The sequence below is a fragment of the Periplaneta americana genome, chromosome 12, assembly GCF_040183065.1.
Source record: "Periplaneta americana isolate PAMFEO1 chromosome 12, P.americana_PAMFEO1_priV1, whole genome shotgun sequence".
In the NCBI taxonomy this organism is placed as follows: domain Eukaryota; kingdom Metazoa; phylum Arthropoda; class Insecta; order Blattodea; family Blattidae; genus Periplaneta; species Periplaneta americana.
In genome coordinates, this window is record NC_091128.1 from 88680485 (window position 1) to 89833917 (window position 1153433).

The 1153433-nt window shown below is 35.7% G+C and overlaps 10 protein-coding genes, 2 long non-coding RNA genes and 1 other non-coding gene across 16 annotated transcripts in view; 7 read left to right on the forward strand and 6 right to left on the reverse strand.

Moving 5' to 3' along the window:
• dysf (dysfusion) overlaps positions 1 to 58056 on the forward strand; it is a 1258166-nt gene extending 1200110 nt beyond the window's left edge. Inside the window, exons 7-10 of the mRNA XM_069841720.1 lie at positions 5897 to 6003; positions 13263 to 13416; positions 36159 to 37231; positions 57908 to 58056. Of these exons, the coding sequence (XP_069697821.1) occupies positions 5897 to 6003; positions 13263 to 13416; positions 36159 to 37231; positions 57908 to 57936 (1363 nt within the window). The 3' untranslated portion in view covers positions 57937 to 58056. The remainder of the gene's footprint in view (positions 1 to 5896; positions 6004 to 13262; positions 13417 to 36158; positions 37232 to 57907) is intronic.
• A 49348-nt stretch (positions 58057 to 107404) lies between these two features.
• On the reverse strand, positions 107405 to 724366 carry Trmt61 (tRNA methyltransferase 61). Of its 2 annotated transcripts, none has more exons than XM_069841724.1 (4): positions 723863 to 724366; positions 721757 to 722029; positions 332412 to 332581; positions 107405 to 107714 (listed from the first exon to the last, which is right to left on the reverse strand). In XM_069841724.1, exons 1-4 carry the CDS (start codon positions 724215 to 724217, stop codon positions 107457 to 107459), a joined length of 1056 nt encoding a protein of 351 aa, XP_069697825.1. In that variant the 5' UTR covers positions 724218 to 724366; the 3' UTR covers positions 107405 to 107456. The 2 variants fall into 2 exon arrangements, with proteins under 2 accessions (XP_069697825.1, XP_069697824.1); XM_069841723.1 differs by having other exon boundaries at positions 107405 to 107717; positions 723863 to 724364.
• On the forward strand, positions 270557 to 270632 carry TRNAC-GCA (transfer RNA cysteine (anticodon GCA)). The gene has a single exon. It is a non-coding gene; the product is annotated as a tRNA-Cys (tRNA).
• Positions 626429 to 678870, reverse strand: LOC138710668 (uncharacterized). Its single transcript, XR_011335289.1, has 2 exons — positions 678612 to 678870; positions 626429 to 626668 (listed from the first exon to the last, which is right to left on the reverse strand). It is a non-coding gene; the product is annotated as an uncharacterized lncRNA (long non-coding RNA).
• Positions 724367 to 725528: 1162 nt separating the features above from the next.
• On the reverse strand, positions 725529 to 762904 carry LOC138710666 (nuclear exosome regulator NRDE2). Of its 2 annotated transcripts, none has more exons than XM_069841722.1 (13): positions 762486 to 762904; positions 762087 to 762312; positions 757057 to 757173; positions 756165 to 756330; positions 751502 to 751645; positions 749201 to 749296; positions 746851 to 747139; positions 745571 to 745720; positions 741956 to 743147; positions 735184 to 735349; positions 732708 to 732867; positions 730239 to 730432; positions 725529 to 726411 (listed from the first exon to the last, which is right to left on the reverse strand). In XM_069841722.1, exons 1-13 carry the CDS (start codon positions 762580 to 762582, stop codon positions 726280 to 726282), a joined length of 3129 nt encoding a protein of 1042 aa, XP_069697823.1. In that variant the 5' UTR covers positions 762583 to 762904; the 3' UTR covers positions 725529 to 726279. The 2 variants fall into 2 exon arrangements, with proteins under 2 accessions (XP_069697823.1, XP_069697822.1); XM_069841721.1 differs by having other exon boundaries at positions 762087 to 762315; positions 762486 to 762901.
• Positions 762905 to 771461: 8557 nt separating this feature from the next.
• On the reverse strand, positions 771462 to 776944 carry LOC138710669 (uncharacterized). 2 transcript variants are annotated; one of them, XR_011335291.1, is made up of 5 exons: positions 776130 to 776944; positions 775779 to 776029; positions 775390 to 775515; positions 774961 to 775168; positions 771462 to 774769 (listed from the first exon to the last, which is right to left on the reverse strand). It is a non-coding gene; the product is annotated as an uncharacterized lncRNA (long non-coding RNA). The 2 variants fall into 2 exon arrangements; XR_011335290.1 differs by having other exon boundaries at positions 775779 to 776944.
• A 7717-nt stretch (positions 776945 to 784661) lies between these two features.
• Positions 784662 to 799969, forward strand: Mocs1 (Molybdenum cofactor synthesis 1). The gene is made up of 7 exons (XM_069841727.1): positions 784662 to 784804; positions 784905 to 785064; positions 786943 to 787169; positions 791739 to 791963; positions 792470 to 792615; positions 794528 to 794613; positions 797604 to 799969. Exons 2-7 carry the CDS (start codon positions 784908 to 784910, stop codon positions 798248 to 798250), a joined length of 1488 nt encoding a protein of 495 aa, XP_069697828.1. The 5' UTR covers positions 784662 to 784804; positions 784905 to 784907; the 3' UTR covers positions 798251 to 799969.
• defl (Integrator complex subunit 7) lies at positions 791612 to 823323 on the reverse strand. The gene is made up of 19 exons (XM_069841725.1): positions 823101 to 823323; positions 822878 to 823007; positions 821065 to 821188; positions 820825 to 820985; positions 819972 to 820218; positions 817242 to 817479; positions 815824 to 815923; positions 815065 to 815273; positions 814128 to 814276; positions 813305 to 813438; positions 811751 to 811955; positions 810640 to 810834; positions 809476 to 809579; positions 808760 to 808846; positions 807623 to 807734; positions 806949 to 807047; positions 804951 to 805145; positions 802297 to 802615; positions 791612 to 792014 (listed from the first exon to the last, which is right to left on the reverse strand). Exons 1-18 carry the CDS (start codon positions 823189 to 823191, stop codon positions 802316 to 802318), a joined length of 2880 nt encoding a protein of 959 aa, XP_069697826.1. The 5' UTR covers positions 823192 to 823323; the 3' UTR covers positions 791612 to 792014; positions 802297 to 802315.
• A 71-nt stretch (positions 823324 to 823394) lies between these two features.
• On the forward strand, positions 823395 to 846323 carry Vang (Strabismus domain-containing protein Vang). The gene is made up of 8 exons (XM_069841726.1): positions 823395 to 823762; positions 824662 to 824917; positions 826764 to 826881; positions 827779 to 828405; positions 830521 to 830730; positions 832240 to 832414; positions 833278 to 833486; positions 835200 to 846323. Exons 2-8 carry the CDS (start codon positions 824805 to 824807, stop codon positions 835416 to 835418), a joined length of 1671 nt encoding a protein of 556 aa, XP_069697827.1. The 5' UTR covers positions 823395 to 823762; positions 824662 to 824804; the 3' UTR covers positions 835419 to 846323.
• Positions 846324 to 856274: 9951 nt separating this feature from the next.
• On the reverse strand, positions 856275 to 919203 carry LOC138710674 (uncharacterized). Its single transcript, XM_069841728.1, has 19 exons — positions 918783 to 919203; positions 913708 to 913929; positions 905203 to 905991; positions 901249 to 901504; positions 898662 to 898786; positions 895065 to 895256; positions 892889 to 893019; positions 892568 to 892757; positions 887749 to 887847; positions 878885 to 879067; positions 878573 to 878729; positions 877887 to 878062; positions 876682 to 876907; positions 875926 to 876079; positions 873482 to 873683; positions 867591 to 867773; positions 861898 to 862093; positions 860409 to 860606; positions 856275 to 857955 (listed from the first exon to the last, which is right to left on the reverse strand). Exons 1-19 carry the CDS (start codon positions 918852 to 918854, stop codon positions 856532 to 856534), a joined length of 5175 nt encoding a protein of 1724 aa, XP_069697829.1. The 5' UTR covers positions 918855 to 919203; the 3' UTR covers positions 856275 to 856531.
• A 67-nt stretch (positions 919204 to 919270) lies between these two features.
• Pfdn2 (prefoldin 2) lies at positions 919271 to 921689 on the forward strand. Its single transcript, XM_069841729.1, has 3 exons — positions 919271 to 919605; positions 919704 to 919827; positions 920411 to 921689. The coding sequence occupies exons 1-3, from the start codon at positions 919466 to 919468 to the stop codon at positions 920582 to 920584; spliced, it is 438 nt and encodes a 145-aa protein (XP_069697830.1). The 5' UTR covers positions 919271 to 919465; the 3' UTR covers positions 920585 to 921689.
• A 14486-nt stretch (positions 921690 to 936175) lies between these two features.
• On the forward strand, positions 936176 to 1034491 carry LOC138710676 (leucine-rich repeat neuronal protein 1-like). Its single transcript, XM_069841730.1, has 4 exons — positions 936176 to 936571; positions 1017286 to 1017551; positions 1030071 to 1030941; positions 1033874 to 1034491. Coding segments are annotated over exons 1-4 (1473 nt in total). The 5' UTR covers positions 936176 to 936569; the 3' UTR covers positions 1034208 to 1034491.
• Positions 1034492 to 1138186: 103695 nt separating this feature from the next.
• The window catches only part of Optix (optix), a 351773-nt gene continuing 336526 nt past the window's right edge, over positions 1138187 to 1153433 (forward strand). The window contains exon 1 of the mRNA XM_069841731.1: positions 1138187 to 1139112. Coding sequence (XP_069697832.1) covers positions 1138235 to 1139112 — 878 coding nt within the window. The 5' untranslated portion in view covers positions 1138187 to 1138234. The remainder of the gene's footprint in view (positions 1139113 to 1153433) is intronic.

Consider the following 1153433-nt stretch of genomic DNA (forward strand, 5'->3'; position numbering starts at 1 on the left):
TGACAGGCACTACGTGGTGAGTGTTGCATTAACATGTAACATGTGTTCGTATGGGCAGACATGTTTCTAGTACGCGCAGGGAAATTCCACGGCCTCCTCTGGACATGAGTCATTCCGCGTCAGTCACATGTCATACGCAGGCCCCGTCCAGACAATGGACTTGTTCAGAGATTTGTACCGTTCGGATGTATTTGCATACAACAAGCATTGAAGACTTCGCGAAGATCTCTCACATATTCATGTTATCGGAATTTGAATATCTCTTCTCAGAACACAATACAGACGTCCTATCTGAGTATCCCTTCAGTCGTACGAGAACATTTCTGTAATGAGTACCCCGTGGTTCAGCCGCATCTCAATGGCATGGTTCATGATCGCCTGCAATAAATTTCACTTTTCTTTTAACATTAAAAAAAGGCATAATGTTACTTGAATGGTTAGTGTATCCGCTTTCTATGCAGGGGACCTGGGCTTATGTCTAGGTGTAATTTGTCTGTGTAAAGACAGAGACAGGTCCGGTACTCCAGTTGCACCTTGTATGGTTTCACCAATTCTTTGTTATCCATCACCAACCTTCTGAATCCTGTCAAACAGCATCCCAACTTCGTTGCTCGCTCGCATTAACGATTTTCTTCCAGAACAAAGTGCAAAACTACGCTCAAATATTGATGAGAATAATTACAAGTAATTATCCATATTATTATTATTATTATTATTATTATTATTATTATTATTATTATTATTATTATTGCTGGCTACAACATTTACTCATTTGCCATAAATGAGTGAGAAATCTCTTATCCTGAGTCACCAGCGTGGTCTAATGGCTATCGAGGGGTCTCATACTCGCAGATTGTGCTCGGGAATGGGTTTAATTACCTGGTTATGTCTTTTCAGAAGTTTTCTTAACTGCAAAGTGAATGGTAAGTAGGGACAATATTTTTGGTAAACAAAATGAATGATTTCCTTTTTTATGTTATTCAACGACGCTGTATCAACTATTCGATTATTTTAGCGTCGCTGTAATCTCTTATTTTGTCGTATTATTTATAATTCGATGTAGTTTAGAACATCCTACGGACATTCTTAAAAATTCATTTTTATTTACTGAAATTTGATTTTAATTTTGTAGTAATAATTCATGTTCCTACACCATAAGTTATTAAACTTCTCGTTTTGGATTTATACATACAGATTTTAGTTTCTTTACATATTTGTTGATATCATGTAACTGTTTCATACTAATCGTTTATTAATTCAATTAATCGTTAATTAGCCTAAAATAACAGCATTAAATAATCGATTAACATTTAGTTATGAAATCAACTACTTGACACTAACATCAGGCCTGATAGATTTAGTGGATGGAAAGGAAAACAACAACTCTCAAATATAGATAAGTGAGATCGAAACCCTTCCTCATATCCTCGGTTTCTGCCCCTACGGTGAGGCTCTCCGCAACATATGCCGTCACACAATCCGCTCTGTGCTTGCTGAGGAATTGTAGGAAGTTGGATTCGCCGTAGGCTATACCAAGAGGTACAAGGATTAGCCGCACAAGGCAATGTTAGACATATCGATATTTTCATAAAAAAAACAACTCGGCTTTCTTTCTTGACCCCACTATCATATTCAAAACGCATGCCAAATAACCGGCCGAGGTGGATGCTGAAAAAAAAAAAACAGTACTGTACGAACCTACAATCCCATATTATAAAGAAACACATCATCTTTGAGAAATCGAAGTTGTGGATCTGAACGTGGGAGCAAGGGAAACCATAACCTGCTTCTTTGCCAAAACATGCAAAATATTAGGCCTCAATAACTCCATTATAAGGAAAACAGCCATTAGTGCCTTAAAGAGATCCATTCGGATTTTACGAAATCACCAGTAGGTGTATTAACAACATTTGAAATTTATATATATATATATATATATATATATATATATATATATATACATTTTCTGTACTTTTACTCTACTGTACTTGTTTAATGTATTTTCCGACGTTCTTCCGACTGAGCTATGGAGACACAAGTAGAGAAGCATATGCGGCAAAATGGCCCAATCCCCTTCCTGATGATTTATGGAAGCTCGTCCAGGATCCTGGGATGCCGAGTCAAGAACAGTCGCTATTTGAAAAGACTAGTCGATTCTATGCCCACTCGACTACAAGATGTAATCGAGATGAAAGGAAGATGAACTAAATATTGAATAGTGGCTTTTTTTTTTTGTTTTTTTTTTAATGTTTGCATTTTCTAAGACAAACGCCATTAAGTTTGTTTTGCTTATGCGACGAAAGACCTTTTTGTTGAGAATAAAATATTTCTTTCTTTCCATTTGGAGCCATAATGTCATAATAAATAATGATAAAATAATGACATAATACATTCATGAACCTGATGTTAATTACCAAAGGACGGATCAGAGTGACTGTTCTTACAAGTTTACTAACCATTTACTATAGTCTGTTTATGTTGAAGCAGAGACGGTGACTCCAGAAGTACACAACGGGCGCGTACCTGCAATGTCCGTACAGTTGTGTCAAAAGAATGCGTACATTGTGCTGTACATGACGGCTGTGAATTTGTGCTCCGTTATAAAACACTACATTGTACTTACGTATAAAGTGAATACTACATAGTCTGTGCATTGCAGTGGACAATAATGCACATGCGGAGATTGTCGAAAGTGAACGTTCTGCCTCTCTCACTTAAACAAAAATTATATCGTGAGAAACTCTTTTCGACATCGCAAGAAGTAATAGGTGCATACGAATAATGTACTATATCAGGAATATTAATATCAATGTCTCATATTACATTTCTTCCACTTTTTGATCTGGAGGGCTCTGTTTGTTTTTGCAGCAACACATCTCGCACACCACACATGATTGAAAAACCATTATTTTTTGCTAACACATTCTGAAGTTTCTCGTTCACTTTTTTCGTAACTTCCGGCTTTGGTTTCCTTAAGTTTTACAGATATTTCTTCTATATGTTTATAGCCTTTGGCATGTGTAAATCAGATGTTTGTAACAACGTGATGGCTTTCGGTAAGTGATAAAAGTTATTCTGTATGAAATCTAAACTGCTCGCAAGATCATCTGAAATTAGGGATTTTGCTATTTCAATAAATTACATGTGCCTTTGTAGAATTTTAACTATTGATCACTTTCACAATTTGAACATAATATGTGGCATAATAGAAGGCAGCCTCCATCCAACTGCCCCAACTTGTTATTAGGGGTTTGGTGGAAGGGGAACCCTGGGAACGATTTCCTTGAATTTTTGTATTCGGGAAGGTTCTTTCAGAAAAAATTTTCTTAACATTGCCTATAAAGCTATCGACGTCATCATAAGAAGAGCGAATTACTTCCGCCACTCTATGGAGTCAGTATGGTAAGCAAGTAAGGTGAACCAACTTAGGATATATTATTTTTATGTCCTTGGCCCCTTTATCATATAGGGCGCAGCATCTGTGACTAAAAGAAGTACATTATTATACCTGATACCAGTACGACACAAAATACTCATGACATTAGAAAATACAGTTGCCATTGTTGTGTGGTTCACATTTTCTATCGTCTCACACGTTAGTACATATTTCTTTCCAGTAGAGTTAGGTATAAATGTTCCTACAATTACATTTGCATCCGATGTTGACGGATTCTCTTGTATGTATTCCCTGTGATGTCTGCTGTTGCAATGCCTAAGTGCCATTTTTTCGTAGCTCTTAACGTCACTTTACATATATTATACGTAATTATTTTTCCTTCACTGCTGAAGATATTACCTCCGAACTGGTGTACAAACGTTCACTTTTTCACTTTGTACACGTTTTTCCTTAGGCATTCTGACAGTTTATAAATAACAACACAAATAGCACACGCTTGTTCCTAATTGCTCTGTTTAACTATAGGTCCACTACTATGCGTAGTTCATCGGATACGTCGTATTCCCAAATAATAACTTCGCATTTGCTTTCACTAGTAGTAGCATACGCCACCTGTTTGCGAAGAGGAACGTGATGTTCCTACTGCATACTGTATAACTCTTTACCCACTGTCTGTACCTAGGGAACACGTGCCGAGACATTCTGCTCTCTGCATCAGTAACATGAAGCCACGGAACCTGGTCACTCTGATCCGCCCTCTGTTAATTACTAAACAATTATAAAAAAAGACAGGAGCAATTATATTTTTTTCTCTATCTTAAAAACAAAAAAAAAAAAAAAAAACAAGAACATAAGCACTATGTTGAGTTCGAACGCACGACCATATGAATATCAGCCCGGAACACTACTACTACACTATAATAGTGACATGCAGAACACTTCAATTATAACTGTAGATATCAGGCCATGTGATCCAACAATATGTAACATCGCCTGTCTCCGAATTGTAGTGAAGATACTCGAAGGGAATTATTTAGCTTCTAGAGAGTGGTCACTTTTTCTTTTGACAGCCGTACAATGACAAAAAAATGTGTAAGACTTCTGGCGACAGAAATGAAATTTCTGAGATATAAATTACAGACAGGAAAAGGAATATTCAAATTATAAATTAATTAAACACTGATTGCATATATGACACAATAAGCAAATATAAAAACTCGTGGATGTAGACTTTGTAACGGATTGGTGAGAAAATAATCTCAAAGAAAATCCGTATGGAAGAAGCGATGGTGCAATCAGCCGTTTGAGGCGTAATAGGCTCAGCCATTATACTTGCAGAAAACAAGAAAGGGTGCCTTAGTCAAAATAATTGAAGAGTTCGCGGGAAAAACGATGAATATCACATTTCTGTTGAGGATTAGATAATGATCTAATTGAGTCTATAACTGCAAGATGTAGTGCTGTTTCTATAGAAAATAAAGGAAAGAATTACTGTATTTGTAATGATAATTCTCCTTTTTACCATTTTTCATAAGACTAACATTAAATTTCGTAGTGGTTCATTGAATTAGATAATGACATCAACCTTAACAAAACTGTGACATTCATCGTTTTTCCCGCGAACTCTTCAATTGTGTTGGGTTTTCAGTCTTGTGCTGGGAACTAATATCTCCAACATTTTGAAACTATTTCAGGTCCCATGATCAAGGTAATGTTGTGTAAGTCCTGAAGGGTCGTCATTCTTATCGGGTTCGTTTTGCCTCACTAGCTCAACTAACTGCACCGCTCATAACGGATCCTCCTATCTAGAGCAATATTATTCCCATATGGCACCTACAAGTAGTTCCAAACTTTCGCGGTACTAAATCATAATCACACGGTTGAACACTCAAACTAATAATAATTATTCTTACACAATAACCGTGCAAGACTTAATGTTATCACAATAGACGTCGTCACTTTGATGTCACGAACTATAGGCACCAAATGCGATCATAAAGAGATTTGCTTACTGTGCTAAGTTTTAATTTTATACAATTTATAACGGTGCCTGCACCACTGAATGTTGCTAATTGACTGCTTTTGCCACTTTAACGCAATAAAGCGTCATGACCACTTATTTGGAAGGGAGTGACGCACGATTTTCCTAAATTTAGTGATGCATCTGAGCAGTGAACCATGCGTCTTTAAATGTTACATTCATAAATGGCGTGAGGAAGTTACAAATGCGAATCAATCGCCTGCACGACTCACTGATGCGATGTATTTATGATATGAGAAATTGGGTAATCATTTACGAAACTGATTTATTTTGTAATTTCTTGGACGTCTTTGATACAGAACAGGCAGACGGACAACATTTAAAGACCTAAATAATAATAATAATAATAATAATAATAATAATAATAATAATAATAATAATAATAATAATATACAACATTCTTGCATCTCGGTTTTAATTTGCTTGAATGATTTTAATATTTATTTCGTTTGTTTCAGTGGAGAGTTCCATTTGGGCTATCCCAGAACGGAACTGCAGGGAGCGTCATGGTACCATTTGCTGCACTGGGACTGCATGAGAGAGGCGCAGAGCAAACACCGTCTCAGTGAGTATCTAAATGATTAGTTATCTAGTCTTTGAAGACTTATCTTCTCGAAGGTGCTAAGCGCCAAAAAAAAAAAAAAAAAAAAACTTTCGGAGGTATTGATTGAAAACACACTGCCAAATGCACGTTGAGATGCCTAACTCCGTCTTTTGGGGCACGAATGAGAAACTTACAGCTGAGCTACGACAAAGCCCATTTAATATGATATGCTCATATGGATGTTTTCTTTTAGTTGGTTATTTAACTACGCTGTATCAACTACGAGGTTATTTAGCGTCGATGAGAATGGTGATAGCGAAATGGTATTTCGCGAGATGAGGCCAAGAATTCGCCATAGATTATCTGGCATTCACTTTACGGTTGGGGAAAACCTCGGAAAAAACCCAGCCAGGTAATCAGCCCAAGCGGGGATCGAACCCGCTCCCGAGCGCAACTTCAGACTGGCAGGCAACCGACTGAGCCACGCCGGTGGCCTCATATGGGTATTCCTCCCTTAGATTGAATAACATACAATTTGAAAAATTGGCACTTAGCACCTTTGGAAAGATAGGTCTTCAATTATTCTTCCGAGAGTAACGGAATGTAGGCAAATACTATAATAGTGTGTGCTTATTTGCGAATTACATTACTTTATCTCATGTCGGTTTTTTTATGTTTGGTGTTTTGTAAGATTTTAATGATTTTCTTTCGTTGAGTAACGCAATTTACATTGCACTATGGTTATTATTGCGTATTGTGAGCATGTGACTGTCGTCAATTGTTAATGAAAATGATATAAAATGAAGGTGATAGAGTGCATGTAGCACGTATGGGCAAATCCAGAAATGCATATAGAGTGTTAGTTATGAGGCTGAAGGGAAGAAGACCTTCGGAGAGGCCGAGATGTAGATGGGAAGATAATATTAAAATGGATTTGAGGGAAGTGGGATATGATGATAGAGAGTGGATTAATCTCGCTCAGGATAGGAACCAATGGAGGGCTTATGTGAGGGCGGCAATGAATCTCCGGGTTCCTTAAAAGCCAGTAAGTAGTAGTAGAAGGTGAGAGAGTTTGAGATTAGACTCCTTCTAAAGCACTACTGGAAACAAGATTATAAAGCTGCTGTCGCAGCTCGAAAAATATCTGGAGTTGTGGGTCAAGGTGTCGTTAGTGAGTGTGTAGCACAACGATGGCTCCAGCGTTTCAATAACGGAGAAGGAGACATTAAAGATTTACAACGTCCTGTAAGATCTAAGGTATGGAATATTGAGAATACAGGCAGAATTTTGGAAGAAAATCCGCAAAAAGGCACTTATAGCTTGTCAAAAGAACTTGGTGCTTCAAAAGATACAATATATCGACATATTATGACGCTTAGAATATCATACAGGAATTGTAGATCTGTACCAACTAATGTCGTGCATTACAGGCGCTATGTTCGGTTCAAGTTTGTCGAATATGGTGAAGTTCGATATTCGCCGATGTTCGCTGTTCAGTAGGAGGCCTGTCGTATTTGTTGCAACTTATTATAAAAATATTCGCTGTCCTCCACTCATGTATTAATAGCTTGAGAATTTTAGCACAAATCTTGCGATTAGTTTTTCATATTAAATAAGACGAAGTTTTTAATGTCTTGGTTGTCTCTCTCATATTCGAACATTGTCGGACACTAGTAGGCCTATCTAACTCATGAATTGGCATCTGAACAAGCTCAACTCAGATTGCGAATCTGTTATCAGTTTATCGCTAATCCCATTGATGACAGATTTATCGGGAGAATTGCCACATGTGATGAAAAATGGGTGTAGCTATTACCGCAACCCTGACACAACAAAACAGTGGCTCGATTCCCGTTAGCTTGCCAAAGTCGTCGTTAAACAAAATCGGTTAGCCCTAAAATGGTGTTATGTATCTGCTGGAATTTGGGAGGTGTAGTTCATTGAGAGTTTTTTCCAAACGGACATGTAGTAGATGAGGATCTTTATGGTCACTAGCTAGAACGAGTTCATGAAGTTTTGAGAGAGAGGTACCCGGAATTTGTTAATCAAAATAGAATTATCTTGTAACAGGACAATGTGAGACTATGTCCCGCTCGAACAATCATGGAACAAAATCCAGAAATCGAATTGCTAACACATCCAGCATATAGCCTTAGTCTTACGTCTTCTTATTACCATCTATTTCGATCCATGACCCACTTCAGTATGGAAGAGATTTCCAAAACTTGGAAGCCGTTGAAATGAGTATCATCGAATTCGTCGTATCAAAAACCAGAAACTGGTGCCGTCGCGAGATTACAAACCTTGCTGAAATGTGGCTGAAGACCATAGAATCTAACGACCTTTACTGTGAAGGTTAGATTAATTTATCATCTCAATGCATTCCAATTAAAACCGTCATCACTTATGACAGATTAGATTATCTGTAGTAACAATATTAACTGTAATACAATTCCCAACATTAAAAAGGAAGCGAACTGTTGCGAATACTGTAAACATGTAATGGGAAAGCATGTGTCAGCTTAGTAAAACATTTTTATAAAAATTATTTAAAACTATTCACTTGTAAACAATGGACAAGCAACAGTTGAGGTTCGACCAACAACCATTCACAATTCATAGTATGAAGTACATTTTTTTACATCACTGGAAATAAGGTTAGTTATTTTGGATATTTATACAGTGTAACGTCAATTCAACTATGTCAAGCCTACGCTCAAGGAAAGCGACACATTACAGCTCATTGCAATTCAGTTTCAGCAGCCCGCGTATATGCTGTTTGTTACTCTGACAAGCCATTATATTCATTGTAAGTCTCCCGAAGATATGTGGACTCTTTCAATTCTCTAATAGAAAGACGCATTTGGCATGTACTAAAAGTTCGCAAACTTCAGCTGAATAAAATTGGTACCGTTGACTAAACTGCTAAATCGGACGGTTAACAGAAAACTGTTCATGTATTTGGAATACGTACCTAACACAAAATATAATCAAAGGAAGCATTATATTGCATATTGCAATTACGCATAGCAGTAGACCTATAGTGTTACTACAATCTAGTATATGTCACGAAGCTTGAGTTGTTGAGGGTACTACTAGGAAAAATAGACTGTGCAGGTACTATTTCGCATTGTTTGTAATGAGCCGATAGTAGCGATCCCAATGGTTAGCAACTATCTATGGATGCATATTTACTACGTATTGAGCTTCGTTACTGTATATACTAGAGTATAGTGTTACGTTAAAATGTAGTGGAGACACAGTCCATCACTAAACATGAATGTATAACAGACCTAATTGAAGAGAGACATCACTTCCATAGTGAATGCAGTACGCTCTCTTCACTCCCAATACCCTCACTTAAGAAAGTCTGTTTTATGGCGTGATGAGTAGCTACACTTTTATTGAATGAGAGGGCTGTAGACTAAATATAATGACTTTTCCCCCACCATCATCAAAATTAATCTGTAATCGTCGTCATCATCATCGCCTATTGTATAATGTCTATATAATTTAACCGGCGCTGGATAATCTCTATGATTGAGAGAATTGTTCGTAATAATAATAATAATAATAATAACAATAATAATAATAATAATAATAATAATAATAATAACTAGGCCTATAAATAGTGCATGAAGAATTCCTGGCGACAAATGAAGAAACGCAAAGAAAGAATAAAAAATATTTCTGGTTCTTGTAGTTTGCTTACAAGCACAGAACATACGAAGAAGCATGACAATGTTGAAAATATAGAGGAGACTGTTGTACCTTTAGCATAGTATGCCTTTGAACGTTTTTTGTTTTTAATTTTTGCTGCTATCTAGAGCACTCGCACTGAAGTAGATTGTAGAGAAAGCCGCTAAATAGCTCTGGTCGTAGTTTGAGTTTGATTTACTGCAAAGTGTGAGTTCTGTGAACTCAAAGAAGTTTTTTGTATCAAAAGTAAACATTTCGTTCATTATTGTATGTTTTATAACACAAAACTAAATTGTATTTGTTAATATCTTTCAAGTACAGTCTGTTCCCTATCATCTGGTGAGTAATAACATATTTTAATTTCCATGATTTATTCGAATCTCTAGTTTTGGGAGCCATATTTCTTTAAACGTGCACCCTCTTGTATCTTTGAACACAAAACATCTTGTACCATGGAAAATGTTCTAGAGTACACGATGCTATCGGTTTTTGTTTTTCTTTTATTTTAATATCATGTCACGAAGTAAGTCCGGAGTTAAGAGGCACCCAATTGATACGGATGTCTTGAAGAAAGCTGTTGAAGCAGTTATTGCTCCTCCAGAAAATAAAATCTCAATCAGAGAAGCCTGCTCTGGTTTATGATGGCAAATACATTTTAAATATGATTGTCAGTTTTTACAGCTATATTCCCACCTATATTCCATGTGTTCCAGCTTACAAGAGGGTATGTTCCAAGGTACATGAACCTGTTGTACCTTTGAACACATTACATACCCCTTCATTTTATTTCTTCCATCCTTAATAGGTGTGTAAAACAGGAAAATACATACAGGAAGTTGTAAAGGAATCTTCAATAATTATTTCAAGCATTTTTTCATTTAAAAAATTTCATTTCCCAAAATTAAAAAAAAAATAAAATGTGAAAAGTGTTTAATGGTACAACAGTCTCCCCTACTACTCCATCAGTATCTTGCAAAAGGACATGGAACACTTGTGGAAACAGTCCTGCAGAAGTACAAGTCATTTTTTAAATTGTAACTATAAATTGAGGACATCACCCGAATAAAATGTAGTTCAGATATAAACTAATTTCAGTGTTTGTCAGCTGTCAGGTTCATCACAGTTGTGTCGAAAACGTTTTTCTTCACTGTTAAATTACACTTTTGCGATCAACCTGAGAGCTGACAAACATTGAAATTAGTTCATATCAGAACTACATTTTGCTCTATACGCCTTTATTCGGGTGACGTCCTCATTATTGAAGAGTGTGATCCCAAAATGTGTTCAGTGCATTTTTATAAAAGGACTGGGTTAGTTTTTTATCCACCGGTCGACGGACTGAGTGAGTTTTCAAGTGACATACACAATAACACAAACTTTTAGATAAGAATTGGCATTGTTTTACAAGAAAATCTTAAAATATAATGATAGAGGTCTAAAAAAAACATATATATGTATAAATCATAAAAAAATGGCCAAATGGACTGAACGAGATTTGGAAACACATTGTTCAATTGTATTTGGACTGGAGAAAAAACTACTGAAACGATTTCAATAACCGAAGGTGTTCGACAGGGAGCCTCTCTTAATCCTTTACTTTTTGATATTGTAATAAATGAAATGACTATAAAAAATGTAAAAAATAATGAATGGGTATACAATGGACAGAACTGATCCTACTTGTCTTTGTTATGCTGACGATGCGGTATTAATATCTGATTAAGGGCCATTACAAGGATTATTACAGAAGTTTGTGTTTACATCTACAAAATATAACATGAAAATTCCAACATCTGAAACAAAATGTATGGTAGCAAGTGAAAAACCAATTGGATGTAAACTTCAAGTCCAAGAAAAAGTAATAAATATAACAGAAATAAATATTACCTAGGAGTAATAACAAACACCAGAATATCATGTACAGAAGTACAAACTCAAATAAAACTGCAAGAACAGTTGGATGATTATTTGAAGAAATAAATAAAAGAAGAACGAAAAGTAAGATCAGTAATAAGACCAATATTAACATATTCAGCAGAAACAGGAGTAGATACTGTAAAAACATGCCAGTTATTAGAAACAATAAAAATGACGGCTCTCAAAAACATTAAATAATACGATATGTGACAGAGTAAGAAGTAATAGCAACAGAGGAAAATGTAATATTCAAGAATAGGTAACTGGGTCATAAAATGAAAAAGATAACGGAACAACCAAATATTTAGAATGTCAGATGACAGAATAGTAAAGAAAGAGAAGACCTGGTCGCTCTGAGTAAAGATGGAAGGATTCTGTATGAAACAGGCTTTAAGCATACAATAAGTCAAAAGATGAAGAAGTATAGAGAAATTCCACAGATATCACTCTTCCCAGTCAAAAAAAGCCTGACATAGTTATTCTCAACTAACAAATAAGACAGCTCAGTTAATAAAAATGAAACCATACTGTAACCTTCATAAAGCATGCAACAATAAAATCATAAAATAACATCTATGGTCCGTCCCAGGAATCTGTAGAGTAAAAAGACGAAACCTCTGCGCAAGTGGTATGTGGGAGGACTAGGGCCAATGATCGCTCTGGAGGGAGGTGTTGGTTGAACGAAGCTATAGGGATACCACTTTGTAAATGCAGTTGTAATGCGCATGCGCTAATCTCCCCTCCCACAGTTCTTGTTCATGGTGAACGCTGAGTTCGTAGGGAGTACAGTTGCGCCAAAGTGAAGTGAAGTTTAGTATAACATAAATAAATGAATACTAGTAATAGTGCTGTGTGTTTAAGTTATAACCAGAGTATTGGCATGTCTTTACGTGAGAAATATTGTTTGATCATAAACCCATGGATGAATATTCCCCCGAAAAATGGTGAAATTATGTGAGCATGTGCAGAAAATAGAGGACAAATATTTTGCCCAGCAGTGTGCGGTTGAAGCGGAAGTAAACAACGTAATCCAATGAGAGTGACGATAATAGCGGCCTAGTACCGCCAACTTCGGTTAAGACACAGATTCTGATTGGTGATCGACGTCGGAGAAAGCACAGAGGAGAACACGCAGCGAGTGTGAAAGAAGAAAATGATTCAGGTTTCCGCCATAGCTGCATTTTCTAAGTGGTATAGCTATGGCAATCGCTTGCAGGAAGGGAATAATTTCTATCTAAAGTCAACTGTACTTTCTACCAAAAGCATCTTACCCCTTAGCGGTCTCGAACTGATGCTGCCCGCAATACACTCCGGCACAGATTAGATTCCCCTCCTATATGCGTGAAGTTACTCCACAGATTCCTGGGAGGGATCATAGCAAAATAGCTCGAACAACTTTGGCAAATAGAGTTATCGCTAGTTCATTTGTCATTTCTGCAACAGCAGTAGGTCCATAACCTTTAATAGAATACTTGGATTCCCTGCTATTACAGTAACAGTTACTCATCACGCTTAAATCAACAGTACTGGACATTTTAAAATTCATCTTGGGAATATCACAGTGTTAGTCTCTGGTTCCTAGGCCTGTCTAATGAATATTATACCAGATCTTCTGTGGCTAAATAAGGTATTGTTATAACAGAAGATGTTTTGTGTCCTTTCAGTAACTCAATCCGAACAGGACCGGTCCTGCATCCTATTGCTTCGTCTCCAGAGGCGGCCTGGCGACTGGTTGTGGGTGCACTGCGTCCTCCAAGTCAAGGACAACATGGAGAACAGTCAACAGCCCGTCATCGTTTGCACCAATCAGGTCCTGAGGTGAGACTCTTATGCCCTGTTTATATGTGTACGTGCAGAATCAAAATAAATTTCCTTGTCTCCTTTCTTCTTATTGTTAGTCCCTCAATTAATTCATCGCTTGCCTCAATTCATTTTTCTAGGCGAATTTAATCGTTCAAACTCCATTTAAGTCTGCCCATTTCCTCATCCACTCGTTCTTCAAGCTCTCACTTTTATCTAGTCTTGTGTTATCCATTCGTTTGTTATGTTCAATCCATCATAGTCACCGTTGTTAATGGGTTCAATTTGGCAACAGAGTTCTAAGTTTAAATCAAAATTACTTTTCAGTAATTTTTCGTAATACCCTCATTACCGCTGTTTCATCAACGCGTTTGCTATTTTGAGTTTCTGTTCTGTAATTTAAAATTGGTCTAGCCAGACATAGCAGATTCAATAGAATAGGCTATCCTTTAGGTCTTGAGCGACATGACAACTATGACGAATTTCTAAACAGTTCCGAAATTTCCGAGATATCGTCACAGCACATAATTTAAGACCTATAATTCTTCTTTTACATGATGTGTAAAATTTACTTTTTCCTTTTTACTTATATTTTTGTTCCAAATTGTACAAATATTAAATTATTTTTGTCTTACGTCCTTCACAGTTGTATTGCTGTTGATTTCTGTACTTTAATAAAGTACATTCCACTAGTAGTTTCGATATTTCTCTCACCCCAACTTTTAATTTAACTCTTGAATTATGTCAATATTTTGTTCATTAAAATATTTATATCAAGTACCGAATACGCAAAATAGTTTCGATTTGGCAGTTCCATACATCTTCATGACGTGTAAAGAGGGTATCTTTATGCCCCTTATCGTATATTACATCCGAAATAATTAAGTAGTTTAACCTGCTCAGAAGTCTCTCGCTTCCAATTATTTTTCTGACTTAGTAGGTATTCTATGACTCGTTTATCAACTGTGACGTAATCTAATCTCGATGGTATTGGTGAGAGCGAAAAGAGCTCGAGAATTCGGTTGGTATTGTCTGACTTCCATCTCACAGTTGGGGAAAATCTCGGAAAGAAAGCTCAACCAGGTAATTGAACCTAGCTGGAATCATATCCAAGTACAAGCGCAGTCAAGGATCAGGAACCCTTCTCACTACCCCTATATTATGCCTGTATCGTAACTATTTTAATGGAGAACATTCAAAAATGATACGGTGATATGACGATAATAGTGAAATGATGGCGTGAGAAAGTAGACAGAAAGTGAAGTATGCGAGGGAAACTGTCCCAGAGACATGTTAATTAAACCTATCGAAGATCTCATCCCATTTCCGCTTGAGCTGTAGTAGGGCCTAAGAAGATAAATCCGTTCCTATTATTTTATTTTGTCTTAAGAAAAAACGACAACTCGAAAACAAAGATGTAAGAGGCAGCATGTTCAGAGGGGTCTTATTCATCATCTATCTTGTCAAATGGCAGACAACAGAATTAAAAGAAAAAGCTCAAGTTTCTTCTCTTCCAGTGACATCCTCAAACACAAGCAGCTATCTAACAGCTTAAAAGTTTACAGCTTTTAAGTTGTAACTTCACATGTAACATGTGTCAGGTGCGATAAAATTGGATTGTATTTTTGCCAGTTAAATAGAAGTAATTCCTCTAGTGCTACAACTGGTGGTAAAGCATGGAATAAAGAAAATAATTCATATCCCCAATTTTAAGTCATTCTATAATATTTTACTACAGCCCTTCTTCATATCCTATTACCATTGAATAATTTTTCATTTCACACTTAATTTATAAAAATATACTTTTTTGTGTTTTTAACAATATTATGAATGATTTTTATATGAATATTTCAGCCTCGGAAACTAACTCCATATCCCTTTTAGTTCAATAATCTGTAAGAATTAAAACAGTATTAGAGAATATTAAGAAAATAGATTCAGTTATCTAGGATATCAATTATTATGTAAAGGTGAAGAAGATTTCCAAACAAAACTAATTAAATACAAGGAATATTGTACATATTTAATCAAATTTTCAACCTCAAAGAACAACATCATACTAGCGAAAGTTTCGTTATGTGGAAACAAAATTAGGACAGTTTCAGAAACAAGATTTAACAAACTGAAATACTGCAATGTTGAATATTTTTAGAAAAAACAGATGGATGTGCTGTGTTAGACCATAGAAAGACGAAGAAATTTTACACGAAATAGGAATTATGTCTATTTTAGACAGAATCAGAAATAAAATCAAAATTGGACACAACATAATTCTTATACTAAGAATGGATCACAACAGAATTCCACTACAAATTTTGAATGAAAGATCTGGAGAAAAGGGAAGACTAGGAGCACATTTTTCAAATTGATGATTTGTTTCAATTTTTTGTGCCAAAACGGACCACCTGGTCTAGAATCTTTAAGGTTATGATGATGATGATGATGCATACGCCTACTTGTTACCTTTATCATTATTATTATTATAATTATTATAATTATTATTATTATTATTATTATTATTATTATTATTATTATTATTATTATTATATCTGTCATCATCATTATTATGCGCGTTTTTATTTGCCGGATCCTAGATGTTGACAGTATTTCTGTTTGTTAGTTGTTACTGCGGACCTGAGATCAAACCTTGGCTATGGCTAAGTTGTAGATTTGTAGTGGACAAAGCCAAGGCTGTGACAGGTTTCCCGGGGTTTTCTCTCTTCAGCGAAAATAGGAGTGGGACAAATGGCCAAAATAGTTGGAGCTCATGTTTACACTTCTTCTCAGTCCCAATTTCCTTCGAAAGGACGCTTTTCGCGTATTTTTCAAATGCTTCTGGGTCATTCCATACAAAATTTTAAGACTATGCCACCGATGTCATGAATTTTTTTGGGCTTTTACTATAATAATGTTATTATGAAAATAAATTAAACTGCCAACTAGACCGCCATATGATTAATATTTTAGTCATACGGATGACTGAAAAATGGGTGGCAGTTACATGTTATCAATAATTTAAAATATTCTAGGCATCCTATATGAAGTGTCATCGAAACTAAACAGACGCCATTGTAAACCTGAATAACCATATTTTAATACCTTCAAGACTAATCCGAATAATATTAAGGCATGCTCATAAAAACACCTCATTGAAAAAAGAAATAGTTTTATATTCAAAAAACCTATGAATAATTAAATTAATAAAATTATTAATTTATTAATTATTTTTGTTCCGACGGTTGAAAATCACTTGCTATATGTGGCGGTCGCAGCGTTCGCGAGACTTCATAACGATGAGTAATCTCAAAGGTCCGTCTCCCTGACCTTTGTTCCCGTGAGTTATTTTTATTAAAAACTGACATGATATTTAAGTCAGCATTCTGAAATTTTCACAGTGGAACCAATATACCCCAAATAATAATTAAACACATGTTTTTTTCGTCTGTAAAAGTGAATTGCATTTTGTGTTCTATATGTTTTAAAATTATTTTACGGTGGGTAACTATTTAAAAAATTATATATATCTTTTTTTTTTCTTTTTTTTTTCATTTTAAGGGAATTTATAAACAAGGCTCTCCTTTTTCGAATTGCATTGAAATCACTTTTCCATCTTCCTTTACATAGTAAGGAAACTTCAATGAATGGAACCGTGTTCTTTTTTAAACCAATATTTTAAATTCTGATTGCTCTCGGACTATAAAATATATAAATATAGAATTGCTTGAAATTCATATTTAGAACATGTAAAATAACCTACTACAATATTTTTTAACTTTTGAGACATCATGGTTCAAAAACATACTTTTTTGCATTGACTGGCTCTCCTCTATTCCCACATTCTTTGATGGATTGGACATCAGTTTTCCTTTGTCATCTTCGTCGATAATACTAGTGAAAGTTGGTTATGAAGAAACTGGGCAATGATGGCAGGGGAGAAGAGCACCCTGTCAAATTTTGCCTCCAACAGCGCCTCGTCAGGATCTGAACGCCGGTCACATGATGAAGTGGACTCTTTAGCGCAGATCGCATTAATCACGTAATGCGAGGGTTGGAACACGCGGGCCGCGATACTAATAAGAGGGGTGAGTGCGCACAACCAATCTCCACGTGACCTTCATCCCGCCGGTAATTACACTGCCTCGCAAACAGTAGCCGAGTCGCATAATGTGCAATATGATGTTTTTCTCTTTTTACATTTTACACAAAATATGAGGTACTTCCCGCACTATTATGAAGGCAGCATTCAAATAAAAATTATTTTCTTATTTTATTGTTTGCAATGCCGGTGCGATTACGAAAATGCTTCTGGTATTACGGACGCCGCTGAGTGGAATACGGGACTAAGTCTCTTCACTTATCAAGGAACTTCACTTTGATCATTTCTGAACGCAACTTCTTCGTCTGACAGCTCCGAATTCTTTGTTGAAAGTCTGCCATAGTTCTTCGCTTCCCAATAATATGTAGGCCTACTATAATAATAATAATAATAATAATAATAATAATATAATCAATCATTCATAAAGTTCTGTCCAAGGGCAGGTCTTTCACTGCAAACCCAACATTCTACAATCTCTCCTATTTTCCACCTTCCTCTTAGTCTCCACATATGATCCATATCCGATCACCATTCCTTCCAGTGCATCCTTCAATAGGTAGTTTCTTCTTAGCCAGTGACATCAGGCAATTTCTTTTTCTCTTCTTGACCAGTAATTATAGTGTTGTGGGATTTAATCGATTAATCTGATCGATTAATCGATCAATTTCTGTTCCAAGATTAATCGATCAAAACTATTTAATCGAATAATCGAGTCGATTAAAACTAATCAGTTGTACTTGATATTAATTATTATTTTGTAATGCAAACTCAAACTAAAAATTCCGACAATATTCGTCTCAGAAATTGCTTACTTCAAAGCAAAATACTACCGTTATTTTGTAACTAAAAAGCAGATAGCAGGTAGCAGGTAGTTTAGGCCAAATCTTTGCAGAAACACTTCAGAAAGAGATGGAGATATGAAGACAGTGACCTGGTCTATCCCTTTTGAAAGTTGAAACACAATGCGAAGTCATTATCAAGTTTGGAGATTTTCGAATGAAACTTCCACCTTGTTGTTAGCTCGTCTTTCTAACATATAAAATACATACTTTCCTGGGATTCGCCCACTCATCCATTAGCCATGGCTACACTATGTGCAATTGGTGACACAAAATACAAAATTTAGAAATTGAAGGAAAAATAATTACGAAGAAATAGAATATTTAGGAGTAAAAATAAATAAAAATGGAAATCAAGATGAGATTAAACATAAGAATAATAGGCCTAAAGATAAATTTGCTATTTCAACTTTAAATGGAGTGTTGTGGGATAAGAATATGAACAAAATAAAAAAATGTATAGTGCTTTTTAAAACTATTCCCTTTATGTAACAGAAATTTGGTCATTGAATGAAACAAATAAAGCTAAATTATTGGCAACAGAAATGGATTTTTGGCGTCTAGCTTCCAGAACATCAAGAGAGAAAATTAAAAATGAAGTTATTTGGCAAAAAAGGCAGATTCCTTTATCTTTATAATTAAATTAATAAATCATACAGAATTACAAAGAAAACTTTTCAACATAAATTAAATTCCTAACTATTAAGTATATGGGATCAGTGCCCATCCAGCATGTGAGGAATTTGAGGAGCTGATGAGAGTGAAACAAAATTTAAGCCAATCGACAGGACATTTCTACTATTTTAATGCGACACATCATCAAGATTTTACCTTCTTCAGTCGCAGAACCAACTGACAATTCTATGATTTATGTCTTCCCTAATGTTCTTGAATTCAAGTAAATTCTAATTTTGTTTCCTTTATTTTTATGGCAAGTTGATTTAGTTTATAATCTAGACTAATTGTTAATGAGACTGGCAACGTTCTGATTGAACAGATTTGATTTAAACAATCTCTATAATTTTCTATATCTATTATAATGTACAATGTTGGATGGCATCTCAACAAATCAGTTGAGATGGTATGGGCACGTGCAAAGGATGAATGGAGACAGATTTTCCAAAAGTGTATTCGAGTGGACACCAGAAGGAAGGAGGAACAGAGAAAAACCAAGAACTACCTACCTCGCGAGATGGGATAACAACAATGATGACATCAAGGAATTTGGAAGATGATCTATGGCGCGACAGAGAAAAATGGAGAATGGCAATCGGAAGATGTCAAAGACATTGAAACCCTGATATTTATATGATGTAAATAACACAATGTTCATTCAAACTATACCGGACAGGTATTTTTAGTAACATATTGTTATATTATGTCCCGTAGAAAAGTCACTCCTCCGTGATTTAAAATGTTACGTAATTTATTTGCCGAGGCAGAAACAATGAGGCTGTAAATGCATTATGCCGTGTCAAATCCCTTGCATCAGGCATCTTTAAATTACAAGTTGCAAGAAAAACGACCTTGCATTCTTGCGTTTAAATTGATGCAAATACGTTGTTTGCATTGGTTTCAAACAATTTGTGTTCAGTAATATTCGCCAAGAAGGCGTCAGCAGGAAGAGATGTTTGACTTGCTCTTTCTGTATTAATCTTCTAGGTCAATGGATCTTAACCTGGGGAGTGGTTGTTCTAGAAACCTTTAAATGTTAATTAGAAACAGAAAAATGAAATGTGTGTGGATATATTTTTTAAAATTATCTTATCACAGTCTTGAAGTATACTTTTAATTACATGTGCTGCGCTTTTGTCTTGTTATTATAACAGAAATACGTTTTCATTATCTGCTGAAATCATAATTTAATTTAAACATTTTTATAGTATAATTACAAATAACCTAATTAATACATTAATTAAATGAACAATTGTTATGAAGGAGTGTCACTTTCTTTAGATACAATGGATATGGAATTAGAAGATGAAGATGTAGATGTGGAAGTAGGATTTAGCACTTTATTTAGTACAATGGATTTATGCTCATCGATTTACGGGGAAACAGTTGGCGACACTGACTAAACAAAAGAACGACCATGCGATAAATTGATAGTGATAAATCGAGCTGCAAAAATTATCGCGATGTATGACTGTGATTGGTTGGAATTCAAAATTTCATTACACTTCATTGGTCGAAAATAAAATAATCATTGTAATTTTATATGTTCTTTTACTTGTTTATTATTTACAAAAAAAATAGCTGCAAAATCCAGAAAATGCATCTGCTAACACATTGATGAGATTGAATTCCTACCACCAAAATGTCCTTGAAAAATGTTCCACCCCAAAATGCTACCAATGTTCAATTCTGACATTGAAAGTGCTATAAAATGCTTAATTTTGTATTTAAAGTGCTAATTTTTTAATTTTAAGTTGATGAAATCTACATTACCATTCTAAAGCACAGAAGAAAATGTCTAATATCAACTGGTGATAACTTTCTTTGTTAAACAAATAATATACAGAGTTGCTTATTTATTTAAAGAATTACCCACATTTTAACCTTGCGTTAAACTCTCCTAGAAAGAGGCACTGCAGTTTCGCGGACTATAAATGCAAGGATGCATAATATGTAATAGTAAGTGGTAAGTGAATCACTTTGTGTAACAATTTTTAGTGAAGAATAATCAGTCTGTATTTGAAATAAAAATACAATGACGGTTAGACACAAATAAAATTCAACAAATTTCTTCGTGATTCTTTTAATTGCTTGGAACAAACAGGTAAATGAGGCAGTGAAGTTATTATCGACAAAAAACTATTTGTTAAAGAATAGGAATTATTGTTATTGTACATAGAATTTATTTTAAAATGTAACTTTAAATGACGGATAAAGAATGCGACATCTCCGTAACATCAATTACTTTAATTGTATGAGAATTGAGAATGTGTTCCACGTTTAAACGAGAAACATTCATTCTCTTGACTTTCGAGAAATCTGGCTACAATTTATGTTAACACGGTGATTTAATTAATTACAGTAGGCCTTGGATGACAAATTATATGTTTGAAAGAAAGTAGTTTATAATCCAGCCATCCGTGGTAAAACATAAAGGAAAAACAAATGAATGTAACATTATAATTATTCGTACACAAATGGGAGTTATTAATAAATGTGGAGAGTATAAAGACAGAAATTGTTATTTTAACCTAATCCAAATTTAAAGTACAAAATTATGGTATTAATTTCTAAATGAATTGAATTTCTCTTAAATGACACATCTTATTAATATATTCATTACAATATTTCAAGCAATTCATTGACATCATATTGATGTGTGAATCGTTTCGACTATCAATATTGGATTGTTGTCAGGAGACTAGACCACATGGAATGAGGAAGCAATTATGAAGTAATTACCGAGAAGGCTTAAGGTTCCATCTTATTGTTATTTAGTCAACTGTCCTAAGACAGGTCTGAACCCCACATGTGAGACGAAGAAAGCACCACTTATGAGACAACTAGGCCAGGAAATAATGGAGTAGGGTGGCCAGTTCATTTCTCCTTCCGTAGCATACATCGCTGACTAGCTACATATTACACTAATCAGACTTCAGATGTATATAAACAATTGTTCTTCATCTGACACATATCGTCAAGTGACATGTATTGCCTAATAATAGATGTACATATCAGCCAGAAGAACCTCATTCAGAGACTTGTTACATTTAAATGCGGGGAGTATAAAGACAGAAATAAAAAGAAATAGCATATCAAAATTGTATTTAAAATCCCAAACATCCTTACAATCCCAACCATGCTCGCAATAACAATCAGGATGAGCTTATACGTTTCACTTTTTTGATATACTATTATATTTTATAATATTTTAATATTTACAATATTTTATAATACCTATATAATTTATTTATGTCCTCTGATTAAGGTCCTAGCTTATAATTACATCTTTTATCAGGCAGTACATCTCACTTGACGATATCAAATGAAGAACAATTGTTTGCATACATCTGAAGTCTGACTACTGTAATATATAGCTAGTCCGCGATGCATGCAATGGAGGGGAAAAGGAACGGGCCACCCTACCCCAATATCTTCAGACCTTTTTGCCTCATAAGTAGTGCTTTGTTGGTATCACTTGTGAAGTTCAGACCTGTCTTCAGACAGTTGACTGAACAACAACATTTAATTTATATTTTATAATGTTTTATTATTTATAATATTTTATATTATATTATATAACTAGGCAAACTAAATCTAATTGTCTTGTTGAATAATACTGAGTTTAACGCGTTCTTTCAGATCTCTAGCCCAAACTAAATATTTTCAGATAAGCCTATACGCCTGGGCACAGGCGTCTTCTCTTGTTTAATCGTTCAGGTTAATAGGGATTGTATTAAAACACACTAAAAATTCAAATAAAAATAGGAGATTTTTTTCGAATGGTTCTAGAGCACGGGCAGGAAACATTCCTTTAGGAGGATTATGCTTACGAACCAACTTCCTTCAATTCAAACATAATTTGCCTTGTGTAAGGATACATTTTCGAAAGTTTTCGTAAAATATTCAAAACAGTGTTTTATAGCATTTACTAGCGTCTGCTTAAAACATTAGTACTCCTGACATAGCGAGTTTTGTCTAGCTAGGTGTTTGCTTTCATTAAGAACTTCTCCAACTTGAATAACACTATTTCTTGGTCTTTCCGATTTCATTTTATCACGATCTGTACAATTTACACTTTGATTTTGCATACAAACCCATTCTTATCACTGTTTCTGTTATCACCAGTTTCCATTACCAAACATCATCGCCATGACAAGAACCAAAAATAACATCACAATCGTAAAGGCTGGTTCACAATAAACCGGAAACGACAACGAGAACGGAAATAATGTTAAAATTTAGATGTGAGCATTCACAACAGTTAATTGTGAATGCTCACAATTAAATACATTTATTTCAACATAATTTCCGTTCTCGTTCTCGTTGTCGTTTCCGTTCCCGGTTTATTGTGAACCAGCCTTCACTATTATAAAAATCTTTATACAATGCTCGCCTTTATTCTAGTAAGAGTCTTGCACGTACTAAGTATGGCAATGTCTTGGACTCATCCGTCATGTCTTGGATATATTCGCTTGTTGCCCAGAGACGCGCAATCGCTGCCAAGCCAAGTGTGAAATGCGACCGCAGAACACAACGCCGAACGCAAACACGGGTCGTCTTCCCTGTAATACTATTTTTACAATTTATTTTTAGGTTAAGGGCGGCCGGCCTAGACATTGTAATTATTTGGAGGAGACGGATTCCAGAGAATTACATTCCACCGCCCTCTTAAAAATGAGAAACATTTTTGTTTGAGCGAAACGAATAAAAAGACAATTTTGCCTCCCCTCACCACTCTACCGCGTTGCGCGCGCCCCGTTCTCCCTGATTTACGTGCGGGATCATGGCTCGCACTACGGTATGACGATAATTAGTTTGGAACTGGTTCAAAGCAAAAATGATACATCGTAGATTAACATGTTTGATTTCCTCTCCAAAACTCATGCCTACGTGTTAATTTATTTGCCGGAACTTTAAAGTACAGTGTGATCCGTTTGGGTATGGATAATATTAATTTATTATCATAAAGCTATTACGATAGTATGAAAAATTTCTTGCTGGTTATGTTCTCATTAAAAGATGGGAGTTTCCATATATGACAATCAACAATGCATAATCTAAAAGGACAAATGAAAATCGTAGATGATTAAAATGGCTACTACAAATCAACAGCGGGCACAATGTGTTCTTTGATATGCGAAATTTGAAAGTGTTAAAAGGAAATTTCGACGTGAGTATGATGTGTGTAATGTACCTAAATACGATTCCATAATATTGTGGTATCGAACATTTGTAGAAACAGGTTCTGTGTTAAAAAAAAATGCAGGAGGTCGCAAGCGAAACGCAGTACGAGAAGCAGCTATCTCTTGGCTTCGTTCCCAAACTCCCCAGATCTAACCCGTCCTGACTTCTTCGTGTAGGGTTTTGTTAAATACATTGTCTATTCACAGAAACCCAGGAACATTATGATCTGAGAGTAAAAATTACTCAAGCTTTTCAACAAATCGCCCCTCTTATGTTACAACGGACATGGGCTGAATTGCATTACCATTATGAGTTGTGCAGGGTGCGCAATGGGGGTCATGTTGAGCTCTGAGGAATCTCCCATCTTTCAGTCTTGTGTGCACAAACTTTCAACAAATAAAGTTCAGTAGTAAATGTTTTACGGTGTTTTTATTTCATTCATACTCAAACGGATCACCCAGTATTATTATTTCTCCAAAATCCATCAGACACTAAACGGGTTATCTCGAAAGTACATGCTCAAGTGATCTTCATCATATTCTTTGCAACAGTGTTTACAGGACTTTTTGACTCTACGTTCGTGTTACAGATGTATAGCCTACTTTCAGTAACCTTCCTCAACACTAGACATTAAGAATGAGTAAAACTGTTCAAAAGCGAAATTTAAACACAACAAATTGTTCTTTGTAAACGACAAATACTTTTGACCTCTAACGTCTATATTCGATCTACACTAATAGAAAATATGAAAAGATTTGGTGGAACGAAAATTATAGTGACATTACCTTGGACATGTTTCGACTCAACAATGTGAACAATGTGACTCCTATACACAAGGAGGCTTAAGCATATATAGGAGTCGAAGTAATAAAGGCCTATCCGTACAATTCTGATTTTTACTACGTATTATCATTAGATAAACTGACAAAGGCTTATCTCTTCGCAGGTTTTAAATAAATAGACAGTTTTCTTGCAAATTAAATGAAAAGGTTAACACGTATCGTTATTTCCTGCGATCAGAAATCTAGCAGCCTTGCTGGAGTGACTAAGGGACGGAACTCTGCTGTTCAGACCGAGTGCGTGTGCACTTTCGTACGTAAGCCAGTGACGCCAGACTTCCTTCAGCACTATAATAATTCAGTCTATTATCCTTAATGATCCCGCAGAAGGAGGGGACAAAATTTTCAATCCTGGAAGTACCACAGACATAGGCATAGGCAATTTCGTACCATTTAGTCTAATATACTAAACGAGGATAGAAGAGTAGGTTCTGGCCTTAGGAACTGGTCAACGGTTAAAAGCTAATAAGTTACATAAATGTAGTAAGAAATATTCCTTCAAATTTACCACGAAATCAGGCTTCATTTAAAGTGACTATGGGATCTGGTGCTACAAAATTGTTGTCTTTTCGTAATTTATTTGAATACATGATACTATAGTGACATACCTATATGCATTTCTTTTCCCTACTATAGATAATAATAATAATAATAATAATAAGAAGAAGAAGAAGAAGAAGAAGAATCATCGTTGTCATTATCGTCTTTATTATTTATAAGGACTCATTTCACATAGATTCTTTGGGCTGCCCATGTCTTCTTTGGGTGTTCGAATTGTCTCGTGTCTTTTTGGTTGTTTATTATGAGCTTTGTCCGTTATACTTCATTTTTGAAATGCGTTATACCCATTGTAATCTGTATTGTTGAATTTTGGTGTCAAATGTTGAGCTGAAAGATCTTTCTATAGCCCATGCGTTCATTGATCTAAACCACAGACAGAACAATGTAGCAATTTTTTCCATCCACCAAACTAGGTCTACGTATAACAAATTCTTTGCTTGATTTCTTAAATCATAAACAATCATTAACATCATCATCCACCTTCTACAGAGCCTCTTGCTTATAAGTCTCCAGCGCTAGTCATATGCGAGTGGAACGCTCGGCGGAAAGCAAGCAAGCAGTTCCCGCGAGCGGGAAGCATTGGATGACAGTGCAGAGCATTTGTAATTTAAGTCTTGTTTCGAGTCCTCATGGGAGAAGAAATTCTCTCATGAAATTTCGGCCAGTGTATAGGACCGGTGCCCACTCAGCATCGTGATGCATTTGGGGAGCTACGATAGGTAGCAAAATTCGATGATGAAAGCAGCTATAATGCCTAGGGGATAATCGTGCTAACCAAGCGATATCTCCATTCTGGTTGGATGATCGTCCACCTCTCCTCGGCATGTGAACGTGAGACCGCCAGCCGACTGGTCGGTCTGGGCCTTTAAAGGACTGTATGGATTATTATTATTATTATTATTATTATTATTATTATTGTTATTATTATTATTATTATTATTATTATTATTATTATTATTATTATTATTATTCTAAAAGTTAGAATTTATAAAACACACGAAGTGCCACAGAGTAAATAACGGGAAGATTGAATAAAGTGAATATCCAAAATTAGTCACAGAGCATTCTTAAAATTTCATACTAAATACACTTATATCGCTCTTACATTAAAGCTAATTATGATTCATTTGTCGACTTGAGTTTGGGTTGGTACATACCAGGGTGGTCTAGGGACACGAGAAAGAGTATATGGAAAGAAGAGGAGGGAAGGAGGACGTACAATAGAGTATGAAACAAAATTTTCGAAGTCGTAAATATGTGGGGCAGCCCGCTAATTGGGATCGCAGTCCGTCCCACCTCCAACTCCGTTATTTATGTCTTGTTCGATCCGCAATTGGGTGCCGATATCGAACAGTTCATCGATATTGCAACCTCTTCATCCATCTCAGAGTCGTACTGGCAGAACGGACGATCGCTATCGCCTCGTTGCTTCTCACATCTGGCAAGTTTATTCAAAATGTAAGTTATATCGTTGGAATCTCCTTGGCAACGGTTCTTTGTTTAAACGGCTGACTTGGAGCAGATCACGGCCTCCTACAGTACCCGTCATATTACAACGCGGTTGGCGCACAGAGAAAAGATGGAAAAAAAACGGTGGCTCACTAGTGAAATGAGCCAGAAAGTTACTGGACGTGCAACTACCTTTGTCAGCGAGGACGGTTTTGGGCGAAATTAGCGAAAGAAATATTTCAGCCAGAGTGTCCACGAAGCTAGCATGATCCGCTGCTTTGTATTTGCTTCGTTTCTGTACACTTCGCATTTCAACCATCCCAGACAAAAATCGACAAAAGTCTGGGGACCTTGATGGCCAAAGCATGTGTCACTGCGGCCGATACTATATCGTTCGAGGAATGTGATATTTAGATAATGTGTCACCTATCGGTTAAAATGTACAGGGGCTCCGTCAAGCTCGAAGGACATGCCAACCTTGTAGCCAACGGAAATTCCTATAACAACACTGCAAGCTCGTTTTGCTCTCAGACGATCTCAGAAGAGCGACACATACTATTTATTTCTATGTAGTCATTTGTCGTTCCTTCGTACCATTTATAAGATTTGCTATGCGTAACATTCAAACAGCTGTATCTCCACACCCATTGAAAATTGGACAAAAATTTACACGAACTTCTTTCTTTACTCATAATAGTTCTATTACCATTCCCTAAAATATTTACTATTTCTTTTGAATCATTCTGTATTACCGTAAGATTAAAGGACACTCAGGTTTAGTTCGCATCAGAAATCAAGATACGACAAACCAATTTAATATCTTTCACATAACGAGCAAGTCAAATGTTAGTGAAAGCAAAGGCGAGAAAATCTAAACGGAAATATGTGGGCTGAAAAAGATATCTGAGAAAGCTATGAAGATGGAGACAATATTTTTTAATCCATGTAGTCAGAAAACGTTTGAGATTTTCTCGAAATTCGCTCTATGTTATTCTTGACCTTTCTTTTCATAAAATTTGGTTATGTAGGCCTACAATATTGCAGAGTCCGCTTCTCCAGATTGTACCAATAAATGAGCCGTTTAGAGCAGAAGTGGTGTAAGTCAAAAATGGGTAATGAGGGTTAAAGTAAACATTCTGTAAAATACAGCGCAAAGTAGCAATTAATATTGAATTTATTTAAAATATTAGTAGTCAGTGGATAGCACGGAGGACATATTAATTGCTATTTTGCGCTGTATTTTACAGAATTTTTACTTTAAACCTTATCCAATTTCGACTTACACCACTCCTGCTCTGCTCAAATGTTGTATGCTGAACAGTTCAATTGAATGCATCATAATAATAATAATAATTATATTATCATAGTAAGTGCTATGCTTAAGTTTATATTTTAATTTAAAGCATCTGTTAAGCTGAATTCATTATGAAAACTAATTAGTTAAAAGCCACAAAACTAAAACCCCTATTCATTTCTTGGCCAGCATGTTCCAGAACACTTACATTCGTGCCTAAGATAGAAAATATTGGTATTGAACTGCTGCAGTACCTCTGCACTATGCGAGAGAGAAAGAAATTGCTAATTATGCGCTTGAGCACAAGAATTTGAGGTCACCGTTAACTCTTCTAAGAAATCATCAAGTTCGTTATGGACAGGTGTTGGCAGCGAGTGCTTTTAAGAACTTCTCATTCAATCTTGCATTTGAGTATACTTATTTATAAAAACAGACATATAGAGATTCGAGATCCCTACTCTAATTCTGCTTGTGGTTTTCATAAGACGCTAAGACAAATGTCGGTATGAGCCATAAAAGAAACGGGTCACGGACCTACATAAATTCCCCGGCGTAAGATTCGACATTTTCAAAATTAACGTCTTAACAAAACTCATTCAGTCCATGTCGTCATTCCTAAGATTTATACATAGATCTATACATGATTATGTTTGAGATCTCTATCATTATATTTTAAGCATGTTTTCTTCCAAAACAACGCCAATTCTTGTCTAAAAATTTGTGCTTCTGTGCATCTCACTTGAAAAATCGCTCATAAAAATGGACTTAAGCGTTTTGGAATCACACTCTTCAATCGTTGTCTTGGTCTTCTGAGATTTTAGAACAAGCTATAGCCCAGATCAGCTTACTTAATACCCTATGGATGTAAACTAACCATTTTTTCCCCACTACTACATATGCTAGTGGATTGTGTTGATTTTCTAGTTTGAAGGTTGAATTTTCTTTTGCCAACTTCGTTTTGAATTTCGATACTGACAAATAGTGATTTTTTTAACTGCTATGTTGGCAGCAGAAACAGCTTTTGTTAGCAGTGTAAATTCTGAAAATTCAAATTGTTCTAGATTTCTGAACAAATTACTGGAAGCTAGTGAAATTCGAACATATTAATAATTAATTAATATCAGTATCAGTTGCAGTTACAATTCAAGACTATAGTCTGATAAATGTAAATAAATGTAACATATAATTATGGTGTGATACATCTACTTGGGTGATCGATAGAAAATGCTCACGGAGACAGCAATTATAACTAGAATAGCAAAATTATTAGGAGTAAGTAAGTATTCTTAAACATGCATTTCAAAGTGGCATTCGGTTTTCGGAGTTTGTACTAATCACGTTATCAAACAAAATAAATTTTTAGGTTAGGTCTCGTGAATCGTAAACTGTTTAGTCAAAGCAATGAATTTCATATTGTCAGACAAAATATATTTTAATATTAGATCATATTAATCTACTAATTACCAACAAAATGTGCGAGAGGTCCAGAAGGAAAATATAGACCTACTCTTTCACAAATTATTGAAAACACCTTCCAACATAAAGATGAGATGTAGTAAATAATTGAGTAAGCAAGACAGCGTTATTTTTAATAGTATATTATTATTATTATTATTATTATTATTATTATTGTTATTGTATTATTATTATTTATATTATTATTATTATTATTATTATTATTATTATTATTATTATTATTATTATTATTACTATTATTATTGTACATGGCGTTGTGATTTTACTCTCTTTGGTGATAACTGGTATTAGTTGGCAACACTGAAGAGACGGTTAAATTAGTCTTTTAGGAACTGCTCTTACGTGATCCTCACTATAATTTGGTTGACTTCTCAGGCGACTCTGCCCTGATGCTGTTAAATCATGTCTAAAATGGTGCTCTGTACATTTTTCCCTCTTCAGTGTGGTATACCTATTAGGTCATGTCCGTTTTTGACTTTATTTCTTTCTAAATTTTTTAAGTTCCTTCACTGGAACGACGAAAAACGGAGTGAGACAAGTAACATACCACCATACAACTAATTCTTTCTCACAGCCCTGCATCCCCTTGTAAAGACGCGATGTCGCGTACCTTTTACCTGCTTTCTCTCCATCTATCCTCATTCATTCGATTCGATTCCGGCCTTCAGATTTCTACATAATATGTTTTATGGTGCAACTACGGAATGTCTGGAGTTGACGCCGAAACAATAGCATTCCGATATACCTACAGTAAGTGTCTTGCATGCAAGCATAATATGAGCGAGAGAGAATAAGAAAGAATACGGAGGCAAAGTCAATAATAGAGAAGAAGCTGGAGGAAGAGACAAATGAATGATAAAGGAGAAGAAGTAGAAGTGGAAATTACGTTAAATGATTATGAGTTATCATGGAAAGGAAGATGAATAACTCGCCTTGTATTGTGGTCGAATTAATGGGCTACAATGTTTGAAAGCACACTCGCGCTCTTGCTGCACCTGAATACAGTAATGAAAATGTATCATGAATCTCCTTCTTTTTGTGCCTGACTTCGAAACCCGATACCAACTGCAGGAATAGTCTTTGGTTACTTGTCCCATAGATCGTACCCATTAATCCAGAAAACAATTGCAGTATGTGATACCGCGGTACGCAGGTGTGATACAGTTTCATTTGTATCCTTCTAGGTGAAATACATTCAAGAATTGGTGTGATGTTTAACCTACAACTGAAATTATAGCACTGAAATAATTGTATGTATGTATGTATGTATGTATGTATGTATGTATGTATGTGTATGTGTATGTGTATGTGTGTATGTAGTATGTATGTACGTATGTAGTATGTATGCATGTATGTATGCATGTATTCAATTGTTCGTTTGTTCAATTGTTACAATATGGTATTATAGGATGGGGTAGTGCTTATAGTACAGTACCTTTCTCATGCCAATAACTCTGCTACAGAAAAGAATAATAAAAATGTCTTATTAAACCTCTTGATTATCCTTCAGAACTGTTGTATTCTGAATTTAAAGTGATATCCATCGAATTTATAACAATGTCTTATTGAATAAAAACCGAAATATACTAAATTTATATTCACATAAATATAAAACCAAAAGATCAGACAACGTATACTAGACAGAACCTAAATGTATCACAAATGTATAATCACAGTAGCAACTTCGGTCCAAGACTTTATAACAATATAATAGCTAAATTCCCAAACACAGAATTTGCTAATGCTCCTTAATTTAAAAAAAAAAAATTAAAAAATCGCTATTTAGAGAGAAAATTTAAAGTTCAATTATTGTGATATCTGTGTTTTTTCTTCTTCTTTTTACTTTTTATTTTGTTATTTAATAAAATATCTTGACATTATGTGGAATGCTCCCTGAGCACGAGTATGTAACTTACTATTTCTGGGGGTTCTAGAGTGTTTTTTGAGAAAGTAATTTGTATCTTTGCTCTAGCAATTAAGTATTATTATTATTATTATTATTATTATTATTATTATTATTATTATTATTACTTAGGCAATTTAGTTACATATTCACTCAATGGCTCATTTATTCATTCATTCGTTATTTTTATTTATTTATTTATCTATTTACTTATTTATTTATTTATTTATTTATTTATTTATTTATTTATTTATTGGTATAGACCTATTATTATTATTATTATTATTATTATTATTATTATTGTTATCCAATATCTTATTGAATTTCGTACATAAAAACCGAAATATATTCAATTTATAGTCTATTCACATAAATATAAAACCAAAAGATCAGACAACATATATACCAGACAGAACCTGAATGTACCACAACTGTAGCATATAATCACAGTAGCAACTTCTGTTCAAGGCTTTATAACATGATAATAGCTAATTTCCCAAACATGCAATTTGCTAATGCTCCTTATTTTAAAAAATCAATTAAAAATTGCTGTTTAGAGAGAAAATTTGAAGTTCAATTATTATATCTGTGTTTTTCTTCTTCTTTCTTTTTACTTTTTACTCTGCAATTCAATAAAATGTCTTAACATTATGTGCAATTCCCCCCTGTGCACGAGTATGTAACTTGCTCTTTCTAGGGGTGCTAGAGTTTTTTTTAGAAAGTAATTTGTATCTTTCTTCTGGCAATTAAGTATTATATTATTATTATTATTATTATTATTATCATTATAATTATTATTATTATTAGGCCTATTATTATTACTTAGGCTATTTAGTTACTTATTCACACATTGGCTCATTTATTCATTCATTCGTTATTTTATTTATTTATTTATTTATTTATTTATTTATTCATTTATTTATTTACTTGGTCACAAAATACACTATCAGTGAAATTAAATGAAAAGTGAAAAGGACAATAACACCAACATATTACAAAATAATAACAAAACTAAGAGAGTACAAAATGAAAATACCGGTAATACAATAATACAAAACAGTAAAACGCAGATCTATAAATTGGAATACAACGTAAGTAACCCAGTAGAAATAAGTCAGAGGGAAACATAAGGAAAAATACAGAAAATGGAATGTAATAAAAAAAATTAATAAAAGAATGAAATTTAAATAAAAGCCATAATAATATTGTATATTTGTATTGTAATTTTATTGTGTATTGTTTATATTGTGCCACAGGGTGCTTGCCCACTTGCAGTGTAAATAAATACATACATATTAAAAAAGGATGATGATAAATTAATCTGATGATCAAGGAAGTGAAAACGGAAAAGAATACTACATTATGTATTATTATTTATGGAACTGTGACAAAGAAAAGGGCTTGTAATTGTAGGGAATCCGAAATGAAACTTGATAAGGTCTTACAGTCTCTGACATGCTGTGGTAGACAGTTCCAGAGATGGTATGAAAGAGTAAGAGTATGAGGATATTCTATGTCGGCGAGAGCGACGTAGGTTTCTATCTATAATTAATTTTATATCCGTTTCTAAAAGGCTGCAAAATACCAACAAAACCAACCTTATTAGGACCCTTACGAACATGAATATATCCAAGAACCTTACGTTCTAATAAAGTTAGGAATGGAGAGTGTGATACGGTGGTGATATACATAAGAAAACAGAAGGAGTTAGCCTATATCAAAAAGCGGTGTTTTATGTCAGCTAAGAGAAAAGAAATAAAAGTGAAGGAAGAATCAGGATGTGTTACCAGATCAAACTGGTAAACATAAATCATAAACTGTAGGCGAAGGAATAAAAACAAAGAAAGTACATTTTGAATAACGAAATCGCAATCTACGTCAAGATAGGTTTGTATTTGTTTGGTTGGTCTCCCCCTACAAAAGCCCTCATCAACATTGCTTTGCACTTCCCGGGGTACGAACCGCGTGCTGTTAGCTGCAGCAGAGGCGGGCGATGGTATCGGATCACGTCCGCCGGGATTGAGACCCGCAGCAGTAATGAGTAGGCCGCGTAACGATGACACGTGAGTACGTGACCCAGATGTGTAAATAAGAGATTTCAATTCGATAAACACGGAGCTAGGGCTCCGCGTGTGACACGCCTTTTCTGGAGTAATGAGACGCACAAGACGTAATAACAGGCTTCTAATAGTGTGTGGCAGGGCCCGGGGTATTTGTCACTTCGGACCCAGGCTGTGAAAAACCGATGCAATTTGATCTTGTCGCCGTCGATATTGCCTCTCTTCTTAATGGCTCTCGATAGAGGCGTACTGTACCCTAAAGTTATTTAAAAATCCATTAATTTGAAAAATGAGGCCCATATAAAAATGCACAGACATCGTTGTAATATCCATTCTGCTTTATCTTCCTGTTCGTGATCATTTATTCACCCGCTGGTTGCCATACAGGTTGCTTAGCAATGTAGTTACTATTTAGTCTTTTAGTAAAAGTTGGAGGCTGTGTTTTGACAGACGATGATAATTATATTTTTCATGTTATGAATTCCAAGTTCTTGCTTACGTTGTAGTAAAACGAATGCAATTTTCAATTATCATAATTATATCCACTTCGTCCTCTGTAGTCTGTTACCAAGCAAGACCTAAGGGACGCGGTTCAATCCCGATGGAAGTATAAAATATACAAGATGAATCGTAAATAATGTCATTAATTTCAGGGGGTTTTCTTTGAGATACCTATATCAAACGAAAAAGTGTAATGCAATTTTGCTCGTTTTTGCTTTCCTTTTCGAGATAAAAATTGTTTCATACATTAAACATTTCATAGTTACTTTGAGAAAGTCATTGATTGAATTCCCAAAATGCTCAGTCAATTTAAGAGAACAGTGCATTATAATAATAATTTATTACAGAAATTTTTAATTTTGTCTTTTAAATGAGCAGAAATTTGTTCTGCAAAGGAATTTTACAGTGTGACATTTGTTCGGATCAAATTTCTGCACAGATAAAGCACAAATCTAAAATAAGACAAATTTATTATATTTTATTAATAAAATTCATATATAAAAATCGAAATAACTTTGAATTGTATTCTCATAGTTATGAAACAAAAGGTATGAATTCTTTAAGATTGTTTGAACCAAAATTTAACACTGCTACAGTATTTAATCACAGTAGTAATTTAGGTCCAAGAATATTTTATGTGCATACATTCGGTTCACCGTTAAAAACTTACTTGTACAGGGCTATTCAAAAAGAAAGAGCAGATTTCAAATAAACACTAGAAGCATTTACCGCACACCAATAGATAGAGGAAGATTCATTTTTTTTACACGTGATGCTCGATCCGGGGCCATAAGCAAAGCGGAAACAGCAATGACCTGTCCGCCGCAGTTACTCGCTAGTCCGAATTTGAGGGACTGAAAATTCTTACGTAGTCGTCGAACATGCAAGAACTCACCGAAGGCGAATGTTTTTTGCGCTTTTTCTGTAAAGAAAGTGTATGAACTTTTTTTCAGTGGAGCATTATCCGAACGACACCATTCCGGGGCGTTGGATTAGAAGAGATGGAGAAGATCGTGTTCATCGTGTGTGGCCCCCCAGGTCCCCGATCTTACCCCCTGTGATTTTTATCTGTGGGGTGTTTGTACCACACCTCCCTGCTACTCTTCAAGATCTGCGACATCGAATTGTTGGAACCATGAATTCCATAATTAGGGACCAGTTGATTCTTGTGTGGCAAGAAATGGATTGCCGTTTTGATGTTTGTCGCGCAACACATGATGCGCATGTTGAGTGCTTGGAACCTCATGGACTATAAAACTTTAAACCTTCCGCTATCCAATGGTATGCTGCAAGTGTTTCTACTGTTTATAGTTTGTTTAAAATGAATATTTGAAATCTGCTCTTTCTTTTTGAATAACCCTGTTTAACTTCTAATCTGAGACTTCACTACTCTGTATCAACTACACGATTTCAACTGTTGCTAAGTTAACCCTGTTAGTAAACCATAATTCGAGGCGTTCTTATTTCGTAATTGTACATGTCATTCTCTCCCACGAAACCGCCCCATGCAATTTGACCACCACTTCGTCCAGGCGTAATCAAATGGCGGACAATTTTTACATAACCTACAGTACTGGTACTACATATATTAGGTTATTTTGCGTGTTGAGAAAGTCTGTCATCCAGACAACATAGGGATCTTCTCCAGCACTCCGGTTCTCCAGTGGCATCCCAACAATAAATTCCCCATTATCGTTTATCATTATATTTCATTACGGGTGCAAGGTACGTCCACTAATTGTGGCATACTGTGCATGGTCTTTGACGAACTAAGTGGCGTACTCTTCTCGACACTAGCGACAGCTTATAAGTCACGCTGTAGAGTCAGTATGAAAAACGGCAAGTTAAGGGCCCTGCCATTGTGTTGTTTTGTGTTTCAGCGAGCGTGAGGCCAGTGTGATGCGCGCCAACAGCTGGCTGTACCACTACTACATGGTGCAGAGCAAGCTGCAGTACGGACTGGCCTACGAGGCGCACGCCGCCTCCAGAATGGCAGCCGCCGCGGCGGCCGCCTACTACCACCCCCACCCTCACCCACCGCCGCCCCCGCCGCCACCACCTCACCCGCAAGTGATGTCGCCGTACCCGCACCACGACCCCGGGCACCACTCCAGCTACCTCCACCACCACCACCATCAGATGTCGCCCGCGCCCTCGGGAGTCGTCCCCACGCACCACCACCACCACGGCCTGAACGGCTCGGCGGGGACGCAGCACCACCAGCTGCAGCACCCCACCGACGCGAACAGCCCCGGCTACGCCGAGGGGGCGCCGCCCTCGTACCGCTACGGACGCCGCACGGAGGCCGAGCCCGTGGACTACTCGCTGCACCCGGCGGCGCACGACGAGCCCGACGACCACAAGCGCAAGGCGCTGGCGGGACACATCAAGATGGAGATCCTCAAGACGCCGCGCTCCTCGCCCTCCACGGAGGTGATCGTGGACCTGGACCGGGGAGGCGGGGGCGGCGGGGGCGTGGTGACGGCGCTGCAGCACCCCCTGGGCCGGCCGCGCGTCATCAAGACTGCGGCGGTGGACCCCGCCGAGTTCATGGAGCAGTGGAACCCCAGCCCGCCCTGGTCCGACACCACGGTGCAGAAGGTGCCCGACATCATCCACCAGGACCTCAGCCCCTACATGACGACGACGCCGCCCACCCCCACGGGCACCCCCGGCAGCAGCAACGGGGCGGGCGGAGGCGGGCTGTCGCAGCAACCCCCCCACACGGCCTTCACGTTCGACTGGACGCCGGAGCAGTACGTGCCCAACCTGCAGGGCGCGCGGACGTCGGCGCCGCTGTCGGACGAGGAACAGTTCCACCTCATGGCGGCAGGCACGTGGCCCGGCGAGCACAGACTGTTCCCCCTGCAGCCCCCGCCGCCTCCGAGGCTCGGCCTGCAGCCCGCGGCCGGCAGACTGGAGCCCGACACCGCCGAGCAGAGCGCGGCCAAAGGTACAGACAGACAGCAACTGTTCAACTTCACTTGTCGACTTCGTCGACTGGGTAACGGAAAGAAGTTTAAACGACACGTCAGTGTATGTTCTAATGGCTTTGACACATTTCGTACCTATGTTTTCATTTTTCCCATTCTAATTTACGGTACCTTATTGTGTGTCGAAAAAGTGTGAAAATAAAATCAATCGTTAACGAAGTCGAAAAATACAAGACTAGTTACATAAATATGTTTATCTATAACTGGTATCTAAACAGATCTTTATTTCATAATCCTTAGCAACCTAAACAATGGCTTCATTCACAGCAGCGAATTCAAAGTTTTTAATTCAGAGCAGTGAATTGAAATTTTTAAATCACTCTCTCCGTGACAACCAAAACATTAACAATATTCGGGTTAGCGCTATGTCCATAATATGTATTTATTTTGTATCGTATACAGCAATAAATACTAAATACTAAATCCATATAGGCTAATCATTCATTTATAACTTCTTCACAAACAACACATTACAAATATAAAGCCTACAATTTAAAATTAAATTTAGATACCAGTAGGCCTAATGGATAAAATGGATAAAACAATATATAGCACAGATTTTGCTCTCTGACACTATTTGACTCACTAACGACTCGTCGATGAAAAAAAAATGTGTGCGACATTTAACAACAATTAAAAGATGAAAGAATGCTCCTGAAATTTGCATGCCAAAGTGTATATTATTATTATTATTATTATTATTATTATTATTATTATTATTAAAGGCTGCTAATTTAGAAAATGGCATCGGTACAACAATTATTACACAATTACCATCATTACCGGCATAGAAGTGTCCAGGGAGGGGCTGAGAGGAACTTTATACCCCCCCCCCCTTGAGCTTAAGTTTACGGAGTTATTTAATTTGATGAAATTAAACCCAACAGTTTTATTTTTGCCTTACACACGCAAGTCACCAAAGCGTTTACTAGAGGTGAGCATACACCCCTTGAATGATAACTAGTGGACTCGTCCTAGCAGCAGCGATTCTTTAGGGAATCCTGGATCCGCCATTGAATTTACCGGTATTTCATGTTGAACATTTACAAGCACAGTACAGCACAGTCCAATTTGATTTCTTATGGAGAGTAATGCACTACTTGGGTGACAAAAATAACATTAAATGACAAGGACTGAAACGTATGTCGAGTGTTTGTTTATTTCGTCACTTCCACTGCAACATTTGCAGATGTGAAGCCGTGTTTCCGGATGTAGGCCTACTAGCCACTCTTCTACTGAAATGGACCTTACCCAGCCGCCTGTCGCCGGGGGACTGAGCTAAGTGCATTAAGACAACGTAAAAATACACTCTTCACACTCACTCCGAAAATAATCATTTGGAAAGCTACATTTGAAAAATGAGCACCTTTTACCGTGTTGGCAGCCCTGCAGCTAGCCAATTAATTCACATTGAAGTATTAATGTTATCATTGCTCACCTCTGAGACTGCAGATGGCTATCGTAGGAGCGAACAAAAGAGATACAACTTTAATGTCTAACAAGCTACTCCGTAATTGTACCCAGAACAAAAAAGAACCGAATTGCGTAGTAAGTTGAATTAATGAACGGAAAAGAAAGAAGGATTTTCAACCATTTGCCCGGACAACTGTAATTATAATAGAAGTGGACGTGTTTGCATGCCCATTAGTCTCTCCTGACAGTATTTTATCCGTCGTCATCAGGTTTTCACCCCCAAGTCGGTTGCGACTCTGACATTTTAATTATTGTGTTAGTAACCCATAAATCGGTGTCACATCAAAGCGGGTTTAGTCGACGCCCCAAAAATAATCGAGATAAATCTCCTGCACGCACGCACTCATTCTTGTGTCACAACTTTCCAGTTGTCACGAAGATAAATATTTTGAGGTCAGAGAGACGTAGTAACATTAGAGCCGCGATGAAGACCCTAATGAACAGGGGAGGACACTAATTGTCTGTGTTATGCAGCCTCCTCGCCTCTCCGCCTCTTTGGGCGTTCGTTTTGCATGATGGGGAGAATCATTGATTACGGCTATGATTTGTAGTCGTTGAAGTACAAGACATCCCATTTGATAGTGAGCTAACCACAGCCTAAATGGGAAACTTGAAAGAGTGTCGCAACTGTCATATTTTACTTTCTTATTACGCTTTGTATGTCGAGGAAGTATTGGTATTGGTATCGCTATTCGAACTTCTATTGATATTTTAGTTCATATTATTCATGCCTTCATATGTAGATGAAATTATTGGGGATCATCAGTGTGGTTTTAGACGTAATAGATCGACTATTGATAAGATTTTTTGTATTCGACAGATATTGGAGAAAAAATGGGAGTATAAGGGTACAGTACATCAGTTATTCATAGATTTCAAAAAGGCGTATGACTCGGTTAAGAGAGAAGTTTTATATAATATTCTTATTGAATTTGGTATTGCCAAGAAACTAGTTCGATTAATTAAAATGTGTCTTAATGAAACTTACAGCAGAGTCCGTATAGGCCAGTTTCTATCTGATGCTTTTCCAATTCACTGCGGGCTAAAGGAGGGAGATGCACTATAACCTTTACTTTTTAACTTCGCTCTAGAATATGCCATTAGGAAAGTTCAGGATAACACAGAGGGTTTGGAATTTGAACGGGTTACATCAGCTTCTTGTCTATGCGGATGACGTGAATATGTTAGGAGAAAATCCACAAACGATTAGGGAAAACGCGGAAATTCTACTTGAAGCAAGTAATAAGATAGGGTTGGAAGTAAATCCCGAAAAGACTAAGTATATGATTATGTCTCGTGATCAGAATATTGTACGAAATGGAAATATAAAAGTTGGAGATTTATCTTTCGAAGAGGTGGAAAAATTCAAATATCTTGGAGCAACATAACAAATATAAATGATACTCGGGAGGAAATTAAACGCAGAATAAATATGGGAAATGCCTGTTATTATTCGGTTGAGAAGCTTTTGTCATCTAGTCTGCTGTCAAAAAATCTGAAAGTTAGAATTTATAAAACAGTTACATTAGCGGTTGTTCTGTATGGTTGTGAAACTTGGACTCTCATTTTGAGAGAAGAACAGAGATTGAGGGTTTTTGAGAATAAGGTTCTTAGGAAAATATTTGGGGCTAAGAGGGATGAAGTTACAGGAGAATGGAGAAAGTTACACAACGCAGAGCTGCACGCATTGTGTCCTTCACCTGACATAATTAGGAACATTAAAGCCAGACGTTTGAGATGGGCATGGCATGTAGCACGTATGGGCGAATCCAGAAATGCATATAGAGTGTTAGTTGGGAGGCCAGAGGGGAAAAGACCTTTGGGGAGGGCGAGACGTAGATGGGAAGATAATATTAAAATGGATTTGAGGGAGGTGGGATATGATGGTAGGGACTGGATTAATCTTGCTCAGGATAGGGACCAATGGCAGGCTTATGTGAGGGCGGCAATGAACCTCCGGGTTCCTTAAAAGCCAGTAAGTAAGTAAGTATTGATTCATGCTTTACGTCTCATAGCTTTCATATTACAGTTCCTACTGAATTGATAGAGGAATAAAAATTAATATTCTGGTATTTGCCGATGATATGATTGTAATACAAGATACTGAAACAAAACTACAAAAAACAGTATATGAACTAAATAAAGTATGCCAGAAGCATAACTCTAACATATCACATACAAAAACAAAAGGCAAAAATACTCTAAGATCTAAGATTGAAATAGATAATAAAGCAGTAGAACAAGTAACAAATTTTAAGAACCTGGGATGTGATGTAAGTTACAAAAAGGATAATGATATAAAAATAAAATTACAATCATTCCAGACAGTATGTGGCACAATTAATAGAACTTTGAAGAATAAAAGCAGAAAGGAAACAAAAATGAAATTCTACAATGTAATGGCAGTCCTTACTCTTTTATATGGAAGTGAAAGTTGGGTTACACAAAACCTGAAGTTAGTAAAATACAAGCGGCAGAGATGAAATTCTTGCGGAAAATAAAAGGATGCACGAGATTAGATAGAATTAGAAATGAAGATATTAGGCAGGAACTAGGAGTATACCCACTTATTGATAAAATAGACAATTACAGACAAGATTGGAAATTACATTTAGAGAGAATGGACGACTACAGACTTCCTAAGAAAGCAATAAATTATAAACCAAAAGGACGAAGAGACCAGGGACGACCGATGAAAAGATGGAGCGACCTTTGAAGCCGGAACGGGCAATTGCCCATACCATGAAGTGAAGAAGAAGAAGAAGAAGAAGAAGAAGAAGACAGTTTCTACTTCCTGTAGAATTGTTATATGTTTATTTACATTTTATGTTTTGTTTTTGACAGAACTATAATATGCATTATTTCTCATATACTGTACAATGGTGACATAGCTTTTCGCCATTTTTAACAGTATCACTGATATACATACCGGGATTAAATAGGGTCCTTTTGAGAGATGAATCAGGAAGGAGGAATTAAACATAAAAATCTGAAGGATGAACTGAAAGGAATGGTGCACATAAGAATAAGTCGGGTAGAAGAAGATATCAGATGATAGACAACATTAAGATACATGGATCATATGCCTAAGACGAAAAATAGGAAAGATAGGAAAATCCTCTTACCTAATTACAAATCCCAACATATTCTTCTAATTCCTTTAAAAAAAATGTTAAATTCATGTGTCTGCAAACATGAGAGTACAGACAGCTTACTGAGAGTTCAAAGAGTGAACTGAGAGGATAAAGATTGGCTAATTTATCTTACAATGACGTTTCTTTGACGATACTAGCTAGCTCCATAATGCAAAATGCTCGGTTGCTTCTACGAATCCCTGAGTTCATTGTTCGGCAGTGGTTGGATCGCCGAGGGAATATTCAGAAGAACCGGTAATCCACTGGTGTCTCAAGAAAACAGCCAAGAAATGAACTTATGCGGCAGAAAAACCTTCTTTTATAAGAACAAGAAAAATCTCAACACGTATTGGCGTAATTGAACGGAGTTACTCCTAGAAATATCTTGAATGGAGTCATTTATAGTGAAATATAGATTGCAATGCTTTAATATGGATACAATAATTGGTTTAAAAGTGTTGTACTCGATTTCAACAAGCATTGCAAGTTCAAGTAAGCCCCATACATTAAGTTACTATTATATTGCATTTACATAACGTGTTTTCCTCTAACACGTACTCTTTTTTCAAACGACATTTTATAAACACTCTATACGTTTGTGTGCGTGCGATTATGGACACCCTTGTCTAAATCCTAAAAATTCTTTGAGTGACTTTCTATTGCGTGTTCTACAACTTCAATATTATAATTTGTGTTTCCACATATGAACTTCAGATACATCCAATTAAATGTTCTAGCGAAGTACATAAGAATATTCTTACTTTACTTTTCAACTGCTTTTATGTAGTCTAATCAACTAAGACTATAATTATAAATGATTAAATTACTTTCTTTCCACTCCTCCACTATCTCTATTAATGTCCATCCGAGTGGTTATGTCGCAGAGTCATCGAAACGGCGGAAATCACGTGACAGTTACTTAACGGGGCCCTTTTCTTTAAATTATTTTAAGCAGTTGTATAATATTACGTAGACTTTCAATTCCGTACAGCAAATATTTGCAGGAAAGAGCCTAACAGCTCAGCCACTAGCTCTTAGAGAGAGGCCAGCAGAAACGGGTGGGGTAAATCTGAATGAGACATAACTACTCGGCTGGACAGTAGCTATGTTGAAGATACATTTAGGGGTTAAACTCTTCTTCTTTTTTTATTTTTTATTTAAAACCGGCAGAGGCCGTTTTCCAAAGTTATCTATTTTTGTTTTCTGTTTGTTTACCTTCGTTTCCTTTGTTTCCTTTGTTTTACTTATACTAATACAATCACAACACTCATGCCCGAGGCGGGACTCGAACCCACAACCCTTCGGACCAAGCGATAGGGATATGCCGTGCCCCTACCTCTTGAGCCATCCGGGCCGGCTCTTCTTCAAATGAGGAGCATCGAATCAAAATGCACTTATTCCACACGAAAATAGTTTCCAAACGGGAGCAATATTTGATTATTTAGTGTTTTTGAAATAGACGACATATTTTGAGAAGTATTTTAAGGCTCATGTAGATTAGGAGAAAGCATTTCTTAAAGGAAACCAAGAACACAGATCGATTCATCGTCAAAAAAGAGGGGAAATCTGTAAGAAAGTGAAATGGACTTACCGCATTTTGATTCGACACTCCTCAAATATACTGCTCTAATTTTCTAAACTATATGAAGTCCAATGCGAAATCTTCTTTAGCTTCTAAGTACGTTAAAAAATTAATATATGCACGTTTGTTAGTATTATATGTGGGTGCGGTGCATAATGACCCAAATTAATAGATCTGTAGGCCATTTCAAGTCGCCTTTATGAAAAAAGAAGAACATGACGATCTTTATGATGAATCTTTGATACACAAAACACATAAGAAAAGATTCTCGAAGGAACCGTGCCCTTGAGAAACATATACGTAGATGACTTCGTATTGCCTCAGTTGTGGGGTTTAAATGGGTGGCTGGAGCGACTAATGGAGGCAGATTATCTGGCAACGTAGCCGGGTCTAATTGGAGCGAAATATTTACGTTTCACAATAGCTTTATGGAAACAATCTCAGGTAATTGTGTTCGGTCTCGACCATTTGACTTTTGCACAAGAGGTTAAATGTGAAACAGACAGAGAAAGAAGGCAAACAATGAGCAGGTACAAGCAGCCTCATCCCAGTTTCGTAGCGCACTGATCAGTTAAGAAATTACCTCGCAGTCGAATGCGAGTTTTGATAAGGATAATTTACATAATCGCATTGCTCCATAAGGGCGCGCAAGCACAAATTATTTACTAACATGTAACAGAGAAATAAAGAGTACGTACATCTCAGAGCATTGAAGTCTCCCACAATCAGTTATTTAGGTTATACACAAATCAGGGGTCAAAACCCTTGAGCAATTCCTCTTTCTTCGGAAGAAATTACACGCAACAATAGATAGCAACAACATAATTGTTAGCAGCATTGGGTATTTGCATGTCCTATCTCGCATTCAAATAGAAACCCTGACATCAAAATGCATTCAGCACCAACTCACTGTCCTGTACTGGTAATGAGATCGTGGGTGCAATAGCCCCAGAACCTTCTGAAAATATATTTTAAATTCTGAATTCCATCAACTTAAGCAATAATAAATTTATACAGTCATGACATGACAATATAATATTCCCAGAAAACAATATTATCAACTTCTCCTGAACAAAACTAAGATTATACTTCAAGGATTCTGTTTTTCAAAACTGGTTAGTTTTAGATAGATTAGTTCATTCTTGATCTCCTGCTCCTTTGAGTCAGCTGAGCTTACAATTCTCCGTTATAGTGATGAGTTTCTAACTAAAATTTTATTTACGGATTTGTCTGTGGAAATCGTGTCAGTTAGACAAGCGTTTTCCAACTGTCGGTCCGCGAAATGATTTTTCCTGTTCACAGAAAATTCATAGATTCATTTATATTTGGTATGCACTGCTTTTGTTAATTTTAAAGAAAGCGAAAAATAAAATAAAATATTAACTCTCATCTCCAGATTCAAAACCAAATCACTGAATAATTTCTGGATATGTGTGGTTGAGAAATATCCTTATCTTAGCAGAAAAAAAAAAAAACTTAAAAATGATCGATAACTTTTTCAATCAGATATACATGCGAAATAACTACTCATATTTTGGCCAACTATGCAATTAAGACAAAATGCAGGGACCAACTGAAATTTGGTGCCGCACTACGTCTTGCAGTATCAACACTGAAACCACGAATCGAAAAGATTCAGCTAATAAATAGATTTGACACTGAGTAAATGTCAGTGACTCTGAGAGAAGAAGAATAAATAAACTGTTTATTGCAATTGTAGAATTTTCAATGTAAATATTATACACTTGAATAATGAAGCTTAATAATAAACAATAAAAAAGTGCTTAATGCAACTTTTTTTTTTCCATATCTTTGTCGGTCCGCGAGCATCAAAATGTTGAAAAGCGCTGGCTTGGACGATAGGTTTCAATTTTAAGGCGCTGAAATTTTGATCGCATCTTTTCCTTCCTATCGAAACACATTTGACACCCAGAAATGTTGACAGAAGAGCGATAGTTTCCAACGTTTAAAGTCCTTTTGTAAGAGCATAAATTATATTTTTACACGGCGTTTCTAAGTACTCCAATCTGTTACTCCCAAATCCTTTCTTGTTTTCCGCCAGAGGGAAGTATCTTCGGCTAGTTTGCGCTACTTACCGGGTAGATGGCTGGTATGTCGCGTAAAAAGTTGATGACATGTATTTTAGTAGAAAGCGGGTCGTCGAATATCTTAATTGTAAAATTCCAACATTTTCAGAAACATGTAAAACCGCCAAAAGCTCAATTCAAGACAGCCGGCACTACGTTTCGAACCCAGACCTCCCGAATATCGTGCAGGCGTGCTAACCACTACCATGTTCCGCAAGAAGATAACATAGTATGAAAAAATAACTTAAATTCTTTTTTAAAATAAAATTAAGAACGCAAAACTGAGAACATTCGGAGCAACATTAAAATTGAGACATAGAGGCCTAGCAACATCATCCCACCTTCACCGAGTTCACATAAATTTACAAATTTTGTTGAAATAAAACTCGAAACCACATACTATTAGAATTCTCAATGTGAAATCCCCTCCGAGACAAAACATCGAAATGTGTCCCACTGAAAAAAATCTTCTCCACTGAAATATTAAAAAGAAAAGAAAAAAGAAAAAGAAAATCTCATCTCTGAACTATAGCAGCAGAGATAGGTCCATACAGGGGACATCGTGAAATAATTTCCACGCGTGAAAACTACTGCACAAAGAACAAGAACAAAAGGAAGAACTCAATTCTCTGTGATCTAGCGGTCACCAAATTTGTCATTAGATTAGAACTTCAATGGTTTATATCGGATTCAGGGCAACGGGCTTTCAAAGAATGATAAAATCCTTAGCGTGACATCTTTTCAATGAGAGTAAAGTTGCGAAGTAATGTTAGTTAATATATGACACATAAGAGAACTTGTCCCAAATGAGAAGGTTTCAGGCGAAAGTCCGTCTTTTCTCGTCGTATCAAGATTTCGTGGTTTCGTAAAAACGCTTTGAAGAGTCGAGAGAAAAAGTTTAGAATAGAATTAACAAAATTTATCTAGAGTCATAGCTCCTACTCAACTGATGAATATTACTGTTTATGCTTGTAAATTCAATTAATCTGCATACCATATTCATTCTTGTATAACATTTCAATTGTTGCACACCTCAAAGCTACAAATTCTATCGGATATATATGGAATAAAATGAAATTAAATTTAAAAAAATTTAATGGAAGCCATGGTAAGTAGACCTATATGGCTTTACAATGTTGCAACTTCTGCATATCTTTACGTAGAAACGTTGACCTACAGCACGAGGAACAAGGAGAATATAGGAAGAACAAGGGAATTCAAGGAGTACACGTAAAATACAAAGAGAGCAAGTGGAATACAAGAAGAACAAGAGGAATATAAGGAGAACATGGGTATACAAGGAAAACACGGGGAATACATGGAGAACAAGGAAATACAAGGCGAAGAAGGAAAAGACAAGGAGAACAATGGAAATACAAGTAAAACAAGGGTAATATAAGGGAAGCAAGAGGAATACAAGGAAAGCAAGGGGAATACAAGGAGAACAAAGGAAAGACAAGGAGAACAATGGAAATACAAGTAAAACAAGGGTAATATAAGGGAAGCAAGAGGAATACAAGGAAAGCAAGGGGAATACAAGGAGAACAAGGGAAAGACAAGGAGAACAATGGGAATACAAGGAGAACATGAGAAATACAAGTAAAACAAGGGTAATATAAGGAGAACAAGAGGAATACAAGAAAAGCATGGGGAATACAAGGCGAACAAGGAAAAGACAAGGAGAACAATGGAAATACAAGTAAAACAAGGGTAATATAAGGGAAGCAAGAGGAATACAAGGAAAGCAAGGGGAATACAAGGAGAAAAAGGGAAAGACAAGGAGAACAATGGGAATACAAGGAGAACATGAGAAATACAAGTAAAACAAGGGTAATATAAGGAGAACAAGAGGAATACAAGAAAAGCATGGGGAATACAAGGAGAACAAGGGAAAGACAAAGAGAACAATGGGAATACAAGGAGAACATGAGAAATACAAGTAAAACAAGGGTAATATAAGGAGAACAAGAGGAATACAAGAAAAGCATGGGGAATACAAGGCGAACAAGGAAAAGACAAGGAGAACAATGGAAATACAAGTAAAACAAGGGTAATATAAGGGAAGCAAGAGGAATACAAGGAAAGCAAGGGGAATACAAGGAGAACAAGGAAAAGACAAGGAGAACAATGGGAATACAAGGAGAACATGAGAAATACAAGTAAAACAAGGATAATATAAGGAGAACAAGAGGAATACAAGAAAAGCATGGGGAATACAAGGAGAACAAGGGAAAGACAAGGAGAACAATGGGAATACAAGGAGAACATGAGAAATACTTGTAAAACAAGGGTAATATAAGGAGAACAAGAGGAATACAAGAAAAGCATGGGGAATACAAGGCGAACAAGGAAAAGACAAGGAGAACAATGGAAATACAAGTAAAACAAGGGTAATATAAGGGAAGCAAGAGGAATACAAGGAAAGCAAGGGGAATACAAGGAGAAAAAGGGAAAGACAAGGAGAAAATGGGAATACAAGGAGAACATGAGAAATACAAGTAAAACAAGGGTAATATAAGGAGAACAAGAGGAATACAAGAAAAGCATGGGGAATACAAGGAGAACAAGGGAAAGACAAAGAGAACAATGGGAATACAAGGAGAACATGAGAAATACAAGTAAAACAAGGGTAATATAAGGAGAACAAGAGGAATACAAGAAAAGCATGGGGAATACAAGGCGAACAAGGAAAAGACAAGGAGAACAATGGAAATACAAGTAAAACAAGGGTAATATAAGGGAAGCAAGAGGAATACAAGGAAAGCAAGGGGAATACAAGGAGAATAAGGGAAGGACAAGGAGAACAATGGGAATACAAGGAGAACATGAGAAATACAAGTAAAACAAGGGTAATATAAGGAGAACAAGAGGAATACAAGAAAAGCATGGGGAATACAAGGAGAACAAGGGAAAGACAAGGAGAACAATGGGAATACAAGAAGAACATGAGAAATACAAGTAAAACAAGGGTAATATAAGTAGAACAAGAGGAATACAAGAAAAGCATGGGGAATACATGGAGAACAAGTGAAGTATAACGGAAACAAGGCAAACGAGGAATACAAGAAGAAATAGAAAATATAAGAACAAGGGAAAGACAAGGAGAACAATGGGAATACAAGGATAACATGGGAAATACAAGTAAAACAAGGGTAATATGAGGAGAATAAGAGGAATACAAGGTAAGCAAGGGGAATACATGGAGAACAAGGCAAACAAGAGGAATACAAGAAGAAATATGAAATGTAAGGAGAACAAGGGAAAGACAAGGAGAACAATGGGAATACAAGGAGAACATGAGAAATACAAGTAAAACAAGGGTAATATGAGGAGAACAAGAGGAATACAAGGAAAGCAAGGGGAATACAAGTGAAGTATAAGGGAAACAAGGCAAACAAGAGAATACAAGAAGAAATAGAAAATATAAGGAGAATAATGGGAATACATGGATAACATGGGAAATACAAGTAAAACAAGAGTAATATGAAGGGAACAAGAGGAATACATGGAGAACAGGTGAAGTATAAGGGAAACAAGCGAACAAGAAGAATACAGGAAGAAATAGGAAATACAAGGAGAACAATGGAAATAGGAGAACATGGGAAATACAAGTAAAACAAGGGTAATGTAATGGGAACAAGTGGAAGACAAGGAAAGCAAGGAGAATACATGAAGAACAGATGAAGTATAAGGGAAACAAGCGAAGAAGAGGAATACGAGGAGAACAAGGGGAAGACAAGAAGAACAAGAGAGAGTTGCACTTTTATGTGACAATCAATTCCCTAGTAAAATTCTCCATATCTAGTGAAATAAAGACGTAGTTCTGTCTTTTAAAACTGTTTCTATTGAGATTTCATATTATGTGTCTACTACACAACATTCCGTTATATCACAAAGGCCTCTGTTGGACAAACTACAAAAGAAAGTTGAAAATAATGAGGGTGGACATAGTAATCAAATAGGCTGCTTTACATTCGCTGTTGAACAGCGGGCGAGTCTTCGAAATGCAGAAGGATATTGCTAATATTACCATAGTTTGAAAGAAATCGTTTCTTGCCCGTATACGTGTAGTATACATCACTTGGAAATAGTGAAAGGAAATAAAAGCATATAATAGAATATAATAAAGCATAACAGGTACTTACCCACCGTTGTATATGCAGTGGTTAAGGTGGAGTTCTAGCGTTGGTGGTAGCCGCGGTCCTGGGTTCGTAGCTCTCTTGCAGCATGAATGCGATGTCGTGCTGATGCAATCAGAATGCCAGCATCGTATCAATGCCTCATGGGGCTCCTTTATGGAAGAATGAAAGTCCAATTGTGGCTGTAGAATAAAGTAACAGTACATCAACATTAGACTTCTTCAACATATAGTAGAGGTTATAATACAGTATTTCAAATACCTAAAATTTATGTTGTAATAAGTGAATGTTGTTGTAATAATTGATATGTATATTGCAGATGTTATGCTATCAGCGAACAGAGGTCAAGAATGATACAGTTTTGACCAATATATTACACCTACTGATCTATTACATTTGTTACAATTTTATTCTGTACTGTAATTCCTAGTGTTTTATTTGAATTACAGTATTAGGTCCCATACTTTTTCTAGTGTTCATAAAATGAAGGTCATTCTGTATTATTTGCAGATGACACAAATATAGTAATTACAACCAATAACTCCAACACGTTCCAATTTTCAACAGAGGTAATTTTCCTTAAAATTGATTTTAAGTCAATACATTAATTTAAAATTGTAACAAAACTAACACAATGCACTTTAAATCCTGTCCAAATTCAATCTCGCAAATTTCTATCGCAATAATTAACAACAGATACAAGAACAACCAAATTTCTTAGCTTACAAATCGATCATATAGGTATTAAATTGGAAAAATCATGTTAAAGAAATTACCTTCCAAAATTAAATTCAGCACTTTTTACTATGGATCTATGCCAGCGATAGTAAATATCAATACCTTGAAAACAATATACTTTGCATATTTTCACTCGGTAATGAGTTTTGAAATAATATTCTAGGGAAATTCTACGGATGTAACAATATATTTCTACCACAAAAAGAGTAATTAGAATAATAGTAGGTGCCAAATCTAGGGAATCGTGTAGGACCATTTAAAAAAAATACAAATAATGATCGTGGCTTGTCAGTATATTTTTTCATTAATAAACTTCCTCGTATGTAATCGTGAAAAATGTGTAACTAATTGAACACTTAATAATATAAATACTGGTACAAATTTACTTTCATACTCCATCGGCAAGTCTATCGTGCTATCAAAAAGGAAAGCATTATATGGTAGTAAACAGTATGCCTCCCTATGCATATAAAATATCCAACTCAAAACATAGGATTATTTAGGGCCAAATTAAAGAAGTACCTAGTTTCTCACGCCTTCTATCTGTAGGTGAATTTATGATATTCAACAACGCTGCATGAATATTTCTGTCTTGTATTAAGTATCGATACTAATCCCTTGTGTTGTACTAGTATATCTTGTAAAAATCTTCTATATATATATTTCAACTAGACTGTGACTATGAATTAAAACTTTGTAGTGCTATCACAGTTTAGTATATACAGTCACGAAGCTCAATACGTAGAGAATATGCATCCATAGATAGTTGCTAACCACTAGGATCGCTACTATCGCCTCATCACAGACAATGCGAAATAGTACCGGCACAGTCTATTGTTCCTAGTACTCTCAACAACTCAAGCTTCGTGACTGTATATACTAGACTGTAGTACTATTAAGATTTATTTGACTTGTTCCATATTCTAGCTGTGAAGATATGTACGAATACCATGAAATGTAAATAAATACAATACAATACGTACATTCTAAATTTGAGTTTACGGAAAATATCCATTGTTCATTAGCTCAGTGCATGCAGTAATATTAGGCCTATATAAGTACTCACTAAACTACGTCACTTAGAATCAGAATAATAATAATTAATCATATTCGTCAACTTTCTGTTGCTTACCCAATAGCGCATTCTAAATTATGTTTTATGTCTATAATTTGCATCAAAATTTCGAAGGTAGTTGTCATTGTCTTACCTGACCAGAATTAGAAATACAACTTTTCAATGATAGGCGTGTGTTGAAATCTTAACATAATATGGTTCTTGGATAATTAAACTGAAAATGAAGATTGGCAATGAACTCATATACGAGGGTAATATAAGGAGAACAAGAGGAATACAAGGAAAGCAAGGGGAATACATGGAGAACAAATGAAGTATAAGGAAACAAGGCAAACAAGAGGAATACAAGAAGAAATAGAAAATATAAGGGGAACAAGGGAAAGACAAGGAGAACAATGGGTATACATGGAGAACATGGGAAATACAAGTAAAACAAGGGTAATATGAGGAGAACAATAAGAATACATGGAGAACAGGTGAAGTATAAGGGAAACAAGGCGAACAAGAAGAATACAGGAAGAAATAGGAAATACAAGGAGAACAATGGAAATACAAGAAGAACATGGGAAATACAAGTAAAACAAGGGTAATAGCTGCGATTATGTATGTCATATTGAGCTTAAACAAGGCAGAAAAGCACTTGTCTTATGAGGAATTAAGTAATACCATAGAATATTTAACGGTACAGACGAGATGTCATAGATATAACTGATGTCGTCGTAACAATGTTGAACTGCCTACCTACAGAGTGGGTCATAAGTCACGTTACCCTCACCCTAATTTGTTTATTTCACAACTAACTAACAAATAACAATTCATATACATACACATGCCTTATTTATCCAGAAGATCTGTGTGTGCACCATCGTTGTCATGACATAACCGAATACGACGCCTTGTCCGACGAGAAGTTTTCCGAAGAAAATCTTCTGTTGTATTCCTGGATTCTTCTGCCACATCAAAATTGCAATTGATTAATTGTAAAATATTAAAATATTAAACATATTAAAACGTTTAAATATTACAGGGATAACGTGACTTATGACCCTAATTGTACATTATGCAGCGATCCCCAACAGGTGGCCAGTCAAATGTTTAGTTCTGGCTTCCAGAACAATTATTTAACAGAAAAGTAAATACAATCTGTCAGATACAGTTATGTGAAATAAGTTTTTTTAGTAAGAAATTAGTTTTAAATCTTCGATAATTTTCCAAACACATTTCAAAGACATATGACTTTTCAGATATTTTAACGCCCTCCAAAATAAATTTTTAAGTATTATGTGTTAATCCATTTGGTACAAGTAGCATTTTAATAATATATAAAAAAACAGAACCTTAAATAAAGAAATTAATATCTCAAAAAATATTTGACACAGCTTAACAACATTTGGTGTATAATATCAGTATGCTAATGTGCTGGTATGGTCAAAATTTCAAGTTGGTCAGAGGAAAATAGTAGATTTTAGAATTTCATAGAAATGCATTGCCTTAAGGATTAAAAGTAATGTTAGCAGGAATTAACGAAGGTAGCGTACAATTTGAATACACGATATTCAGAATTCACAAGAACTTGAAAGTAATTTTAATATTAAGAACTTACTTATTTCTGAACAGATATGTGGATAATTTTCAAACTTGCAAACACTAGCATTCTATGTTTCTTTAATATTTACATCAAGCAATTGGTACGAAACAATCTTCTCGGACATCAGTAATATAAAAAATGAGCACAAATATATTGTCAATAACTTTCAAGATGCTTTGAAATTATTCACTTCCTCTTACACCTCCAACTTACAAGAAATATTCGCACTCATTTATCTCATTAAGGCGTTCTGGATTCAATTAATTAGAAAACGGATGTAAAAAGTTTGCTAACGAAGTTATTAAACATATAAGTTACTGTTAATAAATATTAAGATACCATGAAGCACATTTTCGGTATTGCAAGTAACCCAAAATAGAAACTTTTTTTTCTCAAGCAATTGAATATTAAATAAAAAAAAAATCTTGATTACACAACTTTTAACACTATATCACACGGAATATGTATTATATGTCTTTCTCGTGTTAAATTCTATCGTACCTGGTTAACATGTTTCAGGCTGTTATGGGCCATCTTCAGAACTGGTTGGTGCTGGCCTTGGCGTCTTTTGTTTGTGTTGCCTATGGGGGTATGTTTGTGTGGTGTAATGTGGAGTCAAAGAGTGTGTGTGTTCTGAAATTGAGTTGTGTGTTGAGAATTTCATTTGGATACGAAATATACAGACACACAAAAACACATCCAAATGAAATTCTCAACACATAACTCAATTTCAGAACACACACACTCTTTGACTCCACATTACGCTACACAAAGACACCCCCACAGGAAACACAAACAAAAGGCGCCAGGACCAGCACCAACCAGTTCTGAGGATGGTCCATAACTGGCTGAAACATGTTAACCAAGTACAGTAAAATTTAACACGAGAAATACACATAGGCCTAATACATATTCCGAATATTAAATGTTCGTTTCTGCCCTCGCTCCGCGTCAAAAAAAATAAGATTACAATAATATTCATCAGATTTTGCTCCACCAATGTGAAATTAATAACCGTTAATTTTCTGAACTAATTAACCAGTACCAATAGAAACTCTATTAGCTTAACAGTTCTTTATCGATTTTCCAGTGAATGTGTGTATACGTAACTTTTTGAAGATTTGTGAACTTACATAGAATTTAATCAACATTTAGAGAATGAAGTATTTTTCAATTTCTGTAGATTTTATAATGATTAGTGAATGTTCGTACAAAGAATTTCAACTTGAACAGATAAAGAAAAGTGATCTGAGAAAGTTACAAATACATGCATGTATAAATACAAGGTGATACAAAACGTTTTTGTGAAATGCTGGTTGGTGAAAGATATGACTCTTTGCAACAGAAAAATATAAATAATTACCAAATACATCATTTGAAAGAGATAATATTTTCAATTGTAATTTGGAACAGTAGTATTATGATGCGATTTCTACTACATGGTGTTTCTGTTACTTAATTAGGATTGTAATAACATTAAAACAACATTAAAATATCGTTAAATATTTGGTTATTGTTAGAAAATACCCGTTAGTATTAGCAGTATTATATCAATTTATATCGTACTGTGAAGCCTTACCTTTCTTTATAAGACTGTTCAAAGTGTCCTCCATCCATAGCGACATGGAAATTGTTCATACGTATTTTCGTATGTTTCTGTGGCTTCTCGGATATTTTTCCAGCATGAATTCGTCATTACCTAGAATGCAAGTTTAAGAATAAAAGGATTAAATCGAGTTTATTCATTATTCAGAAGAGCTACTTACATTCTTAGTTTGTCTTTTTGTAGAATCTATCATCAAAGGGAGGCGTTTGTTTATAATCCCCTTAAAATTCATGACTAGGGCTCACATTTCTATAACATGTCATATTTTTTTATCCTCGCCTCTTTTTACAAACTTAAGGGGTTAGGTACAGCTTACAGTAGTAATTTTTTTGGAAGCATTCAACATTTTTTTTCCCTCCATTACTGTATCTTGTACAATAATGAAAATTGGTAGCCTATGTGTAAAACACTGTCCTTCCGCTATATGGAAAAAAAAATATTTTTACGACTTAAAAAAATACTTACTGTTATTGCAAGTTATCTTGAACCTTCTGAGCGAGGACATAGGGGCAGAGGGAAGGAAGCGCGTAACGCGGGTGGAGCCAACTGAGTTGTTTGCGCATGCTCCGCAGCATAATCTCTTGTCAAGAAACATAGAGCTATTTCCTTCACTGCGAACCAGTAGTGTTAACATGGAGCAGCAACCACAGGGTAGTAATTATGGTGAAATCACGCCACCGGAGAAAAAGTAACGCTGTTATCCATAGCCGAGAAAGAGAAATTATCGCAAATATAATAAAATTAAGCGTTGCGAGGAGGAAAAATTAAACAAGTGTTTGCTGGAACCTCTTGCTAAGGAATATGAGAGAGCGGCTAAATACTCTGGCAAAAGAATTAGTTCCGTGAAGAGAATTAAGAATAATATTGAATTACAGCCGAAAGAACCTCACACTACTCCGGGAAAGAATATGTATGTAATGTTTAGAAATTATTGCTATAATAGTTATGTACAATAGTGTGTGTATTGAGAGCGGCATAATGAATTACTGTTGCAAGTTATTATTTTCTTATAGTTCTACTAAACATATTATTTCATTCCACAATTAGACTTGTGTAAAGTTGAAGTGGACGACTTCGATCAACATGTTATTCGGGATACAATCGAAGAATTCTATCGTGTTCAGAAAGTAGTACCTACGATTAAGAAGATAATTCCGAATGTATGATGCCATTGGCGAAATAATTAATTTTGGAATAAGCGATGATGGCAGCAATGATAGGGATATGGATTGTGTATAATTGTAAATTAATGTAAATTCAAATAATAAGCCTGTAAAATATTGTTATAAGAATATGTACATATTAGCTGAAGGTGTAAGTCATGCAGGCCTATATAATGTATAGAAGTAGCTGTAGTAACTCCTCCATTGCCGGTCCCCAGCCCGGATGAGAGAGGAGTGTACACACGATTATATTTAAATACTTACTCATTACAGGTTAATTAAAGCTTGCTACGAAACTATGTTCTCCTCTCAAAACCGGAGTGTCGAGAGAAAATGATGTCTGTATTGAACCAAATTATTTTACAGTAGAGAGCCGTAAGGTAAAAGAACCAACGTTTTTTGAAAAGAGTCACGTTACCCGAGGGAAGGGCATCCTTGCCGTGCAGTTAAGTTGATGAGTACATGCCGTACCGAGCAGTTCCAAAGACAGACTTAGGGGATGTAAGGTTCAAGATAACTTGCAATGACAGCATATATTTTTTTACAAAATTAAAAATGGTGGCAGTTCTCTTGCAGTGATGAAGCGTTTCCCTCATAACTCATAAACGTGTTAACTTTTTGATATTATCTCTCTTTTATTTTATTGCTGAAACTCATATTTACAATATCTTTCAACTACATTCCTTAATAAATAATATTTTTTTTTAATTTCTTGTTAGAAGAAAATACTGATATTTGATCATTTTTAAAGGTATTTACTTTTTATCAGACAATCTATAAAAGGTAGAGGAGTGATCCTGCATCATATTGTAGATATGACATATATAAATTTACACAAAAAATTTTATCACAGAATGTTGGATAGTTTTTTAGTTACGTGGGAAACGCTTCATCACTGCACAGTGAACTGAATTTTGAAAAAGAATGTAAATAATTTTTTTAATCATAAATTTTTTTTTTTCATATAGCAGAAGGACAGTATTTTACACACACCAATTTTCATTATTGTACAAGATACAGTAATAGAGAAAAAAAGAGTTGAATATTTCCAAAATTTTACTGCTGCAAGCTGTACCTAATCCCTTAAGTTGAATTAAACATATTTCTAGCCATTATGAACACGAAGACATGGTTTATACTGGTCATATAAATGCATATTTTTACTATATAATTACAGGGTGATCCGTTTGGGTAGGGATAAAATAGAAGCACCGTAAAACATTTACTACAGAACTTTGTTTGTTGAAACTTTGTGCATACAACATTGAAAGATGGGAGATTCCTCAGAGCTCAACATGACCCCCATTGCGCACCCTGCACAGCTCATAACGGTGTTGCAATTCATTCCATGTCCGTTGTAACATAAGAGGGGTGATTTGTTGAAAAGCTTGAGTAATTTTTATTCTCAGATCATCAATGTTCCTGGGTTCCTGTGAATAGACAATATCTTTAATAAAACCCCACACGAAGAAGTCAGGAGGGGTTAGATCTGGGGAGTTTAGGGGCCAAGCCAAGAGATAGCTGCTTCTCGTACTGGGTTTCGCCTGCAACCTCTTGCATGTTTTTTTAAACATAGAACCTGTTTCTACAAATGTTCGATACCACAACATTATGGAATCGTATTTAGGTACATTACGCACACCATACTCACGTCGAAATTCCCTTTGAAGACTCTCAAATTTAACATACCAAAGAATACATTGTGCCCGCTGTTGATTTGTAGTAGCCATTTTAATCATCTACGATTTTCATTTGTCCTTTCAGATTGTGCACTGTTGATTGTCGTATATATGGAAACTCCCATCTTATAACCATAATATAACAGCAAGAAATGTTCCCTACTATCATAATAGCTTTATAATACCATCTGTATAATTTGACTCTAAAGTTGGATACACTCTGTATATCCTGACATTCATCATCTGCATTTTAGCCATTAGAAATTGGCAGCCATGCTCCTGGTAACCCTTAAGTAGAAGTATCTTTGTTACTTATGAAATATACCAAAACTGAACAAGAAATTTCATTAATGCTTGTCTTCTTTCTTCCAGATGCGCGAGATTCTACGAGCAGTTTATGAGCCAGAATAATCAGCTGACATTTCTACATTGTTGGACGTTTATAAATATTATTAAGTATGACATATTGTCAACAACGACTGTGATGCCATCTATATACCGTAATAGATACTAAACCCACGGCTGGCTCGTGCAATGTGCCTTGTCTTCCTCACGTGAAACAAGAAATATTTCCGCCACGATATTTTGTGACATTTTTTTTGTACGTGTGCGTGCTGAACAGTGTCGAATTGCACATCCAGTGAGTTTTGTTTCGCTGATCTTATCAAGAGACAGAAACATCTGTATCGTTAAAGAGAATCCTGCAGTATTTCGTGACGGAAGAGGTCGCTCTTTTGTTGTTTTAATGAAATGTACCATGTAACAGATTTCTATCGTTCTCATTGACTGTGTAAACCAGTGTCTCCGTCCCTTGATCTTGTACATCTGACTTTCTCCGCCACGTTTGAAATGCTAGAAGATGTACACAGATTTCAAGACCTATTTATATATAAACTATTTTTAAAATATATGTTTTGAAGGGCTTAATATGAAGCCAAATAACCTGTCGAATGTGTTCTATATTATACAAAAATATCGTTACTAGTTTCCTATGTTACAGTCATTACATCGCGTGGTACTTAGTGGATATCATTGCAGAAGTGACTGTTGTGTTTTATTTATTGATATATTATGAAGTCTGCAGTATTATAACCATGGCCGCACGCATTTGACTGTAATTTGCGGTGTGAATGTGATTCAGAAGTGGCCGCAGTGCGTGACGTCAGAGCGATGTTTTTTTTTTTTTAATCCAGGAAGCGTGCGCTCACGTGTGTGGTACAAAAGTAAGATAAATCAGAAAAAAAAAAGGGTTCCGATTAATTCGCATGAAACGTAACAATAAGCTCATCACCAACACTAAAAGGTACGTGAATTCACTGTCATATAGGCTGTGATCATATTTATATAGCATGCTAGATCACAGATCCATCCGTAAGTATGCAGTCAATGGCCAAATATGAAGCACTCGGTTTAATCTCATCCCAACATTTACTTTAATGTAAAAAGTAAGGGTGAACGCAATTTTATAAATTCCCAATTTCACTTACCTACAGAGAATAATAGGAAAGCAATGCACTGTTCTATACCATCGAGATTAAATGCAATTTTATTTCTGGGTGAAAACTTTCAAGCGACAAATTATTAAATGAAGCATTTCAAGAAAATAACATGTTGGAAACCTCACACTTTTTGTCAAAAAGAAAACACAGATTGATAATCGAATTATTATACAGGGTAATTCACGAGGATTTACCGTCCCATACGGAGCTTATTTACGAAGACATTCTTAGGAAAAAATGTCATATAAACATTTGTTCTAATCTCAATATTTTCAGATTTATACTAATTTGAAATTATTTGTAAAATATCATTATTCTTAAGTTTTAAGGGTAAAAGAATATAACAGATAAAGAATGAATTATTCAGGAGTATCATTTCTTTAATTAGCTAGTATTCTGAAGCTAAAAATGTATTGTAAATTCTATAGTTGCTTTCTACAAATTTTATTTTTCGATTTTTAACTACAGAAATACATTTTCGTATGCATTTATCACAACAATTGTTACAAATCACGTCACTCTTGTAAATTCTTCAAGACTGTACATTAGGATGCATAATTAAACTGTAAGGAATCAAATTCCTAAAGTCGTATTTGTGACAATTTTTGTGATAAGTGCGTAAGAATGATGTCATTTTTAGTTAAAAGTTGAAAAACAAAATCTGTACAAAGCATCTGACAACACATTTTTAGCTTCAGAACACTAGCCAATTAAAGAAGTGCTACTTCTGAATAGTTCATTCTCTATTTGTGATATTTTTTTTACCCTAAAACTAAGGGAAAAAGATATTTTACAAACAAATTCAAATTAGTGCAACTTTGAAAATATTGAGATTAGAGACTGTCTTCGAAAATAAGCTCCGTAAGTGACGGTAAATCCTCGTGAATCACCCTGTACTATATATATTCAAGAATTATATTTAAGTATATCTGTATTACTAGTAAACCGAATTAAGATCTTAACAAAAACACAAATGTTGTAATTACACGAAGAATTTTGTTATAGGCCTAATCAGTGAAAAATCTACAAATCTATACACAACTTTTGAAACCAAGGGTACAGATTTACTAAAAAACAAAAAAAAAAAAAAATACGCTTAGTTTTAATTACACTGAATAAAAACGAAAAGTTAACTGAAGATTTACATATTGTGTATTAACATTCATCCTGCATAGAAAATAAATACTCTAAAATCGAATAGTAGTCATTTTTACAGAAATCAATCTGTTCAACTCCGAATGATCTGCTTCCTATTAACTTATTCTCATAGGTGTGATATTTTATCCACATATTTAATCAAACTTCCATTAGAGGTCTCTGCAATTTCAAGTGACGTTACTGATCACATATATATATATATATATATATATATATATATATATATATCAGATTGGCCATCCCGATGTTGTAATATGGCAACATAAAAGAAAACAACCACTAGGATCTCCACTGTCGAAAATTAATTTTTTGGTAACGACCGCTAGATGGAAGTACAGCTGCAAGCTATTACTCCATGCAATTTCATTAGGATTACAACGTAACTTCTTTTGCAGTCGCTAGATGGCAGCGGAGTAAAATTGATAAAAAAAATTGTCTTGAAAGTGCATTAGCCTGAGAAATCTGTTAAATGTGATCAGGGGTAACATCGACTTTGAGATACATCTGTTCACAGAGTAGGAAACACCTAAAGTGTTAAATGCTGCTTGCAGAGTTCTTTACATTGCATTTTGTAAAGTATACTTCAGACCGAGGAGCTTTCAGACATTTGGCCATGAAACTGATTACACATTATAAAGAAGAGCTGTGACATGTACCAGTATAATTCTTCGCTAGAAGAAGTTTACGTTTTCAGAGTGCTGTTTTCTTTCTAATTTAATCAACATTAGTACAATTGTAAGCAATCTCCCTGCCTATATAACAATAAATTTCAGAACATGTAATTATTTTCTCTGTCAATTGCTTACATTGTTTAAAACGTGAAGATAATAATCAAAATTATATTATTGTATTATAATGAAAACAGATCATTCATTTGGTGCTAAAATAATATTCAGCAGCAGAGAAGCATGTCTCCAAAACCTACTTAACACAGCATGGATAATGTTTTCTGAAATTCAAGATGTTCTCTCGGTATAACTTAGTTTTTATACCAAAATCGTAGTAAGGATTCCAGCTAAAGTAAACACAAGTAACAATTACAGGTTCTGGAGGCAAGTTTCTCATTGCCTGTCTCAGTCAATGGTCTCAACGGATTTTCAGTTTCATTCGCGATCTTTGTGTAGAAATGCAAATTTCAAGTCACTAATTTATATTTTTAATATCCCGCTGTGTATCCATTCGAGATTACAAAGTGTACATATTTCTGCTGCAGGATGTTCCATTACCGGAACTTCGATTACAGTAACACAGGTGGCTTGATATGATACAACGTCTGAGAAATCCAAGGCCCGTTAAATTCCCAGATGGCCAGGGAGGCCATACAAACTCGTTTTGGCCTTGGGACACAGTACCTCATCATTTTTGTAGAATTACGGAGGTATCCGAAATAGGAGATTCATTAATACAACATCTGAGAATTCTTCCATCCAAGTTTGAGACAAGCCACATATTTTCTGTAGGTGGTGGGATAATTTCTAGCAAGCTTAATAATGGTACTTTTACAGAATTTATGAGAAATGTTGTTCACCCGCCAGCAGCAATATTGTGATATACCTTGCAAGCGGGAAGAAGGGGCTTATCAAAATGGCCCCTAACGTTCGTATATTTTTTAATTTAACTCTGTTTTAAAAGTGGAATGTAATTGAATTTTTGGCGAAAATTTTTATTTATTTATTTATTTTTTATTTTTCCAATTTGTTTGATTTTCGTCTTTAGAGTGGTAGGCCTAGATCACATATGAATATACTAAAATTGTATCCATCTTAATTTCTCGATTTTATGAGGAAAGTTGTATAAATTTAAATTTTAACTCTATTTTTTTTTTAATTTACGGATTTTGGGCGAATTTTTTTTTTTCTATTTTCTCAAATTGTTCTTTGATTTTTTCTCTTTAAAACGGTATATCACGTAAATTATATCTATGTTAATTTTTCGTTTTTTCTGAGGAGGGAGCGTAGTATATAGGCTATGTCTAATTTTAACGTCCATTTTCCATAAGTTTAATTTTTTCACACAAAAGGAAAATGTTCTCAGCTTTTGTTTAATCTAGAAGGCTGATATTTTCAAGAATTGTTCATTTGAATGTTGTACATGCACTGAAACAATATTTTTTTTAATTTCAATGTACTGGAAATCGTTTAAAAAATACACGAATGGGTAAAAAATGATTTCTCTCTAAAGAAATAAATTACAGAAAAACTACTCTTTCAGTATGAAGTCAAGTTGTGTTTACATGAGCTCTAAAAATCAGCTGTCTAGCTTCAATAGTTTTCGAGAAAAAGTTCCTCATGTAAGACAACTGAAAAGTTCAGAGTCATAGTGGGCCAAGCGCCATTTATTAAAAAAGGGGAAAGCAAGGGTTAAAGTTAAGTGAGTACCATAGTTTAATTAAGATTGACATATCATTTACTTTAATGTGTATACTTTATATTACTTGCTATATGTTTGAATTGAATTATGGTAATAACTTCATTTTAACCCTTGTTTTCTACGGTTTTAGTAAATGGCGCTTGGCCCACTATGGTTCTGAACCCTTCAATTGAACATTGTCAAGATAGGCAATTTCTTATCCCCTTAAATTAATAATTTCTTCTTCTATTCCGAAATTATATCAGTCTGTAAGACAGAAGGAAAAGACCACTTGTATGTAACTAATTGGTTCAAATAGCACAAAACGATTACTGCTAGGTGAAGTAGCAGAATTTTTCTATACGACACTGCACTCTAGCAGAAAAACTTTGGATTTCATTATGTGTAGTACTACAATAAAGTGTACTGGGAAAGTTTCCTGGCAAAATTCAAGTCTGAATTTGTACCTGAAACTGTCTCAGACTTATAAATAAAAGTCAGTTCATTTCCGGAAATTAAGAAAATTGTTCCCTAGAATACACAGCATCTTAAGTCTGAATTATACCGCAATGATGTCTTGACTAACAACATAGATCCATTAAAAATATTACTTTTTGTAATGATAACTAACAGAATAAAAACTCGTGAGCAACCTTTTTAAATTAAATTTAAAAAAATATATATTAAACAAATTGTAGAAGTTTTAATTTAAACCAGCGTTTAGACAAAATTATCATCACTAAGAGTAGGATTCGAACTTTAAATGTCACACTTTAGAACATGATGGTCATTTACTGCATTAAAGTCCTCACACCGACGAAGTAGTATTGATACAAATTTTTGTTCAATGACAGGACTCTTAAATTGTCGTTATTAGCTCCAACTTTGCAAGTGTGCTCATAGATGTCGCTAGTGCCGAGAAGCGTAGACTACTTAGTTCGTCAGAGACTATCCAGAGCGCACCACATGCCTTGGATCTACGTTGTACTCATAATGAATTATGATAATGGAGAATCGTTGGGATGTTACAGGGAAACCGGAGTACACGGAGAAAACCCTGTGTTGCCTTGTCCAACATAAGTTATATATTCAGTGTGGAGCGGGATTCGAACCCGGGTCCTCTGGCTTATAAGTTCAGCGCAATATAAATCACACGATGAATTGTAGCCTACTGAAACTGAGAGCACGAAACTAGATAATGATAGTAGCATAACTCTCCGACCGCCTTCTATTCCAAAACCATTCTAATAGCATCGAAAAATGAAAAATCCCGCCATCATCTAGGCTTGCACCTTGTTTTTTCATTCCGTAATATATCACTCTCCCGACAGACCTAACTTGGCTCCAATAAAAGTGTTGTATCATTTGATTATACAAGTTAATTCCAATTCCGATTTGCGTCATTTTACACAAGTAAATCATAACAAAGCAGAAATACGTATGTACACTTTGTGATGTTTATCAGGTAAACACAGTTCTCTCCATAAAATTGATTAAATCTACGTGAAATCAAATTTAATTACATCTAAGTCTACTTATATTAAACACATAAGTAGTGTCGTTGAGACCATCGATATGCTTGGTACTAGAAGACAAATACATAGTTGTCTGAGTGCTTTATAATTCTGAAAATGAATTTTATCGAGTTTCGCAATTATGTAAAATGAAGTGCAATTTATAGAGATAAGTTATTGTCTTTCAGGCAACTACTTAAAGAGACAATAGATGTGTCAACTCTAATAAAATCTATAACGTCGTTGAAAGATTTTATCAGAGACTGTTCCAATGTTAGATTAGTGATTTCTCTGGTGCCTATAGGCTATCATTATTTACGTCTGTGACGCTTGGAATGAAATCTAGTGCAATAATATTAAAACAATGTGTAGTCTTTCAGCCATGAAATTAACATGTTTATTTATATGATTCAGTAGCCTTCTTAATCGATAATTCTTACGATCAGTTTCCGTGTGATTTCATTTCTCCATTCGAGTGATTTGTTCGAACAGCTGTGAGCATTCAGAATTCACACGCTGCATAATCAGATAAGGCGCAACTATAAAAACGCAACACTATAATCATATTTATTGCGTATTGGAGGAATTAATGGGCTCATGTGTACAACGCTAAAGCACTACATGAATTAGTAGCCAACAGTCTCCGATCCAACTTTCACACGAAGCGTTGAGACGTAGGAGGAATTCATATTGCAAAGCGGATGTAAATTCTGCTCCGAGATAATGCGCAGTACAGAACATTCTCGTCTTCAAAATGTAAACAATGTATCGCAAAATATTCAGATTTTAATTAAATTATATCTGACAAAAATGATCCCCAATTGCCTTAAAATAAAAAATTATACTTTTGAAACAGTCAACGAGTTCAAATATCTTGGTGTTTTGATAGACAATTTTAATGACAGAAAATATGAAATACTTAACAGACTACATAATGCAAAAAAACTTTTTATGCTGTTCACAAATTATCTTCCCTTTTTAACCAGATATTTAAAAATCATTTTGTACAAAACACTAATCCAACCTGTACTCTTATATGGATCGGAAACATGGAGCTTAACTAAAAAGGAAAAACAGAGATTAATGGTTTTTGAAAATAAAGTGTTGAGGAAAATTTTTGGTCCAATTTTTGGCCTACTTGAAAACAAGTGGAAAATTCAACATAATAATGACATTCACAAACTTTATAATCAACCGTCAATTTTAAATGTAATACGGACCAAAATACTAAATTGGGCAGAATATGTTATACGTATGGATGACCCCAGCAGCGCAAAACAATATATATGAACACTTTTAACAACACAAGGCCACTGGGAAGATCTTGAAGTAGATGAAAAGATGAAATTCAGAAGGAATACATGAAAATGGGAATTACCAACTGGGAAGAACTAGCAAAAGACAGAACAGAATGGAAGCGTTTTGTGAAATCAACATGGAGTCGACATGCTCCATAATGTACTTTGATTGATTGATTCACTGATCCATTCATTCATTGGATTGATTGATTGATTGATTGATTACATCGAAAACAGAAATACAGAATTTGTAACAAATGTTAAAGGGGTATCCTGAGTTGTCTTATTATATTCAGTTAATGATTTGAAATCGTAACATCCTATATTAAATGCTTTCTTTGGGTTAATATTATTTTTAAAATTGATTACTTCATATTTTAGAATGCCAAACCTTAAATTTAATATACCTAAAATAATTTAAAATGAATAATTGCAATAGGTCTATTATTATGATGGAATGATCGAGTAAAAATATACGTTAGAGCAATGGTCTTCAACCTCTTGTAAAGAAAATAAAAAAATAATTTAATAGCATGTAGTGTGTATTATTAATATGGAAGGATTAATCATTATATGCGCGTATTTATTCTTCAATTAAAAATGTTCTAAACCCTAAAGACAAAAGAACATATGATACCAACACTTATACAGTATAAAGCTCCTGTAATATTAATCAGGCGAATGCGAATTGCATTAATTCCTATACATATTATACTGAACGTGTGTAAAGTACAATACACGTTTTTAAAATCAGTTATCAACAATTATTAAACCTATATTTACCAAGCAACTTAACTAGGTTCGCAAGAAATCAATAAAATTATTTAAAAACAATGATTGTATACCGGGTGATCCGTTGACAATTGGCCCGCAATGACCGAACATGAATTATTATTTGTCAGCAAAGCGAGAGATCAGCTACTGGTAAGGAGGAGATAAATCGAAGAGCTGTCGGGGTTAAATATTTTTAAAGAAATTGTGCATTATGTTACAAATTTCAAGATGTAAAACACGCAAAAAATAGACTATAAGTCTATACAAGTACAGCACTTAGTGAGCCACTGGTTGAAGACTATTGCGTTATAGATTCAATTCGCCTCAGTCAATTGATTCTTTACAAAATGATAAGAAAGTTAGTTTCAATTATTGAAGACTAATTTGAAATAGATATAATACAACCATTGTTAGTGTCATGTTGAAGAGAAAACGTTAGCGCTAAGGGATTTTTACGTGAAAGCATGGAAAAGTCATTATACATTTGCTAATATTTATACTCTGGTTGTTCAGAAAGTTTCTGTCGTAAATTTATGTAAATTTTACAGCTTTATAATGGATCATTTGGTAATATTTTGAGGCGTGAAACATAACTTTTAAGATTACAGTTTTTTATTCACTATTACACAGTACGTGAAAAATATTTTTAAATTGGCATATTTGAGTATGAGTACACGCATTTCAAAAACTAATGGTAGGAGCTTCATTTCTTGTTAGTATTTTTAAACACGATAGTCTAATCTTTTAACTAGACTATTAACAGTAATAACATATGCTGACAATTTTCCGACAATTCCATTGAGCTTAACGAATATTTTTTGCCATGATAATTATTTCGAGACGAAAATCGAGAAATAATGATTTCATGACAAGAAAAAAGAGTTGAAGCGAAATGAAATTATGAAAAGAAATTATCACCAAGAGCTAGATAATTTCCATACGAAAAATTAATCTCATTTCATAAGTGCATTCCATTGAATTTAAATACTATTTATAGTCACAATTATGCCATGGTATGAAAGAAAAATCCCACAACCTCGAGCGGGATACGAACCTGCGACTTCCTGTACTCCTGACCGGAGTAATAGATACATACCTAAGCCTTCTGGAATAGGGCTATAAAATTCGTTGATAAATATTTGAGAAACTAAAGACCTTAGCCTCTTTGCAATTAAACAAGTGAACACTTGAGATTAAAATAATATTGTAACTCTTTATTGTGAAATGCATGTTATTATGCTTTAATTTTGAAAATTATTATAAAAATATAAAGTAAGTTTTATTTATTTGTATTTAAAGACATTGTATACATTTTATTGCAAACTCACTTAAAGTAATTAACAGTAAAATTGTTATAATAAAATTAATGACAGTTCCATGTAGACCTTGTGTGCTTAATGTAAGCGCTTGATTGATAGCATTTCCTCTTAAACTTTCCATCATGTTGGAATGAAACAATTGAACTCATTGAAATAAAAAAAACTACCACTTAGTTTTGAGCAGCATAAAACTATCACTGTAGTTCAATTGTCACTGATTAATTGGGCCTCAATAAGCTTAGTTATTGGCTAAAAAACGTTAGCGTGGAATTATAATAGTGTTTCTGTGATTAATTATGTCAAAAAAATTCATTAACAAAAATCACTTCAATTAAAATTCATAATTTCTGTAAAAGTACTTGAAGTTTTGACATCAATATCGTATACTTTTCATGTAGGGCCTATTTAAGTTCTACAAATCCTCAGAAAATTTCAGCTTTCTAACATAATTTGTGTACACTGTTACCCGTATATACAAATTTAGAAATACGTTTTTCTTATAATATGTAATACTGAGTAAAAAAATCCGCTGTAAAATTACATCACACCTTTCGATAGTATAGTATTTTACTATATTTCAACGTTTTTTCTCAGAATCTATTGGTCCTCTGGAAATAAAAATTGGCATGCTTAAATATACACCATCTATGCATCAATAAATAATTTTAATGTTTTTGAAAACTCAATAGTTTTTTTTTATTATAAAATATTTTTGGAGAATTTTGTTCAGCAGGTCAGCGTTGCATGATAAATTACTGAAATATGTGAATTTTGATGTAATTCCTCTTTTGATCTATTTTTAATAAATAAGTCTACAACATATAGTAAAATGTCTGACATGTTATTTTTTAAAATATTTTTTTTTTTCTATTTTAATACTATTCTTTTAATTTTGATCGATATAATTTTAAAAAATAAAGTATATATTCTATTTTAAAGATTTTACTTTATGTTGTTCACATGAGAGAACTTTATATGCTTTCATTAAGATATCTTAAGTACGTCTTGGGTTATCATGTAAACGCTCCCCGGCTGAACAAAATTCTACAAAATTGTTTATAATTAAAGAAAAATAACTATTGGGTTTTCAAAAACATTAAAATTATTTATTTATGAATAAGTAGTGTATATTAAGCATGTCAATTTCTATTTTCAGAGGACCTATAGATTTAAAGGTAAAAAAAAATGTTTAAATATAGGTCTAGTAAAATTATACTAGCAGAAGGTGTACTTCCCCCCCTTAAGGCTATAATTTTTTGTGCATCTGATTTGTTCATGCGTTCACGAAAAAGTCCCCTTAAAATTATACATCGTACCGGTACTCATTAAGAACGTATCACTCAGAAACTGGTTGTTGACAGCAGTTTGAAAACTAGAATGAAGCGATTAAGAAGGCCGTGTATTAGAAGAATCTGAGAGATTCCAAGTGCCAAATACGTACAAGTTTGTATGCCAACTGTCTGCTTGTCTGCTTGATTCGTCGCGATGTCTGACCAGTAGCCAACTGATCTAATCAGGCTGCGATGCGTCACAACATGTTTGTTCTAATTGTTCTCATGCCTAGCTGCGCCCGTCAGATTAATTAAGATTTCATTTGAAACGTCTCATGAATCATCTGGAAGATGAAGGCCCGCGTAATATTAATCGACAGTTCACCGGACTCGTTCTTGCCTCCGCTCTCATGTTTCGACAACGTCAGGCATGTAGGCTACTTGTTCCCAAACTTCCAACACTGTTGTAGCCTTCTTGAAAACAGCCGCCTGCTTCCGGATAATGTCGTCAATATCAAGCATTTTCACCACAGCAAATTCAAACTACGAATCTTATAGTTCAGTGGTGTAACAGTTTCCGTATTTAACTTGGAGATCCATTTTGTATTTCTTGAATATCACGTATGTGAAAGTTTTCGACAAAGTTAACTCTTAAATTCACAAAGTATCCTATAGGATACAACAGGTTAATAGGCTATATGCTATAATTTTAATAGAACAATAGAAAAAAATTGGCAGGAAAATTAAATTTAACCAAAATTTCACAATACTATAATATTGTACACCATATAAGATATGGACATTGCGCACACAAATTCCACAATTTGGGACATCTGGCCGAAATCTACGGCTGACCACTAGTATCCAGAATACAAAGCAGAGGTTAAATGAAAAATACAATATGATTGCGGAGAGAATACGGAACAATGATAAATTTAAAAATAAAGTACAATTTGATTTCGGAGAAACATGAGATGAAAATACATTGAAGAGTAATGAAATGAAGTGAAAAAAAAATTACATAGTATTATACAAGTGATTGTGTAAAATGGATAATGAATCTCTCAATACCATTAGACAAATTTTGTTAATGTCTTCATTAGAAAATTTTAGAGAAAGGAGAATGGTTTTGGTTAGCTTAAATGAAGTTCCCCTAGCGCCAAAAAGAAGTCCTTTCACTTCCCATGTATTAATATTCATTTTGTATCTCTCACTGAAGTGAGGAATATATGGATTGTAAATAGACTTCTTTTCATCGTTAACGTTATTGGCGTGTTGTTTTCTTTACAGTCCGACACGGTTTAATAAACTAGTGTGAGAAATGAAGTTTTGCCAATTTAAGAGTTAAGAGAGACTCTTTGGATTGGAATATATCAGTCCCCTAATTGCCCATTGTGCAACTCAAACCAAGAAATGGATTCGGAACACCTCAAAATCTGTGCTTCAGTGGCTGACCATGACGATATCTTTGAAAAATATTGGAGTGCAAGAGATCAAATGACTTTATTATCAAACGTCTGGCATTAGAAAATAACTTTTAGTATATAACATCAGCAAGGAATTCACAACAGATATAACTTCTGATACAATGCAGAACCCACCCTTACTTCTTCAATGAAGGGATGTCCTTAATGTATCCTCTTTCTATGAATTCTTCGTATTTCGCATAAAACTTACATAGAGAATTTTATCACTATGATTTACTTGTAGGATACTTTCACGGTTTTGATCAGACAGTATGTTTCCTATTTTAAGACGAAATTAACGAAGATCTTTATATATGTTTAATGAATTTGTTTTTGTTAATAAATATTATAAGCTGTGGAGATTTGAAAGTAATAGATATCTAATTTATTAAGCTGTGAGGATTTTATTGTGTTAAGAATTTAGGTCGTAAAGAATGCAAATTTTAAGCCTTGTATAACTGAACTGCAAATTGTTTAAATTACTACAGTGGGAAGCATTCTTATCTTCATCAAATAGAGTCTGATGAATCTATAAAAGACAATGAGACTCACTGAACTTTTATAACATAAAAGACGATCTCCATAAATTATTCCATTCCATTTTATTATAAGAATTTTCGCACTGCAAGTTTATGAATTGAGACAGATCTGAAATCGTGACGGAGATTTAAATACAATATCTCAACAAATATTTTGAATCTAAGTTTTTGCGTTAATTTTGGAGACCTGGTAAAAGAAAAAAAAAACAAAGATTTCATTTATTACAAGCAGGAGTACGTGACTTCAAACCTAAGATATGACACAACAACTAATTTTGAGGATCACGTACCTGTTGATAAATGTCAGTTGCCAGTTCCGGCTTCAGCCACACACGCGTCAAAATTCGTTACCACGCCCAGGCTCCAACTGGACCGTAACGAGTCGAAATCCGGATGCAAACCACCCCTGCAATCAAAAACAGCGCCTATGAAAAATGTCTATCAGGAAGAAAAATATAGCCTAACCATAACAAGAAAATCATACACCGGTATCAAATTATTCCACTATTACACATTCAATTAGACAATACATATGTATTTATATATTTTCCCTATTTGTTTTTTGTCAGTCGCGTGTTTCGTTATGTTTAGGCAGATTAATTCATCTAATGGCTAAAATGGCCATTAAGTTGTGTTCATGTTAATTCCGAGATACCGTATACAGTATTTTCACGGATATGTGGTAAGCCTATTGTGGAAGATAGTCGGACGACTTGTGAGAAGTGATGAAGAAGAATTATTATTTACAATCGGAAAGGAAGCGGATAGTGGCTTACAAGGGACTTAGTAAATTCACAAGAAAAAAAAAGTCAGAATAACCTATCCCAGGGATAGAATCCCGGACTTCTAAATACAAGGTGGAAACGATGACCACTACACCACCATACTCTGTTAGTAGTAGTAATAATGGTGGTAATAGAATCATCATATAAATCAAAATAATTATGCAAATCCTGATAAGTATGGGAATAATAATAATAATAATAATAATAATAATAATAATAATAATAATAATAGAAATAATAGACTATAACGATAATATATAGGCCTATTATAATAATAAATGAATTAGCCAAAATATTTAGAAACAAGAAGAGCTAATAAATTGTTTAATGACATGATTTTTAATTGAATTTATTGAAATTACATAAACATATTTAATATATACAGTTTTTACTCAAAAGAGCAAATGTTCGTGGCAGTTCCAGTTACATAATACAATACTAAAGTTAAGTGATAATAATTAAATTTTTAAGTAGAAATTGAGAGAAAGGAATAGTTAAGAAAGAAAGTTAAATAACAATGGCTCAGAATTTAAATAAATATAATATTTAATTCTCTTACTGAAAATATTATTAAGGTTATGTACTAAGTTCTGCATTTATTTTTATAAACTGATTATATTGTCTTGGTCCATAATGTGAAGAATGAATTTGCCCAGATTTTGTATTGCATTTTAGTTTAAGTAAAAGAAGTAATATATTTTCCCTAGATTATGAAATGTTTCTACTACATATGTCATCTTTACACTTATAACGATATTTATGAAAAAAAAAGTTCAAGTTAAATTAAAGTTTGATCAATATTATGAATAAAACATTCTGAAAAAAAAATCAAATATGTTTGCTAGTAATCAACAGATTTTGACAGTCAAATTTTAATTGAAACAAAATTAATGAAATAAGACGTGATTTATCACTTCCTCCCCAACCAATTATACCAGGCCTGGGTGCTATTAACTCGATGGAGTCACTGCAGACCACTCCTTTACTCCTCACTCCACCTTCACGGTCGATACAGTTATGTTTTGGTGCGGTACGAGCGGACAGGAAGATCAGTGACGGAATTTATCAGTCTTTTAGGAACTTTCGGCTCTCACTAGACGCCTAAAATCCACCACTGACGCAAACAGCTTTACTCTGTATTTTTTATAAGGCGGTGTAAGCGAAAAGGACATAGGCGGGAGTTTTTGCGACCCTTTCACTTCCCCTCTTACGCCCAGGGCTAAATTATACCATAGGCTACCTAAGTATAGACTCAAATATTACTAACTATATTATTCTTATAACAAGAATGAGTAAATAATTTCGGAGAAAGACAAATTTATAAATAGTTTTATGTAGCTTGTTACATAAGTAACCTTTATGTTTATCCCGTCTTATGATAATACTTAATTATATTTAACTTGTGAAGTTTCTTCCAAACATAGTCAATCACAATTTGTGGACATGAACAACAGCGACATGTCTTCATTATGAGACTGAAATTTTAATTTAGTGCCTGAAAACCAGTCATGTTTAATGAAAAATAAATTAACTTTCATTTCGTGACATAAAAGAGTAGTTTTTCATCAAGCCGGATTTTGGTAATACCACAGTCTAGTATATAGGGGAGAGTCGGGTAGTATCGGACATCGGGTAATATCGGACAGTGAGTTTCTTTCATCTACCACACGATGATAGTACCTGATTGACATGGTTGCGTTTCTGTGATGTCGCATAGAGACGTAACCATGTCATTCAGGTACTACCATATGGTGGTAGATGAAAGAAACGCACTGTCCGATACTACCCGACTCTCCCCTACAGTTACGAAACTTGAGTTGCGAGGGTGCTAGGAACAATAGTACTATTTCGCATTGTTTGTAATGAGGCGATAGTAGCGATCCTAGCGGTTATCAACTATCTATGGATGCATATTTACTACTTATTGAGCTTCGTGACTGTATATACTAGACTGTGATAATACTCTTATCTTCGTTTTCATAACTGTAAGTACATTTCCAAATAATGCGCCACTAGATTTATGTGTGCCGCTTTTCTCTTAAAGGGCATTTTGGCTGCAGTCAGGGGTGCGAGACCTTGAAGGCCAGTCTCCTGAGCACGGTGGTCCGGTTCCCAGCCTTCTAATTGTTTCACAGCTCACACCCAAGTCTTGATAACTCTCGCAAATCCCAGTGCTGATTAAGACGGAATAATAACGCAGAGAACATTTACATAAGAGTTTCTGGTTTCGCTACTGGACGCCCAATTGCATTACCCTCAAAGCTCGCCGCTGGGTAACGGAACTTCTGGCTTGGAACACAGGCGTGAAGAGATCTTGATCGCAGAAAACAATTACATACATGGTTTGCAGCGAACAGTAGCCTCTGCCTGGTAATTATGCAGCCTCGCACACATCTGAATTAAATAGCTTCACCGAGTTTCCCAGACCACACACAGACCCTTCCCATGCACTTTCCACCACATCTCTTTCTTTTCTACTTCTTTAAACATCAATTATATTAATTTTCGTGGTTACTTACTCCATACAATTTGCTTAGAACGTTCATAGGAAAATTGTTATCCTTCATTCAATTCAATTCATTTATTATATTCCATATATCTTACCATTAGCAATGAAAATTTAAGATGTGGAACAAGTCATTTTTTACAATCTTTTTACATTACAATTTACAATGATGGTGATGATAGTTTAATAGTTCAAATTACATGTCTAAAAACAATATGTATAGACAAGGCCAGTTAAAATGAAACAATTACAAAGATATTGTACAATAAAAAAATTATAAAGATTATAAAACGGATTTAAAATTAACCAACTAGAGGTGTAAAATTTCAGAGCACCTCTGTTTAAATTAAAAATATGTGATTTGCATCCTTCAATGACATTTGACAAATTCTTTTTTTTTTCCGATTTAGCAAGTCTACAAGTTATGATATTACAATCATTTCTTTGTCTTGTGTCATAGGAATGATTAGCATTTCTTAATGATGATAATAATAACAACAATAATGATAATAATATTTTACGAAGGAATATTCCTTCATTCCAAAACGATATTCTACCGCCAGATGTATTTGCCCATGGCATCTTTCTCACACGGGCCCTTTTCCTCCATGCTTCTTCCCTCCCCATTCATCCAGCATTCTCATAGTCTACCTTCCTTATCCCGTCCGCCTCTCATTTCTGTATCTTTTTTCGTATTCTGTTCTCTGGCATCCGTTTAGTGTCTACAACACCTCAAACTTTTTCCCCTACCGACTCTAAAAATTACTTAAACAATTTTTATTTTTAGTTTTTAATTTTCTGTCGGTCTGGGCAGCGTAGACGGCATAGCGCTGGCCTTCTGGACTCGAGGTTGCGGGTTCGATCCCGGCTCATTTAAGTGTGCTTAAATGCGATAGGCTCATGTCAGTAGATTTACTGGCCTGTAAAAGAACTCCTGCGGGACAAAATTCCGGCACATCGGCGACGCTGATATAACCTCGGCAGTTGCGAGCGTCGTTAAATAAACCATAACTTTTTTTATGTTCTACTTAGAATTGAAAATACTTTCTCTACATAGACACCTGAGCCAAGAACACTTAAAAAAAACAGAAGACAAAATATAAGGGATTTTGCGACCGTAATAAGGGCACCTGGACGTCTGGCAAGTCTATTCAAAATGATTTGTTTTTTTTTTTGTTTTTTTTTTACTAAATTTTAATTGGATATGGTATTTTCTGGTAAAATGAGAAATGCTATAACTGTTACTTCGCTTTCGAATTAGTTCTGGGTGCGTCAGCTATTGCAAATAAGCTTCTCAAATTAGTCCTCAAGAGTACAAGACACGTAACCATCTCATAGCCGCAGAGTCTATTTTGGTCATACATTCTGATGCCTTCCCTCATTCTTATCTGGCATTGACTAGAACCCGGAACACACTATTTCAAACAGATGAAAAGTTAATAGCGTCATTATAGCGTCATCCGCTTAGTCATATCGACTCTTTAAAACCGGACCACTGCAGTCAGAGTTTCTTGTTATTAGAAACTTCCCACTGTTTAATCTTGATACTACAGCGGTTTATTAGTTTATTTCTCGGATTTCCCAGTGCACGATACACGAGCGAATGCACAGACTTTTCCACGATTCCAGGAGTTTAATTTATCATAAATCTAGTGACGGACGTGGCAAGATCGAAATCGGCCTTGAGTAAATCGCTCTTCGAAACTGCAAGCTGTCACAAAGCAATGAGACTGCAAGTGTAATTCTCTGAGGATATTTCACGTTCATACTAGCAACACTAGCTTTAACGCAGAAACCACGATACTTAGGTTTAAACACCAGCTAAGCTATAGATTTGTTTCTGCTGTCTGATATACGTACTATATTGTCTCAATTCCTAACGTTTTGCTGACAGTCCCCTGGAATCCTATCATGGAATGGAATTTAAGTGAGAGGGGCACGGATGGCCCAGCACTGCGACCTGTTGAGATCTATTGCGCTAACCCTCGATATGGAATGAGTTGCGTGCCATAGATCCCCTATGCGCACCAATCCAACCACATGACTCCCTAACGACCGGTCCCTACAGCCAACAGAAATCCATATACCATTCCTGCTTCGGCAACTTCCCCCAAGGTCCCCCTGTCGGTCCGAGGCGAAACTCCTCCCCCGAGTAGGTCCGCCTCGGGTGCCATTGCAGAAGCCATCCAACGTCGCTTAACTACATTCCACGGAGGCCGGTCGAGAGAGTCAGTAGTTACGGGAGGCCGTCTGTAGACTGATCTGAAAAACCAGAAACGGAATGATGAGGAAAAGATGATGGGGGAGGGAAGGAAGTGGCGAATATGAATATGATAAAGTTACCTAGTATTCGTTCATAGGAGTGAGGAAAAAACCCGAAAAAACCTCACCCAGGCAACTCGTCCTGACCGGAAATTGAACCCGGGACCACTGGGTTCGCAGTTAGACTCGCTAACCCCTCAGCCACAAAGGTGGAAGGAACTCTATCATACTTTCAAAAAATGTAGGTAGAAAAAAACAACATGGACCTAGTGTAAACCTTAGTAGGGGTATAAAAGCTTCAGATAGGAACTGTTAGAAATCAGGAAAAGTCTGGTGGCAAAGTGCAGAAAGGTATCTTTAGCTAGAGCGACGATATTAAGCAAATATAAAAAGACAATAGAATACACGTATCCCATAACAATTTCAAACACGGTCATCATTCGACACTTCACCGTTTCAGCATTAAACTATTAGATTTAGAACGCCTTTTTCCAGTTCTTCACATCGGAATATTTGATACCTATTTGGTTGTGAGAAAACTAAACAGATATGATAAGTCAACATATGAAATACACTCCGTAGTAATTTTAAGCATAGACATAATAAAAGACTGTACTGTTCCTACACTAAAACTATTGGATTTAAACATCGAACTATTTGATACCTGTCATACTCGAAATAAAAGAAACTTAAAAGGATGTGAAAATTTAACAGGTTATAGTATTTCGCCTTATGATTTCAAGCATAGGTATCATTCCAAATTCGAGCTCTCTTCAATAAAATTACGAAATTTAAAACACCTCAAATCCGTATTATTTTATGCCTGACATATTGTGAGTGCAATAAATAGATGTGAAATATCAATAGATTAGTACTATACATATGTCTCTAGTAATTGCAACTGCAGGCATAATTCTAAATTCAATCATTTTAATTCTAAACCTACTGAATTTTAAATATCTGAATTTAAATATTTAAGTACATACTATTTGATATCTATACTTCGTTCCATAATATCTGACAGGAGAAGTAAGCATGCCGGCAGAAAGAGAGAGAAGGATAATTATTGATATTGAGTCACTGGCAGAGGTCTCATTCCACGCTTGATTTGAAGTTGGACAGTCTGAAGCGTTCTACCCCTATCCAACTTCAAGACAAGCGTGGAATGAGACCTCTGCCATTGGTTGAATAGCAATATATTTCTCTCCTCCTCTGTCGGTAATATTTACATCGCCTGTCAGACATTATGGAACGAAGTACACTATCACATTGCTAGGAAATTAAATAGATGTAGGAAGTCAACAGATTATAAATATGTCTTATTCTAATAATTTTACCATCAGACATAATTTCATATCCCATCATTTTATTGCTAAAACTACTGGATTTAAAATATCTTAATCCAAATGTTCAAATACGCACTACTTCAGTCCCCTAGAATGTTTTTCTTTTTTTTTTATTGGGTTGTTTTACGACGCTGTATCAACATCTAGGTTATTTAGCGTCTGAATGATATGAAGGTGATAATGCCGGTGAAATGAGTCCGGGATTCAGCACCGAAAGTTACCCAGCATTTGCTTGTATTGGGTTGAGGGAAAACCCCGGAAAAAACCTCAACCAGGTAACTTGCCCCGACCGGGATTCGAACCCGGGCCACCTGGCCAGACGCGCTGACCGTTACTCCACAGGTGTGGACCCCTTAGAATCAAACTGCACTTTCTTCAAATTATGAAATATGGGATTAGGGTGTGTTTCAGTGCAGAATTATGCAAAGAATGTGATAAACTGCTCGTCTGGAGTCAGACTGGAATTTATCTGCCTTAACTTCAGTAGTAAAATCACGCTTTGGAGTCTAACTGCACTAGTTTTTCGTCTTTTCTGACAAATCAGATTTTTTGATAAAGTGCAGTTTGATTCTAGGCGACTCAGGTTTGATATATACCACGTTGCGAGAAAATCAAACATACGGTAATTTCATATTCCATAATTTTGTTACTAAACTATTGGATTTAAAATATTTTAATTTGAATATTCAAATCCTTGATACCTGTCGCATTGCGAGAAAATTTAATAGATGTAAAAAAAAAAAGTCAGCAGATTATAAATACGCCCCATAATAATTTCACCCACAGGTTTCATTCTAAACTCTACCATTTCGGTACTAAAGCTACTAAATGGAATATGTCTGAATCTAAATGTTCAAACCCGCGCTAATAAATCCCGGCCACTTTGTGACAAAATTAAACAGATGTAAAAGTCAATAGATTACACAATTCACTATAACTTAAGGCACATGCATTAGTCGAAATGTAACTACTTTGGCACTAAAACTACTGGACTTAAAATATCGTAATCTAAATGTTGAAGTCCGTGATATCTACCGCACTATCGTAATGTGAGAAAATTAAACAGATGTAATAAGTCAGCAGATTATAAATATACCCCATAATAATATTTCATCTGCAAGACATCATTCAGAGCTCCACCATTTTGGTATCAAAACAACTGGAATTAATATGTTTTAATCTAAATCTTAAAATCCTTGATATGTGCCAATTTGTAAGAAACATTAGCGTAAATAGTTTGAGGTACATAAACCAGTCCAAATGTAACTATTTTGGCACTAAAACTACTAGATTTAAAACACACAAATTGAATATCCTGAGCTTTTCAAAGGTCAAACATTTATTTTATTTACTTGGAAAACTTGTCATTCGAACTTTACTTGAGATGCAAATTAAACATTTATGAATTCTTATGCGTAATAGTTTATGTTTAGCTGACTTGCAATTGGACAGCGGTTATTAGATTAAAATATACACTGTCAAATTTTCTAAACATATTTGGTTAGAGCCATCAAATACCGATTTGAAGATTTGTTAAGCTTCCCAACTGTCTCTCTCAGATTAAAACTTGATCCACTTGTGCATGTAGAACAAATGTGCAATTACAAATGAGCTCTACACGGAGCGTAACGGTAAATTCGTGTTCACACATACTGATTGTGGTCCGCTCGCCCATGACCAGACTCATTGTGTGAGGCATTTCATTAAGCACACAAATTGCGTATGTAAATAGTAAGCGACAGGGAATCAAGTCAGATAATCACTATAATATCATTATAATATCAGTCAGTAGCAAGAGTGAAACTTCCACTTCAGACTAATTTGCGTTCTACATTGGAAGAAATCTTCTCCCAGATTTTATTTTTTACTGAAATTAAATCGTATAAGTTTTTTCTCTAGACAACACAATATTAAATTAAACCTTCATATTACATTTTCCCGTACCATTGACCAATATTAATTCATTTCTATATTAAATTAAACTTTCACATTTAATTTTCCCGTATCACTTACTGATGTATCAGCAGTATTCATTTACTTCTGTATTAAATTAAACTTTCATAGGCCTATTTCATTTTCCCGTACAGTACCATTGACTGATGTATCAGCAGTATTAATTTATTTCTATATTAAATTAAACCTTCATCTTTCATTTTCACGTAGAAATCATTGACTGATGTATCAGCAGCATTAATTAAATTTTGTTTTAAATTAAACTTCATATTTAATTTTCCCGTATGATTGACTGATGTACCAGCAGCATTAATTCACTTCTATATTAAATTAAACTTTCACATTTAATTTTCCCTTATCTTTGACTGATGTATCTACAGTATTAATTCATATCTGTATTAAATTAGGCCTAAACCTTCATATTTCATTTTCCCGTATCATTTACTGATGTATCACCAGTATTAATTCACTTCTCTATTAAGTTAAATCTTCATATTTCTTTTTCCCGTATCATTGACTGGTGTATAAACAGTATTAATTCATTTTTACATTCAATTTAACTTTCACATTTCATTTTCCCGTATCATTGACTGATGTATCTACAGTATTAATCCACTTCTATATTAAATTAGGCCTAAATCTTCATATTTCATTTTCCCGTATCATTAACTGATGTATCAGCAGTATTAATTCACTTCTGTATTAAATTAAATCTTCATATTTCATTTTCCCGTAACATTGACTGACAAATCACCAGTATTAACTCACTTCTGTATTAAATTAAACCTTCATATTTCGTTTTCCCGTATAATTGACTGATGTATCAGCAGTATTAATTCACTTCTGTATTAAATTAAACCTTCATATTTCATTTTTCCGTATCATTGACTGATGTATCAACACTATTAATTATTCAATTCTATATTAAATTAAACTTATTAACCCTTCACGTTTAATTTTACCGTATTTACTGATTTATCACTAGTACCAATTCACTTCTACATTCTATATCAAACATGGGAAATTACAAGCGAAATTAGAAAAAACTAAATTATAGGAACAGAAATGAAAATAAATTTTACAATTCCATTGTTTTACTTCTATTGTTCCATGAGTGGTAATCTTGTACGCTAAGGAAGGATCAACTAAGATGAATATAATCTACAGAAATTAAATTTCGAGATCAATTACACAGCACACAGAGAAGGTGGTTTCTAACATTTTCCTTTTGTTATCTTCCACGAAGACGCCGAGATCAGAGACAACCGAAGTTTTGTTGTAACTGTCTTGAGAACATCTGTAATGAGATGGTATAATTCTATAGAGTTCATAATAATAATAATAATAATAATAATAATAATAATAATAATAATAAATACAATTCTTTAGAAGAACAGATAAAATATCAGAAATCATGCATAATCCAACTATAATTTTATGACAGTCTTCCGTTTTTTAGCGTACAAAATGTAGCTGATACTGAAGGCTGTTATTTTCCACTAGAACACTGTAATCATTCACTTCTATCAAGGTTACAATATTTTAACCTATATTTTACATTACATCGTAAAAAAAACACGATATTTAAATGAAAGTTTCATTGTCTATTTTGAAATAAAACCTTGAAGTTGGCCTGAAATTACATTCATGACTGCTATACGATTTTAAATTAAATTTCTTTTGCGGTAAATGAAATATTGCAAAATTTAGATTTTAGAGAACAAACAAAACGGCTTGTTGCGATAAAAGTGCGTTTCGCACAACCTCTCAGAAGTTACTCGTTTAGATAAATAGAGAAATGAGAAATACATTAAAAACAAACAATATCGTTGAGGAAATAAGATAATACCAATAACAATGGCTACAACATATCGAGAGGATGGACAAGAACAGACTTCCAAAATTTGCATTATCGTATAAAGCTAAGGTAAAACGGAAGTTGAGGCATCCAAAGTCAAGATGGGTAGGTCAGAAACACTTGCATTGCTGAATTTCTCAGGACTGACATTAAGTCTCCTAAATCTGATATATTCAAATTATATAATTATTATATAAGTACAACTTACTATTTTTTTAATGTATAGTTTGTAAGCTTTAACCGAGTGCTACGTAATTAAAATTCTTTAACTTTTAGAGGTAAGAGTAATGGAAAGCTGTGCAAAATTACAAGCAAATTCGACACATAGTTGTTGAGGTAATGCACTTTTTCTTTGAAAAGTAATGACCGGTCCTATTCGAAAATTATTTTAGAAAGCACGTACTGTCAAAAATCACCTATATATTCTTTTATGCCACCTTAACATTATAAACAGGTTGTTACTGCATCTAATATCGTGCGTAATCGACTTATTATGGCATGCATGCCAATAATAGCAATGACGTATTCGCTATGACGTAATACCGGAACGCTTGGGTGGTGATGCATACAACTCGTCTGGCTATCTTGCTTACCGCTTCTACGAGCCATGTAATAAGAAATTAAATGCAGGACAGAAAACGTAATAATTTATTTAGAATCTTTAACAATTTTGTATCACTTTTGTAGTATCACATAAGCCAGTTCTGTGGTTCAGAGAAACTATATTAACAAAATAAAGGAACATTTGTAACATAAAATTTGATACCTAAGTTATAACTAGAGTTTGTAATATCTGCAAGGTCATCTATTTCTCTTTATTCAATGCCAATGCCAGGCGAAACTAATCGATACGAACATATGAAGACTTTGTCAGCTATGGATGCCGATAATTTTATAATTTATTTCCTACAATTTTAATGCTAAGATGCCATAAAGTGTTGTATCCAACTCGTGGATAATCTTATATCGTTCGTGCGACAAACATTCACTCATGCCGTAATCATCAATATTATTGACTTGTTACATAAATAACTATTTACTTAAAATTGAAGATATATGTACGAAGTTGTATTCTATCAAATTGGACAGAAAAGATAGGATTAAAAAGATAATGTTTTATACTGCATGAAATTCTTAATTAACTGTAATATTCTAGCTATTCCTTTCTACAATACTTGTCTGCTTTCACATTTAAATACTTTCAACTGAATATGTCTAGGCCTACATAATTTTAGCCACTTCGTGTAACTCCCAGCAAAGCTCTAAACAAGTATTATTCCTGTTGACTTTTAAGAACTACAGTAAAGAAATACAATTAATTTCGAAAACATTTCCGAGAAGATATAAATTCATTTCGAATTGTAAACCGATTGAACAAGTCACCTACTTCAAGTTCTTAGCTTATTTTCTCTAGATAGTTGTTTACATTACGGCTTATTTAATACAGAAGCGAATTAAGACTGCTGATATATAAGACAATGATACCGGAAAATGAAATATGAAGGTTTAATTTAATACAGAAGTGAATTAATACTGCTGATACATCAGTCAATGATACCGGAAAATGAAATATGAATGTTTAATTTAATACAGAAGTGAATTAATACTGCTGATACATCAGTCAATGATACCGGAAAATGAAATATGAAGGTTTAATTTAATACAGAAGTGAAATAATACTGCTGATATATAAGACAATGATACCGGAAAGTGAAATATGAAGGTTTAATTTAATACAGAAATGAATTAATACTGCTGATATATAAGTCAATGATACCGGAAAATGAAAAATGAATGATTAATTTAATGTAGAAGTGAATTAAAACTGCTGATATATAAGACAATGATACCGGAAAATGAAATATGAATGTTTAATTTAATACAGAAGTGAATTAATACTGCTGATACCAAGAAACGTGTTTGCTTTTTTCAGTGATTCGTCTGGGCCTTTCAGATAGAAATCTGAGCCTCCAAGTCTTGTGAACACGGAAAGTCTGAAGTGATTTTTACTTTCAGTGTTCAAGTCACAGTCCTAAGCGTGGGTGTTTGCTTATTGTGTACTTCAGTATTCCGCAAGCATCCCAAACAAGGTTACACAGTCATTGAATACAGAATATGTTACAGAATGTCTTCTTCGGAGGTTTGGTAGTAGCCTCTTCTCATGTATACAGTGGTTTACAAAGAATCTAATAAGTTTATAGGCCATATCCGGTACAGAAAAACGATTTTTTATAAACTTTGATGAATTATAGACCAAAATAAACAATTTCAGATACGAAGGCAAGGGTCGGAAACAGTTATTTCTATAGGGGTCTAAAATTCTAAATGTCAAAGACAATATTATTGGTGGCAACTTAGAGCTTTCGAGTAGTCATATGGTGAATTGGTAAGTCTGTTATGGAGAAAGAAAGTAAAATAAAGAAGTGTATCACAGGAATCATATGACCACTTCAAAAATTGTAAAATTTTATGAGAAAATCAGTTTTACGATATATCACATTCTGTAGAAAATATCGTACATTACAGTTTCCATAAAGTTGGATACAACTTTGAAATTCCGAATGGAAAAGAAATTATATGAAATGTTAATAACATAAAACAAAATTCGTTATACAAAATGTGCTCAACATGCTGGCCATATTCGACAATGTACAATCGTAGACATTTTCCCCACTCAGAGAGAGCACGCTGAAGCTTAATGATTCGGTAACAATCTTATGGAAAGTTTAATGTACGATATTTTCTACAGGGATTTAAATACCTCAAAACCGATTTTGCACAATTTAGAGTGGCCACACAATGCATTTTCCATTTGAAACTTCAAAACGTTATTCAATATGGCGGCTTTAAAGATGGCTGAGAGTTGCAATTATGTAATTGGTTGATTCTTTGCTATAATAAATGGGGAAGAACTATACTCCCCTAACACAGTATCAGACATACAGGGCGTTAAAAAGTATCCAATATTTTAGGAAAACAAGAAAACAATGTCTAATAAACATGGGTTCTACAACACATACTTTCTGAGATCTAAACACTTGTTTCTAGAAGGGCTCAATGTGACGTCCATTTATGGCAATGCATTTCTCTGCCCTACAATACAGCAGGCTACCAGATAAACAGTAGTTGACACCCCTGGCTTGGAATAATGATACATCGCAAGGAATACTGAAAATAAAAGTTTGTTTGCGGATATGAGCGGGGTTCAGCAGAGATGGTGTTGTGAATTTTCGTAATCAGCATGTGTAGGCTGATGAAAATTCCCATGTAATTGAGGAAACAAGGCATCAGCACCGATTCTCAATCAAGTTATGGGCATAGATGGTGATAGATTAATAAGGCCATACGTGCTACCACAGAGATTAACTGGGCATCGTTATCGGGACTTTCTTATTAGCGTATTAAAACAAATTTCAAAGAGTGCGTGATTCCTTACGCCGAAAGACAGAGGAATGCATTGCCATGAATGGAGGTCACATTGAGCACCTTCTATGAACAAGTGTTCAGAGCTCAGAAAGTATGTGTTGTAGGACCCATGTTTATTAGGCATTATTTTCTTGTTTTGATGCAAACTAGCACTTCCTAAAATATTGGATACTTTTTAACGCCCTGTATAACTTAACCCTTTCTTACCTATAGATACCATATGGCAATAATTAACTTTATAGCATTTATATACTTGTGTGTTACATATGAAGGTAAATTTTGCTGGATAACTTCTATTTCAATACATTTTCATCAATATAGTTTTGTTTCAAATGTTGCCACTCCCGTAACTTGGTCCTAATACAGCTATTTGTTTCAACATGGATTGCTTGTAAATTTAATTTGGGTTAGAAAGGGTTAATAAGATGTTCCCAGATTTCTGATTCTTCCTGTACGATTTTGTCTGCTTACAGAAATTATTGAAAATGAAGGGTACACGGCAAAAACGATCAAGGTCCATCAAAAACCGAAATTGAGTTAATAATGCTATCTTATAGTGGAAAGGAAGTACTATCATGTGGTCTAGCTAGTAATAAGAAATCATCGTTCTTGACATTGCAGTACGTCAATTTCAATTAAATACACACATAACAAAGTATTAAGTGCTTAAACTTTAAAATTCGTTTTTCTCGAAACTTTCTAAAATGGACCTTGATCATTATTCCCGTGTACCCTTCAAATGTGTTCTCACATGTTTGATCTCCATAGTTCCATATACTCTCGCTAGGATTCGAACCTACCTTCCGGCATGGGGAATGGACTTATACCAGACATTCGGACATCAATATGTCTATTCCCTTTCACAATTCCCACACCCGACCCTGCACGCGTTGTGGAATACGCGCCACTTATTCAACGAATGACACGGGCAAAACGTGTTGCACAGCCCTGGATGAAGACGTTCGGCGCGGACAGATTTATGTGCTGCATCGATGTTTATGAACTACACGGTTTCCTCTTTAAAAGCTTTTAATTTATGGTCAATTTGGTGTGTATAAAACGTCCGCGCGCAATGGCTTTATTGAATCATAGCCGCAACCCTTCACATTCATCATGGGAAAGTGATCCTTGAGCAGTGCCATTTCCACGTATCTATGTTCTCAGGACCTTCGGATCGCGTAATCAATTGTTGATTCATACGAATGCACTGATACACATCTACAGCAATGTTGTTCCTGTCAAAATGCTGACACGAGCCTTCATCTCTTAGGTTAAAAAATAATCTAGCTGAAATGTGACCTTCATAGAGTTGAAGAGAACGTATTACATTCATTCTGTTATAAGATTCCCAGAAATATGTCGAGTATAAAAGTACATTTTATTCTTTCACAGACCATTTAAAAATATCATTCTGTGATCGCGTATTCCATTAAAATATTTTAAAATATAATTTTTTGTAGGGTAGTGTAAAGTAAGCCATGTTTTGATGGTAATTTTGTCTTGAAATTACAGATTTCGGTTCATCGCCTAAAAATAATTTGCAAATTTCCCTCGTCAACTGTTGTAACGTGACTGAGGAAAGCCGACAACGTTGCACCTGATGTACCTCAGATAGAATCACACTCATACCTCCGAAAGTCATTAAAGTGAAGGATTACGCATTGTTATTTATTCCCTTACCGTTGCTACATGTTGCATTTAAGTTTCTCGAAGAACTCAAAATTCTCAACACATTAGTCGTCGATACAAATGTATTATTATTTGATACAATTTTTTCGTAATGTGATGATTTATAACACGTGTGAATTAATATAATAAACTTGCCTCCACCCTGTATATATTACTTTTGTGAATACGAGTATGTATCCGTCCATAATTTTACAGTTTCCACAGAAGAAAATTGAAGTGACAGCTTTTCGATGGAAGTATTCCATAAAAATATTATTATTTTTAAGTAGAAACAAAATAATTGGACAAGTCAATATGTATTCTGGTAGTGCGGTAGAGGTGATCTGATGGCCTTAACTCCACCAACTAAATAATAATATGATTAGAAACTATATAGCTTATATAAAATCCGAAATTGAATTTTCACATTCAAACAAAAATATTAAGATTCCAATTAATATATGCCGCAATGATAATATTAAAAGAGAAGTTAAGAAAGGTCGCTCAGATAAAATTTTATAAGATGCTGGCTGTTCCGATTTCGCTATAATATGAGTATCAAAATATGGATTTTAGTTTATTAGAAAAAATTCCCAAGGGACCAAGATAAGACAAAATTGTCCATAAATCTTGCCCAGCATATTTTCAACTTCTTCCCTTCTTCCTGAAAAGAGGACTTTAATAAATCACCAGGTCGAAGTTCCCGTTGAAAAGTCGTACACGGATAGTATTGTGAAGGAATGCGTATATACAAACAAGTAGGTGCTAATACGAAATGTAAAGCATAAAACATTGCTTCCAAAATGTAGTAAAACCTGCATTTGAGGAGCCTTTTTTTTAAGCTATTGGAGCACATTTGCTTGGAAATGACTCTGCAGCATTCCTCGAATTTCATTAGCCAGATTTTTAGATAAAATGTAAACATTTTATATTCGGTCTTCTCTATAATATGAATTAATGTTGACGGAGAGGTTTGGAATTTCAAAGCAGTCGAACGATAAAACAATAAACAATTCATATTGAACACTAATCTAGCTAAATGATGAGCCAAAAGTTAGTAATATGCAGTGAAAGATGTAACGCGTCTGACTTGTCTTTGTTAACGAGTAAAAGGAACTGAGTAATTTACCACATATTTGAAACTTTCTTTCTGCGTTTTACAGTTTTTATTGGTATCTATGTTTTTCTGGTTATTTTGCTTGTATATTTGTATTTTATTGATACAATAATACAACATTAATACACAGACTGAAAATAGCTCACACACCTCTGAGCAAGCTCGTGCTCGGGGGCAGTTCCTATAAATAACAATTTTATACAAAAAATACAATATAACAAAAAGTCAATAAAAGTACAAAATTTAATACAATAATTACAAAACAGATATTACTTACGATAAAAAAAATAGAGAATCAAATCAAGAACGGAATATGAGTTTCAATGAATAAATATATTGATAAGAAAAAGAAAAACTACAAAAGGGACATGAATAGTAAACAATTTTCTTAATTCTATTCTTAAAATTATCAAAATTAAAACTACCTAGGCCTGGATTTATTACCAAAATGGAGTTGTGCAACCTTGGCCCGTACTCTGTGATTTGTTACATTGAAGTTGAGCTAAAGAACATGTTAAATTTTTAATGCTAGAATGAACGTGTAGTTCTTAATATTTTTGTCTATATTAATGACGTTTTAATAACATACATTTCACGGAATACAGTATGTATTATATGCCTTTCTCGTGTTAAATTTTATCGTACCTGGTTACCATGTTTCAGCCTGTTATGAGCCATCTTCAGAACTGGTTGCTGCTGGTCTTGGCACCTTTTGTTTGTGTTTCCTGTGGGGGTGTGTTTATGTAGTGTAATGTGGAGTCAAAGAGTGTGTGTGTTCTGAAATTGAGTTGTGTGTTGAGAATTTCATTTGGATGTGTTTCTGTGTGTCTCTATATATTTCGTATTGTTCTATGTGTTGTTTCTGGCTATGTAGAAAGGCGCCAAGACCAGCACCAACCAGTTTTGAAGATGACCCATAACAGGCTGAAACATGTTAACCAGATACGGTAAAATTTAACACGAGAATACATATTCCTTGTGATATAATGTTAAAAGTTGTGTAATCAAAACGTATACTATATATTTATATTTGTTCAAATTGAAAAAAAAAAAAAAAAAAAAAAAAAAACATTGATCGGCATAATCAATTTGTAGGATAATCTATTAACTTTTTTAAGCAAATTTTAATTATCCACTTTTGAAGCAATATTAGTGGAGAAAGTATAACTTAAATGTTGCTGTTCTTCCCCATTGAAGCAAACCTACATAAACTAATCGCAGAATACTTGTACAATGTAAGAACAAATAATAAACGAATAAATTGCTCTCGAAGTGTGCTACATAAGTAAGAAACATATTTATCCCACCTTAAATACTGGTCAGTAATAATTTTTAATTACTTCGCTTGACTTGAGTAGATTACTTCAATATAGTGCATATATAATTATCATTAATAAGCATTACTAATTTTATTATTGCATTTAATTTATCACAAGCCGCGTAAGGTCTTTCTGAAGTGCTTCGAACTTACATGACGGGAAGTTCCATTACGTGCGACTGATTGTAAATCTCAATAATGTTGCTGGTTAATTATGCATATTGCAATATAAAGGACTGCATTTAAACACAAACAAGTTCATAAAATCACAGAATCTGAAGATTTATTATTTCTTATATGCTTGGATAGTGACGTAGTAAGGGTTAGCAACAAGTAAGAGATCTGGAAATCAAGAAAGGAGTTGTAAAACTGTCAATTTTGAATTATCTAAATTAAGTCGTTAGGTTTTAAAGTTGGGAATGCTGATCACTTTACAGAGGTGTGAAAATCATTAGAATAATCTTAATTTTAAAGGTTTTTTAATAGTTCCTTCACAAATATTCATTGAATTGATGAATATTGGTATATAATATTACTATACTGATGTAGGATATATTTACTACTAACAATGCCGGAAAGCATTGTTGTACATTGGTATTTTTCTTATTTTACAATTGTTATGTGAATTCAGAAATTATTATATTATGTTGGCGGAATTGGAAACATCAAAAATTAATTAAGAAATGCTTTAAACAAATTGTTCTTTGCGTTTACATTGTTGTGAAGGTTCAAATGAACGTATACATCTGTTTTGTGCATATAATTTTTTATGTTTCCAATTCCGCCAACATAATATAATAATTTCTGAATTCACATAACAATTGTAAAATAAGAAAAATACCAATGTACAACAATGCTTTCCGGCATTGTTAGTAGTAAATATATCCTACATCAGTATAGTAATATTATATACCAATATTCATCAATTCAATTAATATTTGTGAAGGAACTATTAAAAAACCTTTAAAATTAAGATTATTCTAATAATTTTCACACCTCTGTAGATAGGGACAAAAGTAAGAGATTATAGTAAATAGTGAATGAGTGTAAGGGAGAAAGGGGGGTACAATAATGAGGGAATATAAGAAAGGGTATGAATCTAAATTAGAAGAGCGTCTACAAAAGGTGTATATATGTAATAAATGTAATTGTGGCACCAGATACAAAATTGTGAGGTCCACATTACATGGATGTAAATGTTGATATCAAATATATATCATATATCATATCATATTATATGCAATTCAATCTGTGGCCTGAATTTTCATATCGAATATTGAACGCAGAACGCCTAACCTCTATCGGAGAGAGTCAGGCATTCTAAAGGTTTAACATAAGTTCGTACAACATTTTACTAGCTTCGATACGAACGTTCCCAACTCATCCATAGCAACCAGAAACAAAACCAAATCGTCCCTGATATATGCCTCGCTTCAAAACCAAATAAATAAGAGGCAAAAATACTGCGACGACAAGTCTCTTGTAAAGTTTCCAAACAGTCAAGTGGGGGATTCGAAGTACGGACCCCATGCTGGCGAGCGCCGCGGCCACCAGAGTAGCTTTTCGATCCAGCTACTGTGGAGATGCGATGTCATGTGATATGATTATATATGTTGGTATTGTTCATCCTGGATGCATACTTGTAGCTGGTGCAGTTTGTACATCGCAGGAAATCCTTTGTTGCGTCTCGATCTGTGATTTACTTGTCTCCTAGCCTCCCTGTACAGTCTTAGCAGACATTAAGTTTGCACTTGCGTCGGTTTTTGCGTTTTAAGTTGCGATACAGATAGGGCATTCTTAGGACTACTAAAACAGTCTTAAGCGATGAATTGATGAGATGGTAAGATGTTACAACGGCGTAGTTCACCACCACAATAATCATTATCATAATTATCATCAGCTGCAGTTGTAAAAACTATCAATAGTAATACCACAAGTGCTGGTGGTTTTTCTGATTATCACAGAAAATTATCATAACGGGTAGTATTCGACTAGATAATTTCTACGCGAAAAATTAATCTTATTGCATGAATGCATACCATTATTTTTCTGAGCAAGCAGAGATTAGAGTTTATAGAGACATACCTAAGCCTTGTTTATAAATATTTCAGAAGATAAAGACCTTGGTCTCCTTAAAATAAAACAAATGATAATTTGAGATTAATATATTAAACGCTTTATTATAAAATTGCCTTTAGTTTGAAAATTATAAAATATGTAACACTTTATTCTAGACTAGATAGGCCTATTATTTATTATATTTGAAAATTACACATGATGCATTTTATTTGGAACTTCTTTTATTAGTAATTAATAGTACAATAAAATTGTTCACTTTGTATAATTGATGTAAGAGTTAGATTGCTATATAATATATCCTCTTAAACTTTCGAACTGTTGGAATAAAATAATTGAAATCATTTAAAAAACTATCACGTATTAGTTTTGAGCAGCATAAAACTATCAGTGTAGTAAGATTGTCATTGGTGAATAAGTTTAGTGTTGTCTGGAAAACGTTACAGTGTAATTATTGCTGTAGAATGCTAACCGAAATATCGTCAGTATAGTATGATTCTCATTGGTCCGAAATATCGTTAGTATAATATGATTCTCATTGGTCCGAAATATCGTTAGTATAATATGATTCTCATTGGTCCGAAATATCGTTAGTATAGTATGATTCTCATTGGTCCGAAATATTGTCAGTATAGTCTGATTATCATTGGTCCGACATATTGCCAGTATAGTATGATTTTCATTGGTCCGAAATATCATCAGTATAGTATGATTATCGTTGGTCCGAAATATCGTCAGTGTAGCATGATTATCATTGGTCCGAAATATCGTCAGTATAGTATGATTATCATTGGTCCGAAATATCGTCAGTATAGTATGATTCTCAATGGGCTGTGTATGATTAAGCTTATTTTATTGTCTAAGAGAAGTTCGCGTAAAAATTATGCTTTCATTATGAAAATATTTAAGACAAAAATTGCAAGCCTTAATGTTAAAAATTAATTAGTCCTACAAATTAGAGAAGAGAGCAAGTTATCCTATGGAAAGTATTGTCTGCCGAAAAGTAAAACCACGTGGTTAGTATTGTATATTATTCGTAGTACGCAAAGGGAAACTGTGGTGAAATAAAGGTGAAAAATTAAGAAAATCCCATTTTTTTGTTTCTATGTACTTAATTACATTTGAACCTTCTAGTTTCATAATAGCCTATGTTTTCATTTCCCATGTAAGAGCCCTTTAATCGAATGTGGCCAAACATACGGTGCGTGATTGATTTGAGAGAAATGTTTTGTAATGCTGTTTTCTAGACTTTGAAATTTTAAGCAGTTTATTGAATAAAAAAACTCCTTGCAAAACAGTTATTGTCAGATTGATCTGAAACTTCTAACAAAGGTCAATTGAATGTTGATAAATAAAATTTAATTAGCATGTGTGTCAAATATTAATTTTAAGCCACTTCAGAACATATTCATACTGTATTTAGAATAAAATTTACTGTAATGGTAAATTCATGAAATCGATAATTTTATCAATTTAATTTTATTCCTTTTACTATTTTCAACCTTTTGAGCATATAATGATCTAAAAATTTTGAGAACCTTGACCCAAGGAGCTTTTTTTTATTTACCTCTATATAAAATATATTTTTAAAATATAATTTCAAAACCGTTAGCCCTAATGGCACGAAATTTTATAGAGATCATTACATTGTAGGCATGTTTATGTAGTTTAAATTTCATAAATTTTGGTTGAAAATCGTAAAAGTTCTAAAAAGTCATGTTTAGCATCCCTTTAAAAAATTATATCTCCTTTGAGTATAGTTCTTCTGTAGAATTACAGACATTTTTGTAAGTAAATTTTGTTGTAATTCGGTTTTTACCTAGTACAAACAAATTAAAAAACTATAGCTTTAAAGTTCCTGAAAATATGACGTCCTTTATATTGCTTCTCGAATGTCAATTTATAAAATTTTTGGTCTCGCTTTCTTAACTTCGCCTTGTTTACTTCATGATTCATCAATTCGGTTGAAGTATTATCACTATATAGCTTCGATATATAGAAAGTTTATAAACAGGTCCCAGTACACAACTCTGCTTTCTCACATAAACAAACGTACAGATATTTTGCTACAGATACTTGAGGGTTGTATGACTTGGCCGCCAGTCACGAATCCATATTAAAATGAGAACGTCTCCACGGCCAGGCGTGGGTGGCCCGTTGTGAGGCCTGGGGAAGTTTGCTACAAATATGTAGATCACGGGAGATTCTACCAATGAATTATTTTTGTATGGAAAATTAGCATTGTAATTCAATACGCTGAGCCATTGAAAATCATTATTTCAGTTACAACGAAACAAATTAAAAATAAGTCGTGAAGACAAAGCTGCTATTCCTGAATACAAATATGACCTCGTGAACCTTCCAGCTTGAGGATAGTTGCCTCAACAAAGGACAACACTTGCTTACTTCGTCTGTTTATTAATTTGTCAATAATAATGCATAATAAGAAATACATAAATTATTCCAAGAGAAACAGGATTTTAAGTTCAAAGTTTTGGAAACGACGGGTACTGAATTTTATCATCCTTAAATTTTTTCCTGATGTAAACAAAGAACTGGTTTAAGATTATAACACGCAAAGTTTACCAATAATGAAGCTGCTGAGTGTACAGAACATGAATTTTGCATAATTGGAAAAAAATTAATTTTCCGAACGTTTCATTTTGCATATTTCGTTACTTAGCAGAAATTTTGGAGTTAGTGGCATTTCTCTAAGGTTAGAGCCCAGTTTAGGTGTGTGTACTAATCGAAAATTAGGGGCTAGAAAATACTGAGAATAGGACGCATGTTTATGATTTTTTTTCGATTAATACACACACACACCTAAACTGGACTCTAATCTTGGAGAAATGCCACTGCCCCTGTACGGAAGGGCGCCCGAAATTTTATAGGCAGAACAGACGGCAAGAAGAAGGGAAGAAAATTACCTAAAGTAATTCAAAATGGCCGACGTATGGTAAGTAACGTCAGAAATTATGCAGATTACACGGAATTGTTCAAAAACATAATGGCAATTACGTAAGTTTGATTTGTTTCTGTGTACAGTTAAACGGGCAAAACCATCGAGGTTTATTTTCTAACAAGGTCGACCATATTGTTCTAAATATTTACCCAAACGGTCAATACTTTTTTCAGAATTCTATCAAGATAATTTATCCATTATTTCAGCTTTTATTATGTTAATCTTATAATTGTTTAATAATTTCACAGCTGCCCATTCCGAAATGTTCAAGTTTTAATTTTCTAATCTTGTCAGAGGTTATTTCAAGTCTGGCGTCTAGGTGGTAAACAAAATTTAAACTAGTCTATGCCAAAAAAAACAGTACAATTTAACACTAAAATTATTTGTCTCAACCAGTGATAAAACAATTAAAATGATTTAGGGTAAAGAAAGAAGGTTTCCCACTGCTGTTATACCAAAGTATAAACAAACTGTAGGCCTACCCACGAAGTACGGCAACCATTATTTTACATCGTCTATGTTCTATCATACAGTATGGTTCCACTTACCTTAACTATCTCCTGTTGACAGAGTTCAATCTTCAGCTGCCTCACCACTTCGGTCTTGCAAATATCAATTTTTTCTGCCATTTTAAATTCATTTTCAACACACACACTGGTTACATTCACTTCCGCCATTTTGATCAACACAAACGCTCTACATAGAGAATTATAGTATGAAGCTGCATTACCACAATTGCAGACACAAATTTCTCACAGTGTAAACATTTTGGGATATGTAAAAATGAGTCCATGATATCCATAATCGTAAGCTCTATGCATATGAACAAGCGGTCCAGGTCTGGGCTCAGACTATAATGGCATGAAATATTATTTGTCAAAGCTCACTTCGAGGAACACTATTTAAGTAAAACCAAATATCATACGATAGTAAATTTATTGTGCAGAACAATACAAAATGCATATATTCCAATTAAAATCTCGTAATATAAAAATTTTATGATTGCTACATTATTTGCGGTTGTAATCATTTTAATCGCTCACAGATTATTGTGTTAGTAGCTCTTTTTCCACCGTATAATCTCTGAATCACCGATCATAATGAAAACAACATCGCTCATCTGCACATATCGCTATATAAGTTATTTGCATTTTCAATCATCATAACATCTCGAGAAGTCGAACAGTTGGCTCCTGGTCTACCGACAACACTTTGCATTTTAAATATTTTGGTTTAGATATTCCAATGTCACATTTTACTAATATGGAATGTATGACTTCCTTTGAATGATTTCTTTTTCTTGCGTGTATTTTATACACAAATTATGACCTCAAAGGATGTCTCATTCTCATTAGGAAGCCATGTTGCAATGATTGTCATGCCTGTGTTTTTACTAGAAGGCCAGGAAATATGCAGTTTAATACATCATGACACCGCTAGGAACACGGCTAACTTCAGCGAGTAACGCAATTAGCTGCCATTTTGTGTCGGTTCAAGCGAATGCGTTTCTCGTTGAATTACACCAAAATGGCTGTTGTATTATAACATCTGCATGACCTTGAAATTTTATGAGCGATTACAGCAGTTGCAGTTAAAAAAAACACAAAGAACCATATTTTCACGTATAAATCTTTGCTATTTCCTGGCCTTTTTAAAGGATAGAAAACATTAATTCTCGCCATATAATGGTGGGTAGTACAATGTATAAAACTTATCTCACTAATTTATAAAATTGTGAGGATAATATATCGTTTTTAATGAAGGAATGTGTGTCCGAACATTTCGTTCATATAAATTCATGTTTTTGAAGCAAATGTATTATTATATTGTATAGGTTGTATTGTTTAAGATATAATATTATTACTGTTGTTGTACAGATGTGTGGCAATATCTTTCCATAAGTTAAGCAAAGCAGCATGATTGTTTTTATTATTTAAATGTGAGGCCTGTGTGACATGTTTCTTGTGTGACAAATGGTTGAGGGTTTGCTAAGTATTAAGTGTACTTATTTTTTGTACTGTAAAATAAGAATATGATGAAGAATACACTGATTGAATTTGTGAATGTCTGTATTTATTTATTGGCATGAGTCATTAACTCCTTTTAAATTAAGTAAGTAAACCTCTGACTAGTTTCGAGGTAGTTTTTCATCATCTGAATTTTAGTCAGAATATGATTCAGAGGATGACGAAAAAACCACGTCGAAACTAGTGAGTCAGGTAATTTACCACCAGAATTTATATTAATACAGTGAAGTACTCATTACTTGTTCAATAACGTTCATCAGTAGTTTTATTTGTTACTGTAAAGCAGCAAGAACTAGAAATGAAGTAGGAGAAATTACTTTGCAGAGGGAATAACTTTATTACAAAGATAATTAGTTTTTAACAATTTATTAAAGAGTTCTGAATGTACACTGGCGTTTAAAGAAACCTGATCTATAATTTTTAAGGGATGCGGGCATCCAAACAAGAGGGGCCATTTTTTATAAGTCAGTACAGGTATTAGGTTATGCAGATGACATAGACATTATTGGCAGGACTGAAAGAGACATAAAAAGAACATTTGTGGCACTAAAAAACTCAGCCGAGAGAATGGGATTGGAAATAAATGAAGGAAAAACGAAATATATGATAGTTAATGATAAAAAGAAACACACAAATGAAGGTTTCCTAAAAATAGACGATAAAAAATTTGAGAAAGCAGTTAGTTTGGTATACTTAGGATTCTTAATAAATAATACTAATGATATTAAAGAAGAAATAAATAGACGAATATAGAATGCCAATAGATGTTACTTTACGCTACTAAAGTATTTCAAATAAAAAATACTCACAAGAGAAACGAAGGTAAGACTCTATAAGACATTAATAAAACCTGTACTGACATATGGAGCAGAGACATGGGCGATATGGCTAGACTTCGGGTGTTTGAAAGGAAGATCTATGGGCCGACCAATGAAAACGGAGAGTGGCGAATAAGATACAACAGAGAACTCTACCAACTATATGATTTCTCAGACATTATTACGGATATTAGAGTGGCAAGACTAAGATGGGCTGGACATGTTCAGAAGAAGGAGAGAGGGGATATGGTGAGGAGGATAATGGAAAGCAGAGTGGAGAATAGAAGAAATGTTGGGAGACCGAAACTGAGATGGATGGATGGGGTCGAGGAGGATGTGAGACGGTTCGGGATCAGGAACTGGTGGCAGATCGCCAGAGGTAGGGACGCCTGGAAGTCAGTTTCTGTTAAGCCAATGATGATGATGATGATGATGATGATAATGTTGATGATGACGATCTATAATTTTCTGATAGTGTAAGTGAAATTTCTAACCATGAGATATCAGAACCAAAGATGTAACAAATTAACAAGCTTTGACATAGTTCCGATCGTTGTCAATAGGTGACACTAATATTTGGACGGGAAAAAAAGTATTGGGGAAAATGATAATGTATATTAAGTATAAATTAATCTCATAATTGACAGTATCAACGGTTTCCCGCTAAACCTAGTGCTTTTACAATCAATTTCGAATTCTATAATGCGGGTATATTTATGCATTATTTGCGACACACTGTTATCTTCCCCATCTATTCATAGAAGTAATAACTAAAGAAGCCACACATACACGAACAAATTATCCATGACTATCGATTAGTAGGAGATTTTTGAACGTCAGTTTACCCCCTAGCGGAGGTTTCAATACCTACAAAGAATTCAGTTACACTTATTTGCTGACAGGGGCAGAGAGACAAGTTGTAAGCGCTGTAGCTAAAAACAATATACTGAGTAAGTGAAACTCAAGAACAGTTTTTATTTCTCGTCAGAAAGATACAAAACAATTCACAACAAAACCGTTGCCAAGGAGAGCTGAATTTCCATAGCCCACTCCGTTTGTATCATGAACATAGACGTAGGCCAGTTGTGACTGCAGAACTCAGAGCCCTACATGTACTCCCCTCCCAGTGACGCTGAGTCACGAAACTTTTCTTGCACCAGGATAAGTTCTGAATGGTGGGGGATTTGAAGAACTTGGTCGTTGATAATCGGACGTCTTGTTCCCATCATCTTCAGAGAAGACTTCATAGAAAGCTGGCTTAAGTCTTTCTGTGGAAATGGTTTTAGGGCTCCCGTGAATATCGACTTCGAACACGTAGTCATATATCCTACGAAGAATTCTATACGGTCCTTCATACGGTAGTACAAGGGATCCTTTAGTTGCCACACGAACAAAGACATGCGTACACGTATATAATGTCTTATGCTGAAAAGCTCTTCTGTTGCAGTGGTGAGCAGCGGGGGTCGATCTGACAGTGCGCATTAACTATCTGTGTTTTTTCAGCGAAGGCTCGCTGCGACAGTTCGGTTTGGTCGTCGACGAAAAACTCTCCCGGAAGTCTTAGCGTCGCTCCGTAAACCATTTCTGCAGGCGAAACGTCACAATCTTCTTTGATGCTGGAGCGCAATCCAAGTAGGACAGCCAGCAAGATATCGAGCCAACATTTAGATCCCGTGTGACACATGATAGCGGCTTTCAATGATCTATGCCAACGCTCTATCATGCCGTTTGAGGCGGGATGAAAGGCTGTCGTGCGTATTTTTGTAGAACCAATGAGATTACAAAACGCTCGAAAAATAGCAGATTCAAATTGCGAGCCTCGCGAAACTGAGAGCATTTTCCACCACTGCAAACCATAGATCTGGATCGTCCTTGTAGAATGGAGGAGGCTTCTCAATACGTTGTGCACACACAACGACTCTGTCACCACTACTAGTTGGTAAAGAACTTTGCTCTGTATCTTCGTGATTGTTCATATCACGTCGGGGTCACCAATATTGTAGCTAAAATACAATATACTGAGTAAGTGAAACTCAAGAACAGTTTTTATTTCTCGTCAGAAAGATACAAAACAATTCGCAACAAAACCGTTGCCAAGGAGAGCTGAATTTCCATAGCCCACTCCGTTTGTATCATGAACATAGACGTAGGCCAGTTGTGACTGCAGAACTCAGAGCCCTACAGCGCATCGTCTCAAACGCCATCTAGTTAGCAACAAAGGTATTACTAGGACATGAAAGAGGAGAAATTTAATCCAAAGGCTGTAATTTAGGTTTGGAGATCTTTAACGTCCCAGAAAACTCCGACATGGGACGCTCGACTTAAAGTCACTTCCGGAAGACTTGCGCTCAGAATTTTTGCGTCCTGAAAAATCCAGCGATCCCAGCCGGTTTTGAACCCGCAACTCTCGATTCTATAAAATAGCGCTTTATCCCTAGATCACTGATGGGCGGTAAAGGAAATAATATTTTAATTTAATGAATTCAGAAGTCAGTTTTTCTCCATTATTACCAAATGATGGTTTGCCCGTTTTTGCGAAGACCCAGTCAATTGTTCTTTCTTTGTGCGTCGAATGTACTGTAAATGTTTCATATCAAACTAATTATACGATGAAAGAGTAATGGAACGGAGAAAAATTCTCTCCGGCGCCGGGATTTGAACCCGGGTTTTCAGCTCTACGTGCTGATGCTTTATCCACTAAGCCACACCGGATACAACTCCGACGCCGGTTAGAATCGTCTCAGATTAAGCTCCAACTCTTGGGTTCCCTCTAGTGGCCGCCCTCTGCACTACGTCATAGATGTCTATGAACGCAGGACCGAAGTCCACGCATGTGCTGAGGTGCACTCGATATGAGTGACTAGTTGGCCGGGATCCGACGGAATAAGCGCCGTCTTAAATCACGAAGTGATTTACGCATATCATATATATTATTTTTTTTATTTTTTTTTATTGTTTTTAATTTTTTTTTATTTATTATTTATTTTTTTATTTTTTTAAATATATAAACTAATTATATTTAACCCACGACATAATTTACATTAAAATAATAAATCTGTAACTAAAATTTTTCTGGTGATTTTCGCTTTTTTTTTTTTTTTTTTTTTTTTTTAATAATTGGTGGCAACATATATAATTAACCCTCCTGAGACCAAAAATCACAGTTTTGAAATTTTTGTCTGTATGTCTGTCTGTCTGTCTATCTGTTTGGATGTTTGTTAAGTTTTCACGCGATAATGGCTGAACCGATTTCTATGAAAATTGGAATATAAATTAAGTTTGTTCTAACTTAGATTTTAGGCTATATGGCAATCAAAATATTTCCTTTAAAAGAGAAGTTTATAAGGGGGCTTGAATTAATTAAACATATTTCAGCGATGCCTCAGGCTAATAGGCTATAATGAAATGAAAACAAAAATGACTTGTCTATAAGGGGCCTTGCACATCAACAAACGGAAGCTATTCATTTAACACTATTTTATACGGATATAATAATTTGTATGATGGGTATATACAAATATTTATCAATATTAACATGCAGAGAATGTTTTTGTGTTAGTATGAAGTAATCTCTGAAGCTACTTAACCGATTTATATAATTATTATTTCACCATTGGAAAGTGTGGTTTCTCCAGATGGACATAATGCTAATGCTATTACGGTAACTCCTGAGTGAATCGAGGACAGGTAAGATTGAAATAATTCTTATGCACAGAAACCTAATATCCTGTCGCAATATATTACATGATTATTTAAACTTTATTTGATCCACATAAAATACTCTAATTGTATACACTTTAGTTTCTTTTTGTCCACAGAACATAATAGTATTTTTAAGTGTTTTGTCGTAAAGATGAGTATTTTTACTGGACCAAAAAGTACAGCACATAATGGAGTAAAAAAGTATTTTACCGTTGAGGTCACTGGAGCTGAGTTATTTTACAAAGTATCACAACATGGCGTTCCTGCACTGATAATTTATCCATGATCGTTTCCTGTGCTTCTTAAAATAATATTTATGTACCACATTTTCATTTTTATATTTACATAAACAATGGTGCACAACCGAGCATTCATAATCCCGAGCATTTTTAAGCAATGCAACAATGTGCAAACATGCCTGTTGCTAAGAACGGCACAACTCTCAGTACGCGATACTTGCAGTATGGAATCTCGGCAGGTAAGTTTGGATGTTTCTTAATACACTAACACAGTCAGCAACTAGAAGCCAAGGCGAGTGGAAGTACTATTGTAACGTGCTCCGAATTGCAGATCAGCATAGAGGGAGCGATGGTCTAAGCCAGCGTTTTCAACCTTAGCATGTGGCATACTAAACGTATTTATTTTTCTAATAATTATAACATAAAATATAATATAAACAGAAAAAAAACTTTAACTCACCCCTGAAAGAGTAGAACTCGTACTCAGGAGCGGATTCCTGAATTGAAATTAAGAAGTATATAATACACCGGCACTTAGAATACGTCACCCAGTTTCGGGAATGAAACTACAGTTGTCATGGTTTGAATGTTCTATTTTTGTTTCGGTTTACAAATGGAGAGCATGGGTCTATGAAGTAATTGATGTATGGCATGCAATATATATTTTCTTTTCATATTAAGCGACATTCCGAAATTAGTCACAGCTCACAACAAATTTTTCACTAGCCTATGGTTCACTCAAAGTGTAACGTACGTATTTATTGCCAATTTCATTGACAACTCGAGATTACAAATCAAACGAGTGGTCGCACATGTCTGTAGCTGCTCACGATGCCGAGATATTCCTGCGAGAGGCAGCGCGACACGGCTAATTTTAAGGCTCGTCTCTACTATTAAACATTTAATAACATGTTGAATTTAACATGTATATGGACAATTCAAGTCTCAATTGACTTAACATGTTGACTGAGAATGTTGAAGTTAACACTTTTAATATGTTGGCGTGTTTTCCAGCAGCACTAGAAAACATGTCAAGTCAATTCATTTGCTCGTGCAGCGTCGGTACAATTCGGCAAAGTTCGTACAGTTTCCATAGCAACAACTAATTTCCGATTTTGTGGCGCGTATCTTGATCATTTTTATACTATCATTCGTCCTTGGTGTTGCCTGTAAGTTGTTCGAAGTAATGAAGTGGACGAAAGAAAATACATTAGAATAAAATTAATGCACTGATGGAAAGCCTTGTTTGTGGGATGTCTGCAAAAGAATACAGAGACAAAACAAAGAAGGCCGACTGTTTTAGAGAACTGGAATTATTATTTAATTGTTCTCGAGAATACAATAGAGAGTTTTCGCACTCTCGTTATACGCTAAAAGTTAATGCTATGTTGACGTCAGTAATGGTCGTATTTGGTGATGTATGTTAACGTTCGTAAAACTTCGGAAAGAATAATTATACGATATTACCCGCTCTTTTAACATCTATCATGTCGTAGGTCCTATGATAGCTTAGTCAATCAATCGCGCTGTAATTTTTTTGAGATGAAATGGCTGCTCTTAATTGTGTCTTTCTTTGATGTAACAGGAAGTATTTTTGCAGCACTATATTAAAATCGTGTTCTGACATTTTCAGCAAGTTTTTGAATTCAAACCGATCTTCAACTTTAAGCTCGTTTAGAATATCTTCTGCATAATGTCTTTTACTGAGATTTTGCCGCACCCACATTCTCATTTTCTTTCTTTTCAAGGCCTTGTAACAAGCAGTAGAGGCAATTACAATAGGTCAAATCATCTGAGTCCATTGTCCAAGGTTTGAAAATAAGACACTATCTACATTAAAATCTCATAGACTGTTTATTTTGGACTACGCAAAGAAAGTCAAGTTTAACATGTTTAACAGTCTGGACAAAGTGTTAAAAGAAATTAGCATTAACATGTTTAATCAACATGTTGGTATGTTAACGGTAAACAATTAAACATTTAACATGTTTTTGATAAATGTTTAATAGTGGAGACGACCCTTTACACGCAACTTTGGCGTCCTCATGTCCACAGCGAGGGGAGGTGGCGTCATTCGGTGCAGTGACACAAGTTAAGGTCTACATTGGTTCATGACCCAACTACTAATAACATTAGCATTCGGCTGTAGCTCATATTGTTGCTGCTGTAGGCATTTGAATAAAATTCCGTCATTTTTTGTTTCGCTACGGATCCCAAAACTAGAGTCAATACTCGGTGTGGGGAAAGACATATTCTACGTCAAAACCGAAGAAGATAATCAGCCTAAGCAGTATTCGAACCCACGCTCAAGCGCAGCCCCTGATCAGTAAGCAAACGAGCCACTATTAGAGCTACGCCGGTGGCCAGCCATAACCATCCACTACCCTATGAGCCTCCATGGCAAGTAATAGTAAGTGTAACTTTACTTATGAGAGTCTGACAGAGAGTATATTTGTCTTGTATTTCCGATTATTTATTTCTAAATACAAATGCAAAATAGCGTAATAAGAGAAGAGTGAAACAGAATAACATAGCCATGTTATACGTAAGCGAGAACAAAGAAAAAAGTGATGGAATGGATTCTACTGACAGAAGGAGACGTGGGAGGTCAGGTAATAGCTGGCAGGCAGAGATTACCGTGAGTACAATAAATATGGTTTAAATGAAATACTATGTGCAGAAAAAAAAGGGTGGAGATTGGTGGCGAAAGACGTGGTTTGATCTTTTGAATTGTTAGAGTGTTTCAAATTCATGTCACAAACTTAAAGGAGGAGTACGGCAAACTTCTTCTAATAGGCAATGTGCGGAGCTGCAGGTTGTCACATGTATCTAATATCTAAGCACGACTTCTCGAAGACAACTATATATATATATATATATATATATATATATATATATATATATATATAAAATGATGTCCCTGTATAAGGTGGTTGTTATTTGACAGTTTCAATACAAAAAATACATTGAACATAAAACAAAATGGGAGCCAATATGTAGAGGTAGAGAAACAACTTTTGACTTATCTTAGTTGGTGTTACAATTTTTTTTTAGCGTTTTTCTTACTGAGATAGATAAGATTTTCTTACATGTTTAGAAGAAAAATAATAAATAAAATACAAAATACAATAATAAGACAAATTATGGACATACATTTAGGACAGTGATGTCAAAGCATGCGCATTTTTCTGACATTGACGTCGTGCGCGGTCATCAAGCGCTAAGTATGGAAAGAGGAAGGGTTGTGTATATGAATGAGCAGCCTGTTGGGTTAAAAAAACAGTGATGCACAAACTTCAAACGGAACGTGAAATTTTATGTCGTTATTTTTATATGGCTTCTTTCTGTTTGATATTATCTATATTGTCTGTAAAATAAAATTACTGATACCAATTTCTTAATACTGCAGTTGTGTTTTAAATGTTAATAACATAGTAAAGATTTAAGAAGGAATATTCACATAAAATGCATCGTAGTACAACTATACTGTACTAAATGGATGAAACACATCATTCATAAAGAAAGTGATATCCCAAAAAAAGAGATTGAGTATTACATGATAAGTTGGAATTGATATTGATGGTACCTTTAGCCTTATAAAAGTAATCAATAAACTAATAAAAACAATATTACAGTACAAAGCAAAGTTACCTAGGTGGTGTATATGTTTTAAGTGTAACTAATATTTCATAACAAAACTCTTATCGCATTATGCTTTTAAGGTGATACTGGTGAACAAGTTCCTATCATCAGAATATTAAATTATTTTCTCGAAATGTACTGAAGCTATAGAACTGACATTTTTACAACACATGGGCACGTATCTTTTGCTTATGATGTAACAGTAGTTGCTTTGTTAATTCATTTCCTTACAAACAATTTCTATGCGAATATTTTCAAAATTTTCAATATACTATCTTCAGTAATATGTATTTACGGTATATTAGAATTACGAAAATATTCTGTAAGGCTACTAAATAGGCTAAATAGGCCTATATCTGAAAATTTCACTTTTCTATAAAAAAAAATGTTGAGAAAATATTTCTTTTGAGTAAAAAAATCAAACTTGTAAAAAATGGGCATTAAAAGTAAAACTTTCGTTCTTATAATGCACTTATACTTCTCAGACAAATCTAAAAATTAACATGGATACAGTTTTAATAAGTTCTCTTTCCTTTATCTATTGAATCAGTGCTGGCCATCCCTGAATATAGCTCGACCAAGCGGCATATGCCACCTCTTTCGTCTGTCCCTTTCCTTTCCGCTGTAAAGCGCTCAGGCTCTCCTGGGCTCTAAAGCGTGCGTTTGCTCCTATGGATATCAATTGACATGACTGATTTAGGATGAATGAGGGGACAATCGAGGCATAGATGAAACAACGACATCAAGTAACTCATATAACAAAGGGAACCAATCACCGTTACTGGGCCTATCTCGGCGTCAGTCCGCTACCGAAATATATCAGCTGCAGTCCTGCGCCGGACTGAGTCCGCCACGTTTACTACAATGTTTATAAACACTCCGAACTCTGAGCGAGGAATGCATGTTGCGTCAGTATGCTATTGAGATTACGATATGTGCAGTGGTATTATTTTCGTGTGAATTAGAATTTTTTCCTGTGCTCTAAAATACATTTTACAAGTGGCGGGAAAAGTTTTTCTCGTTCTTGTTATCACAATGGTGTCTACGAGTGTAAGTCTTGTCACTAGTGATGAGCAGAAAATCACTGACTTGTGATTTTATCACGGTGATCGAAAAATCACGATCATACCTGTGACTAAACAGCTCTTTAGACAGTGATCACAGTTCGAGGGCTAAACTGCTCACCAGCTGAGACAGTTATGTTCTTTTCTCACTACGTGCGCTGCGCTGTTGTGCTTATGCTACTTATAGTCACGTCGCTGTTATTTCCGGCGTGACTCCTCCTCTTTGCTTATGCCTTAGGAAGTGGCTCCATAAAAATCTAGATAGGTAGTATCGTTCGCCATTTTTGTTTTTCGTCGCCGAGCTACCAGACGAGGAATCTATTTTCCACACCGTTAAACATGATCATGTCGTAGCTCCTGTGATAATAAATCAAATGCACTGTAATTGAGCAAATAATTGAGAGGCAAATAGCGTCCTCGTGTGCTTTCTGCGAACGCCAACGAAAGAGCCAAAATAGCGGACGATTATATTAAGTATTTATCGAGCCTTAGGAAGTGTATAACGTCATCAGCAGCGAATGACAAGACGCACACGTTTAAATGTAACCTGATTGGCTGCCGGAAATAAGAGCGACGGGACTATAGTGATAATACTGAGATTACGTCCGCGAACTGTGAGCGCCGATTTTAATAATACATTCAGTGTAGCCAACTCAATACATTTCACGCTGATCCTGGCAGATTTCAATTTCTTAAAGCCGGAAAATATATTATTGTCAGCCGACAGCCGAAAATCTGGCAGGTTTTTACATTGCTTAATCTGATTCCATTATTTTAAGCAGTGACGTTATTAATTGGCTACATTATTTAACTAGTAAAATTACAATAATAACAAAATTTTTCGGAATATGACAATGATTTAAAAAATGACAATGTTTCATTCATCTTCTGAGAGATGTGTGAATTAAGTCAAAATTACTAATGTTTCGTTTTTTTTCCCCTATATAAAATTTCACTTCAGGAATACTGGACAAGATCAAATGGACAATCATTATATTGGGTAGCCAGACGACAAAATAATGTTCAGTTTGCCTGTAGCATCAATTAAATTAATGAATAAATAATTAAATACTGACTTTTAAATCTTTAATCTGTTTTTAAAATGATGAAACGCGTATGTTTACGTCTCAGTATTGTGCTCACACTTGACTTCTGTGAAGTACAAACACATAACCTCAACATTTTTATCGCCCTCTCCTACCACGTGCGAAATATCGACAGCATTGAAACATCGCAGTGAGACGCTATGATGAGCGGGGAAGAATAAACTGTTCAGTGTTCACCTCGAACAAATTCGCAGTGCAATCACTGTTTATCACTGTTTCACTGTCTAAGATCACAGTGATCATAAATGAGCAATCACAGGTCGAACAGTGATCACAAAATAGCAGTTTATCTCATCACTACTTGTCAAGAAAACTAAACACGTAGTGAAAAAAAAAAAAAAAAAAAAAACGGAAGACTTTGGGCGATGATGAGATACATGAAGACTTGCATTGGGATTGGGAATCTTTTAGTGATGATTCAGACATTGAACTAATTGAAGACAATGACTTTGATTCTTAAGTAAGTGAAGCCATTTCGAATGACAGTACAGACGATTCTAATGACAATCAGTCCAGTTCAAGTGATGTTGAAGATGATAAAATAATAATAATAATAATAATAATAATAATAATAATAATAATAATAATAATAATAATAGTAATAATAAAAGAACTTACGTAAAAGGGGCGAAGTATTACCACAGAAAATATCCTTAAACTTATTAAACCTACAGAACCCTCTGTCTTCCCACTATTTCATTTCACTTCCTTCCCCGAATTGTCTGAAATAATCACTAGATGCAAGGTTCATTAGGTCAATTTTAAAGGAAGCTACAGAACAATAGGAATATTCATGAGATATCCAAATTAGTTTAATGTTGCCTTTATTTCCATATTCTCAGCAATTCTACAGACTTCATTAAGATTCCAAGATCTCGTTGGGCTGGCCCTGATGGCTGCTCGTCGGAGGGTCGGAGGGGCGAGTGACCCTGGCCCAGATGGGCGGCAGGGTGGCGGCTGTCAGGTATCCCGTGTGCCCCGTCATCGTCTGGGGCGGCATTCCCGTCACGAAGCGGCTCATCTCCCTGTTGCTGTTCGACTTCCAGGCCCCGCGCCCCTGCTTCTCGCTGGTGGATGCTTCAGGGTTCTCCGCTGCGGGATCCTTCACTTCCACACTCTTCTGAAGCAAAAGATAAGACAGAACATGACTTAAAAATTAAATACTACAGTCTTTGCGTGAAACGTTTATGCTCGAGGACAAATGGATAAAATGTTACGGAAGTTTCAACGTCTGACGTCAGTAGCTTAGCAATGACTGAGCTCACACTACAGTAGACCATCGATTATCCGAAACAATTGGGGACGAGGGGTGTTCGGGTAATTTATTTTTCGGATAACCGATCATTTACGAAAAAAAACTGTGCCGGTGATATAGGAGCAGTATGAAACAAAGAAACACTAATATTAAACATGAAAGTTAGTTACTACTCAGAGAAATTTGTCAACAATAGGAATGATCCCAAAAGATTTTGGCAGACTATTAACGAAGCTACTAACGTTTCAACAAATAAAAGCTGCAGTATTATGGAAATAGTAAATAAAGATGGCTCGATTATTAAGAATCATTATGATATTGCAAACGAACTTAATGCTCATTTTACAAACGTAGGACACAATATAGCATCAAAAATAAACAAAAACACAAGACTCTCTTCTTCCTTTTCTTATCCATCATCATCATCATCATCATCATCATCATCATCATCACCATCACCATCATCAATGTTCATGTTTCCCGTAAGTGATAAAGAAATTATAACTACTATTGCTAAAACTTTAAAAAATAATGTGGCTCCTGGTGTTGATGGTATCACTACTAGAACACTCAAAATGATTATTGAACCCATATCGAAAACACTAACCCATGTCTTTAATTTGTGTTTATCACAAGGTGTATTTCCAACTGATCTTAAATGTGCTGTAGTAATACCTATATACAAATCTGGTGACAGAAACAATCTCAGTAACTACAGACCCATCTCACTCTTACCAAGTCGCTCTAAACTATTAGAAAAATGTATTAAAAGCAGGCTAATTAATTTCTTAGAAAAAAACAGTCTATTAAGTCAAAAGCAGTTTGGCTTCCGTACTAACATGAGCACGGACGACGCTATTATGAACGTAACATCAAGGATTATCAAAGAATTAGACTCGAGTAAAAAATGTTTGGGAGTTTTCCTAGATATTCAAAAAGCCTTTGATACTGTAGACCATAATATACTCACTTCTAAACTTCATGCCTACGGTATTAAAGGAATCGCTTTAAATTTATTTAAGTCATACTTAAGCAACAGATCCCAATTAACGAAATTTAACGACCAACACAGTGAAATTCGTAATATAAATATAGGTGTGCCACAAGGTACAGTTTTAGGCCCACTAATATTTTTAATATACATCAATGACTTGCTAAATATTGATATAGGAAACACATCTGGAGATATATTTGCATATGCCGATGATACAGCCGTAATTTTTAGTGGATCGAATTGGAATAATGCCTACCTAAATGCTAATAGAGGTATAAATATAATTAAGAAATGGTTAGATGAAAATTTGCTCTCATTGAACATTTCAAAAACAACTGCATTTCCTTTTACATTAACGGCTTCTAGTCTGAGAAAAATAAAATTCGATAAGGATACAAATTTAAAAATACACAATTGCAGTAACATAAACTTGATTGATTGTAATTGCTCTTCCTTGACAGAATCCACGCAAGTAAAATACTTAGGTGTTGTCATTGATCAACATTTAAGATGGAATAAACATATTTATGTAATAGGTTACGGAAAACAATTCACAATTTTGTAACCCTTCGTGCATATATGCCTATCTATGTTCTCCGTGTAGTTTATCTAGCCTTGTTTCAATCAGTCATCCAATACGGAATAATAGGATGGGGTGGAATGACAAAGACTATCTTAACTCCATTAATATTACTACAAAAAAGTATCATCAAAATTTGTCTGCATAAACCACTTGATTATCCGACACAATTTATTTATTCTGAATTCCAAGTACTAAAAATTGAGCAAATATACATTACTAACATATTTTCACAAAAATCGAATGAATTTTATAACTGAAAAACATATACATAACACCAGAAGAAATGTCCCAACTCTTTTGGCAGAACCTAAATGCCACACTACAGCTGGATTAAGACACAGTAGGAATTATGGACCAAGACTATACAATTCAGTATTGAAAAATAATCCAGACCTAAGCAATTTACCTACACATTCTTAAGTTTAAAATAAAGTGAAAATGTTTGTATGATATTTGATAAATTTCATTATTATTTTAAGTGTTACCAGCATTATATGTTACTAATATTTATTGTATTTATCTGATGCATGTACCCTATAAGATAAAACATTGTAATAAATATAAATAGATCATTTTCTTAATTAATAACAGTGTATATCTCCAATAAATGATTCCTTAGCATCGCCACAGATACACTTGATTGTACTTGCCACTATATCTTGTCACTAGAAAGTTATTGAAATTTATATTTTCCCCGCCATTCATAAAATATTTTGATATGATACCTCTTGCACAAAAGGAGAGATCTATAACTGAAACTCGATTAATATATTTCAGTATTATTTATATTTATCCTGGTAATAATGAACAGTTTGACTCGTAGACATTTTATTTTTTCAGCATTAACTTCCCATGATTTTACGAGAACATTCGAAGAGAACGGCAGTTACGTAGACTTTCAACTCCCCACTACTACCATTAATGCACAACACAATGTCAATACGGCGGTTGCTGTCGTCTGCGATACAAAGAACTTTTCTGTTGATTTTCGAGTTTGGCATTTTTTCCGTTTATTATATGCTTATTTAAGTTGTGTTAACTCTCGCTAGTGGTTTTATATTTTACTTTATCCGTCTTAGTATTTATTTTATTATTGTAAATATTTTTGTTTTATCACTATTATTATTATTATTATTATTATTATTATTATTAATTAATTAATTATTTTGTATTACAATCTTTGTATCATTTCCATCACGATTATTATTATTATATTATTATTATTATTATTATTATTATTATTATTATTATTATTGTTGTTACTATTATTTATATCATCAGCATTATTATTTGAACCCTGTAAAATTTATGTAGACTACTGGACTGTACCCGAGCACGAGCATTATGCTCATTTCGGGTATCTATTCATATGTATTCAATTCAAATGTAAATTGTAAATAAATTTGAAATTTGAAAACATGAAACAGTACATACAGTCTAGCCTATATTTTGTATCCCACGTCTTATAAAATAACTGACTAGCCTAGTTTGACAAGTTCAAAACGGCTATTAAAGTAGGCCTACAGTTTAGGAAAAGAAGTCCAAACTTTTTTTTTTTTGCTTCAGACCTGAGACCCGTTTCCCCCCCCCCCCAGCTAAATCTCGCAAACAGCGCTAGCGAAACTCCTACATGGCGCGCGCGCAAATTCAAATTTTCCGATTGGAACGTTTTCGGTTAACCGAAGTTTCGGTTGATCGGTATTCGGATAATCGATTCTCTACTGTATTCTGACGTTACTTCCTTAGCAACGGATCGGACTCTTGCATGGATATGTTGCAAGAGAGACAGATTTTCTTACTTGCATTAATTATATTTATTATTTCTCTTACCATGGATATACTGTAGATCCATACTAACGACTCTCCAAGAAACCAATTCAGTTTGAACATAGTAATTATACTGTAAATACTTGTACAGATATTATACGGTAGACATTCAATAAAAGCACAAAATAAAAGTACATACAGACTGCATTAAATTAATTTCACGCCCAACCATATTCACAATCCTTATAAATAATAACCAATTCCTTAAAAATCTAAGTATTACTACAATAACATGCAATCTAAGGCAAAAACGTTTCACAATTACAAAAATCTTATGAATCCCTTATCACGTTTTAAACTACGAACTTAACAAATGAAGGAAAGTAATATTCTAGAGGATATTCCAGATCATGGTTTGTACTCCAGTCTATGCGAAGAGGTTGAATGTTCTATATTTATGACGAAGGTGTTGACTAGGATAAAAGTGTAAAGTATTCATCACATTTTGCACATTACGTATTAAGGATATAGTCTACATACGAAAATTTAATAAAAAATAAAATTGTAGGTACATTATTAATCTGTCAAATAATACATGAGGTACATAATCTGCAACTGTGGGGTTAAACACCCTGTCATAGGATCCAATGGACTGACACGCTAGAAATATGTTGAATATTTACGTCAAAATCTGTACAAAGTGTGCTTCCAGCACAATAATCTTTTCTCTCCAATTGCCGTATGTGAGTTGGTATTAATGCAGGTAGGTAGATATGTATAAGTCGACATTTAGTGAAAATCTATTCCTATTTCTATATCAAGGAGTGGTATATGGCGACAATGAAGCAATAAATTGTATCTGTAAGGATAGAAAAACCTAAGTCTTCGAAGAAAACCCGCCTTACTCCGTATTTTCCATTAAAAAAATCTAACAGGCTTACAAAGCGATGCGATGTCAGCCTTAAGTTTCATCTTCAGTTTCACTGTCAGAAATAACATCAGTTTCCGCTGTGTTGGCAATCACACTTGGACATAAAATTTGGATGGTATATCCCAAGCTTTAGTAAGAGAATCTATATTGACAGAAACTTTACATGCATTATGTAACAGATAGCTTATCCCTAAGTTAAAATCGGCAGCACTTTGAAGAGAACAACCACCAGGATCGCCACCCGTCCGGCGTAAACGAACACGAGATGGCAGTACAGTCGCTAATGCAATTCAAATGGGAATTATGATGTGAGTCCTTATGTAACAACTATATGGCATTATAGTAAACCTCACAAAAGTTGTTACCGTCAAAGCCTATAAGGCCGAGCTATCTGGGTATATATGATCTAGGATAATATAAATATACAGTACAGTGGTGCCAACTTATATGGGCCCGTGGGGCCTGAGTCCAACCAATAATTTATCGTATTATTATTATTATTATTATTATTATTAACTTATTATTATTACATAAGCCAATATATTATCGTGATTCGCGAGAGATTTACACTGAAATAAATAAATAAATAAATAAATAAATAAATAAATAAATAAATAAATAAATAAATAAATAAATAAATAAATAAATAACATTTTTAAAATAAGTAAGAATGCATAGTTCGTGTACACTTTATTACTTGTTACTTAATAACAATGAACGCTTTAGAGCTTGATTTACACAATGTACTGTACTACATTTAAAAATAATTCATAAAAAATTCCTTACATTTCAAAATCGCTGTTGTATCTCCATTTTGTTACTTGTAGCAACCTATATTAGGTATATAATACTATCCGTAGCAACATCAATATTACGAAACTTAATATCATCATATCACCTTTACTTTTTAACTTCGCTCTAGAATATGCCATTAGGAAAGTTCAGAATAACACAGAGGGTTTGGAATTGAACAGGTTATGTCAGCTTCTTGTCTATGCGGATCACATGAATATGTTAGGAGAATATCCACAAACGATTATGGAAAACACGGAAATTTTACTTGAAGCAAGTAAGGCCATAGGTTTGGAAATAAACCCCGAAAAGACGAAGCATATGATTGGATCTCGTGACCAGAATATTGTACGAAATGGAAATATAAAAATTGGAGATTTATCCTTCGAAGAGGTTGAAAAATTCAAATATCTTGGAGCAACAGTAACAAATATAAATGACACTCAGGAGGAAATTAAACGCAGAATATGGGAAATGCGTGTTATTATTCGGTTGAGAAGCTTCTGTCAGCTAGTCTGCTGTCAAAAAATCTGAAAGTTAGAATTTATAAAACAGTTAGGCCTATATTACCGGTTGTTCTGTATGGTTGTGAAACTTGGACTCTCACTTTGAGATAGGAACAGAGTTTAAAGGTGTTTGAGAATAAGGTTCTTAGGAAAATATTTTGGGCTAAAAGGGATGAAGTTACAGGAGAATGGAGAAAGTTACACAACGCAGAACTGGACGCATTGTATTCTTCATCTGACATAATTAGGAACATTAAATCCAGACGTTTGAGGTGGACAGGGCATGTAGCACGTATGGACAAATCCAGAAATGCATATAGAGTGTTAGTTGGGAGGCCGGAGGGGAAAAAGACTTTTGGGAAGGCGGCAGTGAACCTGCGGGTTTCTTAAAAGACATTTGTAAGTAAGTAAGTAATAGCATGATACATTGAAGATGGGATTCATTAGATTTTTTTTTTGTGAACATATACCGTAAAATGAATTTTTACTATATTTTATTTCTTTGTGTCAAAGAGTAAATATAATAATAAGAGTGTTTATTTGTTTACTCGTTGTGAATAAAAACATAAACACTCTTATTGTTATATTAATCTTTGACACAAAGAAATAAAAAAATAGTAAGAATTCGTCCCTGTTCACCCCTGCGTCCTTATTCACCCCATTTTACGGCAACTTAAGTCTTTGAATTCATCCAATGTTTTTTTTTTTTTTAATTGGCGCCACTGCACGCACGTACGCACACACACACCCAGCCGAAGCTCTTCTACCTATAGCTTCTGAGCAGAGGACAGATGTTCGACTTCGGGAAGACGCAGTGGTATTTTACGTGGACAAAGTGGCTGTGCGACACGGCATTTGGTTTCCCCTGGCCCCTCGTGCTACATATAACACTCATAGTGTGGAAGAGACTGTCAGCTCCTTTGTTCACGTCTTGAGTGATAGGATAGCCCGATGCCAGTAGCAAGTTGAACGAACTGTCACCAAACACTTCGATGCCTCACTTCCATTATTCCATATTATATTGCGGCATTTCCGACTTGGAAATCCACTCAGCGCCGTACACGGGGAGGCACTTAATGGCCACATGAGCGAGGCTCAAGTTACAAAACGGAATGTAATCCCCGGTTATCAAGGATTTGGAAAGGCTCCAGTTAAAATCACTCCAGCGGTGATCTAAATTGAACATGGAGGTCCTGGCACGGAGCAGTGCTGGTCAAGTGGAGCCTCAGACACTTTAGCTTGTAAGTAGGTTTCAGTTGCAAAGTTTTCAAACAAGAGATTGATATGGTGAGGGCGACAGGGCCACAGATGTAGAGATATTCACGTTTCGCAACTACATAATGGTGTCCCCTTATCGTGGGATAAGGGGACACAATTGAATCTGTTACTATAAGATTCTGTTCCTGTTGAATAAAACTGCATAAATTGTGTTCTCTGTACTAGATGCAACAAAAGCAGAAGCAGGAAAAGTAAACTAAACATAAGGATAGGAAGAGTAGAAAGTAAAACAAAGGCACGAATAGTAACCAAAAGTATACGTAGGAAGAGAAGGAAAGCAGGAGCACAAGAAGTAAAACTAAATCACAGGTAAAAAGACAAGAATACACTAGTTAGAGCAAATAAAAAAAATAAATAAAAACCAGGGTAGAAAAATATAAATAAAAGCAGAGGTATGAACTGACAGAAAACAGGATTTAAAAAGTTAAAAGTAAAGCTGAAGGAGAAGTCATTAGAAGACAACAGGAGTAGGAAGGGTAGAAAGAACAGCATAAATATAATTAAAATAAAATATGAGTAAGATAAAAAGAAAAAACAAGAACAGAAGCGGAAGACAACAGGAGTATGAAGAGTAGAAAGAAACGCAGGACAATAAGTAGAAAACAACAAGAGTAAGAAGAATAAAGAGAAAAAAAGTAAAAGAGAACAGGAGTAAGAAGAGTAGAAAGAAAAGCTGGAACAGAAGGCTGAAATAGAAGACAACATGACTAAGAAAATGACAAAGAAAAACAGACGTATACGAGAAAAGGAGTAGAGAAAACAGAAAGTAAAGCTGAAGCAGAAACAGAAGACAGGAGTACGAAGAGTAGAAAGAGCAGCAGGGGCAGAAGTAGAAGATAACACGAGTAAGACAAGTAGAAACAACACAAGGAGGAGAAGTAGAAGACAACAGGAGTAAAAAAGTAAAAAGGACAGCAGGAGTAGAAGTGCAGGACAAGAGGAGTAAGAAAAGTAGAAAGAATAGCAAGAGCAGAAGTAGAAGACAACAAGAGTAACAAAAGCAGAAAGAACAGCAGGAGCAGAAGCAAAAGACAACAGGAGTAAGAAAAGTAGAAAGGAAAGAAAAGATCGGAGAGCAGAAGTAGAAGACAACATGAGTAAGAAAAGTAGAAAAAAATTAGAAGTAGATGAGAACATGAGTAGGGAGAACAGAACGGAAAGCTGAGCAGAAGTAGAAGAGAACATGAGTAAGAAAAGTAGAAAAAAGGAGAATTAGAAGAGAACAGGAATAGGGAGAACAGAAAGGAAAGCTGAAGTAGAAGAGAACATGAGTAAGGAAAGTAGAAAAAAGGATAAGTAGAATAGAACAGAAGTAGGGAGAACAGAAAGGAAAGCTGGAGTAGAAGTAGAAGAGAACATGAGTAACAAAAGTAGAAAAAAGGAGAAGTAGAAGAGATTAGGAATAGGGAGAATACAAAGGAAAGCTGAAGTAGAAACGAAGATGAGTAAGGAAAGTAGAAAAAAGGAGAACTACAATAGAAGAGGAGTAGGGAGAACAGAACGGAAAGCTGGAGCAGAAGTAGAAGAGAACATGAGTAAGAAAAGTAGAAAAAGGAGAAATAGAAGAGAAGAGGAATAGGGAGAACAGAAAGGAAAGCTGAAGTAGAAGAGAACATGAATAAGGAAAGTAGAAAAAAAGGAAAAGTAGATTAGAACAGGAGTAGGGAGAACAGAAAGGAAAGCTGGAGCAGAAGTAGAAGACAACATGAGTAAGGAAGTAGAAAAAAGGAGAAGTAGAAGAGAACAGGAGTAGGGAGAGCACAAAGGAAATCTGGAGCAGAAGTAGAAGACAACATGAGTAAGAAAGTAGAAAAAGGGAGAAGTAGAAGAGAACAAGAGTAGGGAGAACACAAAGGAAAGCTGGAGCAGAAGTAGAAGAGAACATGAGTAAGAAAGTAGAAAAAAGGAGAAGTAGAAGAGAACAGGATTAGGGAGAACAGAAAGGAAAGCTGGATCAGAAGTAGAAGACAATATGAGTAAGAAAAGTAGAAAAAAGAAGTAGAAGAGAACATGAGTAAGGAAAGTAGAAAAAAGAAGTAGAAGAGAACATGAGTAAGAAAAGTAGAAAAAAGAAGTAGAAGAGAACATGAGTAAGAAAAGTAGAAAAAAGAAGAAGAAAACATGAGTAGGGAGAACAGAAAAGAAAGGTGGAGCAGAAGTAGAAGAGAACATGAGTAAGGAAAGTAGAAAAAAGAAGAAGAAGAGAACATGAGTAAGAAAAGTAGAAAAAAGAAGAAGAAGAAAACATGAGTAGAGAGAACAGAAAGGAAAGCTGGAGCAGAAGTAAAAGATAACATGAGTAAGAAAACTAGAAAAAAGGAGAAGTGGAAGAGAATAGAAGTAGGGAGAACAGGAAGGAAAGCTGGAGCAGAAGTAGAAGAGAATGTGAGTAGGGAGAACAGAAAGGAAAGCTGCAGCAGAAGTACAAGAGAACATGAGTAAGGAAAGTAGAAAAAGAGAAGTAGGAGAGAACGTGAGTAGGGAGAACAGAAAGGAAAGCTGGAGCAGAAGTAGAAGAGAACATGAGTAAGAAAAGTAGAAAAAAGAAGAAGAATAAGAAGAAAACGAGTGGGGAGAGCACAAAGGAAAGTTGGAGCAGAAGTAGAAGAGAACATGAGTAAGAAAACTAGAAAAAAGGATAAGTAGAAGAGAACAGGAGTAGGGAGAACAGAAAGGAAAGCTGGAGCAGAAGTAGACGACAATAGGAACAATAAAAATAAAAATAAAAGCAGGAGCAAAGGTAAAAGACAATAGTAATAAGAAATGTAGAAACAAAATCAGAGGGAGACGTAGAAGAGGAAAGGAAGAAGAGCAGAAAAACAGTAAAAGAAAACACAGATGACAGTAGGAATAAAAAAAAAGTACAAAGAAAATGTCTGACTAAAGTAGAAGGAAATGGGAAGATCAAGAAGTGGAGTAGGAGAATCAAAACAGGTGTAAGAAGAGGAGGAGAAGTAAAAGTGGAAGAGTGGCGAGGAGGGTAGTAGAAGTAAAGCAGGAACAGGTGTAAGAAGAGAAAATGCATAAGCAAGCTCAAACAGAAACAGGGTTGAAAAGAGGGGAAAAATAAGTATGAGAGCAACAGAAGAAAAATTGCAGAAAGAATAACAAAAAGAATAAAAGGTTATGGCAGGAAAAATAAAGCGAGAGTGATTTCAGTTTACTTTAACTTACAGTGAGGGCGTGCATGCGCCAAGAAGTTTAAATTATCTGTAAATTGAAGGCAGAACGGTTACCTGTACTCCGCAACGAGTATATTTGCATCTTTGAGATTTATTTCGCAAGCCAATGTGCTGCACTGGCCAAAGACCCCGAGCATTTCTCATAACTGTCACCATCGAATTTACCTACGTGAGTTGCTAGAATTGGAACTTGAAAGAAATTGCCAGATCATTCATTTTTAAATAACTGAATGCTCCAGGCTAGACAAAACTGACGGGTGTTGCTGAAGACGGTACAGCGTGAGTCAGGAATCAGTTTTTTATTCCCTGGTTTTCTAACACTTCGAAATCGCGAGTTGAACTCAAATGACATATGTATTACTAGGGACGTGATTTTTTTGCTATTAACGAAATACGCGAAACATTTGAAAATTTAATTATATTTACAAAAAAAAAAAAAAAACAAATCCCACGAAGATAATCTAGAAAATAAATGACATTTAACAGCGAAATGTCGCGAAATCTAATTATTTCAACGAAATAGCGTCATAATCACGAAATTAGTGCTTGAAATCATGTTTTTTCACGAAATTTTCGCGAAAACAAACAGATTCCTTTAAAATAAAATAAACTGAATTTGACTGTCTTCTGAGCTTCACGCCAGTTGTAAGCAACGATCTACAACGTCTTTGCAGAGACTGAAGAGTTTGCTTATATAGATAAAGATAAAGATGACCTATTGTGTCCCATGAAGGGGAAATGCTTCTGCTAGAGGGAAAGCTCTAACATTTCTAATGTGATGAGCTAATCCGCGTTAGAAGTTGTACTTGGTTATGTATTGAATTTTATTTTCTAGCGAGTTTTCAGTTCTTGGTAATGTCTGATTGTCTTTGTATCGTTTTATTTTTCACACACTACTCAGATCAATCTCAAGGTATTTCCATTCACCTCTTCCTCTTTATATTACTTTTAATTTACGAGCTCACTGAATCAGACGAGGATCACAATAGTTTTGTTTCAACATGTCTTCGAGTGTTGTGGTTTTCTAGCTCAGACATTGATAGTGGGAAAAATTTTCGACTTATGAAAATATTTTATCATGTTCAAATGTTGAAACTATTCTCAGCCTTTATATTCAAGAGCAGGATAGTTAAGTGCTGTGAATTGGTGTAAGATTTTCTACTTGGGATCAGACTGAACTCGCCCTAGTTTGTGGATTTGTCAGAGTACTTCTCAATACTTTTTCTAAATGTGTGTAAACTGAGGTTATGCTATAATTGGAACTAAGCCTATTTTTCAATAAAAATGTTTATTTATGTAATTTAATGTTCATAACATTGAAAGTACAAGGAAATTTGTAACAATTAAAATTAGTATCTGGATTTATGTGTGTTGTATATACGTATGTAATATCAATTTTCTAAGTTTTATCCTAACAGATATCTTCACGAAATATTAACACAAACCTTCAAATTCCCACGAAATATTCACCGAAATCATTACAGAATTAGCATCGATATAGAAGTAAAATAATCACCACAAAATCACATTCCTATGTTTTTGCGATGTGGTGGAAATGTCATATACAGTGCGTTTCAAAAGTCACGCATATTTTCTGCTATATTTAAATGGAAATGTTTTTCGAAAAACGTTCGAACACGTCAAACAGTATTTTTCGGAAACAATGTTCGTTTTTTTTTAGTTTCAAAGTTGAAAGTCTCTCTGCCTGTCAAAACGAAGACGGTAGAGAGAGAAAAAAAGAAATTTACCGAAACTATTTTGTCGCGAGACTCTCATCTAAGCCACATAATCTATTCGCAATATTTACGCAAATACACCTTTGTCGCTAAGTGGTGCTATCTCTCAGTAATGTTCAGAACGAAGGAGGTAGAGAGAAAAAAAAAACAAATTTCTACTTCTAACGACGCCACAGACCAAGGTCATGTTCTTATGTTGGCGACATTGTGTATTTAGTTAAATTTGGTCGTACGTAAGGGCACGGTTCAAAGCTACCGAGCTAATTCTCCAGTTTAGCGTAAAAATTTATATTTTAAAAATGTTTTTGCATATAACTCGTTTAGAATAATTACAGGACGAAAAATTATATTATCGTCACAGATAAGAACGCCCTCACAGTAGACCAATTCTTTCCCAGACGGCCCATCCGTCGTACTCTCCGTGTTTGGAGTGATGTGTCCTTCATGTTGCTGAGCAGGAAAGGCTAGAACAGTGTGCTATGACAAACAATAGCTGTCCACTCAATTTCGAGTCATTGTACTGGGAATTAATACCCGCCACACTAAAAATGAGGATTAAACACTTGCAGGTCTTGAGTTTCAAGATGATCCATGTCACAGAGCTGGTAACTGTACCTGATTACGTCAGCTGAATCCAATTTGAATTCACACTCTGACAGCAAGTCACGTTATCAATCAGGATGTGACGTTAAATTACCCCGGATGTCGGCAGATGTTTCACCAACAGTTTTAAAATGGAGTTATTTGTTTCAGACATGATTCTTCTGAGAATTTGCACATCTGATGACGCATCTTCAGAGGTTGTGCGAAAACATAGTATATATTATCTTCCTAGCGTTAAAATATGTATTCAAAATTCTTAAACAGGCTGTTATGTTAATTATAGCAAAAAGGATTACGAATTCATTGCTAAATCTTAAACAGTATGTACTTAAGTAAATGCATAAAACTACAGTAGTCTCCATTATCCGAGTTAATGTGGACCAAAACTACCTTCGATAAGTAAAGACTCAGATAAAACGGACGGTTACTGAAAACCTGTGTTTTGATTACAAATTAGACAAACTTTTTACTTAATAGAATAAAAAAATGATCAAATAAGGTCAATATGAACTCTAGGCGTTTAAAAATACTGAACCTATAGATATAAAAAGCAGCTAACATGCAATACTGTACAGTATTTACAGTATGTTTTTTGGATCGGCCTCGGATAACACGGAACCTCGGTTGATTGAAACTCGGATAATCGAGACTCTACTGTAGGGTAAAGTTGCCTAATGCCGTGATACCTCTAATTCCTTGATACGATTTTTTCACTGAATGTCACGGGATTGGGTATCTTGCGAGGAAGTTCACCGATGTCTCAAAAGTAAGCGAAAGATGCACTCTTTCGAGAAAGATGTCTGGCGCTATGGCCGAACGGCAAAGCTTTGACTGACATTCAATTTAAAAAAAAAAGTATCACGGAAATAGGCAACTTTACCCTATATATATATATATATATATATATATATATATATATATATATATATATATGCAGTTTGTTCTGACGAATTTCAGCTTATGTTCTAAAATGACTATAAGATTTAGAAATATCACAATAACACAGGATATGGCTTGAATACTGCAATTTATTGGCATGTTATTATTTTTAATGACATATTTCAAATGATTCCCTTGGTATCTTGTAGTTCGTTACAATCTTATCCAGAAAATGTTCATGGCACTTTGATTCAGACGAGTTTTGAAAAACTGTAAAATGAAATGAGAACAGCAACAATTACACAATGTCTAGGCACTGCATGAAGAGCCAATACACAGTGAAAAGGGAACTATATGGTGTACTATTTCTGCTAGAGTCATCACTGGTTCATATTTTTTTTCAAGATGAAAATGGAGTTATTACAGTGAATAGTGAAAGGTATCGGCAAGTCCACACGTGTGGAGTAACAGTTAGCGCGTCTGAGCGTGAAACCAGGTGGCCCGGGTTCAGTTCCCGTTTGGGGCGAGTTACCTTGTTAAGGTTTTTTTTTTTCAGGGGTTTTCCTCAACCCAACATGAGCAAATGCTGGGTAACTATCGGTGCTGGACCCAGGATTCATTTCACCGGCGTTATCACCTTCATCTCATTCAGGCTAAAATAACCTGAGATGTTGATAAAGCATCGTAAAATAACTACTAAAAAAAGATATCGGCAAGTGTTACAGACATTATTCAGAGACGCACTGAACAAGAATGGCATTTGGTTTCAACAAGACGACGCGCATACTGCCAGATACACTGCAGTTGTTGAGAAATCTTTTCCCTAGACGCTTAGTTTCTCGGTTTGGCAATATCAACTGACCGGCTCGATCCCCAGACTTCACACCTGCTGATGTTGTTTTGTGGGGATGTCTCAAAGAAATTATGTTTCAAACTAGGTCCTATTATATTCAGGATCTGAAGAACAAGATACAGGCAGAAGTCCCAGGTTTATTGCAATGTATCATGAACAATTTCCGAGTAAGACTAATAAATTATAATATACGGAGATCACTTGGAATGTGTAATTAAAAAATTATAACATCAATAAATTGCATTGTTCAAGCCATATCCTGTGTTATTTTGATATGTGTAAAGCCTATAGTCACTTCAGAACAGCGTGCTGAAATTCGTCAGAACCAACTGCCGGATCCTGTATATGAATTTTAATTGAAAAAAACATCATTCACAACGGACACCTTCTACTATTAATATATATTATTGACCTTTTGTGCTGCGGAAACGCATAACAGACGATTAAAGGTCGGAAAATTATAATCGTACAAATATAAGCTATTCATTAAGTCGTAAACACGAATTAATGTCTGAAAGGATATGCTTACATATTTATAAAGACGTTTCTAAGAAAATGCAGCGGAGAAAAAATAATTATACCTGTTTGGGATACTTTTGCACTAGGAGGGAAATCCCCGATTCCTCCCTTTTAAATCTCACCCTGACTTTACTGCATAAACTTCTGGTGGACTCATTACCACATGTACCACTGCATCCGTCTGAATCCCTGGTGTTAACAAAGCCAGACGCAGGATCCTTCGCATTAGCATATGTTTCACCGCGATGCTTTTTAATTGGGGTCCTCTGAGCTTGGTGCAGGTTTTTGCTTCCCGACACAAAAAGCAGACAATGCAAAGGGTTCAGTATTCAGCGCGCTGTTATTAAACTGTTAAAGTGTAACTTAAATCACCGGTACCGAGAATAAAAACCAAGAGAGTGTCATCAGAAGAATTAGAGGGTCATTAGACGAATTGTTAATGCATCGGCGTTTTACATAAAGAATGCAGTATCAATTCACGTCGAGTTCTACATTCAATTTGTGTGACCAAAGAATGTATTGGAGCAGATAATTCTTAAGAGGAGACATATAGCTTTAAGTATGTCTATTGAAAAATTGGTGAAATTCAATGTCATTTTCTCAGCAATTGATAAATCTGTAACGTTGAAATTTTATGCCCTCAATATACGCTATTTCTGCAATTGTATACTACGTTTACGGGTAATTAGCAATACAAATGGCAGCCGCATGTTCATGTTGTGCATTGAAATGTTCTTTCCCTGATAATTTCCACAAATATTAATATTTCTAAGTGATTCGTTTTCTATTTATTCCTTAATGTCATATGAACAACATCACGCAGAATCTTCGAAATATCTTCAGTAGATATATCTTTATTTTTATTTTAAAGTTCATTTTTTTATTTTATTAGGTCAAAAATATTTAAAAAGATAAATATACACAGTGGGCCAAAAAAGGCACAAAATTAGAAATACTCTATTTTCGGAAATACATAACATTAATTTATAATGAATACACTGTTAGAAAGAGTAGACTTTAAAATGAGCAGGACTTTTTATTATGTTTTTTAGGCTCAATTAAAATCTTATGGAGATCAATACACAATGATGCGAAAATTAATAATAATTAATGATCTTTCAAATAATCAAAATTAAAAATGATGCTCTATGTGACCGCCATTTGCCCGCACAACCATTTGTAGATGTCTTCTCCATTGTCCAATAGCACTGGATATCTGTCTTTGATCAAGCCGGTCCCAACATTCAAGAAGGCGTTGTCTTAAATGTTCACTATTACGAATTCTTGTTTTGTAGTAAACTACTTTTTGTAGTTGACACCATACAAAATAGTCCATAGGATTAAGGTCTCGTTTGAAACTCCTGCGGAAATGATAAGAGAATCTGAGAAATGCGATCTTTCATGCAATAATCTCTCAGGAGGGATATCATGTCCGTATCTTGCTAATCAATCTTTGTACACTTGAAACAGACCATTCTCGCTGAGCGCAGTTCCTTACAATTTGACGGGAAAATAAATTATCATATTTGTGTAAATGTTTAATGAAAATCTTGTCTTCGTTCGTTAAGCGACCCATTTTCACAAAATGAGAACTCAGAACGGAAGAAAACAAATGAAGATAGCACAAACGGCTTGGCCTGCTGAACTCGTAAGACCATAATGCTTAGTTCGGCATAAACTATCGATTTTGCACTGCCTTACAAAAAATAAAAAATAATGTTTAATAAATGTTAAAAAATTAAATATTACAGTACTTTCCCGGTGTACAAGGACTGTGAAATTTGCAAGTGAAACCATTAGCTACTGGCATATAACCATTTGAATTGTGTGTATTTTTTTGGTCCACTGTGTATATAATTTTTAAACCAATGATTGCAGCTGGGTTTGTTCACAAGTATGAAATACAGTTGCACGCAAAACTTCAGTGAAATATCTTAAAATCTATTTGAGTTATCAAGAAACCGTTTTAATAAACATGAGTTATGGGTGTCATTTTGTATTGACCATTACACTTTTACTACGTCATACTACTTTTGACCAATAAAAAGGTACGGAACGACGTGTTTCAACCAATCATGGCTGCTTAACACATTTTTTATCACTCCCTAGCATTTGTTTCTTTGTTTTCCAACAACATTGTACTTTCAATAACTGCACCTTTTAAAATGATTCATGTTTATTTCATCATCCTTAATTAAAACTTTTCCATAATTTATTTTGTTTATATTATTTAGGTTATGTTATAGCTTCTGCTGTATGAAATTATGATAGTCCCTTATCAGAGATTGTTCAATATATATTGATAATTGAAGTGGAATGCAACTGTTTTCATAAAAATTAAACTGAATCAACAAAGCCTTCTTGACTAGTAATCGTCCATACAGTTCAATGAAGATTGTATAGTAGGTACAACTGGTAACAAGAGAAAAGCTCATCATAACACACTACTGCCATCTAGCGGAATATATGTAAAGATGAGATGGTATAATAATACATTTTCAAGACAGTTTAGTATTTCATTGTATTAGAGTACTTCATTTCTTCTAATCTTTATATACTTTCTTTTAATCGTGTAATAGTCAATTAAAACCCACTAAAGTTTTGATTTTCTCTAGATAAATAAAAAAATTCTAGTGAGATTACTGTAGATAATTATCCATAACGATAATAGTTTCATTAAATATTTAAATAGTATACAATTGCAGAAAAATAGTGTATGTGGGACATATTAGCTTTTAATGTTACCGAGTTTTTCATTCTTGAGTAAAATATAGGCCTATTAAATTTCAAGAATTTTCTTAGTTCTCATTGCTGTAGATTCCCCCTAAAATAATGCGCAATTTTTCATTTAAGACCTCTTTCAATTACCGTATATGATCGCAAATAGTCAAACTTTTATACCTATCTCGAATTTTCGATATCTCGAGATACTTTTAATTTCCCGACGGCATGTATACAGAGTGTAAGAGGTATAGGCTAAGTGTCATTATTTTAACTGATGATTGTTCATGTCATAAGGAAGAAAAAATGTCCTCACAGTTTTTTTCTAATTGCAATATTTAACTAATTATTAAAGTCAACAATATTAGGCGTTTTGCAACGTTGCTGGAGTTTACAAGTACACGGTACAGCTCATGCGGATACAGACATACCGATACAAAAAAGATGCTCTGTTCTAAAGCAGGGGCGGATCGTTGTTTACATAAAACGAACAGCAAATACAAACTTTCAATCTCATTAATAGAACTTTATGGCAAATTTCCATTTTATTTAACAATATTGGCAATATTGGTCCATTTTTTTATTGCACGTCTAAAAAATAGACAATACTGGTTTACTGCACGAAATCACACGGACTTTTTTTAAATGCAACATTTTAATCTCTCCCGCTTCCATAAGCTGTACCTTTTTAAAGAAATTTCTGTTTGTGTGATTTTTGAAATGAGGTAAGAGACTCCTAGTTTCTAATAATCGTTGAGAAACCGCTACAAAAGTTCGCCGATTAGGTAACCTTCATTGCGGAAAACATTGACGGTACATCTTCTTGTCTCACTTGAATTACGACGACTTTCTCCATAAACTAATAACATGATATTTCTAAACTGTGAATGACATTGTAAGTTGTTTATCGAATACCTGGTACCAAACTGTCATCCGCTCGGCAGTAGACCTATGGACAGAGAGCTTGAACTCAGCTGACATGTACGTACGTCTGTGCAGAGTACTGCCTGCTCAACACGTTGCCATGTCTCTCACGCCAGAATATTAACAAATTTAAGTATGCAATTTTATTTAATTTCACGAAAACGTAATAGAACACAGAAATGTTATTTAAACTAATATTAACTCTTTGCTAGATATACCTACTGATGTAATTGATTTCGTAATTTTACTAACGATATAAGCAGTATAACGCCAATAAAATAGCCTAAGAGAAGAAATGTTTTTTTTTCTGGAAAAACTATCAAGTTTTGACCCTATGTTTTATGGACATTTTCTGATCCTCTACACCGTCCCCGGCGACTGTGAAAAGAACGACATTTATACCCCTTACACCTTGTATAAAATGTGACCTACCATTGGAGTGGGATTGGGAAGGACGTTAACATATTGTCCTCATGTAGAGATGTACTAATAAATGTTCATTACATTTTTTCAGTTGCTCTTGCATTTCGTATAATTTCATTTCTCCAACTTTCACACCTAATACTTTTTACAATAAGTTAAAATATGAAAGGTTTGAACGGAACATGTTGTACATATTAAGCGATTTTACATAAACAAGGCCCACACATTAGTGAATAAACTTGTGTTAATTTTATTTTTGACCAAGTTTCTGACGTTTGAATGGAATCCCCATATTTTAATAACTCAGTACACCATAATACATACAAATCTTCGCTGTTAATTGGTGTTCGGGTTTTGATGACTCATTTTCTTACTAGCAGCTGACAGCTCGGCAAGTCATACATATACAATCATACTGAATCGATTGTTAACGGAACATAGTTTATTACATTATAGAATACTGTATTGTACACGCGTCCAGTTTCCTTTCTAGAAGTCTGTGAGTAATGATATTTTATGTGGGAGTTTACCAGCCTCCTGTAGAACCTCCAACATGGAAGGTCAGTATGAGGTGAACACGGAGTTACACAATTATGAGACCATGCTTTACAGAAATTAATATTTAATTTTTAAAAACCTGGTGGAGATTAGAATACAGAAATATCGACAACAAAACATAAATTGCGTCATTCCTAACAGAATACCCTATAAGAACAAAGATTACGATCAATAATTACTATATCGTATGAGATATCTCATTTTAAGTGTCTTAACGCCAGTACTTTGTATGGACGAGACACAATAAGGAAATAATAAAATCGAAGTAACAGAAATGAACTTCATATAAGACAATGAAGTATTATACAAAATTAGGGAAGAAAAATAGGACGTACATAAGTAGAATGAAAAATGGAAATTGTAAAAGTGAGTAGCACGTAGCTATGTTGTTTATTGACTTTAAAAAGCCTTTTGACAGAGTTAATAGATTACTTCTGGAAAACTATGAAAGAATTTGGCAATCCCCAGAAAACAACAAACTTTATGAAAGTGTGCATAATAAACTCTGATTTTTTTGTTACAATGAAAAAATGTATTTATGCAATCCTAGCATTAAAACACGCTTGTTATGACGTTATAAATCGTGCACAATTGGCCTAATTCTGACACTGGTGCCAGAAAAGGTTACCTAGCAACTAGTACTCCATGACGTCATCATCGCCTTCACAACACAATTTTATACAATTATCTGCAAGAAAAAACTTTAAAACAACAACAAAATAACATTGTCTTAGAAACGGTTACTTAACAGCCATGCAATATATTACGTCATATTCAGTACTCATGTGTCTACTACTTCATAACATTACATTTTGTAAATTTATAATAGCTTTTTTACATATTTTAATGCTAAAATAGCATAAACGTTGTAGTAACAAGTGTATAATCTTCATTACAAACACTCGTGAAAATTACCAAGATTATACACTAGCTACATAAATTACTATTATGTATAATAGTTTCAATATTACTGCTCAAGACAAAAAGGGGGAGATTCAACTGTCGTCTGGTTTCTTTAATACTGTTATTGAAAGAAATTATTCAAGTCATATAAGCTTCCAAATTTGGTACAAAAAATGGAGATGAAATGAACAAATTAGTACAAGCAGATGATGTAAGTTATATCAGGTGAAAGCGAAATTAAAATGCTCACTTTACTGTTGCACAAAGCCTTACAACGAGCTAGTCTGAACATAAATATTGACAAACCAATTGTTTTATACTCACTCATAACTTAAAAATGTCAGTGACAGCATCAACGTACAAACAGATTGAAAAAAGAAACAACATTATCTACGAAAATTGATTACATCTCGTAACAATAAGGTTGTTGCTTGGTCAACTGTCCGAATAGAGGTCTGAACCTCACAAGCAACATCAAGAAGGCACCGCTTATAAGGCAACTAGGCCAGGAGATAATGGGGTAGGGTGCCCAGTTCCTTTCTCCTTCCATAGCATACATAGCCGACTAGCTACATATTACACTAGTCAAACTTCAGATGCATACAAACAATTATTCTTTCTCTGACACATAACGTCAAGTGAGATGTACTGCCTGATAATAGATGTACATATCAGAACAATAAGGTAAAGGCACAAATTAATGTCTGTAAACAAAAGGCAAACAGATGATATTATTCATTCCCAGTAAGTTAAATTCCATTTCTTCAGTACAAGGAGTAGGCATGCCTGGTCCACTTCCACAGTATCTTTGGAGTCTATCTTATTCCTGTGACACCTACATCTCTTGTTCATCTAGGATAGTACTTCTTAATCATTCCCGGTATTCTTGTATCTTCCATTCTATTAATGCACTGTTTCCAATTTTCTCAGTATTCCTCTAATGTCTATTAGAAATTATAGATATTTAGTTAATCTCGTACATATTCATTTGCATTTGTCTTTTTCTTTTCCTTTCTTGTGAATCCTCTTATCTGTGTAAGAAATCTCATTTCGGCAGCTTGTATTTTACTTGTATCGCTTCTCGAACAATTCACAATTCACTTCCATAGGCCTATCTGAAAATTTCACTTTTCTGTAAAAACGTTGAGAAAATATTCCTTTTGAATAAAAAGCAAGCTTGTGAAAAATAAGCATTATAATTAAAACTTACATTCTTATAATGTATCTTATACTTCTCAGACAAATCTAAAAATTAACATGGATATAGTTTAAATAAGTTCTCTTCACTTTATCCATTGAATCAGTGCTGGCCATCCCTGAATATAGCTCGACCAAGCGGCATATACTACCTCTTTCGTCTGTCTCTTTCCTTTCCTCTGTAAAGCGCTCAGGCTCTCCTGAGCTCTAAAGCGCGTGCTTACGCCTATGGGCATCGGTTGACATGACTGCTTTAGATAATAATCAGAGCAGTTGCTAAAGCATCGTAAAATAACCAACTAAAATATTAAAATAACAATGTAAAATCATCAATTTAACTATAACACAAATATGAGTTAGGTCATAATATTTAGCACAACAATATTTAAAAGTAATTATGTATGTTTCACAGTTTTAAACTTTTACACCTGTCAACAGGATCTCGCAGTATGTTTAAGTTCTGTATCTTGCTATGCAAATTGGGGGGATGACTATTTACAATCATACATGCAGATCATTACACCAAAGATTACAGAATCACTGGAACAGAATCGTATTCATTGATACGTATTAAACTATCAATATTAATGTCAGTTTATACTAAAATATATTTGACGGGTATTATTAGTGGATTACAGTAAAGAATTAGCGATCAAGACTGATAATAAATAAGGGAGCATTTGGACAAGAATACTGGAGCCAGGAGGATCCAAAAAAATTAGGTCAAACACCGGAGTTCCCAGAAAATACGGGGCAGTTGGTCACCATAGTTATATCTAGCTGTTTTTTTTATCGCACAGACCTCAGGAAGCTGAACAGAATCAACAAAAATTTAGAAAAATTACTGCCAACAGTATATGTATCGCTTTCGATCGGTACAGAACCAACGCCCGTCAAGCCTACTTCAATAAAAGGAACACAAACGTTTGCCCTACGTTTCCATAATTGCAGAGCAGTTCGTGTGCAGGCCGTCATCGTGTAAAAAGTATCATTTGTATAGTTTGATCCACACTCGACCGTGAATATCGACCAGCTGCATAATTACAGCTCGCAGCGCGATTTACTTACATCACAGCTCCACACGTAATCCGATCCTAATTTTACGGCCTGTTTACGGGATTAAATGGTCGGCAAGCTGGGCCGCGGTAATTGCGGAGCACGCAGCAATCTTGAACTTGCATATCACAGCGATGCACTGCAAACATACGTACGTACAAGAAAGTGTCTTACCTAGGTCAAGGTGTGGAGCCAGTTCCAGGAATAAACAATATTTTCTTCCTTCCTTCCTTCCTTCCTTTCTTTCTTTCTTTCTTTCTTTCTTTCTTTCTTTCTTTCTTTCTTTCGTTCTTTCTTTCTTTCTTTCTTTCTTTCTTTCTTTCTTTCTTTATCCCTTTGTTTCTTTCTTTCTTTCTTTCTCTCTTTTTTTGTTTTGTTTCTTGCATGGGATGAAGAAATAAGCGTCCCAAATTGATGTATACACCCTTTGAAATACTATATCACAGCAAAAAAAAAAAGAGATAGAAATGCGATTTATGATTCAGAAGGCAGTGGAAAGGATGGTAACTTGTCCAGCGAATAGGGATTATAAAGAATAGACATTGAGCGAATTTTCCTGTGTTTTGTTTCTCTGTGCGCCGGCGTTTAGTTCCACTTTCAAGCGCTAGAGGTTAGTGTAATCGAGCACACGCTAAGATAATAATTGAGAATAGAGTTGAGACAAAGGATCCAAACATCGCCTACCAAATTGCACAATCCAGCAACGCTTTGCTTCAAATAAACTCAAGTTAACAGCTTTCCTTATTTCTCAGTAACAAACTAGTTGTAATAATAATTGTTTATATTTTATATATAATAAATTATATTATAAAATAATATAATACATTTTAAAATTATATATCAAATTCGTTTAATATTTATACACAGTGTAATATAGGTATATGGTTTTACTTCTCATAGAAGTTTTGTTTTTTCCATTTTCAGCGCTATCAATCATTACATATTTTAATTGTTGATGGGGGTCAACGTCTCAACTCTCATTATAAAGGAACTCTAGAGTCTAGACATTACAGTTAATGACGGATTTATTATTTCATCGGTCCAATTTATTTTATTTGGGTACATAATGTACCTAGATGTATTAATTGTATGTGTTATATTTCCACTGTGTCGATTGCTAGCTGGTGTGATGTCAGTGCCAACTCCTGGGAGAAAGCAGAATCTCACGCTCAAACTGGCTTGAAGATCATTGAAATCAGTTCTGCTACATCAAAGGTACCGACGCGAAGTGTCGATACTGTATAATTATCTATACGCTGACATGTGCAATTACCGTTCGATGAACGTAAGTGGATACTGAAATGTTATTGAAAAGTGGAGAATGTTGTTGAGGTTCAACGATGTTGGAGGGTTGAATTTGGAACACAACCACCAACAAGGTTTAACTATCACAAGAATCCGAGACAAGTTTGAAGTCGACGAAACGGTGCACGATGTGTTGAAAGGGCGGTGCGGAAGAAAGAGAAGTTCCATCGATAACGAGAGTGTTGATGCAGTCATGCAGGCTTTTGCACAATCCCCAAAGAAGACAATGAGGCAATGTTCTCGTGAGATTGGTATCAGCGAATCCAGTGTTCATCGAATTTTGCGAGCTCAAAAATGGAAGCCTTACATTCCGAGACTTGTCCGCGCACTAAATGAAGACGACCCAGAGATGGATACGACGAAGAAGAAGAAGTGCTGCGGAGTTCCCGCCTCGATCTCAGGATTTAACCCCTCCAGACTTCTACCTACGGGGAGCTCTAAAGGACACAGTAAACGCCACAAAACCACAAACACTGGAGGAATTGAGAGTTCAGATTGAATATGCCTATAATGATATTCCATTAGCAACAATCCAGTTCGTATGTCGCTCTGTTGTACGTCGTTGTTGCGAGTGTACTGTGGCGAAAGGAGGCCATTTTGAACATGTACGGGCATAAGGAATACAAAACCGTAACAATCGTATTTCTGTCTCATCTCGTTGCTGAGAAAGTTTCAAAATGTGTATACATCAATTTGGGACACTCTGCAGTAGACTAACGAAACGAGCAATGTCTCCGGATTCCTACCGTAAGTTTAGGAAACATTTTTTAAGTGGACGACATGCGTACATATACCAAGCGAAGTACAGTACAATCCCTCTTATCCGACACCAAAGGGACCAGGCTAGTTATGGATACGAGATTCTGCCGGATAATTGATTAAATACCGGTATATACAAAACAAAAGTTCGTACTTCATGGTTCCAACTGCAGCCATGTAAAGCTTATTTCTCTATCACTAGCTCATACCTGAATAAACATAAAAACTGTGTGGGTTTTCCTTATTAAAACACATCACACAACACAATAATATGGTAATTTTAGGTTAAAATATTCACTGAAAATTAAAGTTCGTGCGAACATCCTAATGTGGCAACACTGACGGCCCGAACATAATTAAATAAACATAAAAACTGTGTGGGTTTTCTTTATTAAAACACATCACACAACACAAATAATACACTAATTTTAGGTTCGAATATTCACTGAAAATGTAAGTTCGTGCGAACTTCCTAATGTGGCAACACTGACGGCCCGAACATAATTAAATAAATATAAAAACTGTGTGGATTTTCTTTATTAAAACACATCACACAACACAAATAATACACTAATTTTAGGTTCGAGTATTCACTGAAAATGTAAGTTTGTGCGAACTTCCTAATGTGGCAACACTGACGGCCCGAACATAATTAAATAAATATAAAAACTGTGTGGATTTTCTTTATTAAAACACATCACACAACACAAATAATACACTAATTTTAGGTTCGAATATTCACTGAAAATGTAAGTTCGTGCGAACTTCCTAATGTGGCAACACTGACGGCCCGAACATAATTAAATAAACATAAAAACTGTGTGGATTTTCTTTATTAAAACACATCACACAACACAAATAATACTCTAATTTTTGGCTCGAATACTCATTGAAAATTAAAGTTCGTGCGAACTTCCTGATGTGGCAACACTGAACAAAATTAAATAAACATAGAAACTGTGTGGATTTTCCTTATTAAAACACATCACACAACACAAATAATACTCTAATTTTAGGCTCGAAAATTCACTGAAAATTAAAGTTCGTGCGAACTTAATAATTAATAAATTGAGAGCTTTGAAGGATAGCATTAGTGTTTCGAATAAAGGGAGATCTCACACTTGGATGAAACCGAAGAATTCCAAATCTAGGAGTAGACGTTTCTCTGCGGATGATGCTGCATCAATCAAACTGACCAACAAATTCAGTGCTCTTCAAGCAATGAATGTTGATCAGGAGAACTCAGACCCAGTATCGACACTAGTAAAGGTAAGTCAGAAAACAGATAAGGTTAATGATTGTAGGAGTAAAGTATTGATTTTAGGACGCAGCCATGCAAGAGGTATTTCCTCACTTTTGAAGTCGAAACTGGGCGATGAGTTTGAAGTATCTAGTGTATGTTAGCCTAATGCTCCTCTCAAGAATGTTGTTGAGGATATGATGAAATTGAGTTCAGATTTTTCTAAGAGGGATCATGTAGTTATAGTGGGTGGGCCAGGTAATAGTATTGATAACGATTGTAACTATTCTATTGAGAAAGATGTCAACAACATAATTGAAATGAGCAGCCATACCAATGTGGGATTTCTCAGTCTTTTCAGCAGGTACGACAAGCCGTATCTTCACAGGAGGGTGCGGAGTATGAATATGCGGCTTGAGCGGGCTCTGATGAGACCTGGGGCATCACACATTGGTTTGATAGATGTAAGCCCTATAAGAAGGTATGAATATACGTCACATGGCCTGCATCTGAATGGTAGAGGCAAGGAGCACCTTTCGGTTCTTATTGCTAATAGCATCAGAGGCAGCCATGTTAAAAAGCAGAGTTGTAATATTCCTGTGTTAGTTAATGCTAGGGCTTCTCCTTTTTTAGGCTAAACCTCCCACCAGTAAGGTGTTTGAAACAAGTTCAACTAAATTGTAAATGCTCTGATGTTTCTAGTAATGAACACAGTAACTTCACTATTTTTCATCAAAATATTAGGGGATTAAAATAAAAAACTGATGAATTGATCACTTCTTTAGCAACTCAAAATCATAAACCTCAGATATTATGTATAACTGAACATCATATGAAGCAACAGGAAATACTACAACTGTCTTTACATGGATATATATTAGGTTCTCATTTCTGTAGACATGTCTTCCAAAAAGGGGATGCCTGTATTTTTATCAGAGAGGATCTATTATTTAGTAAAATTGATATATCTGATTTTTGTCTTGAACAAGATATTGAAATCTGTGGAATACAAATTGGTTATGAGACATCAAATTTAATTATCTTATGTGTTTATAGGGCGCCAATGGGAGATTATAAGAAATTTACAACTAACTTAGATTCATTATTGAAAAGACTTTATAAACCACATACCGAATTTGTAATCTGTGGTGACATAAACATAGATTATCTATCAGAAAGCTCACGTAAAAGAAAATTAAACTCACTTCTTGAAACTTATAATCTTAGTCACACAGTAAGTTTTCCAACCAGAACACAAGCTGGAAGTAGTACTGCCATTGATAATATATTTATAGATAAAAGTAGATTGAATTCCTATTCAACAGTACCATTAGTCAATGGCCTGTCTGATCACGATGCACAAATTCTAAGTGTTTTCAATATGAGTGAAAAATTCCAAAGTGTTAATCTAAAAATTAAAAAAAAGGATTATAAATGCTGAATCTCTTCATCATTTAAATACATGTCTACAAAATGAATCTTGAGAAAATGTATATAGTACCGATACCATTGATATTAATACTAAATTTAATGCATTTTTCACTACATTTACGAATTATTTCAATGAATGTTATCCAGTCAAGGTGGTGAAAAAATGTAAAAGTAAAAACATGTGGATAACTCAGGGAATTAAAATATCATGTGCTAGGAATAGTGATGATCCTCATGTTCATAATTACTACAAGAATTACTGTAAAACTTTGACAAAAGTTATAAAAGATGCAAAGAAAATGTATCAGAATGAAAAAATACAAAGTTCAGATAATAAGATTAAAACTATTTGGGATATTATTAAAAATGAAACTAATCGATATTCAAAGAGTGAAAATATTAGTTGCATTAAAATCAATGATAGTAAAATAGATAACCCAAAATCAATTGCAAATCATTTTAACGACTTCTATATAAATATTATTCAGAACTTAAACATTCAAGATTGTGCAGAAGATGCTGCACTTGGTTACCTAACTGATGCATTTAATACTGAGTTTTTAGGTCTCAAATTTATTCCAACTACCGCAGCAGAAATCATGCATGTTATAAAACAACTAAAAACAAAATATTCTTCTGGATATGATGAAATTCCAAGTAAAGTTCTGAAAGCTTGCTCTGAAATATTATCCCCTCCGTTAAGCTATCTATGCAATTTGTCCATGCAATGTGGTATTTTTCCAGAAAGACTCAAATATTCAATAGTAAAACCAATACACAAAAAGGGAGATAAATGTACTATTGCTAATTATAGACCCATATCATTATTAACAACAAGTGTTTGAGAAAGTTATGTATAACAGATTATATCATTACCTGGAGTCCAACAATATATTAGTTTTAGAACAGTTTGGATTTAGAAAACAAAAATCGACAGAGAATGCTGCTTTTAGTTTGGTGGATGAAATACTAAATTCATTAAATTCGAAATTACATGGGATTTTTTGTGACTTGGCTAAAGCATTTGATTGTGTAGACAATAGTATATTAGTAAAAAAATTGAAGTTTTATGGTATTAAAGATGAGATGTTGGGTTGGTTTACATCGTACTTATCAAATAGAAAACAAAAAGTAGAAATAAATGTACCAAATAGTCATAAAGTTACTTATTCAGAATTTAGAAATATTAAACATGGTGTTCCGCAGGGGTCAATTTTAGGTCCATTGTTGTTTCTAGTTTATATTAATGATTTAGCCTTGACCATAAACAATTCAGCCCATGTAATTTTATTTGCAGATGATACAAGTGTAATTATTTCAAGCAAACAATACGATCATTTTATAAACACTTCTAATACAATGCTGAATCTAATGAATGGATGGTCCCATGCAAATAAACTAGCACTTAATGTTGATAAAACCAGTGCAGTCAAATTTAGTACACACAATAGTGCTCAGGTTTCCTACAGTATTCGATTAAATGGAACTCATCTCAAAGAATCTATAAGCACAAAATTTCTTGGTTTAGAATTGGATAATCACTTGAACTGGAAAACGCATATAGAATGTATTACTCGTAAACTGAGCTTTGCCTGTTATGCATTAAGATCCTTATCTACTATTGGTGATATAAACTTACTTAAAATGTCATAATTTGCATATTTTCACTCTGTAATGAAATATGGATTAATATTCTGGGGTAACTCGTCTGAAGCTAAACACGTTTTTGTTTTACAAAAGAAAGCTATAAGAATAATGGCCGGTGTGCATAAAAGGACCTCAAGTAAAAATATTTTCCGAAACTTAGAAATCTTGACTTTACCTTGTGAATTCAGTACTAATCAAGACATTCATCATTTTAATACAAGACATAAATCAGATCTTCATCTACCCTCTGTTAGTCTAAGCTGTTTTAAAAAAGGAGTTCGCTATTCATGTATAACAGTCTTCAATGCACTGCCTAATTATCTTAAAGATTTGAAGAACCACGAGAAAAGGTCCAGAAAAGAATTAACCAAATTTCTACATGCTCATACCTTCTACACAATTGATGAATTGTTTATGCTTGTGAATTGAATTATTCTACTTAAATGGCATGTACAATTTTATATAGCTCAACTAAAATATGTTTTTATATTGACTTAATCTGTTTACTATGTATTGTATTTTTTTGTTTAGCATAACTGATGAATTGTATGTACTGTAAATTGAATAGTATACTGTATAGGTCAACTGATGAATTGTTTAAGCTTATACATTGAATTAATCTACTTCATATGAATTGTATAGCTTAACGAAAATAAGTTTGTAAATTGAACTAATTTGATTGTATATGTTTGTATAGTTTGGCTGATGAATTATATATATTCTTAAAATGATTACTAGTCTGTGTAGCTCTACTGATGAATTGTACATAGACCTACTGTAAATTGAATGGTAATATGTATAGTTCAACTGATGAATTGTTTATGATTATAAATTGAATTAATGTACTTGATATTAATTGCACAAATTTGTATAGCTTAATGAAAGTATGCTACTTTGTATTGTATATATTTGTATAGTTTTGGCCGATGAATTGTATATGCTTTAAATTGAATAGTAATCTATATAGCTCTACTGATAAATTGTTTGTGTTTGTAATTTGAAGTAGTTTGCATGATATGTATTATCAATTTCTGTATATCACAACTGGTTGAATTGTTTATGCCTTAAATTTAATTAACTTGTTTTGTATTATACATATAGCTCAACTTATGAATGATCGTTTGCGTTTGTAAATTTAATAATCTGATTGGCTATGTATTGTATACTTTTAGTAGAGTCATCGATGTAGCTCAGTCGGCAGACTCGCTGGGCTGCTGATCCGGAGCTGAGTTCGGGCTTGGGTTGGATCCCCCTTTGGTCTTTGGTTTCTTCCGAGGTTTTCCCCAGCCGTGGGACTGAAGCCGGATGGTCTATGGCGAGTCCTTGGCATCAACCCCTTTGATTTGATTACCCCCCTTTGATTTGATTACCTGGTTGGGTTTTTCCGAGGTTTCCCCCACCAAAAGGCAAATGCCGGGTAATATTTTGGCGAATCCTCGGACCTCATCTCATCTCACTACATCTCGCAAAAAAAAAAAATAAAAATAAAAAAAAAAATAAAAAATAAAAAATTGCACAAAATTGTAAAAATTGTAGAAAATTACTAAATTGTAAAACTATAAAAATTTGTAAAAATTGTTATTGTAATATTGTAAAATGTTGACTTGTTCCACATCTTAAAGCTTCATTGCTCATGTAAGATCTATGGAATAGAATAAATGAATGAATGAATGAATGAATGAATGAGTGGCAACATTGACGGCCCGAACATAATTAAATAAACATAAAAACTGCGTGGATTTTCTTTATTAAAACACATCACACAGCACAAATAATACACTAATTTTAGGTTCGAATATTCACTGAAAATGTAAGTTCGTGCGAACTTCCTAATGTGACAAAACTGACGGCCCAGACTGTGGCATTGTAGAAGATTTTAAATTTTAAATTTTTTTTGTTCCAGCCAAAAGTGCCGTTGTTTTGGTATTGCCGGTTATTTGGCTGCCGGTTACGAGGGATTTTACTGTACTTGACTGACTGCTCACGCGACTCTTGTTTAGTCAAGTTGAGCAGAACAAAACATGGACCGCTTTAACAATTACACTAATATTTACAATTTACAGTATTTAAACTATGTATATTAAAACGCGCTATTTTTACTATCTATACCCTACTATCATAAAGAATGTAGGCCTACAATGATCAAACATTACTTACACTACTATGTAGCCTACATTGTTGTGTGTTATAATGTAAGATATTTTATTTAGTAATACTATAGCCTACTTATTTTGTAAATAGTGTTACAGTGTAAATATGTTTGATCAGTGTAACCCTACATTCTTTATGACAATGTAAATAGTAAAAATACCGCATTCTAGTGTACATAGTGCAAGGGTGCTGTCAGACATTGACTACTTCCAAAAGCATTGCTTTTCGTCTCTAGAATATCTTTCTTAAAATATTACTTTTGTAAAATATGATTTTTATTTTTAATATACATATCAATTTTCCTTCACTAAGTTATTTCATCTCTTTCATCCAAATTACTTTCTGTATTACTTCTAATGGCTTTTAGAGGACCCGGAGGTTCATTGCCGTCCTCACATAAGCCCGCCATCGGTCCCTATCCTGTGCAAGATTAATCCAATCCCTACCATCATATCCCACCTCCCTCAAATTTATTTTAAAATTATCCTCCCATCTACGTCTCGGTCTCTCCAAAGGTCTTTTCTCCTGAGGTCTCCCAACTAACACTCTATATGCATTTCTGGATTCGTCCATACGTGTTACATGCCCTGTACATCTCAAGCGTATTGATTTAATGTTCCTAATTATAATGGGTGAAGAATACAATGCGTGCAGTTCTGCGTTGTGTAACTTTCTCCGTTCCCCTGGAACTTCATCCCTCTTAGCACAAAATATTTTCCTATGCACCTTACTGTCAAATACTCTTAGTCTCTGTAAAAAAGAAATCAGTCCTATTTCGAGGCTTATGTTAGGGGTTTCGTAATAAGCTACTTTTATCCGCAACTTGAGGACGAGTCATGCATGGTGATAGGGACCCTCAATACATGTAAAATACGAAATTAAAATTTGGAGCGAGTTTAGCTGGGAGTCCATCTGTATGTAGGCAACAACTGCAGACGACTGTCCACGAATAGCATAAATACAGGGGCTCTTGTTTACTGCATATGCACAGTGTGTTATAAGCGAAACTTATACAATAAGATAGCTCGAAATTTTATTTCCGTATGTGTACAAAACATTATATAAAGAGAAAGTGTAATCTTGATGGCACTGTTTATTGTCCTAACTAGGGAACGGATTTCTAGTTCTACACCTATTTCGTTTGCTACGTCCAAGACGTATGTTATTCAGATATATCTACGTTTCATGTACGTAGGATCCCTTTATTAAAATTCTACAGGACTTAAAACGCCTAAATTAATCATAATCTTCTATAAATGTCTAAAACCTTGGTTTATGCCTGAAAAAAAATTTTCATTTTGAGTATATTTAAAATAAAAATATCGACATTAAAAAGTAAAAAATACCCAAGAAACTATAAAAATCCTATTTAAAATGTAAAAAAAAAGAAAGCTCTCTTGCAGACAGACACTGATCTGGAAACTTCGTTCCATACTGGTCTTAGAAGGTAAGGAAAGAAGATTTTACCTAATTTTCTGGACTCGAAATTCGTTTCAAAAAGTCCAAAAGCATAAAAGGGACGGAAGGTTGTTCAGGCTAGGCGAGAGTTTACAATAATAGTTTTCGCGTCAATGTACCGCCGTTATACGAAATGAAACTGACCAATCAGCATTCAGTTTCTTTTCCTGATATAATTTGAGTCATCAGTTTAGTAGCACTCATTGTCATCAACGTTCCACATAAATGGAATATTTACTAAAATTAAGTGTTAATTTTAAATAAATTCCTAAAAGTCCTAAATTTGGATTTTATAAAGTCCTAAATCTCTCTTTTTAGCACCTAGAAATCCGTTCCCTAGTTATAACAATTTACATAAAATATCGCTCTGTCCCCATAATCTGTAAAAGTCATTCAGTTTCTTCTTACACTTATTTCTGTCTAAACTATGCACTGCAAAGGCTTGTAAACATACGTTTCACTTCCATAGTTTACTATGGTAAAGGTAAAAAAGGTATCCCCGTAACATGCCATGAAGGCACTTGGGGGGGCATGGAGGTAGAGCCCCATGCTTTCCATGACCTCGGCACTAGAATGAGATGGTGTGGTCGGCACCACGCTCTGACCGCCTTTTACCCCCGGGAAAGACCCGGTACTCAATTTTAAATGAGGCTGAGTGACCCTCGGGGCCGTTCTGAAAGTTTGGCAACGAGAAAAAATCCTGTTACCACCTGGGATCGAACCCCGGACCTTCCAGTCCGTAGCCAGCTGCTCTACCAACTAAGCTACCCGGCCGCCCAGTTTACTATGGACCAAACCTAAATTTAAATGAGCAATAAGCATACTAGTTTCTCAATGTAAGTTCTAATTGTATGACCATTCTTTCTGAAGGACTTTTCTGTTTTAGTAATTCCTGTTATTATTATTTCTTTATTTTCCTCTCCATCTTCAAAGCTGAAGGTTGGATTCAACAAGAGAAGGTCTACAGTCGCCCAAAAACTGATGCAGATGAAACAGATAACAACTTGATGCATGAAGGTTGAAGAAAAACCACAACGAGATTCAAGAGGCCGTTCTTTTTCTATCTGATGAAATTTATGACAATAAATTATGTATTCAGACCGTCTTGCATAATGCATTTTTGCTGTAGCCTTTATTTTTTAAGTAATGACTGCATATGAAATCTTTAATTACATTTATTTGATGTACGAATCCTGGAAGCCCCTCATGAACTAGTAACATACTAACCGATTCGACACGCAACTGATTTTAGATTAGCCATCCGAAACCAACTTCACAGCCTGAAAAATGTTTCATAAAACGCTATCTTCATCGACAGTTTCTTTTACAGTGCCTTTTCGCTAGAGCATCGGCTCTCTTTGCAGGTGACCTGGGTTAAAGACAAAAACTTCGTGAGTCATATTTGTTTAACTGGATGCTGCAACAGAACCCTTCACCATGAGACTGTACAGAAAATCACATTATGTGTAACTAAGATCGCAATGTTATGGGATGCATATCAATTCCTGTTCCATGTCTTAATTTCTCCTGCCAGTAGGATCGTGATTTTTTCCATATCGATAGGAAATGTAATCTAGCCTATCTATAGTAATAACAAATCAAATTTTTGTCAGTATGTCTGTCTGAATGTTTTGTTACCTTTTCACGTGATAATGGTTGAACGGATTTCTATGAAAATTGGAATATAAATTAAGTTCGTTCTAACTTAGATTTTAGGCTAAATAATATTCAATATAATTAATTTAAAAGGAAGGTTATAAGGGGGCCTGAATTAAATAAATCGAAATATCTCGCTTATTATCGATTTTTATGAAAAATATTACATAACAAAAGTTTCTTTAAAAATGAATTCCGATAACTTTTATTCTATGCAAAATGTTGATAGGACTGATATTTAACGAGATACAAGAGTTTTAAAATAACAATACGTTTTATTACCTCCGCCTCAGACTAATAGGCTATAATGAAATGAAAACAAATGACTCCGTCTGTTTAAGGCGGCCTTGCACACAACAAACGGAAAATATTATTCATTTAACACTACTTTTATACCGATATATTTCTATTCTATGATGGGAATATATTAATGTTTATTAATATTAATATACAGAGAATATTTGTGTGTTTGTATGAAGTTTAGTAATCTCAGACACTAATTAACCGATTTGGATAATTATTTCACTATTTGAAATTGTAGTTTTTCTAAATCGATCTAAAGCTATATCAGGACTGAGGTAAGATTAAAATAGATCTTAACGCACAGAAAACTTGATATTCTGTCGAAATATTGTATAACTTGATTATTTAAACTTTATTTGTTCTATATAAAATACTCTAATTTTATACACTTCAGTATTTTTAAGAGTTTTGTCGTAAAGATGAGTATTTTTACTGTACCAGAAATACAGCACATATAGAGGGAAATTAAGTATTTTAGGCCTATCATTGGGCTCACTGGAGCTGAGTTATTTTCAAAAGTGTCACGAAATGGCGTTCCTGCGCTCATAATTTACCCATATTCGCTTTCTGTGTTTCTTAAAATAATATTTATGTACCACATTTATTTTAATTTTTTTATTTACATAAACAATGATGTCAATACAGCCATTCTAACAGATTTACTGAAATGGACTGTCGAGCGTTCGGGAGATGGTAGGCCTTCGTGCCGGTCGACCTATAGCCTATTATGTAAACGAATGCTCTGTAGATGACACCACGCGATTGTGCCTTGCTCTACAGCAGGCATGCCAAAAATTAGACACTGAATGTGCAGTGTATGTGCGCGGAACGCCGGTCTGTGCAGATTGCGTCATTCATGTGTTGCTCTTACCAGTTCTTTGCCGAAGGGATTTACAGGGTGGGGCATAGGAACCAAGTGTTTTTAAAATAATCATAAAACAGGTAGTTTTTGTTTTCAACACATTTTATTCGTAGGACAACGTTTGTGAGAACAAACCATTTCAATTATGAGCGGAAAATTACATCTGGCATGTGATGTCCGTCTGTGTTGACGCATTGTTTAAAGCGCTGACGAAAATTCACCTCTATTCTTTCCAGAGGATCTCTGTTGATTTGGGTGATGTGTTGACGTACTGTGTCCTTTAATTCATCTAATATTCGGGGCTTATCCTCGTAAACACGTGCGTTTAGGTACTCACAGAGGAAAAAATCACGTGGACAGGTCAGGGGACCGAGGGAGCCATGGAACATCACCAAATCTCGAAATGAAACGATTGGAAAACAGGAGGCAAAGAACTGCCATTGACGCTCTGGAGATATGCGCCGTGGCCCCATCTTGCTGAAACCACCTATCTTGTATGGGTGCAAATGTAAATCGCCATGCAAAATCCGTCTTACCGTACGATTGCCGATTCCAAGAGCAGCTGAATGTCTTCGAGCAGAGCGGCCTGGGCTGCGCAGTATCGCTTATCTGACTGAAAGTTTTCTTGAGTACGCACTCTGTGTTGGGGGCCGGGCGATTTATTCTTCAGTATTGCGCCTTTTTTTTTTTTTTTTTTTTTTAGATTTTTTAACCCAACATAAGATTGTGTCACGCACGGGAACAGAATCATTGGGATTAATATTGAATCTGTAGCAAAACTCACGCCGTATCGAGGTTACCGACTCGCCATTTCTAACAAAACAATCATACGCAAACATGTGTCCACTGCTCCATTATGCCGACTGCAGGTGAAATGCTATGAGCCACGGAAAGGACTGTCACATGCCGCACGTCTCTCCCTTTCATAATGACCGAGTACAAGCCATTTAAAAACACTTAGTTCCCATGCCCCCCCCCCCTGTACAAGAATCTATTCTGAGCTTCTAGTGTTCAATTAAATTGACATTTTGTCAGTGTCTATATTTGACAATTGTAACACAAGAAACAATAGACTTACTCAGTTATAATTCACAAAGTAGTCGTTTGTAAAGAATCATTTATTTACGAGATTTGTATACAGTATTTGAAGAAAATATAAATTTTGCAGTAATTTCGAAACAACAAAAAACGAACACAGTAGCAGGTACTGATTATTTCAAAGTAATACTCTTTCATTGTTCGTCAAGCATTATTGGGACCATTGGTGCACAAATGTTAAAGAAAATATTTTACTCGCAATTACATGCAGTAGGACATTGTAAGGCTTTTACACTGGAATCTTATCCTTGCTTATGTTAATATAAATTCACATTATTAATAAATTGGATAAATTAAGCATAAATTTAAATTTACACATAGTTTATTTGGAAAACGTTGAGAGCAAGTATCAGCAAGTTGGGAGCGTTACTGAAATGAGTTAAAAAAGTAGTTCACAAGCTTTAAAGCGAGGACATTTTCTTTATGTCAGGTTTAAAGATTTATTATCGTAAGTATATTAACATAATATTGTAACGTGAGATGGAAAATTCGCCATTATATATTTTTGCAGAAAATTTTTCCGCCTTACAAATAGTTGCTTTCTTCGTTCCCTTACAACCTCAATAGCTTCACATGTATTCCTCACTCAATATGCTCATTACGTATCAGCTCATCAAATACAAGTTGTAAGTCGTCTAACCTTTGATGGCTGTGTTAGTACAGACTCCAAAACAACGCTTTTGTTAAGTTTGTCTTGCCGTAAGAGTACTGATTAAGAAATAAGAGCTGGCGAATATCATATTTTGATAACTTTACTAATCTGATTTAAATTATCACATCATTATTAGGTCAACATTATAACAATTATGTTATATGAATCGTAATTTCTCTTCTTCGTTATATCTGTGGACTCCTCACTTTATTTTCCATAACGCATTCACATCACAGCTCAATGAGCACCCGTACTGATCTGTGTTACTGAAACCAAAGCTGTTCTGCTACTGCAGGTAATGTACAGCCCTGTCGCGTTCCCCTCCTAGCCGATTCACTCCCTCCACGTAGGAGAATGGGAACTGCACATTGCACAGAGACCAGTGCACAATGTGCAGGGTTTTGGCATGCCTGGTCTAGTATATACATTCACGAAGCTTGAGGTGATGAGAGTGCTAGGAACAATAAACTGTGCCGGTACTATTTCGCATTGTCTGTGATGAGGCGATAGTAGCGATCCTAGTGATTAGCAACTATCTATGGATGCATGTTCCCTACATATTGAGCTTCGTGACTGTATACACTAGACCACAGTCTCGTCTGTTTATAATTGTTACAATTACGGCATTACAAATTGCTCCAAATTGTACTTTCGATTTCCGAGAGATCATAAAATGTGAGTAAACAAAATTCTTTATTAGGCCTAATGCCTTTGTCTGTGTTGATAGAACAATAAAAATTAGCTTTTTTCATTTAAGCCTAATAAATGAATAGAAGTTAAAATGTATTGAAAATTTTAAGGTTATTGTTGTCCAAATGCCTTTACTAATTATTACAAGCATCACATTACTATCGATTTTATCTTTGCAGCTGTCAGCAATGGGTATATAAAGCGTTATCGTAAATTCATTCTTAATGTCAAAATTAATTTTGTCTCACTAAAGCAAAGAAAAATTACGCAACAATTAATTACGGAAAGTAATAAGAAGTGTGCAATATTTCTCATAATATCCAGCTTTGATACAAAATAATAAAGTTATATTAAATACTATTCAACATTTTTAAGTGTCTCGTATATTATTCCACATTAGTAACTCACGTTTTAAACAATAGTCCGAATCCGGCTATGTTCAATATTTGTATTTGTGGAAGTAATTCCACGCCGTTCCGCTAGATGTCAGGTCCGTGATATTTCGCACTCACGTCAATGCTGCTAATATACAGCTGTCCAGTATTATTTTAGTATGATATTTGGTACGAGTATGAGGATATTCGGTGGAAGAGTATGGACAGACTGAGGAGTGCTGTGATCGTGTATCTAAAATCTAGATTAAGGTCGGTAGATAAATTTTGATAGGAGTGGAGAAATGCACTAGTAATAGATTCAACCTTTGAAACATGGTGAATTGTGTACTACAACAAGCAATAGAAACAGTCCAAGCGGAGTCTATTTAAATAGGTTAGTGTACATTTTTTACAAGTCGAGTGAATTATCCGTCCATGTAGCAACCTCTCAGGCTTGCAATCCTCGGAACCACAAAAACTGCAGACTGGCTTAAATATACCTATACAAGGTCAGTAGCATTCAGCGAGCCGCGAACGTTCTTACATTCGTATCATCTGACCTGTTCTCCTCCAATTTGTCAGCCGGCTTATCTCCGGACATATCTCGTTCCATCCCCAAGCCGTGAGGTCATGCTTAACAATACGTTGTAATTTCCTTCATTAGAGTGACGTCACTATGACGCTTTTTGAAGCTGTTTCTGCACCATTTAGTGTGAAGAAGAGAGAACACTAAAAGCAAAATCTTTTCCAGCCGCAAATTTTGATTGCACTAACCGTTTGATGGATCTATATATATATATATATATATATATATATATATATATATATATATATATATATATATATATTTTTTTTTTTTTTGCCTACGTTGCGTTGTCCAGGTTCTCAAATTTCACACAACCTACATAGGTTATTACCGAATACAGAGTGGAATGAGCACATCATTGTATCTGCACATAACATTGTGATAGTAAGTTCTTAAAAATGTCCTTCCTATCAACAGAATAACCCTTTTAGTCCGAATTTCTTTCAAATTAGCATTGATCCGGAAAAGGAAGTAAAAGGGTCGGGACTGGTATCGGTAGATTTCCGTTTTCTGCTTTAATTTCATTTATTTCTCTTTTTCTTAATGGGTTATTTTACGACGCTTTATCAACTAGCGTTTGAATGGCATGAAGGTGATAATGCCGGCGAAATGAGTCCAGGATCCAGCTTCGAAAGTTATCCACCATTTGCTCTTAATGAGTAGAGGGAAAACCCCGGAAAAACCTCAACCAGATAACTTGTCCCAACCAAGATTTGAATCTGAACCAGATCGTTTCAAGGTCATGCATGCTGACTGTTACTCCATAGCGGTGGACTTTATTTCTATTAAGACGCCCTGTCTTTCTTAATACGAACCAGCCCGATTCAGTTGTCACTTTATTTTACATGCCGTAAGACAAAACACAAGAAGAAACTTTTGCAGCTGAATAGCAAGTACAGTACTGTATTCGTTGATGGATAACCAATAAGAATTTGTATTCATTTCACCTGCCATACCCACTACCCTTATTGGACTGAACTTTCAATTCTGTTTTGTCGAAATTAGGAGAGTCCAGTGTAGTACTTTTTTATGTTTTAATTGCCTTTCACACTCATATGCTGTGCCATTTTAAAATGTACAATGCTTTTTTTTCATGAATAATTTCAAGGGAAAAATTGTTCCGGGCCGGGTATCGATCCCGGCACCTCTGGTTGAACGTACCAGCGCTCTACCAACTGAGCTACCCGGGAACTCTACCCGACACCGTCTCAATTTTTCCCTTTATATCCACACAACTCGCGTGGGCTGACGAAACGCCAGAGACCCACATCGAGTGCACACAATCTCTGTGTGACTTGGAATTGTGGTTTTCTGTTAACGTACACAGTGACGTATATATTATGCAAATCTAGCCTTTCAGACAAAGCTCCTTGTAAAGCAGAATTGAATAATTTCAAGGGAAAAATTGTTCCGGGGCCGGGTATCCCGGGATCGATACCCGGCCCCGGAACAATTTTTCCCTTGATATTATTCAAATCTGCTTTACAAGGAGCTTTACCTGAAAGACTAGATTTGCCTTTTTTCATGTTTTAATTACCTTTCTTGTCTGCCTAGTCGGTTGTTTTTCAAACTCACAGTACGTTTTTATGTTTTAATTGCCTTTTATGCCTACCTATTATGCCTTTTTAAAACTTATAATGCCTTTTTCATGTTTTTAATTAACGTTATTGCATGCTTATTGTCTTTGTTGTTAAACTCACAGTGACTCTCTCATGCTTTTTGTTGCCTTTTTTTGCATGCCTATTTTAAGTATCATAAATGCCTAAACATCTGAACTCTGGAAATGACTATAGTATCAAACCATCCATGATGATATTGATAATTATAATTTGATGACGATGATGACATTAATGAGGTATAGAGTGGAAAATGTAGCTGGCCATTCCGTCTATCTATGAAATGTGAATATGAATCTAAATGTATCTCAAAACTGAAGCACAAGCAAGTCTGTGATGCAAGAAGCGCATAAATTGCATATGTTTGAAGTAGGAAAGAGACGTGATCGAGGGACAAAGCAGACTAGATGGAAATTAGAACAAAATAATGGGGAGGCAGAGGAGGTATGCCCATAATTTGTTGAGCATTTATAAGACAGCGGTGGGAGGGCCGGCCACGTGAAATTAGATCGATTTGGATAGGAGGGGAGCTCGCGCAGTCGCGCACTCGGGCTGGGGGTTGGCTGTCGAGGAGGCGGGGGGAGGGCTCTGCAACCCGCAATTAAGGGCGGTAGAGCACGTTATTTATGGAGCCACGTACCAACAGCGTCTGCAAGAGGATCCATACAATAATTAAACTCCCCCCTCCCCACTCGTAGATTAATATATTGTGTTGCAAACTGGAGCACAACTCATGCGACATGCAGTGCTACCAACGTAAGCAACTAACGCAAACCGATAACAGTGTTCCTTCTACAGATATTCTAAGTCCTTATGTGGGCTTCTTTCAAACTAAATGCAGTTCTAAGGTTACGGAATAGCAGGTCAAGAATTTGTTTTTTTTTTTTTAATTTTTATTTAGTAGGTTATTTTTCGACGCTGTATCAACATCTCAGGTCATTTAGCGTCTGAATGAAATGGTGATAATGCCGGTGAAATGAGTCCGGGGTCCAGCACCGAAAGTTACTCAGCATTCGCTCATATTGGGTTGAGGAAAAACCCCGGAAAAACCTCAACCAGTAACTTGTCCCGATCGACATTCGAACCCGGACCACCTGGTTTCGCGGCCAGACGCGCTAACCGTTACTCCACTGGTGTGAACCTCAAGAAGATAGATTTAATAAAAACTTAGTGGAGATTCGTCGAAGAAAACAATGTGTGCTGTAATTTATGATGCCAATCATTGAAACGAAATTAATACGTATTATTAAAATGTTCTTTTTAGTTTGTAAGTGAAACGTCTATGTTCGAGGTAAAAAAAGAGAAGAACTGTAACGTTCTGACATGAAAAGTTTATTCTGACGTCTATCTATCTATTAATCCCCTTCGAGGGGAGGAGCTTGGGCTGGAGACTGCCCTCGCACGTAGGCCGTTTGGGTAGGTCTATTTTACAACCCAGAATGGAATGATGTGCATGGCATCAGATCCTCCGCGTTACATATTCCCCTATGGGCCACCTCCAAACTGCCACTACAGCCTATAGCAGGGGTTCCCAGCCGGTATGTCGCGACACACTTTACAACGCATTTTTTATTTACAACGAAGTCTTTGATATGGTACATTTTATTTTGAGACAGACTTTACCAATGAAATGTGAAGACCTGCAACAATATTCAGTTGAATTTTTCTGCCTGGCGATAATTCGAGTGAAAGTGAAAATCTACAACAACGCCTAGTAATTCGTTTACTCTTCCCACTTAGTAATAAACAGAGTTCAGAATCGTCAGAACATATTGGTCAGTTTCAGTACATAGTACGTGTGAGCGGGTGATAGAGCACTTTTGATAAAATAGTCGCACTATTTAGATTTTATCATGGACAAATTTTGAATTCGAAAAAGACAATCTGAATAGAGTTCTGGGTTAGATCACAGCAGTGCTAATTCAAATAATGTGAGCGAAAATCCCCTCAGGGTTCACAAAAACGTAGGCCTACTGCGTTTTGTAAATATAGCGATGAATACTTGCAATATGGTTTTACGTGGCGTGAGATGAATATAAACAAAATCCCGAGTGTCTTATATGCGGAAATATTTTGTCAAATCAGTCGATGGCGTCTAACAGGCTAAAAAGACATTTAGAGCTGCCGTTTTCAAAGTCATTGTGACTGGTTGTTATTATTAGTATTATTTCTAATATAAAACAACTAAGTGTGTCGTGATATCGTGGACGTTCGGTAAAGTGTGTCGTCATTTAAGAAAGGTTGGAAACCACTGCCTTATAGAATGCCTTTACCTTTCTGTGTAGGCATCACCGCGGTCCATCAAAGTCGGTCCTACGAGCTAGGGAAGAGCCCACGGTACATAGCACTATCACCAGCAACTAATGACCACATACCACGGGGTTTAAATTCGGTGGAGGACTGCAACGGACTCTACATCAGAGGAAACACGAAATATGGGAAAGAAACGGATACTGTGATGAAAGAGTGGAAGTAAATATAATGGTGAAGTGAGTCCGAGGTCCAATGCTGAAAAATACCCAGCAATTCTGCTTCAATTGGTTGAGGATGAACCTCAACCAGGTAACTTGTCCCAAGCAGGATTTGAATCTGACATGCTCGTTTCAGGTATGCTAACCGTTACTCCACAGCGGTGGACCTTATTCTGAAGTCACTCGTGTAGTAGACCAACTAGCGGGTGGAGTCAGAGTGAGTGAGTTTAATGGGAGGCAGAGTATTATCTCATTCCCCTTTGTTCATTTGAAAAATCAGTACACTCATTAGAACCGGGTATTATGGGCTCACTCAAATGGTTAACGTCGGCAAATCAAAGTTATTGTTGACTGTACCGCAAACACTCGCGATTCTGCCTTGCAACTTGCCACATTGGCTGATTGTTTAATTACAAGTCGTCCGACATGCGACAGGTTTCCAAGGTGAAGATAAGACCTGATTGCTGACCTCGCCCTCTCTCTCCACTGATGCAAAAGTTTCCATCTGTATAATAACTAGACAGTGGATGCGGGATGACTTATCGTTGAATGTAAGTGCACATTTACTATATGTTACATTTTTTTCATTCAGACCATTGGCTGAACAGGTTTTAAACGTAAACAGACGACGTCAACATGCTACTGTATCTCCGTACAGTCAGAAGGAAAAGAAAAATCACGTACTGTAGTACTGTAGTACATACCTTCCAAGGTTCAGTCCTCGTCATCATTGATGCAATTACCAGCGTTGCAGTAAACGACGATATATTCTCGTAAGTTGTCGAAGCTGAATCGTCTTCGCCTATCGCTTAAACAGTTTTTGTATCGAGAGAATTTCTGAAGAAAACCTCTAAAATGGGGATCACTCAATTTCTTTAGAGGAATATTTGCACTGAGCATCATGTTGCACGTGTCGTTTAGATCCGCACAACTAAATGATGATGATGATGATGATGATGATGATGGTTCCTCAGATTTCATTTCAACGCATTTCCTGTGCGATGTACTGTTGCAATGTTTCTCTATAGCCTGAGTTGTTCTGATTTTTATTTCAATTTTACATACATTACACACGATATTGTCTTCGTTAATACATAAAATGTCACTCTCATACTTCTTAATTGCATTTCGTATCTCTGAGCGAATTTAACATTTTGACTTCGACATTATGAATGGATCAGCACTACACTATTCAACTCGTACTAAATACTTGAGCAGGATAACACAACTGCACACATTGCGTTGCAATGTGGACCGGGGTTCCTTCGTTATGTACACTGCTGTACTCGCCAGGTACACAAAAGACGGACGGCGCGGCACGTGCCATATACTCCGATACGGAACAACTTCACTTTTCCTAAGTCATCCCGCACCCACTGTCTATTAATAACTTACTGATGTTTGATTTGTCACAAAATAACGGCAATATGTTTTCTTACGCAGATGATACAGTAGCTATTTTCAGTGGTTTAACATGGAAAGAAGCTTATCAGAAAGCAAACAATGGTATGCATCTAATAAAAAAAATAGCTAGATTCAAACTTACTCTCTTTAAATATTTATAAAAACAACGGTTGTACTTTTTTCACTAACTTCACACAATGACAGACATCTTGACTATATTCATAATATTAAAATTCACAATCCAAAATGTACAATTTCTCTAAATTGTGACTATCCATAGTCAACTATTCTATTAAAGTTAACGTTTTCAAATTGGAGCAGCTATATAAATATACATTATTTATTATTCATAAGAACAAGAAAAATTTCAACACATATTGGCATAATTATAATACGAGAAGAAACATATTATTTCATTTTACAGAATCCAAAAGTTCAACGGCTGCTGGTATGGAACATGGCTTCAACTATGGCTTAAAACTATACAACAAATTAATTTCTCAGTATCCTGTTTTAGCTAACATAAGTATGATTAAATTTAAACTGAAAATTAAAGAAATTACTAAGTGAACTTAACATAGGGTTAGATAATTAATTGGTACATATTAGTCTTATGTTATTGTACTTATGAATATCGGTTATAAACATTTTCAATTGTTATTGTTCTTCATTATACAGGCTCTTGTTTTTGTAATCTGTACTACTTTATTGCTTAGGCTATATTAATTTGCTTATTTTGCCTTCTTCTTTCTGCTTATCTACCACGAGCGTTTGCTCATACAGGGGTAAATTCCTTAATTTGTATTTTTGTTTTATGTACATAATAGTTTCTTAATGCATATTTTTAATGTAAATAAATAAATTGTTTTTCTTCTTGAAAGCCACAAAAAATAAAAATAAAATAAACTATAAATGGAGAACTATTATTAACAGGATTGTAGAGAAATACGCAGAATGTATGAAGAGAAATATGTGTCACTTTTATCACATCGGTTTTGTATTATTATTATTATTATTAAGCTTATTATTATTATTATTATTATTATTATTATTATTATTATTATTACAGAGAACATAATATACTGACGTTATTCTGTTATGAATACATTAAGTTCTGTAGGGAAAAAGTTGGAGCAATGGTACCAATCCATTTTGATTTCAAGTGACTCACAAAATGGAGCCCGGAAATGTACTTTAGCTGACGCCGCGTCGTTCAGAAGAGAGCGGGTGTTTTCGTTTCACAATTCATGTAGGAATGTCTCGAGAAGAGGCAAGTGCGGATGAGTGCCAAGTCTTAGCGACAGGTCAAGGTCGCGAGGTGACCACGAATTTAACATGCGCGCCATATAGGTTCATAACAATACAGACAGACGCATCCGGATGTGTGGCAGGCATTCGAGCATCGCATAACAGGTCGTTTGTCTGCTGCTGGCTACCGATGCATTTTTACATAAAACCGACAATTCAAGACGACGACTATATTTTTCAAATTAAAACTAAAAGTGAAGCGGCTATAAAATTGTAGTATAGGTCTACTCGTATGAATATATAACTGAAACATTCAAACAGGATCACTCTGCTACGGAACTGTGACATTATTTGCAAACTAACATCAGATATCCAATAAATATTACTTTCATATTCTTAATGTTCTACAGAAATATATTTACGATAATGACTGCCAGAGGCCTACAAGCACCCCTATTACTATTTGTATTGATCTCTGATACAACTAGTCCTATTCCTACTATTGCAAATTCTACCCCATTAGTACTGCTACTACTATACTTACTAGGCCTAGAGGAGCGTTTTTGCAAAAGTCGATAGATGCAGAATTTTTCGAAAGTGAGTTACATATGGATATCGTATATTTTCTACCTCCGGAATCGATCTATGAAATCAGATTCACCAAAACTTGATTCATACCGTATGTAGACTACCAAACCTTCCAGGTTTTTTTCAAAACGCGATAGATCCTGTCACTTAGTGTAATTTCTGTAAAATCTTGATTTCTGCATCTATCGACTTTTGCAAAAACGCTCCTACTGGACGTCACCCGAATAAGGGCGTAGGCTATACAGAAAAATGCAGTTCTGATATAAACTAATTTTTTTTTTTTTTTAATAATATGTATGTATTTATTTACACTGCAAGTGGGCAAGCACCCGGTGGCAGTGGTATATACAATATTAACAATACACAGTTAAAATGATAAGCAATACACAATAAAATTTACAATACATAATAAAATTTACAACACATATACAATTTTATACACAATACAATAAGAATACACAATACAATTTAACACAATAATAATAAAACATAAAATAAAACACCTAATTTTACAACACAACCTACATAATTATGTATAGGTCCTACATAATTTTCAATAGTCTTTCACTTTACTCTCATCTCATTCCCTGTAGTGGCACTATGACGCATTTCACTGACACTTTAGCACACATTTCACTGACACTCTGTAACACATTTCACTGACACTATAGAACACATTTCATTGACGCTATAAATTATCACTGATCGGAACTGTTCACTGCACTGTAAAACCATAACTTCACTGACTCACCTCGCTTCACTGATACAACAGTTCAAATAAGTCAAATAATTGCATTCTTATGCATACTTATAAACAGAACTACATTTAAACTAAACATTTCTAGTCTAAGGCCCTCTTACACGCTATTTTTAAATAATTTACAATTCAAACCAAGGAAGTAAACTCGTCAGGCTAGATAAATACATGTCACCTTAAGAAATTAAATGTTGAATGTCACCTTAATTTTAATTTTCACTTTATACACAACTCTTTAAATTATTCTTGAATCTCCTTAAGGAAGGACAGCCCTCAAAGACCGCTGCAGGTAGGTCATTCCAATCATTTATAGTTCTATTTAAAAATGAGAATTTACCTACATCCGTTTTCTGTTTCCTACATTTGATTTTAAAATCATGATCGTTCCTACCATAGTACGTTGGCTTTTCTAACCGAGCCGTTATGTCTACCCATGCTTTCTGACCTAGATGTGCTCTATACAATGATGTTATTCTAGTTTTCCTACGTCTGTTTTCCAAAGTTTCCCATTTAAGTTCTTTTATCGTATCTTTTCCATCTTCTCTTTTACCTTTAACAAATTTAGCTGCCCTATACTGGATTCTTTCTAAGGAATTTATCTGATATATTCTATAGGGATCCCAACATGTAGTTCCGTATTCCATTAACGGTCGCACTAATGTTAGATATGCTATTTCCCTCGATTTGGGGCTAGCCTTTCTCAAGATTCTCATAATAAAGTGAAGTGCCCTCCATGCTTTGCCTGTAACATTATCAACATGCTCTCCCCAAGAAAGTTTGGAGTTTAAATACACTCCTAGGTATTTACAACATTGTTCTTGCGGAATTACAACACCACTGAATTCGTAATTAAGACTAGTTTCCTCTCGGGTTTTACAAAATGTTATAGATTTACTTTTAGAACCATTTATTTTCATCCTATGCTTTAACGCCCAGTTGTAAATGTTATTCAAGTCTGTTTGAATAGCATCTACATCTGAATTATTTCTAATCTTTCTATAGATAATGCAGTCGTCTGCAAATAGCCTCACATTTGATGTAATATCCTGGCATAGGTCATTTACGTATATTATAAAGAGTAATGGACCCAGAACGCTGCCCTGTGGCACTCCTGAACTTATATTTCCAATTTCCGATATTTCATGACCTACTCTAACTCTCTGGGTTCTACCTTTTAAGAATTCTTGGATCCATAGAACCACTCTTTTATCTATTCCTAGCCTACTTAACTTATCTATTAATATGTCATGTGGCACCAAATCAAATGCTTTCGAAAAGTCAATCACAACTGCATCGATTCTTCCGCCTCTATCTACCTCTTCAGCTAGATCCTGAACCAGCGACGTAATTTGACTATCACATGAGAAGCCTTCCCTAAAACCATGCTGGCGGTTGTAAAACCAGTCTTTCGCATTTAGAACATGACGAATATAATCCGATATCAAATGCTCCATGACTTTACATACGACAGATGTAAGGCTAATCGGTCTGTAGTTTCCGACATCTAATTTATTTCCACCTTTATGTATGGGTACCACTATAGCTGATTTCCAGTCACATGGAATAGCTGCATTGTTTATGGAAACATGAAATATACGCATTAAGTATGGAATTATGGCCTCGGAACCTAATTTAAGAATCTCTGTAGCAATACTATCTGGTCCTCGAGACTTCCGATTTTTTAATTTCGTTATTCTCTCTCTAACCCCTTTGGAAGTTATTTTGAAAGTCGAATTTGGTTCACATTCACGGTCTGTGACACAACCACTCCTATCAGCGGGATTATTATTATTATTATTATTATTATTATTATTATTATTATTATTATTATTATTATTATTGAAAACCGAAATGAAATAGGAATTTAATAAGTCGGCCTTTTCTTTGTCATCAGTTATACTCTCTCCGTTCTGATTTCGTAAAAGCACTACTCCTTCATTTTTCCCTTTTCTCCTGCGTACATAATTATAAAACTGTCTCCAATTGTTACTTTCATCTTCTTTTAAAATAGTTTTTAGAAAATTTTCCTCAGCTAACCTTTTTTCACACTCAAGTTTCTTAATTAATTCAACATATTTTTCCCAATGCTCATGGCTCCGTTTACGTTTGCTAAATGCGCGCCTTGTCTTTTTCTTTAAGTAGCGAATATAATTAGTGTAATATTCTGGGTCCGGATTTTTCTTAATTATTTTAGAAGGTACACATTTTACTAATGCCTCGAAAATTATACACTTAAATTTATGCCACACATTTTCCATATTTCCTTCAGTCCTTAGAAAGTCATCATGCTTTTGTCGTAGAAACGTTTGTAATTCATGGACATCGGTTTTGTTAAAATTCCAGACAGACACTGGACTTGACCTCGGATTTACTGTGTTTTCCCATAAGATTTCTAATAAGACGCTATTGTGATCACTTATTTTATGAAGACTTTCAGAGTTGACAAAGAGAGAGACAGGTCTTAGTAGGTAAACATCTAAGAGGGCATTGTCACGCGTCGGACCATTTACTACCTGCGTGAAATCTTTACGCCAGATCAATTCATTAACAAGGGTCTGTGCATCTGAATTTGTACCTGAAATCCCGTTCCAGTTAATTTTCGGGAGGTTTAGATCCCCAGCAATTACTACGTTTCGGTCTTCTGATACTGTATTAAGATATTCATTTAGTTTGTGCAAAGTTAAATTGTTTAATTCACTGGGTGATCTGTAACATGCTATTACATCTAAGGTTTCCAGCCCATTTCTTATCTGAACATTCAATATTTCAACTTCCTCATGTATCCACAGAAGATTGCTACTTATTTCTATCTTAGTACAAACGAAAACTCCCCCTCCCTTTTCACTTCTATCCTTTCTGAAGACTCTATAATCCGACCTAAAAATTTCCGAGTCATTTATGTCTTCCCTAAGCCATGATTCCGTCCCAATTATTACATCTGGATTATAAACATCGACCAAGTTCCAAAACGGAATAAGTTTATTTCTAATACTTCGGCAATTAACCTGCAGTAGTCTTAGTAGGCCTGTCCTTACTTGAACATTCTGAATCCCCGTGGCACCTCGCCGTCACTGCAGGTCTACGCCGCCCGCGGATAGGTCTTCGACCGCACCCCCGCTGACCGCCGGTAGTCCCACGCCCCCGCCGTCGGCTGATAGTCCTTCGGTGCCGCTGCCAGCTGATGGATCCTCGATCCCGCCGCGCCATGTTGTAGTAACTACCCGCGCGAAGAGGGATCCCATGTCTGCAGCCCCCCTCCGATTTAGGTGGATTCCGTCTCTTCCGAAGCATCTGTCGTCTATCCAGGAATTTGGATCGACGAAACGCGCACCAAGACACTCCGCTACCCACTCGAAAGCTTTATTCACACGACCCACTTTTCTCCAGTTCACATCCCTCCGTCTGACGATTCCACTGATGACAATCCCAGCTGCCGGATATTTCTTCTTCGTTTCCATCACCAAGTCATATACATCTGCCATGATATAATCAACACCTCTTCGCAAATCGTTTGTTCCTACGTGAAGGACGATGTTTTTCGGGTCCCCTCGTTCCTGATTTTCGATCACGCTTTTCATTTCTTTCACTCTAATCCCAGGGTAACACTCTGTCGCCAGCTCCGATTGTAGATTCCCTACGTGTCGAATGATGGAGTCTCCGATGATAACACTTGCCGCACCATGCTTCTTCTTCTCCTCCCTCTCTTCGCCATTTTCCTTTTCCCGTCGCAACAACTTATTTTCGTCCTCCAGAAATTTGATCCGTTGCTCCGCCGTCTCTAGATTCTCCCGTAGCTTCTTCACCTCGTTCCGTAGACCGATGAGCTCCCTGTTGCCTGCCTCGTTCCCGCAGTCCTTGCACAGCCACGTTTCTTCTACTATCTGTTCCCTCTTGATCTTCTGACAAGTCAGATGGAACCACTTCTCGCACTGGTTGCACAGCACGCCTACTCGTAGGTTCTTTCTACAGCTGCCACACTTGACACTGACCACTCCGTTGTCGCTTGCAGGTCCTGGATTCAGTTCGATACCACCAATAATTAGTAGTATCGCGATCACTATGTGAAAGAAGAGACACTCTGCCAGACCTGCCAAAGCTATCCCTTTCACGCTCCGCTGCATCCTTGACCTGGCCGCCCAGCCGCCTATCCTTGCCCGGTACAGCTCCAACTCACAGCCCATTGCTCAAACCTTTTCTCCGCTGCGAAAAATACGTCCTTCCTCTCCACCGACCTGTTTTTAAGTTGTCAGGTTCATCATAGTTGTGTCTAAAAAGTTTTTCATTACTTTTAAATAGTTTCGAGGATATTTAAAACAAAATTACTGAAACATAACAGCAAATAGTATGTTCTGCTATTAGTAAATAAATATAATATGGAACTCTGTATACGCCCTTTTTCCGGCGACAATATGTTTTAGTACTGTTTTTAATTATTCTGATGTTCTAGGTGTCGAACTTTGCATGAAGATTAATTATGTATGAGAACATCTCGTACTTTATTAATAATTTTCTTGTAAAAAGTAAAATAAAATAAATGCAACAAAATAAAATATACATTTACTATAACATATTAAATAAAAATATTGAATAAAATAACATTAGGCCTACATTTTCAGTTTATGGTTTCCTTCTTCTTATATGTCTTTTTCTTCTTTGTTCATCATCTATTGTTGCTAGAGTCATCTTCACCATTGTGTGATGATGTCCCGGCTTTATTCAGAATTGAGTTCAGTCAAATTTGAACATCTTCATTTAAAAACTGCAACAGTTATCTTAAGTTCTTTGCCTTGGAGGATTGCAAAGACACTGGATTCATTTGTGCTGGACTCAAAAGTTTCAGCTGCGACACTTCCATTGCCGTCTTCCAAATGTTGAAGGGAACAAACGATGCCGAGTATGAGATTCGAGCTAAAAATATCCCTAATGTACTGTATTGCAGTTGTTTATACATTTGTATCATGTTTGTATAAGGCGATTTAAGTCTGTACCTCTTTTATCATTCAGGATGTCACTGAAATCAGTTTATTCTGAATTGTTGTTAATCTTTTCTCTGAAATTTGCAATAGACTCAATAGAAAGTTTCGACACATTACTTTTTTTTATCCCCATTATAGAAAACACTATATTTCCACAAATTCTCCTATTCTTGAATAATTGGTGTTTGTTAGTTTTTAGACTCAGTCTTTCAAGGCAAGAAGTAATAAAATGATATTCGTCTAATTCCGAACCCATGTCCCAAAAGCATTTGCAAATAGAGACTTGATCGTCCTTTGAAATTTCATGTGTACACATTTTCATACATCATCTTCTTACCTGTGTAAATGATTTATTTTCCATTTCCTGGCCTGTGCAAGTTGTGTATGATTTGCCACTGTTTCTATTTATTTTCCTTTCTTCGGTTTTCCATTTAGTTTCGTTCACAAGCTTCCTTTTCCCCCATATTTTCGGTCATGATTCACTGCTGCAACTGACAACCTGAAGTAGGCCTAAACATCGAATACTAGCCTCTACAGTACGGTTTGCAACAGCCGCTGTAGTAGGTGCGTTCACTTGTTCAACGTAAAAACGTAACATTGTGTCCTGTGTTACGTATTAAAGCTAGACTTACGAAAATTTGCTACAGTGTACTATATGCATTCAACTATCTAAATCCTTGATCATCGGAAAACGGGCGTATATGCCGTTATTCGGGTAATGTCCTCAATTATTCCTTCTGTACCACCACCATCACCACCGCCAGGTATAAATGTATTACGAGTTTTGCTGTGCTCTTAGTTTAATAACTACTGTGGATAGAATTCCGAACACTTTCGTGAGCAAGTATGAGACTGAGCGAGGGCAGGGCCCATTATCATGGGAATCTGAGATGCTGACGCCAATGAACCAATAAACAGCAACTTTGTACGCCAGTTCTGCTGGACAAATTCCTCTGCACTTGGAGTAATTGCTCGCGTGTTATTCTCATGCAGGAACTGCAATTCCGATTCCAGCAACACTGCGAGGGAGGGCCGTGCACGTGGCCTGTGTTATTTTTATACACGTGGCTCACAGCTATAAAGACAAGTGGTTCTCTATTCATCGACAATGCCAGCGCAACGTTAGAGACCGTTTATAGTTGACCACACGGTGATGTGGTGACAGTGCAGAAGTCATGGAATAAGGGAACACAAGTGCTTATTTATGTACAACTTGGATTACCCAGTAACGAGGAACTAGACATTCCTTAATTTAATTCGTAGAAAATAAAGAGTACGCATAGTACAAGCACAGTCTAGTACAGAGTTTTTTTTAGTGTGCAGACATACACAATTTGTGCAGTAATAAAACAAATTTTGTGCAGTAATAAACGTTAAAAGACAACAACAGATACCAAGTGAAAGCAATAGTCTTGTATTCATGGAAATTTGCATTGTATAATTTACACACAGTTACAATAAATAGAAAAGTACAAGTAATGTAAACACTTGTAGCATGATTATGCAAAATTGATGTAAGAAATTAACTCGTAACAGCTAGCAGTATCTTAGAATTTTGGTCCGATTTGTGCAGTAATAAAAATTGCTTAAACAAACTCTGGTCTAGTACATACTGTAACAAAGCTTGAGGTGATGAGAGTACTAGGAACAATAGACTGTGCCGGTACTATTTCGCATTGTGTGTGATGAGGCGATAGTAGTGATCCTAGTGGTTAGTAACTATCTATGGATGCATATTCCATACGTATTGAGCTTCGTAACTATATATACTAGACTGTGGTACAAACTTGAACAAATCTCCATCAAAGTCACATTTTTATAATTAGATAGGTCCGCGAGATATGGAAAACGGCGAACCAATAGTCGAACGGCTAGAGCATGGCTCCAATTGAAATCTGTGGTGCACTCGATGCCAGGTTTTCGCCGGATACTCCCGTTTCCCATATGACATTCTATCATTGCATCATTAGTCAACATCTGGTGCTATATAGATCACCTCCTATGTTGCAACGGTACGATAACAAAAAGATCTGCAGTTTCGGTGCGTCACTTCCAGAAGGGACACTTCTTGTACTGGAGTGAATGACGCAAGTACCCGTGACTGGGGGTGGAAAAAAATCGACAGGTGCATACCTTTACTATGCAGCATATCTTTACCTAGAACGACGACGCGTAGGTGGTGCGAGACATGGAATGAGGATAATAAGTAGGGTAAAGTTCCCCAAATTCCGTGATACTACTAATTCCGTGATATGTTTTCCTCACTGAATGTCACAAGATTGGGTATCTTGTTGTGAAGTTCACCGATGTCTCAAAACTAGGCGGAATATGCACTCTTTCGAGAAACATGTCGGGCGCTATAGTCGAACAGCAAAGCTTTGACTGACATTCAATTTCAAAAAAGTATCACGGGATTAGGGGTATCACGGAAATAGAAAACTTTACCCTACATGGAGTAGGCCCTACAAGGGTAACGGGACAAGGAGAATTCAAGGAGAAAAATGGGAAGGTAGGAAACACAAGGAGACAAAGGAGAAGGCAAAGAGAACAAGGGAAACAAAATGAGAAGAACACGGAGACATTGAGAAGGCCTTGAGAAAAATGAGAAAGCAAGGTGATCAAGGGAAAAAATAAGAAGGGGAACACAAGGAGAACAAGGAAAAGACAAGAAGAATAATAGAAAGACAGAGAGAACAATAGGAAGAAAAGAGAACAAGGACAATAATGGAAAGACATAGAGAACAATAGGAAGACAAAGAGAACAAGGAGAACAACGAAAGATAGAGAGAACAAGTAGAACAATGGAAAGATAGACAGAACAAGGAGAACAATGGAAAGACAGAGAGAACAATAGGAAGACAAAGAGAACAAGGAGAACAATGAAAGACAGAGAGAACAAGGAGAACAATGGAAAGACAGAAAGAACAAGGAGAACAATGGAAAGACAGAGAGAACAATAGGAAGAAAAGAGAACAAGGAGAATAATGGAAAGACAGAGAGAACAATAGGAAGACAAAGAGAACAAGGAGAACAACGAAAGATAGAGAGAACAAGTAGAACAATGGAAAGATAGACAGAACAAGGAGAACAATGGAAAGACAGAGAGAACAATAGGAAGACAAAGAGAACAAGGAGAACAATGAAAGACAGAGAGAACAAGGAGAACAATGGAAAGACAGAAAGAACAAGGAGAACAATGGAAAGACAGAGAGAACAATAGGAAGAAAAAAGAGAACAAGGAGAACAATGGAAAGACAGAGAGAACAATAGGAAGACAAAGAGAACAAGGAGAACAATAGAGAGACAGAGAGAACAATAGGAAGACAAAGAGAACAAGGAAAAGACAAGGAGAACAAAGGAAGACAATGAGAACAAGAGAAAATAAGGAGAATAAGGGAAAGACAAGGCGGACAAGGGGAACACAAGGACACTAAAGGGATGACAAGAACAACGGGAACACAAGTGGAACAAGGGAAACACAAAGAGAACAAGGAGAACACGAGGAGAGCGAAGGAAACATAAGAAAAACGAGAACTAGGGAACACAAGGAAAACAAGGGAAAGACAAGAAGGAAAAGAGTAACAAAGAAGAACAAGAAAAAATTAGGAGAACAAGGGGACAACAAGGAGAACAAGAGGAATTCAAGGATAACAAGGGGAGAGTAAAGAGAAGGTAAGGAGAATATAGGAAAGACGAGAAGAAGAGGAAGACAAGAAGAAGGGAAAACAAGGGGAATACAACAATGGTAGCACATGGAGAACACGGGAATACAAGTAGAAGGGAAAGACAATTAGAACAAGAGGAAGACAAGGAAAACAAGGGGAATGCATGGGAAACACAATAACAAGATAGCACATGGAGAACAAGAGGAAAAGAAAAAGGACAAGGGGAATAAAGGAGAACAGGAGAGAATATTGCATTTTTATGTGACGGTCAATTCCTAAGTTTTCTCCCACCCCATACTAGTGAGGAGAAAGACGTAGTTCTACGTAAAAAAAAAAAGGTATCGTAAGTAAGGAAACACCATAAAGTATACAAAAACGTCATTGAGTGCAAAAATATAATAAAATTATTGCCAAAAACAATAGTGTTCATATTTTCGGCCATTATACAAATAGTTACGTGTAAAAAGTAGTACAGTGGCAAAGCTGCAAAGCAAGAGAAGTTAGCTGAGTCCTATGTTCGATATTAACTGAGATTTTGCGATATTCTCGTGTGAAGTTCAGAAACCAAACCCTGACAAGAGCAATGATAATAAAATTCTTAGTCCACAAGACAAGCCAAATCGCGGTTTCGTGCCGTAAATGCGCGAGACATAAATAGGATATTCCTGACGTGTTAGCTCTCTAAGAAAAAATTACAGCTCATTTATTTCACTCTATCTAGTCCTCTGCTTTTAGAAAAATGTCTCTACAGTTCAACGTCCTGATTGAAACTCTCAGCAAGGCGTCTCGTGAGCCTACACAGTCAGTGAGGGAAGTGAGACGGTATGCGCCGGTATGGAATACCGCCACTGGTTTCTATGGCCAGAAAACATACCGTTAGTGAAAAATGACATACAGTCACTGAAAAAATGTGATCCATAAAAATTTGTTTATACATTTCTTCACAACAAAGAGTACTACCCGTTTGCTTCGTAAATATAAACCACAGCCTTCTGGAACTGTATTCAACGTGTATTTAGACACGTTTATTTGATAAGTCAATCCCTGGAATGATTACAACGGTAGTATTTCAAGTAGGGTAAGGTTGCCTAATTCCGTGACATATTTAATAAAGTCTATATTTATGCCAAAATTGTGATAACAATTTTCAAATAACACCTAAATGACGTTATTTGGACCTTTAGCTGCAGTTTTTAAAACATTCCGTGTCAACAGTTTCACAAGTTTGGTATATAATATATGATTCTTCATTGTTTTACAGTGGCTCCTAAATCCGTGACAGGGATCCAAATTCCGTGATAGTGGTTTCCTAATTCTGTGAGTGATATCCTAATTCCGTGATACTAAAATAATTTTCATTAACTGCTCAGAAGAGAATCATGTATTTGGAAAAACACATTAAAGTCATGGTATAGTATTTTAATATGGATTAAGCAAGAAAGTACAACATAGAAGAAGGGCCTAAGTGACAAATTTCATAGGAAATACTTGTGTATCTAACTACAGGAATACATATTGTATATTAATATATTATAAACAAAATAAACTGAAAGTTAAATTCAATACAAAATTAAATTTGAATAAATTGAATTATAACACAATTATTTCTCATTATTTACATTCCTAACAACAGCAGTAATTAAGTTAAATATATGCCCTATTATTTTATTATAATTATAATTGATGTTTTCTGTAACATATTCTCTATTATTATTTCCACGAACTATTTTCTTTCATAGACATTAATTTTCACAATTTAACGTTGATATCACTGGTCGAGTGAGCCAGCAAGGAGAAATATGAAAATAAATCCGAAAATAGGAAAGCTCCCGTAGTATTGTTATTATCTCATAATGTTTAAATAATCATATACATTGATTCAGCTGACTTTAATCTACAGTAATATATCATTTTTATAACGCTATATTAATTCTTACTTCAAATATAAAATGTTTCTTCAGGAGCGGTCACAAGAGAAAGAAAAACTTACTGGTCAACCACCTTTCACTGAACAAAAGTTTCTGCAGTCGACTGCTTCTATTCAAAAGATGGGTAGTCAATAGAATTGAAAAGAAGACATCTCCTGGGATCTGTTAGGTATTTAAAAAATTTAAAAGTCAGATACCACAACTCCATGGCAGTCAATTGAAATTTTATCACGGGATTATGGATATCATGGAATTAGGCACCTTTACCCTACATAAGGCTGTGGTCTGTAGCTTGTGGTGGTCATTGTTGCCAATTTAGTGATTGTGTCATTTTTGTTGTTGTTGTTGCACTTTTTATTAATAATTAGGTAAGGCACTTTGAAGCTTTAACATTATTTTAAATGGTAAGTCTCAATGGACACTGAAAAATAATCTAGCAAATAACTGAAGTAGCTTGAAATTATTTTATTAAGAAATTTAATGTGTTGCGTAAGCTTAAAAGATTCGCGTTACTGACTCCACGTAACAATTTATTGCACATCATGTATGTGTATGTTGCAAGGGAGACAGTATGCCTTTTTTTAAATCGAGGTATGCCAGGGGAAAAACTTGGGGTAGCATACCGCCTCTGGTATTTTCCCACTTCCCTCAATGTATACAGTAGACTATTGAATGTGAAATTTTGCTATATGAAGAATCAATTGCAACTGGTTATTTCCTCAACGTGAAGATGATTCAGATGACTTCATCTTCATGCAAGATGGCGTCCCACCTTTCTCTAACCATGTCCGACGTTATCTGAATGACACCATTCCAGGACGTTGGATTGGAAGAGGAGGAGGAGAAGATCAACTTCACCGCTGGTGGCCTCCCAGGTCTCCAGACCTCACTCCTTGTGATTTTTATCTGTGGGGTTACGTAAAAGACCGTGTTTTTATCCCCCCCCCTATGCCTGACACTCTTGAAAGTCTGCAACATCGAATTGTTGAAGCTGTGAATTTGATATCTAGAGACCAGCTGATTAGTGTGTGGCAAGAAATGAGCCACCATTTTGATATTTGTCGTGTAACACATGGTGCTCATATTGAATGCATACAACATTGAATCTTTCTCTGTTCAGGAACGTTGGAACGTTGGAATTGTGTTTCTATCTTTTGTAGTTTGGAAGAAATAAATGTTTGAAATCAGTTCCTTCTTTTTGAATAGCCCTGTATATCAATGTCTACATTAAAATGTCGGAATTTCGAGTTCTCGGAATGTTAGTAATAAATATACAGATTGACTAATTAAAAGCATGCAAAAATTTAATGGAAAAGGGGTTAAAATTTTGAGACGGGGAACTTGGGGTGTACGAAGCCACATTAAGTAAATATGGGCTTCAAATTTCTATTAATACCGCTTAATATTTCCATATTATTTATAATTATTTATTATTACCATTTTAAACTTATTAGTTACATTCTAAAATTATGTTCACATCGTTTAAGGACATGAGTTAACATATCATTTTGTACCTCAAATCAGTTTTTCAAAATGACGGCCACCAACGTAAATGCAAGCATGACATCGGCGTACGAGATTCTACCGCACTCTTTCAAATATCCCTGGCGTGTTTTTAATCACATCACAAGTGGATACAATCCTGTTAACTAATTCCAGGTTCATGTTAACTGAATTATTATAAACAAGTGATTTCATATATTCCCATTGCATTGGCTTGGCTTCGCTTCACAAGGACTGGAGCCGTGCAGTACGCTTTGCCTCATTTGTGCGCCCCATATATACGATGATTGTCCAAGTCCGACAGATTCGTCAATCCGACGCTGACAGGTGGGCCATCCTGCCTCGGCCCTTAATAAAGCCAGGTCCCGACGAGTAACCTGATAAGCCCCAGGCGCCCGAAACTCCAAGCCCTTCCTATATCAACATCGGAAACCCGTACTACATCCAAAACTACATCCCATCCTATTTTTACTATTGCGGATGATAGATGAAATGAGAGGAAGGTCAAGTGTATTGGTGGAATGATACAAGGAAAGGGAAAACCCCCTGCAACGTTTGCTTTGCCTATCACAAATTCCATCACGATCTGGCTGGGGATCGAATTTCGGCCGCTTGCATGGAAGATCAACGCACTAGCACTTGAACCACAGACGCGAAGATACCTTAATAAGAAATAATAGAGTTCATATCGGGTGACCTTGCAGGATAGAGAATAAGGCCTCCCCTTCCAATCCAGCGAACAGGAAACGTATTACCCATATAGTTGCGGACATCTATACTAAAGTGAGGTGGTTCTCCATCGTGGTGCAGCCACATTCTGTCACGGATAGCAAAGGGTATCCTTCAACACAGGTAAAACTCTTTGTACGAACCGCAAGTACATTGAGTACACGTGGCCGTTGAGATGAGCGGATAGGAAATATGGCTAAATTAGATAGACCTGTAGGCTAAAATGCCGACCCAGATATTTACAGCGAAACTGACTTGATCGCCTTAATCTGGCTTCGCAGATCCCATGTTCCATATCCCAAAATGTTTAGTAGAGAATGTTTTATTTTCTGTTCAATTTTTTGCACGTTTTTATTTAATAACCTTGTATACCTTAAACATTTTATTTAACTGGTTTTAATTGCATTATATTATTTAAATATTTTATTTAGCTTAGATGTTTTATTGACATTTTTATTGTAATGATGATGGAATCAATTTTTCTCATCTGAAGTAATTGAAGTGGTGAGATCAATAACCATTCAAGTTCACTTTGGCCATCCATTTTTTTCAAATTTGAAATTAAATTTTGGGTATTTCCACAAGTGTTACGACCTTAAAAGCAATTGGTATACTACTTTGTCTTGATCTCTAAAACAACCAGAAATATTAAGTGCAAAAAAAATAATAATTAGGTAAGATATTAAAAAAAAGTTTTTTTTTTTTTTTTGCATTTTTCTCGAAACTTGTGTAAATGGACTTGAATGGTTATTGATCTCACCGCTTCAATTGCTGATTTACTACAAATTGGTTTAAGAGCCTAGTATTTGCTTTCAGTTATCTGATAATTCGTTTGTATGATATACAAATCCTATAAAGTAAAAGTTTTTAATTAAGTCGATTTTCGTCCCGATTCACTGTAATGTCTGTGAAGTGAAAGTAATGAATGACAAATTTCATAATCCGAACACCGGATACTATATTCTCAAAGGTTTCACAATCGGTGAGAAAATTCTGTCCATAATTTAGCCCCACTAAAAGAAATCTAACAGTGTGATGTCAGGAGAATGTGAAGGCCAAACGATCAGTCATTCTCGTAATGTTGTGGACAGTCAGACTGTTGATGTCTGTACCGATGCGAAGAAGCATGTTAACGACATGAAACAAGCATGTTGTGTTTCAGTTTATTGTTTTTTGTATTATGCTAACATAGTTGAAACATATATCGCTACTTCTTGAGACCACGATAGAATTGGGGTATTTCGCTACAGACAGATGGTATTTTTGTAAAGGTAAGATATCTGAACGCATTTGAATTTTATAGTGAAGCAAGCTACGTATGCAATTTTCTGCATCACACAATTCGTCATTAGAACTGAAATGCGGCCCGGACGGATATCGTCTGGTCGGTGGCTGCATAATTTAACATAAGTTTTGTTAGCAGCGACATGAATCAAGAATTGACAGTTATATGAAGGGGGGACACTACTATGGAGTATAAACTTGTTTTGTTTTTTTACTTCTAACATGGATGCACATTGCAACACAAACTCGCATGCACATTTAGTATGTGCGCTTTAGCATACAAACATTTCTGCACTTCACAGCAAAAACTGACGAAGTCCACAAACGGATCATTTGCTTATAAGGCCACATCTGCAGCGGATTGGAAATGAAGGGCGGACCCCTATTTAGATATAAAGATGCTGCGTAACACAATGCGTTATTAACTTGGTAAGCAGGATGCGTATTACTACAGTCCTTACAGGGCATCAATTAATTGCAACCACATGCTAGGAAATAAAGCGAACCTCAATAATAGCATTCTAAAATTAAAAGCATAGCAGTATGAAAAACTATAGGCCTACATATATTTTGTAAGTTTGTCTATAAAGATACAATGTGAAAGTATTAATTTTATTAGTACTAGGCCTAGTACAGTACGAGAGAATTTCACGCTATTATTTTTCGTTTATGGTTTTCATTTTTATAAATCCATACTTTTCCACGCTATTCTTTTGCAAGTTACATTTTTAATTTTAGTAAATTTATATCCATTCACCAAACTACACTCAGGGACAAAAAAAACCGGACACTTCTATATTTGCTTGTATTTTGTTGCCAATTATTTAAAAATGAAACAAAACCCATTTAAACAAAATAATGTTCCATTTAGCACCTTATACGACAACATTTGAAAAAAAATCTCTGATGATAAAATTTACAAAAAATTACAAAGAGCGTATAACTATGGCATCGTTTGGTCTGTTTTTTTTCATTTTATGATGCCTTAAACATTAAAAACTCTTTTTAGTAACGGGTATTACCCCCTCTGGCTTGAATAACTGCATCCATACGTCTTGGCATGCTCAATTTGGTTAGCAATGTCTTCTTGAGGAATAAGTTCCCATTCTTCGCCAAGTGCTCGCCTCAACTCTTGTAACGATTCTGGTCTTGGTCGTCTATTCTTAACACGTCGTCCCAGCATGTCCCACACGTATTCAATTGGGTTCATGTCTGGACTCCTTGCTGGCCATGGAAGAACATGGATTCCCACTTCTTGGAGATAATCTCCGACCGCATGGGCAATATGCGGCCGTGCATTAACATGCATTAAAATAAAATTATCGCCTACAAATTGGCCAAATGGCACAACATGATCAGCCAAACATTCATTTATATACCTATCAGCTGTTAGTCTTCCATTTTCAACAAAAACCAACTCTGTACGAGCATCCGTACACACTCCTGCCCAAACCATCACTCCACCACCTCCATACGGCAAATTTTCGGAAATGCAACACTGTGAAAATCGTTCTCCCCTCCTTCTCCAAACTCTTTCACGTCCATCAGGTGAGCACAGATTGAAACGGGACTCATCGGTGAACAGAACACAGCTCCACTGTCCATTTCTCCATTCTCTGTGATCATTTGCAAAACGCAGTCGTTCAACTCGATGCATCCTGAGAAGTCTGGGACCAGTTGCAGGTCTACTTGATATCAGTCCACTTGCTTTCAACCTCCTTCTAACTGTTTTGGCCGAAATTGGGCGTCCATGAATGTTAACAAATTGCTGGGCTACACTAGTAGCTGGCAGGTTGCGCTCCCTAGGAACTCTCAACACCATATACCTGTCTTCATTTGGATTTGTAGCTCTTGGACGACCCGAACCTGGTCTTCTGGTATATTCTAGGGTCTCTCTATACCGTTTTATGGCATCATGGGTTGTGCTTCTAGCCATATTCATAACATTTGCAATGTAATGTACACTGCGTCCATCATCGTAAAGGGCTACAGCTCGAGCCACATCTTCAGGTCGCATCTTGTTTTAAGACAAATGTTACAACCCCACTTAAACTCAGAAAATGTAAAAATAAAGAAATAACGAATGATAACGATAATGAAGCACAAAATGGTTGAGACAAAATCGTTATAGCTGAGACTCCGAAAGCAAAATTGGAATATTTGGTTGTAATATCTTGTTTATAAAACAAAAAACAATCAACAATGTATACATAACAACAGATGGCTACCATAATATTGTATGAGAAGATAATGTTTTGCAAAATACCAGCAAATATTAAAGTGTCCGGCTTTTTTTTTTGTCCCTGAGTGTATTTTCACACGTGTAGGTCTATGTCTATTCACGATATTATTTCCGCAAATGTATATCTATTAAAGATATAGGCCTACTTTTGTTGGTCACTGATTTAATTTTCGTAAATGTGGGGTAAAGGTTGGTAAATTGTGATAGTTCTTTTTGATAATTTATTACAATTTTACTGAGCTAGAGAATGACAGGTTTTTTTGCAGAAACTTGTCCACGAACATTCCCTTAATACTTGACGCAAAAAACCGATCTTTCTCTCGCTCAGTAAAATTGTAATAAATTCTCAAAAAGAACTATCACAATATTACTCTATCACAATGTTACCAAACTTTACCCTATATCTATTTTTAAACAATCTCGGATACGTGACTATCCATAATCTCATACAGCAGAAGCTGTAACATAACGTAAATAATATAAACGACATAAATGAAAGAAAAGCTAATTTCCAAGAAACGATACAATACCCAACAGTCTAATATATTCTGAATATTAAATATCTTAATTTTAACCAGGTGAAGGCATTCTTTTTTAGTTTCGAGCGGATTCGGGTAATTCCCTTGAAAATAATTTCGGGTTTGGGTTCAGTGTGACTATTTCTATTCATACATAACTCACAAAGTTAAGAGCAGCATATAATAATAATAATAATAATAATAATAATAATAATAATAATAATAATAATAATAATAATCTTCCGAGGTAGATACACACAGGAAGTGCGTACAAAATAAGTGGTAACCGATTCTGCATGTGTGCGGGTGTGGCTGTGAAGGACGAGCAGCCAGCTCTTCGGAAAGTGCCAAATGTGAAAAACATGTAGACTTAAGTAACCGAGTTCGCCAGCACGAGGGCTGGACAAACATTCAACTCCGGCAGCTCATGCAGTAAGGACAAGTGAAGTCTGATAATAGCCTACATACCTAAGTCAATAGCATCATCGTATTTTCCTCGCCTTCTCATTATTCCTACTCCTAACACCATAAGCAAAATCGTATGTTCTTCCTCAATGTCTTCATTACAATTTTCTTCTCTTTCTTCTTTATTACGACAATCTTTCGCCATTTTTATTTCTTTTCAACACATTTTCTACATGCCACCTTAATAATAATAATAATAATAATAATAATAATAATAATAATAATAATAATCACCGTCGTTATTTTTCCGCGATCTTCATCATCACCATCATTATTTTCATCATTTTCTTGTACTCTTCAATATGTAAACATTATCATTCTCTCATCCTAATAAGCATCGTCATTTTAATCTTTATTATCAACATCACTTTATTATCACCATAATCTTCTTATAGTTCATCATCAACATAATCATCATGATCTTCATCAACATCTTCATAATCACCTCAATCTTCTTGTTCACCATTATCATCTTTCTTCTTCAACGTACTAAAATTATCATCACTTCATAATAACTTTAATCTTATTTTTTATCTTTGTCACTATATTTTGATAATTTCCATAACAAAAACAATAATAATAATAATAATAATAATAATAATAATAATAATAATAATAATAATAATAATAATAATAATTTCATAATTACACTAATCTTCTTCCTTTTTTTCACCTACATCATCATTACCACAATAATTTTCATCATCTTCATAATCAACATCGTTTCATAATCACCTTAATCTCCTGATCCATCATCACTTTAATCTACTTGTTAATCTTCATCTTCATTACCATCATTATTTTCGTAATTTTCATAATCATCACTTCAATATCACCTTGTCTTGTTCATCGTGAATTCACCATCATTAGTATCATCAAAATCATCTTTTCTAACGATTTTTCCTCCGTTAGGCCTAATATTAACATTATCACAATCATCGTCCTTTTCATCTTCATCATAATAATCAAGGTTCCGATAAAGTAGCTGTATCAGGATAGACATCCTTGGTCCGTTTTGTTTACAAACATTAACTAGTTGTCGCGTGTCCCCCAACCGACAGTAGTAACGACGTACATTCAGTACCTATTGGCTGTACTGTCCATTCACTGATATTGTAGCTAGGAGGTGGGGAGCACTCTTCCCAGCAGGTAGAAGGATGTAGGTAGTGTTTACTTAGACTGAAGCAAGTCAAGGCTCTATCCTAGGCCTATACAGATATACAGCCTATCCTGATACAGCTACTTTATCTGAACCTTAATAATTACTTATATTCTTGTTCATCATCTACAACACATTATTATCGCTATCATCTTTATATTTTCAACTTCAACTTCATTTTCTTCACTGTAAGCTATCAATGTTATCATCATCACCACATTTTTCATCTTTATCAGAATCACTTACACTTCTTGTTCAGCAACTTTTTTAATACCGTATGTCAACACTATCATCATTTTTATATTCATCATCATCTTCATATTCTTCACAATATCTCAATTTTCTTCCTGTACATTATCATTATTATCATCAGTTATGTTCATGATTTATTCTTAATCTCCTTATACTTCTTTTCTTCTTAATCAACACTACTACCGTCATTATCGACAACATAATCATTCATTTATTCATTACTACAAGCAAACAACTTCATTAACTTCTGCTTACTCATCAATATAACTTCACTCTCATCATCAAAATCAAAGTTAATTTTTTCTGCACTATTATAAATTCCTTCCGTCGCCACCGTCACTAGAATTACGATCTACGCCACCCATTAAGTTCATTCGAGCCCATGATTTCTCAAACTGACTCCCAACTTCAGTTCAACGTTTTCTTCAATTTACCGATTTTGACGTAAAAGTCTTATATAAAGGGAGAGGGATTTCTTCAGCGCTTGCGGTGTTAAGACTTTCGCGTTATCTACCTTTGTTTACAGAGTTACGCACATACTTCAAATAGAGCAGTGAACGGTACATCGTTTGAGAGGTAAGAAAATAATATACGTACCTAGAAGCTGAAAACATAATCATCGGAAAATATTGAGAATTGTTTAAACCACATTTGATTTTCACAATCTCACCATTAAATATATTTAATATCGCATGAACAACTGAACATACGCTAATGAAAATATTCTCTTTAGAAAGCTTTAACTATGCCTAAAACATGTAAAAATATGTGTTAAGGAAAAACAGGTCTCATTAAATGTATATATATATATATATATATATATATATATATATATATATATTTTAATGAGACCTGTTTTTCCTTATATTATATTTCATAAAATTGTATCTTACAGCTTCACGTTGCCGAGACTAACTGCCACATAAAAAGAAGAAAACTACCGAAAAAGGAAGAAAGAGGCAGAGGAAGGTTCACAAGAAGCCAAAAAAAGACCACAAACATTTCAACTTGTCCGCGTGACATTTTGCGTAAATTTTGTGACTCAGTCGCAGCTTTAACCACGGCGATTTTTTTTTCCTACATTAGGATAATACAGCAGTTTTACATGTAAATCCTTATGAATGTCATTGTATCCCTTCCATATTCCCTTAAATTATTGTTTTCGCTTTTTTCTCCTTTTATAGTCCACAGAAAACCAGGCTAATTCATCTGTCAAGGTCAATGTTTCAGAATGGTACAACAAAATTGGAACAGCAATTTGGCAGAAATTTAGTATGTTTCCCTAATGAATTTCTTTGCTCATGGGGTATTTTGTTCTTTCACAATTTGTTTGTTATACAAATATATGTCCTACTTCGAAGTAAGGGACACGAGTGAAGAATTGTCCGTCGAGGCCACACACGTCGTCTCCTACAAGGTTTGCTAACCCTTGACGCAGCACGTACTGCCTGGTACTCCGTATGACCATGCACGTGTGTTTGGGAATTCGGCTAAAAAGAGAAAATAACATCAAAAGTGAAGACAACTAGTTTACAAGTGAAAGGGCTAAAGGCTGTATCGAAGGAATTTCAGAAGCACATACACAGGCAAAGGGAACTGGGTATAGGAGAACCACAACACATCCTACAGTGTAAAAAACAAAAAAGAAGAACAATTCTGCAATGAACTCATTATGTCAACAGTTTATTATTTGAAGACAGAAGCTGTTCAATGCCAGTGAGATAAGGAATCTATTCCACAGTCGCTTTGTCTATCAAAAATATCAAATGATGTTCTGGAAATGGAATTATTGATGTTTCAGCAACATTTCATTACATTAAATGACTGGTTTACGGATAGGAACTGAATGAAAATAGAGGTAAAGAGAAATATTCTGAGAAAAATTCTTCCATCTCAGGTTCGTCTTATTTTTTATTTATTTATTTATTTATTTATTTATTTATTTATTTATTTATTTATTTATTTTTGTTCCTGCTCTTATCGTTGATTTGGATTACGCAATGTTCCCTTCTCAAAAGTCTCTTTCGCTCTCTTAAGTGGACTTTTCTGTATCTATTTTACGTATTATAAACGGGCTACACAATTTATTATATCCCATTTTTCCATGTTTTCTTCCAAAGTCATGTGTCTTGTGCGTCTTGAATTTCAATTCCTCTTATGCCCATAATAGTGTAATAATATTCTCTCTCCAGATCCTCTTTCGTCTTCCTTTCTTCTTTCTTCCTGATAGCTTCCACTCATACAGATGTTTGTCCCATCTCTGTTCTTCCGTTGTAAGTAGATGTTCTACCCAAATTAGCATCCTATTTTCAATTTTATGTACATGTTATACTTTCTATTTCACGCTGACAGTATGGCGTAAATCAAGACGTCAGAGCAATTGAAATCGCTGGAGTTTTCTTAAAAGATGATGATGATGATGATAATAATAATAATAATAATAATAATAATAATAATAATAATAATAAACAACGTCAAGGATAGGTTCCTTGTGGATCCGTTCCGACTCCAAACTTTACTAAAGAGGAAGAGGAAAAGAGGGGAGATTGGGGGATGCTGGTTTTGCAGTGAAAGGCATTCCGATGGGCAGAAAACTATGAATGAATGGAAATCCATAATGGTTCAAGGCCGCCTGTGATCAGGAAAAACTCGCGAGATAAGTTACCCTATAGCAAAAACACTGCCGGTCAAAAAGTTTTTCAGAAGAGCAGTTTGGGGGTACTAAACACAACTTATACCTATATAAATGTTCAGTTCTGTTTCTTACATGACCTTAATTATTATTATTATTATTATCATTATTATTGTTGTTGTTATTATTATTATTATTATTATAATTATTGGGTTCTTATTAAGTTATTCATTCGTCAGTCCATCTGGTTTTTGTTCAACCTATTCTTGGGCCCCACCATGTTGACTTGTAGCCAACGTCCATCTGGATGGGCCGATTCTTGACACATGTCTTCTCTAACAGCATTTGATCTTTTAATATTTTTCCCACATAATCTAAGACGTTTCTTCTTATTATTTATCCGCTTTTGATCTTTTCTTTTAATGTTTTCTTTCCAATTTACACAGGCATATCACTAGTTTAAACTTATGTTTATGTTTATTGACTAAGACCACACCGTACACGAGCCTGGCTCTTACGGTAGTGGCTAGAAACATTTTTGTTTTATAAATTTAATTTGTAGTCATTAGCTAGCTAGTTAAATAAACAAATAAATAAATGAACGAACGAATGAACGAACGAACGAACGAAGAAACAAACAAACAAACAAAATAAAAAAACAAACAAACAAATGAACGAACGAAGAAACAAACAAACAAAAAACAAATAAAGAACAAATAAAAGATAAATAAACAAACAAACAAATAGATAAATAAATAAATAAATAAATAAATAAATAAATAAATAAATAAGTAAATAAATAAATAAATAAATAAATAAATAAGAGACCAGGTTTGTGCTCCGTAAACGAGTACAAGTAAAATTCAGTTACTGAAGACTAACCTTTTGTGATACAATTTCTGTCTTCTATCAAGCATGATGAAGAATAAATAGGGTTGAATATCACTATTTAACATGACACAGAACGAGTAGGCCTACATGCAAGTGATCCATATTCAGTCCTCATAATAAAAGTCAGACATTCCATTTTATCATCGAAATAGAACCCGGGTCTACTGAAAATATTTTCGTTTGAGTCACAGCGATGAACATCGATACTATTGTTACTTATAACAAACATGAACACACTTTGTACAGCATGCAGTCTGGAGCAGGCAGCAAGGAACTCCGTAACACGTGGCCACATTTTAACACGTAGTACTGGGAATTTGGTTGTGTGTAACCAGATAAAACGCGCGGCCCGGTTCGGGCTAGCCGCATTAACAACACATAATCACATCGCGGCGAAGTGGACCTCCAGACATGGCGTACAGCTACGTGGTTGCGTAATATTCCAACAATTAGTGCCATGCGTCATTAGATTGAAGTTCCGACAGAGATTAAATCCTTGGAGTACTCTTCGAAATAGAACTACCGTAATATTATCAGAAGACCTGGGAGTTCATGCCCTAAAAACTACTAAATATGCATGAAAATATGCCTCAAAAGTGCAAAATATGTCAATGAATATGGACTATTAAAGTAAGAGAAATTATATAGAGTGCGCTTTTCTAGAGAGAATAGCTCATGTTGTATGTAAGAAAAAACTATAATATCATATGGGTGAAAACTTCATAGATTTTTTTCTGAATTTTTTTTCCCAAATGTTTAGCAATCTCTTATCCGGTAACTATTGCGAATAGGATCGTGATTTTTGTCCATATCCATAGGAAATATAATAAAGAATAATTTATTTCTCTAGTGTATTTCAATAGCTTGCACGGTTTTCGTGTAAATTTAGTTTTAAAAACCCTAATTTCAAGCCACTGCACGAAGCGAGCGAAATGCCTAGTCTATAGCTTTAAATTGTGCGGCAACGGATGATTTGAGAAATTGTTGGGTGGACAAACATTTTTTGAACATAAACGTTATAGTGACATATAAAAAAGATTGGTCCCCTAAATGCTAGCAATCTGCATAAATTAGGAAAATCCTTTTTAGAGTTAAAATTAGATGGGGAGAGAAGGTCAAAGCTCTGACTGAAATGGAATTATAGATGTTGAGTATTCGGACCTAATATGATGCTACAAAAAGTATATAATTAATATAACAAAATAATCTTTAAGCGGACTGAATACAGAAAAGAAAAAGTTAAATGGTTTCAAAACCAAGGGTTCACTATATTCATCATCATTATTATTATTATTATTATTATTATTATTATTATTATTATTATGTTGATGGTGAATTACATAAATTAGTTAGAAAAATAAATGATATTAGATTAGCAAACGTAGAAGTACTAGCACTATAGTGTATTTTTAATTACAATAAAAAATGTTAAACAGATACTTAATATATAGGCCTACTTATAGGTTGCCATATTATGTATTGTTCATTTGTAATCATTACACAGTGAGTAATGGCGGATTAAGAACTGGAATACATCTAATCCGCCATAATGTGAATACAGAATGTAGTAATAAATAAATCAAATAAATAAATAAATAAATAAATAAATAAATAAATAAATAAATAAATAAATAAATAAATAAATAAATAAATAAATAAATAAATACCCGCATGCAACTCATTGTTTGCTTTTTGAACCTATAATGATACCGCATAGAATTCGAGTGCACCCGATTATTTTACATTGGCCTCACAGTTGGGAAAGGCCTCAGAAGAAACCCCAAAACAGGTAATAAATCCAAGCGGGATTCAAACTCAAGTCCAAGCGCAATCCCAGAGCATGAATTCCGCTCGCTAAGGCTGGGCTACGCCGAATGCCGTAATATGTCTATTTGCAGATTTTATAATATTACCTTTCTTCTTAACTTCAGTGATTGTCTAGTCTGTAGATTCCATTATAATAAACTGTATTAATTGTAATTGCGATTTTAATTGAATTCATAATTGCAGTTGTAGGCCTAATCCTCTGGCAAAGGCAAAGAGTAGACCCAGACCTAATGTCCTTATCTCTACCAGGTTAAATGAATACTTATTTATAAATGGCTTCTAAGGAACCCGGAGGTTCATTGTCGCTCTCACATAAGACCGCCATCGGTCCCTGTCCTGCGCAAGATTAATCCAATCTCTATCATCATATCCCACCTCCCTCAAATCTATTTTAATATTATCCTCCCAACTACGTCTCGGCCTCCCCAAAGGTCTTCTTCCTTCCGGTCTCCCAACTAACACTCTATATGCAATTCTGGATTCGCCCATACATGCTACGTGCCCTGTCCATCTCAAACGTCTGGATTTAATGTTCCTAATTATGTCAGGTGAAGAATACAATGCGTGCAGTTCTGTGTTGCCTAACTTTCTCCATTCTCCTGTAACTTCATCCCTTTTAGATTTTTTGACAGCAGACTAGATGACAAAAGCTCCTCAACCGAATAATAACACACACTTCACATATTTATTCTGCGTTTAATTTCCTCCCGATTGTCACTTATATTTGTTACTGTTGCTCTATGATATTTGAATTTTTCCACCTCTTCAGAGGATAAATATCCAATTTTTATGTTTCCATTTCGTATAATATTCTGGTCACGAGACATAATCATATACTTTATCTTTTCGGGATTTACTTCCAAACCTATCGTTTCACTTGCTTCAAGTAAAATTTCCGTGTTTTCCCTAATCGTTTGTGGATTTTCTCCTAGCATATTCACGTATTCACGTCATCCGCATAGACAAGAAGCTGATGTAACCCGTTCAATTCCAAACCCTGTCTGTTATTCTGAACTTTCCTAATGGAATATTCTAGAGCAGCGGTTCCCAAACTTTTTCAGCCACGGAGCCCTTTTTGAAGCAAAAGTTTCTCGTGGAGCCCCAAGAAATGCTTCCTTTATGGTTTTATCTGTCTACGTTCTATGAAGCATATTTCACACGATACATAAACGGAAATATATATATAATAAAGGAAACAATAGTAAAAGAGTACTGGATATAATTTATTTAAATCTACAAAATGACATTAACAAGTAGTTAAGATATTTAAAAAATGTTACAATGTTACATGTACACCCGAAGTTAATGTGAAGAATGTGCCTATTTCTTGTGACAGAGTTTGTCAATGTCCGGTGTCATAGAAGTCAGTTGAAGACGTATATATAGTCTTCTGTGTCCAAACAAGTTGGATATTTTGTTTTTGTAGCCGTGTACCTCGAAAAGGTCGTTTCACTGAGGTACACAGTATCAGAAGGCAGTCAGAGAATTTTAGCTTTCGAACTTAGTATCAAAAGATCCTCCCCTAACTTATCCCAAAATTCGGGAAATGGTTTGCTTTTAAATTATGCCTGACAATGGCTGTTCGAAACCATGTCAATAAGGACCTCATATCTGAAGCAGTGAGGGCTGCTGGTTTTGAGATCACTGGAAATGGATCTACAATCTACAATATTTCTTTAGAATTGATTGTTGAGTGTCCCTTGGAAAGTATGAATTCATATTTTGAAGCAAATTGTCAAGGTGTTCTTTCATTATTGCTATGAATGAGACATTCATTGTTATGTTATTTTCTTCTATAAAGTTTGAAGTCAATTAAAAACGTAAGATCCTTATTGTCGACGCTTTCTATGTAGAACGCTATCTTTTTCTTCAGTGCAACAATTTCGTCATCAGCATCGATAGTCTTCCGTTTACCTTGTATGTATGTGGTGAATTCATTTTTGGAAAATGTCTGCCAAGTAACATAATTTGTACAACCATTCCTGATCATTTAAATAATCTGCTAGCAAACTGTTCTGGTAATTCAAAAGTGAAGAAACTTCCGTTCGAACTTCATGTAATCGGGACAACGCTTTACCGCGCGACAACCATCGCACTTCTGTGTGTAATATTACTAACAATGACTTGTGTATAGGGTAGAGTAGCATAAATCGCACCGCTTCCTAAATCGCACCACTGCTAGTTTAAAATAAATTACTGTTGTAGTGTGGCATCTAATGGTATTGTTACAATCTACCATATGAACTTCCACCATTTTACTTGATTTCTGCCACTTCTTTGTGTCAGCAGCGTGGTGATAGTGTATCTAATATAATCGCTCAGGTGGATGTATATTTAGCTAACATTTTCTAACTAATTAACGGATTTGTATGCAAAGGAATCCATAATCTTAAGATGTTATTCGTTTAAAGAGGTATTAAAGAACATTTAACTTCGTAGGATTTTCGAACATGTAGGGATTATAGGCTAGAATGAAGGAAATAATAACTTATGGCGTAGTTTCTTAATTCGCACCACTCTGTAGGTGCCTAATTCGCACCGGTGCGATATGAGCAACTGTAGCAATTCTAACCGTACAAAAGAAGGCCCCAAAAATTTTAACTGAACTAGGAATGCATCAGGTGGGTGCAATATCCAGTAGTGAAAAGGGCGTTAATACAACAAGTGTGTGTTATATAAGCGCACCAGGTATTTTGTGCCACCTGTGATAATTTTTGAACGTCAAACAGTGCATCCTTCATTATCAGCTGGTGCTCCTCCAGGATCGTTATTTGTTTGCTCTGAGTCAGGTTACATCAACAGTGAACTATTTGTCGAATAGCTCAAACATTTTATTTGCCACTCAAACCTGCCACAGAAAATAGTCCTGCTTCTGTATATCCACCTATACGACCCATTCCAAAAATTTAGAAGCTAGATTATCTCGGGAAAATGGTATGCTCCTGTTTCAGCTTCCTCGTCATAATACTCATAGGCTCACCTTTAGATGTTTCTATCTTCAAATCATTTCAGAGAGCTATATCATTAAGTAGCTCTTAGGTGGCTTCGAGATAATCGTGGAGAAAAGGTGACGCAGTTTACAGTCTGAACTGCCTGGTGAAGCACATGGCAAATGTATAACAATAAAAAATGCATTCAGAAAGTTTAAATGTTACATAATTTACGCTCTATTTTTTCAATTTCATTTGAATATGCGTTACTCTCTTCCATTAATTTCAATAAACTTGTAACTTGCATTTATTACATTATTCATTCAAATACTCTTCAATATGTTCAATATTAAAAGCTTTCCTTCATCCTGTTCCCTGCAGATAAAGAGGTGCGATTTAAGAAACCGCAGGTGCTATTTGGGAAACTAGTTGCCTAAATGGCACCACTGACATGTGTTTCGAAAATATAAGTTTAATTAAAAAAATATTAAGTCAAATTCAAGGATTCTTTTTTACATCAAAGGTAAATGTTCTGGGAATGTATCTCTGTAAAGGAATGAAGAAAATAAAAACTATATTGTTCAATAAAAATTATAAATGCTAAAGTGGTGCGATATAGGCAACCTTACCCTACTACCCATATCTTCACACAGGATTTTAAGTAGTCTACACTGCGAAGGTCGTGCCTTAACAAAGTTGATCATTTTGACGGCGTTGTCTAGTACCTGCTTTAATAACGCTGGCATTTTTTCGTTGCGAGGGCGTGTTGGTGTAGTACATAGTGACTACTTCTTCAGTTTTTAAAACTTTCTTGATCCTTGTAACAGCGCCAGCAACAGGACCTACCATGGCCTTTGCGCCATCTGTGCACACGTCAATGCAATTGTCCCACGGCATTGAGTTTTCAATGAAGAAGAAAAATTTTCAGTACCGCTTGTAGAGGATGGCAATGGCTGCAGAACAAAATATTTCATGAAATAACCTGAAAATTCATACCGCACAAACATCATTAACATAGCTAATCCGGCAAAGACCGTGGATTTGTCAAGTTGTAACGAAAATTTCGTTTAACTGTTACGGGAAATCATGATATTTTTTACGTCTTTTCATAGATTCTGGATTCGATTATGCAGTGTTATTTGATAAGAACACACTGGAAATCAAGTTTGCAGTTTTCTCGTCCACCATGCACTTCACTACCTTCACTAATACAGTACTGGTTTCATAAGGGTTTCAGCAAGGGTGAGGTTTACGACCAAGAGTCTGATCATGACTAACCAAGTACGACGTTTTCAGTGCTTTCTCGTTGTTTGTTTTTACACGACGTAAAATTTTGTCTGAACTGCATGGAGTTCGTCACTTTTTCTTTCGAAGTAGTCTGCAGTTTTATTTGTGAATTTTTGAATTGAGAAATGCCGTCTAAGCTTAGCAGGGAACATGGAACTATTGGGAAAAACTTTGTTACATATCACACACTGTGGACGTTCATCAGCAAACTTAGTGAATCCATGTCCAAATATAAATCACAATGAAATACATTAAAGGTGATATGTTACAGTTGTATGAACACTAATAAGTAGTGTTCACACAACTGTAACATATCACCTTTAATGTATTTCATAAAATCAATGAACACTGTATTATTGACATAACATGTGTGTTTCATCATTAAATATAAATCACAATATTTTCGTATTTTCAATACCTCTACACTAGGCACCGTAAACTCTGAGACAGGGTCATGTTCAACATATTCCGAACTCAATTCCCAGAAATTCGCACTATCTTCTTTGAAGTAAGGTTATAGCTGTTGTTATGTCCCTTTGACTGAGCACTGGTTGATGGCTAATGACTCTTAGGTCTTAGGGAGCCCGTCTTAAGCCACAGTTTCGGTTCAACGAAAGTTTAGCTAACACATCTGCTATCAAATTAACATGCAGTTATAAAGTATATATATTTTTTGAGGTAACGTAACAGTCAATAGATTGTAGATTCCACGTACCACGAATAACAAACGCTGCCTGCCCAGTATATAAAAAAAAATAAAATAAATTTCGAGAATCATTGAGTACTTCACAAGCAAGAAAAATCGAGAAAGTTCCAGTAACGAGTAGATCTAATATTAATGCTTCCATGTAGCAAGAAGAACGCAAACTATTTTCTCAGAAAGTATTTTTCGCTTGATGGAAGTAGTTTCCGTTTTCCCCGCTAGAGACTAGATGGAATTAGCAATTTTTGTCATCTTCATAATTTCAGCGGACGGAGCCCCTGAGAATCATTCGCGGAGCCCTAAGGGCTCCGCGGAGCACACTTTGGGAACCGCTGTTCTAGAGCGAAGTTAAAAAGTAAATGTGATAGTGCAGCTCCTTGCTTTATCCCGCAATGAATTGGAAAGCATCAGACAGAAGCTGGCCTATACGGACTCTGCTGTAAGTTTCACTGAAACACATTTGAATTAATCGAACTAGTTTCTTGGGAATACCAAATTGAATAAGAATATTATATAAAACTTCTCTCTTAACCGAGTCATATGCCTTTTTGAAATCTATTAATAACTGATGTACTGTACCCTTATACTCTTATTTTTTCTCCAATATCTGTCGAATATAAAAAATCTGATCAATAGTCTATCTATTACGCATAAAACCACACTGATGATCCCGAATAATTTCAAATGAATACTAAACCATAAACTATTATTTTCAACTAGTACGCCTATTGACAACAGTATTCTTGTCACAATAATGGCATTTGAATATCGGAAATCATAGCAATCGGGATCCCGGGGTCATGGTTCATACTATAAGCCCTAACTGTTGATGGTGACGAAACGTGCATTACTTGTAATCTACGTGTGGAATCGATTTCACAGTTGTAATCAACGCCGGACTTAGTCACTTTTTACGACAAGATGCTGTTCAGTTCCGTCTCTCTTCCTTTTATAAGTCGCAGGATGTGCCTGCAATGAGTATTCTGAGAAATGTGTCTGTATGCAGTTGTATAATGCAACGCTATGCCTTGTTCAAGTGTCCTTTGTATTATTATTACAAGTGGACCTTAAAAGAGCAAACGGGGAGCGTTTCTATTCTTGTCGCCTTCTTCCTCCCACGCGCTTTGTTAGCACGTAATCCACACAGGATGCTAACAAAAAGGACAGCGTTTAAAATTCACTAAAATAATAAATGGAGGAAATATCTGCTGCACTACACGCGACGGTACTGTTTTCTACTCATTAGGAGCTTTAGGACGTCTAGTTTTCACACGGCAGTGCTTACTTATGCAGAAGTCATATAGTCTGTATCATATCCTGATTTCAATATTCTGATATGCTTGGAGTTTTAGTTTTAGATCATTTTTATGCAGTCTACTCAATTCTTGACTGTAATTTAGTCTTCATTTTACTTTATATCTTACTACCTGTTTATGCAATTTCATCTTCCTTTTTTGGACTTCCGGGTGATCTTCTCCCATTTACTTTGTTGTATTCAACTATTTTTAATAGAATACCTAGTTTTCACAAACCACGCATTCGCGAAATACGGTTTTTCAACTGACTATTACATTTTTACTATGTCATACTACTTTTGACCAATAAAATGGTACGAAAGTACGTATTTTAACCAATCACGGCTGTTTATTCTGATATGTTTTCAGTTTTAATCTGAAATCATTTTTTATGTAGTCTACTCAATTTCTGACTATAACTTAGTCTTCATTTTATAATTTCAAGGGAATAATTGTTTCGGAGCCGGGTATCGATCCCGGGACTCTTCGCTTAGCGCACGAATGCTCTACCGAGTGAGTTACCCCAGGAACTATACACGACACGTCACAATTCTCTTTATATCTTACTACCTGTTTATCCAATGTCCTTGAATGGTATGTTATCCCGACCTTCTTTGGGCTTCCGGGTGATCTCCCATTTACTTTGTTGTATTCAACCATTTGACCTAGTTTTCGCGAAATCCGGTTCTTAAGCTGTTACACTTTTATTACGTCATACTATTTTTGACGCATTTTAACCAATCATGGCTGTTTATCGCTACAATTTTATCACTTCCCTAGCATTTGTTTCTTTGTTTGCCAGCATTTAAAAATACAAATTCTTTACGGTACTATAAAACATGCTTTGCGATCGTCATTTGTTTCCCGCATAGATAGTCAACTGAAAATGGCGGCTCCGTTCAAACGTTTTGGTGAAGCTAACATTAGTGAAATAGAATTTTAGTAAGTCAATTAATACCTATTTTATTGTACTACAGTACTTTATTTCTTCTAATCATTATACACTTTCTTCTGTTTTTATCACCTCCTTACCATTTATTTCTTTGTTTGCCAACATTTCAAACTGCGAACTCTTTACGGTACTATGATCGTCATTTGTCTACCGTATAGATAGTCACCTGAAAATGGTGACTCCGTTCAAATTTTTTGGTGAAGCTAACATTAGTGAAATAGAATTTTAGTAGGTCAATTAATATTTTATTGTATTAGAGTAGTTAATTTCTTCTTTATGTATTTTCTTCTAATCCTGTAATAGTGAATTAAATCCCACTGGAGTTTTGATTTTCTCTACATAAATCAAAACCTCTACTGAGATTACTGCTGATAGAAACGAACCTTTTATGTTTCAAGCCCTTCCAGGTCAAAGTAACTTATCGTTAAATTTAAACTCGCGAAATAACGCGAGAGTTTTGTGTATAAACAAAAATGTTTGTTTTTAGCATGAATTTATTCACAAATATTGCTTTTCAAGACAATTTTTTTTTTTTTTCAGAAATTTTAATTTAAAGTGCTCAATAATAATATTTATGTACAAAATTTTTAATTTAATATTCAAATCCTATTTCAATGAAGAATTTTGAATCGAATATTCAAACTGGATTTAAAGACACTTCTCTTTTAAATACAAAGTAGAAATATTTTTAATGTTCCGTGGTGCTTATTAGTTCACATTATTTACATACAGGATGGAACTGTTAAATAAATTTCTCTACACAACAGATAATTGCCAATACTTGTGCTAAAATGTACAAAGAACTTTATATTTCATTTATGTTACAAACCTGTAATCGTTGTAGGAATATACAGTAATGTATTTTGCAAGAAAAAAAATTAAATTAAAAGTCACTGGCCTATGACCGCGGCACATTATTTTTTTTAATCACTGGCGAAGCTCTTAAGAAGCTTTTGAGGCTTACAAGCAAACATTCTGATGGCACCAGATAAAGAAAGTTATTTTTTCTCTTTCACCATGTTAATAATGTCAAAAGAAGTGCTTATACAAATTTTGGTCACTCGATCGCAATTATGACGGCCGTATAAAATAAGTTCGCCAGAGGTCGTTAACAGAAAGAAAACACAATTTCATTGGAAAACTTTATTGGAACAGACACAGCAATTGTTGAGCTATTTTTAAACATATTCCCGATGGGAATTGAAACATTTTTCATATCATGAGGTGCAGACGGCTGTCAAACGCTGGTTCCAATCCCAAGCGGCTGACTTCTACGACACAGGGATACAAAAATTGATCCCATGGTATGACAAATGTCTCAATTCAAGTGGGGGATATGTTGACAAATAGCGCAACAATTGCTGTATCTGTTTCAATAAATCTTTCCATGCAATTATGCTTTTTTTTCTGTAAACGATTCTAGGGAAAATCACTTTCTGGACGGCGTCGTAATTGCAGTCGAGTGGCCAAAATTTGTATAAGCACTTCTTTTGACATTATTAACATGGTGGAAGGAAAAAATTAACTTTTTTATCTGTCTCCATCAGAATGTTTACTTGTTGGCCTACTCAAAAAATTTGAGTCATTATTCCTAGTAACCGTAGTCCCATAAGTTCGTATTAACGATATCTCGTAACACTTGGTTGCACTCTGATTCCTCCGGTACTGTAATAAGTTCACTATTGGCAGTCATTCCAGTATGGAGAGAGCAGTGCGAGCAGCGAGGCTTAAGGCAAAAGCCTCTAAAGACATGACAAGCTTGAGGGGGGACCGGGGAGCGGGTATCGATTCGCTACATCGCCGTACGGGACGAGATTAGCGTTTTGTCACAATATTACGTAGAGCTATATTGATGTTCTCTGAAAGCGGTACATGCGTGTGAGTGTTATATACTAATTTTGTATAAATTGGCTCATACTGAGAGAACACTGAGGTCATTATTTGTAGAATTAAAAGAGAAACTGTTTTCAAGTTGGACGTATGAAACAAAATGTGCTTACAAAGATAGGACATCAACACAACATTTATATGTGAAAATAGCGGATGAAGGAAGGCACAGAAATTTTCTATTTTCATGGTATAATAAATATCCTAGGCTAACAGGGTGCTCTGGGGCAAATAAATTATATTGTTTTACCTGTATTCTGTTTGGAGATGAAAATGAGTGGTCATCAATTTCTTGTGGGGTCTGTGTCACAAACAATTTTGATAGCAAAGTCGATACACATCTGCTCTATAAAGCAGTTTTTTTTTCAGCCTTCCCAATATTTACATCTTAGCTTCGCCATTGATTAATATAATTAAATACTGGACAGAAATCCTAAAAAAAATTATATGGACTCAATAACAATTTATTCATAACTGTCATTTCAGTCATGGAGGGCGAAGAAGAAGTCGAACTTTTCAATTACGAGAATGTTCCAGGGGACGTTTTGTGTAAATGTTACATAGGAAGAGATGCACTGAATTCTAAATTTGAAAATATAGAAGATGAAATTATGTTTGAAAGTTTTTTGATGAAGAAGTAATAGATATTACGTCTGTCGATAGTTTAGTATTTGGTGGTGTAGAAATTGGACGTGGTCATGGTATTGTACCTGCTAATTACCTTGTAATAGGAGAGGAAGGTGTTATATCAGGCGATGCTAGTGAATTAACGGATTTGTTTAACAGAATGAGTAGTAATGTGGAAAATATGGGTGACAGAATTACAGACGTGGACAAATTATTAGACTAAATTAATTATATGTACAAAAAATCTGTATTTATCGGCAGAAATAATGAACAAAAATATATTTTGCACAGAAATAATGAATAGAAAATTGAGTTTGGAGGTTACTAATATTTTGTGAACATCCCCTTATTCTTTATTAACACGTTGATTTTGTCAGGGATGCTGGAAACCAAAGTTTGACACTTTCTTTGAATATCAGCATCATTTAGCCAGATGAGACAGTGCTTAAATGAGTCCATGTTTTGTTGTAAGCCTCTTTTTATTCACTTTCTTCTTCAGTATAGATCACAGATTTTCAATTTCGTTCATGTCCGGTCTTCTTGCAGGCCATGGGAGAATATCTTCTGCAGTATATAATTAAAACACCAGTAGTACCAACACAGCCAGGAAAAATATACTTAACTACTGGAAAAATATACCAGAAGATGTAAACAATCATATTTACAACAATAGAGACTCTGTGAATTATACTGATAGTTGATATGACGAATTATATTATGTTTCCAAGAAAACGTTTTAGTCTAATAATTTGCCCACGTCTGTAGTTGTGTGAATAGAAATATTGGCAGTGGTATAAGAGAAACGAGAAGAAATGTTGTCGAAAGTGTTAGTAGTGGTGTTGCTTGTGGTATTGAGAATGTAAGTAATATTGCTAGTAATGTTGGTAGTGCTTTGGTTTGTGGAATTAAGTTAAAGAAGCTGGTAGCATAATTGCAACTGATACGGCAGCTGCAACTGTAATCAATAATCACTAATCAGCATTGGCGCGGGTGCAAGTGCATACGGTCTTTGAAGTTGGTTGGGCAAGTTAACAAAGGTTAAAATATTTGACATTATAAGTATTTCATAGTCTACTTATTTCCGCACGATCGTGTTGTTTGTAGATTTGTGTGTTGCAGTTGGTGTCTAGACAAGTTGCCTTGAAAACTAGTGTGTTATATTACACACTGCAAGTGTTTGTAGAAATTTCTTGAGATTTGATGAAAATAGGTTTAATTACGAAGATCCATTTGTTTTAATTGAAGTCAATTTATTTTCTGGTTTATATAGTGCTAATTTTGTGGCTAAATTTTTGTGATTGGCAAGATCTACGAGTGACGCTACTAGTCCGCGTTTCTGCATTTTCTGTGAGTATGTTCGACATAAAGACGATAGTTGGGCTTAAATAAATCTGTTCTACAATAAGTCAATTTCAATCAAATTTTATAGACACTAATGGCATCACATGGACATGGTTTTCTAAGTCTGATTATGAGCGTTTACTTTAGTATATGAATAATTTTTGTAGATGAAAACAATTTAAAATTGGTCCGAGGCAGTATAATAGTTTTGATGATTTTAAGAAAGTTCATAAAGTTGAAATTAACAGACATTCAGGCGGCTATCGATGAATTCTAAGGAAATAGATCTTCACGAGTTGGAGACGATGATACAAGAGTTGTCGTCGATTCAGATGCGAATGGAGGAGAATCGACAAGGAATCAATTAATCACGTCCAGGGCCTAGCCGTCCGAAGACTGACCAAAGCTATCGAGGTCCACCATCACCAGCAAAGCCAGCTGAAACAGCCAACCCTCCTGCAAGACCAACTAAACCAGCCAAATCACCTGTAAAACCAGCCGAACCAGTTAAACCAAGTCCAAGCAACCCATGCCTGATAAACCTGTTCCAAGTAAACCCGTACTAAGTAAACCAGTTCCACTAGAACCAGTTCCCGATAGATCAAGCCGAAAAAGACAGTGGTGCGCAGAAAGCAAACCACCGCATATATCTTACCCCTCAAAAAACTGCAAATATAGCAATGAAGTGCTTTGTGTTATGTTTTTATCTCACTATTGTTATTTTTTTACTTGATTATTTAACGACGCAGTATCAACTACTAGGTTATTTAGTGTCGATGGGATTGGTAATAGCAAGATAGTATTTGGCGAGATGAGGCCGAGAATTCGGCATAGATTACCTGACATTCGCCTTACGGTTGAGAAATACCTCGGAAAAACTCAACCAGGTAGCTAATCAGCCCAAGCGGAGATGGAATTCGCGACCGAGCACAACTTCGGATCGGCAGGCAAGCGTCTTAGCCGACTGAGTTACGCCGGTGGCATTATTATTATTATTATTATTATTATTATTATTATTACTACTACTACTACTACTACTACTACTACTACTACTACTACTACTATTATCATCATCATCATCATCATCGAAAGGGGTACCTCCTACTTATATTCCTATCTTCCGCATTTCATATCTCGCTGACAAGTCTGATGTTACATGCGCTCTGCGAATGTCAAGAATGACATTAAGACGTTTAGTTCAGTATTTCGCTAATATGGTTGAACGCTTCGTAGTACCCTAGATCATATATAGATAGATAAGTCGGCTTTTAGGTTTTGAAGTTAACAACTTTTGTCAGGTTTACTACGCTGCCATCTAGTTGTTACATAAGGAGCCACGTCATAATTCCCATTTGAATTGCATTAGCGACTGTACTGCCATCTCGTCTTTGTTTACGGCGGACGGGTGGCGATCCTGGCGGTTGTTCTCGTCAAAGTGCAAACGATTTTAACATAGCGATGACCTATCTGTTTCATATATGATCTAGGGTAGTACTATCCTAGATCCAACTCTTGTACAGTGCATGCATTATGTGCAGACACTCCTCCACTCTTCCTACAGAGCTGCCCACGAGATCGGATGAGTCTACTTACGAATTATAGGGGAATGGGTTATCCTTTGCCTTGAACTCGGTAGACACACGCCCGAGCTTCTCTTCTACTCCTACCCCACTCACAGAAACTTTGTTCCCGTATTGTACACAGCATCTTGACAAAATGCATGAGCTGTATTTTGGGCGTGGCAAGCGATTGAAGATGAGGGGGGGAGCGAAAATTGTTGCATGTTTTGAGTAATTCTGTAACAATGTGTAAAATATTCATTATGAAATAAAATGAATTAATAGATGGAAATGTCTATATATTTATTCTTTAATTTACATGTCTATATTGTATTACTTTTTACAAATATACAGTAGAACCTCGATAATCCGAACTAATTAGGGCTGGGGTAGTTTGGTTTATCAATACGGATTATCAAATATAAAGAATTACTCTACCTGAACTTAAAAAAACGCATCGTACATTATTATAAATATAAAAATGTGGTAGAAGCCATTGTCTTTCTTTCTGTCTGTCTTTCTTTCTTTTCTATTCTGCTTAACATCCCCTTTTATCCAATTTACACAACATTGTGGGTAAAGGAGGTAGCTCCATTGGCTCTTCTTTTTCAGTATTCTTTTGTTTGTGTGCTTTCCGATATCATGCGTACATTAGGTAGTGCGTTCGGATTATTGAGATTCGGATTAGCGAGGTTATACTGTATTGAGTTATTATTTTATGATGTTACACGCCACCTTGACTTGATTTTTGTGTGTACTCCAGACTCGTAGAAAACATTATCCAACGTTATAAAATAACAGGCATAATGATTAATATATTAATAAAATAGCCGAAGGCCTTTAAGTTGTACGAAATGTAGTAACAGTAGTAGAAGTGAAATAAATTTAAGAACAAATACATGTAAAAGTTTAAGATCAGGAAGCGGAATAAAAGAAAAGATAAAGCAATAAAATAATCGATGTAACGATGGAAGAAGAATCACTCTTTGTAAAATAAATCTGAAAGGAAGGGCGTCTCTGAAATAGCTCAACTTGTACACTAAAGATCGTGGCAACGCAAACGCTTCCCATAGCTATAAATACAGTTGAAGAGAATGGAACCGACAGTAATGGCAGATGAACTTCGTTGTAGAGATACTTGCGGAATTTATTGTTAAGGGGGCTAATGTTGCAATAATTAAACCGTTTCCCAGAAGCTGTATGGAGATGTCCGACCCAGTATTGTGTGCAGCCACTCGCATATGGGCCGGGTTTCCGTTACTCCACATTCCCATATAAGGGGGGTGCAAGGCACGACGACACAGGCATGCATCGCAGCCATGCACAATAATTCATGCTGAGACTTTCTCGCTTCCTGGCCATCAAACTGTTACTTCGAGAAAAGGCATCATATTTCAGCTCGTGCGTTGGACTGCAGGGATCTGCTGTACAGGTAGTCTTCTGGGAACGAATGCTTCCCGTGAGATTCGAAGATCCGTGGGTTCGAAACCGGAAGAAGCCCGGTGATGGCGGGGTTGTCATCTTTCTCTTTTCAGAACAAGGCACAAAATTTGCAAATTTTTTACTCATGAGGTCCAAGTCTTTTTCTTTTCACCTTTAATAGCTATCTACTGGTTCACACAAAACATATACAGTACTTATATTCAAGAACAAACTTAGTGAGCATTTTCTTACTGAGAAGAGTACAATGCAGTATACTGAATATTTTAACTTTATTGTACAGAAGTGGCAGAAGAAAACCAGACCAACCCTTGTAGCTGATACAAAAAAAAAAAAAATCCTGTGCTGTGTATTGTGTCAAACTGTGGTAATTTCAATATGGATAGTGAAGCCAGAGGTATGTACTGCTATTTAATGTAAAAATACGCAGTTATCTTTGCCGAATAGAGGTACAAATGTAATATTGATGCCAGATGAAAATAAAACTCTCAAAGTTTTTTCGTCTGTAAGTTTGAGGCACTGAAAGAAACAAAAGACGGTAAGAATCGAACAGATGCAATAAATTTCATTGTTACAATTAATTATACAAGATAGATGTGTTTTGTGACTTAACAAAATTTGAATCTGTGACTCTGAAATCAGCTACAAGGGTCGGTCCGGTTTTTTTGCCACTACTGTACATGTTTCGAAATTATTGCTGTCTTATGTCTCTTGAAATTTGTACAATCAGTTACTTATTTTTTTGTATGTCTAGTTATTCAATTCAATCACTAAATATGTTAAGCAATTGTATTATACTAGGGTCATTTCATAAATAATGCACAGGTTGGCAGAACTGTGAAGTGGATGACGTAATACCAATGAACTGCAACTGCAACTGACATAATTTTCATTGGTTTTGCGTCACGCACTTCACAGTTTTGCCAACCTATGCATTATTTATGAAATGATCCTTGTATTAATACTTTTATTGCCTCTATTGCGATTATTTTGTACTTGTATTATTTCTCCCCTCACTTGCATTTGTTTTTTTTTTTGTATTTGTACTTTTATTTCCTTTTCTTATTTACTTCTGTTTGTCTTTTTTGTATCTGTATTTCTGGTGGTGTGGTTGAGAAGTCTAATGGCCTTACCTCCATTGGAATGAATGAATGAATGAATGAATGAATGAATGAATGAATGAATGAATGAATGAATCTTGTAGAGTTATTTTTTTTTCATTTAGTGCCTGTTTCACATCTCTATTTTATTACAATTTATAACCATTTAAACATCACCATCACTTCAGGGACATAGGATATCATCCCCTCTTTCTTCCATTCATTCTTTTCACATTTATTTGCTCCTTTCTCTTCTTATATGTATATCTATTTTATGTAAATCTGCGAATCTATGCGTGCGTTCGCACGTGTCAGCGTGTGTGTAGCGACTTCCTAGTGAACCTTTCAGAGGAATAGGCATAGGCCTATTTCTTAACACATGTTTAACTCAAGGTACTGGCCACCCTACACATATATCCTGGCTTAGTTGCCTCAAGTTGCAGGCGGTTCCTCTGTTTCGTTTCAAGCACAGCCACGGCAAAAAAAAAAAATGCAGTTTCACAAAGATATGTGGTGAAAAAACAAAGAAGAAATCTCATTGCTATGTCTTGTAGACCTAAGTTTGGATAGAGACGATTTGGATCTGTGCTTTTCGAAATAATCATGAAAATTATTCTCCTAAGAATATTTATTTTCCGCTATAAAATATTTCGTCGTTGTTCCTGCAATAACTCCTATGTGCAAAACATAAAATTTTTCAGTAGGAAGAAAAACACATTTATTCATCCTATGGCAGCCGTACATAGGAGATTGTGAATTCTTACATTTTCGAAACAAAGAAATATAATTATATATAGGAGATTTTATTATTTGCTGTATAATTGAAGACTTGAAATAAAAAAGCTCAAAGTGCCATAATAAGGAATTTTGAAATTGTGTGCAAAATGGGATCTATATGCCAAGCCCAATAATCTATAAAAGGCTCGAACTTCTACGAATGAAAATATAGTACCAAATGCAATCGAAAGATAGCATGCGGTTTAACTTCCACTGCTGTTAACATATGAAAGGTTCTATGTACCGCGCGCTTCCTCCTCATAGTTAGATTAAATGGTGGAGGCGGCAGATATTTGTAAGAGTTAGAGTGGAAAGAAACGACGAATTAAAGGAGAAGGTACTGCGCTGCAATGAAAAAAAATCTGAAAAATGGAGGAAATGAGTACATAGGCCTAAGTTCAAATACCGGTAATAAAAATGTTCCTGTAAAAGCTCGTCCAGCACAGGAGGTAAGTCTCATTACTAATCGCTAACCTAAACCATGCCTGGACAGACTGATTATTCTTGTTCTGTTTTCATGAAAGCAACAATAAGGTCTAACTAAATTATGTTGGTTGTGGCAACAGAAAAAAACTGGTAGACCTAGTGAGGCAGCCTATAGTGCACATGGTCTCCAGCTTGCTTTCAGAGTCGGTGTGCATGCAAGTATAAATGCGAGAACCTCAGCTATGAACACAAGGTCGGGCTGTTTGAAGGTTTTTATGACCTGGAAGATATTGAAAAGCGAGGGAGTTACTTGATAGGGCTGATGCAAGTATCACATGTTAAAAGAAGACGTCATGGAACCTACGATGACCCTTCACGCCGAGCAGGATACAAACAACTATTCATTATACTGTTCCAAATGGGCAAGGTGACTTAGTGAAAGTTTGCAGAGGAACATTTTCTGAAATATTTGAGTTAACTCAGAAGAAAGTCCAGGTATTAACCGAGAAGAAGAATTTGACTGAAATGATACAGTACCTGACAAATGATGACCACAAACAGTTTTACAGAAGCATTACAGAATAAACTTTTATTTTATAAACAAAAAACTATTTTTGTTTCATTCGTTTGTCCTCTTCACTATCTTTATGCTGATTCTGAACTATGGAACTTAGAGCCTTTCATTAAATTTCCACTTTCAGTACGTTTTTCATACTATTGCAATATTACTTTTGTAATTTCCTTTGGATACAAGCTCCATAATATGCTTATCTTTCAATTAAAACACATTAATACACACTTAAAACTCATTTTCCTCAAATTCATGATTATGGCACTTGGAGCCTTTTTTATTTCAAGTCTTCAATTATTTAAATTATTTAATAGAGCAAAAATCTGAAAATCGATAAATATGTCACATAGGAGTTATTGCAGGAACAACGACGATTTACTAGTGAGATGCTTAGGAAAGTAAATGACAAATTCCAGGAGAATATCTCGCGGCCCGATATAATTGGTGCCAGGGCCCGGCGCGGCGGTTAAGAAACAATGGATTACACCAGGAGGTTGGTCATCTCTATCACACACACGCACGTACACTGTTATCACTGCAAGTTCTTCAGAATGTCTCTATTTAAATTTGATAACAGTTGTTTTTTAAGATCTTTGTACTTCCTACATAAGGCATGCAGAAAATATGCAAGGTGCAGCAGCGGAGGGAGGGAGTACCTGGCACGCATCCACACATATTGGCGGCACTGTATGACAAGTTATACGTACAAAAAATTGCATAAGCGTATTCCTTTTTTCTTCTTTGGGACAATGGACATCTGCAGCGGAGTTTGAGGTCCATATCCTCTCGTCCGGCAGAGACGCGTGTCTCTGTCTCCACTGCAGAATACACCGGCACCTGCAAGCCGCTTCATTAGCATTCGACGTGAGGCTACCACGCGCCCCCGGAATTTAATACTCCGGGACAAGTCGGCTGCCACAGGATAGGCCTCAGCGAGGTCGTGACAATTTTACATTTCAATTAAAAGTAATGGGTGTCTGTCTGTTGTCTGATAGGCCGGTGTTGAAGGGACTGAGTAATAAACAATAATACAGGATGATTCAGGGAGAAAGTGCCACACCATAGTCTAATATATAGTCACGAAGCTTGAGTTGTGAGAGTACTAGGAACAATAGACTGTGCCGGTACTATTTTGCATTGTCTGTGATGAGGCGATAGTAGCGATCCTAGTGGTTAGCAACTATCTATGGATGCATATTTACTACGTATTGAGCTTCGTGACTGTATATACTAGACTGTGGTCATACGTTAGGGGAGTGATAGTATGGGTGATTCTAAAGCCGTGTTTATACGACAGGAGTACAATCGCACTGAGTACACTCGTACGAGCCAGCTCATACAAGCACACTCCTAGAAGTGGTTGACCATCTATAACCGATTGGATCGTTTTTAAAATGGCCGACCTGGTCCTACAGGGTAACAGAGCTGACGCAGTTATTGAACGACGCTGTATCAATTACTAGGTAATTTAGCGTCGATGGGATTGATAATAGCGAGATAGTATTTGGCGAGATGAGGCAGAGGATTCGCCACAGATTACCTGATATTCGCCTTACGGTTCGAGAAAACCTAGCAAAAAACCCAAGCAGATAATCAGCCCAAGAGGAGATCGATCCCGCACCCGAGCATAACTCTGGATCGGCAGGCAAGCGTCTTAGCCGGCTGAGCTATGCCGGCGTAGACATGTTCACGAAGAAACTAAAAATACATAAAACTTTCCCGTATAGTAAACATAAGAAAACCCGCAAATGGGTTCTAAGGAGCGACGATTTGAGTACAACTACTAATTTAACTTTAAACCTGGAACCAAGGTTCATTTCATTCATTTAGTGTTCTGCCCAAGAGCAGGTCTTTCACTGCAAACCCAGCTTTCTGCCTTCCTCTTTCTTTCCCCATAGGCTATCCAATATATGTTAATATCGTCTATCATCTGATATCTTCTTCTGTCCCGAACTCTTTTCCAGTTCACCATTCCTTCCAGTGCATCCTTCAGTAGGCATTTTCTTCTCAGCGAGTGATCCAATCAATTCTTCTTCCTCTTCTTGATCAGTTTCAGCATCATTATTTCTTCATCAACTCTATCCAACACAGCTTTATTTCTTATTCTGTCTGTCCACTTCACACGTTCCATTCTTCTCCATATCTACTTTTTATATCTTTTACCGTGGAAAGACTCATCATGCCATGTTTGCAATTTTTCTTGGGAATGATAAATGCGGTAACTTCCCGTTGCTTTCCGCACACCACTCTCTCTTTCGCATCTTAAAAAATCCCAGGGGCACCAGCATCAGCGTGGAGGTGAGGAGAGTGGATTTGACTAATTGGACCCTTCGGAATTCACCGAAATTCACCACAAGGGTTAAATATGTTACATGAGGATTTTTGACCCGATCAGAGATCGATGGTTATCTAATTTTTTTTTTTTTTTTACCAAATGTTAATGCGTCTTTATTTTAAAATAAAAATAACAAATCTACTCAAAATAGGCTGTAAAAATTTTCATCTTACATAAGATGAAATGACACACGAAATTTTATGCAATGCATGTCCCCAAAACACAGTTTAAGAGAAATTATTAAGGTACGTAATTATGTCTCCAATAAAAAAAATTACGGCAAAGTTTTTAAGGCTTAATGATATAAACAGGAATTATTCTGTAAAATTACCGCAACCGTAACCGCTGCGGAAATAGAGAAAGATGAAAATACTTTATTTTTCTGTAGAATCTTTACTTTTAATGTAGGCTACCGGTGGCAAACGGAAATGTCTGTACAGCTTACACGTGTTATGGTAACAATAAAATTCACATTATTGAAGTTTTCTCATTCGATCTACTCGTATATAGTGTTTGAAGGTAAGCAAAGAGTAATTTTGTATTGTACATGTCAAGAGTAAAATAAAAAAGTAGAATCGATCGGGGGAAGATGCCTGACTTTTTCTTTGACTGAAAATTTAAGATATTGTTCATTAAGTTTTGAATTTCATATTGAAATATCAAAGTCTGGTAGGTATTTTGAAACTATATTTTTGGTACAAAACAGAAAACATTCATTACCTTGTTTATAGATACAGGTTTTCCTCTTGCCTGCACTGTAGGCATCTTTCCCTGATAGTCGGGTAAGATGGCAAATGCAATTAACACATTTACTGATATATATGTACGAGTATTTTACCTGAACTTGGTTTCATACATGTATATAACAAAATTGACTTAATCTAAAGCTCATGGACACTTTTTCACTCATTTATCACTACTTAGGAACACAGTCATTGCACATATTTTATTGCCGTGTGCAAGACTCGTGAAATCACTTCTTGCACACAATGAATTCAATCCAGTACATTTTTTGTCATAATTCTTTTTTAGGCGGCGTTTAAGGGCACGGTAAGGAATCCTGTATGCTTGCGAAGCTCTAAAACAGGTCATACCCTCTGTTACAACATGTTCCATCGCAAGTTGAAGACTGTCCTCAATCCACTGACTTTTATCAGAGGATCTTACGTAATGTTTACACATTCCCTGCAATAAAACAAAAAATAAAACTCTTGCAACAAGTTACCATCTTACCCCGAAAAAAGTGATCATATTCCCCAAGTATCGGGGTAAGATGCCTAGTGCTGTGACGCAATCTAAGATGGCGGAACAAGGTCGTTGGTTGTTAACAATACAAACTTTAGAACTTTTACTACAATATACATTACAAAGGTTTGACAGTTATTATGAATTCAAGGATGTATTAAAACTTTAACAAATCTTTGCAATTATTTTATAGCAGGAAAATGAGCTGTTTTGTTGCTTTTGTTCTTTTCACAACAAGAACACGTGACAAAATGAGTTAGCTTCCACTCTACATGCATTCAACTGTCTCAGTGATCATGTAGATATGCGCGTGGCGTTCTCTCTTGGAAGAATGTGAAACTACAAAGAAATAAGCATCATCCCCCGATAGTAATCTCCCCCCGATTCACTCTACTTAATAAATTAGTGTTAAATTCATTTTGGCGCTGAATCTAACCTACAATTTTCTTCACGACCTCCACGCTTTACTGTACGGGCCCACCCGTCCTTGTTTTTGTATCCATGCAGTCTTAAGTTCCATATCACTTCGTATCACGATACGCGTACAATCGGCCCGAGTTTACGCGGACGGTCATTCGGAGACTACATGGAGGGCCCTATATTATTTAACGCCTTTTGCTTCCTATTTTATACGTTAATCATAATTCTTTTTTGTTCATTTTAATTCACTTTAGGTTCATAAAACCCAGACGTTAGGCGCATTAATATCTAAAGAATGATTATAATCATTATCTATCTTCAGGTAAGGAACACGGGATAGGGACTACTCTTGCATGTAGGCCGTTTGACTAGGTCCATTCTACTACCCGGAATAGAACAGCTTGCAGAATCCTTTTTTTTTACCTTTCCGCGTAGGCATCACTGTAGCCACTCAGCCCCAGGTCGCACGAGCTACCATGAGCCTCAGCCACGGTATATAGCACTACCACCAGCAACTAATGACTACATACCACGGAGTCCAAGTTCGGTGGCGGCCCGTAGCCGACTCTGCACCGGACCAAGCCCGAAATATGGAAAAGAAACTGAGATGATGAAAGAGGGAAAGTGTAATTATGATGGCGAAATGAGTCCGAGGTCCAACGCCGACAGTTAACCAGCAATTCTGTTTCAATTGATGAAGAGAAAACCTCGGAAAAACCTCAGCCAGGTAACTTGTCCAAGCAGGATTTACACACGGATCCACTCGTTTCACAATCAGACATATTAACCGTTACTCCAGAGCGGTGGACTTTATAATAATAATAATAATAATAATAATAATAATAATAATAACAACAATAATAATAACTATTACATTAAAGAATTAAGGAATTGTATCAATTTAAGTACAATCAAACATGCAATCAAAGAAGCTACCTATCAACAACTTCTACATATTATCACGACAAGAAATAGCTATTTTAAAACCGTTATAAGTCATTGAATGAACAGAATCGAAAGTTTATGTATTATGTACTGTACATGCTATCCAATCGCACCTGATGTCCTTGACAAGTGACCCCTATCCCGATTGACTAGTGATGTTACTGCAGCCTGAATCCTGTTCTCTTGCCCTTACTGGCCATTTCGACATTCATATATGTAAAATCATGTCGCACTAAGCTGCATCCCATTGTCACATATTTGCTATTTCTGCGCAGCCATAAATTGTGTACGCAGACAAAATGGAAGATCCTACGACATTTACCTAAACTTGGAATAGGCTAAATCAGTCTTAGGCTATGCATAGCTGTACATAAAACGGAAAACTTTTCGACAATTTTTTCCGGCAAATTCGAACCGTATTTAACACAGTACTACGCCTTCTTTAGAATGTTAGTTGGGAGGCCGGAGGGAAAAAGACCTTTGGGGAGGCCGAGACGTAGGTGGGAAGATAATATTAAAATGGATTTGAGGGAGGTGGGATATGATGGTAAAGACTGGATTAATCTTGCTCAGGATAGGAAACAATGGCGGGCTTATGTGAGGGCGGCAATGAACCTCCGGGTTCCTTAAAAGCCAGTAAGTAGTAGTAGTACTACGCCTTCTTTATGTAACTTCCAGTCTTGCCTTGCTTTGGCTTTTCGAGGGCCGAACCCGGGACGGACACTTGCACTTAGAATGAGATTGGTCCATTATGCGTCCTGTACAGGGTGGAAGTGATGTAATTTGCAGATTGAAGGGGGCAATAAAATATAGGTACTACAATAAAAAAAACCTATTATGCGTTTTGTAATTAAGTGCATGGTTAATTAGAAAATTAAGCTGAAAGTTTGTATAGATTGGCAACAGCGCGTCACCGGCTCACGTACGAATACACAAGTGAACTCAGATCTGAATGGCGGAATTCCATTCCTTAGTCACTGCAGCACGGAGACTTCCTAATGGCAGGAAATAACAATATGTTAATCTGATTTGAAAGAAAAAAATTGTCTGCTAAGAGATACATCATTCCGTATCAGTTCCTTTAATGACAATGATAAGAAAAAAAAAAAGAATCGTACATATAGTAGGCCTACGTATCGGGTAAAACAGTGTTAACAATTAGGGGATAATTATTATCTTCTGAAAAAAAATATTAATTTGGTGTTAATATGGTATTATAACTTTTTCTTGTATGTATGTATTTATTCACACTGCAAATGGGTATATACCCGGTGGCAGTGGTAACTATTACACTCAATAGTGACAATTAATAATGACACAACTAATAAAAATACAATTAATAATAAATTAATAATAATACTTAAAATAATAATAACAATTAATAATAATAATAATAATAATAATAATAATAATAAGAATAAGAATAATAATAATAATGAGCATCCTAAATTAAATGAAGCACGATCACTTAAAATAACATTTAAAGTAAATCAAATCTAATCTTCTTGTAGTGTATCGAGGAAATAAGCTGTTATACTACTTCCACTCTGTACAGGGCCTATACGATGATTTCCGAAGTCCGAAAAGTGGCCCGGTTGACATTCATGAATACGATGTTGACAGATGGGTCATTCTGTCTCGTCCCTGACGGAGCCAGGTGCCATTCCCAGAGGGGTGCCTGACAAACTCCAGGACCCTTATCCCAAAGCACTTCCTATAGCTCCATTGAAAACAAGTCCTTCCCTCAAAACTTCACCCCAGCCAATTTTTATTACAGATGATAGATGAAATGAAGGAAATGGAATGGAATGGAATTTAACTGGGGGGGGGGGGGCACGCTGGCCCAGCACTGCGACCTGTTAAGATCTATTGCGCTAACCCTCGATATGGAATGAGTTGCGTGCCACAGATCCCCTACGCGCACCGACCTAACCACATGACCCCCTTAACGACCGGTCCCTATAGCCGACAGAATCCATATACCATTCCTGCTTCGGCAACTTCCTCCAAGGCCCCCCTGTCGGTCCGAGGCGTGAAATGAAGGGAAGATGGAGAGTGTTCGTGGAAATGGGAGTACCGTGGAAGAAAACTTTTTGCAACGTTTGTTTTGTCCACAAGAAATTCCCACTTGCGTTGTATATAATGCGATAAATGTTCAAGTGCAATAGGTATAGGTATCCTACAAGGAAAACTCAGCTCGAACTCCTCGCGGCGCGCATGCTATACCCCTCTTACCCCCCTACAGTATGCGTGAGAGCATGCTGGGAACGGGAGCATACGTCATCTGCGCGAGACAGTCACGCCCGCTGGTTTCTGGGCACTGAGTTTTCTTTGTCGGATGCCTACAGCTTGGGTGTCATTCACGAATCCAATGCTGACAACTAGGCCATCCTATCTCAGCCCTGATAGAACCAGTTCCCATCTTCAGACGAATATCTTATAGCCTAAGTCCCATGGCCTGTAGCCCAAGTCCTTTATATCAGCATCGAAAAGCAGTATTATCCCCATCGAAAAGCTGTATTATCCCCAAGACTTCATCCCAGCAGGTGATAGACGAAATGGGAGGAAGGTGTAGTGCTCGTGGAGTGATGAATGGAAAGCAAAAGTGACTACATTGAAGAAAATGTTCTGCAACGTATCCTTTGTGAACAATTTTATTCCATCATGATCTTGCCTGGAATCTAACCCCAGCCGTTTGTATGGAAGACCAACACGATAGGATTTGAGTCACAGACTCGGCGACTAGTGATGTTACTGCAGCCCGAATCCTGTTCGTCCGTCCTTACTGTTTATGTCGTTATTAGTATAAAAACATTCTTCATTAAATTGCGTCCCAATGTCACTTGTTTCTGATTGCATAGCAATAAATTGTGTACGCACATAGAATGGAAGATCTAATGGCTTTTAATTTTGGAGTAAATCAGAAGTAACATACGCATTGTTATAAGCAGACCGCGGCCCAGAGTACCGAAAAGCATGGACCACTGCGTTGTGTACAGTAGTGGGGGAAAAAAAAAAAAAAAAACAGACCGACCCTTGCAGCTGATGCAAAAGAATCTTGTGCTATGTATTGTGTCAAACTGTAGTAATTTCAATATGGATAGTGAAGCCAGAGGTATGTACTGCTATTTAATGTAAAAATACGCAGTTATCTTAGCCGAATAGAGGTAGAAATGTAATATTGATGCCAGTTAAAAATAAAACTCTCATGGCAAGTTTGTCCAAGTAATGTTTAATCTTGCTTAACGAAAGTTAAATTAACAGTCTGTTTATTTTTAACGCTTTGTTAATATATTTTCCATTTGTTCAACATAAGTTTGTTTAAGATAACCAACACTTAACTATAACGTCTGTTGGCACTATTTTAACTACTCAACAGCAGTTGGTAATGATTCTACACATGTAAGACAATTTTTGATAGGCTAAAATTAATCTTTAAATTCTATATTATAGAGTGAGTCATGAAACTTGCATAAAATGACAACCTGTTATAGTAGGCCACGCTCCATAAACAAACAGTTGACAAATGAAAATTGTAGGTGACGTGCTGAATAATAATTACAAAGTAAGGTTATATTTCCTCATTGCTATTATGGATACGAAATACGAAAGAAATAAAATAACACTGATTATTTAAACAGTCCAAAGTATTTTTTAAAAGTTATATTACCAGTCATATGCTAAACATTCCCTACGGAGAGACACAAAATATTAATTTCGCAACTTCTGTTCGAACAGCTGTGGAGACATCGGCCATATTTAACTAACTGTTAAACGAGTTAATTGGCGGAAATCCTACATTTAAAATTAACAAACCGTTAACAATCTGTTAACAATTTTATTAATTAACAAACCGTTTAGAGTTTAACAGTCGTTAAATTTTCTAACAATACTTGGAAAAACCGGCCATCCAAGTTTTTTCGTCTGTAAGTTTAAAGCACTGAAGGAAACAAAAGACGGTAAGAATCGAACAAATGCAATAAATTTCATTTTTAAAATTAATTATACAAGATGGATGTGTTTTGTGACTAACAACATTTGAATCTGTGACCCTGAAATCAGCTACAAGGGTCGGTCCGTTTTTTTTTTGCCACTACTGCACATCGAGGGCAATGGGAGATGGAGAGTGCAGTTACTCCTTTCTCAGCATGTAAAAATTCATTCACAGTAAGACACAAAATAAATATTCACGTATACAATGCATTTCTAGTACAGAAAATAATTTCTTAACATTACATGTTTCAATTTATATTGTATTATACATGCTTTAACAATGTAAAGTAATAATTTGTGTATAAGAGAAGAAAAGGAAAAATATACAGTCCATAAAACACCATTGTAACGCACTGAAACCAAATAAAAAAATAAATAATTAATTAATTAATTAACATAAAATACATTTCTTCACAATTCATTGCACCGAATTATAAGACACATTTGCAATTTATCAACAGTAATCTCACTAGACGTTTTGATTTATCTAGAGAAAATCAAAACTCAAGTGGGATTTAATTGACTATTACACGATTATAAGAAAGTGTATAAAGATTAGAAGTAACGAAGTACTCCAATACAATAAAATATTAATTGACTTACGAAAATACAACTGTCTTCAAATGTATTATTGTACCATCTCAACATTACAAATATTACGCTAGATACATGCTAGATGGCAGTAGTGTCTTTATACAGACACTCTAATGATTACTATTCAATAAATCTTAATATTAAACAATCTCTGATACGCGACTATCCATAATATCATATAGCAGAAGTTCTTTTTATCCTCTCAGAGCAGAAGCTATAACATAACCTAACTAATATACACAAGTGTTAGAAAAGTTTTAATTAACGACGATGTCATAAAAAATAAACATGAATAATTTTAAAAGGAATAATTATTGAATGTACAATTTTCAAATTTATATGTGGTTGGTGGTTCAATTGATGTTATATTGGACGTGCGCGTAATAGAAGTGGAACTCGTTGATTTAGGCCTACATGGTGTATTCAACTTATTCAGAATTTCCGAATGAATAATTTTAAAAGGAATAATTATTGAATGTACAATTTTCAAATTTGAATGTGGTTGGTGGTTCAATTGATGTTATATTGGACGTGTGCATAATAGAAGTGGAACTCGTTGATTTAGGCCTACATGGTGTATTCAACTTATTCAGGATTTCCGAATGGTGCTCTTCATTTATTTGTAAATCGGATTTCAGTAGATGCATAGGTATGATCAGTGATTTTTATTAATTCTTGTTCTTGAATGCCAATGCGAGTCATATTTGAAACTGCTATGCATCGACTGGAGTGGTTTGTAATTATATATACCGGTATATATTTTTTTTGACGTCCAGACCAGCGCAGTTTCAAATGTTGGCAAACAAAGAAACAAATGCTAGGGACGCGATAAAATTAAACAAATGCTAGGGACGCGATAAAATTAAACAAATGCTAGGGACGCGATAAAATTGTGCGATAAGTAGCCATGATTGGTTGAAATACGTCCTTTCGTACCGTTTTATTGGTCAAAAGTAGTATGACGTAGTAAGAGTGTAATAATCAAAATAAAATCATTAATTAGTGAAGGCTAAAGACATATTAAACGTTACATGCAGTCTGAGGAATAGAACTGAGCATGATTTCTAGCTACACACAGAAAATAAATAATAATTCAGGAAAAAAGAAATTAGAAACGAAGTCATGTCAAGGAAAATTTCTTTTCGCATCAACATTATAAATCAATGACGTAATATATCTTTGTTTGCACAATCTCCGTTTTGTCATGGTTCTGTAGCTAATACGAGATTATGTAACAAATACATTGGATTGGTTATTTAAATGTGTTTATTGCTAAGCAAACACGTAAGGAAGTCAAAGGTTAACTTAAATCATCAGTATTTACCCTCCGTACGCCTGAGAATACCATATCTAATGCGTAAACATCTACTGAAGCCTTACTTCATTTCATTTCTCCTTTAGGAGGTACTTTATCTGTGTAAATAAGTTAATATTGTCTGACAATTTGAACGTTTTAACGACTTTGCTATTTGAAATCATACATTTTGGGTCTTATGAACACGAGATTGCTTCCCAAGCCTTGTTAAAATTTAAGTTTATATGTAGTTCTCACTGACTATTCCGACAGAATGTAGGAATTCGATGGTATTCAGCATGCTGAGATATTTTTCGGGTTTTGGACTGTGCCACAAATGTAGAAACATTCAACGTTTTGGAACGCTGCGCATTGGTTTTGTCATCAAGGACGTCAAGCAAAGGAAAATAGAGTTTATTTGTGTTTGATGTTCACTTTAACACTTCAAGAACTAAATACAATAAAACATATAGCACAAGACAATGGTTACAAACCTAATATAATCGATAAGTTAATAAAAAAGGCAAAACAAAACAAAAACACAATAAACAACACATGAGAATAAATGCATAATATTAACATTTCACAATACCAACACACACAAAATTGTAGCGCCATTCAAAAAACTAAAATGCAAGATAACATACAAAACAAATAATACAATACAGAAATATTTAAACAATCACATCAAACAAACAAATAAATAAATACATTTCAACTGGGGTTTACAAATTAAAATGCAGTAGCTACCTAGATTCCTACATAGGACAGACTGGAAGATCATTCCAAGTAAGTACTATGAGCACATCAAAGCAACAACTAAATCGCACATCACATCAAATTACGCAGAACACATCAGAATAACAATTAAAATTACAATAACATAGAAACAGACATAGAGATCTCCTGGGTCCTGAAGTATAGTACACTATATTTCATACATGCATTTAGTTTCAAATTTGTCACTTGAAATCGTTATCGATCACTTCTCTTTGGATTTACAAAAAGTACAAGAAGATAGATTCAATCATTGCAATGCTGTTTCAACTATTCGTAAATGAAAATGGCGACCAGCAACTCAACGCCAAGGCATCGTAGGATATGCTTTTGAAGTAAGTACACAGTAAACGTTATATTTTAAGGATAAAAAATATAAGGTGTAGGGCTATGTGTAGAGACCTCAAGTATAGTATAACAGACCTGCATTTTTGCCCTAACTGTAACCTGCAGAATTTTTTTCAGCATTTTTCCTCATTTCAGTTACTTTTTTGAAGTGTAGAATTATACTGAACTTTAAAAATAAAACAAAACATGTCTCAAGACTTAAGAGGATATTCGAAAAATATGAAATCTGCAAGCACACAATAGCATACCCACAACATATACTTAATACGCAATTACAATTCAGCACACACACTATTTGATCTAAAGGTACAGCTCATGCATTTTGTCAAGACACTCGCAATGCGCAGTAGGGGAACAACGTTTCTGTAGTGGGGTAGGAGTAGAAGGGAAGGTCGGGCGTGTGTCTACCGAGTTCAAGGCAAAGGCTAACCCATTCCCCTATAATTCGTAAGTAGACTCATCCGATCTCGTGCGCAGCTCTGTAGGAAGTGAGGGTGGTATCGTTGTTGTTGAGTTCCCACGTTGGACGCCATTTGAGGGTGAGTGGTTATTGTGACCACACGTTGGGCGCCATTTGAGGGTGGGTGCGTCTCGATGTTGCGTGAGATTCACTCAGGGTAGCCGAGGTACTGTTGTGGTATAGGGTGATGTCGGGAATAATACCAAGCCGGCTACTTATATAAAAGGCAGTGTAAATTCCAAAACTATAAGTTTATTGTCGTATTCACTTGGTAAACCCTAGAGTATGTATTTCCGGCTGACTTATAATTCAATCGTTGGTCGCACTTCTGTATCGACTCTATGGCGGCTCTGAATAAGCTCTATCCGATACTACAAATTCAATATTCTGTCCAGTACACTATGACACGAAGCGAAATAGTAGTCCTGTCGACACCAAACGAAGTAGTTATTCTGCCCTGTATGTAGGGCCGCCGACACGAAGTAAAGTTGTTTTGATGATCTCCGCTCCGAAGCGGAATAGTAGTCGTCATCTCCGCTCCCCGTCACCCTTATTTATAAAAACCTATCCTACGCTAAAACTAACTATCCTATTGGTTAAAAACTACGTCACTAACTGGCCTAAAATCTATTCCCTATTGGTCCAAAGTGACCTCATAAGCTGGACCAAGATCTCTTCTTATTGGGCGCGAAATATGTCATCTCTAAATTTAGACTTTGGATTTCCCATAACCTCAAATTAGTTTGTATATCTCACAAGAATACCCGTTCTTTGGAAAACCCAAGCTTGGCAGTATCTTTCCCACGGGTCCAGTCTAACTCCGGCTTTAGAATTTTATGCTTCATCGAGTCTCTATACGAAAACCCCGCTCAAGGTGGCCCTAAATCTGTCCGATGCTGACAAGTGACGAAACACCTGTGTGAGGAAGCTAATTCTAACGAAGTCGCCAGAACATCCCCGCGAATACATGTAATGAAAATATGGAGATATCACTTCGCTAATAAATCGGTCTCTCCCTCTCCTAATTACTGCTTCAAATGCCCATCTACATAACCATTGGAAATTCCCGAAAGAGTTTCCAATGTTATGAGATGTCCCCGCTTTCTGCCTATAACTAGCCTCATAGTTCCCCCACGCGATCAGCCGGTAACACATTATTTACAATACAGTGAGATTACAATGTCACTACAAACAATTACAATAAATATTACATATATCTTCACAAGCCTTTCTATGTACACAACTCTCACACAATAAGCACAACAATGTACAATTTATATCCACATTTACATATGTACAATACCATTCATTCACATATTTACATTTATTTATTAATTGATCAATTACACACTCTGCGTGCTTGGTTGTACCAGCCGCCCTGTACAGGTTCACCTAGCTGTACGCGTGAGACTAACCATCCTACTCTTTCTCATTCCTGCCTCCTAGCCTCTCCTGTTTGAAAGGCCGCAAGAGTTGCTTGTGGTACCTACCAACAGGTTTACTTTTTCCCCTTTCTACCAATTCGAAAGTATGGTCTCCGTATTTACTTTTAATTTCGTAGGGCCCCTTGTACAGTAGCTCCATGCGTGAGTAACGTCCTCTAAGGGCGGAAGATAACTTCACGTCCCTTAGCAATACCAAATCGCCGGGTGAGGGCTCCCATTTGTGGCGATATCTTTTAACTTTACCGAGTCTATACTCAGCCTTTTTCCTGATTCGGTCGAAAGCTAGTTTACACAGAAGTTCATCACTAGGAGGCTCACCCTCCTGTATTGCCTGCGGCAAACTCTTTATCATGGGATCGGGATCGATCCCTAACATAAGTTTGATCGGAGCTATTCCGGTCGTTGGATTGATAGAGTGGTTCATGACTCTCTCAATCACCTCACATTGCCTAAACCAGTCCTTATGGTTTCGGTGACACAGAATACGGAGGTACAATGATATATCCCTAAGCGCTCTTTCGCAGGGATTACCGCTGGGAAAGTATGCGGAGCAATTGTATAGTTTCACGCCCGCATCTTCCAGCCTTTTGCAAAACACTTTCGATTTATGTACCGACACATTGTCACTGAGCACCGCTGTTACCGGACCGTAAGTCGGTATGTAATCTCTAACCAGCTTGTCAGCACACAATTTACTAGAGATATTTCTTAAAGGGTAAATCTTTACAAATTTTGTGAAGACATCGTACGTAACAAATATGTACCTGTGTCCGAAGGACGATGTGGGCATTGGACCGTGTTCGTCCACTGCTACAAGTTCATTCTTTTTACCCCTGATAATGACCTGTGGTACATTGTCATACCTTACATTTAGAGGTTTCGCCCTCTGGCAGACCTCGCAACGAGATATTACCCTTCTAACCTTCTTTGACAGTTGCTTAATATAAAATGATTCTGACATAGTTAAAATGATCCTATCACTCCCAGAGTGACACATAGATAGGTGAAAGTTGTTTATAAGTTCATTCTCCATACTCGCAGGTATGTATATCTTCCACTTCTGGATATCCCTACCATGCAATTTATACAAGATACCAGAGCGCAATCCATACACTTCGTCTTTCACCTGTGAGATTTCTCTAGCTTTGTCCATTAAGGCCCTTATCGTGGAATCCTCCTGCTGCAAATCTGCAATTTTCCGAAATTTTCCCGTCAGAGCTCCATTCCTCGTGGAATCAATTTTCATCACGGCAATTTCGTACGCGGGGGCGGTGATAGTTTCCGGTAGCCCCGATTTGGAATTCAAACGAGAGAGACAATCACCAAAGATATTGTCTGCCCCCGGAATATGTCTAATCGTCACATCATGAGCCAAAATCTCGTGCACATATCTAGATATTCTAGAGTTCGTCAATTTGCATCTACTCAGAAACGCTAGGCTTACATGGTCAGTAAATATGATGATCTGCCTATTAAAGATATACTGACGGAACTTCTGTAGTGCGAAGCACACAGCAGAAATCTCTAGTTCCGTGATTGATGCGTTGCTTTCGGTACGCGACAGTCCCCTAGAAGCTGTGGCAATCACATGTCGCTTATTATCTTCATCTGTCTGACATAGAATTGCTCCATATCCATATGAAGACGCATCCGTATAAATCTGAAAAGGTAGGCTGTCGTTAGGCCTTTCCAACAGAATTGAGTCGGCAAAAAGCAGTTTCGTTCGATCGAATGCTTCCTGCTCTGCCGACCCCCACCTGAAGGGTGTATCCTTCTTCAACAATGCTCTGAGTGGGGCTACATGCTTAGCATAATTGACGAGAAACCGATTCTGGTATTGTAGGATACCTAGATATCTACGAACCTGTTTCCGGTTCCGCGGCGGCGGGATCCTCGCAATGCTCTGAATTCTCTCTTGGTCCGGTCTAATTCCGTCAGACGAAATTACGTAACCCAGGAAAACTGTCTCAACTTTAAAAAATGCTGTTTTCCCCAGCTTGACTGTCATACCAGCCTCTCTCAATTTAGTAAGTACAAAATCAATATCCCTAATATGCCTATCCACATTATTGCCATATATAAGAAAATCGTCAATGTACTGTGCCAGAAAACCTTTCGTCGAATCACCAAAAATTATGTCAAGTGCCCTTAGTAGCGCAGATCCAGAACTCGCGATGCCGAATGGGCATCGGGTATACTGATAAACTTTCCCGTTATGTAGGAACGCTGTGAATTTTCTCGAGTCCTCGTCCAGCGGAATCTGCCAATACGAACTGGTCAAGTCTAAACTAGTGAATATAGAACAGTCACTGATACGGCCTAACAAAGTGTCCACTGACTCCGTCCTGAAATTATCTTTAACTGAAAACGAGTTAACGTGTCGGGCATCGATCGTTACTCTTAAGCTTCCGTTGGGCTTCCTAACCCAGCACAATGCATTTACGTAAGGCGAGTCCGATACTTCTATAACTCCGTCTTTTAACATATCATTTATGACTTCGTCTGCCTGATCCCGTAAAGATAGGGGGATGGGTCTACATTTATGCCGAAATTCCTCCATTCCTACCACCTTAATTTTGTGTGTATACACTCTACACAGACCCGGCGCGTCTGAAAAGACATTTAAATGGCTACCTACAACATCCATTAAGCGTTTTCTTTCACTCTCACTCAGGCCGTGTGCCTGGTTAACTTTATCTCTCACTATTTCGAAAGTATCTGTCTTCCTATTGTTAGACGCGACTACCTGCCTAAGATCGCCAAGCGAACTCTCATTACAATATCTGGCCCTACCGCTAATGAGATTACGTCCTATTTGTCTCGCCTGGACTAATTCGCCGATACACAACTCGCATTCTCCGCAGTCTACTTGACACACTCCCCTAGTTACCTCGTTACCTTCCCACGGATTAACCTCTATAATTACATTCTTACAAATTTTGAGGTGCTCTACAAAAAATAACTCTTCCTGTAATTCAATCTCTCCTGCGGTTCTTTCATCTACCTCAGCTCGAGCGTTATTGCTACTGAATGGGACATGGCCTACACTGTCGTTACCTGCCGTAACCCCTAGTCTGTTTTCCCTGAAATCTAATAGCGCGTGCCATTCATAAAAGCTTTCTACTCCAATAATGATGTCGGTAGTCAACCTTTGTATCACAAGAAAAATAGCATTTAATTTCACGTCTCCGCACTCTAACTCGAACCATACTTGATATTTTACCTTTTCCTTTTTCTTGCTTAGGGCGCCTGCACAGTACAGTGAACATATCGGTAACGTTTGCAGTTTTATTCCTGAATCCCTAACCTTTTGAAAAAATTCCAAGCTGCATACATTATTTGTGGAGCCCGAGTCCAACAACACACAACACTTAATCCCAAATATTTTAGCATCTATATAAGGCAATACATAAGTCCCATTACTTTCTAACTCTGGGTTAGTAATCTCGCTCTGTCTCTTCGCGCTTACCGCGTTGGTGGATTCTTTTGACAGTGGCTTACTGCACTTAGCTACAGAAATCTCCGAACCCTTGAGACTTCTGTCTAGCAGTTTCCCGAGTGCGATGCAGTCGGTTCCACTGCTACCTCGTCTCTATTTCTACAATTTATAGGCTCCCGGTCCATATTCATTCTGACCGGACTTTGCTGACGTCCGTTCATGTCTCTATTCCTACTTTGTCCCACATTACACTGTGTAGGGGGCCTATTGCACCCTTGTGAGGCCATTTCTTGTAGGACGTCTCGCCTACCTCTCTCCTGCTCTTGTCTCCTCCAATCACCTCGATTTTGCGGTCCCCTGCTAAAATTAGGCTGCCAGAATCCCTGTCGGTAATTTCTGTTTCGAAGCCAATGTGGTTGGGTTCTAAGCCTACTATTTCCGTTCTCTTGTCTTCCCGTGTACCATCGTATGTGGTTAACCCTACGCACGGGACCAACACCTCCTCTATCGTTTCTCATCCTGTTGTGGCTGCTCTGGTTGTTCCTAATATTATTGTAAGGGCCCCCAAAGGGCGGGTCAATCCTTCTCTCCCTGTTGGGACTATTCCCTCCGTTCTGACCATTATGGTATCGACTATATGCATTGTTGGGGCTCCTATCACAACCCCAGCTACTCTGATTTTGGGCCCCTTTCCTTGGGGATGAAAAGGCTGTACTTGCCCCCTTCCCCGCTTTCTGGTCGGTGGGGCTTGAACCCTTTCCTCTGCCATGTTCATAATCTGCCTGTCCACTACATTCATAGTGCGTGGCGTCCGAACCATCCAGCGCAGTCAATAAATCTATTGTTTCCCCGAAGTCTCGGGGCCCTGCTACGATCAGATTATATCTTATGTTCTCGGGATACTGCGAAATCACAGTTTGGATCAGCTCTGAATCCGGTATTGGCGGATTGAGGCTTTTCCCTTTCTTAACAATTTCAAGAAAATAGTCTATCATAGAGACGCCTCTTCCCGCGTCAAACCTGCTCTGATTAATTTCCTTCCTAATTCTTTGTTGTTGTCTTTGTCCCCAGTATCTCTCCAAAAATTTTTCTCTGAATTCCTCATAAGTGACATTATCCCCTAGGGCCACTAGCGCCCAGTTGAGTGGTCGGCTCTTTAGGCTCTTTCGTACGACAGTCATTTTTAAGTCATCCGGCACCCCTCTTACTCTAAAGTACGTTTCTAGCTCACTTATGTAATTATGTGGGTTTGAAAATTCAACCTCATCAAAAATAGGGTAACCAATCTCATTCAAAATGTGAGTGGGGTACTGGGGACGGCCTAAATATGCCTTGTCGTTTACATTTATCAACTCACTACGCACATCATTCCGTGAGGTCTGACATTCCTCACCAACACTATTGTTAACATGTCTTACATTTATGTTGCTACCTGATGCCGGGCTCTCACTTGTGCCCTCTTGTCTAGAAACTGCACGGTCCGAGCTGCTATGTCCGCTTAAATTTGCGGGACTACCCCCATTTAGTACGTCGTTTATTGAGTTTAGTTTACTTCTTAATTCTTCCAAACATTCGTTATCCGCCCTTTCTTTATTCTTTATGGCTCGCTTGAGACCGTCCACTTCCTGATCCATCTCACCTATTTTCTCTTCCACCGAATTCTGAATTTCTCGAACCTTCTCCACTATCGTTTCCTCAACAGCTGATTTTAGGTCGCTATTCTCTCTAGTAGCGCCATCTCTAACTCTAACTTCTAAATCCTTCATACTTTCTGACATCCTATCCATAGCTATCTTCAATTGGTTCTCCATTCCGATCCCATTCTCGGCTAATTTCCCCTCTAGCTTCTCTATTTTGTCCTCCATCTTGTTTCCTCTCTCCGCTAATTTTGCAATATGATCTCTAATCTCTCTCGAACTTTCCCACAATCTATTTTCCATTTGTTTTATTTGTTCTCTACTTTCCCTTGAATTGTTGTCTAATTTATTTTCCATTTGCTTTATTTGTTCTCTACTTTCCCTCGAGTTATTTTCTAATTTAGTTTCCATTTGTTTTATTTGTTCTCTACCTTCCCTCAGAATCTGCTCTCTACTTTCCCTTGAGTTATTCTCTAATTTAGTTTCCATTTGTTTTATTTGTTCTCTACTTTCCCTTGAATTATTTTCCATGAAGTGTCTCATCTGCTCCCACAACTGCTCTAGCGTCATTTCCCCTTTGCCGCGGTCTCTACTCTGTTGCTTTTCCACCGTTCGCTCTCCCTCTATTTCTTGTCCTGCGTTATTCTCGACCTCCTCCCTAATTTCCATAATTTCCTCGTCCTTCCTTTGCTCCATGGTTCCCTTGTTTCTATTTCCTCGTCTTTCTCGTATTTTCCTAACTACTTTACTCCTATGGCTACGTAGTATCATCTATACGCTACTCTGTCATCTATCCGACGCTTGCTTTCCCAATAATAATCTAACTAGGCCTGTATTTGCACTCTACTCACTTCCAACAAATTTCGCAATACACTTATTTCACTTTCCCCCAAAATATCACACAAAAAAAAATACATATATATATATATATACACCCGAAATATCACACCAGAAATTGAAACATATACACTTTATAATTATTCCCCCAAAATATCATATACATATATACACATTTATACGTCTTCTATTCATACTTGCCACAGCCTCTCCGAGTCGCCTTCTCTGGTGGTCCCCGTGTTGTCTTCTCTAGTGTTGTCGTGATGTCGCGATGGCTTGGTTCTGTTCCCGCCTTCCAGCGTCGTTCCTCGGCTATGCAGGGCTGAACTGCTCCGTCCGGTCCTCCTCGTTGTTTGGTGCTGTGTTCGCACCCGGGGCCGGTCACTGGAACAGCTGTCTTCCTTCGAGCCCCACGTTGGAAAGCGCCATTTGAGGGTGGGTGTAGTTATTGTTGAGTTCCCACGTTGGACGCCATTTGAGGGTGAGTGGTTATTGTGACCACACGTTGGGCGCCATTTGAGGGTGGGTGCGTCTCGATGTTGCGTGAGATTCACTCAGGGTAGCCGAGGTACTGTTGTGGTATAGGGTGATGTCGGGAATAATACCAAGCCGGCTACTTATATAAAAGGCAGTGTAAATTCCAAAACTATAAGTTTATTGTCGTATTCACTTGGTAAACCCTAGAGTATGTATTTCCGGCTGACTTATAATTCAATCGTTGGTCGCACTTCTGTATCGACTCTATGGCGGCTCTGAATAAGCTCTATCCGATACTACAAATTCAATATTCTGTCCAGTACACTATGACACGAAGCGAAATAGTAGTCCTGTCGACACCAAACGAAGTAGTTATTCTGCCCTGTATGTAGGGCCGCCGACACGAAGTAAAGTTGTTTTGATGATCTCCGCTCCGAAGCGGAATAGTAGTCGTCATCTCCGCTCCCCGTCACCCTTATTTATAAAAACCTATCCTACGCTAAAACTAACTATCCTATTGGTTAAAAACTACGTCACTAACTGGCCTAAAATCTATTCCCTATTGGTCCAAAGTGACCTCATAAGCTGGACCAAGATCTCTTCTTATTGGGCGCGAAATATGTCATCTCTAAATTTAGACTTTGGATTTCCCATAACCTCAAATTAGTTTGTATATCTCACAAGAATACCCGTTCTTTGGAAAACCCAAGCTTGGCAGTATCTTTCCCACGGGTCCAGTCTAACTCCGGCTTTAGAATTTTATGCTTCATCGAGTCTCTATACGAAAACCCCGCTCAAGGTGGCCCTAAATCTGTCCGATGCTGACAAGTGACGAAACACCTGTGTGAGGAAGCTAATTCTAACGAAGTCGCCAGAACATCCCCGCGAATACATGTAATGAAAATATGGAGATATCACTTCGCTAATAAATCGGTCTCTCCCTCTCCTAATTACTGCTTCAGAAGAGTGGGGGAGTGTCTGGACATAATGCATGAGCTATACACGACATATCTACAAACAACCCCCCACCACAGACGACAGTAAACATTGAGAAGTATGACGAGCCGAAGCCTCAGTAGTTCAAAGAAACGCTGACAAAGACACGATACCAGTGTCGAATCGGTACCGCCCGTCACACAAGATATATTACCTTTTTAATAATTGTAACAGTTTAAAAGTTTTACGTATTTAAGAAAATACAATAATAACTCCTAGATACGTTTCCAAAAGCAAGTTGCGTAGACACAGAATAAACACTGTGGGCCGTATTCATAGACATTCTTAGCGCGGGCTTTCGGTGGGTGATCAGCGAACTAACGTTTTTCGTATTCATAAACCAGTGTTAGCGATATGATATGATATGAATCCTTGTTAGCACGCTCGTAGCGCGGGCTAGCGAAATGTCTATGAATAGCACCCTAAGTGTTCAATATATATGATCTCTAAGTATCCGCACAGGATATCAAGAGTGTAAGGGGTATAAGTGCCATTATTTTAACTGATGATTATTCATGTCATAAGAAATAAAAAATATCTTCACAATTTTTTTCTGATTGCAATATTTAACTAATTATTAAAGTTTACAATATTAGACATTTTGCAATGTTACTGGATGGGAAGGAGGGGGTTTACAAGTACACAGTACATCTCAAGCAGGTACAAACATACCGGCACAAAACAGATGCTCTATTCTAATGCAAGGGCGGACAGGCAACTATTGTTTACATAAAACGAGCAGCAAATACAAACTTTCAATCTCATTAATAGAACATTATGTTAAATTTACATTTTATTTAACAATATTACTCCATTTTTTATTGTACATCTAAAAAATAAACAATAAGGTTTACTGCAAAAAATCACAATAACATTTTCCTAATACAAAATTTTAATCTCTCCCGCTTCCGTAAAGCAGTATCATTTTTAAAGAAATTTCTCGTTGTGTGATTTTCGAAACGGGTTAAGAAACTACCAGTTTCTAATAATCGTTTGAGAAACTGCTACATAAGTTCGCCGATTAGGTAACCTTCTTTGCGGAAAACGTTGACGGTACATCCTTCTTGCCGCACTTGAATTTTTAGTTTAGTAGGTTATTTTTACGACGCTTTATCAACAGCTCAAGTTATTTAGCGTCTGAATGAGAAGAAGGTGATAATGCCGGTGAAATGGGTCCAGGGTCCAGAACCGAAAGTTACCCAGCATTTGCTCATATTGGGTTGAGGTAAAACCCCGGAAAAACCTCAACCAGGTAACTTTCCCCGACCGGAAATCGAACCCGGACCATCTGGTTTCGCGGCCAGACTCGCTAACCGTTATTCCACAGGTGTGGACCGCCGCACTTGAATTACGAAGACTTTCTCCATAAATTAATAACATATGATATTTCTGAACTGTGAATGACACTGTAAGTTGTTTATCGAATACCTGTAGGCCTACTGAAGACCTATGGACAGTGAGCTTGATCTCAGCTGATCTGTACGTTTGTGCAGACTACTGTCAGCAGTATGAATCCTGCTATCATGTTGCCACGTCTCTCACGCCAGAATATTAACAAATTTAAGCATGCATTATTATTTAATTTCACGAAAACGTAACAGAACACACAAATATTTCTTTGAACTAACATTAGCTCTTTGCTAGATATACCTATTGATGCAATTGTTTTCGTATCTTTACTAACGATATAATCAGTATACGCAAATAAAATAAGGAAAGAAATATTTTGTCTGGGAAAACTAATAAAGTTTTGACCCTATGTTGTATGGATATTTTTTGATCCTGTAGACCGTCTCCGAAGGCTGTGAAAAGGACGACAGTTATACCCCTTACACTCTGTATAGTCCACTTGTCATTATATCAGTCTCTAGAGATTTCTCAAGTTTATATTTTCCTCGCCAAAACGGTAATATTTTATTATGACACCTCTAGCATCAAAGAGGAGACCTGTAACTGAAATTTGATTAATATAATACTCATAATGTATTTACATCGGAAATAAGGAATGGTTAACTCGTATATGCCTGGATGTGAGCATTAACTTCCTCTGGTTGTGTGTTAGAACATTCGAAGAGAATCGTCGCGTCTATTATATCAGCTTCATTTTTTTCTTGTTAATATACGTATAAAATATCAACATGGCGCGCGGCGGATGCTGTTATTGTCTACGACACAACGAAGAGTGGGATCCTAAAACTCCCTCAGTTCATTTGGCCATTTTTATGATTTATACATACATATCATCTTTTTAGAGCTCTTCCATTTATATTTTAAGTTTCTTTTCTTCCTAAACAACGCCAATATTTGTATAAAACTTTGTGTTATTGTGCATGTCACTTGAAAACTCGCTCAACCCGTAGACCGGTGGATGAAAAACTAGCCAGTCCTTTCATAACAATAGACTGAATACATTTTGGGATCACATTCTTCAAATAATAATCCACATATTGAATACGTGTTTGTCCCTGGGACCAGCTAATTTCGTTAAGTTCATATTCGACGGTTCCGCAATAAGAAATTCCTCAGTAACAGACGTAGAGGCAGCGCTCCACCCCCGCCACAATAGAGCTGGCTCCCAAACCAGTTCTGCTGTTGGTATTTTATGATGTCTTCCAGCTCGTATCTGATAGCGCGGCGGGACTCGGCATCTCCCCACCTCATCTGTATATAGTTGTACAGTATGCGGGACCATCGCATTTAGAGCAGCGGCTCCCAACCACTGGTCCGCGATCCATCCGTCATAAGTGATTACGTAAACAAGTTGTCCATAATGTACAGATATCGTGCAGGTACTACAGAATTGCTTTGTATAGAAATTATATCGTTTGAAAATTTCGTTGACTTACGTTGTGCTCTTAGGGGTTAAAAATAAATTATTTATATTGTAACATAAACCGAAGTATTTGCATTCCTAGTGATATATTTGGAGACCCTCTTTCGTTATTAATTAAACTCCTCTAAAATGGGTGTTTGTCACGCGCCGTAACGTCGTAGTATAAAGCATCTGCATAGGATTCGCGTAACGGAATGCGTATTGTTTCTAGTTCTCATGGCAGAAGACATTTTCTGATGATTTCGGCCAGTGTATAGGATCGCTGCTTACCCAACATTGTGATGCACTTGGAGAATTACGATAGGTAGTGAAATTCAGTTACGAAAGCCAAATATAACGGCTGCGAGGATCATCATGTTTACTACAAGATACTTAAATTCTGATTGGATGATCGTTCACCTCTACTTAGGCATGTGGGCATGAGGCCAGCAGCCAGCTGATCGGACTTGGTCCTTAAAAGGCTGTAGCGCCACACATCATTATTATTATTATTAGTATTATTATTATTATTATTATTATTATTATTATTATTATTATTAGCCTATTATACAGGATGATTCACGACTAATTACCCACGCTTTATAGGATCAGTTGTATAGAATATTTTCAGCATAAAGTGTCATATGAACATGGGGTCCGATTATCAACCGTTAAGGAGTTACAGATGATTGAATCCTACGAAAGTAGCAGTGGTTTTGAGATAACTAAAAATTCACTTAAAATACACAGACATATTAATGTCATCATTAATGATAAAATAAACAAACCTCAGATCGGAAGCATATTTTCAAAATATTCCTAATTTCACTTCAATGCACATGACCGTACGGATGTGAATGGCGCAGCAGCGTATACAATACGGGAAGACCTATTTCTCCCTACCCCCCGTACTTTACGTCACAGCACAACCTTCCGTTTAATTTACTTTTCAATGTTTATATTATATATCTTGATTACACAACTTTTAACACTATATCACTTCGGAATATGTATTACATACCTTTCGCGTGTTAAATATTATGTAGGCCTACGATACTTTGTTGACTAGTTTCAGCCTGTTATGGGTCATCTTCAGAACTGGTTGGTGCTGGTCTAGGCGCCTTTTGCTTGCGTTTCCTGTGGGGATGTGTTTGTGTAGTGTAATGTGGAGTCAAAAAGTGTGGGTTCTGAAATTGAGTTGTGTGTTGAGAATTTCATTTGGATGTATTTTTTTGTGTCTATATATTTCGTATTATTTAGTGTGTTTAGTTTCTGGCTTTTTGGTTGAATATGTAGAATTTCCATGTTTATGTTTATGTCGCTGTAGGTGTGGTTAGCATTTGTGATGTTTTCTGCATAATGTGGAAGTGTTTTGTAATTTTGTTATGGCTGTGATGTGTCTTTGTAACGTGTTTGCAATGATTTGCCTGTCTGTTCTATGTAGAAGTTTTTGCAGGTGTTGCATTTGAGTTTGTATACACCTTTGTGGTTGTATTTGTTTGTGTGTTGAGATGCTTTTGTAGAGTATTATTTGTTCTGTATGCGATGTTGTAATTTAATTTCTTCAATGAGGTTGCAATCTTGTGTGTGTTTTTGTTTTCGTATGTTAGTCTGATAAATTTTTTGTCTTTTGTGTTGGTGTTGTATCCTTATGTTTTTTTGTGATCATGTTTTGTCTTTCTTATTATGTTGTCTATTATGTTAGGGTTGTATTCGTTTTCTTGTGCTATGTATTTGATTTGCATCGGTCGCAAAGCGATGAACGGCAAGAAATTTCTTCATGGGATCAAACAGATAAAAGTCCGACGGTGCAAGGTCTGGACTGTATGGTGGATGCTGGAGCACCTCCCAACCAAATGTGTTGATTTTCTCACGAACAGAAGCCTCAACATGGGGGCGAGCATTGTCATGAAGAAGTTCGACATCGTCAGCATTAATGTTACGGCGTTTGTTACGAAGGGCACGACGCAACTTTACCAACGTTTGAATGTTGGTTGCAACATTCACAGTGGTCCCGTGTTTAGCAAAGTCCACCAACAAAACACCATGCATATTCTTTTAAACACATAATTTCAGTTATCCAAGGCCTAGTGTAATTGATGACGTCGCCGTATTAACAGAAAGTGTGACCAGATTTCTTGAATGTCAAGCATAAACATAACAAGTGTATTGTAGATTCACCGCCTGTGGTGCACTCTGGATAGTCTCTGACAACCTAAATTGTCAACGCTTCTCGGCACTAGCGACATCTATGAGCCCGCTCGTAAAGTGAGGGCGAGTAAGAAGTCAAGGAAAATGTCGTTGGGGGAATGAATATGTCATTACAAACAGTTGGATTCATTTGGAAATTAATACCACAGTTAAGCACTTTAGAATTAGGCATATTCAAGTAATTTTATCGTTGTACTCCGACATTTATAAATCACTCCATTTGTGTACAAATAATAATGAATTCCTTATCATATCACAATCATTTGTTTTCCCTTTATGTTTTATCACGACTAGCTGGATTTGAAACTACTTTTATTTAAACACAACATAATTTGAAGGGTTCAGAACGATAGTGAGCCAAGTGCCATTTACTAAAACCGTAGAAAACAAGGGTTAAAATGAAGTTATCACCATAATTCAATGGAAACACATAGCAAGTAATATAAAGTATACACATTAAAATAATGACATGTCAATCTTCATTAAACTATAGCATTCACTTAACTTTAACCCTTGCTTTCTCCGTTTTTAATAAATGGCGCTTGGCCCACTATGGCTCTGAACTCTTCATTTCAGGCTACTGTAATTAATGATGTTACCATATTAATAGAAAGTCTGATCATATTTCTTGAATGACAAGCGCATAAACGTTTCACGTTAAAATAAAATTTCCCCTTCCATAATTTCTCAAAATTTCCATCACCACTTCAACATCAATGTTTACTGAGTAGGTGCTCCAGAACTTAGTAGCTACGAATCAAAAATATATCAAAATAAATAAGTAATAAAATGAAATTTACCTCTCTTACACTAGGAATGTTTGCATTCCATTTAAAAACTAGTCTCCCACATTTCGTCTTCCGGGTGGGGTCCGATAATTTTTCTTCTCTGCCACTTCTTGTCTTCCACTATGGATTATTATCATTACTCTGTGTACCTCCTTCCTTAAGGCCTGCTTCAAGAGTGATGTACGTGGTTATTTCCAAGGCCAGAGTCACACAACTCCATCTACATCTCGTACTCTTTAAAACTACTCGTCGAGTCTTATCTCTATCATCGACTATAAATAATCATAGCGGTTGTTAAAAATGCATGGCTAAAGTATGTAAATTTCAACTTATTCATGCAGATTCCGAATAAAATATTTTCACACTCTTTCGAATGAAGCTCGTTCCAACGCACAGATGAGCGGGCTGTAATAAATTGTAGAGGTAACAGAATGCAAATACAGTGTTCAGGAAATGCTGCACAAGATTAAGTAAGATACATATGAGAGACATGTTGTTGATGTTGTTGCAGCTGCTCCTTTACGCCTTGGTTTCTATATTAGGCAAAGTCCGCAAGATTATTTCCTTCAGTCCGTTTTATGAATAACGATTGATTAAAACTAAAAACAAAAACGTGACAGAGGATTTATGAAATCCCTTGCGTTACATGAAACGTCTTTATTCTTAGTATGTAATTAAGTTCATAAATTTTAGGTATTATTTGTACCACAGTCTGTTACATAGGCCTATATTACAGAAATGTAGCCAAACTTGTTAATAAAATATTTATTAAAATAACTAAAGGTTCTTTCTAATACTGTCTCTTTTAAACATCATTACATTTACAGTTAATGTAGATATATTGTTATAGCTATTACATGTTGTAAAATACTTTGTCGTTCCTTTTTACATTCTCTACAGCCTCACACATTCTCTCTTCCACTCCTTTTGGCACATTTTGAATGCGCCCATTTTATTGGTATTTATCCGAGTACAAATTTCCAAGCGAGTTTCGATCTGAAGTTCTGTAACATTTCTTTATCAGTCTCGGATAATGTATTTATGAAATCCCTTAGATTTCGTGAAAAGTCTTTATTCTTGGTATGTAATGAACGTTCACAGATTAAATTTAGATCATGTTCGTAAGATAGCCTTTTCACAAACATGCATAAAAATCGTGGAATAATGTTGCCAAAATACAAGGGCCGTCCAGAAAGTAAGTTTCCCTGGGGCCGTTTACAGAACGAAAACTCAATTTTGTGGTAAGATTTATTTGAACAGATATTTTATTTATTTATTTATTTATTTATTTATTTATTTATTTATTTATTTATTTATTTATTTATTTATTTATTTAAATGTAAATATACAGAATAAAGAATATAATTACAAACAAACAAGAAAAATAGAAATAAAATAATACAAACAATATAAAAAAAGGAGATACAGTAGTATTAACAAAATTTGAGACCGAATGAGCAGCGCTCGTGTTTGGTCGCAGTTCAGATATAATATTAATAGGCCTATAAGAGAATATAAAATAAAATAAAATAGGAAATAGAATTAAAATTACAGTTACAGAAATTATATAATACAATATTAATATAAGAGAAATATAGAAAATAAAAAATAATACTAATAATAAAAATAAATAAGTAAAATAAAATAGGAACTAAAATTTAAATTACAGCGGCAATGGAATTATGTAATATAATATTAACACTAGAGAAGAATAATATCGCACGTGAAAAGTATGAAAATATATATATATATATTTTTTTTTTTTCAAAATTATAGAATACAAATATAATATAGGTTGATTAATTCATACACATAGGCTATAAATTTATTTAATCAAATTGAAGATATTAATACGTTTCTAATTTTTTTTTTATATCTTAGTGGGTTACACGTTAGAAGTTCTGGGTGTAATTTAGTTAAAGCATTGTACAACCGAGGGCCAAAATTAATGCTATGCTCTTTAGACCAGCAGATGTGAGATTTAGGTTCTACTAATGTTGAATATGTAACCAAACTTCTTATTAATAAAATCTTTATTTAAACAAATAAAATGTTCTCTAAAATGTCTTTGCTTTACATTTGATATAATTATTTACAGTTAACATTGACGTATTATTATAGTTATTACTTCTTGTAAACTAGTTTGTCGTTTCTTTGCTTTGTCCACATTCTCTCGCAAGTTCTTTTCCACTCTTTTTAGCAGTTTCAGTTTTGCCTCTTTTATTTGTCATCATCAGCCATACAGGTTATAGTCCCAGAAGGACTGTTACGCTCCACAAAAGTTTTCAGTCTCTTATTTGTATTTAACAAAATACAAATTTTCTGGCGAATTTCGATTTCAAGTTATAAAATATTATCTTATCAGTCTTGGATAATAATAATAATAATAATAATAATAATAATAATAATAATAATAATGTGAATTTTATTAGTAACACCAATGTAATTTATTCGCCACAACAATAATTCCTTTCTACAATTCACCTTAAACGCTCTCGTCAACAATTGGATCTTCACTCAACACAGTATTTGATATAGCACTCCACCGACGACAATGACAATTTACTTGGACTATTACGCACAACAATGAACTGTTAATCTTAACTAATATTTACAAAGCACTATTTACAAATCAGAACTACCAGTTCTCAGTTCACAGTTCTTCTATCTCAGTCACTCGAGTTCATAGTATCTCGAACCACAGACCTTCAGAGACAGTTCACTGTACTCGAACTCGGGTCCCTCCAACTGCGGTCCACTGCACTCGAACTCAGGTCCCTCCAACTGCGGTCCACTGCACTCGAACTCAGGCCTTCGGCTGCTGACGCAGTTGCGGACGCACACTCGAGTCGAACTCCGGTACACAAGACTGGCTTCCTTGCTCTGGCTTTCTCACTGACTGAATAACTGAAAACTGAAAACTGCTGTCGTTCCTTCGCGTCCGTAATTTATAACCACAGCGACGTAGCCTCGAAGGTTCCACGCGTCTCTAGAGATGGCACTCCAGAAAAAGCCAGAGCCCTCTCCTCTCTACCAGCACCAGATGCGCGCGCACTCTCGCTCCACTCTCTCGCCGCGTTGGCCCTTTCCCCTCTTCGCCGCGCGCCATTCCTCCGTGCTCCGCGCGATCTGCTTTCTTGCGGGACGCTGGTCGTGAGTTCGAATCTCACGTCGCTGTCACATTGCTCCCTCCTTAGGGCTGCTCATCCCGGGCAGTCCCTTGGTAGGCTGCTAGTCGGTCCAACGTTTGGGGTCCTCCGGCTGCTCCCTCCTTATGGTGGTGCCACCCCATCCTTGGCTTGGCTGGGCAGCGATACTCGTACTGCGTGGGCGCCATCTTGCTTTTCCACTTGGCCCTCCAAGGAGAGCTCGCTGGCCACGGGTTGGTCCTCGGCGTCCATCAGGAACACTTCATTCCGACCAAGACGGAGTATACGGTGCCGGACGTCCACCGTCGCATCGAGTAACCGCATGGCGTCGAGTCCCAGGACACCCACATCTCCAGTTTCCTCTTCCCCAAGGTCAGGTCCAGGAAGACCTCTCTCTGGATGGGCAAGCTCTCGCCTGAAGCAGTACGTAGCTCGTATTGGCGCAGCGGCGTCCTCCCAGGTAGGCCCCGCACGACGTCTGGTCTGGCGATAGTGAGCATCGCCCCGGTGTCCACCAGTACTCTGCATGGACGGCCTTTTATCCGTCCTTCAGCAATCAGCCCATCGTCGCACCTTCTGTCGACCGGTTTCAGGACGAGCCGAGGGGACGGTGATGATGGCGCCGACGTGCTCCTCCTAGCATCGGCCCCCTCTCTCTCCTTACAGTTGCCAGGTCGGTCGCAACTCCTCCGCAGGTGCCCAGGTTCACCGCAGGACCAGCAGGTGGGCACCCGTCGTCTCCGTTGCTCAGGCGACTGTTGGTTTCTCTCGGTGTCGGCCACCTCTCTCTCCTGCCGGTGGCCGGAGCGGTCGCAGCCCCTCCTTAGGTGGTCCGGTCTCCCGCAGGACCAGCAGTTGGGCGTCCGTCGTCTCCGCCGCTCCGTTGACTGTTGGCGCTCCTCGACGTCGGCCACGTCTCTCTCCTGCCTGTGACCGGATCGGTCACAGTCCCTTCTCAGGTGTCCCGGTCTGCCGCAGGACCAGCAGTTGGGCGTCCGTCGTCTCCGCCGCTCCGTTGACTGCTGGCGCTCCTCGACGTCGGCCACCTCTCTCTCCTGCCTGTGGCCGGATTGGTCACAGTCCCTTCTCAAGTGTCCCGGTTTGCCACAGGACCAGCAGGTGGGCGCCCGTCGTCTCCGCCGCTCCGTTGACTGCCGCTCGGGTGGCTTCGGTTGGCGCCCCCCCAGTATCCGTCGCCGTGACGCTCCTGATCCGGTGCGATGCCGAGACGTTCGCAGTCAACTTGGCTGCCTCCATCCTGAGGGCCGCCGCCAGAGCTGCGTTGATGGTGCGATGCTCTGCTAAGAGTAGCTGTTGTCTTATTTCCGGGTCTCGAACTCCGCTGCCGAAGGTGAGGCCGCCTCTCCAGGGATGAAATCATTAGGTAGGCCCCTGAGGGCCTTATGGGCAAGTTGTTCCACCGGCATCGCGAATTCTTGCAGGGACTCGCCTGACTGTTGGACCCTCGTTTTTAGTTGGGTCCTAAATGCTGCAGCAAGTTGATGGTCACCATAACGTCCCTCCAGGGCCGCCATTATCTCAGCGGCTGTCCCGTATTCTGGAACGCTGTGAAGAATCTCCGACGCCTGTCCCTGAAGCGCGGCCAGCAGCTGAGTAGTTTTCTCTGCCGGCGTCCACCCATTGTGCTCTGCGATGGCCTCGAACTGGCGACGGAATATCGCCCAAGACGTCGTACCGTCGAACTTCGGCGTCTTGACGTTGTAATGCCTGGCTGAGGGCGATGGTTCCACATGGCCACTACATGAGGTCCTCAATTCTGACGTCGATCTTTCCACGGCCCGTTGAACTTCCTCGGCGATTATCTGTTTCTGTTCTCTAGCCTGGCGATCCACCAACGCGAGGATGTGCTTGTTTTCTACAGCATGTTGGTCCATCAGCACACTCGTTTCCTCTTGACGACGTTCGAGAGCGCGAATTTTGCCGTCAAAATGGTCTACATCCTGTCTCAACTCGGCTACTGTCTCGTTTATGGTTGTAAAATTCTGGTTTAGTTTATCCAAATCGGCCTTAAGTTCGTCTTTCACGATGGCGACAATTCCATCTACGTGGGCCGAAACGCTTTCAATTTGCGTAGTGACGTCATCTTTCACTCCGCTTATGTCACTTTTCATCTCTGTTTTCACTTCACTTATGTCACTTTTCATCACCGTTTTCACATCGCTTATGTCACTTTTCATCTCTGTTTTCACATCACTTATGTCGTTCTTAACCTCACTGATGTGCCTGTTCATGTCGTTCATGTTATCTTTTACTTCACTAATGTGCATGTTCATTTCTGCGATGGCTTGCAGGATCTGCTGTAGGTTCTCCATTGTCGATAATATCCCACTTCTGACACCAATGTGAATTTTATTAGTAACAACAATGTAATTTATTCGCCACAACAATAATTCCTTTCTACAATTCACCTTAAACGCTCTCGTCAACAATTGGATCTTCACTCAACACAGTATTTGATATAGCACTCCACCGACGACAATGACAATTTACTTGGACTATTACGCACAACAATGAACTGTTAATCTTAACTAATATTTACAAAGCACTATTTACAAATCAGAACTACCAGTTCTCAGTTCACAGTTCTTCTATCTCAGTCACTCGAGTTCACAGTATCTCGAACCACAGACCTTCAGAGACAGTTCACTGTACTCGAACTCGGGTCCCTCCAACTGCGGTCCACTGCACTCGAACTCAGGCCTTCGGCTGCTGACGCAGTTGCGGACGCACACTCGAGTCGAACTCCGGTACACAAGACTGGCTTTCTCACTGACTGAATAACTGAAAACTGAAAACTGCTGTCGTTCCTTCGCGTCCGTAATTTATAACCACAGCGACGTAGCCTCGAAGGTTCCACGCGTCTCTAGAGATGGCACTCCAGAAAAAGCCAGAGCCCTCTCCTCTCTACCAGCACCAGATGCGCGCGCACTCTCGCTCCACTCTCTCGCCGCGTTGGCCCTTTCCCCTCTTCGCCGCGCGCCATTCCTCCGTGCTCCGCGCGATCTGCTTTCTTGCGGGAATCTCACGTCGCTGTCACAATAATAATAATATCAGTTTTATTAAAATTTAAAACAACAAAACAGTTATAAGTTAACAGAGGTGTTAAAGTAGGATGTGGTTTAGCTTCAATACTCTTCAGAATATACGAGAATGATCTCATACACAAATGGCAGATAATGGTAGACAAACTTATTAAAATAGGATGAAAGACATCCTTAAGAATATTAATTCGTGCTGAGATTGGTCAACCAGGCTCATTATTTGGAGATGATAAAATTTATAACGTGATTGTTACTGCTCACGCCTTCATTATATTTTTTTTATAGTAATACCAATTCTAATTGAAGGTTTTGGTAATTTACTAGTACCATTAATATTAGGAGATCCAGATAAATATTTCCACGAATAAATAACATAAGATTTTGATTATGCCTGAATTCACTTTTATTTGATCATCTTTGGAAAGGAAGACACTTTACAATGATCTCTTCTGCTTAAATTAATAACATTGGTAAATAATATAATTTTAATGTATTTCTTAATAAAAACAAAAGTGATGGTCTTTATTGGTAAAAACCCAGTGAAATCAAAAATGTTAATTGAAGAGAATATTTCTAACAGGTTTCAAATTTTAGATATATGGGCGTAGAAATAGCACACAACGGAAACAGTGAAATAGGAACCGAAACTAAACCGATTACAAAATCTATGCGGAACACTTAAATTTCATAATGTATATGCGACATTTAAGAAAACATCTAGAAGGACAAACAAGAAAAAAAAGATAATTAGTGTTTTATAGAGTGATTGTTTTTCCCACACTAAGTACTGCATGCAAGTGACACACGGATAATCGAGAAATAAACATAAAATGAAATTCCTAAGTGCAATAAAAGGCCGCACATTGAAAGATAAAACATCAAACAATAATATAAGAAATGAACTTATATGGAAAATATAACAAATTAACAATATAAAGAGATAAAGGGATTGAGCACCTAGAAAGAATGTCAGACACTCGCATTCTAAAGAAGATCTTATTATTGAAGAGTATGATCCCAAAACGTGTTCAGTCTGTTTTTATGAAAGAACTGGTCCAATTTTTTTTTATCTACGGACTGAGAGAGTTTTCAAGTGACATGCACAATAGCACAAACTTTTAGAGAAGAATTGGCGTTGTTTTGGAAGAAAATAAGCTTAAAATGTAATGGTAAAGGTCTCAAAAAATCATATAAATGTATAGATAATAGAAATGCCCAAACGGACTGAGCCAGTTTTGGAATCACACTCTTCAATTAAAGACTACAAGGAAGTCGCGATTTTGGAGCTAGAAAAATATGGCCGGAAAATGTACTAATGTCGGAAGAGACCTAAGGTCTGTACCGTGAAAGAAAGATAAAATGATGATAATGATGATCACCATCATCATCATCATCATTATCATCACCACAATTAAGGGACATGAATTTTTGTAAGATATACCCTATACAAATTCCGCTTCTGACTTCAGAATACTGGATCAGTCACGTATGTTTGCATTCTTAAGTAACATTACCATTCAGGAGTGACGGGACTCCCAGATAAATTCGTTAGCACGGCACAAACCATTCATTAAGAAAAGAGAGGAGACACAATTTATTTATTTATTTATTTATTTATTTTGCTAATAATTGTAGCATAAAATATAATATAAACAGAAAAACTTTAGCTCGCCCCTGAAAGAGTAGAACTCGTGCTCAGGGGCGGATTCCTGAATTGAAATTAAGAAGGAGATAATACAATTTGTCTTATGTCTACTACGCAATAAGAATATATACATTTAAATTTACAATTTTTCAATTTTTATAAAAGCCATACATAACTTTTTTAGTTTAATACTAGAACTATTAGAATTAATAAGATTAGAATATTTAAATATAAATTTGTTATATATTCTTGAGCCTAAATTACTACTATGATTAAATACTGTAGCAGTGTTGCATTTTGGTTCAAACAATCTTAAAGAATTCATACCTTTTGTTTCACAACTATGACAATACAATTCCATTTTTATGTACGTATGAATGTTATTACCAGGGAACGGATTTATATGGACTAAAAATATATGAAATATGTAAATATATATGTAGTTATTTTTACCAAAATATGGAATTAAATATGGATTTTTACCAAAATATGGAATTAAATATGGACTTAAAATTATAAAAAAATGACTATGTACGTTAAATATTGGTACATTTTAATCAAACTAAACAAAAAATATAATGGACGTACCTTATCTTCCAATGTAGTTTCAACAAAACACAATTTTTATTGTCTGTTACCATAACAATAGGTTACAAACATTTCTTTCAAGTGCTGAAAAGTGAATCTTCTTCTATTGTCTCTGAGGATAGATTTATACTGACTAAAAGAGCGTTCGACGTCACAAGAAGTAACTGGTACATAATTCAATTTCACAATGTCTGCTGGGGATAAGTCCAAGTTAATCTTCACTGTTGATTCACCACTCATCACAGCAACAACCTTTTGTAGTTCTTCATATCCAGGGTTTTTTGAAAGTACAGTGTCCACCTTAGCTCTTACTGCATCTGCAACTTTACCTCTACCACGATTCAGTTGTTCCACAGTACTATTTATAATTTCAAAACTTTCAGATAGTGAAAGGTGCCTATTTTGGAGACTTTTGAGCGTTTTTATGATGCATGAAAATGTATGCTGAATGTGAGCTAAGTCATTCTTCACACTTATGTCACAGGTAACTGTTTTCGCAGTATCAATTGAGACTGCATCTTCAGAGTCCAATGCAAGGAGAACATTGTTAATAGAGTCTATATGTTCGGCATAATATTCAACTGCTTCTAGCCATGTACCCCATCTAGTTAAAATTGGCTTTGGTGGCAATGGAATTTCAGGGTACATTTCTTTCAACACGTTAACTCTACTGGGAGCTTTGAGAAATACTTTTTTCACTGATGAAATCAACAAATCTACTTTAGGGAAATTGTCTCTGACCACTTCTGCCACACGATGAAATGCATGCGCCACACAAGTAAAATGAGTCAATTTAGGATATACAACAGATAATGCTTGTCCAGCTTTGACCATATAAGGGGCAGCATCGCTAATAAAGAATAACACATTATCGTACATAATACCCTTTGGCCACAGGATACCCATAGCTTCGTTGAACAGTTTAACTATAGTTTTGTTATTGCACTTTTCTAGAACATCACAATGTAAAAGAATTCGTTCAGAATATTGTTCACTTAACAAACCGATAACTACATTACCAACAAGTCTACCTTCTTTGTCGGGAGTCTCATCAATGGAAACCCAAATTGAACTATCTTTAATTTCATCTCTTATCTTCTGTATTGTCTCATCGTAGATGGATGGAGCATACGTCTTCCTAAGTGTTGACTCATCCGGGATTGTATGTTGAGTATATTTTTCAAGGAATTCCCTGAAGACCTTATTCTTTAGTTTGTAGAGAGGAATATCAGCAGAGATGAGAGAACGGCACAGGTCGATGTTAAACTCAGATCTTACATTCGATGTTGTTGGTTGTGTTAAAAACAATTGTCTCTGCTTGGAATTTAGTTGTTTGTTGGCCTGATGTTTACTAGTTGTAATGTGTTGTTGCACCAGGAACTTTTGTGTAGATGATACTGCACACTGACACAAATTACAAAATAATATTTTATTGTCAGTTGATAAACCATCTTCTTTAAATTCTGAAATGTAACTTGTTAGTTTTGATTTTAAATTGACTGAATGACGTACTTTTGGCATATTTACCGTCTTTATAGTATGATTTACAAAACTGAACCTATGTGTACTCTGACTGGCATTTAACTGTTGAGCTGCACAACTGAAGTCTGTTAAAAATTTTAAATTAAATTAATACAGTTTTGTAACTTACTTTCCCATTGTTGATAGGACTGCTAATTTTCAAATAACTCTGATGTTAAAGGGATTACTGAACATGTGTTTAAATCTCTATTGTTGAAATGTATTTTTAAAAGTTAATGGAATTTTGTTTTGTTTTATTGTTAAACCTAATATAATATGGACTGTTTTATATGAAATATGGAAAATATATGGAAATTAACGAAAATATGTACTAAACTCTAAAATATGGAAAAATATGGAAAATAAAAGTAGGATTTTTCAACCCTACACATTGTGAAACATAAAGATAATGCAAAATATAAATTATATTAGCTTTATAAGTAAATATGTATTTACATATAAATCCTTTCCCTGGTTATTACTTATTTACTTACAAATGGCTTTTAAGGAACCCATAGGTTCATTTCTGCCCTCACATACGCCCGCCATCGGTCCCTATCCTGTGCAAGATTAATCCAGTCTCTATCATCATATCTCACCTCCCTCAAATCCATTTTAATATTATCCTCCCATCTACATCTCGGCCTCCCTAAAGGGCTTTTTCCCTCCCACCTCCCAACTAACACTCAATATGCATTTCTGGATTCGTCCATACGTGCTATATGCCCTGCCAATTTCAGACGTCTGGATTTAATGTTCCTAATTATGTCAGGTGAAGAGTACAACGCGTGCAGTTTTGTGTTTGTAACTTTCTCCATTTTCCTGTAACTTCATCCCTCTTAGCCCCAAATATTTTTCTAAGAACCTTATTCTCAAACACCCTTATTCTCTATTCCTCTCTCAAAGAGTCCAAGTTTCACAACCATACAGAACAACCGGTAATATAACTGTTTTATAAATTCTAACTTTCAGCTTTCTTTGAGAGCAGGCAAGATGACAAAACTTCTGAACAGAATAATAACAGGTATTTCCCATATTTATTCTGCGTTTAATTTCCTCCTGAGTGTTATTTATATTTGTTACTGTTGCTCCAAGATATTTGAATTTTTCAACCTCTCTGAAGGATAAATTTCCAATTTTTATGTTTTTTATGAAGACATATTTTAATTATTTTCGTCTGTAATAAATAAAGTGGATTAAAATTGGATTTAAATAAGGTACCCCATCCTATAATTCCACACATAATTACCGATTGAAATAAAGTTAAGAATATTGTGCGTAATAACCTTATTGATAAGTAATTCCTCGATAAAACAAAATAATATATTATTTTACGTAATTTATTACAAAGGTAATTAATGTGTTGGTTCCATTTTAAATTATTGTCGAAAATTATGCCTAAATACTTGACTTCCTTAATAATCGGACACTTACGCTGCATAAGGCAACAATTAGAATTATATAATGAAGCAAAAGTTCAGACAATGGAAGAGGAATAAAATTTATATATCTATTTAATATATACAATAGACTTTATTTAATATATACTCTTATACCGGAGATCGAAGGCAGGTCAGTTGGATTTGCAGCTACCACGTGAATCAGAGCGGAAGACTTGCAGACTATACTGTACACACGTATCTGCTGAAAGCCACCCTGTAACTCTTGTCTTACTTCTTTTCAAGAAGAACAGAGTTAAAACTGCTATTATTGTAATAAGAGTGCAGGGTTTTAATGCACGCTATTACATTAGCATACACCTGTAATCAGACTCAACACTGGTCGATATTTTAAAACGTCCTCCATTTTTTAACAATTGCATGGTGAGTCATGGCTCCTTATATAAAGTAAAAAGAATACAAATTCCAGTTACTTTGCTATGATTCTGCAGTACGTACTTCTCTTCTTGTGTCGGTTTTCTCGCGAGAGACACGGGTTCACATCTTTGTGATTCCAGAAGGAATTTATAAAATAACTAATAAGGGGATAGCCACCGGCATGGTCTAGGTGTTAGCGAGCGTCACTCTTAACTTTATTGATATTTTTGAGTTCGTATAAATTACGAAAGGTCAAGTATATACGGCTACAGGGTTGTTTCCGACCTCTGATAACGAATTTGAATGACATCATGTGCGTCAGGAGTCACACGACAGCTGATCTGTGGCGCGAGGTGACAGACCAGTAGTGAGTGATCTCATAGTCAGAGTGCACGGCGACTCACAGCAGAAATTCCCAAGAAAATCGAGCCTTTGGGGGGGCGGGTACATAACAACCCTTTCCGATGCCAAGTACAGTTAAGTGAAAATAAAAGAAGCCCGCAATAAACGAGGTTTCGTTATTTCCAAGAATGGCATCTTCTGTGTACTTAATACGATTGGTAAAGCTCGAATGGAATTAATTTGTATCATCTCTTGGAGTGCGGCGACTTGTGACGGGGGGGGGGTGAATTTGTTTGGTTGTTCCACTCTGGAATTAATCCCATCCGAGTTTTGCCAGTCTTATTAGGTACACACAAGATGCCTTTCTTGGAAATAACGAAACCACGTTTATTGCAGACTGCTATGATTTTCACGTAACTGGACTTGGCATCGGAAAGGGTTGTTATGTACCCCTCCCAAAGAGGCTCGATTTTCTTGGGCATTGCTACTGTGATACACCGTGCACTCTGATTATGAAATCACTCACTACTGGTCTGTCACCTCTCGCCGCAATTCAGCTGTAAGTATGATTCCTGACGCACATGACGTCATTCAGATTCGTTATCAGGGATCGGAAACAACCCTGTATTTACTACTAGCAAATATACTTAAAAAGAACGTCACTCTTGTTGCGAAAGGGTTCAAATTCCTCTTTCCTCTTGGGCTGGGATATTTTACTTGCGAGGTTTTCTCAAACTGTAGGCCGAATATTGGGTAATCTTTGACGAATCCTCGGATTTACCTCGCTATCATAAATTCCACGGACGCTAAATAACTGCACAATTGACATAACGTGTTTTGTACAAGTTAAAATACATGGTTATTTAAAATAAAAGTCGGCTAAGGCTTACTATGTGCAACAGGAGTATCAGCCGGATTTCGCTTTAGAGGTATTGGCAGCAATGGTTATAGTTTTTCTATTAGTAGGTGTGGTAGGTATACCTGTCATTGTTACTAAGAATAAATAAAAAAGAAAAGCGAATGGTGTAAGATGGAGGCACCCAAAACTGAACAGTGTGCTCTAATTCGTTGTTTGACTGCAGAAATACATCGCTGAATGTTTGCAGTATATGTAGAAACATGGCTAGGAAAATCAGTTATAACGGATTGGTGTGCGCGGTTTCGTTCCGGCCGAACATCTCTACAAGACAATCCACGACCAGGGTAAGTTCTCAAGGCAATCACGTCAAATTAAATTCAATATGTTGATGTTCTTGTACGAGAAAATAGAAGAACAATGAGAATAATAAGCGAACTTCGTATATCAGGCTGGGAAATATCCATAAAATTATCCACAAACACTTGCAGTATCGCAAAGTTTTGCCCGCAATACGTGTCACACTCTTTAACTAATGCGCAGAAGGCCGAACGTGAGAGAATCTGCCACAAGAATCTCAGACGATTTCAGGAGGAAAGTGATCAGTTATTGCATTGCATTGAGACGTCCCCTCCAGGAGAAACATGACAATACTGTAACCCCACCACCCCGAATTTCACAGTCGACACTATAAAGGCTGTAGATGTCATTCACCAGGCATTCGCAACACCCATATCCTACCACCGGATCGCCACATTGTATACCGTGATTCATTACTCCACACAATGATTTTCCACTCTTCTAGGGTCCAGTTTCGACGCTCCTTACACCATGCGCGGTGACGTCTGTCAATTTCCTTGTGATGTGTGGGTATGGGCAACTGCTCGGCCATGGAAACCAAGTTTACGCACCTTGCGCCGAACAGTCGTGGTGCTTGAAGAATATCCTGATGCAGTTCGAAATTCCTATGTCATGGTGGCAGTGGATGATTGACGATTACGCTGTACGACTCTCTTCAACACCCGACGGTCTCTGGAAGTCATGGATGATCGACCTGCATGCTTTTGGGTTGTACACATCCCTTCACGTTTCCACTTTATTATAACATCATTATAGGTATCCTACAAGCAGAACTCAGCTCGGACTCCTCGCGGCGCGCATTCTACACCCCCTTACTTTCCTGGAGTAGGCGTGAGAGCATGCTGGGAACGGGAGCATACGTCATCTGCGCGAGACAGTTACGCCCGCTGGTTTCTGCGCACTGAGTTTTCCTTGTTGGCTGCCTATAGCAGTGGAGCTAGGGATGCTTAGGAGAGTGGAAATCTCGCGCACAGACTTCTTACACGAGTATCACCTAACCACCTGATCAAGTTGAAAGTCCGTGAGTTCCTCAGACCGTCCCATTCTGCTGTCTCGCGCTGTCTGCTGACAGCTGTCTGATGTCTGCTGACTACCGTGTCGCCTTCTGTGACAAAAACACGTTTTGCGGAGTGTCCGGATACTTTTGATCACATGGTGTATATCCAAAAACTTCCACTAAGAAGAAAGCAGAAAAAAATCTTGAGTAAAGGGCAGCATGCAGCTTTGAATATTTTCGTTTTATTTATTTTTTTACACAATATTTTCAATCATACTTTCGCCCGTTCAAAATCTTTTCTCTGTGGAGGATGTGAAGAGTCGGATAGGTTATCTAAATTTCGACTGAAAATAACACAGCTCTTGACATCTTGAGAAGGAGGAACATTCTTCAGCAATGAAATCAACGATTAGTATCACTAGAGTATTTTTATGTTAAGCTTATGGAACTTCCTTATAACCGATGATTGCTACTTATGTCTGAAATATATTTTATGCAGACATTTTTGTTTGTTTATGTGTTGTTCATATTAGTATATTTATAATGACGCAAAGTTTAATTCAGTACAGTAAAGCTGAGCTAAGATAAAACAACGTGCCAAGTGAAGCTTAAATAAGCCTTAATCATTTTGTATCCAACAATCACACAAACATTAAAACTTGGGTGCTATATGCAGTTTGATTATGTAAAACTATAACCTGAAACTTGTTAATAAAATGCAACCTAGATATGAATAATTCAAATAAAACCTTCTCCTGTAAAACTTGGTTTTCTGCACTTAGATTGTAGTTTTATTTGGAATCTCAATTGAGGCGGTTAGAAACAAAGCGGTGTAAGTGACATTTAAAAAAAATATTTAAGTGCATCCAGGATAAACTAAATCATTTGAAATTTCTTTGGTAAAGGGATATATCTTTTAACCACATCACATATTAACGTTTAAAATTAAAACTTCAAGGAATTTACGAATGCTTAGTAACTTTTAATCACATTTTCTCGAAAATAACTTAAATGCACTTACACCTCTTTGCTTCTGAACGCCTCAATTACATCGTTTAAAAGCTTCTTGGTAGAAGATATGCCATTCGTTTAGAATGAGAGCGTGGCGTCAAAGGAAACGTCGAAATGAACCGCCGAAACGCAACAATGACTTTGTTAAATGTAACATTTCTGCTGTTTCTTAAGTAATTTCATCTGCTAATTCCAAAAATGAAGTCAGAATTTTTCTACCACCCACCATTTTTTTGTAATTTTAGAAAAATTGATTTATTTTTATTGCTATATAGAGTCCTTAACATGCTAATGGAAAGAAAATATATCAGATATTTCATTTTATTGCTTTAACAATTACTGACCTATAACTATAGATCACTGTTGCCTGTGAAGTCAGAATTCATAAAAATAAATTTTATTCCTCGTAGGACTGTGAGAGTTAATATTAACAAAATTTTCAGTTGAGTTGGAACTTACATTCATGAAACAAGTTTCATAACCTGTTTTCTTTGTCCTTATTTTAAGTGTGGTAAAAGTATCTCATAAAGTAAAATATACTTCGAAATACTGTATAAATCGCAAAAAAAAAAAAAAAAAAAAAAATTGTTGCGTTTGTGAATAGTTAACTTTGAATTTTACTACACTAGTTAAAAGAACTTACGAGTGTTCTTTTGATTGAAAAATAGATGAGAACATGAACTGGGCCTCTCAAATCTGTTGTGTTCCATATGATTCTATTAACTGGTTGGCTAAAGGGATCCCGTCATCTGGCTTTTCCAGTTCCAATGACATCCCGGGAACCTAAGGATCATTAACACTGTTACTTTCTAGGAATCACAAACCAGAAAATTACAGAGAACTTGTCAATGAGCTGATTCAGAACTATGACGTGATGGGATGTCATATCTCTCAAAATAACTTCTTCGATTTTCATGTATTTTTTCTTTCCTCAAAGTCTTCGGGTAGTGAGCGACGAACTGGAGAGCGCTTTCACCAGGACTTTTCTGAAATGGAAAAGCGCTACCTGGAAGAATGGAACCCAAATATTCTGTCAGACTACTGCTGGACACTCAAAAGAGATGTTTCTCAAGCGAAATATAGCCTAAAATCTATTTCACCACATTTTAGATAAATAAATATGATTTTAGATAAAATGTTACAATGTCTGAAGTACATTTCATATAATTACTCAAAAATCTTGCGTTATAGAAAAATTTTGAAAACAGATCTGAAATCAGCATGACAAATGCTATAAGAATCACATATCCTTTATCTTTTAACAAAAAATATGTTTAATTTTGTTGACCAGTGAAATTGAATCAATTGACGAGAAAAGAATACTCTGGAACGAGTGAGAGAGAGGGAAAATCCATACTGTACAAGGACTTTTACTTCTTTCTTATTATTATTACATAAGTTCGTGCAACAGATACAGGTGGTGGTGGTGGCGGTGGTGGTGGTGGTCTATGATGATGATGATGATGATGATGATGATGATAATAATAATAATAATGAAATAGGCTCCCGTTCTCGTTTTCTTGCACAAAGACTATTTTCAGGAAAGTATTGCCTATTTAATTGCGGTTCGGGTTCCGTATCTGGACCGACCCCGCCGATGACCCTTGCCGCATACGTCAACACTCATGTCGGAATTCGGAGGACGCATTACGCATCGCAGGCACTGCTACGAAATTAACCTTTGTCCCTCGCACAGGTGACCGGAGAGAACGGACAGCTCCGGTCAAGCAATTTGCCACGCCTCTCTTACCATTTGTTTACTCTCCGAGATGCTGCAACGTAGCGTCAGCAGGAGGTCAAAACCATAGCCTCGTATTCAAGGTCAAACTCTTTCTTCCCACGGAGAGAGCAGAAGGGGAGAGGGAGGCTGTGATAATGACGGCTCAACTAATGAAGGGGGTACAGAAAGGGCGTGGAATGGACGGCTGGACCAAGGTAGTTGTTTAGGATCTTCCAACAAGTCGGTTGAAATGTTACGAGGTGAAGTCAGCAATCCATAACAAGTGAATATAAGGGCATTTTCCTCATGAAATAGAAGGGGAGACTTACGAGTCGCATAAATGGTACTACAGCAAGACTTTATGGACCATATTCGGAAACTTTTATGTTAACCTGACACGCCAGCGATTCCTGCTTCAAGTGTTGCTCTATTAGCATTTTCTGATACTCGATATTGAAGACAGAGCTGCCTTCACGTGCTCATTATTCACAAATAATGGAAGATCATATACAAATCCATGGCTATAACGACGAAGAAGATCAATAATTTATTTCCACAATTTCACGGAGAATATTTAAGATATATAATTTGTCATTCTGCGATGTCGACACTGGAAAGGGCACACAGGTCAACGTGCTCTATAATGTCTAAGTTTTCGTAGAAGATTGTATTTCTTCCGTAGCTTTCAGCTATCCTGCCACGCAATATGAATTTATTCTTGAATTCAACCTTCGAGAATTCCAAAAGCGTATCTTGATCGAACACCTGATATTTCATGCAACAAAAACTGACTATAAGACCTTTATAATTTTGTGCAGATATGAAACTACACAAACATCAGTTTTCGATGCCAAACTAATGAAAATAGTGTGTACATACCTCAACTCTGAGGCTGGTTATTGAACAGTAAATGATTGTAACACATAATTCATTCATTTACTGCAAACCCAGCATTCTGCAACCTTTCCTATTTTCTCTCTTCCTCTTTGTCTCCGCATATGATCCATATATCTTAATGCAGTCTATTATCTGATATCTTCTGCCCCGAACTCTTCTCCCGTTCACCATTACTTCCAGTGCATCCTTCAGTAGGCAGTTTCTTCTCAGCCAGTGACCCAACCAATACCTTTTTCTGATCAGTTTCAGCACCATTATTTCTTCATCCATTCTTTCCAACACAGCTTCATTCCTTATTCTGTCTGTCCATTTCACAAGCCCCATTCGTCTCCATATACACATTTCAAATGCTTCTATTTGCTTCTCTTCGTTTCGTCGTAATGACCATTTTTCTGCTCCATGCAATTCCACACTCCACACAAAGCGCTTCACTAGTCCAGGCTTGGAGAACTGGGCGACAATTGTGGCGGTGCGTCACTCATCGGATACGTCATTCACCCCTTCCTTCCATCCCCGCGTCATTGACTTGTAGGGAGGGGATTTGTATTCAGTGTCTGTCTTATGTGATTATGTATGGGCAACAGATACGTCATTCAACGCCGGTGGACTGTGGACAGGGAACCAACGCTTTCCCCATGCTTTCCACCCCTCTCTCGCCAGTTCTGTATCCCTGCACTAGTTTGTAATACATAACTACAGTCCATTTGTATTTATTTTCTGTTCAGTTGATATATCTGGTAACATGATTACTTGCTATGTATTATATTTTACAGCTCAACTGATGAATAATTATTTAGGTTTGTAAATTGAATCATCTGATTGTCATGTACTGTATATTTTTTGTAGAGCCACAAATGTAGCTCAGTCGGTACACTCGCTGCCTGCTGATCCGGAGCTGCACTCGGGCTTGGGTAAGATTTCCGTTTGGTCTGATTACCTGGACGGGTTTCTTCCCGAATTTTCCCCAACCATAAGCAAATGCCAGGTAAACTATGGCGATTCCTCGCCCTCATTTCATTTCGTCAAAAAATTGTAATCTTGTAAAATTTTGACTTGTTACACATCTTAAAGGTTCAATGCTAATGTAAAACTTAAATTATGATTTATTTAACGACGCTCGCAACTGCTGAGGTTATACAGCGTCGTCGATGTGCCGGAATTTTGCCCCGCAGAAGTTCTTTTATACTCCAGTGAATCTACTGCCATCAATAGAATAACTGATTGGGCAATAGCCAACAAAATGAAAATAAATTCTCTAAAGAGCAAAGCCATCAGCTTTACAAGAAAAATAAATAAAATAATCGCATCGTATAAGTTAGGGAGTGAAACCATTCCGGAAGTTAACAAATATAAATATCTAGAAATAGCATTTAGCAGCGATCTCGGCTGGGGGGGGGGAGGGGACACGTTACTGACACAGCGGGAAATGCATGGAAAGCGTTACACTTTGTGAAAGAAAAGACTCTGATAAATCCAAAGATATTGCATATAAATAACTAGTACGTCCAGTAATGGGATATGGTGCTGCATGTTGGGATCCTTACAGATTAGAACATATTAAGACACTGGAAAAGATTCAAAAACGGGCTCTCAAGTGTTGTCGAAATAATTCACCATTAAAATGGGACACACTCATGGACCGGAGAACGCGAATTCGATTATGCGCAATGTTCAAAACATACAGAGGTGAGCCTGCCTGGAGAGAAATAAAAAATAGGTTGCAGCCGTCAAATTACTCTCCAAGGAACGACCACTCATATAAATTGAGGGCAAGAAGACAGAGGACGGACACTGGACAGTTTTCTTTTCTCAATCGTACTATCAGGGATTGGAATGCTTTACCTGCACACTTACTAAAGGCTTTACCAATAACCAAAAATGTATTTAAAAATAGGCTTAAGGACTTTATTAATAGACTGTAGTATATTATACACACGATTTAAAGGGTATAATTGATATTTGTTATTGAAGTGTTGTATCAGTGAAGATGTGTGTTGTGTCAGTGAAGTGTAAAGTGTGTTGTGTCAGTGAAGTGTGTTTCTGTCAGTGAAGCTTTATAGTTTACTAGCTAAAAGCACCCGGCGTTGCACGGGTTTTCCTTTCTGCTTCTGTTTTTAATTAAACTGCTTATTACAGTTTTGGAAATCTCGGAAACCTAACTATAGACAACCAAAACGAATTGCCTTTACTAAGCTAAGATTTATTCTTTACTTAACGTCACTTAATGAATTGATGAACTCCTTAGCGAAATTCCTGCCAGCGTTAACTCAATTTAAAACAGTTGTAAATCAGGCACCGAAAGAAAACATGTCATCATGTGCCTGACGTTCAAGGTTTTTATTTATTTATTCTGCTGTAGTTAAGGCCATTAGGCCTCCTCTTCCACACCGCCAGAAATACAAATAAAATGATAGAAAAATCAAACTATAAACAAAGTAAAATCCAACGATAATATGATTCCTTTTCCTCTTTCTGATCAGTTTCAGCATCGAATCAATATGTACATATATAATTTAATTTATATTGGAAGATTTTTTACCCCTTGATCGCTGTACACCTACTTATATCATACCCAGTTTTTTTTAATATAACTTGGAAACTATATCTCACAAATCCAGAACACATTATATTAATTCTTATTTTATACACAGAATACAGGTACAATATAAACTTGCAATAAGTCATTTTTTTTAACATAAAGACTAATATTCTGAGAGACGTATAGGCCTGACGGCATTTTAGAAATTAAGAGATTGTTATTTCCACAACGCATAACATACTACATTTGCAACGTGATTATACAGATATAATTTCGCAGCAACATATTTTCGGACGTGAACAACAATATTTTGAGAGACGTATATTTTAGAATTCATACAATGCTATAGTCAGTCGGCTTATGTACATTCACATACTACATTAGCAACATGACAGAAATATCATTGAATTGCTTTTTGATATGTGTAAAATCTTTTCTTCCCCCCCCCCCCAACTCCTTTGTACAAAATATAGTCGAGGATATGAAAAACACGCAGTTTTTAAGTAAATGTCTGCAACTTTGAGGTACTGTCCTTGAGCTTCATTTTAATATGGTCATTACAAATGCTAGTCGCACTGAATTGCAATTGCATTAAATAGAATGGGTATCATAGCAATACGTGAGATAAAAACATCTTATCCTTTCGTTTTTCCAGTTGACATTGCGACTTCTATTACGTTTCGCATGGGTTCTTCACACCAATTCATGTTGGTGCATAATTTTGGTGCGTTAATATTTCGCAGTAGTACGTCTGGTTATTCAATATTAAGTAAATTATGTGGTAGCAATCCTTGTAGTTTGAAAGTATTCTAGAATTCAGTTGGATAAAACACAGCCTGCTCACTATCTACAACTGCATCGAGCAATTCATAATACGGTCATGGACTGCGTAAAGATATTTATTGTACGAATTATCTAGTTTTAGCCTTCATGATGTTTACCAACAATGTTATTCGTGTTATAATTTCCATGGCCTTGTGAAAGTCGATGTTGAATACAAAAGACAATAATAAAAAAAAACAATTGACTATAGAAGATAGCATTTTAATATTACATGTTTGGTCGTATTTATTTCTATTTTTTATATTTTAATTAATTTAACGTCCATTTGTACAATTTTAATATAGCCTATGTTTTTCTCCTGGTTATGAAGGTTAAATGTGCAAACTTTGGCACATATTGGTCAAAGCGTGTAGATTTGTATAGAGAACATACATACCACATTCACTTTTACCATATATATTAAGATATCAGTATAATTGTATGGCAACTTTGTTTGAGACAGCATAAATAAAATATTACAGGTATATTATTTATGTAGTAAAACTCCCTTTATGGCGGGTTAAAATAAAATAACGTATCTAAAATAATGTAAATACATTATCAAAATAAAAAAAGGGGAGTTGAGCTCAGGTTCGAACCTGTAAACCCTTACACTATAATCACTCATCTTACCACTACGCTACAGAGAGCTATGTACTGAAGTGATTGAATTTAAGTATTATGAATGTTTTACATTTGCTGTTTATTATGTTTGATTTTGAATTTATAAAAGCTAAACAAATATGTTTTATGTCATTTTGTATTGTATATTATTGCCCATGATACATTCAATCAAGAGATCGTACCTCATTCACGTAGTTTTAATTTAATATTATTTTATTTTATATTCCAATAACAATATGGCCGCTTTTACAACGGAAGAAGACGTGACTGGATGACGTCAATAAAAAAACAATTGATTGTAGAATAGGCCATTTTAATATCATAACGAGCTTTTTACGTTCTAATTTTTATTGTTTTCAATAATTTAACGTCCATCTGTCCAATTTTAATGTAACCTATGTTCTTCTCTGGGTTATGAAGATTAAATGTCCAAACTTTGGCAAATATCGGTCAAAGCGTGTATATTTGTATTGAGTACATACATACATACATACATACATACATACACACATACATATATACATACATACATACATACATACATACATACATACATACATACATACATAGCCACATTGACTTTTATATATATAAGATAGTGGCAGTGCAAAATATCTGAACAGTGACATGGTTTTGAAGTGTTAGTGAAATCAGGATAGAATCAGTGAAATGTGTCGTAGTTCCAGTGCAGTGAGTGAGTTGTCAGCGAAATGAGTGTAGTGCTGAAAGATACTTGTGCAGGTATGAACATATCATACTCGTGGGTTTTAGTTCGAACTTAGGATTAAGATAGAAATTAGATTAACTTTAAATATTTAAGTGGTCATGCTTTATTTGAGGGGCTTAGAACAAAAAGCAGGTAAGTGACACTATTAAAAAATGAGATAAGTGCGTGTTGTGATAGCCCAAAAGGATGTTTCTTTGGGATAAAATCAAGTAAGTGATCACACTGTGCAGTGCTGCTATATGGGAATCATTTCACCAAACTGGTGTATAATATTCCATTGCATGTAGAACTTTAACTGTAATTTCCTCAAAACTAGGTTTCCGTCACTTATCTGCTTTTTGTTCTAAGCCCCTCATTTAATTTAGAGTGCTCCCTGCTGCTATTATTATTGTTATTATTAACTATTATTACCATTAATTGTTAGTATTATTAATTGTATTTTTTATTAATTGTGTTTATTATTGTCATCATTGAGTGTAATTAGTTACCACTGCCACCGGATATATAGCCATTTGCAGTGTGAATAAATACATACATACATGAGCCTGTCGCATTTAAGCACACTTAAATGCCATCGACCTGGACCAGGATCGAACCCGCAACCTCGAGCATAGAAGGCCAACGCTATGCCGACTACGCTACCCAGGCCGACCAATGCTAATGTAAGATCTATGGAATAAAATAAATGAGATGTGAAGGCGCACAATATACACTATTTAAACTCGGCGCCTGTGCTTGGTATTGGTGCCAACAGCTGGAGTCATGCAAGAAACAAAGTAAAGAACACTTTTACAAAGGCAGTACAGTTTCTTTCCCAACTAGAAAACTGTGAGAAAAAGGTAAAAAAAACTCCCCAGATGTGTGGTAGATAAAAAACCAATTTCTAAACCTATGGAGATATGATCAATTTCTCATACGCCTACAAATTATTATAGTTTCTAATATAGCGATAACCTTGAACCTGTCGTATTTCATCGGGACTCGAACCCAATGCAGACGACCACGCGCTCACTATCTGAGCAATATGGCCGTGGTCACTAATACCAGTTAATTACAGAGGGCCGCATGTGTAATGAATGCAGACCGCACATCAGTTCGCCGTGATCCGTATCGCGGTCTAAATTATTCTTATGCATTTACGAAACTTGCTGTGTGTATATAACATTATCGCTTATCCTCATTCTAGGCCTTTGTTTCTCAGGTTTTGCTTTATTTTGCCTCTTTGAGTATTGTTCATAACATTACAGAGCGTACAGACATCTTCCACTTGAGGTAATTGATTTTAAATTAGCGATTCGTATTGAGTATCATATCATTATAGGTACATAGCGTTGGGCAGCCCGGGACGATAAGTGCTTTAAACTAACGCTAAGGTTTGCTGTAATCTCATATGGACAACTCTTCTCTTTGCCTTTTTTTATTGGGGACTTACAATCTCGAATTACATACACTGTATACTCAGTGCTTTAATAACGCCAATTTAAATGGCATCCACGCTTCGATAAAGCACATACCCTCGGGCTATGTGAAACCAACTCCCACTAAAATAAGACGAGTGTTATTGATAGGCTTCGAGAAAAACAAACAAAAACATAACGCATAGTGTTACGAAGGCAAAAAAGCGCCATAGCAACAAACAAATGACTGGGATTAGTGCGTCTGCAACAAAAACTCAACACAGACATTACATGGTGAATTCGTCAGTCGAGGCTTTCGGATTCCGATACCTCCCACGCCGACGTGATATGACGCCGGCCTCCGTACACTGTACTGATTCAGCAAACACGTACGGTATTTATGCAAATACGAGCTGCTGCTTGGAGATTCTCAGACATCCTTGAACTACCTCTGACTGATTATCTTCTGAATAATATTCAATAGCTTGAGAAAAAAAAATATAAAATGCACGCGGCCAATTCGTTCACTTTCTAGCGAAGTAGAAGATCTGACATTTTTACAAGGGTTCAAAGGGTTAAGAATAGAAAGGAAGTGTTATCAACATACATTATTATTGCTATTACTATACCTAGGTATTATTAAATTTACTATTCCAAGGTATATGTTTTAAGGAGTGGTCTTCATAAATTACACAATTATTCTTAATACTCGTATGTTAACATGAAAAACAAGCCACACACTACTGATGGTGCTTACATGGTAACGATTATGGTATGAAGGAAGGAATACAACTAAAAGGTAAGCGAGGGCACGTCTCTGCAACGGGATTGGGGGCTGTGGGGAAGAAACTATGTGAGCTCCAAGCCGATAGGCCATTTATCTCACTCTGCAGTTCGCAGTTCCACTGAGTTGTAATTAATTTTTTGAGAGCTTTTCTAGCAATATCGAATAATTAAGTTATAAAAAAATTTCTGTGTTTCTATGTAGGCTTATAGAGTTTTTGAAAAGTAATTTAAATTACTCATTTCTCATAGTGACTAGAAGGTAAAACGTTAAGTCGGGAAGATTACTCAAGATAGCGGACATAACGCAGAGATTTCTTCCTCTTTTTTATCCTTCCCCTACAATGGAGTCGACATGCAGATCCGAAAATTTGGATGCCTATGGCATGGCAAAGAAAAGGAAATTTTTGCCACGTTGAACATTATGCAATCTTACTATTGTTACTACACTAGTATTACTATAGTCTAAAGTATACATTTTAAGACAAAATTACATATTTTATTATGTTATATATAAAATATCTAAAACTAACTTACAAACATGACTGCCGGAATGCATATAATAATGGAAAAATTTAGCACGATATTGTTTCGTGTATTGGGACAAATAAGTAAACATAGTGAATAACATAATCTTGCAAGAAGACAGATATTTCAGTGCAGAAATCGAAGAAGAAAAAGTTGCTCCTTCCAACAGCCCATCATAAGAAAATAGAAAACAATAATATCAAGCACTATAAATGGATTCAGAAAATTTGGAAGCTAAATAAAGTCATAATGATTTCAATAATTTTATCAGAAATAAGAGTAATAAGCAACAGTCATTTAAAGCACAAACGTAAAAATTACCTTCCCCGACAAAAGTCTTATCATGCAGATTTGTCACAGCCCAGGAAAAAAATAGACAGGTGCATAGTGAACTATACTATGGAGAACACAAGGAGAATACAATGATAACGAGGAGACAAGGATAATAAGGGAAATACAAGGAAAACAAGGGTAACACAAGGAGAAGGAGAACACAAGGAGACCAAGGGGAATACACGAAATCAAGAGGAAAACAAGAAAAAGAACAAGAGGAATATAAGGTGAAAAAGATAAATACTTGGAAAACACGGGGAAGACAAAAAGAATAAGGGGAATACAAGGAGAAGAAGGGAAAAGCAAACAGAACAAGGGAACACAAGGAGAACATGGGAAATACGAGGTGAACAAGGGAAGGAGTAGCATTTTTATGTGACCGTCAATTGTCAAGTTTCCCATTCCATACCCAATTAGGTGAAAGGGGTAGTTCTGCTTAAAAAACAATAGTGTTTTCCAGTTTAAAAGTCACTATTGTCGATATATTTTTGCACACAGTTATAATGATCTCAGGATGAGACAGGAGACCAACGTGGTCTAGGAATAGTGAGAGGTATTGATGCTTAGGGGCTGCGCTCGTGCATGAGTTCCATGACTTCGAACCCCTCCTGGGCCGATTATCAGGTTGGGTTTCTGCCTGATGTTTCAACTGTAAGATGAATGTTTCAGTTCCATGTAAAATCTTCTGAATCTTGCCAAAATAATATAGCATTGCCATCAATTTCACCGACTCCAGAATACCGAGCGATTGATACAGCGTTGTTCAACAACGGATAAAAGAAAGATCATGGCTTCAGTCCTGTTTTCAGCGTTGTTGGACTTTTTTTGTCTTGAACTGGAACGATTAATGTCTAATCAACATAAGATATTATACCAAACGTTTGTTGGTATATTCACGGGAAGAGAGGTGGGGAGAATATACAGCACAAAATGAGTCTCCGATCTGTTGCTCGAGTTAAATAGCTGGCAATGAACTCCCAGATTACGACAGCACTCGCCGTGTCCCATATTCACATTTTCTCTCTGGAACTACTGTGTGTGGAGGTCTTTCATCATTTCTCCCACACACGATATATCTACACTTGATTAAATCAACGCACCAAAACCTGTTTTGGGCACTCTAACAGATATTTCTTCACGTGGTTACTGGCAATTAGCCCACCTTCGATCATGTAATATATTGATTACAACAGTGATGTTTATGTAGCCTTTACTCTTGCTTAATTTCGTTGTTCCTACAAATTTAATTTAATACATTTTAATCGGAAATTTTTACGATGCAACTTCTTGCAATTTAAATACGGCATTGATGAATAAGTTAATAACAGACATAGGTATACACGAATATACACTTCCCCCACGTCATACCAGTTACAGTCCTAATAGCAGCAGGTCATCTCACCCACGTAAGTACCTCCACATTTAGCCCTCCAATTTTTCAAATTCTACTAAATTTGATATTAATTATTATTTCATTACAGATAATTTACATAAACACAGGATGTTACAGTAATCTATACAGTTGCTAACTATGCAGTGGTCACATTTTAAACGACGTGAGTACTTTTAAATATCAAATCCGATTACAATTTACATTTGAAATTCCCATTTCTATTATATTTTTATACATTTCAGATATTTACCACTCATTGGACTGAACAAGAGTTCCACATATTATGAAGTTTAATTACTAAATGATTTTTAACATTTTAACATTATTAAGTTTACTATCTGTAATATTACATTTTAATAATGGAGATAGCTTGTACATTATTAATTCAAATAGTACTCACCACCAATAGCTACGTATGTGACTTTGAGATATTGTATAACTCTGCCTGAGGATGCCTGAATAGGCGAAAACGTTCGCAATTTTGTAATTCATGTATATAAACTTAATGACTATAAAATAAGTCATTTTTTACATTGATTTGTCATTGACTGAGTAATAAAATATTATATTGTATTCATTTATAGAAATTGACAATCTGAATATTCCATCATGCTTTCTAAGTTCTATTTAGGTAGGCCTATTTTGTATTTCTTTCTTTCTTTTTATAGCCTGCATTCCACAATTTTGCCCCATTATGACAACTGTTTTTATTTCTTCCTCATGCAAGAAATTATATGTACTGTATATTTCCCTTTTAAGCATTTTATGTGATTGTTCTCTTTTGGAACTTCATATTTTTAATTTATGTGCAACTTTCTTTTCCTCCTTCCTTCCAGAGATTTTTAGTTCTCATTCAAGAATTTCTCATTTCCTTTCTCTTTCAGGTCTCTCACACTTCGTCATCATCATTAATCATTATCATTATCATCATCATCATCATCACCGACGACATTGTACTAAATAAACCAAACCAATATATATCATGCATGTGAATTGTTTTTCATTTTTGTTTTTATGTATTTATTTAGGCCTATTTAGTTGATTGCGCTGCCTCACAACACTGAATGATGGCATTGACCTCCGGTCATTTAGCTATCATTCACTTATCAACATACAATTTTGAACGTAGATACGTAGATCTACTTACATTTCATACACACATACACACATTTTAAAATGTATTTTGCATTTATTTTTATTGTACATTTCCTTTAACTTGTCTATTTCCTTCATTCGTTTTTCTCATACTTTCCAAAAATATCTTCCTAAGATTTTATTATCTGTTCATTTGAAATTATTGATATTTTGGATAATACATTTGGGGAACTAACATTCTAAATGTGCTAAGTGCCAAAACAACTTTATGAGATAGTGATGAAAAATACACTGCGAATTGCATGTTCAGACACCTACAAAACAGTCTTCTGGCGCACGAATGAGTCGCTAACAGATGAGCTACGACAAAGACAATTTAGTATGAGATTCTCTTATGGATGTTCCTCCCTTAGATTGAATAAAATGAAATTTAAAAAATTGGCACTTAGCACATTTAGAATGTTAGGTATTCAATTTCATTACTATGTAGCCATTCCTTTTTCTTACAACTGTGCTCACACCAATCTCAAACGTCTGGGTTTAATGTTCTTAATTATGTCAGGTGAAGAATACAGTGCGTGCAGTTTTGCGTTGTGTAACTTTCTCCATTTTCTTGCAACTTCATCCCTCTTAACCACATTTTCCTAAGCCTCTGTTCCTCTCTCAAAGTGAGAGTCCAAGTTTCACAACCATACAGAACAACCGGTAATATATATCGTTTTATAAATTCTAACTTTCAGATTTTTTGACAGCAGACTAGATGACAAAAGCTTCTCAATCGAATAATAGCACGCATTTCCCATGTTTATTCTGCGTTTAATTTCCTCCCGAGTGTCATTTACATTTTTTTTTGTTATTATTGCTCCGAGATATTTGAATTTTTCCACCTTTTCAAACGATAAATTTCCAATTTTTTATATTTTCATTTCGTACTATGTTCTGGTCACGAGACATAATCATATACTTTGTATTTACTTCCTTCAAATAAAATTCTCATGGTTTCCCTAATAGTTTGTGGATTATCTCCTAACACATTCACGTCACCCGCATAAACAAGCAGCTCATGTAACCCGTTCAATTCCAAACTCTCTCTGTTATCCTGGACTTTCCTAATGGCATATTCTAAAGCAAAGTTAAAAAGTAAAGGCGATGAAATGTAATCTGTTTTAAAACTGAATATGACTTGTCATTGTCTTGTCTTATTTATGTTTTGTGATTTTGTATTTACTTATTATTGTTAACTTTTTGTTTTAATTTCAAGCAGAGAATGTTGAAATCAAATTAGGCCTATTAAATATCTTTATTAGGAGTGATCAGTTATTTATATATATTTATATACAGGGTGTTTAAAAAAACGGGGCATAATTTCAGGTATGTATTTCCCACATGTAGACAATCAAAATAGTTCATTACAACATGTGTCCGGAAATGCTTCATTTCAATGTTGTGAAGGCCATAACTCGGAAATAAAGCATTTCCGGACACATGTTGTAATGAACTATTTTGATTGTCTACACGTGGGAAATACATATTTGAAATTATGCCCCGTATTTTTAAACACCCTGTATATATATATATATATATATATATATATATATATATATATATATATATATATATATATACACACACACATTTGCTCGTATCAATAGGGATTAATTGTAATACTGCCAGTTAGTTATTTTTTCTTTGTTCTGTTTCAGAAAGCCTACTATGTTTGCAAGTTATTAACTCTAGAGAAATAAAAAATCAGTAGGGTCTACTGTATTATTATATTATGCACATTACTTTTTATTTCGTTGAAAAAAACATTTTCTTTCATAATGGAAGATTCGTTAAAAAATATTCAGGCAACATAATGACAAGCCACGAAAAAGTATGTTCTGCAATGAAAAAAAAAAAAAAACAATAAAAAAATTAAATGAACTGAAGTAATTTCCAACTGTTGGAAACGACGCATAAAATATTTAAATGTGTATGATACCATGGCCTCTTCGACATTGAAAAGGCTATTATTAATTATGGGCTTTTTTTTAAACCTAAAATGATTCTCCTGTAAAATCTGATAAGTGTGGCTTGTCATTATGTTGCTCCAAGCCTTTCAATTTATGGACGACTGTTGTCTTATGCTTCTCTCACTTCTTTAAATAAATCCTAGATACCTGATAATTTGAGAAAAATTCGTTCCGGCACTGGAAATCGAACCCGGGACCTCTCAGCTCTGCGCGCTGAGACCTCATATATGAATATATGTATATATATATAAATCCTGGATAGATGAATCAGATGGTTGTTAGAACGGCAGGATATTTCCGTAGACATATAACACGACATTTTTTTACGATTTCTTCGTAATATAGGCCTACGCATAAGTGAAAATTCGCAAATGTAGTGCATTGCCACGAACCAAACTGAACTGTAGTGAATGAATATCATATGTATATTAATGATTTAACCTTGACGTCCCTTCAGTCTATGCAACACAAAACCTGCCTACGCTCGATCCAGGGGAAATGTAGGCTACATATTCACTATTCCCTCAGCAATCGATTTCGATTTATAAAGCCTCTTGAAGTTCGACAATTATTGATTTATATGAGCTGCTACCAGGAAGTCAAAAGGAGGACAGCGATGGCCAAGGATAATTTTAATAGAAATAGGAGCATCTTCTGCGGACGTCTGTGAAAAAAGACTAAGGAAGAACTAGTAAAGTGCGTTGTATGGAGTGTGGCATTGTATGGAGCAGAAACATGGATCAAGTGAAGAGAAGCGAATAGAAGCATTTGAAATGTGGAAGATATGGAGAAGAATGGAACGTGTGAAGTGGATAGAGAGAATAAGAAATGAAGCTGTGTTGGAAAGAGTGGGTGAAGAATGAATGATGCTGAAACTGATCAGGAAGAGAGACAGGAATTGGTTGGGTCATAGGCTGAGAAGAAACTACCTTCTGAAGGATGTACTGGAAGGAATGATGATCGGGAGAAGAGTTCGGGGTAGAAGAAGATATCAGATGATAGACGACATTAAGATATATGGATCATATGAGGAGACAAAGAGGAAGGCAGAAAATAGGAAAGATTGGAGAAAGCTGGATTTGCAATGAAAGACTTACCCTTGGGCAGAACAATGAATGAATGAAAGACAGGCCTATATGTGTAAAGATATCCATGTACATACAGAAAAAATCGCTCAGCAATGCTCTTACGAAGAGGTCCGTGAGGGTTCAGGAATAGTTACGTCAACAGCGTTCATGTGGTGATAATGGAGTAGTTTTGGATCAAGAAAGTTCGAAAGAAATAAATATAATTTACAAGTTAGTCTTTTTTTTTTAATTTCACAGAGTTCATACAGGGTGTAAGTTACAAGAGTTGACAGAGATGTCGTGTGTTAGTTAGGCATGAAGTCGATCACTCGGAAAGACAAAGCATCGGTTCGCTATAGTCGCGAAGTCTCGCGAGCACGGTTTAGTACCGCAAAGTGCTCCCACCTCCATTTTCACTAGGAACGCGGAGCGCACGATCGAAACTTTCATAGTCGTGTACCCACATCCTTCCTCTTACGAACAGTACACGGCGTTCACAGTTTCCACTTCGAAACGGAGAAACGATGTTTCTGTGTTACATCCAACTCCAAGATGTCAACTCTGTGGAACCATTCGTTGCGGAAATGAAAACAGACGTACTGACTTCAACCACACTTTAACACTACCACGCCAATAAAATACAGTGCCGTATTAGAACGTAATACTGATAGGTTTGTTTCACTAATTTAGATAAAAAAAATTGGTGGATGGAACTGAAGGGGAAGTTACAATGTCAGAAGAGCAACAGTTACCCGTCCCTGAGCACAAGAAGTTTTGAGACTCAATAATCGGCACCGTCACATCGCAATGTTGTGAACAGAGCTTCTTCACCTACAGTATAGAAGGGAAAGGCTTGTTTACTTGTTCTCTATGATGCTGGGATGAGCTGTATACAGTATTTGCATTTCTGTTATTTCTCTGATTACGTGGTGCATTACTGCATGTTGCATGAGACGCTTAAAGGCTACCCGCTCAAAAGAATGCGAAGGATGAGGTCAAAACCAACCTGCGCTTTATCCTCGTAGGAAGTCGACCCAGCAAACATTTTATATTTTAACTAGAGACAGTCAATCGCAATTTAACGGGAATTTTCATGCATAATCACGGTATTGCGTCGCCGGCAGTGGTATATGCTATTCAGGTTTTGTTAGTAATGGCAAGCGTGGTTCAGAACTCTCGATGCTTTCTGAATATACTATTCTTTCCGAATCTCATAGTATGATCTCGGTGCTGCTTCGAGACCTGCGCATGCGCTGTATACTGCTGCGGTAATATTATTTACCTTCATATTATAACACATCAACAAGGTTAAAAATGAATGGTTGCAATATAACTAGGGTTACCATACGTTCTGAAAGATCGGAATTGTCTCAATTTTGTGTGCCGAGAAAAGTATCCCACCAGAAATCGACAGATTTTGGAATCCACTATGAATAGTCAAGACAAACACGATATTAAGGCTGAAATTGTTTTAAATAATGTGTTAGACTGTGAAGTAAACTCTTTTAAGAAAGAAACCACAAAGTTTTATAAGGTATGTTACGGTATGTTGAAAAATGGGTAGCATATTTTGAAGATTTAAGTTGTTTTAAGTGGACGATTTTATGACGAGATCCCTCAGTGGGAAAACATTGAATATTATTTGTAATAAAGGACATCAGATTAATGATTCATTATTATTTGACCAGTCAGTATGCTTGAAACAATATGTGCAGAAAGAATTAGATGGGGAGGAAGTCGACCGTTACAAAAGTAAGCAAAGTGATGCGAAGTGGGTGTCGCTTTTTCAAGCATGTAAATATCCAAAGCAGTTTTCAGAACTACTGAATTTATAAATAGTTGAGTTATAAGTTAATACTAGCCATAATGCTAATGTAGATTATATTTGCTCTCACGAATACTCAGTGCTCTGGTGAGGGTAATAGATTAAAAGTACCATCGATTAAAGCAATCTTGTTATTACAGTATAACTTGAAAAACTTCAGTTATCGTGAATTGTATGACTATATTAGAAAATATAAGAGCTTACTGGAATGTATAACAAAGTCGGAAAAATATGATTAGTATGCTTAATCATGTAAAAAATAAAATCGTTTCTTTATATTTATACACAGACTATTATTTATTTTTATTTATCTCTCCTAATTATCCAGCACCAATCTCGGAAAGTTGTCCCGATTTCACTTATAGTGAAGAATCAGTAGAACGGGGAAAAATTCTCTCCGGCACCGGGACTCGAACCGGGTTTTCAGCTTTACGTGCTGGCACTTTATCCGTATTCAAGCTCCGATGCCGGATTGAATCCCTCTCATTTTAAGTACTACCTACTATATTCCCCTTTGTTGGCCTATCCTTATGTAGACTACAGTCACAGATTTCACTTGTCATACCTATACAGAGCTTTCAATAATTATACACGGCAAAAATACAGAATTGGATTTCTCATATGTACAGCAGAAGAAAAGGATCCGGAAATTCGTAATTTCTGATTTCAAATTTTCTTTGAATTTCCTATAATGATACACACTCTTGATTATCTTACAATAAATGTTCGAAAAACCCATCCCTGACGCATTGCAGGCCACTGCTCGTTATCTCATTGAGTCATGAACACGCTAAAAAATGGCTTGCGTTGTACGTATTGCATAAGAAGCCCCACAATTCTCCCATGAAGTGTCGCTTCATCCTCCATAGCAGTCGCGTACACTAACAACTTAAAGTACCCCCTTACAAAGAAGTCCAGCGGGTTTAGATCAGGTGAACGTGGAGGCCAAGCAATTAGTCTACCTCTGCATATCCACAGATCAAACATTATGTACAACGACAGACATTTTTGACCGTTTTAGTAACTCATGAGGCGACGAGCAGCAGCGTGCAATATGACAGGTGGTCAGTATTTCGAACTTTTCTTGTAAGGTACTCAAGATAGTGCATCATTACAGAAAATTCAAAGAAAGTGTGATATGTCAGAAATTACGAATCTCCGGACCCATGTTTATATAAACTTTTTTTTCTGCTCCACATATGAGGAATCCATTTTGCCATGTATTTCTTAAAAGTGCAGAAGAGAACGATTTTTTTTAATCTTTTAAGATGGCCTCCCCGTTCGCCAGATCTAAAGCCCTGCGATTTCTTTTTATGGAATTATATAAAGGAAGTCGTGTTTGTTTCACCATTACCACACAGTCTTGCTAAGTTCAGCTGAGGAACAACAGAGCTGTTGACAGCATTGATAATGGTATGATGAGAAGAATATGAGAACAGTTTCATCACCGCATCGACCGGTGCCGCGTCATACGGAGTAATCATATTGAGCATCTTTAAAAGTTCGAGAGATTTGCCTCTTTCTTGTAAAGGTTCCATAAGTCTAACAGTAAGTAAAATAAAACATTGGTAGTAACTAAAGGAAATTGTCTTGTGCTCAGTCTGTATTTCTTTGTCTTTGTAATTTTAATAGAGTACGTATTTACGTTATAACTCTTCGGAACTAAGGTCCCACTCTCCACAATGATTAGATGAAAATCAACGGAATAATACAGGGACATCATTTTATTTTTACTAACATTTCTAATATTAACCTGGCTACACCTTTGGTTCAATGGTTGAGAACCGGAAACACCGTTTGTTACCCCCTTCCACGACTGGAGTTCGATGATACTGGCGTAAAATACGAACAAATCACTTTACTTGGTATAGGAGGGAAGAAAAGTAGTTCATCCATTTACGTAAAGTAGGAAATATCACGATTTTGAGTTTGATAATTTTCATTAGGCTTTTGTTTAATCAAAATAAAGTACTGCATTAACAATAAGTGTTTTTACTCGCGAACTGAGCTATCCAGTCGGACGTATTCATTATGCAGTGTACATTATACTGTCTACAGCACATTAGCTTACAATGTAGAGAGTGAAGTTAAATTGAAAAAAAATAATTTTTGAAAATGGTGGCCGTTCATTTCTATACAGGTTTCAGTTTTTTTTTTTTTTTTTTTTTTTTTTTTTTTTTTTTTTTTTTTTTTTTTTTTTGCATATTATCGCACTATAGACTTCGTACTAGTAACTCATGTTGAAATAATTTTTTACCTACTCTATAAAAGAGTACCTTTTTACTGTAAATACAATCTTCACTTCTGCCCGATCCGAAAAGATAAAATTACTCAGACATGCTATCTACTGTCCATGCAAGTGGGTTTGTCGCAGGGTAGTAGAAAGGAGGAAAATCACGTGACAATTACTTAACGATGCCCTTTTATTTAAGTTATTTCAAACAGCTGTATAATATTACGTAGACGTCCAATTCCTAAAAGAAATTAATGTTTTCAGAAAAGAGCTAAGACAGCCCAGCCACTAACCTTTACAGAGAGACGGGCAGAAGCGGATGGGTGAAACCGGGATGCGAAATAGGCAAACGGGCGACAGTACCTGTGCGAGAATTTGATTCAATATTGAAAGCGAACATGTTTCTGGAACGTACTATACTCACTAACTCAGTACTGTTGTGTTTACTATGACCGTAAGGCGACTTTGACTGTATACGCTTGGTTCTGTGTGGAGAACGGTTGGAAGTTTCTAGTAGAGGGGGTGGGAGTGAAGTACATTAACAACTCAGGTAAAATAAAAATTGAAGTAAAAATAAAATGATGTTCCTGTATAAAACACTGGAAGACGGTATAGGCCGTTATAAATCGATATATCCAGAACACAAGAATAAGTAAAGGTTCGAGAAAAATTATGTAACTAAACTTACATAACATGTTGGTGAATCCCATGACACGGGGTTACCGTGAAAGAAACGGGCCCGGGTTCAAATCCTGGTTGCGACAAATTATCTGGTTGAGATTTTTCTGGGGTTTTCCCTCAACCCATTAAGAGAAAAATGCTGGGAAAATTTCGGCGCTGAACCCTGGACTCATTTCGCTGACGTTATCACCTTCATTTCATTCAGACACTAGATAACCATAGCAGTTGATGAAGCATCGTAAAATAACCTAAGAGGACACAAGACTTAATAATGATAACGGACAAACACTTTACAGAAACGAAGATCAAGCCATGGATGGCCGTGATCTCAACGGAACGTTGAAACCCCGCTTCAGCAGTTGCGTAACACGCCAGTCGATGAGAATGAAGTTGCGATGCAAATTAACGATTCTTGTAAACAGAAAATAACGAAAGAAAATGGCCGGTATCGATCCGAGGGAATGAGAGAGAATGTAGCAAAAATGTGCATGGGAACAATCAGACATTCAGTGTGCATGTTGCTTCTCGCCACCAGCGATGCATTCCAAGAGATCCAAGTAGCGAAGTTGTTTGTTATTATGCCTGCGATGCCTGATTACAAAGTCAAATCTGCAACAAAACTTTAAAACGGCCAATCTTTACAATGTGAGGAAAGTCCCTGCCTTCGTACACAACATCTCCCTAATAAAGAGATCGGACATGTTTACGTGTGGGATAACATTTCCAGTAGGCATTCCAATATCAGTACTTGGAGTGTAACATATCTTCCGAGATGTATGTTGTGAGTAGTTTCGATTTAACGACGCCTTGAACTGCAAAGGATATTTAGTGTCGGAATTCAATCAGTGTTGGTGCGAAATGGTCAAAAATGTTACTTGTAGCCCTAGAGCTTTACTTGCCAGCCGGAGGAAATATTCCTAAGAATATTATCGTCCTTCAAACTCCATCGGTCTCGATCAGATTTGAACCCACGGACCTCGGATCGAGCGATCAGTATGGTAACGACTAGACCACTAAAGACGACTAAACTTATCAACATTTCAAGTAACACGGAAGTTGCAAAATTATAAGGGTAAACACTAGGACTAACTTAGCATAAGCAATGCTAATTTAACACCACTGGTGCACTTCATTACCACTGTACAATTTCATCAGTAAGTTTTGCACTCTCGCAATGTTGGTTTCTTACCCATCTACTATCCATGTATTGACACATAATTCAGCATTATTGATAAGTAAAAATATCTTCTTAATAGAGAGAAACGAATTTTTTAATTTTGGAGATGACTTCTTTATGTACCAAATTATGTATACATTTTTCATTGGCTATGAGATTAAAAAAACGCCAAATTATAGTGTACGTTATCTAGTAATATATATATATTCATCTTTACATATGTACAGGGTGTATCGAAAATGGTGGGCAAAACTTCAGATATGGATACCTCATAAACAAGGTTTTAACAAAAAAGTATCCAATATTTTAGGAGGTGATAGTATGCATCAAAACAAGAAAATAATGTCTAATAAACATGGGTCCTACAACACATACTTTCTGAGAACTGAACACTTGTTCTTAGGAGGTGCTCAATGTGACGTCCATTCATGGCAATGCATTTCTCTGCCCTACAATACAGAAGACTATCAGATAATCATACCATAGTTGGCATCCTTGGTATGGAATAATGATACGACGCAATGAATACTGAAAACAAAAGTATGGTTGCGAATATGAACGGGGTTCAACAGAGGTGGTGTTGTGAATTTTCGTAATCAGCATGTGTAGACTGATGAAAATCCACATGCAGTTGAAGAAAGAAGGCATCAGCACCGATTCTCAATCAACTTACAGGCAGGCGTTCTTGGTGATAGATTAATAGGGCCATACGTGCTACCACAGATATTAACTGGGGATCGTTATTAGGACTTTATTATTAACGTATTAAAACAAATTTCAAAGAGTGCGTGATTCCTTACGCCGAGGCGCAGAGGAATGCATTGCCATGAATGGACGTCACATTGAGCACCTCCTATGAACAAGTGTTCAGATCTCAGAAAGTATGTGTTGTAGACCCATGTTTATTAGACATTATTTTGTTTTGATGCATACTAGCACCTCTTAAAATACTGTATACTTTTTTTAACACTCTGTATAGCGAAGAAAACGTTACATCACCAAGGGTCCGGCAATACATGGTTGACGCGTTGTTAGCGGTGACAAGGAGGATCACTGTGAATTCCGGAACTTTTTTTTGCTGGAATTAAATGCGCGACACGTGTTGATGGTGATCCCCCACATTTCAGTCTTCGTGTGCGTAGTCACCTTGATGCACACTATCCTGGTCGATGGATAGAGCGAGATGGACTAAGTGTTTGACCCCACGCTTACCAGATCTCAACCCACTGGACTTCTACCTGTGGGGGCACTTGAAGGTACTTTTATGTTAGACGCCTGTGAATGATGTAGAAGCTCTTCGTCAGCAAATTCCGAAACGCTGTCAGACAATACAAGCTATGCCAGGCATTTGGGAGAATGTTCGGATTTGAATGAGACGATGAGCTGCGGCCTGTATTCAGGTAGGAGGACATTTTGAACATTTTCCGTAAGCAAACGTACACAGACTGCATCATTAATAAACTAATTCCAACAAAGAAACATACTTTAGTGTACTTGTAACCACTATAACACGGAAAACAAGCGTAAATTTCCGGACCCATGTTGATATAACCTTTTTCTCTTCTCTATATATGAGGAATCCATGCCTGAAGTTTAGCATACCATTTTCGACACACCCTGTATAAATATACATACAAGGTGGAAATAATATAACTGTGCACATCTTAACAGCTTATTCCTTGGATACAGTAACAAAAAATTCGAATACTTTATCAGTCCCAAATGAATAATTTTATAAGAAAAAAATAATTTTTCCCACGTGATTACCAAAGCGTTCCGACTGGAAATGTGGAATTGATTGCTTAGGCCGGGTGCACACAGAATCAGACGCGGCGCGACGGTCGCGAGCAGACACAAGAAGACACGGAGAGACAACATCGAATGACTGCTTGAAGTTCGTCGCGAGGAGACAGACTGATAGCTGCAGTGTACTGCGCATGCGTTAGTAGTGGCTATGATTGCACGCTTTACTATCTACAAATGCTATATTGTTGTGTAACGCACATTATTCATAATGGAGCTCGATGCGGATAAATTAGTTGTTTTAGTACAGGAAAGATACGTTCTGTACAATCTTTGAAACAATATCACGACAATAATATGGTTTCTAAACAAATGTGAGAAATTGCAAAATGAAATGAAAGCACCAGGTGAATAATAATACTGACAATAATTTGTAGTAAGCCTACTTCTTTGCTCTATACTATCACTCATTATTGAATTAATATACGAGTATTATTTTTCTTTATTGTGAGTCGTGAAGTAATCATAAACATATAAAATGACTTTTGTGCACTACATTAGTATTATTTAATTTTAAGACTCTTTCAATCCTAGAGATTTTTAGGCGTATTAGACATCTTAGGAAATAGTAACCAAATACAATAGAATTTCTCATATAGACAGTCCTCTTTCTTTGACGCCATTTTCTAGCCTAGGCCAGTTTTCCAAACCACACAGCCAGCAAATCAGTTGTCGCGAGCAGACCGTGTTAGCTGTCGCGAGGCGTTGGAAATGCGTCACATTGAAAATAACATCAACTTTGTATAGCTATACAAATTAGAATTAATATCGTTTTTTAAATAGTTTCTTTTTAGTACGACTGAGAGATATTTTCCAAACGCATTGCTAATCTAAATTCAAAATCTTTAAACACTGGAGATATGTAACTCTGGAAATATACCCTTCAATTTTGGTAGAACATTTTTACAAGTGTGACCATCATACCGTCCAATATTTGAAGGGATAATGATGATGATAATTGTTGATGAGTTAAGATTCCGGCCTGACAATCCAGACTTACAGTTCGTGTTTTCACGTTATAACCTACAGCCCTTGTGTTTTGCAATGCGTATGCAAATAGTTATTTCAAAATGTTTTCTTCCCAGTTATATTAATGCGACAACATAATCCAGACGCAGTCTCCAATGCACCAGTCTTCGACTTCTTTGAACAGTAACCTGTTATCTATTCACATACAACTCGGCTGCATTTATGAATTTAAATTATGCGTGATCTTCAGAAACATGCTATTGGTGCTGCTCCTACCGGGGCAGACCTTGTAATGCAGAAGAAGAATATGTATCAGCTTTAAAACTCTCTGCTTGGAAAGATATCAAAACCATAAGTATCTCACCATGATGTTGTCATTTTATTTACATGCTGGGAATCGAATTTAAAATGGAATGAACATAAGTTTTCTTCATCGTCCTCATTATATACTCTTAACATCTACAGTTTCAGATCATGAGATCCGCTGGTGACCTAGCAAATAAGTCTGCAAAACAATCGTAAAATTATCGCCAGTAAAATTATTAGTCTATTTATATAATTTATATCATATAACTGTGACCAAAAAATTTGTCAAATATACGTCCACTACAGCCGTCAGCTACAACGTCTATCACTCTTATTCAAAACACTACATTCCTCTACTCTCCCCTAACTTGCTTCACGCTTCCGAAGATTGTCAATCTCAAAAGCAAGTGATTTAAGTATACTTCTAATCCCAACATACAATCTCTGCATATTCTTCAACTTTTAGTGTTGCAGTTTGCCGACTTAGGAATTCTCTCCCGCGCGAGATCAGGAACTGTCAGACCTTAACGACGTTTCGGAATAACTTTCTAAAAGTTGTTATTAGCAGGGTGCGAATTAACGGGGGGGATGGGAAGGATTTCCCCCCTGTTGGAACGTTATCCTCCTCTCATAAATTCATATTAACATCCCTGCCAGAGATAACTTCTATCCCCCCTCACAAAATATAATTGGTTTAATACAAGTATACTTTATAAACTACAGTATAAAGTAAGAAAAGAAAAAAATTGATGTATTATCATCACCGGCAAGTTGACAACAATCAATAACTTAGGAATCACACATCTTATCTTAAGCCTGCTCATGGATATAATCATTATTATAATCAAGATGCAAGACAAGCAACTCAGTGCGACCAAGCGTTGAGCCGTATCGAATGAGGAGAATAATAACTTTATGTATGGTATTCTCTATCTAGGATTCTATCCTCCACTCATTAGAAATCTTAATTCGCACCCTGATTATTAGATAGGAGCTAGACATGTTTATTATACTTATGCCTGTGTATAAGCTAATGTTCTATATTAATTTAGTATATTCTTTTGTCACTTAAGAATTTAGCTTAATATTTATTCTTATTTGTAATATAGTTTCGTTAACTCGCTGTACGTTATTTTTCTGTAATATTACTGTACATTCTACGTTACGATTAGTCTATGTTTTCAAATTGTAAACTATGCTATATTACTACTAACATCTGTGGCATATATCATACAGCTAATACCACTGAATGTAATGATTTTATTGTATGAATTATCTTGTACCGCAGATTGATTTATAGTGAAGTGGAAGTGAAGGCCTGATGTCCCTAACTTCACACTAGGAAATAATTCTAATTCCAATTCTAGATGCTTACTGTGGATTTAGTAATCTCCCAAGACTAAGGGGCTGGGTAGAAGGGAACAAAAATCAAAGGATGATGACTCTCGTGTATGTCACGTATAATAGAAACGCAAGGTACAAGAATAGACTCGGCATCAACTGCAGTCCAGCTTACAGTAGTCCCTTTATATCCAACTGAATATACCAATAACACAACGTGCAGATACATTACCGTTGAATGATGGTGACACGAGACAAAACAATGGATGACATGTAACAATGAGATGACGTGTAGAGAGCTCCCCACTGGCTGGAGCCGAATTCCATCAGCCGCAATGACATACATGTAAGCATCCAATTGTTCAACTAATCTGCTCCGTGATCCACTCTGACCTCTTGACCCCTGAGCAGATTTATTTGAGGTATCGGTTCAGCGGACGCTTGCATAACAGAAGGTATCCGTAACAGCTTCAGTTTTCTACGTCGAAGACCTCGTTTCATGTACCGGCGAGTCCATGTGGAGTTTGTACTGGAAAAATAGATTGTGAGGACGTTTTCTAGAGGCATTCTCGTTTGCTCTGTTGCCATCCTATTAAACTGTACCCCTTTTATTTCTCCTCGATTTCTTCCACCTTCTCACCATCACCATCACCTCCATAATCATCACATCACATCAACATCATCATGATCATCACTAGGGAAAGTGCTTTGTCCCAGGAGGTTACAAGATTAAGTATTACTGGAGTCAAAAATGTCGAGGGAAAAATTGTTCCGGGGCCGGATATCGAACGCTTCAGTACAGAACTCATGAAGCATCCAGTCAGCATGAGACCTCACAGCACAGGCACAAGGCAAGAGACAATATCAATATGAGACTGCATGTCCAACACGATAGAATTAGGTCGTATTCATAGACAAGACCTTGGACCAAAGTTGACTTTGGAAAGTACAAAGTCACAATTTTCCTGTTCACAGTCGACACTTTGACGAAAATAAATTTCAATCGTGACTTTACTTCGAAATCGCCGAAAATCTAGACTTTGACTTTCGTTCGTGGACATAAGGAAAATGGTGAATATTTGGAAAATTGTTAAATTTGTCGAGAATATTGAGGACATCTAGGAGATTATTAAAACTGCTCATGTTCCTTAGTGTATTATTAGAGATTATAAATTCAAATGAAGGTACAGATTTGATAAACAGATAGTATTAGATATCCTCGTCATCTTTCAACTTTCACTGATGAATAATAATCAAAGAGGATTATCTGTTCCACCAATAATACAACTTATTGCATTGCGATCTTACGCTATAGATAAGGATTGACAGCTTAATATTGATTTTGATTATTTAATTCTATAGAGGAAAGGTTATACAGTTGTATATGAAGTTAATTTATAATTATTGCGGTCGTCACAATAATGTTTTCTGCATACTGATTTCAGATAATTTTTAAGTAATTTAACAATATTTTTTTAAGTCCGTCATAAACTTATCTTATATAAAAATGTGATAAGTTTATGACGGACTTAAAGGAAATATTGTTAAATTAACAAAACTTATTGGAACAAATATGGGTATAAAATTCAAATTTTAGGTAGTTTCTACAGAAATGCAAGGGAATAACTCTGCCAACTGTTAGCAGCATAATACGTCTCTTTCATTGTCTGTCATTTGTGGCAACTTCTTATCATCCATATTTTCAGAATAAAATTATTTTGTAATGAAACAATCTGAAGGTTTAATGTAAAAGTAACGTAACTACAATCGATGTTTTATTCTCAAGAAAATTCGTAACAGGCAATACTATTTCAGATTAACTATACCATCATGTTTTATAGTTACGAATTGTGTTACAGACAAGACGGCTCGGAACTGAGTTACGATTTTTGTGACCAAGTAGAAGAATTATTATCGAATGGTGTAAAGACCTGAAAACATTAGTTTCAGACTAAGCCCTCGATTATTCTTATGTAAAGCTGCAAGAATGGTTAACAATCGTTTAACATGTACCAATGTTCAATTGTTTCACTGATTTGTGACTCTAAAATGGCTTTGATTGTGGCAATGCGTACTCTATTCCAACTACAGTAGAGCGTCTCGTTTAGGCACAATGAAAACGTAAACAAAGTGCAGGAAGCATGTGGGGGGAGGACGAGCCGTAAGATAAACACGAGGGATGCACAAAGTCTTTGTTACAACATTCATGGCGGAGCATTAATTGAAATTATATTTCAAAAACACACAAAACAAAAGAACACAAATTACATAACGTTATCGTACATATTTTAACAAACAATCAATTCTAACGTTGAAATAATTCAATATAACAAATCAAATTTTGCTAGGGCTACTTATATGATGTTGCTTTCAAGCAGCATTTTTTGCGGTCATGAATTTCATTCTCTGTATGACTAACATAATATCACCTTTCTTGTGGCCGAATTAACAAAATTACAGTACTGTAATCATGTTTAGGAAATAGTGTTGTCGCTTCACACCAATATACTGTAGTTTTGTTAATTCGGCCACAGAAGACGATGATATTATGTTAGTCATGCAGAAAATGAAATTCATGACCGTAAAAAATTCTGCTTGAAAGCAGCATCATATAAGTAGCAAACTTTGATTTGTTATATTGAATTATTTCAACGTTGCAAATGCGTGTTTGTTAAAATATGTATATGATAACGTTATGCAATTTGTGTTCTTTTGTTTTGTGTATTTTTGGAAAATATAATTTCAATTAATGCTCCGCCATATTGTAACTAAGACCTTGTGCATCCCTCGTGTTTATCGTACGGCTCGTCCGCCCCCCATACGTTACGTGCACTTTGTTTACTTTTCCACTGTGCCTAAACGAGACGCTCTACTGTATATATTAATTTAATTCGTTTAGAAGGCAGTGACTGTGATTGCCAACATTAGATCAAGGTCGTCAAATCTCGACTTACTAAAGTCAAAGCCCCAGAAGCAGTGGCGGCTGATTGACTGAGGCAAGTGAGGCCGGGCCTCAGTCACTTGGCTTAACTGAAATCAAATTTTGTTTTTATGTAATGTATTAGTTATTTGAATGAAGCATATATCGCTGTAGAAGCCTTTGAAAACTGTGTGATGTAGATAGACCTGTTTTGCAGTAAAATTTGTTCCTGAGGCCAGGATCGCTCGTGCCGGGTCTGGCTTGTGATGTATATAGACCTGTTTTGCAGTAAAATTTGTTCATGAGGCCAGGATCGCTCGTGCCGGGTCTGCTTCTGGATTTTCGTTTGTCTTCGCGGGCTTTTGACGTTGCGCTTAAAACGTTGTACTGAGGCACAATTCGTCTGGCCTGGTCAGGTTTCACTCCTCTCATCCATGGGCCGGCCTCAAGGGTAGAGTGGGTGGGAATAGGGTGACTTGTCTTCCTAAATAGGCCATAAATAACAAACACTCCAGATCTTTGGCAGGCAGAGACCCACACTATTCTCTCCTCTTATGTCTTAGTTTATGACTTAAGCGAGGGTGTTGTACTATTGTACTTCGTGTAGTGAACCTGGGCCAATATTGTTATGTATTTCGGGAAAATATAAACAGAAACAAATGCCAGAAATAATGCTGGTGTAGTTAATTCATTGTTAGAGTGTCCTTTTTCGAGAAGAAATAATATTGAAAGAAAGTAAGTTTTAAATAAAGAGAGAGCCGACAGAGATACCTACGACATCGCAGACAATTTTTCTGACAGATAATCTTAAAACGCGAGTTTCTATTGCATCCTGGTATGGGCAACATAAATGGTTAAGAGGTAATGTGGTGCAAAATAAACTTCTCTGTTGGCCTTGTTTGTTGCTGTCAAAGGAAAAAAATAAAAAGAAAAGAAAGAAAGGGAAATTTCAAAACATAATATGGGTTGCTTCATCACACTGAAACAATCACTGAAACTCGCAGCATAACAGCTTATTTGGTGAGTGAAATTATTTTTCATTACTAGTAATAATAATAATAATACAGTAATAATGATATTAATAATATAACAACAATAATAATTAATATCATAAATAAACATTTTCTATCGGAGGCACTTGAACTAGTTGCAACTGGCCTCACCGAGGATTTGGATCACCGGCCGCTACTGCTCAGAAGTACTGTCTATAAATAGGACTTTTAACAAAGTTAAACTTTACTACGAAAGTCGACTTTGGGAAGTCTTCATCTAAAGTCTCGTTTATGAATACGGCACTTAGAGCATTTCTATATTAATCAGTCTGTGTGAAGCGTACGACGGACCCGTGGAGGTATAAGATAAGCAACTGCGATGTGTGATCAGGAAGACCTGTTATAAGAACTACCATGCCTCGGAGCAGAATTATGTTTGCAAAAAATTAAATAAAAGTCCGAAGAAAGAGCAGGCTGCGATGCGCGATAAAGCGACGCATGGTGGCGCTCAGGAGACTCAACAAGGTGTTCAACAAACCAGTCCCCTACTCTAATATCAGTAATTATACAGAAAGGAGTCCACACATGAAATCACGAGCGGAAGGGGAGGCAGCGATACTCACTGCGGTCGCTTTACTCCTAAGAAACGAACAAACACTACTCCGTTACTAGAGTTTCTGTAACAAACGACTCTAGATCGATCATCTCTCTCTAGCAGTTTGGCCATTCAGCTGAAGATGCAGAATGCTAACTCCATTTATACTTGTTTTCGAAAGAAAATATCACTATGAGTCGGAATGTATACATTATAGGAAACGACACTTTTATACTGAACACAAAATATGTTGTCCGTTAATTTAACATTGCTGTGAACTGAAATGGCAAATATCCGGTTGAGGCAATTTCGGGTTTCTGATATTAGATAACTTGGAAATTAAGAGATGACGTGAAGTGAGCTGTCCGCTTTCGAGCAAATAGGGTCCATATGTAATTAAAAGCATCATTAAAAACAAGTTCAACCATAATCAAAAGATTGAGTATTGAAGCGTTACCAGAAACTCTGACTCAGTTGAAATACTGCGAGATAAAAGTCTCCATGCAAAAACGAGTCAAGATACCACACACAAACCATTACTAGAAATGATAAATAAAAAATTGTAGCACTTTACAAATAAAATTTATCAATTCTATATCACTTTCAATGTTAGAATTTAGCATTTTGTAGCGTTTTTGGATGAACCACTTCTATGGAAAGTTTGATGGTACAAATTCAATGTCATCAATGTGGTAACAGGTACGTTTTATAGACTTTCCAGTTAAAATGCTTGAAAATAATAAGTCAGCAAAGAAACAACATAAAATTACAGTGAAATTGTGAACATTAAGAAACATGCCAAAATATATGATATGATTTTATACCGAACCATCTTGTTACTTACTTACTTACAAATGGCTTTAAGGAACCCGCAGGTTCATTGCCGCCCTCACATAAGCCCGCCATCGGTCCATATCCTGTGCAAGATTAATCCACTCTCTATTATCATATCCCACCTCCCTCAAATCCATTTTAATATTATCCTCCCATTACTGATAAATACGAGAAACATTCGTAGCGGCACCGGGAATCGAACCCAGGACCTCTCAGCTCTGCGCGCTGAGCGCTCTTACCAACTGAGCCATGCCGGGACACGATCCACGGCGCCGGCCGAACCCCTCTCGTAGTACTATTTTACGGCCTTACTACCTGCATTTGAGATATACGCGTCATATGTATGCAGGAGCGCATATTAAATGACTTTGTGGCCGTATTCAACATCAGTTTGATGAAAACTAACAGTTTATATATACCAAATATTCATATGAATGAGGTCTCGCCCACCTCATTGAATATTACACGACTAGTGTGAACTAGTCAGTTGTATTATTACTGATAAATACGAGAAAAATTCGTACCGGCACCGGGAATCGAACCCAGGACCTATCAGCTCTGCACTCTGAGCGCTCTTACCAACTGAGCCATGCCGGGACACGATCCACGGCGCCGGCCGAACCCCTCTCGTAGTGCTATTTTACGGCCTTACTACCTGCATTTGAGACGATACACGTCATATGTATGCAGGAGCGCATATTAAATGACTTTGTGGCCGTATTCAACATCAGTTTGATGAAAACTGCTAACAGTTTATATATATATATATATATATATCAAATATTCATATGAACATTGAACAGTTTATATATATATATATATATATATATATCAAATATTCATATGAACATTGAATATATATAAACTGTTAGCAGTTTTCATCAAACTGATGTTGAATACGGCCACAAAGTCATTTAATACGCGCTCCTGTATACATATGACGTATATCGTCTCAAATGCAGGTAGTAAGGCCGTAAAATAGCACTACGAGAGGGGTTCGGCCGGCGCCGTGGATCGTGTCCCGGCATGGCTCAGTTGGTAAGAGTGCTCAGCGCGCAGAGCTGAGAGGTCCTGGGTTCGATTCCCGGTGCCGGTACGAATTTTTCTCGTATTTATCAGTAATAATACAACTGACTAGTTCACACTAGTCGTGTAATATTCAATGAGGTGGGCGAGACCTCATTCATATGAATATTTGATATATTATCCTCCCATCTACGTCTCGGCCTCCTCGAACGCCTTTTTTCCCTCCGGTTTCCCAACTAACACTCTATATCCATTTCTGGATTCGCCCATACATGCTACATGCCCTGCCCATTTCAAACATATGGATTTAATGTTCCTAATTATGTTAGGTGAAGTATTCAATGTGTGCAGTTCTGCGTTGTGTAACTTTCTCCACTCTCCTGTAACTTCATCCCTCTTAGCCCCAAATATTTTCCTAAGAATGTTATTCTCAAACACCCTTAATCTCTGTTCCTCTCTCAAAGTGAGAGTCCAAGTTTCATAACCATACAGAAAAACCGGTAATATAACTGTTTTATAAATTCTAACTTGCAGAGTTTTTGACAGCAGACTAGATGATAAAAGCTTCTCAACCGAATAATAACACGCATTTCCCATACTTATTCTGCGTTTAAGTACCTCCTGAGTGTCATTTATATTTGTTACTGTTGCTACAAGATATCTGAATTTTTCAACCTCTTCGAATGATAGGTCTCCAATTGTTATGTTTCCATTTCGTGCAATATTCTGGTCACGAGACATAATCATATACTTCGTCTTTTCGGGATTTACTTCCAAACCTATCGCTTTACTTGCTTCAAGTAAAATTTCTGTGTTTTTCCTAATCGTTATCTCGAAAACAATAACCCCTCTGGAATTAATGTCATTACTTATGGTTCACCTGTATATACAGGGACATCATTTTATTTTTACTTCAATTTTTATTGTACCTGAGTTTTTTAATGTTCTTCAGTCCCACCCCTTCTACTAATGAAGTTCAACCGTCCTCCACACAGATCCAAGACCGCATAAACAGTCATAGTAGCCTTAAGGTCATAGTAAACAGTACGTTCCAAAAATATGTTCACGTTTTCCAGTGACGAAAAAACTTTCAATATTGAATCATTTTCGCACAGGTACTGTCGTCCATTTGCCTACGTCGCATCCCGGTTTCCCCCACCTGCTTCTATTCGCCTCTCTGTAAAGGCTAATAGCTGGGCTGTCTTAGCTCTTTTCTGAAAACAATTTCTCTTAGGAATTGGACGTCTACGTGATATTATATAACTGTTTAAAATAACTTAAATAAAAGGACCTCGTTAAGTAATTAACTGTCACGTGATTTCCTCCCTTTCTACGAACCTGCGACATAAACACTTGGACGGACAGTAGATAGCATGTCTGAGTAATTTTATCTTTTCGGATCGGGCAGAAGTGAAGACTGAATTTACAGTACGTAAGGTACTCTTTTATAGAGTAGGTACAGAATTATTTCAACATGAGTTACTGATATGAGGTACGAACCTGATAATTAGAATTACGTACAATAGTCTATAGTGCGATAATATGCACATTAGAACTGAAGTCTGTATCGAAATGAACGGTCACCATTTTCAAAAATGTGTTTAAATATCCATATTATGATTATTTGTCAATTTAACTTCATTCTCTAATGTGCTGTAGACAGTATAATATATACTGCATAATGATTACGTCCGCATGGACAGCTCAGTTCGTGAGTAAAAACACTCATTGTTAATACTGTACTGTATTTTGATTAAACAAAAACCTAATGAAAATTATCAAACTCAAAAGCGTGATATTTCCTAGTTTACGTAAATGGGTGAACTACTTTTCTTCCCTCCTACACCTAGTAAATTGATTTATTTGTATATTACGTCAGTATCATCGAACTCCAGTCGTGGAAGAGGGTAGAAAACGGTGTTTCCGGTTGTCAATCGTTGATCCATAGGTATAGCCAGGTTAATATTAAAAATGTTAGTAAAAATAAAATGATGTCCCTGTACAAGGGTCATTCAATAATTAGTGGCAACAATGTTGTATGTGGCGCTATCAGTGGTAAATGATACAAACTGATAACAATGAGAAACAAGAGCATCTGATGTGTGTTATCTGTGAGTTTGAAGAGAATAATCTCATTTATAAGATATTTGTAGTGAGTTTAATTTGTACTGTTATCTGTAGTGTTTAAAATGTTTAGCAAATACGAACAAAGATGCTTCATTAAAATTCAGATTGCAAGAGGCAAGAATGCTCGACAATGCCATACAGCATTACTGGAAGGTTGTGGTAGAGAGACTTCACCATATCGTACCGTGGTTAGGAGGGCACATGCATTTCGCAAAGGGAGGGAAGATATGGAGCTGGCAAACCGAAATCGGCAAGTGACGATGTGCATGTGAAGGCTGTAAGAGCACTGCTGGAAGAACACCGTTGTTGGACTTGTATTGAACTAGCAAGGGAAGTTGGTATTATTCCTTCTGGTAAGATTCTTCACATACTTAAGAAGAAGTTAAAGATGAGGAAAATCTGCGCTTGGTGAGTTCCACACAATCTTAAAGAGGAAAACATATGGCAGAAAATGGAAACAGCGAGATTGCACTTAGAACGCAATGGACGTGAAAGCGAGCGTTTCCTTCGACATATCATAACTTTAGATGAAACCTGGGTTCGATGCCACCAACCAAAATTGAAGAGACAATCAAATGAGTGGCGGCACAATGATTCCCCACAGCCAAAAAAGTATCTGCAAGAACAGGATCCACTTAAAGTCATGTTCATCGTTGCTTATGATTTTGACCGTGTCCTCGTCACTCATTCAGTTCCTGCGGGAAATCATGTAAATGGTGCATATTACAGTTAATTTCTGGAACACCATTTATGGCCAGCTGTGTGCCGTAAACGTCCAAATCTCCTGAATTCTCATCCTATTATGCTACATGATGGTGCTAATTCTCAAATAGCTGCCCCTGTGGTTAATTTACTTCACAGATGGAACTGGGAAATTCTGGAGCATCATCCATACTCCCCAGATATGAGTGCATCTGATTTTGACCTTTTCGCGAAAATGAAATTACCACTTAGAGGAGTCCGCTTTAGAACCAGACAGGTAATTATAGCAACAGTAGATCAGTCTGTTTCAAGATTAGTACAACAAGACGCTGTGGATGGCATCCGTCGTCTCCCTGAGGTGTGGAGGCGGTTCTTCATGTTGGAGGAGTTTACTTCTCAGCACTACAACAATGTGACTGTTCCAAAAATGTTTTCTTTGTTGTTAATTCAAATGTTGCCACTAATTATTGAATGTCCCACGTATTACACTCTATAGCTATTACTATTAATACACAAATTCATAATCTTAATATAATTAAACCGACAGATGTCATATCATAACCAAATAAATAACTCAAATTATCTTAACTAAGTGTAATTATTACTATAGTAAGTAATGCTAATGCATTCAATAAAATTAGAATCTAGCTGGGTGGAAGAGAGGGTGTGTTGGCCTTAGCTCTGTCACATTAAATAAATTTGTTGTTACTATTATTATTATTATTATTATTATTATTATTACCATCATCGTTCTTGCAGGTATTAGGCCTAGTGGCCTGTTACGGTCTCCGTCCATCTTTTCAGGGGGCGTCCCAAAGATCATCTTCCATGTGGTATATAGCGGAGAATTTGTGTTGGGAGTCTGGAACGGTCCATCCTATTGACATGGTTAAGCCATTTTTGTCTATAGTGGTTGAGATGTTCATAAATAGGTGTAATCTTCAATTCTTTTCTAATTAGTTAATTCCTTTTGTAGTCAAGCAAGCTGTAGCCAGCAGTCCTCCTTAGAAATCTCATTTCCGCAGTTGTTAGGCGTTGAACATCTGAGTTTCGGACAGTCCAGGCCTCACTACCATACATGAGGACAGGTCTTGCTAGAACTTTATATGCTTTTAACCTGATATGTTTTTGGGTTTTCGTGGTTGTGAAAACGTGCTTGATGGTTCTTAAGGCTCCATTAAAATGTTGAATATTTTCAGATATATCAGTAACAGGTAAATATGTCAAATTATAACTTAAATATTTAAATGAGTTTACCTGTTCTAACGTATGGATTTCAATGCAAATTTTACTCTTAACTGGCTGTTTACCTTGTAACGCCATAATTTTTGTTTTGTTTGGGGAAATTTTCATATTGAAATGTTGTGCTATTATATTCAAATGATATATTGAGTATTGCAGCTCGTCTTCATTTGTAGCAAAAAGAACCTGATCGTCTGCATATAATAATCTATCTAGAGTACAATTTCGGAAGAGCGGGATGGAGGAAATGCCATTCCCAAAGCCGGTTCAGAGGCTATAAGGTGGCAACCCCACCACTGAAGTTACTACTCCTCGGCTACCAACCGATTAGTAGGAACAAGTGTCAGAACAAAATAACCCCGACTGACACAAACGATTATTATTATTATTATTATTATTATTATTATTATTATTATTATTATTATTATTTTAATAGCAGTGTAATTGTACCATTGACATGCTTAAAGAGAAGTAACATTTTTAATCACATCAGCGATTTTTATTATTTTATAATATGTTTAATCTCGTTGCTGGCAGCAATCCTAAGTCTGCAAAATGGGAAGGAAAATGTTACTATCATGACAAGGAATTGGGTTGCCTCTTCAAATAACCCAGCACGGAATTCGAGAAGTTTCGCGTTCTCCGCAAGGCATTCGAATTTTCTTATTCCACATTACCTACAACCCCTCTGACCTCGGATCCACGGAGAGATGCCACCAAGCGATTAAAACAAGCTTCATGGGACAAGTAACCAATAGCAGTCCCTGGAATTGACACCAACGCTTAGGAACGGAGCAAGGCATATGAACAAGAAGATACAATCGTCCCTCCATCAATCACAACTCCATTAGCCTTGTAGCAAGAGAGCGAGGGTTTGTGGATGCCTCCATAACAAACAGCAGAGTGTGTAATTACTCGCGGCCAGGTCAAGCTATAAATAAGCACCTGTGGAACGAGTCATTCCAGCGCGTACACAGACTGCCTCCCACTAATTTGGCAGGAACCGGCCGGCCGGCCAGTCGGCACACTGCACACCACTTCATTTCACAGCAGATGATTTGATGAGAGCCGAATTAGCTCAGTCGTAAGGGGGCGGGTTCGATCCCGGGCGAAGGCAAGGGATGTGTCTCTTCGTCATAACTCCTAGAACGGCACAGCCTCGAACAAAACGAAGATGAACAGCAGGTTCGAGATCTTGCAGACAGTGTCTAAGAATAAGGAGTTGCGAGGAGTACGATATGGTTTCTCAAGGTAAAACGCTTCCAGAGACTATGTATGTTCTAATAATGAGGTGAATATCATGGTGATAATAATTGTATTATTATTATTATTATTATTATTATTATTATTATTATTATTATTTGCGATGAATGGGTTACATCATGTCTATGCGGGTTACGTGATTATGATGGGAGAAAATCCACAAACGATTAGGGAAAATACAGAAATTTTACTTGAAGCAAGTAAAGCTATAGTTTGGAAGTAAATTCCGAAAAGACAAAGTACATGATTATGTCTCGTGACCAGAATATTGTACGAAATGGAAACATAAAAATTGGAGATTTATCCTCCGAAGAGGTGGAAAAATTCAAATATCTCGGAGCAACAGTAACAAATATAAATGACACTCAGGAGGAAATTAAAAGCAGAATAAATATGGGAAATGTCTGTTATTATTCGGCTGAGAAGCTTCTGTCATCTAGTCTGCTAGTTAGAATTTACAAAACAGTTATATTACCGGTTGTTCTGTATGGTTGTGAAACCTAGACTCTCACTTTGAGAGAGGAACAGAGATTAAGGGTGTTTGAAAACAAGGTTCTTAGGAAAATTTTTGGGGACTAAGAGGGATGAAGTTAGAGGAGAATGGAGAAAGTTACACAACGCAGGACTGCACGCATTGTATTCTTCACCTGACATAATTAGGAACATTAAATCCATACGTTTGAGATGGGAAGGGCATGTAGCACGTATGGGCGAATCCAGAAATACATATAGAGTGTTAGTTGGGAGACAGGAGGGAAAAATACCTTTGGGGAGGCTGAGACGTAGATGGGAGGATAATATTAAAATGGATTTGAGGGAGGTGGGATATGATGATACAGAGTGGATTAATCTTGCACAGGATAGGGACCGATGGCGGACTTATGTGACGGCGACAATGAACCCGCGGGTTCCTCAAAAGCCATTTGTAAGTAAGCATTATTATATTATTATTATTATTATTATTATTATTATTATTATTATTATTATTATTATTATTATTATTTGGGCTCGGAAGTTCATGAAATATCTTCTTTCTGAGACATCACAGACAATGCAAAATGCAATACAAACGCGTTTCACTTCAACACGAACCAATATAGCCTATTTTTCTTTTTCATTATTTTGAATTTTTCCGTCTTTTATTGTCTATTGGTCATTTTTTAGGAAATGTTCTACTTTTTGTTGTATTTTTTTCCCTTTTCTCCTTATGATCGGATTTTTTTACGCTGTAGTCGTAGTCTATATTCGAGTACCTACTGCAGATTGCTTACGCAATTCGATTGCGTCTTACAGGAATTTTCTTCATGGTTGCATCGGCCTTGACTCCTGATCACGTGAGTTACATGCTCCCCCCATTCAATGCAACAGAACAAATACTGCAGCCGCAGTGCCCGCAGTCAGCATATTGTATATCACAAGTGAATACGTAAAAATGTCGAAACGAAAACAAAGCAAAGTTTTTTGTGACAGTGACTGACTTTGGTAACAATGTATTTTCCATAGATGAAAGTTTATTGTTACTTTTTTATATTTTATCGTTATAATCATGGTCTTTTTTTAATTTAATGTCATATTTTCAGAAATTTAAGATCATTTTATAGGTCATTTTTATGTGATTTTTAGGTCATCAACTTCAGAACCATTATTATTATTATTATTATTATTATTATTATTATTATTAGAAGGAAGAAGAGGAGGGTATGATGGAGGAAACAAGTAAAAGCGCACGTCCTTGCAAGGGGATTTGCTGATGAGGAGAAGAAACTATGTGAGCTTCAAGCCGATAGGCCACTTCTCTCACTCCATGAGTCGGTGTTCCCCTGAAAGAACCTAAAAGAGCTTAGCCTTGTATAAAATGAAGATGAAAACAGCACACCCGAGAGGTTTCAGGCAGTTTCTATCATCATAATCATCATGAACAATCATTGTTTGGGTTCCTTTTGCCCCATTCCGCCTCCAAATTACATTAGTCGTGGTATTTATATTGCTTAAAATTATACTATTATTGGCCGTTCCATTTCATTTTCGGACGCTCTAAACTTCTGTATCATTGAGAGGTGTACTTTTCTTTTGCTTTTGTAGTTTGTTATTTTTCCATTATTTTCATTTACTTATTCCTATAATTTCAATGATTTCAGTAATACTATACACCGTGTCCTGCTTAGATAGATCGAGTAATAAATGCTCACCACTTAAAATCAGACAAAGATATCGTTGTGATTTACATCTGACAAGATAAAGAAACTGTCCAAGTTTATGCAACAAAGTTTTAAAAGAGCTGCATGCGTAACTTTCGTTTGTTTATGCGTAACTTTCGTTTGTTTGTTGTTAGGGCACTAAAACAATGACGCGTGCTATGACTTGTAGAAGAAAACTCTGTTTCGCGAGTCATTGGACCATTCTTCTTCGTAGAGGATACAGTCACAGGAAATGTGTATCTGGACATGTTGAGGAATTTTGTTTTTGACCAACTTCCCCCAGGATCGGTTTTTCAGCAGAATGAGGCCCCATCCCATTATCATCAACGGATGCGTGAGTTGTTGGATGAAAAATTCCCCAATGGATTGGAAGACGAGGACCCTTTGCCTGACCACCCAGGTCACTCGATCTGACCCCTTGGACTTTTTTATGGAGCTTTGTGAAGGATGCTGTGTACAGTACCAAAGAGGCAGAGCTAACACTTTGGAGGAACTGAGGCAACGCATCACAAATCCAGCTTCGCTGGTGACTCCACTAATGCCACAGAAGTTTGAATACCGTTTAGATGTCTGCAGAGCAACTCAAGGCGCACACATCGAGTTGCACTGAACATTCTCCGAAACTCGGAGCGTTTTTACATCAAGTTATGTAGAAAGATATGTTAATAAGCCATTATTTACACTTGAAATTATTACGTATTTCTCGACCCCTCTAAGCGGGACAAGGTTTATATAGGCCTACGTTGTTCTGTACGTGTAACTATTATTGACGCCTCGTTTTGATTACTGTGATACTTTCTTCACTGACCTTAACATGGGACAAACACATTCTTGCAATCTTTGTGTTAAAAATACTGTCTAATAGAGTAGACATCCATTTCGAAGCATGTTGAGGACACAACGTCCTGTCCAAGACATGGTGAAAGTTTCGCCCCTTCCAAACATAAATTCTAAAGACACCCTCGTACCAACAAAAGAACAGTAGCGGTCAAAGTCCTCACTTAAACTAAGCTGATGTCAAGCATTTTATATTATTTCCGTTGTGAGAAGTGAAGCTGTCAATGGAATGAGGGATGGACTTTAGAGTCTGTTCCAAACTATAAAACTCAAACTTCACTGTTATTCAGTTATTCAGTAGGTAATTACTACTGACATATTTGGTTAGAAAATGATTTAACAGACCTATCGGTAAAGAAGAAAGTAAAATACATTCCAAATGGTCTAAAAGTTCTTCAATGACCAAAAAATGCCGAAATAGTACATTATGCTCGTATGAAAATTATGAAACGAGCGCAAGCGAGTTTCATAAACGTACTCGCGTCTTAATTACCATTATAGGCAAGTTTCATACGACTTGTTATGCTCGACCATATTTCTAACTTGAAATTATTCATAAGTATTCATGTTATTCTTATCTGACTGGGGAGCGGAACTGACCTTGTGCAATATCTCGTAAATTGTGAGATGTGCGCAACGCGAAAGTATTGATTTTTTTCCGAGGAACAAATGTCATTGACCTTGATATAATCTAGAGAGTAAAATAAAGATTAATCTTGATATAACCTGGAAATTGATTCAGACACTGAAAAACGAGATGACAAATTGAATTTATTTGAATATTATTTACAATTAACGCTCATTATTATAGTAACAGAACATAACCTTCTGCGACAGTATTGGATTTCCAGCCTCCGTGACGTTTCGCTAGTTGTCTTTCGATTGCATATCCGAGAATAATAGATACTTGCGCTTTCATATTGCTACAATGGTGTTTTCTGATTGGTGGAACACCTGAACTTTAATGAATAGGTGTACTTTAATGAGGTCCATTAAAGGGCTCCTACCAGGTGTATAATTACTACATTTCGGCATGGTCTAGCATAAAAATATAAAAATGACCTATTATTCAAAAACGTCAAAAAATGCAATATAAGAAATTACATTTTTAAGTTGATATTAACATAGAAAGGATTTCTATATTAATAGGCATCGTCTTAATGTGAAAAATAAGAAGATGACTTTTAATCAACATCCGCCCCCTAGTGATGACATAGCAGCGACCATGAGTCAGTGTGAAATCGCACTCAGAAAGCGAGCGCCGTATTACTGGACACACTATCGCTGAGCGATCAGATTCGAGCTATCTGCCGCGGCCTGCCACATTTCTCACGCCTCGATACACCCCCGCTTAATAATGCTCCATATATGGCATCAATTGCATTAGGAAGAACAAATCCCAGGTACTTCCCAGGTGGTTCATCGTTCGAAAAAGAAATGATGAATAAGCTCCTTTCTAAGCCCACATCCCTCTCTGCACGTTCTTAAGCGTCATAAATACGTGCCAATTTAACAACTTTAGATAGGTACCCGAAATTCCACGACCAGTTCAGAGGATAAGATATGATTACGTTTAAACAGATCGGTATTGTCTGCGAAGCAATACTTTTGGTTTTGACGATTTCGTGACATAAATCTTCCCACGTGCGGTTTTCTATCATTGTCTAGGCAGCGAATTCTTAGGTGCTAAGAATCTGCATAACAGTTATTCGTATACATCTGCCCACCTATATTTCATAAAAATGTATTTTGAAGAACATGCACGCTGTTATTTTCTCCCTTCAGTCGCCGTCAGCGGTCCAGTGGTTATCAGAGTTTCCCATGTTCCCCACTGAACCCGAGGTTCGCATGTTCAAAGCCGACTGAAGACGGCGGATAAAATTCCTCAGGAAGTCTTCCTTCGAAAGGGAAGGTCCAAGGTGACAAGAATCCTATCCAGGGTTGGGACTTTAAGCGTAAAAAAAGGTTATTTATATTACAGTAAAATACGCGTGAAAATTAATTAACATAATAAAAAAATACGTAATACTAAAAACCTTCAAGAACTTTTATTTTTAGTCTTTATTTGTTCATTTTGTGTTGAAAATTTATCGTTTCAACTGTCAACAAACCTAGCATATAACTCGAGGCAACCAATTAATGTTTAAAAAAATGGAGACCTTAAGAAGATTTTGCAATTCATACCGAATGAAGTGAAAGGTTTCTACATAGAACTGTACACATGGCCTACGACCAATAAAGATAGTAATGCCAATGGAAGCGAAGATTGAAAAAATAAGTTTATTAATGTTCTGACATAAAAAAAAGTCTATTCAGCCATGTAGTTACATGCAGCAAATCTCCACACTCATGTTAGCCCCTCGTTCTAACATAACGCTCAAAAACAAAAATTCCAATACCTATCCAAACAAAAAAGTTGTAATAGGTGCAAAAGATAAATGGAACACCCTGTATACACGTATAATACACTTTAGTGGACCAATCATTGCTGAGACTTTGAATGTTTCACTTTTTCTTATACGATCCAGGTAATAGAATTTGGAAAGGAGATAATAATATTGGTCTTAATTATAATTTAGGAAGGAAAATCTCAATATTCCAAAACGTGTGTGATAGAACAATAAGAACACATGCAAAGACACGCGCAGTCGAAGCAATAAACGATGGAAGTGCCATGCCGCCTTTTCTGTATGAATCTGAACCTTGAACATTAACAAAAAGTTTATCAATGTATTCAAGCTGCAGAGATTAAATTTTTACGAGCGGTTACAAGTAACAAATTATGGGATAAAAAAGATAAGGGAATACATTAGAAACTAACAACATGTTTAACCCAAAACATAGAATAAAAGAATACAGAAGGCAACAGATCATCTGAATCGACAATCAGAAGTTAACTAGGTCTATAGCAAAGTAAGCACTATATTATATAAAGTAATAAGGACATCAAGCTTAAGAAGGCCAAAGCAAGATGGATAGAACAAAATATCGTCGTTGATTTTATGAAAATTTTTTGTGTTACAGTACGGAGCATAATTTTTTTCAAGAGGAAAAAAAAAAGTAATTAAATATCAATAGGTCTACACTGATCCTCGATGATGCCATTGATGTCCTCATATTCATCAACGTTTTCTATCGAATTATCTAATATTCTTCTGAAGGTCTATTGATATTTAATTATTTTTTCTTTCTCCTGAAAAAATTATGCACAGTACTGTCACATATGAGGTTTCATAAAATCAACGACGATATATAGCTTAAAAATTCGGAACAGAAAGAAATACCTAATCCTTGTTTGAAGGTAACGATAATACGATCCACTTTACCACTAGCCTACTCATAAACGAAAATGTTCTCTATGAGATCAAAGAGTCAGTTTGACCTCGATACATAATTTTTCTTCTCATAGTCTACGCCGAATGTTTAACATCACTCATAAGTGAAAGTATTTGATCTTCTCATACATTTCATCTTCGATGGCTAGTTCCACACTGGATTACCCCTGCAATTGATAACGTAAATAAAATGATGATGAACATGATGATGATGCCATTTGGTGTCCGCCGGTTAGATTGATTGAAAACAACCGAAACTAGTTGAACTGTGTTCTCGGCGTAGTCAAGATCGGCCGCCGCGAGTCATGCTAGCTAATAAACCGGTTTCGTTGAATTATTGAGTGTGGTGATAGTTTAACACGTTTATTGTTTCGTACGTGGTTCATTGTGTGATATGGTTAGAATTCGATATAATTTAGAACAAACCATATTAATTTAGGACAATTGTATAAGAAAAAAAAAACAATCTTACAAACCCTGCAAGAGAAACTTTCGTCGTAATTAATCCGGGATACACGTTCTATCATTACAGACTATTTTACTTAATGAAAAAGATACGAACGCAAGATATTCTTATAGACAAAAAGTATACAAGACATAGGTTCAATCCAGTCATACAAAGGAAAAACTTGACGACATAGGGTACCGATTAAGAAATAAGCTTAAACGCAGCTCCGCTCAAACTTTTCAACTGGATTAACACATGTTTAAGAGTGAATAGTGAGATCACTTGGTGTAATGAGGAGTACGATTTCATTATTTCTAATAAGTAATGTAAGTAGTTACTAAAGTAACTTATTAAAACAATAACTAGCAACATCCGAGCAGAGCAGAGCTTTGTCGACGGTAAAGGACTGCTCAATCAATCTTCACGTTGAATACCACCCATAAATGAAAAAGTCTCATTATCAGATTAACAAGATAATTGTTGCTCTCTACACATGATTTGAGAGCTTCACTTCTCACACGACGGACATTTACCATTACTCGTAAGTGATATCGATAAGGTTTCATCATCGCATCGACAAGAATTCTTGATATATAAATCTGCTTTGGAAACTTTTTTTCTTTCTTCTCACACGACGCACATACATCATTACTAATAAATTACAAGGTTTCATCATCAGATCAAAAAGTAACCATTGATCTGTACACGTGACTTGGACACATTTCTTCACGTAAGACCCCACTTGCCATCACTCGTAAATGAAAAGGTTTTTATCACGAGATCAACAAGTAACTCATGATCTGTACACGTGATTTCCATACTCCTATTTCAAATTGCTGTCATTGCAGATTCAGCCTTCATACTCCATTAAAACTTATCTTCCACAGATAATCAGAGCAATAAATATAGAGATCATAGGTCTGGGCACCCATGATATAATTCAAAGTAATGGAGCATGTGAATTTAGAAAGTCTGGCTATCCTCTTATTAAAATATTGCCGTCTGTATCGCACTTCAAAATAATAATTAACCTTTTTATTGGCTTTTAATTCAATGTAAGCGTGCAAAAATGTATACATGGTGTATCAGTGACTCCAGTATTGTTTATGGCACTTTCAGTGGACTCACGCTCCGGCATCGCCTGTAAAGGTCTGGCACGGAGTTTTCTGTATTATATTATAATGCTGTGGGAGGGGAACCTTATGATGGGCAAGTCACGGGAATGATCCAATTCACGATCCCATCCGATCCGCTCGGTTCAGAGGTCGTGCCGGAAGCACAAGACCTCGAGATTGATTCCAACAACTGCGGGTCGCACAGCGGCCGACTGGCTGGCTGCGAACAAGGCCTCGAACCTGGTGTTGACAGTTTCTGTCATTGCCACGCTGAACGTAACGACGACCTCTCATTATCTGGGAGCTGAAATACATGCTATTGGGATTTTACAGACAGCAGCTACAGTAAATAGATACAGTAAACGATCTGAACGGTTCTTTTTCTTCTTTTTCACCACCAACACAACCATCATCATCATTATTATTATTATTATTATCGTAATCACGAATAAGAACTGTATGTTCTAAAATCATACCAAATATTCATCTAAATATTCTCTTGAAATTACCCAAATATTCTCAAAAGAAATTCTCTTACAGATTAAATTTCGTAGATTTACATAGCTATGGTAGCCTACTAGTGATCATAATTAATTGAGGCGGTAGCCGGAAAATGGGCCCATAGATCTATAGGCCCTTTTTCGGGAGAATGTTTAATTCGATTCTCCGTTTTAAACTCTACTTGCTTACGTAGTTTCGTTTCAATATCTTGTAAACAGAGGGCAGGGTAGCTAACTGAATGAATCCATGCATCCTTGAGTAGTTATGCAATTCAGCAAACATCAGTGAAGATGATCCTCAAAGTGAGTGTGTGACCATCCAGCATGTTCACTAAAGTGTAAACTGCACTCTGAAGATAAACGCTGAAGTGAGTGTGAATCCATTCTAGATTAATACCAAATAACCTGTAGTCTGTATTCTGTACCCAACGGATATTCTTCATTTTCACGTATTCGGTACAATTTATGACGTAACTGTGAGATATATGTAAGAAATATAATTTTATTAAAATGATTTTGAACTTGTAAACCTCTGTAATGTGCACTGTTCAATGCTGATGTTTAATGTCTGCTAAAATATAATCATACTAAAGGTATTTCAATAAAATAAGCTTTTTCTCTGGAAAAAGGGCTTATAAAATGTTTCAATAAAATATGTATATTTATAACACTATTAAAGTCGGATTGCATTATTTAGCAAAAACTTGTTGACAAATATTATTGTAACAGTATGCAAATTGTTATTTTGATAAAAGTACATTCAAATTGCAATTATATAAAAAAAAATCTTTCAATCATTGCTTCCTCAAAACGTGACTTTTGCTTATGAGCCCTTTTTCCGGCTACCGCATCAATTTCTCTTTAATCTTTTATACAAGTTTTCTTTGAAATAAGATTGTGATACAAATTATCTCCTCCGTATTCTCTCCTGAGAGATTCAATCTTCTGTCATTTAACATGAATTTCAGACTGAGAAAGTCCTGTCCACATCACATGTCACTAGACACATGGATGTATTCTGTTGCTAACCCAACTTCAACCTGCTGTCCATATAACGCATGTGATACATTTTTGAGTTGGGTTAACCCCTTATGTTTAGAAAAGACATGGTTAAATTTATATTGCACTATTTTCTGTTTCTTCCATGTACACTCATTTCAGTTTCCTCCGCCTTCTTCAGGGTTTCCAAAAGTATCATGAAGTGTGAAAAGCTGATGCTTTCGCTAACAATACGGTAGTCAAAAGAACGACAGTTCTTACCGGAAACATGAGATTGCGTAATAATGTTTGAATTCACATTGCACGTGTGTCATATAAGCTTTAATTTCATCAATGAAATAATAAAATGAGGAAAACAACGCGAATTAGTAAATAAATAATTAAATAAATTAGTAAATACACAGAGAAAACTCTCTGAAATATGCACTTAGGCCTATATTCTCTAACGTCTAACACATCAAATATTTCTCAAACCTTGAAATATGCATCTATATATATATTCTCTATGAAATATTATTCTGAAAGCATTTGTGCTGAAATGCCGTCGTACTAAAATTCAGCAAAGTACAGACCGATTATTTAGTCCTGACAGCTCAGCAACGCGAAAGAGGAGAAGTAATAGGAGTAGTGGGGAGAATTCCGGAGTAGAGATTAGGGCGAGCGGTCAGTAAAGGATTGCAGTACAGCTTAACTGTACTGAAAACACAACGTTATACCGCATGCGTGACATCCGATCGCTCTGACTGCAGACGACAGACTAACCTAAACATCCCTTGGCGTAACTTGATGGGCTCGCTTGACCCAGGCACACATTGCAGGCGACTTTCAGAACTAAACTGTATGTAGCTTTCAAATAAAATAGCTATGTCCATACATAAAATTCTCATCCCTAAGCATCGTCGTCGTCATCATCAACATCATCATGTCGCCTGAGTGACCTCACCGTTGGCGTTGGAGCCAGGTTCAGTTCAAACCAGGCCAAGGCCGATTGATTTTCAAGGGCGATAGTAAATCCTTAGCATAGTAGCTTAGTCTGGGAAGGAAGCAAAGCTATGGGTCCCTTGCCACAGATTCATGGAAAGCAAAAGAATCCTGTTCCTAATAGAGGGCTCGAGTTAAAATTCGATGGCGTCTCTCGCATACATTGAACTGAATAATTGCTGTCTTGTCAAGTGTCGTCAAATAAAATATTCATCATTATCAACTTCATCATTAGTAGTAGCAGCAATATCATCAACCGGTTATCATTTACATGTACTTAGCCATTTGTAATGATTCCGCAGAATTACATCCGTTTCTCTCGCTCTGATATTTTGACCTCAACATTTTTTTAGTCAAATGTCCGAAGACAGGTTTGATCCTCATAAATGACATCACTATAAAGCATCATTCATCAGGCAACTAAGCCAGCAGATAATGGGGCAGGGTGACCGGTTCCTTTTCCTCTCCATTGCATACATCGCTGACTAGCTACATATTACACTAATCAAATTTCACAGGTATGCAAACAATTATTTTTTCTCCGACACATATCATCAAGCGAGATGTACTTTTAAAGGGGAAAATACAGCTCTGAGTACTGGAAAATTGGTGAAATTCAATATTTTTTTCTCAGCTATCAATATCTCTATAATCTTGAAATTCTAAAGGGCAACTGTATAGGGGAGAGTCGGGTAGTATCGAACATCGGGTAGTATCGGACAGTGCGTTTTTTTCATCTACCACCATACGGTAGTACCTGAATGGCATGGTTACGTTTCTCTCTGCGACATCACAGAAACGTAATCATGTCAATCAGGTACTATCATCGTGTGGTAGATGAAAGAAACTCACTGTCCGATATTACCCGATGTCCGATACTACCCGACTCTCCCCTACTATTTTCAGATTAGGAAATACCCTTACTGATAATTAGCAATAGAAATTGGTAGCTGCTTATTGTGTATTGAAATATCATTTCCCTGATAATTTCTACAAATATCAATATTTCTGAATGATTTTTTTTGTTTATTCCTGATTGTCATGTGAACATCATTAGGTAGGCCCTATAAACTTTAAAATATCTTCAGTAGACATAACTTTTATTTTAATTTATATTTCGAGGACCATTTTTTTAATTTATTAGGTAAAAATGAACTATGGGCCTAAGTGTTAAACTAATGGTTCTCGGTAGGTTTATTCACAAGTATGACATACAGCTGCACGCAAAATTTTATTGTAATATCTTAAAATTACTTCAGTTGTTAGGAAAACCGTTTTAATAAATACAAGTTAAGTGTGTCGGCCGTTTTGTATTGATAATTACCAGTAACGGAAATAGTTTCACTAAATCTCAAAATAGTATGCATAACAGTGTATGTTGAGCATATAAGATTTCAAGGTTGGAGTTATCCGTCGCTAGAAAAAAAAATCGAATTACATCAATTTTTCAGTACTCAAAGCTGTGTCTCCCCCTTTAAGGCAAATGTAATCTTTGCAATGTTGAGAACTTGTTTTTATACAGCTATCGTGCACACTCTTAACGTTCATTTGCTCGTCCATAGGTTGCACCTGGCTTTCAGTTTTTAGTCGATTGTCAGTTACATGGATGTAATAATTTATAATGACTTTTCTCTCACTCTCATTTCTCACCTAAAACAAAGGCAGATATAACCTTCGAAACGTTGTAAACGCCTTAGGAAAATCTATTTAATCAGAAAGATGGATTCTTAGATCCCAGAAAAATCAGACATAAACTAAAAGATCCTGAATTAAAAAAATGGTGCGATCTTCCAATTACAGGAAAAGGTATCATCATTTTTCAAGACCATCCATCATCAAACATACTACTAAGTCACCGCACGGGACTATCCTGTAGCGAATGGAGAGATGTCATAAAGATGATCGGCAATGTTAGTGCTGTACGTGCCACACCCGGTAGAACCATGGATAATAATCGTTGTCGGCATTATCGTGACGAGATTGAAATCCTGCCCCATGTCCTTGGTTCCTGTCTCCATGGTGAGGTTCTACGTAATGCCAGACATCACAATATTAGGTCAACTATCACACAGGTTCTAAGAGATTTCGGCTCCACAGTGTAGTTTTTTTTTTTTTTTTTTACCTTGGGGATTTAATGAAGTGAATTTTTAATGGCAGGCAGAGTAACTATCTCATGCCCCCATGCTTTAGATTGCTACCAGTGCACTTCATTAGAACCAGGTACCCAGCTTCGAAGCCGTTAGCCCTGTGAACTTACAATATATTTATGTTCCCCTATTATCATAATTCAGGGTTGTTATCTAAGAAATTAGCAAGTTCTTTGTGATAGTAGAAGAGAAAGAGTGGGGGAAGGGAAGTGGTCCGTGGCCCATTTCTTTAGGGCTCATCCCGACATTTGCCTTATTGCTCAAGGGAAACCATGGAACAGAGAATGGCAGTTCTCGTAGGATCAACTTGCTTGCATTCAAAGACCGACAACAAGGATATATTATTGATCCTACGATCATATTCGAATCCTACAGGAATTAGCCTGAAGACGTCCAATCTGAAAAAATACGAACCACTATTCCTTATTATTAGAGCCCGGATGTTAGGCAAAATGCCTTTTTAAGCTGAGTGTATGTATGAAAGACCAATTAGAGATAAACATGTTTACATACATTTGGGGACGATAGGCCCAATTTTATTTTTCCTTTTTTGCCTATTTTAGCTCCCGTTGACTATTTTAAGGTTAAATGCCTTTTTTTAGCCTTTTTACGTCGTTATTATACATTTTCTATATTTTTAATGTAATTAAAATAAACCGCACATAAATTATATCAAAAAACAAAAAAAAACGGTTGCACAAATGCAAAAAATATGTATTCACCTCACACAAATATTTGCTGACAATCTTAATCTCCAGCAATACATATGTTTCCAAGAAGTCGTAAACTCTTCTCCCCTACCGATTCCATCTTTTATGTCACTTAACAAAGATGCTTTAACAGTATAACCCTCAGTGCTCAGGTCACTTCGGGGTTTACCAGCGAAAGAAAGGCGAGAAGGGAAGTATTAAAAGCAAGTGTCCAGGTCCCGTTACAGTCGTCGCTTGCACGCACAAGTCACACGTATTTTGAAGTCTCTAATCCCTTCTCACATCCCTCTCTTTGAGACAACACATAGTCGGTTTTTTTTTCGATCTCTGAAAGAAAGTAGAGACAGTCCTTCTGAAATAAGTTATCTTAAGTTTGCTCCAATCACTTCAGTAGAAGTAGAAAGATCTTTTTCCACCATCAAAAATGTTGTCTCTGAAAGGCGGCTCAATATGACAGTTGACAACTTAAAAAAGCATCTTGTTGTGACATGTAACCAAGGAAAATGAGTACAGTATGGGATAGTTTATTAAGTATTTGTCTATTTTTTGTCTGTTTTCATGAATAATAAATGCCTATTTCACTGTCTATTTTTACTATTCTTAGTGCCTACATGCCTGCATATTTTAACCAAAATAAATCTCTAAACATCCGGGCTCTACTTATTACACCCGGGAATACCAATTCAATTCAATTCAAGTTATCGGACTGATGGTCAGTGCAAGAGGAACGATAACTAAGCAGTTTGTGAGCTTCTGCAAAGAATTCAATACTGACAAGTCTGTAATGAAGAGTATTTCTCTTTTTCTCTTCTTGCAATTAATACTTCATTTACATCCTACGGAATCATTTGTACTCATTCTAACAGATTATATTAATTTGATGCCCGACTGACCTGTATTATACATAATTTTCTCTTCTTTTTATATTTTCTATTGTTTCCTTGTATACTTTGTTTGCAAAAGCAACCCCCTATTGGGAGAAGTGAAATCAATAAATAATATGTTGTACTGGGTGATCCGTTTGGGAAGACAAAGAATAAAAAGGCTTTAAGATGAGAACTGTTACTATTTACTTTTCAGTAATTGTAAATACATTCTAGAAGGATGGGAGTTTTGCTCACTTCAAACCTTAACGTGCTACCATTGCATACACAAAACAATTCATATTGCGAGGCTAATTTCTCTGTGATGTAATATCTCAGGGTAGTTTTTCCAAAAGCTGAGACAATCTTCTTAAACGGACCAGCCTGTATTTTTACTTTCAGCATAAACAATTGAAACAACTGAACCAAAATCTCTTCTCAATAATCATTCACTCATTTCCCCCCACTGTATTTGTTTCTGTTGAAGGAAATTCTTTCATATCTGCACTAAGTTCGTTATTAATGAATTTCCATTTCTGCCAGTGATCGTTGACTATTATCAGTGAGATAGGTCACTCTTTATAGAAATGTCTGGTTCAATTCTCTATGCAAGTATAAAATGCGCTGGTCATTGCGAGAGCCAATCACGTCACCACGATTCCGGCAACCGCCGAAATGTCATGTATGCTAATCATGCTATAAAAAGCGCAGTGTCCAACGACACGATCCGTTGTCACTAACCTCTGCACAGCCACAAAGGAAGTGCAGCGAGAAGCAAGATAAGAATTTAATTACCTTGTTGCACTTGTACTAATACCGCCAAAGTACAGACCTCACAAGTGCAACAACTGACACAAGTTTACTAAAATAAAAGGAATTAGATCTTCTTCTTCTGCCAATACACCGTTTTGGGTTGTTTCCCGTCTGTGAACTACAAATGGAATTGGTCCGTCCAACGTCGGTGAGGTCTGTCTAAATCTCTTCGTCCTCGTGGATAATAATACAATAGTCTCTTTGGTAAACGATGTTCATGCATCCTAAGAAGGTGGTTTCTCCATTTACGTTGATAATGTTGGACGTCTGCGGTCACTTCTTCAACTTCCCACTGATTTCATATGTCTTCGCTCCTAATGCGGTTCCACAAGGTAACACCTGTCAGTGGTAGTAAAAATCTCATTTGTGATGCGTTGATTTTATTTACTTCCTTTTGCCGGAGTGTCCAATATTCACTGCCATATAACAGACCTGGTTTTGATATTATATTGTGAAATCGGATTTGGACCTCTTTTCGCATTTGTTTTCCAAAGTTCCTTCTCAAGATATAATTTAATTGATTATATTTCAATATAGAATTAGATGAGGTACTAATTACTAAAATTACTGTCGAGTATGAATTTATGACCGAAAAATTGCTTTAAAAATTCCCTCACAACAGAAATAATAACGAAAATATTATTTTCCGTGCACTATGGATTTTAGAAATAATATACTGTATAGACCTACTTGTACTAACGGTGAAAGGCATTCATTGCAAATGAACGAGTGTGATCTGCAACCCGAAGTTTTCCGATGGTTGCATATCGCAAGAGGAGAGTAAAGAGCCTTCCAATATAATTATGTATTACATATTATTTTTTTGATATAAAAGTCTGTAATCGACCTACAAGGAGGGGGAAAACTGTAACTTTTGGCATGTATATTTTGACGTCACTCGTGGGACCATCATTTTTTTTTTTTACATATACAGTAATCCATGACCTCAACGAGGTAGCTAGCACTCTAGCGATAAGATAAGATCAACTGTCTGGACGAGTTCATTAGTATACAAAGGTCCACGTACAAGCTACATGGACGAGTCCATTAATAAGAAGATGTGATTGTATTATTTTGAAATAGTAATACTTCGTCGTGGAAGCTAAATAAAATGCACTGCAATGTATTTTATAGTAGGCTACGTATTGTATTTTATTATATTAATTCAAGTATTAAAAATATTTCACGCAGTTATTTGGATTTTCTTAAATGAATTTTATACTCATATTATGAAATAGAAAAAATATGTAATCCTACAAAACTGGAATTATGTCAGTATTATCACAATCTAGTACATACAGTCACGAAGCTTGAGTTGTTGAGGGTTCTAGGAACGATAGACTGTACCGGTACTATTTCGCACTGTCTGTGATGAGGCGATAGTAGCGATCCTAGTTGTTAGCAACTATCTATGGATGCATATTCCCTACGTATTGAGCTTCGTGACTGTATATACTAGACTGTGGTATTATCAACATTGTAGTTATGTTTATATAGTTACGGAAAATATTGATGTTGTTCGCGATTATTTTACGTGCTGCGTCAGATTTTGATTTCTCAAATTTAAGAAAAAATAATGAAAATTTAAGAAAAAAAAACAGCTCAGAAGAATTTTCTTCTAGGTACTCCACCAGACAGACATCGCTGACGTTCTCTTCTTGTACTACATATTAATACAGTTTAAATGTGAATAGCAAATAATTTAATAAATATTATACTATTAACATTACATAAAATGTGTTCCCTTAGGGATTATTGGATCCTGTTTGATGAAGAAATAATAAATGTACTATTACAGCTGCTATTACGATAAATGGTAGTAATATATAAGTAATAAATATATACCCTGACCACCAAAATATTCTCTTCAACCAGAATCAAATACCTTACAGTCATAAAAAAGTATTGCAAAGTTTCTTTGCTGCACTAGTGAAACAAAGTCACTCTGCGACACTGTTTTAGTTTCAGCGATGCAAAATTGGAACTTTCAAATTTAAATCAGCTTTGCAATGGTCACTTTTTGGAATTCAGTTCCTTTCCTTCCCAAATAAAGGATGGATTGATTCTTGGTCGTAGAAAGTCTATATCCTATATTGAGATTCATACCATGACATTCTTCGAACGGCACCTGCCTGCGGTGAGACCAAAAGACTGGATAAACGTCTTGTCTCTCAATCTCGTTTCGATGGCTCAAAGTTTAGTACGAGCACTTAAATGAATTGAATTTTTTAAAAGGTCGTAAGCCATAATTTTTTTTCATTTTCATTTTTATCACAGTTTCGAAAGTGCATTGATAAATCCATCGTTTTTTCTTGAAAGGGCGCCAATAATATTGTTCGTTGGGTTGTAAGAGGCAAGTTAAAATCACAATTGTTTTAATTGGTCAGTAGTCAATAACATGCATCGTTTTAAAACTACTCAATTGGCAGTGGTGACAGTGCGAACAGCTGAAAACAGAAGAAACATTACAAAACCACTGCTGTTTCTGAAGAAATAAGGAACAAAGAAACGAGGTAATCAATTTTGCAATGTGTATCCTATTCCACTTTGAGTATACACATGACAGAGTTAGATACATCACAGTATGTAGTAGTATTAATGGATTAGTAAGCCACGCGTTCTTCATGGCACTTCTGCAAGAATCTGTTCCTCCACCAACAACCCCAGTCTACCCAGTAGGAAAAGTGCCAATAAAACAGAAAGAAGTGTAAGACTTAAAAAAAATGTAGCAATAGGACCTAGATCACAAGGGAGAATACGGCATTTTATGAAGAACTTTTCAGCTGGCCTACAGACAGTAATGCAACGTATGATGACTGGAAAACAGTAATTTCATCCCAAGCGAAAATACTTGTTTTTCTTAATCATCCATTATATTTTCCTATTTTTTTTAATTTCTAATTATTATATATTCTCTTTGTTGATTGCGTATGATTTCCAGTAAAGTAATACGTATTTGTATCGTATTTGATTTTACTTGTTATAAAATTGATTTTTTTAAAGGGCGGCTTTTTTCAATATTTTAAATCTTAATAAAACCTTAAGTATCCGCATAGTACGTATAATTACTTTAAAACCAACAACTATAACATAGACTATCGGTCCACATGTCCGCAATTATATATTTACAAATAATTTTCCTCTAACATAGTTTTTTTTTTCAATTTCCCACAAATTTACTTTTCCTGATTTACGCCCTTAAAAAAAACGAATCAAACATAGGCTAGTTATTCTTATTTAAAATCAATTTCTTAATACTTATTAAAACGCTTTAAATTGCTAGATATTGATAAGGGGACAAATCACACCACTTACAGTGACATTGTAAGATCTAAATTATAATAATTATTTGTTAAAACATAGGCCTATTGTTAAAATAAAGCCATAAATAGAAAATGTTCTATAGGGTAAATTAGGATCTGTTGGACAGTCGGGCATGTTGGACACTCTGTACTTTAACGTGTTACCTCGCCACTTGTGGGCACCACATTCTGCTAGAAGTCAATGACGGAAGTAGACACGAGTGGGGCTACTTCCATCATTGACTTCTAGCAGAATGTGGTACCCACAAGTGGCGAGGCAACACGTTAAAGTACAAAGTGTCCAACATGCCCGACTGTCCAACAGACCCTAATTTACCCTATTTCATTCACAGTTCGGCAGGAAATAAAAATGAAAGTAAAACAAATCATCTCTGGTAAGTTAATTTTCTTCGTTATAAACAAAGTAAAGAGTTACTTTAATTTACCTATCTACCTCTTTGCTACCTGTATCATTTTGAAACTCGTAAAAGAAAATTATAATCACATTTAATAAGAATGCATTTCTATAATATTTATCTGTTATTTATAACATAACGCATTCCCATTTTTCTTGCAGCTTTCAAGTGGGTTTCGGCACAAGTTCCAACAACAAACCAAACGGAGTGCATTTAAGTAACTCAATTACGCGAAAGGAGTGAGAGAAGTGGCCGACCGTCTTGGAGTTCACATTGATTCTTTCAGAGCTCTTAATTCTCTCGCAAAGACAAGCTTTGAGTTAGCATCTTAGGAAAACCAGAGGTAAGATGAGCCACGGGGTCCTCCGAGCTCCTTTCGTTATGTAGGCCAACTATGGATATTTCAGCTTCGAGCAAAATTGTAGTAAAATGAATAACTCGAACTTAAAAATGTGAATTTGAATTATCTATTTGGTGTAGTAAAAGTAAGTTGAATGATCACTTCATAGTAAATAAATAGCAAGTCGTTCCAGTAACCCAGAACAGAAATAAGTACCCATGATACACTCCATACTTAACATAATAATGATAAAATTAGCACAGTGATGACTACAAAACATCTGGCCAAGTTTTGTGTGTTAAAACCTCAGCAAAGTGTAAACCCAACATTCTTCTTCCGAACTTACAGGTATATGTACGTGAATATTTAAAATATATATATTTTTTTTGTATAAAATATTACGCAAATTCTATAAATATATAGTTTATTTATTTATTTATTTATTTATTCAAACTTATGGGTATATGTACGTGAATATTTAAGAAATATATATATTTTTTGTATTAAAAAATTACGCAAATTCTATGAATACATAGTTTATTTATTTATTTATTTATTTATTTATTTATTTATTTATTTATTTATTTATTTATTCATTTATTTATGCTATTTAAATTGACATGTTCTAAGACAATACAGGTCAGCTAAGACATTCACTTTTTACTTTAAATTAAATTTCTCATAAGTTGCAATTTTTACACTCATTATTTCATAACTCCACAACCATTGGAGATAGAATACTGAAATTTTGCATACTGATTTCACATTCACTTAAGCAAACTACAATTCTGTAGTGCTCGGGAAAAGTGGCACAAGTCAAAAATGTTAATTTTACAAGAGAAGGAAAAAAACTACCTTCACACTGGTTTATGTCGATTTGATTTTCTTCTGTATGAATTATTGTAATGCGAGAAATACTTATGTCTTTTTTTCCCAAGCGAGCAGATGTTCCGTAAGTTGTCAATAAATTATTAAAAAATGTTTGTGACTTATGCCACTTTTCCCAAGCATTGCAGAATTGTGTCCATATCTTTGAAAATAAAAGAAAAATTAGGTCACAAAACATGACGTAAATTTTAATATATTTTATATAGGACACATAAATAATTAATTATATTAAAATTAACAACTCTACATGCCTGAGAGTGGTCCACTTTTTAGAAGTAACTTTACTGTTTATTACATGCAGTAAAAAGTTAAAGCTGTCAGCGAAATCCTAACAAAAAGTTGGATTTAAATACAGTAAAATGTGTTCCGGTTAATAGGACGATTAGTTGGAGGTGAGTTAAAGTTTCTATTAAATTTAAGTAAGGGAAATTAAAAAATTTTCATTTTATTTCTATTGATGCCATTATTTCAGGCGTACAGTTAAGAACTGTAAAGCAAAAGTCAAAATTCTTGGCGATCGTAAAATAAAAGAAAATGAACAGTGCTACGCCCCAAACGAAAGAACGCTATAGTCTATACAGAGGCTCCGTGTGTTTCATGCAAAATAAAGTGTGAGGAAAATATCTTTTAACAAACATAAAAAATTATCAAAACCACTCTCCACGAACAATCACGATCTTTATACAATTTCAGTTTCAGTGACATTAAGTTACTTTGCCAAAGCATAGTCAAAGACGCAAACTTCTACCCGCTTTGCCACGTTATTGTGTCCAAAACCTACTAAGTCCACAAAACATTACATCACTGCAATTGACTGTCCATTAGAAGTCCGTTAAAAAATTACCGCAATAAAAACTTCCAAGTCGGTCGAAAGGGCTTTCACCCAAAAGAAACATATTAAAATTTGGTGTCGCTATAATACCGTCTCCTAGTGAGCTACCGGGGTTGTCTAGGAGTTACCGAGCGGGACTCGTGCTCCGAAGCTGAATTGTGGATTGGGTTCGATTCCCGATTGGGCTAATTATCTGCTTGAGATTTTCTCGGTGTTCTTTCAAGCTGTGAGGGGCGAATCCTTGGACTCATCCCATCATTTTAACACCTAAACACCATAAATTCCACCGAAAATAAATAATTGTGCAGATACAGGGTTATTAAACCTGCCTTGAGAAATCAACTGCTTTAATTTGTGGATCACGTCTGCATAAACATACGTCGTAGTGAAAATATGAAAACGAAACACCTCTCTACTCAATAAGGTAAACTCCACAATGAATAATATCACACAATGGACAAGCGACATACAGTTAACACAGGAAGACATTTTAAAAAGGCTTAACTAGTCTATCACAAAGGGAATGAACGTTGAAATGTAGATACAGAATTATTATAACAATACTGTAATTTTTAGACGCATAAAGAGTTGTCCAAAATACAAAAGAAAAAGCTTATCTACTGTATATCTAATAACCTATTAAAATTACATATTATGTTCTTCTGTTAAGATGTCTTCTTATAAATTTACCAATTATGACTTTACTTTAATTTTCAGACGTGTGTGTGTGTCTACTGCCTACCCACTTTACTTTGCGTAATTCGGGTTCCGCACACTGCGGATAGATGGCAGGACTGTGACCCATTTCTCAAATTGCACACCACTTCGGCGGGCCACATTATGCATGATCTGTATCTGTGAAGAGTTATGTCGTGTACTGGGGCGAGTGTATGTTAAGTGTTCGTGTAAGTGTAGTGTAGGGAATGGGTGAGGATGATCATGAAAGTGAGGAAGGAAGAAGAGGAAACCAGGTGCCGGCACGTAGCCTACTCCTGTCGAATAGCACCAAGGAGGCCGCCAGGCTTAACGTCCCCATCCGACGGACGAATCACTATCAACAGTGACATATACCTTCCCTTCATATGCACTGCGGAGAAATTTGGGATTTAGCCTAACCCAGGCATATTGGTGCACAATTTAGTGACTAGAAGTTGTGCACCGCCATCTCTCCTAGTCTCGAGGTAGAAATTTTACAAGAAAATTTCTGAGTCCGCCGGGAATCGAACACGGGTCGGCTAGTGTGAAGGCTTACTCGGCGGACTATTTTCAGGCATTACATTCGAACGAACTGCAAATTCAGTGAACCCGGGTTCGATTCCCAGTGGGGCAAGTGTAGTTTTATCTCTCTTCCATAAAAATTGAAGTCGTACTCTTTGCGTTGTGCTTGTCCTATGTCTTGCTGTAAGCTAACCAAACGATCAATAAGATTATCTACTATGAGAGTTTGATGTTGGTTGCGAGAAATACAGTTCCCAGGTCTTGCAGCAAAATGTTTTCACGAATTACTGGATTTATGGCAAATCACGATGTTACCATTTTGCAAGTAAAAATAAACTACACTTAAATTAACATCCTTAAATTTAATGTAGGCTATATATACCAACTTCCGGATAAACACGTGCCATATATTGAAGTTGAACGAAGTTAATGAAACAGTAAAGGGATAAAGAACTGTCCACAGACAGCCAGGAAGGCAGGTTGACAATAAAGGAAGTAGGCCTACATTTTATTTTCGAACGCAAAACGTTTTCTAAATTTCTTTTAATGAGAAAGTAAGTAGTGAAATGAAAGTTCGCGGTCGTTTACCCTCCGCCCCTCCTGCAATAAAGCCAATTCGACACTGGAGGGAAGACTTCCCTCTCTCTCCCCTTTATAAAATATTCAAAGCTACAAGCCACTGGTAATGTTACCGGGAACTGACAACAGAGTCGGACGTTTAGCGGATATGAATTATGAATTAAAGTATACGTCTGCATAATTTGACATGCGTGTGAACGGAGAGAGGGCTCACCCCGGAGTCTCCCTCCCCGGAGTCACGATAGGGGGCTCCTGCTCACATGATTACGTTTGCAGACTGCGGGCTACACAACTGCAACACAAACAACACAAGAACCACGTCGGCCGGCCGAGAGAACATTTCGATGGTCGCGAACCTAGTCATTCCATGCTTCATATCGACACAACAGAGTGGCTCAGGGAGAGAGAGATTTTTATGATTCACCAACTTCAATAAAGCATTCGAGCTTTTTAACATTTTACTATTTTCAACAAAACGCTAACAAACATTCTAAAAAGAAAGTATTTATAAGTAGTCTGTATCTAAATATGGAAATTTGGTACCCATACAATATTTCAATAACATCTTGTTATTCATCATCTTTTACAGTATCCACCTCGCGTCAATGGAATTCCTTGTCACAAAGTATTAGGGGCTGCAAGACAATAAACACCTTTAAAAACAGCTTAAAAGATAACCTTATTAGCATTTCACTCCAATCATACTGATTTAAACTATCACTGACTACATTGTTACTTCTTTCTTTAGACTTCATCCTGATAGTGCTGTATTTTCAAATTTTTTTCACAATAATCTCTTTCTATTATCTAATATTATTTGAAATATATTAACATTCTATGTATTTTAGCTTAATTCTGCTACACAGTTTATTTCAGTGTTTAATAGTTCATAGTATTTTGTTGTTTAATTCGTAAATAACTCTTGTATACAAGTAACTTTCATCTAAATCAAATTGTTGAATTCTTTGTAAGTTCATGCATATGTAGACTATATATACTTTTTGCTGGTTGAGTGGAAGAGAAGGCCTTACGGAGCTAAAATAAATTATTATTATTATTATTATTATTATTATTATTATTATTATTATTATTATTATTATTTCTACCCATACATAGGCCTACCTATCATGAACATAAAAAAAATTAACTCAATCTAGCACGACAAGTCAATAATGATTGAAGATGACAGCAGCAGACAGTTAAATTGACATTGGGAACCGTGAACTGTATCTTTGCAACATTACGCCATGCAGAAACATTGCAGACAGCGGAAATAGCATAGACTCTCTTCATAATTTATTAATGTACAGTAAGGTGCGAAAGTCTTGTCAGCCCCCCTTATTTATATGTTGAGGTGCATCCATTTTGAACATGTCATAGCAGATGTATGACAATGGTTATGATTTATGTTCCAGCTTGTTTAGTGGTCCAGAACATCAGTATGGGACCATCATTGTCGCGGTACAAAATGATGCGGCGCCATGTCCTGTGTGAAATTTTCAGCAGCGAAGGCGGTGTGATTTCCCTGAATGCCTCCCTAACAGCTTGCTTCACATCTTCAATTGTCTGGTATCGATGTTTCGAGACATGATGCTTAATTATTCCCCAAAGGGAAATCACATCAGTATTATTATTATTATTATTATTATTATTATTATTATTATTACTATTACTACTACTACTATTATTATTATTATTATTATTATTATTATTATTATTATTATTATTATTATTACACATTCCTAAACACTATTCTCTACACTAGAATCTGTGGCTAAGTTCATCATTCAAATCGTCATAGTGAGAATAATTTATTGAGTATTTTAAATGGTCAGGCAATGAGAACCAAGAATGTTACCACCAAACTGACATGAAATGTTTATGTCTTGTGCAGGAGTGTTTAAGACATACTCTGTGACAATAATAAAATTCTCACTTTTATAAATTCAGTATGGACTGTATGAGAAAAGAAAACAAAAAAACTGAATCTGCAATAAATAGGTATTGTTAGGGATATAAAGGATGAATTCCTCAGGACTAACTCAACACAAATTTTCGAACACTGGGAACGAGCTAGCCTACTTGTCATTCATATAGCCAGTTAATGCATTTCATACGTTCCTGTTGGGGGGGGGGGGGACAGCGCCCTGGGACCACTCTTCGGCATATGCCTGCAGGCAATTGCTTGTTTATATCGTCAGATGTTATGCATAAATCTTATTCAGAACTTCCAAAAATGTTAGACAGCATCTGTCCAGATGTTACACAATTTGCATAAGTATTCGTTCCCCCACAGGGTGACTACAAACTAAGTGCCTATTTACTTCGTGTGATGTATTATGTGCTACCTCGTGAATCCAGCAATAGCGGGACTGAAATTGATCCCCAGCAAGAAATTGCGTATGTCCCATAAAACATGCGGCGGGATCGGTATCAGAAAGTTGCACCTCATAACCGTTGAAATTTCTGTTGTGTACATTATACATTTTTAAGTCGTCATCTTCTGAGGAAGCTAAAACAGGAATAAGCGCTGCAAGTTTCTACGTATTTGTATTTGTCTATGTGGCTTTTGTTTACACTATTTTATTAACGCTTTCATCAATATTACCAACAGCTGCGACGAACTACAAATCTGTCGAACTCCAGAATGAATCAATTCCGAAGCAGCTAATTTACCTCCAATATTAATTTATATTTTAGTACAGTATTGTAATATTGAAACTAATTTGTTGTAGAATAATGTGAGTCGCCAAAATTAACATAAGCTTAGATCTAGTAATTTTTGGGAAGGTCGATACGTAGATGGGAGGTATTAAAAAAGATTTGAGGAGGTGGGATATGATGATAGAGACTGGATTAATCTTGCACAGAATAGGGATCGATGGCGGGCTTATGTAAGGGCGGCAATGAACCTCCGAGTTCCTTAAAAGCCATAAGTAAGTAAATCTAGTAACTTGATCAACTGTCTTTCTCAAATCAACGAAAGCAATATGTATTTTCAGATTAAATCCTCTGCTTCTCCATATGATTTTCATGTATAACAACTATCACGGAATGAAAGTCCTTATCGGAAATAATTTTTATATTTTTTTCCTTGGGTTATTTTACGACGCTGTATCAACATCTAGGTTATTTAGCGTCTGAATGATATGAAGGTGATAATGCCGGTAAAATGAGTCCGAGGTCCAGCACCGAAAGTTACCCAGCATTTGCCCGTATTGGGTTGAGGGAAAACCCCGGAAAAAACCTCAACCAGGTAACTTGCCCCGATCGGGATTCGAACCCGGGCCAACTGGTTTCGCGGCCAGACGCGCTGACCGTTACTCCACAGGTGTGGACGGAAATTGTTTTACACTTAGCCAATTATACAGGGTAATTCACGAGGATTTACCGTCCCTTACGGAGCTTATTTCCGAACACATTCTGAGCAAATAATGTCATTTATAAGTACATGTGTCCTAATCACAATATTTTCAGAGTTACAGTAATTTGAAGTTGTTAGTAAATTACCATTTTTCTGTAGTTTTAAGGGTAAAAAATTATTACAAATAGAGAATGACTAAGGTAATTCCATGTTAGATGGTCATAGTTTTCTACATCACATAGAATAGGATAACCGTTTAGTAAAGAAATACGAAAAAAATCAAATACGTTCCTTCAAGGACATATTCTAGTTCAAAAATTACACCTAGACTACCGCCGACATATTTATGAAGTAAGAACAGGGTGAAGTACAAGCCTAATATGGTATGAAATAAGGGGAATGGCAAGACGAAATAGAATTCACGGAATTTCTGAAGTTCAGAAAAACAGAAGAACTCTTAAAATATAATGATTCTAGAATCCTGTTCACCAAAAGGATAATTCCAGTCAACGCCGGGAAGAAAACCAGAGTCCGCAAAATGAAGAAACCGCGAACTATGAATGAGGCATCTGAAAGGCGCCAAGACGTGGTGATTTATGTTCCGAAAGCAAGACATCACACCCAGGACTGCCGGCATTAAAATTCTTGTCTCATTAGCTATAAAAAAATGTATTGATATGATGCACGTCGCCTCAGATTTCCGGAATGGCATTCCTTTTCACTATTAAGTCCTCCTTTTCACTCGACGTTTATGACTTGGGTCCCTGCATGCTAAAAAAGAACCACTCGCTACTGTGCATGGACTTCACTGTCAGCCAACGCTCTTCGTGGTCAAAGAGTGACACTTCGCTGACGAAGAGATGTTTCTATCCTATTTTCTGCAAACCGAAGCTAAGAATTTGCGGACTCTGAACACACAAAAATATAAATAATTAAAACTCTGTTCTTTTTAAGATTCTTGAAATCTATTAATGATCATATTATACTACTCCGACTTCGTAGAGAATTAATCAGAATCTTATTGCAATAGTCATCGTTCTTGAGACAGTACCACAGTCTAGTACATAGTCACGAAACTCAATACGTAGTAAATATGCATCCATAGATGGTTGCTAACCACTAGGGTCGCTACTATCGCCTCATTACAGACAATGCGAAATAGTACCGGCACAGTTTATTGTTTCTAGTACCCTCAACAACTCAAGCTTCGTGACTAGACTGTGACAGTACTTACAAAGGAACTATTAGTCACCCTTGTCGAAACTACACCTCAAATATGTACCTACACAGATCTCCGCAGTAGAGAGCCAAATTTATCATCATCATCATCATCATCATCATCATCATCATCACATCTTTCATGAACTGAGAATTTTAGTGATCTGTTTCGGCCTCCAGCTGAAAGTCGTCTGCTAATCTTTTCAGTGGTCTGCTCAAATATTAATTTTCCTCTAGGATGGCATTGAAGCAGTATTTTCGGAAGTCTATCTACTTGCATAAGGTGAACATACTGCTTCCAATATTGTTTCTGTAATTTTGAATCATTTCTAATATTATGTATGTATTTATTCACATTGCAAATGGGTATATACCCGGTGGCAGTGGTAACTAATTACACTCAATAATAATTAATTAATAATAAATACAATTAATAATAAATTAATAATAATACTAATAAAATAATTAATGATAATAATAATAATAATAAATAAATAACAATAGCATAATAAAATTAACAAGGAGCATCCTAAATTAAATGAATCACGATCACTTAAAATAACATTTAAAGTAAATCTAATTTGTATCTTAACCCTAAGTTCGAACTAAAACCCACGAGTATGTTCATACATGCACAAGTACCTTTCAGCACTACACTCATTTCGCTGTCAACTCACTCACTGCACTGATACTACGACACATTTCGCTGATACTATCCTATTTCACTAACACTTCAAAAACATTTCACTGTTCAAATACTTGCTCTACCACTAAAAATTATAAAACTTCACTGACACAAACACACTTCACTGACACAACACACTTCTTCACTGATATAAAACTTCAAATAACAAAACATCAATTACACTCTTTAAACAGTGTGTATAATATACTCCATTCTATTAATAAAGTCCTTAAGCCTATTTTTAAATACATTTTTGGTTATTGGTAAAGCCTTTAGTAAGTCTGCAGGTAAAGCATTCCAGTCCCTGATAGTAGATTGAGAAAAGAAAACTTTCCAGTGTCTGTCCTCTGTCTTCTTTCCCTCGATGTAGATCATAATTCTTTTACAACAAAATGTGTTCTGTTCCACCTCAATCAATAATTAAAATTTACTCAAATAGGCACTTCGATTGTCCAAAAAGCCCATATAAAGAGATTTCAAAGTTTTATACATTAAAAAGAATTAGGAATATACATATTACTAACGTGTTACCACGAAAACAAAGTCAGGTTCTCGTCAAATTATCATGCTTATTTTATAAAAAGATATGCTATTTCTATCCCACTAAATAAATCCTTACCTTCACGGTGGGGCTTACTGGGAAGTTTTAAGATGCGAAAGAGAGAGTGGCGTGCGTAAAACAACAGGAGGCTACAGCATTTACCTTTCCCAAGAAAAACTGCAAACATGGCATGATGAGTCTTTCCATGGTAAAAGATTCCGGACGTAAACTATCTCCCCACTCGGATGTCCGAGAGCGGGATGCTGGGGAAGGACACATTATGATGCAACCCAACAGACAGAAGAAAAGAATATTGAAGACTAGAACGTGGAATGTGAGCACTCTTCTGCAAGCAGGGAAGTTCGAAAACTTGAAGAAGGAAAAAATAACAAGAAACAGAGTGGATGTGATGGAAATATCAGAAGTGAGGTGGGAAAAGAGTGGTAAGTTGGTAAGTGATGAATTTAAGTTGTTATATTCAAATGGTGAGTGCAAAGGAAGTTATGGTGTTGGTGTATTATTGGGACCATGTGTAAAAGATAAAGTGATATCAATGAGTTATGTAGAAGACCGGATGATAATGGTGAGATTACTAGGTGCTAGTGCAAGTTTATATACCACATAGTGAATTAGCAGACGAGGAAGTGGAAGAAAACTATAACAAAATAGAAAAGATAGTTGAGAAGGAGAAGAAGGGAGCATGCGTAATCCTAATGGGCGAATGGAACGCAGTAGTAGGAGGACAAGAGGCAAGAACAGTTCGAAAATATGGATTAGGAAGAAGAAATGGCAGAGGATAAGATTATTTCTGTGAATTTCTGTAAAAGAAATGCAATGATTGTTGGAAACACATTATTCCAAGAACATAAACGAAGAAGATACACATGGACATTCCCAAGGGACGAAAGCAGATACCAGATAGATTACATAGGCCTACTGTTTCCGAAATTGCTTAAAAATGCGAAGATTTTACCAGGAGCAGATATTAACTCAGATCATGTTCTACTGATAGACGAAGTAGATATTCGTCTGAAGAAGGTAAGAGGAAGAAGAAGTTGAAGAAATTGAACATAGAAATACTGAAGAACGAAGACGAAAGAAGAAAATTTGAAGCAAATTTTCAAGAGAAAGCAGCTACATTAGAATCCACACCTGAGTAATGAGTACTGGACTCATTTATAAAGCTATATACAGACAACAGCAGAAAAAACAAAAGGAAGGCGTGAGAATTAAGAAACCTTGGGTCACAGGTAAAATGTTGGAGAAGACTGAGAAAAGGAGAAGATGATAGAAGAAACTACAGGAAACTTAACAACGAACTGAGAAGAGAAACTGATATGGCGAAGGGAGAGTGGATGAAAGAGAAATGTAAAGAAATACAGGATCTAGAGAGAAAAGAAAGATATTTAATGTACCGCGAAGTAAAATATTTGGACTTCACATATAAGAAAAGCAAATCCATGGGGTTGATAGGGAACGAAATCGGGAAATGAAATTACAGACAAACCAGGAATACTGAACAGATGGATGAAATATGTAGAAGAGTTATATGAGACAGGGAATCGTCCAGATGACTTGGCTATAGAAGACAAATCAGTCGTTTGAAAGTGCTCTTGGGGTAGTAGGAGGGTTAAAGTTGCTCAATTTCGAAAGAAAGAGACATGTTTGCGCAAATAGTCTATTTGGATGAATGTCACTGTTGGTTAAATTTTCATTGCATGAATAATCTTGGGTCAATTTTCTTATATAATGCATTTTACTGGATAAATTATCACATTTTACCAATTACCCTATGTGAAATGGCCGTTCCCCAGATTCCATCTCGAACTGGCCGGGAATTGAACCCGACTGCCTGGAGCCACAGACGCGGCTATGTAATCTCTTTTCAATTAGACTATGTAGTTCATTCCAACTTTTTACTTCAGTGAGTAATGTTTGTACTCCACTGTTGGAGTTACGCCATCTCATTGTGACGAGTAAACTCTGACATCATGGACAAATCGCGAATTGATTTCATTTCTTGCGTCTTAATTACGATATTTTAAAATTTAATTTTGGTTGCTCCACCACTATTCTAATTATATTTCATTGCGTAAATTAACTTCAGAGAACAATATTTGAAAAGCTTCGCAGCCCATGCAAGGCCTTGGCCTACTTGTGAAGTTCTCGGAATCAAATACTAGACGGCAGGACTCCCATCAGGTTTGTCAGCATGACGTCGGGTCTCAGCCTAAGACAACACAAGTCCACCGATGTGGAGTAACGGTTAGCATGCCTGACCGTGAAACGAATGGATCCGGGTTCAAATCCTGGTTGGGATAAGTTACCTGGTCCGGGGTTTTCCCTCAATCCGTTAAGAACAAACGCTAAGAAACTATCGGTGCTAACTCTGGACTCATTTCGCTGGCATTATCGTCTTCATCTCATTCAGACGCTAGATAACCGTAACAGTTGATAAAGCGTCGTAAAATAACAAATTAAAAAACGAAGACAACACAAAATATCACATTAGCAACGACGAACATCCATACGGGGTTCCAAACCACGATCTAAGAACTTTAACTGCTGCAGCCATCACGATCTCTTTAGAGCAGGGGTTGCCAATCGGTGTGTCACATAGCCCCATGGAGTGTGTCGCGAAATTTTGGAACTAAAAATAAATTTTATGCCATCCAGAAAGTATTTTTACAACGTATTTTTTAAATTTACAGCGAAGTCTTTGATATGATACATTTTATTTTGAGACAGACTTTACCAATGAAACGTGCAACACCTACAACAATGCATGCTCAGTTTAAATTTTCTGCCTGGCGATAATAATTCGAATGAAAGAGAACACCTGTAACAATGCTTAGTAATTCGTTTACTCTTCCGACTTAATAATAAATAGAGTTTAGAATCGTCAGTATTGTGAATGGGTGGTAATGCGACTATTTTATCAAAAGTGCTTTCTTAGATTTTACCATGGACAAATATTTAATTCGAAAGAGAGAACCTGAATCAAGTTCTGGGTTAGATGACAGCAGTGCTAATTCAAATAATGTGAGCGAAAATTTCCTTCAGGGTTCACAAAAACGTACTGCGTTTCGTAAATATAGTGATTAATACTTGCAATACAGTTTTACTTGGCGTGGAGATGAATATACAGCAAACAAAATCCCGAGTGTCTTATATGAGGAAATGTTTTGCCAAATCAGTCGATGGTGCCGAATAAACTAAAAATACATTTAGAACGCCGTTTTCAGCGTCATACTCGTGTGAATCAGCATTTTCTTATCATGAAAATAGTGAAATCTAAAGAAAGGAACAGACCGCTTTATCTTGAAGATGATTTACTTGTTGGCCTGTCCTGTCAACCATAAGACCACGTATAGAAAAACTCTGTGCAACCCACAAGCACAGACTTCACATTAATTTAAATAGGTGAGTATTCAAACGCGAGAATAAAAATCTTTTATCGGACATCCAGCATAGAGAGGTCGGGATTTTTAATACATGGGTTACCTTTGTGTTTTTTCTAATGCCACTCAAGTTGCTGCTTTTTTTTTTTTTAATTTAGAATTTTCGATGTTGTGTTAACATCGACCTATCTGCAACACTGGATGTCCGACACTACATAGAAGTGAAGTTATCAGTGTTTTTTTCTGGCGGAACGCGCTGGATCGGCTTTCCGGCACTTTTTTTTTTCTTTTTTCCATCATGGAACCGAAATAGCCTATATTTGAACAACTATATATTTATATATATTTTTTTAAATTCCGCTTTGACCTTGAAAGTCTTAGTTGGACGAAAAGGAGGTTAGAAACGATAAAATTCCCGTGCAGTGAACAGTAATCATCTCCCCGTCCACTATAAAATATTCTACACAGAGTTTCACCACCTTTTTCTACAGATGAAAAGCATTAGTATTATTATTATTATTATTATTATTATTATTATTATTATTATTATTAATAAAAACAAATACCGGTAAGTCTGTCGCGATATCGTGGGCTTTCAGTAAAATGCGTCGTCAGTCAAAAAAGGTTGGGAACAACTGCTTTAGAGAATAACACTTTTCAAAATAAGAACACTCATGTACTACGGACAAAAATAATTTCCAGTGCATATCCGGCCAAGAGAGGTTTCACTGTGCTCGGGGCTCCATATAGTCTCTTCATAACATAATTACACAGTGTGACACGGCAGAATGTTTGCGAGGTCCGGTACGGAAAACCGCAAATATTTCGAACGAGTGGGTGTAGTGCGTTGCCCCGAAGTTCGAAGACACCTGTGCAGGACCGGGAGGCTGGATGCGATTCTAGGAAACAATCCGAGAATTCCTCTGTCTCGCGCGCCCTAATCTCTTTACCACGCACGGACAGTGGCGGATTTAAACAGATTTATCTTAATGCCGCTCTCATTAAAATGCTATCATGTATTCAGCACGCACAGGAATGAGTTACGTGATTTTAATCACAGTGATATTATAACTACAACATGCGACTAAGGGTTCGGACGTTTATTCTATGTTTTTAAAAGAATGCATTATATTCCCTTTTATCATGTAAGGGGAGGGCGGTGGTCCTTCGGTACTGCAACCCAGGGGCTATGCGTCATTTGGATCAATTGAAATAATTGATTCCGTGTCATTATTACTGTTTCTAATATCGGAAACGTCCGACTCAGATAAACCACACACTCCAATATTCTCGGTACCAACTGTTCGCCACATTATTACACTCAGATGTATCAGGACTCGAACTGGAACAAACTGGCTGTTTGTTTTTTAAATAGCACATCTATTTTTGCACTTTTTCTCAGAATTTCCTCTTTTTTATTGCTTTGTCTTTCGCGAGTTTCCGATATTGTTGTTTAGTCAACTGTCCGAAGACAGGTCTGGACCCCACAAGTGACACCATCAAGGCATCACTCATAAGGCAACTATGCCAGGAGATAATGGGGTAGGATGATAAGTTCCTTTCCTCCTCCGTTGCATACATCGCTGACCAGCTACATATTACACTAATCAGATTTCAGATGGAATTCTTCCTCTGACACATATCGTCAAGTAAGATGTAGGCCTACTGCCTGATGATAGATATACATATCAGCCAGAACCTCAATCAGAGGTGTTTTCGGTATTGAGAACCACCTAGCTTTTCCCAACTGTCACTCATTATAATGAATATTAAAACATAAATCACCTAGATACAAAACAACTGCACTCTTTACCGTTTCAAATTAAACTGAACTGCCACGAGTCCGTTTGCTACAATGGCTGTCGGTATTTTCTTTGAATTGAAATCTGAATGGGTAAAAATGAAATAAAAACTTACTTCCAATGTTATAATGTTATGCTTTTAGAGTCACAGAGGATGTTCCAAACGGTGACCATTCACATTAATGCACAATCGAAGGCGTTCCCCGAAAAACCGTATGACTGCCCGGCATGTTGCTGGCTGAATGGACACACAAGCCTGTCGAATGCGTTGCTGCATGTCGTCTGGTGTTGTAAGAATGTTCTGGTACACCCTGTCCTTTACAGTTCCCCACAGGAAGAAGTCGAGTGGCGACAGGTCCGGAGAACGTGCAGGCCACTGTACGTGGATTGTGGCGTCGATAGTAGTTGTGGTTTGTTTACATGTTAAGACAGCAAACACACGACGTGTACGGACGTCAGTCGTCTTTCGTTTTGTGTAAGTTAATGCACAAGTTGAATGGGGCACCACAACAAACGGCAAATTCTGATGGCATTCATTTTGCATTTTGTTGTTATTGATTGGGAAGGTGACAATGTGATATATTTTTGAACTCGTCTTAATATGTGTAATCAATGTAACATGATTAAAGTATGTAGTGCTATTTGAAAAATTGATGACGTCACGTGTATCTTGTACCATAATGTAGTCACATGCACCAAATCTCTACACTCATGTTAGCCCTTCGTTCTAACACAACTCTCAAAAACAAAAATTCCAATATCTATCCAAACAAAAAAGTTATAATAGGTGCACAAGATAAATGGGACATCCTGAATACATCTTAAGTATGATTAGTGTAATATGTAACTAGTCAGTGATGTATGCAATGGAAGGGCAAAGAAACTGGCCACTCTATCCCATTACCTCCTTGCTTAAATTTTCTCATGAGTAATTCCTTATGGTTTCACTTATGAGGTTCAGACCTGTCTTCGTACAGTTGGCTAAACAACAACTTTATTGGATGGGCAAGCGACCCCGTGTTCCATCCCGAAATTCACGAAATGGCATTCGTTTAGGGCGAATGCAAAGTTAGCGAAGGGTTTTCTCGATGTTCTTCCGTATTTTCCTCACAATTTAACCTCAATGTGTCTGTTACAAATTTTGTGTAACATTTTAAACCGGTTATTTAACGACGCTGTATCATCTAGTATCGGTAGGATTGCTGATAGCGAAATTATATTTGGCGAGATGAGGCCGAAGATTCGTTAATTTTTCATATAGAAACCGAAATCAAACGCTATGGCTACTAAAGTTCAAAACTAAATTTGTAATAGAGAAAGATTTTTGTTTAAATTATTTTTTTTTCAACTGAGGACAGAATGAGTTAAAGAGCTCAGTCCTCAAAGGCACGTGATGACAATGACCGTGCTTTAATTAACTGAGTCACGCAGACAGCTGGACTCGAACTCAAGAGTATTAAGAATCGATGCGAATTACGAGTTGGAACGTAAATAAACCCAAGATGTCGTCAACAACAAGGACCGCTTTATAATGCCCGTTACAAGGCAGGGAATAATAACAATAATTTAATAACAGTACAGCGGCGTAGATCTCCAGTTGACTGTGCCTACAAGTTCATTATGTGGAAATTACAACCAGCGCTTCTGCTACGTGTGGAGAGTGCGCGGGTCGCATAATTGAACGGGGCTGATCGTCATGGGAACCAGTGAGAAAAGAAAGTCGGCATTTTCGTCTGATGACAAACTACTTCTTAAGGCCGGGTGCACACAGAATCAGACGCGGCGCAACATATTGTCCGATGGTACTTGACTCCCACTGATTGATTTCTTATGATGGGGTGCACACAGAATCAGACGCGATAAGACGGTCGGGAGCAGACACGAGGAGACACGGGGAGGCAACATTGGATGACTGATTGAACTTGGTCGCGAGCAGATTGTCTGATGACTGCAGCGTACTGCGCATGCGTGAGTAGCCAGTCCGCGGTTGCCACGCTTCCACAATCTATAAAGATACTATTGTTGCACATGATTTACGAAGGTGGGCAAATTATTAGACTAAAACTATTTTCTTTGAAACATAATATAACAAATCGTCATATCAACTATCAATATAATTCACAGAGTCTATATTGTAAATACCATTCTTTACAGTTGGATATATTTTGTCTGTCTTTGTTGGTACTTTTGGTGTTTTAATCATACAGTATACTGCAAATAATATTCATCAGTCTGTTTTTTCATGGCTTGCAAAAAGGCCGGATATGAACCCAATTGAAAATCTGTGGCCTATATTCAAGAAGAAACTGAAAAAAAAGGAAGCTTACCACAAAACATGGACTCAATGAAGCACTGTCTGATATCTGGCTAAGGGATTCTGATATTCAAACAAAGTGTCACACTTTGGTTTCCAGTATCTCTCACAAAAGCAACATGTTAATGAAGAAAAAGGAAAGTTCACAAAATATTAGTACGCTCCAGACTCAATTTTCTGTCCATTATTTCTATGCCATATACAATTTTGTTCATTATTTCTGCCGATAAATATTACTTTGTTGCACAGGTAACCACTTTAGACTAATAATTTGGCCACCTCTGTAGAATAGAGCTTGATGCGGATAAATTTCTTCTTTTAGTACAGGAAAGATACGTTCTGTACAATACCACTTTGAAACAATATCAGGACAATAATGTGGGAGGAAATTGCAAATGAGATGAAAGCATCAGGTGAATAATAATAATAATAATAATAATAATAATAATAATAATAATAATAATAATAATAATAATAATAATAAAAATAATAATAATAATTTGTAATAGTAACTAGATCCACTTCTCTATCACTCATTATTGATTTAATATATTTTTCATTACTGTGGCTCGTGAAATAGTCACAAACATACAAAATGACGTCTGTGCACTACATTAGTAGTATTTAATTTTAAGATGCTTTCAATTATACAGATTTTCAGGTGTATTAGGCGTCCTTAGGAAATAATAACGAAATACAATAGAATTGTTGATATAGGCAGTCATTCACTGACCCTATTTTCTAGCCTAGACCAGTTTTCCAAACCCACACAGCCAGCAAATCAGTTGTCGTAAGCCGACCGTGTTAAACTGTCGCGAGGCGTTGTGAGACACTATAAAGCAAAACGTCGCGGAACGAAGGGTCGCGCCTCACCGCATCTGATTCTGTGTGCACCCGGGCTTAGATATATTTTTTTTTTTTTAGTCAACTGTCCGAAGACAAGTCTGAACCCTACAAGTGATACCAACATGACACCACTCATGGGGCAACTAGGCCAGAAGATAATGGGGTAGGGTGTCAAGTTCCTTTCCCTCTCCATTGAATACATGCATCGCCCATTAGCTACATTCCAATAATCAGACTTAAGATGTATACGAACAATTGTTCTTCCTCTGACATAAATCGCCAAGTGAGATGTATTGCCTGATAATAGATGTACAGTTTCCCTGGAAAAGGATGAGACGATTGAATATTCCTAAGTCTCAGATGTAAGACACTGCGCATGATCGGAGACCAGAGCACCGATACACAAGATAACGAATATTGAGTTACTTAAATTCAGGCTATTTGGTTTGTTACTAGCATCGTTCCGAAATTCAATAAAAAAACTGCAAAAAATATGATAATATTACGTAAATAAAAGATAAATATATACATAAATCGTGTAGTTAAATCGACAATGGACCTTCATGACTAGATCGACACTCCGCACAGAAAGGAAAGCTTTCATGTCGTTTCCATAGCTCAGACGGTAATACTTCTGCGTGTTGTGTAGAAGAGTGCGAGTTCGATTCTTAGTCTACACAACAATTTTTTTTTGTCTAAATAATGTTGAAATAGCTAAGTCACGTTGAAATATAGTTTTACAAAGTCCTGAGATTAAGTGTTAATGATCGCAAACAATACAAAATTACAAGTTATAATATTATAAACGTTAATCTAATGAATGCATTTATACACACACATATATACAATGTAAATGCATATATATTAAAACCTAACAATTAAAATGAAATTAAAAAAATATATAATAATAGACAAACTTTTACAAAGGTTTAGAGTCCTTAGGCTATGTAATTTGTTGAGTAATTATTACAATAATTTATTAATAGCTTTCCCATATGTGTAAGAAATGCACTCGCAAAAAACAATTTTTGTTAAAAGTATGGCTTTGGATTATTTCATTCTCATCCCTGCAGTTAATTTTAACTATTTTATCTACGTGTTTGCATTCAATTTTATTCATGTTATGATTGAATGTATAAGCACTGTTGCAGTTATTGACTAATTACATATATGAATAATAATTATTAAATACATCTGTTAAGTAACCAATTGCAGTATCTTTTGCAAAATCTTGAATGTTTAAATTGTCAATAATATTTCTGTACTATATACTATAATACGTTAAAAGAATTTGCAATAGATTTGGGATCCTCTACTTTATAATCATTGGTTTTAATGAAAAAATATTTTCTTTCTTAGGATATCTACAAGTTTAAATTTAATAATATTACGAATAGGTTTAATTGCATTATCTGAATTTTGTACTTTTCTACTCAAATATATTCTATTTCCCTCTTTCATAATTTTTGATAAATTACACTGTACTTCTTGCAGTATTTAAGAACATGAAGATCATTACATTGCAACTCATTACATATAGATTCTTCTTTTTAATACATGAGATTTTGAAGTCCCTGCGTTATCTACATGTTTTAACTTTTGAATTTTTTCACAACATTGAGTGCAGAACATCCACTGAAGTGATTATGAAATTAAGTGAAAAATTCAATATATTTACTCTTAATATCAGTAGTACCAGTATCATATATGTTTTTCCAAGATTCATTTTGTAGACATAAATGTAAATAATCACTAGATACAGCAATTACGATCCTTTCTTAGTTTTTAAATTAATATTTTGAAATTGTTCAGTGACATTGGAAACACATAGGATTTGTTTATCATGGTCAGACCAGCCATTGATTATAGGTTCTGTCGAATAGGAATTCAGTCTAATTCTGTGTACAAAACGTTTATCAATGGCTGTGTTACTTCAGCTTGTATGCTATGGGAAAATGACCCTACGAATAAGGTTTCCAGTTTCAAGGAGTGAATTTAATTTACTTTTACGGAAAAGTTCCGAGAGATAATCTATGTTTATGTCACTACAGATCACAAATTCCATATGAGATTTCTAAAGTCTTTTCTTTACAAATTCAATGTTGGCTATAAATATTAATAAATAATGTAAGAAATATGAATGATTGTAGTTATAAGTCTGATTTACATTATAAAAAGCAAGAAGTTACATTCCTCGGCAAGATTCGAACTTTCGATGTTTGGTTTTGTCGTCCAACGCACAACCACGGACCTATTCAATGCTTATGTTAATAACATACAATTTAGCTGTAGCAATGTGGTGTCATAACTTGGGGTTTGTTTATTTAATGTAATTAGATTTAATTTGATTAGTTTCGCAACAATTGGACTTCCTGTTATATCCTGTTATTTAGATATTTAATTTAGGGTTGATTTATTAACTCTTACTACGCAAGATGCCTCTTATTTCAATAATTCTATATCATGTTAAATAGTCATTGTCTACACTAAAGTATTATCGTCATCTCTCATTTCTCATCGTAATGGCGAACCGACGTGACATGAGACAGCGAGTTATAGCTCTAGTTGAGGCTGGATATGGGGCTAGATCTGCTGGCCGTTTGGTCGGTGTTCCTGGAAGTACAGCCGCGAGATGGGTTCATCGTTACCAAAATTTTGGGGAGGTCGAAAATCGCCCTATTCCTGGGCGTCCGCGGATTTCTTCATTGGAAGAGGATGCTCTTTTATTCGAGACAGTTCGACAGGACCCCTTTCTGACTGCTAACGAAATAAGAGCACCATCTAACTTTCCCGGCTCTTCACAGACTGTGATCAGCAGGTTGAGGAACCGCGGTATTAGGAGCCGGAGGCCTGCGCAAATGGAAATATTGGGGGAAGCACAAGCTGTCGACCGTCTTGCCTTCGCTACCAATCGAGTGGATTTCGATTGGAGAAATGTAATTTTCTCCGACGAAACAACCATCTCGAGTGATTACGAAGGTCCTGTCCGTGTCTATCGTGAGGATGGTCTCCGACATGATCAGCGCTATGTGCACCGACGTGAAAGATCGGGGCGCTTTAGCATATCGTGTTGGGGGTGGATGTCTTACGATGGACCTGGCGTTATAGAACGCATCGATGGCCGGTTTAATGCGGAAACTTACGAGCACATTCTGGAAAATATATTCCTTCCCTCCGCCCGAGAACGTTTTCCCGAAGGAACATTGCTGTTCCAGCAGGATAACCATCCCGTGCACTATGCTGCAAGCATTCAAAGATGGTTTCAAAGGAGACCCGAGATCGAAATCATTAATTGGTCTCCGAAGTCATCTGATTTGAATGTCATCGAAAATTTATGGGCGGAATTGAAAAAGAGAAGGATAGCCACCTATGCCCACCGACGCCCTCGAAATCGAGACGAATTGTAGGATCAAGTTATTGACACCTGGGAAGATCTCGCCGGGGATCAGAACTTATTCCACAATCTCGTGACATCCATGCCGGATCGACTTAGAGCTGTAATAGAAGCTGATGGCATGTGGACAAGATTTAAGTTAACAGGTCTCTTTTTGTTTCTTATGATTTTTGTTTGAGGAAGAATACTTTTAACTTCCAAGTAAGATTTATTTTTTTTGACGAGGTTCAGCCCACTTGTAAGACCCAGAAATTGGGCATAAATTATTCCATATTTTTCGACAAATTAGACAGTCTAGGAACTCTGAACAAATTAATTACACCTCAATAAAAAAAAAGTTTTACCTGGGATCGAACACGAGACGTTTCGGTTATACAATGGAACCGGCACGCTACTATATGAGCTACCGAGACAAGACAGTGATAGCAGCAGTCCAGAATGTAGATCCTTTAGCAGGCATTTGCCATTCGGTACAGTGAAGCAATGATATTTTGTGACTCGAGCTATGTTGTGAAATCCTGGCCTTAAATGGCAGTCTTCTTCGTGATCCTTATTCTGGTCCTTGTCCTTGTTGTGGTCCTTGTAACAATTCTTGTACTATCTGTCATGTTATGTATCCCTACGTCGATATCGAGTGAACCGCGCTGTAGACGACCAAGAATCGTCTCATTCTGTTTCAGGGTAACTGTACATATCAGCCAGAATCTCGGTCAGAGGTATTCTTTAGATTCTAGAAGTCTATTCTACAAAAACATGACAAAATAATTTACAAATTACAATGAAAAGCGATTATGAAGTACAGTACCTATGGAGTTGTACATTTTTATTTCAACGAACAAATATAAATAATACTATTAGCAAATACCTTAATTTTATTAGCATTCAGCACAGAAATGAAGGCGAGTGAGATATGTATGCGCTATAGCAAAGAAAATCACGTGGTGCTACTTGAGCCAATGATCTTCAGTCTCCTACAAGCGCTTCTCCTGTTCACATCGGAGTTTATTTCTGTTCATATAGCCTATATTACCACATATATTGAGCTATTTTACAATTCTTTATCATATTTCTGGTTATCTTGGATGTGCGAAAAGGAAAAAGAATAACGGAACGAATAGCGTTTAAGCCGGATAAACGGAACTGCACAGAATTTCAATTAAAACATATAAAAAAAATTCTCAAACATGTGTATGATTGAGAAAATTTTGATACTAACAAGTCCGAAAGTCTCGCAGGATGTGAAGCACGGAGTTACTGCGGACGTACTTACAAATAACTTATGAGTTGCCACTCCACTGCAACCGCCATGGACGCAGCATCCCACAAGATTACATAAGAAAAAAAGGGCCAAGTCTGAGCACGCGAAATAAATCATGATCCCTGCACCTTTAAATCATTACGTAGACCTTAAATCTTCACGTGGTATATTTTAAGGCCTGTACTTAAGCCAGTGTATTAATAGCGATTCTGTTTTCTGATAGATGTTCTTATAAAATATAGACATGTGCAGGGAATACTGTTCAGTTCCGAAGGGGATGCCTCAAATAGAGACGGGGGGAAAGAAATTGAACAAAATTGATCCTCATATGAACGTTTATATCAAGTACGTGCTGCAACGCAACGTATTCTTTGCGAATTAAGCCATAACTGTTAGTATCGCGTTGTTTATGGGTTAGGCTTGGACAGTTTCATGATATTTCTGCGGCATTAACACGTACCGGCGACGTCCGCAATTTTCTGCAGCTCGGATGTTGTCGATGAGCACAACAAACGCAGAAATTACTAGTTCCCAGAATTTCGAATTTTGATTTACGGGCCGAGTTGGTTTCGTTCGTAAAACGCATAACCATGGTCTGAGAAGGTGCAGATTCGAATCCCGGTATGTGCATTTACTTCCAGTTGTCCTATTTCTTCTAATAAGAAAACTTGGCTAAAGCTATGTTGCATATACCAGCGTACAGTTGCGAGAGGGTACGACACTTGTCGACAGAAGCTTCATTATGCTGCATATGTTTACGTAGAAGGCTTGATCATCGGGACGCAGAACAAGAAGAACAAGAGGAACACAGGGAGAACATGGGAGATTCAAGGATAACAAGAGGAATATAACACAGGGAGAATAAGGGAACACAAGAAAAACAAGGAGAATATGGGGAGAACATGGGAGATTCAAGAATAACAAGAGGAATATAACACAGGGAGAATAAGGGAACACAAGAAAAACAAGGAGAATATGGAGAGAACATGGGAGATTCAAGAATAACAAGAGGAATATAACACAGGGAGAATAAGGGAACACAAGAAAAACAAGGAGAATATGGGGAGAACATGGGAGATTCAAGGATAACAAGAGGAATATAACACAGGGAGAATAAGGGAACACAAGAAAAACAAGGAGAATATGGGGAGAACATGGGAGATTCAAGAATAAGAGGAATATAACACAGGGAGAATAAGGGAACACAAGAAAAATAAGGAGAATATGGGGAGAACATGGGAGATTCAAGAATAACAAGAGGAATATAACACAGGGAGAATAAGGGAACACAAGAAAAACAAGGAGAATATGGGGAGAACATGGGAGATTCAAGGATAACAAGAGGAATATAACACAGGGAGAATAAGGGAACACAAGAAAAACAAGGAGAATATGGGGAGAACATGGGAGATTCAAGAATAACAAGAGGAATATAACACAGGGAGAATAAGGGAACACAAGAAAAACAAGGAGAATATGGGGAGAACATGGGAGATTCAAGGATAACAAGAGGAATATAACACAGGGAGAATAAGGGAACACAAGAAAAACAAGGAGAATATGGGGAGAACATGGGAGATTCAAGAATAAGAGGAATGTAACACAGGGAGAATAAGGGAACATAAGAAAAACAAGGAGAATATGGAGAGAACATGGGACATTCAAGGATAACAAGACGAATATAAGAACACAGGGAGAATAAGGAAACACAAGAAAAACAAGGAGAATATGGGGAGAACATGGGACATTCAAGGATAACAAGAGGAATATAAGAACACAAGGAGAATAAGGAAACACAAGAAAAACAAGGAGAATATGGGGAGAACATGGGACATTCAAGGATAACAAGACGAATATAAGAACACAGGTAGAAGAAGGAAACACAAGAAAAACAAGGAGAATACGGGGAGAACATGGGACATTCAAGGATAACAAGAGGAATATAAGAACACAGGGAGAATAAGGAAACACAAGAAAAACAAGGAGATTATGGGGAGAACATGGGACATTCAAAGATAACAAGACGAATATAAGAACACAGGTAGAATAAGGAAACACAAGAAAAACAAGGAGATTATGGGGAGAACATGGGACATTCAAAGATAACAAGACGAATATAAGAACACAGGTAGAATAAGGAAACACAAGAAAAACAAGGAGATTATGGGGAGAACATGGGACATTCAAAGATAACAAGACGAATATAAGAACACAGGTAGAATAAGGAAACACAAGAAAAACAAGGAGAATACGGGGAGAACATGGGACATTCAAGGATAACAAGAGGAATATAAGAACACAGGGAGAATAAGGAAACACAAGAAAAACAAGGAAGAAATGGCAATATAATGAGAATAAGGGAATAAAAATAAAACAAGGGGGAAGAAATACAGTGCGTTCGCTTTCCCCTGCAGCCTGGCGATGAACAGCAAGCAAGCGAAGCAGCAATAGTAGGATAGCCTACCAACGTGCTGCCACCCGTGCATAAGAATCACTCAACAGCTGTCCATCACTTTGCAGTCATCTGACCTAATTGCGTTCTGTTACAACAATCAGTTTGCTTTACTGAAGCGCTTTAAAAAAAAACTTCAGCGTGTGAATGGAAATTTTATCAGAAGATGTCAAGAATGCATCAATGCAGATGAACACCACTTTCTTTTGTAACAAGGTTAGTACTCAAGTGATAACGATAAATGAGTAGGATAAGCTTGAGGATTGATACGCGTCACTAACTAATGCTCCGCGCTTGCTGGCCGGCCGCAGGGGGAAGCGAACGCACTGTACAATGAAAATGAGGTGACTAAAAAGAGAACAAAAGGAAAATAATAGGCCTAAGAAAAGATACGTGGGAAACAAGGGAAATTCATGGAGAACAAAGGGAATGAAATGAGAGCAAAGGGAATGCAATGAGAACAAATGAAATGCAAGAAAAACAAGGGGAATACAATACGAAAGATACAAAGGAAACAAGGGGAATGGAAGGAGAATAAGGGGAAAACAAGGAATGCAAGATGAATACGAGAAGAACAAGATAATAATAATAATAATAATAATAATGATTTATTTAACCTGGCAGAATACAAAAAGAACAATGGGAATACAGGGGAACAAAGGGAATAAAATGAAAACAAGAAAAATACTAGGAGAACCGGGGGGGGGGGACAGTCAATGCTGAAGTTACTCTCGGCATACCTAGAGAGGAAAAAGACGTAGTTCCAGGTCAGGTATAGGGAGAATATGTTGATAACGTTTTAGAGTTGTGCAATGAGCCAGTACGGGACAATGATTAAGTTCATTCTCCACTTTGGACACAAATGAGTCTAGTTTTTAAATGGACTGCGCTCGACGAAATAAAACATTGGTACCCATCCCCAACGCAGCTCATATAGCGTCCTTAAGCGGCTGCGTGGCATTTTATCATTCCAGTCTATCGCAACAATGTGTATAGCCATGTCCGTGTGCCATTACCCTTGGCGTATAGAAGGCGATGCTCCAGGTCATTTTAAGTTCTTGGCGAAAATAATGTATTACTTATTAATATAATGTGACTGGAAATCATGAAAAATAATACGAATTGCAATAAGAAAATAAATGAATGATCAGAAGCAGAAAAGTATAAAAGACTACTTCAGGGCATAAATTATGTAAACAACAAATTTACTTTTGTTTCCTACAATCTTAAATTGTAGGTCATTTTTAATCTCATGTGTAAAATGATATACACCTACTGTGTGTATTACAGCAAATATGAAGTTAAATATAGATTTAAAAGTATTTGTTCACCAAATAGGCCTATATAATACATGCAGAATAATAAACTTTCGTATTATCCGTTTTTTCGCATTATCCGGGTACCTCTTCCCGGTCATTAACCCGGATAATAGAGAGTATACTGTAAAACAACGTGCGAAGTCAAGCTTAAGTAAGCCTTAATTATTCTGTATCCAACAAGCATACAAACATTAAAACTTGGTGCTATATGCAGTTTGATTATGCAAAACTATAATCTAAAGCTTCTTAACAGACACTAGGAATAAGTTTTTACAAAAAATGGTCAAAATATCACGTTTCGGTTTTTTGTACGAAAATATTGCTTGGGAACTTGGGAAGTTGGTAGTTGCCTATATTATATTCGTTCATTCATTTAGTGTTCTGCCCAACGGCAGTTTTTTCACTGCAAACCCAGCTTTCTCCAGTCTTTCCTATTTTCTGCCTTCCGTTTCTTTTCCTCATATGATCCATACATCTTAATGTCGTCTATGATCTGATATCTTCTTCTACCCCGAATTCTTCTCCGTTCACCATCCCTTCCAGTGCATCCTTCAGTAGGCAGTTTCTTCTCAGCCAATTACCCAACCAATTCCTTTTCCTCTTCTTGATCAGTTTCAGTATCATTCTTTCTTCACCCAGTCTTTCTAACACGGCTTCGTTTCTTACTCTGTCCATTTCACACGCTCCATTCTTCTCCATATCCACATTTCAAATGCTTCTATTCGCTTCTCTTCACTTCGCCGTAATGTCCATGTTTCTCCCCAATACAATGCCACACTTCATACAAAGCACTTCATTAGTCTCGTCCTAAGTTCTTTCTCCAGAGGTCCGCAGAAAATGTTCTTCTTTCTATTAAAAGCTTTCTTGGCCATTGCTATCCTCCTTTTGACTTTCCGGCAGCAGCTCATATTACTGCTTATAGTACATACCTTAATTACTATCCTTGTATTGTATCTAATTAATTTTGTATGCACTATAATATATCTTGGTGTTTTATTTGTATTATGTAAGTATTATAACTGAACTGCATCCGAGTTTTGCTCCTTCAGGTGTACTAATTTTGTACATCATCTCTGTAATCGAACGGAAATAAATTATTATAGGTAAATTAATATATTAAGCAGTTTTTTCCTCCACGACTCAATATTTTCTTTGAACTTCAGGAACGATTTCTATACAGGCCTTCGCCACGTAAGTATTGTATCTTTTTTTCACAAATTTCCGTTTCTGTCGAAACTACATTTTTTATGTTCAAAATGCTCCATGTGCAGGCAGTTTTCACAAAACTCAACGAAAATATTCGTACGTGCCCATGCATACATTATCTGAGTTCTAACATTGAGATATTTAAAATATTTTGAAAATTGTGAGCTAAAAATTATTACGTAAATAAAAAATATAAATAAATAGTGTAAAGTTTGATTTTAAAAAAATACTCGTATTGTGCCCAAACTAAACTAGATATCACAAATTCCTCAACGTTAAAATATTGCCCGTGAATCTGGGTTCATACGAAACAAAATATGAATTTTCTCTATTTAAATGTAATGTGCATGGAACATTTTAATTACATCACTAATTTGCATAATTGAAATAAAAGTAACGATTGAACTCAAAATTTGCACACGCCTTATTTTTAATGCAACTAACAAATAGTTAAAAGATGAAATAAATGGGTTTTAAATTATAAAAATTTCGAAACTCAGTCCTAGTGTCCCTTAATAAAATGTAAAACAGAAATTAAATAATTGAAATAAAACCTGCTGTAAAAATTTAGTTTTCTAAACTTAGGTTGTTGTTTTATTGGCGATCTCAATTTATTGAATGACTTTGCATGCGAAATGTATATCGAAGATGTACAATCTGTCCATATTCTGATAAACGTAAAGTAATAATTTTCGCTACTCTAAACAGCACGTAACTGATGCTTGAGACAGTATTCTGAAGTTGTATGCTGAATGAAAGGTAAAAGTGATGAGGGACATGGTCAAGATAAGTAGTGTACGCAATCAACACACAAGCTGCTTGAAATGTGAAATGCATTCCCGACTATCAGGAATCGACCGCGGTCCATTCATGTGGCTCTGTTAATTAGTGCGTTGACGTTCTGGTCGGCTGATCACAATTCACAGCAGCATGCAATGCCGTGTATACAGCCATACAGTACAAGGCTTTCACCTGACTTCACGAGCAGCCTCAACATCCGAGTTACAGGTTCAGAATTCCTGGTATAACTCCCACTGACAACATTCCGTAATTATTCTCTTAAATTTACTGCTTTTTGTCGCCTATATTACCTTGGGCAAAAAGACCATGGATGTCTTTGAGTGAATATTTTCCATAAGTAAGGATTCTTGGAACAAGTGCCAACATTTAAGGATCATATTTTGGAGAAATGGAAGAAGGTAACAGAAGAGGCTGCGTTATGTCGCCATTAATATTGTACGGTGTATTACATTTGCGCCACAAAAATTATTTTTGTTTTCTTTGAAGATTCAAACTGTGCATAGTTACAGCACGAATGGCCGTACGGGCTCGTGCGAAGGATCTTTTGTACACGAGTTTGTATAATTTATCATGCATCAATAAATGCACTTATCTATCTATCTACATTTGCACCAACCATGGTCTTATATTGGTTACAAAAGCGCCAAATGGCAACATAACGAAAGCGCCATTGACAATCAGCATATTCCGAATCTCACCGGACCGGTGGACAACAATGACGCCACGCTGCAGCGAAATAGGAACAAAACTGCTGGGAGGTTCGATGGCTGTCATGGCGGCTGTACAAGTTGTTGTCTGTGCTACGCTAGCAAGATTTTGCGAAATTTCCGTACTGTCATCTCGTTCAAAGAAAAGAGAGCATAAACAATTTATTTCTTGAAGCGGTAGTAGCCTAATAACTGGTCCGTTGACATGTTCGCTCATAAGCAATTAACATATTGTTTTTACGTTGTGCTTATTACAAACAATACAGCAGAACCAAAGCAGAACACACCGCCATGACACAGCGATCCTAGTGGTTAGCAACTATTTATGGATGCAAATTTACTATGTATTGAGCTTCGTGACTGTATACAGAGTGATTTCGTTCAAAGTGTACAAACTGCAGGAGATGATTCCTGAAAGGATAAGGAACAAAAATTGTATAATGAACATACGTCCGGAAATGCATAGGTTCTGTGCTATAAGCATTTATTTATCCATTCCTTCAACAATACTACAACGCAATGCGCGACGCAGTGTCATGAGGCCACAGTTAGAAGAGGTGTTCGAAGTGACTTCCACGGGTCTCAAGGCATGCATGTACGCGCCGTAGCAGAGACTGTCGCACAAGTTCAAATATTCCAGGCTGCATCCATGGCGTCACAGGCAGCGTGAATGTGTTGTTTCAGTGTCTGCACGTCCGGGATGGGTTCAGCATACACGACTGCTTTGAGATGCCCCCACAGGTATAAATCTAACGGGTTGATGTCAGGTGACCGAGGAGGCCATGCATTGGACCTCCTTGTCCGATCTATCGACCGGGGAAGATGTTGTTGTGATGCCTACGCACGGTAATACGGAAATGGCCTGGAGCACCATCACATAAACATTCGTACTGCACAAGGAACGTCTTCCAGCAGGAGAGAGAGGGTCACTCGCAAGAAGTTGAGATACGCCTCGCTTGTGAGGAGTCCTGGAAGGACGACTGGTCCAACGAGACGGTCGTCAATAATCCCCGCCCATAGATTGAGGTTGAACCGGTGCTGATGGTTCACTTCCATCATAGCACGGAGATTCTGCATATCCCATACATGATTGTTGTGGAGGTTGATGATGCCGTCCCTCGTAAACGTGGCCTCATCTGTGAATAGAATGGATGACAGGAAGTTCCGATTACGAGTGACCTGTCCAAGGAACCAGCGACGAAACCATTCCCGCAGAGGAAAGTCCCTTGGCAACAAGTCTTGCACACGTTGCACGTGATAAGGATAGTAACAATTCTCATGGAGAATGTTCCACACTGTCGTCTGGCTTACCCCACATTGGCGAGCCACCTGCCTGGTGCTGATATGGCGATCTTGTTCCACAGCGTTTATCTCAGCTTCCTCCAAGGCTGAGGTACATATCTGGCGCACCCGCCCTTCATGGTGACCCAGTCCCGTAAACGAGGCTGTCTCACCCAAACGACGAAAAATTCTTGCAAACGTTGTATGTTGCGGGTGCTGTCGATGGGGGTACTTTTCCCGGTACAGCCGTGCAGCCGCCCGCCCATTGCCATGTGCTTGCTCGCCCATGTCAGCCTGTTCACGATTGGTGCATCTGACCATAGTAACTTAGCGCTGCACTACCTGCACAAACACGTCCACGTTAGGTTTAGTCGGCACTACCACTGAAGCGGATGTCTACGTAATGTTACCGATACAAATGCTCGCTATCGTCATGGGGAACAGTAACAGTGAGGAAAGCATGCATTCCCCGACCTACGTTAATTATACAATTTTTGTTCCTTATCCTTTCAGGAATCATCTCCTACAGTTTGTGCACTTTGAACGAAATCACCCTGTATAGTGTACAGTTTGTGAGTACGTTGCTAGTGCAGCCGAGAATGCTACCACTTCCTATACACGACACATCAGCCATTTGACAAACACAGTTGTCAGACTGACTGCGGCAAATGTAAAACACTCGAAATTAATGTTTCCATTATTTTTTTACACGCCAAAAACGGTGACGCGGACTGTAGTACATTTAGGAACTGTCAAGCATATGTTGTCTGATCTTTTGGTTTTATATTTATGTGCATATAAATTAAATATATTTTGGTTTTTATGTACGAAATTCAGTAGTGCATTGTTATAAATTTTATGGAAGCCAAATACTTTAAATTCTGAATACAGCAGCTCTGAAGGATAATCAAGAGGTTTATTAAGGCATATTTTATTATTCTTTTCTGTAGCAGAGTTATTGGCATAAGGGAGGTACTATAAGCATTACCCCATCCTATAATGCCGTATTGTAATACAGCTTGTACCAAATACTTTCTCATTGTAGAGTATTTGCTTGCACTAATGCGAAGTAAATCAGTCGTAAAGTATGGACAGTCAAGTAATTTCGTAGGATGACAAAATAGTGAATAGTTTTTCTTAATCTATTGCACAGAAAAAGAACATGGATGGAATACTTTCATTATGAAAGCGTATTAGAACTTTGAACTGGCTCTGAACAACCCCGAAACCATAAGTATAAAAGGCAGAATGCTTCCAAACTTTTCTTTAAAAAAAAAAATAGAACAAAAAGTCATCTCTCTCCATTCTTGGCACTCCCAAGGAAGAAACAAATCCTGTGAAGCGAATTTATCAAAACGGTTCTTATTCATCGATAAGGCTGTAGGAGAACAAAAGAATGAGGGTTGACAGATGAAGTGGCGTCAGCGTCACCAGGGGGACAGCATCCGTCACCTCGTGGGGGGCGACGTCATCCTGTCTCACTCGCTTCTTGTCCTATTCATACCCAGAGAATAAAAACCGCGTTGTTTCCTCAACGGTGAGACCCATCTGTTTGAACAGTCAATTTAAGCCCACAAAACTATGCAAAACTAAGTCCTCAAGCTCATGAATAATGGTCTGGGCAACGAACGAAACGGTAATCCATGTCTCGACGCATCAATTTCGAAAAGGGCTGTAATCTGCATTATTAAACGCGTTTGTTTTATCTTTACAAGCTGGCCGCCCACAGCGCAAAACGTACAGTTCTCTTTGGGCCACAAAATTATTGTAATTCAGTATCGTATTCAGCTGTAAGTGGTGGTGGTGCTGGTGGTAGTAGTGGTAGTATCAGCAGTATCAACAGTAAAAATAGTAACGTCGTCAGTAGTAGCATACGAGCTTAATATCGTTGTAATAGAAGTAATGCAATAGTAGTAGAAAATGTAATTTTACAAGTAGCAGCAGTCATCAGTATTAGTGACGTCGGTGCAGTAATGACAGCAATAAAAATCAGCAGTAACAGTACCAGCAGTTGCAATAGCACTTTAGTAGTAGTAGTAGTAGTAGTAGTAGTAGTAGAAGTAACAATAGTAAAATTAATAAAGTAAAAATAGCAGTAGGAGCAGCATCAATTGTAGAGTATAATAGTAAAAGCTGCTACAACAGTATCTCTTGTAGCAGTGGTAGTAGTAGTATTAGTAACAATAGTAAAATTACTAAAGTAAAAATAGCAGTAGGAGCAGTATCAATTGTAGAGTATAATAGTAAAAGCTGCTACAGCAGTATCTCTTGTAGCAGTGGTAGTATGAGTAGTAGTAGTAGTAGTAGTAGTAGTAGTAGTAGTAGTAGTAGTAGTAGTAGTAGTAGTAGTAGTAGTAGTAAAGTATGTATGATGTATCTTGTCTCACTGTGAAAAGAGAGAGAAAGGAGATATGTCTTACTTCGTCTGTATTGTTATGGCAATGGGGGAGTGGAGCGGTGCCGTCCATCCATCCAGTGGCGGAAGGGACCAGTTAATACATTCTGTAGCGCAAAATAAAATTACAAAATATCTATCTTCGTACTGTGTAGTTCCGTCACTGAGCTTGTCTTTCAAGAAATTGAGTTCCGGTAGCGTGTACAATAACAAGGTTTCGAAAGGAATCCTGAAAATTTACAACCCTCCTATAATCTCCACCCTCACTTGAAGGGACTTGGTTTTATTGCTACTGAGACAAGATAAACCTTACCAGGTATAGTAGTAGTAGTAGTAGTAGTAGTAGTAGAAGTAACAATAGTAAAATTACTAAAGTAAAAATAGCAGTAGGAGCAGCATCAATTGTAGAGTATAATAGTAAAAGCTGCTACAACAGTATCTCTTGTAGCAGTGGTAATAGTTGTGGCGGTAGTAATAGTAGTAGTAGTAGTAGTAGTAGTAGTAGAAGCAGCAGCAACAGTGTTTGCAGCATTACCAGTAAATCAGAGATTGCAATAAGAGTAACTGTAGTAAAGTTAATAGTAATGGTAATAGATGAAGTAGCATCAATAGTAGAAGCGGTAATATTAGTAATAGTAATAGCAGTAGTAACAACAGTAATAGTAGCATTATTAAATATTATAATGCTCGTAGATTACTAGCAACAGTAACAGTGTGATAGTTATAGTACCAGTATCAGCAATAAATTGTAAAAGTAACAATGAAGCAGTTCTAATAGCGCTAGTAACAGCAACAGTAACAGTGTGATAGTTATAGTACCAGTATCAGCAATAAATTGTAAAAGTAACAATGAAGAAGTTCTAAATGAAGAAGTTCTAATAGCGCTAGCAGCAGGATCAGTATTAATCACAACAAGAATCTAGCAGTTGAAACAGTGCTAGCTGCAGTATCAGCAATAATAAAAGTAACAATGTAGCAGTTGAAGCAACAATATCAACAATAAAATTGTAAAAGGAACAAAGTAGCAGGCAAAACAGCGCTAATAGCAGTACCAACAAAAGTAAAAGTAACAATGTAGCAGTTGTAATAGCGATAATAGCTGTCAGCAATAATAAAAATTAATAATGTATCATTTCTAGTAATGTTAGTAGCGGTATAGGTTATAGTAAAATAACTGCGAACTGTTGCAATAGCGTAATAATAATAGTAATAGTAGTAGCAGAAGTAGTGGTGGTATCAGTAGGCCTAATAGTAATAGCACAGTCTAATATATACAGTCACAAAGCTTCAGTTGTGAGGGTGCTAGGAACAATAGACTGTGCCCGTAATATTTCGCATTGTCTGTAATGAGGCGATATTAGCGATCCTAGCGGTTAGCAACTATCTATGGATGCATATTTACTACGTATTGAGCTTCGTGACTGTATATACTATACTGTGGTAATAGTAACACTCTAGCAACTGCAGTGGTAGTAGACTCTAATTATTATTATTATTATTGCAGCATCAGTAGTAGTTTAATAGCAACACTAATGGTATCAGTAGTAATTCTTGTTCTCATTTATATAACGATATTATTGATTACAGATATTATTCACAGTAGGCAAGGAAATAACATGTAGTAATAGCGTAAATATTGTGAAAAGAAAATGAAAAGCGAAATATTTGGAGGAAACGTATTGAAAATCTCCTGGGATATTCATGGGACCAATTGTATACCAGGCAAGCGACATGAAGGTGGCCTAGAAAATCTGCTCGGCAAGGTCCTCGTGAGCAACAAGTGCTAGTTTCGTATCGTCAGGATTTGAACGAGGTTCTCCGGTTTCGAAAGTCACTCGGTTAATGGGTCTGCAACAGACATTCGAATTCTTACGCCTATCACGTGTAATGTGGTGACTGCACCTGCTGGTTGTGTTGCAGCACAATAACTCTAAACGCCCTTCGAACCTGTGGCCTTTTGGCACGCGTTTGACCCAGTAGCGAAGCCTGCCGGTCCCCCAACAGCGCAGCTGTCGATCACTTCGCTATTCAAACAACGAACCCTTTGCCATGGAGATCTCGCAATAAAACAAAGACTACGACGAGAACAAATGAGAGGGAAAGCTGTTATTGATGGCGAACAAGTCTTCGACTTCAGAGAATAAAGTATTATCATCATTATCATCACCACCATTATCATCGTTACCAGCATCATAGACCACGCGATTATCAAGGACAATTCTAAAATTGTAGGTTGAAACTCCTCTTAAGAGGGAAGCTGTAGTTTTATAATAATTATTGTATAATACTTCATACCTCAGTATATTTCAGTTCTGGTGATACAAATGTTGGCAAACTTGTAATAAATTCCTTTTTCTTCAGTCGACTGTTTCTGGAACTTTTTCCACTATGGAACCCTTTTTAATCTACAGTGTAACTGCGGAACCCTTGCAATCCATTCTCTTTCTTTTGCTATCAGAGTACATTATTATTATTATTATTATTATTATTATTATTATTATTATTATTATACTACCAGTTGTTCAGTATGGTTGTGAAACTTGGACTCTCACTTTGAGAGAGGAATAGAGGTTCGAGAATAAGGTGCTTAGGAAATTATTTGGGGCGAAGAGGGATAGAGTTACAGGAGAATGAAGAAAGTTACACAAAGCAGAACTGCACGCATTGTATTCATCACCTAACATAATTAGGAATATTAAATCCAGACGTTTGACATGGGCAGGGCATGTAGCACGTATGGGCGAATCTAGAAATGCATATAGTGTGTTAGCTGGGAGACCGGAGAGAAAAAGAGCTTTGGAGAGGCCGAGACGTAGATGAGAGTATAATAATAAAATGGATTTGACAGAGGTGGGATATGATGCTAGGGACTGGATCAGTCTTGCTCAGGATAGGGACCGATGGATGGCGGGCTTATGTGAGAGCGGCAATAAATCTTCTGGTTCTCTAAAAGTCATTTGTAAGTTATTATTATTATCATTATTATTAATATTATTATTATTATTATTATTATTATTATTATTACACATTTATTGAAGTCGGTGCAATTACAATATTGAAGCTGGGTTAATAATACACTTACATTTTCAAAATCTTGACTTTCCAATTTTATTGAAATCATAGATTTGTTATAATCAGTACTATAAAATTGTATAGGTATTTAAAAATAATCTTTTAGTAGCCTACATGGCCTCTTAAATAGATGCTTTTTGGACTGTTACCAGTCCGAAAAATTGAACTTCGTCATGGCAACCTCTAATATAATACGCCAACATTGTTTCATTATGTTTATCAGACGGTGCGGCATCTGTTTAAAATGTGTTTCTAGTATCTCAATATCCAAAATCAATCACGATTGGACAATATGTATACTCGTATTGGACTAAATTTTTGTGGACTAAAAATTTCTGGACGAAATTTACTCTTGGGCGAAAATGCTATGGACCTACTGTCAGTAAAAAGTAGCCCCATTGTCCGTGGCATAGTTAGGTAGGGTTTTATGAGGAGATAGATTAAAAACAAGCTGATTCACTCTAAATGGCAAGTAGCCCCACTGTCAGTGACAAGGTTAGGCTGGCTTTGGTGAGGGATTAGGTTAGCGACAGGTTCACCTCCTGACAATGAAACGTATCCCCACTATCAATGACGAGATTAGGTAGGAATTTATTCTCGTAACTAAAGAATGGACAATTTTCTTCCGTATTTTTGTCATATGTTAACGTAGTTCCATTCAAAAGAGGATTTTTGTAGCTTCCACTTTATTTCTTGGATATTTAAGAGGCACATATCTAGGGCGGGCGGCGTGAGATTGTAGCTGACATAGAAGAAACATCTTACAACTTCACCTCTGTCCTGAGTTCAAAACTCTTTCTACAATAAGAACTGCAGAGCTGCAGAAACGCCATTTAAATGAACCTGAAAAAATTAAAAATGTAAAACGTGATTTTATGTAATCTAGTTCATTGTTTCATTTATTTCTCAAATTCATTCTCCTTCGATTCGAGATTTTACTGTCTGTAGGAGCCTTGAACTGCTCGAGAATTTGATCTGTAGTGTACTTTTCGGATCTGTGATCGGCAGTTGCTGGAGCTCAACGTATGGTAGTGGGCAGCAGAAAACTGGTTTTCTTCACCGTCCCGTAAGACTGCATTAGAGCTGCAACCGAAGCAGCTCTCTTCGAACATACAAAAAAGAACCGTCAACACTCTTATCTCCTTATGACCTGCGTTAGAACACATAGGCTTCTGGACTACTGTATATTATTACAGTTCCAGTGTGTTATAGTACTGTGGGTGGTGTGATGTGATTAGTCAGTGCGTCTAAGGAAATATTTTATATAAAAAATGAATGAAATGAAAACCTAATCGACCATCCTTTTCGAAATTAAAAGAGAAATTGCGGGTTAACTTAAGAAATTAGGACGTCCTACAAAAAATTTAAATATTGAAATTTCTAGAAAAATTCGAGGAAATCGTGTAGCCACTAGTCATTTTAATACCGAAATGTGTAAGGGAAACGATTGGTTTTTTGCTGCGCTCATGAAAACGCTTTCTCCCCCACCCGTGTATTCTGTTTAGAGGAGAAAATACATGGACAAACACCGGAGTGAAAGATTTCGTTAATTTGACTTAAAAAACTAGAAAAGCATGTGGGGCACATCTCCACTACGTGACTAGTTGTACCAGGTGGGAGAGGTGTAGTGCACGGATTGTTGGAGTACAATTTCGGGTGCACAGTCAACTTCGAGAAGGGGCTGTAATTACACGCGTTATACGATTTAGATGCAATAAACAGCACGCGTTTGTTAAATACACTATTTTTCATGCAGAACTGCCAACCTTTGTAACCGCGGGCCGCTACTGAACTCTTCATTTTTTCATATATTTTGTGTTTGTAGAAGTGGTGCTACAATAATGAAGCAATACCTACCAAGAAATTATCTACGATACGATGACAAATTAGTCATAAGGACACAAGATTTATCAAGGTTAGAGATGTAAATAGGCCTACCTTTTGCTTGAGGAAGTCCAACTGTAAGATGGGCATGTTGCGGGTCTGCACCTGAAGCTCCTTCTGAAGACATTCGGTGGTGGCGAGTTCCATGAAGCCGTGCTGACTGAGCGCCTCGCAAGTACGCTGCACTTGCTCGATGCACGGCGAGAAGGACACAAAGCGTCCGCCTGCAACACAATCCGTAGCGGAACTACATAATACACAGCTCTCAGTCACTATTATAATAATCATTACAGATTACAGGGATATATTATAATATGGACATACACACATACACATAGGTGTTCACTGCGCCATATCCAGAGATTTTAACGGTTGCCTGCTCACTGCAGGAATGACACGGCGTTGGTCTCACAAATGAAACGTTGTAACAGTTTCCCGTTGTTATCTGTGCCGGGGATAAAGATGAATGTGAATTACGGATAGACTTGTAATAATTATAGGGAAATTAGAATACCTGGAGAAAAACAATTTGTTCGGGGCCATAGGTTAGGATCAGTAACTGCATTTAAGATATCGATGGCTGAGAACCAGACTGTACTAAGTCCAACTTTGTAACAAAATGATTTTTATTTTTTTATTATGTTCCATGTCCTTGGCTGCAGGTATGAATCGAACAAAACTGTAAACATTCCTCTCCATAATTTTGCTATGATGCTATTCCAAACTGTTCCATGTCCTTTATATAGTAACATTTTCATTCCATAATGCTCCTGTCCAATTTTACCTATTACCATCATTTGCTCTGTGTTTAGATGCTTACAACTAAATACTGTATCTTATTTGTATCATAATTTCTTGTCATTTAAGCTAAATATGACTTTCTTTAATTAAAATTGAACAGTTTTATAGATTGTATACGTTATTTTACGATTTTTGTTACTACTTAGAGCAAATTTAATTTCTAGTGTGTTTGTGTAAATAATGTTGGTTAGCCTGCTTAATTATTTAATGGTGCATTGCATATTTATGCTCTCGGACTTCTTAGCAGATTGTTTGTGATAATTTCATTGTTTAAAATGAATTGGGACTCAGATAAAGCGTGAAAGACCCAGATTACCATGTTGATTCTACTTCAAGCAGGGAATTATATATATATATATATATATATATATATATATATATATATATATAGGGACTCCACAGGAAAAAGATATTATCCAAATTAGAGATTCTTGCACAAGGCTAAAACCTAAACAAAAATACTTCTATTGTGCGTAACATTTCTCAGGAAGTATTACAAAATGGAAATGGTAAGATAAATACACATACTAATGAACAGATCCATGTTTCTTCAGTGGAGCAAGGGCCAGGGATATCACGAGATACGAGTGAAGAATTTTCTCAAACATCAGTTTCAGTAAGTGGAAAGAGAAAGAAGAATTTTGAAAGCTTGAAAAAGAAATTGAATGGAAATTAAAGAGGAAAGCTAGACAACGATACATCTTTGCTGAAGAGGAATTCAAGGAAGAAGTTATAATGAAATCTAAAAAAAAAATCAGGGACAGTATAATACCAGTATGCAACTACCTATCCCGCAAATATTAAGTGCTAGTCTTCGGAAAATTGGAAAGAAGAAAAGGACATTAAATCACTGTGCAAGTACTTCTCTCCAGTTACAGTATAAAATCTGAGGAAATGGTGTATCAGTGGGGGTAAAAAAATAGCAGGGATATCTTTATAGTGAAAAATGGAATTGAATAGATCCGCTTTCTCAAGGTTATGGAATTGTCTTTTTAAACCAAGTTTAAAAAAAAGGAAAAGAAAATACTTCTTTCTAGTGGAAAGGCAAATCTGGAATGCTATATTGAAAGAATGAGAGGAAAAATATGTTGTTTCATTGTTCGTTACCTAATAAAATTAATCATTTATTGGTTTCAACTGGACATGGAACACTTTGGTTTTATTGCTATAATGATTTCCTTACACCATGCTCACTTATATTTAGGACTAAAATTATTTTTTTATTAATTAACAATGCCAAAAACAACCTTAAATACATGCTAGTAACATACTGTGGTTATATGTTAATATATTACTAAAGTTTCGAAAGTCAGAAAATTAAAATAAGTCTCCTGAAAAATTTAGTAAAATAGACCTGGAACAGTCTGGTTCTCAGCTATCGATATAGTACGAGTAATATTACGGATTATTTGGGTAACAATTTAACGATAATAGCAATAACACGATACACATTTCATCGGTTCAAAGTGTGATGATAAGTCGGGGGAAATTTCCCTATTTATTCATAGATATTACAGAAAAAAGAAAAGCTTACCAATTTGCCTATATAACTCAGGGATGTCCGAGTCTATATAACGTATTTAAAAGTGCCTATAAAAGTTTAGAACAGTAAGTCTTAACTAATTCTTAAAATGTGTCCGCAGACCACTGGCGGTCAGGAGACCGCAAGTGAATTTTCAAACAAGAATTTGATGTGTAATTTCATTTTAAAAAATATAATTAAAATGTACTGTAATCCCAGCAATAAATGTATCTTAATTCTCATTAAAAATGTATTTATAACATTTTTACAAACAAAGCTAATATTTGAAAAGTTACCTTAACTAAACTTAAGTTTGTAATAATTTGCAAAGAAAAAATAAATAGCTCATCTTCTGCGGAGCTCTGAAAAAGAACTAAGGAAGAGACTAGTGAAGTATTTTGTATGGAGTGTGGAATTGTATGGAGCAGAAACGTGGACATTATGACGAAGTGAAGAGAAGCGAATAGAAGCGTTTAAAATGTGGATTTGGAGAAGAATGGAACGTGTGAAGTGGACAGACAGAATAAGAAATGAATCTGTGCTGGAAAGAGTGGGTGAAGAAAGAATGATGCTGAAACTGATCAGGAAGAGGAATAGGAATTGGTTGGGTAAATAGCTGAAAAGAAACTGCCTTCTGAAGGATGCAGTGGAAGGAATGGTGAACGGAAGAAGAGTTCGGGGGAGAAGAAGATATCAGATGATAGATGATGGACGACATTAAGATATACTATGGATCCTATGAGGAGACAAAGAGAAAGGCAGAAAATAGGAATGCTTGGAGAAAGCTGTGTTTGCAGTGAAAGATCTGCCCTTGGGCAGAACATTAAAAGAATGAATGAATATATGAAAATAGTTTCTTACATTGTACTAAGCAAAAGTACAAAGTTAATGTGTTAAGGAGTCAGGAATATCAACTACACTCTAATTACCTGATGTTTATTTTTGATAGATACTGTACGTGCTGAGTTTCCGAAAGTCCTTGAGAGGCATTAAGTGGTATTTACTTAGGATTTAGTAAAGAATTGTTTTCAGAACATGGGAGGGGTGACAGTAGGGGGAAAAAGAATGAAGACCATAAGATTTGCTGTTGATATGGCGTTGTTAGCAGACGAGGGGGTGATACTAATGGATATACTATTGGAGCTAAATGACAGCAACATTGGATGAAAATAAACTCAAACATGACGAACTTCAATACTGCTGTCATTTAGTTCAAACAGTAGGCCTATATCCTAGTATCATCCCCTCCTCTGCTAACAACGCCATATCATAAGCAAATCTTCTTCCTTCTACTGTCATCCCTCCCATGTTCTGAAAACAGTTCTTCACTATATTTAATCCTCCAAGTGGATATTTCACTTTCGGAAAGTAAGCGCATATTTATCAACAATAAACATAAGGTAATTAGGTGCAATTGATATAGCCTACTCGCATTTTAAGACTTGTTCTTCCATAAACAATTAACTTGAAATATGACGCGTGATTTGTGCTTTCTAAAACTTTCGCATTTTGCAGAACTTGCCACTTCATCAACAACAATAAACTTCAGATATGGCGACCGGTTTGTTTGCTGAATTATTCGCATTTTGCAGGACGTGTTACGTTATCTCCAGGAAGTAAGTATGCAATTTGCAAATTCTTCTCGACCGCTATAACCCTACAATAAGTCCACCAGAGAACAATCCAGTTCTAAACAACATGGCCTTCACCTCCCCGGTTACTCCTCATATTCTTTCACCCGCGTCTCTCAACGAGTTCTCCACGTATTACTTGCGTCTCCCGTCCGTTAGAGTCTGACCGGTTGCGTTTTAAATGTAGGACGAAAAATTGCTTTAGTCATTATGTAATTTGATGTTTCTATCCCCACCAAGTAATATGACACGTATGAGAGCCGTTACGGCTTTTAAATCAGCTTAACTCGGCACAGGTGAGTTGACAGGTTGTAAATTACTAATTTAATTGGTACTTTATTGTTGAGACGCGAATGTATTAACGGTTTGAGCTTCAAAAATGCTAAAACCCGTCGCAGCGGGACGCACGCCTGCTTCCAAATGAAGCTCCTGTTAAAAAGACATTTTACAGCTCAATTTCCTCGATATAAACTTACAGTTTATGGTCTCTAAGACTTAAAACACCCTTCATTATGATTAAATCAATAGACGCTGTCGATGCCTTGTCCGAGAGTACTATATTATGTGATCAATTCTAAGCATGGTAATTAATGGATACGAAATTTCTACTTAAAAAGGAGTACCAGAGGTGTGGCTGTGCATACGATAGCCTGTAATTATGTAGTCGTTCACAGGCCACTGCTATTTAATTACGATCAGCCTCGGCACAAAAAGTAGGTAACTTGAGATTATTATATTTATTGTGAAACGGAGAAAATTAAAATGGCCACACACGAACAGGCTGAAATATCTTATAGTATTCTAATAGCAACAAAAAAATGCTAACATGAGTGTTTTCGATAAGAATCTTGCAAAGTAAATAGTTGAAGAGTGTCTTGTTTTATGTAATGACGTCCACCATGAATTGCATAATGGAATAAAATTGTGTTTTCGAAAGTGTTTTTACTTCAGCTTCATAGCTTAATTGGATTTAAGCTCTCAAAGGAGAGATATGCATCGTGTACTAAAACTAATAAGCTATGTTTAAACATAAAAGTAATGCTGCCAACTTGAAAGGAATTTCTCTACAACAATATTATTTCGAGCATATAAAAGCACAGAAATGTGTATCAGAGTTAAAGACATGTCCACAGGTATTTAAAAAGATTTCGCCGATAACTAAGGAGTCCAGGCAGAGAGAACAGGTGTGGATTATATAATATTAATTGATTTCTAATCACTTCTATCCGACATTTCTGTCGCAAAACCTTAGCAGGGAAGTTCTCGAAATTTATTTTATTTATTTATTTAACTAGCTAGCTAGTGAATACAAATTAAAATTATAAAGCAAAAATATTTCTAGCCATTACCGTAAGAGCCAGGCTCGTGTACTGTGTGGTCTTAGCCAATAATATAACATAAAATTTACTAGAACAGTTTACTAAATACAGTAAGTAACTTAATTCAAACCAATAAATAACACAGAAGAGCAAAAAAAAAGAAGAAGAAGAAAGATAAAAAGAGAGAAAAAAACATAATTAATATTCAATAAAAACATGAATGTAGTCGACAGAAATAAAAGGCAAAAAAATACACATATTTTTTAATATTATATATCACGAATAATTTTATAAATTTCTTTTCTAAAAGGTTCAATTTTAAAATATTTCAAATTTGAAAAATGGTTTGTAATTTTATTATAAATTCTTGGGCCGAAATTAGCACCATGTTTAAGAGCTGCACTTGTATGACATTTAGGCTCAATTAATGGGAAAGTACACTTTTGTCTTCGAGTACGATATTCATGTCGATTAGATTTATGTTTCATTTGATTTCTGTGGTAGTAAGTTAGTAAACTATATTTATAAATTTCTTCAACAGTTAATACTTTAAAATCTGTATAATCTAAATTTGTTAGGAAATCCATATTTTTGGTTAGACAAATTTTTATTAACCTTCTGTGTAATAAAATTAATGGATTAAGTACAGATGACACTACTCCACCCCAATTTATTATATCATATCGTATTAATGATTGTACTAAAACTAAAAATATCATTCTCAGTGCCTCCTTAGTGACAAAATTTCGAAGTATTATGAATTTATAAATTGTCTTTCTTATACTTGTACACATAAAATCAATTTGTTTATCCCAACGTAAATTCTGATCTATAATCATTCCTAAATATTTGACTTGTGTGGAAGATGTTAGATGTGGGCAAATACAATAATTATTTCTTAATTCATTACATTAAATAATATGTATTACTAAGTGATAATTATTCATAGGTGGAGGTAAACTTTTCGTTGTTAAAGAAAATGGAATATGGGTAGTTTTATTAGTATTTAAGGACAGGAGATTAGAGTCAAGCCAATTTTTCATATTTATTACTCTGTGTTAAATATATGAGATAAAATCCGACCGACCTAATTTTATTAGAAGTGTTTTTGTGAGGTGAAAATCAAGAATAAAATTAGTATCAAAATTTTGAGTTAACTTTTTTTTTTTTTTTTTTTTTTTTTACTCGCCAAGATTTTTAGTAAAATCTTTTATGCTTCCAACATAAATACACCCCTAAATATGGAATATAATTTTCCACGAATGTCATCGATAAACAATTAATATGGGGAAAGGGAAAGGTAAAAAGACGAAATGTAAAATTATTTTTTCGGAGATGTGTTTCCGTCATTATCTCAACATGGAATACATGTTTTAAGAAATATTTGATCTGCACTTCAAGTAATATAGTAAAATTAGAAATGTAACTCTTTGCAGTTTCACAATTAGTCACAATGAACAACTTCAGCCTGAGATTTCCGGGAAAGTCATTAATGAATTATATCGCTGCGCTCTGGTAAGCTCAGCTGGTGTATGAAGACAGACGCAAGACGGACGGACGCTTTGATCTCTCACTCCAGCTCCATCAGTTCAGTGCTATAATATATCGATGGCTTGAAAGGGGGAAACGTTTGTAAATCACCCCGCTACAGACAAACCAATCAGGTTCCCATGACTTCTAGGGTCCGGAGCGGCTACGATAGGGTGCGTGAAAATAAATAGCAAGGAGTATTGCATTTAAATTTATCGATACGGAAGAGTATTCCATAGGACTAATAGCTCTGCCATTGTCGGACATAGGTCTATACCCAAACCACAAAATTAGAAGTCTTGATCTGCATCAGTAATTTGTAGAGATGGCTGGAATAATATATTCTAGCGATAGGTTTTTCTTTTTTTTAAACTATGATATGAACGCCCCGCAGCCTGAAGGCTTATTGCACTTTAAGTGGAATTGATAGCAGTGAGATATTATTTGACCAGATGAGTCCCAGGAGTCACTATGGAATTATATGATATTAGCCTTACGGTTGGAGAAAACCTCGCAAAATACCCATCCAGCTAATCAATTCAAGCGGTGGCTTTCTATCGATAGTTTTTTTTTCTTTTAGTAGGTTATTTTACGACGCTTTATCAACATCTTAGGTTATTTAGCGTCTGAATGAGATGAAGGTGATAATGCCGGTAAAATGAGTCCGGGGTCCAAAACCGAAAGTTACCCAGCATTTGCTCGTATTGGGTTGAGGGAAAACCCCGGAAAAAACCTCAACCAGGTAACTTGCCCAGACCGGGAATCGAACCCGGGCCACCTGGTTTCGCGGCCAGACGCGCTGACCGTTACTCCACAGATGTGGACTCTATCGATAGTTACAACTCGTTTATTTATTTTGTAATAAACAAATTCATGAAAAAAAAAATAGGGTAAAGTTTAGTAATATTGTGATACGAGTAATATTGTGATAGTTTTTTTCTTTTTGAGAATTTATTATAATTTTACTGAGCGAGAGTAGGACCGGTTTTGTGCAGAAAGTTGTCCACGAATATTCCCTTAATACGTTGACGCAAAAAAACCGACCTTCCTCTCGCTCAGTAAAATTGTAATAAATTCTCAAAAAGAACTATCACAATATTACCAATCTTTACCCTATAGAAAAAAAGAAAAACTTGAAAAAATCAGAACTCAAATAAAAGAAACGGAAGAAAATGTATAAAAACAAGAAATCGAAAGAAGGTGAAATAACAAAAGGAAAAAGTCGAAATAAACAAAGCTGAAAAAGTAACAAGGAAACAAGAACGAAAAAGGAGAGAAAGGAAAGCGTAAGAAATAAATGCAAGAAAGAAGAATAAGATAAAAAAAAGCTTAGACACAGGAAAAACAAAAATAGTGAAAACAGCAAAAAAAAAAAAAAAAAGGAAAGAAAATTAAAGACAAAAATAAATATACAATAGGGTGAACTAAAGAAAAATAAAGAAGATTTTTTTTTGCAATGGCAGGCCCTTAACTTGCCGTTATTCGCCCCGTGTGGCTCATAGATGTCGTTAGTGACGAAAAGCTTAGACCACTAGTTCGTCAAAGACTATCCAGAGTGCACTACAGTGAGTCTAGATTACATTCGTTAAGAATGACTATTAAATTAAAGACAGACAATATACAGAGTAAGGTAAATGACAAAAATAAAAATTTAAATGAAGAAAAAAAAGAATAAAGGACAAGGAAGGAAAGAAGAAGAAAGGAAAAAAAGAGAGAGAAATTAAGTAAAAATACGAAAGAAATAGAAAGACAAAGAGTAAGACTACATAAAACTAGAAACGAATTAAAAACGAAATAAATATGAACATAGAATGTAAGATATACAATAATAAATATAATAATAATAATAATAGTAATAATAATATAATATCATGATAAACTAAGAAGAAAGAGAGCCATTAGTCATTAGTGATTCGAGTCACTGAGATGCTACAATAATAAGAGTACGCGCTTCTATAGTATCTTGCGCCACCACAGCAGATTCAACATTCAAAAGGTTGTATCACAGTCTAGTATATATAGTCACGAAGCTCAATACGTAGTAAATATGCATCCATAGATAGTTGCTAACGACTAAGATCGCTAATATCGCCTCATTACAGACAATGTGAAATAGTACCGGCACAGTCTATTGTTCCTAGCACCCTCACAACTCAAGCTTCGTGATTGTATATACTAGACTGTGGTTGTACTTTGACAGCAATTGAAATAGTATTGATAGCACAAAAATTATGGTGTTATGATATGAACTGATTCATCATAAACATAATCATCAACGTCAAGAACTGGTTTCTTCTGGATCCGTTCCTACTCAAAACTTGTATCTTAGGCATTTGTCTGCCGATCTTTTCAATCATCTCAGATCTGTCAAATGGTGTGTACTTTAGAATTGTCCTTTGCAACCTGATTCGTACTTTCAAAAAATCCACATTATAAATTCGTCATCTTTTCATAATGATTAAGTTTCACTTTAAGAAAATAAGTCCCTCGCCTTGGCTACGTGGATAACTCCAACCAAGCTGTTCCTGGTTCGATTCATGGAATATGTAATAGAAGAGATTTATCTTCCGTCCACGAGCTGGCATGGCCTTATCATATGCTGCCCTGTACCGTCTCAGCGGTTGCCCTGTATCGCGCTAACCACCACGACCAGAGAGGCCGCAAGTTTATGGCTTCTAATGTCCACCGCCTTGGCTACGAGCGTTATATGCCATTCTCATCCTAGCGGTCTGTGATTCGATTCGTTGTTTGGGCAATGGAAGACAAACATCTGGTCTTGTGTCGTGCTGACCACACGGCAAGGGAGACCTATAATGTGTTCCTGTTTAGTGTTGGTCAAAACATAATACATCTCATTGGGATGTAAGTGGATAATACAAGAGGAGTTAAAACTGACAAAGAAAGAAAGAAAACAAAAAGTCTTTTATATCAAGTGTAGCGCTTCAAAATCCCTGTCGCGTCTCAAACTATAAAATTATTCATTCCAAGTTTCCCAGTTTAATCACCTTCCGTTTTCCATCAGTCTTGTAGGATATTTATTTTGAATTCTATGTTCCATTCGATTAAAATGATTAATAAATCATTTCTTCCTGAGCTATCATTTAAGGAATACCGAGTTTGTAATGTTGATTTTATTCAGTTATTTTTATTCTATCACTTAATTTATTTGCCTCAGTAAATCTAAAAAATTTCGTTGCCCTTATCTCTAATCATCTTCCAGCATTTCCGAGTTGCAAACGTATATAATTTCAGTATAAACGAACTGTTAATGCAATTGTATCATGTCACTTTAATTGACGTTATTTTCCAAACTCTGGTTAAAAGCTGGGGAGGAGTACACCTCGTTAAAAATAACTTTGGCGTATCTCATCCGAGTGTCAACACCAGCCAGGATTCCTTACCTGAAATTACCAAAGTTTCCAATATCTACTGACTCACGGGATCCGATATCTAAAGTCAATACGCAAGACTAAGAAGAAAGTATTTCTTGCAACAGACTCGAGTGTAGGCCTAAATATCTACATGATTAAGTGGTAAGGTACAGGTTACAGCAGTAAAATGTTTGGAAATGTTGAACATTTTTTTCCTCCATTACTGTATCTTGTACATTAATGAAAATTGGTATGTGTAAAACACTGTCCTTCTGCTATATGAAAAATATATTTTTAGATTTTAAAATATATATATATATATTTTCAGAATTCAAAATGGTGGTAGTTCACTGTGCAGTGATGAAGCGTTTCCCTCATAACTCATGAACTTCTTAACTTTTTCATGTTTTCTCTCTTATATTTTATTGCTGAAACTCATGTTTACAATATTATGCTCTTCCAACTTCATTCCTTAATAAATAATATTTTTTATTTTGTGTTAGAAAAAAATATTCATATTTGATCATTTTTTATCAGACAATCCATCAAATGTAGAGAACTTATCTTGCATCATATTGTAGATATGACATGCATAAATACACACAAAAAAGTTTCATCACAATGTTGGATAGGTTTTGAATTATGTGGGAAACGCTTCATCACTGCACAGTGAACAGAATTTTGAAAAATAAAAAATGTAAATAATTTTTTTTAATCGTAAAAATATTTTCTCATATAGCAGATAGACAGTGTTTTACACATGCTTATTTTCATTACTGTACAAGATACAGTAATGGAGGAAGAAAATGTTGAATATTGCTGCTGTAAGCTGTACCTAACCCCTTAAATGTACTAATATGACTTGCAGATCATTAACGTATCTATTAATACAACGGCCAATTACACATTTATAACAGTCCAAAGCAGGGCCGCCCAAAACTACGACCCGCGACAATCACATCCGGCCCGGCATGGCTTTTTATGTGACCAGCCTTTGTTTCTGTAAAAACTGAAAATGTTGTATTGTTCGTAAATTAATAGCGACGTTAGAGTTTTTCTCTAATTGAACACGAATGTTTCAGAATGTTTCGACAGTGATCATACAATGAAAATATATTTTCCTCTACAACTGGATATCCGAAAATGTCTTGAAGAAAAAGAACGTCAATGCCAATAATTGCTAAGTGACATCCATTGGCTACCACTCACTAGCATTTTTTGAGAATTTAACAAAACATTTGAATGATTTGAATGCCGAATTGGCAAAGATAAACTAATCAATGATACATATAATAAAGTGGAATCGTTTCAGTTAAAACTTTTCAAGAGTCAAAGTACTGTGAAATACTGGAAGCATTTTTCTACAGTCAATGATTTACAAATCCAGTATCCAGAAACATATTTCAGAAATTGCCATCTTTTCATCGACGTATGTGAACAAACATTTTCAAAAATTGAAATTCATATCCAGCTTGAGTGTAGAACATATTAAAGAAGTCTTGCTCCCCAGCACCATTTAACAGAAACCAAACATCAATAATCTATTATCTTCAAAAGCTAGTTCTACACATCTCCTTGAGGTAACTATTCACGCAATGTTCTACCAAAACTTGTAAATTTAAGTAGTATCAGAAGTAAAATTAAGTGCATGATACCATTTTTACCTACGAAATATTTACTGAAAATTATAGTATGTATCAATTTATTTCTATTTCGAGGAATTGTCTTCAGTGTAATATATGGTTCACCACCGATCATCCTTGTAGTTACTGATCCTCCAAATAAAACAGTTCGGGAGCCCCAAACTGATCACCGCGCGCACTTGACCACTTCAGATCAAGTATACTTTTGGTGAAGAATGGGCAGAAGTGAGAAAAATTCTCTCCGGCACAGGGACTCGAACCCGGGTTTTCAGCTCTACGTGCTGACGCTTTATCCACTAAGCCACACTGGTTTCCAGTTCCGATGCCGGATTGAATCCTTCTCTGTTTAAGTTCTACCTCTCTATACCCCTTTGGTTTGCACGCAATCCGCACTGTACGTTATAGTTAGATGCATTTTTAAAATTACTTACTTATTTACTTACTATGGCTTTTAAGGAACCCAGAGGTTCATTACCACCCTCACATAAGCTCGTCATCGGTCGCTATCCTGAGCAAGATTAATCCAGTCACAACCATCATATCCCACCTCCCTCAAATCCATTTCAATATTATCCTCCCATCTATGACTCGGCCTCCCCAAAGGTTTTATTCCTTCCGGCCTCCCAACTAACACCCTATAAGCATTTCTGATTCGCCCATACACGCTACATGCCCTGCCATCTCAAACGTCTGGATTTAATGTCTCTAATTATGTCAGGTGAAGAATACAATGTGTGCAGTTCTGCGTTGTGTAACTTTCTCCATTCTCCTATAACTTCATCCCTCTTAGCCCCAAATATTTTCTGAAGTACCTTATTCTCAAACACCCTTAACCTCTGTTCCTCTCTCAAAGTGAGAGTCCAAGTTTCATAACCAAACAGAAGAACCGGTAATATAATTGTATCGTTTTATAAATTCTAACTTTCAGATCTTTTGAGAGCAGACTGGATGATGAAAGCTTGTCAGCCGAATAATAACACGCATTTCCCATATTTATTCTGCGTTTAATTTCCTCCCGGGTATCATTTATATTTGTTACTGTTGGTCCAAGATATTTGAATTTTTCCACCTCTTCAAAGGATAAATTTCCAATTTCTAGATTTCCATTTCGTACAATATTCTGGTCAAGAGATATAATCATAAACTTTGTCTTTACGGGATTTACTTCCAAACCTATCTCTTTACTTGCTTCAAGTAAAATTCCCGTGTTTTCCCCAGTAGTTTGTGGATTTTCTCCTAACACAGTCACGTCATCCGCAAAAACAAGGAGCTGATATAATCCGTTCAATTCTAAACCTTCTCTGTTATCGTGGACTTTCCTAATGGCCTATTCTAGAGGAAAGTTGAAAAGTAAAGGTGATAGTGCGTCTCCTTGCTTTAGCCCGCAGTGAATTGGAAAAGCATCTGACAGAAACTGGCCTATACGGACTCTGCTGTATGCTTCGCTGAGACATATTTTAACTAATCAAACTACTTTCTTGGGAATACCAAATTCAATAAGAATATTATATAAAACTTCTCTCTTAACCGAGTCATATGTCTTTTTGAAATCTATGAATAACTGATGTACTGTACCCTTATACTCCCATTTTTTGTCCGATATCTGTGGAATACAAAAAATCTTATCAATATTCGAACTATTACGCCTAAAACCGTACTGATGATCCCCAATAATTCCATCTACTTGTGGAATTAATCTTCTCAAAAGAATATTGGACAAAATTTTGTATGTACGACGTCAACAAAAGTGATATTCCTCGAAAGTTACTACAGTTAGTTTTGTCCCTCTTCTTAAAAATAGGTACAATTATGGACTCCTTCCATTGTTCTGGTACAATTTCCTTTTAGCAAATAGTAAGTACAAGCTTATAAATGTCGCTAGATAATGCGCTTCCACCTTCTTGTATTAATTCTGCTGGAATTTGATCGATACCTGGAGACTTGTAATTTTTCAGCTTTTCTATCGCAATTTCGACTTCAGAAATTGTGGGTTCGGGTATAAATGGTTCAGGAGTTTGTATTTGAATTTCATAAAAAAATTCAACAAAATGAATTATCTAGCTTCTCTGAGAAGTTGAATGATTTGATAGGGCTGAAGGAACGGTAATCAACTGGACTCTTGTTTCGAGGTGTGCGTGAGCATGGGATGAATTATGATTAGCCTGATTACTTGGATGAGGTTTTTTAACACTGAATAACGTTATTATTCGAGGATCACTTGGATGACACGTGACATTTTCGCATAACACATGCAACTCCGTCTTTTGATGTCAATAACTCAACAAATATAGTGTAGGAACATGTTACACGTAGGCTAAATGAAGAATAAAGACTGATAAATAAAAATAAACAAATAAAATTTTATTGACGCTATATAACTGGAAATTCCTAAGCAAACTATTGACAAATAATATTGTTTCTCCTGAAATACCTACTCAAACTGATTCCACGTTATAATATCCATACTTAGCCTATACCAAGAAAAAAAATGTTATTTAATACACCAAAATCGAGAAGCGTATTTCATATGAACTCACCACTAACTAAAATGTTAAGCAACTTGAATTCATTACGTGAGGAAATTGATCTATTTTACTGTACAGAAAAATTATTCAGAAACCAAATTTATACAAAAGGAAAATGCTACATCATTCATGTCATAGCACATTCAGCTTTATTTTATTCGTGAATAACTCAAAATTATTCCTGTTTTTGTCCTGTAAGAAATTAAGATCTCCCGTAATTTATCGATTTATTAAATGTTTGATTTTTTGTCAATACTGATTCACTATAAGCCACATCTCACTTTTATGTTTTCATTTTCTTTTATTTCTATTGTTAATGAGTTGCGTATTCTTACATTATCATTTCCAATAGTTATAAATTAAACTGTTAAGATGCTTTGAAGGGCATCAAGCCTGTGAACTTTCCTCTAAGTTCTGATGAAGCTGACATTACCCCTTTTGTAGAGCGAGTCACTGTTAAATTCTGCCATTACAGCTGTAGATTAATTTTTAATTTAGATTTAGATTTTTGTCTGCATTTTACTTGTATTTTTATTTTTGGTAGTTTGGAAGAGAAGGCCTATTGGCCTTAATTCCATCAAAACAAACAAATCGTCGTTGATTTTATGAAACTTCCTACAAAACATAATTTTTCAGGAGGAAGAAAAACTTAATAAAAAATAAATGGGCCTATATAAGAATATGAAGTAATTCGGTAGAAAACGTTGGTGAATATATTCTTTGTTGTGTAATCAACTATCAGAAGACAGGTCTGGACCCCACAACTGACACCAACAAGGCATCACTCATAAGGCAACTAGGCCAAGAGATAATGGGTTAGGATGGTCAGTTCCTTTCCCCCTCCGTTTCATACATCGCTGACTATTTACATATTTCACTAATCAGACTTCAGATTTATACAAACAATTGTTCTTCCTCTTACACATATCGCAGTTGAATATGATGAACATGAATGACATCATCGATGATCAGTGTAGGATTATTGATATTTAATCAATTTTTTTTCCTCCTGCGAAATTATTTTCCGTACTGTCACGTGGGAGGTATCATAAAAAAACGACGAAATAATAACAGTGCAGCTGCTATAACGTCATTAAATAATATACGTATTTAAAAAGATGAAAACGAAAACAGGATGATAGGACAGTGTGTAATAAACAGAGCCCGGATGTATAGGCATTTATTTTGGTTAAAATAGGCAGGCATATTGGCACTAAAATAGTAAACCAGGCAGTGAAATAGGCATTTATTATTCATGGAAACCGACAAAATATAGACATACTTAATAAAATATCCCATACGGTACTCACTTTCCTTGGTTACATGTCACAACAATATGCTTTTTTAAGTTGTCAACTGTCATAGTGAGCCACCTGTCAGAGAAAACGTTTTTCATGGTGGAAAAAGATCTTTCTACTTCTACTGAAGTGATTGGAACAAACTTAAAACAACTTATTTCAGAAGGACTGTCTCTACTTTCTTTCAGAGATCGGGAAAAACCGACTGTGCATTATCTCAAAAAGAGGGGCGTGAGAAGGGATTAGAGACTTCAAAGTACGCGTGACTTGTGCGTGCAAGCAACAACAGTAACGGGACCTGGAGACTTGCTTTTTATACTTTCATCATTCCCTTTCTTTCGCTGGTAAACACCGAAGTGACCTGAGCACTGAGGGTTATACTGTTCAAACATCTTTGTTAAGTGACATAAAAGATGGAATTGGTAGAGGAAAAAAGTTTATGATTCCTTGGAAACATAGACCTATATATTGCTAGAGAATATGATTCTCAGGAAATATTTGTGTGAGATGAATATATATTTTTAATTTGTACAACCGTTCTTTTTGTGTTTAGATATAATTTATGTGCGATTTATTTTAAATGCATTAAAATAGAAAATGTACAATAACAACGTAAGAAGGCTAAAAAAAAAAAGCATTTAACATTAAAATAGGTAACGGGAACTAAAATAGGCAAAAAAAAAGGCAAAATAAAAATTGGCCCTATCGTCCCCAAATGTGTGGAAACGTGTTTATCTCTAATAGGTCTTTCATACATACACTCAGTTTAAATAAGGCATTTTGCCTAATATCCGGGCTCTAGTAATAAACTATGTGAGCTCGAAGCCCATTGAACACTTCTCTCGGTTCGCAATATGTATGAAGCACCAAGTTGTTTACTACGCATGCGCAACTTGAGACACAGGCAACATGTGTGCACTGATATACTTAGTGATCCTGATCCTGTGCACAGGAAAGAACAGATCTAAAAGGGGAAATCAATTCCACACACCAGGTTGAAACCCTGACGAACACCTGCACAGAGATCCATCCAGGTACAGATCGTTCCGAGCAGGCAAAAATCTATCGACTAGAAAGAGTTGGGGGAGGGGAGAAGCAATGCGGGCGGTGAAGGGTAACAACAATGAAAGATAGTTACAAAATAATATTTAGACCGTTTCGGGGCGTAACCTGATAGGAGAATTACAGTTCGACTTTTCTTTCTTTTTTTTTTTTCTAAAGCGGTTCTATGTTGGAAATATACGATGGTCCAATGATGAACTACAGTTTTAGTTGGTGTGGGAAAAGATGGGAGATAACTGGAATTTGAAGGTCCAGAACTGTTTGAGTGTGTTCGACCAACCGCGGCTAGAGACGAGAAGCGGTTTAAGATCCTGACCCGGATTTCTTTCTGAAGATGCATCGTCAATTTGAAGCCCGCAATTATTGCTTTCTGCGCATACAGAATGAAGCGGATGCATCGCCATGTTTAAGGGGTAATGGTCCGCGATTGATTTCTTATCTAAACAGCAAATGGACCACACATGCTAACACTTATGGCAATTGTAGGATTCTTGCATCTCTAAACACTCTTCAATATGTTATCGGGGCAATGTTGCCAGATGATGAATAATTTTCTGTCGTTGAGGGAAATAATGTTTGAAAGAACAACTGCCGAAGTTATATCAGGGTCGCCTGTGTGCCGGAATTTCGTCCCGCAGAAGTTCTTTTGCATGACAGTAAATCTATTGACCTGAGCCTGTCGCATTTAAGCACACTTAAATGCCATCGACCTGGACCGAGAAGCCGCAACCTCGGGCATAGAAGGCTAACACTCTACCGACTGCGCTACCCAGGTCGACTGTATTATTTAAACACTTACTATTTTTTATTTGGAACACATCCACGTTATACTGACTACTATAAAAATGATTTAAACGTTGCCTTACCTAATAACTAATTTAACCTTCCTGCCCTCCTCTTAGTCTCCGCATACGATTTATAATGTGCACCATTTCCGTATAAATTGACTCGTACACATTGAGATTAATAAAATTCATGCAATATTTCAGGCGACATCATTGTACACAGACAGAGAGACAAACGGCAAGGCCAATATCACACATAACGGCCCAAAAGGAATCCTTCACTTTTTGTACAATGACACTCCGACAGTGGTACCTGCAATTACTTAGGTTTGAAACGGTGGAGACAGGAGTGCCAACACACGGTTTAAAATTTAAAATTATACATCTGCAAATTTCAGAGAGTCTAATAAGCAATGTTATCGTCTAAATTATTATTATTATTATTATTATTATTATTATTATTATTATTATTATTATTTATCACCAAGATAATTTAAAATATGTAATACTAATAAGCAATGATTATCTGTCGTTCTTTCACTCAATCTATCACATCAGTTCCTTCAGCGTTGGCAGTTTTAGCGTTTTATTTACTTTTCACTGTTTACAAGACTTTTTTAAAAGATGTAGGCCTATATAACCTAGTACATTGTGTTGAGACTTAGCTACTGCTCTTGTACGAGTGGTGTAACGTGGAAACTTTTTTTCTCCATTAACATACAGTATTTAATTTATTTGGTAGTCTGCGTCTAGCTTTTAGCCTACGTAAGGCAGTATGTTGTTATCCCGTTACTATCTGAGTGAATATTTGCTCAGATTCATTATTAGTGCACCATTCATTCTGTATGATTTTATTAATCTTTTTCTTTGCTTCTAGTTTTTATAGCTCCGTAAGATCTTCATGGTTTGGATCCAATGTATAAGAATTCCACTATATTGCATTATATTATATATTAACTACTCGTAAGTATAGCTATTCTTTCATTTTCGTCATGTCTTTTCTGTGGATTTACATTGTATCATGTACTGCTTGAGTTGAGACTTGTATATATGGCAACATTGTAGCAAGGAAGCAATGCGTGTATTGTGACAGGTATCCAGAGCGTAAGGCGCGGTTAGACCAATGATTTAATCTGTGTGCGTGTAAGCCAACGTGTAAAATTCTTAGAATACTATCCGGTGTATCCTCTTCCGTGTGGGTGTTTACATTCACAACAGATTTGCGAGAACAGACGCAATCCAGCACAAAGAAATCAAGCACATCTGCCGCGCGGAAGAAATAGCTATGTTATTTACTTCCTTTGGCTTCGCTTTACACGATATCGAGAAAGCCTTCGACGTTTATCTAGTCAAGAAATGTGAATGTGGAGTACGTGATTCTCAAACGTACGAGACACCAAACAATAAACAACTTACAAGTTACAATTTATTTAACATTGCTTTCAGAAATTAAACTTGGCTTTATTCTATTGTTTTCTCTAATAAGAACTAGTTAAAAGTAGTGCACATTGTACACAACACGTTATCAAAAACCGTAGTTTTAATAATAATAATAATAATAATAATAATAATAATAATAATAATAATAATAAAATTAATAATAATAATAATAAATACAAAACGTCCACACCTGTGGAGTAACGGTTAGCGCGTCTGGCCGCGAGTTCGAATGCCGGTCGGGACAAGTTACCTGGTTGAGGTTTTTCTCCGGATTTCCCTCAACCCATTATGAGCAAAAACTGGGTAACTATCGGTGCTGGATCCCGGACTCATTTCATCGGCATTATCACCTTCACTTCATTCAGACGCTAAATAACCTGAGATGTTGATGCAGAGTCGTAAAATAGTCGAATAAAAAATAAATACAAATCAATAGAAAACATTTGAAGACAATCTAGTCGTGTCTCATAAGTCACATGATGATGATGATGATGATGATGATGATGATGATGATGATGATCATTCATAGTATGGCTGAAACCAAAAAAACTGTTCCGATCACAATAATATGAGTATTAAGTGTTTTAATGCTATATTTTTTATCGATTTCTGGGACAACCTACATTTCAACTTCAATCATTCACGGCAACCAGGTTTATGCTTTATTTAATTGCAAATTAGACCTACGCTTTTCCTACAGTGTGTATGGTTTTATGTCATGTTATTGAAGAGAGGGGCTTAGCACCCTGTTAATTGGAGTGTTTAAAGATATACACAAGAACAACACAATAATATGTATGCGTATTTTCTCAAGCAATTACTTGAAGAAAATAGGTCTATGAATATAGGTATCACACAAGGATAAGGATCATCACCACTGTTGTATAATATACAGAAGTGAAAAATAACCCTGCAGATTTTCAGAGCAAATACCTAGCTCATGTTGTAACAACAAAGTGCAATACCATATTGGTGAAAAACCTATAGCTTTTTTCAGAAAAAAAGTTTTTTTTCCCCCAAATGTTTAACATCCTCTAAATCGGTAACTGATCGTGTAGGATCGTGATTTTTGTCCACATCAATAGAAAATCCAATAAAGAATGATTTATTCCTCTGGCGTATTTCAATAGCGTGGACGGTTTTCGTGTAAATTTAATTTAAGAACCACTAATTTGAAGCCACTGCCCGATGCGAGTAGATTGCAGATGATGATGATGATGATGATAGATGACGATATTATTATTATTATTATTATTATTATTATTATTTCAGACTTTTAAAGTCCTTGTTCTTTGACAGCAATGACTTGGACATAAGTTACATTTTCATTTTATTGTTACTAAGCTGTGTTCAATTTTTGGTAATGAATTTTCCGATACGGCTACAGGGGATAAAATAAGATACAAAAATCATTTAACACATTCTTCGCCCTGTTCTTTTTGTTCCTCCCAGCTTCTCATGCACAAAGGCCGCCGTCCCGCACAGTAGGCCTACACTACACGACCAATGGAATATTAATACGCTGCCGAGGGCGGCTCTTGGACTATTCAATATAATACGAAATCACAATAAAGCGATTTTTTATTCAGGAATCAGGGTGTGATGTTCCCTGCGTTCCCCGAGGTATTATTACGCGTGTGTATCCCTCCCCCACCTACGAAGCAGGAGATGCGCAATGACCCACAACTGTAGACGGGACTCGGGTCACTGCGCAAGAAGCGAGCGCGGTCAAAAGAATAACGACCTAAGTGACCACTGTACTGTCGCAGACGGTCTACGCCTGCAAAACAGACCAGGGACTAGATTCACAATGTTAACAAATTACAAATTGGAAGTAAAATATTACAAATGCTTGTAGACTGTTACACAATGCAATGTTATTAATTCCTGAAGTTTGAGAAGCTTTACAAAACCACCTACAGAATTTACAAACGGATTTCTGCATGAAGAAATGTCGCCAACGACAGTTTACCAAAAATCGCTAAGGACCAGAGCTAAAGCTGCCGTTATTTTTATTATTATATGTTTATTCCAAGAAACTAGTTCCATTAATTAAAATGTATCTTAGTGAAACTTACAGCAGAGTCCGTATAGCCCAGCTTCTATCTGATGCTTTTCCAAATCATTACGGGCTAAAGCACGGAGATGCACTATCACCTTTGCTTTTTAACTTCGCTTTAGAATATGCCATTAAGAAAGTTCAGTATAACAGACAGGGTTTGGAATTGAACGGGTTATATCAGCTTCTTGTCTACGAGGATGACGTGAATATGTTAGGAGAAAATCCACAAACGATTAGGGAAAACATGGAAATTCTACTTGAAGCAATTAGGGCGATAGGTTTGGAAGTAAAACCCCAAAAGACGAAATATATATATATATATATATATATATATATATATATATATATATAATGTCTCGTGACCAGAATATTGTACGAAATTGAAATATAAAAATTGAAGATTTATCCTTCGAAGAGGTGGAAAAATTCAAATATCTTGGAACAACAGTAATAAATATAAATGACACTCGGGAGGAAATTAAACGCAGAATAAATATGGGAAATTCCTGTTATTATTCGGTTGAGAAGCTTTTGTCATCTAGTCTGCTGTCAAAAATTTATAAAACAGTTATATTACCGGTTGTTCTGTATGGTTATGAAACTTGGACCCCCACTTTGAGAGAGGAACAAAGATTAAGGGTGTTTGAGAATGTTCTTAGGAAAATATTTCGGGCTAAGAGGGATGAAGTTATAGGAGAATGGAGAAAGTTACATAACGCAGAACTGCACGCATTGTGTTCTTCACCTGACATGATTAGGAACATTAAATCCAGACGTTTGAGATGGCCAGGGCATGTAGAACGTATGGGAGAATCCAGAAATGCATATAGAGTGTTAGTTGGGAGGCCGTAGGGGATAAGACCTTTGGGGATGCCGAGACGTAGATGGGAGGATAATATTAAAATGGAATTTGAGGGAGGTGGGATATGACGGTAGGGAATGGATTAATCTTACTCAGGATAGGGACCGATGGCGGGATTATGTGAGGGCGGCAATGAACATCCGGGTTCCTTAAAAGCCTTAAGTAAGATATGTTTATATTTTTATCCTAAAATTTGATTATACACCACCACATATCAAAATAGAAAAAAAGTGTAATTTACCACCAGGAAACATTTAAAAGTCTTCAGATTTCGCTATATTGGAAACGATGGAGTTTCGTGATGTGATTGGTCTATTACACCAGATTATACCAAAGCGATGATTAGTCTACAATTTCAATATTATTACAGGAATCGCCAAATTCAATAGATTCAGAATCGTTCAGCAGGTCATTACTAGGGAAAAAAATTGATGTTTTGGCAGAGATATGAGAGGAGAAGGATAACTGCATACTGAAGGTCTAGGGCTAGGAAATCTATGCATGTCCGCAATCACACGGAAATGACACACAGTAACTAACTAATGCAAAGCAATACAAAGTTCTGTTTTGAGGTTAGGGTTCCACTTTTTCCTATTATGTTTTCCATAATTATACTGTCCTATACCTTTCAGCAGTGATTTTATTGCGCCACACCTCATTTCGACGGGCCAGTCAAAAGGAAACAACTTGAAATACAAAATTTTGAGATAACAGCATTTAAAAGTATAATACTGCAGTGAAAAATTAAATTAACATCATTCTAATTGGAACTTATAGTACATAAGAAACATCATTAACAGAATTTGAGCAATTTCAATGATCCTTGGATTTTTCACAGCAACATGAAACTTGAAAATAATGCAGTTATATCAAAACTTTACATTTGGAGTTGTTTTGTTTTGAACTGGCTCGTCTATTTGAAATCTTTCATTATATCTATATACGGATATGAATGTATTGATAGTTTTTATACATCTTGATTACACAACTTTTAACACTGTATCACTTCGGAATATGTATTATATGACTTTCTTGTGTTAAATTCTATCGTACCTGGTTTACATGTTCCGAGCTATTATGGGTCATCCTCAGAACTGTTCGTTGTTGGTCTTGGCGCCTCTTGTTTTGTTTCCTGTGAGGATGTGTTTGTGTGGTGTAATGTGGAGTCAAAGAGTGTGTGTGTTCTGAATTTCATTGAGGTGTGTTTTTGTGTGTCTGTAGGCCTATATTTCATATTGTTCTAGTGAGTTTAGTTTCTTGCTTTTTGGTTGGATGTGTAGTAGGCTATTTCCATGTCTGTGTTGATGTCTCTGTAGGTGTGGTTAGCATTTGTTTCCTATGAGGGTGTGTTTGTGTGGTGTAATGTGGTGTCAAAGAATGTGTGTGTTCTGAAATTGAGTTGTGTGTTGAGAATTTCATTGGGGTGTGTTTTTGTGTGTCTGTAGGGCTATATTTCAAAATTGTTCTAGTGTGTTTAGTTTCTGGCTTTTCGGTTGGATGTATAGTAGGCTATTTCCATGTCTGTGTTGATGTCTCTGTAGGTGTGGTATATTTCATATTGTTCTAGTGTGTTTAGTTTCTGGCTTTTTGGTTGGATGTGTAGTATTTCCATGTCTGTGTTGATGGCTCTGTAGGTGTGGTTAGCATTTGTTATGTGTTCTGCATATTACAAAACACCTCCACATATGCAGTACACATCACAAATGCTAACCACACCTACAGAGCCATCAACACAGACATGGAAATACTACACATACAACCAAAAAGCCAGAAACTAAACACACTAGAACAATATGAAATATACAGACACACAAAAACACACCTCATTGAAATTCTCAACACACAACTCAATTTCAGAACACACACACTTTGACTCCACATTACACCACACAAACACATCCTCACAGGAAACAAAACAAGAGGCGCCAAGACCAACAACGACCAGTTCTGAGGATGACCCATAATAGGTCGAAACATGTAAACCAAGTACGATAGAATTTAACACAAGAAAGTCATATAATACATATTCCGATAGTTTTTAGCCGGAAAATTTTATGTTTTATTTGATTAAATTCAATATCTTCATTTAAGTCATTAGAACTGCTGCTAAATAACATTACAGTTGCTTTAGTATAAGTCTTAATAGTGTATAATTCATCATGAAATTAATTTAATAAATATATGCCTATTTTCATTTTATGCATAAATTGTTTCACTGCAAAACTTTACACACCTAAGAACAATAAACGCGTGGATAACAGCTCGAATTATAAGTAGGCCAATAATTTCCTCATTTGTAAAATTATTTCTTCACCGTGAAGAAAAACTCTTGAAAAAATATAAAAAATTTAATTTATCAAGATTTTACTTTCTTTGTAAAGATCAACTTAAACTCAGGTTGTGAAAAAGAAATTTACAATTTACAAAAATTGTAAACTTTGTAAAAAGGGTCCCTGTTCTCATTGCTACTGTACATTCTAAACATATGTATCTTACTAATTAAAGCAAATGAATGCAGAAGTCTTCTAACTAGCAGACGAAAATTTACGAGTTGTATTAAGAGCGTCAATTTGTGAGGCATTTTCCTAGGTTGTTGTAGCACAGTAAAAATAAAAGTGAAATAAAATACAATCTGTCCATCTATAAATCAATAATGTGTAGTCTACATCAGATGAACTGGTTGAGAGTCTACCACTGGCATCCGAACGGAGTGCTCTGTACTCCTGGATTGATATTACATCTTATGCATTGCGGATTGCATCCAGTGATGTCACAGTGAGTACAAATTTGCCGACGGTTGTATTAGGCTATACTGCTTGAGGAGGGAAACCAGATATGCATCTGTCAATTTAGAGCGATCGTCGCTCTTACTGAAGTTCATTTTCGAGAATGTTTGCTTACATACGTATGTAGAATCAAACACAGAACTCACACCCGCTTTGTGACTGTTTTGAATAGAGAAGTATTAATTTTCCCATTGCTCTTTAAACTGTTTTTTTTCGAACGACACTGCGACGAATTCCACCACTACACAGTGAATATGAATACAAATCCGCTCTACTTTATCATGTGAATGACCAGTGGGGTTTGTGACGTATGCCACAATTGGTGCTCAGTTTTGTATCCCTGAACTACGAGGTTATTCAGCGTCGAAATTCGTGAGCAAATATGATCGATAAATGTTACTTACCTACAGTCATCCACCAGGGACAAGGTTCCTTTATGTGCAGTAATCTACTATAAGGGACAACAATTTTAATTCTGCCGCGAAGATAGCTGCGCTAAAAATTGTCGCCATTTAAAATCCATCGCCGAGTTTAAATCGCGAACGTCGGGTCCTACGCCTGGCATGGTAAAAGCTAGGCCAACGAGTTGCTACGGATGGATAATATATCTGAAGATTTGCCACGAGATACAGTTATCTTGAGCTTATCTATGCATTAACTTATTTATTCAGAACATAAATATTTATCCAGCATTATAAAATGCGGACATCAGTGATATAGATCAAATGATTAAATGTTTGTCGTGAGAATTTTAAGTATACTTGTACCCGTTTTCCACACAGGAAGGCAACGTGGAACAGGTTGGGGGTGGGTCGTGACCCCACAAGTTGTAATTGGCGCTATAGATAACGAGAGCTGGGTGGTGCGAGAGAGAGGGAAAATTTATCTATACCAACTAATAGAGATCAGGAATCTCGGCAGTTTTGTCTGACTGATGCCACAAATTCCCTCAGTTCCTCGGTTAACTTTGTATTACACCGTCTTATCTTAGGTTAGTGAACGAACTATGATCACCTGAGAGAATTCTCGATGAAAGTAATGTATTCAATGTTGACCCTGTCCCAAGAGACTGTCCCTCAGAGTATATTTAAGAACACATATCGAAACCTCCTCTCATACTACACTATTAAATCACACTATATATGTATATACAGGGCGTAACGGAACCTCACCGACAACGTTTTAGGAATGACAGGGGAAAATTTTTTGTTGAGGAACATACGCTCGATGATACATCATTTTTACAAGCGCATTGTCCATCGTGTATATTGCAAAAGTGTAAGCTCTAAGACCTTATCACCTCTGTTATTACTAGGGAGCGGATGTTGATGACCTAAAAATCTACTTAAAATGATCAATAAAATGCCCTTAAAATAATAAAAAATGACATGAAATTAAAAGAAAATGGCATTTAAATAGTATTCAAAGTATTCGCACCACAACTTCTTAACAAATAGTCACCTTGTTTCAATGCCTGACCTGCAAATCTCGGAAAGAGGAATCAACTTCCTGACATTTGACTAAGATAAAGGAAAAGGGCATGCAACAAAATGAAGGTTTCAAGGAAAAACTATAGATTTTAATGAGGGTTTACAATGTGATTCAATCAGGGGTGGTCTATGTCAATGCCTTCATTCTCCGTCTCCTCCTCCTTCCAGATGAAGGAGTGTGAATGACAAAAATTGTGGTGCAGCGTGCATTCTTGCAATCTTTGTGTTAAAAATATTGTCTATTGCCTACTACAGTACATCCCTTCCGAACCAGATTGGGGACACAACGTCCTATTGTCAAAGAAACGGTGAAAGTTTCCCCCCTTCCAAACATAAATTCTGAATACACCCTTGTACCGACAAAAGAACGTCAGCGATCAAAGCTCTCACTTAAATTGAGCTGCTGTCAAGTATTTTATATTACTTCCGTTATGTGAGGTGAAGCCTTCAGTGGAATGAAGGATGGACTTTAGAGCATGTTCCAAACTATAAAACTCAAACTTCACTGTTATTCACTTATTCAGTAGATAATTACTACTGATCTATTTGCTTAAAAAAGATTTAACAGTAGAATCCATTCCAAATTATCTAAAAAGTTCTTCAAAGTATTAAAAATGCCGAAAAACAGTATAAAAATGACTCATTAGTTAAAAAACGTCAAAAAAAGAAGAAATGCAATATAAGAAATTAATTTTTTACGTTGATATTAACATAAAAAAGATTTCTATATTAATAGGCATCGTCCTAATGTGAAAAATAAGAAAATGACTTTTCATCAACATCCGCCCCCTATTTACTACATTGCTGTAGTTAGTTGTCGGACTCCCACTGCAGCACGTATAGTAAAATCGTTCAATTAATACCCTACGGCAGGCTTGTGTTGGATATATCTTCTTTACACTCATCAATAAGTTACTTGTAATGTCAAGCGGTGTTATCATATTTTCGTTGTAATATTATCCTTAGATACAATTATTTTTATACCGACATCAATACATTGATCTCTACGACCACCATCCAAATAGATATGACAATGTTGCTTTATACTCCACGTGGAATTGATATCGGCACGTCAATTAAAATGCTAACGCAGCAATGGTTGACATGTGTCACCGCTCCTTGTGATTGGAGCGGCATCTGAGAAGGCCAAATCAATAAATAAACTCTTATCTTATCTCTTCAAAGGAAAGCGACGTCTTTGACACGGGCTGGATATTAATTGAACGCATCATACTCCCAGTAAATAGTGCCGTAACTCGAAAATTGTGATTTGTAAAGATATATCAATTCCTAGTAAAATACTGCTGTAAAATATTTTAATAAAAAGGTCCAAAACCTTTGACAATTTACTATTTTATTATCAAAATTTCATACCTCCAACCACTAAAACAGTGTTGGAAAAAATTTACGAAAGTAATATGTGATTTTCAACTTACGACAATATTTCACTGGGAGTGCGATATGTAGGTTAGTTGTTCTGTTAGTACACTTCAGTTAGTCTTACCATCCAACAAAACCGACATAATCTTGCAATGTTTGACAGAGTCTGGATGATGATAATGATGATGATGATGATGATGATAATTATTATTTATTTATTTATTCATACTGGCAGAGTTAAGGTCCTAGGGCCTTCTCTTACACTCTACCAGGTCACAAAGTATACAAACAGTGAAAATTTAACAAAAAGTTGAAGAACAGAATACTGACGTATTACAAAAAAATAATAATAGCATAACAAAATCGACACTAAACAACATGAAAATAATACCATAATAGAAAAAAAAAGAAAGCAAAATACATTGGAATATAGTAAAAGCAACTCATTTAGTACAGATAGTTAATATGGAAAACGTAAGGAAGAACATAACAAAATGGAATGTAATAAAATATAATAAAAAAGGAAAGAAATACGAAAATTAAATAAAATTCACAATAAAAAGGGTATGATAATAAATTGATTTGGTGATCAAGAGAACAAAAAGGGGAAAGGAAGGAAAAGAAACATATATTTTTACAAAACTATCGCAGAGAAAAGAGCTTATAATTGAAAGGAATTTGAATTGAAAAAGTGTAATTTTAGTTTATTTTTGAAACTAGACAATGTCCGACAGTCTCTGACATGTTGTAGTATAGAGTTCCAGAGATGAGCTGCAGAGACGGTGAAAGATGAAGAGTAGAAGGATGTTTAGTGTTTAGGAATGGAGAGTGTGATATGGTGTTGTGAGCGAGTATCTATGACCAGATACCGGTATTGTAAATTATCTGAACATGCATGGAAAATTAAATTTCATTTGTGCAAAAGCAATTTACCGGACATCTTACTTTTCGGATGCACAGCTCCTTAAGGACGTGTCATCGAGAAAATGTTTCTTAATAAATAGGCCTATTGATATTTTCTGTGACCTGTCATTTCTAACAGCTTGTCAGTGAGGTCGTGTTACACCCTGTATAAATATAAAAAAATTAACCATATTAACTGTAAAGTTCCGAAATTTAAATATAAAATATTATCGAAAAATTTAACTTCACCAGCCAATCAGCAGATAGTGCCTGTTTTCCGAACGGTATGACCGTTTCAGCATCAAAATGTTGCATTTGTTTCATATTGCATTGAGACTAAAAACATTGTTTTACTTGATAATGAAATTTCATTTTCAAAACAACTGGTAACTCATGTAGTTTCGTCCAAAGAAAAGTTATGGTGTCAAAATTATGACAATTATGCAGAGAACAACAAAGCGAAAACAAACGACATGCGCTTTCCTAGCGACAAGATGTCTACGTGTATAATAACACCTAATTACAGACTGCAACACCAGTATGATCTTTGTCGTCTTAAATTCTATTTTGTACCGGAACAAAGTGTAGGCCTATTGCACGTAAGTTCCAAACCTATTCGCACTCTTCAAGACTCGATAATATGAAGGAAGAATATAAATACGAGTTGTATGAAGACGTAGTGGCGTAATTATTATTGACATAATTTAAAAATGAAGGGTACACACGAAAAACAATTAATGTCACAATTCTGTTAAGGATGATGTCATTATCTAATTCAATAGATTAGTATGTATGTATGTATGTATTTATGTATTTATTTATTTATTCATTCATTCTACTGCAAATGGGTATATACCCGGTAGCAGTGGTAACTAATTAACTAGTGTTGTTCTTATCAAAATTGGTAAAAGGTAAACAGGTAAAAAGGAGAATTATCACCATGGATAAAGACATTCTTTCCTTCATTTTCAATAGGAACAGCAATAACATTTTGCAGCAATATACTGAATTAGATCATTATCTCATTCTTAACATAAATGTGAGATTCTTTGTTTTTCCAATTTAGGGAACCCTTCAAATGCAAATGAAGGGTCCAGGGGAAAAACACATTTAGTCACATTTTTGCAAACCTTTCAGGAAAGAGCTTACAGACTTGCAGAACTAACTGTTTCTTCCCGTGTAAAACTTTCCTTAATAAGCTTATAATGTGAAACCAAGTGAGTATGATTAGGGATCTTAAATATCTCAACTTTAACTGAAAAATTCAATCAAAATATAAAAATTACTAAATTTGGACTAAACGTGTTTTTCCCCTGAACCCCTCAAATGTAAATAATAGTTGTAAATACACGTAAATAATCACTGTAAATAATAAGTGTAATTAAATTTAATTGATAAATATAAATAATATGGAAAACATAAAGTTATAGACAGAGATACCGTAATTTCCCATAACTATGGTCCAGGCACCCAACTATGGTCCAAAACGCATTATGTACTACTTAGTCCCCCAAGAGTTCGGTGTTTGCCATTTAAGGCGCCACTGTGATGGAATTATGTTCCCCATAGATGCTTCTATCTACCATTACACGTGGCAATGATATGGATGCTTAACAAGATCAGTGTGCATCGTTCTTTGAATGTGTGAAGACACGAAATCATTCAGTTTGTGATTGTCTGTTTTATTAAGCTCCCCTCTGTAGAACTTGTAAGTTATAGATATATGATTCTTTGTACAAATAAACCTGGCTATATAGTGTTAACTTTCACGTAATAATTACACTGGCAGAGGTTAAGGACTTTGCGTGAAAAATGTTTAACCTCAAGGCTAGAAGTCAGTCCTCAACTATGTACCACAATTTTTCGTGGACCATAGTTGTATTTCATTTTGAAATATTTGTTTCAATAAAATGTGATCAATGTGATTATTTACTTCTGCAAATACGGTATCTCAGTATATTCTAAAACACAATTTAATATTATAGTCAAGTAAACAAAGAAACAGGCTGTTCCAGCATCAATGGTACTAGCACGAATGATGGTCCGGTAAAACGAAAACTTCAGGGTAGAAGGAAAACAACCGCCCCTGTGAGTGACTATGAGAGCGATGAAATTGAATTGGATACATATTATGATGTTTCCGGTGTTCTCTCCATATTTACAGACAGTGAGTCAGATATGGAAAAGAAGACGAAATCTGTTAAATTAATGCTAAAGGCACATAGTTATATGGTAGATACTTATGAGGAGGAATTGTGGCCAGGGAAAGTTTTGGAAGTGTTGGAGCTGTTGTTTCATGTATAGTAAGGAGCGGCAATTACTGAGGTGGCGAGAAATGGAAGACATATTATTCTATACAAAGGAAAGCATAATAAAACAAATTGAAGACCCCAAATGCGTCTCGAAAAAGAGAGATCTATTTTCAATTTCAGAATTACAAGAGAAATGGTGATTCAAAGGATCGAAATAAGCCTAATGAATGTAGTTCTCAGTACGATAAATAAACATTATCAGCGAATTTATTTGCATAATATTTTGCTAAGAATGTGTTAGTTTATTTTGATACCGTATATTTATTCTTTAATACACACTCACCTGCAAAAAAATCGGGCCAACTACATTTTCTTTAAAATTTTTGAAATTTGTATGATTTTTTAAACAGCAACTTACAGCAGCTCCAAAATGTTCTAAGTAAAGAATAGAATAGAATCGACCAGACTGACATCCAGAATCTGATCGAAGGGTTGAATCGGCGAATGGTAACAGTCATACAGTCACGGGGAGGTAATACCCGCTATTACCAACATCTGGGTGGCCACAAAATCAGTTGAACATTTGGAAGAAAATTTATATAATTTGTAAGTTTTTATACCTTTTAATTATATCCAGTGTTTGGCGTTGAAAATAATAGCGCAAGTGATAATGAATAAGTTTTTTTTTTTTCTGGGAACAATGTTTTCTTCATTTCATAAGGGATTTTCTGAGTCTCACCTCAAAAAATTGAGAAACTTTAGGTGGCCCGGTTTTTTTTTTACGATGAGTGTAGTTGTTCATTATTGCAGAAAAATGACTTTCAGATTTCACTTGTGTACTAATAAAAAGAATCCATATACTTTTCAATTATTTTTAATATCTCTGTGATAGATTATGTTTCTACCTTTAAATTAGAAACTCAATGTATTGATTTACGAATAATTACAGCTCCAGCTATAGTCCATTCATGCTTTCAAGCATGAATATATGAGTGGACCATAGTTGGGCAACTCAGAATACAACTATGTACCAATGCTTATTATTTTTTAACACTTGTAATTAAATAATTTCAAACACATATGTCAATGTTTATTTAATATACACTTACAAGAGTCCGAAGCCAAAATTTCACTTAATCTGGATGAAAAGTACTCAATATACAAAGAAAAATGTGACAAATGTGGACCATAGTTAGGGGAAACTACGGTATTTAAACTCGGATCTCCTTAATCTGACTTCACAGACCCCGTGTTTTCTATCTCAATATGTTCTGTGGAGCATCACTTATTTCCTGTTTATTTTTTGCACGCCTTTACTCAATCATACTGCATAGAGTTTGGAAATACAATTCAGCTGGCACACCAAATATAGATACACAAATTATACGCTAAGTTAAGCACTGAATGATAAAACACATGCGAAGCGATGATGATGATGAGGAGGAGGAGGAGGAGGAAGAGGAAGAGGAAAAGAAGAGGACGAAAACGACGACAATTCAAGAATAAGCAGAATAAAAACAGACCTAGAGAGCATGAAATAGTAATATACGTTACAAGAGCGGTATGTTGACGTTTTCATGTTCGAGGAAAAGATTGAAAAAGCGAAACGTAGTTGAGCTTTTTTTAATTTCCGAGAACATGAAAACAAACATACCGCTCGTTTATCGTACATTATTTTGTGCGAAGATCGTTTATTACATACCTGAAAGACGAATTTCTAATTAGTTGCAATGAAATCTCCATCTTGGTTTCTGTTTAATGACGGCAACTTCGGAAAGTCAAAATATCTTTCTTCAACATTGTTGCTATAAAATGTTTTCTGTGTTTACTATACTCCAGCAGGCCGTGATATACGTCTGTCTTTTTTTTCCCCCAGTCTATAAATGCGAACTTAAAATAAACGGTAAGGTTATGTAATGATTTATTTTTCATTCTAATATTTTAACAATATTATTTATATAACATATTGCAGTAATAACATCGGCATCTGGAATCTTGTTGATTTTCACGGCCTCCTTAATGTTACTTGTATCAGGAATGCAATAAGTTTCGTGGAGTAGTAGACTTTACTTAATTTTTGCAAATATTTAAAAACAATAATTAACATTGCAATTTAGGTGAAATTGCAGTGGTAAGTTTCCAATTTATAATTATTACTATTTTAACGTCTCTAAAAATAATATGTTAAAAGCCTAAAGCAGTAAAATGAATGTCGCGCTTAAGCGGTAAAAAGAGGGAAATTGTTATGTGTGTTACGTTGGGAATACTGAATGTGGTATTTCACACTTACCGCGTATTGGTTATGTGTGGAAAACAAGCAAATACGCAAGATCTCACACAAAATATCTGGTACATCTGAACGTACAAAATGTTTACACCATAAAGAAAAAAAGTAATCTCGGCGGTGTAAATTACAAACTCCACAATTAACTACAATTATTTCATCGGCTGGCCAACAAAACAGATTAAAAGATTTTCTTTCACAGACTGACAAGACCCTCGATCACACATTAGCATTTGCAACCCTCTCGACCCACTTTCCTACGCCCCGATCTCAAAAGTGATTTATCTGGCGCGTTGGGTAAGCTTAGAGTTGCTCCACTTAAAGAGTGGGACTCAACAATTAAGAGGCGATAAGTTGATTTATCTGCGCATTGCTTCACTTCCCACCTAGCGTACACAGATGTGACGATATCCCAACGTGTTTACTCAAGCAATGGCACTGCTGTGTCTTATTGTTAGTAGGTCATATTGTTTCCCAACAGATTTACAAATCTTTCATAAACATTTAGAAGATTCACCAAGAAGAAACAGTGGAAGATTCTGAATAAAAAAAATAAATAACAGAAGGAACTAAGGGAGTAGATTTTCTATCATTAGGGGACGATGGAGGTTTTCGTACGCAGTGTATAATGGTACGCACTAGAGATGAACAAAATTAACTGCCGCTGTCGCTCGCTGTGTTCGTTGCATTTGTCTTTCGAGTCTCGTCTCGTCATTCCCGTGCGCTTCGTGTCTCGCTCATCATTCTCGAAATAGCATTTGGTCGGCGTGGAAAGATTTCGTAACTTTGAATAACATACATCATTGAAATAAATAATATTATAAATGTTTAAATGAGACAAAAAGACAAAACAGAACAGTATCTTAGTTATCAAAATGTTCTGTTATATTATATGATATTACTTATGGTTATATAAATAGAAAAAAAAAAAAACAATTCTCAAATAAATTTGCATTTCTAAGAAACATAAAACATAACGTTGATATCTTTTGACTTGAGATTGCACACTTGATCTCAAACATACGAAAATAAATTTCCTAGCCTTTTAATAAGGGCCTAGTAATTAAATAAAGATTGGAGAACGAATTATTATACACTGAAAGGTAGAGATGATGTTTCAAATAGGCTATGTGATTGGTTATGCATATATAACAGTCGCCAAAGTAGATAGAAGTTCAGTCAGGTATAAACAATTGTGGCGATTCAAGGCTACTTGACGTTCGGGACTTCGGAAGTGATCAATCTCGACGTTTCGAAACACTCACAAGCAATCTTTACGTCGACGACGCGACGTATATAACATTGTCGTGCGGGTTTTCGGCTTTGCGGACGCTGTTCGTCTTGCTTTCTCGATCGTTGTTCATTTCTGGTACGCACCTAAGTTTTAGGATATGGCCGTGTTCGGTAAGTTAGTCTAGGGGCAACATCGGTAACGTTAAGCTAGTCAACATCGGTAACGTCAATCTAGTCGAGTGTTACTGTAGCGTTGTAGTGTTGATTCTAGCGCTTTCAGAGTGTCAGTCGGTTTGTTTGCAGTTTTCTTTTAATTTTGTGGTTTCATTGTGTTTGAGGTAAATAATATGCTTCTGAGTGATCTGGATTTTACGTAATGTGTCCTAAAAGTACAATTAATTACCTACCAACTTGATTATAAAGATCTTCTGTTACTTTGCTTTCGTGACCATTCACAGCTAAACCATTCTAATGGCGACAGACTATTCGCAAGCGGTTGTGCTTCCCAATACTCCTCCTGCGTTCCAACATTCAATCAGAAAAAATTATTCTAACAGTAAGTGACTGTTTGTGGTGAATTCAGTAAAGCTAATGAACTTTGGTATCGTTGTGTCCTGTGTTCAGAATGGGTTCACTAGAATTGCAGTCTTGCTGAAACTCCTCAAAATTTTGCGTTAGGTTTCTCTAATGTTTGCATATTGTTGCTAAATGTTGATGCTATATCTATTAATACATATTCCATCTACACACTACTACCCCAACTGCTTGCCACTTTATCAGGCAATGGCAGGCATTACAACTTTTTCATATATATATATATATATATATATATATATATATATATATATATATATAATCAATAGAAAAGAATGTTATTTAGAAATACATTTTGTAAGTTATAAATATTATTAAAACCTAATTGTTTTATTATCTCCGAAAGCTTCAGTGTTATATTCCTATTAATTGTCTTGGAATTTATAACAGCTAACACACGCATATGTAAACCACTGCTTAAAAGAAAATAATTAATGTAAGGTATTTTAGTCTTTAACGGTCTTACTAATAAAAACTCTATATACAGACGTATAACTGTCTTATACAATAAGTAGCTCGTTTATAAGTCGTGTGTAAATTCCTTACCAATAATCACTACATACGTCACGTCGTGTATAACTGTTACACAGCTACGTCATAGTTTCGTCATTACTTCATTACGAAAGGTAATAGAATGTCTGAGGTTCTCTATTGCATCCGGTAGAGCGCTCTAGTGTGCCGTGATAAGTATCGATAGTACAACTGGCTCTGATCGATTACCACACCATATATTGGTCAAAGAGTACAAGCAATATTATTCTAATAATTATTCTGTGCTCCTTGGTTTGTTCTTCTGTGGTTACAAGGCAACCATCATCATAAAATGACACGAACAGCTGTTAGAGGGGCGGCCGTTTTTTCTCTATATACAACGCTTAAACAAGGGGTTTCGTGTATATAACTACTGCAAAGTAATTCCCATTGTGTAGTTACAGACTGTTTATACATCCATCGCTTATGCATGGTTTATTAGTAACGTTTTCTGTCTCAACTCTGCAAAAGCCTCGTATAAAAACTGTACACGGTTTATTAGTAAAACCGTTAGTGACTAATTTTTGTCGCTTCTATTGTAAGTAGATAGCCTAATTTAAAGATTTAGAAACCAATGTTCTTAAATTGAGGGGCTTAGAACAAAAAGCAGGTAAGTGACGGAAACCTACTTTTGAGAAAATTACAATTAAAGTTCTACATGCAATGGAATATTATACACTAGTTTGGTGAAATGATGCCCATATAGCAGCACTGCACAGTGTGATCACTTACCTGATTTTATCCCAAAGAAACATCCTTTTGGCTATCACAACACGCACTTACCTCATTTTTTTTAAATAATGTCACTTACCTGCTTTTTGTTCTAAGCCCCTCAATTAGCCTTGAATTGTACGGTATGTTAAAAGAAAAGAATAAAATATATTTAGATAAATTCACATTTGAAAACTTAATCTCTATTATATATATAGGCTATATATACGTGCAATGTGAGTTTGCAGTTAAAGACCTGCTCTGGGGTAGAAAACTATGAATGAATGAATGAATATTAAATAATCTGAACTTAATATTTTGTAATGCAAAGAATTAAAAAACTATTTACACAACAGGAAGTATGAACATTTCTCGTTACAGGGATCTGATGTAGGCTATAATCGGAAGAATAATCAGAACTATCTTCTATTACCCATAGTAATAGGCCACAAAACATTGATTACAAAAAAAACAGTATGGTACATTCTCGTATCGCCATGAAGCAAGCAACTAAAGACCTTACGCATAATGGGACAGACAACATCACTGGGTGAGGGGAGTAATCATAATGAGATGTTTGATCACCTATTGAAATAAAAAGAAACATGTTTACATAAACATATTTCCTTTAGCTATGCTGAAGAAGAGATCTCTGAAACGCATAAATCGACGTCGTCAAGTAGGCAACCTAACAACTTCTATAAAAAATTCTACAAGTTTTGCCATTTTTCCCGGCGACAGCTAGCGCCTCAAGCTTAACGGCTACCGTGTTGCCTTTCAGGAGTAAAGCAAAAAGAACGCCGGAATTCAACAAAGAAATAATCGCGGGCTCTCTGAAAAGAGAGCGAGGGGGGGGGGGGAAGGAAGAATAAATATCTTCAGTCCATTAGCGATTAAAAGCTAACAAGTTTCTTCTTTTCCTTCAAAATCTTAATCTCCATCAACATTGTACAACTACCTTGCTCTTGATGCTGATTCTTCTATTCCTAAATTCCTTGCTTAACTTCTTCAATCGTTAATATTCAACTTCTTTCTTAACCACAACTTTAAATCTTATTCTTAAACTGAAACGAGTGCGATATACTTATAGCTTCTATTTAACTTAAAGACGAAAGTACAAACAACCTTTGAAAAACGTACTGGTATTTTATATTTAACTAGCTACAGAAAATATCCAGTTAAACTTCTTACGACACTCCAGTCTTAACTTCGGAAAGAATATTTTGGTGTTATATCTGCCTGTTTAGTATTTCAGTTTCTGAAACGTTTGTTGCTTTTAAAAACGCTCGATCAACTGTGCAGCATCGGTGGTAGCGAGACTGAATTTTGATTAGATGAATCTGATGATTTGATTTGCCATAGGATTGCCAGACATTAGCGTTATAGTTGATACGGATTTTTGGAAATAAACCAGGAAATCAGTCCAAGCGAGATTCGAACCCAAACTTAAATGCAGCCTGGAAGCACCAGTCCCTTTATCTAGCCCTTAGATCTCGCGGGTAGCCTCTCTTCTTATCGCTGTTTATTAGTTATTTGATCCGTTTTATACAGTTTCGTATATATTCTATAAATACAGTAATTATCTACCTCTGATTGAGGTTCTGGCTGATATGTACAGGGACATCATTTTATTTTTACTAACATTTCTAATATTAACCTGGCTATACCTTTGGCTTAAAGGTTGTGAAGCGGAAACACCCCTTCCACTGGAGTTCAATGATACTGGCGTAAGATACAAACAAATCACTTCACTAGGTATAGAAGGGATGAAAAGTAGTTCATCCATTTACATAAAGTAGGAAATATCGCAATTTTGAGTTTGATAATTTTCATTAGGTTTTTCTTTAATCAAAATACAGTAAAATATTAACAATAAGTGTTTTTACTCTCGAACTGAGCTGTCCGTTCGGACGTATTCATTATGCAGCGCATATTGTACTATCTATAGCACATTAGCGTACAATATAGAGAATGAAGTTAAATTGAAAAATAATCATAATATGGATATTTAAACACATATTTGAAAATGATGGCCGTTCATTTCTATACAGGTTTCAATTCTTTTTTGCATATTATCGCACTATATACAGTACTACTGTACCTAATTGCAATTACCAGTTTCGTCTTTCGTACTACTAACTCATGTTGAAATAATTCTCTACCTACTCTATAAAAGAGTACCTTACGTACAGTATATTCAATCTTCACTTCTGTCCGATCCGAAAAGATAAAATTATTCAGACATTATTCCGTTCAAGTGGTTTTGTCGAGAGTCGTAGAAAGGAGGGAAATCACGTGACAGTTAATTACTTAACGAGGCCTTTTTATTTAAGTTATTTTAAACAGTTGTATAATATTACGTAGACGTCCAATTCCTAACAGAAATTAATGTTTTCAGAAAAGAGCTAAGACAGCCCTGCCACAAAGGGACGGGCAGAAGTGGGTGGGGGAAACCGGGATGCGACATAAGCAAACGGACGACAGTACCTGTGCGAGAACACAGCCTAATACATACAGTCTCGCAACTTCAACACTTTTTTTGCCAACATTCGCGACACTAGCGCCCAAGCGGCAGGCAAGGCACTGGTCATAGGGTTGATACAGCCAGCACGTGCTTTAAAGGGATGCGAGATGTTATAATAACGTTTTAATCATGCGTCGGAATAAAGGCAATGTGTGCAATGACGAAAATTGCAGTAACAAGTTTAAATCTCCGAATTTGTCGTTCTTCAGATTCCCTAAAGACCAAGAGAAAATCATAACTCATAATAATCCACGTTGTAGGTAGCCTTCGTATTGTGTTCTATAAAACATTTATTACTTATCAGTTACCTATTTGTATGTCAGGAAGGACAGTTTAAATAAAAACAAAGTAAATACATGTTACAGTATATTATATATATTTTTTTTTTTGCAGAAATCATATGTGTAAATGTGTAATCATTCCGATTTTGGATAACATATCTACAGTTTTTAATGCAAGTAATTCCATAATTTTTGTATTCGTGTTTTTTATTTATATTTTTCAAAAGTTGAATGTTATATAGCATTCAAGTAGGTATCATGGTGTTAATTTTGCAAGAATTCATGGAGTATAGTAATCCTTTCGCAAAATATTCACTTCTTGAATAAATCCAGACTGTGTCGATAAATTTCTGATGTGTTGGTGTAGATTCATGTGGCGGACGTATTAAGTTCTCAAGAAATAAAAGAGCTTTTTTAAATTTAATATAAAAAGGAATATTTTCTGTAATAATTTGCATGACTGTTATTGGTGTTGATTTTACATTCCCAGTGATTATTTGAGCCGTTCAGTGCAGAAGTGGTATAAGTCAAAATCAGGTAATGAGGTTTAAAGTAAAAATTCTGTAAAATACAGCGCAAAGTAGCAATTAATATATCCTTCGTGCTATTCACTGAATATTAATAGTTTAAATACATTCAATATTAAGTGCCATTTTGCGCTGTAGTTTACAGAATGTTTACTTTAACCTCTCATTACCCATTTTTGACTTACACCACTTCTGCTCTGAAAACAAAATTAGGCCTACATTTTCTGAGTTAATTGAAGTTACAATTTTTTCAACAAAATTGTGTGTTCATTTATTTGTTCTCACCTACATCATATTAACAGTAAGTGCATGCAAATTACGTATTATATAGGTAGGATACGTTAAAATTAGGCATTATGTGTGAAAACTGGAAATGTAATGCAAAATGCGATAAACTTGCCATAAAAATTTAAACCATAACGTCAGCACTATTTGTGACTCAAAATAATAAAGGAAATACCGGTTCTTAAGAAATGGAAAAATAATGAACTTCATATTAATGTTTAAATCCTCCCTTTTTCTTTATTTTCAAGTTTACCTCAGCGGCCGAGTTTACCCCAATTTGTGGTATGCAAAATCGTTAATTTCTCAGGAATGGGGAGAGGAATTCACCACGCGATGTACCCTACGAGATATGCCCTACAATTTTGAAGCTACTAATTTTTACTCTTCTCACAGGAAATACAAAGTTCCAATGATTCATAAATATATTTAGGAATGAATTGAATTAACCGACCACGCACGAACAATTATATTATTTAAAACCATGATACGTGATCAGGGCCATGATTCAGTTGTAAGGAGCAGAAAGAATTACGTTTATTCCCAGCTTCTGAAACCTGTAGATTAACTGCGTGTGAAATTCTTCCAGGATTCTAAAGTAGAACTAATAAGAACCATATATACTTATTGTATAGCATAAAAATATAAAATAAATTACGCAAAACCCGTTTTCTGATGTGTTATCATATGTCGTGTGCACATTTTTAACTTGTCTGCCGCTAGAGGGCTACTGTCGCGCCAGCTGTCAAATGTTGGCATATTTTATACGTATGAGTTGCGTGACTGTATCTATTAAACTGTGGCGAGAATATGATTCAATATTGAAAGCGAACATATTTCTGGAACGTACTATACTCACTAACTCAGTACTGTTTGTGTTTACTAAGACCGTAAGGCGACTTTGAATGTATACGCTTGGTTCTGTGTGGAGATCGGTTGCAAGTTCACTAGTAGAGGGGGTGGGAGTGAAGTACATTCAAAAACTCAGGTACAATAAAAACTGAAGTAAAAATAAAATGATGTCCCTGTACATCTATTAGTTATATAAAGCAGTACACCTCACTTGACGGTATGTGTCAGAGGAAAAACACTGTGTTTGTATAGGCTATATCTGAAGTCTGATTACTGTAATATGTAATTAGACGGCGATGTATACAATGGAGGGGGAAAGAAACTGGCCACCCTACCTCACTGTCTCCTGGCTTAGTTACCTCATGATTGATACCTTATTGGTGTACTTGTGAGGTTCAGACCTGTCTTCGGACAGTTGACTAAATAACAGCAACAACAAATAAATTATTAATCAATCTCCCAGATATAATAATAATAATAATAATAATAATAATAATAATAATTATTATTATTATTATTATTATTATTATTATTATTAATTACAGTATGCAGCGAGACAGATCGCGTGGAAAACCACATGAATGAATGAATGAATGAATGATTGAATGAGAGTGAGTGAGTGAGTGAGTGAGTGAGTGAGTGAGAGAATGAAGAAATGGGAGGAGAAACACTTAAAAGGTATACAAAAACGCGCCTTTGCAAAGGAAATTGAGGTTCAGATGAAGTGTCTGAGCTCCAAGCTTGTTGGCCACTTGTCTCACTCCGATTTTTGCCGTTCCATATGAGGAAACATTAGAGAATTTTGAAGGGTAAAGCCGAGCATATTATATGTACAGGGACATGATTTTATTTTTACTTCAATTTTTATTGTACCTGGGGTTTTGAATGTACTTCACTCCCACTCCTTCTAGTAGCAAACTTCCACACACAACCAAAGCCGCAAAGTCGTCTGACGGTCATAGTAAGCAGTACAGAGTGAGTGAGTATAGTATGTTCCAGAAATATGATCGCATTTTTCATTGAAGAAAGTGCATTCATTTACTATTGAATCACACTTTCGCACAGCTACTGTGCATCCGTTTAGTTACGTCGCATCCCGTCCCCCACCCGTTTCTGCTGGCTCCTTTGTAAAGGCTAGTGGGTGGGCTGTCTTAGCTCTTTTCTGCTGTTAGGAATTGGACTTCTACGCAATATTATACAACTATTTAAAATAATGTAAGTAAAAGGGCTTAGTTAAGTAATTGTCACGTGATTTCCCCCTTTCTAAGATCCTCCTAAATAACCTCATGGACGGACAGTAGCTAGCATATCAATGCGGATCGGGCAGAAGTGAAGATTAAATTGACAGTAAGTAAGGTAGATTGTTATAAGTAGGTACAGAATCATTTCAACAGACGTAGAATTATGGATCCCCCATGTCGCCTGATTTGAGTGTTTTGCATTATTTCTTTGGGGTTACTGTGAAACAGGTTGTATTTGCTAAACATCCTACAACAATAGAATAGTTAAATAATTACATTCAAGAAACCATACATTCAATTTCAGAAGTTATGCTTGAAAACGTTTTTGATAATATGCACAAAAGAACTGAAGCCTGCATCGAAATGAATGACCACCATTTTCAATAATTTGTTTAAATATCCATATTTTAATTATTTTTTAAATTTAAATGCACTGTAAATATTGTATGCTAATGTACTGTAGACAGTATACTATACATTGCATAATAAATACGTCGGATTGGATAGCACAGTTAGTGAGCAAAAACACTTATTTTTAATACTGAACTGTATTTTGATTAAATAAAAACCCGACGAAAATGATCAAACTCAAAATCGTACCATTTCCCAGTTTACGTAAATGGATGCAGTACTTCCCCCCCCCCCCCCCACCACCCAGTAAAGTTATCTGTATTGTATTTTACACTAGTGTCGTCAAACTTCGGTCGTGAAAGGGGCTAGCAAACAGTGTTTCCGGTTCTCAATCGTTAATCCAAAAGTATAGTCAGGTTAATATTGGAAATGTTAGTAAAACCAAATGATGTCCCGGTATATGAAATGGGGTGAGACAGACTCCGTGGAAAGCTACGAGACACATTGCATGTTACACATAAGCTCTGCGTTTCCTGATTCTGTTACGCAGATTTCTCTAGTCACTCTTCGCTAGAGACATATTTACCTCAAAAAAAAAAAAAAAAAAAACACATTAGATATTGTGAACAATTGTTATTGCTTATAATTATAGATTAGCCTATATCATCCTTATACCCTTACCGTTAGCACGTTGAAGTCAGCGTAACATCTTGTTACATCTTAAGCGGGAGATTTCGTTACAGCTTTTGTAAATCATCCTTACACACAGACATATTTACGTCAATAAATTCTGACGTAACACTATGTGTCTATGTCCAACTCCTCGAGAATTTACAAAGATTTGAATCCGGATCTCCGGCTTAGAAACCTGCGTATTATTCATTCGGAAACGGGACACCTGTGTAAATGCAGGGAGGGAAAAAAATAACAATTCATAAAACAGAATGAGGCGCGAATGTCCTAATAAAGAACACATAATTACTGGCTATGGAGAAAGAAGTTAAAATCTGGCACTGCCCATCTTCCATATGTAATTTCCAGCAAGTTCCGGGTTCATTACCTTATGTATGTGTACATACACTGCTCTGTATGTTTTTTTGTTTTGCTCTCGTGTGGTAAAGGCAATTCATTCTGGATGCGTTAACGCAACAATTATGCCAATAATGTTAATGCTATTCAATTTAAGTGATGCCCCATCATACAATTTTGTCGTCGTTAATCATAGCCGAGCGAAGATCTTGCGGATGTATTAGCAAACACGGGCAGAATTCGTCACACACTGGCAAGCCTATGATTGCTGGCCATACAACAAAAAAGGACTGAATTTAATTTGAACTTGATAAATAGCGGCTAGCGCTGACTAGCAGATGAGTAAATGCGGCCGGCTATATTGAGTTAATAGCTCGGAGCACCCGAGAGGGACGACTGGGTGTGCAACAAACCAACATCATCTGGCTGGCTGAGTTAGTGAGTGAATAACTCACAATTTTTAACCACACACACACAATTATTGACTGATCCGTTTCGGTCTCAATTGCCTAAGAGCCGATTTAGAGGACTTCCTTGTCGCCTTTGTCCTCTAGATTTGTAATATTTAATTATTCTTGGCACACGCTCTCGTTGCATCCTCTGAACATGTGCAGATAAATTATTTTTGTATTTCTGAATTTTATCTAAAACTGGGGTGACTTTTAATTCAATAAGAATTTTTTTATTTCTGTTATTATCCGACCAAGTATATTGTGCAATGTTTCTCATAGATTAATTTCAAATGTTCTCAATTACTGATTTATTCTAGGCTTATTGTATAATTCTAAAGACACTATCATGCAAATCTGTAATTTGATTAAAACATTTTGTATGCAGTAAATGGCCTTGCAAACAATATTTCAACTGTACTACGATTATTATTATTATTATTATTATTATTATTATTATTATTATTATTATTATTATTATTTGTATGTCGTTACATTGCGCTTCCTGCTCCTCTGACTTTAGGTACCAGTACGTAATTGCGTTGGGTGGAGGATTTCATTGTGTTTCGTTCAGCAGTGAACTTCAGTTGATCGGTTACATTACGACCGAATACTGCTATTCGTAACAGGCAACATTCAACGTCCTGTAAAGAAGAATAATAGGAAGATGCCGAGGACGAATTTTTTTTTTTAAAGATAGTGTTCCCCCCCCCCCCCCCCAGAGGCCATTTCTCCTAAATATTTCTGTTTGTCAGCTTTTTCTGTTTCGTTCCTAACTACCACAAACACAACACCCGTGCCCGAGACGGGACTCGAACCCACAACCCTTCGGACCAGGCCGTAGAGTCATTGCGTGCCTCAACGGCTTGCGCCACCCAGGTCGGCATAATTGTGACTTAATTTCAAATGAAGAAATGCGTAATAATGATACAGATTTTGAGATAAATACGTAATGCTTGTGTAAAATATTTCAAATATGCTGCCATTGTTTCTGCAGAAGTGGAACGAAGTTTCTCTAGATATGAGGCTCTGTTTTCTAGCAACAGGCAATCATTCTCCTTTGAAAATTTGGAAATTTGGTTTGTTATTCACTACAACAATATAGGAAATGAAAAATTATGTAAAACACCATCGTATTAACATAGTGAAATAATAAGGCTGATACTTGTCAATGTTATATTAGGGTATTTTCTACAGACAGAAAATAAAATGTCTTTAAAATAGTGTAATTTTTCTTTAACAAAGAAAATGATGTCTTTAAATTTTTCTTTGGCAGATAGTTGTGTTTCGAAGTCAAAGGAGTGGCTTTCAACCACCCAAATGCTGAGGACTAACTTACCGTGATGATAAGCATGAGTTCAAACGAACGAAAGACACTGCGTTAACTCACCCAACTCTGAGACGTACTCAAAGTTAGAGGCGCACGAAGCGCATTGGTAGTATAACGGCATATATTTCTCAGTCCTAATTATTATTATTATTATTATTATTATTATTATTATTATTATTACCATTATTATTATCATCACAATATTTTATATATAATTTAAATGTAAATATACATACAGCCTACACTTGACACTTCAACTTTAAATTGATGTATTAATCTTCTCAAAGTGATTTAACATTAAGCCAACATACAGGTTCAACACATAACAAACTGATACCCATCGATTCAATTACGTCAATCAAGTTCGCTGTCACTGTCTCTGAAATGACCGTGTTCCTAGAAGATGTTGTTAAACGCCCGGTTGAGCCGAGTCCATGTCTTTCTTAAAGTAACGCTTGTTCATTATAATGCAAAACATAGATCTGCAAACTTACTGAACACGTATGTTGGATTGCAAAAATTAACTTAATTGGTAAGCGGAGGTTTAATTTACTACTGGAAAGCTAACCCACTGCCATCAAATAACAATGAAGAGAGATCGCTTATTATTGAATAGAGACATTGCATTGCGACGTTGATCTCCAGATATTGACATAAATATGCCTTTATAATGAAAATGATAGCACAAAACATATACAACGCTATAGTCTAGAATCAAGATGAAGCAGTCTACGAGGACAAGTCCCCATTCTATCCATCTTGTTCTAGTGGGTCCTATAGACCTAATTCACTCTAATAGATAGACCTTTTAAAAGCTTCTGAACTCGTGTTTTGTCTGAATGACGATAAATAAAATTTTACTATTCGCTTTTGCTCTGCTTATTTGTTTTATTGAAATTTAAATTACGTAACTATTGTTCTATGTCTTACAGCTTTCGCAGCCAAAGAAGTGACTTCTGACGTCTCTAGTGAAGCACGCGGAAGGTACAGGGAAAGAGCGCGGCGTTCCAGCTAGCAAAATTTCTCTCCTTTCCCCCAGAGGCGGACAGTATTGTTAAGCGCGGAAGGAAATGTTTACATTACGATGACAACTGACAAGCAAACATTCTCATGAGGGCTGATAAAAAAAATATGTTTTTCTTTCACCACGTTAACAACATCAAAACAAGTGTTTATACAAATTTTGGTTACTCCACCGCAATTACGAGGGCTGAAAAAATAAGTTTCCCTGGAGCCGTTTACAGAAAGCAAACACAATTTAATGGAAATATGTACTGAAACAGATATAGCAATTGCTGAGCTATTTTTCAACATATTCCCCACAGCAATTGAGACATTTTTCATACCGTGAGATCAACTTTTGTATCCTTGTGTCGTAGAAGTCTGCCGCCTAGGATCGGTCTGCGCCTCTCTGCCGATCCCATGATATGACAAATATCTTAATTCCAGTGGGTAATAATGTTGAAAAATAGCCCAACAGTTGTATCTATTCCAATAAATTTCTCCAATAAAACTGTGTTTTCTCTCTGTGAACGGCGCCTGTTTTGACATTATTAACATGGTGGAGGAAAAAAAATAACTTTTTTATCTGCCCCCATGAGAATGTTTGCTTGTGAGCTACGGAACTACCATGGTAATAACGTCTTCACTTGCTATATAGCGCCGAAAAGATGAGTAAGGAGTTTAATTTTTATTGACTGTTCCTACGGACTGCAGGAACAAGGCTTCAAAAATAGCAGTTAAGGAACTGTCAGAATTCGGTTATTTGTTTGCGATAGATTTCACTTTCTCTTCAAGTCCAGTTATATCGCAACCAACCTCATTTATGATGTTTGAGTCCTGAGGTAGTCTGACTCAGTGTATCCGTATTTCGTAGAGAAGAAGAGAAAACGAAGGCATCATTTTTTATATTTTCTATGAGTTTAATTTCTTGTTATCTTCTGTGAAGATTCGAAGATGAACATTTTCTCGGTGCTCTTCCTTTTCCTTCAACATTGCACTACATGGGAAATTCATTATATCTTCCCAATCAAAATAGTAATTTCATATGGTCCCGCGCTACAGCGGTGGGGTCTAAAGCGTTACGTCATAGACTAGCGATGTGTAATGAGTGCTGCTTTGAGTTCTCGTGAAATTTCGGCCAGTGTATGGGACCGGTGCCCATCCAGCATTACAATATGTCTGAGGAGCTACAATGAGTAGTGACATCCGATTTTTAAATTTTAATAATTGATTTTATTATAACCATTCAGCAAAAAATTTGCAATAAGTTAGATATAAAATAAAGATTAAGCAATCAATAACGGCTGAGGAATTGTCATGTAGACCACACGTTACCACCGTGTCAGTTGGATGATCGCCTTTGTTGAGGTATCAGGACATGAGATCAGCAAACGGCTGGTAGATATAGTCCTCCAAGGGCTGTCGCGTCAAGGATTTATTTTAGTTTTCATAATTTCACATAACGAAAAAAATGAATGCCACGAAAATGACATATATTATGGGGTACTTTCTCAGTATACGTTTTAAACGTTTTATAATAATTGAGTTATTTTATCGTGTTGTCATTGATACTACTGTTTATAGTTTATTTTCTTGAACTACCATTTAAAAGATATAGGCCTACAGTACAACCCTGCTAGTTCAAACTCCGCTAATTCGAAATCCCGGATAATCAGAACATGTCAAAAAAATGAAAAAAAAAAATATATATATATATATATATATATATATATATATATATAGGCTATATTTGAACCGAAACTAAATTTAATGCTACAGTATTTAGAAAGTTAAAATGTACAATATAGCCTGCTGTACGTACAACTTACAGTCAACTCTGGATATAGTGAACTCGGTTATGTGAACATTCGGCTATAGTGACCTGCATACATTAAAAAGTACATTAATATTCCGTTTATAGTGAACCGTCGCTTCGGTTATAGTGAACCTTGTGTCCTGACAAATTCTTATTTGAAATCAGACCTTCTTGTACAAAATTGAAAGAATGTGTTGAGAAAAACATTTTAAGTTTCTTACTCCTTTAGTCAAAGGACAAAGGTAGGATTAAATGAGGGGTTGGAAAGCAATGGTGGATCGTTAATGTTTAGGTGAGGGGTTTGGACTTTTTCCATTGCTGGTTGTCACAATCAAAAAATTAAGACAACGTTTCGAAGGGTGGTTCTCCCTTCGTCTTCAAGTGGAAGGAAGGAGAGAAGATCAGTCATACAGAATAGCTGTACGTAACGATCCCAGCAGTAGGTTTTTTCTCTTCTCTCCTTCCTTCCACCTGAAGACGAAGGGAGACCTTCGAAACGTTGTGTCTTAATTTTTTGATTGTGACAACCAGCAATGGAAAAAGTCCAAACCCCTCACCTAAACATTAAAGGTAGGATTAGTGATTCCTAGGCAATAAGCTGTACTGCAAATCCAGGCAACGCGTGACGACCTAGCCTCACTCCACCGTCGAAGGGTTGACATTCTGTTCTCAGGCACACTACTCTACTGTTATTTCTAATCCTCCACCGTCAAAGGGTTGCCTTTTGTTATCAGAAACATTTCCTTTATGACGAATAGCATCGAAACAACGGAAAATGAAATTGCCTTCTTTTATTAAAAGGGGACGGACATTATGTCCAGAACATAAATGAAGTCAAGATTTCGATGGCTTTAAAACTCCATCAACCCCCTCCCAGTTTCCATTAAGTGACCTGGAAAATTCCAAGGCTGAGTACGCAGTCACGCCCTAACAGCGTTTGTCATTTCTATGTCGAAGCGTAAAGTGTTTTCTTTGGAAGATAAGGCGAATATTATAAGTGACATTGAAAGTGGTTTTTCGCAAGCGGACTTGGGCCAACAGCATAGTTTAAATAAATGAACTGTTAGTAACAGTGTATAGTATACAATGTATTCGTTCCACAAAAATGAAATATTTTATTTTCTTGTTCACAATTTCATTCATTTCTGTCACTTAAGGTTAGGGGAGAGACACTTCGGATATAGTGAACGAAATATGCAAGTCCGCAGAAGTTTACTATATCCGGAGTTGACTGTACTTTATCACTACTGAATGAATTAGTCCTTGTTTTCTATACTATTATGATAATCTGTGAGCTTGACAAATCTTTGGACAGTGAAACGTGGGGAGGGATAAAAAATTAACTTCATTTATAAATTGTACGGTTTAAGAATGTACACGAAGCGCAGAAACATGAAGGAACGAGATAGGCAATATCGCTCAAAACAGAAGACGGTGGTGAGCTTTTGTTAAGACCCTTTGCTCTAGCATAAAGAGGAAGTGAAAGTAGCAAAGAATTCAAAGATAATAAGTTGCCCGAATACGCGATAGAAACGGGTCTGAAATGATTTACTCGAATATAATAGAATGGTGCAATATAACTTGTATATTGATTACCTCTGATTCTTCTTTGTGTCACTGCACATTACTTATCGGCTGACAACTCCATATTTTAATGTTAAGGTGAACCAGAAGGCCCACATGGCTCACGATCCCCAGTTTGGGAGTGGTTGCCTAAATTGATGAAAAATTATCTACGCTACTTCAATACGTCTTCTTTATAAATGAAATCCAAGCGGACAGCCTCTTGTCCGTTCCGTTATACGGGAAGATCCAGGTGATGTACACCCGTGCATTGCAACAAGACTGGTCCCCAACATACTCGTATTTCAGTTTCGAACGTTTACCGGTATTAAGACAAACTTGTTCGCCTTGGCATTCGTGTCATTTGCCGCAACTTACTTCCGTTTTGCCTGATAAATCACTCACGAAGTAACAAGGGTCCGGATTCTGATGGCCTTACAACAGCAAGAAAGAAAGTGATGAAGAAACCACATACTTTTCACTATATTTTTGTGAGTTTCAGAACAATTCACTTCCTTTACGTATAATATTCCCTTCTAAGGATTACTAAACTATTATTCATGAGCTATACTTACATAAATGAAGAGTCCACTGCAAGAATGATGGATGTCACTTTCTTGTCGAAAATGAACCAAGACTGTCAATGCATAGCTTAAGACATATAGAATGTACATAGAGAGTTATATGGCATTAACACTGATAGTCATTGTCCAGTAATGATCGGAAAATCTCAGTTAAGCTTTGAGCGCTAAGCATTTCAAACTTTCCATTGCTTCTCCTGCAAAATGTATTCCAAATGACATCCATCATTCTTGCAGTGGACTCTTCAAATGTAATCATTAGACCTCGGAAGTTTAGGCCCTTAAAAATCAACTTTTAGGCCCCTAAAATAGACTCTAAAATTATCAAAACAGACACTAAAAATACATCTTTAGGCACCTAAGGACGCAATTTCAGGCTTCTAAAAATGTGATCTTACGCACCTAAAATGTGTTTTTATCCACTCAAACTACCAGGTCATCATTTTGTTTGTACTAACATTTCTAATATTAATCCGGCTATACCTTTGATTAACGGTTGAGAACCGTAAACTCTATGTTACCCCCTTCCACGACTGAAGTTTGAAGATACTAGTGTAAAATACAAACAAATCACTTTACTAGGTACAGGGGGAAGAAAAGTGGTGCATCCATTTACGTAAACTAGGAACTATTACTAATTTCAATTTTATAATTTTCGTTAGGTTTTTATTTACTCAAAATCTGCAATTCTTTTATATTTCAAAACTTTATCAAATTGGGAGGGCATCAACTTTGTGTACAATAAAATTTAAATATGGGTCGTAACAACGTCGTAAGCAGTAGCGGCCCGCGATTACAAAGGTTGGCAGTGCTGCATGAAAAATAGTGTATTTAGCAAACGCATGCTGTTTATTGCATCTAAATCGGATAACGCGTGTAATTACAGCCCCTTCTCGAAGTTGACTGTGCACTCGAAATTGTACTCCAACCATCCGTGCGCTACACCTCTCCCACCTGGAATAACTAGTCACGTAGTGGAGATGTGCCCCACAAGCTTTTCTAGTTTTTTAAAGTCAAATTCACTCCGGTGTTTGTCCATGTACGTATTTTCTCCTCTAAACAGAATACACGGGTGGGGGAGAAAGCGTTTTCATGAGCACAGCAAAAAACCAATCGTTTCCATTACACAATTCGGTATTAAAATGACTAGTAGACTACAGTACATGATTTCCTCGACTTTTTCCAGAAATTTGAATATTTAAATTTTGTGTAGGACGTCCTAATTTCTTAAGTTAACATGCAATTTCTCTTTTAATTTTGAAAAGGGTTGGTCGATTAGGTTTTCATTTCATTCATTTTTAATATAAAATATTTCCTTAGACACACTGACTAATCACATCACACCCCCACAGTATTATAACACACTGGAACTGTAATGATATACAGTAGTCCAGAAGCCTATGTGTTCTAACGCAGGTCATAAAGAGATGAGGGTGCTGACGGTTCTTTTATATATTCGGAGAGAGCTGTTTCGGTTGCAGCTCTAATGCAGTCTTATGGGACGGTGAAGAAAACCAGTTTCCTGCTGCCGACTATCCCACGTTGAGCTTCAGGAACTGCCGATCACAGATCCGAAAAGTACACTACAGCTAAAATTCTCGAGCAGTTCAAGGCTCCTACAGACAGTAAAATCTCGAATCGAAGGAGAATGAATTGGAAAAATAAATGAAACAATAAACTAGATTACATAAAAGCACGTTTTATATTTTTAATTTTTTCAGGTCCATTTAAATGGCGGTTCTGCAGCTCTGCAGTTCTTATTGTAGATCCGCCCCTGGTCGTTAGTTACATTTTAAAAAGTTTACAGTAATCAATAAAAACTAATTAGAAGACGAAAGGTGTCACATCTTGTTGATCAAATAGCGAAATGCGATGTAAATTAACATTATTTGATAGCTTCTATAAGTTTCGTGATCTTTTAACAAACAAGAGATCATTTAAAGCAAGATAGAAATGATATTCCACGTAACAACGTTAAAATACAGTACAGTATTAACAATAAGTATTTTTACTCACTAACTGAACTATCCAGGCGGACGTATTCATTATGCAATGTATAATATACTGTCTACAGCATATTAGCATATAATATGGAGAGTGTATTTAAATTGAAAAATAATCAAAATCTGGATAATTAAACAAATTGTTGAAAATGATGGCCTTTAATATCTATACGGGCTTCAGTGTGCATATTATCGAAAACGTTCTTAAGCATATCTTCTCAAATTGAATGTATTGTTTCTGGAATGTAATTCTTTAATTCTGTTATTGTTGTAGGATGTTTAACAAACACAACTGTTTTACAGTAACTCCAAAATAAATAATTCATCAGTCGACATAGGGGGGTATAATCCTGTGCCTCTTGAAACAATAATTCTGTACCTCTACTCTATGACAGAGTACGTTATTTACGTATTGTAATCACTTTACTTCTGCCCGATTCGCACAGATCAATTTACTCAGATTGCTGTCTACTGTTCGTCCAAGTAGTTATGTTGCAGGGTCGTAGAAAGGGGAAAATCATGTGACAGTTACTTAACGAGATCCTTTTATTTAAATTATGTTGCAGGATCGTAGAAAGGGGAAAATCATGTGACAGTTACTTAACGAGACCCTTTTATTTAAATTACTTTAAACAGTTTTATAATATTACGTAGACGTCCAATTCCTGACAGAAAATGTTTTCAGGAAAGAGCTAAGACAGCCCAGCCACTAGTCTTTACAGAGGGGCCAGTAGAAACGGATGTTGGAAACAGGGAAGCGACGTAACCAAACGGATACAGTACCTGTGCAAAAATATGATTCAATAATGAATGTACTTTATTCACTTGAAAATACGACCATATTTCTGGAACAGACTATACTCACTCACTCCGTACTGTATACTGTGATCGTAATATGACTTTGACTGCGCATGCGCCCTTGGGTGGAAGTTCACTAAAAGAATGGGTGGGAGTGAAATACATTCAAAAACTCTGGTACAATAAAAATTGAAGTAAAAATAAAATTATGTCCCTGTACAATAACTATAAAAATGCATTTAATTAGTGAGTATTTAGCATTACGGTATAAAATGACTAAAACGGTAAAAAAAATTGTGTTTAGAAATTTTATTTTTGTAATGTCTTAATTTATGAATATAATGAAATCATCAGCCTCATTGCTCTATGGCTGCTAATACAGAAGTGTTGATATTACAATTTAATTAATTAATTTACCAATGAATTTACATTTAACATATTATTCATAATTGGAATTGCAATGCGTAACAGGGTTTCCTCTAAATTTTCTGTTGTGAAACTTTGTCTTTTCTTAGCCAACCATTTTATGAGCGGAAAAAGATCTTACCAATTATACCTAAGTATTGGGTGAATATTTAAATCTAGCAACATATGCTGATTTCTTTAGGGAGAAGTACATCCTCACCATTTACCACATTCCTGCTCAACAGAACCGGTCATTCCTACAACCAAACTACTACAAATTGTTTGACCAAACAAAATCAACCCACCCCATGATTGTCAAAGATTTTCTTTTTCATTGCTATACAAGAAAATTAATAACATATATTAACAATATAGAAATAGGTATTTTAGGCTCACAGAACTTAAAATAGGTCATTATGGGTGAAACAGGCATTTTAGACACCATCTTCTAAACGTCCATATTTTATATAAAACGTGAAGATAATTAATTGGTTTTAATTTATGCCTACTGAAGGAAAATATACATTTAGCCTAAAATCCGAGGTCTAGTAATCATATACTGCGCAATCAAATATGTGAGTACAAAGGAACCTCTAATTGCACATGAAAAAGTATAGACCTATGTCATCTTTGAATGGTCCTACGCTCTTGTCTGGCTAAGAAATAGAACTATTTCAGAGAGCACATAGGGTGTTCGCATAGCTGTTGCCGACTTCTAGTGATGATAGAGGGAGATCAGAAGGAAAAATTTGGCATGAAGAATAGTGATCAAAATTATCCTCTTATCAGGCATTCTTTTAATTTACTGGATTTGCTGCTAAGTTTTATAATCGTACCGATATAATTATAAATATTCCCTTTATTAAACATATTGTTTAGCTTACTGATTTTCCTAAGCTTTATAATATTGTACTGATTTAAGTTAATCATGCATTTTCTTTAAACTTTTTTCATTATTTAGTAGTCCTTTTAGCTTAGTGATTTTACTAAGTTTTATTATTTCAGAGATATATTTATAATTTATCCTAAACATTTTCCTCTTTTTAAGCAAAACAATTTATTTTTTGGTTTATTGAATTTTGAATTTTCTTTTATAATTGTACTGACACAATTATCACTTACCTCTTCTCCTTATCGGTGGATGAACTAATTGCAGCTCAAATAGCCACCACTAACATAATACATATTTTTATATTACAGAATCACACGAAAATCGGACACTCCTAATTCAAAACGAATCAGGATTTAAAAATAAATTATATCTGGAAATTAACTACACTACGGTGGATTCACATTACACTTGTAATGAATGATGACGGAAATTAATGGTGTGTCACAGGGGAATCGGAGTACCTGGAGAAAATCTTTGTGTTGCCCAACAAAAGCTATAAATCCAGGGTGAAGTGGGATTTCAACCAGGGACCTTCGGCTTATAAACCCAGCACTCTAGCACTGAGCCACAGTGCCAGTTTGTATTTGCAAATTAATCTCTATAAAAATAAAAATGTGTCAGAAAAAGTATTAACCCAATACCGGTAAGGCAAAAAAAAAAAAAAAAAAAAGTAAGAGAAAACAAAGAATTACTTAATGATATGTTTTAATAATTTAATAAAAATATATTTATCTTGTGAACAAAAAACAAAGAATAATCTGTTAAAAACTCTAAAAAAAAAAAGTGTTCGATTATTCAGTATTTTCTTATAACTTAATTCTTTATCCTGCTTAATTTTGTGCAGCTTTCGGCAAATATAAGGAATTTCATTTCGGTGGTGAATTACTCAATTGTTTCTGTGTTAGTACACCTAAAAAAATTACACAGCAAAGCGGGCACAGCCATTACCTTATATAATGAGTTTCTTTCTTGGAGGGTTAATTGTAACCGAGATTTTCATTCCCATCTGACGAAGCCGGGAGCTCTACCTCTCTAGCCGTAAGAGTTTTAATATGCTTTGAGCTGACCACTTTCACCTATGCATTTTTAGTGCGCTCACCAGAAACTGGCTCTTTCTGCAGTCTGTTATATTCGTTTGACATTCTATTTCCAGCATGTAATTGCCTTCCTAGTTTTCTACATATATGATACGAATCAGCTGAAGTGTCAAGAGGAGAAGAGAGGGGGGAGGCAGATTAAATACCACAAACCCCCGTGGTCCGTGTCAAGTGCCAGGAAGATTTGGAAGTGGTTGGCATGGAGATTAAGGACCATGGTTAACTGCCTAACAACTCGGATTGGCTTAACCTCTAACCTCCACAAACTATTTTAAACTGAGATAATAAAAAAAAAAAAAAGAGATGAAATGTTTCAAAATGATTCTTTAATTTTGTCTTCAAGTCTCGTTCTTCTGTTTTGATGCATGGCATTACGCAATGGTACTTCGCAGCTTGGAAGCTGTTCGTTGGGAATGCATGTAATTCAAGCGGAAACACATGTCAACGGTGTTAAATATATTTCAGTGAAAGAAGTAGAAGGCATATACAGTAAAGTTAAAGAGAATGTTCTACGATGATGCAAAAACCGATTTACAATTTAAAAGGGGAATTGTTTTAAGTTGGTTATTTAATTACGCCGTATCAACTAATAGGTTATTTAGCGTCGATTAAATTGGTAATAGCGAGATGGTATTTAGCGACATAAGGCCGAGGATGTCATGTGATTACCTGATATTCGACTTACAGATGGAAAAACCTCGGAAAACCCAACCAAGTAATCAACTCAAGCGGGAACAGAACCATGTCTTAACGCAGCTTGAGATAAACACGCAAACGGGCCTACCGTGTAGGCTACGCCGGTGGCTTTTTATGGGAAACTACACTTTCAGTAGTCGATCCATCGTAAATAGAAATAATTTTCCACATAATACTAAAAAGGAATAAGCATTTCTTTATTTATAGAAGTTCATTTAAAATATAGGACATTTCAAAAGACAAAATAATTTTGAAATCAGCGATGGTGCTTTGAGTAAGGTTATACAAAAAGTGAAGAACTATTTCCTTAGCAAAATAATGGGATTTTTACATCATTTATGTTTGTTATCACTCAAAGGTCTCAGATTTTAAATGATTTCACTTTTTTCCCCATTCTTGCTTATTTAGTACAGTTACTTTAGGCCTATTCTTCCTATTTCTTATAAGATTTTCAATTCGATATGAAATATCACATCTGTATACGTTTAACTGTTTCATCTAAATGTTTCTCTGCTCCTTCCAGAACTACTACAATATTATAGTATGCTGGACATTGCTGCGTTCTCTTAAAATGGTTGCTAGAGAATTTGTTTCTGTATGTTTCTTTACTTTTTCGAGATGAAAATAAAATAATATTGCGGATAGTCAGTCACTTTGAACTCTAGAATAGTTTCAAAATTTAGTACCAGCTTTTCCTGAATTTTAAGGAGGTTGGGGCGCCCTACCACGTAATATAACATTTACCTCACTTCATAAACCACATTGCAGAGACTTACTTGAAGAGATCTACAATTTTTATCTGATGTTCTACACGGTATTTTTCTACATATTAATATATTTCTTATTTTTAAAGATATGTCAGATAAATTTTTATTTGAATACTGAAAATTCAGAACATTATTTAGTTTATACATATCCAAAATATTGAATACAAGAGGAAACTCCTGTGTTAAAATTGAGAACAGTAATGTAAAAAATAATAATGCAACTCTTTAGAATAATTAAAAGGTATTATATTATATTATATTAACAACTACTGTTTTAGAGGTATGTATTTTGAGTTTAAAAACGCAAATATTACACTAGAATGTAGACCTATTAACTTATTTACTCTTCTATTCATTAAGTAGTTGTAATTTATTTTATTCTTGCATTTCTTTACGCACCAGATTTCATATTCTGCATTACACTTATTTCCTTTGTTGTTACCGTGTCCATTTGTTCATTTATGTATTAGTTATGAAGTATATTAAAGTGTCCAATCAATTATAGGTCTATAGGGTAAAGGTTGGTAATATTGTGATACTAATAATATTATGATAATTCTTTTTGAGAATTTTTTACAATTTTACTGAGAGAAAGGAAGATCGGTTTTTTGAGTCAACGTATTAAGGAAATGTTAATGGATAATTTCTGCACAAAACCGGTCCTTCTCTCGCTCAGTAAAATTGTAAAAAATTCTCAAAAAGTACTATCATAATAGCCCACACCTGTGAAGTAACGGTCAGCGCGTCTGGCCGCGAAACCAGGTGGCCCGGATTCGAATCCCGGTCGGAGCAAGCTACCTGGTTGAGGTTTTTTTCGGGGTTTTCCCTCAACCCAATAGGAGCAAATGCTGGGTAACTTTCGGTGCTGGACCCCGTATTCATTTCACCGGCATTGTCACCTTCATTTCACTCAGACGCTAAATAACCTGAGATATTGATGCAGCGTCATAAAATAACCCAATAAAATAAATAAAACTATCATAATATTATACAAATCTGGTTTTCAGGTAATAGCTCCCTGTAACGCAGGTTTGAATAATTTGAAGGAAAAATTGTTCCGGAGCCGGGTATCGAACCCGGGACCCTTCACTTAACGCGCGAAGACTCTACCGACTGAGCTACCCCAGGAATTATACACGACACCGTCACAATTTTTCCTTTTATATCCACACAACTCAAATGAGCTGACAAGACGCCAGAACTCAACTATGAGTGCACACAATACTGTGTGACTTAAATGTGTGGCTTTCTGTTAACGTACCTCCAGTAACGAATGTATTATACACATCTGGCTTTCAGGTAGTAGCTCCCTGTAAAGCAGGTTTGAATAATTTCAAAGAAAAATTGTTCCGGAGCCGGGTATCGATCCCGGGACCCTTCGCTTAATGCGCGAAGCGTTAATATTATTAGTATCACAATATTACCAACCTTTATCCTATCAAGTAAACATTTTTTCTAATACGACAAAGTAAATTTCCTTCAATTGTTACTCCGTTTGTGTACTCAGAAAATATCGGTCTCATGTATGATGAAGTGCGCCTAGTGTTCTGTCTAGCCTGTAAAACATAAGAGGTAACCAGTTGAAAATCGAATATTCGATCGGATTCCTGACCTTGACGGATGTTCTCTAACCGGTCACCTAAACCGTTTGTAAGCGCTATTTTGCAGCTCTCTACTAAACAACAACAAGAACAACATATCACCATTTAGTTTTAAACGTAAGAAATGAAAGATGTTTCAAGCTATCTGTAGACTTTCGCATTACTATGGTACAGCAAGTGTTGAAGGTATCGTAAATAACGGATGTAATCGGAGATAACGAACGATTCATTTTAGGTCAACAAATTCCTATCGCAGTACATCCTCGGATGCATAGTAGAGTTTCATATCTGACTTTAAACATGAGCCAAAAATAGGCCTATATTAAGACAAAAAAATTCATTTGCTTAATTTAAATTCATTCCACTGAAACTCACATGTTCACGTTTTATTATTGTCCAGAACTTGAATATCAATTTCTATTCCGAAGAGGTATCTCAGAATAGTGGTCTAAAATCACGGACTCCCCTCTCGAAGGAAACGTTTGTCATTCTGGTAAGACAAATACGGGTCTAGTCCGTGGTAAGAGGTTAAAGGCAAAGCTATTGTCACGTAGACCTGCTATACATAAGCCGAGGTAATAACAACAACGGGGGGTCCGTCCAAACTCGCAGAGCATGGGAGAAGAGGACCTGCGGAAGTGAGGCCCTCCTGGGTCACAGCAACGGGCTGAGTTGAATAGGAACAGAGAAATGTGAAATTCCATATTTCTTATATAATTATACCGAGTGCTGCACGAAATTTCATACCATTGTTTCATGTGTAACACTTTTATACACCAACATATTGGTGCAGTATTTGCACGAAATTAATCACTGAAGTGTAGAAAATTATCGCCAGGGGATAATGTATTCATGCCCGGTTTCTGGTACAACTCACAAGCAAACATACTCATGGGGACAGATAAAAATGTTTTTTTTTTTTCTTCCACCATTTTAATAATGTCCAAACAAGTGCTTCTGGCCACTCGAGTGTAATTACGAGTGCCGTCCACAAAGTAAATAACCCTGGGGTCGTTTATAGAAAGAAAACACAATTGCATTGAAATATTTATCGGAACAGATACAGCAATTGTTTAGCTATTTTTCAACATATTCACCACCGGAATTGAGACAATTGTCATACAGTGGGATCAACAGAGAGGTGCAGACGGCTGTCACACACTGGTTCCGATCCCAGGCGGCAGATTTCTACGACTCAGAGATGCAAAAGTTCATTCCATAGTATGACAATGTCTCAATTCCGGTGGGAAATATGTTGAAAAATAGCTTAACAATTGCTGTATCTCTTCTAATAAATCTTTTCGTGAAATTGTGTTTTCTTTCTGTAAACGGCCCAGGGTTACTTACGTTCTGGACGGCCCTTGTAATTACGCTCAGTGGCCAAAATTTGTATAAGCAGTTGTTTTGATATCATTAACATATTGGAAGAAAAGAAATTAATTTTTTAATCTGCTCCCAGGATAATTTTTGTCAGTTAACAGTGGGTTATCTAACTGCGCTTATAAATTGAACTGCACTGATACCTTTCATGGGATTCCGAAAGTTAAAAATGTAGATTTATGGTTTATAGTTCAGTTATAGTAAGTAGCCATTTTTCAATATGACAATCTGTCTCTTTTTTTTCTCTTGTACGGAGGGACCCGAAGACTTACACTGCAGCCTGAGGTTTATTGTGCTTACCACTCCTATACTTGTGAATGAATGGGTAGCCGAAAGGCCGCGCTCTTGTACAAGTACAGCATGCAGTATCGTCAACTTAACCCGGGCTATTGTATGAATGATGATGATTTGTGAATTAATGATGGCGAAATGAGTCCGAGGTCCAACGCCGAAAATTACCCAGTAATTCTGCTTCCATCGAATGAGGGAAAAGTCGGCCTGGGTAGCGTAGTCGGTATAACGCTGGCCTTCTGTGCTCGAGGTTGCGGGTTCGATCTTGGCTCAGGTCGGTGGCATTTAAGTGTGTTTAAATGCGACAGGCTCAAAATTCTGGCACATCGGCGACGCTGATATAACCTCTGCAGCTTCGAGCGTCGTTAAATAAACCATAATTTAAATTTTTTGAGGGACGACCCCAGGAAAAAACCCCAACCAGATAATTTGTCCCAACCAGGATTCGAACCCGGGCCCGTTCCTTTATAGCCAGACGTGCTGACCATTTCTCTACAGCGGTGGACTGTACTGTCCATTACCAAAAAGAAAAATGTAAAGACTGTTATCATAACATAAATGAAGTTTCTCTGGGATCATGGTTTTCTTATCTGCACCTTAAGGTATGTATTAACGTTTTGGAGGAAAATCTACATTTTTTAACCAACCTTTTTAAGATATTTATCAGACAACATATGAAAGTAGACTAACATAACCATATATCAGAAACTTCAATTTCACTTTTTGATTCCTTAAAAAAAATGATTAATTAAAAATTATTCTATTTATCAAAATGCCATATATTTTCTAAAAATTACTCAATTTTGAAATTTCTTTCACTGAGTTATTGCTGTTTATGCGTACAATACTCTGTACTAGGATTTTGCAGCTAACATTATTACAAAGAAAATTTTAGTCATAACAACGTCATTTCAAACGTTAATACATACCTTAAGAATGTGGTTGGAACTCGGTTACTGTTTTCTTCGAGCTCGTAACTGTATGAAAGTTCATAGTTTAAGAGATACACTTTTCCAAATGTACAAGTTAATTTCTCAGCATCTTTCAAGTCAGTGAAATCAAATTTAGCAGAATTGTAATACACTCCTCGTACGTTGTTCTGCGACTTCAATATTTCCAACCAAAGAACAGTTTTCAATTGGTACTACTTCATGGTGGATGAAAATCGTGCAATGGTTATGCTATCTCCCTAATATTTTCCACAAATGTATTAATTTTGAAATAAGTGTTACTTCAAAATGTTTTAATAACTCCAAAAAACAAGATAATCTAAAATATTTTACTTATGATTTGTAAAAATACTTTTATTCAATTTTATACAATATATTATTTTTTTGTTAAGTTTATTTAGACACGCTTTAACATCTGTGGTCATATCGCGTCTTTCTGGGATCTGTGGGTATACCAGTAGGCCTTATGTTCATGTAAATGATTATAGATTTTGATTAATGTTTATGATATTGGGGTGACTGAAGCCGTGATGAATCATGGTATGTAAATTTTCAATCCGGCATTTGCCTTTGTGAATGAGGGATACAATTTAAAAAACCCAGTCAGATTAGTCGGCCACGGGGTTTGACCCGGAATCTCACGAATGCGAGTCTCAAACGCTACCGTTTGAGTCAATTCGATCGGTTAATGTATTATTATTTTATGATTTCATGATCTTATTTTTTTCAAAGTATATAAATAACAAATGCTAGACGTAAGATTATACTTTATGTTGTTAACATGTGAAAAACACACAAGCATGCAAATATATCTCCATTCTTTTAAGTTATCAGAGAAAACAACTGTTAATTTTAAAATTTCGAAAAGCGAGCGAAAAAGAGTAAATTTAAAGGGACAGTGGAGTAACATGTGTGAAAGAGAAAAGGTATATTTGGACATTTTGGGATACATTTACGAAATTCCTCCAAAGAGGGAAATGTTTTCCACGGAGAAAAGAAAATTTTAAAATGATATTTTTTATTCAGAAAATGTGTACCTCGCACCTTAATATGACATTGTTGGTAATATTAATTTTGATAAGAATTAATAACTGTAAGGAAAACATACTACTGTAAAATGCCAGTATAACGAAATCCTAAGGACCTCTGAAATTACTTCGTTATAGTGAACTTTTGTTGTTATATTTCTTTAAAACAAATGCTTATTCATTTGCCTCTACTTCCTCCGTAAATTACGCATATTTTGCATATAGATCTGAAAAATATGCTTAAATAAAGTAAAAAGCTGAAATTGCATTGCATCTAAAAATAAAAAGTTTAAAGAAAGGCATAGAAAAAGAACAAAATCCAAGTTTTATGAAGCGCTTTGTAATACAAAAGTGCCATATTGTTTGGTAAGTCATAATGTGAGATTAGTGTGCTGTGAATGGAGGCGCCGTGTTGAGGGAGTAGTGAGCAGTAATTGGTTTATGAATATGAAAAACGTTAGTTCGCTGATCATCCACAGTAAGCCCGCGCTTAGAATATCTATGAATACGGTCCTTACTACTATGCAATTGCATTATTATTATTATTATTATTATTATTATTATTATTATTATTATTATTATTATAACATATGGACAGAATTATGCAACAACAAACCAACCAACAAAATTACTTTTTAAAGATGCTGAGGTATTTAGTTGAATTTAATTATAAATAAAATTCATAGTAGCATTTTTTTTTTTTAAATTCAACTGACCTTCAGTATAGAAGAAAATAATTTCAATACCAAACAGGACATTTTTATCACTATAAGTAAATATCATGTACATTTTCTAGTAACAAAGTATGTGTTGGTCTGTTGTAGCAGAATACGAAATGGAGAAAAACCAAGAATTAAAACTCAGTTTTGAGAGTGGAAAATAAGAGACCATGTAGTCAGATACTTTTTAAGGTAGTTTCAACTATTTGACTCCATATGACGCCAAAAAATCATTTTTACAAAATTTATGGTTGGTCTGTTGTTGAATAACTCCGTCCGTATGTCCCTTCTTGCTAATGATTTGAATTCCATATTTAAAATATTTTTCGTTAAAAACAGAGATATTTGGCAAAGGTTAAAATTTTTATTTCGTTACAGGCGTTACACTCATTTTTTTTTTTCTTAAAAACGGAATTGGTTAAATTGAAATAGTTTAACATTAAACTATATGGGGAAAAAGTAGGGGATAGAAAATAATTTCGTAATACTGAATATTTCGCTGTGCTGGTGTTCGTTATAACGATACTTTACTGTACTGAGAATGAAGAGTACGTCACAAATTTCAGAGACCTACTGCATGCCGAACTCTCGAATTCTTCTATGCGAAAGAAGTCATCCGAGCTATGAGCCACTGTTACTCTATGAAGCAGATATGAGTTCCAGTCAAGCTACTATAACTGCACCCACAGTTCGCGAACTCCTGCCTCACGTGTCGCTCATCATACAGTCTGCTCTCACTCGACGTATCCTGGATTAGTCGCATCATTAGACAAGTGCTGCTCGCACTGTACGCTACAAGGAAGCCACTGTTATTAATTGGAATCCTGTCTACGGTCTGAATGTCTCTCCATCGTCAATGCGATGTCCTGGCTTGTCTTAAGCGGGCGCCCATATATTTGTTTTTTTAGTTGTTTATTTAACGACACTATATCAACTACTACGTTATTTAATGTCGATGAGATTAATGATAGCGATAAGGTATTTGGCGAGATGAGGCCAAGGATTCGCTATAGATTACCAGTAGTGTTGTGGGATTTAATCGATTAATCGATCAATTTCTGTTGTAAGATTAATCGATCCATAATATTTCATCGAATAATCGAGTCCATTAAAATTATTCGGTTGTAGTTGATATTAATTATTATTTTGTTAATACAAACTCATACTAAAAATTCCGACAATATTTCTCTCTTGGAAATTGCTTACTTAAAAGCACAACAGTACTGTTATTTTCTAACTGTAAACCAGGTAGCATAGGGAAAATCTTTGCAAAAACACTTCAGAATGAGATAGAGATATGAGGACAGTGACCTAGTCTACCCTTATTGAAAGTTGAAACACAATGCGAAACCCTTATTAAGTTTTATCGTTTTCCAAGAAAACTTCCACCTTGTTGTCAGCTCATCTTCCTAGCAAATGAAATACATACGATTCTGGGATTCATCCTCCACATACCTTATAAAATAGCCATGTCTACACTGTGTGCAAGTGAGTGAGTAACTACCTTCTTCTCTTTCTAAAATCTGGTAATTCGATTACAATAGGGGCCAGTCTTCTGTTTCGATCGCTGTACTTTTGCAGTTGCAGTTTCTGTACAGAGTTTGAATACAAAGGTTGTGTGTTTAGTTTGATGAAGAAAAAAAAAACAGTTTTCTGTAGTGTGTGAAAAGTGTAAACTCCATTATGTCATATGAGAATTTGAGAGGTAAACTCGGTGAAACGTTTGGATTTAAATTGAACTATCGTGGAGAAGTGCTTGACAGAAAAATATTTTTTTCTTCATGTTTATTGGTGCAGGAAACATTGTTATCAAACGTAGAGCGGCACTTAATTCTGAACATGTGAATGCACTCACATGTTTAAAATCATGGATGAAGCAGTATTAACTAGGTGAGTCTTCATACTTTTTGTTATTTATGTTGGTCTCAAAAATTGCCGGAGAAATTGACACAATAAATTATAAGCCTCATAATAAATATGTTAGTAAGTAATTAAAGTAGTTGTTTTGTAATAAACGATACAATATATACAGATATACAACATTTAACACTTATGCTTATCACCGAACACAAGTTAAATTTAACAATAATTGTGTATTACAGTATGTTAAAACATTTTTTCAACTTGATCAAAACTCGATTAATTTAGCGATTAATCGATTAAATTCAAATAGTTAATCGAATAAATATTTTGATCGATCGACATTCGTCTTATGGTTGGGAAAAACCTCGGAAAAAACCAACAACAGTGGAGTCCAAATCCCGTGACGTTTCGCGAGAGCCAATAACGTGTAAGCGCGACATTGTCAAACGTAGAGAGCGAGTGAGGCGTGCTCCACCGAACTCGTCCGGCGGGAGGGATGAATGGCCGGTGTTGAAAACAGGATCCGTTCACCTATTTTACTACATCATTAGGGAAAATATTGTGTTGCTGCAGAAAGAATCGATTTCGAGGTATTAGCGAAAATAGATTTTCAATATCCTTCATACTGAAAAAGGATTTTGTGTGTGTGTGTGAGTGTGTGTGTGTGCGTGCGTGTGTGTGTATGTGTGTGCGCGCGCGCGCGAAGTCCATTTCGAGTAATTTGCTTTTGTGCATTCCTTTCAAAGCTGAATAACGTTCATCCACCAGCATACGCTAGACATAGACACAAAATATGTCATGCTGGCCCATAACATACAGGACGTTCACTTACTCGTACATAACGTACGTCGATCGGCGACGCGCGACTGGCACGAAGACCAAACAAACCGTCTCCCGCACGCTCGGAAGTCCAGTTCATTCTCTCTGTAGGAGTGGTTGTGCTGGCGCTAGATTGCGTGTTATTCTTCTTATTGTGTTAGTGAAGTCTTTAGATTTAGATATAGATTTAGGAGTGATCTTTTGCTGCTGTTGCACGGTGGAACGGTAACATTAGTAAATGGAGCGTGCGAAACGAATAGACAAATTAAGAAATGAAGTTGTGCTAGAAAAAGTAGGTGAAGAAAGAATAATGCTGAAACTGATCAGGAAGGGAAAAATAAATGGACTGAGTCACTGACTAAGAATAAACAGCCTACTGAAGGGTGCAGTGGAAGGAATGGTGAACGTGAGAAAAAAGACAGAAGAAGGTATCAGATGATAGACAACATTAAGATGTATGGATCGTATGCGGAGACTAAAGGGAAAGCGGAAAAGAGAGGAGAACCCTCGAATTCTTGGATTTGCAGTGAAAGACTTGTCCTTGGGCAGAAACTATGAATGAAACATGAAACATGAAATCATGATAAATGAATGGAAGTGCCGCCATCTTCAAAACTCCATATTACAACTCTGAAATTCCGAATTGAAAAAAATAACTTGTTTTATGTTGCTATATTAACATTTTTTCATAGGTTATCATTTCTTTTCCATGTTTAGAATTTCAAAGCTGTATCCAATTTTATATAGACTGTAATGTACAATATTTTCTAGAGGAATTCAAATATATTTTTAAACTTATTTTGCCATTGGTTTTGACATAAAATTTTATACATTATTTAGAGTGATCACACGACCCTTTTTCGATTTGAAATGTCGAAGTTGTATCCAATACGGCGGCTTTCAAGATAGCCGAGTCTTAGAATTATGTGTGCAAATGGTTTATTCATTGATTCACCTTATAAGTTACATAACGTTATTCAACGATAACTTTGAAATCAACGTTTCTCTGTTAATTTTTAATGAACATCTATTACTTTTTAAGAAAATAATTATATTTCATGCCGATCGTTTCCAACTGAATAAAATTACTCTTAGAGATACTCAATACGAACAAACAGTTGATACTGAATGTACACCCTGACACGGAAAATGGTCGCTCTCTTGTAGCGTGAATTTGTCTGTCTCGTTTGGTTTAATGCGAGATTCACATGGGGTAGCAGCCTATTAAGTATCGAAGTCCGAGAATGAAATCAAGTCGTAGCAGCGACGTATCTGTATGGCATGAAACGATATATTCTCTATGAATCCTTTATGGCTTAGCGATAGAGCTCTTTTTTTTTTTAAGTTACAAAGACCGGGCTTCGAATCTATGTAAAACGCACGCGTGTAAACACAGTGCATGCGACGATTCCCGAGCAATTCTGAGGTGGGATTTGGCAACTGAACAGCGATAAATGTCCATGTCAAAGGGCGTACAGCAGTGGCAAAAAAAAACCGGACCGACCCTTGTAGCTGATACAAAAGAATCCTGTGCTGTGTACTGTGTCAAACTGTGGTAATTTCAATATGGATAGTGAAGCCAGAGGTATATACTGCTATTTAATGTAAAAATACGCAGTTATCTTTGCCGAATAGAGGTAGAAATGTAATACTGATGACAGATGAAAATAAAACTCTCAAAGTCTTTTCGTCTGTAAGTTTGAGGCACTGAAAGAAACAAAAGACGGTAAGAATCGAACAAATGCAATAAATTTCATTGTTACAATTAAATATACAAGATGGATGTGTTTTGTGACTAGCAAAATTTGAATCTGTGACTCTGAAATCAGCTACAAGGGTCGGTCCGGTTTTTTTGCCACTACTGTAGATAGAAAACAAGGGAAGAATCATTTTTTCAGGGTCAGGAATACTGAAAAACATGTATTACCGAAAAAAAATCTTCAAATAGATTCTTTTGCAAAACCATAATACTCCCTCTTTCTGCTTCATACAATGGGAATGCAAAAAATAAAATAAAATAAGAAAAAGTTTATTAATATAGACACCGAAACACAGCCACAACACTGAGTTCTCGTGGTATACAGTTGAAAATGCATTTTTATCCGGTACTTAACCGCCTACTTTCTCTTAATTCCCATAATCTCGTAAGCTACGAGACGTGACGACATCGCTGAAGCAGCTGCTGTTAGACCCCCCACTTCCTCGTTTTAAATATATGTGGTACATCGAGTAACACTAGGCACATCTCGACGACACTTTTATTGCTGCTGCATGTATAACATGACATTTCCACCCGCCGTTGTTCAAAATACTCCTGAGTATGTATCATCCGTGTACACACTACCAGCCATTAAACACTTGTTCCCGGGGACCACGCGCAGTGTTTAATGTTGGAATTAGGACACATAGTCTGTGTCGTGCGACAAGATATACACCGAGTGATGTTATCTCAGCGTGCAATTAAAATACGGGACTACGCAATGCGTTCAGGAATTACGACTGATTTATCATTTGTACCCCAGTTCTCTTACACAGCTGATATCGATTACTAAGTTGAAATTAATATATCAGAGTTTTATCTAGATCAAATACAATTTGGAATTAGTTTCCTTTGCTTTACTGAAGTTATAAGTCACTTCAATAGCGATTCATTTTCAAAGCCTTTGTTTACACCAATTTGGACTAGAAAGTAACACTTTAACATTGTTCAAAGAGCTCTAACAAAACGAACACTTGAAGACACATACACAAATGTGAGGAAAATACATTGCATTACAGTGTACCTAAAAAATCAGCTATTTAGCGTCTTTAATGATATTCATACAGATCAACAGATTTTTTATTTAAAATTGTCTGGTCAACAATTATTTTGTTAAATGTACAATTTCTGCTGTTTCTTATGTAATTTCATCTGCTGATTCCAAAAATGAAGTCAGAATTTTTCTACCACCCAACACTTTTTTGTAATTTTAGAAAAATTGATTTATTTTTATTGCTATATACAGTCCTTACCATGCTAATGGAAAGAAAATATTTTAAATATTTAATTTTATTGTTTTAACAATTGACCTGTAACTTTATATCATTGTTGCCTGTGAAGTCAAAATTCATAAAAATAAATTTTATTCCTCATTAGACTGAGAGAATTAGTATTAATTCACAGTTGAGTTGGAACTTACATTCATAAAACAAGTATAATAACCTGTGTTTTCCTTGTCCTAATTTTAAGTGTGGTAAAAGTATCTTATAATGTGAAATATACCTCGAAATACTGTATAAACAATATTTGTTACGTTTCTGATTAGTTAACTTTGAATTTTACTACACTAGTTAAAAGATCTTACGAGTATTCTTTTGGTTGCAAAATAGATGAGGACATGAACTGGGCCCCTGAAATCTGTTGTGCTGCGTGTGATTCTATTAACTGGTTGGCTAAAAGTATCCCGTCATATGCATTTTCCATTCCAATGATATGCTTGGAACCTAAGGATCATTCAACAGACTGTTACTCTCTTACTGCTGGATACTCAAGAAATGTTTCTCAAGCGAAGTATAGCCTAAAATCTATTTCACACATATTTTAGGTAAATAAATATGATTTTAAATAAAATGTTACAAGGTATCAATACTAGAAAAGTCTGAAGTACATTTCATATAATTACTCAAAAACCCTGGATGATTGAAACATTTTGAAAACAGATTTGAAATCAGCAAGAAAAATGCTACAAGAATCACACATTCTTCATCTTTTAACAAAAAAAAAAAAGTTTAATTTTGTTGACCAGTGGAATCAAACTGCACTTTATCCAAAAATGTGATATGTCAGAAAAGACGAAAAGCTAGTATAGTTAGACTCCAAACGGTGATTTTACTACTAAAGTTACGGTAGATAAATTCCAGTTTGACTCCAAACGAGCAGTTTATCACATTCCCTGCAAAACATAATGTAGCTTAATCTCATATTTCGTAATTTCAAGAAAGTGCAGTTTGATTCTAGGCGACTCATTTGGTCAAATATTGCTATTTCATATAGGTTCTGCCCCTTGAGCATTATACACTATATTTCAGGAATTTTTCTAAATACCGACCCGTTCATCCTTTGAAAAAATGTTCTGAATATACTGGATGTCCCTAAAGGGATGCTAGAAGAGGCTCAAATAAACATTTCTGTCAGACATCTTAGGATCAGCGTCGCGTCCTTAGCCCTCTACACGGAGTCACCATTGTCTTGTCGGACTCTCACAAAAATCCCACGGATATCAATATCCACTACGGCCAAAATCTTGTTTCGTAAGTCCTTATAATTTACAAGAGTGGCGTACACTAACATAGTCATGCGACCCCATAAGAAGAATTTCAGGCTGGTGAGATAAAGAGATCTTGATGGCTATCGCAACGCTGTAGCTAGAGAAGGGAGTGCGAGGCAGTCAGTACACGTACGTTGAGTTCGTTGATCTCTTACATCTGTATTGCCATAGGAAAGAAGATTTTTAGCGGCGAGGTTGCGAGACTGCTGGAACTTCCAACTTAATTTTCTAATTAACTGTGCATTTAATAACAAAACGCAATACAGGTTTTCTATCCATTTAAGTGTATCCTATCGTCCCTTTCAATCTGCAAGGTTATTTCACTTCCACTCTGTATAGACTAATGTAGGAATAAAATGTGTTAGGAAAATGATTTTAGAAAAAATACTAGGGAATCAAAAGAAGAGTAGGATGGCAATTGAAGAGTCATATGATTTCATTTTATGTTCCGAAACTGACTACCTGACCTGGAATCGTGGATGATGACAATGATGATGGTGAAAATGTGATGATGATGATTATGATGAAAGAATGTGTTTACTACATTTAACTTATGTCCATCGTTCAGTGGTTTGAAATTAGTAGTTTTTAAATTAAATTTACACGAAAACCGTTACTGAAATACGAAGGGAAATAAATGATTCTTTATTAGATTTTATATCTATATGGACAAAAATCGCGATCCAATTCGCAATAGTTACCGAATAAGAGGGTGTTAAACATTTGGGGAGGAAACATTTTTTTTTCCGAGAAAACTATGAACTTTCTACCAATATGGTATTACATTTTTTTGTTACATACAACAAGAGCTATTCGCTCTAAAAATCTGCACGGTTATTTCACCTCCATCCTGAATAACATATACCTACTCAATATCAAAAAATTTTTAGTTGATTATTTAACGACGCTGTATCAATTACAAGATCATTTAGCGTCAATGAGATTGATGATAGCAAGATGATATTTGGTGAGATGAGGCCGAGGATTCGCCATAAATTACCTGACATTAGACTTACGGTTGAAAAAAAAAACAACCAGTAAACAACCCAAGTGGGAATCTAATCCGCGTCCGATCGCAACTCTGGGTCGGCACGCCTTAGCCAATTGAGCTACACTGGTGGCTCATGAAAATTAAAACATCAATAGTCGCCTCCATTTTCTCCAGTGAATTACAATCTTATTTGTCTTTCTATTCGAGAAAAAAACACACACACATCTCAAGCAGAATTCCTGGATAGGTAGACTTGAAGGTACTGAATAGGAACAAAATCTGCGCAAAAGTTTAGAAGTTACCAAAGAGTTTGTAATACTTACTAGAGACACATACCCGTGGCAGGCAAGAAAAATGTCACAAATTGAATCGGCTAGCATCCACCATTAAAGGGAGTGCTTGCAGCGAGAAATTCGAAAACAGTACCACAATACATGATGTAGCCTGGTGATAGACACTGTTTTAAACATCTTTTACAAAGGATGAGTCGTGATGAAATAAACATGAATGGCAGAGGAGCGCTATATTTATTAAAGTATTATAATGATTCATCTTTGGCGATATTCTAAAAAATAAATTAAATCACCATATAAACTCGCGATAAGTATGTGAAATATTGAATAATGGCAATATCAACATTAATTTTCAGCATTACTAGTATTGTTTTAAGGGCATACTAATGGATATTTACTGTAATATTTAAAATGATCTATATTTCAGTCCTTTCATGCAAAGGAAGAGGAAGGTATATAGTGCTTTGAAAACATTTAGTGGTGCAATATGAGATCATAAAAATTCTGGAAACTGATTTAAAATATAATGAGAATAAATTTTTATCATACAACAATCTATTCATTGTGTAGTTGATGACCACCAAGTTAGAGGTCAGTACAGACTTTTTAATACAATTCGTAGCGGTAATAGTAGGCCTAGGAGTAGTGGTAATAGTAGGCCTAGTAGTAGTGGTAATAATAGACTTAGTAGTAGTGGTAATAATAGGCCTTGTAGTAGTGGTAATAGGCCTAGTAGTAATGGTAATAGGAGGGCTAGTTTTGGTAATATTAGTAGGCCTAGTAGTAGTGGTAATAGTAGGCCTAGTAATAGGGTAATAGTAGGCCTAGTAGTAGTGGTAATGATAAACCTAGTTGTAGTGGTAATAATAGGCCTTGTAGTAGTGGTAATAGGCCTAGTAGTAATGGTAATAGGAGGGCTAGTTTTGGTAGTATTAGTAGGCCTAGTAGTAGTGGTAATAGTAGGCCTAGTAATAGGGTAATAGTAGGCCTAGTAGTAGTGGTAATGATAAACCTAGTTGTAGTGGTAATAATAGGCCTTGTAGTAGTGGTAATAGGCCTAGTAGTAATGGTAATAGGAGGGCTAGTTTTGGTAGTATTAGTAGGCCTAGTAGTAGTGATAATAGTAGGCCTAGTAGTAGTAGTAATAATAGACCTAGAAGTAGTGGTAATAATAGACCTAGTAGTAGTGGTAATAATAGGCCTTGTAGTAGTGGTAATAGGTCTAATAGTAATGGTAATAGGAGGGCTAGTTTTGGTAGTATTAGTAGGCCTAGCAGCAGTGGTAATAGTAGCCCTAGTAGTAGTGGTAATAGTAGGTGTAGTAGTAGTGGTAGTAGTAGGTCTAGTTTTTGTGGCAATAGTAGGCCTAGTAGTAGTGGCAATAGTAGGCCTATTAGTAGTGGCAATAGTAGGCCTAGTAGTAGTGGTAATAGTAGACCTAGTAGTAGTGGTAATAATAGGCCTAGTAGTAGTGGTAATAGTAGGCCTAGTAGTAGTGGTAATAGTAGGCCTAGTAGTAGTGGTAATAGTAGGCCTAGTATTAGTGGTAGTAGGCCTAGTTTTGTGGTAATAGTAGGCCTAGTAGTAGTGGTAATAATAGACCTAGTAGTAGTGGTAATAATAGGCCTAGTAGTAGTGGTAATAGTAGGCCTAGTATTAGTGGTAGCAGTAGGCTTAATTTTTGTGGTAATACTAGGCCTAGTAGTAGTGGTAATAATAGGCCTAGTAGTAGTGGTAATAGTAGGCCTAGTAGTAGTGGTCATAGTAGACCTAGTAGCAGTGGTAATAATAGGCCTAGCTAGGCCATCAGCTATATTTTCACTAATTTCTTTGCATTTAATACAACCAAAAACTAGAAGTACATGCTGTACAAAACGGAAATTACATGATTAATTCATTTATTGTGAAACAAAATAGTTTTAGACAGATATAGTCTGCGGATTTTCTTGTGCACTCTGCTATTATAATCTACTGTAATGTGATGGCACCTAACCCTTATATACATTGTTGAAATCAACCTTATAAACCTGATTAATGTGTTTCTGGAAAAACTTTATCCAAGAAATATTCCGACATTCTGTAAACACATTCAAAGGAGAAACTGCATTTGGAACATTCTTCCAAATATTGAGATATGCATGCTTTCCTGGGCATCCTACTATAGTAGCTTTGTTGGAACAAATATTTGCGGCGCAGTATTTCACCATTTTCTTATTATTTCCCTTCAAGTGTACTTATATTTATTCGTACTCCTCAATAAGCATGAACTGCTTGCACTACCGGCGAAGCATCAACTCCCTTTAATGGCGGCCGAACAGCGGTTAAATTTTGTACGCGAAACTAGCGCCGTTGGTGTCTCTAGTTATATATTACAAACTCTTTGGAAGTTACTATACTCATATATGTTCAAAACTACCTTTTCCGGTATGACGAATATCTACTGTAGAAGTGTGAAAACATGAAAATCCACTTTTCGATCATCGCAATATTTTCTATGTATCGTAAAATGAGAAAAAGAGTTTAGAAGCGCTTTACCATCACAAATCTTCTCGTCTAATTCGCCGGGTTTCCAAAAATTTTACCTTTCCTGATAAGTATGTGAAGTACGAGTATTTCATTTGCTATTGCTTGCAATGCTTATTGTTGGCACTCTCACATCTAATATAAACACACACTTCATAACAGCACTTCTTCGCCTGGTAATTTGGTGACCCATCACGTCTCTACATCTCCTTGACCCACCACAATGTATGCCTCTGTGTGATAGTACCAAGACAATCAACAGATTTTCTACGCAATATATTGCAAAACAAAGGAAATATTTAGCGAAGAATAATCGACGCGATGTTAGCCGTATAGAGAGCGTATCTGTTATTTTAATGCTAGTTACTCGTGATTGAAGCCTGGACTTCCTACTTCTAGGGCCAATTTTGCAACACTAAGTTGTAACGTATTATGCTCATGAATAACATACAGGGTGTAAATGAAATGAACTGACAAACTTTACGTAAGTATCTTAAAGTATCTGGATATTGTTTTATGAGCGGTAATGACTAATCATAAAACACGAATATCTCATTTTAAAGCGTAAATACGAAAAAAAAAAAAATAATAATAATAATAATAAGTCGTGTGGCAGAACAAGAGGAACTTGAAACATAAGTTTCCTGGCCCCCCAGTTCCGCATATAAAAATAATACTAAACTTAGTGTATAGGTTCTGTGAATAATGTGATGTGAATTATGTATCACACAAGATCGACAACACTTCCAACAGCTACTGTGAGGAGAGTGAACACCGAATAGCATAGTAGTAAGTTTTAATCCGGCGTGAATTCGCAGATACAAGCAGCAGCTGTAGCGGAGGGACCTTTCCCTGGTCAGCTCACAGAAATACAGGAAACGTTCGCTGGGACTCACTCTACTAAAGACTTTTAATTTAAAAATTATCGCATATTCAACTAATATCCCACAGATATTTTGGAATAACGCGAAAAATTACGGTATGGTTGGCAACGCTGTAGCGAATCTTAGGATCCAACGGCTAACACGGTAGTCACTAGACTAATATGGACTAGTTCGGCAAATAAATGCCTGTAGTTCCGAATAAAAGCCACAGAGATAATTTATTTCTTATCTAAAAGCGTTCAGATACGTCCTTCGAAAATCCGCTTAAATTTTTCGGTAGAGTTCAGTCACATCCTGAATATCAAATAGCCCATACTTTCTCGTACATTATAAAATCTCCGAAACTCTATGAACTTCGTCCCCAAACAGAAGGGCAAAACAAATACCGCACACCAGGTCGCCACGGCGCCTATAAAATGTGTTGACGCCTCGTTTAAAAATTCCGGTTAATAATTATCCTAGATCATATACACCCAGATTGCTCGACCTTATTGGCTTTGACGGTAAAAACTCTTGTCAGGTTTACTATGCTGCCATCTAGTTGTTACATAAGGACTCACGCCATAAAAACTTTTGTCAGGTTTACTATGCTGCCATCTAATTGTTGCATAAGGAGTCACGCCATAACTCCCATTTGAATTGCATGTACTATCATCTAGTGTTCGTTTACGGCGAACGAGTGGTGATCCTGGCCGTTGTTCTCTTCAAAGTGCTACCGATTTTAACATAATAATAATAATAATAATAATAATAATAATAATAATAATGGCTTTATTTAACCTGGCAGAGTTAAGGCCGTAAGGCCTTCTCTTACACTCAACCAGGAATAAAACTTGCTTACATAGTTGATCATAAAATTGGATCGGAATTAAGTAATTACATACTGATACAATTTAGGTACATAATGAGATCAAAAGAGGTAGTTACATAAAAATTTACCCCATAAAATAAAAATAAACATAGTGGAATACATATTAATGTTGTTAGAATCAAATACGAATCACATAAAAACAGAAGCCGATAATTCAATAGAAAAATGTATACAGTAAAAATAAAAATAAACACATTAGTATACATATTAGTATTAGGTTACAATTAAGTAGTATTTACATAATTAAACCAGAAACCCGCATTTGAATAAAATGTATACAAAAATAGATTAATAATAAAAAAAACAACACAGTGGGATACACATTGGCGTTAAGTGATAAATAAACACGATTTACATGATTACACAATAAAAATAAGAAACAAAAAAATAAAAATAAAAAAAATAAATAAAAATAAATACAGTGGAACACATTCCATTAAATATTTGCAACGCGTTAGGTCTGGCAACTCATCATAAGATATTTGTCTAATTTACATTTAAAGGAAATTAAAGTTCGGCAGCCCTTGACTTCAGGCGGTAGAGAATTCCAGTGACGAGAAGTAGCAACAGTGAAAGATGAAGAATAAAGAGATGATGTGTGGAGTGGTATTTCTAGCGTGTTATCATACTGTGACCGAGTATTTAAGTTATGATATTGAGAAAGACTGCGGAATAGAACATATAAGTAAGAGGAAGTAGAGGTGTGCAAAATTCGGTATAAGAGAGAAAGAGAAACATAAGGATGAGCAATCTGTTATATACGTGATCTGGGCAATTATTGACATTACTATTTGTGTAACTCGCGCGCAATAACTGCCATGTTAAATGGACAACAACTGTTTCAAATCTACTTCATCAGTCTCTCCATGGTTGAGTTTAATAAAGTTTCCTTCAATTTACGTAGAAACAGATATTCCGTGCAAAGGCATTAGGATAAAGGTTAGTAATATTGTGATACTAATAATATTACGATAATTACTTTTTAGAATTTTTTTACAATTTTACTGAGCGAGAAGAAGATCTGTTTTTTGCGTCAACGTATTAAGGGAATGTTCGTCGACAAGTTTCTGCACAAAACCGGTCCTTCTCTAGCTCTGTAAAAATTGTAAAAAATTCTCAAAAAGTAGCTACTATCATAATATCATTACCTTTACCCTACACTGTGTTTTCTGCGTGACATTGTGATAGTCTATAGCGTATCTCTAAATTAGACTGACGAACTTTGTGATCGGATAAATAATTGTTAACACTTTTTGTTAAGGAAGAAATGGTCTGCAATGTATTGTGTTCAGGTTGCCAATTTAAGTATATTTTTATTTTCTTTTTGTTTGTGTTTTTCTGTATTTTTGGGTCAAATTAAAGCCTGTAACATTAATTGTTTGTTTAATAAATTCATGAATTACTTTTCATGTAACTGAGTACCTCAATCTCGTTCTGTAAGATCGCCCAATTAATGATACAAAAACTTGTTGCACTTGTCGCGCAGTCCAGTCTTCCTTAAAGATAAGTGCTAAAAACAAAAAAGTACCTTTCGGATCCCAAAGACTATCGGTCTAATTTAGAGGCACATTTTATATCTCAGTGTTATTATGCGACTATTTCGTTTATATGACGTCATTCAATTTTCGATCAATGAAGTGTAATGAAATTTTGAATTCCAACCAATCATAGTCATACATCGCGATAATTTTTGCAGCTCGATTTATCACTATCAATTTATCGCGTGGTCGTTCTTTTGTTTAGTCAGTTTTACCTCGTAAATCGATGAGCATGAATCCATGTGGCTAAACAAAGTGCGAAATCCTACTTCCACATCTACATCTTTATCTTCTAATTCCATGTCCATTGCATCTAAAGAAAATTACACTCCTTCATAACAATTTTTGTTCATTTATTATTACTGTATTAATCATGTTATTTGAAATTATATTATAAAATGTTTAAATTAAATTATGATTTCAGCAAATAATGAAAATGTATTCTTTTATAATAACAAGAGAATAGAGCAATACATGTAATTAACATTGTTAAGCCTGTAGTTCCCTTTTCTCACTTATTGGCATTACTGAATAACATTCAATTTCTTTATTGCAGTAATCGTTACTCATCTATTTCAACTTCACAATGTCTGAATAGATTAAGTATTCATAATTATACAGAGACATCATTTTATTTTTACTTCAATTTTTATTGTACCTGAGTTTTTGAATGTACTTCACTCTCACCCCTTCTACTAAGGAAGTTCCAACTCCACACAGAACCAAGACCGCAGATAGTAAGCAGTACTGAATTACTGGGTATAGTACGTTCCAGAAATATGTTCGCGTTTTCCAGTGACGAAAGAGCTTTCAATATTGAATCATATTTTCGCACAGGTACTGTCCGTTTGCCTATGTCGCATCCCGATTTCCCCCACCTGCTTCTGCTCGCCCCTCTGTAAAAGCTGGGCTGTCTTAGCTCTTTTCTGAAAACATTAATTTCTCTTAGGAATTGGAAGTTTACGTAATATTATACAGCTGTTTAATTTAACTTAAATAAAAGGGCCTCGTTAAGTAATTAACTGTCACGTGATTTCCTCCCTTTCTACAATCCTGCGGCATAACCACTTGGACGGACAGTAGATAGCATGTCTGAGTAATTTTATATTTTCGGGTCGGGCAGAAGTGAAGATTGAATTCACAGTACGTAGAGTAGGTACAGAATTATTTCAACATGCGTTACTAGTACGAAGGACGAAACTGGCAATTGGAATTAGATGCAATAGTCTATAGTGCGATAATATGCACAAAAGAACTGAAGCCTGTATCGAAATGAACGGCCACCATTTTCAAAATTGTGTTTAAACATTCATATTATGATTATTTTTCAATTTAACGTCTTTCTCTATATTGTACGCTAATGTGCTGTAGGCAGTATACACTGCATAATGAATACGTTCGCATGGATAACTCACTTCGTGAGTAAAAACACTTATTCTTAATACAGTACTGTACTTTGATTAAAGAAAAACCTAATGAAAATTATCAAACTCAAAATCGCGATATTTCCTAGTTTACGTAAATGGATGAACTACTTTTCTTCCATCCTATACCTAGTAGAGTGATTTGTGTTTTACGCCAGTATCATCGAACTCTAGTCTTGGAGGGGGGAGCAAGCGGTGTTTCCGGTTCTCTAAAGGTATAGACAGGTTAATATTAAAAATGTTAGTAAAAATAAAATGATATCCCTGTACAATTATTAACATTTTGTGAGCGAGTTTTAGAGATATATTATTTACATTTTTATTTTATTCACGAAATAGTCATAATAAATGTCACTCGAGGCATGAGATTTTCCCGATAAATCCACGAGCGAACTTGTGACATTACAATAGATAATTTACATTCCAGTATAGCAAACTCAATGATTTGAATACGTGTGTAACACGTGGACGTGTCACAATTAGAAGATGAAGATGATGATGTGGGAGTAGAATTTCGCACTTTATTTAATATAATGGATTTATGCTCATCGATTTATGTGGAAACAGTTGGCGATACTGACTAAACAAAAGAACGACCATACGATAAATTGATAGTGATAAATCGAGCTGCAGAAATTATCGCAATATATGACTGTGATTGGTTGGAATTCAAAATTTCATTACATTTCATTGGCTGAAAATGGAATGACATCATATAAACGAAATGGTCGTCAAAAATTGTCAAAATTTCGTAAATGTTCGTGGTGGTGGTGGTGGTTGTGGTGGTGGTTGTGGTGGTGGTGGTGGTGGTGGTGGTGATGGTGGTGGTGGTGGAGGTGATACGATGTATCAAGAGTTCCGCAGCTCAGAAGCTTGTTTACCACTGCTGAATCGATAATTATCTTCAGCATTTTAATCTATGACATCCCAAGGAAACTTGATTTAATATAAATCCTCTTTCTCGTAGTGAATGCTGCAATAAATGACATCAGAGGCTTAAAATTGTAATTATGTGCAATAAAGAGGTGGAAGATCGAGCGGGAATTAAGGAGAAATTATTACATAGCTGCAGATATGTGGTGATAATAGCTTACATCGGCTCTGCCTCCATACATGGATTTACCGGGATCCCGTGTGATAAACAGGTTAATATAATTACGTCTGACGCAACACAATAATGCAATAAATGATGACGTCACCCGTGTTATAAATCCTACTTCGAACAGTAACGAGCGCGGAATATTTGGTTAGGTTCGAGACTGGAAGATTTATTAACTTGCATAACAAATTGTGTGCAATGTAGAAGGTTTGAATACAAACAAGTACCCAAAATGATTTCGCCAGGCTTTCTATAGGAATAATTCAATACGTTGAAGCCGATGTGGTGGCAGTGATGTAAGTTTATAATGCACAGTTCTGACGCCGCGTCAAAGTCACGGTCATGGGTTTGAATCCACTTAGGATTTGTATGTTTGCTAGTGACGTGATGTCCTGTGTTTTTTGGATGAATTGTCCGCGTCGCGTCGTGCAAACATCACATCAGAGGAGTATTAGTGTTATGTAGAGAAAACAGTGCAGATAGCTCTTATATTAAGTCTTTTCATACGTTGTAAGCTTCAAGGAGTAGTAGCAAATAATACAGATTTTAATTAGAAGTTACATATCTTGTTGTAGAGTTTGAGAAAGCTTACGATACAGTTCTGTTGATTGAATTATGGGAATATTAAAAAGACGTTGTTATGTCAAAGCATTTAATAAATGTAATACAACATTTATATAGAAATACTGTAGCAAAATTAAAAATGAAAGCATTTATCACCAGAACTTTATACGAATATATATTATATGTTTTTCTCGTGTTAAATTTTACCGTACCTGGTTAACATGTTTCAGCATGTTATAGGCAATCTTCAGAACTAGTAGGTGCTGGTCTTGGCGCCTTTTGTTTGTGTTTCCTGTGAGGGTGTGTTTGTATAGTGTAATGTGGAGTCAAAGAGTGTGTGTGTTCTGAAATCGAGCTGTGTGTTGAGATTTTCATTTGGATGTGCTTTGTGTGTCTATATATTTCGTATTGTTCTAGTGTGTTCAGTCTCTGGCTTTTTGGTTGAATATGTAGAATTTCTATGTCTGTGTTTATGTCTCTGTAGGTGTGTTTAGCATTTGTGATGTGTTCTGCATATGTGGAAGAGTTTTGTAGTTCTGTTATGGCTGTGATGTGTTCTTTGTTAACGTGTTTGAAATGATCTGCCTGTCTGTTCTATGTAGAAGTTGTTGCAGGTGTTGCAATTGAGTTTGTATACGCCTGTATGGTTGTATTTGTTTGTTTGTGTGTTGAGATGCTTTTGCAGAGTATTATTTGTTCTGTATGCGATGTTGTTATTTAATTTCTTTAATGAGGTTGCAATGTGTGTGTTTTTATTTTCGTATGTTAGTGTGATGTCTTTTTTTGTATTCTTGTGTTTGTGTCGTATTCTTATGCTTTTTGCGATTATGTTTTGTCTTTCTTATTATGTTGTCTATTATGTTAGGGTTGTATCCGTTTTCTTGTGCTATGTATTTGATTGTGTTTAGCTCTTCTTTGTAGTCGTGTTGGCTCATTGGTATGTTGAGTACTCAGTGTATCATTGTTCGAAATGCAGCTTGTTTTTGTTGTGTTGGGTGATTGGATGTGTTGCGTATATGTGTTGTTGTTTTACATAATAAAGGATGGTTTCGATGTGTCGTTACCTCTACAGACATCCTGAATGTAATAGAATGAAGATATTGAAACTTGTTAAATAAATACTTCATTAGGCAAAATACTGATGATATTTCGTTCTTTTTATTTTTAATTTTGTTACAGTGTCAAAAGTGTGCGAATCAATTAATCAAGAATAAATTTCTTTTTTCGTTTGTATTTGGCTGTCAAAAGATCTTCCTAAACATTGCTATACTAAATTAATTATTAATTAATAATAAATAACCTTATTAGTGAACTTACAGACAAGTAACACAATGTAGAATTTTCCTATTAAGTGTGATGATAGAACATGGCTATATTTTTATACATTTTAGGGCATCGATTTGAGATAATTATTCAGTGTTTTTACTACAATTGTATTGCTCGCCACAAAACAGTAGGCGACCTCTCAGGCCTTGGAAAATTGAGCCGATGATGGAAATTTTGAGTAGTTTTGACACGTCTACAGGGTTGTTTCCGACCTCTGATAACGAATTTGAATGACATCATGTGCGTCAGGAGTCACACGACAGTTGAACTGTGGTGCGAGGTGACAGACCAGTAGTGAATGATCTCATAGAGTGCACGGCGACTCACAGCAGAAATTCCCAAGAAAATCGAGCCTTTTTGGGAGGGGTACATTACGACCCTTTCCAATGCCACGTAGGGGAGAGTCGGGTAGTATCGGAGATCGGGTAATATCGGACAGTGAATTTCTTTCATCTACCACACAATGATAGTACCTGATTGACATGGTTACGTTTGTGTGATGTCGCATAGAGAAACGTAACCATGTCATTCAGGTACTACCATATGGTGGTAGATGAAAGAAAAGCACTGTCCGATATTACCCGATGTCCGATACTACCCGACTCTCCCCTACAGTTAAGTGAAAATAAAAGAAGCCTGCAATAAATAAGGTTTCGTTATTTACATGAAAGGCGTCTTCTGTGTACTTAATAAGATTGGTAAAGCTCGAATGGAATTAATTTGTATCATCTCGTGGGGTGCGGCGACTTGTGACGGGGGTGGATTTGCTTGCTTTTTCCATTCTGGAATTAATCCCTTCCGAGCTTTGCCAGTCTCATTAGGTACACACAAGATATTTTTCTTTGGAAATAATGAAACCACGTTTTTTGCAGGCTCCTATGATTTTCACGTAACTGTACTTGGCATTGGAAAGAGTTGTTATGTACGTCTCCCAAAAAGGCTCGATTTTCTTGGGCATTGCTACTGTGATACACCGTGGGTAATATTTTGGCGAATCCTCGGACCTCATCTCATCTCACTACATCTCCCCAAACGTAAAAAAAAAATTGTACAAAATTGTAAAAATTGTAGAAAATTACTAAATTGTAAAACTATAAACATCTGTAAAAATTGTAATTGTAATATTGTAAAATGTTGACATGATCCACATCTTAAAGCTTCATTGCTCATGTAAGATCTATGGAATAAAATAAATGAATGAATGAATGAATGAATGAATGAATGAATGAATGAATGAATGAATGAATGAATGAATGAATGAATGACTCTGATTATGAAATCACTCACTACTGGTCTGTCACCTCTCGCGCAATTCAGCTGTCGGTGTGATTCCTGACGTACATGATATCATTCAAATCCGTATCAGAGATCGGAAAAAATCCTGTATAAAGAATGGACAATATTAAGTTCTAATTACAGTCTTTGAAAAACTAAAATTCTTTTTCTAAACAGCTCTACTTTCAAGTCTAAAATCGAAATCAAATCGAGTAGATCTATAGCCAGATACGCTATCGTTGCGCCACATCAAATAACATAAAGAAACTATGGGAATGAAAACTATGATATTCTGAGAAACCCTGCTTCCAACACAGCTATCGTAGATCACAAGTGTCCCCTGCAGGGATCGCACACTCAGTAGCAACTAGCGTAACGATGCTACCAGCCAATATTCTATTAATGTGAATATGATCACGCAACGAATTGACCATTCTGAGCAGGTGCGAAGGTACGATTTAGGGTATCGGAACGGAAGAGTTCCTGCTCCCGCTTCTCAGAAAATCGCTGGGAGAGAAGCGTTACATGGAAATGATCTTAACCTGTGGTAGCTATTTGCGCATGTCAGGCTGATGGAATGCGATGCGTGTTCAGAAAGCAACGCTCTCAATCAAAAGGCTCTCGACACAAATTAGCAGCTTTAATAACCCGCTTAAAATTTTCCTTTTTGAATTGAAACCGATTTTTCCCACCCTATAGATTAGACTTGCGTGCTGTGCCCGGTGCGTGTATGGAATCCCGGATACATTATTAAAACGAAACTTGGTAAAAAAAAAAAAAAAAAGGTGAGATTCGACCTTGGCATTTGCTGGGGCGGATTTACATGCGATGTATATACAAGCTTATAAGCTTGTGAGCTATCTTAACAACTGTCAGGCTCCTATTGGAACCTGTAACAGCTCTCGATTACTGTAATCGATATTTGTATAAGAGAAAGGTCGTTCCGTTATAACTACACTCAGGCATGAGAGGTCAGAGTGACTTGCGGGCTCTTCCACATGTGGCATCACTGAGAGGTTAGACTTCACAGTTGCAGGTACATCGTAGCTGTAGTGTGATTAGTGATTACAGACGGTGCCAGTCGTCCCGACTTTGTCGTAACCAGGGTTGCCAGACGTCCTGGATTTTAATAGTGTGTCCTGTGTTCTGGATTCAGTTATATTTGTTCCGGAATGTCAAGAGGGTTGGAAAAAATACAATTTTTTGCTCATTTCCGTAAAATTTCTTTCAAGTTCCTTATTCATTTTTTTCAAGACCCTGTCCAACCTATGTTCAATGTCGTCTTCAACACCGCCTGGCGTCTCCTATCGGGTTTCATGAAAATAAAAACGCTAACACTATAGAAATGTATAAGATATCATACAATATCTTTATTCTTGACTCTCTTTGGAAGTTTATTTATTATTGACTATTACACTTTTACTACGTCACACTACTTTTGACCAATAAAACGGTACGAAAGGACGTCTTTCAACCAATCATGGCTGCTTATCGCACAATTTTATCGCGTCCCTAGCAATTGTTTCTTTGTTTGCCAACATTTCAAACTACACTGGTCTGGACGTCAAAAAAAAAAAAAAAAAAAAAAACAGAAAATTACAAACCACTCCAGTCGATGCACAGCACTTTCAAATATGACTCGCATTGGCATTCAAGAACAAGAATTAATAAAGATCACTGGTCATAGCTATGCATTTTCCCTGAAACCGTATTTACAAATAGACTAGAATCTGGCAATCCTAGTCATAACTGTTCCGATTTTAGTAAAATTGTTGCGTAGTAGCTTACTTCGTCGAGCCTACAAAAGTCCCAATTTCACGCAACAAGATTAAAAGAAAATAATCGATGTACTGGGGATAATACCTTTTCAAACGTTTTACAAGTTTCGAAGCAATTCAGTTAGGGTCTACCTTATATTTTTGCTAATAATATTTACGTTCATCTTTATTTTCTTGGACGACCGTCCAAAAGTGACACATATCATCATCATCATCATCATCATCATCATCATCATCATCATCATCATCATCACGGATTAAATCTGAAGACCTGTCCCGGTTTCAAAATCATTTTATATTTGTCTGCCCAGAGTTTTCCCGGGCGTCTTATGTTTCTCCTGCCACGTGGTTTGGAATAAAGCAGTGTAGCCTACAGTAAAACCTTGGTTGTACGGAACTGAAGGGGAACGATTGAAATTACGTACAACTCAGAACTATGTATAAATAAGATCTGAATATAAGATAATTTTGTAATGTAAAGACTAACTGGGATCACTTATGGATTTTTTAACTCGTCCATATGTGTTCTGATCAAGAGAAAGTGACCAAAATTTTAATGTCTAAGGCCCGCTTCCTGATCACTAGGGCTAAGAATTGTATGCCGTTACATTGCGCTTCATGCGCCTCTGACTTTAGGTACCAGTACGTAATTGCGTTGGGGTGGGGGATTTCAGTAGGTTTCGTTCAGCAGTGAACTTCAGTTGATCGGTTACATTACGACCGAATACTGCTATTCGTAACAGGCAACATTCAACGTCCTGTAAAGAAGAATAATAGCAAGATGCCGAGGACGAAATTTGTGATTTAATTTTAAATGAGGAAATTTTTAACAATGACACAGATTTTGAGAGAGATAATGCTTGTGTAAAATATTTCAAACATGTCCTCATTGTTTCTGCAGAAGTGGAACGAAGTTTCTCTAGATATAAGGCTGTGTTTTCATATAACAGGCAATCATTCTCCTTTGAAAATTTGAAAATGTGGTTTCTTATTCACTGCAACAATATATTAAATGAAAAATTATATAAAACAAAAGCGTAATATACTATTATATTAACATAGTGAAATAATAAGGCTGATACTTGTCAATGTTATATTAGGTGTATTTCCTACAGACAGAAAATAACATGTAGTCAATGATATTGTGACAAAACTAAATAGTTGGAACAAAAAATAGCAAACAAGATGAAAAAAAAATACTCAATAAACATTATGGATATTTAGCTGTATGTAAAATTTATGACAATTTCAAATGAGGAAATTTATTAATAATGATACAGATTTTGAGATAGATAATGCTTGTGTAAAATGTTTCAAACATGTCCTCACTGTTTCTGCAGAAGTGGAAGGAAGTTTCTCTAGATATAAGGCTGTGTTTTCTAGCAACAGGCAATCATTCTCCTTTGAAAATTTGAAAATGTGGTTTGTTATTCACTGCAACAATATAGGAAATGAAAAATTATGTAAAACAAAACGTAATACACCATCATATTAACATAGTGAAATAAAAAGGCTGATACTTGTCAATGTTATATTAGGTGTATTTTCTACAGACAGAAAATAACATTATTGATTTATTCATTTGTCCTACAGAATAATATCTGTGATATTGATAATTAATATTTGAGGAGAAAAATTCGCTCAGGCGCCGGGGATCGAACCCGGGTCCTTCGTTCTACGTACCAAGCGCTCTAACCACTAAGCTACGCCGAAATCTATCCACAGCACCGGACCGAACCCCTCTCCTTCGTTGTTTCCCTTTTGGCCTGACTCCAAGTTAGGCATATATGTTGACGTATATGTCCAATGTCAACTGCCATTATATTAGGAGCGCACTCAGCTGAGTGACTTGTTTGGCCGGGAAAGGCGCTGTATTAAGCGAAAGCTGTTTCCAGACGTACAGTATATCCTTTAGTAGTGCTGTTGGTATTAGTAATAATAGTAGTAGTAAAAGGTAAAAAAGGTAAAGGTATCCCCGTAACATGCCATGAAGGCACTTGGGGGGCATGGAGGTAGAGCCCCATGCTTTCCATGACCTCGGCACTAGAATGAGGTGGTGTGGTCGGCACCACGCTCTGATCGCCTTTTACCCCCGGGAAAGACCCGGTACTCAATTTTATAGGAGGCTGAGTGAACCTCGGGGCCGTTCTGAAAGTTTGGCAACGAGAAAAAATCCTGTCACCACCTGGGATCGAACCCCGGACCTTTCAGTCCGTAGCCAGCTGCTCTACCAACTGAGCTAATAATAATAATAATAATAATAATAATAATAATAATAATAATATGATGATGATGATGATGATGATAATAATAATCATAATAACAATCATCACAATCATTAACTCAGTAAGATTGAAATTGACAATATCAAGGTCACTCCAATACAGCATCGTTAAATAAACAAGTAAAAAGAATATTATTTACTTAGTTATAGCTTTTAGAGAACCCGGAGGTTCACTGCCGCTCTTACATAAACCCGTCATCGATCCCTAACCTGAGCAAGATTAATCCAGTCCCTACCATCATATTCCACCTCTCTCAAATCCATTTTAACATTATCCTCCCATCTACGTCTCGGCCTCCCCAAAGGTATTTTTCCCTCAGGTCTTCTAATTAACACTCTATAAGCATTTCTGGATTCACCCATACGTGCTACATGCCCTGCTCATCTCAAACGTCTGGATTAAAAAAAAAGATCCCTACAAAATTAAAATAAGAACACATATACCGAAAAATAATAATAATAATAATAATAATAATAATTATTATTATTATTATTATTATTATTATTATTATTATTATTATACCATTACTCGAGTATATTTAAGACTGAAACTACGAATATCATTAGCCATATAAAGATAATTATTGTGAATGTAATAAAATAACTAATGTTCTGGGAATTAATCGATTAATCGATCAATTTCTGTTGTAAGATTAATCGATAAAAATATTTAAAGGAATAATCGAGTCGATTAAAATTAATCGGTTGTTCTTATATTAATTATTATTTTGTTCATACAAACTCATACTAAAAATTTCGACAATATTTCTCTCTCGGAAATTGCTTACTTAAAAGCACAACAGTACTATTATTTTCTGTCAACCAGGTAGAGTATGGAAAATCTTTGCACAAACACTTCAGAATGAGATGGAAATATGAGGACAGTGACCTAGTCTACCTCTATTGAAAGTTCAAACACAACGCGAAACCCTTACTAAGTTTTATGGTTTTCCAAGAAAACTTCCACCTTGTTGTCAGCTCATCTTCCTAACATATGAAACACATACTTTTCTGGGATTCGTCCCCCTCATCCTTTTTAAAATAGCCATGTCTACACTGTGTGCAAGTGATGGCGTAACTACCTTCTTCTCTTTTTAAAATCTGGTAATTCGATTACAATAGGGGCCAGTCTTCTGTTTCGACCACTGTACTTTTGCAGTTGCAGTTTTTGTACTGAGTTTGTACATGAAGGTTGTGTGTTTAGTTTGATAAAGAAAAAAATCAGTTTTCTGTGGTTTGTGGGAAGTGTAAACACCATTATGTCATTTATGTCATATGAGAATTTGAGAGAAACATTTGCATTTAAATTGAACGATCGTGGAGAAATGCTTGACAGAAAAAAAGTTTTCTTTTCGGGTTTACTGATGCACAGGCTTCGAGACTTCGGACCCGATAGAGCAGTTCAGTGGGAAATCCGCATAACGGCGTATAGTGGTATAGCGAACAGTGGGTGGGGGTACTGTAGAATGAATGCCAGCAAATACGCAAAGGAAAACGCTCTGGATTTGAAGGTTCTGACGAATAATTTGGTTTTCATACAAATCTATTTTCAGACTATGTCTGAAACTATTACACGGTTAGAAAAGTCAGAGCAAGAGATACCAGAAGCCCTGAAATTAGTTAAGGAAATGGCACAGAGAATTAATGAGACACCAAGTACACTGGTTATTGACCGTGTAAAATAGAAGTGGAAATCAATTTTATGTAAAAATAACGGATATGGATCACTGTGTAATATAAACAGCAAATTAGTGGACATAGAGTCACCCGAGAATAAAGGACTATCTCTTAGAGACTGCAATGATGTTAGGTTTTTTTCGTTTTGCTCCTATCACGTCAAGCGACATAAGAGCGCAGCTTTTCACAGTACAAACTGTGTTTGGCAGATAAGCGAAAAATATTTACGTTTGAGATACTGAGAATGTATCTTGTAGTACATTGCAATTCGGTACTGTAACTGCACTTACTAAAGACGACCAATAGGATAAAATGAAGAAATTAAAATTGCTACACGTTTATTTCCACCATTAACACTGTGTATAATTAAACACAAATGCTTATAAAAGACAGAAGAATAAATGCTTTTCACATTCTTTTGACATTGTCTTTGTGTAATGTATATTTACTTTCAGAATGTACATCATAATTGATCGGCAGAAGGATAAGGGTGTCATTCTTGATCCCACAGTCCGTTTCGAGATGCATGAGCAACAGACAAAAGAGGTGTGTCGTGAAAAACAAGTCATCTATGAGCCTTGTTGTCAGCATCTTGGAGCACAATACCACATCACACATTGGACAGTTTTTGGGCTCATGTTCGGTGCCCGTGGCACGATCCCACGTGAAACTTTAAATCAACTTAAACAATATAAAATTTCTGATGCAACGATTGATGCCATAGGATCTCACGTGTTAAAATCATCCTTAGCTATAATTAGTAATCATTTGTACCCAATAAAATTTGTATTGTAAATGATTTCCTATGTTTTCTTACCTTAATGTTTTTTTTTCTTTCCAAGTGTCACAAAATTGTTTTGTTTACTTACTATTCTTTATGAATTGATTAGTAGGCCGATCTATCGAACCCTTATTTAGGGCGGCTTTTGTTTATACAAATTATTATTTCCCCATACTACCGTACTCTATTCTAAATAACAACGTTGTTACCTCAACACATCTCTACCTTTCACTACCTGCAGCGAGTCAACAACCTATAGTACATGCACAGTAAACTTATTGTATCGGGTCCCAAGTCTCGAAGCCTGCTGATGCAGGAAACATTGTTACTTAACGTAGAGCGGCACTTAATTCGGAGCATGGATGAAACAGTATTAACTAGGTGAGTTTTCACACTTTTTGTTATTTCTGTTTGTCTGAAAAATTCTCGGAGAAATTGACCAATAAATTATAAGCCTCATAATAAATATGCTAGTAAGTAATTAAAATAGTTGTTTTGTGATATAACGATGCAAAATATACATATATACAACATTAATTTAATACTTATGCTTATCACCGAACACAAGTTAAATTTAACAATAATTGTGTATTACAGTATAATAAAATATTTTTCAACTCGATCAAAAACTCGATTAACCTATCGATTAATCAATTAATTTAAATAGTTAATCGATTAAATATTTTGACCGATCAACAGCACTAATAATAATATTAATCCGTAACCTACTTCATTTAATATTTACGGAAGAATTGAATGAAATGATTCCGTTATTTGAACTTGTTTAAGCATATAATCTTTCAAGGTTCAGTTTTCTTTTTCTGATATTCACACAGAGCAGCTAATCAAGTTATATCGACTGTTTGAACAAGGAAGTAAATTATGGTTTACAAACATATAATTACCTCAGCGTACATAACTAAAGGAGCTGAATCGATTTTTAAAAAAGTTATCACTGGATAGCAAACACCTGGATCGACAACTAAAACCCAAGTAAAGATAACCACACATCGCGGGCACGTATTAAGTCACGATCATGCCTCTTAAATATTACTCACAAAAAATAGTAACGTTTCTATTCTGCAAGCTTCTAATTATGATTTCTTTACAATGCGTGAAAGAATAACGGAATAATTTGACAAATTTCAAGGTGTTAAGAAATTTGAAATAACATTATCTAACGGATTATGTAGCAGAATTAGCCTACAACAACCCCTTCAAAATATCGTTACGATTTTCGGAGAAATAAGCCTGCTGCTACTGCTATTGCAACTACTACTACTACTACTACTACTACTACTACTACTACTACTACTACTACTACCAACACCACCACTAATACTACTACTACTATACTGCTGAAAATGGGAAAGGAGAAAAAAAGAGAAGAAAAGAGGAATTTTATTAAAAGGCGAAGAAAGGAAAAGCAGAAAAAAAGGAGAATAAAAAAAACAATGAAAGTAGGAAAAACGAGAAGAAATGGAACGTAGAAAGAAGATATGGAAATAAAATGGAAGAAAGAGGAGAAAAACAGCAAAGGAAGAAAAGGAGAACAAGAATAAAAAGCAGGAAAAGAGAAAGAGAAAGGAGGAAAAAGATAAGAAAAATAAATTAAGAGAAAAAAGAGAAAGCAGAAAAGGAGAAGGTATGAATAAAACTGAAGAATGAAGGAGAAGAAAAGAAAAGAGAATGAAAAGAAAAGAGAGGAAAGATAAACGAAAAAGAGAAGAAAAAAGTAGTAGCAGAAGGAAAAAAAGGCATGGAAACAAAACGGAAGAATAAAGTAAAAAGAAGAAAAAAGGAGAGAAACGAGAATATGAAGAAAAGAGAGGAAAAGAAAGAGGTAAAAAAGGGAGAGAAAGAAGCAAAATAGAATCAGAAGGAAAAGAAAGGGAAAGGACAAAGAATAAGATATAGGAATAAAACGCAAAGACAAAGAGAGAAGAGAGGAGAGGGGAGAAGTTGTGGGTAGAGAAGAGAAGAGAGGAGAGGAGAGGAGAGGAGAGGAGAGGAGAGGAGAGGAGAGGAGAGGAGAGGAGAGGAGAGGAGAGGAGAGGAGAGGAGAGGAGAGGAGAGGAGAGGAGAGGAGAGGAGAGGAGAGGAAGAGAAGAGAAGAGAAGAGAAGAGAAGAGAAGAGAAGAGAAGAGAAGAGAAGAGAAGAGAAGAGAAGAGAAGAGAAGAGAAGAGAAGAGAAGAGAAGAGAAGAGAAGAGAAGAGAAGAGAAGAGAATTAGAAAAAACAGAGGAAAGGAGAGAGGAAAAGGGAAAGAGAAGAAAAAAGTAATTATAATGAGGAAGGCAAAGGAGGAAAGAAGAAGGTATAGAAATAAAACGGAAGAACAAAGAAGAAAAATAAAAAGGGAAAAGAAGAGAAGCGAAATTAGAGGAAAACAAAGGAAATTATAGAGAATAGGAGAAAGAAGGAATAAAAAGGAATTAAAAGGAGAAGAAAGAAAAAAAAAGAAGTTAAGGAAATAAAAGGAAGAACAAACGAGAAAAAGAAAAACGGAAGGGAAGAAAGCAAAGGAGAAACGAGAAGAAGAAAAAAAGGAGAAGGAAGAAGAATGAAGAGTAGAATGAAAAGGGAGAAGACAGGAGGGAAGGAAAGTAAGATGGCAACGGAAAGGAGAAAATAGAAAAAGAAGAAGGAAGAAGAAAGGAGAACTATAAGAGAAGGCAGGAGAGAAGGGAGAATAAGAGTAAAGGAGAATTAAAAAGAAGAAAAACGAGAAGATCAAAAATAAAACGCAGGAAGGAGAATAAAATGTAAGACAAATGAGAAAGGAGATGAAGGAGAAAGCAAAAGAAAGAATTAGTAGAGGAAAGGCGAAAGAAAGAGAGAGAAAATGAAAGAGAAAGATAGATAAATATAAAGGGGAGATAAGGTAATCTAGAGGAAAATAGAAGTAGAGACAGAAGAGGGACAATAAAAGAAGAGAAATGAGAAGTGAAGAAAATTAATGAAGAGGAAGAAAATAAGAAACAGAATACAGTAATTATAATAATATTGACAACTTGGAAAATGAGGGAAATAATCAAAATAAGAAAAAGAATAAGAAATGTAGAATGAAAATAAGAAAAGAAGAACGAGGACAAGAAAATATGAGGGAAGAAGCAGACGAAAGGAAAATGGAGAAGGACAATAAGGAGAAAGAGAATCATGAGCTAGCTAGAGAAGAAGCACTACAGTTAAAATTATGGATAATATTATCTAAACATAAGCTCGAAAATGATTATAAAAAGCTTCTAGGCAGCAGATACAGGACAGTTTCGTTGATTATACTTCAGAATATGTGCAGCAGTAAGGCCGAGACCTGGGACTACGACAATGTGGGGCGCAAAGACGTCAGGTGCTGCTGACCAGTTTAAAACTAACCTAAATGTCCGCTCGATCGCCTTGCATTCCGGAACTAACATTCGCCGACCTTCGAGCACTGGACCAGTAACATCTCCTGAATATGTAGACGAATTATTTAATTACAAGCCGACTGGTCTATGCCCAGAAGCTGGTGGCCAAACTCGTAACTTTGAACCTTGAAGTCCCCTATCGTGCCTCGACTCTATTTGCTGGTTATTTTATAATTAATTCTTCTCAGATATTTTTTTCTTAAAAATAATTACATGTACAATAATTGAAGAAAATAAACAATTATGCTATGAGTTTCAAAGCTTTTATTTCTCAATTTTTGTTTTATGCCTATACAACAATAGAGTCAACAGTTCGTAAACTACGGCTGCTGTGAACACAGTTGTGGCATCTTCAGATCCACCTTTAATGTGAGTCGGTTAGAGTCATAACTAAGGCTAGGATTTTGATGACCTATAAATCAAGAAAAAATGTCCTAAAAACAATTCATTTATGAACTAAAAAACTTTCAAAAATGCCCTTAAAATGCCCTAAAAATTGTTCATATATAATTGGCTTTGTAGGAAAAGAGGTTTTGTACTACTTAAATTTAGACTAGTAATTAAATTAAATTCTAGTACCAATATTTAAGTTTATTTAATTTTACATAATTTTTTTCTAATTGTAAGTGGTACATTTTAATTAATTATTTTACCTGATGCAGTTTCCACGTAGCCCACCACAATTCTTATCTGGAATTAGCAGGTATAAAGAAGTCTATATTGTAGGGGTGGTTGGAGTGTACTACATTAAAATGGCAATATTTGTGTAGAAAAACGATTAAAATATTATACAAAATAATGGGCATTAGCCACCGGCGTAGCTTGGTCGGTTAAGGCGCTTGCCTGCCAATCCGAAGTTGCGCTGGTCGCGGGTTCGATTCCCGCTTGGGTTTTTTCGAGGTTTTTCCCAACTGTAAGGCAAATGTCAGGTAATCTATGGCGAATTCTCGGCCTCATCTCATCAATTATCATATCACTATCACCAATTCCATCGACGCTAAATAACCTCGTAGTTGATACAGCGTCGTTAAATAACCAAGTAAAAAAAATGGGTATTAATGGACAAAATATGTAGACAAAATATCAAAGGAAATAAACATTATTTTATATTAATAATGGGGATTTATGGCCGAAATTAAATGAAAATGCCTAAAAATGTCCGAATAAAACAAAAGATGCTCTTATGAGTTGTAAGAGCCAAATAATGCAAAAAAAAAAATGCCGTAACAAATATGTCTTAAAACACTCAGTTTATCACGTAACATATAAAATGCTAAAGCAGCAATGTTTCTGGCTTACTAGAAAAAAAGATGACATTTCATCAAAATCCTAGCCCTAGTCATAACTCACATGCTCCAAAAAATGCAAAATTGAGATACCGTTGTATTCCCATGCGGTTATCTGCGTAGAACTCGATTCAGAGGTTAAATTGTCACATTTCTTACATGATGCTTGTGTAAACGGGCGACAAACTTCACGGTTTCTATCAAAAGTCTCATGATCCACTGGATCTTGTGAGTTCTGTTGCATAGCACTTCTCGACCAATCACCGATCAGTATTTTCCTCCCGCTTCTCCACTTCTTGTTGTGTAGAATGGGGTTGTGAATGAGTATCTTGCATGTGCTGTGTTATTTTTATAAATATCAGTGAATTTAGCGGGTGTAATTGAGCGTTTTGTAAACGTAACATTACGGAAGAGAACGTATCACCGGTTGGAGAGAGAGAGGACGCCCACGGAAACGTATAGTAGCTCCAGAAATAACGAAAAGAAACCAGGCCAAATTAGGAAGATTAATATTCTTTTCTGATCCTGCCTGGCTCCTACTGATGTAGATTATTGGTAAATTAAGCAGGGCCGAGTGTTTTATCAACAGTAATCTCACTAGACGTTTTAATTTATCTAGACAAATCAAAATTCGAGTGGGATTTAATTGACTATTACACGATTAGAAGAAAGTATATAAAGATTAGAAGTAACGAAGTACTCCAATACAATAAAATATTAATTGACTTACGAAAATACAACTGTCTTCAAATGTATTATTGTACCATCTCAACATTACAAATATTACGCTAGATGCATGCTAGATGGCAGTAGTGAGCAATGCCTTCTCGTCGAGAAGTTCTCGATCTATTATACACGATGGCAATGTTACTAGTCAAGAAGGCTTTGTTGATTCAGTTGCATTTTTATTAAAATGCAACAATCCACTTCAATTATCCGAATCCCAGTAATCAACGTCACTTGACAGATGATTTTCAATAAATCTTAATATTAAACAATCTCTGATACATGACTATCCATAATATCATATAGCAGAAGCTATAACATAACCTAACTAATATACATAAGTGTTAGAAAAGTTTTAATTAACGACGATGACATAAAAAATAAACATGAATAATTTTAAAAAGAATAATTATTGAATGTACAATTTTCAAATTTGAATGTGGTTGGTGGTTCAATTGATTTTATATTGGACGTGTGCGTAATAGAAGTGGAACTCGTTGATTTAGGCCTACATGGTGTATTCAACTTATTCAGGATTTCCGAATGGTGCTCTTCATTTATTTGTAAATCGGATTTCAGAATATGCATGGGTATGATAAGTGATTTTTATTAATTCTTGTTCTTGAATGCCAATGCGAGTCATATTTGAAACTGCTGTGCATCGACTGGAGTGGTTTGTAATTGTATATATATATATATATATATATATATATATATATATATATATATATATATATATATATAATATATGACGCCCAGACCAGCGCAGTTTCAAATGTTAGCAAACAAAGAAACAAATGCTAGGGACGCGATAAAATTGTGCGATAAGCAGCCATGATTGGTTGAAATACGTCCTTTCGTACCGTTTTATTGGTCAAAAGTAGTATGACGTAGTAAGAGTGCAATAGTCACAATAAAATACATGCATTAATATTGTTAACCGGTATTTTATCGATTTGTGTTAAGCAAATATTTTCATATACTTGTATGTAACGTCTCTGAACGTCATTTTCAGTGTTTCTTTAATGAAATTTTGTGATCTTTAAACATGCGGAAGTGGTGAAAGGATTTTTTTAACATCAAGATGTTAATCTTGTGATATAAAGGAACGTAGTAAGGAAAATTTGAGTTTTGATAAAATTATTACGTTGTAAATTGAGTTAGATTCAAATAAGGGGAGAGTCCGTTTTTCTAACACAATTTAGCTTTTTTTACCTCTAGAATGTTGTGTCATAATTGCAATATATCTGACAATAGTTTACCCCACTGGAGTTTTAAATTTCCGCCAGGGTGTTCTCAGAATACGTAATTTCTCTATTTGTGAAAATTTTAATTTTGGAACAAGTGAGTTTTGACTCTAACCGACTCATGTAATCTTCAACAACTAGGCTGCGTTTTTATTAGAGATGGCAATATCGCGGAAAACAGTTTTGAGAAGCATTTTCTTGGAATCGAAAATGAATGGGGAAATAGAAACATTTAAAAAGTCAGGGAAAACGCGTCCTTGCAAGCGAAATTGAGGCTGAGAGGAAGTGTCTATGTGAGCTCCAAGCCTGTTGGCCACTCGTCTCAATCCGATTTTCGCCGTTCTATATGAAATAACATTCGAGAATTCTGAAGGGAAAAACCGAAAATAGATGTAACCTAATAGCTACCACATGAGGAGGAAAAGGAAGCACGACAGAATAACAACAGAGCAAGATCGAAGATGTTAAAAGCCTGGGCAGCGAGTGGGAAGAGGGAGCGCACCAGTCCTCGCAAGAAAGTGGATCAAAACCCTTGCGCTGTGCGAGTGACACTCGAAAAAGCTCGCCCTAACGTGCACAAGGCGACATGGGAAAGCCAAACCAAGGCTCCGATTTCAAAAGGCTTTAATTTGGAGAATGCCCAAATTTGTGGAGGGGGAGATGTAGGTATGTGGTCTATTCTTTCAGAGCTCATCTCAACATCTGTCTTAGCCCCTTGGGGAAACCACAGGCAGTATGAGTTGTCTCAGTTTAGGAGAGTAGTCAATTGGTTGTGACATGGTTCTAATAAAATATGGATTGATTGGTCCTGAAGGCATAATTTGAGGAAGAGTCTGTATTCTTCCTACAAATGGGAAAAGGCAAGTGTATACATGGCTTAGACACCGGTTGTGTGTGGGACAAGTAATATTATTGCTTATGGTAATATACATCATGCTGGATGCCGAGGTAGCCAGGAAACCTAGTCCAAACCCGTCAACCAATCACGGAATTTGAGGATGTGTAGAGAAAAAGGATAGGATCCTCGGTGTATATGTAAAAATCCGAATTACAGTTCACCACAAGACAGGATATCGGGGTGTTTTTCGTATAAGATTAGCTGGGGCATGCTCAGCAGCTGTAATAAGTTACTAACATTAAGTAGACAGATGGATTTATTGAGCAGTTACAGATGTAAGTTACTATATTATCAGAATTTTCTCTTTAATCCAATGCACTGGTCTTCTGACCGTACGTGCTGGGTAACTAAAACAAGTCCTACTTTGTAGGTTTCACCCCCTCACCTATGATTAGATCCAACCACTCTCTAAAAGAACACACAGATTAAAATTAAAATGGCAGAAACAAAACACATTATATAATATATTATCCTAACCTAAAACAGACATAAAAGTGTATAATTGAGTAGATACCATTATCCCTTCGTCAGTTCGCATCACAAACTTCAACAGCTGAAGTTCTAATCTGTCTCGCTTTCAAGAGGAACAATGCAGTCTTTTGTTCGTATTCTCTATTCCCATGAGGTTAAGGCATGCAAGCGAACTCCTGTTCGGACTTAGCATCGAGGGTGGTAGATATTTTCTCCGGATATGTTCCAATTCGACACACTGCAATAAAATATGTCTATAAGAGTCCTTTTCTCCGCACAGTGGACAAAGGCGCTTTCCTTCTTCGTTGACAATTTTATTACTCTTCCATGCCTCCAATCTTAGCCACGCTAAACCTGCTCTACTGTATCTGTTACAAGAATTTATGTAGTCACACCTCCCCCAGTTAAGCATGAGATCTGATAGTAAATGTAGTGAGGACTTTTCCGAACATTGGAACTCAATCTCTTGCCTCTCGATATCAATTAATCGCATCTTCACATTAAGCCATACATTTCTTCTATTATTATCACCTTTATCTCATTCCTATATGATGCAGCCCTCTCTGCAGTTTATAAACCCACTCTTTTTCCCAACGCTCTCTTTGTTGAACTTTGTAGCAAATCGATCGCCTAACTTTCATATGAATTACTTCGTTTCGAAGCTCAAACTCCTTTAGCACCCCGTAATTAGCTGTGCTTCTGCCAATTCCAAGTATTCGTTTCAGGAAGTCCGTTTGTACCTTATTGAATTTTCCCGCTTTTTCCCAATCCCAAATTTCCGCCCCATACAAGTACTAGAGAACCTGACCTTTTACTCGAGGAACGGAGAAAACAAATCACAAAGTGTTAATTGGAGGAGTAAAGAGACATCTCAGAGTTTCTTGCAGCCTAGGCTAACTTCAGACAAAATTTGATATTTATACGCTAACGTGAAGGGCATTAGACATTACTACTGTAACATAGGCCTACATCTATGGAAAATAACGTGTTCATTTATGACTGAGCGTTTATCTGTCAAAATCTTAGAAACACCTTTTTATAATACCACAATACAATTACCGCATAACGAGAAAGTGAGAAAAATAAATACAACACAGGAGAATAATCGTGTCCAAGAGACACGATTTAGATTTGTAACCATAACAACGCATCGGGCTTGAGGTAAAATCTGTATACAGCGATATGTGATAGTGTTGCTCCAAATTGCTGGAACAGCAGCGTGCGGTACCACGCATGCTCCGTGGGATGCTGTCAACTAACCTATATTCCCAACGTGTTATTTATATACAGTTGCATTCTTATAATTCATCCACAAATAAATTCACTTTCCTGACACTGTTTTATGACAAGTTCTAAGCAAATTTACATTCTGTGCTGTGGCAACGTTACTACTGAATTATTCAAACTCGCTGAGCTTTCTTCACGTTTTCGTGGCGCTGGCATCAAACAAATGAGACGGGGCGAGAGCCGGACAAGACTTCGTACTAAAACTTAAGAAAAGACAAATAATTTCAATCGTACCTCCGTAAATGTGGTTTGATACGAATTGCAGGTTGATAACGGGACATAGCAACGTGCACTTAAGCAATTCACATGCTGCCATTGTGCTATTCACAAATTTTCACATTGGCCAGAAATGGCAGGTATATTTTGTTTGAAGCCCTCTCATTCAAGGACAGGATTCCATGACACTCCCGGTTTTACTCGTCTTTCGAAGGAAGCCATGATAAGAATATTTTATTATCCTCGACCACGTATGAACCATCAAAATGGACAGTAAGAATGGTAACCATTATACAATTAAAATTGTCTTAGGGGATTGTGGGCAAAAAACTCAGGCACGTCACACATTGTATTTAGAGAGAAATATTTTAAGTAAACAAAAAATTTTTGCAACTGTTTTTGTGCGAGTTATGACGTCATTGAAAGCATTTTAAAATTTCACCCTAAAGTTTTTAATACCATCTGAAAGAGCCTATTTTTAGTAGTATTTCACCATTTGTTTTATAGAGAATTACTGTAGTCATGGTAACTGTTTTATTCTTGATACATTTTGTTAGTCGCCGTGATACGAAATAGTTATTTTTGCACGACCGTGTTTTTTTCTTGTATTTACAACTATTGTTGTTAGACCTTGAAAGTTAGAATTCCCACACAGAAACTTGTTGCTAGGGAAACCATTCTTCATAACATAAAACTATACTGAAATAAATCCATTACAGTGCACTTATTGTTACTTAGTTATCATTACAGTACAGTTTTGCGAAGGTTTTGGAATAATACTGCTTCAAATTTTCAATGCAAAATATATTGTATTATTTGTAATTTTAAAAATATGATCGTGCAAAAAAATTTTGTACAATACACATTTGTGAAGTGCATTACAAAATCTCGGAAACTGAAAAACTCGCTCTGCTCGCTTTTCAAATTTTCCCTCGATTTTGTAAAAAGCACTTCCCAACGTAATATACTATATCGATATGAGTATCGTAATGGTACAATACCAGATTGGAAAGTTGTCAAACGAGGCCGCAGGCCGAGTTTGAAAACCAGTCGTGTATTGTAATATGAAGTACGATAAGTATAGGCCTATAGCACAACGTTTCATCCACTGATAAAAATAATTTTTAAATAAAAGTAATTGCATTATTTTTATCAGTTTTGAACAGGTATTTGTGTGATAGTATTACTATTAGTTTCTTTCTGCAAGAGACGTTTCGTTTATTTTTGTTTTATTAGTTATGCATACAATAGGTTCTTGTTTATAACAGAAGAACAGCAACACTAGGAGAAATAAATAAACATACTTAAAACGAGTTCAAACGAGGATTCAGATATTGAAGATGCTGCAAAGTCTGCAATTGAGTGTTTAGTACAATCGAAATCCAGCGTAATATATGAATTTTTATAGTAAATAAAATCAATTCCATTTCATTTTATTTTATGTGTGGTTCACATTACACAACCACTTAGGTAATAGCGGTATCATTATCGAACTAGTTGCGTAATGGAAGTATCGTAGGCCCGGGTTCAAATCTTCGTTGGGACAAGTTACCTGGTTGAGGTTTTTGCCGGGGTTTTCCCTCAATCCACTAAGAGCAAATGCTGGGTAACTTTCGGCGCAGGACCCTGAACTCAACTCGCTAGCTTTATCACCTTCATCTCACTCAGACGCTAGATAACCAGAGCAGTTCATAAGGCGACGTAAAATAACCAATTAAAAAGAAAAATAGTAACATTGTTTTATTAGTTACGTAATTAATGTTTTACAACATTTTATTAGTGAGGTAAAGTCCACATTACGTAAACAAAGTGAATAAACAATTTTATTGATCCAATCAACATAAAACAATATGTTTTTAACAGAATATGAGAAAATTGAAATCCTGATAATGATAGGATTTTATGACAGAAGACTTATCGTACATAACAAACGGTATGCACACTATCACTAACTAGACTTATCTAAATAGGTACCTATTTCTCAGTGAACTGTGAGAAAAATAGAAGGGACATTGAGACATGTTAGAGACATACAAAGATCTAGTACAGCGTCCACTGACAACGATTTGAAACTTGACGTTTTGCTAATGGTCAAAGAGAAACCACATTCTTCTCTCCGTGGAATAAAATCTACATTAGATATCGCGGAAGAAACTGCCTGGAGAATATTGCACAGTAGTAAACATTACCCTTATAAAATCCAATCCCTGCAGAGTTAATAAAAGACGAATCTGATGAAAGGTTACAATTCATGTTCTCTGAATTTCGCTTCTATCCTACCCACAGTTGACTGCGAAAAAAGTGACCGATTTTATTTAAATTTGTTCAAAATTAATTACATTTCTATACTCCAACCGTACAGTGCACTGGTTTTTCTGGCACATCCCAACAATTCTCATCATCATATCATCCATTACGAGTACCTATAATGTAGAATACACCGTGTGTGGTGCACTCTGGATAGTCTCTGACGAATTAAGTGGTTTACGCTTCTCTGCACTAGCGACATCTGTGAGTCACGCTTGTAGAGTCGGGAGAATAACGGCCATTGCAAGAAAGTGTGTAAATGAAGTGAAACATCTTATCTTTGGGAAATCGCAATATAGGTAGGACCTAATGGTTGAGGACTAACGTATACGAAGACCACCTTTGCTAGAATTGGTATTATCCAAGTTAGAGGATCATGGTCTGTTGGTAATGCAACCAAACGTTTCGTCCACTACTCCGGTGGACATCATCAGTGGCGTGGTACACGGAAGCGGAGAGAGCGGACCAGTCTCCTTGGTACACTCAGCAGATCTCTCCGCTCCCGTGTACCACGCCACTGATGATATCCACCGGAGTAGTGGACGAAACGTTTGGTTGCATTACCAACAGACCACGGCCCTCTAGCCTGGATAATACCAGTTCTAATGACAGCCGTGAAAGCCTACATTCTAAGACCACTGTTGCATTTATATTTATTATTATTATTATTATTATTATTATTATTATTATTATTATTATTATTATAGCCCGTTTGTTAGGCAAAATGCCTTTTTTTTAAACTGAGTGTATGTATGAAAGACCTATTAGAGATAACGTTTCCACACATTTTAAGACGATATGCCCAATTTTTATTTTGCCTTTTTTTGCCTATTTTAGCTCCCGTTGCCTATTTTAAGGTTAAATGCCTTTTTACGTCGTTATTGTATATTTTCTATATTTTTAATGCATTTAAAATAAACCGCACATAAATTATATCAAAAAACAAAAGAGAACGGTTGTACAAATTAAAAATATATATTCATCTCACACAAATATTTGCTGAGAATCTTATTCTCCAGCAATACATACGTTTCCAAGAAATCGTAAACTTTTCCCTCCTATCGATTCCATCTTTTATGTCACTTAACAAAGATGTTTGAACAGTATAACCCTCAGCGCTCAGGTCACTTGTGGGTTTACCAGTTAAAGAAAGGGGATGAGGGAAGTATTAAAAGCAAGTATCCAGGTCCCGTTACTGTTGTCGCTTCCATGCACAAGTCACAAGTCACAAGTCTCTAATCCCTTCTCACACCCCTCTTTTTGAGACAATACACAGTCGGTTTTTTCCGATGTCTGAAAGAAAGTAGAGACAGTCCTTCTGAAATAAGTTGTTTTAAATTTGCTCCAATCACTTCAGTAGAAGTAGAAAGATCTTTTTCCACCATGAAAAACGTTCTCTGATAGGCGGCTCACTATGACAGTTGACAACTTAAAAAAGCATCTTGTTTTGACATATAACCAAGGAAAGTGAATACTGTATGGGATAGTTTATTATTTGTCTTTTTGTCTGTTTCCATGAATAATAAATGCCTATTTCACTGCCTATTTTTACTATTTTAGTGCCTATATGCCTGTCTATTTTAACCAAAATAAATGCCTGTACATCCGGGCTCTAATTATTATTATTATTATTATTGTTATTATTATTATTATTACTATTATTATTATTATTATTATTATTATTATTATGACATGATAGTGATGCTGGAAGAGGAGCAGTTGGAGGAGAATGACTGCGACCACAATAACGTTGGCATGGAAAGGGCCATTCACTTGAGATGAACATAGATCAGGAGAATGGGTGAAGGGGAGAGGTGAAAGGAGAGATGCTGTGGAATCCGTTGTTCCCAAGCTAGAAGGTTCTGCTGCGCGTTTTCGGCATTACAAAATGACTGCACATTCTGGCTTACTTCAAACCTTGAAATCGGGATTTGTCACTCTACACACTGCACTTTACAGCCCGCAGTAGCTTCTCCGATGTACATCGCAATGGTTTTTAACTTTGACCACAGCCGCCTGTGGAGGGGGGAGGAATGACCGATGGGTAGGCAGATAGTTGTCCCATGATTCACAGTACCGCTCACGCCACTCCTTGATGAAGCTGATCATCTTAGATAGCTCTTCACAGTTTCAGCCAGCCGTTGACATTTCAATATTGACTTCATTGTTGTGCGTGGCCCAAACGTGGGGGCCTGATTGCATCTGTTATGACACTTGTAGCTGGCAGTTCATTTACTGAACATGTTGTCATGCTGATTCCACCATTGATCCTTTATCGAAATTCTACACCAAAATTAGTTTTTAACTGACCATTAGGGGGCGGATGTTGATGAAAAGTCATCTTCTCATTCTTCACATTAGAACGATGCCTACTAATATAGAAATCCTTTCTATGTTAATATCAACGTAAAAAAGTAATTTCTTATATTGCATTTTTTATCTTTTTGAAGTAATAGGTCACTTTTATATTTTTTCGGCATTTTTTGGTCATTTTTAATACTTTAAAGAACTTTTTAGATCATTTGGAATGCATTTTACTTTCTTCTTCACCGAGAGGCCTGTTAAATCATTATCTAACCAAATAGGTCAGTAGTAATTATCTACTGAATAAGTGAATAACAGTGAAGTTTGAGTTTTATAGTTTGGAACAGACTCTAAAAGTCCATCCCTCATTCCACTGAAGGCTTCACTTCACACAACGGAAGTAATATAAAATTCTTGATACCAGCTTAGTTTTAGTGAGGACTTTGACCGCTACTGTTCTTTTGTCGGTACGAGGGAGTCCTTATAATTTATGTTTGGAAGGGGCGAAACTTTCACCAAGTCCTGGACAGGACGTTGTGTCCTCAATGGTTCGGAAGGGATGTCTACTGTAGTAGACAGTATTTTTAACACAAAGATTGCAAGAATGCATGCTGCGCCCGCAATTCGTTTTGTCATTCACACTCCCTCATCTGGAAGATCTGGTAACAAAAGTGAAGCGCGGAAGGAGGAGCAGACGGAGAATGAAGGCACTGACATGGATCATCCCTGATTGAAACACAGTGTAAACCCTCATTAAAATCTACAGTTGTCCCTTAAAACCTTCATTTTGTTGCATGTTCTTATCCTTTATCTTAGGTAAATTCCAGGACGTTGCCTTCTCTCTCCGAGATTTGCAGGGCAGTCACTGAAACAACGTGACTAATTTTTAAGAAGTTGTGGTGCGAGTACGGTGAATAATATTTAAATGTCATTTTCTTTTAAATTCATGTAATTTTTCCATTAGTTTAAGGGCATTTTAATGATTATTTTAAGTAGATTTTTAGGTCATCAACATCCGCCCCATAGTTATGACACTTGTAACTGGCAGTTCATTTGCTGAACATGTTGTTATTCCTTATGTCATTCTTATTCCACCATTGATCCTTTATCGAAATTCTATACCAAAATTAGTTTTTAACTGATAACTAAGAATGTAAACTTTTTGTTATCCAGAACCATTATCAATATTAACATTTTTCAAAGACAATATGTATGGTTATTATTATCAATTGTTTATATACAGCTGAAGTCTGATTAGTGAAATATGTTACTATAGCCAGACGACATGACATTCAAAACATAGTGCTTCCGTTCTGGAATCGCGCATGACGTCGTCGCTCTACACCCACTAACTGATAACGAGAGGCGTGACAGAGACATAGGTCATTTTACGCTTTAAGATTCACCTAAAATACGCTAACGTACTAGCAATAGAATAATGCTATATTACACTATCTAGAGTAAGCCGTACTTCACAGGATTAGATATGTACAGTACGATTATTTAGTCCTGACAGTCGCCGGCAATGTGCGCCTGGGTCAGGCGAGTCCATTAAGTTACACCAAGGAATGTTCAAGTTAATCTGTCGCCTGCATTCAGAGTGATCGGATGTCACGCATGCGGTATAGCGTTGTGTTTCCAGTACAGTTAAACTGTACTGCATTCCTTTACCGACCGCTCGCTCTTATCTCTACACCGGAACTCTCCCCACTACTCCTATTACTTCTCCTCTTTCGCGTCGCTGAGCCGTCAGGACTAAATAATCGGTCTGTACTCCTGATCAGTCGAATGACATAATCCCCACTCCAGTGTGACCGATAGGATGAAGAGAAAATTTAGAATGTGAAACATTTAAAGAACCGTATCATTGAAGCCTGTGCTAAAGTCACCCCGGAAATGCTACAAAATGTTCTATCCACATTCTCAATTTTCTTTTCATATATCAAACTCTTTATGTAACCCCAAAAGACAAAAAATCAAGGGATGTTAAATCTGGAGACCTGGCCGGCCATTCTACTGGTCCACACCGACCAATCCAATGTCCAAAGAACTGTTCGTTCAGTCTGCTGCATCATTTCTGTGGCTTAACCTACCAGAATGAAGAATGATATAAATTCTTTCCTCTTTCGATAATGCCATCACGAAAATCAAGAAATCTGTTACAGAAAAACTTCAAATAATCACAACAATGCATTGAAAGTGTCTCAGGTTGGCCAAACAGTAAAGCAGGAAAAGTTAATTATCAGAATTGCATAAAAATACCTTTTCCAAAGCCCCCTTAGTACTGTACCATGTTACAAAATACCTGTAGATGCAGTAACTAATGTTTGTGTCATTATGACAGTTATCTTTAAATAACTTGAAAACGATTAGAGACACCTCAAAACGGATTGCACCATTGTTTTTCTCAGAAACTTTCACATGATTTTGAGTACCTACATGACCTCTTTCCATTTAAAATTTCAAATCCGCATTCAAAACGGCGGCTTTTGAGATAGCTGCGGGCTAGAATCGAATGTGTCGCTGGTAGAGCATTTGGTCTTACAAATACTCGTAACACCACTAGTAATCGAAAATCAAGCATATGGAAGATATTTATATGGTTTCAGATTTTTTATTCATCCTGTACAGACAAACATTCATTGATATACAGAAGCATTTCTCTTTGTTATGTACAGATAAAATGCGATCATATATTTGAGGCTATTTAACTGGTAAAAAAAAGTATGTTTCGAGATCTGAAGAATACAAAAATGAAAAAAAAAAAAAAAAAGTATGTGGTGTCATTTAAAAAGAAAAGAAGAGCCGTTAGCACACGCTTTATAAATTAACAACATACTTTTTGGAAGCATGCTCAAAATAATCCTTTTCTCACTTCTAGGTATAACTCTTTTATATAGTTTCTTCATAAAGTTAAAAATTACAAACCTATAAGCGGTGTTCCATACTTTTTACTTCCTTGGTATCTGATGCAATACAAAAAACAAAGAAACAATACATCCTTAAGATAGATATGGAGTTCATAGTATTTCGTGTTCTTGATTTTAATAAAGACTTGCCAATTTTTCCTTACAAATTAGTCTATTTCATGTGCATCATTCCCACAAATAAACTGAGTCGGAGATAATGATTAATGAATACGAATAAGTTAGAATTCCTGTAAATAAACGGATACACAGACAAATAGACGACATATATCGAAAGTCTATTTTTCAGCGATGCTGAAAAAATCTATTTCCGTGAAAATCCCGAATGGTAGCATAAAAATAGGAGTAAATTCAATAACTAGAAACTGAAAACATTTCCAGATTAAATATTGTGCAACATATACAAAATATAAACTTGTAGCGTAGGCTACACTACCACAACGTATAGGAGGCCTGCAAGTTCGGCATCGCCGACTTCGGCAGCAGGCCCGGGCGTGCGAACCTCGCCGGGGGCTGTGCCGCCGCACTCATCACACGTTTTCAATTTCGATCGCTCGACCTCTCGACTGACTTCTTTAAAACGGAGATGCAGGTCGACAATCTCCGAGCAGACGAACCCGGTCACTCGTACAGCTACGACCAAAACGCCGATACACAACTCAATCACTACCACTTATGGCGTCAAATCTTGGCGTCGTTTATCTTCTCATTACACTGGTCAACAGCCATTTTGTGCCAGACATAAAACTAACAAATTCTTACTAATTTCGACCTCCTGAATCAAAAATAACAAGCACAATGTTCCATCAGTTCGGGTTTTCGAGTTGCACAATATGTTCGTAATTCATTTTCTATGCATTTTATTTTTAAAAATCATAATATTTCGTGTGTAACTATTCCCTTTTACAAATGTGACGACTCATTATGTGAAAACAATATTAAAGGCTGTGTGATGTATCTTGTCTCACTGTGAAAAGAGAGAGAAAGGAGATATGTCTTACTTCGTCTGTGTTGTTATGGGGATGGGGGAGTGGAGCGGTGCCGTCCATCCATCCAGTGGCGGAAGGGACTAGTTGATAGATTCTGTAGCACAAAATAAAATAACAAAATATCTCTTTTCGTACTGTGTAGTTCCGTCACTGAGCTTGTCTTTCAAGAAACTGAGTTCCGGCAGCTTATACAATAACAAGCAAAGGAATCCTGAAAATTTACAACCCTCCTATAATCTCCACCCTCATTTGAAGGAGGCTACCATGTTAGAAGCACTTGTAGAAACGAAAATTATTTTGTGCGAGATCGTGTGTATTTGCTTGGTTTCTTCACCTATGCTGAGACATTTGGATGTTAGGCCAGCAATCGTCCGATGGACCTCGGTCTTTCATGGGCTATAGCGTCACGGATTATTACTATATTTTTATTATTTTATTATTCAGTCATTCACGGTTTTCTGCCCAAGTGTAGGATCTTCACTGCAAACCTAGCATTCTACCATCTTTTCTATTTTCTGCCATCGTCTTTGTCTCCGCATATGATACATACATCTTAATGTCGCGTATCATCTAATATCTTTTTCTGCCATGAACTGCCTGATGGCCTTAACTACACCAGAATGAATGAATGAATGAATGAATGAATGAATGAATGAATGAATGAATGAATGAATGGATGAATGTATGAATGAATGAATGAACTTTTCTTCCGTTCACCATTCCTTCCAGTGCATTCTTCAATAGGCAGTTGCTTCTCAGCCAGTGACCCAACCAATTCCTTTTTTCTTTTCTTTATCAGTTTCAGCGTCATTATTATTATTATTACTACTACTACTACACTACTACTACTACTACTACTACTACTACTACTACTACTACTACTACTACTACTACTACTACTACTACTACTACTACTATTATTATTACTTTGAGACTTGCCAATAATTAAGATGTCTTTTAAATGGGTTACGACCCATTGTAGGGTAAGTCCAGCGGTAGGGCTGCTACCTTATCATAAGAAGTTCATGAAAATCATGAGAAAAACTGCGCAATATATTTTGATAGATCACAAGAAGAAATTTTAAATGAACTAGAAGTTACATCAGTGCTGGATAAAATACAAAAATAACTGGTTTGAACACATCCAACGGATGCCACGAGATCGGAACGGATCAACCATTTGGTCCAAATCCATGAAAAGGGTTATGATGATTATTATTATTATTAGAGATTTTTATAACTTGTGTTGGACAAGTCCGTGGTCCAGGTTACACAGGGATTTTCTCCGGGAGCTCTAGTTCCCCTGTGGCACCCCAACAAATCTTCATCATCATTATCTCATCGTGAGTGTAGTGTAGACCAGCCTTCTATGGCGCACCTTGGACAACGATTCTGTCAGTAAATTAGTCTACACACCTGCCTTCATATGGGTGAATGACGAAAAGTCAAGTAGGCCTACTAGTCATTAGTAAAAAAAAAAAAAAAAAAAAAAGATGCTGAAAACGTATATTTATGCAAAAATTTCGATTTTTTTCTCCAAATTTTACAATCCTTTTCTAATGATGGAGTAAATATTAAGAGACAATTAAGATGTCAGATTCTTTAACAACATTTACAGGCTTACCGCCGTCAATTTCTATGCATTTATTCCAACTTTCAAAAAATTCCTAGAACATTATGATTTCTTACACTGCCATACTTGCACCGTATCAATCATCAATGACATCTGGAATATGAGATAGACGGTCCAAGAGCTGAAAACCTACATCTCGTGTGCAATGGTTTGCTTTGTTTCCCTGTAAGGTGTGGTACTGCAATGGAGCAGAATCACACCTTTCTAATTTCCCACGCCTTTTGAACTTGATTGTAGGCTCCAGTTCCTGCGATAGTTTACAACAGCTGTCACTATTTACTGTCAATTCTGACTAGAAAATTCTCTGAAATCACTTATTCAGCTGTCTGAATACTGACATCAGCCTCGTAAGTGCAAGACCTACCTCAACACTCTTCGTCACAGGCAAAGATTCGACTCTTTTTTAAGCGTTCAATCCACTCAGAGATTTTCTTATTCTCCCTCCATAGTACTGCTGCTGTATTCTGCGCATAATCTCTGCATGATTCACCCTTCTGATTGTAAACGCAGAGGACGAATCAAGGGTCGCCTTTTTTCCACCCATTGTAATCAGGCAATGGAAAATTAATTTCAAATCAGTTACCAATAACTAAGCCACCATTACGAATATATAGAATGATTTATGAAGTATGGCCCGAGCTTTAGGAATCAGTTCTGTGGGTGATTTTGAGCAAAAAATGTCATATGAACAAGGATCCAATTATCATTAGTTTCTTGTTTGAAAAAACAATACGCTTCTAACTTGGAGAGATCAGCTGTCTTATCCCATAATGCGCCAATTTTCAAGTTTCTTATTTATTAAATATCTCAGGAAGTACTGAAGATATCATACTGCATTTTTACAGAATGAAGATACAGAGTATCTAAGCAAACTGACGCAGATATCAGCAATAAATACAAGTTCTAAAAAAATATTTGAAGTTTTAAAACAGGAATTATAATGTTGACATTTTATATATTTTTTTTGCAAATACCCTATAAATTATAGAAGGATGAAATTTCAAACATATGTTGACAACAATGCCTCCGTTACTTACTGTACGTTATTGAAATGGACGCACATTAAGTGATGTATGTTTATTTTATCATAAAAACTAGATTAGATTTTTAAAAAAAGAAAATAAAATCAATATTATTTTTAGAGATCAAATCTTTCTTTTTTACAACTTGTACTAAATACAAGTTGTAAAAAGTCTATCTGATAAATCTACGTCAGTTTGTTTAGAAACCTTATATCTTTATCCTTTAAAATTTTCAGTACGATATATTCAGCAGTTACCGAGATATTGGGTCATTAAACAAATTGGACACTGGCAGTATAGAACGGTTAATCTCCGCTTAATACCAGGAGAAGGGTAGGATATTCAGGTCTAGTGACATCAGCCATCGATGAATAGGCTTACATCCACATTTCGCAATCTTACATTGATTTCTTTTTTATCAAGCGACATTATGTATTATCATGATGGTGTCCACCACCCCTCATTATTCTCGTACAGTAACAGCTGACGTGAAGATTTCTCTGGGCTATGGCTCGAAAGAGGCAGTCCACAAAATTGGCCCCGGTGTCTCTTGATCTAACTAATCCCTTCAGATTTTTTTTTCGGGGGTGAATAAAAGACCTTGTCTACCAGACGAGAGTATAAACAAGAGAACAATTCATTTCCCGATTATGAACGTTGCTGCGCTTATCGGCTGTGCTGAGCTACAAAATGCTACGCGCGCGATTCACATTCGTGCGACTAAGTGGGTTGACGTAGAAGGAAGAATATTTCAAAATCTGTTTTCAAACTGAAGTATACTTATTTTCTGATAATAAAATATTTTAATAATAATCATTCTGTGTATTCTTAATTCATTCCTACCTACCTTAATGCAAATAATGCATCAAATTAATTAAAAATTGATTGGATTCCAACCTACTTATCTTAAATCGTACTAAAAACTACGGTTGTACCATTGTCGTTAATATCTGTTTGTATGAAATCTCCTGATTCACTCTTGTATTTAAAAATTCATACATTCAATAAATATTGTTCTTCTAATAACTGTAACTGTCCTATTCTAAATTAATTTCCTGAAGTTTAAGTATCTCGGTATAAATCGACCAGCACTTACATACGTTGGGATAAATATGTTCTTTTTCTTTGTATTAAATTAAGAAAAATGATTCACTATTTTGTTATCCAACGAAATTATTTGACTATCCATACTTTATGACTGATTTACCTCGTATTAGTACAAGCTATTTTACAATACGGTATTATAAGATGGAGTTGAGCTTTATTATCTACCTCATGCTAATAACACTGCTACAGGAACAATATATATATATCTTTATAAGCCTCTTGATTATTCTTCAGAAGTGTTGTATTCAGAACTTAAAGTATTTGATATCCATCAAACTTGTAACAACGTCTTATTGAATTTTGTACATAAAAACCTAAATATTTATTTTAATTTGTATTCAAATAAATATAAAATTGAAAGATCAGACAACATATTCTTCACAGAACCTAAATGTAAGTAGCTTATAATCACATAGCAACTTCGGTCCAAGGCTCTGTAATAAGGTAATAGCTAAATTCTCAAACATTCAATTTGCTAATGCTCCTTAATTTAAAAAATAATTTAAAAACTACTGTTCAAGGGGAATATATAACATTTCAGTTACTGTAATATGTCTTTTTCTTTTTCTATTTTTACTTTTTATTCTATTAATAAATAAAATAATTATCTTAAAGTTTTGTGGGATGTCCCTGAGCACGAATATGTTCTCTTTCTGGGGGTGACAGAGTGATTTTTTATTTAAAAACAGTATGTACCATCTTTGTTCTAGCAAAAAATTTTGATGATGATGATGATTATTATTATTATTATTATTATTATTATTATTATTATTATTATTATTCCCTTCAATTCTACTCACAATCGCTTTTACTTTTGGATTCAAACAGCTGAAGCTCTTAAATATCGATCATAGGATATCTGTTCACAAGACTTTTTTTTTTTAACAAATTGACCTATGGAACTGATTCCTAGGGTGCGTATCATATTTCATGTAACCTACATGAAGACTTTCAGATTTTGTTAAATTATAGTGCTTCCGTCCATATCATTGAGACAGGAAGAGTGCTACACAGTTAAACTTTTTCATTGTACGAAGTATACGAGAAACAATTCTGATCCTACACAGAAATGATTTCTAAATATTCACAGAAATATCCAGTGCTATTTTAGTTCTCATTTTTATTATGTACGTACACTATAAGTTCCATATTATGTTGCATTCCTCAATGTTTTGTTTATTATAATGGTAGTACACTGTGATAAATTTTTGAACAGGCCTTAAAGAGGTTAAACGATTCACTGAATGAAATGTACATTAGTTGCCTAGAATCAACTTGCACTTTCTCAAAATTAATGTATATGGTATTAAGATAATATGTTTCTGACAAGAATTTAACAGTGAATGTGGTAAACTGCTAGTTTGGAGTCAAACAGCACCTTATCTTCCTTAACTTTAGTAGTAATATCACCGTTTGGATTCTAATTGTACTATTTTTCGTCTTTCCTATAAAATCAGATTTTTTTAGATAAAGTGTTCAATTCTAGGCGACTCACATGATACCATTTAAATAAAGTCATTTCCCGTATCTCCTTAATGAACAAGGTTACGAGAAAAATATAACCATAGTATTAATTCTCATTGTAATGAAATACCTTATCTTGGAAACAGTTTTTCATTTGGCACCTAAGAAAACATTTATTTTGGGTGGGCAAGATAAATGGAACACCTTCATACCGAAAAGTTTTTTGGTTATTCTATCTCTTTGTGTACAGAGATTTCTTCAAAACTACTGAACGGAATTCGTTCATATTCACAGTACAGCATTCCGGGGTCGCTGGGTTAGCCACTTCGGTCAACCGACCTCAATTATATGGATTATCTTTTGTGGAGTAACCCGGAACGTGTACTCTATAAGACTGCCATAGCTATTGCAAAAGAACTGTCTGTTTGCATAGCTGTACTTAATTGCTGCGATTTTACGCACAGCGCATGACAATTTTAGGAATACCAGACCATCAGTGACATGCAGATGTTACCTCTGTACTCAGACAAGTGGCAGAAGGTTTCATCAACTTTTCTCTGACGTGTGTGCGAACCAAACTATTAGTGTCCCTCCCAAGAAAACGGCGCACTTTTTGGACTGTTGTTACATATGAAAATTGTTCCCTTTACTCCTGCATCGCCCCTGCCCCTGTGGTTGGCATGACACTTGAAGCAACATAGAATAAATATAATATAAGGAACACACAAGCAGTCCCTGCAGAAGAAACATAAATCTCAATGTCCCCCGTCGGTGGTCGAAGTAGAGTTCATTTTCCTGGCAACCAATGAGAAAACATCTGTTTCGATGTGTATTGACTCTTCTTGGTAAAGTAGGGAAATATTATGCATTCAGCTCTGTAAGTTTTGATAAGTTGCACCTGAATGAAGACCGTAACACGAACAATGGCATGCTGCCGTCGCTGGCTTCGGAAGACTCCGCAGGGTTTGACAGATGCATGGCATCTTGCTGTCTTACACGGTCACTGTGTGAGGGAGTTCAGACACCTCAAGAAGAAATACATGTAGGAGACCTGATACACGAAAAAAAACAGTAAGAAGAGACGAAATTAATATCATGTTAACAAAATGCAAATGGCCGGTCGCGGTGTGCGAACGCCTATGGCGCACGGCATCAAAGTAGCGTGTGAACTATGCTCCTTTAACATAGATCTTTGTCCGTTATATTTTGAGTATTTTAAAGTGCAGATTCGATATCGTGCAAGACAACACATCGTAAGAGTCCTGTTATGTGTTCGTATAATATCAGGTCTAAAAATGCGTATTAAAATGAAGCTTTCTACCAAAGAAGACACAAAGATATTTCTGTTTTATTAAATTGATTTTGAATTAAATTGTAGTTCAATTCAAGAGAACTAAGTTTCCTTGTAACGATGATTATTAGAGGAGAATAATTCGCTCGGACGCCGGGGATCGAACCCGGGTCCTTGGTTCTATGTACCAAGTGCCCTAACCATTGAGCTACGCCGAAGTGCAATCTACAGCACCGGATCGAATCCCTCTCCTCTAGTGTTTTTCCCTTTGTGTCCTGACTCCAAGTTCGATATATATTAAGTCAACTGCCATTATACAAGGAGCGCACTCAATTGAGTGACTTAGTGGCCGAGATGCACTGTTGGGAAAAGAATCTAAGTCACTTGGTACGTAGAACCAAGGATCCGGGTTCGATCCCCGGCGCCGAAGCGAATTATTCTCCTCTTAATCATTGTTACCATAACAGATATATTCCGTAGGACCAAAAATTAATCTTTACTTAGTTCCTTGTAACGGTTATAATATTGATTTTGAAAACAATTTTCATATCACTTTCTTCAGACCGAGGGACAGAATAAATCGCAAGAGGGAGCGGTCTCAAAGGTAAAGCAGCCTCGGCACAGCAACTAAAATAGAGATGAGGAGACCACGTAGCAAGACTACAAGTTGACAGATAGGCATATACGGCGATAACATAGGATCTCAGACTAGGAAAGAGAAGCACAGGACGTCCCAAGCATAGATAACCCGAAGTCTTCAAGACCATTTGTGGGAATACGTGGATAAGGACTGCACGAGACAGGATAAGATGGAAAGAGCTAGGCAGAAGACTGCTACAAATTAACAGTGGGAGGCAGTGCTAGTGAAACCAAAGGTCTTGAACATGGTGCAAATTGTAGATGCGTAGAGTTTATACTTTAAGTGTAAATGGAACAAAAATACAGACAATAGGACAGTTGTATATGTAGACGGTGTTTAGTTTTAACGGTGCAAGTGAAAACAACATTTCAGAACACACACCCTTTTCGATACAATCATGAACACTCTCCACCATAACAAGAAACCAGAAGACAGTGCTGGAACTCACTCTGACTCAGAGGTTGATGCAAACAACATCGAAACTAGCCAATCAGATAACTTAACACCAAAATTCATAAAGTTAACAGTGAAGTAGTTATTATTTATTCAAATAACTTAACAGTGCTTATATAAGTGTTAAAGAGAGTATCCAAGAATGAAGAAAACAAAAGTCTGACAATAGAAAAAAGTAACTGATGCAAAATGTTTATGGTTTTGTTATTGCTGGAGAAACGAAAAATGCACACTGAAAAAGTTGTAGCTCCTCAGAGTTGTAGCTTTTGGTAGTGTTAGGAAAATCAAAACAATGAAATAATAGCCAGTTTATACATGTATAAGGTTTATATTTCAGAAATTGTTAGTGAAACCCAAAGGTCTGACAATGGCCAAGATGCATAGGGTTTATAGTTTAAGTGTGTGTGTGTGTGCGTGCGTGCGTGCGTGCGTGTGTGTAAAAGCAAAAGCAGATTTAAGTTCTCTTATAGTCTGGCTCACCATATGAGAAAACTTTAGCCACCCCTGTGCTAGTATGAGATTCTTGCCTTTCAGGGATCATCTGGGCTCATATCATCTCTCCAGGCCAATTTGTAATGATGATGTTTAAACTTACAAATTGAATTAATCTACTTGATATGAATTGTGCAAATTTGTATAGTTTAACGAAAGTATGGTTGCAAATTGAATTAATCTGTTTACTCTGTATTGTATATGTTTGTGTAGTTTGGCTGATGAATTATATATGCTTTAAATTGAATACTAATCTATATAGTTCAACTGATGAATTGTTTATTTTGTAATTTGAAGTAATTTACACGATATGTATTATCAATTTCTGTATATCTCAACTGATTGAATTAACTTACTTGTTATGTATTATATTTTATAGCTCAACTGATGTGAATAATCGTTTGCGTTTGTAAATTTAATAATCTGATTGGCTATGAACTGTATATTTTTAGTAGAGCCATCGATATAGCTCAGTCGGCAGACTCGCTGGCCTGCTGATCCGGAGCTGCGCTCTGGCTTGGATTGGATCCCTCGTTTGGTCTCATTGATTGGTTTCTTCCGAGGTTTATCCCAGCCGTGGGACTGATGCCGGATGGTCTATGACGAGTCCTCAGCCTCACTTCTTTTCACAACCTTTGGTCTGATTACCTGGTTGGGTTTTTCCGAGGTTTTCCCCAACCATAAGGCAAATGCCAGGTAATCTTTTGGCGAATCCTCGTGCCTCACCTCACCTCACTACATCTCGCCAAAATATTGTAAAAAAATGTAGAAAATTGTAAAAAAAATTGTAGAATATTGCAAAATTGTAAAAATTATAAAATATTGTAAAAATTGTAATTGTAATTGTAATCTTGTAAAATTTTGACTTATTCCACATCGTAAACCTTCATTCCTAATGTAAGATCTATGGAATATAATAAATGAAATGAAAAAAAATTATGATAATGTTTATGATGGTGATTATGATTGATGATACTAATGATTTCAGTGAATACCACCAAGAAATCAGAATTATAGGGATCTTAATATCCTAATTAAGAGAGCTACAATTCTCTAAATAAATTATATCATCCCGTGCATGAGTTACAAGCAGTTGAATAAAATGACTTCTGCTCACGCAGTGAAGACGGTGTCAAGTTTTATAACAATAAAAATGTGTCACTTCGAAGAAAAATATACATTGTTAAGCTTTAGAAAGTGAATACTCATTGAATTGCCCAAGTGTCGCTGTATCTGGATTGGCTTGATAGTTATACATTGTACACGGGCAACTAAGTAATATTCAGATTGAAAAATATGTTGACGTAACAAAACACACAATAAAGCAGGCCTTTGATTGATGATCCATTATATTACGCGGTCGCATAATGATGTAGGCAGGTTGTGCTGTCTCGTATTATTCATTTTTGCCATTACTCAAGCCCAAAGACCTTGTGCCAGCACTGCACGACACACCTGGAAAAATCACAATTCACATCGCTGCTGTAGAAACGATTTCTAAATCAGAACCAGGTTCGAATCTCAGCGATTCTAAGTTAAAATTTGACCTGCCTGGTACAATTGCATACCGTGGACTTTTTATTCTGCAGAATCGGTATCGATTCCCGGAACTGACAGGATATAATATAGTCTAAGTTGCCAAAATAATGAATTAAAAATACTTTCTAAGATTTTGCTTAAAAATACGCATTATAAACGGTGTCTGTTTTGTGTGTGTAAGGAAGATGAAAATCTTTCTGGTACAGAAAATTTTGGTAGAATCTTTATTCATTACAACCATCAGTACAACAGCATAAAATCAATGGGAATTCTTAAGAGCGATCTTTCTCAGGTCATACTGCAGAAATTACGCAGGTTAGCTCTGAACGGTCACCAGATATCACAGACTTTCCAGAAACCCAGTGGCACGTCATGCACATCCCTCGGCTACCAGCGAGTCTTCTTACAAAATATCCCTCGTCTAGCACCTGAACACTTCCGGAGGTCAGTGACTTTTGGACATTGAGCATTTCCGTCTGGTACTCGTACAAGATCGGCTATATAAATATGAAGTTGGACAACCTTGTGGCATAAACAGGGGATCTAAAAACAACTAACATATTCACATAAACATATCATTTAAACAATTTTGTTATGAAGTCATAAGCACATTCGTGTTTCAACAGGTAGTGCTCAAAATGGACGCTGTGGGCTATAATATAAGTAATGTTCTAAACGCCTTATCATGGACTGTCTTAATCTCTCATACAACGGATGTACGCCTGAAAACAGGTTTCGCTTAGAACGGCACTGTTTGAAAAGTAATCATTTTACATCTTTTGAAGATTCCTAGACACACGTTGGATTTCGCCCCTATCAATATAATTTGAATTCTATAAACATAGAACATTTCGTCGCTTTCAAAGCTGATGTCTTGGCTATACCTGCATGTTGAGGTAACTGTATCAACAATTTCGTAGGACACTGTTCTAGCCTATAGCCTATGTTATCCAGTTTTTCATTAGTGAGAATGCGATTTATGCACCTTCCTATTTATTTCAAAATGAGCCGGTTTCTCTCACTTTTTGCACTGAATTTTGGATTCCTGAATCAGGTGGTTGCTGAACCGTAATGTTTCTGCAGAAAAACCAGGCACATATAGTACCACACTTTTTGTATTATTTCTTCGTAATATACGTACTTATCATAAATTAAGATTCTCAGCTCTAATGTGTATTGCATTACTTACTTACCTACTTATTTATGGCTTCTAGAGAACCCGGAAGTTCATTGCCGTTCTCACATAAGCCCGCCATCGGTCCCTATCCTGAGCAATATTAATCCAGTCCTTACCATCATATCCTACTTCCCATAAATCCATTTTAATATTATCCTCCCATCTACGTCTCGGCCTCCCCAAAGGTCTTTTTCCTTCCGACCTCCCAACTAACACTCTAAATGCATTTCTGGATTCACCTATATGTGCTACATGTTCTGCCCATCTCAAATGTCTGGATTAAATTTCCTAATTATGTCACATGAAGAATACAATGCGTGCAGTTCTGCGTTGTGTAACTTTCTCCATTCTCCTGTAACTTCATCCCTCTTAGCCCCAAATATTTTCCTAAGCACCTTATTCTCAAACACCCTTAGCCTCTGTTCCTCTCTCAAAGTGAGAGTCCAAGTTTCACAACCATAAAGAACAACTGGTAATATAACTATTTTATAAATTCTAACTTTCAGGGTTTTTTTTAGAGCAGACTGGAAAGTTTATCAACCGAATAATAACAGGCATTTACCATATTTATTCTGCGTTTAATTTCTCCCGAGTGTCATTTATATTTGTTACTGTTGCTCCAAGATATTTGAACTTTTCCACCTTTTCAAAGGATAAATTTCTAATTTTTATAGTTCCATTTTGTATTATGTTCTGGTCACGAGACATAATCAAATACTTTGTCTTTTCGGGATTTAGTTCCAAACCTATCTCTTTACTTGCTTCAAGTAAAATTCCCGTGTTTTTCCAATAGTTTGTGGATTTTCTCCTGACATACTCACGTCATCCGCATAGACAGCAGCATTACCACAAACAAAACTGTACTGCAATGAATGGGAGTCAGCTGTATACTAAAATTCTAACCTTGACGTCCCTTCAGACTGTGTTATCTGTCCTTATTACACAACACAAAACCTTCCCATGCTCGATCCAGAGGAATTTAGATACTATTTTCCCGGCAGTTGCATTGGATCTATAACAGCAAAAATATTGTACTTTAGCGAAAGCTGTTTTCTAGCGAATATTCTGCAGTTTACATGTCTGATGTATCTGCTGACATCCTTGTTGAACATGCCTGTAAAGTATTTCAATGATTTCAACAGGTTTCGCACATAGTATAAACTGTTAATGGCTCCATAATGAAAATTTCACTGGATTAAGTCAGGGGAACCAGCAACTAGGATACTAATTCCCGAAAAGCTATACATTTGTTTTGGAATCGTAACTTAAAATGTTACCAACAAAAACACAAAAATGAGGCGGTTCTCCGTCAAGTGTGAACCATACCATACATGGCGTATAAAACCAAGTGGAGTTTCTTACAATAACCTCCACTTACATGATTGGTGGTCGTGAAATCACAATCTCCTGCTAATACGTTCTTAATAATGTTCATTGAATATTCTGTCCTCAGTTCGATCTACAATAACAAGACTTTCTTATATGACATTTTTGTGAATATACGCTAACATCATGAGCAAGCAGGATATTAACGAGAAACTCAAAAGCAACTGCAATTCGAAGGAGAAGAAGAAGAAGAAGAAGAAGAAGAAGAAGAAGAAGAAGAAGAAGAAGAAGCTTCTGCTAATACGTTCTTAATAATGTTCATTGAATATTCTGTCCTCAGTTCGATCTACAATAACAAGACTTTCTTATATGACATTTTTGTGAATATACGCTAACATCATGAGCAAGCAGGATATTAACGAGAAACTCAAAAGCAACTGCAATTCGAAGGAGGAGAAGAAGAAGAAGAAGAAGAACCAAGATCTGGCATACGCTTCCATCGAATTCTTTGTTTCCTTTTAGAGACTCTATTCCCCTTCCAAAGACTTCCAAACACACTAAATTGCAGTTTGTATATTTCAAAGATCGAACTCCATATTGTTTGTATTAGAGGTGGGGAAAAATAAGGTAAAAGCACCTTGGAATACTACGTTCCAAAACAACGCTAGTACGAAATAATTGCTGTTACAAAATACTCGTTTCACTTTGGAACTACATTATGACAACGCCTGATCCACAGAACGGAGCATGTTTGGCACTAGTGAAAGCAGTGGCGCCAACTTTTAGAAAAAACAGGATGGGCACAAACATTTGAGGTATAAGTTAAATAAATGTCATAAGCATAATGATAACACGATAAATTATTGGGTGGGCTCGGATCTCACGAGCCCATAGGAGCCACTGTTTGAAAGCAGAATTGAGAATCCTTTCGTCGCACTGAAAGAAATATTGGAATCTAAAGTAAAAAATAAACAGTAAAGATATGAAGAGCCTCCTTAAAGAAAATGTACACATTATCTTGAAACTAATGTTATTGAGTATAGGAGTCTATCAAACAATTATTAACATAATGCCTGTATTAGAGTATAGTAACTACATTGTGAATTTTATCAAGGGAAATGAAAATATATAGGTTATGTTTTGTTTACAAATATTTTACATTATTAGTTTCATTACCAATCTCGAAATTAAACTACATTCTGTTGAAACATTACTGTATTGTCGCAGTTTTTCATTTACAAAAATATAACGGTAAATTTTCATATTCATTACAATGAGATTATTTCTCTTCATGACGGTATTAATATAATTTTAGCATGGTCGAAATGATTATAGCTTTTATTTACTAATTTTGGAGAAATTGAAGACTATTGTAAACTTGAATTGAGCAGAAGAGAAAGAATAGGTTAGGTTTTATTTACCATTGGGATCCATTTCGATTTCGTGACCAATAAAATTTACAAATAATTTAAAATTGCATTACATTTCCTGCTTCGAACAAACCTGACCTACGAATTCAATTTGGCATTAGAAAACATTTCTTTTTCAGGAAATCACATCTCGGCTCACTATGACATCATACTGCATCACATAGCAGGGAAGTATGTGATCATTTAGCGTTCTAAATACCACTGTTATATTACATACTAGTAGTACCTGTTCCAAAATACTACTGTTACATCAGACACTAGTCAACCGTGTGGTTCCAAGACACCAATGTGCACAAAAGTTACATTTGGTATTGTTATTTCGGAACTGTTATTTGGAACCTAGTATTTTCAAGGAACTGGAACAGTTGAAACTGTTACGAGACAATAAAAACTTTTCCCATCTTGTGTCCAACTTCTTCTACTTTTTAAAGGGCTGGTTACTATACTCCAACCACGAGAAAGTCTCTAGAGAATGAGAGGGAGCGGGGTGATTCTGTGAATGAATGTTGATGTCATAAGGTCACATACGTGGGTACTCGTATCTCTATTGGCTAGCTCTCACAGCACAAACAATAACACTGATATACACATTTTTATACTGCCCTACTTACAAAATTAGATCACGGTTAATCTCCTGGTCTTTTAATCCCTCCATACAGGAAATAACATATGCAGGAGAGCGCATGATCTTTAAACTGACATTATAACTCTAATATTGTCTATCTATTTCGCTCCAATAGATGACGCAATAGTAAGCACATTCCTTTCACGGTTTATCTCCTGGTTAGAGAACAGTAATGATGCTCTATCACTGTGAGGTTATGTAGCATCGGTGATATGGATGATAGCGAGATGAGTGATGACTGATGAGGCAGTGAATCGCACTGACTTTGCCCAAGATAGAAAGACGAGCGGCGAACTGCATGCAGACGGCAGAAACCTCCGAGAATTCTCGAAATGAATCAAAAGTCGCAGGGACATTAATTAAGACTTCACTGCCTGCGATAGTTTGCAATGGTCTGCATACTGCCAGTTATTTATAAGCAGACAGACGTGTGTCTTGTACGTTGAAAGCAGCTGGACAGACAGTCAGCCTCATTAACATACATCAATACAATCCCCTATTTATTCCATTCCACTGGATAGTCATTTCCCTGGAAGAATATTTTTAACGCAAGTATGAAAAAGGTCGCAGACCGTTGCAGATCTGTGTATAGTCCGGGTCAGCTTACTTAATACCGTAAGGGTGAAACCTAACCATTTTTCCCCTATTACTACACATGCTAGTGGATTATAGTGATTTTTTAGCTCTCAGGTTGAATTTTCTTTTACCAACTTCGTTTCGAATTTCGGGTACTGACATATACTACAACTGGCAGTTATTTTCTAACTGTTATGTTGGCATCAATAACTTCGGTTTGCAGTAAAGTAAACTGATGTAAATGCACGTATCTAGGCTTATGAATTTATAATTAAGTAGTAATACCGGTATTAATATTAATACCAATACACAATTCAGTTCTGTTTCGTTGTGATTCCAATTCGACTCTATATTCAGGTAAGTGTAATTAAATAAGAAATAACTTATAGACCTATTTCATATGAAACATGCATATAAATATATTGACATTTTAATTAAATTCTTTCGTGTTTAGATTTTTATTAAAATGTCCAAGAGAGGAAACAGCATGGTAGCGACTTCTCCAAGAAAGAAAATGTGTGTTTGAAAGTATTTTAAGTAAGCTATACATTTTAAAATGATATTCTGTTTTTGGAATTCGTACTAATCATTTCACATGATCAAACTTCATTTTTAGGTTAGGTCTCGTGAATCGTAAAGTGTTTAGTTAAAGCAATGAATTTCATGTTGCCAGACAAAATACATTTTAATATTAGATCATACTAATCCTAATTACCAACATAATATGCGAGAATTCCAGAAGAAAAATATACTATTTCATAAATTATTGAATCATGTAGAAAACACCTCGCAACATAAAGATGAGATGTCGTAAATAAGTAAGACATATAGTTATTGTTAATTACTGTATTATTACTATTACTATTATTATTATTATTATTATAATTATTATTATTATTATTATTATTATTATTATTATTATTATTATTTCAGTACGTAGCATTGTGATTTTTCCCTCTTTGGTGATAACTGGTATTAGTTGGCAACACTGAAAAGACGGCCAAATTAGACTTTTAGGAACTACACTTACGTGATCCTCACTATAACAACCGAAGCCATCCTGGGTAACATTTTGCGAGAGGGAACAGCAGATTTAGCCTACATCCGTCCTAGGATAGGGCGTGTGCCCCTTGTCCTTTCTTTGTATTATATTGTTTCACGCTGGCATACTTTCAAGCAGCCTGTCACTTGTGAACGTTTCATCAAAATCCAATGTTGGCGTCGATACCGAATTCCATTTGCTGCTTATGACATGAGACATATTTCACCTTGGAATCCCGTCATGTTGGTATTCTTGGAATTTTACTATTTTATTCTACATCGATCATATGAACAATGGTGAATTAAGTGAAAATACTGAATTACTCGCATAATGCGCAACCTTCTTTGCTCGAGCAGACACAGATGAAACTTCACAAGATTATATTTGTCTGTCACAAAAACATTTAAAATGTCATTCAGAGATAAGATAGTCTCTGAATCTTGAAATAATAACATCAAGGATGAACACATCATAAAATTAGTTCAAAAGGCAGACAAGCTGGAACGAGAGAATCCAAAACACTACTGTGTGCTGCAACCGACGAAAAATGAAAGCAAGGATGTCCAAGGAAGAAGTGCCTACAATACTGTAGGAAGACCAAGGCAGATGATGTGAACATGTGAAAGAAGCCCAAATCCGTCATTGCCGGAGAGGCGAGAAAGAAAAAAGAAACAAACAAACAAACAAAAGATAGAAGAAGTTAATCTATACTAATAATAAATCTGTAGCCAAAATTTTTCTGGTAATTTTCGATTTTCCAAAAATAATTGGTCCTAACATAGGCTATATAATTAACCACCCTGAAACCGAAAATCGCTTTTTTGACATTTTTGTTTGTATGTCTGTCTGTCTGTCTGTATGTATGTTTGTTACCTTTTCACACGATAATGGCTGAACGGATTTCGATGAAAATTGGAATATAAATTAAGTTCGTTGTAACTTAGATTTTAGGCTATATGGCATTCAAAATACATTATTTAAAAGAGGGGTTATAAATGGGCCTGAATTAAATAAATCGAAATATCTCGCTTATTATTGATTTTTGTGAAAAATGTTACATAACAAAAGTTTCTTTAAAAATAATTTGCGATAAGTTTTATTCCTTGAAAAATTTTGATAGGACTGATATTTAATGAGATAAATGAGTTTTAAAATTAAAATAACTGTCATCTAGGGCCGTATAATGAATTAAAAAACAAATGACTTCGTCTATAAGGGGCCTTGGACAGCAACAATCGAAAGCTATGAAAGATAGCCTACAGAGAATGTTTCTGTGTTTGTAAGAAGTAATATCGGAAGCTAAATTAACCGATTTGTATAATTAATTATTATTTCACCATTTGAAAGTGTAGTTTCTCTAGATGGACATAATGCTATAATGTTATTACAGTAACTTCTGATATAATATAATATAATATAATATAATATAATATAATATAATATAATATAATATAATAATATATTATATAAAATAATATAACATAACATAACACAATATAATATAATATGTAATATTATATAATATAATTTAAGTTATTTGAAGGGTTCAGAACCATAGTGGGCCAAGCGCCATTTACTGAATACGTAGAAAACAAGGGTTAAAATTAAGTTATTACCATAATTCAATGGAAACCTATAACAAGTAAAATAAAATATATACATTAAATCTAAATGATGTCAATCTTCATTAAACTATGGTTGCATGTAATAAAAATAAGAAACATGTTAAAGGAATTGTCATTGCACCAAATGAGTGTCTCTGGACCAAAATGATAGCATTTTAATTATTAAAATACAATTTAAATTAAGTAACATATTAAACGATTTGTCCTTCTATCAAACACGAATGTTCCCTAGATCAAATGTCCTATTTTAATTATGTAATTACTTTATATTCATTTCTAACGGGTGCAGCGGAGCGCACGGGTACGGCTAGTGAAGAATAAAACGGTCACCGGCGTGCCTCAGTCGGTCTGAAGTTGCGCTTGGGCGCGGGTTTGATCCCCGCTTGAGCTGATTACCTGGTTGGGTTTTTTCCGATGTTTTTCCCAACCGTAAGGTGAATGCCAGGCAATCTATGGCGAATCCTCGGCCTCACCTCGCCAAATACCAAATACCAATCTCATCGACGCTAAATAACCTAGTAGTTGATACAGCGTCGTTAAATAACCAATTAAAAAAAGAATAAAACAAAGCAAGAAAAGTGAAAAGGAAACAAGTAAATACAATAAACAAGACAAAAATATAAAACAAATAAAGAAAAATGCATTAATGTAAAAACAAAAGAAGGCAAGGGGGGAGAAGGAAGAAAAAACAGAAAGCAAGAAAGTAAAGAAAGGAAGGCGAGACAAAAGAAAAAAGATCAAAAGAAAGAAAAGATGCACAATAAGAAAACAAAAGATGAAAAAATAGGAAGTAAAAATTGAAAAACAGAGAAAAGATGAGTATGAAGTAAAAATTAAAAAGAAGGAAGGAAGGAAAAGAATGGAACAAAAGATGAAAACGGAGGAAGCAAAAGACGAAAAATAAATAAACGAAAGGAAAAAGAAGAAAAATGATAAGAACGGAAAAGAAGAAAAGGAAGTAAAAATGGAAAACAACATTTTAAAATAAACAAAACAACAAAAGATGAAAAAGAAGGGAGAAAAATATGAAAAATAGGGTAAAAGATGAAAACAAGAAAAGGATGGAAAGGATGGAAAGGAAGGAAGAGAAATGAGAAAGCGAAATAAGCAAAAAATGAAAATAGGAAAAAGGTATCAAAATTTCAAATATTAGAAAGGCAAAGATGAAAATGAAAATTTAAAAAATAAGGAAGGTAAAATGAAAATGAAGGAAGCAAAAGATGAGAAAGAAGGAAGGAAAAGATTAAAAAAGAAGCAAAAGATTAAAACGGAAAAAAGAAAAGAGCAAAAGATGAAGAACAAGGGAGCAAACGTTGAAAAACAAAGAAGAAAAGGGTAAAAAAACAAGAGAGCCAAAGTTGGAAAATAGGGGAACAAAAGCTGGAAAGCAAGGGAGCTAAAAATGAAAATGAAGCAAATGATGTAAAAAGAAAAGAATAAAAGGAAGCAAAAGTAAAAAACCAAGAGAGAAATATTCTAAATAAAAAGAAAATATGGAGAAAAGAAAAAAATATGAAAAAGAAGCACACGACGAAAAATAACAAAGCAAAAGGCTACAGAGGAAGTCAAATATAAAAAAGAAAAAAGCAAAGGATGAAAAATGAGGAAGCAAAATATGAACATGAAAGCAACGGACGACAAAAAGAGGAAAAAAAAAGTTGAAAAGGAAGCAAAAGATAAAAAAGAAGGAAAATACATGTGAAAAAGGAAGCAAGAGATAAAAGAAGGAAAATGTACAAACAAAATAAAAAGGAGAGAAGAAACAAAAATGGGAAAAGAAAAGGAAGAAATAAAAGAAGGAAAATAAGCAAAAAGGGTAACGCAAATAACAGCAAAAGAAGATAGAAGAAAATGCGGAAAGATCAAGGAGAAATTAAGAAATTAAAAAATATATATATTAAAGTTGAAGAGGAAATAGATAAATAAACAGAAAGGAACTAAGCAAAAGGGGAAAAAGAGGAGAAAAGCAAAGAGAAAGGGAGAAGGAATTGCAGAGAAAGTGGGAAGTATAATAAAGGTAGAAGAAAGCAAAAGAAGAGGTAAAGAAGGGGATCAGTAAGAAAAATAAAAAGCAAGATAAAAAATAAAGCCAGCAGGGAAACAAGACAGTGAGAAAGAAATAACAGAAAAGGAAAAGGAATGGAGAAAATGAAAAGTAATAGGATAAGAAAGGGAACGCAAAGAATGAAATTAAGCAACAGACCTAAGAAAGAAAATAAAGATGTTGAAGAAATGGAGGCAAAAGAATAGAAAGGAAGTGAATGGAGCGAGGAATGGAAATCAACGGAAAAGGAAAAGAATATGAAGATAAATTACAGAACATTTTCAAAAATCGATTCGGTTTATTTCATAGTATTTTTCCTTTTGTTCTTTTTCTTGGAAGGGGGGGGGGAGAAAATCAGAAATAACGAAAAAGACTGATAACTGAAGACAAGGGGAACTAATATATTCCGAATAAACAGCCCCAAAGCTATCCCTGTCTAACACAGTTCCACATTCGACTGTGCAGTTACCCTATTTCGTTATTGAATTTGTAGCCTATATAGATCGCTCTTGTGAAGCTCGGGTTTCGAGCGGATATCTCACTTAGTTACGCTTTGGTGGTCGCCAGATAACAGATAGGCAGTGACACGATGCGGTTCTCAAGACCTCGTGCATCTCGGCGAATAAATATTTCACAATTCAGATCATAAATCAAGACGCGCAATTTTATTACGGCACAAACACTCCTTCAAAATCTGCCTTCTCCATCTCGTAAATGCCTGTCTTAGAACCGCCGAAACGGAAATATATTCCAAATACATTACGAGACGATACGAGAATGATTTATAAGGATATCTTACTGTGAATTATGCTTGCACAATTAAATATACTTAAGAAATGCAGCCAATGCAATGAGGCCGTGGAAGTTCCAAAGAGGGTTTCTTCCAATCCACAGGTGTTTGCGCCCTGTTTCACAAATTGAACTTCATGCAAGGTATGCGTTATATTAACGTCAAATTTTTATGCAATTCACATTACATAATATTATATCGGTTCTATCACGTGAAGATCTAATGCGATTTACTATTGTTATCACGGCCGCAGTTTGACGAAGTATGTGAAAATTTGAAACATTTTTATTCCATATCAGAAATTATTTTTTTTTTTATTCAATCACAAAGCCGTGGCTCATTTAAATCTTATAAGAATTGAATCCGAAGTTCCTTCGAATGATTCCGTGTATAAGGTAGCCATAAATTCTGGACACAGCCACCGGCGTAGCTCGTTCGGCTAAGGCGCTTGCCTGCCGATACGGAGTTGCGTTCGGGCGCGAGTTCGATCCCCGCTTAGACTGATTGCCTGGTTGGGTTTTCTCCGAGCTTTTCCCCAACCGTAAAGCAAATATCAGATAATATATGGCGAATCTTCGGCCTCAGCTCGCCAAATACCATCTCGCTATCACCAATTCCATCGACGTTAAATAACGTAGTTGATACAGCGTCTTTAAATAACCAAGTAAAGAACTCTGGGTACAAAGACGAAGGCATTCTTTCCTTTTCCTCTCCTTTTCCTGTCTTCCACTTCCCTCCATTTTCAACTCTTTTTTCTTTTTTCCTTCCTTTCTCTAACACTTTTCTTCTTTTTCCCATTCTTTTCCTCTACATTTTATTTTCGTTTCCCCTTCTTTACTCATATTCACTTCTTTTTCTTCTCTTCCCCACGTCTTTTTTTTTTTTTCATTTTTCTCCTGTCCTTTTCATCGTCATCCATCTCTTTTGATGTGAATACGTCTTTAAAATCAGATCGACACATGGGGTACCAGGATGGAAACGGAGATGTAAAGTTTGCAGGGTGATCCATTCCGACACTGTAACTTCGTGACTAATAATACGAGTTAAATAAAATGTGGTCTCGTTCGATCGAGTGTACGACTACGATGCGATCATGACCTTGAGTTGGCGCCGCGCTTGCCGAAAGTAAGAGAGAAGAGGGTAGGGGAAGAGACACTATTACAATTTTCTAAATAACTTAATCGAATTTGGTACATTGCTCCATCATATTATCTAAATAAATCAATTCAGGAATGAATGATACCATCAAGTAGGCCTATATTTTAAAATGTTGAAAATCTTCTTTCCGGTGCATTATGTTTCAAATTTGGCACATACAATTTCATATTTTGATTTGGAATTCTCCGGCTTTAAGTTGGATATGGTTTTTAAAGTCTGTTCTTCAATATCTGAAGATAAACTTTCAAAATCGCTCACCTTAAAACTTATAAATTTGAAGTAAAAACAAACTTTTGTTTACAGTAACATTGTGGTTGTCATGGATATATAGCGTCACAATACATTATTTCAACAGCTACCTACAAAGTTACCTTCAATTTTCTGGTTCTCACAAAAAAGAGATAATTTTTTAACGTCGAAGTATTTTTGCTTATTTTTTTTTTTTGAACGGGTGTAGATACAATATTGCACAGTATATGTGTAATAACGCCCTATTTAATATATTTGCGTGGTTACACAACTCGTGCTACGCACTCGTCGTGTAATTTTCACACGCGTATATTAATAATGCTTTTATCCCACTTGTATATCGTAAATATCTATTTCGACCCTTTTAAGGATGAAGAAAAAGCATGCAGCACATTGACCCCGAAACGTTGGACATTTTTGTAATTACGACATAGTGTAAAAAGTCTAAATACAGTGTAACTTGGTTAATTCGAAGTTGAAATGACCATTAAAAATCGATTTAGGCCTACTCAAAATTTCGAATTAGACAAATTTCAAATTGTTTTCTTACTTCATATGACAGAGGAATTTTGATTAAAATATGTCAATGTTCTTCGAGAGAAACGGTTCAAAACCAATGAACTAAATTAATGAAGCCCCTATTGTACAGGGTTGTTTCCAATCTCTGATAACGAATTTGAATGACGTCATGTGCGTCAGGAATCAAACCGACAGCTGAATTGCGGCGAGAGGTCACAGACCAGTAGTGAGTGATTTCATAATAAAGTGCACGGTGTATCACAGTAGCAATGTCCAAGAAAATCGAGCATTTTTAGACAGGTACATAACAACTGTTTCCAATGCCATAGTTATGCGAAAATCATAGGAGCCTGCAAAAGAAACGTGGTTTCGTTATTTCCAAGAAAGGCATCTTGTGTGTACCTAATAAGACTGACAAAACTGGGATGGAATTAATTCCAGAGTGGAAAAAGCAAGCAAATCATCCCCCGTCACAAGTCGCCGCTTCCCACGAGATGATACAAATTAATTCCATTCCAGCTTTACCAATCTTATTAAGTACACAGAAGATGCCTTTCTTGGAAATAACGAAACCTCGTTTATTGCAGGCTTCTTTTATATTCACTTAAATGTACTTGGCATCCGAAAGGGTTGTTATGTACCCCTCCCAAAAGGCTCGATTTTGTTGGGAATTTCTGCTGTGAGTCGCCGTGCACTCGACTATGAAATCACTCACTACTGGTCTGTCACCTCGCGCCACAGTTCAGCTGTCCTGTGACTCCTGATGCAAATGATGTCATTCAAATTCGTTATCTGAGATCGGAAACAACCCTGTAATCTTACACGGAATCTCTTGTACAAAAATCAATACAATACAGTACGAGGAAAACTATTTATTCAAGATTTTATACAACATTATCAAAATACAGGATATCCAAAGTATTTTTTTAAGAACTGATACTTTTGTTCGTTTTTTTACCATTAGTCTTTGATTCATGCAACATTCTTGAAAAATTTTTTCACTCATGCTTTGTTCTCCTAACATAACACTTTAATTCCTGGTTTCAGACACGATAATGGGGACATGCATTCGTTCCGAATCCTTTCTAATTCCTAGCACTCTGGCTTGCGTTATAATGTGGGATGATTTTCGTAATTTTGGAACTGAATTTCGTTGGTTGTCATATACATACGAATTACAGAAGAGTTTATAACATTGGGTTGTACAGCAATGTCAAGGGACCGCGGGAAATGTTCGAATTATTCAAGATTACGAATTAAGAACGTTCGAATTAGTTAAGTTCGACTGTACCTCCATCTCGTAGGACACCGAGAAAATCTTACAGCCCTACCACATAACTTACTTTCCCTCCGAAGAGGAACGTCACAAGCGCTGAGTAACCATTATGATAAGCTAGAATCAGCCTTCGAGTCTATTTAGAATTTTAAAAGCACATCCGTGATACAATTCCGAGAAACGACAAGAAAAGCGTGGACCCGAATATAAAAACGCGCCTGACAACCCGTTACTAAAGCTGCTTTTGTTGAAAGACGACAAGCAGCACAAAGCAAAGCCACATCCTCGATATTTCCCTAATATGGATCCAAAACACTTTATCTCTGATGTAGACTCAATTGTGGCAGACATAAAAAAGAAATCAACGAAATATATACCAGACATCACTTCATCAGGAATTGGCAGACCATTCTCGTTTCGACAGAAAATAGCATTCAACTTAAGTTTTATGCGACAGAATCATATTAATGCGTTAACAGGTCACAAGCATCAATCGTAAGTCTTGCACGCTTGTACTGCTTATAGTACGTTCAGCCTCCAATGAAATAATAATAGTAATAATAATAATAGCCTTCATCATTAATCTGTAGAGCCATTTCGGTTACATATGCATATCAAATGAGTAACTGTAATAAATTTCGAGGAATATCACTTTTGTTGACGCCGTACAAAATTTTGTCCAATATTCTTTTGAGAAGATAAACTCCGTATGTAGATGAAATTATTGGGGATCATCAGTGTGTTTTTAGGCGTATCAGATCGACTATTGGTCAGATTTTTTGTATTCGACAGATATTGAAGAAAAAAATGGGAGTATAAGGGTACAGTACATCAGTTATTCATAGATTTCAAAAAGGTATATGACTCGGTTAAGAGAGAAGTTTTATATAACATTCTTATTGAATTTGGTATTCCAAAGAAACTAGTTCAATTAATTAAAATGTGTCTCAATGAAATTTACAACAGAGTCCGTATAGGCCAGATTCTGTCTGATGCTTTTCCAATTCAATGCGGGCTAAAGCAAGGAGATACACTATCACCTTTACTTTTTAACTTTCCTCTAGAATATGCCATTAGGGAAGTCCACGATAACAGAGAGGTTAAGAATTGAACGGGTTATATCATCTCCTTGTTTATGCGGATGACGTGACTATGTTAGGGGAAAATCCACAAACGATTAGGGAAAACACGGAAATTTTAGTCTGGAAAACGTATTATTTGACTTTCTTGTGTTAAATGTTATTTTACCTCGTTAACATGTTTCAGCCTGCTAACCTTAGGAAAATATTTGGGGCTAAAAGGGATGAAGTTACAGGAGAATGGAGAAAGTTACACAACGCAGAACTGCACGCATTGTATTCTTCACCTGACATAATTAGGAACATTAAATCCAGACGTTTGAGATGGGAAGGGCATGTAGCACGTAAGGGCGAATCCAGAAATGCTTATAGAGTGTTAGTTGGGAGGTCGGAGGAAAAAGAACTTTAGGAAGGCCGAGATGTAGATGGGAGGATAATATTAAAATGGATTTGAGGGAGGTGGGATATGATGATAGAGACTGGATTAATCTTGCACAGGATAGGGACTGATGCGATGGCGGGATTATGTGAGGGCGGCAATGAACATACGAGTTCCTTAAAAACCATTTGTAAATAAGTAAGTATATGCATATCAAATAAAATAGGAAAGTCTCATCATACATATTCCGAAGTGATACAGTGTTAAAAGTTGTGTAATCAAGATGTATAAAATAAAATAAGTTTTAATTATTTTAAAAAGAAAAGAAAAATTGACAGAGGATTCATGGAATGCCTATAATTGGGTGAAACGTTTATGATGTTCGTGATTATTATTGTGAGCATGGTTGGGATTGTAAAGATGTTTTGTTATTTGAAATAAAATTGTAATATTTCTTTTCATTTGTCTTTATACACGCCACATTTAAACTTACTAAGACAAAGCCTTCTCGTTAATTACTTCATAACTGTTTCCTCATTACATAAGACCTATTCTCGAGACAATGCAATTTTATTTATAGTCGAAACGATTCCCTGGTGTGGACTACGTATGACGGAGATGTGAAGAGCGCGTCGGAGTGAAAGGTAGTCACTTAGGACGTCCTTCTCAAGAATTAAACGGCAGATTTTATACTTTAAAGTCCCATGTATGTCGATTTAAAAATAATAATTCTTGAGTCAATAACCAACTATTTATAATCGCCCGTTCTTCTGTTCCACTCTGTACTGAACGAATTAAGTTCTTACGAAGAAAATCAGTATAACGAAATAAAAATTCGCTCTCTTTCCGAAAAAAAATATAGTTTTTACGAAAATTATTTTAAATATAGGGTACAATTCGTTAGCAAGTAGGCACATAGTTTATATTATAATAATGTTGCAATTGTATGGCGGCCACGTGGTCATTAAATATCTAGCTAATCTAATCTTCTGTGATGCAGATGTCTCTGAATGTTGTGTTATTTTCTCCATGCAGTTGTTTCCTTGTTCTCCCCACTTAGTTAAATCACAGCTCATTAATTTCCCAACATGGCTTCCTACAAAATGATTAATTAAAACTGAATTTTGTACTTTCCTATGCCGTTCATTAAACTATTTCTTTTCAGATTCAATGCACGTTCAGCTTTCTTCTCGTATCTTATTTAAGGATATTTTCCTGATCTATATAGAAAATATGCGGAATTTACGAATCCATCATGGTATGCTGTGAAATAGGACATCATAAAATGGCTGCAGAAAAATAAATGTAAACTGGGACTTATTCATGCTCAGTAGTTTTATGAAATAGATACCAGGCTTACTTCATACGGAGACAATGTACTGCGGAATCTATTCTATTGATTGATTGATTGACTGATTGATTGATTGATTGATTGATTTCACAAGGGCTAGGTTCAGAATGGATCCTTGTACTTAGGTCGTTTAAGCCACTGAACGCCCTATATGCGATGATTGTCTAAACCCGACGGTGACATTCATTAATCCGACTCTGACAGGTTAGCCATACTTCTTGGACCCTGCAGGTAAAGTCCCATTATGTACTGACGAGGCCGAATCCAGAATTCGGAGCCCCAAGCCCTTAGAACAAAAATCAGTGTCGGAACCCCGCAGTGTCTTCAACATATTTTTACTATTACAGATGATAAATGAAATTAGTGAGAAGTGGAGTTTGTTGGTGGAATTAAAGAGGGAAACGGGAGTATCCAAAGAAAAAACACTCTGCAATGTCTGTTTCTATTCAGACCTGAACACGGATCGAACCCGAGCCACCTAAATGGAAGACCAGCGCGCTAGAACTATAGCCACAGATGTCACCTATCTACCCCTTTACGTGTGTGAACTTAGTGCAATTGCACTGATTTTGCCTCAAGTGAAGCGCTCGTCCACAACGAAAGACAACTGGAAACGCTATAACCACGTGAAAAAACCGAAGAACTTTTATTCGGATAGAAGATTGCATCATGTTATCGACAGCATTAAAATTTCTGGAGACGATTACAGTGAGCGTACCAATGATAATGATGATAGTGATCATTTTTATACCAGTGACGATCAGACTACATCTCTCCTGTCGGACCTGGTAACTTTACTTTCACCATGAGCAAAAGATGAACACGTTTTCAACGTAGGTAGTAGTATAAGCAACATATCTCTGTCCTTGTCTCGTTAGTAAACAGTGGCCGCATTCCAGCCAGGGACACTGAGCTGGTGGCTACACAGTATTAATATAAGTATAGTATAGCATAGTATAGTATAGTATAGTATAGTATAGTATAGTATACTGGGTGTTCAGTTCAAAATGTGTCTTGGCTCGCTGTATGCCGTCATGTGGCTAGCTGATGAGCCTAGAGAATTCAATCTTCCTACACTTCCGCAGCTCAGGTGTATAATCTAAGAGGCAGAGAAGTTGGCTACCAAGTACGGCGTTCATTCTGAAGAGTACGTGCCGATACGTACGGTAACGCCGGTAGTGGCAGGAATGTGAACTGGTTTGGAAATACGTACTGTCGGGATATGGGGAGAGGGTTAAGACGATTACTTACGTATTTGTTGACATTAACTTCGACGGTCAACATGGACACGGAGCATTTGATTTGTGTTGTGGAATGTTACCGTACGCAACCGATGATAACAAATACCCTGCGTACGACTTGCCGGCGCAAAACACAGTTCGAAAGAGGTTATGGTAGCACACAGACCGTACAGACCGCCATCTATTGCTACGACGTACAAGTTATACCGTACACGTTCTCAAGTTCAGATTGAAGAACGCCTTAAATAATAGGCAACTTCTCTAACATATAAACTGAAACTCGCTTCAAATCGGTGACCCAACAACAGTGACGTCATGACACACTTTGAAATGAACACCCAGTAGTATAGTATGATATAGTATAGTATAGTATGATATAGTATAGTATAGTATGGTATAGTATAGTATAGTATGTTATAGTATATTATAGTATAGTATAGTATAGTACAGTACAGTATAGTAGTATAGTATATACAGGGTGATTCACAAGGATAGGTAAAAAATTTAGGATGTGAATTCTGAAGTCATTCTGAGTCAAAAAGTTCATATGAATAAAAGACCGTTTTCGAACGGTTACGGAGATATGGCTCTTTGATTTCACAAAAACTTCTAGGATTCCACTGTACTAACTTGCATTTAGAGACAGATAACGGACAAATTGAAAGTTTATATTCACGTATGCATACATACCTAATATTCTAGACGTCGGGGTCGATGTTTACGCACATTTTCAAAGATACCTCCTTCTGCTTCAATTCACTGTTTCGTTCGGGCGTGAATCGCGCTCATTGCTCGGGAGAGTTGCTCGTGGCTGTTCTGTATGCGGCATGCTGCATCCAAAATACGGTCCATTAGCGCCTCTCTCGTTTCCACCTTCCTTTGGTATACCAAATCTTTCATCCAACCCCATAGACAGTAAATACTCTTCGATATGGTACTCTTCTGAACGGAAAGCGTCGTTCATATTCAGGACGGCACGCATGGAACTTCCATCGCACAAACCATAAACATACACAATATCGGCGTATTCTGCAGCCGAAAATTTATAAGACATCTTGAAAAACACAACTTAACACTTCCGATAACTGTACCTGTGTAACTACTGTACTGTAGGTAGCTGACTGAACTGCTGTGAACTGATAAGTGATAGTGTATTTGTAGGCGATTGGACATTTGTAATGCCCCATCACCCGGTTTATGAGGTGAATGAACTTCTCTTATCCACATCGCTCACAATGCAGATTCCAATGTTACGTCATTCATTACGATCCGTGACTTTGTCTCACATCTCACGTCAGCAGCATATGGTAACGTCTGATTCACATTGGGGCGAGATATTTTATCAAAAAAATAAATCTGGCTCCGCCATCGTTCGAAAACGGACCTATGTTCATATGAACTTTTCCACTCAAAATGGCCTAAGATATCGTATACCAAATATTTTACCTTTTCTCGTGAATCACCCTGTATATTTATTTAACCATCAGGCCTTCTCTTCCCCTCTACCAAGGGATTACAACTACAATATTAAGAATACAATTACAATTGTAATTACAATTAATATTAAATTTACAAATACAATAAAAATCAAAGTAGGCTACTAAAAGATTAAGTGATTAATAAAGGCTAGACATTTATTGTAGAAGTTAAGAACAAAGGAAGATTTCTTTTTACTTAAGTAAAAATTAAACCTAGAATACAATTATATAGTGATTAAATTACCGGATATTGAAAAAACTGTCTTTTCATATGAATATTTTAGACGATAGGATTAAAAAGCAAATTGGTATTCCACATCCCCCCTCTTTCCTCTACTGCTAAGTACCTGTAACGGTAATAGTTTTACTAAATCTGAAAATAGTACACAATTGCAGAAAAAGCGTATATTGAGGGCACAAAATTGCAAGGCTATAGAATTATTGATTTCTGGTAAAAGAAATATTGAATTTCGCCTATTTTTCAAAGCTATATTTCCCCCTTTAAACTATAGAAGCCTTTCAAAGCTATTTGATGGCGTTATGCCAGCAATAATGGAGCAATGATAGACTAAGAATAAAATTGAAAACCTGCAACACAGTTGGTCTGTGAGACCTGCAACTCTCAGAATCTCCGGTCTCTTTCGTAAAAAATCGTCACCTAGTGTGGACTATTCCAATCTAACGCACTGATCTCATTTCCTGTCATATAGCTTTAATTGCCTTTACATCGATACTTACAACAGAGATCGATCGGACGTATTGTTTCACAGCGCCTGTAATCAGGACGGTAGTAAAGTCATAATTAAACTCATTTTGTTTGGGTCTAATAACAAAAGTTATAGACGTCTGTAACCATATATGGATTTCAGTGTCCATATTTATGGCACTTGCAAGACTGAGTGCCTTTACTTGTACTTCGTGCCATGATCCCCGCAATATCGCATGAAATATAACTAAATTTATAACGGTATTACGAGCTGAGAGGTCGTCAAAGAGTAATTACATCTCTGTATCAATATAGTAACTTCATACCTACACAACAATATCACAACTGAGTAAGTACAGAAATTTATAACACGCTGTCCGTATAAATGAATCGTTTATTTCTAAAACCCCACAAGTGACAAAAACAAAACTTTTGGGAAACCAATAAAAACTGTTTAGTTTCATTACTTTTATTTTTATTATCAAAATGTATTTAACAAGTGATATTAGTTACTAATTATGAGGTTTATTCACCATTAGTTGTTTTATAATATATATAAAGTCCCCCAAAAAATTAAATTAATTAGGGTGTTATGGGGTTTTTCCAACAAACAAACTTAAGATAAGCATTGCCTTTTTTCCAAGTATCAGAGTATGAACAAACTTTATAATCTATGTAAAAACTACAGTATAAAACCACAAAAATTAAAGTTTTTTCTGTTGTAACAGACATTTTTCTTATCAGGACTTATTTTTCTAGTCTTCGCTTCCACTGCCATTACTATCTTTGTTGGTGGTAACCATGTGTACAGTTCTGTGTAGAATCCTTTCACTTCATCCGGTATGTACTGCAAAATCTTCTCAAGGTCCTGCATTATTTTAACATTGATTGGTAGCGTCGAGCTGTTATAAGGTAGGTCTGTTGGCAGTTCAAACAGTAAATTTTCAGCACAAACACTTTTCTGAGGAATTCGAATGGTGAATACTTCTGCCAGTACAATGCTGTCAATGAACTCTTTACAAAGAACTTTATCTTTTTGTTCATCGCAGTGAAAAACTCATTCACCTTAGAAATTTTAAAGTGTACCTTTTTATCCTTTGGTACACCAAGGCCATAAGATGAATCGGACATGCTAGATAGCTTATAAAATTTTCGCCACCAAGCTTTGAAGTTAACCACATCATTAGCTGTGACTCGTTTTACCTTGAACTTAGACGAGTTCTCAACAATCCTCATTAGCAACATTTTCATCACTTGAACTAACTATCTTGTAACAAAACACTCAAAACAGATAATAGTAAGGGCAACACTTAATCAGCAATAGAAAGAACAAAACACTGACCCGGCTGTGACTGAAATCAGCTGTTGGGTGCGACAGTGCTGCTGTCAGCTAGTGTGGCAGACTGGTTTATGTGATGTTACTGTAGTTGTGGAGTTTTTACAATAAATGCATATTTCTTGTCCAATTTTTTACATGTTACAGTCATGCTAGATATAAAGCTTTTATATCAAAAGATGCGCATTCATACTGGCAATCAAAATCCACAAAAAACGCATTTTGTAAAAAATGTAGGTTGTGGTGTTTTTACAATAAACTATTCAAATGTCATGCGAACGTATTGGAGACACAGACAGAAGTTCCATTAGTTAATGGTCAAAATGACGCTTCGAAGCCATCAATTTTGGGGTTATGACGTCACAGAGATAACCTTACACGAGTCAAAGAAAATTCCAGCTTGTCGAAAGTAACTAGTTTTCCTACTGGCTGACAACTCCGGAGCACAGTACGCTGTGGTGTGCTACGTTACACCAGTAGATTGTTCCTAGTGTGAACTGCGCTTGCCGCATGTCCCTTAACTCACAAAAGCTGCTATTTATTTTTCACACTTTTGAAACTTTTAATTATCATCGACAAGCTACAACAGAGCGTTCGCCAGAATAAGTTGTTTGTTACTCACGAGATTAACAGCGGCAGGTGAAGCGGCAGGGGAAAGAACGCTAGTGATATGAATGTTTACATTATTTAACACAATAGCGATATATAGACTTCATCAGTTGCTGGTCATTGCCCTTGTGCTTCGAAACTGAGAAATTAAGCTACTAATAATTACAATTCGTACTATGTAGATTAAGAAATTTTTAATAGTTGCTTTATTAAAATAACATTGAACAATAAATTTTTACTCTTTGTCTCGCTCCGAAATAAAAATAGATCAATATTATTAATATGCGTGCCCTAAATATGAATTTGAAATCCAAATTGCCCCATCATGTACCATTTCCCGGGGAAATGGATTAAACTTTTTTAATGGAAAAACTTGTTTTTTTATTTTTCGCTGCTACTGATAAAATTACAACAGACTAGTGATTCAAAATGCCTCATAATACTTTCAAAATATGTATTGGATATAAAAATGATGTTACATAGTTTAAAACACAACAATAATAAAAATATTTCATGTGTAAAATGAGAAAAATCTCGAAATTTGAACTGACCATTTAAAAGGATTTTCTGGATGAATTCCGTTTATAACTAGACCCAGGATTGTCTTTTACACAGAACGCTCACTTACTGATAACGGGAGGCGTGAGAGAAGTAAGCCGTTTTACACTTTAAGATTGACCTGAAATACGCTAACGTAGTACGAATACAAAAATACTATATTACACTATCTAGAGTAAATTGTACTTCACAGGAGCCGATTTTCCCTCTACTACAGACTGAAGCCACTCCAGTATGACCGGCAGGAGCACTTGTTTCTGTGCACTTTGAAATGTTTGTTGTCGGGCTATACCGCATGTATAGCCTACATAATGCTGAACGATAAAATGTGTAGAAATGTTCATGTATTGAATAATTTCAAGGAAACATTGTTGCGGGGCCGGGTATCGATCCCGGGACCCTTCGCTTAGCGCACGAATGCTATAACCACTGAGCTACCCCAGGAACTATACACAAAAAATTGTGACCGTGTCGTGTATAGTTCCTGGGGTAGTTCAGTCGATAGAGCATTCGTACGCTAAGCGAAAGGTCCCGGCATCGATACCCGACACCGGAACAATTTTTCCTTGAAATTATTCAAACCTGTTTTACGGGGAGCTACTACTTGAAACCAGATTTGCATAATGTTCATGTATATTTTATAGAGAAGAAAATTTTCACTTATTTGGAAGAAAAAGTAATTTTTCGTGCGAATTCTCCATGAGATTTGTTTCTTGTTTTTTTTTAGTAGGTTATTTTACGACGCTTTATCAACATCTTAGGTTATTTAGCGTCTGAATGAGATGAAGGTGATAATGCCGGTGAAATGAGTCCGGGGTCCAGCACCGAAAGTTACCCAGCATTTGCTCATATTGTTGAGGGAAAACCCCGGAAAAAACCTCAACCAGGTAACTTGCCCCGACCGGGAATCGAACCCGGGCCACCTGGTTTCGCGGCCAGACGCGCTGACCGTTACTCCACAAATGTGGACTTGTTTCTTGTTGAAAATATCGTGATCATGAAGTAATTTCGTGAATTTATATAAATTTCTCGAAAATTCGCGGGTACGTTTCATTTAATTTTGGACTTTTATTCAGAGATTTGTATTTTCCATGCATAAAATTAAGTTTTTAACAGATTTTGCTTACATCGTTAATATCAAAAGATTCACACACCCCTACTTATCAACAATGGCTACACAGAGGTGAACAAGACATGAACTCCACTCTCCCAGAATCGATAACGGAAATGTGACGTCATGACTTATTCATTTATAATACAGTCCCATTATCCATACACTTAGAAGAGCAGAGCCCTGGGTCTTAAAATACGATGTTTACAAGAAGTTATCTTGCTCATAATATAAATTTAACAGAATCAAAAAAAGGTCGGTACTGAATCGCTTTCAAGTATACCATTAAACGCAGAAGATCCCATCCCACACATTCTTTGAATACAGCAAATATTGGCGATGCAAGAGTACATAATTCAGAGACAACAATCGTAGATTTAGTCCATAATAAACGCTGTAATTAGTACTTAGTAAATACTAGACATGGGATGAGGCTGCAGTCGGACCTACTACATTGCTATTGTTATTATTATGTGGAGATGCCGATCCCTCGATAAAGGCTTACGACCGAGTTACTCAAGTGTGAACAACAGACAGGTATCGCCCACGAGCAGTTCTTCTAAATGGACTCCACTTTCTTCATATAAAAAAAGTAAAATCCTGAAGAATGCTTTACAGCGAGGATGCCTTACATAGGCTTTGAAATATCAAGTGATTCAGGGCTGTATATACAATTACACAGCACGACGGACACTGCCAACTGTTGCCTATTTTGCAAGAAATAAGGCAGATGGATTCACAGTTTTCAAAATATAAAATAATGGAAATCCGTGACAAAAATACTAACGCCCAGTTTCTTCAACCTTTGTTAAAATGCACCTAACATAGCGTTAATTAACTGCAAGTTAAAAATATAAATTGCTGTTAAAAATAGTGCGTTTCTTCAACTTTACATTTCACATTTTAACATTCTGTTTGTTAATTCTTTGTTAAGACCAGAAATTCTAGAGTTTAACCATAACCTATAACCAAGTATAGGCTCAATTCTGTTTTCTGAACTCTGACAATAATTGCGATTCTCACTTGTTTCCGTTGTTTGATTCTGAGATGATAGAAGTATTTCTATTCTCTCTGATTTAATTTATGCTTTTTTCCATTGTATCACAGTAGCGTGGAGAGGCGTATTAGTATTGCTGTTGTGAAATGGAAAACACTGGAACAAAAAAAATCGTGGGACTAATTTATCTTCGTTCGAGAGAAGTCTTCTGCTGAAAATAATTTCACAGTATAAACCAATTATTGAGAAAAAACAAACAAACAGATCTACGTTGAAAGCGAAAAGTGAGGCTTGGCAGAAAATAGCCTATAACTTTGTATGAACTTCTGTTCTGTCAAATTACTGAAATCATCCGCCCTGTTTATATATTCATGGACATCATTTTATAAATAATCAAGATATAAAAGTTCAGCATCTAACACATCAGCCATATTGGATACTAAACTTTTATACTAACAGAGAGTTAAATTTGGTAGTTAAATTAACATGGGTTTTAACAGCCGGAAATGCTTCAACTGTTAAGTTTACAGTTAAAATGGAAAAACACACTGTTATAATTTAACAAAGGTTGAAGAAACCGGGCCTAAGACTTCGTTGAAAAAACCAAATACTAACAGATCTTAAAAAAAAAAAAAAGTCAGAGGAAATTAAGATATGGCAATGGACAGACGAGCATGGAAGACACTTGTGGGCGAGACCAAAAAATTCTAGGTTTTACATGGCTATGGTTGTCATTCTCGTCGTCGTCTCTTCCTATCGTAGGATTTAGGCCAAGTGGTTTATTCCGCACTCATGCCATCTTTTCTTCGATCTTCCTATCCTCTTTTTGCCTGTTTCTCGGTAGTTGCTGATTAGTTTAGGTAATCTTAAATTTCTCATTCTGCGAACATGTTCGACGCATTTTGTTCTGTAATTTTATTAGGTCTACTTCTATGTTCTAACATGGAAGTCGAGTTTCAATAATTGTTTCAGCATTTCGAAGCTTTCTTCCTTATTCCATAATGTAAATCCGGCAGTTTTTCTCATAAAACGCATTTCTAAAGCTTTGATTCTTTGTAAATGCTTTTGTTTTAGGGTCCATGTTTCACTTCCAAATAGTGAGGTTTGTTTTGCCAAAACATTATACAGCCTTCTTCTAGTATTTATTTTTCTATATGAATGGATTTGAAAGTACCGTTTATAAATCCTGTAACTTTTATAAATGTTGATGTTTTTATCCAAAGCATCTACTTCATCAATATAAGATAAAGTACATTTCAAATATTTAAAAGTATTCACTTGTTCTAAAACTGCATTATTCATTATAATTTTTCTACTATCGAGTAGCCACCTTGAAATCCCATGATTTTTGCCTGGTCGTAGATATTTTCATTTAAAATTTTTTAATTGTATTATTAAACATTTCAATGGATTTCTATAAATCATCTTCTTCTTCTTCTTCTTCTTCTTCATTATTATTATTATTATTATTATTATTATTATTATTACTAACATCGTCATCATCATCATCATCATCATCATCATCATCTTGACGTTCTCGTTATTCAGAAGATTTAGCGTCATTGAATGGGAATATAGCAAGAAGAAGATGTTTCAAACTACTGTATTGTCGTGAGGAGGAAAATCCCGACAATTGCGTACTATGCTGTACGTGCTAAAGCAACCTCCTTTAAGTATTTTTGCCTCTAATATTTGTTGTAATTCAGCGACCACCAAATCCATAGTATGCATGATGTGCATTTGAAAGCCAATGGCCTGCCTGAGCAGAAAGAGTCCCTGACACGATATTAACTCTCTGTAAACTCTTTCTGTTGTTTGTATGTGAATGTATTTCAACATCTAATCCACGATCACTAGGCCAGCCAACAAGTTCAATGAAAAAGCACATGCCATTGAGGCATCGTCTTTTTGAAAAGAAAGGGGAATTCTTATACCCCAGGGCTTAAGTACGCCCTGTAGCATGATTTCCTGTTAGGTATTAAATTTGAAACAGCAGACTACATCGTCTTAAGCGGAAATGTAATGCAATCCCAGCTTCCGAAATAGGTCCATAGGCAGCGAACTGCTTACTTGACAGAAGTTACATCGCTCGTGAGGTAAATCACCGACTGCGATAAAAGTATTTTTACGCCACGAATCACAGCTGGACTAATCACATTGGTCCAGTGGAACAAAGCATGCATATTAATTGGTTAAATTAAATCACACATTGTTCGTTCATTCATTCATTCATTCATTCATTCATTTATTTTATTCCATAGATCTTACATGAGCAATGAAGCTTTAAGATGTGGAACAAGTCAACATTTTACAATATCACAATTACAATTTTTACAAATTTTTATAGTTTTACAATTTAGTAATTTTCTACAATTTTTACAATTTTGTGCAATTTTTTACAATATTTTGGCGAGATGTAGTGAGATGAGGTGAAGTCCGAGGATTGGCCAAAATATTACCCGGCAAGCACTCTTTTCTTACGCGTAGTCTCATTACAGCGACTTATTACTGTATTGCATTGAATCGAATTAATTGTAATAGATGTTTGATTAAGACATCCTCAAGCACGTATAAACAAAAGGGGTTTAAAGCCCATCTCACCTGTTGGATAGCGTGGGTGGCACCCCGGCCGGGAAGGCGGTATGAGAACATAAAAAGTGTATGGTGAGAAGATTGGAGACAGACAGTGACACAGTCGGATAGTGACACGTTCGGGCAGGGATTGAGAACCAAGAAGGAAACCGTAATGGCATCAGCAGAGACAAGAGATATACCATGTAACTCATTATGTAAATTTGTATATAGCCTATGTAATAAATAAAGTATTGTTCCGTTCATTCATAATTAATTGAGGCGCGTAAGTCAGAAAAAATCGATTTTTTGTTTTGTCATGCAGAAAATAGGAAGTATTCGTGCCAATGGCGTGGAAACAGTGGTAGGTCAGTAGATGTACTCGATTCGTTCCAATGCTCGACGTAAGACGGCAGATGTGTCAAGTCCACGGAGTATGGCTTAGAGAAAACAGTAAGTCACCATTCGCCGACGTGTCTGACCTGATCCACTGTGACAGTAAACAGAGTGCTTTATTGCTATTGCCTGTCTGTAATTGTGGTTCAGGTGTTCTAAGTGACTCCAAAACTATTCCATTAAGAATGTTGTCTTCATTTTTGTTTAATCATCATCTCAACAATATGAAATTCATGATCATTCTTCGTTTTTGTACATAGGTACTACATTTAATTCGTTATTTTCTCTTTGTGCAGGCTACTTGCAGATGCCAATACAGATGTAATCACGATGATGCCTGATGATTTTTGCGCCTTTGCCAAGGAATATGGCAGATTTCTTAATACTGTGCCTGTCAAAATTAGCACTCTCTCCTGGGTAAGGATTTCAAGAGCCGACTTCCATCAATAAAGACAAGGCAGTCATTCATGGAGGACAAAATGTGCAAAGAGTTCAACATCTTTAAAAGATGGCAGTCTTTCCAGGCCATCGTAAATATGCGCTTGTTACAATCTCTTACAATGAGGCCTGTCTTAAGTGAGCCCAAAAAGAAGGGCCTATTAGCCATGCTGGATTTTCTGGACAAGAAGTACCTTGAGTTTCATCGGAAAATTGTGCTTTAGAATTAATAAGTGTCATAAATTGTTTTTGTTAAAGTCATAAACTCATTTTACTTTGATTTTAATTACTTTCGTGCAAGCGGGATAAAGTTTTGTTAGATAAAATCTGCATCATAAGTTCTCTGATGTTCCCTAAACAATAATATTATTTTTTGTTATAAAATATACTTTCTGGTGTTCCCAAAACTATTTTTTGCCTCGCTTGTACAATTTCATGCATATGACTTACAACCTTTCCCACGTCAGCGCCTCAATTGAGTCTAGAACCTAAGTTCAGTAACCATGTAGTTTTCTTATAATATCCTGAGGGTCCCAGCTCCTTCAGTAAAATTGTTTCTTTTCCATTGTAAGTATAATGGTGGTGTCAGAAATCCTGATAAGTGTGAGCGGGAGTTGAACGCAGTAGTCATCCGTTCAGCAAGTCATCCGACCTAAGTTGTCGCGCACAACATACATATATACTAATGGCGAGTACTTGATTTACGTCATTTACCCAGTTGTGTAGACTAATTACCGACAGAGTCGTTGTCCAGGGTGCGCCATAGGAGGCTGGTCTACGCTACACCGCGATGAGACGAGAAGATTATGGAGATATTGAGATGCCACAGCGGAACCGGAGCTCCCGGAGAAAACTCGTGATACCTGGACCACGGGCTTGGTCAACACAAGTTATAAATCAACGGTACATCGGGGATCGAATCCGGGTCCACAGGACTGTAAGTCTAGCTCTGCAGCCACTAGACCACCGTGCAGGCTCAGAGTAAAATATTATAAGCACTTTAATGGACCATGAATAAAAGTACAAATATTACTGGATTTAAAATAAAAATGAAAATATTACTTGGCCTACAATAAAATGAGTGCGTCAAGATCTCGACGTAGGGAATATAGGTCAAACTGTGACATTTAAAAATATCACAATTTTGTCTTAACTATTCATCTAGTGATTTCGCATTAATTTATACGAACTTCATTATATTCGTATGAACTTGCGTCGAATAATTTTGGCAAGATTGTTAGAACCCAATTTTATTCCAGGATATAGAGACATATTCACATCATAATGATTTATTATTATTATTATTATTATAACTAATAACGGCTACTTAACTTCGCGTCATTCACCCAAACGCCCTAATCTAGGGCCAACGCGCAGAACACGTTTTTTGCCGTCGTAGACATTGCCCTCGTGCATGGGAAGCGAACTTTAGGCTATAGCACCGCATATGATTAGTGAAGGAATGGCGGAATTCCGGTAGGGAAGTGCCCCCCGAACATCTACCACGAAGAACCGTTCTTGTTCATCACAAATTCCACTTGGATCCGTCGGGATTCCAACCGGAGTTAGTAGCATGTAAAGCTGATGCAGTAGCACTATTATTATTATTATTATCATTATTATTATTATTATTATTATTATTATTATTATTATTATTATTATTTAACATGGAAATATCAATTGGGAAAACAAAAGTCATGGTGTTTCAGGGAAAATTTCTAGTCCGCAATAAGATACGTGTAGATGATAAAATATTGCAACGGGTCAATTCTTTTAAATACCTGAGATATAACCAAGGCCGGGTATTCATATAGAGATCGCGAAAATCACGACATAATATATTGAGGCGTGTAGTTGCAAAATCAGATACATCACTCTTCTTTCGAAAATGAGTTAATGTTATATTTCATATCTTCATATGATTCTACAACTGCTATAGCACTGTTATGCTCCAAAGCCAGATACATCACATGGATTTGTATGATGAAAGAATAGTATTGGTTGCAAATCCTTAGTTCCTTGCAAACGTTTTTCCTTCATATTGATGTATCTGATTTTACAACTAAACGCCTCATATATACAATAGATTTTTACTAATCTTTACGAATTAAGTGATTGTGAATAATAATATGCGGATAAAACAATCGCGACAAATCGCGAAATAGAGTACTAATAGCGAAATATGAACACATTCGCGAATTATTATTATTGCGTCGTTTTATAGCGCATTTCATACTCTAAGTTTTTTTCGCATTTTTTTTTTTTTTGACTTGAATTTGTTATACATATATCCAAGTAGGCTGCATTACATGGTATTCCAGATGTTCTGATTACATTAGTGGTCTCAAAAGACGGAGAATTCAACATTTCATTAATAATTTGAAAGTGTTAATTTGAGGGCTGCAAGTTTTTTTCGTTTATAATGAATATGTGTTAAATACAGTCTCAATCGAACAAATACTCGTATTGTCTATTGTCCATACCGCACCTTTACCAGAAACCAACCAAACTTTAATGTTTAATGTTAATTAGTCCGCCTAGGTGGCGCAGTTGGTACAGCACTGGCCTTCTTGCCCGAGGTTGCGGGTCCTATCCCGGCCCAAGTCGATGGCATTTAAGTGTGCTTAAATGCGATAGACTCATGTCAGTAGATTTACTGGCATGTAAAACAACTCCTGCGGGACAAAATTCCGGCACACCGGCGAAGCTGATATAACCTCGGCAGTTGCGAGCGTCGTTAAATAAAACATAATATTTAATGTTAATTATCTGGAAAGTAATATCCATACTGAGTTAGTACTTCAATTCCAAAATAATTGTATTTTCCAAAATTTCCATTAATCTCCACTAAGAGTATAAATCAATCTCCAAAAATCTCAGCAGACACCAATATTGAAAAACACAAAAGATAAAAACTGATCTCCATACATACCTCCCCTGGATATAACCTATTTATTATTTAGATCTTAGAAGAACAAGATATAAATTCCAAAATTAAAACATATTGATCTACATCAGTGGGTTTTGCGTCATTATTTTGGTGTGGTTTTTTAAATTCATTTTTATCGTTATTGGTATGGCTTGTTATTCCTCATTTTAGCTCTCATTTATTTTTTATCGGTAACTTGAGACACATTCAGTTCTATAATGATTTGTGAATTAGACTATGACACTATTCTAAGGAAGCAGTTCGATGCCCGTCGGATTATATGATATTTTTATAGTGGACGAAGTTGCCTTGAGGTAGGCTTTCTACGAGCATTTCATTTTCCCACATCTTTTTCATTAACTCTTCGATTTTGAGCAGAGTTTGTAGTTTGATAGCAAACCTGAAGTTGCACTGGGCACCCCTGCTAAAATATCATGGAAATCGGCTGTTTCCTGGTTAGTCGGCATCATGTATGTAATATGTAGCGAGTGCTTGTTACGGCGCACAATCGTCGATCAGGCGAGCCGTGTGTTTTGTTTGGGCGCGCGGGTCTGGCTGGCTTCGGCCATTATTGCAATATTACAATTCTATTCGAGTATAATAGTCCGGCGGGAGGAGCATTTCCCTGGCATTCGAGAATTAATATCAAATAAATCAAACGTACTGAATTGGAAATGGACTCGGGTAGCTGCTTACCAATGTACAAAACTTATTCCATGCCAATTATTATAATTATTCTTTACAGTTTGAAATCGGTAACTCTATCCCTTGCCTGGATCAGCACGAACTGAATCCGATAACTATGGAGTTACTGGTTAAAATTAACAACTAAATAAACAGTGCACAATACTTCTACACAAACATTTCCCTGCTGCGCTGTTACTAGTGTACTTTCTTTGATTTTCTTTATTCCATCCTTTCTCTCTATTTCTTGCAATATTTTCTATTTTTCTTCCTTTCTTTTTTTTTCTTTCGTTTGTTTTCCTTCCTCTTTCTCTCCAGCTCTCTTCATATTTACTTGCTGTCACCTTTCCTTGAGTCTTATTCTTTCTTTCTTACTTTTTCAATTTATTTCTTGTTTTCTCTCCCTCCCTATTCGTACTTTCCTTCTTTCTTTTCTACTTTTTTCCTTGCCTCCTTCAGTCTTCCTTCCCTTCATTTCAGCTTTCTTCATTGCTGTTCATTTCTTCTGTGCTGTTTTCCTGTCTTCCTTTTCATTTCCTTTTCGTTCCTGTCTTTTTTTTTTCTTTCTTGCTTACTTCCCCATTTCTCTTGTATTAACCGCCTATCTCATTTTTTTACTTGGTTTACCTACTTCTTCCTCAATAAATGGATTTAATGTTGGTCAGTCAGTGACTTAACATGTTATTCATAAGGTATAAAACCTTTATACTACATATTTAATTATTGGTATTAACGTTTTCGTCGCTTTTACTTGCGAGGTCATCAGATACCATATTTTTTTACATTCATAATATAATAACCTCTGTTTTTGTGTACCGTTGATATCAATAACGTTAAAAGCTTAAAAATAAATATACAAAGATTAATATAAAACACAAGTCTTCGTTATTTAAGGGGAGGCAGAGGTGAATATTTCAAAATCCACACAATTTATCCGATTTGTTTGAAATTGATCATGGATACTAAGTATGTTATTAGTAATGGACATACCAAGTTTCAACTTTCTAAGTACAATAGTTCTGTAAATATTAATAATTTTATAAATCTTTATATCCTTTGATATAAAATGCTCCATGCACCATATTGTAAGAAATTTTCAAGATTTGTTTTTATTTATATGTTCAGAGAAGGTATATAAATAATGATAAGTATTAGTTTGTTATGGGAATAATATAGTAATACAGTTATCTTGGTTTTAATTTCATACTTTTAAGGGCACAAAATCAAAAACTAACATCGGAATATCAAAATAAAGATAATAAAAATGGAAAAAACCAAATTTTCATTTGCAAATTATTCAAATTTTCATTTTTTCTTCAGTTTTGTTCGAAAATTTCACCTCTTCCTCCCCTTAAATTAAATTAAAAATTCCTGTTGTTATATTAAAATATGAAGACTTGTTTACAATTCACCTTTGACTATTGCGTCATATGAAATTTAATTGCGGGTGTATTGATGTATGTGAGGCTAATATTATAACATTGATAAATTTATATCGACTCGCATTAAATTTATGCTGAAATTAATAGTTGTAATAATTAGGCGTTGATGCATTTGTTGAAGAAGACAATTAATTGAGATCAGTGGTACACAAAAACAGAGGTTATTATATTATGGATGTAAAAAATATGGTATCTGATGATGTGGCAAGTAAAAGCGACGAAAACGTAATATGCCAACAATTAAATATGTAATATAAAGGTTTTATACCTTATGTATAACATGTTAAGTCATTGACGGAACAACATTAAATTCATTTACTGTATTTCAAAGACTTACCGGAAAAACTTCTTCAAAATGAAGTGCAAAAAATACTTCTTCCTCAGTTTCCTTCTTTGTTTCTTCATAGATTTTTCTTTCTTCCTTACGAACTTTATTCTTTCAGCCCATCATTCTTTCTTTTCTTGCTTTCCTAATTGTTTACCTTCTCCTTCCCCTTTTGTGCAATTCCACTTTCGCTTATTTCCTATATTTATTCGCTTCACTTCCTTTCCTCGGTTATTTCGTACTTTTTTCTGTCCTTTCTTACTTTATTTCTTCACTTCACTGCACCTCACCTTCTACTTTTGTTTTCTCTCTTTCTTAATTGTTTTCTTCTTATTCTCCTTTCGTAATTCCTTTTTTCCAATCTTCATTTTTAAGTTTATTTCTTTCATTCCTCTTGTGATCCTCAGATTTTTTGTTAAGTTTATTTATACACACTGTAACATATACCTTAGGTCATATCGCGTGTGTAGAACCTTTGGGGTTGTCAGAAGGACGTAAATTACACTGGACAACAAATTTAAACTTTGTTTCTGTCCTTCAAATGAAACTATGTAATTTTAACTAGATGAGAGGTGCTGAGTTAATTTCTGAAACCCAAAATTTTCTAACATATCATTTTTATGGTACACGCACTTTACTTATTTACACAAATTTGTTACACTATTACTATGTTCAAGACTGACAAACTAATTTATAAAACATAAACAAGGAAAGGAAGCATACATAGCGATAATCATGAAGTAGTACAATTTTTATCTTTATTAAACAAATGTCAATTATTAATTTTACAACGGCATATTTTTTAATAAGCAATTTGTTTATAGCAACAATTACAAACAGTGTAAATTCTTTACAAATTCATCTTCTGCTTACATTAAAGAGAGACTGTCGAGACGAAGTCGCAGGTACCCAATGTCATTCGTGATCATTACCGTTTTAAGTTACTGTTACTGTGAGAAAAGTATTCTACGGGCCAAAAACTGCAATTCTAAGAGGCTAAGTTGTGTACTGTCTTCCAGACATCAAATTTAGACTGTAACTTCAGACAGTTTGCAAACAGGGGTTACATGCAGTATATAGAACAAGGTGCAAAGAAAAGAAAAGTTTCAAATGAGAAAATTAAAGTGAATTTTATACAAAATCTCGACTGTAGTACAAAGAAAGCTGATATGGATCGTGAATTCGATTCGGTTAGTGAAGAATTGATAATTTATAGATTTAGTGTTTTGAAAATTGGAAGCAGAAAAAATAGAGACTTCTTCAACCCATGTTTTTAATTGTAGATAATATATATATATATATATATATATTTTAATTACTGTACACTGCAGTACTTTACTTAGTATGTCACTATTTCCTGTATAGTATTTTTAATTTTCAAGATCAAGAACGCTGTGAAGTTTTTCTTTTTTTTTTTTTTTTAATGTTGTAGTACAGTGTGCCATATATTGTGGGTCCCTATCACCACGGCATGATGCGTCCTCAGGTTGTGGATGGAGACGGCCTCCAGATGTGGAGGGTAGCTGGGAATATATTGAATAAACAGTCGCTGACAGCCAATAAGGGATGGTTCTCCAGAGGGGGATTGGGCGAAGGGCTAACAACCCATCACCGTAAAAAAAACTTTGCTATGAAACTCCTATATAAAAAGAATGTTTAAAACCGTTATATTATATGTATGGTTGTGGAACTTGGACTCTCACTTTGAGAGAGGAACAGAGGTTAAGCATGTTCGAGAATAAGGTGCTTAGGAAAATATTTGAGGCTAAGAGGGATGAAGTTACAGGAGAATGGAGAAAGTTACACAACGCAGAACTGCAAGCATTGTATTATTCACCTAACATAATTAGGAACATTAAATCCAGACGTTTGAGATGGGCAAGGCATGTATGAGCGAATCCAGAAATTCATATATAGAGTGTTAGTTGGAAAGGAAAAAGACCTTTGTGGAGGTCAAGACGTAGATGGGAGGATAATATTAAAATGGATTTGAGGGAGGTGGGATATGATGGTAGGGATTGGATTAATCTTGCTCAGGATAGGAACAGATGGCGGGCTTATGTGAGATTGACAATGAACCTCTGGGCTCTTTAAAAGCCATTTGTAAGTAAGTTGTAGTAGCCTACTGCAGGCCTACGAAAAAATACAAATTAATTATAGTAGTGTACAAAATACAGAATATCGTGAGTCCATATCTTATTAGAATTTATTACCGTATTTACTTTTATAGCGACATTCGTTTATTACTTTATTATGGCATAAAGGAATTTAAGAAAGGATTTCAAGAAGGGTAAACGTGATCAGAATGAGAAAGGTGACTTGCTTGCAGACTCTCATTCCATCCTGAACAGATGGAAAAACTATTTTGGCTAACTACTAAATGTACATAAGCCAAATAGAAATAATCGGGACGAAATTCAAATACAAACTGCTGAGCCATTTATACTCGAACCCACACTTTCTGAAGTTGAAAAGCTCGATAGAAAAACTGAAAAATTACAAGTCTCCAGGTATCGATCAAATTTCAGCAGCATTAATACAAGAGAGTGGAAGCCATTATCTAGAGAAATTTATAAGCTTGTACTTGCTATTTGGGAAAAGGAAATTGTACTAGAACAATAGAAGAAGTCCATAATTGTACCTATCTTTAAGAAGGGGGAAAAGACTAACTGTACTAACTTTCGAGGAATATCACTTTTGTTCACATTGTACAAAATTTTGTTCAATATTATCATGTGAAACTCCATATGTAGATGAAATTATTGGGGATCATCAATGTGGTTTTAGCCCAGCGGTGACCAAAGCTGGTGTCGTGATTACTGACCGCTAAGTATGTGTTTCTATAATTCTTCTGTACGTGCATGAATATTGATATTTTTAGATCTTCTCCCTAGAAGGATAAAAGTATTAGATTTTATCTCAGTATTTTTAATCTTGTTAATTTTTAGATGAGGGTAACTACTGTATTTATTAGTTATTCACTTAATAATAATATTGTAGAAAAACTGGTTCAATATTATGTGGCAACGAACTATTATAGGCCAGGAATTGACATATCTTAAATCATATCCAGGAAGAGACAGACGAGATAAATAAATGTAAGGAAGTCAGCTACCTAATGGGGTTTGAAATATCTCGTGCTCTAAAGCCTTTTAATAGAACAGAATTTCTCAAAAGAGTAATGATTAAAATAGCCTAAATAACTTGTCCATAAGAAGTTTTTAATTTTGAAAAATTACGAATTTCTCGACCAAATATCGAAAGAAGAATGTAGAAAATTCCTGATTATATTCAAGAGGAAGATTAAAAAAAAAAAAGGCAAGAAAAATCGTATATTATTCGCTTGCTCTTGATGGCAGCAGTAACATTACTGATACAGCAAAGCTTGAGATTTTTATCCGCGGGATTAGTCAAGATGTTAGTACAGGAACCACCACTGGTTGTAGTTTTCATGCCAATTACCTTCCCTCCGTCTCCTTACTTCATAGGCTGTTTGTCGCATGTAATCACTGCAGCTCGAGTTTTGGTCACAGCTGTTTTAGGCGTAATAGATCGGCTATTAATCAGACATTCGTTTATTGCGATATAATTTTAGTCTTTTCGATGATTCTATAACCAAGTTCAGCTGTAATTTATAAAATTCATTTCTGCACTGTTTGTTTTGGCGCATACCATATCTCTGACTTCGCCATGAGCTTCAAATGTAGTCTCACTGTTAGTGGAAGAAAAAGCTTGACATTATGTGAGTACTTCTCAGATGAATTGACTCGTAACTACTGAGTACACAAAATCCGTCGAATAATTTAAGAATGACTGTTGAGACAAACGTCACGAAGAAAAGAAGAAAACACTTTCCCCACTAAGAGGGATGACGAAAACTTGTATTTCTGTCAAAATCTCGAGATCGGCTTTTTGCTCCATCAATATATTTTTATTTGCGTAACAGTGAAGAGTCTGTTCCCGCAGCAGCGGGTAATATACTGCCTCCTCGCAAAGGCAAGCAACCGACTCACAAATCAGTACGTCCCTTGTAGGAATACATAAAGCTCTCACTCACTGTACAGACAGAAAGGTGTCAGCCCTGGAAAATGATCGACCCAGTTAGTAGGCTCTGCAACCAATTACATTTGATTGATGCCTTCAATTCAAGCTGCCTGCAAGCGCTGCGCCAGTGACATTAAACAATGCGGGGCTTGTAATTCAATGAGCTCTCTAAGTATAGGGTTTGTAGAAACTGGCACTGATGCACGGCAATGAAGGGATGGACAACGTTTACAACAGGATGTCAAAATACATTGGTACTCATCTCTTATATCATTATCTTGTACGATAGCTGTAAGAAAGCAGACTACTTCAAACAGTGCAACCGTAACTTTAACGTGTCTGTACGCATTAAAAGTAGACAGACGGAACTGTTCAATCACGTTTAGATAGGCATTCCAATGGTCCGCAATTCTCAAAGTAAGCATGCTTTTAAGCAATTTAGGAAATTCAGCAGATCAACCCTATGTGCCCACCTCTTATAATGCAATTCCCTAAACACTCTCACATTAATACTTTGAGTTAAATGTAGCTACAATAGAACCTCTATTATCCGTAGTGATGAAGGGGGTGGACTGAATGGTTAATCGAAAAAATCGGATAATCGGTATCATAAAAGATTTTCATAAATTAAGTGCATAATACTTTGGCCTACAACTTTGTGATTTCCTTCATGGTCTTGTGTTTAACATGCTTTGTAGTGGATCAGGAGCTCACTAAAAGTTCGGTTGTCAACGACGGTTGGTTGATTGTCTGTGGAAATACAAGAATAGTAGAAGTCTCAAGTTGGAGATTTACATACTTTATACACCTTATTTTTTTATTAAATCGCTTTCAGTTGTACTCGCTTACTTTGGAGCAACATTAACAACAGTTTCTCCTTTCTCAAATCTCTAAAATTTTTGTAATTTTTTCGATAATTAACACAATATGTTTTCTTTTGAGAATTATGGAAGACATTTTGTATAGAAGTTATACATAATAAGTAGACTTCGTTGAATTGCCACACGCAGCATGCAATCAGGTTGCCGATGTACGGTAGTATAGAGGAGGTGAGCGACCGCCCGGTCTCGTAGTATAAGCAGTTCATGTTAAGAGTTGTGACCGGTCCAAATAGATATAGCAGCTACAGCTAATGTATACCTATGTAAGCATTACTGTGGTTGGAATAGTCAAAGCTTAACATTTGTTCAGTGCAGACAAGAATTCAATTAAACATACTAAAATGAGTGTGTTTGCTGTTCCAAATAATTGTCCCTGGAATACCCTTACCCCCACAGCCAGTCTTGACCCGTTGGAAAACGTGGTTGGATGCTGTTAATTATTATGCAGAATATTACGGCAAAATAATGGAGGTAATTGATGCATTGGATAGCACAGACAGTTCCGCTGTTGCAACTGTAAATTCATTGCTTCTGAACAGCTATTGGAAGATATCAAGTTCATTGATTCTATTTTAAAATCGTGTACAAAAGCATCACCCTCTTAGAATCGTCTAAACTACAACTCTCAGAAGCCCTTAATCTAGTGCATAAAGTATCACAAACCGTTATCCAAAATAACAATTCACTAATTTCAGAAAAAGTGAATGTAAGTTGAGAAACGGTATTGCTAAAAATTCTGCCTATTCACAACTTCGTATTATAAATTATGTAATCAGGTCACGACAAGACGTCTGAAGTTGGTGTACTAAAAAGTAGTAACTTTCCGTTCTTCAAAAATGCACCTATTACATCGTTTGATGTTTAACGTACATTTTCCCAATATAAAAACTGTTTGAGTGACCATCGGAGGAGGTTCACTTTGCAGTCGCTCAAAATGTACGTAACTCTTCACTGCAATGCACATATTCAAGGATGATGTGAGTATATTACATTAAATTTTAAGAGTTAATATATCTCGCTACAAAATAATTGTGTATTTACATGTTTAGACATTTCCTACTTCAATGATCATTCAATATATTTCTTGAATGCAGGATACAGGTTTTATTGTAACCGCAGTATACTGTTCAATGTTTACATCAGAGGCATAATCCATCCGTTGCACGTCCCCTTCTCATACAGTCTATACTGCGTGCGTAGTAAACCTTACGATTCTCGTGGCAATTCCACGAAGTCTAATAATAAGGATAAGGTCTGAATGGTACACGGGTTGTGAAAGTTCTTGGAGTAATTTCTTTGAAAGCAGTTAGTGACTATTTTACAAGTAACTATTTCTGTTGCCGACAGCAAAGCAATCCTACTAAGTACGTATATACTGTGTAAGGGTAAAGATACTTTTGGAAAACTACCTACAAACATATTGTACAGCACTTCATATTTTTTTCTGCAGCAAAAAAAAAAAAAAAAATTAGGGAAAAAAGTAGAATAATCCGACAATCGGTTAATAGGGTGACGGATAATCGGGGTTCTACTGTATTTTATTTTAAAATACGAGTTAGAAATTTATTTTAAGAGAAACTGGATCAAATAAGATTTTTTAAAATTAATTTTTATATAATGATAGAGAGGAGAAACCACAAAACATCAAATAAATAATTGCTTCTTATTTAAAACAGATTCAATAATTAATATTCTGAATTAATCCATACTAATCTTATATTTATTGCAATTAACTTACTCGTATTTAAGATAGATTCATTTAGTTATTTTTTAAGTGTTTTCCCCATTGTTCCATTTAAGTAGTTAAATGTTACCGTTTTTCATTTGGTTTAAATTCCTACTAAGGTAAATGACATGGCATATGCTAAACATTTAAACTAATTCAATAATAATTATTGTTCTACGGCATGCAAATTTTTCTATTATTGTTTTAAATCGTATATGTTGTACTACGCGACTTTTATTAACATACGAGATGGCCAGATTACCTTTCTTGCAATTTTGTTTTTCGCAGGTTCTCTTTAGTGGACATAAATACTTAATTCTCTGCAAAGATAGATTCATGATATGTTATTAAAACTGTATAAAAATTTTTCAAAATTTATATCCACTGTGTATCTATTATACCTACAAGATTAATAAAAAGTATGGAACACTGCTTGTAGCTTCTCTATTTTTAATTTTATGAAGTGAAGGCTTGGCAGCTTACGTACTGAGACTCACCTAGTTCGTTGAACTCTTACATCTGTAACACGAGTAGAGTGTATTAGCGACGATGTTGCCGGACTGCTGAAACTTCAAACTTAATTTTCTAATTAATCGTGCATTTAATCACAAAACGTAATATAGGTTTTCTATTCATTTACGTGTATCCTATCGTCTCTTTCAATCTGCAAGGTTATTGCACTTCCACTCTGTATTCGGATCAGAAACATGGACACTAATGGCAAGCAAGGCTGCCAAGTTAAAATTCTGAAATAAGCTGAAAATCATGTTAAAAAAAAGCTAACAAACAAAAGCTTACACCACTAATTATTATTTTCATAAGACAAATTATATTTAATAAATATATTCAATACCATACAGTAATGAATTATTCAGAATTGGAGATGTGAAACACAACAAATTCAGACAGATTACTACGAATAACGTTTGTTCTACCCTTCAGTGTCACTTTTAATCAAACATTTGTCCATGGCACTTTCCCTCATAGTTTAATTTGCAACATACAATGGAAGAGAGATTTCTGTCTAACTTCAGTGAGGAAAGAAATTCAGTTTTATTTTGTAGTCTCTATAAAAATGCGAATTGGAAATTGAAATAAGTCGAATGATAGAAGACAGAGACTGCCACAACACTTGTGAAAAGCACTGACAAACGGGAACCGCGCGCTGTTAAGTTGGCAAACCTTAGAAAACGCTGATGTTAGCTTTAAAAGCTGAGACTTGGCAGCCCTGGGCAAGGCATTCATCCAGAATACAAACAGCAGAAATGAGATCCCTCAGATAAAGACAAGACAGGAAAAAAGAATACCTATATCCGAGAAGAATTGGAAATAGAAGCACTGAATGAAATAATGAACAAAAACAGGAAAACTGGCGACAACATACTGTAACTGTACAGACATGATGACGGAAATCAGAATCCCTAAACTAGCCTTAATACACCAATCTAAATGCAGGAGGAACTTGGGTAGACCAAAAAGAGATGGTCCGAACTATATGGAGTCGGGACGGATTGAACAGAGCAAACCGTGAAGAAGAAGAAGAAGAAGAAGAAGAAGAAGAGCTTATTTTTAAATTTTAGTTCTATTTCTTAATTTTATTGAGCCTATTTTATGGCACCTGAAAGTTATCTTTTAGAGCAGTGGGATCCGCGGTTGGTAATATAAATTTTGAAATAAATAACATTTATAATACTGCCGTTTTTCTTGATGCTATTGTACAGTACTATACGTGACTACTTGTGAAAGTTAATATATCGGCAAGGGTGGATGACCAGATCTCACCCTTGCGTGAGCTGGCCTTGGAGCTGTTGTGACGAACACAACTTTCTTTTTTCAGTTAAGGTAATCAATTTTATTCTATTGAAAATGTTTGTCTGCTTGGCGAAGGTGGTGAGTTATTAAAATTAAAACTAATTTTAGTTCCTATCTGTTTGGTGTGTGTGAATTTTTGCAGTTTTTTCTCTCGAGACCAGCAGTGTAAGAAGAAGTTTTAGTAAATGTGCTCGGAGACTTAATGCCTTAGTAGTAAAATAAATTTTATTGACAATGTTATTTAGAAAAGCATTAACAGAGGTGATTAATGAAAGGCAGTTGAAATGGTTTGGGCATGTATATCGTATGGTTGAAGAAAGGAAGGTTAAATAGGTGATGGAAATGAGAGTGGAAGGAAGCAAGAGAAGAGGAAGACCAAGGATTAAATGGAAGGATACAATAGAAAGAATAGGCCAACAGAAAGGAAAAACATTGGTAGAGATGAAGAGAATGTGTAGAGACCGGGAAAAATGGATGAAATGGACGGAGAGAGGCGAACCCGACGCTTAGCAGCAGAAGGGACTGAAGAAGAAGAAGAAGACAATGTTATTTAGTCAGCAATAAATTTTGACAAGCATTTTTAAAAAAGAAACTAGTTTCGTCCATTGTTGTGCACGCGTTGTTCTGCTTCTGCTACATGTATTGTAGTTTTTATTCATTCAGTATGAGCAGACTTACGTGAGGTATTTACGTTAAACTGTGTGTTAATAACCACGTATCTTTGATTCCGAACGTAATAATATTAATTTAAAATTAGAAATAATTTTATTTTTCATATTATACAGAGTCACTTCAATGGATCGGTGGCTAATAAAAGACAATAAAAATGACAGTTCTACAAATTCAGAAACCAGTCGATCACCTTGTCATGTATCAAACCCCAGTGATGCTAATTTAAAAACTCGTGAATCAACTTATAATTATGCATGTAATTACTGAAAAAGAAATACACGCAGTTTATAAATGAAGAGTCCACTGCAAGAATGATGGATGTCACTTTCTTGTCGAAAATGAACCAAGACTGTCAATGCATAGCTTAAGACATAGAGAATGTACATAGAGAGTTATATGGCATTAACACTGATACTCATTGTCCACTAATGATCGAAAAATCTCAGTTAAGCTTTGAGCGCTAAGCATTTCAAACTTTCAATCGCTTCTCCTGCACAATGTACTCCAAATGACATCCATCATTCTTGCAGTGGACTCTTCATTTGTTATTGTTGCTCCAAGATATTTGAATTTTTCAACCTCTTCGAAGGATAAATCTCCAATTTTCATGTTTCCATTTCGTACAATATTCTGGTCACGAGACATAATCATATACTTTGTCTTTTCGGGATTTACTTCCAAACCTATCGCTTTACTTGCTTTAAGTAAAATTCCCGTGTTTTTCCTAATCGTTTGTGGATTTTCTCCTTAACATATTCACGTCATCCGCATAGACAAGGAGCTGATGTAACCGGTTCAATTCCAAACCCTCTCTGTTATCCTGAACTTTCCTAATGGCATATTCTAGAGTGAAGTTAAAAAGTAAAGGTGATAGTGCATCTCCTTGCTTTAGCCCACAGTGAATTGGAAAAGCATCAGATAGAAACTGGCCTATACGGACTCTGCTGTAAGTTTCACTGAGACACATTTTAATTTAATCGAACTAGTTTCTTAGGAATACCAAATTCAATAAGAATATTATATGTAATTTAATTTAATTAGAGGGTCCGTGAATCTTTTTTCGAGTCGAAAGAGATTCGCGATCAAAAATGTTTGGGAACCACTGTTTTAGAGTGTAAAAATCCGTTCCCAATGATAACTCCACACTTTGAAGCACTACCGACAGCTTCCAGCCAACTTCATCCTTTCCGCATGAAGGTTCCCCTATGGCACGACACATTCACTCCGATCACTTTCAATAAGGTTCCGAGTAATTTGATCCAGATCATTGCGTTCACAGATGAAGGAGCGATACTGTGGACGAGAGACGAATTCCACTCAGGTATACGTCCATCCCCGGGGTGACGATAATGCAGTTACGGTCTACCACGTCAGGTGCGCAGTGAGCTCAGCCAGTCCGACGGGTTATTATACCCCATTGGTATGCACGGATAGATATGCTCTGAAATTATTAACATCCCAAATGTACTGAAAGCTAATTTATGGAGGCCTTCAACACATGATGACAAATTAATAGAGCTAATAATCGATTTATTACGACGTAAATTTCACTTTATACGTGAAAGTGTTCGTGAGTTTATAACCATTTGGGGCTTTAATAGGACTTGCCGTAATTCACCTCCACTTGCTGCATTTGAATCACATCAACTGCATCGTAAGGCTTATTTATTGTGGGAATTTTAACATAAACAAGTAAAATAACTGAGTCGATCATGATAATATGTGGTAATGGGAATTTCATAGCAATAATGAATTGTTTATGTGGATTTAATATTCAATGAGAGTGTCTAGCTAGACAACTTTTCATAGCACTGTGATAAAGATAAAATACAACATGCCATATAAAGCAACAGAACAATAAAACTTGATATATATTTTCAATCTAGGTAAGTATACTTGCTTATTAACTGAAAGGCAAATAAATCATGTAAATTTGCATGTTAAGTGTAACATTCCTATTGTATTATTCAGTCCTAACTACAATCACCTGGTTATTAGCAATAGCAGTACACTTAAGCAAACACATTCCTAGGTAAGTTATAAATTTAAATTATGGTTTATTTAACGACGCTCGCAACTGCCGAGGTTACATCAGCGTCACCGGTATGCCGGAATTTTGTCCCGCAGGAGTTCTTTTACATGTCAGTAAATCTACTAACATGAGCCCGTCGCATTTAAGCACATCGACCTGGGCCGGGATCGAACCCGCAACCTCGAGCACAGAAAGCCAGCATTATACAGACTACGCTACCCAGGCCGGCGGTAAGTTATAAACCTTACACGATGAAAGAAATAGTGAAGTGCATCCGGTAATTTCTCCTACCCAACTCCCATTTTCAAATCGCCCGTGATACAACCGCATTTAGCAAATAAGGCTATGGGATCAGAATTTTGTCCGCATAACCACATGTGAAATAGGGGAAATGCTATTTCTATTGCCGGTCCAGAGGGAGAGGCAGTCCTATAATACTCTAGACTAGCCATCGAAGTCCCATAAGTTAAGTTTTCATGGGATATATTAACTACGTTCAAATCGTTGAATTAATATAGCCGGATGGAGTCTTCTGTGTTAAAATAAATAGGGCCTATTAATAGTTTAAGTAACTGTGTACGGTTTTTTTTATAGATATGTATGTGTCCAATGCCTACCCACTTCACCTTACGTGATTCGGGTTCTATATATTGCGGATAGATGGCAGGACTGTGACCTATTTTCTAGTTGTACACCACTTCGGCGGGCCACATTACATGATGTGTACTAGGGTGAGTGTATGTGTAAAGGCCGGGTGCACACAGAATCAGACGCGGCGCGACGCTACGTTTTGCTTTACAACGCCTCGCGACAGCTTAAAACGGTCTGCTCGCGACAACTGATTTGCTGGCTGTGTGGGTTTGGAAAACTGGGCTAGGCTAGAAAATGGCGTCAATGAAAGAGGACTGTCTATATGAGAAATTGTATTGTATTTGGTTATTATTTCCTAATGACGCTTAATACGCCTAAAAATCTATACGATTGAAAGAGTCTTAGAATTGAATATTACTAATGTACTGCACAAACGTCATTTTGCATGTTTATGACTACTTCACGAGTCACAATAAATAAAAATAATATATTAAATCAATAATAAATGGTAGTATAGAGCAGAGAATTAGACTTACTACAAATTATTATTACTTATTATTCACCTGGTGCTTTCATCTCATTTGCAATTTCTCACATATTTCTTAGAAACCACATTATTGTCGTGGTATTGTTTCAAATATTGTACAGAACGTACAGTATCTTTCCTGTACTAAAACAACTAATTTATCCACAACGAGCTCCATTATGAATAATGTCACTACACAACAATAGTATTCGTAGACTGTGAAAGCTTGCAATCATAGCCATTACTAACGCATACACAGTACACTACAGCTATCAGACAGTCTCCTCGCGACGAACTTCTAGCAGTCATTCGATGTTGTCTCTCCGAGTCTGCTGGCGACCGTCGCGTCGCGTCTGATTCTGTGTGCACCATATCATAAGAAATCAATGGGAGACAAATACCATGAGACAAAATGTTGAGTCGCGCCGCGGCGCGTCTGATTCTGTGTGCACCCGCCCTTAGTGTTCGTGTAAGTGTAGTGTCTGGAATGAGTGGTGATGATTATGAGGAAGGGAGAAGGAGAAACCCGGTGCCGGCACGTAGCCTACTCCTATCGAATAGCACTAAGGGGGCCGCCTGGCTTAAAGTTTCCGTCCGACGGACGAATCACTATCAACAGTGACATATGCCTTCTCTTCATATGCACTGCGGAGAGATTTGGGATTTAACCCAGGCATATTGGTGTACAATCTAGTGATTAGAAGTTGCGCATCGCCATCTCTCCTAGTCACGAAGTAGAAATTTTAAATGAAAAATTTCTGGCTCCACCGAGAATCGAACCCGGGCCGGCTAGTCTGGAGGCAGACACGCTACCAGAAAGCTAACTCGGCGGCCATTTTTACAGATATAATGCTGTTAAAAGCTAATTCTAAAATATATTCCATACTGAACATATATTTTAACGTTCTATATTCTTTTCACGTAAATATGTCTATATCGAAATATCACTAAAGAAACCAGGATGACGGAACCGGGTAACGGAAACAGGGAACAAAATCTGTAAGATTACTGAAACTTGTGATAACTGAAAAATTAGAACGCTTATGATATCCGAACCCAGAATGTAAAATGATAAGAAATAAAGAGCTTTAATAATGTATACTATATTTATTTACATTTACAATAGGATTTTTAACAATTACTAGCATTGTTTATTGCTTAGGCCGTGTGCCATGCTAGCGACTATACTGTGCGCATTTCGAAATGACGGATCAAGGTCACGTACGAACCACGCAAGAGTCACTGAACTGAAGTGTGAACTAAAGCACTGGTAATTCCGGCTGTCTTTAGTTCAGAAGAATGATTCGGGATTGGGGTAAGAACACGTGGCAAATGCAGTCCATTGCTTGATCAATTTTTGTATCTCTGTTTCGTAGAAGTCTGCCGCTTGGGATCGGAACCAGTGTGTGACAGACGTCTGCACTTCTCTGTCGATCCCATGGTATGGCACACGTCTGAATTCTAGTGGGGAATATGTTGAAAACAAGCTCAACAGTTGTGTCTGTTCCAATAATTTTTTCCAATGAAATTGTGTTTTCTTTCTGTAAATGGCCCAGGGAAACTTATTTTTTGCGCCCCCCGTAATTGCATTAGAGTGGCCAAAATTTGTACAGTCACTTGTTTTGGCATTATTGACATGATGAAAAAAAAAATATTTTTTTTATCTGCCCCCATGAGAATGTTTGCTTGTGAGTATAGCAACTAGCTGACTTATAAACAATTCACTGGAGAGCTTTGGACATGTATCTGACATGTATACTTGAATCATGGCCCTCTTCATAGATTATTTTTCCAAAAAACGTAACGTTACGATATAGCAGTAAATTAAGAAAACGGTGTCTAATGCAGTTTCATTATGAGTTACCAACTGTTACTGTTTGGATATTTTAGTTCTGCGATTATAAACAGTTTCCCAGTGAACAGCCATGAAACTTGATTCTCAGGATTAGCAACTGAATGGTAGTTTCCTCATACCTTAGAAAAGAAACGCACAAAGGTGTAGTAAAAGATGTTCAAAAGATATATATGAAAATTGTGTTTTGTTATCAACAGTGGAAAAGATAAGGAACTGAAATATTACAATAGTATTTTTAAAACTGTAAAGAAGGCACTAACACTGTCAATTTTCAATGATATTGTACATCTTATTTCATATGCATCTTCAGATTTCACAGCTCCAATTGCTGACGAGGCATCCATGTTTGTTTAGTGAAGAAATCAACAATCAAGCAAGCATTCACGTTTACTAGCTACTACGGACTTGATTGCTATGCACAATGTAGCTTTGGATCATAACGGGATCATGACTTTTGACGTCACATCCGGCTATTTAGTCAACTACAGAGCGATCCAAAAGTCGCGCACATCTTAATAATACGTTCACATGTATTTATAAAGATGAATTTATTACGTTTACTTACAAGAGTGTTCACATGAGTTACACCATTTTTCACAACATATTATGCTGAAAATGGCAGCCCCGTTCAGCAATGCATGTAAGAACTCTTTTTACCATGTTTGCGGCCAATTTTTGAGCACGTATATATTGATGTTGTTAATCTCCGTTGCTATGTTCCTCTTTTGTTTGTCCAGAGTGTGCGGCCTGTTTTTGTATATCCTTCCTTTAAGATAACCCCACAGGAAGAAATCTGGAGACGTCAAATCGGGGGAACGTGGGGATCATAATCCTTGAGAAATGATACGCTCACCAAACAACTCGCTCAAAAACTGCATGGTTTCATTAGATGTGTGACATGTGGCATTGTTCTGCTGGAACCAACAATCACGTTCATCATTAAGAAGCGCTGATCCACAAACCCTAAAACGGGCGATTAATCTCGTTATGGTCGAATTGTTCGGCACTGCCATATCCGAATAATTCCTACGAAATTCGTCTACAACATGTGCATAAGAACGACTGGAAAAATAATGTTCAGCAAATGAAAACTCATTGCTCTTGGGAAAACGATATGTTTGCCGAGCAATAAACAAAGGACTACTGCAAGCGTCAGTGTATACATACACATCACAGTGACGTCTAGGTTGGTTGCTGTTAATACCCATGATGCTATCTAGCGGTAGTCCATAGCACATTTCAACTGCACTACTTAATATAGACACTATGATTTTAATGTGCGCAACTTTTGGATCACTCTGTATCTAGTTCACTTCAGCTATAAACGTAACTTTTGAATACGGCCTTAGTACAGCAAATAAGTAAAGTGTCACTAAGGGAACGCAGGTTCTATAATATAAAGATGGATATAGTAGATACGGTACGCTGTTTATGAAGTACAAAAAAAGTTCAAGCTTTCTAAATATGGTTTCAGAATCGACTAATAATTTGCAAATTATATTAAAAAAAATACTACAATAAAGGCGCGCGGCAGTTGTTCAGCAACTGTAAAGTTATATCATATGTATCCATTACATGAAAACTGAACTTGACGATAAGAAAGCGGGAAATGCAACGTACATAATATAGTATAGAAAATATAAGAATAATTTAAGAGTAAGTGTAATTTATGAATTATTTATACATTTCACTGCCTTAATAATAATATTAGGCTAATAGAAGACATGTTTAGCCCTATCTCTTCGGAACCAAGGTTTACTGTTTTTTAATAAAGTGGATAACTGATAAAAATGTTACCTCTTTTCAATTATTTACTACTTCATTTCATTCTCTGTAGGCCTAAGTAAAGTTTCACAACTTACGTCTCCAGGAAGTTCAGCTTATCAGCAGTTGCCAGTTCCATATATACTTCATAATGTCTGTTTTCTTTGCAAACAACATACCTGCAACAAGAGAAAGAGCTAATTAATAAATGCTACGACTGATTTTCCACCACGCTATAGTACTTCATCTCATATGATCTAAGAATAGCGATACCTACAAATGAGCCGTTGAGAGTAGAAGAGGGGTAGGTCAAAATGGGTAATGAGGGTTAAAGTAGCAATTAATGTTCAATTTATTTAAACTATTAGTAGTCAGTGAATAGCACGAAGGACATATTAATTGCTACTTTTAGCTGCATTTTACAGAATTTTTATTTTAAACCTCATTACCCAATTTTGACTTACACTGCTTCTGCTCTGAACGGCTCAAATCAACATTTCCTCCCCTGAGCACGAGAATACTCTCTTTCAGGGGAGTGCTAGAATTTTGTAAATTTACCACTTCTTTGTATTGTATTTTTCTGTCAATAAACAATACATTATAAAAAAAAAAGAGAAATGTATTTTAAGCGGACAGTAATTAGGGGCCTACGGTCATGAAAGCCACCAGCGAAGCAGCGAGCTCTAATCGAGGTCCAAGACTACACTATGGCATTGGTTCGATTCTAGCTTAGACTGATTATCTAGTTGGGGTTTCTCCCCAAGATTTTTCATGCTGTAAGGTGAATGTCAGGTAATCCCATGGCGGATCCCTGGACTCATCTGGTCAAATGCTATTTGATATCTTCAATCTCAACAAACGAAATAAATCTTCAGGATGCGGTGAATTCGGGAAAAAATAATAAGAACTGTAAATATATCTGTACTAACAATGTTCCGCGAGAATGTAGAACCCTCAGGTGGATAAACATGAAGTACATGCGAAAATATGAAAACGGGCACAATAAGACAACAAGCGGAAGTGTATCCTAGACTGGATAACATGTGGTCTTAATTATGTTATTTAATAACAAGACTACTACCCTAGACGTCCGATTCAAGGTTCGCTTGGTCAAACCCTGCCTAGGACGAAGGATTTTAAAGAGTGTTAAAATCCGTAGCATGGTTTCCTTCTGTAGGGAACTAAAGTTGTGGGTCCTGTGTCGTAGATTTACGGCACTTAAAAACTCTCTGTCTGATGAGGACTCCCAAGCAAAATTTGTACACCATTTCCTGCCCAATCTGCATTTCAACGCTGAATATCCTCTGCAGTTGAAAGTACTGTGAACTAAAATATTACTACAGATTGTTATAAAAAAATCACGTAACCGTACAGGAAAACATTTATTTTACTGTAAGTGCTGGAAGTGGCCGCCGTTCTGGGCTTTATACAAGTGGACACGTTTAATCACGTTCTGGAAAACATGTTACAATGTTAGGCGTGAGATGACATTGATACAATTCTAGAATATTCGCTTGCAATTTCGGAATGCTGTGGGGATGAGTAACGTAGGCGGCATTCTTGAGGTGCTCCTCAAGAAAAAGTCTGCTCAGTTAAGTGTTCTTTAATACCTGGGAAATAAAATAAAACAATAAATAAATAAATAAAACAATTACATGTGATTAATGTGATTATCCATAAGGTTGTGTGACTTTTTGATCCCCCTGTACTATGCCGATGCCGCCGCCGTCACCACCACCACCACCACGACAACTAACAACTGTAACTACTACCACTACCACCACGATCATTACCACTTTCACTACTACCACTACCACCACCATGACAATTACCACTATTTGTACTATTTTACGATTCGCAAAAAACCGTGCCTGAATGAGAAGGATTAAGAAAAAAATTCATCGGTTATATTTAATGAGAAGGATTAAGAAAAAAATTCATCGGTTATATTTTTCTCACAAGGGAGAATTTTCAGAAAGGTAAAATGTATTTGGCTGAAAATGTTCAGGTAGACTGATTTAAGGTTCCTGAAAACGATGGTGAAGGTCTCTTGCGTCAGAATTGAATTTTTTTTTTTAAATACGGCAGTTTTAAAAATCTGGATTGCATGTAGTTCTTGCACGCAAGTTTCTCATAACCTACCTGCAGAAGAGGACTTGAGGCGAGGAAACTACTTTCTTCTATCCCTCTTAGAAATCTATAAGTGTAATATGTTCACATTTCCATTTAAGAGTAAATGGATAATATTTAGGGTAAACTCACCTGTTATGTTCACACATGATAATGTGAGTTCACCAAGAAATGTCCAAGTCACAGCATCTTTTCACAATACAGACATCTTATAATGGCTGCTTCTTCACACTCATCGATACAACAGACACTATTTCCCTCATGCAACAGTGTTTGAAGTACATTTTTGAAGGAATTTATTTTTCTTCCTGTATTGTATCCACATTTTTGCTAAGCATATACAAAGTGATTCATAAATACCTGTTAAAACTTTGTGGGTGTAATGTAGAGATAAAAATAGAACTAAAATGTTCTATACAACTTTTCCCGCAAATCCTTACTTTCAGAGTTATGATGCATAGTGCTATATCTTGCCAGGCATAAAAAAAAACATGGGTCAGTAAAGTCTTCGGCTGTGTCACGTTCGCATACATAGCGACTGCGGTAGATGTTTCTTATTCGTACACCCCACTATAGTTGATTCCGATCTGATAGGACTTTGTTTACTGTACGTAGTTATATTTAGTTGTATGGCACTGTTGCAGTTCCTACAGTCACCACGTCCCATTGGTATACATTCATTTTGTCGTTAGTTCAGTAGGCTTCAGTTGTGTACAGTAAGGTAGATCGTGCAACACCAGTTGCCTGACCAGCCAGATCATCAGACTTCTACTTTTGGGGTCGTCTGAAGGCGCTCGTTTATGCCACTCAAATTCTGAACGTAGCATAACTACAGCAGTGACATCAAAATAGCTATGAAACAGTTCGGAATGAGTTGAACGGGGTCTGTAAAATTCTAAGATCAGTACATAACTACGTACAGTATCAGGTCGAAATCAACTGTACGTAACAGCGGTGTACGAAAAACAAACATCTAACGCAGTCGCTATGTAGACGAGCATTACACATCCGAAGGCTTTACTGGTCCATATTTTTTATACCTAGCAAGATAGGACATTTTGCATCATAACTCTGAAAGTAAGGATTTGCGGGAAAAGTTGTATAGAACATTTTAGTTTTAGTTTTACCTCTACATTACACCCACAAAGTTTTTATAGGTAAATACCTATGTATTAACATGTCTTGTAAGGGAGGACAACAGAACTTATGGTAAACAACTGAACGCAAATGTGAACATAATGAAGAAAGTAGTTTCCTCGCCTCTAGTGCTGTCTGCAAGTAGGTTATGAGCAAGCTGGGCGCAAGAACGACACGCAATCCAGATTTTTAAAATTGCTGTATTTTCATAAATATACAATTCTGACACAAGAGACCTTCACCATCATTTTCAGGAACCTTAAATCAGTATACATTAACGCTTTTATCCAAATCCAACGTGCCCCAATGAAAATCTTCCCTTGTCAGTCCCCTGCTTTCGGGAAATAGTAGTAGTAGTAGTAGTAGTAGTAGTAGTAGTAGTAGTAGTAGTAGTAGTAGTAGTAGTAGTAGTAGTAGTAGTAGTAGTAGTAGTATTTAGTAGTATTTATTTAACCTGGTAGAGATAAGGCCGTCAGGCCTTCTCTGCTCCTCTACCAGGGGATTACAACTATAATATGAACAATAAAATTACAATTAATATTAAATTTACAATTACAATTACAATAAAAATTAAAGTACGACAAGATTACCTGATTAATGAAAGCTAGACATTTTATCATAGAAGTTAAGAGTCCGCAGAAGAACACATGAGACTGCAGAGATCTCTGACGGACAAGTAAAATGTGTATGAAGTAAAGATGGATAAAAGAAACTTAATAGGCTGCAGTATATTCGGGGCTGGTCTCCTGACAGACTTTTAAGAAAATAATTTGACAGTTAAGAATTCCACTTGGACTCAGCAGAAGTTGAACCCGAATCTTCAGTGTAGAAAGCCGACTGGCTAACGGTATTCCTCTCCGTCATGTCGCATTTCAAACTTTTTTCATCCAAAGAAATGTACTGTGCAAAAAGTTGCAATACATTTACATTTCAAACTAAAGCATTTTCTCGCCGAACAGCAGACAAACATTAACTAATGGGTTGCTGTGATACGACATTACAAGCATCTCTTATACTTAATGAATACCCCCAAAAAAATAAATGGTCATTTAATCGAGTTTAAACATTAACCCGGTTATTTGTAACCGTGAAGCCCGGCTAACAGACGCGTGACGGCCGTAATGAGAGATGGTCCGTGCGTCTCAATAATACAGCTGTCCCTCCTGGCAGAGGTGCGACAGAGGGCGGGAACGCCGTCCCCTTATATATATTACAGAAAAAAACTGTCCAAGTAAGAAACACGGTCTCAATTAAATGGCCTATTACATCATTATACGTTAAACTTCGCGGTACAGCCTTTTAAAAGAAGATGTTGGTGTTAAAACAGCCAGAAGGCACAATGAGTGGCCCACACAAGAATAAGAGGGGAAAAGCTACGTACACAAAAAAATAATAATGATCGGAAAGAACCGGAGTGGTAAACCAAACATACAATGTCAGTCAGCATTATACACGTGAACAAATTGGATTAATAAATTAGAGGCTAGACAACATCGCTGTTCTCCTGTCTTGTACAGCGTACACCCGACTTGATAAATTTTGGAGCACAAGATTTTTAATTGCACAAATTTATCTTATACAACGTGTCAGGTTACCATGGCAAACATGGCCGCTAGCATGGGTTTCTGAGGAGAGTAAAACAAAAAAGAAACGCTACTGCGCCCGACTAGAGTCAAATGTCGCTCAGCGACGAGGCGCTGACCTGTGAGGGGGTCGGAATACAACACATCCATGTCATTAAGGGGCGTGTTTAGACAAATATGTGACACAATCGTAGAGTCTTGAAGAATTATTATTTTATATGTTATTTAACGATAATGTATCAATTTTGCCGTTTTCTAGCGTCGATGGAATTTGTGAAAACGGAATGAATCACAGGAATTATCATGGGATTACCTAGCATTTTCCTTGAGGTTGACGAAAATCTCGGAAAGAAACCGAACCACGTAATCAATTTAAGCGGGATTCGAACACACGTCCGAGCGCAGCTTCGGAGCATGAGTCTTACTAGTTACCCCTAGACTACATCGGTTGCTTTCTAAGAACTGAAGTCGGTTAAATTTACTCTAGTTAAATTTAATAACATAACAACCATTCTTATATTCCCATATTACGCGTAATATTGACTGAAAAATTAACAAGCTCTATAGCTTAGGTAAATTACTGTTCAGAGAGATTATAATGCGAGAGAATCCTTCATTCTACAAAAGCTATTAGTTAAGGAGTAACCAGAGTAGTAACTTGTTAAACAGTTTAGTAAACAAGTTAAAAGATGGAAGAGAATAATAATAGTACAACATTTAGGAATGGTAAATATAGTGAAGTGAGTTTATTATGATATATTATTATTATTATTATTATTATTATTATTATTATTATTATTATTAATTTTATATGATTATTATTAATGCATTCGTGTTGTGTTGTATTGTATAGTATGGTAGATATACAATATTAACTAGTATGTACACAGTCTAGTATATACAGTCGCGAAGCTCAATACGTAGTAAATATGCAAACATTAGATAGTTGCTCACCACTAGGATCGCTAATATCGCCTCATTACAGGCAATGCAAAATAGTACCGTCACAGTCTACTGTTTCTAGCACCCTCAAAACTCAAGCTTCGTGACTGTATATAGTAGACTGTGGTATGTATGTATTTAATGCTCAACCAGATTGATTCAACATCATTTGGTTTCTGGCAGACCAGTACAAAGTCCCCATAGAGAATTTAAAATTATATTAAATAGTACTATACTGTTATTAGCAGAGCTGTAAAATTAAATAGTAGTCCATAGGCTAGTACTGGGGAAACTATTGTTATATTTACTTTGAACAGCTCACGCATTTGTCAAGACACTCCCCTCCCCCCACTCTTCCTACAGAGCTGCGCACGAGACCGGATGAGTCTAAATAAATAAATATTCACTGAAAAAAGTGAAATGGATTCAAGAAAATCGCAATGAATGAGTGAAACACCTAAACTACAAATTAAGTGAATTAGTCATTGTTAAAAGGTACTACGTCAGTTTTGATGACATGGAAATTTTGATGAAGTTCTTAATTTTTCCTGCATTTAATAGAGGATGAGACAAATCAAATACTTCATGACTGATGCATGAACACCACACAAATATAACTTCACAATTATTAAAAGCGAGTAGAACAGTTGTCGTCTTCGATTATCTCAAAACTGAAAAAAATGACTTGGTGCCTTTTAACATTGATCCATTCAAGTATTAAATACAATATGTATTTTCTTCAACAATGTACTGTAGTGCATTTTATTTTATATCCATGTGTACACATAATCCACATACTTAATATTTCCAGGACTGCTGTGTGAGATGGATGGATGGATGGATGGATGGATGGATGGATGGATGGATGGATGGGTGGATGGATGGATGGGTGGACGATTGGAATTTTGTCGTTGGCTACTTGTAAATCGTCGAGTAATCCCATTCTTACTCTCCCCTGATGAAGTCATTTTCACTCGTGATATACGTATGTATGTATATATGTATTTATTTACAGTGCAAGTGGGCAAGCACCCGGTGGCAGTGGTATACACAATATAAACAATACACAATAAAATTACAATACACAATACAATTATATACACAATTCAATAAGAATACACAATACAATTATACACAATAATTACAATTAATAATAATATATATAATAACCTAATTAATAAGTGAACCTAATTTTACATTACAACCTACATATGTATAGACCCTACAAAAGTTTGACATTGGTACTCATAATAATCTTTCACTTTACTCTCCTCTCAATCTCTGTGCTGGCAATATGACACATTTCACTGACACTTTAGAACATATTTTACTGAAACTATATAACACATTTCACTGACACTATAGAACACATTTCATTGACACTATATATTATCACTGATCGGAACTATTCACTGCACTGTAAAACCATAACTTCACTGACTCACCACGCTTCACTGATACAACAGTTCAAATAAGACAAATAGCTACACCAATATTCATACTTATAAACAGAACTACATTTAAACTAAACAATTCTAGTCTAAGACCCTCTTTCACGCTATTTTTAAATAATTTACAATTCAAACCAAGGGAGTAACTCGTCAGGCTAAATAAATACATGTCACCTTAAAAAATAAACGTCACCTTAATTTTGATTTATACTTTATACAAAACTTTTTAAGTTATTCTTGAATCTCCTTAAGGAAAAACAGCCCTCAAAGACCGCTGCAGGTAGGTCATTCCAATCATTTATAGTTCTATTTAAAATTGAGAATTTACCTACGTCCGTTTTCTGTTTCCTACATTCGATTTTAAAATAATGATCGTTCCTACCATAGCACGTTGGCTTCTCTAACCGAGCCATGCTCTCTGACCTAAATGTGCTCTATACAATGTTGTTATTCTAGTTTTTCTACGTCTGTTTTCCAATGTTTCCCATTTAAATTCTTTTATCGTATCATCTCCGTCTTCTCTTTTATCTCCAACAAATTTAGGTGCCCTATACTGGATTCTTTCTAAGGAATTTATCTGATATATTCTATAGGGATCCCAACATGTAGTTCCGTATTTCATTTACGGTCGCACTAACGTTAGATATGCTATTTCCCTCGATTTGCGGCTAGCCTTTTTCAAGATTCTCGTAATAAAGTGAAGTGCCCTCCATGCTTTACCCGTAACATTATCAACCTCCTCTCCCCAAGAAAGTTTGGAGTTTAAAATAATATACTCCTAGGTATTTACATTTTTCTTGCGGAAAAAAACATTGTTCTTGCGGAAAACAACATTGTTCTTGCGGAACAACATTGTTCTTGCGGAACAACATTGTTCTTGCGGAAAACAACATTGTTCTTGCGGTGATGATATCAATAACACTCGTAACTCACATCAGTAGTCCAAAGAAAACCCACATGCCATTGTGGAGACACATTTTCAAAAAAGCTTCTCTGTAAATGTGTGGTGTGGAATGATAGTATGGTAATCAGTCACTTGGGTCTGTTGTGTTACCGAATCGTCTTACAGGGCCCCGTTATCTAGACTTTCTTCAAACCGAGCTTCCAGCATTAGTGGAAGAGATTCCTTTGGCTACAATGATGGGTATGTTCTTTCACCATGACGGAACCCCTGCATATTCTAGTCGTCAGGTGATACATCATCTAAACCTAACATTCCCCGGAAGATGGAACGGCAGATATGGCCACCAAGGTCCCCGGACCTTACCCCTTTAGAGTTTTGCCTGTGGGGATGGTTGAAAGTTGAAGTCTACAAAGAAAAAGTAAACACAATAGCCAAATTTAATTTTCCGGATTATGAATAATGCTGCCGCCATAAAAGAACACCAAGACGACCTCAGAAGAGCTACATGTGGTGTTGTCAAGAGAAGTCGAAAGTATATTGAAGTCGGTAGTGGAATTTATGAAAATCAACTTTGAATATAATCATTTGCCTTTGCTTAACACCTTCTTTGGTTACATTCTAACAGATGTATCTCTGATGTTATATGGAATTTTCTAACAGCTGTACCCCTGTACCCAATAAAAATTGGACACATTTTGTATGGAATTTTTTACTCGAATTCGTCTATACTATCACCTCCTAAAATATTTACTATTCCTCTGAAACACTCTGTATATTATTTACAATTCCTATTGTTTTCAAATAATTAATTAATTGATAGCTGATATCTTTTTCTTCTTCATATGAAACTAAATTTTCTAAAAACTTGAAAGCATTCACTTATTCTATTCACTCATTATTAATACGAGTAACTATTTTACTTCTAAATGGGTTCGAGTTTTTGAACGCCATTAATTTTGTTTTCTTGCCTGAGATTGTTAATCCGTATTCTATATATATTTTTTTCCACCCAAATACAGCTTCCTGCAAATCATCTTCTGAGTCGGTAGCCTATACCGTCTTCTGCGAATAATAAAGTATTGAGGTTTATATTTCTGGAGAGTGGAGAATACCCGAAATTTCTTCATTTTTTCATGTTGTTATTATTTCGTCCATGTATAGGTTAAAGAGCGTTGATGAAAGGGGACATCTTTAGCGCACTCCTCCATTAATACCAGTTGGTTTTGACAGTTCAGAGTTGTGTTTTACATTATTTTTATTATTATTATTATTATTATTATTATTATTATTATTATTATTAATTACAACATAATTTATTTCTAAGTGAATTACTGAAAAATAATTAAATATCAGACATAGGTTAATATACGCGTCGAACTGGCTATAATTTATTCTTTTTTGGCAACAGTTTGACTTTTAATACTTTATTTTACATGGTCACGAAATAATGCAAATATACGTCAGTAGCTTTGAATATAGTGAGTAATGACAAACCTATGCACCTAAAACTTAACAGTATAAAAATTGCGTCAAGTTATAGCTGTAAATTTATGCATCTACAGTTCAAATATTTGTAGACTTTTAATGATTTCTCCATGCGTTATACGTCCTCGTAACATCGATGCTACCCTATTGTAAGTACAGAAGATATAATTATGTTTAGAAGGTCATTAGCATTACACTTTATTTATATTTTTTACGCTAACTGGTCACTGAACATGATTAGCACGTTAGTGAAATAAATAATGTATACTATCTAATTTTAAAAAAATGTCAAATCAACGAGTTTTTTTGGTTATATCTTATACAAGCTACACTTCTCCTAAGAGTCGTTGGATTTTATAGCCTGAAGATAACTGTCCTGCAATTTCGCTTAGCTTTTTACACCGGTAAGAAAGATATTAATGGATAATGAAGTACAAGGGAGGAACCTAAACAAAGCCTGCAGCAACGTCTTATTCAACAAAAATTTCCACTCACTAGGATATGAACCCAGTAATCCATCGCATAAAATCGATGTAGTAACTATTCAGATAACGGTGCGTGGCTAATGAAGTTATAACGTGAAACATCAAAAGAGTTGCGAAACATAAACTGACAAGTTTCACGCCTACTCAACAACACGTAGACTTTACGCACAGCACACTTGCTAAAGAAGTTGCCGCCAAAGGACGGCGCGACTTGGGTCATAAGGCCAAACGAGAATAAATTAATCATGCAATTCAAGGCCACTCCTCATATTGCTCCATATGGGACAATTTGGCTATGAATGCAATCTACTTTAATAACATTACTCTGTATCCTGGAAGGGGAATGTTACGAAGGTAACGCAGAAGTGCATACTGGCTTTTTATTGCTTCACACTACAGTTCAAGTCTCTTGTCCTTCACACCCATGTACAAAAAATAATTTCAGGACGTACGTTAATTAATATAGCTTGTACTTTCGTACATGTGACACTAGGACTGGATTAACATTGTTGTAGGATATGAAAGAAGTAAAATTAGTGAAATGTTGCTGAGCAGCATCCATGATCACTTTTCAGCCAATAGAGTCCGGTTGTAAACGTCACGTTTTCATAACAACGGTACAATATACAGAGTTGTTTCTGATCTCTGATAACGAATTTGAATGACGTCATGTGCGTCAGAAATCACACCGACAGCTGAATTGCGGCCAGAGGTGACAGACCAGTAGTGAGTGATTTCATAATCAGAGTGCACGGTGTATCACAGTAGCAGTGCCCAAGAAAATCTAGCCTTTTTGGGAGGGGTAGGGGAGAGGGAGGCAGGTTGGCTCAAATTTTACATTTCATTTTTTTTCTGTAATTTGCCTAGCATTTTATGAAATCCTCAAAGTTGGTCGTTCTACGTGGTTCTTTGGCTATGTGGAGAGATATTTGAATTTATATTTCACCACGATTTAAATTTGAAATTTTATATTATTTTGAAACGTGCAGATTAAGTCAACTTACTCCGCCCTGGAGGCAGATTGACACATGGTATGGGGTAAATTGGCTACATGTTAAATAAGAGCAAACTGCATAGAAGACTAGATTTTTTTAATTTAGAATTCATTTCTTTACACAGGCAAATGCTTCAATATGATGAACATACATAAATATGTAACCATGGAGTTAAACACTCAGATAAAAGAATTGAATCCTAGAAAAATAAGGTAGAAAAATTAATTTTGAACTTGTAAATATATTGTCTTATTAAAAGATATTTGAGAAGAAGTTCATGCATACAAAGTTTGTTTCCATTTGTAAAATTTTTATGTGCCATAATTTACACTCCAGGCACTGTCACCTGGTGCACATTCTGATTTAACACAATACAGGCAATATGTCTCTATGTCTTCTTCGTTACTTTTCCCTTCTTGAATTGTTCTTTGTCTTTCGACTGATCTTAAGATTCCTTTTCTCACTACTAAAGTCTCCTCTTGTATTTTTGTTGAACAAATTCATTATCCTTTTTGGATATCCTCCTCCTCCAGTGCTTTCTTAACTGGAGAGTCAGTAGATATCGCAGTAGACAATTTTCCCCTCGTGTTCTCATCCGTAGCTTACCTACAATACCGAGTGGGAGTCTGGAATTGGATATTAAAATCCTTGGCCCCTTGACCACACTTCTGTTTTCTAACTTTACAGCTCGTAGCATCATATTATCAGTATAAATAGTTACTCTGTTAGTTTTTTTAAAGTCCTCATTTTCTCATTCACTGCAATGAATATATATATTTTTTATATTTACAATCAATTAAATTGAACTTATATAATAACAAATTTTATGAATAAGTAAATTATCTATTTATAATTCATATAATCATTTAAAGTAACACAGCAGGGTAGATTAAACACCGTGCCAATCTGCCCCCTGACAACTGTACCAACTTGCCTCTGGTGTAGATATTTGATTTGGGTTAAAAATTACGAATTAGAGTAATGAATGATCGATATGAAATTAATACGAAACAAAGCCAATTAAATGTACTTTCCAAGTACCCTGTAAAAAATAATCACGAGATGGTGAAAATTTTCTTATCTTGTTGCAAAAACAACTTTATGACTTCTTTCTTCTACCGCTTGTCACAAACGTCTGACGCTTCCGTAGAGCATGCTTTACAAAGCAGGGATCATATTATCTGCGTGGTGCTGCAATCTATCGCATAACTACTTAAATAAAACTGGTGTGCCAATGTAGCTCTGTAGCCAATCTGCCTCCATCTCCCCTACATAACAACTCTTTCCGATGCCAAGTACAGTTATGTGAAAATCATAGGAGCCTGCAAAAAACGTGGTTTCGTTATTTCCAAGAAAGGCATCTTGTGTGTACCTAATAAGATTGGCAAAGCTCGGATGGGATTAATTCCAGAGTGTAAAAAGCAAATAAATCCACTCCCCGTCAAAAGCGCCGCACCCCACGAGATGATACACATTAATTCCACAGTTCAAGCTGTCGCGTAACTCCTAACGCACATGATGTCATTCAAATTCGTTATCAGAGATCGGAAACAACCCTGCATTCTAAGTAAAACAAATCATAGTCTATTGTAGATAATAAATTACAAATTCTATTATGTTATATAAATATTTACAGGTTAACTATTTTACAAAATCAGAACTTCCTTCTTCATTGATTTTCAGATGAAAATAATAATAATAATAATAATAATAATAATAATAATAACAGCATTAAGAAATTTAACATATTCTTTATAGCTAGCCTACATAACGTCGGAACAAACCATAAAACTGGAAATAAGATTGAGGTTATGATTACATAGGCATAACTTGAGAATAAAGAAGCAAATGACGCAGAACGCATATTATTCATGAATTCTTGGATATTGCCATCTTCTAAATCCATTTCAGCTCTTAACGTAACTTTATCGTAGTAAACAAATGCCTCATTAGTAGTTGTTAAGGCAAATTATAGCGCTAAGTGAGGTATGAGGTTGGTCTTCACATTATCTTGAATCTTACTAGCTTTTGGCTAAGTTACAACTAAAGTGTAAGTTAAGTTGTGACTGTGAATACAAATTCTTTGTTTTCCACCTATTAATATCGGATGTAAATGAAAGTGAAGTTTGTGACGTTCCTGAATACTGCCTTCAATGCAATTGGAGACCGAAACAAACCAAACAGGTATAAATCCGAGACGGAGAATAACTATCGAGCATTCTTCTAACAATGTAATGGGTGGGACATGAGGATTGTCGACTATAAAGAAAAGACAGACATCTCCGTTACCAAACGAGTAAGTACCTCGAGAAGGTTACATTAAATTGCTCTTCAAATATAATCAATATTGTAATTAAAATTTCAGATCCAATAAAGTTAATTAGCGAAGAACGCCAAGCCCTGTGTGTGGTGTAGACCACTGTGGTACCCTCGAAGGCACTTGGAACAAATCAACATCGTCTTGTCTTTTTATTTTCATGGTCTTGGACATAAGATTTCCTTGAGCGATATTCAATGGCAACAAGCCCCAGATGGGCAGGTGTGCTGAGTTGCGAACCAATTCCGAGCAGGAACGAACTAGATGAGCCTGCCCAAACAAAGCGCTGGGAATAACTTGTAGCTTGTAGTACAGCACTTGATGTACGCAACGGGGAATTTGGTTGAAACTTGTACCTAATTCTAACTATATCTGTCGATCTACCAGTTTAGTTCCACAAGAGCAGTACTTACATCAGAGCCTGATTTACAATTTCAGAGGCCTGGAGCTTAATTTTCTTTATGAGGTCTTCTTATTTCGTTTAAATTCAGTCACCTATCTCTTTTCACCATGTATTTATTTCACAGAGGTTTCTTATTAATTCTCTATTTTGAGGAGAAGGATTAAAAATAAAGTGGACGATAAGATATCAGTGATTATGTGTGGCCACAAGTCAGGTCAGAGCTGATTGCATTGGTTTTAGTACTGGTACTGTCCCTTCTTTTCTCTAGTGCAGTAAGTCAGGAGTTTGAAAGGAAAGTTCACACAATTTAGTAGCTGTAGCGGATTGTTGTCTTTGTATGCCAAAATGTTCATTAGTCTGTGTTAAAACATTCTTATCTTTTTAAACTGGAGATTTCTGTGAGTAAAGGAGTTACTGCTAGTAACATATGAACGAACATACTTGCTCAGTAATCAGCATTGTTTTTCCTGTTGTTGAATTTCAATAACTTTCCATTTTCTTTCCCAACTCAAATTTACTTTTCTCAATATTTTCTACGACTCTCCTGGCTCCGTTTGCAAGATCGACGTTTAGTACCGTACATTCTCTTTGCCTGCTATATCGAATTATACATGATTCCACACCCAACTACCTTGCCTCTCGGTTTTCTCTCCTAGCTTCACATCATAATTGTAATACACGTTCACAGCACAATCTGTTGCTATCAATATCACGTCATCAGACATCTCTGTACTCAAGTTCTTTCTCAATAGCCATGGCCCACTCATGGAATTCGCTGCCGCTGGAAAAGAGGGGTAGTCTTAGTCCTCAGTTGTTTAAAATTAGGTTGTTTAGAAATGTTTTAAATGCACAGAATTAGTTTTTTTAGTTATAATTTTTATTTATTATTATTATTATTATTATTATTATTATTTTACACAGTCATTACTTTATTTTTCCATTAACACTAATATCTAGGTAATTGTCATTGTCTCACTGTAACACGTGCTGTGCTGATCATAGGCCTACTAATTGTACTATTCCTTTAGTTGTGAGATTTTATTCATATGTATTAATTCTTTTTTTTTTAAGTTAATACTTCTATACTAGAATGTATTTTCCTGTTTGTGATTATGTATTCAGTCTCTTTTTTATTATATATATTATTATTATTATTATTATTATTAATATTATTAATTTTTTAAAGTTAATACTGATTGTGTATATGTATTCAATCTCTCTTTTTTATTTTATTATGTTTATTATTATTTTTATGTTAATATTTGTATACCGGTATGTATTTTTCTGTATGTGATTTGATCCTGGTTGAGTGGAAGAGAAGGCCTGATGGCCTTAACTCTGCCAGGGAAAATAAAACTATTATTATTATTATTATTATTATTATTATTATTATTACTTGGTAATTCCATTTTTAATTATGGACATTCTTACAAAAATACTTTAACGCTACCACTACACGCCGATAATGGTCCTATTCTAACAGAAATTAGACAAACTTCAAGGAACACAAGTACTAGGCCCTTGGTTTAACACTCAATACAACGAGAATTGACAATGTTGTTCACTTTGTCTGCTGAATACATTATTAATTATTTAAATCGGCCTACTGTTTGGCCACATTAAACTCTGAAATCAACTTATGACTCTAAACTTAAAAAAATAAAGTGATTTTTTATTCGTTTTGTAACATAATAATTCATTATGTAATTAGTTATTTCCTCAATTCTGATTTTCAGTTGGCAGAGTTGTTTCTATTTCATTTTACATAATTCATTAAAAAAGGACTTCTTCCTGGATTTTGGGACCCCCAGAATCATGAGGCCCTGAGCAGAGACACCGTAGGCTCCTGCCTAAATCAGGCCCTGACTTACATTTCTAGCAAAATATTCTTTGACCGGCAGTTGACTGGATCATACTTAATCGGTGTTGGAATCTCAGCCACAACATGACTTCTTCAAGTTATCTGTTGCAGTTTTGGGTGACAATATACACGACAGAAAGGGTAAAGTTAGATGTTTCATTGTTTCGTGTTTTAATGTTATTTAACAAGGATATATCAACTGCACAGTTACTCACCGTCGAGGGCAATAGAATACATTAAAATAAATTCAAAAACCTATTAGTGTATGCGTTTTGTAATGAAGTGCATGGTTACTTAGAAAATTAGGCTGAAAGTTTATGTAGTTTGGCAACAGCGCATCGCCGACTCACCTACGGATATACACATGAACTAAGATCTGAATAGCAGCATTCCGTCCCTTTGTCACTGCAGTATCGTTGCTAGACTTCCTAATGGCGGAAGTAACGATATACGTTAATATTTTTATTCAATTTACAAGAAAATCGTCCATTTTATCAAAAAACTGTAAAGGGATAAATCATTCTTTAACAGTTAAAAATAAAAATCAGAATCGCACGGATAGTACGAGTAAAAGAGTGTTAACATTTAGAGGAAAAATATTTTTTTGAGAAAATTATTTATTCGGGACTAGTAACGAATATCTAACTTTTTGAAATTAATAACACATTTCATCAAATTCAGAAAACAAAGGCGTGTCTTCTTATTTTGGTGTGCACTAAATGATTTGATTAATACAGGCTATCTTTGAAATTATAATTAAAAGAAATAACCTATAAAGAGAATAGTATGGAAATAATAAGTGGCGTGTTATAAAATAGAGAAAATGAAAATGTAAATATATAATTTAGGAGAAATTAGCTGAGAAAGAATGAATAAGAGTAGGTGGGTTTGAGAATCGAAAATAAAAATGATACAAATAATTAATGAAAGGAATATACCGGGTGTTTCAAAATCAATATCGGGGTTTTAAGGCTTTGTAGTATTTATTACATTTAACGTACAATTACAAATAATACACCAAACGATAGAGAAACTCAAACAGTTTTGCTACAAGTGCTCAATGTGAGCACCATCTGTCACACGGCACACATCGAGTCGATAAGCGAGTTCTTCCCTAACCTTGATCAGTGCGTCTGCAGTAATTGTTGCAACAACTGCTTCAATCCTCTGTCTTAAGTCTGGTAGGTCAGCTGGTAGCGGAGGTACACACGATCCTTTATGAATCCCCAAAGGTAAAAATCGCATGGCGTAAGATCTGGTGAACGTGGAGGCCATGCGAAACAAGCTCTGTCATTTGGCCTCTTTCGGCCAATCCAGCGGTCTGATACAACGTCGTTTAACCAATCGCGTACTTCCATATGCCAGTGAGGCGGCGCGCCATCTTGCTGCCAAATAAAGTTCTCTGATTCACCTTCTTCCAATTGAGGAAAGAGCCATTGTTGTAGCGTATCAAAATAAGAAGCACCAGTTACAGTTGCTTCACCGAAAAAGAAAGGCCCATAAACTTTCCGCCGGGATACTGTACACAGTAGAGAGACTCTTAGAACACAGTTAACCTGAAACCATTTGCCTCTCCCCTATCGGACAACAAGTTTCGCTCTCTGATTACTACCATTCACCTCTCTGAAGCATGTGGACGTGAGGCAAGCAGTCGGCTAGTCGGCCTTGGCTCTCTGTGGGCTATCGTATCATGGTTTCCATTTAATTTTAAATGTTCAATAAAACTGCAGTAACCTCAAGCTCTTATACTACAGTATTACATAATATATTTTTTTTTGTACTCCAACAATATAAACAGTCCTTACCGTCAGTGAAAATCGTGCATAATATGCCACATTATTGTACCTGTGCAGTGCCGTAAAATATTACCATTCCAACTAAAACGTCATGATTTCTATTATGAGGGCATAACTTGTGCCATATAATATTAAAACGATTTGCCATGCTATAATATTTAATACATCATTGTTGTCATAGCATTGTTCATAGATCATGATATCAAATTACCCATGTCATTTATTAATTGTTTTACAATGCTGTTGTAGAAAAAATAACGTATGAAATACGTTTATATTATACAGTTATTGCAATCGTCAAAACTAAGAAACTCGCTTCGCTCGTTCCCTAAACATTGACTCGTGTCATAAAGTATAACACTATAAACTTATTTCAGAATATACTATTATCAACGATTGTCTAATAATGCCTACCTATCTACACTTATTTCACCATGATATATTATTTCACACTTCATGGCCTGCTCTATTATATTTGTCACCATTGTCACCATAGAAACAGAATTCTATTAGGCCAACTGTTAATGTTAAAAATCGATCCATGACCTACTAAAAATATTTCACTAGTCCAAACAGTTTCACTTTACACATGAGCTACATAAATAACTATTAAGGTTCGACAAGATATAACCAGTCATTTTTATGGAAGAATTTAAACTTTACTAAGCTTCATCTATTCTTAACTCGTTTCCATCTATTCAAAATACTCCAATACAGGAATTGCCAACGTATTAAAAATATTAAGTCTGATTAACTGAAAACTTGAACTGACAAACATCCTAAGTTCATTGAAGTAATTTGTTCAGAGAGTAAAAAAACTATATAGGCTTGTCATGTAAGAGTACTGAGACAAATATTTGTATAATTAAAAAACACAGGCTTAGAGTCGGACTTGGGATATTCTTTTTTACAGGATGGATGGTAGTCTATGCAAAATATAACATGTCACGTAAAAAGTCAAATTCGGTCAATTTTGGACTTGGGATGTTTGTAAATTCAGGTCTACAATTACAGTTTGTTTTACATGATTTAGTTTCGTTTAGTTTAGAAAAGCTAAATATAAATAAAATGAAGAATGGGTAGAACGGAGAAAAATTCTCTCCGGCACCGGGACTCGAATTCGGGTTTTAAAATCTACGTGCTGACGCTTTATCCACTAAGCCAGATCGGATTCAAATTCCGATGCCGGATTGAATCCTTCTCAGTTTAAGTTCTATCTCTCTGTTCCCCTTTGGTAGCCTACCCTCATGTAGGCCTACTGTGTCACAGAATATGTGACAGTGGCACAATGTCCAACACTATGTACAGAGGTGCACTCATTACGAGTGACTAAGTGGCCGGGTCCGACGGAACAGGCAATGTTTTGAATCACAAAGTACATATGATATTTTCGTGCAGGAATTCTGCATTACCATATGGTGAAGAATGGGTAGAACGGAGAAAAATTCTCTCCGGCACCAGGATTCGAACCCGGGTTTTCAGCTCTACGTGCTAAAGCTTTATCCACTAAGCCACACCGGATTCAAATTCCGATGCCGGACTGAATCCTTCTCAGTTTAAGTTCTACCTCTCTGTTCCCCTTTTGTGGCCTACCCTCATGTACTGTGTCACAGAATATGTGATAGTGGCACAATGTCCAACATATGTACTTCGGTACATCATACTAATAAATATAAATAGACATTTTTTCTATTAACGTTGCTGTTGCTTGTTGAAATTCTGAATCAATACGAAACTTCAACTAATAAGCAGGATAACTTCTAGTTGTGTAACGGTCTTACTAATAAACCGTGTATAGTTTTTTATACGAGACTTATGCAGAGTTCAGACAGAAAACGTTACTAATAAACCATGCATAAGCGATGGATGTATAAACAGTCCATAATTATACAATGGGAATTGCTTTCCCGTAGTTATATAGGGGAAGGTGTTGTACCTTGGGTCAGTTGTACCTTGGGTCATTCATCATTTCTCTGCCGTCTGTGTTTTGAAAAATGAAGTATTACAATCAAGTTACATATTTGTACACAAGAGTCCTCTCACAAAGCTTGGTGATCTTCAGATACAGTGGTTTGCTTTCTTTGTGAAGAAATTTGTTTTTGATCTCAGAAAGTATTTTGTTTGTAGTATGTTCTTTATTTTTTTTACGGGGCTGTGTTATAATTCAAGACATATCCAATAATAAGGTAAGATCTTTGATTCTTTCTTGTTCGAATGGTATATTAGGTTATTGATAGAATATAACCTAACTTTTGAAACATGATGTTCAGTGCACAATGAGCAGTAGTTGTACCTCGGTCCACTTGAAGCGTTGTACCTTGGGTCGACCCAAGGTACAACATTGAACTGATGATGAGCAGAAGTGTACAAATCATTATACATTATTAGTTAATTTAATATAGTTTATTGGTCAATATGTTGGAAATATTATATCGTCATACTTGTATTTTTATAGAACCATGCCAAGAGGCAAGAATGAAAAAAAAGCGGGAAAAAATAGATGTAGAAGCACTTCGCATGGCTATAAAGGATGTGTTAACAAATGGAACTAAAACGCAAACTGCTGCCAAAAATTTTGATATTTCGAAAACTACGTTGTCTAGGCACTTAAAACATATGCAGGATTCTAATGAAAATGAGTTTGTGTACAGAGTTAACAGTGATGTGAAGAAAGTGTTTACTTTGCCACAAGAGATTAAATTAGTAGAGTATTTGAAACAGGCAGCAAGGCTACATTACGGTCTAAATAGAAATGAAGTTCTGAAACTTGCATATCAGTATGGATATGAAAAGAATTTGGCTATTCCAGAGAACTGGAAAATCGAGAAAAAAGCTGGCGACATGTGGCTTAGTCATGAGGCTATCACCTCCCTACCAACAAGGTTAATCTAAGAGACAAACTTCCCAACTACAATTCGCAGTTGATTTCAGTAGTTATGATGTTAAGTAGATCGATTTTGTGTTTGTTAGCTGCTTAAAATGCATTATTGCATGAACATGTTGCAAAGCAATTGTATCTTTATTTTGTTTCGTATTATATTCCAGAAGTTTCGTGATTTTTAGATATGTACACTTTGCATTCATATTTATGTTTATCCACAATTTATATTCTTGTTTCTTTTCTTGTATGCTAAATTTATAATGTGACCCAAGGTAAAACATCGGGTGACCCAAGGTACAACCTCATGTTGTACCTTGGTCCATTATACTTGTATACATTTAATTGAGTATAAAATTATCAGAGTAATTAAATTCGTAATTAAAGATTACCAGTGATATCTCAAAGAGTAGCTTCATCTTATTTTATAATCATAATATGGTAAAAATAGAAACTAAATGTAAAAATGACCCAAGGTACAACACCTTCCCCTACACGAAGCCCTTGTTTGTTTAAGTGTTGTATATAGAGAAAAATGCCCGCCCTTCTAACAGCTGTTCGTATCGACTGTCATTTTATGATGATGGTTGCCTTGTAACCACAGAAGAACAAACCAAAGAGCACAGAATAATAAGAATAATATTGCTGTAGCTTGTACTCATTGATCAAAATATAGTGTGGTAATCGATCAGAGCCAGTTGTACTATCGGTACTTAACACGGCACACTAGAGCGCTCTACCGGATGCAATAGAGAACCTCAGATATTCTATTACCTTTCGTAATGAAGTAATGATGAAACTATGAAGTAGCTGTGTAACGGTTGTGTTATACACGACGTATGTAGTGATTATTAATAAAGAATTTGCACACGACTTATAAACGAGCTACTCATTGTATAAGACAGTTAAACGTCTATATACAGAGATTTTATTAGTAAGCCTGTAATTAGTTTAAGAAAAACACAGAAAGATACAAGATAAGAGACAAGAACAAACCCATGTGGAAAGGGGATCAATCTCCAATTTTCTGTCGGAAATTGAACATGATACCCTTATTGGGCTACAGCGGAAGAAAAGTGAACAACAGGCCTATAAAAGAATTAATCTTACATCTACAAGACATCCGACGGTTAGAGTGGAAGAAAACAGGCAACAGCAAAACGATTGACTGCTGGGTAACGAAAAGTACCCTAAATTTCAATCACCCCAAGCCTTGTTTGAAAAGGTCGTGATTATGGACGCCACCCTCGAGGGACCGACAGCAACGCTACCGTGTGATCACGATGGCTGGGTTTATAGCCGTCAATTGTTGCGGCGACGACATGATTGCCTATCAGATATGTAACTCCGTAAGGCAGGAGCAGATAGCGTGATGAAATCCACTTTTCTGCACCTTCTGAGCAGCAGTTTCCTCACGTCGTCCCGCAATACAATATCTGATTTACGACCTGCTCTCCATGCTTGCAAGAAATACCATTCCCCATTGTTTACGCTCAAAAACCAGAGATCTTCCTATTATTAGATACCTTCCAACTGTGTATATAAGCATACGAGTTTTATTGATGAAAATATTGGACGTTTCTCAAAGCGTATACTCCATTTCCAAACTAAAATTAGTTCTGAATGGCATGATACTTCAGTTTGATGCGCCATAGCTACAGTCAGATATGACCTTCTTAGTAGTTCAGTTCGCAGAGCACTGTCCCACGATAACTGCAGACCTGAGTTCCAATCCTGGCGAAAGCGGAATCGTATTTGTGATAAAGAAAAAGCCAAAATATCGAAGGTTTCCCTGGAGGTTCTCCTGCTTCCATTCATCATTCCACTGTCAATATCCATTTCAATATTCACTACCATCATTTCAATAGCACTCGCCCAAAACGGTGTGCCGTGATGCAGTATTGTGATTGGTGTACAGATGTCACCACTTTGATGAAACTTAGTATACCTGTGGGGGAGGAGAAGGATTGAAAAACTCCTAATGCAGTGGTCGTCAGCACTCGCTGAAATGAGTGAAGGGTAAGAAGTGTATCGGGATATGCATCGTCGTGAAGAAGGGAGAGGTAGAAAGCATACCCGCCAGCAGTCACAGATGCACGCCACTGCATCTCTTATCCGCGGGTGAGAGACGCTAGCTCGAGGATGCACTGTGCTGATGACCGCTACCCTAGTGGGACTTCCTGGATGAATAGACATATTAGCTACTATAGGCCTATCCACAAAAGCGCGACTGTTCGGACTTCAGAAATCATTCCAACTATAGCAGCGGTAAGACACAATAAGCCCACTAGAGGGTCGAGTTCTACCCTTAGGGTTCCTCCTCCGTACCAAAGGAAAAACAAATCAGTCAGATTTGAAACTTTCACGATGTTCAATATGGTGCCAGGTTTTGGGGTGTTTCTACCGCATCTTAGGTGCAGTAATATCGATAGTTACTGAAATACATACCAGTTCTACTATCAGAGAAAGTGGGGAAAAGTGGAATTTATTTTATTTATTTATTTATTTATTTATTTATTCATTTATTCATTCATTTATTTATTTACTAGCCGTACCCGTGCGCTCCGCTGCACCTGTTAGAAATAAATATAAAGTAATTACATAATTAAAATAGGACGTTTGATCCAAGGAACAACTTTTACAACAGCGCAAGATAATCTGCTTCTCTCATTACCCAATTTTTTTTGCATTACATTTATTGCATATATATTTTATGTATTTTAACACGATTCAATTGAGCATAGTTAAAATTTGAATTATAAAATAATGGATTGCTAAGCTAACGTACTATTACTGCATACTAAATCAATACATTCTCGTTGTTCGTTAATTCTCTGAGATTAAAATGAGTGTACATAAATATTATTTTAAGAAATACAGAAAACGAATGTACAAAATAGCCTATCAAATTTTCTGTGCATAAGAAGCTATTTTAATCTTACCTGTCCTCGATTTACTCAGACGTTACTGTAATAACATTATAGCATTATGTCCGTCTAGAGAAACTACACTTTCCAATGGTGAAATAATAATTAATTATACAAAGCGGTTAATTTAGCTTCTGATATTACTTCATACAAACACAGAAACATTCTCTGTAGGCTATGTTTAATAGCTTTCGATTGTTGATGTCCAAGGCCCCTGTTTCGATTGTTGTTGTCCAAGGCCCCTTATAGACGAAGTCATTTGTTCTTAATTCATTGCACCGTCTTAGATGGCGTTATTTTAATTTTAAAACTCATTTATCTCATTAAATATCAGTCCTATCAAAATTTTGAAAAGAATAAAACTTATCGGAAATAATTTTTAAAGAAACTTTTGTTATATAACATTTTTCACAAAAATCAATAATAAGCGAGATATTTCGATTTATTTAATTCAGGCCCCCTTATAACCCCCGTTTTAAGTAAAGTATTTTGAATGCCATATAGCCTAAAATCTAAGTTACAACGAACTTAATTTATATTCCAATTTTCATATAAATCGGTTCAGCCATTATCGCGTGAAAAGTTAACAAACATACAGACAGACATACAAACAAAAATTTCAAAAATGCGATTTTCGGTTTCAGGGTGGTTAATTATATATGTTAGGACCAATTATTTTTGTAAAATCGAAAATTACCAGAAAAATTTCGGCTACAGATTTATTATTAGTATAGATTTATCTGGTTACAGTGCGTTACAATGCTGAATGACAGCACTGACATCTGGTCAATCTGTCTGTTACATACATTAACAAAGGCTGTTCTCTAGGACAGGATCTAAAAATAAAAAAATCCAACATTTCAGAGCTATGTATCAGTTACGCCATCAGGATATGTAATTAATAGGAGAAGGTATGTTGGATCCGTTATCAAGAGTTGTTCTCGAGGACTGAACCTAAACATCTTGGGAAGTATTTATTATCCATATCCGGTAGCAAAGGGAAGCTCTCGAAGATTTATCCATACCCTGTCGAGCACATGCGTCAGCTACTGACCTTGGCCGAGCTTAATAAAGATTTTCGACACTGCAGGACAAGGTTAGATACGTTTATAGTAGAGTTAAAAGTCTGTACGGCAGTTCAGCATCGTTTTAGAAAGCAATATAGACATCAACACATAATACGGAAAAGCGTCCAATTCTGGAACAACAGACTGAGGACTAAGGAACCTTGTTTTTTATACCTTTCATCCGGTCATCACAAGGTGATGAAAAATCCCTGAGTTTAAACTAGCGATGTTTCAGTTTCAATTCTGTTACTCTATAGACTCTACAGTGTCAACTCAGGCCTTATACTGTTGACGTCAAATAAAATGAAATAAATTAGTGAATTAAATTTTATTGCTAGTAAGACACCACGCCATGGCAGACTTACCATGTGTTAGTCAAGAAATGTGTTAAGCATAACTAAAGACCAGGCACATAGTTATTCAAAACTAAACTCCTACACCAAAATGTAGAACGATGGAAGATGAAGACGAAGAAGGTTTTTGCATGCAGACACCAACTAATATTAATAATTAAGACATTTAAAAGATGTTATAATATAAATATTTTTACAGACCAGAAATGCCGCTAGCCGACACATTTTATGGCTTTCAACGTCAGAACATGCGGTATACTAAATTACAGTACAAGTGGCACATAATCCATGGCCGTGTTAATAAAGATCCTCTAAATTGAGAGCAACACGTTTCCACGCAGTAATATGTTTTATGTGATAAATCGCAACGTAATTTCGGCACTCCAACTCCGACCAATTAACATAAACCTGCTATATATAGCGTGTCCATGCTCTGCTCTCCTCCCCCGGGCTCCTGATGCTATCTGCGGCAGCCTGTCTGGACTCTTTTACAACCGTTTCTACACGTGTAACATTAAGCGGAAACACCTAACTTTCCTGTGAGAAAAAAAATAAGCGTAGTGGCACAAATACATGAAAAAAAAAAAAAAGTAAACTGAATCAAAGCCATATCATTTAATGACTGCTCTTGCGTCCAAGACAGTACGACCACGCCTCCACACATTGCTGTCCAGACGGCAATCAGCGGGCTTCAGGAGGAAAGCGAATAATATTACAGTCGAACTTCTGTATCTCGAATTTTCGATATCTCGAGATAATTTTAATTTTCCGGCAGCATCGTACGTAATTTGTTTGTAAAATTTATTCCATAACTCGATGTCATATGTGTCAGAGGAAGAACAATTGTTTCTATGCACTTGAAGTCTTGATTAGTGTTATATGTAGCTAAGAAATAGGCGGGTTTTTGGTCTTGTGCGGAAACTACTCACTCCACAGTTTCTTTAGCGGTTTATGACCTGAACAAAGAGACCTTCCTGTCGCTGCGTTCGAATGCTAGTTGTTGACAAGTGCTCGTCTGTGATATTATTGTGTTATAGCTTGTTCGAAAAAAATATATCAAAATAACATAATAAACAGTATTTTTAAATACTAACCACTCAGAATAACCAGAATTTTTAAATACTAATCATCCAAGTAATCCCTATCATGTCTCAGTTGAGCCCTGATATCAGAATTCATATTAAAGACGTTATTTATCAAGTTTGTTGTTTCTTGAAAGAACTTAATGTTTGTGACGATATTAAAAGTGTCCTATCATCAACGCAGACAGCCACTGCCAAGGCGTATAGTGTTTCTCTACTATCGGTTAAGAGAACCTGTGCAGAACGATTTTTAGTCATACTTATTGTGTCATTTGTTTTTGTTAAGCTAAGTCATCCTTAAGTGTGCTTATATCATGAATCCATTTCAAAACATAAGATTTGCTAGCATTTTTATAATCCGTAGTTTAACTAGGTACACTCAGCTCGCTCACTAGCCAAACAACCAAGGACAGGGGCCATTACGCTGAATCGAGCTGTACTCAATGTGATAGGAGGCTGTGTGGCTCTCTGGCGATCTGAAAGTTTGACAACAAGAAAAATCTTAGTCTTTCTAGTCCGTAGCCAACTTCTCTACCAACTGAGCTACTAGGCACCAATTGCAGCTGTAGTGGTGTTTTGTTTAATGACGTTTTTAACTGCTAATGTTATTCGGCATCGAAATTCAATCTGACAAGAACTGGACAGTAAATTTTACTTGAAGCCCTCCATCAGGGACAGGGTTTCTTAACACACCGTAAGTCAACGATATTGCGACTCCCAACTTTACTTCTCTTCTGAAAAACCTTCTAAATTATTTCTCGTCCTTTAAATACACCGCACTTGTTCACGTATGAATCCGAACCTCAGATTCGAAGACCAGCATAAATAGGATTTCAATTACAATTTTAAAATAAATAGTATATACTGCAATTGCCAATTATTAGGCTTATTCTTCTGTAATCATCACGCTCCTTGCAATCACTGCTATTAAAAACAGCAATAGGCATGCCTATTGTAATTCGCAATTCCTCAGGAAAATGACAATGTATTCAACATGCATTTATGAAAAATAAGAATCTATACAAGAAGTGCTCTGATGAATATTTCATTAGTTCACTATTTAAACCGTCAAGTTTCAGTCACTTCCTGTTCTTTGTTTTGTCAGAGCTTCTTTAAGCTCCTTCATTGTAAGAGAATCTGCAGTAATGTCTCAGGGAAATATTTGTTCTGATTGCTCGTTGCAACTCGCTGAGTATATACAGATTCCCGTAACAATCTCTTTTTAAGTTTATGACAGTGTGTCTTCTGCCAATCTATGGACAGCTTCAAAATTATCCGATAAAAACCTTTTTATGATAAAGACGATTAGAAACTGTACAGTAATGTCATATCAAAAAAGTGACAGGGGATTTGAGGAAAACCCTATGAATGGGTGTAACATCTATTCAGGAATTAGGATAAATAAATACAATGTGCTGTAAGATTTACGTGTGTCTAATGAACGGATATATTATACAACTACATGAAATAAGCTATGAACAACAGTGAATCATCCAATAATAATAATAATAATAATAATAATGCATTAAAGCAGAATGTGTTATTAAGAGAACAAGTAAAGAACTGTTTTTGAGCCACAAACAATTAATATTTTACTTGTATACTGTATATGTTTATTTTACAAGAAGATTGCTATTTCTCTGCAACTAATTAAACTTAAGTGTGATACGAAATGTAATCTGAGACACAGGGAAATGCATAAATTATTTTGTCAAAAGTTTCTCTAACAGAAAAATGGACTCTTAAGAACATTGTCATCATTTTTATAATACAATTAATCTACTTTCATTTCGTAAACTACCTTTTTTTATATTTTTGTTATCTTAAAGTAGCTATATTTTTTACTTTTTCCTTTTCAAAAACATTCCCAATCACAAGTCTTAGCTTTTTCTATAGTGAGCTAATTATAAATTATATGGTTTAGAATTAAATAGATCAATAAATTATTATTATTATTATTATTATTATTATTATTATTATTATTATACAAAAACATGAGAATATCTCGCCTCCTCACAATAATAACATTAAACTCTTCCAAATTAGGTTATATGTACAGTAGCTATGTTCGGACTCCCCTTGTGTATAGGAATGGACACATTCATATTTTTTAGTTTATTACATACAACGTAAGCATTTCCATAGCGACCTAAGTCGAATGACGTCAGTGCAGTTTTCCTTTTACAAGATCCTTTCATTTTTCTATTATGTAGGTCGAATATAATAAACGTTACAGGTCAAAATATATATTGGAAAATATATAATTATCTTCCAGATTTCAAATTACAAAAGGACTACGTCAGAGATGCTGCCTGTTACCAACGGTATTCGAATATCTTCCCTTTGTGGCGCTTTCTACAATCTGCTAGCAACACTAATAGTCGCGTGCATCAACATCGGTTAAAAATATAGTAACCGTGGGTTACGAAAGCACAGTTAAAAAGTAACCATGGTTAAAATGTAATTTCTGTGCACTATTCATAACCACCGGTTACGTAATCATGGTTAAATGACACCTCATTTAACCAGGGTAAAGTCTGTGATTGTCCCGCGCCGTGAGGTCGTGGTCTAAGGCATCCTGCCTAGGACTCGCGTTACGGAATGCGCGCTTGTTCGAGTCCTCATGGGGAAGATATTTTCTCATGAAATTTCGGCCAGCGTATGGGACCGGTCCCCACCCAGCATCGTGATGCACTTGGAGAGCTACGATAGGTAGCGAAAGCTAGTTATAACGCTGGGGAGATCATCGTGCTAACCACACGATATCTCCATTCTGGTTCGATGATCGTCCACCTCTGCTTCTGCATGTGGGGGTGAGGCCAGCAGCCGGCTGGTCGGTCTGGGCCCTTCATGGGCAGTAGCGCCACGATTATTTATTATGAAAGTCTGTGATTGGAACACTAGTTCTACAAAATGACGAGAGGAAAACAGCCATACCTCTGCAAAGATGACAGTCAATGTCTAAAAACGACTGCGCTTACTCCGTTCTACATCGAATCGAACGTAAATAACTATCGTATATTTTCGCGTTGCATTTGTTAAACGTATGAAGAAGATTAGACCTAGTAGGAATGTGTGTACAATCCAGGACCCCAATTTTACCAGGCAAGTAGGCTATGCAATATCCTAAGATCTATTCATAACCTCTCTTCGTTCAGTTTGCAACGTAGGAAAAATACTCGAGTTAACCCATTAAAATATTTAAAATATTAGTTGCATAGAATAGTAACGAAACAGCCTATTCATGGAAGAAATAGGACTGTTTTTGGGTTATTTCAAGTGATCCATTTGTTGCAGCAGGAATGACACAACAGATTTTGATAAATGAAATCCCTTCTGAAATTTACTGTCACCTAATTACTCGTACGAATTCTCTTTCTACTAATAAAACTTTACGCACACCATCATCCCTAACCAAGTACAATACTAATCGTCTTCGAATTAATCAGCTGTAGATCTGGCCGCCATTTTGTTTTACTAGGCCTGCTAATCAAGGGTTATCTCCTTTAACTGTTCGAATATGGCTAGTAAGAGAATACCGTGGTTAACATCCTGTTTAAGTCCTAATCGAGGTCGATGCACCATAAATATGCTTAACCAGGAGTCAAGTGGCAATTTTAACCGCTGGTTACACTAATCGACGTTCATGGACGTGGTCATAAGTAGCTGAGAGAATCTGCAATTACTTGAGTGAGTTGAAGATTAAAGGAAGGAAACTTGTAAATGTGCCCCTCACCAGGTCTCTCTATTTGTTGGACGAACAGCATATTGAATGACCTCACCTTGTGAATACATTCTTTCTCTGATTATGTTTTATGCTGATACAAAGATACATTTAGTACTAATCAAAGCATTCATAACTTTAATAGAAGACACAAATCAGATCTCCTCTACCCCATGTTAGTCTCAGCTGTAATAAAAAAGGCGTTCACTATTCAAGTATTACGGTCTTCAATCCGCTGCCCAGTTAATTGTCTTAAAGCTTGGAAGGGTCAAGAGAAAAGGTTTATAATAGAATTAACAAAATTTCTCCATATCCATACCTTCTACTCGAATCATGAATTGTTTATGCTTGTAAATTTAATTAATTTGATTGCTATGTATTGCATATTTTTGTATAACTTTCGATTTGCTCCACATCTAAAAGCTACAACACTATGGAATACAATAAATGATATAAAGTAAAATAATAATTCCAGCAAATAAAGTAACAAAAGTAATAACGATAGATACACAACAAAAACTTCATTGTTTTGAAACGCGTAAAACGTGACCTAATTTTTTTTTTTTTTTTTTTTTACTTTGCCTTCTTTGACGTAAGAAATAAGTAAAAGGTGACATGTAGTCTACTCGAGTTCTACAAAATATCCAAATCAGTCACATCTTACGAACTCAATGAATAAACGGCAGAGTTGCTACGGATCACTTAAAACCGACGTTTTGCATATCAGTAATCATCACACTACCTGGCGGAGTGTTGCGAAACATAGTTATGTATGCCATAAACCCGTAGTTATTGTCACGTCATAGCTGTTGCAGACACGTGTGCAGCTTCAAGTGTACTAGGCGACCCATACACGATCGAGTCCACAAGAAATCACATTGGTGAACATTTTAACATTTCTTAATGTCATTGTAACACAACAGGAGTACAAGAATCAGTTCACTTGCATCTCTTACCAATCCTTTAAATATTTTCCTTACACAATCAGATTCTCACGTGCCTGTTGGTCTAAAATTTGCAGTTAATTTTCGTATTCTTGCTACATAATTAATTACATGCATTTTTCTTCAATTTTCTTTTTGGATTATAAAGACAGAGTCTTACTTTACTTACTTACTTACTTACAAATGGCTTTTAAGGAACCCCGAGATTCATTGCCTCCCTCACATAAACCCGCCATTGGTCCCTATTCTGAGTCCTGATATGTACCATATGTATATTATATTATCAAGAAATTAGGCCTACACAAAATAAAAGGAATCAGTCACTGCACTCACACACCTACTGGCACTTATGCCAGAAATAGTTTCATATGTGTAAATATATTTATATGGTTATATGTACAATGGCTGGAGAGGACGTCCTGTGCGTATAGGACCCTAAATCGGCCTCTGGCTCAAAGCCAGAAATGACAATAAACAACTACAACAACATATTCTGAGCAAGATTAATCCAGTCCCTCCTATCATATCCCACCTCCCTTAAATCAATTTTAATGTTATCTTCCCATCTACGTCTCGGCCTCCCCAAAGGTCTTTTTTCCTCCGACCTTCCAACTAACACTCTATATGCATTTCTAGATTCGCCCATACGTGCTACATGCTCTGTCCATCTCAAACGTCTGGATTTGTTCCTCATTACGTTAGGTGAAGAATACAATGCGTACAGTTCTGCGTTGTGTAAGTTTCTCCATTCTCCTGCAACTTCATTCCTCTTAGCCCCAAATATTTTCCTAAGAACCTTATTCCCAAACATCCTTAATCTCTGTTCCTTTCTTGAAGTGAGAGTCCAACTTTCACAGCCATACAGAACAATCGATAATATAACTGTTTTATAAATTCTAATTTTCAGATTTTTTTGACAGCAGACTAGATGACAAAGCTTCTCAACCGAATAATAACAGGCATTTCCCATATTGTCCCTCATATTACAAATCTTCTTGAATATTGCTTTTCATTTTCTAATATGAATTGTCCTTCATATTACAAAATGAAAAGCAAAATTCAAGAACATTTTAAACTGAAAATATTGATAACTTATTGAAGTCCCACATTACAGCTCCTCAGGTCCATTACAGAAGCTGTTCCACGGTGGTTGAAGAATAACCTTGGATGAGCTGTGGACGAAAATGCGTCTACTCCGTAAGATTACCACGTGCTGCCGCCCACATAACCTGCGCGAGATGACTAGGCCATGCTTTAATTAAGGTGGAACGGCTTCTGTCTCTTACGACTAGGCCAGGATAATACCTTTGCATAAAGTTTTTTGATTTCATTCTCTTCAGGGAAATATTGCCATGATATCAGCACTTAAAACATGAAAATACATATCGTCGGCTGGCGATCAAAACCTCGTAACTCCAAAATTGAAAATTTTACAGGAGAAAGAAATAATGTTACTGTGACTGTGTTTTTAAAGCAAAATCGATGTGGTTTTAAATTTAGCAACCGAAATGTGATCATTAAATGTACGATAGCAGTATATACTGTAAATTATATACATTTGTGTGTGGCGGAGTTACGGGTTTTTGTTACTGGTTAGGACTTTGGATTTACGTGGTTTTTACTAAATGAACACACTTCTTTCGTATACTTTATGTTCTTTTAAGTAATCTCAATAGTTTTTCACAACTACATGGATGCCAAATTATAAGTGACTACACTTAAGTGGAATACAGGCATGTTTGTATATTTTATGACAAATTTAACGACGATAAAAAAGAATACAAACTTTACAGATAACCATTATACAAACCGTTAAAAAAAAATTTAACATAAACAATGTGAAGACAACTTTAATTTTTAGTTTCCCAATTTTATAAATATTTCTGTTGTTCGTTGTGTTGGGATTTATACAAAATTATATACTTTCCACTAAACTAGAAGAAAGTGACTGCTGAGGTTTTGCAGGAAGTCATAGAATACACTGAAATCATGGGGCATAATTTTATTTATTTACGGCAAGTAGGTGAGAATTTGTATAAAGCTGTGCTACAGACACATTTTCTCTGTTCTTTGGCATCCTTTTAGAAATAATGCCGCATGCACAATTCAAATTCAATTTGTATTCAATAACTATTCCCGAACTGTCGGCGATAGTTGGGTCTCCTGCTTTTGAAATAAGTCCAGTGGAGAAGTGCCTCGAAACTTTACTACATACTTTGAAGAAGTCATGGTGAAGATATTACATGATGTATGGCTAATTTTTTGTCTGGCAGTTTTGCATGCTTCAACATACAATGCAGGTGTGTAAATTTACCAGTTGCTTAATTTTCTTTCTATTTTAGAATGAACAGAATCACACTTCATTTGATTTTAACCTATCTCAAGAAACTCCTGAACAATTCTCATGGTTAAGGCGATTAAATCATTTGCCAAAATACTATTTCTGTTTTGTTAAGTACATTCATCACTATACAAAATTACTTCATCTACAGGTACTATTTTGTAAATAAAACTCACTATTATATTGGTAAATTAATTAGAATTTAGTCTATCTTCAGCTCATGCCATCGATAACAAAATACATCTTTTCATTGTGAATCAAACAGCGTAAAGTTATGCAGTTTCAGTTTCGTCTTAATGGTACAGAGACGAGTCATAGAGAGATAAGCACAGAAGTACAGCCTGCAAGTCAATAGTCAGTACTCTTTTAGTGTCTTTTTTTGTCTACTTCCTTAGACTTTCTTGCTTCATATTTTATAAGAATATGATACCTACTAATATTTTTATCATCAACATTTCCTGCATCACGAGAGCAGCACAAATGACAGTTTTTTTTTAGGTGAAAATAGACTTAAATTTTGTTCCTCAAACACATACCTACATAAATATATTTATTGAGGTGTGATTTTTTTTCTGTATAGAATGTCTCATGTTCTTTGTAGAGGGCAGCTTTACTTTGCCAATTTGGTTCAAAATATATTTTTCTGGAAGTAGTTTGGCAATGATAGAACTCCAATTTTGGCAGCTCAGAAAAAGTTGAGAAGTATTCATTCTTAAGTCATTACCTTTTTTTACTATTAACAGCTTCTTTGGTTTGATGGTACATTTAGAGTTAGCTTAGGTCCCATTTCTTACAGACCATTCCCCTATGGAAAATGTGTTAAGAAACATAGCCTTGCAGACTTTCTGTCTTTTACTGTCAATGAAAAATAATCGGGCATAGTATAAAATCGATTTGATTCTTTTGAATCTCCCCCTCGACGCTGAACTGGAATACAATCTACAAGCCCTATTACAAACATCTTTTTTTCCTCCCATGACAGATTAGTCCAGAAATTATCGAAAATTGTCTTTTGTTGAGTTTCTGAAATTATTTTACAAAACCTACATTTTGCATTACACGAATGCTTCTTTGTACTTCATAACTCCATTTTTCTGCCTCATCTTTCGCCAGCTCCATGTGATCTAGTTCTTTCATTCGTTGTTTCTTGTTGACTGTCAGTTTCCATTAGCCGCATCCTGATTTCTTATATATTAAGTTCTGCCACTTTATTGCTAATAGTAAATGAAAAAAAATATATTGTTTCATTACCATTTCAACAAACCATAACAAAATAATGTATACCAGTGCAGCAACAATTAAATTCAAGTGTCACTCACTTCGTCCATTTATTTCCCTCCATTTTCGTTTTCTGATTCACCTTCGTTCTAAAAGCTATTATTTTTGGCATATAGTGTTCATCACAACTACTGTCAGTGGATTCCTCTTCACTGCTCTTATCAGCCTTAGTATTACTACTGAGTTGAACGGAGGTATTAGATATTATGATGCCTGTAACAGGATTTTTTCAATATCTCCACAGAGTGCAGACTAATTTCTAAAGTGTTATGTTCTGTAACACCGAAGTTTACAGCGGAACCATAATAATGGTGTTTAATATTTATCTTGTTCTAAATAAAAAGAATGTAATTAGAGCATTTAATTATTTATTTATTCATTCATTAATTTATTATTTAATTATATATTTATTTATTCATCTTTTAGGCCTAATAAAACGCCATTTCAGTTCCTTTTATTCTGCGTATTATTTCCATACAGTGCAGGCACAATTTCTAAACTGTTGTGTTCTGTAACACCGAAGTTTGCAGCAGATTGTCGTCATACTGATCACTAGAAAGAGTATAATATTTTTAACGTAGCATCAGTCGCAATGCCTCGTATGTCAGTTTCAGTCTGCAAATGACCAATCAGCATGATATTTAAAACCTCGTAATATCCCACCCAATGGAGTTCCGAGCTTTTGAGTCTGAGGTTAAGAGCAGTGGAAACCTCGTGATTCCAGTCTGCTGGAGATCCGAGGTTTTGAGTCTGAGATTAAATGCTAAGGAGATACGAGGTCTTTATAATTGGTCAGTAGATGGCTTCTGTAAGATTTGGAGTCACAATGCTTTAATAGAACATGGGAAATGTTATTTGTTGCCAGGTTATGGCAAAAAACCGATTTTACTTGTAAATGGAGCTAAGAGGTTTTGATCGCCGACCGACGATATTAATGACAAAAAAAAACTGTAAACTTGTTTTGGCTAAAAATGGACTTGTGTGGTTTCTCAAATAACCGATTTAAATAACATCGACGCTAAATAACCTAATAGTTTATATAACGTCTTTAAATAACCAACTAAAAATACTATAGAATAAAAGTAGGTTACTCAGAAAATTCTGAAATGAATTTCCATTTAAATATGTGATTTTTTTCGTAACTAAGAACTGTATTTTCTTCATTTAATAGCGCAGAAAGACAGACAAACTGGAAATGCGCAATGTTTCGTTCTTCAGCTGCATTTCTGTTCGTGTAGGTGCCAGTTCACTTAGAAAGCAATTTCATATGCAAGTATAGCGTTCAACAATTCAAGTCTGTATCGTTAGACGACACTTAAATAAAATTGATAGGGATTTTATGCTTCAAGTTGTTTCTTATCATACAAATGTTCTCTGTTGGAAAATGTCGTCAATCGTTACATCGCAAAGTGTTAAAGAACACAGTTACGCTAATGGATGAAATTAATTTAATTGCTATGTGAAATAAAGCAAATCCCACGCATGAATGACACTATATTATCATTCCATTTGACTGGTAAACAGTCTGTAACCCTGTTCGACGTCATAATACAACGACTCCCAGATTAGAAAAACATCAACTCTTGTCATTTTTTCCAGTGAAGTGAAATTTCTTTAAACAAAGTACGAGTCAAACGCTGTGAAACAAAATTCTGTAAGACACGTTTTAAAGGAATTTGCGAGTTCTTGACAAATTAATGTACAAGGTGTAAGGGGTAAAAGTGCCATTATTTTAACTGATGATTATTCATACCATGAGAAAGAAAAAATGTCCTTACAATTTTCTCTAATTGCAATATTTAACTAATTATAAAAGTTTACAATATTAGACGTTTTGCAACGTTGCTGGATGGGGAGGAAGGTACAGTGGGTACAGACATGCCGGTACAGATGCTCTGTTCTAATGCTGGAGCGACCATGATAATACTGTTATTAACATAAAATGAGCAGCAAATACAAACTTTCAATGTCATTAATAGAACATTATGGTAAATTTACATTTTATTTAACAATATTGCTCCATTTTTATTGTATGTCTAAAAAATAAACAATAATGGTTTTCTGCACAAAATCACGCGTACCTTTTTCTAATGCAAAATTTTAATCTCTCCCGCCGCCTCCGTAAAGCAGTATCACTTTTAAACAAATTTGTGGTTGCGTGATTTTCGAAACTGGGTAAGAGACTTCTAATTTCTAAAAATCGTTGAGAAACTGCTACAAAATTTTGCCGATTAGATAACCTTCTTTGCGGAAAAGGTTGACGGTACATCTTTCTTGTCTTACTTGAATTACGACGACTTTCTCCATAAATTAATAACATATGACATTCCTGAACTATGAATGACATTGTAAGTTGTTTATCGAATATCCTGTACTGAACTGCCATCCGCTCGGCAGTAGAGCTATGGACAGGGATCTTGAACTCAGCTGACTCGTACAATTATGTCCATGCAGAGTACTGCCTGTTGAAAGTTGCCACATCTCTCACGCTAGAATAATAATACATTTAAGCGTGCATTTTTATTTAATTTCACGAAAACGTATTAGAACACACAAATATTTATTTAAACTAATATTAACTCTTTGCTAGATATATCGACTGATGTAATTGTTTTCGTAATTTTACTAACGATATAAGTAGCATAACGCAAATAAAATAAGAAAAGAAATATTCTTTTCTGGGAAAACAATTAAGTTTTGACCCTATGTTGTATGAACATTTTTTGATCCTGTAGACCGTCCCCGACGACTGCCAAAAGGACGACACTTATACTCCTTACACCCTGTATGAATTAGTGGGAGTGGGATGTCGTCGGTCAGTGCATCTGTCTGTAGTATTGTGACGTTACACAGTCAAAACCAGTGAGTGAAACTACATTGTTGAAAAGATTCTTGATAGAAAATATGCCGAAATCAGGGACTGAATGAACGAGAGCGTGGCATGAAAGAAAGCAAGCAAATGGACCAACGAAAATTGATCCAAAAAAAGGAGTGGAGAGAAACAAGTACAAAAATGCAGGGCAAGGAAAAGGGCATTTTCTAATCTCTCATTCGCAGTTCAGTTACAAAGTTTCAACTATTTAGTTAATGTTTCTACACCGCGAACAACCATCGAGTGCAATGTCTGATCCAGCTGTTGTCAGTGATTTAGAATTGAATTGTATCTCACCATATAGGCTCCAAAAGAGTTCAAATCGAACAAGAATGCTCAACAAATATTTCAAAAGGAATTTATAAACAATTAATTTGGTTTTGTGTGCTCTCTTTTTCATATCTTATTTTAGCTATCATAAACAAATTATTATAACTTTAAATTGAGAATATTTTAGAGTATGAGTGTTAAACTTAACTCTAACTTATTGCAGGAACATTTTTAAAAGATTGTTACACATTTACACCTTAAGAAGTTTCAGTTCTGATGCACGTAGAGACTACATATCTGTACTATTTTTTTTCAGTACGAATTTTAGAACAATCGTTTCTGATTCATTTAAAGAAAGATAAAAATCGACAAGAGGAATTGATTAATGATGCCTATTTTTTAACTAAGTAATTCTTACAAAATGAAGCCTAAAGAAAACTGAATATGTCATGAAACTCAGATCTCGTTCCAATACAGTAATTAATAATTTCGGCAATTTTAGCTTATAAAAACTAAAATTACTCTCCTCTAATAGGTTTCCGACAAGTGAGCAAATCTTGAACTTGACTGCAGACATGCCCTCTTTAACACTGACATATTGCTTCCACCTATGCTTGTACAGCTCTACTTCCGGATAAAACATTTAACAATTGTCAGTATTTTAAAGTACATAATACATATTTAGCACGAAACTCTGATCGCCCATTGGGCAAGAAATTTTACATTAATTATGGAATTCCACTGATGCAATGTTACTTTTTTAATACACAGTGGAAATATAAGTATAGAATATTGCTAATAAATCTTTACATTTTAATTTTACAAAAAAAAAAAAAAGTTTATACAAAAGCTGCTGAAGATAAACCATACAACACGATACCAGTGTTCGAAAAAAGTTATTCAGGAATACAGTGTGTGACAGTAAACTTTATTTTTTAAATGGCACTCTATATTAAAATTTACATATTCAAAATCTCCATTAAATTTAACGTATGAATGTGTAGAAATTTTACCCATTCACTCGTTTCATATATTTAAACTATTTATTAAACTTGTTTCGTGGACTTCAAACCTGAGACAATTAAGTAACGTATGTATAATCATGTTGGGCAGGCTATAAAAGTAAACAAAGCGATATAACTAACCAAACGTTACCACAGATGCTCAAAATGAGAACCATTCACAACCAAACAATGTCCCAGTCTATGAGGAAAAATAGAGAATCTCAGTTATTGTTACATTTTGTAATAAAATACTGACGAAACTATGACGTAGCCGTGGCTAACGATAAAGACAGGCTACGGCACGACATCACATTCTTAGTCATAATATGGCCAACATTGAACAAGTTTATATATAAATGCAGGTTTAACATGAGTTTAATATAGAAATTCCTTTTGTTTTTTTAGAACTTTGAACATGTATTTATATTAGGCGATTGTCAAGATGGCCATGACTAGATCATGATAATCACGTGACTTCAATTCGTGCCGAAGCCTGTCTTTCTCGTTAGCCACGGATGGAGCTGTGTAATATTTCTATTGTTATTCACGACATATGTAGTGATTATTAGTCAGGAATTTACACACTACTTATAAACTAGATATTCCCTGTATAAGATAATTAAACATCTGTATAAGAGTTTTTAATAGTAAAACCGTAAATCTTTGGTTAATGGAAGGTCTAGTATAATTATCGTCGTATTAAATCTATTTGTTCTGATATAAAATATTGCGTTTATCCAAGACGGGGCAGTGCAGCGATGGAATTTACAGTATACATAATATGACTGTAGATGATTATTGGTGTTATTACTTTTATCATCATCGTGAGAGTTATAATAATTATTGTTATTATAATCATTATTATTATTATTAATTATAACTCTCACGATGATGATAAAAGTAATTATTAGAAATGCATAGTGTCAGTTGGGAGGCCGGAGGGAATAAGCACTTTGGGGAGGCCGAGACGTAGATGGGAGGATAATATTAAAATGGATATGAGGGCGGTGGGATATGATGGTAGGGATTGGATTAATCTTGCTTAGGATAGGAACCGATGGCGGGCTTATGTGAGGGCGGCAATGAACCTCCGGGTTCCTTAAAAGCCATATTATTATTATTATTATTATTATTATTATTATTATTATTATTATTATTATTATTATTATTATTGTAGGAAATGGAACTATAAAAATTGGAGATTTATCCTTCGAAGAGGTGGAAAAATTCAAATATCTTGGAGCAACAGTAACAAATATAAATGACACTCGGGAGGAAATTAAACGCAGAATAAACATGGGAAATATCTGTTATTATTCGGTTGAGAAGCTTTGTCATCTAGTCTGCTGTCAAAAAAATCTGAAAGTTACAATTTATAAAACAGTTATATTACCGGTTGTTCTGTATGGTTGTGAAACTTGGATTCTCACTTTGAGAGAGGAACAGAGATTAAGGGTGTTTGAGAATAAGGTTCTTAGGAAAATATTTGGAGCTAAGAGGGATGAAGTTACAGGAGAATGGAGAAAGTTACACAACGCAGAGCTGCACGCATTGTATTCTTTACCTGACATAATTAGGAACATTAAATCCAGACGTTTGAGATGGGTAGGGCATGTAGCACATATGGGCGAATCCAGAAATGCATATAGAGTGTTAGTTGGGAGGCCGGCGGGAAAAAGACCTTTGGGGAGGCCGAGACGTAGATGGGAAGATAATATTAAAATGGATTTGAGGGAGGTGTAGAGACTGGATTAATCTTGCTCAGGATAGGGACCGATGGGGGGCTTATGTGAGGGCGGCAGTGAACCTCCGGGTTCCTTAAAAGCCAGTAAGTACTATTATTATTATTATTATTATTATTATTATTATTATTATTATTATTATTGGCTTCAACTTTATACGCGTATTTCCCGACGATGAAAAACCTGTAAAATTCGCACCGCGCGCAGGACTCGTCTCCTCTTTGTTTAATTGGATGGTTGCGTTCGCTTTGGACGTTTTTATAGCGATAACTCGGACATGGCTGTGGCAGACGCCGGCTACAAGAACAGGCCGCGCGGCTCGTGCTTGCTTTTCTTGACGTAAGGCATGATTCATATAGCTTCGACTGGTTCCATATAGTGCTAATGATTCATTACCGCACAGTATATGGGAAAGTACGGGTTCACACGCCGCGGAACATTTGATGTGTACTGAACCGAGGTCACTTTTCATAACAGCCGATCCGATAAACCTGACGTAACCCTGAAATGTGTCCGCGGATGTTTCCGGCATCCTCCACAAACAACCTGTTCAGCTCAGAGATGTGTGATATCGCCTTTCTGTACAGGGTGTAGCATAATATTGTTAATATGTATTGATTTAAAAGTCCTATAAGAAATCTCATTCTTTACATACTATACGATAAAGGTACCGAATATGAGAACGCTTCCAAAAAATTATGTAAATCCTATACTTTCTAAAATGAAAACATTGTTTAATTTAACATTCATTGTTTGAGTACAATATACCACAGATTCATAATTGTTATATTCAAATGAAGCACTGAAGTACCTAGTTAAACTACGGTTTATAAAAATGTTAGCAAATCTTATGTTTTGAAATGGATTCATGATATGAGATCCTCCCATTTCTTTGTCCAAACAGTATTTTTTTTCCTCCAAACTCTATACTACAAAAACAAAACACACACACAGTACATATATACAGAATGTTACAAACTTTCAGGGATGATGGGGAAGGGCACATTATCAATTTGAGATAAGGAACCCTGGTCCGGAAATGACTGAGTCGAAAGTTACAAGCAAAAATGGAAATGAAATAATTTTATTCCTCTGTACACCATATCTATGTATATTTATCTATACATCTTACACATACTGTATTCATCTGACGTTTACGTTGTCTATTTACAGCACGGGTCGTCAGCACAGAGTACGCTGGGGCTAGTCTCTCTTACCCGCGGAAAACGCAGTGCACTAGGGTGCACTCCGTAGCTGCTAGCGGGAATGCTGGTTATGCTCTCTATCTCTCCCTGTTGCACGACAATGCACACGGGACAGCACCGCGTACCCTTTGCACATTTCAGCGAGTGCTGACAACCACTCACTTACAGTATTCCATTCAGTGCGCTGTCTGAGGGGTGGGGACAGGAATCTACACTAAAGCAATGCAGATGGCGTAATGTGTAACGGACATGGTCGGTCCTGATACGCAGGTCTGTAGACAGCAGTGTATCTGTACAAGTTGCAGTGTCCAATAGATCAGTTCTAGTGAAATGGAGGAGTACACGAGAGCGGAATATTCAGACATGATTTTCGAATACGGATGAGCCAATGGGAACAGTAGACAAGCTCACAGATTTTATCCTACAAGTACCCACGTAGGAGACATCCGGCCCATACCAACTTTCCACGACTGTTCCAAAGGTTAAGGGAAGGAGGGCACGTGGTGCCAAATTACAATTCCATTTCCACACAACTATTTTTGCTTCTAACTTTCGACTCAATCATTTCCCCAAATTGATACATGTGCCCTTATCCATCATCCCTGAAAGTTTGTAACACTAGTCCGGAAACATCCTGTGTATATATATATAAATCAATTTACGTAGACACTTGGCAATATAATGCAATATTATATTTAACACTGTGTCTTTTAAATAATCGGTCTCCTCCACAACTGGAGTGCATTCATTTTCCCTCCACGAATTCAATGATAACCCTTCATAATAAGACTGAAACAGCTCAAATTTCATACTAATGTACTGTTTACAATGTCATGACGGTGCGAGGTTTTAACATAAACATCAAGCTTTAAATATCCCTGCGGTAGGTAATCGGAGGATGTGAGGTCAGGGGCCCGGGGCGGCCGGCTAATGTTTCTAAGAAATTACCTTACCGCAAAAATGTGTCTAATAACAAGTCAGTTATCCGTGATCTCTCTCATTACACTTGTGGGCGAATTGCAAACCGTGGCGGAAATGAGGTAACACATCATGCGTTTAGCATTCTGAAAACAGCCTTATTCCATTAACTCACTCTACAGGGTGCTTCACGAGGATTTACCGTTCCTTATGGAGCTTATTTTCGAAGATATTCTGAGCAAAAAACGTCATATAAACATTTGACCTAGTCTCAATATTTTCAGAATTTACACTAATTTGAAATTGTTTGTAAAATACCATTATTCTTGAGTTTTAAGGGTAAAAGAATATTACAATTAGAGAATAAACTATTCAGGAGTATCATTTCTGTAATTAGCTAGTATTCTGAAGCTAACAATGCCTTGTGAATTCCATAGTTGCTTCGTACAGATTTTTTTTTTATTTTTAACTAAAAAATTACATTTTCTTAAGCAATTATCACAACAATTGTAACAAATCACGCCACTCTTGTAAATTCTTGAAGCCTGTACATTAGGATGCATAATTAAACTGTAAAGAATCAAGTTCCTAAAGTCGTATGATTTGTAACAATTTTTGTGATAAGTGCGTAAGAATGATATTTTTAGTTAAAAATTGAAAAATAAAATCTGTGCAAAATAACACATTTTTAGCTTCAGAACACTAGCCAATTAAAGAAACGGCACTTCTGAATAGTTCATTCTCTATTTGTAATATTTTTTTATCCTTAGAACTAAAGAAAAAAGGTATTTTACTAACAACTTCAAATTAATGTAACTCTGAAAATATTGAGATTAGGACAAATGTTTATATGACATTTTTTGCTCAGAATTCTTCCGAAATAAGCTCCGTAAGGGACGGTAAATCCTCGTGAATCACTCTGTATAGGTACAGTACTAGTCTTTCGGTCGATTTCAGCAACGTTAATAAAATATTGCATCACGAACGTCATAAATTAATAACTTTAAGTTTCGGAAATTTTTTAAAGTAAGAGTCGTTTCAGTAACAAACATCAACAAATAAATAATTGACGAATTAACGATCCGTCAGTTTGATGATTCTTTACTTTATGTAATTTATAAAGCAGGTAACTTAGTTGTGAAAGTGGAGATTATGGTACAGAAATATCCTATTTGAAGACCTAATATACTAAATGCCAATTTTTCAAATTTCATTTTATTCAATCTGAGGGAGGAACTTCCAAATGAGAATATCATACTAAATTGTCTTTGTCGTAGCTCAACTGTAAGTGACTCATTCGTGCGCAAAAATGACAGTGTTGGTATCTCAACATGCATTTCGCAGTGTGTTTTTCATCAATATCTCAGAAAGTTGTTTTGGCACTTAGCACATTTAGAATGTTAGGTCCTCAATTGGTCAGTTTTATAGAACCTCGTATGCGTAACATACACAATTTTAAATAAGAGGGTCCACACCTGTGGAGTAACGGTCAGCGCGTCTGGCCGCGAAACCAGGTGGCCCGGGTTCGATTCCCGGTCGGGGCAAGTTACCTGGTTGAGGTTTTTTCCGGGGTTTTCCCTCAACCCAATATGTGCAAATGCTGGGTAACTTTCGGTGTTGGACCCCGGACTCATTTCACCGGCATTATCACCTTCATCTCATTCAGACGCTAAATAACCTAGATGTTGATAAAGACTCGTAAAATAACCTACTAAAAAAAATAAATAAGAGGTAGGCCCTATATTTTTGGTGTAAGTGGAGTTGTTAAAATGAACATGGTAGAAAGTGCTGAAAAAGAACACAAGAATAAGGAGGAATACAACTTCAAACTCAGTCACAAGGCTCTGACAAACATATAAATTTAATTTGGGAATACGGCTTCATCGGAGAAGATAACATGACTGAAAAATTCACATTCGCTATCATCCATCCGGTGCAGCATTTACTGCACAAACGCTATTCGTTTGCACTGTAATAACAATGTTTGCATTGTTTTACTCAACTTGTGCCTGTACGTGTAACTACACCAATCTTTGAGTGTTCTTTAAATATTAGTCTGTAATTATTAACTTTTTATTACTGCAAATTGTATCAGTTTCTTTTGTTTCTGGCCAACAAGCAAACATTCTGATGGGGGCAGGTAAAAAAAAAGTTAATTTCTTTCCTTCACGATGTTAATAATGTCAAAAGAAGTGCTTATACAAATTTTGACCACTCGACCGCAATTACGAGGGACATGGGCCGTTAACAGAAAGAAAACAAATATCATTCGAAAAATTTATTGAAACAGACACAACAATTGTTGATATATTTTTCAACATATTCCCCACGGAATTGAGATATTTGGCATATCATGGGATCGACAGAGAGGTGCGGACGACTGTCAAACGCAAACCCAGGCGGCTGACTTCTATTACACAAGGATATAAAAATTTATCCCATGGTAGGCCTATGACAAATGTCTCAATTCCAGTGGAGGATGTGTTGGAAAATAGCGCAACAATTTCTGTATCTGTTTCAATAAATCTTTCCATACAATTGTGCTTTATTCTGTCACCTGCCCCAGGGAAAAACACTTTCTGGACGGCCTCATAATTGCGGTCGAGTGGCCAAAATTTGTATAAGCACTTGTTTTGACATTATTAACACGGTGGAAGAAAAACATTACTTTTTTATCTGCCCCCATCAGATGGCCTGATGGCCTTAACTTCGCCAGAATAAATAAATATTATTAAATATTATTATTGACAATCTCAACAAGGGAATAACAGATGGTATGAAAACAATGCATAATAACAAAATTGGAGTTACGAAGCTTTACAAATGAAAACAGTTTAATTCATAATCATTTCGTGTGTAAGTTATATAAGATTTTATTGTAAGTAATTCTGTCGGACAGGCTGTATAAAGAGAAAAGCCTGCTTCAAATCAGCTTTTTCACTTTGCGAGACCTACGAAAAATCGAGTAAACGTATTTAATTGAGAAGGTACACACAAGGTGTAAGACAAGAGTGTCCTATGTCACCTACTCCTTTTAACATTTATATTGACAAAGGCATTGAAGAATGGCAAGGCCAGCTTAAGACATATTTTAGATTAGAGATTTGAAATCTAAATACTTTATTGTTTGGAGACGATTAGGCCTAGTAACTTTTAGCGCAATCCAAAAATGAATTACAAATGGCCGCACATCTTTTATGCAATATAACACAAAATTATGTTTTAGAGATAACCAGTAAGAAATCTGAAGTCATGGCCTTTAATGGAAAATTTCCGACAAGATGTAAAATCGTGATGGAACAAAACATTATAGAATAAGTCAGTAATTTTAATTATTTAAGTTGTGATATCTCTTATAAATTGTGATTATGATTTGCAAAACAAATTATATAAATTTATGGGACTATTACAAGCACTCTCAGAGACAAAATCAGGAAAAATACCAAAATGAAATTTTATAAAGCAATGACCACGCCGACACTGTTACGTGGATGCGAAAATTGGGCACTCAATAAAACACAAAAAAGAACAGAAAGCGCCGAAATGAAGTTCCTACGATATGTAGCTATATATAACAGAAGAGATGAAATCAGCAAACACACAATCCGACGAGAACTACAAATTTTCACTTAAATTATATAATTTGTAACTGGTTTATTTTACGACGCTTTACCTACTGCATTTATTACAATGAACAACAAGAATTTTACCCCGACTTAAAACAATGTGTCTCTTATGGTTTGGCGTGCGCTGAATCCGAAAATGCATCTCTTTTCTTCGTATCACGTAAGATTTTATAGAAATACTATGATTTCACTTTTCGATAAGCGCTCTCCAAGGAAACATCTGGCGCGGGTTGGGGAATTGTAAACCAAAACAAAAGCTAATGCAGTTTATGAATTTATGACCTATTTTTGGTTTCTTATGGTTGTTGGCATGTTCTTTTGTACTTCTGATAAATTAACAGATATTGGTCCCTTCTATTCAGTAAATTTCATAACAGTTCAAAGTGAGGTCTACGCAATGAACAAAGGTGAGATTGTCAGTATTTAAAGAAAAGTTTACCAGTTTGAGTGAACACAAATTAAAAGAGGGCATTTTCATCTACCCACAAATTCGCAGTTATGGCTGACTCTTTGTTTGAGGAAAAACTTTCCGTTACAGAAAAAATGGCATGGCGCGCTTTCAAAGATGTTTGCTCAAATTTCCTTGGAAATTCTAGGGCAGACAACTACATCGAACTTGTGAAAACCATGTTAAGTGAATATGAGAAAATGGGATGTAAAATGTCTCTCAAAATAGGTTTTTTATATTCTCATTTGGATTTATTTCCTTCTAACCTTGGAGCGGTAAGCGACGAGCATTGGGAAAGATTTCGTCAAGAAATATCTGAAATGGAAAGGCGATATAAAGGAAGATCATCGTCCAGCATGCTTGCAGATTATTGTTGGTTCCTTGTAAAAGACAGTTCCGGGTCTAGTTATAAACGGAAGTCACCCAGAAAATCCTTTTAAATGGTAAGCTCAAATTCAGTTTTCTCATTATACACATGAAATGTTTTTTATTGTTGTGTTTTCTGTGTTTTAAACTATGTAACATTATGTTTGTATCCAGTACACATATTTCAAGTATTATGAGACATTTTGAATCCCTAGTCTGTTGTAATTTTACCAGTAGCAGTGAAAAATATTTCTTTTCATAAAATATCCAATTCACTTTCCCTGGAAAATGGTACGTGATGAGACAATTTCGATTTTAAACTCAGATTTAGGGCACACATATTAGTAATATTCACCTATTTTTATTTCGGCGTAAGACAAAGAGTAAAAATTTGTTGTTCAGTGTTATCTAGCGCCTGAATGAAATGAAGATGATAATGCCAGCGAAATGAGTATAGGGTTCAGAGCTAAAAATTACCCAGCATTTGGTCTTAATAGGCTGAAGGAAAACCACGGAAAGCTAACCAGGTAACTTATGCTAACCAAGATTTGAGCCCAGGCCCGCTCGTTTCAAGATCAGACATGCTAACTGTTACTCCATAGTGATTGACTGAAATTATATAAAAAGATACTAAAATTGATTGGGATAACTATATCTTAAGAATGGACCAATCAAAGATAACGACATAAGTTATGACTTACAAACCCAACGGTAGGAGAGATGTTAGTCGACCGACGAGATGGCTTTGGTTCCTCAGTGAACGAAACGGACCTAGAAGGTCCAACCCATGCAGATGATGGCGATGGCGATTATATCACACAACCGAGCTATGCTATAGTACCGGTAGAGTTTTCCCTGAAAAATAAATGAACACCCGGAAATAAACCTGAGTTGATAATAGAAAGAGCAACTTAGCGGTATTTCCGCTAGCTCGAAACGAAAGTGTGTGAAAAACACGTTTAGAAGCATACTTGATTTATGGTAAAGTGGAGGAACCCCTTTTATCACTAGCATCTTCCTTTATTAGTACACATTCTCTGTGGCAATTGTTAGCGCCTGTCAATGTAATGGCGAAAGCACTGCTAGTGATTGCATCTCCGTCGCGGTTGCGTTATTTCTTGTGTGGTACATTTATTAAAACGCTTACGTCTTCTCTCATAGGGCTCTCTAAGTAACATTTCCTCATTCAAGGTTTACATCTCAGTGGCTTACAAGCAAACATTCTCTAATGGGGGGCAGATAAAAAAGTTAAATTTTATGCTTCCACCATGTTAATAATGTCAAAAAAAGTGCTTATACATATTTTGGCCACTCGTCCGCAATTACGAGACCGTCCAGAAAAGATTTTGCCTGGGGCCGTTTACAGAAAAAAGCACAATTGCATGGAAAGATATATTGAAACAGATACAGTAATTTTTGTGCTATTTGCCAACATATCTCTCACTGGAATTAAGACATTTGTCATACCATGGGACCAATTTTTGTATCCTTGTGTCGTAGAAGTCAGCCGCCTGGGTTCGGAACCAGCGTTTGACAGCCATCTGCACCTCTCTGTCGATCTCATGATATGACAAATGTCTCAGTTCCGGTGGGGAATATGTTGAAAAATAGCTCAATAATTCCTGTGTCTGTTCCAATAAATTTTTTCTATGAAATTGTGTTTTCTTTCTGTTATCGGCCCCTGGAGAACTTATTTTTACGGCCCTCGTAATTACGGTCGAGTAGCCAAAATTTGTATAAGCACTTCTTTTGACATTATTAACATGGTGAAAGAAAAAAAATAACTTTTTATCTGCCTCCATCAGAATGTTTGCTTGTTAGCCGACTTCTCATCAAGTAGACTCGATTCTTCCCAACCATGATCTGTGAGAAATTATTTGTTGAATTTTTTCCCCCAAACTTCGGTTTCTCTTCATGTTCTCATTTCACCATTTCTTCATCATTGTCATATCGTCGAATTTCTCTATTCTACTCTACTCTATCGAATTTATTTCGTTCCATTCCATTATACAGAGTGTCCCAGGAGAAACTATCAATATTCTGGGAGATCATAGTATTAGTCACTTTGAACAAAAAAGTTCATATTCATATGTTATGTGTTTGGTGAAATTTTCAATCTACACTCCACTTTGAACTTATTCCGAATAGTCAGGCCAGTGATACTATACAATGTTTTCAATAACAGAACCGTTAAATGAGAGCTACATGTTTTTGTCAAAAGAAAGGTAGTCTTTCATCAGCATCGCAAAACCCAAGCCCATCATCAACGTTTGACACAAATCAAGATTCATGGGCTAGAAGATAAAGATTTTATAATATTTAAGTTGTGATCCAGAAACCGCACTTTCCCATCACAGTTTTTCTTTAAAGAAGAATAGCCAGTGGTACTCTTCAACTTCAGGATCAAACGAAATTCTACAGAAATAATGAAATTAACTACAGGCTACTGAATGTCGGAAGTCGTACTGGAACTTGAATCATTTATTCTTTTACGCAAATTTCGTGTCCTTTCAAAGGGTCTCCATGATGAGTCTAGTGATTATGTACGATAACGTACAGCAAATCCTTTTCCGAAACCCTCAACTCTCAACATTACAGATTTAACAATTTCAAAAGCATGTTGGGTCCGATAGGTATGTGGTTAATACAATGTAAATATATATATATATATATATATATATATATATATATATATATATATATATGGATTTATTTATACTGTAAAATTACTTATCAATTGTCAGAAACCATTGAAGTCATTAAATTATAACATAAGATAGAATGCATTAATATATGGTGAGAAACAAACGTTTTAGCCATAAAAATGACATCATCAGGTCTCAAGATGATTGCGGTCAAGTCGATACTTCTTACTACAAACTCTACGTAATATTAACTTCACCATCGCCCCAAATCGAGGGAAATAGCATATCTAACGTTAGTGCGACCGTTAATGGAATACGGAACTACATGTTGGGATCCCTATAGAATATACCAGATAAATTCCTTAGAAAGAATCCAGTATAGGGCAGCTAAATTTGTTAAAGGTAAAAGAGAAGATGGAAACGATACGATAAAAGAACTTAAATGGGAAACTTTGGAAAACAGACGTAGGAAAACTAGAATAACATCATTGTATAGAGCACATCTAGGTCAGAAAGCATGTGTAGACATAACGGCTCGGTTAGAAAAGCCAACGTACTATGGTAGGAACGATCATGATTTTAAAATCAAATGTAGGAAACAGAAAACGGAAGTAGGTAAATTCTCATTTTTAAATAGAACTATAAATGATTGGAATGACCTACCTGCAGCGGTCTTTGAGGGCTGTCCTTCCTTAAGGAGATTCAAGAATAATTTAAAAAGTTGTATATAAAGTGAAAATTAAAATTAAGGTGACATTCAACATTTAATTTTTTTTAAGGTGACATGTATTTATCTAGGCTGACGAGTTTACTTCCTTGGTTTGAATTGTAAATTATTTAAAACTAGCGTGTAAGAGGGCCTTAGACTAGAAATGTTTAGTTTAAATGTAGTTCTGTTTATAAGTATGCATAAGGGTGTAATTATTTGACTTATTTGAACTGTTGTATCAGTGAAGCGAGGTGAGTCAGTGAAGTTATGGTTTTACAGTGCAGTGAACAGTTCCGATCAGTGATAATTTATAGCGTCAATGAAATGTGTTCTATAGTGTCAGTGAAATGTGTTACAGAGTGTCAGTGAAATGTGTGCTAAAGTGTCAGTGAAATGCGTCATAGTGCCACTACAGGGAATGAGATGAGAGTAAAGTGAAAGACTATTGAAACTTATGTAGGACCTATACATAATTATGTAGGTTGTATTGTAAAATGAGGTATTTTATTTTATGTTTTATTATTATTGTGTTAAATTGTATTATGTATTATTATTGTATTGTGTGTAAAATTGTATATGTGTTGTAAAATTGTATTGTGTATTGTAAATTTTATTGTGTATTGGTTATCATTTTATTGTGTATTGTTAATATTGTACATACCACTGCCACCGGGTGCTTGTCCACTTGCAGTGTAAATAAATACATACATACATCACACACATACAATTTTTTAATTATTAAAATCCACATATTTTTCTTTATTTTGATTGCAGGACTTTGATCCCTACATACTGCTTAATACGCAACGACACGAGTGAGTTATTTATCACAGCATGTTCCACCATATTGTACTCCATGACTACATGCTTTCGCCAATGTACATTGCTTGTTCTTATATACTTGCTCATTTTTAAACTATGATGTTACACATGTTTTAATAATCATATAAGTCTCATTTTACTATTTTTATTGTTAATCTTTTTAACTTTGTTTGCTCATGCATATACACAAAGTATTGTACGTTATATTTACCAGGCATTATGTGTTTACGTCGTCTTGAGACCTCATCATGGCATTTTTATGGCGAAAACGTTTGTCTCCCACTATATATTAATGCATTCCATCTTATGTCACAATTTAATGACTTGAATGGTTTCTGATAAATGATATGTAATTTGACATCCATATATATTTACATTATATATATTTATTCTATACATGCGTAAAGGAAAGACTTCATTATGTTAATTTTCGGCTATTGACATTTAAAACTGCGTTAGATTCCTTCAATAGAACGGCGATAAACATAGTGAAACAAGTGGCCTGCCAGTTTGGAACTCTCAAATGTTTTCCCCCACACACCTAATTCCATTTGCAAGGACTGGCGCTCACATGTCTTTTAGTAGGTTTCCTCAACTTATAATTTGATTGATTGATGCTCGAAACTTGTAAAGTCGTCATTCTCCACATTTTTTTTCTTTCAGTAGGCCTTTACCGTCAGCTGGAGTGACTTCGTCTACAATAAGGTGACTTTGTCACATATTATAGTGGCGTCATCTCACATATTTTGTTTCAATGAAACAGGTTACTAATGCCTGATCCCGATATATCACAGAACTAGTTTCGGTATGGAAATTTCAGATTGGACTTTGTGGTCCCATAGCTGGTTGTACTGAAGCTGTTGTGTTGTTTACATTTTCAGTGAATTTCTTGTGCAGCAAACTTTCTATTGCAACAAGTGTCTGAACTTCAGTGAGCTGGTAAGTATTTATTTTTATTCCTTAATATGCCTACTTGAAACAATAATGAAAGTTACAATTATTGAGCCAACATTTTAGGTTATTTTGCTGGGTTTAGGGAGATGTGGCGTTTCTAACAGCGATTTGGGGTGGCGTTGTTTCAAAGTTTGTTCAAGTTTTGTATTGAAAATGAATGTAAGTATTTTTGATTTACATTTGAAGAGTCCACTGCAAGAACGATGGATGTCACTTTCTTGTCGAAAATGAACCAAGACTATCAATGCATAGCTTAAGACATAGAGAATGTACATAGAGAGTTATATGGCATTAACACTGATAGTCATTGTCCAGTAATGATCGAAAAATCACAGTTAAGTTTTGAGCGCTAAGCATTTCAAACTTGCAATTGCTTCTCCTGCAAAATGTATTCCAAATGACATCCTTCATTCTTGCAGAGGACTCTTCATTTATATCCATGTATGAATACTAACAAATACCGGTACTTCCTTTCGTAGGCCTAAGTACGTACTGATCTACCATCCCACGCACGTGTCTGTGTCCTCAGTAGGTAGCCGGCCCTACAAAAATTGTAATAAAAAAACTTTGAAGAAAGCTGTAGATGACATCTTAATGAAGCGATTAAGACAAAAAAAGAGGCCATAAATAATGGAATTCTTATTACAACTTTGAATAATAAACTGAAAACAGGCACACAAAAACACCGGGGGGGGGGGGGCAAAAGATTTTCAAAGATAGGGAGGAGCAATAAAATTTTTTATCATCTTAACAAGTTATCATAGTTTGGATTTCCTGTGGATGAAACTGATTTTAGAACGACTGTGCGCTAAGGTTAAGTGTGCCTAAATTCAAGGACAATACCCCAGCCTCTGACTGAATCAAAGGGTTTCTTTGTAATCACCCTGAATTAACGGTGAGGTTTGAGCAAAATATTAAGAAAGTAAGAGCAATGGGAGAGCATTTTGGGCAATATTGATCATCCAAGACCTGTATCGGTGAAGACGAACAACTATTTTTCAGTCCTAGAGCTGAGTGATTACTACTGCTAATAATTCCTTTACTATTTTTGTTTTCCAGTTTTTTATGTCTGCTTTCGTACTCTTCAAATTACTTTAAATATACGAAAATAAATGGAAATTTTCATGAAATTGTATTATTCGTCTACTTTATATCCATCACCTACTGAAAATGATGACTTTTTATACATAGAAATTACAATTGTTTATTGAGATTCATTTTTCTATGACTATTACACTTTTACCACGTCATACTACTGTTGACCAATGAAACGGTACAAAAGGACGTCTTTCAACCAATCATGGCTGCTTATCGCACAATTTTATCGCGTCCCTAGCATTTGTTTAATTTTATCGCGTCCCTAGCATTTGTTTCTTTATTTGCCAACATTTCAAATTGCAAATTCTCTACGGTACTATATAACATGCTTTGTGATCGCCATTTGTTTATAGCATAGACAATCAACTGAAAATGGCGGCTCCGTTCAAACGTTTTGGTGAAGATAACATTAGTGAAATAGATCAAATGATAGACAGAACGACACCAAACAACACAAAGAGAAACAGAAACAGTATTTGGAACCAGTTTAATCAATTTTGTATTGAGCGGGGACATAAACTGCTAGGTGACACTCCAGTTGAACAGATCACTACAATTATGAAAGACTGGGCCATCAATATGCGAAAGGGAGATGGACAAGAGTATAAAGAATACTCTGTAAAAACCATATGGAACGTTACAGCAAAAATGCTGCAAGAAAATTACTATGAACGATATAAACGTAAGTTCAACCCATTTTCTGACATATAATTTAAGTGTGCCAGAGATGCCAGAAATACCAAAAGAAAACAGCTTCAGAACCTACCAGAAAAAAGAAAGAAAAGTGCTGTAGCACTAAAAAGTGATGAATATAATTCTATTGTAGAAACTTGTGACGAAAATACTCCACTGGGTTTGGAAATGAAATTTTTTCACATTGCGTCACTGGAATTGGCTTGGCGTGGAGGAGAAGCGGTGAAGTGTCTTACACATCATTTCCAGGAAGAACTGAAAAACGATGGCACTCCATCAGGAAGAATCGCTTACAACTCTATATTTTCAAAAACTTGTCAAGGTGGTGACCACAAGTTAGCAGACACGAAGTGGCTTATTCCCAATAAGGAAAACACAGACAGATGTCCTGTAAGACTTTATAAATTATTAACAGAGAAACGTAAGTCCAGTGCAATATTAAAAACTGATCGTTTTTTCCTTACTCTCAACCCTACATATAACATTTCTGGGGTTTGGTATAAAAACTGTCCTGTTGGGCAAAATGAAATTTCACAATGGACTAAGTTATCTGCACAAAAAGCTGGTCTGGACGTCAAAAAACACAAAATTACAAACCACTCCAGTCGATGCACAGCAGTTTCAAATATGACTCGCATTGGCATTCAAGAACAAGAATTAATATAGATCACTGGTCATAGCAATGCATCTTCCCTGAAACACTACTTACAAATAAATGAAGAGCACCATTCGGAAATCCTGAATAAGTTGAGGAATACACCATGTACATCAACGAGTTCCACTTTTACGCACACGTCCACTGTAACATCAACTGAACCACCAACCACTAACACATTCAAATTTGAAAATTGTACTTTCAATAATTGTTCCTTTTAAAATTATTCATGTTTATTTTTTATTTCATCATCCTTTATTAAAGCTTTTCTTATTCCATCATTCCTAATTATAACTTTTCAAACACTTGTTTATTATATTTAGGTTATGTTATAGCTTCTGCTGTGTGATATTATGAATAGTCACCTATCAGTGATTGTTTAATACTAAGATTTATTGAAAATCATTTGTCAAGTGACGTTGATTATTGGGATCCGGATAATTGAAGTGGAATGTAACTGTTTTAATAACAATGAAATTGAATCAACAAAGCATTCTTGACTAGTAATCTCCATAGAGTTCAATGAAGATTCTATAGTTGGCACGACTGATAACCTAGATCTAGGCTAACAAGAAAACAGCTATCCAGACGGCGGTGAGCTAATCATAACACACTATAGCCATCTAGCGGAATACAATGGTACAGTAATACATTTGAAGACAGTTCAGTATTTTCGTAAGTCAATATTTTATTTTATTAGACTACTTCGTTACTTCTAATCTTTATACAATTTCTTCTAATCGTGTAATAGTCAATTAAATCCCACTCGAGTTTTGATTTTCTCTAGATAAATCAAACCTCTAGTGAGATTACTGTTGATAATATAGGGATGACATTGTCTCACTAATTCCTGTAAAGACGTACTCAATGGTTTTTGAGATTCGAGACAAAGTCACGTCAGGTCGAGGTGAGATTGTCCCTTTTTTTTTTTTTTTTTTTAATATGTGGACTTAGGAAATTTCAATAACTTTTAAAAATGGATTTAAAATATTCATTAGACACTAAACAGTTTGAGAATAATATTCTAGAAATTTACAAAAATACTTTTACACAATAAAAATGTTTTCAAGAGAAAAAAGATGCTGAAAATAAGATGAAGTCAATCCGGTTAGGTACATAAAAATCCAAAGACATGATTTACAGCTTCATACTTCCATTATGCATATGCACATATATTTGCACATATATTTAAGTAGTGTTTTTAGAACTGTTAGACATAATTCGCATACGTATTATGTCTCCTATGGGTCTGTCCAGTGTTAGTATCCGGACACTTCTCAGATGTTTCAATTACAAAACTTGATATCACATACAGTATATAAATTAAACAACAATGTTTCTGGTATGAATCTGTTAACTATTTATCCATCTTGTATTTTTAGTTCTTTCATTAACATTTTCCCACTTGTATATTGAATAAAACACACATGTATCTTCCGTTAGTATCTAGACAAGGAACTTGGTAAGAAAAAGTGGTACATAAATTACGGTGAAATCTCTCCTCATTGTAATGATTTATTAATGTTTCCATTATCAGGGAACACTTATACAACATCTGTTTTATAATTAAGCATATTTATTTTATCTTCCAATAACTGCATTATTGTGAAATATTAATAGCTACGAAGTTCCGCTTGTTAGTATCTGGACGTTACTATCAGGATAAATATTAATACCCAAAAACAAATGCAGTAAATAATGTTCGTGTTGACACTAAACTTTAGTAAATCTTTAAATCAGCCTTTGGAATTACAGAAAATTTATTATGTGCAAGAAAGACAATAATTAACCAAAATAGTTATAAACAATTTTGAATTTAAATCAATGTGACCAAACTTGAATTGATACATTCTGTTCTTCCCTTATTCCTTTCAGTATTTTAATATTCTCATATTTACAACCTTCAGATTAGTTTCTGAGTCCACTGAATAATATTTAAAGCCAATAACATAAGGAGAAAGACCAACCACCTGGTGAATTTTTTTGTGTAATTATGGTTTCATACTTTTGATTAAGGTTCGTCTTACAAGATTCAGTTTTAGTTAATGGCACAGAAATAGTAGACATGTGAGATTCTTGTAGAATTCATGGAAGTAGCATTACGAACTAATGTTTTCTGCGAGCGTACATTGTTCCAAACATGGAGCTTTGCCACTGCTCCAATACCATTTACAGCACCTTTCCCGTGAGATGATGCAAAAAAAATAATGTCCATTTGAGACTTTTCAGATTGAAATCATCTTTCAAAGGAGTAATATTGGCAAATTGGATTTATGTTTGAACTGCGATGCAGCTCCATCTGATAATACACGCAGATATTTGAACAGAGGATTCTTTTCGCCTTGGTTGCTCAATATAGCTCGCACAAAACGTGTCAACACAATATCTATCATGTAATATGTTGTCAGAAACTACTACATAACTGTTCCAAGTATCTTTTCCATACCATACCATAGCAGTAAACAGCGCTATTTGGGGATTCGACCAATGTGCAGATTGTATTCTCGTCTCGATAGTTGCAAGAATAGTTCTCTGCGAAATCCACTTGCATCGCAACATTTTCACTTAAAACATATTCCTGATAGTCTTAAAGCATCTTTGTGATAACTCTTGATTAAAAATGTGAGTCATGAAGAACGGTAACTGCTCTTTCAATTCATCAATGGCATCATTTAATCCTTCCTCCAATGAAATGTCTTCATACCGCTTGTCAACCATTCTCCACTGGCGATACTGCACTTGAAGGCTACATTTTTCGTCATTCAGGAAATCTTCAGAGTGATAAACTTTGATTTGCACACAACACAATTCTAATTCATACAGTTCTTATCACTTGGGTCACAAACAATGGAGTGGACAAACTAGAAAGATATTGTGAAACCAAAACTTGTAGATTTTCGAAGTTCTCGTGGTACCAGCAAACACACACATTGTGAGGAATGTCACGGTATGTTTTTACTCGTGAGGGACGTAATTCTGCGAATTTACTATGACCAATGCATAAGTCACCACAGAAATAGAAACTTGCACTGCAGGCAACAAAATGGTTTCAAAGATCAGTTGTTGTGTTAGTATCTGGACACAATAGAGAACTATTTTGTGATGCACTGAGGGATATTAAAACCTTGACAGCTATTCCCACCTCTTGAGCAACAGTAACACTAGCAGATTTAGACGTGTCCTGGAGATGACTGCAGTTTACAGGATTTTATTATAATTTTTCTAAAATTTCGTTAGTATCCGGACAAAGAAGATGATCTCAATTAAGGATACAATTTTTCTTAATAATTGGTGACGAAATAAGAAATTCTGTCTGATAAACCACAGTTAAAGATGTCAAGAACTGATTAATGTAAAATAATTATTCCATACTACAAAACTTTTATGTTCAATAATTTTGCAAATATATACCTTATTTAGGGATTTTTTTCAATACTATTTCATATTGGCATATATGCATGAAAACCTATATAAATAAGATAATATAATCACTTTCAGTGCCAAGAATATTAACTTCAATGCCTTGACTTCAATTTTAATTGAAGTAATATCCAACATTCACACTTTTATTTTTCACCAAAACAGGACACTTTCTCGTGGACAGACCCCTATTTTGGTAGGTAACTGATATTCAAGACTTATTTACATATGAAAGATATATACACACACACACACACACACAGAGTGGCCCACTTAACGCTTTCACCTACGATAGCGTGTGAAGTATTTGAGATAATTATACACAAACCGGCAATTACAAGTTAAATTACATCGAAGGAGACATCTGATACACGTAATGTATTTTTTATACATGAAATAATTTTCAAGATATTAGAGCCAACATTCTTTTTTTTTAATGGGAACTAACTATGTTTTGTATTGCAAATGTTACGTTAGCTGTCTAATAACAACTGACTACTTTACCGACTGTTTCAATGTCACCCAATCGACGGATAGGACGAAGTAGTTCTATTCAGAGATTTCCAGGGCGATCGCCTGACCTCACTCAGATTTTTTTTTCTCTGGGTACATTTCAAAAATGTTGTGTATCAGCAGGTTCCAACAACAGTGGAAAACATGAAAGACCGTATTACCGCTGCATGTGTTGCGATAACACCAGATACACTGACAGAAGTGAGTCGATCAGTGATGGGTTGTGCACAGAGGTGTTGCGATGCAAATGGCAATCTCTTCGAACACCAATAGTAAAGGGAGAAATCTGACTGCACACCGGAGATTGTGTTTTGTTTTCTTTTTTTCTTTTTTTGAGAATAAATTTCTATTTTCTGTTGTAACTATTTTTACGCCTCACTTCACCATGTGCAACATTTCCATAGTTAAATGTACAGTACAATGTGATTTTGGTTAAAGTGAGCACAACACTGTTCTCTCTCTGTTCGATGATGATGATTATTATTATTATTATTATTATTATTATTATTATTATTATTATTATAGCAGGTTATTTTACGACGCTTTATCAACATCTCAGGTTATTTAGGGTCTGAATGAGATGGTGATAATGCCGGTGATATGAGTCCGGGGTCCAGCACCGATAGTTACCCAGCATTCGCTCATATTGGGTTGAGGGAAAAGCCCGGAAAGCACCTCAACCAGGTAACTTGTCCCGACCGGGAATCGAACCCTGGTTTCGCGTCCAGACGCGCTAACCGTTACTCCACAGGTGTGGACTCTCTGTTCGATCCTTTGTCAGATATTGTTAATGTTTACTCTTACCGGTGACATTCAAACAGTGGGTAAAGTAGTCAGTTGTTATTAGACAGAACTACTACAACATTTACATAGTTGGTTCTCATTTAAAAAAAAGAAAGTTGACTAATATCTTGAAAGTTATTTCATATACAAAAAAAAAAACATTACGTATATCAGATGTTCCCTTCGATTTAATTTAACTTATAATTGTCAGTTTGTGTAGGCCTATATCTGAAATATTTCACGCTCTACCGAAAGTGAAAGAGTTGTGGGCCAGCCTTTATATATATAATATTATATATGTATATATATTGATAATTAATAATATATACTTCATCCAAAAAAGTATTACAATTACATGTCCAAAGGATAAACAAAACTAAGTGATGAAATTTGCAGGATTATATGGTATATTTTTTTCTGTAAAAATTAAAATCTCATTCTCGTAGTAACAGTAATATATATATATATTTTTTGGGCTGAATTTGATTGCTCTAAAGTCGTATTTTCCATTTCTTTATTAAACCCATCTTCGAGCACGTTTCCTCCTTCCACATTCCGACATCTTGACACGGCGTACATTCACACCAGAGGTATACAAATATCACCACGGTTACTACACGTGAAACCGTGAAATCTTAATTCGATTCCCAACAATATTGCATGAGTCTGGTGGACAGCCACTTTACGGGGGGAACAGCCTCCCGGAGAGAGTTAAAATAATGCTCTTGATCCCACTGAACGGAAAAACAACTAGCTTCTGTATTGAACATCCCAAAACTAGAATTGAACGGAGGGGGAATATGTATGACCACATTGCAGCATGCGTCCGAGACAAGGAAGTTACAGAGCAGAGGCCTCTGGCGAGGGCTTTGAGGCGGGAAACGAGCGATCGCAGCCAATACATGCACATGTGCTCAACTTCTTGTTCTTGCCTTTCAGTTAATATTACAGTTTCTGAATGGACTTCCTATATCCATTCTCTTTATAGTTACCATAATGTTTTAAGCCGAAAACTGGGTCAGAATGGCATCGGACAACGCAAAATTAACGTACACAAATTAACGCACCTGATCGCAGTTTTTTTTTCTAAGAATCAGCAGTACCGGTAACTAACAACTACATTGCAGCCACGATATGCATCAAATTGTAGTGAATTACAAAACAAACAAAGATGACCGATTGGAATAAGATACTATAGAAAATTAATAGAGTTTAAATGATTTGTTGCTTACTTATACATACAGTGCGTTCGTAGCTCGGCCGGACTGGGTGAAGATTGGCGCGCCTGCCGCCAGAGTTACACGTAAACGACCGGCAAGTCATGGGTAAGGAACACTAACTACTCTACTAACATTAGGCTCACCTGCATCACAACAGATGTTGAAAGTGATGACCTTCAATTCGAACAGTTTCTCTATATCCAAGGCCGCCGCGAAACGGTCCGGCAGAGTTACGAACGCACTGTAGTTTTAGATATAGCGTTCTTCATTTATGAATGGTCTTCTTGCAGTTGTATTTCAATAACTTTTTTATATTAAGTTAAAAATCTGAACGAATTTTTGTACGTATTTATGTTGAAATATTTTTTACTAATGGCGGGTACTTGACTGTTCGTTGTTCATCCATATCACGTCAGTTGTGTATACCAATTTACCAACAGAGTCGTTGCCCAGAGTGCGCCATAGGAAGCTGGTCTATGCTACACCCGCAATAAGATGAAATGATGATGAAGATTTCTTGGGATACCACAAGGGGAACCGGAACTCTCGGGGGGAAAAAAACCTATGTTACCTGGACCACGGCTTACCCATAATAAGTTATAAATTGATGTACGGCGGAGCTCGAACCCGCATCCACATTATAAGTCCAGCGCTCTAGTCACTAGACCACATAAAATATTGATTTTTCTATCTCTATAATTCGCCGGTTTACAAGCAAATAAATATTGACACAATATTTTAGGAGATAAATTCGCTCCGGCGTCGGGGATCGAATTCGGGTCCTTGGTTTTACGTACCAAGCGCTCTGACCACTGAGCTACGCCGAATTCAATCCACAGCACCGGATCGAACCTTCCTCCTTCGATGTTTCCCTTTGTGGCCTGACTCCAAGTTAGGCATATATATGTTGACGTGTATCCAATGTCAACTGCCATTGAATGAATGAATGAATGAATGAATGAATGAATGAATGAATGAATGAATGAATGAATGAATGTTAGCCATGATGTCCCATGTTGGGCACAGGCCTCCTGTGATGGGGTTAGAACCCCCTCGACAAGGATGGCTCAAGTGTACTCGCTTGGTGAGCCAATCCAGGCGAGCTTGTCGTGTATACTACTTCTGTGACATGGTTAATAACCCTGTTCAACTTTAACTAGTCTCAGCACTGTTCTTTGTTCATTTTTTTTCCTGCGCCACACACATTATACTGACACTGGCACTTTGACAAACACTGATTGCTATTTACACTATTTACCTGACACTTTCTCGACACTGACTTTACTATTTACAAAACTTATCTTACACTTTCACTAATACTGACTTTACTATTTACAATATCTTAACACGGATTACGTTATCTATTTACAATGTCCTTCCCTAGTTGTTTCCACAAAACTCTGTTCTTTGCTGTCCTCGACCATTGCTTCCCCGCCTCTTTGGTATACATGTCAGACCATCTGAGCCGTGATCTTCCTTGTCCTCTCTTTCTGACGTAGGGGTCAACTGCCATTATTACAGATAAATTCTGTAGGACAAATTAATATATCTATAATAAAAAAATATTAAGTCAAAAATATTATTTTGAAGTAGGGTTTATAGTGTACATAATGTATAAACTTAGGATTGGAAAATCAAATACACATACAGAGAAACAACTTACTAAAAATAATAGCCTACTTTGAGGATTCAGTTTTGTCAAAAACTTTCAAAAGTCTTTTTCTCAGAAGTATAATATTTCTGACTTAATGTTTTGCTTGTAAACCGACGAATTATAATGTTGACCAGTTGTAGTCAAAGTCTAAAGGTCAGCTGTAGTTTGAAAGATGATGAATGAGTCTATGCTAGCCGAAGGCATCTATATTCTCTATGAAATTTTATATTCTGAAAGCAGTTGTGCTGAAAGCCGTCATACTAAAAATCATCACAGTATGTAGGCCTACTCTAAAAATAATATATTTTTTTTCAACATAAACTTCTCATCCTTACACATTATCATAATATGAAGCTTCAATTGCTGTACCGAAGACCGCCGGCCAGAGATGCGAACGCTGTTAATGATTGGTGACGCCAGCGACACATCACCGGGCGCACCGTATGGTAACAGGCGTCCCGGGGTGAAAAACTCGTTCCACGGAACAAAAAGAGCAACACTCGGAGAAAACACTTTGCTTCTCAATGGGGGAATACAAAACCAGTATTTATGTGCTCTGAGTCTCTTGATTGATTATTGGAAATGGACCCGGCTTATGTGAGCGAGGTTTAACAACGAATTACCATGGTGGAAATATTTATACCACGTGACATGTCCTCGATGTCAGGACCACAAGTAATACATCTGCGATCCTGATCTGAATATTAAAAATTGATTAAGAAAGATCGATAATACAATTATGACAAACAAGAAAACAAACCATTCATTAAATACGTTCAACTAGAAAACAATTTTCATAGTTGTAGTCCAGGTAATATGATGATGATGATGATGATGATGAAGATGATGATGGATGTGGTGATTATGATGATAATAATAATAATAATAATAATAATAATAAAAACAATAATCAGATATCGGATTTTGATATATTATCTTTTGTTCGCGCATCAGAGACAATGGTCATCCAACAAAAATAAGATCAACTTTAAAAATATTTGTACTAAATTCATAAAATGAAGCAATCGTGATATTGTACGGTTTTATAGACAAAAATAATTCTCATTCTAAACCGAAGTAATGCATATATTCGTATGTCGAAAATGCTATAAAATTGAAGAAAAAAACACTTAGTCTTAGAAAAAAGTTTTGTCGCATAGATAATTTTATTTATGTCCCAAAAAGGAAGTAGTGCGCATGATCAGAGGACGAGCGACCTGATTCACAAGAGAACTAGTTGAGGTAATAAAATTACTTGATTTATTGGAACTTTTCAAAAATGAACTCAAAATTATCTTTGTTTCGTTACAGGAGAATGGAGAAAGTTACACAACGCAGAATTACACGCATTGTATTCTTGACCTGATATAATTAGGAACATTAAATCAAGACGTTTTAGATGGGCAGGGCATGTAGTACGTATGGGCGAATCCAGAAATGCATAATATATAGTGTTAGTTGGGAGGCCGGAGGGAAAAAGACCTTTGGGGAGGCCGAGACGTAGATGGGAGGATAATATTAAAATGGATTTGAGGGAGGTGGGATATGATGGTAGAGACTGGATTAATCTTGCTCAGGATAGGGACCGATGGCGGGCTTATGTGAGGGCGGCAATGAACCTGCGGGTTCCTTAAAAGCCATTTGTAAGTAAGTATAACAGCAGTTTATTTATTTTTATTTTATTGGGTTATTTTACGACGCTGTATCAACATCTAGGCTATTTAGCGTCTGAATGAAATGAAGGTGATAATGCCGGTGAAATGAGTCCGGGGTCCAGCACCGAAAGTTACACAGCATTTTCTCGTATTGGGTTGAAGGAAAACTCCGGAAAAAACCTCAACCAGGTAACTTGCCCCGACCGGGATTCGAACCCGGGCCACCTGGTTTCGCGGCCAGAGGCGCTGATCGTTACTCCATAGGTGTGGACTGCAGTTTAAAAAATATGCGGAAATGTCGGAAATTCATTAAATAATTAAATACTGGGAAACTTTAGATCACATTTAATTGGGGTTCTCTTGCTTCGCGGCAATGGTGAAACCACTGGAAACACCTATACAAGCCATTACGTTCACAGCGGTCGGCGACTATACGGATTCACAATATAATTTCTATTTGTGAGGCCTCGATATACGTATGTAGTTGTAGGTGTAGGCTAAATGGGACTTCTGTCTGGTGCCACTCCCTCAAATACCGGGAGTTCGGAGCCAGTTCCTGGATGCCCGGATCCCGCTGCTGTATCATTCATTGTGTCGTCATCATCGTGTCATCACGCGGGGCGTGGCAGCGAGACATAACTCATCCAGGCCTGCTTATTAAGTCATACCGTCGTCGACTCGTTCTTCGTTTGACAGGTTGTTAAGCATCTGCAACCAGATGGTTATTTATTTAGCAGATTTCGATTCCTACGAATCTTTGGCGGATTAATATTGTTGAGGCAGGTTTTGTCGGGGTACTCCCGTTTCGCTACAATTTAGACTTTTTTATAGGTACTCCCCATGTATGGTGGGTCCCTATCACCACGGCATGGCGCGTCCTCAGGTTGCGGATAGAGGAGACGGCCTCCAGATATGGAGGGTAGCTGCGAATATATTGAATAAGCAGTCGTGGACAGCCGATAAGGGGTGGTCCTCCAGCTTGGGGGTTGGGCGAAGGGCTAACAACCCATCACCGTAAAAAACAGCTTGTTACGAATTCCTACAGTAAGCCTCGGAATAGGACTGATTCTCTGGCACGACCACAGCAAAGGAATAAGGTTTTGAGATTTGGCACTTGGAACGTAACTAGTCTTTATAGAACAGGAGGGGTAACATTAGTAGCAAAAGAACTAGCTAGATATAGAATAGACTTTGTGGGAGTACAAGAGGTTAGGTTAGATGGGAATGGCATATCACAAATAGGAGATTACTTGTTGTATTATGGGGAAGGAAACAATAATCACCAATTAGGAACAGGATTCTTTGTACATAAAAGAATAAAATCGGCAGTAAAAAAGGTCGAATTTATCAGTGACAGGTTATCATATTTAGTACTTAAGGGTAGATGGTGCGACATCATAGTTATAAATGCTCACGCCCCAACAGAAGAGAAAGACGACTATATAAAGGATAGCTTCTATGAGGAATTGGAACATACTTTTGATCAGTTCCCTAGATATCATATGAAAATTTTATTGGGGGATTTCAATGCTAAAGTAGGACGGGAGGATATTTTTAGACCAACTATTGGAAAAGAGAGCCTACACGCAATTAGTAGTGACAATGGAGTTAGATTAGTCAACTTTGCCACATCGAAAAATTTAATTGTCAAAAGTACAACATTCCCCCATAAGGATATACATAAATATACTTGGACTTCTCCAGATGGATTGACACACAACCAAATAGATCACATCTTGATAGATAAACGGAGACATACTAGTATAGTAGATATTCGAACTTTCAGAGGTGCAGACTGTAATTCTGACCATTATTTGGTGATTGGAGAATTAAGAGAAAGATTATCAGTAGCCAAGCGAGTAGAGCAACAAGTTAATATTACTAAATTCAATATTTTGAAATTAAAGGACGAGGAAGCTAAGCAAAATTATCAGGTCGAAATTTCGAATAGGTTTGCCACTTTAGAAAGTTCCGACGAAGTTGAGAAAGAATTAGATGTTAATAGCGTGTGGGAAAATATCAGAGATAGTATCAAAATTGCAGCTGAGCAGAGCATAGGTTATTATGAAACTAAGAAAAAGAAACCGTGGTTTGATGAAGATTGTTGCATGGTAGTAGAAAGAAGGAAACAGGCAAAATTGAAATTCTTACAGGATCCAGGTGAGGAGAATAGAGATAATTATTTCAATGAAAGACGGGAAGCAAGTCGTACACTTAGGAATAAAAAGAGAGGTTACTTGAAGGAAAAACTGAATGAGGTAGAAACAAATAGTAAGAATAAAAACATTCGAGATTTATATAAGGGTATAAAGGAATTTAAGAACGGATATCAGTCAAGGGTAAACGTGATCAAGGATGAGAATGGTGACTTGCTTGCAGACTCTTCATCAATCCTAAACAGATGGAAAAACTATTTTGCGCAACTACTAAATGTACATAGGCCAAATAGAAATGATCGGGACGATATTGAAATACAAACTGCTGAGCCATTTATACCCGAACCCACGATTTCAGAAGTCGAAATTGCGATAGAAAATCTGAAAAAGTACAAGTCTCCAGGTATCGATCAAATTCCAGCAGAATTAATACAAGAGGGTGGAAGTGCATTATATAGCGAAATTTATAAACTTGTACTTGCTATTTGGGAAAAGGAAATTGTACCAGAACAATGGAAGGAGTCCATAATTGTACCTATTTTTAAAAAGGGGGACAAAACCAACTGTGGTAACTTTCGAGGAATATCACTTTTGTTGACGTCGTACAAAATTTTGTCCAATATTCTTTTGAGGAGATTAACTCCGTACGTAGATGAAATTATTGGGGATCATCAGTGCGGTTTTCGGCGTAATAGATCGACTATTGATCAGATTTTTTGTATTCGGCAGATAATGGAGAAAAAATGGGAGTATAAGGGTACAGTACATCAGTTATTCATAGATTTCAAAAAGGCATATGACTCGGTTAAGAGGGAAGTATTATATGATATTCTTATTGAATTTGGTATTCCCAAGAAACTAGTTCGATTAATTAAAATGTGTCTCAGTGAAACATACAGCAGAGTCCGTATAGGTCAGTTTCTATCTGATCCTTTTCCAATTCACTGCGGGCTAAAGCAGGGAGATGCACTATCACCTTTACTTTTTAACTTCGCTTTAGAATATGCCATTAGGAAAGTTCAGGATAACAGGCAGGGTTTGGAATTGAACGGGCTACATCAGCTTCTTGTCTATGCAGATGACGTGAATATGTTAGGAGAAAATACACAAACGGTTAGGGAAAACACGGAAATTTTACTTGAAGCAAGTAAAGCGATCGGTTTAGAAGTAAATCCCGAAAAGACAAAGTATATGATTATGTCTCGTGACGGGAATATTGTACGAAATGGAAATATAAATATTGGAGATTTATCCTTCGAAGAGGTGGAAAAATTCAAATATCTTGGAGCAACAGTAACAAATGTAAATGACACTCGGGAGGAAATTAAACGCAGAATAAATATGGGAAATGCGTGTTATTATTCGGTTGAGAAGCTCTTATCATCCAGTCTGCTGTCCAAAAATCTGAAAGTTAGAATTTATAAAACAGTTATATTACCGGTTCTTCTATATGGCTGTGAAACTTGGACTCTCACTCTGAGAGAGGAACATAGGTTAAGGGTGTTTGAGAATAAGGTGCTTAGGAAAATATTTGGGGCTAAGCGGGATGAAGTTACAGGAGAATGGAGAAAGTTACACAACACAGAACTGCACGCATTGTATTCTTCACCTGACATAATTAGGAACTTGAAATCCAGACGTTTGAGATGGGCAGGGCATGTAGCACGTATGGGCGAATCCAGAAATGCATATAGAGTGTTAGTTGGGAGACCGGAGGGGAAAAGACCTTTAGGGAGGCCGAGACGTAGATGGGAGGATAATATTAAAATGGATTTGAGGGAGGTGGGGTATGATGATAGAGACTGGCTTAATCTTGCACAGGATAGGGACCGATGGCGGGCTTATGTGAGGGCGGCAATGAACCTTCGGGTTCCTTAAAAGCCATTTGTAAGTAAGTAAGTAAGTATAGGTACTCCATAAGCAGCATAACTACCGGTGCAGAAACTGCGTTTGTGCCTCAAGTGATAGGTGGCCCAAGTTCGATCGAATCTGTAGTGGATAAAGCAGACGTAGTAAAAGGATTTTCCCGGGTTGATCTCGTTTTCCTCTAAAGGCTGGTTCACAATACACCGGGAACGGAAACGACAACAAGAACGAGAACGGAAATAATGTTAAAATAGATGTATTTAAATGTGAGCATTCGCAATAGTTAATTGTGAATACTCACATTTAAATACATTTATTTTTAAAATATTTCCGTTCTCGTTCCCGTTGTCGTTTCCGTTCCCGGTATACTGTGAACCAGCCTTAACATTCCACCAACACTTTCCACCTCCTCCTCATTTCATTTATATGTACGAGTAATAGTAAAAATATATATTAGGGTGAAGTCCTGTGGGGGGGGGGGAGGTAGTACGGGTTTCCGATGCTCATATAGGAAGGGCTTGCGGCTCTGGGCCCTGAAGCTCATTAGGGACCTGACTCTAATAGGGGCTGAGGCAGAATGGCCCACTTGTCAGCATCGGTTTCAAGGTGCTGGCATTATTACCTTCTTTTCACGCAGATGTTAGATAACAATCGCAGCTGATAAAGCATCGTAAAATGAACTAATTAAAAATATATGTCGATTCAGGACAGGTTCGGTTCCGAGCCGCTTGGGATCTTATCACGTTATGCTTCTGTGGATGGGCCCTCACTATATTAGGGTCTAAGGCAGGATGACTCACTTGTCGGCGTCGAATTCACTAAACTCAATAAAAAATATATTTCTTCTTAACTTCTGCAATAAACTGTCTAGCCTTTATTAATCAGTTAATCTTTTAGTACTATGATTTTTATTGTATTTGTAAATTTAATATTAATTGTAATTATAATTTATTTATTTATTTATTTTATTGCTAGTAAGTTTGAAATGAATACAGGTTAATACAATGAAAGATAAACTAGCCACTTCTGAATGAGTAAGACTCGTGCTCAGGAGGGGATTCCAATACGAACAAAAATAAGTAAAAATTAAAATTGAGAGTGAATACAGATTAAAAAGTGTTTAATATGTTTAAACCCAAACTATAAATCCAATACATTTTTTTATTAATTTGGAGAGGATTCGTGTTTAAAATAATATTAGAATAAAATGTTTTTAATAATCTGGGACCTTGACTCATGCTATGATAAAAACCTGCATTGGTTTTACATTTGGATTCAGACAAACGCAGAGAATTTATATTTTTAGTTCTATATTTATGTATATAGGCTACCTTTCAAAGTTATTAAGATTTCTGTGAAAATATTTTAATAAAATAAAATAATAAATTTGTTTAATGTTGAAAACTTTGAAATGTTTAAACAACAATTCAGTTGGGTAATCTTTCTGCTTTTTTAAACAAATGTTTAATACTTTTTTCTGTAGTAAAATTAACGGATATAGGTTGGATTTATAAGTTATTCTTAATAATATAGTTGTAAATCCCTGGTAGAGGGGATGAGAAGGCCTCATGGCCTTATCTCTACCAGGTTAAACAAATAAATAATAATTGTCCACACCTGTGGAGTAACGGTTAGCGCGTCTGGCCGCGAAACCAGGTAGCTCGGGTTCGATTGGGGCAAGTCACCTGGTTGAGGTTTTTTCCAGGGTTTTCCCTCAACCCAATATGAGCAAATGCAGGGTAACGTTCGGTGCTGGACCTCGGACTCATTGAGACGCTAAATAAGCTAAGATTTTGATACAGCGTCGTAAAATAACTTACAAAAACAAAATAAATAAATAAAAGTTAGGAAACAAATTGCGCCTATATAATTTCACATTTCCTATTTGGCAATAAAGAGGTACCGTATAGGACTACTACGATAGCAAGAAGGACCCGATATTAAAAAAGAATGGAGTGTAAATGACAGGTAAAAAGATAGAAATGTGAGGATGCATAAATGCTGTACTGAGATGCTGACACGTGACTTGAGTTTGGATGAGCAGTGGCGCCGAATACGATGAAACGGACGATACCGGCAGCTTCATCTTATTTAGATGGCGGCGGCACACACACGTCCGCCGGTGCTTTATGAAGGCTGGAAGTGCAACTGGGACATTGCATACAAGCAAATGGTGACCTGTACACTGCTCGATCAGTTCTCGCATGCTGTAGCAGGCGAAAAATTCCTGAGCTTCCTTCCATACACCTGCGAGCACGTGAATAATCGTATATCTGAAATTGACCTATCTGCTCATTCAGGAGTAGAAAACTGTCACTATTTGTAACTCATTCTCAATCAGGTAATTATGGTCATACAACTCGTCATTAATTAAGCATATCTATCTGATTTTGTTCCTTCCTTCTTTACTTATTTTTACATTCTTCCTCCCTACCTTTCTTTCTTTGTTTTTGGATTTCTTATTTAATTTTTCATTCTTTTCTTCTTATCTTCGGTAGTCTGCTGGCCTTTAGCCCCGAGATTCGAGTGTTCAAACCCGCCGAGATAGATAAAATTTCTTGCATAATTTCCTCCGGGAGGAAACTAAAGCTGCGGGACCTGCTGCAGGTTCACGGCACGTATGCGTAAAAAGGCCTTATCCCGGGTATAAGATTAAAAAAAAAATTGTCGGCAATCTTCCGTCCATACTCAAGTTCGACGCTCAATAGTTTCTGCAGTTGAAAGTAACAAGCACAAGTAACAACTTTCATATTTTGTATCTTTGTTTTCCATATTTCCTTTCAGATTCAATAGTCCAGTATAGTTCAGGAGATATTTGATACAGTAAAACCTTGCTAAAACGTACCCTCTATAAAAAGAAAACCTGCACAAACAAAAAATAAATTTGGGAACGGAATGATTTTCTATGTAAAATAATACTTTAAAACGGAAAACTGCCGAACGCGAAAACGGAATCATTTTTGGGCACCATTTATGTAAAAAAAAAACTGACTAAAACGGATAATTTTAAGCGTAACTGTTGCTGAATTCTTTCAAACCGTTTTAATTTTGCGATAATATTGTACGAAGCATGACATAATTTTTTTGTATGACTGTACATCAATGGTCTGGAAGACTTTCACTATTCTTTGTCAGGCGTTGGGGGTGAAGCTTCTCTAACCATGTCACTATTCTGTGCTTACTGTCAAGCACCGGGGCAGGTTACTGACCTCCTGTACCGTTACTTCTTTCAACCCTCTTGCATTTTCTTTCATTTATTCTCAGTTTTGTGCTAACAAGCCAATATAGTGATAAAGGACAGTGCGAGTAGAATAAAACTGTGAATAATTCATTGTAGTGCAGTGTCAATTTATTTTCACATTTCCGTTTATTTATTCTGAGTTTTGTGTTAATATGTCAATGCAGTGTAGTGTTAAGTAACTGTGCGAATAAAGTAAAACTGTGCGATTTAATAAAAAAAAGCCTAGATTACCAGTTCTATCATGGGAGAGTGGCTTCATAATTTTAATGGAGTAATGAAACATCAAGATCGTAAGGGCATACTGTTTTTAGACAATGCTACCTGCCATCGAAGGATTGATTTGTCTAACGTGAAGTTAATCTATTTTCCATCATACACAACTGATGGATGAGGGCGCAATGCAATTTACACTCTGAATTGATGCAGGACGCAAAGGAAATCCGACAACGTTCCCTTCAAAAAACTTCGCGGCAATGCACTTTAAAAGAAACTAGGGCGCAAAGGAGGGAGAGAAAGAGGCTGCAATTACGTAAGTTAATAATTATGAAAATAAAATTCACTTTGCGTGACTGTAGTAACTTTTATTTCAAATTACTTCTTCAGCGTGTTCTTCCTACTGTGAGCATATTGTAGTAGTCTATTCTTAGTTTTGCCAAAACTCAACACTTTGTAAAACGAAAACCTGTGAAAACGGAAAAAAAAATTCTGGAACGATCGCGTTTCGTTTTGGGGAGGTTTTACTGTATTTATTTGTCAGCCAACTTTACAATTATGGTGGACCTTCACATTTCTGCTTTTCGACCCACCTTCACTTTAAAATCTACCCACATACCACCCTTCTTCATTGATTATTATTAGAGTCCGAATGTTTAGGCATTTATAACAGTTAAAATAGGTAGGAAAAAGGCAATAAAAACGTAAAAAAAGTCACAATAAATTAAAAAAAAAAAAGGCATTATAAATTTTAAAAGGCATAATACATTTTAGCAATAAATTTAAATTATAACACAATAATTCCCATATTTACTTCGTAGGTGAGACATGTTGACTTATAAAATACTTTTTTTCGTGATTAACTGTCTTTTCACAAACCTTATATAACAAAACTGTTCCATCGGTTGAAAACACATGGGCACCAAATTCACTAACGTAAACATGAAGTTTATTTTTAAATTGTTTACTGAATTCAGGCATTCTAGCTAACCGATCTTATTACCTTCCGTCACCCGACAATAACTGACTGTTTCTCACTCAAATTTCTTTCTCCTACAATAATAAACACGTGTAGCACAAAATTGTAACAGTCAGGGGCGATCCCTCCATGAAGGATATGAGGATGATCCTACAGTTAATTTCGTGCCTCTGAGGATAGAAAACATTTTAATTACAGATTTTGATTTTTAATGCGTCCCGACGTAATGATTTTCTTCAAACTTTCACTTTCTGTCGTGAGTTGTCGCCACTGCACGTCTCAGACCTTAGAAATACTTTCCGAGGAACCATCCAAATATCTTACAGCAAATGGTTATCTAGCAGTGAAGTTATGGGCAGGGGAGGGTGGGGAGGGCAGAGTATGGCTTAACTTTAACCGCGTTTGAGAATGTGACCGTATATCCTAATACTACGACCCTTCTTTCTGGGTGGTGGAGATCTTGTCAGAGACTACAATAGGAATTTGCAGTCTCCTTAAGTGGAGTTAATTGGTCATTTTAAAAGAACAGAATAAACGAAATAATAAATAATTTTAAACGACATAATATAAAAAAGAAAATGAATAAAAACCAAAATTACATAAAAATAAATAAAATCAGCTATAATAAAACACAAGCATTAACAGGATTTTCAGATGACAGGACAGACGAAAGAATATCTGAAATTGTATTTGATCATTTAGAACAATTTAACTATAGCATGAACTTAATTGCATATGCTCTATTATTATTATTATTATTATTATTATTATTATTATTATTAGTTTCTGTCTTGGTCATCAGTCATAAATTTCATATTCTACATACAAAAAATATCACGAGTCGCACTGGTAACAGTAAGATTTGAAAATATGAAAGCAAACCATTTTATTGAAAATGCTACGTGACAACTTCTATGACAACGGGTTTAATACTTAAAATTATAAAGCTGGTTGTTGGTATTGTGAAGATGTGACATTATATTTGTACCTGTAGATTGTCTATCATTATTCATATTACGCCAATAGTATTAAAGCACGCTTATTAGCAGATTGAGCACCGAAATAAATTACTTTTATTTACTACTGTTAGTAAAGTGAATCGTTGTTTCATATATTTCAATTTCATACACATTACATTACAATTAATTAGAAAATTGCAAGTAAACAAGAAATATTGCTTTAAAATGAACAAAAATAAAGGCATTTATTATTGAATTAGTATTAAAAATGCAAAATAGGCAAAATATAAATTGGCCCTATCACTTTGATTTACCCCAAATCACATTTATATCTATGAAGATAATGATTTACTTCCACGCAGTAAAAAAATGCATTTTGCCAAACATCCGGGCTCTAATTATCATTATTATTAACACTCTCTCCCTTTTCTCCATCATCATTTTGTCTAATTCTTATCATCTATTTTTACCCCCATTATTTTGTGTTAATATATTCATTTACTACGTACTTCTCATTTAAATCTCTATTCTTCTGTTCTAACTGCATTGCTATCTATCCTCTACTATTCTCTTTCATAACTAGACTATTTCCCTTCCTTTCCCTTCTTTCCTTTTTAAATATTGCTTATTCCATTCACTAATTATTTGCATTATTATTTTTTCCTTATTCTCTATTCTCAAATTCACCTACTTTTATTCCTTCTTTCCTCCAAGTTATTTTCTCCTAAATTATTTGTATACATTTTCATTTCCTCTATTTTACAACACGTACAGTAGGCCTACATCATTTATTATTTACTTACTCTTCAATACTATACTTATTTACGTGCTTATCCCTTTCTCTTCTTTCCTACTTCCTAATTCCCATTTTTATTCCTTCTTTCCATATATTTATATCTAGAATACTACTACACTTATAGTATCCCAGATGCTATTCCCAACTCCACAACACTGATTCACATTAATTTCCAATTCACTTAATTTCACTACTGATTTCTCTCTTTTACTCTTCTCATTTGATTCTAATATTCATTTACTTTAATTTATTGTTTCTATCTTTATCTTACTACAATCTTTACACTTTCTTCTGACACTTAACACTTTCTTATCTATTCTTATTCGCTTTTGAGTTCAGGAAATACTGTAAACATATAGGGTGCCGTAACTTCTTTTTTCGGTACGTAGGATGTGTCTTTTCGTGAAAATCTCGGATGTCGATGTTTTGTAATACTTTCTTTCCATATTTTTATATCTACTGTAAAGTAAGAATTGTAGCTATAGTCGCGTCACTGTTATTTCCGGCGTGACTCCTCCTCTTTGCTTACGCCTTAGAAAGTGAAGGCTCTATAAAATCGTAGGTAGCATCGTTCGCCATTTTTGTTCTTTCGTTGCCGAGCTACCAGACGAGGAATCTATTTGCCGCACCGTTAAACATTATCATGTCGTAGCTCCTATGATAATAAATCAAACGCACTATAATTGAGCAAATAATTGAGCGGCAAATAATGTCTTCGTGTGCTTTCTACGAACCCCAACGAAAGAGCCAAAATGGCGGCCAATTATATTAAGTATTTATCGAGCTTTAGGAAGTGCATAACGTCATCAGCAACGAATGACAAGACGTACACGTTTAAATGTAGCCGATCTGCAACATGATTGGCTGCCGGAAATAAGAGCGACGGGACTAAAACTCAATTTTAGTTTTTTATTCAGCTCAACTGGCTGACTAGTTACAAAGCCTCTAATGCGAGCTACAGGATACATTGCAATACTACTGACATTATCAAGCACAGATTTGTGTAAATTTAAGACACGCAGGCCTATTAAAAGTAGCACATACAATAAGCTGTGTTTATGCACATCGTTTCTTAAAGACTGAAATTCTTTATCAGTATTTACGCAAATAACATCCTCGCAGTTTAAGGAAAAAAATACGATTACGTAAATATTTTACATAAATCTCATCATTAAAAAATGTTATTTATAAGCATTTTTTAATGATGAGATTTATGTAAAATAGGCCTATTTACGTAGACGTATTTCTCCTTAAACTGTGAGGATGTTATTTGCGTAAATAACTACTGGGCGGCCGTAGGGCCTATTGTGCTCAACGGATAGATGAGATCTTTAAAGATTTGCGTGGAAGGTAGACTACAGCCGTGAGATTGAATTCCACCTGAGGCGAGGATGTTTGTGCATTGATAGCGTGATGTCCTTTTTAGTCTTACATGGAAGCCAGGCGCCGTGTTGACTCCACGTTACCGGGTCCTAACGTGTGTATAGTGTAGATCGAAACATGCGAACACCAAACCATAAACTTAAACGCAAGATGTGTTTAAAATAAAACACAATAGAAAATTTTTAAAAATATATATTTCAAATATACAATATGAAATTCTGGAAAAATTCCAATCCAAGACAAGTAGCGTTGATGGAACCAAGAGAAATGCCAGGAATAAGTTCGATTACCTGAAATAGGCTAAGGTAGAAAAGTCTCTTTATTTATAGTTACTTATTTCTTTTTCTTACACACTTCTTGTTCTCCTTCCTCACAGGTTAGACAATTCGGTCTGTTCGGTTTCAGCAATTATAGCAAAAATTATTTTTCAAGCGTTTTTTGGGGTATCTTTCAGTTCATTCTTCGGTCGGTTTGAACATAAATTTATACGGATTCATTCTTTCTACATTGTTCTTCCAGTTATTTCTGTAGCTGTAGACTATTATTATTATTATTATTATTATTATTATTATTATTATTATTATTATTATTTACATTTTCTACGTTTAGTTCCCACAGAATACCGTCATATTTTCTGTAGCCTATACTAATTTATATCCTGCTAATACTTTTAATTGGCCTAATGTAATTTTATATGCTCGGTTTTTGCTACGCTACAATATTATACAATGTCAAAAAAGTGTTCACTATTTTAAGTTGTGGCAGTATTCATCAAAACTTGTTCATCAATATCATAGTAGATGCTCAATGTGATTTCCACTAAAAAAAAAAAGAGCAGTCGGTATTCTGAGACGTGGTAGTATTCATCAAAGCAAGAAAAAAGTAGACTATAATAAACAAGGTTCCTAAATTAATTAATATTATTAATTATTTTCAAATTTATAAAATGTTAGTTTTTTTCCATGTATTGTGGGTCCCTATCACCACGGCATGGCGCGTCCTCGGGTTGCGGATCGAGGAGACGGCCTCCAGATATGGAAGGTAGCTGTGAATATATTGAATAAGTAATCGCGGACAGCCGATGAGTGTTGGTCCTCCAGCTTTGGGGTTGGGCGAAGGGTTAACAACCCATCACCGTAAAAAAACAGCTTGTTACGAAACCTAAAAATAAGATCTTTGGGGAGGCCGAGACGTAGATGGGAAGATAATATTAAAATTGATTTGAGGGAGGTGGGATATGATGGTAGAGACTGGATTAATCTTGCTCAGGATAGGGACGAATGGCGAGCTTATGTGAAGGCGGCAATGAACCTCTGGGTTCCTTAAAAGCCGTAAGTAAATTAATTAGTTTTTTTTACAAATTATAAAAAAATAATAAAATAAACTAATAACATTTCTTAGAAAATAAATGCATAGAAACATACAGCTACCCCATAAATACCTGCAGTAAAAATTTCATCCACAATGATTAATATTTGGCATAAAAGAGTTGATGTTGAATTAAGAAAAATAAACTTACGGAAAAATGTTAATAAAGCCGTTTGTTGAAATACTTTCGATTACGATAGGTATAAATCTGTGATTTGCTCCACAAATTTCGGAGCATTGACCATATAATACACCAGGTCGATTAATTAACATTCTAACTTGGTTTAAGAGAATCTCCTATATTTATATTTTGTAATGAACTTCCCTATTATTTGCTGGTAATTCGATTTTTTATTAATATAAGATTTTAATTAAATAATTCCATCAATATAACCAAGAATTATTAATAATCGGCATAACTATTATATCTATTATATTACTAACAATAATTCAGAACTTGAAAGTAAAATGAATATTTATGTAACACATATATATATTGAAATTCACCTCCAGTACATTCATCTAGTAACTTCAGGGAGCCAACTTTAGAACAAAAGTTATTAGATTTGTAATCAGAAATTTGTAAAAAATAATTTTTCGATGAAAAAATAATTTTGACAGCTCTTTAAATGCCACACTACCTTGCAGCCTTAATTAAAAAATTAAACATATTTGTAATTACAATTGAACTAAATTCATTTGGGGTATAAAATTATACACTTTTTTAGACGTGAAATAGCCAATAATTTTTTTTCTTTTAATTTTCATAATTTTCAGTTGAGTCTCCCCTTAACCTCCCGCCATCTTGTGAGCCTACATTGGTTGTAAAGAGGATAACTTTGCCTTACCACTATTCAGAAGGTTCACTGTAATAGATATGTGAATTATTTACGTAGTACATAATAACGTAAACATAGAATAAAACTGCGTATGGAACATGTGAAAACTACAATACTTGTCATACGAGATAGACAAAAACGTGGCTGCGCGCGCGCCACGGGTTGTGAATTCAATTAAATTCAAGACATTCCAAGTAGACACGCCATTATGCAACAACCACAATGATTTCCATATTGTGTTTGTGATAAATCTTGCAAATTACAGCAGCAAATGAATCGGAAACGAGCTGATATCCCCCGCACTGGAACATAATTACAACGTCTGCAAGGAACAGAGCTTCCTAACTTAATGACTAATTATATACCCGAGTCGAGCTGAATTTTCATTTTATAGACTTTGTTTTCATTTTCATACATATAACCTGTGATTACAACATACTTGTGGAGCAGCCTGTAGCCAATCAAATGAAACCTGAATCTGTTCTCACGGTATTGTGATTCGATTCCGAGAACACGGCGTCCAATCAGAAGCCCTCAAACAATCTGATCCATGGGAGCAGTTCCACTATTAAACACGGCCATGCATCTCTCTTACAAGTTGGTACTTGGCTACACTACAAACATTAGGTGGAAAAATGTACATCGGATACATCAATGCATCGACATTCTATGCTAGAGGACTGGGTTCAAATCCTGAGGAAGCTATAGTAGGATACATTCTACGAGTAATTGGAGAACTACTAAGATTTATTTAAAATCATCCGTCCTCAAGTGAGGTTGACCACTGGGATCCGGAATTACAAACATAAAAAAATAAGGAGAAATGAAACGACTAAAATAAATATTCGCTTTCTTGGAGAAACTTCTATTCGGAAACGCTACCATACCTCATTAATGGAACGTATCAGTTAAAAAAATTAGTAAATTGTAAGCTTTCATGAATTTATTTGTATTTTAATTCTAGGCCTAATATAGGCTAATTTTATAAAGCCTTACAAGCTATGAAAGCTTTTCGCTGCTTATTTGATAATATACAGTCGAATTTCAATTTCTCGAAATGCTTTCGGACACTGGTAATGCTTCGAATTATCGAAATTTTGAGATATAGAAAATATGAAAAAATTACCTTACAAACTTACAAACGGCTTTTAAGGAACCAGCAGATTCATTGCCACCCTCACATAAGCCCACCATCGGTCCCTATCCTGTGCAAGATTAATCCAGTCTCTATCATCATATCTCACCTCCCTCAAATCCATTTTAATATTATCCTCCCACCTGCGTCTCGGCCTCCCCAAAGGTATTTTCCCCTCCGGTCTCCCAACTAACACTATATGCATTTCTGAATTCGCCCATACGTGCTACATGTCCTGCCCATCTCAAACGTCTGGATTTAATGTTCCTAATTATGTCAGGTGAAGAATACAATGCTTGCAGTTCTGCGTTGTGTAACTTTCTCCATTCTCCTGTAACTTCATCCCTTTTAGCCCCAAATATTTTCCTAAGAACATTATTCTCAAACATCCTTACTCTCTATTCTTCTCTCATAGTGAGAGCCCAAGTTTCACAACCATACAGAACAACCGGTAATATAACTGTTTTATAAATTCTAACTTTCAGATCTTTTGACAGCAGACTAGATGATAAAAGCTTTTCAACCGAATAATAACATGCATTTCCCATATTTATTCTGCGTTTAATTTCCTCCCGAGTGTCATTTATATTTGTTACTGTTTCTCCAAGATATTTGAATTTTTCCACCTCTTCGAAGGATAAATCTCCAATTTTTATGTTTCAATTTCGTACAATATTCTGGTCACGAGATATAATCATATACTTAGTCTTTTCGGGATTTACTTCCAAAACTATCGCTTTACTTGCTTCAAGTAAAATTTTCTGTTTTCCCTAATCGTTTGTGGATTTTCTTCTAACATATTCACGTCATCCGCATAGACAAGAAGCTGATGTAACCCGTTCAATTTCAAACGGTAGAACGTTGGTGCGTTCAGCCAAAGGTCCCGGGATCGTTACCCGGCCCCAGAACAATTTTTCCCTTGAAATTATTCAAGTCTGCTGTACCCGAAAGCCAGATTTGTGCAATCAGAGCCGTGTTCATATGACATTTTATGCTCAAAATGGCCTATAGAACACTGATTCCTAAAGCGCGGGTCATTAAAAGTGAATCACTCACTTTTTTTTGCGCTGACCCTACTTTAACAAATTCAATCCGTTAGACATCATCTACGCGTCAATTTAATTAAGGACAGAAATGTATTAATATTAATTTGTGGACAGAAAATCTTACGTGAACAGTTTGCCTATCTCCAAAGCATCAGATGTAATTCACATGATGATGCACATACAATCATGTGAAAGATTTGAATAAATAAGTGATGCCTCTTCGTTTTAACACATTTAAAATGACAGAACGTCAGCTTTACTCTAAGAACGAAATAGTGGCTCTATCTGTGTTGTCAATTCAAAGTTATGAAGTTGTTACACGCCTCGAGGTATAAATTGATTACCTGTTAAGATAAATTTTATGAACATTATCTGGATTGCATTTACACCTCGAAGCTGACTTTTATGGCGTTTACTCAGCTCAAAATCCCATTCGTTGCTAAAATATTGAAGCCCAGTTATATCATGTGTCTAGAAAGAAAATGATTTTCCGTGTTGGATTGCAGTTTATGACTCACACCTCAAGTCTGCTGAGCCCACAATCAAGTTAAAATTATGATTCATGACGCTATGAAAGAGGTCGTTTACGAAAATTATTATAGGTAAATAAATTTAAACATTTTTTATGTTTCTTCACAAGTAGATAGTTACATTTTTTAAAAACACAGCAATAATGTTTTCTATCTTTTACTGCTCATTTACTTTTATATCTTCTTCAACAAGTCGTCTTTCTTCCATTGCGGACCCTTTATTCTTGATAATATTTTTGCAGTCTCTTGACGTCTTAATACTTCGTCGCATTATTTTATTGTAATATGTCGACGATTATTATTATTATTATTATTATTATTATTATTATTATTATTATTATTACTACTACTATCACATGTATTTTTGATTACATAAAATTTTGCGAAATATAACTTACATACTGTCTTGGAGTGTATAGGCCTATATAAAGTTATTGGAAGGAAGTATGGCTGATAGTTACGGTGGTGCCGAATGTAGAAATGTTAAAGCCCAACATTACTGTAGTACTTGTAATTCGATGACAATAAGTATCATATATCATATCATATCATATCATATCATATCATATCATATCATATCATATCATATCATATCATATATCATATCATATCACATATCATATAAATTATCTTTCTACCAACGAAAATAAAACCATAATTATTCCATTCTCGTTATCTGAAAAATGTAACAAACCTCCTACATAAATACACTATTAAATATTAAATTACATAATTCTAATTGTTGCCTTATACAGTATAAATGTCCGATTATTAAGGAGTCCTCTGAAGTTAAGCATTTAGACATAATTTTCGACAATCATTTAAAATGGAACCAACACATTAATTACCTACGTAATAAATTACGTAAAATAATAATATTATTTTCTTTTATTGAGGAATTACTTGTCAATAAGTTTATTACGCACAATATACTTAACTTTATTTCAATTGGTAATTATGTATGGAATTACAGGATAGGGTAGCTTATTTAAACCCAATTTTAATCCACTTTATTTATTACAGAAGAAAATAATTAAAATATATCTTCATAAACCTATTGATTTTCCATCTCAAAAATTGTTTTTAGACTTTAATGTTCTTAAAATAAGACAAATTTATTATATTGTATTAATGAAAACCATACATAAAAAATCGAATTAATTTTTAATTTTATTCTCATAGTTATGAAACAAAAGGTATGAATTCTTTAAAATGCAACACTGCTACAGTATTTAATCACAGTAAGTAATAATTTAGGCCCAAGAATATATATCAAATTTATATTTAAATATCCTAATCTTGTTGATTTGCGTTTCTTTATTGAAGTTTTATCTTTTTAGTTTGTTGTTTAACAACGGTGTATCAACTACTAGGTTATTTAGCGTCGATGAGAATGGTGATCGCGAGATGGCATTGGGCGAGATGAGACCGAGGATTTGCCACAGATTACCTGACATTCGCCTTACGGTTGGGGAAATCAGCCAAAGCGGGAATCAAACCCGCAACCGAGAGCAACTCTGGATCGGCAGGCAAGAGCCTTAGCTACGCCGGTGGCCTTACTGAATTTAATGCAAGAATTACAAGTTCTTGCCCCATTCTCATTTCATTCGCTATAATCAAGGCTAGTAAAACATTTCCACGTTAGCAGTGACGTCAGCCTTAAACACAAAAGGCTATTTAAAGGGGGTAGCCATGTCGAACATTTACTCGTATAGCGACGGACGATGACATTTCCGAACATTGGATGTATTACAATTACTTGCATTAACCCATCTATTACCTCATGAAGTTTGTAGGTCGCATTTTACTGCACCCTGTAGATAACTCTGTGTATCGTTTTACGCTAAATTCGTGTCGTGTTTCGGATACGGATCCATGCCAAGTCGCGATATTCCTCACGTACTGCCTTATTACAAAGATGACACAGCAGAGCACAGCGGGACACTGTCGCTCCGCAGATTTATTCTCTGCCCAGTTCAAACAATGGCTGCTACACCCTCAAGCGTCAGTGATTCATCATAACGATAATTATGGAAGGGTAAAGAGTGGTCGAATTTTAATTTAGGTAACAAGTGAGCTCAAGCAATCTATAACATAAATCATCAGATACGCATCTACTACAACAAATAATGCAATAGCCTGTTGCCTCCCTCTATTATGCGTTTTCACGTCCGCTTGTGTAGTAGCTTTTGTGGCTATGAAACCACCGGATTCAGTTTTGATGCTCGGCGAGAAAGATAGGCCTACATACATAGTGTTCGACCCATGAGCAGGTATTTCACTGCAAACCCAGCATTCTCTAATCTTTCCTATTTTCTGCCTTTCTCTTAGTCTCTGCGCATAATCCATATAGCCTATTTTTATATCATCTATCATCTGATATCTTTTTCACCCCGAACTCTTCTCCCGTTCATCATTCCTTCCAGCGCACCCTTTCGAGAAAGATATATTATATTATATTATATTATATTATATTATATTATATTATATTATATTATATTATATTATATTATATTCACTATATACTAAACTACACTTACTACACTAATACTATACTATATTATATTGTGTTACATATTAGAAATGTGTGAGATATACTGGCTTCTGCATCATGTCATATCTACTTACAATATCGTCTTAATTATTAATGTTTTAAACGAGTTTCAACCACTAGTTTTGCTGTTTACTTAATGCTTCTCTTTTTTTCGAGTTCATGGGTTTTCATTGTACAAAACAATATTAGCAGACGGAAGATGTATTCTTTTACCAGAAAATATAAAGACATTACTTATATTGTACCGTATGTTTCTCTTATGTATAAAAAAAATTGCGTTTCCTAGTTCTTGAATTCAGGTATTTTATGTTGTTGAAAAACTGTTTAATTATGCAAATTTATTGTATTTTATGTGTAAAGGTCCACCATAACTATGAATTGTAAAGTCGGTTGACGAATAAATAACATGTCATATCATATTGTATTTTATTTGGTAGTGTAGGCTTACTAAATATCGACAAAATCATTAATCTCTAAAGACTTATTTTGTAAATAGCCTACTTACGTAAACTTGCACCAAATGGTTTAGACGAGGATATTTATTTCATGTTTTAATAATTTTCTTAAATAAATTTTGGCCAAATGTTCTTCATATTGTGTCGGTCTCTAACAATAGCAATATAAACTAAGATTAGGTCATGAGTTCGTTCCTATGAAAGCCAACATACGACGCTCTTGATCGTCTGATGCTTCTCTGCTCCATCATACACACATCGCCGCCGTATCTAGCCAAATAGTTGAGCTTACTTGGGTTCAAGTCTAGATATCGATTCGTCTCTAGTCCATCTGTCCAGGAGATTGGAGTCTTTTACCGAATAAATTACCAAAGAGACTTGAAGAAAACTAGACTGCTCACGAGACGTGTGTTGCTGAAATATTACAAAATCAATAGAACAATAACGAGCTAATGTGCTGGCACTTCATAACGCTAACACACTGTCCTGCTGGAAGGCAAGTAGCAGTGGGGATTCGGTGTAGGTCGTGATTTACTGCCAACCATTTCGAAACAAACTCCAGAGCGAGCTGCTTGTTTCCAACAATAAGTGTGGCATACTGCTCTCAAGTAGAGATCATTTTGAAGTGATCATCAAATTAAAACGTTGAACAGGATACAAAACAGACCAGTCATGAAAGAATTATTGCCTTCCTTATCTTGCTCGTATTATGTGTGTGTCCAGTTCCTACAAGTATTTATACATACATACATACATACATACATACATACATACATACATACATACATACATACATACAAACATACATACATACATACATACATACATACATACATACATACATACATACATACATACATACATACATACATGTTGTATAATGTATTTAAATGATTCAACAGTAGCATAGATGTTAACACGTTGTAAATAGTAAATTTAGGGAAAGTAGGTTAATTTGTTAAATAGTATATTTCTAGTATACATAGAAATTAATGGTAATACATACATACATAGTTTTTAAAAGGATTGACAACAGTATTGATTTTTTTAAACTGTCAATAGAAAAACAGAATAGGTACTAAAATAGTGTTGTACAAAGTATTTAAAAGATTCAACAGTAGCATAGATCTTAACACGTTGTAAATAGTAAATTTAAGGAAAGTAGAATAGGCTAGCAATAATGTGTATACATTGCATTCGGAAGAGTTAGCAATATTGTAATGTGTAGTCTATTAGCATGTAGTATTGCATTTTTGTAATGGAACATGCTTGTAAAGAAGGATTAAAATATATACATACATACATACATACATACATACATACATACATACATACATACATACATAACATACATACGTGTTGTATAATGTATTTAAATGATTCAACAGTAGCATAGATGTTAACACGTTGTAAATAGTAAATTTAGGGAAAGTAGGTTAATTTGTTAAATAGTATACTTCTAGTATACATAGAAATTAATGGTAATACATACATACATACATACATACATACATACATACATACATACATACATACATACATAGTAAACATAGTTTTTAAAAGGATTAACAACAGTATTGATTTTTTTTTTAATGTCAATAGAAAAACAGAATAGGTACTAAAATAGTGTTGTACAAAGTATTTAAAATATTCAACAGTAGCATAGATCTTAACACGTTGTAAATAGTAAATTTAGGGAAAGTAGGTTAATTTGTTAAATAGTATACTTCTAAACATAGTTTTTAAATGGATTAACAACAGTATTAATTTTTTTTAACTGTCAATAGAAAAGCAGAATAGGTACTAAAATAGTGTTGCACAAAGTATTTAAATGATTCAACAGTAGTATAGATTTTAACACGTTGTAAATAGTAAATTTAAGGAACGTAGAATAGGCTAGCAATAATGTGCATACATTGTATTCGGAAGAGTTAGCAATATTGTAATGTGTAGTCTATTAGCATGTAGTATTGCATTTTTGTAATGGAACATGCTTGTAAAGAAGGATTAAAATATATACATACATACATACATACATACATGGATAGAATAGAATAGAATAGAATAGAATAGAATAGAATAGAATAGAATAGAATAGAATAGAATAGAATAGAATAGACTGTTTTATTTTCGCTGGCAGAGTTAAGGTCATAAGGCCTTCTCTTCCACTCAACCAGCCTTAATCAATACAATAGTTACATACATATTTAAATTATGAATATTTACAATACACTAAAAAGATTCTCCAGGAATATTCTTCAGTTAAGTTTTAACGACTAGTACATGTTTATTTAAATTGAGATAAACCTATAAGAAAAAGTAATAACTTAATTTATGAGCTAATTTAATTCAATTCAGTCTATATGCAATATGTAAAGAATTATAATTAAGTTGAGACAGCTAGTTAGTTAAAATGATGAGAATTAATTTAATATAAGTTTACTAGAATTTATTATGTTATAGAGAGAAAAAAATATAAATCTAAAATATATTTATATAATGAGAATATTAATGAAATGAAATTTTTCCATTAGAGATTCTGTATTCTAGTTAGAGAAATTAATGGTAATACATACTTACATAAATAAATACATACATACATACATACACACATACATGCATGCATGCACGCGCACACACAAATACACCGTTACAAACTAATGACGTAAAAAGAGACTGAAGAGAAGAAGCAAGAAAAGAAAATATCGAAAATGAAGGGCAAAAAATAAAGACAAATGAAAGAAATCACTAAAGTAGTGAAGAAAGACACGGATGAATGGTTGTTGTTGGGAATTTGTTGCTAGACTCGCTGCTCCAATATTTCTGATAACCAAAATTGATGCACAAGTGTTATAACTGCTCATTAAGAGAGAAAGGCACTCATATCGATATTAGCCTGTGTATCGTTTATGTTTATTTATACCCGAAGCTGATCTAGTTTAAGAGATCATCAGGCAGGGGATGAAGTGTTGGTCTGCAGGCGCCGTCTGGGATCGCACAACCAACTTGTTTTAAAATGAGCTAATGAAGGCAGTAATGTGTAATTACACGCGTATCGAAATGTGAATCAGCTCCAGGTCCCCAACGCCGAGCAGTGTTCCTTGATTCATGGCGCAAGTCTGATTGAACGGGCTCCCATTAAAACCAAGTTCCCACAAAACGCATTGTGGCTCTTCTGTAAATGAACAACATTACACTATCAAGGTTTATTCTTTTTATTTATCAATTAACATTTACAGGCCATTCAGGTTATTTGCTGCTGAATATGTTTGTTTACATTCTTACCCTACACTATATGTACATTCACGAGTTACAGTCCTCTCTCGACAGTTACGCTATGATCATCGATATGACATGTTGTCAGCAAGGCACAAAACCACAGCTGGAGACAACACCGTATAAGACAGCTAAATATCAAATTTCATATTGGGAATCAAAGACAGTTTCGCTTTTATTTCATAATCGTGGGATGAAAACTTGACAGTCCACACGAAGTTCGTATTCTCTCACACACACAGGTTAGCTGTGTGTCCAGGTTTCGTGCAGGCAACCCCCACGTACGGGGTTGCGCAAGGAAACGGAAAATTTTGAATTAACGTAAATGGCACGAATAAACACAGTACAAACATTATTTATTGATGGAAGTGCATGTAGGCCTACATAATATACCATTTATGTTGTCATTATTACACAATTTGAATTTTGAATTAATTTTTATGTGTATTCCAATAAGTCATATAATGACAATACGAAAATGTGAAGTCTAGATTGTTCAGTCTTTGACTTATTTATTGTAGCAAAATATCAAAAAGTTATTTTTGCTAATACATATTAGTGAACGTATTCGCCCTTATTATGGACATCATCAGACTAATAAGTAGATATCTATGTAAAAGTAAGTAAATTCACGTTAAGCACATTGTAATAAACAAGTTTAAAAAGTTTAAAACAATCATCAATTAAAAATAAATTATTAAAAATGATTGACAAAGTTGCACGTAAAATTTATTGGCAATTATGTTATGCATATTTAATATAAAAAAAAAACGAAAAAAAATGTCGGTATGAAATGAGTTTTAAAAATTTTTACGAACCAATGCTTTTCTATCATCACTAGGTTGGTCAAGGGTAAATTATTAAATGTATATTTTATGCAACAACTGTATGAATGTGGGAAAAAAACTGTAAGTAACCACTTGTTTATCTTGTTTATTTAGTAATGGGGAGAAATTAAATATGCATACTTTTTACAAAAAGTCTACAAAGAACGAATATATCTGCAAAAAGAATTCTGTCATTAATATCTGGAAAAACAAGTGACGAAAAAATGTAATTAAAATCATGAAATTAAATTTTTTAACTCATCTCATACAGACATTTTTCATACATTTTTTTTTATTAAATATGCATAATTTCCAATAAATTTTGCATGTACCCTTGTCAATCATTTTTAATCATTTATTTTTAATTGATGACTGTTTTAAACTTTCTAAACTTGTTTATTGCAATATGCTTAACATGGATTTACTTACTTTTACATAGATATCTACTTATTTGTCTGATGATGCTCATTATAAGGGCGAAAACGTTCACTAATATGTATTAGTAAAAATAACTTTTTGATATTTTGCTACAATAAATAAGTCAAAGACTGAACAATCTAGATTTCACATTTTCGTATTATCATTATTACACAATGTCACTTGTCATGTTACTTCTTGAAGATGACATCGGTAAGATGTGCTCCATTTCGGCGTACACATTCTGATAGCCTGGTGTGGAAACTCTGGAATGCTCGGTGTATCATGTCTCGAGGAATGCCAATGATTTCGTCTTCAAACTTTTGTTTTAGTTCAGCGATGGTTGCAGGACGTGTGCGATACACATTGATTTAAGATGTTCCCACAGGAAGAAATCGCAAACACTGAGATCGGGGGATCTTGCAGGGCAAGAAACGTTACAGTTACGTGACATGACGCGCCTTCCAAACAATTGGCGAACGACTTCCATCGATTGTGGAGCAATATGTTGCTATGCTTGAAACATTCTTTGCACCGAGACTGTACGATCTTAACATCGAAAACATGTGGTTTCAGCAGGACGGAGTCGCATCACATACTGCGGGTATCGGACACATGGAAATTCTTTCATTTAGTTGAAAGTAATTAATAAAGTCGACCACTACAAACTTCGACGGTAAGGTTTAATGTGCGCAACACATCCTAGATAGCGAAGATTTAATTTTTTGACGGCAGCAAACATATTTGGGGCATTGTATGTGACAACAGCAAAAATTTTGTTGTTTAGTCCCCATGAATTAATGACGTCTTGAAAGCAAGCAGCAATATTGTCGGCCGTATTGCTCCCCTTGATGACAGACGAGTTAAAACAAGAAGTTAATTGGTCACCACTCACGTACTGACCTCTGACTGTTATGTATCCATCTTGCGTGTTGGAGGACGAACAGCTGTTGTGAAATAAACAGTTTTTACGTTCCTGAACACTGTCGTATAAGTTGTATAAAAGAACCAGAAATATTCACGCAAAAGTGAAATAAAAAATTGAAGAAAAAACCAATAACCTAGTTGGGGACAGCATGTTTGCGGCAGGACGGCTAATCAGGAGGATTAAATCACAGCCAGTTTGCGTTGGTTTTGGAGGACCCGATTGCGGTATATCGAAAAACATCTTTTAAGACTGATAAACTGTCCAAAAAGTAACAGCATCACCGATCTCGTAATGTTCGCTTAACGCAAAAAAAATAACACAAACTATCGATAAAAAAAAGAATGTTGATATTTCTGAACTAAGCTTATAAATTAAACTTGGCACCACTGATATCGTAATGTTAGCTTAACGCGAAAATTAACACTTAAACTATCGATAAAAAAAGAAAGTTGATATTTCTGAACTAAGCTTATAAATTAAAGTTGCCACCACTGATATCATAACGCTCATTTGTCTGTTTCAGTACCTACATCTATTGACGAACGTTTTCTACAGCAACATGGACGTAAAAATTGACAGAATTATTGAAACCAAAAAAAAAAAAAAAAAAGAAGAAGAAGAAGGAAAAAAGTGTTTAATTATCGAAAATTATAAATTTGGCAAAGTGAACTGTTTAAATCATGTCTCTATGGAAGGAATATCAGAATAGAGATTCTGGACTCTTGCAGTATATTAAAGTGTTGGGGATAAAATTCCATGCAACAAAGTTGTAGATTTTTATGAACATCAAACGAGGTGGCATTATTGTCACTAAAGTTTAGCCATATTTTTAACCAAGTCGTGTACAGATCTAAGCATGTGAAAATTGGGAAGGAAAATGTGGCTATATGTTATAACAAGAATTGACACAACCCTAAGTCAGTCACCACATGTTGCTGAGTCTTGTCGCAAACATGCCCTTGAAACTAGCAGAACCATGATCCAAACGGGTTGCCTTTTTTTTTTTTTTTTTGAAGCAAAAAGATTACGTTTCTAGAAAATTACCGCAAACGTGCTTCCCCGACCTAGTTAGTTAAATTACGATTAACTGTGTGACAATAAGTTCTACACACTATCACAATATTTTTAGCACGCAGAAACAGTGTTACGACAAGGCACCGAATATTTTGGCTTTAAATTCTTCACGAATTATTTAAATCCGGCATCTTCTGTCACGCTAAGCGGCTGCAAGTCTTTTGATACAAATTTAATTAAAAGTTTATCCAATCTGTCACTGTTCTGTGGGCACGCTGAATGCTCGGGCTGCTGTCCAATATTACAGCCTGTCCTACCTTCAAGCTCGCGAGGTTGCGACCGATTCAAATAGTCTAACGAATTTGAAGTGCCACCTCCTTTAGAATAAACTCGCCCACAATATCGGGGCTTCTCTCTTTAAGTATCGTTTATCCTTATTATCTCTTGAACTGAAATATTATAGATTTTATTATTCTTAATGTTTCTTTAAAAGCTGCAGACCCAATTCTTTTTTTTACAGAATTGCAGTAGACGTAATTTATGTGAAGTAGGAACTTCTTTGTGAAGAGAATTACAAAATAAAAGCGAGTTGATTTTATTCAACATTACTATGAAGGTATGAAAAATAGAGAATCTTCCAGTTCACTCAGAAGATTCAAAACTCTAAATGGATTGAAGTATGGACCTTGCAATTTGTCGTCAATGTGGAACTTTGTAAAAATTTGAAAATATTCCACAAGATTTTCTTCTGAATGCTATTGATTCCATAGAAGAGAGGATACTAATGACAGAGGAGAAAAATGACAATCATTTATTGTCTGAATGTTTTGAAATTCATTGATTTTTTTTATAAAATGACAGTAAAACCTCGTTAATCCTGACACCGATAATCCGGACTTCTCTTAAATTAAACCGAACAACCAAAATGTATACATTTTACGTCACATTACAAAAAAAAATCGTTAGTAAACTCAATAAACTATATATGCTTATTGTCAATGGAGAGTTTAACGTAGGTGTGAAAACGCAAAAAAATTTAGTAATAATATACAGGATGTTAAAAAAAGTATCCAATATTTTAGGAGGTGCTAGTATGCATCAAAACAAGAAAACGATGTCTAATAAACATGGGTCCTACAACACATACTTTCTGAGATCTGAACACTTGTTCATAGGAGGTGCTCAATGTAATGTTCATTCATGACAATGCATTCCTCTGCCCCTCGGCGTAAGGAATCACGCACTCTCTGACATTTGTTTTAATACGTTAATAAGAAAGTCCTGATAACGATCTCCAGTTAATCTCTGTGGTAGCACGTATGGCCTATTAATCTATCACTAAGAACGTCTGCCCATAAGTTGATTGAAAATCGGTGTTGATGGCTTGTTTCTTCAACTGCATGCGGATTTTCATCGGCCTACACATGCTGATTACGAAAATTCACAACACCAGCTTTGCTGAACCCGCTGATATCCGCAACCAGACTTTTGTTTTCAGTATTCCTTGCGACGTATCATTATTCCATGCTAAGGGTGTCAATTACGGTATGATTATCTGGTAGTCTGCTGTACTGTAGGGCAGAGAAATACATTGTCATAGATGAACGTCAAATTTAGCACCTCCTATGAAGAAGTGTTCAGATCTCAGAAAGTATGTGTTGTAGGACCCATGCTTATTAGACATTATTTTCTTGTTTTGATGAATACTACCACCTCCTAAATACTGGATACTTTTTAACACCCTGTAGACAAGAATTTTAAGCCAATTTATGTAGCAAGCGTTTCGAGTAATTCAGAGCCAGGTCCGTCGGCCACATCATCATAATTATCACGTAGCTATGTATTGTACTGCATTACATTGGTTTACATTTTATGTTCATTAATATGCCCTTCAAATGTATAATACATGTGTTTTGTTGCTGTGAACAAAGTTTTAATACACTTTCCACTATTCTTTTAGGTTCTTTGAGTTAATCCGAACTTTCGTTAAATCAGGCAATTTATTCCATCCATTATTTCGGATTAACGAGGTTCTACTTACTTCGTAACAAAAATGACTTTCGAATATTTCGTGATTTTTCTATAACCCCACATAATTCCGTCTACACACATAATACATAGATACTACAAACGTATTATACAGGCACATGTCACATATATGTGAGAAAACGGTATCCTGCATGGCACAGTTCATTCTTTAAATGAGTGCCATATTTCTTAATGTGCAATAGTCTATGAAGAGCTAGAGATGGTCAGTGTGGATAAAAAGAGATATATTTCGCGACCATCCAATGCGAAACCAGTCCTTAGAATTAAATTTCAAAATGGATGCGCTGAGTCACAGATTAAGTTCCTTATTTCACTCCAACCGCAAAATTCCATGTCAGAATATGCCTTCCTGCAGCGAGTTATGCTACAGATCGGAAACTGCAAGCAGCATGCACAGCAACTCATCTCTGAATCACCGACATGATACATAATAGCAGACTTTCCTGTTACCATACATCAAGGCAGTCAACGTTGTCTAATAGAATGGACAATCTCCATGATCTCTACCCAACTCTTTCCTTCAATCGCTCCGTCGGGGCATTCCTTCTCCGTGTCGTTAGTGATTTTTCATTGCTTCACTAACCTTTCATTTAATTCTTTTCTTCTGCTTCTTGCGCTCTTCTTCTGCATCCATCATTACTTCTTTCATTCTTTTTCTGTTTCTATCGCTTTCGTCCTTTCTTCCTTTCTCCTTTCATTCTTCTTTACTTCTTTCCTTTTTCGTTTTGCACGTTTCATTCTTTTTTTCTAGCCCTTCTTACGTTTCACTCCATAATTCCCTTGTTTTCACCTCTCATTCTTTCTTACCGTTCTATATTCTTAATTTCTTCTTTCTTAAGCTGTTTCCTAATTCCCTTTTTTCTTTACGATTACTCATTCCGTTTCCATGGCTTTCTTTTGGTTTTGTTTTTTCTTGCTCGCCTGTCTTTTTATATATATTTTTTTCATTTTTCCATTCTTTCCTTCTTAGTTCCCTCTTTCCTTCCATTTTCTGTATTTTTCTTTGTTTCTTATATTTTTCAATATCTCCCTTTTCTTTCTTACCATTATGCTCCTTTTTCCTTCATTCAATTCTTTCTTTCTTCTATTCTCCTGTTTTATTGACTGTTTCTTACATATACGTGTATATACGTATCTATTCATATACCCATCTATCTACCTACCTTCCTATACATCTACTTGCTTATCTATTTACCTGCGTACCTCTTCATTCATCTACCTACCTATCCATCCACCTATCTACCTAATTACGCGTTTGTTTATCTACGCACTGATCTAACCACTCGCTGATCTGCCAACATACCTACCTACCCATCCACCCGCCTGAACGTCTACTCAACGAATAGGGATTATAAAGAATGGACACTGAGCGAATTTTCCTGTTTTGTTTCTCTGTGTGTCGGCGTTTAGTTCCATTTTCTAGCGCTAGAGGTTAGTGTAATCGAGCATACGCTAAGATAATAATTGAGAATAGAGTTGAGACGCAGGATCCAAACATCGCCTACCTTATTGCATAATCCAGTAACGCTTTGCTTCAAATAAATTCAAGTTAACAGCTTTTCCTTATTTATCAGTGAAAAACTAGTTGTAATAATATTTTTTATGTTTTATATATAATAAATTATGTTATAAAATAACATAGCCCTAATACATTATAAAGTTATATATAAAATTCGTTTAATATCTGTATACAATATAATATAAGGCATATGGTTTCACTTCTCATAGGAGTTTTATTTTTTCCATTTTCAGCGCTATCAAATCATTAAATATTGTAATTATTGTTGATGGGATCAACGTCCCATCTCTCATTATAAGGGAACTCTAGAGTCTAGACATTACATTAATGACGGATTTATTATTTCATCGGTCCGGTTTACTTTATTTTTGTACATAATGTACCTAGATGTATTAATTGTATGTGTTATATTTTCGCTGTGTCAACTGCTAGTTGGTGTGATGTCAGTACCAACTCCTGGGAGAAAGCAGAATCTCACGCTCAAACTGGTTTCATTGAAATCAGTCCTGCTACATCAAAGATACCGACGTGAAGTGTCCATACTGTATAATTATCTATACGCTGGTCTACCCATCACTTATCTACCTATTACCAATCTAACCACCCAGTATCTATCTGGCTAGCTGTCAGTCCGCCTGCCTGCCTGTCTCTACTTACCTACCTACCTACCTTTCTACTTGCCTATCTGTCTATCCGTTTATCAACAATGATAGTAGCATTACGGCAGTTCTCTTGTGAAAAAAAAAACAACAATATGAAGAGTTCGCGGGAAAAACGACGAATGTCACAGTTTTTTCTTAAGGTTGATATCATTATCTAATTCAATGGATCACTGCGAAATTCAATGTTGTTCTTATGAAAAATGGTAAAGAGGAGAATTATCACCACGAATACAGTAATCCTTTCCTTTATTTTCTATAGAAACAGCACTACATCTTGCAGTTATAGACTCAATTAGATCATTATCTAATCCTTAACAGAAATGTGACAGTCATCGTTTTTCCCGCGAACTCTTCATATTATGTTGCAAGCAGTGTAAGAGGCTGATATGTCATGAAAGCTATTGCTCAGTCTGCAGTGCAGAGCCCACCTAAATCGCGAGGACCACATATACTTGAACCCCTTCAGGCAAGAGAAAAAATAAAACTTGAGAAGAAGAAATTAGTATCTTCTTCATTTACTTTGAAGATTTCTTCTATAGTATAATTGAGCACTTACAGTCAATTAAATACGTAATTTATAAACTAAATAGGCCTAACTTCCCAGATATTCATACCTGCTTTGTTAGAAATTCCATAGAAATGCCGGCACAAGGCACTTTCTGGCGGCCCATGGATTTGCGTTCCTTTTAATTACTACACAATTAGTCGACATGGCGGACCGCAGTAAATCACACCGGGCTGACGAGCGATCCATTATTAAAGCTAATAGTCGGCCGAACAATGAGAGTGAGGGCACGCCACGCTGCGGCGGACGCGGGAAAACTTCAATTAATTAAATGATTAACCGAATTTTATCCTAATAATTATCAGGATTATAAGATAAATATTCCAAAAAAGCTTAACGCAATTTTCTGCAATGATATAGTTTCATTTAACGATGTTTCTGAAATGCGGAGATTAATCAGCACTCAGATGATTAAGGGATTAATTATTATGAATTACTGATAAGAACAGAGAAGGCATTGTTTTAATGCTGTGTAAAAGCCATGGTTATGAGTTTGAATCCTATATCCAACATGCATGTTGCTCCGTCGGCAGCCAAAGAGATCACAGTATATTATATTTATTTACGTCATCCAACATCGTAAGATGATTATATTTATTTATTTAGTGTTCTGCTCAAGGGCAAGTCTTTCACTGCAAACCCAGCATTCTCCCGTCTTTCCTATGTATAATATATAATAAACTGAACATTTTAGTTCATCCAATTATCCTGTTTATAATCAGTTCAAAAGAGTGCAGATTAAGGAGAATCTCAAAAGAATAATTTTTATCAATAATATAATGTTGGCACGTATGGGCGAATCCAAAAAAAAACGATGAAAAATAATCATATAACCCCAATTTCTCCATAACCAACGACATTAAAAAAATTATCAACTGATTCGGTAACTATCCAGAAGAGCTACACTAAATAAAGGCATAATTTTATTTTTCTTCTCTGATTTTTGTGAGATGTACATAGTGGTAAACACGTGGTCTTAGTTTACAGCCACAAATACTTTCAACAAAAAGTCGTTTGATACCTGTAATGCAACACTGTAGTCACTCCCCACTTGTTACTTATTACAAACATAACATGAGAGAAATTCAGGTCGAATTACTAGGGAAATGACTACTTTCCCTGGTATTGCTTCCGGATCTCTCGAGTGTTATATTTGTAGCAAGTAGGGGAAGAGGGGTTACAACAGTGCACTACAATATACAGGTAAGTATAAAACCATTTTATGTTGAAAGTAATTGTGGCTGCAAAGTAATAACAATGGATGTAATAATATCTGTGGCCGGGAGGAAAAAGGTCTTAAGTAAAAAATTTATACTTTTCAGGAGAGCAGTAGAAAGATTGAAATTGGTGTCAATTATAGAGTTCTTTTAATTAAGAGGTTTTTCCTGGATATTATTTGTTTATATTTCTTATAAAATAGGCAATGTTGCTCATTTAACAATTTTCTTGATTATTTCCAAAAATAGCCGCACTTAAGCCCTTTTAAAACTACAACCCAAACTGAGAAGAAGAGACTATTTTTAAACGTAAGACCTTTTTCATATCTAAATAAATGGGAAATGTAAATTATAAGGAATGCAAAACAGGTCTTAAACAATATAGAACTGTTTACCTGCTGCTTAAAGTTTTAAAAGGAAAGGGCATCAGTATGTGATAAAATAGCTAAAATATAAGTTAGACCTTTTTAATATGGAACCATGGAAAGTAAACATCTGATGTTTGTAAGGAATAAAGTATTAAATATTATTAAGTCCTTTATTCTGTGCGTGCTCGATTCAAAAAGTACTTAGGACATTTGGTAACGCTCTATAAATCTAGTCAAGAGTCTTATTTGACTTTAACCGTTTTAGCAGGTTGTAGAGAATTGTTTCCGCTTTCAGAATATATAAAAATCTCATTTTCACAAAAAAACTGACTTAAGACCTTTTTTCTCCCGGCCACAGATGTGTACCCCATGTGTAAATTTACACATTCAGATAGGTTTATTTGTATATTTCATTAAAGATAAACATCTAATCAATGTTGTCCTGTCCATATACAGTAATTAAATACCCTAAGTCTTAAGAACGCTTTAGAGTGTACAAAAACCCCACCTCCATTTTGAACATTATATGTCGGAAATTGTTTCGTTTAAAACGCTGTGATCTGCATTACCTTTCAAGAATGTCAAGCTTTGTCTAGACAGAAATAGTCAGTTTTGTCTCGTTCAGTTTTAATACTATAAGTACTGTCGTCGGCTTGTGAGAAATGCTTCGAAATTTCGGAAGGGCATAAAGTTCAGTGACACAGAGTGAATTAACATGATTTACGTTTGATATCCTTATTTTCAAATGTAATTAATTATCATCATTTTTATGTCTAAGTGTAATCCTATTTCAAAAGTGTGCAAGGGCAATGGGAACCATTTGATGAAGCAGTGTCTGCTAGATGTCAGAAATTTTTGAAATTTATAAAATTGGCAATTTTTGTTAACTACCCCATATAATATTAAAAGTTGAAAATTACTTGCAAGTTGATGATTTTAGACAAATATCACTAAATATCAAGTCCAAAACATTAGTTAGGCATGTTAATTGGGGTGGAGTAACACCCCACACGAGTACTAATGTTAGGAAGCAATGAGAGATTTCCTAAGAATTAATAACCATAAACATAACGAATTTAATTACAAATAATTTTATTTTAAATTTAATTATTTTAATTAATACTACAATGCATTGGTATTTTCGTGTTAGAGCTTTATATTAAAACTGGATCATACATAAACGAGAGAAGTACAAGTAAAGTTATTGCAAATAATGTAGTAGGCTCTTTTAACTTTTCAGCTTGGAATTAAAAATATAACTGAAAAAATACTGTTACTGCGTAAAAATTAAGTGGAAAGTAAATATAAGTTAATATAAATTCACAGTTAGGCCTATATGAAAATGTAAAGATCTCGGGGAATACATAAAATATTCATAAAACATATATACAGACTAACTTACTTACTTACAAATGGATTTTAAGGAACCCGCAGGTTCATTGCCGCCCTCACATAAGCCCGCCATCGGTCCCTATCCTGTGCAATATTAATACAGTCTCTATCATCATATCCCACCTCACTCAAATCCATTTTAATATTATCCTTCATCTACGTCTTAACCTCCCCAAAGGTCTTTTTCCCTCCGGCCTACCAATTAACATTCTATATGCATTTATGGATTCGCTCATACGTGCTACATGCCCTACCCATCTCAAACGTATATACAGACTAACTACGAAAACAAAATATCAGACTCATGATTATATTATTATAATGCTGTTAATAACTTTGCAACAAATCATCACTTTGCAAAAGTTAATACTGAACAATACATCACGAAAAATAACACTAGCCTGCGAATTTCAACTTTGTGTTTGTTGCCTAAAGTAAATAATGTGATTTTATATAATGTCGATGTGCTGAATTCGAATTTTCAATCCGTTTACTTCTATCACGTCAGGTTTGTCTGCAAAATCACTTTAAATGTATTGTATAAATACGTGAATTTCATCACAAACTTTTTCATTCCACTTTTTTATTTCAAATGCAAAAGCAATATTTAAGAGACATAACTTGCTGCAATTATGAGTATGATTGTTCATACATGTCACTAGAGTGTTTTTGCTTTCTTTTGTCTTCTTTGCTTCAGTATTGGATATATAAATTAGCACAATCTATCACATAAAAAATTACACCACTTGCTTCTTAGTTGAAGAAGTCCTCCTGCTCCTCTTTCTTTTATTTTTGTCTTCAGGTATTTTACGCTTTCACATCCAACAATAATGAGGATGCATACTGATGCTCCATCGTCCCTGGTATCTCCTTTCGAACTCTTGCAGATCCTTCTGAAATCGTTCACCTTGCTCTTCGCTCAAAAATTCTAGATTTTCGGGGAAATAATCTAGGTGAGAAAACAGAAAATGAATCTTGATACTCATGTTACAACCAAGTTCCTTGTATGCTTCAAGCATGTTAGCCACAATGTTTCGGTAATTATGACCCTTGTTGTTACCAAGAAATTTTAAAACAAATTCACAGAAAGATATCCATGCTGCTTTCCCCTTTTCATCCACAGTGTTTTTAAATGCTGCATCAGGCATCTGTTTTCTTTAGTCAGGACCATTAAATACATCTTCTTTTAATTTGCTTCAGATAGTAGTGGAAATTTCTCACATATGTATTTGAAACAGTCTCTTTCCTTATTTAAAGCCAAGTTCTGCAGCACCCGATTCTGGTAGATAGTCACTGTCACTCGTCACAATTTTCCTCAAATCAGATTCAATTAAAACTATTCAAGATTTTCTAGTCGCACAGTGATTGGTACATCAGGCCCATGGGGTACAGGTAAAATGGCTGACCGAATAACTGGATACACGATATGCTTTTTATTTTTAGAATCGTATCCCTTCACATCACACGAACAGAAGTAGCAGTCATTACTATGGTTCGACTGCTCTCTCCAAACCATAGGTACTCCAAAACATAGCAACAGTCTTCTGCCGTTGATCCAATGATGAAGTTCTTCAATGCATACTCTACATACTTTGTGTGGTGCCCAAGCTTTACTTTGATCTCCAAGTTTGATTCCAAAATAAGCAAGATATCATTTTTTCACAAAATCTGTAAAATTACACCTCTGCTTAGGCAATGTGTATACTTTATATAAGTTATATCACAAAAATGGTCTGGATTATTTAGACAACCTCGATGCGACATGGTAAATACTTTCTTACTGAACTAAAAACTCTCAACTGTCTACTCCACAATAAAGCTTCAAAAACTGATTTCGTTTCGTTTCCAGGTGAAACGCATGACTATTGAAATGTGAGAGGAACTAGACGAATTGAGTTGAGTCTCTCACCAAGGTAAGGCTGACATTTCTATCTCCCACAAATAAAGATAATGGCAAGGCTGCACGTTATTTCACCCTAACTTCCTTATACGCTTGCACCCTCTATCTGCTATGAAACATCTGTTATCCTTGATTTTCAATATAAACATCTTAAAACTATGTTGAATATATTTGGCTTTCATATCTTAACATACTAAAACTACAGCTGTTGAAGTATTATAGTTTATATAATTACGCTATAAATTGTCGTAATATATTATAAGAAAATTAAAATAACAAAAAAATGGTACGTGATAGGAACTTTCTGACTTCGAATTTGACTTCAGCATGCTAAAAATACCCTAAAAACATTCAAACTTTGGAGGCAGTAATTTCATCGCAGACTAGTGAATCAAATATCACCGCCAGATTGCTGTTACATCATGCGCATGCGCAAATCCACGACGTAGAAAAAGTCGTGAGAATGTCACATACTCACTGTCCTACGAGATAAGAATACGGTACTGAGTAATATGCTTCGATCACAAGTGATAGAAATATACAGAATAATCAATATTCTTATTACTACGGAGCATTTCGATAGCGATACTTTGTCACAGATAAATATTATGTTTTATATAACGACGCTCGCAACTGTCAAGGTTATATCAGCGTCGCCGGTGTGCCGGAATTTTGTCCCGCAGGAGTTCTTTTACATGCCAATAAATCTACTGATATGAGCCTGTCGCATTTAAGCACACTTAAATGCCATCGACCTGCCCCGGGATCGAACCCGCAACCTCGAACTCAAAAGGCCAGCTTTGTCACAGATATTTCGCGTCTTCAGTCACAGGTTTATAAATGACAATCACGTACAGTACCTGTGACAAAATATCGGTTTGTGAAATATCGGCCATCTCTATGTGGTGTCGAAATGGGACCCGTCTGTCATAAGGTACATAACCTCTTTAAAATTATAACACTTTTAACGTTTCAACTAAGTAAGTTTTAAGTTTTAAATTGTTTGTGCTTGAAAACCAGTCAGGAATCCTAACATTATCTGCTGTTGATTTAGTTGTTTGGTTTAAGCCAGGTGTGTCCAACGCGCGACCCTCGAAGCCATCGCATGCGGCCCGAAGTGATAATGTATTTTTTTGTAAGTTATAGTGTAACTTATTACTTTTTTTATTTTTTGGAAATAAGTAAATCTGTTTGGAATAAGATGAACCTACAAGAGAATGATATAAAAATATACAATAAATTGTTACCAGCAATGAAGGCCTGTGTGCGAACCTTCACCCTATTCATCTACTGTATGAGAAAAGAAAGAAATCCCAACTGTTTTGGGAAATGCCAAGACTGTTATTTATGATACCTCATAACCGCGCATAGCTTTGAAGTCTCCTTGCATTGTTGAATGCGCCGTTATCATTATACTTTTCAAAGCGGAATGCGTGCCAGATGTTTTATGAAAATTGGGTTGTAAAATTTTTAGAAATTGAAAATAACATAGATAGCTTTCAGTTTGCAGTTGTTCGCTCACATAGCAAGAGCTTTGTGGATTATCAGTTCTGTGATTTTTTAAGTGGTGATTATGGCTTCTAAGTGTAGCAGCAAGAAAAGAAAAGTTTCAGACGAAGGCAAATCATTTCAAATGAAGTGGATAAATCAGTATATTTTTTTTTTTTTTACTGAAGTAAACATTAAAGCAGTGTGTTTAATTTGTAATGAAGCAGTTTCGGTTTTTAAGGAATACAACATAAAGCGACATTATGACACCAAACATGCGTCTTCGTACCATAAATTTCAGGAACAATTTTGCAAAGACAAAGTATTTGAACTTAAAAATGAACTTTTGTGACAGCAGTTAATTTTTAAGAATATGTCCACTAAGTCCGAATCTCTGGTCAGAGCGTTATTCGTGGTACCAGAAATTATTGCAAAGAAATCTAAACCATTCTCAGACGGCGAGTTTGTTAAAGACTGCCTTCAGAGAGTTGCTGATATTATACAGTGAGTGTAGAAAGTATTGATACACCTAACGCAAATTACAAAAACTGTGTATTAATTACGCATGCATGTAATATTTAGTGAAAACATGAAACGGGTATAATATGAGGTGCTCACAACCAGAGTGGACCAAGTCCATCTGTGGTCAGTTTGTGGATTAATACAATCTCGGATGAAGAAAACTTAGATTTATTCATTGCCATAACAAACCAAGTTCATAACTCATTTGTTACTCCACAGAGGGCAGCAATTCCCATGGAAGGTAAAGGTTGCTAAGCGTGAGCCAGGAACTTTAAGACTCAATCATGGATGAATATATAATAGGATGTGAAACTTACTGAGTTTCCCGTAACACATACTAGAGGCGCTGTTGTAGAAATTGATCTTGCTGCCACCTATTGGGGGGAGGGGCGTTATTACATCTAGCAGCGCACCAAGTAGCGAAAAGAGTAATTACTCCATGCATTCAGCAGCGCACCTGGTGACGAAAATGTTAAACTGTGCAGAAAGTATTCCCTCCCACCCTCATCGAAACTAAACTAACCCAATTTAAAATAAAGCATTCAAAACTAACCCAATTTAAAATAAAACATTTACATTTTTATTCCTCACAGCATCTTCTACTGAAAATTCTTACCGGAGCCAACAGGAAGACAAAAGAGACGTTCTATTTTACACTACCCAATTAAAATATAACCAGACAGAGACAAAAAATAAAGCAAAAGGTTAGATAATTGGGATTGTATTCTTTGGGTATTTATTGTACAGCGAAATGGAAAAGTCTGCAAGAACTACTTAGATACTTCAATTTATTATATTACTATTACTTTGCAATACATTCAACAACACTTATTTTTACAACGTCCATAAACATCACTGTTTAACATACACTGCTTATACACACACGTATCACTTTATGTTCTGGGTAATGTACCCAACATGTAGTTCACCACCTACGACGTTGGGCGCTGATCATCTTATTTCAGCCCCCCGCCGCCAGATGGTGCTGACCGCAGTTTCGCATCATATATATTTATCCATGACTCAATATCTCAGAACTATTCCAGATGGACTCGGTCCATTCTGGTTGTGAACCCCTCATATATTAATCTTCATATGATTGATTCTTGAAATAGGAACGAGGGAATCTTGAAAGAAATTTTGTTTTATAATAGAAGAACTCGAAACGGCAGAAATACACACAAAAAAGTATTGACAACAGTATTACGTTTCAGTCAATAGCAAGTGTAAGTGCAGTCGAGTGGGGGTGGTTCTAGTAGCGTTGTTATGCAGTCTCTGCTAGATTTCAAGACTTCAAGGAAAATGTAGCAAGTTTCAGTCTGTTTTCTTCCTCTTTCACTATTAACACAGTTGAGGTCTCCGAGGATCTACAAATGAAGTCCGTTGATTTTCAATGTGCTTCAGATTAAAGGAATAAGTTTTACAATGTCCCCTTACTAGAAATCTATCGCAACTATTTTCCCAGGGAAAAATATTCAGGCATTAATAGACATGCACTTCGCTATACGTCACTTTTCGGTAGCACATACATATGCTAGCAAGTGTTCTCCAGGATGAAACATGTTAAGTGCGCAACGAGAACGCGAATCACCGACAGTCATCTGGAGAGTTCAATTCGAGTTGTTACAACATCAATTAAACCAGATATTGGGTGCATCGTTCGTGAGAAGCAGTGCCGATTTCAATTAAACAAAAATGTTATATTAATGTTAGATATGTTTTACGCAGAATAAATATGGGGAAATGTCTATTATTATTCGGCTGAAAACCTTTTGTCATCTAGTCTGCTGTCAAAAAAAATTAAACTTAGAATTTATAAAACAGTTATATTACCGCTTGCTCTGTATGGTTGTGAAACTTGGACTCTCACTTTGAGAGAGGAACAGAGATTAAGGGTATTCGAGAATAAGGTTCTTAGGAAAATATTTGGGGCTAAGAGGGATGAAGTTACAGGAGAATGGAGAAAGTTACACAGTGCAGAACTGCACGCATTGTATTCTTCACCTGACAGAGTTAGGAACATTAAATCCAGACGTTTGAGATTGGCAGGGCATTTAGCATGTATGGGCGAATCCAGAAATGCATATAGAGTGTTAGTTGGGAGACCGGAGAGAAAAAGACCTTTGGAGAGGCCGAGACGTAGATGGGAGGATAATATTAAAATGGATTTGAGGGAGGTGGGATATGATGATAATGACTGGATTAATCTTGCTCAGGATGGCGGACTTATGTGAGGGCGGCAATGAACCTCCGGGTTCCTTAAAAGCCTTTGTAAGTAAGTTGGATATGTTTATCTTTATAATGTTCAATTTGGATATATACATGAAAATGATGAAATATTATTTTTAAAAATTAAATCACGTGACCCGCAAACCAATCCACCTTAACGACAGTGGCCCTTTGCCAAAAAAGATTGGACACGCCTGGTTTAAGCCATCTATAAAGCGTTGCGTGTGGCTATAATATGAGTTCCGATACAGCCTCGGGTACGTTTATTTGTTGTCAATGTCATGTTTTGCATTATCTTAAGAAAAAGATTTGGAGTCCTACCGATTCCTTTCTTGTTGTCAAAACTTCCAAAACTGCTCCGGGATCCACTCAGCCTCCTCAGAGTACCGGGGGTAAAACGCGATGGGTGCTTGATGCCGAACACAACAGAAACAACGAGCTCTAATTCCATGACCCTCATGAACCTTTATGGCTGGTAAAGGAGACACCTAACAAAAAAATCATACAGATTCCAGAGTCCCTCTACGCTTATGTCTATAATGAAGATTGAAATGATTGGAAAAGAGGAAGAGTAAAATACCTAAGAAAAAAAAGTTAAAGCCCAGTATGTTCCTTCAGTCATATCGATTGCCCAGAACCAGACTGTTCCAAGTCCATTTTACTATTTTTTTTTTCAGGAGGGCTATTTTAAGCTCCTGTCATTCAAAGCTTCATGAAACAATTTGGAATAGCTTCATAGCAACCTTATGGAGAAGAATACTTTCTGTTTGATTCATGTATGCAGACAAGAACTGGAACATAATAAAACACAGATTTCTATCTTATATAAAGCTGGACTTAGAACAGTCTGGTTCTCAGCCATCGATATATTAAACTAAAACAAACAATAACGTGCATTATATTCAAAGTCTTCAAATCCAATGGACGCGAAACGTTTTAATGAGGGCTTAAACCAAACAACTAAATCAACAGCAGTTAATGTTAGAATTCCTGACTGGTTTTTAAATACAAACAATTCCATTTCGGAAGGCTTGAAATCTTAAGGCATTTCAAGAATCAGTATGTAGACAGATAACATTCTCAGTGCGTTTTAGAAAGAAAAGTATGTGTCACAGTTGGGTATTGTTTGTAAAGTGGATGTTTATTGCGCATTTAGAACAAAGAATACACACAGATACTCAGCATCTTACAGCAAGTATCCCAAACCATTTAGATAAAGTTCTTAAGCATGCAGATCTCCAAACAACATTTCCATTAAAAAATAGGGCATCGTCTTGAAATGCCACACTTTATCAGCGAGTTGTTCCTGGCTTTTACAGTTAATGAACCTCTAGTACTAAAAAAAGAAGATTTAGTTGGCAGAGAAACTAAACGCTGACCAACAATTCAACAGCAAAATAAATTACAGCTAAACTTTTGAAGCAGGAATGAAATGCTGCGGGCCTTCGACCTTTTAATGACAGTGAATGAAATATAGAGCGAGAACACGCGAACCAGAAATCATAACACTTAAAATTTGACACATTCGTCATTTCCACCGACAAAAACAATACACAAAATGTTTAATGTCTGTAATTCACTGAAATATAACAAAACTAAAATTACTCATTGGGGTTATACAAAATCAGTCAACTAATCACAGCGTGTTTCATATGTTTCATTTCACTATATCGTAGTAAATGCAGCTGCAATAGAATTACGTATTCTTGTTCATGGCATCAGTCGCAGACACATCATTACTAGAAGAAAAAATCGATGTAATTTAAATATCACATACCGCTTTGATAGCTCAGTTGATAGAGCACTGGCTTTCGATGACTGTGGAACTGGGTTCGAATCCCAGCGATAGATGAGTCGCATTTTTGTAGACAAAGCCGAGCTTCCTGAGGATATTTCTTGAGATTCTCTCGTTTCCTTCCATCATTCCTTTATCAATCTCCATTACGGATGGCATCAATCTGAGGAGCGTAGTACGCTTTTGGGAGCTAAAAGGACATTCTAGTGGAACATCATCAGAACTTTAACACTTTGAGGCTGTGCATAGACAGATGGCATCACACAGCTGAGTGACGATATCTATAAAATCGCGATCGTTTGAATTTCAAAAATCATTCAAGATTCACCACCTCTGCCAATATACTTGAATAGATATTACATTGTAATACAAACATCCATACTTTTTAAAATAGGCACAACTGGCATTCCAGTACTTTCTACTAGGCTTCCAAATTTCGTAATGTTTTTCTTAAAATATCCTCTCTTTCTTGAGACTGTTTGACACGCAGAATATGACAGATTATCTTTTAGGAACGTCTGCGTAACGATTTTGATGGTAATGCATGTATCTGTATCTTTACACCCTGTATCGAATCTTCGGACAGTTTCCGACCTCCTAAATCCTGACTGAGAAGTCTTCCGGTTTTATCTTACCTTTCTTACCAGTTTCTGTATATAACTTTTTGAAGATATATTTCTTACACCAAATGTGACACAAAATAGTCTTTCTCACGCTTTAAATGAATCTGTTTACCAATATATACAAAAAAGGAATCTGTGCTCTTCCAGTATGTGCCTATATGTTTATCACGTAACAATAGGACTACAGTTACAACTGCCCCCTGTTGCTATGAATGCAGAATTGTTTAAAGTCACAGGAAAAAGTCCAAACATGCGAGGAAGGAAGTTTTATTTTATACAACAAAACTTATGTGTATACAAACTTGCTTGTCGAAGTATAAATAAATAGTGCTTTTATTGACATAACGCTGAGGCCTCTAGTGAGTGAATCATTCTGTATTTCTCATACGGATGTATGGATGTGCCACATAGGGATCTGATCAAATTCTCAAATCATAAGAATTCAGAGGATACAGAATCGAGTCCTTCGACTCATCGCGGATGCACCCTGGTACGTCCGCAACGACAACCTACACAGAGACTTGAACGAAGAGGGGGTCGCGACAGGAAGAACTTGGCTGTGAGATTCAAACTGCGCATGCACATAATTCTCGAGCAGTGACAGCGCGATCTTTAGTTGGATTTATTTTCGCGTGAACATTCCAGATCAAATTAAAAAGTTCCCTTCGTACTCTGGTTACACATCTTGCATATACGAAAGTTAGGTTTAGTTAGTTTAGGTTTTTATTAACCAAGTCCACGCATGCGCAGTTTGATCTCACAGCCAAGTTGTTCTTGTCGTGAGCCGCACGTCTTGAACGTGCCTACTGTTGAATCCATCCTATGCAGATCCTGCATACACCATCGCTCACTCATTAGCCATTCACTACTTAATAACATCCCTAAACAACTTCCACCGCTTCGCCAATTGCGAAGATTAAAAAGAAAAATACATTCAGGCTTTATTATTAGGGAACGAAGTGAGTAGGCTACAGGCTTAAGGAAATACAGATTATAGGATGACGTTAGTTGTTTACTTTACTGATGTACCTTCAGGTTCGTAAGCAAAATGAAGGACGTTGTGTGAATGGAACTCTTTCCATTCTAAGTTTAACGGGTGCGGGTTTTGTATTGCTTATTGCATTACCTGGGTATAATAGTTGTTTCGATACAGAACGCCTATTTTTTTTTTTTTAAGTAAACCTCTCGTATGGAGTTCAGTTTGACCTAGAAAAGGTATTATGAAGGTGTATTAAAATGCCCCCAATAAAATCTCAAACTTTGCCTGTGCTTGAGTATTTTTCCATCAAGGACGAAAATACAGTATATTATGGTGTAAAGCGTGTAAGTTATACATAAAAGTTAATAAGCGTCATGATTTACAAAAACGTTGTGACACTAAAAGACACATCGAACATCTGGAATCGTTTAGTGATTTGATTTCGGATCAGTTCATTTTTTTATTATGACTTGTGTCTGATGCTGATATATACGAATATTCCGATCCATAACCTTGAGAATACACATTTTAAACACTTCATTGAAAAGTATACGTTTAGAAAATTGTTGACTCCAAGAACCATGCGTACACAATTTACACTCGTGTTATGAAGTAACTTTAAATTCTATACGAGCAGCTGTTGATAACAATAAAAGGGTTAACCTAAAACTGAAGTGTGTTCTTGAAGAAAAAAATCCTACATATTCGAAACTCTGTGAAGTGGAATATGAACTAAATAATGAACAGGCACAAGATTATAATAAATGAAAACTATTTCAAGTTTGTACCAATAACATAGTGTGACGTCGAAAAAATATTTTCTTGTTTGAGTGACAACCGAAACAGGTTTATATTTGACAATTTACGAATGTACATAGTTGTACATTGCAACAAAATTAGAGACACTCAAAGTACACCATTATTATTTAGAATGTATCACCATTTTCTACAAAGAAGAAAATGAAGTCGCTTTCGTAAATTTGTATTATACCCTACTTTTTTAGTCACCTGATTATACCGGACAATGTTTTGATTCAAGCACATCAGTGTTCTGTAGAAGTCCCTGTACTACCCTGAGTTAATGTAAACAACACGACTTGTATAATACGCGATGTAGTTAACTTCATTGGTTCGGTGTCTAAACTTCCATCCCTATTCATTATGTAAAGTTTAACATGTTATTTTACTGACCGATTGACAGGGGACAGTCGTAGGACTACAACCGGTCTGTATAGGCCTATATGTTTCTTGTGTATTTTCTTGCACAGTGTTAATAACTTCAGCACAATGGTATTTTAATTGGTTTATTTTACGACGCTCTATCAACTGCTATGGTTACCTAGCGTCTCAATGAAATGTAGATGGCAATCCCAGCGAAATGAGTCCGGGGTCCAGCGCCGAAAGTTACCCAACATTTGCTCGTAATGAGTTAAGCGGAAAATCCCGCAAAAAATCTCAACAAGGTAACTTGTTCCAACGAGGATTTGAACCCGGGCCAGCTCATTTCACGGTCAGGCATGCTAACCGTTACTCCACAGCAGTGGATCCACAATGATATTATACAACATTGTATAATAGAGTTTTCTTTAATTAAAAATCATTCCAATGTCAGAGCGATAAGGTACAATATGCCCATTTACAGGCTGCTGTGCTAGCCTTAGGGGCCTCTCCTCCGTACAGAAAGAAAAAAAAAACGCACACTTTCTTATGCATTTTATACAGTAAATAACAAAAATTTTATTTTACGTAATTGTTTGCTAAATAGTGCGCAAACAGTACCTAACGGGGGGTACAGACTTACAGTAGAGAACGAACAAAGAACGAATGCGCTTGCTGACTTAATTCGGTTGATGTGAAAGGCGCGCAGCGAATGCGAACAATAAATTGTTCGGCTCGCATTCGACAGTGATCCGTCATTTGTCGGTGCATGAAAGAGAGTTCGCATTCGCTGTGGACGGGACATTTCTACTTCATCGTAGTTATGTGTGAGCAGCGAGCACTAGAGTGACAATAGTAATATACGTTACAAGAGCGGTATGTTGAAGTTTTCATGTTCGAGGACAAGTTTGAAAAAGCGAAACGTAGTTGAGCTTTTTTTAATTTCCGAGAATTGAAAGAAAACATACCGCTCGTGTATCGTACATTATTTTGTGCGAAGATCGTTTATTACATACCTGAAAGAGGAATTTCTAATAGTTGCAATGAAATGTCCATCTTGGTTTCTGTTCAATGACGGCAAATTTTCAAAACAAAAATATCTATCTTCAACAATGTTGTTTTAAAATGTTTTCTGTGTGTACTATACTCCAGCAGGCCGTGATATACGTCTGTCTCCCCCCCCCCCCAGTCTATGATGAGTCTGGAATCTTGTAGATTTTTTCACGGCTTCCTTAATGTTACTTGCATCACGAATGCAGTAACTTTAGTGGAGTTGTAGAGTTTACTTAATTTTTGCAAATATTTAAAAACAATAATTAACAGTGCAATTTAGGTGAAATTGCAGTGGTAAGTTTCCAATTTATAATTATTACTATATTGAACGTCTCTAAAAATAATATGTTAAAAGCCTAAAACAGTAAAATCAATATGTCACTTAAGCGGTAAGAAGAGGGAAATTGTTATGTGTGTTAGGCTGGGAATACTGAATGTGGAATTTTAGACTTTCCGCGGATTGGTTTTGTGCGGAAACCAAGCAAATACGCACGATCTCGCACAAATAGGCTACATTTTACCCGACTATCAAAATGACGAAATTAAAGTGGAAAGAAGTTGTTCTTAATCCAGGTTATCACAATAATGTAACAAAACATGCTTGGGTGGCTATCGGGAAAATGTTCCGTGGGTTTATACTATTATTATTATTATTATTATTATTACTACTACTACTTATTAATTAATTAGTAATCAAATAATTAAATTTTCCAGACCAGATAAAAAGACGGCCTACAAAGAAATATATAGGCCTACCAATTAAAAAATAACAAGGTATAAAAAGAAAATAGTAAATGAGAAAACAAAAGTAATGGCCTATCTGAGAAGAGATATAAATAAGGGAAAAATTGTAATTGATAATAAACCAATACAAATTACAACAACCAAATATTTAGGATATATCATATCATAACAGAATATACCTAAGAGGAAAACATTTAAAAATATAACAAATTAAAGGCTTGTATCAAAAGACATTTGGCCAAAAGCATGAAAAAATTAAGTAGGTACTAGGTGACCATTTTGTAAGTGGAATGTAAACAGCGGCGCTGCGATCTCTGTGGGAAAGAGAAATATATAGCACTGTATTTCATTATAATCTAATTCCTTTGCTGTGGTCGTGCCAGAGAATCAGTCCCATTCCGAGGCTTATTGTATGGATTCGTAACAAGCTGTTTTATAAGGTGATGGGGTCTTGTCTATGCGGATGAAGTGAATATGTTAAGAGAAAATCCACTAACGATTAGGGAAAACACGGAAATTTTACTTGAAACAAGTAAAGCGATAGGTTTGGAAGTGAACACCGAAAAGACAAAGTATGTGATTATGTCTCGTGACCAGAATATTGTACGAAATGAAAATATAAAAATTGAAGATTTATCCTTCGAAGAGGTGGAAAAATTCAAATATCTTGGAGCAACAGTAACAAATATAAATGACACTCAGGAGGAAATTAAACGCAGAATAAATATGGGAAATGTCTGTTAATATTCGGTTGAGAAGCTTTTGTCATCAAGTCTGCTGTCAAAAAATGTGAAAGTTAGAATTTATAAAACAGTTATATTACCGGTTGTTCTGTATGGTTGTGAAACTTGGACTCTCATTTTGAGAGAGGAACAGAGATTAAGGATCTTTGAGAATAAGGTGCTTAGGAAAATATTTGCGGCTAAGAAGGATGAAGTTACAGGAGAATGGAGAAAGTTACACAACGTAGAACTTCACGCATTGTATTCTTCAACTGACATAATTAGGAACATTAAATCCACACGTTTGAGATGGGCAGGGCACGCAGCACGTATGGGCGAATCCAGAAATGCATATAGAGTGTTAGTTGGTAGGCCGGAGGGAAAAAGACCTTTGGGGAGGCCGAGGCGTAGATAGGAGGATAATATTAAACTGGATTTGAGGGAGATGGGATATGATGATAGTGACTGGTTTAATCTTGCACAGGATAAGGACCGATGGCGGGCTTATGTGAGGGCGGCAATGAACCTGTGGGTTCCTTAAAAGCTATTTGTAAGTATTTCATTATAATAAGAGAGCGATCGTACTGCATAGGTGACGTAACGGCGCGCTGTGTATTGTTACAAGCAACTGCCGTTCCAACAGAATGGTTGGGTAATACGTATAATTAAGTTTCCATAATGTAATATCAAAACAAATTTTGAAACATGGGAGTGAAACTTGGGTTTTTAAATCTAAAGACAAGAAAAGGTCAGAGGCAGCATAAATGCGGTTCCTAATATCAATATTTTATATTTTGGTGAAGCTGATTTTCGATATGTGTAACCAAAAAGAAAAAAGTACCGATAATAAAAAATATATATTAAATATAACATAATGCAATTAAATAACATCTTATTTCACGAAATACCCAGAAAAAGAGTGGCTTCGTTTAACATTTAAATCACCCAGTTCATTTTAAAGAAATACAGAGCCAAATTATAGGGGACTGAAGTAAAAAGGAAAATTGATTCATTATTGACATCTTTCCGGGGGTAAAGACAGAAGTTGAGGAAGAAAATGGGAATGGGAAGTGATGAACTATGCGAATGAGCATAGTACGCGTAGAAACATATGATATTTCTGCATTAACTCCAAGAAAAACAATTGATATAATTTTTACAACCAGCTGTTTCGACACTTTGAATAAATACATCAAACTTGTGTACGAACCCTGTTGCCAGATATCTAAACATGACTGCTAATATTTCGTAAATAGATACTGCGTAAATTTTTTGTCATATTCTGCATCGTAACATTTCGAAATTCATTGCTAATATTCGACAGAAGTTCTGAAACTGTCCTGATTCAACTCGACGTAGTAGTTTTCTTCCTCATACTACACTTTCCTACGCTCTTTGAACCATCGCTACAACCTTTCCTGCTAAAGCAGACACTTGTTTCGGCACTGTTACCTATTCTTCTTGCACACATACTCGCTTCTATACTGTCACCTATTCTATAAGCACAGGCACTCGTTTAGACACTGTCACCCGTGTTGGCAAGTTATCTTATCCTGGTGTTAGGGATTTTGTCTTTGATGGATACTTCTAGGACTTTCCGTTCCATCTCCCTTTGACAGACTTGGATGTATTTCTGTTGGCTATCCGTCAGGTTCCAGGTTTGGCAGTCATACAGTAGAATCGGGAAAACGCATGATTCAAGTGCCTCGAATTTTAACTTGCAGTTGTTTTTTGTTTAGCAAAATGAATTTTAGCGTCCATAATGTTTTCCATGTTAGGGGCAGTCTTCTTTTCAGTTCTTCGTCCATGTTGTGTCGAAAGCTTACTAACTGACCCAGGTAGACGTATTCCGAAACATACCGTAGTTCGACTGAATCTACTCTGATCGGTATTGGCTAGTCATTTGTCATAACTTTACTCTTGTTCATATTCATTAAGAGTCCAGCATTTTTGCTAAGAGTGCTGAGGTCCTGGAACATTGCATTGTATATCTTTTAAAAAAATGAGACAGTGTCACAGTAGAAAGTTAAAAAACACAAAAGCATTTACCTTAGTTTAATATGAATGTTTTCCAATAGGCTAAGTAAAACAAAAAAATTAAGTTATGTAAAATAAAAAAAATAAAGAGTTCGATAAGCAATTGAACCAATATCATCACTGCACATTCTGAACATTTGTAAGTTGAAAGCTTAGTGATTTTCCTGATGTTTTCACACTGATGCTGTACTGTCAGCCTTAGTACTAACATAACCTAAAATTTTGTCTGTAGACCTTTAACGCCACATGGCGTTAAAGCGTTACTGAGTACTTGATAACATTTTATTTATTTATTTATTTATTTAGTAATAACATATACATAAAAACGTTACATTAAAATACCCCGAAAGAGCAAAGCTCGTGTTCGGGGACAGTTCCGTTACATATATACACATACTTTGTAGACAAAATACTTAAGAAAAAAGCTCACATAAAGATTGTAATAAAATTAGTAAATAATAATACTAATAATAACTGAGTGAAAAAAGAGACGATGTTTAGATTGATGGATTAATATTAAATTATTATTAGTAGTATAATTAGTGCAGGTCATGTTGATATAGTAACCAAGATAAAATAGAAAAATACACTTAGGATAGAAATAAACTTGTTTTACAATACATGGTACATAATATATATACAGGGAAGTCTGTCATTTAAATTTTGTAATTCTGGATCTGAAAATTTCATTGCTTAAAGTAGTCAATTCTGGATGAAATTTTATTATCGAATTATATAGCCGTGGACCATAATTTGTACTGTGTAGTAAAGCAGCAGATGTGAAATATTTAGGTTCAACTAATTTAAGAATTTCATTTCGTCTCGTATTATGAGCATGTGGCTGAGCTACAAATTTCGTTCTATTTTTATGATAGAATTTCATTAAAGAGTATTTATAAATTTGGTCAATTCTAAAAACATTCAATTCAGAATGGATCAAATTTGTTGGATAATCCAGTCGCCTTTTCAAACAAATTTTGATTATACGTTTTTGCAACATAATTAGAGGAAAAAGAGCAGTTTTTGTAATGCCTCCCCATCCAATTATACCATATTGGATAACAGATTCAACTAGAGCCAAATAAACCAAACGTAATACATGAGTAGGCAAGTAATGGCGAAGGTTTACAAATTTGTAAATTGTTTTACGTATCCTGTTGCTTAAAAAGGTGATTTGTCTATCACATTTCAAGTGCTGATCAACAATAATTCCCAGGTATTTCACATCTACAGATTCTTTCAGGCAAGGGAATTTACAGTTGTAGAGAGTTTACAAAATGAGTTGTGGATTATTAATTTTAAATGAGAAAGTGATTTCAATTTGTTCAATCCAGAGACTGTTAAAGAAAATGGCACCAAAGTAGTTTTAGTTATATTTAGAGATAGCAAATTTGCATCAAGCCAGTTTTTGATCAAATTTATACCTACATTGGCATGTTTATAAGTGTCCTCCCAAGTTAAACCACTGAAAATCACCACCGTATCATCAGCGTAAGAATAACAGGAGCCATTATGTACTTTCAAATCAATGTTTAATAAATCATTAATATATATTAAAAATAGAATAGGACCTAAAATTGTTCCCTGAGGGACACCTATATCAATATTTACATTTTCACTGATATTATCATCAATTTTGGTTACCTGAGTTCTTTTGTTTAAGTATGATTGAAATAACTTATGCGCAATACCCCTGACTTCTATATCAAATAATTTGTCCAGAAGTAAACGATGGTTAACCGTGTCAAAAGCTTTCCTTAAATCTAAGAAAATCCCTAAACATTTAGAACCGTAATCCAACTCCTGTATAATTTTACCAGTGACTTCAATAATTGCGTCATCCGTAGATAATTTATTTCTGAAGCCATACTGATGTTTGGAGAGAATTTCATTTTTCTCTAAGTAATTTACTAATCTGTTTTTTAAACATTTTTCTAATATCTTTGAGAAGGTAGAGAGCAAGGATATAGGTCTATAGTTATTCAGACTTTTTCTTTCCCCTGACTTATGGACCGGTACAACTACAGCATTTTTCAGAGATTCTGGGAAAACTCCTTGGGTGAGACATAGATTGAATATATAAACAAGCGGTTTTAATATATGTTTAATGATAATCTTTAATGTGTTATTTGTAATTTTGTCGATTCCCGGTGAGACATTATTTTTTAAGGATTTAACAATATTATAAATTTCTTCTTCGGTTACTGGTGATAAAAACATGGAGGAAGATGCGTGCTTATTATGGCCACTGCAATAATTTTTCGTGTTAAATGCCGATTTGTTGATGTTCGATGCAATGTTATGTCCTACTTTTGAGAAATATTTATTAAATTCATTAGCTATGTCTTTTTTGTTTTTAAATATTTCTCCCTCTTCATTTAAAATCTCTGATATGATACTATTTTGGTTCACATTTACGTCTGTGGCTTCATTAATAGTTTGCCAAAATTTCCTAGGATTATTTCGATACTTCTGAAATTGAGATTAATAATACTGAGTTTTCATGTTTCTTATAATAAGAGTTAAGGTATGATATGCCTGTTTCTCTAACATTTTCAAATTTTATAGATAGCAAATACTTTCTATACATAGAAGAATGTTTAAGGGTCACGAAAATATATAGTTTAATATAGTTATTATTTGGTCAACACACAAAATAAAATATTGCCTCATACCTTGATATAAGTACAGCCATTCACTATCAACACACAACAGGAAAATGATGGAATATAATGTCACTCGTAAATGTCAGCGGACAGCTAGTAACTCATTTCATCACTAGATTGCAAGCGAATGCAGGCTACAGTAGTGCACTGCCGAAAACTTGTGTCGTTAACAAATTTTAATAGGGTGGTGTTAAAGGTATACATGGCGTTATTTGGCTCAGGCAACTTATGCTATAATTTTAATATAACAATAAAAAAATGGTAGGAAAATTAAAATTTCACAATACTATAATATTGTACAATATATAAAATATGGACATTGCGATAGTTGTTTTCTGTACAGTCCGACATGGCTTAATAAACTAGAAAACGAAGTTTTGCCAATTTAAGGGTTAATGTCCATAGCGTGTTTCTATTGTTTAAATGGCATACTCGTATATTGTAAGAGAGGAATTATTTCAAACTAAATTGGGTAGGCCTACAATGTCTCACACGATTACAACAATCATATCGTAAAGAAACTAACCAACTTCACAAGAAAATTAAAAGAATTTTAGGACGACGATATATGAAAGATACACAAAATGAAATTCTACAAAACAATGGTCATACCCGCTCTGTTGTATGGTAGCGAAAATGGATCCTGAAAATCAAGGACAAAAGTAGAATGCAGGCGATAAATTAAATTTCTCAGATGAGTTAAAAGATCTATAAGACGATCTTATAAGAAATTAAACAACTCGAGAACTGAAGTAGCAGTAAATGTGATACAACTAAAGAATATAAACAAAGATGACACCAAAATGTTCTAAGAATGGAAGACATCACTTACCAAAGCCAACTGTGATATCAATCAAATGAAGAGAGAAATGTTAAACAACAAAGAAAACAATGGACTGACGAATCGCAACGGACAAGAGTGCCTATCAGTAAAGTAGATAATGATGACTGCGGTGATATTGACTGTGATTATGTGATCGTTCAAGTTGATGATTATGAACTGTGTCCTCCTCTCTGCTCTATTTGTCTCAGGAAAGAACAATTCTAGCTACATGTAAATGTAATTTATGTACGCCTTGAGGTATTCGTACTATTAAAAGAGTACCGACAGAGGTCATTCTTATTTTGTAAGGAAATGCTCAAAAGCGAACGTTAAGAAGTCGAACAAAGCACAAATGAAACGCGCTTTAATTCTAGGAATCTCTAGATGGCTGCTGCCTTTTATTCATCAAGATCCATGTGCGTGGGATGAAGCTTTCAATTAAACTGGACGAGATTTATCACGTGCGCTCTGAATAATTACTATAAAATTGGTAATGCGAGCGCACGGCCGCTGAAGCCTGATAATTTATAAGATTGCGCCCTACGTGGATGCATTCAGCTAAGACCGGTTACACTTCCTAAAAAACCGCACTTTGTCACCTGTCAGGCCGGCCTCCTACTGTCTTCTCTTTTGCTTACCAAGTCTTTCATACTACCTGCAAGGATAATTCCATATATGGTCTTTTCTAAGCACAATTCCACATGGATACATGGTGGAACACCTTTTACTTGTGAGTCAGCACGGTGTATTGACTGCAGTTGAGATATCACAGTGATAACTGACAAACCTTCATATTCTAAGGGCAAAATTCCAACACAAGAACGCGGCATCCATGAAGTGTCAAAGCTATTTCCAATGCGTACATCACTACCGGTCTGGCTTACCTTTCATTTTCATTTTTATAAAGCATTTGAATATGGAATAGCCTACGAAGTGTGATCAAATGAAATGTGGTCTGCTGTCTTTGAAGTGTGATCACATGTGGTACGAAGCATTATAATTGCCTTGCACAGAGCAATCGAGAACAGTTTGGTTCTTATCTGCAGGATGCTCTGGTTCACCCACCTTACAGTCCCGAAATGTCATCAAGTGACTTTCATTTGAACGGCCTTTTATAGAGCACTAAAAGAGCACATATTCCGAAGAGATGAAGTACTGAAGGGCGCAGCGCAAAAAAGCTTCGAGAAGCACCAATATCTTTTTCTCTCAGCCTCCCCACACAATGTGATTTCTGTGTGAATGTCTACGGAGACTTCTTCTAAGGAAACCTACTGAATTCATGCATCCAGCTGATGGTATCTGACGTCTCCCATACAATGGGATGCCTATGTGAATGTTTATGGAAATTTCTTCTAAGGAAACCTACTGCATTCATGCATCCAGCTGACGGTATCCGACGCCTCCCCAAACAATGAGATGCCTATGTGAATGCCTCTGGAAACTTCTTCTAAGGAAACCTACTGCATTCATTCATCCAGCAGACGGCATCCAACGCCTCCCCACACAATGTGATGCCTTTGTGAATGAGTAAAGAGACTTCTTCAAATAAAATCTACTGCATTCATGTATGCAACTGACGGCATCCGATGCGTCCTGCAAGTACAAGAATAATGCAAAATTTTGCATAAATATAAGTTAACTGTAGAAGTCTTGAACTTTTATTTGTATGTTTTACAGTTTAAACGGTGTGTATTCACATGTATTTTGACAAGTCATATGCTATGTTCAAATTTTTAGTATGAAACATTGAAATAAAATTAAAATAATTATAATATATCTTCATTTTGTTATTTTATCGCAGAAAAGGGCCTCTGTCGGTAATTTTTAAATATATTTTCCTGGATGTAAACTGGCTCAATTTTTGTTCTGAATAGTACAAAATATGCATTACACACTTGTAAACAATGCTTCCAAAGCGTAATTTGCATTAGTAAAAATTAAACATTTTCTCGAAAGTATAGAAAACGGACTCAGGTCTCTTTCTGAAAAAAGATATTCAAATGTTTCACACAAAAGTCAAGGATTCATTCAAATCGTTTTTGCATAGGTTCAAAACAAATTTAAAATATTTTGTATTGAAGAGAATTCAACGGAACTTTATAAACAGGCTGAGCGGACTGCTCTGTGTTGCCAAGCAACAGAGCTCTATTATGGAACTGAATCTGACGAAACATGGCGGTCGTTGGCTTTACGATCAAAGATATGGGACGTAAAGATAGGAGCCGGCATAGTGATTTATCGATTGATTGCGTGTAACACAGACTATGATTGATCGCTACCGATATCAGATCAGCTGTTACGGTACGCTCTTGGAGACTAATATATACAGAGAGCTACACCATCAATAGTGCTGTACAATGTACATATTCTTCCTTCTTTCGTCATACGATGAATCAGTATTGTAAAGCTGACGCGAGAACAAAATGTCTATAGTCGATTTATAGTAAATAGATATTTTTGTCACCTAATGTTACGTTTTTTTACTTGGTTATTTAACGACGCTGTATCAACCACAAGGTTATTTAGCGTCGATATTTGGCGAGATGAGGACGAGGATTCGCCATAGATTACCTGAAATTTGCCTTATGGTTGAGGAAAACCTCGGAAAAAACTCAACCAGGTAATCAGTCCAAGCTGGAATCGAACCCGCGCCCGAACGCAACTCCGGATCGGCAGGCAAGCGCCTTAGCCGACTGAGCTACGCCGGTGCTTGTTACGTTTTACTTTCTCACTGCCGGTACACGAAAAGTACTGTAATGTTAACATTTTCACATAATTACATGTTTTCAGCGTAAGTTTGCCACAAAATACGTTAATATGCCTTCCCCCCTGTCGTATGCACTCATGCATGCGACGATTTGTAGGATTCTTTACCTAAGAGTCAATTTATCCGGGAATTCATTCATTTGTCCATAGTTTTCTGCCCAAGGGCACATCCTTCACTGCAAAACTAACATTCTGCAATCTTTCCTCTTATCTGCCTTCGTCTTCGTCTCCACATATCATCCATATACAGTATCTTAATGTCGTCATCATCCGATATCTTCTTCTGCCCCCAACTTTTTTTTCGTTCAACATTCCTTCCAATACATTCTTCAGTAGGCAGTTTCTTCTTAGCCAGTGACCCAGTCCATTCCATTTTCTCTTTCTGATTAGTTTCAGCAACATTCTTTCTCCACCAACTCTTTCTATCATAGCTTCATTTCTTATTTTGTCTGTCCATTTCACACATCCTATTATCCTCTATATCCACATTTCAAATGCTTCTAGTCGTTTCTCTCCAATTTGTCGTAACGTCCATACTTCTGTCTCATACAATGTCACACTTCACACAAAGCACTTCACTAGTCTCATTCTTAGTTCTTTATCCAAATTGTCCGCAGAAGATGTTCCTTCTTCCACTAAAAGCTTCTTTGTCATTGCTATTCTCTTTTGACTTCCTAGACTAGAAGAATTTGCAATGTGGATATAGAAAAGAATGGTTTCTTGCTTAATCACGAAAAAGACTATCAACATAACTTTTACCCTAAGTCATCTAACAAGTAAGGTCTTTCACTGCAAACCCAGCTTTCTCCAGTCCTTCCTATTTTGTCTTCCTCTTTGTTTCCTCATATGATCCATATATCTTAATGTCGTCTATCATCTGATATCTTCTTCTACCCCGAACTCTTCTCCCGTTTACCATTCCTTCCAGTGCATTCTTCAGTAGACAGTTTCTTCTCAGCCAGTGACTCAATTCCTTTTCCTCTTCCTGATCAGTTTCAGCATCATTCTTTCTTCACCCACACTTTCCAACACAGCTTCATTTCTTATTCTGTCTGTCCACTTCACACGTTCCATTCTTCTCCATATCCACATTTAAAATCCTTCTATTCGCTTCTCTTCACTTCGTCGTAATGTTCATGTTTCTGCCCCATACAATGCAACACTCCATACAAAGCACTTCACTGGTCTCCTCCTTAGTTCTTTGATATTAGGATATATGGATCATATGCGGAGACAAAGAGGAAGACAGAAAGCAGGAAAGAGTGGAGAATACTGGGTTTGTAGCGAAAGACCTGCTATTGGGCAGAAAACTATAAAGGAATGGTTTCAGCAACAATTAATTGTCATATTATTTTTTTATGTGACGCATTTCAAGTGGTCCCCTGGGTATCTTATGTTTTTTTGCAATTTTACCGCAAATAGTTCATGACACGTTGCAATTAACCTGGAGTTTCCTTGATTTCTTGTACTTTTATCTGAACCCTGTCCTTCAGATTCTGGATACAGTGTGCTCGGATCTGAACACGTAAACCTTTGATCCAGCGACAAACATTCCACACCAATGAGAACGATAAGTAGAAATATAATCAGAATCTAAGTAGTCTTGTTTACCAATTCTGAAGCTCGGCTTATGAAGATCACAGATACCAGACTTTTACTAGTAGGAGAACTCCCTAGAGTCAGCAACGTAAAAATACAGAACAAACAGAAGTCGAGGAACAAACCCAATCCCAAGGGAAGGAAAATAAATTACAAATCTTCAACATCAGCACCATTAATCTCAGTATGAATTTATACGCGATAATACAAACAATGTATCTATGTAATTATTTCTTTAAAAATAGCCTACAGCACTTTACACGTTTAATGCCTGTGTTATTTCCAAGTCGGGCGTTTAAGTCACCGGCCATGTCTACTGCAATAGCAGCTCATTCGTATAATGGTGATACTGTGTCAAGTTACCGAGTTTGCAGCATTTATATAATCCTAATGAATTATTTAAATAGGTGCACTTCTACTCATGCGCGTGCTTACTTTAAATCAGGATTGTCCAACCGAGGGCTGTATTCGTTGGCATGGCTCTGGTGTCACAACTACAATCCTTAATTCATTAAAACAGCTAGGTAATTTAGATTCGATAGTGGAACTCGAGTGTACATAGACTGGTTGAGTAAAGATATGATTCCGAACAGAGAGAATCGCTTTTTCTTCGGTGTTCTTTCGAGTGTTTACAAAAATCACAATCGGAAAACTGAACACAACACTAATGTAACCCTGTAGTTATATTCGAAAGGGAAAGAAAAGATAGCAGCAGCAAGAGTTGCAGTAGTAGCAGCAGTCAAATAAAAGTTCCTATAATCTGGCTTATTTTAGTAACCATCAGCTTGTTTCTTATATCGAGATAATAATTTTTTTCATTTTTGGAGCAGTCTTTGATATAACCTACAAACTGCATACATACGGTTAACAGCCAGTTTACTTGATTTCATTACTATACAGCATGATTGTCATCATGCTGTACAACTTCATCAGAATTTCTTTCATAGTTTACTTACTTAATTATGGCTTTTAAGAAACCCGGAGGTTCATTCCCGCCCTCACATAAGCCCGCCATCGGTTCCTATCCTGTGCATAATTAATCCAGTCTCTATCATCATATCCCACCTCCCTCAAATCAATTTTAATATTATCCTCCCATGCACGTCTCGGCCTCCCCAAAGGTCTTTTTCCTCCGGCCTCCCAACTAACACTCTATATGCATTTCTGCATTCGCCAATACGTACTACATGCCCTGCCCCTCTCAAACGTCTGGATTTAATGTTCCTAATTACGTCAGGTGAGGAATACAATGCGTACAGATTCTTTCATAGTTATATCTTTCAATTTTCTTACAATTGTGCATAATACAGATTGATTCATAACTAAAGACCTGCGCTTTAGAAATTAGTTCTATGGATCATTTTGAGCATAAAATTTCATTTGAGCATGGGTCCGATTATCAACCGTTAAGGAGTTACAGCTGATTGAATTCTATGAACGTACTAGTGGTTTTGAGCAGAACTAAGAAGTATTCATTTAAAATACACATAAAATATTAATTCAAAATAACAAAATAAACATACCTCAGTTTGGAAGCAGATTTTCAATATGCCTCCTTCCACTTCAATACACTTGGCCGCACGTATGTGAATGGCGTTTAGCGTTCCGTACCTCGTCACGGCTGTCCTTGATAAGCATAGCTGATAATCACCAGATCTATCTTTCCCTTCATCCCCGTACTTCACGTCACAGCGCAACCCTGCGTTTAGTTTACGTTCCAATGTTTCTATTATGATGCAAGTAATTCCAAAGCCAGATGAATTAGTATGACGTTTGAATTTTTACGAATAACTTTCAAATTAATGACAACCGGATGCATGTTTATTTGATTTTTTTTTTTTTTGCTCAAAATGGCCTGTAGAACTGATTCCTAAAGAGCGGGTCATTAGTCAGTAATCACCCTGTACATGTATCTAAAAATTTAATTTTAACGTACATTTTTAAATATAGGCCTATCGCCTACTAGTGCAACATGTGATGTAGTAAAAATATAAAATAATAATAATAATAATAATAATAATAGTAATAATAATAATAATAATCACATAATGCACACATAACTCTCATTTAATAATTACAGACATTATGCCCAAGAAGTTACATACAAACCTCAAAAATTAAAAAGAAAATAAAAAGATCACTGAATCATTTATGGATAGCTACGAATGAAAAATACACAGATCTAAAAAGAAAAGCTTTAAACTTATCCTTTTCAACCACATACACATGCGAAGCAATATTTTTCGGGAGTCTCTACAATTAAGACAAAACACAGAACCGAATGGACATTAGTGCTGTACTACATCTTGCAGTATCAATGTTGGAACCACGAATCGAAAAGATTTTAGCAAATAAATAAGAGCACATGTCGCTCTGAGTAAATGTCAATGACGTTGAGAAAATGAGAATAAACAAACTGTTTGCTGATGTGGTTATAAGATTTCGAATTTAAATATTGTACATTTTAATAATGAACCTTAAAAATAAACAATAAATTACAACTTGACCAAAAAATGTTCTCTATAATTTGCCGGTCCGTGAACATCAAAAGATTTAAAAACGCTGCCTTAATACAGTCTATCTGATCTTCTAATCTTAAATCTACGAGCGTTGGGGCATAAATCATGACGATTTTTTTTGTGTGTGTGAAAATGTGAGCGCGGTTCGAAATTTTGAAATACGCATCCATAAACGACACAGCATCATGCTACTTTAAAGGGCAGGGTAATGTATGTGCTACTTGAATAGAAAGTTACGTGTATTAGTGGGATAGGATAGCGTAGGGTAGAGATCAAACATCCATAAAGGACAAAACATCATGCTATTTGTGTTTATTAAATTAGTTGGAATAATATTACAGCACACATACTCAACCTAAAAACCATCGGATCACATACATTATGCATGGCGCGGCGGTTGATTCACAACTGCATTACGCGTAACATCGCTCTCTGTGCGATAATCATAGCATTACTATCCCCGTAGTGTTGCGACCACATATCTGCATTTACGGCACGGCAGTCGACTCACAACTGAATTCGTATTCCTCTAAGTGAAATAACCATATATAACACTGCCATCTAGTGTTGCACCTCCATACGTAGATGTAATACGATATACGACATATCATGATAACATCGCTTAACTTTGAAAAAAAAATTGCCATGACTTACGCCCCAACCCTTGTAGAGCTATTTTCATTCATTCATTCATTTAGTTTTCTGCCCAATGGCAGGTCTTTCACTGCAAACTCAGCTTTCTCCAATATTTCCTATTTTCTGCCTTCCTTTTCGTTTCCTCATATGATCCATATATCTTAATGTCGTCTATGATCTGATATCTTCTTCTACCCCGAACTCTTCTCCCGTTCACCATTCCTTCCAGTGCTTCCTTCAGTAGGTAGTTTCTTCTCAGCCAGTGACCCAACCAATTCCTTTTCCTCTTCTTGATCAGTTTCAGTATCATTCTTTCTTCACCCACTCTTTCCAACACAGCTTCATTTCTTACTCTCTCTGTCCGCTTCACACGTTCCATTCTTCTCCCATATCCACATTTCAAATGCTTCTATTCGCTTCTCTTCACTTCGTAGTAATGCCCAGGTTTCTGTCCCATACAATGCCATATTCCATATAAAGCACTTCACTAGTCTCTTCCTTAGTTCTCTTTCCAGAGGTCCGCAGAAAATTCTCTTTTTATATTAAAAGCTTCCTTTGTCATTGCTATCCTCCTTTTGACTTCCTGGCAGCATCTCATGTTACTGCTTATAGTACACCCCAAGTATTTGAAGCTGTCCACTGTTCTACTGCCTCATTTATAATTCGCAAGCTTATCTTCTGTATTTTTCTTCCTATGATCATGCTCTCCGTCTTATTTGCATTTGTCTTCATCCCATATTGCTCACAGCTGTCATTTCGCTGCAGTAGCATATCCTTTAGTATAATTTCCTCTTCTGCTAACAATGCCATATCATCAGCAAATCTTATGCAGTTTATTCTTCTTCCTCCTAGTATTTTATGTCTCCATTGTTTTTATTTATAATTTTTCCATTCTAGTGTATATTTTAAAGTTTATAAGAAATGTTCTTTCTGCTGGTCTTTTCTTTTTCCATATATCTGAATCACACAGCAGCGATGTCAAAATAAATTAATGAAATTTAATCCCCCGTGGACAGCCCTGTTTTGAATTGACGTTCTTACAAAGTAATTAATGTCAAACTTTCAGAGGCACTTACCCTGCGCGCATCAACAAATTAAAGGAAATAATTTTCATGTTTCGTGACGTGTAACTTGGAATGTACAACTGCTTTTCTTCCGATTCAAACATTTTCTTTACAGTAATTAAGTACAAAATTATATTAAGATGCTCCGCATTAGAAATCAATCTTGGTTACCATGGTAACACGCTGGCACATGTTACAGAGTTCTTGCTAATTAACACGTGAATACTTACAGGAGAGCCATTAATTTGATACAAGAATAAAATTTAATTCCTGACTGTACAGATGTACTGACACTGCTGAATATCTCCGTGGCGATTTCCAACAAGTTCTTAAATGATCGCACACATTATACTTTGAACGCCATTTCTTTTCGCTGGCTAACTACTTATACATAGAGAGTACATAAATCTTCATACTCATGACGTAACTCGTGTATGTAAAGCATTCAAGTGAAGGTATTTGCTAACAGCAAATGCTAGTATGCAATGTAATTATATAAATTGGACAATTAGCTGTGAAGCGTATGCAAAGAGCTACAAGTTACTTGCCAATAACAATAGCGACACTGATGGAGCAATAAAGTGAAATTGTGTAACAAAATCTGCACTAAGAAACAAAGATCAGTATGAACCAATAGGCTACAATTCTCAAATCTTGTTTCTTTCATTGCACAACTTGTGTAGAGTCTGTTCAGTTTCCTCGAGTGCAGTTCCACAGAACAAACTTTGCCAACTGACCCCCTACCGCCCCTACTAATTGGTAGTCATAAATAAATGTTTTTCTTATTACAACAGAAATCTTATCTTCGTATGTCAATAACCAATCACAAATAACTCTCGTTTAGAAAAGTGGCATCTTCCCTTCATCTCCACGTGGAGGAAAGTTTCCACATCTACGAATAAAACTGCAGCAGTCATTGAGTGGTCGAGGGTCGCTAGGAATGGCAGCTGTGCAGCATGTGAATGGGAGTGGTCAGAGGTGCTTGGGTAGTAAGTCGTAAATCTGTTAAATAGACGTTAAAAGAATATACCGGATGCACATGAGAAAATTGTACGACTATACAGCGTGCTACTATTCATGCTTGTGACATTCCTTCCCTTAATGTGGTAGTTCTTAGGTTATGTCAATTTTCGGCTTTTCCCTTTAAAAATGTTAAGTTCCTTCAAACAGAACGGTGAAAAACGGAGTCAGACGATTGGTTAACAGGCTTGGAGCTATCATAGATACTTCGTAGCAACCCAAAATTCCCTCGCAAGAAGGCGCGGTCGCGTACCTTTCGTTTCTCTTCTCATTTCCCTCACTCAGTCCATCATTCATTAATTCAAATATGTTACGTGATTTTGTAAAGTTTATTCTTATTTGAAACTAAAAGATATCCCTTACTCTGATGTACTCTGCTGTTCTTAACCTTTCTATTAGAAGAAATAAAAAAAGTGTATGTGGAACCTTGGTTGCGAAGAGTTTCATACTTCATAATGTGTTTATATCGTCTTTTATACATTAGAAAGCAATCAAGAAATTCTCGGCAAAGAATACCTTAATAGAAAAGAGTTATATGTATTAAAGGGATGGTGGATCGAAAAACAGAAATGTGAAGGTCCACCATAACTGTGAATTGTAATGTTGAATGACAAATAAATATCAATATCAATATCGTCTTTTATTCCCAACATTAATTTTATTTTATTTATAGCAAATCCTTTACAATTGTCAATGCCATGAAATAACTCATTACTGCACAAGTAAAATAATGATATCTAGTATGCTGTTTATCAAACTCTTAGCAACTCTCAGAAATAACTCAATACTTCATATGTAAAATAATGATATCTGGTGTACTGTTTATCAAATTCTTAGAAACTCTCAGAAATAACTCATTAATTCACATGTAAAATAATGATATCTAATATACTGTTTATCAAACTTAGCAACTTTCAGAAATAACTCATTACTTAACATGTAAAATAATGATATCTAGTATACTGTTTATCAAACTCTTAGCAACTTTCAGAAATAACTCATTACTTAACATGTAAAATAATGATATCTAGTGTACTGTTTATAAAACTCTTAGCAACTCTCAGAAATAACTCATTACTTAACATGTAAAATAATGATATCTAGTATACTGTCAAACTATTAGCAACTTTCAGAAATAACTCATTACTTGACATGTAAAATAATAGTATCTAGTATACTGTTTATCAAACTCTTAGCAACTCTCAGAAATAATTCAATACTTCATATGTAAAGTAATGATATCTAATGTACTGTTTATCAAATTCTTAGAAACTCTCAGAAATAACTCATTAATTCACATGTAAAATAATGATATCTAGTAAACTGTTTATCAAACTCTTAGCAACTCTAAGAAATAACTCAATACTTCATATGTAAAGTAATGATATCTAGTCTACTGTTTATCAAATTCTTAGAAACTCTCAGAAATAACTCATTACTTACTTACTTACTGGCTTTTAAGGAACCCGGAGGTTCATTGCCGCCCTCACATAAGCCCGCCATTGGTCCCTATCCTGAGCAAAATTAATCCATTCTTTATCATCATATCCCTTCTCCCTCAAATCCATTAACTCATTACTAAACATGTAAAATAATGATATCTAGCATACTGTTTATCAAATTCTTAGCAATTCTCAGAAATAACTCAATAGTTCACATGTAAAATAATGATATCTAGTACACTGTTTATCAAACTCTTAGCAACTTTCAGAAATAACTCATTACTTGACATGTAAAATAATAGTATATCTAGTATACTGTTTATCAAACTCTTAGCAACTTTCAGAAATAACTCATTACTTGACATGTAAAATAATGGTATCTAGTATACTGTTTATCAAATTCTTAGTAACTCTCAGAAATAACTCATTACTTCACATGTAAAATAATGGTATCTAGTGTACTGTTTATCAAATTCTTAGTAACTCTCAGATATAACTCATTATTTCACATGTAAAATAATGGTATCTAGTGTACTGTTTATCAAACTCTTAGCAACTTTCAGAAATAACTCATTACTTTACATGTAAAATAATAGTATCTAGTATACTGTTTATCAAACTCTTAGTAACTCTCAGATAGAACTCATTACTTCACATGTAAAATAACGGTATGTAGTGTACTGTTTATCAAACTCTTGCAACTGTCAGAAATAACTCATCACTTCACATGTAAAATTTAAATTATGGTTTATTTAACGATGCTCGTACTGCAGATGTTATATCAGCGTCACTGGTGTGCCGGAATTTTGTTCCGCAGGAGTTCTTTTACATGCCAGTAAATCTACTGACATTAGCCTGTCACAATTAAACACACTTAAATGCCATCGACCTGAGCCGGGATCGAACCCGCAACCTCGAGCAAAGGAGGTCAGCGCTATACCGATTACGGTACCCAGGCCGATCTTCACATGTAAAATAATGTAAAATAAATGGAGTATATTACTTAAAATCTGTACTGTTTATCAAACTCTTGCAACTGTCAGAAATAACTCATCACTTCACATGTAAAATTTAAATTATGGTTTATTTAACGATGCTCGTACTGCAGATGTTATATCAGCGTCACTGGTGTGCCGGAATTTTGTTCCGCAGGAGTTCTTTTACATGCCAGTAAATCTACTGACATTAGCCTGTCACAATTAAACACACTTAAATGCCATCGACCTGGGCCGGGATCGAACCCGCAACCTCGAGCAAAGGAGGCCAGCGCTATACCGATTACGGTACCCAGGCCGATCTTCACATGTAAAATAATGTAAAATAAATGGAGTATATTACTTAAAATCTGTTTATTTTCTGACAACTTTACATACTGGGCTCAATATCATGTCTTTTAGTTTTTTAGTTATTACAAGTTTAAGTATTCTTACATATTTTCCTTCCCTGATTCTGTCACCCCGATTTCTCTACTGACCTTTCGATATATAATGTAAGCTACATTAAATACTACATAGGTAGGATAGGAGACACAAGTACGATGAGGAGAATGATGAAGAGGGCTGGAACACAGGGACCTGTGGAAGAAGAAAGCGATTAGGACACAATTTTAAATTAGGTTTATATGTTTCATCGTATAAATGAGATCAAAAGATATATGAACGGAAAGGCTGTAAAACAGTAGAAAGAGAATAACAGTTAGTATTTAAATTAGGTTTATGTCTTTCATTACAAACATATGAAGAGGACCGAAGAACAGAGAACAGTGGATTCGTACTTCAGACAATTAAGCACACTCTCAAATTTACTGTACCAAATGACGCATTTAGTCTGCTGCTCAATATCAGTAACTATTTTAACAACTGTTTTAACAATCCGTATTTTTCGTTTCATATTTTGCAAAAGGCCTTGTCATTTCATATTTTGCAAAAGGCCTATAGGCTTGAATTCTCAACAAAACAGAAGAAAACTCCCACAGTTAAGATAAAATTATCATCAGAATCAATCTATGTTTGCATATATACGAAACTAACTCAAAAGAGATTACCCTATTATAATCCATGAAGGTTGCAATATACCGTAGTTTCCCCTAACTATGGTCCACATTTGTCACATTTTTCTTTGTATATTCAATACTATTCATCCAGATTAAGTGAAATTTTGGCTTCGGACTCTTGTAAGTGTATATTAAATAAATATTGACATATGTGTTTGAAATTATTTAATTACAAGTGTTGAAAAAATAACAAGCATTGGTACATAGTTGTATTCTGAGTTGCCCAACTATGGTCCACTCATATATTCATGCTTGAAAACATGAATAGGCTATAACTGGATCTGTAATTATTCGTAAATCAATAAATTGAGTTTCTAATTTAAGAGTAGACACATAATCTAGCACAGAAATATTAAAAATAAATAAAAGTGCATGGATTCTTTTTATTAGTACACATTGCATAAACACACAATAAACAAGTGAAATCTGAAAGTCATTTTCCTGCAATAATGAACAACTACACTCACCGGCAAAAATACCGGGCCACCTAAAGTTTCTCAAGTTTTTTTTTTATGAGGTGAGAATCAGAAAACCCATTATGAAATGAAGAAAACATTGCTTCCGAGAAAAAAAAAAAACTCTTTTTTATTATCACTTGCGCTATTATTTTCAACGCCAAACATTGGATATAATTAAAAGGTGTAAAAACTTACAAATTGTTTCAATTTTCTTCCAAATGTTCAACTGATTTTGTGGCCACCCAGATGTTACTAATAGCGGATATTGCCTCCCCTCAGTAATTGCCGCTTCTTACTATACATGAAACAACAGCTCCATTGTTCTTCACTTCCAAAACTTTCCATGGCCACAATTCCTCCTCATAAGTAACTACCATATAACTATGTGCCTTTAGCATTATTTTAACAGATTTCGTCTTCTTTTCCACATCTGACTCACTGTCCGTAAATATGGAGAGTACACCGGAAACATCATAATCTCTATCCAAGTCAATTTCATCGCTGTCATAGTCACTTACAGGGACGGTTGTAATCCTTCTACCCTGAAGTTTTCGTTTTACCGGACCATCATTCGTGCTAGTACCAATGATGCTGGAACAGCCTGTTTCTTTATTTACTGGACTATAATGTTAAATGGTGTTTTAGAATATACTGAGATACCGTATTTGCAGAAGTAAATAATCAAATAGTTCACATTTCATTAAAACAAATATTTCAAAATGAAATACAACTATGGTCCACGAAAAATTGTGGTACATAGTTGAGGACTGACTTGTAGCCTTGAGGTTAAACATTTTTCACGCAGAGTCCTTAACCTCTGCCAGTCTAATTATTACGTGAAAGTAAACACTATATAGACAGGTTTAATTGTACAAAGAAACATATATCTATAACTTACCAGTTCTACAGAGGAGAGCTTAATAAAACAGACAATCACAAAATGAATGATTTCGTGTCTTCACACATTCAATAGAACGATACACACTGACCTTGTTAAGCATCCATATCATTGCCACGTGTAATGGAAGATAGAAGCACCTATGGGGAACATAATTCCATCACAGTGGCCCCTTAAATGGCAAACACCGAACTCTTGGGGGACTAAGTAGTACATAATGCGTTTTGGACCATAGTTGGGTGCCTGGACCATAGTTATGGGAAATTACGGTACTTATTTCAAAAAATAATGTTGTACAGTTTTGTTCTAACATGGACGCAAAAGAAACGCGTGCATAATGCATACATAACTACAGAAAATTAAACAAGGCTGGTATTACTCACATGCCGATCGATAAATAACCATAACAATATTTACGGGATATTCTCAAGTGCTTATACAGGGTGAACCCTAAGTAATGTCACATTTCAGGGGGTTATTTTTTTAGACATTTCAAACAAACAAGTTTAATACAATTTGATCGTTCTTGCTTCCTTTCGAGATAATTGTTTTATCCATAACATGTTTTGGGAAAGCCATTGATTTAATCCCCAATGAAATATGCTCAGTCAATTTAAGAGAACAGTGTATTATAATAATAAATGATTGAAAGAATTTTAGTTTTGTCCTTCAGATGTGCAGAAATTTGATCCGAATAAATGCAACTTTTCGTTCTAAAAAGGAATTTTAAAATGTTACATTTTTTCGGATCAAATTTCTGCACACTTAAAGGACAAAACGAAAATTCTTTCAATAATTTACTATCATAATACATACTCTCTTAAACTGATTGACTATATTGGGAATTAAGTCAATGGCTTTTCCAAAACAGCTATGAATGTTTCACATAAAACAATTTTTACCTCGAGAAGGAAGCAAAAACGAGCAAAACTGTATTAAACTTTTTGTTTAAAATATCTCAAAGAATAACTCCCTGAAATTAATGACATTAATAACGGTTCACTCTGTATAATAGAGTGTATAAGTTAATTGTTAATTATTTGTGGATCAAAAACAGCTCTTTACTTATCTTAATAGTACATTCTGTTCTGATTCTTTATTATTAGGGACCGTATTTTTTGGTGAAATAAAATGGGTGATTTCGGTATTGAACTTGCCACTATTTCGCTGGGTATTTCGTGAAATAAGTTGCCAATTCGGTAGGTATTTCGTGCAATTAGTTGTCAATTATACACCATGTTCCGCTTAGAGGGATCGAGAAATAAGTGCTAATTTAAAGTACAAATAATGGTTTTGTAACATAACTTTTTGTACAAATTGATGTAAAAACTCTCCGAATTTCGGAGAATGGTCATTGCAACTCGATGTGTGCGCCTCGAGCTACCCTGAAGGCATCCAAAAGGTACTCAACCTTCTGCCAAGTGTTCTATAACATTTGTGGGGTGATTAGCGCAGCTGCATTTATAATGCGTTGTCTCAGTTTTTACAAAGTGTCAACTGTACCACGTTGGTACACAACATTCGTCATAAAGCCCCAGAAAGAGCTCAATGGACAAGTCGGGTGACCTAGGTAGCCAGGCAAGGATTCTCCTTACTGAAAACCCGATTCTGGGGGAGTTTATCAACAACAAAAGTTCTGGACAAGTCCAGATACACATTCCCTTTGATTGTCGCCTCCATGAAGGAGAATGGTCCAATGACGGAATGTTCTACTGAATGGCGCCAAGCTTGTTTCCACGATAAACGTTAGTGCGCGTGCGCATGAACATGCGACTGTTTTTAAACCACTGTTGCATAAACTTGGACAGTTTCTGCATCTTATCAGATGTAAATCAAAACAATATCTTCATCTGATTTTAAATGGTGAGCATTTATTTCTCGATCCCCCTAAACAGGACACGATGTGTATATATATTATGTTACGTTTAATAGGCCTATAAAACTTTTCGTTACTTTTTTCTTTTTGCTTACACATAATATCACATATCAGTATCACGAAAATATAAACTAAGCATGGTTTGTACACTGTCCGCACGAAAATTTGTGCTACAGTTAATCAGTATTTTCATGTGCGCAGAGTAGCTTCTCTCATTGTCCACATTAGGTAGATGTCGGGAACCACACCTCCTACAAGCAATTCATACCAAACTCACTGTGGTCCCCTCCAAACCTTTTCGCACCAAAATATAGCGTCGTCTGCATAACATATTACAGAAAATATTGAAGAATGTTATATGTAACTACAGAAATCGATCTTTTTCCAACAGCCATAGAAATAGTAAAAATAGGTCTACAGAGAAGTGACTAAGAGCATTTGAAATGTGGATATGGAGAAGAATAGAGCGGGTGAAATGGACAGACAAAATAAGAAATGAAGCTGTGTTGGAAAGAGTCCTGAAGAAAGAATAATGCTGAAACTGATCAGGAAGAGTCACTGGCTGAGATGAAACTGCCTACTGAACGAGGAATTTTGAAAGGGAAAACAGTTCAGTGCAGAAGAAGATATCAGATGATAGACGGCATTAAGATTATATGGATCATATAGGGAGACAAAGAGGAAGGCATAAAATAAGAAAGATTGGAAAATGCTGAGTTTGCAGTGAAAGACTTGCCCTCGGGCAGAAAATTATGAATGAATGACAATATCCAGAGAGAAAATACAGACATATTGGGGTTACCAAGAGCCTGACAAATTAACTGAAAAGTCACAAACATGTTTTTTAACAATATCGGATAAAATTTGGGTACATATTTCGTAATTTTTGCGATGGAACGGGTATATTTCGTGCTCATTCGCACAAAGATTCAAATTTCGCGTTATTTCGCGAGTTTGTTTTGCTTATATATGGCATTTTAGGTATGTAGAAGGGTGAATGTAACAATGAAAGTAATGCTTGTGGAAATTTTAAAAAGTATGATCTCAAACCATTATTACTGGAGGATTAATTCTTATTCATATTTTATTCATTAGGCACAGTTAAATCTTATAGCACACTGTATTTATTTATCCTAGTTGCATTACATTACACTAATTACAGGCCAATGCAGGAATTTCCTGAAATCCCGTTACTTTTCTTACTAAAATTACATATTTCTTGTGCATCATCCTCGAATAAAGAGGCCCATAGATACTGAATACAAACAAATTCGAGAAACGGTTATCAAAAAATTGCTGTAGGCCTAAACAGGAGATAGATTAACATTCTAATCGCTTCATACCATAAAAAATAGAATCGTGGTCTATTCGTCAATATTTTCTGTTCTATTTTGTAGTTAACTTCAGTTGTTGCTTTTAATTTTAATTTTACAATTAATTTCATGTCGTTATGTTTACGACTCATGATCGAACTCTAACAAGGATCAGTGCGAGAAACCAAAACATAAGGCAATACTTATGTATGTGAAGTAGGATTTAATGAAGGGTTGAAAATCAAAGAAAAGTCTTAGATTCGTTACCCAAAATAATGACTTCATCGTCTGTAACTATAAACGTAAATAAAATCAAAAAAAATATTCGTATTTTAGGCACATACAGTTGATATCTTATGCGTTTTTAATCACCCAGCCTTTGTTAACGCCTGGACTGTGTTTAAGTGGGGATAGGTCCTATATTTTAACACGTTTGTGAAGTCCGCGCGTTTTCTGTTCAGTCCGGGCTATTATAAGCCCGCTGGAATGTAGTTTCTCGCCTCTGCCGCCCTTCAATTACGCGTTGCCCTGCTGTGTATCGGCATTTGCCGAGACGTCTGAAATGCATTATGCAGTAATTGTTTTGAATCCGTTATTTTTAGTTGAATCACCACTAAGCGGCTTTACATCAGAAAAGTAATTTCAACTTCACTATGTCTCGGCAAATCAGAGAAGTGTGTCACCATTATTGCAGATACAGTTCCGTAACACGCTGGAACAATTTGAGCGCTTGATGATTTTTATGATGGTTAATAGTAATTTATAATATAAGGGAGTAAAATTAGATTTTATGAGCGAGTAGAAAGTTTAGCACCCGACGCTGTGATAATTTCCAGGCGCGTATAAAAACCGTTTACTTTCGTGTGCTATATAATTGGTATCTAAATTTAATTTTAATTGTAAGGCCGTTTGCCCACAGAATCAGACGCGGCGCGACGCGACATTTTGTCTGATGGTACTTGTCTCCCATTGATTTCTTATGATGTGATGCACACAGAACATGCATCGTTTACACTGACGCGACACACGCGACGCGACATTACATAAATTACGGCCTAATGGGAAATCAGAATTCCATGACGTCACAACGCAGATCGCGACGCGACGAAAGTTGAAATTGAGTTAACTTTTACCGCGCGACGTTACCGGAATGTGTATGTGTTTTGTTTATGATGGCGTCATCTGCAACAAAACTGAACACTTTTCCAGATGAGATGTTCACAGAATTGGTTAAAGCATACCCTGAATTATATAGACTGAACCGTGAGTAATGTCATTAATTTGAAGAGATTATTCTTTGACATATTTCAAACAAAAGTTTTATACAAATTTGCTAGTTTTGCTTCATTTTCAAGAAAAAAATTATTTTATGTGAAACATTTCATAGCGTATTTTGGGAACTGAATTAACTTAATTCCCAATATGCTTGGTCAATTTAAGAGAGCAGTGTATTATGATAAAAAAAATAGTTTTTGTCGTTTAAATGTGCAGACATTTCATCTGAACAATTGTGAATTTTCGTTCTGAAAAAGATTTTGTGAAAGATCGTGCGTATTTGCTTGGTTTCCGCACAAAACCAATCCGCGGAAAGTCTAAAATTCCACATTCAGTATTCCTAACCTAACACACATAACAATTTCCCTCTTCTTACCGCTTAAGTGACATATTGATTTTACTGCTTTAGGCTTTTAACATATTATTTTTAAGGACGTTCAATATAGTAATAATTATAAATTGGAAACTTATCACTGCAATTTCACCTAAATTGCACTGTTAATTATTGTTTTTAAATATTTGCAAAAATTAAGTAAAACTGGTGGTGGTGCTCCAGTGACTCTGAATAACTGCACAAATGTAACAATTAATTTCAATGTGCAAAATTAGATGTCAAAGATATTTTCCATTTCTAAACATGTCCTTGACCGGCAAAATTAAACTTTCCGATGTTATTACTGCAATATGTTATATAAATAATATTGTTAAAATATTAAAATGAAAAATAAATCATTACATAACCTTACCGTTTGTTTTAAGTTCGCATTTATAGGAAAAAAAGACAGACTATATCACGGCCTGCTGGAGTATAGTAAACACAGAAAACATTTTAAAGCAACAATGTTGAAGATAGATATTTTTGTTTTGCAAATTTGCCGTCATTGAACAGAAACCAAGATGGAGATTTCATTGCAACTAATTAGAAATTCCTCTTTCAGGTATGTAATAAACGATCTTCGCACAAAATAATGTACGTTACACGAGCAGTATGTTTTCTTTCAATTCTCGGAAATTAAAAAAGCGAAAAACATACCGCTCTTGTAACGCATATTACTATTAAAACGTTACATTTGTTACATCAATTGTCTGCACATTTATTATCATAATACAGTGCTCTCTTAAATTGACTGAACATATTGGTAATTAAATCAATGGTTTTTTCCAAAACGGTAAGAAATGTTTCATATAAAACAGTTTTATCTCGAAAAGGAAGGAAAAGGAGAACAATAATTATATTATATTTTTTGTTTAAAATATCTCAAAGAATAACCCTCTGAAATTAATGACATTATTTACGGTTCGCCCTTTATATTACGGTTTGTTTATCTGAAATACACAATGCTTTCCATCCATGGCTCCCGTGAAGTTCGGAAAATTTAGTTTTTTCCAATATCCTTCTCCCACCTTCGTGAAATTGTCCTCAGAGAGTTTCCACTTAATGAGGTGCTTTTTAATTTATCCCAGATTATAGAACTTGTTTCTAAAACTATAGACCAAATGGACATTGTGGAAGTTACAATACGAAAATCGTAAGAGAGAGAACCAAGTTCTTAAAGAGAGATACCAACTACGTATAGCTATTAGGACAACCTAACCTCAAAGTTACGCTTAGACGCTCTGCTGGATGCCTCCCGCATTGGACGTTTTTGTATATGAGGGCCAATGATATGCAGGAGATCATCAAATTGCGAAGACGTCATTCGCATATAGTTATGATATGTTGATTTCTTATACCCCAAAAATAGAAACGGCAGGCATCGTTTCATTTTAAGTTTCCTAATCAACACGAACCAGCGATTCAAGTCGCGGAATTGTGAACACCAGTCCGCGACGCGATACTGCGATGTCGCAGTACTTGTAGTGAGCAGACTGTGTTTTATCCAACTGAAGTCTAGAATTCTTTCAAACTACAAGGATTGCTACCACATAATTTACTTAATATTGAATAACCAGAAGTACTATTGCGAAATATTGACCCACCAAAATTATGCACCAACAAGAATTGATGTGAAGAACTTATGCGAAACGTAATAGAAGTGACAATATTCACTGGAAAAACGAAAGGAGAAGATGTTTTTATCTCACGTATTGCTATGATACCCATTCGATTTTAAGCAACTGCAATTTCAGTGCGACTAGCATTTATAATTGCCATATTAAAATGAAGCTCAAGACAGTACCTCAAAGTTGCAGACACTGATTTAAAAACTGCGTGTTTTTCACATCCTCGACTATATTTTATACAGGGACATCATTTTATTTTTACCAACATTTTTAACATTAACCTGGCTATACTCGGAAACACTCTTGACCGAGTTTGGTGTTACTAGTGCAATATGTAAACAAATCATTTTACTAGCTATAGGAGGAGAGAAAAGTAGTGTATCCATTTATGTTACAGGGAAATACAATATTACGATTTTCAGTTTGTTTATTACTTTTACGGTATTTTATCAAAATACAGTAGAGTAGTAACAGTTTTTTTCCACAAACATAACTCTCCAGGCTGTTGTATTCATTATATAATGGATACTTTATTCAGCATATTACCGTACTTTCGGTAACTCTAATCTTCACTTCTGGTCAGTCCACACATATAAAGTTATTCAGTCATGCTACACACCGTACCTGTGCGAAATAAGCAGGACCAGGTGTTTATGGACATAATAGAAATACAATATATTTTTACTAATCTTTACGAATTAAGTGATTTTGATTAATAATATGCGGATAAAACAATCGCGACAAATCGCGAAATAGAATTCTAATAGCACATGTATGAACACATTCGCGAATTATTATTATTGCGTGCTTTTATGGCGAATTTCATATTCTGAATTCTTTTTTCGGACTTTCTTTTTTCCTTTGAATTTGTTATACATTCAAGTAGGCTACATTACAGGTGTTCTGATTACATTAGCGAACTCAAAAGACGGAGAATTCAACATTTCACTAATAATTTGAAAGTGTTAAACTGAGGGCTGCAAGTTTTTTTTTTTTTCGTTTTTAATGAATGTGTGTTAAATACAGTCTCAATCCAACAAATATTGTCTACTGGCCATACCGCACCTTTACCAGAATCCAACGAAGCTTTAATGTTAGTTACTTGGAAAGTAATATTCATACTGAGTCATAATTGTATTTGTAAAATTTCCATTATTATCCGCCAAGAGTACAAATCAATCTCCAAAATCTCCTCCGATACCAATATTAAAAACACAAATGATAAAATTAATCTCCATAAATACCTTCCCTGGAAATAAATTTCAATAATATAGGCTCTTTCTTCTATAGAAAATGCAACCATATTTCTGAAACACACTATACTCTGTATTGTTTACTTCACTGCTAGCAGACTTCGAATGCAACAGCGGCCGTAAGTTTGTGTGGCTGAGGGGAGCAAGAACATTACTGCAAGGGGTGGGAGTCAAGTACATTCAGAAACGCAGGTACAATAAAAATGCAAGTAAAAATAAAGTGATGTCCCGGTACAAAGGAGTGGGAAAAAAAAGATTTTACACGTATCAAAAAGCAATTCAATGATATTTCTGTCATGTTGCTAATGTAGTATGTGAAAATGAACGTAAACCGACTGAAAATAGCACTGTATTAATTCTAAAACATACGTCTCCCAAAATATTGTTGTTCACGTCCGAAAATATGTTACTGCGAAATTCTATCTATATAATCACTTTGCAAATGTAGTATATTACGCGTTGTGGAAATAACAATCTCTAAGGGTGCTATTCATAGACATTTCGCAGCACACGCTACGAGCGTACTAAGCTAGCCCCGGCTATCCACTGGTTACTAGTACAGAATTCAAATCATACCTTATCGCTAACACTGGTTTATGAATACGAAAAACGCTGATCATCCACCGGAAGCCCGCGCTAAAAATGTCTATGAATACGGCCCTTAATTTCTAAAATACCGTTAAGCCTGTACGTCTCTTACAATATTAGTCTTTATGTTAAAAAAATGACATTGCATGTTTATATTGTATCTGTATTCTGTGTATAAAATAAGAATTAATATAATATGTTCTGAATTTATGAGATACAGTTTTCCAAGTCATATTTAAAAAAACTGGGTATGATATAAGTGGGTGGACAGCGGTCAAAGGGTAAAAAATCTTCCAATATAAATTAAATTATTGATTCGATGCTGAAACTGATCAGAAAGAGGGAAAGAAATCATATTTTCGTTGTGTTTTACTTTGTTCATAATTTGATTTTTCTCTTATTTTATTTGTATTTCTGACGGTGTGGAAGAGAAGATCTAATGGCCGTAACTACACCAGAATAAATAAATGAATAAAAACAAATAAATACATAAATTAAAAAAACCGTTGAACGTCAGGCACATGATGACATGTTTTCTTTTCGGTGCCTGATTTACAACTGTTTTAAATTGAGTTAACGCTGGCAGGCATTTCGCTAAGGAGTTCATCAATTCATGTAAGTGACGTTAAGTAAAGATTCATCTTAGCTTAGTACAGACAATTCATTTTGGTTGTCTATAGTTAGGTTTCCGAGATTTCCGAAAATGTAATAACCATTCTAATTAAAAATAGAAGCAGAAAGGAAATGCAATGCAGGGTGATTTCAGCTAGTGATAGTCATAAAATTTATTCTTTATAGCCTACATCCGTTGATTTTGAGGAATGCACACTGTTCAAGACTTTTTTAAATCATTGTATGTAGTGTTTTCTTGACAGTCCGGGACAAGTACTTAAATACCTGATACATTTTCTTTGCATTTTTGAACCCTATACGGCAAAATGATTTCTATTGCGAGATAAGTTATCTGTTTGTCAGTTAACTGTGCATATTTAAGATCCTCTTAGCTTCCGTCCAGAATCTTGTGCTAAAAATGGAAACTCAACAGTCAACGGGGATGAACGCTCCAAACCCAATGCAGTTGCTGATATCGGCCATCAAGGATCTACGAGAGCCCGAAGGTCCTACTCCGAAGAAGATAGTAAAGTATACGGTATCACGTCGCGCTATCCCACTGATGCCAGCAAGCTGCGGCGGCAATTAGACACCGCCTTGAAACGAGGAGTGGCCTACGGAATCCTGAGGACCGACAGGGGCCGCTACCAGCTCCAGGACCTGGACGACGGGTTACTGTACATGAGGTCACACAGACGTCGCAGCTCTCCTTCTGGACGTACACAGGAGGGGAGGACACCGTGGGACCTCTAGACGCAGGAGACGTCGCCACTCTAGTTCCGGACGCAGACGCGGAGGTCGTCGACGATGCAGCTCTCCCATCCGTCGGCAAAGGCGCTCTCGCCGCAGGAAAGCGCTCTCGCCGCAGGAGGAACCTGCCTGTCAGGAAAGTAAAAAAGACTCCAAATAGAAGAGGGTGTCAGCAGCGGAACTGAGTCGGCCAGAGAACAAGTTGTGCTTGGATGTTGGTCTTTAACATTTTGTACCAAATTTCCTGATCCAATAAAATCTGATTTTATCTGTCATTTTATTTTATACTCCATGTACCTCAATGTAGAAATGAACTTAGTATATATTATTAGTTTTGTAGGCAATACTAGTGAGATTTAGTAATATGAGAGAATTGAGAAGTAATCCTGAGTAATTTAAGAAAGAAAAAACAAGTTGACACTAGAAAGGTATAAGCCATATGAAATAAGATACAGACGCAAGTTACTACTTCCATTCATGAAGGCGGCAAGAAATAAGGACCATTTTACAACAATATATGAAGACAAACAAAGTAAATGGAAAGTACTACGACCTGTTTTGTCAAGATAATTATAACCATATGGAATTTGGGATAAGTAAAAACATGTTAGGTCAACTAAACGGTAGGGCAGTGAACGCGAAAAATTGACGAGGTCAACAAAAACTAGAATGATGACGGCAGCCACAAACAACTGGAAAGGAAGGCAGACGAAGAGAAGAAAAATGTGTGAAATGCAAAGATAAATCAAAGTGCAACGTCAGGAGAAATGAAGAGGATGACGAACAGAAGTGTATAGGCTATTGCAGAAGTCAACTACAAAAGTTAGATAAATGGGACTAGATCAGCAATACTTACTTAGTCCTGAACAATTCTTCCAGTTTCATTCCGAGTCTTGTTCCTCAGTTTTCGGAAACATGTAATCTATGAGAGAACAACCTATGTTTCAAATATCCCCAAAGTCAATAGCATGTATGCGGTCACTTTGACGTTTTTCGAGACAGCAGAAATTGCTTGTTCACATATCGACGTAGACAATGAAGCATCATATGGCATATGTCTAGTGAAAACCAACTGAAACTTGGTTCATATTGTGAAATTATTCATTAAAGGACTGAATGTGTAATTTATACTATCGGTTCCTATATCCAATTCGCTTAACTTGATATTCTGTATGACGTGCTGTTCTTTTTAGTCGATATATGTACTCTGTACATATGAATTTACAGAATATTTTTTATTATCAAAAACCCAGAAATATGATTTGTGGTCATCTACGCGACGTTAGAATGCCGTTAAATAGGCAACATAAAATGGTAAAAATGAATTTGTATGATGATTAAATCTCGTACAAGACTTGCGGCACGGACTACGATGTTCATTTTTATTCTTCACTGAACACCAATGTACCCATGTCGCACACGACACACAATTCGAAATTTGCTATTGCCATAAAACGCGCTGCATCTTCAATCTGGCAACCCTGTAACTAATACTCAGCACGTCGCTATGACCTTGGCTGACTTGCTTGTTTTAAATAGAAAGAACTACAAGTGCAATCTATTTTGAACAAAAATTCAAAATTATCACAACTGGACACATGTTTTGAGGTTGCCTCTCACCAGAATTTCTCTGCAACTACTACGTTACCAACCACGAAGAAAAAATAAATTTGGGTATACTACTTTGAGGGCGCTAGAGTGAGAGAGTAACAGCCCGCTTGGCCTAATGCCTGGAAGGAGGGTGACGATGATGAAAAAAACCAGAACGACCATGAACTCGAAATCTAGCCATACGATTTTTGACGTTAATACTACTTTGTTCGAGGTACACTGGCGTTCAAAGATATCAGGCCTACAATTTTCTAATCGTGTAAGCGAACTTTCTTAACACGGGATAAGTCAGAACCAAATATATAACAAAAGAACAAACTTAGAAATAGTTTCGCAAGTTCTCAGTAGGTGACTCTATTATTGGAGAAATGGTGATACAGATTAAGGCTACATTATTCTCATAATTACTGACAATATCAGTGGTTTCCCGATAAACCCAGTGTTGTTTTACACTCAGCAGAGAGGGATATATTTTTAAATTCTAGAATGCGTATATACTTATGTACGATTGGCGAAGGTGATTATCTTTGCCATCTATTCATAAAAGTAATAACTAAGGAACCCACACTTACACGAACAAATTACAGTATCTTATTAGTAGGGATCAGGTGTCCTTGAACGCCAGTGCACAATCGATGAAATAATCTAACACTTTTTGCATTACACGAAGTTCAATAAGTTTCCGCTAGATGCTGTAGAAGTCACAGTGTGCACGTGCTGCCACCTATCGAGTATTGCATAATCTACTTGCAGTTGAATAAATATAATCAGCTAAAACAATATAATTATATACGCTTTGTTTATTTACCAAAGAAACGCTCAATCACATAGACTAACTCAATAAAAAATTAAATATAGCAAATAATATTGAACAATAAAAACATTTTGCGATGAACGCACTGTCGCATAAGATGTGTGTAATAACATCAAACATTAAAACTTTTCCTATTTTTTCGACAAACGTTCACTTGTCAACTTGGGGTAAAGCAGATACAATAGGTTTCAGATAACCAAAGTACCTGATTAAGTGTTTCAAAATTTTCGCTGCGTATCTTGTGGTAGCTATTAAGTCCATTTTCGCCTTTTCCTCTCCAAAATTCTCTTACGTTTCCTCAATGGAACGACAAAAATCGGAGTGAAACAAGTGATCAACAAGCTTGGACCTCACACAGGCGCTTCCTCTCAGTCCCAAATTCCCTTGCAAGGACGCGCTCTCGCATATGTTTCTTCTCCCATTTTCACTTCTTTCACTGTCACTGTCCATTTGCAGAGTAAATTGGTATCTATTCGGCTGTTCGACTATTATTATCTTAGGTCTTGCAATCCACGAAATAGGATTCAAACTATTATTTTACATGTCATAAAATTAGACCCCGGATTTCCATTCACTATAAAATCTTAAAGCATGCATGCATTCATGCACTAACATATGACAAAACATCCATAATGAAGCGAAAAAAGCCTAAAAATATGCACAATCAAAATTGAGTTCTACATTATATTACACTTTTATTTTATTTTGAAACAACGTATTACAGCTAATTTCTCAGATTTCCTTCACTTAGGCTCATGTGTTTGTCCGAAGAACATTCTTGAATACAGAAAATTATCTTTCTACGTTGCAAGTGACAAGTGCATACCTAAGCGAATAAATTTGGGAAGAAAGTGAAGTCGAATTGTAGCCTAAGTCTTTTGTATTTTCGCATGACCATGACTCCATCGAGAATCGAATATGCGACCTTCTGACTGCGACCTTCTGACTTTGCAGCATTACACCTTATTCGCAACGTTATCGCGCGCCCCAAAATACAAAAGTACTTACGTCTTTATTACAACAATCACAATAAACTACATCACCGTTCGCCTTCAGAAATTCCTTTCCCTCAATCCATTTTGACACAGGATACAACAGTATACTAAATTGCAGTTTGCAAGCATGCTGGTTATGCCTTCCTTTCTTTCAGTATTTCGACCTCCGGTTTGTATTTTTATTTATTTTAGTTGGTTATTTAACGACGCTGTATCAACTACTACGTTATTTAGCGTCGATGAGATTGGTCATAGCGAGATGGTATTTGGCGAGATGAGGCCGAGGATTCGCCATAGATTACCTGGCATTCACCTTATGGTTGGGGAAAACCTCGGAAAAAACCCAACCAGGTAATCAGCCCAAGCGGGGATCGAACCCGCGCCCGAGCACAACTTCAGATCGGCAGGCAAGCGCCTTAACCGACCGAGCCACGCCGGTGGCTCTCCGGATTGTAATGAGCGACAGTTGGGAGTTGTAAAATCTAGTATAACAAAGGTAGGATTTAGTGAAAAGTCCAAAGATTAGTTGCCACGAAACCATATTACCAGTAGCTTTCTTTGATTTGTTTTCTCAATAAACAAATAACGTGGAAATGCCGATTCTACAAAGCAACATTCTTAAAAGGTACTATTATGCAAGTTAACATAATACAAATATGCACTAAAGCCAGAAAAACGTCATAATATGCAATATAAAAGTGTAAATATATGCTATTAAATATAAAATCGTCAAAATATGCATTATGCATGAATTTAGTCCCAAAAAAGGCCAAAACATGCAAACATGCACGGAAAAAGTACGGTTATTTGGAATCAATAAGTCATAAAACGAATATTCGCAAAGTTTGAGAAATGTAATAAGTAGAAACGAGAATTTCATGTAAATGCATGTTTTATAGGAACATAGGACATAGCTCAAACTTAATAGTTATCCATTTCATTACTTTCTGGTTCCAAATATGTGTACTTTTTCTGTGCATATTTGCATGTTTTGGCCTTTTGGGGATAAAAACATGCATAATGCATATTTAAGTAATTTTTAACTTAATCATGCATATAATATCCATCATAGTCAGTTTAAATGCATGTTTTACTGTTTTGAGTGAGAAGAAATGACTGAAGATCATCTCATAACCTGTGAAGTTCTACCTGATGGATCCACCACAGAAAAATATTGGAGAGCAAGAACGCTAATGACTTCGTTGCCAAAGCCCAGCATTAGATAACAACAACATGTTTTGAGTGAACACCACAGTTTCTCAATTTTTATGTCCCTTATTTTAGCTTCAGGAATCAGGATTGACGACGGAAAATAAAAAAATAACAGAAAAATTAAATAAAATGTTATGATTTTGACAATACGATGTTAGAGGACCTTTCTCTCGACGGAAGTTCACTTTTACAACACTTCACCGACGACCCTCTACAAACTGCATGTCATAAATGGATTCATTACGTTGGATATTTTGAGAATAGTAGAGAGGAAATATAGAGGGTTCAAGGAAACTGCCGAAAAATAATTTAGGTCAAAAGCACCCTCTTTCAGGGAGGTTGTAAATACTCTCTTCCTTTTCCAGTACCAGTAGTAATTTAGATTCTTCTAAAATTGGAATCATTCGCTAAACTGTCTTTGCAGTGTGTGAACCTCGTAAGTGGTTAATATCCTTGTTTATTCTGTTTGCGTGTGTTAATATGGTTCTAATATGCCTCCAATTAAAGGTTGGGGATGTCGTATTCTGCAATTTTTGCAGTAAAGAGGTAAGCACTGCTATTCTGTTTCCGAATATTTTCTACGACAGTTGTTCTTTGCAAAACATTACAAAACTTCTTTAAAATAAACTGGAAAGGATCATAAACGCGAACCCGGAATACGGATTCTTTTATTCAGTGAATTAGGTTATTTGTGGCGAAAACTTGAGTAAAGAATTTGACCTGACACTGTCACAAATATGTTCATTCAAGTTTGCACCCATAACTTCTTCTTGCGATGTAGAAAGGTCATTCTCTGCCTACAAAAACATATTGCCTGACAAGCTCAGGAACCGCACAGAAACCAATTTAGGAAATGTTGCTTTTGCTAGTCGTTAACTGTGCAAAAAAATGTATTTCTGGCTTGATCGTGCATGTTTCATAGTTTGATAGTGCATGTATGCATGCATATTTTGGATTTTATTGTGTATGAAATTCTCGTCTCTAGTAGGCCTAATAAGCTTATGTAAAAACATGCATTTGCATGGAAATTCGGGTTATAGTCATAATGCAGGTTTATTTTCCACTACGATTTCAGAATTAATTTATAGACCCTATGTAATTATTTTTCTTCGATTAAAGAATTCCTCTTAGAATTAAAGTTACAAAATGCCTCAAATATAATTTGTATGAATATGGCGACCGCTCATTGAGATATTATATAACTACACAAAATAAATCAAGTGCAACACATTCGACAATTACGTTACTGTTCGAATTAGCGAAGCGCCAGGGGATCAGAACACTAGCAAAAAAAACTGATTCTATATATTAGAGGTCTGACGCACAGCAGCGCTCTGAATAATTTTGAATTCGTAAATCCGGTTACATTAAACGAGAATATCAGTAGCAAAACCAAAGGAGAACGAATTATGGAGGCACCCCCATTAAATAATTCCAATTTCCGTCTCCATCTTGAATAAAGTGTCAGAATATGCAAAGTGGACACTAAATAAACGAACACACAGGACGCCAGGGGTCCTAATTGCTTGGAGCTTATAAGTGATGCAATGTTTCAACATACATGGGCGCGGTTCGGACAAAATTCACTGCCAGACGGGAGTCCGCCATTTCAATAGACAAAACGACGTCACGCCACAGAACAATGTGGCAGTGACGCATGGAAGCCATAGTTCCCAGCTGCGTGCTTGAGTTTGCTTTACGAGGAAAATCTGCAGTTTGGCACGAGCGTTTTGTACGAAAGTGCATTCAACGAGAAATTAAAGTTAACTTAATAATAATAATAATAATAATAATAATAATATTCACATGACAGTATGTCTCAGATACACTACAGTTTTTGTAAATACTGTGTAGGCTACAATAATAAATAAATGTAGAAATAAATAACGATAACACATATGATAAATTCAATTTAAAAAAGCAGAAAAACGGTGTTACTTCGAAATTAGCCCACAAATATAGAAAAAGTGTCATCCAGTATCTAAGTGGAACACAGCAATAGACAGAGATGGTGTATACTTAATAAGCTACATTGAAATTACATCATATAAAAACATTACACAAAAAGAAGTTGGGATCGTTTTGAAAAGAAAATCATATGGAATACTAAGTAAAAAACCATATGTCTAATAATTACTGGTTCCACTAGAAATATAACATAGTCACTTAACTTCCAAAATTATTTTCAATACATTTTGAGAAGCACATTATAGGATTACATAAGCTGCTCACCGGGAACTGCACACACATTAAGAAAATGCCCGCTCGGGCGTGGGTTCGATTTCCGCTTGGACTGATTACCTAGTTGGGTTCTTTCCGAAGTTTTCCCAACCATAAGTCAAATCTCAGGTACTCGATGGCGAATCCTCGCCCTCCTCTTGCTATCACCAATTCCATCGACGCTAAATAACCTACTAGTTGATACAGCGCCGTTAAATAACCAAGTAACAAAAATAAATGCCTAATGAGAAATATAATTTGTAATATTCATGTATGATTATCTGTAAATACGGACTAGGTTATGCAATAAACAGACAAAGGCATGTTATGTTATATAAACTACTACTACTACTACTACTACTACCACTACCACCACCACCACCACCACCACCACCACCATTACTACTGTATCATCATAAACTGAATGGGTTAGACCTCCAAGCCAGTTCCGATTTGAAGCAGTAATTACGAGAGGGAGAGACCGATTTATCAGCGAAGTGATATCTCCATATTTTTATTACATGTATTCGCGGGGAGGTTCTGGCGACTTCGTTAGAATTAGCTCCTCACACAGGTGTTTCTTCACTTGTCAGCATCGGACAGATTTAGGGCCACCTTGAGCGGGGTTTTCGTATAGAGACTCGATGAAGCATAAAATTCTAAAGCCGGAGTTAGACTAGACCCGTGGGAAAGATACTGCCAAGCTTGGGTTTCCCAAAGAACGGGTATTCTTGTGAGATATACAAACTAATTTGAGGTTATGGGAAATCCAAAGTTTAAATTTAGAGATGACATATTTCGCGCCCAATAAGAAGAGATCTTGGTCCAGCTTATGAGGTCACTTTGGACCAATAGGGAATCGATTTTAGGCCAGTTAGTGACGTAGTTTTTAACCAATAGAATAGGTAGTTTTAGCGTAGGATAGGTTTTTATAAATAAGGGTGACGGGGAGCGGAGATCATCAAGACGACTACTATTCCGCTTCGGAGCGGAGATCATCAAAACAACTTTACACCGTGTCGGCGGCCCTACATACAGGGCAGAATAACTACTTCGTTTGGTGTCGACAGGACTACTATTTCGCTTCGTGTCATAGTGTACTGGACCGAGTATTGAATTTGTAGTATCGGATAGAGCTTATTCAGAGCCGCCATAGAGTCGATACAGAAGTGCGACCAACGATTGAATTATATGTCAGCCGGAAATACATATTCTAGGGTTTACCAAGTGAATACGACAATAAACTTCTAGTTTTGGAATTTACACTGCCTTTTATATAAGTAGCCGGCTTGGTATTATTCCCGACATCACCCTATACCACAACAGTACCTCGGCTACCCTGAGTGAATCTCACGCAACATCGAGACGCACCCACCCTCAAATGGCGCCCAACGTGTGGTCACAATAACCACTCACCCTCAAATGGCGTCCAACGTGGGAACTCAACAACAACGATCCCACCCACAAATGGCTCCCAACGTGGGGCCTCAATAACGGCATCCATCCACAAATGGCGCTTTCCAACGTGGGGCTCGAAGGAAGACAGCTGTTCCAGTGACCGGCCCCGGGTGCGAACACAGCACCAAACAACGAGGAGGACCGGACGGAGCAGTTCAGCCCTGCATAGCCGAGGAACGACGCTGGAAGGCGGGAAGAGAACCAAGCCATCGCGACATCACGACAACACTAGAGAAGACAACACGGGGACCACCAGAGAAGGCGACTCGGAGAGGCTGTGGCAAGTATGAATAGAAGACGTATAAATGTGTATATATGTATATGATATTTTGGGGGAATAATCATAAAGTGTATATGTTTCAATTTCTGGTGTGATATTTTGGGTGTATATATATATATGTATTTTTTTTTGTGTGTGATATTTTGGGGGAAAGTGAAATAAGTGTATTGCGTAATTTGTTGGAAGTGAGTAGAGTGCAAATACAGGCCTAGTTGGATTATTATTGGGAAAGCAAGCGTCGGATAGATGACAGAGTAGCATATAGATGATACTACGTAGCCATAGGAGTAAAGTAGTTAGGAAAATACGAGAAAGACGAGGAAATAGAAACAAGGGAACCATGGAGCAAAGGAAGGACGAGGAAATTATGGAAATCAGAGAGGAGGTCGAGAGTAACGCAGGACAGGAAATAGAGGGAGAGCGATCGGTGGAAAAGCAACAGAGGAGAGAAAGTGGCAAAGGGGAAATGACGCTAGAACAGTTATGGGAGCAGATGAGACAATTCATGGAAAATAACTCAAGGGAAAGTAAAGAACAAATAAAGCAAATGGAAAATAAATTAGACAACAATTCAAGGGAAAGTAAAGAACAAATAAAGCAAATGGAAAATAAATTAGACAACAATTCAAGGGAAAGTAAAGAACAAATAAAGCAAATGGAAAATAAATTAGACAACAATTCAAGGGAAAGTAGAGAACAAATGAAACAAATGGAAACTAAATTAGAGAATAACTCGAGGGAAAGTAGAGAGCAGATTCTGAGGGAAAGTAGAGAACAAATAAAACAAATGGAAAATGGATTGGGGGAAAGTTCGAGAGAGATTAGAGATCATATTGCAAAATTAGCGGAAAGAGGAAACAAGATGGAGGACAAAATAGAGAAGCTAGAGGGGAAATTAACCGAGAATGGGATCGGAATGGAGAACCAATTGAAGATAGCTATGGATAGGATGTCAGAAAGTATGAAGGATTTAGAAGTTAGAGTTAGAGATAGCGCTACCAGAGAGAATAGCGATCTAAAATCAGCTGTGGAGGAAACGATAGTGGAAAAGGTTCGGGAAATTCAGAATTCGGTGGAAGAGAAAATAGGTGAGATGGATCAGGAAGTGGACGGTCTCAAGCGAGCCATAAAGAATAAAGAAAGGGCGGATAACGAATGTTTGGAAGAATTAAGAAGTAAACTAAACTCAATAAACGACGTACTAAATGGGGGTAGTCCCGCAAATTTAAGCGGACATAGCAGCTCGGACCGTGCAGTTTCTAGACAAGAGGGCACAAGTGAGAGCCCGGCATCAGGTAGCAACATAAATGTAAGACATGTTAACAATTGTGTTGGTGAGGAATGTCAGACCTCACGGGATGATGTGCGTAGTGAGTTGATGAATGTAAACGACAAGGCATATTTAGGCCGTCCCCAGTACCCCACTCACATTTTGAATGAGATTGGTTACCCTATTTTTGATGAGGTTGAATTTTCAAACCCACATAACTACATAAGTGAGCTAGAAACGTACTTCAGAGTAAGAGGGGTGCCGGATGACTTAAAAATGACTGTTGTACGAAAGAGCCTAAAGAGCCGACCACTCAACTGGGCGCTAGTGGCCCTAGGGGATAATGTCACTTATGAGGAATTCAGAGAAAAATTTTCGGAGAGATACTGGGGACAAAGACAACAACAAAGAATTAGGAAGGAAATTAATCAGAGCAGGTTTGACGCGGGAAGAGGCGTCTCTATGATAGACTATTTTCTTGAAATTGTTAAGAAAGGGAAAAGCCTCAATCCGCCAATACCGGATTCAGAGCTGATCCAAACTGTGATTTCGCAGTATCCCGAGAACATAAGATATAATCTGATCGTAGCAGGGCCCCGAGACTTCGGGGAAACAATAGATTTATTGACTGCGCTGGATGGTTCGGACGCCACGCACTATGAATGTAGTGGACAGGCAGATTATGAACATGGCAAAGGAAAGGGTTCAAGCCCCACCGACCAGAAAGCGGGGAAGGGGGCAAGTACAGCCTTTTCATCCCCAAGGAAAGGAGCCCAAAATCAGAGTAGCTGGGGTTGTGATAGGAGCCCCAACAATGCATATAGTCGATACCATAATGGTCAGAACGGAGGGAATAGTCCCAACAGGGAAAGAAGGATTGACCCGCCCTTTGGGGGCCCTTACAATAATATTAGGAACAACCAGAGCAGCCACAACAGGATGAGAAACGATAGAGGAGGTGTTGGTACCGTGCGTAGGGTTAACCACATAAGATGGTACACGGGAAGACAAGAAAATGGAAATAATAGGCTTAGAACCCAACCACACTGGCTTAGGAACAGAAATTACAGACAGGGATTCTGGCAGCCTAATTTTAGCAGGGGACCGCAAAATCGAGGTGATTGGAGGAGACAGGAGCAGGAGAGAGATAGGCGAGACGTCCTACAAGAAATGGCCTCACAAGGGTGCAATAGGCCCCCTACACCGTGTAACGTGGGACAAAGTAGGAATAGAGACATGAACGGACGTCAGCAAAGTCCGGTCAGAATGAATATGGGCCGGGAGCCTATAAATTGTAGAAATAGAGACGAGATAGCAGTGGAACCGACTGCATCGCACTCGGGAAACTGCTAGACAGAAGTCTCAAGGGTTCGGAGATTTCTGTAGCTAAGTGCAGTAAGCCACTGTCAAAAGAATCCACCAACGCGGTAAGCGTAAAGAGACAGAGCGATATTACTAACCCAGAGTTAGAAAATAATGGGACTTATGTATTGCCTTATATAGATGCTAAAATATTTGGGATAAAGTGTTGTGTGTTGTTGGACTCGGGCTCCACAAATAATGTATGCAGCTTGGAATTTTTTCAAAAGGTTAGGGATTCAGGAATAAAACTGCAAACGTTACCGATATGTTCACTGTACTGTGCAGGCGCCCTAAGCAAGAAGAAGGAAAAGGTAAAATATCAAGTATGGTTCGAGTTAGAGTGCGGAGACGTGAAATTAAATGCTATTTTTCTTGTGATACAAAGGTTGACTACCGACATCATTATTGGAGTAGAAAGCTTCTATGAATGGCACGCGCTATTAGATTTCAGGGAAAACAGACTAGGGGTTACGGCAGGTAACGGCAGTGTAGGCCATGTCCCATTCAGTAGCAATAACGCTCAAGCGGATTTAGATGAAAGAACCGCAGGAGAGATTGAATTACAGGAAGAGTTATTTTTTGTAGAGCACCTCAAAATTTGTAAGAATGTAATTATAGAGGTTAATCCGTGGGAAGGTAACGAGGTAACTAGGGGAGTGTGTCAAGTAGGCTGCGGAGAATGCGAGTTATGTATCGGCGAATTAGTCCAGGCGAGACAAATAGGACGTAATCTCATTAGCGGTAGGGCCAGATATTGTAATGAGAGTTCGCCGGGCGATCTTAGGCAGGTAGTCGCGTCTAACAATAGGAGGACAGATATTTTCGAAATAGTAAGAGATAAAGTTAACCAGGCACACGGCCTGAGTGAGAGTGAAAGAAAACGCTTAATGGATGTTGTAGGTAGCCATTTAAATGTCTTTTCAGACGCGCCGGGTCTGTGTAGAGTGTATACACACAAAATTAAGGTGGTAGGAATGGAGGAATTTCGGCATAAATGTAGACCCATCCCCCTATCTTTAAGGGATCAGGCAGACGAAGTCATAAATGATATGTTAAAAGACGGAGTTATAGAAGTATCGGACTCGCCTTATGTAAATGCATTGTGCTGGGTTAGGAAGCCCAATGGAAGCTTAAGAGTAACGATCGATGCCCGACACGTTAACTCGTTTTCAGTTAAAGATAATTTCAGGACGGAGTCAGTGGACACTTTGTTAGGCCGTATCAGTGACTGTTCTATATTCACTAGTTTGGACTTGACCAGTTCGTATTGGCAGATTCCGCTTGACGAGGACTCGAGAAAATTCACAGCGTTCCTACATAACGGGAAAGTTTATCAGTATACCCGATGCCCATTCGGCATCGCGAGTTCTGGATCTGCGCTACTAAGAGCACTTGACATAATTTTTGGTGATTCAACGAAAGGTTTTCTGGCACAGTACATTGACGATTTTCTTATATATGGCAATAATGTGGATAGGCATATTAGGGATATTGATTTTGTACTTACTAAATTGAGAGAGGCTGGTATGACAGTCAAGCTGGGGAAAACAGCATTTTTTAAAGCTGAGACAGTTTTCCTGGGTTACGTAATTTCGTCTGACGGAATTAGACCGGACCAAGAGAGAATTCAGAGCATTTCGAGGATCCCGCCGCCGCGGAACCGGAAACAGGTTCGTAGATATCTAGGTATCCTACAATACCAGAATCGGTTTCTCGTCAATTATGCTAAGCATGTAGCCCCACTCAGAGCATTGTTGAAGAAGGATACACCCTTCAGGTGGGGGTCGGCAGAGCAGGAAGCATTCGATCGAACGAAACTGCTTTTCGCCGACTCAATTCTGCTGGAAAGGCCTAACGACAGCCTACCTTTTCAGATTTATACTGATGCGTCTTCATATGGATATGGAGCAATTCTATGTCAGACCGATGAAGATAATAAGCGACATGTGATTGCCACAGCTTCTAGGGGACTGTCGCGTACCGAAAGCAACGCATCAATCACGGAACTAGAGATTTCTGCTGTGTACTTCGCACTACAGAAGTTCCGTCAGTATATCTTTAATAGGCAGATCATCATATTTACTGACCATGTAAGCCTAGCGTTTCTGAGTAGATGCAAATTGACGAACTCTAGAATATCTAGATATGTGCACGAAATTTTGGCTCATGATGTGACGATCAGACATATTCCGGGGGCAGACAATATCTTTGGTGATTGTCTCTCTCGTTTGAATTCCAAATCGGGGCTACCGGAAACTATCACCGCCCCCGCGTACGAAATTGCCGTGATGAAAATTGATTCCACGAGGAATGGAGCTCTGACGGGAAAATTTCGGAAAATTGCAGATTTGCAGCAGGAGGATTCCACGATAAGGGCCTTAATGGACAAAGCTAGAGAAATCTCACAGGTGAAAGACGAAGTGTATGGATTGCGCTCTGGTATCTTGTATAAATTGCATGGTAGGGATATCCAGAAGTGGAAGATATACATACCTGCGAGTATGGAGAATGAACTTATAAACAACTTTCACCTATCTATGTGTCACTCTGGGAGTGATAGGATCATTTTAACTATGTCAGAATCATTTTATATTAAGCAACTGTCAAAGAAGGTTAGAAGGGTAATATCTCGTTGCGAGGTCTGCCAGAGGGCGAAACCTCTAAATGTAAGGTATGACAATGTACCACAGGTCATTATCAGGGGTAAAAAGAATGAACTTGTAGCAGTGGACGAACACGGTCCAATGCCCACATCGTCCTTCGGACACAGGTACATATTTGTTACGTACGATGTATTCACAAAATTTGTAAAGATTTACCCTTTAAGAAATATCTCTAGTAAGTTGTGTGCTGACAAGCTGGTTAGAGACTACATACCGACTTACGGCCCGGTAACAGCGGTGCTCAGTGACAATGTGTCGGTACATAAATCGAAAGTGTTTTGCAAAAGGCTGGAAGATGCGGGCGTGAAACTATACAATTGCTCCGCATACTTTCCCAGCGGTAATCCCTGCGAAAGAGCGCTTAGGGATATATCATTGTACCTCCGTATTCTGTGTCACCGAAACCATAAGGACTGGTTTAGGCAATGTGAGGTGATTGAGAGAGTCATGAACCACTCTATCAATCCAACGACCGGAATAGCTCCGATCAAACTTATGTTAGGGATCGATCCCGATCCTATGATAAAGAGTTTGCCGCAGGCAATACAGGAGGGTGAGCCTCCTAGTGCGGAACTACTGTGTAAACTAGCTTTCGACCGAATCAGGAAAAAGGCTGAGTATAGACTCGGTAAAGTTAAAAGATATCGCCACAAATGGGAGCCCACACCCGGCGATCTGGTATTGCTAAGGGACGTGAAGTTATCTTCCGCCCTCAGAGGACGTTACTCACGCATGGAGCTACTGTACAAAGGGCCCTACGAAATTAAGAGTAAATACGGAGACCATACTTTCGAATTGGTAGAAAGGGGAAAAAGTAAACCTGTTGGTAGGTACCACAAGCAACTCTTGCGGCCTTTCAAACAGGAGAGGCTAGGAGGCAGGAATGAGAAAGAGTAGGATGGTTAGTCTCACGCGTACAGCTAGGTGAACCTGTACAGGGCGGCTGGTACAACCAAGCACGCAGAGTGTGTAATTGATCAATTAATAAATAAATGTAAATATGTGAATGAATGGTATTGTACATATGTAAATGTGGATATAAATTGTACATTGTTGTGCTTATTGTGTGAGAGTTGTGTACATAGAAAGGCTTGTGAAGATATATGTAATATTTATTGTAATTGTTTGTAGTGACATTGTAATCTCACTGTATTGTAAATAATGTGTTACCGGCTGATCGCGTGGGGGAACTATGAGGCTAGTTATAGGCAGAAAGCGGGGACATCTCATAACATTGGAAACTCTTTCGGGAATTTCCAATGGTTATGTAGATGGGCATTTGAAGCAGTAATTACGAGAGGGAGAGACCGATTTATCAGCGAAGTGATATCTCCATATTTTTATTACATGTATTCGCGGGGAGGTTCTGGCGACTTCGTTAGAATTAGCTCCTCACACAGGTGTTTCTTCACTTGTCAGCATCGGACAGATTTAGGGCCACCTTGAGCGGGGTTTTCGTATAGAGACTCGATGAAGCATAAAATTCTAAAGCCGGAGTTAGACTAGACCCGTGGGAAAGATACTGCCAAGCTTGGGTTTCCCAAAGAACGGGTATTCTTGTGAGATATACAAACTAATTTGAGGTTATGGGAAATCCAAAGTTTAAATTTAGAGATGACATATTTCGCGCCCAATAAGAAGAGATCTTGGTCCAGCTTATGAGGTCACTTTGGACCAATAGGGAATAGATTTTAGGCCAGTTAGTGACGTAGTTTTTAACCAATAGAATAGGTAGTTTTAGCGTAGGATAGGTTTTTATAAATAAGGGTGACGGGGAGCGGAGATCATCAAGACGACTACTATTCCGCTTCGGAGCGGAGATCATCAAAACAACTTTACACCGTGTCGGCGGCCCTACATACAGGGCAGAATAACTACTTCGTTTGGTGTCGACAGGACTACTATTTCGCTTCGTGTCATAGTGTACTGGACCGAGTATTGAATTTGTAGTATCGGATAGAGCTTATTCAGAGCCGCCATAGAGTCGATACAGAAGTGCGACCAACGATTGAATTATATGTCAGCCGGAAATACATATTCTAGGGTTTACCAAGTGAATACGACAATAAACTTCTAGTTTTGGAATTTACACTGCCTTTTATATAAGTAGCCGGCTTGGTATTATTCCCGACATCACCCTATACCACAACAGTACCTCGGCTACCCTGAGTGAATCTCACGCAACATCGAGACGCACCCACCCTCAAATGGCGCCCAACGTGTGGTCACAATAACCACTCACCCTCAAATGGCGTCCAACGTGGGAACTCAACAACAACGATCCCACCCACAGATTTCGTTTTTCAATAAGGTTTATAATTATATATTTTGTAATTGTATTCTAATTTGGGAGCTACGATAGCTAACGAAGTCTGGTTTCGCGAATTAGCTATAACGACTGGCGGATCACCATGGTAACCATTCGTACTCGTTGAATGATCATTCACCTCTGCTGAAGCACATGGACGTGAGGCCAACAGTAGGCTGGTCACTCTTGGGCAGTCGCGTCTATTATTATTATTATTATTATTATTATTATTATTATTATTACTTACTTACTTTTAAGGAACCCGGAGGTTCATTGCCGCCCTCACATAAGCCCGCCATTGGTCCCTATCCTGAGCAAGATTAATCCATTCTCTATCATCATATCCCACCTACCTCAAATCCATTTTAATATTATCTTCCATCTATGTCTCGGCCTCCCTAAAGGTCTTTTTCCCTCCGGCCTCCCAACTAACACTCTATATGCATTTCTGGATTCGCCCATACGTGCTACATGCCCTGCCCATCTCAAACGTCTGGATTTAATGTTTCTAATTATGTCAGGTGAAGAATACAATGCGTGCAGTTCTGTATTGTGGGTCCCTATCACCACGGAAAGGCGCGTCCTCAGGTTGCGGATCGAGGAGACGGCCTCCAGATATGGAGGGTAGCTGTGAATATATTGAATAAGCAGTCGCAGACAGCCGATGAGGGGTGGTCCTCCAGCTTGGGGGTTGGGCGAAGGGCTAACAACCCATCACCGTAAAAAAACAGCTTGTTACGAATCCTTCAAATAAGCCTCGGAATGGGACTGATTATCTGGCACGATCATTATTATTATTATTATTATTATTATTATTATTATTATTATTATTATTATTATTATTACTATTATTAACATTGGCATTGGTACTGTAAATGGTTCCATCGTAAGCATATGTGAAAATCAGTTATCCCTATTAGTACGTAATACTTTATCTAGCATCTAGTTCATTTCTTATGTCTTCACTTCTTTCTTAATTCAACACGATGTATCCCGCGAAAGGTTGGAGTAATATCACTTCTGCTGCCTCCGTTTGTTGCACCACGGCCGACTTGATGCTCGCTTTGCTTCTTCCTTACCGGCCTTGACAATTCATGTTGATCCCTGTGTTAAAGCTGTAATTGAGAAAATGTGAAATTTCCGCCAGATGGCATTAGCTGCCAAGGTTCGCTGAGGAATGTGTGTATGGTTTCTTGTGCGATTATACTAAAATATTGTGCTTCTTTCTACTGGTAAGTGAGTTTATTGTGATGTGATTCAAAATGACGAATTGTTGTGTACCATTGTGTACTTGGAATAGAAAAAAGAGTGGAGGAACAATATCATTCAACGAATTTCCGAGTGATAGAGAAAGATGCGAAAAATGGCTTAAAGTGATTTCACGCCAAGACTTCGTTCCAAACACAACTCCCCATCTTCAGTCGTTTGTAATTACATTTCAAGGAAGAAGATTATTCTAATAATGGAAAATTTAGACGATTAAAACCAAATGCTGTGCCAACAATATTCCATCATTATCCTAGGTATAAAGTGACAAATATCAAAAGACCAAGACGAACGATTACTAAAACTGATCTCCCTCCACCAAAGAAACGCAAATCTTTTAGTAATATTGGTTTTTCACTATTTGAACAAGATGTCCATGTGTAATTGCTGCCATCAGAACATTGAAAGAAAATGGAAGCTCACACCCTGAAGCCCACAAATTCAAAGATTCTGATGCGACATTGACTTTTATGGAAAATATCAACAAGTGGTTCGCAATGCATGATATTAGCAATACACATTATCATGTGGAAAGTAGAAATCATGATAAGCAACAGTTCTTCTCTTTGGATGATTATCGTCTAGACTGGCTAGAAAATTATTTCCTTTCTTATCTCCATACAGCGAAGTGTGCAAGTAGCACACGCCAAAAAGATTTCCTAACTAACGAGACATATGAAGCTATCACGTTGACAACAAAATCAACTGTTCTCTGCATTAAATATCTTTTAGAAAATGGGTACCATTATGTTCTTACTAAACGACTTGCTAATATCATTACTGTGAAATTTATTAGGCCACTTCTAGATAACATTGCAGCAGCTTTAACTGAAAAGCTTGTTCCTTCGAAGAATGTGGCTTATAATCCACTGAGTCGCAAAATCTTGAAACTATGATTCTTGAATCTGCAATATCAAGTGGAATGTACCAGTGCAGTGAGTGAAATTATAAAACTTAGTACAAGTTATGGTAAATATTTACCCTAAGTGATTATTTAGAAACATCGCAGTTTATGCTAGGGGTGCTACTCAGCGAATGAGCTACAAAATTACACCTCTGTCATCATGTTACTTAAACTGAAAAGGTTACTATGTGTTATCTTCCCTGCTTTTAAACTCACGCTTTTACCATAATTAACAGAACTAAACATAATAACACTTATTATTTTCTTATTTATTATTTATAAGTGTTATTATTACTCTTTAATCATTTATTTTCATTCATATTGAGTATTTCATCTGTGGACACCAGAGCTTGGCAGACAGCGCCTCGTGGTGGAATTGAGAAATTATCCAATTTCAAGAAAACATTACTATTGTCAAGGCCGTATACAAAAAAGCGAAGGGACATCAAGTCGGCCGTGGTTGCACACACCGTTGAGTGTTCATATTTCAGACCCATGCATTAATACTACTGAAGTACTGAATGAATGACATTAACACTGAATGAACATTATACAATTGTTTAATTGTTTTAGGACGTACTTTTTAAATAGTGTTCGTTTGAGATTACCTATTAATTTCCTAGAAGTATTTAACTTATTTTCTACATCATTAATTTCCTTGTATGATAGTACTCCTATAGTTAAAACTAGAGACTTGTTCGATTTTCTTCCTTCTATTTAGATTTTACTTCTTATATGTGAAATGCCTATAAAGCCCGTCATTACTTTCGTTTTATCAGTAGAACTTTTAATAATGTACTTATTTGCTATATTCTACAATTTTACTTACATATTGCCTTTCGTAAACAATCTTATGAATCTGCAATTATAGTCTGATCATCTGTGAACATTATAGTATTATTTCTTAAAACAAAATTTACCTAAAACTTTCTGCCACTCAATGATATCGTCGATGTAAAAATTATGGGAGAAAGGCACAGCTTTACCCGATACCTTGATTAATTTCTCTGGATTTTACACAAGTAATTTTAATTTGAATTGTAATAATGACTCGTAAATATATGTTTTGAATTGTTCTAATAGTGTTTAGGAATTGCTTGTTTTATTAGGAAATTGCATGTATTTTTTTTTACTACCACCGCCACTACCACACAGGGTAGCCATCAGCGCTCCCAACTTGAAATCCATCACAGAAACAAGCACCGTGGGAACCGGGCTTAAGAGGAAGGCAGAAAATAGGAAAGACTGGAGAATGCTGGGTTTGCAGTGAAAGACCTGCCCTTGGGTCTGAAAAGGAATGTGCATACTAAGTTTTTCGCCTGATATCAACAAGTGTGTAGCGATGGTGAAGAACTTAAAATAGGTTCTCGCGTCAGAGAAAGACTGTTCCATACAAAATGAGTAAGACAAACATTTGATATGTCCTGAAACAGAGAGATAGGAATAAGTACCGGAATTAAAAAACCGTACATCCAGGAACCTTACATCATACATCAGCAAAAGAGAGTACAGATATGAACAATCATAACGGCTTTCAAATTATGAATATTGAAGACATTTTAACAAAATATGTGGGACCTGAACAAGCCAATAAAAAAATTTCACAAATACAGAATTAAATAGGGGCTTACTAATAAAAATACTAACGGCACTACTTAACTACACTTTGATGGATGAAAATATGGTACAAGCTATTACTAAATGAACAATTCCACAGCCAACACATTCATTTACCATTTCAAAATACTCTGCTCCAGATCTACACAGCTTATACGAATAAGCTTACTATTACTGAAATTCAAGTACCACCAATATCTCTACCCTGCACTAGAGTGTCTATCTTCCAAGAATCCAGAGGCCTGATAAACGTGTACAATTTATGCAAAAGACAAGAAAATAGCATGCAACTATATTTCTCCCAATACAGCAATAATATCGTGAAACACAGTGTTGAGTTTGACAATGAATACAAGCCATTAAATTTACATAGAGTATTGCTGCACCTGAGCAATTCAGGTTCAGAGCTTGAACAGAAATGGAAATTAAAGACACTTCAGAGGAATTGGAGTATCCTTTCTAAAAACTGAGAAATATGTAACAGCAATCCAAGGTACAGTTTATACAATAGAACATACAATTTTCTTAATGAATCCATTTGAATCTATTGAACACGTTATAGTTGAATGTTCGACATTTTCCGATGATGCTTATTCATGAATACATAAACAAATTACCAAAATTATAATCTACTGATAGTCCTCAAAGATAATGCCATTACCACCAACTCTCAGTTCTATGATAAGCATAGGCTTAACTCAGAAAATGGGTTACCATATAATGAATTCTTGTTGTAATTGGATAGAGTTATAACAACCGACAAGATAGATAACAAGTAGAGCTGTCGATTTAAACGATTAATCAAACCGATTAAACGATTTTAAAATTCGATTAACTAATCAAATGTGTTTTAGTCGATGAATAAAATCGATTAAGAATTAAAACAACTTCCTTGTAAAGTCTGTGCATAAAAATATCTGTATATCATTTGGTGCGATAAAGTCTTACGGGGACACTCAACTATATTTTGGAACTTTTTTCCTATTTGACCAATCTTTTACAAATTTGGAGAAAAAGTTTAATATACACATGGAAAGTAGCATGCAAAATCTCAGCTCATTAGGTCCAATACTTTTCAAAATAAAAAAAATATTTCAATTTTTAATCAATCATTAACTGAAATATCACTTTTAATTATCATTTTTTATTTTTTGGCTTTGTGCATTTGACTGTGACTTCTCAATGAATAGGGGAAGAATTCTGCGTATTGATTTAGTTCTGTCACGTAAATTAGTGTAGAAATTTAATTTTTCATTTCTATGACACTTTTTCTCCAATTTTTTAGTTGAATGTCCCCTTAAGCAATGTTCAAGGATTGTGTGTGATTGCTGGTTATTCAGGGTCAATGTAATATTCAGTGTTTTATATTTGTGAACTTTAATTGCAAATATGTTTAAGAACCGTTGCGTGAGAAACTTGATGAAAGTTTTGAACTTAAATTAAACGATTGTAGAAAGGTGAGGGACAGAAAAAAGTGCTCTAGACTATAAGAAATGGAGAAAATCGTTCAGTTAAACCGGAAGAACAACCAGTCTCCGATATCATCTTAAACATGTTGATTCTTTCCAAGGTGGATCTATGTCTACTAACGTTGCTACTTTTAATTCATCTTCTAAATCTATGATGCAGTACCTAATAGTAAAGCTTGTGTCCTGTTTTAAAGAAACTGAAATAACGAATAAATTTGTGAAATAATGTCAACATATTGACGTGTCTGACTGGAGCAAAGAGATGTGACTAAATAAATGTAAACTAGACATTTTTTTTAACTTTCTGTGTGCATCATCAATGCCAATTGTTTCTTAATAATTATTTGCGATAAAATTAAAAATATTCACGAAAAAGTGTGTTCTTCTTTACAGAATATGAAACTATTAAAAAATAATATTAGATGTTTTCGTTCAAACTTATGAACACTGTACGAAATCGATTAAAATTCAATCAACCGGTCGATTAAATGCATCCGGTTAAGTAATCAAATTTTTTTGTCGATCGGCAGCTCTATATAACCGTTCATTTATTATGTCATTAGATAAAATATTGTCACAGATCATTATGGTAGATGTGGTTCCCTTACCTATAATTTCAGTAAAAACAAAACTCCATGCAGGCCTATGTAAAAAACAGAGTAATTTTTCCATATGAACCAAGCACAAGACGTAGAGACTTCGAGCAGATCAAACAGTGCATAGACATTATTTCAACAAAGAATAAAATGTCAAACTTCAGTAACTAGATTAAAAACTGACCGCATATTAAAATTATTCATGGAAGGCAAATCTTTTCCAGCTCTTAACATATTTTCTACTGCTTGAATTTTACTGAAGAAGACTTACTGTAAATCCATTCAAAACAGTCAGAGAGATGGAAGAAGCAAATTTTATGGAGTCAATCTAAATTGATCTACTGGAATAACAACATAATAGGAAGCATAAATCTCAAATAAGGGAGAAAAGAACTGGCCACTCTATTCCATCATCTCCTGGCTTAGCTGCCTCATGAGTGATGGCTTATTGGTGTCACTTGTGAGGTTCAAACCTGTCTTCGAACAGCTGAATAAACAACAAACAACTCTCAAATCTAAAACTGCTAGAAACACAGCGTAACACGAACAACAGTGTTACACTTATACAAAATTTTCTCCCTCACCGTTAGAGATATCGTAATTTCTCGTTATCATATCTTCTGATGGGTATCAAATCCTAAAGCATATTACGGTATTGCAAAAAATTTTCATGCCAGCTTTTTGCAGATCTAATCACAGATCTTCGACCTCTTGGTGTGTAGTTATAGGCTCAAACAATTTTGAGGATACTATTTTGTGCTCATTCTTGGAAGATGGTGTTTCCAGCTTATTTGATACTAGAAAATTTATTCCATAACTGACTTGATTTTGAGCTTTGCAGAATATCAGTGTTCCTTTTTATATCCCATTTAGTAGGCCTATATCCCGCTGTTCTGTGCATGAATCGCATTTTACAAGTTGTTTCTGCTGCCATAAGATTTCTTCAATGTCAATGCTTCACTGCCATAGTTTAATACAGGTCATATTGTGCAAGCGTATTCTGGTATGCTTTGTATGAGGGTTGGCTTCTTAATTCTATTAATAATCCCTGTGGTTCTGGTGTATTTATTAATTTTATCTTGTATGTCTGTGTATTTTTAAGAATAGAGATATTATAGACAAGTACCTTTAGAGTACCTTATTATTGAAACAAATTGACATAATTTTTGTCTTATCAGTTCAAATTCCATGTTATATTTGGCCGTTACTGTCTGTAGATTACAAGTGGATATTCGTACTGTAGGTCATCTTCTGAAAGTGCTAAAAGGGCTAAGTCATCGACGAATAGGAATGAACGTAGTTTCCGATTTGTATTGACTGGTATGAATCCATGTCGTGTTTGTTTACAATCTTTTATTTCATGTAGAAGATGAATAGAACTGGTGGTAATCCGCAACCTAACTCCAGTATTGATTTCTTTCCTTTCATATAAGCCATTTCGATTGAAATTACATTCGTTTTATGTTTTAAATGCGGTATTTTGAATATATTGTTGTAATACAAAATTGTGTGCTAACATCTGTAGTAAATTATTTCTATTCACTTTGTCGAAAGCTTTTTCAAAATCTACAAAAGTTGTATGTTTTTTTTTTTTTTATAATGAATCATTTGTGTTTCCTACCAATAATTTCATTGTAAAGAATGGCTCGTTATACAGATAATAATCCACTACTATCATCAAGAATTGGGTCTTATGGCTTGTTAAATCTCGTTAAATATCAACGGGCATTAAAAATTCACGATCAGCGGTTTCTCTGGTCATTTGATCAGTAGGGCGCAAGACCAATGTATGATAAGGAAAAACCCAAAGATAAGAGTTGAGTGAGAGGTATAAATTTCTTCACATCTGCGGGGTATCGAACTCAGATTCACTGTATTTGTGAGTAGAAACGTCATGCTTGAGCCACAACGGAAGACACTACTATACCTTAAACACATGAATTTAAATTGTGTTTTATTGCTGCACGTGCGTAACTTCTTCTTTCAATTACTCCTTAGATTCTATTAAACGAGACGAAGAAAGAGGCAAACTATAGTAATAATTTCGCCATCCATCATCCCTACAGCCACTTCTGCAATCACCAGATTAGTAAGACATTTTCGAATGACCTGAAAAAAAGAGGGAATTAACCCTTCAAGTCCTACACTTTATTTTAATCGCGTATTCCAATATTATGGGGATGTATTAAAGATTAATTTGCAGTTTTCTCGAATCATCTTAACAATTTTAAACTTAAAAAAAAGAAAACATTTCTAACAACTTCGAACCTTGGGAGTCAGGGTTAATTATATAGGCAGACATCGTCAGGATGTACTTTTTTTTTAAATTACACATAGGCCTCTCATTCATCAAAATGTTTCGAGGGTCAGCACGTAACACTGAGGCGGTCAAAAGTTAAATTCCTCCACCCAAAATTACGCTCTAACAAATTACAGTGTACTTCTATATCAGGAAAATATTCTGCGGCTTATAGCTGATTAGTTTAATCGCATGATTTACGGGTTGCATACGTCATTATATTCACCTTAAGACCTAGTAAATCGTTCCGACTGTTTATTTCGTAAGACGCCGCTTTCACCCGAGGACCACCCCCTGAACGAGTTTCTGTAGTTGTAATAGTCGCCAGATCTTCGTGCAATCAATAACCATTCTGCAGTAATAAACCAGACTCACGTGCTAGAAAATAAAGAGGATCTACGTAAAACAAGATGGAGAGGTTCAAGATGTTCATACTGCACGTTTCAATGTATTGCTGGTTCTATTGATAAAGGGATTGAAGAGAATATTTTGCAGTTTTCTTTAATTCAATTCTTCCTCTAAATAAGTCTTTTATCGATTATTTATCGATGATGCATCAACTACACGGTTGTCTAGCGTCCGTAAAGTTTAATTGGTATTTTTTTATATTATGGTTCATTTAACGATGCTCGCAACTGCCGAGGTTATATCAGCGTCGGTGGTGTGCCGGAATTTTTTCTCGCAGGAATTCTTTTACATGCCAGTAAATCTACTGACATGAGCCTGTCGCATTTAAACACAGTCTAAATGCCATCGAACTGGGCCGGGAACCCGCAACCTCGAGCACAGAAGGCCAGCGCTATACCGACTCCGCTACCCAGGCCGACTAATTGGTATTGTGATTCCGATAAGTCAGATGAATAAAAGTAAAGTAAATCTTGACGCTACAGCCCATGAAGGGCCAAGACCGACCAGCCGGCTGCTGACCTCACGTCCACATGCCGAAGCAAAGGTGGACGATCATCCAAATAGAATAGAGGTATCGTGTGGTTAGCACGATGATCCTTCCATCCGTTATAGCTGGTTTGCGAAACCGGATTTTCGTACCTATCGTAGGTCCCCAAATGCATCACGATGCTGGGTGGGCACCGGTCCCATACACTGGCCGAAATTTTATGAGAAAAAACTTTCCCCCATTCTTTTTGTGTTTAGGAACAATACATAATAACATCATACATGCATTAAAACTGTATGTAAATGTTACGGGACAAACGCTTTCGACTGTTCAGACATCTTCAGATTCATCTATTAGAAAATAACTTATATTGAACACGTCAATGACATGATATAACATGGCGTGCATAAGCCAAGCATTTTTAAGTTAACAAGAGAGAATCTGAAATCTAAATTATAATTTGCTTGTTATATATGTTGAAATGTATTAACCAATATTTAATATTACGACCGAAAAATGATCGTTAATTAGCTGATCGTATTATTGTTTGACAAACATGTAAAATCAAAATTTCAAATTTCAAATTATGGTTTACTTAACGATGCTCGCAACTGCAGAGGTTATATCAGCGTCGCCGGTGTGCCGGTGCATCTCGCAGTTGTAGAAACCACTCACTATCTCTCGTGTAGTCCGGATTTGTGCGAGGCGGGCCTCGCATCCCGCACGTCGCATGCGTCGGTTCAGAAAAACCAAGGCTTAACGCTGCTCTAACCTTGACGTCCCTTCGGCATATGTCATCTGTTTATACTACACAACACAAAGCCTCGATCCAGGGGAAATATACACACTATTTTCTCGGCAGTCGCATTCGATCTAAACAGTAGAAGACCGACGGCATTTACCTAAGCGAAATCTGTTTCCTGGCAAACGGTCTGTATAGTAGAAGTATAACAGTAATGTTAGCTTAGCAACAGTAAGGGTACCGCGCCAATACCAATAGTAAAAGTATAAGTGGAATAGTAATGGTACTAGTAATTATCGAGACATCCCTTAAATCCAACAAACAGTCTTAGTATCCCTCATATAATATTATGAGTAGGCCCTAATTATTACGCCTGCCATCGATCATCAGCTCCCTGGGTACTTCAGAGTTACGTAAATATTTTACTATACATCTCATTTTATGGATGAAACTATAGGCTATGTCCCATTTTATAGCTGATAATGAATTGAGAGATAATGCAATGATAGCAGGACAAAAGAAAGTGCCTCGAACTAAATCTGTCACCACAAATTTCGTTCGTCAGTATATGAACATAGTCTTTCGTGTGAACAGCCAATGCATAAGTTGTTAGGTGTGGGGTAGGCCTATATAAATTATATATCATTACCACGAATTAAAAAATAAATCACAGCAGCTACTTCTATACTACAATATCGAAAATGTTCTAGACGTGTCATTCCGTTATTTTATCACCCATCTGAATGGAAATTACTTTCATGTCGACAGAATTTTCTTGGAATTGACGTCATTTAAAAGGCGTAATTATTATCAATATGCGAATCAAGTATTGGATGGCATTCAAAAGAAACAATCACGCGCAGAGAGAGACACAAAAGCAGCTTAATTTATAAATCAAAACGTAATGCATTATCGTGATGTACCAACCTGCCAAGACAATGTAAATGATGGACTTATAATAATTCATAAATTCTTCATCGTACATGTCATAGTTGTTTTTTCGTATATTAGGGACAAAAAGCATTCACCGTATTCTCACGTAGCTGCAAAACAATCTCTGATTGGCCTCGCGTAAAACGAAAATACTAACACGAGAAATGAAAGATGCAGATGACTAAGAGGACAGAGAAAACATAAACTATACACACGTCTTCTATCTGTAGGAATGTAGAAACACTTTTCTGATTGACTTCGGAAATCGAGTGACGATTAGATCTGTCACTGAAATACATAGGTGCAATGGTTCGAACCCGGCAGAAAGCAATGACTTTTCAAATCACCATATCATTAAAACAAAGCATTATTTTCTTATATGTCTGTTCCTGTTTCTCATTCTCCTTCTGTCTTGGCCATCGTCATGTTCTCTCCGGAAAGGATATCTCTCCATCTCTTTTTTGGCATGCTAAAGGTCTGCCTTTGAAATGATGTCTCATCAGAATCAGAATGAAAACATATGAGAAAATTTAAAAGATACATGACACTGTGTCCTTACACGGAGTCACAAGACAGTGGATAAGAAACTCTGTGAGCTCCAAATCAGTGAGCCACTTGTCTCACTCCGAGAGTTATTTTTCCTCTAAAGGAAATTAGAATATTTCTGAGGTAAAAAGTTGAAAACAATCAGGGAAAGAGAAACAGAAGTAGAGTAAAGGTAAGTGTTCACTACATCGTATCGCACTCATCGGACGAATCGCACGGATAGGAAAAAGACAGTCTTTGCTCTAATTGTTATGTAACCGCGTTCACTAGATCGTATCGCACGCATCGGCTCTCGGTAAATCCGTCCACGTTTCTCGGATAAACAACTTTTCCGATGCGATCATGGCCTTCTTTAATAAATCAATTTTAATTGCTCAACTGTTACTATTATGTTCAGTGTCGCGCCAAAATGGCAGACGGAAAACTTATTTCGCTTGTAGAAAACTGCGAAGAATTATATAATTTGAGGCATTCCCATTACAGTAATCAAGTGGCTTCTTATATATATATATTATGTAACCAACATCTCTATCATTTCTTCCTCTTCAATTCAGACACATGAAGCAATTACAAATTCTTATTCGCTAGCACTCATGATTAATAGACCTAACCTCAACACTCCTGTTTTCAGCAATGTCAATACCGTATGTCATATGTTTTAAAAAGCTGATAGAGAATCCGATGAGGCGGTGAGGTAGCGTCGTTACAGTGAACGCACTGCACTTAAAATATCCGTTGCGTGCGATTCGTACGAGGAGTGCGATACGATGTAGTGAACGCTTACCTTAACAGGACCGGGTCACCTCGAAGATTTCCACCACGTGTTGTCAGCGACAGGTGAACAGTGCAATACTTGGAATCGAACCCATAGACCACATGAATGACGACCTTAGTATGAGTTTGGAATTGAACCTCCTCAACTTCTAAAAGAAATCCTTAAAGAAGGGTGTTATGGCAGATGCATAATGCAGTCTACCAGAAGAAGTGAACATTTAATATCTCAAAAAGTCTGAATATCTTGTTGGAGAGCTATGCAGATCCGTGACAAATTCATCTAGGGGTCATCTCGATATTTGTAGACCTCTACCACAATCTTACGAAAACTACACTTAGGATAACTGTCTCAGTTTCGGAAACAAGACAATTGGCTATGTTGATTGACAAATAAATGTGCTCACGCATTATAGGTCTTAGGGCATAGCTGTGGAGAACGATGGGTAATATTGACCAGATGGAAAGATGCGGAGTACTGGCAAAGAGAGAGGTGAATAAGCATGATTGATACTCTCTATCTCAACACTTGTGGCTCGTTTCTTGCTAGTCTTATTAACATCCCAGTTCTAATAAATACTCTTATTATATTGGTTGTATGTTACACAATATGTTTCTGAAGCTGTGTTTCCCAATTTGTTTTCCCTGATATTTTCCTCAGTTCATCCATTTCTCCTGTTCGAATTAAATAACTTGTCCTAGCTGTCTCTATTCTTGTTTCAGAATCATAGGATATAAGTGGTCCGACTTACTTACGGCTTTTAAGGAACCCGAAGGTTAATTCCCGCCCTCACATAAGCCAGCCATCGGTCCCTATAGTCCACACCTGTGGAGTAACGGTCAGCGCGTTTGGCCGCGAAACCAGGTGGCCCGGGTTCGATTCCCGGTCGGGGCAAGTTACCTGGTTGAGGTTTTTTCCGGGGTTTTCCCTCAACCCAAGATGAGCAAATGCTGGGTAACTTTCGGTGCTGGACCCCGGACTCATTTCACCGGCATTATCACCTTCATCTCATTCAGACGCTAAATAACCTAAGCTGTTGATAAAGCGTCGTAAAATAACCTACTAAAATAAAAAAAAAATCGGTCCCTATTCTGAGCAAGATTAATCCAGTCTCTACCATCATATTCCACCTCCCTCAAATCTATTTTAATATTATCCTCCCATCTACGTCTCGGCTTCCTCAAAGGTCTTTTTTCCTCCGGCCTACCAACTAACACTCTATATGCATTTCTGGATTTGCCCATACTTGCTACATGTCCATCTCAAACATCTGGATTTAATGTTCCTAATTGAAGGGTTCAGAGCCATAGTGGGCCAAGCGCCATTTATTAAAAACGGAGGAAGCAAGGGTTAAAGTTAAGTGAATATCATAGTTTAATGAAGACTGACAAATCGTTTAGTTTCAATGTGTATACTTTTATTACTTGCTATAGGTTTCCATTGAATTATGGTAATAACTTCATTTTAACCCTTGTTTTCTACGGTTTTTGTAAATGGCGCTTGGCCCACTATGGTTCTGAACCCTTCAATTATGTCAGGTGAAGAATACAATGCGTGCAGTTCTGCGTTATGTAACTTTCTCCATTCTCCTGTAACTTCATCCCTCTTAGCCCCAAGTGGCCCGACTACAGTTTAAATAATAATTATAAGGTTTCGTAACATGTGAGATCCTCTTAAGGAATCTTGTATGTGAACGCGTGGAAAAAACATGATAAATCTTCTAATATTTGAACTACAGATGCAGAAAAATTTGCAGGCATTTGAAATAATTCCTCCAGCATTATGGATCATTTACGAATGTTTTAAAAATGTCAGAAGTAATTTTTAAATGCGTCGTTCTTTCTTTGCTCAATATTACTTGTTATGTGAAAAAATATAATCTTAAATTTGCGTATAGTGCATAAATCTCAAAAACAAATTATGCCAGAAAGTAGAAATTTTGTGTAGACTTTCAGAGCCCAAGTAGGCCTACGTTAAAAGTAGACTATTATTACGATAGTGATGTAAGAATTTCAAGTTTTGCAGAAATTGTGAATTTTAAGAAAGGTGTTTTTGATAACAAAATTAAATTTTATTACGTAATTAATCACAGAAACAATAAGCTCCTATAGTCTATTTTAAAGATTTTCGATGTACTAAGAACTAGCAGCAAAAAAGAAATCAAGCTCCTCACATTATGTGTTTGAGATGTACGCACTCTGACTCATATAATCAAATGTATTTATTTTTTTTCACGTAGTATGTAATAGTGAGCTTTTGTTTTTTGTTTTGTACTTCAACAAAAATATGCTCACCTTTAAGTAAAGTGCTTAAAATGACGTCCTTGCGCTTCGAATTGAACTCGTTCGCAATCGTCCATTTTAAGAGAATACATGAATGACTTCCCGGATGAAGCATCGTTATCACTACCATCATCATCATCATCATCATTATCAGAGTGAACATTTTGTCAGCTTTAAGGTAGGCCATAGTTAAGGTTTATCCGTCTGAGGTTATCTTCCTAATGATTTACAGGCAGGGCCGGGTATTTATGGAGATCACGAAAATCACGACATAATAGATAATATACAATCGATTTTTACTAATCTTTACGAATTAAGTGATTCTGATTAATAATATGCGGATAAAACAATCGTAATAAATCGCGAAATAGAGTTCTAATAGCACAATATGAACACATTCGCTAATTATTACTATTGCGTCGTTTTATAGCGAATTTCATATTCTGATTTTTTTCCAATTTTTTTTTTCACTTGAATTGAACTCAAAAGAGGAGAATTCAACATTTCATTAATAATTTGAAAGTGTTAATTTGAGGGCTGCAAGTTTTTTTTTTTTTTTTTTTTTTTTTTTTTTTTTTTTTTTTTTTTAAGGAATGTGTGTTAAATATGGCCTCAATCCAACAAATATTGTGTACTGGCCATACCGCACCTTTACCGAAATCTAACGAACCTTTAATGTTAATTATTTGGAAAGTAATATTCATACTGAGTTAATTAATACTTCAATTCCAAAAAATTTTATTTTCAAAAATTTCTATTAACTTAATCTCCACCAAGAGTACAAATCAATCTCCAACAATCTCCGCCGACACCAATATTAAAAAACACAAATGACAAAAATTAATCTCCATAAATGCTTGCCTCTGCATATAGGTCATTTGACATGACGTTTTTCTCTTGGCATATATTGCAATATAGATTTTCCTGCAAATAAAAGAAAGTTTATATTTAGTGTCAATGGCATTTATATGCCTTGTATAGACTTTTATACCGGTAAAAGAAAGCTATACTTACTGTCAATTGCATTTTTGTACCTTGTATAAATTTTCCTATCAGTGAAAGAAAGCTGATGTTTTAGTGCTAATGACATTTTTGTACTGTAGCCTATAGGCCTATATAGATTTTTCTATCAATAAAGGAAATCTGGTAATTGTTACCAACATGTTTGTAAAATATAGATTTTTCTATCGACAAAAATAAGTTGGTATTTAAATGTTACTAGCATTTTTGTATCTTACATAGGTTTTTATATCAACAAAGAGAAGCTGGCACTTAATTGATACTAGAACTTTTGTACCTTGTATAGATTTTCTTACGCGTAAAAGAAAACTGATACTTCAATATTAATGGAATTCTTGTATCTCAGAGTTTTCTATCAGTGAAAGGAAGCTGATATTTAAGTGTTAGTGGCATTTTGTACCTTATATTGTAGATTTTTCTACTAGTGAATGGAAGCTAATACTTAAATGTTACTGGTATTTTATGGAGTACTTTAAATATGAGGTTCAGTAGCAATAGTTACAAATAATAAACGGCCCTAATTTTTAACAGAAGGCGCTACGCCAAAACTTTTTCATGAGTTGGGATATAGTTTTGGAACACATTACATATGAAAAAAGAGTAGCGATAGTTATTAGAAGAGCAGCGACAATTATTAACTAAAATAACTACATTACTTACTAATTCAGAACATAACAAAAATTCATATACGGTTACTCTGAATTATTTAGAACGTAAAAAAAAATTAATTCTATAGTCGTTTGTAACTACTAATAACAAATAACGTGTATTTGCTAATAATATAAAGACTTGTATATTACTTTAATTAAAAATACAAGTCATAGTTTACAAGAACCTTTATTCGTAACTTGTAAATTATTACTCCCTACATTCGTGGAATAGACCGCTCATACATTAGCAATTTACCGACGTACGAGTAACGTGGGTAAAGTACAGATAGTGAATTTCAAGAATTGTAAACTACACAAGATAATGAAAACAATTACGCAACTTTGGCTGGGAATTTATAACTGGGTAATTATAGGTATGTTAGCCATAACACAGGTACGATCTTTAAAAAGGTGATTTATAAGAGTAATATATTACAAATTCTTGCGATTACAAGTATGTAGAATTAATTGCAATTTGTTGCTGATATTAAACTGTAGTTTGCATACAGACTAGTAGACTGCATATCGCTTAAACTGACAGTAACGTTGCATCTAAATAAATGTCAAAGTACAAAAGGAATACGATACAGTTTTAAAACACGTGGATTACAAAGAAGCGATCATTTGCGCATACTAAGTATGAAACGATATTCATCCTCGAATGCTAAAGAATTAATTACACACTCATATTTTATACAATCGAAGTCATATTTTCCGTCCTCTGATAAGTTACATATTCTCTCCCAAGTACTTAAAAAGTATATGGTAATATTTTGTAAAAACATAATCATCTTCTCTTTCGTCGACTTCATCATCATAATCATCATCCTCCTAGTTGTCGTCATCATTCATGATTCTAGTCCAGATGATCCGTATCGGCACACAAAATGAAATCGTCAGACGTTTTGAAGATCTTTCCTTACGGACGATAATTCAAATATTTTAAAGGAATTCTGTTCCCATCCATTTTTAGTGTTGGTGCTATATATTGCATCCAGTTTTCCTTGTAATATATTATTCTTTCTATAGTATAACTTATGTAATTTCTAATTCTTGTAAAATTTGTCGATTTCTTTCATGGTCCGACAAAGCGTATCCACCTGTTTTGCCCAAAAAAAAATAATATCTTTAAATTTAATCTTGTTAAATCCTGTTTACGATATTCAGCCTCAAACAATACATAATTGAGGCGTTCTCTGGAACAAGCATTTAACTACAAAATCTTGAATAAGATTTGAGATACAGAGCATCAAACATTTTAGACCTCATATAATAGTACTGCGCATAACGACTTTCAAATGTTTCTAGAGGACGCTGCGTTTGTTGGAGGGAAATAATATTTTGTCAGGAGGCAGATGAGTTATTAAAGATTCAATAAATGTCGGAAACGGAAAAAACAACGTACAGTATGTTAAGTTATTCTAGGGAACGCCTGACTTATACTATAACATATTTTGTAATTATATTCTTCTTATGATCGATACTGTTCCGCCAATACTAAGGAATTGAATTACATTATTTTGTACAATCTCTTCTTCTCACAGCTATTTTCACTCAAATACTAAATAGTGTACAAATGTCTTGGCCATCATCATCCTCATTTTCTTCATGGTTCTATGCATTCTGGATCACTATCTAAGCTTTTCTGTTCTTTCAACAATTTTTTTCCCCTGGCTTATAGTCAACTGGTGAAATTTTTTATCAGTCTGTTAACTTTTTAACACTTTTATACAGTTGTTTCAAGGTACTGGGTATTGGTATCCCATCAGCTTTCAACGTTTTACAGTAATATAAAAAATCATAAAGTTACGAAACTTACAAAATAGTATAAACAAATGGAACATCAGTCAATGGAAACTAATTTCGGAAGTGGTTACTTCCCGACTATTAAAATGTATCTTAATTTATCGTAACATGACTACCTATACTGGTTTCGGTATATTATTATTATTATTATTATTATTATTATTATTATTATTATTATTATTATATTATCGTCATCATTACGACTGCTATTTACCCTACTTATCATTCACGTTGTGATAGGCCTATTTTAAACTTTGTTCAGTTATGTGTTACTTTTTCTCATTATTTTATTTCTCCATTCCCAATATGATCCCGTCGACATCCTTTCAATGTACGTAGGAACGTAGTTTCCGAATTTTACAGTATTTCTGTTATATTATATTTGAAAATATGAATTTTTAAACCTAAACTGAATAGTTTTCAAACATTAAAATCATAATCCTAAACGCTTTCCTACATTCGTGGTGATTGTTCGTAGACCTTAAAAATTTCCAGACATATTTTCTTTCCTGATGACGACATTCAAGAAGTTCATTCGATATTGCCCCGTTTGCTCCTAAAACTGTGATTTTGCGACTCTTTTGTGATAAAGGTTACGCTATATTTAAGGATGTAGGTACAAATTTACAAAATATGTTAAACTACATTCCGAAATGTCATATGCAAAAATTCGTTTCAACGATATTAAGTTACCTAAACGTGCACTGATGTTGGAAATCAAGGAAGTACGAGTAATTAATGTACAGTAACATTTGTCCAAAATCGTTTCTTTCTTTTTTTTTTTTTACTTTTCTTCAAATTGTGTTTAAAACGAGTTTATTTTATAGATCCCTGTAGCGACAACATAAATTACGTGAAAACAGGTCAACAGATGGCATCTTTGAGTCACTAAAGCATTTTGAAGTGATTTGAAGAGAAATATCCAAATATCATAAAATAAAAGGACCTATATTACAACTTCAAATATTTAAAATTAACAGAACAATTTACATTCACAATTAAATTTCTACTAAGAAATATCAAAATTAACTATCTACTAACAACTTAATTGCGTGCTAAAGGTACATGTCGTAAACAACTTCGCTAAACGTGCATGTCTACCGCACAAGAATTCTGTCAAGATGTGAAAATCTCGAGATTACAGCTTATGTACAGAAAATTGAAAGCGAAGATAATAATGATGTCTCGCAAAACCGAAATAGATTAATAATTTTAAAAACTATATTTTTAACATTACGAAAGCATTTTATGCTTTTTATAGTGATCTGTATATAAAGCATATCACATTAGGCTATTACTACAGCAAGGAAAACACGTCATTAAAAGAGTTTCGGCGGATTTTAACAGAGTGAAGTTTCGAATGTTCAAAAAATTGTCGTCTCTTTTAGTAGACACATAACGCAAAGGCGGTCGGATAATATTTTGCTGTGATAAGGAAACTGTCAATGTTTTTGCTAAAAAAAATTGTGCATTTTTTTAGAAGTTCTCTTCCATTTCTTTAAGATTTTTTGAACCAAAATGCTACACTGCTTTAGTATTTAATCATAGTAGTAATTTAGGCCCAAGAATATATAACAAATTTATATTTAAATATTCTAATCTTGTCAATTCTAATAGTTCTAGTATTAAATTAAAAAAAAATATGTATGGATTTTATAAAAACTGAAAAATTGTAAATTTAAATTTATGTAATATTATTGCGTAGTAGACATAAGACAAATTGTGTTATATACTTCTTAATTTCAATTCAGGAATCCACCCCTGAGCACGAGTTCTACTCTTTCAGGGTTGAGCTAAAGTTTTTCTGTTTATATTATATTTTGTTACCATTATTAGCAAAATAAATAAATAAATTACACATTATAACTTTAACTGGCCTAATTCTAGCACACATTACTTTACTGCACTAACACACGACATTACCAGTTCTGTTTAAACAATTTTCATAAAATGCCACAAACAAAATGTGTAAAAGAAAAATATAAAACACATTTGTAGGCCCTATATTGTTGCAACCGCCATAAAATGAATTCATATTTTTAATCAGAGTGCTGTTAACATATGGGCAATATTGTATCACACAGGATTCGAAAGTAGTAGTAACATTGTCCCTCCCACACGGCCAGCTTTTTAGGTTAAATTAACGATTGCACAACACTGCATATAACCACGTGTTACATTATGTAAGATGTTGAAGATAGGAAATTAACACAACTGAACTATGAATCAAAAGGGGCACATGTTCACTGCTAAATTATACGTTATTACAAGAAGTAGTCAATGCTTACTCACTTGTGAAAAAGATTAATTTATTCGTAAAAGCAGAAGTTAGAGAAATCACAAATGGAAGTTACGCAATGAAACTAACATCTGAAAAGCATAATAATATAAAATTCTGAGCATAAATAGGTCTATTAGAATTTTAAAACCACAGCGGATAGGCCTATTTTTAGACTACAGAAAATCCGATATTCAGTAACTGAACAAGATTAAGAAAAATATTAAGTTTACTAAAAAGACTACAAGAATATGCTAGTATAATAGCTTGTATAATTATATATTACAAATGTTCAACATTACACCAAGAAAATGAAAATTACTAAAATAATTACATTTGGATCATCGATATAGCTAATGTACATACCGTCGTTGTTCCTGCAATAGCTCCTATGTGACATATTTATCGATTTTCAGATTTTTGCTCTATTAAATAACTTAAATAGTGATACAGAAAATAATAAAATCTCCTATATGTAACTAATTATATTTCTTTCTTTCCAAAATTTAAGAATTCACAGTCTCCTATCCTACTACTGCCATAGAATGAATAAATGTGTTTTTCTTCCTACTGAACAATTTGATATTTTGCACATAGGAGTTATTGCAGGAACAACGACGATAACAACCTCAATAAACATTTTAAAATCTTTATAAATGCCTCTAAATTCAAAAATATATTCATAGTTGTGTTTTTGAATGCTTATCACAACAGATACGTGTTTGTAGTGGCGACAGACTATCATTTTGCGATATATTTTATAATTTCAAAGTATGTAAATAAGTAGTCATTATTTCAAAACTAAAATGATTTAATTATAATAAAGTACGGAAAGAGCAACGATATGCTTCAAGAAACAATGTATAACTTACACGTTTAACTGGCAACGAAAACTAAATGCATTTTTAGAGTGGGACAACGGAAAAATTAGGCCTACACTTTCGCTTTATTTCGTTCGTTTACAGATAATTCAAAATTTATTAGAATGTTACCTCAATAATATTATATTATACATATTCATAATAACATGAGAAGCACACCAACTAATGATCCGTTTAGAACATATCGTTGCTTCCGCCATATTTGATGGCGATAGTACGATGTTCTTGTTAACTACCATTTTGCGTCGCAGTGTTTGGAGGTCAATGTGAAGGTGACTATGGCTGAGTTGATTTAGCAAAATCACACGTGATCTGTGTTTGTTGGCATGTATAATACAAAATAATTTTATTAACACGAAAAATTAAAGGAATTATAATTTCTAGCAATAAATTGGCACTATGAAGTAAATTGATGTAATTATATTCATACACACAATAAAATAATATAAAGTAATTAATAATGGCAAAAATATAATATAATCTAAATACTAGAAATAAAAATAATTTAGAATTATGTAATAGATCTGTACTACTATTCTTCTGTAAAACCATTTTCTTTTAAGTGATTTATTATTGGTTTTATTGAAGTAAATACATATAAATAAATGAGAGAAAATGCTATAATTTAAATTTCTTCACACATAAACTTTCCACTTGGTCCTCATAACTTATACGTAGCTGAAAAAGTTGTCTCCCGGAGAGAGTCGTACGAGAAACTTAAGAAATGTACTTCAACGCCATCTATGAGAAGCGCTCCGAACTTTTTCAACAAGCTGTCAAACAATTGCTCAATTAAGTGTGCGAGTTAAAAATAAAATAACTTACAAAAAATAAACGACAATGGCTTGAATGACTTCCCGTCACTTCTTTCAGCAGTCCGGACTGCTTCTACAGGATATTAATAAAAGAATTCTCTGTTACATAATGAAACGTGCGTTGATTTGTTTCGATGTTATCTCAGACTTAATCCAATATTGTGATGAAACTATTGTGAAGCCATATTAAAAACGTCACACATTACTAATACGCCTCGAGCAATGTAATAATTCCTGTACCGTTCTAAGAAATACAGAGCGTTACGGCCACAAACTTTTTCATTCATCACAATTCACATTAGACGAAAGCGATATTTTTTGCTTCCACACAGCTGACATTATTCACCCATTTCACGTCAATAAAAATACTTTCTAAGCACAAAAACTTATATCTGATTAAAATACGATATTCACTAGTGAAATAGTAAAAAAACTTTTATATTATCACTATTAAGTCACCACTAAACAACACGTAGGCTACTGGTGAGAATCTTGTATTTTCGTTGGCAGTCCTTTATTTGTTTTTGTGAAAGCATTATGGGATATGTGAACGCCAATCTCTCTTTCGGTCTTGCTATTCATTCCATTTCTTTCAATAATCCATTCACGGCCGTTAACACTGAAACACAATGACCTCGATAATTACTATAGGCCTACTGTTGAAAAATAGCCACCTATTAGCACATATTGAAACATGTTACACTAATGTGAAACACTGCCAATTCTCGATTATGAAATATATATAAGACAAACAAGCAGAATCTGAAAAGCAAATTTTCCTGTGAAATGGTTACAAAACATTTGTATTATTGTTAAAAGCTCGATATAGGCCTACAATGCATACATTTGATCTTTCCACGCTCATATATATATATATATATATATATATATATATATATATATATATAGACGACACATTATTCGTTGCGCTTAAGAAAATAACTTATTTTATGTAAAATAAAAATTTAATAAACATAACAAAATGTACCACTGCTTTAAAAAATGTCCTCGCTAACGAAATTATTGGTTACAGAAGCATAAAAATCATATCAGAGATTTACAATCCCTCTTCTAAAAGAGTTAAGGATTACATAAACACGCATATTACAAGTGTTTAAACGATCAATTTCATATCATATTTTCACGTAAGATTTGAGTTCATCGACATGGAAACTGTGTGAAGTGAAACTTTTCTGTAAGAAAAGAACGGGTCTCGAGTGCATTAAATTCCACGTCAGACACATGTTGCACACATAATAATTGCATTTATTATCGCAGGAAAAACACTTCTTCTAGATGAAGTGCATTCTACTGTCACAATAAAAACACATCTTAAGATGTCCAAAGATAATACAATCTCTAATAGGTTACAGTAGGTCATGGATCGATTTTTAACGTTAATGCTCTAATGACATTGTATCGATGGTGACAAGTAATGCATTAGAGCAAGCCATGAAGTATGCGATAAAGTAACATTATTTCATGCTGTTTATTTTTCGTACACAAAACTATTCAGAAAACTCTTACTTTTTGTTATGGAACAAAATATATTCCATTACAATGAAAGCACGCCTTTCGCACTTTTATACAAACTGCACAATGTCAACTTGAATTCAATGATTAAAAAAAACTAATCTTTGAGGGAAAACCTTCAAATATTCCAGGCTGCAAAATATTGTTCAAGTGTTTTAAAATTGCTTCAAGTAATATATATACTTTACGGTACAAGAAAAGTTACCCGAGGTAAGTGTAGATTTGAGTATTTAAATCGAATTGTAGACAGACTAGTATCCAGCTTTTCTGAAAGTCATCACACAGTTCATATTTTATGTCCACAGAATTACTAATAACTGAAATCTGTCACACTGTAGTTATCACACTTTTGGGGGTTAACCTATCCAATTAAGTTCCTTAAGTCGCATTAGTGTCGGCAACTTAACACTAAAAATGTGACCAGCACAGAGTTCTGCAACTTTCGAGATAGTTGTCATCGCAACGATTAAATACCGAAAGCACAAAAAACCCAAATACCGTGAAATATTTCAATCTCAGAAAAACTTGATTGTGAAATCCAATATTCTACTCACGTATTTTAAAAGAAAAGTGCCAACAGGTAATTTGGATCCATAAAGACTCCACAAGCTAAGAAAGGAGAATTTTTAAAATAATAAAAAATATGACATTAAGTCAACTGCATAAACAACCAGACATGACGTTCAAAATTAAATCAAGTAAACATCGAAGACCGGACACGTGATGATATTAAAGAGAAAGGAAAATTGCGTTAATTATGGAAGAAAGATCTACAGGGCAAAGACTCGAGGAAGACCATAGCTGAGTTAAATTGAACACGAAGAAAATGAAATAAAAATAAGCGAAGATGATTGGAAAAAACTTGTGCAGTAGTAGTAGTGGTAATAATAATAATAATAATAATAATAATAATAATAATAATAATAATAATAATACTCACTTGTTACATTATCGATACTCAAAACTGCTCTCTCTTAACTCGGTTTGTAATTTAGACCTAGCTTCATTATCTTTCGACTGAATCCCGAGTGGCTCATTCTTATATACGACCACACGCAGAGTCGAGGACCTTCCGCGTCCTGGTGACAACTGAACCAGGCTCCAACTGTTGGAGCCCTTCTACAAAGGAGAGGAAGACTATTTTTATGGCAAGAAAGTAAGGAAGGAGCCGCCAACCCGGATCCACATTATGGTAGACATCCGGGACTGTTAAAAGAGTGCATTGGAGATTTGAAGGTCTGCAAGCTCAACTACTTAGCTCTCTGCTCTCGAGAAGGCCGTTCGCAAGCCACATCACTTAACGAGCTGTCCTAACATTCCACAACGACTTGCTGGCTCAACCATTTCACTCCGTGCTACAGAAACTCTTGAAATGAACATTACTGTAATGTGGAGGGAGCGGACGGAAGATCTCATATTCGTATAATATAGCTCTAGATGTTATCAGTTTATCACTATTATTATTATTATTATTATTATTATTATTATTATTATATATTTATATGGTGGTGGTGGCGACAGCGGTCGGGTAGCAACTGATTACGACTAGAAAGTCCTAGGTTCAATCCCGGAGGAATGAAGGTATTTTCTCTTTGATAAAGGCTGGTTCATAATAAACCGGGAACGGAAACGACTACGAGAACGAGAACGGAAATAATGTTAAATACATTTATTTTAACAATATTTCTGTTTTCGTTCTCGTTTCCGTTCCCGATTCATTGTGGACCAGCCTTAACGCTTTCAGAACACTCGCCTGTGAAATTTAGTTCCGGTCTTTTCTCGGATGGTAAAAGGCGATCGGAGAGTAGTGACGACCACACCACTTCATTCTAGTGCCCAGGTCATGAAAGGATGGAACACTACGTGAAGTAGACGTAAACAAAACCGAAATGTATTACTCCGCAATCGCAAGCTAGCTACCAAAGCAGCCACCAGAGCGCATTATTTTCAGCAAGTGAGCACGCAGGGCAGCCACCGTCTGATATAGGCTATTGCAGATATTTCAACACATTCATTCAACTAACCCGTAAAATGCTCACAGAGGGTTCATATTTATTATTTTTCTACTGGTAATAGTGGATTTTCTTTTTCTGTAGATTCGTGATCAAATGTTATTCTTTGAAGAGTGGAGAATTTCTTTAATTCTACAGCAATTTATTTGAGGTTGGCAACACTGAATCTCGCACTGTGTTATACCAGCTGTGCTGATGTGCTCTGTGAAGCTGCAAGTCACCTTGGGAGGAATTTAATGCCTATTACGCATGCGCGTTGCCATAATACACATTACAATGATTTAACATGCAATGTCTGAAACTAATAATATAAACATGTTGTTTAAATCGTAAGAAAGTGTTCTCATAAGCATGTTTAATTCACTCGTATTCCATGTATATTATACATTTTATTATTTTAGAAGGAACTATTTTAATTTGAGGAAGAAGATGACAAGCATGAGTTTGGAGGCGTTGTGCGTCCAATAGCCAATCAGGAACCATTATGCCACGTTCATTTATTTACATTTATTTCAATCTTTGGCTGGAAAGAGAGTAGTATTGGGATCACACTCTTCAATTAACAGTCAAAACATGTTTTGTGAATACAGAGCCAAAGAATTGAGAAAAAACGGAAAACCTTATTCAGTAGAAAAATCGGTTCATAAATTTTCTTTACGACGGAACTGTCTAATAATATACAGCCATGCAGCAGGAGTAGCAGCATCAGCAGCAGCAGCAGCAGTAGTAGTAGTAGTAGTAGTAGTAGTAGTAGTAGTAGTAGTGGTGGTGGTGGTGGTGGTGGTAGTAGTAATAGTGGTGGTGGTAGTAGTAGTAGTAGTAGTGGTGGTGGTGGTAGTAGTAGTAGTAGCAATACTGTAGTAGTAGGAGGCTATTATTATTATTATTATTATTATTATTATTATTATTATTATTCCCTCCATCTAGGTTCAGGCCTAGTGGTTGGCATACGCGCTTATCCAAGCGGTCCGTGGATCGATTCTCCGTGTGGACAATGGAAGAAATTTATCTTCCGACAACGGAACTATAAATGCTTGTTCCTTGTCATATGCTTTCCTGCGTTGAACTTGCGTCCGCTGACCACAAGACCAGGGAGACCGAAATGAGTGCACTGCAGAGGTGCAAACCTTTCAAGTGGGTTATCATTATCAGCAGGGCCCTTTTCTTTTAGCTATAAACGCGAAATATGACAGATGCACCAAAAAGTTTAAGCACATTTTATTCTAAATATGACTGATTTGACAGCAATGTTATGCGAACTTTTGCAAAAATTGGCTATTTTTTTCAAAAAAAAAATCCTTCATTTCTGCGATGAAAACGGAAAAAATGGGGCTTTTTTAAAATCACGTTAAAGAGCTGCAGTATATTAGTTTTAAAGATGTTAGCTACATAAAGAATAGAGAAACAAATTATTTAGGAACTCTAATGGCCTACAGGACCATTGCATTGACAACTGGATTTTTGTATAAAACCGAGTTAACTCATATTAAGGCTGATTTATAAAGGGTACAATATTATTAACGGCTTTATTTCGCTATATAAGTTGCAAATACAATGCCGTGTACAAGATTATTGCTAACACTGAGTATGGTGTGACAAAATGCTTTGTGGCATGTTTTACATCTAGTAGCCTGTTTTTCTGAAAATTTCGTCTTGCAGCGTACTTCTCCTTCTGGTATCATTTTGATCTCCTGAGTCAGAAGTGATTCCAGTATTGATGTGTTTAATGTAGACCAGAACTGTCTGATTTTTTCTCGCAACACTGAAGACTCTTTCCGCAGGAGAGTCTCTGTGAGGCACACTTTGCCCGTTTCATTTCTGAAATTTGCAATATTGGGCCTATTTGCAGCTATTCCATATCCATTTATAACGCATTCAGGAAAAATATCGTATTGATAAGTTGCAAATTCCTCTTCAAAACTGTCATGTTCACCTTAATTAATCAAATTCGGAAATCTTTGAATAAAATAGTTAAGAGATTGATATGAAAATGTTTTTGTGTGAAATACGACTATCTACAACTTCTGCATGCTTAAAAAATTCAATCTCAATTACGGATATATTTACATATTTTAATCCTGTTTTCGGAAGGAATACATATGCCGTGATACTTTTGCTTTTCCATAATAATTTTCCCTTTGGTCGTAACAACTTAATAGCGGTAGGAAATCCGTAATAGTTGGCACCTTTGACACTGGCTTGTAAGTCGATATCAAAGGAGGTGAAACATGATCAAGAAGGAATATTATTATTATTATTATTATTATTATTATTATTATTATTATTATCATCATCATCATCATCATCATAAGCAATAGATGTAGTAACAGCAGCAAAGGTGGTGATAGTGGTAATAGCAGTAACAGCATCAATAATATTGCTACCCGCTGTGAACACGGTAAGTTAAGCAGCCTTGTCACTTCACGGAGGACACGATCATAGATTGAAATCCCGCCTAAGGCAAGGATGTTTGCCCGATGACGATGTGATATCCTGTATTGTCTTAGGTAAAAGTCTGGCATTGTGCTGACATCATGTCACAAAAATTCCGCCGTGTGTCTAGTGTCAAGTTGAAAAACCATCCCTCCAAAATATGAGGAAGCTAAGGCAGGATTGCCTTTCCATTCCGAAGACTCGGCTTCAAATTACGATGGATAATACTTGGAACTTATTTAAAATGTGAAACATATTTTCTCGGGTCACTCCTGTTCTCAGCCTACATTCAACCAATTCTTACTGTCAAGTTTTATGATGCATTTTGACGTGTAACGCCCATATTCGAAAAAATAGAAAAAAATGAAAGGATTTTGTGGAACGTAAATTCTTACGTCATACCCGACAAACAATGTGAAACGAGCCCATTTCTACTCGTGTACTCTAATGCAGTGGTAGTCAGCATTCGCTGAAATGGGTAAAGGGTAAGCAGTGCCTCGTAATATACTCCTTCGTGCAGCAGGAAGAGGGAACGATCATACCCGCCAGCAGCCACGGATGTACCATAGTGCAGTCTCTTATCAGCGGGTAAAAGACGCTAGCCCGAGCGTGTACTGTGCTGATGATTGCTGCTCTAAAGGGATCCACATAATATATGCATAACTTACTTGGAAGAGTTTTTTATAATCCATGAGAGGACTATAATATATTCAGAAAATGATATTTATATACTTCGTTGTGTTTTTAACATGAACGAGAAACAGATGGGTGCATAATACATCCATAACTATAGAAAATTAATACAAACTTGGCATTACTCGCACACAGATGGATAACAAAATTTACTATACATTTTCATGTGTTTATACAGTTAATCAGTTAATTCTTAGGGCCTAATTGTCTGTGGCTCAAAATAGAGTTCTTTATATCCTCTTAATAGTACACTCTGTTTTAATGCATTATTATTATTATTATTATTATTATTAGTATTGTTATTATTATTATTATTATTATTATTATTATTATTATTATTATTATTATTATTATTATTATTGAATGACTGACTTAGGCCTATACGTGACATTTCATTTCGTTCATTAGATACGCTTATATCTTACATCAAGTTATATTTATTTATCCTATTTCCTGTATAGACATTACATGCAATCATAGTTATTTCCTCAAATCCCCTGTCTTTTTTTTTTTTCTTTCCTTTTCACTTGTCAAATATATCCTTTCTTTATATCCATTGTGGCCCCTAATTGTAACCTCATTGTCAGTAGCGATTGTGTAACTTTCCTCCTTGTTGGCTTGTAGTAGGTCACGTAGCGAGATAATCTATTATCAACCATGTAATTAATATGATTCATTAAGATTACAGTAATCTTAGTAATACTTTCAATCAAGCTTCTTTGTAAATTTGTCCTGATCTCTTTATTTCGTAATCTGTCGTATCCCGTCAGTTTCGACACTATGGATCACACAATTAATAATAATAATAATAATAATAATAATAATAATAATAATAATAATAATAATACGTTCGTAGCGTTTTTGTTTCGCGTACTGATAACCCGGTTGCTATGGGTTTATTTATCGATTTCATTTTTATTTGAAGTTCAATTAATTGTTGTGCTTGAGTTTACATATAGAAGTTTTAATTTTTGTAGATAGTTAGTGGAGCCGTGGACGCTATAAAATGGAGTACCAGTGGAACATTACCGACATATTCTTCTTTTTGAGTTCAATAGAGGGGCGAAAGCAGCGGGGGCGGCCTGAAACATTTGCGCCGTGTATAAGGACAATGCTATCGGAGAGAGCACGGCAAGAAAATGGCTTTCTCGTTTTAAGGAGGGTCGTTTTGACATTAGTGACACTCCTCGTTCAGGAAGACCTTCGGGGTTTGATGAACACCGTCTAAACACATTAATCCACAATGATCCACGTCAGTGTACCCGAGAACTGGAAAATGTGATGATCTGTGATCATTCCACCATCGTGCGACATTTGCATTCAATGGACAAGGTTAAAAAATCAGGTGTATGGGTACCGCATGCTCTAAGCCAAAACCACAAAAATCAGCGGTGGCCAAATGTGCATCTTTGCTTGCTTGTCATCGAGAAAAACGACCAACAAGACTGCGTGAAGTAATGCTACTCCACGATAACGCCCATCCGCATTCTGCTAACCTGACACAAAACACTATCCAGGAGTTGGGTTGTGAAGTCATTCCGCACCCACCTTATTCACCTCATCTTGTGCCCTCAGATTTTCACCTTTTCCGCTCTCTATCGAACAACCTTCAAGGAGCTTCCTTTCCAGATGAAAATGCGCTCCGAATATGGCTTGACGAATTCTTTAACTCAAAATCACGCGATTTCTACAGGCGTGGAATCGAAAAACTACTCCAGCGTTGGCAGACTGTTGTAAATAGTGAAGGAGAATATATTGTTGATGATTAGCTTCTCTCTTATGTGTATCTGATGTGTTGAATAAATTTAAGAAAAATCGCTACGGAATTACGCACCAACCTAATATGTGGTTTAAAATAACAATTAGTTCCTTCAAAAATGCATTTTTGAATAAGATTGATAGCAGAATGTAGACGACATAATTATAAATAAGTTATTAGGAAAGAAGTACAAACTCAATCAATTATTTTTAAAAGCTAGATTGTTATGGGCATGTTAAAAGAACATTGCAGAGTTTTGGAATAGACAATTAGAATAATCAAGAGAGGAATACGATGCACTTATTTGAATAAAATAAATTACGAAATTCAATGAGTGACAGAAGTGGTTAAAGAACGACAGCGAATTGATAAGGAAGTACGGAGAAAAATAATCAGGAACAAAGTGATTTTTAAATACAATATCAGGCACCGCAAGGTGTGAGAGAGTGTAAAACAGAAAATTCATAATGATGACAATAATATTACTTAATATAAAAGGGATATTCTGCTATGTACAGGGAGTTGGAAAGGGAGAGTTTTGCAGCAGCACTCGTATTTCACAGCAAAGATATTATAGGAAAGAAATAGTTTTTACACAAGCTGTCACTATTTCTAGATGCATGTGTACCAACATTAACATAATCATATGAAAACCTTTTTTTAATTTGTGGAAAAGGACAGTTTTGCAATCACCTGCTCAGACACAGGATTTTTCAGAAGTAACGCATAATTGCAAATTAAATAGAATGAGAGAATTTTGGACCAAAAACTCTGACACGAGAAATCTTATATTCATAAAGGAATATTTTTACGGAAACAATTTCTTTTATTATTGTTGTACGAGTTATGACGTCATCGAGAACATCTTTAACTGACACCCTATACTCTTTTCAATATCATCTAAAAGAGCATATTTTTTAATGCAATATTCAATTTGTTTTGTACAGAAGCACTATGGTTACGGTTACTATGGTAACAATTTTATTTTTAATGTATTTTGTTAATTCCTGAATTATGTAAGCAATTTTATTGATGAAATCAACATAACACGAGATTATATAGCCTTTCAATATTTGGAGAAATAGATCCTAAAAGCCGAAAATGTTTCACTACACACAGACTCTTCGCAAAAGGATATGAGCCTTGCTTTCATGCAGATTGCGAGCGGCTAGTTGGTAACCTACGCGCGCAGTCCCGGTAATTCCGTCAAAAGACCTCGAACACACAAAGATCCGTAACACGTCAACATTCACTCTCTTGGGAGGGGGGAGCCGAGTGTGTGTATCAACGAATAACGGATGTTGAGAATCCAAGTTCAATGCCAGACCGTGCCAACGACCGTCCTTCTGGAATCTGGCCCGACAACAGGTGGGGGACCATTTCGCACTTCTAGTGTGTCACACGAACCGACCTTCGGACATACCAACTACTCACTTTTTCATTATAACTCATTTTAATGATGCATATATCGATTTCGAAATTTTGATGAGAACTTATTTTCTACACTAATGGCACAGTGTGATATGTACAGTAAAATGAATTGCATCTGTTGGCAAAATTACCGTTTAAAAACTGGAAAAAAGCAATTAATCTCCTCGTTATAACTTTCTATAGCAAATATTTATATCACTTGTAATGGTGTCTTCTTCTTAGGTCACGTGAACACTGCTTTGTCCGCCAGAAACCTGTGGGGATTCATAATTAATTATTCTACAGAAACATCTGCAGTCTTCATCGAGACGTTGACCCGTACACAAATGTGTCTGCTATGCAGGAATTTCTTGAAGAAAGAAACAGCTAATTAGTAATCTTCCCTGAACCAGAGGTTCTTTACATGAAGTGAATCTTATACAAGGCACCTCTGATTTCATTGCTGCTCCGGAGTAAACCTTGCTAAGGATTTTTATCCTTTGAAAACCCATTGTTCTCGTCTCTTTTCTACCGCATGTGTTTTCGCAATGGTAGGTAACCCACCGAAGACGAGCTGAAGAAGTAATATGAAGTTCACGTAGGCTCCGATCAAATCACAAACAACTTTCTTCGCAGAGATAGAGAAAAAGCGTACTATTGTCGTCAATATAACAACACAGAAAGTTACCCACCTTTGTGATATACGGATGGCACATTATATTTAATATGTATGTAGTTATGTAACATATATTAAGGGACTCAAAAAATTGATAAAAATTTACAACAATATTCTAATTCATTTTTGTTTCGATTCTGCAACGACAAGTGGTCCCCACACTCCTTAACAAGTTTTCATACTTAGAAAACATGCACACATCAAAGATTTTGATTGAGAAAATTTTCCAAATAATCAGTGATATAGCGCAACAGAATCAATAATTATACAGTAGTTGAAGACAAACGGTGAGGTTACAACTGAATTTTAACCACGTAACTATCCCAGTCTCAAGTAAAAATCCTTGGAGACTACAACGATAGGATTGCAATAGTCTACAAACAATAATTATTGGAGACTTAAACGACAGGATAGCAACTCAACATAATCATAGTCACCAGTGTATGGATTTACAGTAGTCTACAAATATTTCTTGGAAACTGAACGCCAGGATAGGAACTCAACATATTGAGTCACAAGTATATTTGTTTATAATAGCCTACAACCAATTATTCTTGGAGACTTAAACGGTAGGATAGGAACTCCACATAACCACAGTCATCAATATTTAAATGTAAAGTATTCTACGAAAAATAATTATTGGATACTTAAACGTACACTAGAATCTGAACATGGCTAGCTGGCTGGCTTGACAAGAGCTGGACTCGGGACGGGTCCATACACTTAGGCACGCTTTGACCCATTGTGCGTCTTTAATGCGATCATTGTCCAAGTCCGACAGGTGATCCGTGTAGCATTCGTGAATCCGACGCTTACAGGTGGGCCATCCTGTCTCAGCCCCTGATAGAGCCGGGTCCTAACTGCAGAGAAGCTTTATAAGCCCTAGAGACCCGGAGCTTCAAGCCCTTCCTATATCAGCATCGGAAACCCGTACTACCCTCAGACTTCACCCCAAGCCCATATTTACTATTGTACACGATAGATTAAATTAGGGGGAGTTGAAAAGTGTTGGTGTAATGACAGAGGGGAAGGGAGTGCCCGAGAAAAACCCTCTCCAACGTCTGCTTTGTCCACCACAAATACCATCACGACCTGGCCGGGGATCGAACCCGGGCAGCCTGAATGGAAGACCAGTGCGCTAGCACTTGAGCCACAGACGCGGCAGAATCTGAAAACAATCCGTCACCAATATACATATATATATATATATATATGAGGTGCATCCAGAAAGTAAGTTCCCCGATTTTTTCCCCTTGAAAGTAAACGTAATTAGCCATGTCAATTGTGCATGCGTAACAGATCTATGACGTATCAATCATATGCTAGCCGGACAGGTCCCGCCTGGTGCCAGTAGCGTGGCAGCAGTGGTCCGAAATGGAAGCTCTTATTCCTTCTCCCGCCGCCTGCGAGGTTTGGTCGGTGATAAAGTTCTTTAATGCACAAAGCATTGCGCGAATTGAAAGTCATCGGCAGCTCTGTCAGGTCTATGAGCCGAACATCATGAGTAAGCAGATGGTGCGTCGCTGATGTAGGCAGTTTTCCGAAGGTCGTCAAAGTGTCCATAATGAAGAGCGCAGTGGGCGACCGTCCCTCATCAATGATGATCGTGTTGAACTGGTGCGGCAGTGCATCATGGAGAACCGTCGCTTCACGATTATGGAGCTGAGCAGCCATTTTCCGCAGATATCGCGATCCTTGTTGCATGAGATTGTCACTAAGCACCTGCTGTTCAAGAAAGTGTGTGCCAGGAGGGTGCCGAAAAACTTGACACCCGAACACAAAATGCAACGTTTAGGAGCAGCACTGACATTTCTGCAACGGTATCACGATGACGGCGACGAGTTCCTCGAGAAGATCGTCACAGGCGATGAGACTTGGATTTCGCACTTCACCCCGGAAACCAAGCAGCAGTCAATGCATTGGCGGCATAGTGATCTCCGGTCAGGACGAAATTCAAACAGACGCTGTCGGTAAGGAAAGTGATGTGCACGGTGTTCTGGGACAGGAAGGACATTCTGCTCATTGACTTCCTTCCAAGAGGTGAAACAGTGAACGCTGGCCGTTACTGTGACACACTGCGAAAATTGCGACGTGCTATTCAAAACATGAGGCGTGGAATGCTTACTACAGGTGTTGTGCTCCTCCATGACAATGCTCGTCCACATACGGCTCGGCGCACAGCAGCTGTTTTGACGGAATTTGGCTGGGAGTTGTTTGATCATCAACCCTACAGTCCTGATCTTGCTCCCAGCGATTTTCACGTTTTCTTGCACCTCAAGAAATCCCTGTCCTCTGGTGAGCGTTTTGGCAACGACGAAGAGCTGAAGACGTCTGTAACACGCTGGTTCCATTCACAGGCGGCAGAGTTCTACGACAAAGGGATACAAAAGTTGATCCCACGATACAAGTGTCTCAATTCTGATGGTGGCTATGTTGAAAAATACCTGAAACATTGCTGTACCTGTTGTGAATAAACGTTTTCCTGAAAGCGTGTGTTCTTTTTTTTTTGTGCGCCTCGTATATGGGTTTACAGTAGTCTACAAACATTAATTCATGGAGACTGAAATGGCAGGATAGAAACTCAACCACAGCCAACAGTATACTGGTTTATAGTAGTGTACAATTTTTGAGTACTTAAACGGTAGGACAGGAACTCAAAATGACAACCACCAGTATTATGAGTTTATAGTACTCTACAAACAATAATTCCTGGAGACTCAAACGAATTAAACGATGGAATAGGAAGTCAACATAACCCGAGTCACCAATATATGGGATTATGGTAGTCTATACACCTAATAAAATTACTGGAGAATTAAATGGTAAGATATCTACTCAACATTATCAAAGTTACCAATATAAGGGTATCATTATCATTCTTGGAGACCTAAACCGTAGGATTGGAACTCAACTTTGAAGACGAAATAATCGTAATCACCGACATACATAACCTATATACCTATTGTTTTACATTATTATACAAATAGCTCCTGGGAGACTTCAACGGTAGGATTGTAATGCAACTATAATCAACACAAAAGATCCCAAAGATTATAAAGGGTGATTCACGAGGATTTACTGTCCCTTAAGGATCTTATTTCCGAAGACATTTTGAGCAAAAAATGTCATATAAACATTTATCCTAATCTCAATATTTTCAGAATTACATTAATTTGAAGTTGTTTGTAAAATAACCTTTGTTAGTTTTAAGGGTAAAAGAATATCACAAATAACGAATGAACTATTCAGGAGTATCATTTATTTAATTAGCTAATATTCTGAAGCTAAAAATGTGTTGTGAATTCCATAGTTGCCATGTAAAATTTTTTCTCGAATTTTAACTATAGTACAAAACTACATTTTCTTACGCATTTATCACAACAATTGTTACAAATCATGCCACCACTCTTGTAAATTCTTTAAGACTATACATTAGGATGCATAATTAAAACTGTAAAGAATCAAGTTCCTACAGTCGCATGATTTGTAACAATTTTTGTGATAAGTACGTAAGAATGATGTAATTTTTAGTTAAAAATTGAAAAACGAAATGTGTACAAAGCAATAAATTAACAACACATTTTTAACTTAAGAATATCACTAAAGATTATTTTTTTTGGTCCTACAGAATATATCTGTTATGGTTACAATTCATATTAGAGGAGAAAATTCGCTCCAGCGCCGGGGATCGAGCCCGAGTCCTTAGTTCTACGTACCAAGCGCTCTCATCATTAAGCTATGCCGAAGTCCAATCCACAGCACCGGATCGAACTGACTTAATAAAATGCCGACATACATGATCAACTTGAAGTCAGGCCACAAAGGGAAAAACACTGGAGGAGGGGAGTCCGATCCGGTGCTGTGGTTTAGACTTCGACGTAGCTCAATGGTGAGAGAGCTTGGTACGTAGAACCAAAGTCCCGGGTTCGATCCCCGGCACTGGAGCGAATTTTTCTTCTCTAATATTGTCACCATAACAGATATATATAAGCTTTAGTAAATTCTCCTAGCAACAGTGCATATTTCTGTACAGACTACTGTGCATATTACTGTAGAATCCCGGCCACCATGTCACTCAACTGAGTGCGCTCCTTGTATAATGGCAGTTGACTTAATAAAATGCCAACATGCATGCCCAATTTGGAGTCAGGCCAAAAGGGAAAAACACTGGAGGAGGGGAGTTCGATCCGGTGCTGTGGATTGGACTTCGGCGTAGCTCGATGGTGAGAGCGCTTGGTACGTAGAACCAAGGACCCGGGTTCGATCCCCGAGTCTGGAGCGAATTCTTCTCTAATATTAATTCAGAATATTAGCCATTTAAAAATGACACTTCTGAATAGTTCATTCTCTATTTGTAATATTTTTTTTACTCTTAAAACTAAAGAAAAAAGATAATTTACTAATAATTTCAAATTATTGTAACTCAAAAAATATTGAGAATAGTACAATTGTTTATACATTTTTTGCTCAGAATGTCTTGGGAAATATGCTCCGTAAGTGACGATAAATCCTCGTGAATCACCCTGTATATAATAATTCTTCTAAACTTCCACGTTGGGAGTGAAACTCAACTTTAATGATACAAAAATCGTAATCAGCGACTTATAAACTTACAAAGGTCTGCAAATAAGAAACTGTAGTGCAATAACTTGTCAGAAAGTAGTGTTCTTTACAGAGACTGTTCAGTTTAACTTACGTCTTTCTAATCACAGTAAGTACTGTCTCAAAAAAGCAGATTTGGAGATTTTCGCAAAAATGTACATTTTTCAGCATCCCCTGCACCAAAAAAGTAATTCTGAGCATACTATCTGTATGTCTACGTTCAGCAATTTTATATTTCCAGTATTTAGAAGTCAATTTATGCGAGAATTATGCACATGGAATAATTTTTGTAATAAAATTAATGGATTTTTATTTGAAATGAGATACACAATGGCATTAAAGTTGAAAAGTTGTCAGACGATTTCCTTAATTTCCTAGTAGACCTACGTATGATAAACTACAAATGACATGGTCTACTTAATATTCATATTAATATTCACAGAAAACGTTAGGCTCAAAGAGATCGTTATAAATAGGAAATTTCTACTTCTCGTTGTGAATTACTTTAAAATCTAATGGCGAGTTGGTGCGGAAGATCCGGAGAGTCCCTTCTTGCTAAAATAATTTTTCGCTCGATTACGAAAACATTTTGTTGCGGGTGTGTGAACCACAGAAGGAAAAGTTGAATATTTAGCACGAAAAGGGAAGAGTTCTGTTCGCAGTCATATAATAAACCAATAATACATGGGTGTTTACTTCCCGCATTGAAAGCGACAACTTTGGCTATCGACAGACGCGCTCCCAACGCTGGTTAATGGTGACATCATGGTAGTCGACAGGAGACTCCACTAGCCACAAACTTATCAACGTCAAGAATTAGGTCTCCACAGTCTGTAAAGACTCACAAAGTTGAGAATGTCATTTCTTCAAGCAGCGTTTTGGGGCTCCCGAGACATTTTTTATCCCTTGGATTGTAATTTAGGAACTGCCGAGGTAGTCGTGCGCTGTGCATATAGAGAAAACGTTTCAGAGTGAATTGGCTTTATCCTTATCAACAAAACTATCATGGAGTTGGTAACTCGTTCCGGTCTCAGTCATCCAGAAGTCTCTTCAGAGGACGCCTTTGATTTCTTCTACCCGTTTAACTTGCATTTGAGAATTAATTGTAGAATTATATCCCTATGCATTTTCCGTATATGTTGGATCCAGTTATTTCTACATCCCTCTCATTTTTTGTTAATACAGGTTCAGTGTTTAATTCCTTCTGAATGTCTTCATTGTGTCTGTGATCCTGTCATTGTGTATTTAGCGGTTTTCTGAAAAATTTAATTTATGATTATTGATATGGCTTGTTCAATTGTCTTTATCATGTGAAATGTTACTGGTTTTACTTTTAGTTCTCGAGGCGTAGGCGTATTTATTCTCAAATTTAATACCAGCTGTCTCAATTTCGTATTATCCAGGTTTTTCGCAGTACAAAAGCATTAATTTTCCCAAGGTGTTGTAGCTCATGATTCTTAATTGCATCTAATAAAAGTACTAAAATTAACTGCATTTAAATAACCACTTGGATATTACAATAGTATTTCAGAAATATTGTTTTTATTGTATTCCATAGATCTTACATAATATCTGAAATGTGGAATAAATAAAAAATTATAAAATAATATATAACACTTACTTACTTACTTACAAATGGCTTTTAAGGAACCCGTAGATTCATTGTCGCCTTCACATAAGCCCGCCATCGGTCCCTATCCTGTGCAAAATTAATCCAGTCTCTATCATCATATCCCACCTTCCTCAAATCCATTTTAATATTATCCTCCCACCTACGTCTTGGCATCCCCAAAGGTTTATTGTAAGGTTTCGTAACAAGCTGTTTTTTATGTTGATGGGTTGTTAGCCCTTCGCCCAACCCCCAAGCTGGAGGACCACCCCTTATCGGCTGTCCACGACTGCTTATTCAGTATATTCGCAGCTACCCTCCACATCTGGAGGTCGTCTCCTCTATCCGCAACCTGAGGACGCGCCATGCCGTGGTGATAGGGACCCACAATACATGGAATATATTACATACAATTATTAATTTGTACCAATGTACAAAAGTTGGCAAATCAAAAAATAATAATTATTATAATTATTAATACGTAGTAGGTGGGATTAATTTAATTTACAAGCATAAACACTTCATTAGATCAGTGGACGATATGAATATAGAGAAATTGTGTTAATTCTAAATATTTTCTCATGGTCCTTCAAAGCTTTAAGATAATTAAGCAGTGCCTTGAAGGCCAAAATACACGAATACTGATCTCATTTTTATAACGGCTGACACTAACAGAGAGCATATAGAGATATAATTTGTGTCTTGTAACTTATTAATATTACATTACACAACACGTCTAATTCCTCTGAAAATGTAAGGTTTCGAAATTTGAGACGGTCCTTAATTCTGTTCTAACTTATGACATCACTTCCTCTTAAAAAAATTAAAAATAATAAATACACCACACTTAGGAAAGTGCGATTTATTTTCAATGTGTGTTTCAACAGCTCTTAAAAACAGATTCCGAAGAAATGCTCCTTGGAGCCGTGCACAGACCAGCCCGGCAAAGTTGAGGTGCGCCGTCAGTTTTGATTATGCGTAATATCAAATAAATCACCGAAACTTCAGCAGAGCAAATACAGAAAAACGTATACAATGCGCTCTACATAACGAAACAAGACAAGCACGGTGTAAGCGGGATTATGAATGGGCAGAAACTCAGAATAATCTTATTACAAGTCGCCACGCCCATATATGCATGTTGCATAAACAAACAGATAACAACACACTTTGTCATCCGATTAATATTGTAGATGTCCTTCTTGTTCACAATGGACGTAATATGAACAACAAATCGACGACAGATCCAACTGTCACTTAACAAAGATTAAGTACACTTGCGCCGCATTAAAAATTCACGTGAACTACAGTTACAGTGGAAGCAAGTGTAAAGCACGGGTTTTAGGCTAAATTAAAGTGCCAAAAAATGCGTTTATGATTAAATGTAATTTTATATTACCGGTATTGTTATCATGATAATCAGGAGTGTCAATTATCACCGCCACTACACACTGACATCGTATAGAATTGGCAGATGGAACTGGAAAAGCATTTCAAAATAAGTAATAAAATGTTTGACACAGCACTTTTTGCTGATAATCAGGTTTTAATTAAGCGTTCAGAGTATGACTTGCAGAAAGTCATTTTTAAACTAAATGAAATAAGTAAAACAAATACAATTTGCAAATATGGCAAAACCTCTTTAATTCGGTACTTTATTAATCCGGAATTCGCGATAATCCAGGTTGCTTTCATTGTATAATAGTAAAACACCACTATATTGTGCCGGGCTTTAATTTACGTACAATGAATCATCACAATTCGACAAAATTTGTATTTCATACTTGAGGCTGTGACATTTTTCATCCTGAACTACGCACTTTGTTTCTTTTTAATACAGTCAACATAGGCTACAAAATGCTCACAATATGCGAGAGAGTGGATTCGGGAAATAATAATAATAATAATAATAATAATAATAATAATAATAATAATAATAATAATATCGCCTCAGTGGTCTGGGGATAAAAAGACTCTCCTCCACATCCAAGGTTCAAACGTGGCTGGGGTCGATGGATCTCAGGACGCAAAAATCAGAGCTAAAGTCCTCCGGAAGTAGCTTTAAGGGGTTAGTAAAATTTTTGGAATTATTCAACATTTTTTTCCTCCATTTCTGTATCTTGTACAATAATTAAAATTGGTATGTGTAAAACACTGTCCTTCTGCTATACGAAACAAATATTTTTACGATTTTTTTTTCAAATTCAAAATGGTGGCAGTTTACTGTGCAGTGATGAAGCGTTTCCCTCATAACTCATAAACGTGTTAACTTTTCCATGTTCTCTCTCTTTTATTTTATTGCTGAAACTCATCTTTACAATATCATGCTCTTTCAACTACATTTCTTAATAAATAATATTTCTTCTATTTTGTGTTAGAAGAAAATAGGTCCCTACTGATATTTCACCATTTTTTAAATGAATTTATTTTTTATCAGACAATCTATCAAAGGTAGAGAAGTGATCTTGTATCATATTATAGATATGACATGCATAAATACACACAAAAAATTTCATCACAGAATGTTGGATAGTTTTTTAGTTATGTGGGAAAAGCTTCATCACTGCACAGTGAACTGAATTAAAAAAAAATTTAAATAATTTTTTTAAATCGTAAAAGCATTTTTTTTCGATATATCAGAAGGATAGTGTTTTACACATACTAATTTTCATTATTGTACAAGATACAGTAATGGAAGGAAAATATGTTGAATATTTCCAAAAATTTACTGCTATAAGCTGTACCTAACTACTTAAGCCATGTATCCTATGTCGGAGTTTTCCGGCACGTTGAGGACCTCCAAGCCTATTCTCACCCCCCCCCCCCTCCCATTCCATCTTTTTGATACAGTATCGAAATCCTTTTATAATTTCCTACTTTTGATAAGGTGAAGTTTATTAAGGTGAACTTGAATAAGTTAACAATAACCAGCAGCTAGTGTAATTATATAAATAATAATAATAATAATAATAATAATAATAATAATAATAATAATTTCTAATACCCCGTCATTTTCTGTTATGCTTTCAAACGAAGATCCATTAATCATTTCGTAAGAAATTATATTCGATGTGCATCATTAGATACGGAATAAAATTTGTCCAATAATTCAGGGGAGTTCTTTGTACATAGCTGCCAACTCAGATCATTTTTATGGTATCGAGGATGCGTCGCATAATGAGAAAATAAGACATATTATTTTATTATCGTAAATATTAGCTATAAGCAGGGAACGGATTTATATGGACTAAAAATATATGAAATATGTAAATATATATGTAGTTATTTTTACCAAAATATGGAATTAAATATGGATTTTTACCAAAATATGGAATTAAATATGGACTTAAAATTATAAAAAAATGACTATGTACGTTAAATATTGGTACATTTTAATCAAACTAAACAAAAAATATAATGGACGTACCTTATCTTCCAATGTAGTTTCAACAAAACACAATTTTTATTGTCTGTTACCATAACAATAGGTTACAAACATTTCTTTCAAGTGCTGAAAAGTGAATCTTCTTCTATTGTCTCTGAGGATAGATTTATACTGACTAAAAGAGCGTTCGACGTCACAAGAAGTAACTGGTACATAATTCAATTTCACAATGTCTGCTGGGGATAAGTCCAAGTTAATCTTCACTGTTGATTCACCACTCATCACAGCAACAACCTTTTGTAGTTCTTCATATCCAGGGTTTTTTGAAAGTACAGTGTCCACCTTAGCTCTTACTGCATCTGCAACTTTACCTCTACCACGATTCAGTTGTTCCACAGTACTATTTATAATTTCAAAACTTTCAGATAGTGAAAGGTGCCTATTTTGGAGACTTTTGAGCGTTTTTATGATGCATGAAAATGTATGCTGAATGTGAGCTAAGTCATTCTTCACACTTATGTCACAGGTAACTGTTTTCGCAGTATCAATTGAGACTGCATCTTCAGAGTCCAATGCAAGGAGAACATTGTTAATAGAGTCTATATGTTCGGCATAATATTCAACTGCTTCTAGCCATGTACCCCATCTAGTTAAAATTGGCTTTGGTGGCAATGGAATTTCAGGGTACATTTCTTTCAACACGTTAACTCTACTGGGAGCTTTGAGAAATACTTTTTTCACTGATGAAATCAACAAATCTACTTTAGGGAAATTGTCTCTGACCACTTCTGCCACACGATGAAATGCATGCGCCACACAAGTAAAATGAGTCAATTTAGGATATACAACAGATAATGCTTGTCCAGCTTTGACCATATAAGGGGCAGCATCGCTAATAAAGAATAACACATTATCGTACATAATACCCTTTGGCCACAGGATACCCATAGCTTCGTTGAACAGTTTAACTATAGTTTTGTTATTGCACTTTTCTAGAACATCACAATGTAAAAGAATTCGTTCAGAATATTGTTCACTTAACAAACCGATAACTACATTACCAACAAGTCTACCTTCTTTGTCGGGAGTCTCATCAATGGAAACCCAAATTGAACTATCTTTAATTTCATCTCTTATCTTCTGTATTGTCTCATCGTAGATGGATGGAGCATACGTCTTCCTAAGTGTTGACTCATCCGGGATTGTATGTTGAGTATATTTTTCAAGGAATTCCCTGAAGACCTTATTCTTTAGTTTGTAGAGAGGAATATCAGCAGAGATGAGAGAACGGCACAGGTCGATGTTAAACTCAGATCTTACATTCGATGTTGTTGGTTGTGTTAAAAACAATTGTCTCTGCTTGGAATTTAGTTGTTTGTTGGCCTGATGTTTACTAGTTGTAATGTGTTGTTGCACCAGGAACTTTTGTGTAGATGATACTGCACACTGACACAAATTACAAAATAATATTTTATTGTCAGTTGATAAACCATCTTCTTTAAATTCTGAAATGTAACTTGTTAGTTTTGATTTTAAATTGACTGAATGACGTACTTTTGGCATATTTACCGTCTTTATAGTATGATTTACAAAACTGAACCTATGTGTACTCTGACTGGCATTTAACTGTTGAGCTGCACAACTGAAGTCTGTTAAAAATTTTAAATTAAATTAATACAGTTTTGTAACTTACTTTCCCATTGTTGATAGGACTGCTAATTTTCAAATAACTCTGATGTTAAAGGGATTACTGAACATGTGTTTAAATCTCTATTGTTGAAATGTATTTTTAAAAGTTAATGGAATTTTGTTTTGTTTTATTGTTAAACCTAATATAATATGGACTGTTTTATATGAAATATGGAAAATATATGGAAATTAACGAAAATATGTACTAAACTCTAAAATATGGAAAAATATGGAAAATAAAAGTAGGATTTTTCAACCCTACACATTGTGAAACATAAAGATAATGCAAAATATAAATTATATTAGCTTTATAAGTAAATATGTATTTACATATAAATCCTTTCCCTGGCTATAAGCATTAATTCAGCCAGCAAGCGCAAACATCAAGTTATACATTTCTGCCAGTCCTAACATCTCCCGAATTCAATAAGTTAGTAATGGTAATAATGCTAACAACCTTTCACAATGAAAATGTGTTGTGGAACCTACACTGCGATGCACTGAGGAACGATCTGTTATCGGGAACATGGACGAGGCACCTGGAGAGTGAAGGATTTACGGCTATCTTGTTATACGTCCATCCATCGCCGTCGACGATGACCATACGTCTTCATTCCTTTCGAACCTGCATATGTATGTAAGTCTGTGCCCGCAATGCAGTGTATATACCAGAGCACAGCTGAAGGAAGCTTCCCCGTAAACTCGTGCGTGTCACGAAATGATACGAAGACTTACCGGCTTTTCATGCCACTTGTGTGTGTGTCTGTGAGTCCCCTCAAATGAAGTTCATAAGAAAGAATCTATTTGTACGTGTTTATGTTTGTTTTCTGCAATTGATCAATGGTTTCGCTCCAGTTTTAACCAACTCTTCACAGAATACATCTGGACAGACCAAGACATATCCAAGTTAAAACCAGTTTCTCATACAGAATGGTCCAAAAAAGGGTTAACCGAAATTATTATTTTATAATAACTAGAGCTGAAACTGTTATATAAATACACATTCTATTCTTTGCCATTTAGATAGGCCTACTCAAAAACAGAAATATCAGTGAATCACCGTAATACGATTATCGTATTTGATTTTGCATGTTACATATTTCGACAAATTTTACATAAAACTACATATTTTGTGATTTTCTATTGTATTTATGTATTAATTGCAAATTTCTTGAATTATTAAACACAATTTTAATAATTGTTTTTAAAGCAAATCAGATTGAAGACGCTAACCAGACAATACAGCTAATAAATGGAAACAAGTCTTCGGTATTAGAAGTAGAGGATTCGACATTTAATGAAATCTGTCAAATAATAAACAATTTAAAAACAAATAAAGCACCTGGACTTGACAATATCCCGTCAGAATTAATTAAGTTTGGTGGAAGAAACTTAAAACAGAAACTTTGTTAGTAAAGAAATTTGAAAAGAAGAAAAAATTCCAGATAAATGATGTCGTGGTTGAACAAAGAGCCGATACTGTAGAATGTAATGGTCTCTATACATATCTACTCATTTTGTTTTTCCCAACCAAGGAAAAGGCAATTCTGCTTATCGACTTGTCCACTGACTAACACAGCCCGGAAATGTTCTGCTATATCGTACGACATTAAGAGATTTGGATCGTATGCGGAGACAAAGAGGAAGGCAGAAATGGAAAAGATTGGAGAATGCTGGGTTTGCAGTGAAAGACTTGCCATTTGGCAGAACACTATGTATCTATGTATTAAGAATAGGTCAATTTTCTTCGCATCTGTTCAAATGCCTTTCGGGTTACGACAACAAGTAACGTAAAATGAATTCCAACAAGTGCCAAAGCGGTCTCGTGTGTACCACTACTTTCGAGCACTGAGCATGCGCAATGCGTTGAATCTAGAACTTACAAAATTCATATGATGAAGAGAGAGTGTGACGGAGAAAAAGTATCTCCGGTACAGGGATTTGAACCCGGGTTTCAGCTCTACGTGCTGACGCTTTATCCACTAAGCCACACCGAATTCCCATTCCGATGCTGGACAGAATCCTCTCAGTTTAAGTTCCACCTCTTAGGTTCCCTCTAGTGGCCAAGCCTCATGCACTACGTCACAGATGTTGGTACCATGTACACACAGTGTGCAGAAGTGCACTCTTACGAGTGACTAAGCGGCCGGGATCCGACGGAATAAGCGCCGTCTTTCAAATCACATTAAGTGATTATTTTTCGCATATCATAATATATTACGATATACCGAAGTACGTTTGATATTTCCATGCAGAAATTCTGCGTCATCATATGATGAAGAGAGAGTGGAACGGAGAAAATTTCTCTCCGGCACCGGGATTTGAACCCGGGTTTTCAGCTCTACGTGATGACGCTCTACACACTAAGCCACTCCATATTCCACTCTCACTTCATCATATGATGACGCAGAATTTCTGCATGGAAATATCATACGTACTTCGGTACATCGTAATATATTAAAAAATTCAGTCGAGCCATGCGTTGAATCTGGAACTTACAAAATTCAGGTGAGCCATCTTTTTTTTTCATTGAAGATAAAGATATGCTAGTATAAAGAGACCAAGATATTGAACGTTTCCAGAAGAATTTGGCTCTTTTTTGTGAGAGAAACAATATTGATATGGACAAGCATGTGTATCAACAAGACGGGGCTAACGCGTACAGTAAAATGTACTAATGGATATATGTACAATACTCGAATTTAATTAAATAAACCCGTTTGTTTTACGAATATAAATGTGTTTCATTCTATATATAATTTATCAAAAAAGTATTGTAATTTTGTATGCCATTAAATAACAGATATGTATTGAATAAAATAAACCGAAGTTAGACTACGTTGCATATTTGCAGTTCAATGTGGAAAAAATATTGTTACATCGACTGTTGCATTTCGATAGCTCTGTGCTAGCGTGCTTGTTCGTAGACTATAAAGTTCAGGATTCGGATACTATTGAGAAAAGTTTTTTAATTAACTACTGTATGCACGTTAATTTCGTTTACCGATTTATAAATATTCGACTACTATTGAGAAGAGACGATACTAAAGGATATGCTAGTGGAGCTAAATGACAGTTGTGAGCAGTATGGGATGAAGATAAACGCAATCAAGACGAAGACTACAGTCATAGGAAGAAAAATGAAGAAGGTAAACGCGAGAATACTAAATGAGGCAGTAGAGCAAATGGACAGCTCCAAATACTTGGGGTGTACTATAAGCGGTAACATGAGCTGCTGCCAGGAAGTCAAAAGGATGAGAGCAATGATAAAGGAAGCTTTTAATTCTTTTAATAGAAAAAGGAGCACCATCTGCGGACCTCTGGAAAAAAAAACTAATGAAGAGACTAGTGAAGTGCGTTGTGTGGAGTGTGGCATTAAGTGGTGCAGAAACATGGACATTATGACGAAGTGGAGAGCAGTGACTAGAAGAATTTGAAATGTGGATATGGAGAAGGATGGAGCGTGTGAAATGGACAGAAAGAATAAGAGATGAAGTTGTGTTGAAAAGAGAGGGTGAAGAAATTCCAGCTCTAATAATAACTCAGTTCCATTTTCTTGCAAATTAGTGAATAGAGAAACGTTATTGTCCTTGTACGCTATTTCATTCTATAAATAAATAGCTAAGTAACGTAAAACAGTGAATTTTTATACGCCGGATTTATTAAGGTAAGTAACAATTTGTAAGTAAATTAAAACAAGATTTGTAACAGAAACGACTGTTTTTCGACTGGGAAATATTTGTTCTGCACAACCTAGAAATAACGAGCTGCTAACGCCGACTGGAGCAGCTGGTTTTTCTAGTTATTTCACTGGTTATGTCCAATAAATCTTGCTTTATTGAGAAAGAAACCTGTAATGTCTACCAAGTAAAACTGCTTTGCAGGAAATTATATCTGGCCGATTCATTATTCCCTAACTCCTGACATGATACAGCAAATTATGTCAACAGGAGATATTTTACCGACAAGAAAAATCAAGGCACAAGAAATAGAGGTGATTAATTAATTGAATACGGAGTCGTGAATCAATCGTCAAGAACAGAGCCTTCCCACAACGCTTCGCAAGTAGCATAGAATCGTGTTACAGCTGCGTATGTCCATTAAACTGACCGCAAGACAAATGAAATACGAGTGACTTTAGTATTTCATTATCTTAAGAAAAAATAGTGAAGGAAACTACGTTTTTTCATTATCACATTTTTCAATAATCATTAAGAAAATGTCTTAATCTTATAGTCTATCCAAAATAACCGCCACTGGCGTAAACACAGACCGAAGTACTCAGGAGCTAAGGGGGGGGGGGATAGTTCTTTACTATTCATGTATATGAATTATTACTCCACAATTTAAAGCAAAGACGTGGCGTACCTTTATTCATTCTTAAAATAATACGCAATGTATCTTAACATAATGTGAAATCGTACATAAAAATGATACTTTGAACAAGTTAAGTGTACATCAATCATACTAGGTTCGCTTGATAGTGAGAGAAAGTTGCGAGTCAACAGTTCACGCTGCACGGGTACTGTGTGTTTACATCTATTTATTCGTATACCTGTGTGTATAAGTCTGTGAACAGGAATAGTACGTCTATGCATATACAAAATATCACTTAGATTTCTGCAGTGCTTGGGAAAAGTGACACAAGTCAGTTTTCACAAACCTTTTTTGATAATTTATTGACAACTTACGGAACATCTGCTCGCTTGGAAAAAAAATACATAAGTATTCCTCCCATTACAATAATTCATACAGAAAAAAATCAAATCGACATAAACCAGTGTAAGTTGTCAATAAATTATCAAGAAAGGTTTGTGGAAACTGACTTATGTTACTTTTCCCGAGCACTGCAGAAATAATGACAATAATAACGAAGCATTTATTTAAAGGTAGCTTATATGCAATAAAATATTATTTTTATCAGGGATAGACAAAACTAAAAACTTTTCAGGACAGTAAATTTTGCCCACACATGCAATAAGAAAACAGTTCCAACTAAGACAAAGGTGTATTTACTGAAATATACAAAGAGATTATTGGTGAAATGAAATTAATACGGTCTGTTGTCAAACTCCATTTTAACAACACTGTGTAACAATTATGCAATTGTAGTTAATTATAAGTAGTATTTTTAACAGAGTTGCGATTGAATTAAAATACGCATTACAATTTTGGATTTAAAGCTTGTTAAAGTTCTATTTTGCACAACTTGCAACTATCTTGAATATATACAAAGAATCAGACCTTTCTTCTACTGACATTAGCACCGTTTAGTACATTATTTTTAACTACTCTGACTAGTAACAGAGTTGAGGCAGACACGGGAACAATATTAAAACATTCCATTTGTTGTATTCTTCCTTACGTTTTCCCTGTTAACTATTTGTACTGAGTTGCTTTTGTTATGTTCCAATCTTTAGATCTATATTTTACTTTCCTTTCTCTATTGTGGTATTATTTTCATGTTATTTAGTGTCAATTTTGTTATGCTATTATTTTTTGTAATATGTTAGTATTCTGTTCTTTAACTTTTTGTTAAATGTCACTGTTTGTATACTTTGCGACTTGGTACAGTATAAGAGAAGGCTCTATGGCCTTAACTCTGCCAGTATAAGTAATAAAAATAAAAATAAAAATAAAAATTATTATTATTAGGCCTATTATTATTATTATTATTATTATTATTATTATTATGACAACAGTATTACCTATTAAGAACTAGCGGAACTATTTCAAAGTTTGTCCTTTTGTTATTATCTTTGGTTCTTCCTTATCTCGTGGTTAGAAAGTTCACTTACACGATCAGAAAATTCTAGGTCAGGTAACTTTGAACGCCAGTGTACACCCATTAGTTTCTGTGCGAAATCCCACGCATATCAAGGGAAGATTTAGAAGTGAGACTGCTAATTACTTACTTAGGCCTACTATAGTTATGTAGTCTTCTGTACCTTGTATTCAGGATGGTGAAACATGTTGAAATTCAATGAAAAGTGAGAGTAATTCTGAATACAAAAACATCACTCAATTTTTGGTTTGATACGAACTATAATGGCGCGCCAAAACACAAGGGTAATACTTGAGACGATAGTCAAAATATGTTCGAAAACTTGCATTCTTGGACTAGATTTGTTTTGTGGTTGCACTTTCTCCCCCTCCAGAACTTGGTTTGAGGTTTTTCACACTTCTCTCACCGACTCAGTTTATGAATCATCCCGCCAAGCCCCGCAGCAGAGAGTGGGTGGTTGAATTATAGAAACAAAGCAAGACTCAATTCGCAGTAATTTCTGTGTAACGAGGTCACACATATTGCGCCTGATGGAGTTACATTCAGAGTTGATGGCCGACGTGAACATGTGATAAGAAAACATGTAACATTACCGACACAGGGTGTGAAACGTGTCTAAAATTGTCATAATGAAACAAATTAACTTATTATAGATGCACGGAGCGAGTCCTACCGGGTGTATAAAAGTTTTATTCATCAACTCCATTTGCTGCTAACATGGTTCTGCAATTCAAGACGAATTGCGATCCACACTCAAATATAAGGCTCAGACACAAGGCAACTTAAAACAAAAATTATATATACATTCTATAAAAACAAGTTCATGGAAAAATAAAATGGATTCGTACAGGAAAATCATGTGTAGATGGGTACGGTACTTTACATTAAAAATGTGCATAGATTTTAACATGGAGACATCTGGTATTTATCGACTTTAAAAGACATTTGATAAAGATAATGAGAGAAAATTACTAGGAATTTTGAAAGATGATGTTCAAATTAATAGACGCAATTTACAGATTATATTGTGAAAATTACATTTCAGTGCGCGTAGTAAGAAGTGAGTGAAGTCAATAAAATAATCATGGTGTTCGCCAAGGCTGTATGTAGTCTGTTTCCATTGTTGTTTATTATTTATATATGAATCATATGATAACAAGAATGGAAATCAACAAGACAATAGAAAGTTCAATGTCAACAGAAAATTAAAGATACATATACTACGCACACACATACATTCATTCATTCATTCATTCATTCATTCATTCATTCATTCATTCATTCACAGTTCTGTGCCCAACGGGAGGTCTCTCACTGCAACCCAGCATTCTCCAATCTTTCCTATTTTCTACCTTCCTTTTAGTCTCCACATATTATGATCCATATATCTTAATGCTATCATCTGATATCTTCTTCTGCTCCGAACTTATTTCCCGTTCACTGTTCCTTCCAGTGCATCCTTCAGTAGAGTTTCTTCTCAGCCAGTAACCCAGCCAATTCCTTTTTCTCTTCCTGATCAGTTTCAGCATCATTCTTTCTTCACCCACTCTTTCCAACACAACTTATGTGGCATTATTGGCGAGTTCTGAAGATGGACTCCAATATTCGTCCTTCCAATTGAAACTTATTTCTAAGGAATATGACATGGAAATTTCAGTTGATATGATTTCCATATGAAAAATATATTCGTCGTAAAATCTGAATTTACAATAAACCTCTAGAATAAATTTCATAGGCTACCTGTACCATTTGAGCTAAGAACTGAAAAAGGGTATATCAACATAATTGAATAGTTTTAATTATGCAATGACTGCTGTTAAAAATATTTTTAAAACTTCGCTTGCTCAAAAACATGGTAAAATTGAAGCCTACAAAAATTGGAGAGACCAATTTCTCATGTAGTATTGGTTATGCCGGTCGGAGACGCCTATGGCGAGATCCAATTTTTTTTCAGTATAATGACTTCCCATGTAGTGCTATCTCTGTATGTAGTGAAGTCTGGAACATAAATGGAAAGTGACTAACGCCGAATCAAATAAGGAAGTGAAATTTTCAAGAACTACAGACTGCACTAAAATATACAAGAAGAAAAGTTCTAACATTTTATAAGAACTAAAACTGACCAAAGTAAAAAAATGTAATTATATAATAGAGATCCTATGTTTTTAGAATGGCTTCTTAAAGAATACCTTGTCAAATGCTAAATTATTGTTCCCGAGAAAAAAGATATTTGGGCCGTCCTCTAAAACGGAGGCGATCATTAGACTTATGTGAAAGAAAGAAAACTACACAAGGCAGACTTAAAGGATGAAAAATACATAAGATGCGCCAACTCAACCCTGTATATTATTGCAAAGACTTATACATAGTGATTCACCAAGTTATACCGGTGATTCACACTTTACGTCGCGTCACGTCACATCAACGTCAGATATCCCATAGGGATTTTTATACTGTTGTATTCTTACCACCAGGCAACATCACGAAACGTCGACTTCAATAACGGCCGTCATTCTTGAGGAGAATGTAATGTGAAGTGACAGTCTCATCAAAGAAATGGTTGCAAATGCGCATGCGTCACAATAATTTCTTCTCAAATTTGCATGTAATCTTGTGTGGTCTGAAGGTATAAAAATTGCTAGAGCCAGCTATTTCTTTGAAGCTCTGAAGAAAAAATATGAACGAGAAGAAATGTAAATAGTTCGCTAACTTAGCATTTGTAAATGATAAAATATTTAACTGTAAATAAAGTATTTAGCTGTAATCACTCCTACTCAAGAAATATGGCAAGTTAGAAAATAACTACATAAGATAGGCGTAATTCATGCAAGTACTTATTTGTATACTGAATAACCCATATCAGTTACTTCAACTAATAACACAAAATTTAGGCTAAAAACGAAACTGAATTACTTTAATATTATTACAGGACTTCACAATGAATAACAAAACGTCAATTCTGGTACTCAGGACGAGATTCCTCGGGGGAAATTAAAGTGTATCTTAATTGTTAAATAGGAATCATGCAAAGAAGCAATTACTTTACAACTGGGGCAACTTTTATTTCACATTTAGGATTTTTATACTTAAAAAAATTGTAGCACCTAAAAATTAGGTTAACTCCGTCAAACTGCAAAATGATTGTTGCTGTACGTACTTATGTAGTGAAGTGTTTGAAACTTTACGTAGATGTGATAGCTCGTTTACGTGACATTTACTTAAAAAAAGTGTGAATCGAGATTTACAGAGCATAATTCGTTGTCGATTTTATGAAACCTCCTATATTACAGTACAGAGCACAATTTTTTTTCAGGAGGAGAAAAAAGTAATATTTTTAATAGGCCTACAGAAAAATACTAGACAATTTGGTAGAAACGTTGGTGAATATGATGACATCATAGAGGATCAGTGTAGGCCTATTGATGTTTAATTATTTTTTTTCTTCCTCCTGAAAAAGTGTGCTCTGTTCTGTCACATAGGAAATTTCATAAAATCAACAACGGTATACAGAAGTTGTCCATTTCCTCATGAACTGACATCTAAACAGGCTCAACGCAGAGTCGATATTTGTTATCAGCTTATCGCTAACCCACGGACGATAAATTTATCACCAGAATTATTGTCAGATATGATTAAAAAATGGATATATTATTCCAACTCTGTCACTTCAAAACAGTGGCTTGATCCCCGTCAAAATCGGTTGGGCCACAAAGTAATGTTATTTGTCTGATGTAATTTTTAAAGTGTGATTCATATGAGTTTGTTCCAAACGGACGTGCAGTCGATGCAGGTCTTTATTCTCAACAGCTAGAGCGAGTGCATGAAGTTCTGAAAGAAATGCACATGGCATTAGTTGATCGAAATGGTATTATCTTGAAACAGGACAATGCGAGAATCTACACTTTTCAATTGATCATGGAATTGGCAGGAATCGAACTGTTACCACACCCGGCATATAGTCCTGATCTTGCGCCTTCAAATTATATTTCGATCCACGGTTCACTTTCTGCGTAGAAGAAATGTCTAAAACTTGGAAATCGTTCATATGTGTCTCAGCAATAATTCTTCGCATCAAAAACCAAAAACTGGTTCTGTTGCGAGATAACAAACTTCGCTGAAAGGTGGCTCCAGGCCATAGAATGTGATGGTCTTCACTTTGAAGATTAGATTAATTTCTTGCCACAACACACTCCAACAAAAATTTTGCTCCAAAAAGACAATACATATGAGAGAGAGTATCTTTATTATTATTATTATTATTATTATTATCATCATCATCATCGTCATTATCATCATTTAGCTTCTTCCAAGGAGTACAGTAATCGCGCCTGCAATTTTATAACCCTTAAGCTGCACTAATACATTGGTCAGAATTTGGAAAGGGTTCATAGGATTACGTAAGAGGTAGGAATAGGCCGAAATGAAACCTGACAAGGGAACTGATGGAAACTCATCTTTGTAACTGAGAAATTCGTCGATGGTTGCTAACATAGATAGATAGTGGGGTTTAAAAAGGGCACGTCAGCTACTATGGCTATTTGCGCCCTTATCTAAAATTCTTCATAAAACAAAGACACAAATAATACAATAATCAGAGGTCTAAAATAACTAAAAAGCGTTGTCACGGTAAAACGAGGTACACAGATGCAGTATACACAAGGTAATTTGTAAAAAATCATAAAAGTAAGCAGTTCTCCGACCCTAGGTAGTATTCAAAACGAACCAATAAAAAAATAAAACTAAGGCCACCAGAGATAAATTGTATATCACATTTCAAAACAATAAAATATTAGGATGTATAGAGTCCGAAATGTCAAATATGTAAAATCAAATATAAAACAACAAATGTAACCTCCGGATGTAAAGGGTCTGGAGGATAAGTAAAAACGGGTCAATAAAAAACTAAATCGCCCTATCAAGTCCTGTATTCGTTAAAAATCTCAGAACTTCATTTGTACAATTAAAACCATTTCCAAGAGCGTCACGTAGAATCGGCCGAATTCCATATTGTCGACGGACAAGGTCATATTTTCTACAATGCAATAAAAAATGTTCCACCGTAAGTGGAACACGGCATATATCACACTTCGACTGAGGCTCGCCACGTAAGAGATGACCATGTGTCAGATGACACATGGCCAATCCTCAACCGGGTGAGTAAAACCTCTTCATGTCGTGACGCTCTTGTGGACGAATCCCAAACTCGAACAGTATTCTTTATATTTCATAATTTGTTTCCCTCTTGTGCAGACCATTCTCCTTCCCACTGTCACTATATTTTATATTTCAAGTAGTTTTTAATGTCCTGCCACCTCTCGCGCCAATACACCAGAGATCCATTCAGTGCACCAGCCCTGGCTGCAGCATCCGCGGCCTCATTTCCTGGAATTCCTACATGACCAGGAATCCACACTACTCCATTCTCACAATCAGAGCTAAGGAGAGTGTGGAAGAGTTCCTGAGTTCGTAACACAAGCGGATCATCACAAGGACTGCAAGTACTGGTTGCTAACATGCATTAATTTTTGCGAAATCGAAGAGTAGGCTATAATTTCCTAAAGTACTGTATGCAAAATATAAAATAATAATATCATTATTAGTTATTACTATTATTAATATAAGTAATAATAATAATAATATTATTATTATTATTATTATTATTATTATTATTATTATTATTAGAGTAGACTGATTACATTGCGTTCAAAAGGACAACATTTTCCTCTAATAAATATTTAAACAAAAAAACTGCTGGAATTTTTATGCACCCGGTACACATCGGAGTAGAGTCCTTCACACACACCCACCCACGCATGTCTGATAAGTCTTAATGTGGACAGATTGCCATCCTTTCGGAACATGACAACTAAATTAAGTGGTGGTGTCAAAGCGTGGAGAAAGTTACTCATTAGAGGTGATGTACGCGCACATTGCAACCTGCAGTCACACCTTGCGTTATCACAGAGCTGACCAAGCCTTCGAGTGGCATGCAGAACACTTGCAGCGACACAAACTTGCAGATTTAGACGCGATATAACTGATAATGCTGGCATGAAAAAGTGCAGAGTTGGCAATTTTCAGGGTCTTCCATTATATTTATTTTTAACACAGCGCAATGCAATGGTTAAACAGAATTTTTAAACAGTGACCCAAAAGCATATGATAATATTTATAATGAAGTTAAATCACTAATAACAGGAGCGGAAGAAAAAGAACTTAAAGATTAATTATCACCAACGAAGGAAACATATTATTCGTAAAGAATAGGGCCCGGAAATTCATGTCCTAAAAACTATTAAATATGCATGCAATTATGACCTTAAAAAGTGCAAAATATTCCAATAAATATGCACTAATTAAAATAAATTACGTTTCCTCTAACAGTACAAATGAGGTAATAGCCGGAAAAAGGGCTCATAAGCAAAAGTCATGTTTCGAGAAAATAAAGATTGAAAGATTTATTTTTATTAATTGCGATTTGAATGCATTTTTATCAAAACAATTTGCATATTGTTACAAAAATATTTGTCTACAGGTGTTTCTTAAATAATGCATTTCGACTTTAATAGTGTGATATATTATTATTATTATTATTATTATTATTATTATTATTATTATTATTATTATTATTATTAGAGCATTTTATAAGCTCTTTTTCCAGAGAACAAGTTTATTTTATCAAAATACTTTCAATATGATTATATTTTAGCAGAAATTAAACAACAGCATTGAACAACGCGCAGTTCAAAATCATTTTAGTAAAATTATATTTCTTACATACAGTATATCTCACAGTCACGTCATAAATTGTACCGAAAACGTAAAAATAAAGAATATATGTTGGGTACAGAATACAGATTACAGGTTATTTTTAGTATTAATCTATAGAATGGATTCACACTCACTTCAAAGTTTACACTCACTTCAAAGTTTACACTCACTTCAAAGTTTATCTTCAGAGTGCAGATTACACTTTAGTGCACATCCTGGATGGTCACACACTCACTTTGAAGATCATCTTCACTGAAGTTTGCTCAGTTCCACAACTACACAAGGGTGCATGGATTCATTCAGTTAGCTACCCTGCCCTTTGTTTACAAGATAATGAAACGAAACTACGTAAGCAAGTAGAGTTTAAAACGGAGAATAGAATTAAACATTCTCCCGAAAAAGGACCTATAGACCTATGGCCCCATTTTCCGGCTACCGCCTCAGATGTTAATGAGTATGAACTTACATTATTCCTAAGGCTCAACTCACACGGACCACAACTTTGCGATTATTTTGCAGTTTGTGTGTGGTTGTGCTGTCGGCGGAACCGACCACACACTGGCGACTTATTTTTTGTGGTCGCTTGAAGTCCATATCGACCACAGACAACCACACAGCAACCTTGCTATTTGCCAAGAAAGCGTCTATCGTTTCCAAGAATACGGTCTAAAAGCGTCTATCGTTTCCAAGGATACGGTGTCGGTGGCGAGTGGTTGGCGTGTGGTCGGCGTGTCGCACGTGTAAGTTGCGGTCGACCACCGACAGCGACAATTCTGCAGTTGTGCTGTTGGTGATACCGACATCTCACGACCACAAACGTCGACAATGACTGCAGTTTGTGGTCTATGTGAGTTAGCAACATCTGTTTCCATATAATTCAATACTAATGCCTGACCCCCCACAGCACAACCACATAGAACTGCAAAATAACCGCAAAGTTGTTGTCCATGTGAGTTGAGCCTAAAAGGTTGAAGCAGAAATGGTTCCATTGTCTAAAATCAGCAGAGTTGCAGTTCACGATCAACGTGTGGCTGAGGTTTTCAATTGAGAAACTCTACGTCTGTCGTCCCTGAAGATACTTTTGTATCGTGATAACTTCTTTGCACGTCACATGAGATTACTGGGGAAAATTTAAAATGATGTTAATTGCTCCGTAGGCAGAGATAAATCTTTCGGTGCGATGGAAGATTTTTCTTCGACAATGTCTCGAATACAGCACAACTCTATCCAGTATTTTTTAAATAATTTTAGTCACGTTTTCCTTTATTTTTGCTCTATACTGCCAGGAACAACTCAGATTAGATTCTGTTTCTTAAAAAGTGGCTAGTGACACATGTAGGCCTAAGGGAGTGCCAACAGTTTCCAGTGACGTGATTGTTTTTGTAAACCGGAAAAATGAGCAAACGTAAATACAAAATCCACTTCCAGTTCTTGTTTGCCATTATATTTTGAGAAGTTTTAATAGACGCAGCATTATTCGAGTCCGATGAATTAACAATGACTTTAACTGCTTGTAGAAGCTGAGCACAATAAGATCGCATCGAGTCACGTTCCTCATCAGGCTAACTGGTGCAGGTGAAGTGGAATATATAGACGTGCTATTGCCCTAAATAACCGGACTCTTCGATGGGCATTTAACAGAGATTAAATAATTCTTCAAACAAAAATTAATTTCATGTTGAACTATGCCGAAGCATCGTCGCAGCAAATATCCCGTTCAACGTCCTTTAGAATCCTCATTTAAAAAGTTTCTTGACAAAATAATAGCATGAACATATTCCATCCGAATCCATCGTAAGGAGAAATTATGTTTATAGCACGTATGTGAGACTATGTGCAGAATTGGTCCGGACATTGGCGATTCACTTATCTGGTTCTCTGTATATGAAACTACTGTTAGCATAGGTTGCTAGGTAGTCTAGCAGTAGTTTTTTTTATTTTATTGGGTTATTTTACGACGCTGTATCAACATTTAGGTTATTTAGCGTCTGAATGATATGAAGGTGATAATGCCGGTGAAATGAGTCCGGGGTCCAACACCGAAATCTAGCAGTAGTAGCAATAGTGATGGTGATGGCAGTATTCTAATATTATTTAATTAATTTAATCATTTAATAAAGTTAGAAAAATATTACATACAGTAATTTAATATTATCATAAACACTTAAATAAATTTAACAATTTTATAACTGTTATTTCAGCAAATGTGTAACTTATTGTTTTTAATTATTTTACATTAGAATTTATTTTTCGATTTCAGAGCCTAATTCCTATAATTTTAGAATCTATTTTTGCATCTAAAATTACATTTTAGCGACCAAGTCTAATTAGTAGTTTTATTACACATTATTTCCACGATATGTTAAATTCTTCTCTATTTCTGTTCAACTCAGAGAAACAATATATTAAATAAGTAAACCGTGACGCGACAGCCATAAAGGGGTAAGGCCAACCAGCCGATGCTAGCCTCACGTCCACGTGCCTCAGTAGAGGTGTACGATCACCTAACCAGTACGAAAGTATTGTGTTGTCAGCACGAATAATTCCACATCCAATATAATTAGTTTTCGAAACCGGCTTTCACCACCGATTCATCACGATGCTGGGTGGTCATCGGTTCCATGCAATGGCCGAAAATTCATGAGAAAATTCCTTCCCCACGAGGACTCGAACCAACATTCATTTCGCATGAGTCCAGGCACCACGGTCCGCTATGGCGCGGAACTATATTATGTAAAATATTTACATAATTATACAATATTTCCTTACCTATTCTTTAAGGCATTTTATAACGTGCAGGTAGAAAATCGTTTTGCATAGAAAGCTATATAGAGTGTTAAATTAGTCAATTTATAATGCCTAGGGGATAATAGAGGTGATATCGCTGTACCACTATGCTCTAGTTAATACTAAAAATACCAGGCGCTTACAATTAGCGAATAATTGCTACCGCTATAGTTACGCGAGCAGCTAGTACTTACGTAGTATTTATCGGGCTCTCCACAAAAAGACAGCAAGGAATTTGTAGAATCCCTATTATTGCGTGGAACGTTTAAGTGGTTGGTGGATGTGCGATTTCAAATAATTGCTGGTCACCGCTTGATGAGAATCTTCTTAGCATAATCATAAAAAAAAAAAGGATTTTAACTTTTAATGAACATCGTAATCAGTGGAAGAAAATATATGAAACATTCGCCGCTCATGACACTAGTAATATCTTACATATTGTCGTTGTTCCTGCAATAACTCTTATGTGACATATTTATCGATTTTCAGATTTTTGCTCTATTAAATAGCTTAAATAGTGGTACAGCAAATAATAAAATCTCCTATACGTACTTATATTTCTTTCTTTCGAAAATGTAAGAAATCACAATCTCCTATGCACTACTGCCAAAGAAGAATAAATGTGTGTTTTCTTCCTACTGAAAAATTTCATATTTTGCACATAGGAGTTATTGCAGGAACAACGACGATATAATAAATATACCTACGATGATGTTCAATTTTTTTTTTGATAATGATATATTGCGGGTTTCATCGAAAACACTGCTGCTAAAGATCAATGATATATTGTAGGATGCATTGGCGCGCTCTCGCTAAGGCGCAAGATATGCATGGAGTATTACGGATTATCGTAATGGAACGGACATTTTTCCCGAATAGGTCGCCACTGGAACATTTCACATTAAAAATAACTCATACAGACGAGATCGGGCGATTGAAGTGGACGAGGTACAGGGTCGCCTCTGCCAAGCCAAAAAAAAAATGGAATATTGCATTTAGAAAGTCCCTAACATCGACGGAAAAGCATGTAGGTGCGACTCAAAACATATGCGGCCCTAGCAGGGAAACAACGCATCTGCTGGACTTGTCACATACCCATAATGAAACTGTTCGTCTTTAAAAATCATTGGCGACAGGCAACGAGCTTTGCGTTTGGCGTAAAGAATACTATCAGGCCTTTAAGTTTCTCCGCGCCACTCTTCCACGAATATTAAACACGTTTTTCATCTATTAGAGTGCAACAACAATAAGTCATTATTATTTATACTTAAAAATATACAAGCCTTCCTTGTTGCCTTCGGAGAAAGAAAAGAATCGTAAGAATGACTAATATAATCTGTATGACACACGTTTCATACAGACGTAAGAACTCGGCGAGACCTATATATAATGAAAATGTATGTGTAATTTCGGATGATTTAATTTAATTGTGTTCCATGTTAATAATTATCCGTCGGGATTAATGTGACATATTTTATAATGCATGCTGACAGCTTACACTTTTGCGTGGGATTATGACCCAGATAATGACGTCATGCCTACACGCACTATTTTCCCATAGCAATAAGCGAGCCATGCTGGTACGTCACGATGAAATATGCCATGTTTAAGGCGACGAGGATGATAGTCCATGGGAAGAAGTGCGAGTTTGATTTACGACAGCCAGATTGTTTACCTCCCAGGGTGCAACAAAGTGCCCTCCTCACCGCTGCAAATCGTTCATCATTTGCTTACACAGACTGCTACCATGTAGGATATCAAAAAAATAAACCATCATAACAAAGAAGTGATTACTGTAACATGAGTTCATGTCAGGGGCCAGCAACCTTTTCAATAAATGGGCTACTTTCTCTATACAAGTTTTGCCCACCTGGACAACAATCATAATACATATTACCATCATAAAGTTTAGTGGAGATTCAACAATACACGGTCAAACAACATTCCCAAAATGGAGTACCACTTCACCTTCTTCTTCGTCATCGCCACCACCACTATTATAATTTTCAATAAATCAATGTTGGTACATTTCAAAATTCTTCATACGTAATGTATCAGAAAAATTTAATTGAGACAGAAGAACGGTATTTCTTTCTCCTTCTTCTAATTTAAGGGGTTGGTCGGTCAGTACAAAGACCTGCAGGGGTACAGAGCCAAGTGCCCTCTCTTGAATGTTTTTCTTCTTGTTCGTTTTATTATTATTATTATTATTATTATTATTATTATTATTATTATCGGATATACTGGTGGAGACTGGATTAATCTTGTTCAGGATAGGGATCAATGGCGGGCTTATGTGAGGGCGGCAATGAACCTCCGGGTTCCTTAAAAGCCATTAAGTATTATTATTATTATTATTATTATTATTATTATTATTATTATTATACATTATAAATAACAGAATAATGAAAGGAAGATCAGCAATAGCAATGTTAAATCGGGTACTGTGGGATAAACATATAACAAAAGACACAAAAATATAGATTTATAAATCAATAATTCGAAGTACTATAACATATGGAGCTGAATCCTGGAGAATAAATCAAAATAATCATTTAAAATTATTATCAACACAAATGGATTATTTACGCTCAGCTAGACATTCCAAATTGGAAAGAATCAGAAATAATCTAATAAGGCAAGAAATGAAATTTTCAAATTCTATATTAGATTTTGTTAAATATAGGCCAACTAGAATGGCACGGTCACGTTAGAAGAATGTCAGTACAGAAATTACCTAGGAAAGTGTTAGACTGGATTCTTGCTGGAAGAAAGAAAAAAGGTCGGCTGAAAACCACATGAATAGAAGATGTTAGGAGATCAATGAGGGGAAATGGATTAGAAGAAGGAGCGTAGGAACATAACAAAGGAGTGGAGAAGAAAGATTAAAGTGACATAGCTTTGAACATAGGAAGATGTTTATACATTGTGTATTTTGTTATGTTATGTTTTATTTAACGACGCTCGCAAATGCAGAGGTTATATCAGCGTCGCCGGATGTGCCGGAATTTTGTCCCACAGGAGTTCTTTTACATGCACACTTAAATGCCATCGACCTGGCCCGGGATCGAACCCGCAACCTCGGGCATAGAAGGCCAGCGCTATACCAACTTGCCAACCAGGTCGACTACATTGTGTATATACAGTATATATATATATATATATATATATATATATATATATATATATGTATACACTCGTTCGTAAGTTAAGAAATTCTCAACAACCAACACGATTTTCTGTCACGCAGGCGGGAGTCCTGGTCAGATCTGGGATCTTTCACTGAAAAATTCCTAGTGACACTTGTGGTGAACAAGGTCGCTGTTGGGGTTTTTTCAGGGATTCTCTAGTTTTTCACCATATTAGGCATCTACATCATTCCATCACCATTCCTTCATTTTGTTATCATTCCATAGCATTCCTCGAACACCGGCTGGCGACACACGGAGGGAACTGGCCTAGGGATGAAAAGGGTTGTATACTCGAAACAGTAAATATGTAAACAGCAATCCAAATGTAATACAATTGCTGTAAGTAAACTGCAGTGCTTCTTACTGGTCTATGATATGTAATCTCAATATGCAAGACTGATAGAATGAATGCAGCTGCTAGAACAAGAATAACCTCGTGCATGCTAGCACATACACAAACGATCTATGTATTGACTACACATCAATTTCTGACTTTCAAAGCATGTAAAGTGACTTCCAACATCTCATCCAAGACTGCTCTATGAAATGTTCTACTACATTTTACTATTAAGCTTGCCTAATAAATAAATGTCTCATAAATCAAAATTCGTTGTTGAAAAACTACAGTAAAACCCTGTTTTAACATATCCGTTTTTAAGGAATAATCTGCTAAGTACCAGCCAAATTACCATAAGAACAATGTAACTAATTCCAGCTTTTAAGGAAACTAGTTTAAGGAAAATTCTGCTTTTAAGGAATGCTTTTCAAGTCCATTTTGTGATAATGAAGCCCGAAATATCGAATCGACTTTCAATAATCAATAGTACCAGCAGTGGCGTATACTGGTTAAAGGGTTTGGGCTACCGCTGACCCTATTATTACACAAAATATATCTAACAATTACTTTAATTTTAATTACTATGGTAAAACTAATAATACAAAATTATTACATTATGTTATATTATAAACTTTTTCTTTTGAAATTTCTTTTGGGCTACCGCCGGTAGCCCGCAAAATACGCCCCTGAGTACCAGTATATTCGATAGTGCATCTCAATCGATAGTAATGCAGCATCACTCAGCAGCATTATTCTTTATATTTCTTCAAGGTCTTGTTTTGCATTGCTTTCACAGAGTGGTTGCTTTGCTTGCTTTGTTCTCGCGAGTTGTGTGGATCCTATTTCCAAATTAGTTTTGTTGGTTTATGTTGTTTATGCATCGTTATAATAGCGACTAAATGGAAAACTTTAACTAGGCCTATGGGATAGAAAGTGAAAATAATAAGGGATTTCGAGATAAATCCTCAAATAACACTATCGCAAAACGTAAAAAGGCATGGTTTGCCAACTACTTCATTATGGGAAATAATGAAGAAGAAAGAATAAATTTTCAATGCGAGTTGTGTGGATCCTATTTCCAAATTAGTTTTGTTGATTTATGTTGTTTATGCATCGTTATAATAGCAACTAAATGGAAAACTTTAACTAGGCCTATGGGACAGAAAGTGAAAATAATAAGGGATGTCAAGATAAATCCTCAAATAGCACTATCGCAAAACGTAAAAAGGCATGGTTTGCCAACTACTTCATTATGGGAAATAATGAAGAAGAAAGAATAAATTTTCAATGCGAGTTGTGTGGATCCTATTTCCAAATTAGTTTTGTTGGTTTATGTTGTTTATGCATCGTTATAATAGCGACTAAATGGAAAACTTTAACTAGGTCTATGGGACAGAAAGTGAAAATAATAAGGGACGTCGAGATAAATCCTCAAATAACACTATCGCAAAATGTAAAACGGCATGGTTTGCCAACTACTTCATTATGGGAAATAATGAAGAAGAAAGAATAAATTTTCAATGCGAGTTTCAGTGTGGTTCGGTTCCAACCAAACAGAAAAACATTAGTGCCTCATCATTTGAAGAGTTATAAAATATTATAATAAAATATATTGTAAATAATAATTGTAGGCCTAATTAATTATAATGTTTGGTATATAACATACATGTTAGTACTAGTTGTTTCAGCATTTCCTTTCCATTTTATGTAAGTTAAATCCCCTTTTAAGGAAAACCCCTATTTAAGGAAGAAAAAAGTAATCCCTCAGAGATTCGTTAACAATGTGTTCTACTGTATATCTCATTTTTACAAAGTGTCTATAACATAACTATGTATGCATACTACTGTATGCGTTATGTCTTCCAAATTGTACAAACGTCTGCTTAACAAATATTGATATAAAAAAAAGAGGAATGCTGGTGCAGAGAAAGGCCATGCCCAGGAAGAGATTCTGTCAAGTTCCGTGATGTTAATAAGACCTTTCATGTTACCGGTACTTTATAAAATGATATAAACACAGACTCAGGCCAGAAATTAAAAATAAAATATGAAAATATAAGACAACTACACCTGCTAACACTCCCACATACAACAGAACTATCATATTTAAAAAAAAAAAGGTTATGATTGCCTAAATATTTATCAGCAGGGCCCGGATGTTTATGACCTAAAAATGTTAGAAATATGCAAGCCTTTATGACCTAAAAATGGTGAAAATATGACTAATAATATGACCTAAAAACAAAATTTTTGGACATATTTTCAAAATCTTACCGTTGTTTAAATTAAAATTTTATGAATCCTTTAAAAACCTGACACATTAATAAATAATAATATTAATATTTATTAATACATTTTTTTAAATTTATTCAATCAAACAAGAGATAACACTCGATACTACACAAAATGAAAGAAATGTTTCATCATTATGTACGGTCACAAAGAAAATCACAAATCACATACATTTTAAAGTTTTTAAATAAGAACGATCTTCAATCTTCACTCAGCATTGACTTGTATTGGGAGAAAGACCACTCAACGTCGCAGAATGTTACTGGGACATATTTGAAATAAGTCAAATCTTTACTGTTGAATTCAGGCTCACCTTCCTGGAACGTCACCGGTTTACCATTCAGAATGTCACCAGTCTTACAGAGTGCAGAATACCCTTCGTTCTAACCTAACACACATTGTAGTTTGTGAAAAATGATTGAAAATATGACCATAATATGAAAAATGACAAAAAAAAACTTTAAAAAGCAAAATATGACATATGACCAATGAAAGTTATATAATTCTAATCAGATTAGATGAAATCATGTTTAACTTATGTGGAAAAAAGATAAGCCCAAAGAAAAAAAAAAAGTGTCATAAACATCCGGGTCCTATTTATCAGATACAAGTAGGGTTGTCAGATTTTAGATCTTCCAAGGAAGGACATCCTTTTTCTATCATATACAATAGGCCTACTTCGGTTTGTCTTAAAGGAATAGTGATATGAATATGGACAGAGTTAACATTTTCATGACTGTACAAAAAAAAAAATAAATAAATAAAATATTATCGCTTTATATGCAGTTGAAAAAACTAATATGAATCTCAAAATTGCAATTTTAATCAAAAACATATTGCAGTACAGGTTTTCAAGTACAAAACAATATTTATTTGACTATAAGTTAAATCAGTTTCTCTGGTGTCAATAATTTTTGTGCTTGTGGCAATAATATGTTTTGCCAAATTATTAACTTCAAAGCACAAATTCCAAAAGATGACATCACATGTGATGAAATATTTAATTTTCAATGTTAATTGATTACAATCACATAAAATTTACTGATATCTAAATTCATATTTATTTTGTAACTTAACATATTACTGCTCCAAACCCATCATTTAACATACAGCATGCATTTTCAGAGCTCATATAACTTACATACTATTTATCACTGGACTCCAGCATTTTCAGCAAGCTTTTTCCATTCTCTGTGCCATGCATTTCTGATGAACGTCTCTTTTTAAATGTTCAGAAATATCATATTCACCACTGAATTCGCTGTCACAAATTCTACATTTGCCAAAATATTCGTTTTTTTTTCTATCTGCAAACCTACATTGTTAAGAAATTAATTTAAATTTAATGTAATTATTTACACTTAGAAGAAAATAGTTACTAGATAACGATAAAATTATACAAGGTGATGTTAATTTTCTAAAGAGCTTTTTGCACTGTCTCGAATAGAAGCAGAACTTGGGATTTTTATATATATGAAAATTGGGACATGTCCCACCAAAGCAGGGTATCTAGCAACCCTGTAAATAACGAGAACACCCCTTTTTCCGCTAATGTGTCCCGCTGTCCTAAGAGAGATCTTCGGGACATGTTTTTGCCTGGTATTTAAGAATTAGTGACTGAAAAAATAAAACTGAGGATATAAACTACTGTTTTATTATAGATATAGATATCAATCCCTGTTACTACTGGTGACATTGAAATTCGCTACATTGGCAACCTTGGAGGCAACACAAGGAATATACCATGTTCTTAAAATAGTTCATACTATGAGCAAACTGTGATCAGATCAAACATTGTTGAATCTCACTTGTTTGATGAGATTATAATTATTGTGAAAAATGTTCTGAATTCAAAGAAGACAGTGAACTGAAGGAAATTCTTAGCATTATTAGATGAAGTCTGTTGATGAAGAACTCCCAAATTTGCTCCCAAATTTTAAAAGTATCAGAATTCATTATAACTTGGTACAAATGAAAATGTTGAAAGATTGTTCTCTCGCATGAGCTCACTGTGGACTAATGAGGAAAACAATTTGCATATAAAGACAGTAAAATTAATGCTTATTGTGAAATCATTTTCCAGAGAGGATTGTGTTGCATTTCATGACTTAATATTTCAGAGCAAACAATTGTTACAAGATATTCACTCTTCAGAAAAGTATTGTACAAGTGATTCTGATTTAGAACAGTGTATTCTTAGGCAAATCATTTTGCAAGGAGTACATCGTCAATTCATTTTGTTTAATATATTCTTTAAGCTCCATTTTCAGTAGTAGTATTTAATTTGATTTAGGTTAATTGTAGAGAACATGGATAAGAGTGATGGAAAATATACAACAAAACTTAATTTTTAAAATCAGTGCTGAGTTTCTCGCATTTTTTCTGAAGTTTCTGTGAATCCCAGACACAAGACAATGTAGAATTTGCACCGAAGATGTCATATTAAATGGATAATACATGATTTGTAAAAAATCTCGATAGAAACATTCAAACGAACGAAAAAAATTACATTTCACTACTGGAAATATAAATACAGTTTTTTTTACATGTTTCAATGCTGTGAAGGGAATGTAACGCATCAGCAGGTTTAATTCTACAACGAATACTCATATGTAAATTAAAACATAATCATCATGGTACATGGTTCAACTGACCTGAATCCTTGATAGCAGCAGCAGCATGGGGCACAGCCTCCCAGGGATGAGGAAGATCAAGAAACACTGCATCTGCTTTGCCGTTCAGTTCAGTCCCGAAACCATTCTGACACACATCACGTTGCTCCACAGTCACAAATTGTCCAATGCCATGTGCTTCAAATTCTTCACGGACAACAGACACGCGATATTCGTGAAAGTCAAATGTATAAAGATGGCCCAGTGGCTTGATACAGCGAATTAGAGCATGTGACAGGGACCCACTCCCAGTGCCTGCAAAGAAGCAAAAACCATATCAAATAATACATAGTTTCAAATTCAACAGATATTGGTTATTTTAGAAAAGAATATTTTTCTGTCATTAGACAGCACATGGCTGTATTAGACAAAGTCAGGTTTATATACAATTATGATACAGAACAGTGTAACACATTAACTCATTCATTCATTCATTATTTTTCTGCCTAGATTGAGTGATTTTCTTTCAAATTTAGTTACAATGCATATAAAATTTCGAATTAATCAAATATAACCAATGACAATATTATAATTAGACTATTGTTTCAAGTAATGTCAAGACTGTCTCTTTCAGCGAATATTTTTATAATCTTGTTCAGTCTCCAATTAAGGTGAAGAAAGTATATTAACATCTTCAATTTGAACTTAGGAATTTTAAAATACTCATTGCTATTCTATCATATAAAATAGGCCTAATCTGTGAAGTTGCACAAAACAATTAGGGCTGTATTCATAGACATTTTTAGCGCGGGCTTTCGGTGGATTATCAGCATTTTTCGTATTCATAAACCAGTGTTAGCGATAGGATATGATTTGAATTCTGTACTAAAAACCAGTGGATAGCCGGGGCTAGCTTAGTACGCTCGTAGCGCGTGCTGTGAAATGTCTATGAATTCCACCCTAAGGGCCTAAGTGCACAAATTTCTTAACCCTGATTGAAAATGGCGTGAATTCTCGTACATTTAAAACAAACATTGTTTAAGTTAGTTTACTTTATTTACTTTCGCTGACGGTGTGTTATTTCTACAAAATTTATTCAGAACTCCTTGATTTGACTTGGGTAATACGTACAAACTACTAAAATTGAATAGAACGCAAAAATTTTCATTTTATCGTGTTAGTTACTACTTTAAGATAGGCCTAGATGCATTCCTGGATAGACTTCAATGTATGGTATAGTTGACAGGGGACGACTGAGATTGGTGTGTTTGTTTTGATGTTCCTTGCATAGGCCTAGAGAACGTTGTCACGTATTAATGAATTGATCTGTCATTTTGTCTTGTTCTATCATGGAAGCAGGTATATTCACTAGTATTAGTGTCTGATTTTGGAAATCATGTTGCACTGTTTTACCCTCCGTCGGTGTGTACTTCCGTAAATGTTGCGAGTTAGATATTAGATTAGATTAAATGAGGGGATAGCTAAGTGATGTGAGGTTGAGGAATGTGATAACGTTAGAGTGGATTAGATGAAGGGATAGCTAAATGATAGGAGACTGAGGACTGTAATAAGGTTAGAGTGCATTAAATGAGGTGATAACTGATGTAAGGCCGAGGACTGTCACAAGGTTAGAGTGGGTTAGGTGGCGGGATAGATAAGTGACGGGAGACCGAGGACTCTGATAAGTTTAGAGTTATTTATTATTGCTTTTCGCTCAATTTCAGTAGTCTGTAACTATTCCCCAAGTCAAACCACGGAATTGTAAATAAATTTTGTCGAGGAAACGTGCCGTCAGCCAAAGCAAATAATTATGTTATTTTATAATGATCCATTTCTGAAATGAAACTAATACCTTAAACAACAAGTTTTAACGTACTATCATTATTCATTAGTGTTAAATAACGGCTCGTCAGACATGTGAAAAGTAGGGGAAATAAGAAGAAATATAAGTAATCTTACGAATGTCGTAATATTTTTAAATTCTTTAGTGTTATAGTGCCGAAAAGTCATTCCTAAAAAGACAGGTCTATGCTCCTTAAATATATTTACATAAAACACCATGAAAACCATGTAGGCCTAAATCTTTCATACTGGTGTAATTAAGATAATTTAATTTTATTGCTCTTACACTGAGGTTAGAGTGCCTACCTGATTCAATAACCACACTTCCTGGTCTTATTTCTAATTGAAAAATGATCATGCTTATATCTGGAGTATATATAATCTGTGTCCGGTGAGGTAAGGTTAGAGTCCATAGCTCAGGTGTAGGATGTAACACATACGCCCATCCTCTTGACAATGCCACTTTCGTACCGAATTTTTTTCCAACAAGCGATTGTACTTTCAGGGCACCATACATTGTTTGGAAAACATTTTCAACCCATTCATCTTTTTTGTTTTTTATTTTAGGCTGAACTTGAATTGCATGCATATTATTAACACTTAAATAAAGTATAACCGTGTCTCCTTGTTCTATAACATCCTTAAACTTTTCGAAACTCATTCTGAAAATATTCTCTTTTCGTTGCAAAAAAATTACTTCGAAATATAAAATACACTTAAAATAAGAACACCTCACTATACACAAAAGTCAAATTTATTCACTTTTGACGGGTCTACCGCGGTCTACACGTGTTTCACTTACTGCGCATGCCCTTGCGCTTTGCGCACAGCATTTTTTCTAGTAGTGCGTTCAGCAATCAAATCGTACGTTAAATTCGTCAAAGATCCCGTAGTAATCTACTGTATGATAACATTGAGCTGTGTTATATGTGAAGAAATGAATGAACGAAACGGGAATAGGAATGTCAATATGGTAAATATGGAGAGTAGGAAAGAATTCGTGTTTCTTGTGTGTGTTTTCCTTATAATTATAAACAGTTTTGACTTAACTTTGGCTGAAGATGATAAAAACACAAACTTGAAAAAGAAGCTCCAAATAGGTGTCAAAAAAAGAGTTGATAACTGTCAAGTAAAATCCAAGAAAGGAGATTTTCTTCATATGCATTATATTGTAAGTACCAACTAATTTTATATTTCTTACATAGTTTAAATAGTAATAACATTTGGAATATATCGTATGAAACCAGTATTCCGAGAAAAATAAAGGGGAAAGCTTCCAAAATAAATAGTAAAGCAGAATACTGGTGTCATATTTACACATTTTAAAACGGTTATTATAATTACCGGTACCCGATTTGTTTTATTTTTAAAGGGTACACTCGAAGACGGCACTGAATTTGACAACAGTTACAAACGTGGAGAGCCGCTAACATTCACACTTGGATCGGGCCAGGTTATAAGAGGCTGGGATCAAGGTCTTATGGGGTAAGATTTTGTGTGAAATAACATTAGGCCTACCGGCAATTACTTTGTACAGTAATTATTGAACTTCATTTTTCGTATTTCAATACAATCCTCTCTAATTTGCGATCTCTGTTTATATGAGCACTAGAGTGTAATAGATCTACTAATTACAAAGACCATTAGAAAATGTGAGACCATACGAGTGCATTTGCATGCAGGGTAACAATCAAAGTGATTTAAAACTGTTTTGCTATGATCCTTGACGTAATATCACATGAGAACTTGCTGTTACTGAAATTTCACATTACATTAATTCTCTTAATCCCTACACCAATGTTTCATGACTTTTGTTCCCATTCCTAACTCTAGAAGTAATATTTTTGTGCGCTCTTTCAGAATGTGTGAAGGTGAAAAACGAAAATTAGTGGTTCCTCCAGAACTCGGTTACGGTTCTTCTGGTGCACCACCGAAGATTCCAGGAGATGCAACACTAATATTTGAAGTAGAGTTGGTCAAGATAGATCGTAAAGACGAGTTCTAAAACTGATATTGTGGTCATAAAAATGCATACCACCAGCTCTCATGGTTGCGGGATCAATTACAATATAACAGACTGTAAAGAGAACTTTGCAGACAGTGATCTGCATGGAGATCACAAACAGAATAGGATGCTGATGTTGAAAATATTGCAATAACACATTCCACAAGTGTGCCAGCACTGCCAATCTAGCATTTTACCCATGGTGTGAGTGATTTTGTGTTAAATCAGTCATTAACTATAAGCTGCTTACCTGGACATTCATTGAGGTACGAGGGCCCAACGTACTTTCACCGTCTTTGAGCACCTTTGAAAGCACCCTCTTATTGAAGATTCCAATTTTGTACTTGCCCACGTGGTATTATAGAAGTTTGACTTATTGGAAGCAGGATTTGTGTGTGAAGGATACCTTCATTTATTTTCACTGTACATAGTTCTTACATAGAATATGTTTCTTTACATAAATATTATTTATATACAAGTTACAAAGTATAATGAAATGAACAAGCAAAAATGCAGTTTCAACTCGCTATTTAACTTTACAGTCAAAGATTTTCAATGGAAAGAATTCTTAGGTGATGCATTCCAACTTGATCTCACGAGTTCAACATCGAAGTTCTGATTTCTCCTGTGAAAAATTTGTTCCAGGCCAAGATTTTTCTACGCACAAGTACGGGAAAGGAATCAATTCTAATAGTTAAAACAGTGATAAGCTGGAGAACTACGATGGTTCAGCACGCAGAATATCCAGTTCTTCTGGTGTTACATGTAGTCGAAGCTCTTTTTCAATGATTAAGTCTTGGACTTGGGGCAATTCTCCAGGTACAAGTTTGGCCGCATCAATGTATAATGCCTGAAAATAACCCCTAATTAGTCATACTGCTGCAGGATTTGTTAATCTGTAATGAAACAACCTCATTCTCAAAGTTCTAACAGACCACTTTGTCTCCGGGAGGGGGGGGGGGGTATTTTTCATAATTCTTTCTACTTCAAAAACCTCTATTGTTCATTTGGTTCATTATATTATTATTATTATTATTATTATTATTATTATTAAAAAATTAAAATTATTCCCTCAGAGCTTGGATTATATGGAAGGGTCATTCCACAGTAAGTGGTCCTGTGACTAACACTGTATTTTATTATTGTTTACTCAGTAAATAATAATATTGCATTGAGCTAATATGAAATTAGTAGCAGATTTTGAGCTGGATAAAACTAAAAAAAAAACAGGACATGACCGCCCACAACCTCCTTGTTTATATACGCCGATAACATGGCCCTAGGCTCGACAAAGAAAGAAGATGTGCAAGAAACCTTTAACCGGATTGTAAACTGGGCAGACGAAAACCAACTCCAGATCAACAAAGACAAAACAGTACAAATGATGTTCAGGAGGGGAGGTAGAAAGACAGACAACGACACGCTCTACTACAAAAATGAACCACTAAAAGTCACCAACGCATTTAAATATTTGGGAATAACACTGCAAACAATGACAAAGTCCTTCCGGATCCATGTCAAAGAAAGGGCAACATCAGCAATCAAGGCAATATTTGATATTAAGAATGTAAGGCAGCTCAGCCTGGACACTGCTATTAGACTCTTCGAGGCAAAAATTGTCCCGATAATAACCTATGGCATTGACATCATATGGACCAACCTAAGCCTAAGAGATCTCAGAACTATGGAAAACGTCAAAGCGCGGTTCTTAAAAGCAGCTCTCGGGATCTCAAAACACGTGCCATCGAGAATAGCCTACGAGTTGGCAAGGGAAAATTTCTTAATAGAGGACCTACGGTACAAACTGCCATCTACCAAGAGTGCAACCAGATTGCTAGAGGAAAGGAGACAGAAAAGAGACGAGATTTGGCTTGACTTCTATAGCACGAACGCGATGACCGACAGAACTTGGGCAGGACCCAACCAAGAATTACGACATATAATAACAAGTCTGGCGACCCACGGCTACCACCACAAACTCTGCAAGACCCAACACTACCACTCTCCTAGTCTGGAATGCGTGTGCGAACTCTGTGATCAGCTCTGCGAAAGATATCACATAATAAAATGCAAGAACAGAATTAAGTCAATTAGCGAATACAGCAAAGAATAATAACAAATCAACTCTTGCACACTTGTGCGCATTCCTTCTATTATTTAATATATTTATTAGTTTTAGATACATAACATTCTGAATGTCCTGTGACTAACGACATTTACTGTGGAATGACCCGGAAAGAAAAATAAAACACTTAAAAAGAACAACCTATCTACATACAAATAGGAGGAAAAAATTATTTTTATAAGCTTCTTTAATGCATCCATTTTCTGTTGCTGGATATATCGGAAATTAAAGAAATATAATTATGTATTATTTTAATATCACTGTAATCTGTTACAAATACTTTTTTTAAATAACACACTATTTTACAAATCAGTGTCATGGATAGACAAAACTTCAAAATTTTCAGGTGCCAGTTCTTTCTTTTCACAAATACCACATTTTGCCCACACATACAAAGAGCTAAGATATATATTTACTAAAATATATTAAACAATATTATAATTAATTAATGAAACACAAACAATATATACTCGAACTTCCTACAACCAACCACTTTTGTTAATATTATGTGTAAGTCGTGACAACATTAAAGAAATTGAAGTCTTAAAAATGTTGTTGTTTTCTAATGCCAGGCGTTTGACAATAAAGTCATTTGACCTCTTGCACTCCGATATTTTTCAAAGATATTATCATGGTCAGCCACTGAAGCACAGATTTTGAGGTGTTCCGAATCCAAGTCTTAAAAATGTTGAACTCCATAAAAAAAAATCAGGCACCATGTTTAGGCGACCTGGTGTCCCGGAATTTGTCTACCCCTGCTCAGTGTTATTTACTACGTAGCTACCAAATATTTTTAAATAATTCTTTATAAAATGTGATTAAAAAAAAGAGAGAGAGAAATAAATACATCTGAAAATTATACACATATTTGCACAAATTGGGTCCTTCTAGAATCACGTAAATAAGTGATACCTTTTTTGGGGGGAAATTAGCATCAATATGCCCACCAGGCTTCTTCTTCCACCCCGTCTACAAAAGATGACTGAACAATGGTCGACTACTAACCTTTAATTCTTATGTTCTATATAGGAATGTAAAATCAATAATTATTGTTTTTTCGAATTTAATTCTTGCAAGCTATCTTAAGTATATTTACAATTATTTTATCTCATCATTTGTGTTATTGTATCCATGACATTTAAATTTCTGAAGCAAATGAAGTGGCCTACATAAAGCAATATTCGAAAAGTTATGAACAAAATACACTCTTGTACATGAAATATGAAGTACTATACTGTGTTTTGGTGTATTATGTTCGTAAGTACTGCACTGTCAAGTCTGTGTAAAATGGCACCTAGAACTGATGTAAATAAAAAAATATATACATATATAACCAGATCTATTATTATGTCAGTGTGGAATATGATGTGTGTTTTGTTAGTTTTATATTTCAACTCTCACCCCACCCTAAAAAAAATCCTATATCATACCAATTCTTGGCATCATTGAAAAAAACTGCTGCAGAAACTTACGAGTCTCTAAACAAACACCCAACTGGCAACGAAATAGCAGCTACATTTCTAAGGCTGTAATATTCATGTCTTATTTGCACATTGTTTCATTATAGGCTATCATACATTATTTTCTTGGTTTCTCATTACTTTGTTAATAAAAATAACTATTTGTTTATATAACTCCTTAGCTTTTCCATAAGTCAGGTTGCCCTACTAATCATTCTTCAAAATGTATTGCACTCTGCTGGAATTTGAAGCTACAAACCTCGGATGTAACATGAAGTATGACACAAGGACCACTATCTCTTATAGAGCTTTTCTTTTGTTCATACACTTCCCTCCTCCTCAAAGAAAAACCTAACTTTCAGGGACTATTTCATTGATAACTACTTCCTTGCTAATGGACTAGCCGGCCCAGGTTCGATTCCCAGCAGGGTCAGAAATTTCCCTGCAAAATTTCTACCTTGTGACTAGGAGAGATGGCACTGCACAACTTCTAATCACTAAATTGTGCACCAATATGCCTGAGTTAAATCCCAAATCTCTGTGCAGTGCAATGAAAGAAAGGAATATTATGTCACTGTTGATAGTAATTTGTCCGTCAGATGGGGACGTTAAGCCTAGCGGCCCCCTTGGTGCTATTCGACAGGAGTAGGCTACGTGCCAGCATCGGATTTCACTTTCTCCCTTCCTCACCTTCAGCATCATCCTCACCCATTCCCTACACTACACTTACACGAACACTTAACATGCACTCACCCTAGTACAAGACATAACTCTTCACAGATACACATCATGCATAACATGGCCCACCAAAGTGGTGTGCAATTTGAAAATGGGTCACAGTCCTGCCATCTATCCGCAGTATGCAGAACTGAATCACGCAAAGTGAAGTGGGTAGTCATTAGACACGCACACTTTTTTTTCTAAGGCACACACAAACCTATGAGATGGGCATAATCTCAAATATTCAGGCTCTATTTTTTGCAGCAGCAAATATTTCCGTGTCAAATACTATTCAGAGGTAGTCTGGTATCATTACATCCAATACATACGTAATTTAGCAAAATAAAAACTATAACTCGTTTTCATGCTTACTTTGATCCAGGGACACTCTTCCACTGCCCTGTAGAATGTTGTCTTGCAGGTGCCATCTATACCATGATCATACAAAAACCGCAGATAGAATCTCCAAATCAGTGGACATCGCTTAGTTAAATGTTCAGTCTTAAGCACTGTGAACAGTGCTTCCAAACGATTTCTTGCACTTTTATCTGGTACAATTGGTCCAGCTGTAAATAAAAAAAAAACGTGTGTACTATTTGTGGTTTATTTCTGCCAATGCACCTGTGAATAAAGAACACATCCCGCAATGCATAAAAATTTATTCTAAAGGCAAACGACAAAATCTGGTGAATTGTGTTGGAAGACAAGATTATGTTGTTGTTGTTTTCTAATGCCAGGCATTTGACAATAAAGTCATTTGACCTCTTGCACTCCATTATTTTTCAAAGATATCATGGCCAGCCACTGAAGCACAGATTTTGAGGTGTTCCGAATCCATTTCTTGGTTTGAGTTGCACAATGGGCAGTTAGGGGACTGATATATTCCAAGTCTATGCAGGTGTTTGGCCAAACAATCATGGCCTGTTGCCAATCTAAATGCAGCTACAGACGATTTTCGTGGTAAATCGGGAATTAACTGTGGATTTTGATGCAGAGAGTTCCATTTTTTCCCTTGAGATTGTGTTATCAAATTTTCTTTGTTAAAGTCTAAGTATGTAGATTTAATAAATCTTTTCACAGAGTAAAACATAGATTTAGTAACAGGTCTGTAAGTAGCAGTGCTGCCCTTCTTTGCTAAAGCATCCGCATTCTCATTCCCAGGATTCCACACTGGGATGGTATCCATTGGAATACAATTCTTTTAAAGACATGATTATTAAATGGCAGGTGCCATTATTATTATTAAATGGCTTATGACAAGATTATTAAATGGCTTATGTCAATATTGGCGTAGTGTAGGACTCATGTTCTGAATCTGCACTCGGCTATGAATTCTAATTCCACTTGGAATGGTTGATTTTTTTCCGAAGTTTATGTCAGATAATAGTGGATCCTCAAACTCATCTCAATATCACCAATTCAATCAATGCTAGATAACCACGCAGTTGATACACCATTATTCAATAACCATTTTAAAAACATCTGCCACTAATGAACAGTAGCTTCAACAAAGAGTAATATTGTAATACTTTTTTCATAAAACCTGCATTTAAAAAACTGCAAAATGTCCATTGTACAGGGTGAGTCAGAGACATCTAGCAATGGCAATGATATTTTGTGGAACAACCCATGTTCTCTGTTGCGTCGTTTAGGAGCTATATGACATTGAAGAAAGACAGGTTTCAGTTAAAAATTCACAATAGAAATCAGCTAAACTTTTTATCACCAAACATGAAGTAACTATTTATCAAACAATATACTTTTTTCCATTTTTATTTATAACCAGAGAAAGGATTTCTATGTAAATACATATTTAATAATAAAGTTAATATCAATTATATTTTGCGTTATCGTTATGTTTCACAATGTGTAGAGTTGAAAAATGTTACATTTATTTTCCATATTTCAGAGTTTAGCACATATTTTAACTAATTTCCATATAAAAATAGTCCATATTATATTAAGCTTAACAAAATAAAATTCCATCAACTTTTAAAAACACGTTTCGACAATAGAATTATAACATTTTCAGTAATTCCTTTAAAATCAGAGTTATTTGAAAATTAACAGTCCTCTCAAGAACAGGAAAGCAAGTTAAGAAACTGCATTATTTTAATTTTGAAGTTTGTAACAGAAAACAGATGTGCAGCTCCACAGTTACATGCCAGTCAGAATACAACTGGTTCAGTTCTGTTAATCATTCTATAAGGACGGTAAATATGCCAAAAGTACTACATTCAACCACTTTAAAATTATTAAGAAGTTACATTTCAGAAATTAAAGACAATGGTTTATCAACTGACAATAAAATATTATTTTGTAATTTGTGTCGGAGTGCAGTATCGTCTATCTATACAAAAGTTCCTGGTACAACATACTCAAACCAGTAAACATGAGCCTAACAAACAACGAAATTCCAAGCAAAGACAATTCTTTTTAACAGAACCAACAACATCGAATGTAAGGTTCAAGTTCAACATTGACCTGTGTTGTTCTCTCATCTCTCCTGACATTCCTCTCTACAAACCATTGTTATGGTAACAGGCAATAAAAATTGTGCTTTGTTTGAAGTTCACATAACAAAATAGTACAATGAAAGATAAGGTAGGTCCATTATATTATTTGTTTAGTTTGATTAAACTGTACTAATATTTAACGTAGATAGTCATTTTTTTTTATCATTTTAAGTCCATATTTTGATAAAATTAAGTACACATATATTTACATATTTCATACATTTTTAGTTCATATAAATCCGTTCCTTGTTTATAACGAAGGTCCAAGGCTAACTACAATGACCCTAGATACATCAAGATTTCCCTTTATACATAAAAGTATTACCTGTGTGCAAATAGTTGTGTGTTAGTAAATCCTGCTTCTCTTTCTGAGACTGGCGCTGTCTTGCTATGAGCACCAGAAATAAACGTGCTGTCAATGATCCTGCATCTGTGAAGCATCTTGTTACCTTCCACCATGGACTTCCCATGCCATCTACACCTGCCTGCAACATAAACAACTTATTTTGCTGACAGCTTCTCATCAAAAGGAACTGGGATTTAATCCCTAACAAATTCTGTGAGATTTATAAAAGATAAAGCAATTTCCTCCAAGTACTCTGCTTGTCTTTCCAAGCTTTATTGACATGTTGGGACCAATAAGTTACTGATTAAAGTTAATGAACTTTTAATTAGAACCATCTAATAACTTATCATACATAAATATATCTAACTACAAGATAAAAATAAAAATTTGTGTACCATGCAAGCACAATGTTCAGGTTCGTTACACACCAACACAATAAGAAGAAATGTCTAATAGTAATATACGTTACAAGAGCGGTATGTTGACGTTTTCATGGTCGAGGAAAAGATTGAAAAAGCGAAACGTAGTTGAGCTTTTTTAATTTCCGAGAACATGAAAACAAACATACCGCTCGTGTATCGTACATTATTTTGTGCAAAGATCGTTTATTACATACCTGAAAGACGAATTTCTAATTAGTTGCAATGAAATCTCCATGTTGGTTTCTGTTTAATGACGGCAACTTCGGAAAACCAAAATATCTTTCTTCAACATTGTTGCTATAAAATGTTTTCTGTGTTTACTATACTCCAGCAGGCCGTGATATACGTCTGTCTTTTTTTTCCCCCCCCCAGTCTATAAATGCGAACTTAAAACAAACATGCAATTGATAAACGGTAAGGTTATGTAATGATTTATTTTTCATTTTAATATTTTAACAATATTATTTATATAACATATTGCAGTAATAACATCGGCATCTGGAAGCTTGTTGATTTTTTCACGGCTTCCTTAATGTTACTTGTATCAGGAATGCAATAAGTTTCGTGGAGTAGTAGACTTTACTTAATTTTTGCAAATATTTAAAAACAATAATTAACATTGCAATTTAGGTGAAATTGCAGTGGTAAGTTTCCAATTTATAATTATTACTATGTTAAACGTCTCTAAAAATAATATGTTAAAAGCCTAAAGCAGTAAAATGAATGTCGCGCTTAAGCGGTAAGAAGAGGGAAATTGTTATGTGTGTTACGTTGGGAATACTGAATGTGGTATTTCACACTTACCGTGTATTGGTTCTGTGCGGAAAACAAGCAAATACGCACGATCTCGCACAAAAGATATTTACCACATTTTCAACGAGAGTAAGGAATGAAAACTAAGGAATAATGTATTTTGATAAGTTGGCAGCCAAGCAACCTGTCAGTGTCTGCAAATGAACATAGGCTTAATATTTATTATATTCACTTGACATTTTTAGCCATCTATGGTGTAACTGGCCTTATTAATACTAGTCTGCTCTTCAAAGTTGGCGTTTCTCCACCAGCAGAAGTTCTCTCTGGTTAAATTTGAATTAAGTTATGACGTGCTAATGACAAAACCAAATTACTGAATGCAATGAATGATAAAGTGATTTCCATGTTTCATTTCAACCCTTTTTTTCACCATTTACATATTTAAATACAGACTTTTTCATAATTTACATGTTTAAATACCAATTTATTTCATGATTTACATTTTTAAATAACGACTTTCTTCACGAATTACAGCAGTTTTATTTACCGACTTTGATATATTTTATTCACCATTTTATGGTGTCCCTATTTATGAATATTCCCTACAATTTGAAAGGGACATTAAATAAAGAGTTGAAATTATAGTAACAATAACAGGCATAATTAAATGATTTCACCAATATAACCAAGAACTATTAATAATTGGTATAACTATGTAAAATAATATAATTATTTATTTATTAAAACTTTAGAAGTTAATATGGCCAGACAGTTCAATTGGTAGAGCAGCTGGCTACAGACTGGAAGGTTCGGAGTTCGATCCTGGTGGTGACAGGATTTTCTCATTGTCAAACTTCCAGAACGGCCCTGAGGTTCACTCAGCCTCCTATGAAATTGAGTACTGGGTCTCTCCTAGGGGAAAAGTGCGGTCAGAGACAGGTGCCAACCACACAACCTTATTCTAGTGCCGAGGTTAAGAAATCATGGGACTCTACCTCCATGCCCCCCAAGTTAATAATTATATCCACCTCCAAATACAGTATGTACTGTACTATGTAATTTACTACTTAGTAATGCTTTGACTGAGAGTAATCTGAAGGAGCTCCAGACAGTTCAGCATCACTAACTTAACAACAGCTTCAGAGGTTATTCAGACCCGGCAACAATGAAGCAATATTAAAACCAAAAAGCAGGAGAAACTGAAGTATTTCGAGAAAATGCTTTATCCACCACAAATATGATAAATAAACTTCATATTTTACACCTCCAGTTCTTCTTACCTGAAGTTTAGCAGCTGTGGACAACAAGTAAAGATTGTTAGGGAACTCCTTCATAGCTCCTTGTAGAACTCCTTGCAGGACAGAGTACGTGCCTGGAGATTCACTGCAATGGTGATGTAGCATGTTGACGTAGCTCTCAAACAAAGCCTCCCTACGACAACTTGTCCTGCAGAATTAAAAAAATCATAGCCATTACTTCCTTACTTACTTACTTACAAATGACTTTTAAGGAACCCGAAGGTTCATTGCCGCCCTCACATAAGCCCGCCATCGGTTCCTATCCTGTGCAAGATTAATCCAGTCTCTATCATCATATCCCACCTCCCTCAAATCCATTTTAATATTATCCTCCCATCTACGTCTCGGCCTCCCTAAAGGTCTTTTTCCCTCCGGTCTCCCAACTAACACTCTATATGCATTTCTGGATTCGCCCATACGTGCTACATGCCCTGCCCATCTCAAACGTCTGGATTTAATGTTCCTAATTATGTCAGGTGAAGAATACAATGCGTGCAGTTCCGCGTTGTGTAACTTTCTCCATTCTCCTGTAATTTCATCCCGCTTGGCCCCAAATATTTTCCTAAGCACCTTATTCTCAAACACCCTTAACCTATGTTCCTCTCTCAGAGTGAGAGTCCAAGTTTCACAACCATACAGAACAACCGGTAATATAACTGTTTTATAAATTCTAACTTTCAGATTTTTGGACAGCAGACTGGATGATAAGAGCTTCTCAACTGAATAATAACACGCATTTCCCATATTTATTCTGCGTTTAATTTCCTCCCGAGTGTCATTTATATTTGTTACTGTTGCTCCAAGATATTTGAATTTTTCTACCTCTTTGAAGGATAACTCTCCAATTTTTATATTTCCATTTCGTACAATATTCTGGTCACGAGACATAATCATATACTTTGTCTTTTCGGGATTTACTTCCAAACCGATCGCTTTACTTACTTCAAGTAAAATTTCCGTTTTTCCCTAATCGTTTGTGTATTTTCTCCTAACATATTCACGTCATCCGCATAGACAAGAAGCTGATGTAACCCGTTCAATTCCAAACCCTGCTTGTTATCCTGAACTTTCCTAATGGCATATTCTAAAGCGAAGTTAAAAAGTAAAGATGATAGTGCATCTCCCTACTTTAGCCCGCAGTGAATTGGAAAAGCATCAGATAGAAACTGACCTATACGGACTCTATTGTATGTTTCACTGAGACACATTTTAATTAATCGAACTAGTTTCTTGGGAATACCAAATTCAATAAGAATATCATATAATACTTCCCTCTTAACCGAGTCATATGCCTTTTTGAAATCTATGAATAACTGATTTACTGTACCCTTATACTCCCATTTTTTTTCCATTATCTGTCGAATACAAAAAATCTGATCAATAGTCGATCTATTACGCCGAAAACCGCACTGATGATCCCCAATAATTTCATCTACGTACGGAGTTAATCTTCTCAAAAGAATATTGGACAAAATTTTGTACGACGTCAACAAAAGTGATATTCCTCGAAAGTTACCACAGTTGGTTTTGTCCCCCTTTTTAAAAATAGGTGCAATTATGGACTCCTTCCATTGTTCTGGTACAATTTCCTTTTCCCAAATAGCAAGTACAAGTTTATAAATTTCGCTATATAATGCACTTCCACCCTCTTGTATTAATTCTGCTGGAATTTGATCGATACCTGGAGACTTGTACTTTTTCAGATTTTCTATCGCAATTTCGACTTCTGAAAGCATGGGTTCGGGTATAAATGGCTCAGCAGTTTGTATTTCAATTTCGTCCCAATCATTTCTATTTGGCCTATGTACATTTAGAAGTTGCGAAAAATAGTTTTTCCATCTGTTTAGGATTGATGGAGAGTCTGCAAGCAAGTCACCATTCTCATCCTTGATCACGTTTACCCTTGGCTGATATCCGTTCTTAAATTCCTTTATACCCTTATATAAATGTCTAATGTTTTTATTCTTACTATTTGTTGCTACCTCATTCAGTTTTTCCTTCAAGTAACCTCTCTTTTTATTCCTAAGTGTATGACTTGCTTCCCGTCTTTCATTGAAATAATTATCTCTCTTCTCCTCAACTGGATCCTGTAAGAATTTCAATTTTGCCTGTTTCCTTATTTCTACTACCATGCAACAATCTTCATCAAACCACGGTTTCTTTTTCTTAGTTTCATAATAACCTATGCTCTGCTCAGCTGCAATTTTGATACCATCTCTGATATTTTCCCACACGCTATTAACATCTAATTCTTTCTCAACTTCGTCGGAACTTTCTAAAGTGGCAAACCTATTCGAAATTTCGACCTGATAATTTTGCTTAGTTTCCTCGTCTTTTAATTTCAAAATATTGAATTTAGTAATATTAACCTGTTGCTCTACTCGCTTGGCTACTGATAATCTTTCTCTTAATTCTCCAATCACCAAATAATGGTCAGAATTACAGTCTGCACCCCTGAAAGTTCGAATATCTACTATACTAATATGTCTCCGTTTATTTATCAAGATGTGATCTATTTGGTTGTGTGTCAATCCAGCTGGATAAGTCCAAGTATATTTATGTATATCCTTATGGGGGAATGTTGTACTTTTGACAATTAAATTTTTCGATGTGGCAAAGTTGACTAATCTAATTCCATTGTCACTACTAGTTGCGTGTAGGCTCTCTTTTCCAATAGTTTGTCTAAAAATATCCTCCTGTCCTACTTTAGAGTTGAAATCCCCCAATAAAATTTTCATGTGATATCTAGGTAACTGATCAAAAGTATGTTCCAATTCCTCATAGAAGCTATCTTTTATATGGTCGTCTTTCTCTTCTGTAGGGGCGTGAGCATTTATAACTATGATGTCGTACCATCTACCCTTAAGTACTAAATATGATAACCTGTCACTGATAAATTCGACCTTTTTTTACTGCTGATTTTATTATTTTATAAACAAAGAATCCTGTTCCTAATTGGTGATTATTGTTTCCTTCCCCATAATACAACAAGTAATCTCCTATTTGTGATATGCCATTCCCATCTAACCTAACCTCTTGTACTCCCACAAAGTCTATTCTATATCTAGCTAGTTCTTTTACTACTAATATTACCCCTCCTGTTCTATAAAGACTAGTTACGTTCCAAGTGCCAAATCTCAAAACCTTATTCCTTTGCTGTGGTCATGCCAGAGAATCAGTCCTATTCCGAGGCTTATTGTAGGGATTCGTAACAAGCTGTTTTTTACGGTGATGGGTTGTTAGCCCTTCGCCCAACCCCCAAGCTGGAGGACCACCCCTTATCGGCTGTCCACGACTGCTTATTCAATATATTCGCAGCTACCCTCCATATCTGGAGGCCGTCTCCTCTATCCGCAACCTGAGGACGCGCCATGCCGTGGTGATAGGGACCCACAATACATGGTCATAGCCATTACTAAAAGTAATGATTACATTTTGTGAATACCTAAGTTACACCGTTAATCAATTAATAACATTAAGAATAAGCTAAGTTTTCAGCAACAGGAAAACAAAACAAAACACACACAATCATATGCAAGGTGACAATATAGTGCTACTCATCGGAGTGACTACTACCACAGAGAAATCGGAGATTACGAATAAAGCTCTCCACCAGTGATCTCCGATACTATCGTAGGTGGAACAGGGAACAAAGGAGGGATGCGGTGGTTCGGAGCGAAGCGAAGTTGGAAGACATAGAGCTCAAGGACGACCGGTGTGTACGGACTGAGGGTAGTTGTGAGTGGAATTAAATGGCACCATTTATATATCCGTCGCATGAAAACTCTTCAATTTAGTTGAAGATAATAATAAAGTCGCATGCTGTGAACTTTGTGGGCGAATTTACTCTAAGGGTGGAGGTACTTCGAATTTGTTAGACCATTTGAAGTGATCGCACAATCGCGAACTTGAAGAAAGTAAGTAAGTAAATTTAACTGTTCAAAACACTTTTGAACTCTTTTAAAAAGCGTGTTTACTTTGATATATATATATATATATATATATATATATATATAAAAGTTCTAATAAATAATTTCGTGGTTTTGTGTGCAGAAAGAGTAACATTGCGAATGAAAAACTGAAAAGCAGAAGAATTTCAGCAAAAAAGGACCCTCTAAGATTGATCCAGCATATTGTTACGAGATGAAACTCCAAACTTCAGTAATGAGCCGCTTACTTGAAATGAAATATGAGTTGGTGATTGTGTTGCCAGAAAGGCCAAACGCTCCTAGGACGCTAACAGGTCCGTATTTGGAAATCTCTATGGCGTGGACCAGGTTAGATAGATTCTCTGAGTAGGTCTAAATTTTAAAATGTAGGTATGTAAGTGTTTAGGCTAACATTAAGAGGCGCGGTTGTGGTACTCGTACTTGCTGTCAAAAATAAATTATTACCATTCAGATACACATTGACAGTTAATTAGTGATATCATCGTTTTTGTAGTTTTAAAATTACGGAAAACATTTGATACGATTTTTTAAACTGCTTTAGTGTTATTGTTCCAAAGATCCACAGTCTAGCAAAAAAGTCTTGAAATTTCTATAAAACGTAACTTTCGAGGCAATAAAAATCATACATAACTTATATGGAATATTTAAAAGGCAACTTGAGTTATTGGGTTAAAATATTGAGTTTCATTCTTAAACTAAAGAAACGTGTGGTAATAACATAATTACAATTATCCTTAAGTTGATATCCACTTATATTTTTTATTACAGAGGAAGAGTGACGCGTTTTAGACGAGGCAGTTCAAATATTGACACCCTTTAACACAATGATCACAATCCTGTCAGGTGAAGAATCTTAATAAATTATTTTGGACAGTAAACTTTAACCCATTGATACCACACGTTTCTTTTGTTCCATTCTGAAGCTCCATTAATATATTTTACGTTAATCTAAACCGATTAGAATAATAATTGACAAAAATTGTTTGTGAATAAACGAGTGTTTCTAGGAAAATTATATATGTTTACATTAGCTACTGAAAAGCTTTACTTCTGCGTTAATTTTCAGTTAATTTTAATGTTATTAATTTGATCAATGACATAAAACTAATATGCCTTTCCACATACACTATGAATTTCAAAACTAGAAAAATATCTGTCAGCTAACATAGTGCATAGGTACTTCAAGCAAAACAAGAAAAAAAGAAGAGCCGAAGAAAAAGAGAGAGAGAGAGAGGTAAATAAAAAAGAGAAAATAAACAACAAAAAATTACACACTTATTCTAAAAGATACGCGGACGTCAGCAGACTCCAATCACTACCTGATCCGGTTAAAGGAATGCTCAGCGGAAAGTGTATGTCTGCGCCACAGCACATAAAGCCTGCGCAGCATCAATCGGAGGTCTCCGATTGAAAGCGTGCAAACAACCGCTCCGGAGAAAAACCTAATCATAAGCAGCACTATGACAATACATCCTGGATTATCTGGAAGAAGTGTCAGTCATTTTTAACTCTGCTTTTTAATTCATTTGCTCTCCCAGAGGAAAACAATGTAGTGTATAGAGAAGCATTTCGACAGTTGACTAAACAACAACAAATTAAAAACTATATCTTAGAGTGTCATTGTAAATGGGGTAATTTTTATTTTCAACAATAACAATGAAATGTATGAAGTTTTTAACAACAAGCATTAAGAAACTTATTTTTAAATAAAAACTACATTTAAATACTAACATCATGAGTACCGAGACGAGATGGAAAGACAATTTATCCGAACTTTTGGTCTCACCATAGGCAGATGCCAATCCAAAATATTTACGAAGAATGTTATTGTATGAATAACTATAAAGAATATAGATTTTCACCACCAAGAATCAGCCCATCCTTTCTTCGGGGAAGAATACATAAACAAGAGGTTAATATGGTTCGGTCATGTTCAGAGGATGACAGACAGTAAAATCTCTCCTCGAAACTAGCACCCAATAAACCGACAATACCAAAACAACAGCACTTTTTGTTAGGCCAAAAAAAAAAAAAAAACCTGCCTGTTGCCACAGCCTGGGCTGTCAGTGTTGCCATATTATGAAGTTCGCATGAACTTTCACGTTCAGTAAATATTCGAACCTAAAATTAGTGCATTATTTGTGTTGTGAGATCTTTTAAAAGAAAATCCATACAGTTTTTATGGTATTTAGTTATGATCAAGTGATTGAAAAATAAGCTTCACATGGCTGTAGTTTCAATAACTGGTATCACAAAATGCGGACAATTTTTTTTTAATATATATTCAATTATCCGGTAAAATCTCGTATCCGAAACTAGCCTGGTCCCTTGGTGCCGGTTAAGAGGGATTCTACTGTATCTGATAATCTGAACGAATTGAAAATCCAAACTACCCCCAACCTCATTTAGTTCGCATTATCGATGTTCTACTGTATTTAGCATCGATGAAGATGAAGCTGATACTAAGCTGGTATTTATTAAGATGTGGGCTGAGGACTTGCCATGAGGTTACCTGACATTCGCCTTACAGTTGGGGAAAACCTCGGGGATGGGGGGGGGGGGGGAATCCAACTAAGAATCAATCTCATGTCTGAAAGCAGCTCCAGATAAGCAAACGAGCCCATCAATTGAGCTACACTGGCAGATTGAGGACTGAAGGAGGAAAAGTGGATCAACAGAGAGGAATGGTGATTAGGAACTGTACATCAAAAGATGTTTTTAAAGTAGCTACAGATAATGAGAAAGTAAAAGGACACTGCAAGATATATCAGGAATTTCTTAATTTATGCAGAAAAAATACTTACACAGTTACAATCGAGCTAGGAGAACTAGAAGCTAATGGAATCTTGGCCAAAATATCTTCGAAGATGGCCCCACCTGCCCAGGTGGAGTGAGTGAGGAACAAGAACCATGCATGACAAGTAATCCAATCAACACAAAAATCTGGGAGGAGATGTTCACTAAATGTTGCTGCAGTGTCTGCACTCCTATCTTGCAATAGCTCAGTGGCAATGTGATGGAACTTCTCTGAGACAGTAACCAGTTGGTCTAATGACTCATGTGAAGAGGATTCCAAGCTCGTGAGGGACTTGCCAAGAGCCAGTGCAATCAGAACTGACACAGCCTTCTGTTTGTATGTTGATGCATTTTCTGGTGATGATTTTGCATTAGAGAGGTATAATTCACACAACGTCCGATACAGAGATCCCAGACCAGCCTTTTCCTGGTCGTTCAACACACTTACTACAGGCAGACTGCCTGGTTGCGCGGTTATGGCTGTTGTAAGTATCTTCCTAGCACCTTCATGATGACCCAGTTCACATTCTATTAAAGCATACTCCCGATAAAACAGTAAATTGTTTCTATTGCGATCCTGTTTTAAGAAATCTTTCACAGTAGATTTGAGCTTCTTCTTCCTATTCTGTGGTAACTTGCAAATACCTAACCTATTGAGAACTAGGAGAAGTCTTTCAAATCGCAGCCACCAAACACAAAATGCTGTCCTCGACGGCTCTGGCAAGCAGTCAGCACACAACTGAAACACTCGCACAACAAATTCCAGGTACTGTTCTTGGCCCAGTCTGTTATCCAAATATTGCGGACCTATCACCAATTGCGTCACATCTGCGAACAACCCTACACATTCCAATTCCAATGTTCCCGTAGGGAATAAAGCAGGAAGAAGCATTTCTACAGCATCCCAATACCACGATTTCTGATCTTTGTAGACAATTCTGAGAGCAGTGTCTCGGCATGGCAGCAGTGGCACTTTCAATAGCATTAATGCTATCGCTGTCAAATTAGGAAGAAGAGATGCAGTAGTTATGGGATGGAGGAGATCAGAGACATCATCAGAAAACACCACACGTTGTGGATCTTCGCAGTCTTCATCTGATACCCAGGGAAGCCAATGAACTCCTTCACGCAGCTGTTCCACACGAAGCCATATTTCAGACAGAGGTAGTTGTGAGGAGAGTATTCGTTCTTCTGTTTCAGCTGTAAGATACATTGATAGTTTAATTTTTTATAATATAGAAACTTTAATAACTAGAGAAGAAATTTTTATGTAGTATCAACAGCAAAATGTGTATATAAATATTTAGTAAAACAGAATGAAATATGTAAATTCATAAAAATATATAATATATACACATTATACATCAAGTAAATATTTTATTAAGAAACATTTATAATGTTTACTATGTTATGCCTAGGGCTGGGAAGTTGATAACCTAAAAATCAAAGAAAAATGACCTATAAAATGACTTTAAATTTCTGAAAATATGAAATTACCAATAGGCTATAAAAGACCATAGAATGCAATAAATGCAAAATAAAAGTAGGCTATACTAGTTCGTGATGAAGTGAAACGAGTTTCTATTGCATCCTGCATTGTATGTGATGTCTCAGAAAAAAGATGATATTTCATCAACTTCCGAACCCTAGTTATGATATAGACATTAATGTATTACTTGTACCTTGCTGTTTAAAACAGGTTATAGTACGTGAAGAGGAGGGTGGGAATTGGGTAGGTGAGGCTATACCCTGTAAGACAACTGGTCAAATTAAATTAATTATTGATAATTCAGTAGATCCCTGCACATTGCAGAGTCGTAGGCAATGAGACAGCTGATTTCTTCACCAAGAAAAATAGCAAAATTCCTCCAAAGTCAATTTATATCTGTGTCTTCTTACTATACTGTTAAAAGAATAATATGATCAGAAAATAACAATTTAATAATAAAAAAATGACAATGCCCCTAATGCAAATGGAAAAAATGGGAGATATTATGTAGTACACCTAAATTAATAACTGAATTTTCTTGTGTATCTGTAGTGTGTAGTGGCAACAATCAGATTACGTGCCTCAGTAAACATTTACACAAAATTGGTATTGTAGAATCTCCTTTCTATAATCTTAATGAAGATAGGGATCAAGATCATCATCTTCACTGTCCAAATTTATTTAATTTACAAGTCTTCCTGCTAAATGTTGAAGTGCAAGAGAGCAAATAACATCATTGTTAACTGCTCAACATTATACGCCAACCTACCAATACAATATATGCATTTTATTGCATGGCAAAATATGTAGCTATACTGTATGTTGAGTCCTCATGGGAGAAGAAAATTTTTCTCATGAAATTTTGGCCAGTGCTCACCCAGCATCGTGATGCACTTGGGAGCTACGATAGGTAGCAAAATCCAGTTGCCAAAGCCAGCTATAACGGCTGGGGGGATCGTGCTAACCACACGATACCTCCATTCTGATTGGATGATCGTCCACCTCTGCTTCGGCATGTGGACGTGAGGCCAGCAGCTGGCTGGTCGGTCTGGGCCCTTCATGGGCTGTAGTGCCATGGATTATTATACTGTTTGTTAGGCTAGGTTAGGTTAGGTTAGATTAGATTAGATTAGATTAGAATTTAGGCCAGTGTTTATCAATCCAAGATTCATAATAAATATGTAGTACAATTTAAAAGAAAGGACTTTTAGTGATAATATTTTCTTTATTACAATACAATGATTAAGAAACACCAAAGAATTAATTAATCAATCAATCAAATACTCAGAACACTACATTTCCTCTATTTGTTTTCTAATATGCCACACTTTTATCTGAAATGTTGATAGCTTTGTGTTTAGTATGTGCAACAAGTTCCTAGTTGATTTTTCTTTGCTGCAACTTCATCTATATTAGATTCAGAAATTCGAAAAAGCATCAACATTTTCAGTGTACAGTGCATTCTTTATTTTATATTTCTCAGATTATATTAATTTTCTGGCGTTTCATTGTAGAATTTCAAACTGTGTTATGATTAGAGCCCCTACAAACAATCCCCTTCTGGGCATCCAAATGGGGGACTAGTTTATATCCAGAATCTTTTCTTCTAGGGTAATTCATCATACGTATACAAGCATTTGTAGGAAGATTGTAGACTGTTTTGAATTTGGCACTTCCTCTGACTTGTAAAGAGGCAGTTTATTTCACCAAAAAGTTTAGAGATAAAAATAAAGCTCCAGATAAAAGACAGAAAAGAAAGGAAATACACCCTAGCACTCGAAAGTTAATATTTTACCATTGGGATATAAAAAAAAAAAAACAAAAAAATTGTCAAGTGAGACCAGGAAAGAGAAAAGAAAAGAGATTGATACAAGGAAGTAGAAGTAATGTTAATTTCGGCTCGGGATCCCATGGTTGCCAACCACATACTCATAGGAAATGAGCCCCTGAGGTTAGAAACATCAAAGATGTTTACCAGTATTTCACGACCTTCAAACACACTTAAATGTAAATCTATCAAAGAGTAATTCTGCTATTTTCCAACACCACCCTTACAAGCATAATAAATTATTACTATTAGTACTATCAATATAACTTGTACAGACTAACATTAAGATTAGGAAGATTTTCTTACTGACAAGCTCCTCGGAGAGAGTGGAATTGATTTTAAAATGGTTGCTGTCAGGTTGTGAGAGGTTCAGCTCCAGATATAATCTCAATAGCAACCAGAGCTGTTCCCATAGGCCTGCCTGACGAAGGAACAATCCACAGTCTTGCAGCAATGCTAGAAAAAAAATTGTGGCTAAAGAAAATGTATATTAATTTAGTGAAAGCATTGTTCCAATAATCACATGTAATCCACATGGAGTTTTACTGCGATGAAAAAAGTTGATCCATAGCAAATATATATTGAGTATTATTAAAACAACCAAATGATGTAACTGCTGTGTCAAAATGTATATGTTTGCATTACATATCTGATAAATCCAGGATATATGGAAGATATGGCTGCACTTTCCAAACAAGTTTAGTACGGTATCTTGTGTGATTTCTATGCTGTAAGAATGGGCATTAGCATGAGGAGGATAACGTCTTTAGACAATTTTTCACATCTGAAACTTATGACTTCTTTCAATTTGGCTTTGCCTATAAAATGCTGCATTCAATACTTCTTTTTTAATTTAAGAGAACGTTAATCAATTAATATCGCGGCCATCACATCCAAAAAAAACCGAAGCCATTCAAATTCTAGAATATCATTCATATGTTAACACATACTTTTTGTTTTAAATGTACAAAGTGAATAACTTTACTCATTTCACATTTTTCTTTATATTTTGATGTGTATAATTCCAGATTCCAGTGGTCAACCTCACTTGAGGACAGATGATTTTTCAATAAATCTTAGTAGTATCAGTTGATTTCTCTTTAACTCTATTATTTATTATTTTATTTATTTATTCTGGCGGAGTTAAGACCACCAGGACTTCTCTTCCATTCACCCAGAACAAAAGAAGCTTTAATGGTAGCAAATCTGAAAGTTTCCATTCTTTGCTAGCAATCTTGGTTTTATAAGCATACCTGCATACCCAAGTATCAACAGTTGTAACAATTATTAATTTATTCGTTTTCATTTGCATTTACCCATGGTCTTCAATAATTAGAACAGCAATCTATAAGGATGAAGTATACTCCACACGGATTTGAAAAATTACTGTCACCTTTTGCACTGACCTCTGATTGACCAGCACGAATCAGTCATTGGCTAGATACCAATACGTTATTATCTTATCAGTTAAAAAGAATCTCGCACCAACATGTATGTTTATAGAAGAAACCTTTGCAGAGCTGATGAGTACAATGAAATCGAGGCTACTGCAATCACTGCAAAACAACTGTACAATATGTACCTACCTAGAATTTTCAGCTCAGTTGGTTCTGTTTGAGCAGCTGGCACCCCTCTTCGGAGTTGGTGGAGACGTGTCATGGCCTTGTTATACAACTGTGTGACAGCTGGCACAGTGCACATTGCCAAGGAGCACTGCGTGGCTGCCACGTAGCCATGCCATAATGCAAGGTTGGCGGGCTGTTTTTCCAGCATGTCTCCTAGCTGACGTGACAAGGTGTCTGCAGGAAACATTGCCTCTGCTACGGCAATTCTCTCTTTCAACAAAATTTCCGACTCTGGGTTATGCTGCAAGGCCTGGAATATGGTCAAGCAATATTCAGAGTATTATTTCCATACCGGGAAAGTGTACACAGTGGAGCTTCAATTAGTTATCTTCAACAATTTTCATTTCTACTAACCATCATTCGATTTTAGTTTAAAGTCTAATAATCGTCATTTTTGCCAGACCGTATACCAGTACATTTCTCCTGGAAGACTAATTTCGTACAATCTCCAGTCATGACCCTGAGTATTACATTTCCTAGGCCCACTGTTCTTTTGACATACCTAGGTTTCAATTTCAAAATTTGAAAACAAACATGATGTCCCATCAAAATATACAATTCAGTGTTTATTAAATTTTACAGCATGAAACGTGCCGTTTGGGGAGGAAAATCTAAATTCAGAATTGTACTCGTAATAACACTGATAACCTTAAAGGAAGGCTATGTTCAATAATGACAAACAAGCAGTAAAAACATTTCATATAACATTTAAAAGAAAAATTTATAAACGAAATAAAACAATTATCAACTGACAAGTTAAGAATAATTACAAGCGTCAGGCATGATCTCTCTATTAAGGCAAACAATGATAACATAACAAGTTATACAAACTTTCTTCACTTAAGCCATCTCTCTCTCCTTTAGCACTGGAATTTATATGCCTTCTGATATATACCTGACCGAGATTTAAATACCACAATAACCCATTTACTGCTTTCATACAACTACTACAGTTTTTTCAATGATAAAGTTACTGTCAATATCTGAGAAAAGTAGTTGGGAAAACTAAGAGAGATAGAGTTAGAAATATAAATATTAGAAATGAACTACAGCAGGCACCAGTGGTAGAACAAATTGAAAGGAAACAACTGAATTGGTTTGGACATCTGGTTAGAATGGGAGATGAGAGGAAAGTGAAAGAAGTATTCGAATCAAGAGTAGAAGGTAAAAGGAGGAGGGGTAGACCAAGAATAGAATGGGAACAATACGTTAATGATATGGTGAGGAGAAGAGGGATGGAAATCCGGGAAATAAGAAGATTGGCATTGGACCAGGAGAGATATAAGAAATGGGTGGAGGACCCGACGCTGCAAGGCATAAGGGATAGATGAAGAAGAAGAAGAAGAAGAAGAAGAAGAAGTTACTGTCAACTAAAGTGAAAATTAGGAGTCAAAAGGTTAAGTCTTACTGTTGAAGTCTTGTAAGAAATGTAATGGATTTAATCATTTTCATTAAATTAAATCAATATTATAGGATAATATTTCTTGTAATATATAATTTTAATCATTCTCTAGATACTTTGGAGCTTTTGAGATAAAGTGATCTCTCTCACCCCAATCTCACTTCATGTGACTTATTTTTATGGGGTTATGTGAACAGTAAAATGTTTGTGTCACCTTTACCACTGGATATTGATGAACTGAAGCTGATAATTACTACATCTATCGATACAATTGACACGAATATGCTAGAAAGTGTTTGGAATTAGCTGGATTACAGACTGGACATCTGTAGGGTCACAAATGGTGCTCACACTGAGCATCATTAGAGTACATAAAACTTTCACTAGTTGTAAAACTTAGCTTGGTATAAGAAAGTCAAAATGTGTGAATCATTTACGGACACAATGTATTTGTTAAAGAATAATTTTATTAGATAAAAGTGCAAAACTATTTTCACTTCCGGCCAGGTCTGCCCAAAATATTTTTGAGTGTAACTATCGTGTTATCAAGTAGCACCTTTTAAATTACAAAATGATTATAACTGTCTCAATGAACATTTATAAAAGATGGGAGATGCTATACAGAATGAATATCACTGTGCAATGAATGACATTACTTGAGAACGAAGGGATGACATTAAACTACATTGGGAAACAAGGACAAATGGTGTAAACAAACTCCAACCAACTTGAATACATTAAAAGTTACCTATTAAGCAATTATTTTAAGTAAATTTGCATTAAAAGAACTGTGTAAGATATCATTGATGATTCGCCTGAAGAACTATTTTCAAACAAATTTCCCGAAGCAGCCTACTTGATTTATGTAAGAGAACATTGTAGATAATGTCGGTGTTAATCATGTCTTACCTTATCTAAGATGGCTAACTTTCTCTCAGCCAATACACGAGCACCCTTTGCTCCACCACCTCTGCGGTAATGCCTTTCAAACTGCGAGATGACATCCTGCAATTGTAAACAAAGAAAAGATATTGAAGAATGGACTGGAAGACTTGCTTAAATAGGACGTGCATTGTAGTTGATGTTCCCGATATATTAGGCATAGATATAATGTTGTAAACTCTCAGTTAACATACTGCAGTTTATGTTTTGCTCGACAGTGCACGCATTTTTATTTAAGTTTGATGTCTAATAAACTCTCACTTTGAGAGAGAAACAGAGGTTAAGGGCATTTCGTCGCCTGAATGAAAGAACTAGGTAACTCGAAATTTGCGTTTTTTAGTTACCTCTTTTATAGCATAGGAAAAATCGCAGAAAATGTAACCCAGGATCTAGGTAACTGATCGAACAACACCAGCGACATCTATTTTCCAATATAACAAACAGGTAAAAGAAAACGAGACATATTCCTTAGTGCAATAAATAAGTAAAGAGGCGATGTCACAAAATATGAAAAATCAAGTTACCTAGTTCTTGCATTCAGGCGACGATTTGAGAATAAGGTTCTTAGGAAATATTTGAGGCTAAGAGGAATGAAGTTACGGAAGAATGGAGAAAGTTACACAATACAGAATTGCAGGCATTGTATTCTTCATCTGACATAATTAGAAACATTAAATCCAGATGTTTGAGATAGACAGGGCATGTATCACAGATGGGCAAATCCAGATGCGTATAGTGTTAGTTGGGAGGCAGGAGGGAAACAGACTTTGAGGAGGCCGAGACGTAGATGGGAGGATAATATTAAAATGGATTTGAGGGAGGTGGATGTGATTGTAGAGACTGGATTAATCTTGCTCAAGATAAGGACCGATGGCGGGCTTATGTGAGGGCAGCAATGAACCTCCGGGTTCCTTAAAAGCCATAAGTAAGTATAACAGATTTCAGTTTCAGTCTGTAAGAAGCAAATGACTGAAATTTAAAAAAAAAAAAAAAAAAAAACATAGGTAAATACTAATTAAGTAAAATGGATCACATGGTTCTAAACCAGTGGTAACCAACTCATGCTCTTTGTGCAAGTGCATTCTTCGCTACACAAAAGCAGTATGTGAGAGCAGATTGTCCCAATGCTTGCAATACCAACGTTACTCTTTTTTGCTCGTGAGTGCACGTGAATTCATACAGTGCTTCGTAAGAGCAGCTGAGTTGGTCACCACTGCTTGAAATACTGAAAGAGGGAAAAAACAGAAGTAAAAACAAGAAGAATAGAGGAAGAGGCAAGAACAAGTACTTACTTACTTACTCATAGCTTCTAGAGCACCCGGATCATTGCTGCCCTCACATAAGCCCGCCATCAGTTCCTATCCTGTGCAAGATTAATCCAGTCCCTACCATTATATCCCACCTTCCTCAAATCCATTTTAATTTCATCCTCCCATCTACGTCTCAGTCTCCCCAAAGGTCTTTTCCTCTACAGCCTCCCAACTAACACTCTATATGCATTTCTGGATTCGCCCATACATGCTACAAACCCTGCCCATCTCAAACGTCTGGATTTAATGTTCCTAATTATGTCAGATGAAGAATAAAATGCGTGCAGTTCTGTGTTGTGTAACTTTCTCCATTCTCCTGTATCTTCATCCCTCTTAGCTCCAAATATTTTCCTAAGCACCTTATTCTCAAACATCCTTAACCTCAGTTTCTCTCTCGAAGTAAGAGTCCAAGTTTCACAACCATACAGAACAACTGGTAATATAACTGTTTTATAAATTCTAACTTTCAACTTTTTTGAGAGCAGACTGGATGACAAAAGCTTTTCAATCGAATAATAACAGGCATTTATCATATTTATTCTGCATTTAATTTCCTCCCGAGTGTCATTTATATTTGTTACTGGTGCTCCAAGATATTTCAATTTTTCCACCTCTTCAAAGAATAAATTTCCAATTTTTATATTTCCATTTCGTACTACATTCTGGTCACGAAACATAATCATATACTTTGTCTTTTTGGCATGTACTTCCAAATCTATCTCTTTACAAGAACTATCAGGTGACAATAACTATTAAAATGATGATGGTGGTGGTATATTATGATAATTATATAATCATAATGATGTTGTGATGAATTGTAATGGCGACAGTGGCAGCAGATGTAATGGTCTTGATGATCTTTATGATGATGATAGTGATAATGATCATGATAGTGGTAGTGGTAGTGATGATATTATACTATTTAGATTACACTGAACATATAAACTTAAGTGAATACCTGAAACTGAACGTATTTGAGCCAAAGTTCAATATTTGTTGGCTGGTCAGTGAGGGATTTATTGTACTGAGCAGTGTTCTTGGACAAGTCCTCTTCTAATCGCCAATCCGTTGTAAATTTGCTACTATCGTCTATCTGTAACTCCTGAAAATAATTTCAAGATCTGTAGGAACAATACACATTTTTTAAAACAATAATTACTATGGCAAAAGTTTCCTGCAACTTTCCCTACATCTGCTTTATAGATGCACAAGAAATTGAATTTATTCCACATTACTCCATGCGTTTAATTAAAAATACAAATAAACTATACTTGAATTCTTGATTAATGAAATGAATAAGTCTACATATGCGTTTTTGGGCGTTCATGGTGAATTTGATCAGAAATAGATTTTTGGGTATTCCACCATGTTCTGGAAGTTTAACATTTCTAATGTTTAGGAACTAGCCTACATACAGATTCCATAATCAGGGTAAACAGATGTCACCAGAACGTTGCATACTTTTGGGTTCTTATGTCTGACTACTCTAGGCAATTGAGCACATATTGTTTATTGTTCATGCTCAATACATTAGATTATCTGTAATAGCAGTGCATTGCATTAATGCATAATTAAAGAAACCATGGAAATTAAAATATGTCACAAAACATTAAACTGGGACAGTGAGTTCACAATTGAACAAGACATGGATACCGATTTTACATATTTTTAAAACACAAAGAAGAAAATATGATACGTATTCAAAACAATTACTCATGTATAATAACACAATACATTTTACTATTTGACATGCACTTAGCTGAACCATTACTTCTTTAACTTCAACGTCTCTTTATCATCGTTACTATAGCATCCTAGCGATATATGCCATATTGGTTTTGCATAGTGCCTGAGGCTATCAATAGCAGAATGAATGAAGGAAAGAATGAACAAACAAAGGAAAAAAGGTAAGAACGAATGAATAAATAAATAGATAACTAAATAAATAAGTAAACAAGTAAATAAATAAATTATGCAGATCATATAACTAGATACTTATTTTTGAGGCCCAACAATTGGATTTTTCTTCTCTCTAGTAATAATATTATTAATTAGCATTATTAATCCGAGGTTGCTTATTACGATTTGTAGTTCTGTAGGTTTTTCCACATAGCGGAGAGCTGGTCCACTGCTATAACCCGCAACCTAGAGAGCCAGTCTAGTTTTGGTCTGCCTTGGGTATTTTATTTCCCCAGCACCCACCATATCTGGTGGGCATTCCCCGATCTGCCACCTGGGGAGTCATCCAATAGGGGACTAGCAACCACAAACGAGAAAAAGCAACTGAGCTGATTTGGACAAATTATGAGGAAGGAACAAAGCGATGGCTCTAAAAGAATGTTCCAGAGGCAGAGGACTACGGAGCATTCCAAGGAGAAAATGGTTTGAGGGCATCAGAAGGACCATGACTGTTAGAGATCTTCATGGGGAAGATGCTCTAGATAGAGAGAGGTGGCGATTAGAAACAGGGAGGCGGCAACAGTTTTATATATATATATATATATATATATATAAAAAATTAATCCCGAATAATTATTTATAGTTCACTTTTACATACATTTATATTATAATATATTATGTTCATGTTATTTGGGTGTATCATTGAACTCTAGCAATTAGTTTTCTTATATAAAAATAGCGAAAAATAAATGATACTCAGTTGCCTGAAGTAGACTGATATAACAAGCTCAACAGATTAGGCGACCTTTCTGGTAAAACCTATCTGCCCTGATGGTGTAACCTGTATGTAGTTCCGAAAGGTTGGAAATGTTAAGTTTCAGAACATGATTGAATATTCAAAAGTCTGTTTTTGAATATTACTATATGTTTGAAACTGTTATACATTATAAGTCATAAAAAGATTGGAGTATTTTAATGGTGCCTGATTGCCCTTTCCAAGGTTCATGACAAAGCAATAATTCGTTTTGATAATTTTCACTGCTAAAAATTCAGAAAAGAGAAGATGACATTCAAAGCTTTCCAAAATTATACATAAATTTCCTTAAAAGTTAACATTAAAAAGACATTATGCAAAATCAGTCCAATCCTAGAGAGAATAGCTCTTAATAGATTTTATTTCCCTTGTCTTCCCTGATGGAACTGATTAAGTTAACTTCAAAACGATTAATGTTTTTACATATATACCATGACAAAAACATCACAAATTTCGCATCACAATGAATATTTTGAACTCTTAAATTATATTTTAAAAGATGTATCAGAAATAATGCCAATGTAGTTTCCTTCTAGAAAGAGGGAAGTGGAATTAGATCTTTATTCTGCTTAGTTATCACCGACAATTTCCAGAATATACTCAGAAAGTCTGGATTCCAGATTAGATTAGATTACGTGAGATTTACAAGGATGTCAATAACTAACCTCATGCACAATGACCCTGAAGATTTAATGAGTTCCCATTATCTTAATCCGTAACCAGAACAGCATCTACTGTATAGCAACAGTTACTATGCAAGTAAAATAGCTGCTGAAAATCCGAACTTTTCAGATTTCATATAACATTCCTTATACTTCTTAAGTTACCAGATCAACAACACATTTAAGGTGTTTAAGCAATTTGGCAACCCTGCTATTATATGGTTTTTTAACTAGAACTTTTAGTACCAGCAATCTTCGATATCTTCTCCAGTACTTCCTATGTTATCATTCAATCCCTACCAGTTTGCTTCACAGGTTTATAAGATGGACCATACAAGGGACCAAAATAACTGCTTGTTTTTGGAAAATCTAGAGAATTATTTAGGACCATTTTCAAAACTACAAATAATGCTCATGGCTTATCAGTATATTTTTTCATTAATAAACTTCCTCGCATGTAATCGTGAAAACTTCGTAACTAATTCAACAGTTCATAGCATAAATATTCGTAAAAAAAATGACTTTCATACTCCATTGGCAAGTCTATTGTGCTATCAAAAAGGAGTGCGTTATATGGCAGTAAACATTTTTAATGGCCTTTCTATGGATATAAAAAATAAAACTCAAAACATAAGATTATTTAGGGGCAAATTAAAGAAGACCTAATTTTTCACGCTTTTTATTCTGGAGGTGAATTTATAACACAAATACTGTACTTCTGTCTTATATTAAGTATCGATACTAACACCTTGTGTTGTACTAGTATAATGTAAAACTTTTTTTTATATATTTCAACTAGACTGTGACAATAATTAAGACTTTGTAGTACTATTAAGATTTTTTTTGACATGTTCCATATTCTAGCTGTGAACTGATGTACGAATACTATGAAATGTAAATACAGTCAACTCCTGATATAATGAACCTACGCAGACTTGCATATTTCGTTCACTATATCCGAGGTTCACTATATCCGAAGTGTCTTTCCCCTAACCTTAAATGACAGAAATTAATGAAATTGTGAAGAAAATAAAATATTTAATTTTCGTGGAATGCATTACACTGTATACTGTATACTGGTACTCACAGTTGATTTACTTAAACTATGCTGTCGACCCACGTCCGCTTGCGAAAGGCCATGTTCATTGTCACTTATAATATTCGCTTTATCTTCCAAAGAAAACACTTTACGCTTCGACATTTTTATACAGTACATTCACTATTGGAACACTAGAAACAGACTGATCAGGAAGAATGACAAACACTGTTATGGTGTGACTGCATACTCAGCCTTGGAATTTCCCGGGTCACTTACTGGAAACTGGGAGAGGGTTGATGGAGTTTGAAAGTCATCGAAATCGTACCTTCATTTATGCTCTGGACATAGTATATAATACTTCAAACAAGAATTTGTCAGGATACAAGGTTCATTATAACCGAAGCGAGAGTTCACTATAAACAGAAATATTAATGTATTTTTTTAATATCTGCGAGTCGGGACTAATGATTTAGGTTCACTATAGCCGAATGTTCACTATAACCGAGTTCACTATATCCAGAGCTGACTGTAAATACAACACAATTATTAATAATTTCTGCTTCACTTGTTGCAATACTCAATTTCCACGAAATTTTTCAAATAAAGAAACTGGTTAGTTCCTCTCGAAATATCTTCATCTAAGACTCTTTCTACACTTTGCCAATCTGTAATACTAAATTCCATTCCTGATGTGGGAACATATATAAGACATAATTCGTTAGTCCTGTTGATAGAAAAGTCAGTATTATGACTAGAAGAATTTAACATAGATGAGAGAAATAGTCTGTAAATTTTTCTTGGTACTCTCTTATACAGTGACAATATTCTTTTACACGTAAATCTACAAGAGATCCCAACTCTTTCTCTCAATGGTAAAGCCATTTATCTTCCTTAAACATTAAGTTTCGTCAGTGTGAATCTTCAAACTTCCAATCCCATGACGAATATACATACTACTCGTCCACTGAAGACATCGATATATGACCATAATATATAACTTCTTTTTTTTTTTTCAAGGGTAGGTTCTTGACTTTGTGTCATTCTCCCAAATGTCCACATCTGTGAGCAACATGCATCACAAAAGGTGAACTACATAGCACCACCACATACAGTGATGATTAATGGAACAATAACGGAATGCCGGTATAACATACTAATTTAACAGGAAAATGCTTTATAAGTGAATTAAATGTTTGAACATCCAAACCTTCGCTTTGTGTTCATTCTTGTCTTCACTCGTTTCTTTAGTAGAAATGACTTCTGGAGTGTCAGTGAGGTGGAGATGTTTGTAATAGCGATGTAGGCGTTTCTTTTTCTTTGACAGTCTTCTGAAGTCTATGTGACCAACTGTAAATTGTCGAAGGGCATGATACCTGATACAATACGAAAAAGAAAAAAGAAAATTAAAAAAATACATCAAATTATCTTGCAATTAAACAGCCCGAGTTCAAATCCTGATTGATCCACCCGATCCAGCCTATTAGCACTGAGCCACTATGGCGGTATAATTAAAATAAATAATTGCATATGTATTTTCTATTTTCGTATAAATTCGCCTTCATTCATGTATATATTACTGTTGTTCTTATATTTAAACAATACAGTAATTAAAAAAAAATCGTGTAAAATTAAAATATTTTGTTATTTGTCACATCTGTTACAGAAAAAACAGCTTTCTTAAACTCCAAAAAATTATTTAATTCCAAACCAAATTAATGAATTACTAGTGAAGTCTATTATATTCAATAGTTCTGTAGAAAAATTAAGTCTTATTTAGTTTAAAATATTAACAGAATTTGACCAAAATACCAATGAATGCAAAAATGGAGGTACAAATTCTGTAACATCCATTAGACCTTTACCCCCACAAATGAAAAGGAAGAGAGTATGTATGAATATTTTATAACAAAAATTGGCAGACCTGTAAATATATCCTTAAATTAAGTTTCTACCTTTAAATAATTATTTGGATATAATATATACAATTATTGTAACAGTGATAAGAAAAAACATACGTTACAAATAATGGCTGAAATGTCTTCATATTCCTTAAATAGCTTAACACAAGAAATATCGATCATTTATAAAAAATATCTCACTGTGGCACAGCTGGTTTTAACAACGTTGAAACAGAAAGATATCCTCGTTCACATGTCTTGTCTTCAAAAAAGTCTCTTCTGTCATTTCGTACAATTTCAGGCTCTTCATACTTCTTTCTGTAAATTACAATAAAAATGTAATGAAAATAATTTTTCTAACAAGCATAATAATTACAACTGTAACTAATTTGTAAATTAATACTGACAGGTCAAAATATCTAGCAATTTCTCGAAATTCACCTTCATGCAATCACTACACATTAACACAAATACATTTGAAAAATCAGGATTGAAGTGATGTTCTCTAATGACAAAACTGCCAATTCAGATAATCATTCTTGTGACATGGTCGTTCGAAGGTAGATCTTTATTAACTTCAGTTCCAACACTCGCACGTGTGTTTGTTTTGAAATATTTCCTACTAAGTGATGCACTTAAACTTGGCTTTGATTTTCCTTATTTGTTTTTCTTTTAAATATATCCAATTCAAATTTTCTTCCCACATCACGATCTCTATATGATGTTACTACATGTCTATGTCTTTAAGAAATGAGTATTAACAGACACAATTCTTTAAAACATCTGCACACATACTCCTACAACAATTAGGGAAATTCGAGACAACTGGGAATTATATTACAAAAGGTAAAGAGTTCTCTTTAAACACCATAAGGCGCATGGGGACATAGAGGAAGAACTCCATGTTTTCATGACCTCAGCACCACACTCCAGCTGCCTTTTTATCCCCAGAAAAGACTCAGTATTCAATCTTATAGGAGGCTGAGTGAACACCAGGATAATTCTGGAAGTTTGGCAACAAGAAAAGTCTCGCTACCACTTGGAGTTGAACACAGAACCTTAAAGCCCATAGCTATTGATGAAGAAGATTACAGATTTTTTAGAAAAATGTTACATTACGAAAGTTTCTTTAAAAATGCTTCCAACAAGTTTTATTCTATGCAAAATTTTGATAGGACTAAATATTTAACGAGATATATGAGTTTTGAAATAACAGTGCGTTTTACGTCATTGCCGCCTCAATCAGAGTAATACCACAGTCTACTATATACAGTCGCGAAGCTTGAGGTGATTTTTTGCAAATCTCGTGATAAAGCGCTCCAAGCGGTTAGCAACTAGAAACAATAGATTGTCCACGGTCGACTTTGGACTGTGTCGTATTTCCATCGAGTGCTAGCGTATTTCACATTGATGCTTGTGAAATGTTCGTTATTGGTTGTAATGAAAATGTTAATGGCTAAAATACAATAATTGGAATAATAATATTTTACTAGAGACGTAGAAAAATTAAGTTTGTTTTAATGAAATATATTATTTATTGATCACGTTTTATTTTCAATTCTGGTGGGATTATTATTGCTTAGGCCTACTTTTTTTTTTCAAAGGATATGTTTTTAATTATAGCTGTTAATTTTGTTATTATTTTTATTTGTTACTCTACTAGAAACGTAGAAAAAGTCTGTTACAATAAAATTTATTGATCACGTTTTATTTCCAATTCTGGTGTGATTATTATTGCTTAACCTCATCCCACTTTGTTAACTATGTAAGCCTACACTACAAGTACCGGTACACGTAAGTTACTCCATTAATTCATATTTCCATTATTATTGTTGTAAAGGGAAATGCAAATTAATATTTATTGATTTCATAGTTAATTATCGCTATAATCTTGAATGAGTTAAGCGATTATAGTAAATTTCAGTTCGTTTTGCACAAACAAAAATAATATTAACCTATTTCTTGCAGGTATCTTCGAGTTTATGGTGGAATTTAATATACTTCATTAAAATAATAAATTAACTTTATGCATTTAATATTTCAATAATGTAAGGAAGGTGTTAATTTTTCCAAAAGAACAGAACGAAAGTGTAACATATTTTGTCGTCTACTAGGAGAGAGATCTGCGATGATGAGGCGATAGTAGTGATCCTAGTGGTGGGCAACTACCCATGTTTGCATTTTTAGTACATATTGAGCTTCGCGACTGTATATAGTAGACTGTGGTAATACAATGAAGTGAAAACAAATGACTCTGCATTTATTTAAGGCAGCCTTGCACAACAAACGGAAGATATTAATTTAACAATTTTATACAGATATCATTGCATTGCATATTATATACATATAAATGTTCATCAATATTAATATATAAAGAGTGAGTGTTTGTGTGTTTGTATAACATACCTACCATATTTCATCGCATAATCGTCGCATTTTTATTACTTTTTTTTTTTACGTGAAAATATACAGTGCGACCATTATGTGAAGAATAAATTCAAATGGTAACGATTGATTGCATTAACTTCCAGTAACCAGCTTCTGTATGTAACAGGGGCATGTGGAGCAAGCAGGGCCAAGATGTGTGATTGCTAACAGAACGGGAAGGGGGGGGGGGGGGGCGCCAGTAATAGTGTGTGATGCGGGAAGTGTAACATGAATAATACCTTAAAAAAATAATAATTACTGTGTTGTTATTGAATTAAAAACACTTTTTTATTGACTAAAAACATTCACGGCTTGCTGAATCACATGTAACGGTACATCTGATACACTGAAGTCGATATTATCTGACTATGGACCAGTCCTCGGAAAAATGATTAGTCTAGGCCTAAAAAAAGTATTTGAACACTCGGAGCTAACAATTGTACTGAACTAAAGGCATTTCTGTCTATTGGCTTGGTGCTAACATCTTGCACCCTATTCCATTCACTTTAGTCAGCTGCCACTACCGTTTCTTGCACATTCGACCTTAAGCATAAAGATACTTTGTGTTGCAATGATGGCACATTATTTTTAAATAAGGTACTTAAAGATTATACTTTAAATTTTTTACAAAAATATTGAGTTTTAGTTTAGTATTACATTGTGGTTAATTTTAAATAGGATTCTATCAAAAATTGTTTAACGGGAACTTAATTTTCATATGTACTTACAATGACAGGTACATTTGTGAGAGGATTCTAAACAAAGTACATAATGAAGATGTAGATCTCAACTCTTTTTTTCAAGTAGAATTGCAGCAAAAGATACTTAGTTACATCAGCAGGTGCCAAAAATGTACCTGGAATAAGAGGGTCGATACTTTCAACTAGAGTAAGCACATCCATCTTAAAATGTCGACTTTTAATCAATTATTACGGAATCTGCTATTGTTGCATTGCAGTAACGAGAATAAGAAGCTTGCATTGCCAGCATGCACTGGTGTAAAACTATAGAACACTTGCTAGCCTACAATCTTTAAAGATGGTTACTGAGCTCTATCTGCATTTTGCTATGAATGAATGCATACATAGCCTGTAAGTGATGAGTGGGGCGATGTCTTTATGAAAGTTATTATTAAACCGTGGGATCATAAAAAAAATAAGGACATAATGCAAGAACTTCAAATAGAACCCATTATGCAGTTCATCAGCAAATATCAACTTCAGTGGAAGGGTCATCTCGAACGAATGGATTGATACAGAATTCCAAAAGTACTGTTTCATTACCATCCACATGGAAAAAGATCTCTAGGTCGTCCGAAGAAGAGATGGACTGAAAATTCTAGTTTGAGGCCATAACAGGCCATTCGCCTAATATTTGTTAGGAAGACGACAATGACGATTATTAAACCGCAACAGTAAAAAAATGTTTATCTTCGTTACCACATTCCTTTCTCGCTGGACCTCATCTCGCAAGGCTTACGAGCATGCGACTGTACCCTCTTTCACTAATTTCATATGTAGTGTAGCTGTAGCCTATTCAACCTTCACCTCCATCATATACAAGACAGAAAAAGAAAGGGCCAATCTTCGATATCTTCCCACACTGTACATAGGACTGACATCTGATTTGCATTTCGTTATGGGTTAGATGGGTCAAATGAGGCAGTAGGCAGAGGTATGTGATAAGGTTAGTGAGAGATATTTAAATGACGTGAGGTCGAAGAATAGGGTTGCCAACTAGCCATATTTCACCAGCACAGCCGGAAATTTTGGCAGATCTCAACATAAGACCAGTGGCCAGTATCAATTCCTTACCGATCCTACTTGTGCCCAGTAATTTTATTAAACGAATTAGAGAACTTGTGATAACAGCTTCTATCATACATGTTAAAATGGATTTTTCTCTATTTCGTGAGACATTTTAACCTTTAATTAAGAGCAGCTAAAGATAATATGGGAATTTTCAAGTATTCTTCATCCTAATACTTGATAGTTGTACACCAAAAGTGGAAGAAATTTTAAGTATTAGACAAAAACTAAGGCCGCAACTAGATGAAGATTACTCTATGATGAACTGTGCTTGTTAAATGTCGTGGACTCTTCTTTTGTGGACGATGCACATTTGACAAGTTTTATAAAATAAATAGTGTAAATATTTTCAGGCTAAAGATGCCTTAAAAAAAATCTCCACGTATAAGAATGGTAGTCCAATACGTGTTTGCTATTTCTGCAAGCAATTCTTTTATGAAGCGGGACTTCAGTACCTATCATAAGTATCTTATGGAATAATGGAGGAACCATTTAAGCGTGGAAATAGTAAAAGCTGAACTTTGTACTGGGGAAAATCTTAAATTTTGCTTATAGAATTTTATCACTAGCATAAGAAAAAGAAGTTCTTAAGGCTATGGTATCAAGCTCTAAACACAAAATTAAAAACATTTTGGAACGGAAGATTGTTTCCCAATTTATTATTATTTTGCTCTAACATAGAGCAGATTCTGTATTTAGTATACTAGGCCTATATATTCATATAAAATGACCGGTAATTTTATTTACCAGAGTTGGCAAGCATACCGAGGAATGTGAAAAAAGTTTCAATGATTTCAAGTACGTTTTCTCTCCCAAGTGTAGTGTGGGGAGGTATCGAAGTTTCACCAAACGAAGTAACTGCTGTTTAGGCTACATCCCTTACATCATGGCAACAAGATGACATTTTATCTTTCAATTGTCAAGTTATTTAGTTCTCACAATAAATTTAGACCGATATGACAGTTAGGGCCTATTTAGTGAAATTAATCGTATCACCTCTTATGTTTGTGATGACTTTTTAACTTCTTATGCTTTGAGGACTTCTTACTCTTGTGAGAGACTGGAGATTCTGATCGTTTTTTCAATGAAGGAGCTTTCGGAAAATCCTCTTCATTACAGCGTTCTGACAATGTCTTTGCGACAACAGAAGCTCCTACTGTTTCACCAGGTAGTGGTATTTGTGATATTTCAACAGCAAAACTTGCATTTGTTAACCACGATCCTTCTGGAAAGAAAGTCGTAAAATGCTTTTACTTTGAGATTTTAGAAGATTGGACACTAAATTATATGTCACTGAGGCTTTATACATTTTGATTTATATTGTACTGCAATACTACCATTATTACATAATATGTAGTGACCTACCTACAATTTAATACTTTGCAATAAACTAACCTGTACGTTCTGATGGTTGATTTTCTTCATCATCGTTGGTTATTTTCTGTGGTTTCGTATTATTTGAGTACGCCGGGAATAGAGACATTGTGTACATAAATTGTATTATGTACAATTGTGTCTATACACTTCTTGAATAGGTTATGGTTAGTACGTACTTACATTACATTACTCAATTACTTTCATAAACAAACTCCAGTCCATGGAGGAAGGCAAGGAATATTATTTCTCCATGCTCTAGTGACTGGAGTCAAGTCGTATACACATTTCTATTAAATAAATAAACGAGGGTATTTAGTTTATAGGCATTGCCGCTCGAGCGTATATGAATTCCCCTTTCTACAAGTTTCCAATAGATGTCAGGAACGCATAATTTAATTCTCGAGAGACACTTCGAAGATTTATCCTCACAGGAGAGACCCTACATTTACGCTGCAATTTGTCACAGAGGTGTGAATCTGTCAAGTGTTACGTAATTTAATTGCACGTGAAAAAGTGGTGAGTGTATATCTCTGTCTCTGTGTAACGTCATAGTTTGCGGTTAGGGAGAAGAGAGGCAGCACAAGATTGCAATCCTCTTTAATGCTCTGACGCCCGCATTCAAGAAAAGCCACTTGAAATTTACCAGTTTACTCACTGGCAGAAATATAATAAAAAAAAAAAAAAAAACTGTATCTAACTGGGACTTTAGGGTAATTGTTTATTTCGTTCCTTAAGCATTAATTTAAATTTGTTTAAATATGTACACTTGGTCAAAATGAAAGTGGCGGTCACTTGAACAGCGAAAATTTTCCAAGAACCTTCGGGTGAGCGAGCAGTTCACTACCGTAAAACTCCGTGCGCCTCGCGTCGCTTTAGTTAACTCCATAATACAAGGCGCTGATTTGGGCTACCTCCACAGCATGCTTCGAATCTCCGTAGTGAATTTTTTGTTTTGTCCTTTCTTTTATTTTTTACAACTCCTTTTAGTGTAATATAATCAAATAATTTTGTTTATGTTAATTCATTTTACTTACAGATCATTACAAAATTGGTGAAAATGTCTGATTATAATTCCAGGATATCAAGATATATTTTGTCATCAGAATTATGGTTTTTCTCTTGTTCACGTTTAGGCCCTGATGATCACGGATTTAGATTAGTATAATAATCATATTCCCTGTAGCATAACTTGCAAATTAATTATTGTCAATTATTTAACCGTCAACATATTATTTATAGAATGTTTCTTAGGCAATAGACTCAGAGTGTAAAGCAGCAGGGATTAATAAAATAACATAGCATTTTAATACCTCCACAGCATGCTTGGCGTGGAGCAGTGGTTAAACTAGACAGTTCGAATCTCCGTAGTGAAGTTTTTGTTTTGTCCTTTCTTTTATTTTTTGCAACTCCTTTTAGTGTAATATAGTCAAATAATTTTGCTTATATTAATTCATGTTACTTACAGATAATTACAAAATTAGTGAAAATTTGTGGTTATAATTCCAGGAAATCAGAATATATTTTGCCATCAGAATTATGGTTTTTCTTCTTGTTTACAATTACTACGTTTAAGCCCTGATGATCACGAATTTAGATTAATATAATAATCATATTTCCTGTAGCACAACTTGCAAATTAATTATTGCCAATTATTTAACCGTCAACATATTTACTGAATGTTACTTAGCCAATATAGTGCAAAGCAGCAGGGATTAATACTAATTAACATAGCATTTTAATATGAAAGCCCCTAATTGTCGTCTTTGGTGTTACCTCCTTCTAGCGTCAAAAGTTTCTATTAATACGAATAATAATAATAATAATAATAATAATAATAATAATAATAATAATAATAAAGCGAAAAGTGTTCTAAGGATAAAAAAATGACGAAAACCTGTTATATTTTCACTGATGCATTTAAAAGGCAACAAAGAAAGTTTAGGAACTCCACGCAGATTTGAACTCGCATTCTCATGAAATCTTAGCTATCGCTATACAAACTACAATAAGAGTTTCACTGCAATCAGAATGGCATTATAACGAGCAATGGTCATACTTCACTTGGGAACCTGTTATACAGTTATAATGTTTGTTAACGGTTACAATATTCACTGTTTAAACACTCTGAACGATCTGTTTTAAATTTCGTATAAGAAATATTTTTTCTTGAAGATTTTAGTGATTAATAGTTGTTATAACTACTAGAAGAATATACGCAATCTTTTGAACAAAGCCGGCTGTTCCGCGCTCACGGAAATACCTGATTCGAACTTAGTCTCTCAGACGCTGGCCACTTTTATTTTGAGTCTCTCAGACGCTGGCCACTTTCATTTTGACCTAGTGTACTTCATGGAAAAGCATGTTGATAGAGTTTTATAGTACTACCATAAAATGCCTATTTGGGTCTTTAGTGCCTGTTTCACGGTTTTACTGCCTAAAGTGACTATTCACACTTTTTTAAATTTCAGTTTAAAAATGTTTAATAGTGTAACAACACAAGACACAAACTCAAAAATGCACACTGCTACCTACTATCAAATTAACAACAATTATATTTTAATTTATAAATAGTTGTTTCAATAATCCGTACTTCTCAATTTATTAAATTTATTTATTTAGCTAGTAAGCAAAAGGAGTACAAATTCAAAAATATGCAACAAAAATGTTTCTAGACACTAATAATAGTATAATAATCAGTAGTGCAACGCAAAAGCATAAAAAGCATAACAGCACTTTAGACAGATGGTTGCTACCCCAAACATGATTTTGGCTATCAAACTGTCTCGGTGAAAAAAATGTTAGAAGCACAATAAAGCATAATTAAAAAAATAAAACATGCAAGCATAATATTTAAATTAGAGCTTAATTCTTGGAAAATGAACTGCTTGCTTCAATGCACTATTTATAACAATTGTGACCAACAATTAATATTAAAAATACTCACATTAACAATGAGAAACTAGTTGTTCAACATTGTAAATTTTAACATCAAACATCTTCGTCGCTTTTGCAGTTGAGACCTTTGGTCCGTGGTGCAGGGACGCTCAAGATCTACTCACCCAAATTGGTACACGCCTACTGTCCCCTACCGGCGATCCTAGATGTATCAATTTCCTTCATCAACGATTTGGAATAGCGGTTCAGCGAGGGAATACTCCCTCCATCCTGGGATCATTTCCTAACTATTTCGTTGGAAGAGATCTTTCTCATTTAATGTGTAGCCTACCTGCTTGAGCACGGGTAGAAAGTTCACAAGAAGAAAACTTCCACGAAGAAAGGAGAGAGGATGTCCGATCTTTAATGAAGCCATGATCTTCAGTGTGCCGGCTCACACATTATTATTATTAATGAATTTGTTACAACTTAAGAATTTAAGTTATATTTTAAATTCTTAACTACAGTTATATTTGTAGTTCTGTGAGGAACAGAACAACAATTAAAATAACATTACAGAGTACAAGCACGTACAAGTTTAACGGTTTTATGGTCAGTTCACATTCTGAGTCAGAAAGGTTCACATATATTTGATACCAGCGTTCCGAAAACATCTGTAACTGCGATACAAAGGTTTCACGAGTTTCCTACAGACAATTTTATGACTGAAAAGGGGAAACTTTTGTATACTTATTCAGGGGCGTATTTTGCGGGCTACCGGGGCTACCGGCGGTAGCCCAAGGAAATTACAAAAGAAAAAGTTTATAATATAACATAATGTAATAATTTTGTATTATTAGTTTTACCATAGTAATTAAAATTAAAGTAATTGTTAGATATATTTTGTGTAATAATAGGGTCAGCGGTAGCCCAAACCCTTTAACCAGTATACGCCCCTGACTTATGTTCAGAGTGTATTAAATTCATTGTGCAGGAGCATGTGGAAAGTTTTAAGCACAAGTATGGCATCGTATGGAAAAATCCAAGAATAATATGAAAGATCTTGTGGAAGCATTCATTTCTGCTGGTATTCCAGTGCATATCTTCCGCAACCAATCATTTCGTCAGTGGATAGCAACAGCTACGAAGGCTATTTATAAAGTAACTTCCGTTTATTTTTTACAAACCTGTGAATGTTGTTACAGAATTGGATTACAATATGTTTGAAAGTATACACTCTAGTTTATTTTTCCATATAGTTTCCAGTCACATTGAGACACTTGTAACGTTTGACGAGCTTTGAAATTCCGCAATTGTAGAATTCGGCCGCCTGCGACTGAAGTCTATCTACGACGCTGGTTTTAAACTCTTCGTAATCGTCAAAGCGCTTCGAGCCAAGCTACGTCTTCATGTGCATGAAGAGATGGTAATCGCTAGGCGTCAAATATGGGCTATAGAGAGGGTGATCCAATACTTTCCAGTTGAACTCATGCAGTTTGGTCGCAGTACGACGCGCTGTATGCGGCCAGGCGTTGTCATGCAGAAAAATCACCCCAGAGTTCAACATGCCACGAAGTTTGTTTTGAATGACCCTTTTCAAGTTTGTTAGTGTGTTACAGTAACACTCAGCGTTAATTATGGCATTCCTCTCCAAGAACTCCACTAGCAAAATTCCTTTTCTGTTCCAGAAGACAGTTGCCATTTTGACAACACTTTGTGGGTTTTTTCGGGGAGTGAGTATGATCCCACTGGATTGATTCAAACTTTGTTTCTGCATTCACATACCGAATCCAAGTCTCATTTCTTGTCACAATCTTATCAAGAAAAGCATCACCTTCCCTTTCGTAACGCTCAAGAAAGGACAGTGTTGCTCCCATCCGCTGAGCCCTTTGTTCCTCAGAAAGAAGTTTAGACACTCATCTGACAGAAAATTTCTGGTAGATCAAATCTTCGGTAATCACTTTGTACAGAAGAGTACGACTAATCTGTAGAAAATCCTCACTAAGCTCCGACATGGTGACCCTGAGGTTTGCTCTAACCCTTTCGTCAACCAAACGAATCAGATTTGCATTCACGATACTCGGTCGACCACTTCTCTCTTCATCATAGACACTGGTTCGCCCATTTTTTAACATACGGCACCATTGTATTACACCACCTTCACTCATTATGTCTGGCCCATAAACTTCACAAAGTTGGCGATGGATTTCACTAGCTTTACAGAACGTACCTGACACCTGGCGGGACTTGCGATTGCAGCACAGCACACATTTTGACAGCACGTGGCTCAGAGAGAAACAAAGATACGACCTTGATTCTGCCGCTGCTCGACGCGTACTGCTTCAAGGAACACTCCACCGCAAGAACTGTCTCTGTTGTTACGCCCGCTATATTAAAACGGAAGCCATTTTATGAATAGCCCTCGTACATGTATGCAGCCGGCTCCCAGTGAAACCACTCTATGAAGGTATCTTGCACAGTGTGCTGAAGACGACTTTCAGGAAACTAAGTCAAAATGTGAGGGAAATTCTGTCTATCTAGTGGTTTATGAAACAACAGATATAAAGAATAGTAGGTGGTGAATGTTTTTGTTGTTCCACTGGGTGTTGTGAATGAAAAACCCCGTCTTGTGAAAACCAAAATTGTTGAACACTGCAATGCCGATGTTATAGTAAATTTAATACTTGACACACTAGATCTTATTGGTGTTCACAGTAGCAATTTCATTGTTTCAATATCAGACAGTGAACCATATATGCTTTCTGCTGGCAGGCGATTGGCTGGAGTTGCACCTCAGCTTCATATTCTACATGTTAGGCTCATGTAATGCATCTTTGTGCTGAAGAGACCAGATTTCCACTAAAAATTGCTGATGAATTCATTGCAACTGTTAAGACTGCTTTAGCGAAAATTCCAGCTAGAAGAGAGAGAATGCTTGACTGGCTAAAAGAAGCAGGAACATTTGTTCTACCACCAGTTCTTGTAATAACTCACTGGGGGACATGGCTGAAGGCAGGAAAATATCACTGCATCAATTTGAATGCAGTCAAATATTGTATTGATTTGGACGATTGTGAAGGCAGTGCTGCTGTAACAAACTTTATTTATTTTAGTAGATTATTTTACGATCCTTTATCAACATCTTAGGTTATTTAGCGTCTGAATGAGATGAAGGTGATAATGCCGGTGAAATGAGTCCTGGGTCCAGCACCAAAAGTTACGCAGCATTTGCTCATATTGGGTTGAGGGAAAACCCCGGAAAAACCTCAACCAGGTAACTTGCCCCAACCGGGAATCAAACCCGGGCCACCTGGTCTCACGGCCAGACGCGCTAACCGTTACTCCACAGGTGTGGACTGTAACAAACTTGAAGCGACTGGTTGAAAATAAAGAACTTGTTCTTCAACTCAGAGCTATACCTAAAATTTTTGATGGACTTTGCAATCAAATACAGGTTTTGGAATTAGATAATCAAGATGCAACAAAGGTCTGGCGTCTTCTATCATCAATTCTTCAGATGGTTCAAAGTTCAGATGCAACGTGTGAAAATTGGCAGGATATATGAATGAATATCATCCTGCTCTAAATTTCTGGAAGGAAATTCAGAATTTAGATCCAACATTAGCTGTTCCTGAGAAGATTTCTTCGGTTTTTACTTCAGGTGAATTGAAAAGTTTCTCTGCCATTGATGTTCCAGTGGAAGGAATAACAACATATTATGCAGCAATGATACATGAAGAAAATTTGTCTTCAACTTCTGCCTTATCATCCTGGCGGAAATATTCGACTAAGATGTCTACCCTAAGTAAGCTGGCAATGAAGGCAATTACGGTTCCTCCATCATCTGCTTCAGTTGAGAGAAGTTTTTCTACCCTCAATTGGATTTTGAACTCTAAACGGTCATGTCTGAAAGAAGAAAATCTACAGTCTCACTTACAACTTGCAATTAATCAAAATCAACTTCAATAGGCGTTGTTCATCTGGAGAGTACGAGTTACAGTGACAAGGATGACTATATTGCTTACAGTGTATTCTTTTATAAACTTAATACGTATCCTGCAAACTAAGATCTGTGACAAAACAAAAACTAGTTTGATGATATACATAAATAGTATTTGACCTAAGTTTATTGGTATAAAAGGCATTATTACGTATTGTTTATGTTAAAGTAAGTTTAAAATAAAGCAGAATTTGAGAAAAGATAAAGCATAATTATGAAAAATAAAGCATAATATGGGTTGCTCTAATAATCAGTATACTACAATAAACATAAAACTGTCGATCATAGACACCGACTTCGTTGACATAGTGGGAGAGGGGAGGCAGAGAACTCTGCACAAAATCCGAGACAACTTTAATTCCTGTTTCTAAAAATTTTCTTTCTCTTATTACCTTTCATTGCTTCTTTACTTGTAACTTTTTTTTATTCTGTAAATTGCCATTGTTTATTTGTGTACTTGTTTACTTTTTTCCTTACTCTGTTATCTTTCATCATTTATATTGTTTTATATGCTTTATCTAATGGCACCCTCTAATTTGAGGAAGCACAATAAAACAAATATTTTACAGAAAATAACATTGTCTGATTTTTCGTATAATATCCATGGAAATTGCTTAGTAATCATAGATATACTTATTTTGGTTTAAGCAGTAAAACTGAATTACATTCAGGGTAATATGCAGCCTTTTGGGCTATGCAAAAGGAAATTTTGCGATTATTTTCTTTTTTTTTTTTTCTCTCTAAAAATGCGACTATCGCCATTTGGGCGATATTTGCCCGTAAACGCGATTTTTGGGTGACATAATGAGATCTGTATTTTAAATATAGTTTAATATACAGAGTGGAGGTGAAATAGCCTTGCAGATTTCTAGAGTGAATAGCTCATGTTGTAAGTAAGAAAAAAGCTATAATATCATATTGGTGGAAAAAAATCATAGTTTTTTTTTTCTTCAGAAAAAGGATTATTTTTTCTCCAAATGTTTGATAGTCTCTTATTCGGAACTATTTCGAGTAGGATCATGATTTTTGTTCATATAGATAGGAAATCTAATAAAGAATAATTTATCCTTTTGGCGTATTTCAATAGCGTGCACGGTTTTCGTGTAAATTTAATTTCAAAAACCTCTAAATTCAAGCTATTGCACAATGTGAGCAAATTGTAACGCCTTGGCAGAGAGCAGCTCACCGACCCAGACTCACCGAGTTCGTTGACCTCTTACATCTGTATCACGAATAGAGTATGTTAGCGACGATGTTACTGGACTGCTGAAACTTCAAACTTAATTTTCTAATTAACCGTACATTTAATCACAAAATGTAAAATAGGTTTTCAATTCATTTGCGTGTACTCTAGCGTCCCTTTCAAATAGCAAGGTTGTTTCACTTGCATTTTGTAGACACGATTTCTTTCTTAGCAACAGTAAGATCTCAATTTGAAGGATCTAAGGAAAGAACATTCTAAGTCACTTTTTATTGATTTTTGTTTTTTGGTCCCACCTGCTAGCTCATAAAGTGAACTGTCTTTCTAATATTAGAATGAAAAAGGCCTGCATTGTAACACGTTAAATAACTAAACTAGATGTAGATTCATAACATCTTTATGAGTGTATAAGAGTTAAGAAATGCTCCCCTGAAAAATTTAGCATGTTCTTTTCGTGGACCCTTAATTTGTAATTGTACTCGCAGCCAACACTCGTATAGAAAACCACATAAATCATTATACTATAGTGAGGATCACGTAAGTTCAGTTCCCAAACAGTAAATATTTCCGCCTTGTCAGTGTTGCCAACTGTTACCAGATATCACCACATGTAGTAAAATCACGATCCTATGTACTGAATGACTTCTTTACTCACCGTACTTTACCTTAATGTTGGAAGGTTATTCTAAATAGTTTCAATAATAATGAGAAATGTATTGCTATGTTCTATTCTTTTATTCCTTTACATTATTAGTATTAGCATTAATAGGTTACTAGACGTAAATATACAACAAAGTATAGTATATAATATTCAAGAATCAAATCTGTTCCAAGACCAATTAAATTATTGTCACTTCACTTCAAAGATTCCAGCGTACATATACTGTACTTCCTAAAGGTAGATAAATTAATAACCAATTGACTTTTGGTTGGAATTCGAATGAACTTCTGATTATCTTTTGAAATTAGTAAGGAAATGGATAATACAACTATGCTAAAACTGAAATAATAATAAATCAACTTACAAAAATAATTTTGGTCCTTAAAAGCCATAAGTAATTTCACTTCTAGATACCTTTTTAAAGATTTCATTTGTTTGTAAATTGCTTAATAATGCTACACTTACACTTATTATTTCTGCAACTCCACGTCTGTCATTGAAAAAAATGTATGATACATAACTGTGAAGTCTCTTTTTGGCTCTTGTGTCCTAAATTTAAATAAGAAAAAACAAATGATTCAAGAAATGTGAGCTGGTGAAAATTAAATACTCAATTAATAAAATAATTACTACCAAAAGAGTATTTTATTAATTCTATACAAAAGATGGATTACACAGAACAGATGGCCAGAAATCATAGATTTATACACAACATACAGCATGAAACGATCATCAAAAAATGCTTTTTGTACACAATAACATCTTTCAAACGAAGTGAAATAGCCAATAAGTTCAATAAATATTATGCTAATAAGTAATAACTATAATTAATAATTATCTACAAGCTGTAAAAGGGAATAAAATAGTATATTGTTGAAATTTGGGGGTTATGGTTTATTACGTGTATTTATAATTTTAATTACTTTTTCTACATTTAATTATATTTTAATTTCTATTAGATTAGTTGGTGGTGTGGTTGTTAGTTTTATCTGTGTACGTCAGACTATTAAGGAAAAACAAAGAAATATTAAATCTACTATCTACTTTATATAACAATATTTAATCAAGAACTGAATATTACTATTAATTTAATAACATAAGACCCAAAACATCTCCAAGTCCAGACAATACACATGCTGATTTTCTTAAACATGTTGGCAAACAAGCAAACTCACTACTTTTATCTTGTAATCTCATCTAAAATACAATATCTGTCTGGAGAAAATCTATCATAACATCAATTTTGAAAAGCAGTTATTCAACTAATATCTTTTCGAGTTATCGACAGATACCACTTACTAGTATGATAGCCAAAATTATGGAAGAGATGATTTCATAGATTGAATTCGTTCCTGGAATCTAGTAACTAACTTTCATTTTACTGGGTTGACTTTAGAGAATTGCATTCAACAAATGGACAGATTTTAAATTTTAGTCAAGATATTAAAGATATTTTAAACAGAAAACAAAACAACTTAACAATTTTAATTTATTTTCAAGGATCATATGGCTCTGTAGATATAAATCACTTAAGAAATTGCAAACTTAGGGTGTCCATGATAAAGTGTTACACTGGGTCAGTGACTTGATTATTTGATTCATTGTCACAAATATGTAAATAGAGACAGATTCATCTGGGCTTCCCACATTGTTGTTTTCAGGAATACATTTTCCAATATTGATGTCGATGGTCTAACTAAAGAAATAGATCTTATGATAATCTCATCATTTGCAGATAATATGGTTGTCTAGAACAAAAAATCACAGTCCACAAATATTAATAAACTGAGCCAAAATCCCAACAGACTTTTTGACTCTACTTGGAGAACTCAAACTTGCTCAATCAAGGGAAACTTTACTAATAAAACACAATCCCAAGTTATTTCAAAATGAATAGTATATAAGTTAACTTTAACAGATGATGTTAAGAAATGTGATACTTCTCCAGACATTTTAAAAATCATTAGAAACGATAAATGATCTGGTCAGTGAGTGACTACATACAGTATTTTTTATAGATGGATCCTGTTTACCAAGCCATAGATGTAGTGGTGTTATAGTACAATACCAGTATATTCCCTTTTACAGGGAATTATATTCAAACACTTGTTTGCCCCATTTTAACCGTGACAACGCTTTTTAGCTATTCAAACATTCTGGTTATTGTATTGTGTTTGTGTTTAGTGAAAGATTTTAGATAAGGGCGCAAATAGCCATAGTAGCTGACGCGCCCTTTTTAAACGCCACTAACTAACTAACTAACTAACTAACTTCAAACACTGACTAATTTTGATAGTGAAAATTTAGATACACTTTTAAGCTTACAAAATCTCCAGTATCGACTTCATACATCTGAGAAGGCTGTCATACTATCAGATTCAAAATCAGATGTTCTTGCTGCAGTAATGGACGTAACAGCATGAAATCTCAATATTTTACAGTGTTTTAATATTTTAAGCAAAATGGTCGAATTACATCGACGACTGGTACTTCCGTGGATCCATGAACTTTACGGAGTGGGAGGTAATGAGGTAGCTGAAAGGTAGCAAAATTACTGTAAGGTTATCTATACCTGCATCTTACCACACTGTTAAAAGAATAACAAGATCAGAACATGACAATGTGGTAACAAAAATCGGAATGATTCTAAAGCAAATGAAAAAATTGCAATAGGCCATCCGGCGTCTGCTCCACGATGGAGGAAAATCCTCAGAAGAAACCAACTAATCAGACCAAATGGGGGATCCAAACTACCCTCGAGTGCAGCTCTGAATTTGCAGGCCAACGAGTCTACCGACTAAGCTACATTGGTGGCTCCACTAAAAATATGAAGTACATGGCACTCAGATTATTAAATTGACAAACCTAAACAATTATTCATCAGTTAAGCTATAAAATATAATACATAGCAAGCAAGTTAATTCAATTTAAAAGTATAAACAATTCAATCAGTTGAAATATACAGAAACTGATAATAAATATCATGCAAATTACTTCACATTACAAGCATAAACAATTCATCACTTGTGGTATACAGCCTACTATTTAATTTACAGCACATACAATTCATCAGTTAAGCTATAGACCTACAGTCTACTATTCAATTTACAGCATATATAATTCATCAATTAAGCGAAACAAAAATATAGTACAATACATAGTAAAAATAATACACCTAATTTAATAACTGAACTTCTATGAAAATCTACAGTGGCAGTACTCATATTATCACAGGCCATGATTGTCTCAAATATTTACAAAGAACTGATATTTCAGAATCTCCCCATGCCATTTCTGAAATCTCAATGAAGATATGGATCATTGTCTTGACTGTTTAACTTTACACAGCTTTCAATCATCTGGTTAAATATTGGAGTGCAAGATAACAAATGACATCAACTGCTGAACACTTGGTATCAATCAACCAACAACTTCATTACATTAAAGGGGAAAAAAAACTGAAAGAATTAATTGTATATAGACACAACACATAAGACAAGGCCGCTTCAGAACAGTAATTGGCAAGGCTCTGTTGTTTTAGGATTCTTATGTAGATTCAATTTCACCTGAAAGAAAAAAGTAGCATCTATAAGTAGTAGTAGTAGTAGTAGTAGTAGTAGTAGTAGTAGTAAAGATAATAATAATAATGACTGTAAAGTATGGAAATTAATATTGCAATGTAATATCAAAAGGTGATTTCACACCATCAACTCTTATCATTTAGTACAACAAATCTATTATATTCAGTTGCAATCACCAGTAGCTGTTCTTTCCTCCATTTTGTTGTTGGCTGATTTTTCACAAGTCTGCTATGATATGCAGCACTATCCATGACAATAACGCATTGCCCTAATGTTCTCAGGTCAACAACTGTGTTTGCACCCACTTCTCAACTACAGGGCTATTCATAGCACTATGGTTGTCCTGACTTTTCTTTCAATTGCATGAAAAAATTAAATCAGCACCTGCAATAAAAATTATACCTGGGCAAATAATTACGTCACATGAATTCACAGCATTTAAATAAAGAAAATAAAACATAACATAACATGACATGACATGAGATCCTCTTTGGTGAAAGGCTTTCCCACGTTTTTATTTAGTCACCAATTTTTATATTTTTGTACCCTGATTAAAAAAATTACTCTTGCCAAATTTATGTAAAATATAAATCAATATAACTTACCGGGTATAAATCCACCTTTCGTTCCGGCATCTAATCTGCCACCCTCATTTGTTGGTCTATGAATAACACCATTCATGTCACTGGAAACTTCACCTGGTTTATTTCATGAATAAGTGGGTGATCATACTTAAAAAAACAGAGAGAGAAAAGCAATTCACATTGACACTCTAAGAGACACAAAAATTTTAAAGACAGGAAAACCGTTCAAGAATTTTATAACTAACCTCTAGTTATAATATGAAACTAATTAATTGCAAAACATGTTGTTCCCACCTGAATTCATTACTAGTAGCCTATATTAATTGCAATTTCATATTCCACATAAGTGTTAATCTATTTGTTAGTAAAAAATTCAATCACTCAATGTCTCACAATACATTGAAATTTACCATTCATAAAAATCCAAGTCTCATCCAAGAATACTACGGGTTTAGGGTTCTCACGCTCCACATTTCTTATATATTCTCTTAAAAACGAATAACATCACTTTCTCATACATGTGTATAAGGATCCCCTTTGCTCCATAGAAATTTCATCTCTTTCAAAATTTTTTTCACCGATGATAAGGATACTCTAAATAAATATGTTTCATAATCATCATTCATATGTTCCAGAACTTTTGCTGCTGTTAGTACTTCCCCTGTAACAGTAAATGAAAATTATGCCATATTTTTATACATATGACTAATATCAGAATTACATTGCATAAATCAACACAATAATTCCTGTAACTTCCCTACCTTTATGTAACTTGTCATAAATAAATCTCGCAATTGCATCTTTCGTAAAATCATCAGCATCAGTCACTGGATGTTTACGTAGTCTATGTTTTCCTGGTGTCACGAGTGGGGTCCCCTTGTGTGAATTTATCACTTTCGTGGCTGTAGTTAAGCCAAGCTGTAATAACAAACAATAACATAATACTTCTAAAAATTGTTATATCATAAAATTCATGCATAATACCAACATTTACAGCTATATGAATAGAAAATGATCAACATGTTAGGTTGGGTCTACGATAGGTTTAAGTAGGCTAATATTTAGGTAATTCTCCAGAAAAGCTACACCAAAGAAGGCATAATTTTATTTTGTTTAATTGATTTCTGTGATATTTACATAGTGATGAACACGTGGTTTTAGTGCACAGCCACAAATACTTTCAGCACAAAAATCCTTTGACACTTACCTGTATATTCTAATTCATTGTTGTAGTCCCTCCCTCAAACTTGTTACTAATTACCAATATAACATGCGAGAGGTCCAGGACGAAGAGAAATGGTTAGTTTCCCAGTAGTGCGTCCTCGTCCTCTCGAGTGTTATATCTTAACAAGTACTTTGGGTGGGGTAGCTTTTCTGAAGAAACACCATATTTAATATTACTTAGACCAGTCATGAATAAATTATTCAGCCAGAGTCAACGTTCCTATGCTTTATAGAGTATGTTATATAGTTATTATATAAAACTGAATTATTTTTAAGCACCATAACAGGCCAACATTCATGTAATATTTGCTGCAATATCAAGTTAATAATTACAATATGACTTGTATTTTCTTCGGCCGATGTGGCATGTAAATTGTGATCTGAACGGTTAATTTAATACCAAAAGAGAAAACTGGAAATTTACTTTCGTGCTGTTTGATTACTTGTTCGTCTAATTTGTAAATGTATTTAAGGTATCACCTACTGCAGTATTACAGTATCTTAAATGTATTTAGTTTGGCAATATGAAAATCACTGACTTGATTAAACATTAGGCCTAGCTTAAAAATTTGTTTTGTTTGACCACAATCATGAAATTAATAGTGCAAACTCCTAAAACTGAATACCACTTTGAAATGTATGCTTAAGAATACTTACTCCTAATAATTGTCCTATTCTGGTTGTAATTGCTGTCTCCGTTAGCATAATTCCTTCTTCATTATCTTCTTTCTTCAACTCATTATACACGTGAACTACAGATTTCTGAAGCGTACTCTGAATGCCACACATTTTCTTCCTTGGAGGAGTCACTGCAACACTATTTCATTTTTTTGACATAGTAATAAAAATCTAAACACGAAAGAAATTCATTAAAATTTGAAATAATATTTCTATCCATTACCCACGTGCATTATCACGCCCAAGTATATTATATTCATTCGTACTTATCTGACTATTCTTGAATTATAACCACAACGCAACACATAACATAACTATTATGTATTAATATTAATACTAATATTAATTAATTATTAATAAGTTCGAATTTCACTATCTTCCAGTAACCGGCTGAGAAATCTAGTACAATTTTAATTTCATGGAACTCCAGTACCGGCAAATATTGTCGATATTTGCCTCAGCTGCCAACATACCGGTTACAAAATCACTACCATTTATAGTATTTGTCAGTATCGAAATTCGAAACGAAGTTGGCAAAAGAAAATTCAACCTTCAAACTAGAAAATCACCATAATCCACTAGCATTTGTAGTAATGGGGGAAAAATGGTTAGGTTTCACCCTTAGGGTATCAAGTTACCTGGTCTTCCCTATACTTTCAGTCAGTTTTGTGCATTAGACGGTCGCTTTCATAATTAACAGCTGTTGATTGCTTCCCAATATTACAACTGTCGCAACAGATTTTCAGTTTTCCACCATCCTTTTTGAATATGTTTTTGGATGGGCAGAGCATATTAAATAAAATATAATACAGTGTTAAAGAAAGTACATATTGTATTTTATTATTTTAATTCGAGTATAGACATTTCACTCAATCATTGGAATGTCCTTAAATCCCCTGCAAATTTTAAAGTGAAACGCCTATGCTCGAGAGCCAATTGGAATAAATACAGTATTACGGAAATTTCAACATCTGACGTCACTTTCTTAGCAGCGTATTCCGAATCTCACCGGTCCGGTGGCATCAATGACGTCACGTTGCAACGAAAATAAGGAACAAAACTGCTGGAAGAATCGATGCTGTCATGGCGACCGTGTAAGTGGTTATCTGTGCTACGCTAGCAAAATTTTGCGAAATTTTCGTTCTGCCATCTCGTTCAAAGAAAAGAGATACAAACAACTTATTTCTTGAACCAGTAGTAATAACTGGTCCGTTGACATGTTCGCTCATAAGCCATTAACATATTGTTTTTACGTTGTGCTCATTACAAACAATACAGCAGAACACACCGCCATGACACAACAGTGCACGATGTCATTCGTCTGCTAATTCCCGCCCTATACAAGAACCAATCAGATTCATTGATGGAGACTGCCACCACCTCTGCAAGTTGATGGCACCGGTGCGACACCGGTGGAGCATCAATGACGTCATAGGTGGAATTCGGAACACCGTGATGCCATCGGATTGCTCACCGGTGAGATTCGGAATACGCTCAATGACTATGAATTACGTCACACTATTCTAACGTTACTTGTTTTGTAACGGATCAGACGTCTGCATTGATATAGTATTTGCTAGAGGGGTAAACTTGCTTTCTTGCACGGATTATATTTCTTACGAGGGTTGTTTGTAAAGTTCATAGCCTAACATAGAAATTAAACTAGGATTATTCTGACACAATTATTTCTTAACATAATCCTCCTAAGATTTATATACTTGGTCCACCGGTGCTGCAGTGCTGCTATACCCTATTTGTACACAGATTCCTCAAGGTCTGTAAAAAAAGCCTTCTGCTGTTGCGATAACCTCTTCATTTGACGAAAATTTCTTCTCAGCCAACACAGTTTTGGGCTCTGGGAAATAAATAAGTCTTAGGGTTCGAGATCTGGTGAGTAAGAGGAGAATGGTACGGCAATAATTCGAATCGTAGTTCGCATAGTTTAGCAACCGCGATTGTAGACTATGAGCAAGTTGATTGTCCTGATGAAACAACTCTTTCTTCTTGGCCATATCGGGCATCTTCTCGCGAATTTTCCCTTTCAGTTGATGGAGGAAATTTTAATAATAATCTCCCGTTATTGTTATTACCTTTTATAGTCAATCGTGATTATCTCTTTAGAATTCCATAAACATGGACGCCATGATTTTCCCAGCCGATTGAACAGCTTTTGCTTTCTTTGGAGGCGGAGAATCACGGTGCTTCCATTGTTTCGACTTCTGTTTTGTCTCTGGTATGTAGTAGTGGATCCAGGTTTCATCAGTGGTGGTCACAAACGGTTTAAAAAAATCGGGCGTATTTTTCTCGAATCGAGCCAGACAATCCCTTGAAGTTTGACATCGGACATGCTTTTGTTCCAGAGTTAACAAACGCGGACCCCCATCTTGCGGAGGCCTTTGACATGTCCAAGGCATTGACTAAAATGTGGCGCACCCCTTCAGTTGAGATACGTAAACATAATTTCATCGGCACACACTTATGTTATAACCAGGGCTACGAAGTTCGTACGAAACTATATTTTCAGGTTGACTGCAGCCACGCATATAGATCACGCCGCTCTATTACTCTTGTTGTCTTCTATATGTACTACAATCTATTCACATGAACAACTCAAAAGTATATCCGAAAGTGTGGATGGATGACTTTAGTAACTACGAATACATTATAGCAGTATGTACAATACAGAAGCAGTTTCATTACATGCTAACGTGGAGTGGTTTTTAACATGGGAGAATTTAAATCTTCCAATCACACGAAGTTATTGGAGATTTATCCTTCGAAGAGGTGGAAAAATTCGAATATCTTGGAGAAAAAGTAACAAATATAAATGACACTCGGGAGAAAATTAAACGCAGAATAAATATATGGGAAATGCGTGTTATTATTCGGTTGGAAAGCTTTTGTCACCTAATCTGCTATCAAAAAGTCTGAAAGTTAGAATTTATAAAACAGTTATATTACCCATTGCTTTGTATGATTGTGAAACTTGGACTTTCACTTTGAGAGAGGAACAGAGATTAAGGGTGTTTGAGAATAAGGTTCTTAGAAAAATATTTGGGGCTAAGAGAGATGAAGTTACAGGAGAATGGAGAAAGTTGCACAACGCAGAACTGCACGCTTTGTATTCTTCATCTGACATAATTAGGAACATTAAATCCGGACGTTTGAGTTGGGCACGGCATGTAGCACGTATGGGCGAATCCAGAAATGCATATCGAGTGTTAGTTGGGAGACCCGAGGGGAAAAAAACCTTTGGAGAGGCGGAGACGTAGATGGGAGGATAATATTAAAATGGGTTTGAGGGAGGTGGAATATGATGATAGAGACTGGATTAATCTTGCACAGGATAGGGACCGATGGCGGGCTTATGTAAGGGCGGCAATGAACCTCCGGGTTCCTTAAAATCCATTTGTAAGTAAATAATCACACGAAATTGAATGCAATACTTCAAGGTTTACTGATAATCATATATCAAGAAATGGAGAAAAATTGTACTCGAAATGATGTAATGTGGAAATATAATCTACAAAACTAATATTAGTTCAGGGATACTGCTACTAAATTACTGTATAGAAATACATTCTTATACGAGTATATGTATTATATAGCATGGAATACCTTTCGTTGCATGGAAAATACAACAATAAAGAGAAACATTTTACTTCAAAATCTGATTCAAGTAGACTATAATAATTGTATTCTTTCTCGGCCTATGTATAATGTCGATATGTTTCAATATCCCGTACCGGTATAACAATTGCCTGCAGCAATCACTCTATTGCATTCAAGAAATAATTATAGAAATGACAGACGCCGCGAGATGTGGAAGAATAATAATTACGGTTCAAATATCCCCAGAAGTCGCAATGGTCATTAATGCAAAAATTAAAAGTATTCTTGAAAAGAATTATGGGTTTAATGTGATGTGCCATATACGAAATGCACTGTAAGATTCACAAAGCTATGTTTGTTCACTTACTTATACAATAAGGGATACTGTATCATATTTAAGATTTCCTGCTGTTACATCTTGTGATGAGAAGGAACATTTTCAGGCTGCAATTTTTTTTTTCAGAATATAGAAGAGTATCTCCTTTTGATAAGCTGAAAATGTAAATTATTATTAATTGTAACAGGACTAGATACATACAATTATGTATTTTGTTTGTTCTTATATGTATGGATAAATAATTTCATACTGAAAATTACGACGATTCTATTTGACAAATGTCTTTTTTTGTACAATATAATTTGTATAATTTGTTTCTTATTCTAAAGTACAAAGACAATTTGGTTACCACCCGATTGTATATGTTTGTTTTGCTGCTTTGTTGACAGTGAGAGCTGTTATGCTGTGAGTTTCAGTGATTGTTTCAATGTGATGAAGCAACCCATATTATGTGTTGAAATTCCCCTTTCTTTCTTTTCTTTTTATTTTTTTCCTTTGAAGTAACAAACAAGGCCAACAGAGAAGTTTATTTTGCACCACATTACCACTTAACCATTTATGTTGCCCATACCTGGATGCAATAGAAACTCGCGGTTTAAGATTATCTGTCAAAAAAATTGTCAGCGATGTCATAGGTATCTCGATAAGCTCTCTCTTTATTTAAAACTTCCTTTCTTTCAATATTATTTCTTCCCAAAAAGGACACTCTAACAATGAATTAACTACACCAGCATTATTTCTCGCATTTGTTTCTGTTTATATTTTCCGAAATACGGTACATAACAACTTTGGCCCAGATTCACTACTGTACTACGAAGTACAATAATACAACACCCTCGCTTAAGTCATAAACTAAGACAAAAGGGGAGAGAATAGTGTGGGTCTCTGCCTACTAAAGAGCTGGAATTTTTGTTATTTATTGCCTTTTTAGGAAGACAAGTCACCATTGCTATTCCCACCCCTCTCTACCCTTGAGGCCGGCCCATGGATGGGAGGAGTGAAACTTGACCAGACCACGAGGCCAGACGAATTGTGCCTCAGCTACAACGTTTTAAGCGCAAACTCAAAGCCCGCGAAAAGACACGAAATGCATAAACCAGACCCAGCACGAGCGATCCTGGCCTCAGGAACAAATTTTACTGCAAAATAGGTCTATATACATCACAAAGTTTTCAACTGCTTCTACAGCGATTCATATAACTATATAACTAATACATTATATAAAACACAAAATTTGATTTCAGTTAAGCCAAATGACTCAGGCTCGGCCTCACTTGTCTCAGTCAATCAGCCGCCACTGCATAGGCTTATGCGAAAAATATTCGACAAGGACTACTTAGTAACACATTTCCTTTCTGCCTCGGAATGTTCCATGAAATTGGGAAACAGTACACAACAAATGTCATACTATGCTTAATATTTTAGTTTCTGTCCTTCTAGTCTTCATTTTGAATTTCCTAAATACATGGTCTTTTCTCATTCTCGATCACAAACACCTCAACGTCAACTTTCTCTACATTCATATCATCCATTGAAAACAATCACAATGCGCAATGCACCACTACAAGTTAAACAATTGCAACAGTCAGTATTAAATACACATGTGATATTGACTGTGACTCAAGCAAACGTTACAGAGGGATTTTCTCGGGGTACTCCCGTTTCCCCCTATCATTCCACCACTCTCTCCACCTTCCCCTAATCTATCATCTCCAATAATAAAAAAAATTGATGGGGTGAATTTATGGGGGTAGTAGGGCTTACGGATTTTCGATGCTGATATAGGAAGGGAGCCGTATGCCTGGCTCTATCAGGGGCTCAGATAGGATGCCTATCTGTCAGCCGACGATGACAGGAAGGGCTTGAGGCTCCGGCCCCTGAGACTTATCAGGCTACTCGTCCGTGAAAAGGAACCTAGCTCCATTAGGGGCTGATGCAGAATGGCCCACCTGTCAGATTTGGACAATCGTCGCATATAGGCCTATAAACACACAAAGGTCCAAAGCACACCTAAGGTATCGAGTCCAACTCTCGTAAAAGCCAAGATATGGCGTCTGGACACTCGCCGCCAAACTGACGCGTCCGCTCGTGTGATTGATACAATATAATTCAATAGTCCATAGCAAATTTGCGGCCACTGTGCGGCGTTCGTTCCGCTATGGGCAACGTTCTGTTGCCGCAGACTGTCCGTCCTGTGTGAACTGCTACATTTAAATTAGTGAGGCATAGAAAATGGTGCGGTCGCCGCGCGTCTGCCGTTCCGCAGACTTTCCGCTGGTGTGAACCGAGCCTTACATTAAAAGTTTGTTGCAATTTAGAAGTCGAATAGCAAAATGCGATAAATGCCTTTATGGCTTAAACCCTGGACGTAATACATTTCGTATCAAATGTTTGTTTACCTCAGTATTTTTCTTATTTGGAATTCAGTATAGATATTTTCATACTGTGGTACAGATTTTCGCATGGACTAAACATGGCGTCCATTATGTTCTGACCCAAATTTTTTAACCCAAATATTCTGTACTCTTTGGTTTGATCATCTTTCACAACGAAGTGCATCCCTAGGGTGCATCCGAGGAAAAATGCATTGCCTACTGTATTTCGCAATTCGCAGTGGATTATGAGAGAATAAAGAGCTCAGGCATGACGATAAGAAGATAGAAACAATGTGTCTGTTCGCCATAATACAATGATATGATTATTCCTAGCGATAAGAATTATGAAACAATGAAAATAACCTGACTTTACTATCGTGTGGCTGAATTGCCATATACGTAGTTAAATAACAAGGTATCTTATCAATTTCGAAGAATAAAGGTCACGTTCCGAAAGGCGCATATTTGGTGTGACCATAAAATATAAAATCAACTGTTCAGCGCTATTTAAACTGACAATACTATACAGGCGCATTTTATGTGGTTACATGTTATATAAACAAAATGTATCGAACGAGACTTTTGTCTATTATCTGTAGAAGATTTTCATCTGATGGACAACTGGTAGTTATAATTATGAGTATTACATTTTGTAGTAGTTACCCACTTAGAATTTAAATTCGAATTGGCCATTAAATATTACCTACTTTATGTAAAATTAAATGCTGTCATTAAATCTGGGATGTATATTTCAATACTTTGTTATGTTTACGACAGTTTAAATACGTCCATTGTATTAAATGCTTCTGCAAATAACACACTAAAGATAATTATTATACTGGTATACATTGGCAATGAGCTTCGGCCATTTCAGTATCAAATGGTAGAAAAATGTCATAAAATGCCCCATGAGAATTTTAAGGATATTACAAGTGGCATTTATATTTATGACTAATTCTTTAATGGCCAATGTTCATAAAATTTCAATAGCATTATGCTACTAGCTTCAAAAATATTATCTATGTATACTGTTTCACGTTATTCATATTCATTTCTCATTTTACAGGCGAATCTACCGAAGGAACCTAATATATTTCACGATGCTATGAAGCTTAATGAAAAATCAGTTGCGCTTACTGATACATTTGGTCGTCATCATACATATTTACGAATATCTCTTACAGAACGCTGCAATTTGAGATGCAAGTAGCTATTATAAAATATAGCCTTATTAAATATTGTTGCTTGCATAATAACAATTTTCTTAACATTAATAATGAATTCCACTGATGCGTATTGCAGGTCAGTACTGCATGCCAGCTGAAGGAGTACAACTGACAGCTCAACCAAACCTACTGAAAACTGATGAAGTTATTCGTCTGGCAGAGTTGTTCGTCAAAGAAGGCGTAACAAAAATTCGCTTAACAGGAGGAGAACCTACAATAAGAAAAGATCTTGTCGATATTATAGGTACATGCCTAAAATAATAAGTATTTATTTTATCGTGAAATGTATAAAATTATTGAGTTATAGTTAGGTCTGTATTTCTCATCCTAAATGAAGATTTAGCACATTGCACATGTCTCGCAGGCGTTATGATGTAGTAAGTGTTCAAAGACCAATTATTACATTCTTCTGAGTGCCACACATTTGTTTTCTTTTTCTACATTCGTATAATAGGTACGTCTAAATGAAGTAAGTGCAACATCATCAGAATGCAGCAGTATTGACAATGACTACAGAATTTTCACGTTGCACAGTGACTAGTGTGTTTGCTAATTAGCACTAAAAAAATGTAATGTTCATTTGCAATGTAGTCACTGAATTTTTTTATTTCCGTTATTTTACGTCTTCTTATGCTCCTGAATTATCTTAAATGTTCATACCCATGTCCTCTTATTGATGGATAGTAAGCACATTACCGGTACAGATGAAGTGAAGATTAATTTAAGAATACACTGAGGTGAAATTTTGTTGAAAAGAATTCGATTTTTCATTTTTAAAATTTAAAAATTGTACAAGGTTCAGAGAACCTCTCCACAAAATTTCATGCAGATAGACTCCTTCAATCAGTTGTTTTGGCCGACATTTAATTAAAAGGTTGCATGCTCAGGGTGACCCTTTAAACTTTTAAACTCAATTTTCTCTGTTTGAATTTTTCATACATATTTTGTTTCACTAAATATGTTACTCCTTCTCCAAATTTTGTACTATGTGCATGATTTATTTTGTAGATCTTCTTAAAGATGTACTTAACAAAACTTGCTATCAGGATTTTCCTTAAACTTCAAAATTTTTTTCTTAGTTCTTGAAGAATAATCTGAAAAAAGTAAATAGCAAGTTATGTTTCAAGAAGTCTGGAAAATCTGTGGCGTAAATATCATGGGGAAAAAAGAAAAGAAAAAAAAATTGTAAGAGAAAGAGTGGTTTTTCAAAATAAAATATAAATTTACAACAATTTTAATAGGCCTAATTCATATAATTTTGGAGAAAAGGACATGAATTTCTGTACAGAAATGCAGCATGATATAGGCCTATTTAAAAATTATCAAAGATATACCTTAAACGGTTAAGAAAATTCAAATTTCATGTGAGTTTATCCTTAAAGACGGCAGTCACATTAAAGCAAATCAACAATAGCCTGCCAGAGTCTTTCTGGTAGTTCATTTATTTATTCTGCCCAAGGACAGGTCTTTCACTGCAAACCCAGCATTCTCCAATCTTTCCTATTTTCTGCCTTCCTCTTTGTTTCCTCATATGATCCATATATCTTAATGTAATCTATCATCTGATATCTTTTTCTACCCCAAACTCTTCTCCCGTTCACCATTGCTTCCAGTGCATCCTTCAGTAGGCAGTTTCTTCTCAGCCAGTGATTCAACCAATTCCATTTCCTTTTCCTGATCACTTTCAGCATCATTCTTTCTTCATCCACTCTTTCCAACAGCTTCATTTCTTATTCTGTCTGTTCACTTCACACTTTCCATTATTCTCTATATCCACATTCCAAATGCTTCTATTTGCTTCTCTTCACTTCGTCGTAGTTATAGAGTTGTAACTGTTCAGTATTATTAATTTCTTCCTAAAATGATTTACAAAATTCACATTAATTTTCCCCCTTACCAGTAGTTAGGCTAAGTTGAAGTAAATAGGGCTATGTTGTGTATTTCTGCAAGATATTATAGGCTAACCATTTCACAGTAAATTGTCAACTTCATTTCACCACCTCTGTAGACAATGCACAATTAAATTTTTTCAACCTTATATGTTTGTATGTGTCTTTCTAATAGAATATACTTATGTGAAAGGAGAAATATGCCAACAAAGTTTTTGTTACCATATTTCCAGCCTCTCTGAAGCAGATAGATGGTTTGGAATCAGTGGCCATTACAACGAATGGTTTGATGCTGACACGTCAGTTGGTGGCCTTGCAACGAGCAGGCCTCGATGTGCTCAATGTGAGCCTAGACACACTCCGTCCAGCTCGTTATGAACAAGTTACCAGGAGAAAAGGATTTGAACGTGTTATGGCAGGAATAGATTTAGCACTCCAGTTGGACTATAATCCTGTGAAGGTAAACTGTTATCCATTAATGCTTTGAAAATTGCAGAACCTTCAAATATTTCTCTCAATTTAGTAATAAGAAAGTATCTAAACAAACATTATAACTTGGGTGAAACTTCTACACCACACACAGGAGAAAAGATGTACTAAATCATTGAAAATAACCTCAAAATTGTAATACACCATTCTAGAAACATGATGTGATCACTGTGAAAGTTATATACTTAATAGGGAACAGTTCCGTATAGTACATAACACTCCATACTAGATAATATTAGTAAAGTAACATCTTCTGCACGACTTGTGGATTGTGGGCCATCCAAAACCCTGGCCTCTATCCCTCTGAGCACGAGTTCATATATATTTGGTCAACTGTGGCCTACAGTTATAAATAACACCATTTAACAATAGGTATCTCAGCCATAACCTCATAAAATACCAGACGAAACTAACGAGTAATGAAATATTGTTTGACTGAATGATTATATCTGGGGAAATCATGTGACACTTAACAGGATCCTTTTCTTTAAATTAATCTAAACAGTTGTATAATATTACGTAGAATTCTAATTTCGTAGAGCAAATATTTTCAGAAAAAACCCTAACAGCTCAGTCACTAGCCTGTACAGAAGGGCCAGCAGAAAACCGAGTTGCGACATACCCACTCAGTCGGAAAGTAATTAAAATACGATCCTTTGGTCCGGGCAACATCCATTTTTGGTACAAGAATAACTGATTTAACATGTTTAATTGCAATTATTCTATTTAAATAATTTAAATACGACCATTTTGGTGCAAGGATAATTTCTTCAACATACTTCGTAATTGCTATTGTATCTAAATAATATTAAAATACGATCTGATGTGTATCTATAATTTTTATGCCCTCTGCGGTACTGCCTAGATTTCATGTCATTTTCATTTTATATTTTGAAGTTAAAAGTTTAGCCATGCCAATCACTGGCTGTCCCTTTTTAGACCGTAGGTGGGTGGTTCTGGTCACATCCGGTATACTTATTTCTTCCCCTTATGAAACTCAAACAGAGAAGCGTTAGTTGGTTCTCACCTCCCACCAAATACCATATGTTGGAATGGAATTTAACTGAGGGGGGCACGGATGACCCAGCACTGCGACCTATTGAGATCTACTACGCTAACCCTCAATATGGAATGAGTTGCATGCCACAGATCCCCTAGGCGCACCGCCCTAACCACATGACTCCTTTAACGACTGGTCCCTACAGCTGACAGAATCCATATACCATTCCTGCTTTGGCAAATTCCCCCAAGGCCCCCCTGTCGGTCCGAGGCGAAACTCCTCCTGTGAGTAGGTCCGCCTCGGGTGCCATTGCAGAAGCCATCCAACATCGCTGAACTACATTCCACGGAGGCTGGTCGAGAGAGTCAGCAGCCGGTAGAGTGATCTGAAAACCAGAAACAGGATGATAAGGAAAGGATGATAGGAGAGGAAAGGAAGTGGCGAAGATGAGTGGGGTTCCAATCGCCTGATAAAGTTACCTGTTATTCATCCATAGAAGTGAGGGAAAAACCCCGAAAAACCTCACCCAGGCAACTCGTCCTGTCCGGGAATCGAACCCGGGACACTGGGTGGACAATACCATGTGTTACTTTCACTAGGGTGAGGGGTCCTGTCGCCCACCAGATAGCAGCAGAGCACAGACAAGTGAGAGGATTCCCATAAAAGTGGGGGGATGCTTTCTTCCTATTGGTCCGCGCAAACGAGACATCTATAGTCACATGAGAGATGGAACCGTGACTGACCATATAATAAAAAAGGCGAGGCTGATGAGACCACTCAGAGGACCCTCATCTTCCAAACAACTCGCATTTCAGCTTCCCTTCTTCACTCTGCTCTCTATCATTCACCACTATAACATTCTTGACTTCGACTCCCCACACTCATCCCAGCTTGCTTACTCAACTCTAGTCCTTCCTTCAAATGTCTCTGCGGTCGGAAAGTCGCGATCTACGACTTGTTGATCCACCGATAATAGAGTCTACCATTTCCCCGTTCCTGGCATCGGAAAGTCGCGAGCTACAACTTGTTAGATCTGTCAACTAACCACTCACCTACATTTCATTTCTCTCTCTCGTTCTGCCCCACATCGTACCATCAGGGCAAGCCTATTTCTTTTCTACACAGGCACTTCCGTCAAATACCTTACTATAATAATAATATCGGACAGCTGTATACTAGCAGCATTGACGTGAGTGCGAAATTTCGCGGACCTAACATCTAGCGGAGCAGCGTGGAATTACGTCCACAAATACAAATATTAACATGATGGGAATTGGACTATTGTTTAAAACGTGAGGTACTAATGTGGAATAATATATGAGACACCTAAGAAATGTTATAGTATTCAATGTAACATTATTTTATATCAAAACTGCATATTATGAGGAATATTGTTTTATATACGCATTGCTGACAACTGCAAAGATAAAATTGGTAGTAATCTGATGCTTGTAATAATTAGTAAAGGCATGTGGACAACAATAAAACTTAATTTGATAAAACCTTAAAATTTCCAATACATTTTAAATTCTATTCATTTATTAGGCCTAAATAAAAAAGCTAATTTTTATTGTTCTATCAATACAGAGACAAAGGCATTAGGCCTAATAAAGAATTTTGTTGACTCACGTTTTATGATCTCTCGGAAATCGAAAGTACGATTTGGAGCAATTTGTAATGCTGTAATTGTAGCAATTATAAACAGCACATAAACAACCTGACATTTTAACACAGCACTACTAATTAATAAAACTATTAACTAGCCCAGCAACAATATACATTGCAGTTGATTACAGCTTGTTTTGCAAGTATCACCACACCGGCCGCCTAGGTAGCAGCACCAGCGTCGTTCGCGCGCAGAACTGCTAGCTGTCCAGTATTATTATAGTAAGGTATTTGCTTCCGTTACCCCAGTCTCCCTTTCGCACAAATCATACTTTACTACCATCATAATTCTCCCCACATTGAAGTCTCAGGACGAATTTTTAAATTACAAATTTCTATCGCAACACCATTTTCCCTACATGTAGAACCAGGGGAAAATATTTAAACCTTTTTTGTTGTTAATAAATAAGTAAACAGTCTTCCCTTATCTTCTTCATAACCTTACAACATCTCCCCTTAAGCTTCGTCCCTCCTGTCCCGTCACTCTCATTTTCCCTCTCTCCACTTTGATGACACGCCATGAGGACGCAACGGTAACCAGCGCACGACAGATCATTTGGTCCAGTCATTTAACATAATTAGTCTTGAATACATTTTTAATAAATCACTCGAAACCAAAAAACTGACAGGGGATTTAAGAAAATCCCAATGATTGCATGAAACTTCGTCAAGCCTAAAGTAATAAAATATAATATGTGTTCTCTTTAACATTGTAGTTGGTATTCACGTATATATCCAATATTCCATTACTAATGTGTAGAAGATCTTAAACTTCTGTTCCCATGGTACCTCAAGTGATCAGAGTAAACATTTCATTTCAGAACATTACAAGTTTTCTCTCTTATAACTTAAACATAGGCGTTTCACGTCAAAAAATTATTGATTGTGATCCATCACCATAAAAATAATATAAAATCAATTCATCCAAAGTCAACACACGCATACACACGCCACTGCACTTAAATTACAGTTTCCCGCATGTGAAATTTGATGGAAAGGACTGACCAAGACTCAGGGTTCAGTCTCACATTTAATGCTGTTGATCTCAATGAAAGAAGTCTACTTTTTATTCATTTAATTTTCGTCAGTGTACACCTCCTGAGTGCTGAGAGTATAGTATAGTATAGTATACTTCCCTAGTATACTATACTATACTTCATACATGATTATGATATGAGATGTATGTGTAGAGACTCGAAATATAGTATGATATACCTGCATTTGTGTCCTAACTGTAACCTGCGGAATTTTTTTTTAGCATTTTCCCTCATTTCAGAGACTTTTTTTTTAAGCATAGTGATTATATTGAACTTTAAAAACAAAACAACAAATGTCTCAGAACTCAGGAAGATAGAGCATTTCAATTTGTCATGACGAATATGAATTTGTGGAGTTGGTAAAGAAAGAAAAAAAAGATTGAGATCTTATGAGTTTCAGATATTTCTGAATTCATTTAATTGAGAGATGGCTGACAAGATAATGAATTGTCAGTTCGTTGTTTCAGCAATACTATTTTTCATAAGAAACTCGTTGAATTTGAACTCTTCAACAGGGCTAGGCCTACTTGTCGTGTGTCTGGTTTATATGCTGGAATCCCAAATTTCGAGTCCAAAAGCTAGTGCTATGCCCATATGTGTACAGGTCTTTGGGAACCTCATGCATTTTTGTGGGAGCTGAAAGACACTTATAAAATCTATAGCGCTTAATCATCTTTTCACTAACAGTACTAATAAAATACCAATAACAAATACATTAATACAAATATTTATTTAAAAACCTTATCTCAAAGCTATACTCAGAGTTACACGTACTATTATTTCAAATACTACGTCAATAAAATACAATACTTTTATATCACCTTATTTTTGACGTCAGGTGAACTGCGTGTTAATGCGGGGCTTCAATGATGATGAAATATGTGACTTTGTCCAATTGACCGAAGATCGTAATCTGGATGTCAGATTTATTGAGTACATGCCCTTTGCTGGCAATAAATGGAATGACGAGAAGATGGTGTCATACAAGGAGATGGTCCAGACTTTGAAAGCTCGTTGGCCAGAATTTCATCCTTTGTCAAATGGACCCAATGATACATCCAAGGTAAAAAATATTCAGTGTGATTTTGTTGAAGTCCATTGTCTTCAGTATGATCTGTAAAAATAATTACACCAATTAGGTTCAAATGTGATAGTCATTCATTTGAAATTCAAAGAGAAAAAGTGACTAAGTGAAAATCGCAAAATATCTCATTGAAGATAAAATCAAGGATGTTCTGGAACGTTTTAAAGTAATAAAGCTCCAAAAATTGGTAGTACTCTTAATTTTTATTTGTATTATTTGAATTTCAATAAAGTAAAAATAAACAAATAAAAAGTAAAAGTATATCAAATTTAGTGTTTAGATATTTTATTTTCTGAAAGACTTTCAAAGGACTGGTAAATTACACAAAACCAAACGAAATATTAAATTCACTATCTCTTTTTCTTTTTATAAAGAACGAAAAAAAAAAAAAAAAAAAAAAAAAAAGCAAAATAAACTCTATTAATACCATTATCTAGTGATATTATATAATTTACATTTATAATACACTGTGTTTATATGTGCAGGCCTATAAAGTTCCCAATTTTAAAGGACAAGTTGGATTCATCACGTCTATGAGTGAACACTTCTGTGGTTCATGTAATCGTCTTCGCATTACAGCAGATGGAAACCTTAAAGTCTGTCTCTTTGGGAATGCAGAAGTGTCTCTTAGGTAAGACATATTTATTTTTCTATTTTCTGCCTCCATCTTCTTAAAAGTACAGATAACACACGCACGCACGCAAGCACACACACACACACTCTCTCTCTCTTTCTGTAAAAAAAAAAGTGGCGAAAACTACATAATGAGGTCAAATATTAAAATGTTATATAAACATTTTACTGAAATCTTTGTCACTAAGGCTCCCTCCTAGAAAGTTTAAGGCATTCAAATTAATATTAACCTCATGAATTTTAACACAATTTTATAGAAAACATATGAAACCAAAATATGTTTTCAGTTTAGATAGTAGAGAATCGATGTTTCTAACACGCATATACCTGGAGAATGTGCTGGGTTTGCAGTGAAAGACCTGCACTTTAGACTGAAGTAGTGTTTAATGAAGCCTTAAGGTGCATCTACACAGTTCAACTTTTCTTTCAACTTTACGCATTTAAGCAATGCATACAAGATTGATATTTAATATAATTAATATAATGTATAAGTAGTGAAGATGACATTCAAAACGGCGCAAAATCTTCATGCATCTTAATCGAACGTGCGTTTTAAACTTGATTTTTTCAATGTTCTTCCCAGATTGTACGGGTATGCTCATGAAAAATTGTATCGTGTAGATTCAGTTTAAGGGTCCTTAAAAAGGGAAAGAGCAAGGACAAGGATAATACAAGTGGAAGAAGGTGAATACAAGCAGTAGCGGTAAGAGGGATTGTATTTTTATGTGATGATCAATTCCCTAGTTACCCACCCATACCTAATGAGGAGAAAGATGTAGTTCTAAGCAAAAAAAATTATATACTTGGGTATTAAAAAGGAAAACCAAAATGCTTTTGTCACAGCAACACCAGGCAAGTCGTTACTGAAACTGAGAGTAGCTATATTATTGTGAAGTGTTATTCCAGAACTGAACAGATACTAGACATCACAGAAAGTTCCAAGCATCTACAAGGTTTACACCAAACTTTTATAATAAATCAAGTTTTATATAGGATGTCTAGAGAGTTACTATGCAGGTCGGTCCCAGGTAGTAATGTTCTGTCGGCTTAATGACTGTAGTGTGGAGTGCCTGTCCTGAGGAAGCTAAACGGTAAGGAGTGGAGTAGAATCAATCAGTGTAGGGAAGCATGCACGATTTATCCATATGCCAGCGTACAATCACTTGCCACCCATCAACAAATTTTGTTAGGTAGAGGTTGGAGTGGAGCAAGCATAGTGATTTTTCAAGTTAACAGTTTAAAATGCAACAACAACATTCTCGTTGGCCTCTCTCACAGTTACCATATTAGCTGTGGAACCCGAAGGGCGCAGGTTCAAACCCAACCAGAGGTGATTTTAAAGAATGATCCTCCGGCAGGGAAGTATGCCTGTGGATTCCATGTCATAGATTTGTGGCATGTAAAAGAACCCTTTCTCCAAGTAAAGGACTTCAGGCAAAATTTGTCTATCATTTCTAATTCTCACCTACGTTGAATTTCGATACAATAATCTCTGTAGTTGAAAAAGTCGTTGTGTCAACCACCACCACCACCACTACCACCATCACCACCACCACCACCACTGTGGAGTAACGGTTAGCGCGTCTAGCCGCGAAACCAGGTGACCCAGGTTCGAATCCTGGCTGGGGCAAGTTACCTGCTTGAGGTTTTTTCTGGGGTTTTCCCTGAACTGAATATGAGCAAATGCTGGGTAACTATCGGTGCTGGACTCCAGACTCATTTCACTGGCATTATCACCTTCATCTCATTCAGACGCTAAATAACCTAAGATGTTGACACAGCATCGTAAAATAACTTACTAAAAAAACCACCACCACCACCAAGATGCAACAATAAGAACATTAATTAGAACATATTTTCCGAAATAAATTCTTTGACAAAATTCATATTGCACTTTCTTCTATTTACAGGGATGCAATGCGAAGTGGCTGCAGTGAGGATGATTTACTCGCACTGATTGGAGGAGCTGTGAGAAGAAAGAAAAAACAGCATGCAGGTATGTGTCACGAAGCAATTCGTTTCTAATACAACAGAAATGATAGCAAACATTTACTCTTTGTATCGACAAAACATTCTTATACATTACCTATTTATGGTGAATGACTATTGTCAAGTGCCTAAGCATTGGATCAACAGCAACAACACTACCTATGTTTATTTTGTGCAACATAATTCTAATTTATGTAACTATGAAGAAATGAAATTGGTAAACAGCACCAAAAGTGTATGTACTAAGGTACAAGTGCCTCTTCATGATCCCTAAAAGGTAGCATAATTATTATTGGCATATTTCGAAAGAGGGTGTGCCTTTGTAGGTCTCAAATAGCATATTCAAGTATGACTCAACACTGTCTTAAATAAATCTAATCTCTTGCAGGTATGCAGAATCTTTCTAAGATGAAGAATCGACCTATGATTCTAATTGGTGGATGACTATCGTGTATGTACCCTAATTAGAAGAGGCATAAAGATTGAACATAATATTACTTATGGAATTAAGAACATGAAGTATTTTATAGGGACGCTTTACAGATCATCTCTGTAATGTCTGTTTTATAATTTTTAGACTCATGAACTTGTTACTACAACATTAGGAACATTTATTTTTAATTGCTTTAATCATACTTAAACAGTTATATGCAGTTATTTTCACTCTTTGGCGTGCCATTTGTCAAACAGACCCAGGTTCAAATCCTAGAGAGTCCAAATGGAATTTATAGTGAACAAAGACAGTGCTTGGGGCAGGTTTTCGTGAAGTATTTCCATTTTCTCTGTGGACATTCTGTTAAGTGCTTCATTAATCACCAATCTCATGGTGTGATATAGATTCACCTCCCAGGGTACACCAGGAGCAATACTAACGATAACAAATTGGACTTGTTATTCCTAAAGGAGGTTTCAGTGAGAGTTCAAAGTACTTGTCATAAAATTCTTACTTACTTACTTACTTACAAATGGCTTTTAAGGAACCCGAAGGTTCATTGCCACCCTCACATAAGCCCTCCATCGGTCCCTATCCTGTGAAAGATTAATCCAGTCTCTATCATCATATCCCACCTCCCTCAAATCCATTTTAATATTATCCTCCCATCTACGTCTCGGCCTCCCTAAAGGTCTTTTTCCCTCCGGTCTCCCAACTAACACTCTATATGCATTTCTGGATTCGCCCATACGTGCTACATGCCCTGCCCATCTCAAACGTCTGGATTTAATGTTCCTAATTATGTCAGGTGAAGAATACAATTGTCATAAAAAAAAATTCTAGGATTTTGAATTGATTACCGGTAATCATAAACTTTGTAGTACAGTTATAATATTCTGGAAACAATACTGTTTCCACTCTTGCCACATAAATCATTCTAATTGTGATATGTATAATTTCTAAAACAAATTTATATTTTTTTTTCATGTGCATAGATTGTACATGTTAATTGTCTGTGTGTGTGTGTGTGGGCTTGAGATAACGCTATACACTATGTTACTTACTAATGAGTGATGTATGCAACGGAGGGGGAAAGGAACTAGCCACCCTATCCCATTACTTCTTGGTTTAGTTGCCTCATGAGAGATGCCTTATTGGTATCACTTATGAGGTTCAAACTTTTCTTCGGACAACAATAGTGTAAGAGAATCAGAACTTTGAAATGATCGATATTACGTACAATGTTGAAAATGAACAGTCAGTGATTTGTACGAGATGTTAGCTTTCTGAGATAATCTCCTAAGTGATTTTTGAGGGCTTAATTGCAGTCTTGCCTGAATATTGGCTAACTTTGCTCGTCAGTATACTTCTTCCTCTTAAAAGTTTCTTTGGTCTAATACAACCTAGCTACATTATGTCTTTTGGAATAAGTGTATGTACACATGACTTGGTTGATGCAAGTATTCTGGATATATGTGAAAAAAAAAACTGTGCACTTTTTAACACTTTTACAAAGTTTTTATTCTGCAAGCAAGTTTCCATTGGACAAAGTTTCTACCTAATACTGTACCAAAGCCACCAGTGTAGCTTGGATAGTAGCGCATTTTCCTGCTTATCCCGAGTTGTGGGTTCGATTCCCACTTGAGCTGATTACCTGGTTGGGTTTTTCTGAGGTTTTCCCCAACCATAAGGTGAATGTCAGGCAATCTATGGTGAGTCCTTGATCTCATGTCGCCAAATATCATCTCGCTATCATCAATTTCATCGACGCTAAATAGCCTAGTAGTTGATACAGCGTCGTTAAATAACCAAGTAAAAAAGAAACATACTATACCAAACCATCACATTAGAATACTGCTACTGGAGGGTTAAACACTGTTTCCTGTAATGTTGACTCAGCTTATGCGAGAGAAGGTCATGTAAGTGCCATTAATGTATTGCATATTGTAAATATATTTTTCTGTAGTACAATATGGTTCATGGTAAAGGACATGCACCTTTTGCAGGACTGTTACAAAATAAACCAGATTTATAGGTGAAGAAAAAGGAAATAACATTGCGGACTAATTGCATATATCTGATTAGCATTTTAAAACAAAAGTAAATAAACGAAAGACAAACTTCAAACATAAAGATTATTCCTTATTATTATGCCATCTATGTTATGTACAAGCCTAGATCATATATACCCCAGATAGGTCGGCCTTATAGGCTTTGACGTTAACAACTTTTGTCAGGTTTACTATGCTGCCATCTAGTTGTTACATAAGGAGTCTCGTCATAATTCCCATTTGAATTGCATTAGCGACTGTACTACCATCTCGTGTTCGTTTATGGCGGACAGGTGGCGATCCTGGCGGTTCTCTTCAAAGTGCAAATGATTTTAACATAGTGATGAGTTATCTGTTACATATATGATCTAGGGTACAAGTTAAAGAATTATATAAAAGAAATTAGTGTAAAACTACTGTTACCAATAAATTAAGCATTTAATTAATGAGTAAATTGTAACTTAGTGAGAAGGTATCATTAATAATGTATCATTTATTCATTATTTTTTCTAGATCAGAAACCAGCCTGCAGCTTCCACCAGATGCCTGAATGGAAAAACGAACAAATAGCTAGAATTTCAAACGTACAGCATGCATGGGAGCAAAGCTTATTGTTGCACCTTCCAAATATAATGAATAATAATTTTAGACGTCTTGAATTGCGCGGCTTCTGCTCTCAAACAGATAAAACTCTCACACATACAGATGAAAAGGGCCGAGCGACAATGGTTGATGTTGGCAACAAAGATGTAACAACACGCATAGCCATAGCACAAGCAGAAGTCAGAGTAGGAGCACATATTATGTCTCTTATCGAACAGAATACTATGAAGAAAGGAGATGTGTTAACCACAGCTCAGCTTGCTGGCATAACAGCTGCTAAGCGCACATCAGAACTGATTCCCTTGTGTCACAATATTTCATTGTCACACGTCAATGTGGACTTGAAACTAGACAAAGAAAACCACACTGTAGTTATTACTTCAACAGCGAGGTGTGAAGGCCGAACTGGAGTGGAGATGGAAGCTCTCACAGCTGTTGCAGTATCCGCACTAACTGTATACGATATGTGCAAGGCTGTCAGTCATGACATTGTAATATCTGAAGTGAGATTATTGTTCAAGACAGGTGGTGTCAGAGGCGAGTTCAGGAGACAGTAATACGGTATTGCCATAGATTGGTATTTTATATTTGTGCCTGTAAAACTAGTTTTATGAGAGAAACCACCTGATTCTAATTAGAAAACTAAATTGTATGTATGAGGACAAATTTTTGGAGTAGAAGAAAATTAATTAAATTGATACAGCTTAAACATGATACTGAAACAAATGTTTGTGTAGAAAATAGAGATATTGTTATTAGCAATTTTTAGAAGTTATGAAAAATTAAAATAAGTTTATAATTTTAATATTAATAAATATAAATTATAATTGTTCTTAATAGTAATAATACAGCAGAATCCCTCAATTGGCACCAAAGGGACCAAACTAGTTCCGGATACGAGATTTTGCCGGATAATTGAATAGATACCAGTATATACAAAAAAAAAAAAGTTCGTATTTCATGGTGCCAAATGTTGAAACTGCATCCATGTGAAGCTTTTTTCTCAATCACTTGCTCATAACTGAATAAACATAAAAACTGTGCAGATTTTCCTTATTAAAACACATCACACAACATAAATAACACACTAATGTTAGTTCGAATATTCACTGAAAATAGAAGTTCGCGCGAACTTCCTAATGTGGCAAAACTGAAGCCCAGACTGTGGTAGATTGGCAGATTTAAACATTTTCTTTTTTTGCCACAGCCAGAAGTGCCTTTGTTTTGGTATTGCTGGTTATTTGGGTGCGGTTATGAGGGATTTTACTGTAATGTTATATTTTATGAAAATTACGTGCATATGAAACTACAAAAAATTAAGACACACAACAATTTACACGTTTATGCCTAAAAACAAACTGTGACATTTATGCATCCTAAATATAAGTGATCTTTATGTGTTAAATATTCTGTGAAATATTAGATGTATTTTATTTTTTTACAGTAAGTATTTTATACACGTGTTTGTTTGTGTTTTTTTTTTTTTTTAATTTTATGTATCATTTGTTAACTAATTCTTCATATATTTTATACAGAGTTAGAGAACTTTATAAAGGAGTATCAATACGCCTTTTTGTTCTGTAGTATCCAAATTAAATAAATGCTGCTCTCTTACGAGACAATAGTATTGCCACAGATTTGGTATTTTAGTAATTCTACCTGCAAAAGTAACCTAAAAAAGAAGTTCGCCTGGTTTAATCAGAAAATTAAAAGTGTGTGCAATAGTACAGTTTGGAATAGATCAAATAAACTTATTGAAGCTTATCGCACTTGCAATGTTTTTCAAGTTGCAAAAAATGTAAATGTATCATGAATATAAAATACCATATTTCGTAATATTAACGTCTCATGTTTTTTTTATATTAAAAAAAAAAAAACAAAGCAGCTTCACCTATATTTTTAAGCCTAAAAACAAAATATGACATTTATGCATCTTAAATGTAATTGATTTTAACATGTTAATTATTTTGTGAAATGTTAGAGGTGTTTGAGTTTTTACAATTCTGATAAGTATTTTATACACAAGAGTTATTAATTAAAAAAATGATCATTTACTAATTGTTTATACACATATTTTAAACAGTTTTATACAGTGGCGGAGAACATACACCTTTTTGTCTTTTGTCACTGTAAAATCTAAGCTAAATAAACATTGCTGTGTTGTGATGATATGTGATATGTTAATAATTAAAACAAATGTATACGAGTTTGAGGTTAATTAGCACCATTGTTATGTATATTTATGCAATGTTATTAAAAATATATTTTACTGAGAACACGGTATAAACATTTACTCATAGATTAAGTCGAATTTAACGTACATAACTATTAGAATTTTAAAACAAATTATTGAAGAGTCGTTTTACTTGAAAAATATTTACATGAAATTCAGATGATGCACATTCATCTATCACCACAGAAAAACGAATTGTTTTTTAAAATTAAAATAAGAGAATTACGTCAAGGATACTACTTATGATCGTGTAATTCATGAGAATTGAAAGTAGGCCTATCAGTTTTCTTATATTTAACACTTTCTAATTATGTTGGCATGTTTATAAAATATATTTAGTAATAATTGTCTATCAGTGCTTGGGATATATATGTAGAACTGTAAATTTACTGTCAAAAGACAGATTATCTGAAACTGAGAAGTGCCATCTTTCATGTCAGAATGTATATTTATTCACAATTAAAGACGAATTAGGTTAGATTTTAGCTGTTGTTGTCAAACACGATTAAGGAGTAACTTGCTATTGTTGTTTTTATGTAATTATATTATGTGCATATAATGTAGACCCTGTATATTTTCAAGGCACGCCATCCTACATGTGGCAGTGTGCATTATGCGAGGTGCACAGGCTATTCCTTGTATTGTGGGATCGACAGCTATATACACTCATCCAATCTCACATACGCGGTAGCATTTCACAGTGTGTGCGGGAACACGCGATCATGAATAATCTGGAGACTGTATGTATATTGTACCTAGACAAATGAATTGTATAGTAAAATCATGACATACAAATTACCGATTGATTTAGTACATGCACAGGATGAATTACCAGAGAACTGGTTTGCCTGGAGTGGAGAGGAGTAGCGGTGTTTCTTGGTACTCGTAGATCTATCCTATCTGCAGTGTCTGCATGACCAACACCACAAATTTCCCTTTGCCCTGCATCAATACGAAGACAGGTTCAGCACGTCTGACCACGAAACCAGGTGGCCTGGGTTCGAATTCTGGTCGGGGCAAATTACCTGGTTGAGGTTTTATTCCGGGGTTTTCCCTCAACCCAATATGAGCAAATACTGGGTAACTATCAGTGCATGACCCCAGACTCATTTCACCGGCATTATCACCTTCATTTCATTCAGACACTAAATAAACTAAGATGTTGATACAGCGTCGTATAATAATCCAGTATAAAAAAAAAAAGACAGGTTTTGCATGACTCTGTTATACAAGACAGAGTACCTTGTCCATAATCTCGCACTCAAATAATATGTACAGAACGGACTGGTCGACAAGGTGCACGCTGTATGAATATTTACACAGAATCACCTCAAAGGAACACTCCTACATACAACAGAACATAAGTAGGTGAATCGCAAATGATAAGAACCGGGCCTTGTCTGGTATGTATAAATTGATGAATAATAGTCTGGTAATATAATAATTATATTGAGAGTAGGCATCGTTGGCAACCAGGGGGAGTTGCAAAGAGGGGCTGTTTTCTGTAGGTCTCAAGTCGGAAAGTCGTGAAACGAATTTGGCGATGTGCCCGAGAATCGGGTGTAGCTACTACAAGAATGAACAGGTTTGTAAGAGTTTTTACTTTTACTTGACAGCCATCAGATTGGACATAAAGACTAAAAAGTAGACCCACCAACTAGATATACTTGCAGCAGATACACATACAGACAGTAATTTTTATACAACCACAGTAGTCAATCAGCTTAGATTCAAAGGCAACTCAGTGACATAGGTGCGAAAGGTACATGATAGACACAACTCAAATCTCCATGGACTGATTGGTTTTCAGCATGAAGATATTCGATTATATCTTACAAAAATATTTGTTATAACAAATACTTTTTTATTCAGCAGGATCATGTTTACATTCGCTAAACTGGAAAGTTCTTTATACCAGCGTTCAATATAAAGGTATTATTTTTACATTAACAGTATAGGAAAATGGCCAGGATAGCTAGTGTAAAAATTCGCAAAACTGACAAATTCGTTATCCTGGCATTCGTTGTAAGTTATAACGATAATTTACTATATATGTACATGAATATGTATAGAGAGAGAGAGATAAAGAAAGAGGGAATGGTTGGTATTTAAGCAAGTACAAAAAGAGCATTATTATAATGAGATGCACACTTGACAAACTCTTACACATTTTCAAAGCCTTATAGCCTTATTTCATTATTCTTTGTCTTAATGTCTATTAAAGTTTACTCTTTCGGTTTATTGGTCTTCCTAAGTTTCCATATTTAGGGTGATATTTTGTTTGATGGGAAGAATAATGCATCCAATTTTAAAGAAGAGAAATATTTGTAACTCACTTCATATGCTGTAAAAGTTTACACAATAATTTACCTGTTTATAGGCAATAGTCTCAAAATCTGGCACTTGTGTTCGGAAAGTTTCCTCTACCCGAGGTGCTGGCACTTGATCCAGCCACACCTCCCTGAACAGCTGCTGTTGCAGCTACTTTGCCCGCTTCTTCGTGTGATTTCACTGTGAGGCTTGTTCGGGGCCCAGTACGCCACACATTGCTCTTTTCATCTATAACTGATGCCTCTACTATTAATAAATACTGACCACCAGTTGGAAATGCTAGAAGGAACTGTGCTGTGAAGAAATCACGGTGTGGGGCAACCGTCTGTGTTAACACTGATCCTCCATCTCCACCAATCTAGAAGGAAAACAGAAATGCTTATACAGTTTCAGAAAAAAAAATGTCAAGAGTTCTATGAAAAGATTCCGTAAGTAATTCTACAAGGTTGCCCAGGAGTCTTGCAACAATGGGGAGGTCTGTAACAGTTTTCTTTTTCTTCTCACATTGAATTGGTTGTAGAGGATCAGAGGAATGTCTTCTTGATTACCCGATTTAAAGCCAATAGATTTGTCTTACAGGGCTACCTGAAATGACATTTTGCCAGACGGTGTCCCACATTCTCGAAAATATGGATACTTACATACAGTGATGTTTTGACAATGGTGGAAATCACATTGAAAACATACTATAATCTGACTATTGACTATTGATGCAGGACTTTTAGACCATCACGTACGTAAAAATTTCAACTTGAAAAACGTTTATATTCTACTATCTTTCTTTTGATCTGCTGAGACTGGATTATAGTTACAGTACTCTACCTGTTATGACGAAGTTCAATATGTAAAATTCCTTTTTAAACGAATCTTTGAAGAACCATTTTTTTCTTCCTTGAATGTGGGCTTTTCTTGAAAGTATTTTTAGTTTAATCATGAAAATTCATGTTTTCAGCACCCCCAATATAAAAAATTGGGTTTGGGTATACCATTTATCTGTTCGTCTGTGTAGAGCATTTTCTCATAAGGTACTAGGCAAATTTTGTCCAATTCATCGCATCAATTTGTCCAGGAACAATGTACGAGGTGTGATCATTAAATTCCGAGACCTGTCCCATAAATGGAAATAAAAATGAATTTGAGGGAGGTGAGATATGATGGTAGAAACTGGATTAATCTTACTCAGGTTAGGGACTGATAGGGACTCAGGTTAGGGACTGATGCCGGGCTTATGTGAGGGCAGCAATGAACCTCCGGGTTCCTTAAAAGCCATAAGATTTAAATTTGACTGCCATCTCCTTCACAGTAGTCCCTCTTGGGCAGCTGTACACTAATCCCAACGTATCTGCCATTTTTGGAATGCCTCCTAGAAGTCGTGTTCTTGAAGCCTGTCAAGCACCTTTTATAATTTGAGTTGGATCTCCTCCACTGTGCCAAAACGGCGACCCTTTAGCTTAATTTCATCTTCGGAAACAAAAAAAAGTCGTAGGTGAATACAGGGGTGAAGAACGACGACCATTTTGTTACAGGTGCAAAACTGGCGTGTTGCGAGAGCTCTGTTAGCTGGCACAATGTCGTCATTGAGCATCCATTTGTTCTCTGTCCAGACTTGTAGTCGTTCATGTTCAAAAAGAACGTGAGGATAATTATGCACAATTTGTCGAATTTTTTCGACATTTTCGGCAGTGTTCCACGTGTGTGGTCGATCTGGCATCTCGTCGTCCTCCAGCAATGTTCTGCGAATGTCACTCAAAACACCTCGCCCGACTCACTGCTTCATTCCCATAGCTTGCTTCAACATTCCATGGGTTTCGGTTGCCGATTTCCCGAAGAATTTGATGTTGCTCTTTGCTCCAGTTTCCAGTCCATCGTGATTTTGCAAATGAGTGGATGCACATGCTAACAAAACTTTATGTAACACAGGTCTCAATGAAGATAGTGCTTTGAAACTTTGTGTCGCGTCTCTTCAAGGTTGTCTAGCATCACTGCTGTGCGCGCGTCAATCACGTGATCTCTTCGCCCACAGCAGACAGTCTCGAAATTTAATGATCACACCTCGTACATGAAATATAAACATTTTTAGTAAAAAAAAAAAAGTCTTTGAATTTAACAACAAACAATGGAAATATTCCAACTCAGAGCAGATGATTTTTTTCGTGACTTTTGTATTACGTAAAACAGACTGACAAATCAATGCTATAACCCATTTTAGAAGAAAAATTCTGTTGCAGATAACAGCACTAAAAAGAACAAACAGTAAATGAAAATTCCCTACACGTCACTGTAACTCTTAATAAATATCAAAATTTAAGAAAAACTTATATTAAATCACATTTGATAATGATGGTGATAAATGGAGAAATGGTGAAGTATTGGGGGAGGAAGGGGGAGGAATTTTTATACCAAAATTGGTGAAAATAGAAATTCAAAATGAAAGAATTTTCTACATGTCCATATCTTGGCTCCTCAAAATCTTGCGCAGCAAAATTTTGACAAAACATTCATACAGATTAGAAATGTAATATTTCCAAACTGAGTGTTATGAAATCAACCAGGGAAATAGGTACAGAATATATCAGAATTTTTGAAGACATCATAAAGAAATATTCGAATGCAGTACAGCAATTGAATGACTGTTAGATCAACTGATTAACTTGTTCTAAACTTTACATAAAATCTCAGAACTAAGCTATTACCTTATTGTCATGGTTGTTGTGTGCTGAACGAGCTTGAAGCTGAGAAGACACCGTCACAACCACTCCACTGACACGTCGGAACAATCCAGGTCTTTTGCCGTGCTGTATGACACCTTCAACTTTCACAGCAAGTTGAGAGCCGCTCTGCACACTTATGGATTCGCCTAGGACTCTGGGTTGGGGAGAGATAGCCAGCTGTAAACATAAGCAGTATAGTATTGTGAAATTGTACACATAGGCTTCCTGTAACAAGTGGTAATTTTATTTTATACACATCTGTATCAAATGAACATCCAGAATAAAGAAGGTTGTGAACTCTCACCCCTTTTATTTACAGTTTATACCTATCAATTCATATTTCGACCAGCTTTGCCAACTGGAGACTAATTAATACAGTAAAATTCCGTTTTAATATTTCTGTTTTTAAGAAATAATGTGTTAAGTCCCAGTCAAATTGCCATAAGAACAATGTACTTAATTCCCACTTTTATGGAAACCTGGTTTAAGAAAAATCTCGCCTTTTTCAAGTGATTTTGTGATAATGAAGCTCGAAATATCGATTCAACTTTCAATAATCAATAGTACTGGCATATTTGAAGGAATTTATCCTTTTAATCCACTACAAATTCCATTATTAAATACAGCTATCTTACTCGCTTCAGGCGTTACTGTAACATGGTATTTGATTCTGGTTGGAGAGAATATTTTGGTGGTCAAGGTATATATCTAATATTTAACACATCTCAACTGACAGTAATGTGGTGCCATGAGGCAGCGTTATTCTTTATCCTCTTTATGGTCTAGCTTTGCATTGTTTTCACAGAGTAGTTGCTTTGTTTGTTTTGTTCTCTCGAGTTGTGTGGACCGATTTCCAAGTTTTTTTTTTTTTTTTTTGTTAATTTATGTTGTTTATGCATTGTTATAATGGCAATTAAATGGAAGAAATTAACTGTCGGACAGAAAGAGAAAATAATAAGGACTTTCGAGGACCAATATTTTTATTAAATTATTAAAACTAATGAAAATTATCTTTTTTTCTGTTATATTTTTTTGAGGTATTTGAGTTTTTTCTTCTAATCGTAAACATTTACTTGTTACTTTATTGAGTTTGGAATTTATTGTTTTGGTTTTATTTTTAATATTATATGTTTATTTGAATGGGTTTAATTATGAGCTGTTAATCTCAAATAGCACTATCACATATGGCAAAAAAAGCATAGTTTGCCAACTACTTCATTAAGGTGGAGAAAAATGAAGAAATTTTCAATGCAGTTTCAGTGTGGTTCAGATTCAAACCAAATAGAAAAATATTCGTGTCACACCATTTGAAGAGTTAGAAAATATTGTAATGAAATTTACTGTAAATAATAATTATTGTAAGTTTAATTAAATGGTTATAATAAAGTTTGGTATATAATATACACGCTAATATTAACTTATTTTAGACTTTCCTTCTCATTTTATGTAAACCTCCGTTTAAGGAAAAAAAAAAAGTAATCCCCCAGAGATTCATTAAAAAGGGGTTCTATTGTATGCTATGCATAGCAGAATTCACTTCTAGCAGCATGCAGGATAACATTCATAGCATAATTTCATTGCAGAATATTCAATGTATTAGTGTGTAATGTAGGAAATTTCGTCGTTGTTTCGCATTTTGCACTTGATTTTGAGGTGTATTTTAGTAATTTAACCTGTTAGAGTAACTTTTACTGGACTTTAAATAATAATACAAAAATTTAAGTATAATTCGCGATTTTCAATATTTCGCAGAAGTTCATGCATTAATTACAGCGAATTATCGCAAGTCAACTGTACCTGCTCCAGCAATATTATTTTGTTGCAGAGATCCATTCGTGTAAATGTGTCACCATATAAGAATTATAATATATAAAAATTTTAGGTACTTTAGAATTGATATATATTCGTTGAAACTTAACAGATAAGAAATGTAAAGCTGTAAAGAAAGATGCATAACCTTAAATCTGTAATGAATATTACCTTAACGCTTGTTGACTGAAGAACTTGGAAGAAATATCGTGGAAGACATAGGGAAGACTCTGCAAGTATCTCCACTTGTCTCAGTAAACAGTCAATATGCTAAAAAGAAAAATGTAGAATGCTATGATTCGAAATATGATTTTGATGCATTTGCAATACTTAATACACATTGAAATAATAAAATTATATTTCAAAATATAAAATAAACTTGATTTTTTATGTTAAGGATCTAAATCTTTGTTCCAATAGCCATTCCGAAATTTTGATCTTGCACAAAATACCAATCAAATAATGTACATTTCAAATTTTTAGTCCTCATATTTAAAAATATAGTTAGAAAAGTCACACACTAGTTTATAAATACACAGCAGTAACCTTGTGTGTTAGATAGGCGTGATGCCCGAGTAGAGTGCAAATTACTAAAAGGACTTTGTGAAAGTAAAACCACATTTTATGGTCAAATAAAGACCTTTCGAGAAAAACAGATTGCTGTCATATCTTCATATGGATGGCTGACAGAACACCTAAAGAACTTGTACATGAAAAACCAAAATCATCTGCAGACATGTTAATACATGTAGTAATTGTAGTTTTCTTAAGTTGTTTGAATGAAAGATTTAGTGTATTGTTCAATTAATTATATCAAGTTACACTATGAAATATGTTTTACAGACCTGATGTGTAATAGTTTTAAGATCTTCATTTCTGGCCAATTGTTGTGCCACTGCACTAGCCTCCTGGCAACATCGAATCAAATGCTGAGTTTCCAGATTGGATTGCTGGTAACTAAAACGAAAACTGGTATTGCAAACACTGAAAGACACATTTTCCTTTATTACAAATGAATTACCTTTATATTCATATGAATATCAAACTAATGATATCTATTACTTTTTATTACAAATTATTCAAACATAATAATAACAACTGCACTGAAATATTATACCATTTAAAAATGTTTTCAGCACGAGACATAACGAGAAATGTAATATTTTGTATGATGCTAGTAAGCAAGAAAGAATCTGAGCATTGGCAACTAGTGAACAGAGATGTTTTGACACAGATTTTGGCATTACAATATTTTACACATAAGTATGAGAAAAATTCATGAAACCTAAAAAATTATACGTATATAAATAAGAAAATATTATAATATTATATTTCAGTTTAATAAAGATATACATACTTATTTAATAAGACAAAAAGAAAAAATATTTTTTCTCAGCATAGCTCAGTAACTTATGGAATAAAAGGAATTAAGCATTTTTAAATAACTTTTAACCAACTTCCTTAAGAATACAGAGTTTTACCAAATTCATGGTGTTTTAAGAATTCTTTAAAAAGAAGTTTTTTGGAACATTATTTATTTTAATTCTCAGTTGATTAATTTATTTCATGGTTTCAAACTTTTTCTTTTTTCTACCCAGAACTTTATGTTACCTTACTGTTTGTTCTTATTTGCTTTCTTTCTTTAATTCCTGAGATATTGTATGTTTTCCACAGATTGTAGTTTCATGAATTTTTAAATTACATTGTACAACACATGGATGTGAACTTGTATAGCCCTACATATAAGTTATACTCGTACATATGAGTTATTTAAAAAAATATATAAACAAATAATAAAAAGATTAGCTGTCACAAAAATGCTTTCACACACATGTGCACATACACACACATCCCCTTCATGAAAATTCCAAAATAAAATTTGTAACAATCCCCATCAAAACTGTTGCCGCTGTCACTCATGTCCTGCCACCACCACCACCACATCATTATATCAGTTAAAAATAAAAAATCGATTACCTTACCTGAATTCCAATGATGTCTCATCCTGATAGTTTGCTTGTGCTATCCTCTCAACACTATGAGCCATTAAGACGCACATTTGCTGTAAACTACCCAATATTAAGGACAATACAAGATACAAAATTCTGAACTAGAAAGTAACTTTATTATACAATTTTTGTCCTTTCAGATAAGCAGATTGATAAAGTTTGCAATAAAACAAATGCAGTTCAGTAATGTTTAAAAAATAAAGTTATTTTTATGCTGTTACACTTCTGATGACTTTATTATTTCACTTGCTTTATTTCAGTTTTGTATGTGTTTTGTTGCTCTCGACATGTATTGTATAAATAAATCTAAAATTGGTTTTTCTTTACTCCTGCACACAAAGTAGCACATAATAAAAAGAATGAGATAATTTTTTTTTACAGGGAGTGAATGTAGTAAAAGGACATTAGTATGGTTTTAATTTGGAAATGGAAAGTCTGCACTCAATATTTCGGAATAATTTAATGACTCAGCATCAAGAAATTAGAGACAATTCATGTGTCTCGTATATTTAATCCAGATACATGAATGTTTATTCCACTCAAGAATGATTATCTTTAGAGATAACATGAAATTTAAAATATGTCATGACCTGAGGTTACATATATCACTAAATGTTCATAAAATGCTGCACCGAGTTATATAAATTCGATAATGTTATATTATTAGAAAATATTGCTCTAAAGGATACATTTGAATGTTAGCAAGGGATGCAGGATCAGCATCAAAGGCACTCTGATACAGCTTCCAGTAGAGTTCACCACAAGATCGAAACTCCTTAACGCATTTCCTCAACTGTAAAAAGAGTTAACATAATAGAATTACTCAGTGTTTCAAGTAATAAGCATTTCACTTTCTGATTATATGAAATATGAAGACAAATTGTTGCGAATTTTCGAAGTTTTAAACCTCTCTGGCCAAAGCAGATAGTGAAGGGCACTCTTTCAAACTGTACATTAGAACTTACAGGATTGTTACAGAATCAATAAATACATTCTTGTAACCCAGCATCAGTCTGTTTTATTATGTATCAACGGGAATAACCGTGACACTCTCTATGTTGTTGTCGAGTATTTGATATTTGACACTGAAGCCATTAGCATTCTTGTTCTCCAGTATCTTTCTAGGACTTTGCAGGTGGTCTTCTGTCAGTTTTCTTCTTTGTCACATAGCAGTTTGGGTTAGGGTAAAGTCCCATTTTGTTTAGATGTTTTGCGAAATAATCATGTTCTGTATAACACATAACAGTGTTTCTCAAACTTTTTTCACCGCGGAACCCTTGTAATCCATTTTCTTTGTTTTGCTATTATTATTATAATAATTATTGTTATTTTGCTTTATTGTCAAGAACTCAGCATTAGTTAACCACAACATTATTGGTATTGTTATTACTATCTTATGGCTTTTAAGGAACCAGAGGTTCATTGCCACCCTCGCATAAGTCTGTCATCGGTCCCTATCCTGAGCAAGATTAATCCAGTCTCTACTATCATATCCCACTCCCTCAAATCTATTTTTATATTATCCTCCCATCTACGTCTCGGCCTCCCCAAAGGTCTTATTCCCTCCAACCTCCCAACAACAATAGTAATAGTAATAATAATAATAATTAGTAATAATAATTGATTATGTTTCATGTTACTATTCATCCACATTTTCATGTTTTTTGTTTACATTTCATAGTATCTGCTAAGTATTAATAAAATTTATAAATCATATAGGGCTCGCAGAACCACTAGGATTGCTTGTGGAACCCTGGATTCCACAGAACACACTCTGAGAAATCCTACATATACTTTTCTTATATTAAAGAAAATTATTGTAAGTTGGAAGGACTGTATTTTTGATGTTATACCTGGTTCGTGATATGTCCATAACGCTGCAAGTTGTCCCTGGTGGTCTCTGCTATGGCTGATGCTACAGCAGGAGGAGGGGCTGTGCAGAGACTGTGACATGTATGAACCAGTTGGGCCAAACACTGAAGAAACTCAGCTCTCAATCTCGTATACTCTGACTGGAACTGCAAACTTTGCAATGGAGTACTTGCAGCCTGGAACACCATCAAACTTTTTATATAGAGACAAATGTGCAAGCTTCCTCTTACTACAAAAACTATTTAAAGAGTACGCATTATGTAAAACAATGCAACTTAATATCAAGATGGTCACCAGCGTGGTCTCAGGGATAGAGGGTGCATTTTGTGCTCTAAATATGGGTTTATATCCTACTTGAACTAATTTTACTCGTACCTAAACCTAAATCATGATATGGACAGACCAGATGAAAACATTCCACACCTATGTAGCAATATCTTTCTGGATTCCCATTGAAAATCCACTGACCTTCACTGAATCAATGCATTTCATAAAATAAACTTGTTAACTACCTGTATGGGCCACGCATTCCACTCTCTGCTACAGATTGTTTTGAAAACAGGGTAGACTGGTGTGGACTACACTTTTCCCAGGTCTTTTTAATATCGTCATCTTTGTTAACGTCTTGGCAAACCATATCATGAATACAGTATGATTGGGTTTTCCCAAGGTTTCCTCGAACTGTTAGATGGATAGGAAATCCTCGGACTCATCTTATCTAAATACTGACTCGTTATCACCAATTCCATCAATGCTAGACAACCAAGTAGCTGATACAACATTGTTAAATAACCTACTAAGAAATTAGGATCTCCCTCTGGAAAAATAAGCTGATGACATATGAACACTGAAATCTATTATTATTATAGTTATTTTATTCAAACCTTGAAAAAAATACATTCTTGCCATAGTTCCTAGGCTGAATATTGTGAAATTTAACTTTTAAATATGAGCGCAATTAATTGAAAAATAGTAACTTTATAGACCATTATGCTCAAAGGATAAACCGGAGATTTTGCAATATGTCGTTATTGTAGGAACTTAAAATAACAATAAAACGTTAAATTTAAGAACTTTGACATTCCATTTTACCTTGAGAGCTGCAACAGCCTTACTATAGTGTGCTACAGCTTGACTCAGTCGCTGGACAAGGCTTGGCTGTTTAGAACAGTCAGAAAGCTCTGCTTCACCACGACTTAACTCTTCCAATGATACCAACCAGAAGTGGAAGTGCTCTGAAGACACCTGTTCCCTCAGCTGAGCTAGAATACCAGCCGAAACACTATGATGGCCGTACCTGTACATAACATAATATGTGAATCACTTCATACTTCAACATTATCTTCTGCAGACATCTGGTATTACAGCATGAATTGTGTGTGTCTATCTTATTCATAGTTCTCTGAACGAACACTGTGATTACCTACAAACATATAACAACCACACATAATTTTATAATAAATAATTTATTTTTATCATAAAATCAATGCTTATTTTATTCCATTTTTCTTTTTTTGTCCAATGGCAGGGCCAGGAACATGTCCTTATAAACCTCAATTCTACGAGTGGGCTCATAGATGTTACTAGTGTTGAGAAGTGTAGGTCACTTAGTTCGTTAGACTATCTAGAGTGCATCACAGGATGTGGATCCACATTATATTTGTAATGGATAATGATCCCTGATTGTTGGGACATCACAAAGGAACCAGAGTTACTTACTTATGGCTATTAAGGAACCCGGAGGTTCATCGTCGCCCTCACATAAGCCCGCCATCGGTCTCTATCCTGAGCAAGGTTAATCCAGTCTCTACAATCATATCGCACCCACCTCAAATCCATTTTAATATTATCCTCCCATCTATGTCTCAGCCCCCCGAAAGGTCTTTTTCTCTCCAGTCTCCTAACTAACACTCTATATGCATTTCTGGATTCTCCCACACTGCATGTACTCTCCCTGGCACTATAAATAAGGAGCAAAATATCCCCTAATTACCAGTTAACCCTGAAGACGAGGAAGATGAACATCCTCGAAACATAGGTGGATCACCAACTTATTACCTGGCTGGAAGCCCGAGAATGTTTTGAGTAATCACGTCGCCAGGAAAGCTTCAGTAAAAAAAGGTAAAGGTAAAGGTATCCCTGTAACATGCCATGAAGGCACTTCGGGGGGATGGAGGTAGAGCCCCATGCTTTCCATGACCTCGGCACTAGAATGAGGTAGTGTGGTCGGCACCACACTCTGACTGCCTTTTACCCCTGGGAAAGACCCGGTACTCAATTTTATAGGAAGCTGAGTGAACCTCGAGGCCGTTCTGAAAGTTTGGCAACGAGAAAAAATCCTGTCACTACCTGGGATCGAACCCTGGACCTTCCAGTCCCAGTAGTTATTTTAATATTTTACAACTTACAAACATATGATAATAATCACACATAATTACATAATTTCGTAATTAATTTTATTCTTGTCATAAAATAAATGCTTTACTCCATAATCTAATTTTATGTTATTTACATTACAAAAATTTCCAAATACCCAATTCAATTGGACAGAAATATATTTTCTTAAACATTTATTTGTACAGTATATCTCTGAGGCAGAGTTTGGAAGATCTTACTTTTGCTATCATTTTTATAAATTTTACTCACCTAGCAGCTGAACGAGCAATCCTGTAGTTTGACCACAGATTGGTTTTTTCAATAGCAGCTTCTACTGTGCGCCTGGCCTCTATACTCCACTCATAGCCAGCCATTGTTTGGAAAACCAATGTACAAAGCATTACCTTCGAAAACAGAGAACATACTTAAAGTAAAATTGTGATCTATCACTTAACATTCTGCTCAAACATTATTATTATTATCAATGACAAGTTATATTTTATGAATTGTATTATAAGCATGAAGAAGCAAAAGTGAAGCCCATCAGCATGAGTAACAAAGGATAATGGAAATGACAAAGCAAGAGAGGCAAAACGTCTTCTTAACTGAGGTAAATCAGGTACAGCCATCCCAAGTGAAACTCAAACCCACACTCAAATTCAGTCTTGGTGTACAAATCCCACTCTTTAAACTCATTGGCTCTTAGTCATAGGTATTCCTTTTACACACCACTAAGGCACTTGGGTGGCATGAAGGTAGAACTCCATGCTTTCATGATCTCGGCACTAAAATGAGGTGATGTGGTCAGCACTATGCTCCTACTATCTTTTACCTCCGGGAAAGACCCAATACTTAATCTGATAGAAGGCTGAGTGAACCTTGGGGCCGTTCTGGAAGTTTTGACAATGAGAAATAGCCCACCACCATCCAGAATTGAACTCAGGACCTTCTAGTCCGAAGGTAGTGGCTCTACCAACTGAGGTACCCACTTAGTCGTATAACCAAAAATTAATATATACAATTATTACTGTGGTAAAAATATTTAAGATGCCAACATTTATATATAAACATTTATAAGTTGAAATTACAATACCTTCGTATGAACTTGTTCTGGAGTGAGCTTCTCAACTTCCTTCAACTCTCTAAGTTTCTCCAAAATATCTGGTAAGAGATTGAGAAGTGCTCCAGCTTGTAGGCCTCCAATTGCTCCAAGAGCTTCACACAGCTGAACACTACATGATCCTAGAAAGTAAGAAATTGCTTTTCCTATAGAAGATATCATCTTAGTTCTATTCTTGGAGATAGATTAAAGTTTTTAGTTATGTTATAGAATTCAAACAATCCCCTTTATATAGCATATTTTCTTGCTAGGATCAATTGATCATCAACATACATTAAATTCTTTATATTTATCTTTCAAATCTTCTGAGATGTTATATTGCATTAAATATATCGCATTTTTTAAAAATATCTTTGTAACATATTTGCATTCGTGTTTTCCACAATAGAAAACTGCTGATAACGCTTATTCATTAAATATTTTTTTATTTTCATTTTTCTATACTGCTTGCTCCTAAAGCTACTACGCAACTTAATCCAATAATAGGAAACACAATAAATGGAAAAACTGAGAGGGAAAAACGATTACATAGTGATGTGGGAAGTGACGAATCACGTCCAGTATATACACCCAAGATAAAATTTGTTTTAGTGCAATGCTACCTACTACTAACTGCATTGTGTATCATATCCAGTACACATTCTAACTGCAGCACAGGGAGAAAATAAGTGGTTAACACCAAACTCTTCAAGAAATAATACTGCAGTATTCATTTGACAGAACATTATATACTTCACAGAGGAGTATGGATGTTATGAAGATAAAAATTCTTAGTCTTTTTCCAAGGATCAAACTTACTGTGAAATTATTGAACTGGCTCTGCAAATATTAAGTAGCCTTTATGCATTTAAATAAATACTTAAATGAATGAATGAATAAATGAATAAATAAAAATAAATAAATATCTAACCTGAGGTGCCCATCAGACGAGTTCCAATGAGATCCACAAAACGAGGGCAGAGATCTCGATGAACATGACATAGACTGACTGCGCAGCGAAGGCAAACTTTAAGCTCGTAATTGTGTTCCTGTCCTGAGTCGCAGGTTACAAGAAGGAAGAGAGATTCAACTGTGTCCACTGTCTCACTCACTCCATTCACTGGCATCTCTTCTTTGTAGCTGAACAAAGAAAAATGTTACAAATGAAAATGGTCTCCTTTATTTCCATTGTAATAAAGTCTGCAGAATGTGGGTCATGCTGAATAACTAGTGTTACATACTGACAAATATGGTGATGAAGAAGTAAAGTAACTTCTGACATCGATCTTTTAAAACAGAAGTACAACCCTTCATCTTCACTACAATGTACAATCAGAAAATAAAAATTGTATCAATCTTGGTAAAAGAATAAAGTTCTGACTTGGATTGGAAAAAAAAATAGTTGCTGAAATATGACAAAGGTCAGCATCTTTATGAATTAAGAAAATTAAAAATGGAAATGTGGAAAATATGTACAAGAGAAAATTAATTACGTTCATATTTGACAATAGTAAATTGGTGCTTGGTGATAGATATTTGCAGGGTTCTCCCATTTTCCCTACCAGCATCCCACCACTTTTCCTATGGTTGCAGAGAGAACTATAGCTTGAACACATTGTTCACAGAGGGGTATTCTTCAGCAAATGATACAAAATCAAGTACCTGTCACTGGATTAAAAAAAATTCTTACCAGTAGCACACAATTCTGGTCATTACTTGCACTGCTTTCGCTGCAATGACAGGATTACTGGAATAGCAACTTCGACTGCATAACTCCATTAAAGGAGAATCTGAAAAACAAGTTAAAATAATATATAAAAACACTCTCTTAATGATATGAAGTAGAGATGAACAAAACTAACTGCCGCTCTTGCTCACTTGTTCGCTGCATTTGTCTTTCGAGTCTCAGTTCGTCATTCTCGAAATAGCATTTGGTCAGCGTGGAAAGATTTCGTAACTTTGAATAACATACATCATTGAAATAAATAACATAAATGTTTAAATGAGACAAAAAGACAAAACAGAACAGTATCTTAGTTATTAAAATGTTCTGGTTCTATTATATACCTATGGTTATATAAATAGAAAAAAAAAATTCTCAAATAAATGTGCATTTCTAAGAAACATAAAAGATGACATTAATATCTTTTTACTTGAGATTGCACACTTGATATTAAACACATGAAAAGAAAATTTCTAGCCTTTTAATAAGGGCCTAGTAATTAAATAAAGACTGGGGAACAGATTATTATACATTGAAAGGTAGAGATGATGTTTCAAATAGGCTACTTGATTGTTTATACATATATAACAGTTGCCAAAGTAGATAAAAGTTCAGTCAGGTATAAACAACTGTGGTGACTGAAGGCTGCTTCGGGACTTTGGGAGATGATCAATATCGAGTCTCAGAAGACACTGTAGTCTTACATCAAGGACGCGACGTAATATAACATTGTCGTGCAGGTTTTCGGTTTTTGGGCACTGTTAGTCTCGCTTTCTCGATTGTTGTTCATCTCTAATATGAAGCTTGAGTCATTACATGAATTAATTCATGGCATAACTCCATTAAAGGAGAATTTTCAAAACAAGTTAAAACAATATATAAAAACACTCTCTTAATTATATGAAGCTCGAGTCATAACATGAATTAATTCATGGCATAACTCCATTAAAGGAGAATTTTCAAAACAAGTTAAAACAATATATAAAAACATTCTCTTAATGATAAGAAGCTTAAGTCATTACATGAATTAATTCCTACTCAGTGACCACATTAGCTTGTTCCAATTGGCCGCCAATCTACGGATTGATTAAATTTTATTTAATTAATGATACAAAAAAAAAAAAAAAATATTAGTTCATGTTCAGGATAAATACTACATACAGTACTGTATATACGTGAATACTCCATGCCATCAAATAATCCACGCATCCTGATTTTAGAAAAGAAAATTTAAAAAATAAAATAAAATTGGCTGTAATTTGTGTTTCAAATAATACGTGAATCTCAGTTTCTCTTCGCTAAATTCCGGAAAAAATATGCAAGGTGTATTCGCATATATACAGTATTTCATATGAAGAATAAATGTTCAGTGCAATAGTTCTTACCAGGATGGAGTTGGGAATGGCAAGTTGCAGTTGATTTAGCAAGCACTTGAAGAACATCAAGTGACCAACTCAGAACTTTCTGATATGGTGTATTAAGGGCAACATCCACAATAGCTTCTACAGCTCCAGGAGGCCATAAATGAGCTCCTTGACCTGCTAGAAGGTGTAGTCCTTGTAATACCTGGGCTTTCACAGCCCATCGAGGATCTGTCCGAAGATAATGTAGCAATAGTGAGACCTAAAAAAATAATATATTATGTAACTACTACAGTTTATACAAATTCGTGCAGACTGTATACACAAAGAAGTAATAAGCAAAGACCTTTGGTTAGGCAGAAATTCAGAGAAAAAAAAACAAAAGAATAAACACTTTAAAGGATTTATATTACACTACACCCTAACTATGGGAGTGCTAAGGTTTTGCACTACAAGCCAGAAGGTCGCAGGTTCGATTCCCAACGAGGTTATGGATTTTTCCCATTGATCGAATCCTTTCAGCCACATTATGGCCCTGAGTTCACTTAGTCTCTAATAAAAACGTGTAGGAAGGTGCTGTCTTGGGGCAAAGGTAGTCAGCACATAAGACTGACATTCTTACTGCTAATCAGTGCCTAGTGTCTCATGAGATGGAAGCCTTACCATTCCACTACCCTAAACGTGGCTACACACAATCCAATCAGCAGTGTCCGATTTTTGCAGGAATTCTACTGATGGGATGGTTAGCAGGCTTGCTGGGATGACTGAACTCATGCTGGGTAGTTGGTTAGGGCAACCACCTGATCTCTCGATTTACCCACTCCACCACCATTTAATCTGGGTCATATGTAGCATGATCGAGCTGAGTTGCCATCAGTTACAATTTGCAGGTGTGATATTTCAGAAAAAGTTCAGTGCACTGAGTGTGGTATCAAAAATAACGGAGAAGGAGAAAGAAGTTTGAAGGATAGTTCTCAATCATGCAAAGATATGTCTTGTTTATGGGATATATTGAACTCTAATTATCTCAGCTTGCTCCGGTTGCTAAAAATCTTAGTCACAATTAATCTCTCTTGTACACTAACACTTTCTCTCATTACAGTTCTTGTTCTTTTTAAATTGATGAGAAAGGATACTAAATTAAAATTATGCAGAACTACGGTTACTCCAATACTTTTTCAATGGCTCCGAAAGCTGGGTCCCCATAAAGAAAGAAACAAGTAAAATACAGAAAATGCAGAAATGTGTTTTCTACACACTGTGAAGAGATGTTCAAAACTCGACAGAATATGCAATGAAGATATTAGAAATGAGTTAAATATATTATATTTAATTAATAAAAAGATAGCTCGATATCATATATAAATATGATGGAAATGGATGGACTCCTTAAGCAAGCTGCAGAGACTTAACAGGCAAAGAAACAAGGGATGACAAAGAAAGAGATGGAGGGATCTTCGAAGCCGAAACAGGCATTCTGCCTATACCATGAAGTGAAGAAGCAGCCTCGCTATATAGTAAAAACAATTTATAGTATAAGAAACTGTAGTAACATAGCCTACAGTCTATACAAAACTAGAAAGATATTGACACTTCTCTCTCGCACACGCGGAAAGGGAGCGACGTTGTAAAGTTGTGCGGTGCGGCTCTTTGCGCCGCCTGTCTGCCGTGTCAGAACTAAGCAGCTGACACGAATTCGTAAACACATAAATTTGTATCATACAGTCTTTGACCAGACTAATATAATACGTAATAATACGGTAATAATAATAATAATAATAAACGTATGAATCCGAATATGGTACATAGTGTGTAAGGGATAATTTCTCTACATTAATACCTTACGACCATTGATTTTTTAAAACTTGAAACCTAAATTCTTTAAGACAGTGTGCAGGGAAGAAACATGCTGTTGAAAAGATCCGCATCTCAAAGCGAAGTTTGCAGCTTTTTTAACGTAGGATGCTCCTCTCATCAATAATATAAATATACATACTGCAGGATTGCATCTTCCTGAAAGGCATCTAAATTTATCACCCGCTTTTCCACTTTCCCTTTCTTTCCCGGGGTTTCAAGTTGGGAAGATTCATCCTCTTGCTCATTCAATTTAAATTTCTCCTTTCCTATTTAACGATGGTGTTCTTTCCTATTTTGAGAGTCTCTGCAGTACTGTTTACCACCTCTTGTGCAGGAATAAGAGGCCCGCCATTGTCTCTTCTTTCTCGAAATAGTCTCGTACATTACAAACCATTTCTCTCGCCTCACTTGTAAGAGGAGCACCTTTTCCGTTACTTCTAGGTCTCTTGCTGTTTCTTGTAGCACTCCTTTCTCCCTCTGAGTCCATGGTTTGTTTTGTGCCGCTAACTGAAAGTGATGCCTTGCGACATTGTATATGTGAAACACACGGACACTATAAATCGCATTACAAATACACTCATAACTAAATTAAATTTAAAACTAAACTCGAACTAATTCTATCTTCATCAACAAAAAATATCTACGAAAACAATATCCACGACACAACACCAATACTTGCTGTAACACAGTAACGAAGATTCAACACTTCCAAACAAACCACATGCTCGCTGCGAAACAGTCGGCAATGTCGGCCTGTTGTCATGGTCTCTGATTGGCTAGACTGAGCGGTTGCCATGGTGATGCTTGGAAGCCGCTGAACTGTCAATACCTTTCTAGTTTTGTACAGACTGTATAAAACGTACATAAATTCAATTGCATCATTAGCCTACTTCTTACTTGGTTTGGAATATCAACCAATGTTGCAGAAGCAAGCTGTGTTAGAGAATTGAGTGTAACCAGAACGAATTCCTGAGCAGGATAGCTTGGCAACAGATCTGTACATAATTGGCGCACCATAGCAGCTGTCGAGGTGTCATGGTGCATGTGTTGTAAAATAGGAATCAGCTGCAACTTCATATGTGCAGGGGTTGCCAAGCCCTGAATCATGTCGGATATCTTATTGCACATGCTGACTGCAAACAATCTGGAAAGAAGAGCGTTTTGGTGTAAATATATGTGTTTTAAAATAAAATTAACATGATCTTCAAAATCACTTTCAAATGGATTTAACATATTGTACTACCAATGGTACAATTTCTACCACAAAACCTAGAGCTTTATGTACCATATTATTGCTGCACCTCCAAAATCCGCTGTGTTTTTAAAAAGATTTTGCAGAAGAAAGAAAAAAGCACTGTCATTTTTAATTCCCTTGACTTTCAAAACTACTTTTGGTATAATTGCATCATTTGTATTGTAACTATTGAAATTATACCGAAAATAGTTTTGAAAATCAAGGGAATTAAAAGTGACAATACTTTTTTTCTTTCTCCTGCAAAATCTTTTTAAAAACACAGCAGATTTTGGAGATGCAGCGACGATATATAATTTTTATGGTGTGTAATAATTGACAAAGAGAAAGTAATGAAATATCTCATTTACTGTATGTCACGTTTTAAATTCTAATCCAGTATTTAAAAAGACTTCCAATTAAGTAGTAAGATGCAAAATAAAAAAAAAATGCTATTTTAAAATACCTTATTTGCTTATCTTTTATTAATTAGTTATAACAATATAATATGTAACCTACTTTGATTGTGCAGCAAATTGCATGGCAGCATATATTGCTGCCTCCACTTCTACTGTATCATGAGAATCCAAACTGCGGCGAATACTGTGATGTACCTGTTGTCTCTCTGGAATGATTCCAGCAACACTTCCTAATGTTCGTAATGTAAGAGCTCTGGCCACCTACCAGGAAGAATTTAATATGAATAAAAGGGCATACCAAAACAAATACCTTAATTATGTAATAACAATTCTTACTTACAGGATCATTTGAATGTATTACACTAAAAATCCGACGCACAAATTCATCAACATTTAATATCTTATCCAAATGCTTCTCGCTTTGTTGACAGACTCGCAGCACCCATACACGTAAGAAATTATTCCTGAAATAAAAAACAGATAATTAGGCATTTATTTACTGATAATGTTACCAATACGTGTATCATTAAAAGTTCAGCACATCACCGCCATTTAGTAGTAACGTAATATTGTAATTTCCCAGGCCAAAAATACAATACAGTATTGCTACGAAGTGGCAGGGGTGAATGTTTTCGTAAAATTCGAGTATTTTCCCTGGACCAAAAATACAATATGGCACTGTTACGAAGTGGCGGTGATGTGCTGAACATTTACCTGTGCATCTTTTTAATTATAATTATTTTTTATAAGTATACTTCAAGTCGATTATTTCAAATGGAATCAATTGTAGATTATTTCTGATTCAAAAGACAAAGGGTAGTATAACACAATATCAAAATAAGATGTGCAGAACGTTAGAAAGTAAACCACTGAAAGTCTCACTCCTGAACTACAAATTGGGCCGTGAAGGAAGGAAGGAGGTGCAAGTTATAGGAAGCGAGCAGGGAGGGGAGTCATCAATAAGGGAATGGAAGAACTAGAGGTATGATGAAAAGTTTACTAACTGAATCGTTTTCTCATTTTCCCTTTTCTCTATCTCTAATTCTCTCTCATCTTTTACCTTCCTTTCACTCTGTGATATTTCTGTAATCACAAGGTACAATAAAATATACATGATAGTTCGAGATTACCACAGGCAAGAAACTCCTAATTAAAAGGTCAATCCTTGGTTCCACAGTCGCACACGCTTTCGCTCAGCTATTATAACAGCTTCTTCAACAATTTCAGCTTTTGCTGATACCTCGGTTCGAGAGGTCCAGGAGAAATAATGTTTGAAATGAAAAAGGCTAATTTTATCAATGAATGTCTAATAATTAATGTGAATGATGGATAGGAGTATGATTTAAGAGGAAGGGATAACATTGGCGGTAAAAGCAAATGATTGTAATATGTCGAACAATTACAATTACATCCGTAATGATGGACGTGTAGAAAGCAGGCCAAAAATACAATACAGGAGGAACTGTGGAGGCTATGGGGTAAATCTGGAAGTCCACGATTTTCGAACTTTTGGATAAACTCCAGAACATGGATTGCACCCTTCCCCTCTACCTCCACCGCACCTACCTTGCAACTAGCTACTTTCCCTGCAGTCTCCTCCCATGCAATCCATGTTCTAAAATTTTCCCGAACTTTTTTTTTCACAAACGACGATTTTATGCTCGACTTTCAAAAGGCAACACAAAAAAATTTCGGAAGCACAGAATTTCGATTGTAACCTGACATAACCTATCACTACCTAAAATAACCTAACCTTAACCAACCCAAGCTAAGCTAACCTAAACTACTCCGATCGCCACCAAGCAGTAAACATCACCTACAAACGAACATAACATTACGTTACCGGGCCACCGTCCAAAACTACGTAAAACTTTAAAAATCTAAAACATGTAAAACCACAGTCCTCCCGTCACAATCGACGCAGACATCGTATCATAAGAAAACGCGGGCAATTTCTTATGTCATTTTCCTCCCGAATAAAATGACATTTTGGGGGTATTAGTGACCTAATGATGAGGGAGACAAGTGGATTACTGCAGTTCACGTTCTCTAAAGAAATGCAATAAGATGTAGCTACAGAAACTCAAAATCTCTATGCTCAACTCATCCGGCAGCTAATCAACATAGAAAATATCAGGGAATGTTTTACTCACCCAACTCTGAAGACATCAGCAAGTTTAAGCAAAGATGAATTGATTAAGATCGGGAAAGGATACTTTTCGAACAGTCTTGGAAATCTAACAATTGCTTCACATTGTTCACCAACACGTCCAGACCGTAGTCCTGCAATAATTATGCAACGTAACCTCAACTAGTTGACGGCAGCAAATATTATCAAATTCCACATTTAATAATTTATATATAGTTACTACTCACCTTTATCTAGCTCTGTTAAAGCTGAATTTGCGTCTTGCTCAGGTTCTCCTAAGCCATTCTCATTGAAAGCATTCACCCGCACTCCTAGCATTTTTACAATTCGAGCATGCCTCCTTCCTACTGCACCTGTCAATTCTATTTGGTTTCCAACACTGTTCAGCTGCTTTCCAATGATTCACAGTCTACAAGGTCGAGAGTATGAGTATCAATCTTCTTTCACTATCATTCATCTGTTCTACAAGACTCGGTCAGAGAGCAGATAACAAAGATGCGTAAGACCGGGGTCAATGTCCACATCAAGTCGAGAACTGTAATGAACGTTGTCGATGCTTGGGGAATGGGAATGGTTTTGTAGGTGTGAATTTCGGTGTGTTATTGTTTATATATTTATGTTTAGGAAAACATTTCACAATGATGTGTGAGAATGTAATGACAAGCCAGGTTAATGTTAAGAAATCCTTTTGGTTTTTAAGGTTATAACTTATTTTTAGTACTCGATCTTCAAGCACTAGTTTGAAAAAGCCAAATGCATTTCGTATTGATGGGGTCACAGGCGAACATTAGCCTTGTCATATTAAGCAGTTCGCCGCAAGAAAATAATTATCGACCACATGTTATATAAGACGAAGGAATAATAACTCACAAAGTATTGTTCTGGAGAGGTAAGGAGGTCTAGTTGTCTTCAAAGAATTTGCTTGCTAGTTTTGTTTAATGTGACAGTTCAGAGAATAATTTACTGCTCTAGTTTTATTAGCTAACTAAAGTTAATTTCATTTCAGATATTGCACTCTTCTGCGTACCCTTTCGTCTTTAATAAAGTATAGTAAATGCAAATATATTTACAAATCTGACATTTGATAATTAGGCCTATAATTGTATCCAATATAGCCTAGCATTTAGACAAACCATAATTATTATCCAAGATCAAATCATTTAAACCATTATTTTGTATATTATTATAAGTCCAAGCTCACTTAAATTTATATCAAACATATATTGTATTCAGAATTTCGTTCAACATTATACTAGCTACCTAGACTGGCCCTCACACCTCCGAAAGAGTATGCAATCTGATCACTAACGACGAATGAAATCTGACAAATTTCATATAGTATTATGGTTACCGGTACTATAATAATCAAGTCACCGGTTTAGCTCAGTCGGTTAAGGCGCTTGCCTACCGGTCCGGAGTTGCGCTCGGGCGCGGGTTCGATTCCCGCTTGGGCTGATTATCTGGTTGGGTTTTTTCGCGGGTTTCCCCAACCGTAAGGCAAATGTCAGGTAATCTATGGCGAATCTTCTGTCTCATCTCGCCATCACCAATCCCATCGACGCTAAATAACCTCGTAGAATTATGTTCTCTTAACTTTCTTTCATTTATTGATATTTGCTCAACCGTTTCTATATCCTCGCCTATTATTAATGTTATTATAACCTTATTTTCCACACATTATTATAGTGTGCATAGAAGCATAACTATACGTTGTAAGAGACAACACATTGCACCAGTAAAAGATGATACAAGTGTGAGGTGTTGTTTATATTGATATTGTCATTGCAGTTCCAGAATCTTGCACTGACATTACGATACGAGTTATCGTTGAATGGCCGGTGTACACAAAAGTAGTATTAGTGCCTCATGTTGGCTGGCAGACGTCGTGGATCTTCCCAGCTGGATTGCAGGGGTATCACACCCAGAGAGGAATGGAGACCGAGTCGGTAAAGTCTGCTCTGAGTGAACAGAGCTCCAGATCCAGGCGATCGCGCAGCCATACCCACCGCAACAATCATCGTCTTCATTCTAATAGAAGCACTAGGTAAGCGACTGTGCGTCAATTTAAAGCTAGCCCTACAGATCTCGCACATGGATTTAAATGTCACAGAAAACTGAACTAGGCCTATTTAAATGTATACTGCAAGGACATGAGTGGTGTGTTAGCTCCTTTTCCCGCACTCATGTAGTAGTGAGAGCACAATGTTGTCAGAAAAGAAACAACGACGCAAAATAGTGATTGAGACAGTTTACGAGTTTATACCATTCTTTGTCCCCAGTGGACCACGTCCTATAATGATGTATAATGATGAATGATATGATTTGAAAACATCGGAGTGCAACTTATTCCCAGTTGATAGTGTGGTATTTAGCGGACGCCAGTAGGGGAAGTTATCCCCACCCACATGAAATATGTATTCGACACAACACTCGCCTATCACGTAGAGTGTCTGATGAGCTAGTAGGGGAAAAGTGGAAGGGGTCGTGGGCGGAGCTTCTACGTTCGCTATATTGCGATTTGCCCAAGAGCTCTACCAAAGATAGGCATTAAGAAAAGAAAAATTGAGAGGTGACGTCAATTTTGAGCGAAAATCCACTAGGCCTACTTCGTCTTCAATCTTCTTGTCTAAACACACAACCTCATGTGGCATTCGAGTACACCATGTTTGCAACTAAATGTCTCTTGAAGTGCATTTCCTCCAATTGTACGTGAAGTGCATTTCCTCCAATTGTACGTTGCAGCATTGCTAAACATATGAATTCATCCCACAGTCCATCAAAGAATCCTCTGGATCTTAAATATGTTTATACGATTAGTAGTGCATTCTGTTCAAACATTTTCCACTGAAAATTTGCCTCCTTTGATAGCATTCTTGTACAGAATTACCGACCATTTTAATCTGTGTCTATAGAACGTATGTCTCTTGAAAAATTATTGTAGGTCTACAACTTACAAAAATGTAGGCCTAAACAGTTAATTGTCCTAAAGATTTAAAAAATGAATCTTGTGTGTTTCGTGAGTAGTTCTCCACATTATTCTATACTGACATGCGAACCTACAGTTTATGGCTTCTTGATCAGAAGCATATCATTTCCATCATCCTTCCTAATAAGTCTTTTAAGAAACTCTCCACTAGAATTTCACATTCATGTACAAAAGCCGCAATAAGTTTTCCAATTCTGACACTACATATCTATAATTTTACTGAATAAATATTTCACACATATATTATATTGCACTATATTGCACTGTTTAATAGTGCAATATAGACCTTAAGTGCAGGGTCGCTTATTTTTCACTTTCGCTAGTTTGCCAGAGGAGGGATGATATCTTAGTCCATGGCATATCTCTCAGAAAGGGCTTTTGAAATGGGTATTGTAGTGCTGCCAATATCTGGAAAGAAATTTGTTGCTGCAGTTATAAGGAATCATTAAAAGCTGTAAAGCTATTTGCTGCTGTTGTAACATTGTAACACTAATTTGTTTTTCTCTGTTTAAAAATCCTTGTCATTATAAATTTCAGGAGTTTTAAAATCATCTTTATATCAGAAAGTGTCAAGCTCTTTAAACATGTTCTGTTGACATTTGACTGCACTATGATAGAATCATCAGAGGCTAGATCAAGTTTTTAGTGAACACTATATTAGTTCATTTCTAGTTAGCGATATCATTTATTGCTCCAGCAATTTTTGTGTGGGCTTAGAATTTTTTTACTCAAGTATTTTAATATTAGTGTTCATGCCTTTGGTCTTAGTCCAAGCATACACTAAAAATGAAATTGTTAACTCAATAAATGAGCATTAAAATTATTTGTAATTACTTGACGAGTATATGATTTCTCGATTTTTACGAAATGAAAACTACATATACTTATCTTTAATTTCTTGCAGAAGCACAAGAAGTCATCGAAAAGGAGAAGATCCAATGGCACCATTTCAAACATCAGTAACATTGAGTGATGAAAACAGAGATGGTCAGGAAGTGATAGAAGTTCAGATTCTCCCACAGGTTAGAAATTAATAGTAATCAAATATATGGAGGGTAAATGATAAAGCTGGTATAATTCACATTTTTTAAACTTGTTTCTAATTTTGTATCTCGAATAATGATGCAAAATTTGTATATTTAATTAACTTTGGGATTTTTTAAACTTGTAAAATATTGCTGTCAGCTGCAACTCATGCCTGTTAATAACTATAATTTGTTCGCCCATTTTTCTGTAATTGGATTGGAATTCGATTTCTGACAGCTATTGCAAGATTTTCTGTAAACAGACCAGTTGTAATTTGTATTGAATTTTATTGCCGAAAAATTGAAAACTATCTTATGTGCAGTGAATTAAAAACTAATTTGGAAGCAAGATAGTGAAGGATGACATACTGGTAACATCTTGAAAATATTTAATACGCTAGGTACTTTATTACATAGACCTAATGTAATAATCATAAAATCATACCACCACATATCAGATGCCTTTTTCGCAACTATCAATTTGCTATTTTGGTTCCTCAATTTGTGGCCATATTCGTTTACAATTTCAGTAGTATCTCAGTCATATACATTGAGTTGAAGGTCTTCTAATGTATAATATATTGCTCCTAGGTGCCTACATCACAAGGACAATGAGGCGTACTGGAGTGCGTGACTGTGCGAATATTAGTCATCTAGAAGAAATGTACTAGCAAACAATCCTGCAGAAATTAGTAGAATTTCAACGATAATCGAATTTAATGGTATTAAATAACGAATAACGTTTAATAAAGACAATGATAATCGAAGCTCCACTGCACAGTAGTCTAGCTCACATATTAGAAACCACCTTTAATTTGAAAGGGTCTGTATTTGAAAGACTGCTTATTTCTGTGGAAGGAACAAACATGTAATTCTGGCTTTGGTGTTTTTTAGGATGATAACTGGGGAGAAAACACGACTGCTGTGACAGGTAACACGTCAGAGCAGTCAGAAATCGAAGATGTTGGAGGAGGACAATGGCCTGGTGAGCCAGACACTGGACTCAGTTTTGTGTGCCATCGTTACCTGGGTTCAGTGCTCACAGCAATTCTCTCCATCGCTGCTTTCCTCAGTCCACTTGCCATGGTAGTCTTGCCAAAATTAGGCTTCTTCCCAGCTCTAAATCCGGGACCGACTGTAGGACTACAACAACGACTCCAGCTTCTAGCATGTGGAGCAGAATGCAAAGGTCTTCTGGTGTCACTTGCCTTCAAGCTTGTCCTATTGGCAGCCGGGGCATGGGCTGTGTTCTTGCGACGTCCTCGAGCCACCATGCCTCGAATCTTCTTGTTCCGTGCTGCTGTGTTGGTATTGGTGCTAGTGTGCACCTTTGCTTACTGGCTCTTCTATGTTGTGCAAGTAACGGAAGGTGCTGTAGCATCGGCAACAGGAGAGGAAACTGTAGATTACAAAGGCCTCGTGGCATACTCATCTAGTCTTACTGACACATTGCTCTTCATTCACTACTTGGCTGTGGTTCTGATAGAGATAAGGCATTTGCAGCCCACCTATTACATCAAGGTAATTTTTAAACTATTTCTTGATGACCAAGAATAATCACAGATTTCAATATCCTTTATAAGAGAAAACTATCTCTTCATGATAGATTAAAAATACTTAAGAATTGACCTTTCTTGTGGTAAGGATGCATGAAATGCAGTCAGCCGATCTGAATTGTTGTGTTACACCGTTATCCCTTTGACAATGGAGTTGAAGAATGTGGTAAAAGTCAGAATTTAAGGTACTGTATTTACCCGCATAATGGACGCCCCTGCATTATGGATGCACCTCAATTTTTTGCATTAAAATAAAAAAGAAATTCCCCACATAATAGACGCATAGAGGAATGTGAATCTGTTACAAATGATAGCAGTGATGCTGAACCTGGCAGTGAATAAGGTAAGGCTAGTGTTAGTAATAACAATAAAGTGTCTTGTCTTAATGTCGCTGTATTCATTGTTACAAGTTTCATCTATTTAGGCCTATACAACTGCTGCTAACTATCGATTGTCTTAAATGCGACACAATCAATATATAAATTAGTTGTGGCCCATATATTGTTATGTATTCTATTGATTTTATTTCAGCATTCGAGCTGGCACACCTTTAATACCCGTTCTTTTTTTTTTTTCCTCCACTAAAATTTTTTCCTCGTATAAAGGACGAAAAATATCGAAAAAAAAAAAGTGCGTCTATTATGCGGGTAAATACAGTTAACTTATAAGGAAGTGCAAATCTACTATAAAATACAGCAACCTGTATTTTGCTCTGTATCTCATCAACTTTTAAAGCCCTTCATTTGAAATTTTTAACACAGATTAGGGGAATTCTGTTGAATATCTTTACAAATTTTAATATTCTAGTGAACATACAAATATTTTAGTAAAACATTTTAGAAAAAAATCTTGTGCAAAAAAAAAATTAAAAAACCGAGACATGAATGCCAATTTTTCTCATACAGTAGTGAAAGAATTAAAATTTTTTTTTTCTTCCACAGCCTACAGGCATAATTTAATTTTGGTAGCTAGAATTATTTTCCTATGTTAATCTGGGAATAAAATATGATTTTTTTTTGGAAATTTGAAAAATTAGTGTAATGAGATTGAAGAATGTGGTAAAAGCCAGAATTTAAGGTATGATAACAAGGAAGTGTACATCTATAAAATACAGAAATTCACATTTTGCTCTGTATCTCGTCAACTTTTTAAGCTATTGAATTGAAATTTTTAAGGTGGTTTAGAGAAACCCTGATGAATATTCCCTATAAATTTTAATATTCTTGTGAACAATTAATATTTTAGAAAGCAATCTTGTGTGGTGGGGGGGAAAAAAAACTGAAAACACTGAGACATGAATGTCAATTTTTCTTTTAAACTAGTGGAAGGATTTGAATTTTTCTTCCCCACAGTGTATAGACATTTAATTTTGGTAATAAATTATTTTCTACGTTAGTCTGGACATTAAGTGTGATTTTTATTTTTATAAATTTGAAAAAGCAATGCAAGCAATGCAATTAATGGAATTCAAATAAGAATGAAATTGTTTTTACAGTTTACTGTATTTAAGTGACTGCAATTTTATCTGTAAATAGTAAGTACTTTAGTAACGAAAAAGTTGTCTGATTCAAGATTTTTCCTTCTTTATTCAAACCTTTTTCATTTACACGAGAGTTTTATGTAATCTGCCCAAGAAACTGCTGGGTCCAAATCATGTAATTAGTATATGATGCAAGACCACCATCTAACATAACATAGGACATAAAATAAGTACACACATTCTCAATGGAAGGGAGGTAAAGCTCCAGTCCCATATCAAGAATCAAATCTAGGCCTTTTAGATTTGCAGCTAGAAATACTGTTGCATTAGCCACAGTGGAGGCAGTTCTTTCTTAAGAATCAGAACCTTGCAGGCACAATAATTCGACTACCTCATGTTCAATATATGAGCCATATTTTAATATAAAACTTTTTTTTTTTTTTGTGAAACAGTGAGCAAAATTCGTGCTAACAATAATCAGGTAGAATGATAGTCACTCTACATAACACTTGTCTGGATTGTCTGGGAGACCCAGTAAAAAAAAGAAATAATGTAATTTAATTATGCAAAATATAGACTATACATCTGTATTTCTTACAGGTGGTGCGGAGTCCAGATGGTGAAAGTCGTGCTTATTCAATTGGACAGTTAAGCATTCAGAGAGCAGCAGTGTGGGTTTTAGAGCATTACTACACAGAATTTCCCATTTACAATCCTTATCTTGAACGACTGCCTGTTTCCAAATCTCGGAAAGGGGGATCAAGTTTCAAGTTTTATGATGTAGATGGGATGAATAATACTTCTATGCAGGTATACATACTCTCTACACTAAAAGTATAACTTTTACTAGTAAGTTAATAAAATAACATTGGAAGTCAGATCTGAAAAAGTAGAATAGACATTTTTTTTCTGTTAATTATTCTTTCAGCATTGCCCTCCAGTTCTGTAGGATATCAAATTAACGTAAAATTTAGGTGTCGCACTTATACGAAATTTCAATTCACTATCACAACTCTGTTATTTATATCAGAAATTTTTTTTAATAATAATAATAATAATAATCTAATCAAATATAATTTAGGAATACACTATATGGTGATTACTTTCACACGTTAATATTGAACTAGGTTTATAAATACCTAGTTGACTAGTTTCAGCTTGGGAGCCATCTTCAGAACTGATGAGATCCTTGCGTCTTTCAGTGTCTTCATTTCTGATGCGTTTGTGTTGTGTAGTGTGGAGTCATAGTGTGTATGTTCTGAAATTCGGTTGTGTGTTGAGGATTTGTTGTGTGTATGTTTTTGTGTATCTGTAAATTTCGTATTATTTTAGTGTGTTTAGTTTCTGGTTTTTCAGTTGGATATGTAGAATTCTCATGTCTGTGTCTTTGTTGTTGTAGGTGTGGTTGGCATTTATGATATATTTTGCGTATGTGGAAGTATTGTGTGATTTGGTTATGGTTGTAATGTGTTCTTTGTATGTGTTTGAAATGGTCTGTCTGTCTGATGTAGAAGTTGTTGCAGTTATAGCATGTGAGTTTGTATACACCTGTTAGGTTGTATTGTTTGTGTGTTGAGATGCTTTTGTAGAGTGTTTTGTGTTCTGTATACGATGTTGTAGTTTAATTTCTTGAATGAAGAAGCATCTCAACACACAACGGAAACAAACAAATACAACCAAACAGGTGTATACAAACTCACATGCAATAGCTGCAACAACTTCTACATCGGATAGACAGGCAGATCATTTTAAATATGTTACAAAGAACACATCACAGCTATAATCAAATCACACAACACGTCCACATACACAGAGCACATCACAAATACCAACCACACCTACAGCAATAAGACACAGACATGGAAATTCTACATATTCAACCGAAAAACCAGAAACTAAACATACTAGAACAATACGAAATATATAGATGCACAAAAACACACATACACAACAAATCCTCAATACACAACTGAATTTCAGAACATGCACACTATTTGACTCCACACTACACAGCACAAATGCATCCCCACCAGAGATGAAGGCACCAAAAGACGCAAGAACCTCATCAGTTCTGAAGATGCCTCCCAAGCTGAAACTAGTCAACTAGGTATTTATAAACCTAGTTCAATATTAACACGTAAAAGTAATTAGTAATCTCTAGTATTTCTAAGTGATATAGTGTTAAAAGCGTGTAATCAAGATGTACAAATTTAATTTGTTTTCGTTTTGAATTGCAAATACTTCCATTGCTTTTGAGTAGTAACTTATTTGATTATTGAATATGTTTACTAGATGTTCTGTTTTTTATTTCCATTACAGCAGAGTCAGTCGCGTGCTATGCTAGCTGCTCATGCGCGTCGTAGGGATTCCAGCCACAATGAACGTTTCTATGAAGAACATGATTATGAACGCAGAGTGAAGAAACGTAGAGCACGCCTGATAACAGCTGCTGAAGAAGCTTTCACACACATTAAACGTCTTCATAATGATCAAGGTCTGTCTTTTAATGTGTTTTCTTTTTAAATTAGTCTAATCATCTGAAGTCCAGTTCCTTTTTAAAGAAACAATGAGATCCTGAGATGAATTCTAGTAAATTCTGATTTACATTCATAATGGCTGAATGATATTAAATTCGAGACTTGCAGGTTCAAATCCAGCTAAGGACGGCTTCTTTTGGAAGAGAAATAAATTCAGAGATTCTGAATTGCAGATTTAAGGCACATAAAAGAGCCTTAGCCATTAATGAGAGAGCTTTACCATTACTCACCCATGTCATGAGTTGATTGTTGTAGTCGTCTTATCATTGCTAGAATTAAATTCCACCTCGCTTATTGCCTCCATTAAGATTTTTTTTATCAGGAGTTCCTTTAAATGCCAGTAAATCTACTTGGATTAGTTTAATTACGAAACTATAATAATGGAAGAAATTAGTATTTTCTGATTTGAGACCAAAACAGCTACATGAGCTAGGGACTATTCAAATCTAGCACTGAATTATGTCACACAAAGATATATACAAACCATGTACTACCTCTATATGATTTTGACAGACTTGAGAGGGAAATCACTGAGCTCTTTTGGAATACTGATATATAGTGTCTAGAAGAGAGGTTGTTAATGATCAAAGATGAAAATGGCGATCCTATATGAAATTTCTGTTAATGACGTTTTGCATGAATAAAGTCCATTCTTTTATGAACTGGCTGGGGTCCTTATTTTTATGTAAACTTATTTTTAACATAGTTTCGATGATTAAATAACACCCTATGTGAGACTCAGAAAGAATTAACTGGTGTTAACATGTATAAGTATTCAGAATAAATTATTTAAGCTGTTTCCATACCTGATACTTTGCAGTGCCTGCAATACCATTGGATCCACAAGAGGCTGCACAGGCAGTGTTCCCTTCAATGGCAAGAGCTCTGCAGAAGTACCTGCGAGTTACAAGACAGCAGCCTCGTCATTCTGTGGAATCCATCTTGGCACATCTAGCAGACTGTCTCAGCCATGATCTCACACCTCGAGCCTTTCTTGAGCCTTTTCTTGTGCCCGCACCTGTGCTTCAGGTATATTCTTCCCTGGAGAAAGAAATTTAAAAATTTGTAACACTACATTGCATTACATTGTATTTTTTTTTACAAATCTTTACCCTGACACAGTATGATCTACTCTTCAAGTGGTCGTACTGTCTAACTTCTGTGCAAAATGTCTTCCACAGGTGTCAAAAGAAAACATGTTTACTACGAAAAAAAGTGCAAGTAATTGAGTGGTTTGGGAAATGAGAAACTGTCTCATCACAATACGAGATAGGAATTATAACTGTGCGCGATTTAATGAAAACAAAATATAAAGTGCATCAAATTTGTAAATCTACAACATGAGACCTCTACTATTCCTATCTTTCCACAGACAGCTGTCATAAGGAGTTTCCTTGGCCATTAAAAACTCGTTGTTGAAAACTAGACTTAAATTAATGAACTTATGATCCACTACCTAGCGTGTTAAAAGAAAAGACTACGAGGGAAATGACGAAACTGTATTATGCACTTAGTTTATGAACACCTTTTATAGTATGGATTATCCGATTTTTTCGATTAACCGTTCACTCCACCCCCTTCATTATCACGGATAATATAGGTTCTACTGTATAATGTGTGGAAATCTCATATACATGTGTGCTGACACTGTTTCCGTACAACTGTTTTTCTTGTAAATTCAATACATGACCACTTTATGCAAGTAAATGACCTTTCCTAGAAGAATTTGGCCAATTACTGTCATATAAAATACTTTGAAATACCACTGTTATTATTAAATCTGCCATGGCAATACACGGTGAGATGACGGATGATGCTTGCACGGTAACACGCAACAACCTACAATTTTCGCCACTCAGAGTGCAGTGGTGAATTTCTCCCTGCAACACACGGAGCCTATTGGAATCAAACTGACTCTTGTTCACAGCAGAATCTCTTTGGTTTCATAATGTCTCTTCCCTAGCTGGTAAGAAATTTTACACCTAAAAATGTTTTTCTTGATTTCCCGCAAAGTTATGGGAATGGACAAGGGTCGTCATTTATAAAATGTAGAAACATTTGCACACTTACGAAGTGTTATTGGCAGACACATTTTGAAAATATACACAGATTTCAACATTCGGGAAAAATTGGACTTATGGGGCTGTAGAAGTAAGCCGATGATATCTGGCAGAGTATGTTATGTCTAACTAAATTTGGCAAAATGTGACTTACTCAAAATCTAAATCTGTTTCAAACATTAGAATTTAAATATGCTTTAACAAGGTGTCTACCAGTAACTAAATTAAGGAAAGTAACCAAGAAGTTACTAATTTTAGCAAATGGCAACGAAATATAACGAATTAAGAGACTCGAATGGTTGTGGGTAATGATATTATGCAATTGTTCTACTTCAATTATTGAATCTTGGTGTCGCTGCCTGACCTGTGGTGGTCGGTAGTCAGCGATTACATAATGCGAGTCTGGTACAGTCTAGAAGGCTGGGAGAGAAGTTGGTTGCGCATCCATTGAACTGAAGATCAGAGAACTTAAACAAGTCTGATGACAGATCGTAAGATGACTGTAATGTGATTAATGTTTCTCCACCAAGCTTACGAGTAATTATTAAGCTGTGGTAACTAAAAAGTTACTAATTTTTGTTCCACACTTTTGGTAGACACCCTGTTTAAAGAAACTATTCACACAGATCTACTAGTGATTAATTTTAAATCTTGTAAATATTTGAATAATATTTCATTTCAGAACGAGAAGGAACAGAAACCTGTTCAGACCTGGGCTCTCATTTGTGAGGAGCTGCTGTCGCGTCCAATTGGTCACGGGATCACATTCCAGTTACGTCAGAACGATGTGTCACTCCTGTGCCATGTGCGTGCACTGCCTCACTTCAACGTCACAGAAGAAGTTGTGGACCCCAAGTCGAATAAGTTTGTACTCCGCTTGAACTCTGAGACCTCTGTCTGACCCTCAGGTGCACACAAACTGTCGTGTAACAATGCTCATGCACTAGTACGTCATAGTAGACTGTAAAATAAATTATTGAAATTTTGCATTTAGTATAATTCCACATAATATTCTCAAAAGTTGTTTTTGCTGTGCAAAAACTTTGTATGTCATCATATAAGGTATTGTTATACAGAAGATTTTTTTAACACAACCCGAATTAATGTGCAATCAATATACTATTTAAGATATTCAGTATAAATAGACATCACCTGATGATGAAAGTATTTATGTGAAGAAAAGAAAATATTTATTAATTACTCGAAGTTTAACGTGTTGCTGTACAATTAGATCAAAATCAATACCTACTCTTAGACAGGATGGATTCAAGTGTGAATAGCAAAATAGGCAAGTTGGAAAATATTCATATGCTGTGAAACCTGCCTTAAAAAGCTACAAGACGATATTCAGAATAATGGTCATTAACACAGTGATGACCAAATTAAGATGAAATTTTGATGTCGAAACTGGTCTTATTTTACCACACGATTAACTGTTGAGTATATGATTTCACAAGTTATTTCAATTTAAGCCAAAACAATAAGTATGCAGTACCTGTACTGAATGTTTTGAACACATTTGTATAAAAAAAATTCATCGTAGATTGTTTCATTCTTCTACATTTCTCCATAACTAATAGAAATCTTAGTAGGTTACCAGCAATAATATTCGTTGAATTAACAAGAATTTTATAGGCCCCTTTCATTGTCACAGAAAATTTTTCAAAATTTTTCTTAGTAGACCAAGTACATTTTATACTGTCATGTACTATTGTAGGACGAAGTTTAAAGCCACTTTTCCATAAATCAGTGATGTACCATAAGCAGTAACAATAACCTAACCATATCTGAGCCAATGACATGTCTTACAATATCAGAAAGAAAATTTTGACAGCTTCTGTAATTTGAAGAACTAATGTTTCATATGATTTATTAATAGATTGAATTTGGAGCAGTCTTTGGCCAGTTTTAAACAGAGGTGAATCTATACAAGTTGTCTGGTAGTTAAGCACTGAAATGAGAAGATATTTATGTAATTTGATGAAAAATTACCAAATTAGTTTCAAGAAAACATAACTATTTACCAAGGTGCAGTAAAGGTGGCTGCAAAGGCAGGTTTTACTGTTCTTTCTTCTCATTCTCATCATTTTTTAATATAATATTCATAATGTACTGCATATTAATTCCAAATAAAAGGTGTCACATTTTATCATAATCTATGTAAATCAATATTTCTAACATAATCTATAAATCCATTCTTCCTCTTTGTATTTCTATACCACTGGCATTTGCTGTGGATTGTTTACTTATCGCAGAATTCCACTTGGATACATAGACTGATTCTCACTTAACAAGGTACACAACAGTGTGTGTGTGTGTGTGTATATAAGCCAAAAGACTTCTTTGCCACTCTGTTGTTCTCTTGTCCATTCCTGAAATAGACTGATACTGAGTGGTTGCAGTTTCTTTTCATTCGATCTGACTATTGTACATGCATTCACTGAACTTTATTTATTCAAATTCTTTTCTTCTTTAGATACTGAACTGAATAGTAGAAACAATAGTTGAATGCTTTTGTGAAACACAGCTTGAAAGTTAAGTAAATCATTTCAATGAAGAACACTTCCCTAATATAAAATATACTCAAGTACAGATAATATTGATAACTTGGTAATTCATTACACATTGAAACTAGGTAGAGTTCTGAGATATTTTCCTCAGTTTTCACTGAATCTCAAATTACTTAAGAAAATATGAATATACAGCGACTGAATGAAAGGTGTCCTAAAAATCATATCTCATAATTTTTATTGTACATATAATATGTTCCTGATTTTTTCTTTTTCGAAACATGAATAACCTAAATTAATTTCAATATAGACTCACCTTGTGACACAACAAACGCCAGATGATAATCAGTCTCAGCCCACATGTATTTGAGCATATTGTGGATTACTGTAATCACAAAGAAGGTCCTACAGCAGAGGGCCAATTTCTTGGCCACCTGGTATTTTCATTTTAAATTCATGTAAAAAAAACCTCCTCTGTCAGGTAAAGATCAATTTCATAGCTTATAATGAAAGGTGGCAGAAAGGACTTCATTGCTATGATGACCCACAGTGTACTTCCAAGCATGTGGGCTAATATTGATTAACATATGGATGTAGTCCTGTGCCGTGGCGTCATGGTTCGAGTCCTCATGGGGGAAGAAATTTTCTCATGAAATTTCGGCCAGTGTATGGGACTGTGCCCACCCAGCATCGTGATGTACTTGGGGAGCTACGACATGTAGTGAAATCCGGTTATGAAAGCCAGCTATAATGGCTGGGGGAATCATCATGCCAACCACACGATACCTCCATTCTGGTTGGATGATGGTCTACCTCTGCTTCAGCATATGGACCTGAGACCAGCAGCCAGCTGGTCAGTCATGGTCCTTCATGGGCTGTCGTGCCTCTGATTATTTTTATTATCTGGATGTCTGTATAATAAACAAATTCTGAGACATGAATTTTCCTTTTTTAATGCCTGTAATCCAGTCACTGTATTTTGTTTATTTTTTTATTACAATTACTTAAATAATTTATAGTCTTGAATTACACTAAAATCTCATGAGAGATATGGGACAGTTATTTTCTAATGTTACTTAAGAGTCTACTAGTATTTTAAAAGTTGTGTGTGTGTCAAATATACTCCATTTAAATTGTGTTCCATTGACAGCCAAATCATTACTACTGTTTCAATGGCATGCTGTTTCATTACCTATTATTTTATACTTGAAAAGACTGTTTACAATTTTATAGCTATCACTTTGCATTAATCTCATTCCATTTTGTACATTTTTCAATAATTCTCAACCAGATTAACTGTACTTTCATTGTTGCTTTCGAAATTTACATTTTTAAAATGTACCACGTAAAATCTAGGTAATTCAGAAGCAAGGTTGTTTTATTCTGTAAATTCACAAGCATCTGGTTGGGAATCATTGTTGCAAATTTAATGCGACTTTTTAGTATTGAATCTCATAGTACAATTAAATATCTTTTGTATGTTTATACAATGACATTACTTTTTCTGATCTTTTTATAGCACGATATTTTTAAATATATATCTAGAGTATTCATAATAGAGATCTTCATTCATTTATTTCATGTGAACCATGCATACCTGCCATATTTCCTAAATATGAGACAGACCAAATTACTCTTTTGCATTGTATTTAAGAAAAAAGTTCTCTCATATTTCATGTTTTTGTTTAGTAGTAACTAAATCTTTTCAATACTGTAACAATAATAATGTATAATATATACACTGGCATCAAAAAGTATTGGCACACTCAATGTTTTCCCTGTAAGGTCTGTATGAAGGGCAAGTTTAAACAAATAAAATGTTTATTCCTTAATATAATGTAAAACTAAAAATCTTTCACAGAAATTACAACAACAATACACAAAATAATTATTTACAAAAGAAAATCTATTTTTTGATTTCAAAAAAAGTATTGGCACATTATACTAATGCATATAATAGGTCTCTGTAATGTATTTTCAGTATCCTGTATGCAAGCCATTAGCACGGATAACAGCTTCCAGACGTTTCAGCATTGAATGAACCAAATTTCTCGTCGTTTCAGAGGAAATTTCAGATCACACATCCAAGAAACCTCTTAAACTCTTCCTTATTAGATGGGTGGTACTTGGCCCTTTCCCTTCCAAGATTTAATGAAAAACAGTATTTAATTAGAATTTTCAGATGTATCCATGAATGATAGATTGAGAGATCTTATCCTATTTCGTTTGTTTTTCATATACCATTACATATAGGATCATCATAATCTATTTTTAATAGTTTAAAATAATTTTGAGATCTACTTTCGTTTATAATAGTTTTTCATGAATATTTATAATAAAGATACAATAAACTACTAAGAAAATCACGATAACTCTGATTTGAAAAACCAAAATTGCAATATTTTTTATTTATACAAACTTTTTGGAACAGCATTCCTGACTTGAGCAATAACTATATAAGTAAATGTAAAATTTAGTGAACCCCTATGAAAATAGAACCAGTTATGAGACATACATTTGATATCATGTGAAACAAGTAATATAAATCACAAATAATTTAAGATACCCATACTTATTTTTCCATGAAACAATATTGTTTTGTGTTTTGGTGAATATGATAATTTCATATGGGGGTCCAACATTTTATTTTATATAAGTGTACCATAGTAACTGAAAACCTGGATGTTTCATTCTCTGTCCACTAGAATTCTATATCTTCATTTATTAAATTTGATTTGGGACATAAGAGTGCCTCATGCAAGCTGTGAGAATTAAATGCTTTGGAAGTTAAAAGTCCCAATATGTATTAGACATGAATACAGTATATAGTTTATAAGTAAGTGATCAATCATGCACATACACTCTTTTATGTGGGATTTAGACACATTGACAATCACATACTGAAGTGTTCGTACTGAATTATATTTATGTCTTTGGTGTAATTCTTTATCTGAAAATATCAGTTGTAGTTTTATTGCTATGACAGAAGATGATAATGATGTAATATATATCACACTGTAATTCAAAACAGCTCTGTTATCCCTAGTACATAAAACATAAACAACATCCACTATTTCAAGAAAATAATCATCGTTATAGTTACAAATTACAGCAGCTTTTAAGAAAAGCCATGCCTTTTGCACTTACGTCATGCACATTCCAACACTACAAGTCACATTACTGGGTTAGCACATGGTGTCCCCATTCCCAATCAAAGAGTGTAAGTGGAAAGTGAATTAAACAATTTAATGACTGCAGGGTTAGTTGAAAAGGTTAGTAGGAAAAGCATTAATTTCTGATTTTTTTTACACATATCTTTCTTGCTTTAAAATAAATGATTTAAAAGGAACAATACTGACAGAAGAAAGATATATTAGATTGACTGTGAATCTGTGAAAACACTATGTCAGATTTTGGGCACTGCACATTGTTTTTTATTCAATGCTCAGTTCCCCCCCCTCCCCCCTCCCCTAAATCTTGTTTGCTGTTCCCAATGGCATCAAGCCTTTGCTTTTAAATTATTTACCTTCTTACATCCCAACTGAAGCTGTTCGATCTTCACATCTTTGGTCTAACTTTCTCATATTGGCAAGTAGTCTTTTGTTCAGTTATGGGTAGAAATAGCTGGATTCTATTTTTAAATGTTGCTATTCTTTTTCTAGGTTTATATACCGTAAATTTCCTTCCATAAATGTTGTACTATGAACCAGTTTCAATCCCCTTGAGATTTTGTGTATGTGATTTTTTTCTTCCATGTCCTAGTTCCTTTTTCTGCAGTTTCAGTTTCTATGTGTGATAGGTTCTTTTATCGCATTAAGATGGAACAAGTTTCCTTATAATATTTCTATTTTTACAGAACATGTTCCATACTTATAAAATCCAGGCTATTCCAGAATGTGAATTGTGGATACATAAGTAAGAAAAACAGTTAAATGTTATTGCTGTGATAATGCTTTGTCATGTATTAAACTACCTATAAAACTATGTTAATGATTTTTCTCCATTTTTTTATAGTCTTCCTTTCTTGTGCATTTGGATAGATATTTTCTAATTTGTTTTCGAATTCTGTTCGTTTCATTTTCTCACTTTGTTCTTTTCAATTCTTCCAATAATGTTGTATTAGTTTCTTTTATTAGTTCTGCTTAAAGTTCGTCCAAAATTTTCTCAATTCTTTTGTGACCCAAAAGTGGGACAATTGTACAGTGCCTGTGAAGCGTAATTGCTTTGTTGGACTATTAGAAATCAACTTCTTCTCGCTTAGTATTGTTCCTGTTTAATGTTTGATTCATGGTTTACCACAGACTCGAAAAGAATTTGTTAGATATTCTTTATAAATTTATTACAAATCTTTAAGTTGAATGTGGAGTCTTTCTCTATTTAACCTATTGATTTATACCTTCAAGAGTTAGTGCCTGAAGAAAAATGCATAAACTTCCATTAAGTATGTAACTGATTAGCATTCTTTTGCAAATTGTACTCAATTTTGAAGTGAATTTATATTATGGAAGTTGTACTCGTAAATGTAACCTGTATGGAAATTATTGGTAGCACATATACCATTGAATGGTATGTGGGCTTACTCTGCAGGGTTTTCTCACTATACGTGAAAGTTGTGTCACAATGGTGCTTTCTTGGAAGCACAAATTTTTTATACATATATGTTCGATATAGATAAACTCCCCGGTGTATATCCATGAAGTATTGTGCTCATTTGTGAATTCTGTGTACATTAAGTATTATGCTAGCAGCTATTGTACATGTTTTTATATATATATTTTAAATATAATATAAATATTTAGTTACGGTTTTATATTTATGTTTCCACAAGGTATTACAGTTACTTTCCTATCTTGAAAATTTTTGTAGCCTATCTCAGAGAATAAATTAAAAGCAGGAGAAAGTTGTGTGTGTTGAAGGCAGCTTAAAAGATGAGATGAGAGAATATATTACGATGAATAAGATATAGCTATATGCATAATGTAGACTGCATCCCCTTCTGTTATTACATTTTTGTAAATGAGCAGCTTTTTTATCGTGTTTGTCAAACTTGCAGAACCTTGCACAGCAAATATGATTCTGGTGTACTGCAGTATTATGTTTATGGAACTGTTACTGTTAGGCCCAGTGAGTTGTCATATTGAGTTTATTATACCCTTGGAAACAATGTTTAGAAACACTGTATTACAACTACTTATAAACTGTATTGAAACACTGTTGTGTGTTCAGTTCTGTCAGTCGTTATATTGTATTTATTTATATTCCATGGTATTCGTACATCGCTTCGCAGCTAGAATATGGAACAAGTAAAAAAAATCTTAATAATACTACAAAGTCTTAATTATAGCTCAATATGCAGAGAATATGCATCCAATGACAATTGAACTTTAGTTGCTGGCCACTAGGATCGCTACTATTGCACAGTGTATTGTTCCTAGTACTCTCAGTTGCTAACCGCTTGGAGCTTTGTATTGCAAGAAATGCAAAAAATCACCTCAAGCTTCGTGACTATGTACTAGACTGTGATTATAGTCACAGTCTAGTTCAAATACATACAGAAGGATTTTACAATATACTAGTACAACACAAGTGGTTAGTATCGATACTTAATACAAGACAGAAATATTCATGCAGCATTATTGAATGTCATAAATTCACCTACAGAATAGAAGACATGAGAAATTAGGCACTTCTTTAATTTGACCCTAAATAATCTTATGTTTTCAGTTTGATTTTTTTATATCCATAGGGAAGCTATTAAAAATTTTTACTGCCATATAACACACGTCTTTTTTATCGCACATTCTCAGTTCCATATTGAATGAAGTCGCAGTGGCAGTGTATGCATGCAGTAGGTTTATGATCTTTGAGAAATTGCACCAAAAGATTGAAAAAAAATGATGGTGAAGACTCATTTTTATATAAAGTGCCAGTCACATGCCTGTTATCTGATTTAAAATTACAGTATAAAAAAGGATTAGAAATTTTATTGCAAAGGCTCACAGTGATTTTGAAATATTTTATGATTGCTGGGCTGGCCAAATGTAACGGAAAAATGTTAAATTTTGTGCTATTCCTCCATCACTTGTATTAAGTGTGACATGAATTCTTATACAAGTCTCTTTTTATTTTATTTTATTGGGTTATTTTATGATGCTGTATCAACATCTAGGTTATTTAGCATCTGAATGAAATGAAGGTGATAATGCCGGTGAAATGAGTCTGGGGTCCAGCATCGAAAGTTACCCAGCATTTGCTCGTATTGGGTTGAGAGAAAACCCCGGAAAAAACCTCAACCAGGTAACTTGCCCCAACCAGGATTCGAACCCGGGCCACCTGGTTTCGCGGCCAGACGCACTGACCGTTACTCCACAAGTGTGGACTACAAGTCTCTTGCCTACATTAAATATATCATCTCAAATCGCACTGGAAGTGTGTGAAGTTTCATTCAGAAGTACATTCAGGAATATGTTGTTGTCTAATGTGCTGCATCTAACATTGAAGTCATTAACAGTCTTGCTCTTCAATACTTTGTCTTAGAATCTTCCTGTTTGATAGCAATGCATTTGTTCAGGTGGTGCTCATCCATTTTTTCCTCCAGATGGTTCCATAAGATGCACTTTGGTGAAGGGAAAATATTGATTTTGTAAAGGTGTGTCTTGTTAATCGAAAATATGCTACAACCGTTTTCCGTGCAGATAAAGTATGACATTCGTGTTTTTTATTAGGCATTCCCATTTTTTGTTTTTGGCTGCTGTTTGAAGTCTGTTATTTATAATTTTGGTTTTCAATTTTATGTGATGTTTCACTGTGGAATAAGATACTGGTTTAGATTTTGGTAATTGTTCTATGAGAAATCCTTTCTTGGCAAGGAAATCATTACCAGTAATCCCACAGTGGGAGGGTAGTCATTAGAGGACAACTTCTTTGCAGTCAGAAATTTTTGGCCAATAAACTGCCTGGATAGCTGCTTTGGAATCACAGAGGAGAACTTATTTGGAGGACATGGTTTTCTGTGTTAATAAGTTTTAGAGAGAGATTTTTATGGCGTGAATTTCACCATCAAAACGTGTTGTTCCTCCTCCATCGTGGCAGTAAAACGAAAAAGGGAACATGTTCCTCCTGCTCCAGCACCTGTTTCAAAATCTGTGAGTGAGCCATCAGTGTAGACATGAATCCAGTCTTTTGGAGGATATCTGGTGTAGGGGTTTTCAAAGATTTCAAAGAGTTGGTGTCATATTCAGACTTTTTGGTGATGTTTGCAATGAGGTCTAAGGCACAGATGACAGGTTCAATTGTAATGGGTTTATTACAGGTAGAATATGTAGAATGCACCGAATGCTCTTCTGGTCTTTAAGTGTGTTATTAGGTCCAAACTTGTAATTCTTACAGCCTGTTTTCCATTAAGGTGGAAAAACAGGAAGCAGTTGAAATATTGTTGTGAAACTGTGGCATGCAAAACTTTGTATCACAACTATATTGCAGCAGTTTATGAACAGTTGTAACACGATTTTTCTGTACCTTGTTTCCAAGTGTGTAGTAAACTTTGTCAACTCTTGTTTACTTTTCGGTATTAGGAAATATATTATATGAAAATACTATTGTAAACTGAAGAAAATTGAGTGATCATCACTAATATAAGCACAAAGATAAAACCATATATACATGTTAGACCTGTGATTACTACCTCAATATTTATGATTGCATTTAAACAAATTAGAAATTGTAGAATGTAAAACCATATTTGAGAATATTTACGAAAATGTACGATAAAAATTGATGTTTTATTATTCCTACTAAGTACTTGACATATTTTTTCGTAGTTTGAGAAGTTTCTTAAAATTTCATACACTTAAAATACAACAGCAGTAAATTAACTGGATAATTTAGTGATTAACGAATCATAAATACACGATTTATTTCATTTTTTTTACTACATCTTTGTAGATATCCAGTTTTTTTTGTTCTTTATTCTCTGAGTACTTACAAAAGAAGCATCAGCAGATGCCACTTCAGTTAAAGATGTATTAATCGATAAATGTCTCGCATTATAGATTGAAGAAGACACTTCATTTACTAGACTTGAGAGTTGCATCAGTAATATTTTATTTCTATGAAGCATATTTTGTATTGCAAGTGAAGCTTAGTTTTCAGTACAATATCTGATCATAAAAATAGTTACCCTACTAATATAATTTGTATGTTAAAGAAGAATTCTGTCTGATAAAGTAGTTTTTAAATAAAACTCTTAAATGCATGTATATAATAATTATAGTATATAAATTTGATAATCTGCGAGGAAATTTTTTTGTGCATTTCAATAAATAGATTTATTATTGTGTGCATGCATATGGAAAGAGACCAATTGGTGGCTTCTTGTTTCAGATATAAACAGTGATTTGAGTGCGATTCAGTTGATGCAGGACTTTAATGTTTACACAGTTTTATTGCTTAGGATGTGATCATACCAAAAATCATTAAAAATTCACCAGTTTGAATCCTTCCTTTATTATTTTTTAAGATTATATCTGAAACTAGAAGCCGCCAAGTGGTCCCTTTTCATATAAACACATTTGTTTAATACATATAATTGTGAAAGTAATATTTTTCATTGTAAAAATTATTTGACGAGTGAAAGCAATGTTTCTGTCAGTTATTTTCATTCTAATAAATCAGTTTTATGAAATTTAGGTTAGTACAAAATGTAAAGTATTTGTTATAACAAATTCATCAGGCATTCTTTATATCAACATAAATGGAAAAGACTAAATTCTAGACACTGTAATTTATGTTGTACAGTTTTGTGTAATGCATTGAAGAAAACTCAATGCTCGAAATATTTTTACTGTTAAGGTTGGACATACACAAAATAATATGTAAATAACAGTCTATCCTATTATTATTATTATTATTATTATTATTATTATATTTTAGTAATTTTCCCTTCATCCCTCGAGAACCATAAGCACAGTTTAATTCATTATTGCATGTACTTAAAATACTGGCGTTACTTGTCACTATTAAATCTTATTAACATATACCATACATCAAAACTTATTTACAGTTGTTATCAACAAGAATTCTTCACATACTTCTTCCAGAAGCTAAACCTTGTGGAAATATGGTACATGTATTGTGTGCAAAGTAAAATATAAAAGTGTGTGTGTGTGCGTGTGCTTACATTCAGTATTCTGAATTTTTTTTTAAGCATGATGTGACAATAAGTGTAGCTTTTTATATAATGCCATGTGAGATTAATGTACAAAATAAAGATACTCTCTTGGTTCATAGTGTATGTATTCAGAGAATCTATTTTTTATCATCATAAATAATTTCACGTGATAAAATAAACCCTATGCGTGACCTGTTCTTTTCCTTAATATTCTTGTGCGAGAAACTGATTATCCCACCACTTCATTGGTCGTCCAATAGTTCTTTTTAGGGCTATAATTCATATTTCTTTTAGGTACCGGTATTCTGTTGGGACTCATTTGTCAGTACATGATTTAACCATTCAGATTTCCTGATATTTGTTTATTTTTTAAATTACATTTGCCATTCTTATTTTTTGCATTTGTTTTATAATACAGTAGAAAATTCAGTATTTTAATTTCTGCCACTTCTATTTGTTTCTTTAGTTGAGCTGTCAGTATTTGAGAACCATATAATGTGGAGAGAGCCATCATTTTATGAGATTTAAGATTGTTTCGCTTCTTATTTTCTGGAGTAGTTTGCTTCGTTGTTCCAGTAACTGTTGATATGTATGTAATTTGTCGCTCAATTCATTCTCTCATAAGTAACCTGGTTCCTCTGATTGAGGTTCTGGCTGATATGTACATCTATTATCAGGCAACACATCACACTTGACGATATGTGTCAGATGAACAATTATTAATTGTATGCGTCTGAAGTCTGACTAATGTAATATGTAGCTGGTCGGCAATGTATGCAATGGAGGGGAAAAGGAACTGGCTACCCTACCCCATTATCTCCTGGTCTAGTTGGCATCACTTGTGAGGTTCATATTTATCTTTGGACAGTTCATTCATTTATTTATTTTATTCCATAAATCTTACATGAGCAATGAAGCTTTAAGATGTGGAACAAGTCAAAATTTTACAATATTACAATTACAATTTTTACAAATTTTTATAGTTTTACAATTTAGTAATTTTCTACAATTTTGTGCAATTTTTTACATTTTGGCGAGATGTAGTGAAATGAGGCCTCCACGCTCACCTGATCTGAACCCTCTCGATTTCTACTTGTGGGGCCATTTAAAATTATTGGTTTATTCGTCTCCGGTGCCTGATTTGGAATCCCTTCGGAATCAAATTGTGGCATGTTCTGACGACATACCTACGCAATACTCCTGGAGTTTGGGATCGTGTTCGCAGGTCAATGAGACATCAATGTGAGGTCTGTATTCAAGCAGGAGGTGAAATTTCGAACATCTTCTGTAATGACAACGACCTGCGGAAAGAAAAACGTTCCGGTGAATTTCAATGTTGTGAAGGCCATAACTCGGAACTGAAGCATTTCTGGACACATGTTGTAATGAACTATTTTGATTGTCTACATGTGGGAAATACATACCTGAAATTATGCCCCGTATTTTTGAAACACCCTGTATACTGTGAATTTTATTAGTAACAACAATGTAATTTATTCGTCACAACAATAATTCCTTTCTACAATTCACCTTAAACGCTCTCGTCAACAATTGGATCTTCACTCAACACAGTATTCGTTGTAGCACTCCACCGACGACAATGACAATTTACTTGGACTATTACGCACAACAATGAACTGTTAATCTTAACTAATATTTACAAAGCACTTTACAAATCAGAACTATCAGTTCTCAGTTCACAGTTCTTCTAGCTCAGTCACTCGAGTTCACAGTATCTCGAACCACAGACCTCCAGAGACAGTTCACTGTACTCGAACTCAGGTCCTTCCAACTGCGGTCCACTGCACTCGAACTCAGGTCCCTCCAACTGCGGTCCACTGCACTCGAACTCAGGCCTTCGGATGCTGACGCAGATGCGGACGCACACTCGAGTCGAACTCCGGTACACAAGTCTGGCTTACTCACTGACTGAATAACTGAAAACTGCTGTCATTCCTTTGCGTCCGTAATTTATAACCACAGCGACGTAGCCTCGAAGGTTCCACGCGTCTCTAGAGATGGCACTCCAGAAAAAGCCAGAGCCCTCTCCTCTCTACCAGCACCAGATGCGTGCGCACTCTCGCTCCACTCTCTCGCGTTGGACCTTTCCCCTCAGAGTGAACCGTAAGTAATATCATTAATTTTAAGGGGTTACTCTTTGAGATATTTCAAACAAAAAAATTTAATACAATTTTGCTCGTTCTTGCTTCCTTTCTGAGAAAAAAGTTATTTTATATTAAACGTTTCATAGCATATTTTGGGAAAGCTACTGAATTAATTCCCAATATACTCAGTTTAAGAGAGCAGTGTATTATGATAATAAAGTCCGGATTTCTAAGCACAATAAAACAATAAAATAAGCACGAAAAATGGTGAAAATAAGCAAAAACGAATACACGGAAACAGTAAAATAAACACGAAAAATGGTGAAAATAAGCAAAAACAAATACAGTGAAACCTCTCCTTACAGACACCCCCAAGATACGGACACTCCTCATATACGGGCAGATTTTTGTCCCAACTGAAATATATATATATTTTTTTTATCCAATGCCACCAGGTTGTCTTTACGACATTTCTTGTCTTCTCTCCTGGCTGTGGCTTAATTGTAACCCACTTCTGAGGTTGGGGCGCCTGGAAGGCGGAGTTACATTACCCCGATGATGTGATAGGATGATTATGATAATGTAGTGCCAGGAGAGGTCTTAAATCTAAACTTAACTTAAATTCCAGACCATGGACGAACATAGGAAATATAGAAATAATGATAAATTTAACTCTCGTTTACGAACACTCTCAGACAATGTCACGGACAGCTGTTTCACAATCCTAAAGCTTGCTTTATCCTGACTGCGGACAGAACTTGAATTTCAAGAACTAATGTGTTACAAAAATGGAAAATTTAAGTTTTGAGAACTGTACAGAAATTCCTCAACATGAAAGGAGACAATAAGGGTCTCGTAGGCTACCACTAGCCCAGCTGGCTAACCCTTGTTAGCTGGAAGCAGGTGGATAAACAGTCATAAAATTTAACCTGTCTGATGGGTCCAGGTTTCTGCAATCGTGAAATTGTATTCTACACATGATAGGGTTAGTAGGATTATTCTCTTCATTTCAATCCGTTGTTCTGTTTCGAGAGACATGACACCTGAATGTAAAGGTTAAATTGAAAACTGTAAATTATATTACTGCATAACTGTAGACCTAAAATAAAATTGCATGGCAAAGTACTGTATTTTCCTTTCTTGGTCTTATCTACTGTCGTTCAAAGTTGCAAAGAATTTATTGTAGTATACTGTATTTAGAATTAAACTACAGTAATACATTTCATTTAAAGCATGAAGGGGTAAATATTGCATATTATAAATTTACTGTTAGATTGGAGAGCCTCCCTCCCAGATTGTTACGTCCCTTCTACGTCTGTAAATGAGAGGTTTCACTGTACACGGAAATATGATAAATTATTTGTTTTGTAGAACACTTACCTTATTGAATGCTGTTGCAGTATATAAGGAAGGTCATCCTGAGATTTTCCTATGTGAAACTCCAGCGTCTATCAGTGAAGAATAATTTGTAAAGTGAAAATGTTCTTTCCACATCACAGGCGCATGTGAAAAGCACCACAGTTCTTCTTCGATGAATTCTCTTCAATATCTGTTTCTTCACCAGGAAACTTTTTAGAAATTTGACATAGTGTTTCGTAACCGGAATTTTTCTGTAATACCTGACTGAGTTTGTCGAACGCAATTTTTGCAACCCCACGTGTTTCTGAAGATAATGTTACCGAAATTTCGTTTATCAGAGAAAGTGAATGTTCCAAGGAATTATTTCGAGTTCCAACTGCTTTAAAATTTCGGGTATTTTGGAAAAAAGGTTATGGATGTACTGAATCTTTTCTTGGCTGCTGTTTTTAGCAAAACATTCATGGGCTGTGGCAATGCTGACTGCATCTTTTGCATTTAGGAAATTCAAAACATTTTTCACTAAACTGAAAAGTCCCACGTAGTATGAAACAGCCTGTAACCATGTACCCCATCAAGTTAAGACTGGCTGAGGTGGTAAAGACAAATTTGGAAGGAGTTCACGAAATTTTTAAATTTTAATCGGTGACTTTATAAACACTTTTTTACGCTGGAAACAAGAAGATCCACGTCTTTATACTGGCTCCTAACAGTTTCAGCGACACGATCTAAACCGTGAGCAAGGTATGCCAAGTGATCTAATTTAGGATAAAGAACTTTTAATCCAGCTCCCACTTTAACAATATATGGAGCAGCACCACTGAGAAATAACAATACATCTAATGTTATAGCAAGGATAGCTGCTTTTGCATCTAATAGCATTACACCCTCCTCAAAAGTTATCAGTTCAATAAAGGAAATTTTGCAAGCTTGAAAGGACAACTAAAATTTCATCATAAAAATTAATAGAAGTGTTTGAATCTAATTTTCTATCAAAAGTACAGTATGTATGTATCAATGCCTACCCACTTCACTTTACGTGATTCGGGTCCACATATTGCAGATAGACGGCAGGATTGTGACCCATTTTCTAGTTGTACACCACTTCAGCAGGCCACACTGTACATGATGTGTAACTGTGGAGAGTTATGTCGTGTACTAGGGTGAGAGTATATGTAAGTATTCGTGTAAGTGTAGTGTCTGGAATGAGTGATGATGAAGGGAGAAGGGGAAACCCGGTGCCGGCACATAGCCTACTCCTGTCGAATAGCACCAAGGGGGCTGCCAGACTTAATGTCCCCATCCAATAGACGAATCACTATCAACAGTGACCATGCCTTCTCTTCATATGCACTGCGGAGAGATTTGGGATTTAACCCAGGCATATTGGTGCACAATCTGGTGATAAGAAGTTGCGCACTGGCATCTCTCCTAGCCCCGAGGTAGAAATTTCTGACCCCGCCGGGAACCGAACCCAGGCTAGATAGTTCTGTCAAAGATAATAAGGGATTATATTGTATCAGCACCAGCATCTCTATGACTTGGTAAACAAGATCCATCTGTAAAAATATGTAATCACTCACTGACAAGATAATTCAAATTTACAGTTTCTAAAGATAATCTTAAAATATCAAATTTCTTAACATCTGCTAAAGTTATATAATATTCAATATTACATAACTCGAAAGGATTGTGTTTTATTAGTAAGGTTTTCTTTATGGGAAAACAACTCTGCTACACTTACATGATGCTCGTCAGTGCTTTTTTTTTATGGAGGAAAAATGTGGTGGAACTCTATCTAGAATATTTTATAACAGACTGAAAGATGATTACTGTCCAGTGCACGGGAATTTTTTCGTTTTTAACCTTCTCTTCGTCCAACTAAGACTTTCAAGGTCTAAGCGGAATTCAAAGAAAAATTGTGTTAAAGACAGTCATTCATACATTTTTCGGGTCTATGATGAAAAATGTAAGAAAAAAGTGTCAGAATGCTGTTCTGGCATGTTCCACCAAGAAAAAAGGACTGGTGCTTATAATCCAAATAATACTCGTATTAAAATAGTATGAAATACAATGGAAATAGAGAATTTAATGCTCATTCATGATATTGGAGTTACGAAAAATCGAATAATGCTGGTAAAATTATAGAGAAATTGTGATTTGAACTACATTATATGGTACTAAAGTTTCTAGTTGAATATGTCTAAAATATTTTTGGTCTTTTTATTTTTTGTATTTACAGAATTACACAATTAAAAAAAAAACACCCGACAGATTGGCCATTTACAAATATGAATATAACCAAGAACTTTATGTAACAAAATTAAAGCAATAAACAAATAAATCAAAACCTCTTACATCATGTGTATGTGTGTGTATATATATTAGCCTTATTCACAGTTATCATTTGAAGCTTCTTGATTGAACTGGAACATTACCTTATTGAGGTGGTTTACAAAGTTTGTGTTAAAATATTTACTGATATACTGACATTTTAAATTGCTTTTTGTTTTGTCCTCTTTGGCAAGCTAAACTATGACTTTATTCTAACAGTGAATTAAAAATTTTAATTCACTATTACAAATTTTAAATTACTCTCTGCTTGACAACTAACATATTACCAACAATAAAATTCACACATTCATACATTATCATTTCTTCACAACCAAGACATTACCAAGAAAAATTAAAATTTTCTTACATGCTGTGATTTATATATCAGTAGGGGAGACTGTTGTACTTCAAACATTTTTCACAGTTTATTTTTTTCAATTTTTGGAAATTAAATTCTTTTAATGAAAAAGTGCTTGAAATAATTATTGAAGATTCCTTTACAACTTCCTTATTTATTTTCCTGTTTTGCAGATTTATTAAGAATGGAAAAAATAAAATGATGGGATATGTAATGTGTTTAAAGGTACAACAGGTTCATGTACCTTTGAACATACTCTCTTGTATCTTGGAACACATGGAATATAGGTGGGAATATAGCTGTAAAAACTCAATCATAATTAAACTGTATTTTCCATATAAAACAGTGCAGGCTTGTCCAATTGAGATTTTATTTCCCGAAGGAGCTATAACTGCTTCAACAGCTTTCTTCAAGGCATCCGGATTAATTGGGGTCTCTTAACTCCAGACGTACTTCGTGGCATGATCTTAAAATAAAACAAAAATAGATAGTATCGTGTACCTTGGAACATGTTCCATGGTACAAGATATTTTGTGTTCAGAGGTACAAGAGGGTGCACGTTTAAACAAATATGGCTGCCAAAATTAGAGGTTCGAATAAAGCATGAAAATTAATATATGTCATTACCAGACATCGGATTCTAGGGCAAATGCCTATTTTGTTTCTTTAGGAGAAAAGTAAAAATAATTATTAATATTTGTGTTTCATGGAAATTGAAAGGTATTCAAAGAGTTTTATAGTGCCCTAAAACGGTTATTAGAGCCTAATTTGTTAATATTCGCCTAAAAATGCCTAACTCACTGTAAAGTTTCGCATTTTACTCTTACTTTTTATAATTTATACATGCATTCACTGCGAAATTTAAGGCATTTAAAAAGTGGAAAGTTTGCTTCACACCGGCATGAAACCATTGATAAAGGAAACAAAATGTTTTGTATCTCATGACACTCGCAATAGATTTCACCGAATTTAACATGTTTGGAGGCATAAATGCCGACAAAGAACCAACCTTAGTTTTGAAGCAGGCAACAATCACAACATGTGCTGCTACCGATTCAGAGATATACTAGGCTATACTATAAAAATTACTGTTTTCGGTCTGAAACCGATTAGCTGTACTGCCCTTCAGAGTGTCATAAAAATCACAATTTTTGGAGAAAGAGTGTTTTTGAAATATTTATGAAAAGTCGTAAAACTGCGAATTAGTAGGGTAAACCGTTACAAAATATTTAAAAGAATGGCCCTCCTAGTGTTAACACTACCAGGAAATGCAACAATAAGTGGAACTTTGTATTTTGTCCAATTGAATCTCAATAACAACGGTTCATTTGAATGCTCGTTAACAGTTGCTCTTTCCCTCACCTTATTTGTGTTGAGAAGTTTTGAGCGGTAGGACGTTTTCCTGTGAAGTTTAACGCGATAATGCCGAAAAATATAAGTGCAAAATCTACATTGATCCGGCAATGGCTAACAGAATATTCAGAATTCACTTATGATGGAAAAATAATATTCTGCAAGATTTGTAGCAAACAGGTATGTAACAATAGTTGAAATATATAAATTCTATTAATTTTAATGAGTAGACCTATAATATTTATACATTGACTGAGCTATCCTGAGGTATAATTCTTTTTAAGACCACTACACTTTAACCTTTTAAACTCCGATAGTTAAAGTATTTGCAGGTCATTAAAATTTTGATTGTTCGAACCCACTAACTTTGCGATAGAAATACGGCAATACAACAATTAGGATTTTATTTTAATTCAGTTTACTTTACATTTTTAGATTTCGCAAGAAAAGAAATGCCACCTAAAGCAGCATGTGCAAGGAGCGGCTCATAAGGCTAAAGCTCAGCAGAAAAATCAACTGCAACAAACTTTACTAACACAGTCTACTTCATCCAATCTCAGCAGCAATTTCTATGCTGATTTAACCAGAGCGTTTGTTGCTGCTAACACTCCCTGGAATGCAATTGAAAATCCGGTTTTAAGACAGTTTTTACAAAAATACTGCAAACAAAATATCCCATCTGAGTCGACCCTAAGAAAAAATTACTTAGACAGAATATACAATGAAACTTTAGCTTCCATTCGGGAGGATATAGGTGATTCTTACATATGGGTCTCTGTGGATGAAACCTCAGATCCTATGAATAGGTATATAGCAAATATGGTAGTAGGAAAACTTAGTCCTGATGGACCTTCGATTCCACACCTCGTATGTGTTAAGGAACTTTCGGAAGTGAATAGCCAAGCCATTGCTTATTTTGTAAATAAAGGCCTACAGTCTTTATACTCAGGTAATATAGACGATTCTAAAGTTCTGTTGTTTTGTACTGATGCTGCCTCATACATGGTTGCTGCAGCTCCGCTTCTTAAAACATTTTATCCTAACCTCACGCATGTAACCTGTCTAGCACATGGCCTTCACAGGGTTTCTGAAACAATCCGGAATGAATTTCCTCTTGTCAATTCGTTTATTTCTAACACAAAAAAAATGTTTTTGTAAAGCCCCATCCAGGATTTCAATATTCAGAGAGAACTTTCCAGATATCCCACTCCCACCTCAGCCGGTTGTTACACGATGGGGAACCTGGATTCAGTCAGTGGTGTATTATTCTAAGTATTTTAAAGAAGTGGTCACAGTTATTGATAAATTACCTGAAACTGATAGTGCAGCGTGTGTGAAAGCAGTGAAAGATTGTCTGAATGACTCACGAGTGAAAAACAATATTGCCTACATAACATCAAACTTTTCTTTCATACCTGCAAGCATTGAACAATTAGAACGTGAAAAACAATCTCTTTGTAGCCAAATAGCAATAGTAAAGGAAGCTCAAGTGAACATACATTCTGCTTTGGGCGAAACTGGGAAAAAAGTTAAAAATAAGTGGGACAACGTATTAAATAAGAATGTAGGATTTTCACTGTTGGAAAAAGTATCAAGAGTGATATCGGGGGAAAGTGTAAATGTTCCAGTAAGTATTGATGTTTCTATTGTACCTAATTTAAAATTTGCGCCTCTCACATCAGTTTCGGTTGAAAGAAGTTTTTCTGCTTTTAAAATGATTCTCAGTGACAAAAGGCAAAGGTTAACTGTGAAGAATTTAGACAAAATTCTGGTGGTGTACTGTGCAGATAATTATAATAAAGTCTGAGCATGGAACTGAATTTCAATAACTTAAAATGAGTAATCTTGATATCAATAATCATTATTTCATTAGTTTCAATATATTAAATTTGTGCAGCTCTGTTTATAAATATAATATAGTATTCTTTTTTAATGTTTAAACATACTTTTTTGTGCGTATTTTAGTGTATAACTAAACATTTTAGTGAAAGAAATAAGTATGATACCTTGATGTGCCTAAAATGCCTATTTTCATTAAAATAGAGCCTAATTTTACAAATTTTGAGCTTATTTTAGGCGCCTAAAACTGCAATTTTTATTGCCTAAAAATCCGATGTCTAGCTCATTACTCATCAGATGGTAGGGAACACACCGTACTTGATTAATAGTCACAAATACAATTTGGTCTCGTGTTAGAAAACATATAACAATGAACGAAATATTTACTTTTGGTACTAAAAAAATTGTTTTGTCCACAGAACTCACACTTTGCAATAAATCAAAACGAAACTATGACCAGAGCTACTTAGCAGCTATCTCTACATTACTTCAGTTTGAGCCCTCTAGGTAGCAGCAAAAAATTAGAAACAAAAAGTGTTCAAAGGTACATTATGCTGAAGATACAACAGTTTCCCCTAATGTATAAATTATTGTATAGCACATGAGAATAAACAGATTTTATGCGCTCATGGAAATTGTCACCCTCAGCTTCGCTTCAAGTGCTAAACTGTCCACTCATAGATAAAATGTAAGGTTACTCTCTTATATCACAAATTACTGTTATCAGAAGATATTCATTAAAACATTCTTTATTACAAAGTAAAAACACTACAACAAACATGTTACTGTCTACAATATAAATTACAAAAGCTTCTTCCATTATTTAAAATCATGAAATGCAGACTATCTTCAACATGGACAGTCAAAGCCTTCTTTTGCTATCATCGGCTTCCAAGTTCTTTGTATTTTCGACTTGAAATAGTGATGGTGTAATTGCATATATTTTGTTTACTTCAATATTATCTTTGGACATAACAATGCCAGGTAATTTTAATTCAATATGAAAGCATGTCTGAGCGGTAATTTTGTTCTCTTAGAAGCTGAATTTACAACACTCTTAGGTTTATTTGATGTATAGCCTTTTTTTCCTTTAGATAGCTTTCTCGTTTCTTGTTTCATTTCAATACTTTCTTCTGGAGAAGATGAAGGTACAATTATACTTATTTTATTCACGTCAGTATCCTTTGGGGGAGGTGACTCTGGTACAAGAGTATCATCAAGAATATTACTTGTTGATGATGGTGAGAAGAGGAATGATGCACAATTCTTAGTTCTTCCTACACTGTTCTCTTCCTTAACTTGTTTCAGTGCATTATCTTCATTATCATGTAATCCTTCTACACTATGAAGAGACAGACTTTCCATGGCTGTAACAAATGCTCCATCCTGTTTTTGTTGTACAGATGACGTACTCAAATTAGAATTCTCTCTTCCTTTCACCTGTCTTTTAGTCAATGCAGATATTTTCTCTGAACCATCATATAGTGTCAGTTTCGTCTTTGTCTTCGTCTTTGCAGTTTCTTTAATGTTAACAAAATGAGACAGTTTCAGTTTTTCTACTTTGCCGTCTTCTTTTTCATCATTTTGTAATTTTTTGCAGTTATTTCTCTCTGGTGAAAAAGATATATTCATTTTATTTCCAGCATTTCTGTCACTAAAATGAGTTTTCTTCATTCTTGAATATGTTACAGAAGGTTTAGTTACTGTCATGTCTTGAATAATTTCTGATGTGGTTGAATTCACATTTGATGTTACTCTCTGTTTTGAAACTGGTGTAACCGTTTCTGTACAAAATATTTCATCACTACAGAACATATCTAGATCAGATTCACTTTCATTTACAGATTTGATATTTTTAGAACATGACTTTTGTTTAATTTTTCTTTTTGAAGAAAGAGGTATTTTTAGAACAGGGCTGTCAATGGTGAATTCAAGTGCCTGACAAACTTTCGAAAGTGATTCATGCTCAGTTATAGTACGTTTTGACCGGAGATTTCTCTGAGTAAGAGGTGATGTTTTTTTCCTTGCTGTTCGTACAGTCTTTCTCTCTTTCATATTACTATTTCGAGGTTTAGTTTTTTTATCTGTAACAGGTGAATCCTCATAGACAGTCACTTGTTTTGGCTGATTGCACTTTGCAACACGAATCCTATTCTGGACAGATTTAACACTAGATTCTCCTTTATTCTCTTTATCTTCAATCTCGTCTTCACCACCAGGCAGGAATAATTTCCTTGGTTTTCCTATCACTGTACGATCATCAACTTCATTTGAATTACAAGTAGACAAAGGTACAGGAAATATTCTTACTACCGACGAACTTGGATTCAAGGGAGTCTTTGCAAATTGATCTGCAAGTTGAAGATTTGCTGATGCGATGTGTGATGCATACTGATCTTCTTCCTCGTCTTCTACTGTGAGAAGAGGAAAGAAAGCATTAGCAAAGATAATAAATAACGAAAGAGAAAAAATGCAGTTTATTACATGTGCAAACATTAATTTGAGATAAATGATTGTCCTACAATTATTTTGCTCTTTTAATACAGTTCTTAAAATAACTAGAACAATAACTGATTCAAGCAAAGAAAACATGACCTAGTAGGACAGTACAGGAAAGAAAGAAGATAAACAGAAACTAAAACTCATGCCAGTGAAATGTGATGGTGATTATGATCACAATGATGAGAATAATGACGATTACAATGATGATACAGTAACAGCTATTTGAACAGATGGTCAAGATGAATTGATAATTGGTAATATTGTTTTCATTTTCCAAGGAAATTACCTTACAACCTTCAAAACATCACAAAATAATTTCGTTAAATTCTCTCTGCCTGAAGTACCGTATTTTCTCGAATATCCCATGCCCTCAATAAGCAGTACACCATTTTTTAAAGGGAGAAAAGCAAAAAAGATACAAAAATAAAACTTTTAACAAATGTATTCACGACCAATTAAAAGCAATTAAACACAATACAGTTCATACAAACCTGGCTTTCAGGTAGTAGCTCCCTGTAAAGCAGGTTTGAATAATTTCAAGGAAAAATTGTTCTGGGGCCGGGTATCGATCCCAGGACCCTTCACTTAGCGCGCAAATGCTCAACCGACTGAGCTACCCCAGGAACTATACACTCATAGTTGAGTTCTGGCATCTTGTCAGCTCATTTGAGTCATGTGGATATAAAGGAAAAATTGTGACAGTGTTGTGTATAGTTCCTGGGGTAGCTCAGTCGGTAGAGCGTTCGCGCGCTAAGCGAAGGGTCCTGGGATCGATACCTGGCCTCGGAACAATTTTTCCTTGAAATTATACAATACAGTTCAGTTAACAATAAATTTTTAATAAATTTTATCCTGAAACAGCACACATTACAAACCCATCCTATGCACATCATTGCACGCATATCAGTTGTCTTGCTTAATCAGCTATTTACACACGATATTCTGCAATATTAATGGCATGCGTCAGTAAATTAACTACCTTTATTTTGTATGATTCTAAGAGTTATATTCTAATAAATATCTATCATTACTAAAGGGCGGAAAAATATGCGTTTTGCCTTAAGTTAGTGTCAATGGACTATGCTGTTATCATTCACTTACATAAACAAAGGCAAGAGAGTACAGTCTGGTAATGAGAACCTCATCACTCCATTCAATTGATCTATAAATACTGGAATGAAGTTGTAATATAGTTATGATGATTTAAAAACTTATCTCAAATGTTAACTGCTACCATCTGGATGATTAAAGGATGCATGACACTGAACCACAATATACATCTGTAAATTAACGATAGAGAAAGTTCGACGCCTCTCGCTCAAACAGTTTTTCAACATCGAAAAGCTTCTTTCAGTGTCACAAGATGTTAGAGGTACGTTTCTTGCTGTTACAATGCCACTCTATGTAATATTTCCTACGTATTTTAATTTCACATTTGCACATTGTACAGAAAATATTTTCCCCTTGTGGAATCAAAATCCCTCTTCCATATTTATTTCTTAGACTGTTTAATTTTCGACTTAGGCATTTTCAATCACTTTTATACAACACTACCATCTGCAGAAGGGCACCATACGACTAGAAGTTGACACTGAACTTCATTTGTTGGTTCCTACTTGTATTGCTGGCCTCTCGTAGTGCATTTATGTTATTGTGCATTTACCTGTGACGTCATCCATACTTCAGACCAAACTAACCTGTATCGTGTGGTAACACACTTTTTTCTGTCCTCTAAATTAACTTATTCATTCTGCGCTGTTTTCATCACCACCATCATCATTGTCGCCCGGGCAATCGTCTTACTCTCACTTCTCCATATACAATCGTCCTCAATTTATCCAGTTGATCGGAGACGCTACATTTTTTTAAGCTCTTTTCAACAAGGGGAAGCGATATGTTTGTCCATGAATCATGAATCCGCAGAAAATATAAGATGCACAAACTATACACTTATCACACGTGAACTTGATTCTGACACACGTAGAGTAGAGTCCTGATTATCTGGCAAGGGCAATCCAGATAAGAAAAAATCTGGATAATACGAAGGGTGAAAGTGCTATGTGGTTTTGATCCTGTAATCTTAAAGGGACAGCACGTGAAGATAATGGCATGAGCTCCTACTTTCAGATTTGCAAGGGAGGAGAATCGGGCAATATTGCCAATTTTATTTCCAATAAGTCACACAATGTATACACGTATATTTCGGAAAAAAAAAAAGTGCGCAGGGTATTTGAGAAAATACGGTAGTATATAACCATTCAAAGTAGTTTTTAATAAAAAATTTAAATTGACATCACTTAATTCTTCTATTAACACGAAAAAATGTATTAATTACTTTAATAATTTCATAAACTAAATTACTTACTCTTCTTTGTAGCTGGTGCAAGAATTTTAGCTTGTTTAATACATAATGTCTGATTCATAACATCTACTGCCAAATGAGGGTACATCATTTTCAATTTCTGCATCTCTTGCAAAGCATTAGAATTTACTTTCAAAGCTAAGTCGTAGGAACTGCTTGCACCCAAAAAATCTGCATAACTTTTTGTCACATGGATGTAACCTGAAACACAATTAAAATATTAATTTAATTTTGTAGCATAACTGCAAGGTCACATATTCAAACTCATGGTGACAATAACTAAACTAAGCCTACAATATTATAATGACCTATCGTTATCCTTGGATCAAATGGTTTCAATGCTTGTCATTAAAATCGAGGTTCTCAGGTTTAAGTCACACTGAAGGTGGTAAAAATATTTGTCATGTCTTTCTTTGAATATAAGTAAAGCCCGGAGGCATTTGTAATAAATTTATTACGATTATCAATAAATAATGAAAAACAATATATAAAAATACTGTTTGAAGTTAAAATCATACAAGAATCATCGACAACTAAATGTATATCATAATAGATATGTACATCAGTGGTGATTCCTCCATGAAGAATATGAGGATGATCCTACAGTTTAATTTCGTGTCTCTTAGGATAGAAAACATTTTAATTACAGATTTTTATTTTCAATGCGTCCCAACGTATTAATTTCCTTTAAGCTTCCCCTTTCTGTCATGAGTTGTCGCTACTGCACAGCTCAGAAATAATTTCCGAGGAACCATACAAATATCTTATAGCAAACAGTATTTCTAGCAGTGAAGTTAGTGGACAGGGGAGGGTGCAGAGGGCGGAGTAAGGCTTTAGTTTAGCCACGTTTGAGGATATGACCGCGTATCCTAATACTACGACCCTTCTTTCTGGGTGGTGGAGATGCTGTCAAAGACTACAATAAGAATTTTCAAGTACCTTTATAGCCTCCTTAAATGCAGTTCATTGGTCATTTTAAAAGAACAGAATAAACAAAATAATAAATAATTTAAAATGATATAATATAAAAAACAAAATTACATAAAAATAAATAAAATAAGCTATAATAAATACAAGAATTAACAGGACTTTCAGATGACAGGACAGCCGAAAGAATATCTGAAGTTGTATTTCGTTTAGAAGAATTTAACTGTAGAAAGAAATTAATTGCGCAAACGTACAACAGAACATCGGTAACTATTGGGCAGTACAATGGCTTAGGAGCCATATTCGCAACTAAAAAGGGGAGGAGAATTGAACTTCACTACTAATAAATTGTAAATTCCAGAATGGTGAGTCAAAGACTAACATAGGCCAACTTGTATTTATTTTGCATGCTCTATTATTATTATTATTATTATTGTTATTAATATTATATTATTATTAATATTAGTTTCTGTCTTGGTCATCAGTCGTCAATCCTACATACAAAAAATATCATGAGTCGCCACTGATGTACATCAATAAGAAGAATCAAGAGTATCAGTATTACCTAGTTTTAAAGGATGAAGCAAAAGTGACAAATACTCTTTGTTTTCAGTCTGATCTAATGTCAGTTCCTCAATTTCATAAATCAGCTTGTTGATGATATTCTTTTGTAGATCCAACAGTTGCTGATAGAGTTGTATCCCACCTTCAAAGAACTCTAGAGCTCTCTCTAGTTCAGACTGATTTCTGTATAGCTGAGCCTATAAAATAAATTAAACAAATGTAGATCGAAAAAGTTTAAATACATTACCAATGCTTCATGTAACTAAACGACCAAATTAAACTAAATATATCCTGAAAAAGATTAAGCGGCACTAATTCAATCAATATCCTGAATAACTGTCAATAATAATAATCACAATCAATCATATAGTGCCTATAAAATTACAATCTACACACCACATGATATATCACAAATCAAATACATAAACAAATATAGACATTACCACAAACGTAAAAACATAACTAAAAAAAAAAAAATCTTTTAATTTTAATCTTAAATTTCAGAAGTACATTTTATATTCACCTTCATATCGTAAATTATTTTAAGGGTAGGTGGTACACCATGGCAGGTTAAAATATAATGTGTATGTGTCCTGATCCATTTACAAAAATCTCAATCAATACAGAAACCATCATTATATAAGTGTACCAAATTTCATCGTCCTAGGATTGGTAGTTTTAGAGAAAATCCAAAATAAAGATAGCAATACCATTAAGTACGAGAAAAATTCGTACCGGCACCGGGAATCGAACCCAGGACCTCTCAGCCGTGCGCGCTGAGTGCTCTTAACCAACTGAGCCATGCCGGGACATGATCCACGACGCCGGCCAAACTCCTTTCTGGGTTCGATTAAGGAAGAAAGATTAAGATAGGAAGGATCCTAATAATTATAGAGGTATTAGTGTTATGTCCTCTATAAGTAGAATTTTTAGTGCAATTTTAAAGGATAGATTAGAAATAGCAATTGAGGGAAGAATATCTGAGGATCAGGCTGGTTTTACTGCACGTAGATCTTGTATGGATCATATATTTGATATAAGACAGATCACTGAAAAATCATATGCTAAAGCCCAAGAAATTCATTTAGTTTTTATCGATCTTGAGAAAGCGTACGACTCTATACCAATTAACAATCTGTGGGGAGCAATGGAAAATATTGGCATCGGGACATCTCTGATAACAGTAATTAAAAAATTATACAAGAAGAGTCGAGCTGTAGTCAAGGTAGGGAAAAGGCTGTCAACTCCATTTCCAACAACAAAGGGTCTGAGGCAAGGATGTGGCATGTCCCCATCCCTCTTCAAAATATATATTCAGCAAGTCTTAGAGAGATGGAATCGATCGTGTAAAGGTATGGGAGTTCCAATTGGACATGAAACAATACATTCTCTACTATTTGCAGACGACCAGGTATTAATTGCTCAGTGTCGTGAAGATGCTAAGTTCATGTTGAGGAGGTTGATGGAAGCCTTTGATATAGGAGGTCTTTGCATTAATATGAATAAAACTGAATACCTCATTGTGGGCAATAGTGGAAGAGATATTATCCTACCGCAAGGAACAATTAAATCTGTGAGACATTTTAAGTATTTGGGGTCTATTATCCAAGAGTCTGGGAGCTGTGAAGCAGATGTAGATCACAGAGTGCAACAGGCAAGAAGGGCAATAAAGATGCTGAATGGGGTACTGTGGAGTAGATCCATTTCCAAACAAATGAAGAAGAGAATTCTATAGTTGAATCTATACTAACATACGGGGCAGAGGGATGGGCACTTGTTGAACGTCAGAAGTGTAAGATACAAGCGACAGAGATGGAGGGAATAAGAAGAGCTGCTAGAGTATCCAGACTGGAAAGGAGAAGGAATGAGGATGTGAGGCAAATGATGGAGATGGAAGAGTCGGTAATTGAAAGAATCGAAAAACGAACTCTTCAATGGTATGGCCACGTAAAAAGGATGAAAGAAGGAAGATGGCCAAAGATTATTCTGGAATGGTCACCTCGGGGAAGGAGGAAGCATGCGAGACCAAGAAAAACATGGAAAGCCGGTGTCATGCAAATGATGAAGGACCGACATATGCAGGAGGAGGATTGGCGGGATCGAGAAGGATGGCGGAAGGGAATTCAGGGCAACCGCTGAAGAGTGGAAGAGCCCACAAAAGAAAAAGAAGAAGAAGAAGACTAGTTCATACTAGCCATGTAATATGCAATGAGGTGGGCGAGACCTCATTCATATTCGATACATAAAGATAGCAAATTTAACATTGCGGAGATAGGGTGTACCACCTCCCCTTAAGATAGGATCACACAAGAACAATATAATATTGTAAAAAATATAATGCACATCACATGGTAAAACTTCATTTAAACGTTTTAAGTTTCTCACTTACATGTTTTTCTTTTCTGAAATCTCGGCAAAGTTATAGCTGTTATAGGTGGTAGTTTTCTTAGTTTAATTATTTTTCCTACTCCATTCCTATATTTTCCATGTTAATTTATTTCAGTTATACGTTTTTCACACTTACATGATCGTATTTTAAACTGGTACAAAACTTCATTTATACGTTCTAATTAAATTTTCTTGAAATTTGGTTTGCCATGTAACTAAAATATAGGAACGCGAAAATCATGTATTTACGCCATCAAATATAATACATACACCAATTTTTTTATCGTAAAAAAAAAAAAAAATAAAAAAAAAAAAAAACTGGAGAATATAATACGCATCTGTGTGTGCTAAAAAGCACTCAAGATTAAAATTGAAGACCAACATTTCAAATATGCTAAGTGCCAATTCTTAATTTCATTTTATTCAATCTAAGGAAGGAACATCCATATGAGAATATAATCATACTAAATTGAAGAGTCCACTGCAAGAATGATGGATGTCACTTTCTTGTCGAAAATGAACCACGACTGTCAATGCATAGCTTAAGACATATAGAGTGTACATAGAGAGTTATATGGCATTAACACTGATAGTCATTGTCCAGTAATGATCGGAAAATCACAGTTAAGCTTTGAGCGCTAAGTATTTCAAACTTTCAATTGCTTCTCCTGCAAAATGTATTCCAAATGACATCCATCATTTTTGCAGTGGACTCTTCAATTGTCTAATTTAAACAGGAAAATTAATAAACAAGATAAACAGTGACTACTTACAGTTATTTCCCACAGTCATATATTGTTGTGTAAGTATTGGAGTGCAAGAGGTCAAATGACTTTATTGTCAAATGCCTGGCATTAGAAAACAACAACATTGTTGTGTAAAGTATACATTTAATAATTTACCCACAACAAACTTAGTGATGATAGCAAAGCACTGGTTCGTAAAAAAATTAACTCGTCTTATATAGACAATTTTTTAGTATGTTTATTAAATATGCATAATTTACCAATACATTTCACATGTAATTTTGTCAATCATTTTTAATCATTTAATGTTAATTCATGCTTGTTTTAAACTTTTATACTTGTTTATTGCAATATGTTTAACATGGATTTACTTTCTTTTATATAGATATCTACTATATTAGTCTGATGATGCCCATAATAAGAGCGAAAACGTTCACTAATACCGGTATGTATTAGTAAAATAATTTTTGATATTTTGCTACAATAAGTAAGTCAAAGAATGAACAAGCAAGACTTTACATTTTCGTATTATCAATTATTTATTGGAATACACATAAAATGAATTCAAAATTCAAACTTAAATTGTCTTTGTCGTAGCTCAACTGTAAGTGACTCATTTGTGCGCCAAAAGATGGTGTTGTAGGTATTTCAACTTGCATTTCGCAGTGTGTTTTTCATCAATATCTCAGAAAGTTGTTTTAGGCACTTAGCACATTAAGAATGTTAGGTCCTCAAAATTATATTATGAAGACAGGTTATAAAGGCACTCTTGTTATGCATCATAATCACCCTCATTTGTAATATCAAAGCTGGAACTCCTAGTCGATAGGTCTGGGTTGGTGTCAGAACATTGATTGACAATGACTAACGTCATGCTACTCTTTCAACAGTAATTATTGTGGTAAATTATTTTGGTTTAATTAAAGACGCGCAATTGTTGAGAGTTACATTCATAAAATCTCACAATAAAAGAAAAAAAATGTTATTAAGTAGTTCTAGTAGTTAAAAATATTATTAGTGATTTTTGTCAAAAAATGGACAAGAAATTAGGAATGAAAAGTGCGCAAAAGACGAGAAAACACGAACTCCTTGTGGCCATTTCTGTCAGCTGTTTCTCACCATATCTTGTAATGTAAATAGAGCGTTAATTTTAATTTGAGTTTGAGTGACTGAATATAAAACACACCCCAGTTTCTGAAGATGTAATTTTGCCACAAAAAAAGGTGCCTATTATAATTACGTAAATATGGTATAATGTGTGTTCATTGTTAAGATGTGGCTGGCTTTGAAATTTCTGGAAATTCGAAGTTGTCCATTCTTGTTTCTGCACGTACTAGCTTCAGTAAATTGGTTATGCGCCAGTGGGAAGAAATGGAACATTTTAAACAACGAGGATGTAGATCCAAAGCTGTGACCACACTGAATACAACTATTCTAACACCCCTCCAAACTGAAAATATTTTTACAGTAGACTCAACCTGATATGACGAGAAGGTTGCTGATTTGTTTTTGAATCCCAATGAGTGGAAGAAAGAGGAAGTGTGTTTCTAACAGACTTTTTTTTATAAAATAATCACATGTTATCAATTATCCTATTTCACATACAATCAAATGTCATTTCAGTTAACGTTTTTTCTTCAGATCCCCATAAAAACATATAAATGAAGTATTACTGTATATACAGTATATTTTCTGATAATGGAGGGTACTTGACTTTTCGTCATTCACCCATATGAAGTCAGATGTGTAGACCAATTTACCGACAGAGTTGTTGCCCAGGCTGCACCATAGGTGGCTGGTATACATTACGCCTGTGATGAGATAAAATAATAATGGAGATTTGTTGGGATGCCACAGGGGAACCAGTGTCTTAAATAAAATCCCTGTGTTACCTGGATCATGGGCTTGCCCAACATAAGTTATAAATCGAATATGTCGGGGATCGAACCTAGGTTCACAGGATTATAAGTCCAGTGCTCTAGCCACTAGACCACCATGGTGGCACATATTAATATATTGCACATATAATCACTATTAACATTCATTCACAGTTTTCTGATCAAGGGCAGGTCTTTCACTACAAACCCAGCATTCTCCAATCTTTCCTATTTTACATCGGGAATCTTTTACCGTAGAAAGACTCATCATGTAATATTTTTTTAAGATGTTTAAATGAATATGAAATTATTCAAATCAAATACTAAAACTACGGCATATTAAGAAAATGTAATTGTACATATTCATATATAATTTTATTTAAGAAATTAGTTTCAATGTTTGTGTGTTCATAAATGAAAATATTAAAAAAAAAGACCTGATGATGACTATCAAGTCGGAAATGTTAGTCCAGTTAAAGAAAACTATTAATAAAACATGATTGTTTATTAAGTCATATCAAATATAAGAAATAAGTTATTGACTGAAACTATCTTGTAAACATATTAATCACAATAATGTAAAGTTACTGTAACTTACAGCTCAATTGTGCAAATAAGAGTGTGAAATCGCCCATATTCTGTTGGAATAATGTGTGAAGTTATAGGATATAAACGTAACTTACCTGAATATATGTGAAGTCCAATACAAGTGTTTGAAGTGCTGGTATATTACACATACCACATTTGCAGTCACTTTCATGATTTATAAATTCTGGTAAAACAAATTTCATTTTACGTAAATTAGGTGAGCCACAAGGACTGTTTCTATTCCGTATGGACGAATCTCTGAACTGATTCAGCTTCATCTGTTACCATAAAATTATATATGAATTAAATTCTTAACATCTTTAATTACTGGTACTGAATTTTTCCTATTATTGTACAGCCTTAGACACAAAAAATGATCAGCTGCCATTCACTAAGTCCCCTTCGGAAGACTTTGGTTGATTCCGTGAGAGCATAGGTTTACACATGAAGGAATTTATTATGCATGACTCTGCTCTGTTTTTCCTTTGTTTTGTTTGTTTGTTGCTTTTTCTGTCTATTTATAGGTCAAATGTTATGAATAATCTATAACGAAAAATTATTGAAGGAGTACATTAGGTGCAAAATAAATATCCTTTCCCTAGTCATGTGAACCAGGCACTGCCCGAAGCGGACTTAGAAAAAATTCATGCTACAGGGCAGGAGAGCAGTCATTTTTTGTGTCTAAGACTATACGTGATAAAATAATCATAATTGACACATTTTAACTATATCACAATCAAAAAATGAACAATTAAAAATTCAGTAACATGATCATTCCTTTTTTTTTTTTTTTTTTTGCAAAGTATGTTTCTGGAACACAAAAAAAATATGACAGGTGTCTACAGTTCTAAACAGCCACCAATTGTCCCTCTTCTGGATATATAATTATTGACGCATGCATGCATACATCATACATACATCTAAAGGTTTGCTTGTTGCTACCGTTAAGTCTTGGCTGGAATCTCTATTTAAATCCCCACGCGCAGACAGTGAGTTAGTAGTGTGCGATTAGTGGCATTTAAAGGCAGGTGGAGATCGTTTGCAATAAACACGCTTTTACTACAAATTGTGATATTATACTCATAATTTGGTTACATTTTGAACAGTATGGTACGCTTCGAAAGATTTCAGCACAAAACATTGTTTGCACTTCCACGTTATTTCGTTTGTTTCTTGTGAGATTTAAGAACTTTGCAGATTCTCGCTGGCTTCTTTTTGTGTGAATGATAGGTATATGATGGGGGAAATGAGCCCAATACTTCGCTTGTAATATTGTCGGCACAACTTCAGCATCCCTTCCCCTCCCACTAACATTGCAGTTAGGCAAGGTTAACTCCCTATAAAAAGTCTGCTTCCAGGTCTAGCCGAAGATTTGTATAACCTAGTTCCTTTCCTTCCTGGATTTGCTTCCCTTCAAAGTCTTACGTGCACATAGGCACTGAAAAGTTGAAAAGTACCATAACCATTTTATGAACAGAAACATTTCTGTAGTCTTTTTTACATATTTCCTCATAATGGGGAAGGAATATAAGACTTCATCCTGATGCTGACTTGATGGTCAACTCAAAATACATCATTATTGTAATCTATTACACCCTTCGGTTTCATCACGGTTTCTTCACCTTCATTGTTACCCTTTTTTCCTTGTGACCATGTGAATGCTGTGCTTTATAGAGAGAACACTAACACCTTTCTGTAATGTGAGTTTATTTCCAATAACTCTTCCAAGATCTCGATTCTGACTCCCTTTCTTGAAGTTTATCAATTCTGCTTGGGTTGCAGGACAGATCTTCTTTGACAACCTAACTTAATTTGACTTGTTATTTTCCACAAGTTTCATTTGCAGGCGATCTAGTTATGACCACCAGGATCAATGACGGAGTTCATATGGCTGAATAAAAAATAACTATACCAGTAATTATTATAGTATATACTAATTTCAAGTACCCCGATAAGCAAGAAGCGATGGAGAAAGGTGTGACAGGGAACCACCCAATTCGATGCAATGCAGATGTACTGGTCGCATGTTGTGTTCACTGCGACATTATACAGAGTGTATCAAAACTCGACAGCAAAACTTCAGAAATGGATTCCTCATATAGAGAGGGAAAAAAAGTATATTACAACATGGGTCCGAAAATGCAGTTACAGAACTATCAGACTTACCAGTTGGAGCACTTTGTTCACATATCAGATGAAATATTCAAAGTTACCTTATCCTGCCTGAATACAGACCTCCGCTCATCTTCACAATGAGTGCCGAACATGATAAAAAATGCCTGGTGTAGCGCATACTGTCTAACAGGCTGTGTGCATGGAGATTTAGTTCATCACATACAGCAGTAGAACACACCAAAGACTTTAAGTGTCCCCAAAGGTAAAAGTTCAGGGGGTTTAAATCAGAACCAAGCAATTGGTCCATGTCGACCAATCCAGCGCCCAAGATATTGTGCATTAAGGTGCCTGAGACTACGGGAAATCATTTGCAGGTGCTAAGAGGTATTCAGGTCAACATCAATTTAATTCGCAACATGATTACTCATGTAACAATTGTAACCAGAGTCTCTCATTTTAGTTCGGTGATGAAGGCATGTTGGCATGCACTGACACTAATAAAAGTTCGGATAACTCTGTAATTATGCATCTTGTAACACACATTTTTTCTTCTCTATATATGAGGAATCCATTCCTGAAGTTTTGCTGTCGAGTTTTGATACAGCCTGTATATGAGTGAGTGTGTTTGGCAAATAAAGAAAGTGAATTGGCTTTCACTGTAGCACACAAAATGTTTATTGTTGAACATGTAGTGAGAAATAAAGGTTACAAGAAATTGAAGCGAAGTTTTAGAAGACAGTATCCAGAAACCCATGTATTGTGGGTCCCTATCACCACTGCATGGCACGTTCTCAGGTTGTGGATAGAGGAGATGGCCTCCAGATAGGGAGGGTAGCTGCGAATATATTGAATATGCAGTTGTAGACAGCCGATAAGGGGTGGTCCTCCAGCTTGTGGGTTGGGTGAAGGGCTAACAACCCATCACCATAAAAAACAGCTTGTTACGAATCCATACAATAAGTCTCGGAATGGGACTGATTCTCTGGCACGACCCAGCATGTATGGGTGAATCCAGAAATGCATATAGAGTGTTAGTTGGGAGATCGGAGGGAAAAAGATCTTTCAGACTGAGACGTAGATGGGAAGATAATATTAAAATGGATTTGACGGAGGTGGAATATGAAGATAGTGACTGGATTAATCTTGCACAGGATAGGGACCAATGGAGGACTTATGTGAGGGCAGCAATGAATCTGCGGGTTCCTTAAAAGCCATTTGTAAGTAAGTATCCAGAATTACGAGTTGCTTCACATTCATACACTTACAAACTTCTTCGTAAGTGGATATCAATGGGATCTGTGTAATAAGAAAAATTATTCTTGTAAACAAATCTTACAGACGAAAGAGTTAATGACATTTGAGCACAGCCCTTTATTCGAAGAATGTAAAGAATGTTGAAAGTGGAGGGTTACTTCGAGCAGTACATTTAAATTTGGTAGTAAGCCTCATGTCATGCTTCATATATTTATTGCCTATTATGTCATTTATTAATTTAATATAATATTCTATGTATTTTATAGAATAAATAGCGACAAAACCAGAAAGCTGACAGCAGATTCCACTTTTCGTTAGATAACCTGTAATTTAATATAAATGAATGAAAGTGTTTTAGGTAACAATTTCATAAATTCAACTACAAAATATTATTCTAGGCAGATATTTAAATATGCTTGATGATAAACACGACAGCACAAATATTTGAAAATATCACTTAATAAAATTCGATGATAAAAGGTAAAGTCAACCACATAACAAGGCAAATCAATTCAGAGGGTGGTGTGAGGTTAAGGCTCCCACCTTTACAGACAATTAGCATTTAATGACAGTAGGTACTAAATTCGGTAATCGTAATTATTAACTTTTCTGATTACACTCGATTATTATTGTTATTATTATTATTATTATTATTACTACTTGTATAATAAACAGAAAAAGTTGTTAGTGAAGGAAACAATGAAGAACAAACACATGACTGTGTCATGCTATGGCAGCATTACTGACTACATTATCACAAAATATGAAACATGTCTTTCTTCTTGTTTGTGTTATAGCTCTTTAGTAAAGCCTGGTGCCACACCTGTGGCTAAACACGACCACTAATGGTCCTCACTTTCTACATTTATTTTCTCTAACCACTCATCAGTAACAAAATGGACTCTGATATGGAAGATTTGGTCGCAGTACTAATAATACGACAATGCTGATATAAACAACAAAGAAAGCACCATTTTTGGGTACATCCAATATTGAAAACTCACAGCGAAAATAGCCAGTTTACTATACTTTTCGAGGAGCTAAAGCAGCACGAAGATAAATTGTCCAAGTATTTTCGAATGAGTTTGACAACATTTAATGAATCATTATCTGAGGTAGTGAATATGAAGCTAGGATTGACGTGGTGAACGTGAGTGTCTGCATTTATGCGGCATAAACAGTGGTCGAACATAGCTGCAAGTAGTGAGATATGGCTATTAAAATAGCATGTGGCCTGACGAATACCATGTCTGCACTGAATCTCTAAAACAGCCTGCAGTTTGTGGCTACCACCAGTGGCAGTGACTAGTGACTTCGTTTCAATCTAACCCTTACACTCACTTCAAAGAGTAATTTTCGTATGCGTTTATAAGTGTATGAAGTACTCAAAAGTCTATTTTTGAGTATTTTTATTAATAAACTTTTTTTGTATTCTAGCTCAAACGTTACTTGAGGGTGTCAGAAGCAATTAAATAATGATATAAATATATGTGGTTGGTTTTTTTATGCACAGGACATCTGAAATGAATTATACAGAGTGTTAAAAAAAGTATCCAATATTTTAAGAGGTGATAGTATGTATCAAAACAAGAAAATAATGTCTAATAAACATGGGTCCTACTTTCTGAGATCTGAACACTTGTTCAAAGGAGGTGCTCAATGTGACATCCATTTATGGCAACGCATTTCTCTGCCCTACAATACAGCAGACTACCAGATAATCATACCGTAGTCGACACCCCTGGCATGGAATAATGATATGTCGCAAGGAATACTGAAAACAAGTCTGGTTGCAGATATGAGTGGGGGTTAAGCAGAGATGGTGTTGTGAATTTTCGTAATCAGCATGTGTGGGCTGATGAAAATCCCCATGCAGTTGAAGAAACAAGGCATCAGCATCTATTCTCAATCAACGTATGGGCAGGCGTTCTTGGTGGTAGATTAATAGGGTCATACGTGCTACCACAGAGATTAACTGGGGCTTGTTATCAGGACTTTCTTATTAACGTATTGCTGCTGGATTGGTCTGGGAAGCCTCACACCTTGACCTGTTTGTTCCCCAAACCTAAATCCCCTAGATTTTTGGTTATGAGGACACATGAAGAAATTGGTTTACGCCACTCCAATCAACAATGTGCAGACACTACAGGATCGCGTCTTCAAAGCATGTCAACACATACAAGAACCAGATCAATTTCAAAGAGTGCGAGATTCCTTACGCCGAAGGGCAGAGGAATGCATTGCCATGAATGGACGTCATATTGAGCACCTCCTATGAACAAGTGTTCAGATCTCAGAAAGTATGTGTTGTAGGACTCATGTTTATTAGACATTATTTTCTTCTTTTGATGCATACTAGTACTTCCTAAAATATTGGATAATTTTTTAGCACTCTGTATAAAAATAAAAGGAAACAGGACAATTTTATGTGCCATCTGTGCTTTAAATCCAAACATTTAATCAGAATTAGTAATTTTTTGTTCCAGAAGTGTACAAGGCATACCTTGCACAGTGGCCTACATTACTGTTATTCAATATCCATTGCATGTAAGTTCTAAGTACGCTTGCTGTAGGCCTACACATTATTAAAATATTAAATACATTGCTTTTTACTTACAGCATCGAGAGTCAATTGTTTCAGGCGAGAAGAGAGTTCTTTATCAATAGCACTCTCCTGAACTTTTCTGGCTGCATCATATTGCTGGTATCTGCATTCCAGCTGAAGCAAGAATTGTATGCCTTGAAGTTTTACTTGACAGTCATCTACATTACAACACATTATATCCACGTGTGCCAGTAAATTCAGGAACTGTGCTGTCCTGCAAATTAATAAATAAGCAAGCAAATAAAATAATCAATATAATAATAAATTAATTAAGAAGTACACAAATTGCCTACCCATTTTAAAGAAACAATGTACATACAAGTTTACATGAAATTAATATGTAATTTATTGCTATATTATGTACACATTTGTAGGGTGGTGGTTATTTCCATTCAACATGGTCATCTGCCCTTTCCCAAAGCATTGCTTCCAGAATTCTACTGTGCATCTAAACGTACTTATGTGTAAACAGTAGAATTCCTCGTATCTGGCAACTGTGGGACAAAGTCAGTGCCAGTTAATTGGAAAATACGTTTATAGGTTATGTAAAAACACACTGTATGCAAAAACATTTTTTTCTATGTTGAAATTGAGTAATTTTCACGTAGATAATTAAAAATAAAGTTTTGAAATACGAACAATGTTTATTTTTAGTACTGAATATGGTAATGTATCAGTTCATAATTATTATAATAAAGTAATGCATAGTAGCGTAAAAAATACTAAAAGTTTTTGCAACCTTATGACAATTTTAAATGCGGTCATGTCAGTCATGTGACGTGAAGAGCAGTGTAGCCAACATCGCAACTATACTATAAAGTAGCACTCGATGATGAGTGTAACAACATTTTGCTTGCATTTCGCAGAATCCATTGTGCAACAGCAGTGCTTAGCAGTAACAGCCATGATACTATCCATCATTCGAATGAAATTTTTACACGTTGTAGGAACAGAGAATTTCACACTTTCGTATTTAGACTCATCCAACACCCTTTCGAAACGGGCGAGTTCAAGTGTTAAATTGAAAGGCATTATCTCTGCGCATTGTTTGCAAGGTCCAAGTGACAGATTACCAATACTAACCTCTACTCCCGGGACATACGATTTTTTTGTCAATGTTTTCATGCGTGAACTGTGTAAAGAGTAAACACAATATGCGGCATGTGCAATCTACAAAAACCACTCACATCTTCGTCAGATTCTTCTCTTTTGGATGAATGACAATTTTTTTTTTTTTTTTTTTTGCTTAGCCAAAAGTGCTATTGTTTTGGTATTGCTGGTTATTTGGGTGCCGGATACAAGGGATTTTACTGTATTTTGAGAAATTTATTCCGTTACTTCCTCAATGCAATGCTTCAGATTCTCCTTAGTCTCCACTTTAATTTTGGACTTGATAAATCACTCAGGCAATGAAATCTGAAGGGAGTTAAATTCAGATGAATCCTATGTTCACAGTCCAAGGAAATCTCTAACTACACACCTGTTCGAGAATCTTTCACTGAAGTACTCTCGCACAGTGTTTGCAAAATGAGGATGATTTTAAACAGAAGTGCCTAAAGAACCATCCTATTGCAACTGTGGTTCTAGGAACCGATGTAGCATGTCAAGATAAATATTTATAGTGACTGTAGCTTCTATAAGAAGAAAGGGACTGTATGAGAAAGTAAAGACCACTCTACAAATATATACCTACCATAGGAATAAAAAAAATGTATATTCATTTCAATAAAATGTATACATTATATTTGAATAATTTCAAGAAAAAATTGTTCCGGGACCAGGTATCGATCCCGGTACTGGTAGGCTACTACATACATAGTTGAGTTCTGGCATCTTGCCAGCTCACTTGAGTCGTGTGGATACCTAATTGTGACGGTGTTGTGTATAGTTCCTGGGGTAGCTCAGTCGGAAGAGCATTTGCGCGCTAAGCGAAGGGTCCTGGGATCGATACCCGGCCCCGGAACAATTTTTCCTTAAAATTATTCAAACCTGCTTTACAGGAAGCTACTACCTGAAAGCCAGATTTGTATTATACATTACATTGTTTCTTGAAAATTATTCAAGAATTTTATATTTACGAGCTAGAAAAAACTGAGCACACAGAATATTACTCAGCTTATGTATGTAGTAGCCTACCAGTACCAACTTGGTGTTAGCAAAGACATAACTTTATTCTTGCATTCAATTAGTTCTGATTCTAAAAATAGGAAACCACATGGATGACATATCAATGAATTATTTTTTATTGTCAATCTGAAAACGGAGGAGAATGGCAGTATATTTTGCTCTAGAACATATTCATCTGCAAGTGTGGTGCAGGGAATTGATAACAAAACTTTGACTTGTATAAACGTGTAAACTCATACTATATTTTTAATGCTACAACAATAATAAAGTTCTGTTCAGTAGTTTTCAATTTGCAATATATTACCAACCAATAGCCATTATCATCTTACCTAGTAGTCAGGCCCAGCTTCTGAGAAAGAATAAGATCTCCTTTCATGAAACAACGAGCTTCACGTGGCCAGAATAAATACAAATTTAATCGACCCAGCCACTGGGATATTTCCAATAGTAGGCTTAGCACTTCAGTGTTCTCAGCTGGTGTCACTGCAAAATTAGATTAATTATAAGGTCGAACAAAGGAGTTGACACTACCTTTATTACTTGATCACAACAACAACTTCCAACCCATTACATCAAGAAACTTAAGCAGAAAATATTTATGATTGATTAGCAATTAATATTCCCTCCTCTCAATAAACACATCAGACTAATATTTAAACAAGTTAGGTCACATTACTGTATTTGACATTTATTCCATAAGGTCTTGGAACAAACAGTAACATGTGGAACAGACGCTAAATAACCTAAGATGATAAAGCGTCGTAAAATAACCTACAAAAATAAAAAATAAAAAAAAAACATTGGAAAATTCTGTTATGTCATGGAAGTGGTAAACTTTTGGTTTGTGTGTGAACATGGCATACAAATTTTGCAGTTACAATAAAAATATGTACAGCGAAAGTAGCAACATGTGACTATAGCTTAATTTTGATTTGGTGCATAGCTGCTCAAGGAAGGCAAGGAGGAGACAAACATAACTTTTCCGTCCATATAGTAGAGATCAGAACGATTTAATTTGATCATACCTGTAGATATTAGAAACCAATCATACAATATGTAAATAAGAAACAATTACCGGTACTTACTTTTGATTTGCTTGAGAAGATAGAGAGCATTACTGTATGTTAGGCTTGCTTCATTAAGAGCAGATTTCCTGTCTGGCAATGTTATAGTATGGGGACGAGGCAATAACATGCACTGAACAATCAGCAACCTTACTCGCACATGAAGTACACTCTGTGAAAAATGTTCAAGCTTCTCCTGTTTGGTATATTCAATCAATCTCTTCAAATGTTCTTCAATTTCCGAAAACTAAAACAAAAAGCAACTTGGATCACATTTTATCTCCTACATTCCCCTCCTCAGATTCAGAATTTTCAGAATCCGTGTTTAAATATTTAAAATTTCTACATTTAAAACAATTATGTTTGAGATTCATGTGAAGCAGTTGAAAAAGCTGGTCTTCTAATAGCCTTACAATATCGACAATCTCATCTCAGAGCTTAATAAGAAAGAAAATAAACCAAACAGTACATTATTTAACAATTTCTTTGGCCATAGAGACTAACTAAATACCTGCCATTCTAATTTTGATCCTAACAAAAACAAATTAAACTATGTTCATCCGGAAACAAACATAGTGATTTGTGTGCTTACTTGGTATGATTTGCAAATGTCACATTAAACTGGTGCCGAAAACATGACACGTCACAAGCATACTCAGCAAATCTTTTCAGAGTTGTGTTCCAAACAGAAACTTTTTTTGTTAGAATAAATATACTTTAGTACGATTCTTGGCATCTCTCAGTGCAGTCCCTACCCGGAGATCCGATTGAGGGACTATTTTACCTCCGGAGAATTTTACACTGAGGGACTCCATGAATCATAAGCAGTGAAAAATATAGTGGGACTGCGTTGGTGTTAATGCAGCTTCTGTGGGTACCTCTTTGTTACTTGTTAGCTTAAACAACAAGTTTAAGCCCCCTCACCACGACAAGGTGAGTACCCACGAGAGGGTTAGAATAAATATACAATTTAATATGAGTTAAACACATTCTTAAATCCAATAATGTTAATACAGTTACCTATTATAGTAAATTGGGGGGGGGGGCAAAGGCTAATTGGGATTTCCCGGTATCTAATCAAGTACAGAAACTTGATAGAACTGATATTTAACCCTTTCAGTGAAGTTCAGGGGGCCTAATTAGTCGAATTCAATCTCTTCACTTCCACGCTAGGGTGCCCTGAGATCTTTTATTCACATATGTATGCAAGAAATAGTATGTCCTACCTGTTCATTTCTGTAGCAGTGGCGGCATCGAGCCAGCAAGTATTTATGGAACAAAAGCTGAGAATTATATTCCTTATTGTCTTCAAGTTGAAGTGTTACAATCAATTCCTGAGCCTTTTCTAGCCATTTACATTCTGATGCATCACAAGTACACCATTCCAATAAATGACACAGTGCTGCAAAAAGTAACACAATTTCTATGTAACGAAATATAGTCCTCCTTACACCTAAAACAAGTATTTCTCTTTAGGTAAGCTACAGTTACACAGAGCATCACATTTTATCATATTCCTGACAATAGTGAATATTATTACTGTTTAATCAACCATACTTCAGGCCTAAGCAGGACGACCCCATGTGAAAAGTCAAGTCCATATTTCTTATTCTTTTTTTCAGAATACAACAGTCTACGACAATGACTACAGGCTTGCATTTAAGCTGAAGTGACCATTTTGAGCAACTTCTATCAACAGTAAGCAGCTCCACATTACTCATGTATAAAGATTACTAACTTGGAACCAAGATCAAATGAAACAAAAGTTTCTATGAACTTATTGCATTGTTTTTGTCTCCTGTCAACTGATAAAATGGTCCCACATGTTATTAAACATGCACATGCACATATTCAAAATTGTGGTCTAATAATACATAAATTTTTCTATGTTACACACAATATGAAAACTTACCAAGCAACATAGCTTCCTTGCTGTCAAGAACTTCCGCATACTTGTAATACAAACACCATGTTCTTAGTTTTAGTGTATCATAGCCATACAATTCATACATATATGCAGCCACTTCTATGTTCGGGAGGGATTTCACACCTTTGTCAGCATCAAGTCCCTGTAATATCATAGAATTTAAAGCATATGAAGGAAGGGAATATTTTGTTTTAACTTGTTAATAGTCTATTGGAAGCTGTGCACTTAGTGAGCAGTGGCAAATTAGGTAGCAATTGCACCACAAAGTTCAACATTAATTAAGAAGTCTGTACTTACATTTACAAGCGACAGAATCCAAGCACCTACTGCTTTGTTTAAAGTTTCCAACAGTTGAGATTCATTCTCAAGACTAAGATTCGCATATGCTGGAATTACATTACATGTTTGCAGAGGATCAGGGTTGTCTTCCTGCTCAGCCTCTATCCTAGTTGGAATTAAGTTTGACTGCAAGATTTCTTCCTACACACAAATACTATTATTTAGCACAAAACACTAACACTTGATTGCATAATTTCAAGCACAAAACTACTACAAATTTTGCAAATTTATACATTAACACGTTCTTCTATTAGATAATGAAGTAATGAAAAATCCAGGAAAACTAAATCATAATTTCTGGCTCCACCAATTTGTTATGATTCCTTATATTATGCTGACTTTATTGTCAAACGCCTGGCATTAGAAAACAACAACAACATATTATGCCGTAAAGAAATTACAATGCAATAATTTAAGTACAACAATACTTCTAATCAGCGGTGTGCGATGATGACGTTTTGGGCAAGCAATTCCATAGAAACCCTGTATGTAGGCAACAGGCATCGAAGCCAAGTCGAGCAATGGCATACATACAGGCACTGCTTCCCTTCACGTCATGCTACTGCACGTCACTACTTCTAATTACATTTAGTGAGAAGCCACGTAAACATGTGTACTGGGGAAAAAAGAATTTGTATTGTACAATAAATTCATGAAGCCTAATTGTGCAGATGACGCCAATTTTTTAGAAAAAAAAATCACAATTGCATAATAGGTGAAGTAAATCTATTATTTACGAATTAGTGGCCAGAGGTTCTGTTAAAATATTTGGAAAGGTTCTCTTAGATGACTTGGAAATGTAAATTTAAATATATAGAGTAGTATTTCGAAAGTCAGTTCAAACATTAAACCGCTATAAATATTACAATATTTGAGATAGGGAAAAAACAAAAAAATAACAAAGTTGGGCAAACAACGGGGTTTACAAAACATTGGGAAGATGTCTGCCGTTCTCTCTTGTTTAATGTATAGCATTCTGTCTGCGTCACCATACATGGCATTTTGCAGATAATGTCTCAGAATATTGGCAATTTCTTGCGAGAAGGCATCTTTCAGTTGCAGTAAGGTTGTTGGATGTGTCAGGAAAACTCGTTCTTTAAGGTAACCCCACAACCAAAAGTCGGCCGCATTGAAATCTGGAGATCGTGGAGGCCACATTGTTGAAAAGTGCTTACTGATGACACAATCGCCAAACATCTACATAATTAATTGTTTTGCAGGGATAAAGATGTGGGGTGGAGAGCCATCTTGCATGAAGATTATGTTTTCCATATCGTGATTCCTCAGTCTAGAGATGATGAAGTTCTGTAACATGCTGTAGTAGTGCTCCCTATTTACTGTAACAGTCTGTCTTATTCCATTATTGTCCACACCTGTGGAGTAACGGTTAGCGCGTCTGGCCAGGAAACCAGGTGGCCCGGGTTCGATTCCCGGTCGGGGCAAGTTACCTGGTTGAGGTTTTTTCCGGGGTTTTCCCTCAACCCAATATGAGCAAATGCTGGGTAACTTTCGGTGCTGGACCCCGGACTCATTTCACCAGCATTATCACCTTCATCTCATTCAGACGCTAAATAACCTAAGATGTTGATAAAGCGTCTTAAATAACCTACTAAAAAAATTAATGATGGAGTTAACACGCGTAATTGAGGTTCGTTTTCCGACCAAAGTCATCAATAGCCACTTTCCAACAATGTGACCTCCGCGATCTCCAGATTTCAATCCGGCCGATTTTTTGTTGTGGGGTTACCTTAAAGAACGAATGTTCCTGATACATCCAACAACCCTACTGCAACTGAAAGATGCCATATCGCAATAAATTGCCAATATTCCAAGACATTATCTGCAAAATGCTGTGCATGGTGTCGCAGACAGAATGCTGTACCTTGAACATGAGAACAGTGGACATCTTCCCAATGTTTTGTAAACCCCGTTTTTGCTCAACACTATGATGTTTTTGTTTTTTTCCTATCTCAAATAATATAATATTTATAGCGGTTTAATGTTTGAACTGACTTTTGAAATACCCTATATAAGCTACTAAACTTATACAGCTGGTACAACACAATTCACTGAATAGAAAAGACTAAGGCCGGGTGCACACAGAATCAGACGCGACGCTACGTTTTGCTTTACACGCCTCGCGACAGCTTAAAACTGACTGCTCGCGGCAACTGATTTGTTGGCTGTGTGGGTTTGGAAAACTGGCCTAGGCTAGAAAATGGCGTCAATAATAGAGGGCTGTCTATATGAAAAATTCTATTGTAGTTGCTTATTATTTCCTAAGGACGCAAGCTCCTAAAAATCTAGGCTATACGATTGAAAGAGTCTTAAAATTAAAATGTACTGCACAAACGTCATTTTTTATGTTATGACTACTTCACGACTCACAATAAAGAAAAGTAATATATTAAATCAATAATGAGTGATAGTTTAGAGCAGAGAATTAGGCTTTCTACAAATTACACTGGTCAACAGTCATTTTGCGCCAGACATAAAACTAACAAATTCTTAATAATTTAGACCTCCTGAATTAAAAAATAACAAGCAAAATGTTCCATCACTTCGGGTTTTCGAGATGCACAATATAATTAATTTTTTATGCATTTTATTTAAAAATCACCGTATTTCGTGTGTAACTATTTTGTTTTACAAATGTGAAAACAAATGTAGTATATGTAGGGCACCATGTTAGAAGCACTTGTAGAAAGGGAAATTATTTTATTGCCCTTCTACGAGTCTATTTCGAGGGAGTGAAACAGGTTCGCGGTATAAATTCACTTGAGTTTACCTGATTTTACTTGAGATGTGCATTTCTTTCACGGTGAGCTTAATTACATTACTGTAGTTTATATTTTGCAATATATCACCATGTCAAAACCACTTCTAGAAGCGGAAATTGTTTTATTGGCCTTTTCGGTTCCATTTGGAGGGGAAGAAACAGGTTCGCCGTATGAAAACGCTTCAGTTTACCAGGATATTTCTGTGGTGTTAATATTCTGTATAGGACGTGTAGGCTATTTCTTTAAAGTGTGCTTTAATGATAATATTCAAAGTACAAATGGTTTATATGTGCGGATTTGAAGGTTGTAGCAATGCTTTTTGGAATGCAATTAGGCTACACAAAATTTTGCTGCTTTCTGTACGAATTGGACAGTCGCGCTCCAGATATTTTATTTTATTTTATTGGGTCATTTTACGACGCTTTTTCACCATCTAGGTTATTTAGCGTCTGAATGAAATGAAGGTGATAATGCCGGTGAAATGAGCCAGGGGTCCGGCTCCGAAAGTTACCCAGCATTTTCTCGTATTGGGTTGAGGGAAAACCCCGGAAAAAACCTCAACCAGGTAACTTGCTCCAACCGGGATTCGAACCGGGCCACCTGATTTCGCAGCCAGACGCGCTGACCGTTACTCACAGTTGTGGACTCGCGCTCGAGATAAGCATTATAAAATAAAACGACAATCACTAGAGCCAAGGAAGAAAAATGTTATACATCAACCCCTTGTATCTCAAAGCGAAGTAATTTTACCACTTTTACACAATAAGTTAGGGTTAATGAAGAATTTTGTTAAAGGGATAAATTATAAAACTGAAGCATTTAAAAATATCCAGGAAAAATTTCCTGCTATTAATAATCCGTGGCGCTACACCCTGTGAAGAGCCCAGACCGACCAGCCGGCTGCTGGCCTCAAGTCCACATGCCAAAACAGAGGTGGACGATCATCCAACTAGAATGGACGTATCGTGTGGTTAGCACGATGATCTCCCCAGTCGTTATATCTGGCTTTCACTACCTATCGTAGCTCCCCAAGTGCATCACGATGTAGGTGGGCACCGGTCCCATACTTTGGCCGAAATTTCATGAGAAAATTTCTTCCCCCATGAGGACTCGGACCAGCGTGCGTTCCTTAACATTTTCCTGCTATTAGTGATTCAAAAATAAAAGAGGGAGTTCTCAATGGACCACAAATTAGAGAAATAATGGACAATCACTTCGAATCTTTGCTGGAAGGAAAAGAGACAGCCATCTGGATTGCATTCAAGGAGGTTGAATTAATTTTCTGGATAACTGTAGAAGTGAGAACTATGAAGAACTAGTGAAAAATTTACTGTTGGCGTATTAAACTAGGGGTTGTAAAATTTCCCTGAAAATTCACTTCCTTCACTCACATCTTGACTTTTTTTCCCGAGAATTGTGCGATTTCAGTGATGAACATGATGAATGCTTCCATCAAGAAATTTCAACTATGGAAAAAAGATACCAAGGACAATGGAGTACCAATATGCTAGCAGACTATTGTTGGACTTTAGCTCATGACGTACCTGATGCCCAGTGTAAAAGAAAATGGAGAAAAAGAAAGCTGTGATCTTCTGAACAGTGAATATTTAGCCTTATTGTCATTATATAAAACAATATTTTGAATAGATATAAATTCCAAAATTTCTCAAAAACCGTAACCAATAACTATTTTTATTGTCATATTCGTATTCAGGAGGCTCAAATTTTATAGAAAATATATCACATGCCTAGCGCAAAAAAAGTGTTAACATTTGTTACGCAGTGTTATTATTAATTATTATTCACCTGGTGCTTTCATCTCATTTGCAATTTTTCACATATTTTCAGAAACCACATTATTCTCGTGATATTGTTTCAAAGATTGTACAGAATGTATCTTCCCTGTATTAAATCAACTAATTTATCCGCATCGAGCTCCATTATGAATAATGTACCCTACACAACAATAGTATTTTTTGTAGATAAGGAAAGCGTGCAATCATAGCCACTACTAACGCATGCGCAGTACACTGCCGCTATCAGACAGTCTCCTCGCGACGAACTTCAAGCAGTCATTCGATGTTGTCTCTTTGTGTCGCCTTGTGTCTCCTCGCGACCGTCGCGCCGCGTCTGATTCTGTGTGCACCACATCATAAGAAATCAATGGGAGACAAGTACCATGAGACAAAATGTCGCGTCGCGCCGCGTCTGATTCTGTGTGCACCCGGCCTAATTGTAACAATTTTTCTATTTTCTTTTTTTGCAAATCCTATAGTTTTTAACAGAAGTCAGTATCAGTGCAGACTAGAGAAATTCATCTGAACAATACCACAGTATGAGGAAGAGGGGAGAAGAAGAACAAGAAGGAACTCCCAGGATCAACAGCATGAAACAACTCTTATCAGTGAATAACAGTGTTACTTGAAATTATTACACCCTACTGACTGCATTATTCAGTGTAGTAATAGAAAAGACAACATTGCTGACAATTCAAATTTCTCATTGAACAAGATTAGTAAGATATTTGATGATCATGCTGGAGGACTCTAACGGATTTTATCAATCACCATCATCTGCCTTCACATATTAGACCCTAGCAGATACGAAATGGTCTTGTGCCAGCTTGTTTTGGATCTCTCCATTTTTTTTTTCTTATGCAAGGTATGAAACAATTTGTCTACGGCATCTGATTATAGTCCATTCTCTCCTTTCATTGAAATCTATAGTGGATGATGGGCTCAACCTGTAGTTCTTTTATAATGTTCTCATTTTTCTGTTGACAGATTTCAGTAATTAAAATTTAAACTGTAAAATAGATAATATGTGAATAATTTTCACATACTTGACAAATTGAAGACAATATTCATGTTTAATTTCCGAGCACTGTGAGATAATAAAATGATAGTGCTGACAACACTATATCAAATTTGAGGTATACAATTGATTACAGTCTATACAAAACTAGAAAGGTATTAACAGTTCAGTGGCTTCTAAGCGTCACCATGGCAACCGTTCAAACTACCCAATCAGAGACCATGACAACAGCCCGACATTGCCGACTGTTTCGCAGCGAGTACGTTCTTTGTTCAGAAGTGTTGAATCTTCGTTACTGTGTTACAGCAAGTATTGGTGTTCTGTCGTGGTTGTTGTTTTCGTAGATATTTTGTTGTTGATGATGGTAGAATTAGTTTGAGTTTAGTTTTAAATTTAATTTAGTTGTGAGTGTATTTGTAATGCGATTTATAGTGTCCGTATGGTTTACTTATACAATGTCGCAAGGCATCACTCCTGCAGTTAGCAGCACAAAATGAACCACAGGTTCAGAGAGAGAAAGGAGTGCTACAAGGGACAGCAAGAGGTCTAGAAATAATGGGTAAAGTGGTCCTCTTACAAGTCAGGCAAGAGAAATGGTTTGTAATGTGCGGGACTATTTCGAGAAAGAAGAGACAATGGCGGGCCTCTTATTCCTGTACAACAGGTGGTAAATAGAACTGCAGAGGCTCTCAAAATAGGAACGAACACCATCGTTAAAATAGGAAAGGAAAAATTTAAATTGAATGAGCAAAAGGATGGACCTTCCCGATTTGAAACCCTGGGAAAGAAAAGAAAAGTGGAAAAGCGAGTGATAAATTTAAATGCCTTTTAGGAGGATGCAATCTGGCAGCATGTACTATATTTATATTACCGACGGGAGAAGCATCCTACATTGAAAAAGCTGAAAACTTCGATTCGAGATGTGGATCTTTTCCAAGGCAGTGTTTCTTCTAAGCACACTGTCTTAAAGAATTTAGGTTTCAAGAATTAAAAAAATCAATGGTCGTAAGGTATTAATGGAGAGAACTTATCGCTTACACACTAGCCTATGTACCATATTCGCATTCATTCATACACCTGTTATTGTTATTATTATTAATATTATTATATTAGTCTGATCAACGACTACCGTATGATACAAATTTATGAGTTAATGTTTTCGTTCAGCTGTTTAGTTCTGACATGGCAGACAGGCGGCGCAAAGATCTGCACTGCACTACCATACAACTTCACATTGAGCCTTCATCTGTCAATCACAGTCTACTTCATTGGAATATGCCTTGTAGCTTTGAAATTATAGGTGTGACAAAACTCATATGAAAGTATATTTTAAAATTCCATAGAGTACTTAATTTATGTCTTGATCCCATTATTACCTCAAATTCAAACTTGGAACATAATTAATACATTAAATGCAGTGCTTCGTTTCTGGCGGAACATGCTGGAACACACCTTTTTGTTCATTTTTTCATAATGAATTCGATAAATATGTTAATAATTATGTATTTAACATACTCGTATTTCTTTGAACTCCACTTAGGCACTGAAAAGGAGGATAAAAACGACAAAATTCCCGTGCATAGGACAATAATCATCTCCCCATCCACTATAAGACCCTATGGCCTTAACTCTATCAATATAAACACATATAATGTATTTTACACAGAGTTCCGCCACCTTTTCCTCCAGAAGAAAAGCACTGATTAAATGATACATCAAATACATTTTTTGAAAGAAAATTAAGGGTCGCATTTTTCTTATTGATTTTTCGAAATTATGTTGTTGTTTTCTAATGCCAGGTGTTTGACAAAGTCATTTGACCTCTTGCACTCCAATATTTTTCAAAGATACTGTCATGGTCAGCCACTGAAGCACAGATTTTGAGGTGTTCCGAATCCATTTCTTGATTTGAGTAGCACAATGGACAGTTAGGGGACTGATATATTCCAATTCTATTAAATGGCAAGTTGTAGCTGATTTAAGTGAACACCATATTTTAATGTTTTGGTGGCTACTTCATCCACACACAACTCCCAGAATGTCTGGTCGACGGGTCTACTAGACATAGTTGGGAGATCTTGTTGATCACCAGCTTTCCCTCCTTAAGCCACTGGAGGACGATTTTAGTGCCACAGCAGGTCAGCACTAGGAACAGAAAAGTAGAAAGGGTAGGAAGGAAAGTGAAATGAACCCCTAGGCCTCGAATGTTCTAATACCGTTGGGGTTGAAGAAAGTAAGAGTTCAGTCAGAGGACTGGATAGGACAGGGTAAAGAGGAAGTAAGTATTGAATAGAGGAAAATTATACCAAATTCGGTTATTAACTCATCAAGCTGACCAGTGCTAATTGATGAGTAACCCCTCACTTTAGTTCAGCTTGTAAAATTATGCTAACTAACAGCTGCACCACGGGAAGGTAGGGATGGGACATTGGGTATTTGTCCAGGTTGGTTCCTTAAAGCCTTCAATGGGAAGGATTAATATGTCTCCCTCCTGTATTCGACAAATACAATTTTTTCAGGTCATGTTATATATAATTTAAAAGTTCACTTCATAAGCTTTCTAATGACATCTATTCCACAACTATATCTTTAATGGTCTTGAAAATTTTTTTTATCCAATGCCACCAGGTTGTCTTTTCGACATTTCTGGTCTTCTCTCCTGGCTGTGGCTTAATTGTAACCCACTTCTGAGGTTGGGGTGCCTGGAAGGCGGAGTTATATTACCCCGATGATGTGATAGGATGATTATGATAAAGTAGTGCCAGGAGAGGTCTTAAATCTAAACTTAACCTAAATTCCAGACCATGGACGAACACAGGAATAATCCTCTTTTAAGGAAAAATTCCTGTGCTCTAACCGGGAATCGAACCCGGGACCTCATGAACTATAGCCAGAAGCTCTGACCACTAGACCATGAGGCTGGTCGGTCTTGAAAATATAAAACTTTTAAAACTGGTCAATGCGTCAAATTTTGACACAGTAGTCAATTTTCAAAGAATACTTTGAAAACCAGCCAATAAAAAAAATTTAAAACTGACTACTTTCTATACATAATTACATCTATTAAATATGGAATAAGTTTTGTTAAAATCAAAAATACAAAGATTGAGAATTGCACCTTTCTGTATGGAATGACCCCATTAATGGAAGTAATGCATTTAATTAATCCTATCTTAGCCCTCCTATGTGTTTGTGAATGCACATAATCTTAAATGAGCAGAAGTTTACCTCTTGCTTAGATCGCATTACTCTCACTTGACACAAGAAGAACCAGAAGTATAAATTTCCAATGTAGAATAGGCGCATGCTTTCTTTTTCTGAGCCATGCTGTAAAATAATACAAAATGAATAAACAACAATTAAATAACTATGACTTGTAGTTCAACAAAATATAACATTTAAAGTACAACCCCAATAATCCAAAATTTCGCGTAATCTAAACCAAAATTCCAAGATGGAAAAAGTTCTCAAATTTCTAAACTTACGAGAAGTAGAGAAGAAAAAAATACAATATTTTGGTAATGAAAAATGGTTTTATTATGTACTTTAAGAGATGAAAGTCCAATACTGTCGTTAAGTAATGATAAGAAAAAAAAGAGTTTGTTAATGTTTAAGGTAACAAATTATCATTGTCCTTTGGATACCTAGAGATCAGTTCATTACGAACATCAACACATATGTGTGCACACATAACACAACACATACATACATGTCCACACCTGTGGAGTAACAGTTAGCACGTCTAGCCGCGAAACCAGGTGGCCCGGGTTCGATTCCCGGCCGGGACAAGTTACCTGGTTGAGGTTTTTTCCGGGGTTTTCCCTCAACCCGATATGAGCAAATGCTGGGTAACTTTCGGTGTTGGACCCCGGAATCATTTCACCGGCATTATCACCTTCATCTCATTCAGACGCTAAATAACCTAAGCTGTTGATAAAGCGTCGTAAAATAACCTACTAAAAAAAACACATACATGTGCACACAGAACAATCTGATTTCCCAATCAGGTCTACAGTCTTATCTTCTGTTAAGTTTTATGACCGTATATTGTGCAGCTATGTTCCAGTAATGATTTTGAATAACTCCAAAAATTTATAAAACAGGTTAGGTCCCAATTATTTCAGATCAGTAGTTATGTAAAAGCATTATTAAGATATATTCAAGTCTTAACATTTTCAGTTCTTTCTGTGATATAGTAGACTCTATTATATAAACAATATAATATTAATATTAATCATCAGTTAAAGTTACTTTTATTATCTCCTTTTAACACTATAATTGTATGCGGAGACAGAGCGGAAGGCAGAAACTAGGAAAGATTCGAGAATGTTGAGTTTGCAGTGAAAGACCTGTCCTTGGGCAGAAAACTATGAATGAATGAATGTTCGCTAGATGTCTTATCACACAATTAGAAAAAACAAATACAAGTAATCATACATAATTTCTTGAAAATACAACTACTTCCAGACAAAAAATAACAAAGAATCACCATTGCAATCAGAAAATTTCTGTTAGCACCAAACAACAATGAAGAAATTTGTTTGGCAAACAAGTGAAAACAAAGAAATAAAATATTGTATCATAAAAATAGAAGAAGCCTAAAATATTATTTAAATATGAAATGTTTGAGAAATGAGAAAATGGGCAGAGAGAAACATTCACCAAAACTGGATATCAAAGAGGAAAACTGTGGAAAGTAATATTTTTTAAGTACAATAGAGCATCGATTACCCGAAACAATTGGGGACAGAGGGTGTTCGAATAACTGATTTTTCGGATAACTGATCATTTACGAAAACAAATTGTACCGGTGTCATAGGAGCAGTATGAAAGAAAGAAACACTTATTATTAAACACAAAACTGTACATAATATATAGTTTGTATCATACGTCTTACAAATAAAACAGAGAACTGACTAGCCTAGTTTGACAAGTTCAAAATGGCCATTAAAGTAGGCCTACAGTTTAGGAAAAGAAGTCCAGTTTTTTTTTTTTGCTTCAGAGTTGAGACTGGTTTTTTTTTTTTTGCAGCCAAATATCTCGCAAACAGTGCTAGCAGAACTTCTACATGGTGCACACACAAATTTGAATTTGCCGACTGGAACTCTTTTGGTTAACCGATGTTTCGGTTGATTGGTTTTTGGATAATCAATGCTCTACTGTATTCGATAACCCAAACAAACTGAAAATCTGGACAACACTTCCCCCACTCAATTCGGAATATCGACATTCTACTATATTTGGAACAACTTATATATTACAATTTGCTCCTTATTGGCAGATGTCTCAAGAAAGCCACTGTTTTAAACTTTTGTGGGAGAAATTTTTATATTGAAACCTTTCGAAAGCAGGATAATACTGATCTTTGGTATTCAGCTCCTGAATTATAATTTACCTCAGACAGATGACATTATATTTACTGATGAAGTAAACAATCCTTTACATGGTAAAACAATGAAAACCAAATTATCCCTCCGAAACAACAAGATTTGTGCAATATAAAATTGTAGTTAATGCCGTGATGTGACTATTTTTCATTAATTTTTTTTAAACAATAAAATTAAAATATATTAAATCAATGAAATAAAATTAATTAATCAAAATAGATTACATTGCAATAAATTAAGAGTAATTTAAAATTAATTGGAAATAAATTAGTTCAATTAAGATCGCAGGGTCGAGGTGGTTATACAGCATGTCACACCAGTCCACGCTGTGTGAGTGGGTTATTCACATCAGACTGGAGCAGATGCGGTGCGATCAACACGAACATTTGCTCAGCCCACGGTGTTAGGTCCATGGGCGTGAATTTGAACTGCCACTGGGGGAGACCCTGGTGTACCCGCATCATGCGGAAGTACTGCGTGAAGTCTGCAGCCAGGTAGTGCCACTCGAAACTTCTGTCCAGCAGCCAGATCTTGGGGCCCTCTCGTTTTAGATCGGATTCGCACTCGCTCTTGTGAATGTACACCAGACACACCTTTCCGATGCCTTGGCAAGCGTCCAGTTCGAAGATCTTGCACTTGACGCCGAAGTTGGGGTGCTGCCTGGGGTCGTCCTGCTCGCTGCAGATCTCGATGTCCAGCAGCGTGGGGCATTCCGCATCGCCCATGCTCTTGACGCCGGCCAGCCGTCGTAACTCAGACATAGAGTTGATCTTCATGTTGCCGATGGGGAGCACCTCGCCTTGTGGATATTCTCGACCATGGCTTCATTAAAGATCGGACATCCCCTCTCCTTTCTTCGTGGAAGTTTTGTTCTTGCGAACTTTCTACCCGTGCTCAAGCAGGTATGCTACACATTAAATGAGAAAGATCTCTTCTAACGAAATAGAGTTAGGAAATGATCCCAGGATGGAGGCAGCATTCCCTCGCTGAAATGCTATTCCAATGCGTTGACGAAGGAAATTGATACATCTAGGATCGCCGGTATGGGACAGTAGGCGTGTACCTTATTAACAAACTAGGGCATTCGAAAAGTATTGGTAACATAGTTACTGTTTCACACTAAATTTATTTAGGTTACTTTTGACATTACATACTTCAAATATAGTCTCCTACCATAAAAACAATACATTGCCAAATTCTTGGAAGATTGTGAACTTCATCTGCAGCAGCATTTCTGAATATCTCTCTCACTGATCAATCTAAAGCTCTTCGGATGTCAACTTTTGATTGAAAGCAAATGCCTTGCTTCCACCCAACTTGTAATAGTTCAGTATGATAGGACTCCTCTCCCACAGGCTTCTTGTAATGTCCTAAAGCAATGAGTTGCATTTTTTTTCTCTTGCAACTTGGACTCTTATGAACAACCTTTGTTCGTACCTTTAGGGCTGTACTGTTTACTACAAGTCATAAAAAGCTACTGTATTTATAAAATATGGCTACTTCGAGACTTTCAATATTGCAAATTTATGAAACAATCGCTGCTCTATTACATAGTACAAGATTTCAATGGTCACTGCTAGGAGCACTGATTTACAGCATTGTTGCCATTATTTATCAAATGCCCTAGTATAAACAATGTACTCAACTTTGTATTACTTTGCATAAAAATAATATATACTTAGTATATTTACAAGTGAAAAGTGAAATTTTGGACGCCCAAAATTGAGATGGAAATAAATGTTAACACAGCATTAAGGAATGGATGCAACAAGACATAGGCTTTATGCAAAAGAAAGAAGTAATTCAAGTACATATTAATAATGTAAGAAATAGCAGGTATCCTTGTCTGACTACTATATTAATTAGTTCAGATGTAACACTTCATTAGTCATTTTGTTTGAATTTTTGTATTTCGATATATTTCAATAATGTTACGTAATTAATGGTGTAATCAGTGATGCATCACGAAATCATAGTATCGGTTAGAAAATATTGCAAATGGTAAATGAACATCTACATTCAAAATTTTTCTTTCCAGAGATGTGTGCCAAGTTCTCATTGACTTCAAATCAATCAATCTTCTTAATGTAGCCAGCTGTTTGCTGACAAAATAAAGTCCACTATAGTCCACTGTAGTCTATTCAGTTCTTGTTTTTCATGAGAAAAGAGGGGTATTTGATCGGTGTTCATTATAGATGCCTGCTGCTAGTAGCCAGAGTTGGGGTCTAGTCAATATATACTGCAGGGCTGTGTCTTCTGCAACTGGTACTGATGATTTTAATTTACTACTTTTGTGGTTTATGGCTGGACAGTATAGAAGAATGTGTTCCAGATCTTCATCATGATTATTACACCATAGACAAGTAGGATTACCAGAAATGTGAAAACGATGTAGGTACAATTGTGTGACAATGTGACCTGTTCTGGCTCTTGTTAAAAATGTTCGAACATGTCTAGGCAAGTTTTTGTACATTTCCAGGTCATTTGTTTTCTTTTGTACAGACTGTAAAATTTTTCCTTTGTCAGAAGAGAGCCAATTGTTGATCCATAGGTTTATAAAATGAGACTTTATCATTGACTTCAAAAAAGACTATAAAAATATTAAGCAGAACAAAATATAATAATCTTAAAACTTCTTCCAGCAAATGAGTTATACTTACTATTTCTTTTTCAAAGACTTCTATCATGCTCTTAATTGAGTGGCCTATATCCTTGCAATCTTCAACACTGCCATGGATCCAAACAGATGGCACATACGCCAATAAACCCTGTCCTCTAAGGATCCTGTTAAGTGTTGGTATGCAGTTCAATTTGTTGTATACATTTCGAACACATTCCCAATTTGAAACACTGAAACACAAAATATTGTAGTTTTCTTAACTTCCTGCTTATGAACATTCCTTAATATGTAATTTAAAACTTCAAATAAAAATGAGGGAGGAAAAGAAAAAACTCATTTTCTTAACCTAAAGTTCACTGACCTTTGTTGACTGTGTGCTTCCAATTCCCATAACAGTAACTGTGGACAATTAACTTCTTCCAAATTAATATTTGGAGCCCGAATTTCAATTTTAGCTTTATCTTCTTGTAAAATATCGTATACTGTCAAGTTCTAAGGAGAAAAGAGGATTATGAGATGTATTTCATATGCACGTGTGACAGACACTAAGACAAAAATAGTAATTTCATTTTGCAAGCTGAACATTATGAGACATTAAAGATAAAAAGGAGCATCTTCTGCGGACCTCTGGAAAAAGAACTAAGGAAGATACTAGTGAAGTGCTTTGTGTGGAGTGTAGCATTGTATGGGGGAAGAAACATGGACATTACGTCGTGAAGAGAAGCGACTAGAAGCACTAGAAATGTGGATATGGAGAAGAATGGAGCATGTGAAATGGAAGGACAGAATAAGAAATGAAGCTGTGTTGGAAGAGTGGATGAAGAAAGAATAATGCTGAAACTGGTCAGGAAGAGAAAAAAGAATTGGCTAAGAAAAAACTGCCTAATGAAGGATGCACTGGAAGGAATGGAGAATGGGAGAAGAGTTTGGGGCAGAAGAAGATATCAATAGACGACATTAAGATATATGGATCATATGCAGAGACTAAGAGGAAGACAGAAAATATGAAAGGTTGGAGAATGCTGAGTTTGCAGTGAAAGATCTGCCCTTGGGCAGAACACTATGTATGTATGTATGAATGGACGAATGAATTATGTATTTTTACACTCTACTAGCAGGTCAACATTTATAATTCTCTGAAGAGTCTTAATTAAACAGAAAATACGTATATAATTTTTGCTTCAATTTTCTATGGACTAAAAAAAAATGCCGGTAATTAAATGTGACAGATTCTTAAACTACTCGTATACATATAGTCGCAAAAAAAAAAAGAAAAAGATTTTTTATGATCTTCAAAGATAGTATGAGGTGGTGTTTACCACACTTTTAACAAAAATGTTTTTTTTTTTTTTGGTCCGAGTTGATTTCTTATAATATATGAGGAAGCTTCTAGTAAAATAATATAAAAATTACTCAACAAATGACGAAAATATATGCCGAACAAATTATGATACTGCAACTAATAGCATTGGACTCTAAACCTTCAGTCCCGCGCCATGGCCTAAGGCATCCTGCCTAGGACTCACGTTACGGAATGCACGCTGGTTCGAATGCCCATGAGGAATCAAATTTTCTCATGAAATTTCGGTCAGTGTATGGGACTGGTGCCCACCCAGCATCGTGATGCACTTGGGGAACTACGATAGGTAGCAAAAATCCGGTTTCGCAAACCAGCTATAACAGCTGGGAGGATCATTGTGCTCCATTCTGGTTGGATGATCATCCACCTCTGCTTCGGCATGTGGACGTGAGGCCAGCAGCTGGCTGGTCAATCTTGGCCCTTCATGGGCTGTAGTGCCATGGATATGGATTTACTTTTACTTTTACTCTAAATCTTAATTACGCTCTCCTGTAAAATCTAGTCTGTGTGGCTTAGGACTACATCATTCTCACCCCTTTATATCCCAAAATATTTAGATTATATTATGTCTCTAAGTGGTTTTAAAAATTTAAATGCCAGAATGTTGCACCACAGTCACACAGGTAGTTTGTATCTTCAGTCTACTACCTCTGTAACTTATATTCTCGAACCAAGCCTGCTTTGTATGTAAAACTTCACACACATTTTTAATTCTAGCATTAATAGTTGCATATTTCCTAATGGTTTTAAGATTAAGGTTATTCTTGTGTTCAAAAAAAGCTACTAAAATCAATGTGGTAATTACGGTATAAGACGTATTAGTTTCATTCCTACCATCTCAAATGTTTTTGACATTTTATTAAATGTGTAATTACTTTGAAGCAAAAAAATTTTCATCAACTCTGAGTTTGGCTTTAAAAGATGCCACAATACTACTGTCTTCTTGGACTTGAGAAGGGAAAAATCAGTTTACAGCAAATTCTTTGATCTTACGAAAGCCACTGATTCTGTTTCTCATGACACTTTCTTTACGTAAAATTAAGTTTTATGATTTTGTAAATTCTAGTCTTGAATTCATGCAGTCTTATATTTCCAACAGATACCAGTATGTCTATATGATTCTCTACAAACAGTACCGGTATGACTTATCAGTGAGAAAGCTATAATATTTACAAACCTGAACATTTTTATGCTTCTCGGAAAGGGCTAAGTTCTTAATTTTCACCCACTGATGCAAGAATTTGTCTTTCAAATCAGGCAACATTTTAAGAGCAACAGCTATGACACTCAGAGCACGTCGATACTTCTTCAGATCTCTATACAGCTGCACCAAGTACTGCATGCCAAAACCCAATAATCCTTTGCCAGTCTGTAACAATACGAAACATTTCTTCAATATTGTGATTAGTTGCCAACACCAGAGGTCTGCATGGGTCAGGTTTAGTCAGTCTGATTTAGTAGTAAAGGAATGACGCAAGCAGTATGAGAGGACAGACACGTTTTGACATAATATATTGTTTACATTGCAGTAGGATCTCGAAAGAGTAGGGACCTGTTGGGTCTACCAGTCTACATGCAGAACTCCACCTTGGCTCCACTCGCTTAGAATTAGGCAGTTACTTTACGACAATATTGTGACAATGGCTAGCGACACTGAGATTCCACCTATTGAACTTCAAGACAGACTTAAAGCTGGGGAATTAACTGGTATATCCCAACCCCAGTTCACGAGAAAAAGCAAAATTTGGAACCAGTTTTATAAGTATGTACTGCATTAAAACTCCAAGTTGGGAAATACAAATCCGTAGTTTAAAGCAGGGGTTCCCAACTGGTGTGTCGCGCAGCTCCATGGAGTGTGTTGCGAAATTTTGAAATTGAAAAATAAATTTTATGTCATCCAGAAATTCTCTTTACAACTCATTTTTTTATTTGCAACGAAATCTTTGATATGGCACATTTTATGTTGAGATAGACTTTACCAATGAAATGTGAACACCTGCAACAATGCTCAGTTCAGTTTTCATTTTTTCAACCATAAGGCAACATATGGAGAAACTCTGTGCAACCCACCAGGCGCAGAATTCACATTAATTTAAATAGACGAGTTTTCAAAAACGATAATAAAAATATTTTATCAGACATCCAGCATAGATAGGTTGGGATTTTTGATACATACCTTTGTTTTTTTTTCTAATGCCACTCAAGCTTGCCCGTTTAGAATTTTCAATTGCATGTTAACATCAACCTATCTACAACACTGGATGTCCGACACTACATAGAAGTTGTTATCAGTGCTGTTTTTCTAGCGGAACACGCTCAAATGGCACTTCGGCATTTTTTTTTTTTCACCATGGAACCGAAATATGTGTGAATAACTATGTTTTAAATATAATTTTTCTTTGAATTCTGCTTAGATCTTGAAAGTCTAAGTTGGACGAAAAGGAGGTTAAAAATGACAAAATTTCCATGCAGTGAACAGTAATCATCTCCGCATCCGCTATAAAATATTCTACACAGAGTTCTACCACCTTTTTCTCCAGAAGAAAAGTACTGGTTATTATTATTATTAAAATCAAATAAATGTGTCGCGATATTGTGAGCATTCAGTAAAGTGATGCCTCTTCGAAATTTATTCTCAGGTATGATACAGAAAGACACGAAAGTAGTCTCAAATACTATTGTAAACTGAGACGAAACTGGCTTCCCAGATTGAAGTTGATCACAAAATATAGAGAGTTATCTTGCATTGATGTATTAGAATTATATCATATAAAAATTTTTCGTTTGAGAATTATCAATAAAACATGTAAAACACTACATCAACATCATCATCATCCTATCAAATAATAGTCTTAAAAGAAAACAAAAGAGTTCTCAATGAGCAACAAGCCAAGACGTGACTGACTGACTGACAGTAAGCCTGCTAACTAGCAAAGTGAAGTAGTACAGTATACACAAGCCCTTTTTATAGTGAGTAATAAGTGAGGTAAAGAATCTACTAAGAATGGATACCACAAGTCTAAGAGAAACTATCAATATTATTAACAGAAAACTGGAAGATCTACTAAAGGAAAACAATCTATTAAAAAAGAAGGTGAAATATTTAGAAGAAGAGAAAATGAGGAACAATCTAATCTTCTTTGGAAGAGAAAGTGAAAGAACAATCTTGGGATACGTTTGAAGTGAAAGTGAATGTGTCCTGGGAGTGGTTAGGTACTGACATTGGAAACAGACAGGTGAAAGAAGTGTATAGAATGGAAAATGGGAATAATAGGACTATTTTGGTCAGACTGGCAAACCAGATGATTAAGGAGAGAATCATGGATAATAGGAAAGGATTGAAAGACTTGATTATTAGTATAGAAGAAGATTTTGATATGAGGTGAGCTGTAGAAGAAAGGTGTTAGTGCAGTTTATGAAAAATGGACATTGTGCTAAATTAATAATTAAGGGTAAATTGAAAATTAATGGGGAGTTATTCGATGTCGAATTTTGTTTAGAAAACGTGAATGAGTCGACAAATGGAGAGAATATAAATAAAAAAAAAGAACAGAGATAAAGCAGAGAGTGGCCCTCAGTAGCGTAGTTGGTATAGCGCTGGCCTTATATGCTCCAGGTTGCGGGTTCGATCCTGGCCGAAGTCAATGGCATTCAAGTGTTTAAATGCGACAGGCTCATGTCAGTAGATTTATTGGCATGTAAAAGAACTCCTGCGGGACAAAATTCTGGCACACCAGTGACGCTGATATAATCTCTGCAGTTGCGAGCGTCGTTAAATAAACCATAATTTAAATTTAATTTAAAATTTTTAAAGGTGAGAGTAAGAGGAACTGTAAATAATAGCATAATGAAAAGAAAAGGTACAGTTGCGAAAGGCATGAGGGCAGTGACACAGGAGATTGAGATCGAAAGATGTCAAAAAAAATCATCAATGTCAGCAAATTTCATTCAGGTGATAACGAATACTCAGGCGGCAGCTATGTCATCATGAAGATCAGTAATGACGTCACCCCAAGGCCAAGTCAAAAGTGCGAAGATGCAGAAAAGTAGAGAAACAAGCGAAGTATCAAATGATAACAGAAGTGGAGACCTTGGAGTTGACAGGCAGAAGTGGGGAGAGAACAATGTTGAATCAACGAAAGAAGAGAGTGGGGAAAGAGGAATTGAACTGATGCACTTTTTCAAGGTTATGAAATTGTTTTGTTTAAACAGTGGATTCTAAGAGCAAATTATAAATAAGGTGAAACCTATGTTCTAGGATACAAATGATAATGTGATGTGTTAGAAGTGTAGCGAAATTTAAGAATAGATTATGTTTTGTCGGAAATAGTTAACAAGGGTATGTCTTCTATATCAAATAAGTTTATGTTATTTACAAGAAAGAATTATTTAGTTAAGAGAAAGGTGGGAATTAAGTTGAATGAAAAAATTAGTATGAATAATTATTAAGTGCAGCTGAGTATAAGAGAAGTAAAGCAGAATAATCAGAGTGATAAATTAGGAAGAGAAATAAGCGAAAGTGAAGGAATATGAAAGATATAGTTAAGAGCAGGTATTAAGATAACGACACGTCTGTGTTTTAAGCTGTAAATAATGTAAGTAAGGGATTATATATCATATCATAATATCATATATATCACATCATATCATATCATAATCATTATCATATCATATCATATCATACCATACCATATAACATTGAAATGAAGTATTTATATAGATCCATTTAAAAGAATGGAAAATAAAATATGAATACAAAATAAATATAGCAAACCTCTGGAGAAGTAGGTTGTTCTTCCAGCTGAATGCATGTCCAGCAGAACTGCGAAAAAAATTCTTTGGCTTCATGTAATAGACCTGCATTGTTACAGTGAATTCCTAAATTGTATGCCTTTATTGCTGAAATCAAACAACAGAATTTATTCGATTACAAGTGGGACAAACCTAAAGAAAAATAAAGTGATGTAAGTATTCTTGAAAATCAAACAATGTCTACTCCACACGTAAACAGATAATCACAAGACTGTAAAAAGGAGTATTTTGATTGACATTTATATGTTGCACAAGAAGCAGGTCATTTCTCGTTCATGTGAAAGAATATTTTTGTTACACCATGTCGTTGAGTAAAGCAAATGGTAGTTATGAAAGAGAGACAGAAGATTGTGTTTTACACAGCCACGCAATGACAATATTGATATTTAGAATTTACGAATTTTTTTCTTTTATATATATTCCAGCATTTCTTTCTGTTTTAAGACAAAGGGTTGAGCCTCGAGTCCTTCATCAACCGAAAAAGCTTGTTTAACTCATTGTAACTCAGAAACCAGTAAAGATTTTGAGTACTGTCAATGTTTAAAAGTAATTTCCATTCTTTCTCAACATTTCTCTCTCTTTAACCCTCCATCTAAAGTTAAAAAAAAGTTTGCTGTTTACCAACATTTGAAGATATAAATGTCTATTTTGAACAGATCACTTCGAAGCTAGTATTTTTCTCTCTCTCTTTTCAAAAAAGATTTGAATTCGAATATTTTTCTATGGCTGTCATAGACATTGACCTATAAATCATAAAAATTACAGCGCGATTGACTGAATATCATAGGAGCTACATGATAAATATTTATATGCTTACCTCAAATTATTTTTGGTTTAACATAAATGCATGTCAATATAATGGTTGAACATTAAACTCAAAACCAGTGACAACATATTGCCTCTGTTAACTGATCTGTTCACATTAACAGCCTGTGTTAATTAGATTCAAATGTAACAGGATAGCCAACATTAATTACTAATTGAACAAATGTGCCTAATGTATTTTGTCCCCAAATGAAATTGTAAATCTGCTATACAAAAAGTGATTTTATAGTTCAATATTATCAATGTTATAAAACTGACAAATTCTGTAAATAATGGTTATGTTTAATATCTGATTAAAATTATCAGAGACGAGAATCTCATGCAAATGCATGTTTTTATAGGAACATAGGACATAGCTCAAACTTAGTACTTATCCATTTCATTATTTTCCGGTTCCAAGTATGTGTAATTTTTCCGTGCATATTTGCATGTTTTGGCCTTTTGGGGGATAAAAACATGCATAATGCATATTTAAGCAATTTTTAGCTTAATAATGCATATAATATACAGTTTAAATACATATTTTAATGGTTTTGAGTGAACACTTCAGTTTCTCTATTTTAGCTTCAGAAATCAGGACTGAAGACGAAAAAGAAAAGCTAAATAACAGAAAAATGGAATAAAATGATAAGATTTTCACAATAAGATGTTAGAGGACCTTTCTCTGGATGGAAGTTCACTTTTGCAACACTTTACCTACGATCTTCTACAGACTGCGTGTCATAAATGGATTTATTACATTGGATATTTTGATAATAGTAGAGAGGAAATATAGAGAGTTCAAGGAAACTGCTGACAAATAATTTAGGTCACAAGCACCCTCTTTCAGGGAGATAAATTCTCTTTGCACAGTGGATTAAAAGAAAGGATTTTATTAGATTCGATGGGAATGTCAGATTCTGTGATTGTTGCAGTAAAGAGGTAAGCACTGCTATTCTGTTTCCGAATATTTTCTATGACAGTTGTTCTTTGTAAAACATTACAAAACTTCTTTAAAATAAACTGGACAGGGTCATAAACGCGAACCCGGACTACAGATTCTTTTGTTCAATGAAAGTTATTTGTGGCGAAAACTTGAATGACACTGTCACAAGTATGTTCAAGTTTGCACCAATAACTTCTTGCAATGTAGAGAGGCCATTCTCTGCCTACAAAAACAGATTGACTGACAAGAGCAGGAACCTCACAGAAACCAATTTAGAAATGTTATTAGGTTGTTTAATTGTGCAAAAAAAATTGAAGTGCATATTTTAATGTATTTTTCGCTCGATCATGCAAGTTTCATAGTTTGATAGTGCATGAATACATGCATATTTTAGGATTTTAAAGTCCATGAAATTCTCGTCTCTAACTATAACTAACCAGTTTCTTCCCATCATTACCATTGGAACACAGCTAGCACATACTGCCCACAAAGTGGCGAACTAACAGAAGGATACATCTTGCATCATAGGAGTTAAACCCCCTAGCCATTACTGTGTCAACAGAGCATGACTCACTCCCAACTTGGCCAAGCTGTAAAGCCATACATGTACACATGCACACGTACATGCACACAATGTACACATACACAAAGCACTGTTCATCATTCAAAATACATCTAGCATATATAGAAGAAACTCCCATGACTGTCTAACCAAGCATTATACTGATACTGGTACATTGGCTTCTAACCTCAGCACAATACAACAACAACACTAATAATAAAAACTCATTACCCTTACCATAGACTTTCCACATATTTCTCCATGCTGGACAGTTCTCTGCCTTCAGTGTCTTTAACTGAGCAATTATGTTTTCCAAAGTGACCAGAGCCTCACTCATCAGCTTAGGAAAGCCTTCTGTTTTATTGACAACTGAAGACGTCGCCAAAGAAATGACAATGCCAATCAGATTTATTGAAGATATCATGTCATTCTTAACTCCACATTCCTTCCCAGATGGAAATGTACACTTTATACAGTTAGTTGACAAAAGTTTCTACAAGAGAACAAACAATAAAACATTTTGGCTATGAGTGTTCATGCAGAAAATGAGGTCTACAACAAACACATGACCAGCAAAAGTGAAATGTGACAGGTTCAATTTTTTAAAAATATTCATCTCTTAAGCATATATCACAAGATTTTGCTTACTGTCTTTCCATTATCAAATGTGTCCCACCATATTAGTTTCGATTGTTATACAGCTGAGTTAGTCTTCTTTTTAGACTCTTAACAATGTGATGCATTATAATAGGCCTAAATTCATCAATAGCTATTTGCAAGTCTGATAACATGACGCACAGCAACCATGTTATTTACAGAGCTGCAATAAACATCTGATGTTTGTCAGTCAGTGTAGGTAGTGTAAACTTGGGACGAAACTTCCAGAAACAAAACAAGTAAACTCACTTTTAATAAATTTACAGAAAAGACACCAAAGTTTTGAAAACATATTTCGTCTTCTGCTTCGAAGAGGAAGCCCTATTGACTTTCTACTATTTTTTCATGTGAAGAAGTAGGTCAAATTTTATAAATATGTTTAAAATATATGTAAATAAATAACTGAGTTCTTCAGACAGTTATCATTTTACTTTACTTAAAATTGTCTTTTTAATGGTAAAGAAATGAGCAACTTCTTTTTAATGTACTGTAGTTTGCAAGTAGGCTTATTTTTTTTTTTATAAAAAGTTGATTGTCGAAAAAATATATTACGTCCAACATTTAATACTATGAAGACTATTGCACAGAGGAAGCTGATATTGTGCACAAATTAATTTCTGTATTAACTTGACTTTTGTAATACATTACTATAAAATGTAAAAAATGCTATTTTTTTTTCTGACCAATTTCACATAGAAAGTTTCCTATATAAGAGGTTTTGTCAAGACATATGAATAGCAGTAACTAACTTACTACTTCAAAATTTGTTTATTTTCCTACAGAATGGTAAATGAAAAGAAAGGACATGTTCCTCCAGCTCCGCTCCTGTTGAATATGATATAGGGAAACCTTCTGCATAAATCTGTTACCACTCCTCATGTGGGTATCTCGACTCAATTGTTTCTACAGCCAGAGTCTTCAAACTAGTTTACCTCTTTCAGACTTTTTAATGTCTTCCATGAGGGTCAAACTGTGTTCTATATGAATGGTATTTAATGGACTGTCTTTCATTCATAAATTTTGTTTCGTTTGAGGAATAGTTGAGTCTCTTTTAATTCTGTGTACTAATTTTGTAAAACTTTTCTGTGTTTTTAATCTATTCAGTTTGGATATTACACTAACTACCATTTCCTGTATAGGCCTATGTCAATCTAATTAATTTATCATGTTGTATTAGTGTTTGTTCTTGCAATCTCGTAATTATATTCAGTAGCGAAGAGCGACAAAATTTTTAGGTAAGCTGGGCTGAAGGCATGGTTCAGAAATAGTGATCTAGGCCGTGCTTTACATCGCTAAAAGGTAAATGAAATGCAGAAACGCTCCTGTTTTTAATTAACTAAATTCTAAATTGATCTTGTCCCTTCTTCGAAAATGTTTGTGAAAGCTCAGCTGACTCTGTCTGCCCTGAAGCTTCGCCACTGATTATATTACGTGTATTCATAAGACTCTGCATAGCTATGGAGTTGTTTTTACTGCTCTAGTAATTAATCTTAAGGCCTGCTTTTGAAATAAAGTGTTTATTTCTAGTTATATAATGGAGTTTAATTATAATACTAGGTACAAAAACTAAGTCGAAATAATGTTGCAGACATATTTTTTTATATAAGCAATGTTTATTTTAATACATACACAGAGTGGAAGTGAAATAGTGTTACAGATTTTCAGAGCGAATAGCTCATGTTGTATGTAACAAAAAGCTATGATATCATATTGGTGGAAAGTTCATAGTTTTTTCAGAGAAAAATGTTCTTTCCCAAATGTTTAACAGCCTCTTATTCGGCGACTATTGTGAGTAGTATCGTGATTTTTTGTCCATATTGATAGGAAATCTAATAAAGAATAATTTATTCCTCTGGTGTATTCATAGATTTCAAAAAGGCATATGTCTCGGTTAAGAGAGAAGTTTTATATAATATTCTTATTGAATTTGGTATTCCCAAGAAACTATTTTGATTAATTAAAATGTGTCTCAGTGAAACTTACAGCAGAGTCCGTATAGGGCAGTTTCTATCTGATGCTTTTCCAATTCATTGCAGGCTAAAGCAAGGAGATGCACTATCACCTTTACTTTTTAACTTTGCTCTAGAATATGCAATTAGGAAAGTTCAAGATAACAGACAGGGTTTGGAATTGAACGGGTTACATCAGCTTCTTGTCTATAAGGACGATATGAATATGTTAGGAGAAAATCCACAAACGATTAGGAAAAACACTGAAATTTTACTTGAAGCAAGTAAAGCGATAGGTTTGGAAGTAAATCCCGAAAAGACAAAGTATATGATTATGTCTCGTGACCAGAATATTGTAAAAAATGGAAACATAAAAATTGGAGATTTTTCCTTCGAAGAGGTGGCAAAATTCAAATATCTTGGAGCAACAGTAACAAATGTAAATGACACTTGGGAGGAAATTAAACACAGAATAAATATGGGAAATGCCTGTTGTTATTCGGTTGAGAAGCTTTTGTCATCTAGTCTGCTGTCAAAAAATCTGAAAGTTAGAATTTATAAAACAGTTATATTACCGGTTGCTGTGTATGGTCATGAAACTTGGACTCTCACTTTGAGAGAGGAACAGAGATTAAGGGTGTTTGAGAATAAAGTGCTTAGAAAAATATTTGGGGCTAAGAGGGATGAAGCTACAGGAGAATGGAGAAAGTTACACAACACAGAACTGCACACATTGTATTCTTCACCTGACATAATTAGGAATATTAAATACAGACATATGAGATGAACAGCGTATGTAGCACGTATGGGAGAATCCAGAAATGCATATAGAGTGTTAGTTGGGAGATTGGAGGGAAATAGACCTTTGGGGAGGCCGAGACGTAGATGGGAGGATAATATTAAAATGGATTTGAGGGAAGTGGGATATGATGATAGAGACTGGATTAATCTTGCACAGGATAGGGATCGATGGCGGGCTTATGTAAGGGCAGCGATGAACCTGCAGGTTCCTTAAAAGCCATTTGTAAGTAAGGTGTATTTCAATAGCATGGACGGTTTTCGTGTAAATTTAATTTTAAAAATCTTTACTTTGAAACCACTGCATGATGAGAGTACCTCTTACATCTGTCTCACGAGTAGTGTGTGTTAGTGGCGATGTTGTCAGACTGCTGAAACTTCAAACTTAATTTTCTAATTAACCTTGCATTTAATAAAAAAAAACGTAATAGGTATATGTTTTCTATTCATTTAAGCGTACCCTATCGTCCCTTTCAATCTGCAAGGTTATTTCACTTCCACTCTATATATTTTCCGTTACTCTACACATTCGTAGAGGGGTCAAAGTTGTTTCAGAAGCAACTCATCGAAGGGAATGTAAAAGCATATGTATGGGCAAAACATGGATGGAGGCAGCCTGATAATGATGATATTATTCGCAAAGCAGTTTCTCTTCAGGTAGCGTAATATAATCTGGGGTGGATTTTTGTTACACAAACAAACTGTACTTGTTGGGATTAAGATGGTGACAGTGATGACAACAGCAACAAGAAAACAGGAATATCTGTTTTGCATAATTCAAACTTACCTCTGAAAGTTGTGATATGAAAACTGACAAACCATAATGGACATCAACTGTCATATGCTTATTCCACTCTTCAGCAGTTTCAGAATTCCAATATGAACTTAATTGAAGCATTGCATTCACAATAGTTATGCAAGTCCAATTCAAGATTTCATTATCTCCATATCGAAGTATCAAGGTGTTCAACATTTGTGTGCACATTTTCAAACCATTCGCAAAGTCACCGGGTCTTTTCAGCATTAAAACAAGAGTTTTTTTTAATAATTCGACACATTTTCTACTCACTGCATCTGTTTTATTCCACATACCAATGCAATCTGCAATCCTATTTATAACAAACTCTCCTCTTTGAAGTTGGCTTCCTACACCAAACACATTTTTCAGTATAGAAGACAGAAGACACAGGTATGACTTGAATATTTGCACTTCACTGATCTTGTTGGATTTATCCACATCTTTGCAATATGTTAAGTTTAGTATGTCTATCTGTGCCTGGACGACTAGCAAACATTCGTCACTTTTCAATTTAACTTCATAAAGAAAATTTGTAGCTCTGTCCAAAGTTTGCAATAAATAACTTCCAATGCAACATTTCAGGAAATTTACAGATTCTTTCAAAATTGTAAGAGCAGATGATAAATCATCTTTGTGCTCTAAGTAGTTATTTTTCTTCTCAATCACTATACGATGAAATAGGTAAAAATAGTTGTAATAGATATTACACGTCTCTTCATCCACTTTACAACTTGTCAGACATACAAAATTACTCAATTTCAATGCAGATTCAAGATCCTGTTGAAAAGAAAGAAATATTTATAGTAATTGAACTACACATAAATAACACAGGCCTGTGACGAAAAAACTTTTTGAAACTTTTTAGCTCTTTATGCATTTTTGTGTGTTGAAGCCAGAAATTACATAAATGGCATAGCAATCACCATTTTTACACAACACTATATTCTATACTTTAAATAGTATTAATATACTGGTGATTTTGTTGCATCTGTAACCCAGTCTCTAATGTAAAATTTTGTACTAACCTGTTGATTAGCATTAGAAGCATAATCTAGAAGGCTGTGTAACGTAGAAAGTGGAAATTCTGAGAGTTTACCAGTTTCAACTCAATGATTTAATAAGAAATTCAGATTACTCAAGGAAAAAGCTGAGCTCTTATGCTCCAAATTAAAAGAAATTAATTTGCTGACACCAGAAACATTTCTTCATTGGTACAGGAGTAGAGAACAGGAATTTACTTCCTACTTTTCACAAGAGGGTAGAAGGCTTGTTTGAAAAGTTCTCTGAATCACCAACAGAGGTCACAACTAGTGCAACCCGGTTCTCGTGTAATAATTAGTCATCCTTCATGAGTAAACACATGGCGCATCAGTGCTCTGGGTAGAGAGTTGTGGTGTGGACGCCTCTCTATTGTTGTTCCAGTGTAGCGATTTGTGAAGGTGGAAAAAACTGAGATTCGAGCAGTGAAAAAATACTTCGTGAAGAAGGGTATGAAAGCAAATGAAATTCATGCCGATTTTTAGAATACACTGGAGGACATTGCTCCTTCATACTCAACTCTTGCCAAGTGGACCAACGAATTTAAATTTGATTGGAAGAGCTTAGAAGATAATCCGCATAATGGTCAGCCAAGATGTGTCACTACCCCAGAAATTATTGCAAAAGTGCACAAAATGGTCTTGGAGGACCGCTGACTGAAAGTGTGAGAAATTGCTGAAGCTGTAGAGATATCATCTGAATGGGCATATTACATTTCAAATGAGGAATTGGGTATGAAAAAATTATCTGCTAGAGGGTGCCGCAACTGTTAACACAGGATCAAAAACGTATCAGGGTACAAATGTCTGGGCAATGTTTCACCCATTTTCAGAAAAACCAACAAGATTTTTTGCGCCGGTTTGTGACCACAGATGAGACATGGCTCCACTGCTATATCCCAGAGACAAAACAAGAGTCAAAGCAGTGGAAACATGTTGATTCTCAATCACCAAGGAAAGCAAAGGCAATACGGTCGGCCAGAAAGGTCATGGCATCAGTTTTCTGGGATGTTAAAGGGATTCTGTTGATAGATTATCTTCCCACTGGTCAAACAATTATGGCACAATACTATACTAACCTCCTGGACCAACTACAGCAAAAGATACGCGAAAAAAGGCCAGGTTTAGTAAGGAAGAAAGTCCCGTTCCATCAAGACAATGTGTGCCCGCACTCATGACAAAAATACACGAACTGAGGTACGAATTGTTGCCACATCCACCTTATTCGCCTGATATGGTTCCATCAGACTTCCATCTCTTCCCGAAGCTCAAAATTTTCCTTGGTGGACGGAGATTCTCTTCAAACAAAGATTTGATAGTCGGAGTTGACAAGTGTTTTGCAGGCCTGAAGGAATCTAATTTTCGAGATGGAATAAAGGTATTGATTGGAACATCGATGGACCAAGTGCAGTAGTGTACAGGGAGACTACATTGAAAAATAAAAATAAAAAAATGAGGTATGTTATTTTTTATTTCATTCCGAGAACTTTCAAATTACTCTCGTACCTCAATATACTGTAATGATATTCCTGGTTTGATACAAAAGTTTAGTGTTCACTACGAAGTGGATGAATGGAGACTTATCGACTCCTTCCAAAAGAAGTTTGAAGACAGTGGTCAGTTCTTTCACACAATGAGAAAAGTATGCTTCGTTACATGTTGGTCTTTCAGTACAATGAGAATCTTAAACTGGTTCTTCCTAAGATAAAATGTAAAGATCATAACTGAATGATCTGTGAAGATCAGAGAGAGTTGTGCATGCTTGTTGATCAGCACACTGGGTATACTAAGTTTCTATATTTTCTCTATGAATGGGACTGCAGAGCAAGAAGCAGTCATTGGGAACAAAAACATTGGCCACAAGAACATCTCTTGAACCTCACACAAGAGGAAAGGCAATAAACACAGCTTCACCATGAAGAGAAAAAGGCAGTATAAAGTATTTGACTAAATGCGAATTGCTAATTATGACAATCTAATACTTTTTGTAAAATATACCTTTAATATTTGCCACAGAACATGTTTCACTTCATCACTTTGGCTGCAAAAGGGTATCTGTCGGGTACAGGGGGGAGAGCCATTAATCCTTCCCATTGAAGACTTTAAGAAACCAACCTGGACAATTACCTAATGTCCCATCCCTACCTTCCCATGGTGCAGCTGTTAGTAAGCATAATTTTACAAGCTGAACTAAAGGGAGGGGCTACTCATCCATTAGCACTGGTCAGCTTGATGAGTTAATGACTGAATTTGGTATAATTTCCCTCTATCCAATACCTAATTCCCTCTTTACCCTTTCCTATCCAGTCCTCTGACTGAACTCTTACTTTCTTCGACCCCGACAGCATTAGAGCATTCGAGGCCTAGGGGTTCATTTCCCTTTCCTTCCTTCTCTTTCTACTTTTCTGTTCCTAGTGCTGACCTGTTATGGCACTAAAATCGTCCTCCAGTGGCTTAAGGAGGGAAAGCTGATGATCAAGATCTCCCAGCTAGGTCCAATGGACCCGTCGACCAACAACAGGTGTGGTCCTCCAGACATTCTGGGGGTTGTGTGTGAATGAAGTAGCCACCAAAATGTTAAAATATGGTGTTCACTTAAATCGGCTACAACTTGCCATTTAACGCCAAATCTGTGCTTCAGTGGCTGGTCATGATAATATCTTTGAAAAATATTGGAGTGCAAGAGGTCAAATGACTTTATTGTCAAACGCCTGACATTAGAAAACAACAACAACAACTTCATCACTTTTCCATATCAAATTCAATAAAATTACATTCACTTTGCTGAAAGTGCCAATGCATGTTGCGAAAAAAATGGTACATGATAGAGAAAATCTGAGCGCAGTTTTGGATTCAGCACCCCAAGAAATTATAAATGTAGCATAAATTTTGATAAAAGTTTTTATGACCTTTAATTTTGTAGCCTGTGTAATTATATTGAAATCTAAATTCCTTTACAAATCAAAAATACAGTAAAAATCCCTTTCCATCACAGCTCAGTATACTATGAAATCTGATACACCATGGGTGCAATCATGTACCCCTCCCCAATATTTAAAAAATTGATATATTTAGTAATGGTACCTATATTTTTCTGAGTTCACAATCTAGTTTTATTTTCCAACATCTATTATTCTTTGTATTTTACACATGTTACATGGGAAGCAAATCCCATTATTTATCTGCAGACACCAGCAGTTGGTTCTACAGCAACATATTGTATTATGTGGCTGCAAAAGGGTATCTGTCAAATACAGGGGGGAGAGCCATTAATTCTTCCCATTGAAGGCTTTAAGGAACCAACATGGACAAATACCTAATGTCCCATCCCTACCTTCCTGTGGTGCAGCTGTTAGTAAGCATAATTTTACAAGCTGAACTAAATGGAGGGGCTACTTATCAATTAGCACTGGTCAGCTTGATGAGTTAATGACTGAATTTGGGATAATTTTCCTCTATTCAATACCTAATTCTCTCTTTACCTAGTCCTCTGACTGAACTCTTACTTTATTCGACTCCTGATCGTATTAGAGCATTCGAGGCCTAGAGGTTTATTTCCCTTTCCTTCCTACCCTTTCTACTTTTCTGTTCCTAGTGCTGACCTGCTATGGCACTAAAATCGTCCTCCAGTGACTTAAGGAGGGAAAGCTGGTGATCAACAAGATCTCCCAACTAGGTCCAGTGGACCCATCGACCAACAGCAGGTGCAGTCTTCCAGACATTCTGGGGGTTGTGTGTGGATGAAGTAGCCATCAAAGCGTTAAAATATGGTGTTCACTTAAATCGGCTACAGCTTGCCATTTAAACAACCGGAGGTAAAATAGTCCCCCAATCGGATCTCTAGGCGGGGACTACTTTAATGGTACTGAATCAACTAAACATCTTACAATATCTTTGAGAAATATTGGAGTGCAAGAGGTCAAATGTCTTTATTGTCAGCTTGGCATTAGAAAACTTTGTAACTCTTCGATACTACAGCTTACTGCAAGTATTATTCGTGTATTTGTACTTGCCATTCCAATCAATGTATTTTTTATTTTAGTAGGTTATTTTACGATGCTTTACCAACATCTTACGTTATTTAGTGTCTGAATGAGATGAAGATGATAATGCCGGTGAAATGAGTCCGGGGTCTAGCACCGAAAGTTACCCAGCATTTGCTCATATTGGATTGAGGGAAAACCCCAGAAAAACCTCAACCAGGTAACTTGCCTCGACCGGGAATCGAACCTGGGCCATCTGGTTTCTCAGCCAGATGTGCTAATCGTTACTCCACAGGCGTGGACTCCAATCAATGTAAGTCAGTATAAGATAGTGTTTATGGGTAAATAATTATATTCATTCTGCCGCATGTTGCTCCAACAAGACGAAATTCGAGCTGTGTGTTCAAAAATGTTTCGACTATCTGGATGCTAGCAATAATACACGGAGCTCCTCATCTTTATAACTTGATTCCTGCACACAGCTTCCTTGCAATGCTAATGTTGGTTCTTTTTTACTTGTAAGAGCAGCTGAGGTGGTCTAGGTTTAAAACTCTGTGTCTTTTTGAGTTCTTAACCTCTTCACTGTGTCTGATGCCGTGAAGAGTTACCTGTTTACTTACTGGTAATTGGTTTAACACACAGATAATTCAATGAAAAAAGCATTATTGTGGCATTACCCACTGAGTGACCAGATATGCATAGTAGGTGTACTCACTTCAGAGGTTTTAATTTACAGCATAATATCAGTTAAGTGGTAACTATAGCTGCAAGCACTAAGAGAAAGACATACCATAGAAAAAAAAATTGCAAATGTGCAAGTGAAATAAGCCTCTCTAAATGTGAGAATGATATTGATGAACCAAGTGTTTTCATGCCAGGTCTAAAACTTAACAAGGATCTAGAAAATATATAAGTGAAGAAACGTCAGTGAACAAGCACATCTATTATAACTTGCCACCATTAAACAATATTTATATTTATTTATTTAAGCTAATGACAGGTGAATTGATATACATCACTGACCGAAGCAAAATTTAAGTACTATACAGTAAATGTATTACAATACAGTGATAAGTGTAGTTCATAAGAATAATTAATGTTTTTTTAAACTCATTGAGGAAAAGTTTCATTGTACCATAAGTAGGTTACATTGCAGGTGTAAAGCATATCCCCTCGCTTGGCATTGTAATGGGATTTTACTGTAATTTCTATTAATTTGCACTTTGGAAAAATGTTCACTTTCTTAATACCATTGTCGTTTATATGTTGTCAGCTGATTAAAGTAAAAAGAAGTAGTTATTTTCTAATGCCAGGCATTTGACAATAAAGTCATTTTACCTCTTGTACTCCAATATTTTTCAAAGATTGGAAGAAGTTAAAATATAAGAAACAACTGATGTAATAGATCGAATAAATAGGCTGGTAACTTATGATAGTTTCTTTTTTTTTTATCGAAAATAATTTAATTATATATAAAATACACACAACAAAATTGTCTAAGAAACAACTAAAAAATTAGAAATATTAAGAAAATTGGCCAAGTTACAAAACTGTATGGAAGTGATATTAAAGAAACTAGTCATTTGTCATTCTACTAGGTTACCATAGTAACTCATAGTAACCAACGATGTTATTTTGTATTGTTACATTGGAAATAATTAAATTAGTGTGTTTTAACAGGAGACATATTATGTAACTAAAAACCGTGTAAAGTCGTAATAAACAGTTAAGAATAGTTTTAATGATGGAAGAACGTCGTCATTTAAACCATGATGAAATGTTTAAGGCGATTGGCATAATTGAAAGTGACGGAAAACAGGCTGATGCTGCAAGGGCTCTAAATACAGGAAGAAGTGTAATTTCAAGAATGTGGAGTCGTTATGAACAATTTGGCAGTCCAGAAGAAAGGCACCAAGGAAGGCCAAGGGTTACCACTGCAGGACAAGACAGATTTCTGTACCTTAGAGCCTTGAGAGAAAGAACTTCAACTGCCATAATGTTAAGAAGTACCTTGCAAAATGTAAGTAACGTAATTGTTTCAACTCAAACTGTCAGAAATAGACTGCATGAAAGAGGCCTTCATGCCTGTCAACCTTTAAGGTATCCAGCTATTCGTCATGGAAATCGAGCATGTCGTGTTTTGTGGTGCCAACATCAAAACTGGACAGTGGATCAATGGGGACAGGTCCTCTTTACAGATGAATCACGCTTTGGTTTGCACCCAGACTCTAGAGTGCTCATATGGAGGCCACCAGGTGACGCAGAAAGGCTTAGGAACGTACAGGAGATCCACAAATGTCAAGGAGCTTCTATCATGGTCTGGAATAATGACCAATAGAAAGATGGACCTCGTTCTTGTAAGAGTAACACAGTGAGCAAATGTTTATATTCAAAACATTTTGTAACCTTTGGTGCTGCCGATCGCTGAAGAGTATGGGCCTGAATTCCTCTACATGCATGATAATGCCAGAGCACATGTTGCAGGAGTGGTGTGTCAATGGTTTCAAACACACAATATTCAAGTGCTACAGTGGCCTGCACAATCTCCTCATCTAAATCCCATAGACCACCTTTGGGATTGCCTTCAAAGAAAAGTTTCGGAGAAGCTAGACAACATCCAGTGTCTGGATCAGCTGTACGCTCAGCTTAGACATCACTGGGAGAACATTCTTTAAGATGAGATTTCCCATCTTATTTCGTCAATGTCAAGGAGGTGCCGAGCTGTACTTAACACAAGAGGTGCTACCATTTACTGATGCCAGGAAAGCACTGACAATTGAGAGTGATAAGATTTTATGAACTTCACAATTCTATGACTGTTTCTTTACAATTCTCATTGTGTTATTTATTCTGAAAAAAAAAATGCTCAAAATTGTTACTAAGTTATGTAATGATATGTATATATGGTTAGTTACATGTATATAATACATATATACCAAACAGACCTATGATTTTTCATTGAGAGAGAAATACTGTGTTCCTTAGACAATTTTGATGTGTGTATATTATAGTTACGCATATACAAAAAGCAAATAAAGATCACGACACCTGATAATGGGATGCTATAAAAAACTATACAACTCTAAATATGTTATTGTTGTTTTCTAATGCCAGGCGTTTGACAAAGTCATTTGACCTCTTGCACTCCAATATTTTTCAAACAACTCTAATTATTGTAACTTTCTTAACTCAGTATTTGCAAAATTGGAACTATCATGTTATAAGAATGGATTCTGGAAGAATCAAGTCTTAATAGGCCAACATTTGACAGAATAATGACGAAAACTATGGTTGCATTATATAAGCCTATGATTTAATTGTTTATCCTCAAGTCAGAATATATTTTTCTTTTGAGCCTGTGATGTGGATGTTGTGGATGGTTCACAGGTATAACTATGTAAAATCTCCAATTTAAATACCCAGTACCATGGATTAATAATTTGTTTTTCAAAATTATACTAGAATGCCATTACCTCATTTATAATGTATTTGACTACATGATACACACTGCACAAGAACTTGTATTTGTCAGTAGTGAGACTTTCTACTTCTATTGCAGTGCAGCACATGTAACAAAGCTGAAACACATCCCCAGGTTTTAAATGCTCAGTGCTTCCATTACTAGTAACTGTGTTGGCAACTCCGCTGAGCAAAGACAGAGCTAGTTTCTCTTGATTTTCATTCTTCAAAAGCACCTGAAAAAACATTGTTAAAGCAATACATTCGTGCCAATATAGGAAAATATTTATCTCAAGACAATGTGCAAAATGAGTCATATAAAAAAGGGGACTGAATAAAAATCTAAGCAATTCGAGAAATTCAAATTTTCGAAGAAAATTTAACAAATAGATTGAAGTGGTTTGAACATGTAAAGTGAATATAGGGTCATTCCATGTGAAATCAACGAGTCTCACGAACTTACCCTCTTAAGTTTTAATGATACTTGAGCAGAGTTGGCAAAAAAAGAAAAGAAAAAGTTTCATTCAAAAAAATTGTTTTAAACATTTTTATACCGTTTTAAACACAGCCACGAAACAGTGCGTTTTTTAAATATGTTGTTATCATCATTAACTAATGCTAAGTTCTTGGCAATAAAGCCATTAGAGGAAAGGGCTGTACATATGATTCTCATCCATTTATTTCTGAAGACCGCACAATGGACAAAGTGGTGAAGAAAAAATTCCAATTTTGTTGGAGTGTTTTGACAAACAGTCATGCCCTGTAACTAAACGAAAGGATGCAACTGCACTTTTCCTTGGATAAGCAGGAATTATATTTTGTACATTGAGACTCTCCCATATTTTAATATTTGAAATTTCGTACAACTTGATATTTCAAGTTGATTAATCTAACTGGTGAAAATGATTAAGTTGACATGAAGGTTTTTTAAATATAAAACATGTTTTATACATAGAGTTGGTTGCCAGACGAATATTGTAAATTCCCGATTTTTAAGAAAAATTCGGGAAATCGGTATTTTAGACATTTAAAATTTATCACGCTGTTTATTAAACTAAATAAGGTTATACATAAAATTAATATCCTACTAACTCAAAAATATAAATTGTTTATAGAACTTAATAGAGTTTCATAAAAAAGAATATTTTCAAATTTACCTTAGTTTGATTGCTTAGGGCCTATATTTCTCTGAAGATCTAGCATCTAATAACAATGAGTGAGAAGCCATTTTTAGAACATTATAAAAGCTTTAAGTCCAGTTTTGAATTGGCACAAACTTGTAATTCTGATTTCATTAAAGCAGTGGAGCATCTGTTCCTACTGTTTGACCATTTGTTGTTCACTGTGAGCTTAAGGGAGATTATTCCACAGGGGCACAAGCCAATTGTACACCTCTTCCCACTACTTTAAATAAATATTTTTTTAATGGAGGATCCTTACCATCAGAATTTCACTTCCTTAAATATTAAAATACCAGTTACTTTGGATTTAAGCTTACTATGTATTACCTGGACCACACAACAGAAACAGAAAGACATATTTTCAATCAAATTGAATATTCAGATTTCTGCTTTCTTATGATGTCACTATTGAGAATTAATTAGTAAGCAAGTGATCATGATCGAAGGATTACTTATAGTATAGAGAAAGCTGTCGAACTTGCATGTGTTTGTTCGTGCAATAACATTTCATGGTGTTTAATGGTTTAACGGCTCAGTGGTACAACAGAAAAAACTAATACTCTGTGGTGCACTTTTCAACTTTTATTTTACAGCTCAGTTTTTCATATTGAAATAAATAAAAAGATACTATTTTATAAAAGCATTCAAATTGTTTGCTCTGTATATCCTACAAAAATTCCTTATTAATAAAAAAAGTTCATTATTAATGGAGAAATAAATAATAAACATAACAGAGAATTCTGTTGGATTAAAAATTAACAATATCATCATATGGACTTAAACGTTGTTTAAAACATGTTTTAATCAACAGATATTGTTTTAAACAATTTTGAACACTTACTTATTTACTTACAAATGGCTTTTAAGGAACCCGAAGGTTCATTGCCGCCCTCACATAAGCCCGCCATCGGTCCCTATCCTGAGCAAGATTAATCCAGTCTCTATCATCATATCCCACCTCCCTCAAATCCATTTTAATATTATCCTCCCATCTACGTCTTGGCCTCCCCAAAGGTCTTTTTCCCTCCGATCTCCCAACTAACACTCTATATGCATTTCTGGATTCGCCCATACGTGCTACATGCCCTGCCCATCTCAAACGTCTGGATTTAATGTTCCTAATTATGTCAGGTGAAGAATACAATGCGTGCAGTTCTGTGTTGTGTAACTTTCTCCATTCTCCTGTAACTTCATCCCTCTTAGCCCCAAATATTTTCCTAAGCACCTTATTCTCAAACACCCTTAACCTATATTCCTCTCTCAGAGTGAGAGTCCAAGTTTCACAACTATACAGAACAACCGGTAATATAACTGTTTTATAACTGAAACTTTTTGTTACAAACATGCTAACCCTATACTTGAGACACTTCTTATGAACAATTAGAAACTGAAGTTTACAGAGTTTTATAACTCCCAATTATAACACTTTTAATGGATGTACATCCTGCCTTTCACGTGATTTTCTTCACAAGTTTCATCCTCTTTGTGGCTACAATATTTTGTATGAAAATTCTATATATGCCCCGAAATAGAACAATATGAATATAATTATAGAAAACTAAATTTTTAAGGATTACTTTCGAAGTGTATACATGTCTAGTAGTATCACTTCTGAAGTTACCATTGCACATGAGTCTAGGGAACATTTTGATTGTATTAACATTAATGGGGCGTCCTTCCATACAGGCGCAGCGGCATTTCTCTAAAGTTAGAGCCCAGTTTAGGTGTGTGTGTTAATCGAAAAAAATGTCATACAAACATGCGTCCTATTCTCTATATTTTCTAACCCTTAATTTTCGACTAATATACACATATCTAAACTGGGCTTTAACCTTAGAGAAATGCCACTGCCCTTGTATGGGAGTGTGCCCAATTGATGCTATTAGCGCAGAAGATATCTATTTTTCTAAGTTTTGAGAAAAACGGAGTTGAAATTTTGGAGTTGTAGCTCTTGACTTAAGTTCAAAAGGATGCCTGAAATATACTTGAGAAAAACTATACCTCACAGGAGTAAGTGGGTTTTCCCAGATGATGGAGCATAACATTTTACGTATTCAGATAACAATAACTCCATTTTCAGCAAAATTGGAGTTACAGGGTTTTCGCAGAAACCCCACGATATAATTAGTGCAATTAAGAAACTTAAATCGAAGAAATCAGTATGGCCAGACGAAATCCCACCACATATTGTAAAGGGGTGTAAAGTCTCATCAAACCCTTATTGCATATTTACAACTTATCTCTCAAGACTGGAATTTTTCCTGATAGATATAAAATTTTGTCCAATTCATAAGAGTGGAGATAAAGGTAAAAGAATTGGTTAAATTATACACCTATATAAGAATTCAGCATTGTCCATCTCTCAAAACTTTTTGAACGTATTTTATATAAAATTATGTAGGCTACATTTATTTCTCAGTCAAAAATATTATTGATCACAAACAGCATGGTTTTGTTACTGGTAGATCAACGTCATCAAATTTAGTATGGTTTTGTCATTAGCTACGTATGTCACTAAAAATATGGACATAGGTAATCTAGTTAATGTAATCTATACAGACTTCAAAAAAACATTGGTTAAACGAGCGTTGAGGGACTTCTGCCGATTTTGGAATAGACACCAACAGGTTAGTTTAGGCTTTTATTATCCCGTCAAGATGAAGGTGAAAGCGATTGAGTGTAATTTTTTGTTTTCTATGTTGGCAGTTCAAATGCGTCAGTGTCTATTCCAAAATCGGCGGAAGTCCCTCAACGCTCGTTTCACCAAAGCATTTAATAGCCTACTTTTTATCACTGTATACTGTTAAAGAAGCTTGCCAAATATGGGATTAGTAATTAACTTCTAAATAGATTTATAAGAGATCTAATGAACCACAAACAGTTTGTCACCTTCAACAAAAGTCGATCTGAAGAATTTACAACACCAGGGGTCCCTCAAGAATCAAATCTGGGTCCACTTTTATTTGTAATATTTATAAATGACCTACCAAGCTCAATATCAAATTCACTATGTTTAATGCATGCTGATGATGCCGAAATTATTAAATCTTATTCTACACCTAATGACTGTCTCTTTCTTCAGAGAGATCTAGACGAGTTATACAAGTGGTCACTGGAAAATAGTGTTTCAACTTAAATGTCATGATACGATATAGGCTATAGTAGGAAAAAAACTTCCTTTCCTTGCAGATACCTAATGGATGGGGAATTATTGAAAATGACTGACAAGGTAAAAGATTTTGGCATACGATTCACATGAATTTTTCCAGACTTATACTTGAACTTGTGTCTCAGTCTCTTAAATTTCTAAGATTTATCTTTAGATTTTACCTAGCACAAAATTTTCTTCTCAAGATAAGCTTAGTTTAAAAATTATATTTTTTTCATTAGTTAGATCAAAACTTGAATACTGTAGTATTATATGCGTCATGTAACAAGGAAGAACTGAAGGACCAGTAAAACATTTAATATAAACTATGCTAGAACATATTATAAGTACCGGTACTCTCCACTTTTTAGAATCTGATCCTCCTATAATAAACTGAGCAATATTGACACCATTCAGGATAGAACCAAACTCTTCAGGGAGTAAATACCGCCAACTTTAAAAAAATTCCATTATTATTTTGCTAATAAATAGGTCTTCAACTGGTCTGTAGCCTATATCGTAGTTTTGGTCTCCTTTCTTAAATTATTTCATACCATTATTAATTCACCCTCCAATTTCGTTAGCAGTGCTGACTTGACGTAGACCTATTAGCTCATCAATTATTGTGTTGTGTTATAACTAAGTTATTTAAGTTTAAATTACTATTATACCCCATGTATTACTATTGTTACTGTCACTATTCTCTACTCTAATTATATTGTTCAGTGGATGAAATAGATAAATAAACACTATAGCATACCTGCAAATCACTTAACACGCTCCTTAGGTCTCCACATTTTATTCGCTTTAAAAGATCTTGTTTTTTCTCCATTTTCGTTACTTTTTTCCTGAAATTACATAGGCCCTACTTAGGCCTATTTGCTAGTTTAATTCATTTTCATCTCTATTCTGTTAAAGCTGACTGCAAGACATCTCCCAACGTATCGATGTGATATTACTTAAACATTGTGAATAAGATCCATCTGCTGTTTTAAACTTTTAGAAAACATCGAAATTGCCCATGCAATAAACACAGCGGAAGTAATTAAAATCCTAAAATTTTAAATTGACAAAACGGAAGAACACCAGCCTCAAACTTTTCGAACTTTTCCACACTTTTCAAATATAGTGGCAAAATTATCCACCGGGGGTCAGGGTTATCTATATCAAAACCACCACCGTCTGGACCGTCTTGACCGTTGCTTACGGTCTTGACATAATATTGCAATTCAGACGGCGGTGATCAAAACCTACGAGGAAGGAACCTACTCTCGAAATCGAAAGACCTTTGGTGAAGAGTAGAAATCAGTAGAGCAGAACTGTGATCTAATGGAATGGTTCCGTGGTCGAAAAGTGATATCGATGTGTAAGGATACGTCGATACTCGTGAGAAAAAAGATTGAGAGCACAAGAGTTAGAAAATTGTAAAAGAAATACTTGAACATGGCAACCGACAGCAAGAAATCTAAGGCAAAAGGCAAGACAAACGAAGAAATTTTCAATGGCTTCCAAGCGTTACGAGGCGAACAACGGCATATGGCTAATAAATTATCAGAAATGGAATTAGAACTCCATGAACACAAGTAAGTTAAGTTTTCTAGACCTAACCTTATTGGGCATACATCAGTATTACTTGACCAAATGTATTTTCAAACTCTTAATTACATCATATTACTTCTAGAATTGTCATCGATACTTTAAAAGAAGTGGATGGGAATAGAAAATGTTTCAAAATGGTTGGCGGTGTTTTGTGCGAGAGAACCGTAAAAGAAGTATTACCTGTTCTTATTTCAAATCGAGATCAGGTAAGAATTGCTGTTTATGGTAACCCACATTGAACAAGCTTTCCTGGTAAGTGATTATTATTTATAATATTTGTGTGTTGATCCTAGTAGAGGTAAAGGGGATCCAAGATAAATAGCGTAGCCGCCTTACGGATTTGTTTTGTAAGGTGTAATTACCGATAGCATAGTAACAATTAGCAGTAATTTGTAGGTCTACAAAATTTATTGTGCTTTGTCTAACATTTATTACAGTAATACAACCGAATATATGTTTGTATAAAATGAAATAGCTTACTGTAGATTTCGTTCATATAGCTACTGATAGACTTCTTTCATATTATACTGATATTTAATTACAAGCGCTTTCTTTTATGACTTATAAACTTCCTAATCAAGGGAATTGTCTCATCAAGTTAACATATGAATGTAGTAATCAATTAAGAAATTAAATACTTTATAAGAACTTCGTGTTTCAAGCCACCTATATACATACACATAACTTCAGAATGGGATGTAATACATAACACTTTCACTGAGGTTACTGCAATGTTATTTTTATTATCTGTGATGAAATTACGAAATTAATTATTTTCTTGTTTTTCAGCTTGCCAAGTTCATTGAAAGCTTAACAGAACAGTTAAGCAAGAAAGGCCAAGAAGTTAATGAATACAAAGATAAATATAATATTAAAATTCGCGGACAGGACGAACACTCGTCTGAAGCTGAAGGTGACAAGAAACCGCGCACAGGCAACGTTCTGGTGGTTAATCCGATGTAGTTCTCTCATGTGAACCTTCACAGTACAAGCCTCAGGGGATGGGACAATTTTTTTTTACACCACACTGGGCTTTATCGTGTTGTGATACAATTTACAAGCTGTGTGAACTTTCAAGTGTGTTAGGAGAAAACTGACAATTTATGTGATGATGCAGTAATAAGTTGCCTATTTAAGCAGATGTTTATTACTAATGAAAAGTTAAATATCTTCACTAGCTAGCTCATGATTTTGTCAGAAGACTGTAGATGTTCAGTTTAGCTAAGTCTTAAACTTCTATGTCAAAATAAGATTATGCTGCTTGAATTTTGACAGTCATCAGGCGAATAGAGCGTCAGGAATTTAAAAATGGGATCTGCTCAAGATACTTTAAAAGAGGAAATTTAAAAGTGAGATTCTAAGCTTTTTATAGACTTACATGGTTATTGACATATTACTGCTTGTAAATGTTTACATTTTCATTTTGTTGGCACTTTTTTTCACAAACAGCACAGTTCCTAAGGAGAAAGGTATTCCATTGTCATTTTTTTATTTAACTAGATGAAAATTAGGTTTTGAAGAAATATTGAAAATAAGGAACCAAATCAAGTAGTGCTCACGTGTACGTAAAATAAAGCAAAATGTAACCGGGTAATAGATGTATAATTTTATTACTGTTCTGACCTACATTTACCAGTAGTTATTTTCGTTATATTTAAAAGCAAACTTTATGTCTCTAGTCTTATCTTAAATCTCAGCAGATTATTCTTTCTCGAAATAATTTAGTATTTATATAAATTACACAATGTGTACGAAAATCTTATCCTTCCTTCTCAAAATTAGATCAATTAAATTACCGTATTAACTTTTCATACATCAGCCCTTTTAACTTTCAAGCCTTATCAAAAGTAATGTTGAAACTGTTATGTGGAATTTATATAAATTGCTTATATTACTTGAAACGAAACTTTTTTATGTTTACTTAACTACAACAGTTAAGTGTTACCATACTGAAATGGGAAAAATTATCTCCCTTTACAGTTTTTTATTTTATTAAGAGTGTGAAAGCAATCTGTCATTGTATTTTTGTGAATTTAGTAAATTTCTACTATTAAATCTTGGCCTCATATTACTGTTCTAAAACGTGTTTCTTTTTCCAGTATACAGTGTTAGAGAAATTGGTGCAAATATCTTGACAGATGATAGATAACTTAAACCAACACAACTTAAACTCTGTCCTTACTCTACTTACAGGTTTCGCACGTAATTGGCAGTATATTGACCTAGCATGTCCTTTGAACGACTGCATCATGTAAACATCAACAAGATTAGATGATCTGTAGAAAGGGATTAGTGTCCTTTGCGTTCTGATTTATGGAATTCTTACAATCGTACCCATATTTTATTGTTTTAGTTTCCTTCATTGTGAAAGGTCACGTATTATCATATTGAGAGACAGCTATCCATATCTTAACCATCCCTTGATTACCATGCACTTGAAGTTTAGAGACACCTAGAGTTGTCATATTTAAAGAGTGAAAATCTGAGACACATCTTTAAAATGTGCATAATGGAAAATGTTTGTCATTGTTGCGTGTAGGAAAAGTTAACAAATTTTCAATCAAAATATTGTTGACTAATATTTATAAACATTTATCTGTAGCATATAATACAAAATAAATTTCCGCCTCATAAATTTTTATATATCGTCAGTATTTTTCAACATTTTTCATTCTTGCGTATCCGGTAATTATATTTGGTAGTCTGATCAGAGTTTTCTAAAAAGAAACGTAATTTTCTTCTTAGCACTGTTGTGAACAGTGAGTCTAAAATTAGCAAAGAATTTAATGGAAGGCAATATTGGTATAGAATACGAACTTAAAATATCAAACTGTGATGCAAGAAATAAAGATTAATACCGACAACAATAACAGTACCTACTAAGCAAAATGCTTTGTCCCCCGACATTCAAAGAAACCGATGTCTCATTCAATATGAACCTAAGTTGAATCATGGACTTAAATCCAATGCTGTATGTACTTGTCAAGTTCTTCATTTTTAATCCCTTTGAGTTGTCTTGCCATTAATAGAATGAATAGAATCCTGTGAAAAGAAACACTATTTTTTTTTTTTTCTTTTCGTTTGCTGAAAACCAAGACATTTATGCGTTCTGAGAATTATTTTGGAATGCTGAGATGCAGATCTCGATTCTGGTATGTTCCCGAAAAATCTAGAACATATGGAAACCTTCTGGACACCTCATATATAGACGATGTCCTTTATAGCTACTTAGTATTGCACCACAATGACAGGACTTTATGTTAAGTGCAGATGATAATAATGACGATTATGATAGAAGGGAAAAATAGGAAGAGAAAAGGTTAAAAGGTATGCAATTGTGCATTCTTGCAAAGAAATTTAAAGCTGTGAGGAAGAATCTATGTGAGCTCCAAGCCTGTTGGCCACTAGTCTCACTCAGTCAATGAGATGTCATTAACCATTGATTCATTCAGGCTATTCTGAAGAATAAAATACAATACCATTGAAGCTAAAAACATCCGATTTTTTCATTGCATAAAACACGAGATGTGCAAAATGTACAAGGAATATTTATTTATTGTTCCTCTCATTGTTCTTTACTATTCAGCATATATTTACACTTATTTCGAACATTCTGTATATAACTGGTTCATTTCATTTTTTATATATATGTCAGACAGCTGTCGGAAATCTCTGACAAAGAAATGCTAAATGTCAGTTTTTTCCTCCGCTATGCTAGAACTCTAATTTTATATAAATTGTAATTATGCAATCTAATACCTAAGATCATAAAATCTAAACGTACTAATGCTTATCTGTGTTTTGAAATTAATTTAAGTTTTTGCTATTAACCCTAAGAACTGAAGAGTTTTGGAACAAGAAGGATATTGGGCCTGACATTCACTTGTATCATTTGTACATGTATCACTTGTCACTAATCTATCTCCTCATCAAACCTTGCCCAACCTTATCACTGACAATGTCACTAATCTATCTATCTCATTAAACCCTGCTTAACCTTATATCAGTAACAGTGGAGCTACTTGTCGCTAATCTATCTCCGTAATAAGTCTTACCTTACCTTGTCTATGATAGTGGGGCTGCTTTTCACTAAGGGTGAAAAGGAAACCAAATTTTTCCGGTAAGAACAACACAAGTGAACTTATGTCTATTATCCTTCTTTTCGGAGTTTTCATTAATTTTATTGCAAAACAAATTTGCAAGAACATTGTCAGTTTTTCTGATATACTGCTCCCCAGATGTACCGTTGATCTTACTGATACTGCTGTTGAAACGAATAACTTTCCAAGTGAAATGTTTTGGTCTGCACATGGGGTTAAGAAGAACTAATGTACATAGTCACAGAATAAATTGATAAATATCGTAAATACAATTTCAGATTTCACTTATGTATATAGTCAGTGTATCCCATGCTGTAGCATCATAGTTTGAGGCATCATGCCTTGGACTCTATTATGGAATGTGTGCTGGTGTAATTCTTCATAGGAAAGGAATTTTCTAGAGATGAACAACGATCGAGAAAGCAAGACTAACAGATGCCAAGATTAATCACTCCTGAAGTCCTGAACGTCAAGCAGCCTTGAATCGCCACATTTGTTTATATCTGACAGAACTTTTATCTACTTTAGCAACTGTTATATATGTATAAACAATCAAGTAGCCTATTTGAAACATCAACTTTATCTTTCAGTGTATAATAATTCGTTCCCCAGTCTTTATTTAATTACTAGGTCCTTATTAAAAGGATAGGAATTTTCTTTTCGTATGTTTGAGATCAAGTGTACAATCTCAAGTAAAAAGATATTAACGATATGTTTTATGTTTCTTATAAATGCAAATGTATTTGAGAATTGTTTTTTTTTTTTCTATTTATATAACCATAGGTAATATCATATAATAGAATCAGAACGTTTTGATAACTAAGATACTGTTTTGTTTTGTCTTTTTGTCTCATTTAAACATTTATAATGTTATTTATTTCAATGATGTATGTAATTCAACGCCAATGAAATGCTATTTCGAGAATAATGAACGAGACTTGCGCACGAGAATGACAAGACGAGACTTGAAAGACAAATATAACGAACACAGCGAGCAAGAACGGCAGTTAGTTTTGTTCATCTCTAGAATTTTCTCTTGAAATTTTGGTCACCCAGCATAGTGATGAATTTTGGAAGCTATAATAGGTAGTGAAATTCAATTTTGAAAACCAGCCATAATAGCCGAGGGTGATCACAGTGCTGATCACATAATACCTTCATTCTGGTTGGATGATTGTTCACCTCTGCTGAGGCATGTGGATGTGAGGCCAGCAGCCAGCTGGTTGACCTTGGTCTTTTGTGAGCTGTTTGTCCCAACAGAAAAAAGAAAAAGAATCTAATTGAAGAAAATTTGTAATCATCATTTATTGTGCAATTGTCTTATAATGCGGGTCATAATCATCCCTCCCTCCTGAAACTCTGTGGCATAATTGGGGAGTGGTGTATTTATGGTTACTAATGATTTCCTACCCAATATTTGCTGAGAGAAAGTTTTAGTAATGGCAATAACATTTTTATTGTCACTTCCTGCGGTGTTTTTCATGTGTAGATAAGTTTAATATTACATTATAAAATCTACAACTTTTCATTCTCTAAATCTTATCAATTTACAAATTGTCTTCTAATAATTTTTCAAGTACAGTAATTGCAGTAATGGGGGATCAACTTGAAACTGCTCTGCAGTTCATGAAAAGATTTCACGAATTATAATAGTGTTATTATTGCAATAGAGTTCAGGATGATGCAAATTTCCCTAAATCTGTAGAATTTTTGTTCCACAAAATTGTACGTAAATATCCTTCAGTATATTGTAAGATTTGTGAACAATTTATTTCATATACTGTAGGTTTTCCATCATAACACTCCACCTTAGAATTACTTGATCATATGTTTTAAAGACTTTCTGAAGCAAACTTATAATTGAAAGTGATCCACAATTCGTTATGTTAAAACATAATCTTTAATAAACTATTCATTCTGAATTAACTGAGATTTTCTTTATTTATATACATTTTTTACTTTATCATTGTATGATGTATAAAGAAAATATTGTACTCAATAAAATTATATATTTCGAGAGTTACGCATAAATACACGTTTTCAGTACCCTTCATACAGAAACAGTAGTTTAAACATTTCTCGTACTGTTTGTGTGTAGTATTTTATTCATGTTACGAAAATAATTTTGTCAAACATTCTATACAAATAACACATTGAATAGAGAGTATCACTAATTCCACAATTTGGGACATCTGGCCGACATCTACGGCTGACCACTAGGATCCAGAATACAAAGCAGACGTTAAATTAAAAATAAAATACAATATGATTTGCAGAGAGAATACAAAACAATGATAAATTTAAAAATAAAATACAATTGAGGAGTAGGGTGCAAGAAAGGCACTTCTTTCAAATGCAAGTTTTGAGAAAATTGATGTTGAAAATTCAAACCGTAATAATGTTATCTATGCATGCATTTACATTTTGGGTACTCCTGAACTCTATGATCACATTATTGAACGACAACTTGGTGATCATATGCATAATAGATCAAAGAACACAATAAAGCATTTTACTCAAAAAGGGCACATCCTCTAAAATGCCCTTCTTGCATCTAGCCCCTCAATTTGATTTCAGAGAAACATAGATGAAAGTACAATGAAGAGTAATGAAATGAATTAAAAAAAAATTATGTAGTGTTATACAAGTGATTGTGCAAAATGAATAATGAATCTCTCAATACCATTAGACAAATTTTGTTAATGTCCTCATTAGAAAATTTAAGAGAAAGGAGATACAAAAGCAGCAATAGAACCATTCGCAGTTCAATAAATTATAAAAAACAAACAGAAACCACGAATGAAATAAGGGAATTGATAAAAACTATAACAACCGGAAATAGGTGAAATGAACAAGTAGACCAACTTGCTAAAAAGGAGCTAATATAAAGCAGAAATTGGAAATACGCAAACAAATACATAACATAAAAAATAATTTGAAAAATGACCACAAAGAAATTGAAGAATGACAATTAATAAATAAGAGGTACAAAGATATAAAGAGTACAGTTGACATAATGCACATACCAATGAAAACAGCTGTAACATTATTCAGAATGGAAACAGAACATAACTGTCTCACAGAACATCTGCACAGAATAGATTGTCTACCTACAGATAAGTGCATGATCTGTGAAGACCAAGTACTTAAAACATCTTTCTTTGCGAAGCAAAAGAAAAGATTATGTAAGTAAACAATCCTAGTGCCAGATTATTTGCGGTATTCCAGCTGAGTAAAAGGGATGATGCATAGCCATTTTTAACTTATAAAGAACAAATGTACCAAAGTAATAGTTATGTTCTGTTTCCATTCTGAATAATGTTACAGCTGTTTTCATTGGTATGTGCATTATGTCAAGTGTACTCTTTATATCTTTGTACCTACCGTATTACATGTTTTTCAAAGTCATATTTTTCATTTATAAATAATGTGCCATTATCACCTCTATTTTTTAACTTTGCTATAGAATAGGGTTCCCATTTTATTTAAAAACCAGGACATTTGAAAAATACTTCACTAAAAACATGGAATATTTTGTAAAAACAGCGGGAGACAAAAAAAAAAAAAAAAAAAAAAGAAAAGAAAATATCTCAACATTATTAACTGATTAAAGTTTAATTATTAAACTGAAATACCTACTATTGAACTACTTGTATTTTATTTTCAGCACAGCATAGTTATTTTTACGCACCTTTTTTTTCACATAAGGATATTATATTGAATGTTCTGCTGAAGTAGATGCACAGTCATTTTTTTCTGCTGAAATAGATTCACATTGAATATATTTACACAAACTGTGATTTGTTCAAGAAGTTTGGGCTCTTTCAACATTACATATATTAGAGTACAAGAGGTCAAATTACTTCATTGTCAAACGCCTGGGATTAGAAAACAACAACATTACATTGAAAAATTCAACACACGTTAACTTAGTGAAATTGATTTTTACATACTACATCATGAATACTAGAACATATTGGTAGGGATGCTAACATCGCTATATTAATATTTTTACAAGGAAACAATACTATGGTGATGCTCTGAGATAATCGCGATCGAATGCTGTAGTCTGTCTCTAGTATTCAGTAAGATACAAGTAAAGCCCTTTTTTTGAGATTGATAAAAAGCAGAACATTTTCCCACCCTGAGAAATTTTTTTGGGACGGTGGGACTTTTTGTAAGACTGTCCCAGGTAAAATGGGACGAATGGAACCTACTCTATGCTGCAGCAATGGTTGTTTCCTCAAGTGACTGAGGATTCCAATAACTTCATATTCTAACTTGATGGAGCATTGCTTCATTGGCACACTGAAGTGTGTTGCCACCTGAACACAGAACTCCCTCACCATTAAATTGGACAATGCACTGAAGATGACTTAGCATTGTTACAATAGTCTCTTAGATTTCCTGATCTAACGGTCTATGATTTATTTTCTCTGAGGTGCGTAAAAGACAGTGTACGTGTTACCACTACCAGCAACTTTGATTGAATTCAAGGATTGCATTACAGATGCATTTACGATCATTACCAGGGATATGCTACTGCTCGTATGGGACGAACTTCAATATCGCATCAATGTGTGTCGTGTAACGAGAGGAAGCCACATCGAACACTTGTGAAGATGTGTCCGAAACTTGGGCAGTTTCTGTTTATTTTTATGTATCATACATTATTTTAAGTATTATATTTTTCTTCATGCAGCCACTTAAAACCTGGAATCATTTGTAATTGCCCTTTATATTAATAGTGATAAACATTTATATGCATATCATAGAATATAATGATCTGTAAAAATAGTATTAAATGAATATCTTCTGTCTATTGTGCAAGGCCACCTTAAATATACGCAGTCATCTGTTTTCACTTCTTCATATTAGTCTGAAGCGGCAATGACATAAAACGTATTGTTATTTTAAAACTGATATATCTCGTTAAAGATCAGTCCAATCAAAATTTTGCATTGAATAAAACTTATTGGAAATATTTTAAAGCAATTATTATTATGAAACATTTTCCTAAAAAGCAATAATAAGTGAGAAATTTCGACTGATTTATTTCAGTCTCCCTTAAAATCCTCCATTTAAAGAAAATATTTTGGATGTTATGTAGCCTGAAATCTAAGTGAGACCTAACTTATTTTACACACTAATTTTCATAGAAATCGATTCAATCATTTTCGAGTGAAAAGATTAACATACAGACAAAAATTTAAACACTGCGATTTTCGGTATCAGAATAATTAATTATATGTATATGTTAAAACCAATTATTTTTGTAAAAGCGAAAATTATCAGAGAAATGTAGGTTACAGTTTTATTGTTAGTACCGGTATATGAATTGTTTGAGGAGACCAAGAGAGAGGCGAAAATAGGGAAGATTGGAGAATGCTGGGTTTGCAGTGAAAAACCTGCCCTTGGACAGAACACTATGAATGAGTGGAATTGCATATGTACATTTAATGTACAGCAATGCATGTATGTAATGCAATGTATATAGCCTATGTATGTACAGTTCCCCAAAAAAGGAATGAGATGACTCTTGATTGTCGAAAGTTAAAGTTCTACAGCATGGTTCATGCGATATCGATGTAGCCAGGAAGACATCTGATCGTGCATGCGCAGGCCTATTTTTATCCTATTCCAAAGTACACATGAGTGCAAAATGTTATCAGTTGTCTGTCTCTGGTGTAGGTCTCTTTTTACCTCCTTGATTGTTTATCTTTTATGAAAGTTTGAAATATAATGTGTAACACGAAGGTCATTCACAAAAGTGGGAGAACAATATTAATTTTGAAATGACAAATGAGTAGCTATTTCCAAAACCTGCTATTTTTTAAAATACACTTTTTTACACTGTATAAGTAACTCTATAGATTTTCATGTTCTGAATACACTGGTAAGGTTATTTTGTGCCAGAATCTACTATTTAATGTTGAAAAATACTGCTAGAAAGTAGTTTTGTTTCCAAAACCTACTATTCTCAATGATATGAACTGCTATTTATTTTTTGTTCCAAAACCTCCTATTTTTAAAATCGAAGTTTAGCTTAGCATTACATTTTATTTCCAAAATCTACTACCTAAGTAAATGAAAAAATATAATAAATCTGATTTTTATGATACGCGTTGTCTTTAGTCACATTTGGTATAATAATAAATACACCAGAAAAATCATTGAACAAGATGGTTAGAGACAGAGTACGATAGAGGTTGCAATGAAGTAACTTTCTGTTGGATCACTTCCTCAACAATATAGTAAGTGAGGAATACTTGAACAATGTGATGGGACTTTGATTTTTTTTTTATTTTTGTGTTGGCCAAAATAAGAACTACACCATGCTCACTTCCTTGATTTGATTCTGCCAACAAAAACTACAGTTAGAATGATTCTTCCCTATACGCGGACATTCCTACATGCCTGCCTATCGTGCATTTGGTTTAGTGGATAGGAAGATAAAGAAGAAAGAAACTATTCCGAATCCACAATAGTATGATGATATGCTTTCAAAAGTGGGAACTGTGTTCACAACAGTTGACATTAGTTTTGTTGATTAAAAGAGAAGGTGTGAGAAGCATTAAAGACAGATAAAGATTTAAAAATCACTGACGCAAAAGTTTTGAGACTTTACTTTCAGAATCTTCATCCAACAGAATAACATTCAGGAGTACATATTGCTCTGCTGTTAACACTATCCATAACATTTTCAAGCATACATTTCCTATAAGAAACGTCAAAAAGCTCCTCCAGTCCATGGGACATCAATGGAATCAAATTGATTTCTACAAAGAAGCTTTGGGAGTCCTGTCTGATGGAATGCAAAACAACATTGACTTTCTAAATGAAGATTTGATATAACTTTGTATCTGGATATTTGAACTGTCTGATTATTATTTATGTTCCTTTCAAGATGTTTGAATTTGAATTTTTACAAATTTCTCGAACATGAGCACATTGTTGTTGCTAAAGTGTGTTACTTTCAATTTTATTTCCCAAACAATCTATTTCAGTTTTTAAAAATAATGTAAAATTTAGGAAGTTAATATTTCTTTTTGGACATAATTTTGAATGAAAAAAGTAGAGAAATTTTAAAAGATTCAATAAAAGAATTAATAAAATTGACCGTCACAAAACAAAATGACAGATTTTCGTCTTTCCTGTAAAATTTGTGAAAAGTAAAATACTAGGTTTTGGAAATAAGCTACTCAAATGTAGACCCATGGTAGAGACATTAAGGAACCTTGTAAGGACCACGATAACATATTACAAGAAACACGACAAACACCATTACAAGGTTTACAATTTAATACTATGACATGAACCATGATTAGGATTATGACAAGGACCAGGACCACGAAAAGGATTATTAGAAAGATATTAAGGGCAACAATATGGACCAAGACAAAGATATCAACGACCTTTATAAGAACCACGAAAAGGACAGATATGAACGACAAGGACCACAATAAGGATCACGACATGAACCACAGGAAGGAAAATGATAAGAATCATAACATAAACCACGATAAAGACTACAACAGAAACTATGGTAAGAATCACAACATGGAACACGACGAGTTTCAAAATAAGAATCACAATAAGGACCTCAATATGAACCACAATAAGGACCAGGATAAGGATCACGGTGCGAACCGCGACAAGCACCATGACGAGGATCATGATAAGGACCCCGACATGGGCCACGATAAGGATCACAGACATGGACCACGATTAACACCACGACAAAGATCCAATACGGATCACGACTTGGACAATGACAAACAAAACAAGGATCACGGTAGGAACCACAATAAGGACTTCGAAATTTACCAAGATAAGGACCATGACAAAGACATAAAATACCACTCTAAAGACCATGACAAACAAAAAATACCACTATAAAGACCATGACAAGGACAAGTGGAACGATAAAGACCAATACAATGGCAGCAAGCATTATGATAAGGACCATAGAGAAAACAACAAGGACTACTCTAATGGCTGAGATAAAAACAAGGACCACAATAAGGATCACTACATGTACCGTGATAAGCACCACGACATGAAGAATGATAAGTGCCATGATAAGGATCACGTCAAGGACCACGAAAGAACTATGACAATAACCATGAAAGGATCGCGATAAGGACTGCGTCAGAGATGACAAGGACAAATCAAGGACAAGGACAACGATAAGGATGACGATATGGGCCACGAAAAGCACTTTGATAGGTATCAGTATATGGACCACGACAATGATCACAAGGAAAACTATGATAGAGATCACAAGGACCACGATTGCGATAAGAACTATGAGAATGACAAGGACCACGATGAGGATCATGACATGGGCCACGACGAGCACCACGAGAATGATCATGAAAGGAACCACGACATTAGGTCATGATAAGGATTACAAGGAACAGGATTGCGATAAGAACTAGGAGATTGACAAGGACCACTGTAGGACCACGACACTAACAAAGACAGAGACCACAATAAAGATTCCAACAAGGACCACGACAAGCACCACGAGAATGATCATGGTAGGGACCACGACATGGGCCACGATAAGGATCGCGACAAGAACCATGATGGATACCAAGACCACGATAAGGGCAATGACAAAGACAACAAATACCTAATAAGGACCATGACAAAAGCAGGAAGGAAGACGATAAGGACTATGACAATGCTAACAAGAACCACGTTAAGGGACTTGTCAAAGACAACAAGGACCACAACAAAAACAATAAGGATCACGATAAGGACCATGACAAGGAAAACAAGGACCAATATAAGAAACACGATATGGACAAAGACAAGGGTCACGATAATAATTACAAAATGGACCACGATAAGGACCAAGACCAGTAGCCTATAAGAACCATAACAAAGACAACAAATACCACGATAAGGATCATGATAAAGACAACAAGAACGATAAGAGCCATTGTAGTGACAAAGATCATGATAAGGACTACAACAAAAACAACAAGGACCACGATAAAAACACAATAAAGACAACAGTGACCACGAATAGAACCGTGGCAAATACAACAAGGATCATTATAAGATCTACGGCAACGATCACGATAAGGACCGCGACATGGATAACGATGAGGATCACAAGTACCAAGGACCGTGATTCACGTCATGATATTTAGGCCTCTCATGGCTCTTGTCGTTGACCTTGTCGTAGTCCTTATCGTGGTCTTTGTTGTCTTTGTCAGGGGCCTTATGCTGATCCTTGTTGTCTTTGTCGTGGTTCTTACTGTGATCCTTGACTTTGTTATGGTCCTTATCGCGACGATTGTTATCTTTATTGTGGTCCTTATCATGGCCCTTATTTTCTTTGTTAGAGTCGTTATGTTGGTCTTGTTCATTATCGTGATCCTTATCGTGGTTCATTTCGTGGTCCTTATCGTGATTTTTGTTGTGGTGCTTGTCGCAGCTCATGTTGTGATCCTTGTCGTCGTCCTCGTCTTTGTCCTTGGCGTAGTCATTGTTTTTATCATGATCTTACAATTGTCATTTCAAATAATGTATTTCCCTTTTGGCAAGTGACTATTGTTTCACACGGTAGATAGGCCTAATGTCGCCCTCAAATGTCTTAAGGTGCTGTATGGCAGCCTGACCGATCACAGATTTACTCAGGATATTTTCTACCGAGCTCCATGTAACTAATTTTGAAGTGAGCTAAGTAGAGGAGGCAAGACTATCCTGTGACCTTATCATGTGCCGTGGCTATACCAACAATGGATATAGAGGCAGATGTACTTTCGTGTCAGTAGATTTGTAGGTATAATATTAACCACCATGAAACAAACTCTTTTTCTGATAGCTCATTCTTTCTCCTGTCAAACAGCTCATATGCCTTATCTAAAGAGTGGTATATCAATCAAATGTTATTAAACGAATAGTAATTTTATGTATTATGTTTATGCTACCTATGTCAGACACTTGGGACCGCGTGTGAAGTTTAATAATATCAATAAGATAGGATAGGTGGGGGTAATTTGGATATAGTGAGGTAATTTGGGTATAAGTTACAATTTATTGAATAAATAGTTACCTAATCTTCAAACATATTCCAATTTAATATTTACACAGTTGGCCAAAAAAACCAGCACAAAATTTAAATGGTTATATTCTAGTAGCTAATGATTTCACTTGAAAGTTTATTTCACAGGCATATTTAATAGTTCTTGTAGACCGACAAAGTACTGTAATATTTAATTTTTTACCATTTATTAAATATTATTTTTTCATTTTTTGTAAGGCAGTGCAAAATCGATCGTTTATGCCGAACTAAGCATTATGGTCTTACGAGTTCAGCAGGCCAAGCCGTTTGTTGTGCTATCATTATTTGTTTTCTTCCGTTTTGAGTTCTCATTTTGTGAATAATGGGTCGCTTAACGAAGGAAGACAATATTTTCATTAAACACTTGCACCAATATGATAATTTATCTGCCCATCAAATTGTAACGAACTACGCTCAGCGAGAATGATCTGTTTCAAGTGTACAACGATTAATTGGGAAGATACGGACATGATATCCCTCCTGAGAGATTATTGCGTGAAATATCGCATTTCTCAGATTCTCTGATGGTTTCCGCTGAAGTTTCAAATCGAGATCTTAATCCTATGGACTATTTTGTATGGAGTCAACTACAAAAACCTGTTTACTACAAAACAAGAATTCGTAATATTGAACATCTAACACAACGCCTCATTGAATGTTGGGACCAGCTTGATCAAAGACAGATATCCAGTGGTGTTGGACAATGGATAAGATGCCACAAATGATTGTGCGGGCAAATAGCGGTCGACATAGAGCATCATTTTTAATTTTGATTATTTGAAAGATCATTAATAAATTAATATTAATTTTACCAACATTCAGTTTCTGCATTTTGAAGTAATAAGTAGTCTTCAAAAATCACATTTTTCGCATCATTGTGTATTGATCTCCATAAGATTTTAATTGAGCCTAAAAAAACATAATAAAAAGTCCTGATTATCTTTAAAGTCTACTTTTTTCAACAGTATATTCATTATAAATTAATGTTATGTATTTCCGAAAATAGAGTATTTCTAATTTTGTGCCTTTTTTGGCCCACTGTGTGTATAATTCTGTTTCACGATTACCTATCAAGGAGTGTTAAAAAGTTTTGTGTTGATCACACTGATACCACAATCTAATTCTAATATATACAGTTACGAAGCTTGAGTTGTTGAGGGTATTAGGAACAATAGACTGTGCCGGTACTATTTCGCACTGAGGCGATAGTAGCGATCATAGTGGTTACCAACTATCTATGGATGCATATTCCCTACGTATTGAGCTTCGTGACTGTATATATTAGACTGTGTTGATACTGCCTGGTAAAAAAAAACTGTTTTTTATTTATCGTCTATGAAATGACACATCATATTCAAAGCAATATTGCTGGAAAACCAACTGTTATACAGTAACCAAATTCATGTTTAAAATATGTGTTTAATAAATTTAGCAATATATCATAAATAGTCTGTTAATCAATTAAAATTTACAAACTGGGATAATTCGTGTATAATTCTAGGTTAATTAGTAACTAACCTAGTTTTCGTTCCAGATCATGCCATGTAGGCCTACACAAATTATGGATTGGTGGAAGATAAATAAATATTCGAAGTGTTTTCTGTCCGTGATTTTAATGGGAGATTTTTAAGTTTACAAAATAAGCCTTATCAAGAACTTAACTATTGCCTCAATGATTTTTATCTTGTTAAGTCTAATGAAAATTTTTAAATGCTTACCTAACCTCTACATTCTGTTCTAGGATACACACACACAATAACCAATGGTTGGAATAATTTTGATTTTTATAAGGACTTTAAAGCAATGAGTATAAACATACTTGGAAATGCAATAGAATCACTCTAGAAGGTCACAGTGCTATCATATAAAAAATTGACTGGAAAATCTTAGCATAGTAACAGGCTATGGGTCTCTAAACTTAAAAAAGACTGTTTTTATACCAAAATTACCCCAACCAACCCTACCTCCGCACGCATCAGACTCCTGAGAATTTCTCCTGCTTGGAGTACAGTGGTTCTACAGTGATTTGTCCTGAACTATTTGGGACATTTTTTCGTAATCAGTATCTACGAGTCGGTTCATTAATTCGGGAGTTATATACATGAAACATAGCTTTCTAACGAATGGATGCTAAAACCACAAGATGGAGATTTACTTATTTGATACTTTGCATAATGAGAAACTAGATAATTATATAGAACACGACATGCATACTCTCTTCTCTCAGAGAAGAATCCTGCTCTAGGCGGGTCTCAAGGTGTGTATATATTCACACTTGATCACATATCATTTGAGTGAAATGAACCAAAACAAAAGTGGTGGTCCTTGAAGACAATCACCTGGCAGTGCTAGGAATAAAGAGTGACGGCCAGCGGACCTACTGGCAGTAACAATTAAATAGCGTATCAGAGATGACGTGGGGTGCGTCTGAGAAATTATTACAAGATTAGTGAAATCTTGTTGACGCGTCAGCGGCGAGAGAAGAGAGATTTGTTATCCAGGTGTGGGTAAACATTCACTCTCGCAGATTACGAGAAACCGATAAGGAGTGTAAAGCAGGAGAGAGACAGTCGAAGAGGAGTGCTCAATGCGAGCGGATGTAATGAGAGAGTGAGTGTGTGTGTGACCTTCACTTACGGCGAAGCTCGACTACCAGCCGGTAACAATCACAAAGACACGATAGTGCGCAGACATCACATCTGGTTCAAATTTCGAACGAACATAGACGTGGTTTGTTGCTAAGATCTACAGTGTGAATCTTTGTCAAATGTAAGTAAAATTAATTTTCAATAAATTGCCTTTCTTCTTATTGGCGTGTCCTCGCTGTAGCTCATGCAGCGGAGTTTCTAGCTATAAACGAAACGGAGCTAAGTTCGAATCCAGATAGAAAATATTTTGACTGTGTCTCTCAATTTATGTTTGTTCTTTGTTGTCGTAAGTGATGATCTTGTACAGTGCTGACCACACAATTCGTGCTATTTGTGTACGGTGCTGGTTTGTGGTAGGCCTAGTGAGGACAGGACGGCTAGAAAGGCTCGATACTTGAAGATAAGATATGTGATCATTTTAACTAAGTTACAATGAGTCACAGTCATACAGTACTATAAATTGTTGAATAGAAGAGAGTGTTTCGTAAAATCAAAGATCCACTGGATTGTTTCAGGTTAATTAAGTTCGGTTAAAAACTGATGGCTAAAATGTTTTCTCCTGCCAATATTCCATTTTCCTCTTGGTTTCACTTCTATCTCTATAAGAAATGTGATGCTGCAATAATCTATTTCGATATTTTCAAGGAAATACTTTTTTCAGTATTTTGGTGACTTTTAGCATAGTTTTTATCTACATACAATCATTTCTCCTAATGTATTGTGGACATTTTTATTCAGTATTTACGGGTCAGCTAATTCATCTGGGGATGATTTACAAGGAATATAATGCTACAATAATGGATCTGTTTAAGGAAAAAAAAAAAAAAGGGTACAAAATGGCGATTTCGTTCCATATAAATTCATATGAGAAAATTATGTAGACAACAGAACACAGCCTGATACTTCTTGCCTGTTATCAGGCAATACATCTCACTTGATGTCAGAGGAAGAGCAATATTGTTACATACTACACCTTGAGTCTGAGTTGTGAAACAGCGACGTATGCAATGAAGGGAGAAAGGAACAGGCCACTCTACCTCATTAGGCCTATGTCCTGCCCTAGTTCCCTCATGAGTGATGCCTTATTGGCGTCACGTATGAGGTTCCAACCAGTCTTCGTACTGTTGACTAAACATAGCCTACATACCGGTACATATCAAAAATAATTTTTATCAGTTAAATGTAGTTTATACTTAATTTTGACACCGACGTAAAACTTATTGAAACAAAAGTGTAAGGGGCTTCAAGGTATCTATTTAGGCCTAGCCTATACATGAATTTCCAAAATCAGCGTATGCTAGGTGTTAATGAAATAAAGCAAAATAGTAACTGTTACGGAAGTAGCACAAATAAAAAAAACTACATTGTTCTATTAAATACTTCTATTTTTATGTAGACTAGGCTAAGTCGCAGCTGTGCTTTCAAAAATAGTTTCTTGTTAAAATAACCTCAAAGGTCAAACTGAAAGATTGAACCACCCAGAGTAGCCCTTTCTTACAAATTTAGCCTATTATGCCGCTCGGGCGAATGTATACACAATACTTACTTACTTATGCCTTTTCAGAGAATCAAAGATTCATTACTGCCCTCACATAAGCCAGTTATCGGTCCCTATCCAAAACAAGATTAATCCAGTCTCTACCATCATATCCCACCTCCTTCAAATCCATTTTAAAATTATCCTCCCATCTACGTCTCGGTCTCCTCAAAGGTCTTCTCTCCGGCCTCCCAACTAACACTCTGTATGCATTTCTGAATTCGCCCATACGTGCTACATGCCCTGCCTATCTCAAACGTCTGGATTTAATGTTCCTAATTATGTCAGGTGAAGAACACAATGCGTGCAGTTTTGCGTTGTGTAACTTTCTCCATATGTATACACAATACTGCAGTTTTGCAACTTCCTTTTCAATGATCTGCTTTGGCAACAATGTGTAATAGATTAATCGACGATGACAATAGTGATCATTAATTAATTAATTAATTAATTAATAATTCATTCATTCATTCATTTCTGCCCAAGGGCAGGTCTTTCACTGCAAACCAAGCTTTCTCCAATCTTTCCTATTTTCTGCCTTCCTCTTTGTTTCCTTATATGATCCACAATGTCGTGTATCATTTAATATCTTCTTCTGCCCCGAACTCTTCTCCCGTTCACTATTCCTTCCAATGCATCCTTCACTAGGCAGTTTCTTCTCAGCCAGTGACCCAACCAATTCCTTTTCCTCTTCCTGATCAGTTTCATCATCATTCTTTCTTCACCCACTCTTTCCAACACAGCTTCATTTCTTATTCTGTCTGTCCACTTCACACGTTCCATTCTTCTCCATATTCACATTTCAAATGCTTCTATTCGGTTCTCTTTACTTCGTCGTGATGTCCATGTTTCTGCCCCATAAAATTCTACACTTCACACAAAGCACTTCACTAATCTCTTCCTTAGTTCTTTTTCCAGATGTCCACAGAAGAAGCTCCTTTTTCTATTAAAAGCTTCCTTAGCAATTGCTATCCTTCTTTTGACTTCCTGGTAGCAGCATGTTACCTTTTATAATACACCCCAAGTGTATCATTATCATCATTTATTCGTTTTCCTAAAGCCTTATCATCAGTCTGAGCTCTTTATCTAAATCTTGTTCTCATATTTTGTAGTCCTTGTATATAATTCTTCTTCTTCTTTTTTTGTAGTATGTGTATTTTGTTTCTTCCTCAGTGCAAGCTCTTTCATTTTATGTATCCCACTCTCCACCCATCGTTTAATTGGCCTTCCTCTTTCTCTTTTTTCCATCTAAGGGCCGATCTCCTGTATCACTTCTCTAATCGATCTTCTTCCATTCTATTACTGTGTTCCTTATATTGCCTTTTGTTGACTTTTTAATTCTATAATAGTTCATTGTGTGTTGTGAACTTTGATGTTTATTTTATTCCACACTGTTTGTATTACATTGCTTTGGCTGATTACCTGGTTGGATTTTATCTAAGTTTTCCCCAACTAGTATAAGGTGAATGTCAGGCAAAAACATGGAAAATTCTCGGTTTCATCTCGCCAAATACCATCTTTCCATTACCAATTCCACCGACGCTAAATAACTTTGTAGTTGATGCAACGTCGTTAAATAACCAACTAACCGATTCTATTACTCTAAATTACACTCAGAAATGTAGAAAAAATGTAAGCAGCCTGTTAAGAGAATGAAACCAGGATTTTTTCCAAAGCAAATAATGAAATATATTCCAAGAGACAAAAGAAGTTTAGGAAGACTAATGAAACGATGCATTAAGGTCAATGAGGAGCCAATACTTGTTTGATGACGATGCTTCTATTATTCTCTGTCGTACGCATTTAAATGTATGTATTGTTCAGTGACGTAACTCTCAGTCAACATGGCGAAAAAATGACAAGCTACAATTTAGAACTGCATAAAAATGTCGTGTGTCATAATATTACTATTCGTTATGTTATGATAAATCCAAGAAATATTGTCAAGAAAACACGTACCGGTATGCAACAAATCCGTTCTCATGTTGGAAATGATATTGAAGTTTAAAGTTAATTTTCTTGAACAATGTAGTTATTAATTTACTGTGACCCCAAATAATAAGATAAACGCTCGTTTTCTGAATTGCTCACAAAATGCATTTTTATAGTCCTGTACGGTATCCGACTTAATTTACAAATCCCACGATTTAGACACATGTCACTAATTTTTCATAAATTTACATAAAATAGCAATTCGTATATTGCAGTCATGTCTAATATTTTTCTACTCATGAAAACCTGTTTTTAAAGTCATGTTGTTATGAAACATATCAGTGACATAATAATAATATTCTAAGCACATTTCTTTTTAAAGAAGACAGCAGTACTGTTAACCAGTCGATTGTTTTAAAACTGATAGTTTATGCAGAAATTTACTCTTGCAATAAGAAGAGACTTTAAAACTAGAGACTGCTAATCTTTTTATAAAGAGGAACGCTTGCGCAATATTCTATGCCAGGGGTGGCAAAAACTTTAGACTGAAATCGGAAAAAGAAAAATGTAGGAGTGATTTTGTTTTATGAACTTTAACTTTTCATATTATAGCGATGTACCGAAGTACATTATTTCCAGGAAGGAATTCTGCGTTATCATATGATGAAGGATCGGTCGTAGTAGGCCTAGGTTATTTTACGACGCTTTATCAACATCTTAGGTTATTTAGCGTTTGAATGAGATGAAAATGTTAATGCCGGTCAAATGATTCCGGGGTCCAGCACCGAAAGTTATCCAGCATTTGCTCATATTGGGTTGAGGGAAAACTCCGGAAAAAATCTCAACCAAGAGAGAACTTTAATCAATGAATAACGACGATATAAGTCATTTAGTTCACCAATATCGAACCACGCGAGTGAAAGTGATAAGACATCCCACAACATTATATTTAATCAAGAATGCCTCAAACGAGACATAATACCCAATTACATACACATAAACATAAAAAACAATTCATACCCAGCACAGAAAACAAAAGCTACAGCAGAGAAAATCTACATACAAAACAATATAAAATATTTACATCACATGAAAAACAAACACAATACAAATGCATATAAGACATTTGCAGTTAACAAAAATAGTACATCATATACAATTAGAGGAAATTATTTTACATACGAACAAAGTAATAGCACAAATAAGTGATAAGATAAAGAAACGACATAGAAACAAACTGGCAACATTAACACATAAACAAAAAACCAAATATAACACCACACACACATTCCATCCTAAGATATTCAACAATACCAACGTAACATTTAACCAAAATGAAACGAAATTACTTGAAAAAGGACTAAAACATAACCTACAATACAACAAGACACCAAGAACACAACAAATGCAAATGATCATCAATGCAGAAACAGCAATTCAAAACACACAACCACAACACCAAGAATACATCCGACAAGATTTATTAAGAAACATAGATAAAATAAACAAACCTTTAACCGATAAGCACGAAATTAAAACAATAAAGACATTAAGAGAGAAACAACAAGCACACAATTTGACATTTGTAAAAGCTGATAAGGGTAATTGCACTGTAATAATGAATGCTCAAGACATGAATGATAAAATTAACACATTTTTTTCACGAAAATAACATCACAGAAATAAAAACAGATCCAACAACAAAATATCAAACAATAGTCAAAAATACAATAAATCAAAACACTCACATCATACCTAACAACAAAAAACAACAATTGAAACAAATTAAACCTCACGCACCTAAACTAAATGCATTACCAAAAATTCACAAACAAAATATACCAATCAGGCCTCTTATTAACTACAAGAATGCACCAGCATACAAATTAGCGAAATATATAGACAACATTATAAGAAATAGTATACAATTTGAAAACCCAACAACAATAATCAACACCATAGACTTAGTTAACAAAATAAAACACAAACACATTCCACACAATACAACATTAGCATCATTTGACATCGTAAATCTATATACAAACATACCAGTAACAGAAACACTAGAAATACTTCGGGAAATGCTTATAAAAAATAACATAACACAGACTCAAATTAACGAAATTTTACACATCACAGGAATTATTACTAAACAAAATTATTTCACACATAACAATAAATACTATACACAAACTGAAGGATTACCAATGGGTTCACCTATATCAAGTATATTAGCTGAAATCTTTATTCACAACATAGAACAAACACACATACTAAATACCGACAACAACAAACACGCAGAGAAAATAATGTACTGGCATCGATATGTAGATGACATAATAGTATTATATAATGGAAACAAAAGACAAATAGAAAACCTACATCAACAACTCAACAAAATACACCCCAAATTAAAATATACAGTAGAAATGGAACATAAGCAAGCTATAAACTTCTTAGACATCACCATAACCAAAACAAATAACAGACACGAATTCAAAATATATAGGAAACCCACTACAACCACAACACATATACACAATTCATCAAATCATCCCATACAACATAAACATGCAGCTTTCCGTACAGTGACACACAGATTAATTAATATACCAATGAACAATGACAACTACACTGAAGAATTAAACACATTAAAATATATATAGCACAAGACAATGGATACAACCCTAACATAATAGATACACTAATAAAAAAGGCAAAACAAAAACAGACCAAACCAACACAAACAGCACGCGAGAATAAATACATAACATTAACATATCACGGCACAATACCAATACCCACAAAATCGCAACTTCATTCAGAAAACTAAAGTACAAAATTGCATACAAAACAAATAATACAACACAGAAATACTTAAATAACCACACTAAACATTCAAATATATATAATTCAACTGGAGTTTACAAATTAAAATGCAATAGTTGCCCACATTTTTACATAGGACAGACAGGAAGATCCTTTCATACAAGATACAACGAACATATTAAAGCTATAACCAAACCTTACATTACATCAAATTATGCAGATCACATTATCGACAATAATCATGACTACAATAATATAGAAACAGATATGGAAATTTTACACATCACGCCAAAAAGTTTACAGTTAAATATCCTAGAACAATACGAAATATATAAGAACACAATAGCACACCCACATTACATACTTAATACGCAGCTACAGTTCAATACGCACACATTGTTTGACATCATAATACGTCATAGCATACAGACAGCCAACCCCCACCATAGGAACAACACACCCCCACCCCTACCATCGACAACTGCACATCGCAGAGCCAAAATCAGCAGTGGTTCAAGAGACACTGAAGACGACGACAAATAGCGTCGAAACGGGCCGTCTGTCGAAGGTAAACACCTTTTTAAACAATTTTAACACTTTTAACGTGTGACAGAGTAAATTTTATGTTCTCAACCAAGTAACTTGCCCCGACCGGGAATCGAACCCGGGGCACCTGGTTTCGCTGCCAGACGCACTAATCGCTACTCCACAGGTGTGGACTTGAAGGATCGGTGGAGCGGAGAAAAATTCTCTCCAGCTCGGAATTCGAACCCGATGCCGGATTGAATCCTCTCAGTTTAAGCTCCACCACTTAGTTTCCCTTTAGTGACCAGCACTCATGCACTGTGTTACAGATGTGTGACAATGGCACAATGTCCAATACACTAATGTGCAGAGGTTCACTCATTAGGAGTAACTAAATGGCCAGGATCCGACGGAATGAGTGCCGTCTTAAATCACTAAGTGATTATATACGCATATCATATTATAGCAGTGTACCGAAGTACATACGATATTTCCATGCAGGAATTCTGTGTTATCATATGATGAAGGATCGGTGGATCGGAGAAAAATTCCCGATGCCAGAGAGGAAGAGTCAACGTGCTTTTGAACATACTAGAGCAGATATAATAATGCTGATACCTTTTTAAAATGTCTGAATAGGCGAGATATCTGCCACAGACTGTAACGGCAATATTTTATCTGAACTGAGTAACCAACTCCAATTAAGTTATCTTTTCGGCTGTAATTTATGAAAAATATTTATTCCTTTTCTCGAACAACTACAAAAATTGATGTTTGGTGTTATCAGTAGATAAGACAACAGTGTTCTTATCAATATTCCACAGATATTCTCTAGAACTGTCCTGCTGATTCACCTGATAGAACACTTCGAAGCACCATACCGCTCTTGTAACGCATATTACTATTGTTGACAAAATTTAGAATTCGATGTTTTGATTTGTGTCATAGTTTTAAACATATGTTCGCAATCTAAATTCAGTCCGTCTGTATGGCTGGGACAAGACAATGACGAACAGTTTGTTAAGCTTTAGACTATTCAGAAAAAGAAAAAAAAATCAGTAATTCTACCGCAATACATTCAGGGAGGAAATGGGTGAAAATTTAGTAATCTTTTCTCAAAAATATATTTTTTTTTGGAGAAAATTGAACTATGGTGCCTACTTCACACTTTGACCAAGCTTTAGAACCATAAAGTGGTTGTATAATTAATTATGCCGTCTTTAAAAAGGCTACGTTCATTAAGTTCAAATGCATTCAAACTTTTAAATTCTTTTTCCTGTACTTTTTTGCCCAATTCTCTGAATTCATATTGCTAAGGATTCCACAAATTTTATGTTAGGAAGGTGAAATTTTTACTACATGTTCTTTAAAGTATACGTAACAAAGTTATGTTGGCATATTTATTTTTCAAAAAAGAAAATAATTTATGAATACAAAATAAAATGTGTGCTTACAATCTGTAATTTTTATAAATTTGAATATGGATAGGTTAAATTTTTTCTCTATTTTTACTAAAAAAATGAGAATATAGAAACTTTCTAAAGAGATCAAAGTTATTGTAAAAAGATTCAGATATGATGCTTAAAATTTGGGGGAGAAGAAAAATGTTGAAAATATGCTAATTATTTTTAAAAATTTAAATAACTTTTTAACTATTGAACCAATAAACATGAAACAAACTCGTTATTACTGATATCAAGAGCAGTATGCCTATAAAAATCAAGTCTCTGGTTTAAAAAATTATATAAAATAGAAATTTCACCTACCATCCTCTTAAACCTCTGTAAACTGTCAGTGGACATTAATTCTTTATTTGTACTGATAGATTGTAGCAGTTGCAGAGAGCTAGAGAGAGCTCTGTAAAATGTTCTTTACAACGATTTTCTGAATGTATTATTGAATAATTTATAAAACATTGTAACATAATATATAATTTATCTGTTTAAAATACCAAGCACTACAACTTTATGTCTTAAATGCTGCTCTTAATATAACTAAGAATCCTACATAGCAAGTCAAACCTAAGTTACCGGTATTCTTACCGAGTCACGAGTTTGCTTTTTGATGGATAGTGCATTGGGTTTCTCAGTTGGTTGTTTCTTCTAAGCCGGCGAAGAATACAAGGAGTGAGGTTTTCTTGTTAATTGTTTGTACTAAGCCGGCGACACAGTTTTGCTGGCACTTTGTATTTTCAGTCTCCGTTAGTGAGATGTCTGAATTGTATTGAAAAAAAATACGTATTTTCAATTATAGTTGATTATAAAGTACAACAACGCATTTTTCTTGTTGAAATGTACAGTATATACTGTAAAAGAAGTGCGAGTTATATTTACGGTTCGAAGTTTCTTCTTATCGGAAACGGAACCTGCTTCTCGCCACTTTATTTGTTGTTTAGTCAACTATTCGAAGACAGGTCTGAACCTCACAAGTGATACCAACATAGCACCACTTTAAGGCAACTATGCCAGGAGATAATGGGGTAGGGTGGCCAGTTACTTTCCCCCTCCATTGCACACATCGCCGACTAGCTACATATTACACTAAACAAACTTCATATGTATACAAACAATTGTTCTTCTTCTGACACATATCGTTAAGTGAGATATACTGCCTGATAATAGATGTACATATCAGCCAGAACCTCAATCAGAGGTACCACTTTATTTAATAATGTAATAACTAATAACACACTTGTTCGATGGTTGTGTAGCCTCTGGAATGCGCCGTCGAAATTTGTGTAAATACAACTTCTTCAGTAGATACGTTTCAACGAGGAAAATGCACTGTTGCACTTTGTATTTAAATTTGGTCGAAAAAACATCTTTCTCAATGCAGTTCAGAAAATGTATTGTGATTGACAATGTACAGTGCCAGCAGAATTGTGTCGTCGACTTAATGTAACAACTAATAAGGAAAAAAACATACATTTTGTTCTTTGCCGGGCTAAAAGCAAACTACCACAGGGGAAAATTCAACGTGCCGCTCTTCAAGAAGCAACCTCGTGGCTTGATAAGAATACCAGTAACTTAGATTTGACTTTCTCTGTATAAAACCTATTTTAGATATACAAAGAATCTAAACGGATGTTTATTGGAACTGAAATTTCCGGTCCTAATGACAACTTAAGCCTAGATCATGATTCAGGTGCTTTGGTGTTTTTCATTCTTGGTTAATTGATGCTTCTCTCTTATTGTAAGAATATCCGAATCTTACACATATCACAACTTTGTCTATGCATTCTTTTATGGATGTATAGTGAAATTATGATGGAAGTAGCGAGGATTCTCCAAAACACCGTCATTACTATACACAAATTCCACCTTAAACCTTCCGGTATCTGATGTGGAAAGCTTATACATTTATTATGGAAACTTAAATTTAACAATAAAGATCATTCTTCCCCTTTTATATTTACCAAGGATGTGAATAACTTAAAAAAATAATGAAAACGTTAGAGACAAAAGGAGTAAATACAACACATGAGTATAATTTCCACTTATAGAATAACAATGAACGGAAGTTCTCACGCAACATTTAATTGCAGATTTCAAGCTACCGGTTTTATGTTTATTTGTGGTGATGCATTATATAAGTTTGTGTCTTACAACTTTTGTGTGAAGCTTTCTGTTTTAGACATATTTTGTAACTCAAAAATTGAGTGAGACAAGTGGGCTACTGGTGTTGAGCTCAGAATGCTCAGATGTATTTTCTTCCCAGCAGACCCAAATCCTCTCGCAAGGACGCGCTCACGTACCCTTTAGTATTTTCATTTAATTTCATTTATTGTATGCCATAGATCTTACATTAACAATAAAGCTTTAAGATGTGGAACAAGTCAAAATTTTACAAAATTACAATTACAACTTTTTACAATTTAAATGTCAATTTTTTTACAATGTTTTGGCGAAATGTAGTGAGATGAGGTGAGGCCGACGATTCGTCAACAGATTACCAGGCATTTGAAATATGGTTGGGGAAAACCTTGGAAAAAAACCCAACCAGGTAATGAGTCCAAACGAGGATGAAGTGAAGTGAGACCGAGGACTCGCCATAGATCACCTGGCATCAGTCCCATGCCTGGGGAAAACCTCGGAAAAACCAACCAATCAGACCAAGCCCGAGTGTAGCTCCGGATCAGCAGGCCAGCGAGTCTGCACACTGAGCTAAAAATATACAGTACATAACCAATCAGATTCTTAAATTTACAAACCCAAACGATTATTTATCAGTTGAGCTATAAAATATAATACATAGCAACTAAGTTAATTCAATTTAAAAGCATAAACAATTCAATCAGTTGAGATATACAAAAATTCATAATACATATCATGCAACTTACTTCAAATTACAAGCACAAACAATTCATCAGATGAGCTATACAAATTACTATTCAATTTAGAGCATATACAATTCATCAGCCAAAACTATACAAACATATACATTACACAGTAAACAGATTAATTCAATTTACAAGCATACTTTCGTTAAGCTATACAAAATTGTACAATTCATATCAAGTAGATTAATTCAATTTATAATCATAAACAATTCATCAGTTCAACTATACACATTACTATTCAATTTACAGCATATACAATTCATCAATTGAGCTCTACAGACTACTATTCATTTTGAAGCACATAAAATTCATCAGCCAAACTATACAAACACATATGGCATACAATAAATGAAATTAAATGAAAATACTAAAGGGTACGTGAGCGCGTCCTTGCGAGAGGATTTGGGTCTGCTGGGAAGAAAATACATCTGAGCATTCTGAGCTCAACACCAGTAGCCCACTTGCCTCACTCAATTTTTGAGTTACAAAATATGTCTAAAACAGAAAGCTTCACACAAAAACAAACAAATAAATTCAATTTACAAACTTATTTTCGTTAAGCTATACAAATTGTACAATTCATATCAACCAGATGCATTCAATTTATAAGCATAAAAATTGATCAGTTGAACTATGCAGACGACTATTCAATTTACACAATTTACAGCATATAGCCTACAATTCATCAGTTGAGCTATACAGATATGAACTATAACAACAAAGATAAATACAAAGATATATATAGACTCGTTCACATTATTGAGTTTATCAGATATGACATAATGCTTCACACTGTTTCATATTGAGAGCACAGGGGAAAAACGTGATAAGTCCAAAATTATCGACTTTCTGTTCTAGATGTAATGTAATAGCTCAGATATTGTAGACTTGTGTGGTTACTGTACAGAATAACGACCTCATTAGACCAAAAGAATGTGAAGAATGATAACATATAGACAATAGAATATAATGGGTATTGAAACTTTTATTTTAATAATAATCCGTGGCGCTACAGCCCGTGAAGGGCCTAGACCGACCAGCCGGCTGCTGGCCTCACGCCCACATGCCGAAGCAGAGGTGGACGATCATCCAACCAGAATGGAGGTATCGTGTGGTTAGCACGATGATCCCCCCAGCCGTTATAGCTGGTATTCGCAACCGGATTTCGCTACCTATCGTAGCTCCCCAAGTGCATAACGATGCTGGGTGGGCAACGGTCCTATACACTGGCCGAAATTTCATGAGAAAATTTCTTCCCCCATGAGGACTCGAACCAGCGCGCATTCCGTAACGCGAGTCCTAGGCGGGATGCCTTAGACCGCGACGCCACGGCGCGGGACGAAACTTTTATTTTACTTTAGTTTAACTTGCTTTTCTATAAAAATAGTAAAATGTGACTTATTAAGTTTCTCCCCTGTAATCTTCATATGTGAAGGAAAGTTTACAAATCCAATAATTATAATTTAACAGAACCAAATTATTATTATTATTATTATTATTATTATTATTATTATTATTATTATTATTATTACGTCTTTATATAAATTAATTATTATTCGAACATAATTTTTTTTTAAATTTCCACCCATTTTTTTAATAATACTTCATAGAGGGATAATAAAGAGAAGATCAGTTATTTCTATGCTGAACTCAATATTGTAGGACAAAAATATTTTTCTAACGAAACAAAAATTAGAATATACGTACAACACATTTTAGTCAGAAGTATTTTATCACATTGTATTGAATTTGGCAGACGAGGACAAAAATAAATACAAAATTACTATTTACTAATATCAGCAAAATTAGAAATTAAATAAAACAACAAATGGACTAAATAGTTCTATATATCGGTACTGACATGTTTAGTATGTGAACAACTAGAATGGTATGGACATGTGAGCAGAATGACAGAAAATAGGCTTCTAAGAAGATTGTTGGAATGGGTACCAAGAAGAACGAAAGGAGGAAGGAGTAGACCAGGGGAGACATAGATGGAAAGAATTATGAAAAGCATGACAGCAAGGGCTATACAAGGAGAAGACTGGAAGGACATGAACGAATGGAGAGAAAAAATTAGTAATTAATTGTTAATATTGGGCACAGGAAGACGTACAAAACATCGTATGTGTATACAGAATGAACCCTAAGTAATATCATTAATTTCAGGGAGTTCTTCTTTGAGATATTTAAAACAAAAAAGTAATACTATTTTGATCGTTTTTGTTTCCTTTTCGCGGTAAAAATTATTTTATATGAAACATTTACAGCGTGTTTTGGGAAAGCCACTGATTTAATTCCCAGTAGGCTCAGTCAGTTTAAGAGAGCAGTGTATTATGATCTATGGCTTTTCCAGAAAATGCTGTGAAATGTTCCATACAAAACAATAAAATTTCGTCTCGAAATGGAAGTAAAAACGAGCAAATTTGTATGAAATTTTTTTGTTTGAAATATCTCAAAGAATAATCTCCTGAAATTGATGATATTACTTACAGTTTACTCTGTATATCCATGGCCTCGGCCGGGTTTCGAATGTGAACCTCGCATTCCGTAGCAAGTATGGAACTACTGTACAAGAATTAAGACTACTATTAAAACTCTACTTCATCATTTGATTGGCAAGATCGGAAAAAAAACTTTAGCCAGAAAATCGGTTTCTGAAAACGAACCCCAGACTTCCGCCAATACTCTACGCCATTCTACGCTACGCGGTGGGCAAGCCGTTTGGACTGTGGTCCTCCTCACCTTCGCGCTCAGCCTTGTGCGAGGCCTGCCTCATGAACCGTACCAAGGCTGAGCACCGCACAGTTGCATGGTCACGCTCATGCACGGGAAGTTCCGGGAACTCTTAATGACGTCTTTTTGCCTTAAACTTCGGTGTCCGAGAGAATGAGTAGAATTTATATAATAATAATAATAATAATAATAATAATAATAATAACAACAACAACAACAACAACAACAACAATAATAATAATAATAATAATAATAATAATAATAATAATAATAGAGGAAGTGTTACAAATATGAAATAGAGATACAAATATGAAATAGTATGATACACGACCTGAGACGTGTTGTATTCTAGCGGAAGCCTCCCATATTACTACGCACTGATACTCTCTTTCGCGGGAATGTGTTAGTTTGCAGTTATAGAAGCTGAAATGTTGATCATTATTGCGTTTTCGAGGAGAGTGAAAATTTTGGCGATAAGTTCTTTTCTTGAATATGCATTGTTATCTCTCAATGTTAGAAATATTAATGATATATTATATTCTTAAAGGGAAATAATCTACGTTTATAGCAATGCATGTTTAATTGATTTCGTTTTTAAATTAAATTTTTTTGAGGTTATGATTTATATCATCAGTGTGTCACAAATATAAAATAGTCTACTAGTATTACACTATTAATATTCCATCTTTATACCCTGGTTTTCTGTTTCGTTACTAGTGTTGACACCAAAAAAGTTAGAAAACAGTGGAATGAATATGCAATGCAAGAAGGAAAGTCAAAACGCCTGCAAAGCGTGCTTTCAAGAACCCGCACATCATTTCCCTAAGAGCGATGTTTGTACTTTATCTTGCTAAAAAGTGAACCTTAGTGGATTTGTATTGCTTGTAGTATGGGCATGTAATACAGGTGCTTTGACAATTCTGCCATTAAACAAGTTCGAGAAAAGACGTGAGAGACGCTTCATCTGGATTCAGTATTACGGTTGTGAAAACACTATCCAATGAAGATGCTGAATGCTTGTTCCATGCTTTCCTTAGTAGAGGCCATTTTGACTTTGCAATTTTGTTAATCTTGTAACTCGTTAAGACTGTAGTATTCCATATTTGTATCTCCATTTTTATAAGGAGATATAATTATATTTTGAGGACATTATTTTTTCAAACGTCTTATAACATCTTACAAACTTCCAAGTCCGCTGTACCATTCACGGGGACATTCAACAATAAACAGGACGATACTTTACGTTCAGTATTCAAAACATGTAGGTTCCAAAAAGAAAAACACAATGATATTCCATATTTGTAACATCTCCGGATGCTAGGGGAGTGTCTTTATTACTGGGTTGGCATAATGCGAAAGTTATACAGATTTAAACGTGTTTCGAAGTAGATACAGTATTTTGGTGTGAAGGGGCCAATTTTTATTTTGTCTTTTTTACCTATTTAATCTCTCGCTTCTTATTTTAAAAATTAGTGCCCATTCCTGCCTTTTTATCTTTTAAAATTATTTTAAAGGTTTATTTGCCGTTTTAAATTATTTTAACAACCAACGTTTTACGCTTGCACTACTTTGCTTGAAACATCAGTTCATGTAGAAATATATTTTTCTGTGATGAAGACTGTTCTATCCGGTACAAGGCACAGTTTAACATCAGAAAGTGTAACTGTGTACCTTGTTCTAATGTGCAACCAATGACGAGGTGTGTTGCATGAATATCATATTATAAATTAGCTTCCAAAATATATTTATGTTTTCATCTAAATTTACAGTGTCATTCCATAGCTTTAATTACCTTTTTGCCTGCACATTCCGAGCTTTTTAAAATTTATAGTGCCTTTTTCATGCTTTAATTGTATTTTTTGCTTGTCTGTTGTGTCTTTTAAATATACTGAACCTTTTCATGTCTCTGTCATTTTTGCCTGCTTATTTATAAATGCCTAAACATCCGGGCTCTAAATTAATAATAATAATAATAATAATAATAATAATAATAATAATGATAATAATAATAACAACAATAATAATAATAATAATAATAATATCATAATCATCATGGACAGATAATTTGTCAGGTCTCTTCCATTAAAATGAAATGTTTTCGTTCCATCTTTCTACACTTCTCCCTCCTTTCCTTTTAGCGTTACAATCCAATATGAGTTTAAACTCTTTAACAACTTTATCCCACTCATCCTTTCCCTTAAATAATCTTCTCCAACCTTGTATTCCCATAGCTCGTATATCGTCTACTCATCTCTACTGTGGTTTTCAGCTTAGTTTTCGTCTAACTGGCTTCCATTCCATAACTTTCATTCCTTAGCTCTGCTTTGGTATATTCTATTATCATTCATCCTTAGAATATGACCCATCTACGATGGTCTTGACTCTTTACAACTGTTTGGTATATTCTATTATCATTCATCCTTAGAATATGACCCGTCTACGATGGTCTTGACTCTTTACAACTGTTTGGTATATTCTATTATCATTCATCCTTAGAATATGACCCGTCTACGATGGTCTTGACTCTTTACAACTGTTTGGTATATTCTATTATCATTCATCCTTAGAATATGATCCGTCTACGATGGTCTTGACTCTTTACAACTGTTTGGTATATTCTATTATCATTCATCCTTAGAATATGACCCGTCTACGATGGTCTTGACTCTTTACAACTGTTTGGTATATTCTATTATCATTCATCCTTAGAATATGACTCGTCTACGATGGTCTTGACTCTTTACAAACTGAACGTAGTCTTCATTTTGCGTAAGTAAAGTTGATCAAGTTCAAAATTCATTATAAGTCTCCAGGTTCCATGTGGTTTTTCTACTGGTCCACAAATTTTTCTTAAAATCCTGCATTAAGATACTCTTGAAATGTGTTCACCTTTCTTAGTGTATGTCCAGGCTTCACATCCGCAAGTCACTATTCGCCTAACAGCTGTTTTATAGCCTATGTTTTAGCTTCAAAATTATAAGTAATTGATTAACTAGCGGACTTACTCGTGTTAATTATGTAAGTTTGTGCGGCTTACAGCTGTTTCGGTGCTTCATCACACAATCCTCAGAGCCTACTAGATCTCGGCGTCATCTCGAACTTCTCTGCCTGTTATGTGGGTGCGTTTGATTGTTGAAAGGTGTTGAGAAATGGAGTCAAATAGTGTGTGTGTACTGAAATTGATCTGTGTGTTGAGAATTTGATCGGAGTGTGTTTTAGTGTGTTTGTATATTTCGTATTTTTCTAGTGTGTTGAATTTTTGGTTCTTGGGTTGTATGTGTAGGATTTCCATGTCCGCATTTATGTTATTGTATGTATGGTTAGCATTGTATGTATGTATGGCAGAGAAGTTCGAGATGACGCCGAGATCTAGTAGGCTCTGAGGATGGTGTGATGAAGCACCGAAACAGCTGTAAGCCGCACAAACTTACGTAATTAACACGAGTAAGTCCGCTAGTTAATCAATTACTTATATTCAAGTGTTAAAAGTAGTGTACGAAGATTCAAAATGGATTATCAAAATTATACCTAATATTTTGGATTCCATTTATATATTAACTTCTATTTCAACTTATTAGACGTTGTTGTTTCATAACATATTTTTCCTTCTTTATTTATTTCTTTTTCGATATAATTTTCTTCCTTAATATTCTTAATTTGTTTATTTTTTTGCTACAATTTATTTCATTGTATTCCTTTCCTTTCACTTGTAGTTTTCTTTCTTTCTTTCTTTCTTTCTTTCTTTCTTTCTTTCACTAATTTTATCTGTTTCTTCTTTCCTTATTTTCCCTCTTCCTTTGTATATTACCAGGATTTATCTTCCTTTATTTCTATTATTTTCCTTTCTTTCTTTCTTTCTTTCTTCCTTTCTTTCCTTCCTCCCTTCCTTCTTTCTTTCTTTCTATCCTTTTTTACTCTCCCTCTTTCTGTCTTTCTACTCTTATTTCTTCTCGTATTTCTATTCCCTCTCCTCACCTTCTTTCTACTCCCCTTCTTTCTCCTTTTTCTACTGTCCCTCCTTCCCGCCTGTCTACTCTTCTTCTCCTCTTTCTATGTTTCTTCTACTTCATCTTTCTACATATTTTTTTTCTTTCGGTCCCTCCTTTCTTTGTTCTTCTCCACCTATTTCTACTTTTATTTCTGTTCTCTGCATTCGTTTTTTTATTTGTATTTATACTGACAAAGGGGCCCTGATGGCCTTTACTCCACGAGATTAAATGAATAAAATAATAATAAAAAACTTTTCTTCTTCTCAGCTACCCGCAAGTTCTCTTCAAAGTGATTTTAATAATCTTCTTGCAGATCTAGTTTCTAAAGAAAAGTTATTACGGAGCTTCTTTTGTAACAAAACAGCAATACATTAATTTAAGCAAACCATGGCATTGTACAAACCTTACATTAGCTACATGACAGCTTCACACAGAATACTGATCTAAAATATCTCCGTCAAAATTTAAAAATCTTTTTTTGCATTACCAATTATCATAATATTCTTTATCTGCTTCGTACAATCAGAACGTGGAAGGTAAACAAGTTCCCTAAATCCTTGCTCGATGTATCCTAGGGCAAATTGTAGTCGCTATAGAATCAAAGGTCAGCATCACTGAAGGCGCTGACATTCTACAGTACAAAGCAAATTACACAAGAGAAACTCGTCTTGAAGCTTGCGTCATCGGGATTTACACTATAAATATTTCAGCGCATGCAGACAGGACAGACTTAAATTATTTAATAAATTATACAACACAATGATGCATTAAGTATTAGTACTGGGAATCGAGTGTGACGAAGAAGCAGCTCAGTGCAGGGGGCAGAATTACCCAGTGAATGAAATTAACACTCATTTTCTTGCTGGAGACTTGGATGTTTTCACTTCAGAATGTAGAGTTTCTGCGGATATAAGTAAAATATCATGCTACTGCATATTAAGTGTATTGAGAATGTAATATAGTAAATAAGTCCTCTCAGTTGCGGTAAAAGAGTGCCTTGCAGACATAATGAATGAAATATCAAAAGAAAGAAAAATGAACGAGAAGAGAGGAAAGAAAGAATAATTGAATAGAAAAGGAAATGATGAGTGAGTGGCAGGAATGAGAAAGATATTCAATTAATAATAAGAATGAGTGAATGAGAGAATTAAACAGGCTAATGAATGAAAATTAATGAATAAGGGAATAAGTGAAAGTCATGAATGAAATTATTGGGTGTTTGGATGACAGAGAAATGAACAAGAGAACGAAAAAAAGAATTAATGAGAGAAAGGAGTAAATGAAATGAATGAATGAATGAATGAATGAATGAATAAATGAATGAATGAATGAACGAATGACATAAATGAACGAGTGAACGAAAACATGAATGATTGAAAGAAAGAAGTGAATGATCGAATCATAGAAACAATGAATGATTGAATGAAAAGTGAACTGAGTGAACGAAAAATGAATTAATAAATGAATGAAGGAAACGAGTTAATAACTGAATGAAATGAATGAAAAACTGAGAGAAAGGAACGACTGAATGATTGAAAGAGTGAATGACAGAGAAATAAACGAGCAAAAGAAGAAAAAGAATGAGAGAAAGGAGTGAAAAAGTGAATAAATTATTGAATGAGTGAATAACAGATAAAATAAAAAGTAAATAAATGATGGGAGGGAGGGAATGAATGAATGAATGAAACAAAATGAATGAAGGAGTGAATGAATTGTTAAATAAATGAGTAAATGAGAGAAAAACTAACGTGTGAACGAAAAATTAATTACTGAGAGAAAGGAATGAATGAGCGAAAATGTGAATGTGAGAAAAATGATAGAGTGACTGAAACAGTGAATTAATGAGATAGGAATTAATGATTGAATCAGTGAATAGAATCAAAATGAACGAGTGAACGAAAGATTGATGAATTAAAGAGACAAATTAATGAATGACGGAAAGGAATAAATGATTGATTGAGAAAATGACGGAAGAATGAACGAGTGAACGAAGAAACGAATGAATATATGAAAATGAATGACTGAATGATTGAATGAGAGAAAAATTAACTAATTAATGAAGAAGTGAGTATGTGAGAAAAACGAATAAATTATTGAGTGAATGAAAGGAAAGTGAACGAGTGAACGAAAAACGAATCAATGACAGTAAGGAATGAATGAATGACTGACTGAATGGGGAAAGGGAAGAATGAATTAATAATATAGAGAAGGGAATGAATAAGTGAATGATAGGAAAGTGAACGAGTGAACGAAAAATAGAATGAATGAGAGAAAGAAATGAATTAAAGAAATAAAAGGATGACGGAAAGATAAGGATGAGAGAAAAATGAAGTAAAGAACGAAAAAGTGAATCAACGAGAAAAATTAATAAATGACTGAATGAGAGAAAAATGAAAAAGTGAACGAAAAAAATGAATGAATGACAGTAAGGAATCAATTACTCAGAGAACGAAAAGGATGAATGATTGAAAAAAGGGAATGAATAAGTGAATAAGAGATAAAAGAACGAATTAATGAAAAAAATGAGTGAATAAGAGGAATGGATGAATAAATAAATAAATGAATAAATTAATGAATTAAGACTTCTTACGTAGGTTGTGGTTAAATGAACATACATTTCTATAGGTGGACACTGGTTCCATTATGTCTCATAATAGTCTGTATTGTAACCAATCCATTCAGAAGTTATCTTATTCAGTTTTGAAGTATAAACAATAGCGACTTGGTCTACATTAATGTAACTTTTTTTTTGAAAATAATTCCTCCTAATTTTACAAATTTATTTTTATCACCCATTTTTCTATTTCTTAGTTAAGCCAAAGGTGAATGAAAACGAACTTGGTAAACACTGTTCTTTGAATTAGCAAACACTTCGTCGTTTTTTTGGATCACGCTGCCTCGTTAATGTCGTGGAAAAATTTACATATTTGCTTGTTGGTAGCTAAAGTAAATTCGATGTCCTCTATATGCAATTGCAGACGAAGTCTCGGTGCCATAAATCAACGAGAAACCATAAACAATTGCGTAACCTAACAACTGGAAAGAATTTTGACAGATTCTGTAATGTAAAGACAGAGAAACACAGAAACATGAAAGGAAGACAAAGAAGAAAAAATACAAAGTAAACAAAGAAAACAAATTTTTTACTTGATTATTTGGCGACGTTGTATCACCTACTAGTTATTTAGTGTCGATGGAATTTGTGATAGCGAAATGGTATTTGGCGGAGAGATGAGGACGAGTATTCACAATAGATTACCTGACATTCGCCTTACGGTTGGGGAAAATCTCGGAAAAAACCCAACCAGGTAATCAGCCCAAGCGGGAATCGAACCCGCGCCCGAAAAGAAAAGAAATACTTTTTATTATGGGTAGATAAAACTCAGCCTTCAAAGCAACCTGCAAGTAAAAGTGCTGTTGGTATGAGTTACAGGTGGAAGGCGGAAGAAGCCTGCATGCACATACACCGATCATATCGACTAAGCACCTTGTTCTCAAACATCCTTAACCTCTGTTACTCTCTCAAAGTGAGAGTCAAAGTTTCACAACCATACAGAACAACCGGTAATATAACTGTTTTATAAATTCTAACTCTCAGCTTTTTTGAGACTGATATCCTTATAGTATGTCAAAAAACTGGTTTCATTTTTCACAGCAAAGACATGATATAACGTAAAATAATTTTGTAGACTATTAAATACAATAAATTTTATATACTTTATGATTATATTCCAAAACTAAAATTGAAATTTAATATGCTGGAAATTAATTAGGGATGTTTAATTCACTACACTGAGCAAATATTTCATGAGCAGAACATGATTACCAGCCTAAATTATACAAAACATTTTGGAGGTCCGCCAAAATTAAATATGATCTTCAACGAGTCCAAGACATTCAGAACTTTGGGAACCACGATTTGTAGCTAACATTTATCCATCATGACACAAGCTTGAATATTCCCCTCTCTGCAGAAATCCTATCCTTGATGTTTCATCTAATTTTGGACAACATTCTGTACAATTTATTGTATTTTCTAGAAATCGTCTTTCTCCAAGTCAAATGAAAACAGGATTGGGTTAAATCCGGGCTGTAAGGAGATGCTCCATAATATTCCAATTAAAAGACTGCAAGCGTTTCTATGTTCTCTGTTTAGTACTATCGGAATGCGTTGGATAATGAGCAGTGTGTGCACACAGCAACAAATTGATTTCCCCTAGCGCGCAAGGAACACTATTACCGAAGGAACTTTACTTAATGATCAACCCTTATAAGAATTGAAACTACATTATGACTTCATGGACATACAATGTTTTACATTTATATAATTTCTAATAAATTGACTTGTAGATATTAAATATAAATATTCCGTTCATTAATTAGGAGAAAATCCTGTATACAGATGGGAAGCTCAAAATCACTTTCTCGGATACGAATTGAAGGCGTATATTTACGGGAAAATCTTGAAAATAACATATGCAGCATTGGCCTATAATACATTTTGTATTTATGCGTTTAATAATAAAGTAAAAAAATGATTTACTGAGATGACTGCTGATTATAGGTGACCTTTCGGCAAGTCAGCATCCGCATAACTATGTAGGTGTTGGAGTGTTACGTAGGCAATGCTTCTTTAAGCAGCAAACACTTAGGAGTAGAATGTAACCTGTCGTCTAAGGGTTAAAAAACAATGTCCAACCACAAACGCGCGTGTGCAACGAACACGGTCATTCTCTTCTGCAAAAACGTCTGTTATGTAATGTACAGGCTTCTACAAAACAGATTTCACCCACGAATAATATTTAATATGATTCCGTAGCTATTAAGGAAGACAATTGTGGACAACACGCAATATTCAACGTGTTCGTTGCTTAATTGTCATTAATAGGACGTGATATAATTACGTATATACATTATGTGAAGCACGATGGGAGAGAAACCGTGGTGGTTGGGTCGAGTTTCGTCTAAGGCACGTCAGTGTAATGTCTTATTCTATACCAGGGATGCAGAACTGGGGAAGAGAGGGGTGGAAGCATGGGGAAAGAGTTTATTCTCCCATCCACAATCATCCGGCCTTCAATTACGTATATCTGTGACGTTTGGCAATCACACTGAATACATATCTCTTCTCCCCTTACCAATTCCAATGATGAGAGGGTTGAAAGGAAGGGATGAGTTACGTGTTTCGGCTTGTGACGCCTGCCACAATTGTAGCACAGTTTTGCATCCCTAGTCTATACCGTCTCGCACGCATGGTGTGGTTAATTAAAACGGAGATGTTGATCATGGAAACGGAGATGGTGATGATCATGAAAACGGAGATGATGATGATCATGAAAACGAAGATGGTGATGATAATGAAAACGGAGATAATGACGATTGACGATAACAGTGGAGGTTATGATGGTGATTAAGACGGAAATAGTGAAAACAGTAGAGATGATGATTATGATGATGATAAAAACAGAGATAATGGTGATGAAGACGAAGGTGATGATGATAATAAAAACGAAAATAATGATAAATATGATGATTGATTATGCGGAGATGATGATGAAGGCGGAGATGATTATGATGATCAAAACAGAGATGATTTTAATGGTGATGAAGATAGTTGGAATGCTGCTGCTGATGATGATGATGATGATGATGATGATGCTAGTCTGTTACATCATATAATACACAGAGTGATCCAATGACTGTGTTACAAACCTTTAGGGATGATAGGGGAAACAATAAAATTATTATCTTTCATGAAACTATGTCCGGAAACGTTCCGTTTGGTAGTACCTAGATTATATATACCCAGATAGATCGGCCTTATAGACTTTGAGTTTAACAACTTTTGTCAGGTTTACTGCACTGCCATCTAGTCGTTACATAAGGAGTCACGTCATAATTCCCATTTGAATTGCATTAGCGACTGTACTGCCATCTCGTGTTCGTTTACGGCGGACGGGTGGCGATCCTGGCGGTTGTTCTCTTCAAAGTGCTGCCGATTTTAACATAGCTACAAGCCTAGATCGGCCTTATAGACTTTGAGTTTAACAACTTTTGTCAGGTTTACTGCACTGCCATCTAGTCGCTACATAAGGAGTCACGTCATAATTCCCATTTGAATTGCATTAGCGACTGTACTGCCATCTCGTGTTCGTTTACGGCGGACGGGTGGCGATCCTGGCGGTTGTTCTCTTCAAAGTGCTGCCGATTTTAACATAGCTACAAGCCTAGATATGTTAGTAAATGTAACCAACTAGAATCGAAATTAAGGCTATCCTTTTGAAGTTTGGTTGCAGACGACCTGCTTCTGCAAAAATTGGTGACTTCTCATCGTAAATTATATTTTGACTGATTAAACCTTGCAACTTCTTTTCCATTTCATTTTGCTTTTGCCATAAATGAAATGCGTTATCTGCAAGTGCAAGTTTCAAGGAAAATTGCAGCAAGTTGGAGTTAGTTACCTGGTGGGTTTTTTTCCGAGGTTTTCCATTAACCAATCGAAGCAGAATTGCTGGGTATCTTTCGACGTTGGACTTCTGAGTCATTTCGCCATCATAATTACACTTCTTCTCTTTCATCATCTCCGTTTCTTTCCTACGTTTCGGGCTTGAATGTAGAGTCGGCTGCGGGCCGCCGCCGAACTTAAGACACCATGAATATGTGGTCATTCGTTGTTGGTGATAGCGCTACACACCGTGGGCTCTCCAATGGACTCATGGTAACTCGTGGGACCGGGATTGAAGGACTGCGGTGAGGCTTACATCGAAAGGTAAAGGTATCATGTGGGCTGTAGGGAAGTTCGGAGGCGGTGCACAGGGGAATCTGTAGCGCGTGGAGCCTTATGGCATGCACACCGTTCCATCCCGCATAGTACAATGGGTCCACCCGAGCGGCCTGCGTGCGAGTGCCCTCTTCAGAAGGGGGACTAATAGATAGATGTCCGGTGTAATGATCTCCACAACAAAAAAGAGAGGTCCGTACACGTTTCCGTGTGAAATAGCACAAAATAAGTTGATGTTTGCCGAGTCACGCTCGTACTTGATCCCTTCATGTGGAAGCTTTGTGCCCCAGATACGTATTTTGTGCCTATTGACTTTTCCACTCAGCTGAAAATGAGACGTTCGAGAAAGCCATCTTCCTCCAACTTCTCCTGCATGTCCTGAGCAAACACATTCTCTTTTTATCATGTCTTCTGCTTGCAGCAATCACAACTTGAACGGTTTCATTGCTAACCGCTTTCGCAACACTTTTCACAATGTCTTTTTTGATATGTCCAACTCTCTATTTTCTCTCGCAGTGATTTCTTCGGATTCCGCTGAAAGTAACACCACTGCGCGAACTTTAATTGTTCTGGTTAATATTAATAATGAAACGTCGATGTTGCTATAATAAAGATTTAAACGATGATTCTTTATTCCAGATAGAGAGAACATAAAAATAAATACACTACAAAAAGTGACATGATTTAGAGAAATCCATATTATTGTGTGTAGAACAAACTTCTATCCAGGAATTAGGATAAATAAATACAATTTGCTGTAAGATTTAAGTGTGTCTAATGAACGGAGTGAAATAAGCTATGAATTAAAGTAAATCATTCCATAATAATAATAATAATAATAATAATAATAATAATAATAATAATAATAATAATAATAATAATAATGTAATAAAACAATGTAGCTATTGTTAAGAGGGCAAGTGAACAACTGTTTTTGAGCCACAGACAATCAACAATTAACTGTTATACTATGTACAAGTACATGACAATATCCAGTAAATATTGTCACTGTTATTTATTCATCTGTTTGTGATTAATGCCAAGTCTTTATTAACTTTCTATAGTTACGCATACATGTGCACTCCTCTGTTTCCCGTTCATGTAAAAACATAAGAGAACAAAATTTCTAAAAATATATTGAAATCTCACCCTACCATGGATTATAATAAACTCTTCCAAGTAGGTTATGTAAGCCTATACATGTGGACTCCCCTTCTATATAAGAATGGACTCGTTCACATTATTGAGTTTATCGCATATGACGTAACATTTCAAAGGCAACCAAAGTCAAATGACGTCAGTGTAAAAGCAAAGCGTTCCATTAAATCCTTTCATTTTTTTCATACGAAAAATCAACGCTCAAATAAACAAGCAAACAAACAAACAATGAATCAAGCAACAATCAAACGAAATACATCCTAAGAAGTAGCAAACGTAACACTCTGGAGACAAAGCTCAACAACTGAGACAAAACTCACTGCATTGACAATAATACTGTATCTTTGTTAACTGTTGCTGTGACAACTGTGGTGAGCCGTTTTCCTGCTAGATATTTGATTTGTTTGTTTTGAAAGAAATTTGCGTTACATACCACATAAGCCTACAAGGAATTATCAATACTGCATTTTTTTTTTTTTGGACTATGGTATATTATATCCTGCTTTCTTCCTTATTTATCACCAAAATTCTATGACGCGCGTTGAAAAGAGCATAAGTCAGAAATGAGTGGTTTTGAATAAATTATGACTTCCATGTGGATACAAAAATGTACTTCTTCTGATGGTAAAAAAGGCATATGTCTATAAGCTACCTCTTCATAATGATGTAGGACTTTAGATTTCCAGCTCATCATAATGATTTTGAATCTCATTTCAAAACTTGCTTTTGCTCTACTCAAAACTTGCAATTTATGACTTGTGCCCTTTTCATCGCGCACCGTAGAATTATTCAAACTACAATTTATTATTATACAACAAATTTGATTTATTCCGGTTTTAAGTTTTCCAAATTGAACAAATACGTAAATAAACATTCTTAAAATATTATCATAAAAATCGTCAAAAATACAATGAAGAACATGTTTATTCCACCAGAAGAAATATGATATGTCCTTTACCTGAACCTAAATGTTACACAATCATTGGACTAAATAACAGAGTTTCTGGCCAAGGTTATAAAACTCAATTTTGATAATAAATCCTAACCTATGTAATTTTGATTTTAAAAAATTTCAGAAAAAAATTAAGCAAATTGTTTATTCTGGCTGATATGTACGTCTATTATCAGGAAGTACATCTTACTTGGTATATGATTATGTCTCGTGACTAGAATACTGTACGAAATGGAACTATAAAAATTGGAGATTTATCCTTCTAAGGGGTGCAAAAATTCAAATATCTTTGAGCAACAGTAATAAATATAAATGACACTCGGGAGGAAATTAAACGCAGACTAAATATAGGAAATGCCTGTTATTATTCGTTTGAGAAGCTTTTGTCATCTAGTCTTCTGTCAAAAAGTCTGAAAGTTAGAATTTATAAAACAGTTATATTACCGGTTGTTCTGTATGGTTATGAAACTTGGACTCTCACTTTGAGAGAGGAACAGAGATTAAGGGTGTTAGAGAATAAGGTTCTTAGAAAAATATTTGGGGCTAAGAGGGATGAAGTTACAGGAGAATGGAGAAAGTTACACAACGCAGAACTGCACGCATTGTGTTCTTCACCTGACATAATTAGGAAAATTAAATCCAGACGTTTGAGATGGGCAGGGCATTTAGCACGTATGGGCGAATTCAGAAATGCATATAGTGTTGTAGGGAGACCGGAGGGGAAAATACCTTTGGGGAGACCGAGACGTAGATGGGAAGATAATATTAAAATGGATTTGAGGGAGGTGGGATATGATGGTAGAGACTGGATTAATCTTGCTCAGGATAGGGACCAATGGCGGGCTTATGTGAGGGCGGCAATGAACCTCCGGGTTCCTTAAAAACCAGTAAGTAAGTAGGCTACATCTTACTTGACGATATGTGTCAGAGGAGGAACAATTGTTTGTATGCATCTGAAGTCTGACTAGTGTCATATGTACCTTGTCGGCGATGTATGCAATGAAGGGGAAAAGAAATGGACATCCTACCCTATTATCTTTTCGTTTATTATATTTGTTTTGTACTAATTGTAATGGTTTTGCTATTGAATTTTTGCTATGTTCTATTTAGTATAAAATAATTATTTATAGGCACTACCCTCGAACACGAGCTTGTTCAAAGGGATGTGCGCAACGTCCATAATATTTTGTATTTTATGTAGCAATAAATGCTAATACTTCTGTGGGGCTGTGTACCGGTATTTAAAAGCGAGACAAGTCGCTAACAGCTTTGAAGCCCACACAAACAATTCAACAGTTCCATGAAACCTTGCAAATACGAGTGAACGCTCGCGTAACGTTCAGATTTTTGTCCTCGATGTGTCCTCTCCTCATTGCCATTGAGAAAGGAATTCAAAAGTTCCGTTATAACTCCTTTGTTGACATATTTCTATTCTCAGGATTCATTTCTTCTATATGCAGTGGATGTAGTAAACACGTACAGGGTAGTTAATGAAAACATTTTTATCATTTGTTAATTAACGCGATAAAAAATATAACAGAACTATATCATGACGAACATTTAATATATGAAGACAGTAGTTAGATTAAAATAACATGCCCAGGCGGGAATCGAATCCACACCCGAGAACACCTCCGGTCCAGTAGGCAAACATGCCTACAGTCTGAACTACGTCGGTGGCTCTGAACTTGCTGTTGTTAAGTAGCGCTATAACCCCCTTTAGCTTTTTTGCATTAGGTCTATGTCTGAAGTAACTGCACTTAATTGTTTATTTCCAACTTGTCTTTCAAAATTCTAGAATTAGATAGGGTTACCATACGTCCGTATTTTGTACGGATAGTCTGTATTTTACCTGTGTCCGTGTTAGTATCGTATAAGTAAAAAAGGTACGAAATGTTCGTATTTTCTGGTTCGGGCTCAGAAAGGAAAATAATAGAGCCTATTTAGTTGCAGTCACCCATGGTAATGGCCACAGGTTTGTACCTTTTATTTAATGCTACATCAAAGATTAGAGCACTGCAGTCTCTCAATATTAGATCTACAAAACTTATTTCCAGGAGAAAATATAAATTCATTCCTCAGACAGCCAACAGAAACTGGCAATAGTGATCAGTGATCAATGATCACTGGAAGTGAAACAAAAGAACAGTTTTCGATGAAAGTCTTCTGAATTTTTATGGTCACTGACTATGTAAGGGACGTTTTGAAGGTATTGAGCACTTTTCCTAAATTAAAGTAGGTTCAGGTTATGAATCACATTGGAGCAGTGTTGGAAAATCAGCTGAGAGCACTTTTCCCAAATTGAAGTAGGTTCAGGTTATGAATCACATTGGAGCAGTGTTGGAAAATCAGCTGAGAGCACTTTTCCCAAATTGAAGTAGGTTCAGGTTATGAATCACATTGGAGCAGTGTTGGAAAATCAGCTGAGAGCACTTTTCCCAAATTGAAGTAGGTTCAGGTTATGAATCACATTGGAGCAGTGTTGGAAAATCAGCTGAGAGCACTTTTCCCAAATTGAAGTAGGTTCAGGTTATGAATCACATTGGAGCAGTGTTGGAAAATCAGCTGAGAGCACTTTTCCCAAATTGAAGTAGGTTCAGGTTATGAATCACATTGGAGCAGTGTTGGAAAATCAACTGAGAGCACTTTTCCTAAATTAAAGTAGGTTCAGGTTATGAACACACTGGAGCAGTGTTGGGAAATCAGCTGAGAGCATTTTTCCTAAATTAAAGTAGGTTCAGGTTATGAATCACACTGGTGCAGTGTTAGAAAATCACACTGAAGCAGTGTTGAAAAATCATCTGAGAGCACTTTTCTTAAATTAAAGTAGGTAGATTCAGTTTATTAATCACACTGAAGTAGTGTTAAAAAATCAGTAAAAGGGCACTTTTTCTAAATTAAAGTAGATTCAGGTTATGAATCACACTGGAGCAGTGCTGAGAAATCAGCTGAGGGAAAAAAATAAAAAATCAAAACAAGAATAAGTCTTAGTGGTATACTAAAAGTAACAGTATGAATTTTTCGAAAAAGAAAAATGTCCGTATTTTTGCATCTACTGTAGAATTATTGTAACCCTAGAATTAGAAGACTTTTTCAGTAAACCGTCCATCGAATTCACGTTGATTTGTAATAAACGTCTGTAAAATCTAGCGATTACAGTTCTACTACTTAACGGTTAAAGTCGAATTATTATTTACGTAAAGATTAATTTTGTGGTCCTATAGAATTATCTGTTTCGATTACCATTGGTTATTAACAGGGAAAGGATTTATATGTAAATACATATTTACTTATAAAGCTAATATAATTTATATTTTGCATTATCTTTATGTTTCACAATGTGTAGGGTTGAAAAATCCTACTTTTATTTTCCATATTTTTCCATATTTTAGAGTTTAGTACATATTTTCGTTAATTTCCATATATTTTCCATATTTCATATAAAACAGTCCATATTATATTAGGTTTAACAATAAAACAAAACAAAATTCCATTAACTTTTAAAAATACATTTCAACAATAGAGATTTAAACACATGTTCAGTAATCCCTTTAACATCAGAGTTATTTGAAAATTAGCAGTCCTATCAACAATGGGAAAGTAAGTTACAAAACTGTATTAATTTAATTTAAAATTTTTAACAGACTTCAGTTGTGCAGCTCAACAGTTAAATGTCAGTCAGAGTACACATAGGTTCAGTTTTGTAAATCATACTATAAAGACGGTAAATATGCCAAAAGTACGTCATTCAGTCAATTTAAAATCAAAACTAACAAGTTACATTTCAGAATTTAAAGAAGATGGTTTATCAACTGACAATAAAATATTATTTTGTAATTTGTGTCAGTGTGCAGTATCATCTACACAAAAGTTCCTGGTGCAACAACACATTACAACTAGTAAACATCAGGCCAACAAACAACTAAATTCCAAGCAGAGACAATTGTTTTTAACACAACCAACAACATCGAATGTAAGATCTGAGTTTAACATCGACCTGTGCCGTTCTCTCATCTCTGCTGATATTCCTCTCTACAAACTAAAGAATAAGGTCTTCAGGGAATTCCTTGAAAAATATACTCAACATACAATCCCGGATGAGTCAACACTTAGGAAGACGTATGCTCCATCCATCTACGATGAGACAATACAGAAGATAAGAGATGAAATTAAAGATAGTTCAATTTGGGTTTCCATTGATGAGACTCCCGACAAAGAAGGTAGACTTGTTGGTAATGTAGTTATCGGTTTGTTAAGTGAACAATATTCTGAACGAATTCTTTTACATTGTGATGTTCTAGAAAAGTGCAATAACAAAACTATAGTTAAACTGTTCAACGAAGCTATGGGTATCCTGTGGCCAAAGGGTATTATGTACGATAATGTGTTATTCTTTATTAGCGATGCTGCCCCTTATATGGTCAAAGCTGGACAAGCATTATCTGTTGTATATCCTAAATTGACTCATTTTACTTGTGTGGCGCATGCATTTCATCGTGTGGCAGAAGTGGTCAGAGACAATTTCCCTAAAGTAGATTTGTTGATTTCATCAGTGAAAAAAGTATTTCTCAAAGCTCCCAGTAGAGTTAACGTGTTGAAAGAAATGTACCCTGAAATTCCATTGCCACCAAAGCCAATTTTAACTAGATGGGGTACATGGCTAGAAGCAGTTGAATATTATGCCGAACATATAGACTCTATTAACAATGTTCTCCTTGCATTGGACTCTGAAGATGCAGTCTCAATTGATACTGCGAAAACAGTTACCTGTGACATAAGTGTGAAGAATGACTTAGCTCACATTCAGCATACATTTTCATGCATCATAAAAACGCTCAAAAGTCTCCAAAATAGGCACCTTTCACTATCTGAAAGTTTTGAAATTATAAATAGTACTGTGGAACAACTGAATCGTGGTAGAGGTAAAGTTGCAGATGCAGTAAGAGCTAAGGTGGACACTGTACTTTCAAAAAACCCTGGATATGAAGAACTACAAAAGGTTGTTGCTGTGATGAGTGGTGAATCAACAGTGAAGATTAACTTGGACTTATCCCCAGCAGACATTGTGAAATTGAATTATGTACCAGTTACTTCTTGTGACGTCGAACGCTCTTTTAGTCAGTATAAATCTATCCTCAGAGACAATAGAAGAAGATTCACTTTTCAGCACTTGAAAGAAATGTTTGTAACCTATTGTTATGGTAACAGACAATAAAAATTGTGTTTTGTTGAAACTACATTGGAAGATAAGGTACGTCCATTATATTTTTTGTTTAGTTTGATTAAAATGTACCAATATTTAACGTACATAGTCATTTTTTTATAATTTTAAGTCCATATTTAATTCCATATTTTGGTAAAAATCCATATTTAATTCCATATTTTGGTAAAAATAACTACATATATATTTACATATTTCATATATTTTTAGTCCATATAAATCCGTTCCCTGGTTATTAATATAGAAAAATTCGCTTCGGCGCCGGAGATCGAACCCGGGTCCCCAGTTCTACGCACTGGGCGCTCTAACCACTGAGCTACGCCGGGAGAGCTACCAAAGGAGAGAGATTCGATTCGGTGCTGTGGATTGAACCTCGACGTAGCTCAGTGCTATTGTTTCACTAGTCTACACGATTAAAATCAGTAATGTAACGTCATCGAAAACTTACGCATGCGGACAACACGTTTTTCGTGATCGTTATCTTAGCGATATCTTATTCTAGCACATAAGTAATAATTTTTCCACGTTTTTGTGTATTAAATAAAAAAAATAATTAAACTACACACTTTGGACGAGAAAATTTATGACATTTTATGCAATAAAATAATTTTAGTGTGCTGTAACTCATTGAGACATTCACGCGTGGAATTCACACTTGTCACTGGACTGCATTAATCCTTGTAAATGAAGCACATATTATTTTATTGCTTCAATATAACTACGTGCTAAGAGACCAAACAAGACGACGAAATGGGGCAAACAATCCAATTCTTTAAGGGAGCGGTTCTGAACCTTTTCTATTGACGTACCACCACAGTCTAGTATATACAATCACGAAGCTCAATACGCAGTAAATATGCATCCATAGATAGTTGCTAACCACTAGGATCACTACTATCGCCTCATTACAGACAATGCGAAATAGTACCTGCACAGTCTATTGTTCCTAGTACCCTCACAACTCAAGCTTCGTGGCTGTATATACTAGACTGTGGTACCACTATTTTTAATTTAGGACATTAGCTGTACCACTAACTAAATTTATAATGGCAAATCGTCAAATATGGCTCCCAGGGGTCATAATAAACGCTTATATGTTCCAGTTTCAATAATTGATTGCTTTATTTAGTAGCATTTAATTTAAAAACCAGTTATTTAAAGGAGTGTTTCATAAAATGCACAGAAACCAGCCATATATGCTTATATTTTATGACAATTTCTATTTTTATTTCATACTTTAAGTAGGTGTCCCGTGCCGTGGCGTCGTGGTCTAAGGCATCCCGCCTAGGACTCGCGTTACGGAACGCGCGCTGGTTCGAGTCCTCATGGAGAAGAAATTTTCTCATGAAATTTTGGCCAGTGTATGAGACCGGTGCCCACCCAGCATCGTGATGCACTTGGGGAGCTACGATAGGTAGCGAAATTCCGATTTCGCAAACCTGCTATAACGGCTAGGGTGATCATCGCGTTAACCACACGATACCTCCATTATGGTTGGATGATCGTCCACCTCTACTTCGGCATGTGGACGTGAAGCCAGCAGCCGGCTGGTCGGTCTTGGCCCTGCAAAGAGCTGTAGCGCCAGCCTTTAAGTAGGTACTACCCAGCAGTAGCTCACGTACCATCAATGGCACGCGTACCATAGATTGAGAACCGCTGCTTTAAGGATAATTATAGTACTAATGAGAAGTAATAGCATTTATATTATTTCTTTCTTCGAAATAAATAATTGTAAGACAACTACTGAAGGATTCTGTACACGAGTTGTTATTGTTACTGATGGTATTTATCGCTAAACAGGCATCATGTAGAGCATACTAAAGAAAAATCAAATGTGAAAGAACCTCAGACTGGTATTGTTTTGCAAATTTATATCCTTACGTCATTCACTACTAAAACTAGCTCTTAAAATTGGCCGAACCGCACGCAGGTGTTTTACAGTCATCTGTATTCAGGTCAAGTAACTGACCAGAATAAGGTCCATGCTGAAGGTCGAAAAGAAACAATTGTACGTTGCGTAAATAATTTTTATTTTCTCGCTATGATTTTAGGTTCAAGTCTAGTTCTTCTTCTCGAGATGATATTGAATGATAGCGTGATTAGGATAACATGTATTTTAAGAATTATATTGAACACGAACAATTCAGACCTTTCATAAGCTGACCTGATTCACGTTTCACATAACATATAGACTTACTGACTGATCGTTATTAGAATGTTTACTCAGTAATAAAACTGACGTATGTTTACCAAGGACACATCAAGTGCAGAGTAACATACTCTTTTTGCATGTGTATTTTTATTTTTCTCCTTATTTTCATGCCCTACCCAATTTCTTCCACTTTATCTCTATTCTCCTTCAGCAGAACCAAGAGATTATAAATTGTAGTCGTAGTTCGAGGTTACGCTAAGACTTGAGTTCAAATATCGCTTGGGCTGATTACCTGGTTCGTTATCTCGGAAGTTTTTGCTACCTGTAAGGTGAATGTCAGGTAATCTTATGGTAAATCCTCAGTGCAATCTCTCCAAAATAGCCTGCCACCTATTCTACAAACGATAAATATATATTTTTTTAAATTTAATAAATCTTCCTCAACTTAGTGAGGTTGCCAAAAACAAATAAAGTTAAACAGTAACATCACAGTCTAGTATATACAGTCACGAAGCTCAATACTTAGGCAATATGCATCTATAGATAGTTGCTAACCACTAGGATCGCTACTATCGCCTCATAACAGACAATGCGAAATAGTACCGGCACAGTCTATTGTTCCTAGTACCCTCAACAGCTCAAGCTTCGTGACTATATATATTAGACTGTGGTAACATATAAGGTGTGACCACAGTCTAGTATACAGTCACGAAGTTCAATACGTAGTAAATATGCATCCATAGATAGTTGTGGTCTGTGGTCACACCTTAAATGTTACCAAAGTCTAATATATAGTCACGAAGCTCAATACGTAGTAAATATTCATTCGTAGATAGTTGCTAACCACTACGATCGCTAATATCGCCTCAATACAGACAATGCGAAATAGTACCTGCACAGTCTATTGTTCCTAGTACCCTCACAACTTAAGCTTCGTGACTGTATATACTAGACTGTGGTGTGACATTAAAAAATCTTTTACAAGAAATTTCCTTGATAAATATAAATATAAATAAATAAATCTTCCTCAACTTGGTGAGGTTGCCAAAGACAAAGAATGTTAAACAGTAACATTTAAAGTGGTGACATTAAACTAAACTAAAATTTACAGTAGATAATGTTTTACAATAATGAAAATTTGCAGTAAAATAAAAAACAGATAAAAAAATAAAGTAGACTGAGAAAATTCAACTGTAATTTTGAATTGAAGTACAAGTGTCGCCTTATAATCTGCAGAGAACCCTTCAAAGCTATCACAGAAATTTGCTTAATTGTTGTTGTTGGGACTCCAAATTTATGACAGAATGAGACGAATTGTTTTGTTATGGCCCTTCTAGCGCCCACGAATAATCCGATAACTTCTATATCCCTGAGTTTATATGATGTTTTGTAATAAGGGATAGTTGGTTCATAAATTGTCGTTTTCTCTAGATTAACCTCCTCAGGTTGATTCTGATGCGTCTCGAATCTGATGGTCGGATCCAGAATATAACCTTTTGTCTCTCCGGGTTTAAATGTTATAATATCAATACGCCGAAGACTTCCGGTACCCTCTATTCTATGGACTTCTTCATAGGTAGTGTAGCCATTGGACTTAAGGCATGTTGCGATTGAAGATCTGATCTTGTGATGCCTGCTGTTATGAAGAGTTTCGCCAAACGGGCATGAACATATATATATATATATATATATATATATATATATATATATATATATATATATTTGTATAAACAAAAGCCGCCCTAAATAAGGGTTCGATAGATCGGCCTACTAATCAATTCATAAAGAATAATAAGTAAACAAAACAATTTTGTGACACTTGGAAAGAAAAAAAAAACATTGAGATAAGAAAACGTAGGAAATCATTTACAATAAAAATTTTGTTCGGTAGAAATGATTACTAATTATAGCTAAGAATGATTTTAACACGTGAGATCCTATGGCATCAATCGTTGCATCAGAAATTTTATATTGTTTAAGTTGATTTAAAGTTTCACGTGGGATCGTGCCACAGGCACCGAACATGAGCCCAAAAACTGTCCAATGTGTAATGTGGTATTGTGCTCCAAGATGCTGACAACAAGGCTCATAGATGACTTGTTTTTCACGACACACCTCTTGTGGCTGTTGCTCATGCATCTCAAAACGGATTGTGGGATCAAGAATGACACCCTTATCCTTCTGCCGATCAATTATGATGATATCAGCACGTCTAGTAGAGCCATCAGAAGAGACGCAACCAACCTCCTCATAAACCTCATAGGAAGCATTCTGACGGATTGAAGCTGCGATGAGAGAACGATCCGTATTATGTCTGTTGATTCGGAGCAATTCTCCATGATGGCAGAAACCCAAGACGTGAGGAAGCGTTTCTTGCTCGTCGCATCTTCTGCAACAGGTTGAGTCAAGAGTTCTACCAGGGAGAGTACGTACAGGTATTGTATTACAGTTCATCTTAATGGCTTGCGTCCACTGACTGCTCGAAAGTCCCTTTTTGGTTGAGATCCACGAATTACCTTTCTTCCAGTGAGAATAGAAAATAACTCCCAAACCTTTACTTTTCAATTTGCTCCATTGATGAAAAGAATCTTCACGCAATGCTTTTCTTAGTTTTTGAGAAGAAATACGTTCAGAGCAATCGAAGGTAATTGGTAATTGTTTGATGCAATGTTTAATTTCGTTTGGAAGATTTCGAGTGGCTGCTACATGAGGGTTGTCAACGTGTAAAAGTCTTTGACAAATATTTAAGTGTTGAAGGTAAGCTTCCCACTGGGCTTTAAATACTCCTAAACCTCGCAATCTTCTTGGTGCATACAACATAGCATCCGGGGTGTCAGTAGGAATGTTAATTATTTCCTTAACAGCGCTGCGAATTAATTTGTCAATATCAGATAAAAATTTCACTTTAAGATCTTTTAAAGGAGCACATTGGAAGGGGTAAACCAACTGAGGCCAGATACATTGATTTAATATATTTATCTTTTGGTCAGGCATGAGTAAGGGTGAAGTGACCAGCTGATTAAGATTTTTTGTCAGTTTTTCAATTAGTTGCGCCGCATTAAATTTTATTTCATCATTAAAGGTAATGCCAAGATATCTTATAACTTCATCCGATTTGATGCAAGATATTTCTTGTCCATCGATCAAGGTGAGGGAATCAGAGCAGAGACATCCTTTACGTAGGTGTATAACATTACTTTTATGCGGATTTACTTCAAGACCAATTGTAGCTAAGGAATTCATAGTCAGCGATGTTGAATATTGAGCGGCAGATTTATTTTTACACAATAATACTAGATCATCCGCAAATGCAAGAATGGAAAGATTATTTAATTGAGGTGATATATTGTATCCATATTCTCCAGAGATATTACTTTCGCTTAATTCCTTCATCACGAAGTCAATGGCAACACTGAATAGAATTGGTGAGATTGGAGCCCCCTGTGCAACTCTTTGCTTGATCATTATAGGGGCTGTCTTTGTAGTTTTATTAATAGTGATAGTAGTAGAATTTCCTATTAAAAGCGATGTTATAAGCGTCTTGAGTTTTGGAGGTATAGGCATAGCATTGAGGGTTTGTTCAATGTGTTGATGAGAGACATGATCAAACGTCTTAGAGATGTCCAGAAAAGCTACACAACAATTCTTTTTATTAACTTTTGAATCCTTAAGGCATCCATTAACAATAGAGGAATTTAGGAAAACACCTGGACCAGACATAAAACCTCGTTGGTTAAGATTTAAATCAAGATAAGATCGTAACTTGATATCTAATACACGCTCAATAATTCTGCGCAGAACAGAATAGATCGTAATTGGACGCCAGTTCTTAAGAATATCTGGATCGCCATCCTTATAAATCAGAATTGTGCGTGCACGTCGAAGGCAGGGCGGAACATGTCCCCAACGGAGCATATATGTGGCAATCAATGAAAGAGATTTATATAAACGAAGCTCTTTAATAACCTTCATTCTGACTCCATCTTCATCTGGTGCAGTGTCAACCTTGATACCCTTACATGCAAATGCAATATCTTCAGGGGTGATGATAATATTGTCAGGATCTGAATAATTGGATACCGAAGATGACTGATAGTTATCAACTGTGCAATTGTTGGCGATACCCTATAAATTGTTATAATATTCGTATACCGAAGAAACGGGTAACTTACATTGCATAGGACCTTCAGAGGATAATACATGCTGCACAATTTTCCGACGTTGGAAGTAATAATTAAATTGTGCTAAATCATAAGCGTATTTGAATAATTTCGAGGGAAAAATTGTTCCGGAGCCGGGTATCGAACCCGGGACCTTTGGTTTAACGTACCAACGCTCTACCACTGAGCTACTCGGGAACTCTAACCACCGATCCAATTTTTCCCTCTATATCCACAGACCTCAAAGTGGGCTGACAACCGTCAAGCAACCAACTTCGAGTGCACACTAACTCCGTGTGACTTAAATTGTGGTTTTCTGTTAACGAACAGTGACGTGTCAGCCCACTTTGAGGTCTGTGGATATAGAGGGAAAAATTGGATCGGTGTCGGTTAGAGTTCCCGAGTAGTTCAGTGGTAGAGCGTTGGTACGTTAAACCAAAGGTCCCGGGTTCGATACCCGGCTCCGGAACAATTTTTCCCTCGAAATTATTCAAATCAACTTTACAGGGAGTTATACCTGAAATCTTGATTTGCATAAGCGTATTTGTTCTTCCTTCTCTCAGAATTCTTCTTACTTCTATTTTTAGGATTGCTTGACTGTTTATAAGTAATACCATCTGGATTATTTTTCCTAGCTTGCCGTTTTTTGTAATAAGTTGTTGCAGGATGTTGGGGCCTTTACATTGAGATACTGATTGTTTAAGGTAGTGACAATATTTTTCAACACATTTATCAAACACGGCATTGTCTGAGACATCTAAACAAGCTAAGGTGTTGAATTGTGTATCCCAATACTGAAGATCAAAATTATCATGTAGGGAATCAGACGTAGAAGCTGTAGAAGAAACAGGCTGAGACGACGAATTTGTGAATTCATTGTTGAGTACTGGATCATTATATGACATTGAGAATGTTTCCACGTACTTCAGACGTTGAAGATGTAGAAGGAACGGGCTGAGACGAAGAATTTGTGAATTCATTGTTGAGTACAGGATCATTATATGACTGATTGATGATATTTCTATGTACTTCAGGATGGGCACGTACAATATGACGGTTAACGCTTTTAAAAAGACGGCCACATATTTCACATTTACGAAAATTCTTAGGTGATACATTTTTATCTGAATTTTGAGTATTAAGAGTAGTTTCTTAGTTAGAAACAGCTTGGGATAAAGAGTCGTTATTATGACATCGATTGATGTGAATATGAATTCCTCTGGTTGTGAACTGTTTATGACAGATTTTACAATTTACGAAGGATTTTGTATTGTGCATACTATTTGAAGTTGTGGGAGTATCGTCCATAATTACGCAAAACCATCACAAATTTCAGCAAAAGACATAAAATATTAAAATGAGGTCGATCAATAAGTCTTCAAAAAAATATATAGGGTAAACTAGGGTCTGTTGGACTGTCCAACTATTGTTGGACTAGTTTACCCTATATATACAATAGTTTGTTTACCTAAATTAGAAACACGTAAAAAAAAACTTAAATAGTCACTAGAAATTGATGATATCTTCAAAAGTCGTAAGAAATATAACAGGAATTAAACTCTTGCATAACACAGTTGTCCACAAGACCACAATATTTCATTAGTTATATCCGTAATAAATTGTATGATTCTTGTCCATAAAAACCATGTCAACAAATAGGACCAAAAGTAAATTTAAGATTTATCCATAATATAAAGAGTTAATTATGCTACTAACATTATCACTTGAAACACGTTTAAAAATAATAGTATCAGATTATAATTCTGCGTTAGAAACTCACTAATAAAATATTAAACTCCAATATATCAGTTCTTATAAGCAGATCAGTTAATATAGCGTCGTTAACCCTTAAATTGGCAAAACTTCATTTCTCACTATATTAAACCGTGTCGGACTGTAAAGAAAACAACTATCGCAATGTCCATATTTTATATGTTGTACAATATTACAGTATTGTGTAATTCTGGTTATTTTTGGAGATCCTCAGAAAATTAAATGTTCCTGAAAAGACTCTTCAGACAATTGCATCAACTATTTTAAAATCTTCATTGAACATCATTAATCATCATATCTATTCAGTGTATATTACTTATTTTCAATAAATTTTTATCGTTTTGATAGCTACCACATCTTGTCGTAGAATATTATTTTTTAAAATTTCATTATGTATTTTTCTAACATTAATTTACATTTTCTTTTTCGTTCATTTGAATTGATTAGATGCCGATATTTTAAATCCAAGATTTGGACGGCTATCATTTCGATATACTACTTATACCAATTTTTTCTATTGTTCTATTAAAATTAGAGCATATTATATTAATCTGTTGTATCCTATAGGATATTTTGTGAATTTAAGGGTTAAATAAAAGAGTGTCTCCCTTCCTCTCTCCACTTCCAAAACTATACTTTTCCTGCATGCCTCTCTATCTCTCTTCTGTTTCCCACAGTCTAGTATATACAGTCCCGAAGCTCAATACGTAGTAAATATGCATCCATAGATAGTTGCTGATCGCTACTATCGCCTCATCATAGACAATGCGAAATAGTACCTGAACAGTCTATTGTTCCTAGTACCCTCATAAACTCAAGCTTCGTGACTGTATATACTATACTTGTTTTTTTGAAAGATGGGACTGTCACAATAAATGTCGCCAAGAGAGCTACTAAGCACTCGCCACGTGGGAAAGGTAAGTTTGGCAACTCAACCGTTGTTACCATAGCAACAGGCCTACCACGCTATGTGACATTCAGTTGTTTTTCCAATCGCAACGCTCCTGTCATGTCCCATCTTTCAAAAAAACAAGTATAGACTGTGTATTTCCTTCTTTACTCTTTCACTTCGTTTTCTCAATCGTCGTCATAATACAGAATGATGATTATTCTCCGATTATTATTCTAACAATATGTGAATTCAAATTCCCTTTATCAACATGGAGACCCACAATCTCACCGAAAAAGAAGATCCGCTTGTTGAGTTGTCGTGTTACACTGCATGGAGGAACGTTTAAGTGAATGTCAGTCAGGCTTTTAATTTTTGGCCGAAAGTTCGTGCTAAACATACAGAATGCCCTTATTCACGACTTACAGTACTTGTGTGGGCAGGAATTTTCTGCTCTTTCCTGTATCAAAACTGTCAAAAGAATTCGAGTAAATGCTGCAGCAGACTTGAGATTACAGATAACTAACATTGAGCCAAAATGTAAACACATTTTAAGTAAAAAATAAAACCAGTTTTTTCATTGTCTCTGAAGTAGGAAAACTTGTAAAAATGTAGTTGATTTCTTTTTCAGTGCATACAAGAATATTATCGCCGTGGCGTCGTGGTCTAAGGCATCTTGGCTAGGACTCGCGTTACGGAATGCGCGCTGGTTCGAGTCCTCATGGGGGAAGAAATTTTCTCATGGAATTTCGGCCAGTTATGGGACCAGTGCACACCCAGCATCGTGATGCACTTGGGAAGCTAAGATAGGTAACGAAATCCGGTTGCAAAAGCCAGCTATAACGGCTGGGGGATCATCGTGCTAACCACACGAAACCTCCATTCTGGCTGGATGATCGTCCACCTCTGCTCGTGAACGTGAACATTATTATTATAAGAATGTTATACAAAGAATGTAATGAAATTAGAGTGCGAATTCGTTTAGCTTCACTATTTTTAATATCACCTCTTCCGTAACATATTTATGAAGGCCATGTATTTTTTTTCGGGGCAGTATAATAATAATAATAATAATAATAATAATAATAATAATAATACAGTAATAATAATAGTAATAATAATAATATACTTACTTACAAATGGCTTTTAAGGAACCCGGAGGTTCATTGCCGCCCTCACATAAGCCTGCCATCGGTCCCTATCCTGTGCAAGATTAATCCGCTCTCTATCATCATATCCCACATCGCTCAAATCCATCTTATTGTATGGATTCGTAACAAGCTGTGTTTTTTTTACGGTGATGGGTTGTTAGCCCTTCGCCCAACCCCGAAGCTGGAGGATCACCCCTTATCGGCTGTTTACGAATGCTTATTCAATATATTCGCAGCTACCCTCCATATCTCCTCTAACCGCAACCTGAGGACGCGCCATGCCGTGGTGATAGGGACTCAAATATACGGAATAATAATAATAATAATAATAATAATAATAATAATAATAATAATAATAATGTTTTGTTTAATTCAAATAGTACACAGTTAATGTTGATTCAATTTTGGCAAACACGAGTAACAGAAATATCACTAAACATATTCACTTAATATTAACCCAAAAATCTAACCTACCTAGCATTCCATTGACGACACTCTAAAGGGGTCTCCGAAAATACTGATGTATGGAAAGGGAGTCCGCAGTGCTAATTAGTTTTAGAACCACTGTTCTAGAGAATCCCTCTAAAATACGAAAACGCAGAACTATGAAAGAAGGATAGTTGTAAAAAGTTTATTATCGGTACGCCGTATTTTTCTAGTTTACCCAACAACGTGCAAAAGGGATGTCATTATCCTGATCTATAATTCGAGAAAATGCTTAGCTATTAATAGAGATTTTACAGGGATATGAAAGACTTTACTGTTAGTTCTGGGTGGTTAGATAGATTCAATAGTAGATATGGCATACGTCAGCTACATCCAAGTGGAGAGAGTATAATGTACTCGTATTACAATAAAGTGCTTGTTTTTGCTTTTACACTGTTACACATATTAACACTGTAACGTCTTTCTTTCACTACCGAAAATAGTACTCACAGTTTATCCGAAATAACATCCGAAACGGTTCCGCCCTTATGCTTTAACTTCCCGTTGTTTTCTACATCAGTGGCTTATTGTAGGTCTATAATATAGTGAATTACTGAACACTAGCAGTAAGCAGAGAAACTAAGTAGTTCACCAGAATTCAATTTGCAGTTTCAAAAATCCATCGTCTAGGACCTAGTTCTTCGCCGTGGACACCGACAGACAGATCTTAATGAGTGGAAGGTCAAGCAATCAGAGAGGTTGCGGAAGCGCAGGTTCTGTATGCTGGGCGTTTTCGTGTTGCTGACCTCGATTTGATTATTCCTGTTTCCCAAGCGAAAGTGATTCTCATGGGACGAGTCTGTTACGAGGAAGTCAACACACTTGCTGCAATTCAAGTAACCGAACAACCATCTGCAACAGCTGAGAGGAAGTGATACTCGTTCTTATATAATAATAATAATAATAATAATAATAATAATAATAATAATAATAATAATAATAATACTTACTAGGGCATTCGATAATTGTGGGAACAATACTGTAAATCAGCACTTTTAGCGTGAGGATCGGAATCTTTTAGTGCGCAATAGAGAAGCGATTGTTGCATAAATGTGGAAAATTAAAAGCCTTTAAGTAACCATATTTTGTGAATACAGGAGCTGTTTCTGATTTGTAGCACATATAGCCCTAACAAATGTTCAGTAGGTGCTTCATAAAAATCCAAGTTACAAGAGGAAACAAATACAACTCAATGCTTTAGGGTATTAAAAGAAGCTTATGGGAGAGAAGTCCTACCATAATGAAGTACTGTAAGATGGGTGGAAGCGAGGCATTCACTTTCAATCAGAGCTGAAAACCGAAGAGCTTTAGATCAATCAGTGAGAGAGACATCCAGAAATTATGCTACAGATGGAGTCCGCCATCTCCCAAGGATTTGGCAACGCATTGTTGACATTATAGAGGACTATATTTGAAGTATGTAATGCCAAAAGTAACCTAAATACGAGGGAGAGTAAAAAATTAACCTTAATAATTGTTTTATTAATTGAATATGTACAATAATACTACAAACACTTCACTTTTCAACATAGTATAACAGGAACACTTGCATTGAACGTACTGGGGACTATGTTAAAAGTGATGAAATGTTTGTAGTATTATTGTACGTATTCAATTAATAAAACAACTATTAAGGTTACTTTTTGACTCTCCCTCGTAAATTTAGTGTGAAACAGTAACTAGTGTATGTTGTCATTACTTTTCGAATGCCCTGGTATAATAATAATTATAATGATAATAATAATAATAGGCTAATAATAATAATAATAATAATAATAATAATAATAATAATAATAATATCGACCAGCATTAATGGAAGGAATGAAAGGATTTCCTCAAATCCTCTGTCACTTTTAAAATTATTATGGATTATATGTTAACCCATTCTTTTTCAATATCAAAGGTGTCATCAACATTTTGTAACTAATAATAATACGTTCTTCTTTTTTTATAGTGATTTTATATTTTCATCACTAGGTAAGCTAATTTTCTAATGTTCCTAAATCTTATTCCCGGTATTAATATTGTTTCTATTATCATTATCATTATTATTATTATTATTATTATTATTATTATTATTATTATTATTATTATTATTATATATTTTCTAACAGTTTTTCCATTCTTTCAACTTGGTGGGAATGGCAGTTTTGTACATAATAGAAAATGATCTGACTTTAATTCCGTCTCTCGAAAGGCCAACAAACTAAGATCCTTTATCAGTTGCCCTATATTTTCTTTTTTTTTTTTACTATGATAGAGAAAACTACAAAAAATATTTCAAGAATTTAAGCAAGCATAGCAAAGACGTTCGCCTCTCAATGAACCACAACAAAACTAAACTGTCAGACAAGCCACCAAGACTAATTGAAGTAGACGGAATAAAGCTGTGTATGTGTATAAAAATGTCTATCTGAGTCAGTTTGTATCATTCAACCACAAGATGGACAAGAAAGTAAAAAGAAGAACAGCTCAAGCTTTGAAGACTTTCTGGTCACTGAAATTCATAATACTTAATCCCAGACAAAAATCTAAACGGCAAACTGAGACTAGAGACACCCCAATACTTGTGTCTTACCAGTGCTGCTCTATTGATGCCAGACTTGGTCCATTACAGAACGGACAACGCAAAAACATGGAAACATGCCAAAGTAGCTATGGAAAGGAAGATATTATACATTTCGCTGAGAAACAGGATCTCCAAAAGATAGCTCCAGGAAATCGCACCTTCAGAGCAAGAGTACATCGGGCAAAGGGCTGCAGCCACAAAGTGGAAGGACATGTGGCGAGATAAAAGAGGACAGACAAGTACGTATAGGCAACCACCATGTGGGACCCCTACACAGGAAACAAATCCCAAGGCAGGCTATTACGAAGATGGGCAGGCTTCTTCTAGCAACTAGTAGGAATTCACTGGTCTAGTGTCACCCAGTGCAGAATTGCGTGGAAAGAACTAGGATAAAAAAAAAAGACAGAAAACTGTAAAATGTGCTATGTGATCCAGTGGTTAGACTCAAATAGCATGTATAATTACCTCACTTATGTGGAATAACTACTCATCACGTCAGTTATATAAATGAGCTTTCCCCTTTCTTAGGAGATCCTAGCCCTTTATGGGAGACAGCGTGTTTAATCATTCGTTCGTTCATTCTTTTGTCCGTCCGTCTGTCCGCTCACTCACTCACTCACTCACTCACTCACTCACTCACTCACTCACTCACTCACTCACATTACATTTTCTCCACAAGTCATTGTCAGAGCAGCGCATATTTTACAACTAGTTTTTTCGCCACTTTGTATACGTCTAAATTAAAAATACTCCTGCTATCTCATAAATAATGTCGGTTTGGGAGCAAAATTTTAGTTGGAGTGTGAAGAAATTAATATAATTATTTTAAAAGTAAAGGACATTGGATTCTATAGTCTTGAGCCACTTTTCAGCAAGGTTTGTTAGCTCATGACGATGGCAGTTTCTGGTTTTTGATGCGAAGAATTCGGTGATACCCATTTCAACGGCTTCCAAGTTTTGGAATTTCTTCCACTCAGGAAGTGGCCCATAAATCTAAACAGATAGTAATCTGAAGGCGCAAGACCAAAGTTATATGCCGGGTGTGGTAACAGTTCGATTCCTCTCAATTCCTGATATTTTTCCAAGGCCTTTCGAGCGGTATGGGGTATCGCGTTGTCCTGTTGCAAGAGAATTCTATTTCGATTAACTAGTGTCGGATACCTAACTTTCAAAACTTTATGAACTTGTTTTTGCTGTTGAAAATAAAGATCCACATCGACTGCACGCCCGTTTGCAACGAACTCCGAGTAAATCACACCTTCAAAATTCCACCAGACACATAACATTACTTTGGACCCGGAGCGATTTGAACTTCGACTTTTGCAGACTGACGGGCATCGAGCAACTGTTTTATGGTGACAAGGTTGTGGTAATATACCCGTTTTACATCACATGGTGACATTCTCCTGATAAATCTATCACCCTTGAGATTAGCGATAAGCTGACGACATATATCCACTCTGCGTTGAGACTATTCAGTTGACAATTCGTGAGTTAAACCTACAACTTCTGTAGGATTTTCTAAGTACCGGTATCTTATTGAGGCGATGTAGCCTATTGTATGAAGCACCAAGTTCTTCCGACAAACTATGTGTACTTTTTGTGGACTTACTTCGAAAACTGTATGTATTCTCAATATTCCTTTCTTAGGCCTTCCAGGAAGTTGCAAATCTTTAATGTCTCCTTTGCATTCTTAGACGACATTTAGCATCTGTTCTACATACCGATAAAGGAAAGTATTTCGTTAATCGGTACACAGATATAATTATTCATTACAGTTTAGAAAATAAAGTCGTTCTCAGTGGTTTAGTGCCTTCCCTCTGGAACCGAAGTATAGATTCGATCTCGATTGAGAGCAATGGATTTTGACTGAAGAAATCAGAAGATAAGCTTCCATCGGAAGAGGAAATAAATTTCAGTTTATATCCGCGATATTCCTGCACACCCAAAATGTCACCTTTCTCTGTATGCAGGCGATACATTTCTTACTAAACATTTTAACATACAGTATGCCTGTATATATATATATATATATATATATATATATATATATATATATATATATATATATATGCAAGAAGCCCTTGATCTACAGAGTTGTTACTGGTTTGGTTTACCGATCTACGGCATGTGGATTGGCCGACGCTAGTCTATCGTCTGCCGTCCACTCTGCTCCCCGATTCCCCTTCACGATGGACGTGCCCATGCGTGTTGTGCGATAGTTGTTAGTACAGTTCCATGTGAGATCGCATGGAATAGCTCGCTATTTGTAACTAGAAGAAGAAGAAGAAGAAGAAGAAGAAGAAGAAGAAGAAGAAGGAGTGTTTGTGTGCAAGATATTATAAGTATGAGTTGGCTCGACGGAGTTTATTGTGAAATTTCCGAATACTCGACCTCCGACTCGGTAGGCAGTAGTATACATATGTTGGTGAATAAATTTGAGAACACGGTATATGTGCTGAACAAGAAAGCGCTAGAAACAAACCTGTTTTAAAGGAAGCTAGATTAGATTAAATTGGCGCTGTTCTCGAACGTGTATTTTTATCTATGAGCTACTGTGAATGATAGGGTGTATCAGTCTAATCCACATAAGACACTTGAGGGATTGAAAGATGACAATGAGTTAGAAATTACAAGAATTTTAGTGGAAGAGCCGTTGAGGGTGGACGAGAACATATTTACGTGATTTTCCATTTGTGTGAGAGAAAAAGTTCGAGATTTTCAGCATCCATTACAAGGTAAGTGTGTTGTAGTTTAATTGCGCTGTTACGGTACTAATTCTGACGGCCGAAACTGCAGTCCTCACCGAGAACCAACGCGCCGGTACATCGGTAAACCTAACCGATAGCAAGTTTGTAGTACCAGACCCGAGCATTGCACCTGGTTAATGAAGTTGTTTGAATAAGATCCTTTAAGTCTGATACTATATTATCCTGATGTCGGAGCCTGTAAAGTAAGTAGTTTCGAAATAGTGCATATAAAATTCCAACACACCGTGTAAAACCCAAAACTTTTCTGTTAAATACAGTCGCTGTGAAAGACTAACCGTCTCATAAAATTATCATACTTTATGGACGGTGAAACCCCTCTTGGCCGGACATTCACAGAAAATAATGTTTTGTCCGTCATATAAATATGTTCGTTTTATCAAGGTTATGGTTCTCTATGTTAACCTACACAGTGCATTATAATTTATAGACTATGAATAGATAGTGAAATAGTTGAAGTAGGTTACATTTTAGAACAGCCCAAATAGGAATTTATTGATTTTGTATTCTTAGTTTTAAAGTATAGAAACAAATCGATTCTCGATTTCTCTATGACTTCAGATTTTTTACGTCATAGTGAAATAGTAAAAGCGTACACTCGTATACCGCAAATAGTACTTATTGAATAATTTGCAAATTGAGTTGAACTGTGTAGTGTATGTCAAGAGAATAGGAACTGTATTGGAACAACTATCGGTTAAAGTTACGTAAATTCCTCTTTACTAACGATCATCATCATCATCATCATCATCATCATCATCATCATCACTTCAGGGTTTAGGCATTTGCTTGTTCCGATTTCACAGCAAGTCCTTCCATTTCTTTTTTTGTCTTCAAATGTCTCTTCTTTCTGATGGCCTGTATTCATATGCTGTTACCAAGAAGTCGAAAGGAGGATAGCAATGACAAAGGAAGCTTTTAATAGAAAAACAGCATCTTCTGCGGACCTCTGGGAAAAGAACTAAGGAAGAGACTAGTGAAGTGTTTTGTGTGGAATGTGGAATTGCAGATATGGGGCATAAACATGGGCATCACGACGAAGTAAAGAAAAACGACTAGAAGCATTTGGATATGGTGAAGAATGGAGCGTGTGAAATGGATAGACAGAATATGAAAGGAAGCTATGCTAGAAAGAATGGGTGACGAAAGAATAATGCTGAACTGATCAGGAAGAGAGAAAAAAATTGGATGGATCACTGACTAAGAAACTGCCTACTGAAGGATGCATTGGAAGGAATAGTGAACGAGATAAAAGTTTGGGGCAGATGGTAGTTAACATTATGTGATCGTATGCGGAGACTAAGAGGAAGGCGGAAAAAAAGGAAGATTGGAAAATGCTGGATTTGCAGTGAAAGATCTGTCCTTAGGCAGAAAAATATAAATGAATGAATATCTGTATGCAATCCTGGGCGGTCTTGTGGAATCCATTCTATTTACATGTTGTATCCGGGTATTGCGATAGTCTTGGATTCTTTGGTTTATTGAATACATTCCTAATTTTGATTGTATATCACTTGTCAAATTATCCAGTCTTGTGCAACCCTTTGTTCTTCTTAAATATGCAATTTCTGCGCTCTGTATTCTAGTTTGCATTCTTTTTCTCGATACCCATTACCATTAACTTATAAAATTTAATCCTCGTTTCTGTTTTGTTTTTCGAAGTTCTACAAATTATTTCAATTTTATTTAGTTTTGTGTTTGTTGGTATTACTATATTTATATCGCAATCCAGATAATTAAAATTTGACATTTGTTCAATAGTCTTATTATCCAATACTCTTTGGATCTGATGAATAATTTTTCCCAGAATGCCATTACATGTATTTTAGTTGTATGTCCTGATATCTTAGAACTATAATCTTTGTGTAAAGAATTTAAGAGATATAAAGTATATTGTAAATCGTCTTCCTTTTTTTCTGGATCATTACAAAATCGTCAACATATAAGACATTCACAATGGCTTCCTTATTTAATCTTATTCCTAATTTTAAAACTTGTTTCCATTGTTATGTAATATCATGAATGTATTACTCTTTGCACGAATAATTGCCGACTTCGAGAGAGGCATTGGCGCTGCGTTATCTATCTCCTACGCAGTGTTTATGCTTTAGTTCGCCTAATGGCCGCCGGCAATCATTCGTGCAACGAGTAATAAAAAGAGTGGGCGATATGCTACACCCTTGTCTCTCACCTTTATTTTTTAAAATCTCTTCAGTTCTAGATATTCATGTGTTTATTATTTTATATCCACAATGCATGTTTTAATCTCATTTATTATATGTAGTGAGTAGACTTGTTCTGTCATTATTGTCAAAAGTTTATTTCTCCTTACACTCGAATTCATTTTATAAATAAATAAAGACTGTGTGTGTATAATTAATAATAGCGATAATATTAAATTCTAGAGGAAACTGGAGGATAAACAGATTGTTTTATGGAAAGAGTCACTCTGGTAAAACCCCGCCATCCAAGATTATAAGTATAAACATTACTATAGGTACATTACGTAACTCTGACCTTTTAGATATAATTCAAGTTCGAGGTTGCTAATAAAATTATATTATGGAGAAGAGATAAAGTTGTGGTATTCCCTACCCTCTTATTTACTTACTTACAAATGGCTTTTAAGGAACCCGGAGGTTCATTGCCGCCCTCACATAAGCTCGCCCTCGGTCCCTATCCTGTGCAAGATTAATCCAGTCTCTATCATCATATCTCACCTCCCTCAAATCCATTTTAATATTATCCTCCCATCTAGGTCTCGGCCTTCCTAAAGGTTTTTTCCCTCCGGTCTCCCAACTAACACTCTATATGTATTTCTGGATTCGCCCATACATACTACATACCTGCCCATCTCAAACGTCTAGATTTGACGTTTCTAATAATGTCAGGTGAAGAGTACAATACATGCAGTTCTGCGTTGTGTAACTTTCTCCATTCTCCTGTAATTTCATCACTTTAGCTCCAAATATTTTCCTAAGAACCTTGTTCTCAAACACCCTTAATCTCTTTTCCTCTCTCAAAGTGAGAGTCCAAGTTTCACAACCATACATAGCAACCAGTAATATAACTGTTTTATAAATTCTAACTTTCAGATTTTTTGACAGCAGACTAGATGACAAAAGCTTCTCAACCGAATAATAACATGAATTTCCCATATTATTTATTCTGCGTTTAATTTCCTGCCGAGTGTCATTTATATTTGTTACTGTTGCTCCAAGATATTTGAATTTTTCCACCTCTACGAAAGATAAATCTCTAATTTTTATATTTCCATTTCGTACAATACTCTGGTCACGAAACACAATCATATTCTTCGTCTTTTCGGAGTTTACTTCCAAACGTATCGCTTTACTTGCTTCAAGTAAAATTCTCGTGTTTTCCCTAATCGTTTGTGGATTTTCTCCTAACATATTCACGGTTAGGTAATATCATGAATAAAAAAAAAATGGGCGATATGCCACACCCTTGTCTCTTACCTTTATTTTTTAAAATCTCTTCAATTCTAGATATTCACGTGTTTATTATTTTATATCCACAATGCACGTTTTTAATCACATTTATTATGTGTAGTGTGTAGATTTGTTCTGTCTTTATTGTCAAAAGTTTACTCCTCCTTATACTCGAACACATTTTCAAAATAAATAAAGGCTATGTAGGTTTGTAATTAATAATAATAATAATAATAATAATAATAATAATAATAATAATAATAATATTAAATTCTAGAGGAAACTGGAGGATATGAAGAATATTTATGGAAAGAGTCACTCTGGTAAAACCCCGCCTTCCAAGATTACAAATATAAACATTACTACAGGTATATTACGTAACTCTGACCTTGTAGATGTAATTCAAGTTCGAGGTTGTTAATAAAATTATATTATGGAGAAGAGATAAAGTTGTGGTATTCCCTACCCTCTAAGAATTAAAACTACATATAGTAGATCTAACTAGTTCGATTAATTAAAATGTGTCTCAGTGAAACGTACAGCAGAGTTCGTATAGGTCAGTTTCTGTCAGATGCGTTTCCAATTCACTGTGGGGCTAAAGCAAGGAGATGCACTATCACCTTTACTTTTTAACTTTGCTCTAGAGTATGCCATTAGGAAAGTCCAGGATAACAGAGACGGTTTGGAATTGAACGGGTTACATCAGCTGCTTGTCTATGCGGATGACGTGAATATGTTTGGAAGTAAATCCCGAAAAGACAAAGTATATGATTATGTCTCGTGACGAGAATATTGTACGAAATGGAAATATAAAAATTGGAAATTTATCTTTTGAAGAGGTGGAGAAGTTCAAATATCTTGGAGCAACAGTAACAAATATAAATGATACTCGGGAGGAAATTAAACACAGAATAAATATGGGAAATGCCTGTTATTATTCGGTTGAGAAACTTTTATCATCCAGTCTGCTGTCAAAAAATCTGAAAGTTAGAATTTATAAAACAGTTATATTACCGTTTGTTCTGTATGGTTGTGAAACTTGAACTCTCACTTTGAGACAGGAACATAGGTTAAGGGTGTTTGAGAATAATGTGCTTAGGAAAATATTTGGGGCTAAGAGGGTTGAAGTTACAGGAGAATGGAGAAAGTTACACAACACAGAACTGCACGCATTGTATTCTTCACCTGACATAATTAGGAACATTAAATCCAGACGTTTGAGATGGACAGGGCATGTGTATGTGTATGTATTTATTCACACTGCAATGGGTATATACCCGGTGGCAGTGGTAACTAATTACACTCAATAATGACAATAATAAACTTATTAATTAAAAATACAATTAATGATAATACTAATAATTAATAATAATAATAATAATAATAATAATAATAATAATGATAATAATAACAACAACAACAACAACAGGGAATATACTAAATTAAATGAAACGATCACTTAAAATAACATTTGAAATATTCTAATTTGTATCTTAAAACTAAGATCGAACTAAAACCCACGAGTAGGCTATATGTTCATATCTGCACAAGTACCTTTCAACATTACACTCATTTCGCTGTCAATTCACTCACTGCACTGGAACTACGACACATTTCACTGATTCTATCCTGATTTCACTAACACTTCAAAAACATTTCACTGTTCAAATACTTTGCACTGCCACTATAACCTATACAGCTTCACTGACAGGAACACGTTTCACTTACACAGCACACTTCACTGACACGACATACTTCTTCACTGATACAACACACTTCACTGACACAACATAATTCTTCACTGATACAACACTTCAATAACAACATATTATTTACACCCTTTAAGTACTGTGTATAATTACCGTCTATTAGTAAGATCCTTAAGCCTATTTTTAAATACATTTTTGGTTGTTGGTAAAGCCTTTAGTAAGTCTGCAGATAAAGCATTCCAGTCCCTGATAGTACGATTGAGAAAAGAAAACTTTCCAGTGTCCGTCCTCTGCCTTCTTTCCCTCAATTTATATGAGTGGTCGTTCCTTGAAGAGTAATTTGGCAGCTGCAACCTATTTTTTATTTCTTTCCAGGCAGGCTCACCTCTGTATGTTTTGAACAGTGCGCATAATCGAATTCGCGTTCTCCTGTCCGTGAGTGTGTCCCATTTTAATGGTGAATTTTTCCGACAACACTTAAGAGCCCGTTTTTGAATCTTTTCCAGTGTCTTAATATGTTCTAATCTGTAAGGATCCCAACATGCAGCACCATATTCCATTACTGGACGTACTAGTGATTTATATGCAATCTCTTTGGATTTATCAGAACCTTTTCTTAGTACCCTCATCACAAAGTGTAACGCTCTCCATGCTTTTCCCGCTGTGTCTGTAACGTGTTCCCCCCAGCCGAGATCGCTGCTAAATATTATTCCGAGGTATTTACATTTGTTAACTTCCGGAATGGTTTCACCCCCTAACGTATACGATGCGACTATTTTATTTCTTTTCCTTGTAAAGCTGATGGCTTTGCTCTTTAGAGAATTTATTTTCATTTTGTTGGCTATTGCCCAATCATTTATTCTATTGAGGTCATTCTGAAGAAGAGTAGTATCTTCATGACTTTTTATTTCCCTGTATAACATACAATCATCCGCGAATAAGCGAACCCTAGATAAGATATTAACTGGCAGATCATTTACAAAAGCCAAGAATAGAAGAGGCCCCAAGACACTCCCCTGCGGGACCCCGGAAGTAATTTCAATGGGTTCGATAATTCCTCCCCTACCCGTACTCTCTGAGTGCGACAAGTTAAAAATTCCTTGATCCACTGGAGCACTCTGAAGTCAGGAGCACTCTGAAGTGCACGTATGGGCGAATCCAGAAATGCATATAGAGTGTTAGTTGGGAGGCCGAAGGGAAAAATACCTTTAGGGAGGCCGAGACGTAGATGGGAGGATAATATTAAAATGGATTTGAGGGAGGTGGGATATGATGATAGAGAATGGCTTAATCTTGCTCAGGATAGGGACGAATGGCGGGCTTATGTGAGGGCGGCAATGAACCTGCGGGTTCCTTAAAAGCCAGTAAGTAAGTAAGTAAGTATAGTAGATCTAAACTAGACTAATGTCCGATAAATTGTAATTTTCAGACTTATCAACTTCGTGAATATGTCCTTTACAGGAAGGTCAATAAAATAACACTGTCCGCGTCCCTATTAGAGAGTGTCCGCATAAGAGGATTAGTATTTTAGGAAATTCTCTGTGTTTTGTACCAAAGAATTTTTAATTTCCGGTAATTAGATTTCTTTTTCTTACATAGATGCCCAAAATTAGGGGTTTCACTTAGGACTGGTCCTATAAATTTCGCTTTTCCTTGCAATATTATTACTGTACTTTGTCGTCCCAGGATAACCTCGGATTTTAAAAACCATTTATGTCAAACAAGCCTCAACATTAATTTCATAATCTTTATCCTAATTTTCAGTAGTACCATTAATAATAATGTCTTGATAAATTGATGAAAATATTGTATAGTAATAAAATAAGCCACTGACTTTACAGAGACAATTTTATGAAATAAATGTAGTTACATGACTTTCATACAGGGGATGCTCTATTGAACTAGTGAGTCACGAACATTTAACTACAGCAGCGCTGGGCATAAAGCGGAAGGAAACGGAGATGAGCTGCCCAAGTCCTTTACACTTCATCGCTTTAGAAACGAAAACATAGTAAAGCACTGTGCATCAGTGGTGGATTTTAGGCGACCATGGAGAGCCGAAAGCTATGATGCATGCTTTACACAATCCGTCACTCAGCAATGCTTGCCTTCAGGTCTACTCGTATCGGTCCGATACACAACTCTCTCTGTCAGGAAATGTGGAGTGGGGAGTTAAGGGGTAGTCTGCAGTACCTCAGTTGAAGTATTAACGCCCAGGCCTGCACTATAGTATGTATATGTTAGTGTAAGTTTTAGCACTGGTTTCAAATTATTTAAATTTATATTGTTTGAAGTATTTACTGCTTAAAAAAATACTTCTCACAAATTTGGATACTTCTTTCAGTACGTCATATAACTGTGTTAAATCGCCTTCCAGATTTTTAAATTGGTTGAAGAGCTCGTTAATCGTCTCAGATTTTAATTTAGGGATGTTATATGAGTATAGAAAGGAACTTGGACTCTCACTTTGAGACAGGAACAGAGTTTAAGGGTGTTCGAGAATAAGGTGCTTAGAAGAATATTTGGGGCTAAGAGGGATGAAGTTACAGGAGAATGAAGAAAGTTACACAACGCAGAACTGTATTGCATTCTTCATCTGACAAAATTAGGAACATTAAATCCAGACGTTTGAGATGGGCAGGACATGTAGCAAGTATGGGTGAATCCAGAAATGCATATAGTTTGCTAGTTGGGAGACCTGAGGGAAAAAGACCTTTGGGGAGGTCGAGACGTAGATGGGAGGATAATATTAAAATGAATTTGAGGGAGGTGGATATGATGGTAGGGACTGGATTAATCTTGCTCAGGAAAGGGACCGATGGCGGACTTACGTGAGGGAGACAATGAACTTGGTTCTCTAAAAGCCATTTGTAAGGAAGTAAGATATGGAATTAGACTCGAAAAAATAGTTGCCATAATGCTTGAGTTGCCTCCGATTGAGGTTCTGTCTGATTTGTACATCTATTATCAGGCAGTACATCTCACTTGATGATATGTGTCAGAGGAAAAACAATTGTTTTGTATACATCAGAAGTCTGATTAGTGTAATATGTAGCTAATCGGCGATGTATGCAATGGAGGGGGAAATGAACTGGTCATCCTACCCAATTATCTCCTGGCTTAGTTGCCTAATAAATGACGCCTTGTGAGGTTCAAATATGTCTTCGGACAGTTGACTAAACAACAACAACAATGCTTGAGTAAGATGAGAAATTGTTTTCACGAAATTTCTTGCACCATTTCATGTGTTCACGTCAGTAACAAAGAACACGTCAAGTATGCTAAGAAGCGAGCATGATAAATAGACTTCGTGGGCATGATAGTTGCAGATAGCCTTTATCGAAGCTATTTATTGTCAGGCGACTGAAAGGAAACCAGCTCGAGATAATGACATACATTCATATAGTCGTGCAATTTTGTAACACTCCCTTTCAAAATTCTACAACGAGCACATCCGCCACTGTGGCTCAGTACTAGCACTAGCTCATATCTCGGTTGAGCCATCCTGAATTTGTAACATTTGTTGGAAAAACCAGTGTCCATGCAACACAAGAGTTTTCTCTGGGTATGTCATCTCAACAATTCTCCACCACCACCACCACCACCACCACCACCACCACCACCACCCAGTACGAGTGTGATATTACACCTCCGCCTGTGGTGTGCTCTCGAGTGTCTTCAACGAAGTAAGTGGTCTACGCTTCTTGATACTAGCGACATATATGAGCCACGCTTATAGAGTCGGGGCGAATAACGGTAAGTTAAGGGCCCTGCCATTGTACAAAATACAGGGTGAAAGTGAAATAACCCTGCAGATTGAAAGGGACGATAGGGTAGAATTAAAAACATAGAAAATCTTTATTACGTTTTGTGGTTAAATGCACGGTTAATTAGACAATTAAGTTGAAAGTTTCAGCAGTCTGGAAACATCGCCGCTAACACACTGCTCTTTCTCCTGGTAATACAGATGTAAGAAGTCAACGAACTCAGGTCTGTTTGCCTTAATGAACTACCTCCCAACCACCTTTATGACTACAATGTTGCAAGCTGGTCGCATCGGTCAGTGACTTCAAATTAAAGGTTTTTAAATTAAATTTACACCAAAACTGTCCACGCTCACAGCCTAGTTCGCTGGAATGGGGACATATTGGTATTGTGTAGTGTTCTTTGTGACGTTATTTGAGAGTATTAGTGTTTGGCAAATAAAGAAAGTGAAATGTCTTTCAATGTAACACAGAGAATTTTTATTGTGGAATACTCATCAAGATAGAAAGTTTACAAAAAATTGAAGCTAAATTTTAGACGAAGAGTATTAATTGTAAACACGAGTTCCTTCACAATCGTGCGCTTATGAACTTCTTCGGAAGTCGAAATCTACGGGTTCTGTGTGTAATAAAAAGTACTGTTGTAAATAAAAAAAACTTGCGGACGAAAAGGTTAAAATGATATTCCAGTGCCCTTGGATTTGAGCCCAAAAATCTTGGAAGTGGACGTGGTCATTTTGAGTAATAAGTTACATTTGAATTTGATAAGCAGGCCATGTCACGTTTAATTAATTAATTTTTTATTCATTTCGTATATTCCTTTATTATTATTATTATTATTATTATTATTATTATTATTATTATTATTATTATTATTATTATTATTATTATTGAGAGAGAGGAACAGAGATTAAGGGTGTTTGAGAATAAGGTTCTTAGGAAAATATTTGGGGCTAAGAGGAATGAAGTTACAGGAGAATGGAGAAAGTTACACAACGCAGAGCTGCATGCATTGTATTCTTCACCTGACATAATTAGGAACATTAAATCCAGACGTTTGAGATGGGCAGGGCATGTAGCACGTATGGGCGAATCCAGAAATGCATATAGAGTGTTAGTTGGGAGGCCGGCGGGAAAAACACCTGTGGGGAGGCCGAGACGTAGATGGGAAGATAATATTAAAATGGATTTCAGGGAGGTGGGATATGATGGTAGAGACTGGATTAATCTTGCTCAGGATAGGGATCAATGGCGGACTTATGTGAGGGCGGCAATGAACCTCCGGGTTCCTTAAAAGCCAGTAAGTAACTATTATTATTATTATTATTATTATTATTATTATTATTATTATTATTATTATTATTATTATCATTATTCATTAATTCATTAACAATTTTTTATTTTTTTATTTTATTTTTTTGCTAATAATTGTAACATAAAATATAATATATACAGAAAAACTTTAGCTCGCCCCTGAAAGAGTAGAACTCGTGCTCAGGGGCGGATTCCTGAATTGAAATTAAGAAGTATATAATACAATTTGTCTTATGTCTACTACGCAATAAGAATATATAAATTTAAATTCAAAATTTTTATAAAATCCATACATAACTTTTTAAATTTAATAGTAGAACTATTAGAATTGACAAGATTAGTATATTTAAATATAAATTTGTTATATATTCTTGGGCCTACTATGTTTAAATACTGTAGCAGTGTTGCATTTTGGTTCAAACAGTCTTAAAGAATTCAAGAATTATTTCCTATATGTATTCATTTATTAGGGGAAGGTCTCCCAGTACCGGACACTTAAACCTTTTCAACAATTGTAGAAAATTTAAGTAACTGATTGCAATAATTATACTGCAAATATGATCAATTGACTTTTACTCACACAATCCCTATGAATTTAATGATAAGTGAAGACAAATTATATAAACAATTAAAGTCAAATAACCTTCATGTTACAGTAGAGCAAAAAATGAATCTCAGTATCGGACATACAGTAAACACTATTTGTCGTATAATTTAAAACAAAATTTCCCGCTTCCACGCCATAGTCACTCGCAAATCAAAACCAGTTATATAGTACGTAGCCCTTTAATATACAATCCAATAACTACATGTAACAAATGCTACGGTCGTCTCAATAGAGAGTAGGAAGTGTAGAAAATAAGACATGGCATTTGGAAAACATATACCTCACCCTAAAATATTCACATAATTACTGTAGAGGCCTAACACGTGTCTCAACCTGTCGGATGCAGTGAATTAACAAATCCTCTGTAACGATACATCAGAGTCCGTGGATATCCAGAGTACCGCAATCGTTTGAGCCGGCAAATGCCGACAAATCCGCCATTGTTAGTCCAGCGCGCGCTATGCAGTATACAGTTGTATAGGGAAATGATGTAATTGAAGTGCGAAAAAATGCAATGCTGCTGTGTTCAGAACTGTTCACAGAAAACTGAAAAAAGCGCACATTTGTTTTCACTGTGACAAGGTGAAAGAAATAAGTAAAAAGGAAAGAAGTGGTTATAAATATAAAAAGGAACGATCCGCTACCTAAGCGAACATACATTGTGAGATTAATGAATGACTGTATTTTGATATTTATTTTTTCAAAAATTGGTCCCCAAAATATTTTTATAAAACTAATTTAGAATTTAAATTGTTTCAGCAATAATATTTCTACATAAAACAAATGAAAATCACGTACCAATTAGGATCAGTATCAAATTTTTACCATGTTCTCCCTTTCAAATCAAGCAATTCTGAATTTAATCCTATTTGCTATTTGCAAGAATGACATAATATATTTGTGAAGTTCTGAATTCATTCTTGAGACAAGATTGTATTGTTTGGCTCGATTGGAAAATGCAGAGACCGTAGAAACTAGAAACCCTATTAAGGTTAGACTGATGTGAAATTTCAATTTTCTAAATAGGTAGGCCTAGATCTCTGAAATTTTATACTTTTAATTTGTAATTTTAAATTGTGTAAATTTAGGTTTTCAAAAATTGCTACTATTATGGCCAGAATTTTTGTCTACATACTTGTCAGACCTTCAGAAACAAAACTTAGTATACAATTTTCCTTTTACTTTACTAAAAAAATAATTAAAAATATTCTAATGCACTAAAAGTGTAAAAACAGAAAAAAATTCAACTCGAGCGTAAAAAAATAGTATTAAAAATACCTTTTATTAACATTCTGGCTGATATGCATATACGTATATTATCAGGCAGTACATCTCACTTGACGATATGTGTCCGAGGAAGAACAATTGTTTGTATGCATCTGAAGTCTGATTAGTGGAATATGTAGCTAAGCGGCGAAGTATGCATTGGAGGGAGAAAGGAACTGGCCACCCTACCCCATTATCTCCTGGCCTAGTTGTCTCATGAGTGTTGGTGGTACTTATGAGATTCAAACATGTCTTCGAACATTTGAGTGTTAGGTGTAATCCTGATAGTAAGTTTTGTTAAGAACATATTCAAAGACCTCTAATCATTATTCTAATACAGTAAACTCTATGTAAACTGTAAGAATTGTTTATGTATTTTCGCGAAATGACTTCCTAAGCTAAAACTATATAAAATAAATAAATTAAGGAAAAAACTCTACAAAAAATCATGCACGTAGTACAAAATCTGTAGAAAGAGTAGAATTTTAGCAATGCAAAATTTACAGTAAATTAAAGTGAAGAAAATTCACTTCAAAGTTTTGGACGATAATAATGAACCAGGTCTCTGTCTTTTTTATTTTCTAGGCATTTTGAAACATATAGACCTAGCATATTATGTACAGAACTTACCCTTATATACACTACCACGCTGTGCACACCTAACCTACACTAATAAATAACGGTAACTAAAAAAACTATGTAAACTTATGAAAACACTATAATAGATAAATATTACTTACAAATTACTATATACTGTAGATACTATTATAACACTAATAATAAAACTGTTAGAAACTTGCATATATTTCTTGTAACACAAACAAAAACCAAGCGTGGAAAACACGTTATGGCACCTAGCAACAAGCGGAATTTTCCTTTAGACAAGAGTTGTGCTCTCCTTTGTAACTGAATGTTTTTAAAGGAGTCCACACCTGTGGAGTAACGGCCAGCGCGTCTGGCTGCGAAACCAGGTGGCCCGGGTTCGAATCCCGGTCGGGGCAAGTTACCTGGTTGAGGTTTCTTCCGGGGTTTTCCCTCAACCCAATACGAGCAAATGCTGGGTAACTTTCGGTGCTGGACCCCGGACTCATTTCACCGGCATTATCACCTTCATATCATTCAGACGCTAAATAACCTAGATGTTGATACAGCGTCGTAAAATAACCCAATAAAAATTTTTTTTAAAGGAAAGCAGCATCTGAAGTAGGCCTAACACATTTTGGATTCCATGAAGAAATATTTCGAGAAGTTACACTTGCTCAATCGGAAATCTAATATTATAAATAATGTATAAAATAGAGCGTAATTTTCAAAATGGTAGCAGAATTTATAATGGAGAGCGTGGACGGTGCATTTAAATTAACAGTCAGAGCCCGCAGCCTTTTAAAAATGTGACCCTAAATAGCTGATAGACCGGTCGTATGATCATGAAAATTGGCCGAGGGCATCTTTAGACCAAAAATGAATTTTTAAAGGTGAAAACAAAGAAACGATTTTTTGACCAAAATGACAAAACCTCACGTCAGTGTATCCTTGGGGACATTATACTGAAATTACTAACTTCCATATTTTTAAAGCTAAATTCACAAAATGTTTATCACTAGTATATCTGGTTAATAATAACACATGTAGAAAATTTTGTCTCTCTATAATAAGTGGTTTGCATTTTATTAATAACTTAATAGAATAATATTGTATTGTTTTATACAAAAAGACCCTTGTGTCACAATTTACATTATTTTTCATTGATATTCACTTATAAGATTCTTTATATACATTGGAACAAACATTACTGTTGGAATTTTCTGTACAGCGAATGGGTAAATTACTAGGAATTTTTATGACTTAATTTCTTTTATTTAATAAAAAATTCTAGCAATTTACTTATTAATTTTACAGCAAAACCTTATAGTAAGCTTTAATTCCATGTATGTAAGGAGCCATATAAGTGAAAATCACTTAAGAATAATGTCAATTGTAGTGCAAGCGACTTTTTATATAAAGCGGTTCAGTATTTTAATAAAATAATTAATAAATTGCGAACCACGTATCATAGGCGGATGCAATTTTGTACACTTATCACTAATAAGCAGATATACCAGTGATAAAAATTTGGTGAATCTAGCTTCGTAAGTATGGTAGTTATTGGTTTCACTGTTGTGAACTCTTAAAACTAATAAACTTCGAGAAATTTCAGTATAGTGTGCCCTTATATGCGGAAGCCGGAGAGTTTGCACGAGGAATGCAGTTGGAAATGTTTAGATTTATTGTTATTTTATTTGCAAAATTGTTGTTTTCATTTGTTACTTGTAATTTATTAAGTTCTTGTTGCTGTAATACCTATAACTGTGATGTTTATGAAGGAGTATATTGAACACTTAAATGCGTATTTATTGTGTAATAATTATTAAATGAAGTTTTTATACATTAGTATGTTGACTGAAAATAATGTTCTATAATGTGAGAAGATCCTTTAGACGTTTTTGCCCTTCAAATTAAAAATATCTGAGTTTCACTTCAAATATTCCTATCCCTAGAGTGTTGAAAAGGACTAACAATGGCGGCCGACTCGGTGATTGCGCTACTCTGTATATCCACGGACTCTGCGATACATAGTTGCCTCTACCATCTACAGGGCATAGCAAGAACTTTGTTTGTTCGATACTGGGAGCTGTCCGGGGCTGGGGGAAGTTCCCCTATAATATTTTGCATAATTATTATATGGGACGACCAATGACAAAACTAGATGGCTGACGGCAGACTCCACATTTTGTTGCATCTCTCTATGATTTATTTTTAGAACGAAATTTACAAGATATGTAAGAATTGAATACGTGACTTTTAAAGTATTTGTGGCGAAGACGGAATTTTCATTTCACATTGTACAACTTGCACTAATTCCAGCCAGAGTCCGAAGCCAGCCCATGTATTAGAGGTTTACCTGGAAGAGGGCCACTCACTTCTGATCCCCTACGGTGGCTGAGTGATCAGACCTTCAGCCTGTCATATAGACGGTCCAGGTTCGAGTTCCGTCAAGTCTGGAATTTTTCAATAAAAAATCCGTAGTGACAATTGTGGCGGACAAGATCGCAGTTGGGGTTTTTCTCGGGGTTCTCCCGTTTCTCTATATTAGGCATTACATCATTCCGTCAACATTCCTCCATTTCGTCATCATTCCATAGCATTTTCCGAACACCTGTTGGCAACGCACAGGGGGCTGATCTAGGGACCAGTGGGTTTGCCTTCTCGAAACCTGGCCATGAAGCGAACCTTAGTATAGTGAGCCAGTGTGAGTTTGGGAATGCGCCTAGATTGAGAGTTAGCTCAATGGATCATGAAAGATCGCAGTGCCCCCTCCCGAAATTCCATTCCATTCCAGTTATTTCTGCGCGGGATTTGAATTCAATACCACGATAATCGATCTCTTGGATGTGTGCCGCCATGCGGAAGCACACAAATATGTGGAATACGTAAATGTCACCGTGGTAACACAATTTACAAAGCAGGAATGTGATTTGAGGACAGTCGTCGTTTAACGTCCATTCTCTAATTACAGCCAAGTGAAAGGTGGCAATGGACTTCAATAACGTGTCCCGCAAAATCGCTTACCTGTAATTATCACGATGTTAAGGAAACCGCTCACCCCACCCCCGTCATTCGCGTCTTTCCGTAGACAACCGCAGTAATGTAGCCCGCACTCGTGATGTTTTCCTTCAGTATTTACTCATGAGTTGCTGTGTCACCTGACAGTGAATGACGAGTTGCAGTAAACAGAATAATTGGACGTCTGCACAAACAAAATATTGCTCATCTATAGCAAATAATGATGAAATATCCTGTATGTGATTCTTCATCATTATTGCAGACTAATTCATACGAGAATCAAAATTCCTTATTGCACAATGTATTAAAAATATTTCTCTTTATACAGGATATATCAAAAGGTCAGATCAATCCTTAAGGAGGTGATTCAGGACCTTATTTGCAACAAAATAATCCTAATACACTTTTTCAATATTTATCCCCGTTTCTGAGTTACGCTTGGCTAGTCTCCTAATTTGAGACAACTCATCCAGCCCATCGAGTCAAAACTCACTAGATTCATCTCACCAAAGAGCCAATCGGCTAGTCTCCTAAACTGAGACAACTCATCCAGCCCATCGAGTCAAAACTCACTAGAGTCATCTCACCAAAGAGCCAATCGGCTAGTCTCCTAAACTGAGACAACTCATCCAGCCCATCGAGTCAAAACTCACTAGATTCATCTCACCAAAGAGCCAATCGGCTAATCTCCTAAACTGAGACAACTCATCCAGCCCATCGAGTCAAAACTCACTAGATTCATCTCACCAAAGAGCCAATCGGCTAGTCTCCTAAACTGAGACAACTCATCCAGCCCATCGAGTCAAAACTCACTAGATTCATCTCACCAAAGAGCCAATCGGCTAGTCTCCTAAACTGAGACAACTCATCCAGCCCATCGAGTCAAAACTCACTAGAGTCACCTCACCAAAAAGCCAATCGGCTAATCTCCTAAACTGAGACAACTCATCCAGCCCATCGAGTCAAAACTCACTAGAGTCACCTTACCAAAGAGCCAATCGGCTAGTCTCCTAAACTGAGACAACTCACCGAGATAAAATTAAATAGTCATCCCCATCTAAGAGCCAATTGACTAGTCTCTTGAAATGAGATGCCTAAGGTTTTTCCGTGGTTTTCCTAAGGCATTAAGACAAATTTCGAAATAGCTCTAAAAGAAATGAGCCACGGACCTACATCCCCTTCCCCAAAAAGATGAAGTTATTTTTCGAAATTTAATTTTTCAACATAGATGCCCTGGCTCAGCTTTCATACATTATCCAGTTATAGGAGCGAGGTTACTAGACTCTACTCGCATTGCGAAAGGACAAAGTACCCTTAAAAGTGCAGACTTACAAATCTCGGCGTCTCTTCCCGGTGGTCTTGGCTTAGCTTTCGAACATCGCACCTGTTATACGAGCGAGTTTACTCGACTCCACTCGCACTGCGAAAGAACAAAGTGCCTTCAAAGTGTAGACTTACACCTTCCGACGTTTATTCTTCCGAACCTGCAATCAGCTCATCTAACGCCTCCCCACTTCCCCGCATGTGGTAGCTAATAGGTTACGTCTATTTTCGGCTTTTTCCCCTTAAATATTTTCTAGAACTCCTTCAGTGGAGCAGCGAAATCCGAAGTGAGACAAGTGTCCAGCAGGCTTGGAGTTCACATATTCAGTTTTTCTAACAGCCCCGAACTCCCATGCAGGACGTGTTTTTGCGTTCCTTTCAACGTTTCTTCTTTCATTTCCCTCTCTTTCAATTCAATTCGGTATCTTTTGGGGAGAAAGTGCCTAGGACTAACCTAAATCGCGTTCATTTCTACTCTTTTCCATTAGGCTGTGAAAGTATCGATGCATTAATTTGTGTTCATGTAATATTCTCTAGATTATTTAAGCCTGTATGAAACAACAGAAATTCTAATACCAATGTTATACTTAATTGATGACCTTAAAAATCTGTCAAGCTTTAGACATTCGAAGTTGAATATTGTAGCATACTTTGAATGGCTCTGTGGTACTCACCAAAAAATCTTCACAAATGCGTTGTCGCAGTTTCATTTTTTTTTTTTTTTCAAATTCCATACCTAGAACAAGAAAATATGAAATTTAATTTACTTGTTTTCATTATTTTATATAGCATGTTTAGAGAAGTAGATTATCAATTCCTTTCCCTTGAGTTACTCAATTTTTTCTAACTCCCTTTCTTTCTCCGTCTGCCTAAATGATTGTCGTAGGTTCATTAGGTAAGGCCATGAGTATCTCTCATTGGCGCGACTGCCATCGATAATCAGATACATGGACACAACAAAATGATCATACGAATTTGCACACTTTTTTTTTCCATATGGATGATAGTAAATTGACAAACAGTGCAATGATGCCAGTGGAAATGGGTATACTATGAGAAAATCTATGCCAGTATAATCTTTGTTCACCATAAATTCATTTCTGACACGTCTTGAAATTAATTTTTTGGACGTCGAAAATCATCGCTCTTGTTTTCCACTAATGGTTCGCTTTGATGTATTTTACATACATGGGCTATTTTGTTGTCGCAAAAGGATGGTATGTTACCATTACAGTGGTGTCATTATAATTTTTTAACAATCGGTTCTCTCCGCTAATTACAGTAAATTTAATAATTTTAATATCAAATTTAATAATTTTAATATCAAATTTAATATCTTAAATAAGGTAATAATAAACGGTTACAAATAAAGGGAAATTGCAGTGGATCATGCTATTGCAGAATCATGTATCGAGTAGTTTGAAAACACACAAATTCTGACTCGAGTCACAAAGAAGGGAAGTATAAAATATTCATAGCACCAAATGTCTTTAAATATCTGACCACACAGACATATTGTTTGCAGCACTCGAAGATGCATCTGCACATGCACTAATACTCTCTGCTGTTGCATGCAGTTTATTTAACTTCTGACTTTCCGAAACACAGCCATTGTATCATCGATTTTACTTTGTTAGACTATCTCTACCACCACTACTGAAAAAAAAAAAACGCTTTGACGCTTTATTGTACTACAGGGCTACACTGATTAGAGGTGGGGAAAAAATAACGTAACGGTTATTTTGAAACAGTTCCTTGCTTGGCACTATTGAAAGCAGTGGCGCCAACTTTTAGAAAACACTAGGTGGGCTCAAACATTTGAAGTATAAGTTAAATGAATGTCATAAGTATAATGATAACACGATAAAGTATTGGGTGGGCTCGGATCCCACGAGCCCATATAAGTTGGCGCCACTGTTTGAAAGCAGAATTGGGAATCCTTTCGTCGCACTGAAAGAAATGTTGGAATCTAAAGTGAAAGATAAATAGGCCTACTAAAAAATATGGAGAGCCTCCTTAAAAAATGTACACATTATCTTGAAACTAATGTTACTGAGTATAGGATTCTATCAAGGAATTATTAGCATAATGCCTGTATTAGAGTAGGCTATATTATCTACATTGTGAATTTTATCAAGGGAGATGAAAATATAGAGGTTATGTTTTATTTACAAATATTTTACAATTTTAGTTTCATTACCAATTATTGAAATTAAACTAAATTCTGTTGAAACATGACTATTGTCGAAGTTTTTTATTTACAAAAATACAACGGTAAATTTTCATATTTCATTACAATGAGGTTATTACTCTTCAGGACAGTATTAATATGAATTTTAGCACGGCCGAAATGATTATAGCTTTTATTTACTAATTTTTAGAGAAATTGAACACTATTGTAAAATTGAGCTGAGCAGAAGAGAAAGAATAGATTAGGTTTTATTTACCATTGGGATCCACTTCGATTTCGTGACCAATAAAATTTACAAATAATTTAATAGTAATATACGTTACAAGAGCGGTATGTTGACGTTTTCATGTTCGAGGAAAAGATTGAAAAAGCGAAACGTAGTTGAGCTTTTTTAATTTCCGAGAACATGAAAACAAACATACCGCTCGTGTATCGTACATTATTTTGTGCGAAGATCGTTTATTACATACCTGGAAGACGAATTTCTAATTAGTTGCAATGAAATCTCCATGTTGGTTTCTGTTTAATGACGGCAACTTCGGAACACCAAAATATCTTTCTTCAACATTGTTGCTATAAAATGTTTTCTGGGTTTACTATACTCCAGCAGGCCGTGATATACGTCTGTCTTTTTTTCCCCCCAGTCTATAAATGCGAACTTAAAACAAACGGTAAGGTTATGTAATGATTTATTTTTCATTTTAATATTTTAACAATATTATTTATATAACATATTGCAGTAATAACATCGGCATCTGGAATCTTGTTGATTTTTTCATGGCTTCCTTAATGTTACTTGTATCAGGAATGCAATAAGTTTCGTGGAGTAGTAGACTTTACTTAATTTTTGCAAATATTTAAAAACAATAATTAACATTGCAATTTAGGTGAAATTGCAGTGATAAGTTTCCAATTTATAATTATTACTATGTTAAACGTCTCTAAAAATAATATGTTAAAAGCCTAAAGCAGTAAAATGAATGTCGCGCTTAAGCGGTAAGAAGAGGGAAATTGTTATGTGTGTTACGTTGGGAATACTGAATGTGGTATTTCACACTTACCGCGTATTGGTTCTGTGCGGAAAACAAGCAAATACGCACGATCACGCACAAAATTGCATTACATATCCTGCTTTGAACAAACCTGATCTACGAATTCAATTTTGGCATTACAAAACATTTCTTTTCCACGAATTCACATCTCGGTTCACTATGACATCATACTGCATCACATGGCATACAGAGAAGTATGTGATCATTTAGCGTCCTAAATACCACTGTTATATTACTAGTCGTACGTGCATGTTCCGAAATACCACTGTTACATTATTACGTACTAGTAGTACGTACCTGTTCCAAAATACTAGTGTTCCATCAGATACTAGTCAACCGTGTGGTTCGAAGATACCACTGTGCACCTTGTAGTTACATACAAGTTATATATGGTACTGCTATTTCGGAACTCTTATTTGGAACTTAGTATTTTCAAGGAACTGGAACAGTTGGAACCGTTACGAGAAAATAACAACTTTTCCCATTTCTAACACCGATTGCTCTCTGCGAATATTGTACATATACTATAATAGGCCTACGTCTAAACATAGGCGGAGCTTTAAGTGATACCAAACGCTACCTAGCCAACGACCAATAATGCATTCAGTATTGCCAATATTCTTAATGAAAAAATAATTTATTTAATTCAATGGAATAAAAAAATTTAGAAGTATTAAAAAAGGAAAATTAACTATCATACTAATGTGCTTAATAGTGTGTTTTGTTGTTGAAAACCTATTAATTTTTTACATTATGTTTTTGAATACTAGTATGTTTCATTACTGTCTATGCGGTATTAGCAATAGAAGGGGAAAGGGTAGACATCTGCCGAAGTAGTCCCACATGGGTTTCAAGGTTGCTTGCATAACAAACTCCTGTCCTGATTACACACTTTGACGGGGAATAACATTACAATAATAAATATAATCACTTTGGGCTGTATTGTCGATTATTTTGCATTATGTTTACTGCAGTAAAAAAAAAAACTAGAGAATTTCATGTCGAACTGAAGGGTCCAGAGCCATAGCCATTCGTAATTTAAATATGTATTGTATTGATTAAGGCTGGTTGAGTGGAAGAGAAGGCCTTATGGCCTCTGCCAGCGAAAATAAAACATTATTATTATTATTATTATTATTATTATTATTATTATTATTATTATTATTATAGTGGGCCAAGCACCATTTATTAAAATCGGAGAAAACAAGGATTAAAGTTAAGTGAATACCATAATTTAAATTTAAGATTAACTATTATTTAGTTTTAATGTGCATACTTTATATTGCTTGCTGTATTTTTCATTAAATTATGACATTCACCTAATTTTAACCCTTGTTTTCTGCGTTTTTAATATATGGCGCTTGGCCCACTATGGCTCTGAACCCTTCAATTACTGTTCTTCCTTTCTGTAAAAAAGCTAGCTTTAAAACTAAAGAAATAAAAAATCGGTTCTACGAACTGCGTCAAATTTAACAAGTAACACTACTGTTTATTACAGTAACAGCAATGACAAAAACATTTGTACAGGAAATCTAATTACTAGGAGAAAAATTGCCTCTCCGAACTGCATTATTCATAAAACTCTTAGCGTCCGTTTACGTTTCTTCCTTGAAATTATAGTTAGCATTCAATTTTTTTTTTCCGCAAGGCAAGTTTTGCAAGTAATCTGCCATTTAAAATTCAATTCGGTACTTTACAATCACGCAGTAAGAAACTGAACGAAATATAACTTGACAATAAGTTATTTGAAGTGTTAATAATGTGTTGGTAATTACTTATACAGATAGAACTATTTTCGCCTATGCCAGTTCTTTAAACATAGTAGTTTTCCGTGACTGGTTATGTCTTAGTCACTGGCCGCCAGCTCAGACATTACCATTTTGTTTTCGCCGGTGTACAAATATTGATACACGTTCAAAACATGTGTGCATATTCTGTTTACAGTGCTTAAATCTCTCAAAGGAAACATATTTACAGCGTCTCTCTCTCGACAGATGTATTACACACTAGCAAGAATTTATTGCGGATGTTGTAACGTCTCTAATAGTGAAATATTTGAGAACAACCATGGGCACACACGCGCCTTCTAGAAGCAACGTTTTAAATATGTATTTGAAAGAGAATAGAATAAATATGTGGATATTGTTGAAGCAAAAGGCGACTAGTATCAAATATTTAAGCACGTTTACACCCACAAGTTGTTCTAGTGTTGTGACTCTATAACGATTTCTATCTCATGAATACTTGTACTTGGAAATTTATAAAATATCCTAATTCTTGAAAATTAAATTGAGGCACAAAGATAAAAAACGGGACTTGTCATAAATTTCGGGATATGTGAGTTAAGAGTGCTCCCATATTATATGGGATTAATATAAAAATGGAAGTAGTCACTTGCGTTGGACATTGTAGAATTTTTGCGTTAAGTTGAAAAATTGGACTTGTCAAATGACTATTCCCCTTCTTATAACAAAGTGTTTCGTGCGCTACGTAATTCAGTGTTAAACAAAATGACCCGTCATCCCAAGATTCTGACAGTGAGTTGTGGAACAGTGAATAATGTGTTACTGAAGTGTGAACGTGTTTATAAATATAGGCTAATTTCATCCTTTAACATTTATATTAAAATAGTAATATAATATAATACCAAAAAATGATTACCATTTTTAATATACTTACTATTTTGTTTGTGAAAGTCTCTTTCTTTAGGTGAAAAAAAGGACGTGTGTACAGTTTTAAACCCTATTTCTTTATATGTTTTCTAAAAAAAATAACTTTTTGTGGGATCAGAAGATGTGTACAAGAGCAAGGCAACAATATAAAAAATATGAGGGTTTCAAACCTGTTTTTATATATATTTTATACAAAATAGTAACTTTTGTGGGACCAGGAGATGTGTCCAAGAGCAAGGTAGCAATACAAAAAGTACAAGGGTTTCAAACCTATTTTTCTATATGTTTTCTTTAAAAACCAATAAATTTTTGTGAGACCAGAAGATATATTCAGGAGCAAGGTAACAATACAAAAAAATGGTGTTTCAAACCTATTTTTCTGTATGTTTTCTTTAATAAATAATAACTTTTTCTGGGACCAGAAGATGTGTCCAAGAGCAAGGTAACAATACAAAAAATACAGGGTTTTCTATTTTTCTATATGTTTTCTAAAAAGAATAACGTTTGTGGGACCAGAAGATGTGTTCAAGAGCAAGGTAACAATACAAAAAATACGGGGGTTTCAAACCTATTTTTCTATATGTTTTCTTTAAAAAATAATAACTTTTTGTGGGACTAGAAAATGTGTCCATGAGCAAGGTAACAATACAAAAAACAAGGGTTTTAAACCTATTTTCTAAAAAATAATGTTTGTGGGACCAGAAGTTGTGTCCAAGAGCAAAGTACCAATACAAAAAATACGTTGGCTACTATTCAGGTTTTATCTCTTTCCCTCAAAGTCCAAGCCTCACAACCGTAAGTTAGTACTGGTCTTGTCAACATCCTCGTATGTTTCTGCACTAGTGAAGGTTTAAACACTTTGTTGATGACTGCCATTTTTCGGTTATAATTTAAAATTTTAGCAGATGTCTATTTCATTTTCATAACTGACATGATATCCTGAATATTTAAATGAAGAAACTTGTTCAATAGGTTTATTATAAACACATATCTTGGTACGAACAGGAATTCGTCCCTTAAACGCCATAATTTTAATTTTGATGTTGCAATTCTCATAATATATTTTTCAGCAAGAATTTGAAGTTGATATTAGCCTACTATTATCATTATTATTGCTATTATTATTATTATTATTATTATTATTATTATTATTATTATTATTATTATTATCATTATTATTATTACCATTACTATTATTCGGAGATAGACTGTTCTTCATAGGTTATTTTATGTGTATAGTATCTTATCTGTTCATTGAAGACATTTAAATCTTATAGCAAACTGTATTTTATTTATTTATCCTAATTCCAACTCTCAGCCGCCTGAAGTCAAGGGCGTCGAATCTTGAAATCTTTTAAATGTAAGGTAGAGAATTGTGTTATGACGAGTTGCCAAACTAACTTTCTCTTATGTATGTTTTCACGTATTCTTTACATCGTGATATTATAGTGATATTAATTTTTTGATCTTTTGTTACATCATTTTTCCTTACATTACCTTATCATATGAGAGGTCGCGTTGCTTATTATTACAGTTTTCTCTTTTTTATGTGTGTACTTAAATAGTGTTTATCATATGCTCTATACTTCACTATATTATTATTATTATTATTATTATTATTATTATTATTATTATTATTACAACAATACTTACAAATGGCTTTTAAGGAACCCGAAGGTTCATTGCCGCCCTCACATAAGCCCGCCATCGGTCCCTATCCTGTGCAAGATTAAGCCAGTCTCTATCATCATACCCCACCTCCCTCAAATCCATTTTAATATTATCCTCCCATCTACGTCTCGGCCTCCCTAAAGGTCTTTTTCCCTCCGGTCTCCCAACTAACACTCTATATGCATTTCTGGATTCGCCCATACGTGCTACATGCCCTGCCCATCTCAAACGTCTGGATTTCAAGTTCCTAATTATGTCAGGTGAAGAATACAATGCGTGCAGTTCTGTGTTGTGTAACTTTCTCCATTCTCCTGTAACTTCATCCCGCTTAGCCCCAAATATTTTCCTAAGCACCTTATTCTCAAACACCCTTAACCTATGTTCCTCTCTCAGAGTGAGAGTCCAAGTTTCACAGCCATATAGAAGAACCGGTAATATAACTGTTTTATAAATTCTAACTTTCAGATTTTTGGACAGCAGACTGGATGATAAGAGCTTCTCAACCGAATAATAACACGCATTTCCCATATTTATTCTGCGTTTAATTTCCTCCCGAGTGTCATTTACATTTGTTACTGTTGCTCCAAGATATTTGAATTTTTCCACCTCTTCGAAGGATAAATCTCCAATATTTATATTTCCATTTCGTACAATATTCCCGTCACGAGACATAATCATATACTTTGTCTTTTCGGGATTTACTTCCAAACCGATCGCTTTACTTGCTTCAAGTAAAATTTCCGTGTTTTCCCTAACCGTTTGTGTATTTTCTCCTAACATATTCACGTCATCTGCATAGACAAGAAGCTGATGTAGCCCGTTCAATTCCAAACCCTGCCTGTTATCCTGAACTTTCCTAATGGCATATTCTAAAGCGAAGTTAAAAAGTAAAGGTGATAGTGCATCTCCCTGCTTTAGCCCGCAGTGAATTGGAAAAGGATCAGATAGAAACTGACCTATACGGACTCTGCTGTATGTTTCACTGAGACACATTTTAATTAATCGAACTAGTTTCTTGGGAATACCAAATTCAATAAGAATATCATATAATACTTCCCTCTTAACCGAGTCATATGCCTTTTTGAAATCTATGAATAACTGATGTACTGTACCCTTATACTCCCATTTTTTCTCCATTATCTGCCGAATACAAAAAATCTGATCAATAGTCGATCTATTACGCCGAAAACCGCACTGATGATCCCCAATAATTTCATCTACGTACGGAGTTAATCTCCTTATTATTATTATTATTATTATTATTATTATTATTATTATTATTATTATTATCTCATGTTTGTATACATTGTAAATGTCTGACGCATTTTGACTCAGTATTTACATTTTATTATTATTTTTCTTCCCTTCTACATGTTATATATGTCTCATTTCTATTGACTGTTTGTTTCCATTGTATAACGATTATCTCTTTCATTTTTTCGTAGTATACTACATTGGTGTATTTGTTATGTTCTTTGTATTGTAGTTTTACTCCTGGTGGAGTGTTAGAGAAGGCTCTATAGCCTTAACTCTGCCAGGTTAATATAAAATTATTATTATTATTATTATTATTATTAATATTATTATTACCCTAATTCCTGTTGCACCCAATCGTAGGAATTTCCTCAAATTCCCTTATCACGTTTGCTTTATTTAACTCTTGTAGTAAGGTCTTTTAACAGAACAAGTTTAGTAATCTCCAATCACTCCAAACTTGGTGAATCACTGTGAGGTTCCAGGATTTTTCTTCACACAGAAATGCTAACTACAATTTTTTTTTCTTCATATAAACGAAACCTGGAATTATCGCTAGCTCCCTGTGGTTTGCATAAACTGAGATATAGATAACAATCCAGTAGTCATGGCGACCTGCTTTTATCTTGGAAGTGTTGTAATCATGACGAAAGCCATATTTCATACATTTTCAGTTGTCTGCTGTTTTCTATTTTAATCTCTTGCACTCGTCCAACATGTGCCAGTTGGGGCAAATGAAATGAGTAATGCTGAAAGAATAGGATCTGATGCCAGGTTTTGAGAAAACTTAATAAAAATAAGTAAATTCTTTACTTTCAAAAATGTCAGTGATTACTTAGTGACAATTGAGTAATACTTACGTAATAACTTACAGTTTACCGAATACTAATCAATTATTACTTCTTTATTCAATAAACATTTTATTTTCCAATGAACACTTAAAATGTTTAGAATAGAATTCAGTAGTTATTTTTTTATCATTTTATATTAATTTTTAAATTGTTAGTCACTTATTTTCATTAATATTGTATGTTATTGTACCCTGTCATTTCAGCAACATGTAAATTCCGGAGATTCTTTTGCAATAAATTATTATCTTATGCATATTTAAGTTTGCTAAAGAGTTGACTTGAATGTTTGTTGTAAAGGAAATGACAGCTTTTCTACCTATTCGTCAGGAAAAGAGGTGCAAAAACAGAAGGAATATCAATCCCAGTAATTCAAAGAAGCTTCTGAGATTTGAAGGCGGTAGTGTCAACTTCTTAAGAGACTATTTTATGCTACTTCCTATTTTCGTACTTGACACCGATGATACAAGACGTAGAGCATGAAGGAAAGGTTTAAGATTGAAACCATAAAAAATGACATTTTTTACTTATAATTAAATTAAATTTGTCACTTTTTCTGAATCAAAATAAATAAATAAATAAATAAATAAATACATAAATAAATAAATAAATAAATAAACACACAAACAAAACAAACAAAAATAAATAAATAAATAAATAAATAAATAAATAAATATGCATACAAGGTGAACTGCAAGAGCGTTATTCTTTGAGAAATTTAAACAAGAAAGCTTAATACAAGTTTTGCTCGTTTTTCCTTCCTTTTCGAGATAAAATTGTCTCATATTAAACATTTCACAGTGTGTTTTGGGAAAGTCATTGACTGACTTCCCAATATCCTCAATCAATTTAAGAGAGCGGTGTATTATGATAATGAATGATTGAAAAAAATTGTGTTTTGTCCTTTAAATATGCAGAAATTTGATCCGAACAAATGTAACATTGTAAAATTCCTTTGCAGAACGAAAAGTTACATTTCTTCGGATTAAATTTTTGCACGTTTGAAGGATAAAACTAAAATTATTTCTGTAATTTAATATCATAATACACTTACTTACAAATGGCTTTTAAGGAACCCGGAGGTTCATTGCCGCCTTCACATAAGTCCGCCATTGGTCTCTATTCTGAGCAAGATTAATCCCGTCCCTAGCATCATATCTCACCTCCCTCAAATCTATTTTTATATTATCCTCCCCAAAAATCTTTTTCCCTCTGATCTTCCAACTAACACTCTATATGCATTTCTGGATTCACCCATACGTACTACATGCCCTGCCCATATCAAACGTCTGGATAAATTGACTGAGCATATTGAGAATTAAATCAATAGCTTTCCCAAAACACGTTATGAAATGTTTCATATAAAACAGTTATTATCTCGAAAAGAAAAGAAAAACGAAAAAAATTGTATTAAACTTTTTTGTTTGAAATATATCAAAGAATAACCCTCTGACATTAATGACATTAATTTCGGTTCATTCTGTATAATGTGTGTATGGATGTATTTGTATATATTTTTATCGCTGTTTTTCTTAAAATGACGTTTTGCAATCTTCATTGTTTCTCTTCCCAGAAACTACAAGTCCAATTTGATTCAAATTTTGGTCAGATGCTTATTATCAGAGACCGGATTTTAAAGGGAAATTTTTTCATCAAAAAAGGACAAAAAAGGGAAAGTTATAACAAAAAAAGGACTTCAAAAAGGACTATATTACTCCCCAAAACAAATTTAAGCATATTCATGGATACACATGGCACACATAATCTTACATTTATCTTTTCACAACATGAGGAAAGTGTATTTCATATATTAAGAAAAGGGACTTCAAAAAGGACTATATTGCTCCCTCAAAAGGGTGTTATTTTAATTGAAAACACACTTCAGCACATTCATGGATACACATAGCACACACAAGCATTTAATTAGCGCTCCACAATTTAAGAAAAGTGTTGTATTTGATCACATTCAACATTTCAATATGTTTCAATATGATTCTGCCTCATTGAATGCAGAATGTCTTTATAAACAGAAAATGACCGCTCAACATCAACTGAACCAGAGGTGAAAAATTTCTTTTATTCTGAACTCTAAATCAGCACACTTTATTAGTTTTTCAATGTCTGGAATCAGAAGAAGAACGATATTTATTTTCGCTTGCTCAGGAAGTTACAGGCATATCGGTAAAAATATAGGAAAATAATCTAAATGTTTGCGATAATCTGTCAAAAACGGACCAAAATAAGAGATGTTTTTAAAAAGGTGGGGGAAAGGGAATATGGACTAATAAAGGGAAAAAAGGAAGTCAAAACCACATAATTTGGTCGGTGGAAGATAGTTTTAAACATCGTAATTAATTATTTCATGTTTCGTGTTGAAATAAAAAAAGGGATTTCCTTTAAAATCCGGTCTCTACTTATTACACTATACTATCCTAAGTAACGATCAGTCATATTGTTACATTTTAAGACTCATTCATACTGCGTGTTAAATATTCTGAAAACTTATTTTGTTCTGTTGGAAATGTTGAACATTACAAATCAATTTTTATATGATGGTAATGAAGTATGAGATTCTCTGTTCCTCAGATTCTAACATGTGTAAAAAATATATTCAAACTTCTGCTTGTGATAGTTTTTGAGAAAAGATACATTAAAAACCAGTGTTCTGAGTAACCGATAAAAAAAAAAGTAATTTCAAATAACTCAACAATATTGCGAAAAAGTTCATCCAATAAGTTTGAAATTCATGTGGTACATATGCAAGACATACATATGCAGATTTCTTAAAAAATTGATAGTTATTAGTTGAGCATCTGAGTAATTTCCAGGATAAAAAAAAATAAATTTTAACATTTTGGTCACTTCAGTATTAACCTCCACTTCAGTGTCTTGTTTTACGTTATTTAGCAAAGTCATCTGCAATTTACCAGAACAGAATGTATTAGTTCATTTGTTTATTCAGTAAACACTTTAAATTTTCCAGATATTACTTATCAATAAAAGTAAACTTTTATTCAATTGAAAATCAGTGATTGCTTTGCTGATCAGTAATAACTTTCAGCACCAAGTAATCACTTAAGATAAGCTTTTACCGATTTTTATTCAATTGACCCCATATCAGTGAACAGTGCAGTACATATCTAATGACGACATGAAAATGGTGATGGTGGTGATATTATTATTATTATTATTATTATTATTATTATTATTATTATTATTATTATTATTGGGAAACGGAATTAGAATACCCAAATATCGCGAGTTCAAATAATGAAGTATTTTTTTAAAAACAAATGCAAAAATAAAAGAGAGCTGAAGAGAGACGGAAAGATGGAGATTGAAAGTAGAGTAAGAGAAAAAAAGGATAAGAAAACACGGGAAGAGGAAGAGAGAATAAGAGATGGGAGAAGAGAGAAGCGACAAAGGAAAATCAACGGGTGTTTGAAGTTTGTCTGAGTTTGAATTAATTTCTAGTAGTTGAATAGTTTTGTGAGGCTGGTTGGTATCTCTGCTCTCATGTATTTTGTGGGCATGATAAAGTGTGATTTACAAGCTTGCGATTATATTTTAGTGCCATTGCACCATACTGCAGACATGCCTGCAGCTCGTTTTGTCGTGTTAAGATAAGGCTTGTTCTAACATGCAACTGGCACGTGAGTTGTGCAGAAAGTACCGAACATTGAGACTTCTAGGCAACGAGATGTGGTAGTTGTTGAACTGGGTCCTGTTACTTTGCATTTAAAACTGAAATATGAAATTGCAACCCATAAACACATTTTATATTTTCATTTCCACGTCTGAGTTTTACATTATATCTGTTTTAGATCGTTTCAATTTTTTTTATCACAAAATCACGTTCACCTGCGAATTAGAACCAGTGATCACAAATCTTTACCCGTTGTCGTCACGTGGCCTTTTGTGACTATTCTTCATTACTGGTGGTATTTCATCTGACAAGCAAACATTCTCATGGGGGCAGATAAAAAAGGTTAAAATTTTTTCTTCCACAATGTTAATAATGTGAAAAGGAGTGCTTATACAAATTTTAGCCACTCGACCGCAATTACGAGGCCGTCCAGAAAGTGATTTTCCCTGGGGCTGTTTACAGAAAAAAGCACAGTTTCATGGAAAGATTTATTGGAACAGATACAGCAATTTTTGCACTTTTTTTCAACATATTCCCCGCTGGAATTGAGACATTTGTAATACCGTGGGATCAACAGAAAGGTGCACAACATGACACAAGGATACAAATATTGATCCTATGCATTTTTCAACAGGTGTTCGCTCCCACATGTAGTTCTAGGTAAAGATAAGCAGCATAGTCAAGCCTTACACCTGTCGACAGGTGATCGCACCTACACGTAGTTCTACATGAAGATATGCAGCATAGTCAAGCGATGTACTTCTTGAAAGATGATCGCACCTACACGTAGTTCTACGTGAAGATATGCAGCATAGTCAAGCTATGCACTCTCGACAGGTGATCGCACCTACACGTAGTTCTACGTGAAGATATGCAGCATATTCAAGCTATGCACCTGTAGACAGGTGATCGCACCTACACGTAGTTCTACGTAAGGATATGCAGCATAGTCAAGCTATGCGCTCTCGACGACAGGTGATCGCACCTACACGTAGTTCTACGTGAAGATATGCAGCATAGTCAAGCTATGCACTCTCGACAGGTGATCGCACCTACACGTAGTTCTACATAAAGATATGCAGCATAGTCAAGCCTTGCACCTGTCGACAGATGATCGCACCTACACGTAGTTCTACATAAAGATATGCAGCATAGTCAAGCTATGCACTCTCAACAGGTGATCGCACCTACACGTAGTTCTACGTGAAGATATGCAGCATATTCAAGCTATGCACTCTCGACAGGTGATCGCACCTACACGTAGTTCTACGTAAAGATATGCAGCATAGTCAAGCTATGCGCTCTCGACGACAGATGATCGCACCTACACGTAGTTCTACGTGAAGATATGCAGCATAGTCAAGCTATGCACTCTCGACAGGTGATCGCACCTACACGTAGTTCTACATAAAGATATGCAGCATAGTCAAGCCTTGCACCTGTCGACAGATGATCGCACCTACACGCAGTTCTACGTGAAGATATGCACTCTCAAGCATAGTTCTACATAAAGATATGCAGCATAGTCAATCGCACCCACACGTAGTTCTACGTGAAGATATGCACCCTCAAGCGTAGTTCTACATAAAGATATGCAGCATAGTCAAGCCTTGCACCTCTCGACAGGTGATCGCACTTACACGTAGTTATACATGAAGATATGCAGCATAGTCAAGCCTTGCACCTGTCGACAGGTGATCGCACCTACACGTAGTTCTACATAAAGATATGCAGCATAGTCAAGCCTTGCACCTGTCGACAGGTGATCGCACCTACACGTAGTTTCACATAAAGATATGCAGCATAGTCAAGCCTTGCACCTGTCGACAGGTGATCGCACCTACACGTAGTTCTACATAAAGATATGCAGCATAGTCAAGTGACGTACTTCTCGACAGATGATCGCACCTATACGTAGATCTACGTAAAGATATGCAGCATAGTCACGCTATGCACCTGTAGACAGGTGATCGCACCCACATGTAGTTCTAGTAAATATATTTAGCATATTAAAGCTGTGTACCTGTTGATTTTTTTAAAATGAATTTGTCTATTTATTATTTTTCTTCTGCATGCTCTCCAAAATGTTCACATTGAGTTTCATGTTCCACAATCAATAGTTTTCCTCCAAAGCTGGTTAAGTAAGCGTAGTCGGATTACAACAACTTGGTATGAAAAAAAAAAAAAAAAGAAAGAGACAGGGAAGACATTAAAACAGAAAAGTTCCATGTAGGCGTACATATTACTCCTTTTTACTGTATTACTCCACAAACTGTTAGCAGTTGTTATCTACGTATTTGTAACGACCCCAATGAGCATTGTACTTTATGAAACTCCTTTCTGTGTTCACCTGAAGATTATGGTATAGCCTTTCGAAACGTCGTGATATAGGCCCTATTCAACATCAGCAATAGATCAAATTCCAAGCTACACCTCTACTGAAGGAAGGTGCTACTTGATAACAAAATCCCAGTCCCTTCAAAACCGAGATACAATCGGATGTGTTTTGTTTCCAGGGTGATGAAGGCGGCGACTGCGCTACTGACGCTAGCGGCGGTTTTGGCGGCGTCTGCCTCGCTGGAGGCCCCTCAGCTGTGTCTGAACAGCACGGCAGGCGGGCTGCAGTGTCGGTGCACCGTGAGCCTGACGGAGCTGGCGCTGCACCAGTGGGCCGTGGACTGCTCGTCCCGCGACATATCTGCCCTGCCCCAGGCTTGGAACATATCGCAGGTCGCGCAAGACCTCGACCTGTCGCGCAACAAGCTGTCTTCCCTGCGCAGCGGTGAGCGACACAACACTTCAACCTCAGACAATATCATTAGGGCCTAAGTCGAAAACCCTTTTGAGAAGTGGTACGCTATACACGTTTTTAGTCTTTGAAGCGACTAGACGATAGAAGCCACCTACAGTAATTGAGACTATTACCACATACTTGTTCAAGGTTCATTCAAAGTTTATTTACTGCCATAAATCATCATTATAGTGAGTTATAGATAATATGAATATGCCTATGAAGTCACGAATCAAAATAATTAAACATATCTTAGAGAATGTACTGGTCGATTTCATTCTAGAAAATACGGCATTACATTACCTAAGGTAGTTTGAAAGACATGGGTTCCTTATGTATTTACTTTCTGTCTCACAGAACAACAAATATAAATAGATTTCTTGCTCCAATTAGTGCAAAAGATGTGAACTGGAAACCTCCCCTAATTAGAAAAAAATACTATCGTGTTACACACTAATATCAACCTTCATGAACTAAAATGTCTCTGATAATAATACGTTCGCAAATTTACTGGGGAAAAACGTAATACGGCGAACGCAAAGCTACGCCAACGTCCCCTTTCCACTTTTCCCCTACAAACTCACCACACACACTAGCGGGAAAGAGTGGAAATAGGGGTTTAGGGTGGGGTGACATCTAGTGTAGGAAAGTGGAACAAAAAGAGTAACGACATCTATGAAGCAAAATAGGAACTTCGTCCTGTCTCTCTCTCTCTCTCTCTCCCTCCAGCCTCTCCGTCTCTGTTCCTTGCTTCATGTCTCTCTCTCTCTCTTTTTTTTTCTTACGACTTCGCAGAAGGGGAGATTCGATCCGAGAAAGTTCGTAACTAAACCTAAACGCACGCTTTAAACCTCTCGGCTACCGAGGCGAGTTGGGGGTAGAAGTGAAAATGAATCTATTTATGTTTAAGGGAACTGCCATAACGTATTGTAGAAGGGGACAATGACCGAATAGCGTGGGTAGAAACTGGTGGGCTTGTGAATGTCGCTTGGTAGGGGTTGACTACGGGGGTGGCATAAGTTTTAACGCGCGGAGCTTCATTGTGTCCGTGTCCAACTTCGTGTACAGACGTAACCACGTGTAGTGATGAGCTGTACCGAAGACGTGTACTTCTTCCTGAAAATGTCCAGGGAGAATTTGAAGGTGGATACGGTAAGGTAATGTGAGGAGCATGGACTACTTGCTAGTCATTACGAGTGTCCAACCTGTGGGGAAAAAAAGACTATTGTGTTACTTCGAGGATGTGCAAAGTTAACAGGTGAATGTTGTTTAATGAAAACCACATTACATTGTGTTGTGTCAGTACATGTTGTGGACAGTTGTCTAATGCGTATTGCATTGTGGTTGTGGACAGTTGTCTAATGCGTATTACAGTGTGGTAGGCAAACCACATTACATTGTGTTGTGTTGTGTCAGTACATGTGGACAGTTGTCTAATACGTATTGTCTAATGCGTATTGCATTGTGGTTGTGGACAGTTGTCTAACGCGTATTGTCTAATGCGTATTACAATGTGGTAGGCAGTGATCCATCGAAGCGGGACAGATAGTAGAGAGAGACAGTAGAGAGAGAGAGAGAGCATGCGAGTGAGGTGCCGAGCGGCGCGGGTGGGGATAACTTCCCCTACTGGCGTTCGCCGTAATACGTTTTTGCCATTTACTGTGGTCAGTCTCCGCAATAATCGGGCGAAAGCTTCTGTGGTAAAGATGCGAAACTGACTATTCGTAAATTTACCATGGTTGAAGTTCCTTGTTCTCACAGTTCCGTAAAACTGTTATTGGTGATTCCAGGAACAGTTATTTTTGTACACTTTCCAAAATTTACCAAAGTGTGCCTTGAGTAGTAACAACGAAAAAAATGTTAAAATCCATATTTCTCTAAAAATGCAGATTCGTAACTTTACCATTGGAACGACGATATCAAACGTCTCAAAATTCATGTACGGTAACATATGTTTCAAAGAAGGAACCCAGTAAATAAAAAAATTAATTCCTTATGAAATTCTAACAACACTCGTCTCATCCCATTCTCGCTCTTCAGTCCATTCTCATTCTCCCTCTTTCGTCTTTCATTCTCATTCTCATTCTCATTCTCTCTCTTCTATCAATTCTCTTTCTCCCTCTTCCGTCCTTCATTGTCATTCTCCTTCTACCGCTCTTCATTATCATTCTCCCTCTTCTGTCCATTCTCATTCTCTCTTCTATCCTTCATTCTCATTGTCCCTCTTCTGTCCTTCATTCCCATTCCCGCTCTTCTGTCCTTCATTCCCATTGTCCCTCTCCTGTCCTTCATTCTCATTCTCGCTCTTCTGTCTTTCATTCTCATTCTCTCTTCCGTCCTTCATTCTCATTCTCTCTTGTGTCCTTCATTCCCATTGTCCCTCACCTGTCCTTCATTCTCATTCTCGCTCTTCTGTCTTTCATTCTCATTCTCCCTCTTCTGTCCATTCTCTTTCTCCCTCTTCTGTCCTTCATTCTCATTCTCCCTCTTCCGTCCATTCTCATTCTCCCTCTTCTGTCCATTCTCTTTCTCTCTCTTCTGTCCTTCATTCTCATTCTCCCTCTTCTGTCCATTCTCATTCTCCCTCTTCTGTCCATTCTCATTCTCCCTCTTCTGTCCATTCTCATTCTCCCTCTTCTGTCCATTCTCATTCTCCCTCTTCTGTCCATTCTCATTCTCCCTCTTCTGTCCATTCTCTTTCTCCCTCTTCTGTCCTTCATTCTCATTCTCCCTCTTCTGTCCATTCTCTTTCTCCCTCTTGTCTTTCATTCTCATTCTCCCTCTTCTGTCCATTCTCTTTCTCCCTCTTCCGTCCTTCATTCTCATTGTCCCTCTTCTGTCCTTCATTCTCATTCTCTCTTCTGTCCTTCATTCTCATTGTCCCTCTTCTGTTCTTCATTCTCATTCTCATTCTCGCTCTTCTGTCCTTCATTCTCATTCTCGCTCTTCTGTCCTTCATTCTCATTCTCTCTTCTGTCCTTCATTCTCATTGTCCCTCTTCTGTCCTTCATTCTCATTGTCCCTCTTCTGTCCTTCACTCTCATTCTCTCTTCAGTCCTTCACTCTCATTCTCTCTCTTTCCTGTCCATGTTTCTCCCACTTCTGTCTATTCTCATTCTTCCTATTCTGTCCATTCTCATTCTTCCTGATCTGTCCATTTACATTCTCCCTCTTCTGTCCATTCTCATTCTCTCTTCTGTTCTTCATTCTCATTCTCTCTCTTCTGTCCTTCATTCTCATTCTCTCTTCCGTCCTTCATTCTCATTTTCCCTCTTCTGTCCTTCATTCTCATTGTCCCTCTTCTGTCCTTCATTATCATTCTCCCTCTTCTGTCCTTCATTCTCATTGTCCCTCTTCTGTCCTTCATTCTCATTCTCCCACTTCTGTCCTTCATTCTCATTGTCCCTCTTCTGTCCTTCATTCTCATTCTCTCTTCTGTCCTTCATTCTCATTGTCCCTCTTCTGTCCTTCATTCTCATTGTCCCTCTTCTGTCCATTCTCATTCTCTCTTCTGTTCTTCATTCTCATTCTCTCTCTTCTGTCCTTCATTCTCATTCTCTCTTCCGTTCTTCATTCTCATTTTCCCTCTTCTGTCCTTCATTCTCATTCTCTCTTCTGTCCTTCATTCTCATTATCCCTCTTCTGTTCTTCATTATCATTCTCCCTCTTCTGTCCTTCATTCTCATTGTCCCTCTTCTGTTCTTCATTATCATTCTCCCTCTTCTGTCCTTCATTCTCATTCTCTCTTCTGTCCTTAATTCTCATTGTCCCTCTTCTGTTCTTCATTCTCATTCTCGCTCTTCTGTCCTTCATTCTCATTCTCTCTTCTGTCCTTAATTCTCATTGTCCCTCTTCTGTTCTTCATTCTCATTCTCTCTCTTCCGTCCTTCATTCTCATTCTCCTTCTGTTCTTCACTCTTATTCTCTCTTCAGTCCTTCACTCTCATTCTCTCTCTTTCCTGTCCATGTTTCTCCCTCTTCTGTCCATTCTCATTCTTCCTGTTCTGTCTATTCTCATTCTTCCTGTTCTGTCCATTTACATTCTCCCTCTTCTGTCCATTCTCATTCTCTCTTCTGTTCTTCATTCTTATTCTCTCTCTTCTGTCTTTCATTCTCCTTCTCTCTCTTCTGTCTTTCATTCTCTTTCTCCCTCTTCTGCCCTTCATTCTCATTCTCTCTTCTGCCCTTCATTCTCATTCTCTCTCTTCCGTCCTTCATCATCATTCTCCCTTTTCCGCCCTACATATTCCTTCTCCTAATTCCATCTCCCTTTTCTGCAGAGGCTCCGGGTTGTTGCTCTTGAACTCCTCTCACTGGCAACGTGTACATACTGCACAGGTCTGCTTATGCGTTGTCGCCCTTGACATCGCTTATGACGCACACTGCCTGTGGCTTGAATTTGTCCACAGCACTATGAATGTGTGCCCTTGTTGGAGCTGTTTTATGGAATTTAAGGGTAAATTCGTCGCAGACGTCTTCGTATTACACACGTGCCCGTGCACACTGACCTCTCGTTCTGTGGTCAACACCATATGCTATTCTGTGCTAAATTAACTGCAAAGGAAATACAAAAGATCTGCGTTTTAATGTAATGGATAGTTACTTTTGGAACACTCGTTATTTGAAGTACGAGTACAATTGAAGTTTTACTTATAATTTTATCACGGACTCATTTCTACCTCGCGAAGCGATAATTAATTCACGTTGTTGTCTATAACCTGTTACCAAAGTAACGCTAGCGAAAGAATGCTAATGAATTTTTCTGTTCTCCTTCAATTTGTCAACGTTGTATTCGATAACCATGTAGTCCGTTCTTTCCACCCGCCCATTGATTGTGAGCTATTTACTGTTTCTTCAGTTTCAAAACTGAAAACCAGTGAAAGAGAAGTTAAACACAAAAGATTAATTCAGTACGAAGTATATCGCACAGTAAATAGCTTACAACATGTAGCCTTGAGAAGCCTTTGTAAGGCTACTAAAGCACACGTGCTTGATACAGCCCACCATCAGCTAAAGCTGTGGACCAGATATTAACATTCTGTGTTGAACCTCCTGTATTATAGGCCTACTGAATTTCTTTTATTAGATAGGTTAGATAATTTCGAACAATTCATTTTTAAATTTAACGTCAGTAGAATTTGATTGATACTTTTAATACAATCACTTCACTTTAGAAACGTTTTTACTCTTGATGTTTAGAGGTTTCGAAATCGATTGATACTTTTAATAGAATCACTGGATACTTTACTTTGGAAATCTTTTTGCTCTTGATGTTTAGAGATCTCGAAATTAATTGATACTATTAGCAAAAAAACTTGATAATTTACTTTGGAAACCTTTTAATCTTGATGTTTAGATAGGGCTCCCAGGAATATTGGAAAAAAAAAAATACGGGAGACTTACCAGTTATCACTGAGTAAGTTTAGTATTCGCACCCATCAAATATGCCAATCTTTCTAAGTATGTGTAGTAAAGTTTACTACACAAACACTTCACTAATTAAGGGTAAGTAAACAAATAGTAAACAAAATTGTTGGTGAGCATATTTGCATTAAGAATGAATTTCACTTAACAATTGTTTATTTTGAAGATCATGTCATGAAAAGCAACACAATCCTTACTGAAGAATGATTTTACAACAAGCATTAATTTTACTGTTTTTACAGACTATTTTTCTCATCACTCCATAGAGCGTTCATGCGAGAAAATAATCTTTCGACACACGCATTTATTCCAGGGATACACATGATGAACTCCACTACCTTCTTCAAATTTGGGAGTTCTCCTTCAGTAGTTTTAAAAAGATCCACCCAGGCTTCATCTAAACGTTTGGTGTTGCCATCACTCGCCTTGGGGAATGAATGAATGAATGAATGAATGAATAGCCTGGTACTGTCCCGTGTAGGGCAAAGGCCTCCTAAGAAAGGGGTGGCTCGATGTAACTTACTTGGTGAGCCATTTCAAGTAAGACTTGTGGTACTCTGATATATATCACTGGCACTAACTTTCTTCTTACAAGCTATATACACTTTAGATTGTACAATGTTCACTTCACTTAAGTGTTACTCTAGTTCCTTCCACTTTTCCCTGTCTCTTGCTATTCTTGACCACTGTTTTCCGGCCCTCGCTGCGAGTATGTCTGCCCATCTGCGCCTTGGTCGCCCTTGTCTTCTCTTCCCCGTGTATAGGTCCCACATTGTAGCTGCGTATGCCCATCTTTCTGGATTTAGCCTTGCCACGTGTCCTCCCCACTTCCATTTTAGCTTTGTTGCCCTTTCCAAGACATCCGCGTCGCTTAAGAGGTTGCGTAGTTCTTCGTTTGAGATCCTGTCGTGGAGTGAGATACCCAGCATCTTTCTCTGCATTTTCCTTTGACATACTTGAAGGGAAATTAATAACTCACAATAATATTGTTTCATAATAGTCCATCTGCAATGATGAAGTGCGATGTTTGTCATTTGTAATATAGAAGACATTGTAACTTTTCCGGTTTTTTCAGTTTAGAACTCCAAAATACGGGACGGAAAGCTATCCCGATGACTTTTCTCGGGACAGCGGGACGCATTAGCGAAAAACGGGACGATCCCTATTTCATGGGACATCTGGGAACCCTATATTTAGAGGTCTCGAAATTAATTAATACTTTTAGCAGAATCACTGGATACTTTACTTTACTTTGGAAACCTTTGTACTCTTGATGTTTAGAGATCTCAAAATTGATACTTTTAATAGAATCAGTTGATACTTTACTTTAGAAACCTTTTTACTCTTGATGTTTAGAAGTCTCGAAATTAAGTGATACTTTTAGCAGAATCACTTGATACTTTACTTTATTTTAGAAACCTCTTTACTCTTGTTTGTCGGTGTCGAAATTGATTTATACTTCTAGTAGGGTCACTTGATATTTTTTAAATACTTGAATTTATTTTCCATTGTAGAGTAAATTACTACTGTATTAAAGTTGTTTGGGAAATAAAGTAAAACGATGCTTGTTCAGGCGTTTGAATATACCTCATATCTGTCTATGTTTCATCTTGTATGTCATTCTGTTCTATGTTTCGTCACATTATCTTTTCGCACTGCAGGCAGTCAGATAGTGTGTCTTCAATTTTTCCGGTAAATAAATTCAGTTTGCTCATGTATATTCACTTTAAATTGTGCAATTATGACAGCACTCCGTGTTAAGTTATTATCAATGCACTGTTTTAATTAACTAAGTAGAAACTAATAATGATTCGCTGAGAGATTGCATTTTAATAAATATTTGAAGTGATTAAAATGATATATATTTTGTTAATCTTATAGGACTCGTATGTTCATTTTAATATCTATATCAAGAGATTACTTATGAAGAATATGTAATTTGAAATTATGTTACTAAGTATCAAGTAGGCCTAGTGGAGTAAAAAATGGTTATCGATGTAGAATATTGATCCAACTCTATATAGACTAGAAATTAAAACGACTTTATATTGCGCATTACATAATAAATCAGAAAACTATATATGCATAACCCATAAGCTTGTCTGAAGTTCTATCAACCAGACGGTATCACAAAGAAACATTACGATGCAATACGGAAAATGACTTAATTATTAAAGATCAGGGGGTTGAATTTGAACTAAATAAAATGGTTGGATTCAGCAGAAATCTCCAAAGTGCTCACTTGGTGATGTGTTCATTAAAACATTATAAATGTACCATTAAGCAAACTTCAGCACTTGATAATACCTTTTCCAAGTCTTATCTTATCTGTCGTACATTTTTATTATACCTTGTCACCTTCACGACTTCTTTTGCAATCAACTACTGCTATCTACAGGATGAACGCACTATGTTTGCTCTTAGTTTTTACCTGTTACATTTACTTTCTTCATAACCAGAGATAATATTGTATCTCTTAAAATATTTCAGCCGCAGAGTCCAGTTTAAAAAAAATACTGTTACTGGAAAATGAAAGAATGACTTTCTTAATTCTATTTTCATTTCCAAAAATCTCCAATTGCTTTTTTTTTACTGTTTCTACTTTAGAATTATTAGTATTACCGACTTTAAAAATAGGCCTGTTCTTGTCTTTCTTTACGTAGTGTAATAAAAGTAGTGTGCACTGCATAAAACTCGTCCGAAATGACATACGCGTTTTCAGTATTTTGGATAGTGATAAATTTATTTTTTTTTCTGTCTCTGTATCTATAGCTATAAAGCAAATTTCGTTCATATACAACAGCCGGAGAAAATCATGCGCAATATAAGAACCATGCATACTGTATAAGTCCTGTCAACGGCTTTACGCTGCGGCGAACGAAATTTCAGCAGTAGTTGCTGTCAGTGGAGAAGTAAACATAGCGAGTCAAGGGAGGGGTAGAAAAGCGCTGTGCAGATTGAGCGTTGTAACACTACTTTTGTACAATGTCTGGTTCCAGGGACGGTAAACGAAAAGCCTACTGATAATACGATGCCGAATGGTCGGCACAATTTCTTTAGCACGAGCCTGAAAGATGGGAAGAGCAATGTATGCAGAGAAACACAACGTATGCAAAAGGAAGTATGTCAAACGGCATTGAAATGCTTAATCATTCAAGGCAATGAGAGAAATAAATTATTTATTGAACTGAAAATCGTCATTGCAATAAGAAGTAATGTTGAAATATATTTTGTTTTTTTTTTTTTTCAGTAAAATACGTAGAGTATTATTTCAAGAACAATGGTGAAGTAAAACTGGCATAAGTCGAAGTACTCTCCAAAACCGTTTTCCCCATCATAAATCTCGAAGAATCTGCGGGGATCGAATCTACCTTTTTTTTAATGAGAAACCATCAGCTAAGTGAAATACGACAGGGCTTCCAACCCATATAAATGTACATCTTGATTACACAACTTTTAACACTATATCACTTTGGAAAACATATTATGTGTCTTTCACGTGTTAAATTTTATGTTACCTTGTTACTAATACTATACAAAGGAAACAAAAGACAGATCCAAAACCTACATCAACACATAAACAAAATACACCCAAAGCTACACAACACATTAGAAATTGAAAACAACAAATCCATAAATTTTCTAGACATCACAATAACAAAAGTCGACAACAAACACACATTCAAATTCTACAGAAAACCCAAAATAACAATACATACACAACACATCCAATCACCCAACACAACACAAACAAGCTACATTCCGAACAATGGTACACAGACTACTCAACATACCAATGATCCGACATGATTACAAAGAAGAGCTAAACACAATCAAATACATAGCACAAGAAAACGGATACAACCCCAACATAATAAAAAACGTAATACGAAAGACAAAACATAATCACAAAAAACATAAGAATACAACACAAACACAAGAAGACAAAAAAATACATCACACTAACATACGAAAACAAAAACACACACAAGATTGCAACCTCATTCAAGAAATTAAATTACAACATCGCATACAGAACAAATAACACTCTACAAAAACATCTCAACACACAAACAACACAAACAAACAAATACAACCACAAAGGCGTATACAAACTCAAATGTAACACCTCCAACAACTTCTACATAGGACAGACAGGCAGATCATTTCAAATACGTTACAAAGAACATATCATATTCATAACAAAATTACAAACACTTCCACATATTCAGAACACATCACAAATGCTGACCACACATACAGAGACATCAACACAGACATGGAAATTCTACACATACAACCAAAAAGCCAGAAACTAAACACACTATAACAATACGATATGTACAAACACACAAAAACACAATCCAAATGAAATTCTCAACGCACAACTCAATTTCAGAACACATACACTCTCTGACTCCACATTACACTACACAAACACACCCCCACAGAAAACAAAACAAAAGGCACCAAAACCAGCAACAACCAGTTCTGATGATGGCTAATAGCAGGCCGAAACATGTTAACACGATAAAATTTAACACGTGAAAGACACATAATATGTTTTCCATATAAATGATGATGATGATGATGTGATGCAGGAGAAGGAGAACAAGTACAAATTAGAAAGAGAGTAGATGCCTAGGGCGAGACTAGACATCAACAATAACAATGATGTCGGTGACATTGGCAAAGACGATGATAATAATGACGATAGCGATGCAGTCCATGATTGATGTCTGAGGTCCTGGTAGTGGAGAATTTTAGGATTTTGGAAACAGCCATTATTTAGATGAGGAACTGGAAGTGTCATTTTTATGGTCCTTAATTCAATTTGTGAAGTATCTACCGAAAAATTTAGTTTAGGGGCTCAGCGCTTATTCGTTATTGTGCAGTTACTAGCATCACTGATAAATGAAATATTATCTCTACTACACGCAGGAGTTTACTTTTACCCGTAACAACAGTTTAATGTATGAGTTTATAGTATCACAATCCCAATTTATTTTCATAGCCGAAATACCGGCCACAGGAACTGAGAAAATAAATTACAGAGAAACCGCAGAACGGCAGCCTGACACTCGGACGAGCCACTCGCAGGCTTTGGCTACTTATACAGCTTGCCATCTGTAATCCGCGGTGCAGTGTTGGTAATTCTACAACCACAAGCTATTACTGTAAAACATTACTAAATATAAGCAGTTAAAACATCATTGTCCGCAGCTGCGGAGTAACGGTTAAGCATGTCTGATTGTGAAACAAACAGGCCGTTGTTCAAATACTATTTGGGACAAATTACCTGTTTGGGTTTTCCCCGAGATTTTCTCTCAACCAACTGAAGCGGCATTGCTGGGTAACTTTCAGTGTTGGCTCTCGGACTCGTTTCACCGTCATTTTTATTGACATGTTGTCATCGTTACTATATACCAGGTTACGTTCACGGTGAAACATACTGTAAGCCTATTCATACAAGAACGCTACCGTTCGGTGATATTACCAAGTATTCCCCTAACGCCGGCTGACGACGTATGGAGGAAGCTGGCCTGGGAACGTGTGGGATTGCCTACTCGAAGCCTGGGTACGCAGCGAATCTGAGTATAGTTAACCTGTGTGGGTTGGAATGCACCCAGTTGGAGAGATAGCGCAATAGTTTTTTTATGTCTAGGTGCTGGGGCACTGTAATTCAAATCAATAAATTACGTAAAACAATATATGATTTTGTTTTATTGAGCAATTACTTGGCAATAAGTTTATTACGCACAATATACTTAACTTTATTTCAATCGGTAATTATGTATGGAATTATAGGATGGGGTAGATTATTTAAAGTCAATTTTAATCCACTTTATTTATTACAGAAGAAAATAATTAAAATGTCTTCATAAACCTATTGATTTTCCATCTCAAAAATTGTTTTTAGACTTTAATGTTCTTAAAATAAGACAAATTTATTATACTGTATTAATAAAATTCATACATAAAATCGAAATAATTTTGAATTGTATTCTCATAGTCATGAAACAAAAGGTATGAATTCTTTAAGATTGTTTGATCCAAAATGCAACACTGCTACAGCATTTAATCATAGAATATATAACAAATTTATATTTAAAATCCTAATCTTGTCAATTCTAATAGTTCTAGTATTAAATTTAAAAAGTTAAGTATGGATTTTATAAATAATGAAAAATTATAGATTTAGATTTATATATTCGTATTGTGTTGTAGACATATGACAAATTGTATTATATACTTCTTAATTTAAATTCAGGAATCCGCCCCTGAGCACGAGTTCTACACTTTCAGGAGTGGGCTGAAGTTTTATCTGTTTATATTATATTTTATGTTATTAGCAAAATAAATAAAAAATTAAATAAATAAATAAATAAATAAATAAATAAATAAATAAATAAATAAATAAATAAATTGGACTCAGTTCAACAAAACTTCTTTATTCGCTCAAATTAAGAGAGGAGATACTGAAATTGTCTGCATTCTTATCTTAAGAAGTTTGCTTTCAAAAGTGGATACGACGTTTTCCCAGATGTGCTGTGTCAGTGTTTTTTCATAATACATGCATTACTTTTGTGCAGTTAGTCTTTTAGGGCCGTATTCATGGACATTTTTAGCGCGAGCTTTCGGTGGATTATCAGCGTTTTTCGTATTCATAAACCAGTGTTAGCGATAGGATATGATTTGAATTCTGTATAAGTAACCAGTCGATAGGCTGGGCTAGCTTAGTACGCTCGTAGCGCGTGCTGCGAAATGTCTATGAATAGCACCCTAAGAGTTTCCCAGAGATGAAAGTTACAAATTGTTACGTCGGAGAATCCAGAGAATCAGAAATTCCTACTGATAATACTATCCTTGAATACTCTATGAACTTCGTCAATGTGACAGTCACCTGTATGTGCTAGCACAGAATATTTTTGGAAGATCAGTGTGTGCTTCTGTCTTTTCCCGTAATAGAAACAATCATAACATTGATGTCGACGACTGTGTCAATTACTATGTTTGTTGATTTCATCTATCACATAGAGTAAAAGTACTAATCATGTTTTAATTGGCGTTTGTTATTTGTTTCAGAGCAATTTTCTCCTTGGGGCAACTTAGAAAAACTGAGCTTGGCCCGGAATGAATTCACGGCCCTTAACGAAGATGCATTTGTTGGCCTGTCTAATCTCAGACTCCTGGATCTCAGCCACAATTCGCTCGCGACTCTACCACCCAAAATCTTCAACGGTCTCTCCGTGCTCTCCGTAATCAACCTTGAGAACAATCGCTTGCAAGAACTGAGTCCACAGTTGTTCAGCGTCACGCCGCATCTGAACGCACTTAAGCTGAGCTACAATCCTGGATTGGGAAAGTTCCTCATCCAGTCCCCTGGCTTCTTGACAGTCGCCCTACAGAAGAACCTCACCTCCCTAGAGATGAACAGCATGAACATTGACACTATTCCAAACGACCTGTTCAACGAGGCCGCCCATCTCCATCATCTCTCTCTAGCTGACAATCCACTCAAGATAATAGACTTCCTCCCACCAACTTTGGAATCTTTAAACTTGTCTGGAATAAACATGACGATGCTCACGGCCGGCAGCTTCATTGCATACCCGAACCTCAAGAGACTGCAATTGGATCGGCTGACCAACTTGACGGAAGTTGAGGTGAATGCGTTTGAAGGACTCACATCTTTGGAAGTTCTCACCATGGAGAATTGTGTTCAACTGCACAAATTCGACGAACTCGCGTTCGGGGAGCCTGATTCTAAGGCTGTTCCACTACGTCACCTGTCTCTAGCACGCGCGGGTCTACACACCCTCAGTCCAAAAACATTCCTATTGCTGGAGGCAACACTTGAACATCTGAACCTGCAAGGAAATCCCTGGCGCTGCGACTGCAAACTCGCCTGGCTTCGTCAACTCAATTTCTCTCTGGAGGATACTGGCTATTTGAGGTGAGTAAGAGACTATACGAACTCAGCGCAAAGTTTAACTAAGGTGAAAGGCCAACTTGTGTAATGAACTTACTAATGCCTAGTAATTATTATTTTACACGGAATATCGAATATCGAAATAACGTAAGGAAATTATGGGAGAATTATGAATTCTCGGACAGGTTGAGCAGAGTTTGAAAATAAATGATCGAGACAGCTTTATGCGATAATAAATTGCTAAACAAATTAGCCGTACAGATCTTGGATTTTATTTCTGCCCGCGAATGGCAGTTGGGATTCGATTACTTGTCATGGTTGGGGGTGTTGAGTACTAATGTAGCAAAACAAAAGACATCTGGTCGCATTGCTCCCAACAGAACTGTTCTCCCTGTTAGTAATGTGTGTATCGGAAGTCGGTTCGGGTCTGGATATTGCCAGAGTTACAGTTATTATTATTATTATTATTATTATTATTATTATTATTATTATTATTATATCATTGTGTTCTAGAAGTATAGCTTATAGTAGTTAGTGTTTTAGTTTCGTAATTACTAATAGATCAAATACAACACAATACAACGTTTAAAATGCATGACGTAATATACCTTTGTGAAGAACAATACTGAATATTGGTAAGGAAGAATGTACAAAAGTATGTGCACATGTTGAGAAAATAGAGAAAGAGTAGCCTACTTGGACCGAGAGGGAGTGACAGACAATGAAGCAAAGAGAATAATAATCAATCTCGGAAGTGAAATCAGCTAAACTGGTGATTCTGAAGAGCAAGACAGTGAACATTTGCAATAATCCTGAAGAGGGACGTACAGGTATGCTTTACTGCAATTTATTTAGTTAGTAGGTCTACAATGAGTAATTTTCATATTGCGAAAACCATAATAATGCTTCGTAACATTGAGCTCTTATACAATTAATGTTAAAATAATTGTAAAAATACTTAAGGTAGTCGGGGTTAAGCATTTGGGCGAACTTTTTTTTCACAGACTAGTACAACCGCTGATTTCCCTCTTCCTCTCCACCGCAAACTATGACGTCGCCCACCGGCAGAGATAAAATCCGAGATCTGTACAAACTAACTCAATTGCCATTACTTTACTTTCTAAGTAAGGAATAAAATTTCACGAGGACAGCAACAATTTGCAAATGTTTATGATTGGAGGAATCAGCCCTCACAGAGATAACCAAGCTGGTTCGAATTTCTTCACAAGGGCTTTCATTGCAAAATAGGCCAGGAGATTCACTCAAATCTTCTCACATTTAGTGCGACCACAAGTAAAGCCGCTTCTATTTAAAACCTTCCTAACAAAGGAAAAAGTGCAGCTTATCGAACGAAAACTGTGGTTATGTTTGATGGAGTAACAAACAAAAGTACTATCTTCTGCTGCAAATTTTAATTCTTTATCCGTGATCATTGGATTAAAAAGAAGACATCATTCTATTAGACGATGATGGTGAAGTCGAGTCTTTATACTTATTTTTGTTAATATAGTAATTAATATCATTCTTCCACTATGTTACATCGAAAATGTCGAGTTAAACAATGTACAGTCCACTTCTTTTCCCACTTTGATTCCCGAATGTTCAGAAAATCTTCTTGAAGTTTAGGCCTGTCACTCAATGCATACTTTCTTTTTCGCATATTAACGACAACTCTCAGTTATTATATTCACAAATATAAATAACAATTACCGTACGTGCTACGCTAGATCGTATAATATATTACAGATTGCTTACCCCTATGTTAAGGGGTTAGATACAGCTTACATCAGTAAATTTTTTGGAAATATTAAACATTTTTTCCCTCCATTACTGTATCTCGTACAATAATATTAAAATTGGTATGTGTCAAACACCGTCCTTCTGCTATATGAAAAAAAATATATTTAGGATTAAAAAATATTTATATTTTATTTTTCAAAATTCAAAATAGTGGCAGTTCTACTGTTCAGTGATGAAGCGTTTCCCTCATAACTCATAAACTTGTTAACATTTTCAAGTTCTCTCTCTTTTGTTTTATTGCTGAAACTTATGTTTACAATATCTTGCTCTTTCAACTACATTCCTTAATAAATAATATATTTTTTATTTTCTGTTAGAAGAAAATACTGATATTTGTCCATTTTAAAAATGTATCTATTTTCTAACAGACAATCTATCAAGGTAGAGAAGTGATCTTGCATCATATTGTAGATATGACATGCATAAATATACACAAAAAATGTATCACAGAATGTTGTATAGTTTTTGAGTTGTGTGGGAAACGCTTCATCACTGCACAGTGAAATGAATTTTGAAAATAAAAAAAAAAGTATTTTTTTTTTTAAATCGTAAACATATTTTTTTCATATAGCAGGACAATGTTTTACACATACTAATTTCCATTATTGTACAAGATACGGTAATGGAGGAAAAAAATTTTGAATATTTCCAAAATTTTACTACTGTAAGCTGTGCCTAACCCCTTAAAATCGATAGCATTTTGAAGAGAACAACCGCCAGGATCGCCATCCGTCCGCCGTAAACGAACACGAGATGGCAGTGCAGTCGCTAATGAAATTAAAATGGGAGTTATGACGTGACTCCTTATGTAACAACTAGATGGCAACATAGTAAACCTGACAAAAGTTGTTACCGTCAAAGCCTATAAGGCCGAGCAATCTGAGCATATATGATCTAGGGTGCTACCAAGCTTTTACAATGACACTGGATTGAAAAAAAGTATTGAATGCCATTCTGGTCCGCTCCCGTCCATTTTGAGCACTGGGTATGACACATCCTGGTATTCAGAGGGAGCATTTAATATCCACTCTATAATTACCTTACCTGATACATAGTAAGCATCTTTTAAGATCGCATGTTCAAGCTAAACTTACGTCACTATCAGCCAGACACACTTTATGTCACATTAATATTTGCCTACTCGATCTTCCTGCAGGTGTTTCTATCCTGACGAGCACCACAACAGGCTGCTGCTGTCCATGGATCCCAAGGATTTCGTGTGCACGTCACCGCACACAGATGCCATCAATACCAAGCTCATCATTCTGGACGTGTTCATCGTCCTGCTCGCACTGGGGGTTGCCAGCTCCATTTTAGTGATCATGTGGCGTCGTCGATGTATGCCTTGCGTCAGACGGCAGACAGTTGGAAAATACTCCCATGTTACCATCGAACCCAATCGGGCGGAACTGGAATGGGACGACAAGGACCTGGACCACATCTGGAGCACTCCCAACGCCAACAGACCGACCGCTCCCAGGGGTTCCTGAAGGGGCATGTTTTTAAATCTGCGGTAGATACGTCGGATGTCTGTCTTGTTTAATACTCACTACGTAAATGTTCGTTCCGGTGAGTTTTCTGCCGATGTTCGGCATGAGTTGCGTGGCCGTGCAATAACCGAATTGTTTCTTCGAGCACTGAATTGTTCCCGCGCTGAAAACGTTGATGGAAGCACTTTTAAAGTACCGCGAAATAGTCATGTTATGTTAATGCTTTCTGCTTAGAGAAGTCCAATAATAAAAAAAATAAGAAGAAAATATGTCAGTAAATAAATATAACGTCTGTGTTCATGACAGAGGCAGAATTTCTGCAAGGCTTTTTGAATGGCCGGATCTAGTACATTCTACAAGTAAACTGAAATAGAGGAATAAGACATTTAAAAATAAAGTTGTTTATGTGACAAGTTCGTAAAGGTTCTCTTTTTGGCACGATTGTAAAATTTGGGAAACGAAGTGAAGCCGAGTTTCACAAAAACACAAGAGCCAAGAAGATATCTTTACGAACGTGTATCATACAATGTATTTTCTACGATAGCATAAATTTACATTAAATAAATATTTCAAGTTGAAGAGGTTATAAAATCACGATATCATGGCTGTCTAAACTCAGAACATTAAGAAACAAGTATCCATGGTATGGCAGACTGTTTTATTCATGATCACGATTTTATGACTGTCTAAACCGGCCATAATTTTATTAACAAAACGGTTGGAAAAAGTACAATGCTACTTCTTGTTGCAGTGAGTACTACATGTAACTGTAGAGTAATAAGGGCTAAAATGTAGATATGAATGTTAAATTTGGTAAGCTTACTTATTTATGTTACGTGTATTACGAGTATTTAAGAAATGAAAGATGGAAGTAATGCATTCTTTGTCAGTGCGTAAAATGAATAGCATTGCGTAAAGTGATTACAAACTTACTTACAAATGGCTTTTAAGGAACCCGCAAGTTCATTTCCGCCCTCACATAGCTCGCCATCGGCCCCTATCCTGTGCAAGATTAATCCATTCTCTATCATCATATCCCACCTCCCTCAAATCCATTTTAATATTATCCTCCCATCTACGTCTCGGCCTCCTCAAAGGTCTTTTCCCCTCCGGCCTCCCAACTAACAGTCTATATGCATTTCTGGATTCGCCCATACGTGCTACATGCCCTGCCCATCTCAAACGTCTAGATTTAATGTTCCTAATTATGTCAGGTAAAGAATACAATGCCTGCAGTTCTGCGTTGTGTAACTTTCTCCATTCTCCTGTAACTTCATCCCTCTTAGCCCCAAATATTTTCCTAAGAACCTTATTCTCAAACACCCTTAATCTAAGTTCCTCTCTCAAAGTGAGAGTCTAAGTTTCACAACCATACAGAACAACCGGTAATACAACTGTTTTATAAATTCTAACTTTCAGATGTTTTGACAGCAGATCAGATGACAAAAGCTTCTCAACGAATAATAACAGACATTTCCCATATTTATTCTGCGTTTAATTTCCTACCGAGTGTCATTTATATTTGTTACTGTTGCTCCAAGATATTTGAATTGTTCCACCTCTTCGAAGGATGAATCTCCAATTTTTTTATTTCCAGTTCGTACAATATTCTGGTCACGAAACATAATCATATACTTTGTCGTCCACACCTGTGGAGTAACGGTTAGCGCGTCTGGCCTCGAAACCAGGTGGCCCGGATTCGATTCCCGGTCAGGGCAAGTTACCTGGTTGAGGTTTTATCCGGGGTTTTCCCTCAACCCAATATGAGCAAATGCTGGGTAACTTTCGGTGCTGGACCCCGGACTCATTTCACTGGCATTATCACCTTCATCTCATTCAGACGCTAAATAACCTAAGATGTTGATAAAGCGTCGTAAAATAACCTACTAAAATAAAAACATATTTTGTCTTTTCGGGATTTATTTCCAAACCTATCTCTTTACTTGCTTCAAGTAAAATTTTCGTGTTTTCCCTAATCGTTTGTGGATTTGTCCTAACATATTCACAACATCCGCATAGATAAGAATTTACCTTATACACTCCAAGAATACATTAGCTTGCCATTTTCAATAACCATCTCTACAGTGGTCTTCCTCAATCTTGTCTTCCAGTGTCTTTATAATACTAAAACTTCTTCAGAAACCTGTCGTCTGTAGTTCTCATCAAATGCGTTATCTGTCGCGATGCATTTCTTTGTACGTTAAGTTATGTCCTGATACTTACGTAACATAATAAAGTGTAATTATACTTTTCATATATAAATCCGATAATTCAATGGAGTGTAACACTACCATCTGCCATGCCATGGAATATGAAATCGATTATCACCCTGTGTCTGAATTCCATGTACGAATTTTAGAGTTGTTTGGTGGATTTGTTGATTCTTTGATGGCAGCACTGAACATCCGATGAATCTACCGCTAACTTTAAAACCTGCCCTTTTTACAACTATGTTTTCTTAAACTAAGAAGTGCTGCGGAACAGTCTGAAACTGTTAAATATTCGTGTGACATAAACTAGTCATTAGTAACATATGCGAGTTCTGTGTGGACTTCATTTTTACTCGTTTGTGCTGAATTGTATGTAAGTACAAACAAAAGACCATATCTGCGTTGTTCAACTGTATAGATATAACATTTTGTATATGTATCAATGGTGATAATACTAATAATAACAATAAGAATTATCTTTCATGGTAAGTATCCTACGAAGTGATAAACGGTCGGTTTCTTCAACGTTCGTAAGACTTTGTTAAACGAGTACAGAATTATAAACTGTAGGTTTTCTGTCTCATTACAATAAAAAAATTCTTATTAACAAATGAGATATATTTTATAAAACAAAGCAACTATAGTCCAAATGCACTTTTTAAACAGGTTGTAGTTTGTTAGTCCTCGCTCGCGTCGAGCTACAGAACTAAATGTTCATGGCAACAGAATTATTTCTTTATAGCTACTTTAATTTGACAAGGTTTGATTAAAAATTTTTCAAAGATAACTGTGAATGAGTTTATTTATTTATTTAATCTGACAGGATTAAGGCCATAAGGCCTTCTCTTCCATCCTACCAGATAGCACATATAAAAACAAAAAAGAAATACAAACACTGATGAAAGTAATACATATTAAATTAAAGCCCTATAGAGCATACCTGCACAAACAGCGCTCAACGAGCGCGCGCGCTCCTTCGGAGCGGGAGAGCCATGTTTACCGTTCGCCGAAACAGAGAGGAATGACATAGACTTGTAATAGGTAGAGGAGAGGGAAACGACCACTCGGTTATCTAGTGGAGTGCAGTGTGTAGGCCTATTCTCAGTAACTGTTTCACGTTGCTTACTTACTGCTACAGTACAGTATGGAGGAATCTAAAAGACGGAACATAACATTTAACATTTAACGATTTACTGCTCGAACTTATTGATCTTCAGTGTGACCTAAGGGCTAAAGATCGTTTGAATAATACTACTAGCCTCGTTGAGTTTTACAAGACTAAACATTAGCAATAATATCCACGACTACACAAGCTGACTGTGAAAATGATTGCTATGTTTGCCTCAACATTTATATTTGTGAGCAATTGTTTTCTATAATCAACTTTAATAAAGGCAGGCATGGAACATCTGTAACTGATGTTTCATTACAATCAGTAGGCTACTGTTCCTTTCAGCTGCCAACAGCATAAAACCTCGTTTTGATGTACTGATAAATAAAAATATAACAAAATGATATTGTACATTTAAGTAGCTATAGAATTTCTATTATTTCTGTAAAATAAATATTTTTTATTAATTAATAATAGTCCAAGATAGTTTTGCAAACACTGAACGGGAATTCATTTCATAAGCACTCGTAATAGTACTTCCTTTTGTGTAAATTTTGTACGAGATCACCCCTTTCTCCAGTCCACCCTCATACAGAGCGCATCTGTCTCCGCTCATGAGCTGTGAGCCGGCTCGGAGAGCGCAAACCTTTGAATTTTGATATTGACCGACAATGTCTGACATGGTTAGGGAGAGAATTCCAGAGGCATGGAATCGATATGCTGAAAGATAAGTAGAAGGATGTTCTGTGCAGAGGAATAGAGAGAAGGTACATGTTCTGGGTTCGAGGTAGTGAAAGGTAAACAAAGGTAAACTTTCTATACTAAAATGTATTTTTGGAGTATAGTTGTCGTAAAAGACGATTCAATTATTACAAAGTGGTTGAAGACCGGTCAATTTGATTGTACCGTACTTCACGTATAGGCCTAATGTTTTTATGAAGACTGAAGCCCGTCAATATTTGGTAGCAGTCAAGGTTGTGATCAGACCCAACTTCTTAGCCATACCTTAGATCATAATTATATGTAACAAACTGTTACTTTATATTTTAAAAGTTGATCGAATGTTTCACGTTGGTTAGTTACTGTAATGTAGTTAGTAGTGTGTCATTATGTCGTTTTCTGCGAGCAAGCGGGCGTTACGCTGGCTATAGCCTGCGTGTAGGATTGGCATTACTCCACATTCCTACCAGGGCTGATCTCATGAGCTCCTCACAGTACAGATGTGCACTCATTACGAGTGACTAAGTGGCCGGGGTCCGACGGAACAAGGCGCCGTCTTGAATCACGAAGTGATTACTTACGCTTATCATATTACTATGGAGTACATAATGATATTTCCATGCAGGAATTCTGCATTACCATATGGTGAAGAATGGGTAGAACGGAGAATAATTCTCTCCGGTACCGGGACTTGAACTCGGGTTTTCAGATCTACGTGCTGACGCTTTATTCACTAAGCCACACCGGATTCGAGTTCCGAGATTTTGGTCTTACTTCCTTCTGGCTTCTGAGGTAAGAGCTGATAATTTATACATGGTAAGAGACGCACGTGAAATATTCTACAGGTTCATTGTAGGTTTACAGTAGGTACATTTTTTATTTGTTCATTTTGAACAAGCTCTATGAGTAGGAGTAACTTTACCTGTATGATTGAAGCTCATCTATCTGTAGTTTTAGAAGAATCTAGTGAGCCTTCAAACTAGTATGGTCGCTCAAGGCGGCAATAGAGGAGCCAAATCGTAAATTAAATATACAATGACAAAATTATTATCAAAAGCATTTGACCTAATATCCGAATAGGATTAAGAAAGGGTGATACACCACTAACAACATTATTTGCATTATAGAAAGCTGTACCAAATATTGAAATAAATAGCAATGGAACAAATTTTTAAGAGAACTAGGCAATATGTACAGGGACATCATTTTATTTTTACTAACATTTCTAATATTAACCTGGCTATACCTTTGGATTAACGATTTAGAACCTGAAACACCGTTTGCTACCTCCTTCCATGACTGGAGTTCGATGATACTGGCTAAAATACAAAAAAATCACTTTACTAGGTACAGGAGGGAAGAAAAGTAGTTCATCCATTTACGTAAACTAGGAAATATCACGATTTTGAGTTTGATAATTTTTATTAGGTTTTTCTTTAATCAAAATACAGTACTGTATTAACAATAAGTGTTTTTACTCACGAACTGAGCTGTCCATTCGGACGTATTCATTATGCAGTGTACATCATACTGCCTACAGCATTTAGAGAATGAAGTTAAATTGAAAAATAATCATAATATGGATATTTAAACACATATCTTAAAATGGTGGCTTCAGTTCTTTTTTTGTATATTATCGCACTATAGACTATTGTACCTAATTCCAATTACCAGTTTCGTCCTTCGTACTAGTAACTCATGTTGAAATAATTCTGTACCTACCTACTCTATACTCGTAGGCCTACTGTAAATTCAATCTTCACTTCTACCCGATTCGAAAAGATAAAATTACTCAGACATGGTATCTACTGTCCTTCCAAGTGGTTTTGTCGCAGGGTCGTAGAAAGGAGGGAAATCACGTGACAGTTAATTAATTAACGAGGCCCTTTTATTTAAGTTATTTTAAACATTTGTAAAATATTACGTAGACATCCAATTCCTAACAGAAATTGTCTTCAGAAAAGAGCTAAGACAGCCCAGCCACTAGGCTTCACAGAGGGACGGGCAGAAGCGGGTGGCGGAAACCGGGATGCGACATAGGCAAACAGATGACAGTACCTGTGCGACAATATGAATATTGAAAGCAAACATATTTATGGAACGTACTATACTCACTAACTCAGTACTGTTTGTGTTTACTATGACCGTAAGGCGATTTTGACTGTATACGCTTGGAAGTTTACTAGTAGAGGGGGTGGGAGTGTAGTATATTAAAAAACTCAGGCACAATAAAAATTGAAGTATAAATAAAATGATGTCCCTGTATCTGTAACGTATGCTAACGACGTAGCTATTAATAATTGAAAAATTGGTGGGAGCGAGTGAAGAAACGTTGGTATGATTTAAAGAAGCAGCACTAAATCAGAATTGAAAATAAGTGAAAATGAAACAAATGGTACATTGAAGCTAGCAAAACATTAGATAACATGAAGAGCAATGTAGAAATAAATGATACGGTTTTTAAAAGTTAACTGTTTGATAATATTCAAAAGTGAAATGGGTATTTTCAGTATTCTCCGAGCTATCGGTAAGTTAATTATTGCACAACATATTTTGGGTGCTGTTATACAGGGCGACCCATATTTATATCAAACTTTTTATTACACTGTAATAGCGAAACCAATCAGGTTAAAAAGTGACCCATTTCACCGCTAAAATGTACCGTGTTCCATACCATTAAAAACACAAAAGAAGCTGTCATTTTATTTTAATTTACTGTGTTCTCAGTACGGTCCGAAACATTTAATGTAATCAGAAAAATGTAATGTAAATCTTAAAACATTAACCATGGCCACAAGACTGTGTACGATCGAACACGAATTGGTGCCCGAATGGAGGTGTGGCAGTTCCCAATTATGGTGCAGAAATGGCGGAGAATGGTGAATGGAAGAAATGCGACGCTGGACTACAAGAGCTTCAGGAGACTTCACGCCAACTTGATTCGCACTGGCTCAGTTACGCAACAGAAGGGAGCTGGCCCACCAAAAATAGTGATCACAGAGGAGGCCAAAGCAGCTACTGAGGCCTTCCAGAGAAGTTCGACAGTACCAGCGGGAATCTGGTGTATTCTATGGGTCCGTGCTGCGGTTGCTAAAGGAAATGAATTGGCGGCCATGGAAGCCACACTTTGTGCAAGCTCTGTCATGTAAGGACTGTGATATCAGAATGGAGTTTGCGGAGTCTCTACTACTACTTTTGCAACACATTCTATGGTCAGACGAGAGGAGTGTGGTCGGGTACCAAATAAAATGCTTGTGAGAGCAGTACAGAACGTTCAGCCACGTCTGGAAAAATGTGCAGCAAATGCTGGTGCTTACATCGAATTTTAATATTGGTGGAATTTTAAGCAATCCTAATGACTGGACTATTAGTTCATGCTACTTTGATTCTGTCATGTTAATTCATTTACTTGTGATAAACGAATAAAAAAGTTGGACATAAATATGGGTCGCCCTGTACATTTTTGCTTATGTAATGTTGCAGATTATCAGGAAACTTTTAGATAAGCTAGTGGAATATGAAGTATCTTCTTTTTTATGCTCTTCTAAATTAGCTTACATTTTATTGAAGTGATGTAAAATTATTGTCTTCTACGCGAGACAATGAAAACGAAAGTTTATTTCATTATTGCTTTTACTGCTAAGATTGATGATAAACTGAATCCATATACAGATGTTGCGAGCTAATCTGCTATAAAGAATGACAGTGATAATGTAAATAGAAGATAATAATAAATTATAAACGTATTAAAATATTAAAAAACATATGTCTGTGTAATTTTGTTTATGAAATCTTGTTTCATCCATCCCCCTAGTATAGAACATTTCAGATATATTCTAGAAATACATCACTGTCTTGAGATTTAGTCTATATATTTCTAAGATCCATTTTCTAATGAAATAAATACGTGTATACCAAGGGAATTTCTCCCAATGTTTAAGATGACTAATTTACAGAAATATATATCGGCTTAAGAAGTAAAGAGTTATCGAAAAGTCAAGAACGTAGTTTTTGGTTAAAATAATACGCATAATATCACACAGATACACCATAGGCTTATAATAAATCGATAGCTCACTTAAATATAGAATTAGCCTAAGTCAATTTTCGCCATTTTGAGATACACGATTTTTAAAGCCTGTTTGTGCACTAAAAATTACATATTGATGTGGATCTTCAGATTAGGTGCATTCCTGACAATTGTATTGCTTGTTTCCATATTGATCCGAGAGATCCCAAGTAATGGCATATAGCAGAGATGTCAAAGCAAGCGCATTTTTCTGATCTTGACGTCGTGCGCGGGTATCAAGCGCTAGGAATGGAAGGAGGAATAAGCAGCCTGCTGGATTAAGAAAACAGTGGTGCACAAACTTCAAACGGAACGTGAAATTTTATGTCGTTATTTTTGTATGGCGTCTTTCTATTTGATATTATCTATATTGTATGTAAAACAAAAGTATTTACACCAATTTCTTAATATTGCAGTTGTGTTTTAAATGTTAATAATATAATAAAGAGTTATGAAGGAATATTCACATATATTTCGTAGTACCTACAACTATACTGTACTAGGTGAATGAAGCACATCATTAATTAAGAAAGCGATATTCCAAAAAAGAGTTTGAGTATGACATGATAAGTTTGAATTGATCTTGATGGTATCTTTAGCCTTATAAAAGTAATCAATTTTTATTTTAGTTAGTTATTTAACGACGCTGTATCAACTACTAGGTTATTTAGCGTCGATGAGATTGGTGATAGCGAGATGATATTTGGCGAGATGAGGCCGAGGATTCGCCATAGATTACCTTGCATTCACATTACGGTTGGTGAAAACCTCGGAAAAAACCCAACCAGGTAATCAGCCCAAGCGGGGATCGAACCCGCGCCCGAACGCAACTTCAGACCGGCAGGCAAGCGCCTTAACCGACTGAGCCACGCCGGTGGCTAAAAGTAATCAATGAACTAATCAAAACAGTATATTAGTACAAAGCAAAGTTACCTAGATACTGTATATGTTTTAAATGTAACTAATATTCCATAACAAAACTCTTATCGCATTATGCTTTTAAGATGATACTGGTGCGTAACTGCCTATCATCAAATATTAAATTATTTTCTCGAAATCTGCTGAAGCTATAGGACTGACGTTTTTACAACATATGGGCACATATCTTTTGCTTATGATGTGATAGTAGTTGCTTTGTTATTTTATTTCCTTGCAAACAATTTCTATGCGAATATTTCAAAAATTGTAATACACTACCTTCAGTAATACGTATTTACGGTATATTAGATTTACGAAAACATTATTTCAGAACCTGTAGGATTACTAAATAAATAGGCCTATATCTGAAAATTTCACTTTTATATAAAAAAGTTGAAAAAAAATCCTTTTGAATAATAATAATAATAAAAAAACTTGTGAAAAATGAGCATTAAAATTAAAACTTAAATTCTTATAATGCAATTATACTTCTCAGACAAATTTAAAAATTAAAGTGGATACAGTTTTAATAAGTTCTCTTCCTTTTGTCCATTGAATCAGTGCTGGCCATCCCTGTATATAGTTCGACCAAACGTCATATACTACGTCACTCGTCTGTCTCTTTCCTTTCCGCTGTAAAGCGCTCAGGCTCTCCTAGGCTCTAAAGCGCGCGCTGGCGCCTATGGGCATCAATTGACATGACTGGCATATAGTGTACACCATAACTCAATAAACGCAAATTTTCGGCCTGTTTAGGGTAAAGTTGCCTAATTCCGTGATACCCCTAATCCCGTGATACGTTTTTAAAATTGAATGTCAGTCAAAGCTTTGCCGTTCGACCATAGCGCCAGACATCTTTCTCGAAAGATTACATCTTTCGCCTACTTTTGAGACATCTGTGAACTTACTAGCAAGATATCCAACCCCGTGACATTCAGAGGAAAAAACGTATCATGGAATTAGGAGTATAACGGAATTAGGCAACTTTACCCTACCTATTAAAGTGAGGTAGCCTATCTAATACAATACTTAAGCGGCTCCTGAGTCAGCTTTCTTCCACTGCGACAACTGATAAAAAAAAAACGTGTAGGCTGTGTCGCTGACACGGGTGCGTGGTTCTTGGCGTGATAACGTCAAACAATAGCTAGCTTCTCAAAATACACGCTTATTATATGGTCATTAGTGCTCAAAACAAATTGGATGGAGTTACGCAATAAGAGACCAACCGACAAAAACATGTTTCGAAGTAAATATGGTTGTTTATTAAATATTTTATGCAAGGAATATTGTAACATTCATACTACTAGAAGACAGTACAAGTAATAATGAAAAGGCTAACCGATTTTAATAACAGTTATTAAATATTTTAAGCAAGGAATATTGTAACATTCACACTACTAAAAGACAGCACAAGTAATAATGAAAAGGCTAACCGATTTTAATAACAGACCAGCAGTTGATTTAATATTGCAAAGCAAAATAAATAAATAAATTTTATGAAGTAAACAAATTTTGCTTAGGCCTATAAATGACAGGAGAGTGCAGATATCGCATTCTTGACTTTTTCTGAGTTAAATTATCTAGCCAACAACAGATTTGTGCAAATACGGTATCTTCATTTTTTTTCAAATTGTCGCTTGGTCTATTGTTGCGTATCTCCGTCCAATAAGGATATCCTGAACTAGCACCAACAGATAGCGCATGTGTACTTTGAGGGTTGTGCTTTGCACGTGCATTTGTTTTTCGGTATATAAACATTGAGTATATACGTAGTGTATTAGTATATTAAATACTCTTAAAAACAACTCAAACTGCCCAATTTTTGTTATATTCCTATATGTAAAAACCAGGGAAAGCTTTTTATCTTCATTCAGGTCCCGAAATAATCTGAATATATGCTTTAAATCTTAAAAATATAACTAATTAAATTGCGCTATTAAACAAAAGTATCTACTTCAAGTAAGGAATTGCTTGCTACAGTTCGATTTTGGAAGAGGAAAAGAAAAATTAATACAAACATATCCAACATCGACAGCGAGTTATGTTAGCTTAGATGCCTTATATTATATGCAGTAGTTCTAGGAGTCTCCGCAGTTTACGCCTGCAGTAAACTCTCGATAAACTGTGATGTTTATTATCCAGAAAGTCCGTAGCGAAATCCATTTTGTGAATAATGTTTTTAATGTACTCTAGACTAATTATTAAAACCATGTTCTAACTTCAAATTTTCAAAATCATGTTACATAATATTCTCAACTGCATGGTCTTAACTTACAAAACGCACGAATAATCGTCATACTACTGCAATCATATTATATCAACCTATCAAACATTGCACTTCATCTCTCTGTAACTATAGAAAAAATACGAGGAATTCAATCTCGATAGTCCTTTCCCTATAAAAACACATTGGTGGCTGCATATCCTGTTTTAGCGTACGGTACTTACATACTTATGATTAAATAGGCAACATTCACCTTCGACGAAGTTTCCATTTTTTTATTCGTGCACCTCGTTCTCGAAGTTCTCGTTTAGGTTCATGAACATTCAATTTACTCGTATCTACAGTATATTCTGCATACTGCAGATTTCCCCACTCATCTCTCGCTCAGTATTATACAGGTTTACGCTATTATTTATTGTAAATTAAATTAAATTATGAGGTAAGAAAATACTGAATTATTTTAAATTATACTAGGTTATACAAAATAAATGTAAATATAATTTTGACACGCACAGAAAACCAACAAGCGGGAAAACGTAATCAACTGTAGCATATGACATAATACTCGTATAGCCCTGCAACATGTTGCGCCGCATGGAACGCTCCTGCCATCTAACGGTAAAACTTCGCATAAGATATCCCTATTATAAGTTAAAGCGCCTCTTTCTACCGTTTCTTGTACCTCTTTTGCCTTTCAGCATTAGTGAATGGTACGTTTTTAGGTTCGTCGTGAGATCATCTCTCTTGCTCACGCCATTTGGATATCAATCGTTGGACAAGTGAGCAGCAGAAGAGGCGATGTTACGCTAATTTTCCACTAAAATTTGTTTAAACGTTCACAACGCCCAAACCGAAACTTCTGATTAAATATGACTATCCGTCCGAGGAAATAGGTTTATTTAGCAAACGTATGCCATTTAATGCAACTAAATCGGACAACGCATTTAATCACAGCGTCTTCTCGGAGTTGACTGTGCACCCGAAATTTTAATCCAGCTATCCGTGCGCCCTCCCCACTCGTGCGCAACACTTCTCCCTCCCGGCACATCTAGTCGCTTAGTGCGGGATATGCCCCACAAGTTGATATGCAAATGAACAAAATCAATCACCAACTTCCTATCATACGAACGCTTCAAACTCCTACTGAATTTCGTCACACCAACTTATTTAGCATACACATCTACTGGCAGACCGAATTATAAAACGTTATCACGTCAAAAGATGGTTTACAAGCTTGCTGGTTTTATTACAACATAATTACATGACATGGCATAATGATTTAATTCTTCAGGCAAGTTCAAGGTGATGAAAATTGGAAAATAAAATTCCCCATGTTTGTATCAGGATTGAAAAATATTCGTGAAATGCACACTATTTAAATAGTATCCATCATAATGTTGGAGGAAATAGCAGTCAAAGCATATTAGATATCTGAATACTGATAGAGATTAAGTTTAGAAGCAAGAACTAGCCGAACCATTAAATAACTTTCAGATGAAAACGAAGGTGAAGTCGACGAGAAAAAGAAAGACGACGAAGGTGGGGTCAGTGAAGATGAAGGCGAAGTCAACAAAGAGGAATGAGACGAGGGCGAAGATAACGAAGAAGGAGACTGCGATAAAGACGAAGGCGATGTGGCCGAAGAGAAGGGAGATTACGACAACGACGAAGAAGATTTGGACGAAGAGGAGGAGACCACGACAAAGAAGAAAACGATGTGGACGTAGAGGAGGAGACCACGACAAAGACGAATACGATGTGGACGAAGAGGAGGAGATCACGACAAAGAAGAAGACGATGTGCACGAAGAGGAGGAGACCACGACAAAGACGAAGACGATGTGGACGAAGAGGAGGAGACCACGACAAAGACGAAGACGATGTGGACGAAGAGGAGGAGATCACGACAAAGAAGAAGACGATGTAGACGAAGAGGAGGAGTCCACGACAAAGACGAAGACGATGTGGACGAAGAGGGGGAGATCACGACAAAGAAGAAGACGATTTGGACGAAGAGGAGGAGATCACGACAAAGACGAAGACGATGTGGACGAAGAGGAGGAGATCACGACAAATACGATGTGTACGAAGAGGAGGAGACCACGACGAAGACGATGTGGACGAAGAGGAGGAGACCATGACAAAGACGAAGACGATGTGGACGAAGAGGAGGAGATCACGACAAAGAAGAAGACGATGTGGACGAAGAGGAGGAGACCACGACAAAGACGAAGACGATGTGGACGAAGAGGAGGAGACCACGACAAAGACGAAGACGATGTGGACGAAGAGGAGGAGATCACGACAAAGAAGAAGACGATGTAGACGAAGAGGAGGAGACCACGACAAAGACGAAGACGATGTGGACGAAGAGGGGGAGATCACGACAAAGAAGAAGACGATTTGGACGAAGAGGAGGAGATCACGACAAAGACGAAGACGATGTGGACGAAGAGGAGGAGATCACGACAAATACGATGTGTACGAAGAGGAGGAGACCACGACGAAGACGAAGACGATGTGGACGAAGAGGAGGAGACCACGACAAAGACGAAGACGATGTGGACGAAGAGGAGGAGACCACGATAAAGATGAAGACGATGTGCATAACGAGGAGGAGATCACGACAAAGACGAAGACGATGTGGACGAAGAGGAGGAGACCACGACAAAGACGAAGACGATGTCAACGAAGAGGAGGAGATCACGACAAAGACGAAGACGATGTGGACGAAGAGGAGGAGATCACGACAAAGACGAAGACGATGTGGACGAAGAGGGGGAGACCACGACAAAGACGAAGACGATGTGGACGAAGAGGAGGAGACCACGACAAAGACGAAGACGATGTGGACGAAGAGGAGGAGATCACGACAAAGACGAAGACGATGTGGACGAAGAGAAGGAGACCACGACAAAGACGAAAACGATGTGGACGAAGAGGAGGAGATCACGACAAATACGATGTGGACGAAGAGGAGGAGACCACAACAAAGACGAAGACGATGTGGACGAAGAGGAGGAGACCACAACAAAGACGAAGACGATGTGGACGAAGAGGAGGAGACCACGACAAAGACGAAGACGATGTGGACGAAGAGGAGACCACGACAAAGACGAGACGATGTGGATGAAGAGGAGGAGATCACGACAAAGACGAAGACGATGTCGACGAAGAGAACGAGACCACTATAAAAACGAAGACGATGTGGACGAAGTGGAAGAGGCCACGACAAAGACGAAGAAAATGTGGACAAAGTAGAAGAGACCACGACAAAGACGAAGACGATGTGGACGAAGAGGAGGAGATCACGACAAAGACGAAGATGATGTCGACGAAGAGAAGGAGACCACGACAAAGACGAAGACGATGTGGACGAAGAGGAAGAGGCCACGACAAAGATGAAGGCGAAGTGGATGAAGAGGAGGGAGACTACGACTAAGACGAAGACGATGTGGGCGAAGAGGAGGGAGACTACGACAAAGACGAAGACGATGTGGACGAAGAGTAGGAGACCACGACAAAGACTAAGACGATGTGGACGAAGAGGAAGAGGCCACGACAAAGATGAAGGCGAAGTGGATGAAGAGGAGGGAGACTACGACTAAGACGAAGACGATGTGGACGAAGAGGAGGGAGACTACGACAAAGACGAAGACGATGTGGGCGAAGAGGAGGGAGACTACGACAAAGACGAAGACGATGTCAATGAAGTTAAGGAGATCACGACAAAGACGAAGACGATGTGGACGAAGAGGAGGAGATCACGACAAAGACGAAGACGATGTGGACGAAGAGGAGGACACCACGACAAAGACGAAGACGATGTGGACGAAGAGGAGGAGACCACGACAAAGACGAAGACGATGTGGACGAAGAGGAGGAGATCACGACAAATACGATGTGGACGAAGAGGAGGAGACCACAACAAAGACGAAGACGATGTGGAGGAAGAGGAGGAGACCACGACAAAGACGAAGAAGATGTGGACGAAGAGGAGAAGACCACAACAAAGACGAAGACGATGTGGACGAAGAGGAGGAGACCACGACAAAGACGAAGACGATGTGGACGAAGAGGAGACCACGACAAAGACGAAGACGATGTGGATGAAGAGGAGGAGATCACGACAAAGACGAAGACGATGTCGACGAAGAGAACGAGACCACTACAAAAACGAAGACGATGTGGACGAAGTGGAAGAGGCCACGACAAAGACGAAGAAAATGTGGACAAAGTAGAAGAGACCACGACAAAGACGAAGACGATGTGGACAAAGAGGAGGAGATCACGACAAAGACGAAGACGATGTGGACGAAGAGGAGGAGACCACGACAAAGACGAAGACGATGTGGACGAAGAGGAGGAGATCACGACAAAGAAGAAGACGATGTAGACGAAGAGGAGGAGTCCACGACAAAGACGAAGACGATGTGGACGAAGAGGGGGAGATCACGACAAAGAAGAAGACGATTTGGACGAAGAGGAGGAGATCACGACAAAGACGAAGACGATGTGGACGAAGAGGAGGAGATCACGACAAATACGATGTGTACGAAGAGGAGGAGACCACGACGAAGACGATGTGGACGAAGAGGAGGAGACCATGACAAAGACGAAGACGATGTGGACGAAGAGGAGGAGATCACGACAAAGAAGAAGACGATGTGGACGAAGAGGAGGAGACCACGACAAAGACGAAGACGATGTGGACGAAGAGGAGGAGACCACGACAAAGACGAAGACGATGTGGACGAAGAGGAGGAGATCACGACAAAGAAGAAGACGATGTAGACGAAGAGGAGGAGACCACGACAAAGACGAAGACGATGTGGACGAAGAGGGGGAGATCACGACAAAGAAGAAGACGATTTGGACGAAGAGGAGGAGATCACGACAAAGACGAAGACGATGTGGACGAAGAGGAGGAGATCACGACAAATACGATGTGTACGAAGAGGAGGAGACCACGACGAAGACGAAGACGATGTGGACGAAGAGGAGGAGACCACGACAAAGACGAAGACGATGTGGACGAAGAGGAGGAGACCACGATAAAGATGAAGACGATGTGCATAACGAGGAGGAGATCACGACAAAGACGAAGACGATGTGGACGAAGAGGAGGAGACCACGACAAAGACGAAGACGATGTCAACGAAGAGGAGGAGATCACGACAAAGACGAAGACGATGTGGACGAAGAGGAGGAGATCACGACAAAGACGAAGACGATGTGGACGAAGAGGGGGAGACCACGACAAAGACGAAGACGATGTGGACGAAGAGGAGGAGACCACGACAAAGACGAAGACGATGTGGACGAAGAGGAGGAGATCACGACAAAGACGAAGACGATGTGGACGAAGAGAAGGAGACCACGACAAAGACGAAAACGATGTGGACGAAGAGGAGGAGATCACGACAAATACGATGTGGACGAAGAGGAGGAGACCACAACAAAGACGAAGACGATGTGGACGAAGAGGAGGAGACCACAACAAAGACGAAGACGATGTGGACGAAGAGGAGGAGACCACGACAAAGACGAAGACGATGTGGACGAAGAGGAGACCACGACAAAGACGAGACGATGTGGATGAAGAGGAGGAGATCACGACAAAGACGAAGACGATGTCGACGAAGAGAACGAGACCACTATAAAAACGAAGACGATGTGGACGAAGTGGAAGAGGCCACGACAAAGACGAAGAAAATGTGGACAAAGTAGAAGAGACCACGACAAAGACGAAGACGATGTGGACGAAGAGGAGGAGATCACGACAAAGACGAAGATGATGTCGACGAAGAGAAGGAGACCACGACAAAGACGAAGACGATGTGGACGAAGAGGAAGAGGCCACGACAAAGATGAAGGCGAAGTGGATGAAGAGGAGGGAGACTACGACTAAGACGAAGACGATGTGGGCGAAGAGGAGGGAGACTACGACAAAGACGAAGACGATGTGGACGAAGAGTAGGAGACCACGACAAAGACTAAGACGATGTGGACGAAGAGGAAGAGGCCACGACAAAGATGAAGGCGAAGTGGATGAAGAGGAGGGAGACTACGACTAAGACGAAGACGATGTGGACGAAGAGGAGGGAGACTACGACAAAGACGAAGACGATGTGGGCGAAGAGGAGGGAGACTACGACAAAGACGAAGACGATGTCAATGAAGTTAAGGAGATCACGACAAAGACGAAGACGATGTGGACGAAGAGGAGGAGATCACGACAAAGACGAAGACGATGTGGACGAAGAGGAGGACACCACGACAAAGACGAAGACGATGTGGACGAAGAGGAGGAGACCACGACAAAGACGAAGACGATGTGGACGAAGAGGAGGAGATCACGACAAATACGATGTGGACGAAGAGGAGGAGACCACAACAAAGACGAAGACGATGTGGAGGAAGAGGAGGAGACCACGACAAAGACGAAGAAGATGTGGACGAAGAGGAGAAGACCACAACAAAGACGAAGACGATGTGGACGAAGAGGAGGAGACCACGACAAAGACGAAGACGATGTGGACGAAGAGGAGACCACGACAAAGACGAAGACGATGTGGATGAAGAGGAGGAGATCACGACAAAGACGAAGACGATGTCGACGAAGAGAACGAGACCACTACAAAAACGAAGACGATGTGGACGAAGTGGAAGAGGCCACGACAAAGACGAAGAAAATGTGGACAAAGTAGAAGAGACCACGACAAAGACGAAGACGATGTGGACAAAGAGGAGGAGATCACGACAAAGACGAAGACGATGTCGACGAAGAGAAGGAGACCACGACAAAGCCGAAGACGATGTGGACGAAGAGGAAGAGGCCACGACAAAGATGAAGGGGAAGTGGATGAAGAGGAGGGAGACTACGACTAAGACGAAGACGATGTGGGCGAAGAGGAGGGAGACTACGACAAAGACGAAGACGATGTGGACGAAGAGGAGGAGACCACGACAAAGACGAAGACGATGTGGACGAAGAGGAAGAGGCCACGACAAAGATGAAGGCGAAGTGGATGAAGAGGAGGGAGACTACGACTAAGACGAAGACGATGTGGGCGAAGAGGAGGGAGACTACGACAAAGACGAAGACGATGTGGGCGTAGAGGAGGGAGACTACGACAAAGACGAAGACGATGTGTACGAAGATTAGGGAGACTACGACAAAGATGAAGGCGAAGTGGATGAAGAGGAGGGAGACTACGACAAAGACGAAGACGATGTGTACGAAGATTAGGGAGACTACGACAAAGATGAAGGCGATGTGGATGAAGAGGAGGGAGACTACGACAAAGATGAAGGCGAAGTGGATGAAGAGGAGGGAGACTACGACAAAGATGAAGGCGAAGTGGATGAAGAGGAGGGAGACTACGACAAAGATGAAGGCGGTGTGGACGAAAAGGGAGGAGACGACCATGTCAAAGACGAAAGCGAAGTCGACGAATGTGAAGGAATTTACAACAAAGACGAGGATGCAATCGAGAAAGAAGATGAAGAACAGTACAAAGCTGAAGTCGTATTCGGCTAAGGGGACGAAAACTATGATGAAAAATATGATGGCGGAAAATATCCTGCTAATGGTAGTGTAGGGGGAAAGGAACTGGCCACCCTACCCCATTATCTTCTGGCTTAGTTGATGATTGATGCCTTGCTGGTATTATTTGTGAGGTTCATACCTGCCTTCGGACAGTTGACTAAACAACAATGGTAGTGGAGAAATAGAAGAAAAAGAAGAAGAAGAGGAAGAAGAAGACGAAGAAGATGATGGTGATGATGATGATGATAATGATGATGACGACGACGACGAAGAGGAGGGAGAGAAAATACGTTAATGATGTGGTTGTCGTTATGATTGATAGCAAGAACATGTTACGCACTGAAAAGTTACCATAAGTTTGTTTTAAGTGCTTAACATTCCCACACATGAATAAAGTTCAGAAATCAACGTAGAAAACAGCGAAGTAAATTTATGGAAACGAACTATGTATAGTTGATAAAGTCACAGGCTAGATATAACAAACAGCTGTCAACGTACACATATATTTTTTGATTTTACTAGAAAGATTAAAAATGCGCCATATAAATCCTTTTCTTGCAAAGGAAAAAAAAAACAAATCAAAATAGAAGAAGGAAAAAAATTATATAGACGCATATTACTGCAATAAATTAAGATGCGTTCACGTTACATTGTTATTTCCGCCTATCAGCGTTCCATTACTTCTTACTGTTTACTAAGTCCTTATCAGGTTATATTTCCACGTGTCGAACAAACAAAACCTTAGCGTAACAGAAGTTACGAGTCTTGCATTTGAAATGTGATCCTACTAAATTTTGGGTCACTCATTATTAGGCCTACAGATTTTATATCTCTATGAACACATTTCCTTCGCCGGTCTGTTGAGAAATTTTACTCGTGTGTCTACGATTATGTTACGGAAGTTTAGAACAGATGTAATGAAAAACTGAATCAACTAGGCCTGTCTTGAAACAAGGCATCGTTGCGTTTTGATAAAAAAGCTGCTCAGTTGTGAAAACATTTGCAATTGTGTTTATGATTTTTTTTTATAAAGAGTCACATGTTCGATGAATATTACGTTCTGAATCAGTACAATCTTAAAGCAAGAAACAGTTTCGTTTTATTATTATTTCCGTAAAAAATGTTTTTCTTTCCATCTGCTGTAAAATTTTGATTTTATGTTTAACCTATGACGAACTATTAAAAAATTATAACAGGTTTAAGTCACATTACGTTCTGAATCAACACAATCCTCAAATAAAATGTCGTTTTCTTTCGATAACATATCCAAAATGCTACCATACTTCGATCTCGCAAGTTGATCAGCTGATTACGCACGAGATACGCTGGTCTCCATATATTTTATTTTGACGGCTACCGCAATTATCGTCCTCACACGCAACGGAACCGGCTACATTCTAGTTCTAAATTTCGACGCCAGTAGCGCGATAGTACGAGTAATGGTATTGTCAGTAACTGAGAATTGGTGCCATCTTTCGACAAAACTTTCAATAAGGAAATAAAATGCTGAAATGCAAGCTGAGGCATAGGACAATGTTGTCTGGGAATATTTGAAAATAAAAGGGTTATTCAAGCCGTATATAATCGTAAAATAGTAATTATGTAAAAAAAAAAAAAAATAAATAAAGCTGTTTCATATCGAGGTCGTAAGAACTTCGGAACTAAACATTTGCACCCATTCTAAAAGAAATTGCAACAAATAAAACATTTTCAAATTAATATATAATAATAATAATAATAATAATAATAATAATAATTCACATTATTATTTTAGTAATGGAGGTGCGCAAGGTAGCGGAAGATTAAACCTATCACCTTCGCAGATAATAAGTATTAGTAGCTATAGGGACTCATTTACATATATTATTAACAAAATAATGCAGCATTATGCTTTCTTACCGGAGAGAAACTTCTTTCTATGCTGAAACTCTCTGCACGGAGCTTTTGAGTATCAGCGACTTGATTCGAGATACAGAGGCCAATTGATGCAATTGTAGGAAACTGAAAATAAAAATACTCTTTAGTAATATCTATCTAAACAGATGGCCATATTATTAATATTGTCCACTTCCCAAACGAACACATTGTAATTGTGAAGATACATAAGGACCTAGAATTCATATTATATATTATATTCGTCACTTCCAAATGATAAAATATTTGTCTGATGGTCATAAAAATACAATGTAAAACTAGAGGACGGCCTAGGTTTTTATTTATAGAGACTGTATAATATCAATAAAATCTGTTCAGTAGTTCGGGAGAAATTGTCTTGACAGACAGACAGACAGACAGGCAGGCAGACAGACAGACAGACAGACAGACAGGCAAATGGCATGCCAAAAATCAGTCTTTCCGTATTACGGATGCTCTAAATGTGTATTTTCATGAAAACGTCGAAATTGAACGTTTGCAGCATATCTACAGGTAATAATAAGTTCTCTCTATAATTTGTACAATGAAAAAATCATTATCTAATATGGAATGTTGCTGCATGTTATAAAGAATATAGAATTCAGCTCACACCACTTCAGATTTTACAGTAACACGAAAACCGACAACCATAGGCAAAAACAACCAAATTTCTTGACTTAAAAATCGATAATGTGTTAAATTGGAAAACTCATGTCAAAGAAATAACCTCCGAACTAAATTCAGCTTGTTTTGCTATTAGATCTATGCAAAATATAGTAAATATCAATACCTTAAAAACAATATACTTTGCATACTTCCACTCGGTAATGCGTTTTGGAATAATGTTCTGGGGAAATTCCACAGATAGTAACAGTAGGCTTATATTCATACTACAAAAAAGAGTAATTAGAATAATAGTAGGTGCCAAATCTAGGGAATCGTGTAGGACTATTAAAAAAACTACAAATAATGCCCATGGCTTGTCAGGATATTTTTTCATTAATAATCTACCTCGTATGTAATTGTGAAAGCTTTGTAACTAATTCAACAGTCCATAGCATAAATGCACGTCAAAAATGACTTTTATACTCCATCGGCAAGTCTATCATGCTATCAAAAAGGAGTGCGTTATATGGCAGTAATAATTTTTAGTAACCTCCCTATCGATATAAAAATTGAAACTCAAAACATAAGATTATTTAGGGCCAAATTAAAGAAGTACCTAATTTCTCACTCCTTCTATTCTGCAGGTGAATTCATGACATTCAACAACGCTTCATGAAACTGATACTAAAACTTTGTGTTGTACTAGTAGACTATATTGTAAACCTCGTCTGTATATATTTCATCTAGAGCAATACTGTGACTATAAAAATTAAAACTTTCTAATAATATTAAGTTTTTGACTTGTTCCATATTCTAGTTGTGAAGCAATGTATGAATACCATGGAATGTTAATAAATGCAATGCAATACAAAATCACTAGATCAAAATACTATATAGTAGGCCTATTCCTGACTGACATAAAACTTGTTTAAGGCGGAACGTAAATAACGCGGGGATTTGTGCCACGCGTACAAATCCCCTAGGCCATGGGTCGTCAGCACAGAGCACGCTGGGGCTAGCAACGGTTACCCGCGGAAAATTCGTCTTCCAGTAGCTTTCCTAAAGCTTTTAAAAGGCACCGATATTAATAACCCACATCTTTTGAAGAATTTCGATCGAAGTCATTTTTTAAATGCATAAATTTCAACAATTGAGGAGTGCTCTGCAATAACAAGGTATTATGTGTAAGCAGTAGGTTTTTGGCAGTAAGTAAAAATGACATTGTTTTCATTAGCAAAGAAAGGTCATGCAAATATGCATTTTTGAATTAATATTATTGATAGTTTACGTATAAGTTTTATGTATTTTTCGTCAAAATCTCGTTATTGAATTTGGTATTTTAATACATTAACAGTAAAGTACGCCGACTTATCTTGTTATTGCAGTCATAAGATACAACTTGCCTTGTTATTGCAGTCATACGATACAACTTGCCTTCTTATTGCCGTCATACGATACAACTTGCCTTGTTATTGCAGCCATACGATACAACTTGCCTTCTTATTGCCGTCATACGATACAACTTGCCTTGTTATTGCAGCCATACGATACAACTTGCCTTGTTATTGCAATCATACGATACAACTTGCCTTCTTATTGCACTCATACATACAACTTGCCTTGTTATTGCAGTCATACGATACAACTTGCCTTCTTATTGCACTCATACATACAACTTACCTTGTTATTGCAGTCATACGATACAACTTGCCTTGTTATTGCAATCATACGATACAACTTGCCTTCTTATTGCCATCATACGATACAACTTGCCTTGTTATTGCACTCATACATACAACTTGCCTTGTTATTGCAGTCATACGATACAACTTGCCTTCTTATTGCACTCATACATACAACTTGCCTTGTTATTGCAGTCATACGATACAATTTGCCTTCTTATTGCCGTCATACGATACAACTTGCCTTGTTATTGCAGCCATACGATACAACTTGCCTTGTTATTGCAATCATACGATACAACTTGCCTTCTTATTGCACTCATACATACAACTTGCCTTGTTATTGCAGTCATACGATACAACTTGCCTTCTTATTGCACTCATACATACAACTTGCCTTGTTATTGCAGTCATACGATACAACTTGCCTTGTTATTGCAATCATACGATACAACTTGCCTTCTTATTGCCATCATACGATACAACTTGCCTTGTTATTGCAGTCATACGATACAACTTGCCTTGTTATTGCAGTCATACTATACAACTTGCCTTGTTATTGCAGTCATACGATACAACTTGCCTTCTTATTGCCATCATACGATACAACTTGCCTTGTTATTGCAGTCATACGATACAACTTGCCTTGTTATTGCCGTCATACGATACAACTTGCCTTGTTATTGCAGCCATACGATACAACTTGCCTTCTTATTGCCGTCATACGATACAACTTGCCTTGTTATTGCAGTCATACGATACAACTTGCCTTGTTATTGCAGTCATACGATACAACTTGCCTTCTTATTGCACTCATACATACAACTTGCCTTGTTATTGCAATCATACGATACAACTTGCCTTCTTATTGCCATCATACGATACAACTTGCCTTGTTATTGCAGTCATACGATACAACTTGCCTTGTTATTGCAGTCATACGATACAACTTGCCTTGTTATTGCAGTCATACGATACAACTTGCCTTCTTATTGCACTCATACATACAACTTGCCTTGTTATTGCAATCATACGATACAACTTGCCTTCTTATTGCCATCATACGATACAACTTGCCTTGTTATTGCAGTCATACGATACAACTTGCCTTGTTATTGCCGTCATACGATACAACTTGCCTTGTTATTGCAGCCATACGATAAAACTTGCCTTCTTATTGCCGTCATACGATACAACTTGCCTTGTTATTGCAGTCATACGATACAACTTGCCTTGTTATTGCAGTCATACGATACAACTTGCCTTCTTATTGCACTCATACATACAACTTGCCTTGTTATTGCAATCATACGATACAACTTGCCTTCTTATTGCCATCATACGATACAACTTGCCTTGTTATTGCAATCATACGATACAACTTGCCTTGTTATTGCAGTCATACGATACAACTTGCCTTGTTATTGCAGTCATACGATACAACTTGCCTTGTTATTGCAGTCATACGATACAACTTGCCTTGTTATTGCAGTCATACGATGCAACTTGCCTTCTTATTGCAGTCATACATACAACTTGCCTTGTTATTGCAGTCATAAGATACAACTTGCCTTGTTATTGCAGTCATACGATACAACTTGCCTTGTTATTGCAATCATACGATACAACTTGCCTTCTTATTGCAGTCATAGCCTACATACAACCTGCCTTGTTATTGCAGTCATACGATACAACTTGCCTTGTTATTGCAGTCATACGATACAACTTGCCTTGTTATTGCAGTCATACGATACAACTTGCCTTCTTATTGCAGTCATACGATACAACTTGCCTTCTTATTGCAGTCATACATACAACTTGCCTTGTTATTGCAGTCATAAGATACAACTTGCCTTGTTATTGCAGTCATACGATACAACTTGCCTTCTTATTGCAGTCATACGATACAACTTGCCTTCTTATTGCAGTCATAAAATACAACTTGCCTTGTTGTTTCTTATGCATGAGAACATTGCAGATTCTTTCTAAAGTTACTAAATGTACTAATGGTTAAAATGTAATATACGAACACAAAATAATTTAAGAATTGAACTTTATTTTCAAAATACAAGTTAAGTATACAAAACATGATATAAGAAAACAGAACTTGTGTATTTTCTCGTATATCTCAGTACATTTAGGTAGTGGGGGAAAAAATGTGACTTCTCAAAAACAAAATATATCCAAAACAATGGCATCACCTTATGAGTATTGTTAAGCACTGCTTCCAAAACGTTTGTTCACACTGATTTGATCACTTTACGAAGGAATATTTTATATCAGTCAGTATTCCAGATCGGATTCATCACATTCATAATCTAGTACTTCTGACCTATGTGCAGCTTCGACAAGCGTCTGATAGTACTGTCTGTTCCCTTCAGTGATGTCTGAACGTTTGCACCGACACTAGAGCTCTCTACTGTCTAAGTAACGAAACTGTGACATAGTCATATTATAAGCTGTGCATAAGCAGTAAGACTTTTCATACTCGCCACTTATGTGATGGAACAGCAAGATAAGTGCATTTGCTTTGTATTTCCAATGGTGGCGACTATGCAGAGCATCCCTCAATTTTATTCTTTGACTCACCACTAACAGCACTACATGATGGGAACACGGAATTAACGGTTAACAGATTTCACTTAAAATTCTATGGAGAATTTTCTTCATTAAATTGCAACGGATGCACTCTCCATTAACTCCTTAATACGTATTTTTAAAAGATAAATATACAATTGTTGTTTTGCTATACTGGAATATATACTGTGTAAGCAAAATTATTAAGTTATTTGCTAAACAAAACTAAAACTGGAAACTATTCCGATAAAAACACAGTGCACGTCACTTCTTAAGTGTAACAATCAACACTGAAAATTCAGACGGTTTAAATTTCAACCAATCAAGCTAGGCCGGTAGACTCAGCTATGCGAATTGTGTCACCAATTACAATTTCTTGAAATCTCCAAAGTAAAAAATCCATCAAACTTCAAGGAAACAACTAGACCTACTTGAAAAGTTACGTAACAGAATTTATTTTGGTTTCTGCAATATTTTTTTGTTAAAGACGTCTGAAATCTCGTGATGGACATCCCGCAATCCGGGGGGCCGGGTTTCCTCCCGGACCACCCCCTCATTCATTCATTCATTCATTCATTATATTCCATAGATCTTACATGAGCAATGAAGCTTTAAGATGTGGAACAAGTCAAAATTTTACAATATTACAATTACAATTTTTACAAATTTTTACAATATTTTACCATTTTTACAGTTTTACAATTTAGTAATTTTCTACAATGATGAGGTGAGGTCCGAGGATTCGCCAAAAGATTGCCCGGCATTTGCCTTTTGGTTTGGGAAAACCTCGGAAAAACCCAACCAGGTAATCAAATCAAATGGGTGAAATGAAGTGATGCCGAGGACTCGCCATAGACCATCCGGCTTCAGTCCCACGGCTGGGGAAAAAGCTCGGAAGAAACCATTCAATGAGACCAAAGGGGGATCAAACCCAAGCCCGAACGCAGCTCCGGATCAGCAGCCCAGCGAGTCTGCCGACTGAGCTACATCGATGGCTCTACTAAAAATATACAATACATAGTCAATCAGATTATTAAATTTACAAACGCAAACGATCATTAATCAGTTGAGCTATATGTATAATGAAAAACAAGTAAGTTAATTAAATTTAAGGCATAAACAATTCAATCAGTTGTGATATACAGAAATTGATAATAAATATCATGCAAACTACTTTAAATTACAAACACAAACAATTTATCAATAGAGCTATACAGATTACTATTCAATTTAAAGCATATACAATTCATCGGCCAAAACTATACAAACATATACAATACAAAGTAAACAGATTAATTCAATTTACAAGCATACTTTCATTAAGCTATACAAATTTATGTAATTAATATCAAGTAGATTAATTCAATTTATAATCGTAAACAATTTATCAGTTGAGCTATACAGACTACAATACAATTTAGAGAATATACAATTCATCAAATGAGCTATACAGACTACCATTCAATTTACAGCATATACAATTCATCAGTAGAGCTATACAGACTAGTATGCATTTTAAAAGCATATACAACTCATCAGGCAAACTATACAAACATATACAATCAAATTAGTTCAATTTACAAACTTATTTATAACTGGCCATTTAGTTGTATGTTGTATAATTATTCCACAACTTTATCAAAATCTCATTTTCTGCAGCGTCACGATACCTTTTCGAAAGTGAGATGCATATGAAGAGGAAGAGTGAAAAAAAAAATAGAAAGTAGCTACAAGAATAGGAAGAGAAGAAATTGCAGAAAAATTGGATGTAATTGGATAGAATTAGTGCGATATCGGTGGCTGTAGCGATTTTAGTGAGGGGCTGCATCCCTTTGAAGCAGATATCTGGCTAATGAAGTTAAGCACGCCGGCCGACTAGTTATCCAGTACATTAGCTCCCGCAGTTCCTGCCTGTAATCTCACTCCAGAGTGCGATCAATTCAGAGAAATCTGAACCTCCACGGTTGAGGCACAGGTAGGATGTCTGACGATGTGCTGTCTTGGGATCCTGCATCCGACTGAATATCTGAACCTCATTATAACTGGATACACTGCGATCGATACAGCCAATACGGCAAACATTGCATTTCTGTTTACAAAGGGTAGCTACTGCACTTCTTATGCTCGCCTTATTTTCCCATCTGTCCTCTCTAGTCCTTCTCGCTACTCTGTCAGTCCTTTGCCGTTACTTCCAGTTCTGTGTATGTTCCTTGTCCACAGTACTTTTCTTCACAGTCTATCTTCTATTTCTCATTTTATGTTCCTTTTACCTGCCCACTTCTCATTTTCTTACTTTTATTTTCTGATTTCTTTTCTTCCAATTCACATTTTCTTTCTTCACATTAATAATGAATTAATATTATTTCCAACTGTTATTTTTCTACAATGGTCTTTTTCGTTATCGTTTTATTTTAGCTTCATTTTCGTCCCCCTTCCGCTAACCTCTTCCATTCATTTCTTTATCTCTCCCATCCTCTATCTGTTCCGTACAGATAGGCCTATTTTCTTTTCATTTATTTCTTAGTCCATTCCTATTTCCAAGATGTTATTCCTTTTTTCTCTTTTTCTTTCCAATGTCTGTTTTACTCATTTCCTTTCACTTCTTTATATTTTGTTCCCTTCCTTCCCAACTCCATTTTCTTGCCGTGCTTCTTCCTTTCCTCCCATTTTTTCCCCCCCTTACCCTTCATTAATTCCTACCATTTTCTTCTCCTCCTCCCTTCCTTCGAATTTCTTTCCAATTCACTTCTTTGCCTTCTTTATTCTTTCCACCTTCCTGTCTTTCCTTTCCATTTATTTTTTCACCTTCCTTTCATTTATTTTCCTCTCATATAATCGTTCTATTCTTTTTCTCTCACTCTTTCTTCATTTTCCTTCCTTCTCTCTTTTCTTCGCGTTTCCTTTATCTTCCTATCCGTTTTCTTCGCCTCTTTCTTTGTCGTTTTTTTCTTTATCTCCTTCCTTCACTTTTTCTTCTTCCACCACTTCCCTCCCATTTTCTTCTTTTTATCCTTTCTTCCCGTTTTTCCTCTGCTTCCTTTCTTTTTCTTCTTCTCCTTCTTATCCGTTTTTTCATCTTCTTATTTCCAGTTTTTTCTTTCTCCCTTTATTTCCAGGTTATTCCGTTTTCACTCTCTTCTGCTTCATTTCCTTTCTATCCGCCTTTTCTTCATCTTATTTATCTTTTTCTTTCCTTTTTCTTGTTTTCTCTCCCCTTATTTTTCATTTTTCTTTCTTCCCGTTTCCTTCTTTTTGTCCTTCCTTCCTTTTTTCCCGTTTCCTTCTTTTTATCCTTCCTTCCTTTCTGTTTCCTTCTTCCTACCTTTCTTCCCGTTTATTTCTTTTTTATCCCTCCTTCTCGATTTCTTCTCTCTCTTCTTCCTTTACCGTTTCCTTCTCTCTCTTCTTCCTTGCCGTTTTCTTCTTTCTACCTTTCCTTGCCGTTTTCTTCTTTCTACCTTTCCTTGCCGTTTTATTCTTTCTATCTTTCCTTCCCGTTTTTATCTTTTCATCCCTTCTTCCCGTTTTATTCTTTCTATCCTTCGTTCCTTCCCGTTTCTTTCTTTCTTTCTTTCTATATTTCCTTCCCATTTTCTTCTTTCTGTCTTTCATTCCCGTTTTCTTCTTCCTATCTTTCCTTTCCATTTTCTTCTTTCCAACTTTACTTCCCGTTTTCATATTTTTATCCTTTTTTCCTTTCCCGTTTCCAACTTTGTATCCTTTTTCTTTTTCGTTTTCTTCTTTCTATTCTTCCTTCTTTCCTGTTTCCTTCTTTCTATCATTTCTTTCCGTTTCGTTCTTTCTACCCTTCCTTCTAGTTTTCTTCTCTCTTCTTCCTTCTTGTTTTCTTCATTCTCTTATTTCTTCTAGTTTTCTTTTTTCATCTCCTTATTTCACATTGTATTTAACTCCTTTATCGATGGTTGTATCCTTTCCTTCCTTTGCTCCAGCTTCTTTCTTTTGATCATTCCTATTTCTTGGCTTTCTTTTTTCATTTCTCTTCTATTTATTACTTTATCTTTTATTCTTCTCTTTTCTTTCCACTTCTTTCCTTTATACCATTTTCTGTATTTTCCCTCTGTTTCCTTATTTTCTTCCATTCCTGTCCTTCCTTTTTTCCTTTCCATCATATTTTTTCTCTCGCTGTTTAGCTTCTTTGTTCCTATCAATACACCGAAATAAAGTTCAGTCAGCTAATAGTTCCTCACCGGTCTTCACGGTGTTTCTACCTCGGCAATCTTGCAACACAAATGCTTCAGGTTCCTGGACTCCATTCCATCACTGCTCAGTGTGCTCCTGTAGTTTTTCCAGCCCTTCTTTGTTTCTGCACCCCTGGGGTTGCGGGCGGCTTGCGGCCCGGTCTCCGGTTACGCCGGGTAATGAGTGGGGCCCGCGCCCTGTAATCGGCGACTCATTAGAGTTCGTTACAGCACCTGGCTCGCGTTTCAGCTGGAATCGGGCCGTCAAGACGCTCCAGCTACTACGTGCGCTACAATTCAAATTATCCTGCCTGCCTGCCTGCCTGCCACAAACTTCACTTTTCTTTACTAAAGTAGTCTTTAGTGTTCACGAGTGTTTTCAGTTATTTCTGGTATATTAACCCTAAAATGTTATCTATGCCTCCCAAATTATGAACAACTATAAGAAGCCACTTGACACAATTAGGCCTACTTCCCCATAAAAGTGATCTGGGTGAGACAAATTAAATACACCGTTACGAAACGAAGCAGGTATTTAAGCATTCAAGAAACAGAGTAAATAATAATAATAATAATAATAATAATAATAATAATAATAATAATAATAATAATACTTACATGTGGCTTTTAAGGAACCCGCAGGTTCATTGCCGTCCTCACATAAACCCGCCATCGGTCCCTATCCTGTGCAAGATTAATCCAATCTCTATTATCATATCCCACCTCCCTCAAATCCATTGTAATATTATCCTCCCATCTACATCTCGGCCTCCCTAAAGGTCTTTTTCCCTCCGGCCTCCCAACTAACACTCTATATGCATTTATGGATTCGTCCAAATGTGCTATATGCCCTGCCAATTTGAGACGTCTGGATTTAATGTTCCTAAGTATGTCAGGTGTAGAATACAATGCCTGCAGATCTGTGTTTGTAACTTTCTCCATTCTCCTGTAACTTCATTCCTCTTAGCCGCAAATATTTTTCTAAGAACCTCTTAACACCCTTAATCTCTGTTTCTCTCTCAAAGTGAAAATCCAAGTTTCACAACCATACAGAACAACCGGTAATATAACTATTTTATAAATTCTAACTTTCAGCTTTCTTTGAGAGCAGGCTAGATGACAAAAGCTTCTCAACCGAGTAATAACACGCATTTCCCATATTTATTCTGTGTTTAATTTCCTCCTGAGTGTCATTTATATTTGTTACTGTTGCTTCAAGATATTTGAATTTATCCACCTCTTCGAAGGAAAATCTCCAATTTTTGTATTTCCATTTCGTAAAATATTCTGGTCACGAGACATAAGTTGTCTTTTTTTTAGGACTTACTTACAAACCTATCGCTTTACTTGCTTCAAGTAAAATTTCCGTGTTTTCCCTAATCGTTTGTGCATTTTCTCCTAACATATTCACGTCATCCGCATAGACAAGAAGCTGCTGTAACCCGTTCAATTCCAAACCCTATCTGTTATCTTGAACTTTCCTAATGGCATATTCTAGAGCGAAGTTAAAAAGTGAAGGTGATAGTGTATAATAATAATAATAATAATAATAATAATAATAATAATAATAATAATAATAATAATACTGCAATACTGAGCAAGCCGAAGGAGGTCGCCAACACGAAAAAATATAATCATCTTGTAAATTACGTGAGCCAAATATAGAAGTACTGCTAGTTAAAACGGGATCTTTGGTGCAGAAAACTGTTAAAACTACAAGGAGATAGAAAAACAAGGTAACTACAAAGCATGCTGTTATTAGAAACTGTCCACAGCCTTTGGAAAGTTATATCACAAGAAATTCAACTCTCTAGGTCTGTTTCTGTGAAAACTGGATGTACAATTAATCGAGAGTAAATCTGGGTACACAAGACTCACATTACACTTGTTGAGAATAAGGATTGGTAATATATTATTATTATTATTATTATTATTATTATTATTAGTAGTAGTAGTAGTAGTAGTCCTAGTAGTAGTAGCAGCAGTAGTAGTAACGGTAATGATAATGCTGAGACAATGTTCGTCTCACATTTGTTTATCAGACATGTCACATGATGAAACACCAAATAATCTGAAAGTCAGATATCAACAGCTAACAATAAACACGCACTCCTTTCGGAGGCAGTTCAAGTCTGACACGGCAGACAGTGTGTCTCCACAAAAGGTCACTCAACGGAACGTGGGGACTTATTTTTAAACGGGAATTCCATCTTCTTATCTGCTCACATTCCGAGAACTTTGTGTCAGCAGGCTGCTGTTTTACATCTTTCCACGCAGTTGTACTAAGTTTACACTGGGACCGAGGATTCCACGAATTCCGCACATCTTCAGCAGAAGAAATAAGAATTTTCAGAGCCACGTACTCGTTCTCACGTCTGTTTGCTTGTAAAACATACGATATGTACACCTCACATTTCTGCCCATTCAACTTCCCATCATTAATCCATTCTTTCAGTTCCTCTTTTTCTTCGCTCCTCTATTCTTTTCGTCTCTCTTTCTCTTTGTCTCTCTATGTTTCCACCCCCCTTTTATTCTTGTAATCTCTTTCCTTCGCGTAGTTATTCATCATTTCTTCTTCACATCTGTTTCTGAACTCACACGTGCTCCTATCCTCATGAAGGTTGCATGCCAAGCGCGCATCATCATCATCATCATCATCCACTTGAACGTAATTAAGAATACCCCATGGAGGCATATTATACGTTTCTGATTAAAATCAACACTCGTATTTAAAAGTCTGTTTGAAAACGTTGTTCATATTATTATTATTATTATTATTATTATTATTATTATTATTATTATTACTTACTTATGCCTTTAAGTAACTCGGAGGTTCATTGCCGCCCTCACATAAGCCCGCCATCGGTCTCTATCCTGAGCAAGATTAATCCAGTCCCTACCATCATATCCCATCTCCCTCAAATCAGTCAAATCCATTTCAATATTATTCTCCCATCTACGTCTCAGTCTCCCCAAAGGTCTTATTCCCTCCGGCCTATATATATATATATATATATATATATATATATATATATATATGCATTTCGGGATTCATCCATACCTGTTACATGCCCCACCCATCTCAAACGTCTGGATTTAATGTTCCTAATTATGTCAGATGAAGAATACAATGCGTGCAGTTCTGCGTTGTGTAACTTTCTCCATTCTCCTTCATCCCTCTTAGCCCCAAATATTTTCCTATAACCTTATTCTCAAACACCCTTAATCTTTATTCCTCTCTTAAAGTGAGAGTCCAAGTTTCATAACCATACTGAAGAACCGGTAATAAACTGTTTTATAAATGCTAACTTCGAGATTTTTTTGACAGCAGACTAGATGACAAAAGGTCCTCAACCGAATAATAACAGGTATTTCCCATATTTATTCTGCGTGTAATGTCCTCCCGAGTTTCATCTATATTTGTTACTGTTGCTCAAGATATTTGAATTTTTCCACCTCTTCGAAGGATAAATCGACAACTTTTATAGTTCAATTTCGTACAATATTCTGGTCACGAGTCATAATCATATACTTTGTCTTTTCGGGATTTACTTCCAAACCTATCGTTTTACTCGCTTCAAGTAGAATTTCCGTGTTTCCTCTAATCGTTTGTGTATTTTCTCCTAACATATTCACGTCATTCGCATAGACAAGAAGCTGATGTAACCCATTCAATTCCAAACCCTCTCTGTTATCCTGAACTTTCCTAAAGGCATATTCTAGAGCGAAGTTAAAAAGCAAAGGTGATAGTGCATCTCCTTGCTTTAGCCCGCAGTGAAATGGAAAAGCATCAGATAGAAACTGGCCTATACGCACTCTGCTGTAAGTTTTATTTATTCTCTGTCGTGAATTACTACAAAGCCTGATTTCAAGTAACTCTCATTTTGGAAAAAAAATAGCAACATATAAACCGAATGTTCAAATCAAGGTTGCCAAAATTAATAATGAGTTTACTGCAAATGGAAAATGAAAACAGGACAGACAAATGAAGTAATTGATGGATGAATTATAAGGCAGGAACAGATCAACGGTTCTTATAACACTAATAGTTACGTAGCTTATAATGGACTTAAATTGATCATTATTTGTGAATGAGAGGTTTATGATAAATATAAATGTATATGTTTAAATTATTTGCTGATGATTGCTATTTCTTATTAAATATCTTTTTATACATCCTTTTACTCTATAACAAAACCTCATCTCAGCTGCTTGTAGGCCCAATTACTTCTATCTCGTTCTGTAATAATATATCTACGTCGCTTCTGTATGTTAGCACTGGACTGCATTTTTATAGAACTCTATTTTTGTAGTGTTCTATTTATCGTTCCAAATATTAATTGGAATTTATTTAATTTACTTAATTAATAATTTTAGATTTCAAAAGTCAAATTACAGATTAAATAAAAATGTGACACTACTACAGCTGTATGGGTTTATTTTCAATTATTTGTACAAACATGTCATTTTCCACGAGCCAAGACTATTTCTAGGTTGTAGTGTTCTTTCCTAAATGGTGTAGGTTATGGATGTAATGTTATAATTAGGGCTAGGAATTTTGATGAAATTGCACTTTTTTCTAGTAAGTCAGAAACATAGCTGCTTTAGTATTTACATGTTATGTCAAAAACTGAGTGTTTTAAAACATATTTGTTAGCGCATTTTTTTTTGCATTTGTTGCCTGTTTCAACTCATACGAGCATCTTTTGTTTCATTCGGTCATTTTTTAGGTATTTCATTTAATTTTGGCCATAAATCCCCATTATTAATGTAAAACAATGTTTATATTCTTTGGTATTTTCTTTACATATTTCGTCATTAATACCCATTATTTCGTATAATATTTTAATCGTTTTTCTACACAAGTATTGCCATTTTAGCGTAGTACACCCCATGTAATGGATCAGTCCAACCACCCCTTTAATATAGACTCCTCTATACCTGCTAATTCCGGATAAGAGTGGTCTTGTGGTAGACTACATGGAAACTAAAAGTAGCCTAAAGTAAATCCATGGTGCTACAGCCCATGAAGGGCCAAGACTGATCAGCCGGCTGCTGACCTCACATCCACATGCCGAAGCAGACGTGAACGATCATACATGGAAACTACATCAGGTAAAATAGTTAATTAAAGTGTACTACTTAGAAACAATTATGTAAAATTTAATTTAATTACTAGTCTAAATATTAAGTAGTACAAAACCTCTTTTTCTACTAAGCCAATTATGTAAGATACATTTTTAGGGCATTTTTGAAAGATTTTTAGGTCATAAATGCGTTGTTTTAGGACATTTTTTCATGATTTATAGGTCATCAAAATCCTAGCCCTAGTTATAAGTTTTTTTCATTATTCTGTGTGCTATATCACCCATCAGAAAACATTAAAATATTAAGAGATCTATTTTTAGACATTTTTATTTATGGATTCACCTTCATATTCCAATTATTCTTTTAGATCATCACACATATTAAAAAGACTAGGGGAACGTTTTCCATTTGGTGTCTGCGAGTGACTCAAAACGAGTGTGCGAAACTAATACAATTTTTAATTAAGTTTAGTGTAGAGTAGAGAGGAACTGAGTCATAAATGACAGCTTGTTAATAATTACGTTTTTAAATTTATATCCCGAACGTAACCTTTCTTTCTATTTTGCAGTGATCACCAAAGAAAAACTTTATATCCTTGACTAGATATATATATTTTTTAAACCCCTGGTTATTTTTCAAAATATATATTAATTAAAATTGTATGAAATGGATTCTTTTGTGTTTGTAAATAAATAAAAAAGAGATATATTATTAAGAATGGTAGCAATACTTATTATTATAAATTATGGATATTAATTATGTTATATTTTTGAGAATAAATAATTCTCAACACAAACATTGAAACTCATTGTGATTGTTCTTTATCACATAGGCTCTTGTTTTTGTAATCTGTGCTATTTTATTCCTTATATTAATTTGTTTTTTTTTGTCTTCTTCTTTCTGCTTATCTATAGGTCAGTTTACTCCCGATCACGAGCGTTTGCTCATACGGGGGTAAATTCCTTGTGTTTCTGTTTTATGTATATAATAGTTTCTTAAAGTATCTTTTCAATGTAAATAAATAAACTGTTTTTCTTGAAAAAAAAATCAGTCTATATCTTCCTAATTGTTCTTTGCCACAACATCAGTAGCGCCATTCAGTTAGCTTTACGATAAAGTGTAGCCAGAGGAACAACAAAAATTGTCTGCCGCTTTTCAAAAACCCATTTTCTCGTCTCTGACTGCTGACATTTTTCCTTCCTCCCAGGAATGCTGAGTCAACTTTATTTTTGTTGTAAGTTCGAACCATTTCACTGCGAAAAAATAAAGAACTTCGAAAGTTGACCGATTTTTGAATAAATAATTTCTATTAAGAAAAAGTTAGTTACTCTTTTTTCTCCTAATTTTAACATAAATATCTGAAATTAATAATGATTACGACATATAAGATAACTTATTAAGTTAAATTGCAATTTGCATTCAATTTACAGAAAACTGCGACTTCGAAACAATTATTTAATTTCCATTTCATTTCGCACCCGTCTTTCACTTTGCCCCTTCCACTTTGTCCCACAGCCACTATTAAAAAATGAATGCTTACATAGCCATTTTGATTTTATATAAAACGTGGTTTTAACATTCACAGTGTAGTATAATACGTAAATTAAAACAGCATATATAACAAACACAAGATATGAATCAAGAATACATTATTGATACAAAAATAAAACAACTAAAAACTTACATTAGGTGTGTAGAAAACATTCTTCTTGCTCTGGCACAATTCAAACACCAATTACCAACGACACAACAACATAGACCCTAAATTGAAGGTTCTCTAACTCCCTCATTTAATATTTACGCCGCTTACACATGTCAGCGCTAAACGGAGAGTTATTTTAAAATTTTCACTTTTCCCTCCCTTTCACTTTGCCCCCTGTCCCCTACGTGTATTCTCTGATTTATTTTTCATTTTATTAAAATATTTTCAGTTTATCTCATATCCTTGCGATACATCGTTTAACAGTAATGTGATTGCCTAAAGGAATTCTATTGAATTTCATGTCTTGCCAACTTATACCTATGTGATTTTTAGATTTTAAAATTCTATGGTCCTAAACGACAGACCTCAGAGTCAAGCTTCAACATTAAAGGTAATATTGAAGGAAATATAAACTAATTAAACATAGGCCTATGGTACTTCGCAGAGTTGATACAAGAATTCTCTGTATTTTCCATTGATGACTTTCTAGTAAAAAATGATGATCTCTCGTCAGATATGGTTGAAAATAAAGAAAATCTACATTCATCGACATTAGCATTAACAAAATGTCTCCATTTCTGTAATGAAATAAATGATTCGATAAAGACACCTTTCTTGGTGACAGAAAATGGTTAGCCAGTAAAGGAAAAGTAGACGATGTTCGAATTATCTTCTGATTCGAACTTAAAAATCGTGTTTCCTACAATGACTCAGCTACAATATCGGTTGTGGGCCTATACACGACCATGTAATCCGATGTTTCCCTAATTGCAATACAACATTTAATGCCATTTTCATCAAACACTTGTCTTATGGAGTGAACATTTTCTGCTCTAGTCTCCTTGAATAATAAATGTAGACTAATGTAGGCCTCGTTGAGTCAGACATGATGCTTAGAATATTTGCAATTGATTTTCTGCCCTAGTCTCCTTGAAGAATAAATATAATATAGGCCTCGTTGAGTCAGACATGGTGCTTAGAACATTTGCAATTGAACCATACTTCCCAAAACTAACAGCTGTAAGGCAATATCAAGCCCCTATCAGCAACTTTATAAGTCTAAAATAGTGATTTCATTTTTTACAACAAAGACACGGTATAACGTAAAATAAAGGAACAAGATAAGTGAAACGTAAATAAAAAATAAACCAAAAATACCCCACTATGACAAATACTACTACTATTATTATTATTATTATTATTATTATTATTATTATTATTATTATATAGCTATTCTTCTGTTTCAACTGAATTGCCATCTATCCTTTCCTATCTATCCTATTCTATTCTTTCTCTCTCATACCTAAACTGTCTCCCTTCCATTTTTCGTTTTCCTATTAAATATTGCATATTTCTTTCCTTAATCACAATTTTATATTTATTTTCTTCTCTACTCTCAATCTACCTACCATTAATAATTCTTTTCCAGTTATTTTCTCCTAAATTGATTGTCTACATTTCCCTTTTCTCTATTTTACAATACTTACATCACTTTTTTTCTATCCTCTGTTTATTTACTTATTGATCTCTTTCTCTACATTTCACTCCTAAATTTCCTATTTTATTATCTCTTTCCATATATTTATTTCTATAATACTCCTACAGTTATAGTAGCCTACCACTAATACTACTCCCAACCCACAACGTTGAAAAACATGAAATATTTAAATCACTTAATTACAGTTCCAATTTCTCTGTTTTCCACTTCACATTTGCTTAGATGTTTTTTCATTTTAATTTTCTTTTATTCCTTGATTATGGTATAGCTATTAGAGAGTGATACACGAAAATAAAAAAAAGTTTTAAAATTGGAAGAAAAAAAAGTGTTTTAAACTCAATTATATTTTCTAACTCAGAAGATAATTTGCAAATTGTAATTAAACTCTGTAAAATTATAGAACATTTTAATTTAAATTATCATAAACTAAGACAGAAGTAGTGACTTTCACAGGTACACATAAAAAAATCTCCACATAGACCTAGGATGTCACAAATTACATTCAATAGAAGATAACACATTTTAAATTTACTAAAAAGTAGCCTACTGTATATACGTAATACTGCATATAAATTTAATAAAATCAAAGCAATAGTTTGGAAGAAATCGCTGTAAGTGCACACAGAGAGTAGAATGCTCACAAATCCCTCTATATATATATATATATATATATATATATATATATATATATATATATAGTATGTGTTTTCAGATTATATTCCAGAGCTACAACTGAAATTTAAAATCGCTATAAATTTGTCGAGAATGCTTCACTCACTACACCATACAAATACGAATATTTAATAAGTAGAACACGTTTTCTGACCTAAATTATGCAGAACATCTTAAGGTGTCGACGAAAATGGAATATGAGCTTTGAGGGGAACGTGAAACTTAAAAGTTTGGGAATTTTTTAATTATCATAAAAAGACTACAATATTGTTTCAGTCCCTGATTAATTTTTAATTATTTTGTTTATGTTATCTCGTATTTGTAATTATTTCTGTAGGCCTGCATAAAGGCAACCTCACATTTATAAATACGTTAATTAATTAATTAATTAATTTATTTATTTATTTATTTATTTAACCTGGTAGAGATAAGGCCATCAGGCCTTCTCTTCCCCTCTACCAGGAGATTACAACTACAATATTAAGAATACAATTACAATTATAATTACAATTAATATTAAATTTACAAATACAATAACAATCAAAGTACTAAAAGATTAACTGATTAATAAAGGCTAGACAGTTTATTGTATAAATTAAGAAGTAATGTTGAACAAAGTTAATTTTTCAATTAAGTAAAAATTAAACCTACTCTATGCAGTAAGAAAATCCTTAATGAGTTTGATTTTGAACACTATTAAATTCTGACAGTCTCCGATGTCACTGGATAAGTATTTCACAAGCGCGATAGCGAGATTGTGTATGATGATGAATACGATGATGACTTATGTGTTGGTATGGCTAGTATGCGGCTATTGTGTGTGCGTGTGAAGAGATTGTGATATGATGATAGGTAACTGAAACGGGAGGCAAGGTAGGTAGGTGTAGAAGTGTGAAGGACTTGGAAAAGGAGAACAAGGGGATGAAAATTTCTACGTTCGTTAAGCCGTAGCCAGTTTAGAGTTTGGAAGGATGGGGTAATGTGGTCAGCGCGACGGACATCGCAGACGAAACGAACACAAGAATTATGAACACGTTGTAATCTTTGCGACTGATTGACATTGAGGTCAGTCAGTAGAAAATCACAATAATCAAAGTGAGGCATTACTAGTGTTTCCACTAATATTTTCTTGAGTGATAACGGGAGAAATTTTCGAATGCTGTTTAAGAAATGTAGTATGGGAAGTACTTTTTTGATAATATGAGTTACTTGGTTATTCCAATTTAAATGCGTATCAAAGTAAACTCCAAGGTTTTAACACAGGAAGCAAAAGGGATTATTGTGTCGTTTAATTCGACTGGAAGAGCAGGAGTAATATTGCATAATAGACGTTGATGTCCCACTAGGATTGTTTGTGATTTTCTTGCATTGAGAGTCAAACGGAACTTTCTGCTCCAAGCAGATATAGATTCAAAGTCCTCGTTGAGATTGCGTATTGCGTATTGAACATGGATCGTTAATGTATCAGATAAACTGTAGTCTAACTCCTTCTTTCATACTAGCACCTATTTCATTCATTTTGTTACCATAATGGACGTTACTTAAGAAACTTCCAGTGATTATGTATACAGAGAAGAATAAGGTGGTTTACAGTATGGGAAAACCCCAAGCAGATTGGGATGCTTAATTACATGAGTGTTGAGCGAAATGCACTGTTAATACTCACAGGTAGCAACACACCCTTCGTACTTAAGAGTAACGGGGAATTTCTGGAAATACCTGGACACTTGAAGGTCATGTCTTCTTCATTGTCTTCCTTTTCAACTTGCACTAGAAATGACAAGCGAAAATATCCCTTTCAACTCCATTCAGTGAAGATCTTTAAAGATAACATTTAATAGCTCGTAACACAACACACAAAACCTTGAAGTTACAATATTTGGAAATGTTATACTATTGCTTATTGGAGATACGCGCTGTTCTCGGGCAAATAACTGTTGATTTAATATTAAAAAATCAGGACTAAACATATTGAGAAAGTACTAACAAATCACAATAAAACAGAAATAGGCACCTATATCCACGATCAGTACATTTTAGGTCCTCTAACATTTGAAGACGTATACGGGGCTTTCATTTGAAAACTTCCCAGTCTAAATAACTAATTATTTAAATTGAATTCAATTTAATTGCATTTTAGATTTCAACCCCCCCCCCCACCCTAGCCTCCCCCACTTTGAAATTTCAAAGGACATCCCTATATTTTATACTTAAATACGAAAGAGCATTCAATTGTTTATACACCTCATTAATTTGTTTTCGCATCTTTTGTTTTCTATAGTTACCTGGCAACCTATTTTTTTGTTATTATCAGTTGATTGTAGGATGAAAACACGGCTTATTTTGTGTAATTTCCTCAATTTAATCAATAAAGATGATTTTATGTTCTATCTTGAAGAGTATACACTATTTTAAAACAATTTAATACACAAACGCAACTACTACATGAAATGCTCAATAAGATTTTGTAGCTTTATTCTCTTCAGCTCCAATAAAAAAATTGTCATACCATGGGATCAATTTTTGTATCCATGTGTCGTAGAAGTCAGCAGCCTGGGATCGGAACTAGCGTTTGACAGCTGTCTGCATCTCAATGTCGATCCCATGATATTAAAAATGTCTCAATTACGGTGGGGAATATGTTTTAAAATACCTAAACAATGCTGTGTCTGTGCCAATAAATGTTTCCAATGAAACTGTGTTTTCTTTCTCTTAACGGCCCCTGGCAAACTTATTTTTACGGCCCTCATAATTGCAGTCGAGTGGCGAAAATTTGTACAAGCACTTCTTTTGACATTATTCACATGGTGGAAGAAAAAAATTATCTTTTTTATCTGCCCCCATCAGAATGTTCGCTTGAGAGACACTTAAAATAATCACAATTTTTCACGTAATTATTTTTAGATTCACTAGATACAAATATATGCGCACATAACGATAAGAATTTGCATAGGATATTTATTAATTTAGCCGAATCAACACTAACATGAAAAGGAATAGGGTACGTTATTAATCGTATTAGACCCAACATTCTAATTGTATGATTATATAGGTGTACGCTAAATGGTTATGAAAACAAAATTTACTGTCGAAAAATATCTCAAGGTCTTCAACACAATATGTTCTGTTAATTAGATTAATATTTAAGTTATTGTAGAATGTAATAATAATAATAATAATAATAATAATAATAATAATAATAATAATAATAAATGCATTAACACATAAACTGAAGCTCTGTTAGATATACAATCCATACACATATTTCGCGCCACGGTTTAGGAACCGCCGTGTGACGTAGCTGATTTGCTTGGCTGCGAGTGGGTGGCTGTTTTGTGGCGAACCTGTGCCGTGCACACGCACTGACGGGTGATTTCAATTACCAATGCTAATTGCACTTATGCTAATGCTGTAATTAATGTAATGTATACTGGAAATGTTGATTAATTGACACAGCAGTGCGCTCTGCCGTGTGATAAGGATATTACACCGTCAGTGTATGTATGTATGTCCGTCCGTCCGTCATCTGCTGACCTGTGTTTCTCCGTCCATCTGTACTGTGAAGCACTAGGAATGCGCACCAGTTTCAGAAGTCAACTTTGTCGGTATTTCAATTTTCCGGGTTGTTTATACAAAACGGTACGAGCCTATATGACATGGATAGGGATTTTTTTTTTTTTTGGCATTAACGAAATACGTGAAATGTTTGAAAACTTAATGTAATCGCAAAAAACACACCTCAAGGAGATAGTCTAGATCAGTGATGTCAAAGCAAGCGCATTTTTCTGACCTTGACGTCGCGTCGTGCGCGGGCAGCAAGCGCTAAGTATGGAAAGAGGAAGGGTTTTGTGTATGAATAAGCAACCTGTTGGATTAAGAAACGGAACGTGAAATTTTATGTCGTTATTTTTACATGGCTTCTTTCTGTTTAATATTATCTATACTCGTATTGTCTGTAAAACAAAAGTACTAACACTGACTTCTTAATATTGCACTTGTGTTTTAAATCTTAATAACATAATAGAGAGTTAAGAAGGAATATTCACTTAAATTCCATAGTAGTATAATATTTTACTGTATTAAGTGGATGAAACACATCATTCATAAAGAAAGTGATATTCCAAAGAAAGAGATTGAGTATGACATAAGTTGGAATTGATATTGATGGTATCTTTAGCCTTACAAAAGTAATCAATAAACTAATCAAAACAATATTACAGTACAAAGCAAAGTTACCTACGTACTGTATCTGTTTTAAGTGTAACTAATATTACATAACAAAACTCTTATCGCATTATGCTTTTAAGGTGATATTTGTGAGCAACTTCCTATCATCAGAATATTAAATTATTTTCTCGAAATCTGCTGAAGCTATAGAGCTGACATTTTTACAACACATGGGCACGTATCTATTGCTTATGATGTAACAGTAGTTGCTTTGTTAATTCATTTCCTTACAAACAATTTCCATGAGAATATTTTCAAAATTTTCAATACACTATCTTCAGTAATACGTATATACGGTATATTAGGTTTACGAAAACATTCTGTAAGGCTACTAAATAAATAGGCCTATACCTGAAAATTTCACTTTCTATACGAAAAGTTGAGAAAATATTTCTTTTGAATAAAAAAAAAATCAAACTTGTGAAAAAATGAGCATTAAAATTCAAACTTACATTCTTATAATGCACTTATACTTCTCAGGCAAATCTAAAAATTAACATGGATACAGTTTTAATATGTTCTCTTCCCTTTATCTATTGAATCAGTGCTGGTCATCCCTGAATATAGCTCGACCAAGCGGCATATGCCACCTCTTTCATCTGTCTCTTTCCTTTCCGCTGTAAAGCGCTCATGCTCTCCTGGGCTTTAAAGCGCGCGCTTACTCCTGTGGACATCAATTGACATGCCCGGTCTAGACTCTAGAAAATGAATGGCATTTAACTGCAAAATGTCGCGAACTCTTAATGATTTCAACGAAATGGTCTCACTGTTACGAAATTAGTAGCCTACTTCAAACTTGTTCTTCCACGAAATACTCGCGAAAACAGATATTCCTTTCAAATAATATGAAAAAATTGAATTTGTCTGTCTTTTAAAGCTCTGCGTCAGCTGTAAACAACGATCCTATAACATCTTTGCAGAGACCGAAGAGTCTGCATAGCCTTCTAGTTAAGCTTTTTGAATCAGACGAGGATCATAACTGTTTTGCACCAACGTGTTTGGGAGTGTTATGGTTTTGTCCCAAATACTGACTGTAGTGAGAGAGAATTTTCGAAATATTTTATTTGATCGACGAGTTCATGTGTCATGTTCAAATGTTTAAACTATTCTCAGCCTTTATATTCAAGAGCAGGATAGTTAAGTGCTGTAAACCAGTGTAAGATTTGAGGCTTGGGATCAGATTGAACTCGCCCCGGTTTGTGGATTAGTCAGAGTACAGACCGATTATTTAGTCCTGACAGCTCAGCGACGCGAAAGAGGGGAAGTAATAGGAGTAGTGGGGGAGTTCCGGAGTAGAGATAAGAGCGAGCCGTCAGTAAAGAAATGTACCGGTACTGGAAACACACCGCTCTACCGCATGCGTGACATCCGATCGCTCTGAATGCAAGTGACTGACTAACCCGAACACCCCTTGGCGTAACTTAATGGACTCGCCTGACCCAGTCGCATATTCTCGGCGATTGTCAGGACTAAATAATCGTACTGTACTTCTCAATACTTTTCCTAAATATATGTAAACTGATGTTAAGTAGGCCTACTGATTGAAAGTAGGTCTTCTTTTCAAGTAATATTTTTATTTATGTAATTTAATATCTATAATACTGAAAGTACCAGGAAATTTGTATCAAAATTAGTGACTAGGTTTCAACATAGGTATTGTAGTATATAATGTTAATTTTGTATATCGTATCCTAACTGTTATTTTCACGAAATATTAATTCAAATCTTCAAATTACCAGAAAATATTCACACGACTAACAGTGGAATGATAGGTTATTAACTGCTTCAGCAATTGTGGCACCATTTTTGGCTAGTTGACAGTCTTCGCCTTGCCAAACACAGAGTGACCAGGAAATATGTAACCTATATAACACTTTTATGCCGATTTAATTCACCTTCAGACTTTTATTCAAAGTGTTTCATGTTGCTGTACTATTAATATGATAACAGTTCATCGTAATATTAGTCCATGTATGAAGCACATGCTGGTGAAGAATGAATGGAAAGGAGAACATGCCTGATGTATCACAACAACGCGAGGAACAAACTGAACAGTTATGCGTGCTTTATACATTAATAATAATAATAATAATAATAATAATAATAATAATAATAATAATAATAATAATATGTCATGTCATGATGTGGTTCTAGCTTTAATACTTTTTTGGTGAGAGAAATTAGATTTATCTTGAATCTTGCGTACACTACTTTTAACACTTAAATATAAATTATTGATTAAATAGCAAACTTACTAGTGTTAATTATATAAGCACGTGTGGCTTACAGCACTTAAACACAAAAACACACAAAACACAACACGAACACAAGAAATACATCACACTAATATAAGAAAACAAAAGCACACATAAGATCGCACTAATATACATCACACTAATATACGAAAACAAAAGCACACATAAGATCGCATCTTAATTCAGAAAGCAAAAATACAACATAGCATACAGAACAGAAAACACACTACAAAGACATCTCAACACACAAGTAACACAAACAAATAAATACAACCGCACAGGCGTATACAAACTCACATGTAATAGTTGCAACCAGTTCTACATTGGACAGACAGGCAGATTATTCCAAACACGCTACAAAGAACACATTAAAGCAATAACCAGAGGACACAATACATCTACATATGCCGAACACATAACTAATGCTAACCATACGTACAATAACATAAATACTGACATGGAAATCCTACACATACAAGTCAAAAACAAAAAACTCAACACACTAGAATATGAAATATACAGACACACTAAAGCACACCCTAATCAAATTCTCAACACACAGATCAATTTCAGAACAGACACACTATTTGACTCCACTTTTCAACACGCAAACGCACTCCTACAACAGGCAGCGATATCGAGATGATGCCGAGATCTAGTAGGCTCTGATGATGGTGTACAGCAGCGTTTTTTAAACTATGGTCCGCGGACCACCTGTGGTCCTCGTGGTCTGTTCTTGTGGTCCTTCAGCTCAGAAGAAAAAAATAAAATTGAAACTAATTGCGTATCACACTATAGCTGAAAATCGCAGAGTTTGGAAATGACACATGGCAATCGTCTTTCACTTTTTCTCTCAGTACTGACATTTTATGAAATTTATTACCCTACCTGTCTACCGACTTCCCACTCTACTCTCAGCAACAAAAGAGGGATTTAAAGCACTATGAACGTGGTATTTCTCGCCATCTTTTCCCTGCACATCAGCTGTGTGAGAAAGGGTTTTCTTCACTAACTGTAATAAAAACAAAGTACCGAAATCGACTCGATGTATGTGACAATCTCCGACTTAGGTTTACCACAGCATACATACAACTGTGCAAGAATCGGCAGGCTCATCCATCTCATTAATGTGAATACCAACATATATTTATTTTGTTCAGTTAATAAGTTAAAGATTATCCAAACTCTATTAGCCTTGATTTATTGAAAAAAGAAAATGACTTTTTTTCTATTAACAGTAACTTAATTAGTCAATAGTAATATAAAACTAAATGAATTAAATGAATTTTCATTAATTTCTTAAAATATAAGTATGCTGGTATTAAAATATGCTACAAAAATGATAAATTTGCTTTCGAAGGGAATAAGAGTAAGGTGGTCCGCGGAACTGTTCTGAGTTTAAAAAGTGGTCCCCACTTCACAAAAGTTTGAGAAACGCTGGTGTACAGTATACACCGAAACAACAGTAAGCCACACGTGGTTATATAATTAACACTAGTAAGTTTGCCATTTAATCAATCAATTAGATTTACTTTAAATGTTATTTTAAGTGATCGTGCTTCATTTAATTTAGGATGCTCCTTATTATTATTATTATTATTATTATTATTATTATTATTATTATTAATTATTATTATTAGTATTATTATTAATTTATTATTAATTGTATTTTTTATTAGTTGTGTTTATTATTAATTGTCATTATTGAGTGTAATTATTTGCCACTGCCTCCTTGTATATACCCATTTGCAATGTGAATAAATACATACATACAAACAGTAACTTCAAGAACTTCCCGCAGTCAACAAACAGCAGTCTGTGAATCAATGGTATGAAACAAATCCTTTTTGTTTCAGTTTATTGATTCCGGAATCTGCATGTAAGAACAGATTAAGCCGCGAAGGCGTCGTCCTATCCTCTCTGAGAAGGGGAACAGGGCTTGCGTTAAAAGCTGCACACGATTTTCTTGCCTGTCAGCCCGTGACGGACATCTCGCCGGGGGGTGGCAGGGGGGATGCTCATGTTTCAAGTGGTCATGTCTCCCCCACGGAGTTGGTACTCCTGCCACATGTTATTAGATCCAGTCCCTCGACCAGGTTACTCTAATGGCGTGAGGGCCCCTTGAGGGTGTCCTCCCCACAGGATCATCATGTATTCTACTTCTGAGTTACTGATTCTGCAGAGCGTGAGATCGAATCTGTACACGGGTTATCTGATGGAGATGCAACAACATCAGCCCTCCGCTTTATATGGGGGATATTCTACAACATAACAATATTCCTGATAAGGAATTTTAGTGTATGGAGAATGAGAACTTGTTAGATCTTCAGTAGTCTGTGTCGGTGAATATTTTACAAAAAAGAACACTCATATATTCCCTATACTTGCGGATAACTTGAAGTTAAATGAATGGGTTATTTATGAAAGGGCCTAAGTCTTGAATACTAAATTGTTAGCAGTTTAAGAAAAACTGCTTACTAGCCGAAATTTTGAAATTAAGGCTGAAATAAAAATTGTATCATAAATTCTACTAAGCATTGGAGTGTGAAACTTAGTCCTCTTCATATCTAAATCGATGTGTCTACACCCAAAGAGCAGTTATTACATTACAAACTTATTTTCACAAAATAATGACTTAGGCCCTTTCATAAATAACCCATTCAAATAAAGTTTAGATTTGTATTCTATTCCTATAACATTGCTGTCGTCGTCGTCATCTTCATCATCATCTGACTGCGGTGTAGGGTCATCGATTCGCGAGACTGAAGTTTGGACGTCATGATCCAAGGGATGAGATGGCACTGTGAGAGCGCAGTTGGTTTCGTAAGAAATTACATTACTGCATTTCTCATTGTGTTTGGCGTGGTTTCTTGCAATCACCACACGTAGGCTACTTGAGATCCTATGAGTGAACAAGTATATTTTATTTCTTTTCATTTATTTAATTGTTTATACATGCATATTTGTGAGAGTCTTAATTTCGCTGTTTTATAATTCACACTAGTGAGGAACATATCGAAAAGTAAGAGCACCAAGCGTTCCCTTCAGAACGAACTTATAAAGTTCGGAAAGGAATATTTTCTTGTTAAAGAAGAAAAAAAAAAAAACACTAAATTTTCTAAATTGTTAAAAAAGTATAAGCACAGATAGAACTCGATTCTCTCGAAAGCAGTGTAATAGCAAAAGGTACAAGGAAAATAATTAATTATACAGTCAAAATTGACCAACATCAAAATCAGACATAGAACATCAAAAAATAATTTCATCGCGATTTGTGTATAATGTTGGTACATGCCAACATCCCTCTCAAAAATATTTCAAAGCGTTTCTTGAAAAAAGTTATTTTGAGTGAAAGTAGGAGATACTTTTCTTTTGATGCATTGCCAATGCACCTTGTAATTGGGTGCGTTGAATTGTGAAGAAATGTAATTTTTTTTCTGCTCACACACAAATGATTATTTTATATTGTTAAAACTTGTACAGTACAATGTAAATTGAAATATGTAATGTTAAGCAATTATTTTTTGTACTAGAAATGCATTGTATATATTATATTTTTAAACGTGAACATTTATTGTGCCCTACTGAGGATGAATGTTTACGTGTTGAGGCAAGGAGTACTGCACTCTCACTCTCCCATTCCCCTCGATCTACACAACACAGTGGTCCGTGCGTTCGTAACTTAATGCGTTTCGATACCCTGGTCCGCAATCTCACCACCACCACCACCACCACCACCACCACTATTTTACTGTTTTACAAGTATAATGAACAAGCAGAGAAACATAGTGAATCTCCAGTGATTTATATTGGGTGTGCAGTGTGTTCTAGTGAAAGCACAGTGAGTTTCAAGCAAATTCTGAGAGTTATAGTGACAGAGAAAAGAGATGCCATGAATTAAAAAAAAGCACAAGTTCACTTACCAAACATTTGAGATAAACAGTTCTTTTTTTTTTTTTGTATATCTTTAAACCTAATAAAGATATTACTTTGTTTTTTTTTTTTTCAGTGTATAGACATTATAATGACTTTGTGGCTTACAAAGTATACATCAAATCTATGAATATGTTCAGTATAATAAAATGTTAAAAATCGTGTTTTGTGCTGTTTTGGAAATCATTGAAACTCTTTTTAACTGTGAAGCGTTAATTTTTGTTTAATTCATAAAAAATAAATGGCAACACTTCAATTTTTGTTAACTGGCCAACAAAAAAAAAAAAAAATTTTTTTGTATGTTTCCTGCACTTTGTGAGTCAATTCTTACTAATTTTGGGTTGAGAAAAACGAATATGACAATGAAAAATTTTTCTTAGCTCTAGTTTATGTGATACACAATAGGTGGAAGTATTTCAGTTTAACGGATTAAGAGAAAACGATACATTTTAATACATATACCAACAACATTGAAAGTGCATTTAATTTTTTTTTAATGGCAGTTACATTCTATGAGTTCTAAATTTATGGCAGAATACCTGGCAGATGGTTGGGTCTGAAGAGAATCATGTGTGGCTTCATGAGATAGTCGTCTTTTAGCTTGCCTCGTGTGAGTTCCGGAGCATCCCTACGCAAAGACCAGCAGTAATCCGCAAGCATTGTTTCATTCCAACGGCCCTGATATCTTTGTTCCACAACAGAAATATCGTGATGGAACCTTTATCCGTGTTCATCACTGAAAGCTCCACAACTAGGAGGGAAAATGTCTAGGTGGGAGTGGAAAAAATGGATTTTAAGAGACATGTTGCATCCGAGTTGATGGTATTTTTGCAGGAGCACTGTCACCAACTGAGTGTAGTTATCATCCCTTTTGTTGCCTAAAAATCCATGAATAACTGCCTTGAAGGCTTCCCAAACTTCCTTTACTTTCCCTCCAAAACTTGGTCAAATGCAGGATCCTTTACAAGTTCTCGAATTTGTGGCCCGACAAAAATACCTTTCTTGACTTTGGCATCATTTAATTTCGGAAATTTCTCTCTTACGTACTTAAAGGCCTGTCTTTCTTGGTTCATACCTGTGACAAATTTTTTTTTATCAAACCCAGCTTAATATGCAGGGGTGGAAGAAGAACATCTTTTGGGTCCACGAGAGGCTCGGCAACGACATTTTTCTCGCTAGGGTTATGATTTCTTGCAGGCCAGTCTGCATGAATATAATGTGATTTCCTATCCCTGCTGTCCCACATACAGAAAAAGCAGCAATATTTTGTGTACCCCAGATGCATTCCTAAGAGTACAGCAATGACTTTTAGATCACCACAGATTTTCAACTTGTGTTCATGATATTTTATTGAGTCGAAGAGGGCTGCCATATTTGCATAAATCTCCTTCATGTGAACTCCATGACCAACGGGAATAAAAGGATAGATAGATAGATAGATAAGTGCATTTATTGATGCATAATAAATTATACAAACTCATGTACACAAGATCCTTCGCACGAGCTCATACGGCCATTCGTGCTGTAACTATGCACAGTTTGAATCTTCAAAACGAAAATAATGCCTACTAATAATAAAATAGTGAAACAACAGTTATTATTATTACTACCGTTATCATTGATTACCACTATTATAACTAATCTAACTTTATACCAAACTTCACAAAAATAATACAAATAAAATAAAAGGGAGATATGAAAAACAGACACGCACAGTGTCACACACACACACACACACACACACATATATATATATACAGTATAAACAATTCAATTTCTTGTTGAAGCTGCACCAAATAATCCAAATAATAATTATAAAGGTAATACAGTATATAAATAAAAACATACACACGCAATAAAAAATACAAAATACACAGTTTAAAAAAAAAAAAAAAAAAAAAAAAAAAAAAAAAAAAACATTATCTCCTAATTCTATCATTCGCTCAATGTTAATATTACTCATTGCAACACTAATAAATCTTTCTCTTATCCATCGGCTCCCTCCCCCTCGGCCAATTCCACCCTCAACTGTCGAACTTTTGCCAAAAATTTTCCCACACTGTCATAGGATTTAACGTTATTTAATACAGCGTATGTCGCCAAGTGCCCCCTGCTAGATGTAATGAAGGACTCTGGCAGGAATCGTTTCCTCAGAGCTTCTGTGGCTTCACACTCCGACAAAATGTGGTGTGATGTCTCGCCTCTACCGCAAAGAGGACATATTCTCGCCCCCTCTTCGTTGACGATTTTAAGTGCCCTCCAGGCTCCTAGACGGAACCAGATTAAACCCAGTCTACCATCTTTGCTACCTCCATAGAGATATAGTTCGGCCCCCCAATTTGTTTTGATCATCGATTGGATCTCCAGAGCAACCTTATCCCTACATTCCCCTTCTGTTATTTGCCTGTCTATATCCTTCAGGCGTTTCTTGACTTTCCGCCAGACATTTCGCTTGTTCCTGCAATCTTCCGCGATTATAAATCCCATGCCTATTTCTTCCAACCCTCTGCGTAATCTACCTGCCCAGGTTACTTGGTCTCTCCTCTCGAGTTGCTCCCTATAACAGATCGCTCTAATAAGAGACTGATCTCCATGCACAATCCTCAAGTAGTACTTTAAAACTTTTATCTTGCATTCTATTGAGTCTCTATGGCGTCCGAATTCTCTTAGGATTCCGCTGTTAGCCGTTCCCCTCCCCACTCCCGCTATCCGTTTTAAAAAGTCGCTTTGTACCTGGTTAAGCTTTTCCGTTCTTCCCCAACCCCAAATTTCTGCCCCATACGTAATTGTAGATCTAACTACCGCGTTATATACTTTATCTAATAAATTTAGAGAGACTTCCGGGATTTTGTTACGTATCTTCAGCGTTTCTATCGCTTTAATCAATGCCCTATGTTTTGTAGTGTCTATATGTTTATTCCATTTTCCGTTCATCGTCATTGTTACCCCTAAGTAAACAAAACTTTTCACGTTGTTCAGTGCTCGGCCTTCGTATGTCCAAGTCTCCGTTTTACTGTAAACACATCCGTTCTTAAAGGTCATAGTCTTCGTCTTTTCAGTATTTACTTTTAATCCCCAGTCCCTAGAGTATATTTGAGACGGTTGCCATTGTGAAGTAATATAGCTTTCAAACTAAGCTTGGAGGATAGCCTCCATTCAGTTGGATCATGGTTCAAATTCAAACATTTCATAAGCCATTAATGTCGCAGCAAACAACAAGATTGTTTTTCTTCTCAAAAAAGGGAAGCAGATCCCTGTGACGTTGTCTGTACTCTGAGACCCTGACATCACGGTCGAGAAGATTCCATTGCTGTAGTCTAGACCCTAGAATTTCTGCCTTCTCTTTTGACAGGTCAAGGTTTCTAATGAGATCACTCAATTCCGCTTGACTCAATCTGTGCAGTTTTTCATCTTTTTTCCTCAAAATCAGGGTCATGGGATGTGGAAGGCTTGTTGGGTTCTTCTTCTTGTTCCACACTGTCTTCATTTTCTACTTCAAACACACAATTTTCGTGGCATTTTTACAAATTTTACACTTTAAAAACACTTCCAAACCAGAAATTCTGCATTAATTACAGCAGAAACAATATGAAATTCACAGTCATAGCAACAATATCTATGTTTGTAACTTACAGACAGCTGAAGAACATTTGTGTTTTGTTATTTGACAGGTGTGCCAACTCCCAAAACCAAATTTCCCCCCAAATTTCCCCCAAACTGAAAATGTTTACTCTAAAAAATGAAATGTCACTTTATCTCCAAAGCAAGAGCTAATCTGTCATTTTTATGGTGATCTTTTAATTCAGCAGGTGGAAATACATAAGAATTAGCTATTTTTGAGCAAGAAACATTTTCATTGTTGACCAGTGATTTACAAAGATTTCAGAAGGTACATGACACTAAAAATGTTCACTCTGAGTCCCAGGCTTCACTTTCTGAGGCAGCATTATCATTGCCTGAGTTTCCATAATGAAGTAGACGTTCAAAGTATGGCCGATGCAGTGCATCAATGGAAAATATATACTTCAAAATGTATCTTGCTTTTGCGGGTTTAAAACTAGTAGGCCTAATTTCACTGTTGTAAACTTTCTTCAAAACTGTCAAATTAGAAACACGATTTTGTTTGAACTGAAAAGTCTGTGTCACTAGATCACTAGTGATGTGCAAACAGTCAGATCATTACTGCGTTACTGAACATTCTTGTATGTCTATATGATGTCACTTTCCACTTTTCTTCATGTTTCCACAGTGGCACAGGTTCTTTCACTTTTTCAAAGACGGTTTCGTAATCCATAATCATGGATTGATGGATGTGAACAATGTTTACATTACTTGCACTCTTCTCCATTATATCCATCTATTACTGAGGAGTGTATACAGTATCCTACTTCATCTTCTTTAACTCTATTCGAGCAAAATCCCTATCGCAGGATAGATTGGAGTGATCTTTTCTAGGATAAACATGTCTCAGTCCACACCTGTGGAGTAACGACTAGCGCGTCTGATCGTGAAACTAGGTGGCCCGGGTTCGAATCTCGGTCGGGGCAAGTTATCTAGTTGAGTTTTACCGGGGTTTCCCCTCAACCCAATATGAGTAAATGCTGGGTAACTATCGGTGCTAGACCCCAGACTCATTTCACCGGCATTATCACCTTCATTTCATTCAGACGCTAAATAACCTGAGGTTGATACAGAGTCGTAAAATAACCCACTAATAAAACGAGACTCATGTATTGAAAACGTCCACTTTCCACTATAAGTGGTGTAGATATTTGACAACAGTGTTGTTTCAGTTTTGAGCTGTACATGCATCAGTGACATCCATAACTCATGTAACTTCAAAATGTGGACTTATGCTGTTTTGGCATTCATGGCTTTGATTGATTTACAGCAGGGCCGGGCATGAGAGCGGCTCCGGTTAGCCGGCCAGAGCTGCTCTCGCTCCGCAAGGCACTTCAATTCCAAGCCAGAGCAGAACGCTCACGCAGTGGCGGACTCACATTACAGCTACCTTCCCTGCATTAATATAACAAGAGCCACGGTTATTCTAGTCATTCAGTCTGTCAGTACATAATAGTTTATAAGGATATTACATCAATCCATTGTACAGTACAGACTTTATAACACTCTTATTAATTTAATGAAATAAACTTCGCTCTATGCACACACACAAATCATTAGGCTCATTTACATAACCCATACGCACATACTGCAATCTCCTCACCACGGTTCTACGAGACAGGCGTATGGCTTCCACTTCCCCTACTTGCTGTGGACAGAGTTCATCTGCCAATATAATTAAACATCGCTTGATGAATTCACCTTCGTTGAATGTTTTCAATTCCTTTGTAATTTCGTGACAAATTTTGTAGCTAATTCTCACAGCCGATTCATTAAGTGCATTATAGTCATCCTATTAATACATAATATAATATGATATGATATATGATATGATATATGTGATATAATATAATATATGATATGATAAGATATATGATATATGATATGATATATCATGAACTGTAATGTACTATACTATGATATAACATAATTCTTGTATAATTTAAAATTATATATTACTACATGTACAATAACTTATAATGCAATATAAATATCAAACAGATACTCTAATATAATGTACCTGAGAAAAATTTTCTTTAAGTTTTTGTGTTAATTTATGGCGTTCATTACCAATATATTTGTCATATTCACTAGCATGTTGTAAAGAATAATGCCGTTGGATATTGAACTTCTTAATCAGTTGGAGTGTTTTATGACAAATTAAAACACTTTGCTAATCCACTGCTCTCTACGAAAAAGAACTCCTCCTCACATGATACATTAAAAGCATTGGAAGAAGCGGGCCGCTTTAATGTATGAGCGGAAGCTCCGTTTTCAAAGTTCGCCATCATACTGCAGAGTCACCACTGCACCGACACTGCACGACGTACAGTATGCATACGTCACAGCACTCGCAAGAATCGCTCTTTAAAGCACACAGCGCTCATTTCTCAGAATCACGTAATGAGCCCAGCCCTGATTTACAGTGAAAGGGCGTGAGTTATAGCGAACGTGCTAAAATAGTTTGCTTAGGGTCCAGGCTAGTGATTTTGAGGTTAATATAGTAAGTACGATTCTAGCTCACTGTACTTTCACTGTACTCATTTCACTCTCATCTCACTCACTGCATTGGAACTACGACATATTTCACTGACACTATCTGATTTCTCTAACACTTCAAAAACATTTCACTATTCAAATAATTTGCACTGCCACTATAAACTATAAAACATTTAAAATTTTAAAACATTCAGACACAGTCACCACTTTTCCTCTCTGTCATTAGTAGCCTCTCTTCTAAGAAATGAACAACATTTAGAAGAAAATCTTGCTGAATATCTTCAACTTTTTACAACATTCCTCAATGACGACAAAATAGCAGTGTCCATATCTCAATGCATTTATAGTTCTGAATATTCTCAGTTCTCTAGAACCACCTCTATTACATTTATAACAGAATTAAATAAATAAGGCCAGATTAGATAATTCTGGGTTTACAGTGAAAGACCTGCCCTCGGGCAGAAAAAACTAGGAATGAATGAGTTCGCAATTGTAGAGGCGAAAACTTCTATATTCTGCAAGACTAGTTTGAAAAATGAATAAATAAATAAATAAATAAATAAATAAATAAATAAATAAATAAATAAATAAATAAATAAATAAATTAATTAATTAATTAATTAATTAATTAATTAATTAAATATAATAAAATAAAAAAAATAAAAATAAGAATAATAATAGTGAACATCAACTCAAGAATAGCCTGAATTTGTGTTTATTTATTCATTTGCCATAGCTCTAGCAACAATAGTGAAACAATTGAAACAGAAGTTTTTCTCTGAAAACAAACTCCATTCTTTTACGAAGAAAACTGTATTACTTTTCTATAAACTTATTAACAAAGAAGTCTTTCAAATCGTGACTATTGAATAACCTTGAAGCTCAGGCATACTTCTTATTATGAAGGAAAAGGGGGAAACGATGCAGATCTCAGATTATTTTGAGGAGACCCTTGCGAATTCCCATCCGTATCTTCTCTTGTAGGCTACATACTAATCTCAATCTGAATTTTTCACACAAACATACTCAAAGTTACATACCTAGGAATATACACCAAAACATACCTAGAAACCAAATCTTGAGATTTTATTTTGAAAAGTTTCTATTAAAGGACAACAATTAGCACCTGTCTTTCAACAAAATGGGATTAAATAACCCTAACATTGTCCACATGAATTATTATGTCTGTATTTCTTATCTTGTCAAATCCCTATACAAGGATGGATTTTAAAATAACTAAATACCGTGCGAACTTCGCCGTCTTGATAGCTATCAGTTCACTTAAACTTCATGTTTGTCGTGTGAATATAATCATTTCTGAACACAATTCATCCGCTAATCTCCTTCATCTCCAACTTCATTGTGCCACCCATTATATTTACGTAAACAGCATTGAAAGGTTGAGTGTATGGAGTCACAAACATCCTACGATCTGATAAGAAGCTGTCGCGCTGTTTGCAGCATCCTCGTACATCCTAGAAGGGTTCTCTCATGTCCGATTATCAGCATATCAAAACGAAAAGATTTTTACGACACTATTTGTCATTATGCGGTTAAATTATCAACACAATTTGTACGTTTAATATGAAGTGTAACTACTGTATTCTAAACAGTACTGAATTTCAAGATTTTATAATCAAACTAAAGAGTGATTACTGTAATCCAAACGTTACTGAATTTCAAGATTTCATAATCTATCCTCATAATAAAGTGTAATTACTATATTCCAAACATGACTGAATTTCAAGATTTTATAATCAAAATAAAGAGTGATTACTGTAATCCAAATTGAATTTCAAGGTTTTATAATCGTAATAAAGAGTGATTACTATATTCCAAACATGACTGAATTTCAAGATTTTATAATCAAAATAAAGAGTGATTACTGTAATCCAAATTGAATTTCAAGGTTTTATAATCGTAATAAAGAGTGATTACTATATTCCAAACATGACTGAATTTCAAGATTTTATAATTAAAATAAAGAGTGATTACTCTAATCCAAATTGAATTTCAAGGTTTTATAATCGTAATAAAGAGTGATTACTGTATTCTAAACATGACTGAATTTCAAGATTTATAATAAAAATAAAGAGTGATTACTTTAATCCAAATTGAATTTCAAGGTTTTATAATCGTAATAAAGAGTGATTACTGTAATCCAAATTGAAGCTCAAGGTTTTATAATCGTAATAAAGAGTGACTGCTGTAATCCAAATTGAATTTCGAGGTTTTATAATCGTAATAAAGAGTGATTACTATATTCCAAACATGACTGAATTTCAAGATTTTATAATCAAAATAAAGAGTGATTACTCTAATCCAAATTGAATTTCAAGGTTTTATAATCGTAATAAAGAGTGATTACTGTATTCTAAACATGACTGAATTTCAAGATTTATAATAAAAATAAAGAGTGATTACTTTAATCCAAATTGAATTTCAAGGTTTTATAATCGTAATAAAGAGTGATTACTGTAATCCAAATTGAAGCTCAAGGTTTTATAATCGTAATAAAGAGTGATTACTGTATGCCAAATATGACTGAATTTCAAGATTTTATAATCAAAATAAAGAGTGATTACTGTAATCCAAACATTACTGAATTTCAAGATTTTATAATTATAATAAAGAGTAATTACTATATTCCAAACATGACTGAATTTCAAGATTTTATAATATATTTTCACACAACATATCATAATACTAACAAAAAAACATACTACTGTAAGAATAGTGGGTGAAGAAAGAATAAAGTTGAAACTGATCAGGAAAAGAAAAATAAAATGGCTGGGTTACTGGCTAAGAAGAAACTGCCTACTGGAGGATGCACTGGAAGGAATGATGAACGGGAGAAAGTTCGGACAAAAGAAGATATCAGATGATAGACAACATTAAGGTATATTGGATTGTACTCGGAGACTAAGGGGAAAGCGGAAAAGAGGGACGATTGGAGAATTCTGGGTTTGAAGTCAAAGACATGCCTTTGGGCAGAAAACTAGAAATAATAATAATAATAATAATAATAATAATAATAATAATAATAATATTTTACCCATGCTTTCCAAATTACTTACTGATCTTGTATTACATTTCTGCCTCTGTACAAACGCCACAGTTTACAGTGAGGAGAAGAAAGACAGCAGAAGATGGTGCTAAACTGTGAGAAAAAGTATATCTAAACTCTCAACTCACACTCAGACAAGCAGTGACCAGAGCATTGAAATGAAGGCAACCAGATATCTTTGTTTTGATTTTTAGTACCCTGACGCCCACGATCACTTGAAGCCACTTTTTCATTTTATTTTTATTTGATATATACATTACAAAGATACATTAAAAACTATTATATATTTGAAACTCAACTGTCAGTTACCGACAGAGATATAATAGCCTACATCAGTACCTTTGTACCCACTGGACACAGCTTCGCCGAATGTGCTACTCCGTCGGATAGGTGAGAGGACTATCTCGGTGATATGATAGAATGATGGATGCGAAGTAATGAAGAAAGGGTAATGAAGATTGGGAAGTAGTCAGTTTGTGGCCTTTGAAATTGGTACTATCGGAGCATTCGCTTGCAGGTACTTGGGAAAGTAGGAAAAACCTAAGTCAGAATAGCCGGCCCCTGGGCTCGAATGCCGAACCTCCAAAATTAAAGGTGGGAATGATAACCATTACACCACTGTTCTTGATATAATAATAATAATAATAATAATAATAATAATAATAATAATAATAATAATAATAATAATAATAATAATAATGAATCTTATAGTTACTTGCGAAAAAATTATACTCTTGTGCTTTCGTACTTGTTCGTTCAAAAGGACAATTTTATATTTTGTGTATAAACCTACGCTCACTTCGAAGTATGGAGCTAAACTGCGATCCTAGTGGCGTGATATTGAACCAGACTACAACAGTATGACAAATGTATAAACATGCATACAAAGGATAATGATTGAAATAACAGCGTAATTGTAAATTTAATAGGAACATTTTACTGCATTTCATTATTATAGCGCATTTTGTTTCCACAAGGCTGAATCAACTGTGTCAGCTAATGACGACCTCGGGCGACAGTGAATGGACAGGATGCGTCATATTATAGTGAAACCGCGATTAAGAGAGATCGGAGCACGACCCAATGTCGACAGAAAATAATTGTCTCTAACAAAACATACACCTAATGCATCAATATTAATGAATACCTGTAGACCTGTTAATTTGAGTGTAAGATATAGGAAATTCTCGACTCCTGTTTTGCGTTTTCTACGAATGTATTAATTAATTAGGTTATCTCACACACATCAGAATATTTCAAACTTCACTTTCAGTAGTTTACACGTATTGTTCTCGCCAAGCTTAGATGACCTCACTCACACCACTCTGCTGACTCGTGCCTTACCCAAAACATAATAAATCATACGGTGCATGGCTGTTAGTTATGCAGCGTTGTCACATTATGACTCTGAATTAGCCCAGCCGTTGAGCTGAGGCAAGTACGATGTTTTTTAACAGAAAAGTTAGTAGTTATCTCTTGCTGCAAGATAAGCTGACCTCTCTACTCGGGCTGAGGCCATCTATGTTTGGCAACGCTGTTATAAAGCAATTCAGTTATCGGATGCGGCCAACTGCATAACATACACATCGAGAGGATGTTGATGTGACTTCTTTGACTTCTTTCCTCTGAGCTGGGGTCGTCTAAGTTTGGCGAGCACAATACCGCTTTATCATCAACTGTCAGAGATACTGTACTCCAACCCGAGAAAGTCTTTGGGGACTGTGACGAAGCGGGGTAATGCAGTGAATGAATGTTGATGTCATAAGATGTCATAAGGTCACACACGTGGGTACTCGTATCTATATTGGTTAGCTCTCACAGCACAAACAATAACATTGATACACACATATTGATACTACCCTAGTTACAAAATTAGATCACTGTTAATCTCCTGGTCTTTTAATCTCTCCATAGAGGAAATAACATATGCAGGAGAGCGCATGGTTTTTAAACTGGCGTTATAACGGTAATATTATCTATCTACTTCGCTCCAATAGATGACGCAATAGTAAGCACATTCCTTTCACGGTTGATCTCCTGGTTGGAGAACAGTATCAGCTACATGAATACATACAGACTGCAAGTAATATAACTGTGCAGATTTTAACGGCTTATTCCTTGGATAGAGTATCCCTGCAATAAAAATTCTAATACCACATTTGTTCCAAATTAATACATTTATAAGAAAATATAATTTTTCCCTAAATGTTAACACTGTTTTACCCAATAAGCAGGCCTACTAAGTTATCCGTACGATTATGATTTTTACTCTTATTAGAGAAACTGGTAAGAAATGGTGTATCCCCTTGCAATGTTTAAATAAAATGGACGGTTTTCCGGCAAATTAGATTAAAATATTAACATGTATCGTTATTTCTCGCAATTAGAAAGTCTGGCAACTCTGCTGCAGTGGCTAAGGAACGGAATGCTGCTATTCAGATCTGAGTTCGTGTGTATATTTGTAGGTAGGCCGGTGATGCACTGTTTCCAAACTACGCAGAACTTTGCCCTAATTTTCTAATTAACCATGCACTTGATTACAAAATCTATTACAGTTTCTTTGATTTATTTCAATGTATTCTTTTGCTCCCCCTCCCCTCAATCTGCACAGTTCTATCGCTTCCGTCCTGTATAACAATATATCTTAATTTCAGAAACTGACTTTTGTTTTTCCACCGTGTCCCGGAACTTAACATTTCCAACGTTTCAGAACTACATTCAGGCAGTTAGGTCAGACCAGAGGATCTCCTACTCTGTTGGGCTCACTATGTCTGGCTACTCCAGGCAACTGAGCAACGATAATTCTTCGCTCTGTTTATACAGAGTTGGACAGTGGTACGCATGAATTTTGGTAGGATCTGGAATGCGAAAGCAACAATTGACGAATATTTTTGTTGTCAATTCATTTTCTGTGTTATGCAATTTGATGAACCATATCACATTTTTCAGTAGGCCTAAATCAGCGGACATTTTCTGTGAAGACATTTTTTAAAATTGGGAGCATTGTGCAGATACAAAAGAACTCAGCAAATATGGGATAAATAATTATTTCTTTCAGTACCATGGTGAAAAGGCGCATACCGCAAGAGAAAGCTTACCTCCCTCAGAACCATCCTGGTCGACTGATTTCAAGATTTGGGGACATCAGTTGGCCTGCAAGATCTCCGGACCTGAATGTATATGGCTATTTAAAATCCACAGTCTTATTTCAGAATTGTCAGAGTGCTACAGAAGAACTTAAATAATAATAATAATAATAATAATAATAATAATAATAATAATAACAACAAATTTCAGCTGGCAGAGTTAAGGCCGTAAGGTCTTCTCGTCCACTCAACCAGCAAAAAGTATATATATATATATATATATATATATATATATATGAACTTACAAACTTAATTTAGATAAAAGTTACGTGTATACAACAATTACTTATCAATTAAATCGTAAAAAAATATGAACTATTAATTAAACAATGAAATACAAATTGTGTAGCAGAATTAAACTAAAGTACATAGAATGTTAATATAGTTCAAATAATGTTAGAAAATAGGAAGAGATTATTGAGAGACAATTTTGAAAATACAGCGCTATCAGAATGCATGTCTAAAGAAAGAAGTTGGCATATAGTCAGTGACCGTTAAGTCAGTATAATTAGAGTGAATTACTAAGAAGGTATCCTTTAAACTATTTTAAAAATGTTTATTGTCTTGCAGTCCCTAATACTTTGTGACAAGGAATTCGATTGTCACGAGGTGGATACTGTAAAAGATGATGAATAACGAGATGCTCTATGAAGAGGTATACTTAACGTGCCATAGATAAGGGATCTGATATACGTTGTGGTTAGAGTATAGATAAGAGAAACGAGACGCATACAAGAAGAAAAAGAAACACTGATTGTGAGATATTGCGGAGTTTAATGCATAGCTTACGTGGATGATTACACTAGTGTTTAAATTGTAACGGGGGACATTTAACTCAAGTTATTTTCAAGGAGTAAACAAGGTGAGTAAATTGCACAGTCTGAAGTTTGTTTTATGAAACAGTTTATTTTTCTCGCATTTCTATGATCTTAGAGAACCATTTTAAAATCCATCCGTACTCAGAGGCCAACTTTGTACAAAGAAACATATTAATTGCTGAGTCAAATGAGGCACTCAAATACCGCGAACATAAATGCATGTAGAAGAGAACTGTAAAGAATTTATTCTGGATTAATAAATCTAATTAACGATATTATCAACACAGAGAAGAAAAGTCCAATCATTTGGTCTAAAAAAAGTAGTTATTTTATTTGTGCGTAGTCTTGACTATATGCTTCTTCAATAGGGATATCCTGAACTAGCACCAAAAGATAGCGCACGTGTACTTCGAGGATGCGCTTTGCGTGTGCATTTGTTTTCCAATATATAAACATTGAGGATTTACGTAGTGTATTAGTACATTAAATACTCTTAAAAACAACTGAAAATGCCAAATTTTTCTTTTGTTCCTATATGTAAAAACCAGGGAAAGCTTTTGCCTTCAATCATGTCCCGAAAGATTCTGAATAGGGCTATATCCTTTCAACCTTAAAAAATGTAACTAATTAAATTACGTCTATTAAACAAAAAGAACTACCTCAAATAAGAAATTGCTGGCTACAGTTTCATTTTGGAAGAGGGCAAAGAAAATAATTTTAATGAAACATATGCAATCTCGACAGCTAGCTATGTTAGCTTAGATTGTATTCAGTACTTGTAGGGGTCTCCGAAGTTTACGACTGCAGTTTACAATGGAACGATACTTGGCCTACAGTAAACTCTCGATGAACTGGGATGTTTATTATATAGGACGATCCGTAGTGAAAAAATATATATGGGCCTATAAATAATATAGGCCTAGTCTATGTAACTTATTGAAACCATGTTTTAACTTAAAAATTTTCAAAATCATCATACATAGTATTCAAAACTGCATGTTCTTAACCTACAAAATGCATGAATAACCATGATACTACTGCGATCATATGTATCATCCTATTAAAAATTGCATTTGTTCTTTCTGCAATTAGAGGAAAAAAGTACGAGGAATTCAAGCCCCATACTCCCTTCCATATAGAAAGACACATTGGTGGCTGCATATCCTGTTTATCGCGTACGTACCACTTACAACACTTATGGTTAAAGAGGCAATATTCACCTTCGATAAAGATCCTTCTTTTTTATTCGTGCACCTCGTTCTCAAAATTCTCGTTTAGGTTCATGAACATTCAATTTAGTAGTATCTATATTCTGCATACTGCAGATTTCCCCATCCATCTCTTAAGGGGAATACCTCAATATTATACAAGTTTACACTATTATTTATTGCAAATTAAATTAGATTATGAGGTAAGAAAATAATGAATTATATTAAATTATACTAGGTTATACAAAATAATATAAATATAATTTTGACACGCACAGAAAACCAATAAGCGGGAGAACGTAATGAACTGTAGCATATGACAAAATATAGCCCTGTGCCGCATGGAACGCTCCTGCCATCTAACGGTAAAAGTTCGCATAAGATATCCCTATGCCATCACCATTACCCTCTTCATTTCTGCAGTCTACATAATCATCACTATAATCACCATCATTAGATTATTAGCTGAATTAAGCTCTTCACAATAATCATAATTCCTTATCATTTTCATTATCTCCACAATCATACCGACTTTTACCATCACTATCATCTCCTTATCTTACCCATCTCATGAACGCCTTCATTGTCATGATCATCATTACAGTATTATCATCGCCATATTCGTCGACATTGTAACAACAGCAGCAATAGCAACAGCAGTAATGTACATTTTAATAATTTCTTGTGAACAGCAATAAATAATTTAATCAAAAAACAACAGCACTGTAATAAACATCAGAAATGACACAAAAGCAGCAGCAGCAGATCATGTGTAGAAGAGCCAGTGTTATGTCTCATGCTTGTACAAGGGCTCGTATTTATTCCTTCTTGTTATTTTCTGAACTCCTGAAGAACCTTACATATACCCAGAGTTGCTTACAATAATAATACGACCGCAGGAATCAATAGAATCCTTCAATACCAACAAACAGATCATCTATGTGACGCGAAGATGCTGTAGAGATTGCACACGTTCGGAGATGGAGAGCCGTGTTATCTCGGCCCTCTATCTGGATGCCGGAGGTACGGGGTGTATCAGCAGCAAGCAAATCCTGAACACAGTCTATTCACGTCACAGCTCATCGCACAAAAATGGACACAGTCTAACCAACAGTATGAGATTTCATAAAGTGTCAAATATTTGACAAACTTAAGAAAAGAATATTGAAACAGCATTAAATGTGAAATAATCTGTGAATGAAAGACCTATGGTAGGCAACAATGATAAATATTTTTCGCATGTACGGCTGTGAGTGAATAAAGGATAAGGAAACAAACAAACAAAACGAACGAACAAACACGTCCTATGAGGTGGTTATAATCTAACTATGCTTATTTAACTAAATCTGGACAGAAACAAGGAAAAAGAGGCGAGAAATAAGGAAAAAGAGTCGAGAAATAAGAAAAAAGAGATTAGAAATAAGGAAAAAGATATGAGAAATGAGGAAAAAGATATGAGAAATGAGGAAAAAGAGATGAGAAATAAGGAAAAAGAGATGAGAAATAAGGAAAAAGATATGAGAAATGAGGAAAAAGAGTTGAGAAATAAGGAAAAAGAGATGAGAAATAAGGAAAAAGATATGAGAAATGAGGAAAAAGAGTTGAGAAATAAGGAAAAAGAGATGAGAAATAAGGAAAAAGATATGACAAATGAGGGAAAAGAGACGAGAAGTGAGGATAAAGAGATGAGAAATAAGGAAAACGGTATGAGAAATAAGGAAAAAGAGATGAGAAATAAGGAAAAAGATATGAGAAATGAGGAAAAGAGACGAGAAATAAGGAAAAAGAGATTAGAAATAAAGAAAAATATATGAGAAATGAGGAAAAAGAGACGAGAAATAAGAAAAAAGAAATTAGAAATAAGGAAAAAGAGATGAGAAATGAGGAAAAAGAGATGAGAAATAAGGAAAAAGATATGAGAAATAAGAAAAAAGAGATGATAAATATGGAAAAAGAGGTGAGAATTGAGGAAAAGAAGATGAGAAATAAGGAAAAAGATATGAAAAATAAGGAAAAAGGGATGAGAAATAAGGAAAAAGATATGACAAATAAGGAAAAAAGAGATGAGAAATTAGGAAAAGAAATGAGAAATAAGGAAAAAGATATGAGAAATGAGGAAAAAAGAGATGAGAAATAAGGAAAAAGAGATTAGAAATAAGGAAAAACATATGAGAAATGAGGAAAAAGAGACGAGAAATAAGAAAAAAGAGATTAGAAATAAGGAAAAAGATATGAGAAATGAGGAAAAAGAGACGAGAAATAAGAAAAAAAGAGATTAGAAATAAGGAAAAAGAGATGAGAAATGAGGAAAAGAAGATGAGAAATAATGAAAAACAGTTGAGAAATAAGGAAAAAGATATGAAAAATAAGGAAAAAGAGATGAGAAATAAGGAAAAAGATATGAGAAGTAAGGAAAAAAGAGATGAGAAATAAGGAAAAAGATATGAGAAATGAGGAAAAAGAGATGAGAAATAAGGACAAAGAGATGAGAAATAAGGAAAAAGAGATGAGAAATAAGGAAAAAAGATATGAGAAATGAGGAAAAAGAGATGATAAATAAGGAAAAAGAGATAAGAAAAGGAAAAAGATATGAGAAATAAGGAAAAAGAGATTATAAATAAGGAAACAAAGACGAGAAATAAGGAAAAAGAGAAAGAGGCGAGAAATAAGGAGAAAAGGGGCTACAAATAAAGCGAGAGACGATGAAGAAAATTAATTATAAAGGGGCGGAAAGAAAAGAATTTAAAGAGGCGAGAAATAAGGCAAATGTGGCGAAAAATAAGAAAAAAGAGGCGAGAAAGAAGGATAAAGAAGCGAGAGGTAAGGAGAAAAGGCGAAAATGAAGGGTAAAGTAATAAAAACTATAGAAAAAAGACGAAAATAAACAGAAAGAGAATAAAGGCAGAGAAAGGGTGGAAAATGAAGAGAAAAACGAAAAATAAAGAGAAAGAGACAAGAAATGTGAATAAAAAGAAGAAGATATGGATAAAGAGACGATAAATAGGGTAAATAGACGAGAAATGAGGAAAAAAGACGAGAAATAAGGGCAGAAAGGAGAAAAAGGATGAAGAATGATAGAGAGGAGAAAAATAATAATGAGGCGAGGAGAGAAGATAAAGAAGCAGAAAAGAAAGATAAAAGGGCGAGAAATAAGGTGAGAAAGGTGAGAAAAAGGGTAAGTGGCAAAAAGAAAATGATGGCGAGAAATAAAGAGGAAAGAAGATAAGAGGGAGAAAATGGTGATTAAGGAGACGAAAAAGAAGAAAGGAGGAGAAAGGGATGAGAGAAAGAGAATATAAAGGTGAGAAAGAAGAAAATAAAAAGGTTAGAAAGAATAAAGGTGAGAAAAAAATAAGAGATAGGTATTAGGCCTACAAAAAGAGAAATGTTTGTGAGAGAGTAGGTGTTGAAGAAGAACCGCGTTATAAAAAGCGAGGTGTAAGACAAGAAGTTACTACAAAGAAAAGTGTTACAGAGAAAGAAAATGTTACAAAAAACGTGGTCTTGGGAAGGAGAATAAAAAAAGAAAAAGAAATACAAGTCAAATACAAAGAAAGAGAAAGAAGATGAAAGTGAAAAAGGAGTTATGATTGTGGGATTTCAATACCAGCTTCATGTGCTATAATGACTGTCAAACACACGTACCGATTTCCTCTAGATTAGATACAGAATACATACAAAAGGACTACCAATCAAGAACGTTTCAACATTGCATGTCCAGGTTCTTCAAATTGAAAACCAAGTTAGATAAACATTAAAAATTTCAGAAGTAATTTTTATCTGGTACTTGGGAAAATTAAAGCTCAGTTTCTTTGTTTAAGCAATCATTCAACAGTTCGGACGTAGTCTTTATCTGGTAGCTTATTTTGGGAAACTACACCGTAGTCTCTTTGTTTAAATAAACATTTAAAATTTCTGAAGTAATCTTTATCTGGTATTTGGGGAAACTACAGCGTACTCTCTTTAGTTAAGCAAAGATTTAAAATTTCTGAAGCAATCTTTATCTAGTACTTGGGGAAACTATAGCGTAGTCTCTTTGTTTAAGCAAAGATTTAAAATTTCTGAAGCAATCTTTATCTAGTACTTGGGGAAACTACAGCGTAATCTCTTTGTTTAAGCAAAGTTTTAAAATTTCTGAAGCAATCTTTATCTAGTACTTGGGGAAACTACAGCGTAGTCTCTTTGTTTAAGCAAACATTTAAAATTTCTGAAGCAAACTTTATCTAGTACTTGGGGTAACTATAGCGTAGTCTCTTTGTTTATGCAAACATTTAAAATTTCGGACGTAATATTTATCTGGTATTTGGGGAAATTACAGCGTTGTCTGTTTAAGTAAACATTTAAAATTTTTGAAGTAATCTTTATATGGTACTTGGGGAACCTACAGCACAGTCTCTTTGTTTAAGCAAACATTTAAAATTTCGGACGTAATCTTTATCTGGTGTTTGGAGAAATTACAGCGTTGTCTCTTTGTTTAAGCAAACATTTAAAATTTCGGTTGTAATCTTTATCTGGTATTTGGGGAAACTATAGCGTAGTCTCTTTGTTTAAGCAAAGATTTAAAATTTCTGAAGCAATCTTTCTCTAGTACTTGGGGAAACTACAGCGTAGTCTCTTTGTTTAAGCAAAGTTTTAAAATTTCTGAAGCAATCTTTATCTAGTACTTGGGGAAACTATAGCGTAGTCTCTTTGTTTAAGCAAACATTTAAAATTTCGGACGTAATCTTCATCTGGTATTTGGGGAAATTACAGCGTTGTCTGTTTAAGTAAACATTTAAAAATTTTGAAGTAATCTTTATCTGGTACTTGGGGAACCTACAGCGCAGTCTCTTTGTTTAAGCAAACATTTAAAATTTCGGACGTAATCTTTATCTGGTGTTTGGGGAAATTACAGCACAGTCTCTTTGTTTAACAAATATTTAAAATTTCGAACGTGACCTTCATCTGGTACTCGGAAAATTACAGCGTAGTCTCTTTGTATTCGAATGTAGAGTGGAGGCAAAATAAGCGTCATGGAAGCTGATAACTATTTTCAACAAAATATCAAAATAATTTTCGTTCCGCATTAACGCAATACTCGCTACATTTCGTATAATGAAGAAGCAGCAACATGACGAGGCCGGCCGGTCTCTTCATCATCAAGAGGGAATTTCATATCTCTCACCCCCTCATCCATCTCAGTCTCCCCCTTAATCCTTATACCACCAGCAACACCATCATCACTCATCAGTTGTTTCATGTGAGGAGAGGGACTTGTGGTTGGCTTCAAAGCGGCTTTTCTAAGCTGACTGATTGACAGTTGGGAAACAGTTTTACTGAGCTGTTGGGCCAAGCTGGGCTTTCACAATACATCATATTATGTGAAATGTTAATCCATTTTGGATTTGTCATGATTTTCAGGGGGTGGGTGTTCTAGAATATGCTGTAAGCTGTTTGTTATTTTTGTGTTTTATACAAATCCCCACTGTTCTGCCCTCTTCCTCCAACATTATTCCCCCACCCTAACCAAACACATAGCCGCAACCCCTTTAATGCATTTTTGTCTAGTATTATTTTTTACTCCCACCCCCTCAATCCCATCTACTCTACATTAGCTGAAAGCAGGGTTTCGAAATGTGTGTACAGAAAAAAATACTCTGCAAGCTTATATGTGGGCAACAAACTGTGATATCCGTATTTAAGGCTCGTGAGCACCATTCTGGATTATACTGGCGATTGTCTTGTTACCTGACTCTCATCTTGAAAACGTACATTCCATGCGACTGTAGTTCACATATTCAGCATGTCTATGAAAAACGGTTTAGAATTTTTGATGAAAAGACGAACAATTAATGTAGATGTCACACAAATTTTCTTGAGTATGAAAAAAAAAAGATAGCCTACAAAGTTTTTATCAAAATATTGGTCTAAAAAAGGAGAGAGAAGTTGATACAGAGATTTTAATAAGCGTGTCCTCCATACTAAAAAGTATGACAAATAAATAATAATCTGCACAAATTTTGATAAAAGTTTCTCCGACACTGGAAGAGGATAAAAAATCGATATGAAGTTTTCCATAGAAATTTCTCAATATTAAAGAAAATCTATATAGCCTGCAGACTACAGCATGTATGTATACTTTCTCAGAAAATACAATTTTCTCCTAAATGTTAACACTTTTGTACCGATAAGTGCTATCCGTATGATCCTAATTTTACTATATTTTTTTAGATGGTTATTTAACGACGCTGTATCAACTACTCAGTTATTTAATTGTCGATTGAATAGGTAATAGTGAGATAGTATTTGGCGAGATGAGGCTGAGGATTCGCCACATATTCTCTGACATTTGAATTATAGTTGGGGGAAAACCTCGGAAAAAATCCAACCAGATAATCAGCCCAAGCGGAAATCGAACCCATGCCCGAGCGCAACTACGGGTCGGCAGGCAAGTTCTCTCATAACAGAACCGTACTCTTCATTTGTAAACCGAAATAAAAATAAACATTCAAACCAACACAACTGCAGTTTCATTCCCGAAACTGGGTGGCGTATTCTACATGCCGGTGTATCCTTGATGCAGTGCAGTAAATTTTTAAGTGGTAATTTATTAATGGTGTATCAACTACCCGGTTATTTTCGTCTGTGAAAGTGACGATAGCAAGATGTTATTTGGCGAAATAAGGCCGAGGATTCGCCATAGACAATGAATTTACGGCTGGAGAAAACCTAGGAAGAAACCCAACCAGGTAATCCGTCCAAAGCGGGAATCGAACCCACATCCGAATGTAGCTCCGAATTAGCAGGAAAAGCGCCTGCCAAGGAGCTACGTGTTGGCCTTTATGTCTTGTATGCTATACTATTTAATGTAGACCTACTATTTGATCGTCGTCATTATCAGCCATATGTTGACCGACGATATACAGGATGTCCACATGAAACCTTTACAACTTCAGATGTAAATAATAAATTGAGAAACGATATCTGGATGCGGTTTTCTGCATGTTAATCGGAATTGTCGAAATTTTTATGGGACTTTTGTTGGATTGTTGAAATGCGGATTTTGGTTGCAGGTGTGAATATTGGTGAAATCTGAAATCTGACAGTAAAGGAGATGTGGACACCTCAGGAGAAGGCCAATGTGTATCCTGATTTCTCGAGACACGATCAGATATATAGTTGCAACATCACATCCGGACCCAATGTGGAAGAGAACCGCCATCATGGCCAACAATTCGGGAGTGGCACAGAAAATTTATAGAGACTGAGAGTGTGCTGCGACAAAAGGGCAGTGGGCGGCAAAGCACAAGTGTGAAGGGCATTGAACGTTTGCAAGGTGCATTTGTCCTCGAAGGAATCCTTCCTCGGCGTCAATTCTAGCCAGCATGTCGACAGCAAATGCTGTGCGGCGTGGACGATTATCTGGCTGAAGAGCTTGCACCAGCTGAACTTTGTACGCTTACAGCCTCTTGTGAAGGACTTTGTGGACAGTCGAACGCGGTAAGTTCAGTTCCCTGGGGCAACTGCGAACTGACTTACTAGGGCTTACTGACCGTGTCTCGATAAACCAGAATATACATTGAATCATCTCCTGAGGTATCTACATCTCCTTCATGTTAGATTTCACCAAAATTCACACTTGCAATCAAAAAATGCTTTTCAGCGTTCCAACAAAATCCCCATAAAAACTTTGACAGTTTCTGATTAACATGAAGAAAATCGCATTCAGATATCTTATCTCAGTAATTTGTTATTTACATCTGAAAGTTCCATGTGGACACTGTAGATCTCTTCTTGGGCACGTATTCGAAATGAATCCCGCGGCCTGCGATCTTCAAGTTGGTAACCCGAGTACCGTGTCACTGAATGAGACAAAATAACTCTGTTATCACACATCAAGTATGTAACAGGTGTGTTCCCCCGGGGTATAGGACCGGAGTGTACTGTCACCACTGATGGGATCGCTACTCTGCGTTGCATTGGCTTGCATCACAGCAAAGATCGTTGCGCGCTGAGTGCATTGCAAACAATCAGTTGTTTGACAATCTGCAGCCTATTCCAAGATGAAAGCAATTGTAATTCTAAATGTCTCTTACATTTATCTCTGAAATTACTTGTAAGAAATCAGCGTAATAAAGCTTTTAAGGGTACACTTATGATTTTTAAAACTTCCACAACTGTCATCCAAATTTGTGAAATTTAAACTATAAACAGGCCTATATTACTATCATCTGCATAAAATTGGTGTCATTAGGGCTAAGAAAAGGTAAAGGTATCCCCGTAATATGCCATGAAGGCACTTGGGGGGCATGGAGGTAGAGCTCCATGCTTTCCATGACCTCGGCACTAGAATGAGGTGGTGTGGTCGGTACCACGCTCTGACCGCCTTTTGCCCCCGGGAAAGACCCGGTATTCAATTTTATAGGAGGCTGAGTGAACCTCGGGGCCGTTCTGAAAGTTTGGTAACGAGAAAAAATCCTGTCGTCATTAGGGCTAATAGTTGTGAAATTATATTTATTAAATATATTTTATATTGACGTTCCTAAAAATGTTCCTTGCGTCAACGTTTTCAAAATGTTTAGTTCATATTTGCTCAAAAGCTTGAAAATAGTCATGGGAATAAAAATTAATTAGCTTTTTGAGCACAGTCTAGAGAGTCACAATAAAATGTTTAATCTCATGAATTTACCATTACTAAATTAAATTTTATTTTCATCATTAATTAATTGACATCTAAGTTTCAGACCAAACTCACAATAACTGTTGTGCAAGGAGCTTTTTTTTTATTCAAGTAACTGCTTAAAGTTTTAAAGTCGAGAAAACATTATTACAGTTGGCGCCAGCGTTTTTGGCGTGTATCCTAGAGTATAGTGCCGAGTTTGTGAGCATGTTGCTAGTGCAGCTGAGAATGGTATCACTTCCTATATACGTCACATCCGCCATTTGCCAAACACAGTTTTCAGACTGACTACGGTAAAGGTAAGGCCTAACACTTAACGTTCCCATTACTTATTTCACACTCCAAAAACGGTGACGCGGACTGTAAAAAGAAACATTTCTCTCAACTCACTCGCGCACCGAATGTTTGGCCGCATTTGATCATATAATCTCAAATATAAATACGATCACAAAAACAAAAAAGTGAATTTTTTTCAGCAATATTTCACCACAGTGTCCCCTAAATGGTTTAACGACGTTAAATCAACTACGTGGTTATCTAGCACATGCAGATGGTGATAGCAAGATATGGTGTTTTGGTGAGATAAATCCACCGTGGAATTACTTACCGTTCACTTTACAGTTAGAGAATCTTCAGAAAAATCGAACTAGGCTACACAATTAATCCAAATGAAATTCAAACCTATGCCTCAGTATAGTCTCGAATCACCAGTCTCAATATCACTCCTTAATCTTCAGACCACGTCGATCACCATGACTCACAATGAGTTTTATTCGTACAAAAGTTTAAGTGATGAACAGGTTCGATTCATGAAACCAGTCTCATGTAGGCCTACTGGCCAAAATTTCCTGAGTGAATCTCTTCCTCATATCGTTAAGGAGTGAGACTCGTGTGGGCTATGTAATATAATGTAAAGAAATCCGTGACGCGATAGCCCATGAATGGCTAATGCCGACCAAACAACTGTTGACCTCACACCACATGCCTCAACAAAGGAGAAAGATCACCCAACTACGTACAACAGAAGTAACGTATAGTCAATATGTTTTCTGAACCGGATTTCACTACATAGCCTATCGCAACTACTCAAATTATTCAAAGTGTAACTTTAAGGATGAATTAAACCTATTTATACAAACTACAAACGTTTAAATTCACAAGGTGTGATATAACTTCTCATGTTGCATAAATGGGTAGAGTTTTCATGTAAATTCAAAAGAAATCCATTTCTCTCATTTTACATTAACGATCTTAATTCTTTCAACTGTTACGTGAACACGAGCAGGAGACAAAGGAAGTTGCAATATGCAAAATATTTTGTTGATCACGAAACCAAAACTCAAAGAGTATGTGGAAATTTGAATCAAGATTTCGCCTATATTTATCATCGAGTTTGAGAGTCATTCTTTTCCGTAGACTAGGCAACTACGTTCTTTTCCATAGAATAAGACACTACTATTCTTTTCTACAGAATACAGAACTACCATTCTGTTCCATAAAATTGGAAACTATCATTATTTTTCGTAAAATCAGGAACCACAATTCTTTTCCATATCTATAATAGAGAACTACAATTCCAATTCTTTGAATATTAAACTACCATTCTTTCCGGTAGAATAAGGAAATACCATTATTCCTAATAGAATAGTGAACTTCCAATCTTTTCCACAGAATGGCGAACTGCCATTCTTTTCCCCAAAACAGGGAACTACCATTCTAACCAAAAAGGAAATTGCCATTCTTTTTCATACAATAGGTAGGCCTACCATTCCTTTCCATAGAATAAAGAATTAATATTCTTTCCCATTGACTACACTAAGGAACTACCATTATTTTCCATAGCAAGAGGAATTACTATTGTTCTCCACAGAATAGGGAACAAGCATTATTTTTCATAAAATAAGAAACTATCATTCTTTTTTACAAAAGAGGCAACTTCCATTCTTTTTCATAGAATAGGATACTACTATTATTTTTCATGAAACAAGATACTACCATTCTTTCTCATCGTGTAGAGAATTAATAATTGTTTCCCCTCTAGGGGACTCGCTATTGTTTTTTCCTAGTATCGGGAACTAGTTACGGTTTCTCCGTACAGAAGAGGACCCATCACTGTTTTTCCATAGAGTCGGGAATCCGTCATCATTTTCCATCGAGTCATGGACTCGTCACAGCTCATTGACTACTTGTCTTCTTGTTGAAATTGCTGTTTGCAGGATGTCCCCGGTTATCTTAGGTGAAGATCGAATTGATTTCTTGCTGACCTCATGTTACTAATCCTTTTATGTATGTTTTATGTGTGTAAGGTCGAATTTCCTAAAGGAACCAAATGGGCCAACTCTTAGAATAGTTAAATGTCTCTGAAAGCAATGCAAATGCAATCCGTAGGACGACAGCCCATGATGGACCAAGGCCGACCTGCCGACGGCTGGCCTCACATCCACAAGTCTCAGTAGAGGTAAACGATCATCCGACCAGAATGGTGGAACGTGAGGTCAGCACGATGGACCTCCCCGCTGTTATAGCTGGTTTTATAAACCGAATTTCGCTACTTATCGTAGCTCCCTAAATTCACGATGCTGGGTGGGCACAGATGTCATTCACTGGGCGAAATTTAATGAGAAAATTTCTTCACTATGAAGACTCGAACCAACGCTCATTCCGTGACAAGAGCACAGGTGTGAAGTCTTATACTACGACGTTCACACCTGTGGAGTAACGGTTAGCGCGTCTGGCCGCGAAACCAGGTGGCCCGGGTTCGATTCCCGGTCGGGGCAAGTTAACCTGGTTGAGGTTTTTTCCTTGGTTTTCCCTCAACCCGATATGAGCAAGTGCTGGGTAACTTTCGGTGCTGGACTCCGGAGTCATTTCACCGGCATTATCACCATCTCATCCAGACGCTAAATAACCTAAGATGTTGATAAAGCGCCGTAAAATAACCTACTAAAATAAAAAAAAATGTACTACGACTCTACGGCGCCGGAGTATGAAAACAATAAAGAGTAGAAATAAAACAAATAATGGAAAACACGTGCATGATGTGTGAGATCAATTAATGTACACCCACAAAGCAATGTTTCCGATGTTGAAATGGTGCTATGCAACCTGAATCGAAGAGGAATGGAGTTAAAAACTTTTTCGAATGAAAATCGCATTGCACCTCATACCCCGAGCGCAACTCCCTAATAACAAACACGTCCGGAATATTATTTTTATTAACATGGACTTTGTTGTGCGAACTCCAATAATCTGCTACTTACTGCACGCTGGTCAACTTTGGACTTTTACTAACCCTTCCGGCTGTGACGCAAATCTGACTTGTCGGTTGAATAATAACTGTGAGATTATGGGAATACCGACGCTCAGCGCTGTTAAACACCGCTCAAATCAGTTTGGTTTCCGAAAAATGAAACAAACCTAATAAGATGGATGTATGCTACGTGGATCTGTGCGATGGCACTAAAATCTTTCATGTGCACGAACCGTTTATCAAATTCATTACAGATGACATCTACTATCAATGGCGTTAGTGATGGCCAATTTCACTGCCATTAAGTATATGTGAGATGAATCATTTTTGACAGGAAATCTTCTGCATTAAAAGTAAAGGTATCCTCTTTACACTCTATTGAGGTGCATGAGGGACATGGAGGTAGAGCTTCATGCTTTCATGACCTCGGCAGTAGAATGAGGTGGTTTAGTCCAGTGGTATTCAATCTATTGTACGCTTACTCTCATACCGGAAGTTAACAAATGTAAATACCTAGGAATAACGTTTAACAGCGATATCGGCTGGGGGGAACACGTTACTGACACGTGGGAAAAGCATAGAGAGCATTACACTTTGTGATAAGGGTACTAAGAAAGGGCTCTGATAAATCCAAAGAGATTGCATATAAATCACTAGTTCGTCCAGTTCGTAATGGAGTATGGTGCTGCATGTTGCGATCCTTACAGATTAGAACATATTAAAACACTGGAAAAGATTAAAAAAAGGGCTCTCAAGCGTTGTCATAATAATTCAACATTAAAATGGGACACACTCACGGACAGAAGAACGCGAATTCGATTATGCGCAATGTTCAAAACATACAGAGGTGAGCCTGCCTGGAGAGAAATAAAAAATAGGTTGCAGTCGCCAAATTACTCTTCAAGGAACGATCACTCATATAAATTGAGGGAAAGAAGGCAGAGGACGGACACTGGAAAGTTTTCTTTTCTCAATCTACTATCAGGGACTGGAATGCTTTACCTGCAGACTTACTAAAGGCTTTACCAATAACCAAAAATGCATTTAAAAATAGGCTTAAGAACTTTACTAATAAATAGTAGTATATTATGCACACTATTTAAAGGGTGTAATTGATGTTTTGTTATTTGAAGTGTTGTATCAGTGAGGAAGTGTGTTGTGTCAGTGAAGTGTGTTGTGTCAGTAAAGTGTGTTGTGTCAGTGAAGTGTGTTTGTATAAGTGAAGTGTGTTTGTGTCAGTGAAGTTTTATAATTAGTTTATAGTGGCAGTGCAAAGTATTTGAACAGTGAAATGTTTTTGAAGTGTTAGTGAAATCAGAATAGTATCAGTGAAATGTGTCGCAGCTCCAGTGCAGTGAGTGAGTTGACAGCGAAATGAGTGTAGTGCTGAAAGATACTTATGTATGTACGAATATGTCATACTCATGGGTTTTAGTTCGAACTTAGGGTTAAGAAACAAATTAGATTTACATTAAATGTTATTTTAAGTGATCGTGCTTCATTTAATTTAGGATGCTCATTGTTAATATTATTAGGCATATACTATTATTATTATTATTAGTAATTATTATTATTAATTTATTATTAATTGTACTTATTAATTGTGTTTATTATTAATTGTCATTATTGAGTAAAATTAGTTATCCATTTCCAGTGTGAATAAATACATACATATACAAACGTGGTGACATCAACGTGCTACAACTGGATTACGAACCAAATGTGCCAGTTTGCTCAGACTCAACCGGCAGTGGCCGTTCATATCTTGCTTGATGCGGTGTTGCTTCCTCTGTCCAACGGTACATACACTATCACTCCGTCTTTTTTCATTTACATTTTTATATGACGGTCAATTCCAAAGTAACTCTGCCAACACCTACGCCTACTGAGGAGAAAGACATAGTTCTATGTAAAAAAAAATCCGACTAGTTAATCACCTCATGCAGGTTTCAAACCCTCACCCGAATATAGACTGCATCTGAGCTACGCCGGTGCCTCCAATGTTGACTATAAGCGAATTGATCGGACTCTGAGATGGCAGAGCTACAGGCCGGGAGTTAGGCTACTATAGCAGCAAATGCTGGCAGGCTTGCTTCCCCCTGACTTGTGTGGTGCGAACCTGGGTGGCCGTCGCATGACCTACCTTATTGGAAGCACCTCTCAGGGACCAATTAGCGAACATTGTGTTCAACCACTACAGAAATAGAGTGGGGTAGAATGAGACGTGCTATTTTAAAGCGTCTGACCTGGCATCTTAACAGTGCACTACAATGTGTTCCAAGTATTGGATTGAGGGCATCTCATCGAAACGAATTCCAGTACAGAAATTATTCCAAGTTTACGGGGTAGAGAAAGAGAGTATTGTGAAGTTGTAACATTAAGTTTGAGATTTCGACAAAGAAAACCCCGTGTTTAGCAACCGTAATACCTATGACATTGTGTTCGAGATGCTGGTTTGAGATACCATTCCGTTTGTGTTTTGCTATATTTTCTCCTATATTCGACAGGCCTATTTACAAGTTGAAGTACTTATGCGCATGAAATTTACTCATATAGTAAGAGTAGTTTATTCGAAGTCAGAGAAAAGCATCACAAAATATTAAACAGGTCAAGATAAAAATCTACTATTTAAGAATTAAGAATTAGCCATGAAATCCCGTGAAGGGCAAGGATCTCCTCACTAAGCAGGATGGCTTGTCAAGCAGTTCCCGGTTAGCCACTCCGGGAATAATGGTCACTTTTGCAATGTAATAGTTTGGGATGCTGTCTGGGTTAACACTGAAGGGTCCACTGTTCACTAGTCACTGTTTGGGTTGCAAGTCACTTTGGGATGAGTTTCCATTGTTGTCGATCTTTCGCTGTTCTTTCAGCGTTGCGTTTGCCAATCCTTGGGTCCCATGTCGTAAGTATGTGTGTCCACCGGTTAGTGCTGAGTCGCATCACGTGTCCTGCCCATTTCTTCTTCAGCTTGTCGGCCGTTTCTGTTGCGTCTTTGAGATGTGTTTGGCTCCTAATGTCTTCGTTACGTAGTCTGTGTCTGAGTGTGATATTCAGCATCTTCCTCTCCATTTTTCTTTGGCACTTTCCCATATCCCGCTCTCTTTCCGTTAGAGACCATGTCTGTGCTCCGTATAGGAGAACTGGAAGACTGCAGCTGTTCATGACTCCGTAAAAGGTCAAGATAAATATTCTCTGTTATGTAATCCAAACGTGGACATTATCTAAGGAGACAGAAGTTAAACTCGGTATATTTGACCGTAAAATATTCGAAAGAAATGTTGAAACCTGTGCAAGAAAATCTGCACTGGAGAATACGATATAATAACAAGCTGTGTGCATTATATAGAAGCCTCGATATTGTTACTTTCATTAAATTAAAAAGGCTTGAATGAGCTGGTCATGTTTATCGGATGGAAGGACACACAATACCAAATATCTCAAAAGGGAAAATTATGGTAAAAGACCAATTGGAAGACCCAAAAATAGATGAATACATGCGATAACGATCGACTCAAAGAACTATCTTCGAACAACTGCCTGGAGAAGATTAGCACAAGACAGAGACAGTTGGGGGAAGAAAATTGAGGAGGCTAAGGCCCTACTTTGGGCTATGATGGAGTACAGCAGCAGCAGTAGCAGCAGTATTAGCAGTAGCAGTAGTAGAGTAAGTCAAGATAAATTTCTATTATAAACCTTAGCATCACTTTTTACATAAAAATAAGCCCGAATGATACAACGCAAGCCTAAGTTTAATATATTAGACTTTCACGCTGTGATATCCTTACTTACTTACAAATGGCTTTTAAGGAATCCCGAGGTTCATCGCCGCCCTCACATAAGCCCGCCATCGGTCCCTTACCTGAGCAAGATTGATCAAGTCTCTACCATCAGACCCCACCTCCTCAAATCCATTTTTATATTACCTTTCCATCTACGTCTCGGCCTTCCCAAAGGTCTTTTTCTCTCCGGCCTCCCAACTAATACTCTATATGTATTTCTGGATTCGCCCATACGTGCTGCATGCTCTGCCCATCTCAAACGTCTGGATTTAATATTTCTAATTATGTCAGATGAAGAATACAATACGTGCAGTTTTGTGTCGTGTAACTTTCTCCATTCTCCTGTAACTTCATCCCTCTTAGTCCCAAATATTTTCCTAAGCACCTTATTCTCAAACACCCAAACACCCTTAGCCTCTGTTCCTCTCTCAAAGTGAGAGTCCAAGTTTCACAACCATACAGAACGACCGGTAGTATAACTGTTTTATAAATTCTAACTTTCAGCTTTTTTGAGAGCAAACTGTATGACAAAAACTTCACAACCGAGTAATAACAGGTATTTCCCATATTTATTCTGCGTTTAATTTTCTCCTGAATGTAATTTATATTTGTTATTGTTGCTCCATGATATTTTAATTTTTCCACATTTCAAAGGATAACTTTCTGATTTTTATATTCCCATTTAGTACTATGTTCTGGTTACGAGACGTAATCATATAGGTCCTACTTTGTCTTTTCGAAATTTACTTCCAAACCTATCTCTTTACTTGCTTCAAGTAAAATTCCTATGTTTTCCCTAATAGTTTGTGGATTTTCTCCAGACATATTCAAGTCATTCGCATAGACATACGAGTTTTAATTTGCAGACAACTTTGTAAGACGAGTCTAACAGGGCTTTCAACAAATCGCAACTTTACTTTTGATATTTTCTCTTCCCCTAAACATGTTAAAATTCCCATATTACAAACTATAGTCTATTAGGAGACAAACGCTACGTAAGGGTGATTGTGTGACAAGGATGGATATGATGATAATGTAACACTTCGACAAAAATTATAGAAAACATTCACTCGTTCACACAACAAAACAAAAATATAAAATAGATTTCAATCAAGCCTACTGTATGTATTAGTTGTGAAACATTTGGCATTAAAACATTGACCAAGTTCGATTAATGTAAATGTGCCAATTTCTTATTTCAGAGCGTCCGTAACAATTCTTTACAAATCTCTATATTTTTGCAGAAGAAGATATCAGATGATAGACGAAAATAGAAAATAGGAAAGACTGGAGAATGCTGGATTTGCAGTGACAGACCTGCCCTTGGGGAGAATACTATGAATTAAATGAATATTACATGACTAAAAGGTAATCATAATGAGAAATAATTTACTTCTTTCTTTCATGCTCTTCACTTTTTTCTTTTTCTTTCTTGCTCTTTTATATTTTTCTTTTTTTTTGTCTTGCTTCCTTCCCTCATTTCCTCTGTTATCTCTTCCTTGTTTCTTTCGCTCTTTCTTGTTTTTTCCTTCTTGTTTCCTCTGTTCTTCTCTTCCTTCTTTCTTTCGCTCTTTCTTGTTTTTTCCTTCTTGTTTCCTCTGTTCTCTCTTCCTTCTTTCTTTCGCTCTTTCTTGTTCTCTCCTCCTTGTTTCCTCTGTTCTCTCTTCCTTGTTCTCTCCTCCTTGTTTCCTCTGTTCTCTCTTCCTTGTTCTCTCCTCCTTGTTTCCTCTGTTCTCTCTTCCTTGTTCTCTCCTCCTTGTTTCCTCTGTTCTCTCTTCCTTGTTTCTTTCGCTCTTTCTTGTTCTCTCCTCCGTGTTTCCTCTATTCTCTCTTCCTTCTTTATTTCGCTCTTCCTTGTTCTCTCCTCTTTGTTTCCTCTGTTCTCTCTTCCTTGTTTCTTTCGCTCTTTCTTGTTCTCTCCTCCGTGTTTCCTCTATTCTCTCTTCCTTCTTTCTTCCGCTCTTTCTTGTTCTCTCCTCTTTGTTTCCTCTGTTCTCTCTTCCTTGTTTCTTTCGCTCTTTCTTGTTCTCTCCTCCTTGTTTCCTCTCTTCTCTCTTTCGCTCTTTCTTGTTCTCTCCTCCTTGTTTCCTCTGTTCTCTCTTCCTTCTTTCTTTCGCTCTTTCTTGTTCTCTCTTCCTTGTTTCCTCTGTTCTCTCTTCCTTCTTTATTTCGCTCTTTCTTGTTCTCTCCTCCTTGTTTCCTCTGTTCTCTCTTCCTTCTTTCTTTCGCTCTTTCTTGTTCTCTCTTCCTTATTTCCTTCGCTCTTTCTTTTTCTTTCTTCCTCGTTCTCTCCCTTATCTCTTCTGTTCTCTCTTCCTTACTTGTGTTCTCACTTCGTGTCCTCTCTTCTCACTTCCTTGTTTCCTCTCTCCTCACTTCCTTGTTTCCTCTCTTCTCACTTCCTTGTTTTCTTTCCTTTCTCTTCCCTATTTCGTCTGTTTTCTCTCCCTCGTCTCTTCTGTTCTCTCTTCCTTGTCTCTTCTGTTCTCTCTTACTTGTTTCCTCTGTTATCTCTTACTTATTTCCTCTGTTCTCTCTTCCTTGTTTCCTCTGTTCTCTCTTCCTTATTTCCTTCGCTCTTTCTTTTTCTTTCTTCCTCGTTTCTTCTGTTTTCTCTCCCTTATCTCTTCTGTTCTCTCTTCCTTACTTCTGTTCTCACTTCGTGTCCTCTCTTCTCACTTCCTTGTTTCCTCTCTCCTCACTTCCTTGTTTCCTCTCTTCTCACTTCCTTGTTTCCTTTCCTTTCTCTTCCCTATTTCGTCTGTTTTCTCTCCCTCGTCTCTTCTGTTCTCTCTTACTTGTTTCCTCTGTTCTCTCTTACTTCTTTCCTCTGTTCTCTCTTCCTTGTTTCCCCTGTTCTCTCTTCCTTGTCTCTTCTGTTCTCTCTTCCTTGTCTCTTCTTTTCTCTCTTACTTGTTTCCTCTGTTCTCTCTTCCTTGTCTCTTCTGTTCTCTCTTCCTTCTCTCTTCTGTTCTCTCTTACCTGTTTCCTCTGTTCTCTCTTCCTCGTCTCTTCTGTTCTCTCTTCCTCGTCTCTTCTGTTCTCTCTTCCTTCTCTCTTCTGTTCTCTCTTACCTGTTTCCTCTGTTCTCTCTTCCTCGTCTCTTCCGTTCTCTCTTCCTTGTCTCTTCTGTTCTCTCTTACTTGTTTCCTCTGTTCTCTCTTACTTGTTTCCTCTGTTCTCTCTTACTTGTTTCCTCTGTTCTCTCTTCCTTGTCTCTTCTGTTCTCTCTTCCTTGTCTCTTCTGTTCTCTCTTCCTTGTCTCTTCTGTTCTCTCTTCCTTGTTTCCTCTGTTCTCTCTTACTTGTTTCCTCTGTTCTCTCTTCCTCGTCTCTTCTGTTCTCTCTTCCTCGTCTCTTCTGTTCTCTCTTCCTTGTCTCTTCTGTTCTCTCTTACTTGTTTCCTTTGTTCTCTCTTACTTGTTTCCTCTGTTCTCTCTTACTTGTTTCCTCTGTTCTCTCTTCCTTGTTTCCCCTGTTCTCTCTTCCTTGTCTCTTCTGTTCTCTCTTCCTTGTCTCTTCTGTTCTCTCTTACTTGTTTCCTCTGTTATCTCTTCCTTGTCTCTTCTGTTCTCTCTTTCTTCTCTCTTCTGTTCTCTCTTACTTGCTTCCTCTGTTCTCTCTTCCTTGTCTCTTCTGTTCTCTCTTCCTTCTCTCTTCTGTTCTCTCTTACTTGTTTCCTCTGTTCTCTCTTACTTGCTTCCTCTGTTCTCTCTTCCTTGTCTCTTCTGTTCTCTCTTCCTTCTCTCTTCTGTTCTCTCTTACTTGTTTCCTCTGTTCTCTCTTACTTGTTTCCTCTGTTCTCTCTTCCTCGTCTCTTCTGTTCTCTCTTCCTTGTCTCTTCTGTTCTCTCTTCCTTCTCTCTTCTGTTCTCTCTTACTTGTTTCCTCTGTTCTCTCTTCCTTGTCTCTTCTGTTCTCTCTTCCTTGTCTCTTCTGTTCTCTCTTCCTTGTCTCTTCTGTTCTCTCTTCCTTGTCTCTTCTGTTCTCTCTTACTTGTTTCCTCTGTTCTCTCTTACTTGTTTCCTCTGTTCTCTCTTCCTTGTCTCTTCTGTTCTCTCTTACTTGTTTCCTCTGTTCTCTCTTACTTGTTTCCTCTGTTCTCTCTTCCTTGTCTCTTCTGTTCTCTCTTCCTTCTCTCTTCTGTTCTCTCTTACTTGTTTCCTCTGTTCTCTATTACCTGTTTCCTCTGTTCTCTCTTCCTTGTTTCCTCTGTTCTCTCTTTCTTATGTCTTTCGCTCTTTCCTGTTCTCTCCTCCTTGTTTCCTTTGTTCTCTCTTCCTTTTTTCTTTCGTTCTTTCTCTTTTGTTTTCTTCGTTCTTTTTTCCTTATTTCTTTAGTTCTCTCATCCTTGTTTCTTTCTTACTCTCTTCCTTGTTTTCATCGTTCTTTGTTCTATCTTCCTTGTTTCCTTCGTCCTTTAATCCTTTTTTCCTTAGCTTTTCTCTCTCTTCCTTGTCTCCTTTGTTATCTCTTGTTCTCTCTTCCTTGTTTCCTTCGTTCTTTCTTCTCTCCTTTGTCTCTATTTTCTTCATTCTTTTTTTCTATCCCCATTTCTGGTATCTTTTCTCATGTTTTCTCCTTTCTTGCCTTTTTTCCTTTGCTTTCTTCAATGTTCTTTCTTCTTATGTTTTGTTATTTTTCTTTTCCCTGTTTCTTTCCTTTTCTTTCCGATTCTAATTCTCCCTTTTTGTTCCTTTCTGTTATTCCTTCGTTAATTATATTTTTATTTAATTCTTCCTGCATTTCGCTGTCTTTTTTTCTTATGTTTTCTTTCCTTCCGTTGGTACTTTCTTCCTTCATTTTTCTTAATTGTTGTCTATGAAGAACTTATGGTTGTAAGTATGCATTATTAGGCAATTCAGCTGTTAATTTGACTATATCAAGCAAACTGACGAACGTTGGTGAAACCGGTCGAATGAACTGCTTAAATAAAAGTGGAGAAGGAAGTTAAGGGCGCAGGGTGGCAGAGCTGCGAGGAGGTGAGGGCTGAGGATCTGCCACTGCGCGTATTGATCGCAGTCCGACGGTGTAGCCACGCGGAAAGAATTGAGTTTCAAAAAGAAATTTCCTCTTCCAATTTCATCCCTGAGTCAAGTTTTACACTTGTTTCCATTTCGCTCTGCTTTTTCCCCCTCCTAGGCTATCTCTTTTCTCCCATCAGATTTTATTTCTATTCTGTTCTTTCTCTCTTCATTTTCTCCTTCTATATATGTTTTTCTACAGGGTTCATTATTTTCGCCTGACTCTCCACGAATGGAACAGAACATAATGCAATACTCAGCAGCGCTGAAATGTTCTGATCCTCCGGCATCCCTGCTTGCTGAGCGAAATTAATCGATTCAAATGCTATATCGGATTGAATCTTAAATTAACACTGAGAGAAAGGATGATCTTTTACTTTGTAAATTTTAAACTTCACTTTCAAAAGTCCGAGAATTGACCTACGACTCCAGACAGACTATTCCTGAATGTCACGTATCTGGCTCACTCTAAAAAAACTAACTTAAATTAGGAAACCGGATGAAATAATTTTACTAATATATTCTTTATCCACAGATTCTAAACAAACAAGTCCTTAGTACGTAAACGTTATGCTAACAGACTTTTAATCGATAGGACTCTCTAATCCAGCGGTCATCAGAACACTACGCTCTCGGGCTAGTGTCTCTTAAGGCTGGGCCACAATAAACCGGGAACGATAACGAGAACGGAACGGAAATATTGTTAAAATAAATGTATTTAAATGTGAGGATTCACAATTAACTATTGCGAATGCTCACATTTAAATACGTTTATTTTGACATTATTTCCGTTCTTGTTCTCGTTATCGTTTCCGTTCCCGGTTTATTGTGAACCAGGCCTTACCCGCAAGTCTCTTACAGCACCAGCGTGCATTCGTGGCTGCTGACGGGTATGCTTCCTCCTGCACAAGGATGCAAGTCGCCATGCACTGCTTATTCATTTCAACGAGTGCTGACGACCACTGCTCTAACCCAAAGACGCCAAGTCTAGGGTGCAGGGCACTTTTTGCCCCTTTCTGCGTAGTGCACCCATAAAATTAATAGAAGGGCCTCGATCCTCATAATAATTTGAAGAGACATCCCTCATGTTAAAAAAAAAAATTAATTAGTTTTGAAAGATGAACTAGGCCACAAGACAAAGTGGTTATTTCAAATTCATAGAGAAGGTCAGCTGCCGCAGTGAACATGTTAGCACGCAAATCAAAATGCCTTCTCTCTTTATTCGTCCTTCATTTGAGAACGGTGATTCCCCCTACACATAATGCAACAGTGACTCCCACTTCTTTGTCTATGATCCACATTTGTACAGTTCAGTTCAAATGTATCAACAATTGCGATCAATTAGGAACGGTCATAAATATAAGCAAGCGGAAATAATAATGAACATTTAATTAGCAATGCATTCAACTGTTTCTTTACCTAATATTAGTTAAATTATTATTAATCTGTAACATTTTCCATAAACTGTTTAATTTATTACGAAATATAAAAGTAGGCTAAGTTATCAACATTCAGTTTTTAGTGATTCTTTCTTGTAATGATCGTCGTCTCGGATGTGTGCTTGTTAAGCGATCAGTATTGCAATATAACTATTGGAAATGGGAACAAATTTAATAAAGGAAACTGCACAAAATAAAACTGTAACAAACGGGAACTGAATGATAAATTAGGTTGTACGAGTAGTAGCGGCAGTGAAAGTAATAGCTCATGTTCATCATCGCTGCAAGGATCAACGAAGGGAATAGGTAGTGCACAAGGGCCTTAGTTTTCAATTATGTTGGGTTAATCAGCTGCTATGGGTCATATACGAAAAATCAGGCGATATTATTTTCTGTAAAATATGTAAGGGAATATTTTAGAAACAGCAATTTAAGTTTTCTCGCACTTTTGTGAACAGTTCTGCCCCCAAACATTAAAAAAAGAATAGGTGCCTATGCTTTAACCTAACAGACTCTTAACCTACAGACAATGCACTGATAGACTCTAAAGCAGACCTGCACAAACAGCGCTCAACGAGCGCGCGCGCTCCTTCGGAGCGGGAGAGCCATGTTTACCGCTCGCCGAAACGGGGAGGAAGATACGTCAGAATGACATAGACTTGCTATAGGTAGAGGAGAGGGAAACGACCACTCAGCTATCTAGTGGAGTGCAGTGTGTATTCTCAGTAACTGTTTCACGTTGCTTACCTATTGCTGCAGTAATGGAGGAATCTAAAAGACGTAAAAGTGATCATCAGGCAAATTCTTTCAATGTTGCATGGGGAAATGCTTATTTTTTCATACCTGCTGGAGTAAATACTCAATGCCTTATCTGCCACAACATTTTGAAAGGTAGAAATAAACATAACATAATGCGTCATTACGAGTCCAGGCATAAAGATACTTACGGTTGTTTTGTTGTTGAAGATCGCAGTGAAGAGGTTCAGGACTTGAAAGCTGCATTATTACCCGAGGTACGTACGGTCGGTATTTATTTTTTTTATGAATTTGAAATACATTGTCTTATCAGAGGTACCTTCTTAATTATTCTATGCCCGAGGTTGCGGGTTCGATTCCGGGCGGGGTCGATTGCATTTAAGTGTGCTTAAATGCGACAGGCTCATGTCAGTAGATTTACTGGCATGTAAAAGAACTCCTGCGAGACAAAATTCCGGCACACGGGCGACGCTGATATAACCTCTGCAGTTGCGAGCGTTGTTAAATAAAAGATAACATTTAACATTTGAGCCCTTCAGAGCAGAAGTGGTGTAAGTCAAAAATGGGTAATGAGGGTTAAAGTAAACATTCTATAAAATACAGGGCAAAGTAGCAATTAATATTCAATTTATTTAAAATATTAGTAGTCAGTGGATAGCACGAAGAACATATTAATTGCTACTTTGCGCTGTATTTTACAGAATTTTTACTTTAAACCTCATTGTCCAATTTTGACTTACACCACTTTTGCTCTGAACGGCTCATTTAACGATTTACAGCTCGAACTTATTGATCTTTAATGTGACCTAAGGGCTAAAGATCGTTTGAATAATACTACTAGCCTGGTTGAGTTTTACAAGACTAAACATTAGCAATAATATCCACGACTACACAGGCTGGCTGTGAAAATGATTGCTGTTTGGCTCAACATTTATATTTGTGAGCAACTCTTTTCTATAATCAGCTTTAATAAAGGCAGGCATCGAACACCTGTAACTGATGTTTCATTATGATCAGTAGGCTACTGTTCCTTTCAGCTGCCAACAGCATAAAACCTAGTTTTCATGTACTGATAAATAAAAATATGATATTGTACATTTAAGTAGCTATAGAATTTCTATTATTTCTGTAAAATAAATATTTTTTTATTAATTAGTAGGCCTAATAGTCCAAGATAGTTTTGCAAAGACTGAACGGAAATTCACTTCATGAACACTCATAATAGTACTTACTTTTCTGTACATTTTGTACGAGATCACCCCTTCTTCCCGTCCACCCTTATACAGAGCGCAGCTAATATCTGCATTCCGCTCATGAGCTGTGAGCCGGCTCGGAGAGCGCAAACCTTGTGCAGGCCTGCTCTAAAGCGACAGACTCCTTACTGACAGAATCACACAGACTCTCAACTGTACATATTCAATTAATAAAACAATTATTAAGGTTACTTTTTGACTCTCCCTCGTATAAACATTTAGAAGAACAAACTGAATCTAACATTTTAATTATTATTAAATTTCTTCATCATAATTAATGATATTATTATTATTATTATTATTATTTTGTTTAACGACGCTGCATCAACTACTAGGTTATTCAGCATCGATGGAATTGGTGATAGTGAGATGGCATTTGGCGAGATGAGGCCGAGGATTTGCCATAGATTACCTGACATTTGCCTTACGGTTGGGGAAAACCTCGGAAAAAATCCAACCAGGTAATCAGCCCAAGCAGGAATCGAACCCGCGCCCGAGCGCAACTCCGGATCGGCAGGCAAGCGCCTTAGTCGACTGAGCTACACCGGTGGCTTAATATCTTTTGTTAGTCGTTGATCTAGGCTATATAGCCTAGATAATTAGTTGTTGATCCACTAGGTCCTACACAGAAATAATTTTCAAGGAATTCTTTCTGTCCGTCCCGTATAAATGTGTAGATCTACATAATTCTATATTTAAAATAATTCGATTTGATTTAGCACTTAATGCTTCTATTATTTAAATTTTGTTTCCTTTCTGCCGAACTGAAATGGAATTTGTTGTGAACGAAGATTACTGACGTCGATAATTTTACCTTCCATTCCCCCCTCCCCACTATCATCTTTGCAGAAGGCCTAGGGTGAATTTACTGTTTGTGGCTGTTGTTTTATGCCCACGTGCATCAACGTCGGTTAGTGTAACCATCGGTTAAAATTGCCACCTAACCCGTGGTTAAACATTTTTACGGTGCCTCAATCTCGGTTAAGACTTAAATATGAGGTTAACCACAGTAATCTCTAACCGGGCGTTTGGAGCGGTTAAAGGAGATAACCAGTGATTAGTAGGGCAAGTAAAACAAAATGGCGGTCATATCCACAGCTGATTAGGCTATTTCTAAGACGATTATTATTGTACAGTATTTGAATTACTTGGATAGAGATGATGATGAGAGTGAAGTTTCTTTAGTGGAAAGAGAGAATTCTTATGAGGAATTAGTGACAGAAAATTTCAGGAGGGATTTCGTTTATCAAAATCTACCTACAGTGTCATTTCTGCTGCAACAAATGGGTCACTAAGTCAAAAACAGTCATACTTCTCTTGTGGATCGGCTGCTTATATTACGATTCTATGTAACTCTTATTTTCTGTAGGCCTATTTTAAGAGAGAACATTCTAATATCTCTTTCTCTACGTCACTGGCTGAACGAAGAGAGGTTATGAACGGATCTTAGGATAATGCGCAGTTCCCTGGTATGAAACGGAGTCCTGGATTGTACACACATTCGTACTAATCTTCTGCAACCTTGTCCTTTATGGATATTCCATCTTTTCCAAATATAATATATTTAAATATAGTAATGTCGATACTTCAGTCTCACATTGGGATATAATCATCCTTGCATTTAATTTTACATTTTGTACCATTTTAACCTAACAGGACTGAAAAACAAAGAAACGCAACACGGAAACATAACAGCGCCCAAAGGCAAACAAATGCAGCGCGAAAATGTAGGACACGTTCGTTTCGATGTAGAACAGAGTAAGAGCAGTCGTTTTTAGACGTTGATTATTATCTTTGCAGAGGTATGGATGCTTCCCTTTAGTTAGGCCTACTTTGTAGAAAGAGTGTACAGTCCGCGTCACCGTTTTTGGCATGTGAAATAAGTAATGGGAACGTTAAGTGCGAGTTTTTACATTTGTCGCAGTCAGTCTGACAACTGTGTTTGGCATATGGCTGATGTGACGTGTATAGGAAGTGGTACCATTCTCAGCTGTACTATCAACATGCTCACAAACAGGGCACTATATATCTAGGACACACTCCATAAACGCTGGCGCCAGCTATACCACCATAGACTTTACTCTGGTTAAATGAGGTGCCAGGTAACCATGTTTAAGTAATCGGTGAATTATGAATGGTGCACAGAAATTACATTTTAACTACGGCTACTGTTTAACCGTCGTTTCGTAACCTATTATTACTGCGTTTTTAACCGAGTTTGATGCACTTCGCCATTAGTGTTGATTTTCCTAGCACGAGGCTCTCCTTGATGGAAGTTCGACTCTACACACGCGTACCACAGATACAGTAAATGAGTATAAATTACTTCTGTTAGGATTCTGTGTCATTTTATGGGATTGAATATCGAGCCGCTAACATTGTTAGCAGTGTAATCAAAATAGTTACTGTCCAAGTAATTTTGATCATGAGCGGACCACACTAACTGATGGTTACATCTGCGTAATCCTCATGATACCCGGCCGGCCGGGCGGGCGGTCACCCCACTGGAACTAATGCTTGAATATGCAGTTCGGCTCCCTCGAAGCGTGTGATTTGTCCCTTTTAAAGCCATCATCACTCGCGAGGGCGGTAGAGAGGGGACAACAGCACGAGTCTTGCAATCCCTTTTAAAATGTAACCCATGTGAACGTAATTGCTACAGAAACCGAACGCCTTCAGGCAAGGAATGCTTGCTTGTTCGACCTATCAACTGATTTTTGTAAAGTTAACCGAATGGTCAGAGCGCAGCTTATCCCAGATATAAAGGGTTCCAGACCCGACAAGACCAATTGGAATTTTAACTGAAAGGAAATCCCTGTTTGCGAGTAACGTTTATACATGAATTAGGGTAATAGAATTAGAATAAGTAAATAAATAAAAAATAAGATAAATAAAAATAAAATAAAATAAAATAGAATAGAATATAATAAAATAAATAAATAAATAACTAAATAAGTTATTAAATAAATAAGTTAATAAATAAATAAATAAGTAAATTAATTAATAAATTAAATTAAATAAATAAAAATTAAAATAAAAAATGAATAAATAAATAAGTAAATAAATAAATAAGTAAATAAGTAAATAAATAAGTAAATAAATAAGTAAATAAATAAATAAGTAAGTAAATAAATAAATAAATAAATACACTTTGCTGTAATACTATTTGTATCTAGTGAACGGAATGAAATAGGCTATGAATAACAGTCAATCTTCCAACAATTGTTTAGTCATAGAGTAGACTAATGCATTACAACAGAATGTACAGAGTGTTGCAGAGGAACGGACTATTTGAAGGAACGTGGTTGAAGAGCGATAGACTGCGAGCACATTCTACAATTCCATTTAGTCATAATGGAAAGCTGGAGTGGTGCACAACGTGTTTTTGCAAAGAACGACAATTTTGAGACTGCTAGCCGTGAATTTCGCCATTGTAATTTATGACGCCATGATCCCGTCCCATCTGCTCCTGTGGCTTGCATTTTCATTCACACAAAATTCAGGTTGTATACATCAATTGAAACATCGCTATATTCTCAACGAAGGGCGTTTTGTGGGGAGATTTTAAATAGCATGAAGGTGACTTTATTCACTTTGCGGATGTCTCATCTCAGTGATAGTCACTTAAATGAGTCCTTTTCAAGAAATTAATAATAATAATAATAATAATAATAATAATAATAATAAAATAACAATGGATAAACAAATTCTTTCAAATGGCAGCACAAATAAAAATTCATTGAATTCAAGTCTGGGAAACGCGCAGGCCACTTGTTAGGAAATGTTATATTCGGTGAGTCCATGCAATCTGTAATGGCCACACATTCTACCTAGTCAACAGCTCAAGTGACACTGATTATGGTGTGGCTGGATGTGCACAGGCGGCAGTCGAACTTCAAACAGTGTTCGCTTGAGTACCTCCATCTTGCAGCAAACCTCCCCTCCCCACTACTTGCCAACATCCAGCAGTACAAGCGCCAACTCGGAAACGAGGCACAATGGAACTCCATATGGAGTTCTCTTTTTTTTTTTTTTGATGTCTCTATCGCTGATGACGTGGGTTCCACATATTACGATACACCCTGTATATAAGCCTACATAACACACATACCAAATTACACGACTATTACCAGCACAATTAAATTTAAATTTTACTAACAGAAATGTTAAATGTTATGTTTTATTTAACGACGTTCGCAACTGCAGAGGTTGTATCAGCGTCGCCGGATGTGCCGGAATTTTGTCCCGCAGGAGTTCTTTTACATGCCAGTAAATCTACTGACATGAGCCTGTCGCATTAAAGCACACTTAAGTGCCATCGACCTGGCCCGGGATCGAACCCGCAACCTTGGGCATAGAAGGCCAGCGCTATACCAACTCGCCAACCAGGTCGACTACTTACAGAATATTATTCATTTTTTACTTGTTTAATAAGAAATTGGCCTATGATAAAAAATGAACATAGGTAACATAGCTCTTACAAGCAAGAGAATCAAGTAGGGATCTAGCACACATCTTAAACAAGTCTGCAGAGTTTGCTCTGTAGTAACGTTTCTGCCTCCAGACTAGCTGGTCCGGGCTCGATTTCCGGTGGGGCCACAAACTTTCGTGTAAAATTTCTACCTCGGGACTAGGATCACTAGATAATGCACCGATATGCATAGGCTAAATCCCGCAATGCATATGGAGAGAAGGCATATGTCACTGTTGATAGTGATTCGTTCGTCGGACGGGGACGTTAACCTTGGTGGGCCCCTTGGTGCTATTTGACAGGAGTAGGCTACGTGCCGGCACCGGGTTTCCCTTTCTTCCTTCCTCATCTTCATCATCATCATACCCATTCCCTGCACTACACTTACACGAACACTTACACATACACTCATCCTAATACGCGACATAACTCTCCACAGATACGTGGCTCGCCGAAGTGGTGTGCAACTTGAAAAATGGGTCACAGTTCTGTCATCTGTCCGCAATATGCGGAACCTGAATCACGAAAGTGAGGTAGGCATTAGACACATACATATCTTAATCAATAGGCCTACAGGAATTACTCCTTATAGTGCTAATTTCACTGAAATATGCTAGTAGGCCATGGATTACTCGTATGTAACAAAGCGAGAATAGTCTTCTGTTTCCGTGGCACCACGAGTGACGTCAGAATTGACATAAAAAAAACTTGCAGTGATAAATGGCTGCAATATGCTAGTAGGCCATGGATTAGGTCTATGTAGCAAAATTACAATAGCTTTCAGTTTCCGTGGCACCACGGGTAACGTCAGAGTTTAGGGTAAACATAGGTAATTTCGTGATAATTTCATGAAAATTAATTTAAAATGCAAATGTGTAAATATATCCTTATTCCGATTTTTTCATCTAAAAGACGATAATTTGCTGTACAAATCTGGAAACATAAAAGATTGAATATGTTCTTGAACAAGTGCCAAAAACCACTTTTACAACTTAAGGTAAAAGGTTGGTTATTTCATGATAACCTTGGTAATTTCGTGATATTACATTGTTAATTTCGTGAGAGGTAGAAGAATTGTGGAAAAAATCATTAAAGTCAAATGAAATTCTCATTTATTGTTACAAAACTTCAAACATAGTAATAATATTCATAGCAAGAAAACATAGAAATACATATCAACACATAATAAGAATGAAATCAAAGTAAAAATTGAAATCGAAAAGGGATCTTCTTTGCCCTGAAAGGGTGAACACTTTTATTACGGACTTTACTATAGCCTATATTACTAGCGTAACTCCAAAAGTAATGCATAACATTTGTTTAAAGTTACATTTTTATCCTACAGCTTTGCTATTTTCACAGAATGTAGATACATCCTTCAGGAACAAAATGTTACTTTTCCACATAATCCCCGTCCCTTTCAACTCCTTACGTAACCTAGGAACGAGGGTCTGTAGACCAGCACGGTAAAAGTCTGGACCAACACGTCTGAGCCACTCTTTACTAGTGTGCACAAGGGAGTCCTCTTCTAACCTCGTTCCGCGAAGGGATCCTTCAGTGTACCAAAGAGATGGTAATCGGACGGTGCCAAATTTATACGCCTGAAATATCGACGCTAACTTGCTCTCTCCAAACATAAAAGCTCACTGAAGCAGCTACAATAGTCACACAAAGCGTTGCTTTATGTTTCTGGAAACCGGACAACATATGCAATCCCTTGGCGAAAATTTGAATCTCGTAACACCATTGGTTAGTTCACGAAAGAGCAAAGAAAAAGTATCACGAAATAACCACTGCCACGAAATTACCAATGTTTACCCTACATAAAAACTTTCATGTCAAAACGTTACACAGAAATATTCTCCCTCCTTGTAGTGTTAATTTTACTGCAGACCATAGATTATGTAGCAAAATGACAATGGCCTTCAGTTTTCATGGCACCATGAGTGACGTCAGAGTTTACATAAAAACCTTCCATGTCAAAACGTTACAATTTCTCTCTCCTTGTAGATCGAGTATAGGCCTATAGACGTTTCATAATATCAAATGAATCTCATCGTGGAAGAGAATGAAGTTCGCTCAATTGATATTTTCACTGTTAATTAATTTTTTTTTCTGTTGACATACTATCCGCCTCGTAATAGACCTAAGTAGGGGTACACGTGGTATAAGTATCGGTATATGTTAGGCCTATATCGGACTTTTGATTGCTATGATTCTTAGTGAAGAAACAAAATGAATTATTTTATTTATTATTTATTTGTTTATTTATTCTGGCGGACTTACCATTAGGAATACTAGATGAGATAGAGGTGTGTATTATTTATTTATTTTATTTGTTAATTTAAGAAACATTTAACATTACCAGAACAGATGCTCTTTCTCTCTATGACAAAATTCTCATGGCTGTCTTTTGGTGAACTTTTTGTCGATAGTTTCCGACTGTTAATTGAGTAGCATAGTGCCAGAGTTGCCTAAACCACAATTACACTGAAAAAAGTTATTGAAGTCTAAACTTAGACATCGTTTTTTTTTAAATTATATGCTCTCAATTGGAAATTACTTCTCATTTACTAGGATCTAATATTTACCTAGTACATGTACTCTGGTACACATATAGGCCTAAAGGCTATGCAGAATCAGAGACTTAAAAATTAGTGGCTTAGGCACGTCTGGCACTGAGCCACTCAATTAAGAGAAAATAATGTTCTTACTGCTTTCCAGAAAAGGGGACATCGAAGCCGTTTCAACGGTCTACTCATCACAAAGACATGAACTGTCCCACATACACTCGCCTTCCACACCACAATACACTTCACTCACACCCTCTCAACATTTTTAATGGACTGTGTTCTAAATTATCATAGGAAAAATGAAATAGGCCTACAATACAAGATACAATTAGAGGCGATTGAAATTAATTTACTAAAAAGAAAATAAACACGTCAGATCGATAAAGCCGTTATAAATGGATAATTATGGGTACACATGAGAACTTAAAAAAGCATAGTGTGAGTGATGAATGAAACCAGGGAAATACCATGCTTATAAAGTCGCAACATGTAATATTTTACGCTAATAGAGGAATATGCAGCTAATCGGCGATGTATTCATTGGAGGGGGAACGGAACTGGCCACCATAACCCATTATCTTCTGGCCTAGTTGCCTCATGAGTGATGTCTTATTGGTGTTACTTAGGCCTATGAGGTTCAAACCTGTCTTCGGACAGTTGACTCAACAACAACAACAACAACAAAAGTTATCCTACTTGAAGTAGAATGTAGATGATGAGAAGAGAGGGAAAATATATAAAGGAAACATATTTCAAGAACTAGGACGACAAAATATCGAAAGTTCAACATTGAATAATGGTGATGATAATATACTTACTGGCTTTTAAAGAACCCGGAGGTCATTGCCCTCACATAAGCCCGCCATTGGTCCCTATCCTGAGCAAGATTAATCCAGTCTCTATCATCATATCCCACCTCCCTCAAATCCATTTTAATATTATCTTCCCATCTACGTCTCGGCCTCCCCAAAGGTCTTTTTCCCTCCGGCCTCCCAACTAACACTCTATATGCATTTCTGGATTCGCCCATACGTGCTACATGCCCTGCCCATCTCAAACGTCTGGATTTAATGTTCCTAGTTATGTCAGGTGAAGAATACAATGCGTGCAGCTCTGCGTTGCGTAACTTTCTCCATTCTCGTGTAACTTCATCCCTCTTAGATAAATTGTGAGAAAAGAAAACTAAGACCTAAAAAGAGCAATGTGGAAAAGGGAGTAGTGAAAAGTGCAAATAATTAGAGATGTAGAGTGAGGGGGGTTACAGTATTTTTGGTATAATGATGGGTTAGGAGTAAAGTTAGAGGAAGAATTGATGAAAGACAAGAAAAGACTACTGGAAGAATTGCAATAATAAATTAAAAATAAGTAATGTCCCAATTGACTTGTACGAGAGGCGTGTAAAACGGGTAGACGAACTGTATACTAATAATGTGAAGTGCCGCCTCATCGAAAGGTATATTGCTTAAAGACAACTATATACATTCATCCCTCTTAGCCCCAAATGTTTTCCTAAGAACCTTATTCTCAAACACCCTTAACCTATGTTCCTCTCTCAAAGTGAGAGTCCAAGTTTAACAGCCATACAGAACAACTAGTAGGCCTAATATAACTGTTTTATAAATTCTAACTTTCAATAATAACAGGCATTTCCCATATTTATTCTGCGTTTAATTTCCTCCCGAGTGTCATAATAATATAATATAATATAATATAATATAATATAATATAATATAATATAATATAATATAATATAATATAATATAATATAATATAATATAATATAACATAATTTAATATTATGAGCATATACGCTACTAAGGTGTAAATTTTTCTGACGTTTTGTATATTCGATTCCCTAACCGTTTCATATATAGGCCTAAGTCATTTTACCTTTTAGGTTTGTTTCGAAAGTAGGCTATATATAGGCCTAAGCTTAATACGCTTTGTGAAATCTGGCAACCTTTTTATAAAGGAAGCTTAATTTAGTATTATTGTTATTATTGTTATTATTGTTATTATTATTATTATTATTATTATATAATACACAACCACCAACATTATCACTATCATCATTTTCTCCATCACCACCATAACCGTCATCTTCAGCACTATCACCATCTTCATGATAAACACTTCTGTCACCTTCATCTTCACCATCACCACTACCACTAACATTGCTTGAATAATTTTACTAGATGAGTAATTTCAAATTCCGAGGTCGGCCAATCTGAACGTGGATTTCAGTGCTTTTCTCAATCTGAATTAACTACAAATCTAGTTTCATTTAAAAATGGCAAAAGCCGGATTGGTTTCTACTTTCACTACAAAAAATGTTACACATAGGGATCTACTCACCCGCAAGACAACTGGATCCATTAACTGTTCAGGATGGACATGTCTGCAGACTACAAAAATAGACTACGACTACTAGAAGGCAATACAGTAATAGGGCTTCATTAACTCTAACGCTGGTGTATGCGCCGCCGGTAGATTGCAGAACAATCTGTGAAGTAGCCCTCATAAGTTACCGTAATATGTAACCGGGAAAGGCCGGTAGATGACAGCAAAAACGGAATCCAATAGCCTATAGCCTACGTATCAACAAATTCCGACAGGCTTTGGCTTGGCTTGCCTTTTCGTGGGCCGGATCTGAGAAGAATCCTTACATTTACGTTTACATTGATAGGCCCGTTGAGCGCCCTATAGGCCTACAGGGTCGAAGTGATATAGGCCTAGGCTAACTTTGTAGTTTAAAGGGAGGCAATAAAATATATCAAAATAGGTAAAACCTATTATGCGTTTTGTAATTAAGTGCATGGTTTATTACAAAATAAGGCTGAAATTCTGTGTAGTTTGACTCGCGTTCGAAAGCACACAGCTGAATTCTGTACCTTAGTCACTGCAACAGGGTGCCAGACTTCCCAATTTTTTAATTTAATTTGCAAGGAAATCGTCCATTTATAAACTGCAAAAGGATAAATCATTCTTAATCAATTTCTGTAACGACAAGAGTAAAAATCAGAATCGTACGGGTAGTTGACCTACTTATCGAGTAAAACAGTGTTAACATTTAGGCCTAGGGGAAATTTATTTATTTTTTCTGAGAAAAATAGGCCTATTAGTTTGGGATGAATATGGTAGGCCTATTAGAATTTTTTTGTTGTAGGCTACTCTATCCAAAGAATAAACTGTTAAAATCTGCACAGTTAACTTACATAGGCCTTACATCCAGTCAGTCGGCCTTGGTAGCGTAGTCTGTATAGCGCTGACCTTCTGTGCTCGGGGTTGCGGGTCGATGGCATTTAAGTGTGCTTAAATGCGACAGCCTCATGTCAGTAGATTTACTGGCATGTGAAAGAACTCCTGCGGGAAAAAATTCCGGCACACCGGCGACGCTGATATAACCTCGGCAGTTGCGAGCGTCGTTAAATGAATCGTAATTTAAAAACTTTTTTATACCCAGTTACTTTCACTCTGTATATGCGATAAATGTCCACTTGCCCTGCTAGCATTCCTGAATCCGATGGTGACAGTTGGTCATCATTCCTCAGCCCTGACGGAGGCAGGTTCTATCTTCAGATAAACATCTAATAAACCACGGTGCCCGGCGCCCAAAGTTTTTCTAGCTATATCAGCATCGAAACCCCAAGACTTTATTCCAGCCTATTTTTAAACTACTGTAGGCCTATATCACAGGTCTACGGTCTAAATGAAATAATGAATCAAATGGAGAGAGAACTAGTTGAATGATAGATGGAAACGGCAGTACCCTGAGAAAAACTCTGCAACGTCTTTGTCTACCAGAAATTTAATCGACCTGACCGGGGATCGAACCCGGGCTGTCTGGATGGAAGACCTTGCAACTAAAGTGGCTATCACATAAAATAGTCCCGCGCCGTGGCGTCGCGGTCTAAGGCATCCCGCCTAGGACTCGCGTTACGGAATGCGCGCTGGTTCGAGTCCTCATGGGAGAAGAAATTTTCTCATGAAATTTGGGGAGCTACGATAGGTAGCGAAATCCGGTTGCGAATACCAGCTATAACGGCTGGGGGGATCATCGTGCTAACCACACGATACCTTCATTCTGGTTGGATGATCGTCCATCTCTGCTTTGGCATGTGGTCGTGAAGCCAGCAGCCGGCTGGTCGGTCTAGGCCCTTCACGGGCTGTAGCGCCACGAATTATTATTATTATAATTTGGCCTATTATCACATAAAATAAATAAATTATACAGGCCTATAATTTTGTTAGAGTGAGTCGAATTCTTATGCAGTCTGCTCAAACGAGAGAGAGAGAGGGAGGGAGATAGAGGGGTAGAGGGAGAGGGGGTAAGTGGGAGAGAGAGAGGAGAGAGGGAGATGGGAGAGGGGGAAGAGAGACGGAGAGAGAGAGAGAGAGAGAGAGAGAGAGGGAGGGAGAGATGGCCGGTGAGATGGGCAGATGGAGGGAAAGAGGGGGAGAGTTGGAGAGGAAGGATGAATGGAGGGAGAGATAAATGGAGGGAGGGAGAGGACAGAGAGGAGAGGGAAGGAGAGAGAGATCTTCCGTTTCTATTGTTGGAGCATGCCCAAGCAGCTTGGTGCTCAAGAACGGCCTTACGATTTATTCCGCAAACTCAAATTCGATCACAGGTGTTTCTTATGTGTTGTTGTTTAGTCAACTGTCCGAAGACAGGTCTGAACCTCACAAGTGATACCAACAAGGCACCACTCATGGGGCAACTAGGCCCTAATTGTGCTGGACGAAGTCTGAGTATGACGGTTCTCCCGGACTTATCGCGTTTCTCTCCACGTCACAAATGTCATTCCGTTATACCTCTCCATTTCTCCCTAAATCTTCCTCCCCTCATTTCATATGAATTCAACTCCTATTTGTATTTCTGGTGGTATGGAAGAGAAGGCCTGATGGCCTTAACTACACCAGAATAAATAAATAAATAAATAAATAAATAAATAAATAAATAGATAAATAAGAATATGTGAATAAATAAATAAATAAATAAATAAATAAATAAATAAATAAATACTACACTGAAGTAGCTACGAGCTTCGGTAACAGGAGATAGAGATGGTCAACAACATACCTATAGGCCTATAACTTTTATTCTAAAATGTTGATGGCAATGGACCGGTGCCAGTCGGGTATGTCTAGGGCGAGATCCGATTTATAAGCAAGATTAATAGCCTACTTGTATCTTATAAGAGTAAGGGAACTGTCAGACCTATCTCCATGATAGGCCTATAACCAGGGTTGCAAATCCACACGTAGAAGTTCACTTATCTAATCCCTCCTGACCTCCCAGAGCAATCAATAATAAATTGCAGTAGGTATTACGTGAACGACTTAGTTCAGGCGCCTACGGCATTAAGAAAATAACTGCAGCTCATTTCCAAAACAAAATTAAGCAGGTTCGGCCAAAGTAAGAACTAGGCCTACATATCACTGTCTGATTGATTTCGTGTGAGTTTGAAGCTGTTACACCGCCGGTTACGAGCAGTCAAGTTATTCAAGCATTTTATCCATTCAATGAAGGAAACTAAGTACATTCTTTCGGAGCTTCTGAAGATGAAACCTATAGGCCTACCTGAAAAGTTTAGAAAGAATGAAGAGATTTCCTACTTAACACGGATGAACTACTCTGCACGACTCTCAGTATCGATGAATGACATTCTTACGCACATAATACCGAGCGAACCCGTAAATCAGGTAGAAGAGTCTTCAAGTAAAGACGGACGAGGGTTTTTCCAAAATGACTTGGTTTTCCCCACCACAGCTTCTTTTTCAGGAAGCAAATACGTCCTAAAATAATTTCAATGGAAAGAGTAAAAAACATAAATTACATAAGAAAACAAATAATTAGTCTACAGGAGTTATGTTTAAATAAATACACCAATTAGGCTACAAACAGATAAATAATTAACATATCAGTATCTAAGGAAAGTTAAATACAAAGTGGGTTCACAGTCGATAAAAGTTAGTCTGTAGGTCTACACTTCTTTTTAATAATTGGTTACAATTCTCTATGTGTCTATGTGGTAAATGATATCGAATTACACAGTTTACCCAAAATATTAAGGCAAGCGTAAGTTAAGTAGGCTACATACATGTAGGCATACATACATAGGCTACATACCTATACATACATACATACATAGGCCTACATAACTTATCGGTGCACAGATAGGTCTGTGTAATAGGCCCACATAGACTATATACATAGGTAGGCTACATTACATACATACATACACTACATAGGCATACTTAGGCCTACATACATACATACCTAGCTATGCATACCCGTAACATACATACATACATACATACATACATACAGCCCAGACCTGTGGAGTAACGGTTAGCACGTCTGACCGCGAAACCGGGTTCGATTCCCGGTCGGGGCAAATTACCTGGTTGAGGTTTTTTCCGGGGTTTTCCCTCAACCAAATATGAGCAAATGCTGGGTAACTTTCGGTGCTGGACCCCGGATTCATTTCACTGGCATTATCACTTTCATCTCATTCAGACGCTAAATAACCTAAGATGTTGATAAAGCGTCGTGAAATAACCTACTAAAATAAAAAAATAAAAATACATACATACTGTACATACATACACACATACATACAACTGTACACATACATACATACATACATACATACATACATACATACATTAGGCTCATATAGACTACATAGGGTAGATATTCTTATTTGAGTACCTCGTCGTCCTCTATTGAATATTGTGTACTCCATGATTGTGTGCAGTCATCACGTATATACTGTTAATGGAGAAAAATTCGTTCCTGCACTCGAAATCGAACTCAGAAGCCTAAGCTTGGCGCGCTGAGTGCTCTTAACTGAGATATGCCGGGATCCGATTCACAGTGCCTGTGGAACTCTCCTCCTTTGTACCTATGATCAATGGCTTACCACCTGCATCGTAGACATAGGTCTACATGTCTAAAATTCAGGTAACCATTGATCATACGAAGGAGGAGAGTTTGTCCGGCGCTGAGGATAGGATCCCAGCATATCTGAGTTGGTTAAGAGCACTCAGCGCGCCAAACTGAGGGGTTCTGGGTTCGATTTCCAGTGCCGGAATGAATTTTTCTCCATTAACAGTATTACATACAGAGGTACATTACATACATAGACTACACACATAGACATAGGCTATACATATAGGCCTATACCTACATAATTGGCTACATACGTATTCGCACTCGCTTACAGACGCATGTAGGTACATATTTACGCATGCCTACACGCCTAAACAAAAATATAGGATAGGCCAATGCGTTGATTTATAAGCGTACATAGCCTACGTAGGGTAAATAGGTGCGAAAGCAGCATAGACTACAGACAGATAGTCTATACATGCATAGTCTACACACATATAGGCCTAGGCCCCTTACATAAACACACTCTTAAAGAGGTTATGCTTTACAGTGGCGCAAGAGATGTTCACTCTTGGTTTGACTTAAGTTGCGATGCCAGCAGTTTTAATGAGCCAGGCTCCATTCTGGACGATTGGTTTTCCCGAGCACATTTACTGTGACTATCTGGTTTGGGTCAAAGTTCACAGGGGTCAATGAGCGGTTAATTCGATCTAAGAGATCATTCACGTGAGAAACTGTACAAGAGAGTGCAGTGACGGCAAGTTAATGTCACACGCATAGGCTAATCTACTAAGCTATACAATAATGCAGGAAGCGGACGGTACACTGCACTGGAATAACTTGGCAGTCTGGACCCAGTCTGCTTGAAGCAACCATCTGCGGAAACGTACAACAGACTTCATTATAGGCCTAAGTAGGCTACTTAGATATCTTAAGCTTGTAACTTCACAGTCTGTCATTAGGCCTATTAAGATACTGCAAAAGCAATAATAATAATAATAATAATAATAATAATAATAATAACAACATTAACAACAATAACAGAAATAATAGCAACAATTAATTAATTAAATAAATGAATAATAGTTTGTCTGAAAGCCCTGTTTTTACCGATTAAATTTCTATATGAATTCAGCTTAATATTGTTCCCATGTTTCAGGAATTTAAACTACATTCTGTGTGAATTTGCAGCACTGTTTTCAGTAGAATATTAACTATTAACCTAAGGAAAACAAAATTTCTCCTTAAATTTATATGACAAGTAGGTCTATGTTTTCAAAAATTACATAGGCCTAGGTGACGATACAAACGTACTTTGGATTCAGTTCTTGCCAATCGGTCAAAAGCTAACGAACAGTATTATTCTTCTAAGACATTGATTCTGGTGTGTGTAGCCTATAAAAACTTATATAGGCAGGCCTACAGGAGAACATTTCTTTTGTCTAATTGCGAGTACTTGAGTGTTCATCATTCACCCATCTGTAGTTAATTGTGTAGATGTACACCAATAATTACAGACAGAGTCATTGCTCAGATGCGCCATAGGTGGCTGGCCTAAGCTACACCCACGATGAGAGGAGATGATGATGATGATGATGATGATGATGGAGATTTGTTGGGATGCCCCAGGAGAACTGGAGCTCCCGAAGGAAACCCTGTCTTACCTGGACCATGAGCTTGCCCAAAACAAGTCATAAATAGGGGGTACACCAGAGTCCGAACCCGGGACCACAGGATTATAAGTGTATTGCTCCAGCCACTGGACAGGCGTGGCGGCTGGGCGAAAATAATAAACTGCTGGAAACAATGCTACATAAGTGGGATTTAGTGCAGGCGTCTACAGCTAGCATCTGGAGCAATTGTACTGAAGATGGGATACTGACTGTTTAAACAAAACGCCGAAATAAAGAGGTGCGCGTCGTAATTGGGTTGTGGAAGGGATCGATTTGACGAGGGCCAAGTGTCTGCGGTTCGATCCTAATTTCCTGCGCACATCGCGAGGGCGATGACACATTCTTGGTGACCCTGTTAGTAATTAGCCGTCATTCCTGTTGACTTGTATAGAGGTTTGGAGTGTATTACAAGCTGCAGCAACGCCCTCCCAACAAGCAAACAAGTACTAATGTCACCACACACGCTCCCTCCCTCCCCAAACACTGCTGAAACCTATCCTATCGCGTCGACACCGCATCGTGCCGCCGACCCGCGATTGGCAGGCGCCACGTTGATGGACGGCGTAGCCATGGCGACGGCCAATCAGGGAGGGGCCGTGCGGCCGAGCGCTCCGCCCCGCGCGCGCGGGAGAGGGGAGGCGCGAGCTGGAGCGATGCCGTTGATTAGGGAGGCAGTGACACTGGGTGTCTTGATAAGTCGTGACACGGATAGGCCATGATGACGGCCGCCGGGCGGTGAATGCGCGGAGGACAGGACCTGGGTGCCGCTGGCCAGCAGGCGGCCGGCTCCCCCGTGCTCGCCGTGGATCCCCGACAACAGACCCCGCCGCCGCCGTCGCACCACCTGGACGAGGCGGGCCAGGGCCGCGCCGTGGCCCACGCGATGGCCCTCGGGCTGGGCGGCTTGCACCCCCAAGGGCTGGGACCCTCGTCGGCGGCGGCGGCGGCCACGGTGACTGCGCTGGCGGCGGCCGCGGCGGCGTCCGGGGGCGGCGCGCCTCCCGTCGTGGTGCCGCCGCCCCCGCCGCCCATCATCCCCAGCCCGATGTTCGCGCTGCCGACGCTCAACTTCACGGTGTCGCAGGTGGCCGCCGTGTGCGAGACGCTGGAGGAGTCCGGCGACATCGAGCGCCTGGCGCGCTTCCTGTGGTCGCTGCCCGTCGCGCACCCCAACGTGTCCGAGCTCAACAAGAACGAGGCCGTGCTGCGCGCGCGAGCCATCGTGTCCTTCCACAGCGGCAACTTCAGGGACATGTACACCATCCTGGAGCACCACAAGTTCACCAAGGAGTCGCACGGCAAGCTGCAGGCCATGTGGCTGGAGGCGCACTACCAGGAGGCCGAGAAGCTGCGCGGCAGGCCCCTGGGGCCCGTGGACAAGTACCGCGTGCGGAAGAAGTTCCCGCTGCCCAGGACGATCTGGGACGGCGAGCAGAAGACGCACTGCTTCAAGGAGCGCACCCGGAGCCTCCTGCGGGAGTGGTACCTGCAGGACCCGTACCCCAACCCCACCAAGAAGCGCGAGCTGGCGCAGGCCACGGGGCTCACCCCGACGCAGGTCGGCAACTGGTTCAAGAACCGCCGGCAGAGGGACCGCGCCGCCGCCGCCAAGAACAGGTGAGTGCGACGTGCGACATTTCACCAGTGCATTAGAAACTATCCTGCTTATGCTGTTCACAGCTATTCGCGTTTTATGTAAGGATAAAAAAATTGAGGGTAAACTTCCTTACTCTCCACCACCAAAATTCCTACCCTCGTGCACGTAATAAAATAAACTGTCACTAGAAAGTGCCTTTTCGTAAGCGTGGTGGCGCGAATTAGACAAACACAGACAAGCCTGCTCTTTTACAATTTTAAGATGAAGTGTCGGCAGTGAGGAAACCGTACATTAAAGTTTTCCTAAAATCGCAGTAACATAAATTCAATATTGATTAAGTAGGGAATTGTAGGAAATTGTACTGCAGGAGAAAATAACGTATTTATATTGCATCAAGTGTGACACCGCTTTGTATTTTGCTAGCCATCCGCAGAAACTGCTGCGGAATGGAATAGATAAACCTTAATGTATTCTTTGAGTCCTATGATCTTACAACTGTTATTAAAATTCTATAGTAATAAACAATAAATTCGATCTTACACATCATTTACTATGAGGTAAATTACGGAATTGTGACTTTCTAATGTAATTTTAATCAATCTACTAGGCTTAGTACGGAATTGTTATTTCATGTTGATAATTGACTCGCAAAAGTAAAGACATTTCTCTTGTACGAACTGTGAAATTGCTTCCTATTTCGTTATTTCGATATAGGCGTATAATGGCTTTGGGTTCAAATTTCCTAGGCTTCTCGGATTGTAGGCTAATTGTGCAACGGTGATTAAAATTATTTACTAATTAATACACTGTAATTATAGTACTCACTTAGCCTATAGGCTAATAATAAAAGTCTATGAAGTGTGAAACTTCACTTAGGCTATGTGTGTATCAATTTACTAATTTGGATAATAAAAATGTCTAATTTCCTATACTGCGTAAGTGGAGAGAATATTTCACTTGTATCAACTTTGAAACCGATATCTTATTCGTAATCTATTATCTATAGATATTAATGCATAAGCATATTAATTTTGGATTAGAAGAGCCCTGTCAAGGCTATGATTACATAAAATACATTCGTATTGTCGTAATTCAGCTTATTGTTACGCTTAAAATTTCGCTGAAATGTGAAATTTGAATTAAATCTTGTCTCAGTTTGCTAAATGAACTGTTATTTTTCTGTAGCCAATTGCCTTTGCGTATCAACTGTAAAACCACTTCGAATAGTTACCTACTTTCTGCAGACAGACTAACAAACGAATTGTACGCAGTCACAAAAACAAATCTTATAATTTAAATACCACGTCGTTCATACTGTAAATACGCAGATACTACTTGAATCGTTAGCTACTACTATTTCAACTCTGCAATAGGCAAACTCACTTAAATGTGAATTTTTAAAAGCAGGTATAAAATAAAGCCGAATATTTTACTCTCATTGTGAGTAAACAGTAGATTCCGTTCGTGTTCCATCATTTACCGTAAGATACGTGTCGTGAGAGAAACGAATAACATAAAACAAAACACACATTTAGTTTTATAGCATTAAGAAGCTAAAATCAAAATAAACCACGTGTTAGATTTTGTTCTCGCAACTTTAACCTCATAGCAAACAGAGATAGTAAAATAAACACTTTTGCCAGATATGCAGGCCTTGTTAGTCTGCGGGCCGTTTTGTTTGACTTGTGGTTGTACAGCATTTGCGTACATTACACGCAAACCAGAAGCTTTGAAGACTAATAGCTACTGACGGCCAAACTAATACCCCATTCAGTGCAATAATTTGGCACTTGTGTTCTATTTTGAAGTACAAATGACTGGTTTCATTTAGGCTAGCTGAAAAATTATTAGACTAATTGTTGTTGTAGCCCATTATTTTGTCACTGAACAACAGTTAAAAGTTTATATAAAGACGGGGGATTATTAAATTAAAATATAATTGTGTGGTACCAAAATGAAATAAAACATCCTCCCTTCGGCATGCAATAGAAAGAAAAATACCTTACAGTATTACTGTAAGGATAATTATTGTTACACGAATTTAATTAAATTGATCAGTATTTTATCATTATCTACATGACAGTGATAATCGCAAGTCGTGTTCGGCCATTATCAATTGTCCCACACTGATCGGTAGTAAAAGGTTTCTGTCACAGTAACTGTGAATGATCGGCCTATGGTTGCAATCTTAAAATATTATTTTTAGTAAAAATGTCTGTTTTTTTCTTCTTGCAAACTTGTAGTTGTAGTTACAAACTAGTGAACACCACGCCTCATTACACGTCTGAACTGTTAGCATTGTTTATTCGGAAATTTACACCTCTTAGGCCTATAAACATACTACCATTAACATTTCAGTAGTTGTTTGTTACTCTGTGTTCCACTCCTGAGATTCAATTACAAATAAGTACGTAAGTAGGCGTACTGTATTGTTCAATATAATTTGGAAACACACAAATTGGTAGCAATAATAATAATAATAATAATAATAATAATAATAATAATAATAATAATACGTTTTAATATATTTTAATTTCTATTATTATTACTACTATTATTATTAGCCTATTATTATTATTATTATTATTATTATTATTATTATTACCTAACAGTTTAAGTACTAGCAAGCACAAAATAATTAAAGCGATAAAATCACTAACTTATAATAATATAGAGAGAGAAATTCAAAAGATATGAAAAATAAAATAAACGATGAATAGGAGCCTATACCTACTTATAACATAAACAGCAGGTAAAACTAAGAGAGGCTGCGGATGCTGCATTTGAGGGAGCTAAATTTCATACAACCTTCAAACTACATTACAAAAATTTACTGTAACGAACACATGTTACATTGTAAGAATGCATAATTGAAGAATATTTCTTGTACACAGTGTCATACATTCTTAAATCCAAATGTGCATCAAGCATATTTAAACATAAATTAATAATAATAATAATAATAATAATAATAATAATAATAATAATAATAATAATAATAATGTGTCCTGAGTGATAACATTAGGATGATAGTTCCACATACAATCATCATCATCATCATCATCATCACCATCATCATCATCATCATCATCCACCACAGGAATTAGATCTTATGCCTCTTCCGACATGAGGAAACGCCGAAATTAATTTAGGCTAATCTATGTACATAGTTATCGGTCTGTAGCCTATCCACTTGGCTTGTAATTATAAACAATTTTGGAATTTCTCGTTTCTGCCATTATTATTATTATTATTATTATTATTATTATTATTATTATTATTATTATTATTATTATTATTAAGTGTTCATATTAGTTCAATTGACGATTTTGTATATATTCATTAAGACTAAAAAATATCTAGTTCCTTCCTTATACGATAATCTCTCTTCCTCTTAGGCCTACATCCATAGGTACGGGTGTAACTTTTAATGGGTCTGAACTCCGTTCCCTCTGCAGACTGAACTTTCACTACTTATAATAATAATAATAATAATAATAATAATAATAATAATAATGTCACAGGAAATACGGCAGTCTCTTTCTGAGATAGCCTATTCAAAATTAATACATTTTTAATCTTATGTAGATATCTGCGCAAAAGAGTCCACTAGAAAGTTGTTATCGCATTTAGCCTGTAATACCTATAAAGGTAAACCTATAGAATTCTTATGTAGACTGTGTTAAGATATTATTGTAGACCTCCTTCACAATTTCAATAGGCCTATATGTAGGTTACAAGGAAGTGTAGACTACATTTACATATAGGCCTACATCTATGTACGGCACATGTGGTCTACGAGAACAGGAAGAAACAATAATAATAATTAATAATAATAATAACCCTCTCTCATAATTATTATTATTATTATTATTATTATTATTATTATTATTATTATTATTATTATTATTATTATAAAACTGACGGCGTGTTTAGAATAGCTGTAAATGAAGCAAAGAAACATTGTTTGCTTATTATTCTACGTATAGGGTTAATAAAAATTTGAATTATTCCGCTAACGGAATCAATAATAGACTAAGTGATACAGTAGCCTAATAAGGTAATAGTTCATGTGAATGTTCTTATGCTTAATGAATATGACCAATTTTTTATATAGTTATTAAGATGAAATAATTGTTTCATCTTAAGCAATTTTGCATTTTATCCATTGTGATTCAATTTGTGTGAAGCGATTAAGGCATTTCCTCGTTTCCTCGCATACATTTAATTTTATACCACAAACAATTACCGTACATTAATATCATAGACTCTTGTACAACTCAATGCGTGAGAGATTAGTAAGTTTGTTGTAACTTACCTTCAAAGTTGAAAACCAGGTCAACGCAAATTATGACTCTGATTCAGTTAAGGCATTTTTACTACAGATAACGCAGTGAATGGCTTCCAATACAAACGGCTTGATTATTTTTAAGAGAAGGATTTAGCATTTACTGAGGAATTTTAAAACATGTAGGCCTAAGTTAAGTTCTTAAGCGCTATCATCGAAGTTAAAAATTTGTAGGTAAAATTACAGGCCGGAATATGTGAAGCTAATGTAATCGAATAAGTGTAAGCTATATAACAATAATAATAATAATAATAATAATAATAATAATAATAATAATAATAATAATAATAATAATGGCAGATAAGACAGTAAATTAAAGGCCATGACATACCCTAATAGGTCTATAGAAGTCCAAGCAGTGAAATTATGTTATTTAGGCCTAAGTCTTTCTTCTACTGCTAACTTAGAAAAGAAGACATTGAAGTTGTGAAGTATCAAGAACTGAAAAGCGAAATTCAGAAGCAGAGAAACATTATAGGAGGTCAACTTGTTTCAGTAGCAACAGTAGGTCTAATAATAGCAAAATCACACACAATACGGTTTTAAATAAAATCTACTTAACGAGTTGAGAAGATAGTCTTAGTTCGAAGGGAGCGTCAGCAGCTACGGTTAGCCTATTTGTGCCCTTTTATACATAATACTTTAGGATACAAAACGTAAAATAAGACACAGTGAAAGAAAGGAACGCAATATAAACCATTAAACTGAAGGAACAATAATTACACTGGCATCAAAGAGAGAGGGCGATTCATCTTAGGAAATTCAAAGAACACTAAAACAATTAAGCAGGAAGGAAATATCAAAATTAATAAGACGCTATTAAAGAAGTACGATCATAAGTAAAATGATCACCTTCGGATGCACAATATCGGAATGATAAGTATGTAGACTAGAATTCAATAACATAAATTTAAAATAACTAAAACTATTAAAAAATTTCTAATTATCTTTAACCGCAAATGCTTTTCATGCACTGAAAGATTTGACAATTTTTACAAGTCATTTATTGTCAATGGTCGAATATTTCTGTGGACTGATATAGGGAAGCCGCAAAGAAAAACACAGTAAAAACGAAAAAAATGAAGATAATAATAATAATAATAATAATAATATTATTATTATTATTATTATTATTATTATTATTATTCTGAAGAACGATAGGTAGAATATCCTGCAAAGAAAAACACAGTAAAAACAAAAAATGAAGATGATATAATAATAATAATAATAATAATAATAATAATAATAATAATAATAATAATAATAATAATAATATTCTGAAGAACGATAGGTAGAATATCCTGCAAATGGTTCATGGTAAGAGATCAATAAATGCCAATAGACCGCATATACAGGCCTAGAGAAAATTAGTCAAATTAACTAATATTTCAGCATGGCTTTACTATAATACAAAAATTTTCTGTGAAAAAAATAATTAATAACTTATTCAAGGGTGCATAGAAGTGGTGGAAGAAATATAAAATATGTGGAGAATTACCTAAGCAAGTAAAAGTCCACTTGTGATATAATATAATCCCACATTAACTGAATCGCCATTACAGGAAAGCAGTTCGTGATCGCCCAGTAGTATCTGTAATGAATTTTAACGCAATGGTTCGGTGAAGTATTTAGGGAGAGATTTTTTATGAAAATTTATTTACTGCATAAAAACAATGTAAAAGTGTTAAAAAGTGAATTTTCAAATTTCATCATGAATATTCGCAATCTCCTACTTTCAAATTACAAATTGATCTCTCTGTATAATACTAATGGCTATAGCTCAACATTTTACGTCTTATTAGTAGGCCTACTTCTATTACAAAATTTCTTGTACGGTTTATATAAATGACCTATAGGCCTAGGCTTTTGGAAGAAAAATATTTATTTCAATAACGAGTTGTAGGTCTACGTTGTAGGCCTGCACGATAATGTAACGAACACTTGTAAATTCCAAATATGTACTGAAACAAGAATACAAAACAAAACACAAAATAAAACATCAATACACAACAAACAATAGTCTAATACGTTGAAAACAATAACACAAATACCAAGAAACACAAATACAAAATCACAACATGAACAAGACTCAACACAAATCGTCGTTGCTCCTGCAATAACTCCTATGTGACATATTTATCGATTTTCAGATTTTTGCTCTATTAGATAACTTAAATAGTGATACAGCAAATAATAAAATCTCCTATACGAAGAGTCCACTGCAAGAATGATGGATGTCACTTTCTTGTCGAAAATGAACCAAGACTGTCAATGCATAGCTTAAGACATATAGAATGTATATAGAGAGTTATATGGCATTAACACTGATAGTCATTGTCCAGTAATGATCGGAAAATCACAGTTAAGCTTTGAGCGCTAAGCATTTCAAACTTTCAATTGCTTCTCTTGCAAAATGTATTCCAAATGACATCCATCATTCTTACAGTGGACTCTTCATATGTAATTGGGCCTATATTTCTTTTTTTCTACAATGTAAGAATTCACAGTCTCCTATGTACGGCTGCCATAGGATGAATAAATATGTCTTTTCTTCCTACTGAAGAATTTTATATTTTGCACATAGGAGTTATTGCAGGAACAACGATGAACTACAAAAACAATAAGACAAATAAAGACTTCGGAACACACTAAATCATTCTTGGCACTAAACTGCGGAGGAACTAAACACTTACGCGACACTTATAACGCTTATGCTACACAAACATAACCAATTTTAACACTTACAAAACACTTGAACGCTTCGAACACTTACACTATAGGCCTACTTATTTATTCCCAAAACTTAGCTATCACAGCATTGAACACTTCAAATAAATACAAACGAAGCAGCAATACAGAAAATACAAACAGAGTACAGGGCAGGTAGAACATCACAGTCTCTAGCACAATAATTAAATATTCAGGACACACACTTATAGGCCTATAACATTTAGTTAATAACAATAAATAACCTTTAATTACTAATTTTCTTATTATAGCAACCTACCTAAGTTATTTTTTTAACTTTTAAATTGATAGAGGAGAGCCTTCAAAAAGACGCTGCAGATCGACTTAGCTGGTGCCAGTCTAGTGTGATCCTATTTAGAAACAACTTCCCTATATCGGTCATCTATTTTCTATTTTTAATTCTGTGATTATATTTTGCCCTTTAGTAATACGTAGGTTTTTGAAATTCGATTCCCGATGTCCCTCCACGCTCTATCTATAAATTCTGTACAACAACAACAACAACAACAATAATAATAATAATAATAATAATAATAATAATAATAAAACTCAATAGACATTTACAAATAGATTCATTACTTTTTGCAGACGATTTAGCTCTGGTGGCATCCTCAGAAGATGAATTACAACGTTCAATTTTTAATTTTAACAAAATTGGAATTAAATATAATATGAGAATCAATAAAGAAAAAAACCAAAATTATGGCCTGTGCCTCGCAAAATATGTTTAAATTAAAAAATATTAGAAAGAGTAAATTATTTTAAATATCTCTGATACACATTATCTTTTTTTTTCGATGAAGTAGACATTTCACAGAAAATTTCTAAATAGATCAAAACAATGGGAATAATTAACAACATTATGAAATCTTCCCTAGTGTAAAGGCATACTAGAATTCGCCTATACAAGACTTTGGCGAGACCCGTACTTTGTTACGGCAATGAGGCATGGGCATTGAGGAAGAAAGAGGAAAGCAGAATAACGGCCAATGAAATGAAATTTATGAGATATCCAGCGGAATATACGAAATGAGATCACAAACGCAATGAAGATGTAATGGAAGAATTACAACTAGAACCTCGCCAAAATATTGTAAAAAATTGCACAAAATTGTAAAAATTGTAGAAAATTACTAAATTGTAAAACTATAAAAATCTGTAAAAATTGTAATTGTAATATTGTAAAATTTTGACTTGTTCCACATCTTAAAGCTTCATTGCTCATGTAAGATCTATGGAATAAAATAAATGAATGAATGAATAATTAATCACGTAAAACATTATCGGAACAACTGGATAAATCATCTTCATCGCATGCGTAGAGATAGAATCCTAAAAGTCATGCTCCACTATCGTCCAAACGGGAAGAGATCTCTCGGTCGTCCGAAGAATCGCTGGATTGAAAATTCAACTGTGAGATCGTAACAGGCCATATGGTCTAATACTTGAAGGGAAGAAGAAGGAGATGAAGATAATAATAATAATAATAATAATAATAATAAAAATAATAATAATATGTAATTTAATAGCCTAATTGAAGTTGTTATACTGGAGAATGCTGGGTTTGCAGTAAAAGACCTGCCTTTGGGCAGAACACTGACTAAAATTAATGTAATTTACCGTATATCTACTTGAATTTACTCTCTTAAACGTTGCTTGATTATTTACTCGTAGTTAGAATTCTTTCTTATTCTTATCCTTCTTATCCTTAAGGGAGTATGTAGGCTTACACTTTCGCTAGTATAAATTTAGAAAAATTCATAATTTAATTTCTACACATCCTGAATTGATTTTGTGCTGCATTTTGGTACAGTGATTAGCCAATACCTCTAGGTTCATAAACAATTTTTATAATCCAAGAAACGTTTATTGTTAAAAGCAATTATATCTTTCAAATTTGGGGTTGCAATTTGTGAAGAAAAAAAAACGTTTTCCCTTAATCTGTATATTTTACAATGTTAAATATTTCCATTGCTTTATCCTCTATTTTATTCATAATGAGTCAGTTAACTAACAAATCCTGCCGCTATCAGTTGAACATATATATAAGATTTTTTGGTGAATGTTTATCATTATTTATATTTTTTTTAGTAAAGAATTATTATACTAATGAAAAAAGAACTTCAAATAATTAAAGAGTGCTAGAGGCAGAGTTTGTTCTGCAGTATGAAATACACTCTTACATGCAAAATTTCATAAATTTATCTAAAAATTGTGGAAGTTGTAAGGGAAACGGATTTGGAAAATTTAAGTTACGGGAAATAAGCGGCAAACTTAACGAATGTGAGAAATTCTATCCGTATTTAAAGTGGCCAAGTCAATTGACACAGTTTCACGTTTTAAGTCATAACTTGAAAAATATTAGATAGAAAATATTTAAATATTTTTCACTCTACTATCGAAGGAAGTCCATTAAAAAAAAAAAAATCGACTTCAGAAAGTGTATGCTCCATTAAAATAGACTGAGCGCATAGTGTTGTAGGCTACTAGTAGGCGTTTTTAAAAAAGTAAAAGAAAAAAGTAAAAGAAAAAACTATCCTGGAGTTGGCGCGTCATAAAATAATGACATTGATTCTGATAGAATGAAGATTCGTTAAAAATTTCAATAGAAGAAAAAGAATGTTCAAAACCAACTGTGAAGTGCGCTGATATCTCAACAACGCCGCAACCATTCAGAGGACATTGCAGACGTGAATAATAGATAATTTATGAGTATCAACACGCTTCGTTCTTAGAAATCAAGGAAAACAAACTGAATTAATCAGTATTGTCTTCCAACAACGTGACGTAATAATGACAACCAATACGAATGTAGTATTTGTTGTATAGAGAGTGACATAATATTAGTCGCGTATCGTGGCCATAAATTACAGAATAACACTTGAAAAAGAACATGTTTATAATAATGTGGGAAATAGTTAATAAAGTACACATTTCAAATAGTTGTCAGCTATAGGAATCTTTCAATAACAATTTTTGTTGATGTTTGTTGATGTTTGTTCATGAAAGAAAAATACAACGGAAATATTTGTGCATTTAACATTGTAGTGCTGTGAGTTTAATATTATAGCCTAGTCTATAGGAGGAACATTCTGGCATTGGATGAGAGATGCGGCAGGTTATATAATAGGCCTATATTTCTCTTTCTTCTATTCCGTCGCTAATCAAACTTTCTTGTCCGTTCCTATTTCAAGAGACGTTTTCAGAATTGATCTTGCGATCAGGAACTGAGCCTGCCTCTACTTCTATATCCACTTGGCTTCCAGTGAAGAGTTTTCTTGGTGGGATTATAGTTTGAGGCACCTCAACTTTTTTTCATACCAATTTCTTGTTTCATTTCGTACATATTCCATAAGATTAAAACTATTCAGTTTACTACTATTTCTCTTAACATTGTCGTTTAGTCAATTGTCCTAAGACTGGTTTGAACCTCATAAGTGACGCCAATAAGGAATCACTCATGAGGCAACTAAGCCAGAAGATAATTGGATAGGATGGCCAGTTCCTTTCCCCTGTCTTAACATAAGAACCTACAATATAATAGCTTATCGACAGTATAGTTGTTCAATACAGTTTTATTATACTGTAGCCTATGTTTATTAGGTAGCATACACATTTAAGGTACAATTCCTCTAAGCTCTACAACCATTTATCAGTTAAATAATCATAAAGTTTAGCTTTAAATTGTTCGCTCTTAAGCTTTATGTTACAGGTAGTTACTAAAGAAATTTTTTTCAGGAAAACCGTCGTTATATGAGGAACAAACTTTCAAAACCTAACATGTACATTTTCAGAAAATAGGCCTACACTTTAGATGCCAAAAACGTACATCTCTGCAACAAACAAAATATTTTCTGTAGTGAAATATTTAAGTTCTTTTTTGCTATAGATTCATATAAAATTTCACCATAGAAATGTCTCCGTTTACTGCAGAACATATCGTCGTTGTTCCTGCAATGACATATTTATAGATTTTCAGATTTTTGCTCTATTAAATAACTTAAATAGTGATACAGCAAATAATAAACTTTCCTATATGTAATTTTTCTTTCTTTCGAAAATGTAAGAATTCACAATCTCCTACATATCACTGCCATAGAATGAATAAATGTGTTTTTTCTTCCTACTGAAAAATTTTATATTTTGTACGTAGGAGTTATTGCAGGACGATATATAAGTTATGCAGCATTTCCTGAAAATGGACATGTCAGTTTTGAAGTTTACTCCTCATATGATGCTGCTCACTTAAAGCCATTTCTGTAATATTTGTCCCTATTTATAATTGAGGATTTACATATCTACGTTATTTTTTACCATCTTGCTCAACTGCAAATAATCATAGACCTATGTAGCGTCTCTGCACTGCGGAAGTGAAATTTCTTAAATTGTAAATGTGTAGTAATCCTTCAAATGTTCGTTCAATGAGAGACGGTAAAATAAATTTAACACTTTTATATTCATTGCTCTTCAGAATTTAAAATTGAAACAATTGGTTTACGATAACATACCTAGCGAAGTATAAAATCTTGTAGCCTAGTAACAACACACAAAGATCTCTTAGAAAGTCCGTCACAGAATTTTGTTTCAAAGCGTTCGACTCGTACCCTGTCTGAAGTAGTTTCATTAAATAATAAAGACTAGTAGTGAGTAAGTTTCCAGTTAAATTTTGTTCTGACCCTGTAAGAGCATATTCCGTACGGGATCTAGAAATATCACCTGGAATGACTGAATTCTAAATCAGAGTATTGAAACAAATTGAGTCTCTTTACACCCGTATTTATTTGTTTATGTTTGAACATAACAGGCAAAGTACAATTACAATGTTCAAGACTGACAAAGTAATTTATAAAACATAAACAAGGAAAAGGAAACATATTCTTATTAAAAACTGAAACAAAATAGAAAAAAGAGAGAAAAAAAAAAGATAATACAGTCACTACAATTAAGTTAGGCTATATCATTTCAGCAGTCTACACATTCTATGAAATTTATGTAATTATTTAAAGGTTCTTTTTATTAGTAAGATCATAAAATCTCAATAATTAAAATTTAACACTTTTAAGTTATTCAGTTATCCGTAAATACAAACAATTTTCAAGAGATCCAGAGTGATTATATTATAACCTAGGCTATTTGTCATTGTTGGAAGCAAATCTTTATTTTCTTTCATTGGTCTAATGAGCCAATACGAACAAGCGGGGGGTCGGATGAAGCTTTCCTACCACATTGTTCTATAATTTTATGTTCCTTGTGAATGTAGCAGACTTAGACCCTATATAAGATTCAGTACATTTATATTTCAACTGATCTAAGCTAACAGCCAAATGTTTTATAGCTTCCGACATAGCCTACATGTGTTGCAGCATTTGTCAGGAACTTCGAGTGTTGTTAAATTGACTCCTGGCGAAGTTACAAAGCTAAACCTGCTGATTTGTTGCGAAAAGTTTCATCTAGTTTATCGCGGCTTCTGTCACAAGTTTAGCTATTTGCTTCTTTGACTCAACTAACATGCTATGTCGCATTTGCTTTTATTGGAACACACTACTTTTCTGTCGTTGCGTATCTGTAAATCAATTATTTACACTCTCCAATCTTACTGAGGGTCAGAAGACAAAGATATTACCAAGATTATTAAGCAAAATTAGGAATATGTAAAAGAAAAAAAATGCTGAGGATATTTAGACCCATAATAAATCATACTAGTCAAGATTGGAGAATTAAAAACTCTTTTTTATATGTATGAATTTTTGTAAGCAATCAGGTATGGTGTTTAAAATGTAAGAGTGAAGTCTTTAATGCATTTGGCACATAAAAACACAACAGAAAAGGAAAACCTAGCTAGTCATGGAACAGGGCCTATAACTAAAACACTCACGAAAGACTATGAATTGAAATTTAATCGTTCCTCGGATTAGTAAATATAAAATATTGACCGACGAACCAAATGCAATATCAGAAAAATCTGTCATAAAATGTTTTGTTGAACAGAAATGGAGTAAACAGTTTTTGATGATGATGATGATAATGATGATGATGATGACGATAATAATAATAATAATAATAATAATAATAATAATAATAGGCTACAGATGATAATTTTGATACAGAAACAATCAGAGAATATAGAAATAGATGACATGACCATGCATCCAACTCACATTCCATATCAACTATAAACCGCAAGGAAGTCGCCGAATTGGACATCGTGGAAAAGTTGGGAAGAGCAATTTTAAATTGCTATGGAGACGAAGCAGGCTTAAGGGGTTAGGTAGGCCTACAGCTTACAGCAGTAAAATTGTGGAAATATTTAACATTTTTTTCCCTCCATTACTGTATCTTGTACAATAATGAAAATTAGTAGGTATGTGTAAAACACTGTCGTTCTGCTATATGAAAGAAATAATTTTACGATTAAAAAAGTTATTTATTTATATTTTTTGTTTCAAAATTCAAAATGGTGGCAATTCACTGTGCAGTGATGAAGCGTTTCCCTCATAATAAAAAAACTAACCAACATTCTGTGACGAATTTTGTGTGTGTATTTATGCATGTCATATCTACAATATGATGCAAAATCACTTCTCTACCTTTGATAGATTGTCTGATAAAAAAATAAATTCATTTAAAAAATGGTCAAATATCAGTAGGCCTATTCTCTTCTAAAACAATATTATTTATTAAGGAATGTGGTTGAAAGAGCATTATATTGTAAACATGAGTTTCAACAATAAAATAAAAGAGAGAGAACATGAAAAAGTTTACAAGTTTATGAGTTATGAGGGAAACGCTTCATCACTGCACAATGAACCGCCACCATTTTGAATTTTGAAAAAAAAATATATATATATATATATATAATTTTTTTTTAAATCGTAAAAATATTTTGTTCATATAGCAGAAGGACAGTGTTTTACACATACCAATTTTCATTATTATACAAGATACAGTAATGGAGGAAAAAATGTTAAATATTTCCAAAAATTTTACTGCTGTAAGCCGTACCTAACCCTTAAGGGCCTAAATCGTATTGCAGATTATGATTATGTTGATGCCGACAACTTACGAGTATCTGTTTATTACACAAATTTCTTACTTACTTACTGGCTTTTAAGGAGCCCGGAAGTTCATTGCCGCCCTCACATAAGCCCGCCATTGGTCCCTATCCTGAGCAAGATTAATCCAGTCTCTACCATCATCTCACACCTCCCTCAAATCCGTTATTACACAGATTTCTAGAACAGTAAA

What these genes read in the sequence shown, in the direction of transcription:
- Trmt61 (XM_069841723.1), bottom strand. Translation starts at nt 724,217, where the DNA reads ATGAGTTTCGAAAAGTTTAAGGATGTTATAGAACAAGGAGACACGGTT. An exon ending in AAGTGTGGTTATTGAATCAG is followed by an intron (nt 722,030 to 723,862) that starts GTAGGCACTCTA and finishes GCTTCTTTGCAG; the next exon opens with GCACTGGGAGTGGGTCCCTG. An exon ending in TGCTGCTATCAAGGATTCAG is followed by an intron (nt 332,582 to 721,756) that starts GTCAGTTGAACC and finishes ATTGTGTTGCAG; the next exon opens with GCGGACGCTTTGTGTCCTTC.
- LOC138710666 (XM_069841721.1), bottom strand. Translation starts at nt 762,582, where the DNA reads ATGTACACAATGTCTCTATTCCCGGCGTACTCAAATAATACGAAACCA. An exon ending in CCTAGCTCGATTGTAACTGT is followed by an intron (nt 735,350 to 741,955) that starts GTAAGTATTTTT and finishes TTAATTCTGCAG; the next exon opens with GACAAGTTGTCGTAGGGAGG. An exon ending in ACACAACTATTTGCACACAG is followed by an intron (nt 730,433 to 732,707) that starts GTAATACTTTTA and finishes TTTTATTTACAG; the next exon opens with CTGGACCAATTGTACCAGAT.
- Mocs1 (XM_069841727.1), top strand. Translation starts at nt 784,908, where the DNA reads ATGCCAGCTGAAGGAGTACAACTGACAGCTCAACCAAACCTACTGAAA. An exon ending in AATGCAGAAGTGTCTCTTAG is followed by an intron (nt 792,616 to 794,527) that starts GTAAGACATATT and finishes TTCTATTTACAG; the next exon opens with GGATGCAATGCGAAGTGGCT. An exon ending in AAAGAAAAAACAGCATGCAG is followed by an intron (nt 794,614 to 797,603) that starts GTATGTGTCACG and finishes TATTTTTTCTAG; the next exon opens with ATCAGAAACCAGCCTGCAGC.
- defl (XM_069841725.1), bottom strand. Translation starts at nt 823,191, where the DNA reads ATGCTAGGAGTGCGGGTGAATGCTTTCAATGAGAATGGCTTAGGAGAA. An exon ending in TGGTTGATATTCCAAACCAA is followed by an intron (nt 817,480 to 819,971) that starts GTAAGAAGTAGG and finishes TTATTTTTTTAG; the next exon opens with GTCTCACTATTGCTACATTA. An exon ending in GAGACATCATTGGAATTCAG is followed by an intron (nt 807,735 to 808,759) that starts GTAAGGTAATCG and finishes TTTTCGTTTTAG; the next exon opens with TTACCAGCAATCCAATCTGG.
- Vang (XM_069841726.1), top strand. Translation starts at nt 824,805, where the DNA reads ATGGAGACCGAGTCGGTAAAGTCTGCTCTGAGTGAACAGAGCTCCAGA. An exon ending in AGCCCACCTATTACATCAAG is followed by an intron (nt 828,406 to 830,520) that starts GTAATTTTTAAA and finishes TATTTCTTACAG; the next exon opens with GTGGTGCGGAGTCCAGATGG. An exon ending in TGAATAATACTTCTATGCAG is followed by an intron (nt 830,731 to 832,239) that starts GTATACATACTC and finishes TTTCCATTACAG; the next exon opens with CAGAGTCAGTCGCGTGCTAT.
- LOC138710674 (XM_069841728.1), bottom strand. Translation starts at nt 918,854, where the DNA reads ATGGAGAAAAAACAAGATCTTTTAAAGCGAATAAAATGTGGAGACCTA. An exon ending in TCAAATACATTATAAATGAG is followed by an intron (nt 905,992 to 913,707) that starts GTAATGGCATTC and finishes TCTTTTCAACAG; the next exon opens with GATCTTGAATCTGCATTGAA. An exon ending in GGATTCTGTCGCTTGTAAAT is followed by an intron (nt 878,730 to 878,884) that starts GTAAGTACAGAC and finishes ATGATATTACAG; the next exon opens with GGACTTGATGCTGACAAAGG.
- Pfdn2 (XM_069841729.1), top strand. Translation starts at nt 919,466, where the DNA reads ATGGCAACCGACAGCAAGAAATCTAAGGCAAAAGGCAAGACAAACGAA. An exon ending in TTAGAACTCCATGAACACAA is followed by an intron (nt 919,606 to 919,703) that starts GTAAGTTAAGTT and finishes TATTACTTCTAG; the next exon opens with AATTGTCATCGATACTTTAA. An exon ending in TTATTTCAAATCGAGATCAG is followed by an intron (nt 919,828 to 920,410) that starts GTAAGAATTGCT and finishes CTTGTTTTTCAG; the next exon opens with CTTGCCAAGTTCATTGAAAG.
- LOC138710676 (XM_069841730.1), top strand. An exon ending in GCTGTCTTCCCTGCGCAGCG is followed by an intron (nt 1,017,552 to 1,030,070) that starts GTGAGCGACACA and finishes TATTTGTTTCAG; the next exon opens with AGCAATTTTCTCCTTGGGGC. An exon ending in GAGGATACTGGCTATTTGAG is followed by an intron (nt 1,030,942 to 1,033,873) that starts GTGAGTAAGAGA and finishes ATCTTCCTGCAG; the next exon opens with GTGTTTCTATCCTGACGAGC.